Source organism: Scyliorhinus torazame, chromosome 20 (assembly GCF_047496885.1).
Source record: "Scyliorhinus torazame isolate Kashiwa2021f chromosome 20, sScyTor2.1, whole genome shotgun sequence".
In the NCBI taxonomy this organism is placed as follows: domain Eukaryota; kingdom Metazoa; phylum Chordata; class Chondrichthyes; order Carcharhiniformes; family Scyliorhinidae; genus Scyliorhinus; species Scyliorhinus torazame.
In genome coordinates, this window is record NC_092726.1 from 19,105,594 (window position 1) to 20,072,303 (window position 966,710).

A 966,710-nucleotide genomic window follows, 5' to 3' on the forward strand; every position below is an offset into this window, starting at 1 on the left:
AGGCCAAAACGGCGGGTTCCCCCCGGCGCCGTCCACACCTGGTCGCTGCAGTCGTGGGCGGTGCTTGAACGCTGGGGGGGGCGGCCTGTGGGGGGGCAAGGGGGGATCCTGCACCGGGCTTCACCTGGAATGCGGGGTGGCCCGCGATCGGTGCCCACCGATCGTCGGGCCATCCTCTCTGAAGGAGGACCTCCTTCCTTCTGCTGCCCCGCAAGATCAGTCCCCCATCTTCTTGCGGGGCGGATTTAGAGAGGACGACAACAACGCATGCGCGGATGACACCCGTAATGCGGTGCCGGCCGGGTCATCTATGCGGCGCCGCTTTTACGTGGGCGACAAGGCCTGGCGCGTGTAGATGACGCGGCCCTGATCCTGGCCCATTGTCAGGGCCTGAATCGGTCGGGACCGGGGCCGTTCTGCACCGTCGTGAACTTCAACGGCGTTCACTATGGTGCGGCCACTTCGGCGTGGGAGTGGAGAATCCCGCCCCCTGTGAATTAAAACTTGCAAAAGCCCAGACAGCACTGAAACTCACAGCCATCTGCATACTAATGAGCGATCCCCGGGAACAATCGAAACATTTAAGGTGAATAAGGCCAAGCCAGATTCCTCGGTGCCAGCAGGAGCCAAGACAAAGGAAGGCCAATGGTCACCCAGGGACCGCCCAGCGAGCAGGGAACAACTCCAGTATTGGAGAAATCGATCCAAGTGATCGGAACGCAGTCCAATCACTTGGAACCAGGTACGGGGTCCGCCCAAAGGGGCGGGAAGCCCCTGGGGACTATAAAGTAGAGTCCCCAAGTTCAAATCGTTCTTCTTGGCAGGGTCACTCAGCAGCGAATCAACCCTTGAGAGTGAACTGCCCAAGCTGTCGCATCAACCAAGTAAGTCTCCAGTCAACGCACGCTACGAGATAGGCGCTCCTAGCTACCAGTCCATACCAGCTTTTGAATCCTGCAGACTCAGATCGAACGAAAGCCCATTTGTTCCCCAGACCTGGTGGGCCAATTCGGAAGCTAAGTATAGGCCTTTTAGTGAGAGAGAATAGTCTAGAAAGTAGACTAGCATTAGTAGTGATTTACTGTGTGTAATTAATGTGTTTTGATTTGAATCTTACTAATTGGTGTGTTGAGTTAATGATCAGTACTTGAACTTGAACCTCGTGGCAGTATCATAAAGATACCTGACGACTAGAGCAAAGGTTATAGAAACAGACCAAATTCAGTAAAGACCCAACGGGTAACGAATTAAGAGCCAACCAAAGTTAGCAACAACGGTGGTGCAGTGGTTTGCACTGCTGCCTTTGGCGCTGAGGGCCCGGGTCCGATCCTGGCCCCGGTCACTGTCTGTGTGGAGTTTGCACAGAACCTCGGCACATTATGTGGGCAGCACGGTAGCATTGTGGATAGCACAATTGCTTCACAGCTCCAGGGTCCCAGGTTCAATTCCGGCTTGGGTCACTGTCTGTGCGGAGTCTGCACATCCTCCCCGTGTGTGCGTGGGTTTCCTCCGGGTGCTCCGGTTTCCTCCCACAGTCCAAAGATGTGCAGGTTAGGTGGATTGACCATGATAAATTGCCCTTAGTGTCCAAAATTGCCCTTAGGGTTAGGTGGGGTTACTGGGTTATGGGGTGGAGGTGTGGACCTTGGGTAGGGTACTCTTTCCAAGAGCCTGTGCAGACTCGATGGGCCGAATGGCCTCCTCCTGCACAGTAAATTCTATAATCTATAATCTATAATTATGCGCTTTGTATCTGACACCATTAGTGGGTAAACCTATCTCTTAATTATGCCTCACCCTTATGGGTGAGATGGAAATTGTTGTGTCAGCAACCTTGACATGTCTCCAATTTGATTGCCTCAACTGGGTTTACCTCCGTATGGTAAATCGATATTGCTTGGAGTGTATAATACAGGGCTGTACTAATTCCATCAAAATTTTCTGCAATATGTGTCTCTTCTGTGCAACGTAAGTGACCTTGAATAATATTTTGCAGTCAAAGTGAGATTACATTTTTCATGACGAATTAAACCTGGGACCCTGGCGCTGTGAAGCCACAGTGCTATCCACTTGTGCTAAAGAGATTCCACACCACCCTCGTCAGGTGAACAGCCTCTTGAAGCCAGAGAAGGCACCCAATTTCAGTGACACCGGCAGTTTTCAATCCTCCCACTGACAAACTCATTAGTGCCACAGTAACATTGTCAAATTCTTCCACTCAGGTTGACCCCAGGACATTAGGTAGAGTAAATTGCAAAGAATCTACAAAAAAGAGAAACAGGACATTCAGCCCAATTGGACAAAGTCAGTGTTATGTTCCACATGAACCTCCAACCGCTTTTCACTTACCCCCATCAACATATCCTTTTATTCCTGTAGCTGGAGCTAATGTAGCTTTATCTTCGAGGTGACCAGGTTTTTCACCTCGACCACTCTGTATGTTCGGGTCGTCTACAATCTTATCACACACTGTGGTAAAAAAGGACTGAGCAGCTAAGTTAACTGGACATCGATCTCTCCTGTGCTAATGACATTGTGATCAGCGGGCAAATTCTCTAGCCGGCTCATGGCTTTATTACTTAATCACCCTTTTCTGCAGCTGCTCCTTCTCTCGCCTGTCACAGCAGGGTTTTGTTTCTGCTCGTTCAATTCCACTCGTGTTCAGGACTCTTAAGCTGTCGTTCATCAGCCAGCACACACGGTGCCATGCAGTGACTGAGCATTGATGTTCTTTCGCTTCAGTTTTCTCCAGGCAGGTTTCAAGGACTGTTAGTGGTGTGAAAGACTGTCAGCAGACTGCCCTCCTGAGAGCAACTCTTTCAACAATACTTTCTTCCAGACTCCTTCACAACAGGGAAGCTCATCGCAAACCTTCATCTCCAACCATCGAGCGCACTTCAACCTAAAAATAGCATAGTTAAAGGAACGATTTGAAATGCAATCTGCGGTAGCCTTCATGTTATTGAGATGTTATCCCCTGGAGATCTTCAGAGTAGAAGGGAAGGCATTCAGAAATCTGAATCAACAATTAGGAGATGAGGCCCTTAGGATCTGTCCCAGTGTGGTGAAATGGCCATAACCTTACTTGATATTGGGTTGAGATGATGCTTCATGCTGAACCATGTCAAGGATCACTAACTTTAAGTGAGGAAGTTACAGGATTTTTTGATTTAGAACTCCTTAAGTGCCAGGAATTAATTCCCCCCATGTCTTTAATTTTTGTCAACCTTTGTCAAAGTGAGTGATACTGATGCCTGGAACAGAATACTTTTCCACTCGAAGCAGTCTGCATTGGCGCCGACTCCCAGGTTAAGTGCAAACTTAGTCAACTAAAGAAGAAAGTGTCCACAAAGCTGCCCAAAAGGTAGATCACATCCTGGCTTTAAAAGGGCTGATTGGCTGCATCATGTGCCATATCCTTCGCCATGGATTTACCTTTACTCTTCAGTTACATAGAGAAAGGGTAAAGCAGAGAAGACTAAAGGGAAATGCGACTGACCTGTTCAAAATCATGAAGCGTTTCAACAGTCTAAGTTTCCAGTGTCAGAAGGGCCAGTAACCAAAGGGCATAAATTGGATATAACTGACAAAAGAACCAGAGGTAAATTCAGGAGAACTTTGAACAGATTTGATTTGATTTTTAGTGCATTTCTTGAAAGGATGGAGGGAGCGGATACAAGGATGCTTTTCAAACTGTTTTGCCCTGGAACCATTTTTACCAACCGGCCATCCTTCGGGACCCACGCTGGCCGACCTTTGCGACCCACGCTGGCTGACCTTCGTGATCCACGCCGGGCGTCATTCGCAACTCACCATTTTCTCTTACCTTTAATGCGAGATGTGAGCCTGCTTGGTCCCCACAGTCTCACTCCACAATCAGGTTGACAGGAGGCGAGGGCTGTGCACATATTGGGGGCAGAGTTCAGCCCTTTCCTTTGTGCTGTCTTCACCATTGTGAGGACAGAAAATTCAACCTCGCACATGTAGGTTGTTGTGAATGGCAAAAGCAACAAAATGCTTGTTTTACTCAACTCCAGCTACTCGGTACCTTTGCACGGTAGCATTGTGGATAGCACAATTGCTTCACAGCTCCAGGGTCCCAGGTTCGATTCCGGCTTGGGTCACTGACTGTGCGGAGTCTGCACGTCCTCCCCGTGTCTGCGTGGGTTTCCTCCGGGTGCTCCGGTTTCCTCCCACAATCCAAAGATGTGCAGGTTAGGTGAATTGGCCAATGATAAATTGCCCTTAATGTCCAAATTGACCTTGGTGTTGGGTGAAGGTGTTGAGTTTGGGTAGGGTGCTCTTTCCAAGAGCCGGTGCAGACTCAAAGGGCCGAATGGCCTCCTTCTGCACTGTAAATTCAATGATAATCTATGATTAATCTAGGACAAAGGTTCGGCACAACATCGTGGGCCGAAGGGCCTGTTCTGTGCTGTATTTTCTATGTTCTATGTACTCCTCGGAGGCGCTACTCCAGAATGCTGACAGCCTCATTGACTTGTGCCGTGTTTTTAATATGCTGTCACAGCTGAGGCGCAGAAGCTCAGTTTCTTCATTTGGAGTCAGCTGCAAGTTAATAACTGATTCTGGGGTTTCAAACTCAAAGGGACTTTTCACCCACCTCTTCTCTCTCAAAATCCGAATCTTCTCCTCAGGAAAGTTGCGACAAAAACGGTTGATTAGTGCAGTCAGATACACTGAATAATTGACAGTTTCCTCACTAACGCTGTTTTCTTCGATGTGTCATAGCAGTGTGGGAAACATGTAGTAATTTTGGCTTTACACTCGCAATTGCCAAACTTTCAATGACTTTGGAAAGCATTGATTTCTTCACAGTGCCGAAAGCAATCATCATCCTTCCCTTGCAATTTGAGGTTCAGTTCATTTAGAATTGAAAACATGTTTGCAAGGTAAGTCATAATTAGCATCCACGTTTTGTGGAACACGCTGCCCCATATTGCGGTGGAGTCCGAGTCATTAAATGATTTCAAGAAGGAGATAGAGATATTTCTGATTTTAAAAAATGGGTTACGAGGGACATGGGGAACAGAAAGCAAGATGGATTTGAGACCAGGAAGAGATCAGTCATGACCTGATTGAATGGTGGAGTAGACTCTTAAGGGCTGAATTGCCGACTTCTGCTCCTAATTCCTATGTTCCTAAGTCACCTTCTGATTCCTGTCAGAAGATGTCCATGCTGAGGTACACAGAAGACAGACCAGGGGATGAATGATATGTTCTGAAATCAGAAGCATTTCAAACCATGGAGTATTACGGGGCATCATAACCCCAGGCACTGTTTACAATTTCATCATGCCAGTTTGTGATACTCTGCTGCACCAGGCGAATCAAAAATTCAGGAACCACCCAGATTATTTAAAGATCTACAGAAAAAATAATTCAGCGAATTAACTACACATCTCACTGCGGTAATATGGGCAGAAAGCAATGATACACCTTCAGGGTGAGATTTCTCACAGTTCGGCAAGCTTGTTTGGGCGGGTTTGAGAGCCAAGTGTCAGCTTTTCCGTTCAAACTCAATTACTTGCAGGAACTGCACATTTGAGTGTACAGAGTGACATTTTGGCTATCTTTTCATGAGGAGGAATCTCCTCTCATTCAGAGGGGCTTTTTGGGTGTTCATTGAATATTCTGCTGTCCTTAACTTAGGGGTGGGGACCTGAGGGGTGAAAATGCTTGGAAACAGATGGGGATTGTCCAGTGAGGAGGAGAGGAGGAGGAAGAGGAAGAGGAGGTCAGGGCACTGTGGTTCCTCAGGACGGGGATTGAGCAGCGTCACCCCACAATGGGGGAGTCCTCGTTGGAGGCACAGATGTGCTTATGCCTCCTGAAGCATATGCAGACAGCGATTCAGTGAGTTGCAACTGAGTGAGATTGACTCAGTGCAGAAGACTCTGCATTTCAAGGACTGTGACACCTCTGTGTGTCATGCTCGCAGGGGACATCTGGTCCAAAGGCTTTGGAGCCACCCAATGCCTTGATGCATTGAAGGTGACGGCGACAACAGGCTCATACCAGACAGCCTATGGAGAGCTCAATGTGATAATACCATTATCTGTGGCTGCACACCATTGCATCAAGGTGTTCACAGACTCAGTGTACCAATGGCCCACTCACACCCGTGGATTTCCCGCTGGCAAGGGGGTGCCCACAATTGGAACGCCCATTGGCCGGCTGCCAGAAAATGGGTGCGTCGGGATGGCGGGTACACTCAGGAAAAATTCAAAATGTCCAATTCACCGAACAAGCACGTCTTTCGGGACTTGTGGGAGGAAACTGGAGCACCCGGAGGAAACCCACGCAGACACGGGGAGGATGTGCAGACTCCGCACAGACAGTGACCCAAGCCAGGAATACGACCTGGGACCCTGCCGTTGTGAAGCAACAGTGCTAACCACTGTGCTACTGTGCCGCCCGTGCATGGAAATATGTAATAAATGTACAACTCAATCCCAAGAGGTGGGAGACTTACTGATTTTAAACATTTCTGCAACCTTATGAACATTATTTCCAGAGATTAACTAAAATCCAAATATGATTTGCCGAGCCAGACTGGAAAATGCACAAATCTTCACTATATCGTGGATGCGCTCGAATCACCATCTGATGGGTCACCTGACACTGCCCTCTGCCAGGGCGCCCTTGAAAGTGATTGCCTTCAACTTGTTTCAGGTGTAGGCCTGCAGCCTGCAGCTGAGGACCGGGTTCAAATCCTGGCACTGCGTCACTGTCCGTGTGGAGTTTGCACGTTCTCCCCGTGTCTGTATGGGTTTCACCCCCACAACCCATAACGATCTGCAGGTCAGGTGGATTGGCCACGCTAAATTGCCCATTTATTGGAAAAGATAACAATTATGTACTCTCAATTTTTTTTTCAAAGTGTGGGTGGTGGTCTGTAACCCACTCTTGCTGCTAAATCACAGCAATTATCCCATTATCAAGCACGCACTGTCAACACACATCCATATTATTCAGCTCCAGTGTGTTCTATACTAAAATGCGATCACTTTTGTTACTTACAGTTTTCATATTTTATCTTTTATTTTGTTCTGAATCGGTTGATCCAAAGTAACACTAAGGAGAGGGGTTTGGCAGACAGTGATGTGAAATGTCAGAGACTTAAGGAGGACATAAAATAGGTTTGCGAATTGGGCAGAGTGGTGGCAAATACAATGAAATGCAGAGCAGTGTGAGGCAATGCGTTTTGGGAGAAAAGTGAGTTTGCACACGATGAGAACTCACCAAACAGATGAAAAAAAACCTTTTAAGTATCTGAATATGGGTAAAGCCAGAAGCAAAAACATTGAGCTGGATTCTCCGCTGTCGGGATTCTCCGTTGCACGGACAACGCACCCACGCCCAGGGATTTCCCGACGGCATGGGACTGTCCACAATGGGAAACCCCATTGGCTGGTTGGCAGGACAGAGAAGCCCGCTGCTGGCGGGGAGGCGTCCCTTTAGAAAGCTAGTGCAGCGTGACGGAGAATCCCACCCATTATTGATCATTTAAGCTTTATCATTAGGGCCATAGATTATAAAATAAAGAGGTTATGGTAAGCTTGCTGAAGCCAGTGGTTAGGCCACTGCTGTGAGATATTCCAGGAAGCCCATTAAAGTTAGTGAGTGCAATCCAATGGCTACGCTGCGTCCAAAATTCAGCTCACTGCAGCGTGACCGATAAAAGCCGGGAGACCCCACTCCCAGGATCTAGCTCGCTTGCAACACCTCGCGAGATCAAAAGCGATCTCGAGAGACATTGCGATGTAAATCCCGCCCATTGTGGGACTTGAGATCGCAAAGCTGAAAAGACTGATTAAAGATTTAATCGAGTATTTCTTATTATGACGAATGAGTAGGGAAAAATTACGTCCTTTGTTTGGGAAATCAGTAAGATTGATGCCAACAGTAGGGAGTGAGGGGATTGTTAGCTTCAAAGGTAAAAGTGGTAAAATAATTAAAGCAAAGGCCCTTGTCATTTCGATGCACTACTTCCACGTGGAGTATATGGCAGCTTAGTACCCCAGGCTGCTGGAGCAGATTCAAAAGACAAGTGTTTGGCTCCAGTGTCACCTTTTGACCTTAACTGCATTGTTTGTGCCGAATGCATTTTAATTGCCCGGCAATTGAGTTTAAGGCCAATTCAGAATTGCAAAGTAACATTAACTATCTGGCATTACTCAGTTTAAACTGTTGTCTTCCAGCTCACTCCCAGATTAATATTTACTCTGAGTGAATGATATTCTGCAAATATTGGCTCAGCTATATTTAAGATCTAATTAAGGAAATCGATGAAGTGCTCTTTCTGCAGAATGAACGGCACAGCAGTAAATGAACGGTCTGCTATCTCATCATATTCCATGAAGCTGTCAAACTGACAAAAGTGCCACACTGCAGGAAGTGAGCCCACAACAGCTTGTAAATCATTGGTAATGTTGATGGAGAAATCAGATAACCGCTGAAGGTGAATTTGATCTTGTTTGTAATTCAGTTGGAATCACCCTGGTCTAAAAAAGGCCGAAAGGTTTAGATAGGATCTCCTTCATACCTTTGCCCGATATTGTGGATTTTATGCTAATTTGTTTGTTGAGCTTGTCTTTTGTTCTTGTTTGCTGCCAGTCAAACTAACTCTAAGTTGAGTTCTCCGTGAAAGTCCTCCCTTGTACTTTTTTCAACTCATGGCAGGGAAAGTTTTGGGCTAAAGTCTAAACGTGTGACATCAAGAAGGTTATCAAAGCGCAGGAATGAGCCAGCGTGCTGGCGAATGTCACTGGTACCCCAAGGCACAGCTGCTGACTCGTATAAGGAATGGACACAGGAATGATCAAATTGACTTGGGAACCATCCAACCATTAATAATTTGAGCTCTCACGAATAGTGCTTAACCTTTTGAGGAAGGCCTATCCCTGGGCGAAGGAGGTCTGTTTCCAGAATTCCAAGGAACTTGGATACAGTTTGTTCTGCTTGGTTAGAGAGCTGATGCCCTGGGTCTCTTGTGTGGTCTCCGGTACAGAAAATAATCAGAAAGGCTGATGGAATTCTGGCCTTTATATCTAGAGAACAGATTGAAAAAGGAGCAGAGAGTCATGCTTTAGCCATACACCTGGAATATTGTGTTCACTTCTGGGCACCACACCTCAGAAAGAATAAATGAAGCACTCCCCTGTAAGAATCCTCTCAGGCTGTACGGAATGGTGTACAACAGTGATGTGCAACCCACCAGCAGGGGGCCACATGCAGCCCATCTGAGTTCTGAGAGCGGCCCACAAGATATTTTGCTGACCATTGCTCACACACAGAGTTGCCACATTCCGCTAATTTCTGTCCACAGAGTATTGTTCCTCCCAGGAAGACTGAATTGATATGCGCGTAAAGCAAGGGCGAGTGAAGTGAAGTGTATGCTGACTACACACAACATTGACTGACTGTGAGAGCCGTGCGCTCCCTCTGCGTCCCCCTCCATTTCTTTTGTGTTTACCATTTGAAGCTAGTTCCACATTAATAGGGAAATGATTAAGCATTTTCCATAACTCGTTGTGAAATATTCAGCGTGTATTAAATGCATTCAATCTCGTTGATGGGGTCACGGTTAGTGAACAAGCTCGATTTCAATCTTGAGATGAGGGAGGACCAGTCACGCAGCCCACTCACGAGCCAAGGTTGCCCATCACTGGTGTACAATAATTTGACAAACGGATAAATGGTGTGTTGGTTCTCTGCCATGTCACTGAAATTACCTGGAGTGATTGGCACTCGTGGAGCCAGTGACAATGAGCCAAGGCATCTTCTGCAGAAGCAGCAATCATTAAGACAGCTGCATATTGTTCTGTCTAAAATACATAAACAAACAATCACATTCTCTTTGACAAATTGATGGAATGTGTCTTGTGTAAGCCTGTAATGCAACACTAAGTACTTCGTTTTCAACTGAGCCGCAGTCTCAACATCTTTTTTCGGGGGAGATTTCCAGATACCCATTATCCATTGTTTGAGGTTTTTCCTGACATCCCAGCTGAATATCTGGTTCTGATGTTACACCTTCTTATTCTGGACTCCCCCAACCAGAGTAAATCTTTTCTCTCTATCCACTCTCTCAAATCCTGTGATTATCTTAAACACCATCATTTATTCAAAGAATGCAAAGGCATCCACAACAGCCATCAGGAGTTCATGTATTTTGGAGAAGCATCTGCAAGTCGTGGTTGAGATAGTCACCTTCGGGTCAGAATGGGATGCCCAGAATTGAACAAATTCTGGATGTCCATGCTTCTGAATCTTCACACTTTCTGGAAATGTGTTAAGGTGCAATCAAAGCAAAATGCTGAAATAAAGGTCAAAATATTCTGGAAATGCTCAGCAGGTGTGGCAGTGTCAGTGAGGAGAGAAATAGTGCTAACTGTAGCCATCTGGGATGACCACTTACAAAGGGAAATATGTCCACTTGCAAAGAATCACGGGAAATATGGCCAATGCAGGATCCAGACGAACTCAGAGCTTAAGTGTATATTTGCCACTAGATAACCAGACATGATCGAAACCCCTAGCCAATTTGCATTCTAATGGCCCATTTCCCCAGAACAAAAGACTTGTACTCAGGTATCAGATACAGATACCCCTCCCTTCACCCAGGAAGCCCAAACAGTCAGTGACCGCTCAGGACACACCCAGCCATCAAGGGGCCCGCCCCTTTATTGGCTAAAATCGAAGGCAGTAATCGAAGCCTGCCGAATTATTGGGTCCCGCAGGGGCTGTTTAGCACAGGGCTAAATCGCTGGCTTTGAAAGCAGGCCAGCAGCACGGTTTGATTCCCGTAACAGCCTCCCCGAACAGGCGCCGGAATGTGGTGACTAGGGGCTTTTCACAGTACCTTCATTTTGAAGCCTACTTGTGACAATAAGCGATTTTCATTTCATTTCATTTCAAAGCTAAGGACCGCCCAAAATAACGCAAAACCCCCCAAGGATAAAACGAAACACTGCCATGTGTTCAGTCTCTTTTGGCACCGGCACTCTCTTGGCCCCGGCTTACACCTAAAACCAATTGCAGCATCATGACCAGAAGCAAGTTCAAGACCAACCATCGCTACCAGACAGATGAGCCCAGCAGAAACAAAGTCACTTCTCCAGACCCAGCCACGCAAGATCAGAACAAAGGCCTTGTTCCTCTGCATAAAGCCGGGTGCCTGAAGTTAATCATAGAATTTGCAGTGCAGAAGGAAGCCATTCGGCCCATCGAGTCTGCACCGGCTCTTGGAAAGAGCACCCTACCCAAGGTCAACACCTCCACCCTATCCCCGTAACCCAGGAACCCCACCCAACACTAAGGGCAATTTTGGACACAAAGGGCAATTTATCATGGCCAATCCACCTAACCTGCACATCTTTAGACTGTGGGAGGAAACCAGAGTACCCGGAGGAAACCCACGCACACACGGGAGGATGTGCAGACTCTGCACAGACAGTGACCTACGCCAGAATCGAACCTGGGACCCTGGAGCTGTGAAGCAATTGTGCTACCCACAATGCTACCGTGCTGCCCCAGGTACAGGTTGTTGTAGTGTTAGGTGTAATTTAGCCTGTAGTGTTTTATGTTGCATGTCGATGGAATTCTTGTGTGTAAATAAACTATTATTGAACTTGAACTAACTAATTGGTTGTTTGGTCTTTGATCGAAATACGGTAAAACCTTGTGGTAGTATCATTTGATACCTGGCGATTCTGAAGAGCAAGAGCAATATCATCATTAATAACCATCAGTATCCAGTTCAAAAGAGCAACATTATTGGCGTCTCCGGTGCGAATTGGCAACATAACGTTTCAGGTTGATGATCTGTCATCAGAGCTGCAGTGCTCCTTATTCCATCATGACTATGATTTGTGCTCTCCTGAAATTTGTTCCATTTTGTACAAGCTTCCGGTTTTCTTGTTGCAGGTCTCCAGGTCCAATCCTTCTGACTGAACGGACAGAAACTGAGGCTGTTGGCAGCTTTCTTTCAATGTCACATAAGCCAGGCAGTAGGCTGAAGCTGGTTGGAGACCTTTTGACCAGGTAGAAATATGTTTAGCTTTTTTTTAAGGCAGAAGAGGGAGACAGAGGGAATTCAACAAGAACTCCAGCTTCAGATCTACACGGTCTTAATAATAACCACAGAATTAAGCAAGAAAGACAAAGACCACGCTGATAAGATGAAGTTGAATGAGAGATTTTGATGATCCGTGTAATCCATGTGAAATCATTCACAGCACAACTTGCATTGATATGCCACATTTCATGTGGAGAAGCGTTCCATAACAAAATAAGGGGAATTGACACATCAAATCACAGAGGAGATATTCGGAGAATTAACCAAAGCCTTGGTCACGGAGGTGACTTTCAAAGAGGGTCTCGAGTAAGTGAGAGGTGAAGGCGCAGATGCTATTAGGTAGGAAATTTGTAGAAGCCAGCTATTTTCTAGTACACCTGATAATCTATAATGGATAAAAGTGAGCATTAAGACCCTAGAATTAAATACCATTTTAAAACTCACTCATAGCAAAACACACATTCAGCACAATTTATGTCATATGGCTAGAGATAGAAAAATTCCACGGTGTAGGAGCCGAGAGGCTGAAGACACATCCACCAAAGATTAGCTAAAGGAAGGGTGGGTGTACACGGGATCAGAAACAGGAATGAAGGGTTTATCGCAGAGGATTTGTAGGATCGAAGAAAGATACAGAGAATTTTAAAGCCAAAAATAAGAATTTTAAATGTATTTGTGGGAATTCGAAGCCAACATAGGTTGGTGAAGACCAGGGGTAACGCGGGATGGGATATGGTAGAGTTGTGGATATTTCAGATGTTATAAAGTATACAAGTTAAGGTGAATTGTTATTACTTTGGTAATGACCACTGTTTCCCAAGCTTTATTTGGCTAGAATTGATTCAGACCATATTGCCCGTAACTCCGTAACTGTAGCGCTGGCAATTGTATTTGTGGAAAGAGGCCCAAAGTGCATTGCAAGTATTTGGAAGAAGGAAAGGAGGAGAGGAGAAATCACAGATTCAAAAGTATTTGAACAGCAATTAATTACAGGAAGATCCTAAAGATTGAAACAGAACTTCAGAATAATTTGGAGAGGGAAGAAGAGAAAAATCTGTGAAGTCTTTCTGAGGAAAATGCTTCACAGGGGCTGAAAGAGGTGGGACGGAGATGCAAGGTTAATTGCCAATGAGCATCTGCCTGATCGTAACAAATGTGTTGTTTTTTGGGAGGGTAGAATTATATATGTCTGTAGATGAAAGAAAGGAAGCCGCAGAGGAAATGAGGATGAAAAAATGCAAAAATGACTGAGTGCGAAAAGTAATATCCATCAATCAGAGGCTTGTCAATGTGTTAATTCAGGAAGCCTTCTCTACCTCGCCCCTTGCCTGAAAATGGATTTTGTTGGAAGTGCTGGGTCGGTTCGGGTTTGGTCAGGGGCTTGTGTGGTGATCCTCAGGTTAAATCACCATCACCACCAGTCAGCTCTCCCCCTTGAAGGGGAAAGCAGCCTATGGTCATCTGGGATTGTGGTCACTTTAACCTGGAGGGAGCAAGTGCAGTTGATAAATATCTGACAATATGAACAGCACTGACATCTTTTGGAGAATCTACTGAGGCAGTTACAAGTTATGCTCGAATTGTAAACACCAAATACCATTTGATAAATTGACTCCAATGTCTGCATTCCTTCCTTCTCATTTTAACTCTCCTCTCTCTCCCTGTTTTCCTCTTTCTCCATCTCTCCCAGCTGGTTGAGCTTTTTGCTCGTGGCAAATGCCCGACATGTGAAATGTTGACTCTGGGAGACTGCGTGATGCTGAGGGCAGAGGTAAAAATGCTCAACAGACCAGGCAGCATCTGTGGAGAGAAGAACAGAGTTAACGTTTCATATCCTTTCTAAAAGCAAGAGTTCACAGTAGCATAGGAAGAGTTTTCGGCAGAAGACCTTTGATCGACCTGTGTACAGTATCAGGATGTCTCTGATACGACACAATCCCGTTTGTTGACGAAAACCAGTCGAATTCCTTCTTTTGGTGTCCTTGATTTGTAACTATGACTGGTGGAAAAACTGACTGGGATTCAATCTTTCCTCATTTCAAACTTCTTTTGCATATTCACCGCCAGCAATAAATGGAGCCAAAGGTGTTTGTCACAATGGCGTGAGCCTGTGTTCAATCAAAGAAAATGGATTTCATAACTTCATTATTACAGTGCACTCTGATCTGTCGGATGAGAATGGAGATAATTTAATAACAACTGGATCTGTCATGAGCTAAGATCAGAAATCAGTATGCAGCTGTGAGGGAGCTTAGTGCTCTACTGCCATCTTGTGTTTGTTTTAAATGGAGGAAACACTGCACATCTTAGCTCATTATAGGGGATGAGGGAGGTAGTTGGTGAGTGGCAGAGAGAGTGGAGGGACTGGGGGAGGGAACGGGGTAATTTTCATGGAATAGAACGCTGACAGTGCAGATGTCATTCGGCCGTGGCAATGTTACAAGAGATACACCTGAGGGTAGTGGATCAGACTAGATTGAGGAGCGGGTGGGTCGGGCAAGTATTTATTCAGGGCTAGACTCTAAAACTAGGAGGGTTGCGATCCTGATCAATAAGCGGGTGTCATTTGAGGTAGGGAATATAGTGGCAGACTCGATGGGTAGATATATCATGGTGAGCGGGAAGCTGGATGGGATGCTGGTGGTTTAGTAAATATTTACACACCAAACTGGGCGACGCAGAGTTTATGAGGCAGGTGTTGGAGAAGATTCCAGACCTGACGAATCTGTCCCGGATAGTGTCATTCAGCACATATCCAAACTCTCAATAATATTCTGCAAGTCCCTGAAGCACAGCCACAAATTGTGCAATTGACTTCCCGTTTTGGTTTCTTCCAAGGAATTTAAAGCACTTTGCAATACCAAGGGTTTCAGCGAAAAATGCGTTTGCAAAATATCTAGAATCTACTTGTGCGTCTTGATGCCTGGCTTCTCAGGTTGCACTGGACTAGAGATAATTAAAAGTTTTTCTCTCAATCACGCTGAGGGAATTGTGCACCATTATATTTCAGCTATTTTGTTTGCGTGCACAAAATAGTTGAAGCACTCCGTTTCGGAGCTCCATCGTTCCACATTTTCATCAAAGGGTCCCATGACATCGAGAACACCTGCCATTTTTTCTGCGAATGGAGATTTCCCATGTGCACACTTCACAAGTGCATTTTCAGCAGCTACCTTGATTCCCTCACACACAATGCAATAACCCAAGCTTCAGCCTTTTATTCATCATACACAGCTGTATAATCTGTTCTGCAGGCAGATTATTGTTGCTGATGTCTACTTAGCCCATTAGTTCTCCGTAGCATGCCACGCACCAGGTGAAAAGTTTTCCTTTCTAATTTGTTTCTCCAACTCGTCTCGTTAAATTTCTTCCCGGGTGGCTAGCCAGCGTATGTTCGTAGTCCTTGTCACCAGTTTTTATGTTGGTTTTGCGGAGCTGATACTAGGGAGCATGAAGGTTTAAAACAATGGAGCTTTATTTGCAGTGTTACCACTGACATGGCTGTTCTTCTGTTTCTCACTCCAGGACTTATGCTGTCACATCTAGTGAATACATTAATACAACAGAGCTTCACTAGAGCTAATAAGAATTCATGCAAATACATAACATTTACAACGTCAGTGCAAGTTTCTCCTTTGATCCTGATCCTAATGGGCATGGTGATACGCCATAACTCCATGGATAGGAATACCTATGTTTTTACAAAGAATATCTCGGATGTCTCGGATCGTGTTTTCGGGATCCTTAAGGGGGAGGGGGAGCAGCCCCAAGTCGTGGTCCACATAGGTACCAACGACATAGGTAGGAAAAGGGATAGGGATGTAAGGCAGGAATTCAGGGAGCTAGGGTGGAAACTTAGATCTAGGACAAACAGTTGTTATCTCTGGGTTGTTACCCGTGCCACGTGCAAGCGAGACGAGGTATAGGGAGAGAGAGGAGTTGAACACGTGGCTACAGGGATGGTGCAGGAGGGAGGGTTTCAGATTTCTGGATAATTGGGGCTCATTCTGGAGGCGGTGGGACATCTACAAACGGGATGGTCTACATCTGGACCAGAGGGGTACCAATATCCTGGGGGAGAAATTTGCTAATGCTATTCAGGAGGGTTTAAATTAGTTCAGCAGGGGAACCTGAATTGTAGCTCCAGTATACAGGAGGTTGAGAGTAGTGAGGTTTCAAAGTTGCAGGAGTGTACCGTCAGGCAGGAAGGTGGTTTAAAGTGTGTCTTCTTCAATGCCAGGAGCATCCGGAATAAGGTGGGTGAACTTGTGGCATGGGTTGGTACCTGGGACTTCGATGTTCTGGCCATTTCGGAGACATGGATAGAGCAGGGACAGGAATGGTTGTTGCAGGTGCCGGGGTTTAGATATTTCAGTCAGCTCAGGGAAGGTGGTAAAAGAGGGGGAGGGGTGGAATTGTTAGTCAAGGACTGTATTACGGTGGCAGAAAGGACGTTTGATGAGGACTCGTCTACTGAGGTAGTATGGGCTGAGGAAAGGAGAGGTCACCCTGTTAGGGGTTTTCTATAGGCCTCTGAAAAGTTCCAGAGATGTAGAGGAAAGGATTGCAAAGATGATTCTGGATAGGAGCGAAAGCAACAGGGTAGTTGTTATGGGGGACTTTAACTTTCCAAATATTGACTGGAAATACTATAGTTCGAGTACTTTAGATGGGTCCGTTTTTGTCCAATGTGTGCAGGAGGGATTCCTGACACAGTATGTAGATAGGCCAATGAGAGGCGAGGCCACATTGGATTTGGTACTGGGTAATGAACCAGGACAGGTGTTAGATTTGGAGGTAGGTGAGCACTTTGGTGATAGTGACCACAATTCGATTACGTTTACTTAAGTGATGGAAAGGGATAGGAATATACCGCAGGGCAAGAGATATATCTGGGGGAAAGGCAATTATGATGCGATGAGGCAAGACGTAGGATGCACCGGATGGAGGAGGAAAACTGCAGGAGATGGGCACAATGGAAATGTGGAGCTTGTTCAAGGAACAGCTACTGCGTGTCCTTGATAAGTATGTACCTGTCAGGCAGGGAGGAAGTGGTTGGGCGAGGGAACCGTGGTTTACTAAAGCAGTCAAAACACTTGTCAAGAGGAAGAAGGAGGCTTATGTAAACATGGGACATGAAGGTTCAGTTAGGGCGTTCGAGAGTTACAAGTTAGCTAGGAAGGACCTAAAAAGAGAGCTAAGAAGAGCCAAGAGGGGACATGAGAAGTCTTTGGCAGGTAGGATCAAGGATAACCCGAAAGCTTTCTATCGATATGTCAGGAATAAAAGAATGACTAGGGTAAGAGTAGGGCCAGTCAAGGATAGTCGTAGTTGTGCGTGGAGTCCGCGGAGATAGGAGAGGTGGTAAATGAATATTTTTCGTCAGTATTCACACAGGAAAAAGACAATGTTGTCGAGGAGAACACTGAGATTCAGGCTACTAGACTAGAAGGGCTTGAGGTTCATAAGAAGGAAGTGTTAGCAATTCTGGAAAGTGTGAAAATAGATACGTCCCCTGGGCCAGATGGGATTTATCCTAGGATTCTCTGGGAAGCTAGGGAGGAGATTGCTGAGCTTTTGGCTTTGATCTTTAAGTCACCTTTGTCTACAGGAATAGTGCCAGAAGACTGGAGGATAGCATGTTGTCGCTAACTTTAGCCTTAGTTTAATTGCTCTGTTCTATCACCTTTGCTCTTGAGTCGCCAGGTATCTTTCTGATACCGCCACGTGGTTCAAGTCCGAGTAATGATCAATAATCCAATACACCACTTAGTAAGAGTTAAATCAAAGCACATTTATTATATACAGTAATCAATACTCATGCATAAATTCCACATCTAAGCTACTTCCTACAACTAACAGGCCAATACTTAACTTGGAAATGGCCCACCAGGTCAGGGAAACGAATGGCCTTTTGTTCAGGTTCTGAGCCTGCGGGATTCGAAGCTGGTACAGATTGATAGCTAGGAGCGCCTATCTCGTTGCGATCGTTGGAGTAAGACTTACGGGATGTTTCGCGATGGCTGGACCGGTCACTGTCAAGGGTTGGTCTGCGTTGCTGAGTGACCCGGTCAGAAGAAGAAGCAGAGGGGTGCAGGAGGATGCAGAAGGGGTAGCAGCAGAAGGGTCGATTTGAACTTGGACTCTATTCTTATAGTCCCCAGGGGCTACCTGCCTTTCGGGGCGGACCCTGTACCTGGTTGCAAGTGATTGGACTTTGTCCCAATCACTTGGTTCGATATCCTCCAATGCTGGAGCGATTCCTTGATCGATGGGCGGTCTTGAGGTGATCGTTCACCTCCCTTTGTGTAGGCTCCTATTGGCGCCGAAAAGTCTGGGTTGGCTTTGTGTGTCTAAATTGTTGCACATTGTTCCCGGGGATTGCTTATTAGTATGCAGATGGCTGGTGTTTTGTTGTGCTGATGGTTCCTGGTATCGATCTTGTCTGGCCTTCCCAGAGGTGAATACACCTGTAGCTGCTTGTTTTAGTCCTGTTGGCTGATTTTCCCATCAGCCTTTGCCGTTCGCCATTTTAAATCGGGGTTAGCCATTCTGAATCGGGAGTTAGCCATTTTAACTGGCTACAGTCGCTCCTTGTGATCCTAACGCGAAGCATGAAGGATGACATCACTATATTGCTTTCCATTCCCTGACCTGGGGGGGGACACTTCCTTCATGGCCTCTGCACTGACCATAGCTATGCAAAAAAATTTTAACTAACAATTCTAAGGGTGCTATGTCAGACAGGGACATGCATTACAAAACAATAAACTGAGAACCTCTAACTTATTCTTAATATACTACACTCACTTAAACATTCCATTATCCTACCTTCCTCAATCATACAACAAAATCATAGCATTTCATACAGTCTTTCCTGGCTTGGCAGTCAAGCTCAGGATCATACAATTTGCTCATGAAAAAGTCCTTTACAGTTCTTTATTTACAATAACAATAAACGCAGGTGAATGTACTCTATTATAGATAGCGGGGGTCGGGGGTCACGCGCAACCAAATGTCCAAAAGCACAAGGGTGGTCCACTTGAAGGAAGTCCTCATGGCTCTTCTCTTTCCTTTTCTTTCTTTGTCTTCTCCAGTCCTGGAGCTTCTGGAGTTCTGTAGAAACAAGCATAGTGTCTGTAACTATCTTTGTTTAATATCTTGTACGCCAGTGTGTCTGTCCTTTGGTGCCAATTATTCCCTTTATAATTGGTCACTATGTGTGACTCCCTCATTTTTTTCCCTCAAAAACAAATTTTAGGACACGGCACACTTCCCAATAATGAACCAGTGCTGATTTACCATCCAAATGTTCCAGGATGTAAATAGCAGATGGCCGGCAACCTAAAGGTTACCTAAACAAACAAAACTTTTTGAACGAAAAATGCCAAAATGAGGTGCGTATGGGCCGCGACGGGTAAGAGTTGGATGGAGTCCCTGGGTAGCACGGCTACCAATGCCGTGTCTCTCCTACCCGAGCGTAGTTGACCAGAGGGGGGTTCCCAGGCAGGGCGGGTCCCAAGCCGTTTCTCCACTGCCTGAGCAACCGACAAGAACGGGCAAAAATGTAGTCATCGTGGTGGGGCTGCCGTAGTGGTTCTATCCTTCGAACCAGAAGGGCAGTTACGAACGGGCGTGTGGTTCCGTAACCAGTCTCTGCAGACAAGCTCTCAGAGGTTTCTGCTGAACTGGTGAGTCTCTGTAGGCAGGTCCTCAGAGGTTTCGGCCGAATAGGAGTGGGCAGTGAGAAAAAATTCTCCTGTCGGACATACAACATTTAACAAACTTACAAACAACGTAAAACATTCTGCAGGTTCCATCAGAAAGGACAACACTTCTCCCAAGCGGTTCCTTTTAAAACATCATCTGGACATCTCAGTTCTCGGTTGGGAACAGAGTCGCAAAGGGGTTCTTGGTTTGGGAGTCAGACCCAAGGTCGTCCTCTTCTCCCGGGTGCCAAACTCTGGAGTGGATTAGGGCTGAAAGGGCTGCATGGTGTGAGTTGGGGTTGCTCTCGTCGTTGCGGACGAGTCGGTATGAGTTATCTCGGTGCCAGTAATTGGTGTCTAGTTGTGGGGACAAAATCGGGGTCATCAGTGTGGTTCGGTGGTCGGTGGTGGGGTTTGTTCAGGAAAGTGATCATGAAGGGATCACTTGGATCGTAGTCGTAGTCGCTGGGTGTGGGTCCTGTTGCATGGGGATAGTAGGGAGGGGTGCTGTGGCTATCGTCCGAGCCACAGTCGCTGTCTCTGCTGCTGCAGTCTGTGGGCGTTCCGGGGCGGAGTGTATATGTCAGGGGTGGAGTCGAGGTCGAGTCCGTGGCTGGGCTGGATGTGTTGGGGGATGGTAGGCTTAAGTTGGCTGTGGGCGGGGTGTGGTGTGCTGCATCAAGCAAGACGTGGTGTGTGTGGTTAGACTGTGTTCCATATGCCTTCAGCTGGTTAATATGAAACCACGCAGTCTTACCATTGGGGTACTTTATTTTAGAAACAGAAGGGCTTACTTTATCCGCAATGGAATACGGACCCGAGTATTTTGGTGACAGGAATGTGCTGGGGTTATATACAGAGAGCATCACTTGCTGTCCGATACTATACTCAGTCGCATGCATTGTCTTGTCGAAACAAGCCTTGCTCTGTTTCTTCCTTGTGCCCAATTTTACTGCGACTGCTAGCTGAGCCGTTTTAAAATTTTCAATTAATTGCTCCACGGCTTTCTCAAGTGTGAGGGCCGTCACTTCGGGGCTGGTCAAGTCCAAACCTAACAAATGTTCTGTGCCTTTCATGGGGCGTCCGGTCATGAGAGTGTGGGGGGTGTAACCTGTGGAGGTAGAAATAGTGTTACTCAAAAACATCAGCGCAAAAGGGAGGACTGAGTCCCAAGTGGTGTTTTGCTGGACCATTTTTCTGAGGGTGGATTTTAGGGTCCGATTCATGCGCTCCACGATACCACTCGACTGTGGGTGGTATGCTATGTGGAATTTTTGGGTGTTGCCAAATATCGTGAGGACGTTCTGCACGACATGTCCCGTAAAATGGGAACCTTGGTCTGATTCAATGTTGCGGGGAGGTCCCCATCTTGTAAAGATGTGGTGGGTCAAAATCTTGGCTGTGGATTTTGCAGTGTTTGTGCGGGCTGGGAATGTTTCCACCCATTTTGTAAATGTGTCAATCCCCACAAGTACATATTTATAGCCATTCCTGCAAGGGGGCAATGGTCCTATAAAATCGATCTGGAGGTTAGTCCAGGGGCCATTAACGGGTCGGATGTGGCTGAGTTGGGCCTTTTTGGCATATCTGTCCGGATTATTCTGCGCACAGATAAGACAGTTCTCGATGTAATGGTTTACATCTCCCTTTAAATTTGGCCACCAACAAAGCTGCTTGAGATGGGCTGTAAGTGGGATCGATTCCCTGATGTCCATGACCGTCATGGAACAAGCAAATCAATTGATTCCTGTCCTGTTCTGGAACCACATAAAGGGTGTCTTTTAACACCACACCGTCATGTGTGGTCAGTGCATTTCTAAACCTCTCGTAGGATGCGGGATACTTTCCTTTTATCATCTCCCTGAGATTGCTGTCCTGCTTCTGGGCCTCCACTAGATCCTCGATCTTTGTCTGTGAGACCTGAACTGCACTCACTGGTGCGCCTTCGGGGGGTGTCCAAAGGTATCCGTGTCTGGAACCTGCTTTAGCCAGTGCGTCGGCTTTCTCATTTCCAGGGGGGAGGAACGATGGTGGCTGCAGACTTTGATTATCCCATAAGTCCTGTTCTGGGCTCTTTCTAAAATATGACGGAGCAATGGGGCTGAGGGGAGGGGTTTTCCGTCTGCGGAAACAAATCCTCTTGCTTTCCACAGGGGCAGAAATTCCGTAAGGCTGTTGCAGACATAGAGGCTGTCCAAGTGTATGTCTGCTGGGCTGGGGATGGAACCTGGGTGCTCAACTATATATGCGACGGCCGCGAGCTCTGCTGCCTGGGCGCCTAAGTGTCTGGGTAGTTTTAACGATATTTCCTCGAGGGCGCGTCCCTGCGCGTCCTCAACATATATGCCGCAACCTGTTATGCGCTTCCCATCCAAGACTGTGGAAGATCCATCCACATAAATCTTTATGGGCTCACACGTGTCTGTGTGCTGGGGGCTCTGGTTTGAACTACCTATCTTTCTGGGGGGTGTTTTAGCGATAAAAGGGCCTGTGTTGTGGTGTGGAGAGATAATTTCGCATTCATGGGGGGTTCCGGGGTACTGTAAGTTGTCGGCTAAATGGGTGTGTGTCTTTGTCCTTTTCACAGTGATGTCCCGTCCCTGCAAGAGAAGGGTCCATCTGGCTGCTCTTATTTGACTGACGGTACCGTCCTTGAGTCGTCCGTCCAGTAAAAGTTGGGTGGGGGTGTGTTCGGTGAGAATTGTGATGGGGTTCAGTCCGGTAATATATGAAAAATACTGGAATGCCCAAAATACTGCGAGCAGGTGCCTCTCACTGGCTGAAAATCCCTGCTCCACAGCATCTAAAACTCTGGAGGCGTAAACTACGGGCCTTAACTGGTCATGTCGTTCCTGGAGGAGCACGGCTGAAAGGGTGCGGTCTGTGATCGCTACCTCTATGGCGTAAGGGGAAAGCGGGTCTGGCGCTTGTAGTGCTATGAGTGCCTGTTTTAAAGAGTCCACAGCATCCGTATGCTGCAGAAGCCATTCCCAGGGGGCCCCCTTCGTTAGGAGGTCTGAGAGGGGTGCTGCCTTGCTGGCGAAACTGTATCAATGTGGTTCCGGCAGTAGCCAACCAGTCCTAAAAATGACCGGAGGGCTGAAATGTTCTGGGGAAGGGGCAATTTAGCAATCGAGTCAATCCTTTTATGCTCGATCTCGCGTTTACCGTGCGTGATAATTGTTCCCAAATATATCACCTTTTCTTCCAAAATCTGGGCCTTTTTGGGGTTGACTTTACAACCGATTGAGTGTAATAGTTCCAGGAGTTCGGACAGAAGCTCAATGTGCTCTTCCTTGGTGTCTGTCTGCAGTAGTAGGTCGTCTACGTACTGGACCAGACATTCGGGGCGAGAGAATTTTGCTAAACCATTTGCCAGCTGTCGGTGGAAAATGGAGGGGGAGTTGTGGAATCCTTGTGGCAGGCATGTCCACGTGTACTGCTGTGCTTTAAAGGTGAATGCAAATTTGTACTGGCACGCCTTTGCCAACGGAATGGACCAGAATCCATTACTGACGTCCAAAACCGTAAAGAATCGGGAATTGAGTCCCTGCTTGAGCATGGTCTCGGGACTTGTTGCTACTGTGGGGGCTGCTGCGGGGGTGACTTTGTTGAGTTCCCGGTAATCGATGGTCAGTCACCATGATCCATTGGGCTTTCTCACTGGCCAAATCAGGGCATTATTTGTGGAGGCTACTGATCTACGTACGCCCTGCTCTAATAAGCTCTATTGCCTTGGAGAGTTCTCCCTCTGCCTCTTGGGGAAATCCGTATTGTTTTTGGGGTGTAGGGTCATGTCCTGTTACTTGTACGGAGCCAGTCATCCGTCCACAGTCGTGCTTGTGGGTCACGAATGCTGCCCTGTTCTTTTGCAGGACTGCCCTAACCTGCTTGTCTGTACTAAGCGTGGTCGGGTTGAACCAAAATTCGCCTACGGCGCTAATTTTGTTCATGTATTCTCCTATATTGAGCGTTGCGGGGGCTCTTGTGGATTTTGCATCTTCCAGACACACTGGTTGACTGGATCGAATGAAAGGTGGTGGGAATTCATGAAATCAATTCCCAGAATGCATTCTGCTGTGTGGGGCAGGTCAACTAAAACCACGGGGTGCTTGGTGGTGATGGTGCCGATTTGAATGGGTACAGGGGCTGTGATGTGTCCCTGCTGTGAGTGGCCTGTAAAGCCGCTGAGGGTGATAGTGGCTGTAGTGGGCCACGTGTCTTTTTGAAACAGGGTGGAGGAATTTATTGTGGTTCGGGACCCTCCTGTGTCCCAGAGAAATTCGATGGGCTGTCCCCGAATTTTTGCTGCAACTACCAGTCGTCCGGACCTATCCCAAAGGGTGTTGCAGACCCAACTGGGGGAGCCCGTACACCGTCAGTCCGTTCCGGTCAAGTCCGTCTGATCTGAACGGGCGCTAACGCTATGAATGGGCTCTGTCTTTTTCTTAATCAGAGTGCCCGTCTGCTGGGCTCTCTGTGGCTTTTTAGGGGCATTGCTCTCTTTTGCGAAGTGTCCCAACTATCCGCAGTTGTAACACTCCAGTGACTTGGGTGGGGGGCTGTTCTTTCCCTCATTCACCCATGCGGGGTTTTGGTGTGTTTTTACTGCCTGCATATCTGCACCGGCCTGCTTTTCCTCGCTATCCTTGACTGCGGGTTTGCTCTGAACAGATTGCTCCCAAGCGCGGGACAATCTTTTCACTACCCACTTCTCGTATGGGCCTCCTCTGAGGGATAATAACTCGTACAGGCTTTCTGTCCTGTTTCTGTGGCATGGGAGATAAGGGTGCGGGTCCATTTGGCCATGTTGTCTGGGGACAAATGGGCACGGTCTACGTCTCCAAAGACTGCTGCAAAGTGGATCCACAGGCGTCCAGCAAACGCTGTGGGGTGCTCGGATTTCTTCTGCCTACATTTGTTGAGGCCATCTACGGTGTCACCCCGGTTATACCCGATCGCATCCAGGATCGCGGTATGCATTTCTGCAAGGGTGCCTCCTCCTACATTCTGTGGGTTGGGAAGGGCTGTTGCTACCAACGGATCTAAACTTAAAACCATGAGCTTTACATGCTCTCTCCAATCCAGAGCGTACATGTTCGCCTGATGTTTAACTGTGGCAAAGAAATGGTGGGGGTCTGAGGTGGGGAGAAACGGTGTGATTTTATTGCACGCGTCCCGTATTTGGGTCACTGTTAAGGGGGTGGAATATAGAAATTCCGCATCGTCTGGTGTGGCTGTGCGGCGGGTGTTCACTGGGTTCATTGGAGCGTGAACTATCTGCTGTGTGGGGGGTTGGGGTGCTTTTCCTTTTGGGGCTTTCCCTGCGCACATGTTCCCTGAACATATCTCTGCGCTGTTTCATTCAGTTCTTCCCAATCAGGGCCGTCTTCCTGATCTAATTTTTCCCCAAAGGTTTCCTGAAAATCTTTTTGAACAGAAAGCAGTGATTGCAGCTCTGCAATCTGCTTCCGGCACTTTGCGTGATCTAACGTGCTTTGTCTTTGTTCTGTGGTGGCAGCATGGTGTGCTCTTAATGCTGCGTTTAGATCGCTACACTGTCTCTGTAACGCTTCTACCTGTTTTTCTGTTTCCTCACGTAGTGCACGTTGCGTATCCTGATAGGCCTTTTCGTATTGAGACTGGAAGCTGCTTTAATGCGCCAGACAAGACTGGTGAGCCCTTTTGGCGTCACCCACTTCCCCATCTTTTGCTGCCAATTTCCTCCTCAATTCCATATTCTCCCATTCTACTTCGCTTACGTCGACCTTACTCATCCGATGTATGCCCTCAACTTCTTTCCGGAGCGTCCTAACGATCTCCTCTGTGCCTCGCAATTGTGCCAAGCAGGACACGATTGCCATCGGCTTGCGAGCTTTCCCTAAGCTCTTTTTGTGGATCTCGCTCAGGTTCTCCCACCAAGTATGTCCTGTACTCCTGGGACCTGATTCCTCATTATCACAGAAATCATTCCAAAGGGGCCATCCTTTCCCTTTGAGATATTTCCTGATCGCTTCCTCCCAAATGGGACATTGTCCCACTCTACTGCTGCTGGTCGCTGCGACCACAAATTCCTCAGGGTTCATGAGGCGCCGAATTGCCTTCATTGCCATCTTTCCTATCCGAATGCTTCTTTTAAATTTGGAACAGGGGAGCTAAGGCGGTGCTGTAAATACGGGTACGGCTGTCACTACTTTCCGATATACAAACTTCCGACAGTTTTGACGCAACAAAAATCTATCAGTTTTACCTTATAGCCCTGTTAGTTACGCATGCATACACACACTTCCGAATTATGACTATTGATCAGAACTGCTTGAACACTTGTGGTTTTCTGTTTCCAATTGGGTTTCTAATTCAAATTCTTGGGTTCTCCCGGAGTGGTTTTCCACTTCTAGATCGGGTCGCGTCAGAATGTCGCCAAATGTTGTCGCTAACTTTAGCCTTAGTTTAATTGCTCTGTTCTATCAGCTTTGCTCTTGAGTCGCCAGGTATCTTTCAAGTCCGAGTAATGATCAATAATCCAATACACCGCTTAGTAAGAGTTAAATCAAAGCACATTTATTATATACAGTAATCAATACTCATGCATAAATTCTACGTCTAAGCTACTTCCTACAACTAACAGGCCAATACTTAACTTGGAAATGGCCCACCAGGTCAGGGAAACAAATGGCCTTTCGTTCGGTTTCTGAGCCTGCGGGATTCGAAGCTGGTACAGATTGATAGCTAGGAGCGCCTATCTCGTTGTGAGCATTGGAGTAAGACTTACGGGATGTTTCGCGATGGCTGGACCGGTCACTGTCAAGGGTTGGGCTGCGTTGCTGAGTGACCCGGTCAGAAGAAGAAGCAGAAGGGTGCAGGAGGATGCAGAAGGGGTAGCAGCAGAAGGGTCGATTTGAACTTGGACTCTATTCTTATAGTCCCCAGGGGCTTCCCGCCTTTCGGGACGGACCCTGTACCTGGTTGCAAGTGATTGGACTTTGTCCCAATCACTTGGTTCGATATTCTCCAATGCTGGAGCGATTCCTTGATCGATGGGCGGTTTTGAGGTGATCATTCACCTCCCTTTGTGTAGGCTCCTGTTGGCGGCAAAAAGTTTGGGTTGGCTTTGTGTGTCTAAATTGTTGCACATTGTTCCCGGGGATTGCTCATTAGTATGCAAATGGCTGGTGTTTTGTTGTGCTGATGGTTCCTGGTATCGATCTTGTCTGGCCTTCCCAGAGGTGAATACACAGTCTACCTGTCGCTGCTTGTTTGAGTCCTGTTGGCTGATTTTCCCATCAGCCTTTGCCGTTCGCCATTTTAAATGGGGCTTAGCCATTCTAAATTGGGAGTTAGCCATTTTAACTGGCTACAAGCAAATGTTGTCCCCTTGTTCAAGAAGGGGAGTAGAGACAACCTCGGTAACTATAGACCAGCGAGCCTTACATCTGTTGTGGGCAAAATCTTGGAAAGGTTTATAAGAGATAGGATGTATAATCACCTGGAAAGGAATAATTTGATTAGAGATAGTCAACACAGTTTTGTGAAGGGTAGGTCGTGCCTCACAAACCTTATTGCGTTCTTTGAGCAGGTGACCAAACAGGTGGATGAGGGTAAAGCAGTTGATGTGGTGCATATGGATTTCAGTAAAGCGTTTAATAAGGTTCTCCACGGTAGTCTACTGCAGAAAATACAGAGGCATGGGATTCAGGGTGATTTAGCAGTTTGGATCAGAAATTGGCTGGCTGGAAGAAGACAAAGGGTGGTGGTTGATGGGAAATGTTCAGACTGGAGTCCAGTTAATAGTGGTGTACCACAAGGATCTGTTTTGGGGCCACTGCTGTTTGTCATTTTTATAAATGACCTGGAGGAGGGCATAGAAGGATGGGTGAGTAAATTTGCAGACGACACTAAAGTCGGTGGAGTTGTGGACAGTGCGGAAGGCTGTAACAAGTTACAGAGAGACATAGATAAGCTGCAGCGCTGGGCTGAGAGGTGGCAAATGGAGTTTAATGCAGAAAAGTGTGAGGTGATTCATTTTGGAAGGAATAACAGGAAGACAGAGTACTGGGCTAATGGTAAGATTCTTGGCAGTGTGGATGAGCAGAGAGATCTCGGTGTCCATGTACATAGATCCCTGAAAGGTGCCACCCAGGTTGAGAGGGTTGTTAAGAAGGCGTACGGTGTGTTAGCTTTTATTGGCAGAGGGATTGAGTTTCAGAGCCATGAGGTCATGTTGCAGCTGTACAAAACTCTGGTGCGGCCGCGTGCAATTCTGGTCGCCGCTGGAGATTTACCAGAATGTTGCCTGGTATGGAGGGAAGATCTTATGAGGAAAGGCTGAGGGACTTGAGGCTGTTTTTGTTAGAGAGAAGAAGGTTAAGAGGTGACTTAATTGAGGCATACAAGATGATCAGAGGATTAGATAGGGTGGACAGTGAGAGCCTTTTTCATCAGATGGTGATGTCTAGCACGAGGGGACATAGCTTTAAATTGAGGGGAGATAGATAGAGGACAGATGTCAGAGGTAGGTTCTTTACTCAGAGAGAAGTAAGGGCGTGGAATGCCCTGTCTGCAACAGTAGTGGACTCGCCAACACTAAGGGCATTCAAATGGTCATTGGATAGACAGCAGGGCTGTTTAGCACAGGGCTAAATCGCTGGCTTTGAAAGTTCAATTCCCGTAACAGCCTCCCCGAACAGGCGCTGGAATGTGGCGACTAGGGGCTTTTCAGTGTAACTTCACAGTATCTAAGCCTACTTGTGACAATAAGTGATTTTCATTTCATTTAATTTCATATGGACGATAAGGGAATAGTGTAGATGGGCTTTAGAGTGGTTTCACAGGTAGGCGCAACATCGAGGGCCGAAGGGCCTGTACTGTGCTGTAATGTTCTATGACCTCGCATAAGCTGATCATGTGGGGGGAACTTCAATAAGGTCTTTGATACGAGGTTGGAGCGGTCGAGTTCAAGGACAGGGAGGGTGCCAGCCGCGGCTAAGGAGCTAAGGGGTTTATGGAACAGATGGGGGTGGGGGGGGGGGGGTAGACCCATGGTGGTTCAGACGGCCAAGAGCAAAGGAGTTTTCTTTTTTTTTCCACGTGCACCCGGATTGATTTTTTCATTTTGAACAGGACTTTACTGGCGGGGGTGGTGGAACAATCGAGCATTCGCCGATTGTTGTGTCAGACTATGCCCCACACTGGGTGGATCTACGGGTGAGCAAGTGGGGGTCAGCACCCGCAATGGAGATTGGATGGAGGACTGTTAGCGGATGAGGGGGTGTGCAGGCGGGTGAGGGAAGCCATCCAGAATTATTTGGAGGTAAATGATACGGGGGAAGTTTCGGCGGCAACGGTATGGGAAGCGCTGAAGGCAGTGGTTAGGGGGGAGTTAATTTCGATATGGGCTCATAAGGAGATCATGGGGAGTCTTCAATACGGTCATTGATCCGAGGTTGGATCGGTGGAGTTCAAGGACAGGGAGGGTGCCAGCGAAGGAGCGAAGGGGGTTTATGAAACAGGTGGAGGGGGGTAGATCCGTGGAGGTTCGGACAGCTAAGAGCGCAGGAGTTTTCTTTATGGCCATGCTAAATTGTCCCTTAGTGTCCAACCATGTGTAGGTGAGGTAGGGTTATGGGATTACAGGGATAGGGCAGGGGAATGGGGCCAAGAGAAGGAGCTCTTTCAGAGGGCTGGTGCAGACCCAATGGGCCGAATGGCCTCCTGCACTATAAGAATAAGGAGAAGGTGGAGCGAGTAGAGATGGACAGGCTGGCTAGGGAAATACTCCAGGTGGACAGAAGGTATTCTGAAGCCCCGGAGGCGGGGTTGTTGAAGGAACGGCAGAAGCTATAGATGGAGTTTGGTCAGGAAAGGCGGTGGGGCAGTTGAGGAAGGTGAGGGTGCGCGGTATATAAGTATGGGGAGAAGGCCAGTAGGATGCTAGCACACCAGCTAAGGAAGAGGGAGGCGGCCAAGAAGATAGGAAGAGTGAAGGACAGAGGGGGCATGCCGTCTTGGACCCAGCAGGGGTGAATCGGGTGTTTAAGGAGTTTTATAGTCGACTGTATGAGCCCCCAGCTGGGGTGGAGGGGGTGAGGCAGTTTTTGGAAGTGTTGGAGTTTCCGAAAGTGGAGGAAGGGTTAGTGGAGGAGTTGGGAGCCCTGATCTGGATTGTAGAAGTAGTAGAGGGATTGGAGGCCATCTAGTCGGGATGGCTGCCCTGTGGAATTTACAAGAGGTTTTCTGGGATGCTGGGCCCACTGCTAGTGAGGGCATTTAATGAGGCGAGGGAGCGAGGTGTCCTTCCCCCAACAATGTTGCAGGCTTCGATATCATTGATCCTGAAGCGGGAGAATGACCCAGAGCAATGTGGGTCAGACAGACCAATCTCCCTACTGAATGTCGATGCCAAATTGCTGGCCACAATTTTGGCCTCAAGGATAGAGGACTGTGTTCCGGAGGTGATAGGGGAAGAACAGACGGGGTTTGTTAAAGACAGGCAGCTAGCGACCAACGTTAGAAGGTTCTTAAATGTGATCATGATGCCCTCCAAGGGGAGGAAGGCAGAGATAGTGGTCACTATGGATGCAGAAAATGTTTTCTACGGGTGGAATGGAATTATTTGTGGGTGGTCCTGGGACGGTTTGGGTTTGGGCAATGCTTTATTGACTGGGTTCGGTTGCTGTCCCAGGCACCGATGGCGAGTGTGCGGATGAATCGGTTGAGTTTGGACTACTTTAAACTGCATCGGGGACAAGGCAAGGATGTCCTCTCTCCCCACTGTTGTTTGCCTTTGCCATAGAACCATTGGCAATGGCTCTGAGAGCATCAAAGGACTGGAAGGGGCTAGTCCGCGGGGCAGAACACAAGGTCTCGTTATACCACCTGCTCCTATATATTTCTGACCTGTTAGGGCAGGTGGGCAAGATTATGCGAATCTTAGAGGAATTTGGCCAGTTTTCGGGGAACAAATTGAATATGGGTAAAAGGGAGGTTTTTGTGATCCAGGCGAGGTGGCAGGAGATGAGACTGGGGGAGCTGCCATTTAAAGTGATGGAAGGGAGTTTCTGTTACTTGGGCATTCAGGTGGCACGGGGATGGGAGCAGTTATATAAATTAAATTTGACCCGGCTAGTTGAACAAGTGAAGGAGGACTTTCGGACGTGGGACATGCTCACTGTCGTCACTGTCGGGGAGGGTACAGACCGTAAAAACGACAGTCCTCCCGAGATTTCTATTTCTTTTCCAGTGCCTCCCTTTTTTTAATACCAAATGCCTTTTTTAAGCGGGTGATTAGGGTGATCTCTGGTTTTGTGTGGTCGGGTAAAACCCCGTGAGTATAGAAAGTGCTGGTGGAGCGGAGTCAAGGGAGGGGTGGGCTGCCGCTGCCACATTTTAGTAACTATTACTGGGCGGCAAATATGGCCGTGATCAGTAAGTGGGTAGTGGGGGTGGGGTCGGTGTGGGAGCAAGTAGAGTCGGCATCAAGTAAGGACATTGGGGGCATTGGTAACGGCACCTCTGCTATTCTTGCCGGCCCGGTACTCCACAAGTCCGGTGGTAGTGGCGGCCCTGAGAGTCTGAGGGCAGTGGAGGAAGCATATGGGAGTGGAGGGAGGGTCGGTGTGGGCTCCAATTTGTGGCAATCACTGGTTTGTCCCGGGGAGGCTGGATGGGCGGTTTCGGAGATGGCAGAGAGCAGGGATTGAGAGGCTGGGGGATCTATTTATTGATGGAAGCTTTCCATGCTTAGAGGATTTGGAGGAAGAGTTTGACTTGCCGGGAGGGAATGGGTTTCGATATCTGCAGATAAGGGATTTTGTGCAAAGGCAGGTTTCAACCTCTCTGCTCCTTCCGCCAGGGGGGATACAGGATAGGGTAGTTTCTCGAACGGGGGTGGGGAGGGGAAGATTTTGGATATCGATAAAGAACTTATGGAGTGGAAGGAAACTCAGATAGGTGAGCTAAAGCGTAAATGGGAAGATGAGCTGGGAGGGGAGGTAGAGGCAGGTCTTGGGAGGATGCTCTGAGCAGAGTCAACACGTCCTCATCATGTGCCAGTTTCAGCCTGATACAATTCAAAGTGGTTCAACGGCCATACATGACGGTGGCCAGGATGAGCAAGTTTTTTGGGATAGAGGAGAGGTGTGTGAGGTGTGCGGGAGGGCCAGCAAACCATGTCCATATATTCTGTGCATGTCCGAAGCTTAGGGGATTCTGGCAGGGATTGCGAATCTCATGTCCACGGTGCTAAAAACAAGGGTGGCTCCAAGTCCGGAGGTCGTACTTTTTGGAGTGTCGGAAGATCCAGGAGTCCAGGGGACGAGAGAGGCTGATGTTTTGGCCTTTGCCTCCTTGGTAGCCCGGAGACAAATATTGTTCGCATGGAGGGACTCAAAGCCCCTGAAATCAGGGGTTTGGGTCAGCGACATGGCCGGGTTCCTCAGGCTTGAGAAAATTAAGTTCTCCCTGAAAGGATCAACTTTAGGGTTCATTTGGAGGTGGCAGCTGTTTATCGACTTCTTCGGAGAAAACAAAACTGTCAGCAGAGTCAATAAGGGGGTTATGAGAAGTTAGACTATTTTGTGTTTAGAGTAGGCAGGAACAGTGAGAGATGGAGGGATGTGTAACGCACTGAGCTATGTTTACATTTGTATCTGTATTGTTTATTGTTATAAAATCATAAATGCCTTAATAAAATGCTTTTTTAAAAAAAAGAGTCTGCCTCCGAAAGAACACCCCATTTCGGCCCAATCCCTGACCTATCCTCATAATCCCAACTAACTTTTGGACACTATGGGGCAATTTAGCATGGCCAATCCATCTTTGGGCTGTGAGAGGAAACTGGAGCACCAGAAGGAAACCCACGCAGACACGCTATGAAGGTGTAAACTCCACACAGACAGACAGTCACGTGAGGCCGGAATCGAACCCTGGCACTGAGGCAGCAGTGCTGACCACTGTGCCACCGTGCAACTGAGACCTGATTATTTTTTGCTTCAAAACAAATCAACCTGGTTATCCAAAAACATGCATAAGAAATCTCATTTCACAACTTTTCCCTTAATATACTTCTTGGAAACAAATCCAGTCACTTAAATTGTTGCAGCAAGTGAATCACAGCCCGGGGAGGAGGGGATGAGATGGTTCCTGGATGGTTTGGAGTTCCCTACGTGGAGGGGGAGAGGGTGTATGGGCTGGAGCCCCAATTGGGTTGAGGGAGGTGATGGACAGCATGGGTGCAATGCAGACAGAGAAGGCCCCGGGTCTGGACGGGTACCCAGTTAAGAACTCAGCGACCAACTTAAATGAGAATGCCACCACCGTGTTGAGAAAAATGCAAAGGTGACATTTGAAACATGAAAGTCTGATGGAAAAAACCCCAACAAACATGAGAAAAAGCACAGTAACAGAAAAGATCCCATAAAAGTAAATGTAATGAAATGCTAAAATAAAATAGCAGAAGGCACTTGAAGGGTTAACTGCAGACAAAGGTTCTTTAGAAAGCAGACAGCCATTATCACACAGGCCTTGAGATAAGGAAGCAGTTCATGCTGCAACTTAATATCTTTAGTTCAAGAAATTCTTATAAAAAATTAAGTTTTAAGTTAAATAAAGAGGATGAGTTTTATACCCTTTAATAGAAGTTAATTAGTTTAGCAAGCAGTTGATTGGAATTATCGGAATCTTAATTTTGAATAATTTGAAACATTTAAGAATACAAGAAAATACAATACTTCCAAAAGATAAGGGAATGAAAGACTGGAATGCCCCAGTATAATTAACAAGGAAATCTCCCTTCCAGTAAGCTGGCAGACCAAGGTCAGATTTACACGAAGGCCCTCTCATGATATTATGAGGACTTGATGTGGAATCACATGTACAGTAAAAGTATTGCGATCAGGAGCAGAAGAAAATACTTTCGAATAATGTCATGTAATCAGCAAAGCTGTTTTAAAGGTGATATATATCCTAGATCGCCCCCAGCCAGGCACTCACTCTCAGCCTGCAGGGTGATTTCGGTACATGGGACTGACAGGAGACGAAAGCCGAGCTGAAGCGTAGAACAACCGGGAGGAGACCAGCAGATAAAGGAGAGAGATTGTCGAGGAGGCCCAGGAAGGTCTGATCAACCGACCAGGAGAATCCAGAAGCAAGATCTTTTTATTTTTCTGTAAAGACAGTGATTTTATCTTTTAAAAGAAAAAATAAAATAGCTTAAAGTTTAAACCTGAAACAGTGGTTTATTACAAAAGTCTACTTTACTTATCTAGCAACGCGGGACCCAGGATCGAGGCTACTAGGTGGTAAGTAGATAAAATTCTTCTATGAAGATACGGGTTATCCCGGGGAATAACTTGAAACACTAGTTTGACCTGAATAGCACCCGTTAGTAAGTCTGCACAGGGAGTGTGAATCCCTGTCCACCATTTAGAATCTCTTGACCCTTGTCCCGTAAAGGGGAAATCTAAGAATTCTAAGAATAGTGGTGAGGTTTAAATACAACCGACACAAACTTCATCAGCAAATGTGTGGACGACTGCATGCCAAAGAAAGCAATACGTATGTTCCCCAACAAAAACCATGGCTCAATCGCAAGATTGACTCCCGGCTGAAGGACAGGTCTGAGGCGTTCAAGTCAGGCGATCCTGACCCTGACCCTGGATACAAGGAATCCAGGTACGACCGCCGTAAAGCCATCCCAGATGCCCAGAGGGAATATCAGACCAAGCTCCAGTCACAGACTAGCGTTACAGACTCTCGGCAGTTGTGGCAGGGCCTAAACAACATACTGCTCGGCTTTGCTTTGTAGCGTTATCTCCAGCAGCAGCGCACCCCTCCCTGATGAGCTCAATGCATTCGGTGCTCGGTTCGAGTAGGAAACCAACGATCCGCTGTCGAGTGTCGCAGCAGCCCTTAACACACCCATACCCAGCATCACGTTTCCAATGTCAGATCGGCTTTCCTGAAAGTAAACCCCCGGAAGTCGACTGGTCCGGACGGGATCCCGGGTCGTGCACTCAGAACCTGCGCGGACCAGCTGGCAGATGTGTTCGCAGACATCTTTAACCTGTCCCTACTCCGCTCCGAGGTCCCCACCTGCTTCAAGAAGACGACCATCATACCGGTGCCGAAGAAGTACCAGGCAACGTGACTCAATGACTACCGTCCAATGGCCCTGACTTCAGTCGTAATAAAGTGCTTCGAGAGATTGGTCATGAAGCGCATCACCTCCATACTCCCAGAATGCCTTGATCCACTGCAATTCGCATACCGCCGCAACTGGTCCACAGTAGACCCCATCTCATTGACCCTACATTCATCCCTTGAGCATCTCGACAACAAGGACTCCTACATCAGACTCCTATTTATTGACTACAGCTCCGCCTACAACACCATAATCCCAGCCAAACTCATATCAAAGCTCCAAAACCTAGGACTTGGCTCCTCACTCTGCAACTGGATCCTCGCCTTTCTAACCCACAGACCACAATCAGTAAGAATAAACAACAACACCTCCTCTGCAATAGTCCTCAATACTGGGGCCCCGGAACGCTGCGTACTTAGCCCGCTACTATACTCCCTGGACACACACGACTGCGTGGCAAAATTTGGTTCCCACTCCCATCTACAAGTTTGCTGACGATAAGACCATAGTGGGCCGGATCTCGAACAACGACGAGTCAAATGCAGGAGGGAGATAGAGAACCGAGTGGAGTGGCTAGCAAAATAAAGAGCTGGTCATTGACTTCAGAAAGCAAACTACTGTACACACCTCTATCAACATCAACGGGGCCGAGGTGGAGATGGTTAACAGTTTCAAACTTCTAGGGGTACACATCTCTAAAAATCTGTCCTGGTCCACCCACATCGACGCTACCACCAAGAAAGCAAAACAGCGCCTATACTTCCTCAGGAAACTAAGGAAATTTGGCATGCCCACATTAACTCTTACCAACTTTTACAGATGCACCATTGAAAGCATCCGATCGGGCTGCATCACAGCCTGGTATGGCAACTGCTCGGCCCAAGTCCGCAAGAAACTTCAGAGAGTTGTGAACACCGCCCAGTCCATCACACAAACCTGCCTCCCATCCATTGACTCCATCTACACCTCCCGCTGCCTGGGGAAAGCGGGCAGCATAATCAAAGACCCCTCCCACCCGGCTTATTCACTCTCCCATCGGGCAGGAGATACAAAAGTCTGAGAACACGCACGAACAGACTCAAAAACAGCTTCTTCTCCACTGTTACCAGACTCCTAAATGACCCCCTTATGGACTGACCTCATTAACACTACACCCCTGTATGCTTCACCCGATGCCGGTGTTACGTAGTTACATTGTGCACCTTGTGTTGCTCTGTTATGTATTTTCTTTTCTTTCCTTTCTTTTCATGTATTTAATGATCTGTTGAGCCGCTCACAGAAAAATACTTATCACTGTACCTCGGTACACATGACAATAAACAAAATCCAAATCCTGTGGAGTTTTACAAGGAGATCAGTGCAGAGCTGGGGCCGCTGCTAGTGAGGACTTATAATGAGGCGAGAGATAAGGGGGAGCTCCCCTCAACATAGTCGCAGCGTTCCACTCCCTGATCTTGAAGAAAGATAAGGACCCGGAGCAGTGTGGGACGTACCACCCGCTATCACTGATTACTTTTGTTGCAAAGTTGTTGGCAAAAGTGCTGGCATCGTGAGTAGAGAGGACTGTGTGCGGGGGTGATAGGGGAGGGCCAGATGGGCTTTGTGAAGGGAAGGCAGTTGTCAGCAAATGTGCGAAGGCTGCTTAATGTTATTGTGATGTCTTTGGAATGATAAGAGGTTGAAGGAGTATAGGTAATGGATACGGTGAAGGCCTTTGATTGGGTGGAGTGGGCGTATTTGTTGGAAGTGCTGGGTCGCTTCAAGTTTGGTCAGGGGTTTGTGGATTGGGTTCGGCTGTTGTACAAGGCACCGATGTCGAGCGTTCGGAAGGACAGGAAGAGTTTGGGGTAAATTGGTGGATGAGATAGTGGTGCCTACTCTCCCCGTTGCTTTTCACCTTGGTGATAGAGCCATTGACAATGGTGCTTAGGGTATAATGGGGTTGCAAAAGGATTGAGCGGGGTAGTGACAAGCATAGAGTTTCACGAAATGCTAACAATTTGTTGTTATACATTTTGGACCCGGTGGGCTGCATTGAAAGGATTTTGGAGATCTTGCCGAAATTTGGCCGGTTTTCAGGGTAGACATTGAACGTGGGGAAGAGCGAGATATTCCCCATTAATGGTAGAGGGCAGAAGAGGAGGTTCGGGGGTGGATGGAGGTGGTGTCGTGTAGGGGGAGGGGTTTGAGGTCACAGTTATTGGCGTCTCTTCCGTTCTCGCCGGTCAGGTGAGCCTCGTGGTGGTTTTGCCGTATGGATATGGAGCCAGTGTCGGCAGCATTGGAGAGCATGTTTTGTGGGTGCCGATATGTGACAACCATAGGTTTGTGCCAGCAGCGCTGAATGAGAGGTTCTGGGGGTGGGAGCAGGTGGGGATGGTATTTTAGGGACTTGTTCATAGGGGGCAAGTTTGCCGGACGGGAGGAGTTGGAGGAAACACATGTGTCGCCAAAAAGGAATGGTTTTAGGTATCTGCAGGTGGCGATTTCGTGAGGAGAGAGGTGTCGTCCTTCCCGGGGTTGCCATCTCCGGTTCTGCAGGACAAGTTGTTGTTGGAGGATAATATAGGGGAGGGTGTTAAATATCTATAGTGAATTAATGGTGAGGGAGGGCGCTCCGGTGGAGGAGATTAAGTGCAAATGGGAGGAGGAGTTGTGAGGGGAGGTGCAGCCGGGACATGGAAAGAGGCCTTGCGGAGGGTGAATGCGTCCTCGTTGTGTGCAAGGTTAAGCCTCATCCAGTTTAAGGTGTTGCATAGGGCTTGCCGAGGATACGCCGGTTCTTTGCAGACGTGGAGGATAGGTGCTGGCAGTCTGTGGGGGGTCTGCGAATCACATGTTTTGGTGTGTCCAAAGCTGAGGGGGTTCTGGCAGGGGTTCTGGGATGTTATGTCCGAGATTGTGAGTGTGGGGGTGGCCTCGAGCCCAGAGGTGGTGATTTCTGGTGTGTCGGATGATCTGGGAGTCCAGGTGGGGAGAGAGGCCGATGTATTGGCCTTTGTCTCCTTGCTAGCCCGGAGACAGATTTTGTGGCATTGGTGCTCGGAGTCGTCAAAGGCCGGGGGTATGGGTGAGTGACTGGCAGAATTACTGTGGTTGGATAAGGTCAGGTTCCCATTGCAGGGTTCGGAGGGGGGGTTTGCCTGGTAGTGGAAACAGTTCATTGGTTTCTTCAATGTGGATTAACGGGTCAGCAGGGGGGGGTGATTGGGGGCTGGGGGTGGGGGTAAAGTTAGGAAGGTAGGATGTTGGTATCGGGGGAGGTTGGGGATTTGTGGTTTTTGTTCATGTTGATGTTTTGGTCTTCTGATATTTTTTTGTATATATGGAAAAGGCTTGAATAAATATATTTTTAAAGAAAAAAATGGATTGAAAATTATGCCTGCGAAGGAGCTTGGATCAGCCATGTTGAACATACCACATGAGCCATTTCCTCTCACAAATGTGGCTTTCACAAATTATTCCAATACTTAATCCAAATGATGATTGACAGAATCTCAGCTATATAGTTCCGAAGGTAGCACTCGCGCTTCAGTGTCAGAAGGTTCTGGATTTCAACTGCCACTCCACAGACTTGAGCACAGAATCTAAGATGGCGCTCGAGTGCAATCCTGAGGGAGGGCTGCACTGTCAAAGGTGCCGTCTTTCGGCTGAAATTTTAAACATCTGGCATGTAAACTGGATGCAAAAGGTCTTGTGACACTAATCAAACAAGTGCAGGGATTTGTCCCTGACGTCCTGGCCAATATTTATTACTCAACAACATCATATTATCTGGTTGTTATCACATTGCTGTTTGTGGGTGCTTGCTGTGTGTAAAAGTGGGAGCTGCATTTCCGTCATAATTACCTCATTAGTTGCAGAAGGTTTCAGGGACATCATGGGAATGTGAATAGTGTTATACAAATGCAAGTTTTCTCTTTCTTTTAAGATCTTTGTTCACAATTTTAAAGGTAAATTCAGCAGAGTCCTAGATTCCTCTGGGTGCTCCGGTTTCCTCCCACAGTTCAAAGATGTGCAGGTTAGGTGGATTGGCCACGCTATATTGTCCTCAGTGTCCAAAAAAACGTTAGGTGGGGGGACTGGGATAGGGTATGGGCTGAGGTGGGATGCTCTTTCTGAGGGCTGGTGCAGACTCGATGGGCCGAGTGGCCTCCTTCTGCACTAAATTCTATGACCATAGGCTGCTTCCCCCTTTGATGGGGGAGAGCTGACTGGTGGTGATTTAACATGAGGATCACCACACCTCAGTCGAGGGACAAGGTTGAGAAAATGGGGCTTCATGAATAACCTCAGTCAATACGGGAATTGAACCCATGCTGCTCTGCATCACAAACCAGCTAGTTAGCCAAGTGAGCTAAACTGGCCCAAGGCTGTAGCTCCATCCGAAGCATGGACAGACCCTTCCAAAGCATGACACGGATTGACTTTGCATGTGAAGTATTGGCTGACACAGTTCCATCAATCAATAATCACCGCAGAACTGGTGCTGGGCTCTCATTGCACTGAGCTTTAGACCATAGGACATTCATGGTATCTGAGTTGAACAAAGGAGTTTGGACCATTAAGAGACCTCTCTCTAATTCGGCGTCTGCACAGATCTGAAGGTAGGGTTACCACATGTCAAGAGAGGGCGGGAATGTTTTTGTCCGACAAGTTGGAGGAATAAGATGAATGTGGATGGTGTTATTTTTGAGTTGTAAGACTAAGCAGACAGGCCACAGTGTATTTTTTATGTTCGCAGTGTTTCCTAACTGCTTTGGATGTCTGTACTATTTGGCATGGAACGCAATGCACACGTCCTCTACTGACAGTCTTATAAAATACATTTACTGGACGAAATTTGAGAAATGGCCTTTGATTAATACAGGGTCTGAATCAAATGTCTGTGGGAAGGAAAAACAAGGACAGAAAAAATGTAAGGGATGTGATTAATGACGAAAGTGAGCATGGTGTAAACTCCGTCCAAGAACCCAATAACTTTGTTTAAAAAAGCATGAGTATTAAATGGGATTTTGCTTCTCATTTTCAGAAAAGTGGTGGCACTTAAATTCCAGATAGGACTCATTTCACATAAAGAGCATGTTAAATCATATTCTGGGGCAATGTGTAAATAACTGTATTTGTATATATTAGTAAGAGCCATCAGTTTATCTCATTTATCTGTTGAATACTCAGCTGGTTGTGTTACTTAAAAGATTTGGTTTATATCTCAGTTAATGATACTATCAATGAAGGATGTGCAGTAACTACCAATATTTATTATAAAATAACACAATCAGTATTGACCATGTCCGGCTGTTGTCAGAATACACTAAAAACTAACATAACAGATCTAGAATTTGCATTTCATCACCAAGTTCATTAAATTATCCATTCCTCCCTGTTGGAGGCCTGAGACTGATATATGTTTGGTTACAAAACCAAAAATTGAGAGTCTAAAAAGGTTGAGATACAGATTAGCACTGATCCAAATAGTGGAACAGGCTCAAGTGGCTGAATGGCCCACACCTGTTTCTATGTTCCTTGCTCCCTATTACCTTATCTTCCTACTGGGAGTTCAGGAACACTGAATACAGCCTCGCAGCAGACTTCAATCAGTGTACATTTCATGATCCATATTCGTTTTTTGTTTTGTTACTATATTTGTCAGCAGATTGGCTTTTCCACTCAATAGGCTGAGGCAGACCCTTCATGAACGTGGCAAAGATTGGATTTTTTTTAAAGTTTGGGGTGAAGTGAAATATAATATTACTCTACTATGCAAAGTAATGAAATAGGGGCTGGTTTAGCTCACTGGGCTAAATCGCTGGCTTTTAAAGCAGACCAAGGCAGGCCAGCAACACAGTTCAATTTCTGTACCAGCCTCCCCGAACAGGCGCTGGAATGTGGTGAGTAGGAGCTTTTCACAGTAACTTCATTGAAGCCTACTCGTGACAATAAGTGATTTTCATTTCATGATCAGCTAGCGGCACGGTGGCACAGTTGGTGACACTGTTGCTTCACAGCTCCAGGGTCCTGGGTTCGATTCCCGGCTTGGGTCACTGTGCAGAGTCTGCACGTTTTCCCCGTGTCTGCGTGGGTTTCCTCCGGGTGCTCCGGTTTCCTCCCAGAAGTGCTGTTGGGTGAATTGGACATTCTGAATTCTCCCTCAGTGTACCTGAACAGGTGTCGGAATGTGGCGACTATGGGATTTTCAGTCACTTGATTGCAGCGTTAATGTAAGCTGATGTGTGACACCTGTAGAGATTATTATTAAGTAATATCACCCTATCATACAACTTGAAAGTAATCTCTTCACACCCTGGGTTTGCCACAAATGCAGTGTGCTTATATTGAAAGCGCCTTTGACAACATTGATTTTGTTCTTGTCAGTGTCAGTAATGTGTAAGCAAGTGCAGCCGAGCCTAAAGGACATCATTCTGATAGAAATAACGAGAGGAAGCCTCAGAATGAGAAGCAGTGTGGTGTCTCTCGCCCTGGAAGTATTGCCCCTCACTGTGGAACTGTCACATCAGCCTGATGGACACAGTTCTCACAGGTAGTGTTGTCTCCATATGTAGGCCTCTGAACATGTTCAAATCCAGGGAGTGTTTTTTTCACCGTGATAATATTTTTGGAATCTCTGCTCAGAAAGACAAGCCACATTAGTCATTTCACATATCCAGCTTCAGCACAGAATTGTACAACACATGAAACCACTTAGCTCATCTTGTTCCTGCCAGCCCTTGGAAAGATTTATCCTGTTGTTCCCACTCTCCTGTTCCTCCCCATTGACCTACTTCTTTTCAGTTGTCTTTTGCATCCAGCCTCTCACCATGCTATCAGGTTCATTCCAGACTTGCTATGTGAAAAATATTCTCCTCATCTGTCTGCCCCCCTTGCTTAAAACCATCAAAGAAGCACTCAGTCACAGCCAGGTGAAGCACATTAATAATAATAATCTTTATTGTCACAAGTAGGCTCACTGCAGTGAAGTTATTGTGAAAAACCCAAGCTCTCTTCTGTGCCTCAGTCACTGTGCCACGACCGCAACCTTAGTAAGATCCATGGTAATTTTGCACTGTTGGCCAATATCAGTGAAGAACTCGGTAGAGACTGGCTAAGCACAGCACATGATAGACCCCAACACTCAGCACCGGGCTGCAGAGAGGTTCAATCCATTTGTTTAAATCTGATTTGAACTCAGGAAGAGAGGTAAAAGAAGCCGTCTCATCCCCGTGACAACCTGACGCCCCTCAAAAGTAGTCCAGAATCAACAATCAGTTGTGAGTTAACAAAATCCAATTGCTCAATTCGGGTATTCATTCACTACTATTTTAATGCAGACATTCACCCATTTATTTTAATCAAGTTAACACCTCTGTTATAATAGCTTGTGCGCCAATGTTCCAAGGAAATGGCACAACAGAGTCTAATGCACGGCTTCTTCAGCACAATTAAAACCATCTACGTTCTGAGTACCCAGGGCCGCACCCCATTGAGAGCCATAAACGGAGAGGCTTTCATCAGAGACAGAGAGGCAATCAATGCCCACTGGAGAGAGCACTTCCAGGACCTCCTCAAACAAGATACAGCCTTCGACACAAGTGCTCTCAACATCATCCTGCAACACGTTATCCGCAACCAGCTCAGCACAACACCAGCTCGTTGTGAGGTCGAAAAAGCCATCCAACAGCTGAAAAACAACAAGGCCTCTGGCGCAGAAGGAATACCCGCAGAAGTATTAAAATGTGGCGGAGAGGCACTCTTGACAAAAATCCACAACCTCATCACCTTTGTCTGGAAGGAAGAGAGCGCACATAGAAACAAACATAGAAAATAGAAGCAGGAGGAGGTCATTCAGTCCTTCGAGCCTGCTTCGTCATTCATTATGATCATGGCTGATCATCAAGTTCAATACCCTGATCAAGCCTTCCCCCCCCCCCCCCCCCCCATATCCTTGATCCCTTTAGCCCCCAGAGCTATGTCTAATTCCTTCTTGAAATTACACAATGTTTTGGCCTCAACTATTTTCTGTTGGAGTGAATTCCACAGATTCACCACTCTTTGGGTGAAGACATTCCTCCTCACCTCAGTCCTAAAAGGTTTACCCCCTATCCCCAAACTATGACCCCCTAGTTCTGGACTCCCCACCATCGGGAACATTCTTTCTGAATCTAGCCTGCGTAATCCTGTTAGAATGATTCTATGAGATCGCCCCTCACTCGACTAAATCCCAGTGAATAAATCTTGACTGACTGTCCGGCCATCCCAGGAATCAGCCTGGTAAACCTTCGCTGCACTCCCTCCATAGCAAGAACACCCTTCCTCAGATAAGGACCCAAAACTGCACACACTACTCCAGGTGTGGCCTCACCAATGCCCGATACAATTGCACAGTCAGAGACACTGCAAACATGCCAAGTTATTAATATAAACAATCCTTTTGATGAAGTAAATGTTCAGATTCTCAACTATCATGTCCTCCGAGATGATGTAAAAAGCCATCTCCAACAGAATGTAGGCAGAACAATCCCTCACATGATACATCATGGATTATAGATCAGGCAGCAACCGTGAAACCATGTAAACCATGCTCACATTGGTCTCATTCGGTACAGAAAGCAGACATTCCCTGGGAATTGTGTCCTGATTACTCTTTAACACAAGCTTTTTATGACTCTCACAGCATGTGTTATTTAACTTTTGGGGATCATCGTCTTGAAGTAACAAACTATTCCTCTGGTTGTACAGAACAAAGTGGTGAATCTTTTAAAAACCAAGGTTCCATGCAGTCTGATGTAAAGCTGTGACCTCCAGTGTTTGTATTGTGTTCCCTCTCCAACTCCAATTGCCATTCACTACCCAAATGGCAGCAAGTCAAAGACACAAGTTGACAGCTGAATGAAGGGAGTACATCAGCACTGAACACACTAACTACCTTACCAAACGCAATGGCTTTAGAATGAATGTGAAATTTTATTTAATAAGAAACGTGTACTCTTCAAATGACTGAACTTGTGGCAATATGCTGGGACCTTGCAATTTTCAGAACACTCTGAGCTTTATGCATTCACCACAATGCGCTTGTTCAAATGAAATGACATTTGAACATGTTACACAGTGCATGCACGAACCACAATCAATTATTTCTTAGAAGCTCAGTGTGAGAGATTTCATCTGGCACTTAATTGGGTTTGACAGTGGATCGCACTCCAAAAGGAAATTATTGATTTTCAACCACTCTTAAAATCACAAATGCAGATATTCAATTTGAAGTGACTCACAGCATTGGCCTGGTGAAAATACCTTGTAAGATGCGTACATATGGGGATGAGTGATAGTACGTCATCAAATCTCCAATTGTAACTTTTCACAATCACTTTCTGGCTCAAGATACTGAGGGTGAAATCAGTCTTGGGTCATCGTCACGAGAACCAATAATTAGACAATGTAAAATAGGTGCATTCATTTTTTGAAAATTAATTTTACGGGTTGTTGGCATCACAGGCTCGGCCAGAATTTATTGTCCGCACCTAATTGCCCCGAGGAAGGTGGTGATGAGCTGCTTTCTTGAGCCGCTGCACACCCACAGCGCTGTTCGGGAAAGAGTTCCAGAATTTTGACCCAGAGACAGTGAGGGAACACTCAAGTCAGGCTTGGGGGGCTGCATGTTCACATGTGTCTGCTGGCCATGTCCTTCTAGATGGTAGATTGTGGGATTGGTGGGTGCTGCCATAGGAACCTTGGTAAGTTGCTGCAGTGTATCTTTGAGATGGTACACTCGGCTGCCATTGTCCGTCGGTGGTGGAGGGAGCAAATATTTGTGGATGAGGAGCCAATCAATGAAATTTCATTTCATTTCATTTCAAGCGGGCTACATAGAACATAGTACATAGAACGTACTGTGCAGAAGGAGGCCATTTGGCCCATCGGGTCTGCACCAACCCACTTGAGCCCTCACTTCCACCCTATCCCCTTGCCCCAATAACCCCTCCTAACCTTTTTGGACACAAAGGGCAATTTAGCATGGCCAATCCACCTAACCTGCACATCTTTGGACTGTGGGAGGAAACCGGACCACCCGGAGGAAACCCACGCACACACGGGGAGAACGTGCAGTTCCACACAGACAGTGACCCAGCAGGGAATCGAACCTGGGACCCTGATGCTGTGAAGCCACAGTGCTAGCCACTGTGCTACCGTGCTGCCCGTACGTTGACCTGGATAATGTTGAGCTTCTTCAGTGTTGTTGGAGCTGCACATGATTCTGGGTTAGCCCCACCATCATCACATGCAATTAACAGCAGAGGTTTTAGGATAGAAATCAGGCACTGTTTCTGTTCTCTTATCCAGGGACACTGATGCCAAGTTTAACCTGAAACTCCTTAAAAACTGCTACCCTGTCAGAGATCAAGTTTACTCAACACAAACTTGGATTCTGGGTATTCTGAATGTGTAAAACGTAGTTCTCCACCTGGTGGCACCCTTTACCCACTGGCACAGTATAAATTCTTGATGGTAAGAAGGGAAAGTATAATAACTCTTAAGGAATCTGTCGTGGATGAAGGTGAATTTATTTACAGACTTCCTCTTATAATCTTAGTACAGCAATTCGCTCCCAGTGCAGACATTGCTGTGAGGATAGATCTGATCAGGCCCTGAGTTGGGCCTGCATTTATGCCCTACCTTAACAAGCCCCAGGTGGTTGGCCTCTGACCCCTCCCTCAGGAACTTCTATTCCATGAGTCCCCAGGGTGGCACGGTGATGCAGTGGTTAGTGTCATAATATACACCAGTAGAGAATGGTGCAGACACACAGTGATGGACACACAGTGGGACCAATCAACACACACAACACCGCAGCCAATCACCAGTGAGAGCACACGCACTCTAAAGACAGGGAGCATCAGAGTTCCCGCTGATTCGAGTTGCAGCTAGCTAGGAGGACAGAGCTCACAGCCTGCAACACAAACATTCAACATGTGCTGAGTGCATCGACTGGTTAGGACAAGGCAGAGGTCTTTAGTTAAAGCTAGTATCGTATTTAAACAGTTAATGATTCAATAAAATAGTGTTGCACTATTTCAAGTGTTGGTGACCTGTATGTGATCCAGAACACCCAACATATCATGATACCAGGAGTGGTGGGATACTAGCAGTTCTTATGCCTACCTGCAAGTGATCTGCCTTCCGCCAGCATTCTGTCATCCTTCAGCATGGACAACATCAGACCGCCGCCACCGCTCCGCATCGCAGACAACCTCGGGGCCAACTGGAAGATTTTCAAACAGCGCTTCCAGCTCTTCCTCAAAGCCACGGACAGGGAGGGCGCCTCGGACACCAGAAAGATTGCTCTTCTCCTCTTCACGGCCGGGGACCATGCCATCCACATTTTCAACTCTCTCACCTTCGCAGATGAAGGTAAGATGAAGTTCAAGACGGTCCTCCTCAAGTTTGACACTCGCTGCAGCGTAGAGGTGAATGAAAGTTTTGAACGCTACGTATTCCAGCAGCATTTGCAGGGTAAGGATTGTAGCCACCTGAGTTGGCCAAGTCCCGATTTTAAAATGGCGAACGGCAAAGGCTGAAGGGAAATTCAGCCAACACAGGCAGAAACCAGCAGGTGCAAGTTTGCTGTGTATTTAACTCTGCAAAACCCCAGACAGCATCGACACCAGCGACCATCAGCATAATAATATAGCAGCCACCTACATACTAATGAGCAATCCCCGGGAACAATAGCAACATTTGGGACACACAAAACTAAGCCAGACTCCCTGGCGCCAGCAGGAGCCAACACAAAAGACGTTAACGAACACCTCAAGACCGCCCATCGATCAGGGAACCGCTCCAGTATTGGAGAAATCAAACCAAGCGATTGGAACGAAGTCCAATCACCTAGAACTAGGTACAGGGTCCGCCCCAAAAGGCCGGAAGCCCCTGGGGACTATAAGAGTTTTTTTTTTTTTAAATTAAATATTTTATTGAAAATTTTTGGTCAACCAACACAGTACATTGTGCATCCTTTACACAATATTATAACAACACAAATAACAATGACCTATTTTATAAACAAAAAATGAATAAATAATAAATAACAAAAATGAAAACTAGCCCTAATTGGCAACTGCCTTGTCACAAGTAACACTCTCCAAAAATATAATTTAACAGTCCAATATATAATTATCTGTAGCAACGACCTATACATACTATACAGTATATATTAACAACCCTGAGAGTCCTTCTGGTTCCTCCTCCCCCCCCGCCCCCCCCACCCCCCCCCCCCCCCCCACCCCCCGATCCTGGGCTGCTGCCTTCTTTTTCCCATTCCGTCTATCTTTCTGCGAGGTATTCGACGAACGGTTGCCACCGCCTGGTGAACCCTTGAGCCGACCCCCTTAGGACGAACTTAAGCTTTATAAACCCCGCCATGTCATTTATCCAGGTCTCCACCCCCGGGGGCTTGGCTTCTTTCCACATTAGCAATATCCTGCGCCGGGCTACTAGGGACGCAAAGGCCAAAACATCGGCCTCTCTCGCCTCCTGCACTCCCGGCTCTTGTGCAACCCCAAATATAGCCAACCCCCAGCTTGGTTCGACCCGGACTCCTACTACTTTTGAAAGCACCTTTGTCACCCCCATCCAAAACCCCTGTAGTGCCGGGCATGACCAAAACATATGGGCATGATTCGCTGGGCTTCTCGAGCACCTCGCACACCTATCCTCCACCCCAAAAAATTTACTGAGCCGTGCTCCAGTCATATGTGCCCTGTGTAATACCTTAAACTGAATCAGGCTTAGCCTGGCACACGAGGGCGACGAGTTTACCCTGCTTAGGGCATCTGCCCACAGCCCCTCCTCGATCTCCTCCCCCAGCTCTTCTTCCCATTTCCCTTTTAGTTCATCTACCATAGTCTCCCCTTCGTCCCTCATTTCCCTATATATATCTGACACCTTACCATCCCCCACCCATGTCTTTGAGATCACTCTGTCCTGCACCTCTTGTGTCGGGAGCTGCGGGAATTCCCTCACCTGTTGCCTCGCAAAAGCCCTCAGTTGCATATACCTGAATGCATTCCCTTGGGGCAACCCATATTTCTCGGTCAGCGCTCCCAGACTCGCGAACTTCCCATCCACAAACCGATCTTTCAGTTGCGTTATTCCTGCTCTTTGCCACATTCCATATCCCCCATCCATTCCCCCCGGGGCAAACCTATGGTTGTTTCTTATCGGGGACCCCCCCAAGGCTCCAGTCTTTCCCCTATGCCGTCTCCACTGTCCCCAAATCTTCAGTGTAGCCACCACCACCGGGCTTGTGGTGTAGTTCCTCGGTGAGAACGGCAATGGGGCTGTCACCATAGCCTGTAGGCTAGTCCCCCTACAGGACGCCCTCTCTAATCTCTTCCACGCCGCTCCCTCCTCCTCTCCCATCCACTTACTCACCATTGAAATATTAGCGGCCCAATAATACTCACTTAGGATCGGTAGTGCCAGCCCCCCCCTATCCCTGCTACGCTGAAGGATCCCTTCCTCACTCTCGGGGTCTTCCCGGCCCACACAAAACCCATGATGCTCTTTTCAATCCTTTTTAAAAAAGCCTTCGTGATCACCACCGGGAGGCACTGAAACACAAAGAGGAATCTCGGGAGGACCACCATCTTAACCGCCTGCACCCTCCCTGCCATTGACAGGGATACCATATCCCATCTCTTGAAATCCTCCTCCATCTGTTCCACCAAATGCGTTAAATTTCACCTATGCAATGTGCCCCAATTCTTAGCTATCTGGATCCCCAGGTAACGAAAGTCCCTTGTTACCTTCCTCAACGGTAGGTCCTCTATTTCTCTACTCTGCTCCCCTGGATGCACCACAAACAACTCACTTTTCTCCATGTTCAATGTATACCCTGAAAAATCCCCAAACTCCCCAAGTATCCGCATTATTTCTGGCATCCCCTCCGCCGGGTCTGCCACGTATAGTAGCAAATCGTCCGCATACAAAGATACCCGGTGTTCTTCTCCTCCTCTAAGTACTCCCCTCCACTTCTTGGAACCCCTCAACGCTATCGCCACGGGCTCAATCGCCAGTGCAAACAATAATGGGGACAGAGGGCATCCCTGCCTCGTCCCTCTATGGAGCCGAAAATATGCAGATCCCCGTCCATTCGTGACCACGCTCGCCACTGGGGCCCTATACAACAGCTGCACCCATCTAACATACCCCTCTCCAAAACCAAATCTCCTCAACACCTCCCACAAATAATCCCACTCCACTCTATCAAATGCTTTCTCGGCATCCATCGCCACTACTATCTCCGTTTCTCCCTCTGGTGGGGCCATCATCATTACCCCTAACAACCTCCGTATATTCGTGTTCAGCTGTCTCCCCATCACAAACCCAGTTTGGTCCTCGTGGACCACCCCCGGGACACATTCCTCTATTCTCATTGCCATTACCTTGGCCAGGACCTTGGCATCTACATTTAGGAGGGAAATAGGTCTATAGGACCCGCATTGTAGCGGGTCCTTTTCCTTCTTTAAGAGAAGCGATATCGTTGCTTCAGACATAGTCGGGGGCAGTTGTCCCCTTTCCTTTGCCTCATTAAAGGTCCTCGTCAGTACCGGGGCGAGCAAGTCCACATATTTTCTATAGAATTCGACTGGGAATCCATCCGGTCCCGGGGCCTTTCCCGCCTGCATGCTCCTAATTCCTTTCACCACTTCTTCTACCTCGATCTGTGCTCCCAGTCCCACCCTTTCCTGCTCTTCCACCTTGGGAAATTCCAGCCGATCCAAGAAGCCCATCATTCTCTCCCTCCCATCCGGGGGTTGAGCTTCATATAATTTTTTATAAAATGTCTTGAACACTCCATTCACTCTCTCCGCTCCCCGCTCCATCTCTCCTTCCTCATCCCTCACTCCCCCTATTTCCCTCGCTGCTCCCCTTTTCCTCAATTGGTGTGCCAGCAACCTGCTCGCCTTCTCCCCATATTCGTACTGTACACCCTGTGCCTTCCTCCATTGTGCCTCTGCAGTGCCTGTAGTCAGCAAGTCAAATTCTACATGTAGCCTTTGCCGTTCCCTGTACAGTCCCTCCTCCGGTGCTTCCGCATATTGTCTGTCCACCCTCAAAAGTTCTTGCAGCAACCGCTCCCGTTCCTTACTCTCCTGCTTCCCTTTATGTGCCCTTATTGATATTAGCTCCCCTCTAACCACCGCCTTAAATGCCTCCCAGACCACTCCCACCTGGACCTCCCCATTATCATTGAGTTCCAAGTACTTTTCAATGCACCCCCTCACCCTTAGACACACCCCCTCATCTGCCATTAGTCCCATGTCCATTCTCCGGGGGGGCGCCCTCCTGTTTCCTCCCCTATCTCCAAGTCCACCCAGTGTGGAGAGTGATCCGAAATGGCTATAGCCGTATACTCCGTTCCCCTCACCTTCGGGATCAATGCCCTACCCAGCACAAAAAAGTCCATTCGCGAGTAGACTTTATGGACATAGGACGAGAACTCCTTACTCCTAGGTCTGCTAAATCTCCACGGGTCTACACCTCCCATCTGCTCCATAAAATCTTTAAGTACCTTGGCTGCTGCCGGCCTCCTTCCAGTCCTGGACTTCGACCTATCCAGCCCTGGTTCCAACACCGTATTAAAATCTCCCCCCATTATCAGCTTTCCCATCTCTAGGTCCGGAATGCGTCCTAGCATCCGCCTCATAAAATTGGCATCATCCCAGTTCGGGGCATATACGTTTACCAAAACCACCGTCTCCCCCTGTAGTTTGCCACTCACCATCACGTATCTGCCCCCGTTATCCGCCACTATAGTCTTTGCCTCGAACATTACCCGCTTCCCCACTAATATAGCCACCCCCCTGTTTTTCGCATCTAGCCCCGAATGGAACACCTGCCCCACCCATCCTTTGCGTAGCCTAACCTGGTCTATCAGTTTCAGATGCGTTTCCTGTAACATAACCACATCTGCCTTAAGTTTCTTAAGGTGTGCGAGTACCCGTGCCCTCTTTATCGGCCCGTTCAGCCCTCTCACGTTCCACGTGATCAGCCAAGTTGGGGGGCTTCCTACCCCCCCCCCTTGTCGATTAGCCATCACCTTTTTCCAGCTCCTCACCCAGTTCCCACGCAGCTGTATCTCCCCCAGGCGGTGCCCCCCCGCCCATCCTCTCCCATACCAGCTCCCCCCTCTCCCCAGCAGCAGCAACCCAGTAATTCCCCCCTCCCACCCCCCCCCCCCCGCTAGATCCCCCGCTAGCGTAATTACTCCCCCCATGTTGCTCCCAGAAGTCAGCAAACTCTGGCTGACCTCGGCTTCCCCCCGTGACCTCGGCTCGCACCGTGCGACGCCCCCTCCTTCCTGCTTCTCTATTCCCGCCATGATTATCATAGCGCGGGAACCAAGCCCGCGCTTCTCCCTTGGCCCCGCCCCCAATGGCCAACGCCCCATCTCCTCCACCTCCCCTCCTCCCCCCATCACCACCTGTGGGAGAGAGAAAAGTTACCACATCGCAGGATTAGTACATAAAACCCCTCTTTGCCCCCCACATTCGCCCCACCACTTTGTTCGAACGTTCTTTTTAATAACGCGCTCATTCCAGTTTTTCTTCCACAATAAAAGTCCACGCTTCATCCGCCGTCTCAAAGTAGTGGTGCCTCCCTCGATATGTGACCCACAGTCTTGCCGGTTGCAGCATTCCAAATTTTATCTTCTTTTTATGAAGCACCGCCTTGGCCCGATTAAAGCTCGCCCTCCTTCTCGCCACCTCCGCACTCCAGTCTTGATAAACGCGGATCACCGCGTTCTCCCATTTACTGCTCCGAGTTTTCTTCGCCCATCTGAGGACCATTTCTCTATCCTTAAAACGGAGGAATCTCACCACTATGGCTCTGGGAATTTCTCCTGCTCTCGGTCCTCGCGCCATCACTCGGTATGCTCCCTCCACCTCCAACGGACCCGCCGGGGCCTCCGCTCCCATTAACGAGTGCAGCATCGTGCTCACATATGCCCCGACGTCCGCTCCCTCCACACCTTCAGGAAGACCAAGAATCCTCAGGTTGTTCCTCCTTGCGTTGTTTTCCAGTGCCTCCAACCTTTCCACACATCGTTTCTGATGTGCCTCCTGCGTCTCCGTCTTCACCACCAGGCCCTGTATATCGTCCTCATTCTCGGCTGCCTTTGCCTTCACGACCCGAAGCTCCCGCTCCTGGGTCTTTTGTTCCTCCTTTAGCCCTTCGATCGCCTGTAGTATCGGGGCCAACAGCTCTTTCTTCATTTCCTTTTTGATCTCTTCCACACAGCATTTCAAGAACTCTTGTTGTTCAGGGCCCCATGTTAAACTGCCACCTTCCGACGCCATCTTGGTTTTTGCTTGCCTTCCTTGCCGCTGTTCTAAAGGATCCACTGCAACCTGGCCACTCTCTCCTCCTTTTTCCATCCGTATCCAGGGGGGATTCCCTTCTGGTTTACCGCACAGTGTTTTTAGCCGTCAAAATTGCCGTTGGGGCTCCTATCAAGAGCCCAAAAGTCCGTTTCACAGGGAGCTGCCGAAACGTGCGACTCAGCTGCACCCGGAAGTCGGGACTATAAGAGTTAAGCCCCAAGTTTAAATCGCTCTCCTTGACCGGGTCACTCAGCAACGCGAAGCAACCCCTGAGAGTGAATGGTTCAAGCTGCCACATCCCTGAAGTAAGTCGCAAGTCAACGCTCGCTACGAGATAGGCACTCCTAGCTACCAGTATATACCGGCTTTGAATCCCGCAGTTGCAGATTCCGAACGAAAGGCCATTTGTTCCCATGACCTGGTGGGACAGTCCGAAGTTAAGTATAAGCCTGTTAGTTGTAGAAGTAGCTTAGACGTAGAATTTGTGCATGAATAGCGATTTACTGTGTATAATAAATGTGCTTTGATTTGAATCTTACTAATTGGTGTGTTGAGTTATTGATGATTACTTGAACTTGAACCTCGTGGCGGTATCATAAATCATTCCTTGGCGAGTCACCTGGCGACTCGAGAGCAAAGGTTATAAAACAGAGCCAATTGAACCAACCAAATGTTAGCAACAGGATGAACCTTTCCAATCCTTTCTCACGAACGTCTGCATCCTTGCGCAATCTTGCAGCTACGGGCCCACCTCTGACTCTATGATACGCGACGAGATCGTTTTCGGTGTTCAATTGGACCTCCTACGTCAGCAGCTCCTCAAAGTAAAGCAACTCACTCTAGCGACCGCCATCGAGACTTGTGTCTTACATGAAAACGCCACGAGTCGGTATTCCCATATACAAGCGGCTGAAACGGCGCGGCAAGGTCCCCACGAGGCGGAACAGGTCCAAGTGATTGAGCACCTCCAGGGCCGCAGCCTGGATGAGGACGGCCATTTTGCGCGCTTTTCGCGGACTCCCGCGCTTGTACGCACCAAACGAGGGGACGGCGACGTTGAGGAGCGTAATGCGCAGGCGTGCACCACGCACGACCGCACAGTGCATGCGTGGTGGTGCAGCGAACGTGCTGACATGACGACGTGCGGCAACTGCGGCTCCGTCCATTTAAAGCGGCAGTGCCCCGCAAAATCTCGCCAATGTCTACAAAGTGGAAGACTTGGCCGCTATGCTGCCTTCTGTCGAGCAGCTCAGCCTGCCAATTACCATCGCTTCAGTCTGCCTCGCAGGAATGTTCGGGCAATTCAACCCACGGTCACCGAGTCCAATGCGGACCTCCCACACAGCAGTGACACCGAGGTCCCGAAGGCGCCTTTTCGAGTCGGTGTCGTAACGAAAAACAGGCTGTCCCCGAAGCAAAATCACCAGCCGCCGTCGGTATACAGCATCGATCCAGACGATGAGTGGTGTGCCACCCTGACGGTCAACCGGTCCCAAATACGATTCCGCCTGGACACTGGTGCCTCCGCCAATCCCATGGCGTGGTCTGCTTTCCAAAGCCTTCGTGTCAAACTAGCCATCCTTCCATCGGCCTGCCAGCTATTGGACTACAATGGCAAAATCATTCCTGCTACCGGCTCGTGACAACTTGAAGTGACGCACAAGTCACGGAAAGCCATCCTTCCTTTTGAGATTGTGGGCTCCTCAACGGACTTCCTGCTTGGCGCACAGGCGTGCAAGCTGTTGAACCTCGTTCAAAGAGTTCACTCTCTCCTGATGACACGCCTGCCTTCCAGGACACTGACTTCAGGGCGCAACTCGACGCCATCATCGACCAGCACCGCGACGTCTTCGAAGGCATGGGCACGCTCCCATATACTTACAAGATCCTCCTCAAACAGAACGCCACGCCTGTGGTGCATGCACCTCGCAGAGTCCCAGCACCCCTCAAGGCCCACCTCAAGCAGTAGCTGCAGGACCTCGAAGACCAAGGAGTGATCTCAAGAGTTACGGAACCAACCGACTGGGTCAGTTCCATAGTGTGCGTAAAAAAGCCTTCCGACAAGCTGAGAATGTGCATTGATCCCAAGGATCTGAATCGCAATATCACGAGGAAGCATTATCCAATTCCCAAGCGTGAGGAGATCACATGCAAGATGGCTCGCGCCAAGCTCTTCACCAAACTTGACGCCTCGAAAGGATTCTGGCAAATACAGCTCGACAAATCCAGCAGGAAACTGTACCTTTAACACCCCCTTTGGCAGATATTGTTACAACAGGATGCCGTTTGGGATCATATTGGCTTCAGAAGTGTTCCACAGGATCATGGAACAAATGATGGAAGGCATTGAAGATGTTCGCGTCTACGTCGACGACATAATCATTTGGTCCACCACCACCAGGAGCATGTCAGTCGCCTCCAGCGCGTGTTCAAACGCATACGGGAGCAGGGCCTACGCCTCAACAGAGCCAAATGCTCCTTTGGTCAGACGGAACTCAGGTTTCTAGGGGACCACATCTCCCAGTTGGGTGTGCGGCCGGATGCGGACAAGGTGGCTGCTATCACAGCCATGAAAACGGCAGAGGACAAGAAGGTGGTCCTCCGATTTCTGGGCATGGTCAACTTCCTAGGGAAGTTCATCCCTAACCTCGCCTCTCAGGAACCTGGTCAGGAAGACGACAGACTTCCAATGGCTTCCTGCCCACGAGCGAGAATGGAGAGAACTCAAAACCAAACTCACCATGGCTCCGTTCTTAGCCTTTTTTGATCCAGCGAAAGAGACAACAATTCTGACCGATGCCAGCCAATCTGGCATTGGGGCAGTGCTCCTGCAACGCAATGAGGCCTCATCATGGGCCCCCGTTGCACATGCGTCACGTGCCATGACCCCCACGGAACAGCGCTACGCGCAGATAGAAAAGGAGTGCCTGGGCCTGTTGACCGGCGTCGTCAAGTTTCATGATTATGTGTACGGCCTTCCCCAATTCACCGTCGAGAGCGACTATCGCCCGCTGGTCAATATAATACAGAAAGACTTGAACGACATGAGGCCTCGCCTCCAGCGTATTCTGCTCAAGCTCCGGCGATACGACTTCCAGCTGGTATACACCCCGGGCAAAGACCTAATCATTGCCAACACTCTCTCCAGGGCAGTCAACACTCCGTGTGACCCAACGGGATTCGTCTGCCAGGTTGACGCCCACGTGGCCTTCGCGGTCTCCAATCTACCTGCCACGGATGAACGCCTCATCCAAATCCGCCACGAGACAGCAGCTGACCCTTTGCTACAAGCGTGTCATGCGCCACCTAACAGACGGGTGGCTCAAGGACAAATGCCCGCAGTACTACAACATCAGAGATGATCTGGTGGTAGTCGATGGTGTTCTCCTGAAACTGGACCGCATTGTCATCCCGCATAGCATGCGCCAGCTCGTCTTGGAACAGCTACACGAGGGTCATCTTGGCGTGGAGAAGTGCCGCCGACGGGCCCGAGAGGCAGTGTACTGGCCCGGCATCAATGACGACATCGCCAACACAGTGCTCAACTGCCCCCCTTGTCAGCAATTCCAGCCGGCCCAACCACGTGAGACCCTACAGCCCCATAAGCTGGTCACATCCCCTTGGTCCCCCTGTTCCACGCGCTGATCAGGGACTATGCTCTGATTGTAGACTACTTTTCAAACTACCCGGAGGTGGTATGTTTACACGACATCACATCATCTGCAGTCATCCGTGCCTGTAAGGACACCTTTACTCGTCACGGCATCCCACTCACTGTGATGTCGGACAACGGCCCCTGCTTCGCAAGCCAGGAATGGTCCAACTTTGCCAGGAGGTACAACTTTGTGCATGTGACATCCAGTCCCCTGTACCCCAATCCAACGGCAAAGCGGAGAAGGGCGTCCACATAGTCAAACGGCTCATCTGCAAGGCTGCCGATGCTGGGTCTGATTTCTACCTCGCCCTGCTGGCCTATCGCTCGGCCCCACTGTCCACTGGCCTGTCGCCAGCCCAGCTGCTCATGGGTCGCACCCTGAGGACACCGGTGCCATCCATTCATGTCCCTGACCTTGACCACGTTCCGGTCCTTCAACGAATGCAACTGTCTCGTGCACAGCACAAGGCGGCTCATGACTCCCGTGCAGCTGATCTCCCTGCTCTGGCTCCAGATGACAACGTCCGCTTCCATCTTCCGGATGGTGGTTGGTCTGCAACTGCTGTGGTTCTTCGGCATGTGGCTCCCCGCTCGTTCCTGGTTCGTCTACCGGATGGCTCCATTCTGCGCCGCAATCGACGTGCCCTTCGTCTCATTCCGCGCTCGCTACATGATCCTCCACCATTGCCACGCCCTCCTGTTGACCCTGACCTGGACTATGCAAAGATTCCGGTCACTCTGCATCCTCCTCACTCTGACTCAGCCCGCACCTCAGCCGGCGGCTCCCGACCCACCCTTGAGGCGGTCAACCAGAATTCGTCGCCCACCTCAGAGACTTAATTTGTGAACTTTGTGGACTTATGGACTTTCTGATTTGTTCTGTTCTTCCTTTTAATCGTTCAAGTGGTTTGTATATAGTGTTCATCTCGTTATTCTTGTGACACACTTTTTTTCTGCACCAGGCACCTTCCCATGTAAATAGCTTAGTTTTTATGTACATAGTCCTGTAAATATTTTGCGCACACGTAGTCAGGAACATTCACTATACACTATTTATTGCCACGCAGGTACATTTTTTATAAAAGGGGGGATGTCATAATATACACCAATATATCATGGTGCAGACACACACTGATGGACACACACAGTGGGACCAATCAACATACAGAACACCGCAGTCAATCACCAGTGAGAGCACACGCACTTTTAAGACAGGGAGCATCAGAGTTCGCGCTGATTCGAGTTGCAGCTAGCTAGGAGCACAGAGCTCACAACCTGCAACACAGACATTCACCATGTGCTGAGTGCATCGACTGGTTAGGACAAGGCAGAGGTCTTTAGTTAAAGCTAGTATCGTATTAACCCACAGTCGAAGTATGTTTAAACAGTTAATGATTCAATAAAATAGTGTTGCACTGTTTCAAGTGTTGGTGACCTGTATGTGATCCGAACACCCAACACATCAGTTAGCACTGCTGTCTCACGTCACGGAGGACCCTGGTTCGATCCTGGCCCCTGGTCACTCTCCGTGTGGAGTTTGCACATTCTCCCCATGTCTGCTTGGGTCTCACCCCCACAACTCAAAGACGTGCCTGGTAGATGGATTAGACACGCTAAAATGCCCCTCAATTGGGAAAAAAAGAATTGGGTAATCTAACTTTTAAAAACAACATTGAAGCCGCTGGAATGAAAGGGACAGTGGCTGCGTGGACATTAAATTGGCTCCGGGACAGAAAGATGGTCACCAGTTGATTTTCAGACTGGAGGGAAACGTCACTGTTGATTCAGCAATAATTGCACCTTTTGATATATATTAATGACTCAGGTATGCAGGGTAACATTATGATGTTTGAAAACTCAACAATGCAGTAAAAGTTGAGGAGAGGAACAGGCTTCAGAAGGACATATAAAAGCGAAATACCCTGGATGCTGGAACTCTGAAATAATTTACAAAAAGGATGATAGTGAAAGTCAAAAAGCAGCCGGCGGCGGCTAGAGTGCTGAGGGGGTTTATGGACCAGATGGGAGGGGTGGACCCGCGGATATTTGCAAGGCCGGGGGCTAGGGAATTTTCATTCTTCTCACATGTCCATAAGGCTTATTTTCGAATCAACTTTTTCATTTTGAGTAGGGCGCTGATAGCGAGAGTAGAGGATACTGAGTATTCGGCAACAGCCATTTCCACGCCCCGCATTGGGTGGACTTGGAGATGGGGAGGAGAGGGACCAGCACCCGCTGTGGCGCTTGGAGGTGGGGCTGTTGGCAGACGAGGAAGTAAGCGTGCGGGTCCGAGGAAGTATAGAGAGGTACTTGGAGACCAACGACAACGGGGAGGTCCAAGTGGGGATGGTATGGGAGGCACTGAAGGCGGTGGTGAGGGGAGAGCTGATCTCCATTAGGGCCCACAAGGAGCGCGGGGAGAGGGAGAGGCTGGTGGGGGAGATGGTGAGTGTAGACAGGAGGTATGCGGAGGAGCCCGAGGAAGGATTGTTGAGGAAGAGGCGTAGCCTCCAGGCCGAATTCGACCTGGTGACCACCAGGAAGGCGGAGGTGCAGTGGAGGAAGGCCCAGGGGGCAATCTATGAGTATGGGGAAAAGGCAAGCCGGATGCTGGCGCATCAGCTTAGGAAGCGGGACACGGCTAGGGAGATCGGGGCAGTTAAGGACAGGGGAGGGAGTGTGGTTGGCATCAATGGGGTCTTCAGGGACTTTTATGAAGAATTGTACTGATCCGAGCCCCCACAGGAGGAGGGAGGGATGGGCCGCTTCATATAGATTACATAGAACATACAGTGCAGAAGGAGGCCATTCGGCCCATCGAGTCTGCACCGACCCACATTAATCCCTCACTTCCACCTTTTCCCCGCAACCCAATAACCCCTCCCAACCCTTATGGACACTACGGGTAATTTAGCATGGCCAATCCACCTAACCTGCACGTCTTTGGACTGTGGGAGGAAACCGGAGCACCCGGAGAAAACCCACGCACACACGGGGAGAACGTGCAAACTCCGCACAGACAGTGACCCAGCGGGGAATCGAACCTGGGGCCCTGGCGCTGTGAAGCCACAGTGCTAATCACTTGTGCTACCGTGCTTCCTGGACCAATTGAGGTTTCCAAAGGTGGAAGAGGGACTGGTGGCGGGATTGGGGGCCCCGATTGGGCTGGAGGAGCTGATCAAAGGGATAGGAAGCATGCAGGCGGAGAAGGCACCGGGGCCGGACGGTTTCCCGGTCGAGTTCTATGAAAAATATCTGGACCTGTTGGGCCCGCTGTTAGTTAGGACCTTTAATGAGGCAAGGGTGGGGGGGGGGGGGCTTTGCTCCCGACGATGTCCCGGGCACTGATCTCCTTGATCCTGAAGCAGGACAAGGATCCCCTGCAATGTGGGTCTTACAGACCAATTTTCTTGCTAAATGTAGATCTTAGCCACGAGGATTGAGGATTGTGTGCCGCAGATCATCCATGAAGACCAGACGGGGTTTGTGAAGGGGAGACAGTTGAACGCGAATGTGCAGAGGCTTTTGAACGTTATCATGATGCCGGCGAGGGAGGGGGAGGTGGAGATAGTGGTGGCGATGAACGCTGAGAAAGCCTTCGATAGGGTAGAGTGGGGGTACCTGTGGGAGGTGCTGAAGAGGTTCGGGTGTGGGGAGGGGTTTGTCAGGTTAGGCTGTTGTATGAGGTCCCGATGGCGAGTGTGGCCACGAACAGGAGGAGGTCCGAGTACTTTCGGTTGCACCGAGGGACGAGACAGGGGTGGCCCCTGTCCCCCCTGCTCTTCGCACTGGCGATTGAACCCCTGGCTATGGCACTGAGGGAGTCAAGGAACTGGAAGGAGTTGGTGCGGGGTGGGGAGGCGCATAGGGTGTCGCTTTATGCGGACGACCTGCTGCTGTATGTGGCGGACCTGGTGGGAGGAATGCCGGAGGTAATGAGGATTCTTAGGGAATTCGGGGAGTTTTCGGGGTATAAGCTCAACATGGGGAAGAGTGAGCTATTCGTAGTTCATCCAGGGGATCAGGAGAGGGGGATTGGCGAGCTCCCACTAAAAAGGGCAGAGAGGAGCTTCAGATATTTGGGGGTCCAGGTGGCCAGGAGCTGGGGGGCCCTGCATAGGCTTAATTTCACAAGGCTGGTGGAGCAAATGGAGGAGGAGTTCAAGAGGTGGGTCGTATTGCCGCTGTCCTTGGCGGGTAGGGTGCAGTCAGTCAAAATGACGGTGCTCCCAAGGTTTTTGTTCCTGTCCCAGTGCCTCCCCTTGTTTATGCCGAAGGCCTTCTTTAGGTGGGTCAACAGGAGTCTAATGGGGTTTGTGTGGGCGCGAGGGACTCCGAAGGTGAGAAGGGTGTTCCTGGAGCGGAGTAGAGATGGGGGGGGGGGGGGCGCTGGCGCTGCCCAACCTCTGTGGGTACTACTGGGCTGCCAATGCGACGATAGTGCGCAAGTGGGTGATGGAGGGGGAGGGGACTGCATGGAAGAGGCTGGAGACGGCGTCTTGTGTGGGTACGAGTCTGGGGGCGCTGGCAATAGCGCCGCTGCCGCTCCCTCCAAGGAGGTATACCACGAGCCCGGTGGTGGCATCTGCCCTCAAAATTTGGGGGCAGTGGAGGCGGCATTGGGGGGAAGTTGGGGCCTCGGCGTGGAGCCCAATATGGGGGACCCGCCGGTTCGCCCCAGGGAGAACAGGTGGAGGGTTTTCGGGGTGGCACAGGGCATGGATACAAACGTTGGGGGACCTGTTTGTGGACGGGAAGTTCGCGAGCCTGGGTGAGCTGGAGGAGAAGTACGGGCTCCCCCTGGGGAACACCTTCAGGGACTTACAGGTAAGGGCGTTTGCCAAGTGGCAAGTGGTGGAATTCCCGCGGCTACTGCCACACACAGTACAGGTCAGGGTGCTCTCGGGGGGGGGGGAGGGGGGGAGTGGGGAAGATCTCGGAAACTTACCAGGTGATGCAGGAGGAGGAGGCGGCCCCGGTGGTGGAGTTGAAAGGTAAGTGGGAGGAGGAGATCGAGGAAGGGACGTGGGCAGATGCCCTAGGGAGGGTGAAAACTTCCTCCTCGTGCGCGAGGCTCAGCCTCATACAGTTTAAGGTGCTGCACAAGGCACACATGACCGGGACAAGGATGAGCCGTTTTTTTTGGGGTGAGGACAGGTGTGTTAGGCGCTCAGGGAGCCCAGCAAATCATACCCATATGTTCTGGGCATGCCCAGCGCTGGAGGAATTTTGGAAGGGCGTAGCGAGGACAGTGTCGAGGGTGGTAGGATCCAGGGTCAAACCGGGCTGGGGGCTCGCAATACTTGGGGTGGCAGAGGAGCCGGGAGTGCAGGAGGCGAAAGAGGCCGGAATTCTGGCCTTTGCGTCCCTGGTACCCCGGCGAAGGATTCTTCTTCAGTGGAAGGATGCGAGGCCCCCAAGCGTGGAATCCTGGATCAGTGATATGGCGGGGTTCATTAAATTGGGTTCTTAGACTTTCTGGCAGAACGATAGACAGCTGGGGGGGGGGGGGGGGTTACTTTATTATTGTTTTTGTTATTTACTGAGGGGGGGATATATACCTGTTGTGTTAAGTCGGGGTGTTAATGTTAATTTATTATTATTTATGTACAGGGGGGAGGGAGGTATGGAGGGTTGCTTTTCTAGACTGTGTTTTGTACTTAACCCTGTTGGGTTCTTTTTTTCTCATTTTGATATTTTATGAAAGCCTTCAATCAACATTTTTTTTTTAAAAAGTGAAAGTCAAAAGGAGATAGTGGCGTAACAAGTGAATATGCCTTCGGAGGAGGTGAAAATGGCAACTGCAGAATCTTTATCAACAGCCGCTGTCTGAAAAAAATGGGAGCCATGATTGTGATCTGAAATTGTTGAATTCAAAGCAACCGGATTGTCACCTATCCTCCATGTTCCTTCCTTGAGGGAATGACGAGACCATGTTAGAATTAGTCCTTCCTGAATCTATTGAAGCAGTTTGATTTATGGCCCCACACAAACCATTCCTCCATCTTCATCTCCTTGTGTTATAACCTGCCTGCTTACCATTGGCTGGGGACTAATGACAATCCCACAATCCTGTGTGAGTATGAGCTTCCCCGATGAGGGGGGCGGAAAATGTTATTTCTTTGTATCCTTAAAACTCGTGCCGGATTCTTCGTGGCCCTCACAAAACTGGCGCCGAGGTTTAAAGTGAATAGCTGTCTACACTGCTGAAGCCACCTCCCTGGATTTTTGTTGGATACAGGTTGGAAGTTATTTTCTATTACACCATGCCACTGTACGGACGTTTGGATGTTTTTGATGCTGCGCTGGAAAGCTGGAACCAGTACGCACAACGGATGCGTTACTATTTCCGGGCAAACAACATCACCAAAAACGAGCACCAGGTGGTCATATTGCTCACCACCTGCGGCCCGCATATGTTTTGGGTGACTAGGAGCCTTACGTACCCAGCTGCGGCAGACACCAAAACGTTTGATGAACTTGTGAATTTAGTGGGGCAACATTTTAACCCAACTCCGTCCACGATAGTCCAACCGGTTTACCGGTTTAATACCGCTGAGAGGACCCCAGGAGAATCCCTTGCCGATTTTCTATCCAGGCTATGCAGGATTGCGGAATACTGTGACTACGGAGAGACCTTGTCAGAAATGGTACGCGACCATTTGGTTTTAACAATGCGGCCACCCAGAGAAAGTTGTTAGCTGAGCCAACATTGACTTTTCAACAGGCCATTCAAATAGTATTGACCTGAGAGAACGCAGAACGAGGAGTGCAGGAGCTACAGGGAATGGAGGTGCATGCCTTGGGGCGCAACCCTTTCCGTCCAAAAACGTCCCCCCGCACACCTGCGGTACCTTGGGCGAGGCGCGTCCGGATTGACACCAGTGGCCTCCCCAAAGGGAGCCTCCTCCAGAACCAATGGATGAGGAGCCATGTCCGTGTCAGACTTGTAGGCGCTAACCCCGTCGTGGACGCCGGTCCTGGGGGCGCCAGAGGCGCCGTCGTTCCGACCAAAACTGGGACCAGCCCAGGGGCCGTACCTTCTATGTGGATGAACCTGTGGCGACTACTCCTGAGGACGTGGAGACGGAGGACGACTGCCTGCAGCTGCATTGTGTGGCAGCTCCCCGTGTGGCCCCCATTAAGGTGACAGTACGGGTCAATGGCCACCCGCTTGAGATGGAGTTGGACACTGGCGCAGCAGTCTCCGTGATCGCCCAGAGGACATTCGACCGCATCAAGCAGGGTATACAGACCCTTACATTAACCGACACACAGGCCAGGTTGGTCACATACACGGGGGAACCATTGGACATTGCAGGAACTACGATGACCCCTGTTGTTTATGGACACCAGGAGGGGCGTTTCCCACTTATCGTGGTGCGCGGCCATGGGTCCAGCCTGTTGGGTCGGGACTGGTTGCGCCATTTGCGGTTGCAGTAGCAGCACATCCTCCAAACAGTTTCTGGAGGGTTGACTGAGGTGCTAGGACGATACCCAGATGTAGTGCCTGTACTGTGCTGTAATGTTCTATGTTCTATGTTCTGTACCAGCCCGATTTGGGGAAAATAAAAGGGGCCGTATAGCCCGTATCCAAGTCGAACCAGGAGCCACGCCGCGCTTTTTCCGGGTGTGCCCGGTGCCTTACGCCTTGCTCGAGAAGGTAGAAGGGGAGCCACTCGTTTGGAGACTTTGGGTATCATCAGGCCCGTCCGTTTCGCTGACTGGGCAGCACCAATTGTACCTGTAATGAAACCAGATGCCACAGTTCGCTTGTGCGGCAACTTTAAACTTACAGTGAATACGGCTTCCCGACTCGACCGATATCCAATGCCTCGCATAGAGGATCTCTACGCAAAGCTTGCAGGCGGACTCTTGTTCACAAAATTAGGTATGAGTCACGCTTACCTACAGTTGGAGCTGGACCCTGCCTCTCGACCATATGTAATGATTAATACACACGGGCCTGTATGAATATACACGTTTGCCCTTTGGAGTATCCTCTGCCTGCGCTATTTTTCAACGCTTTATGGAGGGCATTTTGAGAGGTTTACCGGGTGTCGCTGTCTACTTAGATGACATTTTGATTACAGGGACGTCGGAGCAGGAACATTTGGAAAATCTGGAGGCTGTCCTTAGACGCATTTCGGAGGCTGGAGTCCGTTTACGTCGCACAAAGTGCGTATTTCAGGCAAAGGAAGTAGTTTACCTAGGTTATTGGGTGGACCGTGAAGGTTTGCACCCCGTCTCAGGGAAGGTGCGCGCCATTCAACATGCCCCCACCCCGACTGACACTTCGCATCTTCGTTCTTTTCTCTGCCTCGTAAACTATTACCGGAAGTTCCTCCCCAATCTGGCAACTACGCTGGCCCCGTTGCACCTTCTGCTAAAGAAAAATCACACCTGGGTTTGGGGTCAGCCGCAGGAAACCACTTTCCGGCGGTAAAGCAACAATTGTCGTCGTCTGGGTTACTAACCCACTGTGATACTGGAAAGCCTTTGCTCGTCACATGTGATGCATCCCCATATGGTATTGGGGCCTTGCTGTCCCACAAGATGGCGAACAGGGCCGAGCGGCCAATAGCTTTCGCCTCCCGCACATTGACTGCAGCGGAAAAAACGTACGTGCAGATCGAGAAGGAGGGCCTGGCAGTGGTCTTTGCGGTGAAATGTTTCCACCAGTACATGTATGGCCGCCACTTCACTATCGTGACTGATCATAAGCCTCTGCTGGGACTTTTCAGAGAGGATAAGCCAATACCGCCATTGCTTCCACACGGATCCAGCGCTGGGCTTTGTTGCTTGCTGCATACGAGTATTCTCTGGAGCACAAACCAGGAATGCAGATAGCGAATGCCAACGCACTGAGCCGATTGCCTTTATCGACCGGCCCCATGTCGACCCCCACGACCGGTGAGGTGGTTGCAACCCTAAATTTTGTGGACACCTTGCCTGTCACGGCATCACAGATCCATGAGTGGACCCAGACGGAGCCAGTCCTGTCAAAGGTTCGACGCATAGTCCTCCAAGCTTTCAGAATTCAGCGTGGAAGAAGGCATCCTCTTGTGGGGAATGCGTGTGATTGTCCCAGAAAAAGGACAGGAGCTGATACTAAGAGACTTGAACAATGGGCATCCAGGTGTGACCAAAATGATAATGTTGGCCCGGAGTTATGTCTGGTGGCCCGGCCTCGACACCGACATTGAGAAGATGGCCCAAAACTGCTCCAGTTGCCAGGAGCATCAGAAGCTTCCGCCGGCCGCGCCCCTACATCACTGGGAATGGCCAGGGCGGCCTTGGGCACGCTTGCATGTGGATTTCGTAGGCCCTTTTCAAGGATCCATGTTCCTTCTATTAATCGATGCCCAGTCGAAATGGCTAGAGGTGCAGAAGATGCTAGGCACAACATCCTGCGCAACAATTGAGAAGATGCGATTGTCTTTTAGTATGCATGGCCTCTCTGAGGTGCTGGTCATGGATAACGGCACTCCATTCACAAGTGAGGAGTTTGCGAGGTTCATGAAGATGAACGGCATATGCCATATCCGCAGTGCCCCTTACCACCCGGCTTCAAATGGGTTGGCGGAGCGCGCAGTGCAGACATTCAAACGAGGCCTAAAGAAGCAGTCTTCCGGGTCAATGGACACGAGACTGGCTCGCTTTTTGTTTTCGTATAGGACCACCCCCCATGCGGTGACTGGGTAGCTCCCGCAGAACTCCTAAAGGGCCGGAGACTTCACACCCGCCTTAGCATGGTTTTCCCGGACATTGGCGCAAAAGTACGCCGCACACAAGAACGGCAGGGACATGTTTTTTCTCGGCATCGGCCAATTCGGAAGTTTGCGCCCGGTGACCCAGTGTTCGTTTGGAATTTTGCTGGTGGTGCCCAGTGGGTCCCTGGCATAATCTTTTGCCAAACGGGCTGTATATCTTACCAGGTTCAAGCCCAGGTCGTCTCCAGCGCAAACATGTAGACCACGTTTGGCCCAGAAAACTATCCCTTCCAAAGATTCCCCGCCCCCGGAGCTTATTTTTTACAGCCACAGAGACCAGAGATAATGGTAAGTAGTCCTCACAATCGTCCTCTGGTGCCTCACTCGAAGCCTGCCCAGGTCGTTACAGAACCGCATGGAGATAGAGACGCCGAGATGACGGAGGCAGCAGACTCTGACTCCGAGATGGAGACACAGGACGCATCAGAGGGGGAATCCTCGGGGCCACGGGCTGTGGATGTACAACCGTTACGCCGTTCATCACGGAAGCGCCGCTCTCCGTCTCATTGCACGCCGCCCGATCCAGCGCCTCGTGCAAATGGTGTCCGGCCTGCGCCAAAACGAGTCCGACGCCCTCCTTCGCCAGGGTCTTCGGTGGATTCCTTGGACTTTGGGGGGGAGTGATGTTATAACCTGCCTGCTTACCATTGGCTGGGGACTAATGACAATCCCACTATCCTGTGGGAGTATGAGCTTCCCCAATGAGGGGGGCGGATATATCATTAGCAGACTCCCTGTATACATAAAGCTGGCCAGTTTGGAACCAGCAGGAAGGAGTGAGCAGCAAGTGCAGTTGCTGCTGCTGTTGTTTGTGTATATATATGTTATTGTAAATAAATGTTATTTCTTTGTATCCTTAAAACGCGTGCCGGATTCTTCGTGGCCCTCACAAAACCTTGTCCTCAGTTCCAAGAAGTCAGAGGTGGGAAACAGTAAAACTGAGGTTATAAGTGAAGCAGTAGGGCGGATGGTAGCACAGTGGTTAGCACTGCTGCCTCACGGCGCCGAGGACTCGGGTTCAATCCTGGCCCCAGGTCACTGTCCGTTTGGAGTTTACACATCGTCCCCGTGTTTGGTGGGTCTCACCCCCACAACCCAAAGATGTGCAGCGTAAGCGGATTGGCAATGCCCAAGTTGCCCCTTAATTGCAAAAAGAATAATGTTTGTGTACTTCACATGAGATACAGAAACCAGGTCCTGTGAAGCTACGACTTGATGTATTTCACAGATTACGTAGATTTCTTCGGACATACAATGCAGAAACAGACCACCTCAGCATTCCTGCTCCACTCAAAACCCTTCCCGCCCTTCCTTATCTAACTCTCAATTCCAACCTCCATTATTAGCCTCAGTTACTCCCTGTAGTCGTTGTCACATTATACAAATGTACAGCATGTGAAGCGTTAATGTTTTGCTAAGGCTAGAGGGAGCTAAGGGACAGTACTATAAATTGCACTGGCTCTTAAACTAGGGGAAGGAAATTAGACTGGAGCTGACGAAGATAAGGTTCATCGTGTATTGCAGAGTTAATTAAGATATAATAGTTATAATTAGTAGATAGAGATAGTGTTCATGAGTGTAGTTTAATTTTTACATGTATGTTTGCTGTTCAGAATAAGTGTCAAACTCAAATTTAGTAGTGTTAATAAAATTAGTTTAGTTCTTTAAAAGAGCTTTGTTTATCTTTGTGATCATTATGCCTTCCATCCTGGAAACCCCTCTCAAAGATCACCACAATAGTGAGTTCCAGTCAACAGGGTAGACGCTGCGAGGCTATTTCGTCTGGTGGAGGAAGGTCGGGTCAGTCTCCGAATAAGGAGTCAACCATTTAGAGATGTGACACCTCTTCACTCAGCAGGTTGTGAACCTTGGGAATTCAGAGAGCTGTGGATTTTCATTTGCTGAGAGAGTCCAAGACTGAAAACATTAGATTTTAGGAATTTTTGAAAATTAAGGGATAGAGGGGTGGTGTGGAAACGTGGTATTGAGGTAGAAGATCTGGCAGAGCAGGCTCCAATAGCCAAATGGCTTACCCCTGCTCTTATTCCTTCTGCTATGAGATGTTCAAACGGCTGTTCAAAGTTTTATTAAAGGGTCGGCTCTCAAAAAAAAGGTCTTAGAGGAGGCGATGGAGGGGAAGGTTTTGAAACAGTTTAATTTTGTTGAAACTATTGTACTGCTATTTTATTTTAAGCTGTTTACGTGGTTAGCGCACTTGTAAATAAACTTGCTGAGATATTCAGCCTGGCCTGCCAATGTGATACTGCTTTTTGTAGTTAGCAGGAGAATGTAGAAGACTCCTCACAGTGCTACATCCCGCAGTGGACCCGGGCCCTCAGCGCCGTGAGGAAGCAGTGCTAACCACTGCGCCACCATGCTGCCTTACGGATCCTATTGTTGACGTTTGAAATAATTGTAAATTTGAACATGTGCCAAACCGTGAGCAACAACCTGAATCAGATTGTTTCACGGCTCAGGTTGTAAAACAGAGGAAAGCCAAACAGCTGCCTCATGTGGGGTGTTTTGTTCACATGTAGCTTCCCCGACATATAAAATCCATTGTCTCAGAGGCACAGCCAAGCAAAGCCAAGCAATTTTCAGCTCATATTATTCCAGCAACTCCGTCATCTCAAATTGTGGCAATGCAAATATTCATGATGGAGCTCCGCTGTCAGATATGTTCCCAGGACATTTCAGCAACACCTTGCTAGAGAGTCTTTGCCCTGTTCCTTTATCCCTGGTGATTGTGCCTGCCATTATAATATGCAGCAGAATCATTCAGTTCCTTAGTTTCATCTTTGTTTTCTTTCAGAATGGACCATGAAAGGGAAATGGGGCAAGCAAGAAAAAGATATGATGACGAAGAGGACGAGGGTGAGTAAAGTCAGATGAAGTCACAGAAATGTTGGGCGGAATTCCCCGCCCCCCAACGCCGGGTGGGAGAATCGCCTGGGCGCCGTGTCGATTCCCGCCACGCCGCCCCGGCACCCGCACGCGATTCTCCCACCCCCCCCCCCCCCCACCAAACCGGCGCGGCGAGAATCACGGCTGGCTGCTGGGAGAATCGCCGCTCGCCGTTTGTAACGGGCGAGCGGCGATTCTCCGGCCCGGTTGGGCCAAGCGCCTGCCCAACACGAGGGCTTCCCGCCGGCGCTGTCCACACCTGGTCGCTGCCGGCGGGAACAGCACGGGAACGCTGGGGGGGCGGCCTGTGGGCGTGGGAGAGGGGTTCCTGCACCGGTGGCGGCATCAAAAGAGGTCTGGCCCGCGATCGGTGGCCCTCCGATCGGCGGGCCGGCCTCTCTGAAGGAGAACTTCCTTTCCTTCGCCGACCCGCAAGATCCATCCGACATCTTGCGGGGCAGCCTCGGGGAGGACGGCAACCGCGCATGCACGGGTTAGCGCCGGCCAACCCGCGCATGCACGGGTGACGCGCCGCGTCATTTATGCAACACCGCATTTACGTGGCGCCAAGGCCCGGCGCGCATAAATGAAGCAACACCGCTCCTAGCCCCCCAGGGGTGGGGGAATAGAGGGCTGGGAGCAGCCTCCAACGCCAGAGTGAAACACTCCCGTTTTCACTTAGTCTCCCGATGGGAGAATTGCGCCCGTTAACAGAAACATCCAGTATATCCCTGAGTTCTTGGAACAGGGAATGTTTCCGCTTTGAATTCTAGGTGATATTATGTTGGCCGGTCTCAGTGTTGTGATAAGTGCCTCGAGTTAGCTCGAGAAGATTCATTCAGGCAATGCTTCTGACTGACATCCAGTGAACGCTGCTGCGTGGAGTCTGTGTGCAAAGATAAATATGCTCCAAGTTGTTCAATGAGGGTCCACCACCCTCACACCTTCTGCTATATTCCCACCAACGCTCAGCAAAAGGACTGCAACATCAGCATGGATTGCCTGGGGACCTAACCTCAAACAACAGCTGGATATGGTCCTTTTTTGCAGGGGCCGTTGATGGAGCTGATTGCAAGGGGATGGGTGAAGTTTCCTCCCATTCATGCAGAGCAGGTGAGGGCTCCAGATTCCTCCAATGAGGACTCCCGCTTCTCCATCTTCTCCAGAGTCCAGCAGAAGGCTCTGCACCTTCAACACGCCTTTTTGGCAGATACTGCTACAATCGCATGCCCTTTGGCATCATCTTGGAGATATTCCATCGCATCATGGAGCAGATGATGGAAGGCATTGAAGGGGTTTGTGTGTACATGGACGACATCATCATATGGTCCACAACCCCTGGAGAACATGTGTCCCATCTCCAGAAGGTATTCCGCCGTGTACATGCCAACGCCCTAAAGTTAAACAGGTCCAAATGTTGTTTTGACACATCGACGCTCAAGTTCCTAGGCGACCAGATCTCACAGCATGGTATGCACCCGAACACAGACAAAATCAAGGTCATCAAGGCGATGAAGGTCCCTGAGGACAAAAAGGCGGTGCTGCGCTTCTTGGGTATGGTCAATTTTCTGCGCAAGTTCATTCCAAACATGGCCACACACACCATGGCCCTACGCAACCTGGTGAAAAGGTCAACTGCCTTTGAGTGGAAGGCGGCACACCATACAGAGTGGCTGGAACTGAAAGCCAAGCTCACCACTGCACCAGTCCTGGCATTCGTCGACCCGGACCAGGAGACAAAGATATCCACAGATGCGAGTCAGGATGGCATTGGTGCGGTGTTGCTTCAATGAGATGGTACATCATCCTGGGCACCAGTAGCCTAGGCATCAAGGGCGATGACGCCCACTGAAACCAGATATGCACACATTGAGAAGGTGTGCTTGGGTCTTCTCACCAGCATCCTCAAATTTCATGATTGTGTCTACGGCCTGCCGGCATTCACTGTTGAGATGGATCATAGGCCTTTGGTCCAATCATCCACAAGGACCTGAACGACATGACGCCTCAGTTCCTGCTTAAACTTAGGAAGTGTGACTTCAATTTAGTGGCAAGGGGCTCATCATCGCGGATGCATTGTCCCGCTCCGTCACCTCACCCAGTGAGCTGCTGGAGATCATCCAGCACATCGAATCGCAGGTGCAGCTGTGTGCTAGCACTCTCCCGGCGACAGATGAGAAGGTAGTTCTCATCCGTGATGAGACAGCCAAGGACCCCCTCTTGCAGCGCGTCATCCACAACCTCACCAATGGCTGGCAGAAAGGGCAGTGCCCACAATTTTACAATGTGAAGGATGATCTGACAGTGATTGATGGTATCCTCCTCAAGCTGGACAGGATTGTCATTCCGCCAATCTCCAGAGCTTGGTGCTGCACCAGATTCATGAGGGACACCTGGGCGTTGAGAAGTGCAGACGCAGAGCCTGGCAAGCTGTCTACTGGCCCAGCATCAGTCAGGACATCACCTGTCAGCGGTTCCAGCCAGCGCAGAGCAAGGAGACCTCCAACAGCATGACATAGTGACCTCTCCCTGGTCCAAGACTGGCATCGACCTCTTTCATGTGAATCGTCACGACTACGTATTCATCATCGACTATTTCTCGAATTACCCTGAGGTTCTGAAGCTCCCGGACCTCACCTCTCGGACCGTCATCAAAGCCTGTAAGGAGACGTTCTCAAGGCATGGCATCCCAATCACCATCATGAGCGACAATGGCCCGTGCTTTAACAGTCGAGAAAGGTCCACGTGTGCCAGGTCATACAATTTCCAGCATGTCACCTCCCGTCCGCACTATCTGCAGTCCAATGGAAAAGTCAAGAAAGGGGTGCACATTGTGAAACAGCTCATCTGCAAGGCCGCGGACTCTGCTTCTGACATGCACCTTGCACTGCTTGCGTACAGGGCGACTCCATTATCCACTGGCATGTCGCCGGCTCAACTCCAGATCAACAGGGACCTGTGGATGATGCTTCCAGCCATACACCTGCCCGATCTGGATCACCTCCCGGTGATGCAGAATATGCAACAGTTCAGAAACCATCAAAAACAGGGTTTTGATGCCCATGCCACCGATCTGGCCGTGCTATCCCCGGCAGACACTGTCAGGATCCATATACCGGGCTGTGGGTGGTCTGCCCCGGCTGTCGTTGTTCGTTCTTATGTTGTACATATGGCTGATGGCTCCATCGTGCGAAGGAACCGACAGGCACTGCGCCAAGTTGCCTGCCCACAACCACTTTCTCCTCCATTTCCACATGTTGAATTGCCACCTTCTGATACCTCGCACCACGAGGCCACCAGTCAGGCTTCCATCCCGCCTGTCAAGGCGCCGTCGTCCCCTCCGCCACCTCTCCGGCGGTCGACCAAGATCAGACGCAAGCCTCAGAGACTGGACTTGTGAACATTTGTTTTGTTTGCTCTGTTCTGTTGTCTTCCGTCAGTCACGTTAGACAGACTCATTCACATGTAAATACATTCACATCTGCCAACAAAACATTTTTAAAAAGGGGAGATGTCATGATATGCAAACATGCAGCAAATGAACACAGAGAATCGGACACGACCAATGAGCAGTCAGGACACTCGGGTGGTATCTCACTATAAAAGGGATGAGGCACTCACACCCCGCCTCTTTCCACAGACCAACATCTGCAGAGTGAGACGGGGTGTATCCTCAGCACCCCAGTGGCTTAGAGCAGGGCTGGTTCAGTTAGACTGAGTTACTACATTTAGATTAGCAGAGAGTCAAACTCATTGAGAACTGGACGAATAGTTCAATAAAACACATTGAACTCACTTCAAAGTCTGGAGCATCTTTTACTCAAAACTGCATCAAGTGGCAGTTTGTGTTATTCCAAATTACATAACACAACAACCCCCACAACCCAAAGATGGGCAGGGTAGGTGGATTGGCCACGCTAAATTGCCCTTTAGTGGAAAATTAAATAAAATAATAATTGCAGGTCTCTTTCAAAAAGCCGGACCAGGGATAATGAGCTGAATGAATGCTCTTTGCTGTATCATTCTCTAATTCATCATTTAAAATCCTTTTTGTGAATCAGATGTCCATTCAGCCCCTTTTAAAAACACTTGTACGACGCAAAATGAAATTCTGCTCCTGTGCTTTGTTACCATATCACGACTGTTTTGAAAGTTTCTCCAGAATGGTGCTGGGGCTAAAAGGGTTAGATTATGAGGACAGGTACAAGGACCAATTGTATTCCCTTGAGTGTAGAGATTAAGGGCTGATCAATTTGATGTATTCAGGATGATGAAAGGATCTGATAGGATAGCTAAAGAAAACCTACATCCCTCTTGTGAGGAGTCTCAAGGGAGTGTAAAGTGATAACGGTATTGAGGGCTTTGAACCACGGTGAGTGGAAAGGGGAGGTGAGATGCCAATCACTGCTGGTTTCATTCAATGGTAGAACAGGCTTCGAGGGCTGAATGGCCTCCTGTTATACCACATTCTTAAGTAAAAAGTGGGTACTGGACTGAACTCTGCCAATTAAGGTGAAAAGAACAAAAATAAACAGCTGCAGCAATCTGTTTCTGAGCAGAAAGCTAAATCTCGCCACAGAGTCAGGCTTTCGACAAGGTCTCACATAGCAGATTGCTATGTAAAGTTAAAGCGCATGGGATTACGGGTAGTGTCTTGAGATGGATAGAAAGCTGGTTAGCAGACTGGAAGCAAAAAGAAGGAACAAATGGGTCTTTCTCTGATTGGCAGGCAGTGACTAGTGGGGTACCGCAGGGATTTGTGCTGGGACCCCAACTGTTCACATTATATATGAATGATTTGGACGAGGGAACTAAATGTTAGCTCCAAATTTGCAGATGATACAAGTTGGGTGGGAGGATGAGCTGTGAGGAGGATGCAGAGATGCTTCAGCAGGATTTGGACAGGCTGGGTGGGTGAGCTCATGCATGGCAGATGCAGTATAATGTGGATAAATATGAAGTTATCCACTTTGGTAGCAAAAATAGGAAGGCAGAGTATTTGAATGGGTGTAAATTGAGAGAGGTGGATACTCAGCGAGACCTTGGTGTCCGAGTGCATCAGTCACTGAAAGTAAGTGCGCAGGTAAAGCAGACAATAAAGAAGGCAAATGGTATGTTGGCCTTTGTGGTGGTATGTATTAAGGGTAATACGGTACACCATGAATGCCGAGGAGCCTCGATTGAAGTTCTTTACGTCTCGCCTCGTGTGTGATCGATGGTGCTACAATTTATTGTAAAAAGGAATATGGAGCTCCGGATCACCCCGGAGTGCCTGCGAATCGGCCCCCACGCAGCTAACGCAACATCAGCGTTTAAACACTGGCTGGCGTGCTTTGAGGGATACCTCCGAACGGCCCCCGGCAAACCAACAGAAGACCAGAAGATGCAGGTCCTGCATTCCAGGGTGAGTCCCGAAATCTACTCACTCATCGAGGACGCGGAAGAATTCCCAGCGGCACTCAACTTGCTGAAGGAGATCTACATTAAGCCCGCCAACCAGGTCTACGCACGCTACCAGCTCGCGACGAGATGACAAATCCCCGGGGAATCGCGAGACGATTTCTTCAATGCTCTAACGATCCTGGGACGAAACTGCAACTGCCCAGCGGTTACGGCGAACGAACATACGGACCTCCTGATCAGAGACGCTTACGTAGCAGGTTTGGCATCGTCGCAAATTCGCCAGAGACTTTTAGAGAAAGACTCTCTCGGACTCACAGAGGTACGGGCCCTTGCAACCTCCCTCGACGTCGCCTCCCAAAACGCCCGCGCCTATGCCCCCGACGCGCTGCAGCTCCTTGGGCTCCGTGGACCCCCGCCGCGACCGACCCCCCGGTAACCCCCACCCCTCCACAAGCATGCGCAGCCAGAATCCCAGACCACCCGGGGGGGCCCCGCTGCTACTTTTGCGGGCAGCCAAAACACCCCCGCCAGCGCTGCCCGGCCTGCTCGGCCACCTGCAAAAGCTGCGGTAAAAAGGGGCACTACGCAGCGGTGTGCCAGTCCCGTGGGGTCGCCGCTATCTCCGGGGAACAAATGGGACCACGGCCTCAACCCCCCCAGCGACCCACGGGCGGCCAACGGGCGTCGCCATTTTGGACCCCGGACACCACGAGTGGGGGATGGGCGCCGCCATTTTCCTACACACGGGCCGCGTGCGATCCATGGGAACAGCCATTTTCTCCACCCCCGGCCGCATGCGACTCATGGGAGCGGCCATTTTGTCCACCCCCGACCGCGTGCGATCCATGGACGCCGCCATCTTGGCTGACAGGCAAGGACCCCAGCGTGGGCGGCTCCACACTGCCTGAAGACAACGATCTGATACACCAACCACGTTTGGCATCGGTGACCCTCGACCAGTCACGGCCCCGGATGCTCCAGACGACAACGACAAAGGTGCTGGTGAACGGGCACGAGACGCCGTGTTTGATCGTCTCGGGGAGCACGGAGAGTTTTATTCACCTGGACACGGTAAGACGCTGTTCCCTTGTAATTCGGCCAAGCACCCAAAAAATGTTCCTGGCGGCGGGGTCCCACTCCGTCGAAATCTAAGGGTTCTGCATCGCAAACCTAACGGTGCAGGGGAGAGAGTTCAAAAATTACCGGCTGTACGTCCTTCCCCACCTCTGCGCTCCCACCCTCCTGGGGTTGGACTTCCAATGCAACCTCCAGAGCTTAACATTCAAATTTGGCGGCCCTATACCCCGGATTGCAAACCCGTCGCCACTAGGAGCAGACGGTACAGCACCCAGGACCGGACGTTTATCAGGTCCGAAGTCCAGCGGCTGCTGAAGGAAGGCATAATCCAGGCCAGCAATAGTCCCTGGAGAGCCCAGGTGGTAGTAGTGAAGACAGGGGAGAAGCAAAGGATGGTCGTAGACTACAGTCAGACCATCAACAGGTACACGCAGCTAGATGCGTACCCTCTTCCCCGCATATCCGACATGGTCAATCGGATTGCACAGTACAAGGTCTTCTCCACCGTGGACCTTAAGTCCGCCTACCACCAGCTCCCCATTCGCCCCAGTGACCGCAAGTACACTGCCTTCGAAGCAGACGGGCGGCTATACCACTTCTTAAGGGTTCCATTCGGCGTCACGAACGGAGTCTCGGTCTTCCAACGGGAGATGGACCGAATGGTCGACCAGCACGGTTTATGGGCCACGTTCCCGTACCTCGACAACGTCACCATCTGCTGCCACGACCAGCAGGACCACGACGCCAACCTCCGCAAATTCCTCCAGACCGCAAACGCCCTCAACCTCACCTACAACGAGGAAAAATGCGTGTTTAGCACCGACCGCCTCGCCATCCTTGGCTACATAGTGCGTAATGGAGTGATAGGCCCCAACCCCGAACGCATGCGCCCCCTCATGGAGTTCCCTGTCTACCACTGTACCAAAGCCCTGAAACGCTGCCTGGGCTTCTTTTCTTATTACGCCCAGTGGGTCCCCCAGTACGCAGACAAGGCCCGCCCACTAATCCAGTCCACTACTTTTCCCCTGTCGACAGAGGCCCGCCAGGCCTTCAGCCGCATCAAAACGGATATCGCAAAGGCCACGATGCGCGCCATCGACGAGTCCCTCCCCTTCCAAGTCGAGAGCGCCGCTTCCGACGTAGCTCTGGCGGCCACGCTCAACCAAGCGGGCAGACCCGTGGCCTTTTTCTCCCGGACCCTACACGCTTCAGAAATTTGTCACTCCTCAGTAGAAAAGGAGGCTCAAGCCATAGTGGAAGCTGTGCGACATTGGAGGCATTACCTGGCCGGTAGGAGAGTCACTCTCCTCACTGACCAACGGTCGGTAGCCTTCATGTTCGATAATGCACAGCGGGGCAAGATAAAAAAACGACAAGATCCTGCGGTGGAGGATCGAACTCTCCACCTACAATTATGAGATCTTGTACCGTCCCGGAAAGCTGAACGAGCCGTCCGATGCCCTATCCCGCGGCACTTGTGCCAACGCACAAGTGGACCGTCTCCAAGCCCTCCACGAGGACCTCTGCCACCCGGGGGTCACTCGTTTCTACCACTTCATAAAGGCCCGCAACCTCCCTTACTCCGTCGAGGACGTCCGAACAGTCACCAGGAACTGCCAAATCTGCGCAGAATGCAAACCGCATTTTTTCAGGCCAGATAGAGCGGACCTGATAAAGGCTTCCCCTCCCTTTGAACGCCTCAGTTTGGACTTCAAAGGCCCCCTCCCCTCCACCAAACGCAACACGTACTTTCTTAACATCGTTGACGAATACTCCCGCTTCCCCTTCGCTATCCCCTGCCCCGACATGACCGCGGCCATGGTCATTAAAGCCCTCAGCACCATCTTTACCCTGTTCGGTTTCCCCGCCTACATCCATAGCGACAGGGGGTCCTCCTTCATGAGTGACGAGCTGCGTCAATTCCTGCTCAGCAAGGGCATTGCCTCGAGCAGGACGACCAGCTACAACCCCCGGGGAAACGGGCAGGTAGAGAGGGAGAACGGAACGGTCTGGATGACCGTCCTACTGGCCCTACGGTCTAGGAGTCTACCAACTTCCCGCTGGCAGGAAGTCCTCCCGGTGCACTTCACTCTATCCGGTCCCGGCTGTGTACCACCACTAACCAAGCGCCTCATGAGCGCCTCCTTGTCTTCTCGAGGAGGTCCGCTTCTGGAATGTCACTCCCGACCTGGCTGGCAGCCCCGGGACCCATCCTGCTCCGGAAACATGTGCGGGCGCACAAATCAGACCCTCTGGTGGAAAAGGTACATCTACTCCACGCTAACCCGCAGTACGCCTACGTGGCGTACCCAGACGGCCGACAGGACACGGTCTCTCTGCGGGACCTGGCGTCCGCCGGAGCTCCCCACCCCCCCCCAACATAAATCACCTCCCCCTCACTCCCGCCGGTGAACCCCACAGCCACCCCCTTCCCGGGGGGATCAGTTCTCCTCCCAGGCCCGCCCAGGGGTAAGGAAACAGAGGGGGACAGCGCGATGCTCCCAGAGTCGACCAGACCCGAGCCAGCACCAACACCACCACCCGGGCTGAGACGATCGGAAAGGGCGACCAGAGCACCATCTCGACTCATCGAATCGACTTAAGATGTATATAATTCAGTGGCCCAGTAAAGCGGCATTGTTGTAAATAGTTAACGCTGCAAATCGGGTAAAATGTGAATAATTCGGTGGCCCAGTAAAAGCGGCATGATTGTATATAGTTCAATGATTAAGGTACCGACCCTGTAAACCCCGACCACCATACCACCCACCACCCCGCCGGGTTCTTTTTTAACAAGGGGAGAATGTGGTGGTATGTATTCAGGGTAATACGGTACACCATGAATGCCGAGGAGCCTCGATTGAAGTTCTTTACGTCTCGCCTCGTGTGTGATCGATGGTGCTACAGCCTTCAAAGCAAGAGGATTTGAGTATAGGAATAGGGATGTTCTACTGAAATTGTATAGAACAAAGGACAAAGACAAAGAAAAGTACAGCACAGGGCATTGGTGAGGCCACACCTGGAGTATTGTGTGCAGTTTTGGGGTCCTTATCTGAGGAAGGATGTTCTTGCTATGGAGGGAGTGCAGCGAAGGTTTACCAGGCTGATTCCTGGGATGGCGGGACTGTCATATGAAGAGAGACTAAATCAGTTAGGATTATATTCATTAGAAGAGTGAGAGGGGATTACAGAAACTTACAAAATTCGAACAGGATTAGACAGGGTAGATTCAGAAAGAATGTTCCCGATGGTGGGAGAGTCCAGAACTAGGGGGTCAGAGTTTGAGGATAAGGGGTAAACCTTTTAGGACTTCGGGTGAAAGGGATCAAGGGGTATGGGGGGAAGGCGGGATCAGGGTATGGAACTTGATGATCAGCCATGATCATAATGAATGGCGGAGCAGGCTCGAAGGGCCGAATGGCCTCCTCCTCCTCAGTGTACCCGAACAGGTGCCGGAGTGTGGAGACTAGGGGATTTTCACTGTAACTTCAGTGTTAATGTAAGCCTACCTGTGACACTAATAAAGATTATTATTATTCTATGTTTCTGAGTCTCAAGAATTTTCCTAAATGAGTCCCTTTTGTCCAGATCAAAATGCCATCTATATTGGGATCCCTGCACCCCAAGGCTACAGGAGAAAGAAACGGCGGAGGAAATTCCCGACAAATCGAGAGAAAATCACCGATGGGGACTGGTACCCCGAGAGGCAAGAGCGATCCGATACGGATGAAGGAGGTGATAGAGTGCTCACGCCTGTCGACAGCGTCAGTATTACCAGTAGGTCATTTACATTTTATTCTCGAGATGTCATGGCTTAGCTAGGACTGCCAGTCGCTAGATGTTTCATCATATCCTTCATCTCCAACCACCCAGCCATTCCCCATCTCTAATACATTCATAATGAATAGTGTACAAATAAAGTGAAAATATCACAACTTTTAATGTTCCCATAATGTTGCTTCCTGGTGCTCCCAGCAGTAACCAGAGATTAAGCTATAACCTGAAAAAGATTGGAGGATTGACAACTGTAAATTCATCCCATCAGTACAATTCGGTCAGAAATAATTCCTCCAGGGCAGCACGGTGGCGCAGTGGGTTAGCCCTGCTGCCTCACGGCGCTGAGGTCCCAGGTTCGATCCCGGCCCTGGGTCACTGTCCGTGTGGAGATTACACATTCTCCCCGTGTCTGCGTGTGTTTCACCCCCAAAACCCAAAGATGCGCATGGTAGGTGGATTGGCCACGCTAAATTGCCCCTTAACTGGAAAAAATTAATTGGGTACTCTAAATTTTAAAAAAAGAACAGAAATAATTCCTTCATTACAACTTGAAGGGGACACCTGGTATGTTTTTACAGTGATATGGTACCAATCATTCTTAAGAGATTTGATAAACATGTTGTGGGTTAATTTATTAAGACGAGGTACATGACAACATACCTACATGGTCAGAAGGCTTGAAGACACATCATCAGCAGAGCTGTGTGTGTGTGTGTGTGTGCATTCTGCTTGAAAGCAAAAGTGAAACTAAACCTAGATCCCATAACATACTTCCTTTCTCATGATGTCATGCTCCTTCCTATTCCTTAAAGGCATCTTACAATACTGGGCACACATCCTTATTCACAACTGTTGGAAGCCATCAGCCCTTCCCTCCACAGGTTACAGATTCTGAGGTAAAAAAAATGTGATTCATGTTTCTTTTTGAGATCTTTCTCATTCTTTGTCCCAGAAAAGTAGCAACTGTTTCAGCATGGCTGCCACTACCAAGCAACGCCCCCCCCCACACCCCACCCACACTGTCAACACATAAGCTTTTCTAGTGCGAACCATTAACTTCTACTTGGAGGGTCTTAATGAATGTGTGAGGCGGGGTTAGTCCAAGAGCTAAGGCTACATGACACATTGCGCACGTTGAGGATTGTGCCACAAGATTGTGCCCTACAAGAAACAGGGACGGGATTCTCCGGCTATTCGCTGACGGTGGATTCTCTGATCCCGCCGGCAGTGCACTCCCGCCCGTCAGTTTAATGGCAGCATGGGGTGGTTTCATTGGGAAATCCCATTGACAAGCAGTAGGAGTAGGGAATCCCTGCCAACATTGAAACAGCAGGGCTGTACCATCCTGTAATTGGCATGGTGCTACCACAAACTCAGTTTTGGCTTTAAAAGTGTAGATTCTAAACTGTTTAAATTGTTGTTCTGTCCATGTTAGCATTTCTTCAACAACTTGAAGTCAATCGCTGTTTGACGTGGTCTACAGAACCTTTAAATTGAAAACTATCAAACTGTTTTTAATAATTGGCATCTTCAGTCAATTTGCAGCACTGGGGAGATATGAATCTAATATCAAATGGTCACAACTACAATAAATTGTCACCTGCATTTGGTTAATATTGTCGCTTCATTGATTCAGAGCTTTGATTGACTGCTATGATGTGCATAGTTGCTGATCAATGTTATTCCTTGACTCATTGAAGATATTTAACAGTGGAGATCAGGTGAATAAGAAGCACTACTTCAAGATAACCCAATACATTGGAACAAGGGGACACAGACTAAAATGTGCTGAAAACCTGTAGATTCTCTCAGCAGAGGGGAAAGGATGGGAGGAGGCTCTGGATTGAATATTAACCAAAAGAGTTTTCATTCACCACACACTGGCGGAGCAGACTCGATGGGCCGAGTGGCCTAATTCTGCTCCTATGTCTTATGGTCTTTGTGGTCTTATGGCCTATGTTTCATCTCCATGCATTGCTGAGTAACTGAGGTCGCCTTAGGTGGCAGCATGCTGGGTACAATCGACTTCAGCAGGCCTGGGATAGGGAGAGGGAAAAAAATCAGGCGAGCTCCCTAACTCCTCGGGCCAACCCACTGACTCTGCACAGAGGGCCAGCCACGTCTGAACACAGGTCAGATCGGGATCCAACTTGACCAGAACGCCATCCTCCCACTGTGGTGCTCCCCCCCACTGAACAATGATAAGGTTCTCCAATCAAACCTGCACCAATGGCTCAACTCACAGCAGAATTTCCGGAAAATAAATTTCACAGTAGCCAATCTTGGCCCATCAGCTACTTCACTTAGAGTTTTTTGCACTTGTCTCCGATATTGTTAGAAGAACCGTGTTGCTGAGCAATAGTTCTGACACTTTGCCTGATCTCAGTTACAGCCGCACGCCACTTGTGGCTTGACTGCTTACTGGGGTCAAGCAGGGGTCAAAACCAGCTTCCAGGTCAGCTTCCGATGATTGTGCATAAAGGACATTGGGGTTTCTGTGTACTCAGTGCCAGATTCTGAAAGCATAGACAGTCGCGAGGAACTAAAGGCACATTGTTTCCAGTCGGAATTCAAGGTACAAATAAATCTCAGCATTGCGAATGCTAATCTGTTAACTGTTGCCACTCTATGGGCCTGACCAGGCAATATTTTACACTCAACTCTGCAAGGATCCTAAACTGGTAATGTTTCAAAACAAAGGAACTCACTAAAGCCCGTGTACAACTTTAATCAGGCTGGTGGTGAAACATCTATCAGTCATAATCCAATTATTCAGCACTCAGACCAAGGGCAGGCCATTCAGCCCCTCAAATCTGTTCTCCCTCTGTACCTCAACTCCATCCACCCGGCTTTGTGCCGTTTGATACCCTCATTCAACAAAAGTCTCAGTCAGGGTCAGCTCTATTCCCACCCACAAAAATGTAAGTTCGCTCACAGCCTCAGAAATGCTCCTTCCCTCACCCTGTTCCCCACCCTGCCCAGCCACCCTGCCAAATTTCAGGCCTCTCCTGGATTGCTAGTTTTCCCACAGAAATTTGGACACTTTTCGTGTTGTTCTTGAAGAGAGAATGGGATGATTTAAATAAATACAAAGCCACCTTTCCTTTCCAAACATTGGTCTGGCTTTAAGAAGATGGGGCGCTGTGCGTGTGGGGTGAGGGGGGTTAGCAAGCCCCAACCCTCGAGTGAATATAGTGTCTGCTCAGTTCATCGTCAAGATACTGGAACCGGGACACGCAAGTATTCATTGAGTTCCTTTCATTCATGCTGAAAGGGCAGCATTAGCTTGCCTAGGCCAGAAAGGAAGAAACACTCACCAATTGCTAAACTTCAGCTTCAGCCTCTTAAAAAAAAATATCAGGGAAAGATTGAAAAAGGTAAGGGGGGGGGGACATTTTAATGCAATTCATTGTCTGATTTTTGAGGGGCCTTTTTTCTTGATGCGCTGGGGAAAAGGTTCGGGAATAGTTAAGGTCAAAGCTTTCTCAGAATTGAAATGGGTAAGCTCTACTGGATTTGGCATAATCATCAATAGGACTCAACTCAGCAAAGGGCGTGCTATTCCATTTAATCTCCAGGGCAAGCAGCTCTGTGTAACAGGCTTTGACACACTCTGTAAGGCTGCAGCAAGTTACCCCGAGCACAGACAGGCCTGTTTTTAATGTGTGACAAAATGAGTGAGAGTGAAGCAGGTAGGGTTGAAACCGTGGCTTTTGTTGTCGATTTGTCAGTCGCGTTTTGAGGCCCGGATCGGCGTGTTTGTCTTGTAGCCACAAGAGAACTGATGTAATTCATTTTGTTTCACTCTGTTAACACTTTGTGGACTGCAGTAACATTGCAGGAAGGAATATAACCGGGTCATGCAAAAGTATTTGAGTGAAATGGTCTCTGCACTTGTTTTCTTGAACTCGACTTCACAGCAGTTGGGTTAAAAGTCTTCAAAAGAGTGGTTTATATTTTGCATCTTTACAGAGGGTGTGTGTGTCGACACTGGTGCTGTTTGCTCAACTTGAGTTTGGATACAACTGAAATTTTAAGTAGACAAACATTAATTTGTGAGCCCTTTGGAATTTAATGTTCGTGCTCCTTTCAAACAGAAGATACAGTTTGTCTCGATGGAACAATTTGAAGCTTGCCCTGTTTTTGGCAAGTGAAGAAGGCAAGAAACCGACATATTTACTTTTTGATCGTTGGAACCTTCCAATCAGATGGAAGAAACAGCATGAGGGCAGGTTGCTGTAATTCAGCTCTGGATGTGCCCTGCAAAGTGGGAAAGTACCATCCCCCAGCTCGACCTCTGAGGTCAGGGGTCAAAGTCAATTTGCAGGACTGCATCAGTCAATGGTCAACAAGGACCTCTGCTCACCACAGCCCTTCATTCAGGTTAATGAATGCGTGAAGTTGCACAATTGTGAATGTCCGTGCGTATGATTGTGTGTGCAGCATGCGTGTCCTGCATGATTGTGTGTGTGTGCCTGTCCATGTGTGTGTGTGTGTGTGTGTGTGTATAAACCAAGTTCAAGTTCAGCTGTGACGCCTTCCAGTGTTTGAAGTCTTCGACATTCATTGTCACATCAAGATTGCATTTGGACAAATGAAGTGAAAAGGCTGTCAGTGGTGCGGAGGTGGACCTCACATCGAGCCACCGAACTGGGAGGAGAGAAGCTTTGTGCCTCCTCAGTAACCAAGTACGTCTGGACCCCACTGCAAAGGGCCACAGACAGCTGACTAGTTTAACACCATGGTCCCCGTTTGTGACTGGAGGTGGGCAGAGTGCGTTGGTACACATCTCTGATCAGCTGTGGCACCACTGACAGAGATTCTTTGAGAAAGTCACAACAGAAAACAATGGAAATCATGTGAAAGTTTGCAGATAATTAATTTGCAAGCAAGTCAAAGGATTCGAGTTTGAGGAACAGACAGATTTTAGCTTGCCTTCCATCACCACTTTAAGAGCGTTTTACTAGAAGACAACATTGTAGGATTGGCTCGTAACCATAGGAACTGGAATTCCTGCCCGGAAGAATTAGTTACAATTGCTTTTGAGTCAGAAAGTTTCACTTGCAGTTCAGAAGAACCAGCGGTCTTGGAAATGATAGGTAACCGATGAGAAAGAGGACATGACAGCCATGCAAATGTCGGAGACATTTAATTTCAGGGATAAAGCCAAAGCTTTTATTTGATTCATGCTGGGGCGTAATGGGATGGTTAATAGAATTAAAACTCGATTTAATAGGATTAACTTCTCTGAGCAAAGAGGCTTACGGTGATGGCGGGCGGGAGGCAGCCGCACAATGGAGGGCTCCCGTTCGGGAATGGCATTTTCAGGGCTTTAAGCCCGGTCCCAGGGTCCACAAGGGCGGCAAAAGCAGGGAGAAGGCACAGAGGAGGCACAGTAAAGGAAAATGTCGAGGGTGAGCAAAGAAACGGCCGTAAAAAAAACAGCTGAAGGTCCGTCGGGGAGTGGAAAGGTCACCACGGGCTCACCAAGGAAAATGGAAGCTGGAGCACCAGGGGAGGCCGCATTGCTTACGGCTGAAGAAATAACTCAGGTGACGGCTGCGGAATTCGAAAGGCAGTTTACAAAATACATGGAGACAATGAGGAAGGAGATGAGAGAGGTTTTGAGTGTGCTGGTGGAGGAGGCGATTTCCCCGGTGACGACGGCGGTGTCGAGCGCAGTAGCGGAGGTGCAGGAGCAAGGGGAGGCGCTGAAGGAAGTAGAGGAGACATTATTGCAGCACGGTGATCAACTTACCATAATGGGGAAGGAGATGCGGAAGGTGATGGAGATTAACAAGGATCTGCGAGGAAAAATGGAAGACCTGGAATACATCCAGGCGACAGAAATTGAGGATTGTGGGGCTGCCCGAAGGAGTTGAAGGACCGAGGCCGACTGAGTATTTTGCCGCGATGCTGGCAAAACTATTGGGGGAGGGGGAGGATCCCTCCCGATATGAGCTGGATCGGGCTCACCGGTCGTGGAGGCCTGTACCAAAGGCGAGTGAGCCGCCAAGGGCAGTGACTCTGTGCTTCCGTAGGTACAGTGTGAAGGAGAAGGTTCTGAGCTGGGCCAAGCAGAAGCGGGTGGTGCAGTGGGCTGGAGCTGGTATACGTGTATACCAGGCCTTTACGGTGGAGCTGGCGAGGAGGCAGCTGCCTTCAACCGGGTGAAGATGCACTGTCCTTTCGCAAGGTGCAGTGCGCATTGTATATCCAGCGAAGCTGAGGGTGACTTACAAGCTCAAGGACTTTTATTTTGGAACGGCGGAAGCAGCAGAGGAGTTTGAGAAGGCAGAAGGACTGTGGCAGAACTGAGAAATTGAGAAATGGCCACGTGCCGATGTAACCTCAGGACTGTATTTTCTTCTTTTTTGTTTCACTGCGTGCGGGTGTATGGGCTAAAGGAGCCAATGTTGTATATATTTGGACAAGGGAAGTGATGGGACTTTCACTCGAAATGAGGGCTCTTTGGTGTGTAGGTCGATATGCGGGGGTTGTGTGCTAAAAGGGGATTTCTGGGCTTTCCTAGGGCCGGGCAAGGGGGAAAGGGACCCGGGCGGGGGCCTCCACGCTGGCTTAAGCCGGCCAGTGAACGCGAGTGAGGTGGGGGGAGGGGCTGCGGCCATCGGAGCCTGGCAGAACAGGGTCCGAGTGGTCTCGCCGGGGTGGAAAGTTGGGGGGAAGGAACCGAGGTTGGGAAGAGGAGTTTTACAAGAGGCAGTGGACGGGAGGAGTTGGAGAGGGGGGGGGGCGGGTCTTTACAACTCTTGGGTATCATGTACGGTACTCTTTCAGAGGTTGGATGGCGTTGAGTGTAGTGTGGGGGGGGGGGTGGACTCTATAGGTCAATGGTGACCATGGGCAGTCCCAGACTCCTTTTTCTTTTTCTCCTTTGTTTTTTGTTTCCACCGTGGGAGGGTTTGTTTTATTGGATGCATATATTGACAGGTGGGCCGTTGTTTGGGGTGGTGGGAGGATGGGATCTTTGTTATTGTTAAGGAGATTGATTTTGTATTTGTTACCATTTCCTGTCTGTGGGTGGGGTGTAAGTTTTGAAGGAAAATGTGAAAATGGAGAATAAAAACATTTTTTTAAAAAAAACTTCTCTGAGCAAAAGCACACACATGCTGGTAAACTAATAGAAAACTGAAGTGAAGCAATGGAGTTAAATGGTGCCTCCAAACCAATGTGGAGTGGATCTACGTTTCCCAGTAGATGGGCAAGGAGGGTGGAGAGAAATATAAAAAGCAGCTAAGTACAGGGATGGCCAGCAGGATTAGCAATGTTACAATTTAGAGAGGAGGACGATAGTCTCAATGTTGCACTATTTTCCAGTGACGTTCAAAGTCAGGAATCAATCAAAGACGATATTGTTCCTTTGAGGGATTTAGTAGGCCAGATTAGGTGTGAAGCCCAATAAATGAGTGCTGAGTTAAATAGGCACTTCGCATCGGTTTTCATTTCGGAAATGATGCTGTTGCCCTAGTACAGAATAGGTGCGAAGCTAAACTCGAGACAGCCTCAGGAACTGAAGATTAAGATGTTCATGGCTGATTGGGGTAAATCGAAGTTGGTCCAGAAACACAGAATGCTAAGTGTACACGTGAGCGACTGACTTGCCCAAATGTAGTTCCCATGGATTGGAAGAGAGCTCATCTGGTTCCATACTTTAAGGGGGGAGAAGTCAGACCCTAGCATTGATCAGTTTTATCAATTATCAGGGGAGACATTCGATTTGATTTCTGATCACTGGAAGTGTCTGACTGTCAGAAAGGGTTCTGTGCATTGCTTCAGGCAGCGCAAGCCCCATTTCAAGAACCGAATTGAGCTATTTACGGAAATAATCAAAATAGTGGATTTGACATTCCTATTGATGTTGTAGAGCTTGTTTTCCAAAAAAACCTTCAATACGTTTGACCAGAAAAGCTTATGGATAGGTTAGGCTGGAGGGGATTATATGAGGCTAGATAGGAAATCTGTTGTGAACAGATCTTGTGAATAAGATTGTTATATCGAGAGGGAAGCTTTGAATGAAACTTAATTCTGACAAAGCTGCATGCTGAGGCAATTCACCAACTTCATCTCGGATTTGTGCGAGAGATCTAAAGGAACTCATTCTAATTTGACAAATAACGCAAAAGTTGTGCGTGGGGATGAATAATTCAGAGGGGATCAGTCAGCTAATCTTTCTAAAGTAGGGGAATGGCCTTTTAAATGGCAGATACCTGTAAATGTGCAGAATGCAGAGTTGTCCCTCGGTTCGAGGATCTCCTAAGGGTTCCAGGTTCCTGCCGTGGGTCTTCATGTGACTGAGCAGGCTAATTCCCCACCCGCCAAGCTTTGAACACCTGAGGCAGGACATCCCTAGTGGGTTAGGGAGGGCAGGATTTCCTTCCTTTTCTGTCCGTCTGTGTTGCTGCTCTGCCTCATTAAGAAGGTACTGGGACTTGATTGCCAAGTTGTCACCGTTCTGAGTGATTTGTGGCAAGCTCCTCCCGGTCATTGAGGTCACTTATTCAGAACACAGAGGAAGGGGCTTAGATTCATTACATCGTGCACTATTGCCTCTTACAGGTAATGAGTAACACAGATGGAATAAGTGGCTGCAGTGTCAGAGTGACTTTGAAAGGCAATGAGGGCTGCAGTCACTGATGATGGGACATGGACATTCTGGTTTGCCGAACAAGCGAGGGGAAGAAAGCGTCAGCAACAAGAAAGGACAAAGCCAATGGGAAGTTAGCAGAGGCTAATATTCAGCTACCAGTGATAAGCAACCTTGGACCCCGTATTCAGCTGTTCTGCTATGTTGGGGACAAACACCATCAGAGACATGATGGAGTCAACACAGGATATTACCAAATTGGTTTCAGCTTCAGAAAACATAACCCGTGCAGGTTAGAACATAGAACATAGAGTGCAGAAGGAGGCCATTCGGCCCATCGAGTCTGCACCGACCCACTTAAGCCCTCACTTCAACCCTATCCCCTTAACCCACCTAACCTTTTTAGGACACCAAGGGCAATTTAGCATGTCCAATCCACCTAACCTGCACGTCTTTGGACTGTGGGAGGAAACCGGAGCACCCTGAGGAAACGTGCAGACTCCGCACAGACAGTGACAGGGACAGTGGCAGGGAATCGAACCTGGGACCCTGGTGCTGTGATACCGCAGTGCTAACCACTATGCTACCATGCTGCCCTATTGTTGTGAATCCTTAGGCTTTCTCCTTGGAGACACAGTGACCAGCGAATTGCAATTGACAGTCTCAAAAAAAACTTCAATTAATGTTCAGAGGCATAGCCGCAGCAGTGCAGGGCATTCAAAGTTTTCTGAGTACCAGGAAATGGAAAGCACTTCACATTTAACTGGGACAAAAGCTGGTCACTGTTCTGTTTGCTCATCATGCTACTGGCATTTGGCAATATCCATTTCCGACTAATGATCCCAACAGCAGTGACTCCATTCTGAACCTTGAGTGACGTACGAAGGACAATGTTGTTGAAAAGTGAATTGTCCTGTTTCTGGGGCTGGGGGTTGGGGGGGGGGGGGGGGGGGGGGGGGGCATGAATTGATCCCCAACGTGATTGAAGATAAAGGTCCAGTGTCCAGAGATTCATGGAAAGAGCCAAGCTCATGTTCAAAGATGTGTAGAGGCAATGATCGTAGTTTCACACTGGCTCCGCCCTTCCCCACTTGACAGGATATGAATCTAATGTGATGTGCTTTGATATCCCTCTGTTGCATAGTGTCCCCTGCTGCTGAGCGCCTGAGATACATTCTTGGAGAAGATTATGATGGCCCAACTCCGACACTTTTCACAGAGATGGATACCCTCCAGCATGATGGAGACGAGCTAGAATGGAAGGAATCTGCCAGGTGAGTGAGACTTACTTCCATTTAATGGACCTTTTTTCTGCCTATTGTTCGGCTTCTTTGTTTTAAGTGCCAGCCAGTATGATGGGACTGCTGTGGTGCAAACAGGCGAGCAGTGGTTTGCCGGGTCGCTGTTGCTCTGTTTGAAGCATATTGCAACCATGTGAAGGAACACACAAGTAAGTAGCAAAAGCAAGACTCAAAAGATTAATGTCACCAATACCAAGCCTCTGATCAGAACAAGTTCTAGAAATGAACCTTAAAGTAGGTTAGGCGTGTGCAGAAATGCTGAAGAAAATGTGAAACTCTTTGTTGCCTTTCTGAAACCTTGACTGTCAGAATGCCTGTAATTTATCTTAGCTGCGAATGTAACTCAGAGTGACACCACAGTTACTAAGGCTATTGTGACCACACAAATTCTAAACTTCAGCTTCCTTGTGTAAATCATTGCCATGGCAATGACGATCCCATCGATACAAAGGATGAAAGAGTACCTGATTGGTGGGGTGCAGGAGGGAGGGAGGGGTAGGGGAGGAGGAGAAAGACCGGGGACTAAACTAGATAGCCCCCTGAAAACAGGCATGGCGATTGCAATGTATGATTAGCCTGTGCCCATTCATTGGCATGCAGGCCGCATGCCAACTTCACACTGCCTGCTCATTTGAATGATTGCTGTGTGCAGCCACTGCTAACCGTGCTCTTCATTGGCTGGACACATCAGCAGGGGGCCCCAAATCGTAACTTCCTCGCACCACTTAAAGCTGGACTGCCCTGATTAAAGCTGGTCTGCACCTCTTAAAGGGGGGAGCTTCATTCTTGCTGAAGTAGCTGCTGGCAGCTGTCTCGGAAGTGAATTTAACCCAGAGAGTGATGGAAAATGGCACAACGTTGGAGACTGCAAGCTCCAAGGCTTTCAGAGCCTGCACTGGAGGCCTGAGTGAAGGAGATAGAAAGGGGGAGAGTTTTCATCTATCCTCAGGGGGCTAGGAAGCCCTCCAGATGGAGCAGATAACAGCCAGGGGTCCATAAGACCATAAGACATAGGAGCGGAATTAGGCCACTCGGCCCATCGAGTCTGCTCCGCCATTCAATCATGGCTGATATGTTTCTCATCACCATTCTCCTGCCTTCTCCCCATAACCCCTGATCCCCTTATTAATCAAGAACCTACCTATCTCTGTCTTAAAGACACTCGGCGATTTGGCCTCCACAGCCTTCTGCGGCAAAGAGTTCCACAGATTCACCACCCTCTGGCTGAAGAAAGTCCTCCTCATCTCTGTCAAGCCCTGAGGACCAGTATGCAGAGCCACAGGAAGACGGTGGTCAAGAAAAACCCACATCCCTTGAATGAATACATTTTTAAAAAACAACTGGAGCTAGCAGAAGACCAGGCATGGCTGCACGTCCTAACCCCCCATTGAGGAGACAGTGCTGGCCATTATTGGGATGGCCATTGCTGAGGTTGTGGTCAGCAGCAAGACTGAAACTGTCCTCCCAGCGAATCCTCTCACCACACAATCTCTTCTGATTTACAAACTAAAGATAATGTAAACATAAACCTCTTACTTTCCCCCTCCCATGCAGCAGTGTGCTTGTTCAGTGGGGGAACACCAAGAAGTGAATGATGAATGATGAAGAGGCAGCACCTGGGCACAAATGGAACAACCGTGGCCAGGGGCAAATATTGCGCTGGTGCCAGCTCGCCAGAGGGTGAAGTCGCACACGAGTCCCTCTGCAACGTACTTAGACAAGGACATGGGTATGAGAGTTTCCAAACAAACAATAATGAATATGGACAATATCCGTCACAGACGGTGACCCGGGTCCTCAGTGCCATAGGCAGCAGTGCTAACCACTGGGCAACTGTACTGCCCTTGTTCCCACCCTTGCAGACCCAGCCATGATGCCGCTTATGATGGCCGATATTACAACGTCCATTGCAGCATGGTTTTACAGCTCCTGCACTTTCTAACCCAGTGACTATGGCACCCCTGGGTTTCTTTCCACGCTAAACATCACAGAATGGCAATTTATTCAGTCCAACATTGTTTGTTGAAAATATATTTTCCAAACAACTCTTTGAAGCCAATAAAGAGCTGTAATCTGCAACGTGACTTAAATCATAACTTAGATTTTAGGATTAACAATTTTGCTTTTCCTAAAAGGGCCCTTTGTGCGGTTTAATTATATTTTGCTCTGATGCCCATGTACACCAATAAATCACAAGAAGTCCAGTCTGCACCAAGGAAACCAGAAATCGTGTTATAATTAAAATATGGTTTCCTTCAGCTTTTTTCTTGCAGGTTTTGCCTGGAACCTTGGCACACAATTGGTGAACTGTCCTGGGTAGACCTGGTGTACATGGCTACCGAGAGGGAGAGGGAATTAACCACACTCCATTGTTCTCAATGAATATTTAAGCATTTGTGTTAGAGTCGAATGCCCTATTGGACACATTGGTGAAATCTGCCGTAGCTTTTTAAAGGGAAGTGGCTCAATAAAGAAATAAACACTAACATTTGTATAGTGCCTTTGTCAAACTCACAATGCCCCAAAATGCCTTTGAAATCATTTGGAATTAAAATCAAATGCTTTTCTCAGGTACCGTCCATTTCGCTTTGGAAATGCAGGTCCTCAATGCTGTAATGTAGGGGTTAAATAAAGATGAACTGAAAAAGGGTAAGGGAAGGGTGAAGAGTACAGAGGCAGTGACAATACTCCAATGGTACACCCAAGTACATTCTATGTGACAACATATCTTTCATGATGTTCAGGTTGCAGAGGTCACTCATAGGCAAGGTGGCTAGCAGATAGTCTTCCTTAACCAATAGTCAGCCCTTGGTTCGGTATGTGGGCTCAAATACCAATGGCACTGCCCACTGGCAGACAAGGCATCGTAACTACTGCCAGGATACCAAGCATTCCCCGACATGATGTGCTGAGCAGAGAGCACAGCAACAGCACATTCAGGGAGCGGAAACCTTTGGTGCATTCATGGCAAAGTCATGTGCACACTCCACCTGCTTCTATCTGGTCTGAGAGAGTGTAGTGTTCTTCTTTCTGTGCTGGCTCCATTCTATGGTGGCACAGTGGTCAGCACTGCTGCCTCACAGCTCCAGGGACCTGAGTTCTATTCTGGCCTCGGGTGTGTGTCTGTGTGGGGTTTGCACATTCCTCCCGTGTCTGCGTAGATTTCCTCCGGGTGCTCCGGTTTCTTCCCACAGTCCAAAGATGTGCAGGTTAGGTGGATTGACCATGATCAATGCGTGGGGTTACGGTGATAGGGCCGGGGAGTGGGTTTAGGTAGAGTGTTTCTTTGGAGGCATGGTGCAGACTCGGTGGGTTATCTGGCCTCCTTCTGCACTGTCGGGATTCTGTGGATACAACAGATGTTTCAGACATTGCTGGTTTCAGCTTGGACAATCCCCTAACACAATGATGTTCCTGCTGGCCATTGTTATTGTCATCTTCGTAGCCACTGGCAGTACCTGCCTCGGCTTGCACTGAGGCTGTAGGTCTACCTTAAAGAGGTAGATTTCAGTGAATATCTCCATGGTAAAACTGAGACATCCCATATACTATTCATTGGTGAGGTTGCCGTGGATCAATCTCCCTGTCAATCTGTTATCAAGGAGGACTGTAACTTACAGCAAACATGACTGGCTGCAAATGGTCTGAAACCTTGAAGTCCGAAACAAAGCCTTCACCACTTGCAGTACTGTTTCCAGTCCACTTTCAGTAGCTGCATCCTCAGGCAGAGCCAATGGGGCTCAATTAGGGACTAACCTAAAAGTGGTTCATGATGCCTTTGTTATTTGCGAATGTTTGAGAGAAGATGTTTGCTGGACATTGAAAATGGCAGCCATGCTGTAAAACTAGCAGGTACAGCATTGTGCCTGCTCTGCACAGTTTAGGCAGAACACTAGGGTTAATTTCCTCGCTAAAATAGAATCCAGCACGGGCTACACCAGAAGGAGCAAAGGCATTAATGCCATTTTTTACACAAGTCAGTGCCTCCAGCTCGAGCTGAACCTTTCGGCCTGCGATTCCGCTTCTGAATAATATCAATGCGTCTGGCGAGAAGAGGAAATCACCCCTTCTGTTGCAGAAAATGCTAAATTACCCAAAGGCTCCCCTACCACTGAGTAAGTGGGACTTGATCCACTCTTCCCCAGCTCATGGCACAGCTATGAGTATGAGTGGCGCTACGTGGATGTCATAACCCCCCCATGAGGTCCATGAGGAAACCTTCATTGCTCTCCTGGTGGGACTCGTGGAGTACGAGCGCCCCAGGCAGGGGGCGGAGGGCTGCCACCTGGAGCTTGTTATGAGCAAAGGTTAAAAGCAGGCCCAGTTCAGGGCCTGGTGAGATAAGTCTTCCCAGCTAGGATTGCACTGGGACTGCAATGCCTCATTATGCAGGCCCTTGTAAATCTATATGATGGTCACAGTCAGCCTCCTCTTGGTCATTACAGTGAGGATAGAAAGAAACATCAGCTTTGACAAAGGGTCATCCAGACTCGAAACTTGAGCTCCTTTTTCTCTCCACAGATGCTGTCAGACCTGCTGAGAATGTCCAGTGTTTTCTGTTTTGGTAACGCCAATTTACGTCCTGCCTTGTGGCACTGATGACAATGTAGCAATAAGACACATTCCTTGCTCTTGATTTTGGCAGTGTTTATTAATTGTCATGGTGTCAAACTGCCGCATTAAGCGGTGTGAGAGCTTGTGATGTGAAATCTAGTTTACAAGTAGCATTTGAAGATTTTGAAGAAAACATTCTGCTAGCTGTAATTGTTCTCTGATCCTGTGTTGACTTGCTCTTCAATCGACTGGCATTCTCTGGTGTGCCTTATGGAATGTCCATCTTTATCCTTACGACAGCAGAGTCACACATGAGCCCCACGACTCTGGAACACGTCCTCCTGTCATTTTCCTGTGTTGCAATCAGAAGTTTGAATTATAACCATGATCTGAGAAAGCAATTGCTGTAAATGACTCTGCTTTAAACATTTACAGCTTCTCGTCTCGATCGACCTTTTGTTTCTTTACTTTTCCTGTCCCCACCCCCTGTCGCCATGCATATTGTCATTTAACCACTCCTCCCGATTACCCTATCACAGCCCCACCGCACACCCCCAATCAGCCCCTTCCCCATTCCCTGACCCCCTTTCCACTGGCTCCATAGTTGCTTCTAAACTGCGAAAATCTCTCATTTCACCCAGTTCTGATGGACGGTCATCTCTCTCTCCGCGGATGTTGCCTCACCCTCAGAGTCTTTCCACCTTTTTCTGTTTTAATATCGTTGATGTCATGTTATGGGGCTGGTTTAGCACACTGGCTAAGTCGCTGGCTTTTAAAGCAGACCAAGGCAGGCCAGCAGCACGGTTCAATTCCCGTACTAGCCTCCCCGAACAGGCGCCGGAATGTGGCGACTAGGGGCTTTTCACAGTAACTTCATTGAAGCCTACTTGTGACAATAAGCGATTTTCATTTTCATTTTCATTTCATTTCATTCATTTTTTCATGTAATTTGATAACTTGTGTTGTTGAAGCATTTTGCATGCTTTGTCTATCATCAGTTACATGACTTCTGTAACTGGTGAGTTGATGCAGTGAGTCGAAGGCTCGCCCTTCCGTGTTTGTGTTTGTCTAGGCCTGAGTTCTCCAGTTCTTGACTGGCGGCGGGATTCTCGGGTCTCACCAGCAGCGCAGCCCCGGCTGAGTGGGGTGGCTTCCATTGGCAGTGGTGGAAGTAGCAAATCCCATCACCAGCCACCGGTGCGCTGCCCCCTGCCGCCGGGAAACAGGTGGCTAGGAGGCTGGAGAATCCCTCTTCTTCTGGATATCTTTGCGTTCTTCTATTTACCCTCTGAGTGTGCAGCACCACTCCCCACTTCCTGTTGTCCCACCATTGGCCCCGAGCTCTGGAAATTCCTCCCTAAATCTCTCCGCCCCTCTCCCCCTCACTCCTCCATGGAGACCGGATCTCTTTGGTCCGAAGTCTCCTCCTCTAGGCAGCATGGTGGTGCAGTGGTTAGCACTGTTGTCTCACGGCGCCGAGGTCCCAGGTTCGATTCCGATCCTGTGTCACTGTCCGTGTGGAGTTTGCACATTCTCCCCGTGTCTGCGTGGGTTTCACCCCCACATCCCAAAGATGTGCAGGGTAGGTGGATTGCCACGCTAAATTGCCCCTTAATTGGAAAAAAATGAATTGGCTACTCTAAATTTATTTCTTTCAAAAAGTCTCCTCTTTTGGTGCAGGGTAATTTTTTCTCTGATGGCGTTCCGGTGAAGTGGCTTGGGATGTTTTACTATGTTAGAGGCACAATATAAATGTCGCCAACGTTGAAGGTTGATGACTTGTCATCAGGTCATTGACTCTAAACGTTTGTTTCTCTCTCCGCAGATTCTGCCTGGTCTGCTGCGTGACTCCAACATCCGCCATTCTTTGTTTTTATGTATTGTTGTTGTAATAATATCAGGGTTGTGCACGCTGGTACGGACAAGGACGTCATTCCTCTGAGTAAACAGATAGGCAAAAGGGTCTGGTTGAAATGCATGTGCTAAATCTTCCTCAATCTCTATTTCAAGATGGGTAAAATTTGAAGAGAAGGTAGAAGAAGGAGGCGAGAGATGGAGTAAGCCTCATGTGTCCACATTATCTCTACACAGCCTGTTTGAGCTGCGGACATGCCTCCAGACGGAGACAGTACTGTTAGATTTGGATGGATATTCATTGCCACAGATCATAGGTAAAACATTGTTTTTTTTTGTTTGCGATGAACTGGTTAAAAATCTTTCAAAGCAAGTAAGTCAGTACACATGACCCAGACTATAATCTGTGTGAAAATGTTTCCAACTGAATGAAAATAAAGCAGAATGCCTTCCAGCTTCTCCCACACACACCAACATACCAAAGGCAACATGACTGTTAATTGTATATTAAATATGACACTCGTCATACATTGAGGCTGCTTAACTGGCATTCTGATAAGGTTTGGGTAAGCTGGAGCCTTCTGCCTTCAGAGCAGATACTGCAGATGGATCCTTGAAAAGATGTCCAAACTATAGAGTGGGAAAAAGAAAATAAGCTCCGTATAACACTTTTAGATACAGCAGGATAAGAAGTGGGACGCTCTGAAGGGCAAAATTTGGACAGGTGCCAGGAACATATTAATAGTTGGAGGCAAGTTGCCTGGAAGGCTTGTTGGAGCTGGTACACGGTTATAATGGTAGATTTAGCATTGTGATACAAGAACATTAAATATTTTCATCTAAGTCTTCTTCTAATCTTGTAGGAAAGTGGCAGAGTTACAGCTGAGTGGAAGGACGGAGGTTTGCAACTTGGTTTCCTACCTGTTAATTAAGGGGTCACATTTAAGTTCAAAAGCAAATGTTTCCTTATTAAATGAAGGGTAAGAAAAAAGAATGAGTCAGTGTGACAGAATGACTAATGGGTGTATAATTACAGATGACATAATTGACAAGCAGATTGAAGATGGACTTATTAAAGCAGAGGCTCGGGAACAGATATCATATATCCTCCTGAGAAAACATCGTCACCAAACCAAGAAACCCATCCACCGGTCCCTCGTTGACATTGGGAAATCATCGACAACATCATCAGGTAAGGAGAACTGCCCAGCCCCATCCACGATGTGTCACTGAGATCCTCATGGCAAACATTAGTGACAGTTCTTCAATCAGAGGGATGGGCTTTATCTCTCTTTTCATTTCTCCATGTTGAACAATGATCACATTTGGGGCTGTGCCCTCATTGGCAGCAATGTCTCGGTTATGAACAACGTTCTGACTTTTGCAATGGATTTCCTATCAACTGACTTCCCTGAAACTTGTTACTGCCCTGTTATACTGAAAACCTGAATTTCAGCAATTAAAAATGCCAGATCGTGTATTTTATAAATTATTTTAAAAGGCAGAGGTCCCCAAAATTCTCCTAGTGTGTAGTTTTATGTTGGTCAGTTTCTGGATATTCAGTGTCTTTTGTGAAGAATTTGCACTTTCTGTAACTTAAGAGATTATTTCTGAGTATACCAGATTGGAAGTCCTTCTCATTGCCAGTTCAATGCCTGACGAAAATATAGTCAACTTAAGAGAAGGGGGCTGCATTTATAGGAACATGAGTAGGCCATTCTGCCCCACAATCCTGTTGACCATTGAATTAGATCATGAATGACCTTTGCCACAACTCCATTTACCCACTTTTACTCCTGATACTCTCACCTGAGAAAAATACATCTGTCTCAGTCTGCAACATTTCAATAAACAGAGTACCCACAGTGAGAGAGCTTCCAAATTCCAGCTGTAGTGATATCACTAGGTTTCCTCCAAACTGCCAGTGTACAGAAGGAAAATGCGTTTGCCTCTGCTACTTCCGTACATGTTGACGCCCTGATATTTGTTGGAGCAATCATAAGCTGTGTCAAGCAGAAAGCAAGGCCCCATTTAGAGGTACTGCTGAGAAAGTAAACTGGAGGGGCAATGATCTTCTGTACTTGATAGCAGCCTGCTTCAAAACAGTAATGATGCCAAAGCTTGTTGCTTGCTAATTTTCCCTCCGTTTGGTACAGGGTGTGAGGTTATAAAGGACGTACCTTAAACACACACTGTCACCTTTAAGTATGTGATTGGACATCCTGTGCAGATGGTGTTTTGTGTGTTGGATAATCTCGTTCTCACCTTGTTTTACATTCTGTACAACTCTGTACTTCTCTGGGGCGGAATTCTTCGCAATCGGCGCGATGTCCGCCGACCGGCGCCAAAAACGGCATTGCGCCGCCCCAAAGGTGCGGAATTCTCCGCATCTTGAGCGGCCGAGCCCTAACCTTGAGGGGCTAGGCCCGCGCCGGACTGATTTCCGCCCGCCAGCTGGCGGGAAAGGCCTTTGGTGCCCCGCCAGCTGGCGCGAAACTGACTTTGCCGGGCAGCGCATGCGCAGGAGCGTCAGCGGCCGCTCACGGCATCCCCGCGCATGCGCAGTGGAGGGGGTCTCTTCCGCCTCCGCCATGTTGGAGACCGTGGCGAAGGCGGAAGGAAAAGAGTGCCCCCACGGCACAGGCCCGCCCGCGGATCGGTGGGCCCCGATCACGGGCCAGGCCACCGTGGGGGCACCCTCCGGGGCCAGATCGCCCCGCGCCCCCTCCAGGATCCCGGAGCCTGCCCGCGCCGCCTCGTCCCGCCGGTAAGAGAGGTGGTTTAATCCACGCCGGCGGGACAGGCATTCCAGCAGCGGGACTTCGGCCCATCCGGGCCGGAGAATCACCAGGGGGGGGCCCACCAACCGGCGCGGCGCGATTACCGCCCCCGCTGAATATCCGGTGCCGGAGAATTCGGCAACCGGCGGGGGCAGGATTCACGCCAGCCCCCGGCGATTCTCCGACCCGGCGGGGGGTCGGAGAATCTCGCCCCTGATTCTGGCTTCTTGGACATCCTTAAAAATCTTTGCATCACCATTGGTGGGGGTGTCTTCATCCTGTCAAGTCCTTAAGTTCTGGAATTCCCTCCCTGAATCCCCCTACCCCTACCCCACCACCACCACTTCTCTCGTCTCCCTTCAGACGCTCCATAAAAACAATCTCTCTGACCAAACTTTTGGTCACTTGCCTTTTATCTCCTGACTTGGTGTGATGTCAAAGTTTGTTGTGTGAAGCAGCTTGCAACATTTCATTATGTCCATTATTGCAAGTGGTTGTTGTTGTATTGCTCTGGGGCTGCAGATAATGCAGCGACACACGTGGAGGGAGAGGACAGCTGGGAGTGTCTTTCCTCTGAACACTATTAGCCAATCGGAAGCAAACATGGCTTGAAATGGGCTCCATTCCACTCTCAGATATTGTGGTTTGTAAGCACTGAGGCTGGTGTACAGAATGGAGATTGTCCCACAGAGGGCCACGGGTGAAGACAGCAGAGAGAGAGCAGTATGTTTGTGTCTGCTTTATAATGCCGACACTGGCAGCCAAAGTGGGAAAGACATTCCAGTGTCCGGTGAGAAGAGATAGGGGAGAAAATTCTTGCCATGATTATTTTGTGCACAGAAGCTCCCTTCACTAACTATATATCTTTGTTTCTTTCCTGACTAACCATTTGATTGACCACGTTGTTTGCAGCTCGCAGTCCCAACAGAATGCCTGGCACTGGGATAAATTTTTACCGCTCCACTGAAGACTTGGGAATGAGGCAAGCTCCCAGTTATGGACGGCTACGTAAGTCACCAGTGACCGGCTAACTAAGATGAAGGCACCGCATGTAGCCTCCATGCATGCAATCTTCCCTTGGTCAATGTCCAAACAAACTACTTGCCAAAAAATTGAAGGATTTATTCCCTCCACGGTCTCCTCAATCCTTTCTTTTTCTTTTCGAGAGGATCCTGTGCATTCCAATTTAAGTGAGGTGATGACCTTTTTTTTCTACAATGCAGGTCGAGCACAAAGCAGAAGCATGAACGACATTGCAGACACTCCCAGCACAGATCAGGTAAGTTTCAATCATGGCCTGTGGATGTGAACCATTATCACGCACTGTCTGCCGGAACTGCTGGATGATTTCTGATTGAAAGTTAAATCAGCGCCGCTTTCGTGCTCCTGTTAGCTGAGTTTTTTCCTGGCAGGAGGCACAGCGTGGCTCTCCGCGCTCTGCCTGGGGTGAAGTTTTCCACGGTGCTATATTTGCCAGGACACAGCAAGGGCAAGCAGAACTGGCCACAGTTCTCGGCTGGCTGTGAGGAGGAGTGCAGAAAAATTAACCTGAGTTGCCTTTCCTGAGAGGTAACCATGTTAATCCTGTGACAAAGGAGGTGCGTGTGGACTTCAGTTACTGACAGCATTGACAGGGAGCATGGTGGCGCAGTGGTTAGCATTGCTGCCTCACGGCGCCGAGGTCCCAGGTTCGATCTCGGCTCTGGGTCACTGTCCGTGTGGAGTTTGCACATGCTCCCCGTGTTTGTGTGGGTTTCGCCCCCACAACCCAAAAGATGTGCAGGTTAGATGGATTGGCCACGCTAAATTGCCCCTTAATTGGAAAAAATGAATTGGGTACTCTAAATTAATGGGGGGAAAAAGGCAGCATTGACTTCTGGTGCAATGCTCTTCCTGTCCAGCAACTGAAAAAACACACCACTTGGTGCATTTACAATGTTGAAGTGGAGGTGTATTTGTTAAATGACCAACAAATGGTACCATTGATGAATGTCACACATCCACTGGGAATCTCATCCACTGGGAATCTCAGCAATTCATGTGCAGTGCATTTTCCAGACTGAGCCCACAACATTTGCAAGTACCCCAACAATGGACATAAAGTAGCAGAAGTCTCAGAAAATCTTCATGGGAAGATTTGTTCATCGACCAGGATAGTAACTTGCATCCTTTCGTTCGAGCATGGTAATCACCGCCAGTTATTCACCTTTTCAAAAGAATGTAAAACATTTCAGTCATTAAAGTATTATAACCAAATCCTATGGGTTAATAGGCGGCACGGGTAACACCTTGGTTAGCACAGTTGCTTCACAGCTCCAGGGTCCCAGGTTCGATTCCCGGCTTGGGTCACTGTCTGTGTGGAACTGCACGTTCTCCCCGTGTGTGCGTGGGTTTCTTCCAGGTGCTCCGGTTTCCTCCCACAGTCCAAAGATGTGCAGGTTAGGTGGATTGGCCATGATAAATGGCCCTTAGTGTCCAAAATTGCCCTTGGTGTTGGGTGGAGGTGTTGAGTTTGGGTAGGGTGCTCTTTCCAAGAGCCGGTGCAGACTCAAAGGGCCGAATGGCCTCCTTCTGCACTGTAAATTCAATAATAATCTATGATTAATCTAGGACAAAGGTTCGGCACAACATCGTGGGCCGAAGGGCCTGTTCTGTGCTGTATTTTAATTTAAATACAGCACCCAATTTAAAGTACCCAATTATTTTTTTTCCAATCCACCTACCTGCATATCTTTGGATTGTGTGGGTGTAACCCACGTCGACATGGGGAGAATGTGCAAACTCCACACGGACAGTGATCCAGGGCCAGGATTCGTACCTGGGTCCTCAGCACCGCAGTCCAAGTGCTAACCACTGTGCCATATGCTGCCCTCATGGATTGGCTATGCTAAATTGCCCTTAGTCTCCAAAAAGGTTAGGTGGGGTTATTGGGTTATGGGGATAGGGCGGAGGTGTGGGCTTCGGCAGGGTGCTTTTTCCAAGGGCCGGTGCAGACTCAATGGGCCGAATCGCCTCCTTCTGCACTGTAAATTCTATGATTCTATGATTTTATTTTAAGAGGAAAAAGATCCCATGGCACCATTCAAAGGAGCAAGCAGTTGTCCAAGAATTTTCATCAATGTTCTTTCCTCTTCCAACGCTCGGAACCAAAGATAAATTGCTTATTCACCTCAATTGTTCGTGGGATCTTGGGAAAATTGTCAGCCACGTGTGTCCCATGCAACAGTATGACCGAAACCTCAGGGGGAATTTATGGGTCACAAAGATCTGGCGATGTCTTTTTTACTTTGAAAAAGGAACCCATCAGTGATTGGCTGAGGAAGTAGGAGATGCAGCAGTGTTTTGTGCCTTCAGGATTGATGGGCTGAATAAATGGGAGTGATTTCTGCATTGGGAGACATGTCATGAGATGTGATGACGCAGACAGTGTTTCACCACACTGGTTTCAAATAATACGGTCTGTGTGTGTGTGCTTACAAGTCATAACCCCATCCAAGCTATCATAATATCTGTAACTAAAGTCATTACCGACCCAATTGACCACCATAATTCTCGCTGAAACCAATAACGTGGCCCTAAAGTCAGAACCATGCCATGTGGGAATCTTCCATTTTATTCAAGTTTTTCAGTTTTACCACACATTACAAAATATTTTAATGTTTACAAGTCCATAAGTACAACATTGAAACATAGAAAATAGCAGCACTTCAAGCCTGCTCTGCCATTCATTCTGATCATGGTTGATCATCCAATAGCCTAATGCCACTTTCCCCCATATCTTTTGATCCCCTTTGCCCTAAGTGTTATATCTAACTGCTTTTTGAAAATACTATGTTTTGTCCTCAACTACTTCATGTAGTAATGAATTCCACAGACTGGCCACTCCCACCCACCATTTGGAACCTCCTTCCTGCATCTACCCTGTCTCGTCCTGTTATAATTTTATCGGTTTCTATGAGATCCCTCCTCATTCTTCTGAACTCCAGCGAATACAATCCTAACCTAGTCATTCTCTCCTCGCATGTAAGTCCCCCTATCCCAGGAGTCAGCCTGGTAAACCTTCGCTGCACCCTCTCCAGAGCAAGAACATCCTTACTCAGATAAAGAGACCAAAACTGCTCACAATATTCCAGGTGTGGCCTCACCAAGGATGGCAGCAAGACATCCCTGCTCCTGTACTCAAATCCTCTCGCAATGAAGGCCAACATACCATTTGCTTTCTTTACCGCATGCTTTATCTGCACGCTTACCTTCAGTGACTGGTGTACGAAGACACCCAGGTCTCATTGCACATTCCCTCTCCTAATTTATGGCCATTCAGATAATAGTCTGCCTTCTCGTTTTTGCTACCAAAGTGGATAAGACCATAAGACACAGGAGTGGAAGTAAGGCCATTCGGCCCATCGAGTCCACTCCACCATTCAATCATGGCTGATTTCAACTCCATTTACCCGCTCTCTCTCCATAGCCCTTAATTCCTCGAGAAATCAAGAATTTATCAACTTCTGTCTTAAAGGCACTCAACGTCCCGGCCTCCACCGCCCTCTGTGGCAATGAATTCCACAGACCCACCACTCTCTGGCTGAAGAAATTTCTCCTCATCTCTGTTCTAAAGTGACTCCCTTTTATTCTAAGGCTGTGCCCCCGGGTCCTAGTCTCCCTTGCTAATGGAAACAACTTCCCTACGTCCACCCTATCTAAGCCATTCATTATCTTGCAAGTTTCTATTAGATCTCCCCTCAACCTCCTAAACTCCAATGAATATAATCCCAGGATCCTCAGACGTTCATCGTATGTTAGGCCTACCATTCCTGGGATCATCCGTGTGAATCTCCGCTGGACCCGCTCCAGTGCCAGTATGTCCTTCCTGAGGTGTGGGGCCCAAAATTGCTCACAGTATTCTAAATGGGGCCTAACTAATGCTTTATAAAGCTTCAGAAGTACATCCCTGCTTTTATACGCCAAGCCTCTTGAGATAAATGACAACATTGCATTTGCTTTCTTAATTACGGACTCAACCTGCAAGTTTACCTTTAGTGACTCCTGGACTAGGACTCCCAAGTCCCTTTGCACTTCAGCATAATGAATTTTGTCACCGTTTAGAAAATAGTCCATGCCTCTATTCTTTTTTCCAAAGTGCAAGACCTCGCACTTGCCCACATTGAATTTCATCAGCCATTTCTTGGACCACTCTCCTAAACTGTCTAAATCTTTCTGCAGCCTCCCTACCTCCTCCATACTACCTGCCCCTCCACCTATCTTTGTATCATCGGCAAACTTAGCCAGAATGCCCCCAGTCCCGTCATCTAGATCGTTAATATATAAAGAGAACAGCTGTGGCCCCAACACCGAACCCTGCGGGACACCACTCATCACCGGTTGCCGTTCCGAAAAAGAACCTTTTATCCCAACTCTCTGCCTTCTGCCTGACAGCCAATCGTCAATCCATGTTAGTACCTTGCCTCGAATACCATGGGCCCTTATTTTACTCAGCAATCTCCCGTGAGGCACCTTATCAAAGGCCTTTTGGATGTCAAGATCGATAACATCCATTGGCTCTCCTTGGTCTAACCTATTTGTTATCTCTTCAAAGAACTCTAACAGGTTTGTCAGGCACGACCTCCCCTTACTAAATCCATGCTGACTTGTCCTAATCCGACCCTGCACTTCCAAGAATTTAGAAATCTCATCCTTAACAATGGATTCTAGAATCTTGCCAACAACCGAGGTTAGGTTAATTGGCCTATAATTTTCCATCTTTTTCCTTGTTCCCTTCTTGAACAGGGGGGTTACAACAGCGATTTTCCAATCCTCTGGGACTTTCCCTGACTCCAGTGACTTTTGAAAGATCATAACTAACGCCTCCACTATTTCTTCAGCTATCTCCTTTAGAACTCTAGGATGTAGCCCATCTGGGCCCGGAGATTTATCAATTTTTAGACCTCTTAGTTTCTCTAGCACTTTCTCCTTTGTGATGGCTACCATATTCAACTCTGCCCCCTGACTCTCCTGAATTGTTGGGATATTACTCATGTCTTCTACTGTGAAGACTGACGCAAAGTACTTATTTAGTTCCTCAGCTATTCCCTTGTCTCCCATCACTAGATTACCAGCGTCATTTTGGAGCGGCCCAATATCTACTTTTGCCTCCCATTTGTTTTTAATGTATTTAAAGAAAGTTTTACTATCATTCCTAATGTTACTGGCTAGCCTGCCTTCATAATTGATCCTCTCTTTCCTTATCTCTATCTTTGTTATCCTCTGTTTATTTTTATAGCCTTCCCAATCTTCTGACTTCCCACTACTCTTTGCCACATTATAGGCTTTCTCTTTTGTTTTGCTGCATTCCCTAACTTCCTTTGTCAGCCATGGCTGCCTAATCCCCCCTCTGATAACCTTTCTTTTCTTTGGGATGAACCTCTGTACTGTGTCCTCAATTCCTCCCAGAAACTCCTGCCATTGCTGTTCTACTGTCTTTCCCACTAGGCTCTGCTCCCAGTTGATTTTCGTCAGTTCCTCCCTCATGCCCCTGTAGTTACCTTTATTTAACTGTAACACCTTTACATCTGATTCTACCTTCTTTCTTTCAAATTGGAGATTGAATTCTACCATATTATGATCACTGCCTCCTAATTGTTCCCTTACTTTAAGATCTTTAATCAAGTCTGGCTCATTACATAAACCTCACATTTCTCCAAATTAGACTTCATCTGCCATTCATTTGCCCACTCACTCAACTTGCCCAAATCACACTGAAGGATCTCTGCATCCTCCTCACAACTCACCCTCCCACCCAACTTGGTGTCATCTGCAAATTTGGGGTATTACATTTTATTCCCTCATCTAAATCACTAATATATATTGTGAGTATACATAAATATATATATCCTGCCAATTTGCAAAAAACCTTTCATTCGTACTCTTTGTTTCCTGTCTGCCGACCAGTTTGCTATCCATCCCAATCCCATGCGTTTTAATTTTACACGCTAATCTCTTATGCAAGACTTTTTCAAAAGCCTTCTTAAACCCCAAATATACCACATCCACTGGCTCCCCCTCATCAACTCTATTAGTTACATTTCAGGAAAAAGTACTAAAAAGAATACAAACCCACATAACCCATACTCCAGTCCCTCCCCCCACCCAACCCTCCCTCTCCCCGAGCAACTGACGGTGATGAGTTCTTTAAAATAGGCAATGAAAGGCCAGCACCTCTGGTAGAATCCCTTCACTGATTCTCACGGTGTATTTGACCCTCTCCAAGTATAAAAACTCCATTGTGTCCCTGGGTTGCGTCGGAGACCTCCACCCCAGCAGAACCCACCTCCAGTCAATCAACAAGGTGAAGGTGAGAACATCCGCTTCTGCCCCTGTCTGCAGCCCTGTGATTCCAACACCCCAAATATGGCAACGAGAGGACAGGGCTCCAATTCAACATTTACAATCACTGACATGGTGCTAAAGAAGAAGACCCAGGAGCTCACAGGGTTGGGACAGGACCAGAGCACGTGCATGTGAGTGGCCGGGCCCCCGAGACACCACTCACATCTTTCATCCACCCCCAGGGTATCAACACTTGGGAATCTGTTATTTTAATGGGTGAGTTTGTTTGGGCAGGTTTAAAAGCTGCAGCTGAGCACAGAGTCTCAGCTTGGCAGTTCGTACACTGTGACTCCAGGGAGTGCTTATTTGAATGAGCAGACTGAAATCATTTGAGGTGGAGGCCTATTCTCAGCTGCAGAATGTTCTGCTGAGTACTAGACTTTTTTCCTGCCCAACTCAGGGTTAAATAGGTTCTAGTAACCCTATATCATCCAACTGCGTAGAGGGCTCCCAATGACTGTGGCTTTAAAGGTTACTGCTGTGCTCATCCTCTTTGCAACAGGCTCATACCAGCCAGTGGAGACCTGAGTGGCATCACACAACCTGCTGCACACCACTGCCCTCACCTTAGGAGCCCTGCAAACTGCATAATTACACCAGAGACTTTGGACTCAATCCTGCATCAGCTGAGTCTTCAGACACTGTCTCGTGCCAGGGGCCCTTCCTGGCTATGACCTTGTCCCGAGTCACGGCCTATAACCGCACATCCTGCCCTGCAGCACTCATTGGGTGGTATGAAGCCCTCAAAACCGCCCTTTGGTTTGGTTAGCCTTAATCAAAGTATTATGTGTTTTGAAGGTGGGACCAGAAGTTGAAAGGATCCTTCCAGCTGTGGATCCTGCCCTCAGCGCCCCAGCATTTTATTCAGCCCAATGATGAGCGAGATTTATCTGTACTGTAATTGAAAATTAAGCAACCGATCAAGCTCTTCCAAGCAACTACTGAATTTAAATCATTCATGTTATGAAAACACATATGGCTCATGTTCTAAAGGATATAAATTAACATACAAGCCTTGTTCCATCCAGCCTAACCCATCTAATTGTAATGCCTTGAGCCTTACAGTATAAACATATCCCTGCAGACTGATACAGACCTGCCATGATCTAGCTGAAGAGCAGAATAGGCTGGAGGGGCTGAATGGTCAATTCGTGTCATTATTGTCCTGGTACAAGGGGCGGCATGTGGTACAGTGGTTAGCACTGGGACTGCGGCACTGAGGACCCGGGTTAGAATCCCGGCCCTGGGTCGTGTGGAGTTTGCACATTCTCCCCATTTCTGCGTGGGTTTCACCCACACAACCCAAAGATGTGCAGGTTAGGTGGATTGGCCACACTAAATTGGAGAAAAAAATAATTGGGTATTCTAAATTTATTTTTAAAAAATTATTGTCCTGGTAAATAATTGCTCTTCAGCATAAACCACAGAACCTGCTCAAGTGAAGACTCTTTTCAATGTACTGACTGTTGCTGAGAGATGAATGCATTAAAGCTGCAGCCAAAGGTCATTCTTCCTTCTTTGAACTGAAGCAGAGTGCTCACGGGCTATCTCACAGCCACACACCACTGGTCCGGAGTGAAAGTAGCAGCTCTCATTCTTCTCCTCCTTGGGACTCAGTACAGGGCTGACTGATGTGCTGTAAAACAGATGGGACCGTCATCACGTTTTTGGGAGAGCAAACGATTTATTTGAAAGAAGCGTGGGTACAAAATGTGAAAACATTTGGTATTGTGTAGCGGAAACAGCAGATAAATACAATAATTAAATGTAACTCAAGTCACCTTGAAATTACCTGGTGCTCACACCGAACATTAACTTTTTGGCCTGTGATTTTCAAAGTTGGCAGCTCAGAAAAACAAGTTAGATAAACATGGTCAACAAATAAACAAAACAATCAAGCTCAATTCAATTCACCTCGGTTTAGTTTTAATAAAATGTGCCACATTTTTGAATTGTGAATCAGATTATGAAGGAGCAGATTGCCCATTGATTGGAATCACGAGAATGGAGCTTTAGGTCTCTGCTCACATTCCTGATTTCACATCCTGCTTATAGGCCTCAATATGTTGGCTGGCTTATTGAACAATAAATATCAGGTCCAGCAGTGGCCAATATCTGTGGGGAGCTTGTGCAAAGATTTCCCTGTTTGTTTCACAAGCCCAGTTTGCTGTCTTTTACTGCAAAGCTTTTTTCAAGAGGAGACTTGTTTCTTATCCAAACCCTGAGTCTTCAACTTTACCACTGTTACTGGATGTTTAATGGTGCCTGGGTCTGTATCTATCTGCAGCCAGGTTCCCTTAAAGCCATAAAGAACTGTCATTTGCCAATCGCTGGCTCAGTTATCTTAGAAAACCCGAGAGTGCGGGAGATGCAGTGTTTAATTGAGTCGTTGTAAAATGACCAGTCTTGCCATTGTAACATTCAATTCTGATAACTGATAATTTGACAGATGATAGCATGCGCAACAGGTTTGGGGAGATGGTGGTCTCGTGGGAATTACCGAATAATCTAGAGGCCCAAGTTAATGCTCTGGGGACATGTATTCAAATCCCACAATGGCAGCTGATTGAATTTAAATTCAGTTCATAAAACATCTGGAATATAAAGCCTCAGTAAAAGTGACATGAAACTATCATCGATTGTTGTGAAAATCTATCTGGTTCAGTAATGTCCCTTTCGGGAAGGAAATCCGCCATCCCTACCCGGAGCCATTGCAGATGACTCCAGATCCACAGCAATGTGACTGACTCTTCACTGCCCTCCAGAATGACCCACATGTCACTTCGATCAAGGGCGGTCAGGGATTTAGCAACAAATGGTGGCCTAGCCAGTGATGACCACATCCCATCAGGAATTTTTTAAACTAGCAATGCTGGAAATGCTGTTTTATTTTATTTTCTTCAAAATTGTTCAAGTATGTGTTGTCATGTGAGAGTACCTTTAAGAAATGGGTGTTTAAGAAATGTACCTTTAAGAAATGGGTGTTTGTCAGTGATGTCAGAGTGCGGGTGGAGCTGGGCTGCCTGTCAGCTTTTTTACTTTTGTTTTAGGCTATTTGCTGCAGGGTGTGTTTTAGTTTTGCTTTCAGAGCTGGGTATCTGCAGTCACATCCAGAAGGTGTATGAGTCTCGCTCTCTGTAATCTAAAGAATGTAAATCGATCATTTGGTGATTTAAAACTAATAACTGCTCTCAGTAGTGACTTTAACCTGATGTGCTTCTGTTTTAAAGGTTTTATTTTAAGTCTTCCAGATGTTAAAAGGAAAACTTAAAGGATTACTTAGTGTTGTATTCTTTGGAGGTTGTATTTGAATTGATGGTTGCTAAGATGTTCACTGTATTTAAAAGGTCAACTTGAGTTCCTAGAATAAACATTGTTTTGCTTTAAAAAATACTTTTCCATTTCTGCTGTCCCACACCTGTAGAGTGGGCCAAGTGCTCCCCATACCACAATCTAGTAAAAGTTGTGGGTCAGGTGAACTCCATGATAATCTTTAAGGTTCTCTAAACCCTGGCCCATGACAATGTTCTTCAGGGATCTTGTTATTGGAGCTAATCTGAGCCTTCAGTGTCAGTCTGAACCTTCCACTGCCTGCCTGCCACATGCTGAATACATCATGGGGCTTGTTTAGCACAGTGGGCTAAACAGCTGGCTTGTAATGCAGAACAAGGTCAGCAGTGCTGGTTCAATTCCTGTACCAGCCTCCCCGAACAGGCGCTGGAATGTGGCGACTCGGGGCTTTTCACAGTAACTTCATTGAAGCCTACTTGTGACAATAAGTAATTATTATTAAGTACAGCAATCTGCACTTGATAAGCAGCCTTCCTGCAGCACTGGAGCAGGCAAACTACAGGAGTAATTAACCAGTCAGTCGTTTTAAATGTCCAAAATAAACAGAGTTCAGAGTTCATGGTTACCCTTTATCACTTCTGCTCATTGGAAATTCACGACTCTAACTCATATCGGCCTCTAATTCGTTGCAGCTTAAGAACAAATTCAAGAAGAAAATACCTCGTGACTCGGAAGCATCAAATATCCTTGTCGGAGAAGTCGACTTTCTGGATAAACCATTTGTAGCCTTTGTCCGTCTCTTGCAGTCAACGATGTTGGGTGGACTGACAGAAGTGGCAGTTCCAACAAGGTACTGGTGCACCTGGAAGACATGTTGATGAGCTCAGCAATAAAATATTGCACATTATACAATTGAGCTGAGTGCGCAGTCATGGACGTTTTAGAAGTGATGTTAACGTTCTGTTTTGAAGGGATGTGTTTCACAGTTCTATCTGCTGAAGTTCTGATGAGTTGCAAGTTAATTTTACAAAATGAATTAATTCAGAGTAATATAAGTTGGGCGATAATTCAGCTGACGTGGATAATTACTTGTGTTCAATTGAGAGGGTAATCATCTGTTGGCTAGCTGACGCACGGTTCGATTGAAGACTGCAGTTCTGGTGTTTTAAGCACACTCAATCTCTCTGGGACCTCTCCATGGGTCAACAGTGCTGTAAAAGCAATTAGCTCTCTGTCGAGGTGCATTAAGTGATGTCAGGCTAGATACAGCGTGGTGGGCATGCATCCTAACCTTTGAATGTACTCCAATTTTCTTCACATGTTAAAAATAATTCACTTGAGGTGGAGAAGCCACGAGAGATGAGGGGAGGCTACCCCCCTTTTTTTCCCATTCTGTCCGGAAACTAAAAGAAAAGCACAGCCGAAGGCGGGGGGGGGGGGGGGGGGCGGGCGGCAGGTTGGGGGGACAACGGGGAAGGGGGAGGAACCATAGACCAATCCAGCGGGCAACAAAATGCACGTAGGGTCAATTAAACGAAGGACAAACTAAACCTCTCTGTATAATAAAGGAAATTAGCGCGGGCAAGAAAAATGTGATGTGTATATATACAACTTTTTATAAATATGGGAAATATCAATAAAAAGATTTTTTTTTAAAAAATTTTTTAAATCACTTGGTGTTCAATGAAGACAGGCGAATTGGCATTCGTCACAGTTTTAACATTTTGATTTTTTTTTTCCAAAACAGGTTTATTTTTATTCTTTTGGGTCCTCAGGGGAAAGGTAAATCTTACAGCGAGATTGGAAGAGCTATGGCAACGTTGATGGTGGATGACGTGAGTTATCAAGTTAAAATCCCTTAGAAAAAGTAGAGCTCATGCTAACAGAGATTGATGATAAATGGAAAATGATTTCCAGTCATTTACATCAGCAGAATCATGATTCTTGTTACCGAGTTGAATAAATTTAAAGAGCCTGGGGGAAATCTTCCTTCAATAGGTTTCTCAAAAATATTTTAATGAAACATTTTTAAATAGATACAAAACCGTAAAACAGCTTGTGGGTGGCACGGTCGCACAGTGGTTAGCACTGCTGCCTCACAGCTCCAGAGTCCCAGGTTCGATTCCCGGCTTGGGTCACTGTCTGTGCGGAGTCTGCACGTTCTCCCCGTGTCTGCGTAGGTTTCCTCCGGGTGCTCCGGTTTCCGCCCACAGTCCAAAGCTGTGCAGGTTAGGGGGAATTGGGTGTGCTAAATTGCCCTGAGAATCCAAAACGTTCAGGTGGGTTTATTGGGTTACAGGGATAGGATGGAGTGTGGCCTTAAGTAGGGTGCACTTTCCAAGGGCCGGTGCAGACTTGATGGGCCGAATCGCCTCCTTCTGCACCGTAAATTCTATGAAAACAAACAACCAAACACAGCTGATGGTGACTAGCTCTTTAAAGAACACAATAAAAGGCCACCATCTTTTACAGAAGCCCTCAATCGCACCCCTTAACGTGTATTTAACTTTCTCAAGGTGCAAAAACTCCTAGAGATTCCCCCACATGCCCAGAACATGTGCACATGGTTTGCCGGGCCCCTCCCACAGCGCTCACACTTATTATCCACCCCCTCAACCGATTGAACCTAGCCCTAGTTAAGTATGCCCAGTGTACCACCTTCATCTGCATCAATCCCAATCTCGCGCACGACGAAGTGGTGTTCACCCTGCGCAAGGCCTCACACCATACTCCTTCTCTAATGCCACCTGCTTTCTTCAATTGTTTGAGGCCATTTCTGCACCATTTATTATTGTCCTTCTTCTTGCTGGCACTCAGCTTCTTGTGTCTTGCTAATAATTGGTCACATTTCTTTTACTCCTGGCACTTACAAGTTTCTCAATGGGAACTCCTCTCATTAATTTTAGGAAGAGCAAATTAGATCTGAGACAGGACGAAGTAAAGACTGAGTCTGCACCACAAGCTGAGGAACTTAGATTCTTCTTCTCAATACTCCTCACTATTGTGATACCAATAATTAAAGTTTTCATTAAATGTGTGTGCGTGACATTTCCATTCTGCCTTTGTTGTACCGGGCTCCAGCTGTTCAGTGATGTTGCTTACAAAGCGAGAGACAGAGATGACTTGATTGCTGGCATTGACGAATTCCTTGATGAAGCCATTGTCCTGCCTCCTGGTGAATGGGATCCCAAGATCAGGATAGAGCCTCCCAAGAAAGTAACGCCAGCTGAGAAAAGGTAGGAATTCTTTCGAGCGCACCCATTTTCAGGGATTCTTCAGTAAATTGTGCATATTTCCCATCTCCAGGTCGTCTCTGAACTGTCGAATAGATGGTTTGTCTTGAGAGCAAAAATTACTGACCTGCAGCACATATTCTGGCTGGCTTTGCGCATGAACAAATCAGATCTGCTGCCCTTGATTTGATTACCTTCGAATAGAGATCAAAGTTAATAGAAGACTAACAATCTCTTTCTCCCTCTCTCTCTCTCTCTCTCTCACACTCTCCCCGCACCCCTGTCTTGACAACAGGAAGTCTGTTTACTCTCTGAATGAGGCAGGACAGATGAATGGTTCAGCGGGAGCTGGAGGAGGAAGTGACGATGAAGAAATGCCAGCACCACATGAACTTGGGGAAGAGCTGATGTGGACAGGAAGGTATACACTTCAATTGGAGGAGTCACACAAAATGCCATAGCCATTGGAGACAATATATTAGGTTAATGAAGGGTCGAGGGGGATAGACCACTGTGTGCAAGAGAATGCTTTCGGAGGAGGTGAAATGTTAGTCATAATCAGCAAGATTCACCATTATCACTGAATCCTATTTTGAAAGCCATCACTCAAGAAATTATAAGAAAACACCCCAGCAGCTTAGGAGGGAGTATGCCCACTATTCCCCATCCAGTGAGCTCCCACACACCATTCCTGACATGATCCCAATTATTCCGCTATCCTCCAACCCTGACAAGCAACTTATAAAGTAAAAAAGAACTCGAGCATGTTCAAATGTTTCAATTGTGTGTATGATTTTTTTTTTAAATTAGTTTATGGGATGTGGGTGTGGCTGGTTCAGCCAGTGTTTATTGTCCATCTTAATTGTCCCTTGAGAAGGTGGTGGTGAGTAGCCTTCTTAAACCGTGACAGTCCATGTGGTATAGGTACATCACTGTGATTGTTTTAGGAAGGAAGTTCCTTGGATTTTGACCCAGTGACAGTGAAGGAACGGCCGATATATTTCCAAGTCAGGATGGTGAGTGACTTGGAGGGGAACTTCCAGATGGTGGGGTTCCCAGGTATCTGCTGCTCTTGCCCTTCCAGATGCTAGCGGTCGTGGGTTTGGAAAGTGCTGTCTAAGGAACCTTGGTGAGTTACTGCAGTGTATCTTCTAGATGATTCACACGGCTACCACTGTTCGTCAGTGGTGAAGGGAGTGACTTTTGTGGAGGAGATGTCAATCAGGTGGGGCTGCTTTGGCCTAGATGGTATTGAGCTTCGTGATTAGTGTTGGAGCAAGTGGAGAGTATTCCATCACACTCCTGACTTGTGCCTTGTAGATGGTGGACAGATTGTGGTGAGTCAGGAGATGAGTTACTCGCTGCAGGATTCCCAGCCTCTGACCTGCTCTTGTAGCCACAGTGGCTAGTCCAATTCAGTTTGTAGTCAATATGTAACCCCCCAGGATGTTGGCAGTGGGGGATTCAGCGATGGTAATGCCATTGAATGTCAAGGTTAGATCCTCTCTTGTAGGAGATGGTCATTGCCTGGAAATTGTGCGGTGCGAATGTAACTTGCCACTTGTCAGCCCAAGCCTGGATATTGTCCGGGTCTTGCTGTATTAAGACATAAACTGCTTCTGAGATTCATAAAAAGCTTGTGTTAATGGATAATCAGGACTCAATTTCCAGGGAATATCTGCTTTCTGTACTGAGAGTAATTGAAATCTATGGCGATCATGATTCACATGGTTTCACTGTTGGTGACAGATCTATAATCCATAATGTGTTATGTCAGGAATTGTTTTGGACATGGACTGCTTCAGTATCTGAGGAGTCACAAATGGTGCTGAACATTGTGCAGTCATCAGTGAACATCCCTACTTCTGACCTTATGATGGAGGGAAGATCATTGATGAAGCAGCTGAAGATGGTTGGGCCGAGGTCACCACCCTGAGGAACTCCTGCAGTGATGTTCTGGAGCAGAGATGATTGACCTCTAACCACCACAACCATCTTCCTTTGTTCTGGGTATGCCTCCAACCAGTGGAGAATTCCACCCCCCCCCCCCCCGATTCCCATTGACTCCAGTTTTGCAAGGGCTCCTTAATGCCATATTCTATCAAATGCGTCCTTGATAACAAGGGCAGTCACTCGCACAGTCAGCTCTTGGGTCCATGTTTGAACCAAGGCTGTAATGAGGTCAGCAGCTGAGTGACCCTGACAAAGCCCAAACTGAGTATCAGTGAGCTGAATATTGCTGAATAAGTGCCGCTTTGTAGCACTGTTGATTACCCCCTTCCTCATCATCAAGTGTAGACTGAACGGGCGGTAATTGGCCAGGCTGAATTTGTTCTGTTTCATGTGTACAGGGCATACCTGGGCAATTTTCCACATTGCCAAGTAGATGCCAGTGTTGTGGCTGTACTGGAACAGCTTGGCGAGGGGTGCGGCAAGTTCTGGAGCACAAGTCTTCAGTACTATTGCCGGGATATTGTCAGGGCCCATAGCCATAGCAGTATCCAGTGCCTTCTGTCATTTCCTGACACCATATGGAATGTATCAAATTGGCTGAAGACTGGCACCTATGATGCTGGGAACCTGCGGAGGAGGCCAACCATTGTTCCCTTTTCTTTCGCACCGATGTGCTGATCTGCCCCATTGAGGATGGGGATATTTGTGGAGCCTCCTCCTCCAGTGAGTTGTTTCATTCTTCACCACCGTTCATGGCTGGATGTGGCAGGAAGACACAGCTTAGATCTGATCCATTGGTTGTGGGATTGCTTAGCTCTGTCTATCACTGGCTGCTTATGCTGTTTGCCTGAGAGTAGTCCTGTGTTGTAGCCTAACTAGGTTGACTCGTCATTTTGAGATATGCACGGTACTGCTCCTGCACTTTTTATTGAACTACCATTGAGCCCCTGGCTTGGTGGTAATGGCAGAGTGGGATGTATACCAGGCCATGAGGTTACAGATTGTGGTTAAATACAATTCTGCTGCTGCTGGTGGCCCACAGTGCTTTATGGATGCCCAGTCTTAAATTGATAGATTAGGTTTGTAATCTACCTCCTTTAGCATGGTGCTGGGGCCACACAACATGATGGAGGAATCCAAGATGGGATTTTGTCTCCACAAGGACTGTGGGGTGGTCAATCCTACCAATACATCATGGACAGATACATTTGCGGCAGGCAGGTTGGTGAGGATGAGGTCAAGTATGCTTTTCTCTCTTATTTGTTCCCTCACTACCTGCCACAGACCAGTCTATTAGCTGTGTCCTTTAGGACTTGGTCAATTCGGTCAGCAGTGGTGCTACCGAGCCTCTCTTTGTGATGGGCAATGAAGTCCCCTACCCAGAGTATATTCTGTGCCCTTGCCACCATCCGTGTTTCCTCCAAGTGGTGTTCAACATCGAGGAGTACTGATTCACCAGCTGAGAAGTGTAGCTCATGATAATCAGCAGGGCTTTTCCTTGCCATAAGACTTCTTGGGGTCCTGAATCAATGTTGAGGACTCCTTGGACAGCTCCCTGCCTGACTGTTAAGCACTGTACCGCCGCCTCTGCTGGATATGTCCTGTCCCACTGGTATGACAAACCTGGAGATGACAACAGTGGTGTCTGGGACATTGCCTGTAAATTAGGATCCCATGAATATGATTGTGGCAGACTGTTACTCTCCCAATTTTGGCACCTAGACGTTAGTAAGGAGAACTTTGTGGGGTGACAGGTCTGGCTTTACTATTGTCCTTTCCGATGGGCTGTCCAGTTTCATTCATTTTACAATTTCTGTTGTGGTTTGATCCAGCTGAGTAGCTTGTTAGGCCATTTCAGAGGGTATTTAAGAACCAGCCACACTTCTGTGGGTCTGGTGCCCAGACCAGGTAAGAATGGCAGATTTCCTTCCCGAAAGGACATTAGTGAACCATATGGATTTTATTAGCAATCGACTTTGGTTTCATGGTCCTCATTAGATTTTTTATTGAATTGAAATTCAACCATCTGCCATTACCCTGAGTCTCTGGAATACCACTTCCTAATTGTCTCCCCTTGATTTGAACCAAGTTATCATTCTTCATCAAAATATTGGTACAAAATCATCTCTATTATATCACGGGGTAACATGAAACTTGTTTACATAGAACATAGAACATAGAAAATACAGCACAGAACAGGCCCTTCGGCCCACGATGTTGTGCCGAACCTTTGTCCTAGATTAATCATAGATTATCATTGAATTTACAGTGCAGAAGGAGGCCATTCGGCCCTTTGAGTCTGCACCAGCTCTTGGAAAGAGCACCCTACTCAAACTCAACACCTCCACCCAACACCAAGGGCAATTTTGGACACTAAGGGCCATTTATCATGGCCAATCCACCTAACCTGCACATCTTTGGACTGTGGGAGGAAACCGGAGCACCCGGAGGAAACCCATGCAGACACGGGGAGGATGTGCAACTCCGCACAGACAGTGACCCAAGCCGGAATCGAACCTGGGACCCTGGAGCTGTGAAGCAATTGTGCTATCCGCAATGCTACCGTGCTGCCCTTAAGAACAAATAAATCTACACTGTATCATTTTACCGTAATCCATGTACCTATCCAATAGCTGCTTGAAGGTCCCTAATGTTTCCGACTCAACTACTTCCACAGGCAGTGCATTCCATGCCCCCACTACTCTCTGGGTAAAGAACCTACCTCTGACATCCCTCCTATATCTTCCACCTTTCACCTTAAATTTATGTTCCCTTGTAATAGTTTGTTCCACCCGGGGAAAAAGTCTCTGACTGTCTACTCTATCTATTCCCCGATCATCTTATAAACCTCTATCAAGTCGCCCCTCATCCTTCGCCGTTCTAATGAGAAAAGGCCTAGCACCCTCAACCTTTCCTCGTAAGACCGACTCTCCATTCCAGGCAACATCCTGGTAAATCCCCTTTGCACCTTTTCCAAAGCTTCCACATCCTTCCTAAAATGAGGCGACCAGAATTGTACACATTACTCCAAATGTGGCCTTACCAAAGTTTTGTACAGCTGCATCATCACCTCACTGCTCTTAAATTCAATCCCTCTGTTAATGAACGCGAGCACACCATAGGCCTTCTTCACAGCTCTATCCACTTGAGTGGCAACTTTCAAAGATGTATGAACATAGACCCCAAGATCTCTCTGCTCCTCCACATTGCCAAGAACTCTACCGTTAACCCTGTATTCCGCATTCATATTTGTCCTTCCAAAATGGACAACCTCACACTTTTCAGGGTTAAACTCCATCTGCCACTTCTCAGCCCAGCTCCGCATCCTATCTATGTCTCTTTGCAGCCGACAACAGCCCTCCTTACTATCCACAACTCCACCAATCTTCGTATCGTCTGCAAATTTACTGACCCACCCTTCAACTCCCTCATCCAAGTCATTAATGAAAATCACAAACAGCAGAGGACCCAGAACTGATCCCTGCGGTACGCCACTGGTAACTGGGATCCAGGCTGAATATTTGCCATCCACCACCACTCTCTGACTTCTATCGGTTAGCCAGTTCGTTATCCAACTGGCCAAATTTCCCACTATCCCATGCCTCCTTACTTTCTGCATAAGCCTACCATGGGGAACCTTATCAAATGCCTTACTAAAATCCATGTACACTACATCCACTGCTTTACCTTCATCCACATGCTTGGTCACCTCCTCAAAGAATTCAATAAGACTTGTAAGGCAAGACCTACCCCTCACAAATCCGTGCTGACTATCCCTAATCAAGCAGTGTCTTTCCAGATGCTCAGAAATCCCATCCCTCAGTACCCTTTCCATGACTTTGCCTACCACCGAAGTAAGACTAACTGGCCTGCAATTCCCAGGGTTATCCCTCGTCTCTTTTTTGAACAGGGGCACGACATTCGCCACTCTCCAATCCCCTGGTACCACCCCTGTTGACAGTGAGGACGAAAAGATCATTGCCAACGGCTCTGCAATTTCATCTCTTGCTTCCCATAGAATCCTTGGATATATCCCGTCAGGCCCGGGGGACTTGTCTATCCTCAAGTTTTTCAAAATGCCCAACACATCTTTCCTTCCTAACAAGTATTTCCTCGAGCTTACCAATCTGTTTCACACTGTCCTCTCCAACAATATCGCCCCTCTCATTTGTAAATACAGAAGAATTTAATATATAAAATCCACGCACAGTGGAGGGGTTTTTAACAATCTGTTTAAAACTTGAACAGAGAGAGAGATAATAATAATAATAAGATTGGGGATCAACGAAGATGTCAGAGTAAAGAGTTGGAGGTCCCAATTTACACTTGTCCATGTTTTTGTCTGTCAAACAACACACCGCAAGTTTTCTCTGAATGAACTACTGCTTCCAACTTACAGCCCTGATTTGAAGTTTTTCTCACTTCCTGCAGGTTTTGTGGAGGGCTGATTCTGGATATCAAAAGGAAACTCCCCTGGATGCCCAGTGATTTCTATGAAGCATTCCACATTCAGTCCGTCTCCACCATCCTCTTCATCTACCTGGGCTGCATCACCAATGCCATCACCTTCGGAGGATTGTTGGGGGATGCAACAGACAATTATCAGGTGATACCTACACCGCGCTGTCGCTTCTAATCTTGTATCCTGACTCGCCCAGGCACATGGTGTTGTGAGTAGTTTACAGCAGTGTTAGCGGTTTAAAGCTGGGTAGCTGGAGTAGCAACTATATTCATTTCCCCATGATCTCAGAGTGAGGTGAGCAACATCAAGGTTCAAATGATGGGCATGGTGGCACAGTGGTTAGCACTGTTGCCTCACAGCTCCAGGGTCCCAGGTTCAATTCCGGCCTTGGGTCACTGTCTGTGCGGAGTCTGCACGTCCTCCCCGTGTCTGCGTGGGTTTCCTCCAGGTGCTCCGGTTTCCTCCCACTGTCCAAAGATGTGCCGGTTAGGTGGATTGGCCGCGATAAATTGCCCCTTAGTGTCCAAAATAAAATGTTCGGTGAGGTTACAGGGTGATGAGGATAGGCTGGGGATGTGGGCTCTTTCAGAAGGTCGGTGCTGACACGATGGGCCGAATGGCCTCCTTCTGCACAGTAGGGATTCTATCACGTCATGGAACAAGAAAATCGCTGATTTTCTCTGAAATTAATTTTTTCTTTAAACGCATCTGACTTCTGCAAACTCCTATAATTGACGAGGAAAATATTCATTTTCTGGTTTATCATTAATTGAAATGAAAATGAATGAAAATCGCTTATTGTCACAAGTAGGCTTCAATGAAGTTACTGTGAAAAGCCCCTAGTCGCCACATTCCGGCCCCTGTTCGGGGAGGCTGTTACGGGAATTGAACCGTGCTGCTGGCCTGCCTTGGTCTGCTTTCAAAGCCAGCGATTTAGCCCTGTGCTAATCAGCCCCTAAACAGCAAGACCATTGCCTCCTAAAAAAGAAAACATTTATTTGCACAACCAGCATTTGCTTCTACTGATTGAGGACATAGCCTCATGCTTCATTGCTCAGCTGTGTGTGCCCAGGAATATGTTTCGATGGTCACTTGTCACAGTAGTGAGAGGTGGAAGAGACATTGATCTGAAATCTCATTCTCGTTGGCAATTTGGGATCTGCATGTGATTTTGCAAATATTATGCAGACTTGCATGGCCAAGGTCTATCATTTGTCAAGCACTTTGAGCTAGCAAAGCAAGCTTCCACGGCAACCAGCTGGTGCTATACTCACCTGTTTCCTGACACACTCGCTGCAAGAGAATAACACGCAGAATGAGGAAAGCTTTAATCTGCTTTCCACTCTAACTCACTGACTTGGAGACCTGAAAAGATTGCATGGAATGATCCCTGTCACAGCCAGGTCACCCAAAGACAAATATGTGTGTTGTGAGTAGTTTACAGCAGTGTTACCGGTTTATAACTGGGTAGCTGAAGTAGCAACGATATTCATTTCCCCATGATTTCAGAATACCAATACACGAGCTGCATTCAGTCTAGGGCTGGGCCGAAGAAAGATGCCAAGGACTTTGCTGTGAAGCAGCATTTTTCCATTTCGATGCACGAATGTCGATTGACAGCTTTGACAAGTAAATAAAAACAGGAAATTCTGGAACAGCTCAGCAGCTCCGGTAGCACATGTGGAGAGAGAGAGGGTGGAATCTTCCCAAAATTTGGCAAAGTGTTGGTTCCGGTGCCAGTGCCTGCTGCGGTAAATCCCACAGAATATCGAACCTCTTTTATTTTTAACCATGTGAATCATACCACACTCATGGCGGTCTCCTGCTGATTCGCTCGCCCCGGGACAACTTAATTTTTGTAATCAGTGGTGAATGTCTAAACGTCTCTCCAGTACTTGTTCCAGATCCATTGGAGGAGAAGGCAGCCAGGAAGACAGCACCACGTTTCTTTTTTTTAAAATAATATTTTATTGAAAATTTTTGGTCAACCAACACAGTACATTGTGCATCCTTTACACAACATTATAACAATACAGATAATAATGACCTTTTTTATTTAAACAAGAACAAAAGAAAACAACAACAAATAAATAAATATTAAATAACAAAAATAAAAAACTAGCCCTAATTGGCAACTGCCTTGTCTCAGGCCACACACCCCCCCCCCCACCCCCCCCCCCCACCCCAAGTCCTGGGCTGCTGCTGCTGCCTTCTTTTTCCCCCCATCTATCTTTCCGCAAGATATTCGACGAACGGTTGCCACCGCCTGGTAAACCCTTGAGCCGACCCCCTTAGGACGAACTTAATCCGCTCTAACTTTATGAACCCCGCCATATCATTTATCCAGGTCTCCACCCCCGGGGGCTTGGCTTCTTTCCACATTAGCAATATCCTGCGCCGGGCTACTAGGGACGCAAAGGCCAAAACATCGGCCTCTCTCGCCTCCTGCACTCCCGGCTCTTGTGCAACCCCAAATATAGCCAACCCCCAGCTTGGTTCGACCCGGACTCCTAATACTTTTGAAAGCGCCTTTGTCACCCCCACCCAAAACCCCTGTAGTGCCGGGCATGACCAAAACATATGGGTATGATTCGCTGGGCTTCTCGAGCACCTCGCACACCTATCCTCCACCCCAAAAAATTTACTGAGCCGTGCTCCAGTCATATGTGCCCTGAATCAGGCTTAGCCTGGCGCACGAGGACGACGAGTTTACCCTGTTTAGGGCATCTGCCCACAGCCCCTCCTCGATCTCCTCCCCCAGCTCTTCTTCCCATTTCCCTTTTAGTTCGTCCACCATAGTCTCCCCTTCATCCCTCATTTCCCTATATATATCCGACACCTTACCGTCCCCCACCCATTTCTTCGAGATGACTCTGTCCTGCACCTCTTGTGTCGGGAGCTGCGGGAATTCCCTCACCTGTTGCCTCGCAAAAGCCCTCAATTGCATGTACCTGAATGCATTCCCTTGGGGCAACCCATATTTCTCAGTCAGCGCTCCCAGACTCGCGAACTTCCCATCCACAAATAGATCTTTCAATTGCGTTATACCTGCTCTTTGCCACATTCCATATCCCCCATCCATTCCCCCCGGGGCAAACCTATGGTTGTTTCTTATCGGGGACCCCCCCAATGCTCCGGTCTTTCCCCTATGTCGTCTCCACTGTCCCCAAATCTTCAGTGTAGCTACCACCACCGGACTCGTGGTATAGTTCCTTGGTGAGAACGGCAATGGGGCTGTCACCATAGCCTGCAGGCTGGTCCCCCTACAGGACGCCCTCTCTAATCTCTTCCACGCTGCTCCTTCCTCCTCTCCCATCCACTTACTCACCATTGAAATATTAGCGGCCCAATAATACTCACTTAGGCTCGGTAGTGCCAGCCCCCCCCTATCCCTACTACGCTGTAAGAATCCCTTCCTCACTCGAGGAGTCTTCCCGGCCCAAACAAAACCCATGATACTCTTTTCTATCCTTTTGAAAAAAGCCTTCGTGATCACCACCGGGAGGCACTGAAACACAAAGAGGAATCTCGGGAGGACCACCATCTTAACCGCCTGCACCCTCCCTGCCATTGACAATGCTACCATATCCCATCTCTTGAAATCTTCCTCCATCTGTTCCACCAACCGCGTCAAATTTAGCCTGTGCAATGTGCCCCAATTCTTAGCTATCTGGATCCCCAGGTAACGAAAGTCTCGTGTTACCTTCCTCAACGGTAGGTCTTCTATTTCTCTCCTCTGCTCCCCTGGATGCACCACAAACAGCTCACTCTTCCCCATGTTCAATTTATACCCTGAAAAATCCCCAAACTCCCCAAGTATCCGCATTATTTCTGGCATCCCCTCCGCTGGATCCGCCACATATAGTAGCAGATCATCCGCATATAAAGATACCCGGTGTTCTTCTCCTCCCCTAAGTATTCCCCTCCATCTCTTGGAACCTCTCAGCGCTATCGCCAGGGGCTCAATCGCCAGTGCAAACAGTAATGGGGACAGAGGACATCCCTGCCTTGTCCCTCTATGGAGCCGAAAATATGCCGATCCCCGTCCATTCGTGACCACACTCGCCACTGGGGCCCTATACAACAGCTGCACCCATCTAACATACCCCTCTCCAAACCCAAATCTCCTCAACACCTCCCACAGATAATCCCATTCCACTCTATCAAATGCTTTCTCGGCATCCATCGCCACTACTATCTCCGTCTCACCCTCTGGTGGGGCCATCATCATTACCCCTAACAGCCTCCGTATATTCGTGTTCAGCTGTCTCCCCTTCACAAACCCAGTTTGGTCCTCATGAACCACCCCCGGGACACATTCCTCTATTCTCATTGCCATTACCTTGGCCAGGACCTTGGCATCCACATTGAGGAGGGAAATTGGTCTGTAGGACCCGCATTGTAGCGGATCCTTTTCCTTCTTTAAGAGAAGCGATATCGTTGCTTCTGACATAGTCGGGGGCAGTTGTCCCCTTTCCTTTGCCTCGTTAAAGGTCCTCGTCAGTAGCGGGGCGAGCAAGTCCAAATATTTTCTGTAAAATTCAACTGGGAATCCGTCCGGTCCCGGGGCCTTTCCCGTCTGCATGTTCCGAATTCCTTTCACCACTTCTTCTACCGTGATCTGTGCTCCCAGTCCCACCCTTTCCTGCTCTTCCACCTTGGGAATTTCCAGCCGATCCAAAAAATCCATCATTCTCTCCCTCCCATCCGGGGTTGAGCTTCATACAATTTTTTATAAAATGTCTTGAACACTTCGTTCACTCTCTCCGCTCCCCGCTCCGTCTCTCCTTCCTCGTCCCTCACCCCCCCTATTTCCCTCGCTGCTCCCCTTTTCCTCAATTGGTGTGCCAGCAATCTGCTCGCCTTCTCTCCATATTCATACTGTACACCCTGCGCCTTCCTCCATTGTGCCTCTGCAGTGCCTGTAGTCAGCAAGTCAAATTCCACATGTAGCCTTTGCCTTTCCCTGTACAGTCCCTCCTCCGGTGCTTCCGCATATTGTCTATCCACCCTCAAAAGTTCTTGCAGCAACCGCTCCCGTTCCTTACTCTCCTGCTTCCCTTTATGTGTCCTTATTGATATCAGCTCCCCCCTAACCACCGCCTTCAACGCCTCCCAGACCACTCCCACCTGAACCTCCCCATTGTCATTGAGTTCTAAGTACTTTTCAATGCATCCCCTCACCCTTAGGCACACCCCCTCATCCGCCATTAGTCCCATGTCCATTCTCCAGGGTGGGCGCCCTCTTGTTTCCTCCCCTATCTCCAAGTCTACCCAGTGTGGGGCATGATCCGAAATGGCTATAGCCGTATATTCCGTTCCCCTCACCCTCGGGATCAATGCCCTACCCAACACAAAAAAGTCTATGCGTGAATAGACTTTATGGACATAGGAGAAAAACGAGAACTCCTTACTCCTAGGTCTACTGAATCTCCACGGGTCCACCCCTCCCATCTGCTCCATAAAATCCTTAAGCACCTTGGCTGCTGCCGGCCTCCTACCAGTCCTGGACTTCGACCTATCCAGCCTTGGTTCCAACACCGTGTTAAAGTCCCCCCCCCATTATCAGCTTTCCGGTCTCTAGGTCTGGGATGCGTCCTAGCATTCGCCTCATAAAGTTGGCATCGTCCCAGTTCGGGGCATACACGTTTACCAAAACCACCATCTCTCCCTGTAATTTGCCACTCACCATCACGTATCTGCCCCCGTTATCCGCCACTATAGTCTTCGCCTCGAACATTACCCGCTTCCCCACTAATATAGCCACCCCCCTGTTTTTCGCATCCAGCCCCGAATGGAACACCTGCCCCACCCATCCTTTGCGCAACCTAACCTGGTCTATCAGTTTCAGGTGCGTTTCCTGTAGCATAACCACATCTGCTTTAAGTTTCTTAAGGTGTGCGAGTACTCGTGCCCTCTTTATCGGCCCGTTAAGCCCCCTCACGTTCCACGTGATCAGCCGAGTTGGGGGGCTTCCCACCCCCCCCCCCCCCCCCCTTGCCGGTTAGCCATCATCTTTTTCCAGCTTCTCACCCAGTTCCCACGCAGCTGTATCTCTCCCAGACGGTGCCCCCCCGCCCATCCTTTCCCGTACCCACTCCCCCCTTTCCCCAGCAGCAGCAACCCAGTAATTCCCCCCTCCCCCCCCCCCTGCTAGACCCCCCGCTAGCGTAATTACTCCCCCCATGTTGCTCCCAGAAGTCAGCAAACTCTGGCTGACCTCGGCTTCCCCCCGTGATCACGGCTCGCACCGTGCGACGCCCCCTCCTTCCTGCTTCTCTATTCCCGCCATAATTATCATAGCGCGGGAACCAAGCCCGCGCCTCTCCCTCGGCCCCGCCTCCCATGGCCAACGCCCCATCTCCTCTCCCTCCCCACCTCCCCCCATCACCACCTGTGGGAGAAAGAAAAGTTACCATACCGCAGGATTAAAACATAAAACCCCTCTTCGCCCCCCCCCATTCGCCCCACCACTTTGTCCAAACGTTCATTTTCATAATCCAATCATTCCAATTTTTCTTCTACAATAAAAGTCCACGCTTCATCCGCCGTTTCAAAGTAGTGGTGCCTCCCTTGATATGTGACCCACAGTCTTGCCGGTTGCAGCATTCCAAATTTTATCTTCTTTTTGTGAAGTACCGCTTTGGCCCGATTAAAGCTCGCCCTCCTTCTCGCCACCTCCGCACTCCAATCTTGATAAACGCGGATCACCGCGTTCTCTCATTTACTACACCGAGTTTTCTTCGCCCATCTAAGGACCATTTCTCTATCCTTAAAACGGAGGAATCTCACCACTATGGCTCTGGGAGTTTCTCCTGCTCTCGATCCTCGCACCATAACTCGGTATGCTCCCTCCACCTCCAACGGACCCGTCGGGGCCTCCGCTCCCATTAACGAGTGCAGCATCGTGCTCACATATGCCCCGACGTCCGCCCCCTCCACACCTTCAGGAAGGCCAAGAATCCTCAAGTTGTTCCTCCTTGCGTTGTTTTCCAGTGCCTCCAACCTCTCCACAGATCGTTTCTGGTGTGCCTCCTGTATCTCCGACTTCACCACCAGGCCCTGTATATCGTTCTCATTCTCTGCTGCTTTCGCCTTCACGACCCGAAGCTCCTGCTCCTGGGTCTTTTGTTCCTCTTTCAGCCCTTCAATCGCCTGTAATATCGGGGCCAACAACTCTTTCTTCATTTCCTTTTTTATCTCCTCCACGCAGCGTTTCAAGAACTCTTGTTGTTCAGGGCCCCATATGAAACTGCCACCTTCCGACGCCATCTTGGTTTCTGCTTGCCTTCCTTGCCGTTGTTCCAAAGGATCCGCTGCAATCCGGCCACTTTCCTCTCCTTTTTCCATCCGTGTCCAGGGGGAACACCCTTCTGGTTTACCGCACGGTGTTTTTAGCCGTTAAAATTGCCGTTGGGGCTCCTATCAAGAGCCCAAAAGTCCGTTCCACCGGGAGCTGCCGAAACGTGCGACTCAGCTGGTCATCGCCGCACCCGGAAGTCCAGCACCACGTTTCTGAGGGAGCCCTGCCCAGACTCCTGGGTGGTGTGCACCAGAAGCGGGATGCCCTCTGTCCATGGTCATGCAGATGTCCATCCAGCAAGGTGACCACCCCGCGTGGGAGGCAGTGGCAGCCCTAGTCAGGGCCAGCTCACTGCAGATGAGGACGGGGTAGCAGTGCCCAGACACCTGCAACCTCTCACTGCACCTGCTCACACACCTCGCACCTCCAAGGTGATCTGTTAGCTAGCCACCTCAGGTTGTCAACATCTGTCACGAGGCCCTCGCCCTCACCTCCTCCACCCCCACCCCCTCCCCACCAATCCCCCAGTATAGACAGGCTGTTAATTGGAGGAAAGCACCAGGACTCCAGGCCTCGGAGGGGACTGCAACAGATGAGAGATCATCCAGCATTTCTGAACCCCATGTCCATTGGCAGGACGTCTTCAGCTCTCCATCAGGCATGAGTCAGACATATCCCTGAGGATGAGAGGAGCATCGCTCTTCCTCAATGCAAGTCATCATCATTCACTCGCAGAGTCTGGACAATGGCTTCAGCACCTTGCCCCTGAACCTGGGCCTACCACTGGCACCACACTATTGCTAAGATGTCACACCCCATGGTGGGAGAGCACTTCATTCCCTTGTCCTGATCGAGCGGCTATGAAGGCATCCCTAGCTCTTCGGCCCATGCGGGCCCTAGTCATGGCCTGAGGTCCTTCTCCTTCCTCCTCCGTGGGTTGCCCCTTGCCACCCTCCTTGACCTCCTCCTTGTCCAAGGAGATGTGTCGTTTCCCCATCTCCTCCTGGTCCAGCTGGTCTCCCCTCTGCAGCACCAAGTTGTGGAGAGTACCCCCTGTCCGGGTAGGCATCAGAAACCGCATCTTCAGTCATCCTGACACCTGTTTAACCAGCATACGTGTTGATGCATGAGACTCGTTGTAACGAGTCTCCAGATGTGTTGGCTCCTCCGCACCAGCTTCATCAGCCATCTCCTGAGTGACTACCCCCTTGTCCCCGAGGAGCCATCCCTCCATCTGCTGCTCTCCCTCAAAAACGTCAGGGATCTGAGAGCACTCCAAAATGTAACTGTCATGGTGCTCCTCGGGAAACGTGCACCCACCTGCATTATGTGCATCGTTTGGTCGCTAACAATCTGGACATTGAGGGAATGGAATCCCTTGAGATTCATGAATGGAGGAGCATAACACCATCTAGACCACAGAACCGTGTGGGTGCAGTCTATCACACCCTGCACCATGCCTGCTAAGTGGGCAAAGTCCATCGTCCTGGCATCTCGGCTCGCCTGGTCCCAGTCCAAGTTGCTATACATGTGGGTCCTCGCATAAAGTGCATCTGTTAGCTCCCGTATGCATTTGTGTGCGGCTGACTGGGAAATGTTGCACAGATCACCCTTTCTGCCCTGAAACGAGCTGCCCCTTAATTGGAGAATAAGAATTGGGTACTCTAAATTTATAAAAAGAATAGCCAACTGGACAGGCTCCATGATTCTCCAGAATCATGCACCAAAAGGAAGAGAACACCAAAGTGATTAATTAATTTAGCGTGGCCAATCCACCTACCCTGCATATCTTTGGTTTTAGGGATGAGACCCACACTGTTTATAGTGGCCCCCATAATCTTCAAAGCTTCCTCCTGTATATGTGCCCGACCTAGACCCGGTGTCTCACAGGCCTTGGGCGAGGTGCCCAGTCGGCGACGCCAGACAGCCTGTTCGCTGGCAATGGAGGTGGCAGCCCCTGCAACCAACTCCATTTCTAGGGAATGGCCGTTGACCAAGAGCATTAGCTTTATTGAGGAATCCTTAGGGTGATGATGCAGTTCAGCTGAATTGGTTTGTTGTCCATGGGCTAATAGAATTGCGCGGCTTGGGTCTGAGATAGCTTTGGCTTCCGACCTGGCCAGAAGGGCCTACCACTGATTCCGGCAGTCTGGCCTGGGTTGTGTTCTTTGTCACAGGTAACAACAGGCTTGCGGCAGACACTTGTAGTCCTCCAGGGAGGCTTCCCTGGTACGTATAGGGATATCCGGCCATATTTTGAGATGCCAGAATGTCCTGGCAGAATGTTGAATTGGTGATGGGCCTTCACTGGGAATACTGACTTTTCTGTATGAGGGTCCTCCACCCCCCACCCCATTCCCTCCCACCCCCACCTCCCATCCCCCAGCCTGAGAACCCCACTCTCCACCATCCCTTGAAGGTATTGGGGCCCTTTCTCAGGGTTCTTCAAGCATAATACTAATTTCTATTCCTTTTGAGGTCTCAGGTGGGTTCCGCCAACAGTTCTTTTTGTATTGTCGCATCGCATATCATCTCAGTCAGGGTCACAGTATTTGGCCTGCTTCCTTAATCTAACCAGGAATTCTATCACCGTATCTCCAGGGGTCCTCCCGGCCATGTTGAATCGGTATTGCTGGAGGATTACGGGCAGCTTTGGATCGTAATGGTTCTTCACTAGATCCACAAGCTTGTTGAACATTTTAGTGTCAGGGCTGCAGGATAGGTTAAACTCATAATAATGCTGAATGTCGGGGCCCCGCATGCTATCAAAAGATGCTTTCACTGTCATCCCCTTGCATGACAGTGGTGCGGAAGAAGTAGCTCATTCATTCGACATACTGGGGCCAGTCCTCCACGTCCGCATCATAAGGCTCGAGCTTCCTAAACAAGGGCATTTCTGGGTTTGTCTTTTTGCTTAGTTTCTTACCAGAGTTGTCACCAGAGAGTTTCGAAAAGGCTGCTCAGAATTCCGTGCTTGATCCTCGTCGCCAATGTAATAATTCCAGGAGACGCGGAGTGAAAGGTCGAACTGGTTTATTTTAAACTGGAAATAAAGCTGCTACCACGGCACACAAAACAAACGTCCCGTCCCAGGATTATGGGGAATTGCCCGTCCAAGTCCGGGAACTATATTTAAAGGTCCCGTTAATGAGCCCCAGATGAGTGGGTCGCCGATTGCTCACCGCGGGAACTCGTATTCTACGAAGTCCATGGGGAAATCAATCAGCGATCCCCCGTGGTCCTCGTTATCACATGTAAAAGGACAGTGATAGTGGGACCTCTTTTTAAAGAGCTACACCCATAATAGGTCATCTATGTGTTCCTTTTGTATTATCAGATTCTGTGGTGCATAGAAATGCTGTGAATAACGTTGAAATAGCCAGGTGTTTTAGTAGTCCTTGTGCTTAACATTACTCGTCCTGAAGCTACCATCCAAAAAGCAAACAGAACATTTAGCCAAAACAGCGCAGTCAAATTCAGAGGAAATGATGCTTAAATTGTGCAGTACTTTGCTCAGACCTAATCTTGCGGCACTGCAGAGAGAGGACCCCTGGGACAGATCCTGGTTGTCAACAGAATTGGGTTATTGTCACTTTGAAAGGAATCAATTGCAAGTGACTCGGTGACAAGCAGACGATAAGTAATGTTGACAGGGTTAAACCAAATGCATTACTTCACAAGAAATCATGCCAGTTGGACATGGGGAACAAGCTGAGATTAGAGAAAAACCAATTTAGGACAGTATCAGGGAATGATCTTCACACTAAGTGTTTGCACGAAGCGGTGTCTCTCAAAGCCAGGATTATTGAGAAATAGATGTGTGTTGTCAGGATGGCTGGAGGTTTGTTCTCGAAGGATGATTAGCATGGACCAAATCTTATCAGGTGACCTTGTGAATGAATGTATCCTTCCCGTTTATTTAGTCCAGCTTGGACAGAAGCAACAATAACATAACCAAACGTCACGGTATGTGATGAAGCGTGCTGAGTCAGATTAGTTTTGGCATTGGCAATGAGTTGATTATCCTCCGCTACATTCAATTCAATTGCAGCCTAATGACTTCTACTTCAGTCTAATGGACTGGGTTTTTTTTTCACAAACAGGGTGTGATTGAAAGTTTCCTGGGCACAGCATTCACAGGCACTGTGTTCTGCTTATTCGGGGGACAGCCTCTCACCATTCTGAGTAGCACGGGCCCAATCCTCATCTTCGAAAAGCTCCTGTTTGACTTCAGCAAGTGAGTATTTTGGTCACTTAAACTTCAATGCCCACAAGGAAGGGAAAGTCTATCATTTTAATTTTCTCATTGCCAAGGGACTGTTGAGTCGGGATCTTGCTTTAACAAGACAGCAGTTCTGAGGGAGGATTCCATCCTTTAGCAAGCCTTGGAGATACATTGCGTGTGTTGCGTTTCTAATCATGCTGATGAGCTGGGATTTATGTGAGGAATTGTTCTTCTTAAAATGATATTTCAATGTAATGGTTATAATTTTAATCTGTTCTGTCAAATGACCTTGAGAAAAAATGCAGATCTCACGATTTACAATGTTACTTTGCAACTTGAAGAGCATTGTTCTTCTGATAGAGGAAGTACACAATGGGCCCAGATTTGCTGCAAAAATAGTGGCCTAGCTAACAACTCTTCCTGTTAGTTACAGGAAAACAGGACAGCAACTTCCAGCCAGCATCCATGCACAGTTAAATGCAGAAATCCAGAATTGACTGTTGGAGCTGTCCTGCTACATCTCACTGTCTGATTCACTGTTTAAGTGTATTTCCCTCAAACGGGCTTGTCCCTTCCTGGCCAAGTGCCTTTTAATAGCAATGCTAATGCCAGACAAACTCTCTGATTGAAAATTTACTTACACCATTGTTTTCATGTGTGACCAAAATAATGAAGCAATTTTTGTCACTGATTTCTCTTTCTTCCTTCCTTCTCTTTATTTCGCTTTCTCGAGCTGAGTTTACATGGAACTCGCTAGTCCAGCTGACAATTTCTGGTTCAGATTGGGCGTCTCTCATTAACCGCTCCTCAGTCTGACTGCTTAATGAAGCACCCACAGTGTCTTCGCCTTTTTCAGATGCTCACTGGAAGGTGTCCGGCTTTTTTTTTTAAATTTAGAGTACCCAATTCATTTAACAAATTTAGCCTGGTCAATCCACCTACCCTGCTCATCTTTGGGTTGTGGAGATGAAACCTACGCAAACACGGGGAGAATGTGCAAACTCCACGCGGACAGTGACCCAGAGCCGGGATCGAACCTGGGACCTCGATGCTGTGAGGCAGCAATGCTAACCACTGTGCCACTGTGCTGCCCTTGGTGTTCGGCTTTTTAAAAAAAAAACATTTTTTTATTCTACATTTTCACATTTTCCTTCAAAAATTTACACCCCACCCACAAACAGTAAATGGTAACAAATATAGAATCAATCCCCTTAACAATACCAATGATCCCATCCTCCCACCACCCCAAACAGCAGCCCACCTGTCAATATATGCATCCAATAAACCAAACCCGCCCACGGTGGAAACAAAAAACAAAAGAGAAAAAGAAAAAGGAGTCCGGGACCGCCCATGGTGACCATTTACCTATAGAGTCCACTCCCTCTCCCCCACTATACTCAACGCCATCCAGCCTCTGAAAGAGTACCGTACAAGAGTTGTACAGCCCCCCCCCCCCCCCAAGTCTCCAGCTCCTCCCGTCCACTGCCTCTTGTAAAACTCCTCCTCCCAACCTCGGTTCCTTCCCCCCAACTTTCCATCCCGGCTAGACCACTCGGACCCTGTTCTGCCAGGCTCTGATGGCCGCAGCCCCTCCGCCCACCTTACTCCCGTTCACTGGCTGGCTTAAACCGTCCAGCGCGGAGGCTCTAGGAAAGCCCAGAGATCCCCTTTTAGCACACAAACCCTGCATAGCCACCTACACCCCAAAGAGCCCTCATTTCGAGTGAAAGTCCCATCACTTCCTTTGTCCAAATATACATTGGCTCCTTTATCCCCTACACCCGCACGCAATGAAACAAAAAAGAAGAAAATACAGCCATGAGGTTACATCGGCACGTGGCCATTTCTCAATTTGTCAGTTCTGCCACAGTCCTTCTGCCTTCGCAAACTCCTCCGCTGCTTCCGCCGTTCCAAAATAAAAGTCCCTGAGCTTGTAAGTCACCCTCAGCTTCACTGGATATACAATGCCGCACTGCACATTGCTAATGTACAGTGCATCTTCACCCGGTTGAAGGCAGCCTGCCTCCTTGCCAGCTCCACCGTAAAGTCCTGGTATACACGTGTACCAGCTCCAGCCCACTGCACCACCCGCTTCTGCTTGGCCCAGCTCAGGACCTTCTCCTTCACCCTGTACCTACGGAAGTACAGAGTCACTGCCCCTGGCGGCTAACTTGCCTTTGGTACAGGCCTCCACGACCGATGAGCCCGATCCAGTTCATATCGGATGGGATCCTCCCCCTCCCCCAATAGTTTTGCCAGCATCGCGGCAAAGTACTCAGTCGGCTTCGGTCCTTCAACTCCTTCGGGCAGCCCCACAATCCTAAAATTCTGTCGCCTGGATCTGTTTTCCAGGTCTTCCATTTTTCCTCGCAGATCCTTGTTAATGTCCATCACCTTCCGCATCTCCTTTCCCATCGAGGCAAGTTGATCGCCGTGCTGCAATAACGTCTCCTCCACTTCCTTCAGCGCCTCCCCTTGCTCTCGCACCTCCGCCACTGTGCTCGCCACCTCCGTCCTCACCAGGGAAACCGCCTCCTCCACCAGCACACTCAAAACCTCCCTCATCTCCTTCCTCACCGTCTCCATGCATTTTGCAAACTGCGCAAACTGCTTTTCGAATTCCGCAGCCATCACCTTAGTTATTCCTTCAGCCGTAAGCACTGCGGCCTCCCCTGGTGCTCCAGCCTCCATTTTCTTTACTGACGGACTTTCAGGCGCTTTTTTCACGGCCGTTTTTTTGCTGGTCTTCGACATTCCCCTCCTCTGTGCTGTCTCCCGACTTTTACTGCCTTCGCTGGCCCTAGGATCGGGCGTTAACCCCCGACAATGCCGTTCCCGAACGGGAGCCCTCCAATGCGCGGCTGCCTCCCACCCGCCGTCACCGGAGGTCCCGGTGTCCGGCTTTTTGACCAGTTGGCTGACTGGTTTAGACCAGGTTAACCCACGCAACTGGATCACAACCTCAACCACAGTGAGGGGAGGAGCTTGCCCATGAATTAACATTTGTTTGTTTTAATTAAAAAACACTAAACTTTGGACTCTGTCTGAGGAAAATGTTATACCCTGCCTGCTTACCATTGGCTGGGGACTAATGACAATTCCACAATCCTGTGGGAGTATGAGCTTTTCCAATGAGGGGGGCGGAGAAATCATTAGCAGACTCCCTGTATAAATAAAGCTGGCCAGTTTGGAACCAGCTAGAGAGGAGTGAGCAGCAAGGGAGTTGCTACTGCTGTTGTATATATATGTTATTGTAAATAAATGTTATTTCTTTCTATCCTTCAACTCGTGCTGGATTCTTCGTGGCCCTCACAAAAGAAAACAATCTGAATCCAATTTGCCTTTTCAAAAAAATTTAATCATAAGTTTAAAAAAATATATATATTCCTTAATTTTTTAACATTTTATACAAATGTATGAAACATGCCAACAAAAATACAAATAAACACAAATCCCAAACAAACCCCCCTCCCCTTCCAACCCGTGACACAACAAAAAGAGAAAAGAAAGCCCCCTACTTGCTCCCCACCCCCTCTCCGCTGCCCACCAAACGGCTAACAGTGACATATTGTCTGAAATACAATATAAATGGCCCCCATCGCCGGTCGAACTCTCCATTCGATGCCCTTGTGATGTATTTGAACTTCTCGAGGTGCAAAAGCTCCATCAAATCCCAAACCCATGCCGAGGCAATCGGCGGCATCGCCAACTTCCAGCCCAGGAGGATACCCCTCTGCACCACCAACGGTGCAAAGGCAAGGACATCCACCCACGCACCCGTCCGCAGCTCCAGCACATCTGAAACCCCAAAAATAGCCATCAGAGGGCAAGCCCAATATTTAGGATCATCGACATGGTTGAAAAAGAGCCCCCAGAAACCTACCAGCCTAGAACAGGTCGGAAATATGTGTGTGTTGTGTGCGTGCCCCCTTGAACAGCCCACGCACCTATCCTGCACCCTCTCAAAGAAACTTCTCCTCCTAGCCTTGGTGAGGTGCACTCAAAACACTACCCTTAGCTGAATAAGGCTCAATCTCGCACACAACAACGTAGCATTCACCCTCCACAGTGCCTCACTCCACATCCTCTCCTCCAGTATTGGTCCCAGATCCTCCACACATTTAACTTTCACCCCTTCCACCGAACTGAACTCATCCCCTACGATCACTCATACATGCCGGACCTACTGCCCTCCCCCAATCCCGAACAGCCTTCTTCACTCCAGCGTGAAGAGTCCAACTCACAATAAAATAATCAATCCTCGAATCCATCTTGTGTACCAAAGAAAAAAATGAGAACTCCTCCCCTCCCAGGATGCGTAAACCGCCACGGATTTACCCCTCTGCCCGCCTCCATAAACCCAGACAATACCTTCACCACCCCAGCTGGGACCAACGATTTCGGCCTAGAGCGTTCCACCTTTGGGTCCAACACATAGTTCATACCACCCTCCAAAATCAATTGACGGCCATCCAAATTCAGCTATTGCAGCCAGCAACCATTTCATAAACGATACATCGTCCCAATTCGGGGCGTACACATTCAGGAGAACACTGACTTCCCCTCTACTACCTCTACTACCATCACGTACCATCCACCCTGATCAGCGATAACCCTCTCCGCCCGCAACCAAACTCTCTTATTAATTAAGATCTCCACCCCCCTCCCGGGCCCTGCTATCAAAGCCCGAATTAAACACCTGGCTCACCCAGGTCTTCTGGAGCCTAGTCTGGTCCTGCACATGCAGGTGATTCTCTTGTAGAAACACCACAGGCTGGATTCTCCAATCCTGTGGCTATGTCCGCTGGATCTGTCTGGCCTTACGATCAGAAAGCCAGCGCCGTCCCCGCACCGATCCTCCATCCGGTGGGGACTAGCAGCCGCACAGCATAAAGCCCCCGGCTTTCCCTTCGGATATGGCCGGAGAATAGCCGGGTCCGTGGCCGCACTGTGCAAGAGGACCCGGCCTGCCAAAAACTGCCCCCCTGTAACCAGCCTCGCCAGCCCCCAACCACCCCCCCCCCCCCCACCAGTGCGCGCAGTCCCCCCTGCAAGCCCCCCCTGCGACTGGAACAGCTCCCCCCCCCCCGACTGTGACGGCACTGGACTCAGTCCGCAGCCGCCATGCGAGATATCCGAACGGTGTCAGCACATGTGTCCCACGCCATCGGGGACTCGACCCATCGGGCTGGAGTATTTGGGGAGGGCCTCAGGTGATGTACTGAGGCCGATCATACGGCGTGCAGCGTACTCCACGAGGACATCGTTTTTGAGGGGATGGAGCATCGTACAAACGTTCCGCCTCTGCTTGGCCCATTCCAGGACCCACTCCTCCCTCTGGTAACTGTGAAATCGGACCATCACCGCCCACGGCAGCACGTTCAGCTGTGGCTTCTGCCACAGAGCCCGATACGCCCTTTCCAATTCCGGAGCAGCGATCACTTCATCCCCGCCCACCAACCGAGAGAACATTTGTGAAAATACTAGGTTGGTCTTGGGCCCTCCGCTCCCTCCGGCAAGCCCACCACTCTGAGGTTCATGCACCTTGACCTGTTCCCTAGATCTTCCACTTTGGCCTTCAGGCCCTTATTCCTGTCTGACATGAGCAGCCTCTCAGCTTCCAGCGAGGCCTCCTCCACACTGTCCAGCATCTCCCCTTGCTCCTTCACAGCTTTGGTAGTTTTGCTTAGCTACTCCTGTATCGGGCCCAACGCCTCCTCGATGGTGCCTTTAAACGACTCTTTAATCTCTCGAATTGACCATCCACCTGCCTGCCAAACATCTCCAACTCCAGCCAGTGTTGGTAACGTGATGGGTGTGGCCGCCTCTGCCATCTTTTCTTCCCCAGATTCCTTTGTCGGGCTCCCAGACGGGGGTTTCTATCCCGTGGTTCTTTTCGACGAGGCTTTTCCTTTCCTCTGTCACCTCTCCGCTCTTCCCACCAATCTACTGGGTTAGAACCCAAAATCTCCCGAGAAAACTGGGCAAAAAGGAATCAAAATACCGGGACTCTGGCAGGAGCCACCTTTGCCGTCCAACATTTAATAATAAGATGTGGGCAGTGCAGAATAGATCATGGTTATTGTCTGTCCCTGGTTGCAAGGCAACCTGAGAAAGCCCTGAGAGTCACAGCAAGTTCAGGTAAGTGCCAGGTTTGGGTGGTCGATCCCTGAATGAGATTGGGAACCAGCTCAGCCTTTGTAACAATCAGCGGCTTCACGGTCACTTGCTCCTGGTGCCAACGCCAGCAGAAATGGGATTTTCATTTCCACCAATGGCCCGATAAATCATTTATTTTTAACCCATTCACCAGACAAATACAGCATTAGTCGACAACAATTACCCTCAACGCATAATGCTAATGGTCTACTTAGCTTTGTAATATTCTCTAAAGGGCCCATCTCTCTCTCTCTTGCAGAGATAATGATTTGGACTACCTTGAATTCCGCCTCTGGATTGGCCTCCATTCTGCACTCCAGTGCCTTCTTCTCGTTGCCACGGATGCCAGCTTCATCATTAAATACATCACCCGTTTTACAGAGGAAGGGTTCTCCATGCTCATCAGCCTCATCTTCATCTACGACGCCATCAAAAAAATTATCGGAGCCTTCAAATATTACCCCATCAATGTCGGCTACAAGCCAGACTATGTCACCATGTACAAGTGTGAGTGTGTCGCTCCATATTCAGGTGAGCCCGCCATTAACTCAATCAAGAAGGAAAACAATTGAGTAGCAATGCTTTAACATTAGAACTATTTGGCATACTTCTTCAGAATTCCATATCTCATTTCTATTCTTTGCTTATTTCTGTTTGCGATTAACTTGAAGTCGACAATTATTCAAACACTTGGTCAGAAATTTCCGGCCCTTCCTGCGGGCAGGATTTTCGGGTCCCCCCCTCCGCAGTTTGTTCCCCGGCAGCGGAGGGTGTGGGACAGGCAAAACCCCCGAGACACCTGGGCTGGAATTATCCAACTGTTGAGATTCTCTATTTGTGCCGGGACCGCACTCCTGCCCATGAATTTCCCGGTGGCCATGGGGTGGTTTCAATGGAAAATCCCATTGACAAATGGCGGGAGTAGTAAATCCCGCCGCCAGCGAACGGCGCATCGCCGATAAACACGTGGCCGGAGGAACCGGAGAATCCAACCCCTGTATTGGCTGTTGGCCACCGGAAAATACGCCGTGGGGGGGTGGGGGGGGAGTCGGAAAATCCCACCCAAACCTATGTCCATTAAGGCTAGTGGATCCCATCATTTACCTCAATTATCTGGCACCCATAAATATAACCAGTATGAACTACCCACTTGCTCAGCTCCCAGAGGGTGGGAAGGGTGTTCAATTGGGCAAAAGCATTTTCACACTTACAGTATTCGCACCTTTACCCCTCGGTGCAAGAGATCCTTGATAGCTGCTCATACAGAAACTGCACCACTGGCCAGCTGCTATCCTGAATGGAATGCATCAGCAGCTTCAGTTAACACCAAGGTATATCCATCGCCAGGGGGGAAAGTAGTGAATTGGCCAACACTGTGAAAACTATCAGGGCAATGACATATGGAGTGGATATGATCAGACCAGTGATTGAGAGAAACCTGCTGCTTTGACTGTTTTTTGTATGAGGAAGACCACTTCTGTTGCTCATAGGGAATCATTGATCTGAAAATGTTTATACTTTGGATGGACACTTTGTTGTCAACCACTGTTAATGTGACTTTTGTAACTGATCATTTCCTATTTTTATACCTGCTGCAAACGCTGTTTGGTTATTTCAATTCTGGGTAAGTTTCTTTTTAAAAAAACACTGAAATCCTGGTCAATCTTTTCTTTCCTCTCTCTCTCTCTCTGACCACTTTGATGAGACCTGGAATTGAAACTGGTCACATTTACCTCTTGTTTGAGAGCGGGACATCTTCCTCTTAAAACAAGTGGTGGGACTGTAGAATTAAAAATTCTCCATTCAAATGCTTGTAGATAAATCTCTCTTCCGACCCTTCCCATTTACTGTTTGCATAAAAAAGTCTGAGTATTCTGAACCACAAAGGTTCAGAATAATTAAGTGGCATCATTCTCTTGAGGGGGAACATTTCTTTATCGTGGCGTAACATTGCTGTTTAGATTACCATAGAAACAGGAATAGGACATTCACATCGTCAAACCTATTCCTCCTTTAATTTGGATCAGGCTGACCTGTATCCTAATTTCATTTACCTACCTTGATTCCAATTTTTAAAAAATCATTTACGAGCAAAAAGCTATTGACCTCATATTTAAAATGATCAATTGAGCCAGGGTGTGCTGGGTTTGTGAGAGGCAGTTCCCACACTTCGACCAGGCTTTGAGTAATGAAGTGTTTCCTAACTTCTCTCCTGATTGGCCTGGCTATGATTTCCCCAGCAGAAAGAGGTTTCTCTTTAGCTACCCTTCAAAATCCTAAAATCATCAATCAAATCAGCCCAATATTCTCTCTGTTCCGGCACCGAGTTACAAGCTTTGTTTATCTCTCTTAATAATCTAATCCAGTTCACACCCTGGTGAATATGTATTGCAGTCCTTTATAGCGACTTGACCATGGTAAAATGTGCCTTTCAAAGCGGTATGTCAGAAGACAAGAAAATGACTGATTCAAAATTCAATCAGATGGAGTTTCGTACTTCGGGAAATGTTATAACCCGTAAGTACCTTGCGGAATGGGAACAATTAACGGACCTTGCAGAATATCAGCTCCCTTGTTCAGGGGGGGCAGGGGACCTGTCTAGTTGGAGGGTCGAGAAAGCCAGCTGTTTGGGCAGCGGCAAGGCAGACCCAGTTTAGGATCTGCTGTGTGATGTTTTTTTATTTAGAGTATCCAATTCTTTTATTTCTCAATTAAGGGGGAATTTAGCGCGGCCAATCCACCCACCCTGCACATCTTTGGGTTGTGGGGGCGAAACCCACGCAGACACGGGGAGAATGTGCAAACTCCACACGGACAGTGACCCGGCTCAGGGATTGAACCCAAATCCTCAGCGCAGCGAGGCAGTGGTGCTAACCACTGTGCCACCGTGCCCCCCGCCCCTCTGTCTGATGTTTATTATATTTTTGTAAACCTTTTATAAGGTCTAACTACTTTTCTTTGAACTACTCGGTATGGACTCCTTTGTGGCCTTTCAAAAGGAACCATTTTAAATGTGGACAAATTGAACAGGTTCTAAACCTTTCCCAACCTCCCGGCATTCTGTGGGATATTGAAATGCAATGGCCTCAATTGATAACTCTTCTTGAGGGTAGGAATTTCAAAAGAAGGGTGGTTCTATTTTACACACTTACAGAAAGCAGTCTCTCTTCAAGCCCAAGATAGCACTCTGTTTTGGGTTCTCCAGGGCAAACCCCTGCCTCTACAATGAATAGCAACAGTAAATGTATGGTTTCCAACTTGAACAGCAAGACATCAAGTAAATAATCTTCACTGAGACCTTTAGTGAATCAACAGCTTGTGCAGATTAATGGACAAACTTTTGCTGCCAGTGCAAGTAATGCGAATCAGACGACTCATGCCTACACTTCAAATACAATGCTGACTCGAAGACAAGCCTGTCAAATACATATAAGATGAAGAAAAATTAAACCGTTTATTGCAATCAGGTGGATAATATGTTTTGTTTTGTGCAGAATGCCTCTTTGGGCTACATCTTAAACAAACATAATTCAATATTTTAACGTATCAGATTCATCAATTATTTAAGGTTCTAAGCAATGCAGATAATTCACCTTCTTTCCAAGTTGTTTAAATGTGATAGCGGCACTTACAGAGTCTGATCTGTAAGACTGAGACAGCACCTCCCCACTGTGCAGCACTGCCTCACCCTAAATTTCTATGTGCTCAGTTTCTGGGATGGGATTATGAACCCAGGAACCTTTCAACTCTGAGGCAGAAGTGCCTACCTGCTGAGCCACAGGATAATAGTGACCTCACAAGAGAGGATGGAAAGGAAGACAACTTGCAGGCTTTGTTTATAAATGAGTCACATGGAATAGTGGGAGTCAATCCTCAATCCATTTCCTTTCCTCTCTATGGCAGCAAAGTCAAACACGTTGCGCGTTTGGAAAGGAAGAGAGGAAAATGGTGGGTTGTTATCGCAGCTGAAGGTTGGCTGGGATGAATTATGGTGGCAGCTTCAAAGGGAATAGGGGAAGAGCTTTCAACCGAAAAAAAGCATGTGAGGCTGAGGTTTTGTTCCTGATACTAAACGCTCTCACTATTCTGTTGCCTCACAGTGACTACAACTTTCTTCAATGCTTCAGATTCACTGGCTCTGAACAGCGCTAACATTTCTTTGGTAAGTTTTTAATTTCCATAATTTGACTGCTGTCATTCTTACTTTTAGTTAAAGCTGTTTCCTTCCGTCTCCATCAGCAGGTAGGACAGGTCAGTTTGAATCGTGGCTTTGCAAAATACCAGAAAATACTGGACCTAGAAAATAAATAGGGCGAGATTCGCTGTCGCCGATGTCGTAATCGGCGGTCGGATGGAGAATGGGCTCCAACAGCCACATTGGGGCCAGCGCCGGTTTGACGCCGACCAGCCATACTCCGCCCACACGGAAGTGGCATAATCGTGTCGCGTGCCACATGCCGTTGCAACGCCGTTGGCGTGTCACTGGCAGGCCCTCCCTTGATGATCCGCCGCCGATGGGCCGAGTTCCCGACCGCGCGGTTGATGCGCGGTCTCAGTGGTCGCGAAGCCGGCGCGGCGTCTGCTGACTGTGTCCAGCGCCGCCACACTCGGCCAGGATCCGTGAACGCTGGTCGGGAGGGGAGGCTTCCGGGGACTGGTGGGGGTCGCAGATGGCAGGTCGGGTCCACGCACGGCGGGCGCCATGTACGGCGCAACCGCTGCAGGTCATCACCGTGCTCATGCGCAGCCAGCGACACGACCATTCTCCGGCCGTTTTCTACCCAGCCTGTGAAGGCCCATCACCACTAAGAATGTCCAATATATTCCGGCCTTGCTAGTGACATCCACACCCTGAAGATTAATTTTAAGAAAACACAATGGGGCCGACTTACGAATCGCGTTGTGTCCCCGCCGGTTATGGAGCGGGAAAGACCAAAGTCCAGATTGGTGCCGGGTGAGAATCAGTTTGCTATCTATCTGGCTCACTCCCGATGCACAGTTCCGGATTACGTCCAAAAATGGCAGGCTATCATGGAACCTCACTTCATCTCATTACCAAGATTGAAGTTGAATGTAACGGCCTCCTGGGAATGAATAGCACACCTTTATAAAGACACAAAGCTGGCGCGATGGCTGCTGAGGGAAACTGAGGAGGTGAGTAGCTGTTTCCATTTTCAGGCATGCAGCTCAAGTGGGAGGGGGGGTACCCCCCCCCCCCCCCCGCCCCAGGGGGGCCTTTAAAGAGACATGGCTGAGGAGCAGGACACCTTTCCCCGAAAAGAAGCCTTCCCGACTTAGGTATTGACTTAGAACTCGATTTAACGGAAGAAAATATAGCTAACAGCAAATAACACTTGCTTGCAGCCGTGTCGCAGGTGAGAGGCCAACCATTTGCTTCACTTTCCTGGCTGCCTGGGTGGAGTAACTGACCCAGGTGGTGTGGGAGAAGTTTCATTTTCTTGCCAAACACAAATGCCCAAAATCCTTCGCCATATTTCCCCCTATTTTACCGACTCAAACCACCTTAGTGGCAGTCCAGTCCTCGTCTGTAAATCACATCTTTGTCTATGTGCCTGATCGTATAGCAGCGTCTTCTTTGGCTGATAGTCAAGTGTTTGTATCATTGGGGAGGTTACGCTGCTTGTATAATTGTAACTTGTAACCTCCCTGTTTAAAGCAAACAGGAGTTTAATTCTTTGTGCAGCCCAGATAATGCATTTTCAGGTGAGAGTTTTCTTATGGAATCTTCATTTTCCTCTTTCTGTCCCAAGTACAATATTGTCAATGCAACAACGCTGGACTGGAGTCAACTCAGCAAGAAGGAATGCTTTACGTACGGTGGGAACCTGGTTGGAAAGTCCTGCAAGTATATTCCAGACCTAGCCCTAATGTCTTTCATCCTCTTTTTTGGCACCTACTCCTTGACTGTGACCCTCAAGAAATTCAAGTTTAGTCGCTATTTTCCTACCAAGGTAAGTGTTCCGCAGAGGTACCTGTGGATTTTGAACCGAGTAGGTTCGCAATAGAATTAATAATAATAATCTTTAGTATTGTCACAAGTTGGCTGACATTAACCCTGCAATGAAGTTACTGTGAAAAAGCCCCTAGTCGCCACACTCCGGCGCCTGTTCAGGTACACTGAGGGAGAATTCAGAATGTCCAATTCATCTAACAGCACGTCTTTCGGGACTTGTGAGAGGAAACCCACGCAGACACAGGGAGAACGTACAGATTTAGCACAGATAGTGACCCAAGCCAGGAATATGTTCGTAAGGTATAGGAGCAGAATTAGGCCATTCGGCCCATCAAGTCTGCTCCACCATTTCTATCATGGCTGATATGTTCCTCATCTGCAACCTACAATGTTGCAGACCAAGAGCTGGATTTCAAAATCAGCCAGAGCATCTCCTCCCTAGAACACTTCACCTAGGAGCGGGAGTAGTCAATTTAGCCTCCCGAGCCTCACACCCTCAGTGTGATCATGGCTGATCCCATCCTGGCCTCAACTCCACCGTCCTACCCGTTCTCCATAACCCTTCAACCCATTACCAATTAAAAATCTGTCTAACCTCCTTAAATTTACTCACTGTCCCTGAATCCACTGTACTCTGGGGTAGCGAATTCCACAGATTCACAACCCTTTGGGAGAAGTGTTTTTCCTCAAATCTGTTTTAACTTTGCTGCCTCTTATTATGACCTCTCGTTTTGGAATGCCGCACAAGAGGAAGCATCAGCTCCATGTCTACTTTATCCAGACCTTTTAGCATCTTGTATACCTCAATTAGATCTCCTCTCATTCTTCTAAACTCTAGAGAGTATAGTCTAAACTGTTCAATCTCTCCTCAAACGACAAACCCCTCATCTCTGGAATCAATCGAGTGAACCTCCTCTGAACTGCTCCAATGCCACTACATCTTTCATCAAATAAGGGGACAAAAACTGTGCACAATACTCCAGGTGCGGCCTTACCAATGCCTTTTATAGTCGGGTGCCTGGTGCTGTGAAGCAACAGTGCTAACTACTGTGCTACCGTGCCCTGTGTCTCCCTTGGGCCACTGCTCTCCCTATTGTTGGGTCTTGAGTAGCTTTATAGGATCATCAGCCTATCTGTGCTTGTTAGATGTTAACGTAAGCATACTTGTGACACTAATCAAGATTAATATTATTATTATTATATCTATCCTCAACCCAGTGGCGTGTAAGGGCCAGACACTTCCAATAATTTTGTACAGGGCCATTAATTGGCATATGTCTATCTGCTAGCTAGCCAACATAATATGAATTATGGAGTCTTACAGATAATTAGCAGGTACAAATAGGGTAACAAAATTGTCCCACTGGGTGAAAAAACTTTGCTGACAAATAGTAAGTCCGATTTGTTAAAACATTATTAAAGTTGCTTCAAAAGTGTAGAACGTGCATTGTCCGTGTTCAAATAGAGTTCATTTCAATTTTGTTTCCCCCAGCTTTGGAAGGAGGTGAATTGCTTCAAATAAGTCATGTTTAAATTGACAATCCAATTTAGTCTGTTTCCCAGAGACGTTTTCAAATGGGGTGCTTGCCATTCTCAAGTTAAATATTGATAAGTAGTCACAAAGATTGCAATATATTTCTATTCAAAAATGTAATTTTGAAATCATCTCTGATCCCAGACACCATTCATACCTGGACTATGAGCAACATAAAGATGTAAAGCTATGGCATGCTAGCAATTGGATCTGGAGTTACGCATGGGGACACATGGGCTAAATTGCCTACTCCTGCTCCTTTTGCTGTTAGATACAGGTCAATGTAATGTGGAAGATAAAGACCAGTTATTTTTTTGAATCTTAAAAGTTTCAACAAAAATTCAATTTCCTAATTCAAACATTGAGTTTACCTATGTAGCTGCTCTGAAACCCCTAACTGTAGTCTAAGCAAGGGCTTCAGAGCGACCAGATTATTTTTCCTCAACGCTGTACCTGCACTGTGACCTTGAGCCTGCTTCCTTGCTTGTCCCCTTCCCCCATGTCTACTCATCCCTTTATTTTCTGTTAGATCCGAAGCCTGATAACTGACTTTTCCACGGTCATCTCAATTCTTGTTTTCTGTGGAGTCGATGCTGCTGTTGGATTGGACACACCCAAACTGCACGTTCCCAGTGAAATCAAGGTTTGAATAGAATTTGGCTGTTTAGTATCTCCAGCTATTTTTCTGTTGCTCTGCATAGTTTAGAAGGCATGCTCCCAACTGTTTTTGAACCTAAATTGCCCTTTGGGGTACACGATACCACATGTGTGTCTTTATTTCTCATTCGGCTTGCTGGCTTGCATCAGTTTCAGTCATGAGGGCCAAACCAAGAAACCTTCAATTGCTCACCAAGGCAACCGCTCTTCTTCCCTATGACTTACTGTCCAGCTTGATCATTTGCATCCCCCATCAGAAAAATATTGACTTTTTCACATGCCACAACTATCGCATGGATCTGTCTGATACAGTGGAGGTAATGGGGGTGAAGCAGGATGGCCAAAGGAGATCGTTTTGGGCAGGCACATATTTCAGCTTCCTCGGCCCTGAGAAAAAAGGTTTCTCGCTCCTGACCCTGGAGGTGACACCAGCTAAGCAGCTCATCACAGAGCATTGAGACCTGAAATTGCTGCTCTCCTGTGCGGGTAAAATGTGGCAAATATAACACACTTCTCATGAGGGCAATTTAACCAAGAAAAAAATACATTTTTGTTTTTCCGACAGTGGCGGTTCTAGATTTCGCTATAATCCCTGTTCACCTCACTAATTGTTTCACCTCAACTTGCTCATCCGGTGGGATGGAAAGTGGGAGCTGCCCAAGAGAGAGCAAATAACAGTTCACTCAGTGAGTTCACTTCGGTCAACTTTCTTATTCAGTCTCGACACGCTCTGTAAATCAGCAATGCAAGAATATTTTCTCCCAAATAGTACCTGAAGAATTTTTGTTTCAAGCACACTCGACATCATGGTTACCAGACGGTGTAACTTGGGAAGATTTGATCAAGTCACATTATTTGAAATGAAGCATAACTTCTTTCCTCTAACCAATGTTGAAAATACTTATTTTAATATTTCCTCTTTTGTTTTCTCATTGATTCTTAATCTCTTCTCATGTGATACCTCACCTTTTGCCATCTGGTCTGTGGGTCTGTCTTAGCTCCGGAAACTTATCAGTGACTTTTCTATCTTCACGTCTATTCTGATTTTTGTTGGGATTGATACACTTTTTGGACTGAACACACCTAAACTTCAAGTGCCTACTGAGCTGAAGGTAAATCCCAAGGGCTTCTTTTTCCGCAGTTACAAGTTGATAAATCCGATAATTAGGAAATGCTTTTTGTGGTGTACTTACTATCAGACTGTCCTGTAATGTGTGGGCCCTTGTTCAAATCAAGCCTTCAATGGTGATAGATTGATGTCCACTCCATGATGATTCTAAAGATTCCACATCTATTGACTGAGTTCTTGATTCACATTTCAGCAGCGGAGCAGAAAATTGCTCATATTTCAGCCGAATTTCACGGGCTTTTAGAATGTCTGGTAACAAAAGTAGTAATAGGTTTCTGGCAACAGCATTCGGTGTAGATTGGATTCCATGCGAATAACTTATCTTTATTCTGCATCTAACCCGAGGCCATGTTCAATAGCATCCAAGCTGGATATTATCAAGTGGTTGTGTTCCATCGCCTAATAATGACAATCATCATCTTAAATGCTCAAACAAACACGATTCATTTTAGAAACCATTTCAACTTCAAATCTCCCACATGGAGCTAGTCATTTTCTAACTTAAAAGAAGAATGTGTAACACTGTCCATATTTTGTGTGGGGAATTCTTTGGTTCTTTCAGCACTGTTCATTTTCAAGTGGAAATCATTGTGTGCCTTTATCTAAAAAAATTTTGAGGTACCATAGTGGAGGTTCGAGGTCTATAGGAACATGAGTAAGGTTAGAAAGAATCAGAGAGGACAAGTGAAATATAAAAGTACGGATTAGCTGACACTTTCTGGGCATTTCAAGTGCCTGAATGTACAGCAAAAGAAAATTAGGAAGTTAAGGAGTTCAACAAGTTTAAAGATCTGTGAAAAATTGGGTTTGAGTCTTCATCTTAACACGAGGATGTGTAGTGAAATCACATTGTTCAAGCTAATTGTTCAAGTCACATTGGCCAAAATTTGACTTCCATTCAAGGATGTGATGAACAGTTTCAGAGTTACAAACCTATAAAAATTGACAGGACAGTCCATCAGGCCTGTTTCACACTCATGCTAACCGGAGCACCCTGACTAAAACACGCACATCGCCCTCCCCCCACCGCGGTGCCCTTCCCGTCCCACCTGAGGAGCCATGTAATCTCCTTGCAGAGACAAAAGAAAATCTGTCACATTCCTCTCAGATTCCCTCACGCGACGGAAACTAGTTAGACATTGTGAAAATTGACACAATAATACAGAACATGCAAAGTGTTCTAAAAGCAGCGACTCGGTTACAACAGAGACCGACGTTGTTCTACACATGAAGTGACTGACAGCAAAAGTCCCCAGTGTCATGATATACACCAGTATATAATGGTGCAGACACACACACTGATGGACATACAATAGGACCAATCAACATACACAACACCGCAGCCAATCACGTGAGAGCACACGCACGATAAAGACAGGGAGCATCAGAGTTCCCACTGATTAGAGTTGCAGCTAGCTAGGAGGACAGAGCTCACAGCCTGCAACACAGAAATTCACCATGTGCATCGACTGGTTAGGACAAGGCAGAGGTCTTTAATTAAAGCTAGTATCGTATTAACCCACAGTCGAAGTATGTTTAAACAGTTAATGATTCAATAAAATAGTGTTGCACTATTTCAAGTGTTGGTGACCTGTATGTGATCCTGAACACCCAACACGTCATGATACCAGGCGTGGTGGGATACTAGCGCCTCTTAGACCTACCTGCAAGTGATCTGCCTTCCACCAGCATTCTGTCATTCATCCTGCAACATGGACAACATCAGCCCGCCCCTCCGCATCGCCGGCAGCCTGGGGGCCAACTGGAAGATTTTCAGACAGCGCTTCCAGCTCTTCCTCGAAGCCACAGACAGGGAGGGCGCCTCGGACACCAGGAAGATTGCTCTTCTCCTCTCCACGGCCGGGGACCATGCCATCCACATTTTCAACTCTCTCACCTTTGCAGATGACAAAGTTCAAGATGGTCCTCCTCAAGTTTGACACTCACTGCAGCGTAGAGGTGAATGAAAGTTTCGAACGCTACGTGTTCCAGCAGCGTTTGCAGGGTAAGGATGAACCTTTCCAATTCTTTCTAACGCACCTCTGCATCCTTGCGCAATCTTGCCGCTACGGGCCCACCTCCGACTCCATGATACGCGACGAGATCGTTTTCGGTGTTCAGTCGGGTCCCCTACGTCAGCAGCTCCTCAAAGTAAAGCAGCTCACCCTAGCGACCGCAATTGTGACCTGTGTCTTACATGAAAACGCCACGAGTCGGTACTCCCATATACAAGCGGCTGAAACAGCACGGCAAGGTCCCCACGAGGCGGAACGGGTCCAAGTGATTGAGCACCTCCAGGGCCTCAGCCTGGATGAGGGCGGCCATTTCACGCGCTTTTCGCGGACTCCCACGCTTGTACGCACCAAACGAGGGGACGGCGACGTTGAGGAACGTAATGCGCAGGCACGCACCACAATGGCGCAGCGAACGTGCTGACGTCACGACGTGCAGCAACTGTGGCTCCGCCCATTTAAAGCGGCAATGCCCCGCAAAATCTCGACAATGTCTACGATGTGGAAGACTTGGCCACTATGCTGCCTTCTATCGAGCAGCTCAGCCTGCCAACTCCCATCGCTTCAGCCAGCCCCGCAGGAATGTTCGGGCAATTCAACCCACAGTCACCGAGTCCGATGCGGACCTCCCACACAGCAGTGACACCGAGGACCCGAAGGCGCCTTTTCGAGTCGGTGTCGTAACGACAAACAGGCTGTCCCCGAAGCAAAGTCACCAGCCGCCGTCGGTATACAGCATCGATCCAGACGATGAGTGGTGTGCCACCCTGACAGTCAACCGGTCCCAAATACGATTCTGCCTGGACACTGGTGCCTCCGCCAATCTCATGGCGTGGTCTGCTTTCCAAAGCCTTCGTGTCAAACCAGCCATCCTTCCATCGGCCCGCCAGCTATTGGACTACAATGGCAACATCATTCCTGCTACCGGCTCGTGCCAACTTGAAGTGATGCACAAGTCATGGAAAGCCATCCTTCCTTTCGAGATTGTGGGCTCCTCGAAGGACCCCTGCTTGGCGCACAGGCGTGCAAGCTGTTGAACCTCGTTCAAAGAGTTCACTCTCTCTCTTCTGATGACACGCCTGCCTTCCAGGACGCTGACTTCAAGGCGCAACTCGACGCCATCATCGACCAGCACCGCAACGTCTTTGAAGGCATGGGCATGCTCCCATATACTTACAAGATCCTACTCAAACAGAACGCCACGCCTGTGGTGCATGCACCTCGCAGAGTCCCAGCACCCCTCAAGGACCGCCTCAAGCAGCAGCTGCAGGACCTCGAAGACCAAGGAGTGATCTCCAGAGGTACGGAACCAACCGACTGGGTCAGTTCCATGGTGTGCGTAAAAAAGCCTTCCGGCGAGCTGAGAATTTGCATTGATCCCAAGGATCTGAATCGCAATATCATGAGGGAGCATTATCCAATTCCCAAACGTGAAGAGATCACATGCGAGATGGCTCGGGCCAAGCTCTTCACCAAACTTGATGCCTCGAAAGGATTCTGGCAAATCCAGCTCGACAAATCCAGCAGGAAACTGTGTACCTTTAACACCCCCTTTGGCAGATATTGTTACAACAGGATGCCGTTTGGGATCATATCGGCTTCAGAGGTGTTCCACAGGATCATGGAACAAATGATGGAAGGCGTTCGCGTCTATGTCGATGACATAATCATTTGGTCCACCACCCCGCAGGAGCATGTCAGTCGCCTCCAGCGCGTGTTCAAACGCATACGGGAGCAGGGCCTACGCCTCAACAGAGCCAAATGCTCCTTTGGTCAGACGGAACTCAGGTTTCTAGGGGACCACATCTCCCAGTTGGGTGTGCGGCCGGATGCGGACAAGGTGGCTGCCATCACAGCAATGAAAACGTCAGAGGACAAGAAGGCGGTCCTCCGATTTCTGGGCATGGTCAACTTCCAAGGGAAGTTCATCTCTAACCTCACCTCTCACACCACGGCTCTCAGGAACCTGGTCAGGAAGACGACAGACTTCCAATGGCTTCCTGCCCACGAGCGCGAATGGAGAGAACTCAAAACCAAACTCACCACGGCCCCGGTCTTAGCCTTTCTTGATCCAGCGAAAGAGGCAAAAATTTTGACCGATGCCAGCTAATCAGGCATTGGGGCAGTGCTCCTGCAACATGATGAGGCCTCATCATGGGCCCCCGTTGCATATGCATCACGCGCCATGACCCCCACGGAACAGCGCTACGTGCAGATAGAAAAGGAGTGCCTGGGCCTGTTGACCGGTGTCGTCAAGTTTCATGATTATGTGTACGGCCTTCCCCAATTCACCGTCGAGACCGCCCATCGCCCGCTGGTCAATATAATACAGAAAGACTTGAACGACATGACGCCTCGCCTCCAGCGTATTCTGCTCAAGCTCCGGCGATACAACTTCCAGCTGGTATACACCCCGGGCAAAGACGTAATCATTGCCAACACTCTCTCCAGGGCAGTCAACACTCCGTGTGACCCAACGGGATTCGTCTGCCAGGTTGACGCCCACGTGGCCTTCGCGGCCTCCAATCTACCTGCCACGGATGAACGCCTCGTCCAAATCCGCCACGAGACAGCAGCTGACCCTTTGCTACAAGCGTGTCATGCGCCACCTAACAGACGGGTGGCTCAAGGACAAATGCCCGCAGTACTACAACATCAGAGATGATCTGGTGGTAGTCGATGGTGTTCTCCTGAAACTGGACCGCATTGGCATCCCCCACAGCATGCGCCAGCTCGTCTTGGAACAGCTACACGAGGGTCATCTTGGTGTGGAGAAGTGCCGCCGACGGGCCCGAGAGTCAGTGTTCTGGCCCGGCATCAATGACGACATCGCCAACTCAGTGCTCAACTGCCCCACTTGTCAGCGCTTCCAGCTGGCCCAACCACGTGAGACCCTACAGCCCCATAAGTTGGTCACATCCCCTTGGTCCCCCTGTTCCACGCGCTGAGCAGGGACTATGTCCTGATTATAGACTACCAGAGGTGGTACGTTTACACAACATCGCATTGTCAGCAGTCATCCGTGCCTGTAAGGACACCTTTGCTCGACAAGGCATTCCACTCACTGTGATGTCGGACAACGGCCCCTGCTTCGCAAGCCAGGAATGGTCCAACTTTGCCAGGAGGTACAACTTTGTGCATGTGACATCCAGTCCCCTGTACCCTCAATCCAACGGCAAAGCGGAGAAGGGCGTCCACATAGTCAAACGGCTCCTTTGCAAGGCTGCCGATGCTGGGTCCGATTTCTACTTCGCCCTGCTGGCCGATCGCTCGGCCCCACTGTCCACTGGCCTGTCGCCAACCCAGCTGCTCATGGGTCGCACCTTGAGGATGACGGTGCCGTCCATTCATGTCCCAGACCTCGACCACGTTCCGGTCCTTCAACGAATGCAACTGTCTCGTGCACAACACAAGGCGGCTCATGACTCTGGTGCAGTTGATCTCCCTGCTCTGGCTCCAGATGACAATGTCCGCATCCATCTTCCGGATGGTGGCTGGTCTGCAACCGCTGTGGTTCATCGGCAGGTGGCTCCCCGCTCGTTCCTGGTTCGTCTACCGGATGGCTCCATTCTGCGCCGCAATCGACGCGCCCTTCGTCTCGTTCCGCGCTCGCTATGTGATCCTCCACCATTGCCACGCTCTCCTGTTGACCCTGACCTGGATTATGCAAAGATTCCGGTCACTCTGCATCCTCCTCACTCTGACGCAGTCCAGCCCGCTTCTCAGCCGGCGGCTCCCGACCCACCCTTGAGGCGGTCAACCAGAATTCGTCGGCCACCTCAGAGACTTAATTTGTGAACTTTGTGGACTTATGGACTTTCTGATTTGTTCTGTTCTTCCGTTCAATCGTCCAAGTGGTTTGTATATAGTGTTCTTCTCTTTATTCTTGTGACATACTGTTTTTATTCTGCACCAGGCACCTTCCCATGTAAATAGCTTAGTTTTTATGTACATAGTCCTGTAAATATTTTGCACACACGTAGTCAGGAACATTCACTGTACACTATGTATTGCCACGCAGGTACATTTTTTATAAAAGGGGGGGGTCATAATATACACCAGTATATCATGGTACAGACACACACTGATGGACACACAGTGGGACCAATCAACATACACAACACCGCAGCCAATCACCAGTGAGAGCACACGCACTATAAAGACTGGGGACACCAGAGCTCCCGCTCATTCGGAGTTGCAGCTAGCTAGGAGCACAGAGCTCACAGCCTGCAACACAGACATTCACCATGTGCTGAGTGCATCACCTGGTTAGGACAAGGTAGAGGTCTTTAGTTAAAGCTGGTATCGTATTAACCCACAGTCTAAGTATGTTTAAACAATAAAATAGTGTTGCAAATGTTGGTGACCTGTATGTGATCCCGACCCACCCTTGAGGCGGTCAACCAGAATTCGTTGGCCACCTCAGAGACTTAATTTGTGGACTTATGGACTTTCTGATTTGTTCTGTTCCTCCGTTTAATCGTCCAAGTGGTTTGTATATAGTGTTCATCTCGTTATTCTTGTGACATACTGTTTTTATTCTGCACCAGGCACCTTCCCATGTAAATAGCTTAGTTTTTATGTACATAGTCCTGTAAATATTTTGCACACACGTAGTCAGGAACATTCACTGTACACTATGTATTGCCACGCAGGTACATTTTTTATAAAAGGGGGTCATAATATACACCAGTATATCATGGTGCAGACACACACTGATGGACACACAGTGGGACCAATCAACATACACAACACCGCAGCCAATCACCAGTGAGAGCACACGCACTATAAAGACAGGGGGCATCAGAGTTCCCGTTCATTCGAGTAGCAGCTAGCTAGGAGCACAGAGCTCACAGCCTGCAACACAGACATTCACCATGTGCTGAGTGCATCACCTGGTTAGGACAAGGTAGAGGTCTTTAGTTAAAGCTGGTATCGTATTAACCCACAGTCTAAGTATGTTTAAACAATAAAAGTGTTGCAAATGTTGGTGACCTGTATGTGATCCAGAACACCAAACACATCACCCAGGTCCTCTAGACAGCCAGGGTTAAGATGAGTAGTTTCACCTCTGACAATCCAGAGTGTGGAACAGGCACATTGGATAAATACAAAAGCGTTGTTTACATCCTTCAGAGGCATTTTAGGATGGTTTCGAGAAAGGTGCAAAAGTGAAAATAGCAGAGCACTTCATCGAAATTGCATTCAACAATCACAAATTGCATGGATTAAATTAATGAGGGCGGCACGGTGGAACAGTGGTCAGCACTGCTGCCTCACAGCGCCAGGGACCTGGATTCAATTCCAGCCTTGGTTCACTGTCTGTATGGAGTTTACACGTTCTCCCCGTGTCTGCTAGGGTGCTCCGGTTTCCTCCCACAGTCCAAAGATGTGCAAGTTGACCACATTAACTTGAACCTCAGTGTCCAAGAGGTTAGGTGGGGTTACTGAGTTACGAGGACAGGGCGGTGGCAGATAGGGTGCTCTTTCAGAGAGTTGGTGCCGAATCGATAGGCCAAATGGCCTGCACTGGAGGGATTCTGCAAAGGTTTTTGTTAGGTTAGGATGCTGCAGTTCAGGCTAGTTTGAGGTGCTGTTGGCTAACCATTACAAGTAAATACAATTGCAGGAGGCTCTCGTACACCAAATCAGCAATTCCACATTGTAATAGCCTGTACTATCAAGGGAAGGGGAGGATGGTGCCCAATTGACTGAAGAACTCTGCTTTTGGAGGTCAGAAGGAATTGGAAATAAAAAGAATGGAGCAGAATGAGCAAGGTGGATTTTGCCTGTGCATTAATTTGAATACGAACCTTCAGCCATCCCAAGTACACTGGAGGGGAACGGGACATAAATATTTTTATTCAGGAAAACTGAGTCCCTCCCAGCTGCATTTTCTGGAATGGGATCATTGTTCATTGTCCCGCAATTTTCCTCAGAAGCATGCATGGAGGTTGGTGAAGATAAAACAACCTGCTGGAATCCCACCTCCACCCCACTCAAATATCATCCTAATGCTCATCTCAAAGGGCTGGGGATCCACCAGAATCTTTGGAACCCTACCCCGATATGAGGGATAAGATTCTGTGCATATTCCCCGCCCTCCCCCGCTAGCAAAAAACAAATATTTGGGGGAATATTTCAATAACCTCAGTGCTTCATTGGGCCTGCCAAGAGTTTTGTTGTTCTTTTACCATCCCTCGGCCGAGGTAAATGTAAAATTATACAATCCATGATCACATCCGATAAGCGTATGCACTAACTGAATAAGCCACCTTCTTCAAACCTTTCCCTGCAGCCGACCCGTTCAGACCGAAGCTGGTTTGTTATTCCCTTTGGCAAAAACCCATGGTGGATCTACCCTGCCAGTGCTTTACCTGCTCTCCTGGTTACCATTCTGATCTTCATGGACCAACAAATCACAGGCGTTATTGTGAACAGGAAGGAGCACAATTTGAGGGTAGGTGATGGATTTTTATGTACTAAGCAAAGTATCGATGCTTTGGTTCCTTAGCAACAAATGGTGAAGGGTAAGGAATGTAACTATCTGAAACTCCTTAACATTTCTTCAGGAAACAGAAAGGTGCACAGAGTTACAACAAGGCTTAATTAGATTGCTGGCAATTTGAGGATTTTTGGACTAAGCTGTTAAACGTGCTGTTTCTGAAGTTTATCTCTGCAGTGTTCCACTTTCCATCAGCTTGAGAATTTTGGTCATCAGTCCTTCCGGATGCTTATCTCTGATTGGTTAGCGTTGGTTTGTTGATGTAGCTCTCCCAGCTCAGAAAGCCTGTCCGCTTTTCTGCTCTTTGCACTGCCTGCTCACCAACCTACTCACCCCAATAGAGTCTGCCGCAATTAAACCGACCGCTGTAACTTCTGGCCTGTTCAGACTTGGGTTCTTGGATTGCCAACAGTCCCAAACTACTTGTATCCACCTGGGGTCGTGTTTCAGGCCTCCAGCCTTATGCCACCAGGCCCCTTGATATTCTCCAGTTCACCTCGAATACCAGTTGTGAACACCCATCTTCAGAACTGATTCCCATCACCTCCAACTCCGACCTCCACCGACAATATCACAGGGAAACAAGGTTTTCATTTCTTAAACCTACAAAGACAGCGTGCAAGCTTTTGGGAGGGGCTGCAGTTAAATATGGTGCTGACAGCACAGATATTGTGCTTTAAAGAAGACGTTGAACTTGTGATCCAGGACAGACACAACACAATAGTTGTCTTCTGTTTGGGCGGCACAGTTCTTAGCACTGCTACCTCACAGCGCCAGGGACCCAGTTTCTATTCTGGCCTCAGGTGACTGTGTGGAGTTTGCCCGTTCTTGCCGCGTCTGCGTGGGTTTCCTCCGGGTGCTCCGGTTTCCTCCCACGGTCCGAAGATGTGCAGGTTAGGTGGATTGACCATAATCAATGAGTGGGGTTAAAGGGATAGAGTTGGGGTGAGCCTAGGTGGGGTGTTCCTTCGGTGGGCTGGTGCAGACACGGGTCAGCCGAATGGCCTCCTACTGCACTGTAGGAATTCGATCGGGGAAAAAAATCCTGATTTTCCCAATTTATTTTTACACCTTAACATCTTTTCTATACAGCATTAAAAGGGTGGTCTGGCGCAGATTAGGCGCATATATTTTGTTCGCAAAAACCTCAATATTCAATCAGTGGATTGGAATTTGTCTGGAATATGCATAACACTCTCCCTTCACACCACGACCATCATAGATGATAGTTCTCACTTGGATGTCAAACAGGTTCCAATCAAGCAATTTTCTCAAAGATACATGATGGAAATGGGCGTGAAAGTGGGACTGAAGGTTTTTTTTTGCATAAAGTCATATTTGTCATGTCATCGTGTGTTTCAGTTGAAGTATTGAATTGAACCTGATGTAGAGAACCAGTGTGACATTGGACTTAATGAAGTATTTCTCCATCGTTGCTGCAGAAAGGAGCTGGTTACCACTTGGATCTGTTTTGGGTTGGTCTTCTTCTGGCAATTTGTTCTTTTATGGGCCTTCCGTGGTATGTAGCAGCAACTGTTATTTCCATCGCTCACATAGATGGTTTAAAAATGGAAACAGAAACCAGCGCACCGGGTGAACAACCGCAGTTTCTCGGGGTAAGGTGAGTGAGCACGAAGCTGCGAGCTTCATTGTTTTATTCACCCACATGGTGAGATAAAGTAGAGCCAGTTACTTGTTTCTGTCTGCATTTTGACCCAGGGCCCTTCTTCGGATGTCCTGCTCAATTTCTGAGCTCGCTAAAATGTAACGATGTGCCTATTTTGTGGCTTTTTCTCTTTTTGTTTCAGATATGTGATATTTGCAGGTCCTCCCCCCCCCCCCCCCCCCTCCCTTTCACACATTGAGCTATTTTTGCGACTGAACTATATTCGTAACTTCACGTCTTTGAAAAAAACTTCTGTATATTCTTTAAACAGATAATAAACTCTGCCCAAATAATTTGACCTTGCGCACATTGGAATAACAGATCGCTAATTTCAGCATTCTGAGATGATAGGGGAATGTGGTGAGTGCCCCACACATTCTTCAGTGAACGATCCACCTGAGTCAAGGTCTCATTATTAAACTTGGACAGAATTACCCCTGCACAATTAAAATTGTACTTAATAAAGGACCTGGCCTGATTGTGAGAACCATCATCTAGCTGTGAATCAGTGGGAAAAGCCTGAACTCTGACATTCTTTGTTCCGTTAAATGCACAGATGAAGTCTGGGATGATGTATAAAACATGGAGACGTACCAGTAAGCACTGTTGGTCTGTTTGGTCAGCTTTAACAGTTCAAACTAACAGTCTCTAGCAAAATGCTGTTGCATACTTGGACAAGTACTGTCCAGGGAATTATTTCTTTGATGCCAACATTCATTCCCCAGAACAGCCATTCAACATGTAGTCTGTAATTCTTTTCAAGTCTATTCCAAGAAATGTGTCCAGCCTGAAGGGTTTTCTGGATCGGAGATAGCACATAATTAGTCATTGCCCAGAATAGGTTCAGAATAATACCACCAGGCAGGTTTGCTGAGAGTTTATTGAAATGTAACCAGTCACTGTTTGTCGATGTACCATTTGTTAATGTTCTCTGTTGATTTTCTTTTGTCTACTGTGTGCGTACTGTGTACGTCCCCTCAGCCACAGAAAAATACTTCTCACTGTACTTCGGTACATGTGACAATAAATCAAATTGAATCAAATCAAAGTGGGCGGGGGACATTCTCAGATTCGATAATTGTTCATAATTCATTTCAGGGGGAGAGAGACCGGTTCTGATATCTGTCCAATGTCCCATTTCCAGACAAAACTGTACTCTGGGTGGCGTTCACCGCTCCCCCAGCCGCGTGTTTCTAGGCCGCACGCCGTTCGCTGGCGGCGGGATTCTATCTTCCCGCCGCTTGTCATGGGATTTCCCATTGTAACCATCCCACATCGCCGGGAAAAGTGAAAATTCCAGCCTCCGTTGTGAATGCCCATTCACTAGAAATATTGGTCATCTGAACAAAATCAAATAATGTGTCACTGTGGAACTGTGAAAAGTCAATGCTTTGAGAAAGATGGGCAGGGAGGGCAGCATGGTGGGTGCAGTGGTTAGCACTGCTGCCTCACAGCACTGAGGTCCCAGGTTCAATCACAGCCCTGGGTCACTGTCCGTGTGGAGTTTGCATATTTCCCACCGTGTCTGTGTGGGTCTCACCCTCAGAACCCAAAGAATGTGCCTCGGAGGTGGATTGGCCACACTAAACTGTCCCTTAAGTGGAAAAAAGAATTGGGTATTCTAAATTTATATTTAAAAAAATAAAATGTGTCTTTTGCTGTGAGTGCGATTTCCCGAACTCCTTTGCCTTCCCTGAACCTGAATCCGGGTGGAGCGTTCAGACAGGAAAGGCAGGGAGAACAAGGGATGTGAGGAAGGTAGCAGGGCTCTGAGGGGGAGAATAGAGTAATGGGAGCAGTGAGGAAGGTGGATAGCAGGGCTCCCAAGTGTGGTGAGAGAAGGAGCAAGGGCTCTGAGGGGGAGAATAGAAGGCGAGAGAATGGGAGCCCTGAGAGGGTAGAAATAGAGGAAGGTGAGCTCGGAGGGGGAGAATTGAGAATGGGAGCTCTGAGGGAGAGAATTGAGGAAGGTGAGAGAATGGGAGCCCTGAGGGGGGAGGGATAAGCTGGGTGAGAATGGAGAAATGAAAAGAAGGCACACTGGTGGAGGTGAGGAACTGCTCCCATTTCTATTATCCCCCTTCCTCAGGGCTCCTATCCACCTCACCATCCTCGGGAGTCCTGCCACCTTCCCTTATTCTCCCCCTCACCGTCCTCTATTTCTACCCTCTCAGGGCTTCCATTCTTCCCCCTCAGAGCCCTGCTACCTTCCTCACGGCTCCAAGGGTGCCTTCTTTTCATTCATTTGGGAGCCTTTCCTCTATTCTATTGGACTTGAACTCACACCACACACTCACATCCAACACTCTGAAACCAACTCTCTGCACAGAAGCCATTCAACAGAGCTTGCTCTGTGAGTGCGCCTTTAGTTAGCTTTCAACCCAGCTCCTGTATACTCATGATCACAGAAGGTAAGCGTCCAATCCTTTCAGCCACTCCGCCTTCCATGCTTATAAAGTACTGGGAGATGATACTTAACATTTCTGTTCCCTTCATGACTTTGGAGATGAAAATAGGTGCACTCAAGCTAAACTATCTCTCCCTGGATTCAAACCCACTCAACACGCACATCCATATCTCCCAACACTGAGAGAGACCTCCCCCCCGCAGGCCACTCAAGCTTGACTTGGTTAAGTACCCATTGGGTAATTCTTAACAACATTTCAATTGTGTTTCAGGTGCTCTGCATCACAGAAATTAAACACAAAGACCCAAGTTTGTAAGCTTGAAATTTCTCGAGCTTGCAGGTTGTTTTACTCGCTGGAGTTTAGAAGAATTTTAAATGTTTTTTTATTGGATTTTTGAAGAGTATATTTTGCCGTTATGTACACAGGATATATATATATATGTGGGCATCCGTTTGTGCCGGCGAGGCACTTCCGGAGGGCAATCCTCGAGTGGGTCTGGTGCCGGTGTTGCCCCTCGCTTCTCCTGGCCGGATTTTGCCGCCGTTGCCGTCTCGTGCACACTGCCACTTCAGCCGGCCCTCCCGTCTTCCACCTGTATTCTCCTTTTTCTCTGTTCCTGTGGATGTCAAGTTGGTTAACGTTTCCCTGCCTCCCCCCCACCTACCTCCCTGGCTCTCCTCTATTGTTCCCGGTCTATCTCCCCCTCTCATGCTTTGGCTGCTTCCCCCTGGTTCCTGGCTTCCTTGGTATTCTTCTGCTTGTTTGTTGGCCACAAACAAGTGCCGGAACAATTGGGTGAATGGCTCCCACGTTCTGTGGAAGCTGTCGTCTGACCCTCGGATGGCCAATTTGATTTTCTCCATTTGGAAAGATTCCGAGAGGTCGGACAGCCAGTCTGCAGCTTTGGGTGGTGCTGCTGACCGACAGCCAAACAGGATTCTACGGCGGACGGTCAGGGAGGCAAAGGCAAGGGCGTCCGCCCTCCTCCCCAGGAATAGATCTGGCTGGTCCGAAACCCCGAAGACCGCCACTTTCGGGCATGGCTGGAGTTTAGAAGAATGAAGGGGGGATCTCATAGAGACTTATAAAATTCTAACAGGACTAGACAGGGTGGATGCAGGGAAGATGTTACCAATGATGGGTGTGTCCAGAACCAGGGGTCACATTTGAGGATTCAGGGTAAACCATTTCGGGCAGAGATAAGGAGACATTTCTTCACACAAAGAGGGAGAGCCTGTGGAATTCATTACCACAGGAAGTAGTTGATGCTAAAACATTGAATATATTCAAGAGGCGGCTGGATATAGCACTTGGGGGGGAATGGGATCAAAGGTTATGGGGGGGGGGGGGGGGAGCAGGATTAGGCTATTGAATTGGATGATCAGCCATGATGGTGATGAATGGCGGAGCAGGCTCGAAGGGCCAAATGGCCTCCTCCTGCTCCTATGTATCTATGTATTATAAGTGCAAAACAAGAGTTATAACGAACATAGGAACAATGAATCAATTCAGGACAGTATGTTGAAGGAACTGGTGCCTCTGATTTATATAATTCAACGACAGATGAACAAACTGAGCAGGGAAACAGGAAGAACCTGTCACTGCAGGACATATGCCTTTATGCATTGCGATATCAAGACTACCAAAATGAAACTAATTAGCTCATGGAAATCCCAACAGGACTAAATCAGCCTCTGAATTTAAGATAAGGGCTCCATACAGAATGACACGATAGCACAGAGGTTAGCATTGTTGCTTCACAGCACCAAGGTCCGGCGTTCGATTCCCACTTTGCTCACCGTCTGTGCGGAGTCTGCATGTTCTCCCCGTGTCTGTGTGGGTTTCCTCCGGGTGCTCCAGTTTCCTCCCACAAGTCCCGAAAGATGTGCTGTTAGGTGAATTGGACATTCTGAATTCTCCCTCTGTGTACCCGAACAGGCGCGGAGTGTGGCGGAGGGGATTTTCACAGTAACTTCATTGCAGTGTCAATGTAAGCCTTCTTGTGACAATAATAAAGATTATTTATTTATTGCTTTATGGATTTAGAATGGGATCACAGAGGTTAGGAATTCCATAGGGATGCATTCCATAACTAATTTATGCCAGTTTTGAATTGAACTGATCCAGGGCAGAGGATATTCTTACAAACTGCAACGGCCAGGATATTGTACGGCCTCTTTTCGTTAGAATCAGTAACACACTCACCTGGAAGACCCAGAATCAGGAATGCAGGATTAGACTCTCAAAAATCCTCTCCAGCTCCCTGACTACACCTGACCAAGATGACTGAATATTAACACAGGTCTATAAGCAATGTATATAATCACACTCACCCACCAGGCACTTTAGGCACACAGGGATACAGCAGGGTCAAACCTGTGTCTAAGACGAGAAAAACAGTGTGATATCTCGAACTGGATCTCCTTCATTTCATTACAAGCCAAACTTTTACCGGCATAGTCCCATATATTACCCAATGTCTCCTCGTCAATGTTAATTGCCAAATTATTTTCTCAAGGTGGCAGGGCACCCGGTGTGCTAACTTAGGATCTAGAATTTAAAGTATCATAGAACTTACTTATTAATTGTTTAGGCTCCACAGAATTTAGCATTCTTTCTACTGGGGAAACTGTGTAGTCCAGACACAAAGTTATTTTATTTAGGATCAGGACTCTAAGATGCAAATAATCTTTAAAAAAGAAGTGCCTTGCGATGTCAAGTTGTTGACATTGCTGCTTAAAGGATGACAAGAAAGCATCTCTGAAAAAGTCTATCTCCTCTAAACTCACCTTCTGCAGACACTACATCCTCATGTTTCTCATTGTTTGAGCAGAGTGCAATTCGTTGATTTTCAAGTCCACTTTACATTTTGGGCAAATGCTTTTTCGGCAATAAGATATTTTTCTCAAGTGTAGTCACAGTTGTAGGAAATCCACCAGCAGGCTCTCACATACAGCAAAGTGCTAAGGAACGGAGCATCTATTTTAGTGATATTGGTTAACTGCACATCTTCAAACAGTGCCAGGAAATGTTTTACAAGGTACATGGGGCTACAACACAATGACTCATCCAGGAGATGCCAGCACTGAGAGTGCATCACGCTCCCAGTTTCAGCTTGACTGACATTGTCAAGCCTCTGGAGTGGAACTTGAGGCCACAACCTTTGACATCAAAGTACGAAGTCTTACAACACCAGGTTAAAGTCCAACAGGTTTGTTTCGATGTCACTAGCTTTCGGAGCGCTGCTTTGACATCAAAAGTCAAGACTGTCTTGGGCTCCAACCTGTCTGTGTCAAGTACTTCTCTATCATTTTGCCTGAATCTGTAGATACATTGATGCACTGGAATTTTATGTTTTAAAAGAGAAGCTTCTGTGCTGACATGAATCAGTGTTGCATGGTGTGCACACTGAGCTTCAGAGAGACTTTGGATTTTGGAAAGGGCTAAAGACTTAGGGAAAGCATGGTTTCTCTACAGACGCCAGTCATGCTGTGAAGCAAGTCAAGACCTGAACAGAAAAACACCAGAGAAAAATCTAAATGTTTTAAAATATGGGTCTTTGTTTTATTTGAACACAAAGGGATGACCTTCCATTAATACCAGGGTTGACTTATGATTATTTTCTCCTGATTGTGTGATGAAACACGGGACTAAAACCTGCCAGTCTTTCCGTGTGACTTCACAGTGCAGTGGAGGGAATTGATAAACTCCCAAGGCTTGGTTCCCTGCCAAAACTCGCACTCCATAAAATGGGAAAGGAATATCCCAACCTGTGTGTGTGTGTGTGTGTGTGTGTGCAAGGATGCCATGCACTGGACTCCCACTGCAGCCTGTTCCTGTGCCATTTGAAATACTGAAGGGAAGCAGGCAGTTTGGTTAGATAGGCAGTTGCTTATATATTTCTCTTGATATTTGCAAGGCAGAAGAGGATCACATGCCTGATTGGAGATGGCACGGCTCCCAATATTACTGAAAATAATTAATGGGTCCCAATGGACCATGGAAATGCGGTTAACAATTTCACTTCAGCTCCAATCAGCGGTTTATTCAACAGACAGAATTGAGGCCGCAGTCATGCTGTTATCTATGGTTATGGTCATTGTCAATGAGGATGGCACAGTGGTTAGCACCACTGTCTACAGCACTGAGGACCCAGATTTAATCCCGGGTCACTGTCCGTGTGAAGTTTGTACATATCTCATTGAGATGTGCCGAGTGGGTGGATTGGCCACGCTAAATTGGGAAAATTGGGAAAAATGAATTGGGTACTCTAAATTAAAATATATATATATATATAAAATAGCACACAGACCAAGGAAATGGTGAGAGTCTGTGAAGATTAATTATACATTGCACGGTACCTACATGTTTATTTTCCTTTTCTAGGGAGCAGAGGCTCACTGGTGTTGTTGTGTTCGTTCTGACAGGAGTCTCTGTGTTTTTGGCTCCAATTCTGAAGGTGAGTCTGACCAGACAGATTAGCAACAAAGCTCAACCATTCCATTAAAGCTCATTGAATAAACTTGCTTACTTTCATCACAAGGGCATCTGCAACCTTTTTAAATGGAGCCCAGGATTGCCATTATTCATAGCTATCCAAGCAATGAAAGAACAGAGACTAGTCTGCCTCGCCTGCTTCTGTTTCATCATTGAATCCACTCTGCAATTCGAGCATCAGCTGGAAAAAAACAAGGGGCAAAATTCTCCGCAATCGGCGCGATGTCCGCCGACCGGCGCCAAAAACGGCGCAAATCAGTCGGGCATCGCGCCGCCCCAAAGGTGCGGAATCCTCCGCATCTTGGGGGGCCGAGCCCCAACCTTGAGGGGCGAGGCCCGCGCCGGACTGATTTCCGCCCCGCCAGCTGGCGGAAAAGGCCTTTGGTGCCCTGCCAGCTGGCGCGGAAATGACATCTCCGGGTGGCGCATGCGCGGGAGCGTCAGCGGCCGCTCAATGCATCCCCGCGCATGCGCTGTGGAGGGGGTCTCTTCCGCCCCCGCCATGGTGGAGACCGTGGCGAAGGTGGAAGGAAAAGAGTGCCCCCACGGCACAGGCCCACCGGCGGATCGGTGGGCCCCGATCGCGGGCCAGGCCACCGAGGGGGCACCCCCCGCCCCCCCCCCCCGGGCCAGATCGCCCCGTGCCCCCCCCAGGACACCGGAGCCCGCCCGCCCGCGCCGCCTTCTCCCGCCGGTAAGGTAGGTGGTTTAATCCACGCCGGCGGGACAGGCATCCTAGCAGGGGACTTTGGCCCATTCGGGCCGGAGAATCTCGGGGGGGCGCCAACTGGCGCAGCGCGATTCCCGCCCCCGCCGAATCTCCGGTGCCAGAGAATTTGGCAACCGGCGGGGGCGGGATTCACGCCAGCCCCCACCGATTCTCCGACCCGGCAGGGGGGTCGGAGAATCTCGCCCCGGCATCTCCATCTTCCCGCCTTTCGAATGTAACATTGAACTGGAGACCCATCTGCCCTCCTGGTATCACAAACGATCCCACGGCACCGATCGATAAACAACAGGGAAGATCCCCCCCTCCTCGCCCAATGTTCCAGTTCAGCCCCCAGCCAACACCTTACTGTGTGCGCAGCGGCCGCATTTCAGGAATAGTTCCTCGGCTGCAAATAGTTCTTTGGCTCATGCGAAGATTGTGACAGGTTTACAAAACAAGTTCTCTAGCTTGTTGTCATTGATTGGAAGTATATGTTGGCACAGTAACATTCTATACCAGCAAAAAATGAGGTGGTCACAGATTGGGAATGAAAGTGCTGAAGATTTAATAGTTTGAAACTATTTAAGCTCTTTGTACATTTGACTAATATTCATGACTGGTTTGTTCATCCCCAGTACATTCCAATGGCAGTGTTATATGGAATATTCCTTTATATGGGTGTGGCCTCTTTAAATGGTATTCAGGTAGGTCCGTCTTTACACTAAATGATACCTTATCTTTGATTACCTTTGAACAATCAGCAGAAACATGAAACTATCAATCAGATTAGCACATCTGGGAAAACATGCTCGGAATTTTTCAATTACCAGTTGATGTTGTCCAGTGTTACTCAAACACATTCTCTCTCATTCCATTCTCAGGCCCCACTCTCCATTTGTTCATTCCAGAGTTCTGTCTTGCTCCTTCCCATTGTGCCGAGAGGCAAGGTGAATGTTGGGCGTGATTCAGTCAAAACATTGCTAAGTGTCATTTTGGACAAGTTTGCCGGGGTATTTCCCGTTGGTTTTTTTTTTTAGCTCAGATCCAGACCAAGATTCACCCACACTTGATCATTTATTTTGGGCCTTGGGCAGTTTCTTCCCAGTCTAGCCCACACTTGGAAATTGTTTTAGCAATGGGGAGCTGAACCCGCCGGCTAGACCGGCTCCTCGCAGATCAGGGCCCCATTTTGAAAGGGTGCCCAGATCTCTGAGTGGGCTTGAGGATCTCCCACATCCCCCACCCATGGGCAATGCCACCCCCCCGCAGATATGGGAATCACCCATCCCACACCGCCAAGTGAGTACACACCGCTATGGGGCCGTTGAGGACCCCCCTCTTTTCAGGCCTCCCCACCACCCCTTTCAGCCCCCCCTTCCTTTCAGAGCCCCCACCCTTCACCCTACCCAACCTTTATGAGACCCCTTCATATCCACCCTCTTACCCCCCCTTGACTCCCTCTTTCATGGGCATAGCTCTCCCTCAGCCTGGCAGTCCACCATGGTCATGCCAGGTTGGCACAGCCAGGGTGCTTAGATGGCATTCACAGAGGGCCCGGTTAGCAGTGCTAGGATGCCCAGGTGGCAGAGCCAAGGTGCTCAGGTGCCAGGAGAGAATCAGTGCCACCCTGCCCTGTCCCCGACCACCCAGGGGTCGCAAATGGCCTCTGCATGTCTGGACCAGTACTAAATGGCGCCCTGCTGAGGTATCCCAGGCACAGCTGTTAAGTCCCGGGTGCCGAGGAAATCTGGCGTCCATTTATTTAAATGAGCAATTCTGCTCATTTCAATAAGCTAATCTGGATCTGGCCCAGCCGCGATGTCTCACGAGCTTCTGTTGGATCTCACAAGATGTTTCAAGCCTTGCAAATCTCTCGCGAGATTCAACAGCCTCGTCCCGACACCAAGTCGGGCCCAACCAGGCCACTGAATCACGCCCATTGTTCTATTACGGTCACAGGAAGTCTGCCCATGGCAGAGAATATATTTACAGACGACAGTCCTGTTGAGACAACCAACATGCCAGTCCCTGTCCGGACCGGCCTTTATACTCAGTTCTTCTGAGCCCCAGCTGGTCAGGTCTCCGCCCACTAGTTGGGAAGCTCATATTCCACAAGTTCCCGGGGAAGATCAATCAGGGTATCCCTGGGGGCACAGTGGGGGGTTTTCCAGCTATGTTTCTCATACACTGCCATTTCTCCATCTCAATTTCAATTTCTTCAAATCTCTCCTTCAGTAAGTCCTTTCCCCTCATTCACCGCCTGTCTCAAGGTTCAGTCTCCAACCCTCTGTCCCATATACAAAAAAACATACTGACAAAAGCACAGAGCAGTTAATAGATCATCCAAACTACAAACCAGAACCAGTCCAAATTAAGAGTTGCCGTTGGCTAAGTGATCAGATTGGGACAGACCTCACACAGACAATCATGTCATTAACCCCAGATAGATCCGAGTATTTATCCAGGGGGCTTGGTCATTTCCCTGGGATACAACTTGAGCTGCTGCTGACACACACTCAGTGTGAACCCACATTCTGGCTCCCCCCCGCCCCCCTTATTCCAGCTGAGAACTCTGAACATAATGTGCACAGAGGGAGGTCTGACATAATCTTGTAGTTGTGACACTAAATGTTAGGAAGAGTGTAGGATATTATTCAGGCAAAGTATTTCTTAAATGAACAAGTTGAAGTATGTTCACCTTTATTGTGATTTCAAACTTTGGTCCTCATGAATGTTTTCTCCTCCAGTTTTGGGATCGGTGCAAACTGTTCCTAATGCCCTCCAAGCACCAGCCAGATTATACCTATCTCCGCCATGTGCCATTGCGCCGGGTCCACTTATTCACCACGGTGCAAGTCATCTGTTTGGGTGTTCTCTGGGTGTTGAAGTCCACTGTAGCAGCGATCATTTTTCCTGTCATGGTAAGAGATCATCACTATTTTGAACGTTTTACTTGGATGGCACAGGCAAGCTTTGAGACCAACAGCAACTCGTGTTTATAAAGCACTGTTAATGAGATCTAAGCAGACAGCAATTGGTACAGAGCCAGAAGAGGTGACCAAAAACTCGGTGAATGAGGTAGGCTTTAAGGAGGGAGGTGAAGGTGGAGAATTCCTGCATTTGGGATCTGGATGGCTCAAGGTACAGCTATCAATGCGCAGAGAATAAGATTGGGTATAGGCAAGAGGCCAGAATTGGATGTTGTAGCAGGTCTGAGCAGAGTGCAGAGTGAGGGAGGAGCAGGGCCATGGAGGTTTTGAAACAGAATAGTGAGACGTTAAGTTCAAGGCGTTAATTAGAAATCAAAGCTATTTCAAAATTAGAACCAAATGTGGAGAAACCAACTTATTTCATTCAGATGCATAGACATCAACCAGGCTCTGAAAATAGCCAGAACAATGTCATCCAGCGATTGTAGAGTCTGGTCATAATGAAGTTGTGATGAACGGTTACTGCCTTATCATCATGTAAGGTGATGTCCCCTTTAAGACCAGGCTTGGAACCCTGGGGACTCCGCCTCTGGCTCCGCCCATCTGGGAGCCATACATAAAGGCCTGCCTCATGGTCTGTGTAGCAGTCAGCTCTCGTCCATATCTGTAGCACAGTTATTAGCCTAATAAAGCCTTCTTTACAGTTTAATCTCTAAGCATCATTATTGAGGGTACCTCAGAAGTAAAAACTCACATCTCTCGAAGGGACTTCAACCACAAATCTGATCCATATTCCTAATATGCAGCATCCATATTGGTGCTCTTTCCAAGAGCTGGTGCAGACTCGATGGGCTGAATGGCCTCCTTCTGCACTGTAAATTCTATGATAATCTATGATATTCATTTGTTTCCAAATTGTAGATTTTGAGGCCACGAGGCATTTTTTAAAATCCGAGTAATGTCATACTGGGGCTTGGAGTTTATCAGTGACCTCTGAGCATACATAATGGGGCGGGATTCTCCACTCCCGTACTGAAGTGCCCACGCCATCGTGAACGCCGTCGACGTTCACGACGGCGCGAAATGGCCCCGATCCCGACCGATTCAGGCCCCGACAATGGGCTAGGATCGGGGCCGCGTCATCTACACACGCCAGGCCTTGTCGCCGCGTAAAGCATCTTAGCCAACGCGCATGCGTGGTTGCCGTCCTCTCTGAGTCCACTCCGCAAGAAGATGGCGGACAGATCTTGCAGGGCCGCGGAAGGAAGGAAGTCCTCCTTCAGAGAGGACGGCCCAATGATCGGTGGGCACCGGTCGCGGACCATGCCACATTTGAGGTACCCCCCGGTGCGGGATCCCCCCCACCCCCACCCCCGCAGGCCGCCCCCCCCAGCGTTCCCGCCCTGTTCCCGACGGCAGCGACGAGGTTTGGACGGCGCCAGGGGGAACCCGCCGCTTTGGCCTGGCCGCTCGGCCCATCCGGGGCCTGAGAATAGCGGGGGTGCCGGAGAATCGTCATTTTGGGTGTCTCCGGCGACTCTCCGGCCTGCGGAACTCGACGGGGCCGTTCCCGCCGCTTGGGAGAATCGCGGGACGGCGTCGAACCGACGTCCTGGGAAATTTTGTCGGCCCAGGCGATTCTCCCAACCGGCGCGGGAGTGGAGAATCTTGCCCAATGTATCCTGATAGCAATATTTTAAAAAGAAATGAGAGGAGTTTCATTGACCATTTGGGTCCCATGTTCTGTGCTTGAATGAGCTGCCACAGATTTGATAGGTCAAATGGCCACTTTTTGTATTATGTGATTCTACAAAGGAGTGGTTCAAATCCCTATCACTTCAACATGCTCTCAGATGAGTAACATTATTCACCTTCCAGCAGATTCTTGTTGTCGACATTGCTGCATAACAGTGATATATTTAAAGAGTGATTGATTGGCTGTGAGGGAGAATTGGGATACCCCGTGGGCATGATGAGGTGTCAGGTAAACCCACATAGTGACATTCTAATTACACCCTGTCAGACAAATAATCTCACTCTTCCTCTCAATCATGAATAGGTGTGAACTCGCTTCGAGTGAACATTTCCCTTTGCAGTTGAGTTGGAGAGGAAGATTTTGGTTTGACTCTGCAATTTGATCTGCAAGTTGCTTCTTTCCATTTATCATGGACCTCCTTGCGAGGGATGTCTGTACTAATCTCCAGGGCTGAAGGGGGACTGCAGGCCATGTGTGATTACTGTTGTGAAAGGTTACTCAGTGGCAAGGGTCAGGACCTCACTGCAGCCAGGATTACACGCTGACTGGTGGCACTGCATATTACATAAACCCGTGTTGCATGACTAATTGGCCAGAGCCAGGAATATACCTTCAATTTACCAGCTGCGGCTTCAGAAACTGCGGAAACCCACAGCTACAGGCTCAATCCACCAGTGTGGTGTCAATCCTAACGTGGGCCACCATGGGCCTTTTTATGTCACATCCCAACATTGCATTTCTGCAAGCTTTTCGACTTTGCTTTTAGGAGTCAGCGCCAAAGTGGGGGAAATTACTGACTTTCTGAAGAGTAAAAGTTGATTCTGTGATTGTGAGGGATTTGCGTTTGTGTCTCAATTGTAACTTCAGCAGTTTTTTCAGAAATATTTACCTGCAAAGTCTTCTGCTTGTTTCCATCACCATGCTAGATCCTCGCTCTCATTGTCGTGCGGAAGTTACTGGACTGGGTTTTCTCCCAGCATGACCTTGCTTGGTTAGATGATATCTTACCTGAAAAGGACAAGAAAGAAGTAGACAAGAAGGAAAAAAAATCAAAGACCAAAGACCAAGACAGGGACAGCATTGATGAGGTGAGCAAAGCAATTCCAATGAAACACACACCATTTCTTCATTTGATTTGTGCTCTATTCTTATTATAGTTTTCAGCCCTTCCGATGATTCACAATCAGAGGACCTTTGTCAGCAAATTAAACAGTTACGTGATCATTTGTCCGTCAGAGTTAGGAACAGCATCAGAAACTTTCAGGGCTTTTCCCAAAACGTTTGCCAATGCAGCTCTCACTGTCAGCTAGGACAGATGTAATACCCTGTGCTGTGGCAAGACACAATTGCTTCAACAAGCACATGGATACAGGATCCCAGAACCATTACAGTGCAGAAGGAGTCCATTCAACCCACCAGGTCTGCACTGGCTCTCTGAGAGAGCATTCTACCCAATCCAACTCCCTTGCCTCATCCCCGTAACCTTGCACATTCCTTCTTTCCTGATCGCAATCCAATCTCTTTTGAATACCTCAATTTAATCTACCTCTCAGGTAGTATGTGCCAGACTCCAACCACCCTCTGGGTGAAAACAAATCACTCCTTTTACCAATTATTTTGAATCTTTGCCCTCTAATTCGTGATGTACTCTTGAGAGACCATAAGACACAGGAGCAGAATTAGGCCATTCAGCCCATCGAGTCTGTTCCGCCATTCAATCATGGCTGATATGTTTCTCATACCCATTCTCCTGCCTTCTCCCCATGACCTCTGATCCCCTTATTGATCAAGAACCTATCTATCTATCTCTGTCTTAAACACACTCAGTGATTTGGCCTCCACAGCCTTCTGCGGCAAAGAGTTCCACAGATTCACCACCCTCTGGCTGAAGAAATTCCTCCTCATCTCTAGTTCTAAAGGATCGTCCCTTCAGTCTGAGGCTGTGACCTCAGGTTCCAGCTTTTTCTGGAACAGGGAACAGTTTCACATTATTCACCCTGTCCACACCCTCCAGATCATGAATACCTCTGTCAAGTGGTATGGGAAGCACGGTAGCACAGTGGTTAGCACAATTGCGTCACAGCTCCAGGGTCCCAGGTTCGATTCCCGGCTTGGGTCACTGTCTGTGCGGAGTCTGCACATTCTCCCCATGTGTGCGTGGGTTTCCTCCGGGTGCTCCGGTTTCCTCCATAGTCCAAAGATGTGTGGGGTAGGTGGATTGACTATGCTAAATTGCCCTTAGTGTCCAAAATTGTGTTGCGCGGGGTTACTAGGTTATGGGGATAGGGCGGAGGTGTGGGCTTGGGTCGGGTGCTCTTTCCAAGAGCCGGTGCAAACTCGATGGGCCGAATGGCCTCCTTCTGCACTGTAAATTCTATGATTCTATGAAGTCTCCTCTCAGCCTTCTTTTCTTCAAGTAAAAAAACCCAATCTCTCCAATCTGACCCCGCAGTTACACTTGTTCATCCTTGGAATCTGCTCTGTACGCTCTGCAATGTCTTCAGATCCTTCCTCAAGTATGGTGCCCAGAACTACAGTTAACTAGTGTCATATATATGTCTCCACATCATATATATGTTCAACATGATATTTTTACTATTGTATTCAATGCCCAAGAAATGTATACTTTATGATCTGCTCTTTCAAATTGCCCTGCCAACTTCCATCACTTATGTACAGAAACATCTGTTCCTGTGACCTCTTTAGAGTTTCTCCCTGTTTTTATACTGTCTCTCCATATTCTTCCTGCCAAAATGAATCACCTCACACTTCACTGCATTGAACTTCATCTGCCACCTGTCTGCCCAATCCACCAACATGTGTGTGTCCTTTTTCAGTTCAAGACCATCCTCATCACAGTTGATAATGCTACCAATCTTCGTACCATCTCCAAGTTTTTAATCATGCCCTGAACATTTTAGATCATTAATTATTTATCAGAAAGAGCTAAGATCCCAATGCTGGCGCTGGGGAACTCCACTACAAACCTTCCTCTAATCTAAAAAAACAACCATGTATCATGACTGTCTGCTACCTGTTAGCTACCTTCCCTTTCATTCCACCAGCTAGAATTCTGCTCACAAGTATCTTTCAGCATACTGATGAAGCATTGGTGCCAATCTGGGTACGTTGGCGACAGTCTTTCCCTTGGTAATTAGTGTCCTGTCACACACACATTCTAGTCATCCTCAGCCCATTGATGACTGGAAGTAATCTTAAACAATCTACCTGTACGCTGAAGGATGACAAGGGAAGAGACACAGGAGGGGCAGCACGGCAGCGCAGTGGGTAGCACTGCTGCCTCATGGCACTGAGGTCCCAGGTTCGATCCCGGCTCTGGGTCACTGTCCGTGTGGAGTTTGCACATTCTCCCCGTGTTTGCGTGGGTTTCGTCCCCACGACCCAAAGATGTGCAGGGTAGGTGGATTGGCCACGCTAAATTGCCCCCTTCATTGGAAAAAATGAATTGGACACTCTAAATTTATTTTAAAATAGGAAGAGGCACAGGCAGAGGATCCTAGATTAGGACATTTATATCATTCCCAACCCCTGCACCCACAGAGCCTCAGCCAACAAACCCCTGGTGTACAATGCCAGCACCGCACAATACCCCATGTATACACAAGGGATGATTGTGTGTTGTAACATTCACAAGGAGCAATGTAGAATGGAATCATCCCTGTACTGTCAACACACACTACACATTGGTTAAACCATATAAAGGCAGGCAAGTTATTTACAAGACTAATAGATTAATGTTGTTGATATATAAATAGAACTGATGGAAAATATCTAATGAGTTAAAGATACTTTTGTCTCTTTACAATATTCGAGCCATGGCTTTGTTAAAATTAGAGCAAAGTTTCAGAAATGCTTGGTGAATGGAAGAGGCTGCACTGGTGGAGTCAGGGGGAAAAGAATGAAGCAGATAGTGGGGAACTTGACTATATTTAGCCCAAGCTGTAGAATTGACTTAGTATTGCATTGGAAATAGGGAACGAACCATTCTGAACATTGAGGCTTCCTCGATTCACTGGCGCCATGCCTTGTCCAAAGGTGTCTGTGTACGAGGCTGGTCAGCCGACTTGATTACAGCCAGGTTCAATGCTCTTCTTATCCAATGCCCACACCTTCCGTCAGAAGGCTAAGGACGGCACGGTGGCGCATTGCTGCCTCAGAGCGCTGAGGACCCGGGTTCGATTCTGGTCCTCAGGTGACTGTCCGTGTGGCATTTGCACATTCTTACCGCCACAACCCAAAACGTTATTCAGGGTAGGTGGATTGGTCACTCTAAATTGCCCCTTAATTGGGAGAAAAATAATTGGGTTCTCTAAATTTAAAAAAAAAAGAATTGGCTGGCTGGTGATTTGTAACTGCAAACAACACACGCCCAAGAGAAATTAAACCCAATTAGTGCTGTCATTATTTCATCACAGTTTGGAATCAAATTCGGGGCCTGGATCTGCTTTTTCATAATATATTCACAATGCTTTTATTTAGGGAACTGAACAATGCCATTTTGATGTCCTCACGGCAGTAGACATTGGACTATCTTTCTGACACTACCTATTATAAGCTCAGGCTTGCATGCCACAACTACAGATTACACTCCTGTCAATTGAAGAGTTAAAATCTGGAGCCAGTGTTACCAATGACTGGTCAACACTGAATGTTGGTTAAATAACCAGGTCACCTGCAGAAAGTGCTTTGGGCAGATAATATTGTCACAAGTCGGCATCAATAAAGTGACTGTGAAAAGCCCCTAGTCGCCACATTCCTGCGCCTGTTCGGGGAGGCTGGTACGGGAGTTGAACCCGCGCTGCTGGCATTGTTCTGCATTACAAGCCAGCTATTTAGCCCGCTGTGCTAAACCAGCCCCTGAATGCCAAGATGAATGCCAAGACAAGAGTCAGTGGGGGTCTTGACAAAGTTGGATGAAGTAACCCTTGAATTAGCCATGAGTCCCACAGACTCCAAACTCTGCTGAAGAGATCAAGTCAAATCCTGTGGGCCACAGCTGCATCATTGCCATTGTGATGCCCGTGACCTCTTTATAACACAGAGTCTGAACCACAGGTTCAAGGCAGCAATCCAGTTGAGATTTCTTTACAGGATGTGGGGCATCACTGGCTCGGAGAGTATTTATTGCCCATCCCTCATTGCCGTTTGAGAAGGTGGTGGTGAGCTAGCTGCCTTCTTGAGCCGCTGCAGTCCCTGTGGCGTAGGTACACCCATAGTGCTGTTAGGGAGGGGGTCCCAGGATTCTGGCCCAGTGACAGTGAAGGAACGGCCGATATATTTCCAAGTCAGGAGAGTGTGACCTGGAGGAGGGCTTCCAGGAGGTGGGTGTTCCCAGGTATCTGCTGCTCTTGCCTTTACAAATGGTAGTGGTTGTGGATTTGGAAGGTGTTGCCTGGGGAGCCTTGGTGAGTTCCACAGTGGCAGCAGTGTGCACCACCTACAAGATGCATTGCAGGAACATCTTTTAAACCATGATCTCTACTATCTAGATTGACTCACCTGATGAAGGAGCTGTGCTCCGAAAGCTAGTGATTCCAAATAAACCTGTTGGACTTTAACGTGGTGTTGTAAGACTTCTTACTGTGCCCAACACTGCCCAAGGCCGGCATCTCCACATCATAGAAGGACAAGGGCAGCAGATACCTGGGCATCGCCATCTGTAAGTTTGTCAGTCCATGTCAGTCACCACCCTGACTTGGAAGTAAATCGCCATTCCTTCAGTGCCGCTGGGTCAAAATCCTGGAACGTTCCCCCTAACAGCACTGTGGGTGTACCTATAGCACATGGACTGCAGCGGCTCAAGAAGGCAGCTCACCTTCTCAAGGGGCATTTAAGGATGGGCAATAAATGCTGGCCTGCAAAGTGTTAGTCACATCCTGTAAAACAAATCTCAAGTGGGTTGCTGCCTTGAACCTGTTGATGGAGAAAACTCTCCATCGAAGATTCAATCCAGCATTACTTGTGGTACACTGCACTCTGCTGGTCGTAGAACAGCACTACATCAAAAGCAAAGGACTTGCAAGCTGGCAGCTCATTCATAAAATGGCTTGGCCCATCATTTAAAATTGAAGCATCAGAAAGAAGCTATTGAAGCATTTCCCCTCCCCAGGGCAACAACAGTTTGCATTTATATAGCACCTTTAACATAGCAAATCATCCCAAACTGCTTCACAGGAACATAGCCAGAAGAACGTTGGCACTGAGCTACAGAAGGCAACATGAGGATAGGCGACTAAAAGATAAGTCAAAGAGATAGATCTTAAGCACCATCTTAAAGATGGAGCGGGAAGTGAGGTGGAGTGTTTTAGAAATGTTGAGACAGATCCATGCACAGTGTCAGCTCTGCAGAGACTTGCCTAAGTCACCATTTAAAAAAAATTTAGAGTATCCAATTCATTTTTCCAATTAAGGGGCAATTTAGCGTGGCCAATCCACCTACCCTGCGCATCTTTGGGTTGTGGGGGCGAAACCCACGCAAACACGGGGAGAATGTGCAAACTCCACACGGACAGTGACCCGGAGCCGGGATCGAACCTGGGACCTCGGTGCCGTGAGGCAACAGGGCTAATCCACTGCGCCACCGTGCTGCCAAAGTCACCATTTTGATCATTCCACCCCGGTGTTGGGTATGAACAAGTTATTTTCTCATCATAGCTCAGACTTACCTTGTCCTCACATGATATGCACACGTAAGAATTCTTTAGCACAGCCCCCAGCTGAATCTCAGGCAGTCTACTCCCCTCCAATCGCCCAGGACAGAGTACATGTACTCCTTCCACCAAAAAGCCTGGGATTTTCCTGATGCACGGTAGCATTGTGGATAGCACAATTGCTTCACAGCTCCAGGGTCCCAGGTTCAATTCCGGCTTGGGTCACTGTCTGTGCGGAGTCTGCACATCCTCCCCGTGTCTGCATGGGTTTCCTCCGGGTGCTCCGGTTTCCTCCCACAGTCCAAAGATGTGCAGGTTAGGTGGATTGGCCAAGCTAAATTGCCCTTAGTGTCCAAAATTGCCCTTAGTGTTGGGTGGGGTTACTGGGGATAGGGTGGAGGTGTTGACCTTGTGTAGGGTGCTCTTTCCTAGAGCCGGTGCAGACTCGATGGGCCGAATGGCCTCCTTCTGCACTGTAAATTCCATGTTCAGGAAAGCTGGATTTCACTGAAATTTCAAATCTATTCGCACGATACCTGGAAAAGAACAGAAGCTGTCAAAGTGATGTCACTCAGAACCTTACACTTGTCAGAAGCAAAGTCACATAATTCACAAAATGTTCACCGTGAGTGAAGGGATTCCAGTTGGTGGCCTGAAGCCCACCTCTGGATCATCTCACAGCACGGTCTGAAATTACAAATTGGTCCCAGTCAATTTGAGGAAAAACGAGTAGGCCCAAATGGATAGTTCTTTGAAAGATCACGTACAGACTCAGGGGGCCAAATGGCCTTTGCTGTCTCGTGCTGTTCTAAGATTCTGTGAAATTGGGCAGTTTTCATTGAAACATCAAGAAAAGAAGGGAAAGTCTTTAATCTAGTTAGCACTGTTCACGCCTTCAGCACTTTGCAAAGTGCTTCAAGTGTTAGCATTTTGTTAAGCAGGAACAAGGTGGCCAATTTGAGGGCAGCATTTGCTGGTGGCGCAGCGGTTAGCACTGCTGCCTCATGGCGGCGAGGACCTGGGTTCGATCCTGGCCCCAGGTCATTCTTCGTTTGGAGTTTGCTCATTCTCCCCGTGTCTGTGTGGGTTTCACCCCCACAACCCAAAGATGTGCAGGGGAGGTGGATTGGCCACGCTAAATTCCCCCTTAATTGGGGCAAAATAATAGCATACTCTAAATTTTTTTTAAATGGAAATCAGAGCTCAGCGCCATTTGGTACATAAGCTAAAGTAAAAAGAGAAATAAGTCGATAAAATCAGAGGGCATATTGGATGGGAACTTGTACCCTGAGATATAAGCAGAAAAAAAAGCCAGATTCCGTGTGAAGTGGGAAACCAAATAGCAACACAAAAACCTAAAGCAGAAGGTTGATGAGGTTAAGGTTTGATCTTGCCTGCAGAAACATTCTGTATATCTCATACCATCAGGCATCAATCTGAAGATTAACAGGTACAAAGACTGCCTTTTACCATCTGATCGCACAGTAGCGTGGAGAACAAACTGTCTGATTGTTTGGGCTTTGTGCTCCTTAGAATACTCAACAATTCACTTTGTTTCCAGATTCAGAATAACAATGCTGCATCTATTAAAGTCCTAAACCTTCTGCCTGAAATTCCAGGTTTCCTTCCAGCTCAAGACGCGCAATCCCTCAGTACCAGTAAAGAGTCCTATGGAACAAATTGAACCACAGAAAAATGGCTCTCAGGGCCCGGCTAGTGAGTAAAGTTCTCAACAACAGTTGTTTGTTACTCAGTATCTTAACTGCATACTCAACTAATCAACTAGTCTCTTCCATGCTTGTAAAGCCAATAACCGCTTATTGTTAAACGATTTAACGATTCAATCATTCGCCGCTCCCACTTTAACTATTGAATCTTGCAGTGCACTCACTTTGTTAGTGGTATACTTAGCTGATTTATTTCTTTAGCTTGTTCATTTCCCCCCGAGTTCCCTTTTGGTTCACTGTGTCCCCCACGGACTGTTTGCCAAAGCGATCGGTTTTCCCTCGTGTAGCCAAGTACCACCATGGCTGGATATTGCTTTGACAAGTTGAGCAGGCAGCATGGGAAATCTCTTCTTTTATCACGGACAGTTTATGCCACTCAATTTTCAAAGGCATTAGCTGCAAAGAATAGTTAACTGAATGAGAACTTGATGGCCTCATGCATAGTACACTTCTTAAATACATCAGGCCACCTCAACTGCTTCATTTTGAGGGAAGAATTCAATTTGAGTTCACCATTCAGACCAAACCTCAAAGAATCATCAGGCCACCTCAGACAATACTGAACAAGCTTTTGTCAGCTCGATCACAACATGAAGGTTTCACGGTCTTTCATAAATGCAATAATGAGCTGCTTGAGAATAGTTTTTTGTAAATATAAATTTAGAATACCCAATTCATTTTTCTTTTCCAATTAAGGGGCCTATCCCTACCTGGGTCTACCCTGCACATCTTTGGGTTGTGGGGGTGAGACACAAGGAGAATGTGCAAACTCCACGCTAACAGTGACCCAAGGGCGGGATCGAACCCCGGTCCCTGGCATTGTGATGCAGCAGTGCTAACAACTGTGCCACCGTGCCTCCCCCTGCTGGTTGAGCATAGTAAGGTTTCTTTAAAAGTTCTGCAGCAACCTGCAGCATGCAGAGCTTTCCACGTTTTTGGTGAATTATAAAATAGTGCAGAAGTAAAGCAGGTAGGAAACTTAGTTTGCTGGAGGAACCAAGTCAGACTTGGGCCTTGACCATAATCGTGCAATACTCCCCCTGCACAGCTTTCGTCAACCAATTACCAGAACCAACTCTTAAAATCCGGTACAAACATCAAGCCTTGGCTGCTTTTGTCAAATTGTGCACAGTTCTGGATTTCAGACTCTTTAGTGTTATTCCAATGTTCAAAAAGGAGAACCTGATTGTCGCATCTGTGCTTTCTAATGCTAAGATAAATGGACTCTGCCATTCGCTTTGTGCTAATTTTCCCACAACAACACTTCACATTTACATAATGTGCTAAAACAACCAAAGGTGCTTCACGGGACAGTTATCAAACAAAACTGGATGCTGAGCAACATAAGGGAAGATGGCCAAAAGCTGAACCAAGGAGAGGGGTCTTATGTAGTGTCATAAAGAAGGAAAGAAAGGGAGATCGGCGGACAGGTTGAGGAAGAGAATTTCAGAGCTCAGCTTCTTTTTTTAAAATTTTAAAAATTACTTTAATCAGACAGCACTTTACATGCATCACTGCAAAATATCCAAAACTGGTGAGATTCACAGAGATATCTGGTAGTCAGAGCTATACGGGAGTCTCAGAAACAGGTCAACAGCCTGGGAGGGGGACACCTACAATTTACACAAGGCTTCACTTGAACCAGGTCAATTTTAAAGTGACAGGAATCACCTCTGTCCAATTCATGGAGCTCACCTCTGTTGTACAGGACTAAGCAGCCAAGGGGCAACTCGATTATTTAAAAAAAAAAAATTTTTCGAGTACTCAATTCATTTTTCCAATTAAGGGGCAATTTATCGTGGCCAATCCACCTACCCTGCACATCTTTGGGTTGTGGGGACAAAACCCACGCAGACACAGGGAGAATGTGCAAACTCCACACGGACAGTGACCCAGGGCTGGGATGGAACCCGGGACCTCAGTGCCGTGAGGCCGCAGTGCTAACCCCCTGCGCCACCGTGCTACCCTGGGCAATTCTATTATAAACCATTGTCATGTGAGAGTACCTTTAAAAAATGGATGTTTAAGCAATGTACCTTTAACAGATGAAGCTGATCATATTACTGAAGTGATGATGTGGAGATGCCAGCGTTGGACTGGGGTGAGCACAGTAAGAAGTCTTACAACACCAGGCCAAAGTTGGACTTTAACCTGGTGTTGTAAGACCTCCCACCGTACTGAAGTGATGTCACGGGGTGGGGGGGGGGGGGGGGGGGCGGCTGGAAGCTGAGCTCAGAGCTCAGCCTCTTGATAACTGAAGGCAATAAAGAAATAAGTGCTCAAGAGGCCAGAATTGGAGGAACACAGGAGATCTCAGGATTAGGGAGGAGCAAGACCATGAAGAGGTTTGGAAAAGAGAACGAGCATTTTCAAAATGAGGCGTTACTCACCCAGAAGCCATTGGAGGTCAGCGAGCACAGGCAGGTTAGGAGACAGGCAGCAGAAATTTGAATGAGCTCTCAATTCTATGAATTCTCATTCAGCTGCCTTTAGATCCATTCACCTCAAACCTCTCTTTAATTGATGTTTCTGCAGTCATTTCCCTCTGTCCTTCAACTCCAGTGTCATTGTCAAGATTTTTCAACTCTCCCGAGATGCTAATTCATCTTTCTCGTCCAACCTAATCATTATTTGCTCATTTATCTCATCTTCTGTTCCATTGTTTCCAACTTGTACTCTGCTGTAGGTTTCTCAGTTTGACGGATAACATAGTGTGGATCAGATTAGTGGTGTGTTTCATTGGGCGTTGCTATCACTGAGAGTGACAGAGCATTTTCTTTTTGGAGTCACACAGAAAAACTGCTCAAAATGCAGTCAGTATCTTTTTTAAATAATATATTTTTATTAACTTTTTCACTTTATAATATATCACAGGAAAAAATAAACACATTTCCATCCATTAAAATCCAAAACATAATAAAACCCCTCACAAACCAGAGATGCACCCCTCTTAACAACTAAGGGTGACCAGCTCCTTGAAATACACAATAAACAGTTGCCATCGTCGATAGAACCCCTCAATCGCTCCCCTCACGGTGTACTTGACTTTCTCAATACGAAGTCTTACAACACCAGGTTAAAGTCCAACAGGTTTGTTTCGATGTCACTAGCTTTCGGAGCGCTGCTCCTTCCTCAGGTGAATGCAGAGGTCTGTTCCAGAAACACATATATAGACAAATTCAAAGATGCCAAACAATGCTAGGAATGCGAGCATTAGCAGGTGATTAAATCTTTACAGATCCAGAGATGGGGTAACCCCAGGTTAAAGAGGTGTGAATTGTATCAAGCCAGGACAGTTGGTAGGATTTTGCAGGCCAGATGGTGGGGGATGAATGTAATGCGACATGAATCCCAGGTCCCGGTTGAGGCCGCACTCATGTGTGCGGAACTTGGCTATAAGTTTCTGCTCGGCGATTCTGCGTTGTCGCGGGTCCTGAAGGCCGCCAAGCAGAAACTTATAGCCAAGTTCCGCACACATGAGTGTGGCCTCAACCGGGACCTGGGATTCATGTCGCATTATATTCATCCCCCACCATCTGGCCTGCGAAATCCTACCAACTGTCCTGGCTTGATACAATTCACACCTCTTTAACCTGGGGTTACCCCATCTCTGGATCTGTAAAGATTTAATCACCTGCTAATGCTCGCATTCCTCGCATTGTTTGGCATCTTTGAATTTGTCTATATATGTGTTTCTGGAACAGACCTCTTCATTCACCTGAGGAAGGAGCAGCGCTCCGAAAGCTAGTGACATCGAAACAAACCTGTTGGACTTTAACCTGGTGTTGTAAGACTTCGTACTGTGCTCACCCCAGTCCAACGCCGGCATCTCCACATCATGACTGTCTCAAGGTAGAGGAACTCTATGAGATCACCCAGCCACACTGAGACACTGGGTGGAGGTGGAGATCTCCATCCCAGCAGAACCCACTTCCGGGTAATCAGGGAGGCGAAGGGCAGGACATCGGCCCCCGCGCCCGTCTGCAGCTCCGGCGACTCTGACACCTCAAATATGGCCACTGAATGACACGGCTCCAGCCCACTCTTCAGAATCACATGCTCAGTGCTAAAAAAGGAGACCCACAGAACCACGAGCTTGGGACAGAACCAGAACATGTGCGCGTGATCAGCCGGACCTCCTGAACAGCGCTCGCACCTGTCCTCCCCCCCCCCCCCCCCCCCCCCCACCTGCAAAGAAATTACTCATTCTGGACTTGGTCAGGTGCGCACTAAAAATAACCTTAGGTCGCTCAAACCAAGCCTCGTGCACAAGATTGTGGAGCTCACACTGCCTAGGGCCTCACTCCACACCTCATCGTCCAATACGGGCCTCAACTCCCCCCCTCCGACCTAGCCCTAACCCCCTCCATTGACACCGAATCCTCCGCCAAAGTCTATTTAATATCTTTACTTCATCTGATCTGTGAATGTGATTGATCACCAGGGGAACGGTCCTCTAGCTGGAGCTATGCAAGCTGAAATGTCACACTGCAACTCTGATTCACTCGACCGCAGGTACTCACTGATCTTTCCGTTCTCTCTTTTAGCAAGATAAAAGATTGTCAAAATTCAAGATCTGCGTGCGTGGTTTTGTATCAACTAGAGTTCCGTTAAGATTGTATTACTCTCTGGGGCTGAAGTGCAGAACACAGAAACGTTAACTTGTCTTAATTGTCTGTATCAAAGTAAAAATGTTACCCTTTACCCAAGTGCCAGTGACTATATTTCAAAAATAGTTTATTGATCGATAGTACAATTATGGAGCTCTGGGTTTGTTCACAAATGGGATTGAAGATTTTTGCAATCAAGGGATATGGAGTCAAGATGCATAAATGGATTTGAGGATCGGCCACAGTTTAATTGAATGGTTCAGAACAGGTTCGAGGAGCTGAATGGCCTCCTCTACTCCTAAAAGCCAAGCCTACACAAAACCTTAATAAGACCATCAGACATCGGAGCAGAATTAGGCCACTCAGCCCATTGAGTCTGCTCCACCATTCAATCATGGCTGATATTTTTCTCATCCCCCTTCTCCTGCCTTCTCCCCATAACCCCTTGATCCCCTTATTAATCAAGAACCTCTCTATCTCTGACTTAAAGACACTCAGTGATTTGGCCTCCACAGCCTTCTGCGGCAAAGAGTACCACAGATTCACCACCCTCTGGCTGAAGAAATTCCTCCTCATCTGTTTTAAAGGATCGTCTCTTTAGTCTGAGATGGTGTCCTCTGGTTCTAGTTTTTCCAACAAGTGGAAACATCCTCTCCACGTCCACTCTAACCAGGCCTCACAGTATCCTGTAAGTTCCAAGAAGATCCCCCCTCATCCTTCTAAACTCCAATGAGTACAGACCCAGAGTCCTTCAGGCTTCAGTGTGAGGACTGGATACAGTTTTAGGCTGTACACTGTAGGAGAGATGCGAGGCTTTAGCGAGATTACAAAGAAATCTTCACGAGAGGGCGGCTCGGTGGTGCAGTGGTTAGCATTGCTGCCTCACGGTGCCGAAGTCCCAGGTTCAATCCCGGCTCTGGGTCACTGTCCGTGTGGAATTTTCACATTCTCCCTGTGTCTGTGTGGGTCTCACCCGCACAACCCAAAGATGTACAAGCCAAGTGGATTGGCCACGCTAAATTATCCCTGAATTGGAAAAAAATAATTGGATACTATAAATTAAAAAAAAAGGAAATCTTCACGAGGAGAGTGACTGCTATGAGGAAATGCATATAAGAATGAAGACTTGAAAAATTTGGAGTTCTTTCTTGTTAGGAGTAACACCGATTACTGCACAGTATTTCGGAAGCTTCTATAGTGATGGAAGAAGGTAGATAGAAGTAGCAAAATGTTGGAAACATTCAGGCAACGTCTGTGGGGAAAGAGAGTTATCAGTTCAGATCGATGACCTATCATTAGAACTGGAAGATAAGAGCAATTAAACAGACTTTAAACAAATATGTGTAAACAGTGAGTGACAGCAAGCTAACCATTTGTATTTGCGTTACAGCACTTTAAATGTAGAAGAACATCCCAAAGTTCTTCAGTGACTGAAACAAATTCACAGCCCAGGGTTTGATTGTGGGACTTTGCTTGTCCCAGACTGCCTACTGATCGGGCTGTTTGAGATGCTCTCAGTGGCACTTTTAGGGGGAGAAGAAACCGGTGTGTAAGTGAAGAGAATAATGCTTTCTTTTCCTCTTTCTAAATCTCTCCACAGTATAACTTTACACCTCAAGATTTCCTGTCCGTCTACCCCCGCTTTCAACTACTCCCAGAATGCCATATGCCCAGTCCCACAGGTCAAGATAGAAATGGAGTCAGATTATGACGACACAGACACTGAGAAGGCTTGGAGAGACACAGGCGGTGAGACTACTTTGTAGCCTGGTCTGCCGGGTCCTGCCAGAAGCACTTTGTTAGCACATGGACCTTGTGAACTGTTGATGGGCTGACAGATCAGGGCCACAACCTGCGCATGTTAACTCTCTGAAAACTGCATTTTGATGCAATACCAGACCTGAGTATCTACCGCAAATGAAGATTTATATGCATCTATGTTGTCTGGAAGTGTTGTATAAAATATGTTTTTAAATAATATTGACATTATTATTAAAGATTAGGAAACAGGTAGTGTCAGTCAGACAAGGCTGCAGTATATACCAACAAATTTCAGGAATTAGGAAATTGCTGAAGCAATTGTAATTTTTAAAGCCAGTTCTCTTTTGAGATTTAACTTTGATGTTGTGAAGAGATTGACCCAGCGTTCATGTAAATGCATTCTTTGCCACCTTCCTGCCTGTAAGCTTTTCTCCTTCAGATCAATCCTGTGAAGAGCAAATTTTGCTCCATTCACTTCAACAGAATTGCAATCTTACTGCTTTTACATATTCTTACATTGCGCAGGCGGAGGGAACTCAGATAGTGTAGGTCAACTAGCTCCTAACCATCTAGTCACTTTTCAAAAGTTCCTGGACTGTAGATTTTCCATTCGATATCGGTGCGGTTTATTCCTATTTAAGTGATACAAAAGTGGGAATACTTGATCAAACTTAATGATTTCTCATGGCAGATTAAGATGGTCTACAAAAGGTCAATCATGTATTTCTCTATTCCCTTTTTAATTTATTTTGTAATTGCTGTATTTGAAATTATCTGTAGAAATGACCATGCATGACAAATTAATGCTGTGACTTTTTTTCTGGCAGTCCATCTTCCTGCTAAGAGCACTGCAGACAGTGAGGAATCGAACAAAATAGACCAGAATGATGGTATATGTTCCTACTATTAGGCTTTCAGCTTTTATCTTTTCCTGAATTTGGGTTAAAGAAAACTATGTTGAAATTAACTATGAGCAAATTTGTGCTTTTTCAATGCAAAAGTGAACCAGGTTTGGAATCAGATAACCTCGTGTCACATCAGCAAAACAACTTTGGAAGGAAAATAAATAAAATACCTTCTGTAAATAATAAAACACACCACTGTCCTCCCAAGGGGTATGGCTAAAAGGAGTTGCCGTGCATCATTAGCTGCATCCTTGTCGCCTGTTTCTTATATTCTCCTAAGCTCTTTCCGCCAGAAGATTGAATGGTCCCAGTGTACCTACATTTATTCTTGGGGTTGAAATTAATTTACAGGTTGGGCACGTCTGGAAATGTGAGGCCCTACAAATTGGGCATGTCTGGAAATGTAAAGCCACTCTAGGTGCAGGTATCAAAGACACAACTCGACGCAAGGTTAACCTTCCCTCATGCTTCCTTTGCCAAAAGGCAACATTTGCTGAAATTGTGGCAGTGAATCCTTCAGGAGACTACAGCAGGTTATTACTCAACTTCCATTCAACTCCCAATGAATGAATAATCTGGTGGATGGCCTGTTTATGGATCCAAAGCTAGGGAAGTCCTTGAGAGGTCAGCAGCCAGTAAAAGTTGTAATCCAAGATCGAAGCCGAGGATCTAGCGGTGGGGAAACACATTACTAAGGTTCATAGTGGTCCATTTTTGCAGCTCCTTTAAGTAGATGAGATCATGGATTTAATCAATAACCCCTCCAACACACTTGCACACCGTTAATTTCCTGTTGTTAAGTTTAATATATCAAAGATGGGTGCAGGCTTGGTGGGCCGAAGGGCCTGTTCCTGTGCTGTAATGTTCTTGTTTATCGATTGACAGTTGTCAGCAGGTCACAATGTATAAATTAAGGCAACTGATGAATACTTACCACAACAAAACTAACCACGCCGATGGAAACTTTTGATGACTTCTATTTCCGTCACCAACGTCAGTACAAAACATCAAATGCAGATGATGTAAGGGGCACATTGACCCAATTGACATTATTCTCCAGTCCAATTGTGAGCTTGAGGGTTTCAGCCCATAACATGGCATGATCTTGTAACCTGGAACAACACTCGGGTATAGGAGCTGAGAGGGCAGCACAGTGGTTAGCACTGCTGCCTCAATGCCGAGGTCCCAGGTTCGATCCCGGCTCCGGGCCACTGTCCTGTAGTTTGCACATTCTCCCCGTGTTTGCATGGGTTTCACCCCCACAACCCACAATGTGCAGGGTTAATGTGGATTGACCACGCTAAATTGCCCCTAAATTGGAAAAAATGAATTGAGTAATCTAAATTTTTTTTTTTTTTTTTTTTTAAAGCGGAGGGATAACTGCTTTTTTGAGGTGCTTTACTTTGGAGGGAAATATTTGAAAATCATAAATTATTATTCAAAGAGTCTAGTCAACGCTTGGCCCTCAACCCAGCATCACATATAAAGGAAATATCTCATTATCAGTGCCACATCTGTCAGCTCGGACAACATTCAAAAATCAATCCTTTCCTTCAGAAACATCAGCGTGTTCAGTCATTAGATCAAGGTAAATGGTATTATTTATCAGCAACTAAATGTATCTCCGCTAGTCTGCTGCCTTGCTCTGTTGAATTAATTTTGCCGAGGCAATAACATTGGGAAAGTAAACCAGGCCAGGTTGCGAGCAGAACCACTGAGAACTTGCAAATGGCACGCATGTTCCCATTTTATTCATGGGTCAGAATGCACATGGCGGATCTATAAGACATAGGAGCGGAAGTAAGGCCATTCGGCCCATCGAGTCCACTCCACCATTCAATCATGGCTGATTTCAACTCCATTTACCCGCTCTCTCTCCATAGCCCTTAATTCCTCGAGAAATCAAGAATTTATCAACTTCTGTCTTAAAGACACTCAACGTCCCAGCCTCCACCGCCCTCTGTGGCAATGAATTCCACAGACCCACCACTCTCTGGCTGAAGAAATTTCTCCTCATCTCTGTTCTAAAGTGACTCCCTTTTATTCTAAGGCTGTGCCCCCGGGTCCTAGTCTCCCCTGCTAATGGAAACAACTTCCCTAAATCCACCCTATCTAAGCCATTCATTATCTTGTAAGTTTCTATTAGATCGCCCCTCAACCTCCTAAACTCCAATGAATATAATCCCAGGATCCTCAGGCGTTCATCGTATGTTAGGCCTACCATTCCTGGGTTCATCCGTGTGAATCTCCGCTGGACCCGCTCCAGTGCCAGTATGTCCTTCCTGAGGTGTGGGGCCCAAAATTGCTCACAGTATTCTAAATGGGGCCTAACTAATGCTTTATAAAGCTTCAGAAGTACATCCCTGCTTTTATATTCCAAGCCTCTTGAGATGAATGACAACATTGCATTTGCTTTCTTAATTACGCACTCAACCTGCAAGTTAACCTTTAGAGAATCCTGGACTAGGACTCCCAAGTCCCCTTGCACTTCAGCATTATGAATTTTGTCACCGTTTAGAAAATAGTCCACGCCTCTATTCTTTTTTCCAAAGTGCAAGACCTCGCACTTGCCCACGTTGAATTTCATCAGCCATTTCCTGGACCACTCTCCTAAACTGTCTAAATCTTTCTGCAGCCTCCCCACCTTCTCCATACTACCTGCCCCTCCACCTATCTTTGTATCATCAGCAAACTTAGCCAGAATGCCCTCAGTCCCGTCATCTAGATCGTTAATATATAAAGAGAACAGCTGTGGCCCCAACACTGAACCCTGCGGGACACCACTCGTCACCGGTTGCCATTCCGCAAAAGAACCTTTTATCCCAACTCTCTGCCTTCTGTCTGACAGCCAATCGTCAATCCATGTTAGTACCTTGCCTCGAATACCATGGGCCCTTATTTTACTCGGCAGTCTCCCGTGAGGCACCTTATCAAAGGCCTTTTGGAAGTCAAGATAGATAACATCCATTGGCTCTCCTTGGTCTAACCGATTTGTTATCTCTTCAAAGAACTCTTAACAGGTTTGTCAGGCACGACCTCCCCTTACTAAATCCATGCTGACTTGTCCTAATCCGACCCTCCACTTCCAAGAATTTAGAAATCTCATCCTTAACAATGGATTCTAGAATCTTGCCAACAACCGAGGTTAGGCTAATTGGCCTATAGTTTTCCATCTTTTTCCTTGTTCCCTTCTTGAACAGGGGGGGTTACAACAGCGATTTTCCAATCCTCTGGGACTTTCCCTGACTCCAGTGACTTTTGAAAGATCATAACTAACGCCTCCACTATTTCTTCAGCTATCTCCTTTAGAACTCTAGGATGTAGCCCATCTGGGCCCGGAGATTTATCAATTTTTAGACCTCTTAGTTTCTCTAGCACTTTCTCCTTTGTGATGGCTACCATATTCAACTCTGCCCCCTGACTCTCCGGAATTGTTGGGATATTACTCATGTCTTCTACTGTGAAGACTGACGCAAAGTACTTATTCAGTTCCTCAGCTATTTCCTTGTCTCCCATCACAAAATTACCAGCGTCATTTTGGAGCGGCCCAATGTCAACCTTTGCCTCCCGTTTGTTTTTAATGTATTTAAAGAAACTTTTGCTATCATTCCTAATGTTACTGGCTAGCCTACCTTCAAATTTGATCCTCTCTTTCCTTATCTCTCTCTTTGTTATCTTCTGTTTGTTTTTGTAGCCTTCCCAATCTTCTGACTTCCCACTACTCTTTGCCACATTATAGGATTTCTCTTTTGCTTTGATGCATTCCCTAACTTCCTTTGTCAGCCATGGCTGCCTAATCCCCCCTCTGATAACCTTTGTTTTCTTTGGGATGAACCTCTGTCCTGTGTCCTCAATTACTCCCAGAAACTCCTGCCATTGCTGTTCTACTGTCTTTCCCACTAGGCTCTGCTCCCAGTCGATTTTCGGCAGTTCCTCCCTCATGCCCCTGTAGTTACCTTTATTAAACTGTAACACCTTTACATCTGATTCCACCTTCTTTCTTTCAAATTGGAGATTGAATTCGACCATATTATGATCACTGCCTCCTAAGTGCTCCCTTACTTTAAGATCTTTAATCAAGTCTGGCTCATGACATAACACTAAGTCCAGAATGGTCTGTTCCCTCGTGGGCTCCATCACAAGCTGTTCCAAAAAGCCCTCCTGTAAACATTCAATGAATTCCCTTTCCTTGGGTCCACTGGCAGTATTATTTACCCAGTCCACCTGCATGTTAAAGTCCCCCATGATCACCGTGACCTTGCCTTTCTGACATGCACTTTCTATTTCGTGGTGCATTTTGTGCCCCCAGTCCTGACCACTGTTAGGAGGCCTGTACATAACTCCCATTATGGTTTTTTTGCCTTTGTGATTCCTCAACTCTACCCACACAGACTCCACATCATCTGACCCTGTGTCGTTTAGTACTGTTGATTTAATTTCATTCCTCATTAACAAGGCAACTCTGCCCACCTCTCTGTCTTTTCGATAGGTTGTGAATCCCTGGATGTTTAAATGCCAGTCCTGAACCCCCTGCAACCATGTATCTGTGATGCCTACCACATCATACCTGCCAGTCACAATCTGGGCCACAAGCTCATCTACCTTGTTCCGTACACTGCGCGCATTTAACTATAGCACCTTTAATTCTCTATTGACCGTCCCTTTTTGTTTTCTTAGTGTGGTGGACCTTGGTTTACTGAGCCTTTCCGTACACTGTCATATTTTGTGGGATGGGGACAATCGTAACCACTCTTGAGTTTTGTTTGTTCGTGTTTTTTTTGTATTCCTAAGCAGCTACGCTTCCCACTGATTACTTCACCTCTTGGTTCCCTGACTTTCCCTTCCCCCCCAATCTCTAGTTTAAAGTCCTATTGACCACCCTATTTACTCGTTTATGCCAGAACACTGGTCCCAGCTCGGTTCAGGTGGAGACCGTCCCAATGGTATAGGTCCCCCCTGTCCCAAAACTGATGCCAGTGTCCCATGAAAAGGAACCCCTCTTTCCCACACCACTCTTTCAGCCATGTGTAAACTTCCCTTATTCTTGCCTCCCTATGACAATTTGCACGTGGCTCGGGCAGTAATCCGGAGATTGTGACCCTCGAGGACCTGTTTTTTTAATTTGAATCCTAGCTCTTTATGCAGTCCTCTTTTCTAGACTTGCCTATGTTGTTGGTACCGACATGGACCACAACAACTGGATCCTCCCCCTCCCTCTCCAGTATCCTTTCAAGCCGGTCAGAGATGTCCCGCACCCTAGCACTGGGCAGGCAACATACCATGCGGGACTCTTTATCCTGCTCACAAAGGATACTATCTAACCCCCTGATAATAGAATCCCCTACAACTACAACTTGCCTATTTACTCTCTCCCTTTGAATGGCCTGCTGAACCATGGAGCCTTGGTCAGCTGACTCATCCTTCCTGCAGCCCTGTTCGTCATCCACACAGAGAGCAAGTGCCTCGTACCTGTTGGACAGGGTCAAGGGCTGAGGCTCCTGAGTTCCTGACTGCTGGTTCCCTTTACCTGCCTGAGTTGCAGTCACACCCTGCTGTCCCTGGCCACTGGCAGGATTTAAACTACTTACTCTGACAGGTGTGACTGCCTCCTGAAACACAGTGTCCAGGTAAGTCTCCCCCTCCCGGATGTGCCTCAGTGTTTGAAGCTCAGACTCCAGCTCATCAACTCTGAGCCGGAGTTCTTCGAGCAGCCAACACTTACTGCAGATGTGGTCGCTGCAGCTCATAATGGGATCTGCCAGCTCCCACATCAAGCAGCTCAAGCACATCACCTGACCAGCCATCACTAATTAATTAATCAGTTTAATTTAAGTTTATGGTGGGAGCAGCTTCAGCCAATCAGACACTGCCCAGCACTTTTAACTGAAAAACAGCACAATTAGATTAACCACTTACCTTTGATCCAAATCCACTCAGGAGATGGGTTAACCCTGAACTCCGTTAATTTGGAGGCTGCACATGTTATATTTTTCCTCGCTCTTTAGTTACTCCTGCTGATGGGGAATAAATATCATTAAAACTAGAGGTGAGACAAACTGTTGGAAATTCCTTGTACAGCTTAGTTGCAGTACATGGTAAAAACTGCAGATGGATTGAATCAACAATGGAGCAGATTATTGCAGCTTATTTCCCCGATGTACACATGCAAATTACTACAACTGACTCTTTTGACTGCGTGAAGAGATAAGGACCCACCTGCTCTTTGAGGTGATGTGCAAAAGCTATGACTTAGGAACGGTAGGGGAGTTCTCCCCAGTGCCCTAGTCAATATTTACCCTCAACGAGGGCAGCACGGTGGCGCAGTGGGTTGGTCCTGCAGCCTCACGGCGCCGAGGTCCCAGGTTCGATCCCGGCTCTGGGTCAGTGTCCGTGTGGAGTTTGCACATTCTCCCCATGTTTGCGTGGGTTACGCCCCCACAACCCAAAGATGTGCAGGGTAGGTGGATTGGCCACGCTAAATTGCCCCTTCATTGGCAAAAATGAATCGGGTACTCTAAAATTAAAAAAAAAAATTTACCCTCAACCAACATCATGGAAATAGATTTTTTAAAATAAATTTAGAGTACCTAATTCATATTTTCCAATTACGGGGCAATTTAGCGTGGCCAATCCACCTAGCCTGCACATCTTTGGGTTGTGGGGGGTGAAACTCACGCAGACACTTGGAGAATGCGCAAACTCCAGACGGACAGTGACCCAGAGCCGGGATCGAACCTGGGACCTCGTTGGAGTGAGACCGCCGTGATAACCACTGTGCCACCGTGCTGCCCACGGAAATAGATTTTAACACAGCTCCTTTATCTCACTGCTCTGGGTGAGACGATGAAGTGCTCAAATTGCCTGCCATGTTTGTCAACATCACAACAGTGACAAGTGTTTCAAAAGTGTTTCATCGACTATGAAACAGTTGGGAGATTCTGAGGACATGACAGGTGCTATATAAATGCAGGGTCCTTTATGATTCCCTACAGTACAGATTGCCAGGAATAAATTCCTTTTTTAAAGGAAGTACCTGTTCTCCCCTGTAACCAATAATCTACAATAAGATTGCATCTTCAGAAACTACTGAAGTTATCTATTCCTACTATTTTGGTATTAATTAGAGGAAAGGTTCCAATTCCCCTTGTTGTTAAAGGAGTGCTTGAATTCACTTTGTCTTAGGCTGAGAGCTAAAGTATATTAGCTCAATAACCAGCCCTCTTCTGCTAACATGGCAAGAGAATGCACATGGAAACTGTGGTGCACTACAGGGTGATTTCCGCTTGCTTCCTGAATTTAACCTCTGCTTTGGTTCTTCCTTGGACAACACCGGTGATGTAATAGATGATCCCTTTTTGTTGCTCCATCACTTTTTGTAAAATCACCTCTTGCCACAGCAAGATTTCAGGCTCCATTACCAAGCTGAATGTTTCCTCCGATGATAATTTTTATTTGTAGGGCACAATAGCGTGATCCTTGATACCATCGCAGGTGAATAACTGATTTGGGAAACATAAAGATTGCACAGATGCAGTTGAAAGGAATTGTCAGCTTGACATTGCGAGGTTAGTTCCGCTGGCTGCAGAATTTGGTGCATGGAGGCACAGTCTCCAAATAAAGGATATAGGACTGAGATTTTTTGGGGGATAAATTTAGAGTACCCAATTCATTTTGTCCAATTAAGGGGCAAATTAGCGTGACCAATCCACCTCCCCTGCACATCTTTTGGGTTGTGGGGGCAAAACCCACGCAAACACGGGGAGAATGTGCAAACTCCACACAGACAGTGACCCAGAGCCGGGATCGAACCTGGGACATCGGTGCCGTGAGGCAGCAGTGCTAACCACTGCGCCACCGTGCTGCCAGTTTTAGGACTGAGATGAGGAGAAATTTCCTCAAAGGGTTGGAAATCTTTGGAACATATTGCTTCATATTATTTTGATCATTTTACTTGATTTGATAATTCTGAAGAGGGGAGAAAGCACCAGCTTTGAGAAAGATAAATAATGGGAACAGTGAGAGAGAGCATAAACGCAAATCACTCCCAAATGGCACATGGTGATGTCGGTGGTGAAGCAGAATTAAACCTGGTTACAGTGGTTAGCGATAGGATTGTTCCTTTTTAATTCAGCAGACAGGCGGCACCAAACCCCTTAACCCACCCAACATTCCAAAGCAGGAGTTCCTCCCATGACACCCTGGTCCATTCCTGGATCCTCGAACCCAGATTCCCAAACAAGCACAAGAGAGGGAACACCCATCCTCTCACCTCCTCCCTGCACACCATGCAAAGCCCTTAACATTCCAGGTAAAACAGCAATTCATTTACATTCCCAATTTAGTGAACTGTATTCTCCTTTCACAATGCAGCATGGAGACCAATCATACCTGAAACATTGGGCGGGATTCAGCCGGCTTGTCGCACCCGACTTGGTGTCGGACGAGGCTACTCATGGGATTTGCGACACTCAAAACTAGTCGCAAGATTTAACGAAATCGCACGAGATGTTACGATCTCACGCTCACTGCACGTTATCAAGATCTGCTGGCTCATTTAAATATGCGTTCGCAGGATTCTCCCAGCACCCGGGACCCAACAGCCGCGCCTGGGAGACCTCGCCAGAACGCCATTTAGTACTGGTTTCCACAAACGTGGACCAGTCATCGTAGTACCTGGGGCAGGGGAGGGGAGGAGCCTCCCAGGCCATTAGAGCCCCTCCTCACCCAGGTGGATGGGGACAGGACAGTGTGGCACCCTGGCACTGAATACCACTGCCAGGAATCAGGCCCGGGGGGGGAATAGAGGGGGTGGGTGGTTACCGGGGGCCTCCGCGAGGGTGGGGCTGAGGCAGCCAAACAAAATGGCGCCCTGATCTGCGAGGAGGCTGTCGTGCTGGACTTGTCAGCAGGAAATGACTCAAGTGTGGCCTTGGTGCAAAAAAAAACAAAGGCCCCCCCAAAAAACGGCAAAGTGACGCTGAATAGTAAACGCGCCCAAACCGGGCCTAGACTTTTTTTTCCCATTGAAATTTTCCGTGGACTCTCTTTCCTCTAGCCAAGACATGGCCTGACTTTTTCCAGCATTTTGTGTGCTTTTTAAAAAATTAGTAGTTTCATTTGGTATCGCCAAGTAGCTACCAGAAGCAGGAAGCTTGCTTGATGTTATTCGCCTCAAACTGTGGCCTCAGATTAACCCCAGGTGTGGACCTGTGAATCATGGACGTTCCGCCTTTCATTTCGTCACTCTGATGAAAACTAAGCTCGAGAAATTGTTTTATCTGCTTTTTATTTTCCTCGTCAACACAGTTAGGGCTCAATACAATTACAGAGCAATGTAATTTCCATTCCGACAAACTAATTAGATGCACAAACAGAACAATCACAGGAGGCCTGATAGAGTGGAACTAACGTTTCAAGTCTGGTGTCAGGACAAAGACTCGAAACATTCGCTCCGTTCGCTCTCCCCAGCTGCTGACAGACCTTTTTAAAAAAAATTTTGAGTGCCCAATTAATTTTTTCCAATTAAGGGGCAATGTAGCGTGGCCAATCCACCGACCCTGCACGTCTTTGGGTTGTTTGGGGGTGAAACCCACTCAAACACGGGAAAAATGTGCAAACTCCACACGGACAGTGGCCCAGAGCTGGGATCGAACCTGGGACTTCGGCGCCGTGAGGCAGCAGGGCTAACCCACTGCGCCACCGTGCTGCCCTAGATGCTGACAGACCTGCTGTGATTGTCCACCACCTTCTGTTTTTGTTTCAGATTTCAGCATCCGCAGTAATTTGCTTTTAACTAATTAGATCGGATTTGTTAAGAATGGTGGCTCTTTGGAGTGAGAAAACATTGACTATCTCTTTCGACTGTACTCGCCTCCCCCCACCCCTTGCATTTGGTTTTTCCCATTCTTGAAAATAGCAACACTTTACTGCAATATTGTTTCAGATAAATATCACCCAAGTACCCATTTTAGATAGGGGGGGGGGGGGGGGGGGGGAGAAGACCATTTGGGATGGGGTGGAAGAGGGAATTAAGGCGGAGCCTACTTCATTCTTGCTTTTAGACGGTACCTTCAAGGCTTATCGGGAGAAGGAATGCTTGAATTTTTGTTCATGAAGTGCTGCAAGCAATTTTAGATGAGGAATCAGTTTCCTCTTTGCATGTATTTAAATAGGCGTTGTCAAACAGGACCTATGCGATTGCTAAAGCTCATGGGAACTTCGAAAGGAAAAAAGGTATTGTACCTCCCATAAATATTCAGAACTAGCCCATTCCAACTGTGATCAATTGCTCAGTGATATTGTAATTTATTGAATCTGGAAAATGTTGTTCATTTGGCATAGAGGATATAAGGGGCCTTGGAGTGGCTGAACCATAAGTTGGCATGGAGCATTTGGAAGAGAGGACAGGACAACTTGTTTTTAGGAGCTTCATTCAGACCCTGCTCTCTGGGAGCTTGCGCCAGCTTCACAATGACAGGACGAGATTTACTTTTGAAATGTTAACAAACTTTAATTCAGAGCCTGAAGCACTCCTACCTTAACTAGGCATGTCAATAAAACACTTTATAACTCAATGCTTGGATGTCTCTCGTGAAACAATAAAACTTCAAATTTTACTGAGCGTTATGGTAACTCAGAGATTGGTCATGACATACTTCAAGTACGCTGCCAAGGCAAGGTTTAATAACTTATGGAAATATAAGACCGTGAAAATTCAGTTTTTTGTCACAAATACTGCGCGATCATTCTGAGCAGCTAATCTTGCCCAGCTAGACAACAGTTCCACCTCCCTATTTGTCTTTCAAAGCATTAAGAATGCAAACCTACCATAACCATGGTAGCTTGTAACAGATGTGAAACATGAAAACCTCCAGCATCCAATGGTAGCTGCTTCTGAAACAGAGCACCTTTTAAACTTAGCCCACCACTTGCCTAGTCACCGCAGCCAAACTGTCCAGCCGGCGGTTTAACAGCAGACTTTTATCACCCACCGGAAGCCTACTCACATGGGAGAAGGAAGAAGGGCTGCCCAACGTTCATAGGACACAAGAGGCTGCGTCTCGACCTTCTGTAGGAGGGCACGCCGATGTGCCAAGACAGCCACCGAAACATGGAGCGTCGATAGTCGAGGAGTCATTGAAATACATTTATATTTTTTGAGCTTAATGGAGTCTGCTCAAATAATTTATGGAACTTCTGTTGGCTTTCTTTCCTGCAGAATAGGGTGCGGCAAAATGATACAGGCTACACTGTAAGATTGTCGACATTCACAATATTCCTAGTCAGTACCAAATGACGGAACAAGCATGATTTTTACTGGGCTGCCTTCATGAACACCTACATCATAGAAGCTGGATAACCAGGGTCCTTTCCTGACCTATAACATTCCATATCTACTCAATACAACCTCAAAACCAGGTAATAAAAAGCAGCGTTTTAACTGAATAGATATTCCCAACAATTGACCCAAGGACTGCCTGGTATTAAAGAGGCTTTCGACAAAAACTAAAATTGCACATAATTTAGATTTTTAACTAAAAAGGTACTCGTAAATAAATTATATTCAATGCAGTGAAAAACGCCACACCCTCAAGCACGATATGAAAATAAATAAATTGTTCGATTGTTAGCCTTTGGTATGTGTAGATGTAAAATAGTACATTGGAATGTTCAATAGGGTATTGTGCCCCATTTCTCTGTGGCAAGATGACATGGTAACAATTTGTTCAGTTCTCTCTCAGCTTCAAAAGTTTCTTGGCGGCAATGATGGTGTTCTTCATCAGCATTGCGACTGTCATGGGTCCAACTCCTCCTGGTACTGGTGTTATGAAACTGGCTTTCTTCTTCACTTCTGAAAAAGGTACACGTTAAAGAGTATTTCAAGATCAGATTTTTTTAACCTCCCGGTCATAAAGTCTTTCCTGCACTTATAATGCAAGGTTAAGATTGCAGGCTTTCCAAATTCATGCATTGTTAGGAAGTTCATAGTTTCAAATTTAAATTTTTACTTATTTTTAGTTCGGGCAGCATTTGCAGGGAGAAAAAGAGTTAATGTCGAGTCCGACTTCGTCAAAGTGGAAGAAATATGATGGATTATATATTGAAAGGGGTTAGCACTGGGACTGCAGCACGGAGGACACTGGTTTGAATCCGGCTTTGGGTCACCATTCGTGTGGAGTTTGCACACATTATCCCCCTGTCTGCGTGGGATTCACCCCCACAACCCAAAGATGTGCAGGTTAGGTGGATTGGCCATGCTAAATTACCCCCTAATTGGAAAAAAATAATTGGGTACTCTAAATCTATGTTAAAAAATATATATTGTAAGGGGGAAGTGGAGCAGCTCTAGCAGAGAAGTTCAGCGATCGGTGGCAGCTCCGAGCAATTGCGGCAAAGATGTGTAGGTCAGAGATAGAGGAAGCGTTAATGGCAGTGTGAAGGGTTAAGAGGTACCAGTGGTGGCATAAATGTAAGATAATAATAATCTTTATTAGTGTCACAAGTAGGCTTATATCAATACTGCAATGAGGTTACTGTCAAAGTCCCCGAGTCGCCACATTCCTGCGCCTGTTCGGGTACACAGATGGAGAATACAGAATGTCCAATTCACCTAACAGCACGTCTTTCGGGACTTGTGGGAAGAAACCGGAGCACCCAGAGGAACCCCACGCAGACATGGGGAGAATGTACAGACTCCGCACAGTCAGTGACCCAAGCCGGGACCCTGGCTCTGTGAAGCAACAGTGCTAACCACTGTGCGACCTATCAGGATACATTGATGGGAGGAGAAAGGTTAGTGCTCAGTCAAAGAAAAAGTAAAAACACAAGTGATAGGTGGAGGAGTGCGATCACCATTTAAAGTTGTTGAACTCGATATGGAGTCCAGACGGCTGTGACGTGTCTAATCGGAGTTGTTGTTCCTCCAGTTTGTTCACTGTGGACACGAGAACAAGATGTGAAATTTAAGTGGCAAGTGACACGATGATTGAGGTCATGCTTGTGGACCGAGTAAAAGGTGTTCTGCAAAGCGGTCGCCCAGTCGGTGTATAGTTTCCCCCAATGCAGAAGAGACCGCATTGGGAGCGGTGAATACAGTGGACCAAATAGAAGGAGGTGCGAGTGAAATGTTGCTTCACCTGAAAGGAGTGTTTGAGGTCAAGGGGCAAGAGTTGCACTTTCTGTAATTATAAGGATGTTTCTGTGATTACAAGGAAAGGGATAATGGAGGCGTGGACCAGAGTGGAGGGAGGGATTTCTGCTGAAAGGCGGGGTGGGGGGGAATGGCAGGGGTGGAAATGAGAGCCATGTGTTCCGTGGTGGAGTTGGCAGGAATGACAGAGGATGATCCTTTGAATGTGGAGTCTGGAGGGGTGGAAAAATTAGGACAAGGGGGACCCGAGGAGGGAGGGATCAGGGGTGAGGGCAGCGATGCAGGAAATGAGTCTGAACAGGTTGAGTGCCCTGACAACCACATGAGGGAGGGGGTGTTGTGATGGGACGTCAGTTAAAGGAAAAAGGAAGACATGTCAGAAGTGGCATCATCAGAACAGATAGCATGGAGGTGGAGAAACTGGGAGAATGGGGTGGAGTCCTTACAGGAAGCAGAGTGAGAGAAGCTGTAGTCACGGTAGCTATGAGAGTCGGTAGGTTTGCAATGAATATTAGCGGCCAGTCTATCATCAGAAATGGAGACAGAGTGGTCCAGGAAGAGAAGGGAAGGGAGATAGACCATGAACGTGAGAGGTGTGGAAATTGGAAGCAAAATACAGTCATCAACGCAATGGGGGGGGGGGGGAGAAAAGAGTTGGGGGAGTGGGCCGGAGCAGGACTGGGACAAGGAATGTCCCAAACATTCCTTTGCAAGAAAGTATCTTATCCTTCACACTCCCATTAACCTTTCCTCTGCATTGTGCCCTACACGTTTAGCAATTTTTCCTAGCTCCCACCTAACACCGACTCTTCTCCAGCTGCTTCACCCTCTCTTTTACAGTTTATATTCTATCACATTTTCCCCTCTCTTTAGTTCTGAGGAATGATATAGATTCAAGATTCTCTTCCTAGATGCTGCCAGACCTACTCAGCTTTGCCAGCATTTTTTTTGTTTGTTTCAGATTTCCAGCAGCTGCAGTATTTTGTTTTATTGTACAAGTGCTCATGAGCTTTGACAGTCTCGCAATAAACCGTGCAGTATTCAGTCCATGTATAATTCACAGCCAGTCTTATATTTAAGCATCAGCAAAGAAGGACCGAGGGATTGATTAAGAAGGGGAAAAATAGAGTATGTAAGCTTGCAGAGAACATAAAAAACTGCAACAATTTCTATAGGTACCTGAAGTGAAAAAGATTGGTGAAGATAAATGTAGGTCCCTTACAGTCAAAAACAGGGGATCGTATAATAGGGGCCAAAAATATAGCTGAGCAAGTAAGTACATACCATGGTTGTCTTCACAAATGAGGGCAAATTATATACCAGAAATGTAGGGGACCGGAGGGTTTAGTAAGATGGAGGAACTGAAAGAGATCAATATTAGTAGAGAAATGGTGTTGGGGAAATAGAAACCCCCAGGACGTGATAATCTACATCCCAGAGTACTTAAGGAAGTGGCTCGAGAAATAGAGGGTGCATTGGTAGTCATCTTCCAGGATTCTGTAGATTCTGCAACAGTTCCTGCAGGTTGGAGGATAGCTAATGTAACTCTACTACTTAAAAAAGGAGGTAGAGAGAAAACTGGGAATTATGGACCAGTAAGCCCGATGTCGGTAGTGGGGAAAATTCTAGAATCCATTCTGAAATATTTTATAGCAGAGAAGTGGCAGGATCGGACAGAGTCAGCATGGATCTATGAAGGGGGAAATCATGCTTGACAAATCTACTGGAATTTGAGGATGTAACTAGTACGAGTTGGAGGAGGAACGAGTGGATGTGGTATATTTGGACTTTCATAAGGCGTTTGACAAAGTCCCGCATAGTGTATAATGAAAGCGCATGGGATTGGGACAGTGTATTGAGATGGATGGAAAAATGGTTGGCAGACAGGAAACAGTAGGAATTAACAGGCTTTTTTCAAATTGGCAGGCAGTGACTATTGGGGTACCACAGGGATCGGTGCTAGGGCCCCAGCTATTCACAATATATATTAATGATTTAGACAAGGGAACAAAATGGAATATTGCCAAATTTGCAGATGACACCAAGTTGAATGGGAGGGTGAGCTGTGAGGAGGATGCAGAGATCCTTCAGTGTGATTTGTCCAAGTTGAGCGAGTGGGTAAATGAATGGCAGATGCAGTATAATTTGGATAAATGTGAGGTTATCTACTTTGGTAGCAAAAATAAGAAGGCAGACTTATCTGCATGGCCATAGGAGAGGGAATGTGCAACGAGACCTGGGTGTCCTCTTACACCAGTCACTGAAGGTAAGCATGCAGGTACAATAGGCGGCAAACGGTATGCTGGCCTTCATCGGAGCAGGGATGGCTTGCTGTAATTATACAGTGGGGGGGGGCTGTTCTCATAGAAACCTATAAAATTCTAACAGGATCCCCATCAAAACGAGTGCAAATATAAAGAAAGTAACAAGTTCTGTCATTGATGGCAAGTACAAATGTTAATACGAGCATGGGAACCGGAGTCACAGGAAAAGTGACAGCCTTGTAAAGCTGTTTTTGAAGTCGCTGCTGCTTGATTTCTTCTTTTGTGTTTTTGCCAATGGCTCAGTCTCTTGTTGTGCATAAATCTTGTTGCTAAATGTTAAAAATCCAAATAAAATTCTAACAGAACTAGACAAGATAGAAGGAAGGATGGATGTTCCAGATGGTGGGGAGTCCAGAACCAGGGGTCACAGTCTGAAGATACAGGATAAACCATTTGGGATAGTGTCAAGGAGAAATTTCTTCACCTAGAGAGTGATTGGCCTGTGGAATTCGCTACCACAGGAAGTACTTGAGGCAAAAACATTGTATGTTTTCAAGAAGCAGTTAGATAAGGCACGGAGTGTGAAGGGGATCAAAGGATAGGGGAAGAAAGCAGGATTAGGCTATTGAGTTGGATGATCAGCCATGATCATAATGAATGGCGGAGCGGGCTCGAAGAGGCAAATTACTTCCTCCTGCTCCGATTTTCAATGTTTCTATCTTACTACTGTACAATACCCCATGCCCGAATTCCCCCCAAAATTAAAAATCCGACGATGACCAATTGCTTCACCCTACAATGCGGTTTCACTCCAGTACCATTTCCCAGAATAATTGAAATTGCATGCAAAGTAATTGGAGGCATTGAACAAGTCACAAGCTGGTTCAACAGTTCACTAATGGACTGTAATTTGAAAATTGAGACTTTCCCAGTCGAGGGAGATGAAAGCTTATATTTTAGATGGCATTCACTAAAATAAAAATTCTTGCAGGGCCTTGTTTTTCCTCGCACCTTGGAATGTCTCTTTGTAAAAGAAATTGGGACCACTAAATTGAATGTGTGGAAATTTCATCTAACAGGTATGTACTGTTCCCATTGAAACAGCTGCATTCTGAAACAGAATACAATAAAAGATTTATTAAAGAATCTTAAACGTTAAGGCAGCACGGCAGCGCAGTGGGTTAGCCCTGCAGCCTCACGGCGCCGAGTTCCCAGGTTCAATCCCAGCTCTGAGTCACTGTCCGTGTGGAGTTTGCACATTCTCCCAGTGTTTGCGTGGGTTTCACCCCCACAACCCAAAGATGTGTAGGGTAGGTGGATTGGCCACGCTAAATTGCCCCTTAATTGGGAAAAAAGGAATTGGTTACTCTAAATTTATTTTTTTAAAGAATCTTAAACGTTGATGTGCAGTATTCAACATCCTGGCTCACAGAAGCAAAGAAAATAAGAGGAGGCTATTCGGCCCTTCAAGCCTGCTCGGTCATTCAATATGATCATGGCTGTTCCTCCATCTCAATACCGTACCGCTGCACTCTGGCTATACCCCCTTGATGCCTTGTTGAGAAATCTATTTCCTTCTTAAATATATTCAGTGACTTCACCTCCAGCCTTGTGGGAGATAATTCCACAGGTTCACCACGCTCGGAGTGAAGACGTTTCTCCTCGTCTCAGTCCGAAATGGCCTACCTCACATCCTGAGTTTGTGACCCCTTGTAATCGACCCTTCCCCAGCCAGAGGAAACATCAAACCTGCAACCAGCCTGTCCAGCCGTCGTCAGAATTTTAAATTCTCATTTGTTCCAAACTCTAGTTGACCGGATCTCTGCTCGTAGGACAATCCTGCTATCCCAGGAATCAGTTGGGTGAACCTGCTCAAACAGTGCCTACATTTATATTCAAGTTATGTATATGTGAGGATTCCATGTTCAAATGGACTGTGATGAGCCAGAGATGGGGCTCTCAATTGTTTTACAATGCAGGTTTCTGAAGTTGGGATGAAGATCAGGCTGTTGGAGGTGAAGAATGAACAGCTCGACGACAGACCTTCTACTAGACCTCTCTGACTACAAGTCTAACATGGCATTTTATAACTTCCCGTAAAGTGAGCATAGCAAGAGGAGCGTGGTAATAATTCAAACTTGCTAAATTAGCCCTCCACTCAGCTTTGCAACCTCGCACTGAAACAGCCCTGAGCAAAGTCAAAAGAAAACATCGCTAATCATTCTTTCTGAACTATCTACAACAGGCTTGTTCAACTTGTTCGCTCGGTGGGGGGGGGGTTGGACATATTTGCAAATTTTTCTCCTCAAGTGCCAATGAGCAAATTTCAGAAAGTTACGGTTTGGAACAATGACAAAACTAAATTTCTAAACAAAATTGGGTTTGGAGGAGAGAAACATTGGTGAGCAGAAGTACAACAATATCGCAGTAATAAACAATTCAGAGGAAAAAGAGTCAGCAATAAAAATGACCAGAGAATCAGTGCGAGTTGGTACATATGTATACAGTGGTGAGAGGGAAGGCGAAACCTGCGTCTTGGCATATGGCAGACCTGTATAGTCACCACGACATCGCCGGGCCACCAAAACGGTGTATTCTCCAGGTCCGCTGCTGCTGGCACCCTGGACTGCAGCCCTACCATACCTCAACTCTCCTCCCCTCGTTTCACTGACAACATGTGCAAGCTCTCTCACCATTAAATTTGCAATATTATTGTTCCAGCAACGGATCAGAAATTTCTTCCACCAAGCTATTTGGACGACTGGAGCCACTTCGCCCCTGGGTTTTCTGACCGTCCGGCCAGAATCTGAAACCGAGCTTTGGTGTGGATGTCAACACCATGAAGCTTGCCTCCTTCCAGCTCCAGGGCGGCACGGTGGCACAGTGGTTAGCACAGCTCCAGGGTCCCTGGTTCGATTCCCGGCTTGGGTCACTGTCTGTGTGGAGTCTGCACGTTCTCCCAGTGTTTGTGTGGGCTTCCTCCGTCAACCCAAAGATGTGCAGGTTAGGTAGATTGGCCATGCTGAATGGCCCTTAGTGTCCAAAAAGTTTAAGTGGGGTTACTGGTTACAGAGAGACGTAGGCTTGAGTAGGGTGCTCTTTCCAAGGGCTGGTGCAGACTCGATGGGCCGAATGGCCTCCTTCTGCACTGCAAATTCTATGATTCAATAACATTGTCTTGACCAGAAATAGGCTTCATCTCATTTTTATGTTGAAACCCTTTTCCACACCTTGGCTATCTCTAGACTTGACCAATGCTTTTCTCTCGATCTTCAATCTTCCACCAATTGCAATCTTACGCTCATTGTTACCCACATCTTAATTGAAACCAAGTCTCATTTATCCACCAGATCTATTCCCGTTGACCTGTACTGCCACGCAGTCTGAAAGCACCTCTTGCATCCTCAGTTTAATTATTCCAGATCCTCAACTGGAGCCTCTTCCAGGTTGGGCGGCCCTGGTGATCTCTACTCGGATTTATTTTACGCCCTACATTTTAGTGCATCAGCTGCAAGCTCTGGAATTACCTCCCTTTAAGATACCGATAAAAGCCTACCTCTTGGACCACGCGTTCGATCACCTACCCCGATAATTCGTTCCACAGCTTTGTGTCAAAAATGTTTTATTGTTAGGGGTGGCGCAATGGTTAGCACTGCTGCCTCACGGCACCGAAGAGCCGGATTTGATCCTGGCCCCGGGTGACTGTCCATGCAGTCATGTGGAGCTTGCACATTCGCCCCATGTCTGCGTGGGTCTCACCCCCATAACCAAAGATGTGCATGATAGGTGCATTGGCCATGCTAAGTTTCCCCTTAAGAATTGGGTACTCTTAATTTTTTTTTCTAAAATGTTTACTATGTTAAAGGCACTATATAAATGCAATTGTTAAATAGAATATAGGACAAAACATTTATTTTAAACTAATTCGGTACTTAAAAGGCACTATATTCTCTTCTGCTGCTGACGAGCAATAACTTTATTCGGCATTACCTCCATTACCTTCAAAATCAACATCGCCAACAAGTTTTGCCTTCCCAGTGATAGGGTCCTGGATACGATTCATACCAACGTCAATGACTGCTGCCCCTTCCTTAATCATGTCGGCTGTGATTAGCTTGGGAATGCCTGCAATGCACAGGATAAGTTGATCAGGTCACAATTCTCGGAAAAACATTCATTTGTACAGCGGTAGAGTGGAAGGAGCCCATCCTCTTCCATATTTAGAGGAGGTGATCTTATTGAAACATTCAATAGTCCAGAACTAGGGGTTGGTAGTTGCAGGGTGTCAGTCACTGAGGACCAAGGGGAGGAGAAAGTTCTTCACGGGGTTACAAACCTTTGGAATTTCCTACCCCAGGACAGTAGCAGATACTCAGTCAGTGAGTGTGCAGGTTGTTGGGTCCGAAAGGAATAAAGGAACACAGATGGCAGGAAAGTGGAATCGATATACAATTCCAATCACGATCGTGTTAAATGGTCAACGGCTGGTGGGGCCTATTGCGACTGTTATTTTTACATTCTGATGACACAGTTGCCTGTAGGTAAGGAATCCTGAACTTGTGCTAATTCTAATTTTTTTTCAGCATATGGAAGCACAGGGACTAACAACCCCAGTTATTGGTGGGGATTTGCACCCAAAAAACTATTGTTTCACACATCAGTCACTGAACCATCACAGGATAACACGCAAAAGGTTGCTGCATAAACTAAAGATGCATGGCATTGAGGGTAAAGTGGTAGCATGGGTAGAGGATTGGTTAACTAACAGAAAGCAGAGAGTGGGGATAAATGGGTGTTTCTCTGGTTGGCAACCTGTAACTAGTGGGGTCCCTCAAGGATCAGTGTTGGGCCCGCAGTTGTTCACAATTTACATAGACGATTTGGAGTTGGGGACCAAGTGCAATGTGGCAAAGTTTGCAGACGACACTAAGATGAGTGGTAAAGCAAAAAGTGCAGAGGATACCGGAAGTCTGCAGAAGGATTTGGATAGGTTAGGTGAATGGGCTAGGGTCTGGCAGATGGAATTCAATGTTGCCAAGTGTGAGGCTATCCATTTTGGTAGGAATAACATCAGAATGGATTATTATTTAAACGGTAAGATGTTAAAACATGCTGCTGTGCAGAGGGACCTGGGTGTGCTGGTGCACGAGTCGCAAAAAGTTGGTGTGCAGGTGCAACAGGTGATTAAGAAGGCTAATCGAGTTTTGTCTTTCATTGCTAGAGGGATGGAGTTCAAGACTAGGGAGGTTATGCTGCAATTGTATAAGGTGTTGGTGAGGCCACATCTGGAGTAGTGTGTTCAGTTTTGGTCTCCTTACCTGAGAAAGGACATATTGACACTGGAGGGAGTGCAGAGGAGATTCACTAGGTTGATCCCAGAGTTGAGGGGATTAGATTATGACGAGAGGTTGAGTAGACTGGGACTGTACTCATTGGAGTTTAGAAGGATGCGGGGGGGATCTTCTCGAAACATATAAAATTATGAAGGGAATAGATAGGATAGATGCGGGCAGGTTGTTTCCACTGGCGGGTGAAAGCAGAACAAGGGGGCATAGCTCAAAATAAGGGGAAGTAGATTTAGGACCGAGTTTAGGAGGAACTTCTTCACCCAAAGGGTTGTGAATCTATGGAATTCCTTGTCCAGTGAAGCAGTTGAGGCTCCTTCTTTAAATGTTTTTAAGAAAAAGATAGATACCTTTCTAAAGAATAAAGGGATTCGGGGATATGGTGTACGGGCCGGAGAGTGGAGCGGAGTCCACAAAGATCAGCCATGATCTCATTGAATGGCGGAGCAGGCTCGAGGGGCCAGATGGCCGACTCCTGCTCCTAGTTCTTATGTTCTTATGTAACTGAACTAATTCCAATTACTGATAGCAACAAAGCCACCAGCTTCACTGAACACGGCAACTTGTGAAAAACCTCAAATTGAACCCAAATAACTCTCCGAAAGTAAAAGATTAGATTCCTCAAAAAACGTGAATAGTACTTAGACTGTCAGTTGAATGGTTCTGTCAATGGTCATACACTGGAGTTCACACTTTCGGAGGGGATGTTCTATTTGCTGTTTTTGACTTAGCAAAGCCGGATGAAACACAATGCATGCTTTTTTGCATTTGAAATCTAACCACCTCTTGACATTTGCGTGAATCCAATCTCAAACATTCCAGAAGCAGCTCACCTGCTGCGGCCACAATGATGTCAGCAAGCTTGGTGTGTTCCCTCAGTTGGTCTTTGGGTGTGTATCGATGAGAGATGGTCACTGTGGCATCCCCTGCAAAACAAGCTTTATGGTTCAAGTCGTGAGCAAAGCAACAATCCCCGTGCTCTACAAGGTTCAAGGCAAGATACAAGAGCACACTTGAAGCCATACACAACAGATAAATGAAGAAGGGTCTCATTGCCTTCCATGAGTTACTAGTTGCAAGATTAAACCCTCAGATGAAAGGGACACTGCAAGAATAAAGGCAGTAATCCATATCAAAGGGATAACTTCCTTCCGAAATTTTGAAGCTATGGCCGAATTGTGATGAAAACATATTTCTCACGTTGTAAACAGGAGGAAAACTTTTTACAAATTCTGCAGTTTAGATCGTGGAAATGAATTTGAAAACGGTGCTTCTGGAAAACCACCATTAAAGTTTTCATTAAACTTCATGTCAGGGCAACAGTCTGTCCATAAAGTTTACTGAAAGCACGTCTACAAAAGGCAACCCAGCCTACACAGGACAGGCAGGTTGTTTAACATACATCAGCCAAGAACTAAACTCTTGGTATAGTCCATTTGAAAAAAGATCAGGGGCGAGATTCTCCGACCCCCCGCCGGGTCGGAGAATCGCCGTGGGGGCTGGCGTGAATCCCGCCCCCGCCGGTTGCCGAATTCTCCGGCACCGGATATTCGGCGGGGGCGGGAATCGCGCCGCGCCGGTTGGCGCCCCCCCCCCCGCGATTCTCCGGCCCGGATGGGCCAAAGTCCCACTGCTAGGATGCCTGTCCCGCCGGCCTGGATTAAACCACCTCTCTTACCGGCGGGACAAGGCGGCGCGGGCGGGCTCCGGGGTCCTGGGGGGGTGGGGGCGATCTGGTCCCGGGGGTTGTCCCCACGGTGGCCTGGCCCGCGATCGGGGCCCACCGATCCTCGGGCGGGCCTGTGCCGTGGGGGCACTCTTTTCCTTCCGCCTTCGCCACGGTCTCCACCATGGCGGAGGCGGAAGAGACTCCCTCCACTGCGTATGCACGGGGTGCTGTGAGCGGCCGCTAATGCTCCCACGCGTGCGCTGCCCGGCAATGTCATTTCCGCGCCAGCTGGCGGGGCACTTCCGCCAGCTGGCGGGGCGGAAATCAGCCTAGCCCCTCAACGTTAGGGCTCGGTCCCCCAAGATGCGGAGGATTCCGCACCTTTGGGGCGGCGTGATGCCCAACTGATTTGCACCGTTTTTGGCGCCGGTCGGCGGACATCGCGCCGATACCGGAGAATTTCGCCCCAGATATTTATCTCAAAACTCAAGCTGGATATTTAGAACCAGACTGCTGTCAGAAGAAAAGAAAAAGTGAAAGACAGCAGCAGATTTCTGTTCATGTCACACCACTTAAACCATTGGAGGAACCATCAGAAGTCACTTAAAGAAAACAGCAAATGTTTTGTTTGGGGAAAGAAAGTGTGCAATAGATAAATTCTTATAATGCTAGTTCCGAGTTGGACTTTGACCCCCACCTTTAATTTTAGCCCGAATGTAATATGTCAAGAGTGCAAAACACAAGTCTTAATAACGGGACAGTCACCACAATCTGTGCTTGTAAGATAGCTGCAACTAATTAACCTTTGCTTTGAAGTCCGATTCATAGCATGCGTAACAGTGCAAACTTCCAGTCACAGAAGACTCAGTCTTGCTGTAAAATTAAAAGCAAATAGCAGCATAACCCTACAGCTAATCTTTGAGAAAGTGGTTTTGCTTTCCAAGGACATAAACGGAAAATCAATACAGGCTTCCAATTGGTACGTTTGCCCGAAGTCACATGAAAAACCATTCCCCGCTGTTACGAACCCAACTTTGGGAGCTACTTAAAGTCTAGAAAAGCAGATGGAACTTAAAATGAAGCTCGGGTAGAATTTCAAGTACATCCTTTTCACCCCTCACCTCCAGGCCGCTCATGTGCACCGTCCGTATGGAGGAGCATAGCGATGGGCATTCCCACATTTTTGGACCGTCCAGCAACAACGACGTTCTTCCCAAGGGTTGGGATTCCTGGATGGAAAAATGGCAGACCGTCAATTCATGAAAAGGAGCGCAAGATATTTTAAACATTGCCCACACAGCTCTCAAAACACCTTTTGCTGTTTCGCCACCAGCTACAACCATAGTCTGAAAGGCCAGCAACATAGCGAGCACTGCAGAAACGGGATAGGATCTTTCCACAATCTCTACTCCGCCACCTCAAACAAAATGCCCTGGCTCAGCTGCTCCTCCGGGCAGCCCACAAAACCTCGGAGTGTCCGCTGGATGAAGAAATGTTTCATATTCATCAAAAATTTGTCTTCCCACCTTGAACCTGTGCCCTCCTGTCCAGGTCCACCCGAAAGAGGTCTTATTAAATGTTATGCATCATCTTAGAGGCTGAAGCTTCCCAAATCCATCACTCTTCCCGGCGATACCAGGTTGATGTTTGTAAATGGAATTGCTGTGGGGGTCACACACTTGGAAAACACCATGAATTGTAGTGGCACACAATCCACCTGGCCATGCTGTTAAGATTGATTGTAAAATCGAAGCACTCCCTTCAGTGCTGCACTGAAATGTCGGCCTACTTTTAACAGAAGGCATGGGAGCATTAAGCTCATCAATAAATAGAAAGATTTTCAGAGAGGAAGCTCAATATATATTCCAGCGCTAGTAAGTGGTCATTAGAATACAGTACAATTTACTGGTAAAGAGACGATGTTTTAAATCACCTGTTCTTTGGATTATTTCCCATACTCCCCAGGGTGTAGCAGGCAGCATTGACATCTGGTCAAGGCACATGCGGCCTACATTGATCACATGAAATCCATCCACATCTTTAGCCGGAGACACTGCATTGCAGATCTTACGTTCGTTGAGGTGTTCTATGAAAGAAATTCAGAATTGAACCAACCTATTAGAATAATTCATTACCAGGGCAGCACGGTGGCGCAGTGGGTTAGCCCTGCTGCCTCACAGCGCCGAGGTCCCAGGTTCGATCCCGGCCCTGGGTCACTGTCCGTGTGGAGTTTGCACATTCTCCCCGTGTCTGCATGGGTTTCGCCCCCACAACCCAAAGATGTGCAGGGTAGGTGGACTGGCCACGCTAAATTGCCCCTTAATTGGAAAAATTAATTGGGTACTCTAAGTGCTCACCACTTTACCATTTTTAAGATTTAAACCAGGCTGCACTGTCAAACACATTCAATATAACCAGCACAAAACAAAGGCTTGCTGTTCTAAACATCTTGACCTTGGTTTCCAAAGTTACTATGCTTTTTTTTTGTACATTTAGAGTACCCAATTCATTTTTTCCAATTAAGGGGCAATTTAGTTTGGCCAATCCACCTAGCCTGCACATCTTTGCCTTGTGGGGGTGAAACCCACGCAGACACGGGGACAATGTGCAAACTCCACACGGACAGTGACCCAGAGCCGGGATCGAACCTGGGACCTCGGCGCCGTGAGGCAGCAGGGCTAACCCTCTGCGTCACCGTGCTGCCCTCGTTACTATGCTTTTAAGGGCAAACTTGAAAAGAAGAAGGGAGAAAGGAAATAAAAAGGTTGTGCTGATAGGTTGTGGTGAGATGAAGGTTGTGCTGAGATGAAGTTGAAAACATTGTGTGGAACATAAAAGACTGACATCGAACCAGTTGGGCCGAATGGGAGAAAAATTAGAGAAAAGTTAAGCAGTAACAGGAGGGATGCACAAAAAGAGTGATTCGTAAACACTGTTTAAAAGAGTTTGGGTGAGAGAAGACTCTCCCAGCCAGGGGCTGGAATAATTCCTTGAAATGTGATGACTAGTAAATAGAATAGCTGAGGCAGAAACAACGGCAACTCTTAAAAAAGGAGATTAATATTTGAAACAGGGGGGAAAACGGCATTGGAGTTAAGTTTTGGATTACTCGAGTAACAGACCTGTACATTTGCATGAAGCCAAGTAGCCTCATGCTGTTTTATAAACCCCTTTGGTTCTATTACTTCATGCGAGGCTCGTTTAACCACCTTTTAATATGCAATCACATCATTTATGTGCATCCATACTAAAGCAACTGACCAAAGAATAAAACACTGGGAGCGCTTGAGACCTAGGCGCGGAAATTGCCTGGTAACCAAGTCAAACTCTTTCTCACCTCATCAGATGTCAATGCCAAAGCTTTGTAATGCATTTAACTTGCAAATGCTTTGGCAGCACACAATTGGAGTCAAGACAAGGCACCGAATGATGGAAATTCCATCTCGAGATGGGATTAGCTGTTTTTTAAAATATCTTTTAAAATAGTTTTAAAAACACTTTATTAAAAAAAAAAAATATATATATATATAGGGATTGGTTGTGTGGCACTGTTACATGCATTTTGTTATGAAATAGATTACATAAATCCACTCTTATCCAGACAGTCCAGAACTGTCTGACCCAGTTCAGTGAAACGGCTTGTAATGCAAACCCAACAGTTCAAACGCATAAAAGAGGAGCATGGTGAAGTTAAGAGACAAACTTGGGAAAAGTCACTACAAATCACTGCAATTGCTGGAAATCTGAAAATAAAACAGAGAATGCTGGAAAGATTCAGCACCTTCCGGCAACATCTGCAGAGAAAGAAACAGAGCAATATTGAGAGTTTGTATGTCCATAAACTCTGAGGAAGAGTCAGACGGACTCAAAACGATTGCTCGGTTTCTCTCGCCATGGATGCTGCAGGACTTGCTAAAAAATCATATAATTTAACAAAAATAATCTTTATTATCACAAGTCGGCTTACATTAACACTGCATTGAAGTTCCTGTGAAAAGCCCCTAGTCGCCACACTCTGGCGCCTGTTCGGGTACACAGAGGGAGAATTCAGAATGTCCAAATTACCCAGCAGCACATCTTTCGAGACTTGTGGGAGGAAACCGGAGCACCCGGAGGAAACCCACGCAGACACGGGGAGAACTTGCAGACTCCACACAGACAGTGACCCGAGCCGGGAATCGAACCTGGGACCCTGGAGCTGTGAAGCAACAGTGCTAACCACTGTGCTACCGTGCAGCCCAAATGTAATAATGTGTTGCTTCTTCCCCGGCAGGGAACTGAACCCCACCCGGTCTCCCGCGTGACAGGCGGGGATACTGAGCACTACACTACCGGTGAAGTGACCGAGGATTTAACCATCAGTGTCCACTAACAAGGCAGCTGAGTATTCCAGATACTCGGCCGAATATTTGAGTTGTATCCCTTCCTCGAAGTTCAACGAATAGTCCATGAACAACCCCTTACCAGGCAGAGGCAGCTGTACAAGCAACCCATCGACTTTCTCATCATTGTTCAGCTTGGAAATCAGCTCCAACACTTCATCCTCAGTGATACTGGCTGGCTTCAGAATTGTGTCACTTGTGATACCTGTTCAATAAGTTAAAAGAACAATTACCGCAAAGAAAACATCGAAGATTCAAATGCTCAGCAGTCTCAAGACCAGAACTATCGCCCAGCCAATGATTGTATCAACCGGTTTTAACATTCATCATTGTCTTGTCAGTCCCCTCAATTTGGGAGTTCATCCAAAGCTGATTAGCTCCCTCATACTAAACACTATCAAAGGATGAAAAAAGGGCAGCAGGGCGGCACAGTGGTTAGCACAGCTGCCTCACGGCACCGAGGTCCCTGTTCGATCCCGGCCACGGGTCACAGTGCAAACTTTCTCCCAGTGTTTGCGTGGGTTTCACCCCCACATCCCAAAGATGTGCAGGGTGGGTGGATTGGCCACGCCAAATTGCCCCTTAATTGGAAAATATGAATTGGGTAGTCTACTTTTAGAGAACAGAAATAAGACATAAAATGCCGAAATACTGAGAACGTCTGACAGCATCTGAAACAGAGTTAATGTTTCAGGTTGATGAACTTTGATCAGAATTGGGAAAAAGTTAAGTGGCATAACAGGTTTCAAACAAATATGGATCAGGGAAAGGGGCGAAGACAAGATGAGACAAAAGGGTGACAGGGTGGTATACGGGATCGATGAAATGGGGAAAAAGGTTCAGGGTGGAAGGCAGAAAGTGGAAGCTAACCAGAGAAGTGAGGAAATAATATCATCTGGAGGAGGTTAAATGAGAGCAAATAATTATCAAGAATAATTATCAAGGACCCAGGAAGTGTAGAAGATTGTAGTTTCATTGGGCAGCATGGTCGGCATGGGCTTGGAGGGCCTGTTCCTGTGCTGTACTTTTCTTTGTTCTTTGTTTGCTGTACAAAATTCAAAACTGAAAGAGATCGGAAATTATCACACTCAATGGCTTTAACCGGAGTGCTCTCAAGGTCAACTTTATGAATTTCTATTCACTCGCATAATCTTACATTTTTCTTCCTCGCTCCTGTCACTTCAGAGTATGAAGTGAATGTGTAGTCTTCAGAAAGAGCATTGGCCGCAGACGCATTTTACATACTGGATCATGTCCTCGCTTAAAAGTCACAGAGATGCACCCAGGCTAAGTCACTCAGTGCACTCAAAAACTGGATAAAAGAGTTGGATAAAAGCTGGATAAAAGCTTTGACAAAGAGTCATCGGACTCGAAACGTTAGCTCTTTTCTCGCTCTACAGATGCTGCCAGACTTGCTGAGATTTTCCAGCATTTTCTCTTTCGTACACTCCAAAACTGGCTACTTTCTCCCTCTCTTTCACTTTGGTGCCACCTCGCGAGCTGCTGTCAGCAAACGTTCAGCAAGGGAATGAACCAGGGATTTCCTCCATCTGTCTGATTCACTTTTCCTCAGGGCCATCGGGAAAGCCAAGGATAATTTAGGCAGAGTTATTAGCAAAGCTAAATCCACTTGAGAACAGGTGGAAAAGTTGAGGGGCTGGGGATTAATAACAGCAGTAATCTTTCAGAGAAGAAATGCATTTGTACAGACATATTTTTCCCCAATTAAGGGGCAATTTAGCGTGGCCAATCCACCTAGCCTGCACATGTTTGGGGTGTGGGAGTGAGATCCACGCAGACACAAGGAGAATGTGCAAACTCCACACGGACAGTGACCCGGGGCCGGGATCGAACCCGGGTCTTCAGCACTGTGAGGCAGCAGTGCTAACCACTGTGCCAACGTATAGCCCTTTTCATGACCATTGGACATCTCAAAGTGCGTTCCAGGCAAATACCTGATGTGTAGTCACTGCTGCGGTGCAGGAAATGCAGCAATCAATTTGCACACAGGAAACTCCCACACAAAGAGCATAGAACATACAATGCAGAAGGAGGCCATTTGGCAAAGCGAGTCTGAACCGACCCACTTAAGCCCTCACTTCCACCCTATCCCCGTAACCCAATAACCCCTGCTAACCTTTTTGGTCACGAAGGTCAATTTAGCACGGTCAATCCACCTAACCTGCACGTCTTTGGACTGTGGGAGGAAACCGGAGCACCCGAGGAAACCCACGCAGACGCTTGGAGAACGTGCAGACTCCGCACAGTGAGCCAGCGGGGAATCAAACCTGGGACCCTGGCGCTGTGAAGCCACAGTGCTAGCCACTTGTGCTGCCCAACAGATGCTACACTTGATCTGAGCCAAAAGGCCGAGATGCAACGTGATAATAAGCAGATAATCTGATTTGTGATGTTGATTGAGGGATAAATACTGGCCAGGACGTGGACAACTCCCCCGCACTTCTTCAAAATAAACCTAGACAGGTAGACTTAGTTTAAATTCTTATCCAAATGAAGTCACATCCGCACGTACCGTGCTCCCTCAGCACAGCGCTGGACTGGCAATCCTCATTTTTGTGCTGAAGTCCTCAAGTGTGCACCTTAAGAACATTGAAACTCACGGGCGAGTGTGCTACCACCTGAGCCACAGCCGGGACACCATTTTTAATACAGTAATGAAATGCCCCAAAAACAAACATGTGGGCTTGCCACTAAAGGTAGGCCACTCTATGACATTCTGATGGATACATCGCCCGAGATTAAATTCACCATTTGGCAGTAGGAAGCTTGATCGGTACGAGTTAGCTGGAGCTGGCAAGACAGATAGTGGTTTGCCAGGTCACAAGTGCATACATGCCTTCCACTAATCATGACAATCTGTATTAGTGTCACAAGTAGGTTTACATTAACACCGCAATGAAGTTACTGTGAAAAGACTTACGTCGCCACACTCCGGCGCCTGTTCGGGTACACAGAGGGAGAATTCAGAATGCCCAATTCACCCAACAAGCAGACCTTTCGGGACTCGAGTGGAAACCGGAGTACACCCGGAGGAAACCCACGCAGACACGGGGAGGATGTGCAGACTCCGCCCAGACAGTGACCCAAGCGGGAATCGAACCTGGGACCCTGGTGCTGTGAAGTGTGCTACCGTGCTGCCAGCTTCCAGTTCTTCGATACTGTTCTTGCATTCCCCTCATCTTCTCTCACCCCCACCAACTTTCTTTTCTCAATTACTATCCTTTTGACTACAAATTCAACAGGGTTCAATTTATTGGAATTGGCATTATTTATTCAATGCGATTTTGGTCAACAGTAAGGAAGAAGCCAGATGTCCTGGAATACCACAACGATCACACAACTCGTTAATATTGAAAAGCAGGAGAAGGTGCGTCACAGACGGAAGTTCAAATTGAGCCACAGGAGGAGATTTATGGCAGGAAAGTAATTGTGCATCTGCAGTCACTGCACTTCTCATTACAGACCTACTTCTGTTCTGCAACCAGCACATCAGAACACTGGTCATCTTGAAGCACTCCGGTCGCAAAGCTAAAGTTGCACACGCAGAAATTGTCCTCTCTTCTCCGAGATAAACATGCAGCCATTTCAAAGATGCCTCTTAAGTAAAGATTTTTTTGTTTTAAATTTAGAGTACCCAATTATTTTTTCCAATTAAGGGGCAATTCAGCGTGGCCAATTCACCTACCCAGCACATCTTTTGGGTTGTGGGGGTGAAACCCACGCAGACACGGGGAGAATGTGCAAACTCCACACAAACAGTGACCCAGGGCAGGGATTCAAACCCGGGTCCTCGGTGCCGCGAGGCAGCAGTGCTAGCCACTGTGCCACCGTGCTGCTCTGAAAAGTCTCATGTTCAACGGACTCTCTGAAAAGGGACTAAATGAGCGCTTTCAGCATTGGTGTTCCATGAACAGACGGCAATGATAACAGACACGATGCGTTGAGATCCATACCTACATCAGCAGCAGCTTTTGTTTTGTTTTTCACATAGGAATGACTGGCTGGATTGTCTCCAACCAGGACTACACTGAGATGTGGCCTCCTGTTTCCATCAGCAATCCAGCTCTCCACGTCAAGCTTGGCCTCTCTTTGGATCTGCCTCGCAAGCCTTCGTCCGGAGATGATCACTGCCTCGCTTCTGAAATTAAAAAAAGAGGTCAAGAACATTTGTCAGGAGGGAAGGCATAAGTACTTGTGAAGGCTTTCCTTTAACTTAAGATTCTTAATTGGGATCTCCCCAAGGCTGAATTTTAACCAAACATGGTAGAAATCTTGCCCATCCACAGTTTCATGACTTACTCATTTACAGAATGTACCACAGGCCTATGGCTAATAATCAATAATGAAAACCATGCATTGTGCATGCATCAACCTTTAGCTGGAACAATCCCAGTCCTGCTCCTTACCCTGCCTCTTCAATTTAAATTATTTAGCAAATTTCACTTTGCCCCATCACCAAGGTGATCCAATAGTATTCAGTATACAACAGCCCTCAATGTGAACCTGAAGAGATTTCTCTTCACCTCTTTCCTCAGTCCGAAGACACTAACTTCTCAGGTAGAGGAAATCATTCTTTGCAATTCATTGCCACAAGCCTTCAGGATATTACAAAAAAGGTTAATCTTCTGCTTTGACAGGAATATTACAAGCAGCTGAAAGGTCTTTCCCACATTTACAATTTCCTCCTAAAATAAGCTAATGCTTCCTATCGCTTGTACTCCTTTCCTTAGTCAGGCAACCAAAATTGCACAGGACTGTGACCGTGGCTGAACCAATGTTTTGTATTAATTTAACACTTTCTCATATTACTCAATCTCTATTCCCGGTTCATAAAATTCGATATTCCCTCTACTATGTTTAGCCACAGTATCTTTCATTTATATATGAATTTTTTCAAATCAAAACTTGAACCAAGAGCAGACCGCAACTTTTGACTGATTTGCCATTCCTGGAGTTATAATCCTCGAGTCTTTAATGTCGCCCTTAACTGTTCACCTAGCCATATATATTTTGTCCCATTATAGTTTGAGATTGGGATTTGAAGCCCATATCAAATCCCAATAGTTTCAAATTTGAAAAACACACAAGTCGAACTCCAATTCACTGCCTTCAGCCAGTGTAATCGTCATTCATTTACCCAGTCTTTGTTTTATGTCCATTAATCAACTTTCCATCTACTCTGCTACATTTATTTTACACTTCAATGTTAGTCAATCATGATATTTTAATTAACTTCTTCTTTTAAAAAAAAAAAATGATCACATTTACTATGTCGGTTTTATTCACTGCAACTGTTCTTGAAACAGGAGCTGGCCTCATCAAATCGAAGCTCATTGTCCTTTGCGAAGGACTTTCCAAACTAATTGTACATTTGAAGAGTTTGCACTTGACACCAACATGGCTTTAATGTAACTTAGAGACACAACATATGGTATTCTGCAGAAGCAGGGATGGAGCATCAGGAAGAACGACTGAAACTTTGGAAAAGAGGGACAGGTCTTAAGGAGGCAAGAGATTTATGTAGTATGGAGATTTGGCTTTATTGTCACATGTACAGAGGTACATTAAAAAAATATTGTCCTGAGTATAGTCCAGTAAGATGGTTCCATACATGAAAAAAAACATTCGATGCACAATGTAAATACACTGACATCAGGTGAAGCACACGGAGTGTAGCACTACTCAGCAGAGATGTGTGGAGAATTATCGGTTTTCCGAAACTCTGCTCACTGACTCTCAAGTCCTATTCAGCCATCACCCCCTGTGCTTGCTGACCTTCATTGTCTCACAGTTAAGCACTGCTTCAGTTTTAAGATCCTCATCCTTGTTTTCTTATCACTGTGGCTCCTCCTCCAGTCTTCTCAGCTTCTGACCAGTTCTGTTCTCTCGGACAGTGTTTTTCAAACATTTTCCCCGGCGCCCCATGTTTACAGACTGACCGACTCTCCCGACCCATGCCACATTCACAAATGATTTTCCATTGTTACTTTTAATAGCGTCACACTCATTGTTGGCACTTCTGTATTAGCAATGCAAAACTGTAAATTGAGCTGCTGTGACTCAGTATTATTTTATATCATAGCATTTGGAGAATTGCGTCCAAGCGCTGGAAAGATTAGCAGGCTCAATATTGCACAATTTTAACAAAGGCATGTTCACTCATTCAAAACCAAACATGACCTCGGATAGGAAGTTAAACACCAACTTCAGACGGCTGAACTAAAAACAAACAGTCAGACAGAATGTCACTGGGCGCCTGACAGCACCGTTTCCCAGTAAAATGTTTCACAGACTGAAAACGTTCCTTCACTAAAAGAGCAAAGTCATTCTCTTAAGTGCCTATCCCAAATACTGTTCCATCACCACAAATCACCTGGCTGTTCGCTATTTTGGTGTCTCAACCTGCGTTGAGAAAATAGTCAAGGTTAAAAGGCCTGGATGGATGGAGTTTCAGCAGCAGATGGCAGAGGTGGGAAGAGGTGATCTTGGGTGATTGGGTGAATATGCTTTCAGAAACTCATTCCAGGGTCAAATAAGGCACCAAAACAGTGAACATCCAGGTGATTGGTGGTGACGGCATTTGGGATAGGCACTTAAGAGAATGACTTTGCTCTTTAATAAAGTTTCCCTCATCCAGTAGTGATCGTCAGTTAAACAACCTGACAAATGAGAGATATTGGAGTAGTCGAGAGAGGTGGACAAGGTAGAGCTGGATGTCGTCAAGGTAATCGTGGAAACGGAGTCTTCGAAGAAGAAGCATATAGAGGAGAAACAGCAGCCAGCTAAGGATGGATCCTTCGTGGTATTGATGATACCTGTGTCACCAGTGAGAGAGGTTCACGCAGTCCGCCATAGGAACGAGGGCAGCACGGTAGCACGAGTGGCTAGCACTGTGGCTTCACAGCGCCAGTGTCCCAGGTTCGATTCCCGGCTGGGTCACTGTCTGTGCGGAGTCTGCACGTTCGCCCCGTGACTGCGTGGGTTTCCTCCGGGTGCTCCGGTTTCCTACCCCAGCCAAAGACGAGCAGGTTAGGTGGATTGCCTAAACTGCCCTTCGTGGCCAAAAAGGTTAGGAGGGGTTGTTGGGTTACGGGAATCGGGTGGAAGTGAGGGTTTAAGTGGGTCGGTGCAGACTCGATGGGCCGAGTGGTCTCCTTCTGCACTGTATGTTCTATGTATATCTTTGCATATGAGGATCACCTAGAGCCTGCTTCACCATTCAACCAAATCATGGCTGATCTCCTTCCTGGTCTCAAATCCATCTCCCCCGCCCAGTTCCCTTTAATCAGTTTTTTGTTTGAATCAGAAATATATTCATTTCTTTCCCGAAACCATTTAATGACTCAGACTCCACCGCACTATGGGACAAGTTCCACAAATTCACACCCTCGGCGAGAATTAGTTCCTGTTGGAACTTGCATGGAAGGACACCTCCAGAATCAGATGAAGCCTGTACACAGATATCTTCCAAGTTTTGCTTTGCTTTGTGAGATTTTTTCAGAGTATATTTTAAACAATCAGAGAGTCAATGTCCCAGTCTTGCTGAGTTTAACATTGTTTGGTATGTTACGAACCACAGACTGCTGAATATTTACAATCTTGGGTACATCCTATTTCAATGTCGAAAGACTCATTCTTCTCCAAGGCAATCGTGATCAGAAAAATCGGCAAAAGCGAATGGTTAAAAGTAATCTGGGGCAGCACGGTGGCGCAGTGGTTATCACGGTGCCTCACGGCGCCGAGGTCCCAAATTCGATCCCGGCTCTGGGTCACTGTCCGTGTAGAGTCTGCACATTCTCCCTGTGTTTGCATAGGATTCGCCCCCACAACCCAAAGATGTGCAGGGTAGGTGGATTGGCCACGCTAAATTGCCCCTTAATTGGTAAAAATAAATTGGGTTCTCTAAAAATTTTTTTTAAAAGATAAAAGTAATCTGGCCGATTCTTGTAGGTTAACCATATCGGCCATGTTCGCTATATCTCTTTGGACGTCTACTCTATCACAGACATTTCCCCGCTCCTCTCTCCCTTCCTCTGTATTTGCTTGAAACCGGTTATGCCTGTAGCTTTTCCCTTGTTAAAGGGAAATTTTCTGATGAAATTTTAACAAGCTGAAACATGAATTCTAGTTTCTCTCACCAGAGATGCTGCCTGGGTATTTTCAGATTTCCAGCATCTTCAGGTTTGTTTTGGATATTTTATCTTCAATCCGCATGAAATACCAGGTAAAATCATCCCTCTTCTCGTTTCGGCCACAGAAGTTTGATTATGGAGTTTGAAGAGTACATCAAAACGCCACAGATACAGCCCAAGACAGTCATAGATTGGTCAGTGAGGAACTGGCAGCGTGGGCTAAACCCAATTAGATGTAGCTGCAGGAAATTGGGATTTGTTCAAGACTGGATGTTTATTGTTTGTCTGACCAATGACCATGTCCAAGGCAGAAATTAATAACTTCAAGGTATATGTGAGTAGTAGGGAAAATGGTGTAGAGGTAGATGATAAGCCGTGATCTGTTTGAATGGCTGAGCGGGCTTGATGGGTGGAATGGCCTACAGAGGCCATTTCCTATACTCCGAACTATTGTTAAATATGGACTCAAACCAACGGGGTTCGAACTACCTGCAGCACAGATCGAGAATCTCACAGAATGCTATTTTCTTCCCCAGAATGACGAGATTGTTTTGATTTAATGCAGTTCAGCAATGCCGAGGGATATGAAACCTCACATCTGCTTCACTAATAATCAGATTAAATTCAAAGAAGATGGTGTGATCCCCCTCCATGGTCATTCAGTTGAAGGGCATGCATGTGGCGCTACAATTGGTCTCAGCAGATAAAGGCTGGCTTGGATTGCTCCTCAAAAGAACAAAGAAATGTACAGCACAGGAACAGGCCCTTCGGCCCTCCAAGCCCGTGCCGACCATGCTGCCCGACTAAACTACAATCTTCTACACTTCCGGGGTCCGTAACCCTCTATTCCCATCCTATTCATGTATTTGTCAAGATGCCCCTTAAATGTCACTATCGTCCCTGCTTCCACCACCTCCTCCGGTAGCGAGTTCCAGGCACCCACTACCCTCTGCGTAAAAAACTTGCCTCGTACATCTACTCTAAACCTTGCCCCTCTCACCTTAAACCTATGCCCCCTAGTAATTGACCCCTCTACCCTGGGGAAAAGCCTCTGACTATCCACTCTGTCTACGCCCCTCATAATTTTGTAGACCTCTATCAGGTCTCCCCTCAACCTCCTTCGTTCCAGTGAGAAGAAACCAAGTTTATTCAACCGCTCCTCATAGCTAATGCCCTCCATACCAGGCAACATTCTGGTAAATCTCTTCTGCACCCTCTCTAAAGCCTCCACATCCTTCTGGTAGTGTGGCGACCAGAATTGAACACTATACTCCAAGTGTGGCCCAACTAAGGTTCTATACAGCTGCAACATGACTTGCCAATTCTTATACTCAATGCCCCGGCCAATGAAGGCAAGCATGCCGTATACCTTCTTGACTACCTTCACCACCTGTGTTGCCCCTTTCAACGACCTGTGGACCTGTACTCCTAGATCTCTTTGACTTTCAATACTCGAGGGTTCTACCATTCACTGTATATTCCCTACCTGCATTAGACCTTCCAAAATGCATTACCTCACATTTGTCCGGATTAAACTCCATCTGCCATCTCTCCGCCCAAGTCTCCAGACAATCTAAATCCTGCTGTATCCTCTGACAGTCCTCATCGCTATCCGCAATTCCACCAACCTTTGTGTCGTCTGCAAACTTACTAATCAGACCAGTTACATTTTCCTCCAAATCATTTATATATCCTACAAAGAGCAAAGGTCCCAGCACTGATCCCTGTGGAACACCACTGGTCACAGCCCTCCAATTAGAAAAGCATCCTTCCATTGCTACTCTCTGCCTTCTATGACCTAGTCAGTTCTGTATCCACCTTGCCAGCTCACCCCTGATCCCTGATCCCCTCCTGTTATTATAAACCCAAACTGTTCACGCTCTCCTCAAACGTCAACCCTTTCATCCCTGGAATCAATCTGGTGAACCTCCTCTGAACTGCCTCCAATGCCACCACATCCTTCCTCAAATAAAGGAGACCGAAACTGGGCACAAAGCCCCAGATGTTATCTCACCAACGCCCTATACAATTGCAAGAACACTTTTCCACTTGGATACTCCAGTCCTTTTTTAAAAAAAAAATGTTTATTAAGAATTAACAGAATTTTCAACAATTGGTCTCAGCAGATAAAGGCTGGCTTGGATTGCTACTCCTGTTATTATAAACCCAAACTGGTCACCCTCTCCTCAAACGTCAACCCTTTCATCCCTGGAATCAATCTGGTGAACCTCGTCTGAACTGCCTCCAATGCCACCACATCCTTCCTCAAATAAAGGAGACCGAAACTGGGCACAAAGCCCCAGACGTTATCTCACCAACGCCCTATACAATTGCAAGAACACTTTTCCACTTGTATACTCCAGTCCAGGATCGTTTTATCTTTTTCTTGCTCAGATGCCCCCCCCGAAGAACCGCCCCTTCCCTATCCCTCCCTCTCTCCCCACCCACCCCCTGGGTTGCTGCTACTGTCGACCGAACTCCATCTAACGCTCCGCGAGATAGTCTAGGAACGGTTGCCACTGCCTGGAGAACCCATGCACAGACTCTCAGGGCAAACTGTATCCTCTCCAACTTGATAAACCCTGCCATGTCATTTATCCAGGCTTCCACACTGGGGGGCTTCGCATCTTTCCACACTAACAAGATCCTTCGCCAGGCTACCAGGGACGCAAAGGCGAGAATGCCGGCCTCTTTCGCCTCCTGCACTCCCAGCTCATCCGCTACTCCAAATAGTGCTAGCCCCCAGCTTGGCTTGACCTGGGCTTTCACCACCTTAGATACTGTTCTCGCAACTCCCCTCCAGAACCCATCCAGTGCCGGGCATGACCAAAACATATGGACATGGTTCGCCGGGCTTCCAGAGCACCTCCCACATCTGTCCTCCACCCCAAACAACCTACTCGGCCTCGCGCCCGTCATATGCGCTCTGTGAACAACCTTAAATTGTATCAGGCTAAGCCTGGCACACAAGGAAGAGGAATTAACCCTACTTAGGGCATCAGCCCATAGACCCTCCTCAACCTCCTCCCCCAGCTCCTCTTCCCATTTACCCTTCAGCTCCTCTACCAAAGCATCCCCCTCTTCTTTCATCTCCTGGTATAATCGCCGACACCTTGCCCTCTCCGACCCATACGCCCAAAATCACCCTGTCTTGAAAACCTGTGCCGGGAGCAACGGGAACTCCCTCACCTGCCGCCTCACAAACGCCCTCACTTGCATATACCTGAAAGCATTTCCCGGGGGTAGCCCAAACTTCTCCTCCAGCGCCCCTAAGCTCGCAAACGTCCCATCAATGAACAGGTCCCCCATTCTTCTAATCCCCGCCCGATGCCAGCTCTGAAACCCCCCGTCCATCCTCCCCGGGACAAACCGATGGTTACCCCTGATCGGGGACCACACCGAGGCTCCCATCGCACCCCTGTGCCGTCTCCACTGGCCCCAGATCTTTAGCGTTGCCACCACCACCGGACTCGTGGTGTACCTTGTCGGCGAGAGCGGCAGTGGTGCCGTCACCAGCGCCCCCAGGCTCGTCCCTTTGCAGGACGCCATCTCCAACCTCGTCCACGCCGCCCCCTCGCCCTCCATCACCCACTTACGGATCATTGCCACGTTGGCTGCCCAATAATAACCACCCAAATTCGGCAACGCCAACCCTCCTCTATCTCTGCTACGCTCCAAGAACCCCCTCCTTACCCTCGGGGTCTTGCTCGCCCACACAAATCCCGTAATGCTCCTGCTTACCCTCTTAAAAAAGGCCTTGGTAATCACAATTGGGAGGCATTGGAATACAAAAAGAAACCTCGGGACGACCACCATTTTAATCGACTGTACCCTGCCCGCTCGCGAGAGTGGCAACATGTCCCACCTTTTAAAGTCCTCCTCCATCTGTTCCACCAGCCGCGTCAAATTAAGTTTGTGCAGTGCCCCCCAGCTCCTAGCTACCTGGATCCCCAAGTATCGAAAGCTCCTTTCCGCCCTCCTCAACGGTAGGTCGTCTATCCCTCTTCCCTGGTCCCCTGGATGGATCACAAAGAGCTCACTCTTTCCCACGTTGAGCTTATCGCCCGATAAGTCCCCAAACTCCCTTAGGATCTGCATGACCTCAACCATCCCCTCCACTGGATCCGCCACATACAGCAACAGGGCGTCTGCGTACAGCGACACTCGATGTTCTTCTCCCCCTCGAACCACCCCCTTCCATTTCCCCGACTCCCTTAACGCCATGGCCAAAGGTTCAATTGCTAATGCAAACAGCAGAGGCGACAGGGGGCACCCCTGCCTCGTCCCTCGGTACAGCCGGAAATACTCCGACCTCCGCCGGTTCGTGACCACACTCGCCACCGGGGCGCTATACAGGAGCTTAACCCAACTAATAAACCCTCCCCCAAACCCAAACCTCCTCAACACTTCCCAGAGATACTCCCACTCTACCCGATCGAAGGCCTTCTCCGCGTCCATAGCTGTCACTATCTCCGCTTCTCCCTCCACCGATGGCATCATTATCACATTTAGGAGCCTTCGCACATTGGTATTTAGCTGCCTACCCTTTACGAATCCCGTCTGGTCCTCGTGAATCACCCCCGGGACACAGTCCTCAATCCTTGCAGCTAACACTTTTGCCAGCAACTTAGCATCTACGTTGAGGAGCGAGATCGGCCTATACGACCCGCATTGCAGTGGGTCCTTATCCCGCTTCAGGATCAAAGAGATTGTCGCCTCCGACATTGTCGGGGGCAGGGTCCCCCCCTTCCTTGCCTCATCCAAAGTCCTCACCAGCAACGGGGCTAACAGGTCTACATACTTTCTATAGAACTCCACCGGGAACCCATCCAGTCCCAGGGCCTTCCCTGCCTGCATGCTCCCCAGTCCTTTAACTAGCTCCTCCACCTCAATTGGCGCCCCCAAACCAGCCAGCTCCTGCTCCACCACCCTCGGGAACCTCAGTTAGTCCAAGAATCGTTGCATCCCCTCTTTTCCCCCTGGGGGCTGGGACCTATACAGCTCCTCGTAGAAGGCCTTGAATGACTCATTCACTTTCACCGCACTCCTCACCATCGTTCCCCTTCCATCCTTGACTCCACCTATTTCCCTCGCTGCCATCCTCTTACGGAGCTGGTGTGCCAGCATCCGGCTCGCCTTCTCCCCATACTCATACATCGCCCCCTGTGCCTTTCTCCACTGTGCCTCTGCCTTCCCTGTGGTCAACAGGTCGAACCCCATCTGGAGACTTCGCCTCTCCCGGAATTATCCCCACCCATTATCAAGCTTCCTACCTCCAAGTCCGGAATACGCCCCAACATACGTTTCATGAATCCAGCATCGTCACAGTTCGGGGCGTATACATTTACCAATACCACCTCCGTCCCCTGCAACCTACCGCTCACCATCACGTATCGGCCTCCATTGTCCACCACTATGTTCTTGGCCTCAAACGACACCCGCTTCCCCACCAGTATTGCCACCCCTCTATTCTTCGCATCCAGTTCCGAATGGAACACCTGTCCTACCCATCCCTTTCTTAACCTGACCTGATCTGCCACCTTCAGATGTGTCTCCTGAAGCATGACCACGTCTGCCTTCAGTCCCTTTAAGTGCGCAAACACTTAACCGGCCCATTTAGGCCTCTCACATTCCACGTGATCAGCCGGTTTGGGGGGTTACCTAACCCCCACCCCACCCCCTGCCGACTAGCCATCTCCTATTTTAGGCCAGTCCCGTGCCCGCGTCTCCCGCACCCTCCAGTCCCCCAGACGGGGAACCCCCACCCCGACAACCTCTTCCATTTTCAGTTCCCCCCTCGGCCATTGCAACAGCAACCTTGTTGTCCCCCCCCCCTCCCCCGCTAGATCCAAATCTAGCTCTTTTGCTCCCCCCATAATACTTCCGTAAGTCAGCTGACTCCTGCTGACCCCGGCTTCCCCCATCTTCCCGTTGACACCCCCCCCCCCCCGTATGGAAATCCCTCCTCCCCCTTGCACTCGTCCATCCCTCCCCCTCCCTAACGCGGGAAAAAGCCCGTGCTTTCCTAAGCCAGCCCCGCCCCCTGTGTCACAGCTCCTGTTGCGGCCTTATCCTAATTCCCCCACCCCCGAGTCTTACCTCCCTCCAGCACCGACGCCCACATTCCTCACTGTCCCCCCTTCAAAAACTCTTGCCCCATCCCATCCATCGTCCCATCCGTAAAACATTCTTTACCCATATTTAAAACCCTGGACACAGTCAACATCTCCCTCACTACCACAGCCCCTCAGTTCGAGTCCAATTTTTCCGTTTGGATAAAAGTTCCAAGCCTCTTCTGGCGTTTCGAAATAGTCGGTCCTGATAAGTGACCCACAGGCGGCTGGCTGCAGCATTCCGAATCTCACCCTTTTTTTATGCAGCACCGCCTTGGCCCGGTTGAAGCCAGCTCTCCTCTTTGCCACCTCGGCGTTCCAGTCCTGGTAGACTCGGATCACCGCATTCTCCCATCTACTGCTCCGCTCCTTCTTGGCCCATCTCAGGACACTCTCTCTGTCCGCGAAGCGATGGAACCTCGCCAGCCTTGGGTCTCCTCGCCAGGACCCGGTGAGCCCCTTCCAGCTCCAGGGGGCTCGGAGAGGCCTCCGCACCCATCAGCGAATGGAGCATCGTGCTCACAGCATCAGCCCCCTCCACTCCTTCGGGGAGACCCAGAATCCGGAGATTCTTCCTCCGCGACCTGTTCTCCAGGACTTCGAATCTCTCGGCCCACCGCTTGTGCAGCGCCTCGTGCGCCTCCATCTTCACTGCCAGGCCCAAGATCTCGTCCTCGTTCTCATTAGTTTTTTCCTTCACCTCTCGGAGCTCTATCGCCTGGGCCTTCAGCCCCTCGATCGCCAACAGCATTGGCACCAGCACCTCCTTTTTAAGCTCCTCCACACAGCGCCTGAGAAACCCCTGCTGGTCCGGCCCCCATGCTGTTCGATCTCCGCCCTCCTGTTTTCTCCCCCTCGTTTCTGCCGCTGCTCCAAAGCCTCTTTTTTTGTCCCTCCACTTCTAGTCCCCTCCATACACGACGGAAGGGGGACCTTACTTCACCTTCCCACACGGGATTAGATCAAAAAAGTTCCGTTGGGGCTCCTCCAGAGAGCCCAAAAGTCTGTTCTAGCGGGAGCTGCCGAAATGTGCGGCTTAGCTCCGCATCGCCGCAACCGGAAGTCTATACGCCAGTCCTTTTGTAATCAAAGCTAAAACTCCATTTGCCTTTTTTATTACATGCTGTACCTGCGTATCGACTTTCTACGATTCATGAGCAAAGACACCCAGATCCTTCTGCTCAGATGCATTTTGAATCTGCATTTCATTTATATGTTTTTTTGGCCAAAATGGATAACGTCACTCTTATCCGCATTAAACTCCATCTGCAAAATGTCGACCAATTCCCCTCGCCGATCTATTACAGTCTGTAAACTCTTTATCTCTTCTCACTGCCTGCTTTCCCACTTACGTTGGTATCATCCACAAATGTTGCTATGTTACTCTCTGTCCCGACTTGAAGATCATTTGTATAGATTGTAAACAGTTGTGGTCCAAGGATTGACCCCTGCGGCACATCGCTCGTTACAGTTCACCAGCTAGCGAAGGACGCATTTACCCCAAACCTCTGCTTTCTGTCAGGCAATCCTCAATCCAATTGCGTGCACTATCCCAATCCCCTGTGATCTCACCTTCTGGATCAGTCTTTTATGTGGCACCTTGTCAAATAACGTCTGGAAGTCTAGATACACCACATCCACAGGTCCCTATTATCCACCTTGCTGGTTACATCTTAAAAGAACTCAAGCAAGTTACCCATCATAAAACCATGCTGGCAATGGTGATGGACCTATGTCTTTCCAAATATACAGTCATCTCCTCCTTAATGACTGATTCCAGCGACTTCCCCACCAGAGATCAAGCTAACCGGTGTATAGTTTCCTACTTTTTGCCTCTCTCCCTTTTTGAATTGGGGTGTCACATTAGCATGCTCCCAAACCATTGAATTTTGAAATATCATAACCAATGCATCCACCCTCTCTGCTGCCACTTCCTTTTATTATCCTCCAACGTGAAGACAGAGGCATAATATTGGTTCAGTGCCTCCGCCATCTCTATGTTCCCCATTATTACCTCACCAGTATCATCCTCTAAAGAGCAAACATTTACTTCAGCTATTCTCTTCCTCTTGATATACTTATAAAAGCTTTTGGTATCAGTGTTTATGTTTTCTTACCGTTTCCCTTTGCAGTTCATTTCAGGTTTCCTAATTTAATTTTTAGTAGGCCCTTGCTGAACCTTAAACTTCTCCCAATGCTCCAGCTTTCCACTGGCTTTTGCAGTACAATATGCCCTAGTTTTGGCAAATATCCTCTTTGACATCCTTTTTCCGCCATGGAACATTTTTCTCCCTTTTACAATTTCCTCTTCCTCTCAGGAATATACTTCAATTGAGAGGTATTTAATATCGCCCTGAACACCCACCACTGTTCCTCAACTGCCCTACCCTCAATTATTTGTGCATCGTCTACTTGGGCATGCTCAAAATATATGCACAAGGAAGCTGGAACACAAATTCCCAATTTACTTTTGGCATTCAACGTACCGAAGACGATATGCTGTAACCAGATAACCAAATCTGGCCACCAAATGATTCCAATGGTAGAAGTGCATGTGTAGTAGATGAACTGGTCAAATAAAAGAGCTGCAGTAACCATGGCAGGTTTCTACTTATACCATGCCACGACATCTCGCCAACTAAAGAGATTTCAACAGTTGCAATACTTACAAGAGCCATGAACTGGACTTAAACAGATCTTCTTGTGCAACTCAAGATTCCTGGAAATTGAGGCAGAAGGAACTGCCTGACCTCCTGATTTAGAATCAACAGCTGCTACTGAGAGGTGGACTTTCAAAGAATTCCATGGTCTCAAACAGAATGGCAATTGGAGATGGTCAAATAAGGAACCTCAAACATCTGATAAGTGTCCTAAAGGAGTCAATCTTCAAGACAGGCTTTTGTCAAAAGCCTTCTCAACCAAAATTATATGAGTATTTGTTTTATAAATTTACAGTACCCAATTATTTTTCCTGACAATTAAGGTGCCATTTAGTGTGACAGGTTGTGAACTATTTTAATAATTAGAGTATCCTACCACCCTCCTCGCCATACGTTGGTACAGAGGGGAGGGTACCCTGTTTCTCCAACACAAAATTAGTGTTTGTACTGTTTGGCCTTGTACAATTTTTTTCACTGTTTTAATAAAAAGATATGCACCTCCCCTGCACACACGAGGTGAATGTGCAAACTCGAAATGAAATGGCATTGCCTAATGCAATTATTTGCTCTACAATTAGCTTTTCATTCAGTACCATGGTTTCATTCAACAGCCACAACATAGTCTTGTGACAAACAAAATGCACTTGCAAATGCACAAAAAAAAAAGGCAGAATATTTGGAACAATCTACCATAAAATTGAATTAGTTGGAACCTTCAGAAAGGTCGGGGGGGGGGGTGAAATGGACTGACAAAGATCGCGATTTAAATTGGGACCAGCGAAAGCTACTTTGCTACCCGGCTCACGACCCACATTTTTTTCATTTTCGAGAGAGGAGGAAGAGCTGGACAGCAAGTGAGATTTAATTCAAATATTGGCACTCACCGACCAGGAAAGATGACACGCTTCTAAATTTAGATGGGGTTTACTGGAGAACAAAATTGGCTTTGGTGCAGCATTTGAACTGGAGATTCCGTCGGTTGAAAAAGAAAAGAATAATTTGAACAGGCAGAAGAAGTTGGTCGGGAAGTGGAGGGCTGCAAGCTCATAGAAGAAGTAGCATCAAAGGAAGAAGCAACACAGGATGCGGGGTACGGTTGTGGTTTTTAAAAAAATTAGTTGCATTTGTTAACTTTTACTGTCGATCGACACACACACACACACACACGAAAACAGGAGAGGTTTGCAAATCGCCTGCTGGAATCGAGTTTGCATCAATGGAGTTGGTAACTTCTCCCTGACATAAAGGGCAGCCACACATTGAGTGGGAAGCGGGATGGTTTGCACGTCCTCTTGCAGGACTAGCGTAAGGAGCCGGAGGTATTTCATCATGCAGCAGCTGGAGCCCCCAGCCAGCCTGCCAGGGACACACACACACACTCCATCCCTCCCTCCTCCAGCACACCTACCTGGGCCCGCTGAGGTGCAGCAGGCGGTGCTGACTGCACAGCCTGCCCAGGTTGCTGGCCAGACGCCGGCTGCAGTGAGCCATGCTTGTCGCTGCCCGGGGTGAGGAACACACTGCTCCGCGCCGCCGTTCCGCATCCCTTTGACGTTGGCACCAGGCGCGCTCCTGCCCCATTGGCTGCTGCCCGGGCGGACGCTGATTGGCCCGCCCGTCTGCCAATCACGTCTCCCAGTCGGTTCCCCGGCAACACATAGACGTCATCCGACTCAACGTTCCATCATCTCCCAGGACCTCAGACAGTGGGGGCTGGAGGACAGAGAGACACGCACTAGAAGACACAGAGAGGCACACACACTGGGAGAGACAGAGAGAGAGAGAGGCACACACTGGGGAGGGGGGGGAGGGGGGGCACACTGGGAGACAGAGAGAGACACACACACTGGGAGAGACAGAGAGAGGCACACACTGGGAGAGACAGAGAGAGAGAGGCACACTGGGGGGGGAGGGGGGCACACTGGGAGACACAGAGACACACACACTGGAAGAGACAGAGAGAGGCACACACTGGGGGGGGGGGACACACTGGGAGACACAGAGAGAGAGGCACACACTGGGAGAGACAGAGACACGCACTAGGAGACAGAGAGACGCACACACTGGGGGGGGGGGGGACACATACTGGGAGACACAGAGAGAGAGGCACACACTGGGAGACACATAGCCAGAGAGGCACACACTGGGAGAGACAGAGAGAGAGGCACACACTGGGAGACAGAGAGAGACACAAACACAGGGAGACACAGAGACACACACACTGGGAGACAGAGAGGCACAGACACTGGGAGACGGAGACAAGAGAGGCACACACACTGGGAGACAGAGAGAGAGACACACACACTGGGAGACAGAGAGAAACACATTGGGAGACACACACACTGGGAAACACGGAGACACACACTGGGAGACACACACACTGGGAGACAGAGACACACACTGGGAGACAGAGAGAGACACACACACTGGGAGACAGACACACACTGGGAGACAGAGAGACACACACACTGGGAGACAGAGACACACACTGGGAGACAGAGAGAGACACACACTGGGAGACATGGAGACAGAGAGAGACACTCACTGGGAGACACAGAGACACACTCACTGGGAGACACAGAGAGAGACACACACTGGGAGACAGAGAGACACACACACTGGGAGACAGAGAGATACACTGGGAGACACAGAGAGACACATGGAGACAAAGCGACACACGCATTGGGAGACAGAGACACACACACATTGGGAGACGAGACAAAGAGACACACACTGGGAGACGAGACAAAGACACACACTGGGAGACAGAGAGAGACACAAACACTGGGCGACAGAGAGAGAGACACACACTGGGAGACAGAGACAAGAGAGGCACACACACTGGGAGACAGAGAGAGACACACACACTGGGAGACAGAGAGAGACACACACTGGGAGACAGAGACAGAGAGGCACAGACACTGGGAGACAGAGACAAGAGAGGCACACACACTGGGAGACAGAGAGAGACACACACACTGGGAGACAGAGAGACACACATTGGGAGACACACACTGGGAGACAGAGAGAGACACAAACACGGGGAGACAGAGAGAGACACACACACTGGGAGACAGAGAGAGACACAAACACTGGGAGACAGAGAGACATACACTGGGAGACAGAGACAGAGAGGCACAGACACTGGGAGACAGAGACAAGAGAGGCACACACTGGGAGACAGAGAGAGACACACACACTAGGAGACAGAGAGACACACACTGGGAGACAGGGAGACACACACTGGGAGACAGAGAGAGACACACACTGGGAGACAGAGAGACACACACTGGGAGACAGAGAGACACACACTGGGAGACACACACACTGGGAGACAGAGAGACACACACTGGGAGACACACATTCTTGTGTACCCTCGAAAGCTTCACTAATTAATAATAAAGTGAAAAAAGGAGAACGTTCTGTGCTGTGCAGAAGTTCCCAGTTAACGCAGTGGCCAAAGTATAGGTAGGAAGGAAACGACAACATGCGGCACCGACGCCCTTCAGGAATCTCCCTTTTCTTTAGTCGTCCTTCAATCCATGATCCGTTACCCCTTTTGCAATGCAAGCAGCGGCCCTCAATCAAAGGAGAATATTTTAACGGATTCAATTTCCCCCAACTGCAATCCATTGATTGCACACTGATATACATGTCTTTGAAAAATGCTGCACATCTCTTGTTGGACGAGATCCAGAAGGGCGGTTCCCATTTTAACATGTCCTGCATTCGGCCATATATCTCAGTTGGATCTCTGTTTTATACATGATCTTATCAAGGAAATGCTCGGCCTTGCAAACCACATCCTTGCCAAAAAACAGCTCATTCCAATACGAAAATTACAAGTTAAAATGGATCGTTTTGTACCACGAGGCAGTTAGAAACCTGGCAATTGGGGTCAGTGGGTAAGGTAGATGTGGCGTGGCAGCGAGCAAAGAGTTCAGCAACTCGCGCCAAACAGCACAAATGACAGAAATAAAACCAGAAAATGCTGAATAAAGTCAGCAGGACTGGCAGCAAACGTTTCTTGGCTGTGGCCTTTCATGTCTGCAGAAAGGAAACAGGAATACATTTCAGCCAACAAGTGGCTCAGCTGGAGCTTTCCTTGGCTGAGTTAGAAGCTTCCGGTTTCAAGTCCCACTTCAGGGATGAGTACAGGGAATCATAGAATTTACAGTGCAGAAGGAGGCTATTCGGCCCATCGAGTCTGCACCGGCTCTTGGAAAGAGCACCCGACCCTACTCCACCCTATCACCGTTACCCAGTAACCCCACCTCAACTTTTTGGACACTAAGGCAATTTAGCATGGCCAATCTAACTAACTTGCACATTTTTGGACTGTGGGAGGAAACCCACGCAGACACAGGGAGAACGTGCAGACCCCGCACAGACAGTGATCCACGCGGGGAATCGAACCTGGGACCCTGGAGCTGTGAAGCAACTGTGCTAACCACTGTGCTACTGTGCTTCCCAAAGCAAAGGTATCCACTGAAATTTGCATACCGCCACATGCCTGCACTCATCCCTGGAGAATCTCAACAACAAGGACTCCGACATCAGACTCCTATTCACTTACTACAGCTCCGCCTTCAGCACCATAACCCCAGCAAAACCTTGAACATGGCTCCTCCCTCTGCAACTGGATCCTCGACTTCCTGACTCATAGACCACAATCAGTAAGGGAAAACAACACCACCACCTCCCGGACAGTCCTCAACACTGCGGCCCCGCAAGGCTGCACACTTTTTAAAAAATACATTGAGAGTACCCAATTAATTTTTCCAATTAATGGGCAATTTAGCGTGGCCAATCCACCTACCCTGCACATCTTTGGGGGCGAGACCCATGCAGTCACAGGAAGAATGTGTAAACTCCACACGGACAGTGACCCAGAGCCGGATAGAACCTGGGACCTCGGCGCCGTGGGGTAGGAGTGCTAACGACTGCACCACCATGCTGCCAAAAGCTGCATACTTAACTCAAATTTGGCTCCAACTCCATCTGCAAGTTTGCTGATGGCACAACTGTAGTGGGTCAAATCTCAAATGATGATGAGCCAGAGTACAGGAGGGAGATGGAGAACCTAGTGGCAGGGTGCAATGGCAACAATCTCTCTCTCAATGTCAGCAAAACTAAAGCCTGGTCATCGACTTCAGGAAATGAAGTGTCATCCACGCCCCTGTCTGCATCAATGGTGTCGGAATGGAGATAGTTGATAGCTTCAAATTCCTAGGACTAAACATCACCAAGAATCTGTTCTGGTCCATCCACGTTACCGCTAAGACGAAGAAAGCACAACAGCGCCTATACTTCCTCAGGAAATTCGGCATGTCCACAATGACTCTTACCAATTTTAATTTTTTTTCCATTTTATTGAAGGAAATAGAATATATTTAGGTGGAGATGACAAGCAAATTGGCTCCATGGACTGCAACAATATTACAGTTGTGTTGAATTGACTGATGTGTCACGTACTCTGGGATAACACAGGCTGCAACTCGATGCAGCTTTGACCAAAAGATACTCCAGACCTTGAAGTAAGTTCAATGTGATTTATTAGCACAATGATGACCATTAGCACAGTTCTCTACGAGTTCGACTCTCCTGCTAATCTTGCTACAGTAACTCAGTCTAACTAACCAGTCTGCTCTGAGCCACGTGGTGGGTGTGATGCTTCTGATCTGCCCCTGTCCTTCTCTCGGAGTGTCGCCTGTGGAAAGAGACAAGAGCATGTGTGCCCTGTCCTTATATATGGGTTGTGTAATGCCCCCTTGTGGCAGTGTCACCTCTGGGTGTCTTGACTGCCCATTGGTCGTGTCCTATTCTATGTGTTCACTAGCTGTATGTCTGCATGTCATGACATTTCCGGTGCTCCCTCTCGTGCTTACTTAGTTGTAGTGTATTTACATTAACCCCTTGTGTATTTACAGTGATGCATATCACCACATTGACAAATTACAATGCAGCAAGAGAGGCTGATTGCCAGCTCTTCAAAATAATATGGCGAGCCACCTGGATCTTGAATTGACAAAGCTGTTCCTAGATACCAGCTGATGCACCATCAACCGCAGGCACTCATAACTTAAATTCTGCTGGTGTAGGGTCCATTCTTGTTCCACTAATACGCCATACCATACAGTTTTAGATCTTCAAAATGGCTGTGCTTTGCACATCCTAATTTGCATCACTCAATCCTCTTCCTGGACTCTTCAATAGCTGACAGCAGTGCATTATCACGTTCATTCTTCAGAAAACCGTGCATATCAGTGTCCTTCACTGGCTCAAGGGGCTCAAAAGCTGTAGCTGCGCTCAGACTTTCCAATCATTGAGAGATGTGAGATATGTCTAACCCTTTAGAACTTAGCAGGGTGGACGCTTTGACATCTGCTGTCTCCTGTGATGCGCGAGTCAGCGTCCTGGATCGTAAGACCTCCCCAGCCTGCTGAATCTCCTGCAGGTTTCTTTCTACATGTGGAAGCTCGACACACCTTCAGTTTCTACTGCAAGCTGCTCAGCCTGCTGCATCAGTTCTCCAAAACCTTCCACGTCCATAATAAATACGAGCAGGTGCCAGGAAGGGTAATTGTGCTGAAGTGGAGGTGAAATTAAGCTTCACTAAACTGATTCCTGGAATGAGGGTCATGAACACAACCCAGTCGGGGCAGCACGGTGGCGCAGTGGGTTAGCCCTGCTGTCTCACGGCGCCGAGGTTCCAGGTTCGATCCCGGCTCTGGGTCACTGTCCGTGTGGAGTTTGCACATTCTCCCTGTGTTTGCGTGGGCTTCACCCCCACAACCCAAAGGTGTGCAGGGTAGGTGAATTGGCCACGATAAATTGCCCCTTAAGTGGAAAAAAATGAATTGGGTATTCTAAATTTATTTTTAAAAATAAAAAATGAACACAGCCCAGTCCATCACATGTACCTGCCATTGACTCTGTCTATACCTCCCGCTGCCGTGGGAAAGCGGGCAGTATAATCATAACCCCTCCCACCCGGGCTATTCTCTCTTCCAACCTCTTCCATCGGGCAGATGATACAAATGTTTGAGAACACGCTTTTCACAGTAACTTCATTGAAGCTTACTTGTGACAATAAGCAATTATTATTAATAAAGTCAAAAACAGCTTCTTCCCCGCTGTTACCAGACTCCTGAATGGCTGTTATGAACTAAACTGATCTTATGGACTGAACCGATCGTTCTATCCATCTTCTCTGCAATTGTAGCACTACGTCGCGCAGGCATTGTCAAACTCGGGGGCACGACCTGCGGGTGGGTGTAAGAAGGATCGCGGAGCCGTCCGTCGTGGTGCTCCCGATCGCGCAAATCTGCACGCCACAGCCGGCTGTTAATAACGCCTGCTGCAAGCGGCCTTCAAAATGGCCACGATCATGTAAAACAAATACGGCCGCACTGTACATGCGTGCCCGATCATCAGTGCGCATGCGCAGTGCAGCCACTTTTTTAAAAAACGGTCGCAGCTTTTTGTTTTACAAGTTCGGGAGGGTTTTATTCATTTATTTTATTCATTTAATTTTTTTTTTTTTTTCATTTCATTTTTCTTTACAAGTTCAGGGGGGATTTATTTGATAAAATGTTACAGGAAAAAAATGCAGAACTTTGGACAGATGGAGACTCCATACTTTCCAACACCGGAAGGCTTCACCTTTATCGAACAGGTTCCATTGGAGGAGCGTGTACGAGGGCCAAAGGGACCCCAAACCATTGCCTCCATTTTTGTCAGCAGCAAACAAGGTAAGAGAAAATGGTGGGTCGTGCAGGTTAGCCGCCGTGGGTCGCGAAGGTCGGCCTGCGTGGGTCGCGAAGATCGGCCGGGTTGCATCCCCAAGGTTGGCAAAAAAAGGTTTGAACAACACTGACATAGCGTCAGTTTCTTAAAAAAAATATTTTTTCTTCCAATTAAGGGGCAATTTAGCGTGGCCAATCCACCTACCCTGCACATCTTTAGGTTGTGGGGATGTGATCCACGCAGACACGGGGAGAATGTGCAAACACCACACGGAGAGTGACCCGGGGCCGATCCCGGGTCCTTGGCGCCGTGAGGCAGCAGTGCGAACCACTGCACCACCATTTTCATTATGCCTCCTCATGTATTTATCGTACGTTCTATGTTTTCATGTATGGAGCGATCTGCATGGACTGTACACAGAACAATGCTTTTCACTGTACCTCGGTAAATCTAAATCTAATGATTGACACTCCACTGCAGCACAAAGGGAGAATTTTACTGTACGACGTGCACTGTTTCCGATGAGATGTTGAGCCGAGACCCCCAGCTGCCTGTTCCAATTAATGTGAAATGTCCCGGACACTATTTTCTCACTGGAGTTTGACCAATGTTTATGCCACAACGATTAGCACATTGCTGTTTTGTGTCAGATTGCTGGGTATGAATTGGCTGCCACGTTTCCTACATTGAAACCAGGCAGTCATGAAACAAGCTCTTTTTCTTAATCACAAGGTTCTGGCATTAAATTACGATTATTATTATTTTGTGCACATTCTCCCGTGCTGCGTGGGTCTCACCCCCACAACCCAAAGATGTGCAACCTCCATGGACAGCGACCTGGGGTCAGGATCAAACCCAGGTCCTTGGCGCCGTGAGGCAGCAGTGAAAGTGAAACTTTGGACTCATACTTAAAACAGTTACTTAATTGAAACTGCAACTGGATGTAAATTTACACAAGACTGCTTTTGCGCGAGATTACGTCATTACAGTGAGAACTATTCCTGGTTTACAATAGTGTGAAGCTGTACGGTCTCTTACCACAAACGTGGGCAGCACAGTAGCACAAGTGGATAGCACTGTGGCTTCACAGCGCCAGGGTCCCCGGTTCGATTCCCCGCTGGGTCACTGTCTGTGCGGAGTCTGCACGTTCTCCCCGTGACTGCGTGGGTTTCCTCCCAGTCCAAAGACGTGCAGGTCAGGTGGATTGACCATGATAAATTGCCCTTAGTGTCCAAAAAGGTGAGGAGGGTTATTGGGTTACAGGGATAGGGTGGAAGTGAGGGCTTAAGTGGGTTGGTGCGAATGGCCTCCTTCTGCACTGTATATTCTGTTAATCATCCTCAAATCAATATGAAATAAAAATTGATTTAATCATTCCAAAAATTAAGTGATCGGAATTAAAGAGGTCCCAATGTTTTGAGAGGCAGAAGTAGACTAAATAGAATGGACAACCGAGATCCATTGTCTGCAACTCCAATACCATGCAGAAATGAAGGCATTTCAGTGTGAAGTAAGAGCAACCAGCCACTGTAAATAAGCACAGGGAACAAAGACATTTGATGGACCACACATTGCAAGTGTGTCACCCAATCGTCACCTTACTCAGGACATAGTCTGTATGTGGTCACCAGGCAGGATGAGACGGGTCTTGCAGAAATCTTTCATGAATATAGCGTGCCCTCTTTCTCCTACTGAACAAAGGTGAAAAGGCCGAAAAGGGGCACATGGCAGAATGTGGTAAAATACTGCTGCAGTCTCAAGTGTGTCATAGAATCCCTAAAGAGCCGGGGGGGGGCATTCGACCCATTGAGGCTGCACCGACCCTCTGAAAGAGCACTCCACCTAGGTCCATTTCCCTACCCTATCCCCGTAATCCTACCTAACCTGGACACTGAGGGGCAATTCACCTAACCTGTACATCTTTCGACTGTAGGATGAAACTGGAGCACCCAGAGGAAACCCATGCAGACACAGGGAGAAGTGCAAATTCCACAGTCACCCAAGGTCGGAATCGAACACGGGTCCCTGGCGCTGTGAGGCATCAGTGCTGACCACTGTGCCGCCTCTTGCAGGAACACAGTGGCTCTGAAAGAGTCAGTGGTCTGGAGACAGACTGTAATTTCAACAACCATGAACAGGAGTCTTGGACAGGACATCAAGGTCAGGGGGACGCCAAACATGACATGAACCATGTGAGAACGAACGACACATTTCCAACGTGAGGCAAATTAAAAGTAAAACTTTAATAAGTTTAAGATTTCTGGTTTGCCCCTGGTGACACAAGCTGAGTATATTCAAATAAAATATTCAATTGAAAGATTCATTTTTTTAAAAATCGTAATGTAAAATAGCACATATTAGAACCTTCACCTTACCATGGTTCAAAAATATGACACAAGGCGGCAAGACAAATGGTTCACAACATCAAATTCAGATTGCAGTGGGGTCAGTTTGAAACGGGCGGGTTGCATTAGACTCAGACTCGTCTGGCATCAAGTGGCCTGTTGTGTCTATGCTGACTGTAAGTGTAATTCACTCACCTAGTCCTACTCACCTGCCTAGTTGTACATTGCCCTGCAAATCTCTTCCTCAAACTATCCAATTCTGAGGATCTCGATTGGGAATCTGCTTGCACTAATCTCAGGCAGAGCATTCCAAATCTGAACCACTTGCTCTTACTTCGCTTCTTTTGCAAACTCACCTGAATTAGTCCCCTCAACCATTCCACCGATAGGAAGTTTCTCCCTCAGTGCAGTCACCTCAGATATAGAGCAACGATAGGCAAACTGGGCGAGTGAGGGCCATAAGATTGAAATAGACCTGTGAACTAACCATGACCAAGATTGAACGCACAAGTTTTTCATGACAAGTTGTAGAAAATGTTTAACTATATGTAACTTTTCAAAATTTTTAGTCAGCAAAATGTTTATTACAAAGCAAAACAAAACAGTAACATATAACACACCATTGCAAAATACACCCACCCCCTCCATAAACTAACAAATCTTAACAAAATCCACCGCCGCACCCCCAGCAACTGACGGTGCCCAATTCCCTGAAAAAGATGAACCCTTTCACCGAGCCCCTTGTGGTGTACTTAAACCTTCTGAAGATACAAAAATTCCATCAGATCACTCAGCCAGGCCGGCTGATCCATGGGGTCATGCTCGCTCAAATGAGAATACCATTTTATTCATCCTACAAGAAAAAGCTTTAGGGAGCAAGACTGGGAGACATTAAAACAAAAACCTCGGAAGGACGTTTATTTTCAGTCTGCACCCTGCTCAGAGGGAGGATATCCCACCTTTTCACCGATTTGCTTTGTTTGGCCTTGTTCCGCACGGTAACCAATCACTATTTGTCGATGTGCCATTTGTCAGTGTTCTCTGTTGATTATTCTTTTTGTCTGTGGACGTACTGTGTACGTTCCCTCGGCTGTAGAAAAATACTTTTCACTGTCCTTCGGTACATGTGACAATAAATCAAATCAACCCCAATTGGGGTCTCCCAGCTAACGAAGCTAGTCCTGGCCAGGCGAAACGGAAACTTCCCCAGAGCGGCTTCCCTCTCTGGGGGGAATTCATCGGGAAGTATTCACTTTTCCCCCAAATTCAGCATGGAAGCCGAGGAGGAATCAAAACTCCTAAAGTAGCTTCATTATCTCCTCTACATTGGAGAGTGGGTCTGCGAAATGCAGAAGCAAATCATCCGCATATAAAGACTCCTTATGCTCACCCACCCCAACCCCCGGTCCATCCCCCTCCACCTAGTGGATGGCCTCCAGACAATGGCCAGAGATTTGGTTGCCAAAGCAAACAGAAGAGGAGACAATAGACACCCTGCCTTGTCACCCTGTTCAATTGGAAGTTACCTGAACTCAGGGTGTTTGTACGCTTACTCGTGGTGGGGGCCCTTCTCAGAAGACAGACCCGTGATATAAATTTTTTACCAAGCTCCACCATCCAAACATTTCAGATCGGTGTCCCCACTCAACCCTATCAAACGCCTTTTCAGCATCCTTTGAAATAGGGCGAAACCCACGCAGACATCTGGAGAATGTGCAAAATCATGGACAGTGACCCAGAGACAGGATCGAACCTGGGACCAGCCAAGGATTCATTGAACATATCCAGCAACGTTATAATCTACTGACCCGCAAACCTTTTATAAAATTTGGTAGGGAACCCATTCGGACCCGGAGCTTTTCCTGGCTGCATTAATCTGCTAACCTCCTATGGTTCCACCATTGCCTCCACTCTGTTCCACTGCCGAGAAGTGCAACCCGTCACTGACAGTCTCTCCTCTTGCACCAGATGACTGGCCTCCCCCCCCATATCCGTAAAGGGCCCCCATTGAGCGCAGCAGCTGGTTCAGTCTTTCACCAAGGGCAAGTGAAGTAAGGTGTCTGCTGTAGTTTCTTCCTACTCAACATCAACTCCGGTGTTCAGGCAATCGAGTATTGGGGTCACCAAGAATTAAATCCACCAGCCCTGCCTCTTCTCCAGCCTTCCAGGTCGATTCTTAGGTGCCTTGTACCAAATAACCACCTTCAAAGCCTTCCACAGCGCACCACATAGCCGCCTTCACAAGTCTGCTTAATTATATGTTAATATTTTAAAAAAAAATAATTTTAATTAAAGTTTTCATAAAATATCAGCAAGAAAATGAAAAAGGAACCAAACAGGGTTAACTCCTGTTGACCCGCCTAAAGGCCTTCGGCATAAACACGGGGAGGCACTGGAATGGGAAAAAAAACCGTGGCAGCACCGTCATTTTAACTGACTGCACCCTACCCGCCAGGGACAGCGGCAACGCGTCACACATCTTGAACTCCTCCTCCATTTGCTCCACCAGCCTTGTGAAATTAAGCCTATGCAGGGCCCCGCAGCTCCTGGCCACTTGGACCCCCAAATACCTGAAGCTCCTCGCCGCCCTTTTTAATGGGAGCCCGCCAATCCCCCTCTCCTGGTCCCCTGGGTGAACCACGAACAGCTCGCTCTTCCCCATGTTGAGATTGTACGCCGAGAAATCCCCGAATTCCCTGAGGATCCTCATTACCTCAGGCATTCCCCCCACAGGGTCCACCACATATAGCAGCAAGTCGTCCTCATAGAGCGACATCCATACTCCTCCCCACCCCTCCAGTTCCTCAGTGCCATAGCCAGGGGTTCAATCGCCAGTGCGAAGAGCAGGGGGGGGGGGGGGGACCCCTGCCTCGTCCCTCGGTGCAACCGAAAGTACTCAGACCTCCTCCTGTTTGTGCCGTTCAACTGCCTCCCCTTCACGAACCCCGTCTGGTCTTCATGGGTGACCTGCGGCACACAATCCTTGTGGCTAAGATCTTCGCCAGCACCTTGGCATCTACGTTTAGCAACAAAATCGCCCTGCACGACCCACATTGCAGGGGATCCTTGTCCCGCTTCAGGATCAAGATCAGCGCCCGGGACATCGTCGGGGGCAAAGCCTCCCCCTCCCTTGAAGGTCCTAACTAGCAACGGGCCCAACAAGTCCATATATTTCTTATAGAATTCGACCGGGAAACCGCCTGGCCCCAGTGCCTTCCCCGCCTGCATGCTCCCTATCCCTATGGTCAGCTCCTCCAGCCCAATCGGGGCCCCCAATCCCACCACCACCTTCGGAAACCTCAATTGGTCCAGAAAGCGGCCCATCCATCCCTCGAATTCGGCCTGGAGGCTGCGCCTCTTCCTCAGGCACCTCTGCATACCACCTCTACCCTCACCAGCCTCTCCCTCCTCTCTTTGTGGGCCCTAATGGTGATCAGCTCTCCCCTAACCACCGCCTTCAGCACCTCCCATACCATCCCCACTGACCTCCGCGTTGGTCTCCAAGTACCTCTCTATACTTCCTCAGACCCGCTCGCTCACCTCCTCGTCCGCCAACAGCCCCACCTCCAAGCGCCACAGCGGGCGCTGGTCCCTCTCATCCCCCATCCAACGCGGGGCGTGATCCGGAATGGCTATTGCCGAATACTCGGTATCCTCTACTCTCGTTATGTGCCCTGCTCAAAATAAAAATCAATCCAGGAATAAGCCTTATGGACATGTGAGAATGAAAATTTCCAAGCCCCCGGCCTTGCAACTCTCCACGGGTCCACCCCTCCCATCTGGTCTAGCTAGAAGCCTTCATCGGCTCAAGCAGGTCCACTTTAATCTCCCTGAAGCAGCGCTTGATAACTTCCTGTTGCTCCTCCACCCATTGCATCCACGCTGCCTGGTCCCCACTTGCCACCATTTTGTTCTTCTTCCCTCGCACCACCACTTTTTTGGTCACCCCGCTCCTGGTAAAAGCCATATACTGGCGAGGAACTATTGTACTCTCCTTCCCACAGCGGGAAACGTCGACAAAATGCTGTTGGGGGCCCTGAAGAGCCCAAAAGTCAATTTTTTGCAGAATAGCCGCAACCGGAAGTTCCAATTATATGTTAATATAACTGTCATCAAATTCAAATGATAAAAACATTTTGATTGGATGCGAACACACAGCTCCGTCAGTTTTTAAAAAATAAATGTAGAGTACCCAATTCATTTTTTCCAATTAAGGGGCAATTTATTGTGGCCAATTCACCTACCATGCACATCTTTTGGGTTGTGGGGGCGAAACCCATGCAAACACGGGGAGAATGTGCAAACTCAACCCAGACAGTGACTCAGAACCAGGAGCGAACCTGGGACCTCAGTGCCATGAGGCAGCATTAGCCACCGTGCTGCCCAGCTCAGTCAATGTTGTAGACAACCCCACACACACCTTACTTCACTTGCCCTTGCTTTACGCACAGGTCAGAGCAGTAGGAAAACTACAGGCAGAAATGAATGAAATGTGGCAACCCTGCATACAGGCAAGTCACATGGGCCACATGTCGGCAACCAGATATAGGGCACCTGTATCAAATCTCCTTAAAACCATTTCTCCATAGAGGTCGGTGCCTGAGCTACTCCAACACAACTGAAGCTCATCTGATGAACCGTTTACATGAATTTCTCGTCTTGTCAACATTCGAGAATGTTTTTCTCGACTGCATTCTGGACCCACCATTTCACTCACCTTTAATGCACCAGGTGAAACTGCTTGCTGCTCAATGTCACTTGCTTTATCATTGTTACATTTCTTATAAGTACTTCCGCTATATATTTAGGTTCTCGCTGCATCCGCTGTGGTCAAGTCTTCAAATACCTTTGAAGGTTTTGAATTCTCATGTCAGTACTTTTCTGCAAAGAGCAGATAAGGGCTTTGTATCCTGATTTGCATTGACAATTAACAAAGCCACAATTCTTTATACTGCTTTGTTCCGTATTTGTTTTCTTGGTTTAAACCCAGCCATCTTCAGTTTTTCAGTCCAGCTGCCTTGCTTGCGAGAACACGGAAAATGCAGGCAAAGGCACATGAAATCAGTATGTGACTGGCTCTCTTTCTTGATTTGTAACTGGAAAGCCACAACCAATCATTCTGACCCCCCCCCCCCCCCCCCAAAGGTCGTGACCCACATGTTGAAAAGCCCTGGTGTACAGTACCAGCACGTGTGAAAATAATCTGCCTCCTGCAATTCACAACAGACAACCTGGTTCACTCATCTCTAGAGAAATTTGACAGGATTTACCTGATTAAAGTATCAACTGCAAGACTGAGCAATATAAATCATGACCATTACCTGTACTTTTCTGGGTAGCACTGCCGCCCGGTTTCAATCCCAGCCCACTCTGTGGAGTTTGCACATTCACCGTGTGGGTCTTGCCCCCAGAATCCAAAGGGGAATAGTTAATTGGAATATAAATTTAGAAATTTAAAAACAGATCACAAAATAAATGGAGGATTGGTCCTCCAGAGTGGGAATGGGGAGTTAGCTATTAAGGAAATGGTGAATGAAACAAATACATGGTTTTCACCAGAGGACATAATGAATTCAGAGCTGAAAAGGGACAGGGAAGCTTAGACATCAAATCGGGAACAAGTCAATGGGAAATTTACCAATTGATTTAGAGTTCTTTGAAGGAGTGCTGTGGATGACGGAGTGCCTCTAGACACAGATTTACAAAAGGCATTCAATAAAGTACCACTTCAAGCTCTGTGGAGGTACCAACAAATTAGCAGGATAGATTGGCTGGTAGAACTGGGGTCAACAACTATTCACTATCAGTCAACGATCTGAAAAGGATCCGAGGCAATTGTTGCTAAGTTAGCAAATGATGCTAAGTTTGCAAATGATACCGTGCTGAGGAGAAGTAGGTAAAGCTGCAGAAGGACCTGAGAGACTAAGAGTGGGCGAAGTAGTAATGAGTGGAAACAATGTGGCAACGTGTGAGGTTACGCACTTGGTACAAACTTTAAGGGGGAACGGCTTCAGAAATCTGAAACATGAGGAACTTGAGAGTCCTAGTTCAGAATTTTCAAGGCTAACAGGCAGTTTTTCAGTTGACAGTTTCGGAAGGCAAATACAATCTCAGCATTCATTGGGACAGCTGAAATACAAGAGCAGGGGTGTATTCAGAGGCTGTCCAGTCAACACCCCATCTGGAAAGTTTTGGGCCGTCTACCCAAGGATGTGCCAGAGAAGGTGGCATATCTATGGCATTATACAAGATGAGGATGCATTGTCCCCAGGTCCAGAATCATTCAGTCAGATGCTGAACTTCTCACCCGTGATCATGCGAGTCAGTAAAACATCAAGGTTGGCACAATGATCTGAAATCTTTTTCGATTCAATGCATTTGTATCAGCAAAATTGAGGGTTTCCAGGCAGAATTTGTAATTCTTTGCTGGCATTGTGTAGACCCATAATATAAGAAACAATTTCGGTCTTGAATGTCTTAAAACGATTCTATAGTGGAGAAAGGTGGCAACCAGATCCATGGACTCACTTAAGATCAGTTGTCAACTCAAGCTGCTACATGAACATTTGACTGACACTTCAGGTCATTCAGCTCACTTCTCCCAAGTACTTATTCAATTCCCCATTAAATTTTATTATTGAATCGGTCACGTGATTCCTATGAAACCTTGCGCCTGCCACTCAATTCTGTCTGATTATCCCATATTAACTCGTCCTGAAACAGATCCAAGATCTTTCTTACTTGAAACTAGAGTGCAATTCGTATCAACAAAAAACAAACAGATGCTAATATTTAACTCCCCAAATTAAAGGACTGACTGGAGCCCACTTGAAGCCCTGAACAAATCTCGCCCTGTTAACATATTTCTGAAATTACACTTTATTATATTCACCATTAGAAATGTACAGTAAGTCATCTCTTTCAGATGTTGAAAAAAATGTACAGGTTTCAGAAGCATATTCAACTAAGTGTCAAAGTCAATATGTCCCACTGAACAAAGCATGGTAACCAAAAAGCACCTTTTAGAAAGGTACAAAGATACACTTCTCATTTTTAAAACTACATTGCTAACAGTCAAAGTATTAAGAAGAATCAAGGTTAAAAACCATGTGAACCAGACACAGACGTAAAAAAATCAACTTAGTAACTGCTGAAGAAAAACATGTTCACCAGGAGTTCCAATGCCAAACACGAAGAACATATCTAAATTTCTGGAGGAACTGACAGCTCAACCCACCAATACCCTACACCTGCTTCTTGGCTTTTATCTAAGCATTCTAGGAAGTTAAAATAGGACGCATCATTTCAACCCAACTGAAAATCACCATTAGCTGTTATGAATGGGCAGAGGGGCCAATGGGGGGAGGGGGAACTAAAGGAAGCAAAAATATGAATAATATTTTATATTACTCCAAAAACTGGAGTAATTGCAGTAATGGTCTCATCAGCAAACAAACTGGGACAGAAAAAAAACAGACACAAAAGATGTTCTAACAGATGCCCATAACCGCACATTTCTACATGTGACAACACAACCTTAAATTGAATGAAGTGTGGACATTTCATTGGTGGTCCTGTAGTTTCTGGTAAATAGCATAGAAAGAATACCAAGTTAAATCCCTGTCCATTTTTATTTTATTTTAAATGGTACCACCAAAGTAGAAAATAGCATTCACAATCACACAACTTGTTCATCATCAGAGTTTTTAAATGTGATCTAGTTAGATTTAGTTTAAAATAATAAAATGTAAGAATTCATCAAAAGGAGGCTTTGCACTAGATGTTTACTTTGATTTGCCACATTCACGCAAGTCCAAAATTATCAAAACAAATTTTCCCTCTCCATCAGGTCTAACACCCGAAGCTTCAAACAGTTACCCAGTGGGCAACATGGGCGTTCTAGGTTTACACCAAAACATGTAAAAAAATAAAAAAGAATTGCGAAGTAGCTCTATTAGTAAAAATATTACTGCTTTTGGTTTTGAAGAAAAACAAACAGCAATGCTGCTGCATTGGTCATCCATTTTGAAATTGTGGCAGAGTTTGGGTTCTGAAGCTTCTGGCTCATGGCCTGATCAGCAATACATTAGTTTACATTCTCCATCCAGCCATGCTTGCGTCCAAGTTTCCCATTCCCATATTCTGATTTGGATTGTTGGAATATCCACCGCCTCCCATACCACCATAACCTGGAATTGGAAGAAACATTATTGAACTTGCGTCCAGATGAATTTTGCCATAAACTCCAAGCCCCAACATTACTACATTTAGATTACATCATGCATAACTGTGTAAAAAGAGGAAGCATTGTTTCACAGACCACATGGACAATGAACTGAAGGCAGCTATTTGCTTCCAACCAATTATGAGCTCCAACCATGACTAATTTTCCCGATAACCGCCTCCAAAGCAAAAGTTATTGATCAATACTTGGAACCACAACAGTTACAACGCTGCACTTACCATATCCACGTGTATTTCCAGTATTTCCATATCCACCGTAGCTATTTCCCATATTGCCATAGCTATTTCCCATAGCCTGGTTGTTGTGCCCATAGCCTCCTTGATTGCCTATGCATCAAAAGAAAATTTTAATTTAGATATTTCAATCTTTCCTCACCTTGGTGATCAAGCTGCTCCGACGTCTTCATTATACATATACTTAGCATTGCCCCAGGCAGTGCCCAAAGGCCTACCTTCAGTGGCGCAGTGCTGAGATTCAGTAGCATTGTCACATGTATCAAATAGCCTTCCTTCAGGGGTCCAATCATTATACCCTTTCTTCTCAAAGGAAAAAAGTTGCCCTACAATAAATTTTGCAGTGATCAGAATGAAGTGGCACTTTCAATCACCCTCTATTGAAAACAACATTCAATATATATGGTCTCCACAGCTTTTTGTGCTAGGTTCATCCACATGCAAGTTGCCCACATTTAAACAGACTGCTTGCTTGCAGAATCTAAAAGCACAGAGATATGTGCCTCAAATATCAGTTGGTCAGTGTGACTAAAGTGGAGAAATTTAGCGATACGGTGAGGAAAGAATAGGTTTGGTTCACCAAAAGGGAATTACTCAACAAATGCAATGAGGGCAACACCCATGCATTTACATTAAATACCTGGTACCAATGCCACAATCTGCCCCATCAATTTTATTCCAAGCATTAATTTGGTTAGCACCAGCTGGAAGCTAATGTACTCCACATTCAGGCATTTGTAGAGGATCAACATTTCTCCATTTTGATCCATGGATGCAGCAATAACGACAGTTTAGTATCAGACAACAGAACAACCATTCATACAAGTGTTATTTCAAATAGGAACCAACACTTAGGAGCTAGCTAATATGTTCAAAACATGAATTGGTTAATTAAAGAAAAAAAAACAGGAAATTGGATTCCTCCACCTCGACAAATGCTGATGCATTCAGAATAAGACCACCTAAAATCTATGTAAACATCTGTGAATCAGAGTTCGATCATGCTACCAGATGTTGCATCCTTAATTCAATTAATGTCCATTGTGACAAGCTTTTAAATGCAGAAATCTGATGGATCACCTGTTGCATAATGGTCCATACCCATGCCCATGGCACCCATTCTGTGATTTCCATATCCACCAGGCCCACTTCCCATGGTGGCTGTTGAATCCAGAAACAACTCAATATACCGATGTTCTAAAATCAAGAAAAAATATTAGTTAATAGATCGGTAACTAATCAACAATTGAGGTCCACATTTGCATGTCAGCAGCCATAGCCAACTCAATTTTTATAAATTCCGAAAGTACAAAAATACAAATAATACAACTGCAGTCAGACTCAAGTCCAAAATTCCGTTTTTCAAAAAAAATCAAGTTAAGGGGCAATTAGGGCAGCACGATGGCACAGTGGTTAGCATTGCTGCCTCACGGCACCGAGGTCCCAGGTTTGATCGCGGCTCTGGGTCGCTGTCCATGTTTGAACATAAATAAAATTCAGGGGCAATTTAGCTTGGCCAATCCACCTTCCCTGCACATCTTTGGGTGTTGGGACAAGATCCACACAGACACTGGAAGAATGTACAAACTCCACTCGGACAGGGATCGAACCAGGGTCCTCAGCGCAGTGATGCAGCAGTGCTAACCACTGTGCCACCTTGTTGCCTTTAAGTACAGAATTCCAACACAAAGATCTTGTAACTCAGACAAATACTTGTTAATCATTTGACTTAAACATCAATCAGGAGAAACGCAAAGATCACTGGAAACGCACAATTCAAGTCGCAATTATAAATAGTCCTTGGTGGTCCAACAACCCACTCAGATGCTACTGGACCCGAGTATTTCGAGCATTCTGTACTTTCAGATGAAATTAACTAGTCAGTATGCAATTATGCAGGGTCCTTTTCAAGGACAACACAATATGAAAAGCAACAATAGAAACAAACTGGTTTCATATTGTTACAATTGAGGTTTACGGATCTGTTTTCAGTTTTGTCTTATGGTTCAAGATTTTGGAACTGTGGCTTTAATTCAAAGGTCATGGAGTCAGGTCAAGTTGAGGTGGCTTGATTCACTTGTCCAGACCAATGGTCGGCATGGATCGCTTTACTGAGAGTGGCGAAAGATATTTATGCAAGTAATCTTGAGTATATGATGATTATACCAGAGTCCCTCAAGGTCGCAGGGGTTAGTGGTTTTAAACATACTCAATTCTTCATTTATTTGCAAAATCAAAAAGTTGGAAGTTAGGGCCCAGAGTAAGCAGCATGCTTCTCAGTCACAGACTAGAGTTTTGTGTGCCTTAACGCAGATTGATGACAAGAGCTTCTGAGGTTTTTAAAGCGAGATGAGAAAATTCACTTGCACTTGGAACAGGACAGGCCACGGCATAGGAAAGGCAGTTCTGGGATTCTATTGATCCACTGCGCCACCAGTAAAAGCCACCATAAAGTGGGGCAGCATTGCAATTAGCCACGCTGTCTCTCGGCACCAGGGACTTGGGAGACCTGTCACTTTCTCCGTGTTTGTGTGGGTTTCCTCCGGGTGCTCCGGTTTCCTTCAGTCCAAAGATGTGTAGGTTAGGTGGATTGGTCATGATCAATTGCCCTTAATGTTCAATGATTAGATGGAGTGGGCCCAGATAAGCATTGTGGGAGATTTTTCAGTTGTGCGAAGGTTAATGGAGAATTTGTTTTCTGTAGCTGGAAGCTGCCGATGAAAAATAATGAGTCATTTTTCAAAGTAAAATCTGGATGTTGTCCTTTCAGCTGATAACTGGAAACAAGTCTGACTTTCTCTAATTTAAAGTTCAGCCTCGACAGATCACACCAACAGATAAACCAGAGACATGATTTGTATATGTTGATACACCTAGCAAGGTTAACACTTTTTTGGAGACAAACTAGAGTCATCCTTTATTGAAATTAGGAAATACCGTTGGTAACATAGTTAAGACTTTTGTTCCAAACATCACAACAAATTACTCACGCATATGTGCTTTATCTTTGGACATGGCAGCAACTGCATCTTCATGAGTAGCAAACTCAACATCAGCCTCTCCAGTCAGGCGACCATCAGAACCATATTCAAAGTTGATCTTCACAGGAATCAGTGGTGAAAAAAACTGTAGGAAACCGGAGTTGCAGTTAAACAAGCAAAATAACATGGGTTTTGGCAATGTTCAGTGAGAGGGTCACTGGTACTGGAAACAATTTGATTGAGCTCCAAGGAGCTAACTGAATTATTCATCGGCATTAAGTAAATTTGTACTGTAGAGCAGTCAGATAAGGAACCAAAGACAAACATCAATTCAGTCAGTTTGTGAAGTGAAAAACCAATACAAGAATGAATTGTACGTCACTCCTGCTCCATTTATAGATGTACTACAGGAATCTAACATTCGAAGTTGAATGCAATCAAAGGGATTATTTTCCCAAATTTTCACCGATGTTCCTTGCAGTTATAGGTTCAACCTAGAATTTCCCCACCCCAACACCTTGACTTGCAAACAATTCCCAAAAGTCTCACTTACATCAGCAACATCTCCTTCAGAAGCTCTGAACGGTAACCCTCTCATGTGTACATAATGACCTGTACCATTCTGGAAGAGAGGACCAGCATCTCCAGCTCCACCATAACCACGGCTGCCCATGCTACCCATGCCTGTACGTCAAGAATATACCATTAGTGAATCATCTGCGCACAACTCCATCAATTAATGATAGGTTTACATATCCTACTGTCAAGCACAAATTCAATACATTTTTGACATGCAACTCCATTAGCAATTAATTTAACCCATGGGGTAAAACAAAGTATTTGTTCCGCAGCAGCTTTCAGATGCCACATGGCGAAAGCATGAACAAAGTTCTAGTATGAAAGAGTTTTTTTGCCCACTTGAGTGCATCACAAAAGCTTCCTTCACCTACCTCTATCCATCATTCCACCACCTCTGGAATTATGTCCATATGCATCACGGCCATAACCATAGTTATCATTATAACCATAATCTTCAAAGTTGCCATAACCTAGGAGAAAACACAATTCAGCAGTCCAACCAAAACACAAATTGTATCAAGCTAGATGCCCTGTGGGGTTTCACGATCTATTAACGTAAACACTTAATTTTGAAAGGCCGGTTCCACATCTAATTCATCTGCCACATTGTACAAAACAGATCTGGTGCAAATACCTGGAATGAAGTAGTCATGAACTTTAAACAGACCATGCCAAATAAATTTGTTCTGGATCCAGAAATCCACTTGATTAATTCAAAATTTGCTAGGCACCTAGCAAGAACTTTCCATGCTCTTACCTCCACCATATGCAGATCCTCTGCGTGAACGATCAAACATGTCTCCTCTCATTGGCCCTGGACCACCGCCATAGCCAGTTCGTCCACCACCCCCCATTGGTCTATCATAGGGTCCTGGTCGCTGTCCCATTAACCTTCTTGGAGGATCATGATAAGCTCGAACCTCACCTTTACTGCTTCTGAAGATTTCAATGTACCTAAACAGCCACAATGAATATATTTACCTCATGGTTTTGACTATATTTTAACTTATTGATAAATATGTTAAACTGGTGCAGATTCCTCTGGTGAAAAGGGTTTCAATTCCAGCCATTTCCCCAAGCACACGTTTCGAAGTCGCAATAAGAAAATTGAAGCACGAGTAACAATTCTGAAGTTGGCTCTAAAATATGAAATATCAACACTCATGGAGTTATAGGGAAAGTAGAAAGTCCTCATCACCACTGATTGTGGAACCATACTGGAAAATTAACACCAACAGCATGGTTCAAAGAAAGGGGAGGTGCTTTGCATTGCAGGTAAATGACACTTTGAAGCATTGCAAGGCTTCAAAAATAAAGCACATTACAGGTGGTGCATACTCTGATGTATATTGACCGGTTATTTGATAGTTTATGCCAAATTTTCAAATGCTTCCAGCCATTACACCCCAGCAGCATTTGAGTGAAAAGTGGCAGGTTGATCCATTATAATTGGATGGCACCTCGACACGGCCACTTACAGTAACTGATCAGCAGGCTGATTATCAATGACCATTAAATTCACCATGCACAGCAAAATTAACTTTTCACCAAAGCAATCAGTCTACTTCACCAAAAAGGTCTTAGCAAAATGACAATTCGTTTGAAGATTTTAAATACAGCAGCTATGAAAATTTCACAATAATCTGTCCAAATAGAAGAAAAATGTCTGACCTGCTGCAGCACAAATTAGAACCATAGGAGTGACCAATTAAATTAATATGTGGGTTCAACAAAGGCATATTTGTTTTCAGTCAAGACTGATAACAATGGAAATATGATTTTACCATTACTTGCAGTAGTGAAAGCCTTTACAACCAGATATGGCACAGCTCACTGGGCACGAGATGCATGCCCTGCAATTCTACCAAATTATGAACTCGGCTGAGTATGCTTTTATTATAGCACTGACTCATCTAGGTCCAAATGGCAATCAGAAACCGGAGAGTAAACTAGTCATCTGGCTACTCAATAAGTTTCGAATGGACTTGAAGGATACACCTTTCCAGAAGGAAAGCAATGCACAAGATTGTGGAACCTGGTTTTATCTAAATGCAATGTGATACCAGTGTGAAGTTTGAACAAACTAAGGGTGACACAGCAAAGAAAATGAACTCTCAATATTTTTTTTTCCGGAATGCAAAACTGGCCTCTCCAATATATTAAAATCTCGAGCTACATGCAAATAAAGCATCAAGTCAGACATTTGTTCTAAAAACAAGCATTTGGGATGAATTTCATCAATTGGCTAGTTACACCGACGCATCTGAACACAAATCAGAATACTGATTACAGTGCAGTACATTTCTACTGGAGAATAGAAAATATAAAGATCAGCAAGCCAACTAGTCACCACCTTCCCATTAGGTCAGATGAAGACAGAAGCCTGGAATGCTGTGTGCTTCAAGCACTACGCTGATAAAATTCTACAAATGGGGGAGCTGACAATTGTCATTTGTTTGTAAAGGTTACAAATTATTTTTGTAACTGCTCTTTGTATTTGTAATTTAGTTAATCCAAATGGACCAAAGTACTATTTTTAAATTGATCAATTTTAAACAATTGTAATTTTAATGTTCATATCGATGACAAACCTAAACTGTAGGGCCCTCTCCCATGGACAAAAACTTTACAAACTTAATTTTGGTAAATACTGTCCTGGTATAATATTACCATTGTAACCAATTATTTTTCAAATCATATATATGGAGAGCCCTATAGTAAAGGACATCGTTTACACACAATTTAGAAAAATCAGTTGAGTCCCCACTCAAAGTTTTCCAATGTCATGTGGGAGGTTCGACTATTTTCTCTGCAAAAAATGGATGAATTCTGCAACCTGAACAAGTGGGCTTAAAGACGTATGAGCCACCCTTCCGTCCATCCCCACCTGTGCCCTATTCTTTCCTTGTGTTTCCCCAGTGCTTTTTCAGCTATCTCCTTTGATGAAAACTGCACGAAGGCTTCCCCCGTGCTTCTCCCCTGGTAGTCCACCGGCAATGTTATCCCATTTGGCACGATTTCCAACCCTTCAACCCAAGGACAAATACCCCACAAGGGGAACAATATTAAAAATTGAAACATTCCTACTCATACACATACTACATCATATCAATATTGAGTACTGATATCAGAATTGACTATTGAGGCAAATGGCTGCAGAATGCTGTTTAAATAAAGCAAATATGCAACAAAAACAAAGACTTGCACATCAAAACCAAAGCTTGCATAAAAAGGGACATTTTGCAATAACCAATTTTGGCACTATTAATTAAATTTTGCAACATTAAATAGTGACTACATAGTCAAAATAGTACAAGACTGAATTCTGAACAAGTTGTAGTATTTTTCAAATTGTTTCAATGGAAAATAATACGGATTGTCAGCACACTAAAATTAGGAAATATTTGTGCATTTATGGGCAAATATAAAAGCAGATAAATAAATCTCAATCCACCTGGAATCATTGACATTACAACAGTTTTGATTCATAGTCGCATGACCAGAGAAGTTGAGTCTCTCACTTGCTTTGTTCATGAAGAAACACAGTTGAAATGTGACTTTCTTCACTTCACATCAATACAGACCCATCTGCAGGTTTGTGCAAAAATACCTCACTCATTCCCATTCTATTAAGTCTGCGCAAGCCAATGAAGGCTGAACAGACCTTCAGCTACTGGCTGCAAACAGCACATAACATTTAGCACAATTAACTGGCTACTAGTTTTGTTTGTTGGAAAATCAATAATGGCAGTAAACAAGTATGCCTCAATTTAGGAATTGAATAAACAACCACTCAATTAAGAAAGTATGGTGATTAAGTCAGCAACTTCAGTTAGCTTCATGTATAACTGAACTTACTGCTTGGCAACAGAACTCAATAGCTGGGATGGGGTTTTTAAACAATACAGAAATGCGAGAGCATCGAGCACCACTATCAAAAAAGTGGATGAGAAAATAAATCAGAATCTTTTTGCTTTAGGTAACTAGCACTATGCAGCCAGTCCATTCACCAAAGTATGCGCCAATACACCAATGTACATGGTCTTAAGAGTCCACTTACATCACATACTGCAAGTTACTGACTGTGAAGAAATCGTTAGCAAGGACATTGATCCAGTGACCAGCCTAACATCTTGGTGACTAACTGTACTCTTATTGAACATGATTACTTGGTCAAATGCAGCCCGTCTTTTCTGACATGTTAAATTACATGATATCCACAACACAATTTCAACTGAGTTGTTATCTACCCCACACCCCGATCCACGACAAATCCCCAAAGTATCAGTAGGCTGAATCAAATCGGCAGTAGTCTTAACCCAGGAACTAGTTCCTCAACTGCTTCTCTATGCTAATACTCAACCCAGCCAATGACTCACTTTCCTGTTATAGGATTAGATAAGGGCATCTTGGGGCTCGAGAGGCTCCTCCAGTGGTTGCCCCCTTTGCTGGCACCCACCATGAAGTTTCACACGAAAAGTAGCCATTTAAGCATGGAACCAGAAACATGAAATGCAATACAGCAAATAGTTGGCACCTCCAGTTGGAGGCGAAGAGGGAAATAGAATGGTGAAATAATTAACAAAATTTCCCACCCACTAATACCAAGGCTATCTTATTAGAAGGTATTTTGGTGCAATTACTGAAACTTACGGATTTAATTATGAATTCTTCACAGCCAGTAACTGCAGTGACTTTTAGTGCTGAGACATCAGTAGCACAACTTAAAATCGTAAACACAATTTGTAAATCAGTAAAAACATGGAAACAAAAGAACCCAATTTGAGGGAGATACACCCATTTTAGGTTTTCATCCCTTCAGTGGGTCTTCCCACATTTAGGCAATGGAAGCCAGAGGACAGGCAGACAGCCAACATGGCTATGAAACGATAGTTAGAGGTGCTGAAACTCAGGTAACTCTTCCTCGGTAGAGAGAAAGATCCTGGTCTTTGGCAAAGGCGGGCTTGGAAACTCCATGGGAATGGCAAGCACATGCCTGCATCTACCACTCCATGGTGCAACACAACAGATGCCAAATTATAGCACGACTACCGCCTGAACCCAGAAACTAAAGCTTGACTGGACACAAACACATTAAAGGAATAGTTTAGAACATCAGTATCTCTCCAGCCAAAAGCAGCAGTGTTCTGAGAATTCAAAGCAACTGGAAAAATTTGAACCAATTGAGAGGTCGAAGATCACATCTGGCAATAATGTTGAATTTGTTAACTGCAATGGCTACGTTTTTCCAATTAGAGATGAAGGCGTCAGAAAAGATTTAGCACAAAACTTAGGTTCTAAACAATTCCTTCACATGTTAATAAAATGATAAGTCATCCTTTATATTACTGGCTCACAAGATTGGACTCAAGGATTAACTTTGGGGGTGAACAAAAATTAATTCTCATCCTCAAAATGGAAAAGCAAAATTGCTAATTTTAAGCTGCCACTGTGGCCTTCAAAAAGTTTTTGCTGGTGTTTCATCAACAAATGCAACATATTCTCTAAAATAAATAGTTCACCATTAAACAGAAGTGTGGTTTCAGAACTTGGGTCCAATAAGCTTTGCCGGGACTATGGAGCTAACTTTGACCCTTATTGAAAACTGCAACCAAAATCCCCAGATCGACAACTTTTTTTCTTTGGATTGCATGTTTACAGCAATTGCATTTCTTAAGTAATGGTGTAAGAATTGCCTTTATTGTAAATCATTCTGCTTAAGTTGCAAACTGACAAAGGCATGAAACTATTTTGTCCAAGAAACTTTTTTGTAACAAAAAAACCCTTGTGCCCAATTCTATGTGCCACTCTAGTGATTACTTAGCTATTCAACCACCCAGACTTCATCAACAAATTTGTTTTGAACAGCCTTGCACATTAATGCCAAGCACCATTGACAGGCCATCCGAAGCTACACAAATGTCCCCCAAACCTCCCCTAAGTAATCCATTCTAAAATTACTGTTTGACATTCCCACATGCCCAAATACTTGGGTGTTTCGTTAGTAGAATATAAAAAAAGTAAAAGGTACCTGTGAAAAATTGCAAAATTTCCTCTTTGCTGCAGCCAAAGGGCAAGCCTCTAAGGCGCACTGTTCCATCACTCGTTGACTCTGGTTGATTTGGGTTAGCATGTTTCAGTGCCCAATCCATTTCAGTGGCTTTAGTCTCAAACACTGTGAACACAAGTTGTAAATGAGAGACATTTTGCAAAAATGTTTGTTCAAAGATGAGACATGCGCAAAGAGCAGAGGAAAAGACAATTAAAGCCCATCTCTGAGCGAGGAAATCCATTTGTGGTATTCACTGCATGGGAAGGTCAATTATTTCCAGGATGACTTCACAAGGTCAATTTGTCTGTACCCCACAACTTTTGTTGGAGTAATCTTTAATGGGTGGCAAGTAATGGAAAAGCAAAGAAACATGTGCCTTGCAGGCGGAGATATTGAGTTGGGAGGAATTTTAAACATAAGATGTTTGTATCCAAGAATTAATGCATATCACCAAGGAATGGTATTGTGCAATTTTGGATATAGAAACCAAAGTTCAAACAAGCTTAAACTTCTGGAGGGTGCAAGGGAGGACACCAGCCAGGAATGTACTTCAAAGTTTAGCCCACTCAACAGAAACAAAATAACTATTGAGATTCTCTGATCAAAACTGTTGCCTCCATCTTGCTCCTGACCCCACTTCAGGATACAAGAACATGCCATAATAAACCTTCTGCTGGCAGTTCAGCTGGTCATGAGAATGTTGCTTTAAGAAATGTTTGGCTGCTCATAATACTGCGGTGATGTCAGAGTGTGGGTGGAGCTGGGCTGTCTTGTCAGCTTTTTTACTTTCGTTTTAGGCTGTTTGCTGCAGAGCTTGTTGTAGTTTTTTCAGTGTTGGAGCTGAAGCCAGACAGCAGGTGTACTGTTGATCTCTCTGCCATGAAAAGACTATCTCTTGATCATTTGGTGAATTCAGAACTATAAAAGTTTTCAGTAGCGACTTTAACCTGATGTGTTTCTGTTAAAGGGTTTTTGTAAGTCTCCTGAACATTAAAAGGACAGCGTAAGCATTGCAATAGTGTTGTACTCTTTTGGGGTTGTATTTGAATCAATGGTTGCGAAGATGTTCAGTTTGTTTTAAAAAGGTTAACTGGAGTTACACAAACATGGTTTTGTTTTCAAAAATACTTTTGCATTTCTGGTGTACCACACCTGTAGAGTAGGCCGTGTGCTCCTCATACCCCACAATCTATTAAAAGTTGCAGGTCAGATGAACTCCATGACACTTTGGGGTTCTCTAAACCCTGACCCACAACAAGCTGATTGCTTTAAGCATCTTACCTTCAATGTACCTGTGGCCCATGCTTTTGCAGTCCTTTGCAAGAGCATGTTTTACATCTTCCCCTGGCCCACACAAGCTGATTGCTTTAAGCATCTTACCTTCAATGTATCTGTGGCCCATGCTTTCGCGGTCCTTTGCAAGGGCACGTTTTACATCTTCCTCTGTTTCCAACTGCACAAAAGCTTCACCACTTGGGCGGCCTTCTCTTAAATAGGTGAAGTGTATTCCACCAGTTCCATTTAATATCTTGCAATCTAAGAGCAGCACACGATTTGCCAAATTATTGTTGTGGACAATCAAATGGGGGGGGGGGGGGGGGGGGGAAGAACAGAGAGAGAGAGAGAAAAAGATTTTAATAGTGATGGCATTGCGAAGCAAATGTGCTCATAGCAAAAGCACAGCATAGTGTATTAATTTTAAGTCAATACTGAAAATGCAAGTGCCCAGCAAACAAATCACCACCCCAGCCTCTGCCACCAAGTAGTTAACACAAAATGTATTCTTGCTATTAGTTGCAAGAATTAATATCTAGCAACAGAATGAGTTGAAAGTCATCAAACTTCCCATACTGCCTAGTGTACCTTCAAAGCCACATACATTATGGCAGGACACAAGCAAACAGGGTACAGGCCTGCACTGGAAGGCAAGCTGGTATTCAGCGTGGCTGTTGTTCAGAACCAGTTCATCTGCACACCCAACAGAAACTTTGAGATTTGCGTATGAGAAAGTTACACATTTTAAACAGGAACGGACAAGCAAGGACAAGGCTAGAATAAAGACTTCATGACTGTCTGAAGTGGTTCAGCAAATTCCAAGGACAGATGTAAAAAAAAAAAAAGTAGCAAATGTTAATTAGACCATGAAAAAGAAAACCAAGCGCAAATAATTAAAACGGGTTCACTGCACTGGTCACATCAGAAAAGGTGTTTGAGGATTCACATGGACACCAGAACGGAGGATTATAGAATTTACAGCGCAGAAGGAGGCCATTCGGCCCACCAAGTGTGCACCGTCCCTGGGAAGGATGTATTAATCAGGTTTTCGAAGAAATGAGAAAGCTGAGGTAGGTGCAATCTGATGGATATCTTTACAATCAAAAACAGAAAGCCTTTTAATGTAGGGGACTGATAAACCCATAAATACCAGTCACCAATGGCCAGCACTGCTACCTCATCACCAGGGACCCAGTTTCAATTCCAGCCTTGGATGATTGTGTGGAGTTTGCACTTCCCCATGTCATGGGTCTCCTCAGGGTGCTCCAGTCCAAAGATGTACAGGTTAGGTGGATTGGCCATGCTACATTGCCCTATCCAAGGTGGGGTTACTGGAATAGGGTGGGAGCATGGTACAGGTCGGGTGTTCTTTCCTAAGGTCAGTACACTCAATGGACGGAATGGTCTCCTTCTGTACTGTAGGCTTTCTAAATTCAATAGAGGACCCAAGAGCCATAACAAAGAAAGGAGAATAACTGTTGTAATCAATGCCTCTTACCTCAACATTTCCCACAAACGCCCAACAAAATAAAAAATGTTGCTTTTGAATTGCTGCATGCACTAAAATTTTGCCCAATCATCAAGTATTATTGTTATTATTCACCAAAACAGCTCCGTCAACAAGGTTGCTTCCCTTGTGGGAGAGCTGAGGACCAGAGGGAACAGTTGAGAATTAATTTCCTGAGGCTAATGCATCTGAAATTCTTCTTCACAGAAAGCTGTAGAGACTGGGGCATTATGTTCAGGTGTAAACAGGAGGGGGAAATCAGAGTATGGAGAAGGCGGGAAAGTGGAGTGAGGATTATATCAGATCAGCCATGATCTCATGGAATGATAGATGGAGCACACTATGCAGCACGGTAGCATAGTGGTCAGCACAATTGCTTCACAGCTCTAGGGTCCCAGCTTGGGTCACTGTCTGTGCGGAGTCTGCATGTTTTCCCTGTGTCTGCGTGGGTTTCCTCCGGGTGCTCCGGTTTCCTCCCAGTCCAAAGATGTGCTGGTTAGGTGAACTGGCCATGCAAAATTGCCCTTAGTGTTGGGTTACAGGGATAGGGTGGCGGCCTGAGTAGGGTGCTCTTTCCAAGAGCCGGTGCAGACTCGATGGGCCGAATGGCCTCCTTCTATACTGTAAATTCTATGAAAACAGCCTACTCTGCTCCTACATTTTATGGTTCAATACGATTCTGGAGAACACAAGTGCAGCAGTTTTTATAAGTCGAGTAAACTGCTTTTTCTTTTCAGTTAGTCACATGTAACAATAATGTGCCATGGGAGAAGACTATCATTCTTTAGAAATGACAAATATAACATTAATATGAATCTTAGTGCACATGGGAAAGGAATGTTGAAGAATTAACTTTTTAAACTAACTCCTTCACCTCTAGCCCCAATTGCCTTACTTTTGCCAACCCGTTCCTGAAATTCACTCACAGCTCAAACTTGCAAACCCCCTCAATTTAAAGATTTCTACATTTCCTTAGAAGAATAACCTGAGAAGAAGTGCAACACTTCATCAGCAGTGCAGGACCATGGAAGCCCACGGACACGGACAACGAAATCCTCATCCATCTTAATGTTTGAACCGCTGGTGTCTCAGAAACAAAGTCTAGGGAGAGAGAGAGGGGGAAAAAAATCAAATACCTCGATTAGTCAAGAGAAGCCAAAGCACGTGGCAGCCAAATTGAACCTCAAGTCTGAGGGGTCCATTTCGGGTGAAATGTTAATAACGGGGTTGCGCTGGAGATTTGATCCGACTCAACCGCCTTGCACTACCATTTATTGAACTAAAACTGCCCAATTATTTTTATTCCAATTGAGGGGCATTTTAGCTTTAGCATGGCCAATCCACCTACCCTGCACATTTTTGGATTGTGAGGGTGAGACCCACGGAGCCAACCTTAGCTAATGTGGCGAATAAAGCGCACCCACTCACACGGTGAATGGAAGCTGGGTCGCTTTCCTGAACGTTGAGCGACGCCACGCGTTGCCGGGGCGAGCGGACACCACGATGTGAGTGGGTGCGGTCCTGAAAAACCACCACGCTTTATGGGGGGGGGGGGGGGGGGGTGTAAACCCGTGGACCCAGTCGTTAACCCAGAGGCGGGAAAGAAAAGGGAAGTAAAACCTCCCCCCCCCCAAGGCCTTGTTTTTTTGCTCTAAATTACAGACCCGGCCTATTTTATTTTAAGGGGGGGGGGGGGGGGTTCACACCGTTACCTCAGCTTAGAGAGTGGCGGTGAAGGCGGTCAAAAGAGGAGAAAAGAGTGTAAAATGCCGGACAGCGGGAACGCCATCGCGGCCTCGTGTCGCCCCGGGTGAAAAACAAGGTGGTGGGAGGCGGAAAATAAAGTGAAGAAAAAATGTTTTTAAAAAAAAAATACTCCCCCGTCTCCTTGGGCCGCGAAAGCCGTCGAGCGAGCGGGGGTTTGGGGGGGAAAGACGGAGCGAAAACGGCCGTCGGCCTCCATTACGGAACAAAACACTGGGCGAGCAAGCGGCAGCAAAATGGCGGCCGCGCCTCGCAACGGCCTCGTGTTCCACCCGCGGCCGCCTCAACTACTGCATCCCCCCACCCCCTTCCCCTCGCACACACGCTCTACAAACTCAAATAAAACAAGAGAGGGGGAAGAAAGGGTTCAGGGCAAGTAACTGAACGATACCACTGCCGCTCGGGGAGTTAGTGATTAATGGAGATGGAAGCCATTTTACCCCTCTGCCTCTCTCACCCCCTCCATTACCTGCCGCTCCCTCGCCCGCTCTCTCCGTCTGTCTGTCTCCGTCTCCCTCAGCAGCACAATCCACTCCCCCTCCTGACGTCACCTGCCGGAAACAAACGGGATTGTCCCGTCAACCGCCGCGCTTTTTACGACGGATTGAAATTCCCTCCCTTTTTATTTTTATTTCCGAACTCGAGTCGGGAAAATTCCAGACTTTCTCACGCGGGTTCGTTTTTCTTTTTTTTTTGCAAAATAAAATATAATTCAGGCTGTGACGTCCGCGGGGGGCGGGGGGGGGGGAAGTAAAGATTCGCCCCCGTCTGTCGCCGACGGACCATTGATTGGTCGCCGTCACAGAAATGACGGCTCCCGATTGGCTGCACCGCCTGTCAGTCAAACGCCCGCGAGCAGACCTGCCTTGTTTTTTTTTAAATTAAAAAAAAATAAAGAATAGTTTCGCTCGCCGCCTACTCTTACGTTCAAAGGTGACGGAAAATGCCGAAGCGGTGATTTTATTTTGAAAAGAGTGAGGATTTTATTTTATTAGTCCGTCCCACCCCCCCCCCCCCCCCTACTGGTTGGGAGGTAGCCGTCACGCGCAGTCTCGTGGGGGATGGGGGGGCAGTGATTGGCGGCATCGGCCGCGCTGCGATCGCCGATTGGTGGCCGCGGCTGCCCATCACCTCGCCTGATTTGCATAGTGCTGCGCATGCTCCGTCCCCTCTCGCGAGACGCTGCCGTCGGCCGGGAGAGAGTTGATCAAGTTTTTTTTCGCCTGTGTGTGTGTGTGTGTTGTCCCCGGGCCGCCTGAAGGATCCCTGCCTTCCTCCCCTTTCTGCAGCGGCTCCGACTGTAATGTCTCCGCCAGCCGTCCTCTAACCCGTATTCTCTTCTGGTTGTGGGGGGGGGTAGGGGGAGCCCATTAGAGGAAAATGAGCTTCCTTTTGTAAGTATCTGTGGGCAGATGTGACTCACTCGGGGCTCAGCTCCTCCATTCTTCCTGTTTCGCTTCTTACCCGCTGGTAACTTTGGGCCTGCAGGCTTTCCTCTTCCATCGTCCCCGGCCTGACTCTGCATCCCCCCCCCCCCCCCCCCCCCCGTTTAAACCCCGCTGCTTTGTTTTCCCTCTTCTGTCAATGTAGCCTCTGCACTGGGGGTTGGTGGTGGCTTGGCTTGTTGGCACCGATGTTATTTTGACCACCGCGTATGTGGGTGGACTACTGGGGCCTTTGTCAGCTTCCTATTCGCAAGAGCATCTCTTCCCCCCCCCCCCCCCCCTCTCCGGCCTAGTGATCTATAATTTGCCAATTGCTCACTGGCTAGTTCTGCCTTGTGTTTCTTGGGATGAAGGAAGGGGTTTGGGTGCCCAATGAAAAAATTCGAGCCTGTTTGGCGGCACGGTGGTTAGCACTGTGGTTTCACAGCTCCGGGGTCTCGAGTTCGATTCCCCGCTGGGTCACTGTCCGTGCGGAGGCAGCGCGGTCTCCCCGTGCCTGCGTGGGTTTCTTCCGGGGCGGGGGGGGGGGGGGGGCTCCGGTTTCCTCCCACAAGCCCCCAAAGATGTGCTTGTTGGGTGAATTGGACATTCTGATTTCTCTCTCCCCGTACCCGAAAATGCGCCGGAGTGTGGCGACGAGGGGATTTTCACAGTAACTTCAATATAGTGTCAATGTCAGCCTACTTGTGACACTGATCAAGATTATTGTAGATTCTATACTTATTGGGTCCAGGCGTCGTCTTAAAAGTTCTCAGATTTTGAGGGACATGGCAGGGTAGATGCTGAGAGGATATGTGGGGAAATCTAGAACCGGCGGTGGCACAGTTTCAAAATAAGCATCTGCCATTGGAGATTAATAATTTCTTCTCTCAGAGGACCGTTTAGTGTTTGGAATTATCTACCCCAGAGGGCAGTGGAAGCTGGGTTATAGAATATATTCAAGTTGAGTTGGACACATTTTTGATCGACAAAGGAGTCGAGAGGCAGGCAGGAAAGTGGAGTTAAGACCGCAATGAGATCAGTTATGATCTAATCGAATGGAAGAGCAGGCTCAAGTTCTTATTTCTTGTGTGTCATTTATTGATTTAAATCGACTTTGAAATAATCTGCCCTTTCTATCATTTTCTCTTTGCTTTCACCAGAAGGAAAACCATTCCGTACGTTCATTTCTCTCACCGTGTCTATATCCTGAAATTTATAAAATGTGGTTACTTTCTGGTTAGGTTATTTTCAATGCGTTTTACTGATATCTAATATCCATCCACCTTTGTACATTTGCCTGTGCAAATGGCGTGAGCAACTTTAAGAAAGATATTAAGCTTATGTTGCAACTAAATCTAAGATTGTCCCTATGCATGCATTAATTGGAATAAAGAGTGGCATTATGTAGTAATATCAAACTTGGGATCTTCTGAAGTGTTAAGCATAAATGGTTACCTGAAGCATTCACACTTTCAGGTTGCAAGTTTTAACAGTTGGACTGTGTCATGTTTAATACATGTCATTTGGAATGCTGTTTGACATTGGTAGTTTGTCTGAGTGTGTAATCCAGCGAATACCAGGCTTGTGCACGTCAGGAGGTAATCATTTGAGATGTCTGCCCAACAATGTCAGTCTCTAAATTATTTGTTTGATTTTCAGCTGCTATTAGGATGTCGTACCTCAAAAGGCTGGATTGTTCTCATGCTGTTTTACAGCATAATGCAGCTTATATGTAAAACCCACTTAGATTTAAGTGACTTGAATACGTTGCGCAATAGTCCGTAAAGTAAACTAGATTCTTATTTCTGTTGGACATTATCTGCCATTTTGCCACATCATTTCTCTTTTCCCCTTTCCTTCTTTGCCAGCAAGCCACATTTTTCTTGGACATTGGAACATTCTTTATTTTTGGAGGGTGGAGGCTTTTGCTGTACTTGATTTCAGGAAATGTCATAATTGAGTATTCAGTGGTCACAGCTTTATCTGAATCAATTGGACATATTCAATGATTCTCTGTCCCGGGAGTCGTTGCCTCCGACCCTCACTCAAGTCTCTTATTTTCTTGCTTCTTAAGAGAGACAAGGACCTGACATACCGTCCGATCTCGCTTTTGAATGCAGACATCACGCTGCTTGCTGAGGTGTTGGCGCTCCAGCTGGAGCCTTGCCTCCCAATATAATTTCGGAGGATCAAACAAGCTTAGTGAAAGACCAACAATTGTTGGCCAATATACATCCCATGTTAAATCTCATGCTTACCCCCTCCCCAGTGCCCGAACCAAAGATGATGAAAAGACATTTGACAGTGGAATGGGCGTGTTTATTTGAGATTCTTGGCAGATTTGGATTTGGTCATAAATTTGTTTCATGGATTTGCCTGTTATCATGTCCCTATAGCCAGTGTTTATGCAAACGCTTTGTACTCTGATTATTTTCCCTTGATTAAGGGCCACTAGGCAGGGCTGCCCACTCTCTTCACACTTGTTCATCCTCCCAATAGCATTGAGGTCTTCTAATCAATGAAGGGTATGAGCTGGGATGGCGTGTCTCTGTAAGCAGATGACCTACTTTTTTATATTACATACCCAGCCCCCTCCATCAACGGCGTTACGAAGTTGCTTAACTCCTTCGGCTACTTATCTGTGTATTAATTAAATTTAGGCAAGAGTGAATGTTTCTCAAGTTCGATCCCCCCACCGCAACCCCACTCTATCTTTGGCAGTTAGGATTAAAACTATTAATGTGAATGTGCTCCCCGAGGATTCTTTTTTCAATGTCTTTCCATTTTTCTTCCCAAATCCTTTTTTAATCAAGGGTCACAAATTGATATAATCTTTTATTTGGGTGGGTTAGCTACTATTTGCAATATTCACTGTTCCTTCCTTCAGGTATGGACTCAACATTTAAATCTTGGAAACTGAAGGATCTGGAGCATTTGGGGGTCCTGTTCGTGGAGGGAAGGTTTGCTAGTTTGGAGAGTCAGCTGATAAATTCCAGCTACCTGCCCTTTTCGGTATTTTCAAGTTCTTAACCTCTTGTGTAAGGCTTTTCCTTTGGTGCCACCTTCTTTCTTGATGAACAGAATTCTTCTCTGGCTCGGCCTGAAGAGGGTGTCTATTTCGGTACTCGACCGCCATATTACTTTCTCGATTCTGCTTCGCTAAGCGGTGTGAGGGCAAGAGGGGAAAGTGAATTGGACTCTATTCTTACTGGTGAATTCAGGTGTGAAGCCCTTCACAGGGTCAACCCCATGTCTTTTTGTGCTCAGTTGAGCCTAATTGAGTAGAAGGTGTTACAAAACACGCACCAGACTGGGGCACAGATGAATGAGTTTTCCCCAAGTGTTGAAGATAGGTGTGATCGCTGTTCCCTTGGCCCGACTAGCCACACCCATCTTCTGGTCCTGCCCCAAACCTGTGGACGCCAGGGCTTCCTCCTTTAATACCATGTCAGAGATACTCCATGTGGTTTTAGATCCATGTCCACTGGTGGCCATTATTGGGGTGTCAGATTCTCCAGTGATTCAGTCTGGGGTAGAGGTGAATGTTGTTGCCTCACTCCAGCCTTGAGGCAGATATTGCTTAGCTGGAGGCCTCCTTCTCCACCCTGTGCCTCTGCTTGATTTGGTGATTTAATGTCATTCTTACACTTGGAGAAAGTCAAATTCACCATCAGGCGGTTCGTCGAGAGGTTCTTCCTAAGATGGCAGTCAGTAATTTCCTTTTTTAAGGATCTAGCCACCGTCAGCTGTTACGGGGTTTAGATTGGTTTTAATATTTAAGTTAATTATGTGTTGGGTTTTTTCTTTTATTTGCTTGTTGTGGTTCATTTACATTATTTTGCTCTGGTTTGTGTTGGTTATTATGAAAAAACTTGGAAAAAATGGATTTTTAAAAAAAAACTTTATTTGAACCAAATTGTACGACTCTGCCCTTCCAAGATAACCTATTGCAAAGTAATTGTTCCTGACGATGGAAACATTAGCTGTGTAGAGTTTGCTTTTTTCCACTTTATTCTTGGATGGGATGTGGACATCACTGGCAAGATCAGTTTTTTTTTTTCTCCCCCATTTCTAATTGTTTTTGAACTGAGTGGTTTGCGAGGCCGTTTCAGAGGGCAGTTCAGTGTCAGCCACTTAAGTCGCACGTAGGTCAGACATGGGTAAGTATGGTGGATTCCCTTCCCGAAAGAACATCGGTGAACGGCATAGGATTTTACAACAATCAGTGTTGGTCATGGCCACCGTTACTGAGCTTTATCAACTGAATTTAAATTCCACTAACTACTGTAGCGTCTGGATTGTCTGAACAAGTACATGAATGTTCTGCCAATCATCCACACCATATTGAGACAGCCAACAGGTGAGTTGGGCTGGTCATGTAGCCACAATGCTTGGTACTAGCCGACCAAAGCGAATCTTTTCTGGACAGTGCAAGTGTGTTGTCATGGCAGTCAGAGGAAACAGTACAAGGACACTCTGAAGGCTTCACTTGGAAGTTTTGATATTGTGTCCTGGGAGATCGCTGCACTTGGCCAAATTTAAGAAACACAGTGCAGCCTCCTTCAAAAACATATCAGAGGTTGAGAGAAAACACAACGAGAGGCATATCTGAGCCAGAACTTGTCCAGAACCCCGTTAACTGCTTTCTCGTGCCTGATTTTCAGCATAACCTATTGGGCACAGATTGGTTTCAGCAGTCACTGACATACTGTTTGGAACAACACCGAATACCCCAAATGGTGAACATGATCACCATTGCCTCAAAACATTAACAGTCCAAAAGATGTGCAGGTTAGATGGATTGGCCATGCAAAATTGCCCCACAGTGTCCCAACGGTTAGATAGGGTTACTGGGTATGGGAATAGGACGGGGGATTGAACCGTGGCACTTGGCTCTTTCAGAGGGTCGGTGCAGACTCAAGGGGCCAAATGGCCTCCTGCACTGTAGAAATTCTATGGATAAGGAAACTAATTTGGAGAGAATTCTGTTTTTTATTTATGGAGGCAGTACTTTGGCTTGTCATGTTTCTTTACACCTTTCTCTCCTGACAGTAGTGGACGCTACTGAGACCGTGAGCAATGGTGTATTCAGCTGTAGTGATGGCCTTGCAAATCACTTCATTCCAAGCCGGCACATCTATCCCCACCGCTCAAATTCCAGAAACAGACAATTAGCTGTTAGCATCTCTTTTCACTGCCATCTCTCTATCCCTGAGACGCTGAGTACTTTTCTGTGGATAGCTCGGCACAGACTAGTGACTTTTTTGGGCATGGGGAAAATCTTTTGTTGTATGGTGCAGTGCTGCATGGACCCTCTCTATGATAGTTACTTCTATTGCAGATTGGACATGTATTTTCAAGTGATTTTAATTTGCATTACGATTAAATATCTGCAGTATATTTTCTTGCACAATCTTGCCTCGTACCCTCATCTCTTTGCCTTCAAATCTGACCCCAAAGGGCCACCAATTCTTCACATACGTTTCAGTAGTGTATTGGCCATCTACTTGTCTTTGGGTGCGGTGGGGGAGCACGAGATTTAAGCTTTCATGGCTTTTTCTAAGTACGTGTCCTTGACAACAGGAATCACTGATTTGCAAGTCAGAAATATTTCTCTCCTCCTTAGCCCAGGGGTGGCGAGGCCGCATGTAGTGTCCCAGCTGTTACTTATGATATTAGTTGTGACTTAACCAAACAAAAAAATGTTATGCTGTTTGTTGTTGCTGCACCGTTTCTTGGCTGGAGGAACTGCTTTTTGAGTATGAGTTTGCTTCTCTATTTGCGGCTTTTGTTCTGCTAAATTTTGAAATCCGTCCTCTGTATTGTCCTTCTGTCCATTATAAGTAGTTTTCTGTTCACAACTGAAGTGCGAAAACCATTCTGTGACTGATTACTCCCTTGCCGGAGCACTGAAATATGTGAACAGATATAATTCAAGGGAGGAGCTGAAAGCTATTCTCGAATTTCTGTATGCATTTTCAATTTGCTGGAATTTCACTGCCTGCTTCAGCAACTTTGTTAATGGTCACTTGAGCTGCTCGCGAGTGCTATTTTTGTGTTCTGGATCTGGGCAGTTTACCTTTTTCAGAATGCTCCTTCTCAACCTGAAATCTGTTGGCATAATTTGCTGCTTCAATCCCCTACTGCTAGTTAGTTAGTCACCAAGAAATCCAGGAGAGAATTCAGATGAACCGGCTACCACAGGCAGTGGTTGAAGCAAACGGTATCGGTGTGTTTAAAGGGAAGCTGGACAAGCATTTGAGGGAGAATGATGTATAGTTAGAGACTTAGGATGATGAGAAACTGAGGATGTGGAAAGGTGGCTGGAGGAAGTGGAGCACAACCACTGGCATGGACTGGTTGGGTCAAATGGCCGGTTTCTGCGCTGTGTCCTGTGTAATCCACCTGGGGGTAATAAGCTGTGTGCTTGTGGTCACAGTAATATCACTGATTATGGGGTGCCTGCATGCCTCAAGTAAATCATGTTCTTATACACTGCAGCCAATCGATGTTACAAACACGAAGAAGACTTGGTGGCCTGCTGAGTCGAGCAATCACGTTTGCTCAGGATGCAGTAGTTTTTGATCACCACTTTCTGTTGACACACTTACTTTGTGTGGCAGCTTGCCAATGGCCACACTGAATGGTTCACCAATTCACATCGGTTTTGTTGGGCCGGAACAAAGGCACTAGAAATGCAACCATTGGATCCACACTTTTGGTATGATAGAAAATTAAAATTGAGGCCTGTGCTATTTTTGTTTGGGCTGGGCTGAGCATGGTAATATTGCCTGCTTGTATTGGGCACCATTGATGTTCATTGAAAGCTGGACACCTTGGCTCCAGTTTGTGTCACTTCAGTGGTTGAGCTAACAATGCTCACTGCCGGTCATTCAAAGCAGGGTATTTCACAAATGAGACATGCCGAAATTTTCAGGAAATTGTTCAATTTCTTCAGTTTGTGAATTTTCATATTTGGATTATTTGATCACAGGAGCCCTGAAATATAGTTTAAAATCTTGAAATCTCTTGCAGTAAAACTGATCTCTTAAAATTAGAAGTATAATTCCATTATCTCGCTCATTGCACCAGCCTTTCTCCCCCGCCCCCCCCCAAAAAAAAACATTTTCATATATGTACTTACTGTTGAAGTTCATTCGTTATGAATGGTTTGCTTGCATTCTAGTGGGGCTCGAAGCAACAGAACTTTCAAACCAAAGAAGAACATTCCGGAGGGTTCACACCAATATGAACTGCTGAAACATGCCGAAGCAACCTTGGGCAGTGGTAACCTCCGCCAGGCTGTTATGTTACCAGAAGGCGAGGATCTAAATGAATGGATTGCCGTTAACAGTAAGCCTTTCAAACTTCAGTTTTGTCTGTTTATCTACACCACCCTTTTTATCGCTGTACCCTTGGTGACTTCTTCCAGTTGCCTGGACCTAAAACTCTGGAATTTCCTCCCTCAAAGTCTCTTTTTTTTAAAAAGACTTTCCTTAAAATCTACCACTTTTGACTGAATTTTTGTCCGATTGCCCTCATTTCTGCCCGGCAGCCAGGTGTCAACCTTTATTCATGCTCTTGTTCAGTGCTTTGCAACATTGGACCACATCGCTTTTTAAATGCAAGTAGTTGTTTTATATCTTATCCTAACTTTAGAAATGGCGTTGATTTTTCACTGAGTCTACATCTTTGTGCGAGTATCTAATTTACTGAGGTGAACTTCAAAAATAAACCTGGAGTCAAAATGCAGTGAAACCTCATAAATAGCAATTGCACAACTGACACTTCCTCTTTGCCATTTCCTTTTTAAACTTCTGTGAAATTCAAACGCACTCTTCACATTTCTGTGCTGGTTACATTTTTCTCCATTACTTAGTCATCCTAAAGAGTCCCAGAAATGTTTTGAAACACCTTTTTTTTGGGTATTTATAACATAAATTCTATGTCTAAGTGATATTTTCTGCGAATTGGTTTCAAAGGACGGGGCTTGACATGCACATCAGTGATAATAACAAGATGGCCGTTTCATACTGCAATGAAAACAAACTTTTGATTGTCGATATTTCTTTTCTTTTCAGCTGTTGACTTTTTCAACCAAATCAACATGTTGTATGGAACAATAACAGAGTTTTGTACAGAGCAGAGCTGTCCTGTTATGTCAGCAGGACCAAGGTAGGAAAGGCCCTCTAGACAAAATGGGAGACTTCACAGAAATGGCTCGATAGGGGATGGGTGACTGCGTGCCAGAAATATTAGTTTGACTAAAAAATGCTTCCATGTCTTGAGATTAAATGCCTCTCAAGCCCAAATCTGCCTTTCAATTCAGTGACTCAAAAAGGAATGACGAATGTCAAGAGATAGCTTGGAGGTTTAAATTTAAAAGTCTAGTTGTGAAATAAGCATGTTTGCTGATGTTTGCACAGCTTCAGAAACTAATATGTTAACACATCAGCAAATAAACAGTCCCACAGTCCAAAGATGTGCAAGTTAGGTGGATTGGCCATGATCAATTGCCCTTAGTGTCCAAAATTGCCCTTAGTGTTAGGTGGGGTTACTGGGTTATGGGGATAGGGTGGAGGTGTTAACCTTGGGTAGGGTGCTCTTTCCAAGAGCCGGTGCAGACTCGATGGGCCGAATGGCCTCCTGCACTGTAAATTCTATGATAATTCTATGATAAACAAACTCTTGTTCCTGATGTTAACTTGGGAGTATCATAGAATCTACAGCGCAGAATACAGTAAATGCACATCAAAAGCATCAAATGAAATTTTAATACTAGGAACAGGCACCATAAGTAGGCTTTTGTTTCCCACTTCCTTTTCTTTCTCCATCCGACTCGAAAGAACTTTGATGTTTCTGCAAAAGTCGAAATCTTATCAGACTGGGGACCGTTGTCTACTGGGTAACTCAAATAATATTACAACAGGCTCCCAATTAACCCCATGACTGCTGGATACGATTTCTCAGTGTGCATCAGTTCAGAATACCCTGAATAGTTCAGTGGCTTCCTGACTGCAAGAATTTCTGCCACTGCTTGAGGAGCCTGCAATGATGGAGATGTGCTCCCACACAACTGCTAAGATACTACAAAGTCATCGGCCTGGCTGATTTTTATCTGTGGTCACTTTACAGGAACATGAGAAAAGTGAGGTACTTAAACTTGCAAGCCTTCAGATGGGTGACTTATTTTTTAAAATAGTTTATATGAACGGAAACACATTTCTCTTCGATTTTAAACCAGGAGTCCTTTAAACAAGCTTCTAAAGGAACAGGCACAGGCAAATTGGCTCCTTGAGCCTCTTCCATCATTAAGTGAGATCATGGCTGATCTGTGACTGAACCTCTAGAAAGCTGTTACCTCAGATTACCTGCAGGTGGAGGCCGGTTTAGCTCAGTTGGCTAGGCAGCTGGTTCGCGATGCAGAGCATCACCAGCAGCATGGGTTTGATTCCTGTACCTGCTGAGGGTATTCATGAAGGCCTGTTTCCTCCGGTTAAATCACCACCAGAGAGCTCTCCCCGTCCAAAGGGACTACGGTCAGCTGGGACTCTAGCGACATTATCTTTACCTTTTATTGCCCGAGTATAAATTTAGAGTGCCCAGTTAGTTTTTTCCAATTAAGGGGCCAATTAGCATGGACAAACCATCTAACCACATCTTTGGGTTGTGGGGGTTAAACCCATGCAGACACGGGGAGAATGTGCACACTCCACACGGGCAGTGACCCAGGGCTGGTATTCGAACCCGGGTCCTCAGCGCCGCAGTCAATCTCACTTTTGAATTTGTTATTGCCATTTTCGGAACCGAGTTTGAAATTTCTACCACTCTTTACGTGTGGAAGTGTTTCCTAATTTAATTCATGAATGCCTGACTCAAATGAACCCTAAGCCCAGATTTCCTTCCAATTGTAAATAGATTCTCTCCATCTACTGCCCTTAGTTTCCCTTACTTTTATCAAGTCATCTTTTTGACCTAAATCACAGGGGAATGCAATTCTAATTTGTGTTTTTCTCCTTCTAATCTCATCCTTGGAGTCCAGATGTCATTGTTGTAAATCTACAATGTACTCCCTTGAAAGCTAAAATGTGGGACAGGATTCTCCGACCGGCCCCCCCCCCCCCCCCCCCCCCTCCCGGCCAGGTCGGAGAATCCCCGGGGGTGGCGCGAATCCCGCCCCGACGCCGGCTGCCGTATTCTCTGGTGCCGTTTTTCGGGCGGGAGCGGGACTCGCGTCACGCCGATCGGGGACCGTTGGCAACCCCCCCCCTACTTCTGCGCCGGCCCCTGCAGGGCTCCGCCATGGCCGGTGCGGAGAAGAGAACACCCTGCGCATGCGCCAAAATACAACGGCTGGCCTGCGCATACGTGGAATCACGCAGGCGGTTCCGCGCATGCGCGAGATCACGACGGCTGTTCTACCCATGCGCGAACTCGCGCAATTCCTGTTGTGCCGGCCCCCGAGACAAGTGAGAATTCCTCACCTTGGGGGCCCGTTGGCTCTGGTTTTCCCGCCGGCGTGGGGACTTTGTCCCCGGAAGAGAGAATCCCCGCCGTGGTATCTAGAACTGCTCTCAATACTTTTCTTCCCCCCCCCTTGAATTCTCAAGACTTGGCTTCCTCTTGAGGAAAAGGTCCGCAGTCATTTTATTTAATAGGTACAGTCGCTTCAGCATTTTAGCTCTGAAAAGTCCTTCTCAAATGGGGGTAGTTGTTATTCTACTGCGATCTTTGAAAGAGGAAGAGAGCAGGCCAACTGCTGTCTGCTTCCAGCAGAGGTTCTGAAGCTGGGTGGCAGTACCTGAGACATCCTGCTAAGTGCGCATGTATGGAGCTTGCTTTCCACCATGTTGCATGGAAATACACTTTATATTCTTGAAAAAAATCAAATGATTGAGCTAAATTTCCTATCTTCAGTTTCAGTCTTGGGAACCAAGACTTTATTAAATTCTGTTAGTTGGATTAAGTCAATTCCCTTTATTAGATTAAAGTTTTAACTTTAAGCCAGCGGAGAATCAAGCCCCATTACCTCTTTGCTGATGAGAACTTAAATGAGCAATGACACAAAAACATGCATGCATTTATCCAAATGAGAAATTTTACCTTAAGTGATGTTGGCTTCACTGAAATCCACATTAAGTGAGGAGGTTCATGCTGGTCTTCACCATTAAAAATGTTTGTTTTCAAATACTGTATTCTAATCATCACAATTTGGATGTAATATTCAAATTCCTGTTCTAAAGCATGGAAACCAGAATCATGAAAGCGAACATTTTTTTTTCACACCTTCCAATCAAATTTTCATTTGCTCATCCCTGAACTCTGAGGATCGAAAGATTTTGGGCCCCCAACCTATAAAATTAGTTAAGGTTATTCTTTCTGCTCCCAATCCTGTCATATCAAAACATAATTCATGTTGTACACTGGGTGAGATGCAACTTTTTAGGTGGACTTTCAGAAAGCTGTCAATTGTTTCTACTTAGAATTTGTTTGACAAACCATCTGTAGACCACAGAACATTCTCCAGAATTTACCAGAAGCCATGGGCTACTTTGTCTATTAACATAAGTTTTTCAGTGTCTTTTTTAATGTGGATGTGTTCGATCTTAACCATACGTTTGGCTTGTGACTTCCAATATAATTGGGACCCCAGTAAAAGAGTTGGTAGTTGTATGGATGGACCCTTTTGATGTGGTAAATGCAGCACATAATTACAAAGAAGTTAAAAGTGTGTTGGGGCATTTCATCATGAGGCCATTAACTATACACTTTCTTTTCTCTGGATTTGCTGTTCCCTTTCCCCACCCTCGAAGGAGTTAGATTCCATAAGATTGGATGTGACAGATGTGATCTGTACGTTTATCTCCCTCTATATTTTTCACTTAATACCTGTTTTCGGAATTTGGAATTCATATCAGGATACATATCCACAGCCATAATTATTGGGATAACAGGGCATTTAAAATTAGGAAGAAATACACTTGGTTCAGTTCAAAAATCAAAGCAAGGACTCGATATTAGTTAAAATATTAGAGGTTGAAAATACTTTTATTTGATATCTCAACAGCATCATTCAATTTGAGCTCATTTTCCTTCATTTTCTTTCAATGGTCCCCTCTCTTTTTGTATGTCTTACTTATTTAAAGTAACAAAGGTGACCCCATTACAGAACCAAGTTGAGATGGAGTCATTCAGCAGCAAGTTGAATACTTCAAAACGCTCAATCATATAATTTCTAGCTGATCATTTGGTTCTCTTATTCTGTTGGATTCGGTTTTTCACTACCTCAGATTGTCAGATAGGAAAATGTGAAATAATTTGGATCAGAGAAGACTGTTAGCTCAGCCAAAGTTCTCTTAGCTTAAATAGTCTTGTACAGTAATGTTTGATTTCTTGTCATCTTAATTATCACTAAGAATATTTGTTACAGGTATGAATACCATTGGGCTGATGGCACAAACATTAAAAAGCCAATTAAATGTTCTGCTCCAAAATACATTGATTACCTGATGACATGGGTACAGGACCAGCTTGATGATGAGACCCTCTTTCCTTCGAAAATAGGTGAGCAATTTTTGTTTCAGCTGCTTTGGAAAAGAAAGCCATGAACTCTCGTGGAAATAAGAAATGATCACCCAAACAAAGGATATTGGTTTGGGACCAGAAGACCGATTTAAGTTTTGTCTGGTAGCATTACGATGTACTCCAACACTCTTGTACCATGATTTGCCAGCTTCCAGACCTACCTTTCGAGATCCTGTTCCACTCTCTCGATTCACCCATTGATTTTAGGTGCTAATGTTTGTGTTCAAGTTTTGATGCCTTCTGAAATTGGAAGTTTTGTCTGAACTATGCGAATGCATGGTTCACCTTAAATCTAAATTTTAAACTTTTTATGTGCTTTAATTTATCGTAACTTTACTTCATTGCAGGAGTACCCTTTCCTAAAAATTTCATGTCTGTGGCCAAGACCATCCTGAAGCGTCTGTTCAGGGTCTACGCTCATATTTACCATCAGCATTTTGATTCTGTGATGCAGCTCCAGGAAGAGGCCCATCTTAATACTTCCTTCAAGCACTTCATTTTTTTTGTTCAGGTAGTATGTCCTGCATTAATTGCTTTTCTAACACCTGGAATTTGCATTTGACAGGAAAATAATTTCTTATGATATTAGTATGGGGGGGGGAAACAGTTACTTAGCTCAGTTGGCCAAACTGCTGGTTCGTGATGGGGAGTGATGCCAATAGCGCAGGTTCAATTCCTGTACTGGCTGAAGTCTTCTTAATCTCGTCCCTCTCCTGAGGTGCGGTGACCTTCAGGTTAAATTACAACCGGTCAGCTCTTCCCCCTCCGATGGGCAAATTGAGAAGGCGGTTCCTTCATGAATAACCTCAGCCGGTACGGGAATTGAACCTGCGCTATCTCCCTGCTTCCCTTTCATTTAATTTGCAGTTAGCCCTGAGCTTAAGAGATCCACTCATTTCTTCCTGACTTTAATATTTCCCCTCCCCATACCTTTTCAGGAATTTAATCTGATTGACAGGAAAGAGCTTGCTCCACTCCAAGATCTAATTGAAAAACTTGGATCAAAAGACAGATGAGTGTTCTTCAAGGATTGAAACCTTTTTCCACATCAGTGTGATCTTCGTGCTTCTCTTTTTCTACCTTCAAGATCCCTGTTTCCTGCACATGCACAGTATGATGTGTGATCATTGTGAGCATGCTCTGTGGAAAAATCCATTGTCTCAGTCATTGTGTTAAGTAGTACTTTGATATTAGTGTGAATAACTTTCGAAAAGCAAATCCGGAAGCTGTTGGTTCTAGCCATATGTCAGTGTTCGAAAGACATTGCCATTCAACCACGTTGAAAGGTTCAAAGGTGCCCAAATGTTGTACGTTTTCATATAGGATGTTGCAGTGTTGATTTTCTTCCCCTAGATATTCTGGATTTATTGAAATGTGTTAGCAAAACATGCAAAGGCATTTGGGGAGAAGAAAATGTTTGCTGCATTAATTTGATTCATTCGAATTCTTGACTGATGGGTTTGTAGTCTGGATTCCTGGTTTCTGCATGCTCCACCTACCTCTCTGCTTCTTATTTGAGGGAAGATGGAAACTAACCTATTCTTGTCCTTGAGCTATAAGCAAACTGGAACTTGTGCAGTTTGAATGTATGTTTTAAATGGGTTGACTTGCAGTGTGACTGCAGGTTGCTCATGCTGCAAATAAACTAGTTAATTGTAGACTAGTTAATTGTACACAGTCTCTAAATGTACTTTTTGGATTGAAAAGACAGTGGAACAATTTTATAATTTTGTCAGTGCATACACACATACATTTATTCACTTATCTCTTAACAGCATTATGGGTGTTATGATTGGCTAGGTGAGGCATATTTGTCCATGTCATACATTGACAGTACAGTAATGGTAATACAGTTAACGTAAGCCTCAATTTTACGTGAGGTGTTTACAGTACTTGCAAATTTTAAAAATAAGACAACTCGAGTACTTATACTTTTGGTAGAATTGGCTCACAACTAATCAATCGCTTTATAAAAGTAATGGGTTTTAAAATAAAAGCAAAGTTATGCTTGAACAGTGTCACAACTCTGACGTGATAGCACATTGCAGAAGGAAAAGTACCACTAGATGATTTATTTAAAACCCCAAAAATTCCAGATTAGTTTCATGGCCGGAGTTTTCAAGCCATTCCTGCCAGCGGCATCTCCTGGTCCTAGTGCCAGCGATTTCCCGGAGGCGGGGCGGGGCTGCGTACAGCAGGAAACCCCGTTGACAGCAGCGGGACCACAATATCCCGCTACTGGGCAATGGCGCGTCGCTGTGAGACACACCGTGGGGGTTGGGGGGGGGCATGGAAAGTTCTGTCCCATGTACTGAGCTGTTAATATACGTCTGTAACCAGCTGATTGTATGAATTCACACTTTTCATTTCAAGTTTTTATTGTTTTGGTTTCTGATGGCACATCTTCTGACCACCTTTTGGAATTTCGCAATCACCACTTGGTTTCGCTCTCTCGTAATTGCAGTTTTGGATTATAACACAGAGCATGTACGATTGCATATTGTGAAAACTGTGTTGCCTTTATTTCTAATGTTATTAGATGCACTTTGGGGACTGTGCCCAGTTGCCTTAACTAGACTACTTTTTCAAAACTAGGTCAGTCATGTTTTAATATTGATTTAAAAAAAAAAAAGATTTTTACACATTAAGGTAAATAAGAAACTTTGCAGCAGGATGTAACTTTTTCACCTGTGATTGCCTTTTCGCAAGTAGTCATGGGGCAAGGGGACTTTTCTTTTTTTTTTAAACTAGCAATAATTTGCTTATAGTAAATGCCAATTTTATTTTAGTCATTGTCCAAACATTGATGATAACTACTGAAAACAACCACCTGCCAGACCGTAGAATTTTCAAACTTTCTTTTGCTGCAATACAAACTCCCAAGAGTTGAACATTCTGGTATTTTGGCCAAGTTGCATTTTTCTGTTCAAATGTTGCTGGTCGCTGTTAATGTGATTTTTAACATCTTGCTGTTGAGCACAGTAACGAGGCAAGTGAAGTGTAAGGCTAAATGTAAACTTTGAAGTAGAATTTAAGTGGAGTATTTTTTTATTGGCATGCTCTTCCCAGTTTGAAAGTTGTCCTTCAATTAGAATGTTGCCAAGTCAAGAAATATCAATGATGGCTAGCGTGCATTCTCCTGTCCAAGCTTCCAATATCTCAGTTTAGTTATCATAACCAACTTGCCCAGATGGTAAATTCACATTGAATGGCACTGAGAAATACCAGATTAAATATCTGCATGAATTTTGGCTGAAGTAACTAAGGGTTTAGTTTAGAACAGAATTTGGAAATGGATTTGCTGAAGGGTGGGAGAATTGGACTTCCAATGGTTCAAGAAACTTATCAAATACAACTCAGCAAGAAAATTGGATTTCTGACCCATGAAGATCATTCCTAACCAGTTTTGAAAAACACTTGTTAAAATTTGAATCCTGTCCTCCAATTTTTTTACCTTGAAATCACATCACATATTCCAAATATTGACTTCTATATTTCTAGCAGACAGCGAGTATTTGACATTTGGCGCTTTTGAATGTTGGCACACTGTAATTTTTAAGGAATTTGCATACTTGCCGGGGCCAAGGCAATTATAATAAAGAAATAATGCTCATTTGTTTGACCAGAGTTGCACTTTCAGTGGATGTAACTATGGTTTATTGAAAGAGAAACTAGTAAATTCAAATGTAGCATACTCTTAATTGTCAATTCGCTAACTACCGTGAATGAGCAGATGAAATGCTCATTTTAGAAATTTTCATGAATGCATTTTCAGAGTTAATTTGAAAAGGATAAACATCATAGTTGGAGGAGGAGCATGCCTTACAGGTGCACTTTTTTTTTCATGTCATAAAATAACAAGCAAACATAAATTTAGTTTATGTTGCCAACTTTTATATAGTTCTGTTCTTGCACGTGGTAGAATTCTATTCTTGAAGCACAAAGGAAGAGTTACAATTGCTTAACCCCCGAGTTCGTGCAAATTGAACTGGAAACGGACTGTGAAGCGAAATACAGCAATCTCAAAACCCAATTCATTACAGTATCCAGATCAAATGCTGAACACAAATTTGAAGCAGCTTTTTGGAGCATGCTCAATGGTCTGGCATGTAGTGGGGGGCAGATTTTCATTGCCATGGTGAAGATCTTTTTAGAAAACAGAAATGTTAGCAACTAACATTCTCCAGTAAAGTACGTTATTGAATTTTAATTTTTAGCTAAATAATTTGGTTGATTAAGCTGGTCTGAATGGGGACATGTGTCTGTCCTTGTAAGCAGGTGGTGTGAAGGTCCAGTCTGCATGATTTTCCATGTCATTGATGCAATCTAAATTTGTTTAAAGTTCAAATTTTCCTGCCAACGAGGTCAGATTGGGGTCGACCTTTTGGAAGGGTGTAGTTCAAAAATGAAATTCACATTATATGAGGTAGTACAACATTTGAACTGAAATAAAATGCATTTCTAGCGGTGACCACTGATAGAACTACTGGATCAGTACAACAGATATTTAAGGTTGTCCGAGCATTTTCAGAGTCATTCATGGAAAAGTATATTTTGAAAGTTACTGGGCCTAAAGTTTTGGGCAATCGTTTAAAAACCTGGTGAAGCTCAAGAATTCCAGACTCTTGAACTGAGTAAAGCAAACATTGTAGCTGGCAATATATTTTCCTGTTTCAGCAATCTTTTTGTTCTTTATAAATCTTTTTATTTTCTATGTGCATATATATGATGAAACCTAAATTACATTTGAATTTACATTTCAATTGTGCAAATAAAATGATTGAAGCCATCTGTGTTTTTATTCAATTTTATTTTGAAGCAAATAAATAGTTAAAATGTTTTATCCCTTCCGTTTCAAATTGATAATGCTGATTGTGACACTACAGTCCAATAGTCAGCCTTCTGGGCAACCAATATGCTAAATTGTGTGTGTGAAAATGTTGCCGATGCATTTTGTTCCTCTTATGGATAATGGGTGTTCACGGTGGGCAAGTTAAATTAATATCAAATCATTACTACAGTAAGTTTCCATGTTACCTGTTGGTTTCCATGGGCGGAGGAGCCGTAAAATTCCACCTCCGATCTCCTGGTGCTAGGTTTTGATGTTTTTGTTTTAAGAATAAATTAGTTCCTGAAATAAATAATTGGAAGTAAGACTCTGATGCCAGTAAGAGTCTACTCAAGATTGTCAGTGCCACATGCACTGTGGATTTATGCACCTTTATCTTGGTGCTGTTGCCATGGTCTGCTGTTCGGGGCTGGTTTAGCACAGTGGGCTAAACAGCTGGCTTGTAATGCAGAACAATGCCAGCAGCGCGGGTTCAATTCCCGTCCGGCCTCCCCGAACAGGCGCCGGAATGTGGCGACTAGGGGATTTTCACAGTAACGTCATTGAAGCCTACTTGCGACAAGTTGTTATTATTATTATTATTATTAGCCTAGCTCTTTTCACTCCCTGCAGATGCTGCCAGACCTGCTGAGATTTTCCAGCATTTTCTCTTGTTTCAGGAGACCTGAGGTTTGTTGGAAATCTGCAGTTTGGCTCATTTCTTAAAGTCTGATTCTTGATCTTTTAAATGAGATAAGCCAGGCTGAGCAACATTGGGAGTTCTCAACTCATAAGTTATTGCGAAGAATTCTTTTGAATTAACCTTTCCATAAAAGAGAGGTGAGAATATCAGGATGTATTTGGCAAAAACATCTTCCTTCTGTGGTCTTGCTCTTCATTTTGTGCCGGGGGAGGAAGGGGGGAAAGCCTCTTCCAAATATCCAGCATACCATTGATGCTCTTTATTAATTCTTTCCTTCAAAACATCATCCTTTGAGGGAAAGTGTTTTCAAATTAAAGTGACATTGATCAGCTTGACTGCAAGAGAGAAGCTACACCAAATGGTTCATCAGAGCCTTTGGTTTTTTTAAACGCGAAATATAAACTTTTCAACAAAATGTTTGTTTATTGAAATTTCTTAGTATTGAAATAGAAATTGCTAAATTCCACAGGAGACCCAGTCCCATGTTGCAGAAGTAAGTGATAAAAATAAGAAAAAACAGAAGATTGAGATCTGGCAGCATCTGTGGAGCAAGGGAGGGAAGTTATTTCAAACGAGTAACCTTTCATCAGCAGTTGGAAGTTGAACATTTTTTAAATAAATAGTGAGTGTGTGTGTGGAGAAAGGGAGGGTAAGATCAAGGGGGCATGTCTGCCGTGTCAGAAGTGATTAAATAACCCAAAGGATGACTAGCACAAGTGGCTAACACTGGCTTCACAGCGCCAGGGTCCCAGGTTCGATTCCCGCTGGGTCGCTGTCTGTGCGGAGTCTTCATGTTCCCCCGTGTCTGCGTGGGTTTCCTCCCACAGTCCAAAGGCGTGTTACCTAACAAAGTGAAATATTGCTTGATGGGTGCTCGTCACAAAAAAGTCAGGACAAACCTAATGCTGCCACTTACTGCCCTGTCAGTAGATGTTTCGATCAACAGCACTGATAGAAGGTGGTGTCGACAGTGCTGGAAAGCGACACAACCAAAAGCCAGCTGCGAGGCTCACTTTAATTTCTACCATAAGACCATAAGACAGACCATAAGACATAGGAGCGGAAGTAAGGCCATTCGGCCCATCGAGTCCACTCCACCATTCAATCATGGCTGATTTCAACTCCATTTACCCGCTCTCTCCATAGCCCTTAATTCCTTGAGAAATCAAGAATTTATCAACTTCTGTCTTAAAGACACTCAACGTCCCGGCCTCCACCGCCCTCTGTGGCAATGAATTCCACAGACCCACCACACTGGCTGAAGAAATTTCTCCTCATCTCTGTTCTAAAGTGACTCCCTTTTATTCTAAGGCTGTGCCCCCGGGTCCTAGTCTCCCCTGCTAATGGAAACAACTTCCCTACGTCCACCCTATCTAAGCCATTCATTATCTTGTAAGTTTCTATTAGATCTCCCCTCAACCTCCTAAACTCCAATGAATATAATCCCAGGATCCTCAGACGTTCATCGTATGTTAGGCCTACCGTTCCTGGGATCATCCGTGTGAATCTCCGCTGGACCCGCTCCAGTGCCAGTATGTCCTTCCTGCGGTGTGGGGCCCAAAATTGCTCACAGTATTCTAAATGGGGCCTAACTAATGCTTTATAAAGCTTCAGAAGTACATCCCTGCTTTTATATTCCAAGCCTCTTGAGATAAATGACAACATTGCATTTGCTTTCTTAATTACGGACTCAACCTGCAACTTTACCTTTACAGAATTCTAGACTAGGACTCCCAAGTCCCTTTGCACTTCAGCATTATGAATTTTGTCACCGTTTAGAAAATAGTTCATGCCTCTATTCTTTTTTCCAAAGTGCAAGACCTCGCACTTGCCCACGTTGAATTTCATCAGCCTTTTCTTGGACCACTCTCCTAAACTGTCTAAATCTTTCTGCAGCCTCCCCACCTCCTCCATACTACCAGCCCCTCCACCTATCTTTGTATCATCGGCAATCTTAGCCAGAATGCCCCCAGTCCCGTCATCTAGATCGATAATATATAAAGAGAACAGCTGTGGCCCCAACACAACCCTGCGGGACACCACTCGTCACCGGTTGCCATTCCGAAAAAGAACCTTTTATCCCAACTCTCTGCCTTCTGCCTGACAGCCAATCGTCAATCCATGTTAGGACCTTGCCTCGAATACCATGGGCCCTTACTTTACTCAGCAGTCTCCCGTGAGGCACCTTATCAAAGGCCTTTTGGAAGTCAAGATAGATAACATCCATTGGCTCTCCTTGGCCTAATCTATTTGTTATCTCTTCAAAGAACTCTTAACGGGTTTGTCAGGCACAAACTCCCCTTACTAAATCCATGCTGACTTGTCCTAATCCGACCCTGCACTTCCAAGAATTTAGAAATCTCATCCTTAACAATGGATTCTAGAATCTTGCCAACAACCGAGGTTAGGCTAATTGGCCTATAATTTTCCATCTTTTTCCTTGTTCCCTTCTTGAACAGGGGGGGTTACAACAGCAATTTTCCAATCCTCTGGGACGTTCCCTGACTCCAGTGACTTTTGAAAGATCATAACTAACGCCTTCACTATTTCTTCAGCTATCTCCTTTAGAACTCTAGGATGTAGCCCATCTGGGCCCGGGGATTTATCAATTTTTAGACCTCTTAGTTTCTCTAGCACTTTCTGCTTTGTGATGGCTACCATATTCAACTCTGCCCCCTGACTCTCCGGAATTGTTGGGATATTACTCATGTCTTCTACTGTGAAGACTGACGCAAAGTACTTATTCAGTTCCTCAGCTATTTCCTTGTCTCCCATCACAAAATTACCAGCGTCATTTTGGAGCGGCCCAATGTCAACTTTTGCCTCCCGTTTGTTTTTAATGTATTTAAAGAAACTTTTACTATCATTCCTAATGTTACTGGCTAGCCTACCTTCAAATTTGATCCTCTCTTTCCTTATTTCTCTCTTTGTTATCCTCTGTTTGTTTTTGTAGTCTTCTCAATCTTCTGACTTACCACTACTCTTTGCCACATTATAGGCTTTCTCTTTTGCTTTGATGCATTCCCTAACTTCCTTTGTCAGCCATGGCTGCCTAATCCCCCCTCTGATAACCTTTCTTTTCTTTGGGATGAACCTCTGTACTGTGTCCTCAATTACTCCCAGAAACTCCTGTCATTGCTGTTCTGTCTTTCCCACTAGGCTCTGCTCCCAGTTGATTTTCGACAGTTCCTCCCTCATGCCCCTGTAGTTACCTTTATTTAACTGTAACACCTTTACATCTGATTCTACCTTCTTTCTTTCAAATTGGAGATTGAATTCGACCATATTATGATCACTGCCTCCTAAGTGCTCCCTTACTTTAAGATCTTTAATCAAGTCTGGCTCATTACATAACACTAAGTCCAGAATGGCCTGTTCCCTTGACTCTTTGAAGAGTCCATGACTGCAGACCTCATTAGAACCCTGCTTCAAGTATGAATATTTACCCCATGCTGCACCTTGGCTGCACTCTCTGCCATTCACGACCACAACTAACCAAGGAGCATTAGTCGAAATATATCTTGGCAAAAAACCATTTACGTTTTGGAGATGTGAAGGAACAATGTGAATTGGAGTTCTACACGAGCGGAATATAAAACATGATCAAGGTTGCTTTTCAAGAAGTGTTCGTGAAGACAAACTAATCGACATGCGAACATCTGTGGGGATTAGAGAGATAGATGAATGAAGAAGGTGAAGGGGATAAACTTCAAATATTATTGCAGGAAAACTGAAACCAGAAGTAACGATCTCACTCCTCTTTCGATGATGCTCTTGTTACCTGTGCTGCTTAACGTGCATGCAGAAATAATAAGAGCAATGCTTAAGCAGTTAATGCATTGGGAGGAAGTACCATATATGGATGAGCTATTGTCACGTGAGAGTACCTTTAAGAAATGGGTGTTTAAGAAATGTACCTTTAAGAAATGGAGCTGCTCATCTTACTGGAGTGATGTCAGAGTGTGGGTGGAGCTGAGCTCTACTTCTGCTTTTTAGTTTCAGTTTCAGAAAAAGCTTGGGTGTGTCTGTGTTTTTCAGTGAGCTACATCTGAAGTCTGCCATCCAAAGACTAGGGATCATTTGGTGACCCCAGAATTGTAAAAGGTCTCCGTATTGATTGTAAACCTAATGTGCTCCTGTTTGAATGATGTGGAGATGCCGGCGTTGGACTGGGGTGAGCACAGTAAGAAGTCTTACAACACCAGGTTAAAGTCCAACAGGTTTGTTTCGAATCACTAGCTTTCGGAGCGCTGCTCCTTCCACCTGAGTAAGGAGCAGCGCTCCGAAAGCCAGTGATTCGAAACAAACCTGTTGGACTTTAACCTGGTGTTGTAAGACTTCCTCTTGTTTGACGGTTTGTTAAGTCTTTTGGATGTTAAAAGAACAGCTGAAAAGGGTTACTGAGTGCTGGAGTCTTTGGGCTGTATTTGAATTAATGGTTGCTGTTTGTTTTAAAAAGGTTAACTTGAGTTCATAGAATAAATATTGTTTTGTTTTAAAAAATACTCGTACATTTCTGCTGTACCACACCTGTAGAGTGAGCCATGTGCTCCCCATACCACAATCTATTAAAAGTTTTGGGTCAGGTGAGCTCCATGATACACTTTGGGATTCTCTAAACTCTGACCCATAACACTGTTGATAGTTAATGTGAATGATTCCCCCTTCCATAATCCATTGCTATAGCAAAGTGAACATTTTACTGAATGAGGACCCAGTTGGAGTTAATGAGACAATTTAAGTATTTGAATATTTAAGTACACTGATTGAATATGGCAGATGTGCCAAGGAGATGATAGTTCGTTCACAATCAGAAAATTGCTTTAATTGAAGCAGTTATTGATCGAGAGCTAAGGGAAAAGCATGGCATTTTTGGTGCTGTGTGGTATTGACAAATGGACGCTGAAGAAAGTGGAAATTGGGCTTTGAGAGGGTGGATGTCTATTTGGAGCACCACACCGAATGCAATGAAGACTTTGTCTTCAACTGATGTGCAAACCAAAGGTCACAGTGGATGGGCTAGTCTGCACTCTAATTTTCTTGAACCAGTACCCTGTTGCTCCCACCCCCACCCCCAAAGTGGACATTTGGATCCCAAATGTTGGGCAGATTCCAAGATCATGGCAGTGTCAGGTCCTGACTGAAAACTGGCATGTTTCTCTCCAGAACACAGCCGGGTTATCTGATCAGATCTTCTGACATTTTGTCAACAAAAAACGGGACGGGGGGGGGTGCTAGTTTTTGCCTCACTCTGGCGAGGTAGCATAGTAGTTATCACAGTTGTTTCATAGCTCCAGGGTCGCAGGTTTGATTCCCGGCTTGGGTCACTGTCAATGCGGAGTCTGCACGTTCTCCTGTGTTTACGTGGGTTTCCTCCCTGTGGGGAATGTATTCACCATAATGCATTACACTGTAACCATTGTATCCACCTAATGTAACCTTTGAGCTGGAAGTGGTGATACGAGCTGCTTCCAGGTACTGTACTGTAACCCGCCCGGTGGGCTCGGCCTCTGGCTCCGCCCTCACCGGGGCCATATATAACCTGGCCACCTGCGGGTGGCACTCATCTGCACAACCGACTCTGGCGTGGCAAGTTCACGACTATTAAATTGATATACCTTCAATTCACCAAGAGGCCGAGAGAGCGAGTGAACATAAGTGTCATGCATTATGGTGAATACATTCACCACACTCCCACAGTCCAAAAATGTGCAGGTTAGGTGGATTGGCCATGATAAATTGCCCTTCGTGTCCAGAAAAGGTTAGGTAAGGTTACGGGGATCGGGTGGATGTATGGGGTTAGGTAGGGTGCTCTTTCCAAGAGCCAGTGCAGACTCGATGGGCTGAATGGCCTCCTGCACTGTAAATTCTATGATTATATGAGAAATTCTATGATACAACTATGCTGAGATGGGAGTGCCACCTTTGAAGAGCGTCCCAATTGGAGGGGCGCAAACGAAGTCCCGCCCTCTTCATGGCCAGGAGGAGCCCTCTCCCTGCCCAACCACGATAATATCAGCAGGCAACCTTCCCCACGCTTTTGTTCGTGTCATCCGTCTCCCTCCACCTCCAATGGAGAAGCATTTGCCCCTTCTCAGGCATTGCTCCCTCAACCCTCTGCACGGGCTGTGGAGGGCGGGACATCACAGGAAGGCTGGAAGGTACGGCATAAAGCTGTCAAATGACATTCATGTACAACTAATGGTCATGGCGGGGCCAGGACAGATCTCAAACCGAGACTGGGCGGTGACCGCCACAGGTTTGCGATGGTGGTAAACAGCCCCCCGACTCTGCTTCTCCCTCTGCCAATGCTACCAAATCTGCCAAGTTCGTGCAGCATTTCCTTTGCCCTTTTCTCAGATTTCCAGCACCATTGGAATTTAGAAGAATGCAGGGGGATCTTATAGAAACAATTAAAATTATTATTATTTTTAAAAAATATCTTTATTCAAATTTTCAACAGATTTTCAACAAAACCCCCCCTACAGAAAAAAAGAAACAAGAACGTAAGAACCCCACCCGCAAGAATTATACATAGAATTTGCCCAAACTACTATAACCCCCCAGATAACAATAAAAACACAAATAGGGAAACACCAACCTAACCCAAGCGCCACCTCAGAAGAACCCCCCCCCGGGTTGTTGCTGCTGACTTCCTCCTAACGCTCCGCGAGATAGTCTAGGAACGGTTGCCACCGCCTGAGGAACCCTTGCACAGACCCTCGCAAGGCAAACTTTATCCTCTCCAGCTTGATGAACCATGCCATGTCATTGATTCAAGCTTCCACACAAGGGGGCTTCGCATCTTTCCATAATAGCAAAATCCTCCGGCGGGCTACCAGGGACGCAAAGGCCAGAATACCGGCCTCTTTCGCCTCCTGCACTCCCGGCTCGTCCGATACCCCAAATAAAGCTAACCCCCAGCTCGGTTTGACCCGGGCATTCACCACCTTGAACATAGACCTCGCAAAGCCCCTCCAAAACCCATCCAGCGCCGTTCACAACCAGAACATATGGCCGTGATTTGCTGGGCTCCCCGAGCACATCACACATCTGTCCTCCACCCCAAAGAACCTACTCAACCTCGCCCCTGTCATATGCGCTCTGTGAACAACTTTAAACTGTATCAGGCTGAGCCTGAGGAGGAAGAATTAACCCTACTAAGTGCATCAGCCCATAGACCCTCATCTATCTCCTCCCCGAGCTCCTCCTCCCATTTGCCCTTTAGCTCCTCCACCGAGGTCTCCTCTTCTTGCAGCTCCTGGTAAATCGTCGAGACCTTGCCTTCTCCTACCCATACCCCCAAGATCACCCTGTCCTGAATCCTGCGTGCTGGAAGCAGTGGGAATTCCCTCACCTGCCATTTCACAAATGCCCTCATCTGCATATACCTAAACGTTTCCAGGGGGTAGCCCAAATTTCTCCTCCAGCGCCCCTAGGCTCGCAAATGTCCCATCGATGAATAGGTCCCCCATTCTTTTAATCCCTGCCCGATGCCAGCTCAGAAACCCCCCATCCATCCTTCCTGGGACGAACCGATGGTTCTCTCGAATCGGGGACCAAACCGAGGCCCCCACCTCACCCCTATGACGCCTCCACTGCCCCCAGATCTTCAGAGTCGCCACCACCACCGGACTCATGGTGTACCTTGTCGGCGGAAGTGGCAACGGTGCCGTCACCGGCGCCCTCAGACTCGTGCCCACACAGGACGCCATCCCGAGCCTCTTCCACGCTGCCCCCTCTCCCTCCATTACCCACTTACAGATCATCGCCACATTGGCTGCCCAGTAGTAGCCACCTAGATTCGGCAACGCCAGCCCTCCTCTGTCCCTGCTACGCTCCAGAAAACCCTTTTTACCCTTGGGGTCTTATTCGCCCACACGAATCCCATGATGCTCCTGCTTACCCGTTTAAAATAGGCCCATCAGAATGGGAAGGCACTGAAATACAAAGAGAAACCTCGGAAGGACCGTCATTTTAACCGACTGCACCCTACCCGCCAGTGAGAGTGGCAGCATTTCCCATCTTTTAAAATCCTCCTCGATCTGCTCCACCAACCGCGTCAAATTGAGCTTGTTCAGGGCCCCCCAGCTCCTAGCTACCTGGATCCCCAGGTACCGAAAGCTCCTTTCCGCCCTCTTCAGTGGCAGCTCGTCTATCCCCCTTCCCTGGTCTCTTGGGTGCACCACAAAGAGCTCACTCTTCCCCACGTTAAGTTTGTACCCCAAAAAGTCCCCAAACTCCCTAAGGATCCGCATGACCTCCGTCATCCCCTCCACTGTGTCTGCAACATACAATAACAGGTCATCGGCATACAGCGACACCCGGTGTTCCTCCCACCCCGCACCCCCCCTGCACCTCCCCATTGTCATTGGCCTCTAAGTATCTTTCGATACACCCCCGAATCCGCCCGCACACCTCCTCATCCGCCAACAGTCCCACAACGAGGCGCCACAGCGGGCGGTGGTCCCTCTCCTCCCCCAGCTCCAGCTCCACCCAATGCAGGGCATGATCTGAAATGGTTATGGCTGAATATTCCGTGCCCTCCACTCTTGGGATTAGCGCCCGACTCACGATGAAAAAATCTATCCGGGAGCAGGCTTTATGGACGTTGGAAAAAAAGGAAAATTCCCTGGCCATCGACCTGGCAAACCTCCATGGATCCACTCTCCCATCTGGTCCATAAACCCCCTAAGCACCTTGCCTGCAGCCGGCCTCTTACCCGTCCTGGACCTAGACCGGTCCAGTGCTGGGTCCAGCACCGTGTTGAAGTCCCCCCCCACCATTATCAGGCTCCATGCCTCCAAATCCAGAATCCAACCCAACATGCACTTCATAAATCCAGCATTATCCCAATTCGGGGCATATACGTTCACCAATATCACCTGCACCCCCTGCAACGTATCACGTACCGACCTCCATTATCTGCCACAATGTTCAGCACCTCAAACGACACCCGCTTCCCCACCAGAATCGCCACCCCTCTATTCTTCGCATCCAACCCCGAGTGAAAGACCTGCCCTACCCACCCCTTTCTCAGCCTAACCTGATCTGCCACCTTCAAATGTGTCTCCTGGAGCATAACCCATCTGCCTTCAGTCCCTTTAGGTGCGCGAACACCCGGGCCCTCTTGACCCGCCCGTTCAGGCCCCTCTCATTCCAGGTTATCAGCTGGATCAGGGGGCTCCCCCCCCCCCCCCCCCCCAACCCCCCCCCCCCCCCCCCCCCCCCCCCCACTGCCGACTAGCCATCTCCCTTTTTAGGCCAGCCATGTGCCTGCGCCTCCCGCACCCTCCATTCCCCCAGGCGGCGGACCCCCGCCCCAACTCCCTCTCCTTGCTCCATTTCCCCTTTGGCCAAATGCAGCAGCCACCCAGTTTCCCCCCCCCCCCCTCCCCCACCGCCCAGCTAGATTCTCCTCTAGCCGTTTTGCTCCCCCCATGGCACTCCCGTAAGTCAGCTGACTCCTGCTGACCCCGGCCTCTCCCGCCACTCCATCGACCCCCCCAGTGTGAGAATCCCTCCACCTCCCCCTGGCAATCAGTATGTGCTCGTCTCCAGCACTGCCCTTCCCCCTGGCCCCGCCCCTTCCTTCGCTAGCGTGGGAAAAAGCCCGCGCTTTCCATCCATGCCGGCCCCGCTCCCTCTGGCGCAGCTCCCTTTTTGCGGCCTTGTCTCAACTCCCCATCCCCGGGCCTCCAACCCCTCCCCCCCCCCCCCCCCCCCCGCCCGTGGGGCCCTAGTCCTTCCAACACCGATGCTCGTATCACACAGCCCCCACAGCGAACCACTTCGCCCAACCCCACCCAGCACCAAAAAAACAGGACAGAACATCCCCCAAAAAACAGTAACCCCCTAGGCACCTCCCCCCATCAAACCCTCAGTTCGAGTCCAACTTTTCAGTTTGGATAAAGGTCCACTCCTCCTCTGGCGTCTCAAAGTAGTGGTATCGATCCTGAAATGTGACCCACAATTGCGCTGGCTGCAGCATCCCGAACTTCACCCCCCTCCGATGTAGAACCACCTTAGCCCGGTTGAAGCCGGCCCTCTTCTTGGCCACCTCCGCGCTCCAGTCCTGGTATATTCGGATCTCTGTGTTCTCCCACCTGCTGCTCCGTTCTTTTTTGGCCCATCTCAGGACACACTCCCTGTCCACAAAATATGGTGGAACTGCACTATTACCACCCTTGGCGGCTCGTTGGCCTTGGGCCTCCTCGCCAGGACTCGATGAGTCCCGTCCAGCTCCAGGGGCCTCGGGAGATCTCCCGCACCCATCAGCACGTCGAGCATCGTGACCACATATGGCCCGGCATCAGATCCCCTCCACTCCCTCCGGGAGACCCAGAATCCAGAGATCTTCCTCCTCGACCGATTCTCCATGTCATCAAATTTTTCTTGCCACTTCTTGTGCAGCGCCTCGTGCGCCTCCACCTTCACCGCCAGGCCCAGGATCTCATCCTCGTTCTCCGAGGCTATTTGTCGCACCTCCCAGATCGCCGCCCCTTCTTCTGGGTCTCCACCAGCCTGTCGATCGACGCCTTCATCAGCTCTCGCAGTTCTGCCTTCAGCTCCGCAAAGCAGCGTTTGAGGAACTCCTGCTGCTCCTGCGACCATAGCGCCCATGCTGCTTGGTCTCCACCCGCCGCTATCTTGCCTCTCCTCCCTCGCACTTTTCGCTGCACGAAAATCACTTTCTTGACCGCTCCACTCCTGGTCCAACCCATACAGTGCCGGGGGAACTGTACTGTCACCTTCCCACGCTGGGAACCGTCGAACAATTGCCATTGGGCCCCCTCGAAAGAGCCCAAAAGTCAGTTTCTGGCGGGAGCTGCCGAACGTGCGACTTAGCTCAGCATAGCCGCACCCGGAAGCCAACAATTAAAATTATGAAGGGAACAGAAGCAGAGAGTTGTTTTCACTGGCGGGTGAAACTAGAACTAGGGGGCACGGCCTCAAAACAAGGGGGGTAGATTTAGGACTGAGTTGAGGAGTAACGTCTTCACCCAAAGGGAATTCCCTGCCCGGTGAAGCAGTTGGGGCTACCTCGTTGACTGTTTTTAAGGCAAAGATAGCTAGATTTTTGGAACAGTGAAGGAATTAAGGGTTAAGGTGAGCGGGCGGGTAAATGGAGCTGAGTCTACAAAAAGATCAGCCATGATCTTATTGAATGGCGGAGCAGGCTCATGGGGCCAGATCCCCTTCTCCTGCTCCTCGTTCTTACGTTCCACGATGACCCCACCCCCCCCCAGCCGCAAGATCACTATGGGTGGAACGTGGACCACGGAAAGGTCCATTGACCACGGGGGGAGGGAGGCGGGGTGAAGAATTTCCGGTCGCTGGATAGATGCGGCCAGAGAACGGTCACAAACCTGATCACGTCACCATCAGGGGTGGTGGTGGCCGGGGCTGATCCCAAACAGAGACCGGGCAGGGGCCGCAACGGCATTTGCGATGGCGGTAGATGGACCCCCAAAAAAGGGGGCACCCGTTGGCTCTGCTCCTCCCTCCACCAATGCCGTGGACCAGCTGAGTATTCGGCTTTACTAAACTCATTGGTCATGTCCTATTCTATGTGTTCATCAGCTGCATGTTTGCATATCATGACAAATAATAACAATCTTTTATTGTCACAAGTATGAAGTTACTTTGTATTGGTCCAGCGGTTACACAGGGAGATGTTGGGGATTGGGGATGGTGCCCGACGCACCATTTTGCAGCTGTAAAAAGTTGGCAGGGCAGGGGGCAAAAATGACTTTTTAAACAAAAACAGAAATTACTGGAAAATCTCAGCAGGTCCGCATAGTTTGGGTTGGGGAGAGGAGAGGGGAGTGGGAGGAGGAGTGAGGCAAGGGAGGAGAGGGGGTGGAGTGAGGGAGGGGATGGAGTGGGGGAGGAGTGAGGGAGGGGGCGGAATGAGGGAGGGGAGTGAGGGAGGGGAGGAGGATTGGTGGAGTGAGGGAGGGGAGGAGAGGGGGTGGAGGGAGAGGAAAGGGGTGGAGTGAGGGAGAGGAGAGGGGGTGGAGTGATGGAGGGGAGGAGAGGGGGTGGAGGGAGGGGAGGAGGGGGTGGAGTGAGGGAGGGGAGGAGAGGGGGTGGAGTGAGGGCGGGGAGGTGAGGAGAGGGGGTGGAGTGAGGGGGTGGAGTGAGGGAGGGGAGGTGAGGAGAGGGGGTGGAGTGAGGGAGCGGAGGGGGGCTGAAGTGAGGGGGAGGAGAGGGGGTGGAGTGAGGGAGGGGAGGGGGGCTGAAGTGAGGGGGAGGAGGGGGGTGGAGTGAGGGAGGGGAGGGGGTGGAGTGTGGGAGGGGAGGAGAGGGGGTGGAGTGAGGGGGTGGAGTGAGGGAGGGGAGGAGAGGGGGTGAAGTGAGGGGGAGGAGAGGGGGTGGAGTGAGGGAGAGGAGGGGAGGGGAGGAGAAGGAGGGAGGGTAGGGGAGGAGAGGGAGGGAGGGGAGGGGAGGAGAGGGGTGGAGTGAGGGAGAGAGGGTGGAGGGAGAGGAGAGGGGGTGGAGTGAAGGAGAGGAGAGGGGGTGGAGTGAGGCAGGGGAGGAGAGGGAGAGTGGGTGGAGTGAGGGAGAGAGGGTGGAGGGAGAGGAGAGGGGGTGGAGTGAGGGAGAGAGGGTGGAGGGAGAGGAGAGGGGGTGGAGTGAAGGAGAGGAGAGGGGGTGGAGTGAGGCAGGGGAGGAGAGGGAGAGTGGGTGGAGTGAGGGAGAGAGGGTGGAGGGAGAGGAGAGGGGGTGGAGTGAGGGAGGGGAGGAGAGGGAGAGTGGGTGGAGTGAGGGGGGAGATGGAATGAGGGAGGAGTGGGGGGTGGGGAGGAGAGGGGGTGGAATGGGGTGGGGGCGAGGGGGAGGAGTGGGAGATGGGGAGGAGTGGGGGAGAGGAGGAAGAATGGGGAAGAGGGCTGGTTGGTGGTGGTCCCCCCCCCCCCCCCCCCCCACGGTCACCATGGTGATTGAAGCGCGGGGTGGGTCGGGCCAGGTGGCCTTGATGGGACCGCGTGCGCCATCGGCCGTTGGGTTTGGTCGGGCGGCTCGCGCGCGCCGATCGATTGTTTTCAACCCGCCCGCGAGCTCCGGCCGCCCAGCCGCCCGACCTTCCGCGATGGCCAGGAAAATGCGGCACAGCCACGATGGTAAAGAGGTGATTTTTTTTTGGGCCTATTTTTTGGGAGGGGGATGGGGGCTGTGTTGCGAAGCCTTTTCACCGTGCAAACGCATCTTTACGACGTTTGCCACTCCGGGATAAACCGTCGTCGGAATCGCATGTCGGTGTCCTGCCTCCTGAAGTCCATCGACATCCGACCCAACTCCCGTTCGGCCACAAACACTTGCCTTCTTATTTCTGGACTTCATCCACGTCTCGTTCCGCGCCCCCCCCCCCCCCCCCCCCAAATCCCCCCTCATGACCAGGTTGTCAATAAGTGGAGCCAGATGTGTACTGGGGTGCACACTCCTTGGCCAGAGAACCAAATGAAGGTGAGCTTTCCGTCGTCGCTGCCAATTTGGGGTGCTGCTTGGCGAGCGGGGGGTGGGTCGTGCCATGGCCGGTGGCACCCTTTTGTTTGGGCTGGGTTGCCCGGTCAAGGGCTCGCCTGCCCGCCGTAATTCCGCTGCGCCACAAAGTCGCCTCATGGACCAGACGAGCGGTCTCTTTCGCATAAAATAAGAATCCAAAATAATGATCGACTGGTCCTTCTTTCTTTCTGTTGGTTGTGGGACTGTCAGCTTGCAGAGCAGAGTGGATGGGTGGCATTTTTATGGGTCTCAGTGACGGCAGTTACATCATACCACCATGATTCAATTTGTGCCCTCAACTCATCTGCCTCCTTCGTCAGACTCCTTGCATTAAGATAAATACCATCCAATCTTGCCGAACTCCCTTGTGACTCAACTTGTCTAGATATTTGGTGCCTTCTTCTAATTTTGCCTGTGCATCTCTCCCGGTTGAAATTTCTCTCAGGTTCCCAGGCCCCTGCCAAATTAGTTTAAACTTCGACGTTCAAGGCTGATCTGCTACCTAACTCCATATCTGTATTCACAAATTCAGACCCTCTTACAGAGACTTGAACACATGAGCATGGGTGATACCAATGCCGTGCTATTGGAATATCCTTTGAGATGAGATGTGCCCTTTCTTATGGCACAAACAAAGCACGGAAATTATCCTGGTATCCTGGTTCATACTTATCCGTGATTCTTTTTTGTTTATAAATTTAGAGTACCCATTTTTTTTTTTTAACCCACTTGGCGTGGCCAATTCACCTAGCCTGCACATCTTCAGGTTGTGGGGGTGAGAGCCACGCAGACATGTGGAGAATGTGCAAAAGTCCTCATGGACAGTGACCCGGGGCCGGGATCGAATCCGGATCCTCGGCACCGTGAGGCAGCAGTGCTAACCACTACGCTGCCCTACTTATCCCTGATTCAACATGACAAAAACCTTACTTAGAATCCCTCCAGGACAGAAGGAAGCCATTCAGCCTATCAAGTCTACAACAGCCCCCGAAAGAGCACCCTACCTTGCCCACCCTCCGGCCCTATCCCCAGAACCCCACCTAACCTGCACATCTTTGGACTGTGGAAGCAAACCAGAACACCTGGAGGAAATCCACGCAGGCACGCGGAGAATGTAAAAACTGCACACAGACAGTCACCCAAGGCCAGAATCTAATTCATAGAATCATAGAATTTACAGTGCAGAAGGAGGCATTTTGGCCCATCGAGTCTGCACCGGTCCTTGGAACCAGCATTCTACCCAAGCCCACACCTCTACCCTATCCCGGTAACTCAGTAACCCCACCCAACCTTTTTGTGGACACTAAGGGCAATTTAGCATGACCAATCCACCTAACCCGCACATCTTTGGACTGTGGGAGGAAACCGGAGCACCCAGAGGAAACCCACGCAGACACAGGGAGAGCATGCAGACTCCTTACAGACAGTGACTGTGGTGAATGTATTCACCTGAATATGAGCTGTCTGTATAGTACTGTGACCGATGGCCAGGAAATGATAATACAATCTACTTCCAGGTATTGTACTAGAACCCCCGGGGCGATATATAAACCTGCCACCTGTGGGCGGCACTCATTTGCACAGCAGACACTGGCAGACAAGTTCCTGGATAATAAAGCCTTATGTTCGCTCGTTCGCATCGTCTCGCAGTGAATTGATGGTATATCAGTGACCCAAGCTGGGAATCGAACCTGGGATCCTGAAGCTGTGAAGCAACTGTGCTAACTACTGTGCTACCGTGCTGCCCTTGCTGTGCACAAAATGACTTGTATCTCCTTGCACTTCAAAAGTACTCAATTAGCTCTAAACTTCTCTGGGACACTCTGAGTTTATGAAAGACAATCCATCTCAAGAATGCACTACAGCAAATCATCATGGCTTCTTCTAAAGCAATTTTCAAACCTGTTACCTTTGTCCAGACCAGAGGATAGGAAGAAAAATGTATATCTACGCCAACTTGGCTACTCCATAAAATTATTGTTTTTATTTTTAAAATAGACAAGGTTTACCCTGATTAGCCTCGACTTACACCGGAGAAAGATCTAACCTACCGAAAAACAGCAGGAACCGCATTATCTTTAAAGAGCCGCTAATGTCCTGTGTGACTCAGTCAAATTCCAAGGAAATACACCAACATCCTTTTACATTTCGACGGCAGAGGTCTGACCAATGGGGATAGTATGTATGCAAGAGACAAAAGGGATCCTGACTTTGTCCAACATCCAGGAAATGAAGTGGGAGATATGCCACACAACCTCCCTCAAGCTGCCAGAACCTGTGTTCTTACTGAACTGAATGCAGGCAGTCTACCATTTTACTATTGAGTAGGTAGCAGCATGAAGAGCTCTGTCCAATTAAATTAGCTGGCGCTCATCTACACTGTAAACTATTGGAACATTGGAATCTCTGCATTTATGCCAACAAGACTAATTCAACATTATGTGGGTGTGTGGTGAGTGCGTTGCAGCTTGTCAGCCTCTCGAGTTGCAATCCCGACCCCAGTGAATCTGACACGTTTTTCATTGGAATCGATTGTATTCCATGTGTGCTGGTTCCAGCAGTAACAGATCTTGAATTGCTCTGGGACCAGCGCCAATTTAGTTGTCGTAGAAATCCATCAATTCAGTCAACATTTTGTTTCTGAAACGGAGAATTCTACCCAGTTTCTCATTCAAACTTGAAAGTCAAAAGTGCAACTACCAGGTGCACTGTCATTTCCCTACTGCATTCCGAAGGTTTAAACCCGGATGGGACGTCAGTGATGACATTGTCCTTTCCCACGATGTGGATAATTTTTATGTTAAAGGGCTGTAAGAGTAAACTCGGCAGAACAATCCGGCATTGATCGCTTTGAACTTTTCAGAAAATCTTAGAGGTTTGTGGTAAGTGTACATCAGGGTCTTTCGGTGCTCATAGCGAACATAGATTTTGAAATGCTGGAAAGCTAGAAGAAGACCTAAAGTTTATTTCTCGACAGTGGACTACCATTTCTGGTGATGGTTCAGCTTTTTAGAAAAATAGCCAATGGGATGTTCAATACTGGAACCACCTTCCTGGAACACTTGTTTCTCACCCTTAGATCGTTGGCATTGATAGCTACTCTAAAAGGCTTACTGCCGTCTGGGGCAGCTAATACGGGTTGAACATCAGGTTGGTTTTAAAATTTTGCACGTCTCTGTCCACACCATCTCTGAGAGTTATTCTTTGTGCAGCTGTTATTAGAGCGACTAGGGGCTAAGCCTGATACAATTTAAGGTGTTACACAGGGCGCATATGACTGGAGCACGGCTCAGTAAATATTTTGGAGTAGAGGATAGGTGTGCGAGATGCTCGAGAAGCCCAGCGAATCACACCCACATGTTCTGGTCATGTCCGGCACCTCAGGGGTTTTGGGTGGGGGTGACAAAGGTGCTTTCGAAGGTGGTGGGGGTCCAGGTCGAACCAAGCTGGGGGTTGGCTATATTCGGGGTTGCAGAAGAGCCGGGAGTGCAGGAGGCGAAAGAGGCTGATGTTTTGGCCTTTGCGTCCCTAGTAGCCCGGCGCAGGATACTGTTGATGTGGAAGGAAGCCAAGCCCCCGGGTGTGGAGACCTGGATAAATGACATGGCAGGGTTTATAAAGCTGGAACGGATTAAGTTCGTCCTAAGGGGATCGGCTCAAGGGTTCACCAGGCGGTGGCAACTGTTCGTCGAATACCTCACAGAAAGATAGAGGGAATGGAAAAGAAGAAGACAGCAGCAGCAACCCGGGGGGGTGGGGGGTGGGGGGGGGTGGGGGGGTGGGGGGAGGAACCAGAAGGACTCTCAGGGATGTTAGTGTATAAGTATAATATGTATAGGTTGTTATAAGTAATTGTATACTGGACTGCTGAATTGTATTTTTGGAGAGTATTTATTTGGGACAAGGCAGTTGCCATTTAGTTTTGTTTTTTAATTTTGATGTTGTTTATATATTATTTATTTCTTGTTTAAAAAACTGGCCATTGTTATTTATATTGTTATATTACTGTGTAAAAGATACACAATGTACTGTTATGGTTGGCCAAAAATTTTGAATAAAATATATTTTTAAAAAAAATTAGAGCAACTAGGGTGTTAAGGTTCCAGACAAACTTTTTGTAGATCCTGCACATCTGTAGAAAATGCTTGACTTCACTCTGGGTCTTCAGAGTGGGAAAATGGACTGTAGCATATAACTGACTTTGCGGCATAGCACCGGGAGAACTTGATTTTCTCCAAACAGAGAAAGCTAGCCATGTCCGATAGCCAGGTCTCCGACTTCGGGGGCTTCGAGTCCCTCCAAGCTAATAGTATCCATCTCCGCTTCCAGGGAAGTAAAGGCCAGAACGTCTGCCTCTTTCTCCTGGATTCCCGGATCTTCCGACACCCCAAAAACCGTCACCTCTGGACTCGGTGCCACCCTTATTTTTAACATCGTGGACATGACATCTTCAAACACCTGCCAAAATTCCCTAAGCTTCGGACATGTCCAGAATATGTGGACATGGTTCGTTGGTCCTCCCGGACACTTTGCACACCTGTCTTCCACTCCAAAGAATCTGCACATCCGGGCCACTGTCATGTGAGCCCGCTGAACGACCTTGAATTGTATCAGGCACCTGTTGTGGACGCGTTGACTCTGCTCAACGCGTCCGGCCTCGACCATCCTCAATATCTCCTCCCAGCTCCTCCTCACACTTGCGCTTCAGCTCCTCGGTCTGTGTCTCCTCTGACCCCATAAGTTCCTTGTAAATGTCAGACACTCTCCCTTCTCCTACCCACCCTCTGGAAACTACCCTGTCCTGAATCCCCCTTGGTGGGAGGAGCGGGAAGGTTGACACCGGTCTACGTAGGAAGTCCCGCACCTGCAGGTACCTGAATTTGTTTCCCCTCGCCAACCCAAACTTCTCCTCCAGCACCCTCATGCTCGGAAAGCTCCCCTCGATAAACATCTTCCCCCATTCTCTCAATCCCTGCTCTCTGCCATATCTGGAACCCCCCATCAATACTTCCCGGGGCAAAGCGGTGATTATTACAGATTGGGGACCAGAACGATGCCCCAACTGCTCTCACATGTCCCTTCCATTGCCCCTAGACTCATAGGGCCGCCACCACCACGGGGCTGCTGGAGTACCGTGCCGGCGGGAACGGCAGAGGCGCAATTACCAACGACACCAGACTGGTGCCCTTGCATGAAGCCGCCTCCATACGCTCCCATGCTGACCCTCCCCCCACCACCCAGTGTAGCCATCTGGGATGGCCACTTCCAACTAGGTACAGAGAAACTCGCAAAGCCTAGTGGGTAAAATGGACAAGCCAAGACTCAGGCAGGCTCAGAGCCTGAAATACACATTTGTAAGCAAGAAATCCATACCGTATCGAAACGCCGTCCAATTAGCATTGTAATGGGGCTCATTAGCATTTGATGGCCCACCTTCACCAAGACAAAGGACTGGTACTCGAGCAACCAACCGGGACAGTCCCAGACATTTTGTGCCACTCCCTGTTCAGGGGACGCGTAAACAATGGGGTCAGTGACCGCTTGGGACACGCCCAGCCATCCAGATCCCCGCCCACTTATTGGTTAGGAATCGGAGCGATCCGGGATCACCCAATTAGTGGGGCCCAAACTGGAGGACCGCCCAAAAGAGCGCGAAAACCCCCAAGTATAAGAAGAAGAGTTCACCACATGTTCGCTCTCTCTTGGTCTTGGTACCCTGGGCACGGCCATCGCCAAGTGCAGCAACTCCAGAAGCAAGTCCAAGTTCAACGCTCACTACCAGACGGATGAGCCTAGCTGAGCAGTAGTTACTCCTTCAAACCCGATAGATCCAGAAGCGAACAGCGGCCACTGTTTCCTGACCTAAGCCGGGTGCCCGAAGTTAAGTACAGGTTGTCTTAGTCGATAGGTGTAGTTAACTAGTAGTGTTTATATTGCATGACTAATTGTGTGTAAATAAAGTACCCTTGACCTTGAACTAACTAACTGGTGTTTGGCTCTTTGATCGATAGCCGGTTGAAACTTGTGGTGGTATCACTTGACACCTGGCGACTCTAAGCATTTGGACATAGATAACATAGAAAGAAGGGCAAACTCACTGATTGGCATAATTGGAATAGAGCGACAGAAAAGACAAAGTAGAAAAGAATCGGCAACAGTTATTGGCTACATCTGACGGGACCCGACCCAGAAGTGACTGTGCCACTCCGAGAGAACCCACAAAAGCATTTGAATTAGAATCCAAATTGGCAAAGTAAAAGAAACCACAAGCGAAACCAGTATCGATCAAATCTCCAAAATTCAGAGATGTGTAATTTGCATGCGTACTAACAAAGGGATATAAGGTAAACTCGATAGATTTTGTTGCGTGAAACTTTCAGGAGTTGCGTAAACCGGAAAATAGCTTGAGCCTTACCCGTGTTTGCACTACCGCTTTATTTCCCCTTGTCCCAAATTTCCGGGAGACAGAAGTAATTGTAGGGATGGTCATGAAGGCAATGGAACGCCTTATGCGTCCGCAAGTGCCCGAGGTCGCAGCGACCAATAGATCAGAATAGTGTCCCGTATGGGAAGAAGAGATTAATAGATACCTAAAGGGGAAAGGATGGCCCCGAGTGTCGGAATTTTGCGCCAATGAAGAGACAGGTCCTGGCAGCACAGGACAGATTTGGTGGGACAGCCTGACCGAGATCCATAAAAAGAGTTTGACTAAGGTTCTTAAGCCAATGGCAATCGTGTCTTGTCTGGCACAATTGCGAGGCACAGAGGAGGTCGTGAGGACGCTCCGCAAGCAGCTTGAGGAGAAGGAGAGAAGTAAAAAGGGAGATATCAGTGAAAGCGAGAGGTTAAATGTACAGCTCCTGGAGCAGTTAGCAGTGAAGGACAAGGAAATGGATGATGTCAAGAGGGCACATCAATCCTGTCTCGCCCACCTTAGCAGCTTCCAACTCCAGTACGATAAGGCCTACCAGGACACACAACGTGCTGTAATGGTAAGAGAAGAGACAGAGAGCCAGGTACAACAGTTAAGGAAACAGTGCGATGATCTAAAGGCAGCCCTCCGAGCACTCCACAGTTCCACCACAGAACAGAGGCAAAGTTCGGTGGATCATGCCAAATGCAGGCAGCAAATTGCAAAGCTGCAATCCCTGCTATCTGTTCAAAATGGGTTTAGAGACACCTTTGGCCCACAGCTAGATCAGGAAGACGGCCCCAATTGGCAGGAACTCAGTGAAACGGCCCAACGGTACGTAAGTGAGACCGAGAATCAAATTGAGCCCCGCAGGCCCCGAAAAGAAAAGCACCCGCACCACCGACTGCACAGGCAGCACCCAACCCAATGAACCCCATTCCCACGCAGCGCAGGGTTACCACGGAAGGCCAACCCGATTTTGTGTATACCACCACATTAACTATCACCCAGTTATGAGACGCCCGCGAGAAGATAGAGACTTTCCACCCCACATCAGACCCACATCACTTTTTTGAGTTAGTGAAACAACAGACCCTCATGCACGGTTTAGATGAACAGGAAGAGGTAAAGCACATAGTGATGAGCCTAGACTCGTCAGTTAGTTCAGCCCTTCCCGACCCACAAAATGTAGGAGGAGGTAGCCTCCAAGAAATGAAAACGGCCATTTTAGACGCCAAAGGATATAATAGAGGAGACCTGGTAGAAGGACTCAACCGGTGCAGGTAGAAAAAGGGAGAGCATCCAACAGCGTTTGCTGCTCGCCTCTGGATCCATTTTACTGCTGTATTTGGTGAGTTAGCCCGCGCCTGTTTATCAGCAGACGATATGGCCAAATGGACCCGTACGTTAGTATCCCATGCCACAGAAGCAGGACAGAAGGCATGTGCCAGTCCGACCCCTCAGACCCAGCACACAATGAAGTGTGGGTTCTAAAACGATTGTCCAGAGCTTGGAAACAGTCTATACAAAGAAAAACAGAGCAGGAGAGAGTAGACGCCACAATGAATCCAGTAAGGGCGCACCAAGATCCTGCATGGGTAAATGAAGGCAGAGGTACAGCGCCGCACCCCAAGACACAAGAATGTTACAATTGTGGACACGAGGGACATTATGCCCGAGAATGCAATGCCCCCCACGAAGCAGCAAAGGAATCAGCACCCAAATGCCCCCCCCCCCCCCCAGGAACAATGGCAGACCCATCCATAGTGTTAGCGCCTGACCAGATAATTCGGCCATGAATGGCACCGATTGACGGTGTTCGGGCTCCCCAACTTGGGTCTGCGATAGCCTTTGGGATAAGTCCGGAAGACCGGTCATTGCAGGCACAGTCCGGGGACACCCCATCGAGTTCCTTTGGGACACAGGAGGGTCCCGAACCACGTTAAACTCCTCCATCATATACCAGAGACAGATAGGGCCCACTACGGCCACCATTACCCTTAGTGGCTTCACAGGTCACCTCCAGTTGGGACACATCACAGCCCCTGTGGACGTACAGCTCGGTAATATTAAAACAAAACACTTGGTCGTTTTAGTAGATCTACCCTAGGCAGCAGAATACATCCTCGGCATAGATTTCATGAGTGCACACAACCTTTCATTCGGCCCAGTTAACCGATGCATATGGAAAATGGCGAGAGCAGCACGAGCCCCCACCACGCTCACAGTAGGAGATTATGCCCATAGAATCAGCTCAGTAGGAGAGTATTGGTTTGGTCCACAAACCATTACCACTGACAAAGCGGTTAGAGAAGTCTTGAAAAGCACAAGCAGGACTGCGGCAAAATCCCAGGAGTAGTAAACATTGCAGGTCCCAATCCCAAGCCCCAGAAACAGTACGGCTTCCCCCAGTAAGCCGAGGGAGAGATAGCCAACATAATTAAAAGTTTATTGAATCAAGGAGTGATTCGACCCGTCGCATCGATGAATAATGCCCCGATTTGGCTAGTAAGAAAACCTGATGGTTCATGGCGACTGACCATCGACGACAGAGAGTTGAACAAAGTGACTCCCCTAGCAGCCGCCACCATTGCCACGAGTCCCGAGACCATGTTGAAACAGGGACTCCAGTTGAAATCTTTCACAGTATTGGATATCAGCAATGGCTTTTGGTCCATACCACTGGACAGAGCATGCCAGTATAAATTTGTGTTCACTTTCCAGGGACAGCAGTACACCTGGACGTGTCTTCCACAAGGCTTCCACAATTCCCCCTCCATTTTTCACTGACAATTGGCAAACGGATTATCTAAATTTTCCCGCCCTGAATGCCTTGTTCAGTATGTGGACGACTTGCTCCTACAGACGGACACCAAGGAAGAGCACATTTCACTTCTTTCAGAATTATTAGAACTGCTCACAACGATTGGATGCAAAATTAACCACCAAAAAACCCAAATCCTCCAGGAAAAAGTCACATATTTAGCTGCGGTCATCACACATGGGAAGCGTGAACTAGAACACAAACGCATAGATTCCATTGTAAAATTGCCCTTGCCCCAGAACGTTTCAGCACTCCAGTCATTTTTTGGACTGGTTGGATATTGTAGAAACCACGTACATGGATTCGCCACAAAAGCAGCCCCACTTTCCAAGCTACTAAAGAAACAGGCCCCACGGAAAAGGCTTCCACAGCACACGGATGCCGCGAATGCATTGAAACGCGTCCTGAGCACAGCCCCCGCTTTGCAAACCTCAGATCCACACTCCCCATACACGATAGAGGTAGCAACCACCGACCGAACCCTTTCGGCCGTACTCCTGCAGGAAAGGCACGATCATCTAGGACCCGCAGCCTATGCCTCATGAGTCTTAGATCCAGTGGAACAAGGATTTTCAGCCTGCAAAAGGCACCTGTTAACAGTTTTCTGGGCGGTACAGTACTTCTCGTACATAACTGGACTCAACCCAGTAACCATTTGGACCGAGCACACCCCAAAACAGCTTTTATTGGACGGCAGACTGAAGGGCGGCACAGTAAGCCAAATTCAAGCAGCGCGATGGACCCTATTCCTACAGGGACACGACATCACTGTAAAACGGACAAAAACGCACACGTTTCTGGCCGATAATTTGCACTGTGCAGGAACCCCACATGAGTGCGAGATCATAGCCCCCAAGCACAGCACAGGCCCCTTTGTTCCCAAGTCGGTACCAAAAAAGACAGATATGGGACCACAGACGACCCAGCCCACAGACAAAGCATTGAGAATTTACGGCGATGGCTCCTCCACAGACCTTGATGGAAAAAGGATAACAGGATGTGGGATTTATGTAGAGGGCACGCAGGGACGCGCTTTAGAAGAGATAGCTTTAAAATTGCCTGGACATTTAGGTTCACAGGCAGCCGAGTTAGCAGCCATCGCTTACATTGTCCAGCACCCCGATTCGTTCCCGACCCCTGCAGACATATATTCAGACAGTTTGTACATCTGCAACAGCCTAACAGAATTCCTACCCCTGTGGGAATCGAGAGGATTTATTTCTGCCGACGGAAAAACTCTACCCTCAACCCCACTGCTCAAACATATCCTTCAGACAGCTAAAGGCAGGAAATATGGCATCGTTAAAGTAAGAAGTCACCATCGTTCCTCCCCACCTGGTAACGTGAAAGCTGGCACCCTAGTGAAGGCAGCCTCACGACATGGCCACTTTTGGCAACCCCCAAGATTGCCCCAGTACACGCAGTTCATGTCTCGCAGACCAACATCCAAGACTTAGCCCAGGCAGAAAAGGAACACGAGGCATTAAAGGAAATTTTAAAAGGAAACTTCCCAGCTCCCTACGAAAAGTTTAGGAATTCTTTGACGGTCCATGAGGGAATCGTTTTAAAAGATGGAATTTATGTAGTCCCCACCCAGGACAGGAATGAGATAATTTGTAAGTTCCATGATGGACATGGACACCAAGGGATTGAATCCACCCTTGCCCACCTCAGACCTCTCTGCTGGTGGCCTGATTTGAAAACCGACGTATCCCATTACGTCAAAAACTGCTTAATTTGTGCACAAAACAACCCAGATAGGGACGCGAACAAAGCCCAGCTACGACACACTGTAAATAGCCCGTGGACAAACCTTCAATTGGATTATATTGGTCCCCTCCCCCTTGCAGAAATGGATACAAATATGTGTTCGTGGTAATAAGAGACACATTTATGAAATGGGTCAAAGCGTTCCCCTCGAGAACAAATACAGCCAAGGCCACGGCAAAGATCTTAACAGAGCAAATTTTTAGGAGATGGGTACTCCCCCGTAGTATTGAGTCGGACCAAGGTTCCCACTTTATGGGCCGGGTCATGAAAAATGTGATGACGATATTTGGGATTAAGCAAAAGTTCCACATTGCCTATCACCCGCAGTCCAGCGGCATTGTGGAACGCATGAATCGGACACTAAAGGCTACACTTCGAGAAATGGTGCAGCAGCACAACACAACATGGGACACAGTCCTCCCATTCGCACTGATGTTTATCAGGGACACAGTGTCAAGCTCAACAAGATGTACCCTCCATACCCTCATGACCAGACGACCCATGAAGGGTACCGAATACTCATTCGGACTTGATTTGGCCAGCCCCGCAGTCACCCGCCCTGACCTATGAGAAAGCAGTCCAGCCCATGTTAGAAAATATTAATGATGTGGAGATGCCGGCGTTGGACTGGGGTGAGCACAGTACGAAGTCTTACAACACCAGGTTAAAGTCCAACAGGTTTGTTTCGATGTCACTAGCTTTCGGAGCGGTGCTCCTTTCTCAGGTGAATGAAGAGGTCTGTTCCAGAAACACATATATAGACAAATTCAAAGATGCCAAGCAATGCTAGGAATGCGAGCATTAGCAGGTGATTAAATCTTTACAGATCCAGAGATGGGGTAACCCCAGGTTAAAGAGGTGTGAATTGTACCAAGCCAGGACAGGTGGTAGGATTTTGCAGGCCAGATGGTGGGGGATGAATGTAATGCGACATGAATCCCAGGTCCCGGTTGAGGCCGCACTCATGTGTGCGGAACTTGGCTATAAGTTTCTGCTCGGCGATTCTGCGTTGTCGCGGGTCCTGAAGGCCGCCTTGGAGAACGCTTACCCGGAGATCAGAGGCTGAATGCCCTTGACTGCTGAAGTGTTCCCCGACTGGAAGGGAACATTCCTGCCTGGTGATTGTTGCGCGATGTCCGTTCATTCGTTGTCGCAGCGTCTGCATGGTCTCGCCAATGTACCACGCTTCGGGACATCTTTTCCTGCAGCATATGAGGTAGACAACGTTGGCCGTTGGATCTGTAAAGATTTAATCACCTGCTAATGCTCGCATTCCTAGCATTGTTTGGCATCTTTGAATTTGTCTATATATGTGTTTCTGGAACAGACCTCTTCATTCACCTGAGGAAGGAGCAGCGCTCCGAAAGCTAGTGACATCGAAACAAACCTGTTGGACTTTAACCTGGTGTTGTAAGACTTCGTACAGAAAATATTAAAGCAGCACAGCTCGCTGCAGCTGTTCGACTAGGCGCTAAACGAAAGCAGAGTAAGGCCTTCTTTGATAAAACACTTCACCCGACAGAGTATACAGTTGGACAGCAAGTAATGATCACCTTATATAACCCCAGCTCATTCCTCTCCCCTAAATTTGCAGGACCCTATTCAAGCTCCGAGAAAGTAAGCCCCTCAGTTTATAAAATCACGTATCCAAACGGAAAATCAGGATGGTTTCATGTAAATCAGCTTAAGGTTTATGGAACGCAATGCAACCACTCGCACCACCTCTCATTGGCGATGGCAGACAATGAGGACCCGCCCACTGACAACCCAATTTCCCCCTCCCCCAGCAGCAGCAGCACGTCCACAGACATGACCTTGACCACGCCCCCAGAATCAAATTTCACCCTGATGCTTGATTCGGCTGCTAGCGACATCGACAGCGACAGCATAACTGAAGCCCCTGAGAGACCCGAACAAAGCTCCCACGAACCAGGCCCCAGTCATTACAGGCCCAGAGACCCCGACCCACTCAGCCTCTTTGAGACGATTTATTTGCCCACACCGGAACCTGACCCGACGATAGCGACAGCCCCCTTGCGACCTCCCTACGGAACATGAAACACTGGCACCGTGATAATTCCTGTCGTCTGACAAGGAATGATGAAATGGACCCCACATCGGCACACGCCACGTTAGCACGGAAACTCCATGAGCGAGTTTGGCACCCGGGAGATGGTGACAACTCCGAGGCTGACTCCCACCATGGTAACCCCTTTGAAAATCTTTTCGGAATGGAACCTTGAGGTGTCCAGATGATGAGAGTCAGGAACCGATTGAGATTTACGGTGTCCCGCTTTTATGTTTAGTTTGTTTTAAATGTTGTTCATTCTCTCTTGTACGATTTTGTGTGTCGTCCTCACGGATGCTTTTTTAATGCAGTCATTATCACTCTTCTGATGCCACATGGCAGTTAATGAAACAAGTTTGTTGGAGCCCATATATTTACAAATTCTTACTGCTCTTGGAAGGTCACTCAGGCAGTGGAGTAACAGCACTTATCCCCGCCCTGCCTGAGGACCCCCGAGACATTTGGTCAGCCAAGCTCGGGTAGTGGAGCAATGGCACTGATCACTGCCCTCACCGGGGACCCCACCCATTCTTGCCCTGCCGCGGATCATACGCACCACCCCATTCGGATAGTTATTTTCAAAACTCTTTTGCTGTTCTTTTTCTTCCCTGTGGTTTAAAGAATGCATTTTGCCACAACTTTTGCCCTCTCCCGCAACCCTTCGGTTGCTATCACCCACATACTATTTACATGTCAGAAACACTTAGTTGGAAAAATTGTCTGCCCACTCAGCCCAGCGACCACAGGCTGCGAGAGTGCTCGCACTGTGACACAATTTATTTTCCGGTGTCTTGGCTCCGCAAATAGTTGGTTAAAAAAAAAATGAGGGAGTCACATATGGTGACAATTCGAATGGGACATTGACGTTAAGGAGAAACAGACAGACATACGAGATATTAAACAACAAGATTATAACAGACACTATGCTTGTTCCCCGAGGAAGATACGAAGATACTCAATGGCAAAGGAAAGCCTGAACAAGATGAAGACGACCCTGATGATCGGCATCATGATCGTCGCTGGAACAGTACAGTTGCGCGCGTTACCTACCCCCACCTCCTTCACCACACAGGCCCCGAACACGACTACCCAACACAACACCCCCAGCCCGGACACGACACCACACCCCACGTGGTGTGAGAATCTCGTTAAGTGGTACTCCCTGTCATACACAATGGACGATAATGATAGCCATATTGTGCAGCGCCATTCAGACAATCAGATTGCGAAAATGGAGGAGAGCCTCCTGCCCTCCAGTATACACGTTTAGAGCCCCTTTCCTCGGACTCCAGCAAACCCCACACTCTTTCTGAACCTTCCTCTTTAATAAATTCCGCGGTTGTTGTTTTTGTTAATAAAGCTTATTTTTCTGTATATGAATGTTCTGGATAAGAAGAAATGTGATGCTGCTATCGTATTTTTGTATTGTAAGATAAGTTCTTTGATTGTATAGCGGCATGAGGGTAGTCTAGTTGTAGACAGTTAGAGGTTCCCTTTTTATCGAACGTTAAATGGCCCCCTCAGGAATTTTTAGATATGTGTTGTATGAGGGAAATTTAGGTAAATGTTTTTGACCTATAGGACAGAATAGAGTAGAACCTGTCCTTGGTTAAGTGTACCCGGCATTTCAGAGAACAAAGAAGACCCAGTATTGTGATCCTTCACGCTTCGCGTTGAGGATCAAGAGGATGGAGTGTAGCCATCTGGGGTGGCCACTTCCAACTAGGTACAGAGAAACTCGCAAAGCCTAGCGGGTAAAATGGACAAGCCAAGACTCAAAGCCTGAAATGCATATTTGTAAGCAAGAAGTCCAGACGGTATCGAAACTCCATCCAATTAGCATTGTAATGGGGCCGATTAGCATTTGATGGCCCACCTTCACCAAGACAAAGGACTGGTACTCGAGCAACTGGAACAGTCCCAGACATTTCGGCGCCACTCCCTATTCAGGGGACGCGTAAACAACAGGGTCAGTGACCGCTTGGGACACGCCCAGCCATTCAGACACCCGCCCACTTATTGGTTAGGAATCGAACGGAATGATCAGGGATCACCCAATTAGTGGGGCCCAAACCGGAGGACCGCATAAAAGAGCGCGAAAACCCCCAAGTATAAGAAAAGTCCGCCACATGTTTGCTCTCTCTTGGTCTTGGTACCCCGGTCACGGCCATCGCCAAGTGCAGCAACACCATAAGCAAGTCCAAGTTCAACGCTCGCTATCAGATGGATGAGCCTAGCTGAGCCCGATAGATCCAGAAGCTTACAGCGGCCACTGTTTCCTGACCTAAGCCGGGTGCCCGAAGTTAGGTACAGGTTGTTTTAGTCGATAGGTGTAGTTTACTAGTATTACATGACTAATTGTGTGTAAATAAAGTACCCTTGAACTAACTAACTGGTGTTTGGCTCTTTGATCGATAGCCGGTTGAAACTTGTGGTGGTATCACTTGATACCTGGCGACTCTAAGCATTCGGAAATAGATAACATGGAAAGAAGGGCAACTCATTGCTTTTTGCCAAGTTCACGACCAGGTTTTCCCTTTTCAGACCCTGAAACACTGCCTGTAGACGGTCCAAGAAGTCATTCCAGGTGTTGCTGTAAATGATCAAGTCAACCTCTGAAAGTTTGCTGAGGCATTTTTAAGGCCAAAGGGTACAGATTACATTGGTATAGCCCAGGCCATTTCAAAGTGGGAGACCTCTGGGTGGGTCACAGACAGGTGTCAAAAGGGTTGCGGCGGACCCTGAAATTAACATAGGTATCTAACTACTGGTAAGATCAGCAGACGGCAAACAGAAAGAGTGCCACAAAAATGGCTTTTGTGAGGGTAGATACGAGAGATCACATAGCCCAGGAGTGAGAAGCAGAGTGGACTGGCAGGCTGACAGACATCCCAACAGCAAATCAGATTAGCTGTAATTTGGAACCATTACCAAGACTGAAGCCGTTTAAATCGACATCACCAATCAATCCGACTCTTCACTGAACTGAAGTCTTTCAATCAACCAAACTTAAATTGAGTAGTGTTGCTAACTTTTGGTTGGTTCAATTTGCTCTACCTGGCGACTCTACCTTTGCTCTAGAGTCGCCAGGTATCTTTATGATACCGCCATGAGGTTCAAGTTCAAGTAATGATCAATAACTCAACACACCAATTAGTAAGATTCAAATCAAAACACATTTATTATACACAGTAAATCACTACTCATGCATAAACTCTACTTTCTAGACTATTCCTATCACTAAAATGCCAATACTTAGCTTCGCACTGGCCCACCAGGTCAGGGGAACAAATGGCCTTTCGTTCAGGTCCTGAGTCTGCAGGATTCAAAAGCTGGTAAAGACTGGTAGCTAGGAGCGCCTATCTCGTAGCGAGCATTGACTTGAGACTTACTTGGTTGGCGGCCGCTGGACAGTCCACTCTCAGGGGTTGCTTCGCGTTGCTGAGTGACCCTGCCAAGAAGGACGATTTGAACTTGGGGGCTTTACTTTATAGTCCCCAGGGGCTTCCCGCCCTTCGGGGCGGACCCTGTACCTGGTTCCAAGTGATTGGACTGCGTTCCGATCACTTGGATCGATTTCTCCAATACTGGAGTTGTTCCCTGATCGCTGGGCGGTCCCTAAATGTCCGTTGGTCTTCCTCTGTCTTGGCTCCTGCTGGTGCCGAGGAGTCTGGCTTGGCGTTATTCACCTTAACTGTTGCAATTGTGCCTTGGAATTGCTCATTACTATGCAGATGGCTGCTGGGTTCAGTGCTGTCTGGTTTCTTACAGGTTTCAATACACATGATTTCTGTATTTGCTAGTCTTTGCCTGTGTTGGCTGAATTTCCCTTCAGCCTTTGCGGTTCTCGATTTTAAGTCGGGAAGTGGCCAACCCAGGTGGCTATAGAAGCTTTTCAGGTTTACCCACCAAGAGGTTCAGTTCCCATTTCTGTAGAGAAGCAAGCACAGACACCCACCCTGCAACCCCTCCACTTACACACTCCCTCTCTCTTTCATTGGAAGGAGCTTTTGGGAAGCCAAAAACCATGTTAGAGAGTTTACGCACTCATTCAATGGGTGTGAGGGACAATAGCGTTTGGAGAAATCTTTATTTTTTTCTGGGTCTGGCTGTCGCTCGTCATCCGCAGCAAAACTCACTGTATTTACCAAATTAAATCTGGCATAGAACAATCACAGTCAGACTCTTTCAGAACAGCTACTGAAGAAAATTCTTCACAATTTTATGGAAACTTGCTGCCTTTGTGTGCACTCCCGTCCCCCCAAAACATCTTGCATCGTAAGTGAAAAAAACATTGATATCAATCCCCAAAACAGCCTTTTTGTGTTTAAACCCTTTGTCTTACTCTCGCAGTTTAATTTACAGTAATGTTCTGCATTCATCTTCCCCAACATTTATTAGCATACTGCATCTTCTCCTGCAAAATTATCTTTAAGATTAAGAGCTATTACGCCTACATTTCTGTCATCTTTCCTCTATGTTAGTTGTGGCTCAGTGGGTAACGCTCTTGTCTCAATATTAGACGGTTGTGGGTTCACTTCCACATCTAGGCTAACATCCCAGGGATGCTGCCATGTTCGAAATGTCATTTCCCAATTACCAAAGACTCTGCCTCTCATGTGGATGTAAAAGATTCCATGGGACTACATTGAATAAGAGTAGAGAATTATCCCTGCTGTCCTAACTAACATTTATCCCTCAATCAGCATCACAAAAAAACAAATTATCTGACCTTTTCTCATTGTTGTTTGTCGGATCGTGCTATGCATAAATTGGCATTGCAGCAGTGACTGTACTTCATTAATTGCAAACTACTTTGTACTCACGTAGTTGTGAACGTGCTAGAAAAATGTAAATCTTGCATTTTTCTATAATTCAAATATGGACATCAATCTTGATGCACTATCAATTACGACGACATGAGAGTAGAATGTAATCGAGGCTTCATTACACAGAGATGTGTGGCCACCTACAGCAGCTTACGAAATAGAACATTACAGCGCAGTACAGGCCCTTCGGCCCTCGATGTTGCGCCGACCTGTGAAACCACTCTAATATCAGCTACAAATGGCTGCTGTTCGGAGAGCACACACAGCAGGCAGGGATCTACCCCCGTACCTGTAGTACAGGGGCCTTACCATAATAGCCATTTATACAATATAATAACAGTGGTGACTACCACATTCACCCCCTGTTAAAGATGAGTCTTGCGGGGGTGCCGGAAAACTATATACATACAGATTGGTTTTAAAATTACAGAGAAGGTTACAAATTTAGACGATCGGGCGCCTTGATCTGTCGTTGAGAGCGCCGCAGTGCTGGTGGCGACTCAGGCGTCGGCTTGGTCTTCAGTGACTCCGGGAGCGTGTCGAAATCCTCTTCATCCCCAGGTGGGAGCAAGGGGAGGACGGGTTGTCCTGGAGCGGGGGCTGCGGTGGGGTGCGCCGGGGGAGGGTGTGTGTGTGTGTGTGGGGACCCAGCTGGTGCCAGACCCCTGAGGGAAAATGTGTCTTGGCGGCCATCGGGGAACGCAACGTAGGCGTGCTGCGGGTTTGCATGGAGTAGCTGTCCTCTCTCAACCAACGGGTCCGCCTGTGGAGCCGCATGTGCTTGCGGAGGAGAACGAGTCCTGGAGCTGCCAGCCACGTTGGGAGTGAAACCCTGGGGAAGGCAAAGAGACGTTCATGGGGGTTTCGTTGGTCGCGGTGCACAGGAGCGACCAAATGGAGTGAGGTGTGTCGGGGAGGACCTCCTGCCAGCAGGAGGCCAGGAGAGTTCTGGACCGTAGGGCCAGCTGGACGGCCCTCCAGACCGTCCCATTCTCCCGCTCCACCTGCCCGTTTCTCCTGGGGTTGTAGCTGGTCGTCCTGCTCGAGGCAATGCCCCTGTTGAGCAGGTACTGGCGCAGCTCCTCGCTCATAAATGAGGATCCCCGGTCGCTGTGGACGTAGGCGGGGAAACCGAACAGAGCAAAGATGGTGTTGAGGCCTTTGATGACGGTGGCAGACGTCATATCGGGGCATGGGACGGCGGCGGGGAATCGGGAATATTCGTCGACCACATTACGAAAGTACGTGTTGCGGTCGGTGGAGGGGAGAGGCCCTTTGAAATCCATGCTGATGCGTTCAATGGGGCGGGAGGCCTTCACCAGGCGCGTACAGTCTGGCCGGTCAAAATGCGGTTTACACTCCGCGCAGACCTGGCAGTCTCTGGTGATAGTCCTGACTTCCTCGATGGAGTAGGGCAGATTGTGGGCCTTAATGAAGTGGTAAAAGCGGGTGACTCCCGGGTGACAGAGATCGTCGTGCAGGGTCTGGAGTCGGTCCACTTGTGCGCTGGCACATGTACCTCGGGACAGGGCATCGGGGAGCTCGTTGAGCTTACCGGGGCGATCCAAAGTTTCGTAATTGTAGGTGGAGAGCTTAATCCTCCACCTCAAGATTTTATCGTTTTTGATCTTACCCCGCTGTGTGTTGTTAAACATGAGCGTTGGTCAGTGAGGAGAGAACCTCCTGCCGGCCAGGTAATGCCCCCAATGTCGCACAGCTTCAACGATCGCTTGGGCCTCCTTTTTGACGGAGGAGTGCCGGATTTCGGAGGCATGGAGGGTGCGGAAAAAGAATGCCACGCTCCTGCCTGCCTGGTTGAGGGTGGCGGCCAGAGCGACGTCTGATACATCGCTCTCGACTTGGAAGGGGAGCGTCTCGTCGACCGAGTGCATCACGGCCTTGGCGATGTTGGCCTTGATACGGTTGAAGGCCTGGTGAGCCTCAGCCGTCAGTAGGAAAGCGGTGGATTGAATGAGTGGGCGGGCCTTGTCCGCATAGTTTGGGACCCACAGGGCGTAATACGAAAAGAACCCCAGGCATCGTTTGAGGGCCTTGGGGCAGAGGGGGAGGGGGAGATCCATGACGGGTGCATGCGATCAGGGTCGGGCCCTCGAACTCCGTTCTGAACCACATAACCGAGGATGGCAAATCGGTTCGTGCTGAACACACACTTCTCCTTGTTGTAAGTTAGGTTGAGGAGTGTGGCGGTGTGGAGAAATTTGGAAAGGTTAGCGTCATGGTCCTGCTGGTCATGGCCGCAGATGGTGACGTTGTCCAGGTGAGGAAAGTGGCCCGCAGCCCGTACCGGTCAACCATTCGGTCCATCTCCCATTGGAAGACCGAGACCCCGTTGGTGATGCCGAAGGGAACCCGAAGGAAATGGTAAAGACGGCCGTCTGCTTCAAACGTAGTGTATGGGCGGTCCGCCTTAAGGATGGGGAGCTGGTGATAGGCAGATTTCAAGTCCACTGTTGAGAAGACCCGGTACTGTGCAATCTGATTGACCATATGAGATATGCATGGGAGGGGGTACGCGTCGAGCTGCGTGTACCGATTGATGGTCTGCCTGTAGTCAACGACCATCCTGTTTTTCTGCCCGGTTTTCACCACTACCACTTGGGCTCTCCAGGGGCTGTTGCTGGCCTCGATGATACCTTCCCGCAGCAGCCGCTGGACTTCAGACCTGATGAAGGCCCTGTCCTGGGCGCTGTACCGTCTGCTCCTGGTGGCGACGGGTTTGCAATCTGGGGTGAGGTTTGCAAACAGGGAAGGAGGGTCGACCTTAAGGGTCGCGAGGCTGCAAACAGTAAGGGGTGGTAGGGGCCCGCCAAATTTCAGGGTTAGGCTCTGGAGGTTGCACTGGAAGTCCAGGCTGAGTAGCAAGGCAGCGCAGAGGTTGGGGAGGACGTAGAGCCGGAAGCCGCTGAACTCTACGCCCTGGACGGTGAGGGTGGTGATGCATTACCCCCGGAGCGCCATGGAGTGGGATCCGGAGGCCAGGGAGATTCTTTGGTTAGCGGGGTATACCATGAGGTAGCAGCGCCTTACCGTATCGGGGTGGATGAAGCTCTCAGTGCTCCCGGAGTCCAGAAGGCAGGATATCTCATGCCCGTCGACCTTCACCTTTGTCGAAGCGGTCGCGAGGTTGTGCGGTCGAGACAGGTCGATCGTGACCGAGGCGAGACGCGGTTGGTCGGTGGCGGTTGCAGACGATGAGCGGCCCGATGAGGTGCCTGACGGGCAGGGGTCCTGAGGTGGGTAAGATGGCGGTGCCCACGGGCCGCACATGTCCTGGGGCAGGCAAGATGGCGGTGCCCATTGGTTCTGAGGCAAGCAAAATAGCGGCGCCCACGGGCCACACGTGTTGTGAGTGGAGCAAGATGGTGGCGCCCACAGACTGCACGTGGTCTGAGGAGAGGAAGATGGCGGCGCCCACTGGCCGCACGTGGGGGTGCCGGGGCAATAGTGGCGAGTGAGCGGGCCTGGCCCACTGCAGCGAAATGTCCCTTCTTGCCACAGGCCTTGCAGAGCGTGCTCCGCGCCGGGCAATGCTGCCGGGGTTTTGTCTGTCCGCAGAAGTAGCAGTTGGGTCCCCCGGGGTTGGCTGGCGTGGGATTGGCTGAGGGTGGTCGCTGATGGGGTCCACGATGGGGTGGCCGCTGGCGGGGTCCACGATGCACAGGGGGGTGGGCCGTGCGGTCGGAGGCATAAGCCTGTACATTGTGTGAGGCGACCGTGAGCGAGAGCGCTGGTTTCTTGGTCACCGCGAGGTCAAGCGTGGCCCCTTCTGAGAAGCGCTGGTGGATGTAGTCAGACCCTATGCCCGTAACAAACGCGTCTCTCATTAGCAGGTTCGAATGTTCAGTGGCCGAAATGGCTTGACAATCACAGTCTCTCACCAGGGCGGGCAGGGCACGCCAGAAATCTTCCACAGACTCTCCGGGAAGTTGGTGCCGCGTGGATAGGAGGTGCCTGGCGTAGATCTTGTTGGTCTGCTGAGCGTAATTCTCCTTCAGGAGCGCCACGGCCGCTGCGTAGGTAGGCGCGACATGGACGAGGGGAAAAACGTTGGAGCTCAGACGCGTGTACAGAATCTGGAGCTTCTGTGCTTCAGAGATTGGGTCTGGCGCAGACCCGATGTATGCTTCAAAGCAAGCTAGCCAATGTTGGAAGTCCTTTTTGGCGTTGTCTGCTTGAGGATGCAGCTGCAGGCGATCTGGCTTGATGCGGAGGTCCACCTCTGAAAAATCTCTGTGTAATAAATTGATGCACTATCAATTACGACGAGACGAGAGTAGAATGTAATCGAGGCTTCATTACACAGAGATGTGTGGCCTCCTACAGCAGCTTACGAAATGGCTGCTGTTCGGAGAGCACACACATTTATACTCCACCTCCTGGGTGGAGCCAGCAGGCAGGTATCTACCCCCATACCTGTAGTACAGGGGCCTTACCGTAATACCCATATATACAATATAATACAACAGTGGTGACTACCACAAATCTCGTGGCTCTCCTCTGCACTTTGAATATATCTCTACTTTCATAGAGTCATATAGTTTAAGAACACAGATAGAGTCCCTTTGGCCCATCATGTCTCTGCCAGCCATTAAGTGGGTCCCGAAGGTCAGCCAGTTGGCAAATGTGGATCCCGGGAAAAAGATTTTGAAAAACACTCGTTATAGGCCATCTGGGGTGTCAAAGGCCGAGATATTTCTCGTCTTGTGAGGGTCATGGGGATTTGCCAGTGCCCATTTTAAAGGTCAATTTAGCTGAATAGGTCGAGTGACCCACCTTGCCTCAAGTCATGGGTTTGAATAGGAGTCAGCCTGTTTACTGTATTTACTTTCTGGTCAATGCAGAGCTGTTCGATCCATCTGGCTTCGGGATCAGTACAATGGCGGAGCACCAGCCACTCTGGCTATGCTCCATTATATTATTCTCCCGCATTTACTGAATAGCCTGCCTGAACTGAGCCAACTTGTCAAGGCTCAGCCAGCTGGGGTTTTGGGTCTTGGATTCCTAGTCCAGTACAATACCACTACCTCGGAGACAGGTGGCAGGGTATGGGACCAGAAGTATGAGGCTGCCTTGTATGACAGCTTACCCGGTGAGTGAACCGTCTAACATCATCATAACAGCCTACCCTGCCACCCGGGTTCTTCCTGGACATCCTCGTCGTCAGATGAGGCCTGGTGCTCTTCCTCCTCCCCCATAATGTTCCTCCTCTGCTATGTCATGCTGTGTAGGCTGTAGCAGGCCAGCACGATCTTAGAGATCCTCCTGGAGCTATATTGTAGAGTCCCACCAGAGAAGTCCAGGCATCGGAAGTGCACCTTGAGGAGGCCTATGCACCACTCAATGACGCTCCTGTTTGCTGCATGGGTGTCTTTATAACGGGTCTCCACGTTGGTCTGGGGCATCCGGACAGGCATCATTAACCAAGACCTCAGCGGGTAAACCTTGTAGCCAAACCCTCACCCTAGGATACGCCTCGAAGGTGCCGGGAACCGATGAGTGCGCCAGTCTGTGTGCATCATGCACATTTCCTGGATATCGGGCGCAGATGTGCATGATGTGCAGCTGGTGGTTACACACAAACTGCACATTTAGAGAGTTGACCCCTTCCTCGTGATGAAGAGCACCCCTGGTGAGTCGGTGCTTGCAGGGGGACATACTTGCCATCAATCACCCCCTGGTCTAGGAGCATGCCAGTGATAGCATTGAATCCTGCTGCCCAGGCATCCTGGTGTACTTGGTCCAGACTGAAGTTTGTATAATCCAGTGCCCTGGCACATTGGGCATCTGTAACAACGTAGATGCACTTGTGTGTGGATGTCTGAGATCCAGGCTGTTCCCCGCTTGGCCTCTGGAAAGACCCACAGGCATAAAGGTTCAGGGCGACCGTCACTTTGATGTCCTCCAAACCCCCCAGTGCCAGGTGTGCCACCATCTGGCACAGGTGGTGCACGGTCCCCCTGGTTAGCGAAAGTCTTTGGCAGTACATGTGATCCAGCAGCTTCTCAAAGGTCAGGCGCCGACACATGCCCTCATGCGACACCTCCTTTGCATCTCCTTCTCGGCCTGTTGGACAGGTGGCACCCAAGGCCCACCGGCTGGCTCCTGCTCTTCTGAGGCAGGCTTCTCTTGTGCGGGATCCTCCCTCAACAGTCCCTTTTCCCCCAGCCTCCATGTGTCCACAACAGCAACTGCGGCCAGGTAGATAGCAAGCATTACTGAATGTACTCCGAAATTCATTTACAAGGGTAATTGTATTCCACCAATCACCTAGAGGTTTGTGTGTGGGCAGGTCCTACAGATGGGGGTGAGTAAGGGAAATTTGTGTCTACTGGGAGATTAGCTGCAGTGTGATGTGGGTCCTGGGTGTGACAGAGGTTGTGACAACCTGTCCAGGGACAGGATGGATGGGACACAGGGGTGTGGTGGACCGGCAGGGCTTGGAGACAGCTGGTGATCTTGAGGGATACGCTCGCTGATAGTGTCACTGGTGAGGCCTCTGCCCTGAGAGGGGCAGTGTGCCAGGGAGAATGCCAAATGCCCTGGTACATGTATCTTTTGTTTGGGGTGAGCTCTGCTATTCCCCTGCTTCCCCTGTAGCGGGGCTACATTTCTGATGAGTGCCAACATCTAGTGGACCACTGATTGAGCTTGGCCACACCCATCCCATTGATGATGCAGCTGGGGTCTGAGGGTTTCCACAGGGACGGCCTGGATGGGCTCCAAAATGACCAGAGGCTCTCTAAACATTTACAAAACATAGTGAGCAGTCAGCAGAGTGAACATCCAGGGGCCTATAACTTGCACCAAAGGGGTGCATTTAAAACACAGACTGCAGCAATGGTGGCCTGAGCCAGGCCACCTCAATCCGAAGGGGGAACATCCTGAATCCCCAGACCTGTCACCAAGTTGCTTCCTGCTACTCCATCCTTCCCATACAGCCACCCCCAGCAAGCGCAACAATTTTGAAAACTTTGCTTACCATCTCGCTCCCCGTCAGCAGCCCAGGCCCCATTTGTAAATACTTACACTAATTCGTGACTTCCGCCTGTGTTCAACCCGCTAATCACATTTAAATGCATGCAAATGCCGATTTTGCATGTCCCCGCTGACGCTGGGCGCAAACATCATTATCCCCACCAGGGAGGGCCTGGAGCATGGCACTGGGTGCAATCCTCGATTTGCGCTTGACACCCGATTCTACACCCGATTCTGATTCATAGAATTTCATAGAATTTACAGTGCAGAAGGAGGCCATTCGGCCCATCGAGCCTGCACCGGCTCTTGGAAAGAGCACCCTATCCAACCGCACATCTCCACCCTATCCCCATAACCCAGTAACCCCACCCAACACTAAGGGCAATTTGGGACACTAAGGGCAATTTAGCATAGCCAATCTACCTAATCTGCGCATCTTTGGAGTGTGGGAGGAAACCGGAGCACCCGGAGGAAACCCACGCACACACAGGGAGAATGTGCAGACTCCACACAGACAGTGACCCAAGCCGGGAATCGAACCTGGGACCCTGGAGCTGTGAGGCAATTGTGCTAATCACTATGCTACCGTGCTGCCCAAATGATTCCCTTTCCCTCAGTCTCGAGCTGGAGAATCCAGCCCTTTGTCTTTAATGCAACCATTAGCATGCCCTTTGTCTTGTGCCTGTGACAGTTTTGTCAAATCCCTCCCAGCTCCCACCATCGCCTTCCATTTCGCTCCACCGCCTCGTAAATAGTATTGTAATATCCATTACAGTATTCCCTCTCTTTAGTTTTCTCCACAGATGCTACCTGACTTGCTGAGTTCTTCCAGCATTTTCTGTTTTCATTTCATCACAAGGACTTGGCTTCCTACATGTCTGTCTGCTTGTTTTTTCAAGATCTGGTGGGAATCTTTTAAATGTTCTTTGGCAATACACAGCCATTGAAGCCCTGTTCCAAGGATGTGGAGACTTATTCCAACATGAGGTATCCTCCATGGGCTCCGGATACCTTATGTTGGCTCCAGAGCTCATGCCTTTAAATTAATTCTAAGGGGCTGAAGCCAGTGGATTAATTTGGGGTGCCCCTGGTAGTAAACTGGTTTTCAGGTTCTGGGTCATTGGGACTGAGGGTGATACACCAAGGACTTCAGCTGTGTTATTCCCAAACTGTGTACAACCTCCCGATTCACTTCAGAGCTGAAGTTGTTTCACTGATTCGAATTGATCTTCAATCACAGCTTTCGCTGTCACTTTCCTGAGGAGCATGGCCTCAGGAAATCAAGTGGCTAATTCCAGTTTGGCGAGGAGATATGGATAGCTGGTTTTCGTTTTAGATAACTGCCCCACAAAGCCTATTAGTATTCAGTCAAATGGTTCATCAAATGCTAGAAAGTGTTCCAGCGGGACCGGTTTAATTGTAGCCTGGGCTTTCCCTGCAGCCAGGCAAGTATTTTAAAAGTTATCAGTCTGCATGGGGACTTTCACACTATCGACATAAGTGCTTCCTGTAAGGATAATATTCTTCCAATTAGAACCTAAGCACGGAAGAAAAAGAAGCAGGAGTCTTTAGCACCACCAGCCGACTCTGTCATTCAGTGAGATCATAACAGATCTGGGCCGGAATTCTCCGGAGGTTGCAATTCATTTCCCGGTGGCAGCGCACATCCGCCCTCGGGTTTTCTGGCGGCATGGGGTGGCTTCAATGGGAAAGGCATTGACAAGTGGTAGGAGTAATGAATCCTGCTGCCAGCGAACACATGGCTGGAGGATAAAAGATCCAGCCCCTAATCTTGACTGCAACTCCATTTTACTGCCAGTTCCTCATAACCTTTGACTCCTGTGTGGTTGAACAAGCTTTACAAACACCTGCCATTTACATCACCTCTAGATCCATCACAGAATTTTTACAGTACAGGCCATTCAGCCCATCGTGTCTGGATCAGATTTCCTTTTTTTCCCTTGTTTTTAATATAAATTTAGAGTACCCAATTCTTTTTTTTCCAATTAAGGGGCAATTTAGCATGGGTCAATCCACCTACCCTGCACATCTATGGGTTCTGGGGGTGAGACCCAAGGGGAGAATGTGCAAACTCCACATGGACAGTGACCCAGGGCCGGGATTGTACTGGGTCCTTGGCGCCGTGAGGCAACAGTGCTAACCACTGTGCCACCATGCTGCCCAAGCATCAGCTTTCCGAATGAGCAATTTGCTTTGTGCCTTTCTCCTGCCTTCTCCCCACAAACCTGCACATTGCCCCTTCTCAGATAAGAGGCTAATTCCCCTTTGAATGCCTCGATTGAACCACTCTCAGGCAGTACATTCTGGACCTACTCGCTACAGAAAATAATTTTCTCACGCCGCTTTTCTGTATTTTGCAAATTATCTTAAATCTGTGCGGTCTCAGTCTCCATCCTTTCATGAGTGGGAACAATTTCTCTTTACCTTTTTTTTAAATTGAAGAGTATCCAATTCATTTTTTCCAATTCAGGGGCAATTTAGCATGACCAATCCACCTAGCCTGCACATCTTTGGATTGTGGGGGCGGAACCCACGCAAACACGGGGAGAATGTGCAAACTCCACACGGACAGTGACTCAGAGCCGGGATCGAACCTGGGATCTCGGCGCCGTGAGGCAACAGGGCTAACTCACTGCGCCACCGTGCTGCCCAATTTCTCTTTATCTACTCTGTCCAGACGGCTCATTAATTTGTATACTTCTACAAATCTCTTCACAGCCATTTTTCCCCCAAAGAAATTAGTCCCAACTTCTCCAATCTATTTTTATAACTGCAGTTCCTCATTCCTGGAACCATTCTCATGAATCTTTTCTGCACTCTCTTCAATGCATCCCATCCTTCCTAAAGTGCAGTGCCCAGGACTGGACACAATACTTGGGCTCAGGCCGAATGTCATTTGTATCTTTACTTGTCCCAATTTTGGTCTCCTTATTTAAAGCATGATATATTTGCATTGGAAGCAGTATGACAAAGTTTGTTTAGATTACTTCCTGAGATTAGAGAGTTTTCCTATGATGAGAGACTGTGGGTGAAATTCTCGGACCACCCCATGGCGTGGTTCTTCGTGGTGGGAGATGGCCCACTGTTGGCTGGCGCAGGATCTTCTAGTCCCGCCCCTGTCAATGACATTTCCCATTAATCCATCTATGCTGTTGGGAAACTCACGGTGGGGGTGCGCCGTTGGCAGGACTGGAAGATCCTGACTGTGAACCACCAGGGGATCGCCCCCATGTGTAAATTAGCTCTATAGTCTCTGACGTTTAGAAGAATGATCTCATTTAAATATACAAGCTTCTGAATCAAGGACACGATCCAAATCGTGCCGGATGGAACGAGTCAGATGAATAGAAATCGGCCTGGCACCCAGCGCAGAACCCAATTTAGGGCTCTAGCCTGGATCACCGCCGGTGGCAACAGGGTCGCTGAATCATACCCATCAGCTCTTTTCTCATTCCACAGGTGCTACCGGTACTTCCAGCATTTTCTGTTTGTATTTCATATTTCAGCATTTGTAGTATTTTGCTTTTGAATTTGCCTTCACAGGGAATTGAATAAACACTTGAAAGAGAAATATTTGTGGGGTTATGGAGAATAAGCTGGGGATAGGGACTGAATTGCTCTTCCAAAAAGTCAATACAGGCTTGATGTATTATTGTATGAGTCCATAATTTCCAAGTCAGCTGATTGTGTGACTTGGAGGGATGCTTGGAAATGTTAGTTTTCCTTGTGCCTATTGTCCTTGTCCTTCTAAGTGATAGTAGCTAGTTTTAGACGTGCTGTCGAGAAAACACTTTGCACCTTGTTACAGTCCATCTTGGAGAGAGTACACACTGCAGCCACATTGCACCAATTGGGGAAGGAATGAACACTTAAAAATGGTACACAAGCAGGTTGCTTTGCCCTTCACGATGTCAAGTTCCTTGAGTATTGTTGGAGCTGTTCTAAAGCAGGCAAGTGGAAACTATTCTATGACACTTGTGTCTTGTAGGTAGTGGAAAGGGTTTGGGTGGGAGAGGGTGTGATCAGGTTGTGAGCCAAGAGCCTCAGAATACCCAGTTCAGTTGCCCTTTCGTCCACAGGTTGTGTGTGTGGCTGGTCCATACGTTTTTTGTTCAGTAGTGACACACAGAATGTTGATGGCGAGGTATTCAATAATACTTATGTCATGGACTTGTCAAGTGGAGGTTATTTGACTCGCTGTGTTAAAGATGGTCTTTGCTTACCACTTGCGTGGTGGAAATGTTACTTGCCCCAACACTCCCTCCAATTTACTTTTGTTGGGCCTGGACCATTTGTTTAAGTGCACAGACCCTTTAAATTCCTTTTATGCGATAATGTAAACGGTCTGGATTGTGTGCGGCCTGTGAAAGAACCTCTGGATTGCTGCAAGACAGCTCTGCTGTGCACTAAGCAGAAACATTGCTTGCCACTATCCTTCAGAATATATTCCAACTATTTGCCTACCATCGAGATTAGGCTCAATAGCTTTTAGTTACTCTGTTCTTTTCTCTCTTTTAAACGTTACAAGTTCAGTCATCTTCTACTCCCCTGACACTGCATCAGTAACCAAAGAGGTTAGCATTCTGGAAAATCTTTCAGGTGATTTATCTCCTATCACAGGATTCTCCAGTCCCCCAGCTGCATTTTTTGGTGCTGTGCTCACCCGCCAGCAGCGGGATTCTCCGTCCCCACAGCCGGTCAATGGGATTTCCCATTGTGACCACCCCAGGCCGTCGTGGAACCCGCGGGTGTGGGTGCGCTGCCGGTGGACCGGAGGATCCCGTCGACAGAGAATTCCGCTGTAACCTTTTAATTGTACCTCTTTCTTCACTTTGTTGCTTTCATTTCGTCACACTCATTCTCCTTAACTGCAATATCTGCATCACCACCCCTGCCCCACCACTGACTCTTTTATGAAGATAGACACACAAGATTTCATTAAGAACCATTGCAACAATTTCTGCATCCAGTCACAGGTTATCATTTTTGTCTGTAATATTTTCTTTAGTTATCTCCTCACTCTTTATACTATTGAAAAATGTCTTTGGATTTTCCTTAGTTTACTGGCAAAGTTGTGATCATGCCTTCTCTTTGTTTTCTTAATTTCCTTTGATTTTACACCTGTATGGTCTCCTCTTGGCTTTCTGCAGTACTGAACTCTCAGCATCTGATTCCCTTATTCTACCTGCCCTATATGTTTCTTGACATTCTCTACATTGGGGAGTTTGTTTTCCTTTTTTCTTTGTAAAAATAGATTTGTTCTCAACTCTCACTATCTCTGCCACAGATTTATCTTTGGGTAACTGACCACAGTTCATAGGAACATTGGAAAAGGAGTAGGCCAGTCAGTCTGTCAAGCCTCCAGAAATCTATCAATTCTGTCTTGAACATACATAGAACATACAATGCAGAAGGAGGCCATTTGGCCTATCGAGTCTCCATCGACCCACTTTAGCTCTCACTTCCACCCTATCCCCAGAACCCAATAACCCCTCCTAACATTTTGCACACTAAGGGCAATTTAGCAGGGCCAATCCACCTAACTTGCACGTCTTTGGACTGTGGGAGGAAACCGGAGCACCCGGAGGAAACCCACACAGACACGGGGAGAACGTGCAGACTCCGCAGACAGTGACCCAGAGGGGAATCGAACCTGGGACCCTGGCGCTGTGAAGCCACAGTGCTAGTCAGCGTGCTGCCCAGTGCTTGAACTTCCACATTTCTATGGGGTAGAGAATTCCATGAAATGCACTACCCTCTGAGTGAAGGACTTCCTCCTCATCTCAGCCTGCCCCTTATCCTGAGATTATGTCCGCTGCATTTAGACTCACCATACGAACATGCAAATGAATGTACAAACATACGAATTAGAAGCAGGAGTAAGCCGCTCGGCTCTTTGAGCCTGCTCTGCCATTCAGTGATATCTTGGCTGATCAGATTTTAACCTCAACTCCACACACTGAATTCTTCCATTTTAAGATGGGCGTGGGAACATGATGGAATGTTTCCTGTTGTGGAGGCTGGCAGAAAAACATGCCAAATCTTCTGTACCCAACCTCATTAATTATGTACCAGGGTGTTTTGTGCCCTGTTCAGTCACGGACAGGCCTAGATGGTGTGTAGTCTGCCGTCATGTCTGGGCACCATATTGAAAAGGTACCCAACATCACTGACCCACGATTGAAGAATGAAGGTGGGCTGTCTGAAAATAAAGAGAGATCTCTGGGAACGCACTGAGACAAGAACATGGACCTGCTGAGAACAAAGATGGATCACCAGGAACAGCCTGAGGCTGGAAGATTGACCCCTTCCAGGACACTGAATCTGGAAGATCCACCTGCACTCGTGACCCACTGCTGTGGTTTTTCAGGATCCAGGTTGTGGGCTGCTTCCATCCCAAAGTCCAGAAGGAGTTCCAGGTGATGTTCAGGTGAGTCTCGATATCAGCATGCCACATTGTTGCAAACATGTTTCATGCTGGTGTGTTTTGCCACCGGCATCGCAAAGAATCTGGTGTGGAGGCTCGGGCTTTCATCTGCATCCCAGGATGCAAATGAAGTTCACGCTGGCCTCTGGTGGTTTTCTGACCTGTCTTGGCGGGCACTAGTGGAAGATCCCGCTGTAAGTTCACTCTGGCGTGCAACCTATTTCAGCGGCCATGTCAAATTCTCCTCCCACGCCTGCCATCGAACCCACTGGTGGGGGTTTGGGAGGATGATATCCCACATTTCAGTCCCCCACCAATAACCTTGCTTATCATGAATTTGGGCACGATTCAGCAACCCCCTTGCACCTAGCTCGGAACCGGGCACAATGGGTAAATCGTGTGCGACCACCAAATTGGGCTCTGCGCCAGGCACAAAATCTCATGCGAGTCACTTGACTCGCTACATCTGGTGCGATCTAGCTCTTCCCTCGCTGGACAGGCTCCGGATCTGAATATTGAAATGAGCCTAACGGATCATTTAAATACCTGAATGCCAGATTCACCCGCTGTCTGGGATTCACCAGCCGTGCCGGGAGACCTCGCCAGAGTGCCATTTAGTACAGGTCTACACAAATGTGGATCAGTCATAACTGCACTTCAGGGGGTCTCCCAGGTTACTGGAGACCCCAGGGTGGTTAGGGTAGGGTGGCAAATTAGCACTCCCCTGGCACCTGGGCACTGCCAGTTTGGCACCCTGGCAGTGCCCAGGTGGCATTAGCAGGCTGGCACTGACAGTGTACCCAGGATCCGGAGGGGCTTTTCCAGGTTGAGTGGTGGGGGGGAGGGGGGGTTCCTGGTGCCCTCCCCAAGATTGGGGAGTGATGGGGGGGGGGGCATGAAAATTGTGGAGGGGGGGTAGGGATGTGGAAAGATTCGGGCTGTCAGACAAGATCACCAGCTCTCTTAAATGCGGCCTTGGCGGCGAGAAGCTTCCCGAGGCCAAGGACGAAATGGCAAAGTGCTGTTGGATAGCGGGATGTTTCTTGGCGCTGCAGCCGCTGAGAAACATCCAGTTAAATGTGCTGTTCAGCGGACTTTAACTTGAGTCCACTGAATAGCCCCTTTATCTTCCTTTGCCTCAAAAAATTCAACAATATTACCTCCACGATCTTCCGAGGGCGAGTGTTCCACAGATTCACGACCCTCAGAGAAATTTATTTGTCCTTATCTTTGTCTTAAATGCATGACCCCTTACTTTTAAACAGTGACCTTTAGTTCTAGACTCTCCCACAAGAGGAAACATCCTTTCCATGTCCACCCTGTCAAGCCCCTTCAGGATCTTCTCAAGTTGCCTATTAACCTTCTAAACTCCAATGGATACAAGTCGAACCTGCCCAGTTTTTCCTCATAAGACGGATCCATTCCAGATATCCGTCTGGTAAACATTCTTTGAACTGCTTGCAATGCATTTGTATCCTTTCCTTAAATAAGGAGGCCAATACTGTACACAGTACTCCAATGTGGCATCACCAATGCCCTATGTAACTAGAGCATAACCTCCCTAATTTTGTATTCAATTCCCCTCACAATAAACAATAATAGCTTCCCTAATTACTTACTGTACCTACGTACTAACATTTTGCGATTCCTGTACGAGGACACCCCGATCCGACTGCATTTTTATGTTTTCTCCAACACCTCAATCGCACCACCGGGGCCATTTATGAGGAGCATAGGAGGTCACTAGCCTCATAGAGTGAGTTGAAAAAAGGAATTAATGATGCTCAAGACCAGAAGGCCTCCCCCAGATTAGAAAGGGGAGGGGAAGTGCACTGACATGAAAGTATTAAATAAAGAATCAAATTATTTGACATGTTTAAGAAAATAATCAGTATTATTGCAAGGAAACCCTGAAATGAGACATTTTCAAATGCAAAGAATATATTCGTCAGCATCAAGCAATGCCATGTCAAATAATAATTGTGGTCTTGCCTCAATATTTTAACACATTTAGGAGTCTCACAAATGGGAACAAAAGCCAGTGCTTTGAGTGCAAAAAATAAATATAAAATTTATTAAAACACCCACAATATTTCAAAATGATCAGGAAGAATACATTTACAAGGAAGTTCTTGCAAACAACCTTTTTGTGTACAATACAATAAAATCAGAAGGAATCCTAGCCTTGAATCAGAGCCGTAACAATACAATTATGGACTACTGAATAAGACCATTGAGGAAAAAAAAGAAAATTAAAGAATAAATCAACCCAAAATAAAACTTTCAGCCAAATATTTACTGTACTAATATCTGCAGTAAGGTACACAATGATCCTATTCCATCTGTATTTTTAATGCTACTTTTCATCCATCAAACTGCAAACTTCAAGTAGCGGACACTGACAATTAACAAAGAAGAAAGTTTCAAGTATGGGTTACAAGTTAACCTCTTGTGTCTGAGGAACTTGTTACACAGTATGTATAACATTTTTATAGTCAAAAATTGAATACAAAAAACAAATTTGAACAATATTTTCCTATTGTTTTATTCTTTCATGATCCCTCTTTTCTCACCCCTAATTCCTTAAATACATTACAAAATAATAAAAAAAGACATAAGCTTTTAAAACATTATACACTACAGCTTTGACATAATATACAAAGTTTTTTTTGTGAACCAAAGCAACAGAATAAGCTTATTTGTTACACTTACAACATGGATAGAAGTATTCTAAGCCCAAAATAAAATCCCTGAAAGATGTATGATAAAATAAGCAAAAATGGCATACCGATACATCGCAGTTAAAAGTATCCCTGATGTCAGAGTGGAAAGAAAACTGAAATTAGGCCACACTATATTTTGTGATTTTCTTTTCAGGCAGCTGGGTAAATTAGTTTGGGACATGAATAGCATGATTTTTTTAAAAACATAAAGGAAAACAAATAAAACTGAACATGTTTGCACCTTTTTTAAATATAGATTTCAATTCAAGCACATCAAAGTGATTTTGTTTAGATTTTGCAAGATTTACAGCCAGTGGTTGTGCCAAAAAAAATTAAACTGCAGCATTCTTAATTTTAATTATTTACAGCTAACTGCAGGTGAGCTTAAGAAAAACAGTCTAGTTTTAAAGAGTTATCTTCCATTTAATTGGCATGAAGCAAAAATCAGATCCACACATTGGAACTGTTTTACAGCTTTGCTGTATTAAACAATACATAGTAAATACATAACAAGGTTTCAGATCATGAGGGCAATGTTTCAGTTATATTGGACATTTCAGGTGCTTGAAACATTTTTGCTGAGAAGATTTAAAATACATTTATCTCAGACCAAGGCCTAGGCTCAAGTCCAAAATCCTAATTGTCACTCAGTCTTGTTTTACGAAGACTGATTTTGATCACAGGGCTAGAAGAAAACAATGGGTACAAAGTGCCCGTTCATGCATCACATAGAAGTTAACCATTGGTTGTCCCATGTAAAAGAAAAAATGCATTCTGATGATGTGTATAAAATAACACACACCTGCAACTTGAAGATGTGTTCAAGGTAGCAGTTCTGCTTTCTTTAAGCCTATATTTTCCATGTTCCCATGGACAGATAGAAGCCAAATTATCCATCCAGAAATAAGCCATGTTCTGTCATGAACATAGTGATGTGATTATCGACTAGTCTTGGACGAATCAGAAAGATTTAACTGACAATTATAATCCAGAACTAAAATGTGCAGCTTATAGAAACAGAATTGGAATCGGGTACAGAAATTTAGTCTTGGGAACTGACACTTGTGGTAATGAAATGCGATGCTTATTCATTTGTTGAGGTCAATTAAAGCTACATTTCTCATTTTGTAAACTTTATTTAAATTTGCATATTAAAAAATATTTCATGGATATTTGAGTTTTGATTGGAATATGCCTTTCAGATCAAATGGAAGATCCTCTCTTTAAAACTACAAACTGTACAAGTATAGGTGTTTGGTCAAATATACTGTTTATATGAACTAGTTCATAACATTTTAAATTGAAATTCAGTTTAAGTATTTTTACTACTTTTTTTTTAACAAGAGGAATGTGGAACCCCATTCAAGTTTGCTTGTTATTCACCATCAATTGTTGACAAAAATTCATTACAGATTTTTGATATTTTTTCCACCCTGTAGGTATCCTTGTCGGTACACAGATAAATTATAAAAGATATATAAGCCCAATCACTAGAACAAAAACAGAGTAATTTTCTCTATACAATAATATACAAAGTGTACAACACAGTATCTTACTGCAACAGCAACCCTTGCAATTCCCTTCTACCGGTAACATGATTAATAGCATATTTTTACATCAAAAAGGTGTATTTGCTGACTTACATGCAGCAAGAATCTGAGGCAATCTCTGAATATTGGCAAGTCACTGGGAAGTTACAATTTCCACAAATAAAAGTAAAAGTATATACACTAACTCCTTGTTGTAACACTCATAGTTGACCAGAGCATTTGAGATAGTGTAAATTGTTTATGCATTCTTCAATAATAGAGAAAGGCCCTTTCTGTTATGTGCACTTTGCGAAATAACATGCTATCTTTATGAATTATAAAGTCAGCATTCGAAGAATCACTGCATACGTACCACTCCAAAGCTAACCAAAGGAAAGAAAGAAGTAACACAATTGCAGTGCTGACAGTTTTTGATTTGCAGAAAGTTGCAATGGAGTCAGACCCTGAAATGACTTCAGAAAGAAGAATGAAACTCCAATAGGCGGTTGTCTCATGCTTGTGTTTGACACCATTAAACTCTGGTGTGTTAAATTGTGTTAAAAAGTGCTCAAAGTTCCCTTGGGCCAACTGAGTACTTTTAAACCTTCCTGAATTGAATTTAAATGCTTAGAAAATGCAGGTGCTCCCATCAACTGTGACTAAACATTTAAATTCTTACTGTCAGAAGTTAACCTGTGTGTGTGCATGTGACTGCACATGTTCAAAGCTTTTTCTGGACAGGTAAAATGAAGTTTGAACTGAATGAGTACAGCATGGTCCACTTCTGTAATGCACCTACCAGTGTCAAACAGAACAAACCAGTTTCTCATGATATTTAAAACATCTCAATTGTGCTACTATCTTAGGATACCTTCCTGCTCAAGATACCTCCATTTGAAATCTGATATAATTTTGTTAATTGTCATTTGGTCTTCAGGGGTTGCAGCAGACATACTCGAAATTGCAAGAATGTACTGAGTGTGCATTTTGTTGCTACATTTCAGCAATTTCAGAACATTTTCTCTAATATTATAATTTATAAGATGAATGGAAGAATGAAAGACTTTGCAAACACCCATCTGCCGCTCCCTACAAGGAGGCAACCTGCCCCTGCTTTCAACCAGGTCTTTTGTTATTCCAGGCAAGAATCTTGCTCTTACAGTACCTAAACAATATGATAAATGTTCTGAAGTCAATGCTAGGAATGGCTCTTATGCAGCGAAGATGGAAGATTTTACCCGTGAATCTTTAAAGTTTAGTATCTGTGGGAATACCACAGAGTTCATATTTAATGTTATTTATCTACCTACCCATTGAAAAGTATAGCCTATTGCCCATAATTTTTTTTAAAGGAAATGTATCTTGCCAGAAAAGCACTGAGTTATAATTCTAGTTACCAAAGTGAAGAAAGCATGCCCTAATATTGGAAAATTAAAAAAAACATTTTAATCAATTCAAATTTTTTGAAAGCCATGCTTATTTGCATCTCAACTACAACATTTCCCTAATGTTAGAAGTTATTTAAGGAATGTAGGAAAAACATATATTCCTGGGTTTTAGGACAAGGAAGTCACCAAACAGAATCCATATTTCTGTACAACCAAAACACAAACATTTATTAAAAAAGGGGGAGGAGAAACACCTGACTGGACAAATTGAATAGCACCTCAAATAAAAACAAAAGAAAATATAAAAGCAATTTGGAAGAAGTTTAAAACATACTTCATATTTACAAATACTGATATACAAATTAAAGCCACATGGAAAAATTTATGCCAACATTTGAGCACAGGCAATGCAAGCATGTTGCTGCAAAATGGGTAACAAAAGCTAACATTTTTGTAATTGAAGAAACCAGAAAGGCCATGTGAAGCTGAGCTGCCTTAAATCATTTTACCATAAGAATGTTGCACCAAAAATACACACATTTAACATACTTCTCCTTAGATGTCACATTTTAATACAAGAAACTTCAATTTAACTATGTGTTAACATTGTATGTCTATGCACCTAATTGAGTGCGCTGTGTCTACACTGAAAACAATATTTGCGTACATACTATAGATACATGTCTACCAAAGCTGTGCAATAAAACTTGCTTAAACTAAATTGAGGCTGTAAAGTAAAGGATTTCTTATGGATTTTCTGTTCTTTCTGACAAGATATTTATGTTGCATTATTGAAAATACTTTTAATTCTGAATCAAATTTTTAATTTTGTAAATATTTGTGAAAGTGACATTGAACACCAACTTAATTTAAGCTGTAGCATTTTATTGAAGAATATTTTAGCACCTTTCAGCAGGTCACATTATAAATGATTGCAAATCTCAAAATCTGTTTCACTGAATTATGCCAGGCTATGGCAGAAAACATAATGCAGTTGATAATGTGCTTGTTTCTGCCGAGCTACTTTTGAATGTCAATGGACAACATTGCAAGGTTTAACATTCAAGATGCTTCCAGATTTGTGTGAGGAACATTATTCATTAAATAGCACCAGGGCTCAAGTTCAATGCCACACTATCTGATGAGCTGGTGGTAGTGGATTTTCAATGTTGGTAATCAGCATTCCATGATTAGCAAATGTTAGCTTGCATAATTCATAAATCAAAGGTTTCAGAATCCAATGTCATTTTCCTAATATATGAGGTTTGACATAAGTGATTTAGTCCAACAGGTTTAAATCTGACCTATTCTTGTACTTTAGGGGCTGACATGAGATTGGGTTTAAAGAGTTGATATTTATTTTCTTAATGAAAATATGTTTGTGATGAACATTTTATTGTCTGGAGAGGCAAAAGAGCAGTACATCATTCTTGTGACAACAAAATCATGTGCAAGTGATGTAATGATGCATTTTAATGTGATTTGTGCTCTATGCTGAAACATAAATGAATAAGGTTGGTGAAAGCTTTTATTTGAAAAACATTCCCTTTAAACACAAGGAACATATATTTTAATTTGATCTTAGTTAATTCTGATTGGTTTATTTAATTTAGTAGATATTTTGAGTTTTCAACATTCTATTTAACGTAATTTTGACAAGGGATATGTTGTTTTACAGAATTTAAAAGCTGTGCTACAAGCAATTTAGTTACAAGTTATAATTCAACAATTTAAGTATTACTGCTATTTGCTGATGGAAAATTGAGGCTCAAGGCCAAATTTCAATTTCTGCTTTTTTCCCTCAAGAAATTTTAATTTTCACAGTACAATGGATTTGAATCAGCAGTTTTCAATTTTGCCTTGTGCAACAGCTAATGTAGTATTTGCATGGAAATTTTTTCAGTGGCATTTATGTTCGTCTTTGACAAATTTGCCCAACTCAGATCATTTGAGATTTGGAAATAAATACTGCACTTCTCTAAATTTAACCAGCAAATACAAGTAGCATGTTGGTGGTCTTTAGCCACATTAAGTTATGAAACAGTAAGAAAAGCTACCCTGCATATAATTCAAGTTATGTCAGGCTCTTACAGTGAGTACAAATTGCTGGTATTTCACATTTAGTTATTTATTTTAGCACCCTTTAGTGTTTGCACATACAGAAATAATTCCTGAGGTTTAGTTTCAGGAATTAGAATTACCTGTTGCTCAGGAGAGCTTTTATACTGCACTTTCAGTAATAAGGGAAATAAAAACCTAATAAACTTAATCTTCAAAGATTGGCCTGAGTGTGTTGAGGGTAAGGGGAGGAATCCACATCATTATTGAAATAGTGCTGCAACATGGCATGCAAGAGTGTAATACCAATTCAGTCAATCCTTTGAGTACTACATTTTCTTTGTACCTGGCTGAACTATTTTTTTAAGATTATGAGGGGAGAAAATGATACAGAATGAATCGAGTTTTGTACTCCAATGGTAGAGCATTGGACTGTCAATTGAGGATCATATATTTTGAACTTAAGCTTTTTTTTTGAAATTTGACACTCGTCCTCAGTTCACATTAGGATTCCTATGTGGACAGGAACATTTTACTTGCAGGATTGTGTGCATCTGGAGGATGGTTGGCAAGATCAGTCCTGCTTTGTCAAAGCACTCAGCTTAAACACAGTTTAGTGAAACATAGTAAATTGTGTATTACATTTTGTGACAAACGAATGAAACAATGGCAAAAGTTAATATTTTGGTTATTCAATTTTCTGTAGCAGGAGCAATTCCTTGAATGGAATAATGTAATCTTTCAATAATCCATACCACCAAAGTGCTACAAAATAAGTTTTGATTGATGTTCTCATATCACTGTTATTGCCTGAATTTTTTTGAAATTCTTTTATTAATATTGTAAATATTAATATAGTCCTCAAAGGATTAATGTATTCAGAAGCCTGTTCAGAAAATATACTCAATTATTTAACACATTGAAATCTGAGGTATTGTTCTTCTAGTTTAAGAATGGCATCTATGACATGTACACTGTAACATACTACTAATCAATTTCTTAAATTGTGTAGAATCCAAACTTAGTTTATATTGTAAATATTTGATTAGATCGACTGGGAAATATGGTATGCAATTAATATTATGGACTGGTGACTTGTTTGTCCAATTTTAGACTTATTTTGAACTTTGTACTGGGACGGGTGTAAGGCTTCAATTATGTCCTCTGGGTGGTTTGTTGGTTTTGGACATTAGACACAAAATAATCAAGGAAGGCACATGAATTCATTTGAATAGAACCAACCAAAATTAGAATATTTACAGTTTGTTTTGTGGAGGTCAATATGCCTTATAAAATGTCCTTGTCAATTATATTTTCTTTTAAGATTAAATTTGCTTTCCTTGTGATGTACACAATTGACCATTTTATTTAAAATCACAGTCCTTTCTGCTGTATGTGAAACACTACATTAGATGTACAGGTATACTGTTGTTGGAATAAAAAAATAAAAATGCCATTTTTAAACTGTACAGTGATTTCCTCAAAGCTGAACACAATCTCAGTGGAGGAAATTTGGTCAAAATATTAAGCATTTGTACAAAATCAGTAGATCTATTTTCATGCAAGTAATTCAATACCCCATTTTAAAAACTCAGGAGATTAAACATAACATGCATTTTAAAATGTGAAACTGGGTAAACACCTATTGGTTTCAATATAGAACAATTGTTAAGTACAGTAAGCATGGATCATAAACCATTCTCCTATTTCTACATCTACTTCAGAAATACTACAGGTTGGATTGGTGATTGCTTACTTTAAGAGGGTATAAATTGTGATTTATGTATCAAATTTAACAGCACTGTGCTTGCTTCAGTGTGGCAAAATAACTGGTACTTCATACCTATGGGCTATTTAAAGCATGGTTTCAATCAAAAACAAGTATTTCAACGATCCCAAAAAGTAATTCCGAATTTACTTTTGGGCTTTATCAGTGTCAGAACATGAGTAGAATTCAAGAACCAACAGACTAACCATATCATTTTACATTATTAATCTCTAAAACATATTTTTGGAAGATTAAATGAAAAAATGCAAGAAGGTGGAGAAATATTTCGCTAAAAATTCTGCAGCTATTTACAGTAGTTCTCCCAATAATTATCTGTTAAATAAACTACTTCAAGTTGTCATTTTAAAATCAAGGTGAAAGTGCTTTAAAATGTTTTTAATATATTTACAGTTTAAAATTGAAGGATAGAATGCAGGTGAAATACACAACCTGCTGTTCGTTTTTATACCAATGGTGTAAAATTAAGAGTAAAACAAAAATTAAATCAACTGCCATTTGAATCTCAGCACTCTTAAGAGGCACCTGAATGCAGATCTAATGACAGCATGATGACAGGCCTACCTTTCAGACTGGTGGTGCATTGTCATTATAGTAAAACCTTTCGTTTTTGAGTGAAGCACAACATGTATCTTGAGTACATTTGAAGCTCTGGAAATTTTAGTTAGCTTGACAGTAGACACAGAAATAAATCTGGTAATCATTAGTACAGTTCAATTATTAAATCTATATTTTGGTCTAAAATTGCAATGTCCTGGAATATTTTTTATCTTTATCGCAGTAAAAGAAAATAATCTTGTTAATTTGGTTTCCTGATCCATTTTTTGTTCAAATGGTTATAGCTAGGAGAAAAAATTTGAAAATTGTGGTGACAAAAGTACAGGTTTTACTGCAATTACAAATCAGATGTTTAGTGAAACACAACTAGATGATAAGTCATAAAATGATTTCAGCATTATCAGTTATGCTAGCTTTAGCGAGTACATTAGATGCACTGTAAATTTCCTTTTTCAGTGAAATGAGATGTTAAGAGAATTGTAAAAACAATGAGCTGGACGAGCACCATGATATTAATTGCCATTATAATTTACCTCTGAACGGCACAATGGGATTTATTTTTTACATATAAGTGCATGTGTTTAATGTTTCAATCGAAACATCAGGCTAATAAGGTTTAGAGCACCAACAGCCAGGCCAGCGGAATACATTTTACAAATTTAAGTTGCTGGGCTAAGAATTGTGTAGATGATTTTTACTGTTTTGACTAAAAATGAACTCTGTGCTGTAAACTTACTTTTTTAAAAGCACCAGTTTCGTTTTCTTTTAGTTTTGCTTCAGATGATGCCCTACAAATATAATTCAACAGTTTGAGATGTTGTAATCTGTCGGAATTAACCTGGCCCTGAAGTAGTAGCTGCTTCTCTAACAAATGATTATTTTTTGAACAACAAATACAACGAAAGGTGTACAATAAATACTATTTTTCTAATTTGACATAGAAAGTTTTCTTTTTACCCCTCAGTATGATGGGCAACTATAAGTTCAAAAACGTGTAGATATATAAATTAGATTGCTAAAACCAGAAAATTTTCGATTGCAATCAAAATTCTTTGCTCAGAGTGCAGCTTTCGAGATGATTTGCACTTGAGTGGAATTTCCCCTCTACAGTATATTCATCAGAGGAAAGCACCGCAACCAGCAACAGAAACAGCTGCTGTAGTGAGGTAAAATGGCCGCAAGGTTGTACATATCTCAAATCCAGCGGTTGTAGGGTCCTGTTACCTGGGTATAGGCATATGAAGACACAGTGATAACAGTGTTTGTTGTGATGGTCATTGCCTGACGTGTGGGAAAATAGTCCTTTTTGTCATGTTCAGTATCTGCAGTTGGTGCACTGCCCCATTTGCGTTTTTTCCCAAGAAGTTTGGTGTTTACCAGAGGCAAGCCTAATCTTGCTGCTTCTTCCTGCCTTTGTTTTGCTCTTTCTGCAAGGATTTTCATCTTTGCTTCCCAGAGAGCTAAGCCATGGTTTGGCTGATTTAAGTTCTTATGCTGGTAAAACACAAGAGATATCCGTGTGGGATGACATCGGTTTGGTTTTTTTAATGGAGTAGTGGCATGAAGCTCTCTTCTGGCACATTCAATCAAAATAGAACCATGAGCTGGTGCCACAGCAACCCCGCCAATGTTCCCATCCAAAAAATTATGTTCACTGTCAGACCACACTTCCTCTTCTTCCTCTTTAACATTCTCAGGTGGCAAGTCATCCATGCTTTCATTCATACAGTAAGCATCCCAGAGCTGCTCCTGTAGGTCTGCATTATGTAATACTGGCTTATTTTCATTTACTTTGTAAAGATCCCATTGCTTGCCTTCCATATTTGTGCTGGGTAACATTGTTCCATTTTCACCCCACACTTTCTCATGCAGGTTTATGCTGGATACTGAAGACTTACTGTTACTTATTTTGTACAAATCCCATGGTTTATCTTGTAGGCCAGATATCATTGACAAGTTGTTTTGTATTTTCACAGGTTCCCATAATTTGTCTTTGAGATTCACATTTGATGACATGGAGGGTGGTGAGATGGTTTCACCAGTTTTAAACGAATCCCATATTGTTTCCTGAAGATTTGCACTTTGCACTGGTGGTGCACCTCTGTTATCTGTAAGTAAATTCCATGGCTTTTCTTGCATATTTGTTGCAGGTAATCCTGTTGCATTCCTGTTAGATGCTATTGAGTTCCATTTTTCATGAACATTTGTATTAGTTAACTTGGTACTCTCGAATAAGCCCCATGGTTTTTCATGTCCAGATGTTCCAGTTGACATCAAACTACCATTTGGTTTAAACATATCCCATGATTTTCCTTGATGGGCTATGTTGGATGGCATTTGTAAAGCAGAAAAGGTATTGTTTACTCCGTGGACATTCATTGAAACTCCATGACAGGATTGGGAATAGGAAGCAGAGTCATCTGGCTCTTGTTTGATAAATCGATTTACATTGTTTGCATTTTGTGAAACTCTTTTGACTTCCTCAGGTATTTGATGTATTTGATGTGACTGATTGGATGCTGTGGATAAAGATGTTTGAGAAAGTAATCCCGTTCCTCCTTGGAAGATGGGTTGATGAGTCTGCTTTGGTGTCATCTCTGTAGCCTGGTCGGAGCAATCAATCCTGTTATTTCTGAGGGCAAGATTGAAAGTAGCACACAGCTCCTGTACATCAGGCTTCTTCTCAAAGCTGTTTCCTGAGAAACTCCCTGGTCTTGTATCATTTCTGCCATAATTAAGGAATGATGTGGGAAATAATTGGTTACTTGCATAACCATAATATCCATAAGAAAATGAATATCTTGGATGAAAATTGTTAATGGAAGGCAGGGTTGGCCTTGCATAGTAAGAATGATAAGGATAGACATTGCCCAGGCTATAAGAGTTGGAGGGTCTGCAGCTACCAAGCACTGTGTAACTCTCAACAACTGAATTCCCACTGTGTTTGTAGGAGTTGTAGTGATCTTGTGGTTCAATTTTGATTGAAGTTGCAATGTGATGTTGGGGTGCAGCAGTCGCCAATGTCAAATCTGTGGGAACATGAGAAAAAGAAAGTTGCACTACAATGGTTTATAATCCATATCGCCATATTTTAAAGTAAAAAATAACGTGTTTAAGAGAACAAGTGGAATAATTACACCAATAAGATGTAATAGATTTAAAAATTAACATTTGAAAAAAAAAATCACAAAATAAGGGCATAAAAAAAATCCAAGGCAGGAAAAGACCGTTTGATCCATTGAGCTCTTCCCTCCTGTACTCCATATCACACTGCTGACATTCTGGATTGTGTGGATTATGTGGATTAAGTCAAACTTTTATCACCCTTTGAGTGAAAATATCTTTTCCCAGATCTATTCAAAATTCACTTTTCATTAGCAACCATTGAGAAATTAATGGCTGCCATTTTCAACTCCTGTTTAGTCAGGTGGGTTTGGCAATCGGAGCAGAAAATATCCTGGATTATCAAATCGTTTTTGATGCCGACGTAAGTGCATGGTGTGATTTTCCCCTCCTCTATCAGAGACAGGGCGCGTCAGTAACATAATTTGAATACATTTACATCTCATTATCAGGCCTGTGCACCTGGACCATTCCCCCCCCCCCCCCCCCCCCCCCCACCCCATAAGAAAGTCCATTCATGTCAGCGTTAGGGCCCAGAGGAGCTCAGGGGCGAGATTCTCCAACCCCCCGCCGGGTCAGAGAAACGCCGGGGGCGGGCGTGAATCCCGCCCCCGCCGGTTGCCGAATTCTCCGGCACCGGATATTCGGCGGGGGCGGGAATCGCGCCACGCCGATTGGCGGGCCCCCCCCGCGATCCCGCCGCTAAAATGCCTGTCCCGCCAGCGTAGATTAAACCACCTACCTTACCAGTGGGACAAGGCGGCGCGGGCGGGCTCCGGGTTCCTGGGGTGATCTGGCCCCGGGGGGTGCCCCCACAGTGGCCTGGCCCGCGATTGGGGCCCACCGATCTGCGGGCGGGCCTGTGCCGTGGGGGCACTCTTTCCCTTCCGCCTTCGCCACGGTCTCCACCATGGCGGAGGCGGAAGAGACTCCCTTCACTGCAAATGCGCGGGAATGCCGTCAGCGACCGCTAACGCTCCTGCGCATGAGCCGCCCGGAGATGTCATTTCCGCCCCAGCTGGCGGGGCGGAAATTCGTCCGGCGCGGGCCTAGCCCCTTAAGGTTGGGGCTCGGCCCCCCAAGATGCGGAGCCGTTTTGGGCGCCAGTCGGCAGACATTGCGCCGAAACCGGAGAATTTTGCCCCAGGTGAGTGCATCGCTCCAGGAGGGGGAGGGTGGGATGGATGTCATGTCCAGTGACTACTCGGGCCTGGCACAGGGTTCCAAATGAACTATTATGCACTGAGGAGGCTTTTAATAACAGCACTTCTATCTTTGAGGGACGTCGTAGTTGCCGGGGTGGGCTCAATCACACCCGCCCTGCTGGCATTCAGTCATGGGACCCACCCATTTATACTTTTTGGACAAATCCCAAGAACGATAAGACAGAGAAAACCGCTGTTGTGTGTGTGTCAATGCTGCTTTTCTTGCTTGATATCGGCCTTTGTTGATATACGGGAAATTTCCACCCAATGTTTCATTCTGAGAACTTTTTTACGTGTAATGAGATTTTACATGTAATGAGATTTTCAGTGAAATGTTTGATTGAGTTTCCCCTTCATGATTTATATTGCAACTTCTTGCTACAAAGAACCCTCTTTAAAGAGTTGCCAGCACTAAAATAATTATTGAGCTCACATCTACTGTGCTATGACTTTTCTATGATTCTTTGATTCTATACTGTTCTTTTTTGTGGGAGAGGGTTCCACACTTCTGCCACCATTTGTTTGAAGAAGTATTTCTTAACTTTTTTACTGAGTGGCCTATCTCTCACTTTAAGGTTATGTCTGCTTTTCAATTAATTTTCCAATTAATGTAATATCCCACATGGGACCTAGGGGTGAAAATGCTCGTCTTCCACATGCTCCTTGTAGAGTACAAGCTCCCTCCACTAAGGGCGGGGTGTCTCAATTACCCAGTATATATAAGGTTGGCCAGCAAGGCACCGACCAGAAGCAACCTAGTAGGGGTCTACCGGGAAGTATATATATATATCGTTTGTAAATAAACCTTTGTTCTTATTTTTACTCGGGGTGTTTGCTAAATCTTACAAGGCCAATTTATAGGGCGTGATCTAACTTTAAATAAATAGTCTACGGGAATGGCCCCACTCTCTAATGGCACTTTTATTTTAGTGTCCTGGCAGGAAACCCGCCCCCCAGAGGCTGCATTCAGCATCATTTCCTGCATTGAAGAACTCCAGCGAGCGGAGCTCTTCAGTGCAGGAAGAGATTGGGATGCCATTTAAAAATTGCATCCTGATCACTCAACTGCCAGATGCAGTCCCGGACCTCCTCAATGCCCCAACTCAACTATAAGGGGAACACACGCAGGGCACATGGGCCTGATCCCAGGTGTGGGCAAAATTTCAGACTGACACCTTAGCACTGCCAGCCTGGCATCCTGGTCGTGCCACCTGCGAACCCTGGCAGTGCCAGATTGACATCCAGGTGGTACTGCCAGGGTGCCCAGGTGCCAGGTTGACAGTGCCAAGCTGTCCAGGTGGCACCAGCAGTACCAAAGGCCGACCACAGGGCGCCCCCCCCCCCCAATGTAGGCGTGATTTAGACCGCAGTGTCTCGCGAGGTGTACCGGCCGTTGGGAATCCCGGGGGAAAGGCCTCTCCCGGGATCTACCGGCCGCACCTCGCCCCGGTTTTGGTGGGATGCGGCCAGTAGATCATGGCCATAGTTTTTACGGTGGAGTGCCGCAAACCATACAATTGTGGTGTAACCAGGGCTTTGTATAACTGTAGAAAAACTTCTCCCTTTTATATTCTATTCTGCTAGATATAACAGGTAACATTTCATTCGCCTTTTTGATTAAATACCTGACTAGATCTGTGTGCATGGCCCCTAGATCTCTTTGGACTTTCACTGCTCCTAGACTTCATCATTTAAATGATGATATTCATGGACTCCTAAAAGATATTGTAAACATTCTAGGCATGAGAAACTGTGTGTCCCTCATCTGACCAGGATCACCGAGTAGGTTTGAACCTGAATTTGAGGAAGACTCTGGCTGGGATATTCCAACCCCCCACCACCCCCCCCGCCGTGGAGGATTTTCCCACGGTGGATACAGTGAGTCATTGGCTGCCCGCAGGATATTGCAGTCCCGACAAAGTCTCTGGGCTTTTGCATGACTCACCCGCCCCACTGATGGGGAATCTGCTGAGGAGGGTCGACTACTGCAGTACAGCAAGATCCCTCAAGTAAGAGGGGCCAGGCAGCACGGTGGGTTAGCCCTGCTGCCTCACGGCGCCGACGTCCCAGGTTCGATCCCGGCTCTGGGTCACTGTCCGTGTGGAGTTTGCACATTCTCCCTGTGTCTGCGTGGGTTTCGCCCCCACAACCTAAAGATGTGCAGAGTAGGTGGATTGGCCACGCTAAATTGCCCCTTAATTGGAAATAAAAAATGAATTGGGTACTCTAAATATTTTAAAAGATTTAATTGAAAAAAAAAGTAAGAGGGGCCAGAAAATCCCGTCCTCTCTCTTTCAACTGCTAACAAGGGACTGATTATGGTTTCTAGGTTCTCGATAATCATGGAAATAAAATTTGACCAAAATTGCGGCATTGAATGTGTTGTGGTTGACTTGTTGAAAGCTGCATTCTGATTTAATTTAAAAATAATTTCATGATTTGAAATAATAATTAAAGTAAGTTCCTTAGTGAAGATTTATTTCTTAACATTATGCTGAAGTACAATTATTTTATTGTATATTAATTCTATAAATATGAAATTATCTCAATTAAAGAACATTTCTAAAATTATTGCCATATTGACATGGCTAAGTTCATTCATGAGTTATCATATTCCTTTTTTAAAATAAATTTAGAGTATCCAATACATTTTATTCAATTAAGGGGCAATTTAGCGTGGCCAATCCACCTACCTACCCTGCACATCTTTGGGTTGTAGGGGCAAAACCCATGCAAACACGGGGAGAATGTGCAAACTCCATACGGACAGTGACCCAGAGCCGGGATCGAACCTGGCACCTCGTTGCCGTGAGTCAGCAGAGCTAATCACTGCGCCACCGTGCTGTCCTGAGTTATTGTATTTCTAATCATATTTTTGAGTTGAAAAACTTGTTAACAAATTTACACTTGGCTTGACATGGTTTATTTGAACTTTTTTTCAAATTTCCTTTCCTGGAAAGGAAACAGCTTTAGTAGCAGTAACTTGCTACACTCATTGATTATTTGGAAATTGTAAAACAATAGGTTCCACGATGGCAACAATGTACAATCTTGTCTGTTGAATTAAGATAGGTAATACACGATAACCCTTTGAACCTAAATTTGAGCAAAGTCTCAGGCCGGGATTTTCTGACACTGCCGTGGCGGGACCCACTGCGGAAGATGTGACGGCCAGCCAAAAGTCCATTGACTTTCGGACGATCCCAGTGGTAGGCAACGCTGGGAAACCCTGCCCCCTCTCTCTTTTAACTGCAAGCAGTTGGGACTGATTAAGGTTTCCAGGGTTCCCAAAATCTTTGAAAGGAAATGTGCTATCAATCGAAGTGACGTGCAGTGAAATGAAAAAATTAAAATTAAAATCGCTTATTGTCACAAGTCGGCTTCAAATGAAGTTACTGTGAGAAGCCCCTAGTTTGTAGAAAAGTTGTGACCAGATTATATACATTACAAGGAGAGAAGTGAAAAAGACCACTTTACGTTTGTGGAAAAATATAACTCTTTCTGGACTGTGGTCTGAAGACATTTATTTGATCCTTTTCCTTTTTTGAATTTCCTCATGCCACTTATGATTTTCAAGCTGTAAACAAAGTGGATGAGATTTTCTAGTCATGCCCGCCCCAAGACCAGAAATTCCTGCCCGAAGTCAACAAACATATAAATGGACCTGCCAAATTTTGCACCCCACCCGAGACGATTCCTGCAGCGGTGGGATTGTAAAGTTTACTCCAGTAACTAATGTAGGGCCCTTAATTGATTGGCTGGCTTGGTGAATGCGAAAAATGGGACAACCATACTTCAGTGCATTTGGTTCATCTGAGAATCTAATATTCTGTGTAATATACAGTAGAACTGTTCTATTTTAGTGGCTCATTGTCTGTGAGAAATAACAATCAGCTGTACTTTAATTTTGTGATAATATGTACCAAAAAGTGTTGGATATGAGGAGGGAAGTGTGATGCCCAGAGGTTAAGCCAGTGCTTTTGAAAGGTTCACCGTAACTCCCTTGTTTTTTATTTTATGCTCATTTTTGAAGGCCAGGGATCCTATGTGCCCTTTTACCACTTTCGCAACTCACCCTGTCACCGTCAGCAATTTGCACACACCACCCCCCTCCGCCCGGGTCCTAGACTCCTTTTAGAACTGTATCCTTTATTTTACATCACGTCGCCTCGTTCTTTCTAAAATGTATCACTTCACATTTCTCTACATTAAATTTCATCTGCTACATGTCTCTCAAACTACAAGCCTGTTTATATCCCCTTGAAGTCTATGACTATCTTCCTCACAGTTTGCAATACTGAACAACTGTTTAGAGCACAGAAAATTTTGAAATTGTGCCCTGCATACCTGAGTCCAGGCCATGAATACAGATCAAGAAAAGCCATGATCCTAGGTACCGACCTTTGGGAACCCCACTCTTTATTTTCCTCCTGTCTGAAAAACAAGCGTTCTTAAGGGCTTGAGAGGGTAAATGCTGAGAGGATGTTCCCCTGATGGGAGAGTCGAGGACCAGAGGGCATAGTCTCAGAATAAAGGGGTGCCCATTTAAGTCTGAGATGAGGAGGAATTTCTTCTCTCAGAGGGTTGAGAGTCTTTGGTACTCCTTACCACAGAGAGTTTCTTGTGTATATTTAAGGCTGAGATTGATAGATTCTTGACCAGTCAGGGAATCAAGGGTTACGGGGAAAGGGCAGGAAAGTGGACATGAGGTAATTCAGCCATGATCCTATTGAATGGCGGAGCAGGCTCAAGGGGCCGAATGGCCTATTCCTGTTCCTATTTTCTGTGGTCTTACCACTATTTTCCTGCCAGTCAACCAACTTCATATCTATGCCACTCCCTTTTTATTCCTTTTTTAACAACCCTGTTATGTTGTGTAGCCACCTGAATTGGCCACTTCCCGACTTAAAATGGAGAACCGCAAAGGCTGAAGGGAAATTCAGCCAACACAGGCAAAGACTAGCAAATACAGAAATCATGTGTATTAAGACCTGTAAGGAACCAGACAGCACTGAAACCAGCAGCCATCTGCATAGTAACGTAGCAGCCATCTACATATTAATGAGCGATCCCCGGGAACAATCAAAACATTTTAAGGTAAACAAAGCCAAGCCAGACTCTTCGGCGCTAGCAGGAGCCAACACAAAAGAGGTTAACGGACACTTAAAGACCGCCCAACGATCAGGGAACTGCTCCAGTATTGGAGAAATCGAACCAAGTGATTGGAACGAAGTCCAATCACTCGAAACCAGGTACGGGGTCCGCCCCAAAGGGCGGGAAGCCCCTGGGGACTATAAAGCAAAGCCCCCAAGTTCAAATCGTCCTCCTTGACAGGGTCACTCAGCAACGCGAAGCAACCCCTGAGAGTGAACTGTCCAGCGGCCTCAAAACAAGTAAGTCTCAAGTCAACGCTCGCTACGAGATAGGCGCTCCTAGTTACCAGTCAATACCAGCTTTTGAATCCTGCAGACTCAGGACCTGAACGAAAGGCCATTTGTTCCCCTGACCCGGTGGGCCAGTCCGAAGCTAAGTATTGGCCTTTTAGTTGAACCTCGTGGCGGTATCATAAAGATACCTGGCGACTCTAGAGCAAAGGTTATAAAACAGAGCCAATTGAACCAACCAAAAGTTAGCAACAGTGGTACCTCTTAAAATACTAAAATTTATAATTCTGGGATTTATCAAATGCCTTACAGAAGTCCATGTACACCATGGGCGAGATTCGGCAGGCTGAAGTTAAAGTTCGTGATGTGGAGCAATGCCAACAGTGCGGGTTCAATTCCTGTACCGGCTGAGGTTGTTCATGAAGGCCCTGCCTTCTCAATCTTGCCCCTCGCCCAACATGTGGTGACCCGCAGGTTAAATCACCACCAGTTAGCTCTCTCTCAAAGGGAAAGCAGACTGTGGCGGCATTTACATTTATTACTCACATTATCCTCATCAATCCTTTCAATTGGCTCATCAGAAAACTCAAATCAAACCAGTTAATCACAATGTTCCTGTAACAAATCCATACTGGCTTTCCAATTATCTGACATTAGTCTGACATTAGACGCAACACCAGAGTCTGGAGAGAGAGAGCGAACCTGGGGAAGAAACTGCTGTTTAGAGCAATGAACTTCAAAAGGAGCAGCGCAGTGAGAGTCAAGAGAGACAGAAAACCAGAGACTGGCGAGAGAGCATACATGGTGAAGAACCTGCTGTTTAGAGCACAGGAAACCTCAAAGGGAGTAGTGCAGTGAGAGTCGGAGAGACAGACAACCAGAGACTGGAGAGAGAGAGAGATAAAGAGAGAGAGAGGCTCACCCTAACCTGGAAACCACATCATAGCCATCAGTGCCTATGCCCCAAACCTAGGTGTAACGGACAAGACAAAAGAGGCATTCTACTCCAGCCTTGACCACCGCTGTCCTACATCCCAAAGGGAGACAAACTGATTCTCCTCGGCGACTTCAGAGTCGGGAAGGACGCAAAATTTTGGCAGAGCGTGGGAGGGAGGGAAGGTGTAGGTAAAATAAGTGCCAACAGAGTCTTCCTCCTGACAAATGGTTCAGAACATGACCTGGTCATCAAGAACACCCTATTCTACCAGAGGGACAATCAGAAGCCCTCATGGAAACACCCCCGCTCAAGCACTGTCATACAATAGACTATATCACTATATGACTTCTGGGCTGGTTTGGCACAGTGGGCTTAGACAGCTGGCTTGTAATGCAGAACAAGACCAGCAGCGTGGGTTTAATTCCTGTTCCAGCCTCCCGAAACAGGCGCCAGAATGTGGCGACTAGGAGCTTTTCAAGTGACTTAATTTGAAGCCTACTTGTGACAATAAGCACTTTTCATTTCATTTTATTTCATTTCATATCATCATCCGCGCGACGGACCGTAAAGACATCCGCGTCAGCTGCACTATGACCGGAACCGACGACTGCTGGACTGACCACCGACTAATCCGCTCCACTATCTGCATCACCATGGCCCCAAACCTGCACAGGCAGAAGAAACTCTGCCGGATGTGACTTAATGTTGCTGGACTCAAAGACCCTGAGAAGAAAGAGCCACTCAGTCGGCCCCTTGCAGCTAACCTGGTGACAACCAAAGTGTGTTGGTCTGCCTTAAAAGCCATCATAGTCAGTACCTGCGAGGTAACTCAGGCTCTCGACAGCAAACACCAAGGCGAGAACAATCAGGAGATCCAAGATGTACTTGACCACAAGCGCAAGGCGTTCCTGAACTGGCAGCTCCACCAAAACCCGAGTGAGAGGAAACAAGCCGAAAGGCAACTGAAGGCCGAGATGCAACAAATAACTCTTGACCTAAAGAACAGATGGTGGGTGGAAAGAGCGCAGTAGACTCAGTCACCCGCCGACAACAACGATGTGCGTGGTTTCTTCAGCACAATCAAAACCATCTACGGTCTGAGTACCCAGTGACCCACCCCACTGAGAGCCAGAAACTGAGAGGCGCTCATCAAAGACAGAGAGGCAGTCAACGCCCACTGGAGAGAGCACTTCGAGGACCTCTTCAACCAAGACACAGCCTTCAACACAAGCACTTTTGACACCATCCCGCAACACACTACCCGCCACCATCTCAGCATAACCCCAGTTCGCCATGAGAGTGAAAAAACCATTCGACAGCTTAAGAACATAAAGGCCTCTGGGGGAGATGGAATCTCTGCAGAAGTACGAAAATGTGGCGGAGAGGCACACTTGACAAGAATCCACAACCTCATCACCCTTGTCTGGAAGGAAGCGAGCATGCCGGATGATCTCAGAGACGCCTTAATTACGATCATCTTCAAGAAAGGAGACAGGTCCAACTGTCGAAAATACAGATAGATTTCCCCACTCTCAGCCATGGAAAAGGTCACTGCGAGAATACAGCCCAACCACATCCTCCTAGTTGCTGAAGAGCTCCTCTCTGAGTTTCAGTGCAGCTTCCGCCCATCAAGAGACTCAATGGACATGATTTTCAGCTCTGCAAATCTAGGAAAAGTGCAGGGAGCATCATCAACCTCTGTACATGGCCTTCTTTGATCTTGCAAATGCCTTTGACTTTGCCAACCGTGAGGGATTGTGGAGAATTCTCCTCAAATTCGGGCTGCCCGCAGAAATTTGGTACCATTCTCCGCCTGCTCCATCATGACATGCAAGCTGTGACCCCCACCAACAAAACCACCACAGACCCAATATGGGTGCAAACTGGGGTCAAACAGGACTGCGTCATCGCACCAATGCTCTTCTCCATCTTCCTCGCAACAACACTGAAGCTCCCCCGCTGGAATGGAGCGAACCTATTGTACAAGCGGGAAATTGTTCAACGTCCGATGTTTCCAGGCCAGAACCAAGACCAGCCCAACTCTCATTGAGCTACAATACACAAACGCCTTTCTGTGTGCAGATTCAGAGGCCAAGCTACAAACCACCGTTGACACATTCACATGAGAGAATGGGTCTCGGATTAAACATCTGGAAAACAAACCTGTCCCCCAACCATCAGGATCCATGGTGAGCTCTTGAACAATGTGTACCACTTCCCATAGCTTGTGAGACATTGAAGAAAAAATTCTACATCGACTCTAGAGTGCCAGTGCAGTCTTTGGATGCCTGAGGGACCGAGTATTTGAAGTCTCAGACGTCAATCCCAGCACCAAACTCATGGTTTACAGAGCAGCCATGGTCCCTGCCCTCCTGTATGCATCAGAAACATGGACAATGTACAGCAGACATTGCAAATCCTTGGAGAGCTATCACCAATGTGAGCGCCCTCTCCCAGGCCACTATCCCCAGTATTGAGGCACTGGGCATGCTCGACCAGCTGTGATGGGTGGGCCACATTGTCCGCATACCCGACACAAGTCTCCCAAAACAAGTGCTCTACCCCAAACTCCGCAATGGCAATCGTTCACTCGGAGGGCAGACAAAACGCTACAAGGGCACTCTGAAAACTCCTCTAAATAGATGCAACATCTTCACTGACATGTGAGAATTGCTTGCCTTAGAACGCACAAATTGGAGAAAGCCTGTCCAAAGGGGGGCACTATTTGGCAGGCCGGGTCAGAGCGCAGCTGGTGCCATGCTACACAGCACGGCCGCTGCAGGCCACCGCCGTGCGCATGCGCGGCCATGGACCTGGCAATTCTCAGGCCAGATCCGCAGCTACAGCCAGGGGTTCTAAGCTGCGTATCTGCTAGCCACCCCACCAGACAGTGGATCCGTCAATGTTCCCACACCAGCGTCAGCACATAGTCTCCCAAATGGAGAATCCAGCCCATGGTCTGAAAATAAGTGGCTGCAGGAACAGTGGATGTGCTGGTTGTAATCTTCTGAAATTTCCTAGATTTTGGAAATATCCCAGCAGATTGGAAAACTGAAAATGTCACACCTCAGTTCAAGAAGAGGGAGGCAAGAAGCAGAAAATGATAGGACAGCTAGTCTAACATTAAGAGAATGCTGGACTTCATTGATAAATTGGTTGTCGCAGGACATTTACTGATACAAATTATGATACAATCAGACAGAGTGAACATGGTTTCTTGAAAAAGAGCAATTGTGTTTGTTATTAGAGTTCTTTGAGGATGTGAGAAGTAGAGGAACCTGTAGATGTAGCGTATTTGGATTGATAATTTGCAATATACACAAGATAAGAGCTGATGGTGTTCGGGTGATATATTAGCATGGATAGAGGATTGGCTAATTAACAGGAAAGAGTTGGGATAAATGGGTTATTTTTAGGTTGGTAAACTGTTACCAGTAGACTGCCACAGTGATCAACTATTTACAAACTAGATTAATAATTTTGATTCGGGATCATAGTCAGACTTGCTGGCTATGAAAGAATAGGTAGGAAAGCAAGTTTTGAGGCGCTTGCAAAGAATCTGCAAAGGGGCCCAGCGACAGTAAAGGAACGGTGATATATTTCCATGGGATAGTGAGTGACTTGAAGGGGAAATTCCAGCTGGTGGTATCCCCTTGTGTCTGCTGCCCTTGCTCTTCCAGACGGTGGGCGGTTGTGAGTTTGGAAGGTGCTACCTTTGTGAGTTTCTGCACTTGTCGATGGTATACACTGCTGCCTTTCGCCAGTGGTGGAGGGAGTGAATGTTTGTGGAAGGGATGCTTTTCCTGGATAGTGTTGAGTTTCTTGAGTGTTGTTGCAGTTGCACTTATCTACACAAGTGGAGACTACTCCATCACATTCCTGACTTTTGGCTTGTAGATTGGACAAAAACTTGGCGGATAGAGGATAGTTATCATTATTATATGGAAAACGCGAAGTTGTCCATTTTGGAAGGAAGAATTGAAAGGCAAAATATTATTTAAATGGAGAGAGACTATAGAATGCTGCAGAACAAAGGGATTTGAGTGTCCATATACATGAATCACAAAAGCATGCTGGTACAGCAAGTGCAAGTGAAGAGGGCACCCAGCAGAATGCATGCCACCACTCTGTTAACTCAGTGGTATTATAATTATGCAACTCTTCCTTGAGGCTTTTCCTCCCTGAAGCTCCTGCTATAAAGCTGAAAAAACACTTGATGGGACTTCCACCTCATTGAAGAGGCTTTAGACATTGAAGAGGCTTTAGGCAAATCCATATACAACAAACTGCTCTGAAAACTATGCTCACATTTTGACAGCTTTGACACATTGCACGACCAGCTGAGACAATCCACAACTTTCTAAAACAATCAACAACATTTCAAATAAAACAACCCAAAACATTATTTGACAAAAAATTAAATTTGCCTTTTCTCTCAATGTTAAGGGTTTTTTCAAAAAATTCCAGAATGGCAAAAACTAATAATTTCATCCCAGGGAAATACCTTAATTATGTATCAATTTTTGTTAAAATCTGTCCAAAGATTAACTCTGCCCACCTTCAGGAGTATAATGGAATGTTGGCCTTTACCGCAAGGGGGTGGAGTATAAAAGTAGAGAAGTCTTGCTGTAATTGTGAGACTGCACCTAGAGTACTATGTACAGTTTTGGTCTGTTTACAGGAGGGATATACTTGAATAGGAAGCAGTTCCGAAAAATTTGTTAGACTTATTCCTGGGATGATGGGGTTGGCTTATTTAAAAAAATTTTTTTAAGAGTACCCAATTATTATTATTTTTCCAATTAAGGGGCAATTTAGCATGGCCAATCCACCTAACCAGCACATCTTTGGGTTGTGGGGGTGAAACCCATGCAGACACGGGGAGAATGTGCAAACTCCACACGGATAGTGACCCAAGGCCGGGATTCGAACCCGGGTCCTCAACGCCGTAGTCCCAGTGCTAACCACTGCCCCAATGGAGTTGTCTTTTAAGGAAAGATTGAGCAGGTTGGGAGATTAAAAGAATTAGAATTAAAACGTATAAGACCCTGAGAGAGTTTGACAAGGTAGATTCTGAAAAGATGTTTCCTCTCATGGGGGAATCTAGAACGAGGGATCACAGTTTTAAAATAAAGGGGGCGAGATTCTCCACTCCCGCGCCGGTTGGGAGAATCGCCTGGGCGGCCAAAATTTCCCGGGACGCCAGTCCGACGCCCTCCCGTGATTCTCCCAAGCGGCGGGAACGGCCCGGTCGAGTCTTGCGGGCCGCAGGCCGGAGAATCGCTGGCGACACCCAAAATGGCGATTCTCCGGCACCCCCGCTATTCTGAGGCCCGGATGGGCCGAGCGGCCAGGCCAAAACGGCGGGTTCCCCCCGCGCCGTCCACACCTGGTCGCTGCCGTCGTGAACGGTGCGTGAACGCTGGGGGGGCGGCCTGCGGGGGGGGGGAGGGGGGATCCTGCACCGGGGGGGAGGTACCTCAAATGTGGGGTGGCCCGCGATCGGTGCCCACCGATCATCGGGCCGTCCTCTCTGAAGGAGGACCTCCTTCCTTCCGCGGCCCCGCAAGATCCGTCAGACATCTTCTTGCGGGGCGGACTTAGAAAGGACGGCAGCCACGCATGCGCGGGTTGGCGCCGGCCAACTCGCGCATGCGTGGATGATGCCCGTTATGCGGCGCCGGCCGCATCATCTATGCGGCGCCGCCTTTACGCGGGCGACAAGGCCTGGCGCGTGTAGATGACGCGGCCCCGATCCTGGCCCATTGTCAGGGCCTGAATCGGTCGGGATAAGGGCCGTTTCGCGCCATCGTGAACCTCAACGGCGATATCACGACGGCGCGGCCACTTCGGCGCGGGAGTGGAGAATCCCGCCCAGGGTCTCTCATTTAAGATGGAAATGAGGAGGAATTTCTTCTCTGAGTGGGTCATTAGTCTGGAATTCTTTTCCCCAGAGAGCAGTGAAGGCTAGATCACTGGATATGTTCAAGGCTGAGTTGGATAAATCTTTGATCTACAAGCATTATGGGGGCAGGCAGGACAGTGGAGTTAAGGCCACAATCAAATCAGCCATGATCTTATTAAATGGCGGAGCAGACTCAAGGGGCCAAATCGCCTACTCATGCTTCTATTCCTTATGACTTTATTAATGTCATCTAAAAAGCCAGAATTTATTGACACACAAATGTTAAGAAAAGGAAAAATTTTGGCAGCCTACACCAAAAGAAAAACAATAGGTTGAATTTTGCCATTTTCTTTTTAAAGTGTTGGCACTTGCGGGAAAAGTAGAGAGGGCAGCCCGCCAGATGCCTTGCTGGGTTTCCCCTGCCATATTTTTAAACTCTTTTGAAAAAAAATCCTGGAGTTCGATCCCATGACATCATGATGGCGGGGAGGCTCTGAATGAGCCCGCCCTGCCAACAGCGTAGGATCCTGAGGTGCCCAGACCTGAAAAGTATAAACGTTTTACAAAGGACGGCCCCCCAACCACTACCCGTGACAATCAATCAGGGAAATCCCACTGGCACGAAAGCCATTTTTGGGACTCCCCTCGATTCTCCTTCTCCATCCTCATTCCAGCCTGCTGCAAAAGATGGTTGAAAATTTCCCCCCCACCCCATTAAATGTTACCAAACTACCCTGCTGTGTTAAAATGAATCAATGAAACGTTTGAGCATTTAAGGAAAAACGCACAGCTAATTAAAACTTTGACACATTTAAACGGGAAAAAGGGAGATAACCCTCAAATATCAAGCTTAATTAAATTAATTCTTATATTTCTTATACACTTAAATGCTATATACACAGGTTATGCCATATAAAGAAAGTATGTATTTTACAATAATAAAAATACCTTTGTTTTGTGGAGTGTGACACTTCAAATCTGCTTCCTGTTTTAGTTTTCCAGCCAAAATTTTCTTCGCTTGGTTTCTCTGTTTTTCAGCTGCTCTCTTTGCTTCTAGTTTTTTCTGACGTGCTGATTTAACTGGTTCAGGTAGCATTCTTACTTCCCTGGGGAATGCTGTAAGCACTTGTATTGCTCCTGCTTTAATCTTCTCATTCTGATTCTCTTCACTGCCATGTTCATCAGTTGTTGACACCTTGTACAGTGGAAGCACATGCAATTGCTCATCCTCTGGTGTTATTCCTATCTTACGATTGTCTTCTTTCGTTAATGTACAAACCTATGAATAAATATCCCAAATAGATAAATATCTCAAACAGTTTATTTAAGTATTCCTGTGACAATCAGTAACACTTGGGTTTATTTCCCAGCTTTCATCATTCTGATAAACTAGATAAGACATAAGACATAGGAGCAGAATTAGGCCACTCGGCCCATCGAGACTACTCATCTAGATATAATAGCTAGCACACATCTGCAGCTTTACGTATAAAGTGCAGAACTCCCTTAATCTGAGTTCAGAGCTACGTTGAATGAAGCCCTGAGAGACCGTCTGGTCTGTAGAATCTATGACACAGCAACACAATGGAATCTCCCAGAGGGAACTCACTCCGATTTACAGCAGTCGGTTGACATAGCCATCTCCCCTGAAAGAACTGAACAAGGAGACCAGGAACTCCAAGGCATGGTGGTCCTGAACTTAGGCTGCCCAAAAGAGCACAGCACAACATTTCCATGGCCCAAAGAAGCGGGCTCCCGACCTTAGGGCCATTACTACAGGGATGCAGACCGCCACCACAGAGGCCCAGAGAACCGTTGAGCTGTTTCCCCTGACCAGGAAAACCCGGACAGTGCATGTCGGCCAGTGACAGGCCGCTGAGACCGAGGCGACAGACAGCACGAGAGGGCCCAACTCCCCGCCATTCCACCAGACACGATCACCCCTCTCGTGATCGGGCATACTATTTGGATGAAGAGGACAACACATATCAGCAGCTACACTGCATAGCAGCACCATGGGTGGCACCAATCCAGGTCGCATTTCAGGTAAATGGGCATTCAGTACAGATGGAGCTGGACACCGGAGTGGCGGTCTCATTGGTCAGCGGCCGAACGTTCAACAAAATCCGGGCGGGCATCCAGACATTGGCTCGACGGACACTGATGCCCAACTGGCAATGTATATGGAGGAGTCATTGGCAATTGCGGGTACCTCAGTGGTCTCAGTCACGTATGAGCAGCAATCGACAAATCTACCATTGGTAGTGGCACGTGGAGGTGGGCCAAGTTTGCTGGGCAATGATTGCAGCACCTCCGCTTGGATTGGCAGCGTGTCTGCCGCATGTGCCCGCATGACCAGAAGGGTCTTGGCAAAATTCCCCAATGTCTTTCAGAAGGGCCTGGGAACCATAAAAGGGACAGTGGCCAGGAAAGTATTGATCCATTGGCGCAGCCGCGTTATTTTTGTCCTCGGCCAGTCCCGTACGCACTGAGGAATGGATACAGAACTGGATTGTTTGGAATGCTTGGTCATTATACGCCCCATACAGCCCCAGGCATACCCATGATGAAGCCTGATGGCTATGTACGCTTTTGTGGTGACTACAAGATGATGGTAAACCATGTTCCTCGTCTGGACCATTATCCAGATCCGCGCATTGCGAATTTATACACAAAGCTCGGTGGTGGTCGCACCTTTATGAAATTAGACATGAGCCAGACACATCTCCAGCTGGTTTTGGATCCTGGCACCCGATGGTTTGTGACAATCAATATGTACCGAAAGCTATCCAAATATAAGTTGCCTTTTGGGTTCTCCTCGGCATGTGCTGTCTTCCAGTAAGTAATGGAGAATATCCTTCGGGGATTGCCCTGAGTGGTAGTCTACTTGGACGATATACTGATTACAGGCTCCTCCGACCAGGAGCATCTACAGAACCTGGCCGAAATCCTACTGCATTTCGAGGTGTCTGACGGTTCGTCTACGCCAGGAGAAATGAGTGTTCCATGCGGCAGAAGTCACGTATTTAGGATACCGTGTGGACCGTCACGGCTTGCACCCCGTTGATGAGAGGGCGTGAGCCATCCGACAGGCTCCTTGCCGGAGGATCCAACGGAACATCAACGTTTCTTGGGGCTCGTAAATTATTATGGGAAATTCATCGCCAACCTGTCTACCCTATTAGCCCCCCTCCTCCACTGACTGTTGAAAAAGGGCCAACCATCAGAATGGGCTCAACCACAATGAGCGGATTTTTCTGAGGTAAAAAGACAGCTCTCAACGTCCAGATTGTTGACTCACTTCGACCCAGTCAAACCGCTCATACTGATGTGCGACATGTCTCCTTATGGGGTTGTCTACGACATACGTTCACTGTGCTCACAGACCACAAGCTTCTGTTAGGTCTGTTCAAAGAGGACCGAGTGATCCCTCCTATAGAGATGGACCAGCATTGGGCCCTACTACTTATGAGTATGTACTGGAACCATTCGGGGACGAAGATTCCCAATGCAGATGTGTTGAGCCGTCTACCCCTCTGCACCAGGTTGTCGATACGTGCCTCAGCGAACAAGGTTGTCGCCACATTACATTTTGTTGGACTCTCTGCCGGTCATGGCATCTCGCAGACGGGTTTGGACCAAGACTGCAGTTCTCCCGTGTCCAACACCATCCTGTATGAGTCCACCACCGCATTTTGCCAGATGACCTGAGGCCCTATCCATCCAAGATCCAAGAGTTCAGCGTCAAGGACGGCGTTAAGAGGCTGGTTTAGCACACTGGGCTAAATCGCTGGCTTTTAAAGCAGACCAAGGCAGGCCAGCAGCAGGGTTCGATTCCCGTACCAGCCTCCCCGAACAGGTGCTGGAATGTGGTGACTAGGGGCTTTTCACAGTAACTTCATTTGAAGCCTACTTGTGACAATAAGTGATTTTCATTTCATTTCATTTCATTACCCCATGTTTTGGTTCCAGAATATGGACATGGCCCACTCTTAAAGGATCTCAACAATGGACGCCCGGGAGTATCCAAGATGAAAATGCTGGCGCAAGTTCCGTCTGATAGCCAGGAATAGATGCCAATATCGAGAAGTTGGCCTAGTCCTGTGTGCCGTGCCAAGAGAAGTTGCTCCACTCGTGGGAATGGCTAGGCCGATCCTGGTCCTGCCTCCACATTGACATTGCGGAGCCATTCCAGGGCTCCATGTTTCTCGTCATAGTAGATGCCCGTTCCAAGTGGATGGTGGTCCACCGGATGCAGGCAACTACCATGAACGTCTGCACCAGACTGTTAGCACTCACGGGATACCCAAGCTGTTATTCTCAGATTACGAGAGACGTTCACCAGTGTTGAGTTTGGCTCATTTGTGACCACGAACAGGAATCATCACGTGCGCACCGCTCCGTACCATCCGACCTCCACAGGATTGACTGAACGGGCAGTCCATACATTCAAGCAAGACATGAGGAAGCAGACTCCGGATCTTGGGAGACTTGGTTGGCCCGGTTCCTTTTCTGCGATTAGACCACCCTGCACACCAAGATAGGGGATGTGCCATCCGAATTATTGATGGGACGCCACCTCTGCACTCAACTGAGTTTGGTAATCCCAGACATTGGTGGCAAGGTCCGCCGCGGAAGGCAGGTCCAAGTTGGACATGGCCTGCGTACTCCCCTATGAAGTTTCCCCCCATGCGTGTCGGTCCATGATTGGAGTTGTGGCGACAGCGCCGCATTGATCCCGGGTGTGATGTTGTCACAGACCGGACCAGTATCTGGGCAGCACGGTAGCACAGTGGTTAGCACTGTTGCTTCCCAGCTCCAGGAACCCAGGTTCGATTCCCGGCTGGGTCACTGTCTGTGCAGAGTCTGCACGTTCTCCCTGTGTCTGCGTGGGTTTCCTCTGAGTGCTACTGTTTCCTCCCACAAGTCCCAAAAGACATGCTTGTTAGGTAATTTGGACATTCTGAATTCTTCCTCAGTGTACCCAAAATGGCGCCAGAATGTGGCGACTAGGGGCTTTTCACAGTAACTTCATTGCAGTGTTAATGTAAGCCTACTTGTGACAATACTAAAGATTATTATGTTATTATAAGTGCGAGCATAAGGCCGTAAAACGAACAGCAGGTGGACCACTCGCAACCGCGTCCCTAATTTACCAGATCAAATCCCGACTACCCTGGTTCCGCATGTTCCGCCGCCTCCGCCGCGACTGTCAAGATGTCGGATGCAGAACCTTCCGACTCTGACATGGAAATTCAGCCACCAACAGAATCCGCCAAGCCGATTCCCACGCCATGCCTGCTGCACTGGCTCTGACCAGGTGCTCCACCTGCAAGCACCTGTCCCCCGTTAGGTATACGCCTCCGGGCCCGGCACAGACGAAGTCCGAACACCGTCCCCAGGCGAAGAGAATGAGGGGCCCCCGGTCTTGCGTTTACAGGGTGTGGACCATCTGTTTTCTGTGATCTCCACACAATACGAACCTCCCTGGTAACCGGGGGTGGGGGGGGGGGGGTCTTCCCCTTTAACAAGTGGAGTCCGCATAGTATAAAAACCCCAACCTGAGTGTAGGTCATGGTGGAAGACCCTTTGGGGAGTGGAAAGAGTGCCAATAAAGCAGTACTTTTTTGCATCCTACCCGTTGTTCCATGTGTGTTCACTCTGTACGGATTCTACACCATCCCTGACCGTCGGTCTCCCCAAATCTTTGATTCCAACACTCCTTATCCTCGCCTTTCTAATCGCATTTTTGATCCACAAATCTCTCTCCCCACCTGCCCCCAACCTTTCCAATCCCTCTTCCCATGCCTTTTATTTGTTCCCCAACCCCTCTGGCTTCACATTCTACTCCTCGTGCCCACTCCCTGGCTTATTTTGACTGACTGCTGTACTGGAAACACAACATTTTATTTAAAAAACTGCTGTATTTCCAGGTTACTCCATTTCCAGGTTTCCTGCTGGATGACCCCCTTGCCTGCCTCCTTGTTGGGGTCGATTGGGGCAGGTATCTCATCAACCTGAAACATTTATCTCTATTTTTCTCTTCAGAAATGCCACCTGAATTGCAGAATGTTTCCAGCATTTTCTGTCTTCAATGTGAAAAACTTTCTGATGTATTTTTCCCTTTTCCTTTAATGCAATCACCCTCAAACAGGAATGAATGCCTCTGCAATACTGCACATTGGCAACATGTGGCAGTGTTGCATCATGCATCGCAGTTTTGAAATTGTGCACGATCCTGTAGAACATAATTTTAACACATCCTGTGAAGAAAGTGATAAATCAATAATTTTCTCGTGTGCTTTCATCTTGTTTTGAAATATCACTTTCAATAATTCTGCAAACGAAATTGTGTTCTAAATTGTTAATTTATGACATGTGTCATCATGTCATGGCATGTAGTGAACATGATTGGTGCTTCTCGAGTTGCATTTTCAGACCTTCCTCAAAGGCTGAGTGGTATTTCAGAGCCAAAGAGACAAACAAAATGTCAGCTTCTGCTGAAGTGATAATGTGAAGTTGATTTAATTCATCTTAAGAACCTTTAGCCATGGAGTGGAAAAATTGGTGAGTATTCCTTATTGTTGACCAATGCCTTCGCGTACATTGTGTAATGTTGGACTTGAACTTGACTACTATCCTCGGCAATGTCCTCTAAAATTCACCCAATGTGCACACAAGATGAATTACTACCTGTACAAGGGACCAGAGAGCTGATGGTTCTTGAGTAAAATATATCCCAGCAAAGCCACCATCTGCCAGAAAGCTGGGCATAAAAATACTGCGGACAGGATCTCCTTTTCCAAAGTTGCTGTGGTTGATGAAATGAAAATCGCTTACTGTCACGAGTAGGCTTCAATGAAGTTACTGTGAAAAGCCCCTAGTCGCCACATTCCGGCGCCTGTTCGGGGAGGCTGGTACGGGAATTGAACCGTGCTGCTGGCCTGCTTTAAAAGCCAGCGATTTAGCCCAGTGAGCTAAACCAGCCCCTTTTATAGTGCCGTACACTCACAGCAGCTGACAATCCACTTATATTACTGGAATAGTGAGAGAGTTAGAACTACTGACCAACACACCTGCAGTAAAATATCTCACAGGAAAAGATTTTAGTTTCTTGTCTGCGAATCACTCCATTCAGATCCCTTGTAAAAGGAGTTTCCAAAATCTAGCACTGGTCCAGGGTAGAAATACACAATATTCCTTTCTCGTGGTGATGACCGCGCATGCACTCTGCTGCACATTGTCCCTTATAAATATGGCGACCGTTAACCCAGGTCTGTCATCGGCAAACAACTGTGCCTGCCCAGCATTGGCAGCAAACATTGCTGAGTTGAGACTGCTTAATTTTAGTTGACATTGGAACCCTCACAGCCAGCAAACAGAGGTGACTCTTGCTCTATTGGTTACAGCTCAATTTGAACTTGGGTCTAAGAGATAAAATGCCTGTGTTTCACCCACTGCACCACTAACTTCCCCTGATGGCAATTATTTGATCGAATGAAATGTGTGAAATAAATGAAAGAAAAGTTTTTGAATGCAGCATAGTTGCATTGTTCTGAAAAGATGGGATTCAAGGTTTTATTTGAGGCACTAAACAGAATAAATATGGATTTCATACAAAATGTTAGTTTACATACCACAGTACAACCATTGTACATATTGTGCTGATCTTTGTGAGCATGGGCACAGAAGTCCATGCATGCAGTTACACCAGAAAATGGTTTTCCTTCTGTTTTTCCAAGTCTGCAATCCGGGGCTACTTGTTCATTTGTAATCTGTAGAGAAAATAAATTACATGTCAGTTTTTTTTGTACTTTCTTTCAAATCAAGTTGGATATATGTTTCATAGATCAGTGCTTTGTGGTTATCGTATTTGTCATTATATTCTGAACTGATCTGTAATTAATTGTCTTGGATGTTTGCAGTATTTGCTAATGTTATGCTGAAGGGGCGAAAAGAAAATGTATAATTTTGCAATCACACTAATCTACGACAAATATCTTTGAGATAAAACATTAAAATGTTTCTGCCCTCTCAGGTTATTGTAAAGCAACATTTATCACTGTTATGACAAGTTGTGTAGAGTTTCCCAGGTGCCTCTCCCTCAACCAATATCATAAAACAAATTATTTGTTCATTTTCGGAACATAGGAGCAGGAGTGTATAGATTAAAAGGAAACCAAGTCCTTGCCTTTAAATAATGGTGTTCATAGCCTCAATGCTCCAATGTGCTTCAAAGCTAATTAAGTACTTTGGAAGTGTAGTAACTGGTATGTAAATGTAAATGTAAGTAAACATAGTAGCTAGTCTGCAGCCAGCAAGGACCTACAAACATGAATGAGATTAATGAAACGTACAAAATTCTAATACGGCATGACACAATAGATCCAGATAGAGAGTAGATGTAGACAGGATGTTTCCCTAGACTGGTGAGTCTAGAACTGAGGGCACTGTAGGCCATTCAAGACTGATTCACTCAAAGGTTTGCGGATATTTGGAATTCTCGAGCCCAGAGGGTTGTGGAAGCTTAATCATTGAGCATGTTCAAAGCAGAAATCGCTAGATTTCCAGATACTAATTACATCAAAAGATGGGGCTTGAAACAACAAAGGGCAAAATTCTCAGTTTGGGAAACTATGTTCTCCCACTCTAGCTGAATTGCACCTGAATTGCGCTGTCACTGGGAGCGCAAATCAGGAAGTGATTTCCAATCCTTAACCACGCAAATTTATGCATGGTGAGGATTGTGAGGGATTCCCAAGCGAATCCTGCTGTCATGACGCCATTTTGAGTGGGCGGTCTGATAGCGAGGTCCCGTGCTTGCCACCCACCCCTGCATCGCAATTCAGGCTCCCCCCACAGATGAAGTGACCCCTCCCAGAGATCCTTTAATTAAGAGAACCCCCCCCCTCCAGAGATCCCCTGAACAAGGAGACCCTCCCACAGGTGCCACCCCTCCCGCCCCCCGCACTGAAGGAAGCCTCCTGTCAGGTAGTCTTCCAGAAGAGAGAGACTCCTGTCAGGAAGCCCCTCAGAAGAGAGTCTTCTGTCAGGAAACCCCCCAGAAGAGAGTCTTCTGTCAGGAAGATCCCAGAAGAGTGACTCCTGTCTGGAAGTTAGAAAGCAGTTCCGTCAGGGGTAGTGAAAAGATCTGCTGCTTTAACACTCACTTGGGCATTCCACTTTCTGGCTCAGACACAGGAAACACCACCTGTTAATTCCTGGAAGGAGAAAACCAGTCAGCTGTGTTTAAACCCCCTCAGATGTTTTACCTGCAAGCCATTCATTCATTTCTCTTTGATATTGAGTTTACTAGGCTGTGCTTGACAGCTTCCACATAGACACGGCTGTCATCCATTCATCTTCCTTCACCATTGAGTAACTCTGAAGTGCTCTAACAGCAATGTTTATAAACATCAAGCTTTCACTGACTGCTCCTGGATCACTTCAAACAGAGCTAAGTGCTGTCAATTTCTAGTTGACGACCTGAAAATCATTCAACCGTGAATAGAGATGATTGGAAAATACTTAATTCTGTTTGAAATGGTCCAGGAGCTGTCAATCAAAGCTTGATGTTTCTAAACATTTGGGTTGGAGCACTTCAAAGATACTCAACCGTGAAGGAAGATGAATGAAACAATACTGACAGCTGTGCATGGGAACTCAATTACAGCCTAGTAAAATCAATATCAAAGAGAAATTAATTAATAGATGGCAGATCAAAGAACAGAGAGGGTTTAAACACAGCTGACTGGTTTTCTCTTTCCAGGAATTGACTGCTGGTGCTTCCTATGTATGAGCCAGCAGGTGAGTTTTAAAGCAGTAATTGTTTTAAGTGCCTCTGTCTCGACTGCTTTTTTGCTTCCAGACAGGCGTCTCTCTCTTCTGGGGGGGGAGGGGGGGGGCTTCCTGACAGGGGTCTGTCTCTCTTCTGGGGGAGGGGGGGGGGGGACACTTCCTGACAGGGGTCTCTCTTCTGGGGGGAGGGGGAATCTTCCTGACAGGGGTCTCTCCTGGGGGTCTTCCTGATAGGGGACTCATGAGAGAGCCTGTGGGGGAGGGGGGCACTCCCTATTTCTGCTCTGTGGGGTGTCTCTTTATTTAGGCGGTCCCTTTATTTAGGGGGTCTGTGGTGATGGGCAGTAGAGGGGTTCTGGTGGGGATGGGGTGGACTGGTCTTGCATTGTGGGGAGAGGGGGAGGGTGGCCCTCAGATGGACTTTGGGGGCAACTCCCATAAAGAGTTTCCTCCTTGATCCACCGTGAGGTCCCCCACATGGGGGCCACATTTGTCAGGACCAGTCGCAATTCTCACCCACATGATTTCTGGCCCAGAGGACTGGAGAATCACATTGGGCCCAGAGAATATGGTGCCCGGCCCACTAAATGGATGCAAATCGGTCTCAATGACCTAACTGCATCCTCCCACTGGCAGAGGGCGTGACCCTTGATCCCCACAAAAGTGGGAGGCCGGAGCATCTGTAACTCCGCTACCAGCGGCACAAGGAGAGAATTTCGCTCAAAATCTCCTTGGCTGTGCACAGGCCATGCCCAGGGATGATGATGGAGGAGTCGAGGTCATTCACTTTAGATTATGATTTGGTGAGTCTGACTATGTAAATTATTGCTTGACTAGTTGTGGAATAACTCTTCTGATTTTTGCACAAGTCCTCAGATGATGTTACCAGAAGAACATAAGAACTTGAAAAAACAAAAGCATGATTCTGCCATTCGGCCCCTCATGCCTGCTACACCTTCAATAAGATCATTCGGTCCACTTTTTCAGCACCCCCCAACCCGACCCCCCCCTCCCCTTGCACAACCCTTGATTCCCTCTGATGTTATTCAAAAATCTGTCTAACTCAGCTTTGAATATTTTTAATTACCTAGCTTCCACTGCTCGGTGAAGAAGAGAATTCCAAACACTAATGACACTCTGACAGAAGAAATTCCTCCTCACCTCCAGCTTAAATGGCAGACCCCTTAATTTTAAATTTTGTCCCCAAGTTCTAGATTCACCCATGAGAGGAAATATTCTCTCAGCATCCACCGTGTCAAGCCCCCTCAAAATCTGATGTTACAATAAGATCACTCAAGATTCTTTTAAACTGCAATGAGTATCGGCCAAACCTGCTGAATCTTTCCTCATAGACAAAACCTCTCATCCCAAGAAAATAACCTTCTCTCAACTGCTTCCAATGCAATTATATTCTCCATCAGGAGGGTGACAAAAACTGTATCCACAATTCAACGTGTGGTTTCAACAATGCCCAGTACAGATGTAGCAAGACTTCCATATTCCATCCACCTTGTAATAAAGGCCAACATTCCATTTGTCTTCATAATTGCTTGCTGTACCTGAATGCTGACTTCTTGTAATTCATATACAAGGACATCTCTGGACTGGAGCATTGTGCAGTCTCTGTCCAGTTAAATAATATTCTGCTTTTCTATTCTTCCTGCCTCAGTGAACAACCCCACATTAAACTCCGCCTGCCAAATTTTGGCTCATTCACTTAACCTGGGCGGGATTCTCCGCGAACCGGTGGGGCGGGCCACTCCGGTGCCAAGGAATGGCGTTAACCACTCCGGCGTCGGGCCACCCCGAAGGTGCGGAATCCTCCGCACCTTCAGGGGCTAGGCCGGTGCCAGAGTGTTTGTGCTGCGCCATCTGGCGCGGAAGGGCTTGGCGCAGCTCCAGTTGGCGCAAGTTGGCGCATGCGCAGGAGCGCCAGCGTGAGCTGGCGTCATCCCAGCACATGCGCAGGGAGGTTCTTCTCCGCACCGGCCATGGCGGAGGTTGACAGCAGCCGGTGCAGAGGGAAAGAGTGCCCCCACGGCACAGGCCCGCCCGTGGATCGGTGGGCCCCGATCGCGGGCCAGGCCACCGTGGGGGCACCCCCCCCGGGGCCAGATCCCCCCGTACCCCCCCCCCCCCCCCCCGAGGACTCTGCCGGCTGCCCGTGGAGCCAGGTCTTGCCGGTAAGGACCTGTTGTGATTTCCGCCGGCAGGACCCGCTGTAAACTGGCGACCACTCGGCCCATTGCGGGCTGGAGAATCGCTGGGGCGGCCGCCGACCGGCGCAATTCCCGCCCCCGCCAAAAGTCCAGCACAGGAGAATTCGGCAGCCGGCGGGGCTGGTATTCACGCCGCCACCCCGGCGATTATCCGACCCGTTGGGGGGTCGGAGAATCCCGTCCCCTATCTATATCCCTTTTCAGATTATTTGTATCCTCTTCATAACTTGCTTTCCTACCAATCTCTATATCATTAGCAAATTTGGCTATAATCCAGTCGGTCGCTTCATCCAAGTTATGAATATAGTTCGTAAATCATTGTGGCCACAGCACTGATCCTTGTGTTACTCCAGTAGTAACAGTTTGCCACCCTGAAAATGACCCATTTATCCCAACTCTCTATTTCTTGTTAGTGAGGCAGTTCTGTATCCATGCTAATAAATCACACCAAGCATTCTGCCCTGCAGACATTCCGGTGGATCAGCTACCACTACTCTACCTGCATCTTCCTCCGTTCACTTGTGAAGAAGGCTCTTGCCATCACTGACTATCTTATAGATGATTGCATTGCTGTCATGACCTTGACAGAAACATGACATGACATTTCAGTTACATCCTCATCTTTGCCTCTGATGCTCTTGATGAAGACTTTCAAACTATAGCTTCCCCAAATTCTCCACCCAAACCAACCTATTGGTAGTGTGAATCCTGGCGCATCCTGTTATGTATTAGGTTAAAGTGGGACTGAGTACAGTACTGTGCCACACAGTGATGTAAGAAGGCACATTACCCAGAGCTATGGTCAGTGTGGTGTTGACCAGAGACATGTTAAGATCTATCATCAAATCCTTTGGCATTTATTTCAACTTGAGATCCAACAAGATATTGGAAAGAACCAATTCAATAAGAGAGGTCAATTGCCTGGGGAACCTGTTGATTCCTTCATAAATGATCTCTTCAGGATGGCAGAGAGATGACAATAGGGAGATACAAGGCGCGGTCTATCAGGGATCGGGCCCGGGGGTGCCCTACCATTATTAGGTGGGGTGCTGGGGGCTCAAAGACCCCCTTATTGGTGAGTTGGTGAGATCTGGAGGCTGTTGTAGAGGGTCAAGAGATCATGGCGCCATTTAAAAATGGCGATGCAACCTCTTCCTGCACTGGTGAGTGGAGCTCATTAGTGCAGGAAATGGGACGATGTGCAGCCTTGGTGGGCGTTCCATGCCAAGGCCCAGAAATGAAGCAGAATCCCATTTAATAGCAGGGTCATTCTTGGCGCTGCCAGCGCCGGGAAATACCCGGCCAAACACGCTTGATACGTGACTGTTTAATTTCCGTGAAATCGAGTCCTGAAAGTCTGAGCTTCTCCGAGACAGAATCGTGGTGAGTATCGAAGGCTATTCATTCTCTGACCTCCAACAAGCTACAGTGATCTTACCCTAGACAAGGCAATACAGCTAGTTAGATTGTCTGAACTAAGTGAGCAACACAGGACAATACTAAGGTGAGAGAATACAACAGGAGGCAGAAGCCAACCCTCAGTTCAACTTATCAGGTCACGCAGTAGCAGGGACAATCCAAGCCATGGAAAGCAATTCCTGAACCACGCCATCCCTGCAATGTGAAGCATCCTCACAGGAGACATCAGTGTCCTGCGAGTATAGCCCCATGTTTTCACTGCAACAGACAGGGGCACTTTAGAAAACTCTGCAAGTCAAAACCCCAGCATCAAGCAGATAGCCCAAAGGGCTGAGACCAAAATCCCAGAAGACGCACAACTGTGCTTCTCGAGTGAGGTCAAAGATTGTGGTTCTTCATTTTGAAACACTGACATCCGAGTAAATGGTCACCTAATAAAATTGAAATTAAGATTCTGATGGCAGTGTGACAGTCCTGTCAGATAAGGAACCATGGCTCAAAGACCTTTGGCTTCGAATCACGGACATTCCACTTTACAAGACTTGGGGAATCCAATTCGGTCATCGGAATGATCCTGGAGCCACTGAGGTGTGACAGCAAACAGATCTTTTGGCTGATGTCCTTCACCCTTAACCAGCTGTTCTCTCTCTCCTGAGCGGGAGTGCATGCATTGCCCTGGATCTCCTCCCGACAGTGCAGGATGTCAAGACTACCACTGTTCATTTGACAGCCAGAACAGCACGGTCCTGAGTACTCAAACACTAAAGAGTCCTCATACTAGGATTTTACCTTCAATCTCTCTTTGCATTGTTGCAGGTTCCAAAAAGTCCCCAGTGGTCAGATCAACCTACCACTCACAAAATTACCATCACACCTCCAGTGGAAGTGGTACCAGAGAATGATCAGTCTGAGAAGTCTGTGACCACCTATGACGATGGTACACTGGTTGATACAGCAATGATTGTGCACGCACTGAAACTTCCAGCCAGCATGCTGGAAGGTATTATCAGTCGTTAAGGTATGCTGGAATCTGTTATCAGTCGTTCACCATCGACAGCAAAATGCAAAGATCAGCGAACCACTACACCTTCTTCTCACCACAGGAATGCTCTTCCTCAGCCTCAGAGGGTTTTGAGACAGCCCACACAGAAAAAGAAGAAAAGCAGCATCAAGGAACAAAACCTTTCAAGAAATGATAGCGACTTAACAGCAGCCATGGATCAATCCAACAGCCAAACTGACTGGATGTGGGTCTGTTATGCAATGGAAGAAAATAATGAAAACATGCCCAAATGCCAACCCAAACTCCAAGCCTCCAGGACAGAACTAACAGAGCTTGTCACTTTTTCATCAGAATGGCAATGATCTGGAAGGGTTAAAAGGCCTCCAGACTACCTGAACCTGTAACTTCAAGGACTTGAAGGGGGAAATTGGGTAGTGAGAATGTTGTTAATTCTTTACTGTAATAGCAATATTGTTGGAATAGCATGAAGGTTGTAACAATAAATTAAATATATAAAGACTTATAACACTGTAAACCTTGAAGTGAACTAATGTAACTCTGTATCCATGGGATAAAGACTTGTGGGGAGGTATAGCAAACAAATCTGGTATAAACAAGGTTAATATGGGACCAAGTACAGTATTGCTCACAGAGTGATGCAAGAAGGCACGTGAACCAGAATTAGGGTCAGTGGTGTCCTTTACTATTTATATATTTATATGTACAGTTCTAAGTAGTTGATAAAGACTTGTAAATATATAGAAAACTACTAAGACTGCCACAACAGATATATTTTGTAACCCATTACAACAAATTATATCACCATATCACTCCTTGATATGTCCTCGGACTCCTCTGGCATCTTTTTTCCTTTGAGCATCTCACATTATTCCCTCTATCTCGTCTCCCCTCAAAATTCTTTGTTTCCTGCTGTCCATCTACGTTGCGAAGTTTCTAACTTAGATATCTTCACTTCTTTCCTCCCTCAGCCACTCAGTAAGTGACTTCCCATCCTTGCTGATTATAACTCTTCATGCCCCTCTCTTCATGGTTCACTGCCTTCCAGTTCTCTATTTAATCTTATCTGCCGATTTTCGTGCATACCCTCGCAAACTTATCATCTCATTGCCTCTCTTTTCCCACTGTGTTAATCCCAGATAAAGCCATCTCTGATCATGTCCTTGTCTTTCTCTCCTCTGACATCCCACTTTCCCCACCTAAAATCATTTCCTTTCTTACATCTGTTGTTGTTCTCTTGGTACGGGTATCATGCCATTTATAACTTCAACCTAATTTTTAAAGGTATATTTCTCGGAAAGCCATGTTGTGCCTCTTCGAACTGGACTGCAAAGGTCATTATGTAGTATGGCGTACCAGTGTCTATCTGACATTTCATGTTTGCTTCGTACAGTGTAACAGTCACGAAGCATTCATCACCTATAAACTTGACTGAACCAACCTGTTGTGGGGTCCGCAGCCGCCAGTGAGAGTCCCGACCGGCCAGACCATGTTAGTTCCACGCCGTTGGGAACTCGGCCGGTCGGGAGCAGAGGATTGCTGGGAGGGCCTCTGGCAATGGCCCCCAGCCGCATGGCGTAATTCGCAGATGTGTGGATATTCGGGGCCCAGAGAATCGCTGGAGCGGCGCAGGGCTGCGGAGAATCCAGCCCCATGTTTCATGTTTAAGGACGGCAGTGCTTCACTATTGCTTCTCAGTAAAAGGCTTCATTGAACGCATCAAAAATGTCAGAGTGAACTTGCCTCATGGCAGAGTCACATGGCTATGGAAAATTAGACTAGACATCAGACTGATTGCATTTCAAAACCCAAATACCATACTCTCCGTTTTCAGCTTACACTGGCCTGTACATAGAGATTCATGAAAGTAGTTGACTGACTTGATGTCTGATTTCTCTCCTTTCCTTGATGAAGCTATTTGTCATGATTTGGTACCATCTCTGGGTAAGTCATGTGAGCTTGGGAACTCATAAAGTGGGATTAACTAAAATTACTCCATGATTCTGCAGTGCAGCACATATAAATATATTTAATTTACTTTCTTCTGAAACACACTGGTTTATGATCTACAAACCTATAACAACAGCTAAAAATGGGGTGCCACAAATTGTGTGCAAATGTGTTGAACAGTGTCTGTTGCCTGATGATGAGAAGGCCATAGTTTTAGCATGTAATGTTAAATGCTATTTTCGGAAAATATATTTTGAAGCTAGATAACAGTTCAGAAATGAATACATTTTCAGTGTTATTAACTGTTTCAGATTTGTAGCAGAGGATTTAATTTACCTGATTGTTGAAGGCTTGCGGTGCAAGCTGCTTGTATAGTGGAGCAACCTCTGTGGCTAGAGTTTGTAATCTCTCTTTAAGTAAATCTTCCTGAGGGGAAAACAACAATTACAATGTACACTTTGATGCGAAAAAAGGACTCACTAGCAATATTAATAGATGAAGTTCACCAAGCTATTATCACGGATCCCCTCACAATTGTAATTCTGTGTGAGGCCTGTACTTTGATAGCCTAAATGAAATACAAAGTCCAGCTGCAGTTAAAGGCATTGAAAATGGAATCTTATTTGGACTGATTGGAATGTGTTTGAACTGCTAATAAACAAAATTCAAATATAAGTCATAGATGTAGGGGTTTACAATTTCCTGTAAAGTACACTTTTATCTCTCATTTATTAAAACCTATAATTAAAGTTAATAAAAATGTTTTGGATTGTTTCACAATTCCAAGAATGTACAGAGTAATATTGGGGTAGTAATTGGTACTTCTTAGTTAGTACTTGTCATCTACTGTACTCGCCTATTACTACACCGGAAGAAGCAATTGCAGCCTGCCCGTAACAGTGTTTGTGAAATATTGCAGCATTGCTTTCTATCGGATCCTTTTTTAAAATAAATTTAGAGTACCCAATTATTTTTTTTCCAATTAAGGGGCACTTTAGTGTGGCCAAGTCACCTAACCAGCACATCTTTTTTGGGTTGGGGGGGGGGGTGAAACTCACGCAGGGGAGAATGTGCAAACTCCGCATGGACAGTGACCCAGGGCCGGGATTCGAACCCGGGTCCTCAGCGCCGTAGTGCCAGTGCTAACCACTGCGCCACTGTGCTGCGCTCCCTATCGGATCTTGACTTCCAAAAGGCCTTTGATAAGGTGCCTCACGGGAGACTGCTGAGTAAAATAAGGGCCCATGGTATTCGAGGCAAGGTACTAACATGGATTGACGATTGGCTGTCAGGCAGAAGGCAGAGAGTTGGGATAAAAGGTTCTTTTTCGGAATGGCAACCGGTGACGAGTGGTGTCCCGCAGGGTTCAGTGTTGGGGCCACAGCTGTTCTCTTTATATATTAATGATCTAGATGACGGGACTGGGGGCATTCTGGCTAAGTTTGCCGATGATACAAAGATAGGTGGAGGGGCAGGTAGTATGGAGGAGGTGGGGAGGCTGCAGAAAGATTTAGACGGTTTAGGAGAGTGGTCCAAGAAATGGCTGATGAAATTCAACGTGGGCAAGTGCGAGGTCTTGCACTTTGGAAAAAAGAATAGAGGCATGGACTATTTTCTAAACGGTGACAAAATTCATAATGCTGAAGTGCAAAGGGACTTGGGAGTCCTAGTCCAGGATTCTCTAAAGGTAAACTTTCAGGTTGAGTCCGTAATTAAGAAAGCAAATGCAATGTTGTCATTCATCTCAAGAGGCTTGGAATATAAAAGCAGGGATGTACTTCTGAAGCTTTATAAAGCATTAGTCAGGCCCCATTTAGAATACTGTGAGCAATTTTGGGCCCCACACCTCAGGAAGGACAAACTGGCACTGGAGCGGGTCCAGCGGAGATTCACACGGATGATCCCAGGAATGGTAGGCCTAACATACGATGAACGTCTGAGGATCCTGGGATTATATTCATTGGAGTTTAGGAGGTTGAGCGGAGATCTAATAGAAACTTACAAGATAATGAATGGCTTAGATAGGGTGGACGTAGGGAAGTTGTTTCCATTAGCAGGGGAGACTAGGACCCGGGGGCACAGCCTTAGAATTAAAGGGAGACACTTTAGAACAGAGATGAGGAGAAATGTCTTCAGCCAGAGAGTGGTGGGTCTGTGGAATTCATTGCCACAGAGGGCGGTGGAGGCCGGGACGTTGAGTGTCTTTAAGACAGAAGTTGATAAATTCTTGATTTCTCGAGGAATTAAGGGCTATGGAGAGAGAGCGGGTAAATGGAGTTGAAATCAGCCATGATTGAATGGTGGAGTGGACTCGATGGGCTGAATGGCCTTACTTCCGCTCCTATGTCTTATGGTCTTATGGATCCTTTAAGCTTGATAATTCATTGAGCAAATTTTTTTGCAACACTGAAACACAACTTCATGCTGTAGCAAGAATTCCTTAATCCTCATTCAGGAATAGTCCATGTTATTATCATAGAATCATAGAATTTACAGTGCAGAAGGAGGCCATTCGGCCCATCGAGCCTGCGCTGGCCCTTGGAAAGAGCACCCCAACCAAGTCCACACCTCCACCCTATCCCCGTAACCCAGTAACCCCCCTAAACCTTTTTGGACACTAAGGGCAATTTAGCATGGCCAATTCACCTAACTTGCACGTCTTTGGACTGTGGGAGGAAACCGGAACACCTGGAGGAAACCCACGCAGACACAGGAAGAGTGTACAGACTCCGCACAGACAGTGAGCCAAGCTGGGAATCGAACCTGGTACCCTGGAGCTGTGATGCAACCATGCTGACCAATGTGCTACCGTGTACCCCTGGAGGAGGTCATCCTTTGGAGTTCTGAGCAGCAGATGTAGAAGACTGCAGTGGGCATTTCCAAAATGGATAACTCCTTGACTATCAAATTATTAATTGTTTAGTTTAGCTACAAGGAATGCAGCAGAAATTTCTACAGACCTCTTTCAATAGAAGCAAGTAGAGATATTGCTATCAGCTGAACGCTTTCAGTTAGTTTGAGCATAAAACTGCTGACCTCAGATCAAGGATCGCCTTGTGTTGAGTCTTCACGGGTGCATATTCTAGTTTAAGTAATCTTGTGGATTTTGCACATGTGAATAAACTAAAATTCACTAGTGCTGCAAATAAGCTTTAGTTCATAAGATAAGATAGGATAGAGGAGCAAAATTAGGCCATTTGGCCCATTTAGTCTGCTCCGCCATTTGATTATGGCTGACCTCATCCTGGCCTTAACTGAACCATCCATAACCCTTCAACCCATTGCCAATTAAAAATCTGGCCATCTCCTCAAATTGACTCACTATCCCAGCATCCACCGCACTCTGGGGTAGCGATTTCCACAGATTAACAACCCTTTGGGAGAAGTATTTGTGCTTGTGCAATTTCTACTTGAATCTGTCAGCAGCCCCTATGGACCGCTGCTGATCAGTTGCTGTTATTTTCCATAAATGAATTACTGAATGGTGTCTTCCGATATTTTGGCAAAGTATCAATTTCAGCAAGAAAACTGGAGAGTATCCCGCTGATGACATTGGCGAGAAATTGCGCCACATCTTCAGGCACTTAAAAATAATGTTTCCATGAGTTCCACGCCACGCCCGTGGCAGCCTGCCTCAGATTTGCTTGCCCTGGCATCACGTAAACCCATCAATTGGGATGGGGAGGGCATTTAAATGCCTCCCTAGCACTGTTCCAAGTCCAATTGGGGGATGGCTGCCATGAAAACAGCTTTGAGGTTCTCGAAGACAGCCCTAACCAGGATGCTTTATGGGGTGGAGCAGTGGAGTGCTGGACGGCAGGACTCTGCTGAGTCCTGGTGAGATAATGTGCCCTTGGACCTGGTCATTCCAAAGCTGCTGGAGCTACAAAGGCAGAGTCAGGAACATTAGAATGGGATGTCAGCATCTCTGCTCAGATTTCAAGGCCAACTTGGAAGAGTTCCATTGCCTTCTGTCTGAGGACATGGTGCTGGCACTACGAGGCAACCTGGCCTCCACAGTGGAAAGCTTGGGTGACCGGCCATTGTGAGGGACAATGAAAGGGGGTTATGCTCTGCTCCATTAGGGCAGAAGGACACTGAGACTGAGCGGAGAACGATGCCACTAACATATTTCTTCCAGGCAACAATAAACAGCTGTTGGGCCTGAGCGGTGTGGAAGGGCCTTGCTACTGGTCTGGGTACAGGCCAACTGGGCACCCACTTGCCTATTAACAGTCCTGAGCCTTCCTGGACCAGTTAATTTTGTCCATTTAATTAATAGTGTGTTGGATAGGCAAGTGGGTGCAATGCTCTGGGGTTCCAGGTTCGAATCCCACCACGGTAGTTGGTCAAACTTGAATTTCATAAAATACAGGCATGGGTGATAATTATCATCAAGCCTCCAGATAAACTCTACTTGATCATTAACAATTACCTGCATTCCACTGCTCCACTGAGCTGCCGTTTAAATGAGCCTTGCATTTTGTACACCCAGCCAACCATGCACCCTGCCCAGTTGACCTGAGGGTGGGGGCAATATGTTGGTGGTGTTGTTCTCCCCTCTGTCTCAGTTCCTCTTCCCTAATGGAACAGAGCATAACCCCCTGTCAATATCCCCCACAATGGCTGGCCGCCCAAGGGTGGCTCCCATATCACCAAAGAACATCGCCTTTCCCCCCTCTGCTGACCCGGTGGCTCCCCCACCCACCCCCTTCAAGCTACCACCCAGTATCATCATTCCCTCACAGGACCCAGCGCTTACACCCAGAAAAGGTGCCCTGAACTGGGATTTTGATTTGATTTATTATTGTCACATGTATTAGTATGCAGTGAAAAGTATTGTTTCTTGCATACTGTACAAACAATGCATACCGTACTTAGGGAAGGAAGGAGAGACTGCAGAATATAATGTTACAGTTATAGCAAGGTGTAGAGAAAAGATCAACTTAATACGAGGTAGGTCCATTCAAAAGTCTGATGGCAGTAGGAAGGAAGCTGTTCTTGAGTTGGTTGGTACGTGACCTCAAACTTTGGTATCTTTTTCCTAATGGAAGAAGGTGGAAGAGAGTATGTCCGGGGTGCGTGGGGTCCTTAATTATGCTGGCTACCTTTCTGAGGCAGCGGGAATTATAGATATGGTTGGTTGTCATGATGGATTGGGCTACATTCACAACCTTTTGTAGTTTCCTGCGGTCTTGGGCAGAGCAGGCTCCATAACAAGCTGTGATATAACCAGAAAGAATGCTTTCTTTGGTGCATCTGTAGAAGTTGGTGAGGGTCGTAGCTGACATGCCAAATTTCCTTAGTCTTCTGAGAAAGTAGAGTCGTTGCTGGGCATTCTTAACTATAGTGTCGGCATGGGGGGACCAGGTCAGGCTGTTGGTGATCTGTACACCTAAAAACTTGAAGTTCTCGACCCTTTCTACTTCATTCCCATTGATGTAGACAGGGGCATGTTCTCCACTACGCTTCCTGAAGTCGATGATACTCTACTTTGTTTTGTTGACATTGAGGGAGAGATTATTGTCGTTGCACCAGTTCACCAGATTCTCCACCTCATTCCTGTACTCTGCCTCGTCATTGTTTGAAATCCGACCCGCTACGGTGGTGTCATCAGCAAATTTGAAAACCGAGTTGGAGGGGAATTTGGCCACACAGTCATAGGTGTATAAGGAGTATAGTAGGGGGCTGAGGACACAGCCTTGTGTGGCACCGGTGTTGAGGATATCGTGGAGGAGGTGTTGTTGCCTATCCTTACTGATTGTGGCCTGTGGGTTAGAAAGTTCAGGATCCAGTCGCAGAGGGAGGAGCCGAGGCCGAGGCCACGGAGTTTGGAGATGAGATTCGTAGGTATGATGGTGTTCGAAGGCAGAGCTGTGGTTGAGAAATAGGAGTCTGACACAGGTGTCTTTGTTATCTAGGTGTTCCAGGGTAGAGTGCAGAGCCATGGAGATGGCGTCTGCTGTAGACCTGTTGCAGCGATAGGCGAACTGTAGTGGATCAAGGCAATCCGGGAGGCTGGAGTTGATTCATGCCATGACTAACCTTTCGAAGCACTTCATGATGATGGATGTCAGAGCCACTGGACGATAGTCATTAAGGCACACTGCTTGACTTTTTTTTGGTATAGGGATAATGGTCATCTTCTTGAAGCAGATAGGGACCTCAGATTGTTATAAAGAGAGGTTCAAGATGTCTGCGAGTACCCCTGCCAGCTGATCCGCGCAAGAGCTGAGTGCTCGTCCAGGTACCCCGTCCGGGCCAGTGGCTTTCCATGGGTTGACCTTCAAGAAGCCTGCTCTGACAGTGTCCGCAGTGGTGATCTCAGATACAAGTTCATCCGCGGCTTCTTGGGTGGAGGGCTCGCTCTCGCTGACCTCTTGCTCAAGGCGGGCATAGAATGCGTTGAGCTCATCAGAGAGGGGTGCGTTGGAGCTGACGATTTTACATGCCTTCATCTTGTAGCCCGTTATGTCATGCAGACCTTGCCATAGACGGCGGGGTTCCGTGTGGCTCGAGCTTGGTCCGATACTGTCTTTTGGCATCTTTGATGAATTTCTTCTCTCTGGCTTTCTTGTGGAGGTCAGGGTCGCCTGACTTGAATGCCTCAGACCTAGACTTCAGCAAGCAGTGGATATCCCTGTTCATCCAGGGTTTCCGGTTGGGAAACACGTGGATTTGCTTCTTTGGCACACAATCTTCGACACACTGTTACTGTAGTGGTGTACTTGTTCAGGCTGGTCGCAGAGTTTTTAAATACTGACCAGTTCACTGACTCTAAGCAGTCCCGTAGGAGATCATCCGATTCCTCAGACCACTAATGCACGACTTTCTTTGACGGATTCCCCCGCTTCAGTTTTTCGTATAAGCCGGGAGCAGGAGGAGAGCCTTGTGGTCAGATTGGGCGGGCGATAGAGCGGTAGGCATGTTTGATATCTGTGTAGCAGTGGTCCAGGATGTTTGCGCCTCTGGTGGAACAGGTGACGTGTTGGTGGTAACTTGGTAGTACGTTCTTGAGCTTGGACTGATTGAAGTCCCCAGCTACAATGAACAAGGCCTCGGGATGTTTCGTTTCAAGGCTATTTGTGGTGGTGAATATTTCGTCCAGTGCTATTTTCACGTTCGCATGGGGTGGGATGTAAACTGCCATCAGGATAACGGAGCTGAATTCCCGCGGAAGGTAATAGGGGCGGCATTTTAGCGTCAGGTATTCTAGGTCCGGGGAGCAGAAAATCGCCAGTGTTGCTACATCTAGGCACCAGGAGGTGTTGATTAGGAGGCAGACCCCACCTCCCCTTTCCTTGCCTGATGCCGCTGTACGGTCCATTCGGTGGATTGAGAAGCCTTCTGGTTGTAGGGCACAGTCCGGTGAAGCAGGGGTGAGCCATGACTCGGTGAACATGGCTCGGTGAGGGGTTCCTTTTCATGGGACACTGGCATCAGTTTTGGGACAGGGGGGACCGATACCGTTGGGATGGTCTCCCCCTGAACCGAGCTGGGACCAGTGTTCTGGCGAAAAGAATAAATAGGGTGGTCAATAGGACTTTAAACTAAAGATTGGGGGGGGAAGGGAAAGTCAGGGAACCAAGAGGTGAAGTAATCAGTGGGAAGCATAGCTGCTTAGGAATACAAAAAAGGATGGAGGCGAGGGCTTCCGGGTGCGGCGATGACCAGCTGAGTCGCACGTTTCGGCAGCTCCCGGTGAAACGGACTTTTGGGCTCTTGATAGGAGCCCCAACGGCAATTTTGACGGCTAAAAACACTGTGCGGTAAACCAGAAGGGAATCCCCCCTGGATACGGATGAAAAAAGGAGGAGAAAGTGGCCGGATTGCAGTGGATCCTTTAGAACAGCGGCAAGGAAGGCAAGCAAAAACCAAGATGGTGTCGGAAGGTGGCAGTTTAACATGGGGCCCTGAACAGCAAGAGTTCTTGAAATGCTGTGTGGAAGAGCTCAAAAAGGAAATGAAGAAGGAGCTGTTGGCCCCGATACTACAGGCGATCGAAGGGCTAAAGGAGGAACAAAAGACCCAGGAGCGGGAGCTTCGGGTCGTGAAGGCAAAGGCAGCCGAGAATGAGGACGACATACAGGGCCTGGTGGTGAAGACGGAGATGCATGAGGCACATCAGAAACGATGTGTGGAAAGGTTGGAGGCACTGGAGAACAACGCAAGGAGGAACAACCTGAGGATTCTTGGTCTTCCTGAAGGTGTGGAGGGAGCGGACGTCGGGGCATATGTGAGCACGATGCTGCACTCGTTAATGGGAGCGGAGGCCCCGGCGGGTCCGTTGGAGGTGGAGGGAGCATACCGAGTGATGGCGCGAGGACTAAGAGCAGGAGAAATTCCCAGAGCCATAGTGGTGAGATTCCTCCGTTTTAAGGATAAAGAAATGGTCCTTAGATGGGCAAAGAAAACTCGGAGCAGTAAATGGGAGAACGCGGTGATCCGCATTTATCAAGACTGGAGTGCGGAGGTGGCGAGAAGGAGGGCGAGCTTTAATCGGGCCAAGGCGGTGCTTCATAAAAAGAAGATAAAATTTGGAATGCTGCAACCGGCAAGACTGTGGGTCACATATCGAGGAAGGCACCACTCCTTTGAGACGGCGGATGAAGCGTGGACTTTTATTGTGGAAGAAAAACTGGAATGAGCGGGTTATTAAAAAGAACGTTTGAACAAAGTGGTGGGGCGAATGTGGGGGGCGAAGAGGGGGGTTAAAAAGGGGGAAAGAGGAGTTTTATCTAATCCTGCGATGTGGTAACTTTTCTCTCTTCCACAGGTGGAGATGGGGGGAGGTGGAGGAGATGGGGCGTTGGCCATTGGGGGCGGGGCCAAGGGAGAAGTGCGGGCTTGGTTCCCGCGCTATGATAATCATGGCGGGAATAGAGAAGCAGGAAGGAGGGGGCGTCGCACGGTGCGAGCCGAGGTCACGGGGGGAAGCCGAGGTCGGCCAGAGTTTGCTGACTTCTGGGAGAAACATGGGGGGAGTAATTACGCTAGCGGGGGATCTAGCGGGGGGTGGGAGGGGGGAATTACTGGGTTGCTGCTGCTGGGGAGAGGGGGGAGCTGGTATGGGAGGGGATGGGCGGGGGGGCACCGCCTGGGGGAGATACAGCTGCGTGGGAACCGGGTGAGGAGCTGGAAAAAGGGGATGGCTAATCGACAAGGGGGGTTTGGAAGCCCCCCAACCCGGCTGATCACGTGGAACGTGAGAGGGCTGAACGGGCCGATAAAGAGGGCACGGGTACTCGCACACCTTAAGAAACTTAAGGCAGATGTGGTTATGTTACAGGAAACGCACCTGAAACTGATAGACCAGGTTAGGCTACGCAAAGGATGGGTGGGGCAGGTGTTCCATTCGGGGCTAGATGCGAAAAACAGGGGGGTGGCTATATTAGTGGGGAAGCGGGTAACGTTCGAGGCAAAGACTATAGTGGCGGATAACGGGGGCAGATACGTGATGGTGAGTGGCAAACTACAGGGGGAGACGGTGGTTTTGGTAAACGTATATGCCCCGAACTGGGATGATGCCAATTTTATGAGGCGGATGCTAGGACGCATTCCGGACCTAGAGATGGGAAAGCTGATAATGGGGGGAGATTTTAATACGGTGTTGGAACCAGGGCTGGATAGGTCGAAGTCCAGGACTTGAAGGAGGCCGGCAGCAGCCAAGGTACTTAAAGATTTTATGGAGCAGATGGGAGGTGTAGACCCGTGGAGATTTAGCAGACCTAGGAGTAAGGAGTTCTCGTTTTTCTCCTATGTCCATAAAGTCTACTCGCGAATAGACTTTTTTGTGCTGGGAAGGGCGTTGATCCCGAAGGTGAGGGGATCAGAGTATACGGCTATAGCCATTTCGGATCACGCTCCACACTAGGTAGACTTGGAGATAGGGGAGGAAACCGGAGGGCGCCCACCCTGGAGAATGGACATGGGACTAATGGCAGATGAGGGGGTGTGTCGAAGGGTGAGGGGGTGCATTGAAAAGTACTTGGAACTCAATGATAATGGGGAGGTCCAGGTGGGAGTGGTCTGGGAGGCGCTGAAGGCGGTGGTTAGAGGGGAGCTGATATCAATAAGGGTACATAAAGGGAAGCAGGAGAGTAAGGAAGGGGAGCAGTTGCTGCAAGAACTTTTGAGGGTGGACAGACAATATGCGGAAGCACCGGAGGAGGGACTGTACAGGGAAAGTCAAAGGCTACATGTAGAATTTGACTTGCTGACTACGGGCACTGCAGAGGCACAATGGAGGAAGGCACAGGGTGTACAGTACGAATATGGGGAGAAGGCGAGCAGGTTGCTGGCACACCAATTGAGGAAAAGGGGAGCAGCGAGGGAAATAGGGGGAGTGAGGGATGAGGAAGGAGAGATGGAGCGGGGAGCGGAGAGAGTGGATGGAGTGTTCAAGACATTTTATAAAAAATTATATGAAGCTCAACCCCCGGATGGGAGGGAGAGAATGATGGGCTTTTTGGATCGGCTGGAATTTCCCAAGGTGGAAGAGCAGGAAAGGGTGGGACTGGGAGCACAGATCGAGGTAGAAGAAGTGGTGAAAGGAATTAGGAGCATGCAGGCGGGAAAGGCCCTGGGACCGGATCGATTCCCAGTCGAATTCTATCGAAAATATATGGACTTGCTCGCCCCGGTATTGACGAGGACCTTTAATGAGGCAAAGGAAAGGGGACAACTGCCCCCGACTATGTCTGAAGCAACGATATCGCTTCTCTTAAAGAAGGAAAAGGACCCGCTACAATGCGGGTCCTATAGACCTATTTCCCTCCTAAATGTAGATGCCAAGATCCTGGCCAAGGTAATGGCAATGAGAATAGAGGAATGTGTCCCGGGGGTGGTCCACGAGGACCAAACTGGGTTTGTGAAGGGGAGACAGCTGAACACGAATATACGGAGGCTGTTAGGGGTAATGATGATGCCCTCACCAGAGGGGGAAACGGAGATAGTAGTGGCGATGGATGCCGAGAAAGCATTTGATAGAGTGGAGTGGAATTATTTGTGGGAGGTGTTGAGGAGATTTGGTTTTGGAGAGGGGTATGTTAGATGGGTGCAGCTGTTGTATAGGGCCCCGATGGTGAGCGTGGTCACGAATGGACGGGGATCTGCATATTTTCGGCTCCATAGAGGGACAAGGCAGGGATGCCCTCTGTCCCCATTATTGTTTGCACTGGCGATTGAGCCCCTGGCGATAGAGTTGAGGGGTTCCAAGAAGTGGAGGGGAGTACTTAGAGGAGGAGAAGAACACCGGGTATCTTTGTATGCGGACGATTTGTTACTATATGTGGCAGACCCGGCGGAGGGGATGCCAGAAATAATGCGGATACTTGGGGAGTTTGGGGATTTTTCAGGGTATAAATTGAACATGGGGAAAAGTGAGTTGTTTGTGGTGCATCCAGGAGAGCAGAGTAGAGAAATAGAGGACCTACCGTTGAGGAAGGTAACAAGGGACTTTCGTTACCTGGGGATCCAGATAGCCAAGAATTGGGGCACATTGCATAGGTTAAATTTAACGCGGTTGGTGGAACAAATGGAGGAGGATTTCAAGAGATGGGATATGGCATCCCTGTCACTGGCAGGGAGGGTGCAGGCGGTTAAGATGGTGGTCCTCCCGAGATTCCTCTTTGTGTTTCAGTGCCTCCCGGTGGTGATCACGAAGGCTTTTTTAAAAAGGATCGAAAAGAGCATCATGGGTTTTGTGTGGGCCGGGAAGACCCCGAGAGTGAGGAAGGGATTCTTACAGCGTAGCTGGGATAGGGGGTGCTGGCACTACCGAGCCTAAGTGAGTATTATTGGGCCGCTAATATTTCAATGGTGAGTAAGTGGATGGGAGAGGAGGAGGGAGCGGCGTGGAAGAGATTAGAGAGGGCGTCCTGTAGGGGGACTAGCCTACAGGCTATGGTGACAGCCCCATTGCCGTTCTCACCGAGGAACTACACCACAAGCCCGGTGGTGGTGGCTACACTGAAGATTTGGGGACAGTGGAGACGGCATAGGGGAAAGACTGGAGCCTTGGGAGGGTCCCCGATAAGAAACAACCATAGGTTTGCCCCGGGGGGAATGGATGGGGGATATGGAATGTGGCAAAGAGCAGGAATAACACAACTGAAAGATCTGTTTGTGGATGGGAAGTTCGCGAGTCTGGGAGCGCTGACCGAGAAATATGGGTTGCCCCAAGGGAATGCATTCAGGTATATGCAACTGAGGGCTTTTGCGAGGCAACAGGTGAGGGAATTCCCGCAGCTCCCGACACAAGAGGTGCAGGACAGAGTGATCTCAAAGACATGGGTGGGGGATGGTAAGGTGTCAGATATATATAGGGAAATGAGGGACGAAGGGGAGACTATGGTAGATGAACTAAAAGGGAAATGGGAAGAAGAGCTGGGGGAGGAGATCGAGGAGGGGCTGTGGGCAGATGCCCTAAGCAGGGTAAACTCGTCGTCCTCGTGTGCCAGGCTAAGCCTGATTCAGTTTAAGGTATTACACAGGGCGCATATGACTGGAGCACGGCTCAGTAAATTTTTTGGGGTGGAGGATAGGTGTGCGAGGTGCTCGAGAAGCCCAGCGAATCATACCCATATGTTTTGGTCATGCCCGGCACTACAGGGGTTTTGGATGGGGGTGACAAAGGTGCTTTCAAAAGTAGTAGGGGTCCGGGTTGAACCAAGCTGGGGGTTGGCTATATTTGGGGTTGCACAAGAGCCGGGAGTGCAGGAGGCGAGAGAGGCCGATGTTTTGGCCTTTGCGTCCCTAGTAGCCCGGCGTAGGATATTGCTAATGTGGAAAGAAGCCAAGCCCCCGGGGGTGGAGACCTGGATAAATGACATGGCAGGGTTTATAAAGCTAGAGCGGATTAAGTTCGTCCTAAGGGGGTGGGCTCAAGGGTTCACCAGGCGGTGGCAACCGTTCGTCGAATACCTCGCAGAAAGATAGATGGAATGGAAAAAAGAAGGCAGCAGCAGCAGCCCAGGATCGGGGGGGGGGGGGGGGGTGGCCTCCGTATAGGCGTCATCAGCCACGATCGCAATGGGTAGCCCCTGTCACCCAGCAACCAGCCCCTCAGCCGGGGATGGCGTCCCTCGTACATGCCGGGGATGGATGACCGCGACAACGCGAATGAGTCGTGTACACTGCCTGGGTGACGGGCGCAGACGTGCAGGATCATCATGCGGTGGTCGCAGACCACCTGTACGTTCATCGAATAGGTCCCCTTCCTATTAGTGAACACGGCCCTGTTATCTGCAGGTGGCTGCACGGCAACGTGCATCCCATCGATCGCGCCCTGGACCATGGGGAACCCGGCAACGGCAGAGAAGCCCACGGCCCGGGCATCTTGGCTGGCCCGGTCCACGGGGAAGCGGATGTAGCGGTGCGCCATGGCATATAGGGCATCTGTCACTGCCCGGATGCACCGGTGCACCGATGTCTGCGATATGCCGGACAGGTCCCCACTCGGTGCCTGGAATGACCCCGTTGCATAAAAGTTCAGGGCCACCGTAACCTTGACGGACACGGGGAGAGGGTGTCCCCCGCCAGTGCCACGCGGTGACAGGTGTGCCAGCAGGTGGCAGATGTGTGCCACGGTTTCCCGGCGCATCCGGAGTCTCCTCCTGCATTCCCGGTCCGTGAGGTCCTGGTATGACTGCCGGGGCCGGTACACACGGGGCGCCCTCGGGTGCCTCCGTTGCCGTGGGGCCGCGACGTCCTCCTCCCCCTCCTCGTCCTGTCGGTCAGGTGTCCCTCCAGCCTGGGTGGCTGCCGCCTGCCCCTCTGCGGCAGCCTGCGCCGCCTCTCTGGCACGCTCCTCCTGCTCCTCCTCCTCCTCCTCATCCAGGGCAACATAGACATGAGCGGCTGCCACCACGGCGGCCAACATCGCTGGATGATCTGAAAACATGACGGCCTGGTGGGGGGGAGGGGAACGACGACATGTTATCATTGCCCATATCCCCTCCTCCCCCCAGCCAGGTGGCATGGACCGCATGGGTCCAACTGTTGGAGGCTGGCACCTGGCCAGGTGGACCAACTCACTTGCCCTCCCATCCCCCTCCTCGGCACGGACCCCCCCAACCTCCACCCCGGCACGGAACCCCCCCCAACCTCCATCCCAGCACGGACCCCCCCCCCAACCTCCACCCCGGCACGGACCCCCCCCCAACCTCCACCCCAGCACGGACCCCCCCCCCCCCCAACCTCCACCCCGGCACGGACCCCCCCCCCAACCTCCACCCCGGCACGGACCCCCCCCCAACCTCCACCCCAGCACGGACCCCCCCCCAACCTCCACCCCGGCACGGACCCCCCCCAACCTTCACCCCAGCACGGACCCCCCCCCAACCTCCACCCCGGCACGGACCCCCCCCCCCCAACCTCCACCCCAGCACGGACCCCCCCCAACCTCCACCCCGGCACGGACCACCCCCCAACCTCCACCCCGGCACGGACCCCCCCCCACCTCCACCCCAGCACGGAGCCCCCCCCAACCTCCACCCCGGCACGGAGCCCCCCCCCCCCAACCTCCACCCCAGCACAGACCCCCCCCCCCAACCTCCACCCCGGCACGAACCCCCCCCAACCTCCACCCCGGCACGGCACGGACCCCCCCAACCTCCACCCCGGCACTGCACGGACCCCCCCCCAACCTCCACCCCGGCACGGACCCCCCCCCAACCTCCACCCCGGCACGAACCCCCCCCCCAACCTCCACCCCGGCACGGACCCCCCCAACCTCCACCCCGGCACGGACCCCCCCCCCAACCTCCACCCCAGCACAGACCCCCCCCCCCCCAACCTCCACCCCAGCACAGACCCCCCCCCCCCAACCTCCACCCCGGCACGGAACGGACCCCCCCCAACCTCCACCCCGGCACGGACCCCCCATCCACCTCCCCGGCACGGACCCCCTCCCGGCACTCCCCCGGAGCCCAGCCTACTCTAACCCCCCCCGCCGCACACACACACACACACAACCCGAGACACACCTCTCCTCACGCATTCAGACTGCGGCCACGCCATTGCCTGCCCAGAGCCAACCCCCCAGGCCGTCACTCACCTCCACGCTGGTCGGCGTGAGCCTGGAGCACCGGGTCACGCCGATGAAAAGGAGGTTTAATTTACGCCGACGTGAACGGTCATCACGTCGACGGGACTTCGGCCCATCCGGAAGGGAGAATATCGGCAGGCCGAAAATCGGCTGCCTTGCGCAGACCCGTGACATTCTCCGCGGCAGCGGCGACATTAACGCCCCGCCGACTTTTCTCCCTTCGGAGACTTCGGCAACCGGCGGGGGCGGGATTCACGGCGGCCAACGGCCATTCTCCGACCCTCTGGGGGATCGGAGAATGACTCCCGAGGTCTCAGCATTCCTGGGTGAGAACCTTGTTAGGTCATCGGCGAGGGGTGGAGAAAATTGGAAAACAAAATTCTGCCGTCTCTCACGATATTTTGGGCCCACATCGCCATTTACGCTCACAGCTAATGCGGGCTCAAAATCGTCCCCATTATTTTTCTTCTTCTGCACAAATCATTTGATCTGTCGGCAGTAAAATTGTAGTTCTGGTGACAGAATCACGAATTGCATACATCTGGAAGGAAGCAGATACTAGAATGTTTTCCAGAAACATTCCATAATTGGTTTCCATAATTGAGAAATCAGGGGCGGGATTCTCCGCAATCGGCGCGATGTCCGCCGACCGGCACCAAAAACGGCGCGAATCAGTCCGGCATCGCGCCGCCCCAAAGGTGCGGAATTCTCCGCATCTTGAGGGGCCGAGCCCTCACCTTGAGGGGCTAGGCCCGCGCGGAACTGATTTCCGTCCCGCCAGCTGGCAGGAAAGGCCTTTGGTGCCCCGCCAGCTGGCGCGGAAATGACTTTGCCGTGCGGCGCATGCGCGGGAGCATCAGCGGTCGTTCACGGCATCCCCGCGCATGCGCAGTGGAGGGGGTCTCTTCCGCCTCCGCCATAGTGGAGACCAGAAAAGAGTGCCCCCACGGCACAGGCCCGCCCGTGGATCGGTGGGCTCCGATCGCGGGCCTGGCCACCGTGGGGGCACCCCCCCCGGGACCAGATCGCCCCGCGCCCCCCCCAGGACCCCGGAGCCCGCCCTCGCCGCCTTGTCCCGCCGTTCGAAAGGTGGTTCAATCCACGCCGGCTGCCGTGGGTTGAAAGCGGCGGGACCTAGGCCCATCGCGGACCAGAGAATCGCCGGGGGATTTCCGCCGACCGGCGTGGTGCGATTCCCACCCCCGCTGAATCTCCGGTGGCGGAGAATTCGAGACACGGCGGGGGCGGGATTCACGCCCGCCCCGCCGATTCTCCGACCTGGTGGGGGTCGGAGAATCGCGCCCCAGGATCAGATAATCTTTCTCAAGATAAATAAATCTGATAGTGCAAAATAGTTGTTTGAATAACTTGTTGCATGCTATTAAATAATGTATTATTTAATTGTTCAACATGAATTACTTTTCAGCTGACAACTGTAAATTGTCAGTGCCTTAATTTTCTTTCCAAATCAGGGGCGTCATTCTCCGACCCCCCGCCGGGTCGGAGAATGGCCGTTGGCCGCCGTGAATCCCGCCCCGCTCCCGCCGAAGTCTCCGGGACCGGAGATTGGGCGGGGGCGGAAATCGGGCCGCGCCGGTTGGCGTGACCCCCCGTTCAATTCTCCAGCCCGGATGGGCCAAAGTCCCGCCCAGAAATTGCCTGTCCCGCCGGCGTAAATCAAACCTGGTATTTACCGGCGGGACCAGGCGGCGTGGGCGGGCTCTGGGGTCCTGGGAGGGCGCGCGGGGCGATCTGACCCCGGGGATGCCCCCACGGTGGCCTGGCCCGCGATTGGGGCCCACCGATCCGCGGGCGGGCCTGTGCCGTGGGGGCACTCTTTCCCTTCCGCCTCCGCTACGGCCTCCACCATGGCGGAGGCGGAAGAGACTCTCCCCACTGCGCATGCGCGGGAAACTTTCAGCGGCCGCTGACGCTCCCGCGCATGCGCCGCATTTCCGCGCCAGCTGGCGGGGCAACAAACGCCATTTCCGCCAGCTGGCGGGGCGGAAATCCCTCAATGTTGGGGCTAGGCCGCCAAAGATGCGGAGCATTCCGCACCTTTGGGCCGGCGCGATGCCCGTCTGATTGGCGCCGTCTTTGGCGCCAGTCGGCGGACATCGCGCCGTTGGGAGAGAATTTCGCCCTATGTTCCAGAGTGAATTTAACTTATTCTCCCCACCTTGCCATTCCAGGCTATAATTAACATTGCAATTGTTCAAAAGACAACAGAATATTGAGAATGGAGAGTTAGCAATTTGCTAGTGCAGTGAACATTTGTTGGACTGAATGGCCTTTTCTAATTCCTGGGCGTCATTCTCCGCCGGCGGGAGTCTCCGTTTTGCCGGCGCCCGGGGGTTTCCCGACGGCGTGGGGCTGCCCCACAATGGGAAACCCCATTGACCGGCCGGTGTTACGGAGACTCCCGCCGGCCGGTCGGAGCAGAAATGTGGCGGGGCGGGTAGGAGAATTTCGCCCCTGATTTGTGGTTTTGTGTCATTGTTACACTTGTATCATTCGTGTGGCATCTGGGGTTGTTGTTACACTTGGGGGCCAGTTTATCTCAGTTGGCCGGACAGCTGGTTTGTGATGCAGAGCGAAGCCAATCGTGTGGGTTCAATTCCCGTACCGGCTGAGATTATTCATGAAGACCCACATTCTCAACCTTGTCCCTCACCTGAGATGTGGTGACTTGACTTACTTTACTTTTATACTTCAACTGAATTTTGAGGTGTGGAATGCTTCAAGTTACAACTTTGCCTGAGCCTTTGAACAAAGTACCAAGTATTTGAATTTTTAAATAATTTGAATTTAAAAAATTCCTTTCATGAATTAAAGATGTCCTTAAATATATCACAGCCCTCAAAGTCAGTCACTCTTTTAGTAATTGGAAGCACAGCAGCCAAACTACACATGGCAATATGTTGAACGTCTATGACATAAATGACCAGTTAATGTGTTTTAATGATGACTGAGGGATAACCGTTAGCTAGCACCCTGGAGAACTTCTCTGTGCCAAGGGATCTTTTATGTTCACCAAAAACAGCCAATAAAGTGTCTGTCTAATGTTTCATTCTGAAGACATTGCAGCACTTCCTCAGTAGGGCACTGATATCCTAGTCTCGATTGTGTGTTCAAGTCTCTGGAAAAGGACTTGAAACTAGGATCATATAACTACAGCGAGAACACACTCATTGAACAAAGGCTGACAATCTATCTGCCTTCTCCCTATTCAGGATTGTAGCAGTAATGCAGTTATAGCAGTAAGTTGGAAATGCAGTCTTGTAATAAAATTCAGTGAATTGAACCAACCTCTTTCGGGTTGTCTCCCAGAAGCCTAAATTTGCGTGGATGCTTGCTGCGGGCATACTTGCATCCATTGAAGTACATGCTCCAAGAACAGCCAAAGGAAAAGGATGCACCACAGGTCTCAGGATCCTTTCCCTGACATGCACATGTGCGGCTGAAATGAAAATCAAGTCAAAGTAGAAATTATTAATCCATTTGGAAGTTTCAGCAATGGTGGCCAAAGGATTTATACAGAATTGTCACTTGTATTACACGATGGCCTGAATATTGATCATCTATTGCGGTAGATGATTTCTTAACATCGTGGGCCCGATTCTCTGATCCTGAGGCTAAGTGTTGATGCCGTCGTAAACGCCGTCGCGTTTTACGACGGCATCATCAGGCCCCCAGGATCAGCAATCCTGCGCCCTACAGGGGGCCAGCACGGCACTGGAGCAACTCCTCCATCTGCCGATACCGGCGTCAAACGGGCGCCGCGGGTCTGCGCATGCGCGACTGGCGCGAACCCGCGCATGCGCCCCGACGCAACATGGCGGAGAGCTTCAGGGGCTCAGCGTGGAGTAAAATAGGCCCCCACCAGGAGAAGCTGGCCCGCCGATCAGTAGGCCCCAATCGCGGTCCAGGCCACGGTGGACACCACCCTCCCCAGGGTCGGATCCCCCCTCTCCCCCACCAGGCCACCCCCGCGAGGATGAACGCCGAGGTCCCTCCGGGTAGGACCACATGTGAACGACGCTGGCGAGACTCGGCAGCGACTCGGCCCAATGTGCGCGGAGAATCGCCGGTGGGGGCCGGGTAGAGCAGACCCCGACCGGTGCTGCGCCGGGGCCAATGGTGCCGAATGGGCAGACCGGCGTCGCGTGAATCCCCCCCCCCCCCCCCCCCCCCCCGGCGATTCTCCGACCCGGCCCGGGGTCAGAGAATCCCGCCCCGTATTTTTTGTTTTCAAGATTTGCACATACAGATTCCAGAAACATTTTAACATCTACTCCTTTGAGCTTACTGCAACAATCTACTGAAACACTTTAACTCAGAGAAGACTTGTGGCCGATTTTGCGGCCACATTGGCCGTCGGTATAAATGGCACCGCAGGCATAAAATACAAAGAGTTGGGAAGCGAGATTATCCCCAATGCAACTTGAATCCCACATTGAATTCCATTCGCCAATTTTCTTCCCACTCATTTAACCTGTTAATATCTCTCTGTAACCTATTTACATCCTGCTTATAATCTGCCTTTCCTGCCACCTTTGTATCATCTGCAAATCTGACCACAGTACATTCTGTTCCTTCCTCCAAAGCATTAATACATATTGTGAAGAGCTGCGGTCCCAGCACTGATCCCTGTGGGACTCCACTGGTTACAGCCCTCCAACCTGAGATAGACCCTCAATATCACTATTTGTTGCTTCCTGTTACACACACAATCCCTATGGTGCAGATGGAGGCCATTCGGCCCATCGAGTCTGTACCAACCCTACAAAAGAGCCTCTAACTAGGCCACGTCCAGCCCTATTCTCACAACCCCACCTAACCTTTAGACACTAAGGGGTAATTTAGCATGGCCAATCCACCTAACCTGCACATCTTTGGACAGTGGGAGGAAACCGAAGCACTTGGAGGAAACCCACTGTGCAGACACAGGGAGAACGTGCAAACTCCATACAGACAGTCACCCATTGTACCTGGGCCTCTGGCATTGTGAGGCAGTAGTGCAAGCCACTGTGTCACCCCTGTTAGGTTAGCCAATCTTCTATCCATGCCAGAATATTACTTCCAACACCATGAGCTGCTATCTTGTTGACTAGCCTTTTGTGTGGCACCTTATCAAATGCTTTTGAAAATCCATTCACACAACATTGATTGGTTCCACTCTATCTACTCTGGCTGATTTCCCTCAAAGGACTATTTGTCAGACATGATTTCCCCTTCATGAGACCTGGCTGACTCTGCTTCATCAGATTATGACTTTCCAAATGCATTCTCTCCATAATAATCGAGTCTAATATTTTTCCAATAACTGAAGTTAGACTAACTGGTCTGTAGTTTCCTACATTTTGCCTCCTTCCCTTTTTGAACAAGGGCACCTCATTGACAGTTTTCCAATCCTTTGGCACAATTCCAGAAACCAAGGATTTTTAGAAAATGATGACCAATGCAGCCACGATCCTCCTAAGAGATGTAGCGACCTCCTTTAAGATTCTGGGTTGCAAACCATCAGGTGCAGGGGACTTGTCAGTCTTTAACCTCATTAGTTTGCCTGAAACTAATTCTCTGGTGATGGTGACTGTATTTCATTCCTCCACCGTATCTTTTACTATTTCTGTACTGCTTGTCGTATTCTCTCCAGTAAAGACCGATGCAAAATATCTGTGTAAATCTCTGCCATTTCCTTGCTTCCCCATAATTACTCCCCCAGTTTCATTCTATAAGGACCACTGCTTTCTTTGCTTCTTCTTCCTCAGAATGTACTTAAAAAGCTCTCCTGTTTTTATGTTTCTCGTTACCTTGCCCTCATAGTTTATTTTCTTCTTCTTGATTAGCTTTTTAGTCCATCTTTGCTGCATTCTGCTTTCAACTTCATACCCTCCTTAACTTACTTAGTTATCCATGGTAGGAACTTTTTCCCCTTTGAGTCTTTGCTCCTCATTGGGATCATTTTTGCTGGGAGTCATGAATTATCCCCCGAAATGTTTGTCACTTCTCATCTTTTATCTCATCTACTAATCAATATGATCAGTCCACTTTGGCCAATTCCATCCTCAGTTCCCCTTCTTTAAATTTAACACTGAACTTGAATATCAAGAGCTCTTGAAGTAAATAAAATTAATTCACTAAACTTACTCATCATTCAATCCACACCGGCGACATGTAGGATTTCCATACTTTGTTAAAGTCTCTGTGAGTTCATCATACAGCTTGTCTCCAAAGGCTCGAGGAATGCCTTCCCATGCTAATATAAGAATAACAACAACTGCATTTTGGCAGTGATGACCAGCACGCTCACGTACAAGACAGAGGACTTTTTCTTCTTCGCTTGCTCTTCGTATTATCTGTGTGTAATGAGTGAAACATTGTTTTGGTCAGTATTTCTAAAGGAGTTAAAAGGGTAAGAAAATATAGCAGAAATCCTCTTTTTGTTTGAAGTACTCCTTTTTAGAAAAGAAAAATATGCTCTTACCATGATTTTCTTTTTTTTGAAACATGTCAATTTTAGTGCCAACCTGGGATACTATACTACTGGAAATACAAATCCTCCCAGCTGTAGTGGATTTCTCAAGGTCATGCAGCTCCAGTGTGGCCCTCAGGCTTGTCTGAATTTGAACACCCTGCTGCTTGCAATGGAGCCCTTCTCAATTCATAGGGACATCCCCTGTAATTAATGAGGGAGAACCTACTTGAGGACTTCTAGATTGTAAAAACAATTGGTGCTTTTAAAATAAGTTAAATAAATATCTGGTAAAAGTGTAATTATTTTTGGATAGAAAAGGAGAATACTTTGAACAAAAAAAGCAACCTCTTTAATAGAATCACTGAATGAAAAATCAAAGCTGTTATTTAACTGGCAATTATACATTTTCTAAGTAATACTTGTGGCAAGGATGCTAAGTTTACACATTACCAAAATACTTTTTGTACCATAAAAGAAATTGAAATTAGATCATAGATTATTTTGCATTGTTAAACACTTTGTGGCAAATTTTAATTAAATTTGCAGTACTGTTGCTTTCAGGTTTGTTCCAAATATTCCCCAGCTAATCTGGATCTTCCTTCAAAACAGTTGACTTGTAACTTCCTCCAGTTGGAAGTAAACTTGCAAACAGCTACATATCACTCTTATTTGTAACAACTGTTTCAAGAACCTTGTGTATAAATTGAGGCGACAGTGCTGAATTTGCTCCCAATATTTTGCTTTATAATTTAATATTTCACAATTTGTTCAAATTGACTATGCTCCTCTCCTTTGCTAAGCTCTTGATGTGCTGAAAGACTCACAAAGTTAACATTCATCTTTTGATACAGTTCATTCTGTTTAATCTGAAATCAGGAAAGGCACTACACTACTACAATTATTAATATCTTTTGACACTGGGTGAAGTAACAGCTGGTTAATTCTGTCAGCATGGAAGTAAAGAAGTGAGCTGTCTGCGATGGATGTTTGATACGAGACTGATTTTTCTGGAACAAAGACATAAAATCGGCTGGATTTGGTGTTTCCCTGTGTTTAATGAGTGGAAAACGCATGCAAGTTCTACCTTACTTTCAGTCAGATCATTCTGGACTCTGGCATGGTTCCTAGTCTGACCAGTGACATTGAAAGCAACCATCTTAAACAGAGTCTCCTTTGATTAAAATACTGTGCAAAATTTTTATATTTGGGCTGAATTTTCCCAGAATTTGGCAAAGGGTGATAGCAGTGGGGAAAAGTGGCACTGAAGGTGCTGACAACAACAGTGGCGTTCACTACTGTGTAGTTCCACATTTAGGGGAAAAAAGCAAGGGTCAGATCCCACAATGTATCGCTGGCCCTCCCTGCCAGCAACTTAGTCCCTCGAGGATCAGTGCACCATTTTTTTAAGGCCACCCAGTGCAAAGGAGTTCACCCTGGAACTCCCCAGTGCCCGGGCATGACCCTCTCCCTGTGAACGATGCACTCAATTGAGTCCCCCTGGGTGGTCTGCTTGTCAGGTGCACGCTTTGTTAGACCAGTTGGGTTTTATGCCGTTCTGCCCTCACGCTGACAAAGGTACTTTTCTGACAGGCGGGGATGATTCAGGTGTGGAGGCCTGATAATGATATGCTAATTTCTTTGAATGATGTTCCTGACACAACAGGGCGTCACTGATGGGGGAGGGGACAATTGTGTCACAAGTTCATGTCGACATGAAATGCGATTTGGCTGTCCTCCTGAGATTTTCTGTTCCCTTCAGCAAACCCGCCCAATGCAATCGGGAACCGAAAATCCCGGCTTCAGTCTTCCTCATGGTGGGGAAGCAGGTCAGAAACCTGAAAGTTTCTGGAGTGGACTTTGCTGTGACCTTTTAACAAAGCCACAGCGTGAGCATCTCACTTCCGTGTGTTCTGATCAAGTGAGGAGTGATGGTTTTCCGTACCTGACAGTTAATGGATCTTTATTTAAAGAGGCCAATGGATCCACTATTGAATTGATAGGATAGAGAGATCAAGAACAACATGAGAAGGCTACACCTCCAAACCCCATCCCCACCGCTACCCGGTGCCATGAAGGTCATTCTGCAGGCCATGAGAGCCTACAGATATATCTTCTTTACACTTTCCAGACTATAGAAGGGAGCGACCAGCCTCTGAAGCCCAGCAACATGGCTAGAAGTAGATGAGGAGGTTAGCAGTAGGCGTATGCTACCTCGCATGTGGATACAGTGCTGAAAGAGCTTCAATAATCTCATATAGGTAGGAAAGGTAAGTGGAATCCGACATTCAAGTACCAATCCCGACACACTGATTTTCCCAGCATTCTCCTGCACAAAACCACTCAGACTAAGACAGTAACTGTTAGCTCCATCTATTCCCTTCAAGGAACGCACGACATCCCCATCTGAACAATTACCTCTGACACTTACTGTATTTGGATCATGGTACGAAGTCTTACAACACCAGGTTAAAGTCCAACAGGTTTGTTTCGATATCACTAGCTTTCGGAGCGCTGCTCCTTCCTCAGGTGAATGAAGAGGTATGTTCCAGAAACAAATATATAGACAAATTCAAAGCTGCCAGACAATGCTTGGAATGCGAGCATTAGCAGGTTATTAAATCTTTACAGATCCAGAGATGGGGTAACCTCAGGTTAAAGAGGAGTGAATTGTGTCAAGCCAGGACAGTTGGTAGGATTTCGCAGGCCAGATGGTGGGGGATGAATGTAATGCGACATGAATCCCAGGTCCCGGTTGTGGCCGCACTCATGTGTGCGTAACTTGGCTATAAGTTTCTGCTCGGCGATTCTGAGTTGTTGCGCGTCCTGAAGGCCGCCTTGGAGAACGCTTACCCGGAGATCAGAGGCTGAATGCCCTTGATTGCTGAAGTGTTCCCCGACTGGAAGGGAACATTCCTGCCTGGTGATTGTCGCGCAATGTCCGTTCATTCGTTGTCGCAGCGTCTGCATGGTCTCGCCAATGTACCATGCTTCGGGACATCCGTTCCTGCAGCGTATGAGGTAGACAACGTTGGCCGAGTCGCACGAGTATGTACCGCGTACCTGGTGGGTGGTGTTCTCACGTGTAATGGTGGTATCCATGTCGATGATCTGGTACGTCTTGCAGAGATTGCCACGGCAGGGTTGTGTGGTGTTGTGGTCACTGTTCTGAAGACTGGGTAGTTTGCTGCAAACAATGGTTTGTTTGAGGTTGCGCGGTTGTTTGAAGGCAAGTAGTGGGGGTGTGGGGATGACCTTGGCAAGATGTTCATCTTCATCAATGATGTGTTGAGGGCTGTGAAGAAGATGTCGTAGTTTCTCCCCTCCGGGGAAGTACTGGACGACGAAGGGTATTCTGTCGGTTGTGTCCCATGTTTGTCTTCTGAGGAGGTTGGTGCGGTTTTTCGCTGTGGCGCATTGGAACTGTCGATCGATGAGTCGAGTGCCATATCCCATTCGTACGAGGGCATCTTTCAACGTCTGTAGATGTCTGTTACGCTCCTCCTCGTCTGAGCATCTGTGCCAGATCATCGACATGGATACCACCATTACACGTGAGAACACCACCCACCAGGTGATTACATTCATCAGCTGCCTGATGCTACCCTTGACAAAACCCATCTGGGCCTCCGCGACCACCTCTGGTACGCAGTTGTTCAGTCTCTTGGCCAGGACCTTCGCGAGTATTTTCACTTCTACGTTGAGCAGCAAGATGGGTCTGTACAATCCACATTCCGTTGGGTCTTTGTCTTTTTTGGTATCAGCGATATTGTTGCCTGTGTTAGCATAGGAGGCAGGGTGCCCAGCGAGTCTGCGAACATGTCCCACAGTGAGGTATGGGGCCAGGGCCAGCGTAGATCTTTTATAGAAGTCCGCCGGGAATCCGTCGAGTCCCGTCGCCTTCCCTACCTGCATGGAGCTGATGCTCTCCATGATTTCCCCGAGATCTATTGGAGCTTCCAGTTCAACCCCGCCTGCCCTCCCCCATAACTGGCATGTCCAGTCCACTGAGGAACTGTTTCATCCCCGCGTCTCCCTCAGGAGGCTTGGTGGTGCATACCCCGGTAAAAGGTCTCAAATGCCCAGTTGACCTCTTTTGGCTCAGTTACCAGTCTGCCTCCGCTGCTTTTTAGCTGGGCAATTTCCCTCGTGGCTACCTGCTTTCTCCCTGTTCGTAGAAGGTTCCCCATGACTGGCGGAGTGGGTGTACTGCTTTCCTCATGGATAGCAGGTTAAAATCCATTTGCAGCTTTTCCTCTCAGCCAGAAGCTCTACAGTCGGGTTCTTGAAGTACTTCCTGTCGACCTCCAGCGTGGAGTCAGTCAATTGTTGCCTGGCCACCCTCTCTTCCCTGTCTCTGCGAGCTTTGCAGCGATAATTTCTCCCCTGATCACAGTCTTCAGTGCCTCCCAGAACGTGGAAGGTGAAACTTCCCCGTTCTAGTTATTAGCAACGTACTCACCTATGGTCTGTGATATTTCCTTGCAGAAGGCCCTGTTGCCCAAGGGGTCCATGTCCACTCTCATTTTGGGGCGCTGGGCATGGCCTGCCTCCAACCTCACATCCATGTAGTGTGGAGCATGGTCGGAGATGACTATCATGGAGTATTCCGCCCTTACTATTCCTGGAAGCACCGATTTCCCCATTGCAAAGAAGTAGAATTGGGTGTGTACTTTGTGGACCGATGAGAGGAATGTGAATTCCCTCTCGCCGGGGTGCAGGAACCGCTATGGGTCCACCGCCCCCATTGGTTCCATGAATGTTCTCAGTTCCCTAGCTATGCCTGTCTTTTTCCCCATTCAGGGATTTAATCGGTCAGCCAGAGGTCCTGTACGCAGTTAAAGTCGCTCCCCCATAATCAGTCAGTGTGGTCTTCTTTGTAAAGTCTGTGTCATCCCAGTTGGGCGAGTACACATTTACCAGTACTACCGATGCCCCGTCTAGGACACCGTTGACCATGACGTACTGTCCCCCTTGGCCCGTGACCATCCTTGTCTCCATGAACCTCGTCCTCTTGCTAATCAGTATGGCTACTCCCCTAGCCCTCATCCTGTCGCATAAATCGTACATCTAATCCACCCAGCTTTTTCTTACCAGCAGTCTGTCCTTATCCCTCAGGCGTGTCTCCTGCAGGAAGTTTTTGTCGGCCTTCAGGCTTCTTAGATGGGCAAAAACTCTTGATCTTTTCAGTGGGCCGTTAAGTCTCTTTATATTCCAGGTAACTATCCTGATGGGGGGTTTCTGTCAACCTGTTCCTGCGGGATCAACCATACTTACCTGTTGGATGCGCCTGTGCACTCCAGGGTTTCCCTTCGTTAGGGGGCTGTCCAAAATAGCCACTGTCACCGTTCACACCATGAGGTCGGACCCCTGCGCTCTAGGGTTTCCTTTGTCCAGGGGGCACCCCATAGCTGCCAACTACGTGTATGTCACATAGGTGCGCCTCTGCACTCCAGGGTTTCCCTTTGTTTAGGGACCCTACAAAGTGGCTGTTTGGGGTGCCATCTTGTTTCCTCAGCCTGGTCCCTGCCTGCCAAAGCCAATCCAAGTGCTTTTTTCTCCGTCCTATTTCCAATGTATTCTTTGTTTCCTCCGTTCACCCCCCCCCCCCCCCCCGCCCCCGCCGCCCCCCCCACCCCTCAACTGTGTTCCCCCTCCCTGCCCGTGTGACTCCCTTCCCACCCCCGGCCAGGGGCTCCCTCTCTGCCAAGTACTATTCATTTTGGCTCTGTCCCACCACCCCTTTTGTCATGTTTCCTGTCTTCCGCTCGATCACAGAACCTCCTTTTTGTTCTTTTCCCAACCGTTGCCATGTCACCTACATAAGAGCTATTACATTTCTAATTTTTCCTAGTTCTGATAAAGACCATGATCTGAAACTTTTATTCTGTTCACTCCCCAGAGATACTGCCTGGCCTGCCATTTCCAACATTTGCTATTTTAATAACCAACTTGGTTCCTGTGACTGAGTTTTATCAATTAAACACTGTAGAAGTGTGCCTGTGTGGCTGGTGAGCGAAGAAAGAATCAGGCTCGGGTGTAACAACTCCAAGAGTAACAGGCTCTGGTTTAACAACTCCCCCTCCTCCCACATCTGTCACAGCTTACACTCTGATTTTAGTTTCCCTGCCATTTGGCCTTTCACACCTTTTATTCTCTCTGGGGACTGCCATTAGCACTCTCTTCCCTTGGTTCCTGTGGCTATGACTCATTATTCATTCCCTCATCCTACAGTATAAATATATCCCACTTTCTATGTCTTTGAGCTTTGACAAAGGGTCGCCTGGACTCAAAACGTTAGCTCTTTTCTCTCCTTACAGATGCTGCCAGACCTGCTGAGATATTCTTTTGGTTTCAGATACCAGCATCCGCAGTAATTTGCTTGTAACCAATGGTGAGCAGTTTACCAACAATTACTATCCAAACTTACATTAAATGGTCATTTGGGTAAATACTGGAGGGTGCCCATGACCTATGAAATGTTTCTCAGCAGAAACAACAAGAAGGTTAAAGGAGAAAATAAATTTAAAGAAAAAGCAGATCTTGACACTTACCCATTTTGCAATTGGACAACCCTGGGAACTTTTTCCTTCTTTCCCTGTGTAAATGACTTTCTCAATTCTAATTGCTTTCCCTTTCTCCCCATACCTGAAAGAAATAACAATTATGGATGAGTTAAGCCATTGTAAAGATTAAAGATCACCTTGTTATAGAGAAGGATTCCAGGTTCTCAAACAGAGTTTATCTGGCAACTGATCTGTCATTTCAAACTGTAGTGTGTATCTTTTTAAACCATGACTGGTTAAAGATATATCATTAAAACATGTAATTTCTCACAATCTATTTCTTCACAGCCACATGGTTCTTGCTGCAAGGTTGGGGCTGATTTAATTTTGGTTGCTTGGTTTCATTAACTAGGAATGTGCGAAAAGAAAGTTAAATTGGCCTCAATTCTCTCACTGACTCGCCAGAAAAATGTTCTTCTCTTGCATTTCTCCAGCTGCACATGCTCATCTCAGCAACTCCTTTTGTGGGCACTGATGACATATGTGATTCAAAATGTAAATTTTCCCTATACCGGCAAACTCTAATTATTATCTTCTTATTGTAACAAATCTTTCAAACATTTTAGCTGAAACTTCAAAATAAAACGGCTCAAATCAATATCAGGTAAATCCTTTCCTGGAATCTTGGCTGGCGCACCGTGAAAGTAAGTAAATTTCATCTCACTGTAATTTTAAAAATTTTATTCTTGGGATGTGGGCGTTGCTGGCTAGGTCAGCATTAACTGCCCTTGAGAAGAAGCTGGTGAGCTGCCTTCTTGAACCGCTGCAGTCCATGTTGTGCAGGTACAACCCACAGTGCTGATAGGGAAGGAGTTCCAAGATTTTGATCCAGTGACAGTGCAAGAAGAGATGTCCTTGTCCTTCTAGACGATAGTGGTCATGGGTTTGGAAGATGCTGTCTAATGCATGGTAGGTTGTTGCAATGCATCTTTGAGACGGTACACACTGCTGCAACTGTGCATCAGTGGTGGAGGAAGTGAATGTTTGTAGATGAGGTGCTAATCAAGTGGGCTGCTTTATTCTGAATGCTGTCAAACTTCTTGAGTGTTGTTAGAGCAGCTCATTCAAACAAGTGGGAGAGTTTCCCATCACACCCCTGACTTGTGCCTTGTAGGTGGTGGACAGGCTTTGGGGAGTCAGGAGGTGAATTACTTGCCACTGGATTCCGAGACTCTGACCTGCTTTGTATCCATGGTATTTTTGTGGCCAGCCCAGTTCAATTTCTGGTCAATGGTAACCCCCAAGATGTTGACCGTGGGGATTAAGTGATGGTGATGCCAGAAGGGGCGATGGTTAGAATTTCTCTTGTTGGAGATGGCCAATGTCAAGAATGCTATTTGCCATTTGTCAGCCCAAGCATGGATATTGTCGAGGTCTTGCTGCATTTGGACATGGACAGTTCAGTATCTGAGGAGTCGCGAATGATGCTGAACATAATTCCATCATCAGTGAACATCCGCACCAGTGACCTTATGATGGAAGTCAGGTGAATTATGAAGCAGCTGAAGATGATTGGGCCAAGGACACTACCCTGAGGAACTCCTGCAGTGATGTCCTGGAGCTGAGATGATTAACCTCCAACCATCACAACCATCTTCCTTTGTGCCAAGTGTGACTTCAACGAGCAGAGGGGCTTCCTCCTGATTCCCATTGACTCAAGTTTTGATAGGGCTCTTTGATGCCGCATTCGGTCATATGCTGCTTTGATGCCAAAGGCTGACTCTCATCTTACCTCTGGAGTTCAGCTCCAATTGTATGGAACTACTTCTGTTCAAATTCTCTTATCCAACTTCAGAAATAATTGTTCAGCATTATCTGCCATGGTGCCAGCCAACACTTGCGAAAACATGGTAAGCCTATCCACACAAATTTTTATATATAAAAAAATTTTTTTTTTTTTAAGAGTACCCAATTATTCTTTTCCAATTAAGGGGCAATTTAGCGTGGCTAATCCACCTAACCTGCACATCTTTGGGTTGTGGGGTGAGACCCACGCAGACATGGGGAGAATGTGAAACTCCACATGGACAGTGACCCGGGGCCGGGATCGAACCCAGGTCTTCAGCGCCGTGAGCCAGCAGTGCTAACCACTGCACCACCTTGCTGCCCCCCTTTCCACACAAATTTAGATCCAGCTAAGTATTCCAAACATTGCCGAAAAATAATTGGAAAATCTTGCAATAAATGTTTCATCGATTAACACTGAATGCTGTACAATTCAAAGTTATAATATTTGAGGATTGAGGGAGTGTACTTGTAAATAACTTCACCTCAATATCTGAAAGTGTTCTTGCAACATGCTCCAACCCATTTATCCAAAATGATTTACTTTGACTGTACAATGTTAGAATACTGCAGGCTCAAGTGTTAGATCAGTGTTTTTCAAACTTTGTTTTCGGCGACCCATTTTTACAAAATGTCTGCCTCTCGCAACCCATGCCACATTCACAATAGATTCTCCATGGTTACTTTTTAAAACATTATGTTGATTGTTGGCACTTCTATATTATTGAATGTAAAAAATTGGACATGAAAATATTTTGTTGTTGTTATTTGGAGATCTAAATAACTTGTAATAGACTCTGCACAGATCAGCTTGCGAGTCTTTTGATCGCAGTCCTGAAGTTTTTGAAGGGGGAATGAGGAAATTCTTCGAAACACGCCTGGATTTTGGGCTGATGGGGAAGGAAGGAGACTCACCATTGATCGCAAAGTCAGTCTGACTGAGAGGGCGATTGTTCTCACAAAGTGAGCGGAGAGTGGTTCCCCATTTTAAAAATACATTAAACCCCTTATGCACACACAGCACAACTTAAAACATAGATCTGATTGACAAGGTTAAGAGTAACTGAAACTCAGCAGATATTAACAAGATTTAACTGTCGCAGAAATTAAACCAATACTGACAACGTTAATTGTAACAGAAATTCAAGATTAATTGACAATGGTAACAATGGCAGACATTAAACAGGCATCCAATTCAGAACATTAACCCTGAAGCCGGTCTCATTGTGTGATCATTGACTCCCTGCTTCCTATGAGCTGTACTTGAACATATGCATTTTTCTCTTTGACTGGGATGGATGGAGTTCCCAAATCCACACCCGTCGCCCCAGAGCAGAGTTCAGAACGGGGCAAACATAAATCAGCTTTGTGGCAATGGTCCAATTGAAAGGTGGGGAAATCCCCACAGGAGTCACAGGAATTGTCTGCTAGAGCTAGATCCTGTACAAGGGATTATTCCGGCTATGAGTTATTGATTGGGTACTTGTGGAAACATATTGCAGTCAACAGTCACTTGGCTTTGGGTGGGAGATGTAGGCCTGGGAAAAAAAAAGAACACAAAGCACTGCTGGAAACTAACAGCAGGAATATCGGCAGGAAATAAATTTAAAGTTAATAGATTTTTTTCTTTTAAACTCTTCAGTTGTGGGTGCAGGTGCTGACTAAACTGGCTGATTAATTGCTGCAGAAACAGGAGTCGCTGATGGAAGCTGTGTAGGTGGCAGTGACTATAAGAGTGACCCAGTGAGGCAGAAAGTCCACGGCACCGGCCTCTACATCAGCCTCATGTGGTACACACTACACGGTAGCCAGAATTCACCCATGGGAAAAAAGGTCAGGCGATCCTCGGAGATCATTTTTGGAGACCTTTTGGCGACCCATTTTACAACAGCCCATGACCCACCCTCGGGTTGCGAACCCCACTTTGAAAAACACCGTGTTAGATAAACCTTTCCAATGAATGAACTCAGAATCTCCACTACACTTAGCACCATCTGGTAATTTACTGTTCACTGCGCACCATAAATATTTTTCACTGTTGCACAGCCAGAGTGCTACTTTCAACTGTTGTGATATTATTGTGGTGAACAAACAATTCCACCTGTACACCAAGGTTCAGTTGGTCCATGTGGGAAAAGGAAACAACTAAAACAATGTGGAGAATTTTAACCCATTCGACACATTGGAAATAGGGCGAGTGTGCAGTTAAAATACTCTAACTTCTGACACCGACTGAGTGTGTTATTTGCATGTGTGCATTGCACTGGGGTGGGCACAGTAAGAAGTCTTACAACACCAGGTTAAAGGTTTGTTTTGAATCACTAGCTTTCGGAGCACAGCTCCTTCATCAGGTCAGTGAAGAGGTGGGTTCCATAACCACATATATAGACAAAGTCAATGATGTAAGATGATACTTTGAATGCGAGTATTTGCAGGTAATTAAGTCTTTGCAGGTCCAGACATGGCGACTGGAGAGAGGGATAATCACAGGTTAAAGAGGTATGAATTGTCTCAAGCCAGGACAGTTGGTAGGATTTCGCAAGCTCAGGCCAGGTGGTGGGGGGTGAATGTAATGAGACATGAATCCAAAGTCCCAGTTGAGGCCGTACTCATGCGTGCGGGACCTGGCTATCAGTCTCTGCTCGGCGATTCTGCATTGTCGTGTGTCCTGAAGGCTGCCTTGGAGAACGCTTACCCGAAGATCAAAGGCTGAATGCCCTTGACTGCTGAAGTGTTTCCCAACTGGAAGGGAACATTCCTGCCTGGCGATTGTCACGTGATGTCCGTTCATCTGTTGTGGCAGCTTCTGAATGGTCTCGCTAATTAGGGATAGGGATTCCTCGGGATATCCTTTCCTGCAGCGTATGAGGTAGACAACGACCACAACACCACACAACCCTGCCATGACAACTGCTGCAAGATGTGTCAGATCACCGACATGGGTACCACCATTACACGTGAGAACACCACCCATCAGGTACATACTTGTGCGACTCAGCCAACGTTGTCTTAGATGCGATCCTGCTGTTAATGCTGCTTCAGAAATGTTAAACAAAGAACAAAACAGCACAGGAACAGGCCCTTCGGCACTCCAAGCCTGTGCTGATCACGTGTCCTATCTAGACCAAACACCTGTATCCTTCTATCCAGATAAGTCTTGAAGGTTGCTAACGTATCTGCCTTAACCACCTCACTTGGCAGTGCATTCCAGGCTAGCACCACCCTCTGTGTAAAAACTTCCCCCGCACATCCCCATTGAATCTTCCCCCCCTCAGCTTGAACTTGAACTTATAATTGTCATTTCCATCCTGGAATAAGAAACTGGAGTAAGATACCAAACAAGAGTGGAAAGCGTGTTCTGTCATGTGTAAAGTCATGGACGACCATATATGCAGTAAGTTCGAAAAGCTGCAGAAAACTGGGGCTGAATTCTCTGAACCATCATCTCAAACTGCTGCGGTCCATGTGGTGTAGGTACACCCCTTGTACTTTTAGGAAGGGAGTTGCAAGATTTTGACCCTGCGACCGTGAAGGAGCAGCACCATAGTTCCAAGTCAGGATAGCTTGTGACTTGGTGGGAAGTTTGCAGATGTTCTGGTGTTCTGCTGACCTCCTGGAAAAGCCAAACCAACACAGGACATGCTGCAGGACAGATGCAGATATGAGGCCATTGTGGCTGAGAGACAGTGTTTGCAAGCCTTAGGGACTGGAACATCTGTCAGTATAATATTCAAGACCCCCAAACAAATCCAGTTTGAATCAACCGAGACACCTTTCAACTAAATGCATTGAAAAAAGTGCTGTCAGTCAAGTCATGTCATCAATACTCTGACCCTCAATCTGATGACTCCATTAAATCTTTTGAGGATCTGACTTTGTCTTTGTTAAGGCCACAGAAGGCGAGGACTTGAACTGACAATCTGCAGCTCAGGAAATCTGAAATCTGGACTTTGTCCCTGTCATTTATTTTTGGCAGATTTTATTGTCATATATCTTTTTTACTCTGAAGTCTTAACACTTGAGCACTGAAATTAGTGTATTTTCCCTGTCGTTGAGTGTTCAGGGGACTTTTATCCGTAGCAGCTGTATCCTGTACCAATTATCCATTGTCTTTTCTTATTATCCGTGTATTTATGATGGTAATGTTGGTTGTTTGATATCCTCGCTTTAATCATGACAGAACCGAATGGCTCCACTGTCGGGAGGTGGTTGGAAGGTTCAGGTTCTCATGGGTGGGCTTGAAATGCGCTTTCAGAGGGTCATGCAGACTCTATGGGCCAATTGACCTCCTGTACTGCAGGGATTCTTTGATACTTAGGCCTGACACACTAGGCCTCTGTGACTAAAGAAGATGAGACAGCTTGCTCGTGAGTCAGTAGTTTGGCCTGGCATCGGCCAGGACAGCGACCATGCATTGCACTCTTTAACTACCTGGTCAGCAGATAGAACCTCTCCACATCATCATCTCCATGGATTAACGTAGCAACAGATCTATTCATTGAAGACAGCGAAGACTACCTGCTAGTGACCAACTGTTACTCTAAATATTTGGAACTCCGGGAACTGTCTAGATCAGCAGTGCCCAATAATTTTGGTGCAATCCTGAGTTTTGTTGGAGCCCGATGGAAATGGTATCCAATAATGGCCCACGATACAGGGGGAAACGTTTCCAGGGTATGTGTGAACAATGGCCCATCAACCACATCACGCCATCATCCCAATATCCTTATTCAAATGGGATGGCTGAATGTATGGTTAAGAAACTTAAATCATTGATCAAAATGTTTTTGGAAACTAAGCAAGTTGCATGATCACATCTTCGCACAATGCAATTAGACGCCAATTGTCATGACATCTGTTTCGTCAACTGGTGAGGACAACATTACCAACTTATCATCTCACCAAATCGTGATCATAGACTGTTTACATCAGATACAAAGGCCGGAGCTTTCTGTCCGTTCACGCTAATGGGATCTTCTGGTCCCGCTGACGGCACACTCTTGCCGCAGGAAATCCTGTTTACAATGGCAGGACCAGAACATTCTACCACCAGCCAATGGCGGGCCGTCTCCATCGCCACTAAACATGCAGTGGGCTGCAGGGAAAACTCGGTCCAACATGAGATGAAACACGCACATGATGTAAATCCAGCAGAATTACAGCAGTGGCCAGTGGGCGAAGGTCCTAGACTTGTAAGAACAGAGGTGGATACCAGCAGAGGTATTCAAGATGTTTAAAGAATCACATTTGCATGAGGTGAAAACACCAAATTTTGTAATACTGTGAAGGAATCAATCTGAGCCTTAGAATCAAAGAGCCGGGCTCTTTGCAAGTAAAATAGATTCAAGCCAGGGAAAATGTTTGGTTATTATTGATCAATTCACGAGATGGTTGGAAGCCTTCCTCACACGAGACTGCTCAGCCACAATGGTAGTTCAAATAATATTGGTGCCATTGCAGGTGGATTCGGATCATTGCCTTCCCCTTCCCTGTCAATGTTTTGAGACAAAGAAACAACAATCAACACAACAGTAACTGAGGACAGTACTCCCAAAAACAATGTTCAGGAAAAGAGGATGGACAGTTCGAGAGCAGATCCACATGTTGTTGTCATAACATCAGGTTGAGTCAACCAACAACCAGTACTGTTTAAAACATAGACAGAACCTCAAAGAGCAGTGGTTCAAATGTTCTTGATACAGTTGTATGTTTTATATAAAATTGTCAAATTTCTTATATTTCATGAGGGTTGCTTATTCACATAGATATATATTAATTTTTGTATTTAAGTGAAGGTGTTATTGTAATAATGTAGTGTTAGTAATGTTAAATATAATCATTTAAGTATATGTTTATGCAAATATGTATATTATCATAATCTGGTCACCACACTACCAGAAGGACATGGAGGCTTTGGAGAGAGTACAGAAAAGGTTTACCAGGATGTTGCCTGGTATGGAAGGTATTAGCTATGAGATGAGATTGAATAAATTGGGATTGTTCTCTCTAGAAAGACAGAGACTGAGGGGTGACCTGATAGAAGTTTATAAAATTATGAGGGGTATAGAAAGGGTGAACAGTTGGAGGTTTTTTCCCAGGGCGGAAATGACAATTATAAGGGGGCACAAATTCAAGGTGAGGGGGGAAAGATTCAGTGGAGATGTGTGGGGGAAGTTTTTTACACAGAGGGTGGTGGTGGCCTGGAATGCACTGCAAGTGAGGTTGAGGCCTTTAAGACTTATCTAGATAAACTCATGAGCAGACGGGGTATAGAAGGATAGAGGCGGTTGGTCTAGATAGGACATGTGATCAGCGCAGGCTTGGAGGGATGAATGACCTGTTCCTGTGCTGGACTGTTCTTCATTCTTTTACACAGGAAGTAATGGAATATCCTGTGATTTAGTTTTGCACAAATAGTTAGCACATGTAAGCTGAAGCAGCAACAGGTATAGAGTAAAGCTCTGTGTAACCCCAGTGCCTGCTTTTCAGATTAATATGTATTAACCTGGAAAGAGATAAGACCACATTACTAAAATTACTTAAATTTGTGCAGTTGGAAATCTGAATCCAAGTTTGAAGCATTTGTAGTTTTTGTGCTAGTGATTGAGTACCATAAAAGCAATTTTGTTTGTGTTAATTTCTGATCTTTATCCTTAATTTCTTCCAGTTGCTGTTCAAAAGAAAGGCAAAGCATCCCAGTAGATAATATGAGCATGATTTATTTGGAAGTTTATTGTCTTCTTATCTATCAACTACTCCAGAATATCTGTGATAATTTAGGGACCGATCAAACTGCCTTGTCGCGTCCTATTCGGAATGCAATGAGGCCATTCAATCTCACGAGAAGCTTCTCGTGAAACCTGCACTGCTCAGGACCCCTCTCAGAGTCCCGCGAAATGTGGCCAAAATGGGACTCTTTTTTTCCCTGTTAAATCGCGCCACCAATTTCAGTAAAGCTGCTTGTCCTGCCTGCAAGAAATTGATTATCCGATAGTTTTCCTCTTCGGTTTCAATACAAGCAAGAAACAGAATGCTACATTTTGTTTTACGATCCTCCCCAAATGTTTGTGAAAAAGTAATGAAAATAGTTTCTTGTATTAAAAATAGTCTGTTTTCTTGGAATCTATTGTGTTTCCAACCGCTTTGACAACATTATTGAGAAAAAAATAGCATTTGACAGTTAACTAATTTCCAAGTGCACATTCTTCTCTATCTTAGCTTTGTTCTTCTACCACAATGTATTGTTTTGGATGTTGTTGAAAGATGAGTCTTTCACTTTGGAGTCTGTTGCTGAAATTCTTTGACTGCAGCTGGCCCAGCAGAATCACAGTCTTGATGAGATGCATTTTTCTTCAGTATGAATTTTAATGGGATGATCTCTTTGTTACAGAGAACGAAAATAACTGAAATTAAATTGCATGCTCAAGACAAGATGAGATAATTTTGATGTTTGAATCATTGCATTCAATGCCAAAAATAACACAACTTGAAATGTACGTTCTGAAGAACACCTTTTCTTTACATTCACAATTTTAATTTATAGAAAGGAGACAATGGCTTTCAGCATTGAGGAAACAACTTGAGAGCAAAAGGAGAAAAATGACTTAAATATCTATTACAAATATATTTTACTTATTCTTTACATAAGTTATTTATACAATTAATAGAAGTTGGTAACTGTGGTGACTCAAGATAATACTAGGGAGACTTCCAGTACAATGGAACAAGGGTTTATTGGTAACAAACACAGGTAAATTATACACAGGTACAGAGTAACTAAACAGGTCTTCACTCTCTGGCTCCAGGGTCCATTCTGCCCGGGACTCCACTCCCAGGGCCCCCGTGCCTTTTCCCCATTGGTCGGGGTTCACCTGTTCCACTGTGGTAGGCCCAAGCTGGTCACATGGACCATGAGGGCTCACCCCTTAAAGGAGCCTGACTATCACATTCCTCCACCCTAAAGTCCCTCAATAATATATTTACAGAACAGGTTATGTACAGTAAGTATATACAATAAAAAGGCTGAATAACACAAGGGAGAGAGTCCAGAATAGTTCATCTCAATGTCAATCTGTCGGGGGATTATCTGGGTCTAGTAAATTGCCTTATTCCCCGACCTGGCTCCTCCAACTCTGAGGTATCAATGTTGTTGTCCGTGGAAGATTGCCTTTGAGGTTCGACCACCACAGCCGGGTTAATCTCTTCTCTAGCTCCCTCCTGGGTCATCGATGAGGTCTCCTCAGAACTACTAGTTTTGGCTCCACCACAAGGGCACTGTTGCTGCATGCCAGGTCCAACCATTCCAAGATTGGTGTTTTGGTCCCCCAGCTTCTTACATGGCAACATGTTTCCGCATGGCCCTACCATTCAAATGCACTGCATACGAGACTGGGTCTGACTTTGATACAATTCTGCCAGGTAGCCATAGTGGGCCTGAGGCAAAGTTCCTGATGAGGACCAGGTCGCCCACTTGAAATGATCTGTCTTCTTTCTTCAAAATGTGCTGTTTCCTCTGGATGACCTGCCATGCCTCCACCCTCCTCATCAAATTTGAGAAAACCAAGTTCAATTGGATCCTGAGTCGACAACCTATAAGTAATTCCACCAGTATGACACCCATGGTGGTATGGGTGGGTCGCATTATAGTTGGCTAACCTAAGGCACAGTGGTCTGCTGGACAGCTTCTTCATAGCTGTCTTGAATGTCTGCACAGGTCTCTCCGCTAACCCATTTAAAGCGGGGTGATAGAGGGCCGTTCTCGTCTGGCGAATGCCATTTGTTTGGACAAAGTGCTGAAACTCTTCCCCAGTAAATAGAGTGCCATTGTCAGACATCATTGCTTCAGGGAGGCCATGGGTAGCAAACATCTGCCACGTGACCGCTAGAGTGGCTGCCGAGGTCGTTGTTCCCATCTCTTGAACCTCTAACCACTTTGAGTGGGCATCGACCAAGATGAGGAACATTCTACCCAAAGACCAGCAAAGTCCACAAGTATCCTCGTTCATATAGAGATTGGCTGTGGTTGGCAGTGTCTGGCAGTGGTCACACTGGCACGTCAATATCTTTATCTATGTCAAATGACACCATATGTAGCTTCGAGCTAGCATTTTCATTTTTGTTTGGCCCAGATGGGCACTGCAATTCTTGCAACAGGCTTTCTAGCTGAGGGTGGTAATACTACTTGGGAATCCCAGAGTATGATTGCATCTTCGCAACTGAGTTTGTGCTTACGAGTAAGGCAAGGTCTTAACTGGTCAGATTTATCGTGGCGTCACCCAGTTAAAATAATGTGTTTCACTCTGGATAGGACTGGGTCGCGTTGTGTCCAATTCTTTCTATGACCTGACGATCCTGGTAGAATATCAAGAAAGCCCGGTGCCAGGACAATTTCTTGAGGCACCAGTGGTGATGCCAGGTTCTTTGGAAGTGGGATCTGACTCAGCGCATCAGCGGTTGAAATTTGTATGTCTGGCCTATGCTGAAAGATGTAATCGTAGGCTGCCAGGAACAGCATCACTGTACTTTGGCAGAGGTAATTGGAGATATCAGTTTGTCTTCATGAAGGATCCCCACCAGGGGCTTGTGGTCTGCTATTATTGTGAAGCGTCACCGATAGACATACTGGTGAAATTTCTTGACACTGTAGATTACGATAAGGCTGTACTTCTCGATCTGTGCATATTTCCTCTCTGAGCCATCTTTCATTCTATGGGATAGGACCCCCCTATTCCGTACACGGATGCATCGAAAGTTACGATGATTGGCTTCCCTGGGTCAAAGTGAACTAATAGATTCAATAATTGTACAGCCATCTTGATGAGCTGCAATGTCTGCCCCTGTGGTTCCTTCCAATGCTGGTGTTTTCGCAAGAGCAAGTGAAATGGCGTCAACATCATTGCTAGGTCTGGAATAAAACAACCATTGTAATTTACCCATCCCAAGGAAGAAATTTAATTCTGCCATATTCTTAGATTCTGGGACTTTTCTTATGGCTGTCGTCTAGTCTTTGAGTGAGTGCAGGTCTTTTTAGTCCACTTTGAACCCTAGGTAAGTGACCTCACTAGCTTGAAAAGTGAACTTCTCACACTTCAGTTAGATTCCTGCATTTCTAAATCTTCTCCGCACTTCTAGGATTGTTAGGTGCTCTTCATGTTCCTGCTCTTCGAATGTCATCCAGATAGACCACAACCTTCTAGATGTCTTGGAGCAGATTCTCCACTGAGCACTGGAATATCGCACAGGCCAAGGAGATGCTGTACTGAAAAAGGCCTTTATGTTTGTTAATTGAGAAGTCCGGATTTAACACGGTAATGATGGGGGCCGCCCATTCAGAAACTGCTCGGGTCTGATAATTCCCATTTCTTCTTTGATAATAACAGTCTTTATTATTGTCACAAGTAGGCTTACATTACAACTGCAACAAAGTTACTGTGAAATTTCCCTAGTCGCCACACTCCGCGCCTGTTCGGGTACACAGAAGGAGAATTCAGAATGTCTAATTCAACTAACAGCACGTCTTTCGGGACTTGTGGGAGAAAACTGGAGCACCCGGGGGAAACCCACGCAGACACAGGGAGAATGTGCAGACTCCACACAGGCAGTGACCCAAGCAGGAATTGAACCCGGGACCATGGTGCTGTGAAGCAACCGTGCTAACCACACCATTTATGTTCGACTTCCACATTTTGGTGCAAGGCGTAAGGGACCAGTCTTGCTCTGAAATACTTAGGTGTTGAATCAGTGTTGATGTACACAATTCGCTCTGGAATATGTCTTTATATTTGCATAAGACATCCTGGAAGATAGTGTCCAAGATTCCAACCAGTTCAATTTAATTTGGTGCAAACAATCCCATACCATGAGACTTGGTTGATGTACCTCGACAATGACCATAGGAACCTGGGCATCCCGTTGCTGAAATGACACTGGCGTCACAGTTGTTCCCAAAACTTTCAAGGTCTCCCCCGTACAGGTCAGCAACTCGGCTGTTGTGCTACTCAAGTTCACAGACTGAACTCCTCCCCAAAGATATTTAAACGTTTGTCTGCCACAACCATGGTCAACACCCCGGCATCAACTACCATCTTTAGTGGTCTTCCATTTACTGTGAGGGCTGTGACATTGGAGGATTTTAGGAATATTGGCGTCTAAATATTGGGACAAGTTAAGAGTTAAAAGCCTGGGGGTATAATGTGTTTGGCTGTAATGGTCATGTTTTTAAAAGGATTTGTTTTGCTTCCAGTAAATAGCAGGTGAATTTGACCAGAAGAATGTGGATTAACGAGGAGGTCCCAGGGAAATTAATGTGCTTTTGCAACCTGCTGAGATGATGGATTGGATTCCCCATTCCTGAGTAAAAGTGTTGATGCCAGGGCAAGATTTGTGGACTTTCACGACACCAAAACTGGCCCGATTAAGCACCTGTGGAGGGGCTGGCACTGGCATCACATGGAACACTATCGATTCCAATCAAAAACGGTGCGGGATTCGCCGGGTCTGTGATTGGCATTCGGGAGGCTGACAAACTGCAGCCACATATACATAGTACAATCTCCACACACACTCATCCCAGCCAACAAGATGGCCCTGGAGCGCATCCATCCTGTTGATGGGTCGGCTGGGGCCAGAAGGCACCTAGGGAGTTGCCCTGGGAGGACACCCATACAACCTGTGGCCCTATGTTCACAGTGGGCAGTCAGCGGCGTGCGTTGCTAGCTGCAGCAATGGTGTTCCATGCCCGTCCACCCTGATCCCACAGCCCACCTCCTGGCCATTCCCCACTATTCCCTCCCATCCCCCCAACGGCCGCCTGTCAGCAAACTATGAAGATGTTGGACACTTTCCGTAACCCCTCTCTCCCTCAGCAGCCACCATGGCACCGTCGGATGCGGAGAGTTGGAGAGGCCTGGGGAATCCCGGGTCAAGCCTGCTAAAGATATACCAACTGCATTTACTGTGCATTCAATCTGAAATGCATTGATGCCGCTGTTGAGGCAACAGTAAATTGCGATTTGGCGTGAAATAGGCACCAGTTATGAATTTGGCATCAGAACCGATTCTCCGCCCAATTGCGTTTCCCAATTCTGCTGTCGAAGGACGGAGAATCCCGCCAAATGTGTTTTTCAGCTTGGGGAGATGAGGTAATTGCTGGGTGGAGCCCAGAAAGGCAGAGAGGCAGTGAATCTGGAGAAACTTTGAAAGAGAGATGAGCTGCGTTCTGACCAGCCTGACTCGGAGTCCACAATTCTTTAAAAGCAGGATAATTTTTGAAAAAAGTATTAATGTTTTAAAGCAGTGTAGCCTTATCTGAAGAAAAGGAAGAGGCTGAAACAACCTAGTTGATGCAGTTATTTGAAGACATTCAGCCAGAGTCTGAAGGGTTTCCGACCGCAGCCCAAATCTATACTCTGCTAATTTTAAGCTGGATTCAGGGCTGTATGTTTCTTTTGTTGTTTAATTGGAAATTGGATAGTTGTGCTAAGGGGTGTGAAGTTAAAAGTTTAATATTGTATTCAAACTAAAGTTTTGTTTTAGAAATACCAATGCACTATTTTTTCATGCAGTCACTCCTGGAGTGAATCATTCTTTCCTCACAGACTTAAAATAAACTGAAATATTGGGGTTTGATCTAGTATCATAGGCACTGTTGGGGTCTGGTCTGGGATCATAATCGGACTATCACTCTTTTACTGTGTTTAGTCTGTACATTTCGGATTCTTCATTTGAATTCCTCTCCATTTGTTCACTGGAGCCATTACTAGTTTTTTTTTAAATTGGCATGTCTTGTTGGGCACGGCACTGTGCTTGGATATGGACCTTCCTATTGCAAAGAAAACAAACAAACTCTACAGCGGCACGAGTCTTGGGGGTGGTCTCTCCACAGCAGTGGCAATCATCTTGACTTCTGGGTTGACGACCCATTTTCTTTCCTGGCCACTGACTAGGATCCTGTTCCTGGGATCAATGCTGTACTACGTCTATGCCTTTTGACCTGACTGAGTGCTTTGCAGCCATACCGCCCCACAGCTGGTTCACCTCGCCCTCTTACATGCTTTGAACCTCTGACATGTCCCTCTCAGTGTACTTGGTTACCCGAGCACTCTCAATTGCCCTGTCTAGGGTAATCTTCATTTCAGCCAGAAGCTTCTTTTGCACGCTGAATTTGTTAATACCGCATATGAAACGATTGCACAGCATTCTATTGAGCGCTGTACCAAACTCACACTGCTCAACCATTTGACGGAGTCTGGCAATGAAGGCGAAGATCATCTCTCCTGGATCCCTAACAGCCAAATTGAACTTGTATTGTTGTAGTATGATGAAGGGTCTGGGGTTGAAATGCTCCCTGATCAGCTTCACCAACTGGTCAAATGAATTCATGTCAGGAGCCTCTGGAGATGTCAAGTTATAGGCTGTTGGTCCACAAACCATTAAACCTTCTGTTTATCCTTCCCCGCTATTTCACTTGCTGAAAAGAAATAACGGAGCCGCTCAATATCATAGTTTCAGTCTTCGGCCCCTACTTCCCAATCATGGGCATTTTCCCCTCACTGTTTTATGATGCGTACAATGCTTTTCGATTTTCCTGGTCATTTTGGAGTCTTCTCACATCCCCCTCAAATTTTAAACTACTGTGGACTTGAGATCCGGTTTACACTCGTCGTCGTTGTGCTGGTTCAAGGCAGTACCTGGGAGACTTCCAGTATAACGGAACAAGGCATTTTTGGTAACAAACAAGGGTAAACTATACATAGGCACGCAATAGCTCTCTGGCTCCAAGGCCCACTCTGCCTGGGACACCGCTCCCAAAGCACCGTGCTTTTTCCCCATTGGTCAGGATTAGCCTGATAGGCCCCGAGCCGTTCACGTGGACTGCAAGGGCTTGCCCCTTAAAGGGGCCGCGCCAACACAGTAACAAAAACCCTTTGAAGATTTTTTCCACTGGAGTGCATTTTATGCCTTGCTTTATTGTTCAGTTCAGTGCATTTAAATTTTTTATCTCACAATATTTGTTAAGAATGTGTTTGAAATAGTAAATTACAAAATGTCTTAGTAATTGTAGCCACCTGGGTTGGCCACTTCCCAACTTAAAATGGAGGTCCGCAAAGACTACAGGGAAATTCAGCCAACACAGGCAAAAACTAGCAAGTGCAGAAATCCTGTGTATTAGAACTTGCAAAAGCCCAGACAGCACTGAAACTCACAACCATCTGCATACTAATGAGTGATCCCCGGGTACAATGGAAACATTTAAGGTGAATAAGGCCAAGCCAGACTCCTCGGCGCCAGCAGGAGCCAAGACAAAGGAAAGCCAACGGACACTCAGGGACCGCCCAGTGATTAGGGAATGGCTCCAGTATTGGAGAAATCGATCCAAGTGATCAGAACTTAGTCCAATCACTTGGAACCAGGTACGGGGTCCGCCCAAAGGGGCAGGAAGCCCCTGGGGACTATAAAGTAGAGTCTCCAAGTTCAAATCGTCCTTGGCAGGGTCACTCAGCAGCGAATCAACCCTTGAGAGTGAACTGCCCAAGCTGCCGCATCAACCAAGTAAGTCTCCAGTCAACGCACGCTACGAGATAGGCGCTCCTAGCTACCAGTCCATACCAGCTTTTGAATCCTGCAGTTTCAGAACCCGAACGAAAGGCTATTTGTTCCCCTGACCTGGTGGGCCAGTCCAAAGCTAAGTATAGGCCTGTTAGTGATAGAGATAGTTTATTAAGTAGAATTTATGCATGAGTAGCGATTGACTGTATAATAAATGTGTTTTGATTTGAATCTTACTAATTGGTGTGTTGAGTTATTGATCAGTACTTGAACTTGAACCTCGTGGCGGTATCATAAAGATACCTGGCTACTCTAGAGCAAAGGTTATAAAACAGAGCAAATTGAACCAACCAAAAGTTAGCAACAGTAATACTGAAGCTAATTTAGTGCTTACTTAGCCCTCAAAAGAACTCAAATTGATGTGAGGATATATATTCAAATTTGTAGTCAGAATGTTTATTTTACTTCTGTGTCATTGTATTCCCTCAGCATCATAATTTGCGGTGACTCGTCTGAATGGTTGTTTTGCAGGAGACTTAACTTGGGATTGAGCGATAGAAATAATGTGGAAAATTTAGTGATGTCACAGAACAAACGTAAGAAAAAGTACTTGCACCTCCTAAATGATACCTGCCTTGATTCTGTGCACAAAAATATTGACTCTAATGTTGAAGCAGATGTTTCTTTGAGTCTGCCATCTAAAGTCTCTGTAAAGCAATTACTGAGGCTGTAAACCGACACCACTCATCTTGGAACCTACCAAGCTCACTGTTTTTTTACTTTATCAGATTTATAAAGCCAGAGCTCAGAGTGTGGATAGGATCAAACCACAAATCCAGCTCCTGCCTGCTCCAAACACCAATTCAAATTGAATCCAATTCATGGGCCCTGTTATGGGCCAGGGTTTAGAGAACCCCAAAGTGTATCATGGAGTTCACCTGACCCACACTTTTAATAGATTGTGGTATGGGGAGCACACGGCCCTCTGTACATGTGTGGTACAGCAGAAATGGAAAAGTATTTTTTAAAAGCAAAACAATGTTTATTCTATGAACTCAAGTTAACCTTTTTATAACATACAGTGAACATCTTAGCAACCATCAATTCAAATACAACGCCCAAAGAATACAACACTAAGTAATCCTTAATAACTTCCCAAACAACATCCACAAGACAAAAGAAACACCTTTTAACAGAAGCACATTAGGTTTACATTCAATACTGAGAACATTAATAATTCTGAATTCAGCAAATGATCAAGAGATAGTCTTTTCATGGCAGAGAGATCAACAGTACACCTGCTCTGTTTGGCTTCAGTTCCAACACTGAAAATGAAACTAAAACACACCCTGCAGCAAACAGCCTAAAGCGAAAGTAAAAAAACTGACAGACAGCCCAGCTCCAACCACACTCTGACATCACTGCAGTAATATGAGCAGCCAAACATTTCTTAAAGCGACATTCTCATGACACCCCCCCCCCCCCAAGAAAAAAAAAACCCGATCAACTTGTAGATGGTTTCATTTTTCACCTTTTCACTATCCTTTAAGAAATGCACACAGTAAATATACTTCTCGTTTCAAAAAACAACACACAAAGGTAGAATAATATAATCCATTTTTTTTTCTTCTTCCTCCAACTGGAATCCTTCCTGATTGACAGTCTCTTTGAACAAGAAGGTCTCTGCACGATCTGTCCTTTTCTCTACGCCTCGGCATTTCTCTTTAAAGTCAGATACTTTAGTTCAATCTGATCGCAGAGTCCCTTGGAATTCTCCAACACAGGAGCATTGGTTATCACAGCTTTCAGGCCGTCAAATTCCTGTTGAAAGTCCACTGTCCACTGAAATTTTCGACGTTTCTTCAGTAAGTCCATCAGTGAAGCAATTACGCGACAAAACATTTGCACAAATGTTCGATCAAATCCACTCATGCCAAGAAATAGCATTATTTCCCTTTGTCTCGAGGGTATCGGAAACTCCTCAAGGAAAGTGACTTGGGCTTTTCCAAATTCACTTTTGGCTAGGTTTATCACCAAACTCGCCTCCTGAAGTCGATCAAATAACTCCATCAGATGTTTTAAATGTTCTGTCCATTTCTGGCTGAAAATTACCAGATCGTCGATGTATACCGCACAATTGGGTAATCCTGAAACAACTTTGTTAGTTAACCGTTGAAATGTGGCTGGTGCGTTTTTCATGCCAAATGGCATCTGGAGTCACAAAAGCTGAAATCTCCTTCGCCCTTTTGGATAAAGGTACCTGCCAGTAACCTTTAAGTAAATCCAGTTTGGAAATAAAAGCTGATTGTCCCACTTTCTCAATGCAATCCTCCAAACGTGGGATAGGGTAAGAGTCCGTTCTTGTAACTGCATTAACCTTTCTATAGTCCGCACACAAATGTTGGGTACCGTCTGGTTTTGGTACCATCACTATGGGTGAGCTCCAATGGCTGCAACCCACTTCAATTATGCCATTTTTAAGCATACTCTCAATCTCTTTGTTAACCTGTGCCCAATTTTAAAGGGTTAAGTCTGTATGGATGTTGTTTGATTGGAACAGCATTTCCCACATCTACATCATGTATAGCCATTTTAGTACTTCCCAATTTATCTCTACAAACTTGCCCACGTGATATCCATAACTCTTTCAGGTCAGTTTGTTTTTCCTCTGGAAGGTAACTCAACAATATATCCCAATTTTTAAGAACATCCTCGTTTTTCAATTTAATTTGAGGTATGTCAAATTCACAGTCATCTAGATTTGGTTTGTCACTTTGAGTTAGAATCATTAAAACCTCCTTTTTCTCTCCTTCCCTTTCAAAGTACCTTTTAAGCATATTCACATGACACACTCAGTGGGTCTACCTTCTATCTGGTGTTTTTAACCACATAATTCACCTCACTTAATTTCCTTTCAATCTGAAACCCTAATTTGTATGTCATCTGGCATTAGTATAAATGTGGTGTCAGATTGAAATGTTTGCTCTGACGAAGCTAACTTTAGCAAACAGTTTGAAAGATTTTTTTTAGCAATTTAGAGAGTGAGGAAAACATTCTATGTTTGTCTATTCTTGCATGAAGTTGAGGAAAACGTAGAACAATTAATGATGTTACAAACAAAAATTCAGGGCGTGATTTACTGGCCACATCCGGTCGGAATTGGGGCAGGGTGCAGCCGGTAGATCCGGAAAAGGCAGATTCCCAAATGCTTTACGTCTTGCAAGACCTAACCAGATCTCGCGAGACGTCATGATCTGGGTCTCGCCCATTGTGAGTTTAGAAACCTACTTAACTTTGATGACGCCGGATCAAACGGCCACCCGGCATCTACTGGCCATGTCAAGGGGTCTCCAGTTGGGCGTCGTGTAGCACTGGTACCCCGTGTGTTCGACCTCTGGCCAGGGTAGCACCCTGGCACTGCTGATGCCACCCGAGCACCTTGGCACTGCCAGGCTGACATCCTGTCAGGTTACAAAAGCTTGCAGGGGTACTACCAGGGTACCAGGCTGGCATTTTGCTCATGCTGAGGATCGGACCGGGGATGCCCTGCCCATGTGAGGTGGTGCGGGTGGCGGGATGCAGAGGGCCCCCTTATAGATGAGTTGGGTGGAGGGGTGTGAGGGTCGCATCAGGGTGAGGTCAAGAGATAGGGGTATAATTTTAAAATTATGTCCCAATCTCTTCCTGCACTGAAGAGCTCTGCTTGTCAGAGCTCCTCAGTGCAGGAAATTACACCAAGTGCAGCTTCGGGGGCTGGGGAGGGGGGGGGGGGGGGTTTCCCCGCCGGGACTCGCAATAGGAACAGAATGCCGTTAGATACTGGGGTCCGCTAATCCTGACGAGACCGGTTTTGATTTTTTTCAAAGTATGCGGCAAGAACTTAAATCGTCAGCTGAGGTCCTTAGCAGAAATGTAACATTGAATGACGAAGCAAGAGAGATCGTGAGGTCCAAGCAGGCCCACCTGCCGCATTGAAGGTAAGCAATAATGGTGTGTCGCGAAGGCTGACCGGCATGGGTCGTGGACGTCAGCCGGCATGGCTTGCGAACGTCGGCCGACATGGGTCCCGAAGGTCCACCGGTTGGTCAAAGTGGGTGCTGGGATAAAAAGTTTTCAAAACACTGCCTTAAACGTACCTGGTTTACAGCAGCTAGTGCCTAAAAAAAGGGCGTGATTCCTCCTTCAATCTAACCCTGCTGGACTCTGACGCTTTACAGACAGCTGCGCTGCATCGATCTCACCTAGCCTGAGTTGGAAGATTGGGCGAGACGGGCATGGAAGAAATTTGGTGTAGGTAAGTGGGCATGGAGTGGAAATCTGACGCTGATTGTCACTCCAAGGAAGTTACATCCTGGTTTATCTATTCTTGCAGAAAGATGAGGCAAACTTAGAACAATTAATACATGTCAATCATGTTGCAAACACAAATTCAGTGTTTTATCAATGGTTCTTTTGATTTTTTAAATTTGTATCCGACAAACAACTTGTGACATTCTTTTAAAAAAATGCAATTTATTTAGCATCTTTCACCACAACAGGATATTTCAAAGTGCTTTACAAACAATTAAGTAGTTTTGAAGTGTAATCAATTCAATGTTGAAAACCGATCACATTCAATGCACTCAGCAATGTAAATGGACACCATAGGCCTGTTTCTCCTCCAGTTTTTTGTCTCTTTTCGAAAATGTTCTGATATGTCATACACCAGACCCAAATGGATGATTTCAAACTTCCCTCCATTGAACTCCACGGGCGGGATTCTCCGGCCCCCCACCGGATCTGAGAATCCCCGGGGGGCGGCGTGAATCCCGCCCCGATGCCGGCTGCCATATTTTCCGGCGCTGGTTTTCAACGCGGGCGGGATTCACGCCACGCCGGTCGGGCCCGATGGGCAGAGCGGCCACCCGTTTTTGGCCAGTCCCGCCGGCGTGGATTGGACATGTCCCACATGGCGGGACCTGCAGGTAAGTTGGCTGGTGCAGTCCTCAGGTGGGGTGTGGGGGTATCCGCCCCCGGGAGGGGCCCCCTCGGTGGCCTGGACCGCGATCGGGATCCACCGATCTGCGGGTGGGTCTGTGCTGTGGGGGCACTTCTTCCTTCCGCGCCGGCCCCTGTAAGGCTCCGCCATGGCCGGCGAGGAGAAGACACCCCCTGCGCATGCGCCAGAATACGGTGGCCGGTCTGCGCATGCGCAGAACCATGCCGGCAGTTCTGCGCATGTGCTAACTCACGCCCGACGCCCAAGTGATTTGCGCCATTTTTGACGCCGGCATCGGGCCATCATGCCAATCGCGGAGAACCCCACCCCATATGCCACAATTTTACCCACTCACTTAAATGACCACCTCTGTATGTTTGCAACTTCCTGCTTTCATCTACGCAACATATGCAACATACTGTTCCCCTTAACTTGGCCGCATTTGAAAACTTGAATCTTCACCTCTCTAGTCCTCTAAGTCATTGAATTACAGACAGATTCTTGGGGAATACCAGTAAGAGCATGTTTACTTTACCTACACTCTCTGTCTCCTACCTATCAATCATCAACCCATATTACAAGGTTTCCTCCAACTCCATGTGCTAATAATCAAATGTGCGGCAGCTTATCAGAAGCTTCCTGAAAGTCTAAATAAAAACATCAATAGACACTCTTCCTAGCCAGCATGTCAGTGACTTCTTCAAAAATTGAAAGAAGATTAGTTCGCTATCTAGTATCCAGATTATCAGTTAACAGGCTAATAATTATTGATGTGACTGAATCAGTTGATATTATTCACCTGGCTGCGAAAGAATGTCTGCTACTCGGGTTCTCATAGCTTAGCTTTATCCTGGGAATAGATGGAGGCAGGTCTGCAAAGAAGAGAGCTGATTCTTTGAAGTCCACTTTTTAAGCAGCTATATAGCTCTGGGATAAATAAGGCAATCATTGCCCAGCTCATCGGTTCTTTTGCACCCATCAAGAGTGAGGTTACAGAAAAACAGTTGGAAAATACCGCATGCATTGATTTTATATTAAATGCAGTGCCGTTTTTAAGATTATTAGGAAGGTTAGTGAATTGTCACATCATTTAGAAATTTTGTATATTCATTGTTGCACATACTCTAAGTAAGCAACATCTATTTTCATGATTTACCACAACTGTATTTTTCTTTTGATTTTTAGTCGTATATGATCTCAGTTGCATGTCCTGACAGTTTACTCTTCTGCCAACTGATTCTGAAGTGAACATGGTAATTCAATCAGTTAATTACAGTGAGTTTCTCTTCAACCCAGATAACACTAGATATTACATGTATTCAGTCACATGCTGCTTTGTCGGAAGAAAGAGCTTGCTTCCTGTCATGATCTTTGGTGCAGAACATGAGAAAATTATCTGATAAAGTTCTAAAAACATAACTATATGTACAAGTTCATTTTCTGGTTCTACGTAAATTTAGTTGACTGCTTGGGCAGAAAGGACAGAGAATTGGATATTCCCATTGGTTAGACATGCGCATAAACAAATTTGGATTATTTTAAAAATAGGTTTGGAACTGTTTATGGAAAGCAAAACCATTGTTGGACCACTGTTATAACCTGCCTACTGACGATTGGCTGGGGACTAATGATTATCCCACAATCCTATGGGAGTATGAACTCCCCCAATGAGGGGGGCGGAGAAACTCCTACTATAAATAAGCTGGCCAGTCCAGGAACCAAGAGGAAGGAGAAGGTAGCAAGGGAAGTTACTGCTACTACTATGTATATATTGTTACAGTAAATAAACTTTATTATTTTGTATCCTTAAAACTCGTGCTGGATTCTTCGGGGCCCTTACAAAACTGGCGACGAAGGTAAAAGTGAATAGCTGTCTACACTGCTGAAGCCACCTCCCTGGATTTTTGTTGGATACAGGTTGGAAGTTGTTTTCTATTATACCATGCCTCTGTACGGACGTTTGGATGTTTTTGATGCTGCGCTGGAACCAGTACACGCAACGGATGCGTTACTATTTCCGGGCAAACAATATCACTGAAAACGAGCGCCAGGTGGTCATATTGCTCACCGCCTGCGGGCCGCATACGTTTGGGGTGATTAGGAGCCTTACGTACCCAGCTGCGCCGGACACCAAAACGTTTGACGAACTTGTGAATATAGTGGGGCAACACTTTAACCCAACCCCGTCCACGATAGTCCAGCGTTACCGGTTTAATACCGCTGAGAGGACCCCTGGAGAATCCCTTGCCGATTTTTTTATCCAGGCTACGCGGGATTGCGGAATACTGTGACTATGGTGAGACCTTGTCAGAAATGTTACGCGACCGTTTGGTTTGCGGTATTAACAATGCGGCCACCCAGAGAAAGTTGTTAGCGGAGCAACATTGACTTTTCAACAGGCAATACAAATAGTCTTGTCCCGAGAGAGCGCAGAGCGAGGAGTACAGGAGCTACAGGGAATGGAAGTGCATGCCTTGGGGCGAAACCCTTTCCGCCCAAAAACGTCCCCCCGCACTCCTGCGGTACCTTGGGCGAGGCAACGACCAGACCGACGCCAGTGGCCATCGGACATTCCTCCCCGAAGGGAGCCTTCTCCAGAGCCAATGGATGAGGAGCCATGTCCGTGTCAGACTTGTAGGCGCCGACCCCGTCGCGGACGGCGGTCCTGGGGACGCCAGAGGCGCCGTCGTTCCGACCGAAACTGGGACCAGCCCAGGGGCCGTAACTGGGACCAGCCCAGAGGCCGTACCTTCCATGTGGATGAACCTACGGCGACCACTCCTGAGGACGTGGAGACGGAGGACGACTGCCTGCAGCTGCATTGTGTGGCAGCTCCCCGTGTGGCCCCCATTAAGGTGACAGTACGGGTCAATGGCCACCCGCTGGAGATGGAGTTGGATACTGGCGCAGCGGTCTCCGTGATCGCCCAGAGGACATTCGACCGCATCAAGCAGGGTATACAGACCCTTACACTAACTGACTCACAGGCCAGGTTGGCCACCTACACGGGGGAACCACTGGACATTGCAGGAACTACAATGACCCCTGTTGTCTATGGACGCCAGGAGGGGCGTTTCCCACTTATCGTAGTGCGTGGCCATGGGCCCAGCCTGTTGGGTCGGGACTGGTTGCGCCATTTGCGGTTGCAATGGCAGCACATCCTCCAAACAGTTTCTGGAGGGTTGACTGAGGTGCTAGGACGATACCCAGAGGTATTCCAGCCTGGTCTGGGGAAAATAAAAGGGGCCGTAGCCCGTATCCAAGTTGAACCAGGAGCCACACCGCGCTATTTCCGGGCGAGCCCAGTGCCTTACGCTTTGCTCGAGAAGGTAGAAGGGGAGCTCACTCGTTTGGAGAGTTTGGGTATTATCAGGCCTGTCCGTTTTGCTGACTGGGCAGCACCAATTGTGCCAGTAATGAAGCCAGATGCCACAGTTCGCTTATGTGGCGACTATAAACTTACAGTGAATACAGTTTCCCGACTCGACCGATACCCAATGCCTCGCATAGAGGATCTTTACGCGAAACTTGCAGGCGGACTCTCATTCACAAAATTAGATATGAGTCACGCCTACCTGCAGTTGGAGCTGGACCCTGCCTCCCGACCATATGTAACAATTAACACACACCGGGGCCTGTATGAATATACACGGTTGCCCTTTGGAGTATCCTCTGCCTGCGCAATTTTTCAACGTGTTATGGAGGGCATTTTGAGAGGTTTACCACGTGTGGCTGTCTACCTAGATGACGTGTTGATTACAGGGACGTCGGAGCAAGAGCATTTGGAAAATCTGGAGGCTGTCCTTAAACGCCTTTCGGAGGCTGGAGTCCGTTTACGTCACACAAAGTGCGTATTTCAGGCAAAAGAAGTAGTCTACCTAGGTTATCGGGTGGACCGCGAGGGTCTGCACCCCGTCGCAGAGAAGGTGCGTGCAATTCAACATGCCCCCACCCCGACTGACACTTCGCATCTTCGTTCTTTTCTCGGTCTCGTAAACTATTACGGAAAGTTCCTCCCAAATCTGGCAACTACGCTGGCCCCCTTACACCTGCTGCTAAAGAAAAATCACACCTGGGTTTGGGGTCAGCCGCAAGAAACCGCTTTCCGGCGGGTAAAGCAACAATTGTCGTCGTCTGGGTTACTAACCCACTATGATCCGGGAAAGCCTTTGCTCGTCACATGTGATGCATCCCCGTATGGTATTGGGGCTGTCCTGTCCCACAAGATGGAGAACGGGGCCGAGCGACCGATAGCTTTCGCCTCCCGCACATTGATTGCAGCGGAGAAGAAGTACGCGCAGATCGAGAAGGAGGGCCTGGCAGTGGTTTTCGCGGTGAAACGCTTCCACCAGTATGTGTACGGCCGCCATTTCACTATCGTGACTGATCATAAGCCCCTGCTGGGACTCTTCAGAGAGGATAAGCCGATACCGCCCATTGCTTCTGCACGGATCCAGCGCTGGGCTTTGTTGCTTGCTGCATATGAGTATTCTCTGGAGCACAAATCAGGTACGCAGATAGCAAATGCCGACGCACTGAGCCGATTGCCTTTATCGACCGGCCCCATGTCGACCCCCACGACCGGTGAGGTGGTCGCAACCCTAAATTTTATGGACACCTTGCCTGTCACGGCATCACAGATCCGTGAGTGGACCCAGACGGAGCCAGTCCTGTCAAAGGTTCGGCACATAGTCCTGTATGGTGGGCAGCATAGACAGCTCCCAGGCGAGTTACGGGCATTTTCCTCCAAGCTGTCAGAGTTAAGCGTGGAAGACGGCATCCTCTTGTGGGGGACGCGTGTGGTTGTCCCGGAAAAAGGCCAGGAGCTGATATTATCAGACTTGCACAATGGGCATCCGGGCGTGACCAATATGAAAATGTTGGCCCGGAGTTATGTCTGGTGGCCAGGCCTCGACACCGACATTGAGAAGGTGGCCCAAAACTGCTCCATTTGCCAGGAGCATCAGAAGCTTCCGCCGGCCGCGCCTCTACATCACTGGGAATGGCCAGGACGGCCTTGGGCAGGCTTGCATGCAGATTTTGCAGGCCCTTTTCAGGGATCCATGTTCCTTCTACTAATTGACGCCCAGTCCAAATGGCTGGAGGTGCATAAGATGCAGGGGACAACGTCCTGCGCAACAATTGAAAAAATGCGTTTATCATTTAGCACGCATGGCCTCCCTGAGGTGCTGGTCACGGATAATGGCACTCCATTCACGAGTGAGGAGTTTGCTAGGTTTACAAAGATGAACGGCATCCGCCATATCCGCACTGCCCCTTACCACCCGGCTTCAAATGGGTTGGCAGAGCGTGCAGTGCAAACATTCAAAAGAGGCCTAAAGAAGCAGTCTTCCGGATCAATGGACACGAGACTGGCTCGGTTTTTGTTTACGTACAGGACCACCCCCCATACAGTGACTGGGGTAGCTCCCGCAGAACTCCTAATGGGCCGGAGACTTCGCACCCGCCTTAGTATGGTCTTCCCGGACATTGGCGCAAAAGTACGCCGCACACAAGAACGGCAGGGACCGGGATGGTCTCAGCATCGTCCGATTCGGCAGTTTGCGCCCGGTGACCCAGTATTCGTGCGGAATTTTGCTGGTGGTGCCCAATGGGTTCCTGGGGTAATCTTTCGCCAAACGGGCCCTATATCGTACCAAGTGCAAGCCCAGGGTCGTCTCCAGCGAAAACATGTAGACCACGTCCGGTCCAGAAGATCATCCCCGCAAAAGATTCCCCGCCCCCGGAGCTCAGTTCAACAGCGGCAAAGACCAGAAACAAGGGAAGGTAGTCCTCCAAATCTTCCACTGGTGCCTCACTCAAAGCCTGCGCAGGTCATGACGGGACCGAATGGGGACAGAGACGCTGACATGACGGAGGCAGCAGACTCTGACTCCGAGATGGAGACACAGGATGAATCAGAGGGGGAATCCTCGGGTCCACAGGCCGTGGATGTACAACCGCGCCGTTCATCACGGAAGCGCCGGTCTCCGTCTCGTTATACGCCGCCTGATCCAGCGCCGCGTGCAAATGGCGTCCGGCCTGCGGCCAAACGAGTTCGACGCCTTCCTTCGCCAGGGCCTACGGTGGATTCCTTGGACTTTGGGGGGGAGGGATGTTATAACCTGCCTACTGACGATTGGCTGGGGACTAATGATTATCCCACAATCCTATGGGAGTATGAACTTCCCCAATGAGGGGGGCGGAGAAACTCCTACTATAAATAAGCTGGCCAGTCCAGGAACCAAGAGGAAGGAGAAGGTAGCAAGGGAAGTTACTGCTACTACTATGTATATATTGTTATAGTAAAGAAACTTTATTATTTTGTATCCTTAAAACTCGTGCTGGATTCTTCGGGGCCCTTACAAAAACCACATCACAGACTATTTATGGTTTTTGAAAAATATATTTTTTGAAAACTGAGATACAGATGATAAACTGAGTCACAAAGTAAGAACAATGAAATACAGCAATGCAGTGCAGAAACATAAACAGCTCTTATGAGCCTATGAAAACCTGCTCACATGAGAAGCTAATCCTTTCTGTAGCAGAACAGGATGTGAAAGTGTCAGTCATGTGCAAAGCTATTTTTAAATTGCAATCTACAGCCTGCTGAATTGATCAGTAGTTAAAACAAATGAGTACTGTCATAAAAATTATGGCCCCTGAAAGGCCTTAGTGCATGTGGAGACATTCTATCAAAGGAAACAGAACGCAACTGGAAAAGTTTTTAACTTCATCTGGGAGAAAGCTTCTCTCCTTTGAAGCTTCCTTTTGTGATGCTGCTTTCCCTAGGGCCTGCTTACAATGTAAATCTGGATTCAATTTGGTTTCCATTGATCCAATTGAATCAGTCCAGCTTTGCATGCAGGGCCTTTAAATCGAGGTACTTGGACCAGGGAAATATATTGAATGGCATCCAACTCTTCAGCTCTGATGCATGCAACGTGTGGTCTGGCATGATGCCACAAACCAACAGTGTGTTCAGTAATAAGTACTGAGTAGAATTTGTTGTGTGTTTTGGATAAAGCGTAATATGGATAATTTGAATTATACCTTGATATTTATCGTGTTTGGTTTTGTTTAATGAATATCTCATCTTAAATAGCTGACATGAGGTACCCTCAATTACGATGCTTAGAGATTAAACTGTAAAGAAGGCTTTATTAGACTAAGAACTATGCTAGAGCTGAGACAAGTGCTGACTGCTACACAGCCCATGAGGCAGCCCTTTATATATGGCTCACAGATGGGCGGAGCCAGAGGCGGAGTCCCCAGGGTTCCAAGCCCGGTCTTAAAGGGGACATCACCTTACATGATGATAAGGCAGTAACCGTTCATTACATGACATTTTTTACTTTTAAGGGCTTGGAAAAAATGTTTGGTAAAGTTGTTTTTTGTCTGTTTCTAAACAAATGCAAAAAGGGAATTTGAAACGTCTCCTTTTCATGTGACAAAGGTGTTTTGTGAAGAAGGTTTTCAAACATTAATTTCTTTGAAACATATCCCTTCAAGTTAGCTGTTATGCAATACCACATGATCACGTTTCTCCAAATTTAATCTCAATGCCCTGAAATTTTGGGTCCTTCTTGGATATTTTCTTCAGTTAGCATCATCAATCATGCTATAAAACCCTTGTTTTGTAGGATCAGGCGTTTAGTTTCGCTATCCAATATTTGGCACATAATAACACAAATGTGGGGTGTAATGATGAAACGACCTGTTGAATTAAATTAATGTTGTGATCCTTCCATGTGGCCTCACTTGTATTTTAACAAGATTTTGAAATAAGAACACTTCAGTGAGATCAGGCCAAAAGCAAATTATTAGGTAGCTTTAATTTCCTGAGTGGGTGAAAGTTTGGCTGTTCCAGCAAACCTTCCCTTCTTACAGTGTAATCAGCCCCTACTGTAAATAAGGAATGGAACAATAAAAAATGCTGACCAACCTTCTTATCAGACATTTATTTCATTTGACCAATCTTATTTTCCAGAAGCCTGACCAGTGCCTAAGCCAAAGCTGGCTTTTTCATTAAGATTGTTTCCCTATCCAGAATTTAATCAGAAGTGGGACACGGGCAGAACATAGAAAATGTACTGTCAATTAAACCAGTATTCCACCTCCCCCCCCCGCCAACTCCAACTTCTGAGTAGAGGCAGCGCCTAAGCAAGACTTCAACCCGATATCAGGTGTGAATGCTTACGAGAAACTTCAGGAAAGAGATACTTGAATAGAAAGCTATTGTCACAGTTTCAGGTGCGAAGGCTGCAATATGATACATCTGAACCAGTGAGCCAGGGCCTCATTAAGATTGACTGGGTAAGCTTGCAAGCGTTTGTCATATCTCCACAGGCAATTTGACTGGTTGAATAAAATGGATACCAGGAACGTTGTTTTGCCATCAGCGACTCATAGGTAAGGCCAAAGAATGTAGGAGCAAGCAGGTGGGATACTGTGGAGACAGCAAGAGGAGTATTCCTGCTTCTCACAGTAACATTTCAAAAGTACATAAATCATAATTTGAGCACTCCTGATGCAATTTAGCAGTGGACCAAATATATGTGTACATTGGACTTGGGCCTTAACTGTTAAATGTCATTGTTGCACCAGACAAATGGGCACAATTGTATGCCAATTTTTACCACCATTCCCTAATGTCTCAGATAATTCTGGGTAAGGGTTTCCTGCTGCTTATTGGTTCTTGGGAGAACTCTATCTTATCAATGCATAGGGGAGGTGGTGGTGCAGTGGTAATGTCACTGGACTAGCAATCCAATGATCCACGCTAGTGCTCTGGAGAGACAAGTTCAAATCCCAGCTGGGCAGCTGGTGGAATTAGAGCAATGGTTACCATGCAACCATTTTAATAATTGTGAAAACTCATCACTAAAGACCTTCAGGGAAATTTGCTGTCCTTACCTGGTCTCCATGTGACTCCAGACCCACAGCAATGACTTTCAAATGCCCTTTGAAATAGCATAGCAGGCCACTAAGTTACATCAAACCACTACCAAAAAAGCCATTAAGGAATGAAACAAAATCGATCACCCGACATCAGCCTATGCACCGGAAACAACAATGGCACACCCAACTTGTTAACACTGCAAATTCAAGGGCAGCACGGTGGCGCAGTGGTTAGCATTGCTGCCTCACGGCACCGAGGTCCCAGGTTCGATCCCGGTTCTGGGTCACTGTCTGTGTGGAGTTTGCACATTCTCCCCGTGTGGGAATGGGTTTCGCCCCCACACCCCAAAGATGTGCAGGGTAGGTGGATTGGCCACGCTAAATTTTCCCTTAATTAAAAAGAAAATACTGCAAATTCCTCCTTGCTAACATCTGGGGGCTCCTGGACAGCTGTCCCACAAATTAGTCAAGCCACAGCTTGACATTGTCACACTCACAGATTATACCCACAAGGCACCACCTGTGGTTGAAGCACAGTGTTTACAGTGGGGAGGGAGTTGCTTTGGGCATCCTTGACATTGACTCTGGATCCCAGGAAGTTCCATAGAATCAGGTCAACATGGGTAAGGAAATCTGTCGATTATCACCTACTGCGATCCATGCCTGCCCCTCAGCTGATTAAAAGCACTCCTTTCATGTTGAACACCCTTCGCCTGAGGGAGAGAGGGCACAGAATGTTCTTCAACGTCCATCAGCAAGGCTGGAATTCTGCAGCCATTTGCTGGCAGCAGGATTCTCTGGTCCCTCCCAACAGCACAACTCCATCTGCATCATGGGGTGGCTTCAATGGGAATTTGCGACAGGGGCAGAGAATCCCTCTGTCAGAGAACACTTCTTGCCACCGAGAGGCTGGGAGACAGGCCGAATCCTGCCCCATAGGGGCATGGTAGTACCACTACTGACTGAGCCCTAAAGGACATAGCTGCTAGATTGGGTTTGCAGCAGGTTGTTAAGGAAACAACATGACGGAAGTCTTGACCCTGCCCTCACCAATCTATCTGTCACAGATGCATTGGTAGGAGTGACCACCACATAGACCTTGTGGAGATCGAACCCGAGTCCTCAGTGCCGTAGGCAGCAGTGCTAACCACTGCGCCACCATGCTGTCCTCCTTCAACCTATTAATAATTAAATATTGGTCTATCTCCTCCTTAAATTTATTCAATGTCCCAGCATCCACCGGACACTGGGGTAGTAAATTCTACAGATTCACAGAACTTTGGGAGAAGTAATTTCTCCTCATCTCTGTTTTACATCTGCTCCCATTATCCTAAAACTGTGACCTCTCGTTCTAGATTGCCCCATCCATTTCACGTCTACTTTGTCAATACCTTTTATCATCTTAGATCTCCTCTCATTCTTCTAAACTCGAGAGAGTATAGACTTAAACTGCTCAATCTGTCTTTATAAGACAAACCCCTCGGGTGGGATTTTCTGATCATGAGGCTAAGTGTTGACGCCGTCGTAAACGCTGTCGCATTTCTCGACGGCATCAATATGGCCTCAGGAGCAGCGATTCTGACCCCTACAGAGGGTCAGCACGGCACTGGAGCAACCCACGCCGCTCTAGCTGCCGATCCTGGCGTCAGATGGGCGCGGCGGGTCAGTGCATGCGCAGTGGCTCCTTTCACTGCGCCGGCCTCGACGCAACATGGCGTAGGGCTACTGGCCGGCGTGGAACAAAAGACGCCCCCAGCCCGAGAGGCCGGCCCGCTGATCAGTAGGCCCCAATCGTGGGCCAGGCCACAGCGGAGTTACCCCCCCCACGGGGCAGACCCCCCCACACACCTGGCTTCCCCCAGATGCATGTATGCCGAGGTACCGCCGGGTAAGAGCAAGCGTGGACGGCGCCAGCGGGACTCGGAATTTTTGCGCGGCGGCTCAGCCCATCCCAGGCTGAGAATCGCCGGGGGGCTGCACCCAATGGCTCCGATTCTCCGGAGAATCGGCGGACCACCGTCGGGGCGGCATCGCGCGATTTGCACCCGTCCCGGCGATTCTCCGGCCCGGCCTGGGCTGAGAGAATCCCGCCTCTCATCTCTGAAATCAATCTGGTGAACCGGCTCTGAACTGCCTCCAATACAACCTCATCCCTCCTCAAATAAGTGGACCAAAACTGTACACAATACTCCAGGTGCGGTCTCACCAATGTCTTGTACATTTGCAGCAACACTTCCCTACTTTTGTACACTATTACTTGAGCTATAAATACCAAATTTCTTTTCAAAAAAAACTTAGAGTACCCAATTCTTTTTTTTTCCAATTAAGAGGCAATTTCGCGTGGCCAATCCAGCTATCCTGCAAATTTTTGGGGGTTGTGGGACACGGGTAGAATAATGTGCAAACTCCACACGGACAGGAAGGCATCAGTGCCGGCGGGGGCACGCTGCACTGGAAAACGGGCGCGGCGGCGGTGGGATCCTTCATTCTGGCAGCCGGTCAATGGGATTTCGATTGTGGCCATCCATGCCTTCGGAAACCCACGGGCGTGGGTGCGCTGCTGGCGAAGCGGGTTGCTTTGGGATAGATTGTGGAAATGTGAAATAATGTGGGGATGATGATTGATGTGGGGTACAGAGTGGAAATGGGAATTGTTGTGGAATACAGTGCAGGGCTGTGGAAGGGGCAGCACGGTAGCATTGTGGATAGCACAATTGCTTCACAGCTCCAGGGTCCCAGGTTCGATTCCGGCTTGGGTCACTGTCTGTGCGGAGTCTGCACATCCTCCCCGTGTGTGCGTGGGTTTCCTCCGGGTGCTCCGGTTTCCTCCCACAGTCCAAAGATGTGCAGGTTAGGTGGATTGGCCATGATCAATTGCCCTTGGTGTCCAAAATTGCCCTTGGTGTTGGGTGAGGTTGCTGGGTTGTGGGGATAGGGTGAAGGTGATGACCATGGGTGGGGTGCTCTTTCCAAGAGCCGGTGCAGACTCATTGGGCCGAATGGCCTCCTTCTGCACTGTAAATTCTATGATATCTATGATGATGTGGGATACAGTGGGGGATGGGGATTGGTGTGAGACACAGAGTGGGAATGGAATGATGTAGGAGAGAGTGTATGAATTAGGATAGATGTGGAATACGATGTGAGGATTGTTATTGATGTGAGATACAGTGCGGGAATGGGAAAGATCTGGTATACAGACTGGGAATGGGGATTGATGTAGGATACAGTGTGGGGATTGGGATTGATGTGCGACACAGTGTGTCGATTGTGATTGATGTGTGATTCAGAACAGGAATGGGAAGGTGTGGGATACAGTGTGGGGATTGCGATTGATGTGGGACTCAATGCGGGAATGGGAGGATGTGGGATACAGAGTGGGAATGGCGACTGATGTGGGATACAGTGGGGATTGGGATTGATGTAGGATAGAGTGCGGGAACAGGGATTGATGTGGGATCAGAGTGGGAAGGGGAAGAATGTGGGATAAAGAGTGGAACTGGCGATTCATGTAAGATACAATGCGTGGTTTGGGATTGATGAGGGATAAAGTGCAGGAATGGGGATTGATGGGAGATACGATGTGAGGATGTCTTTCCTTTTCCCCTCATGGTAATATATAATCTCTGTGTATGAACCTTCTCGTATTTGAAGGCCTACCATTGTTTAATTGGACTTTTAGCTCCCAATTTTAGATTTAATCGTTGTGGGTCAGATCCTTCATCAACACACCTGAATTGGCACTCATCCAGTTAAATATTCTTACTTTTGTTTGCACTTTGTTCTTTCCCATAATTATTTTATAATTTGATGATATTACAATAAGTTCATGAGATATAGGAGCAGAATTAGGCCATTCAGCCCATCGAGTCTAATATGTTCCTCATCTGCTACCTCCAATGTTACAGTCCAAGAGCTGGAATGCGAAATCAGCCAGAGCATCTCCTCCCTGGAACACTTGACCTAGGAGCGGGAGTAGGCAATTTAGCCATTTAACCTCCAATTTAGATCTCAATGTGATCATGGCTGATCCCATCCTGGCCTCAACTCCACCGTCCTGCCCATTCTCCATAACCCTTCAACCCATTACCAATGAAAAATCTGTCTTTAAAAATTTTTTTTTTTTACAGTACCCAATTTTTTTTCTCCCAATTAAATGTCATTTTAGCATGGCCAATCCACCTAACCTGCACATCTTTGGGTTGTGGGGTTAAACCCACACAGACATGGGGAGAATGTGCAAACTCCACACGGACAGTGACCCAGAGCCAGGATTCGAACCTGGGTCCTCAGCGCTGCAGTTCCACTGTGCCACATGCCGTCCCCTCCAATTAAAAATCTGCTTAACTCCTCCTTAAATTTATTCACTGTCCCTGTATCCATCGCACTCTGTGGTAGCGAGTTCCACAGATTCACAACCCTTTGGGAGAAGTAGTTTCTCCTCAAATCTGTTTTAAATTTGCTGCCTCTTATTCTAAGACTGTGACATCTCGTTTTAGAATGCCCCACAAGAGGAAGCATCAACTCCACATCTACTTCATCCATACCTTTTAGCATCTTGTATACCTCAATTAGATCTCCCCTCATTCTTCTAAAATCTAGAAAGTATAGCCTAAACTGTTCAATCTCTCCTCATACGACAAACCCCTCATCTCTGGAATCAATTTAGTGAACCTCCTCTGAACTGCCTCCAATGCCACTACATCTTTCCTCAAATTGTCCTTTGTCTTTTGCCCTTGACTGCATATACTCTCCAGGGCTAGTGTAGATTATTTGATCAATGATACCATCCCCTCCTTTATCCTTCCCTTTTTGAGCCAGATCCCTTATTTTGATTACATCATAAGCTCATGTGGTGACTTGTGCCTGCACCTCATCAACATTATTTACCATGCTTTGTGTATTTTCATGCATGCACTGCAAACTCATCTTACACTACCTCAGATTTGTCCCATCTGATAGTAACTATTTCTGAATGATACTATACCTAATATCATTTGCTTATTTGAGTTATCTGTAAACCTTGTTTCTACTCTGGAATTTTTCATCATGCCCATTTCCAAAAAGAATAGAAATTTGTTGTTAACATACCTTTCTTCCATTGTGTCTCGAATTGCTGCCACAGTGGGTCCAGAGCCAAGATGTGTATAGTATGGACCTTCATCTTTTTCTATGATTTGCTCTGCAATAAAAAATAAAACAGACAGGAAATAAGTGAACTATTTTGATCTCTACTTATCAAGGCAATGCATAATACAGAATCAGGAATGCCATTCAAATCATGGCGACAAAGTTTTGGATTTTCAGTTGTACTGAATCTGTGGCCAGGAGTTTGAGGCCCCGCCCGCCCATTGGAATATTATGATTCCAACAAAGTAATTGGCAATTTAAATGGTCCACTGCACCTGCCATGGGGTGACATGCTAGGCAGGGCCTATGAGTTTCAAAATTTAAATCCATAATAAGGCAGCACATTGGAATGACACTGAAACTAAAGTCATTGATCACCGAGCTCTTGAATATTGTAGATGAGGGAAAACAATCATATCCCACTACCTAAATATCCTTGCTTTCCCTCTCTTGGGCTACAGGAACTTAGTTCCTTACAAAAAGCAGCACAAATTTAACCAGGCCAATTAGTGCCCCAGCAGCCTGCTTTCGATCATCAGAAATTGATGGAGGGGGTAATCAACAATCAAGCCACATTTACTCAGCAATAGCTTTCTCACAAACACTCAGTTTGGGTTTCGCCAGGGCAACTTAGTTCCTAACTTCATTACAGCCTTGGTCCAAACATAGACAAAAGAGCTGAATTCAAGAGGTGAGGCGAGAGTGACCTCCCTTGACATCAAGAAAGCAGAACATTTTTCTAATTCTTCATTGAGCTTGCAATGAGACTGATTGGGTGTGTACAAATTCAGATAATGGAGTCCATATAGTAAAGGCTTCAAAAAATGTTTCAGTTTCACCACTTGAACAGTAATGTGAATTGAGCAGAACAGATCATCCACCCTTTATAAAGTCCACCGGATTTCCAATTTCCATTCCGTTGAGTTCAATGAGATAGAAGGAAAATTAGCTACATTCTCCAACAGGCTGTTGATTGTCCTGCCAAATTACCACACAATAAAGATGCAAGTCTATTCCACTGAGTTGGGTGAGGTACTTCAGCTCTTCATTCAGATTTTATGTTGAACTTTTCAAATACAATTCTCCTTTTCAATATCCAATTCTCCTTCATCCAGAGACATGAAAGAAAGACTAATCATCTTCCGGAAGCACTTATTACACCCCACCATACTGACAGCTTCAATGCCCAAACCATCTTTGAAACCTTATTCCCATATGATTGAATGTTTAGGATATACGTGGCCTACAGGGCTGAAGGCCAGACAGAGGAAAAAGATTGGTCATTGCGTGAGTCTCAGTGGCGGCTGCACAATTAACTGAGTGACCCAGTTAAAGTTCCAAATGCTAGCCACAGCAATTTGATTCTCAGAGGTATTTGGGCAAGATTTCGATGTCGACACTGGAATAGCTCAATTTTTAAAAATGTGGAGATTTTAGTGGAGATTTCAATTTTTACAAAAATCGCATTAAAAAAAACATAAAACAAAAAGGATAGCCATAGGTAACAATGTACAACAGGTACAGCACACAACAATAGTCAGTGCAAGAATGGGAACAAGTAATACCGAATAAATCAAGGATGAGATCCCCAAATATTCACTTTTATGGATACAGGACCTGTCTGCGTCAGAACGAGACAGAGGCAATATCAAAGACCTACATCGTACCTATAGCTACAAAACAAAATGACACAAGGAAGAAAACAATATCCCGAGAATCCCAGAGCTAAAGGAGAAATTGACTAACACTCACAACACAAATTCAACTGTTCTCCAGGCCCAGTCCAGAACAGGCAACCATGACATAACTACAGGATGATGAGGGAAAGATCAGCCACCAGCAAGCTACAAATCTAACCCAAGGTCTCCCGCAGAAAAGGATACATCTATCCAAGGAGCAACATGATTCTGACCACTGATCTCAGAGCCGAGCTTGTCCTAATCCAGCACCATCACCAAATAGAAACTCAGGAGAACCATCACACCCAGCAGTCAAAGAGGAAGAAATGATTGACTTGTCCCCAAAGTGGAGCCCCACAAATCCCAGTCCTCAACAGGAATACACACCGTCTGCCTGGGCCTGAAAAAGTAAAGGTGCAAAACAAAAAAAAGAAACTAACTCACATTGGGGGGATCTTCCTCGAACATAGTGAGGAAAGACCTGATCCTACCAACCCCTCCACCCCTTATCCCGCTGTGGCTCTGCTCATCTTCTCACCAAGCATACATTAGAATAAAGAGACTGTGTGCATATCCAGAACACAACATTCAACATAACATGATACAAACTTATTAGATTGGGATAACCAATGGTGCAGGTCATCAGCAAGTAAATATATTGACAACATCAACAGACAACAATTATCAGGGAGCAAAGTCCAGGAGACCAATTAAGATGCAAAGCCAATATCAGGATAATGACTTCTCCACCGGCGAACCAAGAAAGTAGAATCAAGGATAAAGCAAGATGAAAAACAGTGAGCAATCTTCAGGATCTTCCACAGATTCCAACGATCGAAGCACAAAACCTCATTGCGTCCAACATGCCGTCTCACTTGAACTCAGGCTGCCCACAACCTAAACTCCAACATGGGGTGGATGACGCGGCCAGCTCAGCCATCTCCAGCCCCTCGACCAATATCTCGAACATGACAACACTGGACATGGGATCGGGAGGCCAATCCCACCTCTGGCTTCGAAGACAGGGTTAAATGTGCTCCATCGACTGTGCTCTTTCTGCAGCAAGTGCCTCCATAGAAACACCTCACAACTCTTGAAATTGGGCATTGACGACCTGTACCACAGAGCCGAGACATTCAGATGGATTAATGTCACTAAGCAGCCATCATCTGTTGGTATGCATCCCACCCTTGGGGTAGGAAACCTTCCAAAAGTAGTTGTGTCACTGAAGGTAAGGCCCCACCCCAACTCCTTCCATCCACCATGGATCATCGAGGATTTAAGCATTTTCTCGCGACACAAAAGTGTCAAAACACTGACCAACCAATCTCGGAACATAATAAAAACTATGTAAACCAAGAAAAGACATAGAAGAAATGTGCACATGGATGAAAAACTATGTTAAAAGATGAGCAGAGCTGAAGTTCCCATACTCGCATTACGTGTAGTCCTCCAATACCTCGATTTTACCTCCCTTATTTTCAAACCTCTCCATGGCCTTGCCGCTAACTCTGCAACCTCCACCAGTCTGCAGTCCTCCGAGATCTCTGACCTCCTTCAATTTTGGTTGTACATTCCCAATATTAACTGTTCCAGTGTTGTTGGCCATGCTATCAGCTATCTTGACTCTATACTCTGAAGTTCTCAGAAGACATGGAAGCAGGATTAAACCATATGGCCTGGCAACTTACTCCACCATTCAATACAATCATGTTTGACCATGGGTTTCAACTCCAGCAGCCTACCCACTCCCCATATAGTGCCCATAAATATATCCCTTGGTTCGTGAAAGGTGAAAAATTTGTCCATCCCAGCCTTCAAATTATTCAACCACACAACATCCACAGCCCTCTGGGGTCAAGAATCCCAAAGATTCACGACCCTTTGAGTGAAATAATTTCTTTTTATTGCAGTCTGAAATTATTGACCCTTTATTCTGAGACTAGGACATTTTACGAAGTTTAAAACACTATAAATGCATGTTTTTATGAATGAAGAGTGATAAATTTTTAACATCATATGTGTCTGCGAAAAACTGATCTACATACCAATGGTGTTTATTTTAATTTAAAGTGTCAGGTCCCCGTGAATTCGTTTGAACTATTGTGCTGTAGTTGGAATAGGACTCTCAGCAACAATCCAGCACCCATGCAAATTGCCGTGGAAGGACGAGCAAGTGGACAAAACTGTGCAGCCGAGTAGATACAAGAATAGAGAAAGCAAGCATGAATGATGGTGTTGGTACAAAATGACGCTCATTGACTGTGAGGCTTCACTTTTAATCCTACAGACTGGTTAGGAGAGGACTGGTTGGGAAACTAGAAGGTTTTGACAACAAGGTAAATATTGTCAGTTGCTGTGAAGGGATCTTGTGGTTTACACAAAATTATTAAAGGCTCCAATAGAGTAGACATAGTGACTGTTGTCACTTGTAGGGAAGAGCAAAGTTAGACACCATCAATATAAGATGGTTACCAAGAATTAGATTTACATTTATGGTCACATGTACTGAGGTACAGTGTAAAGTATTGTTTTCTGTACAGTCTAGGCATGAAAACATAGAACATAAATATATGAGGATAAATGATGAAAATACATAACCATAGACAGTGGGTGAAGTATATGGGATATAGTGCTACAACTATAGAGACCATGGGCGGGATTCTCCCCTACCCGGCGGGGCGGGGGGTTCCGGCGTAATGGAGTGGCGGGAACCACTCCGGCGTCAGGCCGCCCCAAAGGTGCGGATGTCTCCGCCCCTTTAGGAGCCATGCCCTCACCTTGAGGGGCTGGGGTGGTTTCCGCTCTGCCGGCTGGCGGGAAAGGCCTTTGGCGCCACACCAGCCGGCGCCGAAAGGTCTTCGCCGGGCGACGCATGCGCGGGAGCGTCAGCGGCTGCTGATGTCATCCCCGCACATGCGCAGGGGAGGGGGTGTCTTCCGCCTCCGCCATAGTGAAGACCATAGCAAAGGTGAAAGAAAAGGAGTGCCCCCACGGCACAGGCCCGCCCGCGGATCAGTGGGCCCTGATCGCGGGCCAGGCCACCGTGGGGGCACCCCCCGGGGCCAGATCCCCCCCCCCCCCTCCCCAGGACCCAGGAGCCTGCCCGCGCCACCTTGTCCTGCCGTTCAAAAGGTGGTTTAATCCACGGCGGCGGGAGAGGGTTGACAGCGGCGGGACTTCAGCCCATCGCGGGCCGGAGAATCGCCGGGGGTGGGCCCGCCGACTGGCGCGGCACAATTCCTGCCCCCGCCAACCGGCATGGCGCGATTCCCGCCCCGCCGAATCTCTGTTAGCGGAGAATTCGGGTCACGGCCGGGGCAGGATTCACGCCAGCCCCCGCCGATTCTCTGATCCGGTGGGTGGTCGGAGAATCGCGCCCCATGCGTGGAAAGGTCAGTTCAGTCTATAAGATCAGTTCAGACTCTAAGAGGGCCATTCAGGAATCTGGACAGCAGGGAAGGAGCTGTTTTTGAATCTATTGGCGCGTGTTCTCAAACTTTTGTATCTTCTACCCGATGGAAGAGGTTGGTAGAGAGAATAACCTGGGTGGGAGAGAGCCGTCTTTGAATATGCTGCCCGCTTTCCCAAGGCAGCAGAAGGTGTAGATAGAGTCAATGGATGGGAGGCGGGCTCGCATGATAGACTGGGCTGTGCTCACGACTCTCTGTAGTTTCTTATTGCCTCTCTGACCCGGTTGATTACATGGAATGTGCGGGGGTTGAATGGGCCAGATAAACAGTTGTATGTTTTTGCACACTTGAGGAATTTGAAGGCGTATGTCGTGTTTCTTCAGGAGGCACACCTGAAGCTGGGAGATCAGACAAAGCTGAGGAAGTGTTGGGTGGGGCATGTGTTCCACTCGAGGTTGGACATGACCTTCCCGTGTTGTTTAGCTCTACGTAGCTTGAGGGGTGCCTGTGATTCTGCTGATGCCCACGGATTTCTTGCGGCGGGTATTAGGGAAGATTCCAGACCTGGACACGCACCAGCTGATAATGGAGGGGCGATTTTAACGCGGTTCTGGATCTGAGGCTGCACCGGTTGGTCCCAGGTCTTTGAAGGCTTTGACTATGGCGAGGGAGTTACAAAGAAACAAGAACAATATAGCGCAGGAACAGGCCCTTCGGCCCTCCAGGCCTGCGCCGATCACGTGTCCTATCTAGACCAACCACCATATCCTTTTATACCCCGTCTGTTCATGTGCCTATCCAGATAAGTCGAAAAATTAAGAGGGTTCATGGACCATATTGTGGGGCGGAGCAGACTCGTGGCATTTTGGGAGACCGGAGTCGAAGGAGTTCTCGTACTTTTCGCATGTGCACTGGGTGTACTCCCAAATTTACTTTTTTGTAATGGATAAGGCGCTGTTGGTGGGTGTAGCCAATTCAGAGTATTTGGCGATCGTGGTCTCTGACCACGCACCACACTGGGTGGATTTGAGGGAGGCACGGGGAGGCTCAGCAGCCGCAGTGGAGATTGGATGTAGGATTATAGAGGGTGAATGTGGCCATTTGAAGCTATGTAGAGCTAAACAACACGGGAAGGTCAGAGCCTCCATGCTGCGGGACGCACTTAAGGCCATAATAAGGGATGAATTCATCTTGGTTTGGGCGCACAGCTGGATGATGGAATGAGAGGAGCGTGCAAGGCTAGTGGATGAGATTTTGAGGGAGGACCGGAGGTACTCGGTTGTGCCAGAGGAGGGGCTATTAAAGAAGAGACAAAGGTTGCAGATGGAGTTTGGGTTGGTGTCCATGGGAAAGGCGGTAGGGCGATTGTGGAGGGTCAGAGGGACAGTATGTGAGTATGGGAAAAAAGATGTTGGTGCACCAACAGAGGAAGCAAGCAGCGATGAGGGAGATTAGAAGAGTCAGTGACGACAGAGGCAAAGTGATGTCGAACCCGGAGGGAGTGAATGGGGTATTTGAGACCTTTTTCAGAAGGTTGTATGAGTCAGAGTCTCCGCCTCGGAGGAGGGTATGAGGCGGTTCTAGGATGGGCTGGAGTTCCCGAGGGTGGAGGAGGAGAAGCTGCAGGGATTAGGGGCCGCGATTGGGCTGAGGGAGGTGATGGACTGTGTAGGTTCGATGCAGGTGGAGAAGGGTCCGGGGCCGGATGGGTTTCCAGCTGAGTTCTCAAAGTTTGGTACGGAGCTGGGGCCCCTACGGGTGGGGATGTATGAGTTGACGCTTAGGGGGATGCTTCCCTCACATTGTCGCAGGCATCCATTTCATTGATTTTAGTGAAGGATGAGGACGCGGAGCAGTACCACCTGATTTCACTGTTAAATGTGGTTGCGAAGTTGTTAGCGAAGGGATCGCGGATAGTGTGCCAGGGGTGACAGTAAGCACCAAACGGGGTTTGTGAAAGGGTGCAGATTGCTCAATTTTGTTATGATGCCCTCAAAGGGACAGGAGGTAGAAGTGGTGATGACAATGGACGCTGAAAAGGCTTGTGATGGGTCAAATGGGTGTATTTGTTGGAGATGGTTCAGGTTCAGGTTTGGGCAGGAATTCGTAGTCTGGATGTGGCTGCTGTACAGGGCATCGTTGGCTAGTGTCCGGACGAACAGAACAAGTTCAGAGTAATTTGAGCTATAATGGGGAATGAGGCAAAGGTGCTCGCCCTTCCCGCTGCTTTTTGCTCTGGCGATAGAGCTGTTGACAATGGTGCTCAGGGTGTCCAGGATTGGAGAGGGGTTGAAGAGGGATCGAGCAGGGAGGGGTCGAGCATAGGGTTTTGCTGTTATGCAGATGATCTTCTGAGATATCCTGGACCCAGTGGAGAGTGTCAATAGGATTTAGGAGATCCTGAGGGAATTTGGCAGTTTTGCTGGGTAGAAATTGAACATGGGGAAAAGCAAGGTGTTCCTGAGTAATTCCAGAGGGCAGGCGAGGAGGCTAGGGGAGTTGCCGTTCGGGTGGTAGACATCGGTATCTCGGGATACAGGTGGCACAGAGCTGGGTCCAGCAGCATAAATTGAATTTGGCGTGACTGATGGAGGGTATGAAATCGAACTTCAAGACGTTGGATCATAGATATCATAGAATTTACAGTGCAGAAGGAGGCCATTCGGCCCATCGAGTCTGCACCGGCTCTTGGAAAGAGCACCCTACCCAAGGTCAACACCTCCACCCTATCCCCATAACCCAGTAACCCCACCCAACACTAAGGGCAATTTTGGACACTGAGGGCAATTTATCATGGCCAATCCACCTAACCTGCACATCTTTGGACTGTGGGAGGAAACCGGAGCACCCGGAAGAAACCCACGCACACACGGGGAGGATGTGCAGACTCCACACAGACAGTGACCCAAGCCGGACTCGAACCTGGGACCCTGAAGCTGTTAAGCGATTGTGCTATCCACAATGCTACCGTGCTGCCCCTAGGATGTATTGCCTTTGTCATTGGCAGGGCGCATGCAGACACAACGGTGCTGCCCAAGTTCCTGTTCTTGAACCTCCCCATCTTTGTTCCCATGTCCTTTTTTAGGAATGTGACTATATTTTTTTTGAAGAGGGGGAGGAGGCTGACACTGCCGACATTGGGGAGGGGAGAGTGGCAGATATTTATGGAGAGCAGATGTAGAGGGAGAGCACTCCAGTGGAAGAGGTTAGGCGCAAAGGGAGGAGAGCTGAGGGCCGGGCTGTGGAAGGAAGCCTTGCGGATGGTGAATGTATCCTCGTCGTGTGTGAGATTAAGCCTCATCCAATTTAAGTGGTGCATATGGCCCACATGACGGTTGCGAGGGTGAGCCGGTTCTTTGAAAAGGAGGAGGATAGGTGTATACGGTGTGCAAGGGGGCTTGTGAATCATGTCCATATGTTCTTGGCATGTCCAAAGCTTGAGGGGGTTCTGGCAGAGCATCTCAGATATCATGGGCGTCATTCTCCGACCCCCCGCCGGGTCGGAGAATGGCCGTTGGCCCCCGTGAATCCTGCCCCCGCCCCCACCCAATCTCCGGTACCGGAGATTGGGCGGGGGCGGGAATCGGGCCGCACCGGTTGGCGGGACCCCCCGCTCAATTCTCCGGCCCGGATGGGCCGAAGTCCCGCCCAGAAACTGCCTGTCCCGCCGGCGTAAATCAAAGCTGGTATTTACCGGCGGGACCAGGCGGCGTGGGCGGGGTCCTGGGGGGGGGGGACGCGGGGCGATCTGACCCCGGGGGGTGCCCCCACGGTGGCCTGGCCCGCGATTGGGGCCCACCGATCCGCGGGCGGGCCTGTGCCGTGGGGGCACTCTTTCCCTTCCGCCTCCGCCACGGCCTCCACCATGGCGGAGGCGGAAGAGACTCTCCCCACTGCGCATGCACGGGAAACTGTCGGCGGCCACTGACGCTCCCGTGCATGCGCCGCATTTCCGCGCCAGCTGGCGGGTCACCAAACGCCATTTCCGCCAGCTGGCGGGGCAACAAACGCCATTTCCGCCAGCTGGCGGGGCAACAAACGCCATTTCCGCCAGCCGGCCTAGCCCCTCAATGTTGGGGCTCGGCCCCCAAAGATGCGGAGCATTCCGCACCTTTGGGCCGGCGCGATGCCCATCTGATTGGCGCCGGTAGATAGGTACTCTAATTGGACTGGGGCGAGCACAGTAAGAAGTCTTACAACACCAGGTTAAAGTCCAACAGGTTTGTTTCAAATCACTAGCTTTCGGAGCACTGCTCCTTCCTCAGGTGAATGAAGAGGTAGTTCCAAAAACATATATATAAACAAAGTCAAAGATGCAAGACGATACTTTGAATGCATGCATTTTCAGGTAATTAAGTCTTTACAGATCCAGTGAGAGGGGTAATCCCAGGTTAAAGAGGTGTGAATTGTCTGTGCTCACCCCAGTCCAACACCAGCATCTCCACATCATGAGAAAGTATAGGACCTGTTGTGCTTTCTTGGTCGTAGCGTCGATCATGATCATTTATTGCGTGTAAATTGTCTGGAAATAAAAACCTCCTTGCCAGTCCTCTGACACCACCTCTTCATCTCCAATAGGCTTCACTAAAGCACTTTGGGACGTCCTGTGACCGGGAAAGGTGCCACAGTAATGCAAGTCTTTCCGTCTGACTCTTTGCTCGGCGGCACTTGCCGATCCTTCTGGAACCTTCTCCGAACATTGCACAGACAATTCACACCTCTTTAACCTGGGATTACTCCTCTCTCTCGATCCGTGAAGACATAATTACTTGCAAATGCTCGCATTCAAAGTATCGTCTTGCACTCTTTGACTTTGTCTACATACATGTTTCTGGAACCTACCTCTTCATTCACCTGAGGAAGCAGCAGTGCTCCGAAAACTATTGATTCAAAACAAACCTGTTGGACTTTAACCTGGTGTTGTAAGACTTCTTACTGTGCTCGCCCCAGTCCAACACCGGCATCTCCACTTCTTAGAAAATGTAATTGGAAATTGCAGACTGCGATTCTACATGCAACTGTCCTTCGGATTCTGAGTTATACTGAGAGCAATTTGCTAAGTTACTTGTAACACTAACTGATATATTTTTTGATGGTTGGGCTGGTCAGATTCTTTGGCTGGAGATGAATCCCCCTGCCCCAATTTCACATTCCAGCACTTCATTTTGAAACAGCAAAGAATGTTTTACTAAATTTAAAAATGGCACAAAATATTAATTTTTAAAATTTTGAATAAATAATACTTTGTGAAAAATAATCAAAACCAAGTATGGTAGTTATAGACATTTTGTAGCAATAGTGATCAGCTTTTGTATTATTTTACTGTCTTCCGTAAAATGTTGGTCACCCAAATTGTTATCGTAACAAATAATGAATGAAATGGAAGCCGTTTGAACATTTCATTTTACTGCAGAAATACAGGCAAATAATGCATGTTTTATTTTAGGTATGATTTAAATTATGTGCCTACCATTGTGTTATGGTTCAGAATTCAGATTAATCACAATTATATTCAGACCATATTTGTGTGTGTTTGATCCAATTTGGCAGTCACCGTGACATTCACTGAAAACCAAAAGTTTTTGTCTAATGTGGTTTGAAAGGTTAGAGCATCTATTTACTGCCAAAGAATGAGGGGCAAGAGGAAAGACAAACCACAGTTGCAGCCTAAATTCTGAACACTGGTCGGTTAGAAACAGTCTATGCAGTTCTCTGCTTTTTCATGCACAGCACATCTTGCTGGCGATGTATCAAAAAGAAAGAAAAAGGCAGCTCAGCTGGAATCATAGGAGCACGGGGAATAGGATTAGAAGTAGGCCATTTGGCCCCTCAAGATGGCTCCATCATTTAGTTAGATCATGGCAAATCTTCTACCACAAAGTAATTTTCTCTCACTATTCCCATCTATGTCTCTAATATCTAGAAAGCCATTGATCTCTCTGACTGAGACGCCACAGGCCTCTGGGATCGCAAATTCCCTCTGAGTGAAGAAATTCCTCCTCATTTGAATTCTAAATGGTCTGCCGCTTATTCTGAGATTGTCCCATGTTCTAGACACTCCAGCTGGGCCAACATACTTCCTGCATCTACCCTGTCAAGCTAGAAGAATTTTTGTATGTTTCAATGAGATCACCTCTCATTCTTCTAAACTCGGGACAATACAGGTCCAATATTCTAAATATCTCCTGCAGGATAATCCCACCATCCCAGGGATCAGTCTGGTGAACCTTTGTTACACTCCTTCTGTGGCAGGATAATCCTTCCTTTGGCATGGAGACCTTACGCAATACATAATACTGTAGGTGCGGTTTCAGCAAGGCTTTAGAGAATTGTAGCAAGCCATCTTTACCCCCTGTACTCAATTGACCTGTCAAAATCAACTGTCAAAAATACCTTTCTTTTTTATTGATTCTTCCATGGGATGTGAGCACCACTGACAAGGCCAGAATTTGTTTCCCATCCCTAGTTGTCTTTGAACTGAGTGATTTTCAGGGCCATTTCAGAGGGTAGTTGAAAGTCAACCACATTGCTGTGTGCCTGAAGTCACATGCCGGTCAGGCTGGCAGATTTCCTTCCCCAAAAGACATTTGTGAACCAGATGGGTTTTACTGCAATTGATTACAGTTTCATGGTCATCATTACTGAGACGAGGTTTCAATCCCAAACTTTATTAATTGGATTAAAATTCCACAAGCTGCTGTAGTGTGACATTAACCCAACAGTTTAGCCTGGGCATCTAGATTGCTAGTCCATTGGTACCACTACACCACCATCTCCGTCTGTTCAAGGAACTGACAAATGTCAAGGCCTGTAAATGTCCAGCCCTTTAAATCTTTGAAAAAATGCCCAGAATTTTAAAATTAAATTGACATTAGACTGAGGACTTCCATTTCAGAATTACTGCTAATGACTGATTTCACAACCATCTATTATCACATTAGGGTGCATTACATTTCAGATAAGACAACCTCAAACCATTGTAGACTGTTTGATTTGGAACTTAATTCCAATGACACCGAGGTTATAAGGGATTATTGAATTAAGTGTTATTGTTATGTAATGGATTTTTAGGAATGAGTGATTTTTTTCAATATAGTGAATTCTACAAATTTTATTTTGTCAGAACTTTGTTTTACCTCATCCCTGCAAGGGTCCTGAGGGCTGTCCATGGTGGATACGGGGTGAGTTGGCACAGTAGCTTTAAGGGAAAAGAGTGGCATGCATAAGCTGGCATGAGTTGAAACTAGGTTGTCATAGAGGCTATAAAGGGCCATGGGTGTTCAGACAGGAGCAGAGATTGGCATGAAAGGTATGAGGGGGCTAAAGCTGCTGGTACTGGGTACCAGGTTGACATGTAGCATATGAGAGGATGTGGGGGTGGGTCGAGGGGACATAGGTTAGCATGGAGGCTATGAAGGATATTGGAAGTGGGATAAAGGGACAGGGTTGGCATAGGGTCTATAAAGAACCATGGGGATGTGTACAGGGTGGCATGGGTTGTCAGGGTAGCACAGTGGTTAGCACCGTTGCTTCACAGTGCCAGGGACCCGGGTTGGAGTCCTGACTTGGGTCACTGTCTGTGCGGGTCTGCACGTTCTCCCCGTGTCTGCATGGTTTTCCTCCGGGTTCCCCGGTTTCCTCCCACAAATCCCGAAAGATGTGCTTGTTAGGTGACTTGGACATTCTGAATTCTCCCTCAGTGTAGCCGAACAGGCGCCGTAGTGTGGCGGCACAGGGATTTTCACAGCAGCCTCATTGGAGTGTTAATGTAAGCCTTCTTGTGACTAATAAAGATGATTATTATTATGAGGTATGGGAGTATGTAGAAGATTGAAGGCAGGTGAGGACTGCGGGAATGTTGTATTTTGAATTTTTTTGGGACACAATTCTGGATGTTTATCGGAGCCAAGGCAATTGGTGAAGCTGAAACCAAGATGCAGAGCTTTTCGTTATCAAGACAGTTATTATCAATCTCACAGCTGTCCTCCCACTCCACTTCCAGATATGCCAGTTATCCCCTATTTATATGTGCTTAAAGAAAATTAATACCCATCGTCTGTTTCTCTTAACCGCAACAATATAATTTACAAGACGTTACAACTTGAGTCCCAAGGCAGATCTTCCGCAACTGGCAGCTTCCTCACTTCTTCTAAAGTTGCTTAAGTGAGTGAGAAAAAATGTGGCAGATAGCATACCATGTGGAGAAATGTGAGGTCATCCATTTTGGAAGGAAAAACAGAACGAGAGGATATTTCTTCAATGACGAGAGATGGGGAAGTTTTGAACTTGAGTGTCCTTGTTCATGAGTCTCTGAAAACTAACATGAACTACAACTATCAATTAAGAAGGGAGATGGCCTTTATTACAAAATAATTTGAATATTGAAGTAAAAATGTCTTACTGCAATTATATAGAGCCTTGTATTGTGTACAGTTTAATTAAGGAAAGATCTGTCACAGAGGGAGTCAACAAAGGTTCATCAAACTTGTGAATGGAATATGGGAATTGGTCTCATCAAATGTACAAAATTCTTACAGTGCTCAACAGGGTCAATGAAGGAAGGATTTTTCCTCTTGCAAGGGTGTCTAGAATCAAGGGACACAAGGGGCTGGCCATTTAGGATTGAGATGAGGAAGGTGGCGAACCTTTGGAATTCTCTGTCTATAGAAGCTAACTGTAGGGCTATAGAAGTTAAGTGATTGAGTATATTCAAGACTGAAATCAATGGTTTTCTACATATTAAAACATTAAGGGAAAGGGTACAGTGTAGGAAAATTATGTTGAAGCAAATTTAATTGATTTCATTGAATGGCAGGGGCTGCTCCTATTTCTTGTTTCCAGCCACTTGCCAGACCAGTTTAAACTCTGCCCAACGGCATGAGCAAATCTCCCTGTGAGGATATTGGTCCTGGTCTTACCAAGGCGAAACTTTCCTTTCTTGTCCCCCTGTCATCCAGGCAGAGACCAACAGATTACAAAGTGAGCAATCTGATTTTATTTAATAACCCAATGCTTAAGACACCTGAAATGAGCTAAAATTACATTCCTTTTTGATTGCTACCTTCTTTGGCTCTTTGCCACCCTTCTTGATTAATGGATCTTAATCTGAATAAATATCCAGTTTGAATTAGTCTTTTATACAGCATGAAAACAAAAACATTTTCCAATTGATTAAAGCCGAAAAAGATATAATTTCTATTTCCCTCTTCCTGCTCAGCACATGTTGCTGGCAAGATACATTTTTTTCCTTCCATTGTGCTCTATTTTCTTTGTAATTTCTGTTAAAATCAATGAATTTGAGCACACAACTGCACATATTGCCACACCTCAGCTCAAAAGAATTAGACGGAAGGGCTTTAAATTAACAAAAAAAAATTAGTTTCAACGAGCACATTACATAGTCTATATAAACTACGAATAGTATTTCTTTTTTTTAAATAATATTTTTATTAAGGTTTTGCAACAACACAATTTTTTTCCCCCTGACAAATAATAACCGCACCCCCCCCCCCCCGTAACAAAATAACGCAAATTCTCCCTGAGCACGATATATACATGGCAAGATGGTATATTTACATAGCTTTATACACTGGCTCTCGCCCATTCGTGCCAGTTTCCCCCACCCTCCATGTTATCCCCCGCTCATCCGTCCCCTCCAGCAATCTCTCGTTCCCCCCCTCCCCCCCCCCCCCCCCCCAGGGTTGCTGCTGCTGCCCGACCTTCCTCTAACGCTCCGCGAGGTATTCTAGGAACGGTTGCCACCGTCTGTAGAACCCTTGTGCAGACCCTCTCAAAGCAAACTTAATTCTCTCCAATTTTATGAACCCCGCCATGTCGTTTATCCAGGCCTGCAGGCTAGGGGGCTTCGCCTCCTTCCACAATAGCAAGACCCTTCGCTGGGCTACTAGGGACGCAAAGGCCAGAATTCCGGCCTCTTTCGCCTCCTGTACTCCCGGCTCATCCACTACTCCAAATATTACCCGGACTTTCACCACCTGAGATATTACTCCCGCCACTCCTCTCCAGAACCCCTCCAATGCCGGGCATGACCAAAACATATGGACATGGTTCGCCGGGCTCACTGAACATCTTTCACATCTATCCTCTATTCCAAAGAACCTACTCAGCCTCGCCCTCGTCAAATGCGGTCTGTGAACCACCTTAAATTGTATCAGACTGAGCCTGGCACACGAGGAGGAGGTATTAACCCTGCCCAGGGCATCAGCCCATAGCCCTTCCTCAATCTCCTCCCCCAGCTCCTCCTCCCATTTACCTTTCAATTCTTCTACTAGCGCTTCCCCCTCTTCTTTCATCTCTTGGTATATTTCCGACACCTTGCCCTCCCCGACCCATACCCCCGAGATCACCCTATTTTGAACTTCTTGTGCCGGGAGCAACGGAAATTCCCTCACCTGTTGCCTCACAAAAGCCCTCACCTGCATATATCTAAATGCGTTTCCCGGGGGTAACTCAAATTTCTCCTCCAGTGCCTCTAGGCTCGCAAATGTCCCGTCAATGAACAGGTCCCCCATTCTTCTAATCCCCGCCTGATGCCAGCCTTGGAACCCCCCGTCCATCTTCCCCGGGACAAACCGGTGGTACCCCTGATCGGGGACCACACCGATGCTCCCATTGCACCCCTGTGCCTTCTCCACTGGCCCCAGATTCTTAGCGTTGCCGCCACCACCGGGCTTGTGGTGTGTTTTGTCGGCGAGAGCGTCAGCGGTGCCGTTACCAACGCCCCCAGGCTCGTTCCTTTACAGGACGCCATCTCCATCCTCTTCCATGCTGCCCCCCCTCCCTCCATGACCCACTTGCGGATCATCGCCACGTTCGCTGCCCAGTAGTAATTCTCTAGCTTTGGCAAAGCCAACCCTCCTCGGTCCCTGTTGCGTTCCAAGAACCCTCTTCTAACCCTCGGTGTCTTATTTGCCCACACATACCCCATAATACTCCTACCTACTTTCTTGAAAAAGCCCTTGGTGATCACGATGGGGAGGCACTGAAACACGAACAAAAACCTCGGAAGGACCACCATTTTGACCGACTGCACCCTACCCGCCAGCGAGAGCGGGAGCATGTCCCATCTTTTAAAATCCTTCTCCATTTGCTCCACCAACCTCGTCAAATTCAGTTTATGTAGGGCCCCCCAACTTCTGGCCACCTGTATCCCCAGATACCGAAAACTCTTCTCCGCCCTCCTCAGCGGTTGGTCCCCTCTAGCTCTTTCTTGGTCCCCTGCCTGTAATACAAAAAGCTCACTCTTCCCTACATTAAGCTTGTAGCCCGAGAACTCCCCAAACTCCTTCAGAGTCTGCATGACCTCCACCATCCCCTCTATTGGGTCCGCCACGTATTGCAGCAGGTCATCCGCGTATAGCGATACCCGATGCTCCTCTCCCCCGCGGACTATTCCCCTCCATTTCTTGGACTCCCTAAGTGATATGGCCAAGGGTTTGCAAACAACAGGGGGGACAGGGGGCACCCCTGCCTCGTCCCTCGGTACAGCCGAAAGTACTCCGACCTCCGCCGGTTCGTCACTACACTCGCCACTACGAATAGTGTTTCGACCATTGAAAATCAGCAGTCATTGGCAGGTTCAGAAGAGAGAATTAAAAAGAGAACTCATAAAAGACAGGGACAGTGAATAAAGATAAATTCAGATGAAGTAAAGGGATTGCATATAACTGGAAATAAGGTTGAAAAGGAATTCTAGAAGGGTGAAAAATGATTCCCAATAATGGGAATAGGAACAAAGAAACACTTATTGACAAAAAAGGTCTGGAAAATTCATAAAATTTTGAACTCCCTGATCCTGTCAAAATGATTTAGATTTTTGTTTATAAAATCAATATCATATCCATTTATGCCCAACATAGAAGCATTATTAGTCATTTACAGTATAGAAAGAGACTATTTGGCCCATCAATTCTATGCCAGTTCTCCATGGAGCAATGCAGCCAGTGTCATTATCCATTATCCCTGTAACCCTGCAAGCTTAATTCCTTCAAATGTCAACCCTATTTCCATTTGAAATTATTCATTGTCTCTGCTTCCACCACCTTGTGGGCAGCGAGTTTCAGGTCATCCCTACTTTGTGTGTAAAGGTAATTCTCACATTCCCCTTGCATCTCTTGTCCAAAACCTTAAATCTAGGTCCTTAAGTCCTTGCACCATTAGCTAATGAGACATACTTATCTTATCTAAGTATGTCATAATCTAACACACCTCTATAAAATCTCCCCTCACTCTCCTTGGCTCCTAGGAGAACAACACCAACATCTTCAACCGAACCTGGCAGCTAATGTCCTCCACCCCTTTCTGGCCCAAATGTCCTCTGCACCCACTCAACGACACTCACATCCTTCATGAGGCAGAATACTGTAGATATGCCCTAATGAGATCTTTATAAAGGTTAAGCATGACTTACCTTCCTTTGTACTTAATCCTCTATTTATAAAGTCTGAGATGGTTAACCACCACTCAGTATGTCCTATCACCATCAAAGATCTATGCACATGTAACTCCAGGTTGCTCTAGTTTCCACACATTTTTCAAGTGTGCCATTAAGTCTATATTACCTCTTCATTTCTCTTCTGCCAAAATACATTACTTCATACTTATCGGCTGTAATTATACCTGCCCATCCTGCAAGCTTCTGCTGGGGTAGATTTGTAACATCTTCACTGTTAACCACTCCTCTAAGTTCAGACAAATTTTTAAATTTTACTCCATAATCCAATATCCAAGTCACATATACAGCAAAAAGAATAACAGTAATCCTGGAATTAACCGTCAGGGAATGCCATTGTCAACCATCCTCCAGTCTGAAGAATAACCATTTACCAGGACTCTGCTTTATGTCCCGAAGCCAATTTCTTAATCCAATTTGATACTCACCATGAGCCTCAGTTTTGTTAATCAGTCTTTTATTAGTATCTTGTCAAACACGTTCTTACAATCCATATGGACAACATCCACTGCATTCCCTTCATCAACCTTCTCTGTTACTTCATTTTAAAATTCAATTGCACTGGTCAAGAGCAATCTGCCTTTTATAAATTTGGGCCGGTTGTCCCAAATTAACTCACACCTCTCCAACTGCCTGTTGATTTTTCCCTCTATTGTGGCCTGCAGTTGTTAGGATTGTTAGGACTACACTTAGACCCTTTCATGAATAGGGGTGTGAGTTGCCATTCTTCAATCCACTGGCACCTCAGCCATACTGAGGGAAGATTGAAATATTTTGGCAAGTCCTTCCGTGATCTCCACTCCCAAATCTAGCAACCAAGGATGTAAGTCATCTGAACCAGGTGAGTTATCCACTCTAAGCACAGTGAGCTTCCTCTCAATTTTCACCCCATTCATAAATTCTACTATCTTCGCTTTTACCAATATGAATGTCGCCATAGTCCCAGAGGATCATGGGCTGCTCTCCCCTTTGAGAGAGAGTACCGACTCGTGGCGATTTAACCCGAAGGTCATCACACCTCAGGCGAGGGGCAAGATTGAGAAGGCAGGGCTTTCAAGGATAACCTCAGCCAGTAGGGGTACTGATCCCATGCTGATGGTGTTGCTCCATATCACGAACCAGCTGTCCAGCCAAATGAGCTAATCGACCTCCCTCTACCGAGATAGCCCTAGTAGGACACTCCACTTTTTACCTCCCGTTTACAAATTACATGCCAGCAGAAATTTTTTGGGTTCCTTTTATTTTTCATGCCATTCTATTCTCATATTCTCTCTTTGCCAGTCTTACTTCCTCTCTCAACCTGGTATTTGGGCTGGGGTTCTCGCTTAAATCATTCACACGACAGACAGCATAACTGTATATTTTTGTTTCATCATATTCTCTATTCTCCTCATCATCCAAGGTCACCTAGTTTTGGTTCATTACCTTATTGGAATGTACCTAGTGTATCCCTGAAGCATCTCTTCCTTAAAGATCACACATTGTTCCATGACAGTTTTTCCTGTTATTCTTTGGTGCCATTTTACCCAGACTAGATACCTTCTCATCCCATTAAAATAGGTTCTCTTCCAAATCAGACATTCTACTTTAGATTGTTAATTTCTCTTCTGCATCACTCTTATCCAAGTGTTCTTCTCCCCCATCCCCCCCATAGACTCTTGTTACCCTTGGCCCACTTCATGTCCCAGCTCTAGCTCCAGCAATACCTCCTTTCTAGTTGGCCTGAGAACATTCTGATCAAAGAAGTTCTCTTGAACACATTTCAGAATTTCATCTCCCTCCTTCCCCTTCGCTCTATCACCATCCCAATCGATATTTGGATAAAGTCCCCATATTAACAATCTGTGATTTCCATAAAGATTTGCTCCTCTCTCGCTCCCTCTCAATATTTGTAGGGATAGAATATCCCGCAGTGGCTAATAATATACTTTTTGTTTCTCAACTTGAAAAATATGGTCTCTGCCCTTGCACCTCAAGGACATACTCCCTTTCCAACACTGCAATGTCTTCCCTAATAAATACTGCCACTATGCCTCCATTTTTCCTGAGTGTACTTAAAGGTTTTTCACAATGAACATAAAATGAAGGAAGATCCAACTTTTTCAAACTTACCAACACAGTCACATGATGGAAATTCCATCTGGGCCCTTTTTGATGGGGTATCCAGCAAACTTTTAGTTGGGGTATCCAAATATTTCAATGGAGATTCCAAGAAGCCACTGAGTGAAGGGGTGAGAGGTGTATTTTTTGTAGGAGTGCCTTCTTCTGAAAGTCCCTCGATATTTTCTCCAGAATAAACTGTTGACAATACTGTAATCGCACCAGAGGTTTCAACTTTCATGTGTTTCGAGGATCCAGTCAGAAAGGAATTAAAACATTTTGTATTTTCTTGTAAACTGGACTTAGTTTTGTTGTTTATATCGGTTGGTTTGCACTCATGTTGTTCTTGAGATGCACTATTTTGAGAAAACAGTGTTCGACTGCTCTGATCAGATTGATTGAGAAATGAAAGCGGAGGGCCAGTAGAATGCATCTGATTTTCATTTGGTTCTACCTGAGAAGCTGAGTTATTCTGAGGAGTAAACTGGAACTGTTGTGATGTAGAGCCTGATTCAAATTCTGCTTCAAATTGTTTTAAGAGTTCCTCAATTTTTTCCTCAAAGGAACGAGGACTATGCCCAGACATATCATTCTGTTGCATTTGAATAGGTAAGGAGTCTGAATTTGTGTGTGGATCTTTTTCATCTGCATGTCTGGCAGGGCTATTCTTCAGTGAAGTTGATTTTGGATATTTATCAATGTGTTGATGAGACAGGAAGGAATCTGGTCTAGAATTACACATTTCCTGCGACACTGACCTGTTGAAAGTGGGAGTCTCCTGATTAATTGCTGACTCACTGCTATCTGTTTGTTTCTGCTGGGTAACTTCAGAAGTTGGTTGAAGTGCTATCTGTATCTGCTGTTCCTTCAGAAGATGCTGCTGTGGCAGTAACTGTGTTTGATGTTCCCCCATTCCATTGTTACTCTGTATTTTATCCACTTGCTGGAACCCATCCAGGACCTGTTTTTGTTGAGGTAATGATTGATGCTGCAGACCTTGTTGCATTTGTTGAAGTTGAAGCAAGAACAATTGCTGTTGAATATTTTGCGCCTTTTGAAGCTGAGTTTCTTTACGCTGCTTATGTGCTGGTTGTAATTTCTTCTTTTCTTGTACTGGTTTCTTTTGCTTCTGTTTTTTAAGATGTGGCTGATGTTGTGGCCACCATTTATGCTGCTCATGTAGATTGTTCTGTTTTTCACTGTGTACTTGAAAGAGGTTACGTTTATGGTGTAGATGTTGTTGTAATGCTGCTTGTGTTTTTTGATGTTTACTCCTCTGATGTATATGCATTTGTTGCATGGACTGAGATGATTGTTGTTCAGGCAACATCCCATAAAATCCAACTCCAGCTGCCAAGTTGGAAAACGCCAATGATGAATCTTGTTGGGTCTTTATGCCTGCATCTTCATGCGCAATTATGCTCGGCATTTTAAACATTGGTAGAGGATATTTGTTACTATTGTTACTATCTAGTAGTTGTTTTAACTCAGTCATGGGGTCATTCAGTGAAGCAACTGGCTGATTGGTATTGAATACTGGCATGTTTCCTTCAGCGCTGGCTGCATCACTCCTGTGAATTGAGACTTCATCAGTATGCTTTATAGTTGATATTGAATTTGAAAAATTATTAAATGGATCTTGTAATGTTTTCATGGCTGGAATGTAGTGAGTTTCAATCTGTGCTGGTTTCTTCAGATGTTCCCATGGAGGTTGCGCTTGAGACTGGTATTCTGCGAACATTTGCTGACCAGGCTGCTTTTGTAGAGAAGGATGCCTATTTTGTGGCTGCTGATTGAGGTTGTCTTGTAAGTCCTGAATGGCATCAGAAGATGCAGGCAAAGGAGCATGGTTTTCCTCAATAGAACTAGATGCAGCATCAGCAATTTGAGAGGTGCTGTTAATCTGTGATGAAGCTTCTATAAATGGCTGTGGAAGAGTTGACGATAGCTGTGTAAGGGCTTCAATGGCAATTGCTGTCTGAAGACTTATGTTTTTCTCTTTTGCAATGGTCAAAGCACTCTGAGAATATTGATGAATATCAGAGGAATCAAAAATAGATGGTTCCTCCAAAACAGGCATGTGATTTTGTAAAGCACCATTTTCCACAGGCATATCACTGATTTTATCAGAAATTTGTGAAGTCCTGTTCTGCTCCTCATTAATAACAGCATTTATTTTTTTCTCAAGCCATTCCAAGTAGTCTGGGCACTCTGGCCCATCGCAATTGCAGTTTGGTGGTTTTTTCCCATGTTTTTTTGCAAGGGTCCATGCAGTGGTCAAAGTGCTCAAATCATCATTCAGAAGGCAATCATTATTCATATCCACTGTGTCACTGCTGTTATTAATCTCTGGTTTACATTTCTCAGTGAGGTTAATCTTTTGTAAAGGCTGACAGTTTTGTGCTGGTGAATTATATGAAGGTATGCTTACTGCTGTTTCAGGGTGTACAGTTAACTTTCCAGCATCATCCAGAATGACATTATTCCTTGCAGTTGCCAGGTCTTCCTTCACATGGTTCCTAACTTGGTTCAATATTTGAGTTGACTCCAGGTTGATGTTTCCATTGGGGTGTTGAGGGAGTCTCTGGTTATCCATCCACTCACTTGGTTCCACATCAATTGTTTGTCGTTCTTGACTACATACTCCATTCACCAGACTTGGTGCCATTTCTAATCTTAACCTGCTTTCACCAACATGGTTGGTTGACCCCTCTTCCATTTGGTCTGTTCTGGGGCCATCCACTGAGCTCCCTTCTGAACCTGTCTATAGAACAAAATGATTGAATGTTACATTGTTTTTGAATATGTAATTGCATGTATTCAAATAAATGCTAAAGATTGACACAAAAAGTAAATAACTTATTTCACATCATAGGCTTTGGTCAGTAAGTTTGTCAAACACAGTGATGAAAATTTCTCACAAAATTAACTTTAGTCAACACCCCTCTTTGTCCTCAAGCAGGGTAACTCAAGCAGCATTTAGAGTTCAATCAAGCAATCTTTAGCTGAAAGTTTGACTGTGTATTGAGTATAGATATGTCAGGAATAAAAGAATGACTAGGGTAAGAGTAGGGCCAGTCAAGGACAGTAGTGGGAAGTTGAGCGTGGAGACCGAGGAGAGTTGCTAAATGAATATTTTTTGTCAGTATTCACACAGGAAAAAGACAATGTTGTCGAGGAGAATACTGAGATTCAAGCTACCAGACTAGAAGGGCTTGAGGTTTAGAAGGAGGAGGTGTTAGCAATTCTGGAAAGTGTGAAAATAGATAAGTCCCCGGGGCCGGATGGGATTTATCCTAGGATTCTCTGGGCAGCTAGGGAGGAGATTGCTGAGCCTTTGGCTTTGATCTTTAAGTCATCTTTGTCGACAGGAATAGTGCCAGAAGACTGGAGGATGGTAAATGTTGTCCCCTTGTTCAATACGGGGAGTAGAGACAACCCCGGTAACAATAGACCAGTGAGCCTTACTTCTGTTGTGGGCAAAGTCTTGGAAAGGTTTATAAGAGATAGGATGTATAATCATCTGGAAAGGAATAATTTGATTAGAGATAATCAACACGGTTTTGTGAAGGGTAGGTCGTGCCTCACAAACCTTATTGAGTTCTTTGAGAGGGTGACCAAACAGGTGGATGAGAGTAAAGCAGTTGATGTGGTGTATATGGATTTCAGTAAAGCGTTGATAAGGTTCCCCACGGTAGGCTACTGCAGAAAATAGGAGGCATGGGATTCAGGGTGATTTAGCAGTTTGGATCAGAAATTGGCTAGCTGGAAGAAGACAAAGGGTGGTGATTGATGGGAAATGTTCAGACTGGAGTCCAGTTACGAGTGGTGTACCACAAGGATCTGTTTTGGGGCCACTGCTGTTTGTCATTTTTATAAATGACCTGGAGGAAGGCATAGAAGGATGGGTGAGTAAATTTGCAGATGACACTAAAGTCGGTGGAGTTGTGGACAATGCGGAAGGATGTTACAAGTTACAGAGGGACATAGATAAGTTGCAGCGCTGGGCTGAGAGGTGGCAAATGGAGTTTAATGCAGAAAAGTGTGAGGTGATTCATTTTGGAAGGAATAACAGGAAGACAGAGTACTGGGCTAATGGTAAGATTCTTGGCAGTGTGGATGAGCTGAGAGATCTCGGTGTCCATGTACATAGATACCTGAAAGTTACCACCCAGGTTGAGAGGATTGTTAAGAAGGCGTACGGTGTGTTAGCTTTTATTGGTAGAGGGATTGAGTTTCGGAGCCATGAGGTCATGTTGCAGCTGTACAAAACTCTGGTGCGGCCGCATTTGGAGTATTGCGTGCAATTCTGGTCGCCGCATTATAGAAAGTATGTGGAAGCATTGGAAAGGGTGCAGAGGAGATTTACCAGAATGTTGCCTGGTATGGAGGGAAAATCTTTTGAGGGAAGGCTGAGGGACTTGAGGCTGTTTTCGTTAGAGAGAAGAAGGTTAAGAAGTGACTTAATTGAGGCATACAAGATGATCAGAGGATTAGATAGGGTGGACAGTGAGAGCCTTTTTCCTTGGATGGTGATGTCTAGCACGAGGGGACATAACTTTAAATTGAGGGGAGATAGATATAGGGCAGATGTCAGAGGTAGGTTCTTTACTCAGAGAGTAGTAAGGGCGTAGAATGCCCTGCCTGCAAAAGTGGTGGACTCACCAACACGAAGGGCATTCAAATGGTCATTGGGTACACATATGGACGATAAGGGAATAGTGTAGATGGGCTTTAGAGTGGTTTCACAGGTCGGCGCAACATTGAGGGCCGAAGGGCCTGTAATGTTCTATTTCTATTCAATCAATCATTAAGGAAGTGTATTTTTAAGTGATTTTTGTATTTCTTTGGAACCATGGGCGGGATTCTCCGAGCCCCCGCCGGGTCGGAGAATCGCCGGGGGCTGGCGTGAATCCCGTACTCGCCGGTTGCCGAATTCTCCGGCACCGGATATTTGGCGGGGGCGGGAATTGGCGAGTTCGCCGGTTGGCGGGCCCCCCTGGCGATTCTCCGGCCTGGATGGGCCGAAGTCCCGCTGCTACAATGCCTGTCCCGCCAGCGTGGATTAAACCACCTCTCTTACCGGCGGGACAAGGCGGCGTGGGCGGGCTCCGGGGTCCTGGGGGGGGCGTGGGGCGATCTGACCCCGGGGGGGTGCCCGCATGGTGGCCTGGCCCACGATCGGGGCCCACCGATCCGCAGGCAGGCCTGTGCCGTGGGGGCACTCTTTTCCTTCCGCCTTCGCCACGGTCTCCACCATGGCGGAGGCGGAAGAGACCCTCTCCACTGCGCATGCGCGGGGAATGCTGTGAGCGACCACTGACGCTCCCGCGCATGCGCCGCTCGGCAATGTCAAGGCCTTTCCCGCCAGCTGGTGGGGCGGAAATCAGTCCGGCGCGGGCCTAGCCCCTCAATGTTAGGGCTCGGCCCCTCAAGATGCGGAGGATTCCGCACCTTTGGGGCGGCGCAATGCCGGACTGATTCGTGCCGTTTTTGGCGCCGGTCGCCGGACATCGCGCCGATTGCGGAGAATTTTGCTCCATATGTATGAATTTTACTTGTTGTCCCAATTCCATGTGGCAGATTTAATATGCCAGTTATTATCAGACAGTAAAACTTAACTGACCATCAAATGAGAAATAATAATAAAATGAGTATGTTCCTTCTCAAATTAAATTATTAGATCTTAGAGGCTTGAAATTAGGGGGAAAACATATTTTTAATCTTAATCTTCCACTGTGACACTTTATCACATCCAGCCATGAAATCCAGCACTTTTCATATTATGAAAGTGACATCATCCATTTTAATTTTAAAATATCTGTGATTGAAATTGGAATGTTAATTTAAAAACAAAAAAATCCATTAAGCAATGGCAAACAACAGCAAAACATGAACAGCTGAGCTGTATTAAGGTAAGATTAAAATAAAATTCAGAGCTGTATGTATTTTCGAAAGCAACACTTCTAAATAGATGCAAATGAAAAGATATCAGTGAAAAATATTTCATTTTAGTTCAATATTTTGGGGGTTTTTAAGTATGCAATGGCTGAACTCAAGACAGTTGGCACGACTTGGTGGGAATCCACATCATCCAAACTAGAAAGGTTCCAAGTTTACACTCTGGCTGTGCCAAGTTAACTGGTCATTGCAACATTTGGCAGCCCACTATGTAATTTCTTGATTTCAAAAAACACATTTTCAAGAACCAATGAAAAATAGTGTTACACTGAGGAAAGTACTGTACATGGTATTCATAAAGAAGTTGGGAACCACTTCCTGTTTTGGTCATTTGTAACTGAGAACTAAAAATAGATTGTAAGGTCTGCATTTGTACATGGCTGGAGTTAATGTCATTTAATGTTTGCGTGATCAGTCAGTCAGCTTCAGTTTGGAAACGGTTGACAGTAAATGCATTTTAGTGAACTAGTTGGGCAACATTAACTCTGTCTTCACTATCTCCCCAAAACACTCTGAGTATAAGCTTGGGTTGTTTGTCTGGATATTATCAGTACAATGCATAAACAGTCCTCTTCTTATGTGGTGCAAGAGTAAAAATTCAGAATTTTCTGAAAATTGAGTTCTGTGTGATCTCACACTATGTTGTAAATACTCACCTTTCGATCTGATACTCTTTTATTTCTTGGTGAACTCCCCAATCAAAGAAAGTAATGAGAACCAATAAAAATGACATCCAAATTTGTTGAATAGTAAGCATAATCTTATTTCAAATGATTGAATCCAGACGGAAATGTATGGTCATGACTGGTGAAAAGCTGTTACCCTGAACTGTAACTGCTCATGTCACAATTTCCTAAAAGAACTGTCAAAGCACTGCAACACCATATTTGCAGTAAGGGGGCGGAGGAACATGTATGTGATCAGGAAACCTGGAAGTACCAGGAATGTGGAGGTCCTGCTTAACTTAACAATGGGACTTCATAAAAAATGTTCTTACCCTATTTCCTGAGGAAGGGGACGGGAATCACAACTATAGATTTGCTTTAAGTTTTTTACGCAGAGGGTAGTGGGTGCCTGGAACTCGCTACCGGAGGAGGTGGTGGAAGCAGGGACGATAGTGACATTTAAGGGACATCTTGACAAATACATGAATAGGATGGGAATAGAGGGATACGGACCCAGGAAGTGTAGAAGATTGTAGTTTAGTCGGGCAGCATGGTCGGCACGGGCTTGGAGGGCCAAAGGGCCTGTTCCTGTGCTGTACATTTCTTTGTTCTTTGTTTGTTCTTTGTTTAGGGGTAGGTCGAGGGGGATGCAGGCAGGAGCATGGATGTGGTGTGGGGAGGAGAAAAACCATCCTGTTCCAAAAGAGGTAAAGCATTATCTGCTGGATCTGGCAGCCTTACAGATATTAAGAAACCAATTCCACTGCTAAATTCAAATAGTTCCAAAAATCTGAGGAACAGAACTTTATTTATTTTAATTACTGATCCACATCTCCAGAGCAGGTTACTCAGCTGTGTCAAAACCAACTATAAATGAATTGGAAGTAGCTGCATTTAAGGTGGGTTGAGTTTCCACTCACCCACATCCTTTTCCACCGTTGTGGATGTTTAAGGTGACCCACTATATGTAAATTTTGGAATATAGGAGCAGACGTTAGCCATTTGAACAAGTTCTGCCATTCAGTGCAATCATGTCTGATCAGCAACCGAATTCCAGGGAACCATTTTGACCCCACACTCCTTAATCCCATTGGTTAACAAAAATCTATAAATCTCAGATTTAAAATTAATAATTAACTCGCACCAACTGCTGTTTCCAAGAGAGTTACTTCTACAACCCTTTGTGTGTTTCCTAATTTCATTACTGACTGGTCTGTCTTCAATTTTTGACTACTCCCCCGGTCTTGAATGCACTGCCTGAGAGTGTGGTAGGGGGAGAGATTCTTTTTTTAGAGTACCTAATTATTTTTTTCCAACTAAGGGGCAATTTAACGTGGCCAATCCACCTAACCTGCACATCTTTGGGTTGTGGGGGTGAAACCAACGCAGACACCGGGAGAATGTACACACAGACAGTGAACCTGAGTCCTCAGTCGGCAGCAGTACTAACCACTTCACCACCGCGCGGCCCATGTAGGAGGACCGATTCAGTAAAGGCATTCAAGAGGGTTTTGGATTGTTATCTGATAAGGGAGAATGTGCAGGGCTACAGGGAGCAGACATGGTAGGCCAACTATCCTTCTGTGCTTGAACAATTCTGTCCTATCTATCCTATCTGTTGCCCTTAATATCTTGAAAGCCTTGATCAAACCACTTCTTAACTTCTAAATTCCAGGGAATACAAACCTGTTTATGTATTCTCTCCTTGCAATTTAACTCTTGGAGTAGAGGCATTATTTAGGTAAATCTAGGGTCCGATTCTCCAGAAAAATTTCCTGCAGGGAGTTTCCTGCAGGCGAATTTCCCCCACTATCTAATGACACTGAGTCACTTTTGTGGGACCTGGAGAGTTTCTCACCTGTTTAGCCCACACTTAGAGGGCAGAATTGTCCATCCTGCCAACCCGTTTTACAGTGTGGTGCGCCCTGTTGGCAGCGAGGTGTTCTGTTCCGCCACCGGCCAATGGGCCAACTGTGGCCACTCCCACTGTGTCGGGAAAGCTGCGGGATGAGTGCGATGCCGGCAAAGCGGAGGATCCCGCTGATGGAGAATCCCACAGCGAATTCTTTTCAGCACAGGGGAGTTAAACACAGAGAACGGGCTGCCATTTTGAAAGAGTACACTGGTTCCCTTGTGAGCTTGCTGGTTCCCCCACCCCCATCTATGGGCAACGTCACCCCCCATACACATGGCACTACATCCCCCCCCCAAGTGAGGAAACCCTGCCATGGGGTCCCTGGGGGGGTCCCCCTCCAGACCCCCCACAGCCCCCCCCTTCCAGGACCCCTATCCAACCTCCCAGAGGCCCCTATTTATGTGCCCTGCATTACCCCACCCTTCATACCGCCCTCCTTTCATGGGCATGACCCCACATGGCCCCTGAGCCTTGGCAGTGCCACCCTGGCACCCTTGCACTGCCACCCTGGCACCCAAGCAGTGCTCCTTTCAGCTTGACAGTGTCACCTGGCACCTCGGCAGCCAGGGTGGCAGTGCCAGTGTGCCTAAACGTAGACCAGTGCAGAACAGCACCTGGCTGTGGCCTCTCTAGGGAGGCCAGTAGGTCCCGGGAGGCCGGTGGATATCGGATAAATTCATCAAAGTCCTTTTGGTCAGGATCCTGACTCTGATGCATCGTGGGACTTGGGTGGATGCCGCGCGGCGTGAAGACTGCCGGGAAGCCCGCAAGGGGCCTCTCCTGAGATTCACCGGTCGCACCACGCTTGAGCAAATGCTTAACGTGGGTGGTGGATCGATCCCCTGCACTTCCGGCGGTTCATGGTGGCAGGATCACCTGATCCAGCCGATGGCATACCTCCACCACGGGTTTCCCAGTAGTGTGGGGTGTATTCGATGGGAGATCCCACAGGCAGCAGCAGCACCAAAAGATCCCGCCACTAGCCAACACTAGGCCACCTCCCACCGCCGGGAAACACGCCAGGCGAAGGCCAGAGAATCTCTCCCTGGATTTCAATACATCATTTCTAAGGTGTGGTGTCCAGAAAGCTCACAATACTCGAGGTGTCATCTAATGATGTCTACACCCAGTATTTTAGTCCTCTCAGTATAAAACCAACATTCCAATCACATTGTTGACTATTTTCTGTATGTATTCATGACATTAATCAAATTATTTTTGATAAAGCATTTCGTTCTAATTTGTCAACTTTTTAATATTAGCCATAAAGAATTGAGGCAGTTACAGTGCAGCATAATTTATCTTATGCTACTGATTTTATCAATGAAGGTTTTCAAAAAATAGAATACATTGGGATTCTGCGGCCATGTTGGGGCGTTACCCACCGTCGGAGATTTGGCGGTCCAACCAAAATTCATTGACTGTTGTGCAATCACACACACCCGGCAGTGGGCAGTGTTTGAAACTCTCATCCACTGTCTCAAAAAAGTCTTGTTTCCAAACTTTAATAGATGTTTTGAAAGGTGCGCATTATTTCGCAATCACTCGTGAAATCATAAAACAAGTAATTTTAGATTTTGACAACTGGTTATAGAATAAACTACCAAAAGAGAAAATGCTGGAAAAATCGCAGCAGGTCTGGCAGCATCTGTAGGGAGATAAAAGAGCGAATGTTTTGAGTCCAGATGACCCTTTGTCAAAGCTAAAAGACAGAAAGTGGGAGATATTTATACTATAGGATGAGGGAATGAAAGATGAGTCATAGCCACAGAAACCAAGGGAAAAAGAGTGCTAATAGCCACAGAAACCAAGGGAAACAGTGCTAGTGACAATCCCCAGAGAGAATAAAAGGTGTGAAAGGCCAAACAGCAGAGAAACTAAAATCAGAGGGTAAGCTGTGAGAGACGAAGGGGGAAGCTAAGGGCAAAAAAGGTAAGGATAAAGGGGATAAGATAGGCGGGGAGGAAAAAAATATATATATACAAAGAAAGACAAGAAAGAAAGAAAATGTAAAAGTCAGTTAAAATGAAATGGAATGTAAACAAAGGGGTCGAGGCAGGGTAGAGCTAATCATCTGAAGTTGTTGAATTCGATGTTGAGACCGGAAGGCTGTAGCATGCCTAACTGGAAGATGAGATGCTGTTCCTCCTGTTTGTATTGAGCTTCACTGGAACATTGCAGCAGGCCAAGGACAGACATATGGCATGGAAGCAGGGTCTTGTGTTAAAATGGCAGGCAATGAGAAGGTCAGGGTCCTGAATGCGCACAAGATGCTCAGCAAAGCGATCACCCAGTCCACATTTGGTCTCTCCGATACAGAGGAGACCACATTGGGAGCAGCAAATGCAATAGACCAAATTGAAAGAGGTGCAAGTGAAACGTTGCTTAACCTGGAATGAGTGTTTCGGGCCTGGGATGTTAAGCATGGAAGAGATAAAGGGGCAGGTGTTACACCTTCTGCAATTGCATGGGAAGGTGCCATGGGTGATGGGAGAGGTGTTGGGTATGGTGGAGGAGTGGACTAGATTATATCGGAGGGAACGGTCTCCGTGGAATGCTGCACCTCTTTCAATTTGGTCTATTGCATTTGCTGCTCCCAATGTGGTCTCCTCTGTATCGGAGAGACCAAATGTGGACTGGGTGATCGCTTTGCTGAGCATCTTGTGCGCATTCAGGACCCTGACCTTATAGTGAATGGAAGATATGTTTGGTGGTGGCATCACGCTGGAGTTGATGAAAATGACGGAGAATTATGCTTTGCATACGGAGGCTGGTGGGGTGAAATGTGAGAACGAGGGGGACTCTGTCCTTGTTCTGGGAGGGAGGGGTGAGAGCGAGGGTAGATACACGGGAGATGGACCGCATGCTGTTGAGGGCCCTGTCAACATATATTAACTGTAGGTGGGAAATCATGGTTGAGGAAGAAGGAACACATTTTCAAAGAACCACTTTGGAAAATGGCATCATCGGAACAAATATGATGGCGGCAAAACAACTGAGGGAAAGGGATGGAGTCCTTACAGGGTGTAGGATGCGAAGAGCTGTAGTTCAGATAGCTGTGGGAGTCAGTGGGCTTGTAATTCATAAACAGTCTATAGCCAGAAATAGAGACAGCAAGGTCAGGAAAAGGATGGGAGGTGTCTGAGATGGACCAGCAGAAAGTGATGGAGGGGTGGAAACTGGAAGGGAAGTTGATTAATTTATCCAGGTCTGGACGAGAGCATGAATTGGCACCAAAATAGTCATCAAATAAACTATTCTGTCATTGTAGAGAGTAATTTAATGAATATTTATCAAGTCATAAACACCTGACTTCCTTGTTGAATAATTTATTGAATTTGTGCAACTTTGACCATGGGTAGCTTTTTAATTCTAACCCAAACTGCAAAATAATTACAAATGAAACTGCAGAATAAAACTCAATCTGCGGGATTTTCTATTGGCGGGATCCTCCACTTCGCTGGCAGTGCACCCATGCCCACAGGTTTCCCAACAGCGTAGGGTGGCCACAATGGGAAACCCCATTGGTCGGCTGCAGGAACGAAGAATTCCGCTACCAGCGGGGACGAATCGCACCTTAAAACGAGGCTGGCCGGATGAAGAATCCTGCCCAGTATTTGTAAAAGATGGATATTTGTCTTTTAAACCTCCAGAAATCACTCAATTGCCCAACATATATGGCAATTTTGAACATAAATTACAGTATTGTTGAAGATATTTAACCCCATACAGAACCTTTGGAAGGCGAGGGCCAGAACTCAATTTGCCTTGGATGTACTGTTGGGATGATATTAAGTTGTTGTGAATCTCTATGGTCATGTGCAACTTCGTAGGGGTGTAACAAAGGTATATCTTTCTGCTTCATTGCTTCGAATGTTCAATTTAATGAGGCATCACAGGTTTAGTAATTATTAGCAATGTTGGTGAATGGACAAGGGTGTTCAGAATTCAACCTTGGAATTTTTCTTTTTACTGTATTTGCATAAGCTTTGAAGCCAGTATTTTAGCTTTGAATCCAAATGGACTGTTCAAAGCTTTGATGTCTTGCTAAAACCTTAAGATTTTTGTGGTGTTGTCCCACAACATGAATTATTTACCTGGATGGATCAATTTTATCATTTGTTCTTCATATTATATAAAATAATTTTTCAGAAAATATTAAACAGTAATATATAATTTGATTATTGTAATTTATCGCAGACCAAATAATTAATTGATTCATGTGTAATTGTAGTCTTGGGCAAAGCTCAGAAAATCTAAACATTTTGCTTAGCTGGCAGTCACATTACACTAATGGATTTTGTACGTTTCAGTTTTCATATTAGAGCAAATATTGAGGTAATCTTAGAATATATTCAAACATTCTTTATTTTTGATAACTTTCTTTTGATTGCTCAAACTTGCTCAATGCTCCTATAAAAGCATTAACTCAATTTCTTGTATTATTTTGCACAATTGCAAACTTCTCCCAAGGTCAGCCTCTTGATAGGATATTGGGCATGATTCAATGGGAAAAAAAATCGATGTCCTGGGGCGGGATTCTCCGACACCCCACCAGGTCGGAGAATCGCCGGGGGCTGGCGTGAATCCCATCCCCGCCGGTTGCCGAATTCTCCGGCACCGGGAATCACGCCGCGCCGGTTGGCGGGCCCCCCCCCGGCGATTCTCCGGCCCGGATGGGCTGAGGTCCCGCTGCTGGAATGCCTGTCCCGCCAGCGTGGATTAAAACACCTCTCTTACCAGCGGGACAAGGCAGCGCGGGTGGGTTCCGGGGTCCTGGGGGGGGCGCGGAGCGATCTGGCCCCGAGGGGGGCCCCCACGGTGGCCTGGCCCGCGATCGGGGCCCACCGATCCGCGGGCGGGCCTGTGCCATGGTGGCACTCTTTTCCTTGGCGGAGGCGGAAAGGACCCCCTCCACAGCGCATGCGCGGGGATGCCGTGAGCTGCCGCTGACGCTCCCGTGCATGCGCCGCACAGCAAAGTCAGTTTCGCGCCAACTGGCGGGGCACCAAAGGCTTTCCCGCCAGCTGGCGGGGCGGAAATCAGTCCGGCGCGGGCATAGCCCCTCAAGGTTAGGGCTCGGCCGCTCAAGATGCGGAGGATTGTGCACCTTTGGGGCGGCGCGATGCCGGACTGATTCGCGCCGTTTTTGGCGCCGGTTGGCGGACATCGCGCCGATTACGGAGAATTCCGCCCCAGTTGTGGGGACATTTAGCGGGGTGTTGCTAGTCTCAGGGAGTTTCGCACTGTCCACCCGAGGGCTCCAATGGCCCCCAAGCATCCAGGTGTGGTCATCGCGTCTGGTCTCCGGTGATGGTGACTAATAGTAATTCACGTCGGCTTCAGCTGCACCGGTGCGGTGGAGGTTGGAGGATACCGGGAGCCAGGAGAATCAGGCTTGGAACTGAAAAGTTTAAGTGCTTATTAAATATGCTGATCCATTTCACACCCAGCGAGGGCATGAACCAGATTATATCAGATGCAGCGGCCGAGTACATCATGCTCCATATGACACCTGACACAAACCCAGTTTAGGAGCCCTCCCACGACATTCTCGGCATAGTGGCATGTGTGCTGGGCACAACGGGAATGGAGATTCGCCCCGTAAATGAACAACTAACAACAACCTGCACACATACCATTAGAACACCTAATGCTTTAAAGATTATCGGCGGGGTTTTCCGCATCCGAGGAACAGTGGTGGGGTTTTCTGGTCCCGTTGCTGTCAACGGCGGTTCTTGTTTTTTGCAACTCTTCCTGTGGGAACAGCTGGAAAGTTCTGGCCGATGTAACAATATTCATCTTTATTATTGTCACAAGGAGGCTTACATTAGCACTGCAATGAAGTTACTGTGAAAATCGCCTAGTCCAGCGCCTGTTCAGGTACACAGAGGGAGAATTCAGAATGTCCAATTCACCTAACAGCACGTCTTTCGGGACTTGTGGGAGGAAACCGGAGCACCCGGAGGGAACCCACGCAGACACGCAATACATGTGTAGAGACAGACAAAAGTGAAACAGATTAGAATGAACAATATTCTTTTCATGCATGATGAATTTCGTTTTCAACCATGTCTATAACTTACAACTGAAAAGGATAAAACATGCAATTTTGTTTATTCATTCATGGGACGTGGGCATTGCTGGCTCGGCCAACATTTATTGCCCATCCCTAATTGGCCTCAAGAAGGTGGCCTGAGCTGCTTTCTTGAACCACTGCAGTCCATGTGATGTAGGTACACTTACAGTGCTGTCAGGGAGGAAGTTGCAGGATTTTGACCAAGAGCCAGTGAAGGTACAACAATATGTTTCCAAGTCAGGGTGGTGTGTGGCTTGCAGGGGAACTTCCAGGTGTTCCCATGTATTCTTGTCCTTGTCTTTCTAGATGGTTGTGGGTTTGGAAGGTGCTGCCTCAGGAGCCCTGTGAGTTCCTGCAGTGCATCTTGAAGATTGTACACAATGATGCCACTGTGTTGGAGGGAGTGAATGCTTGCGGATGGGGTGCCAATCACATGGGCTGCTTTGTCCCGAGTGGTGTCGAGTTTTTGTGTTTTGTTAGAGCTGCACTCATCCAGACAAGGGTAACACTCCTTACATCTTAAAGATAGGCTTTGGGAAGTCAGGAGGTAAGTTACCTGCTGCAAAATTCCTAGCAGCTGACCTGCTTTTGTACCCACAGTATTTATGTGGCTCGTCCAGTTGAGTTCCTGGTCAATGGTAACCACCAGGACTTTAATAGTGGGGAATTCAGCAATGGTTGTGCCATTGAATGGTGATGGTTAGATTCTCTCCTGTTAGAGATGGTAATTGCCTGGCACTTGTGTGCCAAAAATGTTAATTGCCACTTGTGAGCTCAAGCCTGGATATTGTCCAGGTCTTGCTGCATTTGGACATGGACTGCTTCAATATCTGTGGAGTCATGAATGGTGCGGAACATTTTGCAGTTAATCATCAATGAACATCCCCACTTCTGATCTTATGATGTAAGGAAAATCATTCATGGAACTGGTGAAGATGATTGAGCCTCAGACACTACCCTGAGGAACTGCTGCAGTGATATTCTGGAACTGAGATGATTGACCTCCATCAACCATAACCATCTTTCTTTGTGCTATATATGACTCCAACCAGCAGAGAGTTTTCCCCCTAATTCCCATCGACTCCAGTTGCTCTGGTTTCTTGATGCCACACTTGGTCAAATGCTGCCTTGATGTCAAGGTCAGTAACTCTCATATTTATCCATGTTTGAACCAAGACTGTAATGAGTTCAGGAGCTGAGTGATCCCATTGGAGTCCAAAATTAGTGTCAGTGAGCAGGTTATTGCAAAACCAGTCCTACTTGATAGCAATGTTGATGACTCCTCCCATCATGTTACTGATGATCGAGGGTAGACTGATGGGGTGGTAATTGGACAGGGTGCATTTACCCTTTTTGTGTTCAGGATATATCTTGGAGATTTTCCACATCGCTGAGTACATGGCAGTGTTGGATCAAATTGGCTTAAGTAGGCCAACTGCAGAAGTTATTGCCTGGCGAAATGATTTCTGCACATGATGCAAAAAAAAGTGTAGGAGCTGTACTAGAACAGCTTGTCTTGGGGCTGCAAATTCTGGAGCACAAATACGATTGCCGGAATATTGTCAAGGTCCATAGCCTTTGCAGTGCCTTCAGTTATTTCTTGATATCACGTGGGGTGAATCAAATTGGCTGAAGACTGGCATCTGTGATGCTGGGGACTTCTGGAGGAGACCGAGATGAATCATCTACTTGGCATTTCTGGCTGAAGATGCAAACGCCTTATTCTTAACTTTTGCATTGATGCACTGGGATTCCCCATCATTGAGGATGTGAAGGTTTGTGGATCCTCTTTGTCCAATGTGTGGTTGAATTGTTCACCACCAGTCATGACTAGATTTGGCAGGACTGCGAAGCTTAGATATGATCTGATGGTCATGAGATTGCTCAGCTGCTTTTATCACATGCTGTTTGGCATACAAGGAATCCTGCATTATAGCTTAACCAGGTTGGCACTTCAAAGAACAAAGAACAAAGAACAAAGAAATGTACAGCACAGGAACAGGCCCTTCGGCCCTCCAAGCCCGTGCCGACCATACTGCCCGACTAAACTACAATCTTCTACACTTCCTGGGTCCGTATCCTTCTATTCCCATCCTATTCATATATTTGTCAAGATGCCCCTTAAATGTCCCTATCGTCCCTGCCTCCACTACCTCCTCCGGTAGTGAGTTCCAGGCACCCACTACCCTCTGCGTAAAAAACTTGCCTCGTACATCTACTCTAAACTTTGCCCCTCTCACCTTAAACCTATGCCCCCTAGTAATTGACCCCTCTACCCTGGGGAAAAGCCTCTGACTATCCACTCTGTCTATGCCCCTCATAATTTTGTATACCTCTATCAGGTCGCCCCTCAACCTCCTTCGTTCCAGTGAGAACAAACCGAGTTTATTCAATCGCTCCTCATAGCTTATGCCCTCCATACCAGGCAACATTCTGGTAAATCTCTTCTGCACCCTCTCTAAAGCCTCCACATCCTTCTGGTAGTGTGGCGACCAGAATTGAACACTATACTCCAAGTGTGGCCTAGCTAAGGTTCTATACAGCTGCAACATGACTTGCCAATTCTTATACTCAATGCCCCGGCCAATGAAGGCAAGCATGCCGTATGCCTTCTTGACTACCTTCTCCACCTGTGTAGCCCCTTTCAGTGATCTGTGGACCTGTACTCCTAGATCTCTTTGACTTTCAATACTCTTGAGGGTTCTACCATTCACTGTATATTCCCTACCTGCATTAGCCCTTCCAAAATGCATTACCTCACATTTGTCCAGGTTAAACTCCATCTGCCATCTCTCCGCCCAAGTCTCCAGACAATCTAAATCCTGCTGTATCCTCAGACAGTCCTCATCGCTATCCGCAATTCCACCAACCTTTGTGTCGTCTGCAAACTTACTAATCAGACCAGTTACATTTTCCTCCAAATCATTTATATATACTACAAAGAGCAAAGGTCCCAGCACTGATCCCTGTGGAACACCACTGGTCACAGCCCTCCAATTAGAAAAGCATCCCTCCATTGCTACCCTCTGCCTTCTATGGCCTAGCCAGTTCTGTATCCACCTTGCCAGTTCACCCCTGATCCCGTGTGACTTCACCTTTTGTACTAGTCTACCATGAGGGACCTTGTCAAAGGCCTTACTGAAGTCCATATAGACAACATCTACTGCCCTACCTGCATCAATCATCTTAGTGACCTCCTCGAAAAACTCTATCAAGTTAGTGAGACACGACCTCCCCTTCACAAAACCGTGCTGCCTCTCACTAATTTTAGGTATGCATCATGCTGCTCCTGGCATTCCCTCCTGCACTCTTCATTGAATCAGGTTGATCTCCAGGTTTGGTGGTAATGGTAGAGTGGGGTATTTGCGGGCTATGTTTCAGATTGTGGTTGAATAGAATTCAGCAGCTGCTGATGGCCCACAGCACCTCATAGACCCAGTCTTCAGTTATTAGATGTGTTCAAAGTATATCCCATTTAGCACGGAAGTGGTGCCACATAGCACGATGGAGGGTATTAGATGTGTTCAAAGTATATCCCATTTAGCACGGAGGTGGTGTCACGTAGCACGATGGAGGGTATCCTCATTGTGAAGGTGAGACTTTGTTTCTGCCAGGACTGTCCGGTGGTCACTCCTACTAATCCATGGGCATCTGTGGCATGCAGATTGGTGAGGATGAAGTCAAGTATGTTTTTCCCTCTTGTTGGTTCCCTCACCACCTGCTGGAGAACCAGTATAGCAGCTATGTCCTTAAGGTCCCAGCCAGCTCAGTCAGTAGTGATGGACATTGAACTTCCCCACCTGTTGTACATTCTGTGCCATTGCAATCCTTGGTACTTTGTCTGTGGAGCAGTACTAATTCATCAGCTGAAAGGGTGGTCAGTAGTTACGTGTTAATCAGGAGGTTTCTTTGGCCTTGTTTGACCTAATGCCATGAGATTTCATGGGGTCCAGACTCATTGTTGAAAGACTTCCAGCAACTCCCTCCAGACTGTACACCACAGTGCCACCACCTCTGTTGAGTTTGTCCTGCAGGTGGCACAAGACATACCCATATTTATTTGTAAGGTATGATTACATCAGGCTGTTGTTTGACCAGCCTGTGGGACAGCTCTCCCAATTTTGGCACAGGTCCCCCAGGCGTCAGTGAGGAAGACATTGCAGGGTCAACAGGGCTGGGTTTCCGGTTGTAATTTCCGGTTAATGCTGAGTGGCCTGTATGGTTTCAATGGGTCGAATTATCCCTCAATTCAACAAAAGCTGATAGCAGATAGGAAAAGCGGCATTGAAGCTGCCAGTACCAAGTGCAGATTGTATCAGTCAAGACATAGAGAATAAAATGGCAAGGGGCGTGTTGTGACTGCAAGCAACTTAGTTTCTTTGAAGATCGGGGCACCGTCCCAGTACAAAAAAGGTCACCAGGAATGGTATGATTTCCCTTGTGGTCACCTTCCATCCAACTTCATTCCTCATTTATTTTGCAGCAGAAACATCTTCATCCCATCACTCAGCAGATCTTTACTTCTCTGCTTTTCCCATGCATTATTGCTTCAACTCACCCATTTCCATTTCAACCTATTAATGGGCTGGATTCTCCGTTGGCAGGATTCTGGGTTGCGCCGGCAGCGCACCCATGCCCAGGGATTTCCCAACAGTGTGAGGCTGCCCACAATCGGAAACCCCATTGGCCGGCTGGCACGGCAACACCTGCTGCTGCCGGCGGGGCCGCATCACACCAGAAACCTGGTGCGGCGGGATGGAGAATTCCCACCCTACATCTTTATCTGTTTAACATGATTCAGTATTCTTGACCACACAATCATTGTTGATCACTCAGCAACTACTTTTATTTGGTCAATCCAATAAAATATCTTGTTTAACTTTGAATTTTGTGTGAAAGGATATTCATCTGAAATTTTCAGCTCTTTCTTCCAAGGTTTTCGCTGATTCACCAGCCAGCAGGTAGGATCCCTGATGCCTCAAAAAAAGATTCCGTCCATTGGAAAGTGACAGTAAATTTAGACCTCTATAATAAGCAACCCATTACTTGTCAAAATATTAATGTTTATTTGATTTTCACTGGGCGCGATATAATGGAAAAAGTTCAAAATGTTACATTGGATTTCCTGCGTGTTTTCAGACGGCCGGCGTGGTGAGACCGTGGCCCGAATTTAACGGCACTTAGTCCCACCAGCTGATTTATCAGTGACCACTCAGTGATCCTCAATCACCTTAATCTTCCTTGCCACATCTAGGTTTATCCCCAGGATGCACATCAGAGGTGGAGGCAGCCTGTTGCTTTCCACACCCTGTGGACTTTGATGCCCTTGGCAGACGTCCACTGGACGGCCTGGAGCCGGAGGGCCCTGGCCGACTTACCGGTGTGACTGATGTTGCCGTGCCACCGTGATGTGCCCACTGAGAAGCAATGGTGTCAGGAGAGGGGGGAGGGCTTCAGAAGAATTGGAGATCGGCATCATCTCCTTGGTGGAAGACCCGTGTTGGCCTTCAGGTTTCCTTCCTCCCTGGTGGTGCCCGGAGTCTCAATGGGATGGAGGGGCAGCTGGAGTGAGTTCTAAAGGCCTCTGAGTCATCCAGGTCTGCCAGTCCTGGGAGCTATCCGTTGTCTGCACCATCACACCCTCAGTGATGCTTCTCAGTGACTGGGCCACGCTCTAGAGAGCATCGGCAAAGACCATCTGTGTCTGTGACACGTCCCTTTGTGACTCGGACATGTTGCGCAGTGCCTCGGCATATCCACCTGCATCTGGGACAAGTCCTCTGCGACTGGGACATGATGTCGAGGCCCTCAATCATGGTCATCACAGATTGAGCCTTGCCTTGGGCACCTCCACTCAAGGCGTGGACGTCTTGCTCCAGGTTTTCCACTTTGGTCTCTACCCTAGCATTGTTAGCCTCAATGCGACAGAAGCTTTAGGGACTCCTCCAATCGCCCATGCAGTTGCTGGAATGTACCTGAAATCCCCTTCTGAATGTCACAGCTGTTTCCGATCATCTGTATCAGCTCTGGGAGAACCGTGCGTAGTTGGGGGAGGCAATGGCGTAGTGGTATTATCGCTTAACTAGTGATGCTGATACCAAGGGTAATGCTCTGGGGACTCTGGTCCAAATCCCACCACCACAGTTGTTGAAATTTGAACTCACTAAAAATCTGGAATTAAAAGTTTAATGATGACCATGAAACTATTGTCGATTGTCGTAAAACCTCAACTGTTTCACGAATGTCCTTAAGGGAAGGAAATCTGCTATCCTTAAATAGACTAGCCTATATGTGACTCCAGACCCACAGCAATCTGGTTGACTCTTAACCACCCTCAGTTGACAACAGTTAAGGATGGGCAATAAATGCAGGCCCAGCCGGTGATGCCCACATCCCCATTAACAAATAATTTTTTTTTAAAAGGCTTGGCATCTGACTGGGATCCAGCTGAGTCCTGGGATCCAACAGACCTTCAACTGTTGATTCCCTTGGATGTTCCTGTCTGTACCTGATGTGCATCAGCAACGACGTGCACCATAAACCTGTCCACTAATGTCACCCACCGAGATGTGTGACTCAGCGCTGGTGGAAGGTGCGGTGATAGCTGTGACACCTCGATGGTGGACTCCTTGGAGCTCTCCTCCAAGGTGGTCCTTTGGGTATTTGGGGAGGCAGCCTGGCACTTCCAAGGTGCCCGGATGGCACTGCCAGCTGGCATTGGCATTGGCACTGCCAAAGTGCCAAGCTGGCAATTTGTGCACACGCGTGATCTGGCTGGGGGTGCCCTGCGTGGGTGTTAGTGGGGGTGCGGCAGGCGGACGGGACGGTGACCCTCCCGTAGTGCGTTCAGACTGGTGGGACGAGGGGTCGGGGGTTCAGGGATCGCTTCGGCGGCCTCGGACATCAGTACGTCATTTAAGAATGGTGTCCCGATCTCTCGCTACACTGGGGAATTCTGCTCGCTGCACATAATGGGGCTATGTGTGGGCTCAGCCGTGCATTCCCCGTTCAGGCCCCTTTTACAAGGTGCGTCGCGTTGAAAAGCCATGTGTTTCTCGGCACTGTGAGCATCGGGAAACACGTGGCTTAGTGCGCTCGCTGTGGGACTTTGTTCCCTTTTGGGAGAACCGAGCCCAATGAATTTAGAACACTTAAGAAACAGTGTATTTTACTTTAAATTCTGTATATAGACATTCATACAACATGAAATTTTTCAGAGGCCAGTTCATCACGTCTGTTACTCGGGTGTCTTCAAGAAGATCACAATCTTGAAATTGTTAAAAACTTAATTTTGTCATATAATTAAAAAGGTTAAATCTACATTTTCAGTCGACAAAACTCTGTTTCCTGTTGTCCCATTTATCGATCAGCTTTCTCAATTATAAATTCCTTTGTTAGCATTTAGAATGAGACTGCCAAAATAAACTTATTATGGCTGCAAATTCACTCTCCATCTGGTGTTAGGGGGCTGAATACGCAAGCATATTATGGACATTATTATGACGTTGGGTGCAATTTATGACATAATCATGCCAATTCCCAGTACACGGGAAAGTCAAAAAGTCAGGAGCTGTCTGCCTTATTGAAATTGCAATTGACAAGAAATTTAGGTCATTAGTAACCCAACTCACTGCTATATGATACTTACAGAAGGAAATAATACATCTTCAGGGGAGGTTCATGGCAGGTGAGGAATTGTTTTTTCATGGCCAAGCTTATCTGGCTGGTTTTAGAACTGCAACTGAGATCAGTCTCAGCTTTACAGTTCAAACTCAATTGGCTGCAGGGACTGCGCATATGAATACGCAAAGGAACCTTTTGGATATTTTTCCATGGGGGGGACTCTCCTTTGATTCGGGGCTCTTTTCATTGAATAATTTCCTGTCCTATACCCAGGGGTGAATGCCTCACTCAGGTTTGTGTTCGCAGTCACATTCGAGGTCAATTGTTCCGAGTCATGGGTTGCAGCCCCGAGACCGGACATCCCGCCCTTCAGCACTCATTTGGCAGGATGAAGGCCTCAGACCCATCCTTCTGGCTAATGTGGGCCGATCTATATATTATTGGAAACATTCCAAATGCAGGCTCTGAAGTTGAAACACCCCTAACTTCAGGATGCAGGAATCCCCACCCCCTTGGCGGCCCTTGCATTATTCAACCCAGTATTGGGCATCACAGTGGCGCAGTGAGTAGCACTGCTGCCTCATGGCGCTGAGGATCCGGTTCGAACCCGGCTCCAGGTTACTGTCCACGTAGAGTTTGCACATTCTCCACATGTCTGCATGGGTCTCACCCCCACAACCCAAAGATATGAACCCCGAACAGGCCCCGGAATGTGGCGACTCGGGGCTTTTCACAGTAACTTCATTTGAAACCTACTTGTGACAATAAGCGATTTTCATTTTCATTTCATTTCATTTTCATGTCTTGGGTCGGTGGTTGTGCCACACTAAATTGCCCCTTAATTGGAAAAAAAAAGAATTGGGTACTTTCAATTTATTTTAAAAAAAACACAGTATTGGGCACCACAGTCGTGTGTCTTTTAGCTCAGGGTTTTTCAAAGTGCGGGTGGGTCACAGACAGGAGTCGGGAGTGTTGGTCTCGATCGCGGAAGAATCCTCCAACGGCCGTTATCAGCTTTTAAGTTTAGAATGGCAATCGCTGCCGCCTTTTAAATGAAAAGAAATGAGGCTGTGTGCAGTCTTCCGGCCAAAAGCGACAACAGAGAGTTGTCCTGCACGTACACTTGACGTCAAGCAACCTCCTTGTACATGCTTTTGGTGCCAAATCACAGAGCTGCTTCCATTTTCTAGCTCCGGGAAGTGGACTGTGAAGATGGATCGCTTTCTTAAAAGTAAAAGATGGCCAGAGACTCAAAGAGGCAGTGTACCTACTGGACAGGATCTCATAACAGAATCTGCTGGAGAGAGCTACTCATGGCGTTCAGGGGAGGACAGAGCAGTGCTAGCATTAGCACTATTCAGAGCTCCAGGGCCTCCAGTAAACAGCCCACAAAGAAGAAACTTAACTTTGGAACAAAGCAGGAGAAAGATAATTTCTTCAGGTATGGTTTTGTCAATTGTGCCAATGCAAATAAGGATGCAAATAAATATTCAGTACTAACGAATGAGAGGAGGCGTTTCAAATTTTGATAATGAAGTGGTGGGAAAAATTCCTTTTGAGGTTGAGACCCCAGAGTCAGCTATTAACTTTCATCTGACTCCAAAGGAAAAGGCACTGCTGTACCTGACCTGTAATACCACATTAAAAACACGGCAAAAGTCCCTGGAGTAGCATGTCCCAGGAGTATACAATGCTGAGTTAAACACTGCGTCCTACATGTGCGAGGTTGAATTTTCCATTTTCATAAAGATGAAGACGGCACAAAGGAACTGACTGACGTCTGCACCTGATATGCGCATTTCCTTCTCCTCCTTTGAACCTTATTCAAGTGAGATAGTGTGTATCAAGCAGGCTCCCCTTTCACATTAAAGGTAAGCACATGTGACCTGTGTCACACAGGTCGGCCGTGGCAAAAGTGGGTCCCGGGAAAAAAAGTTTGAAAAACACTCTTCTAGCTCATCAGTCTACGTTGCACAGAAGCTTGTATTCTCCAACCAACTCTACTTGCCAAATTAATACAAATTTTACTATTTATAAGTATTATTCAAAAATAAGAATAGAATGTCCTTAAAATGAGGCTTAATAAATTTAACTCTTGCTACCTTTACCTGAAAAAAGCACTATGTCCTGATTTTCCTTGCACAACAACAAGAAATTGACCACTTTTTCAAAAAAATATGGAGATATTAATGGCTAGCAAGAGTGTACATCTCCAGTTTGGTCCAACACAGTTTTCATTTTCATGATACTTTCCTTTCTTTAACACTTTGTTTCAGCGCTTAACTCATTTAAAGTATAGCTTTTTTTAAAAAAAATTTTATTAAAGTTTTCACAAAATATCAACAAGAAAATGTAAAAGGAACCCAATAGAATTAAATACAAAACAAAACAAAACAACCCAGTGCCCCCTCCCCCCTACACATAAATAATATATTAACACCCGCCGAAACACATAGCAAACATAGCAAATATGTACACCCCCTCAGATCCCCCACTATAGACAAACACAAATAAAATAGAACCCCCTCCCCCCCCCCAGGTTGCTGCTGCTGCTGACCATTGTGTACCGTTCTGCCAGGAAGTCCAAGAACGGTTGTCACCGCCTGAAGAACCCTTGCACCGATCCCTTTAAGGCAAATTTCACCCTTTCCAATTTAATAAACCCTGCCATATCATTGATACAGGATTCCACGCTTGGGGGCCTCGCATCCTTCATCTGAAGAAGAATCCTTCGCCGGGCTACCAGGGACGCAAAGGCCAGAATACCGGCCTCTTTCGCCTCCTGCACTCCCGGCTCCTCTGCAACCCCAAATATTGCGAGCCCCCAGCCCGGTTTGACCCTGGATCCTACCACCCTCAACACCGTCCTCACTACGCCCTTCCAAAATTCCTCCAGCGCTGGGCATGCCTAGAACATATGGGTGTGGTTTGCTGGGCTCCCTGAGCACCTAACACACCTGTCCTCACCCCCAAAAAAACGGCTCATCCTTGTCCCGGTCATGTGTGCCCTGTGCAGCACCTTAAACTGTATGAGGTTGAGCCTCGCGCACGAAGAGGAAGAGTTCACCCTCCCTAGGGCATCTGCCCACGTCCCCTCCTTTATCTCCTCCCCCAACTCCTCCTCCCACTTACCTTTCAGCACCTCCATCGAGGCCTCCGCCTCCTCCTGCATCACCTGGTATGTTGCCGAGATATTTCCCTCTCCAAGCCACGCCCCAGAGAGCACCCTGTCCTGTACCGTGCGTGGCGGCAGCAGCGGGAATTCCACCACTTGCCGCCTGACAAACGCCCTTACCTGTAGATACCTAAAGACGTTTCCCGGGGGGGGCGCGGGGGGGGCCCGTACTTCTCCTCCAGCTCACCCAGGCTCGTGATCTTCCCATCCACAAACAGGTCCCCCAACCTTCTTATCCCTGCCCTGTGCCACCCCGAAAACCCTCCATCTATTCTCCCTGGGACAAACCGGTGGTTCCCCCGTATCGGGGTCCACGCCGAGGCCCCCACTTCCCCCCCCCCTGTACCCCCTCCATTGCCCCCAAATTTTGAGGGCAGCCACCACCACCTCATTGGAGGGAGCGGCAGCGTCGCCGTTGTCAGCGCCTCCAGATTCGTACCCTCACAAGAAGCCGTCTCCAGCCTCTTCCATGCCGCCACCTCCCCCTCAATCACCCACTTGCGCACCATCGCCGCATTGGTGGCCCAGTAGTACCCACAGAGTTTGGGCAGCGCCAGCCCCCCCCATCCCTACTCCGCTCCAGGAACACCCTTCTCACCCTCGGAGTCCCTCGCGCCCACACAAACCCCGTTATACTCCTGTTGACCCACTTTAAGAAGGCCTTCGGGATAAGAATGGGGAGGCACAGGAACAGGAACAAAAACCTTGGGAGCACCATCATCTTGACTGACTGCACCCTACCCACCAGGGACAGCGGCAACGCGTCCCACCTCTTAAACTCCTCCTCCATTTGCTCCACCAGCCTCGTGAAATTAAGTCTATGCAGGGCCCGCAGCTCTTGGCCACCTGGACCCCCAAATACCTGAAGCTCCTCTCCGCCCTTTTTAGTGGGAGCTCACCAATACCCCTCTCCTGGTCCCCTGGGTGAACCACAAACAACTCGCTCTTCCCCACGCTGAGCTTCTACCCTGAGAAATACCCGAACTCCCTGAGGATCCTCATTACCTCCGGCATTCCCCCCACCGGGTCCGCCACATATAGCAGCAAGTCGTCCGCATAGAGCAACACCCTATGCTCCTCCCCACCCTGCACCAGCCCCCTCCAGTTCCTCGACTCCCTCAGTGCCATAGCCAGGGGTTCAATCACCAGTGCAAAGAGCAGGGGGGACAGGGGACACCCCGGCCTTGTCCCTCGATGCAACCGAAAGTACTCAGACCTCCTCTTGTTCGTGGCCACACTCGCCATCGGGACCTCGTACAACAGCCTAACCCATCTGACGAACCCCTCCCCAAACCCAAACCTCTTCAGCACCTCCCACAGGTACCCCCACTCTACCCTATCGAAGGCCTTCTTAGCGTCCATCACCGCCACTATTTCAGCCTCCCCCTCCCTCTCCGGCATTATAATAACATTCAGGAGCCTCCGCACATTCGCGTTCAACTGTCTCCCCTTCACGAACCCCGTCTGGTCTTCGTGGATGATTTGCGGCACACAATCATCAATTCTCGTGGCTAAGACCTTCGCCAGCACCTTGGCATCTACATTTAACAATGAAATCGGCCTGTAAGACCCACACTGCAGGGGATCCTTGTCCCGTTTCAGGATCAAGGAGATCAGTGCTCGGGACATCGTCGGGGGCAATGCCACCCCTCCCTTGATGGGTATGAAGGTCCGAACCAGCAACGGGCCCAACAGGTCCACATATTTTTTGTAAAATTCGACCGGGAAATGCCTCCCCGCCTGCATGCTCCCTATCCCTTTGGCCAGCTCCTCCAACCCAATCGGGGCCCCTAATCCTGCCACCAGTCCCTCCTCCAACTTTGGGAACTTCAGTTGGTCCAGAAAGCGGGCCATCCTCCACCAGTGGGGGCTCGGACCGATACAGTTCCTCATAAAAGTCCCTGAAGACCCCATTGATGCCAACCCCACTCCGCACCACACTCCTCCCCCCCCCCCCCAATCCTTAATTCCCCCAATCTCCCTAGCTGCATCCCGATTCCGAAGCTGATGAGCCAGCATCCGACTTGCCTTTTCCCCATATTCATAAATCGCCCCCTGCGCCTTTCTCCACTGCGCCTCTTCCTTCCTGGTGGTCAACAGGTCGAATTTGGCCTGGAGGCTACGCCTCTCCCTCAACAGTCGCTCCTCTGGTACCTCCGCATACCTCCTGTCTACCCTCACCATCTCCCCCACCAGCCTCTCCCTCTCCCTCTGCTCTCTCCTCTCCTTGTGGGCCCTAATGGAGATCAGCTCTCCCCTAACCACCGCCTTCAGCGCCCCCCAGACCATACCCACTCGGACCTCCCCGTTATCATTGGCCTCCAGGTATCTCTCTATGCTTCTTCGGACCCGCTCGCTCACCTCCTCGTCTGCCAACAGCCCCACCTCCAAGCGCCACAATGGGCGCTGGTCCCTCTCCTCCCCCAGCTCTAGGTCTACCCAATGCGGGGCGTGATCCGAAATGGCTATCGCCGAGTCCTCGGTATCCTCTACTTTCGCAATCAGCGCCCTGCTCATAACAAAAAAGTAAATCCGGGCCTTATGAACGTGCAAGAAGAATGAAAATTCCCTAGCCCCCGGCCTTGCAAATCTTCAAGGGTCCACCCCTCCCATCTGGTCCATAAACTCCCTCAGCACTTTATTTTTTAAAATATAAATTTAGAGTACCCAATTCATTTTTTCCAATTAAGGGGCAATTTAGCATGTTCAATCCACCTACCTTGCACATCTTTGGGTTGTGGGGGTGAAACCCAAGCAAACACGGGGAGAATGTGCAAACTCCACACGGACAGTGACCCGGGGCCAGGATCGAACCTGGGACCTCGGCACCGTGAGACTGCAGTGCTACCACTGCGCCACCGTGCTGCCCTAACTCCCTAAGCACCTTAGCCGCCGCCGGCCTCCTACCCGTCCTAGACCTGGAACGATCCAGTGCCGGATCCAACACCGTGTTAAAGTCCCCCCCCCATTATCAGGCCCCCCACTTCCAAGTCCAGGATCCGACCCAACATGCACCGCATAAAACCCGCATCGTCCCAGTTCGGGGCGTACACGTTGACCAGAACCACCCTTTCCCCTTGCAGCTTACTGCTTACCATTGCGTACCTGCCACCATTGTCTGTCACAATGCTCGACGCCTCGAACGACACCCTCTTTCCCACCAAGATCGCAACCCCCCAATTTTTGGCATCCAGCCCCGAATGAAAGACCTGGCCTAACCACCTCTTCCTCGATCTTACCTGGTCTGCCACCTTCAGGTGTGTCTCCTGGAGCATGACCACATCCGCCTTCAGCCCCTTCAGGTGTGCGAACACCCGGGCCCACTTAACCGGCCCGTTCAGCCCGCTTACGTTCTAGGTTATCAGCCGGATCAGGGGGCTATCCGCCCCCCCCCCCCCCCCGCGCCGACTAGCCATAACCCCTCCTCAGCCAGCCACGCGCCCGCGCCCCACGCCCGGCCTATTCCTCACGGCGGCAGACCCCCGTCCCAACCCTCTCTACTCGCTCCAGCTCCCCCTTGACCAGACCAGCAGCAACCTGGTTCCCCCCCCACCTCCCCTTCCAACCCTCCACCCCCCAGCTAGGACCCCTCCAAGCTGCATTGCTCCCCCCCATTGCACTCCCGCAAGTCAGCTGACTCCTGCTGACCCCGGCTGCTCCCGTCTCTCCTTCGACTCCTCCCATTGTGGAACTTCCCCTCCCCCTCATTACCCACCAGCAGGCTCTCCGCCTCCCCCTTCCATCCCAAGCACGGGAAAAAAGCTGCGCTTCCCTACCCCGGCCCCTCCAGCCTTTAGCGCGGGAAAAAGCCCGCGCTTTCCACCTGCCCAGCCCCACCTCCTCTGTCGCAGCTCCTTTTACGGGCCCAGTCCCCTCATCCCCGACTCGGGCCTCCCCCGCGCGGCCCCATCCCCCCTGCCGGCCATCCACCCCCTACTCCGTTTACTTGCCCCCCCTCCAAGAGCCCACCCGACAGACCCAACCAAAACAGTGCCCAACCCACCCTAACCACCCACACCGAACCAAAACTAAACAAGAACAAAGACCACCCCCTCAAAATGTAACACAACAACAACAATCCCCGACCATCCCCACGTCCGACCCCCCCATCCCGACCCTCAGTTTGTGGCCAGCTTCTCGGCCTGAACAAGGGCCCACACCTCCTCCGGGGACATCAGGTTTAAGTCACTACTGAAAACATTTATAATTCTGAATTCACCAAATGATCAAGAGATAGTCTTTTGATGTCAGAGAGAACAGCAGTACACCTGCTTGGTCTGACTTCAGCTCCAACACTGAAAACAAAACTAAAACACACCCTGCAGCCTGCTCAGAAACGAAAGTAAAAAGTTGACAGACAGCCCAGCTCCACCCAATCTATGACATCACTGCAGCAGTTAACACCCATTTCTTAAAGGTACTCTCATTACAGATATGTATACACACCCATTTCTTAAAGGTACTCTCACATGCCAAAAGGGCTTTGGTGAGACCACACCTGTCTCCATGTTTAAGAAAGGATGTACTTGTATTGGATGTGTTATAGGGTGTTAGATACCATTTGTAGATCTTAATGAAGTTCTGTTGACTTAAGTGGGTTAAGTGTATATTTATTAACTACAAGAACATTGTACATATGTACAGTAAAGAGTTCAGCAGAGCGAACCGTAAATTGGGTCAATATTCTCTGGAATTTGGAAGAACGAGTGGTGATCTCATTGAAACATTCAAATTCTAAAGGGGCTTAGCAGTGTAGATACTGAGGCATTGGGTGGAATTCTCCTATGCCCCTGCCGACGGGACCTATGGTGGATGAGTGGGAGATTTTAGCAGGAGGCCCAAAAATCTGTTTGACACCAATGTGAATTTCCTACAGGGTTTTCCATTGGTGCCCGCCATGGTGGATGGGGATACCCACTGATGGGCATCATGAAACTGATTTGCATCCACTAATGGGATGCAGGTGCAGGCCTGACCAGAATCTTCCCCACACATCCGATTCTCTGCTGCACGAGCGGGAAAACACGACAGCCTAGAACACATCTGAAACATCTGAGAAGGTGACCAAACAGGTGGATGAGGGGAAAGCAGTTGATGTGGTGTATATGGATTTCAGTAAAGCGTTTGACAAAGTTCCCCACGGTAGGCTACTGCAGAAAATACGGAAGCATGGGATTCAGGGAGATTTAGCAGTTTGGATCAGAAATTGGCTAGCTGGAAGAAGACAAAGGGTGGTGGTTGATGGGAAGTGTTCAGACTGGAGTCCAGTTACTAGTGGTGTACCACAAGGATCTGTTTTGGGGCCACTGCTGTTTGTCATTTTTATAAATGACCTGGAGGAGGGCGTAGAAGGATGGGTGGGTAAATTTGCAGATGACACTAAAGTCGGTGGAGTTGTGGACAGTGCGGAATGATGTTACACGTTACAGAGGGACATAGATAAGCTGCAGCGCTGGGCTCAGAGGTGGCAAATGGAGTTTGATGCAGAAAAGTGTGAGGTGATTCATTTTGGAAGGGATAACAGGAAGACAGAGTACTGGGCTAATGGTAAGATTCTTGGCAGTGTGGATGAGCAGAGAGATCTCGGTGTCCATGTACATAGATCCCTGAAAGTTGCCACTCAGGTTGAGAGGGTTGTTAAGAAGGCATACGGTGTGTTAGCTTTTATTGGTAGAGGGATTGAGTTTCGGAGCCAGAGGTCATGTTGCAGCTATACAAAACTCTGGTGCGGCCACATTTGGAGTATTGCGTGCAATTCTGGTCACCGCATTATAGGAAGGCTGTGGAAGCATTGGAAAGGGTGCAGAGGAGATTTACCAGAATGTTGCCTGGTATGGAGGGACGATCTAATGAGGAAAGGCTGAGGGACTTGAGGCTGTTTTCGTTAGAGAGAAGAAGGTTAAGAGGTGACTTAATTGAGGCATACAAGATGATCAGAGGATTGGATAGGGTGGACAGTGAGAGCCTTTTTCCTCGGATGGTGATGTCTAGCACGAGGGGACATAGCTTTAAATTGAGGGGAGATAGATATAAGACAGAGGTCAGAGGTAGGTTCTTTACTCAGAGAGTAGTAAGGGTGTGGAATGCCCTGCCTGCAACAGTAGTGGACTCACCAACACGAAGGGTATTCAAATGGTCATTGGATAGTCATATGGACGATAAGGGAATAGTGTAAATGGGCTTTAGAGTGGTTTCACAGGTCGGCGCAACATCGAGGGCCGAAGGGCCTGTACTGCGCTGTAATGTTCTATGTTCTCTATGTAACTTGGTGTGTAGAAGTTGGGACTTAGCTTAAGAATGCTTGGGGTTGCTTCCGGAGTTCAAGATGGAGGCTACAGTGACCCCGAACCCTGGAACACCACAGGAATGTGTGGGGGGAGTATTTATCAGGTCCATCGTCCAGCCTCAGTGTGATCCTGGAGATTATGCTTCAGGGAGTCGATCTTCTATCTTAAATGGTGGGTAAGTGATGTTGGGCACCTTTTAAATATGGCACCCAAATATGATGGGGGACACACAAAATGAAACTCATCCTGCCATGGAATACTGCACGAAATCCCCGGATGCAGAATTAATGAGGTCGAAGTGGAAGATATGACATGGATTCCCGTCAGCCTCCAGGGAGGAAACGCTCTCTATACTCACCATTGGACTTAGTTCCAGGTGGGAGAATTCCGCCAATTGTTTCCCATGGCCGGGGGGCTGGGAATTCAGAATGCGGGGCTCAGTTTCAGAATAAGAACATAAGAACTAGAAGCAGGAGTAGGCCATCTGGCCCCTCGAGCCTGCTCCACCATTCAATGAGATCATGGCTGATCTTTTGTGGACTCAGCTCCACTTTCCGGCCTGACCACCATAACCCATAATCCCTTTATTCTTCAAAAAACTATCTATCTTTATCTTAAAAACATTTAATGAAGGAGCCTCAACTGCTTCTCTGGGCAAGGAATTCCATGGATTCACAACCCTTTGGGTGAAGAAATTCCTCCTAAACTCAGTCCTAAATCTACTTCCCCTTATTTTGAGCCTATGCCTCCTAGTTCTGCTTTCACCCGCCAGTGGAAACAACCTGCCCGCATCTATCCTATCTATTCCCTTCATAATTTTATGTGTTTCTATAAGATCCCCCCTCATCCTTCTAAATTCCAATGAGTACAGTCCCAGTCTACACAACCTCTCCTCGTAATCCAACCCCTTCAGCTCTGGGATTATCCTAGTGAATCTCCGAAGAGGCCAATCATTTAGTTCTGAGGTGAGGAGAAATTTCTTCACTCAAAGGTTGTGAATTTTCATAATTCTCTATCCTCGAGAGCTGTCGAGGGGCCATTTACGGCGGAGATAGACAGACTTTTGGTTTCTCAGGGAATCAAGTTCAATGCCGAGAGGCAGGAATGTGGAGTTGAAGCTCAAGATCAGCTCTGATCATATTAAATGGTGAAGCAGGCTTATGGTCTTCTCTGCTTCTATTCCTTATGTTCCTCTGGTTGTTGGAAAATAAATCGACATGCGCAGCAACCCCTTTGTGCCTTACCTTGTTGAAGTATTTTTCAAAGTGAGCATTGACAGTCAGTGGCAGCAGAGACTTTAACATGTAGTACATCATACTGGGTGGAATTTGCACCCAAAAATTACAGCTTGTCAAGTTCAGTCAGAAAACCAACGTGTTTCTCCCCAGAGGAACAGGCAGGATTCCAGACGAGATCTTCCCACACTTGCCATTTTGTTGAAGGGGGGAGTGTAGTATTTTATGCTGTCATTGTGAGGGGCAGGGCTTAAACATATTGGGAAGATCAGCTTCACGGTGATTGGCATGCCTTTTAAAAAGAGCTCAAAGTAAAATTAAAGACCCCCTCCCTCCACATTGGACATTGGGCCTTCCCCCTCATTGATGGAACATCCCACCACCGCCCTCCCCCCCCTCTCCCCCGAACATAGATCACTGGCATCGGGACCCTCCCAGTGGGTCGCACTGTATGCCTTGCCCCCTTCAGACTCCTCCCCTTGGCACTGCCCCTAGAAGTGCCAACATGGCCATGCGATGGGCCAAGTCCCCCACCACCCAAGGGCTACAATGGCCTCTGAGCCCCTGGTATGGTCATCGCATTTGGTCTCCATTTGTGGAGCCCAGTAGTGATTCCCACCAGCGCCATGTCACACCGGCAGATGGGATCATTGTACATTCCTAGAAGAGTTAAACCAAGCCAACTTTGAATATTAAAATCCATTCAAATGAATGGTAATCAGTTACACACCCTTGCTGGATGTGAACCTGATTACATCTGCTGGGAGGGCCCCGGAACATTGCTGACTGTTTGCTGCCCAGCACAATTCCCTTTCAGACCTCTCACAGAATTTTCCCAATAGAGCGCAATGTGGTCGTTTACCCAGATGTCCACAAAAATGTTTTTCCAGCATGGCGCACTGACAGTATTTAATAACCGGAACCCTGGTCATTATTTCCTTAGAGTGTTAACATTGGGTTCAGAATCCCTACTATTACTGCAGGCGAAATTGGAACACCAAAGGATCCAACTTGAGGCAATATTTGAATTGGGTACACATTAGGATAGTTACATGAACTAAACTTTTGAAATGCAAATTTATTAATTGTTCAAGCTAACAGGCCGCTACAAAGCCTAATTTTAAGTCCCAACTTGTGGTATGTGGATGCAGCTTCAATTAAATTTTTTAAAAAATAATCTCTATTGTCACAAGTAGGTTTACATTAACACTGCAATGAAGTTACTGTGAAAATGCACATTCAGGACCCTGACCTTCCGTTCCTTGCCATTTTAACCAAAGACCCTGCTCCCATGCCCGCATGTCTGTTTTTGTCCTTCTGCAATGTTCCAGTGAAGCTCAACACAAACTGGAGGAACAACATCTCATCTTCCATTTAAGCAAACTACAGCCTTCCGGCCTGAACATCGAATTCAACAACTTCAGATGATCAGATCTACCCCACCTCGACCCATTTGTTTTCATCCCATTTAATTTTAACTGTCTTTTACCATTTCTTTCTTTCTTAATATATATTTAATTTCCGCCCCCCTCCAATCTTATCCACCTTTCCTTCACCTTTCTCCTCTTTGCTTCCCCCTTCCCCTCCCCCACATCTACAGTTCATCCTCTGATGTTAGTTTCCCTGCTGTTTGACCTTTCACATATTTTGTTCTCTCTGTGGCCATTAGCACCCGGTTTCCCTGGGTTTCTGTGGCTATGACTCATCTTTCATTCTCACTCCACAGTATCAATATTTCCCACTTTCTCTGTCTGTTAGCTTTGACAAAGAGTCATCGGTCTCAAAATGTTAGCTCTTTTCACTCCCTACCGATGCTGCCATACCTGCTGAGATTTTCCAGCACTTTCTCTTTCCTTTCAGATTCCAGCATCCGCAGGAATTCGCTTTTATGTAATATTTTACAGCCCTGCTTTTTTGCTCCAGGCACAATTTTGCCAGGAATAGCTGGCTGTGTGTGCAGAGGTATCCCTCAGCGCAATGCAATGACCGCATAGTTTTATGCGAGCAGGTCTTTCAAATAATTAGCATAAACCCCCAGCACATTTTTGATTTTGTGTCGTCAACCAGCCTAAAATATCATTTGGGGATTGGTTTAGCTCAGTTGGCTAGACAGCTGGTTTGTAGTGCAGAGCGAGGCCAACAGCATGGTTCAATTACCATACCTGCTGAGGTTATTCATGAATAGCCATGAAATATGCATTTGCCTAACGGCCTCGCCTGGGAGACCTCGCAAGGGTGCTGTTTTGTACTGATCCACACAAACATGGACCAGGTATAACGGCACCGGTGGGGTCCCCCAGGTCTTTGGAGACCCTTGGGTGGTTGGGGATATGCAGGGTGGCACACTGGCACTCCTATGGGCACATGAGCACTTTGACAGTGCTGCCCTGGTACCGCCAGGGTGCCCAGGTGGCTCTGCCAGGCCAGCAGGGGCTCTGCAAGGTGGATATGGGGCAAGGTGAGATCAGGCTATTGAGTTGGATGACCAGCCATGATCATAATGAATGGCGGAGCAGGGTTGAAGAATCAAATGGCCTCCTATTTTCTATGGTTCTATGTTGTTGGAGTCGCACTGATCCAGGCAAGTGGAGAATAGTCCACTTGTGCCTTGTGGATGGTGGACAGGTTTTGGGGAAATCAGGAGTTGCAGAATTCCCACCCACAGGCCTGCAGGGATGAGAAATATCCATAATTTGGTGGCATTCCAACTTTTAGATCATGGAATTCCATCCCTTTATTTTTTTTTAACCAACCCCAACCTCCTGATCTAAGTGAGAAGGGAGAACTGGCTCCCCTCTATTCAACCTCCTCATTTGGTCACAATAAAGATCACGAGGATATGTCTTTTCCAATTCTAGAATGTATTTAACTATTTAAGCTGTAAGCAATTAGGAGCCAAGCAAACAGGGAATTCTTGAGTCAAATGGAAGGGCAAATTTACTCTCCACTAAATCTGTGAAAAATAATAATAATGGAATTTCAAACATTCGAGCCTCAGGCAGTCTTTTGGGCCCACATGTACACAAACACATAGCACATACAAACACTGTCCTTGATGCATAGATTTTAAAACGCTGCAGCTAATTTGGGCAAACTGATTTTGTGAATGTGGTCAGATACAGAATATCTTGCAATTATTATGAGGTATCGGTTCTCTGGTAGATTTCTGGCAGAGATTGCATCTTGAACCAGGTGACACTCTTATTCCAGAAGAGAGAAATGGAGAAAGAGCAGCCTTTGGCCTGTTTCTCCTTCGCAACACTTTCCTGACACCACCTATGTCACTTGCAACCTCTCTCTCGTGGCTGGGCAGTCTTGTCTTGAACTACTTTACCAACTGTGTATTTATAAGAGGTTTTGGCTGTTTCCGTACACAAGACCATAAAATATAAGGGCAGAATTAGACCATTCGGCCCAAGCCTGCTACATGTTTGATAAGGGGTGATATGTTTCACTTTGTAATCCCGATTACTTATTAATCAAAAACCTATCTCTCTCAGTCTTAAAGACACTCAGTGACATGATCGCCACAGCCTTCTGCGGCAATAAATTCCACAGATTCACCACTCTCACTGAAGAAATTCCTCCTCATCTCAGTTTTAAAGGATTGTCCCTTCAGTCTGAGGCTATGCCCTCTGGCTCTAGTCTCTCCTGCTGGTCGAAACATCTCCATGTCCACTCTCTTTAGGCTTCTCAGTTTTCTGTAAGTTTCAATGAGATCCCCCTCATCCTTCTAAAGTTCATCGAGTACAGACCCAGAGTCCTCAAACGCTCCTCATATGACAAGCCCTTCATTCCCAGAATCATTCTTGTGAACCACCTCTGGACCCCTTCCAAGGCCGCACATCCTTCTTTCGATAGGGGGCCAAAAATTACTCATAATATTCCAAATGGGGTCTGACCAAAGCCTTATACAGCCTCAGAAGTACATCCCTGCTCTTGTATTCTTGCCCTCTCAAAGTGAACGTTAACATTGCATTTGCCTTCCTTTTTTAAAATAAATTTAGAGTACCCAATTCATTTTTTCTGATTAAGGGGCAATTTAGCACTGCCAATCCATCTACCCTGCACATCTTTGGGTTGTCGGGGTGAAACCCACGCAAACACGGGCAGAATTAGCAAACTCCACACGGACAGTGACCCAGAGCTGGGACCTCAGCGCCGTGAGGCAGCAATGCTAACCACTGTGCCACCGTGCTGCCCTGCCTAACTGCCAACTGAACCTGCATGTTAACCTTCAGAGAATCCTGAACTAGGACGCCCAAGTCCCTTTGTGCTTCAGATTTCCAAAGTCATTCCCCATTTAGAAAATAGTCTATGCCTCTATTCTTCCAACCAAAGTGCACAATCTCACATGTTTCCATATTGTATTCCATCTACCACTTCTTTGCCCACTCTCCTCGCCTGTCTAGGTCGTTCTGCAGCTTCCCCGCTTCCTCAATACTACCTGTCTCTCTGCATGTTTTTGCATCATCTGCAAACTTCACAACAATGCCCTCAGTTCCTTCTTCCAGATTGTTAATGTATATTGTAAATAGTTGTGGTCCCAACATTGACCATGCGGAACACCACGAGTCACTGGCTGCCATTCTGAAAAAGATCCCTTTATCCCCACTCTCTGCCTTCTGCCAGCCAGCCAATCATATAACCATGCCAGTACCTTGCCCTTAACAACACGGACCCTTATCTTATTTAGCAGCCTACTATACGGGACCTTGTTAAAGGCTTTCTGGAAATCCAAATAGATTACATCCACTGGCTCTCTTTTGTCCAACTTTCTCATTCTCTCCTCAAAGAATTCTAACAGATTTGTCAGGTGTGATCTCCCTTTGATGAAGCCGTACTGACTCAGCCCTATTTTACCATGCCCTTCCAAATACTCCTCAATCTCATCTTTAATAATGGACTCTAAAATCTTACCAACGACCAAAATCAGGCTAAACGACCTTTCACTTCCCGTCTTCTGCCTCCCTTTCTTCTCCAACAACGCTGTTACATTAGCCATTTCCAGTCTTCTGGGACCTTCCCCGACTCCAGTGATCCTGAAAGATCACCACCAATGCCTCCACAATCTCCTCCGCTATCTGCTCCAGAACTCTGGGGTGTAGTTCATCCTGTCTGGGTGATTTATCCACCTTCAGATCTTTCAGCTTCCCCAGCAACTTCTCCTTAGTGATGACTACCGCACTCACCTCTGTACCTTGACTCTGTTGAAGTTATAGTATGCCATTGGTGTCTTCCACCGTGAAGACAGATGCAAAGTACCTATTCAGTTCCTCTGCTATTTCTTTGTTTCCCATTACTACTTCTCCAGCCTCATTTTCCAGTGGTCCAATGTCTATTCTTGCTTCTCTATTACCTTTTATGTATCGAAAAAGACTCTTGCAATCTTGTTATATATTACACATGATTCCATGCCTTTCGACCCTATATTGCTTCCTGCTATCGATTTAATTTAATTTCTTACTAACAAGACAACTCCGCCCCCTCTGCTCATCTGCCTGTCCTTTCGATAGGACACAGATCCCTGGATATTTAGATCCCAGCCCTGATCCCCTTGAAGCTACGTCTCTGTGACGCCCACAATTTTACTAATTTCAATGTGTTCAATTACCTTGTTGTATATACTGCCAGATTTAGGTATGACACCTCAGTCCTGTGACGACCTCCCCCGCCCTCACCGCCACACTCCTCATAGTTTCATAGTTATCCCTTTATCTGCAGTACCTGAAGTTAGATTCCTGCTGCTTTAAATACTTGAGGCACGATCAATTTGACTTAAAGACGAAAGTTGAATCCAAATTGAGGCTGTATTGGTATCAGATGTGTGGCCTCCCACAGCAGCTGGCGAAATGGCTGCGAGCTGTAGGACACGCATATTTATACCCCACCTCCTGGGCGGAGCCAGCAAGCAAGGGCCACAGGCGAACCTGTAGTGCAGGTTCTACCGTACAACAGTGGTTTACCACATTCACCCCTGTTAAAATTGAGTCCGGCGGGGGTGGTGGATAACTATATACAATCATGATTTTAATATTTACAGAGCAAAACAAATGTCTCTTGGCGTCCGGTGGACCGGTCAGAGGTTCAGCCGGTCCGGGGCCCCGATGGTCCTTTGAGAGCGATGAAGTGGTGACAGCGATGTTGGTGCTGACCTGGTCGAAGGTGACTCCGGGAGTGTGCCGAAATCCTCTTCATCGACGGGCGAGGGCAGGGGGAGGACAGACGGTCCTGGGGAGAAGGGGGGGGTGTTGCGAGCAACGGGGGAGGGGAGGGTGGCACCGGGGGCGAAGGGGGTGGTGTGGGGGTGGAACCTGCTGGTGCCAGGTCCCTGAGGGAGACTGTATCCTGGCGGCCGTCGGGGAACGCCAAGTAGGTGTACTGTGGGTTTGCGTGGAGCAAGTGTACCCTCTCCACCAACGGGTCCGCCTTGTGGAGTTGCACATGTTTACGGAGAAGCACGGTTCCCGGAGCTGTGAGCCAAGTCGGGAGTGACACCCCGGATGTGGACTTCCTGGGGAAGGCAAAAAGACGTTCATGCGGTGTATTGTTAGTGGCAGTGCAGAGTAACAAGCAAATGGAATGTAGTGCATCAGGGAGGACCGCTTGCCAGCGGACGGCCGGGAGATTTCTGGACCGTAGGGCCAGCTGGACGGCCCTCCATACCGTCCCATTCTCCCTTTCTGCCTGTTCGTTTCCCCGGGGGTTGTAGCTTGTTGTTCTACTGGAGGCGATAACCCTGCTGAGCAGGAACTGACGCAGCTCATCACTCATGAATGAGGATCCCCTGCCACTGTGGATGTAGGCGAGGAAACCGAACAAAGTGAAGATCGAATTGAGGGCTTTAATGACGGTGGCAGACGTCATGTCGGGGCAAGGTATGGCGAAGGGGAACCGGGAGTATTCATCAATCACACTGAGGAAATATGTGTGATGATCAGTTGAGGGGAGGGGGCTTTGGAGTCCATGCTGAGGCATTCAAAGGGGCGGTCGGCCTTCACCAGGTGTGCGCGGTCCGGCCGGTAGAAGTGTGGCTTGCACTCCGCACAGACCTGGCAGTCCCTGGTGATTGTCCTTCCTTCCTTGATGGAGTAGGGCAAATTTTGTGCCTTAATGAAGTGGTACAACCGTGTGACCCCTGGGCAACAAAGGCTGTCGTGCAGGGTCCGGAGTCGGTCTACCTGTGCGCTGGCACGTGTATCTTGGGATAGGGCGTCTGGGGGCTCGTTGAGTTTGCCAGGGCGATACCTAATCTCGTAATAAAGGTGGAGAGCTCGATTCTCCACCGCACAATTTTATCATTTTTGATCTTGCCCCGCTGTGTGTTGTTGAACATAAAGGCTACCGACCGTTGGTCAGTGAGGAGAGTGAATCTCCTGCCGGCCAGGTAATTAATGCCTCCAATGCCGCACAGCTTCAACGATAGCTTTAGCCTCTTTTTCGACGGATGAGTGCCGGATTTCAGAGCCATGAAAGGTGCGGGAAAAGAATGCCACGGGCCTGCCTGATTGAGGGTGGCGGCAAGGGCAACGTCTGATGCGTCGCTTTCTACTTGGAAGGGCAGTGTTTCATCTACAGCGTGCATTGTGGCCTTGGCAATATCAGCTCTGATCCGGGCGAAGGCCTCGGCCGTCAGGGGAAACTGGGTGGACTGTATGAGTGGGTGGCCTTGTCCGCATAGCTTGGGACCCACTGCGCGTAATATGAAAAGAACTCCAGGCAGCGTTTGAGGGCCTTGGGGCAGTGGGGGAGGGGGAGCTCCATGAGGGGGCGCATGCGGTCGGGATCGGGCCCCAGAACTCCGTTCTGGACCGGATAGCCGAGGATGGCTAAGCGCTTTGTGCTGAACACACACTTGTCCTTGTTGTAAGTGAGGTTTAGGAGAGTAGCTGTGTGGAGAAATTTAGCAAGGTTGGCATCGTGGTCCTGCTGGTCATGGCCGCAGATGGTGACATTGTCCAGGTACAGAAACGTGGCCCACAAACCGTACCGGTCGAACATTCGGTCCATCTCCCTTTGGAAGACCGAGACCCCGTTAGTGACGCCGAAGGGGACCCTAAGGAAGTGATATAGACGGCCATCTGCGACAAAGGCGGTGTATGGACGGTCCGATTTACAGATGGGGAGCTGGTGGCAGGCGGATTTCAGGTCCACATTTGAGAAGACCCGGTACTGTCAATCTGGTTAACCATATCAGATATGCGTGGGAGGGGGTACGCGTCGAGCTGCATGTACCTATTGATGGTCTGGCTGTAGTCCAGAACCATTCAGTGTTTCTCCCCAGATTTAACCACGACCAGTTGAGCTCTGCAGGGGCTGTTGCTGGCCTCGATGCTGCCTTCCCGAAGCAACCGCTGGACTTCGGACCTGATGAAGGTCTTATCCTGGGTGCTATACCGTCTGCTCCTGGTGGCGACGGGTTTGCAATCTGGAGTTAGATTAGCAAAGAGGGAAGGTGGGTCGACCTTTAGGGTCGCGAAGCCGCACACAGTAAGGGGTGGTAAGGGTCCGCCGAATTTAAGGGTTAGGCTCTGGAGGTTGCACTGGAAATCCAGGCCGAGGATAAGTGCAGCACAGAGGTTAGGGAGAACGTAGAGGCGGAAACCGTGGAATTCTACACCCTGGACTGTGAGCGTGACCGTACAGTACCCCCGATCACTACGCGATGGGATCCGGAGGCCAGGGAGATTTTTAGAATTGGCAGGGTGTATCGTGAGGGAGCAGCGCCTTACCATATCCGGGTGTATAAAGCTCTCGGTGCTCCCGGAGTCCAGCAGGCAAGAGGTCACATGGCCATCGACTTTCACGCTGGTGGATGCGTTGGTCAGGTTATGCGGTCGAGACTGGTCGAGTGACATGGAGGCAAGCCTTGGTTGGTCGTCGGGTAATGGGGCAGCCGTTGAGTTCAGATCTTGGAACGCTGGTGGTGTCCAGGTGCTGAGGGGTAGACAAGATGGCGGCGCCCGGAGATCTTGGGGGTTACAAAATGGCGGCGCCCATGGAACGCACGTTGCGGGTGTGGAGCAAGATGGCGGCGCCCATGAAACGCACGTGTTGCGCGGAGGGGAATATGGCAGTGCCCACTGATCGCACATGGTCTGGGGGGGAGGAGAAGATGGCGGCACCCATTGTCCGTGACTGGGGGTGGTGGGGGCGATCGCGGCCACTGAGCGGGCCTTGCACACCGCAGCGAAGTGGCCCTTCTTTCCGCAGGCTTTACAAAGGGCAGCGAGGGCTGGGCAGCGTTGACGGGGGTGCTTTTGCTGGCCGCAAAAGTAGCATCGGGGCCCCCTGGGGTTTGCTGGCTAGCATGTAGCGCAGGCGTATTTGGTGGGCAGTGCCCCCGCTGGGGCAGCTGCCTGTAAGGTCCATGAAGTGTAGGAGGGGTGGGCCGCACGGTTGAGGGCGTAGGACTGGACGTTGCGCAGGGCGACCGTCATGGAGGGCGCTAGCGTTTTAGTCTCTGCGCGTGGCATCTTCTAGGAGCCGCTGACGTATGATATCTGACCCAATTCCAGTCACAAAGGCGTCCCTCATAAGGAGGTCTGAGTGTTCCTTAGCTGTAATGTCCTGGCAGTCACAGTCCCGGACTAGTGGGATTAGGGACCTCTATAAGTCTTCTATGGACTTACCCGGTAGTTGAGAACGAGTTGCGAGCGCGTGCCTGGCGAAGAGCTTGTTTGTCTTCTGCTCGTAATTGTCCTTGAGTCGAGTCACGGTACGGCGTAGTTTGGCGCATCCTGGATCAACGGGAAGACTTTGGAGCTCAGCCTGGAATACAAGATCTGGATCTTCTGAGCCTCCGGAACAGGGGTCGACGCCTCCTTGATATACGCTTCAAACAGCTCGATTGGGCAGCACGGTAGCATTGTGGATAGCACAATTGCTTCACAGCTCCAGGGTCCCAGGTTCGATTCCCGGCTTGGGTCACTGTCTGTGCGGAGTCTGCACATCCTCCCCGTGTGTGCGTGGGTTTCCTCCGGGTGCTCCGGTTTCCTCCCACAGTCCAAAGATGTGCAGGTTAGGTGGATTGGCCATGATAAATTGCCCTTAGTGTCCAAAATTGCCCTTAGTGTGGGGTGGGGTTACTGGGTTATGGGGATAGGGTGGAGGTGTGGACCTTGGGTAGGGTGCTCTTTCCAAGAGCCGGTGCAGACTCGATGGGCCAAATGGCCTCCTTCTGCACTGTAAATTCTATGATCTATGAACCAAGCTAGCCAGTGCTGGAAGTCATTTCTGGTGTCGCTTGAGTGCGGATCCAGCAGCAGGCGATCTGGTTTAATACGGAGGTCCATTCTTCGAAACTGATACCAATAAATTGAGGCACGATCAATTTGACTTAAAGACGAAAGTTGAATCCAAACTGAGGCTTTATTGGTATCAGATGTGTGGCCTCCCACAGCAGCTGGCGAAATGGCTGCGAGCTGGAGGACACGCATACTTATACCCCGCCTCCTGGGCGGAGCTAGCAGGCAGGGGCCACAGGTGAACCTGTAGTGCAGGTTCTACCACACAACCTCTAATATAAGTACAACAGTGGTTTACCACAATACACTCTGTTCTATTACTTGTTCTGGAAACTTTCCTAACCTCTCATGAATCTTCCCCCCCTCACTTTAAAGTCTCACCATGATTCATATGAAGACCGTCCCATCGGAACAGCTCCTTCCTTGCCCAGTACTGGTGCCAATGTCCCATGAATTTGAACCTATTTCTCACACACCAACCTTTGAGCCACGTACTTACCTATTTAATCTTATTGACCCTGTACCAATTAGCTGGTGGCTCAGGTAGTAATCCGGAGCTTATTACCTTTGTGGTTTTTAATTTAGCCCTTAGCTGCTCATATTCCTTCAGCAGAACCTCTTTCCTTGTTCTACCTCTGTCGTTGGTGCCGACATGGACCACGACAACTGGATCTTTACCCTTCCACTCCAAGTTCCTCTGCAGCTCAGATGAGATATCCCGAACCCGAGCACCAGCTAGGCAACATAACCTTCAGGACTCGCAATCCTGGTCACAGAGAACAGATCGACTACATTTATTTTCTCACCTCTCACTTGAATGGCTCCTGGTACCAAGCTGCTGTGGTCAGTTTGCTCATGCTCCCCACAGTCCCCCTCTCATCCACACAGGGAGCAAACATCTCGGACATGTTGGACAAGGACAAGGGCTGCGGATCCTGCAACCCTACCTCCAGAATCCCTCTACATATCTCACTCATAGACACACTCTCTTGTCCCTGACCACTGGCAGAATTCAATCTAAGGGGTGTCTTGAAACACAGTTTCCAGGTAACTTTCCCCCTCCCTGATGTGTCGCAGCGTCCGAAGCTCAGACTCCAGCTCATCAACTGTGAACCGAAGTTCCTCAAACAACCAACACATGCTATAGATGTGCTCACTTGGAACCACCAGCACCCACATCATGCAGGTACAGCACATCGCCTAGCCCTGCATCTTGATTTTATTTATTTATTTTTCTGTTTACAAATTTCCAGCTGGTTTTTAGTCTTTCTTTTTTTTTATGAATTGAAAGTGCCCAATTCTTTTTTTTTCCAAACAAGGAAAATTTAGCATGGTCAATTCACCTATCTGCACATCTTTGGGTGTGGGGGTGAGCCCCATACAGTAACAGGGAGAATGTGCAAACTCCACACAGACAGTGACCTGGGGCTGGGATCGAACCTGGATCCTTAGCATCGTGAGCCAACAGTGCTAACCACTGTGCCACCGTTTTTAGTCTTTCTAATCTGTAAAATATTTATCTTTCTACCTTTAACCTGAAAGCAATTTAAAACAAGTAATGCAAACTCGCAGTCACTTACCAGCCAATGAAATTAACCATGTTCCTATGATGTCGCTCCTGGATTGTTTTTCAACTCAACCGTCTGCGCAGAACCCGACTCTCAGCTCCCGTTCTTCTTCAATCTCCGCTCTGACTCTCAGCTCCCGTTCTCTTTAAATCTCCGCTCTGACTCTCGTTCTTTTTAAATCTCCGCTCGGACTCTCAGCTCCCGTTCTTCTTCAATCTCCGCTCTGACTCTCAGCTCCCGTTCTTTTTAAATCTCCGCTCTGACTCTCCGCTCCCGTTCTTTTTAAATCTCCGCTCTGACTCTCCACTCCCGTTATTTTTAAATCTCCGCTCTGACTCTCCGCTCCCGTTCTTTTTAAATCTCCGCTCTGACTCTCCACTCCCGTTCTTTTTAAATCTCCGCTTTGACTCCCATTCTTTTTAAATCTCCGCTCTGACTCTCAGCTCCCGTTCTTTTTAAATCTCCGCTCTGACTCTCCACTCCCGTTCTTTTTAAATCTCCGCTCTGACTCCCATTCTTTTTAAATGTCTGCTCTGACTCTCAGCTCCCGTTCTTTTTAAATCTCCGCTCTGACTCTCAGCTCCCATTCTTTTTAAATCTCCGCTCTGACTCTCAGCTGCCGTTCTTTGTAAATTTCCGCTCTGACTTTCAGCTCCCGTTCTTTTTAAATCTCCGCTCTGACTCTCAGCTCCCGTACTTTTTAAATTTCCGCTCTGACTCTCAGCTCCCGTTCTTTTTAAATCTCCGCTCTGACTCTCAGCTCCCGTTCTTTTTAAATCTCCGCTCTGACTCTCAGCTCCCGTTCTTTTAAAATCTCCGCTCTGACTCTCAGCTCCCGTTCTTTTTAAATCTCCACTCTGACTCCAGTTCTTTTTAAATCTCCGCTCTGACTCTCAGCTCCCGTTCTTCTTCAATCTCCGCTCTGACTCTCAACTCCCGTACTTTTTAAATCTCCGCTCTGACTCTCAGCACCCGTTCTTTTTAAATCTCTGCTCTGACTCTCAGCTCCCGTTCTTTTTAAATCTCCGCTCTGACTCTCAGCTCCCGTTCTTTTTAAATCTCCGCTCTGACTCTCAGCTCCCGTTCTTTTAAAATCTCCGCTCTGACTCTCAGCTCCCGTTCTTTTTAAATCTCCACTCTGACTCCAGTTCTTTTTAAATCTCCGCTCTGACTCTCAGCTCCCGTTCTTCTTCAATCTCCGCTCTGACTCTCAACTCCCGTACTTTTTAAATCTCCGCTCTGACTCTCAGCACCCGTTCTTTTTAAATCTCTGCTCTGACTCTCAGCTCCCGTTCTTTTTAAATCTCCGCTCTGACTCTCAGCTCCCGTTGTTTTTAAATTTCCGTGCTTACTCCCGTCTCCCATTCTTTTTAAATCTCCGCTCTCACTCCTGTTCTTTTTAAATTTCCGCTCTGACTTTCAGCTCCCGTTCTTTTTAAATCTCCGCTCTGACTCTCAGCTCCCGTTCTTTTTAAATTTCCGCTCTGACTCTCAGCTCCCGTTCTTTTAAAATCTCCGCTCTGACTCTCAGCTCCCGTTCTTTTTAAATCTCCGCTCTGACTCTCAGCTCCCGTTCTTTTAAAATCTCCGCTCTGACTCTCAGCTCCCGTTCTTTTTAAATCTCCGCTCTGACTCTCAGCTCCCGTTCTTTTTAAATCTCCGCTCTGACTCTCAGCTCCCGTTCTTTTTAAATGTCCGCTCTGACTCTCAGCTCCCGTTCTTTTTAAATCTCCGCTCTGACTCTCCACTCTCGTTCTTTTTAAATCTCCGCTCTGACTCTCAGCTCCTGTTCTTTTTAAATCTCCGCTCTGACTCTCAGCTCCCGTTGTTTTTAAATCTCCGCTCTGACTCCCGTTCTTTTTAAATCTCTGCTCTGACTCTCAGCTCCCGTTCTTTTTAAATCTCCGCTCTGACTCTCAGCTCCCGTTCTTTTTAAATCTCCGCTCTGACTCTCAGCTCCCGTTCTTTTTAAATCTCCGCTCTGACTCTCAGCTCCCGTTCTTTTTAAATCTCCGCTCTGACTCTCCACTCCCGTTCTTTTTAAATCTCCGCTCTGACTCTCAGCTCCCGTTCTTTTTAAATCTCCGCTCTGACTCCCGTTCTTTTAAAATCTCCGCTCTGACTCTCAGCTCCCGTTCTTTTTAAATCTCCGCTCTGACTCTCAGCTCCCGTTCTTTTTAAATCTCCGCTCTGACTCTCAGCTCCCATTCTTTTTAAATCTCCGCTCTGACTTTCAGCTCCCGTTCTTTTTAAATCTCCGCTCTGGCTCTCAGCTCCCGTTCTTTTTAAATTTCCGCTCTGACTCTCAGCTCCCGTTCTTTTTAAATCTCCGCTCTGACTCCCAGCTCCCATTCTTTTTAAATCTCCGCTCTGACTCTCAGCTCCCGTTCTTTTAAAATCTCCGCTCTGACTCTCAGCTCCCGTTCTTTTTAAATCTCCACTCTGACTCCAGTTCTTTTTAAATCTCCGCTCTGACTCTCAGCTCCCGTTCTTCTTCAATCTCCGCTCTGACTCTCAACTCCCGTACTTTTTAAATCTCCGCTCTGACTCTCAGCACCCGTTCTTTTTAAATCTCTGCTCTGACTCTCAGCTCCCGTTCTTTTTAAATCTCCGCTCTGACTCTCAGCTCCCGTTGTTTTTAAATTTCCGCGCTTACTCCCGTCTCCCATTCTTTTTAAATCTCCGCTCTCACTCCCGTTCTTTTTAAATCTCTGCTCTGACTCTCAGCTCCAGTTCTTTTTAAATCTCCGCTCTGACTCTCAGCTCCCGTTCTTCTTCAATCTCCGCTCTGACTCTCAGCTCCCGTTCTCTTTAAATCTCCGCTCTGACTCCCATTCTTTTTAAATCTCCACTCTGACTCTCCACTCCCGTTCTTTTTAAATCTCCGCTCTGACTCCCGTTCTTTTCAAATCTCCACTCAGACTCTCAGCTCCCGTTCTTTTTAAATCTCCGCTCTGACTCCCATTCTTTTTAAATCTCCACTCTGACTCTCCACTCCCGTTCTTTTTAAATCTCCGCTCTGACTCCCATTCTTTTTAAATGTCTGCTCTGACTCTCGGCTCCCATTCTTTTTAAATCTCCGCTCTGACTCTCCGCTCCCGTTCTTTTTAAATCTCCGCTCTGACTCTCAGCTCCCATTCTTTTTAAATCTCCGCTCTGACTCTCCACTCCCATTCTTTTTAAATCTCCGCTCTGACTCTCAGCTCCCATTCTTTTTAAATCTCCGCTCTGACTCTCAGCTCCCATTCTTTTTAAATCTCCGCTCTGACTCTCAGCTCCCGTTCTTTTTAAATCTCCGCTCTGACTCTCAGCTCCCGTTCTTTTTAAATGTCCGCTCTGACTCTCAGCTCCCGTTCTTTTTAAATCTCCGCTCTGACTCTCCACTCTCGTTCTTTTTAAATCTCCGCTCTGACTCTCAGCTCCTGTTCTTTTTAAATCTCCGCTCTGACTCTCAGCTCCCGTTGTTTTTAAATCTCTGCTCTGACTCTCAGCTCCCGTTCTTTTTAAATCTCCGCTCTGACTCTCAGCTCCCGTTCTTTTTAAATCTCCGCTCTGACTCTCAGCTCCCGTTCTTTTTAAATCTCCGCTCTGACTCTCAGCTCCCGTTCTTTTTAAATCTCCGCTCTGACTCTCCACTCCCGTTCTTTTTAAATCTCCGCTCTGACTCTCAGCTCCCGTTCTTTTTAAATCTCCGCTCTGACTCCCGTTCTTTTAAAATCTCCGCTCTGACTCTCAGCTCCCGTTCTTTTTAAATCTCCGCTCTGACTCTCAGCTCCCGTTCTTTTTAAATCTCCGCTCTGACTCTCAGCTCCCGTTCTTTTAAAATCTCCGCTCTGACTCTCAGCTCCCGTTCTTTTTAAATCTCCACTCTGACTCCAGTTCTTTTTAAATCTCCGCTCTGACTCTCAGCTCCCGTTCTTCTTCAATCTCCGCTCTGACTCTCAACTCCCGTACTTTTTAAATCTCCGCTCTGACTCTCAGCACCCGTTCTTTTTAAATCTCTGCTCTGAGTCTCAGCTCCCGTTCTTTTTAAATCTCCGCTCTGACTCTCAGCTCCCGTTGTTTTTAAATTTCCGCGCTTACTCCCGCCTCCCATTCTTTTTAAATCTCCGCTCTCACTCCCGTTCTTTTTAAATCTCTGCTCTGACTCTCAGCTCCAGTTCTTTTTAAATCTCCGCTCTGACTCTCAGCTCCCGTTCTTCTTCAATCTCCGCTCTGACTCTCAGCTCCCGTTCTCTTTAAATCTCCGCTCTGACTCCCATTCTTTTTAAATCTCCACTCTGACTCTCCACTCCCGTTCTTTTTAAATCTCCGCTCTGACTCCCGTTCTTTTTAAATCTCCACTCAGACTCTCAGCTCCCGTTCTTTTTAAATCTCCGCTCTGACTCCCATTCTTTTTAAATCTCCACTCTGACTCTCCACTCCCGTTCTTTTTAAATCGCCGCTCTGACTCCCATTCTTTTTAAATGTCTGCTCTGACTCTCGGCTCCCATTCTTTTTAAATCTCCGCTCTGACTCTCCGCTCCCGTTCTTTTTAAATCTCCGCTCTGACTCTCAGCTCCCATTCTTTTTAAATCTCCGCTCTGACTCTCCACTCCCATTCTTTTTAAATCTCTGCTCTGACTCTCAGCTCCCGTTCTTTTTAAATCTCCGCTCTGACTCTCAGCTCCCGTTCTTTTTAAATCTCCGCTCTGACTCTCAGCTCCCGTTCTTTTTAAATGTCCGCTCTGACTCTCAGCTCCCGTTCTTTTTAAATCTCCGCTCTGACTCTCAGCTCCTGTTCTTTTTAAATCTCCGCTCTGACTCTCAGCTCCCGTTGTTTTTAAATCTCCGCTCTGACTCCCGTTCTTTTTAAATCTCTGCTCTGACTCTCAGCTCCCGTTCTTTTTAAATCTCCGCTCTGACTCTCAGCTCCCGTTCTTTTTAAATCTCCGCTCTGACTCTCAGCTCCCGTTCTTTTTAAATCTCCGCTCTGACTCTCAGCTCCCGTTCTTTTTAAATCTCCGCTCTGACTCTCCACTCCCGTTCTTTTTAAATCTCCGCTCTGACTCTCAGCTCCCGTTCTTTTTAAATCTCCGCTCTGACTCCCGTTCTTTTAAAATCTCCGCTCTGACTCTCAGCTCCCGTTCTTTTTAAATCTCCGCTCTGACTCTCAGCTCCCGTTCTTTTTAAATCTCCGCTCTGACTCTCAGCTCCCATTCTTTTTAAATCTCCGCTCTGACTTTCAGCTCCCGTTCTTTTTAAATCTCCGCTCTGACTCTCAGCTCCCGTTCTTTTTAAATTTCCGCTCTGACTCTCAGCTCCCGTTCTTTTTAAATCTCCGCTCTGACTCTCAGCTCCCGTTCTTTTTAAATCTCCGCTCTGACTCTCAGCTCCCGTTCTTTTAAAATCTCCGCTCTGACTCTCAGCTCCCGTTCTTTTTAAATCTCCACTCTGACTCCAGTTCTTTTTAAATCTCCGCTCTGACTCTCAGCTCCCGTTCTTCTTCAATCTCCGCTCTGACTCTCAACTCCCGTACTTTTTAAATCTCCGCTCTGACTCTCAGCACCCGTTCTTTTTAAATCTCTGCTCTGACTCTCAGCTCCTGTTCTTTTTAAATCTCCGCTCTGACTCTCAGCTCCCGTTCTTTTTAAATCTCCGCTCTGACTCTCAGCTCCCGTTCTTTTAAAATCTCCGCTCTGACTCTCAGCTCCCGTTCTTTTTAAATCTCCACTCTGACTCCAGTTCTTTTTAAATCTCCGCTCTGACTCTCAGCTCCCGTTCTTCTTCAATCTCCGCTCTGACTCTCAACTCCCGTACTTTTTAAATCTCCGCTCTGACTCTCAGCACCCGTTCTTTTTAAATCTCTGCTCTGACTCTCAGCTCCCGTTCTTTTTAAATCTCCGCTCTGACTCTCAGCTCCCGTTGTTTTTAAATTTCCGTGCTTACTCCCGTCTCCCATTCTTTTTAAATCTCCGCTCTCACTCCCGTTCTTTTTAAATTTCCGCTCTGACTTTCAGCTCCCGTTCTTTTTAAATCTCCGCTCTGACTCTCCACTCCCGTTCTTTTTAAATCTCCGCTCTGACTCTCAGCTCCTGTTCTTTTTAAATCTCCGCTCTGACTCTCAGCTCCCATTCTTTTTAAATCTCTGCTCTGACTCTCAGCTCCCGTTCTTTTTAAATCTCCGCTCTGACTCTCAGCTCCCGTTCTTTTTAAATCTCCGCTCTGACTCTCAGCTCCCGTTCTTTTTAAATCTCCGCTCTGACTCTCAGCTCCCGTTCTTTTTAAATCTCCGCTCTGACTCTCCACTCCCGTTCTTTTTAAATCTCCGCTCTGACTCTCAGCTCCCGTTCTTTTTAAATCTCCGCTCTGACTCCCGTTCTTTTAAAATCTCCGCTCTGACTCTCAGCTCCCGTTCTTTTTAAATCTCCGCTCTGACTCTCAGCTCCCGTTCTTTTTAAATCTCCGCTCTGACTCTCAGCTCCCGTTCTTTTAAAATCTCCGCTCTGACTCTCAGCTCCCGTTCTTTTTAAATCTCCACTCTGACTCCAGTTCTTTTTAAATCTCCGCTCTGACTCTCAGCTCCCGTTCTTCTTCAATCTCCGCTCTGACTCTCAACTCCCGTACTTTTTAAATCTCCGCTCTGACTCTCAGCACCCGTTCTTTTTAAATCTCTGCTCTGAGTCTCAGCTCCCGTTCTTTTTAAATCTCCGCTCTGACTCTCAGCTCCCGTTGTTTTTAAATTTCCGCGCTTACTCCCGCCTCCCATTCTTTTTAAATCTCCGCTCTCACTCCCGTTCTTTTTAAATCTCTGCTCTGACTCTCAGCTCCAGTTCTTTTTAAATCTCCGCTCTGACTCTCAGCTCCCGTTCTTCTTCAATCTCCGCTCTGACTCTCAGCTCCCGTTCTCTTTAAATCTCCGCTCTGACTCCCATTCTTTTTAAATCTCCACTCTGACTCTCCACTCCCGTTCTTTTTAAATCTCCGCTCTGACTCCCGTTCTTTTTAAATCTCCACTCAGACTCTCAGCTCCCGTTCTTTTTAAATCTCCGCTCTGACTCCCATTCTTTTTAAATCTCCACTCTGACTCTCCACTCCCGTTCTTTTTAAATCGCCGCTCTGACTCCCATTCTTTTTAAATGTCTGCTCTGACTCTCGGCTCCCATTCTTTTTAAATCTCCGCTCTGACTCTCCGCTCCCGTTCTTTTTAAATCTCCGCTCTGACTCTCAGCTCCCATTCTTTTTAAATCTCCGCTCTGACTCTCCACTCCCATTCTTTTTAAATCTCTGCTCTGACTCTCAGCTCCCGTTCTTTTTAAATCTCCGCTCTGACTCTCAGCTCCCGTTCTTTTTAAATCTCCGCTCTGACTCTCAGCTCCCGTTCTTTTTAAATGTCCGCTCTGACTCTCAGCTCCCGTTCTTTTTAAATCTCCGCTCTGACTCTCCACTCTCGTTCTTTTTAAATCTCCGCTCTGACTCTCAGCTCCTGTTCTTTTTAAATCTCCGCTCTGACTCTCAGCTCCCGTTGTTTTTAAATCTCCGCTCTGACTCCCGTTCTTTTTAAATCTCTGCTCTGACTCTCAGCTCCCGTTCTTTTTAAATCTCCGCTCTGACTCTCAGCTCCCGTTCTTTTTAAATCTCCGCTCTGACTCTCAGCTCCCGTTCTTTTTAAATCTCCGCTCTGACTCTCAGCTCCCGTTCTTTTTAAATCTCCGCTCTGACTCTCCACTCCCGTTCTTTTTAAATCTCCGCTCTGACTCTCAGCTCCCGTTCTTTTTAAATCTCCGCTCTGACTCCCGTTCTTTTAAAATCTCCGCTCTGACTCTCAGCTCCCGTTCTTTTTAAATCTCCGCTCTGACTCTCAGCTCCCGTTCTTTTTAAATCTCCGCTCTGACTCTCAGCTCCCATTCTTTTTAAATCTCCGCTCTGACTTTCAGCTCCCGTTCTTTTTAAATCTCCGCTCTGACTCTCAGCTCCCGTTCTTTTTAAATTTCCGCTCTGACTCTCAGCTCCCGTTCTTTTTAAATCTCCGCTCTGACTCTCAGCTCCCGTTCTTTTTAAATCTCCGCTCTGACTCTCAGCTCCCGTTCTTTTAAAATCTCCGCTCTGACTCTCAGCTCCCGTTCTTTTTAAATCTCCACTCTGACTCCAGTTCTTTTTAAATCTCCGCTCTGACTCTCAGCTCCCGTTCTTCTTCAATCTCCGCTCTGACTCTCAACTCCCGTACTTTTTAAATCTCCGCTCTGACTCTCAGCACCCGTTCTTTTTAAATCTCTGCTCTGACTCTCAGCTCCCGTTCTTTTTAAATCTCCGCTCTGACTCTCAGCTCCCGTTCTTTTTAAATCTCCGCTCTGACTCTCAGCTCCCGTTCTTTTAAAATCTCCGCTCTGACTCTCAGCTCCCGTTCTTTTTAAATCTCCACTCTGACTCCAGTTCTTTTTAAATCTCCGCTCTGACTCTCAGCTCCCGTTCTTCTTCAATCTCCGCTCTGACTCTCAACTCCCGTACTTTTTAAATCTCCGCTCTGACTCTCAGCACCCGTTCTTTTTAAATCTCTGCTCTGACTCTCAGCTCCCGTTCTTTTTAAATCTCCGCTCTGACTCTCAGCTCCCGTTGTTTTTAAATTTCCGTGCTTACTCCCGTCTCCCATTCTTTTTAAATCTCCGCTCTCACTCCCGTTCTTTTTAAATTTCCGCTCTGACTTTCAGCTCCCGTTCTTTTTAAATCTCCGCTCTGACTCTCAGCTCCCGTTCTTTTTAAATTTCCGCTCTGACTCTCAGCTCCCGTTCTTTTAAAATCTCCGCTCTGACTCTCAGCTCCCGTTCTTTTTAAATCTCCGCTCTGACTCTCAGCTCCCGTTCTTTTAAAATCTCCGCTCTGACTCTCAGCTCCCGTTCTTTTTAAATCTCCACTCTGACTCCAGTTCTTTTAAAATCTCCGCTCTGACTCTCAGCTCCCGTTCTTCTTCAATCTCCGCTCTGACTCTCAACTCCCGTACTTTTTAAATCTCCGCTCTGACTCTCAGCACCCGTTCTTTTTAAATCTCTGCTCTGACTCTCAGCTCCCGTTCTTTTTAAATCTCCGCTCTGACTCTCAGCTCCCGTTGTTTTTAAATTTCCGCGCTTACTCCCGCCTCCCATTCTTTTTAAATCTCCGCTCTCACTCCCGTTCTTTTTAAATCTCTGCTCTGACTCTCAGCTCCAGTTCTTTTTAAATCTCCGCTCTGACTCTCAGCTCCCGTTCTTCTTCAATCTCCGCTCTGACTCTCAGCTCCCGTTCTCTTTAAATCTCCGCTCTGACTCCCATTCTTTTTAAATCTCCACTCTGACTCTCCACTCCCGTTCTTTTTAAATCTCCGCTCTGACTCCCGTTCTTTTTAAATCTCCACTCAGACTCTCAGCTCCCGTTCTTTTTAAATCTCCGCTCTGACTCCCATTCTTTTTAAATCTTCACTCTGACTCTCCACTCCCGTTCTTTTTAAATCGCCGCTCTGACTCCCATTCTTTTTAAATGTCTGCTCTGACTCTCGGCTCCCATTCTTTTTAAATCTCCGCTCTGACTCTCCGCTCCCGTTCTTTTTAAATCTCCGCTCTGACTCTCAGCTCCCATTCTTTTTAAATCTCCGCTCTGACTCTCCACTCCCATTCTTTTTAAATCTCCGCTCTGACTCTCAGCTCCCGTTCTTTTTAAATCTCCGCTCTGACTCTCAGCTCCCGTTCTTTTTAAATCTCCGCTCTGACTCTCAGCTCCCGTTCTTTTTAAATGTCCGCTCTGACTCTCAGCTCCCGTTCTTTTTAAATCTCCGCTCTGACTCTCCACTCTCGTTCTTTTTAAATCTCCGCTCTGACTCTCAGCTCCCGTTGTTTTTAAATCTCCGCTCTGACTCTCAGCTCCCGTTGTTTTTAAATCTCCGCTCTGACTCCCGTTCTTTTTAAATCTCTGCTCTGACTCTCAGCTCCCGTTCTTTTTAAATCTCCGCTCTGACTCTCAGCTCCCGTTCTTTTTAAATCTCCGCTCTGACTCTCAGCTCCCGTTCTTTTTAAATCTCCGCTCTGACTCTCAGCTCCCGTTCTTTTTAAATCTCCGCTCTGACTCTCCACTCCCGTTCTTTTTAAATCTCCGCTCTGACTCTCAGCTCCCGTTCTTTTTAAATCTCCGCTCTGACTCCCGTTCTTTTAAAATCTCCGCTCTGACTCTCAGCTCCCGTTCTTTTTAAATCTCCGCTCTGACTCTCAGCTCCCGTTCTTTTTAAATCTCCGCTCTGACTCTCAGCTCCCATTCTTTTTAAATCTCCGCTCTGACTTTCAGCTCCCGTTCTTTTTAAATCTCCGCTCTGGCTCTCAGCTCCCGTTCTTTTTAAATTTCCGCTCTGACTCTCAGCTCCCGTTCTTTTTAAATCTCCGCTCTGACTCCCAGCTCCCATTCTTTTTAAATCTCCGCTCTGACTCTCAGCTCCCGTTCTTTTAAAATCTCCGCTCTGACTCTCAGCTCCCGTTCTTTTTAAATCTCCACTCTGACTCCAGTTCTTTTTAAATCTCCGCTCTGACTCTCAGCTCCCGTTCTTCTTCAATCTCCGCTCTGACTCTCAACTCCCGTACTTTTTAAATCTCCGCTCTGACTCTCAGCACCCGTTCTTTTTAAATCTCTGCTCTGACTCTCAGCTCCCGTTCTTTTTAAATCTCCGCTCTGACTCTCAGCTCCCGTTGTTTTTAAATTTCCGCGCTTACTCCCGTCTCCCATTCTTTTTAAATCTCCGCTCTCAATCCCGTTCTTTTTAAATCTCTGCTCTGACTCTCAGCTCCAGTTCTTTTTAAATCTCCGCTCTGACTCTCAGCTCCCGTTCTTCTTCAATCTCCGCTCTGACTCTCAGCTCCCGTTCTCTTTAAATCTCCGCTCTGACTCCCATTCTTTTTAAATCTCCACTCTGACTCTCCACTCCCGTTCTTTTTAAATCTCCGCTCTGACTCCCGTTCTTTTCAAATCTCCACTCAGACTCTCAGCTCCCGTTCTTTTTAAATCTCCGCTCTGACTCCCATTCTTTTTAAATCTCCACTCTGACTCTCCACTCCCGTTCTTTTTAAATCTCCGCTCTGACTCCCATTCTTTTTAAATGTCTGCTCTGACTCTCGGCTCCCATTCTTTTTAAATCTCCGCTCTGACTCTCCGCTCCCGTTCTTTTTAAATCTCCGCTCTGACTCTCAGCTCCCATTCTTTTTAAATCTCCGCTCTGACTCTCCACTCCCATTCTTTTTAAATCTCCGCTCTGACTCTCAGCTTCCGTTCTTTTTAAATCTCCGCTCTGACTCTCAGCTCCCGTTCTTTTTAAATCTCCGCTCTGACTCTCAGCTCCCGTTCTTTTTAAATGTCCGCTCTGACTCTCAGCTCCCGTTCTTTTTAAATCTCCGCTCTGACTCTCCACTCCCGTTCTTTTTAAATCTCCGCTCTGACTCTCAGCTCCTGTTCTTTTTAAATGTCCGCTCTGACTCTCAGCTCCCGTTCTTTTTAAATCTCCGCTCTGACTCTCCACTCCCGTTCTTTTTAAATCTCCGCTCTGACTCTCAGCTCCTGTTCTTTTTAAATCTCCGCTCTGACTCTCAGCTCCCATTCTTTTTAAATCTCCGCTCTGACTCCCGTTCTTTTTAAATCTCCGCTCTGACTCTCAGCTCCCGTTCTTTTTAAATCTCCGCTCTGACTCTCAGCTCCCGTTCTTTTTAAATCTCCGCTCTGACTCTCCACTCCCGTTCTTTTTAAATCTCCGCTCTGACTCTCAGCTCCCGTTCTTTTTAAATCTCCGCTCTGACTCCCGTTCTTTTAAAATCTCCGCTCTGACTCTCAGCTCCCGTTCTTTTTAAATCTCCGCTCTGACTCTCAGCTCCCGTTCTTTTTAAATCTCCGCTCTGACTCTCAGCTCCCATTCTTTTTAAATCTCCGCTCTGACTCTCCGTTCCCGTTCTTTTTAAATCTCTGCTCTGACTCCCATTCTTTTTAAATCTCCGCTCTGACTCTCAGCTCCCGTTCTTTTTAAATCTCCGCTCTGACTCTCCGCTCCCGTTCTTTTTAAATCTCCGCTCTGACTCTCAGCTCCCATTCTTTTTAAATCTCCGCACTGACTCTCCGCTCCCGTTCTTTTTAAATCTCCGCTCTGACTCTCAGCTCCCGTTGTTTTTAAATCTCTGCTCTGACTCCCGTTCTTTTTAAATCTCCGCTCTGACTCTCCGCTCCCGTTCTTTTTACATCTCCGCTCGGAATCTCAGCTTCTGGTGTCTGTAAATCTCTGTTGTGACTCTCAGCTCCCGTTTTTCTAAATCTCCTCTCTGACTCTCAGCTCCGCTGTTTATAAATCTCAATAACCTGTGCATTTCAGTCAGGATTAACAAGTTAATTCAAAAATCGTAAATCAATGGTCAAATAAAAATCTCAATGGCCCTGTATTTCTCTGAACAAATATTACAGAAACTCCCCGATGCACTCCAGTCAACTGTATGATGTCAGCTGGAGCTTCTCCAAACTTGAATGAGCAGAGTTCCCTGTCTTGATCATTAACCATGATCTGCTACCAGGTCAGGCTAGCCCTGGGAAAACCTTTACTCCTCATTCCCCAGTGACCCCAGACGGCCTGCAGGCAACAAAAGGCAAGAGCTCTGTTTCGGACTGTTGTGCATCCTTGACATGAAGGCTTCTCTCCCGGACCAGTATGTTTAAGTTTAGGCTGTGCAGACAGTTTTGCTGAACTGTCGTGTGCCAAACTCTTTTTCCTTTTCTGCTCTCATCTCTATATTGTCTGAAGCTATGGGGTGGGATTCTTTCATCCCAGGGCCAGACCGGAGAATCCCCACAACCGGTGCGAATCGCGCCACGCCGCCCTGACGCCGGCACGCGATTCTCCGCAGAGCGCCGGTTGGGGGCCGCTCTACGCGGCCGGTCCGCCGATTCTCGGCGAGTCATCGGACTCAAAACTGTTACAACCTGCCTGCTGACCACTGACTGGGGACTAATGGCAATCCCACAATCCTTTGGGAGTATGAGCTTCCCCAATGAAGGGGGGGCGGAGAAATCATTAGCAGATTCCCAGCATAAATAAAGCTGGCCAGTTTGGAACCAGCTAGAGACGAGTGAGCAGCAAGGGAGTTGCTGCTGCTGTTGTGTATGTATATGTTATTGTAAATATTATTTCTTTCTATCCTTCAACGCGTGCTGGATTCTTCGTGGCCCTCACAAAACTGGTGACGAGGGTTAAAGTGGATAGATATCTACGCTGCTGAAGCCACCTCCCTGGATTTTTGTTGGATACAGGTTGGAAGTTATTTATCTGTTACACCATGCCTCTGTTTGGACGTTTGGATGTTTTTGATGCTGCGCTGGAAAGTTGGAACCAGTACGCACAATGGATGTGTTACTATTTCCGGGCAAACAACAGCACCGAAAACGAGCGGGGGGTGGTCATTTTGCTCATTGCCTGCGGCCCGCTTACGTTTGGGATGATTAGGAGCCTTACGTACCCAGCTGCGCCGGAGACCAAGGCGTTTGATGAACTTGTGAACTTAGTGGGGCAACATAGTCCAGTGTTACCGGTTTAATAATGCTGAGAGGACCCCAGGAGAATCCCTTGCAGAGTTTCTATCCAGGCTACGCAGGATTGCGGAGTACTGTGACTATGGTGAGACCTTGTCAGAAATGTTACGCGACCGTTTGGTTTGCGGTATTAACAATGCGGCCACCCAGAGAAAGTTGTTAGCTGAGCCAACATTGACTTTTCAACAGGCCATTCAAATAGTATTGTCCTAAGAGAGCGCAGAATGGGGAGTGCAGGAGCTACAGGGAATGGAGGTGCATGCCTTGGGGCGCAACTCCTTCTGTCCAAAAGCGTCCCTTGGGTGAGGCGACATCCGGATCGATGCCAGTGGCCCTCGGACATTCCTCCCTGAAGGGAGCCTGCTCCAGATCCAATGGATGATGAGCCATGTCCGTGTCGGACTTGTGGGCACCAACCCTGTCACAGACGCCGGTCCTGGGGGCGCCAGAGGTGCCGTCGTCCCGACAGAAACTGGGGCCAGCCCAGGGGCCATACCTTCCATTTGGATGAACCTGCGGCGACTACACCCGAAGACGTGGAGATGGAGGACGACTGCCTGCAGCTGCATTGTGTGACAGCTCCCCATGTGGCCCCATTAAGGTGACAGTACGGGTCAATGGTCACCCGCTTGAGATGGAGTTGAACACTGGTGCAGCAGTCTCCATGATCGCCCAGAGGACATTCGACCGCATCAAGAAGGGTATACAGACCATTACATTAACCGACATACAGGCCAGGTTGGCCACCTACACGGGGGAACCATTGGACATTGCAGGAACTACGATGACCCCTGTTGTTTATGGACGCCAGGAGGGGCATTTCCCACTTATTGTGGTGCGCGGCCACGGGGCCAGCCTGTTGGGTCGGGACTGGTTGCACCATTTGTGGCTGCAGTGGCAGCACATTCTCCAAACAGGTTCTGGAGGGTTGACTGAGGTGCTGGGACAGTACCCAGATGTATTCCAGCCCGGTTTGGGGAAAATAAAAGGGGCCATAGCCCATATCCAAGTCCAACCAGGTGCGCCCGGTGCCTTATGCCTTGCTCGAGAAGGTAGAAGTGGAGTACACTCATTTGGAGACCTTGGGTTTTATCAGGCCTGTCTGTTTCGCTGACTGGGCAGCACCAATTGTACCTGTAATGAAGCCAGATGCCACAGTTCGCTTGTGCGGCAACTAAAAACTTACAGTGAATACGGCTTCCCGGCTCGACCGATATCCAATGACTCGCATAGAGGATCTCTACGCGAAGCTTGCAGGCGGACTCTTGTTCACGAAATTAGATATGAGTCATGCCTACCTACAGTTGGAGCTGGACCTTGCCTCCCGGCCATATGTAACTATTAATACACACCGGGACTGTATGAATATACACGGTTGCCCTTTGGGGTATCCTCTGCCTGGGCTATTTTTCAACGTGTCATGGAGGGCATCTTGAGAGGTTTACCGCGTGTCACTGTCTACTTAGACGATGTTTTGATTACAGGTACGTCGGAGCAGAAACATTTGGAAAATTTGGAGGCTGTCCTTCGACGCTTTTCGGAGGCTGGAGTCCGTTCACGTCGCACAAAATGCGTCTTTCAGGCGAAGGAAGGAGTCAACCTGGGTTATCGGGTGGACCACGAAGGTTTGCACCCTGTTGCAGAAAAGGTGCGTGCAATTCAACAGGCCCCCGCCCATACTGACACTTCGCATCTTCGTTCTTTTTTCGGCCTCGTAAACTATTGCGGGAAGTTCCTCCCCAATCTGGCAACTACGCTGGCCCCGTTGCACCTCCTGCTAAAGAAGAATCACACCTGGGTTTGGGGTCAGCCGCAGGAAACCGCTTTCCGGCGGGTAAAATAACAATTGTCGTCGTCTGGGTTACTCACCCACTATGATCCTGGAAAGCCTTTGCTCATCACGTGTGATGCACCCCCGTATGGTATTGGGGCCGTCCTGTCCCACAAGATGGAGAACGGGGCCAAGCGGCCGATAGCTTTCGCCTCCCGCACATTGACTGCAACGGAAAAGAAGTGTGCGCAGATCGAGAAGGAGGGCCTGGCTGTGGTCTTTGTGGTGAAACGCTTCCACCAGTATGTGTATGGCCGCCACTTCACTATCGTAACTGATCATAAGCCTCTGCTGGGACTTTTCCGAGAGGATAAGCCAAGACCGCCCATTGCTTCCGCACGGACACAGCGCTGGACTTTGTTGCTCGCTGCCAACGAGTATTCTCTGGGGCACAAACCAGGAACCCAGATAGCGAATGCCGACACACTGAGCCGATTGCCTTTATCGACCGGCCCCATTTCGACCCCCACGACGGGTGAGGTGGTTGGAACCCTACATTTTATGGACTCCTTGCCTGTCACGGCATCACAGATCCGTGAGTGCACCCAGACGGAGCCAGTCCTGTCAAAGGTTCGGCACATAGTCCTGTATGGTGGGCAGCATAGACAGCTCCCAGGCGAGTTGCGGGCATTTTCCTCCAAGCTGTCAGAATTTAGCGTGGAAGACGGTATCCTCTTGTGGCGCGTGTGATTGTCCCGGAAAAAGGACAGGAGCGATACTAAGGGACTTGCACAATGGGCTTCCGGGTGTGACCAAAATGAAAATGTTGGCCCGGAGTTATGTCTGGTGGCCAGGCCTCGACACCGACATTGAGAAGGTGGCCCAAAACGGCTCCATTTGCCAGGAGCATCAGAAGCTTCCGCCGGCCGCGTCCCTACATCACTGGGAATGGCCAGGGCGGCCTTGGGCGCGCTTGCATGCGGATTTTGCCGGCCCTTTTCAAGGATCCATGTTCCTTCTATTAATCGATGCCCAGTCTAAATGGTTAGAGGTGCAGAAGATGGTAGGCACAACATCCTGCGCAACAATCGAGAAGATGCGTTTGTCTTTCAGTACACATAGGTGCTGGTCACGGACAATGGCACTCCGTTGACAAGTGAGGAGTTTGCGAGGTTCATGAAGATGAACGGCATACGCCATATCCGCACCACTCCATACCACCCGGCTTCCAATGGGTTGGCAAAGCGCGGAGTGCAGACATTCAAACGAGGCCTAAAGAAGCAGTCTTCCGGGTCTATGGACACGAGACTGGATCGTTTTTTGTTTTCATGTAGGACCACTCCACATGCGGTGACTGGGATAGCTTCCGCAGAACTCCTAATGGGCCGGACATTCAGCACTACACAACGCCCAACCGGCAGCCAAGAACCGCTCCTCAGCCAAGGGAGCCAGCTGTTTATATCCCTGCACCCGGTCCAGCAGGAGGAGGATGACTCCAGCTCAGAAATGAACATGGATGTATCCATGCAGACAGACAATGTCATGCCTGGGAACAAGGTCCTGGCAGTAACACTTTGGAGGTTGGCCAGGAAAACGGCAGCCAACGAACCGGTATACAATGCCCAACCCAGAACCACCGCAAGCCGAAGCAGAACCTCGGGTGAAGCGGCACAGAAGGCCCTCACACTTGGCAACAGAAGCGAAGCTTTGGGGCAGAGTGATGCCATAACCCCTATGAGGACCACAGGGAAACTATTGTTGGTCTCCCCGTGGAACTCGTGGAATACGATCTTCCCAGGTAGGGGGCCGAGGCCAGGTAGCTGGAGCTCGTTAAAGACCTACACATAAAAGCTGGCCCAAGAAGGGCCTGGCATTGTTGGTTGTCCCAACAAGGACTGAATTGGGAGACAGTTACTGCTGTGGGCATGACACAGCTCAATAAATACTTGTTTCACTCTGGCTGACTTCCTCATGTTACTAAAGTTGAGTTTGGAGATTGTGGCTGCTCCCACATATTTGGAGAAATAATTTAAAGTTACATGTGAACATATGAATTAGGAGTAGGAGGAGGCCACTCATTTCCCTCCATTTAATAAGATCTTGGCTGATCGGCTTGTAACTTAAACTCCACATTTTTGACAGATAACCTTTCACCCCCTTGTTAACCAAGAATCTATCTCACTCTGCCTTAAAAATTTTAAGACTCTGCTTCCACTGCCTTTTGAACAAGCGAGTTCCAGAGACTCGCAAACCTCTGAGGAAAACAAATCCTCCTATCTCTGTCTTAAATGAGTGACCCCTTATTTTTAAACAGTGACCTCTCTTTCTCAATTCTCCGACAAGAGGAAATATCCTCTCTATATCCACCCTGTCAACGCCCCAGAGGAGCTTTAGAGGTTTCAATCAAGTCACCTCCTACTTTTCTGAACTGCAGTGGTTACAAACCTAACCTCTTCAACATTTCCTCACAAGACCACCTGCCCATTCTAGTCAAGTAAATCTTCTTGGAACTGCTTCTAACGCATTTACATATCTCTTTAAATACTGTACATAATACTACCAATGTTCTTACATAACAGCAATTTATATTTGTAATGGTGCTGTAATATAATAAAACATCCAAATAGTTTCACAGGAGCATTATAAAACAAAGTATGACACTGAACCACAGAAGAAGATATTAGGTCAGGTGACCCAAAACCTGGTCAAAGAAGGAATCAAACTATATAAGAACATAACATAAGAACTAGGAGCAGGAGTAGGCCATCTGGCCCCTCGAGCCTGCTCCACCATTCAATGAGATCATGGCTGATATTTTGTGGACTCAGCTCCACTTTCCGGCCTGAACACCATAACCCTCAATCCCTTTATTCTTCAAAAAACACTATCTATCTTTATCTTAAAAACATTTAATGAAGGAGCCTCTACTGCTTCACTGGGCAAGGAATTCCATAGATTCACAACCCTTTGGGTGAAGAAGTTCCTCCTAAACTCAGTCCTCAATCTCTTCCCCTTATTTTGAGGCTATGCCCCCTAGTTCTGCTTTCACCCGCCAGTGGAAACAACCTGCCCACATCTATCGTATCTATTCCATTCATAATCTTATATGTTTCTATAAGATCCCCCCTCATCCTCTAAATTCCAACGAGTACAGTCCCAGTCTACTCAGCCTCTCCTCGTAATCCAACCCCTTCAGCTCTGGGATTAACCTAGTGAATCTCCTCTGCACACCCTCCAGTGCCAGTACGTCCTTTCTCAAGTAAGGAGACCAAAACTGAACACAATACTCCAGGTGTGGCCTCACTAACACCTTATACAATTGCAGCAGAACCTCCCTAGTCTTAATCTCCATCCCTCTAGCAATGAAGGACAAAATTCCATTTGCCTTCTTAATCACCTGTTGCACCTGTAAACCAACTTTTTGCGACTCATGCACTAGCACACCCAGGTCTCTCTGCACAGCAGCATGTTTTAATATTTTATCATTTAAATAATAATCCCTTTTGCTGTTATTCCTACCAAAATGGATAACCTCACATTTGTCAACATTGTATTCCATCTGCCAGACCCTAGCCCATTCACTTAGCATATCCAAACCCCTCTGCAGACATCCAGTATCCTCTGCACCTTTTGCTTTACCACTTATCTTAGTGTCATCTGCAAACTTGGACACATTGCCCTTGGTCCCCAACTCCAAATCATCTATGTAAATTGTGAACAGTTGTGGGCCCAACACTGATCCCTGAGGGACACCACTAGCTACTGTTTGCCAACCAGAGAAACACCCATTAATCCCCACTCTTTGCTTTCTATTAATTAACCAATCCTCTATCCATGCTACTACTTTCCCCTTAATGCCGTGCATCTTTATCTTTTGCAACAACCTTTTGTGTGGCACCTTGTCAAAGGTTTTCTGGAAATCCAGATACACCACATCCATTGGCTCCCCGTTATCTACCGCACTGTTAATGTCCTCAAAAAATTCCACTAAATTAGTTAGGCACGACCTGCCCTTTATGAACCCATGCTACGTCTGCCCAATGGGACAATTTCCATCCAGATGCCTCGCTATTTCTTCCTTGATGATAGATTCCAGCATCTTCCCTACTACCAAAGTTAAGCTCACTGGCCTATAATTACCCACTTTCTGCCTCCCTCCTTTTTTAAACAGTGGTGTCACGTTTGCTAATTTCCAATCCGCCGGGACCACCCCAGAGTCTAGTGAATTTTGGTAAATTATCACTAGTGCATTTGCAATTTCCCTAGCCATCTCTTTTAGCACTCTGGGATGCATTCCATCAGGTCCAGGAGACTTGTCTACCTTTAGCCCCATTAGCTTGCCCATCACTACCTCCTTGGTGATAACAATCCTCTCAAGGTCCTCACCTGTCATAGCCTCATTTCCATCAGTCACTGGCATGTTATTTGTGTCTTCCACTGTGAAGACCGACCCAAAAAACCTGTTCAGTTCCTCAGCCATTTCCTCATCTCCCATTATTAAATCACCCTTCTCATCCTCTAAAGCACCAATATTTACCTTAGCCACTCTTTTTTGTTTTATGTATTTGTAGAAACTTTTACTATCTGTTTTTATATTCTGAGCAAGTTTACTCGCATAATCTATCTTACTCTTCTTTATAGCTTTTTTAGTAGCTTTCTGTTGCCCCCTAAAGATTTCCCAGTCCTCTAGTCTCCCACTGATCTTTGCTACTTTGTATGTTTTTTCCGTCAATTTGATACTCTCCCTTATTCCCTTAGATATCCACGGTCGATTTTCCCTCTTTTTACCATCCTTCCTTTTTGTTGGTATAAACCTTTGCTGAGCACTGTGAAAAATCACTTGTAAGGTTCTCCACTGTTCCTCAACTGTTTCACTATAAAGTCTTTGCTCCCAGTCTACCTTAGCTAGTTCTTCTCTCATCCCATTGTAATCTCCTTTGTTAAAGCACAAAACACTAGTGCTTGATTTTACCTTCTCACCCTCCATCTGTATTTTAAATTCCACCATATTGTGATCGCTCCTTCCGAGAGGATCCCTAACTATGAGATCCTGAATCAATACTGTCTCATTACACGGACCAGATCTAGGACCGCTTGTTCCCTCGTAGGTTCCATTACATACTGTTCTAGGAAACTATCGCGGATACATTCTATAAACTCCTCCTCAAGGCTTCCTTGACCGACCTGGTTAAACCAATCTACATGTAGATTAAAATCCCCCATGATAATTGCTGTACCATTTCTACATGCATCTGTTATTTCTTTGTTTATTGCCTGCCCCACCATAATGTTACTATTTGGTGGCCTATAGATTACTCCTATCAGTGACATTTTGACCTTACTATTCCTGATTTCCACCCAAATGGATTCAAACTTATCCTCCATAGCACCGATGTCATCCCTTACTGTTGCCCGGATGTCATCCTTAAATAACCGAGCTACACCACCTCCCTTACCATCCACTCTGTCCTTCCGAAAAGTTTGATACCCTCGGATATTTAACTCCCAGTCGTGACCATCCTTTAACCATGTTTCAGTAATGGCCACTAAATCATAGTCATTCACGATGATTTGCGCCATCAACTTATTTACCTTATTCCGAATACTACGAGCATTCAGGTAAAGTACACTTATGTTAGCTTTTTTACCTCTGTTTTGAATCTTAACACCTCGATCAGTAACCTCTCCTAAGTTATATTTCCTCTTAACCTTTCTCCTAATTTTCCTTGTCGTTGAACCCATATCTTCATGTAACAACCTGCCGCGTCGCTTACCATTAATGTTTTCACTTCCCGTTTTATTTCTTTTAGTATTCCTGGTCCTATTCACTGAGCTCCCCTCAGTCACTGTACCTTGTACTGTCGCCCTTTTTGATTTTTGACTATGGCTTCTCTGCCTTACACTTTCCCCCTTACTGCCTTTTATTTCTGTCCCTGTTTTACTACCTTCCAACTTCCTGCATCCGTTCCCATCCCCCTGCCACATTAGTTTAAACTCTTCCCAACAGCTCGAGCAAACACCCCCCCATGGACATTGGTTCCAGTCCTGCCCAGGTGCAGACCGTCCGATTTGTACTGGTCCCATTATCTGAAAGAAAAAAGGCGAAGCAGAAAGAGGCTTCGGGAGAGAATTCCAGAACTTAAGGCCTTGGCAACTGAAGGCACAGCCACCAATGGCGGCGTGCTTAAGATCAGGGATGCTAAAGAGGCCGGAATTTAACGAGTATAGAGATCTCAGAGGGTTGTGAAGCTAGTGAAGATTATAGCAATTGGAACAAGTAAACTGTGGAAGAATATGAAAGCAAGGGTGAGAATTGTAATGTGGATGTATTGCTAAACAAAGACACAATGTACGTCAAGAAACATATAGGTGGTTGGTGAACAGAACTTGGTGTGATTGGCAGCGTGGTAGCACGGTAGCCCAATAGGTAGCACTGTTGTTTCACAGCTCCAGGGTCCCAGATTCAATTCCGGGCTTGGGCCACTGACTGTGCGGAATCTGCATGTTCTCCTTGTGTCTGCGTGGGTTTCCTCCGGGTGCTCTGTTTCCTCTCACAAGTCCCGAAATACATGCTGTTAGGTAATTTGGACATTCTGAATTCTCCCTCTGCATACCCGAACAGGTGCCGGAATGTGGCGACGAGGGGCTTTTCACAGTAACTTCATTGCAGTGTTAATATAAGCCTACTTACAATAAAGATTACAAGAAAGATTATTATTATCCCGTGGGCAATCGAGTTTTGGATGATCTCAGTTTACATGGGATAGAATATGGGAGACTGGCCAGAAGTGCGTTAGAATAGCCAAATATAGAGGAAAAAAACCTATTTCTGAATGTTTCAGCAGCAGATGAACTGAGGTATGGATGGAGATGGGCAATGTTACAGAGGTGAAAATAGGCAATGTTAATATTGGGTCAGAACACTCTGGTTGAGCCTCAGAGAGGGATGAAATTGGTGATTAGGGAATGCAGTTTGTCATGGGAATTGAAGACAATAACTTCAGTCTTCGCAATGTTTAATTGGAGGAAATTTCTGCACATCTATTACGAGATTTTGAATAAACAGTCTAAGTTTAGAGACAGTGGAGGGTTTGAGAGAGGTTATGGTGGGATAGAGATGGGCAGCACGGTAGTGCAGTGGTTAGCACTGCTGCCTCATGGCGCCGAGGTCTCGGGTTCGATCCCGGCTCTGGGTCACTGTCCGTGTGGAGTTTGCACATGCTCCCCGTGTTTGCATGGGTTTCACCATTGTGATTTACAATATCTGCACTTGGAATTGGAATAGTCATAAGGGGCGACTCCGGGGGGGCCTCCACGGAGGCCAGGCCCGCAATTGGGGGCAGCCGATCGGTGGGCGCGCTAATTCCGGGTGGGGGCCTATGTTCCTCCGCGTCGGGCCCTGTAGGGTTCCGCCATGTTTCCCGGGGGCCGGCGCAGAGGCAGCCGTGGCACGGATGTGCGGACCCGTGCCAGCCGTGACGCGCATGCGCGGACCAGCGCCGGCCGTGTAAAGCCGGCTTTCGGTGCCGGAGCAGCGCACAGCACTCCGGCACCGTGATAGCCCCCGAGGAAGGGGGGAATGACTGGGCTTGGAGGCCCGTTGACACCGGCGTCGCTCGCGCCTTTTTGACACCGGTTTGGATTGGATTTTGGAGAATCCGGCCAAGATCTCTCACACCTTGATAGACAAGGGGCAAGGTTCCCGGGGCTCATGTGCCGCCAGTGCAAATCCCATTATGGCTGCTAACTCATGAGAGGGCCGAACAGGATTTGTGGCGGCAAGATCTGTTTGAGATCGCCCCTCCCCCGTGCCAGCAACGTAATCAGGCTCATGCCTAGATAATTGTGAACCCGATGTCCATGAAATTGACTGGAAATGTCCCGCCGGTGGGAATCACTGCTGGTTTCCAAAGACAGAAACCAGTTATGGTGACCACGGCAGGGGCATGGAGATGAGTATAATGCCCCACTCCCCCGGCAGTGAGGGACGTGGCTAGGCTGTGTCAGGAGGTGGGGTCTTTAGGGAGCTACTTTGGCGGGGCTTCCCATTAAGTGGGGGCGGGGTTTGTGCCTGCATGGCAGGCGGGGGTGGGGACGGTCATATAGCTGGTAATTGGGTCTCCCCGATGTCTGTGTGGTATGCGGGGTGAATCAACCATTGAGTGTCAGGAGGGAGGTCGGTCCTCTGCGTTCAGAGGTTGTTTCCCCTGGTCTGCCGGGGGTCCCAATATCTGGGGACAGAGTGGGGGGTTGGTATTTATCCTTACTTTGAGATCGGGATCTCTGAATCTCAGCTTTGCTGACATGTTTAGGCCCCCCTTTCCCGCCCAAGCTGGCTACGTAATCCTCGCCAGTATTGTGAAATTGCACCGAGTGCTGTTTGGTCTGGCTAGAGAAGGCAACTGTGAAACCAGTGAGTTTCACACTGCCTTTCTTGCCTGTGTAATTTTGAGAAAATTGTCCCAAAGTCAGCAGATACGTGGGAACACTACGCACGTTCCCCTCCAAGCCACACAGCCTCCTGACCATATCGCCATTCATTCACTGTTGTTAGATCAATATCCTGGAACTCCCTCCCTATCAGGATTGTGAGTGTACCTACACCACATAGATTGCAACAGTTCAAGAAGACTGCTCACCACCACCTTCTCAAGAGTAAGTAGGGATAAGGGCGGCATGTGGCGCAGTGGATAGCACTGGGACTGCGGCGATGAGGACCCGGGTTCGAATCCCAGCCCTGGGTAACTGTCTGTGTAGAGTTTGCACATTCTCCCCATGTCTGCGTGGGTTTCGCCCCCACAACCCCAAGATGTGCAGGTTAGGTGGGTTGGCCACACTAAATTGCCCCTTAATTGGAAAAAAATAATAATTGGGGACTTTAAATTTATACAAAAAAAAGAGTAAATAGGGATAGGCAATAAATGCAGGCCGAGGCTGTGTATCACTTCAACCTGTGGAGAGTTTCCCCCATGTTTCTCATTGATTTCAATTTTCTAGGGCCCCTTGATGTCAGTCAAATGTAATAATTTTAAAAAAAATATTAATAATTCTCCTCCTTATTCACATTTTCTCCCAAATTTGTACCCACCAACAATAAACATTAAGCAGTAACGAATATTATTATTATTTAATTTTTAATTTTTTAAAAATTTAGTGTACCCAATTAATTTTTTCCAATTAAGGGGCAATTTAGCGTGGCCAATCCACCTACCCTGCACGTCTTTCGGTTGTGGGGGTGAAACCCACGCAAACACGGGGAGAATGTGCAAACTCCACACGGACAGTGACCCAGACCCGGGATCGAAACTGAGACCTCAGCGCCGTGAGGCACAGGACTAACCCACTGTGCCACCGTGCTGCCCAGCAGTAACGAATATAATGTCAATCCCCATATCAACAACAACAATCCCATCTTCCCACCAACCCCCAAACATGTTAACATAAACAAATAACAAAAAGGAATCAGGAATCATCCATTGTCACCATTAACACAGACAGTCCCCCTCCCCCCCCAAACCACCTCCCCCCCTAATGTTCACTGTTATTCAATTCTTGAAAGTGCAAAATGAATATAGCCCATGAATTGTAGAACCCCGCCATCCTTCCCCTCAGTTCAAACTTAACCTTCTCAAGAGTCAAGAATTTCAACAGGTCCCCCTGCCATGCCAGGGCACAGGGTGGAGAGGTTGCTCTCCATCCCAACAGGCTCCGCTTTCGGGCAATCAACCAAGCGAAGGCTACAACATCTGCCTCCCCACCCAGCCGTCCAACACCCCGAATATGGCCTCCCGAGGGCCTGGGTCCAGTTTCATGTGCACCGAGATTACCCTAAAAACCTCGTTCCAGTAATCCTCCAGCTTTGGACAGGACCAAAACTTGAACGTGATTTGCGGGGCCCCTCCGCAATGTTCACACACATCTTCTACCCCCTCAAAGAGCCGGCTCATCCTCGCCCTTGTGAGGTGTGCTCTATATACCACCTTCAGCTGTATCAGCCCCAACCTCGCGCATGAGGTGGAGGCGTTCACTCTCCGGAGCACCTCACACCAGAACCCCTCCTCCATATCTTCTCCCAACTCTTCCTCCCACTTTGCTTTGATCCCTTCCAGAGGTGCCTTCTCCTCTTCCAAAATAGCCCCATAAACCGCCGACACTACCCCTTCTCTGGTACCCCTGTCATCAGCACCTCCTCCAGCAATGTGGAGGCCGGTTCCATCGGGAAGCTCTATCTCCTTCCTGGCAAAATCTCGAACCTGCATGTATCTAAACATTTCCCCCTGCTCCAGCCCATACTTCATTCCCAGCTCCTTCAATCCTGCAAACCGACCCCAAGAAACTAATCTTTTAGTGTCTTAATCCCTGTCATGATATTCAGATAAACATCATGGTGCAAACACACATACACACTGATGGACAGAGCAATGGACCAACCAATACACACGCAACATCACAGCCAATCACAAGCAAGAGCAGACACACGATAAAACGGGGAACACGACACTTCCGATTCATTCCAGCAGGAGACAGCTCAGGGCACAGAGCTCACAGCAAGCTACTCAGGCATTCACCATGTGCTGAGTGCCTCTCCAAGATAGTGTTAGGGCTGGGTCCACAGGCTAGAGGGTAATGAACGAACCACAGTAACCAGTTTACAAATGTTAATATTGTTAGTAATAAAACTGAGTTGTACCTTCCGCAACCATGTTGGTTCGTCTGTGGAGCAGAGCACCCAACAAGACATAGTACCAGGATTGGAACCCAGTACCTGTGAGACCTACCTCCGCATCCTCAGGAATCCGCCATCCTGTGCCAGGGACACCATCAGCCCACCGCAGCCGCTCCAAATCGCTGGAAACCTCGGCGTTAACTGGAAGTTGTTCAAACAGCGCTTCCAGTTCTTTTTAGAGGCCACAGAGAGGAAGAATGCTTCGGACACCAGGAAAATCGCCCTCCTCCTCTCCACGGCAGGGCAACACGCCATCCACATCTACAACTCCCTGGTATTGATACTGTTCACTGGCATCGACTCGCGGAAGGTGTGGACAAGATGAAGTACAAGACGGCCCTTCTCAAACTCGAGCAACACTTCAGCGTCGAGGTAAATGAGAGTTTCGAGAGGTACCTCTTCCAGCAGCGCCTGCAGGGTAATGATGAGCCTTTTCAATCTTTCCTTACACACCTCCGTATTCTTGCGCAGTCCTGAGGTTACGAGGCCAGCTCCGATTCCATGATTCGGGACCAGAGAGTTTTTGGGGTCACCTTGGGCGCCCTACGCCAACAGCTCCTCAAGATAAAAAATCTCACCCTAGCCAACGCCATTGAAGCCTGCGTCCTCCATGAAAACGCGACCAGCCGCTACTCCCAATTCCAACCGGCCGAATCGACATGGCAGGGGTTCTACGCGGCCGAATCGGCAGGGCAGGGGGTCCTACGAGGCCGAGCGGGTCCAGTCCATCAAGTTCCTCCCGGCCCGCGGCCCCGACGAGGGTGGCCATTTTGCGCGCTTTTCGTGGCCTCCCGCGCTTGTACGCGCCAAAACAGACGTCAACGCAGAAGGACGTGATGCGCAGGCGTGCTCGACACAGGACCGAACTGCGTTTGCGCGATGGCGCAACAAACGCCATGACGTCACGACGTGCAGCGACTGTGGATCCACACATTTAAAGCGGCAATGTCCAGCAAAGAACCGACTATGCCTCCGCTGTGGCAAGATGGGTCACTACGCTGCCTGCTGCCGAGCAGCTCAACCTGCCAACGCTCCCCAATTCCGACAGCTTCGCGGGGACGTGCTGACCATTCAGCCTCCATACTCCGAATCATACCCAGACGATAAACAGACCGGCGATACAGACGACCGGGAAGCCTTCCACGTTGCGGTCATCGCCAGGAACAGGGTGTCTCCAAGCAGGACCCACCAGCCGATGCCAGTGAACAGTATCAATCCGGGTAATGAATGGTGTGCCACCGTAACGGTCAACCAATCACCAATCACATTCCGTCTGGACACTGGTGCCTCCGCCAACCTGATAGCATGGTCAGCCTTCTACGCCTTGAAGGTCAGACCACCAATTCGGCCATCCCGTTGTAAGATGGTCGACTATAACGGAAACGTTATCCCGGCCAAGGGATCCTGCCAGCTCCAGGTGATGCACAATGCGTATAAGGCCACACTGTCCTTCGAGATTGTTGGTTCATCAAAGGACTTCCTGCTAGGTGCACAGGCGTGCAAGGTTCTCCACCTCGTTCAGCGGGTACACGCTCTGTCTCCAGAAGGCACGTCAGACTTCCTGGATGCTGAATTTAGGGCACAGCTCCACTCGCTCCTCGCCCACAACCAGGAGGCATTCGAAGGCATGGGCACACTGCCCGATACCTACAGAATACGGCTCAAACCGGATGCCACCCCGGTCATTCATGCACCTCGTAGAGTCCCAGCACCACTCAGAGACCGCCTCAAGCAGCAGCTGCGGGATCTCCAGGACCAAGGAGTGCTATCCCGGGTCACGGAGCCCACGCCATGGGTCAGCTCCATGGTGTGCGTTAAAAAGCCCTCTGGCGAACTCCGGATCTGCATCGACCTGAAAGACCTGAACAACAACATCATGAGGGAACACTACCCCATAGCCAAACGGGAGGAGATCACGAGCGAAATGGCCCGGGCTAAAATTTTCACAAAGCTTGATGCCTCAAATGGTTTTTGGCAGATCCAACTGGATCAGTCCAGCCGAAAGCTGTGCATCTTCAACACTCCTTTCGACAGGTTCTGCTATAACAGAATGTCGTTTGGCATCATCTCGGCATCCGAGGTATTCCACAGAATCATGGAACAGATGATGGAGGGCATCGAAGGGGTGCGCATCTATGTTGACGACATCATCATCTGGTCCACCACACCACAGGAGCACATCAGTCGTCTCCAGCGTGTCTTCGCGCGGATACGGGAACACGGCCTGCGCCTCAACCGAGCAAAGTGTTCCTTTGGCCAAACTGAGCTAAAGTTTCTGGGGGACCATATATCCCGGTCGGGAGTGCGCCCAGATGCAGACAAAGTGAGCGCCATTACAGCCATGCCGCAGCCGGCAGACAAGAAGGCAGTGCTACACTTTCTAGGCATGGTCAACTTGCCTCCCACACAACGGCTCTTCGCCACCTAGTTAAGACGTCCATAGAGTTCCAGTGGCTGCCCGCACACCAGAAGGAATGGGAGGAGCTCAAAATTAAGCTCACCACAGCCCCGGTATTGACGTTCTTCAACACCTCTCGGGATACGAAGATCTCGACTGATGCCAGCCAGTCCAGCATTGGGGCGGTACTCCTGCAACAGGACGACACTGCATCATGGGCCCCGGTCGCCTATGCCTCGCGAGCCATGACCCACACAGAACAGCGCTATGTGCATATCGAAAAGGAGTGCCTGGGTTTGTTGACCAGAATAGATAAGTTCCACGATTATGTGTATGGTCTGCCCCAGTTTACCGTGGAAACCGACCATCGTCCCCTGGTCAGCATCATACATAAAGACCTGAACGAGATGACCCCCTCGCCTCCAGTGCATCCTGCTCAAGCTCCGGAGGTACGACTTCCAACTGGTCTACACCCAGGGTAAGGACCTCATCATTGCGGATGCCCTATCCAGAGCAGTAAGCACACCGCCCAAGTGGCCTTCACATCAGCCAATCTGCCAGCTGACGATTCAAGTCTGGCCCGTATTCGCCGGGAGACTGCGGCTGACCCCCTTCTACAACGTGTGATGCGCCACATGATGGGAGAGTGGCTCAAAGGACAGTGCCCACAATTCTACAATGTCCAGGACGACTTGGCCGTCATTGACGGTGTCCTCCTAAAGCTGGACCGGATTGTGATTCCACACAGCATGCACAAGCTGGTCCTCGACCAACTGCACGAAGGCCATCTCGGGATTGAGAAGTGCAGATGGAGGGCCCGAGAAGCTGTATACTGGCCGGCATCAGCGATGACATTGCCAACATGGTGCTCAACTGCCCCACCGACCAAAGGTTTCAGCCGGCACAACCCCCCGAGACGCTTCAGCCCCATGAGTTGGTGACGTCCCCCTGGGCGAAGGTGGGTGTGGACCTCTTTCATGCGCTTGGCAGGGACTTCGTAATCATCATAGATTACTTTTCAAATTATTCAGAGGTCATACGCCTGCACGATTTAACATCGTCCGCTGTCACAAGGGCCTGCAAAGACACCTTCGCTCGACATGGCATTCCGATTACTGTCATGTCGGACAATGGGCCCAGTTTTGCAAGCCAAGAATGGTCTTCATTTGCTGCTTTGTATGGCTTCACACACGTGACGTCCAGCCCTTTGCATCCCCAGTCAAATGGCAAGGTGGAAAAGGGCGTTCATATCATCAAACGGCTCCTCTGCAAGGCTGCTGATGCCGGATCGGATTTATGCTTAGCCCTGCTGGCCTATCGCTCGGCCCCACTAGCCACTGGCCTCTCACCAGCCCAGCTGTTGATGGGTCGCGCCCTCAGGACCACTGTGCCATCCATTCTTGTCCCTACACTCGACCACATTCCAGTACTGCAAAGGATGCGACAGCAGCGTGCTCAGCAGAAGGTGGCACACGACACTCGGGCAACTGATCTTCCTGCCTTGGTGCCTGGAGACAACGTCCGCATCCACCTACCGGAGGGTGGCTGGTCGGCAACTGCCGAAGTTCTCCGACGCGTGGTTCCCCGCTCGTTCCTGGTTCGCATGCCTGATGGCTCCATTCACCGGCGCAATCGCTGGTCTCTTCGCCTGCTTCCGCGCTCGCTACGTGATCATACGCCGGTGCCACGCCCTCCTGTTGTTCCTGATGTTGAATTCGTGGAGCTTCCTGCCACCATGCCCATTCCTCTGCTGCCTGTGGCCAGGCCCATTCCTCCGCCGGTGGTTCCTGACCCACCCTTGAGGCGGTCAACCCGAATTCGTCGCCCACCGACTAGACTGGACTTATGAGCCTGTTTGAACATTGGACTCACTAAATGTTTTATGCCACTATATTAATAAGTTTCTCTTTTGTCGTTACAGGAGTTCATTTTTGATGCTTGATGTTTACACTTGCTTTGTTAATGGTACAACCTTGTTGCTATGTTGCACCTGACACCTTCCTATGTATATGGTTTTGCCTCATGTACATGTTGTAGATATTGCACACACACACATTCAGCTGCACTCAGTACACATCTATATTTATTACCACATAGGCACATATTCTTTTAAAAAAAGGGGGGATGTCATGATATTCAGATAAACACCATGGTGCAAACACACATACACACTGATGGACAGATCAACGGACCAATCAATACACACGTAACATCACAGCCAATCACAAGCAAGAGCAGACACACTATAAAACGGGGAACACGACACTTCCGATTCATTCCAGCAGGAGACAGCTCAGGGCACAGAGCTCACAGCAAGCCACTCAGACATTCACCATGTGCTGAGTGCCTCTCCAAAGTAGTGTTAGGGCTGGGTCCACAGGTTAGAGGGTAATGAACGAACCACAGTAACCAGTTTACAAATGTTAATATTGTTAGTAATAAAACTGAGTTGTACCTTCCGCAACCATGTTGGTTCGTCTGTGTAGCAGATCACCCAATACGACAATCCCCTTCTCCCATTTCCGAAAATTTCCATCCCACTTCCCTGGCTCAAACTGTGGTTCCCCCGAATCGGCATTTAGTCAAATGTAATAATAATAATCTTTATTAGTGTCACAAGTAGGCTTACATTAACACTGCAACAAAGTTACTGTGAAATGTTGCTTGATGTCAAGGGCAGTCATTCTAACACCTGAGTTCAGCTCTTTTGTCCATGTTTGGATCAAGGTTGTAATCGGGTCAGGAGTTGAGAGCCCTTGGTGAAACCCAACCTGAGATGAGCAGGTTACTATTGTCGAAGTGTCACTTGACAGCACTGCCAATGACCCCTCCATCACTTTGCTGATGATTGAGAGTAGGCTGATTGTGTGGTAATTGGCTGCATTGGATTTGTCCTGCTCTTTGTTGACAGGACACACTGGCAATTTTTCACATTGTCAGATAGATGCCAGTGCTGTAGCTGTACTGGAACAGCTTGGCCTGGGGCACAGCTCGTTCTGAAGCACGACTTCAGTATTATTGTTGTTCGGGCCCATAATCTTTGCAGTGTACAGTGCCTTCAGCCATTTCTTGATAACAGGTGGAGTGAATCAAATTGGCTAAAGGTTGGCATCTGCAATCCTGGGGATCTCAAGTAGACGCCAAGATGGATCATCTACTCGGCAGTTCTGGTTGAAGATAGTTACACATGTTTTGGCCTCTTTTGCACTGAGGTACTGGGCTTCCCTATCATTAAGGATGTGGATATTTGTGGAGCCTCCTCCTCTGATTAGTTATTTAATTATCCACCAACATTCATGACTTGGGCAGGACTGCAGAGCTTTAATCTGATCCATTAGTTGTGGGATCACTTAGCTCTGTATATCGCAAGTAGGTGTGCAAGTAGTCAGTTCTGTGTTGTAGCTTCGCCATGTTGATACCTCATTTTTTGGTGTACCTGGTGCTGTTCTTGGCATTCCCTCCTGCACTCTTCATTGAACCAAAGTTAATACTGTGGTTTGATGGTATTGGTAAAGTGAAGGACTTGTCAGGCCATAAGGTTTCAGATTGTGGTTTCAAACAACTGTGCTGCTGTTGTTGCTCCACAGCATCTCAGAATGCCCACTTTTCAGCTGCTAGATCTGTTCTGTATCTATCCCATTTAGCACAGTGGTAGTGCCACACAACACTTGGAGGGAAATCCTCAGGGCATCCCCAGTTCACAATATCAGTATAGCACAATGAACAGCACATAATCTTCTGTGGTAGGTATCACACTATGGAATGCACATATCAGATGTCCGGACTGGCGCTTAACAGTAGTGAAGAAAAATTAAGTTGCCGACTTGAGCAAAGCGAAAGGGGTGGGAATTGGACCTTGTTGTGCCAGATTTCCAGTCATAAAACATAGCAACGGGCTATCTCTTTTACTCTAAGGCTGCTGAAATAAATATGTACCTTAAATTGGCTGAGATGAATATTTAGGCATCCTGGTGGTTGCCTAAAGTAGGTGTTAAGCCCCTTTCACAAGTTAATAAGGAGCCTTAAAGAGCCTGTGGTCTCTTCCGAGAAATTGGATTGCCTAGAGTAAAGCAGGCATCAAGACTGGTAGCTTTTTGAAAAACTTTGTGTGGAGCGACATTATCACACCTCCTGTGCAATGGTTTAGGCATAGCTGTCACTTGTTCACAGTTGCTAGTTTGTTTTATTTCAGTTTATTTTTATATTCTCTTTATTCAATGACATGGCTAAACTACATTATTCTACTTTCTTATTAAAAAGGAGAAATGTTGAATCACCAAAGCAACTGAATAACAAACTGAACCACAAGTTCTGGTCAACATGGCAATTTTTGTACAAAACCCATAAAATTATCTTTTCTGAGGACAAAATCCCATCATTTTTGACTAGATTTATTTCATTAAAAGTTTCAGTGGTGGCATTCTCCAACCTAATCTCCATATTGTGACTCTGTCAACAGCCTTGGGAACAGATGAATGACCCCGCTGCTGCTTCCCAGACAAAGGATTCATTGCGGCTGGTGCTGCGGACACAGCAGAGGTCCCTGTTGGCCTGTCCCATTTTTGCCTGCACCGCCACTTCTTTTTCCATCTGACTAAGCACAAGCCTGGCTACATTCTTACTGTCTTCCACAACATCGAACGATTAGCAGGCACAGAAAGCCACTCCTGTGCCTTTGACAATGGGAGCAGGTCAGATTTCTGATTGTCTTTACAGCAGCTTTGGGCAGGAGTATCTCATACAAATATCAGTATTCTTGGACATAGACCATTATTGTTCAACTGTATCCAGACTAATCAGGGTAAGATTCTCAGTTCTTGAATCTAGCGTATTTGAGTGTGTTCGACAGATGACCATCTCCTACTCCAGTTCCTTTGTTTCATCAAATGGCTAAACAAGACATTGCATAAGCATAACTCGCCTAGTTTTACCCTCTTCGGTTCAGACTGCATGCACTTTGCCTTATTAACAAAACAAATGTGAACCTTTTTGTAGATATTACTGCACAAAAGTGACAAATTAGATAAAAGTTAAGACTATTATTTCAAAAGTATAAAAGGACTTAATGGCCTTAGCTTTATGTACTTTTAACAAACCAGCTTTGCTATTAACAATGTCCAATAATCTGCTGAGTTAAATATGGTCAATAGCTGTGTCACATTTTAGTAGAATTAAGAAAATTGTTGGTATTATACTTCAGTGGTTGTGACACACTTTAGGAGAGTTGAAACACACACCAAGGATATCCAGCATTACTTGTAGATTGCAGCTCAACAAAACTATCAGGTATTTTAAAAATATAATTTTGGTCAGCCTAACAAGCAGAGCAATCAGATTGGGAAAAGTTCACATGACAAAGACATTTGTTTTTAAAATCTTTCTATTAATCCAGTGTTATAGCAAATGTTAAAAACGTTAAGGCAGTATTCATAAGACTTCAAACTCCACATTAAACAGTGTAACTGAATTTCAGGTCATCTGCTGAATATTAAAGTGCAGCTTCTAAAGATTACCAGTAAATTCAAGACATGACAGGCAGAAACGTACGGCTCTCAACATGGCAAGCATTTAAATTTTCTGTGGTTTCAGTGAAAGCACCAGTAAAACAGGTTTTAACACTAATTTTCTGTTTCCGACAATGCAAGACAAAACAAACATTATCCTAATAAAAGGCAAGCAAAGCGTACTTACATATTACAAGTCCACAAAAAAGAATTACAAAATGAAGGACTGAAAGGAAGCTGAACCATGTAGAGTCCTGGGTAAATGTGATACCACAACTGAGAGCATAAAGCAGGAAGCAGTGATATGGTTAGTTATTCAGCCTACATACACCTCCCCCACCCCCATCCTAACAGCTGTAGGGGCCATTATCCCTGTCACACAGCGCACGTACATAGTCCAAACAAAAAGTGCTTCTCAGTACGATTAGGCCTGTGTGTGAAAGAAATAAAAAAAGGAATTAAAAAAAACATTCTGTTAATTCCTTGCAGTGCTTATCACTGTGGCCTTATTATCTTTGAAAGTGGTAGTATATTTTCCCTGCCCGGAGTTTGCCTCCCGAAGTGTACATGTTTGCTTTGATTGTGGATCTTTAAAAGCCTCTGAAAAAAGGCGTGTTTAAAGGGCCTGTGAATGTGAAATAGAGGCTCTGCCCTTTTGAAAAAAACTGGTTCCTCCCTGTGGGAACTCCAGTAGGAGTGTTGCTATGAGCGCTGCGCTTAACTGATATTGTGCCGTAGCTACTGACGTGAAGAGGTGAACGACAATCCCTCTTAAAAAAAAGAGCTTCTCAGTGGTCTCTCTGATGTAATCACTGAATGCAGAACAGCTGATGCTAAAGGAATCCACCCAACATGCCTCACACATACGTACAGTCTCGCTGCCAATCACAAACCTTGGCATGTTTTAGCACGCATGGCTTTTCCTACCTTCAAAGATTTCTACATATTATGACGGAAGGGTCGGTGCAATAATGAAGTTCAATACATTTTATTATTTTCATTTGGTTCTATTATGTGTATTACTGGTTGACGAATGATGGTTGACTGCATAACGCTAGGACTCCCTCCAATAACACATCTGTCAAATTAACTCTTTTCCATCCATTATTTCTCCAGTGAATACTTGCTGAGCGGCCATCTCTGGAACATACTGATTATTGGGTGTTCAGTGATCGAGAGCACTTTTCAACATTGCGACCACTCATGAGGCTGTTAAAGATGCATGAATTTTGCATGCTATTCATAACACAAACAATTCACAGTGGCAGATGCGAAGAAACTATTTGCACTTGCCCACCATTGAGTATAGAAGTTAGAAGATGGGAGCAGGAGGAGGCCTTTTGGCACTTCGAGCCTGCTCTGCCATTTATCACGATCATGGATGATCAGCCAACTCAATAGCCTAGTCCTGCTTTCTCCCCATAATCTTTGATCCCATTCGCCCCAAGAGCTATTTCTCACCACCTCTTGAATATATTCAGTGTTTTTGCATCAACTACTTCCTGCGGTGATGAATTCCACAGGCTCACCACTCTTTGGGTGAAGAAATGCTAGCACGGTAGCATTGTGGATAGCACAAATGCTTCACAGCTCCAGGGTCCCAGGTTCGATTCCGGCTTGGGTCACTGTCTGTGCGGAGTCTGCACATCCTCCCCGTGTGTGCGTGGGTTTCCTCCGGGTGCTCCGGTTTCCTCTCACAGTCCAAAGATGTGCGGGTTAGGTGGATTGGCCATGCTAAATTGCCCATAGTGTCCAAAATTGCCCTTAGTGTAGGGTGGGGTTACTGGGTTATGGGGATAGGGTGGAGGTGTGGATCTTGGTTAGGGTGCTCTTTCCAAGAGCCGGTGCAGACTCGATGGGCCGAATGGCCTCCTTCTGCACTGTAAATTCTATGATTCTATGAAATGACTCCTCATCTCTGTCCAAAATGGTTTACCCTGAATCCTCAGACTGTGACCTCTGGTTATGGACACACCCACCATCGGGAACATCTTCCCTGCATCTATCCTTTCTTGTCCTGTTCGAATTTTTTAGTCTCTATGAGATTCCCTCCTCATTCTTCTAAACTCCAGCGAAAATAATCCTAATCTAGTCAATCTCTCCGCATATCCCTGGAATCAGTTTGGTAAACCTTCGCTGCACTCCCTCGAGAGCAAGAACATCCTTCCTCAGAAAAGGAGACCAAAACTCCACACAATATTCTAGATGTGGCCTCACCAAGGCCCTGTATAATTGCAACAATACATCCCTGCTTCTGTACTCGAAACCTCTCGCAATGAAGGCCAACATACCATTAGCCTTATTTACCGCCTGTATCACATACTTTTTTATAATAATCTTTATTGTCACAAGTAGGCTTACATTAACACTGAAATGAAGTTACTGTGAAAAGCCACTAGTCGCCACATTCCGACGCGTGATTGGTTACACAGAGGAAGAATTCAGAATGTCCAAATTACCTAACAGCACATCTTTCAGGACTTGTGGGAGGAAACCGGGGTACCCGGAGGAAACCCACACAGATACAGGAAGAACGTGCAGACTCCACTCAGACAGTGACCCATGCCGGGAATCGAACTTGATAAAAAAATGCAATGAAAATGCCATGCATAAGTCACAGAGTGACACCTCATTGCATTATTTATTGATAGATAGATGAAAACAAAATTTACTAAATTGTTTCTTGTGAAGATGGTGATATTGAAAATCAGAGTTATGAAAAATCTGAAATATTCTGCTTCATTATGGGAAAAAAAATCTATGAAGGACCCATTACTTAGGGAGAAAAAATATTATGTGTATAGAAAATGAAAGAGATCTCAATGCCCTTGCAGACATCAAATTAAAGTTATTGCAACATATTGAGCTGAACTACTGTGGTGATCCTACGACTTTACAATTCATTGGTGCAATCTCAATTAGAAGTCTGATATGTTCTGATTGCCGCAGTATAAATATGACACAGAAGCTTTAGAAAGGACACAGAAGAAACCAACCAGAATGATTGACTGGATGACGGAATTGGGTTAAAGAAGCGATAATGCAAATGGGCTATGTTCTCCCTGAAAATAGGTTAAAAGGTGATATAGAATCATAGAATCCCACAATGCAGAAGGAGGCTATTCAGCCCATCAAAACGGCATGGATCCTCCAAAGGAGGATGTTATACCCCCATAACCCCACCGAACGTTTGGACACTAAGGGGCAATTTACCGTTGCCAGTCCACCTAACCTGCACATCTTTGGACTGTGGGAGGAAACCGGAGCACCCGAAGGAAACACACGCAGACAAAGGGAGAATGTGCAAACTCCACAAAGACGATCACCTAAGGTGGGCACCGACCTCGGGTCCCTGGCGCTGTGAGGAAGCAGTGTTAACCACTGTCCCACCATGACACCCATGATATGACTGCAGTTCATACGATTTTAAAAGGACTAGCTATTTCACCCTCTGCAGAATGGTAAAACCGGAAGACTCAAATGGTGGAGGATGAGGGGCTGTTAGGGCCCAGTGGGGATTGTGAGTAAATATCATAATAATCTGTGACAACAGTATTGCAGCGAGAAAGGGGTCAATCTGTGAAAAAAAAACTCCCAGGGAGGTAACAGAAACAGTTAGTGATAATTAATTCCAACCAATTAGATAGCTCTTTCAGAATTGTACATTTCAGAATAAAATTCTATATGTGAACTGTAATGAATGAAGCATGCTTGAGAGGGAAAATGTGATTTTGAACCTGTGATTCCCAAAGCTCTCCAACCAGTGCTTTTTTTACTCACGTTATTTATAGTTCTGTGCAAATCAATGAACAAGAGATCAGTTTCTGTAATTAATCAGATAATGAAATTGTCATATCAATGAATCCACAACTTTCAGGAAGAAAGAAGGTAAACTGGGTATTTTTTTAACCATCTGGAATGCACTGTTGGAAGAGCGGAGGAGGCATTCAAGAGGGCATTAGATGATTCTTTGAATAGAAACAATGTGTAGGGGTACGGGGGAATGGCACTAAGTCATAATGCTCGTTTGGACAGCCGATGCAGGCATGATGGGCCGAATGGCCTCCATCTACGCTCTCACAATTCTGTGATTCTGTGATCTAGTGTTTTGATTCCAACTGATGTTAGTTCTGGACAAGTCAGATCCCAGAGTGAAACCTGACTTGATAGACTTTTTTTGGAACCATTCAGAGGAGTCTGCTAGTGTACTTTTCACACAAATACGAAAACGTTCTTAAACAAGAAAAATGAACAATATTATACTGGACAAAAAGGTAGGAAATATTTCAATACGAACACCAGTAAATGAGTCAAATCACACAATTTCTACACCCCGGGTACACCTTTACAGATTCATACAAATTAGTAAAGTTAACACAATTTATAATATCTATTTTATGCTCTAAAGTTCACGTGAAGCATTCAGTACATGTAAACTAAGCAGCAGACACCACTGAAACAGATTGTATGGATTTTGTGTCCAATCCCCCCAACACTTACCACATGTGAGCCGAGCGGTCTCACTAAAACTCTGGACATGCTTTAAAAAAAGTCCCATTTTGGGTGTGAATGGGGGTGTTTCTTGGACCCCACAGCTCTGAGAACGACCTCGCTATCAAATGGAACTTTATTTCTTGGGGGGAACGCCCCATCGAGGCCGCACCTAACTCACTTCCTGGTGCAGGAAGAGATCAGGGCACCATTTTAAATGCCGTCCTGATCTCTCAAACCCCACAACGGCCTCCGGGACGCCCCCCCCCCCTCCCCCCCCCGCCCCACCCACCCCAAACCCTCCAAGCCCCAACTTACTGACTAGGGCATCTTCGAGCCCTCCCTCACCCCATCTCTAAGGGCAGGGCACTGCTGGACCGGTCCCTGACACCGGCAACCTGGCACTGCCAGCCTGGCAGCGTCCCTAGCCCAGAGCCTGACCACCCAGGGCTTCCAATTTGCTGGAAGACTGACCCAAGTGTGCTAGACCTGGTCCATGTTTGTGGAAACCAGTGCTAAACGGCGCCGCAGTGAGGAATCCCAGGTGTGGGTGTTCGACCCCGCGTCTTGGGATGGCAGTGATGTTTGACAAGAATGGCTGTAAAATTTGAAGTATTCACTTTTTCAATCCCTGACTCGACTCACAAAAAACACAAACATGTCAATCTGAAGCTATGATTAGAGCACTCTTTCATTGAGAAACAAAATAAACCATAATGTAAGGCCCATCTGCATGTAAAAATAATTTTAAAATTAGTTTAATTAAGGATTACAACTAGTGTAAAGAGCAGAGAGGGTCAAGAATTCCTTGAATGTATTCAGGAAAATGTTCTTCAACAGTATGTCTCCAGTCCAATGAGGAAGACAGCACCGCTAGACCTGGTTTATGGAAATGAGTTGGGTCAAGTAGATCAAGTATCGGTAGGAAAACATTTTGGGGCAATAATCATTGTAACATAAGGTTTAGGCTATAGGAAAGGATTAAGGACTGTCCAAAGGAGCCGGAGATTTAAAAGCATGGGAGAGGAGCCGGAGATTTAAAAACGGGAGAGGAGCTGGAGATTTAAAAGCGGGAGAGGAGCCGGAGATTTAAAAGCGGGAGAGGAGCCGGAGATTTAAAAGCGCAGGAGAAGAGCCATCTCCTCTAACCCAAGGAATTGAGTGAATATCAGGTAAGCTCTTTCTTTCTTTCTTTTTCTTGTTTTATCCGCAAGTTATCTAGAGGGGATGGCAGGGAAGGAAGTGCAATGTTCCTCCTGCAGAATGTTTGAGGTGAGGGACACTGTCAGTGACCCTGTGGGAAGTGCACCCATCTCCAGCTCCTCAAAAACCGCATTAGGGAACTGGAGCTGGATGAACTTCGGATCATTCCAGAGGCAGAGGTGGTCTTAGTTAGAAGTAATTACTCTGAAGAATGAAGATAGATGGGTGACGGTGAGAGGGGCTGGGAGGAAGCAGTCAGTACAGGGATCTCCTGTGATCGTTCCCCTTAGTAACAAGTATACTGCTTTGGATACTGGTGGGGGGACGATTTACCAGGGGTAAGCCATGGGGTACAGGTCTCTGGCACAGAGTCTGTCCCTGTTGCTCAGAAGGGAATGGGAGAGAGGAGTAGAGCATTAGTCATTGGGGACTCCATAGTTAGGGGGACAGATAGGAGATTCTGTGGGAAGGAGAGAGACTCGCGGTTGGTGTGTTGCCTCCCAGGTGCCAGGGTCCGTGATGTCACGGATCGTGTTTTCGGGATCCTTAAGGGGGAGGAGGAGCAGCCCCAAGTCGTGGTCCACATAGGCACCAACGGCATAGGTAGGAAAAGGGATGGGGATGTAGGATAGGTATTCAGGGAGCTAGGGTGGAATCAGAGCTAGAACAAACAGAGTTATTATCTCTGGGTTGTTACCCGTGCCACGTGCTAGCGAGACGAGGGATAGGGAGAGAGAACAGTTGAACACGTGGCTACAGGGATGGTGCAGGAGGGAGGGATTTAGATACCTGGATAATTGGGGCTCATTCTGGGGTAGGTGGGACCTCTACAAACGGGATGTTCTACACCTAAACCCGAGGGGTACCAACATACTGGGGGGGAAATTTGCTCATGCTCTTCGGGAAGGTTTAAACTAATTCAGCAGGGGGATTGGAACCTGAATTGTAGCTCCAGTGTACAGGAGGTTGAGAGTAGTGAGGTCATGAGTAAGGTTTCAAGGTCGCAGGAGTGTACCGGCAGGCAGGAAGGTGGTTTGAAGTGTGTCTACTTCAACGCCAGGAGCATCTGGAATAAGGTGGGTGAACTTGCAGCATGGGTTGGTACCTGGGACTTCAATGTTTTGGCCATTTCAGAGACATGGATAGAGCAGGGACAGGAATGGTTGTTGCAGGTTCCGGGGTTTAGATGTTTCAGTAAGCTCAGGGAAGGTGATAAAAGAGGGGGAGGTGCGGTATTGTTAGTCAAGGACAGTATTACGGAAGACTTCAGACGGAGTTTGACCTGCTGACCACAGGAAAGGCAGAGGCACAGTGGAGGAAGGCACAGGGGATGAGATATGAGTATGCGGAAAAGGCGAGCCGGCTGCTGGCCCACCAACAGAAGGTATTCTGAGACAGGATCTACAAGCATTTAGAGAGGCAAGGACTGATTCGGGGCAGTCAGCATGGCTTTGTGCGTGGAAAATCATGTCTCACAAATTTGATTGAGTTTTTTGAGGGGGTGACCAAGAAGGTAGATGAGGGCAGTGCAGTAGACATTGTCTACATGGACTTTAGCAAAGCCTTTGACAAGGTACCGCATGGTAGGTTGTTGCAGAAGGTTAAAGCTCACGGGATCCAGGGTGAGGTTGCCAATTGGATTCAAAATTGGCTGGACGACAGAAGGCAGAGGGTGGTTGTAGAGGGTTGTTTTTCAAACTGGAGGCCTGTGACCAGTGGTGTGCCTCAGGGATCGGTGCTGGGTCCACTGTTATTTGTGATTTATATTAATGATTTGGATGAGAATTTAGGAGGCATGGTTAGTAAGTTTGCAGATGACACCAAGATTGGTGGCACAGTGGATAGTGAAGAAGGTTATCTAGGATTGCAACGGGATCTTGATCAATTAGGCCAGTGGGCCGACGAATGGCAGATGGAGTTTAATTTAGATAAATGTGAGGTGATGCATTTTGGCAGATCGAATCAGGCCAGGACCTACTCAGTTAATGGTATGGTGTTGGGGAGAGTTATAGAACAAAGAGATCTAGGAGTACAGGTTCATAGTTCCTTGAAGGTGGAGTCGCAGGAGGACAGGGTGGTGAAGAAGGCATTCGGCATGCTTGGTTTCATTGGTCAGAACATTGAATACAGGAGTTGGGACGTCTTGTTGAAGTTGTACAAGACATTGGTACGGTCACACTTGGAATACTGTGTGCAGTTCTGGTCACCCTATTATAGAAAGGATATTATTAAACTAGAAAGAGTGCAGAAAAGATTTACTAGGATGTTGCCGGGACTTGATGGTTTGAGTTATAAGGAGAGGCTGGATAGACTGGGACTTTTTTCCCTGGAGCGTAGGAGGCTTAGGGGTGATCTTATAGAGGTCTATAAAATAATGAGGGGCATAGATAAGGTAGATAGTCAACATCTTTTCCCAAAGGTAGGGGAGTCTAAAACTAGAGGGCATAGGTTTAAGGTGAGAGGGGAGAGATTCAGAAGGGCCCAGAGGGGCAATTTCTTCACTCAGAGGGTAGTGAGTGTCTGGAATGGGCTGCCAGAGGTAGTAGTAGAGGCGGGTACAATTGTGTCTTTTAAAAAGCATTTAGATAGTTACATGGGTAAGATGGGTATAGAGGGTTATGGGCCAAGTGCGGGCAACTGGGACTAGCTTAATGGTAAAAACTGGGCGGCATGGACTGGTTGGGCCGAAGGGCCTGTTTCCATGCTGTAAACTTCTATGATTCTATGATAACTTTGCAAGAGGATAGCGGCAAGAGAGATTGGGGGAGTTAGGGATGAAACGGGAACTACGGAGCAGAGAGCAGGGAAGGTAAATGAGGTGTTTAAGACCTTCTATGAGAGGCTATATAAGTCCCAACCCCCGGAGGGAAAAGAGGGAATGCTACATTTTCTGGACCAACTAAGGTTCCCGAGGGTGGAGGAGCAGGAGGTGGCAGGTCTGGAGGCGCCAATTGAGGTGGATGAGGTGACTAAAGGACTGGGGAACATGCAAGCAGAGAAGGCCCCGGGACCAGACGGGTTCCCGGTGGAATTCTACAGGAAATATGTGGACCTGTTGGCCCCGCTGCTGGCGAGAACCTTTAACAAGGCCAGAGAAGGGGGGATACTACCCCCGACAATGTCGGAGGTGACGATATCACTAATCCTGAAGCGGGAAAAAGATCCGCTGCAATGCGGGTCATATAGGCCTATCTCACTCCTAAATGTAGACGCCAAGCTGCTGACAAAAGTGCTGACGACGAGGGTAGAGGATTGTGTCCCGGGGTGGTGCATGAAGACCAGACAGGGTTTGTAAAGGGGAGACAACTGAATGTCAACGTTCGACGGCTGCTGGGGGTGATAATGATGCCCCCAGCGGAGGGGGAGGCAGAGATAGTGTGGCAATGGATGCGGAGAAGGCATTCGATAGGGTAGAGTGGGAGTATTTATGGGAGGTGTTGAGGAGGTTTGGGTTCGTGGAGGGGTTTGTCAGATGGGTCAGACTCCTATATGGGGCCCCAGTGGCAAGTGTAGTCACAAACCGGCAAAGATCGGAGTATTTTCGGCTACACAGGGGAACAAGGCAGGGGTGCCCTGGCAGTGGCAATTGAACCACTGGCCATAGCGTTGAGAGACTCTAAGAAATGGAGGGGGGTGGTTAGAGGGGGAGAGGAGCATCGAGTGTCACTCTACGCAGATGACTTACTGCTATATGTTGCGAACCCTGTAGAGGGGATGACAGAGGTTATGCAGATATTGAGGGAGTTTGGAGATTTTCCGGGATACAGGCTAAATATGGGGAAGAGCGAGCTTTTTGTAATACACCCCGGGGACCAGGGAAGAGGAATAGACGCCCTGTCGTTAAGGAGAGTGGAAAGGAGCTTCCGTTATTTGGGGATCCAGGTAGCTAGGAGCTGGGGAGCTCGACACAGACTTAATCTGACGTGGCTGGTGGAGCAGATGGAGGAGGATTTCAAGAGGTGGGATATGCTGCCGCTCTCAGTGGCGGGCAGAGTGCAGACGGTAAAAATGCTGGTTCTCCCGAGGTTTCTTTTTGTGTTTCAATGTCTCCCCTTTCTGATCACAAAGGCCTTTTTCAAGAAAATAGACAGGAGCATTATGAGCTTTGTGTGGGCAGGGAAGACCCCGAGGGTAAAGAGGGGGTTCCTGCAGCGTAGCAGGGACAGAGAGGGACTGGTGTTGCCGAGCCTGGACAACTACTACTGGGCCGCCAATGTGGCAATGGTTTGTAAGTGGATGAGGGAGGGAGAGGGGGCGGCGTGGAAGAGGCTGGAGATGGCGTCCTGTAAAGGAACGAGCATAAAGGCGCTGGTGACAGCGCCGCTGCCGCTCTCCCCGAAAAGGTATACCACAAACCCAGTGGTGGTGGCAACCTTAAGGATCTGGGGGCAGTGGAGGCGACGCAGGTGGGTGACGGGTGCCTCGGTGTGGTCACCGATCAGGAATAACCACAGGTTTGTCCCAGGAAGGATGGACGGAGGGTTCCAGAGCTGGCAACGAGCAGGAATTAGGAAACTGAGGGATCTGTTTAGAGACGGGACGTTTGCGAGCCTGGGAGCGCTGGAGGAAAAGTATGAGTTGCCCCCGGGGAATATCTTTAGATATATGCAAGTGAGGGCGTTTACGAGGCAACAGGTGAGGGAATTTCCGCTGCTCCCGACACAGGGGATCCAGGATGGAGTGATTTCGGGGGTATGTGTCAGGGAGGGCAAAGTGTCCGAAATAAATCAGGAGATGAGAGACGAGGGGGAGGCGCTGGTAGAGAAGCTGAAGGGAAAATGGGAAGAAGAGCCGGGGGAGGAGATTGAGGAGGGGCTGTGGGCTGATGCCCTAAGTAGGGTAAATTCCTCGTCCTCATGTGCCAGGCTTAGCCTGATACAATTTAAGGTTCTACACAGAACACATATGACGGGAGCAAGACTGAGCAGGTTCTTCGGAGTGGAGGACAGGTGTGGGAGGTGCTTGGGAAGCCCGGCGAGCCATACACACATGTTTTGGTCGTGTCCGGCACTGGATGTGTCCTGGAGGGGAGTTGCAAAGGTGATCTCAAAGGTGGTGAAGGTCCGGGTCAAGCCAGGCTGGGGGTTAGCTATATTTGGGGTAGCGGAAGAGCCGGGAGTGCAGGAGGCGAAAGAGGCCGTTATTCTGGCCTTTGCGTCCCTGATAGCCCGGCGAAGGATCCTACTTATGTGGAAGGAAGCGAAACCCCCCGGCGTGGAGGCCTGGATAAACGATATGGCAGGGTTCATAAAACTGGAACGAATGAAATTTGCGCTGAGAGGATCGGCTCAGGGGTTCTCCAGGCGGTGGCAATAGATCGACAGCAGCAGCAGCCCAGGGGAGGGGGGTGGGGGGGGGGGGGGGGGGGGGGAGGGAAAGGGGGGGAGCACTATTTTTTGTTACTTTGTTAGTTCACCATATTATTTAAATAATGTTATTCATCAGTTACTGTACTATTTTTATGTTGATTTGTAAAATGGGAAAATTCTGTTTGAGGACTCGTTTACTGAGGTAGTATGGGCTGAGATTCGAAACAGAAAAGGAGGGGTCACCCTGTTGGGAGTTTTCTATAGGCCTCTGAAAAGTTCCAGAGATGAAGAGGAAAAGATTGCAAAGAAGATTCTGGATAGGAGTAGTTGTTATGGGGGACTTTAACTTTCAAAATATTGACTGGAAATGCTATAGTTCGAGTACTTTCGATGGGTCAGTTTTTATCCAATGTGGAGTCCGAGGAGATAGGAGAGGCGCGAAATGAATATTTTTCGTCAGTACTCACAGAGGAAGAAGACAATGTTGTTGAGGAGAATACTGAGATACAGGCTACTAGACTAGATGGGATTGAGGTTCGTAAGGCGGAGATATTAGCAATTCTGGAAAGTGTGAAAATAGATACGTCCCCTGGGCCGGATGGGATTTATTCTAAGATTCTCTGGGAAGCTAGGGAGGAGATTGCAGAGCCTTTGGCTTTGGTCTTGATGTCGCCATTGTCTACAGGAGTAGTGCCAGAAGACTGTAGGATAGCAAATGTTGTCCCCTTGTTCAAGAAGGGGAGTAGAGACAACCCCGCTAACTATCGACCAGTGAGCCTTACTTCTGTTGTGGTCAAAGTCTTGGAAAAGATTATAAGAGATAGGATTTATAATCATCTACAAAGGAATAATTTGATTAGGGATAGTCAACAAGGTTTTGTGAAGGGTAGGTCGTGCCTCACAAACCTTATTAAATTCTTTGAGAAGGTGACCAAACAGGTGGACGAGGGTAAAGCAGTTGATGTGGTGTATATGGATTTCAGTAAAGTGTTTGATAAGGTTCCCCATGGTAGGCTACTGCAGAAAATACGGAGGCATGGGATTGAGGGTGATTTAGCGGTTTAGATCAGAAATTGGCTAGCTGTAAGAAGACAGAGGGTGGTGGTTGATGGGAAATGTTCAGCCTGGAGTTCAGGTACTAATGGTGTACCACAAGGATCTGTTTTGGAGCCACTGCTGTTTGTTATTTTTAGAAATGACCTGGAGGAAGGCATAGAGGGATGGGTGAGTAAATTTGCAGATGACACTAAAGTCGGTGGATTTGTGGACAGTGCGGAAGGATGTTGCAGATTACAGAGGGACATAGATAAGGTGCAGAGCTGGGCTTAGAAGTGGCAAATGGAGTTTAATGCAGAAAAGTGTGAGGTGATTCATTTTGGAAGGAGTAACAGGAATATTGAGTACTGGACTAAATGTAAGATTCTTGGCAGTGTGGATGAGCATAGAGATCTCGGTGTCCATGTACATAGATCCCTGAAAGTTGCCACCCAGGTTGATAGGGTTGTTAAGAAGGCGTACGGTGTGTTAGCTTTTATTGGTAGAGGTATTGAGTTTCGGAGCCATGAGGTCATGTTGCAGCTGTTCAAAACTCTGGTGCGGCCGCATTTGGAGTATTGCGTGCAGTTCTGGTCGCCGCATTATAGGAAGGATGTGGAAGCATTGGAAAGGGTGCAGAGGAGATTTACCAGAATGTCGCCTGACATGGAGGGAAGATCTTATGAGGGAAGGCTGAGGGACTTGAGGCTGTTTTCGTTAGAGAGAAGAATGTTAAGAGGTGACTGAATATAGGCATGATGATCAGAGGATTAGATAGGGTGGACAGTGAGAGCCTTTTTCCTCGGATGGTGATGGCTAGCACGAGGGGACATAGCTTTAAATTGAGGGGAGATAGAAAGAGGACAGATGTCAGAGATAAGTTCTTTACTCAGAGAGTAGCAGGGGCGTGGAATGCCCTGCCTGCAACAGTAGTGGACTCGCCAACACTAAGGACATTCAAATGGTCATTGGATAGACATATGGACAATAAGGGAATAGTGTAGATGGGCTTTAGATTGGTTTCACAGGTCGATGGAACATTGAGGGCCTATACTGCGCTGTATTGTTCTATTGTTCTATAAAGGAAGAAAAATTAACTGAAGGAAATCTAACTTCAGGTTGGCAGGAAAAATAGTAGCTGATCAATGGGCTACCTTCCAAGAAGAGCTAATTAGATACTGATGGAAGAGGACTTGAGAATTGCAAACATGATACTTTAGTTCACAGCAACATGAATGGTATTCGCCATTAACAGGATGCTGCCGCCAAACCAAAAAGCTTTCTGCTGTCACATAAAGGAACAGTGTGGCATATGAATTTCAGTGCCAGTATGATGCTAGTTTCTAGGCTGTCTGTTCTAAAGACTGATGGATCGTATCAAACATGTTCCTTCTGCTATTTGCAACAGGCAAGGTACTGGCCGTACTCAACCAGCCCGTGCTCTCAAAACACGAGATGTGATTGGGAAATTGGACAACATTTGCAAAATAATCCTCTCTGCTAAAAGTTAACGCTGACAACCAATTTAAGTTGGAATCACAGTTTGGTGCATTTGCATGTACTACATAGATTAATGCACGGGACCCTGTTCTTTTCAGATTGCATCTGTTTCAGCAAAATAAAATGTGATAGCCATTCGCTGGTTCATTCCTCAGGGCATTGCCATGACCAGAGTCAAGTTGCCTGATTTAAATTTGCAAACGATGCAAACTGTCAGTCACCATTAACTTGTGCATTCTCCATGGCAACATCTCTATCCATCAGAGTCCACTTGCCAACCAATCAGCACTCTCGTCTCATATAATATAAAGTTGTAGTTTTCCCCGACATTGGTATTCTGAGGACAGTTTAAATCCAAGCCAGAAGCCTCATGCCACAGTGCACATCTCAATGGTATCAAATTTAATTCTACTTAATAAATACTTCGTTGATCTTGTTTGCAGTTTTCTCTGAACAGTTAAACAGTTGCAAAATTATACAAAAAGCCTTTGGTTACGTTGACCCGTAACTTCCTGTAGGATTCAAGACTTTAGTCACTGGTGCGCCTGAAATGGCATAATAACCCAGGAGTGCGGGTGTGCAGACATGCGAACTGGAAGCGCATGGCATTCAAACTTCCAGTCGGCTTTTTTTTTCTTCAAAATTGAAGCCCAGTGCTGTGCTGAAGCTGTTGAATGAAAAATCCAGCGACAGGCCTAACTTGGTCTACTTACCTGGATTTTGTGTGTCTTTACACCATTCTATTTGCGCTTTTATTTTTCAGTCCAGCAGAAGCAGGGGATATCAGGAGACTTTTCTGGTCGATTAATGTTTTATATTATGAACATTTAGTGGTTATAAATATGTTTAAAATGGAGTTTGGAGTCACGAAAGGTGAAATCATGATTTATTTTTAACTTTGGTTTGTCATGAGGAATTAGTGCCATTCAAGGAACTATAATGGATAGAATGCGGTGATCACTTGCTAACAAGTATGATTCCGAAGATACTCCATGTTACCGGTCACGGGTTCTGTGGGTCCTTGATTAGCTGATTAGCCCAGTCCGAGAGCCGAATCTTCAATCACTCACTTGGCAGGAATTTTCAAAAAGTGAGATCGGTCCTTGCAAGTTAAGTCACGGGTATTTCTGTCTCAGGCTCCTTTTCCGGGTCTCCTCTTGCTGTCGCGTGTTCTCAAAGAATTGTGACCCTTCAATCGGGAGTTTCCTCCAAGTAGGTCTCATCTGAGCAAAGATCTCCCAGGCATTGACGTCTATGTTCCATTTCTTGAGGTAAGCCTACAAGTTGTCTTTGAAGAGCTTCCTTTGTCCTCTTGTTTGGGCTCCTGTCTTGAGCGGGGTGAAGAAGATTTGCTTTGGCAGTCAGGTCTCTGACATCTTAAACATATGGACGCCCATGAGGAGTTGGTTTTGGATGATCAAAGCCTCAATACTGTTGCTATTGACTCCTTTAAGGGCACTAATGTTAATATGCCTGCTGATTCAGAGCTAAAGTACATTTAGATTTTGCAATGTATTTTAAGCTGAGTTGTTTAAGATTCTCCTTGATGTTCATCCTTACAAGCCTCAGTGATTACTTCAACTGCTTTTACAAGGTTTAATGCCTCAGTTCATATACGCAAGCGTAAGGTATACGTAAGGTAATGTGAACTTTCTGACAGGTATTGCAGCGAATCAATCGCCCATCCCAAAGTGTACTGCCAAAGGACATCCCAAAATGATGTCAGGAGATGTATTCCAAGACACTGCGCTTCAGCAGCTGCTGCTTTCACACATTGAGCTTGTAACATTAACAATTGACGTGTCAAAACTCTCACCTCTCTCCCCTCCCTCCTCTTTACAAATAGAACTGTTCTGTTTGGATGGAAAAATATATTTTATTCACTGTTGTATTTAAGTGAGAAAATATATTTTATTGCAAGAAATTTGTAAACGCTGAGGTAGTTTAATGTCATTATTCAGCAGATAAAATTAAGCATTAAGTTAAATGTGAACTGGTTTTAAAGTTTTGTATTTCTAAAATTATTTTTGCTCATAAATGTATTACATTAAACTTTACAAGCTTCTACAAATGTCTTACTGAAACATCAAAAGACAACATTTAATTATGAGATCATTATAAATGAATAAGATAATGTAAGTAAGCAAGGCAGAAACATAATAACAGTGGCACACCCGTTAACACTGCTGCCTCACAACACCAGAGACCCGTGTTGAATTCTGACCTTGGGTGACTGTGATGTTTGCACATTCTCCCTGCGTCTACATGGGTTTCTTCGGACCATGGAATAGAACCATAGAATTCCAACAGTGCAGGAGGTCATCGGGCCCATCAAGTCTGACCCGACCCTCTGAAGGAACACCCTACTTAGGTCCACTCCCCTGTACATCCCTGGAAACCATGGAGCAAATTACCCATGGCCAATCCACATAACCGGCTTATTTTTGGCTGTGGGAGGTAACCAGAGTACTTGGAGGAAACCCACACGACACAGGGAGGACGTACAAAGTCCACAAAAATAGTCACCCAACGCCGGAATTGAACCCTGGCACTGGGAGGCAACAGTGCGAACCATTCTGCTAACGTGCCGCAGCCGTTTCCTCTGGTGCTTCAGTTTCCTTCCACAGTCCATAAATGTGCAGGTTAGGTGGATTAGACTTGCTAAATTGCCCCTTAGTGTCCAATGGTTAGGTGGGATTCTGGAGGGAGGGAGTGGGCCTGGATATAATCACAAATCAAAACAAATCAGATGTTATAAGGGCAGTGACAGCAAAAAGCCCTGGGGTGCTTTAAAAATCTTATGACCATAATCTCAATTGAAACATACGAACATTTTTAAGCATGCCACATGTAAAGTTATGTAATAATATAATGGAGATTAAAATTGTTTAACAGATTTAAAACAAATAACCAAACCTATGTTTAGTTGGAAATAATCACCTTAATCATAAAATTAAAACTTCTACGTACCTTTAAAACATTTGTTAAAATAGTTGCCTGTTTATTTCTATCTAAATCTGTTGTTTAAATGCTGGTTTAATGGGCATTCCCAAACTAGCTCATCATAAGGGGACTGGGCTGCACTCCTCCTGCGCTGAGCTGGAGCCTTCGCAAACCGGGACGCTGGAGGCCCAAGGTTGCCGAAGGGAAAAGAAGGTTTGTCGCAATTTCCAAACGCATGTAAGTGCGCAGTTTGGTCTCTTAAAATAGGCAACCCGTCGCGAACCAGAAGTTACAGGCCATTGTTTCTAAGTTCAAAAGGGAAATGTCAGGCAGAGTTTCCACTTCTGATCATTGTGATCTTTGCTAGCAGCAAGAGCATGTATAGATGAGTTATCGCAATGTTATGATGAGTGTAAGATGATAATTTTTGACAAAATTAATTTTTATAGTATCACGCAAGTTCTGTATAACCAAACGACTATTTAGAAACAGAAAGTGGTGGTTAAATTACGTTTTCCGGCTGGAGGAGGATTTGTAGTGGAATTCCTAGTCAGATTGAAGGTGTTGTCAGGGATGTATCACGGGGTGGGAGTTATATTGCGTCAAAGGAGTGGTGATTGGGGGTCAATTGTGTTGCTCGGCTGAGTTATACATCTGTTAGACCAGACATTAAATTATCTAACATTTCCTGGGTAAGTGTCCCGGTAAGTCCCATGTATCTAGTCCAGGGACGGGATTCTCCGACCCCACGCCGGGTCGGAGAATCGCTGGGGGCTAACGTGAATCCCGCCCCGCCGTGTCCCGAAGTCTCCGCCGCCAGAGATTGGGCAGGGGCGGGAATCGCACCGCGCCGGCCGGCAGGGGCGGGAATCGCACCGCGCCGGTCGGCGGGCCCACCCCCGCCGATTCTCCGGCCCGCAATGGGCCGAAGTCCCGCTGCTGGAATGCCTGTCCCGCCAGCATTGATTAAACCACCTTTTGAGTGGCGGGACACGGCGGCGCGGGCAGGCTCCGGGGTCCTGGGGGGGGCGCGGGACGATCTGGCCCCGAGGGGTGCCCCCACGGTGGCCTGGCCCACGATCGCGGTCCACCGATCCGCGGGCGGGCATGTGCCATGGGGGCACTCTTTTTCTTACGCCTTCGCCATGGTCTTCACTATGGCAGAGGCGGAAGAGACCCCCTCCCCTGCGCATGCGCGGGGATGATGTCAGCAGCCATTGATGCTCCCGCGCATGCGCCAACCCGCGTCGCCCGGCGTAGACCTTTCGGCCCCGGCTGGCGTGGCGCCAAAGGCCTTTCCCGCCAGCCGGTGGAACGCAAACCACTCCAGCGCGGGCCTAGCCCCTCAAGGCCCGACGCCGGAGTGGTTCCCGCCATTCCATTACGCCGGAACCCCCCGCCCCGCCGGGTAGGGGAGAATCCCGCCCCAGATCTCCATCATGATAATAATGATAATAATAATCGCTTATTGTCACAAATAGGCTTCAATGAAGGTCAGAGGCACTTGCAAAGGGTTCTCGGCAGCACGGAATCAGCCCAGTAGAAGTTTAAACTTTACAGGCAATTCCAACGCTGGTCTGTGCATCAGGACTTACGCAGGGTTCTGACACACATCAACCAGTGAACGTTCAATTATTGAAAATTTGTCCATTTTCTGTTTGTGAGGGTTGACAGGCTACTTGATCCTGGGGCCATTACTGTCACATTCAGTCCTTAAATGATGTCCATACGGGACTTCCGGTTGCGGCGATGCGGAGCTAAGCCGCACATGTCGGCAGCTCCCGCTAGAACGGACTTTTGGGCTCTCAGGAGGAGGCGCAACGGAAATTTTTTGACCGATTCCCGTGTGGGAAGGTGAGAGCAAGGTCCCCTTTCCGTCGTGAATGGAGGGGACTAGAAGTGGAGCGGCAGAAAAAGAGGCTTTGGAGCAGCGGCAGAAACGAGGGGGAAAAGACAAGATGGCGGAGGGCGGAGATCGAGCAGCATGGGGGCCGGACCAGCAGGAGTTTCTCAGGCGCTGTGTGGAGGAGCTTAAAAAGGAGATCCTGGTGCCAATGCTGATGGCGATCGAGGGGCTGAAGGAGACCTAGAAGGCCCAGGAGGTAGAGCTCCGAGAGGTGAGGGACAAAACTAACGAGGACGAGATCTTGGGCCTGGCGGTGAAGATGGAGGCGCACGAGGCGCTGCACAAGAGGTGGGCCGAGAGATTTGAGGTCCTGGAGAACAGGTCGAGGAGGAATCTCCAGATTGTGGGTCTCCCTGAAGGAGTGGAGGGAGCTGATGGCGGGGCATAAATGAGCATGATGCTCCGTTCGCTGATGGGTGCGGAGGCCTCTCCGAGCCCCCTGGAGCTGGAAGGGGCTCACCAGGTCCTGGTGAGGAGACCCAAGGCTGGCGAGCCACCAAGGGCGATAGTGGCGAGGTTCCATCGTTTCGCGGACAGAGAGAGTGTCCTGAGATGGGCCAAGAAGGAGCGGAGCAGGAGAGGGAAATTGCGGTGATCCGAGTCTACCAGGACTGAAGCGCGGAGGTGGCAAGGAGGAGAGCTGGCTTCAACCGGGCCAAGGCGGTGCTGAATAAAAAAAGGGTGAGATTCGGAATGCTGCAGCCAGCGCGATTGTGGGTCACGTATCAGGATCGACACCACTATTTTGAAACGCCAGAAGAGGCTTGGACCTTTATCCAAACGGAAAAATTGGACTCGAACTGAGGGTCTGTGGTTGTGGGGGAGATGTTGACTGTATACAGGGTTGTAAATATGGGTAAAGAATGTTTCACGAGTGGGACGATGGATGGGGATGGGGAAGAGTTTTGATGGGGAGACCGTGAGGAATGTGGGCGTCGGTGCTGGAGGGAGGTGAGACCCGGGGGTGGGGGAATTGGGACAAGGCCACAACAGGAGCTGTGCCACAGGGGGCGGGGCTGGCTCAGGGAAGCGCGGGCTTTTTCCCGCGTTAGGGAGGGGGGGGCGGGATGGAGGAGCGCAAGGAGGAGGAGGGATTTCCACACTGGGGTGGTCAACGGGAAGGCGGGGGAAGCCGGGGTCAGCAGGAGTCAGCTGACTTACGGAAGGATTATGGGGGGAGCAAAAGACCTAGATTTGGACCTAGCCGGGGGGGGGGGGGGGGGGGGGGGGGGGTGAGAAGAGAGAGGGGAGGAAAATAGGGTTGCAGCTGCATTGGCCGAGGGGGAACTGAAAACGGAAGAGGTGGTCGGGGCGGGGGTTCCCCGTCTGGGGGACTGGAGGGTGCGGGAGGCGCGGGCACGGGACTGGCCTAAAATAGGAGATGGCTAGTCGGCAGGAGGGGGGGGGTTAGCCCCCCCCCCCCCCCCCCCCCCCAAATCCAGCTGATCACGTGGAATGTGAGAGGCCTAAATGGGCCAGTTAAGAGGGCCCGAGTGTTCGCGCACTTAAAGGGACTGAAGGCAGACGTGGTCATGCTTCAGGAGACACATCTGAAGGTGGCAGATCAGGTCAGGGTACGGAAGGGATGGGGAGGACAGGTTTTCCATTTGGGGCTGGATGCGAAGAATAGAGGGGTGGCAATACTGGTGGGGAAGCGGGTGTCGTTTGAGGCCAGGAACATAGTAGCGGACAATGGAGGTCGATACGTGATGGTGAGCGGTAGGTTGCAGGGGACGTGGGTGGTATTGGTAAATGTATACGCCCCGAATTGGGACGATGCTGGATTCATGAAACGTATGTTGGGGCGTAGTCCGGACTTGGAGGTAGGAAGCTTGTTAATGGGTGGGGAATTCAACACGGTGTTGGACCCAGCACTGGATCGCTCCAAATCTAGGACCGGAAAGAGGCCGGCTGCGGCCAAGATGCTGAGGGGGTTTATGGACCAGATGGGGGGAGTAGATCCGTGGAGATTTGCCAGGCCTTTGGCCAGAGAATTTTCTTTTTTCTCCCATGTACACAAGGCCTACTCCCGGATAGATTCTTTTCTTCTGGGCAGGGCATTGATCCCGAAAATGGAGGGAACGGAGTATTCGGCCATAGCCATTTCAGACCACGCCCCGCACTGGGTGGAACTAGAGCTGGGGGAGGAGAGGGACTAACACCCGCTGTGACGGTTGGATGTGGGACTGTTGGCAGATGAGGAAGTGTGCGGGAGGGTGCGGGGGTGCATCGAAAGGTATCTGAAGGCCAACGACAACGGGGAGGTGCAGGTGGGAGTAGTGTGGGAGGCGCTGCAGGCGGTGGTCAGGGGAGAGTTAATCTCCATCAGGGTCCATAGGGAGAAGAGAGAGGGCAGGGAAAGGGAGAGGCTAGTGGGGGAGATTTTAAGAGTGGACAGGAGATATGCAGAGGCCCCTGATGAGGGACTACTCAGGGAGAGGCGAAGTTTCCAGATGGAGTTCGACCTGTTGACCACAGGGAAGGCAGAGGCACAGTGGAGGAAGGCACAGGGGGCGATGTATGAGTATGGGGAGAAGGCGAGCCGGATGCTGGCACATTAGCTCCGTAAGAGGATGGCAGTGAGGGAGATAGGTGGAGTCAAGGATGGAAGGGGAACTACGGTGCGGAGTGCGGTGAAAGTAAATGAGGCATTCAAGGCCTTCTATGAGGAGCTGTACAGGTCCCAGGCCCCAGTGGGAAAAGAGGGGATGCGACGATTCTTGGACCAACTGAGGTTCCCGAGAGTGGAGGAGCAGGAGGTGGCTGGTTTGGGGGCACCAATTGGGTTGGAGGAGCTGATTAGAGGTCTGGGGAGCATGCAGGCAGAGAGGGCCCCGGGACCGGATGGGTTCCCGGTGGAGTTCTATAGGAAGAATGTAGACCTGTTAGCCCTGTTGCTGGTGAAGACTTTCAATGAGGCAAGGGAGGGGGAGATCCTGCCCCCGACAATGGCGGAGGCGACGATCTCTTTGATCCTGAAGCGGGATAAGGACCCACTGCAATGTGGGTCGTACAGGCCGATCTCGCTCCTCAACGTAGATGCTAAGTTGCTGGCAAAAGTGTTGGCTACGAGGATTGAGGACTTTGTCCCGGGGGTGATTCACGAGGACCAGACGAGATTTGTAAAGGGCAGGCAGTTAAACACCAATGTGCGGAATGTGATTATGATGCCATCGGTGGAGGGAGAGGCGGAGATAGTGGAAGCTATGGATGCGGAGAAGGCCTTTGACCGAGTAGAGTGGGAGTATCTCTGGGACGTGTTGCGGAGGTTTGGGTTCGGGGGAGGGTTTATTAGCTGGGTTAAGCCCCTGTAGCCCCGGTGGCGAGTGTGGTTATGAATCGGCAGAGATCGGAGTACTTCCGGCTGTATCGAGGGACGAGGCAGGGGTGCCCCCTGTCCCCCCTGTTGTTTGCATTAGCAATTGAACCTTTGGCCATGGCATTAAGGGAGTCCAGGAAATGGAGGGGGGTGGTCCGAGGGGGAGAGGAGCATCGAGTGTCGCTATATGCAGACGACCTGTTGCTGTATGTGGCGGATCTAGTGGAGGGGATGGTGGAGGTCATGCAGCGCCAAAGGGAGTTTGGGGACTTCTTGGGCTACAAGCTCAATGTAGGGAAGAGTGAGCTCTTTGTGCACCCGGGGGATCAGGGAAGAGGGATAGACGACCTACCGTTGAGGAGGGCGGAAAAGAGCTTTCGGTACTTGGGGATCCAGGTAGCTAGGAGCTGGGGGGTCCTGCACAAACTTAATTTGACGCGGCTGGTGGAACCGATGGAGGAGGACTTCAAATGATGGGACATGTTGCCACTCTCGCTATCGGGCAGAGTACAGTCGATTAAAATGGTGGTCCTCCCGAGGTTTCGTTTTGTATTCCAGTGCCTTCCAATTGTGATCACCAAGGCCTTTTTTAATAGGGTAGGCAGGAGCATTATGGGATTTGTGTGGGCGAGCAAGACCCCGAGGGTAAGGAGGGGGTTCCTGGAGCATAGGAGAGATAGGGCTGGCGTTGCCGAATCTGGGTGGCTACTACTGGGCAGCCAACGTGGCGATGATCCGTAAGTGGGTGATGGAGGGAGAGCTGGCGGCATGGAAGATATTGGAGATGGCGTCCTGCAAAGGAACGAGCCTGGAGGCGCTGGTGACAGCACCGCTGCCACTCTCGCCGACAAGGTACACCACGAGTCCGGTGGTGGCGGCAATGCTAAAGATCTGGGGGCAGTGGAGACGACATAGAGGTGCGATGGGAGCCTCGGTGTGGTCCCCGATCAGAGATAACCATCGGTTTGTCCCAGGAAGGATGGACGGGGGGTTTCAGAGCTGGCATCGGGCAGGGATTAGAAGAATGGGGGACCAGTGATGGGACGTTTGCGAGCCTAGGGGCGCTGGAGGAGAAGTTTGGGGTACCCCCGGGAAATGCGTTCAGGTACATAGAAGTGAGGGCGTTTGTGAGGCGGCAGGTGAGGGAATTTCCGCTGCTCCCGGCACAGGGGATTCAAGACAGGCTGATTTTGGGCGTATGGGTCGGAGAGGGCAAGGTGTCGGTAATATACCAGGAGATGAAAGAAGAGGAGGAGGCTTTGGTAGAGGAGCTGAAGGGTAAATGGGAGGGGCTGGGGGAGGAGATTGAAGTGGGTCTGTGGGCTGATGCCCTAAGTAGGGTTAATTCCTCTTCCTCGTGTGCCAGGCTTAGCCTGATACAATTTAAGGTTACTCACAGAGCGCATATGACGGGGGCGAGGCTGAGTAGGTTATTGGGGTGGAGTTCAGATGTGGGAGGTGCTCAGGAAGCCTGGCGAACCATGCCCATATGTTCTGGTCGTGCCCGGCACTGGATGGGTTCTGGAGGGGAGTTGCGAGAACTATATCTAAGGTGGTGAAAGTCCAGGTCAAGCCAAGCTGGGGGCTAGCACTATTTGGAGTAGCGGACAAGCCGGGAGTGCAGGCTGCGAAAGAGGCCGGCATTCTGGCCTTTGCGTCCCTGGTAGCCCGGCGAAGGATCTTGTTAGTGTGGAAAAATGCGAAGCCCCCCAGTGTGGAAGCCTGGATAAATGACATGGCAGGGTTTATCAAGTTGGAGAGGATAAAGTTTGCCTTGAGAGGTTCGGTGCAGGGGTTCTCCAGGCGGTGGCAACCGTTCCTAGACTATCTCGCGGAGCGTTAGATGATGTTCGGTCGACAGCAGCAGCAACCCGGGCGGGAGAGAAGGGGGGCGCGCAAAGGGGGGACATCTCTTTCGGGGGAGGGGGGGGAAGGGGGCTTTTTCTGGGGGGCACTTGAGCAAGAAAATACATACATGGGCGGGATTCTCCGACCCCCCCCCCCCCCCGCCAGGTCGGAGAATCGCTGGGGGCTGGCGTGAATCCCGCCCCCGCCAGTTGCCGAATTCTCCGGCACGGGATATTCAGCGGTGGCGGGAATCGCGCTGTGCCAGTTGGCGGGCCCCCCCGGCGATTCTCCGGCCATGATGGGCCGAAGTCCCGCTGCTGGAATGCCTGTCCCGTCGGCGTGGATTAAACCACCTCTCTTACCGGCGGGACAAGGCGGCGCGGGCAGGCTCCGGGGACCTGGGGGGGGGGGGGCGCGGGGCGATCTGGCGCCGGTGGGTGCCCCCACGGTGGCCTGGCCCGCAATTGGGGCCCACCGATCCGCGGGCAGGCCTGTGCCGTGGGGGCACTCTTTTCCTTCCGCCTTCGCCACGGTCTCCACCATGGCGGAGGCGGAAGTGACCCCCTCCACTGCGCATGCGCCGTCCAGCAAAGTCATTTCCGCGCCAGTTGGCGGGGCACCAAAGGCCTTTCCCGCCAGCTGGCGGGGTGGAAATCAGTCCGGCGCGGGCCTAGCCACTCAAGGTTAGGTCTCGGCCGCTCAAGATGCGGTGTATTCCGCACATTTGGGACGGCGCGATGCCGGACTGATTCGCGCCGTTTTTGGCGCCGGTCGGCGGACATCGCGGCGATTGCGGAGAATTCCGCCCATGATCCGGAAAGTTGATATGTACGGGAGGAATCCAATGTACAAAGTTCTGTATTATATTGATTTGCCAGGTTTTTGCCTTGCTATGCGAGTTTTCTTTTCTTTTTGTTACGGGGGGGGGGGCGGTTTGTATGGTTGAAAATGTTGTTGAAAAATTCTTAATAAACATATTATTAAAAAAAAATGATGTCCATACGTGTTGTTTATTTAGCAGAGGCAATGATAGCAATCTGGGGCGTCATTCTCCGACCCCCCCCGCTGGGTCGGAGAATGGCCGTTGGCCGCCGTGAATCCCGCCCCCGCCCCCGCCGAAGTCTCCGGTACCGGATATTGGGCGGGGGCGGGAATCGGGCCGCGCCGGTTGGCGGGACCCCCCGCTCAATTCTCCGGCCCGAAGTCCCGCCCAGAAATTGCCTGTCCCACTGGCGTAAATCAAAGCTGGTATTTACCGGTGGGACCAGGCGGCGTGGGCGGGCTCCGGGGTCCTGCGGGGGGTGCGGGGCGATCTGGCCCCGGGGAGTGCCCCCACGGTGGCCTGGCCCGCGATCGGGGCCCACCGATCCGCGGGCGGGCCTGTGCCGTGGGGGCACTCTTTCCCTTCCGCCTCCGCCACGGTCTCCACCATGGCGGAGGCGGAAGAGACTCTCTCCACTGCGCATGCGCGGAAAACTGTCGGCGGCCGCTGACGCTGACGCGCATGCGCCGCATTTCCGCGCCAGCTGGCGGGGCACCAAACGCCATTTCCGCCAGCTGGCGGGGCAACAAACGCCATTTCCGCCAGCTGGCGGGGCAGAAATCCCTCCGGCGTCAGCCTAGCCCCTCAATGTTGGGGCTCGGCCCCCAAAGATGCGGAGCATTCCGCACCTTTGGGCCGGCGGGATGCCCGTCTGATTGGCGCCGTTTTGGGCGCCAGTCGGCGGACATCGCGCCGTTGGGGTAGAATTTCGCCCCTGGAGTGGAAATCTCGGCTAATATCTTTCTTCCGTGTGCCACTCAGGCTAATATGTTATCCCTCTGGCTGGGATCAGTTAATTCAATACAGACTGAGGATGCGTAACTAGTTGAACCAGCGTGAACATTTGATTGGGTCATGGTTCAGACTTTACTGTTACCTTGAATACAAAATTAGGACAGTTCAAATCCAAGCCAAAACATAGGAACAGAAGTAGGCCATTCAGCCCTTTGAGCTTGTCCCGCCACTCAATGAGATCATGTCTGACCTGTGGACCAGCTCTGTGTACCTGCCTTTGGCCCATAGCCCTTAATATCTTTAACAAAAACCTATCTTATCAGAGTTAAAATTAACAACTGATCTAGCTTTAACTGATGTTTGTGGGAGAGAATTCCAAACCCCTTTGGGTGAAGTGCTTCCTAACATCTCTCCTGGACGGTCTAGCCCTAATTTTTAGACTATGCCCCCTAGTTTTCGAATCTCCAACCAGTGGAAGTAGTTGATCTTTATCTACCCTGTCTTTCCCTGTTGGTATCTTAAATAGTATGATCAGATCACCCCTTAACTTCTAAATTCTCGCGTAAACAGGTCTAATTTGTGTATTCCCTCCTCGTAACTTAACCAGGTTAAGTAACTTAGTCCAGGTATTATTTTAGTAAACCTAGATTAGATTTAGATTTATTGTCACATGTACCCAGGTACAGTGAAAAGTATTGTTCTGTGTACAGTCCAGGTAAGTCGTTCCATATATGAAAAACAGAGGACATATGATAAATACACAATGCAAATAAATAGACATAGACATCGGGTGAAGCATACGGAGTATCGTGCCACAACAGTAGTGAAGATGCGTGCAGAGATCAGTTCAGTCCATAAGAGGGTCATTCAGGAGTAACAGCAGGGAAGAAGTTGTATTTTTTTTTACAAATTTAGAGTACCCAATTTTGTTTTTTCCAATTAAAGGGCAATTTAGCATGGCCAATCCACCTAACGTGCACATCTTTGGATTGTGGGGGTGAAACCCACGCAGACATGGGGAGAACGTGAAAACTCCACACGGACAGTGACCCAGGACCGGGATTCGAATCCGGGTCCTCAGCATTGCAGTCCCAGTGCTAACCACTGTGCACCATGCCGCCCTGAAGAAGTTGTTTTTGAATGTTTTTAAGACTTTTCTATCTTCTGCCAGATGGAAGTGATTATGTTGCCGGCTTTCCCAAGGCAGCGGGAGGTGTAGACAGGTGTAGACAGAGTCAATGGATGGGAGGCGCCATTGCGTGATGGACTGGGCTGTGTTTATGACTCTTTGTCGTTTCTTACAGTTTTGGGCTGTGACGCAGCCAGGTAGAATGCTATCAATGGTGCACCTGTAAAAACTGGTAAGAGCCAATATGGAAATGCCGAATGTCCTTAATTTCCTGTGGAAGTATAGGACAGATTGTTGGTGATACACAACACCCACTACAGTCTTAGATCCTTTTTTGTTCCTCAGTTCCACCCATGTGGTCTCCGCTGAATGCTTTCCCCTCATTATTTCTAGTATTTCTAATCGTTAAGGCCCGTTCTGCCATCTTCCCTGTCTCTCCAATAAACTTTATAACCAGGTATATTTAGCTCCCAGTCCCGACCATCCTGCAGCCATGTCTCCATGCATCATAATCTTCAATTTGCATTTGCACGCGCAGCTCATCAAGTACATCCTCCCTAGTTTTCCCCCTCATCCACACAGAGAGTAAGTACCTCGTACCTGTTGGATAAGGTCAATAGCTGAGCCTCCTCCATTTTTAAATTTAGGGTCCCTCTACCTGTCCATGCCACAGTGCACATCTCAATGATAACAAATTTAATTCTGCTTCATTAATACTTGGTTAATCTGACTTGCAGTGTTCTCTTAACAGTTAAACAGTTGCTAAATTATACTAAAAAGGTCCTTGATCACGTTATTTATAATGTCCAGATGGGAAATGTCAGGCAGAGTTTCCACTTCTGATCATTGTTATTTTGCTCCAGGGCAGCATGGTAGCACAGTGGTTAGCAGAGTTGCTTCACAGCTCCAGGGTACCAGGTTCGATTCCCGGCTTGGGTCACTGCTTGTCCGGAGTCTGCATGTTCTCCCTGTGTCTGGGTTTCCTCCGGATGCTCCAGTTTCCTCCCACAATCCAAAGGTGTGTAGATTAGGTGGATTGGCCATGTTAAATTGCACAGTGTCGAAAAAGGTTTAGTGGGGTTACTGGGTTACGGGGATAGGGTGGAAGTGTGGGCTTAAGTAGGGTGCTCTTTCCAAGAGCCGGTGCATACTCGATGGGCCGAATGGCCTCCTTCTGCGCTGTAAATTCTATGATTGTTATCTTTGCCAGAAGCATGAGAATGTGTAGATGTTGAGTCAAGGCAATGTCGGGCACATCTTTGATAAAATGTTGGTGAGCCTGTTGATACTCTTAAGAACATAAGAACTAGGAGCAGGAGTAGGCCATCTGGCCCCTCGAGCCTGCTCCACCATTCAATGAGATCATGGCTGATCTTTTGTGGACTCAGCTCCACTTTCCGGCCCGAACACCATAACCCTTAATCCCTTTATTCTTCAAAAAACTATCTATCTTTATCTTAAAAACATTTAATGACGGAGCCTCTACTGCTTCACTGGGCAAGAAATTCCATAGATTCACAACCCTTTGGGTGAAGAAGTTCCTCCTAAACTCAGTCCTAAATCTACTTCCCCTTATTTTGAGGCTATGCCCCCTAGTTCTGCTTTCACCCGCCAGTGGAAACAACCTTCCCGCATCTATCCTATCTATTCCCTTCATAATCTTATATGTTTCTATAAGATCCCCCCTCATCCTTCTAAATTCCAACGAGTACAGTCCCAGTCTACTCAGCCTCTCCTCGTAATCCAACCCCTTCAGCTCTGGGATTAACCTAGTGAATCTCCTCTGCACACCCTCCAGTGCCAGTACGTCCTTTTTCAAGTAAGGAGACGAAAACTGAACACAATACTCCAGGTGTGGCCTCACTAACACCTTATACAATTGCAGCATAACCTCCCTAGTCTTAAACTCCATCCCTCTAGCAACGAAGGACAAAATTCCATTTGCCTCCTTAATCACCTGTTGCACCTGTAAACCAACTTTTTGCGACTCATGCACTAGCACACCCAGGTCTCTCTGCACAGCAGCATGTTTTAATATTTTATCATTTAAATAATAATCCCTTTTGCTGTTATTCCTACCAAAATGGATAATCTCACATTTGTCAACACTATTCCATCTGCCAGACCCTAGCCCATTCACTTAGCCTATCCAAATCTCTCTGCAGACTTCCAGTATCCTCTGCACTTTTTGCTTTACCACTTATCTTAGTGTCATCTGCAAACTTGGACACATTGCCCTTGGTCTCCAACTCCAAATCATCTATGTAAATTGTGAACAGTTGTGGGCCTAACACTGATCCCTGAGGGACACCACTAGCTACTGATTGCCAACCAGAGAAACACCCATTAATCCCCACTCTTTGCTTTCTATTAATTAACCAATCCTCTATCCATGCTACTACTTTCCCCTTAATGCCATGCATCTTTATCTTATGCAGTAACCTTTTGTGTGGCACCTTGTCAAAGGCTTTATGGAAATCCAGATATACCACATCCATTGGCTCCCCGTTATCTACCGCACTGTTAATGTCCTCAGAAAATTCCACTAAATTAGTTAGGCACGATCTGCCCTTTATGAACCCATGCTGCGTCTGCCCAATGGGACAATTTCCATCCAGATGCCTCGCTATTTCTTCCTTGATGATAGATTCCAGCATCTTCCCTACTACCGAAGTTAAGCTCACTGGCCTATAATTACCTGCTTTCTGCCTACCTCCTTTTTTAAACAGTGGTGTCACGTTTACTAATTTCCAATCCGCCGGGACCACCCCAGAGTCTAGTGAATTTTGGTAAATTATCACTAGTGCATTTGCAATTTCCCTAGCCATCTCTTTTAGCACTCTGGGATGCATTCCATCAGGGCCAGGAGACTTGTCTACCTTTAGCCCCATTAGCTTGCCCATCACTACCTCCTTAGTGATAACAATCCTCTCAAGGTCCTCACCTGTCAGCGCCTCATTTCCATCAGTCACTGGCATGTTATTTGTGTCTTCCACTGTGAAGACCGACCCAAAAAACCTGTTCAGTTCCTCAGCCATTTCCTCATCTCCCATTATTAAATCTCCCTTCTCATCCTCTAAAGGACCAATATTTACCTTAGCCACTCTTTTTTGTTTTATATATTTGTAGAAACTTTTACTATCTGTTTTTATATTCTGAGCAAGTTTACTCTCATAATCTATCTTACTCTTCTTTACAGCTTTTTTAGTAGCTTTCTGTTGCCCCCTAAAGATTTCCCAGTCCTCTCGTCTCCCACTGATCTTTGCTACTTTGTATGTTTTTTCCTTCAATTTGATACTCTCCCTTATTTCCTTAGATATCCACGGTCGATTTTCCCTCTTTTTACCGTCCTTCCTTTTTGTTGGTATAAACCTTTGCTGAGCACTGTGAAAAATCACTTGTAAGGTTCTCCACTGTTCCTCAACTGTTTCACCATAAAGTCTTTGCTCCCAGTTTACCTTAGCTAGTTCTTCTCATCCCATTGTAATCTCCTTTGTTTAAGCACAAAACACTAGTGCTTGATTTTACCTTCTCACCCTCCATTTGTATTTTAAATTCCACCATATTGTGATCGCTCCTTCCGAGAGGATCCCTAACTATGAGATCCTGAATCAATCCTCTCTCATTACACAGGACCAGATCTAGGACCGCTTGTTCCCTCGTAGGTTCCATTACATACTGTTCTAGGAAACTATCGCGGATACATTCTATAAACTCCTCCTCAAGGCTGCCTTGACCAACCTGGTTAAACCAATCGACATGTAGATTAAAATCCCCCATGATAACTGCTGTACCATTTCTACATGCATCAGTTATTTCTTTGTTTATTGCCTGCCCCACCATAATGTTACTATTTGGTGGCCTATAGATTACTCCTATCAGTGACTTTTTGGCCTTACTATTCCTGATTTCCACCCAAATGGATTCAACCTTATCCTCCATAGCACCGATGTCATCCCTTACTGTTGCCCGGATGTCATCCTTAAATAACCGAGCTACACCACCTCCCTTACCATCCACTCTGTCCTTCCGAAAAGTTTGATACCCTCGGATATTTAACTCCCAGTCGTGACCATCCTTTAACCATGTTTCAGTAATGGCCACTAAATCATAGTCATTTACGATGATTTGCGCCATCAACTCATTTAACTTATTCCGAATACGAGCATTCAGGTAAAGTACACTTACGTTGGCTTTTTACCTCTGTTATGAATCTTAACACCTCGATCAGTAACCTCTCCTAAGTTATATTTCCTCTTAACTTTTCTCCTAATTTTCCTTGTCGTTGAACCCATATCTTCATGTAACAACTTGCCGCGTCGCTTACCATTTATGTTTTCACTTCCCGTTTTATTCCTTTTAGTATTCCTTAAATAAGCAATGATCAATTGGTAATATAGGGGGCAGGATTCTCTCAGCCCGGGGCCGTGCCGGAGAATCCCCGAGGCCGGCACGAATTGCGCCACGCCGCCCCGACACTGGCACGCGATTCTCTGCAGATCGGCACCAATACACGCATGCGTAGTGGCTCCCTTCTCTGCGCCGGCCCCGACGCAACATGGCGTAGGGCTACAGGAGCCGGCGCGGAACAAAAGAGGCCCCCAGCCCGAGAGGCCGGCCCACTAATCGGTAGGCCCCAATCGCGGGCCAGGCCACAGTGGAGGCCCGCTCCCAGGGTCGGACCCCCCTCACCAGGCCGCCCCCAGATGCATCCACGCCAAGGTCCCGCCGGGTAAGTGCAGGTGTGGACTGCGCCGGCGGGACTCGGCTTTTTTCGCGTGGTCATACCATTCACCACCGGTCGGGGGCCGCTCTACGCTGATTCTCGGCCCGGGATGGTCTGAGCGGCCGTCGTAAAAACGCCAAGTCCCGCCGGCGCCGTCCACACCTGCTCTCAGCTGGTGGGAACTCGGCGTGGAATGGTCGGGAAGCGGTCTGTGGGGGGGGGGGGGGTCCGACCCCGGGGGGGGGGGGGGGGGCTCCGATGTGGCCTGGCCCGTGATCGGGGCCCACCGATCAGCGGGCCGGCCTCTCTGGCTGTTGGCCTCCTTCCTTCCGCGCCGGCCCCTGTAGACCTGCGCCATGTTGCGTCGGGGCCGGCGCGTTGAAGAAAGTCACTGCGCATGCGCGTGTTGGCGCCGGTGCCACTGTGCACGCGTGGATCCCGCGGCACCCAGTTGACACCGGGATCAGCAGCTGGAGTGGCGTGAACCGCTCCAGTGCCGTGCTGGCCCCATGTAGGGGCCAGAATTGCTGATCCTGAGGCTGTGTTGACGCCATCGAGAAACACGCCGTTGTTTCCGATGGCGTCAACACTTAGCCTCAGGATCACAGAACCCCGCCCAGGATCTCCAACCGATAGAACCTTATCCAAATAATGACATCAATGTTTTCAGTCAAGTAGATGAGAGGGAAAATTGCAGCTGAGACATTTTTCAACATTTTCTTGGTCTTTGCTTTAGAATCGGAATTCAATTTATTAAATGTGAGCTACTTTAAATGTCTAAAGTCAAATAACGCAGTCCACTCCAATTCAAGGACATGGGCCAAAATCTTGTTCGCAGTATGGAGTTTCCAATGTCAATGAAAGTGAATGGAGCTTTGGCTGGAACGCTAAATTCTCGGTTCTCACTTGCAATGGATCCTGCCACAGATGAGACTGGAGAATCCTGCCAATAAGAGAAGAACATAAAAATTGGAGCAGGATAAGGCTATTCAGCCTTTTGAGCCTGCTCCGCCATTCAATTAGTACAAGACTGGTCTTCTTGTTCTTTCTGAATATCACATATCCTTGGATATTCAGCTCCCAGCTTTGGTTTCCTTATAGCCGGGCCAGGCGCGAATCGCGTCACGCCGTCTGCCGAATCTCCGGAGAATGGAGAATTGGCACCAGTGGGGTTGGCGTGGCGCCGGCCGGGGGCCGCTCTACGAAGCCCCCCCCGGCGATTCTTGGCCCGGGATGGCCACGCTAAAACCGAGTCCCTCCGGCGCCATCCACACCCGCTCTTGCCCGGCGGGACCTCGGTGTGGATGCATCGGATCGGCAGCTGGAGCGGCGTGGGTCGTTCCAGTGCCGTGCTGGCCCCCTGTAGGGGTCAGAATTGCTGATCCTGAGGCTGTGTTGACGCCATCGAGAAACGCGACAGCGTTTCCGACGGCGTCAACACTTAGCTTCAGGATCAGAGAATCCCACCCTATGTCTCTGTAATGGCTATCAGATCATACATATTAATTTCTATTTCAGTTGACAATTCATCTGTTTTATTGTGGATGGTGCAGGCATTCAGATCCCCTGATTCAGTTGTTGTACTGTTTTTGTTGTTACAACCCCCCTGGGCTAGTGCGCAGTTAATTCCAGGCCCACTTGACAAAGAGTCGCAACATAATTGAAATTAATAAATAATTCTTTGAAAAACACCTAAAATCTTTGGCCTTGGCTGCCCAATAACTATCGTCACCAGGTTTGTAAATTTAAACCCAATTAAGTTTATTAAAAGCAATAACTATAATTAAAAATGCAGCAAATACAAGTCAACTGTTATCTAATTCCTAACCCCCCCCCCTCATGAAAACTCGCCCCACCCTCCACATACACATACACAAGACAGACAACGCAGAAGAGAGAAGAGGGGTGTAAAATTAATATTGAAAATAAAAAGTAAGAGCCTTTGTTTCAGATGGTTGTTTCCAGCATCTTTCTTCAATCTAGGCTTGGAGTTCGAGGTTTTCTGTTTCCCGTCTGTTATGGTTTTAACTGGAGATTCATTCAGGTCTCTGCAATTTTAGAAATATAGCAGCTTTTCTTGAGAGAGAGAGAGAAACGAGAGCTTATCCTTTCCTCCGAGTGTCCAGGAGCCCAACTGACTTCCCTCAAAATCAGCCCATTCAGGCAGGACCCAATCACCTCATGTTACCAGGGAGAATAAGGCCCTATGGCCAATTCATTGGCCACCAGCCAACCAATCGAACCAAGTCCAACCAAATTTTCTTCCCCTGCTCGACTTAAAGAGACATGACCATTAAGTATCTATCCATGGATCAAAATGATAACAGCAAAAATAAAGGGGAAATAAGGGAACCAACAGGAAGGACCCTAACATTGTAAACTCTAGCCCGATCAGCTAGCACACTCTAAGTTTGCAATCACTGTCCATTCGTCCCATACTCTGATGATCATCACTTTATTGCAACCTTCATCTTGTCATTTCCCTTTATTCAACCTTCTTCCACATGATCCTTTTCCCTCTCTATTTCGTTCAAAGTCCTCGCTATTTTTCGAATGATATGTCTCATTAGAACACTGGTCCCAGCATGGTTCAAGTGAAGTCCATCCCAAAGATACAGCCCCAACTTTCCCCAGTACTGGTGCCAGTGCCCCATGAACCAGAACTCATTTCTCCCACACCAATCTTTGAGCCACAAATTCACCTCTCTTATATTATTTGCCCTATTTCAATTTGCACAATGTTCAGGTAATAATCCAGAGATTATTGTTTATTTTAGTGCCAAGTTCCTCATATTCCCAATCAGAACCTCTTTCCTAATTCTACCTACATCGTTGGCACCACATAGACCACAACAACTGGATCCTTCCCCTTCCCACTGAATATTTCTCTCCAGCCACGAGCAGATATTATGAACACTGGCACCAAGCAGGCAACATAGCCTTCTCACTCTTGGCTGCAGAGAACTGTGTCTATTCCCCAGACTTTTCTGTCCCCTACGACCACTACATACCTTTTAACTTCACCCACTTAAATGCTTTCCTGTGTCATGGTCATCCACAGTACGGGCACGATTTAAGGTGAAAAAAACAGAATCCCCCCGTTTTGAGTGCATCTAGTGGGATGTTTCTCAGCACCTTCAGAAGCGCCAAGAACAGTCCCGCAATCTAACGGGACTCTGCTGTTTTTTATGCCACTGCAGGGATCACCCGCTGAGGCCCCACATGCTGCACTGATTTGCTGCACTGACGAACTGAGCTTGTCAGTGCAGGAAGAGATCGATACGCTACTTTTAACTACCGCCCTGATCTCTCGACCACCCCTCCCTTGCCCCGTGGCATCCCCACCGCGGCCTCCTTTCCCCTCTCACTGCCCCAACCTACCTCCTAAGGGGTCCTTATGAACCCCCCCAATCACCCCATCTCTTCAGGGCAGGGCACTCCTGGGCCCGATCCCTGGCACGGCCAACCTGGCACCAGGCACTATTGGCCTGGCATCCTGGCAGTGCTGGGGTGCCCCAGCTGGCAGTGTCAACATGCCTGAGTGCCAGGGTACCACCCTACCCTGAGCACAACCACTTGGGGATCTCCAATCGCCTGGGAGACCCGCCCAGGTTCCCTTACACCTGGTCCATGTTTGTGCTAAATGACGCCATGGCGAGGACCCGCAGGCAAGGCCGTTAGTTTCCGGGCCTTGGGAGAATCTGGTGTAGACATATTTAAATGAGCCTAATGGATCATTTAAGTATGTTAATCTGGGTCTCGTCCAGCAAGGGCGATATCCAGATCACAACGTCTTGCAAGATCTCGTTAGATCTCGCGAGGCGTTCTGAGCGTCGCAAATCTCACGAGAGGCCTCTCGCGAGATTAAACGGCTTTGTCTTGTCATCAAGGTGGGCATGATGAAGCCATTAAATCGTGCTGTATAGCCCTCACTCTAGATCACACAAGCTGCAAGAACTTCAAACTTGTTGCTTAACCTCAAGGACTGAAGCTCCTCCACTCCTACCTTGTCAATCGCTGGCTGAATACATGAGCTACAGATATTTTGATGTTTCTGGCCCATCTGATGTCGAACAGACTGTATGACTGGGATTCTCTCCCTGTAGTGCTGTTCTTGCAAATAAAAATTTTAGCCTACCTGCAATGCTCCCTCCAATTTCTCTCCACTGTGCGCAACCTGTTTGTTTCAGTGCACAATCACTTTAAGATTGATGTCTAGCTGTGCATATGCAGCCTGTCTATCTCCTGAGCGTTACGTTCTTGGCTGCTGTGTGGCAACACACCCACACAGTTTTGAGGAAGTGCTCCCTTCCCATATCCCTAACCCAGTCTTTTAGTTGGTGTGCAGGGAGGCTATCACCACCATCAATAAGAAGCCTGCCAATCCAGAGGGAAATTCCGATGAATCTACATCAGGCTCCCCACAGTAGTGGCTCAAAAGATCTGAATAATATGAAGGAGCAGACGTTCCAAACCCTTGAATAAATGCCACATAGAACTTCTTAGTTAAGAGTTTGTGTTAGGCCCGTCTGAATTTCACAACATTCTCAGCTACAATTCCAGCTGAGTTTGGGTGTGATCACAGAGAAGAATCCTGTTTGATCTGTTTCATTCTGCATTCCATAAGAAATACTCCTGGCTGGTTTCCCATATTCTATCCTCCTCAAACTTGTGCTGAGAGGATCCACGTGTTTGATGCTCCACCCACCCACTGCTACACCTGGTGTTCCAGGACAGGACCTAGTTGCTGAGGGCCTCCTTCTGCACTTCTGACCCCTGCGAGCTTCCCCAGGCCTTCTTGCAGTTAAGTCTAACATTGCAAGCCACGACTCCAGTCGTGTTCCGGACCAGCATGATAACCCACTGGTGAGGCAGATGATTTGATGTGGGACCATGATTCTGGATGGGTCTTCATTTGCGTCCAATTAACAGGAGGCAAAACAATTTCATGTTGGTCAAGGTGGGAATGGTGACTCACCATGATAGGCAGGAGCGCACATTCTGGCCATCATTTTACACCGCTGGAAAACTGACTTCACCTCCCAAAACACTATTCCCCCCTGCACCTATTGCTTGTCATTAAATCCGCTGCAGACTGAACAGGGAAATTCTGCCCAATATTTCACTGTAGCTTTGAAATCATTGACAGTAACTGTTCTGGTGGTCAATATCCATTGATAGGGATAGATATTTTTACTGTCATGGTATATTGAGAAAAAATTATTACGGTTTTTTTAAAATGCATGATTCTGAGTCTCATTTAAGGAAGTAGTGATGTTGGGGTGCAAACTTTGCTCTATTTAAGTAGTAGTGGGTTTGCACACTTTTTTTTAATGAATGATTTTTTATTGGGTTTTTGAACAAAGTCTATTTACCGTTATGTACACAAAATAGAATATATATATATACATAGAAGAGAAGGGAACACGCACAAAAAACAGAACAAACAACAACAAAAAAAGTTAGAATAAAATAACTGGTATGGTATTATGTGCTAGCTCAACAACAGCAGCTCTGTACAGTTGGCAATATTGTTTTTAGCACATAAATAGGCATCTGTTTGTGGGGGGGGGGGGGGGGGGGGGGGGGGCGGGGGGAAACTGGGGGGTACATATACATTTGGGTGCCGGGGGAACAATTACAGAGCAATTACAGAGGGCAGTACGTGAATGAAATGAAATGAATGAAAATGAAATGAAAATGGCGTGTTGTCACAAGTAGGCTTCAAATGAAGTTACTGTGAAAAGCCCCTAGTCGCCACATTTCTGCGCCTGTTCGGGGAATCGAACCGTGCTGCTGGCCTGCCTTGGTCTGCTTTCAAAGCCAGCGATTTAGCCTTGTGCTAAACAGCCCCTGGATCTGGTGTTGGTGTCGCTTGCTTCTCCCGGACGGTTTTCGCTGCCGTTGTCGTCTCCCGATCACCTCTACTTCAGCCAGTCGTCCCGTCTTTCTCCTGGATTTTCCTTGTTCTCTGATCCTGTAGATACCAAGTTTGTTATCGTTTTCCGTGCCCTCCTTCCGGCTGTCATTCCCTTGCCTCCCCCCCCCACCGCACTGGTTCCCCTCTAATGTTCCATGTCTCATCCCTGTTCCCCCCCCCCCCCCCCCCCCCCCCCACCCTCCCCCTCTCCTGTGGTTCGCCTTTCTTTTCTCTTAGGTTCAACTGCTCCCCCCGCCCCGGTCTGTCCCTCCCTCCCCCGCCTCGGCTACTTTCCCCTGATTCTTGGCTACCTGGCTAGATTTCAGATTGATCGTTGGCCACAAACAGGTCCCGGAACAGTTGGGTGAATGGCTCCCCTATTCTGTGGAAGCCGTCGTCTGACCCTCGGATGGCAAATTTGATTTTCTCCATTTGGAGAGATTCTGAGAGGTCGGGCAGCCAGTCTGCAGCTTTGGGTGGTGCCGCTGACCGCCAAACGAACAGGATTCTAAGGCGTGTGATCAGGGAGGCAAAGGCAAGGCCGTCCGCCCTCCTCCCCAGGAATAGATCTGGCTGGTCTGATACCCCGAAGACCGCCACTTTCGGGCATGGCTCCACCCTCATACCCACCGCTTTGGACATTGCCTCGAAGGAGACTGTCAAGTACCCCGCAAGTCTGGGGTAAGACCAGAACATGTAGGCGTGGTTGGTCGGGCCTCCTTTTCACCGTTCACATCTATCCTCCACCTCCGGGAAGAACCTACTCATACGAGTTCTTGTTAAGTGGGCTCTATGTACCACTTTTAGTTGCATCAGGTCTGCCTTGTGCACGTGTGGTTGGAGTTGACCCCATGCAGTGCTTTGCTCCAGAGTCCCCACCTGATTTCAATCCCCAGGTCTTCCTCCCATTTCTTTCTTGATGCGTCCAGTTCGGTGTTGGCCCTTTCTACCAGTCGGTCATACATGTTGCTACAGTTCCCTTATCTAGGATGCTTGCGTCCAGTAAATCTTCCAGTAATGTCTGTCGTGGCGGTTGTGGATACGTCCTTGTCTCCTTTTGCAGGAAGTTTTTGAGTTCAAGATACCTCAGCTCGTTCCCCCTGGCTAGCTGGAATTTCTCTGTCAGTTCGTCCATTGTTGCGATCCTGCCGTCCGTGTATGCCGTTCGCCCTGACCGTCAGTGTCCCTCCGCCCTGTCCCCACTTTTTAAAGGTGGCGTCAGTCAGCGCTGGTGTGAACCTATGGTTGTTGCAGATGGGAGCTTTGTCTGACATTTTGGTCAGGCTAAATTGCTGCCGTAGTTGGTTCCAGGACTGGAGGGAGGCTATCACCACCGGTCTGCTGGAGTGTTTTTTGGGTGGGGATGGGAGTGCCGCCGTGGTGAGGGCCCGGAGGGAGATCCCCTTCAGGAGGCCTCTTCCGCGCGCACCCACTCGGCTTCTGGCTCCTTGATCCATCCCCTTATTTGCTTGGCCGTCGCCGCCCAGTGGTAGAATGTAGGTTTGGGAGGGCTAGCGCCCCACCTTGGATTTTGTTTTTAGTAGGATCTTCTTTGGGATCCTAGCATTCTTCCCCCCCATACGAACGGCATGATTAGTTTGTCTAGTGCTTTGAAAAAGGCCTTGGGGGTGTAGATCGGGATGGATCTAAGCAGGAAGAGGTAACTGGGCAGCACGTTCCGCGAGGAAGAGTGGGAGTGTGTTCCATCTTTGCAGGTCCTTTTTTACTTCCTCTGTCAGACTGGTGAGGTTCCATTTGTGGATCTCTTTCCAGTCATGCGCTATTTGGATGCCCAGGTAGCGGAATTTGTGTCAGGCTTGTTTAAACGGCATTCCCGTGAGTGCTGCCCTCCCCTCCTTGTGGGTGTGCCGGGAAGATCTACCAGAATGTAGAGGATCAGGTCATCTGCATAGAGTGAGACTCTGTGCTCTCTGCCGCCCCTTTGGATCCCCCTCCAGCTTTTTGCTGCTCTGAGAGCAATTGCTAATGCTTCGATCGCTAGAGCAAATAGCAGCGGGGACAGTCGGCATCCTTGTCTGGTGCCCCTGTGCAGCTGGAAGTATCGGGAGTTGGTGTTGTTGGTCCGTATGCTCGCCATGGGAGCGTTGTATAGGAGTTTTACCCAGGAGGTGAATCCTGTTCCAAGCCCGAACCGCTCCGGTACCTCTATGAGGTATTTCCATTCGACCTTGTCGAAGGCCTTTTCTGCGTCTAGGGAGACGATCACATCTGGTGTTCTCTCCCTGGATGGGGTCATTATCATGTTTAGCTGGCACCTGATGTTCGAGGTTAGCTGCCTACCTTTGACAAAATCTGTCTGGTCCTCTGCGACCACTTCTGGGGCGGGATTCTCCGACACCCCGCCGGGGCGGAGAATCGCCGGGGGGCGGTGTGAATCCCGCCCCCGCCGGCTGCCGAATTATCCGGCGCCGGGGATTTGGCGGGGGCGGGATCGCGCCGGTCGGCGGCCTCCCCCCCCGGCGATTCTCCGGCCCGCGATGGGCCGAGTGGCTGCCCGTTTTCAGCAAGTCCTGCTGGCATATATTATACCAGGGGCGAAATTCTCCGGAAACGGCGCGATATCCGCCGACTGGCGCCCAAAACGGTGCAAATCAGACGGGCATCGCGCCGCCCCAAAGGTGCGGGATGCTCCGCATCTTTGGGGGCCGAGCCCCAACCTTGAGGGGCTAGGTCGGCGCCGGACGAATTTCCGCCCCCCCAGCTGGTGGAAAAGGCCTTTGGTGCCCCGCCAGTTGGCGCGGAAATGACATCTCCGGGCGGCGCATGCGCGGGAGCGTCAGCGGCCGCTGACAGCTTCCCACGCATGCGCAGTGGAGGGAGTCTCTTCTGCCTCCGCCATGGTGGAGACCGTGGCGGAGGCGGAAGGCAAAGAGTGCCCCCACGGCACAGGCCCGCCCGCGGATCGGTGGGCCCCGATCGATGGGTCCCCACGGCACAGGCCCCCCGGGGCCAGATCGCCCCGTGCCCCCCCCCAGGACCCCGGACCCCAACCCACGCCGCCTTGTCCCGCCGGTAAGGTAGGTGGTTTAATTTACGCCGGCGGGACAGGCATTTTAGCGGCGGGACTTCGGCCCATCCGGGCTGGAGAATCGCGCGGGGGGCCCCGCCAACTGGCGCGGCGCGATTCCCGCCCCCGCCAAATATCCGGTGCCGGAGACTTCGGCAACCGGTGGGGGCGGGATTCAAGCCAGCCCCCGGCGAATCTCCGACCCGGCGGGGGGTCCACTTTGTCCATCCCTGGAAGCACCGTTTTCCCCACCACAAAGACGTCAATTCTGGTGTATACGTTGTGCACTGGGGAGAAGAAGGAGAACTCCTTCTCCCCTGGGTGGGTGAACCTCCAGGGGTCCACCGCTCCCATCTGTTCCATAAAGTGACCGAGTTCCCTTGTCATGCTTGATGTTTTCCCCATTTTGGAGCTTGATCTGTCAGTCGTTAGGTTCTGTACACAGTTGATTAGTCGGTGCGTCGTTGTGTCGGGGATTTTTGCCATAGTCTTTTTGATGAAGCTCTTGTCATCCCAGCTGGGCGCATACACGTTAACTAGTACTACTGGTGCACCATCCAGGCCCCCACTGACCATGACGTACCGCCCCCCTGGGTCCGTAACCGTCTTCGTCGCCCTAAACATTGTCTTCTTGCTGATCAGTATTGCAACCCCCTGGCCCTCATCCTCTAGCAGGAATGGTAGGTCTGCCCCACCCAGTCCTTTCTTATCCGCAGTTAGTACTGCTCTCTCAGGTGTGTCTCTTGGAGGGAGACTATGTTGGCTTTCATATTTCTTACGTGGGTGAGGACTCTGGATCTTTTCACTGGGCCATTGAGTCTCCTTACATTCCAGGTGACTATCCTGGTGGGGGGCTCCTATCCCCCCGCTCATGTGGGATTAACCATACTTACCTGGTGGACGCGCCCCTGCCCTCCAGGGTTTCCCTTTGTTAGGGAGGCGTCCAGGATGGCCGCTGTCACTGCTCTCTCCATGCGGTCGGGTCCCTGCGCTCCGGGATTTCCCTTTGTCCAAGGGCACCTGACATGGCCGCCCACTGTGCGTCCGCCACGTGGGTAGTCCCTTGCACTCTGGAGTCTCCCTTCGCCCAGAGACTGTACTGGGTGGATGCTTGCAGCGATTCCTTGTTCCGAGCCTATGGTTGTAGCACTTTGTAGCTGTATTGTTATTCTCTTTCTAGCCTTGTTTGTCCCTCCTTCCCTGTGTCCCGCTCATGAGGTAGTTCCTCATTTCTTTGAATAGATGGTTGAAGTACACAGGACATCTTTATGGTTGTTGTATCTTTTTTTTCCCCAATTGAGGGGCAATTTAACGTAGCCAAAACATTTACCCTGCACATCTTTTGGGTTGTGGGCATGAGACCCACGCAGACACGGGGAGAATGTGCAAACTCCACACGGACAGTGACCCAGGACCAGTATTGAACCCGGGTCCTCTGCGCCATGAGGCAGCAGTACTGTAGTTACTACATATATACTTCCAGAAGGAATTTGATAAAGCCCCTTATCAGAGACTGTGGATAATGTCGAAGCCTATGAAATTGACAGCAAATTATTTACCTGGTTCAGAAATTGGCAGAGTGACAGGAGACAAAGTAAGTTTGATTGTTAGGTACTTCAGTTGGCAGGATGTGACTTGTGGTGTCCCAGAGGGAGCTGTCTTGGCATCTTCACTACTCACTGTCTTTCGTAACAACTTGGATGGTGGGATGGAAAGCCACATAATCCAAATTTGTCAATGGCAGAAAAAGATAGGTGGCTATAGAACCTGCTTGTAGAAGCAGGGTAAATTGCAAAGTATTAAATTACAAAGCGATCTTGATAGATTTAAATAAATTGGTAAAACTGTGGCAAATGGATTTCAATGAAGGCAAATATGAGATTATCCACTTTGGACCTAAAAATAATAGGACAACTAGTGAAAAGCTCAAAACTGTGGATGTCAAAGAGATTTGGGGGTCCAAGGATGGAGATCATTAAAATGACATGAACATATACTGAAATTATCAAAAAGGCGAATGGAATACAACATATTTACAGGACTAGAATACAAGGGGCTAGAAGTCAACCTTCAGCTTCAATATTGATTAAATTTGGAATACTGTAAGCAACTCTGGACACCACATCTTAGAAAAGATATATTGGCAAATGAGGGAGTGCAACATAGCGTCCATCACCTCCTCAATGTAACCTCATCCAGTCCTACTATCCTTCAAGATCTCCACGTTCCTCCAATTTCTGAATCTCCTGTTCTAATCACTTCATTCTTGGTGGCCAGTTATCTCAGCCCGAAGCTCTGGAATTCTCTCTGTAGAGTATTTTCTCTCCACCCTTCTCTACTCTGAACATAGAACATAGAACATACAGTGCAGAAGGAGGCCATTCGGCCCATCGAGTCTGCACCGACCCACTTAAGTCCTCACTTCCACCCTGTCCCCGTAACCCAATAACCCCTCCTAACCTTTCTGGATACTAACGGCAATTTAGCATGGCCAATCCATCTAACCTGCATGTCTTTGGACTGTGGGAGGAAACGGAGCACCCGGAGGAAACCCACGCAGACACAGGGAGAACGTGCAGACTCCTCACCGACAGTGACCCAGCGGGGAATTGAACCTGGGACCCTGTGAAGCCACAGTGCTAGCCACTTGTGCTACCGTGCTGCCCCCACTTGTGCTACCGTGCTTCCCCTTATAATTAACTTTTTGACCAAGTTTTGGTCATGCTTCCTAATATCTCTTGAGGTGGTTTGGCATCAGATTAGGTTTCATAATCCTCCTCTATAGCAGTGTTCTTCAAAGTTGGGGGCGCGACCCGTGGGTAGGTCACGGGCAGATGTCGGGAGGGCCGCAGAGCCGTTGTCCGCGGCGCTCCCAGATCGCGCATATCCCCGCGCAGCAGCCGGCTTTTCATCACGCCAGCTGCAAGCGGCCGCGAACATGTTAAAAAAAAAAAATTCGCCCTCATTGCGCATGCGCAGTGCGGCCACTATTTTTTCAAACGTTGCAGCTTTTTGTTTTACAAGTTCTGTAGTGGTTTTTATTCATTTATTCATTTATTTAATTTTTTTTTTTGGATTTATTTTATTCATTTTATGTTTTTTACATGTTCAGGGGGGTTTTATTCATTTTTTTCATTTATTTTTCTCAGTTTATTATTTTTTTTACAAGTTCGGGGGGGTGTTTTATTTGATAACGTTTTACAGGAAAAAAATTCAGAACTTTGGACAGATGGAGGCTCCATACTTTCCGACACCAGAAGGCCTCACCTTCAACAGGTTCCATTGGAGGAGCGTGTACGAGGGCCAAAGGGACCCAAAACCATTTCCTCCATTTTTGTCAGCAGCAAACAAGGTAAGAGAAAATGGTGGGTCGCGAAGGTCGGCCGGCTTGGTCCCGAAGGTTGGCCGGTTGGTAAAAATGGGTTCCCAGAAAAAAAGTTTGAAGAACACTGCTCTATAGCACCTTGGGCCAATTTGCGACCTTGAAACAAGTTGTTTTTATGCTGATATGAAATGTCATGAGATGTTCTGTACAATATGCTACATAAATATGAGCTGTTGTTACAGTTTAGTTTTTATGCTGTGATAATTCACAGTTGTTAGCATGTTGTTAAAACCAACAATATATGTGTAGCCTTATCGTAACACCAAATTTCCTAGTATTTAGTGAATGAAAACATTTCTTATCAGTATTTACAAGACAGAATCATCACCTGATTAAGTGTAATGATCTGTAATAGACTCGCTACTATTCATTATCAGACATACAACGTAAGGTCCATTTTCTTAAAAAACAAAGCAGGTGATTAAAAATTGAAGATTGTCAATAAAATTAATAGTTTGATCTAAATTGGGATAATAATGCAATCATGATCATACATCCAGATCACAACAAAAGCTTGTGGTATTTTTTTTTAAAACACAGCCTCAATGCACAACCTGTGACTAAATTATGGTACAATCTATTTTACTGAACAAGATTTCCTTGCTGCATGGCATGTGCATTTGCCACTTGATATCTTTGATCTGCAGAGTGGCACGTGCTACTATTTGTGACTAATTCACTGGAAGAATTTTTGTTGCCAAACTCACTCAGCACAAAAAGAAAATACTCAAATTAAGTCATGAAGTTGTTATGGTTTCTTCAGTTGTCACAGTCACTGATCATTCATTTATTATTTCAAGTCCAGATACAGAATGATAAGGCTCTTAAGGTTAAGTTCACCATTATTTTATCATTTCTTATGTTTCCTGTTCTATGATTCTGTACAGTGACAGAAAAAATGACCATTTCCACACACATGGGAGGGAAGATCAGAAATGTGCTAATCCTCTAATTTGCTAATTTCCATTGAAAGAAGCCTTAGACTCGTATCCAGGATTTAAGTTGTTGCAGGGCAGAGAACAGTTTGAAAGCATTTGAAGAGGAATTATTAGGAATGGTGCGCATAGTAGCACGGTGGTGCAGTGGTTAGCACTGCTGCCTCACGTTGCCGAGGTCCCAGGTTCGATCCCAGCTCTGGGTCACTGTCCATGTGGAGTTGACACATTCTCCTAGTGTTTGCGTGGGTTTCACCCCCACAACCCAAAAATGTACAGGGTAGGTGGACTGGCCACGCTAAATTGCCTCTTAATTGGAAAAAATTAATTGGGTACTCTAAATTTTTTTATTTTTTTAAAAATGGTGGGTACAAAAGGTGCATGTTGATGATACAGTGGACACTGTGTAATCGAATGTCTTGAGTTCACAAAGACCAAAACACTGTGTTTAAGAACTGTGATGTAGCAGAAGACTGGGAGTCGTGAGATGGAATTTACTCAGTTCAGTAGCTCACACAATTGTCCAAATGCTGAAAACTAAACCCCGACTAGGGCTCAGTGCTTTGCTTATGTAGTGCAGCAAGTCTACACAGCTGATTCTCATTGCACAGATTCCTGAGAGGGGTTATCCATCAGTCTGTCATGTGACTTCCGAGTTGACTTCCTGTGGCCATCTTGGTAGCGGGAAACTCGCCAAGAAATTGGATAATCTTATTAGAAAAGTACCGTCCACCCACCACGCAGCCTCCCGGTGACACCAAAGAACTCAAATAGCTATAGTCAATGAAAAAGATTAAATTAACCAACTGTGTCATGCTGCTGTTGCTATTCAGTGGGAAATCAGTCACTTGTTTACTGGATCCACAGACAGCAAATTGTCCAATAATGTCGCTGATTCCCATCAGTGCCTGGAAGGAAATGGGAACTCAACAATTGAGGGAGGAGATGAACTTCGGGGACCAACAGTAGTACTGCTTCCATGTTTCAGGTTGACTGCACATGTCTTGGCACTAGATGGCTCAACTCCACAAATGCCCCCGTGTTGACTCAGACTTTGAAGGGACAATTATCATGGTTCATTGCCAGATAGTTGTGCGAGGGTAGTGTTTGAGGACTTCTGCAGCACCTTCCAAATACACATCTTCTACCACTGAGAAGGAAAAGGGCAATAGATGCATGTGAGAATGAATGCATCTATCCTGCCTCATGAATGGGCAGCACGGTAGCATTGTGGATAGCACAATTGCTTCACAGCTCCAGGGTCCCAGGTTCGATTCCGGCTTGGGTCACTGTCTGCACATCCTCCCCGTGGGTTTCCTCCGGGTGCTCCGGTTTCCTCCCACAGTCCAAAGATGTGCAGGTTAGGTGGATTGGCCATGATAAATTGCCCTTAGTGTCCAAAATTGCCCTTAGTGTTGGGTGAGGTTACTGGGTTATGGGGATAGGGTGGAGGTGTTGACCTTGAGTAGGGTGCTCTTTCCAAGAGCCGGTGCAGACTCGATGGGCCGAATAGCCTCCTTCTGCACTGTAAATTCTATGATAATCTATGATATAAAAACTGATGCAACCCCAAAATGTACACATGGAGGTCCCAGCTCACGTTTGGCACCCAGAAATTGGCTGCAATCTATAAAAGCTTGGGAAGCCCGGGAAAGTAAGTTGAATAATATTTATTTGGTTAACATAAAGTAAAGGACGTAACGCAGCTTTCAATTCAAAGGTCCCAATTGGGACTACTGGAAGTGCCGGTCCCCGTCCGGCTTTTAAAGGCAAATTTACGAGCCCCAGCTGGGCGGGCCTCTGCCCACTAGCAGCGAAGCTTTTATTTTACAAGTCTCACTGTGGATGGATCAATGTTACCCTGTGGATGTCGTGAGGATTATTATACAATCAATCTAAATTTCTCACCCAATAACTTCCCCAGGTCTAGATCTCATCTCCCACCCCCAGCAAGCTCTTCCTGTAACCATTTACTCTTGGGAATCCTGAGTTTAGTTGTGGTCATGAGGAGGTTTTGGGAGTCTTAAGGGAATGAGAAGGGGAGTGAGGGAAAAAGAGTCTGAGATAGAAGAAGCCACAACTTGGCTTGTGAGTATAGAGGAGTGGCCCTGCTTCTCCTCGCCCCAATAATGAATATTTTAGGCCAACTGAAAATACTTATTTTGTCATCAGGTTTGATACAGCCTATAGGGAAAGCTTTCCTGGCCAGCATCTTAGTTCCAGTTGAGTGGTGTAGAGGAACCACACACGGTGTTTTCCCGGATTTTTAAATAAATTGCTCTCCACTATGTTGAGATGTTTTAAATTCACTACCACAAAACGAACTTAAGCATTCAGGTACAAAGTTTATCCAAATATGCCGAAGAATTGAAAGCACAGAGACGGGGAAAAAATCGAATGATAAAGCTGGGCCTGCCGAGCCATCACCATTTAAGATGGCAATCAGCTCCCCCATGCCTTTGACGACTGAAACCCAAAGCAAAATGTTTTGTCACTGAGCTTGACAAATCCTAACACAGATTGGCTCTGAAACTGAAAACTCCTTTGGAAGAGTCGCTGTGTCCAATTCTGTATTCCCTTGACATCATTCGTCTAGCTGTTGATTCTCACGCTAACGCCCTTAACGATATTGAGACAGCCGTCACAGACCACAGCGACAGGATCTATACGCTGGAGTCCAAGCTGACTGTGGTGATTAAGAAGAGCGTGTCGCAGTGGGTCAATGTCAATGACTTGGAAAACTGGGCACAACGATAAAATGTACACATTATTGGCCTACCAGAGGAAACTGAGGGCTGAGTGCCAATGCAGTTTAAGTCGGATTTATTCAAAAAGTGATGAGCGAGAAAGTTTCCTCCAAACCCCTGGAGTTAAACAGAGCCCGCCATAGCCTCCGACCGAAGCCTCACCCAGGCAACCTCCGCAAGTCATGATGGTATGGTTACATTGCTACAAAGTGGAATGGTGGCACAATGGCACAACTGCTGCCTCACAGCACCAGGGACCCAGGTTCAATTCCGGCCTTGGGGAACTGTGTGTGGAGTTTGCATTTTCTCCTATGTCCAAAAGGTTAGGTGGGGTTACTGAATTACAGGGATGGGTGGAGACCTGACCCTAGGTGGCGTACTCTTTCAGAGGGTTGGTGCAGACTCGATGGGCCCAATGACTACTTTCTGCACTGCAGTTATTCTATGAATCTATGAAAGCAGAAGCTCATTCTTCGGTCGTCAAGGGGGCACCAAAATGTCACTTGTCAAGGCCACCCAATTAGGATTTACAGAGACAAGAGTGTAGATCGGGCAAGGAGGCGAGAAACATTTAATAACATCAAGTTCCCGTTGTCCAAGAACGAGGTAAACCCATCTCTGCATCACACTTAATGGAGAAGATAAAAATAAAAACAGAAAATACTGGACAATCTCAGCAGGTCTGACAGCATCTGGAGCGAGAAGGGAACTAACGTTTTGAGTCTGGATGACTCTTGTCAAAGCTGGAGAGAACTGAAATAGGGTCAGAATTCTATTGTGGGGGGAAAAAAGCAAATGACTGCAGATGCTGGAATCTGAAACAAAAATTTGTTTTTATTCATGGAGAAGATCAACTTTTCAACACGCCAGACAAGGTGGATTATTTTCTTTGTCTCAGTAGATTTGATAGAGGTATTGACTGGTAACGATGCGCTTTCAATACCTGGGGCGGGATTCTCCGATATCGGCGCGATGTCCGCGGACCGGCGCCAAAAACGGCGCGAATCAGTCCGGCATCGCGCTGCCCCAAAGGTACGGAATTCTCACCTAACTGTTTGGACACGAAGGGCAAATTAGCATGGCCAATCCACCTAACATGCACATCTTTGGACATTAAAGGGCAATTTAGCATGGCCAATCCCCCTAACCTTCACATCTTTGGCCTGTGGGAGGAAACCGGAGCACCCAGAGGAGACCCACGCAGACACTGGGAGAACGTACAAACTCCACACAGTCACCCAAGGTCGGAATTGAACCCGGGTAGATTGAATGATGATAGAGAGCGCGATTCTCCGACCCCCCCGCCTGGTCAGAGCCGTATAGCACAGAAAAGGCCCTTCGGAGCATCGCATCGGCGCTGATCAAAAACAACCATCTAACTATTCTTATCACATTTTCCAGGATTTGGTCCATATGCCTTGGCATTGCACGTGCACATCAAAATACTTCTTAAATATTATGAGGGCCCCTGCCTCCACCACCAGTTCAGACAGTGAGTTACAAACTTCCACCACCCTCTGGGTAAAAAACAATTATTCCTCACGTCCCCTCTAAACCTCCTACCCTTACCCGAAATCTATGCCTCCTGGACATTGATCCCTCCACCAAGGGGAAACATTTCTTCCCGTCTACTCTATCTATGCTCCTCATAATTTTATGCAACTCACTCATGTCTCCCCTCAGTCTCCTCTGCTCCAAGGAAAACATCTAAGTCTACCCAATCTCTCTTCATAACGAAAACTCTCCAGCCCAGGCAACATCCTGGTAATTCTCCTCCACAGCCTTTCCAATGCTATCACATCCTTCCTATAATATGCATTCCAGAACGGCACACAATACTCTGGCTGTGGCACAACCAATATTTTATACAGTTTCAGCATAACCTCCCTGTTCTTAAACCCTATACCTCGATTAATAAAGTGAAGCATACCATATGCCTTCTTAACCACCGTATCCACCTGTTCTGCTACCTTAAGGGACCGATGTACATGCACACCAAGGTCCCTCTGATCCTCGGTGCTTCCCAGCGTCCTGTCATTCATGATGTATTCCCTTGCCTTGTTTGTCCTGCCCAAGTGCATCACCTCACACTGATGCGGATTGAATTCCATTTGCCACTGATCAACCCATCTGACCAGCCCGTCTATATCCTCCTGTAAGGCTGTCCTCCTCATTGTTTACCACCCCACCAATTTTCGAATAATCCACAAACTTACTTATCATTCCGCACCTTTGGGGCGGCGCGATGCCCGACTGATTTGCGCCGTTTTGGGCGCCAGTCGGCGGACATCGCGCCGTTTCCGGAGAATTTCGCCCCATATCTCAATCATTTATATAAACCACAAACAGAAAGGGCCCCAACACTGATCCCTGGGGGATCCCACTAGATGCAGGTTCCAGTCAGAAAAACACCCTTCGACAATCACCTCTGCTTCCTGCGACTCAGCCAATTTTGGTCCAAGTTGCCAAATTTTGCTGGATCTCATGGGCTCTTAATTTCGCTATCAGTCTTCCACATGGAACTTTATTAAAAGCATTGCTGAAGTCCAAGTAGCCTCCGTCAAATGCATTTACCTCATCTACACACATTGTCACCTCTTCAGAAAATTCAAACAAGTTGGACAGACATAACTTCCTCTGAACAAAACCATGCTGACTGTTCTTGATTAATCCCTGCCTCTCCAAATGCAGATTAATTCTGTCTCAGAACTGCTTCCAGTAGTTTCCCCACCACTGAGGATAGACTGACTGGCTGTGGTTTCCTGGTTTATCCCTTCCTCCCTTCTTGAATAATGGTACCACATTGGCTATCCTCCAGTCCTCCAGCACCTCTCCTGTGGCCAGAGAGGAATTGAAAATTGTTGCCAGCGCCCCTGCTATGTCCTTTTTGCCTCACTCAACAGCCTGGGATACATTTCCTCTGGCCCTAGAGATTTGCCTACTTTTAAGCCTTCCAGACCTCTCAGAACCTCCTCCCTGTCTATGTGAATCTCTTTAATTTTATGACAGTCCTCTCCCTGATTTCTATATCGACACTGTCCCTCTCACGAGTGAACACTGACACAAAGAATTCATTTAGAACCCTACCTCCATCCTCCGGCTCCACACACAAATTACCACTGTAGTCCTTAATGGGCCCTACTCTTTCCCTTCTTATCATTTTACGCTGAATGTACTTGTAAAACAATTTAGGATTTTCCTTTATTTTACCTGCCTTTAATGTGCTCTCCTAATTGCCTTTTTAAGTTCCCTCTTGCACATTCTATCCACCTCTAGGGGTGTCACAGTTTACCGTTCCTGCACTCAGTCCACTCTGGCCTGATTGAAATCTGTCCTCCAGTTTAGAACTTTGATCTCAAGCCCATCTTTGTCTTTTTCCATAACAATCTTGAATCTAACTGAGTTATGATGACTGTCTGCAAAATGCTCCTCCACTGATACTTCAACCATTTGCCCAACTTCATTACCGAAAATTAAGTCCAGGATCGACCTCTCTCTTGTAAGTTCTTCTACGTAGGCTTAAAAATTTCTCTTGGAAGTATTTTAAGAATTTCACTTCCTCTAAACCTTTCACACTAAGGCTAACCCAGTTAATATTGGAGGAGTTGAAATCCCCCACGATCACTACCCTATTACTCCCCTGCCCAGTTAGTTTAAACCCTCCCCAACAGCACCAGCAAATCTCCTGGCAAGGACACTGGTCCCATTCTGGTTCAGGTGCAAACCGTCTGCCTTTTACAGGTCCCACTGTCTTCAAAACAGTCCCAATGTCCGAGAAATCTAAAGTCCTCCCTCCTGCACCGTTTCTCCAGCCACACATTCATCTGGACTAACCTCCTATTTCTATTACTCACTAGCACTTGGCATTGGAAGTAATCTAGAGATGACTATCTTCTGGGTCCTGATTTTTAATCTATTTCCTAACTTCCTAAATTCTTCTTTCAGGACCTCATCTGCTTTTCTGCATAGATCATTGGTCTCAATATCTATCTGTTTGCTACTTCTTCTGTATGCCCTGCAGCTATTCAGTGACATCCCTGACCCTGGCACCAGGGAGGCAACATACCATAATGGAGTCTCTTTTGCTGCCACAGAAACGCCTGTCAGTTCCCCTTACAATTGAATCCCCGACCACTATAGCCCTGACATTCTTCCTCCTCCCCTCTTGTGCAGCAGACCCACACATGGTGTCATGAAGTTGGCTGCCATGTAGGTAATAGTTTGGGATAGTTTGAGATAATCTGCCTCTTTCCATTGAATGGCAGAATTCAATCTATAATGATGAACGTTCTACAAAGGCTCTTGTTTCTTTTTCAATGTCTCCCAATTTTCTTACTGAACCCATTTTTTGTTATGGTAAATAAGTTGACATCAACATTTATCGGGGCAGGCAGGACTCCTGGAGCCCTTAGAATGATACTTCAGTGAGGGAGATGGAATGGTGCACTTGCATTACCAAACCTACTGCATTATTACTGGGCTGCCAATATTCATAAAGTTTTATTGTGGTGTTACGATCCAGGTGAAAACTAGTGTCTTATGTGAGCACATTCCTGCTGCTCATCCTCTCTTCCTGCCTCAATTTTTGCCCCGTTGTCCCTATCTCCTTCTAAATAAGCACTGAGCCCCGTTGTACTTTCCACTTAAAAAATATGGAAACAATTTCATCAACATTTTAAACTCCTTCGCTTGTAGGCCCTATTTGTCAAAACCACATATTCTTGTCTTTCAAGCTTGACTCAGCATTTCCCTTCTGGAGGGAGAGGGGTCTTGAGCTTTTTACTGATATGTTTGTAGATAGCCCCTTTGCCAACTTTAACGAGCTTTCAATAATTTTAACCTGACCCAATCTAGTCTTTGCCGCTATTTTCAGGCCTTTAGTTTTGTTCGCTTTCATCGCTCATCCTTTCCTCAGCTCCCTTCATACACATTATTCGAAGAGAATCTGTCTCTGCCTCAAACCCGCGCAGGTTTTATTTCATGACTCTATGATCTCATACTATCCTGTAGTCCCTCCCCTCTTCACAAGATAAGAAATAATTGGGAAGCGGAACTTGGACTTGACCTTGCTGAGGAGAGGTGGGTGGCCCTTCTTAGCATCAACTCCACATCTTCTTGTGCTTGGTCAAGCTTAATTCAATTTAAAGTTTTACAAAGAATTGACTTCACAAAGGCCAGAATTAGCAAGTTATTTTCCAGTACAAACAAAAATATGACAGGTGTTCATTTGCCAGTGCAGACCATACCCACACTTCCTGGTCATGCTCGAAACTGGCTAGTTTTTGGTTATCCTTCTTTGAAATTCTTTCTGTCATGACCTGCAAACATGCAGCTAATGAACACATAGAATAGGACACGGCCAATGAGCAGTCAGGACACTCAGGGGTGGTATCCCACTATAAAAGAGATGAGGCACTCATGCCCCGCCTCTTTCCACAGACCAACATCTACAGAGTGAGACAGGGTGTATCCTCAGCATCACACCCCAGCACGTGGCTTAGAGCAAGGCTGGTTCAGTTAGACTGAGTTACTACATTTAGATTAGCAGAGAGTCGAACTCATTGAGAACTGTGCTAATATTTCAATTAAACACATTGAACTCACTTCAAAGTCTGGAGCATCTTTTACTCAAAACTGCATCAAGTGGCAGCTTGTGTTATTCCAAATTACATAACACAACATGATACCAGGAGTCTGTTCAATCTAGCTAGTTCAACTCAGCAAGATCTTTGACGACCAGCGAATGTATACCGGCACAATGGAAAAGATTCAGGCTCCTCACCAGCTCAGGACCTCCGGCAATCTCAGTGCCAACTGGCGGACATTCAAGCATAAATTTCAGCTTTACGTCGAAGCATTAGACCTCAAAGGTGCGTCTGATGCACGGAAGATGGCTCTTTTCCTCACCACAGCGGGTGATCACGCCTTGGAAATATTAAATTTCTTTCAATTCGCTGAAGACCAGGACAAGACAAAGTTTCAGACTATCCTGGACAAGTTTGACAGCCACTGTGAGGTGGACACCAACAAAATCTTTGAGCGCTACATATTCAAACAGCGATTGCAAGGTAAAGACGAATCCTTCATCTCATATTTAACTAACCTTACGACTGCTAGTGCAATCCTGCAACTTCGGTGATATCACTGACTCCATGATCAGAGACCAAATCATTTTTGGAGTTCACTCTGATCCTCTGAGAGAGCAATTACTGAAGATCAAGCATATGACCCTGCCAGACGCGATTGAAACATGCACAGTGCATGAGCATGCTAAAAATCGCTATTCCCAGCACAAAACGGCAGAAAATGATAAACTAGCCTCCCACGAGGCGGAGAGTGTGCAGGCCATCTCTCGGATGCAGCGCCTCAACATTGACGAAAGCAGCCATTTTGCGCGCTCTTCCCAGGGCCCGACGCATTCGCGATGCGAACGGGATAATGAAGCAGCAAAAATCCGCACTGCGCAGGTGCAGACGTCTGAGAACCGCACTGCGCATGTGCAACGACGCACGGAGCATCAGGTAGCCGACGTCATGACGTGTTCGAACTGTGGCACCGCCCATTTAAAGAAACACTGCCCTGCAAGAGGCAGGCGCTGTTTAAACTGTGGGAAGCCAGGCCATTATGCAGCCCTGTGCAGATCTGCACCACCAGTCAGGAGTCAGCGCTTCCAATTCCGACGACGGCGCATCCGGAGCGTGCAACGACGCCTACAGGATTCTGATCCCGGCAGTCCAACGGATCCAGAGGATGAATGCTTGGAAAATGCCTCCCGTGTGGGCATTATTACAATGTGTGAATATGCCACACCAGACACATCGCAAGTCCAATCCATCTTAGCTGTGGATTCCGAGGACAAAAGTGATGAAGGTCAACCACTGCCCCATCCAGTTCAAGCTAGACACAGGCGCCTCTGCCAACCTCCTCTCACAGGCAGACTTCAGACACATTAAGAAGCCCCCCACGGTCCTTCCAGCTGCCTGCAAGCTCCTGGATTACAACTGGAATGCCATCACGGCACTGGGATCCTGCCATCTGCACGTATCCAACCGACACACATAAGCACGGTTACGCTTTGAAATTGTTGAGTCGGACAGGTCATCCCTACTAGGTGCGCACGCCTGCAAGCAGCTGATCCTCATTCAAAGGGATTACACCACAACATCCTCCCATGTGGATCTTCAGGCCGGCATCGACGACATCCTCGCCCAGTATCCAGATGTGTTCAACAGGATGGGCACGCTGCCATATTGATACAAGATTCTGCTACGACCTGATGCCAAGCCAGTGGTCCACGCACCACGACGAGTCCCTGCTCCACTGAGAGAGCGCCTGAAGGCACAGCTCAAGGACCTTCAGCAAAAAGGCATCATATCCAAGGTCACCGAACCGACTGACTGGGTCAGCTCGATGGGTAAAGAAGCCTTCAGGGGACCTGCGCATCTGCATTGATCCCAAGGATCTCAATAAGAATATCATGCGGGAACACTATCCCATCCCGAAGCGGGAGGAACTCACGAGTGAGGTGACACACGCGCGCTTCTTCACCAAATTGGATGTATCACAGGGATTTTGGCAAATCCAGCTGGAAGAGACCAGCAGAAGGCTCTGCACCTTCAACACACCTTTTGGCACCATCTTGGCATCGGATATATTCCATCGCATCATGGAGCAGATGATGGAAGGCATTGAAGGGGTTCATGTGTACGTGGATGACATCACCATATAGTCCACAATCCCTGAAGAACATGTGTCCTGTCTCCAGAAGGTATTCCGCTGTGTACATGCCAACGCCCTAAAGTTAAACAGGTCCAAATGTTGTTTTGGCACATCAACATCAAGTTCCTAGGCGACCAGATCTCACAGCATGGTATGCACCCGGACACAGACAAAATCAAGGCCATCGAGGCGATGAAGGTCCCTGAGGACTAAAAGGCGGTGCTGTGCTTCTTGGGTATGGTCAATTTTCTGGGCAAGTTCATTCCAAACATGGCCACACACACCACGGCCCTACGCAACCTGGTGAAAAAGTCAACTGCCTTTGAGTGGAAGGCGGCACACCAGACAGAGTGGCTGGAGCTGAAAGCCAAACTCACCACTGCACCAGTCCTGGCATTCTTCAACCTGGACTGGGAAACAAAGATATCCACAGATGCGAGTCAGGATGGCATCGGTGCGGTGTTGCTTCAACGACATGACACATCATCCTGGGCACCAGTAGCCTAGGCATCAAGGGCGATGACGCCCACTGAAACCAGATATGCACAGATTGAGAAGGAGTGCTTGGGTCTTCTCACCGGCATCCTCAAATTATGTCTACAGCCTGCTGACATTCACTGTCGAGACGGATCATAGGTCTCTGGTCCACATCATCCACAAGGACCTGAACGACATGACGCCTCGGTTGCAGAGAATCCTGCTTAAACTTAGGAGGTATGACTTCAACTTGGTGAACACACCTGGCAAGGAGCTCATCATCGCTGATACATTGTCCCGCTCCGTCACCTCACCCAGTGGGCCACTGGAGATCATCCAGCACATCGAATCGCAGGTGCAGCTGTGTGCTAGCACTCTCCCGGCGACAGATGAGAAGGTAGTTCTCATCCGTGATGAGACAGACCCCTCTTGCAGCGTGTCATCCACAAACTCACCAATGGCTGGCAGAAAGGCCAGTGCCCACAATTTTACAATGTGAAGGATGACCTGACGGTGATTGATGGTATCCTCCTCAAGCTGGACAGGATTGTCATTCCGCTCTGTCTCCAGAGCTTGGTGCTCCGCCAGATTCATGAGGGACACCTGGGTGTCGAGAAGTGCAGACGCAGAGCCCGGCATCAGCCAGGACATCACGAACATGGTCCTGAACTGTGCTACCTGTCAGCGGTTCCAGCCAGCGCAGAGCAAGGAGACCTCCAACAGCATGACATAGTGACCTCTCCGTGGTCCAAGGTTGGCATCAACCTCTTTCATGCGAATGGTCGCGACGACGTATTGATCATTCACTGTTTCTCGAATTGCCCTGAGGTGCTGAAGCTCCCGACCCTCACCTCTCGGATCGTCATCAAAGCCTGTAAGGAGACGTTCTCAAGGCCTGGCATCCCAATCACCGTCATGAGCGACAATGGCCCGTGCGTTAGCAGTTGAGAATGGTCCACATATGCCAGGTCATACAATTTCCAGCATGTCACCTCCAGTCCGCACTATCTGCGTCCAATGGAAAAGTCGAGAAAGGGGTGCACATTGTAAAAAAAGACTTTGGGCATGATTTAATAGAAACATTTCTGTGTGGCATTTTGGCATGATTGGCGATGTGTTACTCAACGACCATGTTGGCAAGATCTTGGCTCATATTTAATGAATTTAGTGCCGGAAATGAGCATCCATAAGCTTCTCGACATTATTGGCTCTCTCGCCGTCTGATTCGCCAGACTCGCACCTCGGCAGCTCGCCGCAAACAAGCTGCTTTTAAACATTCCCTCACCACTCACTCCAGTCAACACACAAGCATGGCACCACACAGTCCTGCTCCTCGCTTTGGCAATGCTGACCAGGCCAGGTCTCTGGATGCAGTGGATGTGCGACGGGACATCCTGTTCCCCGAAGGTGGTTGGCGGGTCAGCAGCAGGGCCACCAATACCACCTGGGTGACAGTGGCAGCGGCCGTCAGTGAGGGCAGCATGAACAGGAGGGCCGCTATACATGGCAGAAGAAGACCTCCACTGAGCCTCAAGGGTAAGTTACCACGTGTCTCCTGGCATCAGTTTCGCCTGCCACCCCTCAAATTCCCAAACTACCCCCTTGCCACCACAGATCACTGGCCGGTACCTCACACCCTTCCTACACCAATCTTCATGCTTGTTCCTCACAACCCCCTGACACCCACCAGCAGAACTCCTTCATGCCTAGGTGTGGTGCCCCATATGCCCCTCCGGCCCATCAAGTGTGCGACTTAAAATGCCCTCTTTGTCCCTGCAGGGAGAAAGCTCGTAATAAAAGGGAAAGGCCAAGATGTGGGGCAGAGTACCTGAGATACGGGTCCTCGCCCCCTATGAGGACCCTGGAGATCACAGGCTTGACCAAGGACGAGGTTGGCCTGTGCCGCAGAGGTGGCGATTGACTGCCCCTTCACCCAGATGGCCTGTCTCAAGTGACAGACAAAATGATCCTTCCCTCTCTTTCAGAGGGTGGAAGCAGCCTGCTGCTTTTTATGCCTTGTGGCTTTTGTTGCCCTTTGCGGACGTCTTCTGGAGGGTCTAGGGCCGGTGGGCTCCTGCTGACTGACCAGTGTCACTGCCCTCTCCTTGACAACATGTTCATTCTCTCGCAAGATCATCATCTGATGGGGCAGGGCCATTCGGAGTCCCTCACTCCAGCTGCACCTTCTGTCCCAGGGCGGCCCCCAGTGTCCTAAGGGCACCATCAACGTGGAGGAACCGCTGGAGGCCAACCCGGGGCCTGCCACCAAGGAGACAGCGGCGGGCTCCATTCATCCAAATCACCTTTGCCTCACATTGGTACATCTCAAGATCAGTGGGCAGAACAGGATGTTATGGTGACGCCAGTGACACTGGTCAGTCAGCCGGAGCCCGCCGGCTCTAGACCCTCCAGAAGACATCCGCAAAGGGCATCAAAAGCCACAAGGCATAAAAAGCAGCAGGCTGCTTCCACCTCTGATGTGCATCCTGGGGACAAACCTAGACGATGCAGTAGAGCACTTAATATTAAGAAGACTGGGGATCATTGAATGACCACGAGTGGGGGAGGGGTCACTATCTCTAGCTAGTGGGATTGGAAATGTCCAATGTTCACAATTTCAAAGTGTTACATGTTGTCATGATATTCAAACACACACATCATGATGGACACACTAACAGGCAAATCAGAGTACACAACACCACAACCAATCACAGACAAGAACACCAACCATATAAAAAGCACGAGCACGACACCTGGAGGTCAGTAGGTCTGGGGAGAAGGGAACAAGAAAGAGCTGTTAAAACACCACAAGCAGGGAACCCCCCACGTGCAGAGTGCAAAGACCAAACTGTAAATAGTAAGTTTAAATAAAGAAGCGTTGTACCATATGCAACTGTGTTGGCTCATCTGTGTGTCAGAACACCCAACACCACACATGTGAAGCCTCTGTCACATTAATCTTCACAGTTGCCATGTCGCACCCCCACTGACTGTTTCCCTCTGTTGCCCTCAACCCCTGCGCCCGGGCACAGTGATCCAAGATCAAACGCTTTACAATTTGTTTACTTACAATTTGCTTCAAATCTTACATCACTATAAGTCTTGTGCTCCTCACTTTAGAGTTGCATCTATAAGCTATTCTAACTCAAAACGACTTTATGATTAACATTAAAACATTAAAAGCATAAATAACAATGCTCTTTCAACCCCATTTCCCTCCTTCAAGTCCTTGACCTCAAGAGAGTCAGGCGTCCTGAAGGTGTTACAACCTTCAGGAGAACTGTTCGGTCAGGAGAGCAGCAGGCTCTGGAAGTTCTTGCTCTTGGCTTGGAGGTGGCCTCAGTATCTGGGTATCCTCAAGAATCATGCTTCATCTTGCAATGGTGAAAGAATGGCCAGGGAGAAGGCAGGGGCTCCTCCTGTTGCACCTGACTGTGGCCTCTGGTGTACCGATTTGTTAAGAATGGGGTTGGTCTTCATTTAGGCGAAGGAAAGTGCCTTCACTCCCGAGCTCTGGAATACAAACTTTTCACCCTGATGCAGCTGTGGTAGGTACATGGTGTGGTATTGCCCATTGTGAACAGAGGCCTGTTTCTGTCTGCAGGCCTGCTACCTCTCCCATACAAGCCTGGTCGTCCTTGATGACGAATCCTGGCAGGAGTTTCTTTGGCAGGAGCACCGATGGGGAGAGGCCATGCAGTAATGGGGTGGACCCGCAATTTGAACTACAGGTAATTTGGGGGGCTGGTACGGTGGTAGAATTTGGTTGCTGCTGTCAAATGCACAAAGCATTCATTAGCGAACTGAGGGCCATTGTCTGGGATGCCATGTTTTGAAAACATATCCTGAATGCCTTGTATGATCTTTACGGTGATTGTGTGGAATTCCTTTACCTCCCCCCATCTGGACATTCAGGAAGGGTCTGTTGGTAGCCTTTGCCATGGCCCCTCGGGAACTGTGAAGGAATTAATGGCTATCTCTGGTTCTGGCTTGCAATGCACAAGTGTGGCAATATGTGTCTACTATTATCCAGCCACCAGACTACAAATTGGGCCCATGCAGATGGGTGGAATGACTAGTCACTCGTCATGGACCAGCATGTCGTCTATGACTGTGAAGTGGCTCTTTCGCTCAAACCACGCTTTGGTTGACGTATCTGTTGGCTGCTGACAAACCCATCCCATATACATTAGGAGCAGGTACTGGCGCACTCCTCATCCGGAGCTGTTCTTAGCAGGACTGTTGAAGTCAGTTCATGGATGCCAGAAGGAGGCTAGTAGTGGTCTGGAAGAAATAAAGCCTCCCCTTCATTGACAAAGGCATGTCGTGGTTGGTTGGAAGTCCTGCTGTGGCCCTTGAAAGGACATCTGCTGTCATCTGGTTCTTACCCTGGATGTAACCAGTCTCGTCCACAAAACTCATACAGCATAGACGAAGAGATACAGTAGTTTGGCATCACTCCTGAGTGTGATTTTGTAGGTGTCCTTGAGGTGCCCCAGGCCTGTGAAATGGTAAGGCATCTAATTTATTAGCGAATAGTCCTGGTTGGGATAACACAGAGGGTTGCATGAATTGATTTGCCCCCATATTTCAGTGTAACTTGCAGGGAGCCCTTCACCGCTAGGTAGAGCCGTCCCGCTGCAATGAGCAAGTTGCCCGTCGGTTGGAACTGTAAGCCCTTAAGCCATGGTACTTTGCCGGACATGGCAGTTACCCCAGCACCAGTGTGTAATTTAAAATTGGTCAGATGGCCGTTCACCAAGATGTCAGTGTTTGAAAACGAAACGCTGCACCGCCTGATGTCACCCAGGAAGAAATCCTGGATGTCTTCTGGGTCAGTGACCCCAACTTCATGGATGACTGCCAGGTTGTCTGTGTGGTGCTGAGGTCTTGAAAAGCACAGCTTACAAGTCCCTGCGGTAGCAGTAGAAGCATGTGGCAGCACTCGCAGAACATTGGTCCTTCCTGTGAGTGCGCTGCTCGTCTCAGCACTGGTAAAGCTGCTAAACCAGGTGGTTTGTGGTTGCCTTACCCTGGCTCGGAATGTCCCTGCACTTGTGTGGCTTGCGCCTGCCTCATGAAATGCTCAATTCCCATAGGATAGCCCAGCTTTGTTTGTGCAGATCCGCCAGCCTATTTCACTGGCTGCTCATGTCAAGGGGGCAGAAGCCTGCTGGTGCCAGTATTTGGAGTGAAATTGTTGCTAAGAGAAATTTTCGTGCAACGCCTCCAGCTCTGAGATTGATCAGGTAGTTGGGGGGGAAGGGAAAGTCAGGGAACCAAGAGGTGAAGTAATCAGTGGGAAGCGTAGCTGCTTAGGAATACAAAAAAGCACGAAAAGACAAAACTCAGGAGAGGTTACGATAGTCCCCATCCCACAAAATATAACACAGTGTATGGAAAGGCTCAGTAAACCAAGGTCCACCACACGAAGAAAACAAAAAGGGACGGTCAATAGAGAATTAAAGGTGCTATATTTAAATGCGTGCAGTGTACGGAACAAGGTAGATGAGCTTGTGGCCCAGATTGTGGCTGGCAGGTATGATGTGGTAGGCATCACAGAGACATGGTTGCAGGGGGTTCAGGACTGGCAGTTAAACATCCAGGGATTCACAACCTATCGAAAAGACAGAGAGGTGGGCAGAGGGGGCGGGGTTGCCTTGTTAATTAGGAATGAAATTAAATCAATAGCACTAAACGACATAGGGTCAGATGATGTGGAGTCTGTGTGGGTAGAGTTGATGAACCACAAAGGCAAAAAAACCATAATGGGAGCTATGTACAGGCCTCCTAACAGTGGTCAGGACCGGTGGCACAAAATGCACCACAAAATAGAAAGTGCATGTCAGAAAGGTAAAGTCACAGTGATCATGGGGGACTTCAATATGCAGGTGGACTGGGTAAATAATGCTGCCAGTGGACCCAAGGAAAGGGAATTCATTGAATGTTTACAGGAGGGCTTTTTGGAACAGCTTGTGATGGAGCCCACGAGGGAACAGGCCATTCTGGACTTAGTGTTATGTCATGAGCCAGACTTGATTAAAGATCTTAAAGTAAGGGAGCACTTAGGAGGCAGTGATCATAATATGGTCGAATTCAATCTCCAATTTGAAAGAAAGAAGGTAGAATCAGATGTAAAGGTGTTACAGTTAAATAAAGGTAACTACAGGGGCATGAGGGAGGAACTGACGAAAATCGACTGGGAGCAGAACCTAGTGGGAAAGACAGTAGAACAGCAATGGCAGGAGTTTCTGGGAGTAATTGAGGACACAGTACAGAGGTTCATCCCAAAGAAAAGAAAGGTTATCAGAGGGGGGATTAGGCAGCCATGGCTGACAAAGGAAGTTAGGGAATGCATCAAAGCAAAAGAGAAAGCCTATAATGTGGCAAAGAGTAGTGGGAAGTCAGAAGACTGGGAAGGCTACAAAAACAAACAGAGGATAACAAAGAGAGAAACAAGGAAAGAGAGGATCAAATATGAAGGGAGGCTAGCCAGTAACATTAGGAATGATAGTAAAACTTTCTTTTGTGATGGGAGACAAGGAAATAGCTGAGGAACTAAATAAGTACTTTGCGTCAGTCTTCACAGTAGAAGACATGAGTAATATCCCAACAATTCCGGAGAGTCAGGGGGCAGAGTTGAATATGGTAGCCATCACAAAGGAGAAAGTGCTAGAGAAACTAAGAGGTCTAAAAATTGATAAATCTCCGGGCCCAGATGGGCTACATCCTAGAGTTCTAAAGGAGATAGCTGAAGAAATAGTGGAGGCGTTAGTTATGATCTTTCAAAAGTCACTGGAGTCAGGGAAAGTCCCAGAGGATTGGAAAATCGCTGTTGTAACCCCCCTGTTCAAGAAGGGGACAAGGAAAAAGATGGAAAATTATAGGCCAATTAGCCCAACCTCGGTTGTTGGCAAGATTCTAGAATCCATTGTTAAGGATGAGATTTCCAAATTCTTGGAAGTGCACGGTCGGATTAGGACAAGTCAGCATGGATTTAGTAAGAGGAGGTCATGCCTGACAAATCTGTTAGAGTTCTTTGAAGAGATAACAAATAGGTTAGACCAAGGAGAACCAATGGATGTTATCTATCTTGACTTCCAAAAGGCCTTTGATAAGGTGCCTCACGGGAGACTGCTGAGTAAAATAAGGGCCCATGGTATTCGAGGCAAGGTAGTAACATGGATTGACGATTGGCTGTCAGGCAGAAGGCAGAGAGTTGGGATAAAAGGTTCTTTTTCGGAATGGCAACCGGTGACGAGTGGTGTCCCGCAGGGTTCAGTGTTGGGGCCACAGCTGTTCTCTTTATATATTAACGATCTAGATGACGGGACTGGGGGCATTCTGGCTAAGTTTGCCGATGATACAAAGATAGGTGGAGGGGCAGATAGTATGGAGGAGGTGGGGAGGCTGCAGAAAGATTTAGACAGCTTAGGACAGTGGTCCAAGAAATGGCTGATGAAATTCAACGTGGGCAAGTGCGAGGTCTTGCACTTTGGAAAAAAGAATAGAGGCATGGACTATTTTCTAAACGGTGACAAAATTCATAATGCTGAAATGCAAAGGGACTTGGGAGTCCTAGTCCAGGATTCTCTAAAGGTAAACCTGCAGGTTGAGTCCGTAATTAAAGAAAGAAAATGCAATGTTGTCATTCATCTCAAGAGGCTTGGAATATAAAAGCAGGGATGTACTTCTGAAGCTTTATAAAGCATTAGTTAGGCCCCATTTAGAATACTGTGAGCAATTTTGGGCCCCACACCTCGGGAAGGACATACTGGCACTGGAGCGGGTCCAGCGGAGATTCACACGGATGATCCCAGGATTGGTAGGCCTAACATACGATGAACGTCTGAGGATCCTGGGATTATATTCATTGGAGTTTAGGAGGTTGAGGGGAGATCTAATAGAAACTTACAAGATAATGAATGGCTTAGATAGGGTGGACGTAGGGAAGTTGTTTCCATTAACAGGGGAGACTAGGACCCGGGGGCACAGCCTTAGAATAAAAGGGAGTCACTTTAGAACAGAGATGAGGAGAAATTTCTTCAGCCAGAGAGTGGTGGGTCTGTGGAATTCATTGCCACAGAGGGCGGTGGAGGCCGGGACGTTGAGTGTCTTTAAGACAGAAGTTGATAAATTCTTGATTTCTCGAGGAATTAAGGGCTATGGAGAGAGAGCGGGTAAATGGAGTTGAAATCAGCCATGATTGAATGGTGGAGAGGACTCGATGGGCCGAATGGCCTTACTTCCGCTCCTATGTCTTATGGTCTTATGGTCTTAAGGTCATAGATGCACATTGGTGGTGGTAGTGAAATGTGTGCATCCTTTTAAGAGTGAAAGGGATTGTCTGCGTGGGTTTTGCACCTACAACCCAAAAGATGTGCAGGTTAGGTGAATTGGCCACACTAAACTGCCCCTTAATTGAAAAAAATTATAATTGGGTCCTCTAAATTTATAAAAAAGAAAAAAAAGTGAAAGAGATTTCAAGATGATGTCACCATTATTAATAAAGATATGATTTTCATGCTCTTCGCAGTTTCGGCATGAAATTAAAAATGGCAGATGCAGTCCATTTGCGAAGAACAAAACTCAAAATGGCTGAGAGTTGTGTTGCTGCTGAGGGTCGTTTTATTTGCGACGGAGTGCTGCAGGTTGGGGACAGGCTGGGAGAGCATAATTCTTGCTAGCCAGGAGGTAGAAGAATCGCAAGCCACCCGATTTTAAAACAATTTCTCCACATTGTCTTTTTGTTGTGACATCCTAGACCCGGGATGTCACATGGGAAGGATGCTTAGTCGGAGCTCGGGCTCGTGAGAAAACGCACAACAGAGATTTTTTTTAAATGCTTCTCAGGACTGGTTTTCCAGGAACATTCAAATAATTTTATATACCCTGACGTTTGCTGGCCTAACTTTGTTAAAGTTAATCTTCCACTGGAATTCAATGGAGATATTTTGCTTGAGCTTAACTTTTTTCTGCTACCAGGCTGTTGTCTCTCTGGAGCTTCTCAGGTGGGTTTTCTCAGTGTCTTGCTTTTTGAGTGAGGTTGTTTCGGGGCAGGATTACTGCAGGTATCCTTTCTTGAGAGTTCTTCAGTCTTTTAGAGAGGATGGAGATTTTTATCCTCCGATGCCACCATGATCACAAATAAAGACTGAATGGAGAGCCTTTTGATGGCATTACAATTTCAGATTATGCCCTAAACCCTTCACTGCAATGAAGTTGGAAAATATGCTTCAAAAAATCAAGTAGGCACTGCTGCCGGCTATGACAACATTCTTCCTGACTTCCTCAGACACCATGGCCCATGTGCCCGCTGCCAGTTAGCTCAATTCTTTTCACGGGTTTATCTGCAAAGTAAGACTGCCTAAACCCTGGTGCATGTTCAAAGTCATCGGCTTACCAAAACCAGGCAAAGACCCAAATTTACCTTGATGCTACTAACCAGTATCTCTTTTCTCTGTGTGCTGCAAGGTCTTAGGCATCTCATTTTACGGCAGAGGGTGCCAGAAGTGGAGAAAACCTTGACAACTGAACAAGCTGTCTTTCAGCAAGGTTGACGCACATGCAACCAGGTCCTTCCGCTAACTATCTTAATTGAAAATGGCTTTGAAAATAACCTCAAAACAGGTGCTGTCCTTCTTGATCTCACTAAAGCATATGGTACAGTCTGGAAAACTGATCTCCTCAAAATTTCAAGAGTCCTCCCTCCATGGGTTCCTGATGCTTTCAAACTATTACTCTAAGATAGATGGTTCAGGATGCACGAGTGATGAAACAAGCACCTGGAAGAAACACAGCGGCTTCCCCAGCTAGTCTCTAGTCCCAACCCTAATCAACCTTATATCAATGATCTGCTTCCAACTCTGTTTCAGAAGTTTATGTTTGCTGATGATATCTGTTGTGCCTCTCATGCTCAGACATATTCTAAACTGGAGGCAACAATAAACAATGATGTTGCAAAGCTGGATAACTACTGTAAGATATGCTGCCTTCAGCCCATCAGCAACAAAACATCCCCAAGTATATTCCAACTCCACAGTGCCAGTGCCAAGAGGGAACTCAACATCCCCTTGAAGAGCAAAAGACTGAATTACGAACAATATCCTGTTTATCTCAGTGTAAACCATGACTGAACTCTGACAGGCTAAAAACACCTGAGCAAGACAGCAGCAAAGATCAAAACGTGAAACAAACTCTTTGGCAAACTTTCTGCCACTTCATGGAATGCAAAAAATGAACAAGAAAATGAACAAACCTTGAGGACCTCAATTCTTGCCATTGTCTACTCAACTGCAGAGTACTGTGTATCAGTATGGTACATCATCCCACATCAGTCTTGTACATACTGTAGCCACCTGGGTTGGCCAACTTCCGACGTAAAATGGAGAACAGCAAAGGCTGAAGGGAAATTCTGCCAACACAGGCAGAAACTAGTAGGTGAGAGTTTACTGTGTAGTAAACTCTGCAAAAGCCCAGACAGCATCGATACAAGCAGCCATCTGCATAATAATGTAGTAGCCATCTACATCCTAATGAGCGATCCCCGGGAACAATCAAAACATTTGGGATAAACAAGGCCAAGCCAGACTCCTCGGTGCCAGCAGGAGCCAACACAAAAGAGGTTAACGGACACCTCAAGACCGCCCATCGATCAGGGAACCGCTCCAGTATTGGAGAAATCGAGCCAAGCGATTGGAACAAAGTCAAATCACTTGAAACCAGGTACAGGGTCCGCCCCGAAAGGCGGGAAGCCCCTGGGGACTATAAAGTTAAACCCCCAAGTTCAAATCGTTCTTCTTGACAGGGTCACTCAGCAACGCGAACTAACCCTTGACCGTGACCTGTTCAGCTGCCGCCAAAAGACCGTAAGTCTTAAGTCAACGCTCGCTACGAGATAGGCGCTCCTAGCTACCAGTCCATACCAGCTTTTGAATCCCGCAGACTCAGACCCCGAACGAAAGGCCATTTGTTCCTCTGACCTGGTGGGACAGTCCGAAGCTAAGTCCGAAGCCTGTCTCGTAGCGAGCGTTGACATAAGACTTACGGTCTTTTGGCAGCAGCTGAACAGGTCACGGTCAAGGGTTGGTTCGCGTTGCTGAGTGACCCTGTCAAGAAGAACGATTTGAACTTGGGGGTTTAACTTTATAGTCCCCTGGGGCTTCCCAACTTTCGGGGTGGACGCTGTGCCTGGTTCCAAGTGATTGGACTTTGTTCCAATCGCTTGGTTCGATTTCTCCAATACTGGATCGATTCCCTGATCGATGGGCGGCCTTGAGGTGTCCGTTAATCTCTTTTGTGTTGGCTCCTGCTGGCGCCGAGGAGTCTGGCTTGGCCTTGTTTATCCCAAATGTTTTGATTGTTCCCGGGGATCGCTCGTTAGTGTGTACATGGCTGCTACATTATTATGCAGATGGCTGCTTGTATCGATGCTGTCTGGGCTTTTGCAGAGTTTAATTCACAGTAAACTCGCACCTGCTAGTTTCTGCCTGTGTTGGCTGAATTTCCCTTCAGCCTTTGCTGTTCTCCATTTTATGTCGGGAGTTGACCAACCCAGGTGGCTACACTACCCAGTTCAACGCAACAATGTGTATCATCTATGGTACCCTCCAATCAACTCAAATCCACTGGCTCCCAGTCATGAACAACATCCCGCCCCCTCACATAATGAGGGAGATTGCAATAAGAAAACCCCTGGAGAAGTTTTACATCAACCCAGGCCTGCCACTGCACAAGGGCCTTACCAATCCACCTGCTGTTCACCTCCATCATGCCATCCTGTATGGCTAAGACCACCATGGCAATGAATAAGAGCAGAGGCCCAATGCCTGCAGGAATTGAGCCACAACGCCATCATTAAAAGCCACTTCCTCATCACAGATCGCCCACCCGGCATTAACCTGCCATGCCAGAAACATTTTCCACACAGGCCAGGGCCTTTGTGCAGCAAATTGGCACAAACAGGGAACTTGGACTGCAGCTGTGGTGCACCCCAATCAATGACTAACATCACTGAAGAGTGCCCCTGCAGCTTGGTGATTACTGCAATGCTAATAAAAATCATGATCTGTTCTGGTGTCACGACCTGTGATTCATCCTGTTTGGACACCATGAAGCAGTCTTTCTGAAGTTTCAAAGAAATCTTTATTCACAGTACTGAACAATGTACATGTTTACAATATAGGGTAACGGTCGGGAGAGGACCCCATACTAAGTCCTTACATGTTGCTCCTTATCTCTAGATTTGTTTTAACTCTAGGCCATGTGTTTTCTTATATCACCACGTGGACGGTAGTTTACTCAGTCCCATGTTAACCCTTTAGGTACCAGACCCTTCTACTGGAGTGGGCATCCCCTCACCTGTAAAATTCTGCAGTTTTAAATCAGAAATGGTTGAGATTGAACAGAGAAATAGCTACATAACCTATATTGCAGCCAAAATAGAAGTCAAAAGCAGTTTCATACTATTTCATACTATTTTCAGTTTTAAACAATAGTTGTTTCATTACAGCAGTTGAAACCCTGAAAGAAAAGTTTTACTTTTTACTGTTCAGTATTTACGGAAGTGGCTGTGGCATGTTAAATGTGCTCATTTTCTTGTTCAACAGTTTTAATCTTTTAGGTACAGAATGTTGCAGGCAGCCATTTTCTGCCTAATTGCAGCTACCATTTAAAAAAGAATATTCAGCGTTTTCAGTTTCATAATGAAACAAATGTGACAGAAATTTAAAATCAATAAATAAGTATTTCATCTGCTATATTTTCCAAATGAACATTAAAAGAACAGTTTTTAATTCAGATTTTTTTGACGAATGTACAAATACTACTCGCGTTGTAAGAATGGAAAAGCTAACCAGATGAGGTAGCAATGAAACTGAGTAATTTCAGTATGAACATCAGACTTAAATATTCCTATAAATACATACTGAAAGAAATAATTTTAAATGTGTATTTGTTTTTATTTCTTGTACAATAAATTATTTGGTAAAAACTTAATTAGAAACCAAATATGCATACCTATGTTTGCGAATGTTATATTGCCAAGACCACCTTCAAACTGTTGGCAATGAAATCAAGATTTCATAATTTATAATTATGAAAATATATTTCTTGATAATTTTTCTCAGTTTCCTGGTTAAGTATTCAAAATTGAGTACGATTTAGAATTCAGCTTGAAAGCTAAAAAAAAAATTAAGTTATCAGACTTGCCTGCTGTTGCTATAAGCATATTGAAAAAATTATGATAAAAATGTTCATTCCACAAATTGAAGTACTTACCCAGTGATGTGAGAGTAAAGGATGAAAAGAACGCTTTGTTTGGAAAGTTCTCAAATACATGAGGTTCTCAAAGCAGTAAAACAGCAAGGAGCTATTTTGTACTGATCACTCTTTTGGAATAATTTATGGTGCCGCTCACAAGTATCGATATTCGGGAGAATAAAAATTGCCACTATGAAGCCAGTAAACAATTAAAAAGGAAGTGGCAGAATAGCTATGGTGTATAGAATGCCAGAATGTTGAACTGTATTATATTCCATCCAGCCGCAAATGCGATCTTCCAATAGTGATCTTCATCATTTGTTCCTTTGAAACCTGTTATCACAAGTGTATGATTCACAATTTCAGATTTCTGGCTGCTGCTCTTGTTACAGTAATTGCGATGTTCTCCTGGGTATTAACAGTAAAGATGTTGCCATGTGCTCCATCGTAGGTTGTGACTCATTTCAAGCGCCCCCGGGTGCTCAGGAAAGTGAAGAGGTGGCCTTTCTTCCTCTTTAGTGTTAACGATTTAAAATGTGTACACAGCCAAATAATCACATTATTTGGTTATAGAAATTACTTGAATTTATAATTGACTGAGATTTTGCAATGAGTCATCATTGTACAACTGAATTATCCTCCTCATTATTATCAGCATTTTCCTTTGTGCACATTCATGGATGTCACAGTACAGAATGGGGGTTTCCCTGCCTTTAAAGCAATTGCAACATCCTTACGCAGTGTATAACTGCCTGTGTGCTGTTGTAGGCATCACTCAGTATCTCCATTGGATCACTTAATGGCAGCAGTTGAAAGGTTCTTGCCAGATCTTAAATTATAGGCAATTACATTTAGTAAAAACAGAATGGATGCGATTTAACCACTGTGTTGCACCCTGCGGGGATCTGGGCGCACCTGTTAAGTACCAGGAAAGGCCAAAATCAAAATTTGTGCTGGGCGCAAATCAGTTTGCCATCTAACTGGCCCAATCCAGATGGTGAGTTTCAGATCTCGCGAGCATATCATTAACCACAATTAACATGAGTTTCCATCTCATGAGGGAGACTGAAGTGGAATGGAATGGCCCCCAAGGAATTATGTGGCTTCCCAGCAAGAAATTACGCAGGCATTGTTTAGCGTTCCTTTTTAAAAACATGAAGCTGGCACAATGACTGCTGAGGGCAACTGAGGAGGTGAGTAGCCATTTCCATTTTCGGGCATGCAGCTCAAGGGCGCCAGGGCTGCTGCCCCAGTGCTCAGGGAGGTTGGAGTGGGAAGGACCCTCGGGGGGGTTCGGTTTAGTCATGGGGCTGAGGTAGTCCAGGTTACGGGGCACCCCTGGAGTGGAGAAGTGGGGAACAGGGTTGGTGGCATGGGGGGTGTGCTTGAGGGACTTTTTGTCTGTGAGGCCTTCAAGTCATCTTTAAATATTGAGAATACCCATAACAGAGGTAATTACAGCTGCTGCCTATCTGTCGTATCAAAAACTTCCAGGACAGAGCCCTGTTCTTCGTTATATGCTGATGGTCACTTTAACTCCCTTTGACTGTGAGCAGCTGAAGGCTATTGCTAATAAGGAATTTGAAGGGTGGCAGGCAGAACTGATGCCAGGATAGAGGTGGCAACTTATCCTTGCAGCTTGGTGGAGATCATTGGTCTTCTTGTAACATTGGACACTAGTCCTCCTGCCCACACTGCCTCCCAGGCGGTATTGGTGGCCTTGCTGTTGGCTCACCGATCCCCTTGAGGGAACACAATGTCCTGTCTTGCATCCACCAGAGGCCTAACCAGTTCAGCATCCCCAAAGCGAGGAGCAGGTCTGCACGCTGCCAGGCTTGTGTGTTGGCTGGAAGTGAATAGTGAGGGAGCATTTAAAAGTAGCTCCCTCTTCTTAACAGTGAGACGTTGAGGCATGAGTCTGGCAAATCAAGCAGCGAGACAGCCAGTAAGCTCTTGGGGGATCATTTCCATCACAAGTGCCATTAAATAGGGGACATGAGCGTGCCAATGCAGTCGTCGAGAAACACCCCACAAATCACGCCCAAAACGACACTCAGAAATCTTTCCATTAAATTGCGCCCCATATCTTTGAATAATGCACAGGCTGAACAAAACAAGAAATCTTGGGGCCTAGAGACGTTGGGTGCAATCTACTGACCAAGTCACATCTGAACGGGGTCACAAACTGGCCGGTAGGTGGCTGGAGAGGCCTTCTCCCAGGCTTCCCGACAGCCGTTACATCGAGCACAACGGGCAAGAGCCAGTCTCGCAGAGTGAAGTCGGCTGAGAAGCTGACTTACCTGCCTTCACTGGATCGAAAGGCCACCCGATCTGATCGAACTGAGAACCCAACCGTGCACTGTTCAGCACTGATTCCCCACAAACGGGGATCAGGTGGAACGATACCTGGGGAGGGACCCCAAGTGGTCAGAGGCCCCCGGGTGGTTTGCCTCCAGACAGGGTGTTACCCTGGCGCTGCTGGTGCCACCCGGACACCTTAGCACTGCCAGCCTGGCACCCTGGCAGTGTCACCCAGGCACCAGTCTGGCACTGCCAGGGTACCAGGACGGCAGTTCCAAGGTGCCAGGCTGGCAGAGTGCCCATGCCATTGGGTGGGCCCGGGGGTGCTCTTTTTCATATGTGGTGGGATGCAGAGAGCCCGAGGACCCCACCCGTCAGGTCAGTTGGTGGGGGGGGCGGGGGTTCTGGGGGTTGCGACAGGGAATTGTGAGATCAGTGCGGCATTTAAAAATGGTGCCCGACCCCTTCCTGCACTGAAGAGCTCGGCGGGCTCATTCCCAGTACTACAAGCGCCGGGAACGACCCTGCTAATCCCGATCAGAACGGCCTTCTGTTTTATTTTGGTTAGATTGGGCCTGTTATTAACTATGAACGTTATGCAAGCTTACTTCTGAACTTTGTTTCTCTATAAAAGCATATTGTTGATAATCTAGAAATTATGGATATATTGTCTGTTAATTTCAATGTTTTAAACTTGGAAAAGAAGTACCCTGAAAACTCTTGGCTCAGTTATACCAGCAGAAGTGCAGCATGTGAGCTGCTAGTTACTTCAGCTGCTGACTTCACTGGTATCCAGCATTATGGGAAGGTCACCTCGCTCAGATAGAAGCAGCAGACACCTGTGCCACTACAGGTAATCTTGGGTTTCCATCAAAAAAGGATTAATGGAAAAAATGTTCGACTGATGATATGCTGGCAATAATTGTCATTTTATTTAAGTTTATAAAAATGTCCCTGACACAGTGGCACTTTTAAAAAATATATAGGTTCGGGCCAGGACCCAGGCTTGGACCTTCACATAGGCCCCATTGGTACACCTAGGCAGCTGGATATCCGTGAGGTCAGGGTTGTGAAAATTCCAAAGCATGAGATTTCTTTCCTCATTGACCCCAGATCTATGATGCAAAGTGCCATGATTGAGTCAGCTCTATCTGACCTGGTCTCAACGGAATGGCCTAGATTGGGATGTGACTATTTGGTGCCCCCTCCACTATACACCCAGCCATCTTATGTCAGAAACTTATTCCATGGAAATTTGGGGCCAGTGTTCTCCACTTGAAATTGTCTATTATTCTTCTAAAACTACCAGATATTGAAAATATATCCAACAGTGATTTATTTAGGGTTGCAACAATGGGAATAATTTTCTGAGTGGTGGCCCACATTGCTCACTGCTGCCACTTTCTATTCATTGAACTTAATGGATAGTTATGTGCTGGCGGATGGTAACATTCTGACACTAGTAGATACTCAGAAAATTCCTCCCTGACTTCTGATGGCGGCCATGAGCTGATCTGTCACACACAAAGTGGCTCCTATTTGGTTTTGTCCCTTTCTACCCAGTTAATGGGTGTTTTTTGTGCATAAAGTGCAAGTGAGTGGAGGGTGTTGGCTTTTCATCCGAAGTGGAATGTCGGCAGGTTATCACACCCAGCTAAAGTAGATAGGAGCCCTGGCTCAAGAGTTGGAGGACACGGGTGGAACAGCACTAATGGAGAAAATGGCAGAGGGGGAATGTATCGTCGTCTGCCACACTCCTTGCAGAGCAGTTGACGGACTTTATCAAAGGGGAGTTTCAGCAACAGTGAAAAGAGTTGCAGAAGGACACTGGATCGGTTGGAGAAGCGCCTGGAGTCGCAAGATGCGACAATCCAAGAGGTGGAAAGGGCGGTGTTGGACCATAGTGACTGGATTCTGTCATTGGAGGCAGAGTGGAGATGCTGGAGAGACCTGCTGAGGACAAAGGGGGACAACTAAGAGAATCGGTCCAGGCAGCAGAATCTACGAAATGTAGGTCTGCCAGACGGTGTGCAGGGAACCAATGCCATGGGCTACGTTTCAAAAATATTTGAGCAGCGAGTCGAGGAGGGGGTCTTCCAGAAAGTCCCGGAGATGGATCGTGCCCATCGGTCACTACGACAGAGGCTGAGAGCTGGGGAGCAGCCATGGACGGTAATTGTGCATTATGCGCCAGAGGAGGTGGACAACTTTGTCCAGGGTTGGGAGAGTGCTAATATTAGGTGTTTTTTCTATTTTATGGCTTTTTATGTATATACATGTTTTGTAATTGATATGTTGCTTTTTCTCTTTTGCACATGTTGGTTTTGTATTGGGGTGGGGAGTTAAGAGGATGGTTCCGAGGTTTGGTTCAGTTTTGGGTGTCTTTTGGTGGGAACTTTCCTGTTTCTTTTATAGGATGATATGTACATGCAATATTGGGAAGTGTTTGGGTGCCTTTTGTAGCGGGCTGGTTTAGATCAATGGGCTAAACAGCTGGCTTGTAATACAGAACAATGCCAGCAGCGCGGGTTCAATTCCCGTACCGGCCTCCCCGAACAGGCGCCGGAATGTGGCGACTAGGGGCTTTTCACAGTAACTTCATTGAAGCCTACTTGTGACAATAAGCGATTATTATTAGGGGCTGATTTAGCACAGTGGGCTAAACAGCTGGCTTGTAATGCAGAAGAATGCCAGCAGCGTGGGTTCAATTCCCGAACCAGCCTCCCCTAACAGGCGTCGGAATGTGGCGACGAGGGGCTTTTCACAGTAACTTCATTGAAGCCTACTTGAAGACAAGAAGCGATTATTATTATTACATGTTGGTTTTGCATTGGTTTGGGTTGATGAGGGGATGATACAGAGTTTTGGATTATATGCTCCTGCTGGAGAGAGGAGGGGGGAAGGGGACTCTGAATGGAAGGGGGGCATTTTGAAAGAGTAGGCAGTGGAAGCAAAGTGGGGGAGGGGATGTTTGAGTGGGGTCCTTGATTGAGCCCCTGGGGGAAGGCGCAGACATGGTGCATTTTTTGGATGGATTGGTGTTTCTGGAGGTGGGGAATGGGAAGAGAAAGGGATTGGAGGTGCCGTTGGGGTTGCAGGAGATAATGGAGTGTGTGGGTTGATGCTATCGGTGCTAGATAGCTTTCCGGTAGAATTTTCTAAACCGATTTTGGCCCCCATCTCCTGGATATGTAAAATGAATCGTCGGTGGGGGGGGGGGGGTTGCTGGCCACACTTGTGCAAGCTTCTACTTCTTTGATCCCAAAGCAGGATAAAGACCCGACAGGCCATCTCCCTGCTGAATACAGATGTGAAGGTATTAGCTAAGGTGTTGGCAGGGCGGTTGGAGGGCTGTCTGCCAGATGTGATCCTGGAGTACCAGACGGAGTTTGTTAAAGGGCTTCAGTTGTCAAGCAACATCAGGAGACTTTTGAATGTGGTTACCACCCCGTCAAGGGGTAGAGTGCCAGAGGTTATCATATCAATGGATGCGGAGAAGACCTTTGACCTGGCAGAATAATGGTATCTGCTTGAAATCCTGAGGAGGTTTGGACTGACGTCTGTTTCATGGGTGCGGATGATGTAAGGGTCTCCCACGTCGATGTGAGGATGAACAGGATGAATTTGGGGTTTTATAGGTTGCATAGAGGAACAAGGTATGGATACCTGCTATTTCTGTTGTTCTTTGCGTTGATTATTGAACCCCTTGCTGTTGTGCTGCGGGGCTTCAGGAGAGTGGAAGGGAATTCTAAGGGGAGGTAGGGAGCATAGGGTGTCACTGTATCTGGATGATTTATCGCAATATGTTTCAAACCCACTGGATTGCTTGGGGAAAATAATTGACCTACTGTGGAGGTTTGGTGCATTTTCAGGGTATAAACTGAATGTGGCAAAAAGTAAGGTAATTCTGGTGAATGCCCAGGGGAGGAGTGTGAATGTGAGAGCCCTGCCATTCAAGCTGGCCAGGATAAGGTTTTGGTATCTGGGTATTCAAGTGGCCCGTGATGAGGTCACAATGCATAAATGGAACCTGGTCAGTCTGGTAGAGGGGGCCGAAGGAGATTTGAAGAGGTGGGCTGCCTTGCCGTGCTCTCTGGCAGGGAGGGTACAGACTGTGAAAATGAATGTTTGCTGAGATTTTCTCTTCCAATATTCCTACATGAGGTGTTTTTCCTGAGGGTGGATAAATTAATTTTGGGATTTGTTTGGGCAGACAAGATGCCGAGGATTCAGCGGACCTTTTTTTGCAGAGAGGGCGGTGGGGAAGCGTTCCCAAACCTGTTGTACTATTATTGAAATGAAATGAAAATGAAATGAAAATCACTTATTGTCACAAGTAGGCTTCAAATGAAGTTACTGTGAAAAGCCCCTAGTCGCCACATTCCGGCGCCTGTTCGGGGAGGCTGGGATGGGAATTGAACCGTGCTGCTGGCCTGCCTTGGCCTGCTTTAAAAGCCAGCGATTTAGCCCAGTGTGCTAAACCAGCCCCTGTGCGGAAAATGTGGAGAAGGTGAAATGCTGGTGGGGAAGGGGAGGGTCAGAATGGGTGCAGGTGGAGGAGGGCCTGTGTAGGGTTGAGCTTGAGGGCCTTGGTGATGGCCCCACTCCTGTTTTCCCCAGGTAGGCACACACTAGCAGTCCCATCGTTGTGTCATCTCTCAAAATATGGAACCAGTTGCGGCGGCACTTTGGTATAGGAAGAATGTCGATACTGGCCCCAATATGTGGGAACCACAGGTTTATACCAGGTGAGATGGATCGATGTACAGAAGTTGGTGCAGGGAAGGGATGGAGCGGGTTAGGGACCTGTTCATAGAGAAGAAGTTCGAATTTAGTTATTTCCAGGTCCTGGATTTTGCACGTTCCTTCAGCTGCCAATGCAGATGCTGTTGGATAAGTTAACTCCAAAGATGTGCAGGTTAGGTAGATTGGCCATGATAAAATTGCCCCTTATTGTCTCGGGATGTATAGGTTAGGTGGTGTTATGGTATAGGGCGAGGGAGTAGGCCTGGGTGAGGTGTACTTTCACAGGGTTGGTGCAGACTCGATGGGCTCAATGGCCTCCTTCTGCACTGTAGCGATGCTATGATTCTATTCTCTGATTTCAAATCAGAATTAGCTGCAGAGGGTGGGGTGGAGGATTGGGGACATTTCTGCGTTGGAGGCGGAGAAGGCATCAGTGAAGGGGATAAGGCAAAAATGAGAGGAGGAACTGGGGATTGTGCTAGAGGGGTCGGGGAGGGGGGTGGGGCTGGAGTGAAATTGTACACCAGAAAAATTTGACTTCATCCTGTGCTAGGACTCGGGCCCGTATGAGGTTTTTTTTTCCTGGAGGTGGTGGATGTATGAAAGAGATGTGGGAGGGGCTGGCGAATCACTAATATGTTTTGGGGGTGCACAAAGTTGAGGGGTTTATAGAAACAGTGATGTGCGAGCGGACGCACATCAGGTGGCTCTCCTCCAGATCAGAATCTAAAAGGCACTTTTAGTCAAATTTTGCCCCAAAATGCGAAGCCAAATTGACCTCAACGGCAAGAAGAGAATAACCACGAAAGAATGCCAGCAAACGGGAGCTCGCGGGTCCGAAGAGACAGCAGAAGTGGCAGAAAGTGCCACAAGCAGCAGAAGGAGAATCGGCGGACCCACAAGGCCAAGAGGCCCCAGCCACCCAGGAGAAAGGGAGACCAATGACCCGAGCATCAGCCTCCCCCCACCACCTGGCAACAGATGGAAGAACTTCCTTATGAAGGAACTGACCACCATGAAAGAGTCGATCAGGATGGAAATTCAGATGGTATTCTACAGTGCAGAAGGTGATCAAGGTGGCGACGGCCACCATGCAAAAGACAATCGACGGGCTGGGGAAGAAAATGGAGACCCAGGTGATCCTCGTCCTGGAGAAGGCATTGATGGACCAGATGACGATTAAGCAGAAGTAAAAAGGTTGGTGGTGGCCCAGGGGAACTTAAAGAGGAAAGTTGAGGTAGCAGCATGGGAGCACAGTGGTTAGCACAGTTGCTTTACAGCTCCAGGATCCCAAGTTCGATTCCCAGCTTGGGTGACTGTCTGTGTGGAGTCTGCACGTTCTCCCCGTGTCTGCGTGGGTTTCCTCCGGGTGCTCCGGTTTCCTCCCACAAGTCCCGAAAGACGTGCTCTTCGGTAATTTGGACATTCTGAATTCTCCCTCAGTGTACCCGAATAGGCGCCAGAATGTGGCGACTAGGGAATCTTCACAGTAACTTCATTGCAGTGATAATGCAAGTCTACTTGTGACACAAATAAAGATTATTTTAAAAAGCTATATCATGACTTATTTTACCACCTGATACAAAGGGCTAGCAAAATATCCCACGTAGCAGCCACTAACAAAAGGCATGTTCAAATAGTTATTGTGGAGTGAGGACTTCAGAGCACCCAGCTGCTCATCAATTCTGGGGCTCAACTTGGCCATTGCCATTAGGAAAGCAGCTAACGTCTACATGTTGATGATATAAGTACACTTCTATTTCTTCGTGTGACCTCATTCTCTGATTTAAACAGATAAGATCTTGGACTTCATGTTTTATTCAGTACTTAGCCTTCTTTATTCTGGTCTCTAATCCAAACAAGTTCACCTCGTTGGGGTTCTGGTAACACAGGCACTCTATCATAGAATCTCTACAGTGCAGAAGGAGGCCATTCGGTCCATTGGGTCTGCACTGACCCTCTGAAAGAGCACCGTACCTAAGCCCACGCCCCCATCCTACCCCCACAACCCAATAACCCCACATAACCTTTTGGACACTAAAGGGCAATTTAGCATTGGCAATCCACCTGCACATCTTGACTGTGGGAGGACACCGGAGCACCCGGAGGAATCCCACTCAGACACGGGGAGAAAGCGCAAACTCCACACAGTCATCCAAGGCTGGAATCGAACTCGGGTCCCTGACGTTGTGACGCAGCAGTGCTAATCACTGTGCCCCCCATGGTGATGGTTGTAACAGATATGCACAATATCCATCTTCCTTCTCCATTATTCTCTTGATGTCGGACGATTTTTGACATGATATGAGTGTATGTGGAAGAACAAGAGGTTGAGTCCATAATCTCATTCCCATCAGTAGTTCTGAGGAGCGCACCCATTCTGTAGTGGTGTGAAACAGTGAAGTAGCTCAACACTGCTCAGCTGAGATCATTGTTTTTCAACAATGCTTTGGCTATTCTTACTCCTCTCAGCCTCACCATTTGATTATGGGTACATGGGCGAACTAGTTTTTGGACAAATCCATAATCCTCTGTAAATTACTTGAACCCTTCATGTTCAAACTGCAGAGCATTGTCTGAAATGACAATATCTGAAATGCCAGGTGTGATGTACATTCCTTTTAGTGAATTGATTAGTGCTTCTAAGATTGTTCCATAAAGACATTTAATCTCAATGCATCTGGAGCATAATCAATAACATTGAATAATGTCTTCCTCTTGAGCTCGAGTAGATCCATTCCAAGATGTTCCCAAAGTCTGGATGGAAAGGGTGATACCATTAAAGGTTCCTTCTGCTCTTAGCAATGATTTGCATCGGTGATGCAGCTCAACACATGCTTGCTTTCCTTGAAGTATTTGAGTCTGAGGACTCTTGGAATAACCAACCTCATGTTGTCAATTAATAAGTCGTCCACAATACTGAGATGCTTGTGTTTCCCAAAGTGCTGTTTTCAGATTATATGGTTCAGAACATTTTTGAAGTATTTCCTGATTTTAGCACATGCGCACCTCTTTTCTGTGCTTGGCATATTTCATTCTGTATGATAGCTGTTGAGCATTTTGTTATGAATGAGCTGAATGACTCCACCTCCTCAACAGGATTTTTGCCCTCCTGTTCAGGCTTCCCAACAGGAGTGCGTGACAATGCTTCTGCTGTTTTTGCTTCTTGCTTGGGCACCTGCTGTTTCAGGGAATTCTTCTGTCTGGTTTCCTCTAGGTTTTGTAATTCAATTCCTTTAAAGAGAAGTTGGAAATCTGTGCAAGCTTTTTGGCTTAACAGTGGGCATTTTTGCTTGCGATTCACAGGAGGGGGGCGGGGATTTTCCAGCCAATAATGGGGGCGGGGGGTGCAAGATTCCACCTAAGGTTTCTATGATTTCTCTTCATTTATGTTGGAGTTTTTCAGGCGACTGTACCATGGCTTGCAGCTGCATGTCTCCTGGACAATAAAATATATATATTTTTAAATATATTTGTTCTGGTATTTTCAACTTTTAACCAGTTGCACTTTATGTTTGATATTTACAGTATGTGTGGATCTTATATATACATCCTGTTATCTTCTGTCTTGGTGCACTTTCCTCCCCCCTTCCCCTTCTCTTCATCCCTCCCCTCCCCTCCCTCGCCAGCCCCCCTTAGAACCCTCCCTATTTGTTCAGGGTGTACTGTCCCTGGGGGTTCTGCGCTCCCCTTTCCCCCCTTCTTTCCTTTGTGCTTTCTGATGTGTCTGCCTTGCGGGTTGGGGGGCGGGGGGTCATCCGCCCTTCCCTCTCCCTCGGTGGTCTTCCCCTCAGTTCCCCCGAATTCCCTCCTCTCTTCTTCCCCACTTCCCCAGATTTGTATTTCTGACTGTCTTTTCCCATCTCTCACTTTTTCCTCCAGTTACTGTTGGCTTCGAAGAGGTCTTGGAACAGGCCGATGAATTGACCATGATATCTGGAGCAGCTCTTGTTTTAACCACTGGGTAAAAGCAAATTACTGCGGATGCTGGAATCTGAAACCAAAAGAGAAAATGAGGAAAATCTCAGCGGGGCTGGCAGCATCTGTAGGGAGAGAAAAGAGCTAACGTTTTGAGTCCAGATGACCCTTTGTCAAAGCTCAAATGACCCTTTGACAAAGGGTCATCTGGACTTGAAACATTAGCTCTTTTCTCTCCTGATAGATGCTGCCACACCTGCTGAGATTTTCCAGCAGTTTCTCTTTGGGTTCTTGTTTGAACCACTTCCCTTGAACGAACAGAATTCAAATGTATGCTCCAGTGTCTAAATTAAAGTTTGTTTTCTGTCATTGACTGTTATATCTGTACTCCAATAGCTTCCATTTGATCCTGTGATTCCTCCCAAGAATGAAACGACTAGTTCCTTTTTTTCAATTTCTTGAATGTCTTCCATTTCCTGAACGGTTCATGATCTGGCTGATCCTTCTTTAATTGTTTGGTTAAAAGCTGTTTGTTGCAACAAACTTAGCATTTATCGTGCTGATGAAGCTTTTTCCGCCACAATGAGAGCAGTGAATAATGGTGGGAACCTGCCTCTCAAATCCTCTTTTCTCTGTTGGGCTTAGATATGCTGCAATTTTTCTAGCTGTTTTCTCCATGAGATTTATTTTTTTACCTCAAATAAAACTTTTGTTTTTCTTTCTCTCTTCTGTCAGCCTTGCTAACTGTACCACTTTATGAGTCAAGTTTTATCGCGAAAGCAAAAAAATGCGCAATCTCAGACTCCCACAACACGATCTTTAATTAATTCACAATTGTATGCTCATCGATAGAGCTCATTACCAAAGGAAGCTATGCTCTTTCCATGTCTTTGGGTGCCTATTAAATTTTATATTGGTGTTTTTCCAAAGATTAAAATAAGTATCGAAGGCTCTTACCAATTTTTACAGATGCGCCATAGAAAGCATCCTTTCTGGCTGCATCACAGCTTGGTATGGTAATTTCTCAGCCCTTATAGTTCTTACAGTTTTCTCTCATAAGAAACTATAGAGAGTCGCGAACACAGCCCAGTCCATCACGCGAACCCGTCTCCCATCCATTGACTCTGTCTATATTCCTCGCTGCCTCGGGAAAGGGGGCAGAATAATTAAAAACCCCTCCCATCCGGGGTATTCTCTCTTCCAATCTCTTCCATCAGGCAGAAGATACAAAGTCTGAGAACACGCACGAACAGAATCAAAAACAATTTTTTCCCTGCTGCAACCAGACACCTGAATGGCCCTCTTATGAATTGTACTAATCTCTCCACGCATCTTCTCTACTGTGTCGCACTACACTCCGTTTGCTTCACCCGATGTCTATGTCCATATATTTACATTGTGCATCTATCGTATGTCCTATATATTTCATGTATGATACGATCTGACTGGGCTGTACCTCGGCACACATGACAATAAATTTAAGTCTAAAATCTAAACCTAAATCTTTGCTAACTTCTTCACATGATGCTGTGTCTTCATTTTCGTCCTGTCTGACCATAACGTCACCTGCACATGATGCATATAGTAATGGCATATAGGTACTTCAATGCTCCTCGCTAGCCTTTTCTATTTTCCGTTGCTGTTATGTACCTGGTAAACCTGCAATACCAGTTTCGCCATTTCTTGGCTTGACCCAGGGCCTTCCACGTGGCAAAGCACTCTGGCTAAGTTCGGACTTTTTCCATCTCTTCTTTTTAGTGTTGCTTCTCTGGAGTACGGTTGAAGATTTTCCCACAGTATCCTTGTCCTGCGGTTAGTTCCTATAGAAGGAGCCTTTCTGTTGATTTCCTTATTTTCCATTTCTTTTATTTTGCCATCATCATTTTTGATCCATGGGTGTTTAATGTTTAGCGAAGGTAAGAGCCCATGGGTTCAAGGAAATTTGCCTAATTGCATCCAAAATTGACTGAGTGGCATGTGGCAGAGGGAGATGGTCGGCGGTGTTTTTCTTTCTGGAAGCCTGTGTGCAGTGGGGTCCCACAGGGATCAGTGTTGGGGTCCTTGCTGTTTATGGTTTATATAAATGATTTTGATATGAATGTACGAGGATTGATTAGTAATTTTCCGACACTCTCCCTAACATCCCTGTCCCTGTCCAGCCATTGCTCCGCCCTATCTCCCTGTCTCCCTTGTTTAGCCTTGGCGCAGAATTACCTAACAACACTCGAGTGAAGTTCTGAAAAGCCCCCAAGAAAGAGAAAACAAGATCTTCGGCCCACAAAGTCATGGAAGAGGTGAAGAGGTGTCAAATGCACACCATTCAAATACAATCATAAAACTTAATATTCTCAATTCTTGTTGGCAGAGAACCTAGTTTGAATGAGGAACTTAATTCCAGCAAGGTGGCCTTTTAATTTCACAAGCATGATGTGCTAATGAATGCAAATTGGGCTCCCGACATTGTTCGCCTTGGAAGTTGAGAACACAAAATTTACACAGTTTATCCCATCATCACAAAACAAGTTTATTACATTCCATCATATTAAGTGTACTCATTCACCACAATTCCTGCCCGGGGCTGGGAAGGAAATTCTGATCAGAGACTTCCAATGACTGGTACAGATCGTCATCATGTTGTACTGTGTAATTGGTCATGAAACTCAGAAGTGGGATGCTAATGCCCTGCTGAATTCAAGAGCCACAATAAAGCCCAGTCCTGAAACATCGGTGTTCCTGATCTGGGGGCATCCACCCCGCCAAGTGAACAAATATGTCAATAGGATTCTGCCCATTGAATTCAAGATAATTCTGAAAATCCAAGTGCCATCCATTACCTCTGCTATTTATGTAAGAGCCTTGACAGAACTAAATCTAATCCTATTCTCATGCAATTTTATGTTGTGGTTACTAGTGATCGGAGGGAAACTGATTATTCTTGTTTGTATCATACAAGTGCTGAGCCAGTAGCACACCAACTGCTGCCTTGACTGTGAGTGGATTTTCGTCTTTACTCTTTGGCTGGTAAATATTGCCTTGGCGGTGCACCGAGATTAATATTGGGAATGGAGCTCTGCATGTTTGACACCAAACCTATCTGATTTCCCTCCCATTAATTTAAATTGGAAAAAGAATCATGGGTGGGATTTTCTGATCCTGAGGCTAAGCGTTGATGCCATCGGAAACGCTGTCGCGTTTCTCGACAGCGTCAACATGGCCTCAGGAGCAGCAATTCTGGCCCCTACAGGGCGCCTGTGCAGTGGCTCCCTTCTCCGCGCCGGCCCCGACGCAACATGGTGTAGGGCTAAAGGGGCCGGTGCGGAAGAAAGGAGGCCCCCAGCCCGAGAGGCTGGCCCGCCGATCGGTGGGCCCCGATCGCGGGCCAGGCCACAAAGGAGACCCCCAAGGGGTCGATCCCCTCCTCGCCCCCCACAGGCCGCCCCCGAACCATTCCACGCTGAGGTCCCGCCGGCTGAGAGCAGATTAGAACAGCGCCAGTGGGACTCGGTCCTTCTGGTCCAGCCGCTCGGCCCATCCCGGGCCGAGAATTGCTGGGGGGGGGGGGCGCGTAGAGCGGCTTCCGACCGGCGCCACGCCCGCGCCAATGGAGCCGATTCTCCGCAGCGTTTCGTGCCAGTTGCGGCGATTTTCCGGCCCGGCCCTGGGCTGAGAAAATCCCGCCCCATATGTGAGTCCTACCGCCAAATCTTTCTGCATTCTGCTCAGGAGATGCTTAACACCCGTGTCATAAAAATGGAAATCTATCTAATCGTGCAGTATGATGCTGTGCCATGGAAACATTCAGCTTTTGGGAAATAATAACCAATCTTCACTGTAAGGTCAAGACGGTTCTTTCAGAGTCTTTTGTCTGAGAAAAAGAAAAAACAACCACAGTTCCCACTCTTAAAAAACAATAGATTCTGGAAATTTAAAAGTGAAACAGAAAATGCCAGAAATACACAGCAGTTCAGGAAAGAGAAACAAAGTTAATCGGTCGATGGTACTGAAGAGATGTCATTCATATTCCCAGTCCTTTGTTGAACTTTAGCTATAATATTGTTGACTGAAGGTGACTAGGCAACAACTTTCAAAATGCCTTCATAGCAAGATTGAAAGGATTGTTAAATTGACAAGCCTTCAAATGAAAGACTTAAGCTATCCCCTGCATCTCCAACCGCTAGCTCCATGGCAGAGCACATTTATGCGATGAATCAAGCAGCTGGCCAACAGTGATTCCCAAGTTAAAATCTAAAGAATGGTGACTTTCCAGTGTATCAAAATACTGTCATCATCTGTGCGGTAGTCTGTGTAGAGGTAGAACGGTACCTGGTAATGCTGGAACACCATTGGTAGATATTGTATGTTTCTTATTGGTCAAGCTGTATGGTAGCTCCGCCCTGAAAGGTGGGGTATAAGAGCCGTGCCGCCCCAGCAGCCTTCTTTCTGTACCTGAGCTGCTGGGAGAAACATCTAGCTTATTAAAACCTTGAGTTTGACTACAATCTCGCTTTAGTGGTCATTGATCGTGCATCAATCTGCAGAACCATATTCAAACAGAAGCCAATGCTCTCAGGAGAAGAAGGGAGAAAGTTTGAAAAAAAATTAAATCACCTTTTCCGGTTATTTTACATCAGGCTTAATTTTCATGGAATTGGACAGACTTTGTGGAAATAATAAAACGGCAGCCAGGACCCAATTCTGGGATCCACCCCGCCATTCCCCAATTCCAGCCAGCGCCCTGCACTCCCGGCCTGGCAGCTCCATTGCAGAGAGAAACATCTCCTAATCCTTTGTAATTGTCTTGGAGTCAGGCATGCTTTTAAAAGACTCATGGTTCACAGCCCCTCAGGGGTGCCATCAACCATAGTTGATGAGCGAACCTTTTGAACCTTGCCCATGCCATCTGTGCAAAACTATGCCCCTCTATCTGTCCCCCAGTTCCTCACATCCTCCATGCCATGCTATGACCCTCTCACACCCCTGCCACACAAAGCCCTTCAAAGCCTGCATTTCAACCTATGTTATTTCCATTCTCAGTCACCCATGATACATCCATGCTCACCTGAGGAAGGAGCTGCGCTCCAAAAGCTAGTGACTCCAAAGAAATCTGTTGGACTTTAACCTGGTATTGTAAGACTTCTTACTGTGCCCACCCCAGTCCAACGCTGGAGTCTCCACATCATGGATACGATATGTGGTATGCAATGCAATACATATGTGAACAACTGACTGCATAACAAGTGCGGCATGTTAGAAATGTATTCTGTCACAGATCCAAATTTTAGATGTGAGGTGACAGTGAGGGCCCCTGATGGCATTTGATTGAGTGTGGCATCACAGAACCCTAGCTAACCTGGAGTCAGGAGGAATAAGGGTCAAACTCTCCACAGGTTAGAGTCGAACCTAGCACAAAGAAAATGGTTGAGTTTGTTGGAGGCCTTTAATTTCAACCCCAGGGCATTGCTGTAGGTGTTCTTCACAGTAGGACCAACCATCTTCAGATGCTTCATCAAAAGGTCAATTCTGGCTGCCACAGTACAGGAAGGACATAATTGCTCTGGAAAGGGTACAGAGGAGATTTGCAACAATGTTGCCAGGGCTTGAAAATTGCAACGATAAGGAAAGATTAGACAGGTTGGGATTGTTTTCCTTAGAACAGAGGAGACTGAGGGTGACTTAATTGACGTGTACAAGATTATGAGGGGCCTAGATAGACAGGAATACCCTGTTTTCCCTCGTGGGAGGTCAATTACCAGCAGACACAGATCTAAGGTTATTGGGAGAACATTTAGAGGGGACATGAGAAAAAACGTCTTCAACCAAAGGGTGGTGGGTATCTGGAATTTGCTGCCTAGTTTTGTGGTGGAAGCAGAAACCCTCAACTCATTGAAAGGCTAAAAGGCAAAATACTGTGGATGCTGGAAATCAGAAATAAAAACAGTAAATGCTGGATAAACTCAGGTCTGGCAGCATCTGTGGAGAGAAACAAAGTTAACATTTCTGCAGAACGGTTCTGTATAAGGGTCATTTAGACTTGAAATGTTAAAAGGTACCTCAAGTGCTGTAACCTGCAAGGCTACAGATCAGGGGCGAAATTCTCCCGAAACGGCGCGATGTCCGCCGACTGGCGCCAAAACGGCGCCAATCAGACGGCATCGCGCCGCCCCAAAGGTGCAGAATGCTCCGCATCTTTGGGGGCCGAGCCCCAACATTGAGGGGCTAGGCCGATGCCGGAGGAATTTCCGCCCCGCCAGCTGGCGGAAACGGCCTTTGGTACCCCGCCAGCTGGCGCGGAAATGACATGTCGGGGCGGCGCATGCGCGGGAGCGTCCGCTGACAGTTTCCCGCGCATGCGCAGTGGAGGGAGTCTCTTCCGCCTCCGCCATGGTGGAGACCGTGGCGGAGGCGGAAGGGAAAGAGTGCCCCCACGGCACAGGCCCGCCCGCGGATCGGTGGGCCCCGATCGCGGGCCAGGCCACCGTGGGGGCACCCCCCCGGGCCAGATCGCCCCGCGCCCCCCCCAGGACCCCGGAGCCCGCCCACGCCGCCTTGCCCCGCCGTTCAAAAGGTGGTTTAATCCACGCCGGCGGGACAGGTAATTTATCGGCGGGACTTCGGCCCATCCGGGCCGGAGAATCCAGCGCGGGGGCCTGCCAACCGGCGCGGCCCGATTCCCGCCCCCGCCGAATCTCCGGTACCAGAGACTTCGGCAACCGGCGGGGGCGGGATTCACGGCGGCCAACGGCCATTCTCCGACCCGCTGGGGGGTCGGAGAATGACGCCCCAGGTGCTGGAAAGTGGGATGAGAATGGGCGGCTAGTTTTTCATTTTTTACTTTTTCGACCGATGCAGACATGAATGGCCGCTTTCTGTGCTGTAATTTTTCTATTGCTCTCTGATTCTAAGTGGGGATGTTCCCTGATGGTTGCTCTGTTGGTAGAGCCATTCAGTACCATTCAAGACTCCTCATTATGAAAATATTTGGTGCCAGCATGCAGCAAAATCTGGACAACAGTGACGCTTGGACATCCATTCCTCTTGAGAAGAAAAGGCACTACCATAATTGAATCCCCCTGGGGCTTACCATGACCAGAAACTTAATTTAACCAGTACTAGAGCTGGTCACAAGCTTGGAACTTTGCAGTGAGTAACTCTCTCCGTGACTCTCTAAAGCCTGTCGACCATCCACAAGGCATGGAATACTGTCTTGAAGAGTACAGCTCAAGAAACACTCAAGGAGCTCATCACATTCCAGAACAAAGCAACCCGCTTGATCTGCAAGCCATCCATCACCGTAAAAATTCCCTCCCTCCATCACTGACACACAATGGCAACAGTGTGTAGCATATGCAAGATGTACTGCAACAACACATATAGCCTCCAGCAATTGCACCTCTCAAACATGTCTGCAAGCATCACCACCTGCAAGTTCCTCTAAAAGCCACACCATCTTGATGAGGAACTACAGGCTAGATTCTCTGCCTCATGACGCGAGAAAAGCAATCATGATGAGGTGGAGTATTGAGCATCCGGCAAAAATCGAGGTTCGTGCCCGGATCCGATTCGGGTGCCATGCTCCGGTCCCTCGTTGGCGGTGAAAACAAGCCCCGCTCCGGCCGGGGCATGCAAAACCAACATTTCCATTAATTTAAATGTGCTTACCACTTTGGACCCAGTATGCCCCGCCTTTTTGCAGCAGAGGTCACACAGTGTGAATTACTACAAGTATTTACAAACGGGGACTGCAGATGGGGAGCAGTTCAAACTCCTGCTGGGCCAGGACGTGCTCTGAATTTGCAGTGGCCTTTTTGCATGTTCTGTCTCTTTTAGCGAATAGTGCCCCCAACGGGAACACGAACTGCACATAATTGAATCCCGGCATCAATACTTAGGGCTGGATTCTCCGTCGGCGGGATCCTCCGCTTCGCCAATAGCACCTTCACACCTGCGGATTTCCCGATGGCGTGGATGGCCGACTGCCGGGACAGAGGATCCCGCTGCCGGCAGGTGAGTGCCGCACCAGAAAACGGGTTGGAGAATCTCGCCCTTCTCTGCCCTGCCGTGCCACATTTCTATTTCACCCCGCGGGCGGGATGCTCCATTCCGCCAGCCGGTCTATGGAGTTTCCCATTGTCGGGCAGCCCCACACCACCAGGAAACCCCCGGGCTGACGGCAAAATGGAGCATCCCACCGCCAGAGAATCCAGCCCTTAGTCTCTCAAATGGAGAATTCCGCTTCCCAAATGGAGAATCTTGCCCAAATCGCCATTTCTTCACTGTCGTTTGATCAAAAGCCTCAAACTTCCTCCCTAACAGCATTGTGGGTATCCCTACACAGTATGGAATGCAATGGTTCAAGAGGTTGCTCACCAGTATCTTCTCAAAGGCAATTAGGAATCAACAGGACGTATTAGTGAGAGGCAGTATGGTTTTGTGAAGGGGAGGTCGTGTCTCACCAACTTGATAGAGTTTTTCGAAAAGGTCACAAAGATGATTGATGCAGGTAGGGCAGTGGATGTTGTCTATATGGACTTCAGTAAGGCCTTTGACAAGGTCCCTCATGGTAGACTAGTTCAAAAGGTGAAATCACACGGGATCAGGGGTGAGCTGGCAAGGTGGATACAGAACTGGCTGGGTCATAGAAGGCAGAGAGTAGCAATGGAGGGATGCTTTTCTAATTGGAAGGCTGTGACTAGCGGTGTTCTGCAGGGATCAGTGCTGGGACCTTTGCTGTTAGTTGTATATATAAATGATTTGGAGGAAAATGTAACTGGTCTGATTCGTAAGTTTGCAGACGACACAAAGGTTGGTGGAATTGCGGATAGCGATGAGGACTGTCGGAGGATACAGCAGGATTTAGATTGTTTGGAGACTTGGGCGGAGAGATGGCAGATGGAGTTTAATCCGGACAAATGTGAGGTAATGCATTTTGGAAGGTCTAATGCAGGTAGGGAATATACAGTGAATGGTAGAACCCTCAAGAGTATTGAAAGTCAGAGAGATCTAGGTGTACAGGTCCACAGGTCACTGAAAGGGACCACACAGGTGGAGAAGGTAGTCAAGAATACATACGGCATGCTTGCCCTTCATTGGCCGGGGCATTGAGTATAAGAATTGGCAAGTCATGTTGCAGCTGTATAGAACCTTAGTTAGGCCACACTTGGAGTATAGTGTTCAATTCTGGTCGCCACACTACCAGAAGCATGTGGAGGCTTTAGAGAGGATGCAGAAGAGTGTACCAGAATGTTGCCTGGTATGGAGGGCATTAGCTATGAGGAGCGGTTGAATAAACTCGGTTTGTTCTCACTGGAACGAAGGAAGTTGAGGGGCGACCTGATAGAGGTCTACAAAATTATGAGGGGCGTAGACAGAGCGGATAGTCAGAGGCTTTTCCCCAGGGTAGAGGGGTCAATTACTAGGGGGCATAGGTTTAAGGTGCGAGGGGCAAGGTTTAGAGTAGATGTACGAGGCAAGTTTTTTACACAGAGGGTAGTGGGTGCCTGGAACTCGCTACCGCAGGAGGTGGTGGAAGCAGGGACGATAGTGACATTTAAGGGGCATCTTGACAAATACATGAATAGGATGGGAATAGAGGGATACGGACCCAGAAAGTGTAGAAGATTGTAGTTTAGTCGGGCAGCATGGGCTTGGAGGGCCGAAGGGCCTGCTTCTGTTGTGTACTTTTCTTTGTTCTTTGATTGCCAGCAATACTTAAATCCCATGAAAGAACTTTATACAAATCAATTTGATGAATTGTATTAACAACATGTTTATAAGGGCATGTGTGACTGAGAACAAAACAACACAAACACGTACCTACATATGGTGCTTTTAATGTATTAAAATGTCCACAGACACTTCCCAGGACTATTATAAAACATAGTATGACATTGAGCCACGTGAAGAGTTATTGGTTCAGATGACCGAAAGCTTGGTCTAAACAATAGGTTTTAAGAAGTGCCGAAAAGGAGGAAAGAGAGATGTAAAGATGTTGGAAGGGCATCCCAGAGTTTGCAGTCTTACACAGCAGAAGCACTGAAAAGTATCAGTGTATACATTTTATGAAAAGTTTTTTCCATCCAAAATATATATATATTTTTTTGATAAACAATTTTATTAAGACACTTTGGCATAGTGAACAACAACAATATAAAACAGTGTGCAAAGAACAATCAATATGGTGCAAGAAAACCAGCTCCCCTCCTACAAAGACCAGCTTAACTACCCCCCTAATCTACTTAACCATAACCCCCCCCCCTCCCCCCCCGCTAAATGGTTGCCACCTCCGGGCGAACCCTGACAGTGACCCTCTCAAAGCGAACTTAATTTTCTCCAGACCGAGAAAGCTCGCCATATCCGATAGCCAGGCCTCCGACTTCGGGGGTTTTGTGTCCTTCCATGCCAACAGAATTCGTTGCCGGGCTATCAGGGAAGCAAAGGCCAAAACGTCAGCTTCTCTCTCCTCCTGGACTCCCGGGTCCACCAAAACCCCAAAATTAGCCACCTCTGGACTCATCGTACGAAGTCTTACAACACCAGGTTAAAGTCCAACAGGTCCAACACAAACCTGTTGGACTTTAACCTGGTGTTGTAAGACTTCGTACTATGCTCACCCCAGTCCAACGCCGTCATCTCCACATCTGGACTCATCACCACGCCTGCCACTTAGGATCCAGGACAGGGTAGTGTTCAGTGGATGGGTGGGGGAGGGGAGGGTCTCGGACATATATAAAGAACTTATGGGAGCAGAGGAGACGCAGATCGAGGAGTTGAAGCTCAAGTGGGAAACGGAGCTCGGGGGTAAGATGGAAGAGGGCTTATGGGCGGAGGCGTTGAATAGGGTAAATGCGACCGCAACATGCGCTCGCCTCAGCCTGATTCAATTCAAAGTCGTCCATCGGGCCCACATGACAGTGGCCCGGATGAGTACATTTTTTGGTTTGGAGGACAGGTGCGCCAGATGTTCGGGAGGACCAGCGAACCATGTCCACATGTTCTGGGCATGTCCAAAACTCAGGGGGTACTGTCAGGGATTCGCGCACGTTATGTCCCGGGTACTGAAAACCAGGGTGGTGATGGTGGCAGGCGTGGGAAGGATGGAATCTGTCTGTGTGGAAAGTCCCGCACCTACAAGTACCTGAACTCATTCCCTCTCGCCTGCCCAAATTTCTCCTCTAATGCCCTCATGCTCGGGAAGCTCCCTTCCAAGAACAAATCCCCCATCCTCTCAATCCCAGCCCTCCGCCATGCTCGGAACCCACCGTCCATATTCCCCGGGGCAAACCGATGATTGTCGCAGATTGGGGACCAAACCGATGCTCTCACTTCCCCCACGTGCCTTCTCCATTGGCCCCAGATCCGCAAAGTTGCCACCACTCTAGGGCTGGAACGGCAGGCGCGCCGTAACCAGAGCTGCCCAGCTGGTACCCCTACACGAAGCGGCCTACATTCGCCCCCAAACCGACCCCGCATCCACCATCCACTTCCGCCCAGTAGTAGTTACTAAAGCTTGGCAGAGCCAGCCCGCCCTCCCCTCGATTCTTCTCGAGCATCAATCTCCTCACCCGCGGGGACTTTCCTGCCCACACAAATCCCATAATCATTTTATTGGCCTTCTTGAAAAAAGACCGCGGAATGAAAACAGGAATCTCGGGAAGATTGTCATTTTAATCATCTGCACTCTCCCGGCTAGTGTCAGTGGGAGCGCATCCCACCTCCGGAACACAGCCCTCATTTGCTCCACCAACTGAGATAAGTTCAACTTGTGCAGATGGCCCCAGTCCCAGTCCACCTGTTTCCCTAAGTATCTAAAACTGTCCCCTACTAGCCTGAACGGCAGCCCCCTCAACCGGCCATCCTGGCCCCTTGCCTGGACTACAAACAACTCACTCTTTGCCATGTTCAGTTTGTACCCCGAGAACCGGCCAAATTCCTTCAGGGTTCTCATGATTTCATCCATCCCAGCCACTGGATCCGTGATGTATAAGAGCGGCGTACAATGAAACTCTATGTCGTCGTCCCCCCCCACCCCCCCTCCCACACACACACACACCCGTACCAGCCACTTCCAACCCCTAGAAGCTCTCAGGGCAATTGCCAGCGGTTCTATTGCTAATGCAAACAGCAGTGGGGAGAGGAGACACCCCTGCCTTGTCCCTCGGTACAGTCTAAAATCGTCAGATGTCCTATTCGTCTTCACACTCGCCTCCGGAGCCTGGTACAACAGTCTGACCCAGTCGATAAAGCCCTCCCCGAACCCAAATCATCCCAACTTCCATAAATAGTCCCACTCAACCCGGTTGAAAGCCTTCTTGGCATCCATTGCCACAACTACCTCTACCTCCCTACTCTCCGTGAGCATCATGATCACATTCAGCAGACTTGTTAGGTAGAACCCGGTTTGATCTTCCATAATGACGTCCGGCACACAGTCCTCAATCCTAGCAGCCAAGAGCTTGGCCAGTATTTTAGCATCTACGTTGAGCAGAGAGATCGGCCTATAGGACCCACATGCCTCCGGGTCTTTGTCCCGTTTCAATATCAGGGAGATGGTGGCCTGTGACATAGTCGGGGGTAGCACCCCTCTGTTTCTTGCGTCATTGAAAGCCCTAACCAGTACCGGCCCCACTATCTCGGAGAACTATTTGTAAAACTCCACACCGGATACTCATCCGGCCCCGGGGCTTTACCCGATTGCATGGTCCTCAAGCCCGCCAATATTTCTTCGGTCCTGAACAGGGCCCCCAACCCGTCTACCAATCTCCTGCCCACTTTTGGGAATGTCAGTCCATCCAGAAAGCACCTTATCCCCTCTAGCCCCGGAGGGGGTTCCGAAGTGTAAAGCTAGCTGAGAAGTCCCTGAACACCTTGTTCAGCCCTGCCGGATCCCTAACCAAGTTACCCCCCCACCCCGTCGACTACCTTCCCTATTTCCCTGGCTGCCACCCTCTTCCTCAGTTGCTGTGCCAGCATTCTACTGGCTTTCTCCCCGTGCTCATAAATCGCACCCCTCGCCCTCCAAAAATATATTTCTGACATTAGACCCACTCAGTGGGTGAGTCATACCAATCTGGGTCTAATGATAACAGACATATGTCATTTGTTGCCCTGCATTAGCCACATTGTTACATTTATCTTACAGCACTGCAACAGACAATAGTCACAGGCTTGGCAGTGGCATTGTCAGTATAGGTTCTGGAGACCTGGGCTGGAATTCTCCGATTGATGGGTGTGATAGCCGAAGATAAGGGGCTGGATTCTCCGTTTTTGGACTAGGGGCGTCATTCTCCGACCCCCCGCCGGGTTGGAGAATCGCCGGGGGCTGCCGTGAATCCCGCCCCCGCCGGTTGCCGAAGTCTCCGGTACCGGATATTCGGCGGGGCGGGAATCGGGCCGCGCCGGTTGGCGGGCCCCCCCGCTGGATTATCCGGCCCGTATGGGCCAAAGTCCCTCCGATAAATTGCCTGTCCCGCCGGCGTGGATTAAACCACCTTTTGAACGGCGGGACAAGGTGGCGTGGGCGGGCTCCGGGGTCCTGGGGAGGGGGGGGGGGGCGCGGGGCGATCTGGCCCCAGGGGGTGCCCCCACGGTGGCCTGGCCCGCGATCGGGGCCCACCGATCCGCGGGCAGGCCTGTGTCTCCACCATGGCGGAGGCGGAAGAGACTCCCTTTACTGCGCATGCGCGGGAAACTTTCAGCGGCCGCTGACGCTCCCGCGCATGCGCTGCCCCGACATGTCATTTCCGCGCCAGCTGGCGGGGCAACAAAGGCCGTTTCCGCCAGCTGGCGGGCGGAAATTCCTCCGGCGTCAGCCTAGCCCCTCAATGTTGGGGCTCGGCCCCCAAAGATGTGGAGCATTCCGCACCTTTGGGGCGGCGCGATGCCCGTCTGATTGGCGCCGTTTTGGGCGCCAGTCGGCGGACATCTCACCGTTTCCGGAGAATTTCGCCCTAGGTCCCCACACAGTCGTAAAAACTGTGGCCTTTCATGATAGAAAAACTGGTGTGAAAGGGTCACATATTCCTAGCCCTGCAGGGGGCTAGCAGGGACCCGGCGTGAAACTTGCAGCTTTTGCTGCAGATACGGGCCCCTGCACCTCCGGGTGGAGGCTGCGCATGCGCACAGCGGCGGCCTCCAGCGGCTGCGCTGTACTCCATGGTGGTCTCAGATCACAGAGCTGGACCCTCCAAGTAGTGCCCCCAAATGGCCGCGAGCCCAACCCTGACCGATGCCCAAAATCAGTCCGGTGGCGTATATCGGCCCCTCCCCACCCGACCAGGGTGGCTGGGGACTGAGTCCGCAGCCGCCATGCGAGTGTACCGACTGGCAGGACCACATTAGATCCATGCCGTCAGGACTTCGCAGGTTGGGGGTGGAGAATGGCAGGGCGGGCCTCTAGCAATGGCCGCATGTAGGCGATATGCGGTGCGGCGCACCCTCTGAGAGTACACCTTCTTTCGGGGTCCGAAGAATCAGGGAATCGGCGCCGGTCCCGATTTCGTGCGGCGAAATGGATTCTCCATCCTGGCTGCGATTTCGGCATCGGGGCACGGAGAATCCAGCCCAAGGACTTCATACAACATCAGGTAGGCAGGATAACAACTAGGTTTTTCCCATTAAAACCACCCCACACCGCTGGGAAACCCATTGGGGAAAAGTGAGCCCCAGGGGCTGGTTTAGCTCAGGGCTAAATCGCTGGCTTTTAAAGCAGACCAAGGCAGGCCAGCAGCGCGGTTCAGTTCCCGTACCAGCCTCCCCGAACAGGCATCGGAATGTGGCGACGAGGGGCTTTGCACAGTAACTTCATTTGAAGCCTACTTGTGACAATAAGCGATTTTCATTTCATTTTCATTTATCAGTGTTAAGACCTCCACAGGGGCCAAACCCTATATTGTATATGGCTCACCTCCTACAACTTGGCAATTGGTAATGCCAGATCCATTTTGGCCATGAGACGACATACACAACAACAAAGCATGTTTCTGCTCGCTGGCTTGTCTGGACTTTCCCCAGCTATTAATCAGGAACCAGCAGCTAAGTTTATTTACTCGACTCACAATACTACAATTACACCCCGCAGGGTCACCCTTCCCAAGCTGCTCCCAGCTCGGGGTTTATACCCTGTGAGGTTTCTCCTAATTAGGACTGAGGCACCACCCCCTCCTCCCCCCGCCCCTCTCCCCCTCTCCAACGCCCCATTACTAAGGTGAAGGTGCGATGCTATATACCATATGGGGTTTGGCCCCTGAGGAGGTCATAACACTGGGGTTCACTTTTCCCATTGGCAGCACACCCCCGCCAGTGGGTTTCCCGGCGCTGTGGAGTGGTTTCTATGGGAAATTCCATTGACAATGGGTGGGAGGATAGAATCCTGCCACCAGCAAACAGCACGTTGCCAAGAAATAGGTGGCTGAGGAACCAGAGAATCCCGCCCCTGGTTTCCTTTGGGGGCCTTGTGAAGGCAGTCACATTGGAAAGATAGTATAGCTGGCTGCCATCGGTAATGCCAGTTCCATTTTGGCCATGAGACGACATACACAACAACAGTGCATGTTTCTGCTCACTGGCTTGGCTGGACTCTCCCCACCTATTAATCAGGAACCAGCAGCCAAAATGGATGTCACTGTTCCCAATTTTCGAATAGCTGCGCCTCCTTAAGCATGCATATGGCACAGTGATTTATTTATGGTGCAGGTCCACTGTATAAACTTCATATCGGCAACATAGGATTAAACCTTGAATATTTGAAGGCCTTTCCTGCCTGATGAACGAGATAGTTCCATATAGACCATCAAGCAGAAACTTGTATTCCCGTCCTGCAAACCCACCAGCATCAGTAAAACAAAGTCCTTTCCATTTAAGGTGACATTATGCACCAGTTGCACAAATATAGACTTTGTGATACGTTTGTAATTGTACAGTCCAGTGTACCAAGGACGGGACTTTCCGTCCTTTCCCACCAGTAGGCTCTTCCGTCTCTCCAAAGGCAAACCCCTGCGGCGAGTTCCCCTGAGCTTATTTATTGAATCACAACACCTCAACAAAATTCTATTAATGATTGAATTGTCATTTAAAATTAGTCTTCACTGGGCTTGGATGAGAAGTCTTCCACGAGATGTTAAACCGAGGCTCCATCCTACTCTGGTCAATATTTAGCCCTCAATAAGCATCGCTCAAGTGGATTATCCGATCATTATCTTGTTCTTTGTGGGAGCTTGCCGTGTGCAAATTGAGTGCTGTGTTTCTGACTTTACAATAGTGACTTCACTTGGAACAATAATTCATTGACTGGAAAGTACTTCGGGACAACCTGAGGTTGTGAAAACACTATATAAGTGCAAGTCTTACTTTCTTTCGAGTCTAAAGAATTGAGAGAACATTGAAGTTTCTGCAGCCTTTTCTTTGTATATCGACACAAAAAAGCAGAAGGTCACTAAATAATAAAACTGAAACAGTAAGATAAAGTACTCATTGTCTCAACAAAGATTGCAGATTAACCTTTAAACATGCATGAGTGATAATGGAAAATGTGGGAGTTAATTGTGGAAAACAACAGACAGCAGTGCTGTGTTTGTTTTAATTCTTTTTCCAAATACTGGTTAGATACTGTTGGAATTTCCTCAATCCAACAGGCCATAATTACACCAATATTCACACCAGCTTGTTGATCGCAATTTACAGTAAAATTTTGAGCACTTATTTGCACATACAAAAAAATAAAAGCCTGTGTAAAATTATCAAAAATCAAAAGAAACAATTGAGAAAGTGATTAAAACGTCCGATCAGGAGTTCCAGATGCATGCAGATATGTTCCAAATCTCATCCTCAATCTCTAAATGCACGGTATCAGTATATGTAAGCTTCGTGCCTTCAGACACTGGTTGTTTTGTGTGTCACACTATCGGACGTTGTTTCAGCAAGCTGTAGTTCTTTGAGAAGGGAGGCCCCCGCCCGGGTCCCTTTCCCCCTTGCCCGGCCCTAGGAAAGCCCAGAGATTCCCTTTTAGCACACAAACCCCGCATATCCATCTACACCCCAAAGAGCCCTCATTTCGAGTGAAAGTCCCATCACTTCCCTTGTCCAAATATATACAACATTGGCTCCTTTAGCCCTTACACTCATGCGCAGTGAAACAAAAAAGATGAAAATACAGTCATGAGGTTACATCGGCACATGGCCATATCTCAATTTGTCAATTCTGCCACAGTCCTTCTGCCTTCGCAAACTCCTCCGCTGCTTCCGCCGTTCCAAAATAAAAGTCCCTGAGCTTATCAGTCACCCTCAGCTTCGCTGGATATACAATTCCGCACTGCACCTTGCTAATGTACAGTGCCCTCTTCACCCGGTTGAAGGCAGCCCGCATCCTCGCCAGCTCCACCGTAAAGTCCTGGTATACACATATACCAGCTCCAGCCCACTGCACCACCCACTTCTGCTTGGCCCAGCTCAGAACCTTCTCCTTCACACTGTACCTACGGAAGCACAGAGTCACTGCCCTTGGCGGCTCACTCGCCTTTGTTACAGGCCTCCACGACCGATGAGCCCGATCCAGTTCATATCGGGAGGGATCCTCCCCTCCCCCAATAGTTTTGCCAGCATCGCGGCAAAATACTCAGTCGGCTTCGGTCCTTCAACTCCTTCGGGCAGCCCCACAATCCTCAAATTCTGTCACCTGGATCTGTTTTCCAGGTCTTCCATTTTTCCTCGCAGATCCTTGTTAATGTCCATCACCTTCCGCATCTCCTTCCCCATCGAGGCAAGTTGATCACCATGCTGCAATAACGTCTCCTCCACTTCCTTCAGCGCCTCCCCTTGCTCTCACACCTCCACCACTGCACTCGCCACCGCCGTCATCACCGGGGAAATTGCCTCCTCCACCAGCGCACTCAAAACCTCCCTCATCTCCTTCCTCACCGTCTCCATGCATTTTGCAAACTGCGCAAACTGCTTTTCGAATTCCGCAGCCATCACCTTAGTTATTCCTTCAGCCGTAAGCACTGCGGCCTCCCCTGATGCTCCAGCCTCCATTTTCCTTGGTGCCCCGCGGTGACCTTTCCACTCCCCAACGGACTTTCAGCCGCTTTTTTCCCGGCCGTTTTTTTGCTGGTCTTCGACATTCTTCTCCTCTGTGCTGTCTCCCGACTTTTACTGCCTTCGCTGGCCCTAGGACCTGGCGTTAACCCCCGACAATGCCGTTCCCGAACGGGAGCCCTCCAACGCACGGCTGTCTCCCGCCCGCCGTCACCGGAAGTCGCAAGATGTGGATGTTTGGTGGGGTTACGCGATAGGGAGGGGGAATGAGCCTGGGTAGGGTGCTCTTGCGGAGGGTCAGTGCAGACTTGATGGGCTGAATAGCCTCCTTCAGCACTATAAGCATTTAATGATTCAACATTGTTCCTCAAGTGATAAAAAATGCATGACGAGAGCTAAAGTAGAAATATATTTTTTTAAAGAATGTTTTTATTGGGTTTTATACATGGTATATTTACAGATGTACACAGAGAGAAACCAAAAAGTTTCCAGCTCAATATTCAGGATCACCAACATGATGTTGAAGGAGGAGACTGAAAAGCTTACCAATTTGGGGCAAGACCAGAACATATGTGTATGATTGGCCAGCCCTCTGGAACACTGCTCGCACCTGTCTTGTACCTCAGGAAAACCTTATCCCAGTTTTGGTCCCAGACCAAGCCGCGCACATGAAGACGTGGCGTTCACCCTGCGAAGGAACTCACTCCACACCACATCATCTCCGATCGGCCCCAGCTCCCTCTCCCACTTCGCCTTGACTCTATCCGCCAAAACCTGAGTCCTCTGACACAATTCACCCATAAATACCAGGAATGCTCCCCACTTCCGACCCCGCCTGTGAAAGTATCCTTTCCAACAGAGATGCCTGCGGTGCCTCAGGAAATGTTAGTAAGACCACCCGCACAAAATTCCTTATTTGGAGGGACCTGAATGAATTCCCCCACCCTAGCCCAAACTTAACCATTAATTCCTCCGAACTGGCAAACTCTCTCGATGAACAGATCCCTGAATCTCTTCAGCCCCTTCCCTTCCCACGCCCTGACCGTTGCTTCCAATCTCAATGGCACAAATAGGGGCCAGCCAAGACACGGCTCCAAGCTTAAAATGCTGCCTGAATTGTCCCCACATCGTCAAAGTAGCTCCGACCATCGGGTTCGAGAAATACCTAGCCGGAGAAAATGGAAGCAAGGCCGTCACCAACGCACCCAAACTAGACCCCCGACATGGCCTCACCTCAATCTGGGTCACTACACCGCCCCAGCACCTTCTCAGCATTGGCCGCCTAATAATAAAGCAAATTCGGCAATGCTCGGTCCCCTGACTGCCTATCCCTTTGAAGAACCACTCTACGAATCCCCGGGGGTCTTGCCCGCCCATATAAAATATGAAATTAACCTATTGACCCTCCCAAAAAAAGCTTTCGGGAGGAAAATAGGAAGAGGGAAAGAAAACCAAAAACCTAGGAATATTAATTTTGCTAGATTGGACTTTGCCTGCAAAGGACAGAGGAATGTTGTCCAATTTTTACAGATTGGACTTAACCTTGTCTGGAAGTGCCTGGAACTCGCTGCCGGAGGAGGTGGTGGAAGCAGGGACGATAGAGACACTTAAGGGGCATCTTGACAAATACATGAATAGGATGGGAATTGAGGGATACGGATCCCGGAAGTGTAGAAGATTTTAGTTTAGACGGGCAGCATGGTCGGCACGGGCTTGGAGGGCTGAAGGTCTGTTCCTGTGCTATACTTTTCTTTGTTCTTTGTCCACTGGGCTTGCAAAATTCAGTTTATGTAACCGGGCCCAATTGTGGGTCAACCGGACTCCCAAATACCTGAAGCTAGAGCTGGCAAAGAAAAAAGGCAACACCCCCAAGTTGGCTCCACTCCCCGGGGGGGTTAACCGGAAAACATTCAGCCTTTCCAGATTTAATTTGTTGCCCGAAAATGAACTAAAGCTCCTCAATAGCTCCATTATATCAATCATTGTGTGGACTGGGTCCACGACATAAAGCAACAGATCATCAGCATATAGGGACACCTGAGTTCCACCTCTCCCTCTTTGTCCCATTCCACTTATCCAAAGCCCTCAACGCTATGTCTAAGGGCTCAATTGCCAACACAAATAAGAGGGGAGTCATCGGACACCCCTGTCTGGTCCCCCTTTTCCAATGAAAGTGCCCAAACACAAGGGGTGCGATTCTCCGCTCCCGCGCCAGTTGGGAGAATCGCATGGCGCGCCATTTTTCCACGCAACTCCGGTCCGACGCCCTCCCACGATTCACCTAAGCGGCGAGAACGGCCCCGTCGTGTTCTGCGCGGCGCAGGCCGGAGAATCGCCCGAGACACCCAAAATGGTGATTCTCCGCTAGCCCACTATTCTCCGTCCCGGATGGGCCAAAGTCCCGACGGCGTGACCCTACTTCATGCCGTCGTCGTTCACACCTGGTAAATAAAGTCGTCAGCCAGTCGTGCTGGCTGACGCTGAGCAGTGAGGAGGTGAGCGGACTTTCCTTGAGCTCCTGCAGCCTGGGTCGGCTTCCCCGAGAACGCTGCGGCCAACGGGGGGGTGGGAGGGGGGGGTGAGCGAGAGTGTGGAGGTGGGTGGGGGGGGGGGAGGGTGTGAAGGTGGGAGGGGGAGGGAGGATGTGGAGGTGGGAGGGGGGGGGAGGGAGGGAGTGGAGGTGGGTGGGGGTGAAGGAGGGAGTGAAGGTGGGAGCAGGGAGGGAGGGAGTGAAGGTGGGAGGGGTGAGGGAGAGCGCGGGGATGCCGTGAGCAGCCGCTGACGCTCCCGCGCATGCGCCGCCCAGCAAAGTCATTTCCGCGCCAGCTGGCGGGGCACCAAAGGCCTTTCCCACGAGCTGGCGGGGCGGAAATCAAGGTGAGGGCTCGGCCGCTCAAGATGTGGACATCGCGCCGATTACGGAGAATTTCGCCCAATATGTGCTTTTTGGACCAACACTATGGGTGAAATTCTCCGTAATCGATGCGATGTCCGCCGACCGGCGCCAAAAACGGCGCAAATCAGTCCGGCATCGCGCCGCCTCAAAGGTGCGGAATCCTCCGCATCTTGGGGGGCCGAGCCCTAACCTTGAGGGGCTAGGCCCGCGCCGGACTGATTTCCGCCCCGCCAGCTGGCGGGAAAGGCCTTTGGGGGGCACTCCTGAGAAGCGCTGCCCCACTGTAGAGGAAGCAGAGGATTAGCAGAGTTCACCCCAACAAGAGAACACCTACACCATGGATTTTGGAGCCCTCCCTGGTTCTCTGCCCCTCTCAGGGCCTCACTAGTGACGGCCAGCCCTCCGGATCATCAGCTGGCTCCTCCTAGTGAAGCTGCCAGTGCTGACTGCCTCTGCCACCACCTCGCAGGCAGTGTTCAGGAGGGCAGGCTTGAGTCTGCCGCCCACTCTAGAGAGGGTGGCCCTCCGCTCCTCACTGGCATGGAGCTGTAGATCCACCTCGGACTTCCAACCTCGGGGGGTCAGGTCTTATGTGAGCCATCTTTGTGTTGCAGTGAGTGTGTGGTAAGTGTAGCGCTTATAAACAGTTCCAGCTGCAAGGCTCTTTTGCACTAACTCCGGGTCCAGCGGTTAGAATACCCATTGGGCCGGGAATTGCTCTGAATTTGCAGCGGCAGAGTGCTGGCCTATTTGCATGTTCTGACTCGCTTTCCGAATAGGGCCCCCATTGGGAACATGAATCGCACGCAATTCAGTTCCAGCGGCAACACTTAGAACTGGATTTTTCAGACGCGCCTGCCACAAGATTGCCACAGACGAGACGGGGCCATGTAAAGGTCTGTTGACCTCGGGCGGAAATTTCCAGTCACCGTGCAGGCACGGCCGAAAAATCCCGCCCTTAGTTTCCTAAATGGAGAATCCTTCCCAATGTTGCATTTCTCTTACGTTTCAATGAATGCTGCCTGGCAAAGTACTTTGTAACATTTTATCATGCATGCAAACAAAAAGTAGTGTGTTATGCTACCTACACTGGCATTGCAAATTATTATGGGAGTATCTGTTATCCACAATCCATTATGCAAGGAACCATATTGATAGATCATGAAAATTGGCAAATAATCAAAAGTCCCAAATTTTGTTCTTCGATGTCTGATCGAGACAAGCATAGTTGAAACAGCATGAATAGATTATTTTACATAAAGTTGTTCTTCTCATCTCCTGTACAATGAGGTAATCCATTGTGTAAGATTTATCTTGCAAACTCCAGCGGAAAATCAGGAAGCAGAAGATGGAGCATAGATAATGGAGATTCCAAACGATCAGGAGCAAACTAAAAATTTACATTTTTTCAGGGTTGGGTGGTTCTGTCTAATATTTGGATTATGTATAAGTCTTATATATTTGTACTCATAAAACTATTATTATGGGCCAGGATTTAGAGAACCCCAAAGTAAATCATGGAGTTCATCTGACCCACAACTTTTACTAGATTGTGGTATGGGGACCACACGGCCCACTCTACAGGTGTGGTACAGCAGAAATTGAAAAGTATTTTTTAAAGCAAAACAATGTTTATTCTATGAACTCAAGTTAACCTTTTTAAAGCATACAGTGAACATCTTAGCAACCATCAATTCAAATACAACCCCCAAAGAATGCAACATTAAGTAATGCTTAATAACTTCTCAAACAACATCTAGACAAAAGAAACACCTTTTAACAGAAGCACATTAGCTTTACATTCACTACTGAGAACATTTATAATTCTGAATTCACCAAATGATCAAGAGATAGTCTTTTCATGGCAGAGAGATCAATAGTGCATCTGCTCTGTCTGGCTTCAGCTCCAACACTGAAAACGGAATTAAAACACACCCTGCAGCAAACAGCCAAAAACGAAAGTAAATAGCTGATAGACAGCCCAGCTCCACCCACACTCTGACATCACTGATAAACACCCATTTCTTAAAGGTACATTTCTTAAGGTACTCTCACATGACACCTCCACCCAAGAAAAAAAAATAAACCATCAACTTCAAGATGGTTTCATTTTTCACCTTTTCACTATCCTTTAAGAAATACACACAGTAAATACACTTTTTTATTTCAAAAAACAACACACGCAAACAGGTATAATAATATAGTCCATTTTTTCCCCGTTCTTCTTCCAACTGAAATCTTTCTTGATTGATAGTCTCTTTGAACAAGAAGGTCTCTGCACGATCCGTCCATTTCTCTATGCCTCGGCATTTCTCATTAAAGTCAGATACTTTAGTTCAATCTGATCACAAGGTCCCTTGTAATTCTCCAACACAGGAGCATTGGTTATCACAGCTTTCGGGTTGTCAAATGCCTGTTGAAAGTCTGCTGTCCACTGAAATTTTTGATTTTTCTTCAGCAAGTCCACCAGTGGAGCAATCAGGCGACAAAACATTTGCACAAATGTTCGATCAAATCCACTCATGCCAAGAAATCGCATTATTTCCCTTCGTCTTGAGGGTATTGAAAACTCCTCAATAGCTGTTGGTTTCACATCCCGTGTGACCATTCGACCTTGTCCGATTGTATGGCCAAGGAAAGTGACTTGGGCTTTTCCAAATTCACCTTTGGCTAGGTTTATCACCAAATCCGCCTCCTGAAGTCGATTGAACAACTCCATCAGATGTTTCAAATGTTCTGTCCATGTCTGGCTGAAAATTACCAAATCGTCGATGTATACCGCACAATTGGGTACTCCTGAAACAACTTTGTTAGTTAACCGTTGAAATGTGGCTGGGGCGTTTTTCATGCCAAATGGCATAACTTTGAATTGGTATATACCATCTGGAGTCACAAAAGCTGAAATCTCCTTCACCCTTTCGGATAAAGGTACCTGCCAGTAACCTTTTTTTTTTTTTATAAATGTTTTATTGAAAATTTTTTCCCAAACAACAATTTTTCCCCTCTTACAAAGCAAACGCAACAATAACAATACAGAAATTTTAAACAATACACAAGTAACAAAACCCCTTTATCTTTGACCTAAACTAAACCCCCCCTCCCCCCCCCCCCTCCCCCTGGGTTGCTGCTGCTGGTCATCTGTCTTCCCTCTAACGTTCCCCTAGGTAGTCGAGAAATGGCTGCCACCGCCTGGTGAACCCTTGAGCCGATCCTCTCAGGGCAAACTTTATCTGCTCCAGTTTAATGAACCCCGCCATATCATTTACCCAGGCCTCCAGTCCGGGGGGTTTCGCCTCCTTCCACATGAGTAGGATCCTGCGCCGGGCTACTAGGGACGCAAAGGCCACAACGTCGGCCTCTTTCGCCTCCTGCACTCCCGACTCTTCCGCAACTCCAAATAGAGCTAACCCCCAGCCTGGTTTGACCCGGGCCCTCACCACCCGCGAAATCACTCCCGTCACTCCCTTCCAATACCCTTCCAGTGCCGGGCATGCCCAAAACATATGTGCGTGGTTTGCCGGGCTCCCGCCACACCTCCCACATTTGTCCTCCACTCCAAAGAACCTGCTCAATCTTGCTCCCGTTATGTGTGCTCTATGTAGCACCTTAAATTGAATCAGGCTAAGCCTGGCGCATGAGGAAGAGGAATTTACCCTGCTTAGGGCATCAGCCCACATACCCTCCTCTATCTCCTCCCCTAGTTCTTCTTCCCACTTTCCTTTTAGTTCGCCCACCGACTCCTCCCCCTCTTCCCTCATCTCTCGGTAAATCTCTGACACCTTGCCCTCTCCGACCCACACCCCTGAAAGCACCCTGTCCTGTATCCCCTGTGTCGGGAGCAATGGAAATTCCCTCACCTGTTGTCTAGTAAATGCCCTCACCTGCATATATCTCAAGAAATTTCCCCGGGGCAACTTATACTTTTCCTCCAATGCTCCCAAGCTCGCAAAAGTCCCATCTATAAATAAATCTCCCACCCTCCTAATTCCCAACTGGAACCAGCTCTGAAATCCTCCATCCATTCTTCCTGGGGCGAACCTATGGTTGTTCCTGATTGGGGACCCCACCAGGGCTCCCCGCACCCCTCTCTGTCGCCTCCACTGTCCCCAGATATTCAATGTTGCCGCCACCACCGGGTTCGTGGTAAACTTTTTAGGTGAGATCGGTAGCGGCGCCGTCACCAGCGCCTCTAAACTCGTCCCTTTACAGGACTTTCTCTCCAGTCTTTCCCACGCCGCTCCCTCACCCTCCATCATCCATTTACGTATCATTGCCACATTGGCGGCCCAATAGTAATCGCCCAAGTTCGGTAGTGCCAATCCTCCTCTGTCCCTACTACGCTGAAGGAACCCCCTCCTTACTCTCGGAACTTTCCCTGCCCACACGAAGCTCGTGATGCTCCTGTCTATTTTATTAAAAAAGGTCTTAGTGATTAGTATAGGGAGACATTGAAATACAAATAAGAACCTCGGGAGGACCATCATCTTAATTGCTTGCACCCTGCCCGCCAGCGATAGAGGCTGCATGTCCCACCTCTTGAAGTCCTCCTCCATTTGTTCTACCAACCGTGTCAGATTAAGTCTGTGCAAGGTTCCCCAGCTCCTAGCGATCTGAATCCCCAGGTATCGGAAGTTTCTTTCCACTTTCCTTAGAGGCAAGCCTTCTATCTCTCTACTCTGGTCCCCTGGATGTATCACAAATAATTCACTCTTCCCCATGTTTAGCCTATACCCCGAGAAATCCCCGAACCCCCTCAAAATTCGCATAACCTCTATCATTCCCCCCGCTGGGTCCGACACGTATAACAATAGGTCATCCGCATATAACGAGACTCGGTGTTCTTCTCCCCCTCTAATCACCCCTCTCCATTTCCTGGAGTCTCTCAACGCCATGGCCAGAGGTTCAATTGCCAACGCGAACAACAATGGAGACAGCGGGCATCCCTGTCTTGTTCCCCTATATAGTCGGAAATACTCCGATCTATGTCGACCTGTAACTACGCTTGCCGTTGGAGCCCCATAAAGAAGTCTAACCCAGCTAATAAACCCGTTCCCAAACCCAAACCTCCTTAACACTTCCCATAAATACTCCCACTCCACCCTATCAAATGCCTTCTCTGCGTCCATTGCCGCCACTATCTCTGCCTCCCCCTCCACTGGGGGCATCATTATCACCCCTAATAGTCGTCGCACGTTAACATTCAGTTGTCTCCCTTTTACGAACCCTGTCTGGTCTTCGTGCACCACCCCCGGGACACAGTCCTCTATCCTCGATGCCAGTACCTTTGCCAACAATTTGGCGTCCACGTTCAACAATGAAATGGGTCTATAGGACCCGCACTGCAACGGATCTTTATCCCTCTTCAAAATTAACGATATCGTCGCCTCCGACATCGTCGGGGGTAGAGTCCCCCCTTTCCTGGCCTCATTGAACGTCCTCACCATCAACGGGGCCAACAAGTCCACATATTTTCTGTAATACTCCACCGGGAACCCGTCTGGTCCTGGGGCCTTCCCTGCTTGCATGCTTCCCAGTCCCTTAATAACCTCGTCCACCCCAATCGGTGCCCCCAGGCCTACCACCCCCCGCTCCTCCACTTTCGGGAACCTCAATTGGTCCAGGAACTGCCGCATCCCCTCCTCTCCCTCTGGGGGTTGAGACCTATACAGTTCCTCATAGAAGGTCTTGAACACCTCATTTATCTTTCCTGCCCTTCGCACCGTGTCTCCCCTTTCGTCTCTAATTCCTCCTATTTCCCTCGCTGCTGCCCTCTTTCGCAATTGATGAGCCAACAGGCGACTCGCCTTTTCCCCATATTCATACCTCCTCCCCTGTGCCTTCCTCCACAGTACCTCCGCCTTTCTGGTGGTCAGAAGGTCAAATTCCGTCTGGAGTCGTCTCCTCTCCCTGTACAATTCCTCCTCCGGGGTCTCTGCAAATTCCCTATCCACCCTTAAAATCTCCCCCAGTAATCTTTCCCTTTCCTTGGCCTCTGTTTTCCTTTTGTGGGCCCCAATGGAGATCAGCTCTCCTCTGACCACCGCTTTTAGTGCTTCCCATACCACTCCCACAGGGACCTCGCCGTCGTCATTGACCTCCAGGTATCTCTCAATACACCCCCGCACTCTTGCACACACTCCCTCATCCGCCATCAGTCCCACATCTAATCGCCAGAGTGTTCTCTGCTCCCTTTCCTCTCCTAATTCCAGGTCCACCCAATGTGGGGCATGATCCGAAACCGCTATGGCTGAGTACTCAGCTTCTTCCACCCTAGAGATCAACGACCTTCCCAAAACAAAAAAATCTATCCGGGAGTACACTTTATGGACATGGGAGAAGAAGGAATACTCCCTAGCCCTAGGTCTAAGAAATCGCCATGGATCCACTCCCCCCATTTGGTCCATAAACCCCTTAAGTACCTTGGCCGCTGCCGGCCTTCTTCCGGTCCTTGAGCTGGATCTATCTAGCCCCGGGTCCAGCACCGTATTAAAGTCCCCTCCTAAAATCAAGTTTCCTACCTCCAGGTCCGGTATACGCCCCAGCATCCGTCTCATAAATCCCGCATCGTCCCAGTTTGGGGCATACACGTTAACCAACACGACCTCCATTCCCTCCAGCCTGCCACTCACCATTACATATCTACCTCCGCTATCTGCTACGATGTTCTTTGCTTCAAATGCGACCTGTTTCCCCACCAAAATGGCTACCCCTCTATTCTTTGCGTCCAGTCCTGAGTGGAACACCTGTCCCACCCATCCTTTCCTTAGCCTAACTTGGTCCGCCACCTTTAGGTGCGTCTCTTGGAGCATAACCACGTCTGCCCTTAGTCCTTTCAAATGCGCGAGCACTCGGGCCCTTTTTATCGGTCCGTTCAGGCCTCTCACGTTCCACGTGATCAGCCTCACTAGGGGGCTACCTGCCCCCCTCCCGTGTCGACTAGCCATTACCTTCTCTAGGCCAGTCCCATATCCCGCCTCCACGCTCCCGCTCGCTCCCCCAGCGTCGCACACCATCCCCGCCCACCCACTCTTTAGCCATTTCCTTTTGGATTTCCGCAGCAGCAACCCAGTTGTCCCCCCCCCCCTTCTCCCTCCCTCCTCCCCTCCCCGCTAGATCTCTTTCTAGCTTGATTGCTCCCCCCATATTACTTCCGTAAGTCAGCTGACTTCAACTGACCCCGGCTACTCCTGCTCACTCCTCGACCCCCCCCATGTGGGGAACTCCCATCCGCCTTGCGCCTGTCTTCCCGCCTTATTCTTTCTGGTGCGGGAACATCCCTTTACCTGACCCGCCTCTTATGGCGCAGCTCCCTTTCCCCTCCCCCTCCCCTTCCCCATTCTCCAACTATGTCCCGTCTTTCCCCCCTCACCGGCGCCCACATTTCCCCAATGTCTCCCCCCTTCCCTGTTTACTTCTCAATTAACTTCCACCGTAACATTAACAATAACATTTCCTGCAGCATCAGTCCCTCAGTTCCGATCCAATTTCTCTTCTTTGATGAAGGTCCATGCTTCCTCCGCCGTCTCGAAATAATGGTGTCTCTCCTGATACGTGACCCATAGTCTTGCCGGCTGCAGCATCCCGAACTTCACCTTCCTTTTATGCAACACCTCTTTGGCTCGGTTGAAGCTCGCCCTCCTTCTCGCCACCTCCGCACTCCAATCCTGGTATACCCGTACCACGGCATTCTCCCATCTGCTACTCCGCACCTTTTTAGCCCATCTCAGGACCTCTTCTCTATCCTTAAGGCGGTAAAATCGCACGATTATCGCCCTGGGTGGTTCTCCCGCTTTTGGTCTTCTCGCCGGAATCCGATTTGCCCACTCCACCTCCAAGGGGCCCGTAGGGGCCTCAGCACCCATCAGTGAGCTCAGCATCGTACTTGCGTACGCTCCACAGTCCACTCCTTCCACACCCTCAGGGAGACCCAGTATCCGAAGGTTCTTCCTTCGCGCTCCATTTTCTAGGGCTTCGATCCTTTCAGTACACTTTTTATGAAGTGCCTCGTGCGTCTGTGTCTTAACCGCCAGGCCCAGGATCTCGTCCTCAATATCTGTCACCTTCTGCTCCACCACACGGAGCTCTGTCTCCTGGGTCTTTAATGTCTCCTTGAGCCCCTCAATTGCCTGTAGCAACGGGGTCAGCACCTCCCTCTTCAGCAGCTCCACGCACCGTCTCACAATTTCATGCTCAGGCCCCCATGTCGCCTGCGCTTTCTCCGCCGCCATCTTGTACTTCTCTCTTTCTGACCCTTTGGTCGACGATTCCTCGCGCTGCAGCCGCCGCCGCCGGTTTTTTCCTCCTTCGTTTGGGGGGGACTCCCTTCTCACACGCCCCACACCGGGTTGCGTCGTCGAAAAATTCCCCGTTGAGGCTCTTAAAAGAGCCCGAAGGTCCGTCGGAGCTGGAGCCGCCGAAGCGTGCGGCTAGCTAGGCATCACCGCAACCGGAAGTCCCTTCAGTGGCCTTGATGAGGTCTTTTCACAGTTGTTCCCTCTGCTGCTAGAATTCACCTTTGATACAGGCCCTCAGGTCAGCTTGCAGCTTTAAGCTTGCCCTTCCCCCGCCTGCATGCTGGAAGAGGCCCTGTTTATCCTGTAGTTGCAGCCAAATCTTTCACTGTTTCTGCGTGTGTCTGGCAACCAAGAGACATACCCTTCCTGGGGGACACTGTCGGGGGAATATTGCCGCCTTCTTCCCACACCGGGAAATGTCAAACAAATGCCGTGGGGGCCCTGTAAAAGAGCCCAAAAGTCCGTTCCAAGCAGGAGCTGCCGAATATGCGACCTAGCTCTGCATAGCCGCACCCGGAAGTCCCTGCCAGTAACCTTTAAGTAAATCCAATTTGGAAATAAAAGCTGATTGTCCCACTTTCTCAATGCAATCCTCCAAACATGGGATAGGCTAAGAGTCCATTATTGTAACTGCATTAACCTTTCTATAGTCCACACACAACCGTTGGGTACTGTCTGGTTTTGGTACCATCACTATGGGTGAGCTCCATTGACTGCAACCCACTTCAATTATGCTATTTTTAAGCATACTCTCAATCTCTTTGTTAACCTGTGCCAATTTTAAGGGTTAAGTCTATATGGATGTTGTTTGATTGGAACAGCATTTCCCACAGCTACATCATGTATAGCCATTTTAGTACTTCCCAATTTATCTCCACAGACATGCCCATGTGATATCAATAACTCTTTCAGGTCAGTTTGTTTTTCCTCTGGAAGGTAACTCAACAATTTATCCCAATTTTTAAGAACATCCTCGTTTTCCAATTTAATTTGAGGTATGTCAAATTCACAGTCATCTGGATTTGGTTCATCCCTTTGAGTTAGAATCATTAAAACCTCCTCCTTTTTCTCTCCTTCCCTTTCAAAGTACCTTTTTAGCATATTCACAAGACACACTCAGTGAGTCTTCCTTCTATCTGGTGTATTTACCACATAATTCACCTCACTTAATTTCCTTTCAATCTGATCAGGTCCACAAAACCTTGCTTCGAAAGTTCAACCTACCATTGGTAACAATAATTAAACTTTATCTCAAACAACATCCAGACAAAAGAAACACCTTTTAACAGAAGCATATTAGGGTTTACATTCACTACTGAGAACATTTATAATTCTCAAATCACCAAATGATCAAGAGAAAGTCTTTTCATGGCAGAGAGTTCAACAGTACACCTGCTCTGTCTGGCTTCAGCTCCAACACTGAAAACGAAACTAAATCACACCCTGCAGCAAACAGCCTAAAACGAAAGTAAAAAGCTGACAGGCAGTCCAGCTCCGCCTACACTCTGACATCTCTGATAAACACCCATTTCTTAAAGGTACACTTCTTTAGCACCCATTTCTTAAAGGTCCTCTCAAATGACACTAAACACTGTATAAACGTTGGGGTGTCTTTAATCCTACCAGCCAAGCATAATTTGGGCCAAAGAGCAATTAAAATCATCAAAATTACATACATTTAAAAAAATATATTTTTATTGGCATTTTCAGTTTTATGTACATTGTATTTTGTGTTTGTTACTGTACCATGCACCTATTTACAATTTGTCACCATCTGTCTCAGTGCGCTATCCTTCTTCCCACCCCCAGCCAACTTCCCCCCTCTTGATACCCTCCTTGCTCTCTCACGGGGGGGAGGTGCCCCCCCCCCACTTCAGCTTTCCCCCTTCCCCCCCTTTCCTGTCAGTTTCCGCTGCGTCCGCCTTGTGGGTGGGCGGGGGGGGTTTCTTCACCACCTTGCCCTCCCCCTGTATTGCTCCTTTTATTGCCCTCAGGTTCCCCCCTCTCTTCCTCCCCCTCCCCCTGGGTTCTGTATTCCTGCCATTCCTCTTTTAGTTTTTAAAAACATTTTTAAGGACTTCCGGGTGCGGCGATGACCAGCTGAGTCGCACGTTTCGGCAGCTCCCGGTGAAACGGACTTTTGGGCTCTTGATAGGAGCCCCAACGGCAATTTTGACGGCTAAAAACATTGTGCGGTAAACCAGAAGGGAATCCCCCCTGGATACGGATGAAAAAAGGAGAAAGTGGCCGGATTGCAGTGGATCCTTTAGAACAGCGGCAAGGAAGGCAAGCAAAAACCAAGATGGCGTCGGAAGGTGGCAGTTTAACATGGGGCCCTGAACAACAAGAGTTCTTGAAATGCTGTGTGGAAGAGCTTAAAAAGGAAATGAAGAAAGAGCTGTTGGCCCCGATACTACAGGCGATCGAAGGGCTAAAGGAGGAACAAAAGACCCAGGAGCGGGAGCTTCGGGTCGTGAAGGCAAAGGCAGCCGAGAATGAGGACGACATACAGGGCCTGGTGGTGAAGACGGAGATGCATGAGGCACATCAGAAACAATGTGTGGAAAGGTTGGAGGCACTGGAGAACAACGCAAGGAGGAACAACCTGAGGATTCTTGGTCTTCCTGAAGGTGCGGAGGGAGCGGACGTCGGGGCATATGTGAGCACGATGCTGCACTCGTTAATGGGAGCGGAGGCCCCGGCGGGTCTGTTGGAGGTGGAGGGAGCATACCGAGTGATGGCGCGAGGACCGAGAGCAGGAGAAATTCCCAGAGCCATAGTGGTGAGATTCCTCCGTTTTAAGGATAGAGAAATGGTCCTTAGATGGGCAAAGAAAACTAGGAGCAGTAAATGGGAGAACGCGGTGATCCGCGTTTATCAAGACTGGAGTGCGGAGGTGGCGAGAAGGAGGGCGAGTTTTAATCGGGCCAAGGCGGTGCTTCATAAAAAGAAGATAAAATTTGGAATGCTGCAACCGGCAAGACTGTGGGTCATATATCGAGGGATGCACCACTACTTTGAGACGGCAGATGAAGCGTGGACTTTTATTGTGGAAGAAAAACTGGAATGAGCGGGTTATTAAAAAGAACGTTTGAACAAAGTGGTGGAGCGAATGTGGGGGGCGAAGAGGGGGGTTAAAAAGGGGGGAAAGAGGAGTTTTATGTACTAATCCTGCGATGTGGTAACTTTTCTCTCTTCCACAGGTGGTGATGGGGGGAGGAGGGGAGGTGGAGGAGATGGGGCGTTGGCCATTGGGGGCGGGGCCAAGGGAGAAGCACGGGCTTGGTTCCCGCGCTATGATAATCATGGCGGGAATAGAGAAGCAGGAAGGAGGCGGCGTCGCACGGTGCGAGCCGAGGTCACGGGGGGAAGCCGAGGTCGGCCAGAGTTTGCTGACTTCTGGGAGCAACATGGGGGGAGTAATTACACTAGCAGGGGATCTAGTGGGAGGGGGGAATTACTGGGTTGCTGCTGCTGGGGAGAGGGGGGAGCTGGTATGGGAGGGGATGGACGGGGGGAGCACCGCCTGGGGGAGATACAGCTGCGTGGGAACCAGGTGAGGAGCTGGAAAAAGGGGATGGCTAATCGACAAGGGGGGGGGGAGGGTAGGAAGCCCCCCAACCCGGCTGATCACGTGGAACGTGAGAGGGCTGAACGGGCCGATAAAGAGGGCACGGGTACTCGCACACCTTAAGAAACTTAAGGCAGATGTGGTTATGTTACAGGAAACGCACCTGAAACTGATAGACCAGGTTAGGCTACGCAAAGGATGGGTGGGGCAGGTGTTCCATTCGGGGCTAGATGCGAAAAACAGGGGGATGGCTATATTAGTGGGGAAGCGGGTAATGTTCGAGGCAAAGACTATAGTGGCGGATAACGGGGGCAGTTACGTGATGGTGAGTGGCAAACTACAGGGGGAGACGGTGGTTTTGGTAAACGTATATGCCCCGAACTGGGATGATGCCAATTTTATGAGGCGGATGCTCGGACGCATTCCGGACCTAGAGATGGGAAAGCTGATAATGGGGGGAGATTTTAATACGGTGTTGGAACCAGGGCTGGATAGGTCGAAGTCCAGGACTGGAAGGAGGCCGGCAGCAGCCAAGGTACTTAAAGATTTTATGGAGCAGATGGGAGGTGTAGACCAGTGGAGATTTAGCAGACCTAGGAGTAAGGAGTTCTCGTTTTTCTCCTATGTCCATAAAGTCTACTTGCGAATAGACTTTTTTGTGCTGGGAAGGGCGTTGATCCCGAAGGTGAGGGGAACGGAGTATACGGCTATAGCCATTTCGGATCACGCTCCACACTGGGTAGACTTGGAGATAGGGGAGGAAACAGGAGGGCGCCCACCCTGGAGAATGGACATGGGACTAATGGCAGATGAGGGGGTGTGTCTAACGGTGAGGGGGTGCATTGAAAAGTACTTGGAACTCAATGATAATGGGGAGGTCCAGGTGGGAGTGGTCTGGGAGGCGTTGAAGGCAGTGGTTAGAGGGGAGCTGATATCAATAAGGGCACATAAAGGGAAGCAGGAGAGTAAGGAACGGGAGCGGTTGCTGCAAGAACTTTTGAGGGTGGACAGACAATATGCGGAAGCACCGGAGGAGGGACTGTACAGGGAAAGGCAAAGACTACATGTAGAATTTGACTTGCTGACTACGGGCACTGCAGAGGCACAATGGAGGAAGGCACAGGGTGTACAGTACGAATATGGGGAGAAGGCGAGCAGGTTGCTGGCACACCAATTGAGGAAAAGGGGAGCAGCGAGGGAAATAGGGGGAGTGAGGGATGAGGAAGGAGAGATGGAGCGGGGAGCGGAGAGAGTGAATGGAGTGTTCAAGACATTTTATAAAAAATTATATGAAGCTCAACCCCCGGATGGGAGGGAGAGAATGATGGGCTTCTTGGATCGGCTGGAATTTTCCAAGGTGGAAGAGCAGGAAAGGGTGGGACTGGGAGCACAGATCGAGGTAGAAGAAGTGGTGAAAGGAATTAGGAGCATGCAGGCGGGAAAGGCCCCGGGACCGGATGGATTCCCAGTCGAATTCTATAGAAAATATGTGGACTTGCTCGCCCCGGTATTGACGAGGACCTTTAATGAGGCAAAGGAAAGGGGACAACTGCCCCCGACTATGTCTGAAGCAACGATATCGCTTCTCTTAAAGAAGGAAAAGGACCCGCTACAATGCGGGTCCTATAGACCTATTTCCCTCCTAAATGTAGATGCCAAGATCCTGGCCAAGGTAATGGCAATGAGAATAGAGGAATGTGTCCCGGGGGTGGTCCATGAGGACCAAACTGGGTTTGTGAAGGGGAGACAGCTGAACACGAATATACGGAGGCTGTTAGGGGTAATGATGATGGCCCCACCAGAGGGGGAAACGGAGATAGTAGTGGCGATGGATGCCGAGAAAGCATTTGATAGAGTGGAGTGGGATTATTTGTGGGAGGTGTTGAGGAGATTTGGTTTTGGAGAGGGGTATGTTAGATGGGTGCAGCTGTTGTATCGGGCCCCGATGGCGAGCGTGGTCACGAATGGACGGGGATCTGCATATTTTCGGCTCCATAGAGGGACAAGGCAGGGATGCCCTCTGTCCCCATTATTGTTTGCACTGGCGATTGAGCCCCTGGCGATAGCGTTGAGGGGTTCCAAGAAGTGGAGGGGAGTACTTAGAGGAGGAGAAGAGCACCGGGTATCTTTGTATGCGGACGATTTGCTATTATACGTGGCAGACACGGCGGAGGGGATGCCAGAAATAATGCGGATACTTGGGGAGTTTGGGGATTTTTCAGGGTATAAATTGAACATGGGAAAAAGTGGCGATGGATGCCGAGAAAGCATTTGTGGTGCATCCAGGGGAGCAGAGTAGAGAAATAGAGGACCTACCGTTGAGGAAGGTAACAAGGGACTTTCGTTACCTGGGGATCCAGATAGCCAAGAATTGGGGCACATTGCATAGGTTAAATTTAACGCGGTTGGTGGAACAAATGGAGGAGGATTTCAAGAGATGGGATATGGTATCCCTGTCAATGGCAGGGAGGGTGCAGGCGGTTAAGGTGGTGGTCCTCCCGAGATTCCTCTTTGTGTTTCAGTGCCTCCCGGTGGTGATCACGAAGGCTTTTTTTAAAAGGATTGAAAAGAGCATCATGGGTTTTGTGTGGGCCGGGAAGACCCCGAGAGTGAGGAAGGGATTCTTACAGCGTAGCAGGGATAGGGGGGTGCTGGCACTACCGAGCCTAAGTGAGTATTATTGGGCCGCTAATATTTCAATGGTGAGTAAGTGGATGGGAGAGGAGGAGGGAGCGGCGTGGAAGAGATTAGAGAGGGCGTCCTGTAGGGGGACTAGCCTGCAGGCTATGGTGACAGTCCCATTGCCGTTCTCACTGAGGAACTACACCACAAGCCCGGTGGTGGTGGCTACACTGAAGATTTGGGGACAGTGGAGACGGCATAGGGGAAAGACTGGAGCCTTGGGGGGGGTCCCCGATAAGAAACAACCATAGGTTTGCCCCAGGGGGAATGGATGGGGGATATGGAATGTGGCAAAGAGCAGGAATAACGCAACTGAAAGATCTGTTTGTGGATGGGAAGTTCGCGAGTCTGGGAGCGCTGACCGAGAAATATGGGTTGCCCCAAGGGAATGCATTCAGGTATATGCAACTGAGGGCTTTTGCGAGGCAACAGGTGAGGGAATTCCCGCAGCTCCCGACACAAGAGGTGCAGGACAGAGTGATCTCAAAGACATGGGTGGGGGATGGTAAGGTGTCAGATATATATAGGGAAATGAGGGACGAAGGGGAGACTATGGTAGATGAACTAAAAGGGAAATGGGAAGAAGAGCTGGGGGAGGAGATCGAGGAGGGGCTGTGGGCAGATGCCCTAAGCAGGGTAAACTCGTCGTCCTCGTGTGCCAGGCTAAGCCTGATTCAGTTTAAGGTATTACACAGGGCGCATATGACTGGAGCACGGCTCAGTAAATTTTTTGGGGTGGAGGATAGGTGTGCGAGGTGCTCAAGAAGCCCAGTGAATCATACCCATATGTTTTGGTCATGCCCGGCACTACAGGGGTTTTGGATGGGGGTGACAAAGGTGCTTTCAAAAGTAGTGGGGGTCCGGGTCGAACCAAGCTGGGGGTTGGCTGTATTTGGGGTTGCACAAGAGCCGGGAGTGCAGGAGGCGAGAGAGGCCGATGTTTTGGCCTTTGCGTCCCTAGTAGCCCGGCGCAGGATATTGTTAATGTGGAAAGAAGCCAAGCCGCCGGGGGTGGAGACCTGGATAAATGACATGGCAGGGTTTATAAAGCTAGAGCGGATTAAGTTCGTTCTAAGGGGGTCGGCTCAAGGGTTCACCAGGCGGTGGCAACCGTTCGTCGAATACCTCGCAGAAAGATGGAATGGAAAAAAGGCAGCAGCAGCAGCCCAGGATCTGGGGGGGGGGGGGGGGGGGGGGGGGAGGTGGGGGCGGAGGAGGAACCAGAAGGACTCTCAGGGTTGTTAATATATACTGTATAATATGTATATGTCGTTGCGACAGATAATTATATATTGGACTGTTAAATTATATCTTTGGAGAGTGTTACTTGCGATAAGGCAGCTGCCAATTAGGGTTAGTTTTCATTTTTGTTATTTATTATTTATTCATTTTTTGTTTATAAAATAGGTCATTGTTATTTGTGTTGTTATAATATTGTGCAAAGGATGCACAATGTACTGTGTTGGTTGACCAAAAATTTTCAATAAAATATTTATTAAAAAAAAAACATTTAAAAAATCTCTGCTAGTTATTGTTGGGCTCGGAACAGGCCGACAAATTGCCCCCATGCATTTAGCAATCCTTCTTCCGACCCTCAGATGGTGTATTTGATCTACTTCAAGTGGAGAAATTCCGACAGATCTGCCAGCCAGCCTGCAGCTGTGGGTGGTGCTGCTGATTGCCAGCTGAGCAGGATTGTCCGGCGTGCGATTAGGGAAGTGAAAGCTAGTGCGTCGGCCCTCTTCCTCATGTGTAGCTTGGCTGCTCTGATACCCCGAAGATTGCCACATTTGGGCACGGCTCCACCCTCAACCCCCCCCCATAACCTTGGACATCGCCTCCGAGAAGGCTGTCCAGAACCCAGGAAGTTTGGGGCAGGCCCAAAGTATGTGGGTGTGGTTGGCCAGGCCTCTGGCACTGTTCACATTTTTCCTCCACCTCCGGGAAGAACCTGTTCATTCGGGTTTTGGTCAGGTGTGCTCTGTGCACCACTTTGAACTGCATGAGTCTGAACCTTGCGCAGGAAAAGGTGGAAATGATCCTGTTCAGTCCTTCGCTCCAGTGTCCCCAACCCACTTCTGTCCCCAATTCATCCCCCTATTCCATCTGGTCTCGCCTCATGGCATTCGGGCCCTGTCCAGTAGCTGTCCATATATTTTACCACAGAGTCCCCCTTCTTTAGAGTCGGTATTCATCAGGTCCTCTAATAGTGTGGTCTCCGGGGTTCTGATGTATCCTACTGTCTCTTTGCATCGGAAGCGTTTTATTTTTAGGTGCCTCATTTCTTGTCCTGTTGGTAGTTCCCATTCCTCTGTCAGTTCGTTCAGTGTTCCTGGTCTGTTTCCAATGTAGAAGTACCTAACTGTCAGCATTCCCCCGTCCTATCTCCATTTTATCGAGGTTGTGTCTAGCATGGCTGGTAGGAATCTGTGGGTTCCGCAGTTGGGGTCCATGGGGGACATCTTGGTCAGTCTGAAACCAAAATGTTGCCTCAATTGCTTCCACGTTTTCAGTGTGGCAACTACCACTGGGCTGGATGTGTATTTTGTTGGGGGGGGGGGGGGGATGCTGCCTTGGCTAGGGCCCAGAGGGTCATTCCCCCAGCAGAAGGCCACCTCCATCCGCACCCATTCCGAGTAGGGTTTGTGTTCCCATTCCCTCACTCTCTCTGCCGTTGCTGCCTAGTGGTAGTACTGCAGGTTTGGTAGTGCCATGCCACCCTTAATTTTCCTCCTTTGCAGTGTTGGTTTGGGGCCTCTTGGATTCTGACCCCCCCCCCCCCCCACACATACACACACACAAACACCAAGATTAAGCTGTCTACATTTTGGAAGAAGGACTTGGGGATGTATATCGGTCTGTATCTAAACAGGAAGAGGACACTCGGCAGCACGTTCATTTTGATCGTCTGCACTCTCCCCGCCAGGGAGAGTAGGAGCGCATCTCACATTTGTAGGTCCTTTTTGACTTCCTCCACCAGGCTTGTCAGGTTCCACTTGTGGATCTGTGACCAGTCTCTCTCTGGCTATCTGGATCCCCAGGCATCGGAACCTATTTTAGGCTATTTTAAAAGGGAGCCCCTCCAGCTCCCTGCCCCGTTTGGGTTCATCGGGAATGCCTTGCTCTTGCTCAGGTTGAGCCTGTAACCCGAGAAGGTTCCAAATTCTTTCAGGATCTGCATAATTGCTTTCAGTCCTTCCTGTGGCTTCTGGACGTATAGGAGCAGGTAATCCGCATAGAGTGAAACTCTGTGCTCTCTGTCTCCCCTTTGGACAAAATTACATATGTGCCATGGATTCTCTGTAAGGTGACAGTCCAGGATTTCCATCTGATCCACTGAATAGACATAAAGAATACCCACTCAGAGCTCACGGGGTCTCTTTTCATACACGCATATCATGGGCTAAATTCTCCGTAATCGGCGCAATGTCCGCCGACCGGCGCCAAAAACGGCGCAAATCAGTCCGGCATTGCGCCGCCCCAAAGGTGCAGAATGCTCCGCATCTTGACCGGCCGAGCCCTAACCTTGAGGGGCTAGCCCCGAGCCGGACTGATTTCCGCCCCGCCAGCTGGCGGGAAAGGCCTTTGGTACCCTGCCAGCTGGCGCAGAAATGACATTGCCGGGCAGCGCATGCGCGGGAGCATCAGCGGCCGCTCACGGCATCCCCACGCATGCGCAGTGGAGGGAGTCTCTTCCGCCTCCGCCATGGTGGAGACCGTGGCGAAGGCGGAAGGAAAAGAGTGCCCCCACGGCACAGGCCCGCCCGCGGATCGGTGGGCCCCGATCGCGGGCCAGGCCACCATGGGGGCACCCCCCCGGGGCCAGATTGCCCCGCGCCCCCCCCCAGGACCCCGGAGCGCACCCGCGCCGCCTTGTCCCGCCGGTAAGAGAGGTGGTTTAATCCACGCCGGCGGGACAGGCATTCTAGCAGCGGGACTTCGGCCCATCCGGGCCGGAGAATCGCCGGGGGGGGGCCCGCCAACCGGCGCGGCGCGATTCCCGCCCCCGCCGAATATCCGATGCCGGAGAATTCGGCAACTGGCGGGGGCGGGATTCACGCCAGCCCCCGGCGATTCTCCGACCCGGCGGGGGGTCGGAGAATCTCGCCCCATGTCTTGATGATATTATCCGGAACTGACAGCAGTATTTGCTGGAGCTCTGAGCAGAAAACAAGGGCGCGATTCTCCGACCCCCCGCCGGGTTGGAGAATCGCCGGGGGCTGCCGTGAATCTTGCCCCCGCCGTGTCCCGAATTCTCCGCCACCAGAGAATCGGCGGGAGCGGGAATCGTGCCGCGTTGGTCGGCGGGCTCCCCCCGGCGATTCTCCAGCCTGCGATGGGCCGAAGTCCCGCCGCTGTCAACCCTCGCCAGCCGGCATGGATTGAACCACCTACTTTACCACCAGGAGCAGACGGCACGGCGGGCTCCGGGGTCCTGGTGTGGGGGGGGGGGCGCGCGGCGATCTGGCCCCGGGGCGTTCTCAAACGGTGGCCTGGCGCGCGATCGGGGCCCACCAATCGGCAGGCAGGCCTGTGCCGTGGGGGCACTCTTTTTCTTCCGCCTTCGCCATGGTCTTCACTATGGCGGAGGTGGAAGAGACCCCCAACACTGTGCATGCGCGGGGATGCCGTGAGCGGCCGCTGACGCTCCCGCGCATGTGTCGCCTGGCGAAGTCCTTTTGGCGCCGGCTGGCGTGGTGCCAAAGGACTTTCCCGCCAGCCAGAGGGGTGGAAATCACTCCGGCGAGGGCCTAGACCCTCAAGGTGAGGGCTTGGCCCCAAAAGGTGCGGATGGGGCGGCCCGACGCCGGAGTGGTTCCCGCCACTCCATTACGCCGGATTCCCCCGCCCCGCCGGGTAGGGGAGAATCCCGGCCCAAATGTCCATTTCCTGCCAGTAAATGAGCAATTTGATTTTTAAAGATTGTTTTTTGTGCTCCTCCATGCCCCTTACTTAGGCTTCTCCCACTGTGATCGTGATCTATTATCCCCTCCAAACTGTGGGGTCCATACGAGACAACACTGCAACTAACTACATGGATTACCCATTCCATGGGAGGTCTCTCAATTACTACCACTTCCTGGCAACATACCAGCAGAAAGTTACTGAAAGCATTTATCTTCACACTTGCTTTTTCCCAATGGGGAAAAGCAGAGAGGTAGTGGAAGGATTCCCAGCTGATTCTCAGCTTATTGAACCATGGCATGAATGTTCTTTCCATGGCCAACAAGTCTTGACATGGGACTTGAGCCCAGAGCTACTGGCCCAGAGGTAGGAATGTACAAAACCTCACACACCCATTTAAATGAGGTCCAGGACCAAAGACAGAGCAGACATCATTTTTGCAAGAGGGGATTTGTTTTGAATCACTATCTAAACTTGTCTGTCAAAAATTGACCCCCATTTAATACTGGGAATTAAATTGGATTCATCCTGAAAATGGCTGTGGAAAATGTGCCTGCTGATATGAATGATTGCTGCATGAAGCCAGTGCTAGTTGCGTAATTAATTAGCTGCTGAATAAGGAAGGGTGGGGCTGATTTTGCAAGCGCAAAGCACGATTTAAAGGCAGCTGCACCTCTTAAAGGGAAGCTGCATTGTGGTTGTTCAAAGTGGTTCAGGAAGTCAGATAACTTGAAATAAATCACAGAAACGTTCAGCACAGAAGAAGGCAATTGTAACTCTTTGAAGGTTAAGTCATGCTTCGCCCCACGTCTTGGCTTTATGCTTAGACCTGCAAGTTCCACATCCTCAAGCAGCGATCCAACTCTTCTTAAATCTATTCATTGAAACTAGCTTACACTACCTTTTCATGAAGACCTTTCACAGCCCTAAAAGTGTCAGGGAAAACTATTCTCATCGCCCCTCCATGTTTTTTGCCAATAATTATAAATCCTACAGTTACTGACCCACTCGCCAGAGAATTTATTTCTCTATCCACTCCATCAAAACCTTAATATGATGTTTGAAAATTAGGTAATTCAATCTGAAACTAGGATGTTAAATTTGAACAAAATACATTTTGAAAATATGAGGGGCAAATTAGCTCAGCTGGATTGGAAAAATACATCAAAAGGTATAACGGTAAATCGGCAGTGGACAGTCGTTAAAGAAATATTACATAGTTTTCAGCAATGAAATATTTCTTTTAGGCACAAAAACCTAAAAAGAAGTAAGTCAACCACGGCCAACAACGGAAGTTAATGATTGTGTAAGATTAAATAAAAGGCCTGTAAATTTGTCAGAAATAGTAGTAAACCTAAGGATTGGGAGGATTTTAGAGCAACGGAGGATGAAGAAACTGATAAGGGAAGGGAGAATAGAATATTAATGTAAACTAGCAAAAAACATAAAACGGCCTGTGAAAGCTTCTATAGGTATGTATGTTTGGCTAAGGCACCTCCACCCGATCCCCATTACAAGCAGAGTCAGGAGAATTTGTAATGGCAATAGAGAAATGGCAGAGAAGCTAAATTAATACTTTGTATATGTCTTCACGAAGGAAGATGTGAAAAATTTCCCAGAATGAGAGATCTAAGAGACTGGGGGGAATAAGGAATTGAATGAAATGTGTATTGGGGAAATTAATGGGACTGAAGATTGATAATTCCTCAGCACCTGGGGCGAAATTCTCCTACCCGCCCCGCCACATTTCTGCGCCGACCGGCCGGCGGGAGTCTCCGTAACACCGGCCGGTCAATGGGGTTTCCCATTTTGGGGCAGCCCCAAGCCGTCGGGAAACCCCCGGGCGCCGGCAGAACGGAGACTCCCGCCGGCGGAGAATGACGCCCCTGATGTCTAAATCCCAGAGTGTTGCAAGGGGTAGCTGTGGATACAGTGGAAGCATGAATGATTATTGACCAAAGTTGTATAGATCTTGGATTGGTTCCTGCATATTGGAAGTTAACAAATGTCACTCCACCATTTAAGAAAGTCGGAGATAGAAAACAGGGAACAACAGGGGCGAAATTCTCCAGTATCGGCGCAATGTCCACCGACTGGCGTCCAAAATGGCGCAAATCAGTCGGGCATCACGCCGCCCCAAGGGTGCGGAATGCTCCGCATCTTTGGGGGCCGAGCCCCAACCTTAAGGGGCTAGGCCCGCGCCGGACGAATTTCTGCCCCGCCAGCTGGCGGAAAAGGCCTTTGGTGCCCCGCCAGCTAGCGCGGAAATGACATCTCTGGGCGGCGCATGCGCGGGAGCGTTAGCGGCTGCTGACGGCATTTCAGCGCATGCGCAGTGGAGGGAGTCTCTTCCACCTTCGCCATGGTGGAGACCGTGGCGAAGGCGGAAGGGAAAGAGTGCCCCGTGGCACAGGCCCGCCCACGGATCGATGGGCCCCGATCGCGGGACAGGCCACGTGGGGGCACCCCCCGGGGCCAGATCGCCCCGCACCCCACCCAGGACCCCGGTGCCCGCCCGCGCCGCCTTGTCACGCCGGTAAGGTAGGTGGTTTAATCTACGCCGGCGGGACAGGCATTTTAGCGGCGGGACTTCGGCCCAACCGGGCCGGAGAATCGCGCGGGGGGGCCCGCCAACTGGCGCGGCGCGATTCCCGTCTCCGCCGAATATCCGGTGCTGGAGAATTCGGCAACCGGCGGGGGCGGGATTCACGCCAGCCCCCAGTGATTCTCCGACCCGGCAGGTGGTCGGAGAATCTCGTCCCAGATCTGTAAGCCTTACACCAGTAGTCGAGATAATACTGGAATCTTTTATAAAGTGGAAGGGTCCTTCCTCTTTACTTCCTTATTTCCTCTTTCTTTTATTTTGCCATTATTATTCTTGTCTCATGGCTGATTAATGGACATATATCTTTAAGTCAGCTGCAGAGAGAATGAGGAATTCAGAAGATACATGGAATCATAGAATCCTAAAATTTACAATGTAGAAGGAGGCCATTCGGCCCATCTAGTCTGCACTGGCCCTTGGAAAAGGCACCCTAATTAAGCCCGCACCTCCACCCTATCCCCATAACCCAGTAACGCCACCTAACCTTTTTTGGACACTAAGGTCAATTTAGGGTGGCCAATCCACCTAACCTGCACATCTTTGGACTGTGGGGGGAAACCGGAGCACCCGAAGGAAACCCACGCAGACACGTGGAGAAAGTGCAGATTCCGCACAGACAGTGACCCAAGCCGGGAATCGAACCTGGGACCTTCAAGCTGTGAAGTAACTGTGCTACCCACTGTGCTACCGTGCCGCTCGGTACAGGAGAGAACACTCTGTTAGCCTGAGCAGGAGCTTCAGACTTTTGGCACCAGGGAGAAAGATGGGGTGGGACTCGGTTTGATTGATTGGCTGGTGGCCAGTGAATTGGCCAAAAGGCCATCCTCTGTCCAGTAACAAGTGGTGCTTGAAAATCCTTCCACTGGGATAGTAACCAGAGTCCCGCAGAGCTCAATTTGACTCCTGGAAGCACAGGGACAAGGATCTACTTTCTCTCCTCTGTTTTCTCCAGAAAGGTTGTGAGTGTTGTATTTCTGGAGTCTCTGTCTCTGTCCTCTCTTCTTCTCTCTCTTTTATCTCCTCCCTCTCTCTCTCATCTCTCTCCTCCCTCCCTCGCTCAGAAAGGCTGTGAGTGCTGTATCACTGAATCTACCGAGACCTGAATAAATCTACAGTAAAACCCTTGAACTGAAAACAAAGTTTGAAACAACCATCTGAAACCAAGACTCTTTTTTTCTTATGATTTTTACCCTTTCCATTCCTTTGTGTTTGTCTGCCATGTATGTGTGTGATGTGTGTGTGTGTGTGGAAGGTGGGGTGCAAGTTAAACTAAGGAATGAGGAACCAGATAATAGTTAACCGGTTGTGTTTGCTACATATTAAATTACAATTCTCGTCATTAATAAAAAGTAATTGCGTTACTGCCCCCACCCTAATTGCTGAGAGGCAGTTATCTGTCAGTCACCTGAGGCCTGTTTGGTGGCACAAGGGTGTACATTGTATTCTTCTGTTTGAAGCTTAAATAGTGTGACTCATCTTGTTAGCTGGGTTCTGTATAAAAGACAGACAGAAAGCGCACTCAGTAAGCTTTGCGCAGGTAAAGGAGACACAGCCTGAGTGAGTGAGACACAGCCAGAGTGGGAATTGGAACTTGGTAATTTGGGCAGTGTGGTAATTCGGCACGGAGTGGGAGGAGGTGCTGTTTCCCTTTTTGTTCTGTTTCCTTCGTTTGGCTTTGTAACTGGTAATCAGCAGTGAGAGATCCAGAGTGCATTCTGGGAAGCAAGGAGAAAACCAGGGAGCACCCTGGGAAGGTAGTTGATATAAAATATTACCCCCAGGTTCCAGCAGCCTTCATTTTCGGGAGCAGCTTGGGAACAGGTAAGTGATAGATATTCTGCTATTCTGAGTGATCCGACTGGGGGGCGGGGGTGGAACTGAAAAATGAAAGCTGTGACCTGATTGGCTGATAGGGAATCTGCACTAATTTTAAAAATTAAACATTGTTAAACGAATTAAACATAATTAATTAATTACTTAATCATAATTTAGAGGGGTAGCTAAGCCACAGATCGGAGAGTACTGTATTTAGCATTTACATTTATGGTGGAAATCTAGTGCTAGGAAACATATAGTCAGCAGTAATTTTTTTAATTAATTATTTTAATTTAATTTACTAATTAATTAACGCAGTGTAAATTAGAAGGGTGCTGTGCTCTGACTGTGAGATGTGGCAGGCCCGGGAGACTTCCAGTCTCCCGGATGGCTCCATCTGCAGAAAGTCAACCCAACTGGAGCTCCTCACCGACCGCATGGTTCGGTTGGAGCAGCAGTTGGATGCACTTAGGAGCATGCAGGTGGCGGAAAGCGTCATAGATAGCAGTTATATAAATGTGGTCACACCCAAGGTGCAGACAGAGAAATGGGTGACCACCAGAAGGGACCAGCAGTCAGTGCAGGAATCCCCTGTGGTTGTCCCCTTTTCGAACAGGTATACCCCTTTGGATACTGTCGGGGGGAATAGCCTATCAGGGGAAATAATAATGATAATAATAATAATGGCTTATTGTCAAAAGTAGGCTTCAATAAAGTTACTGTGAAAAGCCCCTACTCGCCACATTCCGACGCCTATTCGGCGAATTGAACCCGCGCTGCTGGCATTCTTCTGCATTACAAGCCAGCTGTTTAGCCCACTGTGCATCAGCAGCAGCAAGAGCAGTGGCTCCACAGCTGGCTCTGATGTTTAGCAGGGAGGGTCAAAGCGCAGAAGAGCAATAGTCATAGAGGACTCTACAGTCAGGGGTACAGATAGGCGCTTCTGTGGACGTGAAAGAGTCTCCAGGATGGTATGTTGCCTCCCTGGTGCCAGGGTCCAGGATGTCTCAGAACGGGGTAGCGGGCATCCTGAAGGGGGAGGACAAACAGGCAGAGGTCGTGGTACATATTGGTACTAATGACAAAGGCAGGAAGGGAGATGAGGTCCTGCAGCAGGAGTTCAGGGAGCTGGGCAGAAAGTTAAAAGACAGGACCTCAAGGGTTGTAATCTCTTGATTACTCCCTGTGCCACGTGCCAGTGAGGCTAGAAATAGGAAGATAGAGCAGCTAAACACGTGGCTAAACAGCTGGTGTAGGAGGGTGGGTTTCACTGGGACCACTGGGAGCTCTACCGGGGCAGGTGTGACCTGGATAAGAAGGACGGGTTGCATCTAAACTAGAGAGGCATAAATATCCTGGCCGCGAGGTTTGCCAGTGTCAAAACTAGGGTTTAAACTAGTATGGCAATGGGGTGGGCACCGGAGCAATAGGTCAGAAGGTGAAAAAGTGAGGGAGAACTAGGAAATAGGGCCACTATGGCTCTGAGGAAGAGCAGACAGGGAGATGTTGCTGAAAACAGCGGGACTGGTGGCCTGAAGTGCATATGTTTTAATGCAAGAAGTATAACAGGTAAGGCAGATGAACTTAGAACTTGGATTAGGACTTGGAACTATAATGTTGTTGCAATTACAGAGACATGGTTGAGGGAAGGACAGGATTGGCAGCTAAACATTCCAGGATTTAGATGTTTCAGGCGGGATAGAGGGGGAGGTAAAAGGGGCAGAGGAGTTGCGCTACTGGTCAGGGAGAATATCACAGCTGTACTGTGGGAGGACACCTCACAGGGCAGCGAGGCTATATGGGTAGAGATCAGGAAAAAGAAGGGCGCAGTCACAATGTTGGGGGTTTACTACAGGCCTCCCAACAGCCAGCGGGAGATAGAGGAGCAGATAGGTAGACAGATTTTGGAAAGGAGTAAAAGCAAAAGGTTGTGTTGGGAGACTTTAACTTGCCCAATATTGACTGGGACTCACTAGTGCTAGGGGCTTGGACGGGGCAGAGTTTGTAAAGAGCATCCAGGAGGGCTTCTTAAAACAATATGTAGATAGTCCAACTAGGGAAAGGGCTGTACTGGACCTGGTAATGGGGAATGAGCCCGGCCAGGTGGTAGAAGTTTCAGTAGGGGAGCATTTCAGGAACAGTGACCACAATTCAGTATGTTTTAAAGTGCTGGTGCACAAGGATAAGAGTCCTCGGGGGAATGTGCTAAATTGGGGGAAGGCTAAAACTAACAATATTAGATGGGAACTGAAGAACATAGATTGGGGGCGGATGTTTGAGGGTAAATCAACATCTGACATGTGGGAAGCTTTCAAATGTCAGTTGAAAAGAATTCAGGACCGGCATGTTCCTGTGAGGAAGAAGGATAAATATGGCAAATTTTGCGATCCTTGGATAACGAGGGATATTGTAGGCCTCATCAAAAAGAAAAAGGAGCCGTTTGTCCGGGCTATAAGGCTGGGAACAGACGAAGCCTGTGGAATATAAGGAAAGTAAGAAGGAACTTAAGCAAGGAGTCAGGAGAGTTAAAAGGGGTCACGAAAAGGGGTCACGCAAATAGGGTTAAGGAAAATCCCAAGGCTTTTTACACGTACATAAAAAGCACGAAGGTAGCCAGGGAAAGGGTTGGCCCACTGAAGGATAGGCAAGGGAGTCTACGTGTGGAGCCAGAGGAAATGGGCGAGGTACTAAATGAATACTTTGCATCAGTACTCACAAAAGAGAGAGGCAGCACAGTGGCCCAGTGGGTTAGCCCTATTGCCTCACGGCGCCGAGGTCCCAGGTTCGATACCGGCTCTGGGTCACTGCCCGTGTGGAGTTTGCACATTCTCCCCGTGTTTGCATGGGTTTTACCCCCACAACCCAAAGACATGCTGGTTAGGTGGATTGGCCATGTTAAATTGCCCCTTAATTGGAAAAAATGAATTGGGTACTCTAAATTTATTTTAAACAATAAAGTATTCACTAAGGAGAAGGAATTGTTGGATGTTGAGTCTAGCGAAGGGTGTGGAGATAGCCTGGGTCACATTGAGATCCAAAAAGATGAGGTGTTGGGCGTCTTGAAAAATATTAAGGTGGATAAATCCCCAGAATACTGAAGGAGGCAAGAGAGGAAATTGCTGAGGCCTTGACAGAAATCTTTGGAACCTCACTGTCTTCAGGTGATGTCCCGGAGGACTGGAGAATAGCCAATGTTGTTCCTTTGTTTAAGAAGTGTAGCATGGATAATCCAGGCCGGTGAGCCTTACGTCAGTGGGAGGAAAATTACTGGAGAGAATTCTTCGAGCCAGGATCTACTCCCATTTGGAAGCAAGGGGTCGTATTAGCGAGAGGTTGCACGGTTTTGTTAAGGGAAAATCATGTCTCACTAACTTGATAGAGTTTTTCGAGGAGGTCGCAAAGATGACTGATGCAGGTAGGGCAGTGGATGTTGTCTATTTGGACTTCAGTAAGGCCTTTGACAAGGTACCTCATGGCAGACTGGTACAAAAGGTGAAGTCACACGGGATCAGAGGTGAGCTGGCAAGATGGATACAGAACTGGCTGGGTCATGGAAGGCAGAGAGTAGCAATGGAAGGATGCTTTTCTGATTGGTGGGCTGTGACTAGTGGTGTTCCACAGGGATCAGTGCTGGGACCTTTGCTGTTCATAGTATATATAAATGATTTGGAGGAAAATGTAACTGGTCTGATTCGTAAGTTGGCAGACGACAATTGACAATTGGTGAAATTGCGGAAAGCGATGAGGACTGTCAGAGGATACAGCAGGATTTAAATCGTTTGGAGACTTGGGCGGCGAAATGGCAGATGGAGTTTAATTCGGACAAATGTGAGGTGATGCATTTTGGAAGGTCTAATATAGGTAGGGAATATACAGTGAATGGTAGAACCCTCAAGAGTATTGACAGTCAGAGAGATCTTGGTGTACAGGTCCACAGGGCACTGAAAGGGGCAACACAGGAGGAGAAGGTAATCAAGAAGGCATACGGCCTTCATTGGCCGGGGCATTGAGTATAAAAATTGGCAATTCATGTTGCAGCTGTATATAACCTTAGTTAGGCCAGACTTGAAGTATAGTGTTCAATTCTGGTCGCCACACTACCAGAAGGATGTGGAGGCTTTAGAGAGGGTGCAGAAGAGATTTACCAGGATGTTGCCTGGTATGGAGGGCATTAGCTATGAGGAGAGGTTGAATAAACCTGGCTGTTCTCACTGGAACGAAGAAGGTTGAGGGGCGACCTGATAGAAGTCTACAAAATTATGAGGGGCATAGACAGAGTGGATAGTCAGGGACTTTTTCCCAGGGTGGAGGGGTCAATTACTAAGGGGGTGTAGGTTTAAAGTGCGAGGGGCAGGGTTCAGACAAGATGTACGAGGCAAGTTTTTTTACACAGAGGGTAGTGGGTGCCTGGAACTCGCTGCCGGAGGAGGTGGTGGAATCAGGGATGATAGTGACGTTGAAGGGGCATCTTGACAAATACATGAATAGGATGGGAATAGAGGGATACGGACCCAGAAAGTGTAGAAGATTGTAGTTTAGACGGGCAGCATGGTCGCCGCAGGCTTGGAGGGCCGAAGGGCCTGTCCCTGTGCTGTACTTTTCTTTGATGTGGAGATGCCGGCGTTGGACTGGGGTGAGCACAGTACAAAGTCTTCCAACACCAGGTTAAAGTCCAACAGGTTTATTTCAATGTCACTAGCTTTCGGAGCGCTGCTCCTTCCTCAGGTGAATGAAGAGGTATGTTCCAGAAACATATATATAGACAAATGCAAAGATGCCAGACAATGCTTGGAATGCTTGCATTCCAAGCATTAATTCCAAGCATTGTCTGGCATCTTTGACTTTGTCTATACATATATATGTTTCTGGAACATACCTCTTCATTCACCTGAGGAAGGAGCAGCGCTCCGAAAGCTAGTGACATTGAAAAAAAACTGTTGGACTTTAACCTGGTGTTGGAAGACTTTGTACTGTACTTTTCTTTGTTCTTTGTGTTTATATTTACAAACTTGGTGACTGCAATTATTGGACAACCAAGGGGCAAAGACTTTGGGTATTTTTCGAAGTATTATTGATTAATTCACTTGTGTTGTGGCTCCAGGTCAAGTGGCATTGGAATTGACCGCGCACTAGCCCAGAGTGTCGTATCAAAAGGATGTGGTCAATGGACACTTGGGTAATAATTGGCTTATTTGGCATAGTCAACATGGATTTTTCAATGGAAAATCATGTTTGACGAACCAATAGGAGTTTTTTGAGGATGTTACTAACAGAATTGATAAAGGGAAATCAATAAATGGAGCATGCTTGGACTTTCAGAATGTTTTTGATAAAGTTCCCGCACAGGAGGTTGGTTAGCAAAATTATAAAGTACATGGGGTAGGAGGTAATATACCAGCATGGATTAATAATTGTTCAACAGGTAAAAAGCAGACAGTAGGAATAAACGGGTCATTCTCACATTGGCAGGCTGTGATTCATTGGATACCGCAAGGATCAATACTTGGGACCCAGATGTTCACAGCATATATCTGTGATTTGGGTGTGGGGACCAAATGTAATATTTCCAAGTTTACAGATGACACAAGGCATCTATCTGCGTTGTGAGATAGATGCAAAGTGGCGTCAAGAGGATTTAGACACACTTAGTGAGGGGCAAGAGTATGGCAGCTGGAATATAATGTGGAAAAATATGAGTTATCTGCTTTGATAGGAGGAACAGATGTGCAGAGTATTTCTTAAATGGTAAGAGATTAACAAGTGTCGATGTGCAAAAGGACTTGGGTGTGCTCATCAATAAGTCACTGAAGGCGAACATACAGGTGTAGCAGGCAATTAGAAAGACTAATAGTTTGTTGGCCTTTATTGCAAGAGGATTTTATGACAGGAGCAGTGATGTCTTGCTTCAATTGTTTAGTACGTTGGTTAAACAGCACCTGGAGTATTCATGCAGTTTTGGACACCTTACCTCAGGAATAATATAATTGCCATAGAGGGAGTACAATGAAGGTTCACCAGACTTGTTCCCGGGATGGTGGGACTGTCCTCCGAAGAGAGATTAGGAATACTGGGCCTGTATTCTATAGAGTTTCGAAGAATAAGAGTAGATCTCATTGAATCCTATAAAGTACTGAAACAGATTAACAGGATAGATGCAGGTAAGATGTTTCCCTGATTGGGGAGTTCAGAACTAGGGGACACAATTTCAAAATAAGGGGGGCGCCACTTAGGACCAAGGTGAAGAGAATTTCTTTATTCAAAGGGTTGTGAATCTTTGAAATTCTCTACCCCAGAGGATGTAGAAGCTCATTGAGTGCAGTGATAGATGAATTGGGATATGGGGATAATGTGAAAAAGAGGCACTGAAAGTGATCGTCAGCCATGAACATACTGAATGCGGAGCAGGCTTGATGAGCTGGATGGCTACTCCTGCTCTTATGTTCCTTTGTTCCTTAAACTCTAATCATCTTGAAAATCTCAGTTAAGTCCAACAAGAGCAAACTGTAAAAGAGCCATAAGCCAGACTGCTTGAATGATGAGACAGATAGAGGGCAAAATTCTCCATTTGTGAGTCTATGTTGTCCTACAGGAGTTCAGGAAGTGAGTCCTAGTCCTCAGACATGCAAATTTATGCATGGCGAGGATTACAAGCAATTCCTGAGGGAGTCCTGCTTTCAGGCCACTATTTTGAACCCCGCTCCCCCACATCGAAAATCAACCCCACCCCTGGATTTCCTGGGTCCTCCCCTTCCCCCAAGTACTGGTGTAACCTGACCCGCCTGCTCACAAAGACCCATTGAATAAGGGGGCCTCCCCAGAGAGACCTCCTAAATAGAGGGACACACACAGAGAGCCCCTTGATCGGGGGACCCTGCACAGAGACCCCCTAAATAAGGGGAGCCCCACCCCGGAAAGGGATCCCTGTCAGGAATCTCCCAGAGAAGAGAAACCTGTCAGGAGGCCCCCCAAAAAAGAGGTCCCCATCCAGAAGCTGGAGAGAGTCCAAACGGAGGCTGTGAAAAAAATCACTGTTGTCGCATTCAACTGGTCTTACATCTGCTGGTGAGATTTTTCACCACATTCAGCAGTCTCTTGATATTGCTTGACAATGGCCCTTAACAAAACCTGTCTGCTCCTCAGAGACCATCTATGGCACACACCCCTGCAGCTGCCTTGCCAACACCGTAGCCAGCAGCTTCACATTGGCATTTAACAGGGAGATGGGCCTATAAGACCCACACTCCGCTGGGTCCTTATCCTTCTTCAGGATCAAAAAGATTGATGCCTGCGCCAGCGTGACCGGCAACTCCTCCAATGCCAACTCATCATTATACATTCCCTGGAGATGGGGTGCCAACTCTGCTGAAAACTGTTAATAAAATTCTGCCCGAAAGCCATCAGGCCCCGCTGCCTTCCTGGACTGCATCAACCCGATGCACTCCATTATCTCCTGTAATCTCAAAGGCTGCTCCAATTCCCTTCCCACTCTTCACCTCTGGTAATACCAACCCATCTAAGAAATGCCCCATTTCCGCATCCCTCGTGTTGCTAAGACCTATACAGCCCCCGGTAGAAGGCCTAAATGCCTTGTTGATTTTCTCCGGCATCACCACCAAACCTCCTCCCCTAACCCTCACCTGCGCAATGCCCCGTGTGGCCACCTATCACCTCAACTGATGGGCTAGCAGTCGATTGGCCTTCTCCCCCTACTCATAAAACACTACCCTTGCGTGACGAAGCTGACCCACCGCTTTCCCTGTCGTAATTAAGTCAAACTTCCGTTCTGCTAACAACTCCCTGGTCGGGGCCACCGAGTACCATTGATCCACTTCTGCAATGGCATCCACCAACCTCTATCTCTCCACCCTCTCAACCGTGTCCCTTTGGGCCTTGTAGGAGAAAACCTCCCCCGACCACAGTCTTCAATGCCTCCTAAAACGTGGAGGGTGAGACCTCCCCGTTCTGGTTAAACTCCACATAGTCCTTTATCACTGAGGCCACCTTCCCGCAGATCTCTTATCCGCCAGGAGCGCCGACTTAAACTTCCTAGTGGGCCTTTGGGCAAGGCCCGTTTCGAAACTCAACGTTCAAAATCACAATCGCTGCATATTCGGCCCCCACAATCCCCCGGAGTATTGACTTCCCCACCATGAAAAAAAATCTATTTGGGAGTATACCGAATGTACATGGGAGAAGAAGGAAAACTCCCTCTCTCCATGATGCCTAAACCTCCACTGATCCATCCTCCTCATCTGGTCCCTTAATGTCCCAACTCCTTTGCCATATCCGACCTCGCCAGTAACTTAGGGCTTGACCTATCCATCCTGTGGTCTAACATTCAATTGAAGTCGCCCCCCCCCCCATTTATCAGCTGATGTGAATCGATGTCTGGGATGGACGCCAATGTCTTCTTAACAATCCATGTTGTCCCAATTGGGCACATAAAGATTCACTAACACAACCGACGCCCCCGCTCACCATCACAAACCTCCCTCCTGGGTCCCACACCTCACTGGACACCACAAATACCGCCCTTTTACTAAATAGAATCGCAATCCCCTCGACTTGGAGTCAAATCCTGAGTGGAATGTCTGACCCACCCATTCCATTCTTGACCTCGTTTGGTCTTTCACCCAAAGGTCTGTCACCTGAAGGAAGACCACATCGGCCTTTAAACTTTTCAAGTGCATGAACACCCAACTGAACCATTCAGCCCCCGCACATTCCACGACACTATGCTCACTGAGGGTTTTTGAACTCCCCTCTATTAAGGTCCGCCATCCCAACCTTATCCGAAACTCTCCCTACCTCCAAGGTCCCCTCTTGTCTGGGTCCACCCAAATTGAGTGCTCCTTCTATACTCTCCTGCACCCAGTCACAAAGTTACCTGTGTCACCAGCTCATACCCCTCCCTTCCCACCTCCCTCCCCCTGTAAGCCAGTGCAGACTCGATGGGCCGAATGATCTCCTTCTGCATTGTAAATTCTATGTAAAAACCGCCACCCCTCCCCGGCCCCAACCCCCAAACCCCTCGTTCCTCTCCCTTTAGCACCACTCCTCCAACCACGCCCCCCCCCCCCCCCGCCTCCACCACCTACACAACCGCTGTCCTTCACCCCGCCTACCTGCCACAGCCCCACCCCCCCACACTGCTTCCATTTACGAGCATCTCTGCTAGCATGGCAACTCCCACCTGAAGATTTAACAAATGACTCCATCCAAACAGTTCAAACGACCCATCCCCCACTCTGCTTACCCCACCTTCATCCTTCGGAAAGCCCCTAACCAGCTCCACCCGAAAGAGCGCTGCCGTGGCCCTGTTAAAGCCTGCCTGCTGTTTGCCCAGGTCATCCTCAATGTCCTGGTAAATCCAGATCTGATTCCCCTCCTAGCTATAGACTAATGTCGACTTCGCCCACCTCAGAATCCTCTCCTTCTCCTGAAACTTATGCATCCGGACAATCATCGCCTGCAGTGGTTCCCCAGCTCTTGGCCTCTTTCACAGAGACAGTTGAGCACAACCCATCTCTGGGGCCCAACGAAGACTCCCTCCTCAAGCAGCTTCACGAACATCCATGACACGTAGTCCAAGGCATTCGTTCCCTCCACCCCCTCCATCAGTTCAACGATCCTTTGATTCTGCCGCCTGGACCGATTCTCCTGCTCATCCACATTTGCCCTCAACACCTTGTAGGCCTCTTCCAACATCACCATCTCAACCTCCAATGACACGCTCTGGTCGCTGTGATCAGATACCATCCTTTCCCTTTAGTAAATTTGCAGACGACACTAAAGTCGGTGGTGTTGTCGACAGTGCGGAAGGATGTAGCAGGTTACAGAGGGACATAGATAAGCTGCAGAGCTGGGCTGAGAGGTGGCAAATGGAGTTTAATGTAGAGAAGTGTGAGGTGATTCACTTTGGAAGGAATAACAGGAATGCGGAATATTTGGCGAATGGTAAAGTTCTTGGAAGTGTGGATTAGCAGAGGTATCTAGGTGTCCATGTACATAGATCCCTGAAAGTTGCCACCCAGGTTGATAGGATTGTGAAGAAGGCCTATGGAGTGTTGGCCTTTATTGGTAGAGGGATTGAGTTCCGGAGTCAGGAGGTCATGTTGCAGCTGTACAGAACTCTGGTACGGCCGCATTTGGAGTATTGCGTACAGTTCTGGTCACCGCATTATAGGAAGGACGTGGAAGCTTTGGAGCAGGTGCAGAGGAGATTTACCAGGATGTTGCCTGGTATGGAGGGAAAATCTTATGAGGAAAGGCTGATGGATTTGAGGTTGTTTTCGTTAGAGAGAAGAAGGTTAAGAGGAGACTTAATAGAGGCATACAAAATGATCAGGGGGTTAGATAGGGTGGACAGTAAGACCCTTCTCCCGCGGATGGAAATGACTAGCACGAGGGGACATAGCCTTAAACTGAGGGGTAATAGATATAGGACAGAGGTCAGAGGTAGGTTCTTTACGCAAAGAGTGGTGAGGCCGTGGAATGCCCTACCTGCAACAGTAGTGAACTCGCTAACATTGAGGGCATTTAAAAGTTTATTGGATAAGCATATGGATGATAATGGCATAGTGTAGGTTAGATGGCTTTTGTTTTTTGACTTCCCATGTCGGTGCAACATCGTGGGCCGAAGGGCCTGTACTGCGCTGTATCGTTCTATGTTCTATGTTCTATGTTTCCACCTCTTGGATCGTCACACCTTGACTCCAAATGCTTTTCCACCCATTCCAAATTCCCGGAAAGAGGGTCTACTGCTCCCTCAATCACCTTGGACCAGCCCTCTTTCATCTCTCGCCGATGGTGCCTAAACACCCCCTTGATAAATTCCATCAACTGCTCCGCAGGCAGTAGGGTAGGCAACGATGATACTCCCGACTCCGCCATGCTCTCAGTTGCTGTGCCACGCAGATCCTGCACCTCGTGAACAAAGGCTTTACTCAACTTTTGCCGCGTGTTGTAACCTGCTGACATTCCACTTTGGAGGAGAAACCAACTTCCTCCACTTGTTTTGCACTTTTTACCAACAAAGTTCTCATCAACCAGGTACAAAGTTTCATTTAGAGGATTTTTGAGAGTGGTGCCAAGAAATCTAGAGCCTGTTTGCATACATGCATTTTTAATAAGGTTTTCCACTTCTCCAAATTGAAGGGGTTAATCGTTTAGTGAGGTTTAAAAAAAACAAATTACAAAAAAGGTGCATTGTTGCCAAGTGACAGGGGTCCAGAGACACTTTCGACTCACAAAAGGGTCAATGTGTATGTACCAGAGAGTGGAGGCAGGAGGCATCACCTCTCTGGTAAGAAATCCTAAAAGACTGTGGGAACTGAGTAAGGAATTCATCTGTTTGACCTGAAGTTTAAGTAGGTGAGTTTGGACTGTGGTTTTTGGGTATCTCACAGTGAGATAGCAGTTGCAGAAAAGCATCTAGTGAATGCTCAGAGGTCCTCTGGGGGAAAAAGGGAATGTTTTAACCTGAGCCGCACAAGCCTGGGTGTCAAGATAGCAGTAAATCTTCACTGGGATTTTGTGTCGAAGGGTATTGCTGGGATAAAAGGAATAGTGCGAGTGTGTATTGATATCTTCCAACCCTTTTGGTTAGTGTAATATAGTTCATTTTTTTTGTCTAATAATCATTTTATTCTTTGTGTTGAGAGTACACTGGAAGATTTATTGTGTATGTGCTCCGTAACTGACCGCCACGATTTCTAAAAAACAATTAAGACATACAAAGTCAGGTTTCACTCTGAGATCTGACTTGTCCAGTATTAACATCATCTGAGATTGTAAGAGAATCCATAATCAGGGGGAAGTAAATTCACAGGTAATTAAAGAGTTTAATTAAGGAAAGCCTGCAGATCGTGTTGACTAATCAATTGATCTTTTTGATGAAGTAATAGAAAAAGGTTGAGGATGGTTGAGGATGTTGGCCATATAGATTTTCAGAAAGCATTCGACAAAGTACTACATATAAAAGCGGATCAACAAAATTGAGGCTTAGAAGGGGCAGTGTCCAATTGGATAAAAATTTGGCTGAATAACAGAATGCCATGAGTCTTGGTCGAAGTTTGTTTTTTTGCGCTGGAGGGTGGTAGAGAAGAATCAGTGCAAGGACCACTGATATTTTTGTTTTACATAAATGTCTTGGATCTTGGAATACAGGGTAAAATTTCAAAATTTGTTAATTATACTAAACTTAGAGGAGTGGCAAGCAGTAAAGATAAAATGAATTGCCTGAAATAGGACACGGGCAGGCTGGCAGACTGGGCAGAGAAGTGGCAGGTGGGATTTAACACAGACAAGTGTGAGGAGATGCATTTTGGCAAAAGAGCTTGGGAGACGGAATATATATGCAACATACAAAGTTCTAAAGAGTATGGAGGAACAAAGGGACCAAAGAGTGCATGTGCATCGACCTATGAAGGTGACAGTTTAAATTACAGGATCACAGAATGGCAAACGTTTACAGAACGTGATCACAGAGTGACGACATTTTAAAGAACGGGATCACAGAGTGACAACATTTTAAAGAACGGGATCACAGAGTGACGACAGTTTCCAGAAGGGGATCACAGAGTGACAACATTTTAAAGAACGGGATCACAGAGTGACAACATTTTAAAGAAAGGAATCACAGAGTGACAACATTTTTAAAAAACGGGATCACAGAGTGACGATAGTTTAAAGAACGGGATCACAGAGTGACGACAGTTTAAAGAACGGGATCACAGCGTGATGACAGTTTAAAGAACGGGATCACAGAGGGCGACAGTTTAAAGAACAGGATCACAGAGCGGCGACAGTTTAAAGAACGGGATCACAGAGTGACGACAGTTTAAAGAATGGGATCACAGAGTGACAACAGTTTAAAGAACGGGATCACAGACTGATGACAGTTTAAAGAACGGGATCACAGAGTGACGACAGTTTAAGGAACGGGATCACAGAGTGACGACAGTTTAAAGAACGGGATCACAGAGTGATGACAGTTTAAAGAACGGGATCACAGAGTGACGACAGTTTAGGAACAGGATCACAGAGTGACGACAGTTTAAAGATCGGGATCACAGAGTGACGACAGTTTAAAGATTGGGATCACAGAGTGACGACAGTTTAAAGAACGGGATCACAGAGTGACGACAGTTTAAAGAACGGGATCACAGAACGGCGACAGTTTAAGGAACGGGATAACAGAGTGACGACAGTTTAAAGAACGGGATCACAGAGTGATGATTGGTAACAGAACGGGATCACAGAGTGACGACAGTTTAAAGAATGGGATCACAGAGTGACGACAGTTTAAAGAATGGGATCACAGAGTGACGACAGTTTAAAGAACGGGATCACAGAGTGACGACAGTTTAAAGAACGGGATCACAGAGTGACAACAGTTTAAGGAACGGGATCAGAGAGTGACGACAGTTTAAAGAACGGGATTTCAGAGTGACGACAGTTTAAAGAACGGGATCACAGAGCGGCGACAGTTTAAAGAATGGGATCACAGAGTGACAACAGGTTACAGAACGGGATTACAGAGTTATGACAGTTTAAAGAACGGGATCACAGAGTGATGACAGTTTAAAGAACGGGATCACAGAGTGACGACGGTTTAAAGAATGGGATCACAGAGTGATGACAGTTTAAAGAATGGGATCACAGAGTGATGACAGTTTAATGAACGGGATCACAGAGTGACAACAGTTTAAAGAACGGGATCACAGAGTGACGACGGTTTAAGGTACGGGATCACAGAGTGATGACAGTTTAAGGAATGGGATCACAGAGCGATGACAGTTTAAAGAATGGGATCACAGAGTGACGATAGTTTAAGGAATGGGATCACAGAGTGATGACAGTTTAAAGAACGGGATCACAGAGTGACGACAGTTTAAGGAATGGGATCACAGAGTGATGACAGTTTAAAGAATGGGATCACAGAGTGACGATAGTTTAAAGAACGGGATCACAGAGTGACGACAGTTTAAGGAACGGGATCACAGAGTGATGACAGTTTAAAGAACGGGATCACAGAGTGACGACAGTTTAAAGAACGGGATCACAGAGTGAAGACAGTTTAAAGAACGGGATCACAGAGTGACGACAGTTTAAGGAACGGGATCACAGAGTGACGACAGTTTAAAGAACGGGATCACAGAGTGATGACAGTTTAAAGAACGGGATCACAGAGTGATGACAGTTTAAAGAACGGGATCACAGAACGGCGACAGTTTAAAGAATGGGATCACACAGTGACGACAGTTTAAAGAACGGGATCACAGAGTGACGACAGTTTAAAGAACGGGATCACAGAGTGACGACAGTTTAAAGAACGGGATCACAGAGTGAAGACAGTTTAAAGAACGGGTTCACAGAGTGACAACAGTTTAAAGAATGGGATCACACAGTGACGACAGTTTAAAGAACGGGATCACAGAGTGACGACAGTTTAAAGAACGGGATCACAGAGTGACGACAGTTTAAAGAACGGGATCACAGAGTGAAGACAGTTTAAAGAACGGGATCACAGAGTGACGACAGTTTAAGGAACGGGATCAGAGATTGTCGACAGTTTAAAGAACGGGATCACAGAGTGATGACAGTTTAAGGAACGGGATCACAGAACGGCGACAGTTTAAAAGAAAGGGATCTCAGAGTGACGGCAGTTTAAAGAACGGGATCACAGAGCGGTGACAGTTTAAAGAACGGGACCACATAACGGTGACTGTTTAAAGAACGGGATCACAGAACGGTGACTGTTTAAAGAACGGGATCACAGAGCGGCGACAACTTAAAGAACGGGATCACAGAGTGACGACAGTTTAAAGAACGGGATCACACAGTGACGACAGTTTAAAGAACGGGATCACAGAGCGGCGACAGTTTAAAGAACGGGATCACAGAGTGACAACAGTTTACAGAACGGGATCACAGAGTGACGACAGTTTAAAGAACGGGATCACAGAGTGACGACAGTTTAAAGAACGGGATCACAGAGTGACGACAGTTTAAAGAACGGGATCACAGAGTGACAACAGTTTAAAGAACGGGATCACAGAACGGCGACAGTTTAAAGAACGGGATCACAGAGTGATGACAGTTTAAAGAACGGGATCACAGAGTGAAGACAGTTTAAAGAACGGGATCACAGAGTGACGACAGTTTAAGGAACGGGATCAGAGATTGTCGACAGTTTAAAGAACGGGATCACAGAGTGATGACAGTTTAAGGAACGGGATCACAGAACGGCGACAGTTTAAAAGAAAGGGATCTCAGAGTGACGGCAGTTTAAAGAACGGGATCACAGAGCGGTGACAGTTTAAAGAACGGGACCACATAACGGTGACTGTTTAAAGAACGGGATCACAGAACGGTGACTGTTTAAAGAACGGGATCACAGAGCGGCGACAACTTAAAGAACGGGATCACAGAGTGACGACAGTTTAAAGAACGGGATCACACAGTGACGACAGTTTAAAGAACGGGATCACAGAGCGGCGACAGTTTAAAGAACGGGATCACAGAGTGACAACAGTTTACAGAACGGGATCACAGAGTGATGACAGTTTAAAGAACGGGATCACAGAGTGACGACAGTTTACAGAACGGGATCACAGAGTGATGACAGTTTAAAGAACGGGATCACAGAGTGACGACAGTTTAAAGAATGGGATCACAGAGTGATGACAGTTTAAAGAACGGGATCTATTTGGGAGTATACCGAATGTACATGGGAGAAGAAGGAAAACTCCCTCTCTCCATGATGCCTAAACCTCCACTGATCCATCCTCCTCATCTGGTCCCTTAATGTCCCAACTCCTTTGCCATATCCGACCTCGCCAGTAACTTAGGGCTTGACCTATCCATCCTGTGGTCTAACATTCAATTGAAGTCGCCCCCCCCCCCATTTATCAGCTGATGTGAATCGATGTCTGGGATGGACGCCAATGTCTTCTTAACAATCCATGTTGTCCCAATTGGGCACATAAAGATTCACTAACACAACCGACGCCCCCGCTCACCATCACAAACCTCCCTCCTGGGTCCCACACCTCACTGGACACCACAAATACCGCCCTTTTACTAAATAGAATCGCAATCCCCTCGACTTGGAGTCAAATCCTGAGTGGAATGTCTGACCCACCCATTCCATTCTTGACCTCGTTTGGTCTTTCACCCAAAGGTCTGTCACCTGAAGGAAGACCACATCGGCCTTTAAACTTTTCAAGTGCATGAACACCCAACTGAACCATTCAGCCCCCGCACATTCCACGACACTATGCTCACTGAGGGTTTTTGAACTCCCCTCTATTAAGGTCCGCCATCCCAACCTTATCCGAAACTCTCCCTACCTCCAAGGTCCCCTCTTGTCTGGGTCCACCCAAATTGAGTGCTCCTTCTATACTCTCCTGCACCCAGTCACAAAGTTACCTGTGTCACCAGCTCATACCCCTCCCTTCCCACCTCCCTCCCCCTGTAAGCCAGTGCAGACTCGATGGGCCGAATGATCTCCTTCTGCATTGTAAATTCTATGTAAAAACCGCCACCCCTCCCCGGCCCCAACCCCCAAACCCCTCGTTCCTCTCCCTTTAGCACCACTCCTCCAACCACGCCCCCCCCCCCCCCCGCCTCCACCACCTACACAACCGCTGTCCTTCACCCCGCCTACCTGCCACAGCCCCACCCCCCCACACTGCTTCCATTTACGAGCATCTCTGCTAGCATGGCAACTCCCACCTGAAGATTTAACAAATGACTCCATCCAAACAGTTCAAACGACCCATCCCCCACTCTGCTTACCCCACCTTCATCCTTCGGAAAGCCCCTAACCAGCTCCACCCGAAAGAGCGCTGCCGTGGCCCTGTTAAAGCCTGCCTGCTGTTTGCCCAGGTCATCCTCAATGTCCTGGTAAATCCAGATCTGATTCCCCTCCTAGCTATAGACTAATGTCGACTTCGCCCACCTCAGAATCCTCTCCTTCTCCTGAAACTTATGCATCCGGACAATCATCGCCTGCAGTGGTTCCCCAGCTCTTGGCCTCTTTCACAGAGACAGTTGAGCACAACCCATCTCTGGGGCCCAACGAAGACTCCCTCCTCAAGCAGCTTCACGAACATCCATGACACGTAGTCCAAGGCATTCGTTCCCTCCACCCCCTCCATCAGTTCAACGATCCTTTGATTCTGCCGCCTGGACCGATTCTCCTGCTCATCCACATTTGCCCTCAACACCTTGTAGGCCTCTTCCAACATCACCATCTCAACCTCCAATGACACGCTCTGGTCGCTGTGATCAGATACCATCCTTTCCCTTTAGTAAATTTGCAGACGACACTAAAGTCGGTGGTGTTGTCGACAGTGCGGAAGGATGTAGCAGGTTACAGAGGGACATAGATAAGCTGCAGAGCTGGGCTGAGAGGTGGCAAATGGAGTTTAATGTAGAGAAGTGTGAGGTGATTCACTTTGGAAGGAATAACAGGAATGCGGAATATTTGGCGAATGGTAAAGTTCTTGGAAGTGTGGATTAGCAGAGGTATCTAGGTGTCCATGTACATAGATCCCTGAAAGTTGCCACCCAGGTTGATAGGATTGTGAAGAAGGCCTATGGAGTGTTGGCCTTTATTGGTAGAGGGATTGAGTTCCGGAGTCAGGAGGTCATGTTGCAGCTGTACAGAACTCTGGTACGGCCGCATTTGGAGTATTGCGTACAGTTCTGGTCACCGCATTATAGGAAGGACGTGGAAGCTTTGGAGCAGGTGCAGAGGAGATTTACCAGGATGTTGCCTGGTATGGAGGGAAAATCTTATGAGGAAAGGCTGATGGATTTGAGGTTGTTTTCGTTAGAGAGAAGAAGGTTAAGAGGAGACTTAATAGAGGCATACAAAATGATCAGGGGGTTAGATAGGGTGGACAGTAAGACCCTTCTCCCGCGGATGGAAATGACTAGCACGAGGGGACATAGCCTTAAACTGAGGGGTAATAGATATAGGACAGAGGTCAGAGGTAGGTTCTTTACGCAAAGAGTGGTGAGGCCGTGGAATGCCCTACCTGCAACAGTAGTGAACTCGCTAACATTGAGGGCATTTAAAAGTTTATTGGATAAGCATATGGATGATAATGGCATAGTGTAGGTTAGATGGCTTTTGTTTTTTGACTTCCCATGTCGGTGCAACATCGTGGGCCGAAGGGCCTGTACTGCGCTGTATCGTTCTATGTTCTATGTTCTATGTTTCCACCTCTTGGATCGTCACACCTTGACTCCAAATGCTTTTCCACCCATTCCAAATTCCCGGAAAGAGGGTCTACTGCTCCCTCAATCACCTTGGACCAGCCCTCTTTCATCTCTCGCCGATGGTGCCTAAACACCCCCTTGATAAATTCCATCAACTGCTCCGCAGGCAGTAGGGTAGGCAACGATGATACTCCCGACTCCGCCATGCTCTCAGTTGCTGTGCCACGCAGATCCTGCACCTCGTGAACAAAGGCTTTACTCAACTTTTGCCGCGTGTTGTAACCTGCTGACATTCCACTTTGGAGGAGAAACCAACTTCCTCCACTTGTTTTGCACTTTTTACCAACAAAGTTCTCATCAACCAGGTACAAAGTTTTATTTAGAGGATTTTTGAGAGTGGTGCCAAGAAATCTAGAGCCTGTTTGCATACATGCATTTTTAATAAGGTTTTCCACTTCTCCAAATTGAAGGGGTTAATCGTTTAGTGAGGTTTAAAAAAAACAAATTACAAAAAAGGTGCATTGTTGCCAAGTGACAGGGGTCCAGAGACACTTTCGACTCACAAAAGGGTCAATGTGTATGTACCAGAGAGTGGAGGCAGGAGGCATCACCTCTCTGGTAAGAAATCCTAAAAGACTGTGGGAACTGAGTAAGGAATTCATCTGTTTGACCTGAAGTTTAAGTAGGTGAGTTTGGACTGTGGTTTTTGGGTATCTCACAGTGAGATAGCAGTTGCAGAAAAGCATCTAGTGAATGCTCAGAGGTCCTCTGGGGGAAAAAGGGAATGTTTTAACCTGAGCCGCACAAGCCTGGGTGTCAAGATAGCAGTAAATCTTCACTGGGATTTTGTGTCGAAGGGTATTGCTGGGATAAAAGGAATAGTGCGAGTGTGTATTGATATCTTCCAACCCTTTTGGTTAGTGTAATATAGTTCATTTTTTTTGTCTAATAATCATTTTATTCTTTGTGTTGAGAGTACACTGGAAGATTTATTGTGTATGTGCTCCGTAACTGACCGCCACGATTTCTAAAAAACAATTAAGACATACAAAGTCAGGTTTCACTCTGAGATCTGACTTGTCCAGTATTAACATCATCTGAGATTGTAAGAGAATCCATAATCAGGGGGAAGTAAATTCACAGGTAATTAAAGAGTTTAATTAAGGAAAGCCTGCAGATCGTGTTGACTAATCAATTGATCTTTTTGATGAAGTAATAGAAAAAGGTTGAGGATGGTTGAGGATGTTGGCCATATAGATTTTCAGAAAGCATTCGACAAAGTACTACATATAAAAGCGGATCAACAAAATTGAGGCTTAGAAGGGGCAGTGTCCAATTGGATAAAAATTTGGCTGAATAACAGAATGCCATGAGTCTTGGTCGAAGTTTGTTTTTTTGCGCTGGAGGGTGGTAGAGAAGAATCAGTGCAAGGACCACTGATATTTTTGTTTTACATAAATGTCTTGGATCTTGGAATACAGGGTAAAATTTCAAAATTTGTTAATTATACTAAACTTAGAGGAGTGGCAAGCAGTAAAGATAAAATGAATTGCCTGAAATAGGACACGGGCAGGCTGGCAGACTGGGCAGAGAAGTGGCAGGTGGGATTTAACACAGACAAGTGTGAGGAGATGCATTTTGGCAAAAGAGCTTGGGAGACGGAATATATATGCAACATACAAAGTTCTAAAGAGTATGGAGGAACAAAGGGACCAAAGAGTGCATGTGCATCGACCTATGAAGGTGACAGTTTAAATTACAGGATCACAGAATGGCAAACGTTTACAGAACGTGATCACAGAGTGACGACATTTTAAAGAACGGGATCACAGAGTGACAACATTTTAAAGAACGGGATCACAGAGTGACGACAGTTTCCAGAAGGGGATCACAGAGTGACAACATTTTAAAGAACGGGATCACAGAGTGACAACATTTTAAAGAAAGGAATCACAGAGTGACAACATTTTTAAAAAACGGGATCACAGAGTGACGATAGTTTAAAGAACGGGATCACAGAGTGACGACAGTTTAAAGAACGGGATCACAGCGTGATGACAGTTTAAAGAACGGGATCACAGAGGGCGACAGTTTAAAGAACAGGATCACAGAGCGGCGACAGTTTAAAGAACGGGATCACAGAGTGACGACAGTTTAAAGAATGGGATCACAGAGTGACAACAGTTTAAAGAACGGGATCACAGACTGATGACAGTTTAAAGAACGGGATCACAGAGTGACGACAGTTTAAGGAACGGGATCACAGAGTGACGACAGTTTAAAGAACGGGATCACAGAGTGATGACAGTTTAAAGAACGGGATCACAGAGTGACGACAGTTTAGGAACAGGATCACAGAGTGACGACAGTTTAAAGATCGGGATCACAGAGTGACGACAGTTTAAAGATTGGGATCACAGAGTGACGACAGTTTAAAGAACGGGATCACAGAGTGACGACAGTTTAAAGAACGGGATCACAGAACGGCGACAGTTTAAGGAACGGGATAACAGAGTGACGACAGTTTAAAGAACGGGATCACAGAGTGATGATTGGTAACAGAACGGGATCACAGAGTGACGACAGTTTAAAGAATGGGATCACAGAGTGACGACAGTTTAAAGAATGGGATCACAGAGTGACGACAGTTTAAAGAACGGGATCACAGAGTGACGACAGTTTAAAGAACGGGATCACAGAGTGACAACAGTTTAAGGAACGGGATCAGAGAGTGACGACAGTTTAAAGAACGGGATTTCAGAGTGACGACAGTTTAAAGAACGGGATCACAGAGCGGCGACAGTTTAAAGAATGGGATCACAGAGTGACAACAGGTTACAGAACGGGATTACAGAGTTATGACAGTTTAAAGAACGGGATCACAGAGTGATGACAGTTTAAAGAACGGGATCACAGAGTGACGACGGTTTAAAGAATGGGATCACAGAGTGATGACAGTTTAAAGAATGGGATCACAGAGTGATGACAGTTTAATGAACGGGATCACAGAGTGACAACAGTTTAAAGAACGGGATCACAGAGTGACGACGGTTTAAGGTACGGGATCACAGAGTGATGACAGTTTAAGGAATGGGATCACAGAGCGATGACAGTTTAAAGAATGGGATCACAGAGTGACGATAGTTTAAGGAATGGGATCACAGAGTGATGACAGTTTAAAGAACGGGATCACAGAGTGACGACAGTTTAAGGAATGGGATCACAGAGTGATGACAGTTTAAAGAATGGGATCACAGAGTGACGATAGTTTAAAGAACGGGATCACAGAGTGACGACAGTTTAAGGAACGGGATCACAGAGTGATGACAGTTTAAAGAACGGGATCACAGAGTGACGACAGTTTAAAGAACGGGATCACAGAGTGAAGACAGTTTAAAGAACGGGATCACAGAGTGACGACAGTTTAAGGAACGGGATCACAGAGTGACGACAGTTTAAAGAACGGGATCACAGAGTGATGACAGTTTAAAGAACGGGATCACAGAGTGATGACAGTTTAAAGAACGGGATCACAGAACGGCGACAGTTTAAAGAATGGGATCACACAGTGACGACAGTTTAAAGAACGGGATCACAGAGTGACGACAGTTTAAAGAACGGGATCACAGAGTGACGACAGTTTAAAGAACGGGATCACAGAGTGAAGACAGTTTAAAGAACGGGTTCACAGAGTGACAACAGTTTAAAGAATGGGATCACACAGTGACGACAGTTTAAAGAACGGGATCACAGAGTGACGACAGTTTAAAGAACGGGATCACAGAGTGACGACAGTTTAAAGAACGGGATCACAGAGTGAAGACAGTTTAAAGAACGGGATCACAGAGTGACGACAGTTTAAGGAACGGGATCAGAGATTGTCGACAGTTTAAAGAACGGGATCACAGAGTGATGACAGTTTAAGGAACGGGATCACAGAACGGCGACAGTTTAAAAGAAAGGGATCTCAGAGTGACGGCAGTTTAAAGAACGGGATCACAGAGCGGTGACAGTTTAAAGAACGGGACCACATAACGGTGACTGTTTAAAGAACGGGATCACAGAACGGTGACTGTTTAAAGAACGGGATCACAGAGCGGCGACAACTTAAAGAACGGGATCACAGAGTGACGACAGTTTAAAGAACGGGATCACACAGTGACGACAGTTTAAAGAACGGGATCACAGAGCGGCGACAGTTTAAAGAACGGGATCACAGAGTGACAACAGTTTACAGAACGGGATCACAGAGTGACGACAGTTTAAAGAACGGGATCACAGAGTGACGACAGTTTAAAGAACGGGATCACAGAGTGACGACAGTTTAAAGAACGGGATCACAGAGTGAAGACAGTTTAAAGAACGGGATCACAGAGTGACGACAGTTTAAGGAACGGGATCAGAGATTGTCGACAGTTTAAAGAACGGGATCACAGAGTGATGACAGTTTAAGGAACGGGATCACAGAACGGCGACAGTTTAAAAGAAAGGGATCTCAGAGTGACGGCAGTTTAAAGAACGGGATCACAGAGCGGTGACAGTTTAAAGAACGGGATCACAGAGCGGTGACAGTTTAAAGAACGGGATCACAGAGCGGCGACAACTTAAAGAACGGGATCACAGAGTGACGACAGTTTAAAGAACGGGATCACACAGTGACGACAGTTTAAAGAACGGGATCACAGAGCGGCGACAGTTTAAAGAACGGGATCACAGAGTGACAACAGTTTACAGAACGGGATCACAGAGTGATGACAGTTTAAAGAACGGGATCACAGAGTGACGACAGTTTAAAGAATGGGATCACAGAGTGATGACAGTTTAAAGAACGGGATCACAGAGTGACGACGGTTTAAAGAATGGGATCACAGAGTGATGACAGTTTAAAGAATGGGTTCACAGAGTGATGACAGTTTAATGAACGGGATCACAGAGTGATGACAGTTTAATGAACGGGATCACAGAGTGACGACAGTTTAAAGAACGGGATCACAGAGTGACGACAGTTTAAAGAACGGGATCACAGAGTGACGACAGTTTAAAGAACGGGATCACAGAGTGATGACAGTTTAAGGAACGGGATCAGAGATTGTCGACAGTTTAAAGAACGGGATCACAGAGTGATGACAGTTTAAGGAACGGGATCACAGAACGGTGACAGTTTAAAAGAAAGGGATCTCAGAGTGACGGCAGTTTAAAGAACGGGATCACAGAGCGGTGACAGTTTCAAGAACGGGACCACATAACGGTGACTGTTTAAAGAACGGGATCACAGAACGGTGACTGTTTAAAGAACGGGATCACAGAGCGGCGACATCTTAAAGAACGGGATCACAGAGTGACGACAGTTTAAAGAACGGGATCACACAGTGACGACAGTTTAAAGAACGGGATCACAGAGCGGCGACAGTTTAAAGAATGGGATCACAGGGTGACAACAGTTTACAGAACGGGATCAAAGAATTATGACTGTTTAAAGAACGGGATCACAGAGTGATGACAGTTTAAAGAACGGGATCACAGAGTGACGACAGTTTAAAGAATGGGATCACAGAGTGACGACAGTTTAAAGAACGGGATCACAGAGTGATGACAGTTTAAAGAACGGGATCACAGAGTGACGACAGTTTAAAGAATGGCATCACAGAGTGATGACAGTTTAAAGAACGGGATCACAGAGTGATGACAGTTTAATGAACGGGATCACAGAGTAATGACAGTTTAATGAACGGGATCACAGAGTGACAACAGTTTAAAGAACGGGATCACAGAGTGATGACAGTTTAAAGAACGGGATCACAGAGTGATGACAGTTTAAAGAACGGGATCACAGAGTGACAACAGTTTAAAGAACGGGATCACAGAACGGCGACAGTTTAAAGAACGGGATCACAGAGTGACGACAGTTTAAAGAACGGGATCACAGAGTGACGACAGTTTAAAGAACGGGATCACAGAGTGACAACAGTTTAAAGAACGGGATCACAGAGTGACGACAGTTTAAAGAACGGGATCACAGAGTGATGACAGTTTAAGGAACGGGATCAGAGATTGTCGACAGTTTAAAGAACGGGATCACAGAGTGATGACAGTTTAAGGAACGGGATCACAGAACGGCGACAGTTTAAAAGAAAGGGATCTCAGAGTGACGACAGTTTAAAGAACGGGATCACAGAGCGGTGACAGTTTAAAGAACGGGATCACAGAGCGGTGACAGTTTAAAGAACGGGATTACAGAACGGTGACTGTTTAAAGAACGGGATCACAGAATGGTGACTGTTTAAAGAACGGGATCACAGAGCGGCGACAACTTAAAGAACGGGATCACAGAGTGACGACAGTTCAAAGAACGGGATCACACAGTGACGACAGTTTAAGGAACGGGATCACAGAGCGGCGACAACTTAAAGAACGGGACCACAGAACGGTGACTGTTTAAAGAACGGGATCACAGAACGGTGACTGTTTAAAGAACGGGATCACAGAGCAGCGACAACTTAAAGAACGGGATCACAGAGTGACAACAGTTTAAAGAACGGGATCACACAGTGACGACAGTTTAAAGAACGGGATCACAGAGCGGCGACAGTTTAAAGAATGGGATCACAGAGTGATGACAGTTTAAAGAACGGGATCACAGAGTGACGACAGTTTAAAGAACGGGATCACAGAGCGGCGACAGTTTAAAGAATGGGATCACAGAGTGATGACAGTTTAAAGAACGGGATCACAGAGTGATGACAGTTTAAAGAATGGGATCACAGAGTAATGACAGTTTAAAGAATGGCATCACAGAGTGATGACAGTTTAATGAACGGGATCACAGAGTGGCAACAGTTTAAAGAACGGGATCACAGAGTGACGACAGTTTAAAGAATGGGATCACAGAGTGATGACAGTTTAAAGAATGGCATCACAGAGTGATGACAGTTTAATGAACGGGATCACAGAGTGACGACAGTTTAAAGAACGGGATCACAGAGTGACGACAGTTTAAAGAACGGGATCACAGAGTGACGACGGTTTAAAGAATGGGATCACAGAGTGATGACAGTTTAAAGAATGGGATCACAGAGTGATGACAGTTTAATGAACGGGATCACAGAGTGACAACAGTTTAAAGAACGGGATCACAGAGTGACGACGGTTTAAGGTACGGGATCACAGAGTGATGACAGTTTAAGGAATGGGATCACAGAGCGATGACAGTTTAAAGAATGGGATCACAGAGTGACGATAGTTTAAGGAATGGGATCACAGAGTGATGACAGTTTAAAGAACGGGATCACAGAGTGACGACAGTTTAAGGAATGGGATCACAGAGTGATGACAGTTTAAAGAATGGGATCACAGAGTGACGATAGTTTAAAGAACGGGATCACAGAGTGACAACAGTTTAAGGAACGGGATCACAGAGTGATGACAGTTTAAAGAACGGGATCACAGAGTGACGACAGTTTAAAGAACGGGATCACAGAGTGAAGACAGTTTAAAGAACGGGATCACAGAGTGACGACAGTTTAAGGAACGGGATCACAGAGTGACGACAGTTTAAAGAACGGGATCACAGAGTGATGACAGTTTAAAGAACGGGATCACAGAGTGATGACAGTTTAAAGAACGGGATCACAGAGTGATGACAGTTTAAAGAACGGGATCACAGAGTGATGACAGTTTAAAGAACGGGATCACAGAACGGCGACAGTTTAAAGAATGGGATCACACAGTGACGACAGTTTAAAGAACGGGATCACAGAGTGACGACAGTTTAAAGAACGGGATCACAGAGTGACGACAGTTTAAAGAACGGGATCACAGAGTGAAGACAGTTTAAAGAATGGGATCACACAGTGACGACAGTTTAAAGAACGGGATCACAGAGTGATGACAGTTTAAAGAACGGGTTCACAGAGTGACAACAGTTTAAAGAATGGGATCACACAGTGACGACAGTTTAAAGAACGGGATCACAGAGTGACGACAGTTTAAAGAACGGGATCACAGAGTGACGACAGTTTAAAGAACGGGATCACAGAGTGAAGACAGTTTAAAGAACGGGATCAAAGAGTGACGACAGTTTAAGGAACGGGATCAGAGATTGTCGACAGTTTAAAGAACGGGATCACAGAGTGATGACAGTTTAAGGAACGGGATCACAGAACGGCGACAGTTTAAAAGAAAGGGATCTCAGAGTGACGGCAGTTTAAAGAACGGGATCACAGAGCGGTGACAGTTTAAAGAACGGGACCACATAACGGTGACTGTTTAAAGAACGGGATCACAGAACGGTGACTGTTTAAAGAACGGGATCACAGAGCGGCGACAACTTAAAGAACGGGATCACAGAGTGACGACAGTTTAAAGAACGGGATCACACAGTGACGACAGTTTAAAGAACGGGATCACAGAGCGGCGACAGTTTAAAGAATGGGATCACAGAGTGACAACAGTTTACAGAACGGGATCACAGAGTGATGACAGTTTAAAGAACGGGATCACAGAGTGACGACAGTTTAAAGAATGGGATCACAGAGTGATGACAGTTTAAAGAACGGGATCACAGAGTGACGACGGTTTAAAGAATGGGATCACAGAGTGATGACAGTTTAAAGAATGGGATCACAGAGTGATGACAGTTTAATGAACGGGATCACAGAGTGATGACAGTTTAATGAACGGGATCACAGAGTGACGACAGTTTAAAGAACGGGATCACAGAGTGACGACAGTTTAAAGAACGGGATCACAGAGTGACGACAGTTTAAAGAACGGGATCACAGAGTGATGACAGTTTAAGGAACGGGATCAGAGATTGTCGACAGTTTAAAGAACGGGATCACAGAGTGATGACAGTTTAAGGAACGGGATCACAGAACGGTGACAGTTTAAAAGAAAGGGATCTCAGAGTGACGGCAGTTTAAAGAACGGGATCACAGAGCGGTGACAGTTTCAAGAACGGGACCACATAACGGTGACTGTTTAAAGAACGGGATCACAGAACGGTGACTGTTTAAAGAACGGGATCACAGAGCGGCGACATCTTAAAGAACGGGATCACAGAGTGACGACAGTTTAAAGAACGGGATCACACAGTGACGACAGTTTAAAGAACGGGATCACAGAGCGGCGACAGTTTAAAGAATGGGATCACAGGGTGACAACAGTTTACAGAACGGGATCAAAGAATTATGACTGTTTAAAGAACGGGATCACAGAGTGATGACAGTTTAAAGAACGGGATCACAGAGTGACGACAGTTTAAAGAATGGGATCACAGAGTGACGACAGTTTAAAGAACGGGATCACAGAGTGATGACAGTTTAAAGAACGGGATCACAGAGTGACGACAGTTTAAAGAATGGCATCACAGAGTGATGACAGTTTAAAGAACGGGATCACAGAGTGATGACAGTTTAATGAACGGGATCACAGAGTAATGACAGTTTAATGAACGGGATCACAGAGTGACAACAGTTTAAAGAACGGGATCACAGAGTGATGACAGTTTAAAGAACGGGATCACAGAGTGATGACAGTTTAAAGAACGGGATCACAGAGTGACAACAGTTTAAAGAACGGGATCACAGAACGGCGACAGTTTAAAGAACGGGATCACAGAGTGACGACAGTTTAAAGAACGGGATCACAGAGTGACGACAGTTTAAAGAACGGGATCACAGAGTGATGACAGTTTAAGGAACGGGATCAGAGATTGTCGACAGTTTAAAGAACGGGATCACAGAGTGATGACAGTTTAAGGAACGGGATCACAGAACGGCGACAGTTTAAAAGAAAGGGATCTCAGAGTGACGACAGTTTAAAGAACGGGATCACAGAGCGGTGACAGTTTAAAGAACGGGATCACAGAGCGGTGACAGTTTAAAGAACGGGATTACAGAACGGTGACTGTTTAAAGAACGGGATCACAGAATGGTGACTGTTTAAAGAACGGGATCACAGAGCGGCGACAACTTAAAGAACGGGATCACAGAGTGACGACAGTTCAAAGAACGGGATCACACAGTGACGACAGTTTAAGGAACGGGATCACAGAGCGGCGACAACTTAAAGAACGGGACCACAGAACGGTGACTGTTTAAAGAACGGGATCACAGAACGGTGACTGTTTAAAGAACGGGATCACAGAGCAGCGACAACTTAAAGAACGGGATCACAGAGTGACAACAGTTTAAAGAACGGGATCACACAGTGACGACAGTTTAAAGAACGGGATCACAGAGCGGCGACAGTTTAAAGAATGGGATCACAGAGTGATGACAGTTTAAAGAACGGGATCACAGAGTGACGACAGTTTAAAGAACGGGATCACAGAGCGGCGACAGTTTAAAGAATGGGATCACAGAGTGATGACAGTTTAAAGAACGGGATCACAGAGTGATGACAGTTTAAAGAATGGGATCACAGAGTAATGACAGTTTAAAGAATGGCATCACAGAGTAATGACAGTTTAATGAACGGGATCACAGAGTGGCAACAGTTTAAAGAACGGGATCACAGAGTGACGACAGTTTAAAGAATGGGATCACAGAGTGATGACAGTTTAAAGAATGGCATCACAGAGTGATGACAGTTTAATGAACGGGATCACAGAGTGACGACAGTTTAAAGAACGGGATCACAGAGTGACGACAGTTTAAAGAACGGGATCACAGAGTGGCAACAGTTTAAAGAACGGGATCACAGAGTGACGACAGTTAAAAGAACGGGATCACAGAGTGACGACAGTTTAAAGAATGGGATCACAGAGTGACGACAGTTTAAAGAACGGGATCACAGAGTGACGACAGTTTAAAGAACGGGATCACAGAGTGACAACAGTTTAAAGAACGGGATCACAGAGTGACGACAGTTTAAAGAACGGGATCACAGAGTGACGACAGTTTAAGGAACGGGATCACAGAGTGATGACAGTTTAAAGAACGGAATCACAGAGTGATGACAGTTTAAAGAACGGGATCACAGAGTGACGACAGTTTAAAGAACGGGAACACAGAGTGAAGACAGTTTAAAGAACGGGATCACAGAACGGCGACATTTTAAAGAACGGGATCACAGAGTGACGACAGTTTAAAGAACGGGATCACAGAGTGACGACAGTTTAAAGAACGGGATCACAGAGTGACGACAGTTTAAAGAACGGGATCACAGAGTGATGACAGTTTAAGGAACAGGATCAGAGATTGTCGACAGTTTAAAGAACGGGATCACAGAGTGATGACAGTTTAAGGAACGGGATCACAGAACGGCGACAGTTTAAAAGAAAGGGATCTCAGAGTGACAACAGTTTAAAGAACGGGATCACAGAGCGGTGACAGTTTAAAGAACGGGATCACAGAGCGGTGACAGTTTAAAGAACGGGATCACAGAACGGTGACTGTTTAAAGAACGGGATCACAGAATGGTGACTGTTTAAAGAACGGGATCACAGAGCGGCGACAACTTAAAGAACGGGATCACAGAGTGACGACAGTTCAAAGAACGGGATCACACAGTGACGACAGTTTAAGGAACGGGATCACAGAGCGGCGACAACTTAAAGAACGGGATCACAGAACCGTGACAGTTTGAAGAACGGGATCACAGAGCGGTGACAGTTTAAAGAATGGGATCACAGAGTGACGACAGTTTAAAGAACGGCATCACATTGTGATGATCGTTTAAAGAACGGGATCACCGAGTGATGACAGTTTAAGGAACGGGATCACAGAACGGCGACAGTTTAAAGAACGGGATAACAGAACGGCGACAGTTTAAAGAACGGGATCACAGAGCGGGGACTGTTTAAAGAACGGGATCACAGAGCGGGGACTGTTTAAAGAACGGGATCACAGAATGACGGAAGGATGAGATCAACTGATAAAAAAGTACAAATAAATAACATCAGGTTCATTCTACTAAAGTGGTATAAGTAAACAAAGTAGAGTATGTGAAGTAAAGGTAGCGTAAGGGATGTAAGTAAATAGTATTCTTATGGCAGCACGGTGGCACAGTGGGTTAGCCCTGTTGCCTCAAGGCGCCGAGGTCCCAGGTTCTGGGTCACTGTCCATGTGGAGTTTGCACATTCTCCCCGTGTTTGCGTGGGTTTCGCCCCCACAACCCAATGATGTGCAGGCTCGGTAGATTGGCCACGCTAAATTGCCCCTTAATTGGAATAAATTATTTGGGTATTCTAAAAAAAAAATTTTTTTAATAGTATTCTTATATAGTTAATGTTTTGTTAAAATGGGAGTAAACAAAGGGCTTAAGGTTATTCAAGGCAGGAGAGCTTGCATCTGTGATATGCTCCTCCTGTGCTATGTGGTAAATCATGTGTCCCTGGTGACCACATGTGAAGGAAGTGTAGACTATTGAAGTTACTGGCCAACCTCATTTCGGAGCTGGAGCTGTGGGTGTATTCACTTTGGAGCATCCATGACGCCGAGCAAATCAGGCATAGCATGTTCTGTGAGGTGGTCACAGGTGACGATTGATCAGGCAGAAAGGGCATGGGTGACCACCAGGCGAGTAGAGGAAAGCAGGAGCCCCAGTGGCCATCCCCCTTTTTAACAGATATAACGTTTTGGATATTGTTGGGGAGATGACTATGTAGGGGAAAGCAGTGACAACCAACTTCAGGGCACCATGGGTGGGCATGATGCTAAAGAGGGGAGGTAGAAGAACGGCATGGCTATAGTGTGAAGGGGAATTGTAAGGGGAACAGACAGGCATTTCTGTGGGTGCAAAAGAGACTCCAGGATGGTATGTTGCCTACCTGGTGCCTGGGTAGGGGATGTGACTGAACTTCGACAGGGCATACTGAAGGGGGCAAATAGATATCATGGTACACAATAGTATGAACGATAGAGGCAGATAGAGGGATGAGGTCCTGCAAGCAGAATTTAGGGAGCTCAGAAATAGATTAAAAAACAGGACCCTGAAGGTAGTAATCTCTGGATTATTTCTGGTTCCACGTCCAAGTGATTTTAGAAATAGGAGGTTCGTCCAGATGAATGCATGGCTGGAGAAATGGTGCAGGAGGGAGGGCTTTAGATTTCTGGGACATTGGGATTGTTTTGGGGGATGGTGGAACCTTTACAAGGCGGATGGTTTGCACCTGTACCGAAATGGGACCAGTGTCCTTGCAGGGAGGTTCGCTCGTGCTAATGGGGAGGTTTTAAACTAACTTGGCAGGGGGCTGAGATCCTGAGAGAAGGTTTAGCAGCAATAGATGCACAGTCAAAATCAGAAGATACATCAAGTGAGTCAGGAACTCATAGAATGTTGAGACCAGTTAAGTCACAAGGGAGATTGGCAAGATTGCATGGTACTTATTTTTAATCAAAGGAGCGGAAGAAACAAAGCAGATTAATTGAGGGCACAAATTAAAACTGGTTGGGGGGGGGGGGGGATGTCATTGCTGTCACTGAGATATGGTTGAGAGAGGGCAGGGTTAGCAGTTCAATATTCCAAGATACAGGATCTTCAAGCAAGCTAGGCAAGGAGATGGTGCAAGAGGGAGGGATTCAAATCCTAGGGCATTAGAACCGGTTCTGGGGGCGGTGGGAACAGTCCAAACCGGACAGTCTGCACCTGGGCAGGACTGGAACCAATGTCCGAGGGGGGATGTTTGCTAGTGCTGTGGGGGAGGGTTTAAACTAATGTGGCAGGGGGATGGGAACCGATGCAGGAAGTCAGAGGGAAGTAAAACGGGGCCAGAAACAAAAAACAGTAAGGGGGAAAGTGTAAGGCAGAGAAGCCATAGTCAAAAATCAAAAAGGGCCACAGTACAGGGTACAGTGACTGAGGAGAGTGTGAAAAGGGAGGTGGCCAATGCAGGATTGAGGGTGTTGTACCTAAATGCACGCAGTGTACGGAACAAGGTAAATGAGCTTGTTGCGCACATTGAAATTGGTCGATACGATGTGGGCATCACAGAGACATGGCTTCAAGGGGATCAGGGCTGGGATCTAAATATCCAAGGATATATGTCCTATCGAAAGGACAGGCAGATGGGCAAAGGGGGCGGGGTTGCATTGTCAGTAAGGAATGAAGTTAAATCGATAGCAAGGAGCGATATAGGATCAGAAGGCATAGAATCTCGGTGGGTAGAGTTGAGGAATCGCAAAGGTAAAAAGACCCTGATGGGAGTTATGTACAGGACACCTAGCAGTAGTCAGGATGTGGGGCAGAAAATAAATCAGGAAATAGAAAAGGCATGTAAAAAAGGCAATATTACAATAATCATGGGGGACTTCAATATGCAGGTGGACTGGGAAAATCAGATTGGTAGTGGATCCCAAGAAAGAGAATTTGTGGAATGTCAAGAGATGTTTTTTTGGAGCAGCTTGTGGACAGAGCCTACTAGGGAACAGGCAATTCTGGATTTGGTGATGTGTAATGAGGCAGACTTGATGAGGGAACTTAAGGTGAAGAAACCCTTAGGGAGCAGTGACCACAATATGATAGAATTTACCCTGCAGTTTGAGAGGGAGAAGATGCAAAAAGATGTAAAGGTATGACAATTAAATAAGGGTAACGACAAAGACATGAAGCAGGAGTTGGCCAGAGTTGATTGGAAAAGGTGCCTAGCATAGAAGACAGTAGAACAGCAATGGCAGGAGTTTTGGGGGGTTATTAGGGCGGCACAACAGAAATTCATCCCAAGGAGGAGGAAACATGCTAAGGGGAGGACAAGGCATCCTTGGCTGACGAGGGATATCAAGGACAGCAGAAAGGCTAAAGAAAAAGCATACAAAGTGGCAAGGATTAGTGGGAAACCAGAGGATAGGGAAGCCTTTAAAAGCGAGCAGAGGACAACTAAAAAAGCAATAAGGGTAGAGTAGATGAAGTATGAGTGCAAGCTAGCTAGTAATATAAAGGAAAATAGGAAGAGTTTTTTCAATATATAAAAGGTAAGAGAGAGGCAAAAATAGACATTGGACCACTAGAAAATGTGGCTGGAGAAGTAATAATATTAAACAAAGAAATGGCAGATGAACTGAATAGTTACTTTGCATCAGTCTTCACGGTGGAAGACACCAGTGGGATGCCAGAGCTCCAGGAGAACCAGGGGGCAGAAGTGAGTGCAGTGACCATTACTAAGGAGAAGGGTCTGGGGAAACTGAAAGGTCTGAAGGTGGATAAGTCACCTGGACCGGATGGACCAGACCCCAGGATCCTAAAAGAGATAGCTGAGGAAATTGAGGAGGCATTAGTGATGATCTTTCAGGAATCACTCGAGGCAGGAAGGGTCCCTGAGGACTGGAAGGTGGCTAATGTAACACCACTGTTTAAGAAGGGAGGGAGGCAGAAGATGGGAAATTATAGGCCGGTTAGCCTGACTTCAGTCATTGGTAAGAATTTAGAGTCTGTTATTAAAGATGAGATCGCGAAGCACTTGGAAGTGCATGGTAAAATAGGACTGAGTCAGCATGGCTTTGTCAAAGGGAGGTCATGTCTGACAAATCTGTTAGAGTTCTTTGAGGAGGTAACAAGCAAGTTAGACAAAGGAGAACCAGTGGACGTGATGTATTTAGATTTCCAGAAGGCCTTTGACAAGGTGCCGCATCGGAGACTGTTAAATAAGTTAAGAGCACATGGTGTTCAGGGTAAGGTCCTGGTATGGACAGAGGATTGGCTGACTGGCAGAAGGCAGAGAGTGGGGATAAAGGGATCTTTTTCAGGATGGCAGACGGTGACTAGTGGTGTGCCTCAGGGGTCTGTGCTTGGACCACAACTTTTTACAATATACATTAATGATCTGCAAGAAGGTACTGAAGGCACTGTTGCTAAGTTTGCAGATGATACAAAGATCTGTCCAGGGACAGGTAGTATTGAGGAAGCAAGGGGGCTTCAGAACGACTTGCACAAGCTAGGAGAGTGGGCAATGAAGTGGCAAATGAAATACAATGTGAAAAAGTGTGAGGTTATGCACTTTGGAAGGAGGAATTTAGGCATTGACTATTTTCTAAATGGGGAAATGCTTCGGAAAGCAGAAGCACAAAGGGACTTGGGAGTCCTTGTTCATAATTCTCTTAAGGTTAATGTGCAGGTTCAGTCGGCAGTTAAGAAGGCAAATGCAATGTTTGCATTCATGTCAAGGGGGCTAGAATACAAGACTTCTGAAGCTGTATAAGGCTCTGGTCAGACCCCATTTGGAGTATTGTGAGCAGTTTTGGGCCCCATATCTCAGGAAGGATGTGCTGGCCTTGGAAAAGGTCCAGAGGAGGTTTACAAGAATAATCCCTGGAATGAAGAACTTGTCGTATGAGGAACATTTGAGGACTCTGAGCCTGTACTCGTTGGAGTTTAGAAGGATGAGAGAGGATCTTATTGAAACTTACAAGATACTGCAAGGCCTGGATAGAGTGGACGTGGAGAGGATGTTTCCACTTGTAGGAAAAACTAAAACCAGAGGACACCATCTCAGATTAAACGGACAATCCTTTAAAACAGAGATGAGGAGGAATTTTTTCAGCCAGAGGGTGGTGAATCTGTGGAACTCTTTGCCGCAGAAGACTGTGGAGGCCAAATCACTGAGTGTCTTTAAGACAGAGATAGATAGGTTCTTGATTAACAAGGGGATCAGGGGTTATGGGGAGAAGGCAGGAGAATGGGGATGAGAAAATATCAGCCATGATTGAATGGTGGAGCAGATTTGATGGCCGAGTGGCCTAATTCTGCTCCTATGTCTTATGGTCTTATGATCTAAGGAGATAAGAGAAATGGGAGTCACAATTTTGATCAGGGAATAAATTACAGCAGTAAGGAAGGACGACATCCGAGAAAGCTCTTCAACCAAAGCCATATGGGTAGAACTTAATAACCAAAAAGTCGTAATCACATTGCTGGAACAAGAGGCCTCCAAACAGTCAGAGAGAAATGGAAGGGCAGAGATGTAGGCAGATTTCAGAGAAATGTAGAAGTAATAGGGTAGTGATAGTTGGGAATTTCAACTTCCCCAACATTAACTGGGGTAGCCATAGTGTAAAAGGTTTAGAGTGAATGAAATAATTCTTAAAATACATCCAGGAGAACTTTTTAAGCCAGTACGTAAAAGGTCCTACAAGAGAGGGGGAGGTCCTCAGCTTAATTTTTTAGGTAATGAACCCGGGCAAATGGTTGAAGTATCAATGGTGCAGCATTTTACAGACATTGATCAGAACTCCATTAGATTCAAGATTGTTATAAAAAGGACAAGGATGGGCCTGAGATCAATGTTCTAAACTGGGGGAAGGACGATTTTAATAAGATCAGATACTATTTGGCCACACTGGGTGCAGGCACCTTTAGGTAAATCTGTGACAGAACAGTGGGTCGCTTTAAGCAAGGAAATAGAGAAAATACAGAGCCAACATGATCCAACCAAGAAATAAGGTGGGTCCATTGTGAACCCTGGATATCGAGGGGTGTACAGGGTGATCAGGAGAAAAAGGGAGGCTTATGGAAGACATGCATAAGCCCTAGAGGCGTATAGAATGTGCAAGTGGAAACTTTAAAAGGAAATTGGAAGAGCATAAAGGGGATGTGAAAGGGTAAAATAATGGAAAATCCTAAGTTGTTTTACAAGTATATTAAGATAAAAGGATAACTGGGGAAAGATTGGGGCCCATTCAGGACCACAGTGATGATTTGTGCGTGGAGCAGAGAATAGGTAGGGTTCTAAGTGAGTACTTTGTGCTAGTGTTCACGAGTGAGAGGGATAGTGTGGGTACAGAAATGAGGGAGAAGGACTGTCATAAAATTAAAGAGATGAACGTAGACAGAGAGGAGGTTCTGAGTGGTCTGGCAGGCTTACAATTGGCAAATTGCCTGGGCCAGAAGAAATGTATCCCAGGCTGTTGAGTGAGGCAAGAGAGGAAATAGGGGTGCTGGCAATAATTTTCAATTCCTCTGTGGCCACAGGAGAGGTGCCAGAGGACTGGAGGATCGCCAGTGTGGTACCATTGTTCAAGAAGGGAGGAAGGGATAAACCAGGAAACCACAGGCCAGTCAGTCTGTCCTCGGTGGTGGGGAAACTATCGGAAGCAATTCTGAGAAACAGAATTAATCTGCATTTCGAGAGGTAGGGATCAATCACGAACAGTCAGCATAGTTTTTTTTAAGGGCAGGTCATGTCGGATCAACTTGATTGAATTTTCGAAGAGGTGACCAGGTGTGTAGTTAAGGAAAATGCAATTGACAGAGTCTACTTGAACTTCAGCAAGGCTTTTGATCAAGTCCCATATGGGAGATTTTAGTGAAGGTAAGAGCCCATGGAATGCAAGAGAATTTGGCAAATTGGATCCAGAATTGGCTGAGTGGAAGGAATTAGAGGATGAATGTTGGGTGTTTTTCTGATTGGAACCTGTGTACATTGGTGTCCAGCAGGGATCAGTGTTGGGGCCTTTGCTGTTCGTGGTTTATATAAATGATTTAGACCTGAATGTAGGAGGGATACGAAAAGATAATTGGTGGGGTGGTAAATATTGAGGCGAATAGCCTTAGATTACAGCGGGAGATAGATTCAGGGGCTGGTTTAGCACACTGGGCTAAATCGCTGGCTTTTAAAGCAGACCAAGGCAGGCCAGCAGCACGGTTCGATTCCCGTACCAGCCTCCCCGAACAAGCGCCGGAATGTGGCGACGAGGGGCTTTTCACAGTAACTTCATTTGAAGCCTACTTGTGACAATAAGCGATTTTCATTTCATTTTCACAGGCTGGTCAGATTGGCTGATCAATGGCAAATGGAATTCAATCCGGATAGGTGTGAGGTGATGCACTTGGGCAGGACAAACAAGGCAAGAGAATACATGATAAAGAGCAGGGAGGTTAAGCTGGAACTTCATGAAACATTGGTTAGGCCACAACTAGAGTATTGTGTGCATGGCGTGGAATACAGGGGATTTCCGAGGGAATTCCGTTATCAGGCTGCCATGTTGAACGGGCTGGCCGATAGCAAGGTCCCGCGGCCGGCCACCACCCCCACACCACAAATCAGCCCTGAACCCCGCCTCCCCCCCCACACACCACACAGCAGCCCCTCACCCATGTAATGCCGAGGTGCCCCCCAACCCCAAGTATGGGGTGACCTGACTCACTCCCTGCCCCAGGGACTCCTTTTATAGGGAGACACCCCCCCCAAGGATGCCTGTAATAGGGGGACTTCATGCATGAACCCCTGTAATAGAGTGACCCCCCAGAGACCTATGTAATAGTGAGAGGCCCTGTAATACAGAGGACATCCCCTCCTTGCAGGCCCCTTCTATTAGGGGGACCCCTCACAGGGACCCTCTGCCTAAAGGAACCCCCCGCAGTCACCCATCCACACATACCCCCACAGACACACACACACACACATACACATATACAGCCCACACCAGAAAAGAGACCCTGTCAGGAAGCGAGGCAGCAGTCCAGACAGAGGAAGTGAGAGGAATTACAACTGTACACTTATTGAAGTCCACTTGTACATTCCTGGAAGGAGAGCAGCTGTGGCCTGCTCACAGATCCATTAACTGCAAGCCATTCATAACTTTCTAGTCGTGGTCTGTGATTGACAGTTTCTACAAACCATCTGCAGCTTTGATTCATTCATCTTCCTTCACGGTTCAGTGGCCTAAGAAGTGGTGGCGTTGTGTAGGGAGAAAACGCGCATGAGGTGGCTCCCACTAGAGTACTGCACTTTTAGTTTTTGTTTAGTTTTAGGGGGCAGATAAGGAACCTACATAGGTGAAATGCCCAGAAAAGCCAGGGGAAAAAAGACAAAGTAGAAGTTTGTCTATAGAGTCAGGGATCATCGGTGGAAAAAATGGTGGAGACAGCCTCTGGGCTCTCTTTAAAACACTCCTTAAAACTTTCTTCTTTGGCCAAGCCTTTGGTCATCTATCCTCTCATCTATGTATTTTGTGCAAAATTTTGTTTGTTGATCACTCCTGCAATGTTTTACTATGTTCAAGGTGCGATATGAATGCAAGTTGTTGCTATTGTAATCACTGTGCAATGACAGGTTATTAGATCAATTTCAAACTTAACAATTAATTGTTCAGATCACCAGCCAAAAACATCTTTGACTTTTCTTGACCAAAACAGCTGTGAATAAAGATACTTCACAATACCTGAACTGCAGTTCAAATGTAGCACATAAATATTCCAATGTCATGACAACATTGTATATTTCTGATACAGGCTCATCCATGTTTTCTTAGCTATTTCTCAGTATATTTCAGAATGTCAATTGCTGTTACTGTGGCAACAATTAAAGCTATTGTAAAATGTTACAACATTTATGCTAATCCCTCACACTCAGTGAGATTAAATCCCATCAATGTGCAGGCCAGCATGAATCTGTGGCCACTGAACCATGAATGGAGGATGACTGAACAATTTGACTTGCCGCTTAAGGGAGTTAAAATCTTTGATGTTTGATGTCTATTGTTTCACCAGTAGAACTACTTTGTGACGTTCTCGTCAGAGTTTTAATCCCTTCACACAAGGTGAGATCAGGAACAAGAGTTTTTCAAAAAATATCAAACTGTTTGTGTGCCTTAAATCTGACAATTAGTTGTGCATGAATTTATAAACTTTACAGAGTCAGTTAAATGGAGAATAAAACTTACTGATGAATACACCTTATTCCATCCAATTGCAGGTTGCTTAAAATTATTTGCCTTCTGGAAACTGGAAACAAAATTGTGAACTACAATCTGATGGCATCCTTATCAGCTATCAAGTATACTCATATATTCCTCAATATGACTGGGTAAGATTCTTTGTTATTATTCCCAAGTATCAAATTAAATATTTCTTTCTTTCTAATTAAGTTATTTGGTAATATTGGAATATCAAATCCTGTGGTTGGATGATGAAAACTTTTGTCATCCTAGACTATAGAGATAACATGAAGGGTTGGGGAAACTGGCACGTGCGGGTGAGGGCCAGTGTACAAAGCTGTGTAAATATATCATTTTGCCATGTATATATCTTGCTCTGTGCGATTTCTCGTTTTTTTTGGTTACGGGGGGGGGGGGGGTTATTGTTTGTAAGGGAGAAAAATTGTGTTTAAAAAACTTGAATAAATATATATATTTTTTTTAATGAAAACTTTTGTCATTAGACCCTACAATAGCCCCACTTGTTGAAAAAAACCCAAATAATATCAGAGTCAATAATATTCTCACTTTGATTTTAATATCTTGGAGTTGAAATCAATTTGATATCTTGGGGTTGAAGTGATGAAGATAAATACTTTCATCATTTGATACTAAAGCTTATAAGCTTTGACACTAAAGCAGCAGGGGCTGGTTCAGCTCAGTTGGCTAGACAGCTGTTTGTGATGTAGAGCAAAGCCAGCAGCGCAGGTTCAATTCCCGTACTGGCTGAAATGAAAATGAAGTGAAAATGAAAATCACTTATTGTCACAAGTAGGCTTCAAATGAAGTTACTGTGAAAAGCACCTAGTCGCCACATTCCGGCGCCTGTTCGGGGAGGCTGGTACAGGCTGAGGTTCTTCATGAAGACCCTGCCTTCTCAACCTTGTCTCTTGCCTGGGGTGTGGAGATCCTCATGTTAAATCACCACCAGTCAGCTCTCCCCCTCATAGGGGAAAGCAGCCTATGGTCATCTGGGACTTTGGCGGCTTTACCTTACCTTAACTAAAGCTTCTGGGCGGGATTCTCCGCAATCGGCGCGATGTCCGCCGACCGGCGCCAAAAACGGCACAAATCGGTCTGGCATCGCGCCGCCCCAAAGGTGTGGAATTCTCCGCATCTTGAGGGGCCGTGCCCTCACCTTGAGGGGCTAGGCCCGAGCCGGACTGATTTCCACCCCGCCAGCTGGCGCAGAAATGACTTCGCCGGGCGACACATGCGCGGGAGCGTCAGCGGCCGCTCACGGCATCCCCGCGCATGCGCAGTGGAGGGGGTCTGTTCCGCCTCCGCCATAGTGAAGACCATGGCGAAGGCGGAAGGAAACGAGTGCCCCCACAGCACAGGCCCGCCCGCGGATCGCTGGGCCCAGATCGCTGGCCAGGCCATCGTGGGGGCACCCCCCGGGGCCAGATCGCCCGTGCCCCCCCCAGGACCCCGGAGCCCACCCGCGCCGCCTTGTCCCGCCGTTCAAAAGATGGTTCAATCCACGCCGGCTGCCGTGGGTTGACAGCGACGGGACTTCGGCCCATTGCGGACCGGAGAATCGCCGGGGGTGGGCCCGCCGACCGGTGCGATTTCCGCCGACTGGCGCGGCACGATTCCCGCCCCCGCCGAATCTCTGGTGGCGGAGAATTCGGGACACGGCGGAGCGGGATTCACGCCAGCCCCTGCCGATTCTCCGACCCGGTGGGGGGTCGGAGAATCGAGCTCTCTATCATCATTCAATCTACCCGGGTTCAATTCCGACCTTGGGTGACTGTGTGGAGTTTGTACGTTCTCCCAGTGTCTGCGTGGGTCTCCTCCGGGTGCTCCGGCTTCCTCCCACAGGCCAAAGATGTGAAGGTTAGGGGAATTGGCCATGCTACATTTGCCCTTCGTGTCCAAACAGTTAGGTGAGATTACAGGGATAGGGCTTAGCGTGGTGGGTTGGGCATTCCTTTGGAAGGTCAGTGCAGACTTGATGGGCCAAAAGGCCTCCTTCTGCACTGCAGTGATTCTATGATTCTTAATATACTGCTCTTTTCTAATACCCCCCAGACTGTACGCTATCAAATTTGTATTCTGGTCCCTCCATATAGCATTAAAAAAATGCTGTTGAGAATATCTTGTTCTAGTCGGTTCCTGTCATTTTGCATGTACTTAAGAAAATTAATGTTTGAAAATAAATTTTCTCTTTTGCAATCCTCATATTACACCATTACATCAGCAACAATGAGAGTAGGAAACAGTAGTTAAGGAAATAATTTGCATTTATTGGAAACCTCAACTCCCAGAAAAACCTCCACCTTTTTTTGAATGGTACCATGGGGGTCTTTTACCTCTACGCAGAAGGGTACACAGGGCATTTGTGACATTCAAATGTTGGCAATTCTGATACAGCGGCAATTCCTCAGTTCCATAATGAAGTTTCTGACAGTACTTTGAACATAGAACATAGAAAATACAGCACAGAACAGGCCCTTCGGCCCACGATGTTGTGCCGAACCTTTGTCCTAGATTAATCATAGATTATCATTGAATTTACAGTGCAGAAGGAGGCCATTCGGCCCTTTGAGTCTGCACCGGCTCTTGGAAAGAGCACCCTACCCAAACTCAACACCTCCACCCAACACCAAGGGCAATTTGGACATTAAGGGCAATTTATCATTGGCCAATTCACCTAACCCGCACATCTTTGGACTGTGGGAGGAAACCGGAGCACCCGGAGGAAACCCACGCAGACACGGGGAGGACGTGCAGACTCCGCACAGACAATGACCCAATCCGGAATCGAACCTGGGACCATGGAGCTGTGAAGCAATTGTGCTATGCACAATGCTACCGTGCTGCCCTTAAGAACAAATAAATCTACACTATATCATTTTACCGTAATCCATGTACCTATCCAATAGCTGCTTGAAGGTCCCTAATGTTTCCGACTCAACTACTTCCACAGGCAGTGCATTCCATGCCCCCACTACTCTCTGGGTAAAGAACCTACCTCTGATATCCCTCCTGTATCTTCCACCTTTCACCTTAAATTTATGTCCCCTTGTAATGGTGTGTTCCACCCGGGGAAAAAGTCTCTGACTGTCTACTCTATCTATTCCCCTGATCATCTTATAAACCTCTATCAAGTCGCCCCTCATCCTTCTCCGCTCTAATGAGAAAAGGCCTAGCACCCTCAACCTTTCCTCGTAAGACCTACTCTCCATTCCAGGCAACATCCTGGTAAATCTTCTTTGCACCTTTTCCAGAGCTTCCACATCCTTCCTAAAATGAGGCGACCAGAACTGTACACAATACTCCAAATGTGGCCTTACCAAGGTTTTGTACAGCTGCATCATCACCTCACGGCTCTTAAATTCAATCCCTCTGTTAATGAACGCGAGCACACCATAGGCCTTCTTCACAGCTCTATCCACTTGAGTGGCAACTTTCAAAGATGTATGAACATAGACCCCAAGATCTTTGGTTCTCACTGATGGTCTTCTGACAAGAATCCCCTGATTAGATGGGCTTGGAAAGACAGGAGGGTCAATGAATGAAGGCCAAGTTGATCAGGTTGAAGGAGAAGTTCTCCATGCACATCCATGCATCTGTTGCGAGACGTCTATCCATTAAAACCCAAAAGATTCCTATTTTCATAGGAATCTAGAAAAGTAGACCCAAGAGCATAATCTGCAGCCAGCAAAGCCTGATCAACTGTTCTTGCTAAGATGCTACCAACCATATTTACAGGTGCTATTTCCACAACTTGGCTGGCAATAACAGTCTTCACATGGACCAGGTCACCAGAACCTGATCCAGACCTGTGGCAACTGCTGCCACGTGACTTGCAGTTACCATGCAGTACAGGACTGACACACAGCCATGTATCTGGTCAACAATGGATTCAAGCCTACTTGCACCTCACTCCAGATGGTATTGATGTTGTGCAATGAGACCAAGGACAATCACACTCACAACCGCATTATACAGCAGAACCTCTACTTCACCAGCCACCAAAACAGGCTGCTCAGTAATTTGTCTACAAATTAATGACTGCACACTGAGACCACTGTGTTGGCAAGATTGTGATGCCTCTTTGGTTAAGCAATATTTTCACTTTCTCCAATGGCCCTTTCTGACTCTAGCTGATTGTCAAGATTGGGGGGGGGCGGTGATTTGGAGATTTTAAATACATTCCCAGTGCTAGTACTGATTTCATCAAGAAACTTTCTGTGAAAAGGGTGGAAGAGTGGGGCTGATTGAACCTGCTTTAAAGAAGGAAATTTATTTTGTGATTTTGGCAATTATTTGATCGCCTCGCCATTGTTCAGCTCCCTTTGCACGTTACATCAACTGTGGACACTACAACACAGCAGGCATTCCTCGCACACATCACTACTAACGTTTAATTTGAAGGAAATGCATCTGATATACTTCCCAGTATTCGCATCCTTGGAATGTCTTTCAATATTTAGGTCGACGCATCTTAAAAATTTCTCATGTCACAGTATCTGAAGTCATATATCACCTCCGGGAGAAGAGGACAATGTTTTGGGTATTCGAACTACCCCCTGAAATGGCCATTTTTTAAAACCGCTCTTTCTTTCGAAAGATTGGGGGCTGGATTCTCCGATTGCCGACGCCAAAATCGCCACCGCTGATCGGCCAGAGAATCCATTTTTACGCCGGAATCGGGTTGCGCCGTTTTTCCAATGCTCCGTCCCCTCACAAATGGCATCAGGACAGTCTCAGGATGTCACCTGAGGCCCTTCCCCCGATGCACCACCCCCGATGGACCGAGTCCCCGACGGCGTGAGGCACGTGTCCTCTCACTCTTCGGGGACCTCGTGTGGCGCCTGCGGAATGTGTCCAGCGCTGCCACAGTCGGGGAGGGGGAGCCTTTCCGCTGGCAGGGGGGTTTCGGTGGTGGCGAGGGGTGTTACAGGGGGGCAGTTTTGGCAGGCCGGGTCTGTGCGCGGCCAGCGCCATGTTGTATGGCTCGCTCGCCGCCATTCTCATGCGTGGCCATAGATCTGGCCATTCTGCATCCGTATCGGCAGATAAAGCCGGGAGCTTTACTTGGCGCAGCTGCTAGCTCCCCATCGGGCAGAGCAAATCAACAAATTAGTCTGCAATTCATCCAGTTAAAATTGATAAAAGAATGTTTGCTTGGATATTACGGTGACTATTGGGGTTATTGATAAACTAGTGACTTATAAATAGTATATCAACTTTGTACATTAAAGATTTTGTTCAACATTACTCTTTTTTGGGGGGGCAGCATGGTGGCACAGTGGGTTAGCCCTGCTGCCTCACGGCGCCGAGGTCCCAGGTTCGATCCCGGCTCTGGGTCACTGTCCGTGTGGAGTTTGCACATTCTGCCCACGTTTGCGTGGGTTTCGCCCCCACAACCCAAAGATGTGCAGAATTGGTGGATTGGCCACGTTAAATTGCCCCTTAATTGGAAAAACTGAATTGGATCACTAAAATTTATTTTTAAAAACATTTTTTTCCATCTCATTTGCTTCATCTGAATATTGCTGAAAAAGGGGACATTGTGTGGAAGCTTTTCTGTCTCGCACTCATCAGAACAAATTCACAAGAGTATCATTTGTAAAACAAACAACAATTTAGACTGCATGAGGAAAGTGTGTGATTGGTTGGGAAGTGGACTCTGGTAAAACATTCAGAGACCAATCAGAGTTTACTTGCCAACAATGCACTCGCTTCTCATGCAGCATTATTTCTTGTTCCTTTTATAGTTTGTAGTCTTGCTAATCTGTCCTGATAGGTGCAAGTTGAAAAGCTTTGAAGCATGTCTCTTTTTACAACAGTAAGTTCTGCCCTGCCAAATGACTATTTATTTGAATAGTTAAATGAATGGAACTAATTTTAATTTTGATGTAAAACTTCAGTTTGTAAAACTGGTCATTTGAAGTAATTTTGCTGGTCCAAGAAGGTCATTTAGGACTGAGCGTAGGAGAAGCTTCTTCATTCAGAGGGTAGTGAACCTGTGGAATTCTCCTCACAGGAGGCTTTGGAGGCCTGGATTTCTAGACTCTAAAGGCATCAAGGGGGATGAGGAGAGCACAGGGGAATGGTGTTGAGGTAAAGAATCAGCCATGATCATATTGAATGGTGGACCAGGCTCGAAAGGCTGAATAACCTACTCCTATTTTCTGTATTTCAACACTTTAGGAAAATATCCTGCTTATGCTACTGCCAAGTACTGAAGGGGTCCCTTAGAAATGTTCCAGTGGAGTTACACCTATTAAATTTTCCTCCTAGCAATTTTTAAAATTCTGACTGCAAGAATCATTTGCACATGCATCCTGATATATCTAAAACTATGCATAATCATGAAAGGGAACTCAGAAGATTTGGTGCAAATAACATTGCCTCACTCATATCAAAAAACAGAAGCTTCTGATTGGAACCTCAACTCTACATTCCTGCCTATCCCGATAGCCTTTCACCCCCTTTCTTATCAAGATTCTATCCAACTCTGCCTTAAAAATATTCAAAGATTCTGCTTCCACCACCTTTTGAGGAAGACCGTTCCAAATATTCACAACCCTCTGAGAGAAAAATATTTCTCCTCACCTCTGTCCGAAATGGGCAACCCCTTGGGCGAGATTCTCCGACCCCCCGCCGGGGGCTGGTGTGAATCCCGCCCCCGCTGGTTGCTGAATTCTCCGGCACCGGATATTCGGCGGGGGTGGGAATCGCGCCGCGCCGGTTGGCGCACCCCCCCCCCGGCGATTCTCTGGCCCGGATGGGCCAAAGTCCCGCTGCTAGGATGCCTGTCCCGCCGGCGTGGATTAAACCACCTCTCTTACCGACGGGACAAGGCGGCGCAGGCAGGCTCCGGGGTCCTGGGGGGGGAGGGGGGGGGGCGCGATCTGGCCCCGGTGGGCCTGGCCCGCGATAGGGGCCCACCGATCCATGGGCGGGCCTGTGCCATGGGGGCACTCTTTTCCTTCCGCCTTCACCACGGTCTCCACCATGGCGGAGGCGGAAGAGACTCCCTCCACTGCGCATGCGCGGAATGCCGTGAGCGGCCGCTAACGCTCCCGCGCATGCGCCGCCCGGAGATGTCATTTCCGTGCCAGCTGGCGGGGCACCAAAGGCCTTTTCCGCCAGCTGGCGGGGCGGAAATTAGTCCTTGCGGGCCGAGCCCCTCAAGGTTGGGGCTGGGTCCCCAAGATGCGGAGCATTCCGCACCTTTGGGGCAGCGCAATGCCCAACTGATTTGCGCTGTTTTTGGCGCCGGTCGGCGGACATCGCGCCGATACCAGAGAATTTCACCCCTTATTTTGAAACAGTAGCCCTAGGACTAAATTCTCCCACAACCACTGCTGCATTCAGTCCTTACTAAATTGGCTGCTAACATCCAGTGATAGAACATCAATAGCTTATTGGAATTGTCCAATTCAATGTTTAAAGTATCTATCAAATAGCTTTTTGGGCTTGTGACTCAATCGCTTGGGCTGCCGGTCAAGTCTGGTGGAAATTTATTCTGGAACTAAAGTAAATACTTGAAATGTTCAAAGGAAAAGTGAAAAAATGTGTTTTTCTATTATACCAGGAACAGAAAATTATTTTTAGAAATAATCATCTCAGGCTTTGTTTCTCATTCCATGCGAATATTTCTTTGAAATAGTTGCTTCTTAGCTAAGCAAACCTTATTTTACCACTAAGGTGCATAGCACTTGTGCGATAGCAGTAAGTGAAAATTTTGAACCTGTATTTCAAGAAGGTAACAATAAACAACAAACAATTTACACACCAAGGTAAAAGCAAATTACTGCGGATGCAAGAATCTGAAACAAAAACAGAATATGTTGGAGAATCTCAGCAGGTCTGATAGCATTTACAGCAAGAATGCTACATCAATATAACCACCCAGAAGAGTAGGCGAAAAGAGTCCCCAAAAACAAAAATTGCCACTCATGTGAGGCAGCAACTATCACCTAGAAGAGTGGGCAAGAAGAGGACCTAGAGGCAGCAGCCACCACAGAGTGGGGGAAAAGTGGATCCGGATGCAGTCTACGCCACCTAGAAGAGCAGATGAAGCAAGGACCTGGAGGCAGTAACCGTCACCTAGATGAGTGGGCAAAAGCCAAACATGGAGGGTGTCAGCAGCACCTTAGACAGTGGGCGAAAAGAGGACTCGGAAGCAGTCAGTCATACTTACATCTATATTTTTCAGCCTCCAGTATTTAGTGCTAACTTTGATACAGTGAAGAAGCTGATTAGTGAGTAACTGGTAAGTAATTCTACTTGTAATAAATAGTTTATAGAAATTAAGGTATGGGGCAGTAGCTCAGCTAACTGGGATGTACATCCTATGCAATGTGGGAAGTAATGGATGCACCATGTGTGCTAGCTAAATTCAATTCATTTAATGATATTACCATTGCTGAATCACCCATGAGCAACATCCTGGGGATTACCATTGACCAGAAGCTGAGCTGGACCAGCCATATAAATACTGTCTACAAGAGCAAATCAGAGGTTAGAAATCCTGTGGTGAGTAACTGACCTCCTGACTCACCAAAGCCTGTCTACCATCTGCAAGGCATAAGTCAAGTGTGTGATGGAATACTTTCCATTTGCCTGGATGAGTGCAACTCTAACAACATACAAGCAGCTCGATACCATCCAGGATAAAGTTTAGTTTCAGATTCTATCATCCGCAGTAATTTGCTTTTATTCCACTTGATTGGTCCCTCTTCCACAAACATTCAATCCCTCCACCATCGACAAATAGCGGCAGCCGTGTGTACAACCTTATGTATCATCTACAAGATGTATTGCATAAACTCACCGAGGTTAACGGACAGAGTAAGGGATAAACTGGTCATTCTGAAGATGGCAGACTATTACTTGCTGGTTACCGCAAGGATCAGTTATGGGCAACCTACTGTAATATTTCCAAATTTGCTCATCACACAAAACTGGGTTGGAGCTGTGTGGATGATGCAAGGAGGCTTTAAGAGGACCTGGACAGGCGAAGTGAGTGGGTAAGAACATGGCAAACAAAATATAATGTGAATAAGTGTGAAGTTATCCACTCTTGTAGAACAAACAAAAAGCACAGCATTTCTTGAATAGTTTGGAGAGGTTGGAAATGCAGGTGTCCAAATGGACCTGGGTGTCCTTGTTCATGAATCACTAAAGCTAGGTATAGCAAGTAAGTACGATGGCAGATGCTACGTTGGCCTTAATTGCAAAGGTGTTTGAGTACAGGAATTAAGATATGTTGCTGCAATTGTATAGAACCTTGGTGAGACTGCACCCGAAGTATTTTGTACAGTTTGGTCACCTTATCGAAGTAATGATATACTTAACATAGAGGGAGTGCAACAGAAGTTCACCAGACTAATCCTCGGGATGGTGGGGTTTTCTTATGAAGAGAAATGGAGAAAGTTAGACCTCTAGTCTCTAGATTTCAAAGAATGAGAGGTGATCTCATTGAAACTTATCAAATTCTTACAGGGCGTGACAGGGTAGATGTGGACAGGATGTTTCCCCTGGCTGATGAGTCTAGAAGTAGGGTACACAGTCTCAATAATAAGGGGCAAGATCATTTAGGACTCAGATGCGAAATAATTTCTTCACTCAGAGGTTGATGAATCTTTGGAATTCTGTGCCCAGAAGATTGTGGATGCTCAATGACTGAGTGTGTTCAAGATAGAAATTGATATATTTCTGGATGCTAATAACTTCTGGGGATAGTGGAGAAGGATGGCATGGAGGCAGATTATCAGTCATGATCTGTTTGAATGGTGAAGATGATTTGATGGGCCGACTGGCCTATTCCTGCTCTTATGTTACTTATCTTCACTGGTTTCCTCCAGCAACATCTTTAGAACTGTGACTTGGCTGTATTTGGTATATCTTGATTGAACGTAGGCTCTTGTTTGCCAACATTCATCAATAAAAAGCAGGAAAAGCTCACATAATTTATGATCGATTGTGTTCACCCAGTAACTATTAGCTGCACAGCAAAACAACAAAAAATGATCTGTTATTCTAATGTTTTATTTGCCGGGGCTGTCCCAGGAATTAGAACCATTAAGCCCACTACAATCTACCTGTATTGATGACATTATCAATTTATCATCGAATTTCTCTGTATTACTCTTCCAAAAGACATTTCCCCACTATTTTTAATGAGGTTTTTAAAGAGGGAAATATATGATTTATAGTGAAAGAATTTTGGTTCAGTGCTGGGCTCAATGCTGTAATCAAGGCAGGAACTTAAGCGGAATATTACAAAATTGTTCTTCAAGTCCAGAGCATCATCACTCGGAGTGAATGCCTGAAATACAGGGACCGAATAAACAAACAATAGCTGGAAGCATTTGCTCAAATTACTAAATACTCCCATCAGGTCAAAGTCTGCATTGTCGCACAATTTGATAATATATTTCGTATTCATCATTCAAAGATGAGTTTCTGGAATTCTCTAAAAATCACTGGGAGGAAGTGGTATGGTATTTTTGTGGTCCATTTATGGGTAGTCAAAACCAAACAAGTTTAACTGCTGGTAAGTTTACACTTCAGTTTCCTGAGGGACCAACAGTTACTGGCTGTTACATTCATACCTTTTTAAAAATAAATTGAGAGTACCCAATTATTTTTTTCCAATTAAGGGGCAATTAATAATAATAATAATACTCGCTTATTGTCACAAGTAGGCTTCAATTAAGTTTCTGTGAAAAGCCCCTAGTCGCCACATTCCGGCGCCTGTTCGGGGAGGCCGGTACGGGAATTGAACCTGCGCTGCTGGCATTGTTCTGCATTACGAGCCAGCTGTTTAGCCCACTGTGCTAAATCAGCCCCAAATTAGTGTGGCCAATCCACCTACCCTGCACATCTTTGGGTTGTGGGGGTGAGACCCACGCAGACAAGGGGAGAATGTGCAAACTCCACATGGACAGTGACCCGGAGCCAGGATCGAACCCGGGACGTAGGCGCCGTGAGGAAGCAATGCTAACAACTGCTCTAGTTACATTCATAATTGTGCTATATATGAGTCTTCCTGGTGATATTCTTTTATATGTTTTAAACATGTTGATAGAACAACGTAAACAAATGTATCTACATTTATATACATCAGATTAAATGAACTTGTGTGTATTGTGTTGTTATCTCTTCATACATTAGATAGATCTAACATAGTTCAGGTAATATATTTTGCATACCATGTTGAAAGCATTTAATTACACAAGTTTTAATAATATCGAGCTCCAGTAGCCATGTCTTTTACTTCCAGACATTCTTCCAATGTTACTGATCATGTCGAGTGGCTCGATGTGCATTGCTCTATAAGCCATTACATAAGGAACTGATTAAATCAGTTTAGTAAAGTGCATTCCGGTGTAAAGAACACAAATCATCTGGTGAACATGTTGAATATAACTTTCAGGATAATTGATAGACACTTAGAACACTATACATACCAATGTATGGGTACAGTGGTAAGATAGACATTTGTTTCAGAAGCTGAGAATTCCTGATTCAAAACAGATCATATCCTATATGTTGACACATACCAGACAAACCTGTCCACTCAAATGTTTATACCTCTCTCATATTTACATGTTCCAATAGTTGTCTATTTTAGACAAATGAGGTCAGAATAATGATGCTAAAATACCTAACACAGCTTGTCGGCTATTTAGAACACAACACATTTTGAGGGTTGCCCTTACGGCCCTTGAGGATAAATCATCACTATCCAGTGTACAAAACAATGAGATTCAAAATTTACTTTGTGGCTTGTGATAAATTAGCTATCCTGAGGTAAAGGTGGGTCTTGATGACCATGGTTCAGAAAAGTGATAGAAAGTCAGACAGGGCTGAACTTCTGTTTATTATAGAGTGAGCTATTTTGGATAAAAATGGGATGAGGCTAAGCCACATTTTCAAATATCGTGACAGGAGTCACTATTTAAACTTACAGTGAATGTATGAATAGCTTTGAAATGTGAGTTTGGAGGAGAATGGAAGTGATCTGCTGAACAGTAAAAGTAACAAATGATGAGGAACGTGAACAAACAAAGACATTTGTTGAACATAATTAGGAAAAGGCAGAGAGACTGAATAGGGCAACTCAAGAGGAAACAGACAAATAAGAGAAGTTCTGAAGGGAAGATTTCAAAAATAGGAAGGAAGAGATGGCTTGAAAATTGAAGGAATTTTTAAAAATGGGACAGGATAGAAAGATATGGAAAACCTCGCCTGAGCCAAGGACGCATGATGATGATGATGAATGAATGAAGCCGAAAGGACCATAACCCAGAATGAGGCACTTGTCAGGTGCTGGGTAGAACAGGAAGTGATGGAAAAACTGTAGGCAAAAGTGAAGAAACAAGATCTAAATCTTCCATTCCCAAATGTTTGTATGCATGTAACTTCAGATTTGAACAAATAATTTTGACCATAGAAATTCATGTTCGAGTCATGTGCCAAACCAGGTGCAACGGAATATGTGTATTTAGCATAAAATCCCTCTAAGTATTGAACTGGTGGGGCAACTAGTATCAACAGTGATGCATTCGCCACTATCTTTTTGGATCGTCGGAAGGGAACCCCAATATCCTAAAAATCCTAGCCATAAAGTATATTTTAAAAGATGGGTTTGAAATGGGGACAGGTGGAAAGGTAGAGGGGCATAGATAGGGAAATACACTCAGTGTGCAAAATTTCGGTGTGTAAGTTGCAGAATGGTGAGATTTAGAGAAGGGGGAAGTGCACAGAAAGCCAGTGTTGGAGGGAAAGGCGATTATAGGGGGTGATGGTGATTACAGAGATAGGGAGGAGTGAGGCCATGCAAGCAAGTAAATAGGAGGATGTGAATTTAAGTCACTGGGACATCCAGAAGACAGAATTGGTCATCAAAGACAGGGGCATTGGGCAAGTGAGACCTGGTGTGAGACCTTGTGCAGGATTGGATAAGGGGAGCAGAGTTTAGAATGAAAGTTTACAGAGGATGGTGACTGATGGACCAGGCAGAACAACATTCCAATCATCAAAGTTAAAGGTGACAAATGCAAAAATGCTGGTTTAAAATTAGAGGGGCAGAGATAGGGGTGGAGATGGGTAATGTAATGCTGTAAAATTCTTTCATGGGATGTGGGTGTCACTGGCTCGGCCAGCATTTAACATATGAGCCAGTCATCCTTAATTTAGCTGAGAAGGTGGCGATTAACCACATTTTTGAACTGTTCTAGTCCATGTAGTCCATGTTATTAGAATTAGAAACTATCATATGTAAACCATAGGACAGGCAGTCACATGTACTGTATAAACTAATGACCAATAATAAAGTGCTCTTTCAAATCAAGGTGCTCTGACAAAATGATATTTTGTGGGCCAAATCTTACTGGATTTTATTTGGTGCTCTTGGCGTACAAAAATGGTTACTATTTCATGACAAATGAAAATTTAACTCTGCAAAGATAACCTTTGATGTATGGGCACATGGAGGAAGGTTGTGGGATCCTTGGTGGAGGAAATGCTATCAAAAGATGGATGAGCTAAAACTTGAATTAGGAAACGGCATCTTCAACCTATAAACAACGTCCCAGCTGCCATTTGGAACAAATAGGCCATTTGATCCCTTGAACAAGTTCCACCATTCTGTTGAATTGTGAATCATTTGGATTGTAACATCATCTACTTGCGTTGGTCCACATCACTTGCCGAATAAGAATACAACTTATTGTGGGTGAAAGCCCAGATTTCCACGATCCTGTGTGGAAGAAGTGCTTCCTGACTGTTGGACTTCCTACCTCTAATTATAAGGTTATGTCCCAGTTTTCTGGACTCTCCCTGAAGAGAATACATTATCAAATCCTTTGATCACCTTAAACACTTCTATCAGATCGCCCTTTTATCTTTGATACTCAAGGGGACACGAGCCGATTATGTGTAATCTGGCCTCATTATTTAACTCTTTTAGAACCAGGGTCATTCTGGTGAATCTGTGCTGTAGCCCTTCCAAGGCCAATATGTAAGCCAACTAAAGAGTGACCATGGATAGTCTGACACAATGGATTCAACACTGGATTCAAGTCCTGAGTAATGTGGAAGACAGTAAAGCTCTGATGTTAGTTGACTGATGATAATGGGCAAACATCTAAATATTATACGATTTAATCCCAAGATTTATGGAAGTTACTTTTGCTTGATACACTGCAATAACACTTTTTTTTAGCAATGCTTTGTATTCTGAGGACAACCTTCATGTTATTCAACAACGTCAAATTCTGACATATTAATTGTATCATTACAACTCATGGCAACTGGCACAATAATTCCAGATTCCTGTCTCTTGACAATAATTTTTAAAAATGAATTCTTGCAATGTGAGCATCTCTAGCAAGGCCGAGAATGCTCAGCATTCTTGAACCACTGCAGTCCATATGATGGAGGTCCAACAGATGCTGTACCCCATGGGAAAATTTGTGGACAGTAAGTGATCGGTCATAACTTTATTTATAATACAAGTAAATGTGAAAACTAATCATTTGAAATAGAAGCACGCATTGTGCAACAAGGTATATCCTGTTATTTTTGTTGAAAATCAGTACTTTTTTTTTCATTCTTTCAGGGGATGTGGGTGTTGCTGGCTAAGCCAGACTTTCTTTCCCATCCCTAATTGCCCTCAAGAAGGTGGAGGTGAGTCACCTTCTTGAACCACTAAACCCACAGTGCTGCTAGAAAGGGAGCTCCAGAATTTTGACTGAGTGACAGTCAAGGAACAGCAATATAGCACAAGTCAGGGTGATATGTGGCTTGCAGAGGAACCTACAGGTGGTGGCATCTCCTGCCTTTATCCTTCCAGGTGGTAGAGGTTGCAGTTTTGGAAGGTGCTATCAAAGGAGTCTTGGTGAGTTGCTGCAGTGCATCTTGGAAATGATACGAACTGCTGCCACTGTGAGTCAGTGGTGGAGGAAATTAATGTTTGTGGTGCCAATCAAGCAATTGATTGGCACCACAGGTATTGAGCTTCTTGAGTGTTGTTGGAGCTGCACTCATCAGGCAACTGGAGCATTACTTGCTACAAAATTCCCAGCCTCTGGCTCGCTCTTGTAGCCACAATATTTATATGGCTCGTTTAGTTCCATTTCTTGACAAGTTGATCGTGAGGGATTCAAGAAAGCTAATGCCATTGGATGTCATGGGGAGATGGTTGGATTCTCTCCTGTTGGAGATGGTCATTTCCTGACACTTGTGTGCTGAATTTTATTTGCCACTTAGCAGCCCATGCCTGAATGTTGTCCATGTTTGGCTGCCTTTGGGCAAAGGCTGTTTCAGTATCTGAGATGCTGCGAATGGTGCTGAACATTTTCAGTGAATAATCACCAGCTTTGTTCAATAAAGCCTTCTTAAGGCACAGCGATCAACAGATATAGTGGTTATTACCTTCTTTGTGGGTCCACATATTTCTTATGTCATCTCAGTACTATGTGTACTGAAACCATTTAATCTTCAGGCTCTTTAACAGAAAGATCTATACCAAAAACTACAGGCCAGAAAAGGATTTAAATTAATTTTACTTTTGTAACATAAGTGGGTATGGATACTGAAAAAAATTGTCTTTTGTTGATAAATAAAATAATGGTGTACAACTAAAAATGAAACCAGGTTCACACACAAATTAGTGTGTCGATCCTTTACCCTTTTCTTGAATGCATAAAAGACATTGGAGCTCATGGGCTGTCCATGTTTTTCACTTTGCTGAATTCTTTTAATTCTCCCTATGACTACCGAACTCAATATGAGTGTGGGGATTCGGGAAGTATGTTACAATATTTAAGCCTCGTTCAAAATTATGGTTTGATCAACTGTACTTTCAATTCGAAACACAAAGGGAACTACCACTGTATTCATTTTATTGCAACTGAAAGAGCACCAATTCTTTCAACCTAGCTGTATAGTTTTTTAAAACTTCATCTCTCACCTCAGACTTAATGGAAAAGAATAACATAGCTCAATTATTCTTTGACAAGCAACAAAAGAACACCTGTTGAAATAGGATGCCAAGGGTCTATCTGACAAATATTTCCAAAAAATGGAATTCAAATGGAAGTTTCCAGCTGCACAATGAAACTGCTTCCCTTTTGGAGAAAAGTTCCGCTCTCCGAGAAGTATGATTTTTTTCATTTGATCAAAATAAACTATTATTAGTGCGCCTCCTGTACGGTCCTTGAGCTACATTCCCTGATATGATGACTCACAGGTGACGTGTGCAGAAGTACTGTTTGTAAACCTCAAACCCATGTGCGTGCAACCAGCATGACTTGCCAAGACTGCCTGCCAAACAGCAAGCATGCCATCGCTCTAACCTTTCCACAGGGCCTCTTTACCACGTGAGTGTCAGAACTAAACAGAATTTCAGGCCCAGCATTAAAAGTCAGGAACTATTTACTGTGTGCAGCTACCATTTGCCTCTGCAATTTTGTTTAATTTGTAAGTTGTTCTTTGACTTCAAAATTTTTGAAGTGTGCAATATTCATATTTAATTTATAAGTAGAAACTTAAAATGTTTTTGATTAAATATTGAGCAAATCGTTCATGCCATTACCACAAGGCAAATATCAAATGTGATGCAATTGTCATCAATATTGTTTGTTAGCCTACACAATGAGATCCAAACTGCCTGCCAGCCTAAGACCTCAGCATTTCACATATATTTATTGATTTCAAACAAAAAATAGAAAGATACAGCACTTTGACATCAAAGAAAGATAACCAACTAGAGGCAATTGCTGGCTGATTATTGAGCAATGTATACATGTAAATCTCTAATTATATAAATTATTGATTTTGTGATGTTGTCTGTCTGTTGCTTGGTTTTAAAGGTAGGCCGAGACAAATCTGACCCTTGAAAATTATAGCAAGATTATTTTGGGGACAAACAAGCTTTTAGTGAATGCTTCAAATACTGCACAACTTATTACTGACTCATGAACAAATTAAGTGCCTTGTCAATTTGAGCATCAAACAATGCATTATGTACACTGTAAAACACTGTAGTGATTAATTCAAAATGTTTAAATACAGACTGTTTTTCTGTTATTGTATAAATTTGAAATTCTTACATTAAAAAAAGGTGACAATAGAACAGTACTTCACTGGGGAATCACTTAAGAAATCAAGCATACTGCAATAGAGTGCCCCTCCAGACAGCCCCTTTCTATAATTACATTACCTAAAAAAATGCATCTGTTAACTCTTTAAGTACAGATAGAATTTTCAGTTCCATCAAACATTAAAAGAAGATTCCAGAGGATGGCATTTCAACTCAGAATACAATTCTTGGCATATTTTGTTTGTTAAATTTTGAAAACATTTCAAGTTTTGTAGTGTTCTCATTTGAACAGAACATCAACTGATGCTGCAAGGTGCAAAGGAAGTTCAGCATTCATAAGGTTAACAACCCATTAAAGCATAACCTTGGCACATCTCTCCATGCTGAACAAAAACATCTACTAGACCTTAAAGGAACAAAAAGAGTACTCTGGTATTACTGGAAAAAGGAGCCTGAAATGCATTATAATACTAACTTTGGACAAAGGTTATTAATTCGCGAATCCAAATTCAGCCCTCAGTTAGAAACTTTGTGGTGCAAACCAAATCTCTTTTTTCCACACAATCGTCACCAGTATTTTCATGGAGACTTATATATGCTTTGATATTTTACTGCATATGTGACTCAGTGCTTCCTTTGTTTATGCACCATTAGCTTTGACTACATATGCCGTCGTACATAATTATTGTCTTCCAGAACATAATCTACATTTCCCTGCTGTCTAATAATGAAGGCTTTTGCCGGCCACATTATGGAATGTGTTTCAACTCCTTCTTCTCATTAAAAAAGACGTAACACAACAGATATGAATTTAAAGCTGGATGAAGACATTGTTTCCCTGTTGGTTTTCACACTTGCCATTGGAATCAGAGCTTTGTTCTTTCTCAGATAAACAAATTGTCCGTCTAAAAATAAGGCTTTCATAATGCCATTAATTTACCTTTTCAGCCAGTGTTTGCTTCTTTCTCTGAGCTTTTGTATTGTCCTTGTTCCCCACCTGCAGGGAAAAAGAATCAAACACAAAAATCAATTAAGGAATGAGACAGAGCAATCTAACCCAAACGAGACATTACACTGAAAATGCCAACAAAATAGAGCTTGACTAATGGTCACTGAGCTAAGAGATACATTTTGCATGGAAGGGCAACAAATATCTATTTATAAAATTTGTATAGTGAATAATTTGCAGTTGATTCATAACATAACAAAACATAACCACACAAATATAGCAGAGCCTTCTTTTTAAAATAGCCTTCAAAAGCTTCTTTAGAAATATACCTACACTACACCCTCTATCTTGCAACACTCCTCTGAAACAGTTTCTGCTTCCTCCATCAGAGGCAGACCCTATCAGGCAGCCATCTTGCCTCCTTCTCCTTGAGCTATGTTACGGGCACCGTGGTACATAGTTTTTTTTATCCTGACTCTAGCATCATTATCGTACTGCTGAGCTCGCTCTCTCTCTCTAAACCTTCCCAGCACCCCGCCCCCTCCCCACCAGTACAGACTTAAAACGTGACAAGCATGCCCACTGCCTACTCAGACTCCTCCGGAGCAACCAATCGGCAAATACCCGGAGAAAGAGAGTGGAGGATGGGCCGGTTATGTTAGTTACTTGTCAACTGTCTTCCTCATTCAAGCTTCCTAAACAATACCACCCCTATGTGGTATCTATGCAAGCCATCAGCATGAAATCAGTAGTAAACTGTGGAGTGGACTAGCAGGCGGAAGTGCCGGCTCAATACCAGCTGCACACAGCTGAACTCAGACCCATTTATGGGTCACGTGTAAAACCAGTAACTTTAGATGCATTTGGGGGAAGGGTGTATAATATGGCTATGTAGAAACTTGGCATTGTTCTGAATTGTTCTTAAAAAGGTTTTGCTGTTAACCGTTAATTTTTGATGCCACAATCTCAACAAGTATTCCATTTTAAAAACACACATTTATCTTGCATTTCGTGTGAGAGATAAAGAGGCTGCATCTAAAACAGCTTCACAGCATGTTGCATATAGCCTCACATCCTGGATCAAAGGTCAAAGTTTGCCACAATAATAGTAACTTATTATTGTACGTTGTTCAGTCTATTTCTGCTATAGCAACAAGGGAAAAAGAAGAAACATGGTTCCCATGAGATTGAGCAATTCTTTATCTGTAAGCTGGAACTGTCAGGAACGGCATTTTTCACCTGAAGCAAAACACTTCCATAATTTCAGCCTCTTTCCTGGCTGCGCCAATTCTTGGCTATGCTTCTTTATATTAGGCTTTTCCTGTTCTCTTTAAGCTCCTACCAAACCTTGTTCCTGGTACTTCTTTCAAATACCAATTGCTTTCTATCAGTTCCTGATATTCCTTCCCTTACCACAGTATCCGTACTTCAGCTATTCTCTTTAAATTTCCTTTTCAAAATTTTCTAACTTTTAACTCTGGCTTCTGTTGCTTTCCTTTTTCCTTTCTCGCCTTACACCCACTGCTTTTGTTTGGACTTTCATCACTGCTCTGGCTTCCATCACTTTCTCCTGGCTCCTGTCGTTCACTCCAGCAATTTTATACTTTTCCCTGTTTCCTGTTACTTTCCCTGGAGTCAGATTATTTTTTCCTGTCTCCATTGTTTTCTCTTCTGGTGCCCTCCAAACTCTCCCAAATATTGCCACATTCTTAGGTTGACCACTGCAGTATCTGCTACTTTAAGTTTCCATTGACATCTCTCTGATTCTAATACTTTTTTTAACAAAACATAGGAGGCTGGATTCTCCAATTTTGAGGCTATGTCTGGATGAAGTGTCTAGTTCTACGATGAAAAAATCGGCGAGGCCCCAGCACTGACCCTCTGACCGGTGAGGAGCTAGTAGCCACACCACGTAAAACATACGGCTTTCATGAAATAAACGGCCAGAGATTTGCCGGGTCCGTGGCCACTCTTGTGCACAGCAACGACCTGCAACGGCACACCGTACAACATAGCGGCGGCCACACGCAGACCCAACCTGCCAGATAGTGCCCCCTGTGCACCCCCTCGCCATCCCCGGACCACCCCCACCAGTCCCCCAGCCCTCTCTGAAGCCCTCCCTGGCCAGAGGCATGGCTCCCCCCGACTGTGATGGTGCTGGGCAAAGTCCGCAGCCGTCACGCCAGGTTCACGAAAACTGAAAGCACAAGTGAACCGCCCGTGCCATTGTGTACTCGGCCCATCGGGGGAGGGCCTTCAGGTAACGTCCTGAGGCCCCCTAAAGGCGTGCAGCATACTCCCCAATTACGCCGTTTCAGATGGGGCAGAACATCCAAAAACAGGTGTCGGCAAGCTGAGAATCCCACACCGAATAAGAGCAGGAGTAGATCATATTGCTCCTTGAGCCTGCACTGTTATTCAACACAACCTTGGCTGATCTTCAGCCTCAAATCTACTTTCCCACCTGTTGTGAATATCCAGTTTCTAATTCATATATTTTAGAATATAGCTTTTAGTTTTAGGAATTAAAGTTTTAATTGTAGAACATGTCTGGTTGAGAAACTGATAATAATCCTGGAGAAAATGCAATTCAAACAAGCTTGAAGTATATTGCACTTAAAAGGTTGAGGCCATGGTGATTTCAGAGGTTAACATCGAGAAAGGTGAGATCATAAAATGGTCAGTGGGCTTAGTTGGCTAACAAATTAGAAATATAGGATGAATTCTCCCATCATACCCGGGACGGATTTCATGGCGAGCGGAAGCGAAGAATCTAGCTGGAGCAGCCAAAAAGTCGGAAATCTGTCGACATAAAATCACATCGCAATTCTCTCAATGGTGGGTGAATGATGGGCCGGTCTTCCTACTAGCTGGTCACATGAATGTCATTTGCATTCATTTACATCTCACGAATGCTCATTAAAACAGCGGTCCACTCGCATCCAATTAGGCCCTTCAATCTTACGTCATGACTGCATGAAATAACCTTGGTCTAAACATGGTTTTTAAAGAGTAGCGTGCAGAAAAATGGCCCTCAGTTGCTAGAGTTTAGGGTGAGTGCGACACTGCCATAGCGCTGCATGGCTCCTGATGCACTGTTCATCATTCCAGCAGAGCAGACTGGTTTCTGCCTTCCATCTCCATGCTAACTTGGTCTTCATGGACAGCAGAGTGCTACTGGACCCATGGACCTTCGCGTGTCACTGTCTCGGATCAGTACTGTGTCTTGAGTACAGGGATGTCCTTCTCTTTGGTGCTACACACCAGTGTCTGTCTGGACAGGACTTTGCTGCAGGGCCCATGCAGCCACCTCAGTAAAGGTGAGAAGTTCGACCAGGCGTAGAGTGTGAGGTGAGGTCAGGGAGGGGGTTCTGGTGACCTGACAAAGAGAAGGGGGGCAATGTTGAAGGACGGCTGTGCAAGGAGGGGAAGATGGGTGAGGACACATGATGACAAGCAGAGGGACAAGGTGGTGGGTGAAGGAAACAAACAATGGAAGGCAGAGGGAAGACCAAGGGGACAGAAGCTGGGACCCGACAAGGCTGCAGGAAAAGCTTACAAACAAGGGAGTCAAAGGGATACCACCTTATTTACATGAAGATTCCAGATGGAGTGGGTGGCGTTCCAAGTGTGGCATGGGTGTGTATCTTAGGTGATGCGCTCAGGGAGGGTGGTTGAACTGAGGAATAGACTTCTTCTTGAGGCTGTTAGCCTTTTCCATCTGGGTTGCTGATACTCTGGGGGGTCTGGCGGAGACAGATGGGCTGTAGAGAGTGATATGAGTGCGCTGGTCTGCTGGTTAAATATGGCACCGGGGACGCCAAACCCACCTGCTGATGGTGGGCGGACAGATCAGTTGCCGGCCTGCCAGGTGACTCAGAAGAGAATACAGTGTGCATAATTAATGAAGTTCCAATTGCAAAATCTGGTGCAGGATCTTCCTATTCTGGCCAGTGAAAAAGGCATTGCCAGAGCCAACCGCCACTGCACTTAGTCTCAAAATGGGAAAATTCCACACATGACTCCTGCATTTATTGCAGTAAAAGCTAGGTTATGCATGTGGTTTCCCAGAATTAAGGGAAGCTTTTGAATTATAAGGTTGTTAATTTGCATTTCTGCCTGGGACTGGGCCATGTGCCATAAATGCAATCAAGATGGGTGAAGCTTTGTGAAATTCTTTGCTTATAGAATTTATATGAGATGAGTGGCAAAGCAAAAAGTGCAGAGGATAATGGAGGTCTGCAGAGGGATTTGGATATGCTAAGTGAATGGGCTAGGGTCTGGCAGATGAAATACAATGTTGACAAATGTGAGGTTATCCATTTTGGTAGGAATAACAGCAAAAGGGATTATTATTTAAATGATAAAATATTAAAACATGCTGCTGTGCAGAGAGACCTGGGTGTGCTAGTGCATGAGTCGCAAAAAGTTGGTTTACAGGTGCAACAGGTGAAGGCAAATAGAATTTTGTCCTTCATTGCTAGAGGGATAGAGTTTAAGACTAGGGAGGTTATGCTGCAATTGTATAAGGTGTTGGTGAGGCCACACCTGGAGTATTGTGTTCAGTTTTGGTCTCCTTACTTGAGAAAGGACGTACTGGCACTGGAGGGTGTGCAGAGGAGATTCACTAGGTTAATCCCAGAGCTGAAGGGGTTGGATTACGAGGAGAGGTTGAGTAGACTGGGACTGTACTCGTTGGAATTTAGAAGGATGAGGGGGGATCTTACAGAAACATCCAAAATTATGAAGGGAATAGATAAGATAGATGCGGGCAGATTGTTTCCACTGGCGGGTGAAAGCAGAACTAGGAGGCATAGCCTCAAAATAAGGGGAAGTCGATGTAGGACTGAGTTTAGGAGGAACTTTTTCACCCAACGGGTTGTGAATCTATGGAATTCCTTGCCCAGTGAAAAAGTAGAGGCTCCTTCATTAAATGTTTTCAAGATAAAGGTAGATAGTTTTTTGAAGAATAAAGGGATTAAGGGTTATGGTGTTCGGGCCGGAAAGTGGAGCTGAGTCCACAAAGGATCAGCCATGATCTCATTGAATGGCGGAGCAGGCCCGAGGGGCAAAATGGCCTACTCCTGCTCCTAGTTCTTATGTTCTTATGTGAATTCAGTTAGGGCATAGCCAGCAGGCAAGATTATGAGAGAAAAGCAGCAAAGACTGTCAGCTTTGGTTCTTATCTAGCTTGTAGCTCTTTGGAAGTCGAGAGATAAATCCATACCTACACTAGAGGTAGTCCGCACATAGTCTGTGATTGGAGGTGGTTAGAAAAACAATTGGAAGGTTTGTTTCACTGGAACCTAAAGGAGGAAATCTACAGTAATCCTCGCAATAAAAGGGAGTTGACATAGTTGCAGTTAGACTTCCGGTAATGGGGATGTACTGAGTCTTCGCACATCAGGTGGCTCCCCTCCAAAAGACAGAATAATATACTTTTAGCCGAATTTAGCCCACATAGTCAGACTGAAACATCCACTCACCTTTAACGACAAGAAATGAATGCCATAAAGCAACAGCTCGAGAAGCTGCGTGTACACCAAAAACTGCGGTAAGGGACAAGAGCAGCGACCCACGAGGTGAAGGTTCCCTCGCCACCCCCGAGAGAGGGTGATCCGAAAAGCGAGCCCCCTCCCCCCAGCCAGGCAATGGATGGAAGACATTCCTCACCAGGAAACTGAAGGGGATGATGGACGATATTAAGGCCGAAATGTAGGCATCAGTCAAGATGGCAGTGGCGGAGCGCTGGCCACCATGCAGGTGGCCCTTGACAGTATGGGACAGCATAATAAAGGAGCTAGAGAAAACCTTGACAGACCAGGGCGACTAAATCGTCGCCCTGGAGGCCCATATTAAGAGGTTGGCAGCGACCCAAGGGAGCCTGAGAGGAAAGGTGGAGAATCAAGAAAATCGGTCAAGGCGGCAGAACATCAGAATTGTGGGCCTGCCAGGTGGAATCGAGAGGGATCGGACCAACCACGTGGCTCAAATGCTGGGTAACCTCATGGGGTGAGACAGCTTCCCCAAGCCGCCGAAGATCGACAGGGCTCACGGGTCGCTCCAACCAAACCCCAAGGCAGGGCAGCAGCCAAAAGCGGTCATAGCCAAGCTGTACAAGTACCTGGACTGGGAAAGGATCCTTTGCTGGGCCAGACAGGCGAAGGCTTGCAACTGGGACAGACACAAAATTAGAGTCCACCAGGACATTGGGGTTGACCTGGCAAAGCGCAGAGCAGAACATAAAAAAGTAAAATCGGCCCTGTACAAAAACAAAATTAAATTCGGGATGCTGTACCCAGCCAGGCTCTAGATAACATACCAGGGTAAGGAACATTACTTTACTGCCCCTGCAGAAGCGGACGAGTTCGGTCAAGATAATCAGCAAGGGAGACAGCGATAAAGAAAGCACAGAGGAGGCAGGGAGGAACCAATGGACGATTTTGCATGGGACTGCATCACCTCGTTATGAGCAGGGGAACCAATTCGTAGAAAGGAATGGATGAGTGCAGCGGAGCACAGGAGAGGGTGAAGAGGGGATAGAGGGGGCGCCAGCAGAGTCAGACCCACCCCAGGAGGGGGGCCACCACACTAGCAGGAAAGCTAGCAGCAGGAGGTATGATTGAGGGGGGACGGGGAGCCGTGGCATCTCCCACTGGGGAAATCAAGTCTGATGGAGCGGCGGGGCACAACACCAAGAGGGAGGAAAGCAGAGGGGTAGACAGAGGGAGGGGGCAGCAAGAGGGGGAGTGGGGGCAACAAGAGAGGGGAAGGTGGTTAACAAATTTGCAGGGAAAGCAAAATGACAGGGAGGAGGAAGCGTTCTAGACTGGCTTCTGTGTTAAGTCATGGGTTAAGAGACATTGCAATTAGTTGTCTCATTTATGTTAAGTATCCATTAATTGACACTGATATGTAAAGGGGCTTCTGGTGGCCTCTGTCAGGTGATGTATCGTGAGAGTTTAGTGCAAAGGCTGTTGGAAGGAAATAAATGTGTGTTTGTGAAAAAGGAACAGAACTTTAGACTCTTCATATCACAGCAACTAAAATGTCTAACAGTTGGTAGCAGAGGATGGTTGCTGTGTAAATGTGAAGGGTTGAAAGATACAACTTTCCAGATCAAACCAAGGAGTGAGTGAGAAAAGAAAAAAAAAAGGGATATGTGGCTGAACCGAGGATAAAGATGGCTGGATATGACTATCCTCCCTTATTTTCTGAAAGGGAATTGTACGACCAATTGAGAAGTGGAGTAGTTATGTGGACTAAGGTAACTGCTTTGGGAAAAAGAAAACAAGGTATGGCATTGGCTCTCTCTCTACCATATGGCAGTAAAATCCGAAACAAAGTGCTTTCTGAGCTGGAATTGGAAGAGTTAGACTCAGAAGAAGACGTTATTACATTATATGGATAAGATTTATAAGAAAGATGACTTATTAAGTGCATATGAAGCATGGTCGGATTTTGATAAGTCCCGGAAAATGGAGGATATCTCCATGGAAGACTATATAATGGAATTTGGCAGACTATATAAAAGACTGCAGAAACACAACCTGGAATTTCCACAGTCTGTGTTGGCCTTTAAATTACTTGACTGTGCTAGAGTGAGCAACATGGATAGGCTCCTAGTTTGACAGGAGTTCAGTTTACTGATAAGGATACCTTATTCAAACAGATGACAAAAGCTTTACACACGTTTCTGGGGAAACATTCGATTCCGATGGCGCTAATGACCCAAATAGGTCAGCCTGCAATAAGGCAGAATATGGAAGATACACTACTAACAGGATGGCAAAATCGTATGGCTCTGAACAGGGCTCAAGACTATAGAAGGAGACCGAGGCAAGGAAATTATGAAGACAGAAACCCAGTTAGAACCTACAAGAGGACGATGAACCCCAGAAATGCACGGGGCATGATAAATCGATGTTTTCGATGTGACTCTCAATACCATTATGCTTTCAACCGTCCAACTCGTTATGCTAGAGTGTTTGAAGCGACACATGACACGGAAGAGTCAGAAGAGGAAAAAGATAGTGACCAGAAAGAAGGCATTGTCCTATTGACAAGCAGTTTTACGCCGGTAATGAGGGTGTTGGTTGCAGAATCCTTCAACTGTGCTGTATTGGACAGTGGCTGCACATCTACTGTGTGTGGAATTGACTGGTGAAAATGTTACCTGGACTCTTTGAATGCTGAAAATCGTAACAAGGTTAAGGAATTTGTAAGTTTCACAAGTTTCAGGTTTGGGGATGATAATACTCTGAAGTCGCTGAAAAGAGTGGTGATCCCTTGCAATATTGCTGGAGTGAATCATTTCATTAGCATGGATGTTGTATCAAGTGAGATACCTTTGCGTCTGAGCAGACCGTCGATGAGGAAAGCACACATGAAACTGGATATGGAACAGGATAAGGCAACAGCTTTTGGAAAGACGGTGGACTTACAATTTACACAGTCGGGACACTATTGTATTCCATTTCTGACAAATAATATTTCAAATAGAGTGGTTAAGGATGTGTTAATGGCAGTTGAAAATGGGACTTTAGCTGATAAAAAGCTTGTGGTATTAAAACTGCATATGCAATTTGCACATCCGTCTCCTCGGAGGCTGAAAAATTTATTAAAGGATGCAGGGGTAAGGGATGACGACTATACTAAACTGATAGAACAGGTTAGTGACCGCTGTGAAGTTTGTAGGAAGTACAGAAGGACACCAGCACGACCGATAGTAACCCTACCTTTGGCCAGGGATTTTAACGACATTGTGGCCACGGACCTTAAGATCTGGGATAAAGCAAATAATATATTTACTTTGCATTTTGTAGATTTAGCAACCAGATTTAGTCAATCAACGATTGTACGAAGTAAAGATAAGAGAGTAATTCTGGATCAAATCGTGGAAAAATGGATAGGGACAGGAATGGGTCCACCGGCAAAATTCCTTACGGACAATGGGGGAGAATTTGCTAATGATGAGTTTAGGGATATGTGTGAAAACATGAATATCAGAGTCATGAATACGGCTGTAGAAAGCCCATTTAGTAATGGTGTCTGTGAAAGAAATCATGCTGTCATCGATGACATGCTTCGGAAAATTTCGGCTGATCGACCAAATTGCAGGCTAAATTCATATTTAGCATGGGCAGTACATGCAAAGAATTCATTGCAGATGATTGGGGGCTATAGTTCTTGTCGATTAATGTTTGTGTTTGGTCAAAATCCTAAAATTCCGTCCATTTTGGATGACCAGCTTCCAGCTTGGGAGGGGACTACAATTAGCTCTGGTTTTGCTGAACATTTAAATGCATTACATCGCAGTAGAAAAGCTTTTTTGGAAGCAGAAGTCTCAGAAAGAATTCACAGAGCTTTAAGACATAACGTACAGCCATCAGGTGCCAGTTTCCAGCAAGGAGGCATGGTATACTATAAGAGAGACAATTCTAATGAATGGAAAGGCCCAGGGAAGATCATAGGCATAGATGGCAAAACAATTATTTTGCAACATGGTAATCAAACTGTTAGGGTACATTCATCAAGGATAATGGGCAAAGATTACAAATTTTCAAACTTAGACAGAGCAGACAGACATGACGAGGAACCAGAGTCACCTGGTACGCATGTGTTACAGAACTATGAGGACCAATTAACTGATATAGACAGGGTTTCTGTGGAGGAACACAACACTTCTGATGAATTAGAACAGGCCATTTTTCCGAAAGGGCAACTTCCAAAAGTTGGTACAAAAGTGACATACTTGCCTGAAGGGTCTAGTCAGTGGAAGGATGCAACTGTTATTAGTAGAGCAGGGAAGGCCACTGGAAAGTATAAACATTGGTTGAATGTACAGCATTCAGGGGAAGGAGTCAAGACAATGGATTGGGAAAACGAAGTTCAAAAATGGAGGGCACAGAAACGCAGTGCCAGTTCAGATAGTACATCGGATAGTGAACAGGTCCGCAGGAAAAGGTCGAGACCTATTGAAAGGACATCCCACAGCAGAAGGGAAAGATCAAGCAGTAGCAGTACAGAACGAGATACCAGGCGGGAGAGGGGACGTAGTTTATCAAGATCTCGGAACATGAGTAAGACTACGACTACGAAGAGGAGTAGAAGCCCACATGCACGTGAGATTTTGGTGGCTTCAAATAAATTAGATGAAAATGTTATCAAAGAAGCTCAACAGCAAGAATTGCATAGTTGGAGTGAATTTGGGGTGTACACGGAAGTACCGGTTAGGGGACAAAGAGCTCTATCCCACAGATGGATTTGCATGGAAAAGGTTCTTCCGGATGGAATTTATAAGGCAAAGACCAGGCTGGTGGCAAGGGGATTTGAAGAAAACTTAGAAGATCAGGATTTAAGGGTAGATTCACCTACGGCAGGAAAGGTTGTTTTAAAGATCTTCTTGGCTCTAATAGCCACAAAGGCATGGGAATGCAAATCTATAGATATAAAAGCTACCTATTTGCAGGGGCATCAGCCCAATAGCAATTAGTCGTGGCCGGGTTTCACAAAAACACGCAATGGTTTCAAAGATGGAAAAAGAGCAACTGCGAAGTTTAATTGGGCAACTGAATTGGTTAGGTAGGCAGACTAGACGACGTGAGTTTTAATGTCTTAGCGTTGAGTACAAAAATGAGGGCAGGAGGTTTTATAATTTTCCTTTTGGGGAACAATGGTAAATGTTGCCCGCTTGTGTGGGAAACAAAGAAAATAAGGAGAGTAGTAAAAAGCACTTTGGCTGCTGAGACGTTAAGCCTTGTAGAGGTGGTGGATATGGCCTTTTATATAAGTATGATATTGACAGAAATTTTGGGATTAGGGGATTTGGGTAATATACCTATTGACTGTCACATTGACAATAAATCCCTGTGGGAAAATGTGCACTCTACAAAAAGTGTCAATGAAAAGAGGTTACGGATAGACATCACAAGTTTGAAGCAGACTGTTTTACGAAAAGAGGGGCGAGTTCACAGAAACTTTTGGATATTGTTCATGAAGGGTGCTTGTTTCTGTGACTGTTTTTTGATTTCTTTCTCATCCAAACTAAAAAAAAGGGGGGAAATCGTGTGTGTTTTTGAGTTTCTTGAAATTTTGTTTTCACCTAATTTTTTTTCTCTCCAAGGAATAGGAGACTGTTAAGTAATGGGTTAAGAGACTTTGCAATTAGTTGTCTCATTTATGTTAAGTATCCATTAATTGACACTCATATGTAAAGGGGCTTCAGGTGGCCTCTGTCAGGTGACGTACAGTGAGAGTTTTGTGCAAAGGCTGTTGGAAGGAAATAAATGTGTGTTTGTGAAAAAGGAACAGAACTTTAGACTTTTCATATCACAGCAACTAAAACGTCTAACAATCTGGAGGTCCATCTCGGTCACGTGGAACAAGATGGTTACTCAAGTAGCCACTTTTGGAGGGTCGCTGAAAAAAGGGAAACTTCAGAGTGCAGGGTCTCATCCATGTGACGTACACACAATTAGTGGTCATGTTGGGTGGTCCCTGGACAAAGGGAAACCCCGAAGAACAGGGGCCCAACCTCATGGTGAATATGATGACTGCGGCCATTTTGGTCGACCCCCGAACAGAGGGAAACCTCGGAGTGCAGGGGCGCATCCACAAGGTATGTACGGTTGATCCCTCAGGAGCGGGGGTGAGGTGTGTGGCAAAAGCCCTCCCATCAAAATAGTCACCTGGAAAGTCTGGGGATTCAAAGGCCCAGTGAAAAGATCCAGAGTCTTTGCTCACCTGAAAAGTCTGAAAGCTGGCATAGTCTTCCTCCAAGAGACACGACTGAGGGAAAAGGATCGACTGCGGGTAAGAAAGGGCTGGGTGGGACAAACGTGTCCCACTCTTGCTACGGGATGAGAGCTAGGGGGGTAGTTCACTGAAGATGGTTACGGGACGTCATGGTCAGCAGTGTCCTAGAGGGGGCATTGGTGGTCCTGGTGAATGTACATGTGCCCAACTGGGACTACACGGAATTTGTAAAGAAGACCATGGTGGAAATTCCCGACATAGATATGCACTGACTGATCATGGGGAGGGGGCGGAACTTTAACTGTGTACAAGAACCACTGATGGGACAGGTCAAACCCCTGAACAGGGAAAACTGCAGGCAGGGCTAGAGAACTGGGAGGGGAACAGATGGGGGCTGTGGACCCATGGAGGTTCATGCACCCAGGTGAGAAGGAATTTTCTTATTTCTCGCAAGTACACTTCGAGACCAGTATTGATTTCTTTGTAGTGGGGAAATCGGTGCTTCCAGAAATAGTAAGAGCAGAGTATTTCACGATTGTAATCTCCGACCACACTCCACACTACATGGATGTGAGGTTGGAGACGGGCGTGCCCAACACCCCACATGGAGGTTGGACAAGGCCCTTTTGGCCGACAAAGTCGTCTGCCAGAAAACATCACAGGCCATAGACGAGTACGTTGCTAACAACCAGAACGGGCAGGTCTCATGTTCAGGGAGGAGCTGAAGGCAGTGATTCAAGGAGAAATTATCACTTTTAAGGCAAGCAGAGACAGTGAAGAGGTTGGCGAGGCAGCAACAGATCGGCTCAATTCTGGAGGTCGACAGAAGATACTCCGAGGCCCCGACCGTAGAGCTTCTGGTGGACAGGGGAAAGCTACAATTGGATTTTAACCTGCTATCCACCTATTTTAACCACCAGTGATTGGCTGGTGACTGGTAAGTAGTTTTTCTTTTCTTTTCCCTCAGGTGTTAGTGTGCGGGATGCAGAGGTTGCTGAGTGAGTGCTTGCTGAAAAGGGGAGTAATTTTTTTTCAAAACTTACCGTAGGGAGTTTCCAGGTGAGTCCGGTCGGAGTGAGGACAGAGTGACTGCTGGGTAAGTAGTAAAGATTTAAATTGTTTGCGCAGGCCAATAACAGCTGATTGCTGTTTTCGTGTGGGGCGCAGTGATTTCTGGTTAAGTGTTTTATTTTTACCTGTATTTAAGTTGGGCAGTTTCTAAAACCTAGACACTACACTCGTAGTGTCCCCCACCCTTCCACCTCCTTTAACCTAAGGGGTAGAGTGAATAACAGGTAGGCTCTTTCTTTCTTTTTCTTTTTTTATCGAGAGGGGATGGCAGGGAAGATAGTGCAATGTTCCTCCTGCAGAATGTTTGAGGTGAGGGACGCCTTCAGTGTCCCTGCTGATTTCATCTGTGGGAAGTGCACCCATCTCCAGCTCCTCACAAACCGCGTTAGGGAACTGGAGCTGGAGCTGGATGAACTTTGGATCATTCGGGAGGCAGAGGTGGTCATAGATAGACGCTTCAGGGATGTAGTTACTCCGAAGAATAAAGATAAATGGGTGACGGTGAGAGGGGCTGGGAGTAAGCAGTCAGTGCAGGGATACCCTGTGGTCGTTCCCCTTTCTGTGGGAACGAGAGAGACTCGCGGTTGGTGTGTTGCCTCCCAGGTGCCAGGATCAGTGATGTCTCGGATCGTGTTTCGGGATCCTTAAGGGGGAGGGGGAGCAGCCCCAAGTCGTGGTCCACATAGGGACCAACATCATAGGTAGGGATAGGGATGTAAGGCAGGAATTCAGGGAGCTAGGGTGGAAACTTAGATCTAGGACAAACAGATCTATTATCTCTGGGTTGTTACCCGTGCCATGTGCTAGCGAGACGAAGAATAGGGAGAGAGAGGAGTTGAACACGTGGCGACAGGGATGGTGCAGGAGGGAGGGGTTCAGATTCCTGGATAATTGGGGCTCATTCTGGGGTAGGTGGGACCTCTACAAACGGGATGGTCGGCACCTGGACCAGAGGGGTACCAATATCCTGGGGGAGAAATTTGCTAATGCTCTTCGGGACGGTTTAAACTAGTTCAGCAGGGATTGGGAACCTGAATTGTAGCTCCAGTATACAGGAGGTTAAGAGTAGTGAGGTCATGAGTAAGGTTTCAGGAGTGTACCGGCAGGCAGGAAGGTGGTTTAAAGTATGTCTTCTTCAATGCCTGGAGCATCTGGAATAAGGTGGGTGAACTTGCGGCATGGGTTGGTACCTGGGACTTCAATTTTGTGGCCATTTCGGAGACATGGATAGAGCAGGGACAGAAATAGTTGTTGCAGGTGCCGGGGTTTAGATATTTCAGTAAGCTCAGGGAAGGTGGTAAAAGAGTGGGAGGGGTGGCATTGTTAGTCAAGGACAGTATTACGGTGGCAGAAAGGACGTTTGATGAGGACTCATCTACTGAGGTAGTATGGGCTGAGCTTAGAAACAGGAAAGGAAAGGTCACCCTGTTGGGGGTATTCTATAGGCCTCTGAAAATTTCCAGAGATGTAGAGGAAAGGATTGCAAAGATGATTCTGGATCGGAGCGAAAGCAACAGGGTAGTTGTTATGGGGGACTTTAACTTTCCAAATATTGACTGGAAACGCTATAGTTTGAGTACTCTAGATGGGTCTGTTTTTGTCCAATATGTGCAGGAGGGTTTCCTGACACAGTATGTAGATAGGCCAACGAGAGGCGATGCCACATTGGATTTGGTACTGGGTAATGAATCAGGATAGGTGTTAGATTAGGAGGTAGGTGAGCACTTTGGTGATAGTGACCACAATTTGATTAAGTTTACTTTAGTGATGGAAAGGGATAGGTATTTCCCGCAGGGCAAGAGTTATATCTGGGGGAAAGGCAATTATGATGCGATGAGGCAAGACTTAGGATGCATCGGATGGAGAGGAAAACTGCAGGGGATGGGCACAATGGAAATGTGGAGCTTGTTCAAGGAACAGCTACTGCATGTCCTTGATAAGTATATCTGTCAGGCAGGGAGGAAGTGGTCGAGCGAGGGAACCGTGGTTTACTAAAGCAGTCGAAACACTTGTCAAGAGGAAGAAGGAGGCTTATGTAAAGATGAGACATGAAGGTTCAGTTAGGGCGCTCGAGAGTTACAAGTTAGCTCGGAAGGACCTAAAGAGAGAGCTAAGAAGAGCCAGGAGGGGACATGAGAAGTCTTTAGCAGGTAGGATCAAGGATGACCCTAAAGCTATCTATAGATATGTCAGGAATAAAAGAATGACTCGGGTAAGAGTAGGGCCAGTCAAGGACAGTAGTGGGAAGTTGTGCGTGGAGTCCGAGGAGATAGGAAAGGTGCTAAATGAATATTTTTCGTCAGTATTCACACAGGAAAAAGACAATGTTGTCGAGGAGAATACTGAGATTCAGGCTACTAGACTAGAAGGGTTTGAGGTTCATAAGGAGGATGTGTTAGCAATTCTGGAAAGTGTGAAAATAGATAAGTCGCCTGGGTCGGATGGGATTTATCCTAGGATTCTCTGGGAAGCTAGGGAGGAGATTGCTGAGCCTTTGGCTTTGATCTTAAGTCATCTTTGTCTACAGGAATAGTGCCAGAAGACTGGAGGATAGCTAATTTTGTCTCCTTGTTCAAGAAGGGGAGTAGAGACAACCCCGATAACTATAGACCAGTGAGCCTTACTTCTGTTGTGGGAAACGTCTTGGAAAGGTTTAAAAGAGATAGAATGTATAATCATCTGGAAAGGAATAATTTGATTAGAGATAGTCAACACGGTTTTGTGAAGGGTAGGTTGTGCCTCACAAACCTTATTGAGTTCTTTGAGAAGGTGACCAAACAGGTGGATGAGGGTAAAGCAGTTGATGTGGTGTATATGGATTTCATTAAAGCGTTTGATAAGGTTCCCCATGGTAGGCTATTGCAGAAAATACGGAGTCATGGATTCAGGGTGATTTAGCAGTTTGGATCAGAAATTGGCTAGCTGGAAGAAGACAAAGGGTGGTGGTTGATGGGAAATGTTCAGACTGGAGTCCAGTTATTAGTGGTGTACCACAAGGATCTGTTTTGGGGCCACTGCTGTTTGTCATTTTTATAAATGACCTGGACGAGGGCGTAGAAGGATGGGTGAGTAAATTTGCAGATGACACTAAAGTCGGTGGAGTTGTGGACAGTGCGGAAGGATGTTACAAGTTACAGACGGACATAGATAAGCTTCAGCGCTGGGCTGAGAGGTGGCAAATGGAGTTTAATGCAGAAAAGTGTGATGTGATTCATTTTGGAAGGAATAACAGGAAGACAGAGTACTGGGCTAATGGTAAGATTCTTGGTAGTGTGGATAAGCAGAGAGATCTCGGTGTCCATGTACATAGATCCCTGAAAGTTGCCACCCAGGTTGATAGGGTTGTTAAAAAGGCGTACGGTGTGTTAGCTTGTATTGGTAGAGGGATTGAGTTTCGGAGCCATGAGGTCATGTTGCAGCTGTACAAAACTCTGGTGCGGCCGCGTTTGGAGTATTGCGTGCAATTCTGGTCGCCGCATTATAGGAAGGATGTGGAAGCATTGGAAAGGGTGCAGAGGAGATTTACCAGAATGTTGCCTGACATGGAGGGAAGATCTTATGAGGGAAGGCTGAGGGACTTGAGGCTGTTTTCGTTAGAGAGAAGAAGGTTAAGAGGTGACTTAATTGAGGCATACAAGATGATCAGAGGATTAGCTAGGGTGGACAGTGAGAGCCTTTTTCCTCGGATAGTTATGTCTAGCCTGAGGGAACATAGCTTTAAATTGAGGGGAGATAGATATAGGACAGATGTCAGAGGTAGGTTCTTTACTCAGAGAGTAGTAAGGACGTGGAATGCCCTGCCTGCAACAGTAGTGGACTCGCCAACACGAAGGACATTCAAATGGTCATTGGATACACATATGGACGATAAGGGAATAGTGTAGATGGGCTTTCGAGTGGTTTCACAGGTCGGCGCAACATCGAGGGCCAAAGGGCCTGTACTGCGCTGTCATGTTCTATGTTCTATCCACGAGAAAGGTAGTGCACCAACTCCACTAGACATGAGAGACCTTCTACAAACACAGAGATAAGGCTAGCTGCCTGCTGGCTCACCAGCTGGGAAAGCAGGCAGCCACGAGGGAAATAATGCAGGTGAGGGATAGCGGAGACAGACTGGCAGCCAAATCAAAAAAGGTCAACAAAGCCTTCTACTGGGGACTTTCCACCTCCGAGCCCCCCCCAACGGGGACTCAGGGATGAAACAGTTCTTCAATTGACCTGGACATGCCAGTCTTTGCGGACAATGGGCGGAGGTGGCTGGAAGCACCAGTAGAACTGGGAGAGGTCATGGACAGCTCTATGCAGGCAGGGAAGGAGCCAAGACCTGACGGGTTCCTGGCGGACGTGCGGACATGTGGAGTTTGCACATTCTACACATGTCTAGGTGGGTGTCATCCCACAACCCAAAATATGTGCAGCGTCGGTGAATTGGCCACACTAAATTTCCCCTTAATAAGGAAAAAAAAAAATTGGGAACTCTAAATTTATTATTTAAAATAATAAATAAATAAATAATTTGCAACAGCACTCGATCCGCACTTGCAGGAGAAGTTCACCGATTCACTCACGAGGGGTATCTTGCCTCCAATGCTAACACAAGCCACAATATCGCTGATACCCAAAAAAGACAAAGACCCAACGGAATGCAGATCATACAGACCCATTTCGCTGCTCAATGTGGATGTGAAAATACTCACAAAAATTCTGGCTAAGCAGCTGGATAACTACGTACCTGAGGTGTCCGCATAGGACCAGACAGGCTTTGCTAAGGGTAGATAGCTAACAGTGAACATCAGACAACTGCTGAATGTGCTAATGACACCATCCAGGGAGAGAATGCCAGAGGTGAGCATCTCCCTGGATGCAAAGAAGGCCTTCGACAGAGTCGAGTGGAAGTACCTCATTGAGGTATTAGAGCGGCTTGGGCTAGGGACAGGGTTCACCTCATGGGTGACACTCCTATACAAACCCCCAAGGCAAGCATACGGATCAGCACCACCAGCTCTGAATACCTCCAGCTGCACAGAGACTGCCCCCGCTCTTATTCGCCCTGGCAATTAAGACACTGGCGATCGCCCTCAGAACAGCGAGGAGCTTGAAGGAAATCCGAAAAAGAGACAGAGAGCACAGAGTCTCACTCTACAATTCACACCTGCAAAGCGGCAAGGAAAGGATCACAAAGCTCCTGAGAGAGTTTGGAGCCCTTTGGCTACAAGCTCAACCTGAGCAAGAATGAAATCTTCCTTGTAAGCCCGAGAGGGAGAGAGGCAGAGCTGGAGGACTACCATTCAAACTTGCCCAAAGCAAATTCCGCTACCGGGGAATCCAGATTGCCCATGACCGGAAACGGATCAACAAGTAGAACCTGACCAGTCTGGCGAAGGAAGTAAAAAAGGAGCTACAGAGATGGGATACGCTCCCGTTCTCCCTGAGATCAAGATGAGTGTTTGGGGGAGGGGGGTGGGCAGTGGGGCCGGGAACCCTCCCATCGTGAGTTGGGGTTTGGGGGAAAGTCAGTGTCGCGTCGGGGGCTTCAGTGACTGGGACGCCAGAACTCTCACGACACTGAAGAGTTACAGCGAGCGGAGCTCTTCGGTGTACAAAATGGGGCTATGTGCGACATTTGCTGCGCATCGCCTCGCCTGCTGAGATCTCTTATTTAATGCTAGTGACGTATAACCATGTGTTTCTCGGTGCTGCAATCCCCAGGAAACACGCAACTAAACGTGCTAGCTTTGAGACTTTGTTCCCATTTAGATTAATCATGTCCAAAGTCATTTTTTGGAAGAATCGTGCCCCCATTTTCACTTTGGGCTAAAATAGACGTCAAAGGCTTTGAGACCATTCTCAAAACCTTTGACACCTGTTTTAGCCTGAAGCAAAACTTAGTTATAGAATGAACTCATTTTAACCCACCTTGCCTCTCGATTCAGCTTCAGCCATCTCAACGCCTTCTCCTTCATCTGATAAATGTGGAAGCATATTCCCACAGCGCTCAGTGGCTCATTTATCTTTGGCTTCCGCCAGAGCGACAGGTAGGCCCTGTCCAACTCGCAGGAGCGGGAGGGGAAAGTGGAGGCTGGGGCGCCGGGGGGGAGCGGCACAGCTGAAGAAATTACCAAGGTGATGGCCGTGGAACTTGAAAAATAGTTCACAAAGCGATGAAGAAGGAGATGGGGGCAGTATTGAAAGTGCTGGTGGAGAAGCGATTGCCCCGGTGAGGGCGGCGGTATCAAGCGCAGTGGCAGTGGTGCGGGAGCAAGGTGAGACTCTGAAGGAAGTGGAAGAGGCATTATCACAGCACAGTGATCAACTAACCTCGATGGAGAAGGAGTTGCGGAAGGTGATAGAGACCAACGAGGGTCTGCGAGCCAAAATGGAAGACCTGGAGGAACAGATCCAGGCGGCAGAATCTGAGGATCATGGGTCTGCCCGAAGGGGTGGAATGGTGACCGAGGCTGATGGAGTATTTTGCCACGATGTTGGCGGAGCAATTGGGGGAGGGGGATGATCCCTCTCGATACGAACTGGATCGGGCTCATCGGTCGTGGAGGTCTAAACCAAAGGCAACTGAGCTGCCAAGAGTAGTAACCGTGTGTTTCCGTAGATACAGCGTGAAGGAGAAGGTCCTGTGCTGGGCAAAGCAGAAGCGGGTGGTGCAGTGGGCTGGAGCTGGTAAATGCATATACCAGGACTTTACAGTGGAGCTCGCGAGGAGGCGGGCAGCCTTCAGCTGGGTGAAGAAGGCACTGTACATCAGCAAGGTTCAGTGCGGCATAGTATATTCAGCGAAGTTGAGGGTGACCGACAAATCCAAGGACTTTTATTTTGGGACGGTGGAAGCGGGCGGAGGAGTTTGCGAAGGCAGAAGGACTGTGGCAGAATTGAGAAATGGGACTGAGAGCAGGTCGTGTACCGATGTAGCCTCATGTCACTTTATTTTTTCACTGCGTGTTGGTGTATATACCAAATGAGTCACCGCTGTATATTTGGACAAGGGAAGAATTGGGACTTTCATTTGCAATGATGGTTCTTTGGGGCTTGGGTGTGTATGCTGGGGTTGTGTGCTAAAGAGGATTTCTTGGTTTTCCTGGAACCGGGCAAGGGGGAAGGAGACCCAGGCGGGGGCCTCCACGCTGGCCGATTTAAGCCGGCCAGTGAACGGGAGTGAGGTGGGGGGAGAGGCTGCGGCCATCGGAGCCTGGTAGAACAGGTTTTGGTGAGTCTAGCCGGGGTGAAAAGTTGGGGGAAGGAACCGAGGTTGGGGGAGGAGTTTACAAGAGGAAATGGAGGGGAGTAGTCTGGGAGGGGTGTGAGGGGGGGGGGAGCTGTCTATAATTCATGGGTGTCATTTACGGTACTCTTTCGGGGATTGGATAGCATTGAATATTAGCCGGGGGGGGGGGGGGGGTTGGGCAGGTGGACTGTATATGTCAATGGTGACCACAGGCGATTCCTGATTCCTTTTTCTTTTTTCCTTTTTTTTCTCCTTGGGAGGTTTAGTTTTATTTGATGCTTCTATTGTCAGCTGGCCGTTGTTTGGGGGGTGGTGGGAGGATGGGATCATTGTTGTTAATAAGGGGATTGACATTGTATTCGTTACCATTTACTGTTGGTGGGGTGTAAATTTTGAAGAAAATGTGAAAATGGAGAATAAAAATATATATTTTTTAAAACACACCTCAGGTATATGGGAGTGCAGGGCGCCTGGGATTGGGCATGGCTTTGGATGTTGAACTTTACGAATCTGGTAGGTAGGGTTAAGGCGGATCTACTGAGGTGGAATAGTCCTCCCCTGTCGTTGGCAGGTTGGGTGCAGGTGTTGCAGATGAGTATTTTTTTCCTGATTTTTATTTTTATGTCAGTGCTTGCTGGTGTTTTTTCAGAGTGTGGCTTAATCATTTGTTTCAGCAAATAAGGTGGCTCAGATTAGGAAGACGGTACTTTAGAGGGGCTGGCAGTCGGTGGTGGGTGGATTGGGCCTTCCAAACGAATGCAGACAAGGTGCAGGGTTGGAGCAGTGAGATGGAGGCTTTGTGGGTGAGGATGGAGGCAGTTCCTGCATGGGATGTGCGTTGCAGGCACTGGCAACGGCGCCACTCCTGTTTGCCCCAGGGAGGTAATCGGGGAGTTCTGTGGTGGTTGCCACGCTGAAAATATGGAGGTAATTTTGGCAACAATTTAGGTTAGGGGCAGGGTTGAGGTTGATGTCGATCCGAGGGAATCATGCGACCTATGGAAGGATTTTGGAAGTGAAGGTGTGCCTGGAGGGAGTCAACGCCAAGTGGGAGGAGGGGTTGTGATGCGAGGTGCTGTGGAGGATGAATGCCCCAACCTTGTATGCGAGGCTGGGGTTATAGAACATAGAACGATACAGTGCAGTACAGACCCTTCGGCCCACGATGTTGCACCAAAACAAAAGCCATCTAACCTACACTATGCCATTATCATCCATATGCTTATCCAATAAACTTTTAAATGCCCTCAATGTTGGCGAGTTCACTACTGTTGCAGGTAGGGCATTCCACGGCCTCACCACTCTTTGCGTAAAGAACCTACCTCTGACCTCTGTCCTATATCTATTACCCCTCAGTTTAAAGCTATGTCCCCTCGTGCCAGCCACTTCCATCCGCGGGAGAAGGCTCTCACTGTCCACCCTATCTAACCCCCTGATCATTTTGTATGCCTCTATTAAGTCTCCTCTTAACCTACTTCTCTCCAACGAAAACAACCTCAAGTCCATCAGCCTTTCCTCATAAGATTTTCCCTCCATACCAGGCAACATCCTGGTAAATCTCCTCTGCACCCGCTCCAAAGCCTCCACGTCCTTCCAATAATGCGGTGACCAGACCTGTACGCAATACTCCAAATGCGGCCGTACCAGAGTTTTGTACAGATGCAACATGACCTCCTGACTCCGGAACTCAATCCCTCTACCAATAAAGGCCAACACTCCATAGGCCTTCTTCACAACCCTATCAACCTGGGTGGCAACTTTCAGGGATCTATGTACATGGACACCTAGATCCCTCTGCTCATCCACACTTCCAAGAACTTTACCATTAGCCAAATATTCCGCATTCCTGTTATTCCTTCCAAAGTGAATCACCTCACACTTCTCTAATTAAACTCCATTTGCCACCTCTCAGCCCAGCTCTGCAGCTTATCTATGTCCCTCTGTAACCTGCTACATCCTTCCACACTGTCGACAACACCACCGACTTTAGTGTCGTCTGCAAATTTACTCACCCACCCTTCTGCGCCTTCCTCTAGGTCATTGATAAAAATGACAAACAGCAACGGCCCCAGAACAGATCCTTGTGGTACGCCACTTGTAACTGAACTCCATTCTGAACATTTCCCATCAACCACCACCCTCTGTCTTCTTTCAGCTAGCCAACTTCTGATCCACATCTCTAAATCACCCTCAATCCCCAGCCTCCGTATTTTCTGCAATAGCCTACCATGGGGAACCTTATCAAACGCTTTACTGAAATCCATATACACCACATCAACTGCTCTACCCTCGTCTACCTGTTCAGTCACCTTCTCAAAGAACTCGATAAGGTTTGTGAGGCATGACCTACCCTTCACAACGCCATGCTGACTATCCCTGATCATATTATTCCTATCTAGTTGATACAGCTAAAGATGGTACACACGGCTCATCTGACGAAGTCGAGGTTGAGCCAGTTGTTTGAGGGGTAGAGGATATTTGTGAGAAGTGTGGGAGGGGCCCAGCTAATCATGTACATATGTTCTGGTCCTGCCCAAAGTTGGAGATATTTTGGAGGTCGTTCTTTAGCACCATGTCGGCGATCTTGCGGACTGGTCCTCTGGGAGCCATATTCGGGTGTCAGACCTGCTCGAGTTGCAGGCAGGAGAGGGAACAGATGTTTTTGCCTTCGCTTTGCTGATCGCTCGTAGGCGGGTTGTGCTGGAGTGGAGGTCAGCTTCTCCACCCTGTGCCTTGATGTGGCTGGGGATCCAATGGAGTTCCTGCATTTAGGGAAGGTGACATTTGCCCTGAAATAAGGGGTTCCACAAGAGATGGGGTTTGTGTATTCTGCATTTTGGGGAGCAAGTTACCATGAACTATTGGGGGGAGGTTGATGGGGGGTTGGGGGGAGTGTCGTGCTGGGTTTATTTGGTTTTGCATTGTAATTTTTGTAAATGTTAAAAATTTTGAATATAAATACTTTTTAAAAATGTATTGAAGGAAATAGTGTTTTCATAATTCCCACTTCTAACTTCTCTGCAGGTCCTTGAGACAGTCAAATGGGCGTGGTAGGGGCAGGTCACCAGATATGGTCATCAGGCAAACTCTCCAGGTTGCCTGTTCCTTCCGTTGATGTGTAAGTCAAGTTGCTGTCAAATTTTTCGACATGCTGTGGTTCCTTCGATATTCTCTGTTTTCACATTGATGTCTCCACTGCTGCCACCATATTCTGAGATGTTCCTTCTTATCTGTGAACTCTAGGTGTTGGAATTGGTTTGTAAACAACCTATAGTCATACTCTGGTAACTGCTCCAAACCTATTCATTAGTATTAGAGTAGGCATGCTGCTCAGAGCCATGGTGTTCCAATCTCTCACTCAGAGTCTAATGTTAAGTAATAGGTTAAGAGACATTCCAATTAGTTGTATCCAACAATTGACACTGATATGTAAAGAGGCTTCAGCTGGCCTTTGTGTCAGGTGATGTGAAGATAAGAGTTTTGTACAGTCTGTTTGAGTGAAATAAAGGTGTTTGTGAAAAGGAGAAGAACCTTTGACTCTTTATACAACAGCAGCTGAACGTCTAACAAATGGTAGCAGAGGATGGTTGCTGTGCAAATGTGAAGGGTTGAAAGATACAACTTTCCCAGACCAAACCAAGGAGTGAGTGAGAAGGAAAAAAAAGATATATGGCTGAATCTAGGATAAAGATGGTCGAATATGACTACCCCCCCCCCCCCTTATTTTCTGAAAGGGGATTGTACGATCAATGGAGAAGTGCAATAGTTATGTGGACTAAGGTAACTGCCTTGGGAAAGAGAAAACAAAGTATGGCATTGGCTCTTTCTCTCCCTTGTGACAGTAAAATCCGAAGCAAAATGTTTCTGAGCTGGAATTTGAAGAGTTAGACTCAGAAGAAGGTCTGGAGACTCTATTACATTATATGGATAAGATTTATAAAAAGGATGACTTGTTAAGTGCGTATGAAGCATGGTCGGATTTTGATAGGTTCTGGAAAATAGAGGAATTCTCTATGGAAGACTATATAATGGAATTTGGCAGACGATATAAAAGACTGCAGAAACACAACCTGGAATTTCCACAGCCTGTGTTGGCCTTTGAATTACTTGACTGTGCTAGAGTGAGCAACATGGATAGGCTCCTGGTTTTGACAGGAGTTCAGTTTGTGGATAAGGATACCTTATTCGAACAGATGACAGAAGCTTTAAAAAAGTTTCTGGGAAAACATTTGATTCCGATGGCTCTGATGACCCAAATAGGTCAGTCTGCAACAAAGTAGAATATGGAAGATACACTACTAACAGGATGGCAAAATCGCACGGCTACAAACAGGTTCCAAGACTATAGAAGGAGATCGAGACCCAGAAAATTATGAAGACAGGAACCCAGTTTGAACCTACAATAGGAAGATGAACCCCAGATATGCCCGGGGTATGATAAATCGATGTTTTCGATGTGACTCTCAATACCATTATGCTTTCAACTGTCCAACACGTTATAATAGAGTGTTTGAAGCGACACATGACACGGAAGGGTCAGAAGAGGAAAAAGATAGTGTCCAGAAAGAAGGAATTGTCCTATTAACAAGCAGAATCTTTCAATTGTGCTGTATTGGACAGTGGCTGCACATCTACTGTGTGTGGAATTGACTGGTTAAAATGTTACCTGGACTCCTTGAATGCTGAAAATCGTAACAAGGTTAAGGAATTTGAAAGTTCCACAAGTTTCAGGTTTGGGGATGATAATACTCTGAAGTCGCTGAAAAGAGTGGTGATCCCTTGCAATATTGCCGGAGTGAATAATTTCATTAGCATGGATGTTGTATCAAGTGAGAGACCTTTACTTCTGAACAGACCGTCAATGAAGGAAGCACACATGAAACTGGATATGGAACAGGATAAAGCAACAGTTTTTGGAAAGACGGTGGACTTATAATTTACACAGTCGGGACACTATTGTATTCCATTTCTGACAAATAATATTTCAAGTACAGTTGTCAAGGATGTGTTAATGGCAGTTGAAAATGGGACTTTAGCTGATAAAAAGCTTGTTGTATTTAAACTGCATAGGCAATTTGCGCATCCGTCTCCTCGGAGGCTAAAAAATTTATCAAAGGATGTAGGGGTAAGGGATGAAGACTATACTAAACTGATAGAACAGGTTAGTGACCGCTGTGAAGTTTGTAGGAAGTACAGAAGGACAAGCATGACCGATACTAACCCTACCTTTGGCCAGGGATTTTAACGACATTGTGGCCATGGACCTTAAGACATGAGATAAAGCCAATAATATATTTACTTTGTATTTTGTAGATTTAGCAACCAGATTTAGTCAATCAACGATTGTACGAAGTAAAGAAAAGAGAGTAATTCTGGATCAAATCGTGGAAAAATGGATAGGGACAGGAATGGGCCCACCGGCAAAATTCCTTACGGACAATGGGGGAGAATTTGCGAATGATGAGTTTCGGGATATGTGTGAAAACGTGAATATCACAGTTTTGAATACGGCTGCGGAAAGCCCATTTAATAATGGGGTCTGTGAAAGAAACCATGCGGCAATAGATGACATGCTCCGGAAACTTTTGGCAGATAGACCAAACTGCAAGCTAAATTCAGCTTTAGCATGGGCGGTACATGCAAAGAATTCATTGCAGATGGATAGGGGCTCTAGTCCCTATCAATTAGTGTTTGGTAGAAATCCTAAAATTCCGTTGATTTTAGATGACCAGCCTCCAGCTTGGGAAGGGACTACAATTAGCTTTGCCTTTGCTGAGCATTTAAATGCATTACATAGCAGTAGAAAAGCTTTTTTGGAAACAGAAGTCTCTGAAAGAATTCACAGAGCTTTAAGACATAATATACGGCCATCAGATACCATTTTTCAGCAAGGAGACATAGTATACTATAAGAGAGACAATTCTAGTGAATGGAAAGGCCCAGGGAAGATCATGGCCAAAGATGACAAAACAATTATTTTGCAACATGGCAATCAAACTGTTAGGGTACATTCATCAAGGATAATGGGTACAGATTACAAATTTTCAAATTTAGACAGCGCAGACAGACATGACGAGGAACCAGAGTCATCTGCTCCGCATGTGTTACAGAACTATGAGGACCAGTTAACTGATATACACATGGTTTCTGTATGAATTCTGTATGAACACATCACTTCTGATGAATTAGAACAGGCCATTTATCCAAAATGACAACTGCCAAAAGTTGGTACAAAAGTGACATACTTGCCTGAATGGTCTAGTCAATGGAAGGATGCAACGGTTATTAGTAGAGCAGGGAAGGCCACTGGAAAGTATAAACATTGGTTGAATGTACAGCATTCAGGGGAGGGAGTCAAGACAATGGATTGGGAACACAAAGTTAAAAAATGGACGGCACAGAAAAGCAGTCTGTTCAGATGTTATGTTCAGATAGTACATCGGACAGTGAACGGGTCCGCAGTAAACGGTTGAGAACTTTTGAAAAGACATCCCACAGCAGAAGGGAAAGATCAAGCAGTAGCAGTGCAGAACGAGATACCAGGCGGGAGAGGGGACGTAGTTTATCAAGATCTCGGAACATGAGTAAGACTATAAATACTAATAGGAGTAGAAGCCCACATGCATGTGAGATTTTGGTGGCTTCCAATAAATTAGATGAAAAAGTTATCAAAGATGCCAAACAGCAAGAACTGCATAGTTGGAGTGAATTTGGGGTATACACGGAAGTACCGGATAGGGGACAAAGCGTTCTATCCCACAGATGGATTTGCATGGAAAAGGTTCTTCCGAATGGAACTTATAAGGCAAAGACCAGGCTGGTGGCAAGTGGATTTGAAGAAAACTTAGAAGGTCAGGATTTAAGGGTAGATTCACCGACGGCAGGAAAGGTTATTTTAAAGATCTTCTTGGCTCTAATAGCAACAAAGGCATGGGAATGCAAATCTATAGATATAAAAGCTGCCTATTTGCAGGGGCATCAGCCCAATAGCAATTAGTCGTGGCCGGGTTTCACAAAAACACGCAGTGGTTTCAAAGATGGAAAAAGAGCAACTGTGTAGTTTAATTGGGCAACTGAATTGATTAGGTCGGCAGACTAGACTGGACGTGAGTTTTAATGTCTTAGCACTGAATACAAAAATGAATGATCCTAAAGTGTAAGACCATTTGAGGGGCAGCACGGTAGCATTGCGGATAGCACAATTGCTTCACAGCTCCAGGGTCCCAGGTTCGATTCCCGGCTTGGGTCACTGCCTGTGTGGAGTCTGCACATTCTCCCCGTGTATGCGTGGGTTTCCTCCGGGTGCTCCGGTTTCCTCCCACAGTCCAAAGATGTGCGGGTTAGGTGAATTGGCCATGCTAAATTGCCCATAGTGTCCAAAATTGCCCTTAGTGCTGGGTGGGGTTACTGGGTTATGGGGATAGGGTGGAGGTGTGGACCTTGGGTCGGGTGCTCTTTCCAAGAGCCGCTGCAGACTCGATGGGCCGAATGGCCTCCTTCTGCACTGTAAATTCTATAATAAGAGCAAATGAAGCGTTGGTCAAACTAAAAATGCAGGAGTGTGTTTTGAGGTTCCTGGTTTTAGGTGACCTTTTAGGCACCTTTTAGGTTTTAGGCACTTGAAACTCATAGTTTATAGTGATGCGTCCTATGAAAATTTATGTGATGGGGTTTCAAGCGCAGGAGCTTTTATAATTTTCCTTTTGGGGAACAATGTTAAATGTTGCCCTCTTGTGTGGGAAACAAAGAAAATAAGGAAAGTGGTCAAAAGCACTTTGGCTGCTGAGATGTTAAGACTTGTAGAGGCGGTGGATATGGCCTTTTATATTTCTCAGATATTGACAGAAATTTGGGGATTTGGGTAATATACCTATTGAATGTCACATTGACAATAAATCTCTGGAAAAATGTGCACTCTACAAAAAGTGTCAATGAAAAAAGGTTAAGGATAGACATCGCAAGTTTGAAGCAAATGTTGGACAGAGGGGAAATAACAAAAATTGAATGGGTCGACAGTAGCTATCAATTGTCAGACTGTTTTACAAAAAGAGGGGCTAGTTCACAGAAACTTTTGGATATTGTTAATGAAGGGCGCCTGTTTCTGTGATTGTTTTTTTTTCTTCCAAAAAAAAGAAAAAAAAGAGAAGGGGGTAAATTGCGTTGTGTTTTTGAGTTTCTTGTAATTTTGTTTTCACCTAATTTTTTTTTCTCCAAGGAAGGGGAGACTGTTAAGTAATGGGTTAAGAGACATTCCAATTAGTTGTCTCATTTATGTTAAGTGTCCAATAATTGACACTGATATGTAAAGAGGCTTCAGGTGGCCTTTGTGTCAGGTGATGTGAAGGTAGAGTTTTGTGCAGAGTCTGTCAGAGTGGAATAAAGGTGTTTGTGAAAAGGAGAAGAACCTTTGATGCTTTATACACAGCAGCTAAACGTCTAACATCTAACACATGACTGACATAATGTCAGTGATACATCATCATCTATGTCATGTATTAATATGCAAAGTGGGCAGATTATATGTCAGCTAATGTGAAACACTGATTTTGGGCAAGCAGTGCCATTCTGGCAGATGATGCCCCAATTAACCTCACACAGCTGAGCGCAGGTTCAGCAGCAAGGAGGACTCAAACGATTAGTGCTTCAACTGCCCAAGATTTCCAGAATTTTGAGCCAGTGACAATGAAAGAATAGGTTTCATTCAGTTTATTCTTTCCCGTTGTATGACTTGGTTTGGTGACCGCTTATCAGTGCTGATTCTAATGTAGTTCTCCTCATGGGTTTGTTCATATCTTACCCATCTCCAGCTTGCTAAATAATGTTGAGGTCAACAGATGCTGAAGTTCTTTCTCTGCTATCTCAAATGATAGTAATAATAATCTTTATTATCACAAGTAGGCTGACATTAACACTGCAATGAAATTACTGTGAAAAGCCCCTAGTCGCCACACTCCGGCGCATGTTCGGGTACACAGAGGGAGAATTCAGAACGTCCAAATTACCTAACAGCCCGTCTTTGGGGACTTCCGGGAGGTAACCAGAGCAACTGTGGGAAACCCACGCAGGCACGAGGAGAACATGCAGACTCCGCACACAACAGTCACCCAAGCCGGGAATCGAACCTGGGGCCCTGGTGATGTGAAACAACAGTGCTAACCACTGTGCTACCGTGCCACCCGTGATATGGTATTTGTCGGTGTTTTTGTGTGTTTGGGAGCAGTAGAACAATGCATCATCTCTGGAAAATGTGACATGCAGCAACAGATCTTCACCAGTGCAGTCACGTACACAGTTCCGACTCATGCCAACATTCTCTCATTCTATGCTGACACTGGTAGTGGCAAACTGAAATGTGTTGCATGTTGATCCCAATATGACCCCAAAAATTAAAAACCAGCATGAACCTGATCTGGAAACTCACTGGTATATTATGGGGAAGTACAGCCAGAACAGGTCACAGTCCAACAGAGTGGTCTCATTCTACTCTGCTACACAATACTGCACTGCCTCACGATCCTGCAGCTGCACAGAAATATCATGAAGGTTCAGCTAAATGCAGCCATTTAACTAAGTGGCTTTTGTACTGTCCCACATTGCCCCACCAACCATTCGCAATTATGCAAATGTGCTTTGTAAGATGGAAACATGAACAACCGACCTTCCCATTCACAAAGACTTGAACAACTAACTTTCCCACTCATGAAAACTTGCAACACCCCACCAAGCAAGCACTTAAAATCATGCACTTCGATTGTGCTAAACTATAGCTAATATTCATGCAACTTGTGTCCCCCATCCAGATGGATGGAATTGTGGAATGGCTGCAGCATAAAGAATGAATATCTTAGTACTGACTCAATAATAAAGATCCTTGGCATCAACCTTCCAAGAAGACAATGGACATCACTCAGTGATGAGCACAGAGCATGGGTGATGTGGCCATCTGCTCCAGAGGTTCAAGATGAAGACCAGAAGTGTGATTGTGGCCTGGAGTCCCTCGAGTGTGTCCACTAATATCTGTTTCATTTCTCACTTGGTATAGCAGGAGGCCATTGAAAGCATAGCCACACTAGACAAGCCATTATAAGCTCTTCCCACCATAAGAAAGTAGTAGGAATAGTTGAAGAAATCCTTCCATCTTGGCAAAAGCAAGAAACCTTTGTTTCCAATTGTCACTGGGAAACTGGGGAAGGGTCTGCTGTGGCAAACAATTTATCAGTAACATGCTTTTGGGTTGTATAAACTACAGATTGGCTATATTAATAAAAGCAAATTACTGCGAATGCTGGAATCTGAAACCAAAGAGAAAATGCTGGAAAATCTCAGCAGGTCTGGCAGCATCTATAGGGTGAGAAAAGAGTGCACGTTTGGAGCCCAGGTGACCTTTGTCAAAGCATTTTGGCTATATTTCCTATTGTAGCATGAAATAAGCTCGAGATGACAGAATTTCAGGGTTGCAGTGATCCTTGTAACCACAAACAGTGCTTGCTCCTCCTGGCTCTACAAAGGAAGGTTACTTATCTTTTGGGACCACTGCTCAATGTTCAGCAGCTTCGACTGGTCAATATGAGCACAATTGTTGCTTGGGCTAGTAGGATGGCAAAATTTTCTTTGGGTCCTATTTCAATAATAGGACCCTGATTGGCCCATATTAATGAGACATCTGCTTTGTATTAATTAAAATCACCAGAGTGCACGAGTGCAGCAGGAAAACGAGCCGTTCTTCCAGACAGAATTGGAATTAAAATCATCATAGCCAAGAGAGCAGTCATTTAAAAAAAACTTCTGAAGAACCAAAAAAAGGAATTAAAAATGAATTCTGGATGTCCCTTTAAAGAATTTTACACACAGGCGGGAAAATATGCAGGTGCCCACATTATACTGTTGTGTGTCTGATAAGAAACAAGTGTATGTTTTGAACAGGGACAGACTGGCGGCGATATGGGAAATGAAGAGATTTTCTGAATGACCTTCTGAATAACTCAATGACGTTGTAATTGTGTCCCTCTTTTAGAAATATAGAAAATTTACAGCACAGATGAGGCCATTTGGCCCATTGTTTCAGTGGCAGTTGCAAACGAGCCGTCCACACTAATCCTACTCTCCAGTTCTTCATCCACAGACCTGGAGATTATTCAACTTCAAATGCATATCCAAGTTTTTAAAATGCGATGAGCATTTTTGCCTCTGTCATCCCTTCAAACAGTGAATTCCAGACCTCACCATCTATGGGGGAATAAATTTTTCCTCTGTCAATTACACATATGCTCTTTGATTATTCGCCTCTTCATTGAAGGAAATCGGTCCTCCCTACCACATTTAGGCCGCTCATAATTTATACTTCTCAATTAAACTTTCCTCAGCCTCCCTTATGACACCCACAGTCAATCCAATCTTTACATAGCTAATGTTCTCCATTCCTGGCAACAGCTTCAAAATCTCCTCTGTATTCTCTCTCATGTTCAGTCTGCCCAATTGTGAACAACATGACTACCATTCACATGAAAATTACACCTCTTTCTGTTTCTTTTCAAAGAATTTTGTGTACAGGTTAGAATAGAACCATAGAATCCGCACAATGCAGAACAAGGCCATTCAGCCCATCGGGTCTGCACCATCCTCTGAAAGAGCACCCTACCGTGTCACACTCCCCCACCCTATCCCCATAACTTAACCTGTACATTCCTGGACACCAAGGGGCAATTAACCTACACATCTTTGGACTGTGGGAAGAAACTGGAGCATCCAGAGGAAACCCATGCAGACACGGGAAGAACATGCAAACTCCACACATCGCAGATATTAGGTCCTTCCTTCCTGCCTACCTCTGCTTTTGGAAATCTATCAGGATGAACTGCATTAGCCTCTCTGTTGACAACTTTGACGGCATTAGCGATTCTGCTGAATCTGCCATGTTTGGATTCACATTGCCACACAGGCCCCCTGGCTCCGATGTTGGGGATTTTCTCTTCCTGTTTTTACTCCCCTTGTGACCTGGCTAATGGTTCGCTGGCATCCCAAATTGGACGAGTTGTTGACTGAGGTCCGATTGGTTTGGGTTTTGTTTTTCAGGTTTGGTGCCTGCTCCTTGGGTCAAAAAGGTCCAAAAAGAAGTTTCTAGGCGGGAACCACATTTCGAGTGACCGCTCAGCTCAAGACTGCCACTGGAAGTTTATACTTTATTTAGCAGCAAGTATTTTGTATGCTGAGGTCTTGAATCACTGCCCATAGTGTTGGGTGGGGTTACTGGGTTATGGAAAGTCGAGGTCTTGAATCACTTTTAAGGTGGAATGTCTTTCTCCATAATCGTATTCCCTTTTGCTAAAGGTTTTATTGTAACGTTCTGCTAACTTAATTTATCTTATTTCTATACCTTTAAAAGAATAGATTATTCTTTCTGTTACAACCCTCACGGAGATCATGGAGTATTGACATCAGGATCCCCGTGACCTCAGCAGAGTATGAACTACCCAATAATGGGGCGGGGCCTCCCCTTAACAAGGGGAGCCTGTGTAGTATAAAAACCGTGGCCTAAATGAAGGTCGGGGTGGGAGAATTTATCTATTCCCTTCAGGAAGTGGAATAGATAAATTGTGCATGTCATTAAACCCATGGGCAGCACGGTCGCCTTGTGGATAGCACAATTGCTTTACAGCTCCAGGGTCCCAGGTTCGATTCCTGACTTGGGTCACTGTCTGTGCGGAGTCTGCACATCCGCCCCGTGTGTGCGTGGGTTTCCTCCGGGTGCTCCGGTTTCCTCCCACAGTCCAAAGATGTGTGGGTTAGGTGGATTGGCCATACTAAATTGCCCATAGTGTCCAAAATTGCCCATAGTGTTGGGTGGGGTTACTGGGTTATGGAGATAGGGTGGAGCTGTGGACCTTGGGTAGGGTGCTCTTTCCAAGAGCCGGTGCAGACTCGATGGGCCAAATGGCCTCGTTCTGCACTGTAAATTCTATAATCTATGAAACCCAGTTTTGTATCCTATCTACTGTTTCCTGTGGTCACTCTGTGCAGTTTCAATTTGTGTCTCCGGTGGACACCAGAGGTTTTAAGTTGCTTCAGTGTTTGGACTGTCTTGATTTTGATGTTACTTACCAGTGACACTACACAACAACAAAATAATATTCGGTCAGACTACTTTGGGCAGGAACTTGGAAATAAAAATAAGGGTATCAGATTTTACAAGAGTTTAGTCCAGTCTTGACTGGAATATTTGAGTTGGCGGATAGAAATAGAACCACCTAACAGTGTGCATTGTTTACAGATTTGAACACATTTTATGGTAAATGCAAAATCAAGGAGGTAGATTTTCAACTTCACCACCTGGATGCTATTCTGTCAGGTTGCAGAGCCTTGAAAGAACTCACTGTATTTTATTGAATTGTAATTGGACAGATTCAATAAAGCTTGTGCTGTGAACCTGCTGATTAATACAAAGAATTATCTCAAGAACTTCAATTTTATTATATAAGCTATGGATTGAGAATTGGTTAACCAACAGACAACAGAGAGCAAGAATAAACAGGTCATTCTCAGGATGGTAGGCTGTCAGTCGTGGGGTACTGCATCAATGCTGCAGCCACAGCTGTTCACAAACTATATAAATTGTTAGGATGTGGGAGCCAATTGTAATATTTCCAAATTTTCTGATGACACAAAACGAGATGGAAATGTAAGTTACAAAGTGGATGCAAAGAGGCTTCAAAGGGATTTGGACAGACTAAGTGAATGGGTAAGAACATGGTAGATGTTGTATAATCTGAATAAGTGTGAAGTCACAACATTCAAGAAGCATTTAGATGAGCACTTGAAACGCCACAGCATATAAGGCTGCGGACCAAGTGCTGGAAAATGGAATTAGAATACATAGATGCTTGATGGCTGGTGCGGACACAATAATAATAATGAACACTTCTTGTCACAAGTAGGCTTCAATGAAGTTGCTGTGAAACGCCCCGAGTCGCCACATTCCGGCGCCTGTTCGGGGAAGCTGGTACAGGAATTGAACCAGCACTGCTGACCTTGTTCTGCATTACAAGCCAGGTGTTTAGCCCACTGTGCTAAACCAGCCCCAATGAGCCAAAGGGCCTCTTTCGGTGCTGTAAAACTCTATGACTCGATGTGCAGAAGGGGGAAATTCGAAGTTCAGAAAGATAAGTCCAACCAGGGTTGGTAGGTTATGGGTTCAAGTCTCTCTGGTGCAGTTTGAAGAATTAAATATTAAGCCAAGACTCTATTTGCCTCTTACATGGATGTAAAATATCTTATGACATTATTTCGGAGTTATCCCTCATACCCCAGCTCATGTTATTCTTTTTTTAAAAATATGTTTATTAAGAATTTTTTAACAAAATTTTCAACCATACAAACAAACCCCCCCCCCCCACCGTAACAAAAAGAAAATAAAGCTCGCATAGCAAGACATAAACATGGCAAGTCAATATGGTACAGAACTCTGTACATTGGATTCCTCCCGTACATATCAGTTTTCCGGATCATTCATGTATTTTCCTGCTCAGATGCCCCTCAGAAAAAAAATCCTTCCCCATCCCCCCCCCCCCCCCCCCCCCCCGCCGCCAAGAAAGATATCCCCCCCTTCCCCCCACCACCCCCACCCCGGGCTGCTGCTGCGGCTGACCGGACTTCTTCTAACGCTCCGCGAGATAGTCGAGGAATGTTTGCCGCCGCCTGTAGAACCCCTGCGCAGACCCTCTCAAGGCAAACTTTATCCTCTCCAACTTGGTAAACCCTGCCATGTCATTTATCCAGGCTTCCACACTGGGGGGCTTCATATCTTTCCACACTAACAAGATCCTCCGCCGGGCTACCAGGGACGCAAAGGCCAGAATGCCGGCCTCTTTCGCCTCCTGCACTCCCGGCTCGTCCGCTACTCCAAATAATGCTAAACCCCAACTTGGCTTGACCTGGACTTTCACCACCTTAGATATAGTTCTCGCAACTCCCCTCCAGAACCCATCCAGTGCAGGGCACAACCAAAACATATGGGCATGGTTCGCTGGGCTTCCTGAGCACCTCCCACATCTGTCCTCCACCCCAAAGAACCTACTCAGCCTCGCCCCCATCATATGCGCTCTGTGAACAACCTTAAATTGTATCAGGCTACGCCTGGCACACAAGGAAGAGGAATTAACCCTACTTAGGGCATCAGCCCACAGTCCCTCCTCAATTTCCTCCCCCAGCTCCTCTTCCCATTTACCCTTCATCTCCTCTACTAAAGCCTCCCCCTCTTCTTTCATCTCCTGGTATATCGCCAACACCTTGCCCTCTCCGACCCATACGCCCGAAATCACCCTGTCTTGAATCCCCTGTGCCAGGAGCAGCGGGAATTCCCTCACCTGCCGCCTCACAAACGCCCTCACTTGCATGTACCTGAAAGCATTTTTCGGGGGTAGTCCAAACTTCTCCTCCAGCGCCCCTAAGCTCGCAAATGTCCCATCGATGAACAGGTCCCCCATTCTTCTAATCCCTGCCCGATGCCAGCTCTGAAACCCCCCGTCCATCCTTCCTGGGACAAACCGATGGTTATCTCTGATCGGGGACCACACTGAGGCTCCCACCGCACCCCTGTGCCGTCTCCACTGCCCCCAGATCTTTAGCGTTGCCGCCACCACCGGACTCGTGGTGTACCTTGTCGGCGAGAGCGGTGGCGGTGCCGTCACCAGCGCCCCCAAGCTCGTTCCTTTGCAGGACGCCATCTCCAACCTCTACCATGCCGCCCCCTCTCCCTCCATCATCCAGTTACGGATCATCACCACGTTGGTTGCCCAGTAGTAGCCACCCAGATTCGGCAACGCCAGCCCTCCTCTATCTCTACTACGCTCCAGGAACCCCCTCCTTACCCTCGGGGTCTTACTCACCCACACAAAACCCATAATGCTCTGCCTACCCTCTTAAAAAAGGCCTTGGTGATCACAATTGAAAGGCATTGGAATGCAAAAAGAAACCTCGGGATGACCACCATTTTATTCGACTGTACCCTGCCCACTAGCGAGAGTGGCAACATGTCCCACCGTTTAAAGTCCTCTTCCATCTGCTAAACCAGCCGCGTCAAATTAAGTTTGTGCAGGGTCCTCCAGCTCCTAGCTACCTGGATCCCCAAGTATCGAAAGCTCCTTTCCGCCCTCCTCAACGGCAGGTCGTCTATCCCTCTTCCCTGATCCCCCGGATGCACCACAAAGAGCTCACTCTTCCCTACCTTAAGCTTGTAGCCCGAGAAGTCCCCAAACTCCCTTAGGATCTGCATGACCTCCACCATCCCCTCCACTGGGTCCGCTACATACAGCAACAGGTCATCTGCGTACAGCGACACTCGATGCTCCTCTCCCCCTCGAACCACCCCCTCCATTTCCTGGACTCCCTTAATGCCATGGCTAAAGGTTCAATTGCTAATGCAAACAACAGGGGGGACATGGGGCACCCCTGCCTCGTCCCTCGGTACAGCCGAAAATACTCCGCCGATTCGTAACCACACTCGCCACCGGGACTCTATATAGGAGCTTAACCCAATTGATAAACCCCTACCCAAACCCAAACCACCGCAATACTTCCCAGAGATACTCCCACGCTACTCGGTTAAAGGTCTTCTCCGCGTCCATAGCTGCCACTATCTCCGCCTCTCCCTCCACTGATGGCATCATTATCACATTTAGGAGCCTTTCCACATTGGTATTTAGCTGCCTGCCCTTTACAAATCCTGTCTGGTCCTCGTGAATCACCCCCGGGACACAGTCCTCAATCCTCGTAGCCAACATTTTTGCCAGCAACTTAGCATCTACGTTGAGGAGCGAGATCGGCCTATACAACCCGCATTGCAGTGGGTCTTTATCCCGCTTCAGGATCAAAGAGATCGTCGCCTCCGACATTGTCGGGGGCAGGGTCCCAGCCTCCCTTGCCTCATTGAAGGTCCTTACCAGCAACGGGGCTAACAGGTCTACATACTTCCGATAGAACTCCACTGGGAACCCATTCGGTCCCGTGGCCTTCCCTGACTGCATGCTCCCCAGTCCTTTAACCAGCTCCTCCACCCCAATTGGCGCCACCAAACCAGCCACCTCCTGCTCCTCCACCCTCGGGAACCTCAGTTGGTCCAAGAATCGTCGCATCCCCTCTTTTTCCCCTGGGGGCTGGGACCTATACAGCTCCTCGTAGAAGGCCTTGAATGCCTTATTCACTTTCACCGCACTCTGCACCGTAGTTCCCCTGCCATCCTTGACTCCACCTATTTCCCTCGCTGCCATCCTCTTACGGAGCTGATGTGCCAGCATCCGGCTCGCCTTCTCCCCATACTCATACATCGCCCCCTGTGCCTTCCTCCACTGTGCCTCTGCCTTCCCTGTGGTCAACAGGTCGAACTCCATCTGGAGACTTCATCTCTCCCTGAGTAGCCCCTCATCAGGGGTCTCTGCATATCTCCTGTCCACTCTTAAAATCTCCCCAACTAACCTCTCCCTTTCCCTGCCCTTTCTCTTCTCCCTATAAGCCCTGATGGAGATTAACTTTCCCCTGACCACCGCCTTCATCGCCTCCCATACTACTCCCACCTGCACCTCCCCGTTGTCGTTGGCCTCCAGATACCTTTCGATGCACCCCCGCACCCTCCCACACACTTCCTCGTCTGCCAGCAGTCCCACATCCAACCGCCACAGCGGGCGTTGGTCCCTCTCCTTCCCCAGCTCTAGTTCCACCCAGTGCGGGGCGTGGTCTGAAATGGCTATGGCCGAATACTCCGTTCCCTCCACTTTCGGGATCAATGCCCTGCCCAAAACAAAAAAATCTATCCGGGAGTAGGCCTTATGTACATGGGAGAAAAAAGAAAATTCTCTGGCCAAAGGCCTGGCAAATCTCCACGGATCTACTCCCCCCATCTGATCCATAAACCCCCTGAGCACCTTGGCCGAAGCCGGCCTCTTTCTGGTCCTAGATCTGGAGCGATCCAGTGCTGGGTCCAACACCGTGTTGAAATCCCCACCCATTATCAAGCTTCCTACCTCCAAGTCCGGAATACGCCCCAACATCCGTTTCATGAATCCAGCATCGTCCCAATTCGGGGCGTATACATTTACCAATACCACCCCCGTCCCCTGCAACCTACCGCTCACCATCACGTATCGGCCTCCATTGTCCGCTACTATGTTCTTGGCCTCAAACGACACCCGCTTCCCCACCAGTATTGCCACCCCTCTATTCTTCACATCCAGCCCTGAATGGAACACCTGTCCTACCCATCCCTTCCTTAACCTGACCTGATCTGCAACCTTCAGATGTGTCTCCTGAAGCATGACCATGTCTGCCTTCAGTCCCTTTAAATGCGCGAACACTCGGGCCCTCTTAACTGGCCCATTTAGGCCTCTCACATTCCAGCCGTATTGGGGGGCTACCCCCCCCCCCCCCCCCTCCCCCTGCCGACTAGCCATCTCCTATCTTAGGCCAGTCCCGTGCCCGCGTCTCCCGCACCCTCCAGTCCCCCAGACGGGGAACCCCCGCCCCGACCACCTCTGCCATTTTCAGTTCCCCCTCGGCCAGTGCAGCAGCAACCCTATTGTCCCTCCCTCTCCCCCCTCCCCTCCCCCCCGCTAGATCCGAATCTAGCTCTTTTGCTCCCCCCATAATACTTCCGTAAGTCAGCTGACCCCGGCTTCCCCCGCCTGCCCGTTGACCCCCGCCGTGTGGAAATCCCTCCTCCTTGCGCTCCTCCATTCCCCCCCCCCCTAACGCGGGAAAAAGCCCGCGCTTTCCTGAGCCAGCCCCGCCCCCTGTGGCGCAGATCCTGTTGCGGCCTTATCCTAATTCCCCCATCACCGAGTCTCACCTCCCTCCAGCACCGACACCCACATTCCCCACTGTCCCATCAAAAAAAAACTCTTCCCCCATCCCCATCCATCGTCCCACCCGTGAAACATTCTTTACCCATATTTACAACCCTGTATACAGTCAACATCTCCCCCACAACCACGGTCCCTCAGTTCGAGTCCAATTTTTCCGTTTGGATAAAGGTCCAAGCCTCTTCTGGCGTTTCGAAATAGTCGGTCCTGATAAGTGACCCACAGTCGCGCTGGCTGCAGCATTCTGAATCTCACCCTTTTTTTATGCAGCACCGCCTTGGCCCGGTTGAAGCCAGCTCTCCTCTTTGCCACCTCCACGCTCCAGTCCTGGTAGACTCGGATCACCACATTCTCCCATCTACTGCTCCGCTCCTGTTTGGCCCATCTCAGGACACTCTCTCTGTCCGCGAAGCGATGGAACCTCGCCACTCTCGCCCTTGGCGGCTCACCAGCCTTGGGTCTCCTCGCCAGGACCCGGTGAGCCCCTTCTAGCTCCAGGGGGCTCGGAGAGGCCTCCGCACCCATCAGCGAATGGAGCATCGTGCTCACATACGCCCCGGCATCAGCCCCCTCCACTCCTTCGGGGAGACCCAGAATCCGGAGATTCTTTCTCCTTGACCTGTTCTCCAGGACCTCGAATCTCTCGGCCCACCTCTTGTGCACCGCCTCGTGCGCCTCCATCTTCACCGCCAGGCCCAAGATCTCGTCCTCGTTCTCGTTAGTTTTATCCCTCACCTCTCGGAGCTCTACCGCCTGGGCCTTCTGGGTCTCCCTCAGCCCCTCGATCGCCAACAGCATTGGCGCCAGCACCTCCTTTTTAAGCTCCTCCACGCAGCGCTTGAGAAACTCCTGCTGGTCCGGCCCCCATACTGCTCGATCTCCGTCCTCCGCCATCTTGTTTTTTCCCCCTCGTTTCTGCCGCTGCTCCAAAGCCTCTTTTTCCGCCACTCCACTGCTAATCCCCGCCATACGACGGAAGGGGGGGCCTTACTTCACCTTCCCTCACGAGATTTGATCAAAAAATTTCCATTGGGGCTCCTCCGGAGAGCCCAAAAGTCCGTTATAGCGGGAGCTGCCGAAATGTGCGACTTAGCTCCGCATTGCCGCAACCGGAACAGCTAATGTTATTCTTAACTAATGTCTAAAGATTATTTGATCTTATCATTGAACTGTTTGTAGGACCTTTCTGTGCATACATTGATTGCTGCTTTTCCAATATTGTAACAGTGACGACCCTTCAAAGGTACATCTTTAGTTTTATATCTGGATGTCCTTCGGTCATTACAGGGGAAAAATAAATGCAAGTCTTATTGATAATTAATTGATGCGCAATCAAGTCACCAATTTGGGACTTCCGGGTGCGGCGATGACCAGCTAAGTCGCACGTTTCGGCACCTCCCGTTTTAACGGACTTTTGGGCTCTTATCGGGAGCCCCAACGGCAATTTTCGAAGGCTAAACCCACTGTGAGGCGACATAGAAGTGAGTCCCCCCGGATGTGAATGGACAGAAGGGATAATAGTGGCCAGATTACGGAGGATCCTCTGGAGCAGCGGCAAAGAAGGGAAGTGAGAAGCAAGATGGCGGCGGAGGGAGGCCACTTGGTATGGGGCCTGGAACAGCAGGAGTTCCTCCGGCGATGTGTGGAGGAGCTCAAGAAGGAGGTGTTGGTGCCGATGCTGCAGGCGATTGAGGGGTTAAAGGAGGCGCAGAAGACCCAAGAGATGGAGCTCCGTGGAGCGAAGGCAAAAGCTGCCGAAAATGAGGACGAGATACAGGGCTTGGTGTTGAAGACGGAGACGTACGAGGCACTGCATAAGAGGTGTATGGAGAGACTGGAAGCCCTGGAAAATAGCTCGAGGAGGAAGAACTTAAGAATCTTGGGTCTTCCTGAAGGGGCAGAGGGATCGGACGTTGGGGCGCATGTGAGCACGACGCTCCATACCCTAATGGGAGCTGAGGCCCCGACGGGCCCCCTGGAAGTGGAGGGAGCGTATCGAGTCCTCGTGAGAAGACCAAAGGCAGGAGAAATACCTCGAGCAATAGTGGTGAGGTTCCACCGCTACAAGGACAGTGAGATGGTCCTGAGATGGGCGAAAAAGACACGGAGCAGCAGGTGGGAGAACGCGGTGATCCGCGTGTATCAGGATTGGAGTGCGGAGGTGGCGAGAAGGAGGGCGAGTTTCAATCGGGCCAAGGCGGTGCTCCACAAGAGGAAAGTGAAGTTCGGAATGTTGCAGCCGGCAAGACTGTGGGTTATACACCAGGGTAAACACCACTACTTCGAGACGGCAGAAGAGGCGTGGACATTTATCGAAGAGGAGAAGTTGGACTAGATTGGAGAAAGAGTGTTTGAAATGAAGTAGTGAGGTGATGGCAAGGGACTGTGAATCAGATGGGGGGGGGGGAAATGTCTTTCCCCTCGAAGGGGGGGGGCACGAAGAAATGTGGGCGCCGGTGGGGAAGGGAGGGGGAAGGAGAGAGGGAGCTGCGCCATCAGGGGCGGGGCCGAGAGGGAAGCGCGGGCTTTATCCCCGCGCTATGGAAATTGTGGTGGGAAAAGGGGGCGCAGGAAGGAGGGGGCCTCACATGATGGGAGGCTAAGGATAAACGGGGGAAGCCGAGGTCAGCCAGAGTTTGATGACTTCCGGAAGCAATATGGGGGGAGCAACTAAGCTAGAGAGGGATCTAGCGGGGGGGCGGGGAGGGGGGGGGGGGGCGGTTAACTGGGTTGCTGCTGCTAAGGGGAAGGGGGAGCTGTTGCGGTATGGGATGGTCGGGACGGGAGGGTGCCGTCGGGGGGAAAAGCGGGTGCGTGGGAACCGGGTGAGGAGCTGGTCTAAAAAAGGGGATGGCTAGTTGACGAGGGGCGGCGGTAAAGAGCCCCCCAACCCGGTTGATCACGTGGAACGTAAGAGGGTTGAACGGGCCGATTAAGAGGGCAAGGGTACTTGCGCACCTAAAGAAGCTAAAGGCAGACGTGGTCATGCTTCAGGAGACGCACCTGAAACTGGCGGATCAGGTCAGATTAAGGAAAGGATGGGTGGGACAGGTATTCCACTCGGGCTTGGATGCGAAAAATAGAGGGGTGGCTATACTGGTGGGGAAACGGGTATTGTTTGAGGCGAAGAACATAGTGGCGGACAGTGGGGGTAGATACGGGATGGTGAGTGACAGACTGCAAGGTGAGGCGGTGGTGCTGGTGAATGTATATGCCCCGAACTGGGATGACGCGAACTTTATGAAGCGTATGTTGGGGCGCATCTCGGACCTGGCGATGGGAAAGTTGGTAATGGGGGGGGGGACTTCAACACGGTGCTGGACCCAGGGCTGGACCGGTCCAGATCTAGGACCGGGAGGAGGCCGGCAGCGGCCAAGGTGCTTTAGGGCTTTATGGAGCAGATGGGAGGAGTGGATCCCTGGAGATTTACTAGGCCAAGGAGTAAAGAGTTTTCCTTCTTCTCCCATGTCCACAAAGTGTACTCCCGGATAGACTTCTTTGTCCTGGGAAGGGCGCTGATCCCGAAGGTGGCCGGAACGGAGTATTCGGCTATAGCCATTTCAGATCATGCCCCACATTGGGTAGATCTGGAAGTAGGAGAGGAAAAGGAACAGCGCCCACTCTGGAGATTAGATATGGGACTGTTGGCGGACGAGGCGGTATGTGTAAGGGTGAGGGGATGTATTGAAAGGTACCTAGAGATTAATGATGATGGAGAGGTCCAGGTGGGAGTGGTCTGGGAGGCGCTAAAGGAGGTGGTTAGTGGGGAGCTGATCTCCATAAGGGCCCATAAGGGGAAACAAGAGGGTAAAGAAAGGGGGAGATTGTTGAGGGAGATTTTGAGGGTGGATAGGCAATATGCGGAGGCTCCAGATGAAGGGCTATACAGGGAAAGACGGAGATTGCACACGGACTTTGACTTGTTGACCACGGGTAAGGCGGAGGCACAATGGAGGAAGGCACAGGGAGTGCAGTATGAATATGGAGAGAAGGCGAGCCGGCTGCTGGCCCAACAACTTAGGAAGAGGGGGGCAGCGAGAGAGATCGGAGGGGTTAGAGACGAGGAGGGAAAGATGGAACGGGGAGCGGAGAGGGTGAACAGGGTGTTTAAGGTATTTTACGAGAGGCTATATAAGGCTCAACCCCCGGAAGGAAAAGAGGGAATGATGCGTTTCCTAGACCAGCTGGAGTTCCCGAAGGTTGAGGAACAGGAGATGACAGGACTGGGAGCGCAGATTGAGGTGGAGGAGGTGGTAAAAGGAATTGGGAACATGCAGGCAGGGAAGGCCCCGGGACCGGATGGGTTCCCGGTGGAGTTCTATAGGAAATACGTGGACCTGCTGGCCCCACTTCTGACGAGAACCTTTAATGAGGCTTGGGAAAGGGGGACACTACCCCCGACGATGTCGGAGGCGACGATATCGCTGATCCTGAAAAGAGACAAAGACCCGCTGCAGTGCGGGTCATACAGGCCTATTTCCCTCTTGAACGTAGATGCCAAACATTTGGCCAAGGTGATGGCGACGAGGATAGAGGACTGTGTCCCTGGGGTGGTGCATGATGATCAAACGGGGTTTGTTAAAGGGAGGCAATTGAATGCTAATATACGGAGGCTGCTGGGGGTGATGATGATACCCCACCGGAGGGGGAGGCGGAGATAGTGGTGGCGATGGATGCAGAGAAAGCATTTGATAGAGTGGAGTGGGACTATCTGTGGGAAGTACTGAGGAGATTTGGATTTGGAGAGGGGTTCATTAGATGGGTTCAGCTCCTGTACAGTGCCCCGGTGGCAAGTGTGATTGCAAATAGGCAACGATCTGACCACTTCCGACTATATAGGGGTACAAGACAGGGATGTCCCCTGTCCCCGTTACTGTTTGCGTTGGCAATTGAGCCACTGGCCATAGCGCTGAGGGGCTCCAGGAAGTGGGGTACTTAGAGGAGGAGAAGAGCATCGGGTGTCATTATACGCGGATGATTTGTTGTTGTATGTCGCGGACCCAGTGGAGGGGATGCCTGAGATAATGTAGACACTCAGGGAGTTTGGAGAATTTTCAGGATATAAATTGAATATGGGGAAGAGTGAACTGTTTGTGATGCACCCCGGGGAACAGAGCAGGGGAATAGACGATTTACCGTTGAGGAGGGTAACAAGGGATTTCCGGTATTCGTGGATCCAGGTGGCCAGGAACTGGGGAACCTTGCATAAGCTTAACTTGGCACGACTGGTAGAGCAGATGGAAGAGGACTTTAGGAGATGGGACATGGTGCCGCTGTCATTGGCGGGCAGGGTGCAGGCGGTTAAAATGGTGGTTCTTCCAAGGTTTCTTTTTGTGTTCCAGTGCCTCCCTGTACTGATTACAAAGGCCTTTTTTTAAAAAGGTGGACAAGAGGATTATGAGCTTTGTGTGGGCTGGAAAGACCCCAAGAGTAAAGAGGGGGTTCCTGCAGCACAGTAGGGACAGAGGGGGACTGGCACTGCCAAGTCTAAGTGATTATTATTGGGCCGCCAACGTGTCAATGATATGTAAGTGGATGAGGGAAGGGGAAGGAGCGGCGTGGAAAAGACTGGAGATGGCGTCCTGTAGGGGAACTAGCCTAAAAGCACTGGCGACGGCGCCGTTGCCGTTCTCCCCGAAAAAATACACCACAAACCCAGTGGTGGTGGCAACTCTGAAAATTTGGGGGCAGTGGAGACGACATAAGGGAGTGACGGGTGCCTCAGTGTGGTCCCCGATAAGGAACAATCATAGGTTCGTCCCGGGAAGGATAGATGGGGGATTTAAATCTTGGCAGCGAGCAGGAATTGCAAAATTGAAGGACTTGTTCTTAGACGGGACGTTCGCGAGTCTGGGAGCACTGACAGAAAAATATGGGTTGCCACCTGGGAATGCATTTCGCTATATGCAAGTGAGGGCATTTGTGAGGCAACAGGTGAGGGAATTTCCGCAGCTCCCGGCGCAAGAGATCCAGGACAGAGTGATTTCGGGGGCATGGGTGGGTGATGGCAGGGTGTCAGATATATATAGGGAAATGAGAGACGAGGGGGAGACGATGGTAGAGGAGCTGAAGGGAAAATGGGAGGAGGAGCTGGGGGAAGAGATAGAGGAGGGGCTGTGGGCAGATGCCCTAAGTAGGGTAAACTCTTCGTCCTCATGTGCCAGGCTCAGCCTGATACAATTCAAGGTTCTACACAGGGCGCATATGACTGGAGCAAGGCTGCGTAGATTTTTTGGAGTGGAGGATAGGTGCGGGAGATGCGCGGGAAGCCCGGCGAACCACACCCACATGTTCTGGTCAAGTCCGGTATTGCATGGGTTCTGGGTGGGTGTGGCAAAAGTGATTTCAAAGGTGGTTGGGGTCCGGGTCGAACCAGGCTGGGGGTTGGCTATATTTGGGGTTGCAGATGAGCCGGGAGTGCAGGAGGCGAGAGAGGCCGATGTTTTGGCCTTTGCGTCCCTAGTAGCCCGGCGAAGGATTCTACTTATGTGGAAAGAAGCTAAACCCCCGGGCGTGGAGGCCTGGATAAACAACATGGCAGGGTTCATAAAATTGGAGTGGATAAGGTACGCACTAAGAGGTTCGGCTCAAGGGTTCACCAGGCGGTGGCAATCGTTCCTCGACTATCTCGCAGAGCGATAAGGGAAAATAGGAAAGGTAGCAGCAGCAGCCCAGGGGGGAGGGGGGCGGGGGGGGGGGGGGGGGGGGGGGGACGACTCATTTGGATCCTCAGGGGTTTTATGTGTGTGTTTATATATTAGTTATTTATATTAGATTTTACGAAGTTACTATTTTAGTTACTATTTCTGTTTCTTATTTTGTTGTTGGCAGTTGCCGTTAGTTAGCATATTATTTATTTAAAAAACGATCAATGTATATATTATTACAAAGTTGTAAAATGGGAAATTTTTGTTTTAGTTTGATCAAAAAACTTTAATAAAATATATATATTTTTTAAAAGTCACCAATTTGGGGCTGGTCGCTCTAATTTCAGTTGTTAACCTGTTCCATTTGCAACTTTTACTGTCACTCTTCACGCTGACTACTCAAATGAATATGTGGCTCAGTTGGTACTTTTGAATCTGTGTATGGACAATAACAAAGTAGTGTCAACAAAGTACATAGAAATGGAAAGGCTTAAGAAAACTATGAATCATAAAGCTTTTATACTAGAACCTCAAAATTGACAAGCAAGCCACATCAAACTTTTTTATGGTGCTATACTTGTACATGAGAATTATTGGATTGGATAGGATTGGATTTGTTCATTGTCATGTGTACCGAGGTACAGTGAAAAGCATTTTTCTGCGAGCAGCTCAACTGATCATTAAGTACATGGGAAGAAAAGGGAAGAAAAGAAAATACATAATAGGGCAACACAGGTATACAAATGTAACTACATAAGCACCCGTATCAGATGAAGCAGACAGGGTGCCGTGTTAATGAGGTCAGTCCATAAGAGGGTCATTTAGGACTTTGGTAACAGCGGGGAAGAAGCTGTTTTTGAGTCTGTTCGTGTGTGTTCTCAGACTTCTGTATTTTTGCCCGATGGAAGAAGTTGGAAGAGTGAGTAAGCTGGGTGGGAGGGGTCTTTGATTAGGCTGCCCACTTTTCCCAGGCAGCGGGAGGTGTAAATGGAGTCAATGGATGGGAGGCAGGTTTGTGGGATGGACTGGGCGGTGTTCATGACTCTCTGAAGTTTGTTGCGGTCCTGGGCCGAGCAGCTGCCATACCAGGCTGTGATGCAGCCAGATAGGATGCTTTCTATGGTGCATCTGTAAAGATTGGTAAGGGTTAATGTGGACATGCCAAATTTTCTTAGTTTCCTGAGGAAGTATAAACGCTGTTGTGTTTTCTTGGTGGTAGCGTCGACGTGGGTGGACTAGGACAGATTTTTGGAGATGTGCACCCCTAGGAATTTGAAACTGCTAACCATCTCCACCTCGGCCCCGTTGATGCTGACAGGGGTGTGTACAGTACTTTGCTTCCTGAAGTCAATGATCAGCTCTTTAGTTTTGCTGGCATTGCGAGAGAGATTGTTGTCGCTGCAAGAGACTCTCCCCACTGCGCATGCGCGGGAAACTGTCAGCGGCCGCTGACGCTCCCGCGCATGCGCCGCCCCGACATGTCATTTCCGCGCCAGCTGGCAGGGCAACAAAGGCCGTTTCCGCCAGCTGGCGGGGCGGAAATCCCTCCGGCGCCGGCCTAGCCCCTCCATGTTGGGGCTCGGCCCCCAAAGATGCGGAGCATTCCGCACCTTTGGGGCGGCGCGATGCCCGTCTGATTGGCGCCGTTTTGGGCGCCAGTCGGCGGACACCGTGCCGTTTGGGGAGATTTTCGCCCATGGATTTTACATGCAACAATAACAATAAATTGCATACAGATAGTGACTTTAACATACAAAAAGGCTTCATGGATAGTACCTTTCAAACTCTGGAACTTTGTCATCAAGGCAATTTGGAAGACCATTACCTGCAAGTTTCTTTCAAAGTCAAACCCGCCCTGACTTGTAAATGTATTACCCTTTCTTCATTATTTCTGGGGCAAAAGTCTGGAACTTCCAACCTAACAGGACCGTGGGTGTACCTCCACCACACAGACTGCAGTGGTTCAAGAAGGCAGTTCACCAGCACCTTCTCAAGGGTAATTAGGCATGGACAATAAATATTGGGCTGGATTCTCCGCACCCCGACGCTGAAATCGCGGCCGGCACGGGGGCGGAGAATCCATTCCCCACAAGGAATCGGGACTGACACCAGTTCCCCGATTCTGCGGGCCCTGAAAAGCAGTGTACTGCGCAGCCTCCGACCTGGAAGTGTGGGGGCCCGTATCTGCAGCAGAAGCTGCTCGATTTACGCTGGGTCCCTGCTAGCCCCCTGCAGGGCTAGGAATATGTTTCTGGTGTGAAAGTCCACAGTTCTGACGCCGGCGTGGGGACATTGTCCCAATAACGGAGAATCCAACCCATTGACTTTGCCAGTGACATCCACATCCAATGAACAAATAATGAAAACTGCCAAAGTTCTTTCAAGAAGTGTTATCAAACAAAATTTGATGAAAGATAAATTGCTGAGCTACATCTGAAGATATTAGGGCAGTTGAACAAAAGCTTTGTTAATGAGTTTGTTTTGTGATGACTCACATGCTGGGAAAACCCTGTATTTTCTTTTTAACATACCTTCATATTGAAAGTTGGTTGGGAAGTATTCTGAAAGATAGTTAATTGGTTTCCTGATTAGAAATCGTTAGGTTCTAAGAAATGCCCATCTGACAGGAAGTTGACTTGTGAATGAATAGCTGAGAAGCAAAGGGTAAATAGAAAGTGCATTGTCATCACGTTGGATCAGTCAGTGCTTTCTGTTTGGCAGTTCAGAAAACACAGAATTTGTGTGAAGAGGAAACAAGATTTTCTCTGAATGGAAAAGCTTTCCGTTTGACAGTCTTCAAACAGATTCTGGCTTTTAAGCAGGTCTCTGATAATTGCGCAGAGACTGTGTTACTGTGTGTGTTATCCAGTTGGAAAGAGCAGAGAGCTGAGCACAGGAAGGCCAAGGGGGTTGTGGTTTGGACAAGGCCCATTGTTGCTGTATCAGTATTGCCAGAGCCTGACAAGTTGCTAAAATGGATCACAGGAGGAACCCCTTCGCTTTCTGTGCCATCAGAACTATCATGACCCAAGTGAAAGAGGTTTCATGGGCATGCACCTTGTTAATGTTGACCAGGTACATTGGAGGATGATGAATGTGACGTAAGGGCCCAAGCGTTTGAGTGGGAAGTGAGAGATCTTACATGCTGAAACCAAGTTGGAAAGATGTAAGATTGCATGCGACACCAAATGTTTTGCCAGAAGTCCTGTGAGTGCCTGTAACCACTTGGTATCAACTATTCAAAGTGAAACTTACCTTTTTATTTGAAATCCCATGACCAACAGATCAGATCAAGCTCTGCAGTCGTGCCTAATCCAGTTGTGAATGGTGGGGGCCAATTAAACAACTAACTGGAGGTGGAGACTAGATTAATGATCCCATCTCAATGATGGGGGAATGCAAAACATCAGCACATAAGACAAGGCTGAACAATTTGCAACCATCTTCAGCCAGACATGCCAAGTGAATGATTATCTCGACCAGCTCCTGATATCCCCATCATCACAGATGCCAGTCTTCAGTGGATTTGATTCATAGGAACATAGGAGTTAGGAGCAGAAGTAGACAATTCAGCCCTTAGAGCCTGCTCCGCCATTCAATCAGATCATGACTGATCTCTTCCTGGACTCGAGGCCTGTTCCCATATCCTTTTTTAAAAAAATGTTTTTATTCTCCATTTTCACATTTTCCTTCAAAGTTTACACCCCACCAACAGGCAACAAACGGTAACAAATACAAAGTCAATACCCTTAACATCAACAACGATCCCATCCTCCCACCACCCCACCCAACTGTCAATATATGCCTCAAATAAAACAAACCCTCCCACGGTGGGAGAAAAAAACCCAAAAGCGAAAAAGAAAAAGGAGTCCGGAATCGCCCACGGCCACCATTAACCGATAGAGTCGCCCCCACCCCCACGACAACACTCAATACCATCCAACTCCAAAAGAGTACCGTAAATGACACCCAAGAGTTGTAAACCCCCCCCTCCCCAACTCCTCCCCCTCCACTGCCTCTTGTAAAACTCCTCCCCCAACCTCTGTTCCTTCCCCCCAACTTCCACCCCGGCTAGACTACTCGGACCCTGTTCTGCCAGAGTCCGATGGCCCCAGCCCCTCCCCCCACCTCACTCCCGTTCACTGGCTGCCTTAAACCGGCCAGCATGGAGGCCCCCGCCCGGGTCCCTTTCCCCCTTGCCCGGCCCCAGGAAAAACCCAGAAGTCCCCTTTTAGCACACAAACCCCACATATCCACCTACGCCCCATAGAGCCCTCATTCCGACTGAAAGTCCCATTACTTCCCTTGTCCAAATATACACAACGTTGGCTCCTATAGCCCATACACCAGCACGCAGTGAAACAAAAAAGAAAAAAATACAGTCATGAGGCGACATTGGTACATGACCATTTCTCAGTTCTGCCACAGTCCTTCTGCCTTCACAAACTCCTCCACTGCTTCTGCCGTCCCAAAATAAAAGTCCTTGAACTTGTAGGTCACCCTCAGCATCGTTAGATATACAATGCCGCACTGCACCCTGCTAACGTACAGTGCCTTCTTCACCCGGTTGAAGGCAGCCCGCCTCCTCGCCAGCTCCACCGTAAAGTCCTGGTATACGCGTATACCAGCTCCAGCTTACTGCACCACCCGCTTCTGCTCAGCCCAGCACAGGATCTTCTCCTTTACACTGTACCTACGGAAGCACAGTCACTACTCTTGGCGGCTCACTCGCCTTTGGTACAGGCCTCCACGACCGATGTGCCCGATCCAGCTCATATCGGGAGGGATCCTCCCCCTCCCCCAATAGTTTCGCCAACATCGCGGCAAAATACACAGTCGGCCTCGGTCCTTCAACTCCTTGAGGCAGCCCCACAATCCTCAAATTCTGTCGCCTGGATCTGTTTTCCAGGTCTTCTATTTTGCCTCGCAGATCCTTGTTGAACTCCATCACCTTCCGTATCTCCTTCCCCATTGAGGTAAGTTGACCACTGTGCTGCAGTACTGTCTCTTCCACTTCCTTCAGCGCCTCCCCTTGCTCCCTCACCTCCGCCACTGCGCTCGCCACCGCCATCCTCACCGGGGTAATCGCCTCCTCCACCAGCACTTTCAAAATCGCGCCCCTCTCTTTCCTCATTGTCTCCATATGTTTTCGTAAACTGCCTTTCGAATTCCACGGCCATCAACTTAGTTATTTCTTCAGCCGTAAGCAATGCGGCCTCCCCTAGCGCTCCAGCCTCCATTTTCTTTACTGACCCTCGTGGTGACCTTTTCACTCCCTGACGGACTTTCAGCTGCTTTTTTCACGGCCGTTTCTTTGCCGGTCTATGACTTTTCCCCTCTTTGTGCTGTCTCCCGACTTTTACTGCCTTCGCTGGCCCTAAGACCGGGCGTTAACCCCCGACAATGTTGTTCCCGAACGGGAGCCCTCCAACGCACAGCTGCCTCCCGCCCGCCGTCACCGGAAGTCCCACAGAGAGGGAATCCTTTTGGCAGTGTTCGCTTCACCAATCTGCCCCCAAAAGTCTGTGGAAAGTCCTGAAAAAGATCTGAGAGTCCGTTCCAGACGGGAGCTGCCAAATGCGCGACCTACTCCTCCATGGCCGCCACCGGAAGCCTCGTCCCCGCTTCTTCAGTGGCCTTGGTGAGATCTTTTCACAGTTGTTCCCTCTGCTGTTAGAATTCACCTTTAATAAAGGCCCTCAAGTCAGCTTGAAGCCTTTAAGCTTGCCCTTCCCCCGCCTGCATGCTGGAAGAGGCGTTTGTCTTTACTGCAGCTCCAGCCAAATCTTTTACTGTTTCTGCCAGGTCTGGTAACTAAGAGACATACCATTCCTGGGGGAAAGTACCCCTCCAACATTCACCTACGTCTTTTCATCAAAATTCCACCCCGTATTGATTAAAAAAGAGCTCTTTTCTGTAACCTTGGGCAGGAGCTGCCTTGTGTGTGACCATTACTCCATGGTCAACACCGGAAGTCTGTTCCCATATCCTTTTAACCCGCTTTTAAAAAATCAGAAATATATCTATCACCTTCTTAAAACCAGTTGATGATTCAGACTCCGCCGCACTATGGGGCAGCGAGTTTCACAAATTCATCACCCTCGGCGAATAGTAGTTCCTCATCTCAGTTTTAACTCGACCACCTCTCAAACTATATCTGTGACCTCTCATTCTAGATTGCCCCACAAGGGAGAACATTTGGTCTCCGTTTACCTTAACAATCCCTCTTAATATTTTATATACCTCGATCAGATCCCCTTTCATTCTTCTAAACTCCAGCGAGTATAAGCCTGAACTGTTCAATCTCTCCTCAGACATTAATGCTTTCATCCCCGGATTAATCTGATGAATCTCCTCTGAACTGCAATGCCACCACATCCTTCCTCAAATAAGGAGACCAAAACTAGACATAATACTCCAGATGTGGTGGCACCAACACCCTATACAATTGCAACAACACTTTTATACTCCAAACCTTTTGCAATAAACGCAGAAATTCCATTTGCCTTTTTATTACATGCTGTACCTGCATACCGACTTTCTGTGATTCATGAACCAAGACACCCAGATCCCTCTGCCCAGGAGCATTTTAAATCTGCTTTCCATTTAGATAATAATTTGCCTTTCTATTTTTACCTTTCTATTTTTTCGGCCAAAATGGATATTAAACTCCATCTGCCAAATTTTAGACCATTCTCCTTGCCTACCTGTATCCGTCTGTAAACTCTTTATCTCCTCTTCTCTGTACCACTTATTTGAAGACCCAAGGAACAGTGGAATCAGATCCAAGGGACCTGTCAGTCTTTGGTTCTCATAGTTTTCCCGGTATCTTTTGCTAAATGATTATGATTGGTTTAAATTTCACCCTCCCTTTAACCTCTTGATTTTCTCCTTTTCTTGGGATGATTTTGGGGCTTCTTAGTGAAGTCAGACACAAATTACCCCGTCGACACTTCTGCCACTTTCTTGTTGCTCATTATGAATTCCCTAGTCCCACCTTTAATGGAGCGAGGCTCACTTTAGTCCTCTTATTCTATTTCAATATTTGTATAAGTTCTTAAAATGCATTTTCATATTTTCAGCTTGCTTTCCCACATTCTCTAATTTACCGCCCCTTATTTTTTAAAACATTCTTTGCTGGTTTGTAAATTCTGACAAATCTTCTGACCTACCACTAATCTTTGCAGTATTGGATACTTTTACTGACAATGTAATATTATTCTTTATTTTCAATGTAATATTATCCTCAACTTCCTTTGTTAACTATAAATGGTGCACACTTCTCAGAGCCTTTTCTTCTTAATGAAATATATCTTTGCTGTGAGTTATGAAACATCTCCTTAAATATCTTCGACTGCTTCTGTACTGTTTCACTTTTTAAACTTTGTCTCCCAAATCATTTTTGCCAACTCTGCCTCCACACCCTTGCTCTTGTCTTTATTTCACTTCAAGACACAGGTTTTAGACCCACGCTTCTGACCATCAAACTGAATGTGAAATGTTATCATGTTAGGATCACTGTTGCCTAGATTCTCCTCTCCTGCTAGGAGATCATTAATTAATCCTGTTTCATTGCACATTACCAAGCCTAAAATAGCCTGCTTTCTGGTTGGCCGTAGAACGTGTAGCTCTACATAATTGTCCGGAATTCACACTATGAACTCATCTTCCAGGGTACCTTGACCAATTTGATCTATCAAATCTATATGAAGATTTAAATTATCTTCCTTTATGTCCAAATTTAGCATATTAACACAAAATGGGTGAATATTAGTCATAGGTAAACTCTGTCATTTGAATGCTCACTAATCAGGTTGGAGGAAAATGAAAGTTGGGACTCTTGACAACTTATTTTGTGTGAATTAAGAAATTAAGCACTTCCAGTGTTAAATGCAGAATGCAGAAAAAACTGAATATAATAATTAGGTTCTTCAATATTTATAGTGGGAGCTTGTTTTTAACCCCGACATGAACCGCAAGTGTGTGAGCTGCAAGTGGGATAGAGCCAGATGAAACTGGTCTTCTCCCTACTTCGAGTCATAAGATTAGAGAATTATCCCCTTAAACTCCACATTTAATGATTACGAGGAATTTATTAACTGAATCAAATGTTTAAAATTACCAAGTTTTATGGCAAATGAGCAGTTGATGTTCTACATAGAGCAATAAGACAAAGATTCAACTCAATAAAGGGAGATGATGGCATAGTGATAATGTCTTTTAAAAATAAACTTAGAGTACCCAATTTTTTTTCCCAATTAAGGGATAATTTAGTATGGATAATTCACCTACCCTGCACATCATTTTGGATTGTGGGGGTAAAACACACGCAGACACGGTGAGACCCGGGTCCTCGCTGACCGTGCCGCCCTCACAGTGATAATGTCACTGGGCTAGAAATCCTAATGCCCAGGATAATCCTCTGTGGACATGGATTCAAATCCCACCAGGGCAGCAGTTGAAATTGAAATTCAATTACTAAAGTCGGGAATGGAAAGCTAGTCTCAGGAACGGTGACCATGAAACTATCATTGATTGTCATAAACCCCACATCGTTCACTCATGTCCATTAGGGAAGGAAATCTGCTGTCTTTACCTGTTCTGGCCTACATGTGACTCCAGATCCACAGCAGTGTGGTTGATTATTAATTGTCCTCTGAAATGGTCAAACATGTCACTCTGTTCAAGGACAATGAGGGATGGTCAACACATGCTGGCCTTAGCAGCATGTGCACATCCCATGAAATAAATATTTTCATTCATAGCATGGAGCATTTCTGATCATAGAATCATAGAATCATAGAAGTTTACAGCATGGAAACAGGCCCTTCGGCCCAACCAGTCCATGCCGCCCAGTTTTTTACCATTAAGCTAGTCCCAGTTGCCCAATGCCATCCCATTGAGGATAAGAAACCTTTTCACACAACAGTAGTGGGAAACTGGGCATCAAATTTCACGAGCTGTTCAGATAATAGGTAGATTGCAGAGACCAATTGGAAAGGAACATGGCACAGAGTCCCAAAGTGGTGATTTAAAAATAAAGAGAAATATGCTGGTAAGTTCTTCATCCACTCTATGTCACTGATTATCGATTTTTATGGTGAGCACGAGACAGTCAAGTTAATAGAGCAAATGAACAATCACATATACCACAGCTAGTACCACTATTGGAATTATGTGCCTTTCTTTTCTGTTCAATTACCAAACCATTTTATTAACATTCACTGTGTGAAATTCAACCTCAGATATTTTGAGACATTGACAGAATTGTGTTAAGCATTCATAGAACGAAAAGGAAACTTTCCCTTCTAATAATTTATAATGATATAAAATCTACAGCTTTGCTTGATTTTCTACAGTAAATAAACTGGGCGCAATTCGCCCATCGGGAGACTAAGTCCCGATGGCGGAGTGAAAACCGGAGTGTTTCACTCCGGCGTCGGAGGCCGTTCCCAGTCCCCTATTCTCACGCCCCCGGGGGGCTGGCTAGGAGCGGCGCTGCGTGAGTTATGCGCGCCGGGCCTTGGCGCCACGTAAAAGCAGCGCCGTGTAAATGACATCACCCGCGCATGCACGGGTTGGCCGGCGCCAACCTGCGCATGTGTGGTTGCCGTCCTCCCCGCGGCTGCCCCGTAAGAAGATGTTGGATGGATCTTGCGGGGCAGTGGAGGAAAGGAGGCCCTCCTTCAGAGAGGCTGGCCCGCCGATCGGTGGGCACCGATCGCAGGCCAGACCCCTTTTGAGCCCGCCCCCCCGATGCAGGAACCCCCACAGGCCGCCCCCCCAGCGTTTCCGCACTGTTCCCGCCGGCAGCGACCAGGTGTGGATGGCGCCGGCGGGAACCCGTCGTGTTGGGCAGGCCACTCGGCCCATCCAGGCCGGAGAATCGCCGCTTGGCCATTACCAACGGCAAGCGGCGATTCTCCCAGCGGCCAGCCGTGATTCGCGCAGCCCTGGTTGAGGGGGGGGGGAGAATCGCGTGCAGCCGTCGGGGCGGCGTGGTGGGACTCGCGTGGCGCCCGGGCGATTCTCCCACCCGGCGTTTGGGGGGGGGGGGGGGGGAGAATTCCGCCCATTATATTCTGAATTAATCGAAAAAAAGACTACTTCTGGATATTCCGTCATGATATTTCAACATAATTTATCATATTTTTGAAAATAAATTCCACCACAATATACACATTTGAAAATATCATGGTATTTACCACACACAATTGCAATATAGTTAATTTGATGCAAGTATTGACCAGAGGTACCTTTTCATGAGCAATCAGCAATTTAAAAATAAACCAAACATTGCTCTCACCAACAATGAATGCTTGCAGTAACCAAGGTAACTCCCTTGCAATTTTCTGGAGCGCTAATTCCCAATATTAAAATAAAACTTGGGCTATGTTGCTCACCTGCAAATAAAACATCAACCATCCACAACAACTTTTCAGAAATACTACCAAAATAGGGACAAACTTCAACAACTGTCCCCCAATAACCAACACATGCATATCCTTTTTATTGCCAATTGTTGACTGTTGTAACTATTGATCTCAAGAAGACAAGTCCTGTTGACTATTATCTTACTATTATGCACAATTCCATGTCATACAAGGAATTAAGAAAGGCTTAAATTCTGTGTTCACGTATAGCTCCTGTCTTTCAAACTCAGCCTTAGGCTCTGAATATCTTGTGCCTCAATCTCGCATAATGTCTGTCTTGTCAAGATTCACCATGTTTCAGAATCACATTGTGACAATCAGAATGCAAGGCTCCAACAACCTACCATCTCTGGGCAAGCTGTGGGAAAGCATCGAAGCAGGAGAATGACAGGAACTGCTCTGGGTAACACAGGTGTCTCGACAACCAAACACATTCATTTTCTGCATCTCCTTGCTCAAATGACTGTCGATGTGGTAGAGTGTGAGAAGACCCAGGAAGCCACTACAGCAATTCATGTTTTGACTTCTGCTGTGGCTGATACTGGAGCAGAAGTTTAGACACAAAAATCTACTGTGATTGTTGAAGCCATTCTTGCTCATACACGGCCATTAAGAAGTGATGCTGATCTTTTAAAGGGGCTGAAAGGGCATTTTAGTAGTCACAGGTCCAGGTCATGAGAAGTGTTTGTGGGGAGTTCACATACTCTGGGAATGAATTTCTCTCACGGAAAGAAAACAAATCACTTTTACCTGTATTCATAGATGTCTTTAGAATAGGAAATTAAAAGTATTAGGCAATCATTCCTGTTCTGTCAAAAGGAGAAATACATTTTTAAACATTTTTGCTGACATTCGATTTCCTTGGTATCAGTAGCCCACCCAAAGGAGCTGTACTTTTTCGAGTCTCGATTTTGAAAGGTGAATGATTTATTGTATCCTGTTATCATAAGACACATATAATGTCTCCTATAGGTTTAAAATTGTTTTGTGAGTCAGTCAGTTCATTTTCTGCATTACCCAAGGGATATCCATTGATGGATGAGTTGAAATCTGTAAGTTGCCTAGTTTCTTCCGTAAAAGGATGATGGCAGTCACAATAAGACAACATACTGTAGCACACATGCTTGGTTTTAGCAAGGACCTTGTTCCCTCAGTCGCAACATAGATTGGCAAAATTACAGGTAAGGCAACTTAGAATTAGTCCACTATTTCTTCAGTGAACTAGAGTATTTTTTTATCTCAGTGTCATGATTTTAAATGTGTACACAGACTCTGAAGAATGCAGAAACCTCCTTTGATCAGTTGATGAGCTTAATTGCTGATTTACGAACAGTTTCACCAACCTGTTCAAAATGTTGAGCACAATTGTTCAAATCCTCCATCCCAAAGCACATCGTTTCAATGCACAACAAACTCAGGGAAAGGTCAAAGGAGCCCTCAGTTTCAAACATGAGATAGTGAGTGAGGACAGTGTTGTGAAATCATTTTTAAAAATGAACATTGATCTCATAATAAGGTTGGAGCTTAACATGAAACCTTTTGTTGAAGCTATAATGTTGTTGCCTGACCTGCAGTTCTCAATATTTCAATTTTTTCAAATATTTAAGGCCATCGCCTTAAATTCACCAACTACATCAATACTTGACTGCAAATCCAGGACAACGGCTGGATATCCTGTGGCATGTGACTCACCACCTGACTTTGCCAAGCCTTCCCATCATCTACAGGGCACAAATGAGGAGAGTGATAGAATAACCTCCATTTGTCTGAATGAGTGCAGCTCTTTCAATCCTCAAAAATACAGCTATATGCCATCAAGATCAAAGGAACCTACTTGATTCGCACCTCAACCACCACCTTAGACATTCATTCCTTCCACCGCTGTCACACTACAAGATGCATTGCAGGAACTCAGCAGTCCTTCTTCTACAGCATCTCCAAAATCAGTAACCTCCACCAACTGGCAGAACATGGGAACAGTACCACCTTCAAGTTACACCATCCTGACTTGGAAACAAATCATCATTCTTTCATTGTTGCTGGGTCAAAATCCTGGAACTCCTACCTGACTTCACCACAAGGACAAGAGCTGTTCAGGAAGGTGGCTCACTGCAACCTTCTCAAGGGTAATTAGGGATGGACAATAAATGTTGGTCTTGTCAGTGATGCCGAAATAGACATTAAAAAGTATTGGCAGTCTTTGTAAAGACTACCAAAATTTAAATTTAATTTTCACTGTTTGGAAACAGCTTTGCCTGAACTAAATGTTCTGCACACTCCCATTTCTCAGCAAGCTTTCAATACTCAGCATGGGTGTGAAGCCAGCCCACACTATGTAAATGAAGCTGGCTCTGCAGAATCAGCCAGGGCCAGGACACTGACATGTTAACACATCATCTGACCAGCGCATGATCATCAAATGTATAGACTCAGGAAGAAATTCTTTGGTATATCTTTTACACAAATATACATATGAGAAACATCAGTTATATTATGGCACATTTTCTCAATAGATTTTCTCTTAAAATTGGCTTCACTGTTCCATTAGCACACATTGTTTTCATTCAATCAAAAAATTACTTTTTATATCATTATACTTATATTTTCAGCTTGTCTGTGTCATTTCTTACATTGTGGATGATGGGACATAGGTTCTACCTCAATAGTGCAAAATCTTTATCAGATGAAAATAAGTTACCCCTTTTAGATAACTGATGAGCATTTTTCCAGATTGGACTCCCTTGCACTCTGCACCATGCCTGACTGAGAGGACAGGCAATGAGTTTTTTTTGATTCCAGGTTTGTGAAAAGCCAGTGGATGATTTTCCTTCTTTTTATTCCCCTTTTCTTTTTATGGGGTAGAACTAAACTTCTGCTAGGCTCTCATGTATGCTAACATGGCCAGGATTAAGGAACACCATGTTGACTCTGCATCCGTAAAACAGGTGTGCCTCAGCTGGTAGCACTATCACCTCTGTGTCAGAATCTATGGGTTCAAATTTCTTTGCTGTTTGTGGGAGCTTATTGTGTGCAAATTAAATGCTGCATTTCCCACACAACAACAATGACTAACATTCAAAAATACTTGCTGTAATGTCTTTTGCAATGCCTTGAAGTCATGGGGCGTGATTCTCCACTCCCACGCCGAAGTGGCCGCGCCGTCGTGAACACCGTCAAGGTTCACGACGGCGCGGAACGGCCCCGGTCCCGATCGATTCAGACAATGACACAGACAATGGGCCAGGATCGGGGCCGCGTCATCTAAATGCGCCAGGCCTTGTCCCCCGCGTAAAAGTGGCGCCGCATAGATGACGCGGCCGGCACCGCATAACGGGCGTCATCCGCGCATGCGCGGGTTGGCCGGCGCCAACCCGCGCATGCGTGGTTGCCGTCCTCTCTAAGTCCGCCCCGCAAGAAGATGGCGGATGGATCTTGCGGGGCCGCGGAAGGAAGGAGGTCCTCCTTCAGAGAGGACGGCCCGACGATCGATGGGCACCAATCGCGGGCCACCCCACATTTCAGGTAAAGCCCGTGCAGGATCCCCCCCCACCCCCCCCCCACCCCCCCACCCCACCCCCAGCGTTCACGCACCGCTCACGACTGCAGCGGCCAGGTGTGGACGGCGCCGGGGGGGAACCCGCCGTTTTGGCCTGGCCACTCGGCCCATCCGGGCCTGAGAATAGCGGGGGTGCCGGAGAATCGCCATTTTCGGTGTCTTCGGCGATTCTCCGGCGAAACTCGACCGGGCCGTTCCTGCCGCTTGGGAGAATCGAGGGAGGGCGTTGGACCGGCGTCCCTGGAAATTTTGGCGGCCCAGGCGATTCTCCCAACCGGTGTGGAAGTGGAGAATCGCGCCCATGAAGCTTGCCTTTGCATTCCATGGAACAATGTTTTCGAACTGAATACTGGAATGAAGCTTGCAATGTAAATAGGATAGTAGTCAGTCACGTTTTAACAGTTAGTCCTTGTGGACAAGCTTTGTATATTCCCGACCTCAGGAAGATAGCAGTGTCATCTCTACTCTGGGGATTGTGAATTGGTGCTTACTTAAACAGTAATCAGTTTCCTTAATGACTAACCAAAATTTCTATTCACAGATCAGGGTTTGGACCCCCTACAGTTAATTCTTTGTCATTCATTCTAAGCAAAGAAATCCTCATGAACGACAAAGGGAAGAGGGTTAACTTTTCTGTTGATTGATGAGACTTGATTATCAGTGTCAGCAGTGGTAAACTGGGAAAGCAGCGGTTGGACTCAAGACACATACACAGATCTGTAGTTGACTATTTATAGCCTGTTCAGTTTTATAAAAAATACTTTTGCCGTACAGAAGGTAAAATAATTGCTTCATGATGTGATCACGTCCTTGGGTAAATTAATGCACTCACTAGTAGTATCCAGGACACACTTCGCTGTGGGCTTCTTGACAACCATCATTTCTGAAATTCTGTGATCATTTTGACAGGAGGTACTTTTACATTGCAACCAATCAGCAATGCAATATCTACCATCCTCTGCCCTCAAAAAAGATAGTCAGCCTGCCTTTTATTCCCTCTGAGTAACCGCGAGTGATATAACGTTCAGTAATGCCATGCGAATTAGAATGACTGAACCTAAAACTAATACCCTGGTGGGTATATTGCTATCCAACTATCTGCTAATTCTCTGATCTATAACCAGGAAGCATAAAAGTGTAACACAGAAATCAAGCATTGATTCAACTCCAAAATGAAATATTTCATCCAAATCTTTAGTTTAGTTACTCTAGTTCAGCTATGCTGGAAGTGAGGCTAAACACAGTTAATACTGACCAAAAATTAAAAAGTAGTCTACATTGAGATATAGTACTATCCTGTTACTCATTTTTGGAATTATCTTCATTAAAATTTAATGACACCACCTTTCCCCATCACAGTGGTGCAAAATATCACCACTTCAGGTTGTGGCTTTCATGCCAACACAACAGCAGTGTTGACTCACTGCAAATGCTATTGTGGGGTTGCTCTTTGATCCATGTTGTTTGTCTCCAGGCAACAGCAAATGCAGTGTGATAATGTGATGTCAATTCTTCAACATCCATGTGACAGAAAGGTCTATAGTATAAGAGACACAGAATATTATAAATCTAATCTCAGCCGAAGGTGAACTGAATTGTACTGGAAATTGCTCTGTGTAAGAATGTAGATAGAAATGAAGATAGTTACATACTAAAATTTTCAAAAAAAAGGTCTCCATAATTATTTTATATGTTCATGAAGAACAGTCTCTTTGCACTACTTCCTCTCATACATAAGCTCACGTCTCTGGTCATCTATTACAAGTTGATGCAAATAAAAGGCAAATTTAAAGATCCATATTTTCTAATCTAACATGCACCAGCACAATACACAAAGGCAGTATCTTTGCACTGAGGATTGTTGCTCAACTTCCCACCACCTCCCCTTCCCCAATATAAATGTAAATATACACCCTCATTAAAATTCCTGAGAGTGTTTAATCATCATACATTGTTAGGCCACTTGGCATTCCTTCATTCATTCACCATTATCACCTCAGCTTCTTGTGGTTTTCTTACAAGTACAATATAATAGTTATCTTTGCATTGTTAATGGCCTCAACACTTGCACTTGTTTAACACTGAATATACCAAGACTGCAGAGGTAATCTTGCATGGTCGAGGATCTTCACTGAACACCTCAAAACTCAACAGGAAAAGTGCAAGTTTCACTCATGAAAGTCAATAAAATGTTGTCTCATAACTGGCAGATAACTGGTGAGGTTGCAACAAATACCACATTCACACAGCACCAAAATAATACTTTTAATGTTGCTCAGGATGATTCAAATTTGGGAGCACCTTCATGGTTACAGGTTGGCCCTAATTTATTTAATAGAAATTCACCAAGTTTCATGTACTTCTTGAATTGAAGTTTCAAGAGATCTGCATTCTGTGCAAATGATGTGTGTCAATTTTTCCAAGAATGTTAATGACATTTGGGTTTGTTAGGAGCTAAATACTGCTGTATTTCCCAATCAAGCGGAGGAATAAACCTGTGGTAGGAACAAAGGAGGAGTGGTTGGAGATTGCCCAGGAAATAAGAAGCAAGAGTCTAATACCACATTCCTAGATGCAGTGCAGGAACATTCTCCCCAAGTATGCTTGGGTTTCCTCCGGGTGCTTCGGTTTCCTCCCCGAAAGACAAGGGGGCAGCACGGTGGCGCAGTGGTTAGCATTGCTGCCTCACGGCACCGAGGTTCCAGGTTCGATCCCGGCTCTGCATCACTCTCCATGTGGAGTTTGCACATTTCCCCATGTTTGTGTGGGTTTCACCCCCACAACCCAAAGATGTGCAGGGTAGGAGGATTGGCCAAGCTAAATTGCCCCTGAATTTGAAAAAATGAATTGGGTACTCTAAAATTTTATTTTTTTAAAGTCCCAGAAAACGTACTTTTTCGGTGAATTGGACAATCTAAATTCTCCCTCAGTGTACCTGAACAGGTGACGGAATGTGTCAACTATGGGATTTTCACAGTACTTCATTGCAGTGTGAATGTAAGCCTACTTGTGACACTAAAATTATTATTATTAATGCCCGAACTGGGTCAAGAAAGTGTCTGCATGTGCATATTAACCGACATCCTGCACAGGTTTTATCCCACCGCTTCACCTTGCCTGCCCAAAGATACATCATCATAACACAGGATGTGATGACGGCAGAAACAAGCAGGCGGCAGTATTTTCATCTCACCACCATCCACCAACCATCACCCCACCTTCCCCTTCATTGGAGGGCACAACCTTGGAATATCTTGACTCAATTCTTTAGCTTCTTTTTCTCTTGTTTCCAACTCCAATGGGTCCAAATGACATTGTGAATTGCCTTTCAAACAATGAAGTTGAGATCTTGAATGTGAGTCCTCATCACACATGCTCCCACTGTTTGGATGGCAAACTCAGAGTAAAAGGATAATGAAATGGTTAATTATAAAGCAGACACACGAAGCATGCTTCCATGTTTCCCACACAATATAGGATTCTTGCATTACCATCATGTCTTCCACCTAATATTGGGGCCAGGGTCTGCACAGTGCAAATTTTGGATGTTGACAACACTACAAGTTTTCGTGAGCTGATAGCATGCTTGAAAGACATGAGAGCAAATGTACAGAATGCAAATCTCATGATACTTTCTGCTCCAGGGAAACTGCAATTAAAGAGACATTGACGAGACTTAAATATCGAGTCAACTGTTGGCTTTTTACCTGGTTTCTCACACCTCAAACAACAAAAACAAATTATGGTGGCAGAAGACATAAATGGAGAGTCCTCTCCATGTTCTGTTCAGTTGAACATAGATACTAGATACCAGTGGCCATCAATGCAAACCAGCAGATTTTTAAAAATTTGTTCTTGGGATGGGAGCTTCACTGGCTGGGCCAGCGTTAGTTGTCCATCCCTAATTATCCTTGAACTGAGTGGCTTGCTAGGTCATTTCTGTGGAGGCAGTTAAGAGTCAACCACATTGCTGTGTGGGTCTGGAGTCACATGTTAGCCAGACCAAGTAAGAGGAGCAGATTTCCTTCCCTGAAGAACATTCGTGAATCAGATGGGAGTTTTTTTTAAATGACAATCGGCAATGGTTTTATGGTCATCGTCAGACTTTTAATTCCAGATATTTATCAAATTCAGATTTCACCATCTGCCATGGTGGGATTTGAACCTGGGACCCCAGAGCCCCATCTGGATTTCTGGATTACTTGTCCAGTGACAATACCACAACATCACCACCTCCCATACAATAACATGCAGTGAGCTGATAGCCCCCAATTGCAATCACCATCATTACAGAGAAACGGGAAAAGTCAGTTTCAAGTGTGAGTGTGTTGTTGCAGGCCATTGAGATGATGGGCGTCATTCTCCGACCCCCCGCCGGGTTGGAGAATCGGCGGGGGCTGGCGTGAATCCCGCCCCCACTGGTTGCCGAAGTCTCCGGCACCGGAGATTCGGCGGGGGCGGGAATCGCGCTGCGCCGGTTGGCGGGCCCCCCGTTCGATTCTCCGGCCCAGATGGGCCGAAGTCCCGCCGATAAATTGCCTGTCCCGCCGGCGTGGATTAAACCACCTTTTGAACGTCGGGATCTGGCCCCGGGGGGTGCCCCCACGGTGGCCTGGCCTGCGAGCGGGGCCCACCGATCCGCGGGCGGGCCTGTGCCGTGGGGGCACTCTTTCCCTTCCGCCTCCGCCACGGTCTCCACCATGACGGAGGCGGAAGAGACTCCCTCCACTGCGCATGCGTGGGAAACTGTCAACGGCCGCTGACGCTCCCACGCATGCGCCGCCCGGGGATGTCATTTCCGCGCCAGCTGGCGGGGCAACAAAGGCCGTTTCCGCCAGCTGGCAGGGCGGAAATTCCTCCGGCGCCGGCCTAGCCCCTCAATGTTGGGGCTCGGCCCCCAAAGATGCGGAGCATTCCGCACCTTTGGGCCGGCGCGATGCCCGTCTGATTGGCGCCGTTTTGGGCGCCAGTCGGCAGACATCGCGCCGTTTCGGGTGAATTTCGCCCGATGTCTTCTTTTTTGGATAGGTGACAGTGATGCAGAACACCAAAGACTCCAATCAAATGAGTCCATTGACCATAAGTTAGCAGATCTGGCCAACATGATGCCTGTCACCTTAAATACAATGACCGGTGCCTTATCTTTACATTGCCATGAGTTGGTTTAACCCCCTCAAGTGCCACTGTGTTCTTGTCTTTTCTTACTTGCAAATTTCAGGAAACCTGAAGCTCATGGAACTGACATTAAATTCAAAATCTGTGCAAATATTGATCTAATTGAACAATTAAGATATGCTAATTATCAACCACCTCACCCAAGGAGGTTGTGCATCTGCAGCCTAATGTAAAGAAATATGGAAGTTGGCAAGTTAGAGCTATTTTCCCAAAGCAATAATTTCCTGGTTTTACTCCTCACCCACTCCCAAGCCCATGCACTCCTCTGCCAACATTCCCTTCTCTGTATCTGTCACACCAAATGGAAACTTTTCGAATGTATTTTGAATATTCTTTTCCAACACTTCAATCACAAATTATTTTAGATCTTGTCTGAGACTCAGGCCAAAACGTAACTTCGGATTCAAGGCTTTAAGGCACTTGTGCTCCAATGCACATGACACCTCTTCAGGTTATACCAAAATATTTTCTTGGCAGGCAGTGGTGGGTTATGGACAGGTCTTGTGACCAAAGTGGTTAGTATCACTGACTCTGAGCCAGAAGCTTCGGGTTTACATCCCACTCCAAGACTCGAGAACCATGGAAGGCACAGCTCGGTGGCAAAGTGGTTAGCACTGCTGCCTCACAGCACCAGAGACCCGGGTTCGATTCCAACTGTGTGGAGTTTGCACATTATTCCCGTTTCTGTGTGGGTTTCCTCCAGGTGCTCCAGTTTCTTCCCACAGTCCAAAGTGCAGGTTAGGTGGATTGGCTATGTTAAATTGCCCCTCAGTGGGGACATGGGATAGGGTGGGGAATTGGGCTGAGGTTGAGTGCTTTTTCAGAGGGTTGGTGCTGACTCATTGGGCCGAATGGTATGGTAGGGATTCTATGAAGGTGCATTCATATCATGGTCAAGCAGGTTGATTATCAACCAGTAAATCCTTGCAATACCCCGATGGCAGACTGTAAAAGCAGGAGAGTCTCCTGATCAGCCATGATTGACGCAGAGTGGCACTCCTCAAGCTCTAACCTCTGGTGACAGGCTGGCAACTTGTTCCAGGAAAATCCATCTATAGAAACAGTAAGCACGTGCTTTGTTTGTCTCATGTATCATTAGGCACAGGAAGCTTCTAAGTGTCAGTCATCATTGGGTTTCCTGCGAGAGTAGAGGATACCGAGTATTCGGCAATAGCCATTTCGGACCACGCCCCGCATTGGGTGGACTTGGAGATGGGGCAGGAGAGGGACCAGCGCCCGCTGTGGCGCTTGGAGGTGGGGCTGTTGGCGGACGAGGAGGTGAGTGAGCGGGTCCGAGGAAGTCTAGAGAGGTACTTGGAGACCAACGACAATGGGGAGGTCCGAGTGGGGATGGTATGGGAGGCACTGAAGGCGGTGGTGAGGGGAGAGCTGATCTCCATTAGGGCCCACAAGGAGCGGAGGGAGCGGGGGGAGAGGGAGCAGCTGGTGGGGGAGATGGTGAGGATAGACAGGAGGTATGCGGAAGAGCCTGAGGAAGGATTGTTGAGGAAGAGGCGCAGCCTCCAGGCCGAATTCGACCTGGTGACCACCAGGAAGGCGGAGGTGCAGTGGAGGAAGGCCCAGGGGGTGGTCTACGAATATGGGGAAAAGGCAAGCCGGATGCTGGCGCATCAGCTTCGGAAGCGGGACGCAGCTAGGGAGATCGGGGGAGTTAGGGACAGGGGAGGGAGTGTGGTGAAGAGTGGGGTTGGCATCAATGGGGTCTTCAGGGACTTCTACGAGGAATTGTACTGATCCGAGCCCCCACGGGAGGAGGGAGGGATGGGCCATTTCCTGGACCAATTGAGGTTTCCAAAGGTGGAAGAGGGACTGGTGGCGGGATTGGGGGGCCCGATTGGGCTGGAGGAGCTGATCAAAGGGATAGGAAGCATGCAGGCGGGGAAGGCACCGGGGCCGGACGGTTTCCCGGTCGAGTTCTATAAAAAATATATGGACCTGTTGGGCCTGCTGTTAGTTAGGACCTTTAATGAGGCAGGGGGGGGGAGGGGGGCTTTGCCCCTGACGATGTCCCGGGCACTGATCTCCTTGATCCTGAAGTGGGACAAGGATCCCCTGCAGTGTGGGTCTTACAGACCGATTTCGTTGCTCAATGGAGATGCCAAGGTGCTGGCGAAGGTCTTAGCCACAAGGATTGAGGATCGTGTGCCGCAGATCATCCATGAAGACCAGAGGGGTTTGTGAAGGGGAGACAGTTGAACGCGAATGTGCGGAGGCTTTTGAACGTTATCATGATGCCGGCGAGGGAGGGGGAGGCGGAGATAGTGGTGGCGATGGACGCTGAGAAAGCCTTCGATAGGGTAGAGTGGGGGGTACCTGTGGGAGGTGCTGAAGAGGTTTGGGTGTGGGGAGGGGTTTGTCAGGTGGGTTAGGCTGTTGTATGAGGTCCCGATGGTGACAAATAGGAGGAGGTCCGAGTACTTACGGTTGCACCAAGGGACGAGACAGGGGTGTCCCCTGTCCCCTCTGCTCTTCGCACTGGCGATTGAACTCCTGGCTGTGGCACTGAGAGAGTCGAGGAACTGGAGGGGGTTGGTGCGGGGTGGGGAGGAGCATAGGGTGTCGCTTTATGCGGACACCTGCTGCTGTACGTGGCGGACCCGGTGGGAGGAATGCCAGAGGTAATGAGCATCCTCAGGGAATTCAGGGACTTTTCGGGGTACAAGCTCAACCTGGGGAAGAGCGAGCTGTTTGTAGTTCAGCTAGGGGACCAGGAGAGGGGGATTGGCGAGCTCCCACTAAAAAGGGCGGAGAGGAGCTTCAGATATTTGGGGGTCCAGGTGGCCAGGAGCTGGGGGGCCCTGCATTGGCTTAACTTTACAAGGCTGATGGAGCAAATGGAGGAGGAGTTCAAGAGGTGGGACGCGTTGCCGCTGTCCTTGGCAGGTAGGGTGCAGTCAATCAAAATGACGGTGCTCCCAAGGTTTTTGTTCCTGTTCCAGTGCCTCCCAGTGTTTATCCCGAAGGCTTTTTTCAGGCGGGTTAACAGGAGTATAATGGGGTTTGTGTGGGCGCGAGGGACTCCGAGGGTGAGAAGGGTGTTCCTGGAGCGGAGTAGAGATAGAGGGGGGGCTGGCGCTGTCCAACCTCTGTGGGTACTACTGGGCCGCCAATGCGACGATGGTGCGCAAGTGGGTGATGGAGGGGGAGGGGGCTGCATGGAAGAGGCTGGAGACGGCGTCCTGTGTGGGTACGAGTCTGGGGGCGCTGGCAACGGCACCGCTGCTGCTCCCTCCAAGGACGTATACCATGAGCCCGGTGGTGGTGGCGGCCCTCAAAATTTGGGGGCAGTGGAGTCGGCATAGAAGGGAAGTTGGGGCCTCGGCGTGGACTCCATTACGGGGGAACCACCGGTTCGCCCCAGGAAGAACAGGTGGATGGGTTTTGGGGTGGCACAGGGCAGGGATACGTAAGTTGGGGGACCTGTCTGTGGACGGGAAGTTCGCGAGCTTGGGTGAGCTGGAGGAAAAGTACAGGCTCCCCCCGGGGAACACCTTCAGGTACTTACAGATAAGGGTGTTTGCCAGTCAGCAGGTGGTGGAATTCCCGCGGCTACTGCCACCCACAGTACAGGACAGGGTGCTCTTTGGGGGGGGGGGGAAGATTTATTTCTGTTTATGTTATTTACACTGGAGGGTTTGAGGGGGTGTATATACCTGTTGTGTTAAGTCGGGGTGTTAATGTTAATTTATTATTTAGGTACTGGGGGGAGGGGTTTGGGGGGTTGATTTTTTAGATTGTGTTTTGTACTTAACCCTGTTGGGTTCTTTTTTCTTTCTCATTTTGTTATTGATATTTTATGAAAACCTTGAAGAAAAATTATTTTTTTTAAAAATTAAAATCATTGGGTTTCCTGTATGAGTCAGGTTACAAAATTGATATCTCCTAACCCAGAAAGCTAGGTCAGATCATGCATCGTGAGATCAGGGCAGCAGACAGATATTCAGTTTTATATCAATGTGTATGTTTTTACATTTTCTAATGTGAAGGGAACAAGGTTAGCAGAGCTCAGCTGTTCCCGAAATGACTGACTGACTGATCTACTTAAATCCAGTAATACAGTAGGTAATGATTAGGTTCCTATTGAGCAGTTGATAAATATTCCCTCTGAAAAATTCACCTTCCAATAAAAAGCCTGGCAAATTGCTTTTGTGATTTCTTCATGCTGTATCTGTGTTTCTTCTGCGAGAAGCTCAAATTTCTCCATGGCTTAGACCTGATCTATCTCTACAGCCTTCTCCAACCCTTTGTTCCCACACCCTTCAGTCCACTAAAGCGGACTTCTTACATTAGAACTAGGAGCAGGAGTAGGCCATCTGGCCCCTCGAGCCTGCTCCGCCATTCAATGAGATCATGGCTGATCTTTTGTGGACTCAGCTCCATTTTCCCATCTGAACACCATAACCCTTTATTTCTTTATTCTCAAAAAAACTATCTTTTTCTTGAAAACATTGAATGAAGCAGCCTCAACTGCTTCACTGGGTAGGGAATTCCATAGATTCACAATCCTTTGGGTGAAGGAGTTCCTCCTAAACTCAGTCCTAAATCTACTTCCCCTTATTTTGAGGCTATGCCCCCTAGTTCTTCTTTCACCCGTCAGTGGAAACAACCTGTCCGCATCTATCCTACCTATTTCATTCATTATTTTTTTTTAAAGATATTTTTTTATTCTCCTCCTTTTTCACATTTTCTCCCAAATTTACACCCAACAATAAACAATAATCAGTAACGAATGTAATGTCAATCCCCATATCAATAACAACAATTCCATCCTCCCACCAAACCCCAGACAGTGGCCCGCATGTTAACATAAACAATTGTCAAAAAGGAATCAGGAGTCACCCCAAGTCACCATTAACACATACAGTCCCTCTCCTCCCAACCCTCCCAGCCCCCAACCCCCCCGAATGTTCGATGTGATCCAATTCTAGAATAATGAATAACGCCCATGAATTGTAGATTCCATCCTTCAGTCCATCCTTCCAAATTTGTTCAAATTTGACCTTTTCAAGCGTTAAGAATTCCAGCAGGTTCCCCCGTCACGCCAGGGCACAGGGTGGAGAGGTTGATCTCTGCCCTAACAGGATCCGATCCGCCTTTGGGCAATCAACGAGGCGAGGGCTACAACATCTGCCTCCGCGTCCGTTTCCAACCCTGGCTGGTCCGACACCCTGAATGTGGCCTCCCAAGGACCCGGGTCCCATTTCACGTGCACCACTTTAGAGATTACCCTAAGCACCTCCTTCCAGTAATCCTCCAGTTTTGGACAGGACCAAATCATATGAATGTGGTTTGTGGGGCTTCCCACACATCTTCTACCCCCGCAAAGAGCCAGCTCATCCTCACCCTTGTAAGGTGCGCGCTATACACCACCTTCAGCTGTATCAGCCCGAACCTCGCACATGAGGTGGAGGCATTCACCCTCCGGAGCACCTCACACCAGAACCCCTCCTCCATACCCTCTCCCAACTCTTCCTCCCACTTTGCCTTGATCCCTTCTTGTGGCGCCTTCTCCTCCTCCATAATAGCCTCGTAAACGCCAATACTACCCCCTTCTCCAGTCCCCCTGTCGACAGCACCTCCTCCAGCAATGTGGAAGCCGGCTCTACTGGGAAGCTCTGTATCTCCTTTCTGGCAAAGTCTCGAACCTGCATGTAGCTAAATATTTCCCCCTGCTCCAGCCCACACTTCGCTCACCGGCTCCTTCAATCCCACAAAACGACCCCCAAGAAATAAATCTTTTAGTGTTCTAATTCCTTTCTCCTCCCATCTCTGAAAATTTCCATCCCACTTCCCTGGCTCAAATCTATGGTTCCCCCGAATCGGAATTTCCCTTGACCCTGCCCCCAACCTGAAGTGCTGTCAAAACTGTCACCAAATTCTCAACAAAGCTATTACTACCGGACTCCCTGAATATCTCCCTGGGGCTGTCAGGAGCGGCGCTGTCGCTAGTGCCTTCAATCCCGACCCCCTACACAAACTCTCCTCCATTCTGACCCATTGGGAGTCAACCCCTCTGACCCAGCTCCGTACCTTGTCCACATTCGCCGCCCAGTAATAATACATCAGGTTCGGAAGACGCAAACCCCCTGCCTGCCTTCCTCTCTGTAGTAGCACCTTTTTAATTCTGGCCACCTTCCCTCCCTATATGAACGAGGTAATCATTCCTTCAATCTCTCTAAAAATTTCCATTCATAATTTTATCTGTTTCTATAAGATCCCCCCGCATCCTTCTAAATTCCAATGAGTACAGACCCAGTCTACTCAACCTCTCCTCGTAATCCAATCCACTCAACTCTGGGATGAACCGAGTGAATCTCCTCTACACACCCTCCAGTGCCAGTACGTCCTTTCTCAGGTAAGGAGACCAAAACTGAACACAATACTCCAGGTGTGGCCTCACTAACACCTTATACAATTGCAGCACAACCTCCCTCGTCTTAAACACCATCCCTCTAGCAATGAAGGACAAAGCACCATTCGCCTTCTTAATCATCTGTTGCACCTGTAAACCAACTTTTTGCGACTCATGTACTAGCACACCCAGGTCTCTCTGCACAGCAGCATGTTTTAATATTTTATCATTTAAATAATAATCCCTTTTGCTGTTGTTCCTACCAAAGATTCTTGTGAATCTTTCAGCCCAGCGTTAATGATAGTTTGCAATTGGCACAACTCTAACCTCTGGAACTCTTTCACTAAACTCCTCAACTTCCCTTCTTCTCTCTCCGTCTTTAAAAACCTATTCAAGGGGCTTCCGGTGACGGCGGGCGGGCGGCGGACGTACAATGGAGGGCTCCCGTTCGGGAACGGCATTTTCGGGGCTTTAAGCCCGGTCCCAGGGTCCGCGGAGGCGGCAGAAGCAAGGAGAAGGCACGGAGGAGGCACAGTGAAGACACAGGAGGAAAAAAAGAACGAAGAAAAATGTCGAGGGTGAGCAAGAAAACGGCCGGAAAGAAAAACAGCTGGAGGTCCGTCGGGGAGTGGAAAGGTCACTGCGGGGTCACCAGGAAAAATGGAGGCTGGAGCACCAGGGAAGGCCGCACCGCTTACGGCTGAAGAAATAACTAAGGTGATGGCTGCGGAATTTGAAAAGCAGTTGGCGCAGATTGTGAAATGCATGGTGACGGTGAGGAAGGAGATGAGGGAGGTTTTGAGTGTGCTGGTGGAGGAGGCGGTTTCCCCGGTGAGGACGGAGGTGGCGAGCGCAGTGGCGGAGGTGCGAGAGCAAGGGGAGGCGCTGAAGGAAGTGGAGGAGACGTGATTGCAGCACGGTGATCAACTCGCCTCGATGGGGAAAGAGATGCGGAAGGTGATGGATACGAACAAGGATCTGCGAGGAAAAATGGAAGACCTGGAAAACAGATCCAGGCAACAGAATTTAAGGATTGTGGGGCTGCCCGAAGGAGTTGAAGGACCGAAGCCGACTGAATATTTTGCCGCGATGCTGGCAAAACTATTGGGGGAGGGGGAGGATCCCTCCCGATATGAACTGGATCGGGCTCATCGGTCGTGGAGGCCTGTACCAAAGGCGAGTGAGCCGCCAAGGGCAGTGACTCTGTGCTTCCGTGGGTACAGGGTGAAGGAGAAGGTCCTGAGCTGGGCCAAGCAGAAGCGGGTGGTGCAGTGGGCTGGAGCTGGTATACGTGTATACCAGGACTTTACGGTGGAGCTGGCAAGGAGGCGGGCTGCCTTCAACCGGGTGAAGAGGGCATTGTACATTAGCAAGGTGCGATGCGGCATTGTATATCCAGCGAAGCTGAGGGTGACTTACAAGCTCAGGGACTTTTATTTTGGAACGACGGAAACAGCGGAGGAGTTTGCGAAAGCAGAAGGACTGTGGCAGAACTGACAAATTGAGGAATGGCCATGTGCCGATGTAACCTCATGACTGTATTTTCTTCTTTTTTGTATCACTGCGCGCGGGTGTAGAGATTAAAGGAGCCAATGTGGTATATATTTCAACAAAGGAAGGGATGGGACTTTCACTCGAAATGAGAGTTCTTTGGGGTGTAGGTGGATAGGCGGGGTTTGTGTGCTAAAAGGGGATCTTTGGGCTTTCCTAGGGCCGGGCAAGTGGGAAAGGGACCCGGGCGGGGGGCCTCCACGCTGGCCGGTTTAAGCCAGTTTTTGTCATTAGTTTATGTAAACATGCGGGTGGAGGTTTGGGAGTTGGTGGGTAGATGGGATCGTTGTTATTATGGGGACTGACATATCTTGCTGATTATTGTTTATTGTTGATGGATGTAAATGTGGGAGAAAATGTGAAAAAGGAGGAGAATTTTTTTAAAAAACCTATTCAAATCACATTTTCAACCAAACCTTCAGGAACAATTCCCTAAGGGCTCAAAACTCATTCCTAGGAGAAAGAGGAAACAGAGAAACAATACCTTATCGTTTTTTCTTATGCCTCTTCCCATTCTGGCTTGAATTAGAACCAAATTTGCATAGTGTGTCTTTCAGGTTGACTTGCATCCTTGTCAAACTTTTCCACAAGTTCTTCCTCTGATTTACTTTTCTGAAGCATTGCATTCAAAAAAGTAGTGATAAAGGTACCAAACATCATTTAATGATTCATCCTCGTGGCTGTTATTTACCGATATAACTTGCCAATCAGTACCCACAGTTTATCCCATGACAGAGAACATCGCAGCCAAGCAGAATCCTTTCTGTGTCTCGCAAGCCCTGTAGTGTATGATACATACACTCACTCCCCCATGGTAGCTCAAACTTCTCTCGCGGTTCCTCTATCCCAGCAAACATCCTCCACAACTATGTCCCTGACCCACACTAGCCATTCCTCCCTCCATCTCCCGTACATCCCATCCATCACTCCCAGTGCAAACCTATGTTTCCCACACAGTAAAGCCATCACTGACATGGACCCCAGTTTAAAGTGCCTCCTCAGCTGGCTCCAAAACTTTATGGTGACTCCATCACAGTACTCGTGTACATCCTCGGGGAAAGCAGCAGCGGGGCCGTCAGAAGGCCCCTCAGGCACGTTCATCGCACGACTCCTCCAATAACCTGCCTCAATCTGTACACACACCCACACCCCGGCTCCCTTCATCGTCTTACCTTTTCCACATTCGCTCCCCAATAATGCAGAAAATTCGGGAGCATCAGTCCCCTTTCCCGCCTCTGCAACAGAGTCCTACTAACCCTTGGCGCCTTCCCTGCCCACACAAATTCCAAGATTAACTCACCTACCTTCCGAAAAAAGGCTTGGGGAGGAAAATCAGGAGACTGGAAAACAAACAGGAATCTTGGCAGCCTGTTCATCTTCACAGGGATGCATAAGGGATTGCTCAAGACAGGAAAGGCAATTTAATTAAAGGCCCAAGTTTCCCAATTATTATTCATTGCAAATTGATTGATTGTAACAATGAAACAAACTTACCCATGCATCTGCTACCCTCGCCTTTCCAAGTGTATAGGTCATAGGTTTGGAAGGTGTCAAAGGAGCCTAGTCAAGATGCAATGCATCTTGCAGATAATACACCGTTGCCATAGTGCCAATAGTGGAGGGAGTGAATGTTCAAGATGACAGTTGGGGTGCCGATCAATTGCACTGCTTTGCCCTGGATGGTGTCAATCTTCTGGAGTTTTGCTACAGTTGTAGTCATCTAGGACGGTAAGTGGAAAATATTCTATCACGCTCCTAACTTGTGCCTTACTTGTGCCTGGTTTTCGGAAATCAGGAGGTAGATTATTTGCAGCAGGATTTCCAATCTCTGGCCTGCTCTTTGAGACACAGTATTTATATAGCTGGTCCAGTTAACTTTCTGATCAATGCTAATTCCCTCACTGTTGATCGTGAGGAATTAAGTGACGGTAATGCTATTGAATGTTAAAGGCTGATGGTTAGATTCTCTCTTATTGGAATGGTCATTGCCTGGCACTTTTTTAGTGTGAATGTTACTTGCCACTGTTTAGCTCAAGCCTGAATGTTGTCCCGGGTTTGTTACATGCAGGCGTGGTTGCGTGTGGATGTTGTCAGTATCTCCAAAACCAGCTTGGAAGTTTAAATGCTCAGAAGTTCATAACCTCAGGTCTATCGCTGGAAACATTATTGTTGTCCTGCTCTGAGGTTAGAGTTGTAGCCCCAATAATAATAATAATCTTTATTGTCACAAGTAGGCTTACATTAACACGGCAATGGGGTTACTGTGAAAAGCCCCTAGTCGCCACATTCTGGCAGCTATGACCATTTTTAAAAAAAATTGTCAGGGTGGTTTTAGAGTTGGACACTTGCTTACACCAGGACACCATGTCGGGCTGCATGAAAATGTCCCGCGGGCTGGGCCTTGGACAACCCTGGTTTAAATAGTGAGGTTATACTTGATAAGATACCTCATCAGTGGCAGAGGACAAATTCATGGAACTGTTAGACATATGTGGGACAGGGTTCAGGAGTTGTGCGACTTTGGAACTCAGAAGGGGGGTGGAGGTAGGGTCATTTCATATTTTTAAGGTGGAGGTAGATAGATTCTTGTTAGGCAAGCAAATCAAACATTATCGGGAGGATAGGTGGGAATGTAAACTTGAATCACAAACAGATCCGCCTCAATCTCATTGAATCGTGGAAGCAGGCTTCCTTCTGCGCCTTTTTTGTATGTTTGCATGTCATAAGAAATTACCGAAACCAAAGCCCAAGGTTGGAACGGCAACCCCAGGCCACCCACTCATTTCATCACATAAATGTGGCACTTTAAGTGACAGCCTGAGGTAAATATCTGAAAGCTATTTAAATAATAACACTGTTGACATGTAACATCTCAATTAGATAATGTTTTGAAGATTCAAATAGTTAAGTCATGCAATTTTAAATTAAAGAATTTGTGCATATTTGTGTGCCTCTTCACTGAAATCGTTGCATGTGGTCAACAAACTTTAAAGCGCAATTTAATTTCTAAGTGAACGTTCTGAAACAGTATCATAAACAAAGTATAGAAGTGAGGAACAAAGAAATAAAATGATAGATCGTGGGCGAAATTCTCCCCCAACGGCGGGATGCCCGCCGACTGGCGCCAAAGCCGGCGCCAATCAGACGGGCATCGCGCCGGCAAAAAGGTGCGGAAGTCTCCGCATCTTTGGCGGCCTAGCCCCAACATTGAGGGGCTAGGCCGACGCCGGAGGGATTTCCGCCCCGCCAGCTGGCGGAAATGGCGTTTGTTGCCCCGCCAGCTGGCGCGGAAATGCGGCGCATGCGCGGGAGCGTCAGCGGCCGCTGTCAGTTTCCTAGCGCATGCGCGGGAGCGTCAGCAGCCGCTGTCAGTTTCCCGCGCATGCGCAGTGGGGAGAGTCTCTTCCGCCTCCGCCATGGTGGAGGCCGTTGCGGAGGCGGAAGGGAAAGAGTGCCCCCACGGCACAGGCCCGCCCGCGGATCGGTGGGCCCCGATCGCGGGCCAGGCCACCGTGGGGGCACCCCCCGGGGTCAGATCGCCCCGCGCCCCCCCCCCAGGACCCCGGAGCCCGCCCACGCCGCCTGGTCCCGCCGGTAAATACCAGGTTTGATTTACGTCGGCGGGACAGGCAATTCCTGGGCGGGACTTCGGCCCATCCGGGCCGGAGAATCCAGCGGGGGGTCCTGCCAACCGGCGCGGCCGGATTCCCGCCCCCGCCCAATCTCCGGGAGCGGAGACTTCGGCGGGGGCGGGGGCGGGATTCACGGCGGCCAACGGCCATTCTCCGACCCGGCGGGGGGTCGGAGAATGACGCTCCAGAGAACAACAAAACATAGTTTGTGTTACCCCCTTGAGATATTTTGTCTGTTTCAGTTGCACTGAATGCATTTTCTGAATGCACCATATTCTCAGTTCATCATGAAGTTTTTATGCCACCTAGCTGCTGATACTCCAATGGACTGGATTAGCCAGCAGACACAGCCCAATGAAATCTGTTTTCACTATAGATGGTGGACTGCAGAGAATTAAATGGGGGGTAAATCCTTTGTACACTAAGGTTGTGGGTGGCCTGTGTCACTTCTAACAATTCACTACCACTCTGAAACAACTAATCAGCTTAATGGACTATTTATTGAAACCAGACTTTTTTTTTAACTTGATTTCCCTTGTGGTAATTTCCCTGAAAATATCACAAGTGCCAAGTCTATATCTGGCTTTCAGGCTTCTTTGACCGCTTGCGTGTTTTCAATTAATGTAGCTGCTCTTTAAGCTAATGAAAAGGTCCCAGAATGTGTAGTGCCAAAGGTAAAAACACAAATTTAAAAAGAGTGACCATCAAATCCTGAAAAGTCAACTTGCATAAAATGCCAACTGCAAGTTCAAGAATTTGAATGTTTGGACCATCTATTCACAAAAAGCATCTTTCAGACAAACCTGCACCTGAATTTTACTAAGACTAAGCAAAAATGTCTTCCAGTCAATTTCCTACCATGTATAGAAACTAATATTTCTTTACTTGAAGGACTGAGGGCTGAAGTTTTGTCAGAGTTTGCAGGCCAATTTCAGTGCACACTTTCTTTTAAGGAAATCTGATTTTCCATTGCATTTCTTTTTTTTTAAAATACATTTTATTTCAAACACACTCAAACACATTATCATAGCACAAAATAAACATAGTACATACTGTTTGTTCAATTTTTCCCACTTTTAATACCCATCGCCCCCGCCCTCCCACCCCACAATAAACAACTCCTCAAACATGGACAGAAATGTCCTCCACCACAAGTAAAACCTCTCCTACGACCCAGAGCGCGAACTTTATCTTCTTCAGCCTGAGAAATTCGTACAAATTCCTCAACCAAGCCGCGACCCCGGCGGCGTTGCTGATCTTCAGTTCAATAATATCTGTCGTCGTGCAATCAGAGAGGCGAAGGCCACAACATCAACCCCCTTCCCCTCCTGCAGCCCCAGAGCCTCTGATACCCCAAAGATTGCCACCATAGAGTCCGGCATCATCTTAACCCCCACCACCCCCCGACAAGCTCTCGAACACCACCTCCCAAAAGCTACACAACTTTGCACCCCCCCAAAACAAGTGAACATTGTTTACCGGCCCCTTCCCTCACACATCTTCTACTCCCGGGAACAACCCACTAATCCAGGTCCAAGTCATACGGACCCGGTGTGCCACCTTAAACTATACAGGGCTCATCCTCGCACAAGAGGAGGTTGATTTGAATTGATGCATTATTTCACTCCAGATTCCTACCCCATCTTGATTCCCAACTCTTCCTCCCTTCACTGCTTGATCCCTTCCACTAGGGCCATCCCCTACTCTCCCAGCTATCCATAGAAATCCCCAACTCTTCCTCACTCCACTCGTCCAGGACCAGCAACTTCTCTAGCAGTGCATAATATATGGCAACCAAGGAAACAAAGGCAGTTCCTTCCGCGCAAAGTCCTGCACCTGCTAGTATCTGAACTCACTTTCCCTCGGCAACCCAAACCTCTCACGCACTTCTTCACCCTGCAAACATACCCTCTCCAAACAGGTCTCTTACCCTGTCTATCCCTTCCTTCCACCACCTCCCATATATCCATCCATCAACCCACGCAGACACAGGGAGAACTTGCAGACTCCGCGCAGACTGTAACCCAAGCCGGGAATCGAACCTGGGATCCTGGGTCTGTGAAGCGACAGTGCCAACCACTGTGTTACCTTGCCGCCCTAATTTGAAGTGCCTCCTCAATTGATTGCAAATCTTAACTGAAAACTCCATCCCTGAACTGCTCGTATATATCCTTGAAGAAAAAGGCAGCGGAACCGTCGCCATGGCCGTCAAACCCGTCCCCCTACAAGAAGCCTCCTCCTCGGACCCAGTCTGACCCCCCCTTCCCCCCCACCACTCTCTCACCTTCAGTGATTGGAGGCTTATATTAGATGACAAGATCTTTATTCCCTCCCCCCACCCCCCCAAGGAATGTAAAATATTTTCCATTGATATTGCATTGAATATGAAGCCTGTAAGTCATGCATACTGGCTGAGTGTCTATGGAGGATACATGGATGACATAAGGGGTGACAATGGTGATCCGCGAGGCATGGAGGATACACGATGGCATAGAAGTGGCATGGATGACATAAGGCGGCTTGAAGGATACATGAGACATAGATGAGGCAGTGATCTGTGGGGGGCAGAGAGGTTGTTTGGGTGGCTCAGACAATCTGGGAGACATGGGAGTGGTTGGAAGGCTGAGAGAAGTGGGGGGTTAAGATTTAGGGAGCCGTTAAACAATGTTGCAAGCTTTTATACTGTTACGGAGAACCAAGATTGACCTTTTAACTGGCCATCTTCCGCATCCACACTCTGCATAACTCGCAAACTGCACTATGAACCTGGCCTTGATGTAAAAAACAAAAAAGGTATTTGAAATCACAAAATAGACTGAGTCCGCATTTTGCGAGGCGCGAAAGAGCACAGGTTAGGTGTTCCCAATTCCAGGAGGAATTCAACTGAGGAGTCCTTCAAATTATTTCTAATGGCCCCAATCGATAAAAAGTACAAAAAAACAAATACTTTTCCATTATACCGGCTCATTTCCATCCTAAACAATAAATAAAATAGTTTGAAAATGTCTGAGGCCTTAGAACTAGTCAGTCTGAACTTGATTTTATAATCCGCATCCCATTTTCAAATTCCTTGGCTCTTCCTATTGCTATAAGCTCCTCCAGCCCTCCAGCCCTCTGAGCTCTCTGTGCTCTTCCAGTTCTGGCTCCTTAACCGCCTTTGACTTTCTTCAAAAACGCTAAAACTACCAGCCGTATCTTCAGCTACCTAAACCCTAAGTTCAGGAATCCCTTCCCTAGACCTCTCCATTCTCTGGGTGGAATTTTATGACAAAATGCAGTGAGTTTTTCAAACTTCCATTCACTTTGATGGGACCAGAAAGTCCCACCAACAAGAAGGGCTAGAAAAATCTGCCCTCTACCTCTATCTCTGCCTTGAAGACACTCCTTGAAAATCACTTTGTCCAAGAATTTGGTTCCCGATTCTAATATTTCCTTCTGTGGCTCAGTGTCTAATTTTATTTAAAATGCTACTGCAAATCCCGTAGTTATTGTTGAACTTCAGAAAGATTTAGACAGTTTAGGAGAGTGGTCCAAGAAATGGCTGTTGAAATTCAACGTGGGCAAGTGCGAGATCTTGCACTTTGGAAAAAAGAATAGAGTCGTGAACTATTTTCTAAACGGTGACAAAATTCATAATGCTGAAGTGCAAAGGGACTTGGGAGTCCTAGTCCAGGATTCTCTAAAGGTAAACTTGCAGGTTGAGTCCGTAATTAAGAAAGAAAATGCAATGTTGTCATTCATCTCAAGAGGCTTGGAATATAAAAGCAGGGATGTACTTCTGAAGCTTTATAAAGCATTAGTTAGGCCCCATTTAGAATACTGTGAGCAATTTTGGACCCCACACCTCAGGAAGGACAAACTGGCACTGGAGCGGGTCCAGCGGAGATTCACACGGATGATCCCAGGAATGGTAGGCCTAACATACGATGAACGTCTGAGGATCCTGGGATTATATTCATTGGAGTTTAGGAGTTTGAGGGGAGATCTAATAGAAACTTACAAGATAATGAATGGCTTAGATAGGGTGGACGTAGGGAAGTTGTTTCCATTAACAGGGGAGACTAGGACCCGGGGGCACAGCCTTAGAATAAAAGGGAGTCACTTTAGAACAGAGATGAGGAGAAATTTCTTCAGCCAGAGAGTGGTGGGTCTGTGGAATTCATTGCCACAGAGGGCGGTGGAGGCCGGGACGTTGAGTGTCTTTAAGACAGAAGTTGATAAATTCTTGATTTCTCGAGGAATTAAGGGCTATGGAGAGAGAGCGGGTAAATGGAGTTGAAATCAGCCATGATTGAATGGTGGAGTGGACTCGATGGGCCGAATGGCCTTACTTCCACTCCTATGTCTTATGGTCTTATGGTCTTAATAAGATTTCTAACAACGCAACTCTTATGAACATGTGACCTGTTCAGTGTTTCCTTGTGCATCAATACAACATTGCAGATGCTTTCTCCTTTGATATAGAGAAAGCGTTTGATTACACAGAGTGGCACCTTTAGTCCCTCTACTCAAATTGATAACATTTTGAAATGGTTTCGGATAACAAATTCAGATCCTGAACATGGCACTATTCAAAAAAGTTGATGACCAGCCAAAGGTGGGGCAATGAATACTTTTGGCTATATGCATTAACTTTCATTGAAATGGTTCACACACAACACAAGTAAATAATACCTCATGAGCGTATATGCACTTAAGAAATATCAACCGCCGATCAGTAACGAAGGTTGTGAAAACTCCAAATAATCAAAAAACAGTTGCACAGTCTGCTTTTTATTTTACTATTTTACCAACAAATGCACAAAAAGGTTAAAGTACAAATGCAGCATCATAAAATAAGTATTAAGGTCTCATTGTCAACGACGATGACTGTTATTTGCTTCTTATGTATTCTTCAGGAATGCAATTAGCTACATCTAGATTCCCAATTAACCTCATGTAACTATGGCTAACTGGACAACATTGACATGCTACTTCATCCTCAGGACTGATAGCTCCACTTCCCTTGCATTTTTGCACATAAGTGGAGGCAGCGATATCAATGTCAAGATTGTTTCAAGAACAAGGATGCCGTGCAAGAAGGCATTTGATGATCAGACCCAAGTTATCATAGTTCATCTTCAAATGGCAGATACTACCAACTGCACTATTAGCCTCATCCACGTACCAACAATAACAATCATTGCTCAATATTTACCTCACTATTAGCTCAGATTGACAGTTATTCATCATGGCAATCACATCGCTAAACATACTGCAGCACACTCACTGGCATTTTTTAAAAAATGCATTTTATAACAAACTCAAACCAATCATAGTTGCAGAGAAAATCCATACAACTCATCAATATACACAGATTGTACAAATGTTTCCCTTTTATATCCTCATCGCCCCTCCTACCTCCTGGTGACAAACAATTCCTTAATTATAGATAAGAACAGATACTATCTCTTGCAGAACCCTTCCTCTGACCCCCTTAGGGAAAGCTTAATCTTCTCCAGGCTCAGAAATTCCTGTATGCCCCCCACCCATGCCGCCAACCTTGCGGCGCTGCCGATCGCCAATTCAGCAGTATCCTTCACCAGACAATCAAGGAGAAGAAAGTCACCCCCTCGGCCCCTTTCCACTCCTGTAGCTCTGGCATTTCCGACACCCCAAATATCGCCATCAGAGAGCACGACGTTACCCCAAACACCAGTACCTCCCACACGACCTTAAACACCGCGCCCCCCCCAAAACCCCATCAATATCTCCACCCCCAGAACTTATGGGCATGGTTCACCAGCCCTCCCACACCATTAACAGCGATCTTCCACCCCCGAGAAAAATACACTCATCCGGGCCCTTGTCATATGTACCCTGTGCACCATCTTAAATTGAATGAAACTCATCCTAGCTCATGAAGATGTTGCGCTAACCTGGCGCAGCACTTCACTCCATATCCCCCATCCTAGCTTAATCCCCAGATCCTCCTTCATTTGCCATCAATCCTATTCACCAATGTCGTCTCTTTCTTTCCCAACCATCCATAGATAACCCCAATCCTCCCCTCTCCCCATTTATTGAGAACCAGCAGCTTTTTCAAAAGTGCATATTCTGGTAACGAAGGGAACCGGGTAGTTCTTTACATGCAAAATCCCACACCTGTATGTATCGGAACTCACTTCCCCTAGGCAACTCGAATTTCTCTCGAAACTCCACTCACTCTGCAAACCACTCCCCTCGATACAAATCCCTCACTCGTTCTACTCTTGCCACCTCTCATACATCAAATCCATCCTACCAGGTGCAAACCTATGGTTCCCACACAACGGGGCCAGTTTAAATTACTTCCTCAGCTGGTTCCAAATCTTATCGAACAGACCACCACCGGGCTATAGATGTGCTTAAGGTGGTTATCGGGGAGGGGTGGGGGTGGGAGAGAATTTCCTATGATGCACACATGGAAAGGACTGCGAGGGTTGAGCGGCAGCGACTGGTGGACTCCATCCTTGAGGCAGACCATTAGTGCTCGCTTGACCCAACCCCGGAGTTTCTGGCAAGTAGGAAAAAGCTGCAGACGTAATTTGAATTACTATCATCAGATAAGGTGGTGGGCCAGTGCGATGTTCAAGGGGAGTATTTTATGAACATGGGGAGAAGGCCAATCATCTTTTAGCTCATCAGCTGAGGCAGCAGACTGCTTCCCGGGAGATTGTGAAGAGAAGGGACTCGAATGGTAGTTTGGTTTCCATCCCTTCAGGTCAATGCAGCTTTTGAAAAAGATTTTTGGGATCTCTATAGAGCAGTGTCTGGAGGAAAGTTCGGCCATGATGGAATTTATGGATGGGTTATCCTTCCCATTGGTGGTGTGAGAGAGGCAGGAAGAGTTAGATTCCCCATTGGGCCCTCAGGAAATTAAGAAATGCATTGGGTTGATGCAGGCAGGTAAAGCTCCTGACCCTGACAAATTTATCATTTGAGTTTTATCAGAAGTTTGCGGAGCAATTGGTTATCTGTTTCTCAGTCTAATGCCCCCATTTTTTCACAGTTGAAACTTAAATTCCCCAAACCAAAAAGTTATATTCTAAAGTATATGAATTCTGAACTAGATGCATGCAAAACCATGAATGTCACCGGCACGGCCAACTTTTATTTCTCATCCTACTTGTCTTTTTGGTGGTGGTAAGAACGGCAATATTGTTCCGAGTCAGGATGGTGTGTGACTCGAAAGGGATCTTGCAGGTGGTAGTGTTCTATGCAGCTGCTGTTCTTGCCCTCCTGGATGGTAAAGGGTGGGGGTTTGGAAAGTGCTGTCAAAGGCGCTTTGGCAAGTTGCTGCAGTGCATCTTGTAGATGATGCACACTGCTTCAACTGTCTGACAGTGACGGAGAGAGAGGAAATGTTCACAGTGGTGATTGGGGTTTCTGATCAAGTCAGCTGCTTTGTCTTGGATGATATTGAGCTTCTTGAGTGTTGGAACTGCACTGATCCAGTGAAGTGGAAAGAATCTGATCACACTCTTGGCTTGTACCTTGCAGATGGCGGACATGCTTTGGGGAGTCAGGAGGTGAGTTCCCCATCATAGAATTCCTAGCCTTTGACCTGCTCTTGTAGTCACAGTATTTATATGGTTGGTCCAATTACATTTCTAATCAACGGTAACCTTCAGGATTTTGATGATCATCCACTTCATGTTACAATTTTTCCTTGTGCTGTCAGTCCTCCGCTCTTGCCTGATAGATGATGACAACGGATGTTCCTTGATTATGGGCAGGTTGTGCAGCATGCATCATCATCATGCCACAAATCTTGAAACTTATTCAGCTGAGTACTTCAGGGTTCCTCCAGAGCGATCCAGGCAGCAGAAGCATTGCTTGAGGACATAAATGGTCTTTATGAGACCATCGCTCTCGTTGTGGGCCTGCTGTATTCATGGGCCATGCCATGTTTGGATGACTCTTCTCAGCTAGCTTTTGACTTGGCTTGATGGGTTAAATGTCTGCAGAATGAAGAGATTGTGACTGTTGCAGGATCACCTGCATGATGCACTTTAATGGTTTAATGGTTTTGAGCCAGTGGTATCCCTTTTGGTTCATGGAAACGGACAAGTTCACATGTAGTACATGCGAGGTAATGCACATGCAGCTAAAGGCACCCTGTACCATGGCAAAATCTGCAATCCATGCAACCCATTGTGCTTGGTCTTCTTGCTTGTCCCTGGTAAGAGGGAATGAGAATAATGTCACTATCCCTTTAGGTGAGAGTCGAGGAGTGGAAGGCACAAGGAAGAAAAGCAACATGTTTCTCTGAAGATATAACAATGTACTCTCACAGCAGTATTTTGAAAAGTGTGAGGCATTGCTTATGGGCAGTACGGAGCACAGTGGTTAGCACTGTTGCTTCAAAATGCCAGGGCCCAGGTTCGATTTCCGGCTTGGGTCATTGTCTGTGCGGAGTCTGCACGTTCTCCCCGTGTCTGCGTGGGTTTCCTCCGGGTGCTCCGGTTTCCTCCCACAAATCCTGAAAGACGTGCTTGTGAGGTGAATTGGACATTCTGAATTCTCCCTCTGTGTACCTGAACAGTTGCCGGAATGTGGCGACTAGGGGATTTTCACAGTAACTTCATTGCAGTGTTTATGTAAGCCGACTTGTGACAGTAATAAAGATTACATATTTCCAGCAGCATCCTGGAAGGAGGGAGATGCATAAAGTTAAGAGCCACAGTCGCCTTGACATGCACAGGGAATTTTGCCCTTGCCCTGCAATCGTGGCTATCGCATTTGGCAGATTTTAATCATAATTCCCTTTGTGGAACAAAGATGTCTCGAGTCTTGGTCCTCACTGAAGTCAAGTCAAAATAATTGCCCCCTAAAGATCCTCAGCAGATATGGTCTCCTGCTGTGAGCTCATCTCTCCTTTCTCCTCCCACTTCTAAAAACATTGCATGGCCTCTCTTCATTCTCTGATTCTCAGAAGAAGTCCTATTCGGCCACCCATGTCTGGAAGCCAGGGCGGGATTCTCCGCTACCCGGTGGGGCGGGGGGTTCTGGCGTAATGGAGTGGCAGGAACCACTCCGGCGTCGGGCCGCCCCAAAGCGACGGACGTCTCCGCACCTTTAGGGGCCAAGGCCTCACCTTGAGGGGCTAGGCCCGAGCCAGAGTGGTTCCTGCTCCGCCGGCTGGCGGGAAAGGCCTTTGGCGCCATGCCAGCTGGCGCCGAAAGGTCTTTGCCGCGACGCATGTGCGGGAGCGTCAGCGGCTGCTGACGTCATCCCCGCGCATGCGCAGGGGAGGGGGTCTCTTCCGCCTCCGCCATAGTGAAGACCATGGCGAAGGCGGAAGAAAAAGTGTGCCCCCACGGCACAGGCCCGTCTGCGGATTGGTGGGCCCCGATCACGGGCCAGGCCACCGTGGGGGCACCCCCCAGGGCCAGATCGCCCCGTGCCCCCCCCCCCCCCCCAGGACCCCGGAGCCTGCCTGCGCCGCCTTGTCCCGCTGTTCGAAAGTAGGTTTAATCCACGTCGGCGGGAGAGGGTTGACAGCGGCGATGACTTCGGCTCATCGCGGGCCGGAGAATCGCCGGGGGTGGGCCCGCTGACCGGCGCGGCACGATTCCCGCCCCCGCTGACCGGCGCGGCGCGATTCCCGCCCCCGCCGAATCTCTGGTGGCGGAGAATTCGGGACACATTGGGACCCAGCGACCATTCCCTGTAGATAGTAGCTACTTATCGAAATACAATGTCAAAAATTCAAACAATTGCACCCACCTCCAGAGAAGTAATCCAACAACGAAGCTGTAAGGACTTCATGATCCCTTTAAATAATGCTGATGGAGGGGCTTCTTTCCATTTAATGCCATGTTCCGCTGTGCCAAATTAGACAGGGCAATGGTTGGAGTGTGCACTTGGAAAATGGCAGCATTGGTTGCAAAGTTGCATGCTCTACGTGCAGCTGATGGTCATTTTATAGGGCACACGTACACTTTCACCAAGATGGCATCCTGGGCACTTTTCTTCGGAAAAATCTCAGACCTCATTTTTTGTAAAGCGAATCAAACTGCACAGTGCCTAAAAGAAGCACTCTGTACAGTCACTTTAATGTCCATATTCTTTGCAGCACAATGGGACAAAAAACAAATTCAAAACTGAAGATAAACATTCGGGATTCTCCGCCAGAGGAATTCTCCGTTGCGCCAGCAGCGCACCCATGCCCCCGGATTTCCCGGCGGCGTGGGATGGCCACAATGGGAAATTCCATTGGCAGGTGGTGGGAACGGAGAATCCAGCCCTAGACATTTGGATCCACCAGAGTTGGAAATAATAAAAGACAGATTAACATTTTTGGTTCAAAGCCTTTCAAGCACTGATGGATCAACTTGCATTTGCAGCATTTTCTGCTTTGAAAATAGCTGAAAATGGTTTGACTTAAAGTAATTGTTCACAGCTGTCTATGTCAATTGAGGTTTTCAGTTCCCGTCAAATATCTGTACAACATCACACATCTAGTTTATTTTGATAAGCATTTAACTTTATATGCCACTCAAAATGCTGGCCACGTAGGTTTCAGTCATATGCCATGGCTGAGAATAATGTACAGGTTCCCTTTTTTTGTATATGTGAACCAAACTCGTTGGTCTCTAGTCTTAATGAAAATGAAAATCACTTATTGTCACAAGTCGGCTTCAAATGAAGTTACTGTGAAAAGCCCCTAGTCGCCACATTCCGGCGCCTGTTCGGGGAGGCTGGTACGGGAATTGAACCGTGCTGCATACAATTGGACAATGTTCAGAATTACTTTGTATAAAAGCACCAAAAAGATATTGTACACAATGTCAGGAATTGGGGAGAATGTTGGAGCTGAAAGAAAGGAATTATTACTGTAACGGCTTGTGAATGAGATTCCCCAGACTATGAGATAATCACAGTGACCCCAATACAACTGTTCTCAGACTAGCAGAGGCCCACACAGTAACTGAACGTACGTGTCTCCAGATTGCCACAACATACCAAAGCATTCTCGAGGACACTTCTTGGGAAAATGTTGATATTTTCATTGTTGAAATAGGAAGGATCGGGTGGAGTTGATTGTTCAATCATTCAATTTAACGATATTACCAGGAATAAAAATATGAAGATGAGTTGCAATATCCAGAAGACCACTACATTAAAACTAGAGACCAACTTGAAGTGTTAGTTGTGTTTCTCTCTCCACAGATGCTGCCAGACCTGTTGAGCTTTTCCAGCAATTTCTTTTTTATTTCAGATTTGTAGCGTCAGCAGTATTTTGCTTTTATAAAAATGTAATCCACCATTAGACTCCCGAGAAGGGAACAACTTTTAAAATACATTTTTAAATTCTTGTTTAGTGCACATCTTCAAAGCAAATAAAAACATGTTGATCCCATGGGGATGGTAGAGGGGGAGGAGAAGGAAGGATAATTTTCCCCATTTCCCTATTTTTTTGCAAAGTAGATGTAGTTTAATCATGGCAGATGGCTTGGTTTTTAAAATTTTTGGATTTTTACTCAGAATTGGATTGCAAAGTAATCTACTGTAAGAGGTTTTTGCCATCCATTTCATTATGGAGTAATCATAGTTGTGGGGTTGGTTCGTGATGTGGAGCGACGCCAACAGTGCAGGTTCAATTCCCATACCAATTGAGGTTATTCAGGAAGGCCCTGCCTTCTCAACCTGGCCCCTCGCTTGAGGTGACCCTCAGGTTAGCTCACCACTTGTCAAAAGGGGAGAATAACATATGGTCCTCTGGGACTGTGGTGACATTTAAGATCAGAGTTGAATTCCACTTGAATTACAACTAACATTTTGAAATGCATCAATACATTTTTTTTTAAAGTGGGATAATTTTCCAAAGTTTACCTCAGCTGGTAAGCCTTGTTCACCTCCCAAAGATAAAGAAAATCAGGTGAATTCTTCAAATGATTGACTGAGCATTTAAGTCAATATGTAGAAAATCATGCAGAGTATGGACCCGGATTTTTGTGTTGTCAGTCAGCAAGTCTCCACACCGAAGTAACCATAGAACCCCTACAATGGAAAAGGAGGCTATTCGGCCCATCAAGTCTGCATGGAGCCTTTTTTTAAATAAATTTAAGAGGACCCAATTATTTTTTCCAATTCAGGGGCAATTTAGCATGGCCAATCCACCTATTCTGCACATCTTTTGGGTTGTGGGGGCGAAACCCACGCAGACACGGGGAGAATGTGCAAACTCCACACGGACAGTGACCCAGGGCCGGGATTCGAACCTGGGTCCTCAGCGCCGTGAGGCAGCAGGGCTAACCACTGTGCCTGCACGGAGCCTCTGAAAGAGCACCCTACCTCGGCCCACTTCCCCATCCCATCCCCATAACCTCACCTAACCTGCAGACCTTTGGACTGAGGGAGGAAACCGGAGCACCCAGAGGAAACCCATGCAGACACGGGGAGAAAGTGCAAACTCCACACAGTCACCCAAGGCCGAAATTGAGTATAATTGGAAAATGATCCCATTGAATCTTAATCTAGTTTTTTTTAACAATATTTTTACTGATGATTAAACATTATATAAGTAATTTTTTTCCATGAATTTTGCAGCTTAATCAAGTAATGTGGCAAATTCAGTGTTGTGGAATTGTAAACTACAATATAAATATCTGAGATTTCAGCTAAAAATGTTATGAATAGACATGCTTTTAGGATTGTCCTTCTGGTCAATATTCTGGACATTTGGATTTCTCCATAATTAACCGCATGTCATTCTGTTTAAATCTACAAAAATATATTTCAGAGGAGTGAATGTAGCTGATCCTGTCATTCAGTGGCATTTTTAACTGCACATTTTCACCTCGAGAAACCCTACTTTTTAAGGTGTCCCACATGATTCTCATGAAAAAGGTGAAAGCTGTGGCAGTACCTGATTGAATATTGGAGTTTATCCAGATTGTTTGCTCCATCTTTTGGGTAACTGGTGGTTCTAGCATTAGTAGTTGGATATGTACCCTGCACTGCTCTGAAGGAATCAGCACAGTGTCTCATTTGTATTAAGTCAACAAGCTGCCAGTATGATATTTGGCACATATGGGTAGCTTGCAAATTTGGAGGGCAGGAATATCTGATGGGACCAGTTCTACTTAAAGGCAGCCTGCAGCATTTTAAAGGGGAAGTGTATTTTTCAGTAGGCAGTGATATTGTGCAGCAGCAAGCGAGATGACTTCAAGCTGTGCCTTATTTTATTGTACTTAGTGGAGATGCTCATTGTCCAAGCAAGTGACCAGGAGAAGGTTCTTTTCCCCTCTGACAGATAATAAATATACAGATAAATTGGTTAACAGACATGGAGAGCAGTGACAGATCACCAAGATATGGCTTCAGTGCAAGAAAATTATTCATGATTTGATCTGGACTGCAAGGTGAGTCTACCCATCATATCTCTTTGTAGATTCTTCACAGCTAAAGAAGATCATATTTTAACTCTAGAACTATTCATCATTCCCTTTCCCGTTTCTCATACTCAAATCAGCACAGCAGTTTTAAATTTCACAGTACTTAATTTCTGTTTCCAATTATACAAACATATGATAATGACAGGCAGGAAAAGATCCACTGATTCAATAGGCCTGGCCACATAACTGCAATCAATGCCTTGTGCACCACAATGCATACAATCTGACCCCACCCCACCTAAAAACCATAATATCTCCTGAGAATGGCAAAAGACCGATACAAACAAAGGGGCCAATCTGGAGGAATAAAACTGGAAAATGTCTCTGACCTTTTCAGATAATCCATTTCAATCCATTTGTAGGGGAAGCTGGCACATGACTGGAGTGAGAGTGTCACAGAAGAAGATCTGCCACCCGATAGACACTGTTACCAACAGAGGAGGTTGCCATCAACATTATTGACAGAAAGTGGATGTTCCGCATCAACAATTGCTAGGCTGGAGGCTAAGCACATTTGTGTGTTTAGATATCTTCCTTTGTCCTTTCTATTTAGCTATCACTCACACCAACACACACAGCATGAACACCCAGTGGTCGCAAGTTGGAGGGTCTGCACTGGGTTATTCATGAAATGCAAGTGAGCAAAAGCAGATGAAAAGGACAACCCAGCAAACAGTTCACCAAAGTGAGTGTGCGAACCCTACTCTGCGAGATATGCAGGCTTCAGGGAAAAGAACAATTCCTTCTGTGCACCAGCACTTGCTCAAGCATTTCATTGCTTGCTGGGGATCTTCTGAAACTTGTAAGAAAAAGTGGAAGAATCCAGTCACAAGTTGTATGGGGTTCTGGTGCATGGCATTCCACACTCTGCATTCAACCATAGACTATCCATCATCTTAATGGATTTTAGTATGTAGCACAAATTATCGCATTTTTGAATGCTCATACTGCATCATGCAGGCCCTTCTCAGTCTTTGCATGCTGAGAGGTAAAATAGACACAAGGCTCAGTCATATCGCAGATAAACGGAAGAGCTAAGTTGCAACAGGACGGGATGCAATGGGAATGGAACACGTTGCCACCTCTCAGGATGCTAATGTATATTGATCACCTCATGACCCCTTCTACCAGCTGGGTCAAACCACACCATCAACCACCAAATTGCAGTACTCTGCAGCCAGGACTATTCAGGTCGAAGCTCCTGGCAATTGCTAATGAGAGGATCTCAAACTCTTAGCTGAGACACAAGTCTTCCATCTCTCATTTTGCAGCCATTACTGTTCCTTAAATTAGTGACTTGAACTTGGAGATACAGGACACAATTTGAGCTGGAGTATGACACAAAACTTGAAAATGAAGAGAACAGTGAAGAAGAGAGCAAAATATGAGAAAACCATATGTTCACAATCTGTATTTTTCTTTTAAATTATGGAAGGACATTATATTTTATGGACACTTGGACTTTTTAAAAGACGGATCACAAGTGGACTTGGAGCAGGTCTGCCTTTTTCCTATCAGTTTGTCCTTTGTTTGAGTGTGTGTGAGCATGTGCACTGAGGTGTTTTTTTAAAAAGGGATTTCTAGTTATACTTCCAGATTACAATTGCGAGTACTAGCTATTGCAACTTGTTCTGGAAAAAAAAAATTTGTTTCACAATAAATTAATCATTCTGTTTTTTTCTTAAATTTAGAATACCCAATTATTCATTTATTTTTTTCGATTAAGGAGCAATTTAGCATGGCCAATCCACCTACCCTGCACATCTTTGGGTTGTGGGGGTGAAACCCACACAGACACAGGGAGAATGTGCAAACTCCATACATATAGTGACCCAGGGCCGGGATACGAACCCGGGTCCTCAGCGCCGTGAAGCAACAGTGCTAACCACTGTGCCATGTGCTGCCCCTCTTAAATGAACCATTCTTAGTTTCTTGAAAGAAGCCTGACTAAAGTCGGCTCATTGGGCTGAATGTCCCCCTTCTGCACTGAGGGATTCTATGATAAAGACTCTTTAATCCTAGGTCTAACAGAGCAATGGTAAATAATTTGCCATTTTGGTGAGTGAATTAAACTTTGAACTAATGGCACAACCCGCGGAGTAGTGAGACTAGATAAATTGCACACTCTTTCCATCCTGTCCTAACAATACATTTTAGGAGGAAGAATGAGGAGAGACAATATAAGTGAAATGGCACAATTTTAAAGTGGGGTTTTCGAGGGATGGAGGTGGGGGGTTGTGTTAAGTGGGTGCAGGAAAAAAAGAGACCCGAGTGTGTTTGTGCACAAATTTTTGAAGGTGGCAGGACAGGTTAACAATGCACTCAATAAAGTATCTTGGATCTTAGATTTTATAAAGAGAGAGGCTTTATAAAGAGAGCGTGTAGAGTACAGCAGCCAGAAAGTTATGCTAACCCTGTGATGCAAATGTTTCATCTGGCAAATTTGGCATTAGTCATCAGCTTTACACAAGCAAAAACTTCAGGTTGACTGATGTTATTGTTACTGATATTGGCAACCTGGAAGGAGCTGAAGGAAAAGAAGTTGAGGGCTGCAGTGACCTGGACTGCAACTGTTGATTGCAGATATGGCACAAGAGGTGATAACACTCTGTCACAGCCTCCTGGGAGAAGGAAAACATCTACAACACTGTTCTTCAATGAACTGCAAGCATGTTGTCCTGTGCTAAAATACAGCTCTGTAAATATCAAACAGAAAGGAATTTTACATGCAATATTGTACCGCCAACCACATTTTTACAAATCAAACAAGTAAAATTCCAGAGCACAAAATGCAAGTAGTGCCCATTCTAAACAGGCAAGCAGTGCTGATAGAGTGAACTGGTGAAAACAATCACAAATCAATATATAATTGACAATAATGAAGATATATCCAATGCTTCCCTCCAAAGCTTGCACAATTTGACACCCACATAATAGTCATTCCTGGCGTTCAGTGAAGCATGTTCCTAAATGATCAGGTCTTCTACTACATTCTCTTTCAACTACTTTTTTCTTGTTTTGAAGTAGGAACTTGTGATTTCTCTGCCCTTACCAATTAGGAATTGACTAAACAGGCATATTTGCTAGTTCACTTCTTCTTACATTAAAGCAAACATCATTGTCAGTTATATTACCAGACAACAAAGAAACGTTACAGCTATGGTTGGCAACCCTCCAGGATTGTCCTCTTGTCTCCAGAAATTAAAGATCAATCCCAAGACACTGCTGTGCGCAGTCCTGGAGAAAAATCATAGGGACAATTGAAAGAAAATATTTGACTATTTCCCTTCATCAGATATGGAATATGGACAGTCAAGCACTATCCAGTCGGGTAATGTTGCACTTGGAGGAGCGATACTAGGGAGCACGGACATTTAAAACATTGGAGCTTTATTTACATTGTGTTATCTCTTACATGGCTGTTCTTCTCTCTCGATTTTCCATGCTAGGACTTATGACATCACATCCGGTGAATACATTAATACAACTGAACTTCACTAGAGCTAATAAGAATTAATGCAAATACATAACAGGTAATGAATCTTCCTGTTTTCCAATCGATATAGGAAGATATTGGGTGGGATTCTCCAACCCCCCGCCTGCCGGAGAATCGCCGGGGGGCGTCTTGAATCCCGCCCCCCGCCCCGATTCTCCGGCGCCGGTTTTTCGGCAGGGGCGGGAATTGGCCGCGCCGGTTGGGGGCCGTTGGCAGCGCCCCCCCCCCCCCGGCAATTCTCCAGCCCGCGATGGGCCGAGTGGTTGCCCGTATTTGGCAGGTCCCGGCGGCGTAAAATACACCAGGTCCGTACCGGTGGGACCTGGCTCTGTGGGCGGCCTGCAGAGTCCTCAGGAGGGCGCGGGGGGATCTGGCCCCGGGGGGGTCCCCCACGGTGGCCTGGCCCGCGATTGGGGCCCAGCGATCTGAGGGCGGGCCTGTGCCGTGGGGGCACTCTTTCCCTCCGCGCCGGCCGCTGTAACAGTCCGCCATGGCCGGCGTGGAGAAGAACCCCCCTGCACAAGCACTGGGATGATGCCAACACACGCTGGCGCTCCCACGCATGTGCCAACTCGCACCGGCCGGCGGAGGCCCTTCGGCGCCAGTTGGCATGGCGCCAAGCCCTTCGGCACCGGGTGGCAAGGCGCCAACCCCGCCAGCGCCGGCCTAGCCCCTGAAGGTGCGGAGAATTCCACATCTTCCTGGCGGCCCGACGCCAGAGTGATTCAGGCCACTCCTCGGCGGTTACCTATCCGCCTCGGCCCGATACGGCCTGCCCCGCCGGGTAGGGGAGAATCCCGCCCATTGTATCATACATATGGATATATTGGCTGACTATACCGCGGCCTACTGCAAACCTACTTTCACTGGTCAATATACATGGGATTCTCACAGTTTCACACACGAAAAGATTGGCCTTACTGACAACTTTGTCAATAGGGCTAACACATATGCTCACTATACAAGTTTGATGCTGAAATAGGCATCAAAAACATCCTACGGGATAATGGCTACCCTGATCAGGTCATTTTGTACTGTGTATCATGCAAAGTCATGAGCAGGCCCAAAGCCGTCACTGACAACCATTTTAAGATTGTCAGCCGGGCTCACTGTGGCATGTGTGTGCTGGTAATTAATACACAGGACCCCGTTCTTTGCAGACAGAAAGAATATGTGTATACACTCATTTCTCCAGCTAAATAAATGAGTGACAGCCAATTCTCAGGGCAGTGCCTTGACCACTCAGTGTCAAGTTGCCTGGTTTACATTTTAAACGATTCTTGGCCGTTAACTGTCAGTCACCATCAACTGGTACATTCTCTGTGGCAACACCTTTACCAATCACAACCCAGGGGAGGCAGCGGCGTGGTGATATTGTCGCTCGATTCGTAATCCAGAGATCAAGAGTAATAATGCTCTGGGGACCAGGTTTCAAATCCCAACATAGTAAAAATCTGGAATTAAAAGTTTAATGATGACCATGAAACCATTGTCAATTGCTGTAAAAGCCCATCTGGTTCACTAATGTCCTTTAGGTAAGAAATCTCTTAATTGCCCTCAGGGGTGCACAATAAATGCTGGCCCAACCAGCGACACCCACATCCCATGAACAAATATAAAAAATCAATCAACAATCTCTTCTCATCGGGCATAAATTTGTTGTTTTCCTTTGTATTGGTATTCTTGTGAATTGTCTTGATGAGTGCAAGAAGAAAAGCTTTCACAAAAAGCCTGTTTTAACCCAAGGTGTTTCATGGAGCTCTTGTGTTGCAGTGGGTAGCTTCACTGTCTCTGAGCCATAAGCTCCAGGTTTGATGGCCAAGAAAGATGCATTCATGGCCAACAGGTTGAGTGTGAACCTACAAATCCTTCCAACATGTTAATGAGCTGACAGTAAGAGCAGAAGACTCACCTGGTCAGCCATGCTTTATGCAGAGTGGTGTCCCTCAATCTATAAGCCTCTGTCGACCTGTTTCAGGAATAACTAGGTATGGAAACAGACAAAAGTCTGCCTCAATGCACCACTAGATGAGGGAAGAGAATTGGAATTGGAAGGTGCCTCATAGGAGCATTATGAAATGCCATGTGACACATTGGAGATATGGAGATATTGGGTCAGAAGAGTAGGCTTTAAGGAGTGGCCAGAAGAAAGAGAGGTAGAGAGGCGGATAGGTAGGGAGGGTATTCCAGACCTTGGAGCCTAGGCAACTGAAGGATACCAATAATGGAGCAATTAGCATTCTGTACAAGAGTCCAGAATTTGATGAATGCAGACATCTTGGAGGATTATGAGGTTGGAGGAGCTTCCAGAAAAATCGAGGGATTTGAAAATAAAAATGAGAATTTTATAATCAAAATGTTGCTTGACTGGACATCAAGTTTGGTCAGCAAGTATGGGCAATAGGTGAATGAAACATGGTGTACGTTCAGACAAAAACAGCAGAGGTTTGGATGACCTCAGGTTTATGGAGGGTAGAATATGGAAAACCAGTTAAGAGTGTGTTTGAATAGTCTACTCCAGAAGCAATTAAGGCATAAATACAGGGTTGAGCAGATGAACTTAGATGGGATGGAGTTGGCAAAGTTGCAGAGGTGGAAATAAGCAGTCTGAATGATGACACAATGTGGCCTGGCCCGTGATCGGGGCCCACCGATCGGCGGGCCAGCCTTTCTGGCTGGGGGCCTCGTTTCTTCCGCACCGGCCCCTGTAGCCCTGCGCCTTGGTGCGTCGGGGCCGGCGATTTGAAGGAAGGTACTGCGCATATGCGCATTGGCACCGGTGCCACTGCGCATGTGCGGATCCCACGGCGCCCAGTTTGCGCCGGGATCAGGAGCTAGAGCGGCGTGAACCGCTTCAGTGCCGTGCTGGCCCATTTTGCGGGCCAGAATTAGTCGTCAGTTCGGCCCGTTCACACCGTCGTAAAACGCGACGCCGTTTACGACGCATGGACACTCTGCCGCGGATTAGAGAATCCTGCCCCAGATTTTTAACTTGCAAAGTGAAGCAAACTGAGATTGATTATTTTCATGATAAAACAAAATATACCAACAAGCCACATTAAGCTTGGTCAAAGAGGTAGAGTTTAAGAACTGTCTTAAAAGAGGAAAGAGGTTGAGAGGCAGAGTGGTGTTTGGAGGGAATTTCAGAGCTTATGTCCTAGGCACTTGAAGGCATGGGCACCAGTGGTCGTGTGATTAATTCTCAGGAGGGCAGAATTAGATGAGTGTAGATATATTGGAAGGTTGAAGGGATGGAGGAAGTTACAAAGTTAGAGATGAGCGTGACCATGGAAGGATTTGAAAACAAGGATGAAAATTTTAAACTCAAAAAGTTTCATTTTAAAAAATAAATTTAAGAGTACCCAATTCATTTTTTCCAATTAAGGGGCAGTTTAGCGTGGCCAGTCCACCTAGGTTGCACATCTTTGGGTTGCGGGGCGAAACCCACATAAACACGGGGAGAATGTTCAAACTCCACACGGACAGTGACCCAGAGCCGGAATTGAACCTGGGATCTCGGCACCGTGAGGCAACAGGGCTAACCCACTGCGCCACCGTGCTGCCAATGCAAAATGTTTCTTGACCAGCAGTCAATGTAGATCAGCAAGCACAGAGGCGATAGACAAACGGGCCTTGTTGCAAGTAAGACACAAGCGGCAGAGTTTTGGATGACCTCAAATCTAGAGAAGACCGGCCAGAAATGCATTGGAATCAACAAGTCTAGACGTAACAAAGGCATGAATGAGAGTTTCATCAGCACATAAGTTAAGACAGGGTGAATTTAGGTAATTTTACGGAGGTGGAAATCGGTAGTCTTAGTGATGTCTCAATGTGGTCAGGAGCTCATCTCAGGGACAAATATGACACTAAGGTTTATTCTTAGTCTGTTGCCAGGGAGAGGGATGGAGTTAATCATTAGGGTGGGGGACTGAAAACAATAGTCTCAATCTTCCCAATATTTCATTGGAGGAAATTTCTGCTCATCCAGTCGTGGCTGTCAGATAAACTGTCTGAGAATTCAGCAACAGTGAAAGAGTTGACAGTGGTGGTGGTGAGTCAGAGTACTTGTGAAAACTAATGCTGTGTTTTCAGATGATGTTGCTGAGGAACACACAACTTAGGAGCAGAAGGAGACCATTCAATCCTTTGAGTCTGCTCTTTCATTCGTGGCTGATCTGGTTGTAATCTCGTGCCCACTTGCCTGTCTGTATGTAGACTAGAAATAGAAGAGGCTGAAGGATGGATCTTTGGGGGATACCAAATGTAACGGTGCGAGAGCAGGAATGAAATTCATTGTAAATGATATTCTAGCTATGATTAAATAATTAAGTAGAATGGAATGGAAATAGAAAAGAGCAGTCCCATCCACCTGACTGACAAAGGAAAGACAATGGTGGAGGGTGGTGTGGTCAACTAAGTCAAAGGCTGCAGACAGGTCCAGAAGGATGAGAGAGGGTAGTTTACCTTTGCCAAAGTGGATAAAATATCTACAATAGTGTGGAAAATACTGCTCGATAATGGGCTTTCTTTGCACATCTCCATGTCTGATTAAACAAGCCAGTACCAGACCACAGCTTCAAGCATGCTATTGTGATGTCTGTAAAACTTGTATGCTTGATTTGTGAATGTCACCATTTCGATATATTAGTGACATCTTAATAAGAAAAGACTGGCATTTAAATAATGTCTTTCACAACCACTGGAGGTCTCAAAGCATGTTGCAGCCAATGAAGTACTTTTGAAGTGTTGTAAGGTAAGAAATGTGGCAGCCAGTTTGTACATAGCAAGCTCGCACAGACAGAAATGTAACCATGACAAGATAATCTGATCCTTTATGATCATGATTAAGAATAAACTTTGGCCAGTACACTCGGGATAACTGCCCCACTCTTCTTTGAATTGTGTCACAGGATCTTTTATATCCACCTGAGAGGGTAGACTGGGCCTCAGTCTAATGTCTCATCTGATACACAGCACCTCCAACAATACAGTACTCCCTCAGTTCTGCACTGGAATGTCAGCCTTTTGTGCTCACATGCTAGATTGGAATTTGAAGCCAAAACCTTATGACTCAGGCAAGATTGCTACCAACTGAGCCACGGTTGCCTGCCAAAGTACAAATTAACTAGTTTGTTTCCCCCTTTAATAAATATATGTATTTTAGGATTATAATCACATTAAATCTGAACATTTATCTGTGCAGCAAGTGATGGATACTTTTGAACATCATTCATCACACAGGTGAAAAAAATTAAACAGTTGAATGAATTTTGCTTTTAGCTGAGTTTAACTGTATGAATAAAGACCAGAGGCTACAATGACAGTAAACAGATTCAGAATAAAGTTAATGTGGTCAGGGGAGAAAGTAGATTGAGGAACACGGTGAAGGAACATGGGAACATGGGAATGGCAGTTTCTTCTCTTCCTGTAAAGTATTACACACTATTGGAAGTAGTTTCCGCAGTGACAAAGTCTTCAAATATTCAATTTTGAAATGAAAGAAGTTGCATTGCAAAGGTGTCCTAACCAAAGAATTATCATTGCAGTGACGTCACTTTAATGTAGGCAATATGTGCACAGCAAGGTCCCACAAACAGCAGTGATATAAATGACTACATAACTTATTCCTTTACTAATAATACAAAAATTGATTAACTCAGCCATCAGTAAAGCTCTTCTGCCCATCCTCAAATGATGTCATGGACTATATCAAGAGGGCCTTGGTTTAACACCTTACCTGAAAGATTATGGCGATGTAATGGCCGCATCGCACTTAAGCGAGAGCGCAATGAGGCTGTTAAATCGCAAGAGAGGCCAAAAACAAGAACCGCGCCAGGCGCCGATCTGATTGCTATCTAACCGCCCACTCCTGTTGACGAAATCAGGATTCCGCCACAGCCTGGCGAGAAACCAATGATCACCACTTAAGCAAAATCTCCATATAATTAACTGGAGCAACCAAAAGCCTCCCGTGATCTAATGGCCTCCCCAGCAAGTGGTCACAAAGGCCACTTTAGTACTGCTTTTTAAAAAATGTGAAGCTGGCTTCTGTGGAGACCCGAGGAGAGTAACCATCTTCGCCCACAGGCAAAGAGGCCATGGGCACTGGGGTTACTGCTCTGGTGCTCAGACGGGGGATTTGGGAGGCTAATCTTGGTCGGGGAGGTCTGCCATCTGGGGGGGGGAGGGGGTTGGAGAGCAAAGGAGGGTGACTATCCATGGCCTCGTTGGAGGGGGGGGGTGGTGTCTTAGTGCCCATGGGTCCACCATGCCAAACCCTGGACTGCGTGGTCCCACTCCAGCCCGCCTGCCCCACTGACCATCCATAACTCCCACTGACCATGCAGGCCTCTAGCCGTGCGGCTGGAGGCTATTGTTAATTAGGAATTGGCAATTGTAGTTAAGTGAGCACCTCACATTTCGCAAGTGCATTCCCATGGCTATGCGTGCCATGGAGCATGTGGGAGTTATTGTCTACCATCGCAATCAGACAGTGATGCTTGGACACTGTGCCCCACTGGAGAAAGCAACACCACGGATGCAGCGGCAACATCCGAACACCCATGGGCTGGGCACTGCCAGGGTGCCAGGCTGATCATGCCAAGGTACCTAGGTGCCCGACTGGCACTGCCAGGGGTGGGGTCTGGGGGGGCCATGCTAATCAAAGAGGGGTTTTAGGGGGTGTTTGAGGGGGCCAAAGAAAGGTTTGAGGGGTGAAGAGGGGGGTTCTTATACATGGGGTCCTTAAAGGGCAGGGGGAGGGGGGGTTGCAAAGATTGGGGCATTATTCAAAATGGCACCCGAATCTGTGAGGAGCCTTTCCTGCTCCCCAGTGCAGGAAATTTCCCCAAGTATGGTCTTGATAGGGAAAACATCCTGAGGCCCAAAAATACAGCTAAGTGCCGTTGAATAACAATGACAACCTTGTAGCTGTCAAGAGACAAACTGTCAAACGTGCCTGAAACTGGATTTGGAAATTTTTCAGGTAAATTGCGTCAAGGGTTTAGTGAGAGGGAGAAGTGGAGAAAATGGTGCTGGGGAAATGGATTGAATTGAAGGCCGATAAATCCCCAGAGCCAGTGTACTTAAGGAAATGGCTCTAGAAATAGAGGACGCATTGGTGGTCATCTTCCAAGATTCAATTGACTCTGGAACAGTTCCTGCAGATTGAAGGGTAGCTCCACTATTCTAAAAGGGAGGTGTCCACTATTCTAAAAGGGAGGTGAAGAGAAAACAGATAATTATAGACCAGTCAGCCTGATGTCGGTAGCGGGGAAATGCTCGAGTTCATTATGAAAGATTTAATAGCAGAGCACTTGGAAAACAGTGGCAGCATCAGACAGAATCAGCATGGATTTACAAAATGGAAATCATGCTCGATAAACCTACTGGAATTCTTCGAGGATATAACTAATGGGCTGATGGGGGGAGCCAGTGGATATTGTTTATTTGGACTTTTAGAAGGTTTTCGACAAAGTCCCACATAAGAATCCAGCATGTAAAATTAAAGCACATGGGATTGGGGTTGTGTATTGAGATGGATAGAAAATTGGTTGGCAGACAGGAAACAAAGAGTAGGAATAAATGGGTATCTTTCCACATGGCGAATAGTGACTAGTGGGGCACCGCAGGGATTGGTGCTAGGACCTCAGCTATTCACAATGTATATCAATGATTTAGATGAGGGAATTAAATGTCCTAATTTGCAGATGACACAAAGCTGGGTGGAGGGTGAGCTGTGAGGAGGATGCAGAGATGCTTCAGTGTGATTTGGACGAGATGAGTGACTGGTAAATGCATGGCAGATACAATCTATGGATAAATGTGAGGTTATCCACTTTGGTTGAAAAAACAGAATGGCAAATTATTATCTGCATGGCTGCAGATTGAGAGAGGGGAATGTGCAACATACCTGGATGTCCTTGTACATCTGTCACTCAAGGTAAGCATGCAGCTTCAGCTGGCGGTAAAGAAGGCAAATGGTATGTTCACCTTCATAGCGAGAGCATTCAAGTGCAGGAGCAGGGATGCTTTGCTGCAATTACACAGGGCCTTGGTGGTGCCACACCGAGACTATTGTGCACAGTTTTTGTCTCCTGAGGAACGATGTTCTTGCTTTTGGAGTAGGTCCAGCAAAGGTTTACAGACTGATGTCTGGGATGGCGGGACTGGCATATGAAGAGAGATTGAGTTGGTTAGGATTATATTCACATGAGTTCAGAAGAACGAGGGGGATGTCGTAGAAACCTATAAAATTCTAACGGGTCTAGTCAAGGTAGATGGAGGAAGAATGTTTTCAATGGCGGGGGAGTCCAGAATGAGGAGTCAGAGTTTAAGGATATGGGTAGACGATTTAGGACTAAGATAAGGATAAATGTCTTCACCCAGACAGTGATGAGCCTGTGGAATTCTCTACTACAGAAAGCAGTTGAGGCCAAAACATTTGTATGTTTCCATTTCGATTTTGCTCTTGAGGTGAAAGAGATCAAAGGACATGGGGGAAAGCAGGAAAGAGTTATTCAGTTGGATGATCAGAATGAATGGTGGAGCAAGTTCGAAGGGCTGAATAACCTACTCCTGCTCCTATTTTCTATGTTTCTACAAAGAACAGTTTTATGCTACAGGCCAGGCATGGTCAAACACGGGGGCGCGACCCGCGGGTGGGTTGCAGGCAGGTGTCGGGAGGGACCAAGAGCCGTCCGTAGCGGCGCTCCCGATCGTGCAAATCTGCGCCCAACAACTACAGCAGATGGCTGTTGATAACGCCGGCTGCAAGCGGCCTTCAAAATGGCCCATGCGTGCCAGATAACTGTGCGTATGCGCGCCAATGATCAAGCACGCTTGCGCAGTGCGGCCGACGGCCGCAGCATTTGTTTTACAAGTTTGGGGTGGTTTTATTCATTTTATTCATTTAATTTATTCATTAAAAACATTTTTTTTTTTTACAAGTTCGGGGGGGTTTTATTTGATAAAATTTTATAGGAAAAAAATGCAGAACTTTGGACTGATGGACACTCCCTACTTTCCTACACCGGAAGGCTTCACCTTCATCCAACAGGTTCCATTGAGGAGCATGTACGAGGGCCAAAGGGACCCAAAACCATTTCCTCCATTTTTGTCAGCAGCAAACAAGATAAGAGAAAATGGTGGGTCACGCAGGTCGGCCGGCGTGGGTCGTGAAGGTCGGCCGGTTTGGGTCCCGAAGGTTCGCCGGTTGGTAAAAATGGGTCCCCGGAAAAAAAGTTTTAAGAACACTGCTGTATGCTAATTTAAATGTGACAGCTACTTGGTACTTGGTACCAAGTCCTGTCCTTGCTATTTTACTTGGTACTTCGCAACTTTTTATGATCCTTTTGACTTCTTGAAAGCTCTGTTTGAAAATACACAAGGTACTCATTTAAACTGTGTTGAAATGGGTTGTCATTTAATTTGCACGTCACAATTATGCTAAACTTGTGATAATATTTGTATAATTTAAATTATCTGGGTATCTTGATTCACAGAAATAAAAATCTCAATCAACATGAAGGCTTTGCTTCTACAAAATGTAAATGACATTTCCTGAAAATAATATGGCAATGATACACCACAGTGTCAGCCAATGCTGTTTGGGGTTCAGTGATGCAACACAACAGTAACTGTGTGAATCATCCTTACCTGCAGTCAAGCAATACCTCAGAGCAATAGTGTTAGTGCAAGTCAATGCAATTCGAGACCTTGAATGCTATACCTATGCCCCTCCTAGTGTTGCTACCTGCCTTTGTTTTGGACTGGAATAACCAGTTTTGAATGGGTGTGCAGTCGTTTAAAAATGTAAACCAGACACAAGGAGCAGAATCTTAACTACCAAGGAAAAGGTTTGAGGGCGGTTGAGGGAGTTGAAGCCCCAAAAAGCGGCATCAGTTCAGAAACCTGATTTCATCCGGCCCACGTCCAGTATAATCCTGATGGTTTTCAAATAAGGATATAATTCTGGAGTAATAGGGTAATTGCAGCATTTAAAGTGGGAACTAACCCAGCATTTTGACTTCACCGCGAGCCTGTGGATTTTCTGAGCTATGCAGAACTCGACAGGGCCAACAAGATGAGAACACAGTGGAAGTGATTCTTCAGTGAAATGGAAAGGCTGGAAACCCCACAACCCCTGATTCTCTGTCTCTCTTTGATTGTATGTCCTCTATGACAAGAAGAGAAACCAGAGAGTTCTAAATGTGAGAAGTAGATTGTGTAGCAGGAGGGAAGGACAACATTTGTGGAGCATGACTGTGATGGCACAAACATGAGAGTGAGTGAGTGTTCACTGTTCAAATGAAGATGTGAAGAGGTGCTTTGAGAGAGGGAAGAGTGGAGGTCTAATGAATGCTGATTTGAGATACGTTATGCAGGAAAATATTAGGAAGTTAGAGTGTGGGGCCCACCTGAGGACCATGAACCTCTTGAGGCACACTCCTGCTTAATACTTCCTTCATCATAGCCTCAGAGAAATAACCTGAGAGAAATAAGAATTTTTAAATTTAAAATTGGCAGGTGGAATTGTGTGCTCTCGCTGGTGACGAGCTTGGAGGAAAGAAGGGAATTTGCTTAGGTGGAATGATGGCCCACCAGTACCCCATTGTCCTTCTGCCTCCCCAGAAGTAAGTTCTGGGTTGGAAGGCTCATCGTTGACTTGCCTGCCCTGCTGCTAATTGAGGCCTGCAAGCAGGTCTGTCGCCATGCGGTGCACTGGTAAAACTGTGCTGGTCGCTTGTCAATTCTGGTGGGAGGAGGCGGATGGAGGGGCCCCTCGATCAAAGGCATAACAACTCACTGCCTGAAGAAATGAGAATTGTTCACCTTCTAGCTGAGTGAGATTGATTGGAAGTCATGAAAAATTATGTTTTAAAACGGTACCTATAGCTAATAGTAAGATGTACCTTTCTGTGTCTTGTTTAATAGACAATTAATGAGCACATCCAGCAAGTACTGAGGGGTAGATAATCCCTGACGCCACATTTCAAGGCCAGTTGCTGGGCTCCTGCATCAGTTTGAAGATGTTAGCATAATAGTCTTGAATGGGCTGGTGATCTTCATGACAGAATGGATTTCTCCACACCCTTTATTCATTTACCTTCAATCTTTCAGTTTTGTGATCAGGGAGGAAGAGGACATAATGACCATTTCATTGGTTCTACGATGGGGAAGGAAGACCTAGTTCTCAGACTCTTGCCTTGTGCACTCATGTACCCATCAGGATAGAAAATAGGCACGGCCCTGCGATTCCCAGTGCTTGATCACTGACTTAGATGGGCACCATTGCCAATGTTTCTAGCTCTGGAAATTTCCACTCTGCAGATTGACAAGATCCAATGTTAATGTTTGCCGTGACTAAATCCACTGATGCTTGATTATTTTTTTCATATCTGCATATATTGTTGGAAGGGGGTGAGCTATGAAACTTGATGGTTTTGCTATTTATGAGAATAGGCCATTTCATCCCTGCCATTCAATTAGATCATGTCTGATCCCTATCTTAACCTGGTTCCATAACTGAATGACCGTTGCTCTTTCCTAACAAATAAACAATCTGAGCGTAGAAATTTGCAAATTTGCGATTTTTGGAGCAGAGAATTAGGATGGTCCTCAAACCGTTGCCACATTGAGCTACATTGAGCTACATCTATCTATTGCCTACATGGGATTCAGTTTGGAGGATTTAGAATAAAGCAGCATTAAGAATCCAGATTAATGCCAGTGTTGCCAGCTTGTGGCAACAGCTGTATGTGAAATTTTGATGTGATCTGGTAATCAACAGCCAGAGGTGAGTAGGTCTCTGAGTAGGTCTCTGCCGTACCAATCTCTTCTTCAATCTTCTGGCGGGGCCTTTGAATTGAATTGTCAGGTTATAAGAGTACTCATAGGGCAGCACGGTAGCATTGTGGATAGCACAATTGCTTCACAGCTCCAGGGTCCCAGGTTCGATTCCGGCTTGGGTCACTGTCTGTGGAGTCTGCACATCCTCCCCGTGTGTGCGTGGGTTTCCTCCGGGTGCTCCGGTTTCCTCCCACAGTTCAAAGATGTACAGGTTAGGTGGATTGGCCATGATAAATTGCCCTTAGTGCCCAAAATTGCCCGTAGTGTTGGGTGGGGTTACTGGGTTATGGGGATAGGGTGCAGGTGTTGACCTTGGGTAGGGTGCTCTTTCCAAGAGCCGGTGCAGACTCGATGGGCCGAATGGCCTCCTTCTGCACTGTAAATTCTATGATCTATGAAGCCTCCACTGGCTGGACCAGGAACTAACTTTTAAGACTGCAGTGAATAAAAACGTTTGGACAGTTTTCCTGCTCCCAAACCCAGGAGAGCATTGCTCAAATTGTGGTCAGTTTGTATCAGTCACTCACTGTCTGAGGTAGCTGAACTTTCGGGGAGGCTTTGTGTTCTCTCTTAATGACCCTCACGTTCACTCTGAGGTGCCAGATGCCCTATATCTTTGTTCCTTGAAATTATTTGTCCGAACTTCATTCTGACCCCTTACAAGCTTTGGATTATTGGGCTCAATATGAAGAGCTGATATGTTGTCATTGTGGCAGGACTTTTAATACTTCACTGGTAGATCAACTCATTGGCGATGTTGCTGATACAAAAATTGGGAAATGCTAATGATCTTGCATCTACTCTTCCTCTTTTAGTAAGTATTAGTGTTTCTAATTCCCCAGAGTGGTGTTTGTGACAAGTGTGTGGATTCTCCGCTCACCGACGCTGAAATCGCGTTCGGCAACAGGGCAGAGAATTTGTTTTGGTGCCGAAATCGGGAGCAGTGCCGGCCATTGCCTGAGGCCTGCCCCGCGATGCTCCGTTGCCGACCGGCCAAATTCCCAACGGCGTGGTTTATGTGTGCTCACACCATCTGGGATCCTCACCTGGTACAGTCGGGGGAGGGCTGATCGGCAGGCAGGAGGGCTTCATTCAGGGCTGGGGACAATGTGGGCGGACGGTCCGGGGTGCACGAGCGGCCGATGCGGGGCACTACTTTGCCGGTCCAGGTCTGCAGTGTGAGTCCGCCATGGAGCACAGTGAGGCCGCTGCAGGCCGCCATCGAGCGCATGCGTGGCCTCTGACCAGGAAGTGCTAGCGAAACAGTGAACCTGTGGCCTTTTGACGTGGCGTAAAGGACCACAGTTTTCACGACGGCGTGGGGACTTAGTTCCAAAAACACACGGGGCATCAGCACTCCGCTTCTTTCCACTGGTGACAACTGTAGTGACAGTCAGGGTGTATATATCAGTCAGCACCTTCTACACGTGGCTCAGAGCTAGTCTGGTCTAGTTAGTAGAGTTAGTACACTTAGATTAGTAGAGTGTCAACCTACAGCCAGCTGTGTGCATTGTTACAGAAGTTCAATAAATCGTGTTGAACCAACGCCTCAGTTTGGTGTCTGCTTTACAGTCCAACTGCATCCTGTTGCAGTCCGTGTTGCCCCAGGGTGAATAACACACTTTATTTTCAATAATTTCATTCTGCCTCTCTATATGTGCCTGTTAAACACTTAATTGTCATTCAGTATCCTATCTGCTTTCCCTCAGGCATTTGCTTCTTTCTGTTTCTTTCTCTTCTGTATGTCTCCCACACTCTCCTTAAGCCTCCTGTATATTTTCTCTCTTATTATATCTTCCAGTTGATCTTTCTGTATTCACATTGTTTTTAACCATTTCTGTAAGTGCACCCACACATCTAATCATTTCTTTCATTTCATTTCTTTTTTTGGGGGGGAGGGCAGCACGGTGGTACAGTGGTTAGCATGCTGCCTCACAGCACCAGGGACTTGGGTGTGGAGTTTGCACTTTCTCCCCATGTCTGAGTGGGGTTCCTCCGGGTGCTCTGGTTTCCTCCCATAATCCAAAGATGTGCAGATTAGGTGGATTGGCTCTTAGTGTCCAGGGATGTGTAGGTGAAGTGGAGTTACAGGGATAGGGTGGGAAAATGGGCCTAGATAGGGTGTTCTTTCAGAGGGTCAGCACATAGATGATGGATCGAATGGCCTCCTTCTGCACTGTAGAGATTCTATGATTCTAAATTGTTCAAAAAGTCCCGCCGCTAAAATGCCTGTCCCGCCGGCGTAGATTAAACCACCTACCTTACCAGCGGGACAAGGCGGCGCGGGCGGGCTCCGGGGTCCTGGGGGGGGGCGCGGGGCGATCTGGCCCCGGGGGCTGCCCCCTCGGTGGCCAGGCCCGCGACCGGGGCCCACTGATCCGCGGGCGAGCCTGTGCCGTGGGGGCACTCTTTTCCTTCCGCCTTCGCCACGGTCTCCACCATGGCGGAGGCGGAAGAGACTCCCTCCACTACGCATGCGCGGGAATGCCGTCAGCGACCGCTGGCGCTCCCGCGCATGCGCCGCCCGGAGATGTCATTTCCGCACCAGCTGGCGGGGCACCAAAGGCCTTTTCCGCCAGCTGGCGGGGTGGAAATTCGTCCGGCGCGGGCCTAGCCCCTTAAGGTTGGGGCTCGGCCCCCAAAGATGCAGAGCATTCCGCACCTTTGAGGCGGCGCGATGCCCGACTGACTTGCGCCGTTTTGGGCGCCAGCCGGCGGACATCGTGCCGTTTCCGGAGAATTTCGCCCATTGTCTGCATTCTGACCCACTCCCAGGTGTCACGGGATTTTGAAGAAGTTCAGTGATTGCAAGGCTGGCTCCTGGTCATTGACCCCTCGATCAAGGGGAAAAGTTTGTTCCTGTCTACTCTATCTGTGCTCCTCATAATTTGATACATCTCAATCATTACAAAGAACAGTACAGCACAGGAACAGGCCCTTCGGCCCTCCAAGCCTGTACCGGTCATGATGCCAACCTTTGCCAAAACCCTCCGCATGCCTTATCCCTCTATACCCATCCTATCCATGTGTTTGTCAAGATGCCTTTGCCCAAACAAGTACTGGAAGCACCACTCGGGCTGGTCGAAATCGTGGAGTGCATAAACTCCATGCAATCAGGGAAAACGTCAGGAACAGATAGGTTCCCGGTAGACTTTTACAAAAGTTTCTCAGCAGCCCTGGCCCCGCACTTGCGGGAGATGTTCAACGATTTACTGTCGAAGGGACCCTGATATCTTTGATCCCCAAGAATGACAAAAAGAGTGTGGATCATGCATACCCATCTCTGTTACTAAGGGGCATAGGTTTAAGGTGCGAGAGGCAAGGTTTAGAGGTGATGTAAGAGGCAAGCTTTTTACACAGAGGGTATTGGGTGCCTGGAACTCGCTGCCGGAGGAGGTGGTAGAAGCAGGGACGATAGTAACGTATAAGGGGCGTCTTGACAAATACATGAATAGGATGGGAATAGAGGGATAAGGACCCCGGTAGTGCAGAAGATTTTAGTTTAGATGGGCAGCATGGTCGGCACGGGCTTGGAGGGCCGAAGGGCCGGTTCCTGTGCTGTACTTTTATTTGTTCTTTGTAAATACTGACGCAAAAATCTTAACAAAAGCACTGGCGAGATGACTGGAGAGTTGCCTGCAAGAAGCGATCGTGGAAGGTCAGACCTGGTTTGTTAAGGGTGGACAACTAACAGTGAACAGCAGGGGCGAAATTCTCCGGAAACGGCACGATGTCCGCCGACTGGCGCCCAAAACGGCGCCAATCAGACGGGCATCGCGCCGCCCCAAAGGTGCGGAATGCCCGCATCTTTGGGGGCCGAGCCCCAACATTGAGGGGCTAGGCCGACGCCAGAGGAATTTCCGCCCCGCCAGCTGGCGGAAACGGCCTTTGGTGCCCCGCCAGCTGGCGCGGAAATGACATCTCGGGGCGGCACATGCGCGGGAGCGTCAGCGGCCGCTGACAGTTTCCCGTGCATGCGCAGTGGAGGGAGTCTCTTCCGCCTCCGCCATGGTGGAGACCGTGGCGGAGACGGAAGGGAAAGAGTGCCCCCACGGCACAGGCCCACCCGCGGATCGGTGGGCCCCGATCGCGGGCCAGGCCACCGTGGGGGCACCCGCCGGGGTCAGATCGCCCCGCGCCCCCCCCAGGACCCTGGAGCCCGCCCGCGCCGCCTTGTCCCGCCGGTAAGGTAGGTGATTTAATTTACGCTGGCGGGACAGGCAATTTCTGGGTGGGACTTCGGCCCATCCGGGCCGGAGAATCGAGCGGGGGGGCCCGCCAACCGGCGCAGCGCGATTCCCGCTCCCGCCGAATCTCTGGTGCCGGAGACTTCGGCAACCGGCAGGGGCGGGATTCACTCCAGCCCCCGGTGATTCTCCGACCCGGCGGTGGGTCGGAGAATGTCGCCCCAGATGACTGCTGAACATAATAATGATCCCATCTGGGGAGAGGAACACCAAAGGTGATCGTCTCTGGACACGGAGAAAGCCTTCGATTGAATAGAATGGAGGTATCTCATGAGGTGCTTGAACAGTTTGGGTTTGGAGCAGGTTTCACCATGTGGAATCCAGAAAACCTCCAAACTGTGCAAGTTAACGCTTCTTTATGTGAGGGGCGGCACGTGGCGCAGTGGTTAGCACTGGGACTGTGGCGCTGAGGACCTGGGTTTGAATCCCGGCCCTTGGTCACTGTCCATGTGGAGTTTGCACATTCTCCCTGTGTCTGCATGGGTTTAACGCCCACAACCCAAAGATGTGCAGCTTAGGTGGATTGGCCACGCTAAATTGCCCCTTAATTGGTAAAAAAAAACATTTCTTTGGGTGGTAGCCTGACCCCGTTTGCTGCAGACTGCGCGACTGCCTCAGGTCCAATCAGTGCTGCCCCCCCCTGCAGGAATGGCTCGGGGGGGCAGCACGGTAGCACATGTGGCTAGCACTGTGGCTTCACAGCGCCAGGGGCCCATGTTCGTTGCCCCGCTGGGTCACTGTCTGTGAGGAGTCTGCATATTCTCCCCGTGTCTGCGTGGGTTTCCTCCAGGTGCTCCGGTTATCTCCCACAGTATAAAGACGTCCAGGTTAGGTGGATTGGCCATGTTAAATTGCACTTAATGTCCAAAACGGTTATGAGGGGTTATTAGATTACGGGGATAGGGTGGAAGTGAGGGCTTAAGTGGGTCCGTGCAGGTCGATGGGCCGAATGGCCTCCTTCTGCACTGTATGTTCTATGTTCACACGCGAGCGCACGGGGGAGTTTGCATGGGACCGGCAGTGTGGACCAGGGAGCTGAAGTGTAAAGACCCTTTGGACAGTGTACTGCGCCTGTTACCTAACTTTAACTTTCATAAATGAACCACTTTATTTACAACTGGAAACCTCCAGTCTATGTCTCAAGCCACCATAATTTACAAGTGCTAAAACTATTTACAATGTTGTAGGCCGACAAAAGTGCCACTTGTGTGTCATGATATTCAAACACACACATCATGATAGACAGACCAACAGACCAATTAGCACACATAACACGACAGCCAATCACAGACAAGGACAGAGACAGTATAAGACAAGAAACATGACACCTGGTGGTCAGTCCATCTAGAGACCAGGACAAGGACAGGACCTGATTAACAACACACTCAGAGAGTCACCACGTGCAGAGTATCAAGACAGATCTGTAAATAGCAAGTTGGAATAAAACAGCGTTGTACCAATTGCAACCGTGTTGGTTCATCTGTACCTCAGAGCACCCAACACCACATGATACCAGTGAGTGGATCGATACCTGCCGGCAAATCTGCCACCCTGAGCCATGGACATCGGCAACAAACCGCAGCAGTTGCAAGTCGCTGGGAACCTGGGCACCAATTGGAAGCTCTTCAAGCAGCGATTTGAACTGTACTTGCGAGCCAACGAAAAACAGGGTGCCTCGGACGAAACAAAGATTGCCATGCTCCTCACTATCGCAGGTCAGCACGCCATCGATGTATACAACTCCTTGGTGTTTGCGGAAGGCGAGAACCAATCCAAATATGACACGGTCCTCCTCAAGCTCGACCAGCACTTCAACGTTGAGGTAAATGAAAGCTTTGAGAGGTATATCTTTCAGCAACGCCTGCAAGGTAAGGATAAGCTCTTTCAACCCTTTCTGACGCACCTCCGCATACTCGCGCAGTCCTGCGGTTACGGCAACACCTCAGAGTCCATGATCCGGGATCAGATCGTTTTTGGCGTTGCCTCCAGTGGCCTACGCCAGCAGCTTCTTAAAATTAAAGGCCTGACCTTAGCATCTGCGGTGGAAGCCTGTGTCCTCCATGAAAATGCGACCAGCCGCTTTGCCCAATTTCATGCGACCGAATCGGCACGGAGGGGGTCCCTAGCGATCGAATCGGCAAGCCAGGCCGCCCACGAGGCCGAGCGCATCCAGGCAATCGAGTTTCTCCCGGCCCGCGGCCCGGACGAGGGCGGCCGTTTCGCGCGCTTTTCGAGGTCTCCCGCGCTTGTGCGCGCCAAAACCAACGGCAACATCGAGGGACGCACTGCGCAGGCGCGCCCGATGCAAGACCGAACTGCGCATGTGCAGTGGCGTAACGAACGGCGTGACGTCATGACGTGCGGCAACTGTGGAGCTGCACATTTAAAAGGGCAATGTCCTGCTAAAAAACCAACAATGCCTACGCTGTGGCAAGATGGGCCACTACGCTGCCTACTGTCGAGCGGTTCAACCTATGGATCCTACACATCTCCGACAACCTCGCAGACACGTGAGGACTGTCCAGCCCACACATCAGGACATCCAACCAACGACACAGATGACCAAGATGCCTTCCGGGTTGCGGTCATTGATGTGAACCGCGTCAACACCATCAATCCGGCCGATGAATGGAGTGCCACCCTGATGGTCAACCGATCGCCGATCACTTTCCGCCTGGACACTGGCGCATCCGCTAACCTCATAGCATATTCAGCATTCCATGCCATGAAGGTCAGACCACCTATGGTCGACTACAACGGGAACGTTATCCCGGCCATGGGATCCTGCCAGCTCCAGGTGACACACAAAACGCACACAGCCACACTCTCGTTTGAAATAGTTGGCTCATCGAAAGATTCCTTGCTGGGTGCACAGGCATGTAAGGCTCTCCACCTTGTCCAGCGAATTCTGTCTCTCTCTCCAGACGACACACCTGACTTCCCGGATGCTGAGTTCAACGCAAATCTCCAATCGTTCCTCGCCCACAACCAGGAGGCATTTGAAGGCATGGGAACACTGCCATACACATACAAAATTTGCCTCAAACCGGACGCCATCCCGGTCGTTCACGCACCTCGCAGGGTTCCTGCGCCACTTAAAGACCGCCTCAAGCTGCAGCTGCAGGATCTCCAGGACCAAGGGGTCCTATCCAGGGTCACGGAGCCCACGCCATGGGTCAGCTCCATGGTGTGTGTCAAGAAGCCCTCTGGCGAGCTCCGCAATAGACCCGAAAGACCTAAATAATAACATTATGCGGGAACATTATCCCATACCCAAAAGGGAGGAAATCACCAGTGAAATGGCCCAAGCCAAGATATTCACCAAACTGGATGCTTCTAAAGGATTTTGGCAGATCCAACTGGACCCGTCCAGCTGAAAGCTATGCACCTTTAACACCCCTTTCGGCAGATTCTGCTACAACCGGATGCCATTTGGCATCATCTCGGCATCCGAGGTCTTCCACAGAATCATGGAGCAGATGATGGAAGGCATCGAAGGGGTGCGGGTATATGTGGACGATGTCATCATCTGGTCCACCACACCGCAGGAGCACATACATCGTCTCCAACGTGTTTTTGCCCGCAAACGGGAAAATGGCCTGCGACTCAACCGAGCCAAGTGTGCCTTTGGCCAGACCGAATTGAAGTTCCTGGGGGACCACATCTCCCGGTCAGGGGTCCGTCCGGATGCAGACAAGGTGAGCGCCATCACAGCCATGCCGCGGCCGGCCGACAAGAAGGCTGTACTACGATTCCTGGGCATGGTCAACTTCCTCGGGAAATTCATTCCCAACCTTGCCTCCCACACAACGGCTCTGCGCCATCTCGTAAAAGAATCCACAGAGTTCCAGTGGCAACATACACACCAGCTGGAATGGGAGAAGCTCAAACACAAACTTGCCACGGCACCAGTGTTGCCGTTCTTCGTCTCGTCCCACCAAAATCTCAACTGATGCCAGCCAATCCGGCATTGGAGCAGTGCTCCTGCAGAGGGATGACACGTCGTCATGGGCCCCGGTTGCCTATGCATCACGGGCTATGACCCCCACAGAGCAGCGCTACGCGCAAATCGAAAAAGAATGCCTGGGCTTGCTAACTTGTTTGGACAAGTTCCACGATTATGTATATGGTCTTCCACGATTCACGGTCGAAACTGACCACCGCCCCCTGGTCAACATAATAAACAAGGACCTGAACGACATGACCCCTCACGTCCAGTGCATCCTACTTAAACTCAGGAGGTATGACTTCCAACTGATCTACACTCCAGGGAAGGACCTCATCATGGCGGATGCCCTATCCCGAGCAGTGTTTACACCACAGGATGCGGAGGGGTTCGTACGTCAGGTCGAGGCACAGGTGGCCTTGATAGCGGCAAATCTGCCGGCTAATGACTCCAGTCTGGCCCGCATACGCAGAGAGACAGCGGCCAACCCCCTTTTACAGCGAGTGATGCGCCACATGACGGGAGGATGGCTCAAAGGGCAGTGCCCGCAGTTCTATAATGTACGGGACGACCTAGCCACCATTGATGGGATCCTTCTGAAGCTAGACAGGATTGTCATTCTGCACAGTATGCGCCAGCTGGTTCTCAATCAAATACACAAAGGCCACTTGGGGGTCGAGAAGTGCAGACGGAGGGCCCGAGAGGCGGTATACTGGCCGGGCATCAGTGACGATATTGCCAACATGGTGCTCAACTGCACAACCTGCCAAAGGTTTCAGCCGGCGCAACCTCCTGAGACGCTTCTGCCCCATGAGCTGGTGACGTCCCCCTGGGCGAAGGTGGGTGTCGACCTATTTCACGCGCTTGGCAGGGACTATGTTATCATCATGGACTACTTCTCCAATTACCCAAAAGTCATACGCCCACACGATCTGACGTCGTCTGCTGTCATCAGGGCCTGCAAAGACACCTTTGCTCGCCACGGCATTCCGATGACTGTCATGTCGGACAATGGGCCCTGTTTTGCCAGCCATGAATGGTCGTCCTTTGCCGCCTCATATGGCTTCACACACGTGACGTCCAGCCCTCTGCATCCCCAGTCCAATGGAAAGGCGGAGAAGAGCGTTCACATTGCCAAGCGGCTCCTCTGCAAGGCTGCTGCTGCCGGATCGGACTTTCACCTCGCCCTGCTGGCCTATCGCTCGGCCCCGCTAGCCACGGGTCTCTCGCCAGCACAGCTGCTGATGGGTCGCACCCTCAGAACAACTGTGCCTTCCATCCTGGCACCAACAACAGACCATGCTCCGGTACTGCATAAGATGCAACTGCAGCGTGATCGCCAGAAGAGTTCATACGACACAAGGGCAACTGATCTTCCCCCCTGGCCCCTGGAGACAAAGTCCGCATTCATATACCAGATGGTGGCTGGTCAGCACCTGCCGAAGTTCTCCGACGCGTGGCTCCCCGCTCGTTCCTGTACGCATGCCAGATGGATCCGTGCGTAGGCGCAATCGGCGAGCCCTTCGCCTCCTTCCACGCTCGCAACGGAACCGTACACAGACGCCGGGTCCTCCACTGGTTCCTGATAGTGACTTCATGGAGCTGCCACAGACCATGCCCCTTCCATCGCCACCCGTGGCCAGACTCGCACCTCAGCCGGTGGTTCTCGACCCACCCTTGAGGCGGTCAACCCGAATTCGTCGCACACCTACTAGACTGGACTTATGAGACTGTTCACACGTCAACGTTTAGCAACTATTGTATTTGTAACATGTTACTGTTTTATCATTCCAGATCTCGTTTGACCGGACCACACTTCAAAGTTTTTCTTTTTTGTTATGGTACAACCTCGTTAGCATGACACACCCGGCATCGCCCCATGTATATAGTTACGCCACATGTACATGCTGTAAATATCACGCACACACACACTTTTAGCTGCACTCAGGACACATTCATATTTATAACCACATAGGCACATAATCTTGTAAAAAGAGGGGGTGTCATGATATTCAAACACACACATCATGATAGACAGACCAACAGACCAATTAGCACACATAACACGACAGCCAATCACAGACAAGGACAGAGACAGTATAAGACAAGAAACACGACACCTGGTGGTCAGTCCATCTAGAGACCAGGACAAGGACAGGACCTGATTAACAACACACTCAGAGAGTCACCACGTGCAGAGTATCAAGACAGATCTGTAAATAGCAAGTTGGAATAAAACAGCGTTGTACCAATTGCAACCGTGCTGGTTCATCTGTACCTTAGAGCACCCAACACCACATTGTGTGCTTTCAAATCTTCTCTATCTTTCATCTTTATCGTGTGATGCAGCCTGACATCTGAAGCTGAGTTGACTGATGACTTCGGCAGACAGAGGGCCCCTCCTGCTCCGATGCAGGTTCACCCAACTTGGCCCAAACTGAATGAACTGCTGGAGGTGATGGGGGTCACTGGCGGAGTGCAGGTGGAAAGTGCGGGCACCCTTGGGAGCGTCCTGTGATGAAGCCCCTGGGGTGCCTGGCTGGCCTTCTCCTCACTGACTCCTTGAGAAGAGGTGGCACCTGGAGGAAGTTGAAGTGCCCCATCGCCCCCTCCTCCCTAGCTACTGCTAGAGAAATGTGCAGTCTGCTGGACCCGGTTCCCAAAGGCGCTGCCACCCTTTATAAGACAGTTAAATATACATAGCGGACCTCCCCAGTCTAAGAAAGTTCCGTCCCTGTGCCCCGCCCCCCCCCCCCCCCCCCCCCCCCCCCCCCCCCCCCATCGTGTGGCGTGATGCCAAAAAGTGTTTAAAAATGGAGAACTGGCAAACAGAAACCACTGCGGTCGCACAAATAAGTACAGCCCCTGTGAGAGAGGTCGGGGTAGGGCAGTGGGGGGGGCGGGGGGGGAGAGAGTCATGCCCGGGAAGTATCCTGACACTGCTTGGGCAGGTCTGTGGAAGAGCTGCCGGGGTTCTGTGTCCATAGGGGAGAGAGGGGGGGGGGGGGGGGGGGGGGGGGGGTGCTGATTGCGGTTGGGGTGAGGGTTCCATGGTGGGGAGTGTTTGCTTTTTATCAGTTTTTATCGCTCTGACATCTGGGCACCCTTTAAAAATATGCACCGGTCTTTTGAAAGCCAAGATTGCTGGCAGGGCGGGGCACATTCGAAGCCCACACCGCCAGCGTAATGTGATGGGACCTATCTCCTTGAGGTTTTTTGTCGAAGTGTTTCAGATATGGTGCGGAAAACCAGTTGTGCAGCTGGCTGACTACACTCCACTTTTCCCGCCTGAGTTGACACTTACAGACAAAAAAAATTGAAAAAATTCCACCCAATAAGAGGAACTCATGCTCTCAGAAAAAAATGAATGCTTCATTTTAGCAGATAAAGAATGTAAATATTTATATTAAGGTATGGTCACAGCTATTTTATTTCTAATAAATTAATCCTCCGTATGAGTTAATCCCCTTTTTGCAATCCTTTCTAAATGAGAGGACAATAGAGTTAATATGATGTGAAGAACAAATAGCAAAATAATCAAATTACAATGCTGAATGTAAGGATACATGATATAAACAACCTCACCGAATAATGGCAAAATTCACTTTGAAGAATATGTTGTGGTTTGTTGTACGTTGCAGCATGAATAGTGTTCACAATTAAAACCAAACTTGTCTGGTTGGAATCTCTTTAGTCTAATTCTAAATTGGCAATGGGAAATTTCAATCTGAGGTTACCAGAGTCCACTCACGTGCTTCGATAAGCAGGAATTTTAATTTCAAAATTTTAAGTTGTGACCAATTCTGAATTTGCTGCCATTGTATAAAGTGATGAATAAAAAGAAAATAAACAATAGGTGCCCTATTAGTCTTCTCTTTCTTAGTTCCCTTCCCCCATTCCTGAAAGGTCAGAAGTCCAGTGCTGTCATTAATCAGTGCCATATGCGAAAAGATAGTTTAAAACATGGAAGAATGGAAATTTCACCAGAGACTGCTAAAGCAATTGGCTGATCCTCTTGCTGTAAGACCAGAGGGTTGAAAGGGCATAGTGTGGAGTATTCCCTGAGGAAGAAAAGGCATGCCATTACATGACGCTTCATAAATAAACAACTACATCTGGCAGAAAGGTTTGAGGGTTGGATGGCATCAACTCACCACTGAAAGACTGCTTGGAGATTTTCCAGAATACCTGAACTGAGCAACTCAATGATTCTCTAGCCCCCTCTGCCAACCGACTAAGTTTCTGACATTGCAGTGATTAATAAAATACTGTCTGAATTGGACTCACGTAAGCTTTCAATTATTTTCATTCTTGAAGTAACAAGCTACAAGCTTTTTCCACTGAAATCTCTCCTTGCTATTAAATGTGCATTTACTACTCCTTCTTACAGCTGTAGTATCCTGTTTCTTTATCCCTTTTCTTGGGCCTCTCTTAAGTCTATAATGGCAGTCAAAATTTGCAGTTCTCAGTTTTGTCAATACGGTTTCATTTGTTCTAAAAATCAAGGTATTTAAACACATGGAGGCTTACCCTTAAAGTGATATCCTATCTACTCTGTCACCAGACTTTGACCAAAGTAGGCATGTTTTGAGTTTCCTTGAAACTGGGAAGGAAGCTGAACCATAAAAACCACACAGATCTGTTTAAGGTCAGTTTGCAGCATAGTCTCTTTTTCCAACATCGTCAGAGGCATGTGCAAGAAGGTTGCTTCCATGTGTCGGAAACAACTGGGGGAGGGGTGGGAATGCAGAAATTAAAAGAAACCATGGACTGTACTTCAAGCAACTGTTCAAATTGGATAATGTGATGTTTGTGAATCTTGCTTTGCGATTTAATGGCACAGAAGAGAATATACATCATACAGTCATATACATTGGTCACAATTTGAAACAGTCTTCAAGGCACAAAATCCTTGCCATCAACAAATGTCTATGGCTTGGAGTTTCTTCTTAGTTAGAGAACACAATTCATTTTTTTTTCAATTAAGGGTCAATTTAGTGTGGCCAATCCACCTTCCCTGCACATCGTTTGGTTGTGGGGGCGAAACCCACTCAAACACGGGGAGAATGTGCAAACACCACATGGACAATGACCCAAGGCCAGGATCGAACCTGGGACCTCAGCGTCGTGAGGCAACAGAGCTAACCGCTGCGCCACCGTGCTGCCCAAGTTTCGACTTAGTTATGCTGTTTTTCTTTGCAACATTCACCTGAACTAGTGTAAAAAATTGCAGAATTTCAAATGCAAATTATATTCAGCAGAAGTCAATTTTCTATTATCTTTTCCAATTGATTAAAAAAAGAATCACGCTCGAAACCAGCACCATCCCAAAAACTGGACACACCCCAGATTGAATTGATTACCAATGTGACTTTCTCTTAATTTGCACCCTTTTATGGGCTTTCAACAGTTAAAATTAAGCTGCTACATTTAGCGCCCAATTTTCTTTTTCCAATGAAGGGGCAATTTAGCATGGCCAATCCACCTAACCAGCGCACCTTTGGGTTGTGGGGGTGAAACCCATGCAGACACAGGGAGAATGTGCAAACTCCACACAGAAGGTGTCGCAGGGCTGAGATTCGAACCCGGGTCTCAGCGCCGTAGTCCCAGTGCTAACCACTATGCCACATGCTGTCCCTAGCTGCTATTTTGGCACAAGGATACGAAGGACACATAACATTTATTTTAATTTTTTAAAAGTTGACCATTGCACACAAATGTAACCAGTAAAATGTTTTGTGTAGTTTTTTTTAAATCACTTTCAGTTATTTATAATCAGGTTGTTCATAGGTGGTAGCCCAGGTGCTGAAGGACCAGATTTTCCCGGCTGGGTTTCAGTCATTATATCGGACTCAATTCCAGATTGGAGACCCAAATGTGGCTATGAGGGGATAGGGGAACTGAGCAAACAGGAGCAGGGGTAGGCAATATGTCCAAGTTTGCTCCACTGTTCAAACAGATAATTATGCCTGATCATCTACCATTTTTTCCCACTATACCCATATCCCTTGATGTCAGTAGTATCCAGAAATCCAGTCTGCCACCCTGAGAATGACTCATTTATTCCGACTTTCTGTCTGTTAACCAATTCCACAGCAGTATATAACCCCCTTTCCATGTGCCCTAATTTTGTTCACTAACCTCCTGTGTGAGGCCTTACCAAACAAAGCCTTATGAAAATCCAAATACACCACTGGTTCTCCTTTATCTATGCCACAAGTAACATCCTCAAAAAAACACTAACAAATTTGTGAAACTTGATTTCACTATCATAAATCCATATTGACTCTGCCAATCATATTAACAATTTAATTATTTCCCAAGTGTTCCATTATCACATCCTTCAAAATAGATGCTAACATTTCCCTGCTACTGATATAAAACTACCAGGTCTGTAGTTCTCAGTTTTCTCTTTCCCTTCTTAAATAGTGTGGTTACATTTGCTACTTTCTAGTCTGCAGGAATCTTTCCAGAATCTAGAGAATTTTGAAAGATAACCACCAATGTATTCACTGTCTCTATAGCCACCGCCCTCAACACTTTGGGATGTAGCTCATCTGGTCCAGGGGGTTTATCAACCTTTAATTCAATTAATTCTTTCAGAGTTCCTTCTGTATTCATGCTAATCTCTTTCAGCTCCTCATCCTGTACCAGCCTCCCCAAACAGGCGCCGGAATGTGGCGACAAGGGACTTTTCACAGTAACTTCATTTTTTATTTTCTTTAAATGTATTTATTCACATTTTTCAATAGATTTTCAACAAACCCCCGCCCCAACAAAAAGAAAGAAACAAGAACACATCAATCAAAAATTATGCAAACATTATACATTGGATTTCCCCCATATACAATAACCCCCCATATGACATTTAAAAGCACCAATAGGGAAGCCCCCCCCCCACCCACCCAAACGCCCCCCCAAAAGAACTCCGTCCCCACGCCCCCACCCCCCACCCCTGGGCTGCTGCTGCTGACCTCCTCCTAACGCTCCGCGAGATAGTCTAGGAACAGTTGTCACCGCCTGAGGAACCCCTGCACAGACCCTCGCAAGGCAAACTTTATCCTCTCCAGCTTGATGAACCCTGCCATGTCATTGATCCAAGCTTCCACACTAGGGGGCTTCGCGTCCTTCCATAATCGCGAAATCCTCCGCCAGGCTACCAGGGACGCAAAGGCCAGAATACCGGCCTCTTTCGTCTCCTGCACTCCCGGCTCGTCCGTTACCTCAAATAATGCCAACCCCCAGCTCGGCTTGACCCGGGCTTTCACCACCTTCGACATAGTCCTCGCAAAACCCCTCCAAAACCCATCCAGCGCCGGGCACGACCAGAACATGTGGATGTGATTTGCCGGGCTTCCCGAGCACCTCCCACACCTGTCCTCCACCCCAAAGAACCTACTCAACCTCGCCCCTGTCATATGCGCTCTGTGAGTAACTTTGAACTGTATTAGGCTGAGCCTGGCGCAAGAGGAGGAAGAATTAACCCTCCTCAGGGCATCAGCCCACAGACCCTCATCTATCTCCTCCCCAAGCTCCTCCTCCCACTTGCCCTTTAACTCCTCCACCGAGGCCTCTTCCTCTTCCTTCAGCTCCTGGTAAATCACCGAAACTTTGCCTTCTCCAACCCATACACCCGAAATCACCCTGTCCTGAATCCCCTGTGCCGGGAGCAGCGGGAATTCCCTCACCTGCCGCCTCACAAACGCCCTCACTTGCATGTACCTGAAAGCGTTTCCCGGGGTAACCCAAACTTCTCCTCCAGCGCCCCTAGGCTCGCAAACGTCCCATCGATGAACAGGTCCCCCATTCTTCTAATCCCTGCCCGATGCCAACTCCGAAACCCCCCATCCATCCTTCCCGGGACGAACCGATGATTCTCCCGAATTGGGGACCAAACCGAGGCTCCCACCTCGCCCCTGTGCCGCCTCCCCTGCCCCCAGATCTTCAACGTCGCCGCCACCACCGGACCCGTGGTGTACCTTGTCGGCGAGAGCGGCAGCGGTGCCGTCGCCAGCGCCCTCAGGCTCGTGCCCACACAGGACGCCATCTCTAGCCTCTTCCACACCGCCCCCTCTCCCTCCATTACCCACTTACAGATCATTGCCACATTGGCTGCCCAATAATAGCCACACAAATTCGGCAGCGCCAGCCCCCCCCCCTGTCCCTGCTATGCTCCAGAAACACTCTCTTCACCCTCGGGGTCGTATTCGCCCACACAAAACCCATGATGCTCCTACTTACCCGTTTCAAAAAGGCCTTGGGGATCATAATGGGAAGGCACTGGACCACAAAGAGAAACCTCGGGAGGACCGTCATTTTGACCGACTGCACCCTACCCGCCAGTGAGAGTGGCAGCACATCCCATCTTATAAAATCCTCCTCCATCTGCTCCACCAACCGCGTCAAATTGAGCTTGTGCAGGGCCCCCCAACTCCTAGCTACCTAGATCCCAGGTACCGAAAGCTCCTTTCCGCCCTCCTCAGCGGTAGCTCGTCTATCCCACTTCCCTGGTCCCCTGAATGCACTACAAAGAGCTCGCTCTTCCCCACATTGAGTTTATACCCCAAAAAGTCCCCAAACACCCTTAGGATCCGCATGACCTCCGCCATCCCCTCCACTGGATCTGCCACAGCAACAGGTCGTCAGCATACAAGGACACCCGGTGTTCCTCTCCCCCCCGGACTAGTCCTCTCCATTTCCTGGACTCCCTCAGTGCCATGGCCAGAGGCTCAATTGCCAGTGCAAACAACAAAGGGGACGGGGCACCCCTGCCTCGTCCCCCGGTACAGCCGAAAGTACTCCGACCTCCGCCAATTCGTAGCCACACATGCCACCGGGGCTCTATATAGCAGCCTGACCCAGCTGATGAACCCCTCCCCGAACCCAAACCTCCGCAACACTTCCCAAAGATACTCCCACTCTACCCGTTCAAAGGCCTTCTCCGCAGCCATAGCTGCCACTACCTCTGCTTCCCCCTCCACCGGGGGCATCATAATCACATTGAGGAGCCTCCGCACATTTGTATTTAATTGCCTACCCTTCACAAATCCCGTCTGGTCCTCATTGATCACCCCCGGGACACAGTCCTCAATTCTCGTAGCCAGCACCTTTGCCAGCAACTTAGCATCAACATTGAGGAGCGAGATTGGTCTATACGACCCACATTGCAGTGGATCCTTGTCCCGCTTCAGGATCAAAGAAATCAGCGCCCTAGACATTATCGGGGGCAAGATCCCCCCTCCCTTGCCTTATTGAAAGTCACTAGCAACGGGCCCAGCAGGTCCACGTATTTCCTGTAGAATTCCACCGGGAACCCATCTGGCCCCGGGGCCTTCTCCGCCTGCATGCTCCCCAATCCTTTAACCAGCTCCTCCAGCCCAATCGGCGCCCCTAAACCAGCCACCTCCTCCTCCTCCACCCTCGGGAACCTCAGCTGATCAAAGAATCGTCGCATCCCCTCCTCTCCCGCTGGGGGCTCAGACCTGTACAGATCCCCAGAGAAGTCCATAAATACCTTGTTTATTCTCACCGCACTCCGCACCGTATTCCCCCCTCTATCCTTAACTCCACCAATCTCCCTCGCTGCCTCCCTCTTACGAAGCTGATGTGCCAGCATCCGACTCGCCTTCTCCCCATACTCATACGTCGCCCCCTGCGCTTTCCTCCACTGTGCCTCTGCTTTCCCTGTGGTCAACAGGTCGAACTCCGTCTGGAGGTTCCGTCGCTCCCTGAGTAGCCCCTCCTCGGGGGGCCTCTGCATACCTCCTGTCCACCCTTAAAATCTCCCCCACCAACCTCTCCCTCTCCCTCCCCTCTCTCTTCTCCCTGTGGGCCCTAATGAGATTAGCTGTCCCCTAACCACCGCCTTCAGTGCCTCGCAGACTACCCCCACCTACACCTCCCCGTTGTCGTTGGGCTCCAAATATCTTTCAATGCACCCCCGCACCCACCCGCACACCTCCTCATCCGCCTACCCTTCACATCAAGGCGCCACAGCGGGCGCTGGTCCCTCTCCTCCCCCAACTCCAGCTCCACCCAATGCGGGGCGTGGTCCGAGATGGCTATGACCGAATATTCCGTTCCCTCCACTTTCGGGATTAGCGCCCGACTCAAAATGAAAAAATCTATCCGGGAGTAGGCTCTATGGACGTGGGAAAAGAAGGAAAATTCCCCGGCCAGCAGCCTGACAAACCTCCATGGGTCCACTCCCCCCACCTGGTCCATAAACCCCTGAGCACCTTGGCCGCAGCCGGCCTCTTACCCGTCCTGGACCTAGAGCGGTCCAGTGCTGGGTCCAGCACCGTATTGAAGTCCCCCCCCATTATCAAGCTTCCTACCTCCAGACCCGGAATCCGACCCAGCATGCGTTTCATAAATCCGGCATCATCCCAATTCGTTCACCAGTACCAGCCGCACCCCCTGCAACCTACCGCTCACCATCACATATCGACCTCCATTATCCACTACAATATTCATTGCCTCAAACGACACCCGCTTCCCCACCAGTATTGCAACCCCTCTGTTCTTCGCATCCAGCCCTGAATGGAAGATCTGCCCTAACCATCCCTTTCTCAGCCTAACCTGATCTGCCACATTCAAATGTGTTTCCTGGAGCATAACCACGTCTACTTCAGTCCCTTTCAGTGCGCGAACACCCGGGCCCTCTTGACCGGCCCGTTCAGGCCCCTCACATTCCAAGTTATCAGCCGGATTGGGGGTTACTCGCCACCCCCCACACCCCGCCGCCCCCCCTGCTGACTAGCCATCTCCTTTTCTAGGCCAGCCACGTGCCCGCGCCTCCCACACCCTCCAGTCCCCCATGCGCGGACCCCCGCCCCGACCACCTCTCCTACTTTCAGCTCCCCTTTGGTCAATGCAGCAGCAACCCCGTTCCCCCCTCCCCCCTCACCCCGCTAGATCCACATCTAGCCATTTTGCTCCCAACATAACACTCCCGTAAGTCAGTTGACTCCTGCTGACCCCGGCCTCTCCCGCCATTCCATCAACCTCCCAGTGTGAGAATGCCCCCTCCCCTTGGCAGTCAGCGTGCGCTCCTCTCCAGCACTGCCCTTCCCCCCCCCGGCCCCACCCCCGTCCTGCCCTAAGGCGGGAAAAAGCCCGCGCTTTCCTGAGCCGGCCCCGCCCCCTCTGGCGCAGCTCCTTTTTGCGACCTTACCCCAACTCCCCATCTCCGGGCCTCCGCTCCCCCTCTTCCTCCGTGGGGGCCTGCCCCTCCAACACCGCGCCCACACTCTCCCACAGCTCCCACATCAAATCCATTCACCCATCCCCACCCAGCACTCAAATCAAAAGAACATTCCCCAAACGTAATGAACACAGTGAACACAGTAAACATCCCCCCACGACAAACCCTCAATTTGAGTCCAACTTTTCAGTCTGTATAAAGTTCCATGCCTCATCAGGCGTTTCAAAATAGTGGTGCCGATCTTGGAACGTGACCCACAATCGCGCTGGCTGCAGCATACCGAACTTCACCCCCTTTCGATGGAGCACCGCCTTAGCCCGGTTAAAACCCGCTCTCCTCTTAGCCACCTCCGCACTCCAATCTTGATAAATTCGGATCTCCGTGTTCTCCCAACTGCTGCTCCGCTCTTTTTTGGCCCATCTCAGGACACACTCTCTGTCCATAAAGCAGTGGAACCTCACCACTACAGCCCTTGGCGGCTCGTTGGCTTTGGGTCTCCTTGCCAGGACCCGATGAGCCCCATCTTACTCCAGGGGCCTCGGGAAAGCTCCCGTGCCCATCAGCGAATTGAGCATCGTATATGCCCCGGCATCGGGCCCCTCCACTCCTTCAGGGAGACCCAGAATCCGAAGATTCTTCCTCCTCGACCTATTCTCCAGGTCCTCGAATTTTTCCGCCCCCCTCTTGTGCAGCGCCTCGTGCGCCTCCATTTCACCGCCAGGCCCAAGATCTCATCCTTGTTCTCCGAGGCTTTTTGCTGCACCTCCTGGATCGCCGCCCCTTGAGCTTCTGGGTCATCACAAGCTTCTCAATTGCTGCCTTCATTGGCGCCAGCATTTCTGTCTTCAGCTCCTCAAAGCAGCGTTTAAGAAACTCCTGCTGCTCCTGCGACCACTGCGCCCATGCTGCTTGGTCTCCACCCGTCGCCATCTTGCTTTTCCTCCCTCGCACTTTTCGCTGCCCCAAGATCACTTTTTTCACCGCTCCACTCCTGGTCCAATCTATATAATGTCGGGGGGACCCTGCTGTCACCTTCCCACACTGGAAGCCGTCGAACAATTGCCGTTGGGGCCCCTCTGGAGAGCCCAAAAGTCCGTTCCCGGCGTGAGCTGCCGAACGTGCGACCTACCTAGGCATAGCCGCAACCAGAAGTCACAGTAACTTCATTTGAAGCCTACTTGTGACAATAAGTGATTTTCATTTCATTTTCATTTCATTTTTATTAGCCCCTTGGTTCCCTTGTTTTCCTGGGCGATTTGTGTACCTACTACCATGAAAACAGACCAAAATAATTGTTTTGTTTCTCTGCCATTTCCCTATTCACCATTATAAATTCTCCTCTCTCCACCTGTAATGAACCCACATCTGGGGCGAAATTCTCCGTTATCGGCGGAAAGTCCCCCGATCGGCGCAAAACACGGCGCAAATCCGACTTGCGTCACGTCGGAAAAATGGGTCGAAAGTCTCCGGCCCGAAATGGGCTAGCAGCGACGTAACGGGATCCGCGCTTGCGCACGTGGTTCACGCCGTGCAGCGTCATACGCGCCGCACGGAGTGGCGGCTCATAAGGCCGTGCTGCTCCCCCCCACCCGACCGGAACACCCGACCGGAACACCCGACTGGATGGCTGGCCGTCGCTCAGCCCCGAGGTTCGAGTCACGCGATGTGGAGGCGCTCCTGGACGCAGTGGAGCAGAGGAGGGAAGCCCTGTATCCCGGACACGGCCGCAGAGTTGCCCCACGCCACAGCCGGCGTCTGTGGAGGGAAGTGGCAGAGGCCATCACCGCTGTGGCCCTGACACCACGGACAGACACCCAGTGCCACAAGAAGGTGAACGACCTCGTCAGAGCAGGCAAGGTGAGCCTCCCCACATCCCCCCTCCCCCATATCCCCCCTCCCCATATCCCCCCTCCCCCATATACCCCCTCCCCATATCCCCCCCTCCCCCATATCCCCCTCCCCCATATCCCCCATATCCCCCTCCCCAATATCCCCCCTCCCCCATATCCCCCCTCCCCATATCCCCTCATATCCCCCCTCCCCAATATCCCCCCTCCCCATATCCCCCCCTCCCCCATATCCCCCCTGCCCCATATCCCCCTCCCCCATATCCCCCATATCCCCCCTCCCCAATATCCCCCCTCCCCCATATCCACCCCTCCCCCATATCCCCCCTCCCCCATATCCCCCCTCCCCCATATCCCCCTCCCCCATATCCCCCCTCCCCCATATCCCCAAGTGAACCCAGCCCTAACCTTAACCACTGCAATGCACGCGCAACCGATGGCGTGCATTCATATACCTGCCTAACAGTGTTGCCTTTTACCCCTGCCACCCCCCCCCCCCACAGGAGAAACGCGCACACAACAATAGGGAGCATGTGAGGACTGGAGGAGGCCCCGCTGATGAGAGGCCACTGACCGAACACGAGGAAAGGGCCCTGGAACTGGCTGGCGGACCTGAGAACTGGGAGGTTGCTGATGCAGAGGTCGGGGGCATACTAGCAAGTGAGCCACCGACAGCCTGTCCCCATATCCCCCCTCCCCTATATCCCCCTCCCCCATATCACCTGATCACTGCCTGATGTCTAAACATGCATGTTTCATTGTGTATCGCAGGACCAAACGTCCAGGCACCCATCCCTGCAGATGCAGACTGCCCGCAGGATGCCCCTCGCAGGCCACGGGAGACAGAGAGACCCGGACCCTCCAGCATGCGACGCCCGCAGGATGCCCCTCGGAGGCCACGGGAGACAGAGAGACCCGGGTCTCCAGCATGCGACGCCCGCAGGATGCCCCTCGGAGGCCACGGGAGACAGAGAGACCCGGACCCTCCAGCATGCGACGCCCGCAGGATGCCCCTCGCACACCACGGGAGACGGAGAGACCTGGAGCAACAGGGAGACGACACCCCCGTCACGTGCGGGAGGGACCACCCAGCGACGAGGGGGGCTGCCACAGGCCCCCGTCACATCCGAGCCAGGATACCACTACCCAGGACACCACTGCCCAGGACACCACTACCCAGGACACCACTACCCAGGACACCACTACCCGGGACAGCACTGCCCAGGACACCCCTACCCGGGACAGCACTACCCAGGAAGACGAAATACCGGACAGTGACTCAGAGTGGATGGGTGGAGACGAACCCCCACCCCAAAGTGCCATGGACTCATAGTGGGACGAAGAGCACGACACAACGCCACTGCTGTCACCAAACCCTCCACCATCACAGAAACACTCACCTCGGTTGGGCACTTTAGTGATGAGGCGTCTGCTACACTCACTGGTGCGCACAACACGGACGTCCCGGTACAGCAGGTGGAGGTAGGAGCAGCAGAGGGGCCGGGCGGTCGGAGGGCAGCCCAGCCCAAGCGAACATCTGCCGCCCAGATGGATCCCGGGTTCCTGGAGTTAACACACCCACACATAGATGCGGCGGCTGCAGTCGCAGGTGGAGGAGTCCACCCGCATCCAGGAGCTGGGAGTGGTGCCGGTCATGCGTGCCACCCAGGCCGACACCGCACGGGTGGCGTCCACGGTGGAGGCAATGGGTGCGACGGTGTCAGACATGGGGAACGGTTTGCGAGGCCTGGGGCTTTCCGTGCAGGCGGCGTCTGTGGCCCAGGACATTGCTGCCCTCTCACAGGAGGCCATGAGCCAGTGCCAGCGCCAGATGGCAGAGGCGCTCAACACCATAGCCCAGTCTCAGCAGGCCATAGCCCAGTCTCGGCAGGCCATGGCCCAGTCTCAGCAGGCCATGGCCCAGTCTCTGCAGGCCTTGGCCCAGTCTCTGCAGGCCATCGCTGAGGGCATCGGCACCAGTGGCCATGTGCGAGCCGGCGTCGCACTGTCACAGACATGGTTTGCCAACCCCCTGGGCTCCATGGCTGCAAACCTGCAGACCCCTGTCGATACCAGCACGGGCCTCCAGGACCCACAGCGCCAGATGTCGGGGGGCGTCAGATGGCCAGTCCGTTCGCATCCCCCACCCATGTAGAGGCCTGGGGGCCATCGGGCACCCCGAGGGAGGAGGAGGTGGTGTGGTCCGTCCCGGCTCCCCCTGTAGGGGAGGTCCCGGAACACCGCGACACCTCGGACTCCCCACCTTCCGTCCCAGGTGCATCGGGTGGGCAACAGGCAGGACAGGCTGGCAGCTCGCCATCCCAGTCGCCCGGGCCGCAGCCTGGCCCATCTAGGCCAGGACGCCCCAGGAAACGGCCGCCAAAGGGATCCAGTGTCAGAGGGCAGGAATCACAGGAGTCCACCTCCAGTTCTGCTGTACCGTCTGGGGAACCACGTAGACGTAGTCAAAGGGCCCGTAAGGCCAGACACTGAGTAAGGTGGCACGGGTGCAGGGCACAGATGAGTTTTAGGGGCTAGGGCACGTGCATGAACTTGTTTGGTTATTAAAGTCAATGTTACACCTACAGAAGCTGCCTTTGTGCTCTGTCCAAAGCGTGCGGGGGTGTCATGTACGTTGAGCGCAAGTGTGTGTGTGAGGGGTGGTGTTACCTCAGCCCCAGGTGAGTCTGCCCCGTTCCCCCTGGGCCGCCATCAACATCCCCCCGGGCAGAGGACGGGACCGTGCACTGCAGTGTCACAGCCGCATGCAGGGATGGTCCGGGTGGATGGTGGTACTGTGGCCATGGGTCAGACATAGTCCAACGATGTGGAGCCAGGAGCTCACCGCAGGGCGGGTTGTCATCATCCTCCATGGCCTGCAATAGACACGCGTCCACCCGCAACTGGGTGAGCCCGGCCCGTTGTGCCGCAGGGGGATCGGCAATGGGGGGGGGGGGGGGGGTGGTGTGCATGCGGGTGGGGTGGGTGGGGTTGGGGAGGGGGGTGAGGGTGCTGGGTGGGTGGATGGGTGGGGGGTGTGGGTGGTCGGCTGTTGCCATGGTGTGCAGTCTGTGGCCATACTACCCGATTCCCACGCCCATCTAGTCAGTGAAGCGGGCGGCTATCAGTCTGTCCCGTGCCCGCTGGGCCAGCCGGTAACGGTGGACAGCCACCCGCCTGTGTCTACCCCGTCTGCCCTGACCATTACCCCCATCCCCCTCATCTGGGGAGGACTGGGCCTCTTCCTGCTGCTCCTCCACTCCGCCCTCCTCTGCGGCACATCGCCCCTCTGCTGGGCTATGTTGTGCAGGACGCAGCACACCACAATGATGCGGCCGACCCTATCTGACCGATACTGGAGGGCGCCCCCAGAGAGGTCCAGGCACCTGAAACGCATCTTCAGCACGCCAAAGCACCTCTCGATCACTCCCCTTGTCGCTACATGGGCATCATTGTAGCGATTCTCCGCCTCATTGCGTGGCCTTCGTATAGGTGTCATCAGCCACGATCGCAATGGGTTGCCCCTGTCGCCCAGCAACCAGCCCCTCAGCCGGGGATGGCGTCCCTCGTACATGCTGGGGATGGATGACCGCGACAACACGTATGAGTCATGTACACTGCCTGGGTAACGGGCGCAGACTTGCAGGATCATCATGCGGTGGTCGCAGACCACCTGTACGTTCATCGAATAGGTCCCCTTCCTATTGGTGAACACGGCCCTGTTATCTGCAGGTGGCCGCATGGCGACGTGCATCCCATCAATCGCGCCCTGGACCATGGGGAACCCGGCCACGGCAGAGAAGCCCACGGCCCGGGCATCTTGGCTACCCCGGTCCACAGGGAAGCAGATGTAGCGGTGCGCCATGGCATATAGGGCATCTGTCACTGCCCCGATGCACCGATGTACCGATGTCTGCGATATGCCAGACAGGTCCCCACTCGGTGCCTGGAATGACCCCGTTACATAAACGTTCAGGGCCACCGTAACCTTGACGGACACGGGGCGAGGGTGTCCCCCGCCAGTGCCACGCGGTGACAGGTGTGCCAGCAGGTGGCAGATGTGTGCCACGGTTTCCCGCCTCATCCGGAGTCTCCTCCTGCATTCCCGGTCCGTGAGGTCCTGGTATGACTGCCGGGGCCGGTACACACGGGGCGCCCTCGGGTGCCTCCGTTGCCGTGGGGCCGCGACGTCCTCCTCCCCCTCCTCTTCCTGTCGGTCAGGTGTCCCTCCAGCCTGGGCGGCTGCTGCCTGTCCCTCTGCGGAAGCCTGCGCCACCTCTCTGGCACGCTCCACCTCCTCCTCCTCCTCCTCCTCCTCATCCAGGGCAACATAGACATTAGCGGCTGCCGCCACGGCGGCCAACATCGTTGGATGATCGGAAAACATGACGGCCTGGTGGGGGGGGAGGGGAACGACGACATGTCATCATTGCCCATATCCCCTCCTCCCCCCAGCCAGGTGGCATGGACCGCATGGGTCCAACTGTTGGAGGCTAGCACCTGGCCAGGTGGACCAACTCACTTGCCCTCTCATCCCTCTCCCCAGCACGGACCCCCCATCCCCCACACCGGCACGGACCCCAACCTCCTCCCCGGCACGGACCCCCCCCCACCCCCTCCCCGGCACGGACCCCCCCCCCAACCTCCTCCCCGGCACGGACCCCCCCCCCAACCTCCTCCCCGGCACGGACCCCCCCCCCCCAACCTCCTCCCTGGCACGGACCCCCCCCCCAACCTCCTCCCCGGCACGGACCCCCCCCAACCTCCTCCCCGGCACGGACCCCCCCCGCAACCTCCTCCCCGGCAAGGACCCCAACCTCCTCCCCGGCACGGACACCCCATCCCCCTCCCTGGCATGGACCCCCCCCCCAACCTCCTCCCCGGCACGGACCACCCCAACCTCCTCCCCGGCACGGACCCCAACCTCCTCCCCGGCACGGACCCCCCATCCCCCTCCCCGGCACGGACCCCCCCAACCTCCTCCCCGGCACGGACCCCAACCTCCTCCCCGGCACGGACCCCCCATCCCCTCCCCGGCACGGACCCCCCATCCCCCTCCCCGGCACGGACCCCCCCAACCTCCTCCCCGGCACGGACCCCAACCTCCTCCCTGGCACGGACCCCCCCCATCCCCCTCCCCGGCACGGACCCCCCCCCAACCTCCACCCGGGCACGGACCCCCCCCCAACCTCCTCCCCGGCACGGACCCCAACCTCCTCCCTGGCACGGACCCCCCCCATCCCCCTCCCCGGCACGGACCCCCCCAACCTCCACCCGGGCACGGACCCCCCCCCAACCTCCTCCCCGGCACGGACCCCAACCTCCTCCCCGGTACGGACCCCCCATCGCCCTCCCCGGCACGGACCCCCCTCCCGGCACTCCCCCGGAGCCCAGCCCACTCTAACCACCCCCCCACCCCCCCCCCCCCCTCTCCCCCCCCGCCGCACACACACACACACACAACCCGAGACACACCTCTCCTCACACATTCAGACTGCGGCCACGCCATCGCCTGCCCAGAGCCAACCCCCCAGGCCGTCACTCACCTCCACGCTGGTCGGCGTGAACCTGGAGCACAGGGTCACGCCGATGAAAAGGAGGTTTAATTCACGTCGACGTGAACGGTCATCACGTCAACGGGACTTCGGCCCATCCGGAAGGGAGAATATCGGCAGGACGAAAATCGGCTGCCTTGCGCAGACCCGTGCCATTCTCCGGCGGCAGCGGCGCCATTAACGCCCCGCCGACTTTTCTCCCTTCGGAGACTTCGGCAACCGGCGGGGGCGGGATTCACGGCGACCAACGGCCATTCTCCGACCCTCTGGGGGGTCGGAGAATGACGCCCCTGAACTGGCTAATACATAGTACACAGAACATACAGTGCAGAAGGAGGCCATTTGCCCATCGAGTCTGCACCAACCCACTTAATCTTTTCCCATTACATACCTAAAGTAGCGTGTAAGTCTGCCTTTATGTTACTCGTCAGCTTACATTCATATTCTCTTTTCCCTTTCTTTATCAGTTTCTTGGTCCTCCTTTGCTGGTTCTGATTTGCTGCTAAGCCTTGGGTTTGCCACGTTTTCCGGCAACTTTAGAATCCACTTCCTTTGATCTAATGCAGTCTTTAACTTGTTTTGTTAGCCACAGTTGATTCATCTTTCCTGTTGGGCATTTGTGACGAAGGAGAATGTATATTTATTGTCGACCATGTATTACTTCTTTAGCCATTGCCTGTCTGACATCAAATCTTCCAGTGTATTTTCCCAATCTACCATAGCAAACTTGCCCCTTACACCTCCACAACTTCCTTCCTTCAGATTCATGACACTAGTTTCAAAATGAATGCTATCATTCTCAAATTTAATTCTACCATATAATGGTCAAACATTTCCGAATGGCTCTTTTATAGCAAGAATAATAATTTGTTCTTTCTCTTTGGATAATTCTAAATCTAAAATAATCTGATCCCGAGTTGGTTGCTTAATGTACTGCTCCAGGAACCCACCTCATACACACTCCAGGAAGTCATCCTTCACACCATTAGTGCTAATTAGGTTTACCCAGTCGACATAAACATTGAAGTCACCCAAAGCTTGGGAGGATAGATGTGAGGAGCTAGGGGTGTTGGAAATAAAGGATCTGTTCCTAGAAGGGCAGTTTGTGAGCCTGGAGGAGTTGCCGCGAAGTTTGAGGTGCTGCGAGGGGAGAGTTTCAGGTACATGCAATGTGGGATTTTGTGAAAAAGGCCTGTCTGACCTTTCCAGTGGCACCGCCCTCCTCGTTGCTGGACGGAGTGTTGTCGATGATGGGGTTAGGGTGGGTCGTCTCGGAAATTTATGGGAGGATTTTGGAGGAGAATAGGGCATCTCTGGAGGATGTTAAGGACAAGTGAGAAGAGGAGCTGGGGGTGGTGCTGGAGGAGTGACTGCGGTGTGAGGGTGAATGCCTCAACCTCGTGGGCGAGGCTGGGATTAAGACCATAAGACATAGGAGCAGAATTAGGCCACTCAGCCCATCGAATCTGCTCCGCCATTCAATCATGGCTGATATGTTTCTCATCCCCATTCTGCCTTCTCCCCATAACCCCTGATCCCCTTATTAATTCTGTTTGCTTGCTTTTTTATGGTTGTGTTCGATGTATATATAAATTTCTCATTAAAAATATTTTTTTTAAAAAGGAAAGACAGCAAAATGCATTGCAAAAAAAGTTAGTTACTTACCATGTACCTTTCTTGTAATCACAAACTTTATATTCTGTATTGAGAGGAGCCAGAGTTGTTACTTATTTTCATGCTATGGACAGCATGTGTAAGTAACATAATGAAGCTTTTTCAATTTGATTGATATTAATTTCTGTTAGTAAGCAAAAAAAAATTATTTTCAAGGCAACAACGACAAACTAGAAAGGATACATGGGGAGCATTGCCGGACATGCACTGCATACATATTTCAGTGTATATTCAGGCACCCTATAACTTTATGCTGCCTGCTGATTATAACCTACTGTTATTGTATGATGATCTGGAACACAAGGGGCACCTGGGGAGAGTGAGGGTTGGTCTGGAAATTCAGATTCTCTGATGCCACTTAACAGCACCTCTTAAAAGAGACGTGTGCTCTGGCCTGAGAAGGAAGGAAGCAAGGAAGGAAACACTTGAAAGGAGTGAGATTGCTGCAGGAAATACAAAATACACGTAAATTCTCGGATACTGTCTTCGATACTATGGTCTAGGCAGGGTCGAAGACCTGCAAGCAACTCGAGATTAGGATGAGATTATCGAGCATGTAAATACCAGAAGTTTAACAACCAAGGCAACGGCTGAAATACCATCATCCCATGTATCAATCAAGTGGACTTTCTCTGAGCTGCCTCGAACACATTTGTTATCCTTTCTCAATCAAGGAGACAAAATTGTACACAATTTTCCAGATGTGATCTCACCAATACCCTATACAACTGTAGAAAAACATCCCTACTTTCCAATCACCTTGCAATCAACAATAACATTTCAGTTTCTATCCTAATCACTTGTTGCATCTCCTTCACAACGTTTTGCAATTCATGCACCAGGACACCCAGATCCCTCTGTTCCAAAGTTCTGCATTCTCTCTCTAATGAAATAATATGCTGCTTTTCGATTCTTTCTGCTAAAGTGGACAACTTCAGTTTCCCACATTATACATTAAATGTTTGCCCATTCACTTATCTATATCCATTTGCAGACTCCTTGGCCGGGACTCTCTAAAATCCCGGCCAAGTGTTGACGCCAGCGTCAAAGCCGGCGCGAGTGGCGCCGGCGTCAACCCGCCTCCAAGCCCAGGCATTCAGCCCTTCTTTGGGGGTTAGTATGGCGCTAGAGTGCTGTGCGCTCGAAAGCCGGTGCGTGATGGCCAACGCGGGTCCGCGCATGCATGCAACAGCCAGCGCCGGCCCCGGGCAATATTGCGGAGCCCTACAGGGGCCCGGTGTGGAGGAACATAGGCCCCCCACGGAATTAGCCCACCTGCCGATTGATAAGCCCCGATCGCGGGCCTGGCCACCGTTGAGGCCCCCCCCCCCCCCCCCGGAGTTGAATACACCCCCCCCCAACACGGGCGGCCCCCGCAGCCAGAACTCCGAGGCCCCGCCCGGTGGGACCATAGGTAACCCACCCCGGTTGCCGGAGAATCGGCGGCCCGGCGTCGGAGTGGCATGGCGCGATTCCCGTGCCCCCCAGCAATTCTCCGACCCGGCACGGGATCGGAGAGTCCCGGCCCTTATGTTTTCTTCGCAACTTAATTTCCTACATTTTATTTTGCCATCAGCAAATTTAGCAACCAAAGTTTCAGTCCATTTGTCTAATTCATTGACATGAATTGTAAATAGTCAAGATCCCAGCACTAATTCGTGTGGCACTCCAATCATCACATCTTGCCAACCCATAAATGACCCATTTATGCCAACTGTTTTTCCTGCTAGCCAACCAATCCTTTACCCATGCCAGTATGTTACCCACTGCAACATGAGCTTTTGTTTTGCGTAGTAGTCAAACATGATTTCCCTTTCATAAAACCATGTTGACTCTGCCTGGTTACACTGAGATTTTCGCAGTGTTCTGCTATAACCGGTTTCCTCCTGAAAGACGGGCTGTTAGGTAATTTGGACATTCTGAATTCTCCCGCTGTGTACCCGAACAGGCGCCGGAATGTGGCGACTAGGGGCTTTTCACAGTAACTTCATTGAAGTGTTAATGTAAGCCTACTTGTGACAATAAAAATGATTATCTTTGAGGAATTTTATGCTTTGCCTGTCAATTTGATACCTTAGTTAGCCATAGATAGCCATAGATGCAGTGCCATTTCCTTATGGTCTTTCTTTCTCACTACAATCTATGTTTTCTGAGTATTCTGAATCCTCAAAAGACTGTCACTGCATTTCTGCTGACCTATCCCTTCATCTAATTTGCCAGTTTACTTTAGCCAGCTCTGCCTTCATGCCCTCATAATTACCCTCAAGTTTCCAACATTAGTCTTCTTTCCGTCAAACTAAATGTGAAATTTGATCATATTCTGATCCTGTCATAGAAACTGTCCTGACAACACTGTGAACTCATCATCCAGGCTACCGTTGCCAATCTGATTTGACCAATCTATATGGAGATTAAAATCAGCCATGATGACTGGGCGGCACGGTGGTACAGTGGTTAGCACTGCTGCTCGCAGCACCAGGGACCCGAGTTCAATTCCTGCCTTGGGTGCATGGCTGTGTGGAGTTTGTACATTCTCTCCATGTTGGCATGGGTTTCCTCTGGGTGCTCAAAGATGTGCAGGTTGGGTTAATTGGCCATGCTAAATTGTCCCTGAGTGTCCAACGGTTAGGTTGGGTTCTGGGGATCGGGCAGGGGATTGGGTTTAGGTAGGGTGGCCTTTCGAGCGATCGTTGCAGACTCGAGGGGCTGAATGGCCACTTGCTGCACTGTCAGGATTTTATGATTCGATGACTTCTGGTGGCATTATATAGGGGAAGATGTGCACGAGGTGGCTCCTGATAGAGTACTGTTATTTTAGTCCTTTTCGCTCAGTTTCAAGATGTTTTCCATTTAAAAACCCACTTGTTTAATAGAATAAGGTAGCTACATAGGGGAAAAGCCCAGGAAACTCAGTGGGAAAAAGCCTGAAAGTAAAAGTTTGTCAACTGAATCAGAGGCTTCTCAGTGCTCATCGGTGGAGAAAGTGGCCGAACAGCCTCTGTGACTCCGGTAACTTCACTAACAGCTGAGATGCTTACCAGCAGAATTTAAAAAATATATATTTAGAGTACCCTATTATTTTTTTCCAATTAAGGAGCAATTTAGCGTGGCCAATGCACCTACCCTGCACATCTTTGGGTTGTGGGGGTGAAACCCACGCAGACACGAGGAGAATGTGCAAACTCCATACGGACAGTGACCCAGGGCCAGGATTTGAACCCAAATCCTCAGCGCCATAGGCAGCGGTGCTAACCACTGTGCCGCATGTGGCCCTTACCAGCAGAATTTGATAAGCCATGGCTGGTTATGTCAGGGGACCTCTGCAAATTGATGGATGAGCCCTTGGTTCTCATTCGTTTGGCGTTGGAGATGCCCGATGAAATGGTAAAAACACAAGGCAACAAGAAACAAGGCATGGAGGTGGCTGTTTGGAGAAAGAGATGTTTCTGACAGCTGATGCGAATAACGCGTTGACGGCCAAAGTGAATGATTTGGCGAATCATTCCATGAGACAAAATATCTGAATTGTGGGGTTGTCAGAGGGGATGGAAGGCCCAACTCCCACAGAGTATTTTGCAAAGATTTTGGGAAGATGACGGGGGAGGGTGGACTCACATCTCCTCCTGAGCTGCATCATGCCCATTGGACACTCTAACAGAGGCCCCGTCACAATGAACCACCGGGAACAGTAATCGTGACATTTCACAGCTTCCAAGAAAGAAAGAGTGGGTCCTGAGATGGGCAAAACAGCATCGCAACTGAAAATGGGAAAGCCACACCATTGGGTTCTACCAGGATGTGGGAGCGGAGCTGGCAAAGAAACGGGCGGCGTTCAACAGAGCCAAAGCCACCCTGTATAAAAACAGAGTCCGGTTTGGGGTAATGTACCCAGCATGGCTAAGGGTGACTTCTGAGGGGAAAGACTACTTCTAATGCACAGGAGGTGGCTGATTCCTCTGTAAATAAAATATGGGTTGGGTGTGGATTGAATGAGGTTTTTGGATATTCGGAATGGGCATGTTGATATATGGAATTGTTGAGGTTCCTCGTTCATGTTTGCTTTTATTCCTGTTCTTGTTTGGATTGATTGTTTTGCAAGTTGTACTTGAGTAAGGGGTTTAATTATATGTGGGTGTTTGCTCTACTTGTTCTAACAGTTGTGAAAATGTCCAGCTTTTTTCTGTCGGAAATATTCTTCACTCTGGGCCGGAGCTGCCCTGCTAGCCAAAGAGTTAGCTAATGGGAGTAATGCTGAGGGCTTGACTGCAGCGCACTATATTAGTTCTGTTTTAGATAATGAGCTTCGTGTTTTTGTTCTGTTTGGGATTCGGTTTGTTACAAGTCGGTTTTAGTCTTTTATGTTCGCCTCACCGTTTTCTGCATCAATTTTGGGTGCAGCAGTGTCTGAAGGTGGGAAGAGGGGAGAGGGGGTAGGAGTAGTTTGCTGATGGTGACTGCAGGTTTTTCTTTGTTAATTTTGTGAGTGGGTTTGGTGGTCATCTTGTGTGGGCTTGGTTACCGTACTTTATGTAATAGTTTGATAATCCCCAGCCATTGGTGGAAATGGCTGACTCCAGATCGAGGCGGGACAGGAGGCCCCCAATTTGGTTGGTCACTTGGAATATAAGGGGTAGAATGAAAGATCAGTGAAAAGATCATGGGTATTTGCTCACCTTAAAAGTTGAATGCTGATGTGGTGTTTTTGCAGGAGATTTATTTGTGGGTTACAGACCACACAAGGTTACGACAGGGGTGGGTGGGACAAGTTTTTCATTCGGGCTTTGATGATCGGGCACAGGGTGCTGCAATTTTAATCAATTAAAGGATTCAATTTTCTTAGAACATAGAACATCGCAGTACAGTCCCTTCGGCCCTCGATGTTGCGCCGACCTGTGAAACCACTCTAAAGCCCATCTACACTATTCCCTTATCGTCCATATGTCTATCCAATGACCATTTAAATGCCCTGAGTGTTGGCGAGTCCACTACTGTTGCTGGCAGGGCATTCCACGTCCTTACTACTCTCTGAGTAAAGAACCTACCTCTGACATCTGTCCTATATCTATCTCCCCTCAATTTAAAGCTATGTCCCCTCGTGCTGGACTTCTCTGTAGTCACATGCCATCACACACTATCTAGAATCACATAAATAATTGTCAAAACCTTTGAATGTATCGTTGCCTCCCAAATCCATCCCATTGTTCCCAGAGCCTGAATTTTCAAAATGGCAAGTGCTCGGCACCCACATCCTGAGATTTACGGGTAACCCATCCGCAGTGATCCCGACAGGTCTGCTGCCATTTCACGCTCAGTTCAGCATGGATTGGCCGCAAGCAGGACTTCTATCCACCTTTGGAAAGCTGTCCCGGCTTGGGGAGCTGTGACATCCTCCTCCAACATCCTTCTAATGGGGTCCAACCAGCTGGGACAGCCCCATAAATTTAACCTCTTTTGCATTCCCAATCATAATTGCTCCATCCTTGTTTCTGTGCCTTCAGCTACCTGGGCTATAAGTCAATTAGAACAAATGAAGTTAAATCTGAATATATGTAAAGTAATTCCTATGATAACCAGGAACCACAAGGAAAAGTATATTTTAAAGGAATAGACATACATCAGGCTGATCAGGAACGGTATCTTAGAAAATTGCTGGAAATTCCAGGAAACTATCAGCCTGTGCTTGCTCTCTGGATCAAAGGGTAAATAAGCTACAGGGTGCCTATAAAGTTCCAGGCAAGCGACACACAGAAGTGATGACTGTAAGAAAAGATCTGATTTATTTTACCAATATTGCACCTCCTACTCCTGAAGGGGCGCCTGCACCCGGCCCAGTATTTATGTCCCAGAGGCCCTTGGTTTAAGGGGGTGGCTCCGCCCCCTCATCCAGGGAGATGGTACTCGGGTGAGGCACAGGGGAGGTTACAGATCCCGTGGCCTCTGGTCAGGTTATATCACCCCTTCCCCCTCAAATCCAATAAGTTTTCCATCTGGACGGCAGGAGGAAGTGGGGGAGGGAGCGGGGGGGGGGGGGGGGGGGGGTGCGTGGTTGGGAAAGATCCTTCTCCCACTTTGCTCATAGCTGTCTCTTGAACGCCTGCTGTTCCAGTTCCGGAGGGATGTAACAAACCGGGGAGCAACATTTGCGGGCCGATCGCCTGGGTGGTTCCACTGGGCTTGGCTGGCATTTGCTACTTGACTCATTTTGACTGCTGTTGTCAAAGTCTCTGAGGTGTTGGGTGCTCTGAGGTACAGACGAACCAACACGGTTGCGATTGGTGCAACGCAGTTTTATTCCAACTAACTATTTACACATCTGACTTGGTACTCAGCACGTTGTGACTGTGTGAGTGTCTTGCTAGTGAGGTCCTGGCCCTGTGCTGCCTCCAGATGGACTGCCCAGGAAGTGCTGTGTTTCTTGTCTTATACTGTGTCTGCTCTTGTCTGTGATTGGCTGTCGTGTTATGTGTGCTAATTGGTCCGTTGGTCTGTCTATCATTATGTATGTGTTATGATGTATGTTTGAATATCATGACATCCTGCCTTTTTTTCAAGATTATGTGCCTACGTGGTTATAAATATAAATGTGTCCTGAGTGCAGCTAAAAGTGTGTGTGCGTAATATTTACATCATGTACATGGGGCTTAACTATATACAAGGGGCGATGTCAGGTGTGACATGCCATCGAGGTTGTACCATAACAAAAGAAGAACAACGTTGAAATTTGGAACGATCAAACGAGGTCTGGAACGATAAAACGGTGACATGTTACAAAACAGTAGTTGCTAAAGTTTGACGTGTGAACAGTCTCATAAGTCCAGTCTAGTAGGTGGGCGACGAATTTGGGTTGACTGTTCGGGTGGCACTCCATTCATCGCCCGGATTGATGGTGTTGACCCGGTTCGCATCAATGACCGCAACCCGGAAGGCGTCTTGGTCATCTGTGTCGTCGGTTTGGATGTCGTGATGTGGAGGCTGAATGGTCCGAACGTTCCTGCGAGGTTGTCGGAGATGTGGAAGATCAACAGGTTGAGCCGCTCGACATTAGGCAGCGTAGTGGCCCATCTTGCCACAGCGTAGGCATTGTCAAGTTTTTGCAGGACATTGCCCTTTTAAATGTGCAGCTCCACATTTGCCGCACATCATGACGTCATGGCGTTCGTTACGCCACTGCGCATGCGCAGTTCGGTCTTGCGTCAGGCGCGCCTGCGCAGCACGTCCCTCAGTGTTGCCGTAGGTTTTGGCGCGCACAAACGCGGGAGGCCTTAAAAAGCGTGCGAAACGGCCGCACTCGTCCTGGCCGCGGGCCGGGAGAAACTCGATTGCCTGGATGCGTTCGGCCTCGTGGGCGGCCTGGCTTGTCGATTTGATCGTGTGGGACCCCCTCCGTGCCGATTCGGTCGCCTGAAATTGGGCATATCGGCTGGTCGCATTTTCATGCAGGACACAGGCTTCAACTGCAGATGCTAAGGTCAGGCCTTTAATTTTTCGAAGCTGCTGGCGTAGGCCACTGGAGGCAACGCCAAAAACGATCTGGTCCCGGATCATGGACTCTGAGGTGGTGTCGTAACTGCAGGACTGCGCGAGTATGCGGAGGTGCGTCAGGAAGGACTGAAAGAGCTCATCCTTACCTTGCAGACGCTGCTGAAAGACATAATTCTCAAAGCTTTCGTTGACCTCAACGTTGAAGTGCTTGTCGAGCTTGAGGAGAACCGTGTCATACTTAGCTTTGTTCTCGCCTTCCGCGAACACCAAGGAGTTGTGGATATCCATCCACTTTGAATGGCCATCCATGATAATTAGATACATGGCTCCTTGAAAGGGTCCCGTGAAATCCATGTGGAGCCGGAACAATGCTCGGCCTCGCCCCATCCCATCCTCGTGACCAGTGCAGTGTTCCAGGCAAGCGACCACATGTAAGCGATGACTGTAAGGTCAACTCAGATTTATTTGACCTGTTATATTACACCTCCTATTCCCCGAAGGGTCTCCTGCACCTGGCCCACATTTGGGTTGGGGTATTTATGCCCCAGAGGCCCCTGGCTTAAGGGGATGGCTCTGCCCCCTCATCGAGGGAAATCGGCCTCAGGTGAGACACAGAGAGGTTACAGACCCTGTGGTCTCCGGTCAGGGAATAACAATTCCATTTTCATGGAGTAGAAATAAAGGAAAATTGTATTACTCTTATTTATGGTGCTAAGTCAACCCCATCTGGACTGCCGTGTCTATTTTGTTGTGACCTCACCTTACCCAGAATATTATTGGTTTGACAAATTTTTTCACATTTGTATATCATAGAATCATAGAATTTACAGTGCGGAAGGAGGCCATTCGGCCCATTGAGTCTGCACCAGCCCTTGAAAAGAGCACCCAACTTAAGCCCATGCCTCCACCCTATCCCCGTAACCCAGTAACCCCACCTAACGTTTTGGACACTAAGCAGCAATTTAGCACGGTCAATCCACCTTTTGACTGTGGGAGGAAACAGGAGCACCTGGAGGAAACTCACACAGACACGGAGAGAAAGTGCAAACTCCAAACAGTGCAAATTCCGAGGCCGGAATTGAACCTGATCCCTGGAGCCGTGAGTCAGCAGTGCTAACCACTGTGCCATCGTGTCGCCCCAGCTGATCTGATTGTGGCCTCAACTCCACATTCCGACCTACCTGATAACCTGTGACTCCTTGCTAGTCAAGAATGCTTGTCAGAGTCAGTGGACTTGTCAGTATTTAAAAACTCTGCGACAGCCTGAACGAGTACGCCACTACAGTAACTGACTTCATTAGTAAGTGTGTAGAAGACTGTGCCAAAGAAGCAAATCCACATGTCTCCCAACCCGAAACCCTGGATGAACAGGGATATCCATTGCTTGCTGAAGTCTAGGTCTGAGGTGTTCAAGTCAGGCGACCTTGACCTACACAAGAAAGCCAGATATGATTTAAGGAGATCCATCAAAGATGCCAAAAGATAGTACGGAACCAAGCTCGAATCCCAGGCGAGTCACACGGACCCCCGCCAACTATGGCAAGGTCTGCAAGACATAACGGGCTACAAGGTGAAGGCAAATAAAATTGCCGGCTCCAATGCACCCCTCCCTGATGAGCTCAATGCATTCTGTGCCCACTTTGAGCAAGAGGTCAGCGCGAGCACGCCCTCCACCCCAGAAGCCTCGGATGAACTTATATCTGAGGTCACCATTGCAGATTCAGAGCAGCCTTCTCGAAGGTCAACCCACGAAAAGCCACTGACCCGAATGGGGGGGCGGGATTCTCCACTCCCGCGCCGAAGTGCCCACGCTGTCGTGAACGGCGTCGAGGTTCACGACGGTGCGGAACGGCCCCTATCCCGACCGATTCAGGGCCCGATAATGGGCTAGGAGCGGGGCTGCGTCATCTACACGTGCCGGGCCTTGTCGCCGCGTAAAGGCGGCGCTGCATACATGACGCGGCCGGCGCCGCATAACTGGCGTCACCCGCGCATGCGTGGTTGCCGTCCTCTCCGAGTCCGCCCCGCAAGAAGATGGCGGACGGATCTTGCGGGGCCACGGAAGGAAGGAGGTCCTCATTCAAAGAGGACGGCCCGACGATCGGTGGTCACCGATCGCAGGCCATCCCACATTTGAGGTGCAGGAATCCCCCCCCTCCCCCCCCCCCCCCCCCCCCGCAGGCCGCACCCCCAGCGTTCCCGCGCTGTTCCCGATGGCAGCGACCAGGTGTGGACGCCGCCGGGGGGAACCCGCCATTTTGGCCTGGCCGCTCGGCCCATCCGGGCCTGAGAATAGTGGGGGTGCCGGAGAATCGTCATTTCGGGTGTCTCCGGCGATTCTCCGGCCTGCGGAACTCGACGGGGCCGTTCCCGCCGCTTGGGAGAATCGCGGGAGGGCGTCGGACCGGCGGCCCGGGAAATTGTGGCGGCCCAGGCAATTCTCCCAACCGGCGTGGGAGTGGAGAATCTCGCCCGGGGTACCTAGACGAGCACTCGGGTCTTGCGCTGATCAGCTGACGGGGGTAGTCGCAGACATCTTCAACCTCTCTTTACAACAATCTGAGGTCCCTATATGCTTCAAGAAGACAACCATCATCCCTGTACCAAAGCAAAGCCAAGCAGCGTGCCTTAATGACTGTCATCCAGTGGCTTCGACATCTACCATTATGAAGTGCTTCGAAAGGTTAGTCATGCCACAAATCAATTCCAGTCTCCTGGATTGACTTGATGCACTACAGTTCGCTTATCGCTGCAAAGGTCCACAGCAGACGCCATCTCCCTGGCCCTGCACTCAACATTGGAACACCTAGATAACAAAGACACCTATGTCAGGCTTTTATTTATTGACTACAGCTCAGCCTTCAACACCATTATTCCTACGAAACACATCTCCAAACTCCGTGGATTTAGAGTACCCTATATCGAGCCCTATACAAAATTGCAGGTTGTAACATTATTACAGTTTTCGAAATATCTTTCTCGAATCTATGATTATTATGTCATAGAATTACAAGTAGTGAACAGAATACTCAAATTCTCCCAATAATCTTCTTTTGATGGATGAAGATCTGAACTGCTTTAACAATTCTTGCAAATGAGTTGTCTGTCAGTGCTAATTATTGGAAACCAAATAAATTCTGAACATTAGAAGTTAACTTGGTTTAGTTCAAACACATAATAATAATCACTTATTGTCACAATTAGGCTTCAATGAAGTTACTGTGAAAAGCACCTAGTCACCACATTCCGCCGCCTGTTCGGGGAGGCCAGTACGGGATGGAATGAATTTCACTCAATTTGTAGCTTTCAAAAAAAAAAATCAGATTTTACCTTTGCCGTGCAGCTCAGAGCTTCCAGCAATTTACCGAATAAGTTACTAATTTATTCAACCTTCGTGCAAAAAACTTGATCATGAAGCAATGAAAAATTATGTTCGGACAAAAGTCATACTGTCATCAGATTTTAGTGAGATCTGTTACTCAGATAATGCAATTCATGAATTTAAGCTAATAACATCAGAGGATTTGTGAGCTTTTACCTACTTTGTCATAATTGATGCGCCAGCTAATAAAAGTGAATAGTGTACAGCTCTCAAGGTCCTATAAAATTTAAGCTGGCATTTTTATTCCTCTCGTATAACAGCACCACCAATAATTTTGTCACATGTTTGTGCACTGACAAATAACATCAACAACTTGCATTTATATAGCACCTTTAAATGTAATAACATTTCCTAAGGTGCTTCATTAGAGCATTATTAAGAAGAATATTATGAGGCAATATTTCCTGTAACTGCCCATTGAGAAGACCAAAGCCATTGTCTTTGGGCCCTGCCACAAACTCTGTTCTTATTGTCTACATAAGGTGATATTCGAGCAGATGGCCAAAAACTGAGTCAAAAAGTTGATTCTTAAAGGGGGAAAGAGAGGAAGAGAGTTGGGGTGGTTCCGAGAACAAATTACAAAGCTTAGAGTCTCGGCAGCTGAAGAGACAGACACCAGTGGTGGAATAACTAACATCAGGTGCTCAAGAGGCAGAATTAGATGGGAGGATTAAGAGGCTGGATCAGATTACAAAGAAAAGGAAGAGCATAGAACATTACAGCGCAGTACAGGCCCTTCGGCCCTCAATGTTGCGCCGACCTGTGAAACCACTCTAAAGCCCATCTACACTATTCCCTTATCGTCCATATGTCTATCCAATGACCATTTGAATACCCTTAGTGTTGGCGAGTCCACTACTGTTGCAGGCAGGGCATTCCACACCCTTACTACTCTCCGAGTAAAGAACCTACCTCTGACAGCTGTCTTATATCTATCTCCCCTCAATTTAAAGCTATGTCCCCTCATGCTAGACATCACCATCCGAGGAAAAAGGCTCTCACTGTCCGCCCTATCCAATCCTCTGATCATCTTGTTTGCCTCAATTAAGTCACCTCATAACCTTCTCTCTAACATGAAGAGATTTACAAACAATTTTCAAATTGAGGCATTTCTTGACCAATGTTGGCCCAATGATCACAGTGCTGATCTTGGTGCAAGGAAAGGTATGGGCAGCAGCATGTTGGTATGACTTCAAATTTACAAAGGATAGAATATGGGAGATCGGCCAGGAGACTGACAATTCCAAATGTAACAAAAGTAATTTCAGCAGCAGATTAGCAGAATCAGATGATATTACAGAGGTGGAAAATAGAAGTTCTTGGTAATGGCACAGTTATGTCATCGGAAGTTCACCTCAGCATCAAATATGATAGGTTGCAAAGAGTCCGGTTTAACTTTAGACAGTTGCCCAGAAGACGAATGGAGTCTATCGGGGCACGGCCCAAGGACAATGGGCGGGATTCTCCGAGCCACCGCACCAAGATCGGGTCTGGCGCCGCTCCCGCGATTCTCCGGTCCCCAGATAATCGCCACCAATCGCGCCCGCGCGGCCGATGCGGTGCCGGTCGGGGGCCATTGAAAGAGGCCCCCGCGGCGATTCACCGAGTGCAGATGGCCGAGTTCCCGACGCCGTGGTTCGCTCATGGTTCCATTCGTCGGGAACTCAGTCTGCAGCCGCTCTGGTGGGGAGATCATTCACCAGGGGGGGGGCCTCCAGGATGCCAGGCTAACAATCTGGGGCCACCGATCCGCGGGCATGCGTGATTCTGGGGGGGGGCTATGTTTTTGGTGCCGGTCCACGGTGTGGGTCGGCGGCCAAAGGGAAGAATGTGCAAACTCCACACAGACAATGACCCAAGGCTGGGATCGAACCCAGGTCCTCAGCGCCGTAGGCAGCAATGCTAACCACTGCGCCACCGTGCCGCCCTATTCAATCCATTATCAATTACGTAGAGCATCATGTGAAGCATTGGTGAGGTCTTCAATTACACTGTACAAACCAATGTATTCTGAAGAATTTGAACTCAATTTTGTGGAGTTTGTAAATAAACATTGAACTAACCCAATAAAAGATTGCACCTGGAAAATCTTTTGATGTATCTTCAGTGAACAAATCTTGATTGACTCAAAATTCACTGGAAAGCGACCAATCAAAAAAGGACAAAAGCTCTCATCGAAACAGAGCGCATTGTGACCTTAATTGTTATTGCCAAGAAATATTATTTTGCTTCCTTCACGCTCAAAAAAATTCAGAAAGACTGTCGATTCCATGAATGTTGATGTTCCACTTGTGATTCCTCATGGTAAATCTCTCCTGCCCCCAACAATTTAATAAATCCTCTTTGCAACCTGTATACTTGTCCTCCTCTCATTGCTGCCGATAGCTTCAGCATTCTGCTTGCCTCCATCTCTGAGGGCCCTCTGCACTGTTTTCATGGCTTTAGTTCAACATCTCATCTGGAAAAAATGACAGTATTCCCTCTGTACTGAAATGATTTGTCAGGCTGGATTTTGTGCTCGCGTTTCTGGAACACGACTTGACCTGACAACATTTGGATTCAGAGGCTAGGATGCTGCCACTGAGCCATAACTGGGACCTCTTTCAGCAATCTTTGCTTGAACAAACTTATTGCCTGTACAAAATTACATCTTCAGTACTGGTCAATGTCCATCATGCATGTCTGGCCTCCAGGATCAGGTCAGCTCAGATAAAATAGATGAGATCAAGTCAAACCAGAGAAGAAAATGAGAATAAATTGCCAAAAACCAAAGTGAAAAAGAATGCAGAAGAGTAATGAACAAATTAATGAACAAAAAAATAAATATGGCAACAAGGGAAAAGGTGCAAGAATATTGAAATTATACATTACAATTACAACCCTAGATCTCCTAAATTTGTAAATGTTCTTACCTCAGTAAATTCGCCAGGTTTCTTCTTTAGTTCCTCGCATTTCCTCTCTTTGCAAATCTGATGTCCAGTCTTGCGATTCTTGCAGTTGCTGCATTCCCCACAATTATCTTTCTTCATGCAAGGATGACATACCCCACAGCGTTTGCGTTTCTTCTTTTGATTAGCAGATGGCTCCACTGAACTCAAGTTGGGGTTACTTAGTTTAGATGGCATCATAATGGTCTCAACATCGCAGTCCTCGTAACTGGACTTGGAATACTCATCGGTCAGTTGGTCTTCGATTGCTGCGCCGCCCTCAAAGAAGTCTTCAGATGTTGCCTTGATAAAGGCCGAGCAATTCTCCGCATTATCGGGATGTTTCAGTTTCTTCATCACTGCCTTTTTTGCCTTGGGGAAAAGGAAGGTTATCGAAGCAGTTGAAGATAACACAGACTTTTTTGCGGGTTTATTTTTTGCCTTTGAATTCTGGATGTCAGCCCCAATTAATACCTTTGATTTCCCAACGGGCTTGATAAGGACTGGGCCTTCGGTTTGATTTAGAAAAGAATTAAACACTAGCTGTGTTAGTGATCCTGTGTTAGAATTTCCAGTTGCGTGGACTGTTTTTCCATTCAGTTGATTAATTTTCCCTGATTCCTCACTGCTAATAGCCGATGGTTTTTCCACCACCAAGTGAAAATCTTCATTCATCCACAGCCCGTCTTTTTCTTTCGCTATTTTACTGTTATGGGATTCTGTGGGGTGGAGCATGTTCAAGCACACTTTTCATCATCTAAAGCACCTCAAAACAAGTATCAGTGCTTCAAACTAATCAGGTGTGAGTCCAATTTCTTTTACAAACGTTGTTTGTCACCATGGTTACTTCTACCTTGACCAGTAGCCTCATTCGAGTTAGGTAAAAACTTCTAAAAGAAATAAAGTGCAAAATATTGTGACTTAAACCAAAGTTTGACTTCAATTATCAATCACAAATTTAACTGACGCGGAATATCGTTGTGTCAGAATAAGTCAGGCAGACATCATGCTTGAAAAGTTTATATAACCACCATAAAGCAAACTACTGGCCAGGTTTCAGTTAATTGGAAAATAATGGGACGAGATAAAAAACAATTCACGTGAATCTTGAACGAGTTGATCGTCTCCTAGTGTGCCGGGCCACGCAATGATTTTATAATCTGCATTATTTCTCAGCCACGTTTTAAAATTCACCAGCCAACCAATTTGATTGTCAAACGATACAGTCTTCAGCCAGACTTTGAAACAGAAGAAAATGGCGGGGCAGTTACCCAAACCGAAACTGAAAGAGTGGAATGAAATGTTAGGTTTATTCTTCTTAAAAAGATCCAGGAAGGGTAATTAACATTTTCGACAGCCGGGTCGCTCTATACGTGAAGAACACACTGAAAAGATGGTTAACACTTTTACTTCCTACCAGAGTAACTCAATTTACAAAACCACTAACTATTAAGTGTTGGAGAAAAAAATGAAAAGATTATTGTAATGTGACTTTTTCAGCAAAGAAATACAGATGTTTCATATATACAGCGCCTTTCGTGACTTTAGCATATCCTAAAGCACTTCACAATCAATGAATTCATTGTGAAATGGAAAACTTGTAATTTGAGGAAAAGTGGCAGCTAACTTGCTCACAGCAAGGTCCCACAAACAACAGTGACCAACTGAACCTTACTGTTTTCAGGAGCAATGGCTGAGGAATAGGTATTAGTCAACATACCAGGAGAACGTTCAAGAGGGTGATTGTATGTCTCCCCCGAGAGGGTAGAATTAGACTAGCCTTCCATCTTCCATCCAAAAGCTCCACAAAATCCAAAGTAATAATTAATTAGCAGCAATTCCTCCCTTAGGCTTTAATCTATTAAAATTGTTTAGCATCAGGACCCAAAACTGTGAAGTCTATCTTAAATATAGACCTACCCTAAAATGAATCAAAAATTCCTGGCCAGTCAACATGACAAAATAAATGTTGAAATGATAGTGCCCTTGGCACTATTACTCAAAATAGCAAACTTAAATCAAGTCTATAGAGTTGTTATTTACAAACAGCAGTACCTTGTAAATTAGTTATAGGTAGAGCAAGTCAGAAATCCTGCAGAGTAACTCACCTCCTGACTCCCCAAAGTCTGTTCATCACCTACAAGGCACAAGTCAGGAGTGAAATGGAATACTCCCCACTTGCTTGGATGAGTACAGGCCCAACAGCAACCATATTGGACAAAGCACCCTACTCCATTGGCACCCCATCAACCACCCTAACAATTCACTCCCCCACCATATGAGCACAGTGGCAGCCGTGTGTACCATCTACAAGACGCATTGCAGCAACTCCAAACCTGCGACCTCTACCACCCAGAAGGACAAAAAGCAGGAGATACAGGGGAACACCACCTGCAAGCTCCCCTCCAAGACACTCACCATCCTGACTTGGAACTAACTTGCCGTTCCTTCACTGTGGTGGGGTGCAAACCCTAGAACTCACTCCCTAACTGCACCACACTGACTGCAGCAGTTCAAGAAGGCAACTCACCACCACCATCTTAAGGGCAATTAAGGATGGGCAATAAATGTTCGCTTAGCCAGTGACGCTCCCATTCCATAAATTAGTTTGAGAGCGTTATTTCTGTTTTAGCAAAACTACAAGTGCCATCCTTTCGGCAGGGTGGCTGAAGGGAGAATAATGAGTTAATGTAATGGTGACTCTTGCTGGCATGTTGCAGTATATTTTATACGAGTAGGTGCAGTAAAGTACAGACTAACACCTTGCACAACTTATTTTCAAAATTGTGCATTTACGAACATTTTGTACTCAGCTTAATTGTTCAGGAAGGAAAAATCTGAAGCCACAGACAAGAGTGCTTATTCAGAATTAATAAAAGATTAAACCGCAAATGTTTATCATTCCTAATTAAACTAGAAAAGTAGAACAGGAGGAAATAAATGTAAATTATCAAAAATAAGCACTTCTATGCTCAAAAAAATGAGAAATGTTTGGAGTAATGTATTCAATGGAGTATTGAGAACAAAAGAAGACAAGAGCAGGAATGGGCCACATGACCCCTCTAGCCTGCTCCGCTCCAGTCAGATCAGGCCTTCCTGATCTTGACCACAACTCCACTTTCCCCCTTGTTCCCCATCACCTTTGACTCCCCCTCTACTTCAGGAACCTATCTCCCTCAGCCTGGAGTATATTAAAAGACCCAGCCAGCCTCCATGGCTCTATGGAGCAGACCATTTAAAAGATTTAGGGCCCCCTGAGAGAAGAGGAGAATCAAGTGGAAGATTAGGTGCTACAGTAAGACCAGAGTTTGGATAAGAGAGAGATAGATCCAATGGCCTTTTAAAACTCCTACTTGCATTTCTCATAAGTAATCGATTTACTCATTTCGTAGTCTTGCCTATTTTCAACAAAGTATTTTCCGCGTATTGGTTTATTTGCCTAAGTGATGTGGGACTTGTGTTTCCAATTAAGTCTGAAGATTGCTGCCTTTGTTCCCGTCACCAGTCACTCATTATTGACAGTTCACAAGACCAGCCTTTCATCCCACGTTTGAAGCTACCGTATTCTAATATTCTCTTACTTAAGTAAATTGATGATATCGTTACTGACATGTGAAAGGTTATTGAAGTGTTATCAGTGTGTATCCTGAGTAGTTTAAACTGTATGACTCCCCCAAACAACAATGGATATGGAACAAAGCCAGATCTGCCCACGAACGTAAGCGATACCCGTTCCCCCCACTGTTGTAAGTGAGGTTCAGGGAAATTGGTCAATGCTGACATTAAAACAAGTGGCCGAAGCAGCTCCTCTTGGTGAAAACGGGTTCCTAACCCCATCAGATAATGGGTCTCTTCTGTCTGCTGGACTGTTGCCGGAAAAAGTTCCAGGACTCCCTTAAAGCCCCTGCCCTCAAGCACGTGGCTGAGAAAAAGAGCCTTAAAGTGCCAAACTTTAAAACAGCGCTCAACATCTTCAAAGCATACCGTTCGAACAAAATTAATTCACAGCCGAACGATAGATTTGACAGCACTCGCAATCATGTCTCACAACAGAGCTCCAGGGGAATCCGATCTCTCAGCGCTCGGCGAGGAGAGGGCAGGCGGATCAGACAATAGAATGGAATTGGAAATTTAACTATAAAGGCCCGCCGTGCATTTGACTGTGTAATTTACAGCTCAAAACACACATGAAGACTGAACAACTGGAAATACTTTCTTTTGCGACAACTGTGTTTCTTTTGACAATTTCGCTCTTGTAGCCTTCGGTGTGTTTCACTGAATTTCACAGTTGCTTTGTTGTGGCATCCGATATCGCTTTGAAGAAAGCAATGCGGGATTGCTCGTTCTCTTTGAAATACAACGATTGCATTGCAAAGAAACCCAAACATATTAAAGGGGAAATACGGATTGCTCAACAAAACACGACTTACCGGGCGAAAAGGACGTCTGAACTAATGTTGCCTTTTGAAGAATGAGGTCACATTGTTCACGATTGTGAAAGTGCAAGTGATCATCTGAAAAGTCTGGAAAATCTGAAAAGAGCCCCGAAGCACGTTGCACAAATGAAACGTGTGGTGTGAGTGATTAAAGGGAAGCCAGTTTTTGCGGAGCACTCCCTGCCCTCAGTCCTCTCAGCCCGAATGAAGAGGCAAAATGAGGTTAATGGATGAGAACCGTCGCTTGGAAACTGTGAAACTGAGCAGATTCTTGACGGGGGGCATCATTAAAGGGCTTCCTATAGCAAGAGGGAGACCTTTATTGCTCACCCCAGCAAGAGCTCGAAAATGCAAATTCACCCCGACAGTAAACTTTTACAATTGTTCCCCCAAATCTTCTTTGTGGAAACTGCTTTTGGTTTAAGTCACTCGCTGGTTTAGGCTCATACTATTCACATTTGATAGCATTAACTAACCTCAAGTAAAGCACTGCCACACAACATGTGAATTTTCGATTAGTGGTATATTTCTGGAAAAGTGAATATTGTGTGGTTTCAGTTATTTACTTAACTTTATTAATAATAATCTTTAATAGTGTTAGAAGGAGGCTTACATTAACACTACAATGAAGTTACTATGAAAATCCCCAACTGATTGGCAAGACGATTTATATTTATTTAATGTATGTTCATTTTGCAATTAACGATATGCAAGTATCGGTTATTCAATACACCTTTCTTTGAAGTTGTTACAATATGACATTTTTGATATAGTTCTCAGATTTGTGAAATATGTAAATGAGCACGCACCCCAAATGGGACAGTGATTCGGCACTGCCTTCCCCTACATAATCCAGTGCAGGAACACAAAGAATAATTCAGGTTTTGAAAGTTTGATGCTCGAAGAATTATACTGTTCTCACGAGTTTCCGATAAATCCGAGTCTTCATTTGTAACGTCCAAAAAATTCACATTTCAGAATTGAACACGGTTAATATATCCCAGTTCATTGCCTTGATTGAAAACAAAGCAGAACAAAAATCCTGGCCGTCTCAATGGTCACGTGTGATATTTATTTACAAACTTCTTTAGAAGTATTTTAACGTTTCAAAATATGTGGATTAAAAATGTATTTGTATTAGGGCCGAGAGAAGGCAACAAAAAGTGACAACAAGTTCATATGTATGAAAGTATATTTTTGCAGATTTGTTTGGGTGTACAAATGTGTCTAGAATCCAAGAATAAGGCATTGTTTCTCCAGGATCTCAAGAGAATTGTACGTATACGGTTTGTCTCAGACTGGATTACAATAATTATCCACCCCACCCCCATTCGCAGCAAACCTGCTACCACAGTGCCCATATCAATCATAAATTAACAATCACACAGTCGGGACAATCTTGTGAATGTCGATTTATTAATTTGCATGTCTTTTATTGAACACGTATAAATACATATTGTTGCAAGAGGAGGAATTAGAATTATGTTAAACATATGGTGCTTTCAATTGCCGGCTTAGTCCCATTCAATGTTCAATTCGTCTCAGGAAACAAAGGCTATATAGGAAGAGATTGGCCAAGCACAACATTAGTGTTTACTGTGTGTCTGTGGGAAGGGGAAGGAGGAGGAGGGGGAGGGGGAGGAAAGGGGGAAGGGAACCTTTGGAATTCTTTTTAATTCCAGGCATTATCCCTGGACAAACAGCAGTATGCATGTACACAGATGCATTAAGTGTCAGTATCACACACAGTTTTATTTTAACATTTTATAATCAGCAAAGTGTTTCCTTAATTAATGCGATTAAATTAATCTGACTTTTTCTTCCAAGAATTACAAAAAACATTTGTAGCTATTTAGAATCTAGATCAATGACTTAGATGAAGACATTGAGTAATGTATTTGAGTTTGCTGACAAACAAAGTTAGGTGACAATGTAAGCTGTGAGGTGGATATCAAAAATCTGAAATAAATACAAATGACTTGGGTAATTGGGCAAATTGGTGGCAGACGTGGAGGTGTGTGGTTAGTCATTTGGTTAGCAGGAATAGAAAAGCAGAATACTTTTTTAAAAGTTTGAAACTTTTAAATGTTGATGTTCAGAGATACTTGGATTTACTTGTGAAAGGAACAAATAAAGTTTGCATGCAGGTTCAGCAAGCAATTGAAAAGGTAAACTACACGTAGGCCTTGATTGCAAGGGGTCGAGAATACAAGAATAAGGAAGTCTTGCTGCACTTGTATAATGCTTTGTCGAAACCATACCGAAAGTACTGCCTGCAGTTTTGGACTCCATATAATTTTCCGCTGTTTACGCCAGTTCCGCCGTCAAAAAACCATTGCTGCATGAAATCCAGCGATAGGGGGCGCAAACAATGGAAAAACCCTGTTGACAGTATTGGGGCCAGGTGATCCTGCTGCCGTGAAACACACCACAGGGCGAGCGGAGAATCCGGCTCTGGAGAAGGATATATCTTCCTTGCAGCTGGTACCACAAATGTTCGCTGGATTGGTTCAGAGGATGCCAACATTGTCTATGATCTTTGTGAGACCAGGTTTATGCTATGCATGTTCAAGAGACTGAATTAAAATAGCCGAAACTAATTGATTGATTGATATTGATTGTCACATGTACCAAAGTACAGTGAGAAGTATTTTTCTGCGGCCAAGGGAATGTACACAGTATGTACATAGTAGGCAACAGGAATAATCGACAGAGTACATTGACAGTGGTGTATCAACAAATAGTGATTGGTTACAAGGGGGAAACAAGGGGCCAAACAAGAGCAGCATAGGTGTCGTGAATAGTGTTCTTGCAGGGATCAGATCAGTCCAAGGGAGAGTCGTTGAGGAGTCTAGTAGCTGTGGGGAAGAAGCTGTTCCTATGTCCGGATGTGCGGGTCTTCAGATTTTTGTATCTTCTGCCTGATGGAAGGGTCTGAAAGAGTGCAAAGCGTGGGTGTGAGGGGTCTCTGACAATGCTGGCTGCCTTTCTGAGGCAGCGCGAGGTGTATTCAGAATCAATGGGAGGATGGCAAGCTTGTGTGATGCCTTAGGCTGAGTTCACCACACTCTGCAGTTTCTTGTGATCTTGGGCTGAGCAGTTGCCATACCAAGCTGTGATGCAGCCGGATAGGATGCTCTCTATGGCACATCTGTAGAAGTTTGTGAGAGTCGATGCAGACATGCCAAATTTGTTTGGCTTCCGTAGGAAGTAGAGACGTTGTTGGGCTTTCTTGACTATTGCATCAACGTGAGTGGATAGGGACAGACTTTTGGTGATGGTGACCCCCAGGAACTTAAAGCTAATTTCACATATGGTGTCAGCCATACCTTGGTGGGTAGCATGCTTGCCTCAGAATCAGAATGTCATGGATTCAAGTCCCACTCTGGAAATTTGAGGATGTGGACCTTGAATGTGCTCTCCCCTCCCAAAACCTTTCTCATCTTGCCCAGAACTCATGTTTGAATCCCTTTGATCAGATTTCCAGTCCTGCCAAGTATTGAAACAGATCTCAATGTCACAAATGATATCAAATGTGACTGTGACAAAGTCAAGTTTTCCCTGCTCATCCTTCTCAATTGTGTAGAAATCTGTCTGGTTCACTAATGTCCTCCAGGGAAGGAAGTCTACCTTCCCTACCGGGTCTGACCTACATATTCATTACTGCTGGCATGCAAATGGCTGACACAGAATCAGCAGGGAGATCAAAATTTCCATGCTCAATGCATCCCAATATTACCAATGCAAGACTCGAATAAGGACCCAGGGATGAAAGGGCATTGTGCTAGATCAGTGTACTGCCCATTTCCTTGCAACTATCTATTTTAGCTGATCCAGGTCAAGCTTGTCACTCACTGTTATTTGTTTCATCGCATCTATTTTTCCATCTGATTTATTTGTAAGCTTGTTCCGTAATTTGCGAGAAAAATAATTTTCCAGCTCATTAATTTCAAGTTTTCACTTTGAGCAGACCACATCAAATTTACTCTGGCATGGATTTGTTCGTTCAATTTTGTACGGGAATATTCTGCATACATACTTCCTTATCTTGAGAATATTTTTAATTCCTGAGACCATTCACGGAACACCTTGTTGGCTGACCCTCTGCAGACAACACTGCTCCTCCTCCCAAAACATGAAAGGTACATTTCATAAGCCTTCCACTTCTTCAAAATTATCATTCAAGTTTAATATTTTAAAATGATGCATTGCAAACCTGCAGCACCGAATGGTGAAAGATTCCAGAATTTTTGTTAAGATTTGAATTGCAAGATGCAAAGCTGAATGGTAAAATTATAATTTGCATGCTAAATCTGTCTTGGACCCCATTATCATCATTCATCACAACTTTGTTATCATATCTCTGTAATTAAAGGTTCTCAATTGTTGCTTATCTGTTACACCTTGAATTCTAAACCTTGAAAGCACTTTCCCTGAAAGTAGCACATCTACAAAATATGTGCCACACTTACATCTGATTGGCTTCTAAATCATATCAACTGAATAAGTAGCGAAACAATGAGGAACAATTAATAAAACATACACATGTTTTTCAACAAAAATCTGCATGAAGAAGTATGTTCTCATTTCTCTTCAGTTCCTGTTAGTGACAACTGATGATCCTGCCTCACTTCCTCCCCAGTGACTTCATTGGGACATTTTTCTATGGTGAAGGGGTGATTATAAATGCAAGTTGATGTTATTATTGATATTGAAATAATCCTTCCCAATGCACCATATGAAGATCCTCAATAATGTTAATTCTCCTCTTAGAAATCTCTGTACATTTTTAAAAATAAATTTAGAGTACCCAATTCAATTTTTCCAATTAAGGGGCAATTTAGCGTGACCAATCCACCTAGCCTGCACATCTTTTGGGTTGTGGGGGTGAAACCCACGCAAACATGGGGAGAATGTGCAAACTCCGCACAGACAGTGATCCAGAGCCGGGATCGAACCTGGGACCTCGGCGCCGTGAGGCAGCAGGGCTAACCCACTGCACCACTGTGTGCTGCCCAAAATCTCTGTATCAATGAAAACAGTCATTGTCTCTCTTGTGTTTCTTCATAACTCTAGTCTCTGGAATTGTCTTGGTGAATCTATGGTGTATGTTCTCCATGGGTCTGATACCTTCTAGGAACAGGAGTGCCCAAAACTGTGCACCCATCTGTGGCTTAACTATGAACTCATACAAAATTCTCATAAACTATTTTCTCATTTACTCTTTGCCCCATTTACCAAATGCAAAATACAACTGGACATTTACATGGTCTGCTGATCTACCAGCATTCACATTATCAAGTCATCATGTACATTATTTGAATCCCTGGATCTCTTTTTCTTATCCACATGCTTCTGTGTCTTTGCAGTGAATGTATCCGCCCACTCATTGTATTCTTTTCAAAGGATAGATTTTTTCTTTTGCTCTTTCTTTTCATTTTTCTTTTTAAAAAAATAATTTAGAGCCCCCAATTCTTTTTTTTCAAATTAAGGGGCAATGTAGCGTGGCCAATCCGCCTAACCTGCACATTTTTGGGTTGCGGGGGTGAAACTCATGGAGACATGGGGAGAATGTACAAACTCCACACAGACAGTGACCCGGGGCCAGGATGGAACCCGGGTCCTCAGAGCCGTAAGCAACAGTGCTAACCACTGCGCCACCGTGCCACCCCTTTTCAAAGTATATTAACTTACAACGGTCCTCATTAATTTGGAACTGCCACTATCTGCTATTCTACTAGCATGTCTATATCATTCTGAAATCTTCCATAATTTTTCCTGCACTTCACCAAATCCATTACTTTCATGTCATCTGTTCGAGGTGCACTGTTAATAATACAGCAGGATGGAATATACTTCTCACTGTAGGTATTGTGATCAAGGACATCACAATTGTATGGAAGTATACAAATCATCTAAAACATTCAGACCATAAGACCAGAAGATATTGGATCAGAATTAGGCCATTCAGCCCATCCAATCTGCTCCGACGTTCAATCGTGGCTGATATGTTCCTCATCCCCATTCTCCTGCCTTCTCCCCATAACCTCTGGTCCACTTATTGATCAAGAAATCCCCTTATTAATCAAGAACACTAGATTTGTGCTCGAGGTGTTGCCACTTACAGGGCTACAGACCAAGAGCTGGAAGGTGGAATTAGACAGAATAGTTATTTCTCAGAACATAAGAACATATTCCCATTTTGCTTCTGAAGCTCTCCTGTGCATAAAAAAAATTCACAAACTCCCTGCAACAAAACGTAAATGCTTTTCCCTGTGCGGAGAATAACATTAAAGTACCGAACCATCCAAAGAACCCCAACGAAAGAAACCAATGGACAAGATTTCACTTTCTACGATTATCACGAGAATCAAACCAAAATCAACAAAAACATGAACAAACAAACACATTAAATTCAATAGAAACTATATATTACACTTTATACGCTGATGCAACAAAGAGGAGTCTCACAGATTTCTTCGGCTGCAGCACCCTGAGCACATTTGTGACACCAAGCCTCTCAAAACTCTCTGTTCATCCAGTCGAGTTCAACCATTCTTGGGCAAGAAGTAACTGATCCTCAAGGAGCCTGACAACTGTTTTACTCCATCTGAATTCCAAGAATGCGATTATCACCAACCAGACACACTTTGTACAATGACAGTCCTGATTGTTATCAGAATCCAAGCTGGTTGACGAAGTCAAAACAAAGACACAGAGCCCCCCCGAGAAAACTGGACCTGGTTTCTCTTTCAAAAAAATACAGGCTTTGAAACCACTGTCTAATCATACAATCAAACATACATTTATTATTATGTGAAATTTTTTGCTGGTGCTGAACAACAGTTCTGTCAAGACGTGGAGGTATCTTCAACAGGTATGTCATGTTCAGTTTTCATTCTTGCTAATAACCTTTTCCTTGATATCATTGCTGATAATCCAGCTTCGCAGAAGTAGGTGATCAATTAAATTAATACTTTCATCATGTAAAACTACAGCGCCACGATCCATAGACTGCACAAAATAAACTGACTGGGTCAGAAAGCACATACAACTGAGTGCAAGCCTCTCATTGTTTTCCTCGCAATGCCTGCTGTGCCCAAAGTATTGCTTCCTTACTTACATTTGTGATAGAACATGGAGGATTTGTGGGAGCTCCAGTATGGTCAATGTTTAACATGTGCATGACTATAACACACCTGCCTACTGCTCAGTTGTGCCCAGCACGCCTCTGGGCCACATTACAAAATTAAATGTGTTCTGATTGAGCAATGTCACTGTTTAATCAAAAGGATTGTTCATTCCCTCCCCTATTCTATTTAGGTTTACGGTCTTTCTCACACCAATACCATTCAATTACATTTTAATATCACTTGAAACCCATTCGTAGTGTTTTATTTTTAATCCTCTCCCCCACTAGCCAAAGCAGGACAGTGTTTTTTTTAATGTATTTCATTACAAACATGTATCAAAACAGGCTACATTGAATACATTCTTCCCAACAATCAACTATTCAGTCTGTACAGAATTATCCCCTTTTTCACCCCCCCCCCCCCCTCCTCCGCGACGAACAACCCCTCAAACACGGTCACAAACATACCACCTCTCCTCAAACCCTCCTGAAGAGCTCCTTAACTCATACTTTATCTTCTTTAATCACAGGAAGTCGTACAGGTCACCCAACCAAGCCTCTACCCCCGGTGGCGATGTCAACCGCCACTCCAAAAGCAGGGCACTCTTGGTTACAGTCGGTGATGTACTGGTGATTCTGCTTCTCCTGCCAATACCTGACAATACAGCCAGGAAGAGAATGAGTGGCCAATGCTGAGTGAGGGAAGGAGTGAGGGAGGTGCAGAGCAGGCTGGACCTCATGATGTGCTGAACACCATCGGCACATTGTTGATAGAAATTGTCACAGTATCCGGACCAGACTCCAATTTATATTAAGAGACCAGACGAGACCTCCAACATTTTTTCAATTTGTAAACTGTGAGGAAAGGATACTTCACTCCAGGAGTGATTCCACCAAAAAATAGGCATCTTTTAAATTAAAACAAACTTTATTATGAACACAGAGTTACCCCATTAACATCCAAGAAAAATAACAGCTTTCAATGAACAGTTAAACAGTTCTAAAAAAAAAGATAATCGAGCTGACTTTCCCATCTACTGCTAAACTTTCAATTAAGCAGAATGCACACACACAGGTCAAATGCCACTTATGAATAAAATTAACACTCAATGACTTACAGATTTATTCACAAAAGTCCTTGGGAGAGAAGCTTTCAGAATTCAGTCTGAGAAACACACCTCCTTTCCTCAGAAACCAGAGCTGAACTCTAAAAATGAAACTAAAAACAACAGACACAGGGCAGGGCTGAAAACAAAACTAAAACAGATCCAGTCCCTCTGAGGAGTGACATCTCAGCCAACCTAGCTGTTAACATCTTCATCACAGCTTTAGCAGACGTAAAATACCTTCACCTAAGTTATTTGAATGACACTTCTGCAACAGACAGATTATACAATACATCTAACATTTCCTACATTCAGCACAAAGACCAGACTAAATCAGTGTTGCTGTAACACAGGAAAAGGAAATTTGCACCCTGCAAGTGGAATCATTGCAAATGGCATGGTTACATTATTACAAGAGGATTTGAGTATAGGAAGAAAAATGTCTCACTGCAATTATATAGTGCTTTGCTGAGGCCACACTTGGAATATTGTGTGCAGTTTGGGTCTTCTTACCAAAGGAATTACATACTTGCCATAGAGGGAGTGCAAAGAAAGTTAACCAAAAGATTCCTGAGGTGGAAGCAGAAGATACACAGGAATACCATCACTAACAAGCTCAAGTCACACACTATTCTCTATTCTGACTTGGAAACATATCAGACATCCTTTGTCATCACTGCGTCAAAATCCTTTGAGTCCCTTTCAGGAACGATTAAATCTGGGAGCTGCTGAGTGGTAACTGTGTTAATAAGTGGCATTTTATCTGTGTGTATGGTTTTTGCTCAATTGAAAATTTAGAAGCATAAAGATTAAATAGACTGGGCCTTTATTCTCTGGAATTTAGACAAATGACAGGTGATCTCATTCAAACAGCCAACATTCGACTCAACAAAATAAATACAGGAAGAATGTTTCCTTGACTTGGGGATCCAGGACCAGGGCACACAGTCTCAGAATAAAGGACAGGCCATTTGGGCTTTGAGATAAGGAGGAACCTCTTCACTCAGAGGGAAGTGAATCTTTGGAATTCTCTGTCCTAGAGGGCTGTGGAGGCTCAATTGTCAAGTATGTTCAAGGTTGAGATTAATAGATTTCTGCATATTAAAAACATGAAGTGCAGAAAAATGGTATTAAAGCTGAAAATCAGCCATGATCTTCAGCCGTATAAGTATAATTTATAGTTTCTACTGAATACAATTTACTTGTTTGTTCATGTTTATTTTTTGTTGATTTTGGTTTGATTATTACATTGAAAGTCTTAAACAGTGATATCTTTCTTTTGTTGGAGTTCGTCAGGTAGTTCATCCTCAAACTTTCATTGTAGACTGAGCTGGAAGGGCTGAAATGCCTGTTCCTGCTCCAACTTCTTATGTTTCTTAAAAAAACAATTCCTCAGTTGTGGGTTGCCTCAATTAAGACACAAGTTTGCAATGAATAACAATTTGGAGTAAGATACTGCATGCATTATTTTGAATAACCTACATAGCCACTAGAAATATGTCCCTACAATTGGAGGATCAGAGACATGCCTTTTATAAAGGCATAAATCTTTGTCTTCCCTTACCAGACTTTATTGGTTCCAATTTATTTTAACCGTTGATTTCTGAACTAGAGAAAGAGAATTTCATTGTGGAAATACTCATATTTTCAAATTTAATTCACTTTGGAATTAACTATCATTGTAAAGTTATGCACATTTCACCTGATTAATTTTTAATATCGTTTTCAATGAATATATTATAAATGGTCCAAATGAATAAGTGCAACTAAGTTGTATTATGTATGGTAATAAGAACAGAAAATGTCTAAATCATCTGAAATATTAACGCTACACTGTTCTCTCTGCAGATTTGCCTAAACTATTGAGTGTTTCCAGTGTTTTCTATCTTTATTTCAAATGCCCAGTAATTTCAATATTTAGCTTTTTTGCATACTTTAATTGCAAAAAGTTAGGACCATTAAATTGAAGGCAGGCCGTCAGAACACAAGCTAAACAACCAAAACTGGAACCACCACAAGGAATAATTACCCTAATTTGTTTTTCATATTTTAATTCTTGCAGGTATTGTGAAAAACAGGAACGAGGAGTCATCCTAAACAGTGAGTATTACTTCCCCTATTCTATTTGGGCAGTTTTAGTCTGCAAAATAAGTTTTTCTCTTGATATCCAGATAAAGCATAGATAGAATTTATAGAATTTACAGTGCAGAAGGAGGCCCATTGAGTCTGCACCAGCCATTGGAAAGATAAACCCACTTTAGCCCACCGCATCCCCATAACCCCGTAAACCCACCTTACATTTCTGGACACTAAGGACAGTTTAGAATGGCCAATCCACCTAACCTGCACATCTTTGGACTGTGGGAGGAAACTGGATCACCGGGAGGAAACCCACGCAGACACGGGGAGAACATGCAGACTCCACACAGACAGTGAACCAAGCCAGGAATCAAATCTGGCACCCTGGAGCTGTGAAGCCACTGTGCTACCGTGCTGCCCATCTTTGCAACTGAAAGCTCACTTTGATTTGCCTACACAGGCTGTATTTAAAAACGATCAAAAAAATAACAAGCGCCATCAAGACTTACCAAATAGTTGTCTCTTTTTGCCAAAGAAAATACTTTGATGTAATTAGTTCTTTTCAAAGTGCTTCACAGTCAATTAAGTAAATTTTGAAGTGCAGGTACTTGTAAGAAATGTGCCAATTTTCACACATCAAATTTTCACACATCAAACTTCATCAAACACCAACATGACAATGACTAGATAATCTGTTTTGGTGATACTCGTTGAAGATCACTGCAGAGAATTCCCCTGTTGGTCCTCAAAATAGTGCCTTGGAATCTTTTACATTCACTGCAATATGCAAACAGACCTCTTTGTTTGAAAGACATCAAAGTGCAGAACTCCCGTAGTACCTTTTATTTTTCATAAATGTTTATTGAACTTATTCTCTTATTGAACCTAGAAAATTTGGTGCTGAGAGCAAAATACTAGGATGAAGAATTCCACTCATCGCTCCTCCCAACTAAACTTCAGCAGAGCACCACTGTCTCCCTGTTACAGTGAATTTTCTCTTTTCTGTGCAAAACTATTTGCGACTTGGGAGAGAACATGCAAGTGATGGCGTTCCTATGCACCTGCTGTTCTTGTTTATTTTGTTGAAAGCAGCCATGAGTTTGGAAGCTGCTGTAAAAGAAGCCTTGGTACATGCTGCAGTGCACTGGTAGTAGAGGGAGCACATTTGCAAGGTGGTGAAGTTCCAGTTGAGTGCTTTGATTTGGCCTGGATGGTGTCGAGCTTCCTTAGTGTTGCAGAAGCTGCACTCAGCCAGGAAAGTAGAGAATATTTCAGATTGAATTGTGTAGATGGTGGAAAGATTTTGAAGACTCAAGAGGTGAAGTCACCCTCTATAAAATACCCATTTGTTCAGTTCAAATAGCCAACGTATTTATGTAGCAAACACAGGTAAGTTTCTTCAATGGTGTCCTCAGGATGTTGATGGTGAGGGTTCAGGGATGCTAATGCAAGAGAGTAGTTAGGTTCTGTCTTCTTGGGCATGTCCATTGCCTGACATTTGTGTGGCACAAATGTTGCTTGCCACAAATTATCCCAAGACTGAATGTTGTCCAGTTCTTGCTGCATGCGGGAACTGATTGCTTCATTCTCAGAGGAGTTGAATGGAATAGAATATTGCATCGTCGAACATCCCTACCTCTCCCCTTATAAGACCATAAGACACATGAGCAGAATTAGGCCACTTGGCCCATCGAGTCTGCTCCGCCATTCAATCATGGCTGATATTTTTCTCATCCCCATTCTCCTGCCTTCTCCCATAACGCCGATCCCCTATTAATCAAGAACGTATCTATCTCTGTCTTAAAGACACTCAATGAATTGGCCTCCACAGCCTTCTGCGGCAAAGAGTTCCACAGATTCACCACTCTCTGGCTGAAAAAAATCCTCCTCATCTCTGTTTTAAAGGATCGTCCCTTTAATCTGAGATGGTGTCCTCTGGTTCTAGTTTTTCCTACAAGTGGAAACATCCTCTCCACGCCCACTATATTCAGGCCTCGCAGTATCTTGTACGTTTCAATAAGATCCCCTCTCGTCCTTCTAAACTCCAACGAGTACAGACCGAAAGTCCTCAAACATACCTCATACGACAAGTTCTTCATTCCAGGGACCATTCTTGTGAACCTCCTCTGGACCTTTTCCAAGGCCAGCACATCCTTCCTTAGATATGGGGCCCAAAACTGCTCACAATACTCCAAATGGGGTCTGACTAGAGCCTTATACAGCCTCAGAAGTACATCCCTGGTCTTGTATTCTAGCCCTCTTGACATGAATGCTAACATTGCATTTGCCTTCTTAACTGCCGAATGAACCTGCACATTAACCTTAAGAGAATTGTAAACAAGGGCTCCCAAATCCCTTTGTGCTTCTGCTTTCCGAAGCATTTAGAAAATAGTCTATGCCTAGATTCCTCCTTCCAAAGTGCATAACCTCACACTTTTCCACATTGTATTTCATTTGCCACTTAATTTCTCACTCTCTTAGTTTGTCCAAGTCCTTCTGAAGCCCCCTTGCTTCCTCAATACTACCTGTCCCCCTACAGATCTTTGTATCATCTGCAAACTTAGCAACAGTGCCTTCAGTACCTCCTTGCAGATCATTAATGTACATTGTAAAAAGTTGTGGTCCCAGCACAGACCCCTGAGGCACACCACTAGTCACCAGCTGCCATCCTGAAAAAGACCACTTTATCCCCACTCTTTGCCTTCTGCCAGTCAGCCAATCCTCTATCCATGCCAGGATCTTACCCTTAACACCATTAACACCATGGGCTTTTAACTTATTTAACAGTCTTCTATGCGGCACCTTGTCAAAGGCCTTCTGGAAATCTAAATAAATCACGTCCACTGATTCTCCTTTGTCTAACTTGCTTGGCACCTCCTCAAAGAGTTCTAACAGATTTGTCATACACGACCTTCCTTTGACAAAGCCGTGCAGACACAGTCCTATTTTACCATGCACTTTCAAGTGCTTCGCAATCTCATCTTTAATAACAGACTCTAAAATCTTACCAATGACCGAAGTCAGGCTAACCGGCCTATAATTTCACATCTTGCCTCCCTCCCTTCTTAAACAGTGGTGTTACATTAGCCACCTTCCAGTCCTCTGGGACCCTTCCTGCTTCGAGTAATTCCTGAAAGATCATCACTAATGCCTCGACAGTTTCCTCAGCTATCTCTTTTAGGACCCTGGGGTGTAGTCCATCCGGTCCAGGTGACTTATCCACCTTCAGACCTTTCAGTTTCCCCAGAACCCTCTCCTTAGTAATGGTCACTGCACTCACCTCTGCCCCCTAGTTCTCCTGGAGCTCTGGCATCCCACTGGTGTCTTCCACCGAGAAGACTGATGCAAAGTAACTATTCAATTCATCTGCCATTTCTTTGTTTCCTATTATTACTTCTCAAGCCATATTTTCTAGTGGTCCAATGTCTATTTTTGCCTCTCTCTTATCTTTTATGTGTTGAAAAAAACTCTTCCTATCTTCCTTTACACTACCAGCTAGCTTGCACGCGTACTTCATCTTCTCCCCCCTTTTGCTTTTTTAGTTGTCCTCTGCCTGCTTTTAAAGGCTTCCCAATCCTCTGGTTTCCCACTAATCTTTGCCACTTCATATGCTTTTTCCTTAGCCTTTATGCTGTCCTTGACATCCTTGACAAGCCATGGGTGCCTTGTCCTCCCTTGGGCATGTGTCCTCCTCCTTGGGATGAATTTCTGTTGTGCCTCCCTAATAACCCCAAAAAACTCCTGCCATTGCTGTTCCACTGTCTTTAACTCTGGCCAACTCCTCCCTCATGTCTTTGTCGTTACCCTTATTTAATTGTAATACTGTTACATCTGATTGCAGCTTCTCCCCCTCAAACTGCAGGGTAAATTCTATCATATTGTGGTCACTGCTCCCTAAGGGTTCCTTCACCTTAAGTTCTCCAATCAAGTCTGCCTCATTACACATCACCAAATCCAGAATTGCCTGTTCCCTAGTAGGCTCTGTCCACAAGCTGCTCCAAAAAAACATCTCTTAGACATTCCACAAATTCCATTTCTTGGGATCCACTACCAACCTGATTTTCCCAGTCCACCTGCATATTGAAGTCCCCCATGATTATTGTAATATTGCCTTTTTTTACATGCCTTTTCTATCTCCTGATTTATTTTCTGCCCCACATCCTAACTACTGCTAGGCGGCCTGTACATAATTCCCATCAGGGTCTTTTTACCTTTGTGATTCCTCAACTCTACCCACAGAGATTCTATGCCTTCTGATCCTATATCGGTCCATGCTATCGATTTAACTTCATTCCTTACTAACAATGCAACCCCGTCCCCTTTGCCCATCTGCCTGTCTTTTCAATAGGACATGTACCCTTGGATATTTAGATCCCAGCCCTGATCCCCTTGCAGCCACAACTCTGTGATGCCCACATCGTACCGGCCAATTTCAATATGCGCAACAAGCTCATTGACCTTGTTCCGTACACTGCGCGCATTTAGGTACAACACCCTCAATCCTGCATTGGCCACCTTCCTTTTCACACCCTCCTCAGTCACTGTACCCTGTACTGTGGCCCTTTTTGATTTTTGACTGTGCTTCTCTGCCTTACACTTTCCCCCTTACTGCTTTTTGTTTCTGGCCCCGTTTTACTTCGCTCCGACTTCCTACATTGAATCCCATCCCCCTCCACCTGAGGGTTTAAACATTAGTTTAAACGCTCCCCAACAGCACTCACAAGCACCCCTCAAGAAATCGGTTCCAGTCCTGCCCAGGTGCAGACCGTCCGGTTTGTACTGGTCCCACCTCCCCCAGAACCGGTTCCAAGGCCCAGGAACTTGAAACCCTACCTCTTGCACCATCTCTCGAGCCACGCATTCATCCTATTTATCCTGACATTCCTATTCTGACTAGCTTGTGGCACTGGTAGCAATCCTGAGATTACTACCTTTGAGGTCCTAATTTAACTCCTAACTCCCTGAATTCAGCTTGTCGGACCTCATCCCGTTTTTTACCTATATCGTCGGTGCCTATATGCACCATGACAGCTGGCTGTTCACCCTCCTTGCCAGAATGTCCTGCAGTTGCTCCGAGACATCCTTGACCCTTGCACCAGGGAGGCAACATACCATCTTGGAGTCTCGATTGCGTCCACAGAACTGCCTGTCTATTCCCTTTACGATTGAGTCCCCTATCACTATAGCCCTGCCATTCTTCTTCCTGCCCTGCTGCGCAGCAGAGCCAGCCACGGTGCCATGAACCTGGCTGCTGCTGCCTTCCCCTGGTGAGCCATCGCCCTCAACAGTATCCAAAGCGGTATATCTGTTTTGCAGGAAGATGACCGCAGAGGACACCTGTACTGCCTTCCTACTCTTGCGCTGTCTTTTGGTCACCCATTTTCTATCTCCCTCAGTAACATTCACCTGTTGTGTGACCAACTCGCTAAACGTGCTATCCACAACTTCCTCAGCATCGTGGATGCTCCAAAGTGAGTCCATCCACAGCTTCAGAGCCATCAAGCGGTTTAACAGGAGCTGCACCTGGACACACATCTTGCATGCGAAGGAGCCAGGGACAGTGGACGTGTCCCTGAATTCCCACATCGCACACGAGGAGCATGACACGGGTCTGGGATCTCCTGCCATGTCTTAAACCTTATGTTAACTTATACAACTTCAATTCCAAAAAACGAAATAAATAAATAAATAAATATACAAATGAAAAGACAAACTACTTACCAGTCACTTACCAAGGATAAAAAGGACCTCCTTCCCACCCAGCTTCGAATTCCCACCTAGATTCAAATTCCCAAACTCACTCTTTGCTGTGTCAGACTCTTCGCTGTGTCTCACTCTGGCTGTGTCTTCTCTGGCTCACTGGGAGAACTTACTGGGAGTGAGTTGAAGTTGCTCTTTTTAAATTGGCCTGAGTTGACTCACACTCCCCCCCCCCCCCCACCCCCCACCCCCACCTGCTTTTAGATCAAAGTCGCTTAAGGTGACTGACACTTAACTGCCAACCAGTTATGTGAGTGGGTGAGGCAGACCCTTGTTAACCTTCACTGCACAATTCTCGATTGATTTAAATTCCTGAAATTTAAAAAGGAACAGTCTTACCGATCAATTCCCACCCTCACTCTTCGCTTACGATGGACGGAAGGTCATTGATGAAGCAGTTGGAGATGCTTGGGCCGAGGACACGACACTGAGGAATTCCAGCAGCGATGTCATGCAGCAAGTTTAATAGATTGATACCTGGAATGAGTGGGTTGTCTTATGAGGAAAGGCTGGATTTTTTTCCATTGGAGTTTGGAAGAGTGATGGGTGATTTCATTGAAATATATAAGATCCTGAACGGAATTGGTAAGGTGGACATTGAAAGGATGTTTCCTCTTGTGGGCGAGCCCAGAATTAGGGGGCACTGTTTTAAAATTAGCTTGCCCTGAGAAGACAGCAATGAGCCGGTGAACCCCTGCCGTGGGTTTCCCAGTGGTGAGGAGTGCATAGAATGGGAAACCCCGTTAACAGCAGCGGGATTGGAAGTCCCCATCGCTGGCCATTGGCATTCCACCTCAGCGAATCACCCTGAGGGATATGTGGAAAATCCCTCCCAGAGAGCTGGGTAACTTTGTTACTCTCTGCCTCAGAAGGTGGTGGAAGCGGGGGTCACTGAATATTTTTAAGTAAGAAGTCTTACAACACCAGGTTAAAGTCCAACAGGTTTGTTTCAAATCGCTAGCTTTCGGAGCACTGCTCCTTCCTCAGGTGAATGCCTTAGGCGGGAAGGAGCAGTGCTCCAAAAGCTCATGATTTGAAACAAACCTTATGTGCTCACCCCAGTCCAACGACGGCATCTCTACATCATGAATATTTTTAAGGCACAGGTAGATATGTTCTTGTTAGGTAAAGGAATCAAAGGTTATTGGGGAGGATTTAACATTTTTAAAAATAAATTTAGAGTACCCAATTATTTTTTTCCAATTAAGGGGCAATTTAGCAGGGCCAATTCACCGAGCCTGCACATCTTTGGGTTGTGGCATACACAGGGGGAATGTGCAAACCCCACAGGTTATCAGGGCTATATGGGATTGTGAAACCCAACACAAATAGATCAGCTGTGCTCTTATTGATTAGCTTCGCAGGCCCGAGGTGCTGAATTGCCAACTTCTGCTCCAATTTTGTTTGTTTATATGTTTGTACGTCCTGGGGCTGAGATGATTGGCCTCCAAAAACCAAAAGCATCACCTTTCTGCTGGTGCATTGGTTTCTCCAATTCCTGTTGAAAGGATTCCTTAATGCTGCCTTGATACCAAGGTCAGTCAGTCTCGTCTCACTTCTGCAATTCAGCTCTTTTGTCCATGTTTGGATTAAGGCAGTAATGAAGTCCTGCCTGAACACAAACTGAGGTAGATTGACAACCACAGTGCTCATGAATAATCAACTTTGGAGGCTTTTGAAGTTATCAAATATCAACAATCAGTTTGCCATACTAATTTTCTTACAATAAAGTAGGGCCATTTCTAAATTAGATTCAGTTTTGTGTTTACTGTGTCCAGACTATTTAATAGAACAGTACAACATTTCCGTTTTGTATGACATTTGATATTTTGATCCATATGAGCAATATTGATTTACAATGCTATTTTTATCCTGGCCCTTTAAATGTTGTGAATACTCTTCTCTCCCCGACCAGTAATTCGTTGACATTGTGAACAAGTTACATTCAGTTGAAAGGGTTGCAACAAAATTGTTACTTTTTTTGCCCAGTTTTCTTTCCAGGCTTTTTATTTCACAAGTTCACAAATCATGAAATGGATGAGAAGTGTCTTATTGCTTTATTATTGGGCCAGCAAAGTACAAATGCCTCAATCAGGCAACACAGACTGGTTAATAGACATCAAGGGCGGGATTCTTCAGTCCACCAGCCGCATTTTCCGGTGTGGCATGCCCCTCCGGCAGCCGGATTCTCCGTTCCTACAGCCGGCCAATGGGATTTCTCATTGTGGCCACCTCACGCCATCGGGAAACCGGCGGACATGGGTGCGCTGCCTGCGGACCGGAGGGTCCCACCGACGGAGAATTCCCCTGCAGAATTGCTGATTTTTAATTTTTGCAACTGAACTTGAAGACAAAAATTAGTTATGTATTTTTTTCCAAAGATATTTTGTTCCAAACACAATTAACAATTTAAATATTTGTTTTGAGTACCCAATTCTTTTTTCGCAATTTTAGGGACAATTTAGCCAATCCACCTACTCTGCACATATTTTGATTTATAGGGGCGAGACTTGTGCAGACATGAGGAGAATGTACAAACTCTTCACAGACAGTGACTCGGGGCCGGGATTGAATCCGGCGGTCCTCAGCGCCGTGAGGCCACAGTGCTAACCACTGTGCCACTGTGCCGCCCCACAATCAAAAAAATAACAGAAGCTGATCAACCAATCAAAGTGTACAATTTGTACTTTTTTCCCCTTTCAATCCATTTCCCCCCTCCCCAGCGACAAACAGCCCCTTAAATATAGTCATGAACGGCCTCCACCATACCTCAAAAGCCCTCCTCTGACCCCCTTAAGGCAAATTTGATTTTCTCCAACCTGGGAAAGTCTTACAGATCCCCCAGCCAAACCCGGAAAAAACCCACTCATCTGAGCCCTAGTCATATGGACCCTGTGCACCACCTTAAATTGTATCAAACTCATTCTTGTGCAGGAGAAGGTTGCGTTCACTTGCCGCATAATCGCACACCAAAATCCCCATCCTATCTCCTTCCCCAACTCCTCCTCCCACTTCCGCTTCATCCTTTTCACTAATGTCTTGTCCCGTTCTTCCATCTACCTATATATAACCCCAATTCTGTCATCCTCCACCTCATCCATGAGCAGCATTTTCTCCAGAAGCATATACTCCTGTGCCGGAGGGAATAAAGGCTGCTCCTTATGCACAAAGTCCCACACCTGCCAGTGCCTAAACTCACTCCCCCTTGGTAACTCAAATATCTCCTGCAGCTCCTCTCGCCCAGTGAACTTCCCCTCTAAAAAACATGTCCCTAACCGGCCCCAACTCCATCTCCCCCCACCACCTGTCCATCCCATCCACCTCACCCCCCGGCATGAAGTTACTGTTCCCATACAATGGCATCAACACTGACATGTGACCCAGTTTAAAGTACCTCCTCAGCCGGTTCCAAATATTTATAGATGACTCCACCACCAGACTCCCGTTTACTTCCTTTGAGCGAGTAACAACGGGGATATCACTAGAGTCCTCAGGCTCATAACCATACAAGACTCCTCCTCTAACCTGACTCAGTCCGCTTCCCCCCTACTATCGCCTCACCTTCTCCATGTTCGCCACCCAACATGTTCAAGAGCACCAACATGCCATGCCACCTCTGCCTTTGTAACAAAGACCTCTTCACCCTCGGCACCTTTCCTGCCCACACAAATTCCAAGATTAGCACATCCACCTTCTGGAAAAAGGCCTTGGGGAGAAAAATCGGGAGGGACTAAAACACAAACAGGAATCTTGGCAGTGCGTTCATCTTTACCACCTGCACCCTCCCTGCCAATGTCAGGTGCAGCATATCCCACCTTTTAAGCTGCCCCTTGATCTCCTCCACCAACCCTGCCATGTTCCACCAATGCATTGTGGCCCACTCATGGGGTACCTGTACCGAAAACACTCCCTGGCCGCCTGAAATGGCAAATCACCCAGGTTCGCAGCATTCACCGGAAACACCTTACTTGTCCCAACATTCGATTTATAACCCAAGAAATGCCCCAAACTTCTCCAGTAAACCCACAGTTCTGTCCATGCTTTCCATCTGGTCCAACACAGCCAACAACAGATCATCAGCGTACAACGGTGCTCCCTGCTACCCCTCACAATCCCCCGCCACTCAATTGAAATGCAAATTGCCATCACCAATGGTTCAATCACTAACGCAAACAACAATGGCGACACGGACACCCCTGCCTCGTCTCCCGATACAATGCAAAATACCACGAGTTTGTCTAATTTGTTCACACACTTGCCATGTGGGACGCATACAACAACTGAACCCATGCCGTAAACCTCAGACCAAGCCTCCCCAGAATCTCAAACAGATACCTCCACTCTATCCCATCAAAGGTCTTCTCTGCATCCATGAACACTGTCATCTCTGGCACTTGCCCCCCCCTAATGGGGTCATAATTACATTCAGCAACTTCCTAATATTACTATAGAGCTGCCTCACCCTCACAAAGCCCATTTGGTACCCCGAAACCACCTCCGGCACACACCGCTCCAACCTTCTCGCCAATACCTTTGCCAGGACTTTCACGGCCATATTTAGCAGCAAGGTGGGCCAATAGGACCCGCACTCCAATAGATCGTTCCCCTTTTTCGGGATCAGCAAAATTGACGCCTGCGCTAACGTAGCCAGCAACTCCCCCTTTCCCACCGATTCATGAAACATGCCCAAAAGGTGAGGGGCCAACTCCGTCACAAACTGCTTCTAAAATTCCGCCGGAAAGTCATCTGGCCACGGGGCCTTCCCTGACTGCACCATGCCAGTACACTCCATCACCTCCTTCAGCCCTAGCGGCTCCTCCAGCACCTGCATCTTCCCCTCCTCCATATCCAGGAAGATCAGCCCATCATAAAACCGACCCATATCAGCCTACTCCCTCCCCCACCTCTGCCCTCTGCAGCCTCTCATAAAAGGCCTTGAACATCTCATTTATCCTCTCCGGATCGGACACCATTCCCCCACCTCTGCGCCCCCCCCCCCCGCCCCGCCCTTACCTGAAGATTTTCCCTTGATGTTGCTTGTCACCTCAGGTGGTGGGCCAGCATGCAAGTTGCCTTCTCCCCACACTCATACTGCAATACCTTCACCCGGCGTAGCTGACCCACCGCCCGACCCATCAACAACCGGTAAAACTGCCCCAGCAACTTCTTTCTTTCTGCCAACAACTCCTTCATGGGGGCCACCTCCACTATCTTGCCCAACAGTCAATGATGCTTCTCCCTCCTCATCCTATCTTAATGGGCCTTGAATAAAATAATTTCCCTCAGACCACCGCTTTCAAGGCCTCCCAAAATGTGGCTGCCAATACCTCCCCATTCTGATTGAGCTCAATATAATTCTTAATCGCCACCGTCACCTTCATGTTGGCCAAAAGCCCTGAATCTAACCTCCATCCCAGCCTCTGCGCCTCACATCTAGCAAATGCAGAGTGTGGTCCAAAACTATTGCACCATATATTCCATCCCTTTCATCCCCATCAGCACCACCCGGCTCTCTGCAAAAAAGTCAATCATGGAATAAATCCTATCCACATGCAAGAAGAATGAATACTCCCTCTCTCCCGGGTCCCCTCAGGATCAAATTACTTTAATACCTCCATATTCTGGGTGAAGAGAGGGCCCTGCAATTATTCGTGTCACATCCAATTGGGGTTAATGAACCCACATACCCAGAAATTTCACACAAATACATCTCTTTTCCATGCAGCATAAATGTGATACAATTTGGTTTATTCCGAATGAAATGTTTAAACATTCTAAAGCCTGTTTTTTAAATGCACTTTATTACACTTTGGACTGTAAATTCAGCTGTGCATCTGACCACATTTTGGGAGTTTATTAAATTGACCTATTTGAAGCCTATGCTTCACTCAGTCAGCTAGACCTTGGTACTGCCGATGATGTCTAAGTTATGTTTTTCAATTTCTTTATTTATTTGTTCATGAGAAGTGGACATCACTGGCTCGGCCAGCGTCCATTTCCCATCCCTAATTGCCACTTCAGAAAGTGGCAGTGAGCCGCATTCTTGAACCACTGCAATCCATGTGGTGCAATCACAGTGCTGTGATATAGTTACAGGTCAGGAGGATGGTGTGTGACTTGGTAGTGTTCTCATGCATCTGCTGCTCTTCTTCTGAGTTGTGTGGTCATGGGCTTGGAAGGTGTTGTCTAAGGAGCCTTGGTGAGTTGCTGCAGTGTATCTTACAGATGGTACACATGGCTGCCACTATGATGGAGGGAGTGAATTGTTAAGGTGATTGATGGGGTGCCAATGGAACAGGCTGCTTTTTCCACGATGATTTAAAGTTTCTTGAGTGTTCTTGGAGCTGCACTCACCCAGGCAAGTGGAGAGTATTCCATCACACTCCTGACTTGTACCTTGTCAATGGTGAACAGGCTTTGGGCAGTCAGGAGGTGAGTTATTCTCTGCGGGATTTCTAGCTTCTGACCTGCTCTTCCCTTAACATGGTGCTGCTGTTTGTAAGGAACAATTCTATAGATTTGATTTAAGTTTGCTATTTTGAGTAATGGTGCTGAGGGCACCATCATTTCAACGTTCATTTTGTCATGTTGATCGAGGCAGAAATTTCTGATCCATTTTAGGGCAGGTAGAGAGTATTCCGTCACACTCCTGCCTTGTGGACAGGCTTTGGAAAGTCACCAGGTGTCAGGATTTCCAGCCTCTGACTGGTTCTTGTAACCACAATCTTAGTATAGTTAGTCTAGGTCAGTCTTTGGGCAATGGTAATACCCAGGATGTTGATGGCGGGTGTTTCAACAATGGTAAAGCCATTTAATGTCATGGGGAGATGGATAGATTCTCTCTTGTTGGAAATGATCATTGCCTGGTGTGTATTCATGATATTTCTAATGCCTCCTCACAAGCAGTCTTACAGTGAAACTGGGGCACTCGAAAAAACCGATTACATGACATCATCGGAGCATCACCAGCTGTTTGCGTGGGCAAACAGGCAGTGTAACATAGCAGCCTGTAGCATTAACATCTTCCAAATGCAGCTCCTTGTTTGTTTTAACCTCTGAGGTCTGAAGGCTTAATTTTAAAACCACCACATCAAAACCAGGGAAGAGAAAATGCTGGAAAATCTCAGCAGGCCTGGCAGCATCTGTAGGGAGAGAAAAGAGCTAACGTTTCGGGTCCAGATGACCCTTTGTCAAAGTTTTGGAATTAGCAGGCAAAGAAGCTCAACAGTTAAGTACAGAAATGGCAGATGGAGTTTAATCTGGACAAATGCAAGGTGATGCATTTTGGAGGATCAATCTAGGAATGAATTATACCACAAATGGCAGAACCCTTAGGAACATTAACATACAGAGGGATCTGGGCGTGCAGGTCCACAGTTCCCTAAAAGTGGCAACACAGGTGGCCACGGTGATTAAGAAGGCATACGGCATTGCTTGCACGCAGATTGTACCTGTAATGAAACAAAATGAATCTGTCTGCATTTGCAGCAATTTTAAAGTCACTAGTAAACCTGTACTGTGCCCCTGATTGATGACTTATTTGCTGGGTTGGCTGGAGACCAACACTTCAGTAAAATTGACCTCAGGCAAGCATATCTTCAAATGAACGTGGATCAGGATTCACAACAGTTCTTGACAATTGGGACACACAAAGAGTTATTTTGATATAAAAGACAACCATTTGGCATCACTTCTGCATCAGTGTTGTTCCAGCAAGCTATGGACCAAATTTTAAGTGAATTAGATGGTGTACAGTATCCTTAGATGATGTCTTGGTTACTGGTAAGAATGAGAAAGAACAACTCTGCAACCGAGATGCCGCACTCCAGAGATTAGAAGATTGAAAAGTCCGAAAAGACAAATGTGAATTTTTCCAACCTTCAATCAAATATCTGGGACATGTCATCGACGCAAAGGGACTGCAGAAGTTGCCTTTGAAAGTCAAAGCCATTACTGAGGCACATGCACCTCAAAACGTGAACCACTTTGATCTTTCTTAGGCTCACTAACCTAGTGCAGAATGTTTATCTCTAATCTAGCTACTATTCTAAAACCCTTACATAATTTACTGTGTCAAAATAAGAAGTGGACATGTGTGGGTCAATGCCAGAGAGCATTCATGCAAGCCGAAGAGGTGCTAGTGAGGTCAGAAGTCTTGACACATTTTGATCCAAATTTACCCCTGAAACTGGCATGTGGGTGACGCAGTGATTACTCTGCTGCCTCACGGCGCCGAGGTCCCAGGTTCGATCCCGGCTCTGAGTCACAGTCCGTGTGGAGTTTGCACATTCTCCCCGCGTTTGCGTGGGTCTCGCCCCCAAAACCCAAAGATGTGCAGGGTAGGTGGATTGGCCGCGCTAAATTGCCTCTCAATTGGAAAAAATGAATTGGGTACTCTCAATTTTAAAAAAAGAAACTGGCATGTGACACATCACCTTCTGGGGTTCAGGTGGTGGTTTCTCACATAAACCCACAAGTATTCACCTTCACGTCCAGGACCTTAAATAAGGCCAAAAGCAATTACACACAAATAGTGAAAGAAGCCCTAGGAATTATTTTTGGCTTAAAACGGTTCTGACAATTCCTGTATGCGAGGAAATTCATTTTATTGTCAGACCATTATCCACGAACAAAGGTTTTTGGACCACATACTGGGATTCTATCAATGGCAGCGAGCAGAATGCAGAGGTGGGCATTGCTCTTGTCAGCACACACATACAAAATCAAGTATCATCTGTCAAGCCTCCACGGGAACTCAGATAGACTCTCCCGAATACCCTTACCAAACAGTTTGTCGATAAGTAGTTTGTGTGGAAACATCTTCTACTTTGAGCAAGTAGATAACACTCCTGCAACCGCAAGATAAGTTAAGAAGCAGCCCAGAAATGGTCCAGTACGGTGAAAGGTCATGCACATGGTGCTAAGAGGAAAAACCTCAGGAACAAACCTGAGTTAAAGCTATATTCCACTCGAAGGCATGAATTATCCGTATGGGCAGGTTGTCTGCTTTGGTGAATGAGAGTCATCATTCCACCATTATTAAGAAAAGGGGTATTAAATCAATTTCACAAAGACCACTGTGGTATTGTAAGGATAAAGGAGATAGCCATGAACTAGTTTTGGTGGCTGGGGCTAGATGCCAAAATTGAAGAGAAGGAGGGAATGTGTTCTTCTTGCGCAAAAGTGCGGAACCTGCCGCCATTACACCTGAGGGACTGGCCAGAAGAGGCATAGCAATGGGTTCATGGTGATTATGCCAGACCTTTTGAAGGGCATATGCTTCTCATTCTAGTTAATGCTCACTCACAATGACCTGAAGTTGCCATCATGAAGCCAGCAGAAAAAACTATTGAGAGATTGGATGAAACCATCAGCAGATTCAGTTACTCTGAACAACATGTGAGTGACAATGGGCCGCAATTTATTGAGCAACAGTTTGGAGACTACTTCATGAACAACAGAATTCAACACATCCAATCCACTCCTTATCACCCTGCCACAAATGGGCTGGCAGAATGATTTGTGCAAACGATAAGCACTACGTCAACTCCGGTTAAGACGACCACGGACGCTGCCCAAGCCAAGCCAAAAACACCAGAGATAGCAGCAGGCACTAAAAGGCAGGTGCCAGATGTTCGCCAACAACCACACAGAGAATGGCAACCTCTGAAGCGTCTGACATACTGACTGTTGTTGGTGATTGATTATTAATGTTATACTATTTATTGTGTCGGAGACCTTTGATTTGAAGGGGGAGGAACTTGTTGTGTATTCATGGCACTTTTTCTGTATCTTAACTAGCAGCTTCACAGTGGAACAGGGACACTTTAGAGACTGATCACATGATGTCATTGGACATCATTGGCTGTTTGCGTGGGAAAACAGACAGTGTAACATGACAGGCTGTAGTCTTAACATCTTCTAAATAAAGCTCTTTGTTTGTTTGAAGCTCTGAGACCTGCAGACTTAATTTTAAAACCACCACAGGGAGAAGGTCATTGATGAAGCAGTTAAGATGGTTGGACCGAGGACACTACCCAAAGGAATTTCTTCCACAGTGTCCTGCCACTGAGATAATTGACCTCCTGCAACCACACAGAGAATGGCAACCTCTGAAGCATCTGACATACTGACTGTTATTCCTTTGTGATAGGTTTAACTTCAACTAGTGGTGATTTTGTTTTTGCCAGTTTCCTGTTTGCCAGGGCTCCTTGATGCCATATTCGGTTAAATGTGAAGAGCAGTCACTCTCATCTCATCTCTGGAATTCATCTGTTTTGTCCATGTTTGGACCAAAGCTGGTCCTGGTGGAACACAAATTGAGTGTCAGTGAATAAGTGCACTGTCAGTGACCTCTTCCATCACTTTCTGATCACCGAGGGTAGACTGATAGTGTGGCAATTGGCCGGGTTGAATTTTCCTGCCTTTTTGGATTTTACCTACCTGAATCTGTAGTTCTCACCAAGCTGTGTTACATTGGCTCCATTGTCATGATGCCCAAAATCCAACATAGGGGCACATCAGGCCTCACTGTTCAGGAACAGGGCATGCATCCTGTCATCATTGTATGTCCAAGAATGGGCTCACCTGGATTTCCACCTCTTTATGTTTTAGTGATTCAGCGAAGGCGAAGGTGCGAAGGCACCTTGAATGTTCTTTGTGCCCAAGACCTGACAAATTCTCAGCCTGGCTTTGCATCTCAAGCTGTAGCTGCCACCCGGCACATTTTTTGGCACACCACGAGTCAGTTGCAGAGTGACAAGATTGGATAGATATTGCAGTACCCTGAGAAGCAACTTAGTAAATGGTACTTTCACCTGCCATTCTCCTACAGCTTGGATAATTTAGCATATCTAGTGATGTGTAGGGGCAGACTGTTGGTTGGCTGAACATCTACATCGTCGCTCACCCAAGGTGCACACAGCCCTACTGAGAGCATTAATTCACAAAATCAAGCCTGGGATTAGGACCTCAGTATTTGTACCCCTGGCGTGTTTACAGGGTATTTCCTGACTGGAAAACTGAAGTTTGAGAATTGATAGGATTTCTGATTTTTGATATTCCAGCTAGTGTCTGTGCTACAATTAAATAGTTGCCATTCCCTTTGAAAGGAAATAACAACATTTCAGTATTTTGGCTAACCAGATGTCCTGCCCACACATAACCCTGTGCTTAGTCCAATGTGCTGGGGAAACACTAACAAAGTATTATAATGAGCTAACATCAAGAAGTCATGCAAGGTCATCTTTCGTAATAAATTTTGTGCCGCGTGCAGAGAGCCAGTCCTGCTGGCATGTTAATGGAATGAGATAATAAGCCAATGTCTCAGATTTAATAGTGATGCTAATCTGTGAAATTTAAAGGGTGAGGATTAGAAATTTTAAAAGAATTGTTCCACAAATCATTCAAATAAAGGATCCTCTTTTTGTCATGGGAAGAAATGGTGAGAGAATTGATCAGAACACTGCTCACTTACCGCAGGTTCACTGGTGTCAGTCAACCTGTTTTCTGTGTGAGTGAGGCCAGTTGGCACCCCCTGTTGGTCCAACAGTTCCATGTAAACAGATTGCTGCCACTTCAGAAAGCTAAGCTGGTTCATTCTCAAATAAGCACTATCACAACATATGGACCAGACAGGAAGATATTCAGTGAAAAAAAGGTCCAAATTAACCCTGGACTAAAACTGTGCACAGTTTATCTTTCAGTGAGTGTGTATGGATGTTATATGTAAATGACAAATGTTTGAACAGGCAAAAATGCATCAACATTTTGACCACAAAGCATATGTGCACTTTATTTCAGGCGGATTATTTAGAGTCACTGTCTATAACTTGTAAAAGTTTCAACCGGATGTTCATCATTATACAAAAAGCAATTGTTTTCCTTTTTAATTCATTGTCTTTTCTCAATCTGGAGGTCAAAATTGTCTTATTTAATACCATTGATGGAAGATGCAAAAATGCATGTGAAATGATGTGGTTGAAACAAAGGGATTATATTTTCATATTAAATGGTTACATATTTTCATCCACAACTGTTCCTATTGATTTATATATGATTAAATAGTGGTGTTGGGGAATGTTTTGACTTTGCAATGAATTACAAACTCCTATCAATCGCCTCTAATCCAGAGCTCTCAACAGTGTCCCTCAGCAATGTTATCGGCTGAAATCAGACAGAAAATCTCTTATTAAACCAATATGACACTAATTTGATTCTTGGATCTCTTTGAAAATGACAAATCATGCACTGTGGTTGCTCATGGCCTTCAAACTAAACTGAGAATACATTTGATATTACTGGAAATATCACACCCATGAAGTAAAATCTACATTCTCCTGCTAATGCTTTATTCCACGAAGGAGTTCCCCTTCAAACAAAATTATATTTTCTTCTTTGAGGGTGCTGCAACAACAAATACTCACACAACAACCTCCCTCATTTGGCACTTAAACATACCACACCCTCTCCGAGTACATGCAATTTATAACCTTCACTGATCGAGAATGTATAGCACATTCCTTTGATAATGTGCTTCCTTTATGGCTCTTAAAGATAACATTACAATGAGGGTCCCACAATGCCTGAAGTAAACCAAGTCACAAACACGCACCCAAAGGACTGAGCTATTTAACTCTGACAGCACACAATTCTTCAAGTTACGAACAGGATACTTACAGCATTTATTGTTTAAAGATTGCTATTAGCCTTTAATACACTTTCATACCAGGCAGCATGGTGGCACAGTGGTTAGCACTGCTGCCTCACGGCACCCAGGACACGAGTTCGATCCCAGGTCATTGTCCGTCTGGAGTTTGTATATTCTCCCTGTGGGTCTCACTCCCACAACCCAAAAAATGCGCATGGTAGGTGGATTGGCCATGCTAAATTGCCCTGAATTGGAAAATAATAATTGGGTACTCTAAATTTATTTTAAAAAACATTTGCACACCATTCATTGTGCAAAGACGATTATTGTCTTGTATTTTTAAACAAATTGATAGTGCGCCAGGTCACAGGTTAACAGAAGATTACAACACAGAAGCAGGCCATTCTGCCCATTGCGCCTGTGCTGGCTCCAAGAAAGAGCAGTCACACTTAGACCCATATTCCTGCTTTTTTATCTGTAACACTGTAATTTCATCATCTTCAATTACCTGTCCAACTTCCATGTACAATTATTTATGCAACCATGTTCCAGTTCATGACAACTGCAAGGAAACCAACCTTCCCTTCCCTTTAGATTTTTGCCATTTAAAATCATGACTCACTTGCCAGTCAAAATTACTTATCTCTATTTCTACTCTGTAAAGACCTCTCATCATCTTGAAAACCTCTATTCAGTTGCTTATTAACCTTCCCTGTTCCAAAGAGAACAATCACAACCTTTCCACCCTCTCCTCATATCTGGAGTCCCTCATCCCTGGGACTGTTATGGTGAAGCTCCCCTGTCCATTTCTAGTGCCTTTACATCTTTCCTGAAGTATGGTGTCCATAACTATCCAAAACATGAACCAGTGACTTGTCAAGAGACAAGTTTCAAGAAGTCTCTCCCATACCATTGGGATGTGGATGGAACACCTTTGCACATTCTTTCAACTCCTCATCCTTGCTTCGGCCTCCATCTCAAGGTTGTTCGGCAGAAAAGCATTTTAAATGGTCTCAAAACAACAGGGTACATATGTAGTGTGAACCTATATTTCCACAGAAATAAAAAGGCAGAGAGGGAATTCCAGATCATTAGGCCCAGGCTGCAGAAACACAGCCATCACTGGTCAAGAGGTCAGAATTGGGTGAGTGTCGAGACCTAGGGAGTGTTGTTATCCTGAGACAGATTACAGAGATTTGTTGGCTTTTATTGCTTGGGGAATGGAATATAAAAGTTTTACTGCTCTTGTTGAGACCTTATCTGGAATACAGTGTACAGTTTTGGTGTCCTTATTTGAAAAAATATATAACCATATTAGAAGCAGTTTAGAGAAAGTTCACTTGACCTATTCCTGAGATGAGGGGCTTATTTTATGATGGAAGGGTGAACAGGTTGGGTTGACACCCATTTGAGTTTGGAAGAATGAGAGGTGATCCTATTGAAACTTTGAGGGTGATTTTGAGCCCGCACTAGCCATCAGTGAGAAACGTGGCGTGGGCTCAAAATCCAGAGAATTAAAAAACGTGATTCTCTCTGGCATAATTGGAATTTGCAATATTCACTCCTCCTCACTGGTGGAGTAGTACAAATCACTCCGCGAGAGCCCAGGAACCTCATTTTAATACATTTACATGTCATTATTAAACGCTTTCTCCAGACCTACCTGCCCCCCTCACTGAATATTCAGCGGGGGCAGCACGGTGGCCTTGTGGACAGCACAATTGCTTCACAGCTCCAGGGTCCCAGGTTCGATTCCGGCTTGGGTCACTGTCTGTGCGGAGTCTGCACATCCTCCCCGTGTCTGCGTGGATTTCCTCCGGGTGCTCCGGTTTCCTCCCACAGTCCAAAGATGTGCAAGTTAGGTGGATTGGCTATGATAAATTGCCCTTAGTGTCCAAAATTGCCCTTAATGTTGGGTGGGGTTACTGGGTTTCGGGGATAGGGTGGAGGTGTTGACCTTGGGTAGGGTGCTCTTTCCAAGAGCCGGTGCAGACTCGATGGGCCGAATGGCCTCTTTCTGCACTGTAAATTCTATCTATCTATATCACATTGTTCCCTTTGCAACAGGTTTACATAAATGAGAACCTGAGTCCTCACCTCTGAGGGGGTTTTGGAGGAGAGCGCTCAGGCAGCCATGAATCTGTATAGTCTTCAATGCTCAGAGCGTGCTGGAGAACACGTGGGGGACACAGAGAAGTTCAACTCAGGGCCGGGGATGGGGTTCAGTTTCTCAATTCGGGGCGAGGGGTCACTAGCCCCCTGCAGAGAGAGAGGTTGGGCCCGTAGCTGTTCTGGGTGCTGTACCACAGATGGTGGAGTCCCTTGGGAGACACTACCAGCAAAGGGACTTCCGACGTAAGATATCCTACAGATGTTGGAGCTTCAGTGCCGGAGAAGACTGTGTTTGTCCCAGGGGATGGTAGACAACCTTTGCCATGTCCTGCAAAAGCTCCCACCACATGGAATAGGAGGAAAGCCACTGCTGTGGTCCTTGAAGTTACCGCCTACGAACTTCTATGCGAGTGGCTTTTTTCAGGGCATCACCGGTGATGCATGTGGCATCTCCCAGTCAGCCGCTCACAAAAGCATTAGGGAGGTAACAGATAGCTTTTATGTGAGGGCCCACATGTATATAAACTTGGAACTTGGACCAGGACGACAGGGCCATGGCATCAGCCGCTTAGCAGGTGCAGGGTGTGATAGACTGCACCCACGTAGCTCTGCGGTCTCCATGTCATCATGCAGCACCATTCAGGAACTGCAAGAGATTCCACTCCCTCAATGTGACAAAACAATGTGCGTATTGCAGGTGTGTGCCTGCTTCCCGGGGAGTGTTCATGACAGTTACATCTTGGGGCGCTCTCAGATCCCAAACATTTTTGAGGGAGAACAACAAATGGAGGGATGACTCCTTGGGGACTGGGAACCCACTCATGAAGTGGCTGATGAAGCCAGTGCAAAGGCCACAAACACCTCCGGAAACAGTCTCATGCATCGACTTGCCTGCTGGTCGAGCAAACGATTGGACTGCTCAAGATGCTTTTCCAGTGCTTGGACCAGTTGGGGGGTGCCCTCCAATACAGCCCCCAGAAGGTGAACAGGCATCATAGTGGCCTGTTCCACTCTCTACAACTTGGCGCTGCAGAGAGGAAAGCAGCTGGACTCGGAGGAGATGGAGGAACGCCACATCTTCTTGGGTGAGGAAGAGGGTGCGGAGTACGGAGAAGTGCTAACTGCGAAGGAGGGGGAAGCTATGGCCAGCGTACGCATGAGCTGATGAGCTATGGATGGCCACATAGCCTCTTGGTTTGGAGAAGACCAGGACTAGGTAGTGAGGAGCTCTCTCACCGTGGGAAGTGCTAGGTTTTTGTGATGACGCCTAAGTTCATGGGCAGGGCACTAAAGCTATTGGCCGGACTCTGCTGGACTTGTATTGATGACCAAGCAATGCTCCTCTCATCCTCCATAATATGTCTGACTCCTGCCTGACAGACAGCTGAATGTGTCCTGCCAATGAACAGGCTAATCATGGAGTCTTGAGATGCAGGTAGAGCTCTCATCTGCTACAGCCCCCCTTGAGGTCAGGGGTTCTGGTTTATTCCTCCAATTAACCTCCTCTGGGGATGGGTCAGTCTCTCTACACTTTGTCAGCCCATGGCATCCTCATTACTGGAGAAGAGTGGCAGAACTCAGAGGCATGAGTGTTGTTGGGGGGCTGGGGTGAGCAGTGGTGGAGGGGGAGGGAGGGAGGATGCGAGGGGGGCCCCTTGGCAGCAGCAGCACTCTTTACTGAGTCATCAGCGTGGGAGATGGGGGAGACATAGTGCTACTAGTCCCACCCTGCATATGGATGAAGTGCCGAGTGTGCGCGTGGTTTGCAGAGCATGGGGCCATGAAATGACAGGGTTGAGGATCTACTGGTGATCAAAGTACTGCTTATTAACCAGTGCTATATTACTGTGGTGATCTATGTAAACTAGTGCCTATGTTCACCTGTGCCCACCAGGTGCCGACAGTTCCTTACTCTTCCTCACCCTCCCACTATGTCTGGGTGTCTCCCCAGGTTGCACGGCTGAGGTTGAGGTGGCCTGCTGCTTTCCATGTCCTGTTACCGGAAATGATCTTGACCTATGTTCCTCGATAGGCAAGGCTGAGGCTGTGGAGTTTTTGTAAACCAGATTGAGAATTTTAAAATCAAAGCAGGGGAGATGGATGAGGGGGACTTGGTGGGACTTAGGAATGGGCAGCAGACCTTTGAATGACCTCAACGACAAAATGTGAGAGACCAGCCATGTTAAAGTAATCAAGTTTGGAGGTGACAAAGGTGTGGGTGATAGTTTCAGCAGCGAATGAGCTGGGGCAGAAAAGGGGGTAGGCAATGTGATTGGTCAAGATAAACAGTTTTAGCAATGGTACAAATGCGTTGTTGGAAACTTACCTTGGGATCAAATATAACAACTCAAGGGTGGGATTTTCTGTGCCTCTGACTCCGTGTTTTGTAGTGGCAGCCTGACAGTGGGATCAGAAGATCCCCCATTGTTAATGGGGTCTCCTGTTGTCTGCACCCCACCCCGCTATTGCCGAGAAACCCACGGCAGGAGGTCACATCGACAAGACTGAAAAATCCCGCCAGTGAGAACAGTAGGAACATTCTGGCCCATGGTTGTGAACTGTCTTCCACCTTAGACTGTTGCCAGGGAGAGAGATGGATCTCGTGGTGAGGGAACAAAGTTTGTGATGGGGATTGAAGGCAGTGGACTCTGTCTTCCCAATATTAATTTTGAGGAAATTTCTACAAATCCAATACTGGTTTGAATAGCTTGTAACGGGTCATTTGTGGCTCAGAGCGCAGTGGGCGAAGACAGCTGGCTTGCAGAACAGGACCAACAGCGCGGGTTCAATTCCTGTTCCAGTCTCCCCGAACAGGAGGCAGAATATGGCGACTAGGGGCTGTTCACAGTAACTTCATTGAAGCCTGCTTGTGACAAGAAGCGATTATTATTAATATGGCCTCCAGGTCAGAAAGTTGTGGTTTCAAGTCCCTCTGCAGACACTTCAGCATAAAAATCTAAGTTGATACTTCCAGATGAACTGAGACCCCAGCCCTTGGGACAATGCAAAGGAGCACTATCCTCAGTGTCCTGGCCAATATGTATCCCTTAATCACAACTGTGGGCAGCAGGGTAGCATGATGGTTAGCAGTATGGCTTCACAGCGCCAGCGTCCTGATGGGGCTGTTTAGCACAGGGCTAAATCGCTGGCTTTGAAAGCAGACCAAGGCAGGCCAGCAGCACGGTTCAATTCCCGTAACAGCCTCCCCGAACAGGCGCCGGAATGTGGCGACTAGGGGCTTTTCACAGTAACTTCATTTGAAGCCTACTTGTGACAACAAGCGATTTTCATTTCATTTTTCATTTCATTCGATTCCCGGCTTGGGTCATTGACTGTGCGGAGTCTGCACGTTCTCCCCGTGTCTGCGTGGGTTTCCTCCGGGCGCTCCGGTTTCCTCCCACAAGTCCCGAAAGACATGCTGTTCGGTGAATTGGACATTCTGAATTCTCCCTCAGTGTACCCGAACAGGCGCCGGAGTGTGGCGAGGAGGGGCTTTTCACAGTAACTTCATTGCAACGTTAATGTAAGCCGACTTGTGACACTAATAAAGATTATTATTATTACCAGAAAACAAACGATCTGGTCTTGACAACACACTGCTGTTTGTGGCAGTTTGTTGTCTGTAAATTGGCTCCAGTGTTTTCTACATGACAATGATTTGTGAAAAACCGACACACACAAGAGGTGTTCTTCTTTTCATTGTTTTTGTTGAAACTGCTCAAAACAAATAAGCAGCTTTGGGAGCTGCTAATTAAGAATTGTACATCATCAAAAATAATCATCTCATCGACGGGATAGTAATAACATCAATCCATGCTTCGTGAATAATATATTATTGGAAAATAGCATAGTTTGAATTTAATGTTTATATTTGCCATTTAGTTTCATGGTGCCATTAGCTCATGCTTGCACATAAACAAAGGAAGGAGAAATCATGAGCTGGATTTTCCATCAGAAGCAGGTTAACTTTTGGGTGGAACATACAGCTCCACCATAACTGACCCATTAACCTGACTGCCACCAGGATCCCTGTCACCAAAAGGGAACCTGTCGCTGCAAGGCCGTAAGATCCTAATGGTGCTGCAGTTGGACTGAGATCAATGCTTAAATCATTGCCCATTGGACTGAAACGGATGGAGTGAAAGTCTTTAGTAGGAGACGATTGGGCCATTACCAACACTATTCCAGGCATCTTATCAACATTCTCCAAGTGTTCTGGGTCGTGCAGCAACTAGAGTAGGCAATAGGAAAATGTGAAGGAAGCAGCACTGCTACCACACCAAAGTTTACATGTGACAGCCATAAAAGGGATGGTCAGCAACCATCATGTCAGAGCACGAGGACAAAAATCGAATTGAGGAAAGGGAGGCAGTCTTTGACTTCATCTACAGTCCCTTCCAGCGATGTGGGCGCACCATGTCGGATGTGGTTTAAAAGCAATTTTTGCAAGGCTGGCCAATTAAGGAAAGTGAGAAGGCTCTCAAAGATAGAGGGCCTATAAGAGCTTGTCCAGAACAGGAGTTAGTCTGCTTTGTAGACCACCTTTGGGGCCACCTCTCAGCACTTTCTGTAAAAGTAAAGAAGATGCCAGGGCATCATTATGGTAAACCCTGACAGGGCAGCTTGCGGCAGCAGCCATGTCCGCATTGGCATCACGGCTGTGGGGGGCTCTCAAATTGATCCTTGAGAACTGAGCCATTACTCTGCCAAGCACCTAATAAATTCCAGTCAACCTCTGCCCCATGGTCTTAATTGGCCTTTTAATTGATTTATCAAACTGCCACGAGCAGCCAAATGCTCAGGAGTTAGGATTGTGCCGAGGAACCAGCATGCCTGCCAACTTCGGGAAAATCTGCTCCTGCTCACCTCCTTTCATGCCCCCATATCAGCATCAAAATCCTGTCCAAAAAACTAGAAGCAGCACTATACATCAGCCCATGTTTCCATCCCAATCCCAATCTGCCCAATTCTATGAAGATAATTCCATAACCTGTTTTATAATTTGAGGTGTGTAACGTTGTTGACTATTGAAATAAAATAATTAATACTGCAGTCTTCAAAGTGATTTGATATTCTCGTCCATAATATGTGCTTTGCATTCCTTCTTTTCAGTTTTATCCCTACAACTAATCACTGATACAATTGTGAATCTCCACAGTGGGATAATCATGGAGTCATTGTCAGTTGTGAAGGTGGTTTCTTTTACGCTTGGAGGCAATTTTCTAACTTCCAAAGCTATCATCCATTCTCTTTTCAGCGAGACTGCTGATCATGACATTTGTGTGTGTGTGTGTATAATTAAATTTAATTCAGTATAAAGTCTTTATTGCTGCATAGCTTCTGGTCCACACGATTATTTAACGAGCCGTCAGAGAAACAATATGCAACGTATGCTATTCTTTTCCTTGCAATAGGGATATTCATCGTCTACAATGGAGGGCCAACGAATCATCCTCAGGGAAAAACAGTGAGATGTTAATGCATCTCTCATGGAGTAGCTCATAGATGATGATGGGTGTTTAAGTTTAGGAATGAGCAGGAAGATGGGTATCAGGCAGAATGGGTGTGAATGGCAGTAACGTGTGAGGCAGGTCAAAGAATTGGAAAATAAAAGGAGCAAGTGGTAAGGAGAGCAATAGGTGGCCTCGGAAACAAGTGGCAGGTTCTCGCTGTCAGGAATTATGGAAGAAATATAAATAAACTAAGAGAAATGACAATACAAATTCCACTTGTGGTAATGGACACCAGGGCTGAAACATTTTATATCCTGTTAATACTCCAGGTTAACAATGAAATGATCAGAAATACCAAAAATACTGAACCAACGAGAAAGCTCAGACATAAACTTACACTGAATTAAAGCTAATAAATAAGCTGTTAAACTAATAGAAAACATGAAAAAAATATATACTCACAATGCTATTTCTAGCTGATCCACCGTGCACCTTTGCTGAATAAATTATAACTATGGCAGTTCTCAGTTCTCAACTAAACAATCATGAGCAAAGGAATGCTAAACAATACAAATTAAACAGTCTTCATTCTGTACCCCACATGATGGTTCATATGTGAAAAATTAAATTGGATGAAATAAATTGATAAAAATACAAACAATTCCATGAAAAATAACGGAATGAATCATCGTTTTCAATTGATTTTTTGCAGTCATGAAAATATTGATGAAACATTTCTGTGAAAAATCCATCACTCTTTGTAATTTGTCAAGAGCTAATTTCTGTCAATCCACCCAAAGTCAGGTATTTCAGTCTATCTGAAAGAAGAGATGGAACTGGCTTGTGCAGTTTTGGTCTCCTTATGTAAGGAAAGATGTAAATGCGTTGGAGGTTGTTCAGAGGTGGTTTACCAGGTTGCTACCTGGAGTAAGCGGGTTGTCATATGAGGATAGATTGGACAGGCTGGGCTTGTTTCCACTGGAGTTCAGAAGTGAGGGATGACTTGACTGAAGTACATAAGATCCTGAACAAGAAATCCATGGAAAAGATGTTGCCTCTTGTGGGCAAATCCAGAACGAGGATTAGGGTTCACCCTTTTAGGACAGAAATTAAGATAAATGTTTTTTCTGAGGGCTGTGCGATTTCGAACACTGCCTCGGTCGGCAGTGGAGGTGGAGTCATTGAATATTTTTAAGGCAGAAGTAGATTGATTCCCCTGCCTAACACAAATCCAAGTTTACTGGGGGAAGATGGGAATGGAGAACTCCAAACAAAGATCAACCATGACCTTATTGAATGGCAGAGCAGACTCAAAGGGCTGAATGGCCTACTTCTGCTCTTATTCTGTTTCTTCAACGTACTATAACCAGGAACAACATCTCAGTAACCAAGACTTCTCTACATTTCCTATGCAACAAAATATTCTAAAAATTAGCTCAAAACAATGAACAGAGGTTTTTCATTTTTCCAACTTCAGATTATTCACAAAGTTCTTCACCTGCGAGGGAAGCAGAAAAGAAAAGAAAACATTTCAGTACATGCAAAAAATCCATTTAATGAACATGATCCTGAAATTACATTGGACCAATAAGCTGCTTGTTGCAGGCACCCATATTCTGGACAACTATTGACATTGATTACCCGAATTACCACTCTATGTCTTGTAATGCTCTTCTGTTACTGGTGGGAACTCAGTGGCATTACAGACCATGGGAGCTTGATGTACGCTTTGTGCCCCACAAGCCATCCAGTGATTTGATTATTTTCCTACAAGAGCAGAGCACAGCCAAATTTTGAAGAATGCGTGCAACATGACAACTTTCACCACATCTCATATTGACATGTTGTCACACGCAATCTGCATATTCAGGAATTAGAAGATATTCTTGTTGGGTAAGTTGACTTCAGAAGCTCCCAAATCAATGTGGGTGTCAACCTATGAAAGGCAATGGGCGTCATTCTCCACCGGCGGGAGTCTCCGTTTTGCCGGCGCCCGGGGGTTTCCCGACGGCGTGGGGCTGCCCCACAATGGGAAACCCCATTGACCGGCCGGTGTAACGGAGCATCCGGGGCCGAAATGTGGCGGGGTGGGATGGAGAATTTCGCTCAGTGTTCCTGTACAAGTTATACTGATGCTCCAGCTTCACATTGGCAACCAGTTGACTGTAATCTCAAACTGGCCTCTGGCTGACCCTGGCTGTTTCTGCTTGAAACATCCATGCCAAAAAATGGTTATGTTTGTTATTTTCATCGCCACAGGCAGCACAATGTGAGCAGATGACATGCAGTTGCAGAAACCCATGCAGTATTCTCTTTGGTTTCGTCTCTCTCTAACACTTCCGGTGATGGGGATATGCTGAGCAGTCGCACATCAGGTGCCTCTCCTCCGAAAGACAAGAAAATAGGCACTTTTAGCCAAAATTAGCCCATAAAAAACAGACAAAAACATCCCCATACCCTCAACAATGCGAAGAACAAAGATGCCAGGAAGCAGCAGTTCCAGAGGCCGAGACCAAAACCTGCGGCAAGGGACAGGAGCGGTGAGCAAGTGGTTTAGCGGACCCACGAGGGAGACCAGCGACCTGAAAAATTATCTCCCCCACCCCCTCCAGCGGATGGTTGGAAGAAGTTTCTTACTAGTGAACTGAAAGACCATGAAGAAAGACATTGAGGCAGAAATAAAGGCAGCAGTCAAGGTGGCAGTGACGGAAGTGCTGGCCACCATGCAGGTGGTCCTAGGCAAAATGGAAAAGAGATTGGAGGCCGAGGAGAACACAAAAAGGGACTGGTGAAAGCCTCGACGGACCAGAGCAACCGAATCATCACCCTGGAAGCCGGAATAAAGAGGTTGATGGCAACTCAGGGGAATCTGAAAGGGAATGTGGAGGATCAGGAAACCGGCCTAAATATTAGGTTAATGGGCCTGTCAGAAGGAATCGAGGGCAGGGACCTGACCGACTATGTGACCCAGATGCTGGGCAACCTAGTGAGGAGAGGCGGCTTCCTCAAGCCACCGGCGATCAACAGGGTCACAGGTCGTTCCGGCCGAAACCCAAGGCAGGGGAGTAACTGAATGCGGTCAATGACGAGTTGCACAGAAACCAGGACCGGGAAAGGATCCTTTGCTGGGCCAGACAAATGAAGGCTTGCAGCTGGGAGAGACACACGATTAGAGTCTTATCAGGACATTGGGGAAGACCTGGCAAATCACCGGGCAGAATTTCACAGGGTAAAGTCGGTCTTGTACAAGAACAATATCAAATTTGGGAAGTTGTACCCAGCCAGGCTCTGGGTACAGAACAGACTACATAATTTCGCTGTACCTGCAGATGCAAACAAGTTCGTCCAAAAAAATAGACCGGATAAACAACAAGGGAGACAACAATGTGGGGAACACAGAGGAGGCGGGACTGTATGCGATGAACAGGGGAACCAGTTCACAGAAACTGGCTCTCCTTCAAAAGACAAGATAATAGGCGAGTGCAGCGAGCGCAGGTGAGGGTAAGGAGGAGACAGAGGAAAAAGCAACATAGCGGACATAAGAGGAGTCAGACCGACCCAGGAGGGGGGCCACCACTAGCGGGAAAGCGAGTGCAGGAGGTATGAGCTAGGGGGGCCGCAGCGTAGACCCCACCAGGGAGAGAGTGCCTGGCAGGGGAGAATGAGGATGTGGGGTGGCGGGAGGGTAGCAGAAGGAGGGGAAAAACAAATCCGCAGGGGGAACAAACATCATGGGGTGGGGGGTGGGTGACTCTAGACTGGCTTCAACAGGTCACTCCTGGAAACGTGGAACAAGATGACACCGCAAGCAGTTACTTGGCGGGTCCCTGAACAAAGGGAGACCCCGGAGTGCAGGAGTTTACCCACATGGTGTACACACAGTTGGTGGCCATGTTGGGTGTCCCTGGACAAAGGTAAACCCTAACCGTATGAGCCCAGTCTCATAGTGAGTATGGTGACCATGGCCATTTTGGATGGCCCCCTAACAAAGGGAAATCTGGACTATATGGGCTCATGATCCCGCAGGGGTTGGGGGTGGGGAGAAACAAAGTATCCCCATTAGAATAGTCACCTAGAAAGTCAGGGGACTTAATGGCCCAGTGAAAAGATCCAGAATCTTTGCCCACATGAAAAGTATGAAAGCAGACATAGTCTTCAACCAAGAGACACACCTGAGGGAGAAGGACTGACTGCAGGTAAGGAAGGGATGGGTGGGATACACATGCCATTCATGTTATGGGACGAGAGATAGAGGGATAAATAAGAGTGTTTACTGCGACAAAGCATGTTACAGACCCAGGGGGACAGTACACCATGGCCAGCTGTGTCCTGGATGGGGCACCAGTCGTCCTGGTGTAATGTGTATGCTCCCACCTGGGACGAAATGGAATTTATAAAAAAGACCATGGCGAAATCCCCAACATAGATATGCACTGACTGATCATGGTGGGAGGAGAAGGTTTGACTTTAACTGTGTACAGGACCCACTGATGGACAGGTCAAACCACAAAACTCATTTTTTTCGCAAATACACAAGGTCTACAACTGCAACGACTTCTTTGTGGTGGGGAAATTGGTGCTTCCAGGAATAGCAAGAGCAGAATACTCAGTAATTGGAATCTCCGACCATGCTCCACAGTACATGGATGTGAGGTTGGAGCCAAGCCATGCCCGATGCCACCCATGGAGGTTGAACACGGCCTTCCTGGCTGACAAGGTCTTCTGCCAGAAAGATTACATGCCATAGATGTGTATATTACTAACAACCGGAATGGGGGTGGTCTCGCCCTCCACAATCTGGGAGGTGCTGAAGGCTGTGATCAGAGAGGGATTATCGCCTACAAGGCATGCAGAGACAGGGAAGAGAGGGTTGCTAGGCAACAACTGATCAACTCCATTCTGGAGGTAGACAGAAGATACTCCAAGGGCCCGACTGTAGAGCTTCTGGTGGAGGGGAAGAAAGCTACAATTGGACTTTAACCTGCTATCCGTCAGGAAGGCAGTGCACCAACTCCGCCAGACATGGGGGGACCTTCTACGAACACGGCTCACCAACTGAGAAATCAGGAAGCCATGGGGGAGATAGCGTAGGTAAAGGATAGCAAAGGCAGACTGGTAGCCGACCAAAAAGATCAACAAAGCATTCGAGACCTTCTATCGGGGGCTGTACACCTCCGAGCCCCCGATGTGTACTCGGGGATGAACCAGTTCCTTGATGGACTGGACATGCCAGTCATTGGGGATGATAGGAGGAGGGGGCTGGAGCACCACTAGAACTGTGAGAGGTCATGGACAGCATCAGCTCCATGCAGGTGGAGAAGGCACCAGGATCCGACGTGTTCCCAGTGAAAAAGATTTTAGTGTACCCAATATTTCTTTTCCAATTAAGGGGCAATTTAGCGTGGCCAATCCACCTACCCTGCACATCTTTGAGTTGTGGGGTGAGATCCACGCAGACACGGGAGAATGTGCAAACTCCACACGGACAGTGACCCAGTGCCGGTATTGAACCTGGGACCTCAGTGCCGTGAGACAGCAGTGCTAACCCACTGCACCACCATGCTGCCTCTGGAGGAATAATATTTGACGAGGTAGGCATCCTCCTTAAACGATGATTCACTTGCCTTTTCCCAATCACTGTGGCAAAGCACAGAATAGGTTATTCTGACTTCAACAGCAGGTCAGAGGTTGGCAATTCTGTGCTGTGACTCACCTTCTGACTCCACAAAGTTAGACTAGCATCTGTAAAGCACAGGTCAGGAGAGTTTGCCTGGAACAGTGCCATTCCAAAAATACCCAAAAAGCTCAATACCATCAGAACAAAGCAAGCTACTTGACTGGCACCAATGCACCCATCCAGCAGCAGATAGTGACTGCAGTGTGTATTAGGTACAAGGTTTAGCAACTGGTTTAGGCTTCTTAAAGAGCAGGAACACGCTCCATAACAGCACTGTGGGTGTACCACCACCAAGAAGGCAGCTCAACCCCACCTTCTCAAGGGAAATTAGGGATGGGCAATGAATACTATCCTAGCCAAGTTGCTCAGCTCACATTATGTGAAAGAATTTTCAAAAAACGCCTCCAAAAACTGTAACCTCTACCTGCGAGAAGGACAAGGGCAGCAGACGCATGGAAACACCATCATCTGCAGATATCCTGGCAGCATCGTGAATTAGAAATGTATCACAATTCCTTCATCGTTCCTTCCAGGACTGTGGCAGTCCCTTCATGACATGGACTGCAGTGGTTCAACAAGATGGTTCACCACCACCGTCACAAGTGCAATTAAGGGAATGGGCAATGAATGCTGTCTTTGCCAGTGACACTCCCATCCTATGAATGAATTTTTAAAAAGGGAAAAATGAGCAAAAAACGATAAGGTGAAAGAACGACACTGTACTTGTTTGAAAAGTTCTTCTTGTCTTGATTTATCATCTTCAAAATCTTCATTGACATCCAATATCAACACTGGGATGTTCTTCAGATGTTCAAAGTGCAGTCTGTTGAAAATGAGGAAAAAGTAGTTGAAGACTCATCCAAAAAAAACCTACATTTTCTCTCAGTGTTATTTCATATCTTCTTGCCTTAACTCGTCGTATTGCTCTTATGCTGCATAAAACAGACCAAAAAATCTTGTTCCTGATTCTCAGATACTGGGCAGAAGACCCCCCACTTACCTTCTCATTTGGCTTCTTTGACAATCATTGTTGCGGACTCGTTGCAGTCCCTGAAGTAGCTACTATTCCTGGTGGCGCTGCAGGCCAATATAACGGTCTGGTGGATGCTAAATCACTGCAGAGTGACCCGACCAAATGGAGGACAGCTTGTCTCGACTTTTCAGCTGGGGGGGCGGGGGGGGAGATGTGCGGGGGTCATCTGTGCATCAATTATCTTTGAGGGAGTGGTGGCGCAGTGGTTAGCATTGCTGCCTCACGGCGCCGAGGTCCCAGGCTCGATCCCGGCTCTGGGTCACTGTCCGTGTGGAGTTGGCACATTCTCCCCGTGTTTGCGTGGGTTTCGCCCCCACAATCCAAAGATGTGCAGGGTAGGTGGAGAGGCCATGCTAAATTGCCCCTTAATTGGAAAAAATGAATTGGATACTCAAAAATTATACTTGAGGAAAAGAAGATTTGGCTATGAAGTTGCATTTATATGAAGAATTTAAAATAAATAGAACAGAATGAAAAAGGATACTGTTTGGAAGAAATTGAGGAACATTCTTATTGTTCCTACAATTGGACTTTAATTTTTTGATTTACCCATGCAGTGTCTACGAGATTACATTCCTTTTTGATTGTGTACAGTTTTTACTCCTTACTTCAGGAAGAATATATTTGTGTTGGAAATATTTCAGAGAAGGTTCACTGGGCTGATTCCTGGAATCATGAGGCTACCTTATGAGGAGTTCATTGGAGTTCAGAAGAATGAGTGGTCATCTTATTGAATCAGATAAGATGCTGAGGGAGCTTGAGAGGTTAGGGTTAAGGTTAATGCTGAGAGAACCTAGAATGGGGGTCTCCTAATTAAGGAGGAGGAGGAATTTCCTCTCTCAGATCGTCGCTCATCTTTGGAATTCTCTTCCTCAGAGAACAGTGGAAGCTGGATCACTGAATATATTCAAGACCGAGATAGGCAGGTTTTGATCCACAAGGGAATCGAGATTTATGGGGAGCAGGCAGGCAAGTGGAATTGAAACCAAAGCAGCCATGATCTCATGAAATAATCAGGCTTGAGGGGGCTGAACGATCTACTCCTGCACCCATTTCTTATGAACTTAGGATAAACTTAGCAGATAGGACCCAGCTGACCATCACATTCACTTTTGGGCACCACCCTTCAGAAAGAATGTCTGGTCTTTGGAGGGAATGCAGAAGATTTGTACTCCTTGAAGCATAAAACACGAAGGGATTTAATTCAGGCTTTCAAAATCACAAATGGAGTAAATAAGGAACAAATGTTTCCAGTCTCAGAATGGTCAATAACCAGAGGACACATATTGGCAAAAAAGCAAAACACACAGGCAACATGACAAAACGTTTTATTACAATCTGGAATGCACTCTGAAAGGGTGGCAATCACAGCTTCAATCACAATACTCCAAAGAGGAGTACCTAACTACTTGAAGGAAAAAAAATTACAGGACCATGTGGAAACAGCAGAGGAGTGGGACTCTACAAAGGGATGGCACAGGGATAATTGGCTAGCCTCCATGTGTACTGTATCATTCTGCGATTTGACCTTTACAGTGGTCTGGGCATTAAGTCACATTTTCGCAGAGTCAGCTGTGGAATGGTGTTTTACAAGCAGCATGGGAGAAAAAGATTTAAAAAAAGAAAATATTGAATGAGGTGAAGGAAAAAGCAGAGGCGCATCTCATTTAGCGCAGTTAACACTGGAATACCAAATATATCATGAGATTAAATAGAAGAGCTGAAGAATTAGAAACAAAAATATCACTTACTCGGTGCTGTGTTTCACAAGCCAGTTTTCATGTCGTGAATGCAGCTGTTTCATGTAGCCCAATTGAATTTCTTTTTCTTCATCTCTCCCCCTTTGTCGTAATCTTTCTAAACATTTCTGTGGAAAAATAATCAACAATTTCCACAAAACCTTTCAGAGAAAAATAACACTTCAAATACATTTTACCCCGTCACGGATTACATTTTAGATACAGTGACGATTCCCTTTGGTGAAAAGTGTCATCAGATCGAAGGACAAAACTGCACTAAAGTCTTTGCAAAAGTCTCTGTTCTAAATGAAAGAAAATGCAATAGGAATCTTTTGCTGATTCTACTAATTTTATGCTCTGTCCAATTAGCAACACTTTGCATTGGTCAGTCATAAGCTTTATTGCAAGTCATCTGCATAAGTAAAGCAATTATTTCAGAAAATATTTTTTTGCATTCTCATTTTTAAAATTTTATTTTTTAAATAATTTTTATTAAAGGTTTTCATATATTGCCACTTAATTGGAAAAAAATAATTGGGCACTCTGAATGAAAACAAAAAGAAAAACATCACTCAACAGCTTGGTCCACTGCGAGAAAACATTTCCCAAAACGCTTCTTTATTTTTTAGCCAACTTGTGTATCCAGTGCTGTACATTGCACTGGATTCTCAAGGCTTTCTGCTGAATTAAAGTTAAATAGAACTTTGTCTGGAAACCTCAAGTGTTTCCAGCAGTGTCTACTTTTATTGACTCAAAGTATTCTTTTAAAAAAATTAGAAAAAACATTTAGAGGACCCAATTATGTTTTTCCAATTAAGGAGCAATTTAGTGTGGCCAATCCACCTAACCTGCACATCTTTGGGTTGTAAAGGTCCGGGTCCTCAGCGTCGTAGGCTGCAGTGCTAACCACTGTGCCACTTGCCGCCCCTACCCAAAGTATTCAGAAAGTTCAAATAACATTTGGTGCAATAAATTCTCCAGTTCACTTCATTTGTCATATCTCAAAGGAACAAGGAAGCTTGTCAGGCATTAATCTCTTTCTTAGACATATTCTTAAACGTTTTCCTTACTTAGAAGTATAAAGAATTAACAGCATTGAAATTTGGGGAATATGCTCCACTCCAGTCTCCTTCCACCCTATTTCACCTAATCCTATCAGCATAAACTTCAATTGCTTTCTCCCTTGAACTGATGTAGGTTTTCCTGAAACACACCTCGCCTAGTTGCCTGAAGTACGTCATTTAATAATAATAATCTTTATTGTCACAAGTAGGCTCACATTAACACGGCAATGAAGTTACTGTGAAAACCCCGTCGCCACATTCCGGCGCCTGTTCGGGTACACTGAGGGAGAATTCAGAATGTCCAAATTACCTAACCTGCACGTCTTTGGACTGTGAGAGGAAACTGGGGTCAAAGGGAGAACATGCAGTCTCCACACGGACAGTGACCCAAGTCAGGAATCGAACCTGGGACCCTGGAGCTGTGTAGCAACTGTGCTACCCACTGCACTACCACTGGGAATCGAACCTGGGACTCTGGAGCTGTAATGCAACAGTGCTAACCACTGTGCTGCCGTGCCACCCGTTTGGTAGCAGTTCCACAACCAAACCAGTCTCTGATAAGGTGCTTCTCCTAGTTTCAAATTCAATTAGTTTTGAATTTATTCGTGATTGGTATGAAACCAAGTTTTAAATTCCCACTCCACAAGGAGCAACATTTTTCGCTATGTTGACCCCATCAAACACCTTCCTAATTTTAATTAACTCTATGAGGTAATCCCTCAGCGTTCTCATTTCGAGAAAAAAAACCAAATGTATTCAGTCTTGTTTAAATCGGTGAAACCTTTCATTTCTGGTGGTAATCTAGTAAATCTTGTTTGCATCTTTTTCCTTTTATTTGGAGACCTTCAGTTCACAGTGCTCTGAAGTGTTTCCTGTATGTGCCATGTACAAAGGGGAGGCTAATAATACTTAGGGTGAAGGGGTTCAAAGGATATGGGGGAAGGGCTGAATGGCCTCCTCCTGCTCCTATTTTTACTATGTTTCTAATATTTGAGCATACAAAGTGTTCATAAAAGAAAGGGAAGGGAAGGAAATAAGCATGGCGAGTAGCAGTACTAATTCAGGAAGATACCATTGTGTTGGAAAGACGCAATGTTCTTGAGAGGATACATTTGGCTAGAATTGAAAGGCAAAAGCTGTGTGATCACACTTTAATAAAACAGAGCCAGAGTAACACCTGCCCTATTTTGATCTGAAAGCCAACATTTTAAAGTTCTGAGGATCAAAGCTTCACCGAAGATGACATTTTTCACTTTAAAATGTAATTTGTCAATTAGATTTGCCTCCATCAAATTTCCTTTAGAAAAATGTGGGAAATGCCACTGGTCACATTAGATAGTTAGACATACCTTCTCCTGTGTTCGTGTAAGATCTTAATCTATTGTTACATTTCAACACATGCCATACCTCAGGAGCTGCTTGAAGGTAGATGATTCCTTCCAATGCTATTCGGCTGCCAAATTGATTCAGAAGGTACGTGTGCCAGTCCTGGTAGATCGTCCATTCAGTCTCATTCAAGCAACCCAATTCATATAGATTGGAAGCAAATATATACCTGCATAGATAGCCACAAATATAACAATTCATGTTTCCTGATCCTCAAACAACTCAAATTTTTAGTTCTCGTATCGAGCTTTTGCAAATTTATAGCCAGTTTTTGGCCAAATGCTAATGTAAACAGATCACAGGAATTGAATCCATGAGTGTGAACCTGAACCGCAGCTTGCAACCTGAAATGAAAATCGCTTATTGTCACAAGTAGGCTTCAAATGAAGTTACTGTGAAAAGCCCCTAGTCGCTACATTCCGGCGCCTATTCGGGGAGGCTGGTACGGGAAGATGTCTCCATTGATCAGTGACTTTATTCACTGGGCTACTGAGAAATACAATTTGTAACGATTCAGCTCCAATCCCGTCAATGTTAGCTGGTTCAATGTGTGACAACGTTAAAGTTACTAGTGTGAAGAAAGACATATTATTTTAAATATTTTTGGGGTTATTGCATTTTTCCGTGAATCAAGCATATGAATGTGTGTGTGTGTGTGTGTGTGTAAAACTAATTTAATTAAAGTTTAGGACATCAAGGGCATTTGAAAAGCATGAACTTGATGCCAATATGGCCAAATTGAATTTTTGGAAAGTAACTCAGCCATGGGTAGACATTTTCATGACGAGATGAAGAATATTTGTTGTGTTTAACTGTTAAATTTCAAAGGGGAGTAAAAATAATTTACAACTTGGAAAAATTGATAAAGAAATAGGGCTAGATTATTCAATTGTATTTGACCCAAAAGTGGGGTAATAAGAACATGAAAGATTTTATAATCTGGGAAGGGTAAGTTTCAAATAAGGACTGAGGACAATTGAATCAGGATGAAAGAGAAAATAATGTTTAAGGTGGTGGATGGGGTGTTGATCAAGCAGGCTAATTTGTCCTGGATTGTGTCGAGCTTGGGTGCTGCTGGAGTTGCATTCATCCAGGCTATGTAAGGTTCCTTCCAATGATTTCCTTATTTCCCCTTTTTTAATTTTTGCGGTTATATTTTGATTCATGGATGATTAATGAATATGTATCTGTAAGTCAAGCAGCAAAGAGAATGAGGAATTCAAAAAGTTACAACATCTGCTAGCTTTGGACAACAGAACTCATCAGCACCTGAGAGATGGGGTGGGACTCCATTCAATTGGCTGGTGGCCAATGAATTGGCCAAACAGCCGTATTCTGTTTGGTAATAGGTTTTGATTGGACCCTGCCAGAATGAGATAATTCCCAGAGACCTGGGAAAGCAGGGTTTGAATCCTGGACACTCAGGGGAAGGATCTGCTCTCTTCACTTTCTCTCCCCAGAAAGGCTGTGAGTTGCTGTATTTCTGAGACTCTACAGACCTGACTGAATCTACAATGAACGGTAAGACGTTAAAACATGCTGCTGTGCAGAGGGACCTGGGTGTGCTGGTGCACGAGTCGCAAAAAGTTGGTGTGCAGGTGCAACAAGTGATTAAGAAGGCTAATCAAATTTTGTCTTTCATTGCTCGAGGGATGGAGTTCAAGACTAGGGAGGTTATGCTGCAATTGTATAAGGTGTTGGTGAGGCCACATCTGGAGTATTGTGTTCAGTTTTGGTCTCCTTACTTGAGAAAGGACATATTGGCACTGGAGGGAGTGCAGAGGAGATTCACTAGGTTGATCTCAGAGTTGAGGGGATTAGATTATGACGAGAGGTTGAGTATACTGGGACTGTACTCATTGGAGTTTAGAAGGATGCGGGGGGATCTTATTGAAACATATAAAATTATGAAGGGAATAGATAGGATAGATGCGGCAGATTGTTTCCTCTGGTCGGGGAAAGCAGAACCGGGGGGCATTGCCTCAAAATAAGGGGAAGTAGATTTAGGACCGAGTTTAGGAGGAACTTCTTCACCCAAAGGGTTGTGAATCTCTGGAATTCCTTGCCCAGTGAAGCAGTTGAGGCTCCTTCTTTAAACGTTTTAAAGAAAAAGATAGATACCTTTCTAAAGAATAAAGGGATTCGGGGATATGGTGTACGGGCCGGAGAGTGGAGCTGAGTCCACAAAGATCAGCCATGATCTCATTGAATGGCGGAGCAGGCTAGAGGGGCCAGGTGGCCTACTCCTGCTCCTAGTTCTTATGAAAACCATTACAGATTGGAAAGCAGAAATCTGAACCTTAAATCCTGGTTTGAAGAACTGTGTGCTGAAGACAACCATCTGGAACAAAGAATCTTTTTTTCCTTTTACTTACTATTATTCAATCCTCTCTTCCTCTCTGTTGATCTGCCTTTTGATATACACACACACACGTACATACATATACAGTTAAAGTGGGGAAATTTGCTGATAGTTAACCAGTTGTATTTCATTATAGTTCTTGTCATTAATAAAAAAGCAATTGTGTTTAAATTTAAAAACTTGGTGATTATAATTATTGGGCAGCCAAGGCCAAAGACTTATGGTATTTTTCTGAGAATTATTGGTTAATTCAATAGTCACATGGGGCTGGAATTGCCCCGGGGTTCGTAACTCAGAAAAGTGGTGAGTATTCCATCACATTCCTGACTTGCGCATTGTGAATGATGGACAGGCTTGGGGAGGCAACATGTGAGCTCTTCGCCACAGATTTTTTTACCCCAGCCTCTAACCAAGTCTTGTATCCACACAATTTATATGCCAGTTCAGCTATGTTTCTGATCAATGGTAACCCTCCAGGTTGTTGGTGGTGAGAGTTTCAATGATGGTAATGCGATTGAAGTTTTGCAAGTCCCACTCAATGCTGAATACAAAAAAAAAAGATGGTGTTAAGAATCAATGCTGCAGCTATGTTGTTACCTATCACTATAGACTGATCTTTCAAATATCTGTACTGGTTCTTCTGCATTTTGTAGTTTTGGGGATACTGGTGCCAAATGGGCCTTGATTCGGCTCATGCAGGAGTATGATTGAAAGGTGTAAGACCATCGGTGGGGGTCCTGATAAAGCATCTGAAGTAGGTTACCAACATTCTGCTGTGTGGACGACAGATCCTAGGGAATAACAAACAATTGTTATGAAAAACTATGAACACGAAGAACAAAATACAACAAAAAATCCTGCAAATTCATAGCTGTTGAGTCAGCAGCAGAACGAGAAAGGTCAGTGTCTCAGGACGAGACTGAAGGTGATTTCACCTCAAATGTCAACCCATTTTTCTCTTGCAGATGCTGACTGACTTGCCATATTTTATGTGTTTATTGTAGGCAATAATTTCCTTTCAACTTGTTTTTCTACTGTAAAGTGAAAAACCTGCCCCTCCGACATGGAGGACATCCTATAACACTGTCGAGCTGCTAAGTGGACGACTGTTGTCAATGTTGCAGTCAATTTTCACACAAGGTCACACAATCAAATGACCACATAACCGTTTGACACATTTACAAGGCCATAAGAACTCCACTGCTCTTCTTCAAAATGGTGCCTTGGGATATTTTAGGTCTTACAAGGCAGATAGATCTCAGTATAACTCACTGGAGAGATTGTGCTTCTAACAGTGCCATACTCCCTCAGTTCCATACTTGAGAGTCAGCAGAGATTATGTGAGCTGTGCCAAGAAGCAAGCTAGTTTAAAAAATGTTTTTAATGAGATGTGGACATCGCTGGCTCGGCCAACATTCATTATCCATCCCTAGTTGCCCTTGAGATGGTGGTGCTGAGCTGCCTTCTTGAACCCCTGCAGTTCCGGAGGTATAGGTACATCCACAATGCTGTTAGAGAGGGAGTTCCAGGATTTTGACCCAGTGACAATGAAAGAATGGTAATATACTTCCAAGTCAGGATGTTGAGTGAGTTGGAGGGGAACTTACAGGTAGATGTTGGTGTTCCCAGTTATCTGCTACCTTTGTCCTTCTAGATAGTAGCAGTCAGGAGCTTGGAAGGTGCTGCCAAAGGAGCCTTGGTGAGTTCCTGCAGTGCATCTTGTAGCACACACAATACTGGAGGCAACATGAATTGGGATGAAACCCCTCCAATGTTTGAAGTCATACTTGGAAAAGACAAGGATAAGGCTTTCGCAACAATCTTCAGCCAGAAGTGCCGAACGGACGATCCATCTCGGTCTTCTCTGGCAAAAGGTGATGGTGAGCTACTCTGAGGAACTACTGCAATGATGTCTTGGAGCAGGGGTGACTGACCTCCAACAAGCACAACCATCTTCTTTTGTGCTAGTTGTGACTGCAACTTGGGGAGAGTTTCCCCCCAATTCCCATTGACTCCAATTTAGCTAGGGCTCTTGATGCCACACTCACTCAAATACTGCATTGATGTCAAGGGCAGCCACTCTCATCCCAGGTGGAATATTTGCAGAAATCCTCTAGATATTTCAATTTCAGCCTCATCTGTGTTTAAATTTTCAGACAACTTGTATGTATTACTCCGGTGCAAATATGGACATACATGTAATGTGAGTATTAAACTAGTTCATGTGGTCAACCTTCACATTCATATGAGCAACCAGAAGACGATTTTTACCCTTTAGTGTTTAACTGCGAAGACATTTCTTTTCTTAAATACTTTTCTGTTCATCTTCCAAAGCATTTTGTTTTCCAATGCTTTGATTCTGCCAACAAGTTACATCGAGGGGACTGACTTGCATCGCTGCAGGAGGAAATCTAGCCAAAATTCCGATTTATAGCTGGGACTGAGATAAAATGCATGAGTTGCAAGAAGAAAATATTTTTCTGATTCCACAAGGCTTATTACGAAATGCATGGGTAGGAAAAATGCACACCAGAGGAGGGAGACATCTGAGTGAAAAGTAACGTCAAATTCAACAGGCAACTATTATGGTTTTACAATCAGAGAATGGTGGGACTTTAAATGGCTCGACTCAATTTGGATTTCAAGTGAAAGATTTTGGATTTCTCTTGGTAATCTGGTTGTGAAAAATAATCTTCTGATCACCAGATTTAGGACTCAATGGATCAGTTAATCCAGGCCTGACTGTAAATGCTGCACTGATCCAAGACATACCAGCTTCATGTACCAGTGTCATATCACGGTAGCATTGTGGATAGCACAATTGCTTCACAGCTCCAAGGTCCCAGGTTCGATTCCCAGCTTGGCTCACTGTGCGGAGTCTGCACATTTTCCCCGTGTCTGTGTGGGTTCCCTCCGGGTGCTCCGGTTTCCTCCCACAGTCCAAAGGTGTGCGGGTCAGGTGGATTGGCCATGCTAAATTGCCCATCGTGTCCAAAATTGCCCTTAGTGTTGGGTGGGGTTACTGGGTTATGGGGATAGGGTGGAGGTGTGGACCTTGGGTAGGGTGCTCTTTCTAAGAGCCGGTGCAGACTCGAAGGGCCGAATAGCCTCCTTCTGCACTGTAAATTCTATGATTCTATGTGTCATTTGGTTGTTTTTGATCATGTTGTCACAATCTGATACCTACCTCTTTGCAGCTGGATGCTGGAATGTTGCACCATTTGGCTATGGGCTCGGGAATAATTTCCCACTGGCTACTCGCCATCTGCTCCAGTAGCTCAGCAAACGTTGATTTACCTACAGCTAAATCAAAGCAGAAAACATTGTTCGTCTTGTGGAAGTATAGAAAGTGTCGTCAAAAAGAAATGTTTAAGAGCTTTGGTCTGCATTTTGGAAAACATTCTAGACAATTCTACCAGTTCTTCCTGGCCATGTTGACAAGCAGTCAGCCAAAATCAAAGATCACAGTCCTGAAACATTGGCGGAATTTCATGGAAAAATTTCTAACTTCATCTGTGGCGAGTTTTTCCTGTCAGCTCTGCCGATGGGTTTTCCACCACTATCACACAACACTTGGTCACGTTTTAAGCCCTGGTGAGCTTCTCAGAGGTTTAGCTCCCCGCTCGGAATTTTTCAGCACTGGGGTGCTGAACTCAGATCGGGCTGCTATTTTTTAAAGGCTGCCCTGATCTCCAAGTGAGCTTGTGCGTCCCCTACACCCATCACCCATGGGCAATGTCACCCCCCCCCCTTCCCCCCCACACACACACATGGGCACTACCTCACACCCTGAGTGAGGTTACTCCCTGGGGGATCCCCCTCTTCATGCCAGGATCCTCCAAGATCTCGTGTCACTCACCGCCCTCCAGTCACACCTGCCCCCAACCTCCCTGAGGCACTTACGTACCTGCCCTGCACCCCCCCCACCCCCCCCCCCCCCCCCCCACCCAACGAACCCCTGCTTCACCTTCCTTTCATGGGCATGCCCCCCCCCTTGGGCCCTGACCCGTGGCAGTGCCACCTTGGCACCCAGACACCCTTGCAATGCCACAATAGCACCAAGGCAGTGCTCCTGTCAGCTTGACAGTGCCACCCAAATACCTTGGCAGTGTCACCAGGGCACCATGACAGAGTCAAGGTGCCAGCTGAGCAGTGCCAAGGTGTCCATGTACCAGGGTGAGGGTCAGCGGGCCACCCTGCACTCTCCTTGACCACCCATTCCGCCTCGTCCACGTTTGTGTGTTTCAAAACTGAACAGCTGCTGGCTGTTGCCTCACTGGGGAGGCCGGTAGATCACGGGTAAGCACGCCCAAGTAGGTTTAAAGCCTACTGAGGTGCGCACTATTTGGTCGCACCTCTCTTGGGCATGATTCCAATGCATCGCGGGTAGATTCCGCGAGGCGTGAAGGCCGTCGGGGAGCCCGTGGGAGGCCACTCCCAGGATCTAGCGGCCACGTTACGCTCGAGTAAGAGTGTAATGCGGCGTAAATCGCACCCATTAACTCTTTTCTCTCCCCAGATGCTGCTAGACCTGCTGAGTATTTCCAACATTTTCTGTATTCACGTTAGCCAAAATGACTTGGTTAATTACTTTTACAGACACCATGTAAGTAACCTTTCCATAAAATGCAGCAACCAACTTTAGAAACAGGAGTTTAAGCTGGTCTATCTGCTGGGCTGAATGTGCTGATATATTGACTGCCCAACCTAGAAATGCTAACAGCAGCTGTGAAGTTACAAAAATGATGTACCACCTTTCAATTCAACAGTGTCATTATACAATAAATATTTGCCTTTGTTGGTGTAACGGAGATTTAGCATCAAGCAGACTCAAACACAAGCACAGTGTAACTGCAATTAAAGTTAAATGAATTAAAAGCAATTCAGATTTTCAATTGCAGTCACCAGGACGTCATCTGAAGCCCTCCTCTGATGCTCAGCCCCTGATGGGCCAAGTTTCTGACGGCATGGAACACTTGCACTTTTTTACTTTAATGAACCCGGCGTGGCAGCTGCGGACTAAGTCCAGCGCAACCACAGTCAGGTGGGAGCCGTTCTGTGGGGGGAGGCCTTTGACTGGGGCGGGGGGGCACTGGTGTGGGTGGCGAGCCTGGTCAAAGTGGGGAATTGCCATGGACCCAACAATTCTCCGTCCGTATCCGGAGCTAGAGCCGGGGGCTTTTCACTGCGTGCCTGCAGGCGCCCCCCCAGACGGAGGATCGGTGTAGCTTTGGGGCTGCTTTGTCAGGCGTAAAACACTATTGTTCCCACGCTGCCGTCAGCATTAATCTTCAAATCGGAGGATCCAGCCCATGGAGTTGTTTCCGTAACCGCCGACATGAGTCGTATATCCTGATCGTTCCCCCTGGCGTAAGGGAAACAACACTGAAGAGTGCAGAATATTTTGCAGGTGGAAGTCACGGTTCATTTTGGAACCAATTACATAGGTAGGAAAATGGTTAGACAGAGTTTCAGGAGATAGAAGGAATTTAAACAACAGGACTTCAATGGAAACCAGAGAGAAAACTGCTCAACTTTAACAGACAGTCACGTCAATATACAGGATAGATCTTTAAAAAGGATAACACAGAATTGATATAGGGCAGGAGACCCTTTGGCCCATCGCGTCTGCAATGGTCTCCGAATGAGCAACTCGCCCAGCACCATTCCCCATAACCCTGCTCATTCTTCCTTGGCTGGACATTGTGCATTTAAAGTTTTCACCCAGAGAATTACACAATCGGCATAATAGTTTTAAATTGATCAACTAAAAGTACTGTTGTTAATCTGGAAGAGGGATGTCATGATTAAAGTTTGTTTGTTAAAGCCGGGAACACTAAGTGGCTGTAAGGAACTACGTAAATCACACTTTTTCTACAACATGGCCTTGGGAAAAATGGGATTGTTAAAAAGTGCAGTATGTCACGGTAAGACATGGACACGAAACAGCGTACTTGGCAGGGTAGAGAAGAAATTCAGTAACAATCCCGAGTGATTGTAATTGATGTACCATCAATTACCACGAGACGAGCATGGTGAAACAATCGAGGCTTTATTGCACAAGATGTGCCGCCTGCAGTTGGAACCAGAATGGGAGCAGCGTAGGAGAGCATACACGTTTATACGTCGCCTGCTGGGAGGAGCCAGCAGGCTGGGATTTACTGTGGTACCTGTAATACAGTAGCAGTACCGTAACACATGCAATGTGTTACCAGTGATGTTTACCACAGTAATATTTTAAAATCAGTTTACAATTAGTGGAAAATAGGTTTTCTCACGTTATTTTTCAACCAAAGTTCCTGTTTGCATTCTTCCCTTCAAACGGCTATGAAATATTTATATTAATGCACGCCACGCTCACTTTTTTCCCTGTAATTTTATTATTTTTTTAGATTTACGAAGCCCTACCGATATTTCCCTCCACTGAAATCCTGGTAACTTCCTGACTTCTGTGATTCTCAACAGCATCAGTCGTGGTACAAACACGTTTGCGGGCAGGCTCGGTTCCCATCATCAGCTGGATTTTATTGCATCTCTCCCAGTCGCACTTGGCGGTGGAGATCAGCTTTCTTCCTCGAGTGCACAGAAAACAACTGAGCAAGCAGCGACCAGCCAAATGTCGGAAAGACAGCAGCATCTGGCCGCGGGCAAATTTCACGCGTGGAGCCCTTGTTTCCAATCTGAAGCGTGCAGCCCTGTGAAGCGCAGTTTGCTGGGGACTGACACACACATCATGTCGCGGCTGCGTGCAGGGTCTGGTCACCGCCGACTCGCCCAGAGGACAGAGCTGCTCACAGCACTGCAGTCCCCAGCAAAACACGTTGCTTCCTTTCTGCTGGAGGCAACCTTGTTCATGTTCGGCCGAGCAGTTCCGGGTTAATGCCACCACAAAACTTTATTCAACAGCCGCCGCTTTCAGTTGAGAAGCGAGGGTTTGGGTTGTATGGAAGAAAACATCTCAAAGCGTATTTGTCCGGACTCAAAATAATCCAATCGACTGCATATTTGTGCTTGCAACACGCGTACTCAGCGAGTCACAGCTGGACTGCTGCAGGCCTTCCATTATTGAGAACAGCCCTCGGGGCTCCTCCAACCTTTTCACTGGGTTGGGTTGCAGCATATTTCCATATTTATGTCACTCGGGACTGATGAGCCAATTCCGAAAGAGAAAGATTTGGCACAACAATAAATTGAACTTCAAAAATCTGGCGTTTCAAGGAAAGAAACTATTGTTGAGCGAAGTCATAACAATACGATTGTTGAGAGGGTCAGTGAATGTGTTGGTGCCTGATGGTGAGAGTGAGTAACACTGGGCATAAAGCAGACTCCCGCCATCCCAAAAACTCAGTCTCTCCCACTCACCCCCTTCATGTTCACTCACTCCCACACACAAAATGTCAGTCTCTCACTCCCACACACCATGAATGATGGTGGACTCAAATATCTGCATCCTCAATGATGGGGAAGCCCAGCTCATCACTGCAAAGGACAAGGCTGAAGCCAAGTCCTGAGTGGGTCATCCATCTCGGACTCCTCCTGAGGTTCCCTGGTTCACAGGCGGTCATCCGTCAATTCAATTCACTCCACATTATATCATGAAACAATTGAGGATAGCACTGAATAGCAAAGCTGTTCCAGTACAACTACCACTAGCATTTATCCACCAAAGTAGAGAATTGTCCTGCACACAAAAAGCAGGACAGATCCAACCTGGCCAATTAACGCCCCATCGGTTTGTCAATCATCAATAAAGTTACAGGAGGGGTCATCAACAGTACTATCAAGCAGTACTTACTTAGCAATAACCCGCTCACTGATGCACAGTTTGGGTTCCACCAGGGCCACTCAGCTTCTGACCTCATTACAGCATTGGTTCAAACATGGTCAAAAGAGGTGAGGTATAAGTGACTTCCCATGACATCAAGGCAATATTTGACGAAGTATGGCATTAAGGAGCCCTAGCAAAACTGGAGTCGGAAAAGACTCTCCACTGGTTGAGTCATACCTACCACAAAGAAAGATGGTTGTGGATGTTAGAGATCAATCATCTCAGTCCAGGGCTACAGGAGTTCCTCAGGCCCAATATCTACAGCTGCTTCATCAATGTCCATCATAAAGTCAGAAGTGAAGATTTTCACTGATAATCGTACAATGTTCAGCACCATTCGCAACTCCACAGAGACTGAAGCAGCCTGTTTGTGTACAGCAAGAATTGGACAAGATTCAGGCTTGGACTGACAACTGACAAATACCAGTTGGACCACACAGTACCAGGCAATGATCAACCCCATCGCAAAATCCTCAACATCAACATCCATTGGGCTACCATTGGCCAGAAATTCGCTGGACAATAATGTGACTCCAAAATCAGGTCACAGGCTGCAAATTCTGCAGTAACTTATCGCCAGACTCCCCATAACAAAACATAGTGGGGGGGGGGTTAGGTTCACCACTGAAATCAGATTCCATAGGAACATCTAAAAGTCAACTGGACCAGTACTTGGAAGAGGACCAATTTTCTGGATTATGGGGAAAAAGCTGAGTTGTGGAATAAATTGGACTCAAAAAGCTGAATGGTCTTTTTGCGCAATAAGATTCTACGATTCTATAATTCCAAATTCATTAACAGATAAATGTTCTTTTTTTAATATTTCCATGTTCCTGTGGTTTATTCTTTAAAACTGCTCGTAAGTCAGACCATGGTTGCAGACATCTTTGGAACACCAGTCAACAGTGATAATTGCTATTAAATCTTCATCAGTATACTTTAGCAGCACTTCCAACTATCATTAATAAAATATTCATTTATGTGCAATAAAGAAAATAGAAATGGCAGAGAGTCAATAATGTAATATTGGAGTCCAGGTGGCATTCAGGAACAATAACTCGCTATTTTTAAACATGCAGCATAAAATGGAAAACTAACAGTCCACATAAATGTGCATCGATGTAGTTATATATCCGTGTTTCCCCCGGATCAGTAATTGTCTTATCCAGATTTGTGCTGCTTCCTGAAGAAAGGACAAGGGAGGAAATGGAGCTTTAGCATCAGTTTGAACCAATTTTGTAAAGAAGGAACATGTTTATATCATTCTTATTACATTCTGAGAAAGCATTTCACATTTAATTAATTACTTGTGAACATATAATGACTGTTATTTCGTCGACAAATGAGGCAGTCCATTTGCACAGTCAAATCCCCCAAACCAATGAGGCGAATAAACATACAAACATACCAATTAGGAGCAGGAGGAGGCCACTTGGCCCCTTAGCCTATTCCATCATTCAATAGGATCATGGCTAACTTCACACCCCTATTCCTGTCTATCCCTTATAACCTCTCACCCCCTTGTTACTCAAGAATCTATCCAGCTCTGCTTTAAAAATATTCAAAGTCTCTACTTCCACTGCCTTTTAAGGAAGAGTGTTCCAGGACTCACAACCCTCAGAGATAAAAAGTCTTAAATCAGCCACTTCTTATTTTTAAACAGTCACCCATAGTTATAGATTCTCTGACAATTCCACTCCACATCCCACCCCTCATCATCTTACAGGTTTTGATCCAGTTCCCTCTAACTCTTTTGAACTCTAGGACATACAATCCTAACCTCTTCATTCTTTCCTCATAAGTCAACCCATCCATTCCTGGTATTAGTCCAGTAAACCCTCTCTGAACTGCTTACATATTTCCTTAAGTAAGGAGACCAATACTGTACACAATACTCCAGTTGTGGACTCACCAATGCCCTTTACAGTTACATAGAAACATAGAACGATACAGCGCAGTACAGGCCCTTCGGCCCACGATGTTGCACCGACATGGGAAGTCAAAAAACAAAAGCCCTCTAACCTACACTATGCCATTATCATCCATATGCTTATCCAATAAACTTTTAAATGCCCTCAATGTTGGCGAGTTCACTACTATTGCAGGTAGGGCATTCCACGGCCTCACCACTCTTTGCGTAAAGAACCTACCTCTGACCTCTGTCCTATATCTATTACCCCTCAGTTTAAGGCTATGTCCCCTCGTGCTAGCCATTTCCATCCGCGGGAGAAGGCTCTCACTGTCCACCTCTGATCATTTTGTATGCCTCTATTAAGTCTCCTCTTAACCTTCTTCTCTCTAACGAAAACAAACTCAAGTCCATCAGCCTTTCCTCAGAAGATTTTCCCTCCATACCAGGCAACATCCTGGTAAATCTCCTCTGCACCCGTTCCAAAGCTTCCACGTCCTTCCTATAATGAGGTGACCAGAACTGTACGCAATACTCCAAATGCGGCCGTACCAGAGTTTTGTACAGCTGCAACGTGACCTCATGACTCCGGAACTCAATCCCTCTACCAATAAAGGCCAACACACCATAGGCCTTCTTCACAACCCTATCAACCTGGGTGGCAACTTTCAGGGATCTATGTACATGGACACCGAGATCCCTCTGCTCATCCACACTTCCAAGAATTATACCATTAGCCAAATATTCCGCATTCCTGTTATTCCTTCCAAAGTGAATCACCTCACACTTCTCTACATTAAACTCCATTTGCCACCTCTCAGCCCAGCTCTGCAGCTTATCTATGTCCCTCTGTAACCTGCAACATCCTTCCGCACTGTCGACAACTCCACCGACTTTAGTGTCGTCTGCAAATTTACTCACTCACCCTTCTGCGCCCTCCTCTAGGTCATTTATAAAAATGACAAACAGCAACGGCCCCAGAACAGATCCTTGTGGTACGCCACTTGTAACTGAACTTCATTCTGAACATTTCCCATCAACCACCACCCTCTGTCTTCTTTCAGCTAGCCAATTTCTGATCCACATCTCTAAATCACCCTCAATCCCCAGCCTCCGTATTTTCTGCAATAGCCTACCGTGGGAGGATTGAAGCATAACCTCCCAACTTTTGTTATACAATTCCCCTCACCATAAATTATAACATTCTATTAGCTTTCCAGGAGGACCTTGTCGGTGATTAAACACAAGTTTATTGCAGTCATAGTGAAGGCTATGATGTACCTGGCGTGGTTTCTTCTGAGGTGGGTTCCCTGCCCCTGAGGATGTACACATGTTCCCATACGGTCGTCTCTCGGATTCTGACCTTGTACGTGTTGATCTCTCCAATATGGCCTCAGGGACCCAATGGGTGTCCCCGAAATTACAAACATGCATGGTGTCTCCCGGTTTAAAGCCTCCCTTAGTCATCCGGTGGTTGTGGTATCCCTGTTGTGATATGAGGCATGGTCCGATAATGGAAAAGGAACCTTGCCAGCTTTGTATCAAGGGAGCCCTTATTATGTTTCCTCATTCCTTGTTTGAAAGTTTAAACCACCTACTCCACCAAGTTATTCAAGGAAAGGTGGCATGGAGTAGTCCAGATGTGTCTACCCAATTGGCACGTATAACTGTTTGGAACTCCACGAGTGAATGGGGCCCTGTTGTCCATGACCAGTACCTCCGGTATCCCATTGGTGCTAAATGATTGGCATAATTTTTCCATGGTGGTTCTGGAGGTGGTGGTGAGCATCGGGTGCACGTCCAGCCACTTGGACTGGGCGACTATGAGGACCAGAAACATGGACCCCACAAACAGGTTGTCCCATGGGGAGGTCGATTAGGGTGGGACTCGTGGGGGTTATTACACTTTCCCAATTGCTTGCTGTACCTGTGTACTTGCTATTTGTGAGTTCTGCAGTCAGTCACTCAGATCCCTCTATACCTCAGAGATTTGCAACATCTCACCATTTAGATAATAAGCTTCTTTTTTATTCTTCCTGCCGAAATGGACAATTTCACATTTACCAGATTTTTTGCTCATTCGGCAAACTTATCTATGTTCCTTTGTAGACTCCTTTTATGAACTTACAGGATGTGGGCATCATTGGTTCGGCCAGCATTTATTGCCCATCCCTAGTTGCCCTTCAGAAGGTGGTGGTGAGTTACCTTCTTGAACCACTGCAGTTGGTTCAAGAAGGCAACTCACATCCTCTTCACAATTTACTTTCCTACCTATCTTTGTGTCGTCAGCAAATTTAGCAACCATATCTTCAGTCCCTTCATCCAAATTATTGATATAAATTGGAAAATGTTGAGGTCTGGCACTGATCCCTGTGGCACGCCACTCATCACATCCTGCCAACCAGAAAAATACCCATTTACGCCAACTCTGTGTTTCCTGTTAGCTGGCCGATATTCAATCCATGCCAATATGTTACCCCCTAAACCACGGGCTTTTATTTTACGTGATAACATTTGATGTGGTACCAAATCGAATGCCTCTTGGAAATCCACGTACAGTACATCCATCAGGTAATTTATTTTTGGTGGTGCTCACTGAGAGTGAAATATTGGTGAGAACATTGGGGAACTCCCTGTTGTTCCAATAGAGCAATTGAATAGTTCATATTCAAAACAAACAGATGATGGGTGGGATTTTCTGCATGTCTTCCAGCAGCGGAGGCGGCCCGGTATCGGCCAGCGGTGGAATCTTCTGCTCCCGCCACTGTCAATGGGGTTTCCTGTTGTTTGCACTCCTCACTGCCGGGGAACTTGTAGCAGCGGATCCCGCTGGCAGGAACAGCTGGAGAATTCCGGCCACTGTCTCATTTTAATGTCTGTTCTGAAAGATATTCCATGTCTTGAAGGCGTGGAGTTTCCAGTTTCGACCACAATGTTAGGGGGAATTTGGAGGTTGGCAATAGAATCTCACACCAGCATATTGCTTACCTGTCATCTCAGGTGATGTTTACCAATACAAGGATAAATCCCTTAAAACTACCTTTGTTTTTCCAACATAATTTTAACCTGACGCAAACTCAGAAAAGTTGTAGATTTCTGTTATTACTCAATTGCCAAAAGAGCAAAAGGCCATTCTGTTCATCAGAACTCATTATTCAAATGAACTAACTCTTCTTTCTTGGCAACTGATTGTGTTATAATGACCACCTATACCCAATTGTACCACAACTGTATCTACACCCATGCAACCACCTGCACGTTTATCTCTCCCAGCAGTCAGAAATGTGAAGGAATTGGAAATGCTAAGAAGGCTATGGCTGCGACAGCTTCAACTCAATTTATAATATTAAAGGATTTTTAAAAATCCAATGAGCAAAATCTTTCTTTACGGAAAATGAGTTGGTAGGAAATGTAGTGTCCACTCCTACTGTGGGTACTCCAAAGCTAGCATGTACTCTTTGCAACATTACATTTGGAGGGAATTGATAACATTATGCATAAATTGAACTATAAATACAGAAGCAGTCGTATGATTATTTAAGAGCCGTTCAGGTGAATTATTCCATGTTGACAAAGCATCGATTTTGGAGGAAATGTGAGTTAGCCCTCAATGAAATTCCGAACACCAATGCATTGGAACATACAAGACTTGTTTTATGTAACTGCTCCCTCTGGTGGAGCACAAAAGGCCTAACGACAAAACCAAGAGAAAGACAGAAGCAGGTGTGCCTTAGTTGAATGATTAAAAATCCCCTGGTGTGCATTTTGTGCTGTCAGTGGAAGGAAATATGGATTTAAATGACAAAGACGCAAAACGTTAGCTCCATTCTCTCTCCACAGATGCTGTCAGACCTACTGAGATTGACTAGCACTTTGTTTTTGTTTCAGATTTCCGCACCTGCAGTAATTTGCTTTCATCTTTGGATTTAAAGAGTATTTAGGGAAAACCAGTCTGAAAGAATTTAAAAATTGCAGTTTACATGCAACAGTGGGTTTGCTGTAAGCTGCTAGAATTGCTAATAGATTTCTAGCGTCAGGCAGCTGCAGGGTTCCAGTGAAGCTCAACAAAAGTTCAATCACCTTCCGATTAGGCACTTTACACCCTCTGAACTGAGCAGTGACTTCAGCAATTCCAGACAATGAACTATGTTCCTAATTTAGATTTTTTTTTTGGCCATGTGCTGGTTTGAATCTGGTTTTTCATCTTTCTCCCTTTCAGACAAAGAACTGTTCATTATTCTGGCAGTGACACGGAGTCTGGACAAATACTTTGTCCCTTTACTGCAACCATTACCACTAACTTTGCCTCTTTTTCGTGACATCTTTCTCACTTAATCCCCCCTACCCTCAACCCAATCCCAGACCTTCCCTTTTGTTCTTTCTTCCCCCCTCTCCCCTTTCAACGGCATGTAACCATTTCTACCTTTCGAGAGGAGAGATGTCCAGAGGACATCATCTCAGACTAAAAGGATGATCCTTTAAAACAGAGATGAGGGGGAATTTCTTCAGCCAGAGGGTGGTGAATCTGTGGAACTCTTTGCCGCAGAAGGCTGTGGAGGCCAATTCACTGAGTGTCTTTAAGACAGAGATAGATAGGTTCTTGATTAATAAGGGGATCAGGGGTTATGGGGAGAAGGCAGGAGAATGGGGATGAGAAAATATCAGCCATGATTGAATGGCGGAGCAGACTCGATGGGCCGAGTGGCCTAATTCTGCTCCTATGTCTCATTGCCTTATGTCCTGTATCCACAGAGAATCAGGAGGTGCACCAGCCAGAGACTGTTGGGACAATTTAATCTCAGCGACAAGGCAGTGTGAAGAAACTTGAAGACCTTACTTTAATTGTAAAGGTCAGTGGATGCACCATCAAATGTTGTATGCTTATAAAATTCTAACAGGGTAGATGCAGGAAGGATGTTCCCGATGGTGGGGGCGTCCAAAAGCAGGGGTCACAGTCTGAGGGTTGACCATTTAGGATTGAAACAAGGAGAAATATCTTCATCCAGCAAGTATTGAGCCTGTGGAGTTCGCTGCCACAGAAAGCAGGGCAAAACATTGTCTGTTTTCAAGAAGCAGGTAGATGTAGCTAAAAGGCAAATTGCTGTGGATGCTGGAATCTGAAACAAAAACAGAAAATACTAGACAATCACAGCAGGTCTGACAGCATCGGTGAAGAGGAAGGGAGCGAATGTGGAGTCTGGATCACACTTTGTCAAAAGGCTAAAGAAATCCAAGGATATGTGGGGAAAGCGAGAACTGGTTCCTGAGTTGGATGATCAGCCACGATCATAATGGCAGCACGGTAGCGCAGTGGTTAGCACTGCAGTCTCAGGGCGCTGAGGTTCGATCCCGGCCCCGGGTCACTGTCCGTGTGGAGTTTGCACATTCTCCCCGTGTTTGCATGGGTTTCGCCCCCACAACCCAAAGATGTGCAGGCTAGGTGGATTGGCCGCGCTAAACTGCCCCTTGATTGGAAAAAATGAATTGGATACTCTACATTTATTTTTTAAAAGCCATGATCATAATGAATAGTGGAGCAGGCTTGAAGGGCTGAATAATCTACTCCTGCTCCTATTTTCTATGTTAAAATGAAACACTGGCTGACAGACCCATTAAGTGCACTGGCTTCACTCACGTGGTGGTACAGTGGCACAGTGATTAGTACTGCTGCCTCAGCACCAGGAACACGGGTTCAATTCCGGTCTTGGGTGACTGTCTGTGTGGAGTTTGCACGTTCTCCCCGTGCCTGTGTGGGTTTCCTCCGGGCGCTCTGGTTTCCTCCCTCAGTCCAAAGATGTGCAGGTCAGCTGGATTGGCCATGCTAAATTTCCCCTTAGTGTGCAGGGATGTGCTGGATAGGGTGGGGTGGACGGGCAAGTGGACATGGGTAGAGTGCCCTTTTGGAGAGCCGGTGCAGACTCGATGAGCCAAATGGCTTCCTTCTGCACTGTAGGGATTCTATGATTCACTCCCCTACCAACAAGTCACACGTTCAGACAAAAGCAAAATGAAAACAGTAAATGCTGGAAATACTCGGCAGGCCATGCGGCATCTGCACAGAGAAACAGAGTTAATGTTTCATGTTGATGACCCACCACAGATGTTGCTTCATCTGCTGAGAATTTCAACAATTTTCTGTTCTTACTTCATATTCATAGACATACCTCACCCTCAAACTGTAAATCTCACAGAAAACTACAACACCCAAATACATTGCATTCCAACTTTCTTCTCTCTTGCATGACAAGTTGGCACATAACAGGAGGCAGAAACACCTCAAAGGCAGGAGACAGTCATGGCTGTATGTTTTCACCTGCAGAGTCTGAGATGATTTGAGTGGCCACAACTCAGGCCGTGGCAAGCAGTGGGACTCAAACCATAAATAATGATGATGATATATTCCTCCCCTAATCCACATCCCATTTTGCTCTCATCCCATAATCTTTTCCGATATATCAGCTGCAGATAGTGTAAGCATACAGCTCTGGCTATCCCCACTTCCCTCAGTGAACACTACTCTTGAGCCTTTTTCCTTTCAGATACCCACGAGCTGCCACCTGGCCAAGCGCTGGTGCAGCAGCACAAAGTCCTTAGGAGCAGGACACTCATGATGAAGAAAAACCGTCACACAATCTCACATTCTCAGCCACCAGATCAGATACTCACGCTCTGCATACTCTAGAGGCTGCCACAGTGGCAGACCCTGCATTTGGTGAATCAGTGGGGGCAAATGGCCTGCAGCCAAGACAGTAGGAAAAGATAGTGTAGTTACCAGCTTAGTAGAGGGCGAGGCTGCATGCATGTTTTGCTGCAGAGTATTCAATTGAGGACTTTAATGGGTTAGAGTACAGGAAAAGGTGAATGGACATGCACAATGAAATGCCTGAAAGTCTGCTATGACTGTCAGGGATCGTGGAGTTCAGCTCCAACTTGGCACAGGCTCTGCATAGAGCTTGGAGGCCATCCTTTCCAGCATGGAAGTAGTGGCCAGTTCCATGTGATCACTTCCAAACCAATCATGATGCAGTGTCTGACAGCCAATGCCTCAGCTTGTATTGCAGCACAAGCAGCAGCCAGCCAACATATGAGTGCTGCATTGGAAGCGCAGACTGATAACACAAAATCTCAGCTTGTTGCCATGCAAGTGCAGCTCAGACTGCTGCAATTATGGCTGGGGACACCAGCGCGCAAATGGGTTTGCAGGGTCTCACAACAATCTCCAACAAATTACTAGTGTTGTTGAGTTGTCGTCCTGGGGGAGTAACAGTGACTCTGTGGAGGACAAACCTACAGTCCTCTCTCAGGGTGGCAGTCACCATCATCCCACCACTGTCACTCCCCCACTTCCATTGTTAAACAGCCCAGACTAACGCTATAGCTTTTTGTGATGGACAGTGACAGAAGGAAGGTATTGAGAGTGACTTGCTGAACGGGAATTTGGGATTGTGTTGAGTGACACAGTAAAAGCACCATGACTGTTTACATAGATTACATAGAACATACAGTGCAGAAGGAGGCCATTCGGCCCATCGAGTCTGCACCGACCCACATTAATCCCTCACTTCCACCTTATCCCCGCAACCCAATAACCCCTCCCAACCCTTATGGACACTACGGGTAATTTAGCACGGCCAATCCACCTAACCTGCACGTCTTTGGACTGTGGGAGGAAACCGGAGCACCCGGAGGAAACCCACGCGGACACGGGGAGAACGTGCAAACTCCGCACAGACAGTGACCCAGCGGGGAATCGAACCTGGGACCCTGGCGCTGTGAAGCCACAGTGCTAATCACTTGTGCTACCGTGCTGCCCCGTTGCCGGGACATTGAGCATGCATCTTAAACTTGTACTCATCATGGATGTGCAGTAACTGTATGTTCAGAGAATGGGATCCTTTGCATTTTTGGTACATCACATAATTCAGATATGGCACCCACAAAAGATGTGTGTGGACACTTGCAGGAAAGAAGCTGGGATACAGACCAAGTAACATGTATATTCTGTCTGCCTCTCTTTGGTTAGAGACTCCCCTCTCTTTGGGTAAAGTCCCTGATGACCACAGGCTGCTTTTTCCTTTGAGGTGGTCAGGTGACTGGTGGTGATTCAACCTGAGGGTTACCGCACCTCAGGCGAGGGACAAGGTTGAGAAGGCAGGCCTTCATGAATAACCTTGGCCGGTACAGGAATTGAACCCACGTTGATGGCCTTGCTCTGTGTCACAAACCAGGTGTCTAGCCAAGTGAGCTAACGGGTGTAAGTCACCTCGCTTCAGCAGCAGTGGATGGCAAACTTGGGGGTGTAACAAACGTTTGTCTGCTCCAGACTGGAAGAATCACAACATGATCATGGTCATATTCATATTCACTGAAAGCACCATCCATGCCCTGATCTCAGAGGAGGTTTAGTTGAAATATGTGGTAAGTTTCTTTGAGCAGCTCACTGCTACCTCACGGCTCTGAGGACCTGGGTTTGATCCCAGCCCCAGGTCACTGTCCGTGTTGGGTTTGCACATTCTCCCAGTGTCTGCTTTGGTCTCACGCCCACAACCCAAAGATGTGCAGGGTAGGTGGATTGGCCACAGTAAATTGCCCCTTAATTGGAAAAAAAATAATTGGCCACTCTAAATTTATGAAAAAACGTGTTTCAATGAGCACCTCCTCGTAAAATGCATGCAATGCACATTATTTCTTGTCTTACGTTATGCTAAAGGACAATGATTAGCTGCATCTCGATCTCGCTCTCATGTCTATGTTTTTGCATGTATGGAATGATCTGTCTGGATTGTACGCAGACTACACGTTTCACTATACCTCGGTACATGTGACAACAAATCAAATTCAATTCAATGATCCCTCAAAGCTCCTCCTGAGAGCCCTTCTCTCTGTTTCGGAAGCCTATCCCCTTCTGTGCTACCTTTCTGCATCTCGTTCTCATGCTTCAGCCCAAGGGACATGGTGTCCATGACTGGGTGCAAGTTGGCTGATCAGAATCTTTGGAGTCAGAAGATGTTTTTCAGGTGTGTAACATTCCCTGCTAACCTCACCCATTTTATCAACTCTGGAAACCATCAAGTACTTTGACAAATTCAACTAACCTGAGAGTGGTAATGCTGGTGTAGTTTGTTGGTCAGCTGTGTATGTTTAACACAGGATTCTGGTTGGATTCGCAAAGTTCTCCCAACCCTCTCAACGAACCCCCCAATCCCTGACCATCCACCTCCCCTGGCAAATACCCCTCATTCTTCAACCACTCCCGCCTTTGACTACCCTGGCAATCCCTTGATTAACCACACTTTTATAAGGGACAACAAAAGAAGTCCACAACGAGCTGTAGAGAAAACAAACTTATTTATTTTGCACATTAAGTATTATGTACAGCTCTCGTAGTTCCCTACTGGATCTTCTCTTGTTGGTGCCTGACTGGCCGACTCTATTTATACAACAGCGCAGGAACAGTGTTAAGGGTCTCCTGCCCCCTTATCGGGGGGGCTCGTATTCTGCAAGCACCATGGGATAGTGGACCATACCTACCCAGACTCGTACGGGTTATAACACAAACCAACACCCTGTTTTACCTTGGGTTCAGGGTTCCTTTAGGGTTTGCCTGTTAGTTAAGAATGCTGCCATAGACTGTTGTTCGCAAAAGCTATTCTTGTTTATTTCTGCCTCCCACCAGATCTCAGTTACTTGGTCATGGTACATTGCATCATAATTACATTAGAATCAGGTGCCCCTGATATTAACTCTTTGCTCTCCATCTCCTCCAGGTATTTATCCCAGCTATATGCTTCTACATCTCCCCACCAAGTTTCAGACTTCCAAAGGTGCCTTGACCAATCTGCCTGACCAGATTCTGATTTCATTTCAAGGTTGAAGATGAACTGACTCTCTTGTTGTTTAATAGGAGTGTCAAACCAGCAACGGTGCCCACCCCAAATCCCATCCCACCCCTCTCAGGCATGTGACAGACACAATCTCCTGTTGACCGTTAAACTTTTACTCTTCAAAGATTACTGAGATGAGAAATCAATTCCCTGTTCTGCAACACAATGATGACAGCAGACATGACCATAGAATATACAGTAGCAAAGCTTTTTAAACGCTTTTTTTACTTAGTCCGAAAAGAAATCGGAATGATAAACTGAAAGGCAACAATATTGCAGAAGTCGTCATCCTAAAAAGAGGTATCCACCAAGACATGCAGTGTGATATACGTGTGTAAGAAAAAAACCTGTCTGATTAATTGTTTGTAATGTGAAAGCAGTGTGATTCCTGCAGAAGTTGCAGAACACATCCTCGCCATCCTCACTAAATTCACAACAAAACCCTGTAATAGTCAGATCTGGAGTGGTAAATTCGGGGAGACAGTATTTGCCCCTCCTCACATGGCCGCAACGACTGTCTCAGACAGATCATCTGAGCTAATGTTAGGTTGTAGTGTTGTCGTGGACTTGGAAGTTGTATTCGTAACTGTCTTCCCATCAATAATTTGGATGGCGAACCCATTTTTAGTGGCGCGGTTCTGTAATTAAGGCAGTGTTTTGTTCTTTTTCATCAATTCCTTGATTGTTCAAGCTCCAGTTTTTCCTTCTCCGTTCGACTATATTTCGGCTAACTCGTCATATGCATGAAACCATATCCCTGTGCACAGTTGTGGAACAGCTCATTTGCAAACTGAGGACCGTTGAGGACACCACAACTTCCAGGATGCCATGTATGAAGAAGACTTGTTGGGGTGATGTAATGGCTGCCTCTGCTGTGATGCTGCGCACTTCTGGAGTCATAGCCAGTGACAATGATGAAAGTTTTGCCTTTGAATTCAAATAATCCATTCTCAGGGGCTGCCATCGCCTCAAAGGAAAAGTGGAGGTTGCCACTACTGTTGGCTATTCACAGCGCACGTAAGGTAAATCGTGATTAATTTTTCAATTGAGTCTCTGATGCCTGGCAATCAGACTGATTGTTGGCTCTTGTTCGGCATTTCGCTATTCCCAAGTGTCCTTGATGTATTTTTTGGAGACGTCATGGGGAGCAATTCTGCGGACTCAAGTTAAGGTCCACGGAATGGCACATTTAGCAGTGTTTCTTGATGGAAAAGCAGCCTGATTCGGCACCCTCAGCGACCCACCGCGGCCTCAGAGCGACTCACCATGGCCTCAGAGCGACCCACCGCGGCCTCAGGGCTCCCCCCTGCCCGACTTCACCAAACATATCTCTCCTGAGGTCTTTGTGTCCCCCTCACCCCACCTCTTATGGGCAAGGCCGCCCTGGGCCTGACCGCTGGCATGGTAAACCTGACATCTGGGCATCATGGCACTGGCATTCTGCAGTGCCACCCAGGCACCATAGCAGTGCCAGAGTGCCTGGGTGGCACTGCCAAGGTGCCAGTTTGGCAGCATTGTCGATCGATGAGTCAAGCGCCATATCTTCATCGATCGACAATTCCAATGCGCCACAGCAGAAAAACGCACCAACCTCCTCAGAAGACAAACACGGGACACAACCGACAGAGTACCCTTTGTTGTCCAGTATTTCCTCGGAGCGGAGAAACTACGACATATTCTTCGCAGCCTTCAAACGTCATCGATGAAGACGAACATCTTGTCAAGGTCATTCCCATACCTCCACTACTTGCCCTCAAACAACCACGCAACCTCAAACAAACCACTGTTTGCAGCAAACTACCCAGTCTTCACAACACCACACAACCCTGCCATGGAAATCTCTGCAAGACGTGCCAGATCAACGACATGGATACCACCATTACACGTGAGAACACCACCCACCAGGTACGCGGTACATACTTGTGCAACTCGGCCAACATTGTCTACCTCATACGCTGCAGGAAAGGATGTCCCGAAGCGTGGTACATTGGCGAGACCATGCAGACGCTGTGACAACGAATGAACGGACATCGCGCAACTATCAGCAGGCAGGAATGTTCCCTTCCAGTCAGGGAACACTTCAGCAGTCAAGGGCATTCAGCCTCTGATCTTCGGGTAAGCGTTCTCCAAGATGGCCTTCAGAACGCGCGACAACGCAGAATTGCCGAGCAGAAACCTGTCGTCAAATTCCGCACACATGCGTACGGCCTCAAAAAGGACCTTGGATTCATGCCTCATTACATTCACCCCCCACCATCTGGTCTGGGTTTGTGAAATCCGACCAACTGTCCTGGCTTGAGACAATTCACATCTCTTTAACCTGTGATTATCCCTCTCTCCAGTTGCTCCATCTGGACCTGTAGACTTAATAACCTGAAAAGACTTGCATTCAAAGTATCGTATTGCATCTTTGACTCTGTCTATATATATGTTTCTGGAACCCACCTCTTCATTCACCTGAGGAAGCAGTGCTCCGAAAGCTAGTGATTCGAAACAAAACTCTTGGACTTTAACCTGGTGTTGTAAGACTTCTTATTGTGCTCACCCCAGTCCAATGCCGGCATCTGCACATAATGCCTTCTAAAAGAGACAGAGACAATCCCCTTTGTTGTTGGGAAATGCCGGTTTTACGGACAGGATTGCTTGTTGAGGTGAGTGTTACTTTGGTTGATTTTTTTCAGCCGATTAGGCTGAACTGTTCCGCTGTGGAAACACAATCGTGGTTTTAAAGGTCATCCTTTTTACGGAATGAATTTGGCCCCCATTCATGTCATAAAAATGGAATTTACCTGTATTAGCCAGTACTGGATTGTTTGGAGTATAACCTGACTATCTTTCTGGCATTATCGCGCTTTCTCTTAATTCAAGACTTATTGAATGCCTTCACTCACTTTTTTTCAATGGACATCACTTTCCCCATGAACACCCACTCTGTTTTGCTCCTAAATTCAATCTGCTTCGCTATTTGCACTGCCTTCGTGAGGTTAAAGCTTCCCTCATTTGTAAGCGCTCTTATAAGGTGTCATAGAAGACTCTTCCCACTATAATAATTATTATAATAATTCATTTCTCAGGACCCCACAGTTACAATTCTCTGCAAGTCTAGAAGTCATTTATAAATGAATCCATGGATTTGCCTCGTTTTGCCTCCTGTTATTAAATTTTGCTCGGGAGATGATCAAATCTTTTTGAATACTTTACAAATTGAAGGGCAGCACGGTGGCACAGTGAGTTAGCCCTGCTGTCTCACAGCACCGACGTCCCAGGTGTGGAGTTTGCATATTCTCCCAGAGTTTGCGTGGGTTTTACCCCCACAACCCAAAGATGTGCAGGTTAGGTGGATTGGCCACGCTAAATTGCCCCTGAATTGGAAAAAATGAATTGGGTACTCTACATTTTTTTTAAAGTACAAATCGAATGCCTGGAGGACTTCCTCAGAAATGCCCTGACCTGCAATACCATTGTCTGCAATGGCCCCAAGTGTGAAGTAATGACCAGATCATTCTGTCCTTCTTAGACAAACCTAAAGCTGTTCTGCATCCGGAAAATCACTTCCTCCAATTGTCCCAGTTTTGAGCCTGTTGCGAGACTTCCACACTCTGGAATTGTTCTGGGAGTGGCAATGTAGACACCATACTTACCATCAGCTCTGCATCTGCTGCTGTTTCAGAAATTCTGCTGTTTACCTGTTATACGGATCCTTCGTGTCTGCACTTTGCTTCTGCTGCTTCCTTGAAACTTCATATCCAGGTGAGTCTGCACTTTGTCCCTTTTCCAAGGATTTGTAGCTCTTTCAGGTTTGCAGTTTTTCTGGATCTTTTACGCTCTGTCCGCTATCACCATTTTTCATCTCAAATTCAGGGTCTCAATGGGGTTTCTTTAGGATTTGCCTATTATCCTAAGAATGCTATCATGGACTGTTACTTGTAAAAAAAATATTCTTGCCTGTTTACAGATCTATGGAAATCCCAATACTCTACACGAATACTTCTGCTTCACACCAGATCTGTCACTTCCTCATGCGACTTTACATCATTAGTTACATCAATATCAGGTGCTTCTGATGTTAACCATTTACTCCACACAGACCCACCTTTCCCACCCCACAATTACCTGCCTGATCACTTGCATACCCCACCTACCCCCACGATCTCGACTGTACCTCCCCGAATACTCTGCACACCACCGACCCCGCCACCATACTATCGTTTTCCCACTAATCACGCCCACCACCTGAATTACCACCCTCAGCCCTGCCTATTCCCCGTCCCCAAAAAACTCCCAACCCAGACAATTTCCCAACTTCCCCCACCTTCCCCTCCTGACAAATCCCAACTCCCTCAATGCATCCTACCCCCTCCCCCACTTACCTTGCACACCTGCCTTCTCTCCTGTCAAAGTGGCTGGGATCTGCAAACTTGAAGTTAATGCCATAAGAAGAGGGCATGACTTCACTTTCTCCACTGCTGCACTGCATAGAACAAAAGCAGGCAGCAAAAACCCCTCCCACCCCGGGTTATTCTCTCTTCCTGGCAGAAGATACAAAAGTCTGAAAACAAGCACTAACAAATTTAAAAACAGCTTCTTCTCCACTGTTACCAGACTCCTGAATGACCCGCTTATGGACTGAACTGATCTCTCCACGCATCGTCTCTACTGTGTAGCACTATACTCCACACTCCGTATGCTTTACCCAATGTCTATGTCTTTACATTATATATTTTTATGTTTTTCATGTATGAAATGATCTTCCTGAAGTGTATGCAAATACCTTTCACTATACCTCGGTACACATGACAATAAATCTAAATCTAAGGGACTCCAGGAGGTGCCACGCTGCACATTTCTCACCAGACCCGGGGAGGAAGTCTGGGCGAGAAACATGCAGCTCCAGGCTTGAGTAAGTAAAAAGGAGCAGAGTGGAAATTCAACAGTGATTACGACTCCACAGAAGTTCTGGGCCATGATTTTCACAATAACTTTTGTTGTGACGATCGAATTACTAATTCTGGTTTTAGAATAGAACTTTTAGTTTTAGGAAAATAGCAGTGCCTGTTTGAGAAACTGGCAAAAGCAACCCTGAAGTAAATGCAATTTAAATAAGCTTGGAGTTTATTACACTGAGATGGTTGGGGCCATGCTGGCTTAAGAGATTTTAACAGCTAGAAAGGAAAGTGTAATAACCCGCACAGAACCTACAGGGTGGGAATGCTAGTCTTCCATGTGCTCCATGTGGTGTACGAGCTCCCCCAGTAGGGGTGGGGTAGCTAAATTAACCAATGTATAAAAGGTCGGCCAGGAGGGAATGACCAGAACAGGAATCCGGTGGGGATCTACCAGGTAATGTACTCATTGTTGTGCAAATGAAACGTTTTTTATTTTGACGTGATGTGGAATCTCCGTGTCCTTTTAAAGAAAGATCATACCAGATGGACTTACTTTTTTTAAAAAAAGAACTGGAAACACAATGTATGTAGTCCATCCAGTGAAGGATAAGTTATTCATGCGGCTTCCTAGAATTAAGGAAAACTTTGGAATTTAAATGTAGTTAAGTTGCATTTCTACCTGGGTACCGGTGGTGTGTCACATTGTCATGGAGATTGGTGGAGCTAAATTAGATTCTGTTTTGAGTTTATCTTCGAATTCAGTTGGTGCCTAGCTATGTAGCTCCTTGCAAGTCAAGTGGTAAAACCAGACCTACAACTGAAGGAGAGAACGTGCTCAATCTATCGTCCATGACGTAGCCTGTGATTGGGAGCTGGTATTCAGTATAAGACAAAGTTGGAAAAGGAAAAAAACAGACTGGAAAATTTGATTAGCTGTAAGTTACAGGAAGAAATCTATTGAAATGTGCTCAATAAAAGGCAAACATCATTGCAATTGGAGTTCTGAGTAATCAGCTGGTTTGTAGTCTGAAACCACAGCAGCAGGCTATTGAAAACCAAGAGAGAAAATGCTGGAAAATCTCAGCAGGTCTGGGAGCACCGGCAGGGAGAGAAAAGAGCGAACGTTTCGAGTCCAGATGACCGTTTGTCAAAGCCCCTGTCAAAGATTCCAGCATCCGCAGTAATTTTATTGGAAACCAACGGTGTTTTCTGATATTTTAAGCCACTGTGCAGGAGTTAGAGGGAGGCCTATGCTTGAACTGTGGATACAGAATCATGCGATGGTAAATGAAATTAATCGGACAGTCACTTAGCTGAAAGCTAGTGGAAGAACCCAAGGACTTCCATACATTCTCTCACGAAGACAAATGGGTGGTATGTGGAAGTGAAATCAAGAGTCAATTCCAGTGATGTACCTTTTGAGTTGGTCCCAGACAAAGTAAATACACCTTCAAGACCAGGGAACTCTTGGGGAGAAAGAGAAAGTATAACAGAGCTTATAGCATAGCTCTTTATAACCGATTGTGTTAAATTAATGGTTTACACTTTATTGTGCATCAAAAGAATTGAAAAGTTTTTTTGTTATAAACATGAAATCTTGTGATGTAGGTCTGATATGCTGGGTGCTCAGATTTCGTCTTTAAACGTCATTGGTCCTTAACAGGATTGCAACACTTCCAAAAGACCAATATTCTGCTCACAACAATAACAACATGGAAAGAAGTGATAATTTCTTCTTCAGGAAATTAAATATCTGTTACAGGAAGACACGAGGAAGTGTCCAGATGCATTTACGTTGGCTGAAAGTATTTTTGGTGGAGTACAGAAACCAAAACAGATGTGTCACGGGATGAGATGTGAAAAAAAGGTATACTATGGGAGGATGAGAAAATGCATTTAGTTGGTGAGGCTCTTGTACAATCAGCATATTTCTAAGGTGCTAAACACGCAAGTACGTCCTGGGTGTATTCCTCCTGACTATAAGATCCATGGCAAAAGATTTAACGTGGATCATTTCTCGTATCATGGGAACCTCCTCTCAGTGAGAGCAGATACCGATGATGGAACTCAACTTTGTCACCAGTGTGCCAGTGCAGCCTTCAACCAACTGAGGAAAAAAGTGTTTGATGCCAAAGATCTCAAATCGAACACAAAGCTCATGGTCTACAGAGCGCCAGTATTGCCCTCCCTCCTGTATGTGTCAGAGACATGGATGACTTGGGGCGGACACCTTAAATGCCTGGAGGAGTATCACCAGCAATAGAGCCACAAAATCCTGAAAATTCAATGGCAGGATAGGCGCTCGTGTATCAGTATTCTCTCTGAGGCCAACAGTGAGGCACTGGTTATGGGTAATCGACTACTTTGGGCGGGGCCATATTGTCCCCATGCTTGACAAGACTCCCAACACAAGCTTTGTCACAGCAAACGATTAGAGGGAGGACACAGGAAACATTTCAGGGACATTCTCAAAGCCTCCCTGAAACAATTCAACATCCCCAATGATATGTGGGAATCTTACTCAAGATCACCAAAACAGGAGAAGAAGCTCCGTGAAGGTGCCAACCATGTCGAACGTCTCCAAAGGCCCAGGTGGAGGCCAAGCACGAATAGTGGAAGGAGCATACCAACGTCCAACATCCACCCACCCGCCTCATCACACTAGCTGCCGCCCTGTGGCAGAGTGTGCGGATCCGTCATTGGGCTTTTTAGTCACCTCAGGACCCTCGAATGTAAGTAAGTCAGCCTCGGTCCTGATGGACTGCCTAAGAAGAGGAGCAAGGGATGGATGAATAGCAGGTTTTGTACAACCATTAAACTACAGTCTAAGGCTTGCATGGAATTGCTCATGTTATCTGACTAATAATCATTGCATTCGGGAGGTGATGCAATGGGAAAAGAACATACACCCAAAACTAGAACAGCGTGAAATACATTTAGGGTTTCAGTAAAAGAATTTCAATTTCAGGTTGACAAAAGAAAGAATGCCAATGGTGAAATTTAGCGTTGTCTTTAACCAGTCCAATCGTGGCAAGCCTGTTTGATGTTGGGTTCACCCAGTGTTTCTCGAACAAAGATTCCATGAGCTCACAGAAAAAAGCTTCAAGGAATAAAAACACAATATTCAGCAGATATTCTGTTCTAACAATGCTTTACTTTATTTAATACTACACATAGATACTCATCAAGCAAAATTATCTGATCCATGATAGAATCATACTCTGTATTCACATTACCCAATAGGAGACTGCAGTAATATTTGTTCCATTAAATACGTCCAAATACTCAGAATAAATTAAAACATTGTATTACCCACGAGGTCCAAGTATCCCAAAGCAACACGAGGCCCAAGTATTCCAAAGGAACACAATGAGGTTTCACACAAATCTGTCATACACCTTCAAATAGCTGCATTTACTTTTGTTTTATTTGGGCCTCAACATGGCTAACATGCACCAAGTGTAGAAACTTCAGCCTTCATCAGGAATATGAAGGAAAAAAATGGGAAGGGAATAAGCATCTATTTTGCTTTCTTTTGTCATCAGTTTGGATTAAATATTTTCTCTATTCTCAGTTTCTTGTCAAATTCAGTGAATAGTGGTCCCGAGTGTTGGATTCAGTTGTTTACATCAACAGTGTTAAATATGTCCAAATGTTGAACTCCAAGTAGTTATAGAACAAAAAAAGAGAGTAAAAATCAATTTTTTAAAAAGTGAGTTCAGAATGTAAGATCTGCCTTCCTACTGTAACAGATTTCAAAGATTTTGTATTTCACGAAGCAACATGCGGGGGAAAAGACGCAAAATAATCTACTGTAATTCTCCTTTGCATGCTCAAAAATACATGTGAGGGAGAACAGAGTTGCTGGTGGGAACAAGAGGAGACAACTTGTGCTGAGCATTCTCAACAACGTATGAATACATCTCATCATTGTTGATTGGTGCCAAATGGTATTCCATAATTAAGACATTTTCTGCTCAGCCCATTACCAGTTGCACCTCAAATCAGACTTGTAGCCAACAATGCGTGTGAAAATCAGGATAATACATATTTGTCCAAGAATCACCTTTGTATTTGTAAATGGTGCAGGTCAGGAAATACTTAAGGGTGGAAAACGGTCATGTAAATGTTCAAGTTATTCAAGTTAGGCAACTTCAACTATTTTCTAACAGAGACGTTCACCTTGCGTTATTTAATTACTAAGATCATCTTAAATGGTGCGACCTATTTATATCCTAAATGTTCCAATCACTGAGTATAAGAATGCTTCAATAATTTTAATTACTACTCAATCCTCTCCCCACAGACATTAGGGATAAGATTGGGTGGCAATGCATTACTTTTTAAATGGATTGTGGTCAGACAGATCAAGAAAATGTTAAAATAAAATGTATTTAAAAAACTGATCTAAGAAAAAAACCTTGTAGCACTTAACAGAAAATACTGACACCCTCTTCAAAAAATGTAAACAGGGAATGCAGCACTGCACACCACTATGCTTAATATATGCAAGAATACAACAAACACAGTTCCAAATAACGTGCCGTATGATGTGTGCGTACCAAGTATTCAGGCCAACTGAATACTGAAACATCAGTTTTCCTCTCATGAACAGCGAGAACCATTCCACAATGGGGAAAGAAGCACAAGTAGAAACGGTCATGTGTAAATCAACACGTCCTTTTCATGAGCACTAACAGTCAAAAACAAAATGATCACTTTAATAAAACAGCATCTTCGCTGTTATTGAAATAATAACTACGCAAAATTACAAGGCTAAAATCTAGCAGTTTTAGTCTTTGAAGATATAACACGATAACACTGCTTTCCACAACAGTGCTTTTTTTGTACTCTGCTTCTGTGATGCTAGCATCACATGGCAATTTTTTAGATTTCATCACCCAAGATAATGGCAGTTTATAAATTATATTTAAGTGATGACATTGTATTTGAAGACAGACCAGGTGGTGATAATGAACTGCACTCCTTCAGTGAAGGAGACTGTAACATAAACTTTACCATAGGGCACACAAGTCTAAAATCTTTGACTTATGCCAAGAACATTGTGGGTTAACATCGAGAGTTCAGTTCTGAAGTCCTTAAGTCATGGTTAACCATGCAAGTTGGTTGTATTGATACCAACACAACACATAACAAAAGTGAGAACATCCAATTGGTAAGCAACAGTGAGGGAAAGGAAGTCTTGCTGCTGCAACATGCGACTTCAGAAGAGTTATTATGTTCGGACTTGGAATTTTCCAGCTTTTGTCATGTACTTGATGCCTTTGAATGGTTTATATTTCTCGCCATACATGTCCAGTCGATTTACCTTCAAACCTAAGAAAACAATATCAGTAAGAGGGTTTAGACCATAAGACATAGGAGCAGAATTAGGCCACTCGGCCCATTGAGTCTGCTCCGCCATTAGACCATGGTGGATTTTCTCATCCACCTTCTCCTGCCTTCTCCCCATAACCCCTGATCCCCTTATTAATCAAGAACCAATCTATCTCGGTCTTAAAGACACTCATTGATTTGGCCTCCACAGCCTTCTGCGGTGAAGAGTTCCACAGATTCACCACCCTCTAGCTGTCGAAATTCCTCCTCATCTCAGTTTTAAAGGATCGCCCCTTTAGTCTGAGATGGTGTCCTCTGGTTCTAGTTTCTCCTACAAGTGGAAACATCCTCTCCAAGTTCACTCTATCCAGGCCTCGCAGTATCCTGTAAGTTTCAATAAGATCACCCCCTCATCCTTCTAAACTCCAACGAGTACAGACCCAGAGTCCTCAACCGTTCCTCATACGACAAGTTCTTCATTCCAGAGATCAATCTTGTGAACCTCCTCTGGACACTTCCCAAGGCCAGCAGATCCGTCCTTAGATACAGGGCCCAAAACTGCTCACAATACTCCAAATGGGGTCTGACCAGAGCCTTATTCAGCCTCAGAAGTACATACCTGCTCTTGTATTCTAGCCCTCTTGACATGAATGCTAACATTGCATTTGCCTTCTTAACTGCCGACCGAACCTGCACGCTAACCTTAAGAGAATCATGAACAGGGACTCCCTTTGTGCTTCTGATTTCCTGAGCATTTCCTCATTTAGAAAATAATCTATGCCTAAATTCCTCCTTCCAAAGTGCATAACCTCACACTTTTCCACATTGTACTTAATTTGCCACTTCATTGCCCACTTTCCTAGCTTGTCCAAATCCTTCTGCAGCCCCTTTGCTTCCTCAATACTACCTGGCCCTCTACAGATCTTTTTCCTGAAAGATCACCACCAATGCCTCCACAATTTCCTCAGCTATCTTTTAGGACCCTGGGGTGTAGTCCATTCCGTCCAGGTGACTTATCCACCTTCAGACCTTTCAGTTTCCCAGAAGCTTCTCCTTAGCAATAGTCACTGCACCAACCTCTGCCCCCTAGTTTTCCTGGAGCTCTTCCATCTTGAAGACTGATGCAAAGTAACTATTCAGTTTGTCTGCGATTTCTTTGTTTCCTATTATTACTTCTCCAGCCACATTTTCTAGTGGTCCAATGTCTATTTTTGCCTCTCTCTTACCTTTTATATATTGAAAAAAACTCTTCCTATCTATATTACTAGCTAGCTTGCACTCATACTTCATCTTCTCCCCCCTTATTGCTTTTTCAGTTGTCCTCTGCTCGATTTTAAAGGCTTCCCAATCCTCTGGCTTCCCACTAATTCTCGCCACTTTGTATGCTTTTTCTTTAGTATTTATGCTGCCCTTGACATCCATCGTTAGCCATGGATGCCTTGTCCTCCCCTAAGCATGTTTCCTCCTCCTTGGGATGAATGTCTGTTGTGCCTCCCTAATAACCCCCAAATACTCCTGCCCCAATGATCTGTTCATTCTGGAAAAGTCAACCTTTGGATAATGTACTACATAATACTGAAACTACACTTTGTGGATGACTGTAGACAACATAAAAGAGTTGGAAGATTGAATGGATCTATCAAATTTTTCACTCGGGCAGTTGTAAAATGACCACTTTTGACAATCTCTATCCAGTTCCACACCGCAGTAAAAAATATATCGGCAGTGACACTCAGATCATAATGTAACTACAGCCACAGTCCCAGAGGACCAGAGTCTTCTCTCCCCCACGAGAGCTGATTGGTGGTTATTTCACCTGAGTCCCACCACACCTCAGGCCAGGGGCAAGATTGAGAAGGCGGGGCTTCATGAATAACCTCAGCAGGTTTGGGAATTGAACCCACGCTGTTGGCATCGCCCCACATCACGAACCAGCCGTCCATCCAACTGAGCTAACTGCACCCCCCTCCGGCCAGATTATAATATGATAGCTGACCAGGTATAAAAATTGCACTGCTGTAATTTAAAATAATATTCTGAGCTTGGAACCACATAAAGTATACTTACGTTCCATTTAAGCCATGAAACAGAATGATTAATGCTGCTGTGATACATGCACGTAGTTTCAATGTTCTGCTCCCCACTCTCGGTAGCCTTTATGCCATCAAGGCAAAACATTAGTAGCCTTTTGATGCTTTATAAGTGCAAGTCTTTATCATTTATTTATTTAATTGGTAATGTGAAAAATACAAACAAGGAATTCCTTTCAATCCATCATTTAAGATTCATATTGTAAGGGTCATTCCTGCTGATTCCCTTAATTCCCCTTTATTTTTGCCATTATCATTTTGATCCATGGATGCTGAATGGACATGAATCTTTTAAGTCAAGCAGCAGAGAGAAGGAGGAATTCAAAAAGACGAAACATAGTATATGGCACTAGTTTTCAAACAGCAGAACTCAGACTTTGTGGCACCCGAGAGATGGGGTGGGACTCGGTTCGATTGGTTGGCTGATAGCCAATAAACTGGCCAATAAACTGGCCAAAAGTCCGTATTCTGCCAGATAACAGGTTGTGAGTGGGTCCTGATGATTTCTAGAGACTCAATGAAAGCAGAGTGTGAATTCTGGACGCTCAAAGGAAAGGATTTGCTCTCTTTCTACTTTGTGTCCTTTCCAGAAAAGCGGCTGTATTTCTGAAACTGCAGAGACCTGAATGAATCTACAGTGAAAACCTGAAACTGAAAGCATAAAATTTAAGGAAGGTTTGCTATAGGACATTCATCTGAAACAAAGACTTTCATCCCTTTCATGATTATTTTTACACCACTTTTCTCCCCTCTGTGTTTGTCTACCGTATGTGTATAATATATATATATTGACCGTGCACTAGCCTGTGGGTCATAACAATATTTAGAGTCCTGTTAGGTCATGTTCAACTCTTTGCACATTTTGATCAGAAATTAGTCAATATAACTTGGTCAACAGCAATGAGACCGTTTCTCATTCTTACAGGTGAGGAGAAACAGGGATTCTTCATTGCAGCTCACAATGATAAAATCTATTCTGTTAGACAGTGACATTAAACACTAAGCAAAAGACAAGATTTTCCTTGCGACTTCTTCAAGTTGTTTCTTTGTGTGACTTTCTTTGGTAAAACTTTTACACACTTGGACCCAATCGTCTCATTAAGCTGCAAGTTGTTCAATGGTCAGTGGCAGAAAACCTGATTTTGATTATTTTCAGAAGCAAAGTTACTACTTTATTGGATCCAAAACCACAAGCAATCTGTAAGTGGAACAACGGAGGTCATGCCAGTAGAAGTTGAAGTTATTTTTCCCCAGTCAAGGTCAATTTTCCTCAATGACTTTCCCACCTCTATCATCCAAGGCACGGTGGTTCACACTGCTACCTCATAGGACCCGGGTTCGATTCTGGCCTTGGGCGACTGTGTGGGTTTCCTTCCACAGTCCAAAGATGTGCAGGTTAGGTGGATCGGCCATGATCAATGCACAGGGTTACGGGGATAGGTAGGGTGTTCTTGTGGACGGACAGTGCAGACCTGATGGGCTGAAAGGTCTCCTTCTGCAAAGTCGGGATTCTCTGGATACAAGAAGCATGGCAAAATGAGAAAACAAAACTTGGCCATCGCTGGCACCATCCAATGAAACAGAAACCCTCAACTGCCTATCTAAAGGGAAATCTGCAGGTAGACAGTGTCCCCTTTCTCCCAGAGTGCAAAAGTAAGCCACTCACCTCAGCATGTTAAAGATCAAGATAAATGTTTCTTCAACTGCTTACCTGAAATGGCCAGTTGCTGGATTTTGAACTGGATATTAATATTGGGGTTCTCATCAGGCTTGGGTGTCCCTGTCTGCAGGCTCATGGTGCCCTTCAAGCTGGGCAATTTCTGTGGGTTTATCTTCCCAATATCCCATGACACCACCTGCAAAAAGACATTTATGGCAAATGATGTACACTCGTATATAGTTTTTTTTCTCCAATTACTCAAATCAATTTCATTGCAAAGGGCAATTTCACTGCAATGAAATTGGAAATCTGAACTACAACATACAATTAAAATCTTTCCAATAAATCCTGTTTCCATGAAAAGCCTGAAGCCAAAATTAACATGCCCAGATGGAAACAGAATGGTCACACATTTGGAAGGATGAACGAGGCAAGGCAATATAAACTAAATGGTACAATCTTAAATGAAATGAATGAAAATCCCTTATTGTCACAAGTCGGCTTCAAATGAAGTTACTGTGAAAAGCCCCTAGTCACCACATTCCGGCGCCTGTTCGGGGAGGCTGGTACGGGAATTGAACCGTGCTGCTGGCCTGCCTTGGTCTGCTTTCAAAGCCAGCGATTTAGCCCTGTGCTAAACAGCCCCTTAAGGGAGTGCAGGAACAGAGAGGTCTGCAGGGGGTGTACACAAATCTTTGAAGTTGACAAGTCAGGTTGAGAAGGCGATTACAAATAGAGCCAGACAGGAACAGACTATTGGAGAGAAAAACAATGTAGTTATATTTGGGAAATAAAGGACTGAGCGGATCCAGTTATGATGAGAAACTTTACAAGCTAAACTGCATTCACTGGAGCAGAGAAAGACGGACATAGGAGTCGGTAGGTGGCTTCCAATAGAAATACTTCAAATTTTGGAAGGCTTTGAGAAATTAAAAGAGGAAAGATAATCGCCACCGTTAGACAATCTTTAATTAAGGGGCAAAACCGAGGAAAAACAAGATTCGGAAGTGATGTTTTTCAGACAAAGGGTCATAAGAATTTGGAACGCATTACTGGTTGTGATGACTGTATTTATTACAGAAGCTCCTGGTAATTGGATAAATACTTGAAGGAAACATATTAAAAAGAGATGGGAGAACAACAAGCAGAATAGGATTCCGTGGATGTTTCTCCAGCAATTTTGTTTATGTTGACATGAAGACATGAATCTCTGTGCTGGGTGGAATCTCTGTGCCAGGTGGAAAACAATCTGCATGTATGCAAGCTATTTTTAATCTGGAGTTTATTCTTGAACCAAATTAGTTATATACTCATTAGTCAGCTCATGGCAGTCCCGATTCTCTCGCAATTACCTTAGTGACTGGGTCAAAGGTATAGTTTCCTTGTGTGGAGGTGAGATTCATGTTCAGAACCACCTTCGGCAGCTGGCTGGTCACTACCGTACCTTCCACCGTCTTTCCCATTGTTTGTTTTGGGCCAACAGTAATTTCAAACCGCCCCATGGAACTGCCATCCCGGAAGCTGATGTTGTGTTTTACGTAAACGGGAATGGCAACCAAACTGGAACACAATAAACATAGCGTAGAAGTAAAAATTAGGTTCAAGATGTTCCTGTATATTCAGATTGTTTAGCGACAAGAGAGAGGGGAGAACCCAAGAACATATTCTGTTTCTAAAAGAATTTTACCATTTACTCCACTCACCCTTTCTTGAAGGCACCTGCTAGTAGACTGCTGGAAGCTGCTTTCCCAGATAGCCATTACTTAGCTTAAAGCCTAGTGTGAGGGATGGGCATGGCCAGATTTGGGCATGCAGCTGTAACCAGCAGAACATTTGACCAGTGGGAGCATCATAGCCAATCCCATTTCTTTTTTAAAAAATAAATGTTTTATTAAAGTTTTTCCAATCAGCGTTTGTATAGAACAAAAATAGAAATACAGATGGTAATAAAAAAAACAATAAGCATAGCCCAAAGCTTACAATAAAAATAATTACAAAACAGAATTAAAAAAAAAAAATGTTTTTTTTAAACAGAACAAGGTGGGTTTTGTCTCCATTCCCAACTCACATTATATCAACAGTACCCCTCCCCCCCTGCCCCCGCACAAGGATGCTGCTGCTGCTGACACCTACTGCTCCCCTAGAAAGTTAAGGAAAGGTTGGCACTGCTGGGAGAACCCCATCAAGGACCCTCTCATGGCGAACTTTATTCGCTCCAGGCTGAGGAACCCCGCCATATCGCGAACCCAGATCTCCACGCTCGGGGTTTCGAGTCCCTCCACATGAACAAAATCCGTCACCGGGCTACCAGGGACGCAAAGGCCAGTACCTCGGCCTCTTTCGCTTCCTGCACTCCCGGATCCTCCGCCACCCCAAATATCGCTACCGCTGGGCTCGCCTTCACCCGAGCATCCAAAACCCTCGACATCACCCTTGCAAACCCCTGCCAGAATCCTTTAAACGCCGGGCACGCCCAAAACATATGGGCATGATTCGCCGGACTCCCCGCAAACCTCGGGCACCTGTCCACCACCCCAAAAAACCTACTCATTCTTGCCGCCGTTATATGCGCCCAATGCACCACCTTAAACTGGATTAAGCCGAGCCGGAGGGCTGCTCAGGGCCTCGGCCCACAGGCCCTCCTCCAGCTCCTCCTCCCACTTATCCTTCAACTCCCCCACTGAGTCTTCCTCTACCTCCTGCAGCTCCTGATACATGTCCGCCACCTTCCCCTCCCCTATCCAGACGCCAGCCACCACCCTATCCTGGATCCTACGTGGGGGCAGCAGCGGGAATGTCCCCACCTGTTTTCTAAGGAAGTCCCGAACCTGAAGGTACCAGAACTCATTCCCCGGGGGCAGGCCGAACCTCTCCTCCAGCGCCTGCATGCTGGGGAAAGCCCAGTCTATAAACAGGTCCCCATCCTCCTAATACCTGCCCTGTAACAGCCTTGGAACCCCCCACCCATCCTACCCGGAGCAAATCTGTGGTTATTCCGTATCGGGGTCCACACAGAGGCCCCCTCCTCTCCCCTGTGTCTCCTCCACTGCCAATCCCATGTCTGTGCTTATCCAACATCGGTGTTACTCAAATTAAAACAGAAATAGTTGTACTTGTGCAAAAGGTCAGGCACCATCTGTGGAGAGAGCAACAGATTTAACATTTCAGGCCGATGGCCTTTCTCCAGAACTGCTCTGAAAACGTGAACTCTTCGTCCCCACAGATGATGCTGACTTATTGAATATTTCCAGCAATTTTGATTTCAAATTTCCAGTGTCCACATTATTCGGCTTTTGTATCTTGTTTTTAAACAGAAGCTGACCGAGCAGTTGGGTTCCACTTTTTGAAAACTTCACTTCACAGGAATGGCTCAACACTGGCAAAAAGAGGAAACATAGCATTTACAGATCCAAAGACACGTAATGCAATTGTCTCCAAGCAGCGCACACTGCATCAAAAGATGTCGCGACGGAAATCTTCCAGCATTAACCACTCTTTCTGGGTACGTGACAAGGTTGCTTTTCACTCAGTCATTTAACATTAGAACATTGAGATGACCAACTTTTTTCACCTTTGTTAGCAGCGCTATAATTCAGATTTCACTCCAAAACTTTCAACAGTGTTCATAGGAATAGGACCGTTTTATAAGTGGACAGTCTGGAGTGGTATGAGGGATTCATGTGCCAGAACACTCATAATTGCCATTTTTCCACTGTATTGTACAATGGATGCTGCATGGGTTGTCCACCATACTCTAATAATTACTTCTAAAATAGTAAATACCAATTTACATACAAGAAACACTAAATATAAAAACAGATGAATAGCTGAGACAAATGATATTTTACATATCCAGAACATTAATAAGATGCTAAATTTTGCCAGCTTTCTTCAGCAGCATCTAACTCCTCAACCAACTAAATTGGCAATATAACGCATAAAGTAGAGCTATTGCTCCACTGCAGGACCATATGAACTTGAAACATGGTCACTGGAAGTTGTTTCTGACATTTAAGTAGATCAAAGAGCTTGGTCTGTTACCCAAGTGGGGTGCATGCAAGATTCACTGAAGGAGATTTACATAAGGTCTATTAACCTTTTAAAGTGTGTCCTCAGTCTTAATACATGCCCAGATGATTTGAAAGTAAAACTGATCAATAACTTGGAGCTTGATTCTTACTGCTCCTAATTGTTGTAATGGAAGTCGTAATCAATATGTGTCAAGTAGGGAAAAATTGTGATCATTCATCTGTGACTTTAGACTTATAATGCTTTATTTCTGGAAGCTATCCAAATTAGTGACACATTGAAAGACAATATTTTATTTGCAGATTTGAATTGGATATTAAAAAGATAATTGATGTTGAGGTCAGATGACAAAAAGAAAATAAATCTAAGTAACCAGGAAACTAGCTCACCAGAGAACATTCTAGGGGACAAATGAATCTTCATAAAACTTTCTTCGACACATTCTAAATTTTGACAGAGTACCTAGCCAAGGGGAAATGCATCAAAATCTTCTTGAAAGTTTAGCTATGTTTATTTGGGGCTGGTTTAGCACAGTGGGCTAAACAGCTGGTTTGTAATGCAGAATAAGGCAGCAGCGTGGGTTCAATTCCCGTACCAGCCTCCCCGAACAGGCGCCGGAATGTGGCGACTAGGGGCTTTTCACAGTCACTTCATTGAAGCCTACTTATGACAATAAGCGATTATTATGATTATTTGCTTCTTTAAAAGACCAGGGATAAATGCTGGTGCCTCAACTATTTAAAATCTATATTACTGATCTGGATGAAAGGACAGACTATGACAACTAAATTTGCTGATCCCACAAGGCTAAGTGGGAAAACAAGTTGGAAAGTTCTGCAAAGGAATCCAGATAGGTTAAGTGATAGGCAAAGATTTAATACATGGGAGTGTAATGTGCGGAAATGTGAGCGTGCTCACTTTGGGCAGGAAGAGATGAAAAGCAGCATTTAATGAAATGGAGAGCGATTGCAGAACTTCAAGGGAGAGTGGGGTCGGGATTTCTTGGTACACCAAATCACAAAAGGCCAGCATGCAGGTCCAGCAAGTGATTGGGAAGGCAACAGGGGGGGGTAGGCTGGAGAGTGGAATTAATGCCACAATCATATCGGATATGATTTTATTGAATGGTGGGGCAGTCCCAATGGGCTAAATGGCCTATTCCTGCTCCTATTTCTTCTGACTTTTCCGATTAAAATGCTGCAAATAAAACAATAAAATCTGGCGAGGAAAAGTCGGTCAGTCAGGTGATCTATTCTCTATCTCCACTTCATCTTTTCAATAGTTTTTTTTATTAGTTCCCACTTCTTAATAATGTCATCAAAGGTTATCCAAGTAACAGGGTTAAAATGGTATTTATCACAATACTATAACTCTATTGGCCTATAAATCTCCGTGACAAATTAAATGAGAGAGCAATATTATTAATATTAGTTCTAGAAGAGCCCTTTCTGATATTATTGGGTATAGCTCTGGGTAGCCATTCAAACCACAGGTGAATTGCAGAACGCATTCTGGCCATTCACAGCTAATATTGTGGATTCCAAATCCAGGAGAGAAAGATCTAGAACGGGAATAAAATCTTTTCAGTTCTTCCGTCCTCAGTCCAGAAAAGCTTTACTTACTTCTGGGAACTGACGTGATAGGACAAGAGGCGAAAATTGCCATCAGGAGGTATGAAGGAAAGAATTCGTTCCGACTCCCAACGTTTGAAACGTACACAAGGATGGAAACTGACATCATCCAAGAGTCGAGGATTCTGTAATCGTTGCAAAAGAGGAAACATCAATGAGAATTCCTTATTGTGAACATCATTCCTCACACCAGAGATCAGCACTCAATGTTAGAATCCACAGGGCCTCAATTGTTACCACCTTGAACTCTTGTCCTCCCTCTGAGTTTACAGACCAGGCCTTGGCTGAAGGCTCAGGCAGATCACTCATGTCCAGGATTATCCAAATGCACTCTATTTCCAGATGCTGCTCAGTACTTCAACAAGATTGCACAAATCTTCCCACTTGGATTCAACTTCTTAGTCCCATCATCCAACCTGACAACAGTTTTGATATGAAGTCCAGACAAGAGCAACGGTGTCTGTTAATTGGTGGACAACAAGTCTCATGGCATCAAGTCAAAAGTGGGAAGATGCTGTTGATTAGCATCTACTGCCCTCCCTCAACTGATGAATCAGTACTCCTCCCGGTTGAACACCACTTGAAGAACACTGAGGGCAGCAAGGGAACAGAATGCACTCTGGTTAAGGGGCTTCGATGTCCACAACCAATAATGACTCAGTAGCACCACTAATGAATGGGCTGACAAGTCCTAAAGGACGTCCTTGCCAAAAGCTTGGAGCAGATAGAGAAAGAACCAAAATGAGTGAAAATCCTCCTTGACCCCATTTTTACTCATCTGTCTGTCGAGGATGCATCTGTCCATAGTAGGAGTAACCACCACGCAGTCCTTGTAGAGACAAAATTCTGCCTTGACACGGAGGACATGCTTCATTTTGTTCGGTGGCAGTACCACCACACTAAATGATAATTTCAGAACAGATCCAGCAACTCAAGAACTGGGCATTCCTGAGGGGTTGGGGACCATTTGCTTCAGCAGCACTGTATTCCACCAAGATCTGTAAGAAGTCATACAACACCAGGTTAAAGTCAAAGAGGTTTGTTTCGAATCACTAGCTTTTCGGTGAGGAAGAAGCAGTGCTCCGAAAGCTTGTGATTCGAAACAAACCTGTTGGACTTTAACCTGGTGTTGTAAGACGTCTTACTGTGCTCACCCCAGTCCAACGCTTCTCCACATCACAGGTACCAAGATCTGTAACATGATGATCATATCCCTCACTCTACCTTCGTTATCAAACCAGGAGGAGACCAAACTTAGTTCAATGAGGAATGTAGGAGTGTGCAAGGAACAACACGTGTCCCTGAAAATGAGGTACCAACCTGGTGAAGCTACAACACTGTGCTGCCTGCACTCTAACAGAGGAAGCAGCAGACTACAAACAAAGCTAAGCAACCCTGCAACTAATCAAAGCTCTGCATTCCTGCCAAATCCAATCAAGATTAGTGATGGGTAATTAAACAACCACTGAATGAGGAGGCCCACTGAACCCCATCCTAAACGCGATGCAACAAACAAGGTCAAAGCAATCTTCACAATCATCTTCAGCCTGAAGTACCAAGAGGTACTCGAGCTCCTCGAGGTCTTCACCATCATAGATACCAGCGATACTGGCTTTCAGCCAAGTCGGTTCACTCCACTGGCTATAAAATGACTGGGAAGATCAAGGCGTTTATAATCATATCAAATATTTCCTCTATCATATGTGAGCCGGCACTACCATTATGCAAGAAATCTTACCATAAATGACAGGGTGAGATCTGGCATCCCAGTCAGCTTCACACAGGCATCAATAACACCTTGAATTTCAGCAAATACTGTTGAACCTGCAGCAGGAGGGACATCAGCATTAATACAGACCATTCCAAATTAGAGCAGATCAAGAAGAACGGCATGCATTAACATTATCCATTTGCTTTTCAATGAAATTAGTTGAAATAAACCTAAAGGAAGCTTGAACCATTCGATTGAATTACACACTTGGAAAAAAATGACTTCTGATTTTCCATAAACCATCCCTGTCATTCTGGTGCATGACCTTAGCGTCACACAATTCCCTATGTAAACAGTTTTCTCTCTTCGCCATGCAATTCGGAGGAGCTAGCCGAGACAGTGAGGAGTAAGTGTGCCAGGGTTTTACCAAGAGGCAGTTTTAAAAAAAGCACAAATGCAAGAACTGGTACCTGGAGTGCTCGAACACAGTTCATTGCAAACGATCATACAGTGGCATTGATAAGTGCTGTATTGTGGCTGGCACTAATTGTCAGAATGCACTTCCTGGAAGCAGATTCAACATCAATTTTCAAAAACAAAGAAGGAAAAGATATATTTTCAGGGTTATGGGGCAGCAACAGGCTTAACTGGACAGTTCTTTCAAAGACCCAGTGATCTATCATTCTGATTCTATGACTGTAGTCAATGCTCGAGGGCAAAAAATTAAGACCGAGTGTGTTTTTAAATCTTCCATTATTTGTAATACCAGGAGCAGGATCTCAATTGATCAGCTAACTAGATCAGAGGTTCAAAGTCAATTTCAGGTCTACACCATGTAACTTGATTCAGCCATGACAAGAGGGGACATCACATACAAACTTGTGTCTGGTTTAGTATAGTCAACATTAGCATCCAGTTAAAATGGCTTATAATGTCAACCAACTAACGTAGGGAAAGAAGTTACACATAAATAGTCAACACAAGGAATACAGAAACAGAAGTAGTACCAGAAGTTAAGTAGCCATCTTGGAGCCATTACATAGAATGATAGGCAGCTTGCAATAAGAAAGGCTGTAAATTATTAAGGGTGAACCAAAGCTCAAGAAGGTCGAGGACATGACATGACCATGAAGATTGAATTCCAGCTCAGTTACCTCCTTCTTTGGGGCAGATTATCACCCATGCTCAGAGCTAGAAACGGTGAAGAGTGACACAAAGAAGGTGTGGAAAATGGCTCTGAGTAAAAAGAGGAAGAGTCAGTCTCGATGTTTGTGCCTGCATCTGGATGGAGAAAATTTAATGTTCTTGCCAGACTTGCAAATATCTCAGAATATAAAATGTCGGTCATGAAATTACATCTTATAGTCTATGCTAAATATGTCAAGATTACCAGACACAAAATATGATGGGTTTGCATCAGTGACAAAGAATGCTGCGACACCATCTGTACCTGATTTGTCAATAATGGCATCAATCTCTTCCACCACATCAAAGTAGGCTTCATTGTTAGCGTACCTCACTCCCGTACGGCGCCAGGGCACCACAGAAAGCTGTCCCGTCGGAAGATGGTCCCCAACATTGGTACTACCTGAAAAATAAATAATCATGAGGAATGCAAGCAGTAAATTAACAATACAGATCGCTCATCTGGTACCTTGGGGAAATTTTCAATGCAGAAAATTTAGCAGTCAACAGTTTATTTAGTTTCAGTAATAGCTTTCAATTTTAATTCAGCATGTTTGAATTTAATTTTGTGATTCAAAAAGTGTCTCAAGAAAAGAAAAAAAACAGACATTCAGAAAGGGTTTGGCAAAAGCAGAAATTCAATGTATTTCTTGTCATGTTTTCATATGATCAAATGCCACCAGCTGTGAAAGTGTTTCTTGCAAATCCTTTGGAAATACCTCACGAGTAAATGCTTCCAAACTTGCATCTTCCTGTGAATGCAAGAAATGTTTCACTTGCAAGCAATTAAAATATAGCGCATAAGGTACAAAACAACAGAACTGCAACATAGCCAGTGTCATTTAAAGCATCCATTTTAGCATTCATAGAGGCAACGCTATTGCCATTGCCAATGTAAAACATCAAAGGTCACGTCATTAGACACAGCCATAATTTAAAACTGTTGGCAGACTGAGTAGTTCAGCTAAATCATACAAACCAACAAAATGGAAGAGTACACAAGGTCTCAAGTGAGGCAAATGTGTGCTTATTTTACTGTCATTGTATATTAAAATGGACAGCTTACCACAGCACTGATATTGAGGCAATATAGCACAAGTATATCTCGAGTTGCTCTTATACAAGTTACATCCTGACGCCTGGCTGTCCCCGAATAATATTCGGGAGAAGTGGGAGGCAAGGCTGCAAATTTGTCAAGTCTGGCCATCCCCTACAGATGCTATCAACCTTACACGTGCTGAAATTGGGTGGCTGATTTCTAACTCGCCTGGGAGGACATGAAGATGATATCACAGCATTTGACAAATTGCTGCGTTACTCTTGCAATTGCTCCTGCCATATGATGCAATACGTACCGGTGATAGTGTTCACAACAGTACGGAGAATGGTTGGAGGTCTGATCAGCTCCTTTAAAATATTAGACTCAGTTGCCAATGGGAAGCCATTGTCCAACATTTCTTCCAGCACCTCATACACAACCACAACATTGTCTTTGATTGCCACCTCTGAACAGGTTCCAAAGTAGTCCTGGAGAGAAAGAAGAGCAACAAACATGATCATTCATTGGCAATATTAAAGATGTTATGAATTTCACTCGAATCTTGCACTAGATTATTTCAAATTAAATCATAGCTAAAAGTAACCAGAGATGGAGAAATAAATACAAAGAAATAAAATAACAATGCATTTTAATATAGTTTTAAACCTAAACATTTGAGATGTATGTGCAAGCCTTTTTAATTGGACTTTTAAAATTTATCCTGCCTTCAGTTTCCCAACAATAAAGTTGTTAAAATATAAGGGCCAACAACATGATGGTGACCCAACCAATGACCATGAATCAAATACACTAAAAGAGCCAATAAAATCCACTCCCCACCCATCTGATAGTTGTGTATTGTGACTTTCCCCATTGCATTCTTGGACATGAAGAACCAAGGCTTACTCTGTATCTTTTGTGCTTTGCTTACTCCAATACAGAGGAATCAGAATTCTGGGAACTTGTACAAAAGCCCCACGAATCTAGAGGCTAATTTAGATCGCAGATTAGCCCCAAAATATGAAATACAACTATTCCCGTTGTTCAGTGTCTCCTTGGAGCTAGCAGGTTGGCATCAGGAGTGGCCTTTTATTCCCAGCAGTTAATAACTCAATGCTTTACAGGGATGCAAATAGCCAGCTCAACAACCAGAAAACCTTGATTGACCGCTTGTGTCCAATATTCCAGTTTCCATTTGTTACTGGTGTATGTGCGGTGCACCAGCAGTGCCTCTAAAATATCCCAGCCTCGTATTTGGAGTGACCGCAACTCATCTTCAAGCAGAACATAAGAACTAGAAGCAGCAATCGGCCATTCAAGCCTGCTCGGCCTTCCAATAAAATCATGGTTGATCTGATCGTGGTCTCGACTCGTTTCCTGCCTGCCGCCATAATCCTCTACTCGTCATTTTTGACGGTGGGTCACAGAACGATCGGTCGTGACGTTCCCAATCGTGGGAAGATGTTCCCAATGGCCGTGATCGGCTTTCAAGAATGCCAGCATGCGTGCCCGAGCCGGATCTAGCAGTGCGCAGTCCCAGAGCCTAGCAGGGTAGACCACCTCCTTCTGACATCAGCGCGCTGTCCCAGGACCAGATTTTTTTTAAAAAAATTTAAAAAATCGATGGACTCTTCCTGCCAAAAGCGGCGCCAGAGAGCAGGTTGAGGTGCCCCGTACGCTGACGTCACGTGCTGTGGGCGCAAAGTCACAGAGCAGAGATTCCTCCATTTTGTACCTGCCAGCAAGCAACACGACTGTGTGAAGAACTGAAGATGGATAAATTTGTAATGAAGGAAGAGAGGCCAGAGACACAAACAGGCCAGGATCTCACAACTGAATGTACTGGAGAGAGCTTCTCAGGAAAGTCCTGAAGCAGTGCTGGTGTGAGCTGTATCCAGAGCTCCAGGGCCTCCGGTGAACAAACAATTCTGCAGGAACTGAAATCGGGGACAAAGCAGTGCAAAGATGATTTCTTTATAATGAGGTTTGGCTTTATTAATTGTGCCACTGAAAATCAGGATGCAAAGCCAATGTGTGTTATGTGCAACAAGTACTGAAAGTTTAAAACCCTCAAAACTTTGAAGGCAATAGAAGACTAAGCATGATGAATTCAAGGACAAACCTCAATGTTTTTCAAAGGATGCAGCGAGAACTTAACTCGTCAGCTGAAGTCCTTTGCAGAAATGTCACATTGAATGACAAAGCAAGTGAGATAGTGAGGACCAAGCAAGCTCACCTGTTGTATTAAAAGTTAAGTAATAATGGTGTGTCGCGAAGGCTTGCCGGCATGGGTCGCAAAGGTTGGCTGGTTGGTAAAAGTGGGTCCCGGGAAAAAGAAAAAGTTTGAAAAACACAGCCTTAGGATGCAAACCATCAGGTTCAGGGGACTTGTCAGCCTTTCATCCTATTCATTTTCCTCATACTATTTCTACAGTTATAATTTCTTTAAGTTCTTCTCCACCTTTTACCAATGATTATCTGCGATTATCAGGATGTTTTTAATGTCTTCTACAGTAAAGACAGATGCAAATCATTTTTTGTTCAAAGCCTCTGTCATTTCCTTTATTTCCCCCATTATCATCATCATCTCGGGGTTAATGCGGACTTCAGCACTCTTGTAAAAAAAAATACTTGTCGGCAGGTTAATCAATCTCTGCAGGCACAGCACCAGGACCATATTTTAAGTCCCAAGGTGTTTTTAACTCAGCATTTTCTCTTCACTTCTGGGAATTGGGTTCAAAAACACCCAAATTGACAGGGTCAACATTTCTTGTATTTTTTTTTTTTTTTAAACAATTTAATTTAGATTACCCAATTCTTTTTTTTCCAATTAAGGGGCAATTTAGCGTGACCAATCCACCTACCTGCATATCTTTGGGAAGTGGGGGTGAGACCCACGCAGACACAGGGAGAATGTGCAAACTCCACACGGACAATGACCTGGGATCGAACCCGGGTCCTCAAGAGCTGTGAAACATTCATAGTCTTTGATAGATATCTTCGAGGGACCACATGATGCAGGGTGGGCTCTTCCAATTTTTAACACCAGTCCACCGTTGTGGAATACTTTGCCATTGGTGGCAAACCACGTATGGTACAGAATGAAAAAAAAATTCAGCTGTGAATTTTAAGCACCATGTTGGGGTGAAGCAATTGGTTCTTCCTCTTGTGTGTTGGTGACCTCAGTGCTTGATAGTCATGTTTGGTATTAATAATTGTAGGGATGAAGAAAACAAAATTGTATCACCTCAACATGGACGCCCTTCACCTTGATAATAAAAAGTAATCAAAACGGTAGATAATGTGCCTATTGGCTTATCAACACAGTCAAACTGAAAGATCTTTACAAAGAAGCAGTTGGTGAGGTCCAAACAAAAACAAGGAAAGTCTCAACTGGGAACAGAAATGACACAAAATAAGTTGGTCTGAAAGGCAATCAACTATTGCACACCTCTGTCATGGAACCCATTTACGATGGGTTATTTTTTACGACAAAAACTATTTTCAAGACTAAATTAACTGACAAGAGTGAACAGCAATTCCAGAGAGAATTTAATTTCCTGTTCTTCAACAAACACCTATTGCAATAGTCTCTTGCAACTTAAGCTCTGGATTCTGTTACTCCATAGCAGGGATACAATGAAGCCTCAACATAAATATTTAAATAACAAGGATCATATTCACTTTTCAGCTTGTGTTTTATTTCCTTGCCAACAATGCACCCTGCAAGAAAAGCTATCCTGCGCTGTAGAATAAACAATTTGCAGAGCTATGAGGAATGGATAGGGGAGTTGGACGAGCTCTATTTTCCAGACACCAGGAAAGTGTGGTTCACTCAGGGTCAGTTCTAGGACCCACTATTTTCCTTGAGATATAATAATGACTGAGACTTGGATGTGCAGGGATCAATTTCAATATTTCCAGAGGACACCAAACTTGGAAGCATCGTTTATTGCGAGGAAGGTAGTGATAGAGCTGAAGAGGACGTGGGCAGTCTGGTGCAATGGCGAAAGATGAAATTTATTGCAGAGAAGTATGAAGTGTGGGAAGAATTAGGACAGCCAATATCAAATAAAGAGTGCACTGCTAAAGGGGGCACAGGAACAGAGATATGTACACAAATCAGTGAAGGTCGCAGAGAATCATAGAATCCCTCGTTCAAAATGAGGCCATTTGAGTCATCGACCCTCCGAAAGAGCATCCTGTCTCGGTCCACTTCCCCTATCAGGGTCGACTCCCACACCATCCCTGTAACCCCGTAATCCTACTGAAATTTGGATACTTATCGCCAATTTAGTATGGCCATCTAACCTGCACATCTTAGGATCGTGGGAAGAAATCAGAGCACAAGTGGATAGCACTATGGCTTCACAGCACCAGGGTCCCTGGTTCGATTCCCCGCTGGGTCACTGTCTGTGCGGAGTCTGCACGTTCTCCCGGTGTCTGCGTGGGTTTCCACCGGGTGCTCCGGTTTCCTCCCACAGTCCAAAGATGTGCAGGTTAGGTGGATTGGCCATGCTAAATTGCCATTAGTGTCCAAAAAAGGTTAGGAGGGGTTACTGGGAAGTGAGGGCTTAAGTGGGTTGTGCAGACTCGATGGGCCGAATAGCCTCCTTCTGCACTGTATGTTCTATGTTCACCTGGAGGAAGCCCACGCAGACACGAGAAGAACATGCAGACTGCACACAGACAATCACTTTCGGTTGGAGTTGAACCCGGGTCCCTGGCACTGTGAGGCAGCAGTGTGAACCAATGTGCCACCCTTACAAAATATTAAAGGAGGTTGAGAAAGTGATTCAACATGATCCTGGCCTTTATACATAAAGGCATAAGAGTACAAAAAACAGGAAATCATGAGCATTCATAAAACATCGGTTTGTTCTCAACTGCGTGGTAGCATAGTGGTTAGCACAATTGCTTCACAGCTCCAGGGTCCCAGGTTCGATTCCCAGCTTGAGTCTCTGTCCGTGCAGAGTCTGCACGTTCTCCCCGTGTCTGCGTGGGTTCCTCCGGGTGCTCCGGTTTCCTCCCACAGTCCAAAGATGTGCAGGTTATGTGGATTGGCCATGCTAAATTGCCCTTAGTGTCCAAAATTGCCCTGAGTATTGGGTGGGTTACTGGGTTATGGGGATAGGATGGGGGTGTTGGCTTGGGTAGGGTGCTCTTTTCAAGATCCGGTGCAGACTCGATGGGCCGAATGGCCTCCTTCTGCACAGTAAATTCTGTTTTTTTAAAACTGGAGTTGTGTGTACAATTCAAAGCATTGCAATTTAGGAAGGATGCAAAGGTTTTAGAGAGGATCTAGAAAAGATATAAGAAAATGGATCCTTGGATAAGGGACTTCAGTTATGTGGATAGATTGGAGAAGCTTGGCCTATGCATCTTAGAGGTTTGAGGAGATTTGATAGAGGTGCTTAAAATTTTGACGCGTTGAGATTAATCAGCTGTTTCCCATTGGTGGAAGGTCAAGAGCCAGATTATACAGATATAAATATGATTGGCAAAAGAACCAACACAAGATGAGGTAAACGTTTTTCTAGGTGCGAGTGGTTAGGAACTGAAGAGCGCTGCCTGAGTGTGTCGTGGAAGCAGATTCAATCACAGCTTTCAGAAAGAAGTTTGATAAGTATCTGAAGAGAATCAATTTTCAGGGCTATGGGGAAAGGGCAGGAGAGTGGGACTAACTGTGTTGCTCTTGCAGACAGCTAGCCATTGAAATGTCCTCCTATGCTATAATTTTACCTCACCACCATAAATTTGTTCATTCTACAAGTCTTGAGGTTTGAGCTTTTGACTTGCTGCGCCACATCTCAACTGGAATCGCAATCAGTACGCTAAACAGTTTTCAGTAACGGGCAATGACCTACTGGCATTCTCCTGCCCACTGATAAAGACAAGGCACAATGGGGCTTGACTGCAATTATCTCAATCCTCAGATAGACTTGGTGTATTAGGGACTTGCACGTAAAGAATGGTCTGCTACCACCCATAACACTATATCCTGCTGGAATCAGAATTGAACACACCAAACTCAAAATAATTGATTCTACAAACCAACCACCCAAATAGATAAACTTCAACTGGAATTTTACCTGGCAACTGGCGTCTTTTGAACGTTCCACTCAACGCATCATCTTGTTTTTGAACTCTGCCAACAACCTACTAAAAAGGTATTGACCACATAAATTCTGTTTCAGCAAATCGATATTGCTGCTGGTTCTTAAAGAACCATAGAACTCCTACAGTGCAGAAAGACCATTGAGTCTGCAATGGCCTTCCGAAAGAGCACCCTGCCGAGGCCCATTCTCCTGCCCTATCCTCATAACCCCACATAACCTGCGCATATTTCAACAGTAAGGGGCAATTTAGCATGGCCAATCCACCTAACCTACACTTCTTTGGACTGTGAGAGGAAACCCACGCAGGGGAGAAAGTGCTGTGAGGCAGCAGTGCTAACCACTGTGCCACCCCAGCAGAATCTCATTATGGGTGCAATTGGGCTTAAATGGCAAGACACGAGGAATTTGGCCCAAAGCTGACAGGCCTCTGTGAGACAGCATTTTGAATAAAGGGTAAGATTTGTTCTTGTTTGGTTTTGGTTTTAATGCTACAAACTCTGTTAGCTTACATGGGCACAATGCTAATTAAAATTACATGTCTTTCTCTGTCAAAAGTTTTACACAAGTACGTCAAGCTCCAAAAAATGAGTGATCCTGACAAAATGCATGAAGTTGTCCAATCTGCGTAAAACATTCCTGTGCAAGTCACCAGGTGCTCTCCAACTCTCTTGAACTTTAGAGTTTGCACAAAACTGGACTGCTGTATTAAGAATCTTTTAATGCAGTGAAATGCTCAGTTTTCACATCATGACTTGAACCATGAAATCATGACAATACAGAACTAGAGAAATGAACATCTAAATTTAGCTTCCTTACTCCAATTGCTGCACATGATAGATTATGCAAAAGCCAACACATGACAAATCAGCTCACAGCAGGAAAACAATAGCTGCTGTATTAGCCTGATGAGGCAACTGAAGTCAGTATTTCCTCCCAGTCAGAAACTGGGTCCTGCTCTTCACAATAATTACAGATCTCAAGATTCCTATTTGTGCCACAATTCTGAGGTTAATTATGAAATACAGCCAGCCACTTGCCTAAAGTAAATGAGAAAGACCATTTTCTCCTTTCACCATGCTGTAGTCTGCTGAGGCCATAACATGCGCCTACTGATTTTCTTGTCTTTCCTCACATCGAGGAAAATTGGAAACTTACTACACAGGTGGCATTCTCAAATTCTGCTGCCAGAATCTCCGGTACTGGGAGGGTACATTCAGCAGATTACTGTTCCCTGATGGTCTGCATGTCCTTTATCCACTGATGTTATCGTGCAGTCATTAGTTCAATACATGCAATATTCTAAGGCACACAAAACCCACATTTGCAGTCACGCCTCTGGCTCACTTTGCAGTCAAACCGGGTTTAAAGCCCATGATCCAATCTAGATCCCTGAAAAAAATTAGACGGAAGGAAGGAATGAATGATCACGGAGATTCAGGGCTGAATTTCAAAAGGCAACTTATGCTTTTCAACTGATCTTAATCCTGAAATTTTATTTCACCATGTTCAGTGTGAATTCATGCCCTTCAGTTGCAGGACTTGGTCAAACTGACACACATGTCCCCACAGAATTGGAGGAAACACAAACAAGTCTCAGGGTCATTTTGTTTTAGATAAATGTGCATCATGTTGTGGAAGTGACTGATGTTGTGGAAGAGAGGCTGGTTTCTGTATTATCCATATCTTCATTGTTACGGTTTAACATGAACAGATATTTTCCCCACTCCAAAAACAATGAAAGGGAAATTGTCAGAAATATAAAACAGATCTGGGAACTACTGAAAAAAGAAAACAAATTAATATTTTGGGTGGAAACATGGTCAGAATTCTGCGGCCGTTGGGATTCACTGTTCCCTCCGGCAGTACACCCCTACCTGTGGGTTTCCCGGCAGCGTGGGGTGGCTTCAATGGGAAATCTCATTGACAAGCAGCGGAGTAGAGAATCCAGCCACCAGCAAACGGCAAACCGCTGAAAAACACACGGTTGGGAGACCGGGAAATTCTGCCCCATTTAACTGAACATGAAGCAGAAGAACCCACAGAACTAGCCAACATAAATAAGAGAAATTAAAGAATGAGAGCAGAACACCAAAATTACAAATAATTTAGTAAAACAAAAGGCAGCCAGAAGATATAGGAGCAGAGTTAGTCCATTCGGCCCATCGCGTCTGCTCTGCCTTTCAATCACAACTGATATGTTTCTCATTCCCATTCTCCTGCCTTTTCCCCACAACCCCTGATCCCCTTATTAATCAAGAAACTATCTCTCGGTCTTAAAGACACTCAGTGACCTGGACTCCACAACCTTCTGCGGCAAAGAGTTCCACAGTTCAGATCCCTGAACAGACATGACAAATCTAGATAGCAATGAAAATCGTTGTAGAATATGCTGAAATCATTGCAATCAGGTTGTGAAAATGAAACAGAAATATAGAAGTGGAATGGAACAGTTGCAAACTCATAGAAGAATCATAGATTCTCCACAGTGCAGAAGGAGGCCATTCAGCCCATCGGGTTTGTACCGACCCTCCGAAGGAGCATCCTACCAAGGCCCACTACCTGTAACCCCCACCTAACCTGCACATATTTGGACTGTGGGAGGATACCGGAGCACCCGGACGAAAACAGGCAGACACGAGGAGAACGTGCAAACTCCACACAGTCACCTAAAGCCGGAATTGAACCTGGGTCTCTATCGCTGTGAGGCAGCAGTGCTAACCATTGTGTTGGGAAAGCAAAAAAGTTAAACACCAATGAAGGAAACCAACGAGTAAATGTCAAGATAGTTAGGACTGGAGGTCGTTAAAATCAAATCAGAGCAGAACTTTCACCTTGTCCACTTTAAAACACATTTGCACAAAGACTTTTGGCCTCAACGTTTTGTAACAATCGTGAACCCTTCTAAGTGGGTTTTCTCATCTTATTGCAATTCTGATTAAGGGTCTCCCCATCTGAAACATTCTGACTCTTCAGACAGTGACAATGGAGCTGCTGAATATGTTCTGTTTTCATTGAAGCATTCAGAGAAACATCAACCGTGCAAAGATCTATATCCAGTTGTGTGCCTAATGACACAACCTGTGCCGAATGACAGTTTAGCACACGGCTAACTCACTGGTTTTTAAAGCAGACCAAGGCAGACCAGCAGCACGGTTCAATTCCCATAGCAGCCTCCCCGAACAGGCGCCGGAATGTGGCGACTAGGGGCTTTTCACAGTAACTTCATTGAAGCCTACTTGTGACAATAAGCGATTTTCATTTTCAACCTCAAACATATTCATTTTCCTGAATTTGTTCACAAAAAGAATCAGTCACAAACTTCAGCAGCATAACAACCCAAATAAAAATCTTACAGCTGACAAGGTAAATCAAGATGTGGAGATGCCGGCGTTGGACTGGGGTGAGCACAGTAAGAAGTCTTACAACACCAGGTTAAAGTCCAACAGGTTTGTTTCGATGTCACTAGCTTTCGGAGCGCTGCTCCTTCCTCAGGTGAATCAACATCAACAACACAGACAAAGTTGAACTGTGAGTGTTGTTCTCGGCTGGCCTGACTGCCACGGCCACAGCAAAACCGAGACTGCAGCTTCTCTGCGTGGTCAAATGATTTATAAAAGAGGAAGAACCATTTCACACAAACCAAGAAGGAATAGTTGGTCACTATTTTAAGAGCTTATGTTTGTCATAACACCAGCTGAATGTAGGATTTATGTGGCAGCTGTTTATCCCTGAGTTTTGAAGGATGAAACCTATGAACAGGCAATGTTGAACTATAACCAGAAATCTCCTCAACTGGACCAGAACTTCATGTTCATGTTCAGTTCTGGCATCAATATTTAAATAAGGGAGGACCCAGAGGCACCTATAAATATACAGGCACCTTGTTTTCTAGCTTTTTTGGATAACTAGAATCTAACTCCAAACTATCTTTGATGCTAATTGACTTTCCCTACATTTCTACAATGATCTTGTGGCAGTATTTTCAGTTTAATACGTCCCCACTCTTTGGGATCAACTAAAATTCCCCACAATGTACGGCGAAGGAAAAGAAGGTTTAACAAAGAGTTAAAGCTGAGATGGTGCTGATGTGCACTGACCTGAAACGTGTCAACCACCCGATGGAGAAACTCGATGACAAACAGCGGCGGCACCTCACTCTGGATCACAGCCACGAAGAAGATGCGATCACGATAGACACTGATCAAGAAGTGATGAGGAGTGGGAATGACCGGGGGCACGTTCTCCGACTCGTTCGCTTTCTCCTGTGCCTCGAAGAAATAGTCGCAAACTGAACGGCTCACCACACTCTTCCAGTGCTTCTCCAGGAAGATGTCCCCGGAGGAGTTAATGAGGAACAGACTGTGGATCATGGTGGAAGGGGTAGTCAGCCAGGAGCCCCTTCTGAAAAGCAGCGGGAAGCGGTCAGGCCGAGCCAGCTGCAGATCACTTGGCTCAGCTGCTCTTCCTGCTCTGCCTCTTCCTGCTCTTGCTGCCTCACTCACTCACTGACTTCCGCCTGCTGCTCATGCCCCAATCGCTTCCGGGAGCTCCGGCCGTCCCATTGGCCAATGGCCCTCACTAATCCCGCCCCATTTCCACTCACCAGTCCGCGATTGGATGTCCCGCCCTCACTTGCTGCTGATTGGACAAGGCCAATGTGTGTATCCATTGAAGGAAGGATCAGTGGCCCGAACTTGTTTTGAGGCTCAGATTTCAGGTCCTGGGAGTCACGACCCAACACTGAAGTGAAAAGAATTGATATCGAAGCAAGTTTTCCCATTTAAATGTAGTAATATCAGGAGATGCATTCACAGCTCAAGATTTCGATTCCAAACGTAACGTGAACATGAATCTAATAAACTACGATCCAAATAAATCTGCAATCACAGTGATGTAGCAAAGAACTAAATCATAGAATCATACAACATACAGTGCAGAAGGAGGCCTATCGGCCCATCGAGTCTGCACCGACCCACTTAAGCCCTCACTTCCACCCTATCCCCGAAACCCAATAACCCCTCCTTTTTGATCACTAAGGGCAATTTATCACAGCCAATCCACCTAACCTGCACATCTTTGGACTGTGGGAGGAAACCGGAGCACCCGGAGGAAACCCACGCAGACACAGGGAGAATGTACAGACTCCGTACAGACAGTGACCCAGCGGGGAATCGAACCTGGCACCCTGGCGCTGTGAAGCCACAGTGCTATTCACTTGTGCTGCCGTGCTGCCTTCATTGATTACTGTGAAATATAACGCAGAAAATAGGAGCAAGAGTCTGGGGCAGGCTCAGAACATGTGGGGGCGGTTGGCCATGTTTCCCTGGCGCCGTTCACATTTGTCCTCCACCTCCGGGAAGGAACTGCTCATTTGGGTTCTGGTTAGGTGTGATCTGTGCACCACCTTAAGGTGCATTAGGCTCAGCCTTACGCATGTGGTGATGGAGCTCGTCCTGTTCAATGTTTCGATCCAGAGGCCCACACCCCCACTTCTATTTCTAGTTCTTCCCATTTTTCTCTCGTCTTACCTAGGGGGGACCGTGCCAACAGTCTCCCATAAAGGTCCCTGCAATTCCCTTTCCCCAAGTGAATGAAAATGAAAATCGCTTATTGTCACAAGTAGGCTTCAAATGAAGTTACTGTGAAAA

General features: G+C 47.1%; 7 protein-coding genes and 2 long non-coding RNA genes across 22 annotated transcripts; 3 read left to right on the forward strand and 6 right to left on the reverse strand.

Moving 5' to 3' along the window:
* Positions 1–33,688: 33,688 nt before the first annotated feature.
* Positions 33,689–183,700, forward strand: LOC140396933 (electrogenic sodium bicarbonate cotransporter 4-like). 5 transcript variants are annotated; one of them, XM_072485871.1, is made up of 26 exons: positions 33,689–34,106; positions 68,573–68,634; positions 78,733–78,921; positions 88,671–88,800; positions 95,392–95,552; positions 96,272–96,427; positions 98,928–99,023; positions 99,239–99,294; positions 109,382–109,539; positions 110,437–110,524; positions 111,771–111,925; positions 112,218–112,343; positions 118,307–118,481; positions 129,744–129,877; positions 136,284–136,555; positions 140,125–140,186; positions 141,796–141,996; positions 144,062–144,175; positions 153,629–153,790; positions 155,278–155,456; positions 162,296–162,368; positions 163,751–163,819; positions 165,863–166,036; positions 168,728–168,889; positions 180,644–180,714; positions 182,410–183,700. In XM_072485871.1, the coding sequence occupies exons 2-26, from the start codon at positions 68,574–68,576 to the stop codon at positions 182,573–182,575; spliced, it is 3,390 nt and encodes a 1,129-aa protein (XP_072341972.1). In that variant the 5' UTR covers positions 33,689–34,106; position 68,573; the 3' UTR covers positions 182,576–183,700. The 5 variants fall into 5 exon arrangements, with proteins under 5 accessions (XP_072341972.1, XP_072341976.1, XP_072341975.1 ...); XM_072485875.1 differs by lacking the exons at positions 33,689–34,106; positions 68,573–68,634; positions 78,733–78,921 and adding an exon at positions 81,394–81,496; XM_072485874.1 differs by lacking the exons at positions 33,689–34,106; positions 68,573–68,634; positions 78,733–78,921 and adding an exon at positions 82,157–82,298.
* LOC140396934 (uncharacterized) lies at positions 165,916–176,174 on the reverse strand. The gene is made up of 3 exons (XR_011936650.1): positions 174,881–176,174; positions 168,691–168,809; positions 165,916–166,028 (listed from the first exon to the last, which is right to left on the reverse strand). It is a non-coding gene; the product is annotated as an uncharacterized lncRNA (long non-coding RNA).
* A 9,044-nt stretch (positions 183,701–192,744) lies between the features above and the next one.
* LOC140396935 (bifunctional methylenetetrahydrofolate dehydrogenase/cyclohydrolase, mitochondrial-like) lies at positions 192,745–228,794 on the reverse strand. 3 transcript variants are annotated; one of them, XM_072485876.1, is made up of 8 exons: positions 228,620–228,794; positions 214,260–214,444; positions 210,368–210,490; positions 207,837–207,989; positions 207,025–207,132; positions 205,068–205,160; positions 202,880–203,014; positions 192,745–195,326 (listed from the first exon to the last, which is right to left on the reverse strand). In XM_072485876.1, exons 1-8 carry the CDS (start codon positions 228,790–228,792, stop codon positions 195,202–195,204), a joined length of 1,095 nt encoding a protein of 364 aa, XP_072341977.1. In that variant the 5' UTR covers positions 228,793–228,794; the 3' UTR covers positions 192,745–195,201. The 3 variants fall into 3 exon arrangements, with proteins under 3 accessions (XP_072341977.1, XP_072341978.1, XP_072341979.1); XM_072485877.1 differs by having other exon boundaries at positions 202,889–203,014; positions 228,620–228,793; XM_072485878.1 differs by lacking the exon at positions 192,745–195,326 and adding an exon at positions 196,309–196,409 and having other exon boundaries at positions 202,889–203,014.
* A 15,374-nt stretch (positions 228,795–244,168) lies between these two features.
* On the reverse strand, positions 244,169–260,571 carry LOC140396937 (heterogeneous nuclear ribonucleoprotein H-like). 2 transcript variants are annotated; one of them, XM_072485879.1, is made up of 13 exons: positions 260,411–260,571; positions 259,163–259,278; positions 256,776–256,931; positions 255,375–255,518; positions 252,231–252,369; positions 250,101–250,297; positions 249,715–249,813; positions 249,318–249,448; positions 248,774–248,909; positions 246,864–246,980; positions 246,002–246,109; positions 245,769–245,876; positions 244,169–245,494 (listed from the first exon to the last, which is right to left on the reverse strand). In XM_072485879.1, exons 2-13 carry the CDS (start codon positions 259,239–259,241, stop codon positions 245,397–245,399), a joined length of 1,512 nt encoding a protein of 503 aa, XP_072341980.1. In that variant the 5' UTR covers positions 259,242–259,278; positions 260,411–260,571; the 3' UTR covers positions 244,169–245,396. The 2 variants fall into 2 exon arrangements, with proteins under 2 accessions (XP_072341980.1, XP_072341981.1); XM_072485880.1 differs by lacking the exon at positions 246,002–246,109 and having other exon boundaries at positions 260,411–260,570.
* A 545-nt stretch (positions 260,572–261,116) lies between these two features.
* Positions 261,117–278,742, forward strand: LOC140396938 (MOB kinase activator 1A). The gene is made up of 6 exons (XM_072485881.1): positions 261,117–261,335; positions 268,555–268,721; positions 269,450–269,543; positions 273,799–273,932; positions 274,301–274,464; positions 274,892–278,742. Exons 1-6 carry the CDS (start codon positions 261,322–261,324, stop codon positions 274,967–274,969), a joined length of 651 nt encoding a protein of 216 aa, XP_072341982.1. The 5' UTR covers positions 261,117–261,321; the 3' UTR covers positions 274,970–278,742.
* Positions 278,743–330,181: 51,439 nt separating this feature from the next.
* Positions 330,182–862,441, reverse strand: LOC140396939 (methylcytosine dioxygenase tet3-like). Of its 5 annotated transcripts, XM_072485882.1 has the most exons (12): positions 862,197–862,441; positions 857,752–858,656; positions 710,445–710,501; positions 450,454–453,205; positions 430,739–430,829; positions 395,422–395,515; positions 388,543–388,751; positions 385,702–385,852; positions 367,680–367,769; positions 358,574–358,711; positions 351,885–352,215; positions 330,182–337,411 (listed from the first exon to the last, which is right to left on the reverse strand). In XM_072485882.1, the coding sequence occupies exons 2-12, from the start codon at positions 858,499–858,501 to the stop codon at positions 335,577–335,579; spliced, it is 6,498 nt and encodes a 2,165-aa protein (XP_072341983.1). In that variant the 5' UTR covers positions 858,502–858,656; positions 862,197–862,441; the 3' UTR covers positions 330,182–335,576. The 5 variants fall into 5 exon arrangements, with proteins under 5 accessions (XP_072341983.1, XP_072341986.1, XP_072341985.1 ...); XM_072485885.1 differs by lacking the exon at positions 857,752–858,656 and having other exon boundaries at positions 862,197–862,437; XM_072485884.1 differs by lacking the exons at positions 857,752–858,656; positions 862,197–862,441 and adding an exon at positions 711,120–711,201.
* On the forward strand, positions 528,221–920,404 carry LOC140396941 (uncharacterized). The gene is made up of 5 exons (XR_011936653.1): positions 528,221–528,443; positions 692,427–692,537; positions 872,503–872,540; positions 913,409–913,628; positions 918,147–920,404. It is a non-coding gene; the product is annotated as an uncharacterized lncRNA (long non-coding RNA).
* LOC140396940 (deoxycytidine kinase 2-like) lies at positions 898,784–918,391 on the reverse strand. Of its 3 annotated transcripts, XM_072485887.1 has the most exons (7): positions 918,163–918,391; positions 914,942–915,057; positions 912,352–912,545; positions 909,414–909,561; positions 906,955–907,070; positions 904,894–904,993; positions 898,784–899,991 (listed from the first exon to the last, which is right to left on the reverse strand). In XM_072485887.1, exons 1-7 carry the CDS (start codon positions 918,389–918,391, stop codon positions 899,953–899,955), a joined length of 942 nt encoding a protein of 313 aa, XP_072341988.1. In that variant the 3' UTR covers positions 898,784–899,952. The 3 variants fall into 3 exon arrangements, with proteins under 3 accessions (XP_072341988.1, XP_072341989.1, XP_072341990.1); XM_072485888.1 differs by lacking the exon at positions 904,894–904,993; XM_072485889.1 differs by lacking the exon at positions 914,942–915,057 and having other exon boundaries at positions 918,163–918,314.
* An 18,991-nt stretch (positions 920,405–939,395) lies between the features above and the next one.
* On the reverse strand, positions 939,396–965,556 carry LOC140396942 (AP-3 complex subunit mu-2). Its single transcript, XM_072485890.1, has 8 exons — positions 965,160–965,556; positions 955,260–955,431; positions 954,170–954,307; positions 952,747–952,832; positions 951,000–951,133; positions 946,701–946,908; positions 945,400–945,544; positions 939,396–941,598 (listed from the first exon to the last, which is right to left on the reverse strand). The coding sequence occupies exons 1-8, from the start codon at positions 965,430–965,432 to the stop codon at positions 941,498–941,500; spliced, it is 1,257 nt and encodes a 418-aa protein (XP_072341991.1). The 5' UTR covers positions 965,433–965,556; the 3' UTR covers positions 939,396–941,497.
* Between the last annotated feature and the right edge of the window lie 1,154 nt (positions 965,557–966,710).

Bases quoted from the DNA above. Each gene is read 5' to 3' on its own strand.
- LOC140396933 (XM_072485871.1), top strand. From the start codon at position 68,574: ATGGACCATGAAAGGGAAATGGGGCAAGCAAGAAAAAGATATGATGAC. The intron at 96,428-98,927 runs GTAAGGAGAACT...CGTTGTTTGCAG, and splicing joins ATCATCGACAACATCATCAG to CTCGCAGTCCCAACAGAATG. The intron at 118,482-129,743 runs GTGATACCTACA...TTTCACAAACAG, and splicing joins ATGCAACAGACAATTATCAG to GGTGTGATTGAAAGTTTCCT.
- LOC140396935 (XM_072485876.1), bottom strand. From the start codon at position 228,792: ATGGGGCAGGAGCGCGCCTGGTGCCAACGTCAAAGGGATGCGGAACGG. The intron at 214,445-228,619 runs GTAGGTGTGCTG...TTTTAATTTCAG, and splicing joins CTGCACCTCAGCGGGCCCAG to AAGCGAGGCAGTGATCATCT. The intron at 207,990-210,367 runs GTAAGGGGTTGT...TTTCTTTCATAG, and splicing joins TGTACAGCTGCCTCTGCCTG to AACACCTCAACGAACGTAAG.
- LOC140396942 (XM_072485890.1), bottom strand. From the start codon at position 965,432: ATGATCCACAGTCTGTTCCTCATTAACTCCTCCGGGGACATCTTCCTG. The intron at 945,545-946,700 runs GTAATTGCGAGA...GTCTTTTTGCAG, and splicing joins CCTTTGACCCAGTCACTAAG to GTGGTGTCATGGGATATTGG. The intron at 941,599-945,399 runs GTAAGCAGTTGA...TTGTTTTCTTAG, and splicing joins CCAGCAACTGGCCATTTCAG to GTTTGAAGGTAAATCGACTG.
- LOC140396938 (XM_072485881.1), top strand. The intron at 268,722-269,449 runs GTAAGCCTTTCA...TTTTCTTTTCAG, and splicing joins TGAATGGATTGCCGTTAACA to CTGTTGACTTTTTCAACCAA. The intron at 269,544-273,798 runs GTAGGAAAGGCC...TATTTGTTACAG, and splicing joins GTTATGTCAGCAGGACCAAG to GTATGAATACCATTGGGCTG.
- LOC140396940 (XM_072485887.1), bottom strand. From the start codon at position 918,391: ATGCTGCTGTCTTTCCGACATTTGGCTGGTCGCTGCTTGCTCAGTTGT. The intron at 909,562-912,351 runs GTAACAACATAG...CTATCTATGCAG, and splicing joins AGATCAGTCTATAGTGATAG to GTATATATTTGCTTCCAATC. The intron at 904,994-906,954 runs GTAAGTGATATT...CATTTTCAACAG, and splicing joins CTTGTGAAACACAGCACCGA to ACTGCACTTTGAACATCTGA.
- LOC140396937 (XM_072485879.1), bottom strand. From the start codon at position 259,241: ATGGATGAGGATTTCGTTGTCCGTGTCCGTGGGCTTCCATGGTCCTGC. The intron at 249,814-250,100 runs GTAAGAGCATGG...GTTTTCTCCTAG, and splicing joins AGGATCTGCATATGGTGGAG to GTTATGGCAACTTTGAAGAT. The intron at 245,877-246,001 runs GTAGGCCTTTGG...TTTGATGCATAG, and splicing joins TCAGCACTGCGCCACTGAAG to GCAATCAAGGAGGCTATGGG.
- LOC140396939 (XM_072485882.1), bottom strand. From the start codon at position 858,501: ATGCTCCACCCCACAGAATCCCATAACAGTAAAATAGCGAAAGAAAAA. The intron at 710,502-857,751 runs GTAAGAACATTT...TTTTCCCTGCAG, and splicing joins AACCTGGCGAATTTACTGAG to GTGGGGAACAAGGACAATAC. The intron at 385,853-388,542 runs GTAAGTTTAGTG...TTTTCATTTCAG, and splicing joins CGGTGTGGATTGAATGATGA to CCGCACATGTGCATGTCAGG.